The following is a 1,046,254-nucleotide window of genomic DNA, read 5'->3' as shown; positions in this document are numbered from 1 at the left end:
TCGGCCCTGGATACTTTAAAAAGGAATTTCTACATAAATTTCGAGGACCTCTGCCCCCATGTGGAACTATTTCCTTGCATACTCAATTTCTTGATTTCTGAGCGCCCCGAGTTTCCACTATGCAAAGTCGAGAATCTTACTGAATTGATAAAAGCCATCTGTTGTAAACATAATGTGCGAGTACTTGACGACTGGCAGAAGGATGGACCATACTCTAATTTTAGAGAGGTTGTGGCGTTGTTTGTAGCGGCACGTAGCCCTCCACGAATCCAACAAGAATTAGTTCAGATGTTTGAAGAGAGACACATGGGTCCAATGTCTGGACCTTTCTTCAGCTTTATTAAAGAGACAATTCGGAAAGTATCAGACGGATTGCCTCGCGTATATTCGCCTTGTGTTCATATCTTTCAGGGCAGCATGAACGGTAAATCGAGATTGATCAAGGATCTAGCTTCTCGTCACGTTTACTTGAGCTATATGTGCTTGGGCAGAAGAGTCGGTTTTGGATATCCTAGTAGTCTGAGTATGGATTACGTCGCGACAAGATACAACATTGAAAGTTTTCAAGAAACAGTCAACGACAGGCTTGAGGGTCGCAAATATCCAATTTCTTTACTCCAATCAGTAATACACCAATACTTATAAGAATAGAAAACAAATTATTAACTGCTTCCGATTGATCACCTTCATTTATCATCTACAACCGAGATTGTGCAGGATTGCACCGAGTGTTGATGCAGAAGTGCAAAAGCTGTTGAGACAGATATGCAGAAGAGTAGGAATCACATGACTGTTAGCTGTGAGGTTATACCTGCCTATTGCAGCATCTTAAGATTGCACTTGTGAGACGATTACGATCTGGTAAGGTTAATAACCAACTATTATAAAAGAAGGTCAATATCCATGAAATTCACAGCCAATGCTAATGCGAATAAAAGATAACGAATGAGCTACTAATGCAATAATAACTAGTTGACACTAAAACAAGTATCTGTGACTGGCAACTTTTAGACGATAACTTATTGATTGATCTACTTATCCACTTTTACACCTTTATAATAATATTATTTTGTTATTCTTCTTTTAAACATCAGAACCGAGAAGTTTATCGCGTGAAAGTAAATCAACGTTGCATATGCATGATAAGTTGTTCAAGATCCGGTAAAATGTATATTGTGCTCATAAATTTATATTACCTGGCATTAGTTCCGAAGTATATACTATAAGAGTTGAGCTGATAATATTATGTATATATGACTCATACATTCAGACATTTGTCCGTATACGTTCTCAGATGACACGTTTCACTATATACTGCATAGGGACAACTCTCCTTATCTTTGAGGCATCTTTTGAGGCATCTTTTGTAACTAAAATTGTAGGCAAGGATAACTGTCTCCTGTTGATATCACCCTAATATCTCCGCGCAGAAGCTTGGATCATACTAGATCTATAGTTTTTAATTTTCTCAATGCCAACACGTGTATATCGTGGCCCTAATAGAATACTATTGGGTTCTCCAAGTTAATACTTCTCATTGCCCTTCTATTATATTTCATCAGATTTGGTTTATTATGCTATTATTCCTTTTCCTAAATATTGTTAACCCCTAGGACTGTCACGTGTTGATGTACGTGCAACTCGCTCTTGTATTTAAAATGCTACAGCGTTGGCCTCATATACATATACATAGACATACATAGCACCCCAGTGACAGTAATTCATCTTCAATTTGGAAACAAATATGACCGAACAAGATGATCCATTCTATCAATTAGATCCTATTAGCGACTACTTGAGTTTCGTAGACAACTTGGATAATGATATTGATGGCAGTAAAACCTATAGTAAGCTTGTCAATCTACGTGTGACTTTGTCTTCGTTTGGCTACCTCAACAGCTTCCACGATAGTATCTACTCCTTCCCCAGCACGATAGTCGAATTAACAGTAGATAACGGCAGATCAGTTCTGGATGCTTTTAAAAGGTATTTCTACTTAAACCTAGAGGACCTCTGTCCTGATGAGGAGTTACATCCTTGCATATTCGAATTTTTGATTTCTCAACGCCCCGAGCGGAAACCGTACGAAGTCGAGAATATTTCTGAATTGATAAAAAACATCTGTCATGAACAAAATGTACAAGTACTTGACGACTGGCAGACAGACGGACCGTACAACAATTTTATAGAGATTGTGGCATTGTTTGTAGCAGCTCATGCCTCGTCGCGAGCCCCACAAGAAGCAGCTCAACTGAGTGAGAGACATAAGGGACCATCCCTTCAGCCCTTCTTCAACTTCATTAAAGAGACAATTCGGAAAGTAACAGACGGATTCCCCCGTATATGTTCACCTTGTGTTCACATCTTTCAAAGTAGCATGTATGGTAAGTCTAGCTTGATCAAGGGTCTAGCTTCTCATCACGTTTACTTGAGTTATATGAACTTAGGCGAGAAATTGATTTCTGGCCATTCTAGCTCTCTTTTCGCTAGCAGTAGTGATAGGGTCATTGGATGGGGGTATTTAAGTACTGCAGACGATCCCGAGATCGCTCAAGATGTTTTGCTATTCCTTATTTGCACACTTCAAGAACTCGTCAGAGGAATTGAGAACAATGAAGACAACTATGCAACAGTCAAAGGATTCTGGACATTCCAGGAAAAGTCATCAGTCTTCGATCGAACTGTGCAGATGAATTTTAACAAAAAAAAGACACGACAGGACTATAATGAAATATGGAAAATCCTCTCATCTCCCCAAGCGGTTACTGTCACAGTTGATACTGTCATACTATCTCAAAATGTAAAAGAGCTACTAAGAGGAGAATGGAGGAAATACCGCTCGGCACTCAAGAGGAATAAGGACACAAATATAGGAGAATACTTTGCGCTCGCCATCGACGAAGCTGGAATTCTGAATATGAAAAATTTCACAGATAACATGAACTTCCCATATTTTTATATGCTCAAAAAGGTGGCACGTTGCCTTGTAGCTGAAGACCTATGGAGAGGGTTTGCTATAGTACTTGCGAGTACATCAGGTATTCGTGATTATGATGTGTATTTAAGTGAGATCGGTGAAATCGACGTTGTGCCCTGGTACGACCTCGATACCTTCGATATGCACGTACGATGGGGTGAAACACCACTTACATTAGATTTCAGTGACATTGGAACTTTGAGATTCTATGCTAAATTTGGTAGACCTGCGTGGAAGGAGTACGTTGACAGTGGCCGTGAGAACAAACTTCTGGCGGACGCCAGTGCTAAGATTAGTGGGAGAAGCAATGACGGGCTATCAAAGCATCATATCCTTCTTGTTGTATACGCCGTGCCTCTGAATTTCAGTTTTCGTACAAAGGGAAGATTGGTAGAATCACGAATGGCCACAGTCCTAAGTGTGTCTGATAAACTTGATGATCTCAAGGTAGGATATCCTAGTGAGCCAATTCTGGTCATGGCAGCCCATAAAATCTTGGAAGGCGAAAATGACCTTGATCTTATTTCACACCTGCTTAGCGACAAGGTCCTGTCTCCTGCGAATGCTAGTAAATTTATCGCGAGATGGATGTTGCTGGATGTTCTGAGAACTGCGGGTTTGCGCGATGGCTTACAGAGCAATTACTGTCGTGTTCGTGATCTTTTCAATGGTCTCAATGAAAAGTATCACGTCACCCGTAGCTCTGGCAATCCAAATGAACATCAGTTACTTAATGAGAGAATACATCTCAACCACTGGATGACTCTTGATTCTGAGTGTACTATGCAGATGTTGGCGCTCGGATTCTTGAGAGGCTGTGGATTTTGCTTTGAAAGAAGAGACAGAGATTTCGATCTCGTCATCCCCATATATTTGGAAAGCAGACAGGTTGACCTTACAAACATCAGACTCTTTGAAGGTGACGAGGATATTCAATGGGGGTTAGCAGAGTTGAGTTTAGTATCTCAAGCATTCAGTGTTCTTCTCATTCACGTCAGTAAGAACGAAAATTCACGTAGCGGTCATTACGCCTCCATTCACGATAGGATGGCCGGAGCAACGCAGCTGATCTTTGGTCGATACAAGCCAATTATTAGTTTGCATATGAAATTGAGAGCAGGACCACCTACCAGTTTCGATCAGAAACCCAGGTATAATGAGAATTGGGCAAATGTCTTTACAAATCAAGAAGATTGGGCTGATATCCATATGCAAGAAAGAGAGGCTGTGTTAGCTCAAGACTTTAATCTTGCCTATGACCTTCATGTCACAGCCCACAACAATTCAAACAGCGAATTCATTGGTAGATTGCAGGAAGTGGTTCATTTGGCTGTAGAAGGTAGCGGGAATCCTTCAGAAAAGATTACGTTGCAAAGGAATGCGTCGACTGATTATCGTAAACAGACAGAGGTGATTAGGGAAGCTCGTCAAAAGAAGAGACAAGAGCAGCAGCACAATCTAACAGAAGCCAATGAAGGCCTGCGACATCATGAGGCCCAAGTAATGGGGATGTCCTCTATTGTTAGTCGATTACGCCCTCGGCCCGCAAACCAACTGTTGGATAAGCCCAGCTCTGCGGTTAAAGCAGAGGAGTCATTGGCACCCGACAATTCAGAAAGTAAAGAACCGACAAACGGAGCGAAAACTCTTAAGCGAAGGGCAGCTCCTGTAAATCGTCCTAGAAGACGTCGAGGACCTGGTCCTAGATAAATGTCTAAAATTTATAGTACAAATTTAGTATCTCTGATCTTATCGTTTTTAGTTGCGTTAGTACCGAATAAAACCCCGTGTTGATTTTTTTACCGGTTTTCGAGCATTAATATCGAAATATTTGTTTTGTTTATCCTCATCACAAGAACCGCGAGGGAACCAAGTACTAGCCCCTTATCTAACATGTCCAGAAAAAAATCGACATACGTGAGCTCTGAACCTGACATGTTCTGCCAGGTAATGGACGAGGCCATTGAATCCCAGTTTCAGGGATGGATGAATAATGACCAGAATGCCGAAACTCACATTGTCGGTGCTTTCAGTGATTTGCAACTGATTGGGGGGGGGGGGGTTATACTTGGTAGCCAGACAACCTTGGTTTGGACCACTAGATATTGTCATAAATATATTTTTGTCAACCTTGCAACAGCAGGGTCCTGCAATTTTGCAGGATGTGAATCACATAGACTTGACTATGTCAATGAAGAAGGCAATTCGTGTTGCGGCATTAGAATTTCTGTGACCTTTGAAGTAGCAGTCGACCGCAGGCCGTGAGTCGCTCACTTGGTAATACCCTCTATCATAAATAAGACTTCCGCGTTTTGAAGTTATCTATGCTCGTTGCGGATGGAGGCGTCGGATCATGCTCGGCAAATGGTCTTAACGAATATGTAGCGCTCTGGTCTTCGATAAGAACGCATTTATTTTTCCGCTTGAGAACACAATAATAGCCCTCAATAAGTTTTTTAAATAGGTTACCGACACAGCAGCAATTCGATATACTCCCAAATACTTTTGGCAGAGAGAACATCTAACCAACTTACTAGATATTTCAGCAGCATTTTCGTCTAACAAGTTTATCTACCGTAAAGTGAAATCCCTAAAAAGATTGGTATCCCTATCAGTCTCGAGCGGCTCTAGTTAGACTCTGTTTGATATTCCATATATAGGATTTCTTAGATGACGATCGGGCGTTCTAACTTAAGCTCATTGAATGTCTCATTTCTCGAGAATCGGTAGAGAGTATTGTTCCTTCAAGACCAGGTGGCTATTTACGCATAAATAGTATTTGTCTAAAAAATGAAAATCTCGCTCTATTATTTGTCTCGAGTTCCATCATTTGATCCATAGTATATAATTATTTTCGTAAATGCCATGTCCTTATCTGCCTTATTCAAATGTCTGGTGCCAAAGTGACTTGGAAACTTGTATTCGAAATTTTATTAACAACTCTTTAACTATTTATTATCATCTCTCAACACCTCTTCAGGTAGTCCATCCCTCCTCGTTCAGTCTTGTAATTCTTCTCGAGCACCTACCGCGATAATTTTTTAAACTCAAACTCTATACCTGCTTGGTGACGTGTGTGTTTATCACCGTTGGCAAGACAGTTTCAGAATCCCATCGCGATCTACAACGTGTATTTGTAACGTGCACTAAACTTAAAAAGATGCTTAATATATGTTTTGAGCTAGTAACTATTAGCAACTGTGTTATCTATTGTTCTATAACATTCTGCATTCTGCACTTTACTTTGTGTTGATCTGCTATCTTCTGGGTCATAAAGAATTTTTGACCCTCTCTCTTTGAACTCGAATCTCAAGATAAACCGTTCTGTAAGGCTTTTATCAGTTTTTCACTATGACGTAGGTCTGTGTATCATGACGTACCGCGAAACATCTCGGAAAAATGTCGATCATCACCGTTTTATGCAGGTCCATATTCTATCCCGTTATGTAACGCTGTAACCTAGTAACGACGGCTTACACGGTAGTCTATTTTCGGTCTTTTTCGGACCTTTTACTATCTTTTACTAAGGTTCCTTCACTAGTGTCTCATATAGTACCACTTTATACTACTTTTTTACCTATATCGCCTCTGGATTTCTATATTATCAAGTCCAATTCATTCAGCAACTGTCAACTCAAGTTACACAGAAATTTCAAGTCCAGAGAGCCCATTTCATTTCTTTAGAGTAGACTGGTGGAACCCTACCGTCTTTTCCACTGCAGTCCTACGTAATATACTCACAAGCTCTGCGAATCAGGTAGCACAAATTACACATTAACTTTTGATGCTGGAGTGGCAGGAGTTTCGAGACATGGCTTTTAATCTCTACTTGGAACTTGACGTCAAGACCTGCATTTTTCGTCCTTCGAATCGTCATCGAGTCCGGATTAACTCCTATATATTAGGGTAACATTCCATTTCAGGAAGTTAATATATTCCTTCATGTGCAAAATTCGATGCATAGTTCGGACGGTTGTTTCGCATTTGGGACCAGGTTCTAAGCCAGCTAACAAGCCGCGGTACCTCGATTTTGGTAACAGGATTAGGTATCCAGAAAATCCAGGGGTTATCCAAGGCTTATCATCGGCCCAAATCCGGTCTTTCCTACTCCGATAATTCTGGTATCTCTTCGGCCGACCGAAGCGGTACCTGCCAAAGCATATTTACTAATCCTCTCAGCTAATCCTCTCAGCTAGTCCTCTCTGTAGGTTGTTCTTATTAGTCCTCTAGTTTATTTTTTATCGCCTAAAATATATTATCATGAGAATATCGGCAGTATCACTACGGCATCAGCACCATATCATAGTACCGATACATTATCACCATAGTACTACCTCATTATCACTACGGCATCACTATCAAACTTCGGCACTATACCCTGAGGATTCCCGAGTTTCCACGATAAGTCGGTACATTACAATCGCTCAAAATGGTGGCCGATCTTCGCTCTTCACCTGTTCTGTAATAAGTAGTGATTGACAATCAATCGAAGCGCAAAAAAAAAACATTAGCTCAACCCTAAACCCCAATCTCAACCGTAACTGTAACCGTAACCTGTGGGAGATAAGTGTCTTCTGTGATTAGACAAACAAAAAAGTATATATACATGTACGGTGCCCACGTCTTTTTGTCAAGAAGAATATCTACAAGTATACATTGGTTTCATCCACGGTTCCTATTCAATTCATCTTTTATTATTAGGAAACGATTAATTTATACAAACACAACTAAAAGTACAATTCAAAACCGTTTGCTTTCATCACAACAACTAAAACTATTCAAAATGTCTTCATTACAGAACTTGTCTCTTCCTCAAGGCTTACATGCCCTTACTTCTCTCAACGAACACAAAGGATCTTCTGCTCCTTCGTCAGATGGAACTAGAACCCCTCAAAACTACAACAGCATGGAGTACTACATCAGTCGGCCAAGTAGTAGAAACAGTGTTCGTGCTAAGCAATATGCTAAGACTTGGAGAGTGGCCATTGTTGGTTCTGGTAACTGGTAAGTATTTGATCGGCGATAATGGCATTGTTAAATTGAAATTTTTTATTCTTTTACATTGCTTTATTGTCAACTACATTGTTTTGGTCTCGATCCAATGGACTCTTGACCTACAGGGTGTTTGTTGCCTCTGATTTGTTGTCGGCCTCTTTTTCATTGTCCAGCCGAGTACTTTGTTGGGATGCGGCAAGCATAACTAGTTTGTTCCTTAGCGATGGAGCGGCTGCTTGGGTTGTGGTGGTCAGCTGCGAGAGACAATGGCTGCAATAGTTTTTCCGTATTTCGGCATCTGCATCCACTAGCTCACCAGCCGATCCACTGCCGACTCGGCTCGACATTACTGGGGTTTGCTGAAGTTTGCTGGTTTGCTGAATCTCAGGTGACAGAATGCTTCCTGTTAATAAATGAATAAACGAGGTTCAACAATGATTGGTCTTGGGTTTTGCGATTCGTCCTGACAGTTTTCTACTCAGAAAAAGCACAAAAATACTAACAACGTCTAGGGGCACTACTGTTGCCAAAATCGTCGCTGAAAACACTAGCGAAAACCAGTCTCTCTTCCACGAAGAAGTCAAGATGTGGGTATATGAAGAGCAAATCGACGGCAAGAACCTGACTGAGATCATCAATACTGAACATGAAAACGTCAAGTACTTGCCTAATATCAAGCTTCCTCATAACTTAGTGGCAGTGCCCAATCTTCGCGAGGTTGTCGAGGGTGCTGATATTGTCATTTTCAACATTCCCCATCAATTCTTAAAGAACATTTTCAAGCAACTCGACGGCATTGATTTCTCCAAGGCTAGAGCCATTTCATGTCTCAAGGGTCTTAATGTCAACAAGGACGGTGTCACTCTGTTATCAGACTACATTGAGCAAGAATTAGGTCTCCACTGTGGTGTTTTATCCGGTGCTAACTTGGCTCCTGAAGTTGCCCTTGAAAAATTCTCTGAGACAACCGTTGCATATCCATTGCCAAAGAACTATTATCCTGGTGATGTTGACGAGGACTTGTTACAAATTCTTTTCCAAAGAACTTACTTCCACGTTCGTACCTCTCCTGATACTGCCGGTGTCAGTATTGGTGGTGCTCTTAAGAACGTTGTTGCTATTGGTGCTGGTCTTGTTGAGGGTTACGGATGGGGAGACAATGCCAAGGCCGCTATTATGAGACGTGGTCTTATGGAGATGGTCCGTTTTGGTATCACCTTTTTCCCAGACTGCAGACCCGAGACTTTCACTGTCGAGTCTTCTGGTGTTGCTGACTTGATCACTTCTTGTGCATCTGGTAGAAACGTCCGTGTTGGTCGTGAAGCTGCTCGTACTGGTAAGCACGTTGATGTTGTTGAGAAGGAGCTTCTTAACGGCCAATCTGCTCAAGGTATTGCTACCATGAAGGAGGTTCACGAACTTCTTACTCATAGAGGCATGACTGAAGATTTCCCTCTGTTGATTGCCATCTACGACATCTGTTACGGTGATCTCAGAATCGACGATCTGCCCAAGGTCCTTGCTGACGGCCCTGCTACTCAGGCTGGCTCGAGACGTAATAGCGTGGGTGAACCTGCTCACCAATGCAATGCTGGCGAAGATGCTGCTAAGCTATAAGTCGCTTGACATTGCTCACAAACTTACGCTCTCATACATAGAATCGACTGGTTCGACTTTCTTCTTTTTATTTGTTAATATTTGTTAATGTTATTCATTTCTCTGATAATTTTTACTTATCTCACCTGCCTCCGGGGGCTGGGGCGCTGCCCCAGACCCCGTTGCTCCTCGAGCTTCGCTCGAGTCGTTTGCTTGGGGGAAGTCTTGTGAGATTGTGGCTCTTGTATCTTTCATTTTGGTTCGTTAAGAAAATTAAAGTGGATTGAAAAATAAATAGATTACATTTGCATGGTGAACGACTCTTTGGCTTGAGCTTTCTTTTCCATCTTGACGAAGTCGTCCTTTTTCTCGATATTCGCATTGATGAAGCTCTTGAGTGTGTCAAAGGGAGACTGGCGAAACGTCTTTTCTGCTAGAACTTTGTTGAACCGCGACATTTCTTGCTTGGCGACTTTTTCGTTTTTCTTCGAACTCTTCTTTGGATCAATCAGTTTGGGCTTCGCTTGAATATAGCCACTGGATGTCACAATAGTAGCGGAGTCCGACGAGTTGACGCCTTCTTTATCAGTACTGTCTGATGCAATAGGTAATGACGATAACAGATCTGACAGGTTGGATGACAGATTCGACTTCGCCTTTCGCTTCTGTCTCCTTAAAGACGATTTAGAAATACCGCTATGCGTCGATGCTTTCAGTCGCTCGTGTAAACCATCTCTTTTTTGATCTCTTTTTTCCTTCTTACTAGTCTTGGCTTGACGAAGAAATGGGTTGTCTTCTCTGCTGAGAACACTCACAGCAGGCTTAGAAATCCCGCTTTCTGCCAAATCGGAACTCGCCGTTTTCTCGCTTCTCAGCTTCTTCTTTCGGATCAGAGGCGCCTATGATTCTGTCAGTTTCTTTTCTCGGGTTTCTGGAGGGAACCTGATGCCTCCGGCGGCTGGGGCTTCGCCCCAGACCCCGTGGCTCCTCTCGCTTCGCTCGAGTCGTTACGTCGACGTGCCGGCATTATTTGCAAAACAGCAGCATCAGGTAGCAATATCCCTTTGTTTCTCACGAGACATGGTACTTACCATAGTTGATAGTTCGCTGACTTTTTCACATTCAACCGGAATATTTTATTTCTTATCAACGCTTGATATCAGCCGTTCAGATAGAATATCCTGAGATAGCGGTTTGGGTAATCTAGCATCTATTTTTGAGAGAGCTCTTAAATGGTTTATCTTCTTTCTTATATTTTTAATTTAACAAATTTTTCTTGCCAATCTAGCCCTTCTGGTCTATTGAGTCCCTTATTTATAGGGTTTCTCTCATATGAACTCCGAAATATGGTATACAAATGTATCACCCCGATACCTCACCTTGATAGTCTATTCGTTTAAAGGACTCTGAACGTCAACCAATCTGCTAATACTTTTAGCAGACAATTCACTATTGCATGTTAGACCTGATCCACAAGACTGTCGGTGCTATAGATTGAACTTTCTGATTCAAAACACTTTCAAAATGTCTGCTTCCATTCTACAGTCGTCTCTCCACCAACTGGCCAAGCAAACTGTTCGCAGCAGTGGTCGTAATATCGCAGCTCGTCCTTTCCTGACCAGCAACATCCATCGAACCATGTTCACAAGTCCATTATCGAGTGTACTTCGTCAACCCAGACTCCAACCATTGGCTATGAAAAGCTCCAATATTATCAAGACTAGCTTGTTTCACTCTGCTAGAACTCTCAAGAATAGCGAAAAGGTCACAGAGGCTAAAACTACTGGTCCTTCGGGTGCTTCAACTACGTCTGCTTCTTCTGAGCACCCTCTGACCTGGAACGAGTTTCTTGCACTCCGTATCAAACGTAGAAAGATCAATGTGATTTCCTCGGTCATCACCACTTTCGGTGGTATTTTGATTGGATGGGGAGCTGTTGCCAATGTTGAAATCGATCCCACTGCCCTTATCTACGGATTTGACCCTATCAAGGTTCTGTCAGTTGCTCTCATTGTTAGCGGTGGTTTAGGCTACTTAGCCGGACCTACTCTTGGAGCCCTTGTGTTCAAGGCATCCATCAGAAAGCAATTTGGCGCATTTGTCAAGAAAGACGTTGAGTTTTTGCGTCACATCAAGCGCAACAGACCCGATCCCCGTAGTCAGAGTTACACCAATCCCGTTACCGATTACTACGGAGAAAAGATCGGATCTCTCAAAGACTACAGACAATGGCTCAGAGACGGCAGAGTCTACCGTAAGAAGACCGAGACCTTTGTCTAAGCTTTGTCTTTCTTCTATAATTTATGTAAATATTTATCGAATCCCAGCCCATACTTGCTGGCACCGTCGACGCAACGACTCGAGCGCAGCGAGAGGAGCAGCGGGGTCTGGGGCGGAGCCCCAGCCGCCGGAGGCACGAGCCTCCCCCAAAATAAGAAATCGTCAGATGAATTGGATTATATAACGTCAACAGTTTGCCTAAGCATTGACGGTGGGGAACTCCCAGACAGGAGTGTCGGCCTTGAACTTGACACCGAGCTCCAGCAGAGTGCTGAAAGCCTTGGCAAAGTCTTTGAAGAAGAGGTCGCTGTCGTTGGCATACTTGACAACCCACTTCTTGAACTCCTTGTCTTTGACAAGAGCGTAGTCGGCAGGAAGCATCATGAGCGACTTGGTCTTGTCGTCTTCGTACTGCTTGGGTCCGTCCCACTTACGAATGTGCCATTTTTCATCGATCAAAAGCTTGAAGAAGTCGTTGGTGAAAGTGGTAGGAGAAAAGGTCCAGGGGCCATCATAACCCGAGTTTTGAGTGTGACATCTGCCAAGAGCATGGGCTCCAATAAGAGCGACGATTTCCTGGTCGTTGAATCCCATACGATAGAAAATGGTTCGGATATGGTCAGATTCCTGTGAAGCATCAGGAAGACGGCCATCAGGAGCAGTAGCACTCTCGGCCTGGTCAACACGACCGGCTCTCCATGGAATAGTAGGACCTCCCAACTCTTGAATAGCAACAACTCCTCCCAAAGTATACAAATCACCGTGTGACAGCCATGGGAACTCGTCGTGGATGCTCTTCAAGAATTTACGACCGTTATCCAAACCAGCATTGGCACCATAACCGATCTCTTTAGCGAATCTCATAGTACCAGCACCCGAACCACCATCGGCAGACACTTTACTGTAACTACCAGAAGCATGCCATGCGAGACGAACAAGTACTGGTCCATAAGATCCATCGTCATAGTCGTCGTCATCCACCAATTTCTTAGCAATGGCCTCGTAAACCTTCTTATAATCGTCAAAGGTCTTAATACCAGCATCCTTAGCAGCAGCATCAGTACTATCACTTCCAGCATAAAACTGGGTATATCCATAATAACCAGCAGCGGCAGCACCCAAAACAACAGCGAAAGTGCCAAAACCACTACCACCCGAACTACCACCGGCTCCAGCACCAGCGCCAGCACCGGCATTTGGCTCGACCTTAGGCTCGGCCTTTGGCTTCGCAGCCTCCTGAGCTCTGCCGACAGTTCTCGAAAAATGACGAGCTGAAACGCCCAAACGAGCACCACTGCCACCAGCTACACGACTGGCGTTCAAAAGACCCCTCTTGAAAGGAAGCTTAGCAAGACGAAGTGAAGACATCTGCAATTGGTGTTAGTACTCCCGATCTTGGATCCGGATTTTTGGCGGGGCCAATTGTGCCTCCGACAGCTAGGGCTACGCCCCAGACCCCATAGCTCCTGCTTTGCAGAAGATATTCGTCACCCACCTAGCAACGACTCGAGCGAAGCGAGAGGAGCAACGGGGTCTGGGGCGGAGCCCCAGCCGCCGGAGGCACAATTGCGACCCTCAAATGAAAACCCCAGGTGGAGAGTAGACACGGACCTTTAGAGTTCAATTGCAATGTTTTTACCAGTTCAAAAAGTCCAAAAAAGTCCAACAAACACTTGAAACACAAATGGTCGAAAACAAAAACACACCACGCTTTACATCGACCCCACCCCACCTATTTATACTTATTCTGTCGGTCGGCTAGCGGGCTTCGCATCACAAAGGATATTTGGGTCCAGCCCTACCGACCTGCATGCTGGCGGCATGTTTCGAGACCTCGCCCTGCAGATTCCTGCTGCTCCTTTAATAAGCTAACATTAACTCGGTTCTGATAGGAGGGCCCCGGCCACGCGGCTGGCTCACCCAGGGCGGGGTACGTTTCCACCCTAGCCCTGCGTGGGATCCGGGCTCAGGGGGTGATTGGTAGAGTGGGGGGGTTGCCTCCGGCGGCTGGGGCTCCGCCCCAGACCCCGTGGCTCCTCTCGCTTCGCTCGAGTCGGGCGTGGGGTGGGTGGTTTGGCGGGGTGCTTGGGGGTTGGAGGGGTGTGATGCGGAATATACTGGGTTGGTAAGCGGTTCGTGATTATCGTGGTCCCGATGTTGGGGCGGATATTAGTGATATTTTATTAACGGGGTCATTTACCTCTGGCCGTTTACGGGGTCTTAATTATGGTTTGAATGAGCGATTCGAGGGTTGGGAGTTGCTTTATTATGTTTGCTGTGCCGTTTTATACTAGAATTTTACTTTTTTAAGTGTCTGAACTTGGTTTTGAAGGCGTTATTGTTGGCCCATCTTAAGCACGTATGATCACGTGATGTTTTCAAGGGGTGTCTGACCCGGGACTAGTTTCGCTTGTTGTTAAATGGCCCCCTTCGAGATCTGGTCGACTTGTCGGGTTAAGACTAGTTCAATTGGCGTATCATGAGACCTGGCTGACACATTCTTATCTGTATAGAATGTACTCAATCACTTTCAGGCCCTGTACTGAGGATAAACCCACTTCTACAGCTTCTCTCCTCGGCCACCCTACTTTCCCTCCAAAGTCCGTTTGAACAAACTTACGAACTTGACAGACACCCAGACACCCGACTCGAGCGAAGCGAGAGGAGCTACGGGGTCTGGGGCGGAGCCCCAGCCGCCGGAGGCTGGAACCCACCCCGAGTCAGGCGATCACGTGACCTTGGTAGTGTTTTTCATACCTGGGAAGTGAAGTGGTGAAGAGAGAGTAGAGATGTCGTCGGTGGAGGCTATTTTTGATAGCTTACAGAAGAAGTCGGTGGAGAATGTTAGAGTGAAGGACGAGATCAAGGCTGCGGTTGAAGAAGTCGACGATGCGTACAGGATCTGTGCGAGGAGGACGGCCCGGATCCATTCGTACAATGCTGCGGTTGACGCTGATTCGAGAGCTTTTTTAGGCTCTGTTAGTGAATCTTTGGATGAATCAGTTGCAATTGCGCAGTCTAAGGTCAAAGATCTTATTGCAGTTGTTTCGAAGTATCCATTCTACAAGTACAATGGCGTGTGGACACATGGAATTCAGAATGTGGTGTATGTTTCCATGATGGCCCATATCATTAGAAGTCTGAGCACTGATTCACAGATTTCTTTGCTAGCTCCAAGTGAGATCACTGCTGTGTTTGGCTGTCCGTTTGAATCGGACTTTGAAAGTCCTCCTGATGTGTTCCACTTGACCTGTGATGAGTACTTGCAAGCTGTTGTGTCGGTGTCCAATGAGCTTGCCAGGTTAGCTATCACTTCTGTTACCGCTGGGTTCACCTCTTTCCCAAAGAAAATTGAGATTTTTGTCAAAGAGATCCAGGCGTCGTTTATGGCACTGAACCTGAAAAACGATAGTTTACGTAGACGGTTCGACAGTCTTAAATATGACGTGAAGAAAGTCGAGGAGGTGGTGTATGATTTAGCTGTTCGTGGGGTAGCTGTTTAAATTAATTCTACGATGAGTCTATGACTGCCGATGATCTGCCTATGATCTGTCTATGATGAATCTATGACTTTCTATATGATGAGTCTATAATGAATCTATGACTCTCTATGATGAGTCTATGATTGCCAATGATCTGTCTATGATCTGTCTATGATCTGTCTATGATCTGTCTATGATCTGTCTATAAGTCCACAAACATTCTAAGAAATGGCAGTTTAAAACATGTAAATATATTATTATCTAGTTTATATCCTAGGCAGATTTTTCGTAAAGTCCGTGTGTAAGAGCAAGGAGCGAAAACAAGAAACAACCACTAAACAACTTGTAGCGAATACCCTTCACTGACATCTTTTGTTATCGGAGTGTCCTGTGGAAAATAAAACATTTCCTCGATAGGAGATCTCAATGTAAATGCCTTCTGGCTCCTTAGCACACCAATGGTTTGAATGACCCAATTGCGAACGTCTGAGGCAAATGCAATGGGACGGAGTATCTTTTCCGAGATGACTCCAATGTCCTTGTCAAGAACTTTTAAAAGTGCTTTCGTCTCGAGTGCAAGTTGGGTTGTTTGAGGATCGGTCATGGCTACTTCAAATATACCTCTCAAAATGGGCCGACACTCGTCAAGACTTTTATGAGCATCTCGTGGAGAACCAGTCGCACATTGTAGCAGGGCATTCTCAAGTGTTCTGGCTGCTACCAATTGAATTCTCCGTCGGGCTACTCGCATGCTATGCCTGTCACAAGAAAGGAATAGCGGTGCTCGAAGCAAGTCAAATGTAATCAGAAGGTCTCCATAAAGAGGAGATGGCGGGAGATTGTTCAAATACAAAGAGTCCCTGTCCATATCAGTCCGTGGGTATGTCGGGCTATAGATGCTACTGCAAGTACTGAACCGTTGATTGAATTCAGCAACTTCGTTTCCTGATGGTAGTCCATGATTGCCATTTTCCGAGTACACAAGAATGTTCGCAGTTGCTCTTACGCCCAGATCGATATCTTCAGCTTGTCCATTGTCCTCTCCGAAACCACTGTATGACAGCTTAGCAGTAAAGAGCTCCATCATCATTTCGCGCTGTTGCTCCCAATCCTCACTTTTGGGCACTATCTCTTCGGGAGGAATCGATATTTGCACCAAGAATGACCGAGTCTGGCCCGCATATAAACCACCCAATGTCACAGTTTGAAAGTCGACTGATTCAAAACTCTTTTTGGTGACGTTCCTGGCCAGGCTTCCGTCAATGCTTTGCAGAACCTCTGCTTTAATTGCCGTCTCCACGCCGCTAATACTAGTAATTGACGTACGGTTACTGGGTTTAAAATTGATTCGTACTCGACGATGTGTAAAAGTCTGGTCTGTCTTGAACCTTGATAATAGGGATTGCGGCAGTTCAGACCAGTCCCGGGTATAGAGATAAGTACCCCCTGTAACTGAAGAGACCCCCGCCAGTCCGTCAGAGATGTGGTTTATAGTGACACCAAATGTATGGATAGAAACTGAATTGGTTTGGAAGTAGGAAATGGTTTCCTCATAATTTGGCATTTTCTCAGTTGTGAAATAGCTCGAGTCATTCACAATGTACACTGATGATACAGGACGAGGCTCTTCTCTCGTGGATAACAATTGTCGGCACACATAAAGCGCGCCAAACAAATCATTCTTATTACCGTCGCTGGCTGAGGGAGTTATGTTTCTCAAGGTTTCTTTCCAGCCAGACCAATGTTGGTTAATAAAATCAGTTTTCCTAAAAATCCCGACTCTGCTATTGTACAAAATGACTGAAAGTCTGTCGAATTGCCCCATGTTTTCGAGAAGAGTAGTGACGCATAGTCGAAGCGTGGGAAACTTCAAATCCTCCACTGCAAAACCTGTCACTGGCAATACAAGAACAGCATCAACAGGAGGCCGAACGCTAATTGGTGACACTGGAGAAAAAGTTCTTGTATTGACCAAAGAACTTCGACGAAACTCGTTGTGACTTTTAATATCTTTATGGATATGAAACTGGAGGGTCGGGTCTAAGAGTGCCGCTCGCCAAGCATCAATAATAGCTGGGTTTCGCGATGACAGATAGAGATCTGGAAAATCTTGTGAGTCCATAGACAAATGGAGCATAGTTCCATTTTCAGTTAATACTGACACAGATCGTAAATACTCAGAAAGGAGCACCTCGCCTTTTACACGCAGCTTTTGGCCATATACATCTGGATCATCCTCATCTCTGAAATCACGAGCCAAAACAAGGATCTTGGGGTACATATAGCATGTCATGAGTTGCCAGCTATTCAAATCTCGAGACAAATAAAATTCGTCATACATTCTCAGCGCCCCATAACGATAAATGTCCGACTTATTCCGGTCCATATAAGGCTTGGCAAGGCGTTTGGTGACTTTACGACCATTATCTAAATCTTCAGGTGTGCGCTTGTATCGCAGCTGCGATGTGTAAAAGTCTTCAGGTACATTTACGGTAAGTAGGCAACTCACATACTGTTCTGAATCAGATATGGCCACTTTCTCAAGCTCAGTGTCGATTGAAATTCCTGGTGGTAATGGCTTCAGCACAACAGTGTTGCGGTTTCCAGCTGGTATTTGCGCGATAGAGGGTCGACTAGGCTCGCTAAATTGAGGTTTCACTGGATCTGGTCTTGATAAGGATCTGTCTTCGCGGGACCCCAGTTCATAATTGTTTTCGTCCTCTTCAGTATGGAATTCATAGCTGCCAATTTCTGGACGTCCAGGACTAGATAAATACGAGTCTGGACTCCCCTCTGTTACATTTGAGCTTTGCCCTGATGGTGTTAATGGTGGAGGTGATCCTATGAGACCATCAAAAGAGTCTGACTCTGTAGGGGACGCTGGTATAGTCTCCAAAGTGTGATTTCTGTAAGGCTCGTCATAATCCACTTTGTATGTATGGAATTTGGGCTCGAGTAGTCTTTGTTTGATAAGCTCATGATACACTTCTTTTTCGGTAGGCATGGCTATTTCATCGCATGTGGGGCAGGCAGGCATTCCTTTCTCCAGATCTTCAGGCGTGACAAATTCCATATCGATCAAATATTTCAAGCAATGGAAGTGTGCGACATGGCTGCACAATAAAGTCACAAAATCTTCATCCTCTAGCATTAGCTGTAATGGGTCTTCGCAAAAGCAGCATCTGTCGTCTACCAACGTATTAGCAAGATACGGCGTGTTAGTCGCCTTGTATATGAATGGAATAACTTTTGGTGGAGTATCAGGATGCCCACTATTTTCTTTTTCTTTGATAGAAGATGGTTCATCATTAACTTTTATTGATGGCTTTTGTTTAGCAATTTTCAACGGTGCAACTTTGGGGAATGAGGTGATTGATCTTGGAATCGGTGTTAGCGCTGTTAACGAAGATAACGAGCTAGTGGATAACCTCTTCGCTTCTGAGTTTGGTTTCACTCCAATACGCCTGTTTCCGGTGGAACTGGATGTGGATGTGGAAGAGGCCGAGTTGTGCTTGCTTTTACCAAACTTCAAGAAGTTCGAAGCACGACTAAATGTAGTAAGAGAAGCATTACTTCCATCACTGGTACGGCGGCCACCTGAAGAGCTTGTGGAGGAGGTAGATGACCGAATGAGATGCGACGTCCCAAACAAGGCGTTGAAGTTTGGTGGATCACTTTTCGGTTGCTCATCATAAGGATGAAAAGATGTTTTGAACCGAGGAGTAGTAGGACTCTCTTGATCCAAGAGATCGTTCATACTGGATCCACTGTTAGTACTACATGTCTTCATATTCTTTTCTATCTTGTGTACATAATAGTTATGCCGGCTTATGCAAATCGTACCAAAGAGTGGTACCGTCTGCATCGCGTACTTTTAATAAAACTCACCTGAAAAACACCACTGGCTTTGAAGTCATGATAAAACGTTCAATAAGTGCCGAGCATAAAGCTTGCTAGAAAAACTGGTCAAAAGAATAAACTGACAAATGAAATAATAGTCACGAAGAGTGTATGACTAAAGCTAGCTACTAGTGAGTTCAGGGCCTGGCGAAGCCATCCCTTTTTATTATTTTTAAGTGCATGTGGGTGGGATTGGCCCACCCCTCACCTGAGCTCTCCTGATGATGCAGCTTCTGTCAATTGAATGTGCATCACTCCAGCAGCAAGGTGTCTTGTGAAGGGAAGACTGTCAATCATCGGCAGCCATGAAACACGCATGAAAAAAAGCGCACAGCACGACAACAGGGATAAGACAGGCGGGTCCAGAATACAACTCCCCTACATAAAAATTCTTTCCTGGCCACTTCTCCATCCAGGAGTCAGAATTTTTCAAAAATTAAACCAAAAGTCACATAAATCTCGATAGGAGTGTTTTTTAGAGTCCAATCTTACCAGGCCGTTTTATTTGTAGGACTCTTATCGGATCTGGTTTTGACGTTTGAGGCATGCAATGTTATTTTTTTTGGGAATGGATGAGGCAGATCTTCAAACGGTTCTGATAGGTTAATTGAGATATGCATCAAACGTCGCCGTTAGTGACGTCCGTAATTAGTAAGTGATCGGCCCTCCTGGGATAACGTTCTCAACTCTGGGCTATCTGCAAATTATCAGAAGAGGGATAGATTGCTTCACAACCGTGTGCATTAGTGGTGTTACCGGCAAATATCTGGCCAAATTGCTTTTGGGAGACGGCTCTAGACCAGTCAGGAGTAGGTATTTGCCTCCGGCGGCTGGGGCGCTGCCCCAGACCCCGTTGTGCTCGCTTCGCGAGCCTTTAGAACTCTTGCGAAACGGGATTCTAATCTGTTGGGGGGAATTTTCTAAAATACCCATTTTTCAGTGGCAGGAAGACTGTATTTCAAAATAGTGGTCAGTGAGAAAGAAAAAAATGGGAATGAGGGAAATGAGTAGACAGGAGATAGGGGCTGCAACAGGGTATTTTGACAGTCATAGCTTCAAACTAACTATTGAAGTATAAGTTTATACAGCAATGATAAGCGCTGCTATTTTCTGCGTTTTCGACAATATTGGAATATACTCACTATAAAGCAGTAAAGTTGATAGTCAAGAAAAATAGGGGTAATTTAACCTCTGGTGCAGCTTGAATGTTTTTTGTTCTCAGGAGAAATCAGCCTGTAGATAATGCAGTAATCACACGTTGTCTGTGCGTGTATCGCACAGTGGCCCGTCAATTATATCATCCTAAAAAAAATATTTACTTTAAACTTCTCCTATCTTTTGGCTCTTTTTATTTCGGTTTGTTACCCCTTGATTCTCTAATTCACTCCGACTCATTATTCTTAGCGAAACAACCGCTAAGGTTAGCAGCATAATATGAGCCAACATTTGACCTGAATATGACTGTGAAATTTTGAAATTCAAAAGTAAGATGCTGGAATCCAAGACATTTGTGTAGTTAACAGCCCACTTTCTCCACAAATTCTTCAAATTCTCCATGAATTTAATTAACTAACTTAAATCTCTTCGGAAATCTCGCACTTCAGAGATCGATCTGCTCCACATATCCGCTAGTACCGATGCTTATATACGCCATAGACCCCCGATTTCGCTAAAATCCATTTGTAATCTGTAACTGGGTTAGGGCATAAACACCGATAAGGATTTTTTTTTTCTTTAGTCCTTCCAAGAAATTTCAAGCTCGGATCTTTCTATTCTTTCTTGTCCGTGTGTGATCAGAATTGAGTAAATGCAATAGAAATTATTTTTGGTTCTGTGGCCCGGTCAGACTTCTCTGGACTGTATTATTTATTATTTACTTGTGATTGAAAGCTTCTGTTGAAAATAATTTCATCTATAGTGAACTTACAATTGTTGCAGCTGTTTGGTGCCAGTGTCTTCTTACTCCCTTTTGGTACCAGCATCAGCATCCTTTTTTCATAACTTCCTGGACTCTTTTTGTTTTCTTAGGTATAGACTGTCAAGTCTAGCTACTGCATTTTCCAATGATCACAGTAGATAATGGCATAGTGTTTGCGTCGGCCAATCTGACGTCTGGTAATCAGAATCCGGCGGTTGGTTTGGCACAGCAAAGATTGAGTCCTGCTGCATCGCCCAAACCCACTTTGCCAAAGGTTTTTTTCCCGACAAAGGGTGAAGAGGCCCCTCCTCCTGCCAAAGCTCCAACTAAGCCTAGATTGAAGCGATATTTGTGTACTATCGAGGGCTGTGGTAAGGCGTATTCTCGGCCTTGTCTTTTGGATCAGCATTTGAGATCTCACTCTGATGAGAGACCTTATAAATGCACAGTTGAAGGTTGTTCAAAAGCATTTCTTCGTGATTCTCATCTGAAGGTTCATTTGTTGTCTCATACTGATGATAAACCTCGTCACTGTTCGGTGTGTGGTAAAGGATTCAATACGAATCAGCACTTGAACAGACATGAAAAGACCCACTATGCTACTCATATTTGTAGCTATGAAGATTGTGGTCAGTCTTTTTACCGTCATTCCCAACTTAGAAGACATATTTCAGCAGTTCATACTTTGATCAAGAACTTCAAATGCACTCATGAAGGATGTTCAAAGGAATTCAACCAGCAGGGAAGACTCAATTTGCATATTTCGAAAAACCATTCTCCCTTTCCTCGTTATCATTGTGGTCATGATGGCTGTGAGGAAAAGCTTTCCACCTGGTCGGCTTTGCAAGCTCATATCAAGACCAACCACAAAAAGGTGCCTTGTCAGCTGTGTGGAAAGCTGTGTTCAGGACCTGCTGCTATTGAACAGCATATGAAGGTTCATGCCATGGACGATCAAAATGCTCTTCTCGATGGTTATGTGATCCAGATTTGGGAATGTGCTGAAGACCAGTGTCTTGCTAACATGGGTCCTACCTACCAAACCAGAGAGGAGCTTGTTTCGCATTATCAGAATATCCATGGATTTGTTCCCGAGTCTTTACTGCATGTCGATTCTACTGCTGCTACCACTCCAGCTTCTACCTCAGTCTCGACTTCACATACTCCTTCAGTCTCAGGTGACTCGCCTGAAATTGAACTTCCCGACTTCTCTATTCTGTCGCGTCTCACTGGTGCTGACTACGAAAAGAGACCAATTCCATGCGAAGTCCCCGGCTGTAACTACCGTTTCTCTCGTCAGTACGACCTGAAGCGTCACCTGTCGTCCATCCATGGCCATTATGACGATGGCAAACAACAGATGAGACACGATACGCATGTAGTCCACGATGAACACTCGGCATCCATTCTCCACGTCAACAGTCTCGTCGAGGCCGTCATGGGCCCCGACTTCATGGGCTCACTGACCAACCCCGACCACCCAGACCACCACCATCACCGCCACCAGCTTGCCCAAATTGAGCCCCTCGGCCCTCCCTCCACCATCGACCCCTCCCTCCGATGATTAAATTATATTGCATAGATAACTAAAAGAACTCCCATTGCATCAACACTGGTATGCCTGGACTGCCTCCGGCGGCTGGGGCTCCGCCCCAGACCCTGGTTGTGGTCCGCTTCGCGGAGCTGCTTGGACCCCCCTGAAACGACTCGAGCGGAGCGAGAGGAGCCACGGGGTCTGGGGCAGAGCCCCAGCCGCCGGAGGCATTGTCAACACACGAGAAGTAGATTAATAAATTATGTATAATTACAGTGGATATATGGGCTAGTGTCAGCTTTCGGCAGGCTCTTTCTTGAGTGCTTTGTAGTGTGCGAGTTCTTCTTTGAGGTCCGCCACCTCCTTCTGGACCTTTTTGATGTAGACGATGGCCGATTCCACAGTATCGGCTTTAGAGTTGGGTGGAGCGTCTGGCGATATTAGCCCTGCTAGCTCGGATAGGGCATTGTTGATACGGTTCCGTCGACCCTGTTCGGCCAATTTGTGGCTAGCTTTCTTAGAGGCAAGACCGGCACTCAGGTGATCGGGGTATGACAGACCGAGCTGGTTGTGGGTGCCCTCGATGATGTTTTGGTAGTTGGACTTGGATGCTAGCAGGGCAGACAGGTCGGTTGAGATATTGGGGTGTATCTGGGGAGAGATGCCGGGAGAGTATACCTTTGGTTTAAGCACTGGAGACGCTGAAACGCTGCTCGATCTGGATCCCCATTGTCTACCGCTGTTAGCAGTACCGGTTGAAATAGTCCCTGCTCCTCCGTTGGGAGTAATGTTGGCACTTCCGGGTGGTTTAGGCATGATTGCAGTGGTGGGTGTTCCAAGTGGTGAATTGGTAGCACTACCACCATTACGGCTGTTAACAGACGACACAGACGGCTTTCTTGAGGAAATATTTACAGTTGTGCGAATGGCATTTTGTAATCTGTCCTCAGTAGAAGCAGAGTTTTGGAATTGCTGGTTCATTCTTGCGCCGGGTCCCAAATTCATAAGACTGGCAGGGGTTACTGGAGTTGAGGGCTCGATAATACTCGATGAAGAAGCACTGCTTGTGGTAGATGATGTTGATGTGATAGATGAGCGGGCTCGGTTAGGAGGTGGTGGCATCATAAATTCAGCAATGGTCTCAGGAGAATCCTCATCAGCAGGACTAGTACTGTTGGATGAGTTGTTGGCAGTGCCAGGGGCCGTAGAAACAGATGCCTGAGATCCCTTTCTCTTCACAGGTTTTATAACTGGAGAGTTCTTGGCTACTCTGCCGCTGGTTATAGTCGTAGCACCACCAGCACCAGTTCTTCCGTTTGAAGGGCCAAGAATAGGGGTGGTTCTGGATCTTCTGGAAGATGATGATGACACTGGTGTAGCTCCAGTTGGTGTACTGGATCCACTAGCAGGGGTTCGAATGGTGCTAGTCGAGCTACCTGAGTTATTAGAAGTGACAGCAGGCCGTGGTTGGATTTGTTGGTGTTGTGAGGGTAATGATTGGAATTGTTGATCTATGGCAGGTGATGAGCCCATATCCACGCCAGGAGAATTCATGGGGCTAAAATAGGAAGCTGGCATCGAGAAATCGGGTGGACCCTGCGATATAAATGGAGCCTCGACTGAAGGAGACAGAAGAGGAGTGAAATTGATGTCATCAGCAGATGGAAGTACAGCGTTATTAGGACCGTTGCCGACCGATGCTAGGACGGCAGGAGATCTGAATACATCATTAGGATTTACTGAGGAAGATGTCTGTTCAGGAACATGTGACTGGGCTTGGTCTGTTTCGAATGATTGAAACTGCTCATGGTTTTGCTGATGATGCTGTTGTTGTTCATGATGTTGTTGTTGTTGCTGTCGTTGATGTTGTTGATTTTGCTGATGTTGTTGTTGCTGCTGCTGTTGTTGCTGATGCTGATGATGTTGTTGCTGCTGTTGTTGTTGATGATGCTGGAGAGAATGACTGTGTTGTTGTTGTGATTGTTGTGCGTAATGAGGAGAGAAATGGCCCTGATCGAGCTGGCCTGACCCTATTTGTTGATGATTCTGGTTCGAGTCTCGATCGTTTGGAACCGAGCCAGCTGGAGAAGCACCAGCAACACCCGTTTGCTGATCTTGATAGCCATGGAATAAAAAGTCGTTAAAGTCGCTGCCATGTTGACCACTCATACTATTAGCAGGATTTGGCGAATCTCCGTGGTTTGATGAGAACTCCAAGAAAGACTGCATATCTACAGACATTAGATTGGGATCTTGGTTATCCCGACCACCGATTGGTGAAATACCGACAGAGTCGTAAGGCCATTCATTTGGAGGGATCATTCTATCAGACTAGTGTGAAAGACTAGTGTGAGCTTGACCACCAAAAAAAAGTCTATTAACTTCAACTTTGAATTTCTTCAGCCACTGCAATTGGGTGTCTATGCCAATAATTCTACACTTATTCTCACAGACTCCGACTCCTAGTCTGAATTGTTTTGGCTGGTCCGTTTATTTCAGTTTGGATTTAATTCTAACTGGTGTCAAGGATTTAGTTCTATCTGGTGTGAATTCGGGATGTTTATTGAGTGGTGTATATAGCGGATGCCGATGGTTTAACAAAACTTAAAATCACACTTAGCGACCAATAAAACCTTGTGTCAAGTGTTATCTCTATAGCCAAACAAAAAGAGAAAAATAACCACCGTAGTTCGCTTATTCAATATATTGACCGTGCTCGGTTATTTGAATTCAAAAAATATCCCCCAAAATATTACGAGCAGAAAATTATTCAATAAATATGTATGAAGGTAGTAGCAGTACTTGCGTTACTGTAATGTATAAAGATACCCTGAGAGGGGTAGGGGTGCTAATGTACGTTGCACCGGCGGGCGCTGTCAATCTTTTGGTGAATTTAGTAGGTTTTTTTTTTATTTTTTTTTATTTTTCCTGATTTATTTTCGCTCTATGTACATACGGCCCTGAAGACTGGGCTGGGAGATTCAGAAGGTAGGCCTTTAATGCGGTAGTTTTAATCTTATCTAGGATGCATATAAAGCGGCATAAGAGGAGTAATAGCTGCAATAAAGTCTGTGGTTATTGTATATAGTGATATTGAAAATGGGTCATGTTGGATGGAATATCGAAAATATCGCATCCGCACTGACACCACCACCCAATTGATACCACGCCAGAACAGCCAGAACACACCGGAAACTACCGTGAGAGCTGTTCTAAACCACATGGGCATGTACTGGACAAGTATCGTGTCTATGTTTTAATAAAATAATTAAGCTAAAGTTTAAAGTATAAGGTCTATAACTTAAAAAAAAAGTGTATTTGCTAAACGTGGGTTATGCAATGGTCCGTTTGATAGACTTCTGGCTGCTTGTTTGTTGTTTACTGTTTTATTTTTATTATTTATAGGCTGTGTTTAATTGTCCTATTTCCCATGTGGTCAAGGGCATTGCAGAGGTTCTCTTGTCTTTTCAGGTAACATTTTACCCAGTTCGACCTTGGATCAACCCAGGGGTAGGTCTGCCTCCGGCGGCCGGGCGCTGCCCGGACCTGTTGTGGTCCGCTTCGCGGACCGGCGTGGAAAGGCCAGAGCGGCTTGCATTTTGGCTGGCCACCTGCCCGTTAGGAGCGTGCGAGCCATTTTGCCTGCAACGAAGCCAGCCAGAGGCCATCGGGCAGAAGCAAAGCAGCAACGGGCTGTAGTTTCAGCTGTAGAAAGCTGCGGGCCTGCTGTGCTTCAGCTGTACATCCAGGCACTTGGCATCAGAAACCGATGCAACCCATCTCACCACCTCACCCCCAGCCCAGCCCATTACATCCACCCCCTCACCCGCAGGCTAGACCCAGCCCCAAAAAATTCCCACCCCAGCCCGACGCCTCGACTCGAGCGTAGCGAGAGGAGCCACGGGGTCTGGGGCAGAGCCCCAGCCGCCGGAGGCAGACCCCCCACCCGAAACCACCCCGTTAGATGAATATCCCCCGAGGTACGTTAAGAAACAAACTAGAAGTGAGACACCAGATTACGTCAAGTGGCCGAAATGGGATGGCGGCGTATCCAGCAGATATGGAGATGAAAGTCCAAGAGAGACAGGCTGCCGCCGGTTATCGGCATGGCAGTCCGCGAGAAATATTTATCACCAACGAAATTGGAAGGTGCCACAGTCCGGTCGGTAGACTCGCATGGCTTTTTGGTTTTGACACTTGCTTGGCCCCGGCTCAGTGTCCCGAGATGTTCCTGGCCGCCACGATTTGCAGCACTGGGTTACGAAGTTCTGGCAATAATCATCTGTTCATGCATGGTCCCTGGTCCACAGATAGGGCCCATCTGGCGCACGTTGTCCTGATCGACCGAATTGGGAGGTTCTGCACATGCATGCCATTCTTTCTCTAGTGTACTAAACGTTTGAATCCACCCGGCCTGCTTTCTCCGCCGGTAACTCCAGTCTTGCCCCGGTGTGTGGCCCCAGGGGTTGAGTGAGGGGATGAGGACACTCGCTGTATCGACGCCGCATGTGCCACAAGGACTCTCCCAGACGGCTGGTTGGTGGCGTGTTGCCTCATTCTCGATCGTGGCGTCGTAGCTTCGGACTGCGACTTCCCGACTCATGTAACAATCCCGTTCTATGGCCAACTGCTCTGCTTGCTCGCGCCGGTTGGTTGTTACTCGGCCAAGTGCTGCTCGCGGAATAATATCCAATTTCAGATCTGTAGCAGGCTACCGTATCTATCGAGACACTTCACTTCTCTTTGCTACTGCACTGCTCGACTTCTTCAATTTTTCCACATTTGACGTGCTCTACATCCAGTGGCTGGAGCTCCGCTCCTGATCAAACTGGCTGGCTGGGTTTTAGGTGGGAATGGTGATGGTTGTGAGGGGCCGGATTTGCCTCTGGCGGATGGGGCTCCGCCCCAGACCCCGCTGCTCCTCTCGCTTCGCTCGAGTCGGGCTTCTACCGTCCTGTCTGCTTGTTTATTTCAGGTCGTAACGTCAAAATTATCAAGTGGAGTAGGCTCGTTATCCGCTCTCTGATTTCTACCATGTGGGAAATTTGAACGCATATCGCTTCTGTAGATCTTTGCATTATCTAGAATGTGCTGCAATGCTTGATCTTTTATCGCTGCGTCTTCTCTCACTAGTGGAAACCCGTATGAGGATTGTTCCTGAGCTGTGCCATGCCGCCTGTTCGCAGTTTAACGAGACCGTAGCTGGGTGTTTTCGTTCAGCTCTCGCTGCCATAGCCTGTTTCTCCATGCATTTTAGGAGCCCCTTTAGATAATTTAGAGGTACGTTCAGGAATAGGTCGGCGCATCGAACTACCGTTGCTTGGTGGGTTAAATCGATCTGAGCACTGAACACCTTAAATTATAGTTATTTATACAATAGACTCTGAAGTTTTTGATGTGTTGTGGTCCATTTTTAACTTTCTGTTTAGTTATGGTTTAATCTTACTATCTATTAAGAGCCTGTATCTGTGCAAGGCTTTCACGGTTAATAGACAAGATGTAGGTCTGAAATTACGTACAAAATCGGTTGGTTAGACGGGAACCAAACGTAAGTTATATACCCATATCCAGCCCAGTGCATCATATCTAGCGACAGTGCTCAACAAATTCTCTTTATGAAAGTAACTACAACTATACGTGACGAATATAGCAGTTGGAGATGTATACCGAATAAGTGCGAAGCATATAGACAAAGAAATACAAATACTCAAATACTTCACTACACTAATGTCAAAAGACATCCGTATTTGACTATATGATGTGATTGTTTAAAAAGGGTTACCCCAGGTTACCCCACATGTTAGTGACATAAAGCTACAGAAACCACCGAGAGTCTTCCGACATGCACCTTCCTTTTGGGGTGTCTGACGTCAGTGGGCTTCTGTCACCGCCAAGACTTCGAGGAAAAGGTATGTGTGTGTATGTGTGTGTGTGTGGGTGGGTGGGGAGATATTGCCAAATACCTTGGCCATACCGTTGGAATACAGCTGACATTTTGATTAGCATTGCCATGGCCATCATGCTTGGCCCGACTTAGAAGACTAGCCGGAATATCTCATCGACCGCATACTGCATCACGCGCCAGGATGCGAGACCCGGATAAAGTCACCGATATAATTCCGTCTTCGCATATAACTAGAAAGTACAAGTTAAAAAATCGACTGCCATAGTAGAAACAAAAAAAAAGTTCAATCAACTGAACTCTGATTACGTTTTCACTGTCAATCTTTGAGCTGGTGATCTCGTGTGTTATAGGGATAAATATAGATCCTGTCAAAAAACCTTAGTTCAAACCCTATTTCTATTGCCCCCAACTCACTGCATATGCGGGGTTGCAGGGTCAAAGGGTCTGAAAAATGAAGATGACATCCGATTCATCTCAAACGGCCCCAGATCCATGAGCGACACTGAACCCGTTTCACTAGCTTATGTCTGACACTAAGTCTATCTTATGGTGAAATTAGTGTTCTTTTAAGATTTTCATTTCAGTGAATTAAATTAAACTGGATTAATTTATATATTCCAACAATATATACCAGCTTTCTAGTAAGTGCCGCGCCCACATTCTCCCATTTTTTCCCCTTGACTGACAACTGGGGGATACATAAGATTTCTGCAAAATACTGAATTAAGAAAGTAAACTAGCAGTTTATATTTTGTTTTTCTTGTAGCTTGCTTCTTGTGACAAATTTGAGGGGTTGGCAGGGGTGCGAACGGCTCTTAAACCTTAAATTTGAAGAACATATAAAATGGCTTCTGACAGCACTGTCAGACGAGCTAACTTCTTTCAATATTGCCTTTCTATTTCATATACAACTCTAATAATCATTCACCATCAGAGATCGGATTGAGTTGCATTGGGAGACCTTGAAAATCTTGGCACACAAGCTTGATCAAGCAAACCACGACTAATACCATTCTCCCCTTTAAGTTATCCCGCCTTGATAATCAGATTCATTACTGTATATGTATGTACCGGATAAATTTGTTAGCTAGTAGGAAAAAAACACGGAAGATCTGTCGCAACCCCCACCACCATACATGCATATTTGGCCAATTATATCTAAGAACTGACTGAATAAGATATTTCTGCTTTGCAGATCTGTAGCATCATGTAGGTTTGAGGTCCAGTTTCATGCAGAGCTGTGGGCACAATCTTATTGATCAGGGGATCCAAAGGGGGACGAAGCGGGGTAAAGAAAATGAATTCGGAACAACGGGGTGGGTGCCTGAGGTGCCTCGCTCCCCACTGCCAGTTTTTGGTCCTGTTGGGTAAAAGACGGATGTACTTCCTATCATATTATCCGTGTCTAGGATAAGAGCAAACTTGTAAATAGCTTGATGAAATTTGCTGGCTGCTATTAATCACAACACTAACAAAATAGTCTAGGGACTATTTTTTTTGTTTTCTTGAGATAACCCTCGGTTTATACTGTAAATCCTTGCTACTGGATCACTATAGTTTAGTACTCAAGAGGCGTATCCGAGACCCCCATCTTTCTCAACCAACGTACATCACCATGCATTACCAACCCCCGCAAAATTAATCATCCTCTTCGTTACATACCGGTGATATCCATAAACTGTGCTGATCCACTGACTACCCCCTCCACAAAATATTACCAACTTGGAACGTTGAATGATCATCTTCCTTTAAAAGTTTTGCCAATATGTTACCCCACCAATTCTCCCGGATTAACAGATCGATCGCAAACTCTCTTATAAATAAGCGTGGTCCACCCATGTCTGGGGTTCATAAATTTCATTTTCTTTTCAGTTTTAGACACAATAACTGAGAAAAAAAAATGTCTGAAATCAATAAAGTCGACATTGCTCATGATGAGCAGAGTATCATCAAACCCAATGACGAGCTTCCTGATCTTGGTCAGTTTGCCCACCTCTTCGAGGGTGTAACTCTGCCACCAAGGGGCAGTGAAGAACGTGCTAAGCTTGAGAAGAGATTAAAGCGTAAATTAGATTTCACTATTTTCCCTCTTCTTATTATTACCTATATTTTAAACTATCTTGATAGAAACTCGCTTGCCGCGTCAAAGGAAGGTACTATCATGGTGGATTTGAACCTGACTAATACCCAATTCAGTACCTGTCAAGCTATTTTGTTTGTTGGTTACATTACAATGCAAGTTCCCTCCAATATTATTATGGAGAAGCTGGGTAAGCCCCAATTATATCTGTCTGTAGTCATGATGATCTGGGGTGTTATTTCCGCATGTATGGCTGCTGCCAAGAATTTCAACCAACTCGTTGCCATCAGAGCTATCTTGGGTGCTTTCGAGGCTGCTTTCTATCCTGGTGTTATGTTCTACCTTTCCAGTTGGTATACTAGAACTGAGTTGGCCAAGCGTATGTCTATCTTCTACACTGGTTCACTATTAAGTGGCGCTTTCGGTGGTTTGATCGCTTACGCTGTTGTCACTGACTTGGAAGGTGTCCATGGTTTGCATTCTTGGCAATACCTTTTCATTATCGAAGGTGTTGCTACTATTGGTGTTGCATTTATCTGTTTCTTCTGTCTGCCTGAATTGCCTGCTACTACCAAGTGGTTGAGTAAAGAAGAGCGTCTCCTTGGAGTTGTCAGATTGATTGATGATATTGGTCAAGCTGATGATGATTATGGTGATTCCACTGAGAAGAAGAGTGCTTGGGAAGGTCTCCGTTTGGCTGTTGTTGATGAGAAGGTCTGGATTTACTTGGCCATTCTGTTCTTCGAAGCTGCCACTGCATCTCTTAACGCCGTTTTCCCAGCCATTGTTGCTTCTTTGGGTTACGACTCTTCTAAGACTTTACTGTTGACCGCTCCCCCATGGTTGTTGGTTTCTATCACCTCAGTTCTTGTGGCTTGGCATTCTGATAAGACCAACGAAAGATACTGGCACGTTATGATCGGTCCTGCTATCTCCATGGTTGCATTTATCATTGGTATCTCTACTCTAAAGACTGCCCCCAGATATGTCGCTATGATGCTCGTGCTTCAAGTATACAACTCTTATGGTCTTTCATATGCTTGGGCTTCGAGTAACTTGCCTCGTCCTCCTATCAAGCGTGCTGCTGCATTCGCCATGATCAACATTGGTGGTAACTTGCCCAATGTCTATGCCCCATACTTGTTTTCTTCAAACTATTCCCCTCATTTCTATGCTGGTTTCGGCTACTGTCTTGCCTCTGCCATTTTGTCCATGGTCTTCATGACTGTTGCCAAGTGGAGATTGAACAAACTCAACAAGAAGCTTGAAAATGGTGGAACTGTTGACGGCTTGGGCCCCGAGACTGGCTTCAAGTTTACTTTGTAATTTTTGTTTATATGTATTTAATGATGAGTATATGTCTTTTTGTGAAATTTTGTAGTCATAGTGGATCAATACGACCCCGCACCTCATTTTAAAAGCCCTATTTCCGCCTGTTTTCATTGATCCCTTCGCCCGTTTTTACTATGGTCGGCGTAATTCCGGGGTGATTGTCTGCATGTGCATACGGACGTATCTTGCATATATACATGCATCAAGGATGCATATGGGTTATGAACGGCGCCTTAGTTTTTTTTACAATAGTGTGTTGAAAGATTGAGCAGTAAGCTTGTTAACGTATTATTAAACGGATGAGTTTCATCGAACTTTAAATCACTGCTCAGTCGCATGTGGGGTTCTTGGTACCCCGCATTATTCGAGTCACGAAGTTTGTTGATGTTGGATGGAGTTCCGTTGAACGATTAAAAAGTCGCAAGATGAAGTGTATAACTAGATAAAAAATTTAACCATTCATGGACTAGTTTAGATCATACTGTTCCTTACATATGAAACACGCCATAGATGGCGAGATCTCAGTTCATTGACATCCGTAGATGTGATCCAAGACAGTGCCTTGGCGGGGTAATGAGGGGTAAACAAAGCAGGTTCTCTGATATATCTACGTAGTGATCTGCGAAAGAAAACTGAGCTAATAGCTTAATGCTATTTGAATTTCATGGGTTCCCCCTCATTTAACATTCTTAGAAATATTTCTGTTTGATTTACCCCGCACCATGTTGTTACCCGACACTTCTGTATAAATATCAAACCTTGTCGGTTGTTAAATGAAACCTAATCAACAAATTTTGGCCAATTGACAACTATCACTTGGAACTGTAAACTATCAATTAAAGCTCAAATGACTACTGACATTGAACAAACCGCTGGAGCTGACAAGTACAGCACCAACCTTTATGAGAACCAGCCTCCTGTTATTTCTCGTATCCAAACTTCTGGAACTGATAATGAGTACATCCACATTGGTAACACGATTGTTAGAAAAGATGAGCTCGTTGAGGCATTTGCCGGTGATCTGAACCCGGCTCTCCATACTCTTCCCTCGAGAAAATTGGCCAACCCCACGCCTCTTGGTTTGAGTGCCTTTGGTCTAACCACTTTCGTTTTGTCGTTAATTAACCTTGGAACGAGAGGTGTACATACTCAGAATATTCTGATTGGAGTCACTTTGTTCTATGGAGGTGCGATCCAAGTAATTGCTGGACTTTTCGAGTTTGTTTTGGAAAATACCTTTGGTGCAACTGCTCTCACCTCTTTTGGTGCATTTTGGATTACATTTGGTGCCATTCTTACCCCTTCTTTTGGTATTATCTCTGGCTATGAAGATCCAACTGAGTTGGACAGAGCCTTGGGACTTTATCTTCTTTCTTGGTTTATTTTCGTTACTATGATGACATTTCTTACTATCAGATCCACTGTTCCTTTTTTTGTTCTGTTCTTTACTACTGACATGGCTTTCTTAACTCTGGGTATTGGCCACTTACTGTCAAGTAGCAAGTGTATCAAAGCAGGTGGATGGTTCGGTGTTGTAGCATCTTTCTTGGCATGGTATGTAGCATTTGCTGGTTTAGCTACAAAGGAGAATTGTTATATTCAGATCAAGCCTTGGTTCATGCCTGGTGCCCACCGCCTTAAGTAATTTATATAATCCTGTTAATTTATTATCTCTAAATGATACATCAACGGACTACTTGATATAAAAATCAGATCAAGCCTTGGTTCATACATGCTCACCATATCTCAAAGTAAAATCTCTGATTCTGCTACATACCATGTTTAACAGAACTTCAGACGATAGCCGGTTTGTTCTGAAACTTGCTACTTAAAATATAACCAGATTATCCATAGTTCATACCTGGCGTTCACTATCTCACAGTTAATCTACATAATTCTATTAATTATAAAAAGTTATTATGTTTAACAATTTAACAAAGACCCCAGAAACGACCAGCTTGGTCCTAAAGAGACCACGGAAATACGAAACAATGATAAAAAAAAGGTATACCATTGAGGCAAGCCCGGACAACAATCAGTGTGATTCTCAGTAAACTCTCTATGGCGGATAAAACATGAGCCATCGATCGAGGCACATAGCCGAAGCGATCGGATAACCGCTTTAACCAGAACTGGTTAAAGTTATATTCGGAGAAATCATGGAGAGTCATTAAAGTTTGTGCCTGGAAGTACCCCACTAGGCCTCGAACCACCGAGACTTTTCCGCCCGACGATTCTCCGGTAGAGATAAACCATCTCTGGTGCAGAAATCGCAGATCACTACAGAACCCACTATCAGCATCTAATCGCAGTGACAATCCCTGCATAACTAGAATATTCAGGCTCACTAGAGTTATGGTGGATGGTCGGTTCCCCGCTTTACAAGTGACCAAATACACTTATAAATATCCATTGATCACCATAGACTGGAAAACACGTCATAAGGAGTAGAGCTACAGCTTTCAAAGTATAGTATTCACTCTGCTCTTTTTGTATCTTTACTTCAAGGCTAGGGTTTTTGGTAAAGAAATTACCCCTCAATAGCCACGTGATCTACCCCTGAGCATACTCAACAAATCTAAACTCGTGCAGTTAAGTTGACTAACTTCTTGTTCATACAAACATTGTATTATCAATGACACGAGTCAGAAGGCCTCTGCGAGCATTATTTTTAGGCGCTCCAGGAGCTGGAAAAGGAACTCAAGTATCTCGCCTTTTAAGAGATTTTAAAGGAATTCCTGCCATCTCTTCTGGAGATTTGTTACGAGATAACATCCAAAAAGGCACTAAGGTCGGCAAGGAGGCAGCCACTATCATCAAAGATGGTGGCTTAGTCCCAGATTCAACAATGGTATCTCTTATTGGTACCGAACTTCAAAATCGTGGATGGCTGAACTCTGAAAGTTCTTGGCTGTTAGATGGGTTTCCTAGAACCGTTAGTCAAGCTCCAGCACTCGACTCTATCTTGAATAAAAGTGGAGCTGCTCTGAATCTTGTGGTGGAACTCAAGGTTCCAGAGGAAGTTATCCTTGATAGAATTGAAAACAGATGGGTTCATGCCAAATCTGGTAGAATATATAATTTAACTTTCAATCCTCCTAAAGTACCAGGTAAGGACGATATCACTGGAGAACCACTGACAAAACGACCCGACGATAATCCAGAAGTGTTTAAACAGAGACTGGACAAGTATAGAGAGATGACCCTTCCTTTGCTTGACTATTACGGTGAAAAGGGTTTACTCCATTCGTTCCAAGGTGAGACCTCGGATATTATTTATCCTCAAATCAAAAAGTTTGTAGGAACCAATTTCGCTGAATAGATGTGTCAGCCTTCTGGCTTCGTGGTTTTTTATTTTTCTGTTTGTTCATGTTATTGTATTTACATGCTGAATTCTGTTTTTCTGTGTTTATGTTTATAATGACTCTTAATTGATTGCATTAATTATATGATTCTTAGGATTGTTAGGTTCGAGAAGGATTCTACACCGAGTTGACTGATCTTCTGATTCCGAGAAAACCGAACATCCTGCTAAAGTTTCAGGATCAATTGACGATACCTGCTGGCAGGCGAAGTAGGCAGGCAAAATAACCAGACGGCAGACCAGCCAACAAATCAACCCTTCAGTCGACCCAACCAGTCAACCAGCCAACCAGTCAACCAGTCAACCAGTCAACCAACCAACTTGTAAACCAGCCATTTCATTTTACCGATTATCATGATCTCCTATTGATCCGTTTCTAAGGAGATGAAATAGTATGGTATGTACGGCTACCCGCGTCAGAACGCGAACGCGACTACGGATGGTTAAATTGAATCCTGCATCTTTATCTGGGACAACCTCTTTATCTCATGCTTGAAACTTGGTGAGAGCTTCCATTCTTTTTATTTTTACTAGACATTTAAAATTATAAAAAAAAACTTGGTCTTTTGGTATTCACTCCCAGACTATATTCTGATTTGCCTTTTTAATTTGCTATTTAGTGGATTTTTTGCTCCTTTTGATCTAAATATTTCGCTATATTAGATATCTCAGTGGTGTGACACGTTAAAACCCATTGCTTAATATGCCACCAAAAACCACGCCAAAGGCAAAAACTGCTGGTGCTCAAAAGAGTATTCTCAGCTTTTTCTCTAAAGCAGGAGCCCCTCCAAAATCACCATTTGCTGGGAAAGAAAATAAAGAACCAGTTGAAGTCAAGGTCCAAGAGCCTGCAACCCCTCTGTCACTGGAAAGAACAGGCTCTGCCAATGATAATGACAATGAACGTAAACGTACTGAGCCACACCAAACTCCTTCTAGACCATCAAAGTCTGGCGAAGATGACAAAAGAATGGTAGGTGGAGCTGGTTTGCATACTCCCTATACCCCTCATGTTGATGAAGGGGTCGCGTTACGTGCGCGTACTCCTTCTCATATTAATACTGTGGATCTTTCACAGGAGCTTAAAGCTGCTCGTAATGTGAATGTCGAACTGAGTTTGGATAGTGAGCCTCCTTCATCAAGTGGGGTCATGACTTCAAGCCCAACCAGAAGGGTAAGCAGGCAGTGTGGGATGTTTATTGTGGGATACATAATTGCTAACAAGATTCCAGGCCAGAAAAAGAGTCAGTTATGCTGAGAGTAGTGATGAGGAAGATGAGGTTTCTGTGAGCCAGAAGAAATGTAAGTCCGGTTTAATTGGAAAGTAATGAAAATCTTGAGTTTAGTGTCTAACAAAATTATAGCTTCGAAGAGGCGTCAGATTGTAGATGATGACGATGAAGATGAATACAAAGAAGACGCAGCAGCAGCAGAAGAGGATGAAGATGATGATCTGGCAATGGACGTTGTTAACGAAGAAGATGGTAAGTACATACTCAAACTTTGGTCCATTTTAAAGGATGTATAAAGTCAAAAAACTAACAAGTATTAGAAATGGATGACTTCATTGTAGACGATGAAGATGATGAGGAAGACGAAAAGCCAAAAAAGAAACGCAAATCAAATAGTAGTCCTCCTGCTTCTTCGCAAGCATCGCGGACTTCAACCGAGCCCATTGTTCCTTCATCTCCTCCAGCAGCTCTCAGCAAGTTCTCAGCTGGTTCAACATATTCCGGATCATCAAAGCCAGCATTGGCTAGCTCTTCACCAGTCAGATCCTCCTCACCGATTAAGAAACCGTCGTTTGGCAGTACAAAGTCGTTTGAAAAGGAAAATGAGGAACGATATGCATGGCTAGTTGATATAAAAGATGCTGATGGAAACCGCGAAGGAGATGCTGAGTACGATCCTAGAACTTTATACATTCCCAAATCCGCATGGGCAAAGTTTACAGCATTTGAAAAACAATACTGGGAAATCAAAAGCAAGATGTGGAACACTGTTGTATTTTTCAAAAAAGGTAAATTCTACGAACTCTATGAAAGAGATGCCGATATTGCTCACGGTGAGTTTGATCTGAAATTGGCCGGTGGTGGTCGAGCCAATATGAGATTGGCAGGTATTCCTGAAATGTCATTTGATTACTGGGCGTCCGCATTTATTGCCAAGGGTCATAAGGTAGCCAGAGTCGATCAGAAAGAGACGGCCTTGGCCAAGGAAATGAATGACCGTAAATCTGGCAAAAAGGAAGAGAAGATTATCAAGCGAGAGCTCTCATATGTTCTTACTGCGGGAACTTTGACTGATGAAGCTATGTTAGTTGACGAAATGTCCACCTTTTGTATGGCTGTCAAGCAACAGGATTTACATTTTGCAACTTGTTTTGTAGATACCGCCACTGGTGCATTTTATACTACTGAATTTGAGGACGATGTGGATTTTTCGCAGTTTGAAACACTGATCGCCCAGATCCGACCCAGAGAATTGATCCTAGAAAAGGGATGTATTGCTTCAAGAGCAGTTAAAATTTTGAAGAACAATACTTCTGTCGATACCTTGTGGAATTTCTTGAAGTCTGGCAGTGAGTACTGGGATTACGACACCTCATATGAAGAATTGCTTAACTCCCGCTTCTTTAAAGGAGAGGATGCAGATGATTTATCAAACTATCCTATTGCCATGAGAGATATTTCCAAGAACAAGCCACTTTCAATGTCTGCTTTCGGAGGACTGATGTGGTATCTCAGATCACTGAAGTTGGACGACAGTCTTATTTCTTTGGGTAATTTCAACTACTATGAGACCATTCAGAAGGGATCAAGTGTTGTATTGGATGGTCAGTCTTTGCAGAACTTGGAGGTATTTGCCAATACTTTTGATGGTGGTGCTGAAGGTACACTTTTCAGATTGTTGAACAGATGTATCACACCATTTGGTAAGCGAAAGCTCAAAGGATGGGTTAGTCATCCATTGATGGACCCAATTAAAATCAATGCCAGACTCGACACAGTTGAATTCTTGAACAACAACCCTGATGTTCAAGAGTTTATTGAGTCTAAGCTTATCTCACTTCCTGATCTTGAGAGATTGCTGTCACGAATCCATGCTGGTCATTTGAAACCAAAGGAGTTTGTGAGAGTGATTGAAAGTTTTGAGCTTGTTTATAAGCTTATGGCAGGATTGAACCAAAAGTTCTCTGATTCATCGACTGATCCTCTTCTTAAAGAGCTTTTCGAAAGTATGCCTAATTTAGAGAATCTGCTGCCCCAATGGACAGACGCATTCGACCGTCAAAAAGCACAATACGATAATGTTTTAGTTCCTGAACCAGGTATCGAGGAAGAGTTTGATAACACGAAGAACAAGATCGATGGTATTGAAAAGGAGCTTGAAGGTTGGTTGAAGAAGTACAAGCGTGAATATGGATCAGTGGGAATCTGTTACCGCGATAGTGGCAAGGAAATCTACCTGATTGAAGTTCCCGTCAAAGTGAAAAACATTCCTAAAGATTGGCAACAGATGGGTGCCACTGGTAAAGTAAAGCGATACTGGTCACCCGAAGTGCGAAGTCTGGTAAGGGAGTTGCAAGAAGCACGCGAGCTACACAAGGTTGCTGTCGATGGAGTACAAGCAAAGTTTTACCAGCGTTTCGATAACGATTACTTGCAATGGCTGAAAGCAGTCCAAATTCTGGGAAGTGTCGACTGTTTGATCAGTTTGGCTAAAACCTCAAGCTCATTGGGATCGCCTAGTTGCAGGCCTCAGTTTGTGGAGAGCGACAGAGGTGTTCTTGATTTCAAAGAACTTAGACATCCTTGTTTCATGTCAGCAAGTAGCGATTTTATTCCCAACGATGTTTCCCTAGGTGGTGAAAACGCCAATATCACTCTGTTGACAGGAGCTAATGCTGCTGGAAAGTCTACAGTTCTGAGAATGACATGTACAGCTGTTATCATGGCCCAAATTGGGTGTTATGTTCCAGCTGAAAGTGCACGTCTCACCCCCGTTGACCGTATCATGACGAGATTGGGCGCCAACGACAATATCTTTGCTGGCAAATCGACCTTTTATGTTGAGCTTTCAGAAACGAAGAGAATTCTCAGCGAAGCTACCAATAAGTCGCTCATTGTGCTTGATGAGCTTGGTAGAGGTGGTAGTAGCTCGGATGGATTTGCGATTGCAGAAGCAGTTTTGCATCACCTGGCTACACACGTCGGTAGTTTGGGCTTTTTCGCAACACACTATGGCACTCTCAACAACAGTTTCGCCAACCATCCACAAGTCAACGCCAAGAGAATGGCTATTCTAGTGGACGAAAGCAGCCGCAAGGTGACTTTCCTATACAAACTCGAAGATGGGGTATCTCCTGGATCATTCGGTATGCATGTTGCTTCCATGTGTGGAATCGATAAATCTATTGTTGACCGCGCTGAAGAGGCAGCAAGAAATTTCGAGCATACTGCTAGAATGAAGAAGATGCTGGCATCGACATCTGGAGATGATTCGACCGTGCTTCCTCTGGGTATTCAAAGTGATTTTGTGTGGGCATTAAATGGCGATGCTCCAGCCAGTAAGCCTGAGACTGGCTTTGCACTTGAAAATATGCTCAAGATGATCAAATCTTTGTAATATATCAACCGCATTGTAATTTTTATTTATATTCTGATGTTTTAATATACGTTTTCTCGTTAATTGCCTCTAGCTTATAGTAAGCTTCAGACAAACCTACTCCTAGTGAATATGCTTTCTTATTTTATTGTTTACTTCTTGCTTATAAACTTCGATGTTATCTCATTTTATTCTTTACTTGATTATATAATAAACTCAAGTTAGTAGCACCCTGCTGAGTTTAAAAGCCAGCAACAGGATGAGGAATATAAGGCTCCTCAAGGTAGCTAATCTCCTCGTCGGTCAACTTGATTGAGATAGCCTCTACAGCCTCATCAATTCTCTCGAGCTTGTTAAAACCGACAATAGGAGCAGTTCCTTTGGAAAGAGTCCAAGCAATAGCAACTTGTGCCATGGAAATTCCTCTCTTCTTGGCAACTTCCTCAACACGGTTGATAATCTCTTGGTCCTCCTTTGCATGGCCTAATTTAAGGAACTTGGCGAATTTATCAGTACTGGAACGGAGAGATCCTTCACCGACAGGACGAGCCAAGACGCCACGGGCGACTGGCGACCAAGGAATAAGGCCGACGCCAGTCTCCTTACAGTAAGGGATCATTTCTCTCTCCTCCTCACGATACACGAGGTTGTAAAAGTTTTGCATGGAAATGAACTTGGTCCAGTTGTGCTTCTCAGCAATGAATTGCAATTGGGCAAATTCAGTAGCTCTCATACTGGAGGCACCAATATATCTGACTTGGCCGCTCTTAACAACATCGTGAAGAGCCTCCATGATCTCCTCCTTGCTGGTTTCTCTGTCGAGACGGTGAATTTGCAAGACATCAATATAAGTACCAAGTCTCTTCACAGAATCCTCAACCGCATCAAAGATGTGCTTTCTACTCAAACCCCATCGGTTGATCCAATTGAGCTCAGTGTTCTCAATAGAAGGATCAGAGTCACACTTGTTATAACATTTGGACAAAATGACAATAGTGGAACGGGGGATGTTGTACTTTTTGAGGAACTTTCCTACAAGAATCTCAGAATGGCCATCTGAGTACATATCAGCAGTGTCAAAAGTACGAATACCCACATCATAGGCCTTCTTCATCAAACTGAAGACAAGTTCCTCGTCTTCCAAAACCCATTCATTCCATGACTTCTTGCCATAGCTCATACAGCCTGGATTGTTAGTAAACAGCAACTTCCAAATACAATTGATACCACACAATGAACAATTCAATCTCCAAATACAATTGATACCACACAATAAGCAATCCAATCACCAAACTAATCAAAAAAACCAAATCACACCACCGATACATACCAAGAATGATTTTGGACACCTTGAGCCCCGAGTTACCCAGTCTACATCCTGGTTAGTACTACAACTCCGAAATATATTGCCATTCACAAGAGTCTCCACCAAGCACAATGCTACCATACCTTTCAAATTCCATTGTTACTATTTCAAAATATCGATATCAGCTCGTTTTGCTCTAACAAACCCGCAATCACGAGACTAGCACCCTATTTATACCCCTCCAGTCGATAGTCACCACACAGCTAAAACTAATTGCGGAGACGCTTCACGGATCTTATAACCGATATCCCCGATCTTGCTCGGAGATGTACACCACCCCCACGCGGACCCCACATCACCCCTGGTCTAACTCTCTCTCACTCTGGTCACAATTATTGGGGTCGGCAATGCCTCCGGCGGCTGGGGCTCCGCCCCAGACCCCGTGGCTCCTCTCGCTTCGCTCGAGTCGGGCGTCGGCGGCCCCAAGAGTTTCGGGGTTGGAGTTGTAATAATAATTGAGTAGCTTCGGAGATGGATCTCTCGCAGGACCATCTCCGCCAGTTGACGCTGGATCCAAGCGGCTGTTTTTCTTGAGCCTCATGAGCGCGGCCGGACCGTCTACGAGTGCCGGAGATATCTTTTGGCGGTGTTAAGCCGATGAGAAACCAAGTCAATCACGTAATCCATTACATAATCGATTTAGCCAGCCATATTCCACCTCAAAATTGCAAAAGATGAAAACCATAAACCATGCCCATATATCCACCATTGACATGGAAAAAATCAGAATACACAGCCTCGTTGGCCAAACATCCACCCCAGGAGCAGCAAAAACTCACAACACGGTCCCAGCAGCTCCGCGAAGCGGAGCACAGCGGGGTCTGGGGCGGAGCCCCAGCCGCCGGAGGCAGACAGGCCCCTTCAACACTCCCTGGAGAGAAAGCTTGATTAGAGTTGAGTCTAAGGGCGATAAGTTGGGGATTTCCCGTTCGAGGAAGTGCCAATTGAATTTTGAGCACCAAGTTTGTTTTCTGGCTGGATTGGGAACGCCGAGAGCACGGGCTTCGACGGAGAGCGATGAAAGTGCGACGTTCCAGGGTGCAGATTATTTGTTTATTGCATACTAATTATAGCAGATTTCGACAGATTGGGGCTCATGCAAGTCTGCAACATGATAAAAAAATAAACTGTGACAAAAGCAAGTTGTATGTATTTTTAGCTCAGTTGAATGTGGGAGGAGGGGAGAGGGGCTATCAAGGCAGGGTCGAGGGGCACGTCAGCGCATGAGAAGTGGAGGCTGAATACTGGAAGTGGAGAGTAGGGAACCGATTGAACACAGCAGCCATAAAATAATATTGTAAATGGTGGCAGGCGGGCCAGCAGTAGTGGCAGCAGGAGTGAGACTGATTGGGAGACGGGTTGCGGTTGGTGTTGTTTCAGCACCTGCTGGTCCTCGGTTGGCGACCGTTGGGTGTTTGAGCTGGTAGGTAGCTAAGAGAAGAGTTGAGGCTGGTGAGCCAGTCGTCGAGCCGGCTGAGCAAGAATTAAATTCGGTTCAGGGATGCGTTTGTCTTAGCTAACGGTAAATAATTTTAAGCGATGTAGCGTGGTAGCATGTCTGAGAATAGAATATAGGACATAGAGATTTAGAAAGAAGTGAGATAAAGAAAAAAAAGAGCAAGAGAGATAGAATACAAAAGTAGAGTGAGATAGACAAGAAATATAGAATATTGAACAGAGAGATAGAGAGGATAAGTAAGATAAACAAGAGATAGAGTTAGAGATAGAAAGAATAAGTTTACATAAACGAGAGATAGAGTTAGAGATAGATAGACAAGTAATGGGCGATTGTTGAGGGTTGACACTAGTTTGACAGCGGAAATTATTCAGGGGAGAACGAAAAGTGAGCCAGCCAGAAGAAGACCGATAGACTGCACATCGGGTTAAGAGCGTATAGTGATTGTCCTTGATAGCCATTGCGGTCTGCAGTAGTACTACTCCAGCTAATGTACCCCTGGTTTCAGCCTCAGCATGTGACGGAGTCAGTTACGGAGTCGGTTGGTCATTGGAGTTGTATAATTTGGACTAGCGACTGTAAAAAGTCTAAAATCAATATTAAAAGTGACCCAGTTTGATAGCAGGTTAGCGGCACCACCCACCAAAACTAACCCGAACAAAATGAAGCACTGCCAACGCTGTCTCAAGCAGCTCTGAAACACTGGTAGTACCGGCTGGCTGTGTAATAACACGACGCAGACGCGCGCCAGTTGGCCGATCTTGTCTGTTTGTATTTGGTGCAAAAATACTAGAATTAAAAAAGAAAATCCGCCCGGCTATTGCACATTACGAACCTATTTTGGCCTCATCTCAATTTGGCACAAGCCTCAGTTTATTTTTTGGCTATATATATCACTTTGTGATTTTTCTTAGGTTAACTTGTTTTGCAAGTGTCTTGGTTAGTATAAGAACAAGGTAGGTACTGGACGAGAAGTGAGTGGATATTTGGTACTCAGTTGATAGAGTGTAGTACGTAACGTAGCGTTTTGACTTGCAGTTGTTGATTGTTTGTTTACACTACGAACCGTAGAACACATACATCTGGCTCGCTAAACAGCACTTGTATTTGTGTATTCGTGTCGTTTGGTTATATGTTATATTCGCCGGTTTGAGCGTTCGTGTTGACTAACTCATCTATAGTTTCAGCATAACATTTATAAAGTTTTGTAGTTCAGCTTCAGAATCTGTCAGAGCGTCTGTCTGTCCTTGAGTACGTGGTGATAAATTGGCGATTCTTATTGTTACAGTCTGATCAGAGTCTAATTAGATTCCTGTTCTCACAAGATAATCTTTGAGACGTTTTTTTTTGAGCCAGTATTAAAATATCTGGATCATTTTGTTTGGATTGTGTGTTTTGGACCCTTTGTACAGCTATTGCGAACGTTCTGTTGCGTTGCTGTTAGATTCGACCTTTGTGCATTGGTATAACTGCACCGTTTGTCCAATACAACATTTTGGGAATCTGAGCTGTATAAATCATGTCTTACAATCACAACCAAGGTGGATCTGGGTATCAAAACCCAAATCAGGGCCACGACCAAAATCAAGGGATAGATCAGTCCCAGGATTACAGCTATAATAGCCAGGGACAACAAAACCAGCGTATTCCTAGTGGCAGTGGATCAGTTCACACTACAGCCACTGGTGCTACGGGAGCTACTGCACACCCTTCAGATGCTCATTCCTATCTGTCACCCAACCAGGGTCATATTAACCCCCCTCCAAGAGTCGCTTCTCCATATGACAACAGTTATACACCGCCTTCTGTCGACCCCTCGGTAGGTAACTACACCCCATACTCTGGATCTGTGCACAATAACAATTTAAACCCGTTTGACTCGGCTCCTCAGTCTGTCTATCAATCGCCATATACTGGTGATTTGAGTCAGACCTATCTTCCTGACCATGACGATGGTCATCAGGACAATTCTTATCCCATGTATGATCTGTCGACCCATGATCCAGCTATGGACGATACCTACAACTATGATGACAATCAACCATTAACTCAAGAACCATATCACGGAAACTATCCACCTCCTCCACGACCAGCTCTCCCGTATCCCGATGATATTAGTGAGACCACTGGTGGGTTTGAGCCTATTGGCGGTATTACTGGTTTCCCCGCTGTCGAAATCGCTCCTTATCCTAATTACAGATTTGACAACTCGTCTGGCGAACTGTCTGCTGATACTCTAAACAACGAGCCAGCTCCATACTTTGGCGACCAAACTCAAAATCAGCCTCTTGACCAGCTTCAACCTCCTCCTGAACCAACTCGATCGAATAGTGGTTTAAAGAGATTGCCCACTAGAAAGGTCAATCTTGTCAAAGGTAAGGTATTCTCGACGGATTATCCTGTTCCTACTGCAATCAAATCCTCGATCCTGCCTAAATATCGTGATCCTGAAAGCGGCAGCAAAGAATTTACCCACATGAGATATACTGCTGCTACCTGTGATCCAGATGAGTTTACTGTCAAAAATGGTTACAGTCTTCGTGTTGCTGAAGAGAAACGTCACACCGAACTTCTCATCGCTGTCACCTATTATAATGTAAGTATACTGGTTTGTTGAGCTCCACGAAAGCCCATACTAACCCCCATTCTAGGAAGATAAAAACCTCACTACTCGTACCTTGTACGGTATCATGCAGAACATCAGAAACATCTGTAAAATAAAAAAATCCCAATTCTGGAACAATGGCGGCCCTGCATGGCAAAAGATTGTTGTTACCTTAATCATGGACGGTATTGATCCTTGTGATGACAACGTTCTTGATGTTTTAACCACCATTGGTGTTTACCAGCCTGATAGACTAAAGAAAATGGTTGATGGAAGAGAGACAGTGGCGCATATTTTCGAGTATACCACTCAATTATGTGTTACTCCTAGCAACCAGCTTCTCAGACCAGCTGAAAACAACGATTCTTCACTCCCTCCTGTCCAGTTCATTTTCTGTTTGAAGCAAAAGAACTCCAAGAAAATCAATTCTCACCGTTGGCTTTTCAACGCTTTCGGCCGAATGCTGAACCCAGAAGTGTGTATTTTACTTGATGCTGGTACCAAGCCAGCTCCCAAATCGATTATTGCCCTTTGGCAAGCATTTTATAACAACAAGAACGTTGGTGGTGCCTGTGGTGAAATTCACGCCATGTTGGGTAAAAACTACAAGCTCTTGCTCAACCCACTTATTGCTGCACAAAACTTCGAGTATAAAATCTCCAATATCCTTGACAAGCCCTTGGAATCGACTTTTGGATTCATCTCGGTCTTACCCGGTGCCTTTTCTGCATATAGATATGAAGCCATTCGTGGAAGACCCCTCGAACAATATTTCCATGGTGACCATACTCTTGCTAGTCGGTTGGGCAAAAAGGGTATTGATGGTATGAATATTTTCAAGAAAAATATGTTCTTGGCCGAGGATCGTATCTTGTGTTTCGAGGTCACTTTCAAAGCAGGTGACAAGTGGCACTTGACTTATGTCAAGGCATCCAAAGCTGAGACTGATGTTCCTGAAGGTGTTGCTGAGTTCATCAGTCAACGTCGTCGTTGGCTCAATGGTTCTTTTGCTGCTTCCATTTATAGTGTGATGCATTTTGGCAGAATTTACAAGTCTGGCCATAATCCTCTTCGTATGTTGTTCTTGCATATTCAACTGCTCTATAACATGGTTCAATTGGTGTTATCCTGGTTCTCGCTGGCTTCTTATTACCTTACCACTACAGTCATTATGCAATTGGCTGCTGACCCAAATGCCTTTGGTGGCAGCTCCGATGCAAAGAGTTTCCCATTTGCCAAGGACGTCAGCAACATCATAGCACTGGTATTGAAATATTTGTATGCTTCTTTTGTTATTTTGTCTTTCTTGTTGGCTCTAGGAAACAGACCTAAAGGTTCTAAATGGAGTTACTACGTTTCGATTGTCGCTTTCGGTATCATTCAGTTCTATGTTGTAGCCATTTCATTCTATTTGGCAGCAACTGCGTTCACTGAACAGCCCATTAGTTCGGTCAGCGAGTTCTTCAGTAATTTCTTCACATCAATCACAAGTTTAATTATTGTGGCCCTCGGCTCGACTTTTGGTTTGTACATTGTTTCTGGTTTCCTGTACCTCGATCCTTGGCACGTATTCCACAGTTTCCTGCAGTACATGTTCCTTATGCCAAGTTTCGTCAATATCCTCAATGTTTATGCGTTCTGTAACTGGCACGATGTTTCTTGGGGTACCAAGGGATCTGACAAGGTCGACGCATTGCCTGTTGCACAATCAAAGAAGGATAGTGATGGTCTTACTGCAGTTGTCGAAGAAATCGAGCGTCCTCAAGGCTATCTCGACCAACAGTTCCAGCAGATTGTGGATCGCGCACTGGCTCCGTATGTAGCCGAAAAGAGTGTGGAAAAGAAGAGCAACGACGACGAGTACAAGAGTTTCCGTACCAATCTGATCATTCTGTGGATTTTCAGCAATTTAGCTCTGATTTTAGGTATCACTTCGACTAATGCTAATGAAGTTGGTATCACTGCTTCAGTCAGTCATCGTACTACCTATTTCTTCGCATTTTTGCTCTGGTCCAATGCCGTTATTGCTATTTTCAGACTGGTAGGTAACGTCGTGTTCTGCACTCGCAGTTGGTTCAAGGTATGCTTTTCAAAGAGATGATCTCTCCACTCTTATGTATATTGTTGTTGTATTTGATTGGACTACGCTCACACATCTGTATATTTAATCTGTATCTTTATGTTCTCTCACCACTCTGCCTCCGGCGGCTGGGGCTCCGCCCCAGACCCCGCTGCTCCTCTCGCTGCGCTCGAGTCGGGTCAGGGGTCCCACTTCTGATAATATTATTCGGTTTTGAATGGCACAAGAGCATTGGTTGAGATCTTTATCATTAGTATTCATGGTAGTCTTATGCAGATACATATTTACATTTTAATGTCATGATGTAGTCAAGACATTCGGCCTCGGAAACTCCTGGATTGGCAAGCTGATATTCAATCAGAGAGTTGAGTGTTTCAGCAAGATAAGGGCCACCTTTTCGAAGACCAAAGGCCTGTTGAATTTGTTTGCCATTGACAAGTGGCTTCAAGGCCCAGGCGTCGGCTACGTCAAAGGCATACACTTTGTCAATGAGGCTAGAGTAGTTAGCAAAGATCTCATTGGCATTGGAGTTTTCGGCCATTAGCTGCTTGATCATGGCAAACACAAAATATAGTCTCCAATGTTGGTCACATTTTCTAATCAGTACGCCAAGATCCTTTCGAGACAATGTCTCAAAATTGCTGGCAGCCTCTTGTACGGCCGTTTCTAGGGCATATAAGTCCGAAACAAGCTTACCCTCATTATTGGGAAGTTTGAGTCCGTCTCTGATTATCAAGCTGACAGCGGAAGCTGGCTTTTTCTTTTCATCTATAGCTTGAATTGTTCCCCAGTGGTTCAGAGCTGATGCTAGCCATAGACTTGGAGAGTTGAGAATATTAGCACTTCGGAGTTCTGGGTGTAGTTGTTCAGGAGTCGACTTTACAAGCTCATCAAGAACTTTTACACATGGTATTAATTGAGATGGTGGTGCTTCAAAACCTTTTGGTTTATATGCATCTAGGAGTAAGAAAATAGAATCCTCAAGACCCAGTTCGGCAATCTCATTAAGACCCTTTGCGGGATTGCTGCTACGAAGGATTTTTCCCACCTCGGTACCAACTCTTTCACGACTGATTTTGCGGATAAGCGCCAACCTTATTCGAGGGTCGGACATTGCCTGAGTTGCGGATTCTTCAATCTCAAACCCAAAGGTGCTGGAAAACCGAATGAGTCTCAACACACGCAATGGATCTTCATCAAATGTCACAAAAGATGGTAAGGGAGTTCGCAAGATTCCATCTCGAAGATCTTGTAATCCTCGTCCTGTAAAGTCTTCCACTTTTTGCTCCTGTAAATTATAAAACAACGCATTGAGTGTCGCATCTCGTCTATATGCATCTTCCTCAGGAGTCCCGAATCGAACAGTAGGAATTCGTGAATCTCCAGCATACTCCTCAGCACGTAGGTTGACAAAATCTATGTCTAAATCATATAATTTAGTAGTGGCAGTTTCCAAATGTTTCGACTTTTCTGGGTTCTTTTCGATCTTGTGAATTGAACGAGCCTCAAGTCCCAAGACCTGTGCATTTTCAGTAATATATTCGTTAAGTGCTTCAGCAAAAACAAGTCCAGTAGAGGTATTAATAGCAATATCAATATCATGAGAGGCTTTCCCTAGTAGTTTATCTCTAACCCAACCACCAGTAATCCGAAGCACCACAGGTTCTTTAGAGTCTGCACCACCATCTTCTCTTTTATTTTTCTCGGATTTCTCAAACACACTTGAGAATTTCACTAGCAGATCTCTGATCTTCTGTTCAGTAGGATCAAGCGCGATAACTGGTAATGGTTGGTTGTCATGACCTACACCAGTACTGGCATTGGCATGAGAACCAGTGTCGGAATTGGTAGTTGCCATGGTCCGATAACGGGGATGAATCTGGCGAAAAGTTGATGCAAATGAGGAATGTGTTGAATGCCTGATAATTTTTCTATATAACCCACTCAAATTAGACCGCAACAACATCCGCAATGGGTCGTTGCTAGCTCAGGTGCAGATTCTTTTATAACGCACCGTAACTTATATCACCATCTGGTGCTGCAATACATTTCGATTTTCATATATATTTTCATACGGGATCTATGCAGGGAGCAATTTGCATTACATATTCCCAATATCCGTCTGTCTGATCATGTAATAGCCACAGGTACTGTCGCTATAAACTATTTTATACAAATTATTTTAAAATTTAGTACAAAATTCAGATAAATTAATCCATATTAACTTGTAGTACGGTACTACCTTCTTACTCGTACAAATATTTCTAGACTTTATTCAAGTTGAGTTGAAATTCTATTTCCATTTAAATCGATCTCTGTCAAAAGCTCACACTTATGGTTTGCAATTTCCGGCACCTGCAGAGCACGAATCGACTCACCAGTAACGGCCTGCTGCAGAACGGGTTCCGGGGTAACGCAGCAGGAGATATCAAGGCCCATACCCACCCAGTGAAGCATACAGCTACTAACAGACCAGAGGCAGCCAATATCACATGGCGGCCCACATCTCATCCCGTATCATTTGATTCAGATCCAGTGGACTATAGTATATCTGGTTATTTATCGAGTTGCCGTCTCAACTGAGTAATAAGAAAAGCAATAAGAAAAGCAAAAGCAAAAAAGGAACCACAGATTGAACCATAATAAAACCTATCGTGGGTACCGAATATCACAGATTTATCATCCGGCCTGATTATTCACAGGCGACATTTATCCAGGACCATTGACAGTTATTGGCATTGATTTTGACATTTCCGAATTTATCTGAATCATTATTAGCATCAAGCTTTAGCATCATGGATTTTGCATCAACAAAAGGCGACTTTGATGTCACTGTAGACCCAAAGCTGCTATCTAAACTGAAAAAGAAACAGAGTACAGCGACAAATACACCGGCTACACCAGCTGTCGATGTATTTTCTCTTCGATGTAAGTACTAGTATTTGATGATTGCTGGTATTTTGACAATAGTGATAAAAGCTTTTAGGTATGAGAGTGGAGGGACTAACAAGTCAGATTCCTTTAGACCAGATTCATTAGGACCGTCATCTAAACTAAATCTATCGAGAGATAAAGAAGATTTTGTTATTGAAGATGCTGGACCTGAAAGCCATATATTTCGGGGTCAAGCTACAGCTGGCAAAGATGTAGATTGTGTTCTGGTATACGACCCGAAAAGTGGGTCGTTCAAATTGCATCAGTTGGACTTTACACTTCGAGTGAATCCAAGTCGAGAAAAGTCCAAGAAAACTCAAGCTTCCAATAGCTTAGTTCTACCAACATCTTCATCTTCGTCACAAGATACACCATCGCCGCCAGCTCCTTCTCCAAGTGGAGGATCAGGATCTCCAGCTCACAGCTCTACCACACATGGCCATGCCCGGACGGCATCTCGGTCAATATCAAGATCAGATTCTGGATCAGCTTCACCAATCGGTCGAGTGTCTCCTCCAGAATCTAACACATCGCATCATGAGCTGAATGTACCATCACCAGTACCAACCGGAAGCACAAATTCAACTTCAACATCGACAAAGACACAAGGACAAGCAGCATCTCGTTCAACTAATTCAACAACTAATAAGAACACTGCTAGACAGACAACAGCCAAGAAATCGGTACCCTCGTCAACATCATCTACGACGACAAAACCAAAGCGAGCCCCGCGAGTAGCATCTAAATCACTTCCCAGAAAGACCGAGAAGCAGCCCGAGACCATCGCAATTGACGATGACGAAGATATAGCCATGGCCGATGTTGACAGCAGCACTCGTGGCAATGAAAACGACGATAATGACTATGACGACGATGATGACGATGATTTATTAGGTGCTCTCGCCAACGAGTTAGAAGAGTCGCTTGAAGACGATTCCAATAGTAACGGCAGCACCAACGCCATACACCGAGAAGTTTCAGGAGGCCAGAATAACGACCAAGACAGTGAGGAGAGCGACGAAGACGACGGGGTTAACAGAGTGACAATTATCGAGAGAAACCCACGGCAGTCTGCATCGAGTCTTGTATCCTCGCCAGCCCTTCAAGGCCAGGGCCCACCATCCACAGGCCCTATTAGTCTACGGGGATTTGTGTCTGGCCGACGGCCCGAAGAGGACGACCTGTCATCAAGCGAAGAGGAGTAAAGACCTCTTATTTATATCCATTTTTATTTTATTCGCATTATCCACAATTGCACGGACCGGGCCTGCCTCCGGCGGCTGGGGCTCTGCCCCAGACCCTGTGGCTCCTCTCGCTGCGCTCGAGTCGGTTCGTCCACGGTCCCGGCGAAACTCCTGCGAAGCAGGAGCAACCAGGGTCTGGGGCGGAGCCCCAGCCGCCGGAGGCACACCCGACCCCGAGATAAGAAAGATCAATAAATATTACAGAGGTCATGCCAACAGGTCCTTCACATGGCTTTGGACGCTGTCAGCTGGAGCTTTGAAGTCTTTGCTGGCCCTGGTTTGGTTAGTTTTATGCCCCAGTTGATGGTGCTTGATCAGTGGTACTTACCATTCGGCTTCTTCTAGAATATCGATGGACTCGGCAATGGAGTCTTCATCGAGTTCGCCAGTATCGTCTTCTAGTAGGGTTACGAGCACTTCTCGAAGACTTTCGGCAGCACCAACTCTGACTAGTGGGAAGATGTGGTTACATAGCACAGCGAGACGTCGCGTCGACTCATGATGACCCAAGCGGGCAAGTCCAGAGAATACCTCTATTGCAGCGGAAATACGGGGCAGCTGCTTGGTGTTGATGTGAGCGTTAAAGGTCCGAATGTACAGCCTTTTAATCACTTCCTGCTTGTTGTCTTTGGCGTACAGACTGAGAAGCAGTCCGCTATTGAGAATATGAGCTAGTACTCTCAAGGCACAAATGACGGTCTGTGATCCATATCGCTTCACATCGATGATGTCAGATAACTGAGTTAGGAAGAGTTGAATCCCCTCAGGAGACAGTTTTCGAAGGTAGTTTACAAGTGCCCCTAAGGACCCTCGAAGTGTGTCTTCACTCACATGTTGGGCACCAGCAGCACTAATATAACTAATCATAAACTCAGTAGACGAGGCTGGATCGAGCTCAAGAGCAAAGATCTGTGTCATATGTGAGTATAGGACCTTTGCTGAACGTTCATACTCTCCTGAGATGGTGTCTACGATATGTTTGAGCTGTGGCATCGAAAGAGGTAATTGTTTCAGATGCTCGACTGCACATACTCTCAATTTGAGCAGTATCTCAACGCTCATTCCCAATAATCGTCTGACAACCGCATTTCGAAACGCTTCAGTTGCCCGTTGGCTGCTATATAGTTTTGTGCTTTCTTGTATAGCAGCTCCACGTACCCAGGAACCAACATCACCCCTGGAATCGACAGTATAGTCGTTCAGCGCAAATACTAAAGCATCAAAATAATTATCCACAAGGAAATCCAAACGGTCTTCTGAGTCCAGAGCGATAAATAGCTCACCTAGACTGTGGACTGCTTGCGCTCTAGTGGATAGATCTTTCACAACCACATTGCTATTCCCTTTAATGACACTAACAAGGGCATCCAGCACTTTCTGCAATTCTCCTGTAGGTAGATTACTCACCAGACCGAGGGCCAGTGCAAATGTACTTTTACCAGCCATCATTCTCTGGATCCATTTGTCAAGTACTGCTGGTGTAATGGCATTTACAGTGTGATTTGTGTTTTGAAAACATTTCATGATTTCACTAACACCATTAGCTACATTCTTATCATTCAGCTCCATACATATAGTGAGCTTGTTAATCATATCCTGTTCATCGTATCCTTTTACATTGTGTTGAACAAAACACTTGGCGAGATGTAGAAAGGCATCACTATTAAGAACTTCATTATCTTGCCTCAGATCGGATTCTGAAAATCCATGTAAGATATTCGTTATTTGGTTGCTGTCTACAACACTATTGATGTCTGACAGATGTTTTTCACTTCCAAGTACTTCCCCTAAAGTGTAGACCACGCCATGTCTAATATCAATATCCCTATCATCATACATCTCCAACAGTGCCTTGATTATCGTGTCTGACACAATGTTATGTCCAGAATCGACACCATTTCTATCCGAATACATGCTATTTTCTGCCAATAATCTTAATGACACTGCACTGAGTCGCCGAATCGCCGGGTCCCAGTTACAAACAGTTCTCTCCAAAGCATAATCAACTACCGAACTGAAACCGAGGTCGTAGATTTGAAGTACTACTTCTAGATATGATCTGGACCGTAATCCTATTTTGAAATATTCTATAGTTTGCACTAGTCCGACCTGTTTCTCCACCGAACCATTACACCCTCCTTGTCGACCAACACCTTCCTGTAAAGCAGCAGAGGCAGCTCTACGAATATTGACTTCGGGATCATAACATGCAAGATTCACCAAATCACGGAAAAGGGCATCTATCACAGAATTATCAATATTCTGATAGACTCTAAATAATGACCAGCATGCGTAACAGCTAGCGTCTCTAACATTGTCACCCAATGAATATGTCAGCTTCTGTTGTTCAAAACGAAGAGAGAGGTTTAGTATCTTTGTAAGTCTCGTAAAATGCAATCTAGGGACGAGAAGATTCCTTCTTAGCATTTCGGCTATACAAAGTAGCGCACCATGCCATGAAGAGGGTGATTTCTGATCAAAGAAAGCCGATAATGATCGAAATGAAACAGATGGTACCATATTGTCGGAACCATTATCCATAGTGGATAATACAGCATCAATGACGTCAAGTTTGAAATCTTCCGACGGGAGTCTCTGAACAATGCGAGAAATGGCCTTCGAGGTGCTATATCTCACTAGAGTATCCTTATTGGATAAGAATTTCAGCAGCTCACCGATAATCTCTTCTATGTAATCAAAATAATGATCTTCTCTAGTGCCGGCCTTACCACTCTCTACCTGTGAGAGTAGCAATATGGCTATCCTCCCAAGGTTCTTGACTTTCAACTTATCAAAGGTGCTTGCGCCCATTGCACCTTTAGCTTCCGTCTCATTTAAAAGTATTTTCTGCAGAAATGTATCATACAGCGAACTTAGTTGGTCGCTTATGTGTTTGTTATGAGGAACAAGCTGAAACACCATAGCGGTAGTCTGAAGAGCCCCAAGCCTTCCGAAAAAGGCAGCATTAGACACATAGTCCGTCGTTATAGATGAGTTGCCATTATTCTCATCATTAGAGGGCCGCAAGTCGAATATTTCAGAAATGTCCCCGAACAATAGAGGTAACAGGACATCTATAGTATCGGACCGGGTCACCAGACGCGACATGACCAGAATAGCAGCATCTCGTTCTTTCCCCGGCACTGAAATATATTTCTTGGCCACAGTATAAAGCTTAGTCTGAATTTCTGGTCCGAAAGTATCGAGATCAAATGGTGCCAGCACAAGAATTGATAACCATAACAGCAGACTGTACCTCTGCTGCCAGGTTACCGGACGGAACTTGGCAGGACCCGACTCCTCTATACCAGAAATCTGACTCTGATCCTGTTGTTTCACAACATCTTGTTCATTTTTGGCACCATTTCCCATTGGTTCATCCTCATCAAGTGCAGATACGACATCTTCAAGAAGGGTGACCTGGGGTGGCAGAAATTGACACACCGTTTTGTACCCTCTGACCTTGCAAAGTGTATATAGAATTTCAAATGGCCATTCATTCACCGTTCTTGAATCATCAGCAGTAATTATATCGAGAATCGCATCAGCCAATCGTGAAACCACATTTTCAAGCAAGGGATCAAGCAATTGGGGAGCTTCCTGGAACGGATCCAAAGAAGCACGCAGCTTTTCAGACAATTTGACGGAGCTCTCATCAACCCCTAGATTCTCCAGTTCTCCTAGCAGCCGCTTGATATCGGCAAGCAACGATGGTGCGGCCTTTGTAACGCCAATATCCAGTTCATCTATGCTCATATCTATTCTTCAGCACCGAATAGTCGCAGAAACTCAGGGGGAATCTGACAACTTCACGACATATACACGCTACGCGCTCGCGCGGCACACCAAGCTACCAAACCTCATAAGAATTCACCGACCAAATTATATGACCCAAAATTCTCCAGAGAATAAAGAAATCAATTAAACCGCTCTCTATTTTGAGCTTAAAACTTCCGTTAATACCACAAACCATACCTATAAAACAAAATAATAAAGAGATCACTACAATACCAGCACAGATACAATCTGGCTAAACAACTGTCCAACTATCCTAGCATTATATAAACAATTCTGCCTGTTACCAAGCCAAATAGCACGTTAAAAATTCATTGCGTTTATAGAAACATTTCCGTGCCCGAACTCCCAATCACGAATCGACGTTATTCCCCTGATGTACGGATCGTCAGGGGTGCAGAGATATCAACGGTGATAGGTATTTTTCCGGGCCACTGTGCCTCTGGCGGCTGGGGCTCCGCCCCAGACCCCGCTGCTCCTCTCGCTGCGCTCGAGTCGTTCCGTCGGCGCTCCCAGCCATCTCCTGCCAAGCAGGAGCTACGGGGTCTGGGGCAGAGCCCCAACTGCCAGAGGCAGTCCCTTCCGAGAGCGAATGATGCGTTTATATTCAGCAGATCTGGTAAATTCCCTCCACTTTCCTCTGGCAATTCCTACTGTAAGTCAAGTATTCACAGTTTAGCCCTAGAAATTTATTTTTACCGATATTCGATTCACACTGAACCGTCAGAACTGAGTGTAGACCTGACACAACCAGTGTCCACGAACGGTTCTTAAAGAATTTATAGAGCCCTAGCTAAAATGTATAACATTACATACTACATAAAACCAATTTAACGAATTGCAGAGTCATCAGAACTCCGAAAAACCACTGACTACCGGCACTTAGCGCGGCAGTCGCCCCCAATCCCGACTCGAGCGAAGCGAGAGGAGCCACGGGGTCTGGGGCAGAGCCCCAGCCGCCGGAGGCAGTCTGGCACGGGAAATATCAGAATAGAGTCGTATAAATATCGTGAGAAAGCTAGCTTTGAAGGGCCTTGAGACGCTGGCGCATGCTGTCGAGAAGAGCCTCGTTGTGCTCGTCGTCCTCCTCGTCGGGTTCCTCGAGAACGGGCTGTTCCAGTTGTTGGGGAAGTTTGGTAGGCACTTGGCCTGCTTGTTGTACTTTTCCGCCAATGATCTCGTCGAGAATGGCATTGACTTCTTCCTCGGCCTCGCTGTCCTCGAGAAACTCTGCCTCGTCCATGGTGTCAAGAGTATCAGTAACCATTTCGTCAATGATACCGGATTTCATGAGCTCTCGACTCAGTTCCGACATGGTCCCCATGAGTTCAGGCAGTCGTACAAGACTGTTAACTTCTTTCATGAGTCCTGTACTGGATTTCATGCTTCCTTCTAATTTCTGAATGGCAAATGCCTCGTTCACTTGTAATGACACTGAATTAAGTTGGGCTTTGGATTTGTGCAGTCGTGACCGCTGGCCCTTGATATTATACACTTCTTTGGCGAGCATTCGTGCCGATTTCATGTCATTACGTTTAGCAGCGGCTTTGATCATGGATTTGGACTTGATCTCCAGCGAGTTCAGCGACGTCAGCTGTTTATCGATCTCTCGCTGGTTCTTCCGAATCAGAGCATTACATTTCTGTTTCTGTTCTTTCGGATCCGGTCCGTATATGGCCCTCTTGACGTAGTACATTGCACTGTCTTCAGCTGTGAATGCCACAGAGACAGGCTGTTGTTATGGCTGTTAGATGACTGATTATTGGAAGTAACCACTTGGTATCACTACGAATGGTATTCTCAAGGTTATCACTGGTCTGTGGTCGTATACAGAATACAAGTCTCACTTGTGTTTTACTTTGAAATAAAATAAAGAGTCGACCTCCACTATCCAAACAGACACTCGACTTCACTTCTTCGTTCCAGTACCAGATATCAGACGCTGGTCACTCTTTGCTCACGAACAGGCCAAACTCGATCTCCTGGCCTAGCAACAAGGAAAAAACTGAACAAAAACAAGTTCGACGAACACCCTCGCCAGTCGCTTCCCTCCACAGACGTAACAAGAGCTGGGGTTCGAAACAACTGCCACTGCTGCTGCTGCTGCTGCTGCGTCTACTTCTGTGTCAATAACCGGCCGGTTTTGCTCCTTATCAGTCGTAGGGTGAGGGTGTGCCTCCGGCGGCTGGGGCTCTGCCCCAGACCCCGTGGCTCGCTTCGCTCGTTGCTAAGACCGTCTGGAATGGACCCGTACTACGGACTGACCCAGGGGATCGAGAATTGTTCGTTTTTTACAGCAAAGATCCCCGCTCTGGAAAGTCTCATCTGCCTCATGCTCTTCAAGCGAATGTGAAACTGATATGCCGCTATCAGATCTTGATTCTCGATTAGCGATCGATAAGCGATATACGAAACCTCACTCAATTCCTCTCAACCAACTCTGTCACTTCCGTTTTTTCTGGTTTTTGAGCTACTGCTATCGAGTCCTGAAACACATCCACCAACGACAAAATTTGCCACACGAAATCCGGATCAAAAAGGCAAAAGTCCATTGAATCCACGACCCCCCCCCCCCCCCCGACCCCCTTCTCGATCTACTCTCACCTGACGCGCGGCTGTCGCGGTCTGCAGTTTGTTTGCATTCCAGGACCGCATGATGGAGATGCAATGTTCGTTTGAAGAGAAGTAGTAACCAACCTGGATCTGAGCGATTGTGATTTCTTTGAACTTCCTTTGGAACGAGAATTTTCAATTTCCCATTGCGACAGTACCATTTTTGGACACATCAGGTTTTTGAGTTGAAACCTCGAATTTTGGAAATCTTTTGGCCATGTCATATGTCCAGGGCCCGTATCCGGGATCGCGACCCATCAGCGGAGTTGGTCCCGGATCTCGTCCAAGAGGATCTCGAGGAGGTCCTGGCGGTTCTGGAGGCCATATGAGAAACCGGCCAGGCCATCCATCAGGAAATTACACTGGTCGCGACCGTCGAACCGGCGGCAACAGCAACAACAACGACCGAACCGGCACCGGATCAGGTTCGGCACCGTCTAGCAGCAGCGGCAGTTCACGACCTCGAGCCCCTGTCGCCCTTCAGTTTGGCGATATCTTTGCCCAAGAATCTCCCAAAGCATACACTCCTCTTGGCTACTCGACAATCACCGAACCGGCCGTCATCAACCCCTCGGACTACACCCACGAAGCGGACCTTCCCGTGTACCGTAAGTACGCCGGACCGGGGTGTGCCTCCGGCGGCTGGGGCTGCGCCCCAGACCCCACTGCTCCTCTCGCTGCGCTCGAGTCGTTGCGTCGACGGTCCTGGCCATCTCCTGCGAAGCAGGAGCAACCAGGGTCTGGGGCGGAGCCCCAGCCACAGGAGGCAGTCCCCGTCTCCCGAAATATGACTAACAGAAACAGCTGAGAGACTTCCGATACGGGTGGTGAAACCGTTGGGGGCTACTTTTGTGGACACTGAGAGCGAAAGGCCGAATTTTAGTGGACTGACGAGGAAGAAGCCGCTGAGAGAGTCGGGTCATAGCGCTATTGATAGTCTGGCTAGAATTATTAGCGAGGATGCCGCGAAGAAACAGCGACTGACGCTGGCTGGAAAGGACATTGACGAGTTTATTCAAACTTTTAAACAAAAGTATCACGAGAAATTGGCGTTGAAAAGAGACCGAGATGGGGACGACGACGAGGATATGGATCCTGGTCGCAGTCAAACGGGATCGGTTAAGAAAATTAAAAAGGAAATTGGAATCAGGTTTGAGGGTGAAGACGAGCCGGATGTTAATAATGATACAGTTCGACCGGAAAATGTGTTAAGAATGGTCGATTCGTCGCTGGTGGATACCCCCGAGAAGATGTCGAGTCCGGCCAGTATCGACCCTAATACTGGTAAACATCTCATGGACTATACCCCAGTGAAGTTCCGCGATCAGTTTGGAAAACGGGCTGGAGCTGCCAGTGGAGGGTCTGTTGGAGGTTCTACAGGCTCTAGTATGAGTTCCAGTTCATTAGGACTCGGTAAAACCGACCGTCTGACTGCTGGGAGACGTGACGGCGCATACGAAAATAGCAGCAATTCGAATAAGTTTCCAAGACAGCCTCAATTCCACAGTCAGAGATCCTCTCATCAACACCAGCAACAACAGCAGCAGCATTTACAATTCCCGAATCACCATCAAAATTCGAATCTGAATCAAGGTCAATACAGTCAACCACAGCATTATAATCAGTACAAAAACAATAACAATAGCGGAAATAATCACCAAAATGCCGTACAATATACATCTGGCGGAGGACAACCAGGAGGATACCGCCGTAATATGATGGCCAGCAGCGACAATGGTAGTAGCAGTAGTATGATGCCGAGTAACGACCAAGGGTTCCGAGGAAGAGGTATGTTTCCTCCTCCACCACATACACCCAACAGAAACGATCCACGATTTGCTTCACCCGACCGATATTCGCGAAGAGGAGTTGGTGGAGGTGGGATTCCGACTGGACCAGCCAGTTCTTTAGGAGGGAGTTCTGGTAACCCATTCAACCCAGGACCACCTTCAATGGGACCAGTCGGCGGAGAATATCGGTCTCCACGTAACGACAACGATCCATCCACGAGTTTCATGGCCAATACTAACGGGCCATATCGACCTCCTGGCCGTATTAACTCGTTACATCGACCCGGATCGTCGTCATCGGCTTCATACAGCGGACCTCCTACCCAATCCAACGGCTACTACGACGACTATTCGCGACCATACATGTCGTCTTCATCACAAGGGTTCTACGTCGACCCGCCTCAAATGGTCCCCAACAACCGCTACGACCGCCACGACTTCGCACCACCCTCCAACAACCCCCGCGACTACGACGACTACCGCCAACGCCAGCGGCCTGGCTCCTCCTTCGACACCCGTCGCCGGTACTAGCATATAGCCTCTAAACCCCGTGAAACACTCTTGTCCCCCTGCTGCCTCCGGCGGCTGGGGCTCCGCCCCAGACCCTGGCTGCTCCTCTCGCTTCGCTCGAGTCGAGCGTCGGGGGTCCCAGCAGAATCTCCTGCGAAGCAGGAGCAACCAGGGTCTGGGGCGGAGCCCCAGCCGCCGGAGGCAGCACCACCCGCCAAATGAGTAGAACGAAGAAAATAATTTAGATATTTACAAAGCGGACACGACTGGCGTGGAAAATGCAAGTGGGTTCGGTGGTGGGCATCGTGATTTTGTGTGGTGTGGATTTATAGGGATTTCTCAACGGTGAACCCGGCAGGACCTCTCCTTAGGACCCGTTCTTCGGATCGTGTGAGTGGTTTGTCGACGATTTGTACGTTGACGAGCTCCTTGATCTTCAAGATCTGGCCCGCCACGCCGGCATCCACGGGCTTGTACACGATGTGGCCTCTTTTCTTGAGTCCCAGAGCCATGCAGGTCTCGCGGATGGTCTTGGGCATACCAATAGTAGAACGGATGGCGCGGATTCGGTAGAACATGCTGTATTTCTTGTCGTCTGAGGTGCTCCTGTAACCAGCGTTCCAACATGAAAAATTCAAATTTCACGGTGATCCAGGGTACGGTGTTGTCACGTGACTGGGCCCTGCGTTGCAGAAACGCAGGGGGTGGGGTCCGCCTCCGGCGGCTGGGGCTCCGCCCCAGACCCTGGTTGCTCCTCTCGCTGCGCTCGAGTCGGGGCTAATAGGTCTTTATGGAATATATTTCGATTGTGACTTCTGGCTTCTTTTTCCCTGCTTCAATAGCACCTTCTCCACTCTTACAAGACACACGAAAGGACTGGGTGTCAAACTGCCCAGCTTCAACGACCATAGGTATTTGGAACCAAACAACGGATTGAATATTTCACGCAATATCTAAGAGCCTGGCTGAAGATCAAAGACAATGCACAGTTGAGTTAAGAGTAATTATTTGGCGTTGGTCTTTACTGAATCTCAGAAGTCTGCCAACAACCAAAAGCACGAGTTCTCGGGATAATTCATTCAATTCAACACCAAACATGATAATATTAATGCAAAATAATAAAATATAACAGCGTCCCTGATTTTGAGCCCATACAAGACAATAGATGAATATCAATCAATCAATAGCACTTCCTGCTTCCAAAACTTCGACTCTCGTAACTTTCAAGTAGGGTTCAACGTCACTATTGATTTGACTTTTGAGAACCTGTGATGTTAGCTTCCGAAGTTAATGTTGCTGATAGCTTACAAGCTATAAACCGATTCCTATTTCATTTGATAGTGAATATTTACATTTCGGGTCCCACAGTCAGGAGAAAAGTCGGGGTCCCAGTTGTCTCCTGCGAAGCAGGAGCTACGGGGTCTGGGGCAGAGCCCCAGCCGCCGGAGGCAGAAAGGGCAGTGGACGGTGTCTATTGAGCCTTTTTGAGGTCGATTTTTTCGAGGATAGCCTTTTCTTCGTTGAGGAGGCAATCGAGGATGGCACGGGGGGAGTAGGAGGCGATGTGGAGGGTGGAAGGGTGAGGAGGGGGTTGGGTGGTTTGTAAGACGTTAAAACGGGCTACGGTGAGTGAATTGGCGGTTCCACAAAGTAGAGCGTCGTCAGATTTGGATAAGCCAGGAGGAGTGCCAGTAAGGAGTTTTGTGATGCGGGGGAGAATAGAGAGGATGTGACTGACGACGAGAACGATCATGGGCTGGATTTTGATGCGGCGGAACGGTCGTTTGCTGGAGATGTAGTCGTATATAGCAGACAAGGTCGTCAGTTCTTCCGGATAGAGAGTGTATATGTTAGAAAGTCCGTTTGAAATCCCGTTGTATTCCCGAGTAATGGCTTTCGTTAGAGCCTGTTGAACCACATCGTCCACATGCAACAGGCCAATGGGCACACCCTGTGAATGGAGAAGTCCTCCGTTATAACGCAATGCTGGAGTAAGAAACGAGTCGCCGAGATGTCCAGTGACAAACCCGTAGGGTCGTATGGATGCCGAGGGGATATCAGATTCAAGAATTATTCGCTCTGACTCTGCTTTAGAGTATGCATATTCGTTCACGTACGAGCTCCTGCTCCCTACAAACAGTTTCGACTGGTCACTCAGGATTTCGTTCTTGACGTGATTCACATCCGTATCTGAGCTTGAAGTCGAACTTGAAGTCGAGCTCGAAGTTGAGCTCCATGTGTCAATGCGATATGGGTTGAACCAGGACGGCCGTGTGCGGTCTACAATTCCGTCTCCCAAGTTGACGATATAACACCTGTCTTTGACATCCAGACACGAGTTCACTAGTGTATGTGCCATTGCGATATTAGCATCTGCCTCTTCAACCAACCCAGAATCTGTCCGACGAGGATTGTACATGGCAGTTACAGCGCAGTGGAACACTACTACCTTTGAATCTGATTTCCCAGAAACAAGTTCTGAAAACAAATTCGCAAATTTACCACTGCTCTCCGGCGTATTCGACAGATCTAATTCCAAAAACTGGATTCCATGACGAGCCAGGTCTTTTGGCAATGGATCTCTATCAACCACCCAAATATCTGCTTCACCATCACCGCCATTCATGAGCAGATGACGAACGATCCAAGATCCAATGTAACCTGACCCACCAGTCACAACAAACCTCGTTCTTCTCTTGCCCTCTCCCACTATTTTTTTTTCAAGATCATTCTTAATTTCACTCTTCGAGGGACTTTTCGAGTCTGATTGGGAGATATCGAGAACCACAGGTACCAAGGGGGTGTACGAGTTCATCTTCGAGTCCAGAAACATAAACAGCGCGAACACGGGGCTCAAAATAAGAACCAGTTCCAGCAGTAGCGACATCTTCGACACCACTCACACGCTCTCCAACTCCAAAGACTCCACACCAGACCCGGTCAACATCATCTCGGTCACCGCTCCTCCTTCTCGCCTCGAGTCCCAAACCCCCGCCGACCACACGGCTGAGGCAGTCGATTCATTTAGAGAGACGGGTCCATCGACAATGCGTTTATCCGGCGTCCCCGACCGCCCGCCATCCCTTCCCTTACCAGCTGCCCAAACAAGACTCAGTTGCAGTAGTCCCCATTTGGCACCAGAAACCCCACCCGGAGGGGCGTTCTGCCTCTAGCGGCTGGGGCTCCGCTTCGCGGAGCGGCTGGGACCGTCGACGCCCGACTCGAGCGCAGCGAGAGGAGCAGCGGGGTCTGGGGCGGAGCCCCAGCCGCCGGAGGCTAACCCCCCTCCTTCTGAGACCGTTATGCAACCGTCCCTCATGCAGGGACACCTTATTTGAGATAAACAATTACCGTGACTGCACGCGAGTGGTGGGGCACGGGAGGGGTTGTGGCTAGTGGGGCGGTTGGAACGGGAAGGGAGGGGTGACTGCGTTGGTGGGAGGGAGAGAACGGGATGCGGTAGGGTCGAGGGATTGCATGAGGAGGGTGAGACGGCGGTTGTGATGGGCGATCCCGCTTTAGCCCGCCCTTGCATTTCCCCACTCGACACGGCGCTACGTACCCATTATTTAGGTCCACCAGCCCAGGATTTCGGAGTCGAATAATACGTTCTGCGTAATAAGAGAGACAAGTGTGTGTGAGACTTGTGAGTGAGTGTCAGTCAGTCAGGAGCGATCGCGGCTGTTCCGCCCGTTCGTAGATCTTCGTGAATTAAAGTTAAGATCGATTTCAACAATTTCTGATATCGATAGTTTTTTTTTGGCTTTTTGTGTGGGTTTTTCTGGGGGTTTTTAGTTCTGTTACTTGTTGGAATCTGGTGCTCCTGTCGGCGCTACCTTTTGTTTGTCTCTGAACAGATTTGTCCTGTGCTTATTAATCTCTGTTGCAAGTGGATCTTGGTCTGACTTCGGTCTGAGGACTTTGACATTTGGTCACAGTTGTTGACTGTTGGACTGATAATTATTTCATTATTTATTTTTATTTATTTTTCTGGTTTTTATTTTATTTTATTTTTGATTCCAGAAACAGGATCCAAAGATGATGAATATCGCCAACTCTCAGTTTCATTATTCACAGGTAGGCGGCGTCACCAAGAAAAAGAGAAACAGACATGCCTGTGATCCGTGTCGAAAGAAACGGGCAAAATGCGATGGAAACTCTCCGTGCCATGCCTGTCTCGCTGGGTCGACAACTTGCACTTATACAACTCCTAAGAAGCGTGGTGTGCCTACGGGATTTCTTCAGAAACTCGAAACTTCCAACGAGAAACTCGTTTGTCTGGTGTCGTTGTTGATAGATGAACTCGATAACGGATATGAAATCGTCTGTTCAGCAGCATCAAAAGTAATACGAGAACCAGCTACAGAATCACGAGACCGCTACTCACGGTCAAGAGCTCATATCCTGGCCATGCTGGAAGTCGACGATTTCGAGGAAATGCCGTCGCGAACTGGCACTAATAAAGCTAGGACGTTGTCTCAGTCACAATCGCAGTCGCAATTGCAGCTCCAGTCGAATACATCTCAACTGTCAACTCATTCTCAAACCAATCGAATCAATAATGCATCTACTAATAACGACAGTCACACTCATCATAATTTATCAAGTTTATCCAATTTATCAAACCCGGTGTCTCTGGATTTGTCCAGCTCGGGAACGACAAAACCGACATCTGGTTATTCACCTACTAATCTACCCAGTTCAGTAGAGTTCGCACCAATACCACCTCTTTCTAATCATATGCCAGCACCATCAGGTCCAATTCCTATTCTGTCAAATTCAATACAAGATAGAACCACCCCGATCTCTCAATCAGCGTCGGGTTCACGGTCACCAGCCATCTCACTTCCTATCTCGAGCTCGACATCGATTCCTAGTAGCCATACTGCTAGTAGTATACAGAGTAGTGGTGGTGTTCATGGAAGTGTTCATGGCAGTGTTCAGAGTAATCCCGCTCTTCATACACCGCCACGAATACCCAACCATGTTAAACAAGAAGAAACATATAACGAAGAACCTGAGGAAGACGACGGTGAACATGCTGCATCTGGGAACAGCGAAGTGCGATATCTCGGCCCCAGTAGTGGTTTTGATGAGTCGTTTTATGCTAGCTTTGAACGGTTGCGTCTGACTCAGGCCAAGTTCGATGTTTCGGCTTGGAAATCTATTATATCTTCATACAGTGCTATGGACCTTCTTGATAGTTATTTCGCATATGTACATCACTTTTTACCCATGGTCGATAAAGGCAAGCTTGTTCAACAGCTATCATCGTTCGACGCTACAATCAAGAACGGATCCAACTGTCTGTTGTGGTCAGCAATAATGATGGGGTTAAATTACACCCAAGTAGGAAGTGCCCAAGAAGACTCTTACAGATCTAGAATCATGCACGATCTAACCATATGTACTTTGGATTGTAAATATTCCCTTGAGAGTGTGCAAGCACTGCTCATCCAAGGATTCTATTTCTACGGCAAGGGCCACTGGTCCAACAGTTATCTGATTATCGGAAATTCGGTTCGAATGGCCAATATTCTCGGTTTACCTTTGAAAGAGGATGATGTATATTCACGGAGGACCTGGAAATGTTGCTTTATTATCGACTCGTTAATAGCAGGAAGACTCGGTCGTGAGCCCCAACTCAGAACTGCTAACTATATAGACAAGCCTGAAGAGATCACCAGTGAAGAGTGGGAGCTGTGGAAAGAGCCACGCAGCGACTGGAATTCTGAAGGAGCTGCCTCGCTGGGTCCTCACAACGGTGGTGTTGGTGGTCCTAGTGATCATCTCGGTGGTATTCCTGCTAATATTTCTGGTGGTCTTCCTGGTGGTGTTCCTGGCGGTCTTCCTGGTGGTCTTCCTGGTGGTCTTCCTGGTGGTCTTCCTGGTGGTCTTCCTGGTGGTCTTCCTGGTGGTCTTCCTGGTGGTCTTCCTGGTGGTCTTCCTGGTGGTCTTCCTGGTACTCTCCCTGGTGGTATTCCCGGTACTATTCCCAGTACCATTCCCGGTGGACATCCCGGGCTTCTTGGAATCCCTAATCATCTCGCCGCAGACAGTCGTGGAATTCCTGGCGGAACACCCGATGGCATACCCAACTTTTCGGGAAGTCCAAATCACACCGAGCCAGCTAGAACGCTGAGTGTCTTCAACTGCTTTTACGACATTGCCAAACTAGCGAACTGGCTCATCACCGAAACCAACTCTCCACACTACGGCAAAAAGACCCCCGACGAGCGAAAGAAGCTGTTGGAAGACATTTCACAGGAGCTAGACAACTGGGTCAAGAACCTGCCTGCACACTGTAGCTATGTTAACTACACGGACCCTGCCACGTCGTCAAGCGCACACCTTCTTCCTCATAAAGCCAATCTGCTTTTATGTTTCACTGCATTCAGTGCCAACATTCATTTCATGGACCACTTTGAAACCCTGCGAGAACGACGTAATATTCTCGCGCCAGAAATCGTGGTCAACGTCGCTCTCAACGTGTGTTCCTGCTTCTACAGGAGATTCTCCGGCCGCAAAACACTTCCTGCGTTTGAATATTTCATCAGTCTGTGCTTAACACTGTTCCTCAAAACAGTAGTTCAGGACGAAATGCTCACATTGCGAGAAATGACCGACCGCCAGGAGTTCACCATGCTCCTAAACTACCTCGAAGAACTATCACCGACGTGGAAGGCCGCCAAAATGAGCGTGCGATATTTCCGGCGAATGAAGAAAAAGAGCGCCATCGGCCAAGGCCTGGACAGCACTTTCGAAGAAAGCCCCGACTCCACCACCATGTCGGTCTTCCTCGACACACCCTTCGACACCACTAACTTCGTGGATATGGACTCGTTCGAGCTGCTGCAGCAGACTCTCATGGTAAGTATTCGCGTGGTGGGGTGTGCCTCCGGGGGCTGGGGCTCCGCCCCAGACCCTGGTTGCTCCTCTCGCTTCGCTCGAGTCGTTACGTCGACGGTCCTGGCGATCTCCTGCGAAGCAGGAGCAACCAGGGTCTGGGGCGGAGCCCCAGCCGCCGGAGGCAGGCCCCCCATCAAAGAAGTGTTTACTAACAGTGCAGCCGCTGGGGTTCCAGTATTCTAATTACGACGAGTCTTAGGTTATTTAATGAAAATAAAAGAGTACTAATGAACTAACGAGCTTTGTGCTGGACGTCTGCGATGACCGGTCGGTGGTCGCTGTAGGTGATGCTCCGGTACCGGTTATGCTGGACCCCGTAGCTGATAGGTGTGACGTCTTTAGTGACCCAGACGTAGTCGATGCGTGTACATGGTTCCGACTCGTTGAACCCGGTGTATGTCAGTGTATGGCCATACCGGTCTGGTGGAGCCACCACTTTCGACGTGTCTCTTAGTGAGGTGGCTACTACTGAGTACGCATTATCGGAATCGGTAGAATTAAAGTCTCCGACAAGAACGGTGGGCCCGTTATTCGAGTATTTGGGGATCCGCTCGATAATCAGTTTGGCAGACTCTTCACGAGCTTTCGGCCCGGCATGGTCAAAATGCGTGTTACAGATGTGTGTGATGCCTCCATGGCTCTTATTGCGGAACTTTGTCCAAGTGAGAATCCTTGGTAAAGCGGCATCCCATCCACGACTGGGTTTATCAGGAGTCTCACTTAGCCAGGTGGTTTTACCATCAATCAACTCCCATTCGTCGGTTCGATACAAAACTGGAGCATACTCTCCTCTGGTCTTGCCATCGTCTCTTCCCACTCCAAAATACGACCAATTGCCATGACTTGGCTGGCCATTCAGTCCCTGAATTATATCCTCCAGCTGGTGATGAAGCGCTTCCTGAAGACACACAAAAGCATTCGTTCGGGCATGGAACCGGATACTGGCCACAACCAGCTCACGCCGCTTCTCCCACAACTCTTCGCCCTCGGTAGGATTTCTATTATCGTACCGGATATTGTGTGTATAAATTCTGAACTCAATCAGTCTGGTCATTGCTGCTGCTCTGATTCCACCCTTTCTCCTCTCTTCCTTATCAGCTGGCTTGACTGTGGGGTAGATTATGTGCGGCGCATGCAGGGGGTGGCGGGGGTCTCCCGGCGGGGGTCGGCCTCCGGCGGCTGGGGCTCCGCCCCAGACCCTGGTTGTGCTCCGCTTCGCGGAGCGGCTGGGACCGTCGACGGAACGACTCGAGCGCAGCAAGAGGAGCAGCGGGGTCTGGGGCGGAGCCCCAGCCGGCCGGAGGCCCATCGGCCTGGGCAAGGGTACAGGTCAAGGGTAAGGTTACATGGAAATCATTTATAAGCGGGTCAGCCCCAGGCGGCTTCACGGTTTTTCTCTTCCAATTACTTCTAACTTCCCGACACTACTTGCCTCACGCGGCGTATTGAGCCTTTCCTTGTATTTCGCGGGTGTTTTGGTTGGCTAAAAAGTGAGTTTTCGGAGGAGTTTCGGGGTGGGAGGGACGTCTTTGGATAGCCCGAGTCGTGTTTGTGTGGTGGATGTGTTTTATGCTTTTTTTGTGATTACGAACTATGGGATTCTGCTGTTGTTGGTCGCGACCCGGGATGACCAAGCGGCGTGTGCGGTTGCGAGACGCGACGAACCCACTTGCGGCTCCGGGTCACGAACCACGAACTTGTCAGTGTCGATGAAATCGATTCGGGTGTGGTGGTCTTGGATGGGGGAGGTTCTGCCTCAGGCGGTTGGGGCTCCGTCCCTGACCCCGTTGATCCTCTCCCTTCGTTCGAGTCGTTTCTCGGGCGAACCCCCAAAATCTCCTGCGAAGCAGGAGCAACCAGGGTCTGGGGCGGAGCCCCAGCCGCCGGAGGCACACCCCCACCCCTGATAGCTGGTTGTCGGTCGCTAACTGGAATTCAGGCTGGATTATTTCAAAATGGGTCGCAAGAAGACCAATTCCAAGTTCGCTGAAGAGAACGATCATGAAAACGAAAATGATAATAACAACGTCGATGATGCGCTAGTCGCAAAAGACTCTGTTGATGCTGTGTATGAAGATAACGAGAATGACAATGGAGCCAGTGGACCAGAAAAATCTGGCTCGCATGATGTCGCGGTCGGGGTCTCAGCAGATGGCGACGACGATGTTGCTCGGGCCACTGCTGATGTTGCTGCTGGCGCTATTGTCGAGACTGCTGCAGCTGCAACTGTAGATGGAGCAGCTTCTGAAGAAATCCCGTCGGCTGCTTCCGAAACTACGGGTACTAAAGAAAGTGCTGATTCGGTAGAAAAGGCTGCTGGATCTGAACAGGCGGATAGTATTGGTTCTGATGGGGCAGTAGCTGCTGGTGCTACATCGGTTGCTGCTGTCTCTGAAGCTAATGGTTCCGATTTGTCAGGACCATCTGCTGAACCAAATACTGATGTCACGGATGTTAAAAAAGAAGCAGATGATATCTCGGCAGTGACTGATCCAGCTATTACTGGTGCTGGTGCAGATGCTACAAGTGCTGGTGAAACTGGTCCGGCTACTGATGCCACTGTTGCTGCCGAGGCTCCTGCTACAACTGCTACTGGTGAAGAGCTGGTTGGAGAAGAGGCTACTGCTCAACAGGTAGCAGCAGCCGCGGCAGCCGCTGCTGCTGCTAGACACCAGTTCCCATATTTCGGATATCCTCCATTTCCATATCCTCCCGAGTTTCAGGCCGTGATTGAAGCTGCTGCCTCTGCTGCTGCCTCTGCTTCAAATGGAGCTGGCGCGGGAAAAGACGGTGAAACCAAAGATGGAACTTCCACCACAAATTCTACTGCCGCTGCTGCTACTACTGGAACTGCAGTAGAGGCTGGAAAAGAAGGGTCAGATGCATCTGCTACTCAACCTGCTGCTCCTAATCAATTCCCTTATCCACCTCCATATGGATTTGGATATCCGTATTTCTATGGCATTCCTGGTCAACCAGGTGCTGGCACTGGTACTACAGCGCCAGGTGCCGGTGGAGTTGCTGCTACAGCCGGTGCTAGTCCTGCTGCTGTAGCTGCTGCCGCTGCAGCAGCAGCGGCAGCCGCGGCCGCTGGAAGTCCTGGTGCTCCACCAATGTATCCCATGTTTCCAATGCCAACTGGTCCTGGGGCCAAGAATTTTTTCCCCTATGCTAGACCTCCAACCGCTGGTAGTCCCGGAACTGGTGCTGATGCCACGGCCGGCTTCCCTATATATCCATTTTTCGATCCCACTCAACATCCTGAACTGGCTGAAGCGTTTAGCAATGTAGCTGCTGCTGCTGCTAATGGTTTACCTCTTCCTGGTGGTATCGTCACTCAACCATCTCCAACAGGTACTACCAAAGGAAAAGGAACGAAACGAAAGCGCTGGACTCCTGCTAATGAAGAAAATGAAGAAGATGAAGGAATCCGACCGGCTCCTGGCGTCACCACTGAAGGAAGAAGGTATCCATGTACTTTTGAAGGATGTCACTGGTCGTTTTCAAGACTATCTGACCAACGTCGTCACATGAGATCGCACCAAAAACCCACTTTCCACTGTCCATACTGGCAAGCAGACCCTACATGTCATAGAAATGGTGGTGCTTTCAACCGTCTGGACGTGCTGAAACGTCATTTACGACTGGTGCACTTTGTTCAATTCAAACAGTCGGAGAGTGGCTGGTGTCGATTATGCCAGAAAATGTTCCCATCGCCAAAACATTTCGTTGAACACTGTGAACGATGTGCCCAAACTGCACGACCAACCGAATGGAAGGTCGATGCTGGACGGGTGGTGTTACAGAATGGACCAAAGGGTCGTTCTGTGACTATAACTGATGCTATTTTGACCGATAAAGAACCTACTTTACTGTCAATGGCCGATGTCGATACTGAGCTAAAGGAGAAACAAGAACAGAGCGATCGTGAAATGGCTGCCGTTGTAGCTGCTGCCAATGCTGCTGCTGACCAGGCTGCTGCTGCCGCGGATTCTCAGATCGCTACAACTGGAGTTGCTGATGTAGCTGACGTGCATCATGAAGACCCTGAAGGTGCGGTGGTCACCGAACCTCAGCCTGAAGACGATGTCACCGCGCTTGCGGCTGCTGCCTCGGCTTCTCTCCCCCCTCATGTTGCACATGTTGGACGACGGGGCCGTGGTGTGGGAACAAACCGCCAGACTTTGTCTCAAGCAATAAATGCTGGCAGTCATGCCAGTGCTGAGGGCAAATAACCCCTCGTTGATGATTCTTTTCATGCTACTTTGTGTCTAATATATGTTATTTAGGGTAACCTGGTGGGGAGGGGGGGTTTTTCTCCGACGGCTGGGGCGCTGCCCGAGGCCCCGTTGCTTCTGCTTCGCGGAAGTTTGCTAAGATTGACAGTTCTGACCTGAAGAGTATTGTAGTCCTTTCTGTGATGGTTTGGTGCTGGGTTTACAAAGGGTGCATCTGTTTCTAGCAGCTGGATCCCTGGTCTCTGTTTGCTTTTGGCTAACGGTAGTTGCCACGAACATCTGCTTCAGCCTGTTAATTGAATTGCACCCATTTCAACAACATTCCTGTTTCCTAGCCAGTTCTCAGCATTTAATATTTTAACCGGCCAAGCCATATTCGGCCACGCAAATGTGAGGATGCTCATACTGCAAAACCGATAGACCCCTGCGTTGGATCTCATGCCCTGTAATGAACCGTTATTCCTGTGCATTGGATCTCATGCCCCTGCAGCGAACCGTTGGATCTTGGCACTTTCGGCAAATACTATCTCCGCGAGTTGATATTATTATTTGAAGTATAGACCAGAGTGGCCGTCGTGGGGTCTGCCTCCGGCGGATGGGGCTCCGCCCCAGACCCCGTGGCTCCTCTCGCTTCGCTCGAGTCGGGGCGTCGGGAGTCGTGGTTTTCACTGTTGATGGCGCCTGTCGGCGGATGAGACTGCTGCTCGCTCCCTCGACGGTCCCAGAAGTCTCCTGCGAAGCAGGAGCCGGGGGGTCTGGGGCGCAGTCCCAGCCGCCGGAGCCGTCTACTGTTGTTCGACACAATAAATCTGTTAAATAAAGAAAAAAAAGTAATAAAAATCATAGATAGTGGTTAAGAGACTCAAATCTCAAATTCGCAGAGTAGAGGTACTCGCTGGGCAGAAGGACCATCGGCACTCAAGTTTTCAAGTTCCTTGCTGGTGCCAGCAAGTTTCATAGCTTCAATCTCAGCCGCGATTTCTTCCTGAAGAGCTTCAAAAGCAACCTTATTGCGGCGGAATTCGTGGAGTTCGCAAGCAATTATAACTGCAGCGACCACTGACTCGGCACTTAAAAGAGAAAAGAAAACTGCAAACGACTTATACATCACAGCATCTGTCGAAGTCTTCTGGTTTACTAGATGAGCCCACAAATACACTGCAGCTGTACCCGAACATACGCTAAACACCAGATCAAAACTAAGATAAACAACCCTTCGTATAAGTGCGTTTCCATAAGTACACTTGAACGCTTCCATGGATCTGTATCCACACATGGCTAAAACAGTATTGGCCGGAGGGAGCAATAGGAGACAGTAAAGAGAGAAAACGTTGTATCGGAAAATGAGCATAGGGAGAAACGAAGCCAAAACTCCTAAATGGACAATTTGAGCCCGCCGTCTAAGAGGAGCCAAGTTCTTTTGTCTTTGAGTCATCTCAATTTCACCGTTGCCATCTAATAAAGGTTCATTGCTATCGATCCAGTAGGTCCATCTCTTGTATAAACGAATCGCATCAACAACAAAATATGCTGCAACTCCGCCCCATAAAGTGTAGATGAAGTATTTCAAGTCCTGCCTCATGACAGAAGCCACTGGTCGGACAATAATCTCAGTAGTCCCAAAATTGGCTGTCAAAAGTATGATCATGACCACATTTATTGCACGGATCAAGTGAGCATCACGAAACGCTCGCATTCCTGGCCTGTATTTTGCAGCACGAGAACTCATATAAAGATAGACGAAGATCGAGACTGGACGAACTATTTCCGCTATCACAATCCATTTCCAGAATCTAATTTTATCTTCGTCACCTAGTTCTCCTGGTCCATCAAAACGGCCAGCAAAGACGGTAGCCACAATGAAAAACGCATATGATACTATGGACCATCTCTCAGCGAGCACTTCCTCGCGGCATTTCGGTTCTTTCGTTGTTTCTGTGCTCATTGTTCTTCAGATATATATCCTCGTGAAGTCGTGAGCCAGATAACGATGCATGCTGCCTCTATTTCGGCATTAGTGGAGAAACGATAACAATAGGGGATAATATTACTTACTATAAGAGGTGCAGCTGTGGTCAATGGGATCGGCGGGCCGAATGTCAGACATAGCTTCCCTTCGACCTTACACCGACTTCGATTAAAGTTCAACTGAATTTTCTTTTGAGTCTCAGATAATTATTCTTGTCAGAGAAATTGTTACTGATTTCTTTTTCCTCTATCCAATTGGAAAGAGGAAAGGCCTTACTTCTGTAGCAGTTGGTTATCAAGCTAATTGAAATTATGTTTATAATGATCCAGTGTCAACAGTCCCCCATTGATGACACTGTTCTTAACCATTCCAGATAGCAATATGGTTATTGGAAGCAACGTTTCGTAATGATTAGTAATATATCTGTTCTCTGTCGTTTACTGCTGATCGGTGGGCTTTTCGCAGTCTTAACTTCGAGTGCCCTAATGACATTGTCATCTGTTCATGATTCGTCACTATTATTCGCGTAGAGCTTATTCTTGGAAGGTCTATAAACACCTTCCATCAATTTATTTTAATAATGAAGGTGTTCAGTTTATTTAAAGCTATTATTCCTCATTTCTTCTGTTGTCGTACTAACGATTCTCTGTTGTTCTGTAGGACAACCGTAGTTAATATAAAAGTACTGATTTTAATTACTTTCGTCACTATCCTCTCTTCTCCGTTTGTTCGTAACTACAGTGTCGAGTCTACGCATTCCACCTTGCTCAAGTTCAAGTTAACGTCTATTTTCTACCAGTCGCTGTTCCTTTTTAACTTTAAAGTCGATGTACTGTTTGTTTTGATTATAGACCCGTTGCTGCAAGCCATCACCTCACTTTCGCTTACTGCACTGCGGTTCCGCCAAACCGGCCGTGTACTGATAACGTGCCCAAAGACAGTAAATAAGCAAGTGCTCATCGTCCAATCCCAAACTTCGACGTCCGGACCCTTTCAGTGGTCTCAAGTCACGGTCGCCATCGCGGTCTATCTCTGGTCTGTTCATCTGCAAATGCATTCTGATAAGTCCACTCTGCAGATCGATCTGCACCCCTCTACCCCTGAATATTCCTCTATAGTACTCAGGGGGTGGTTGGGTCTGCCTCCGGCGGCTGGGGCTCCGCCCCGGACCCTGGTTGTGCTCCGCTTCGCGGACCAGCTGGGACCATCGAAGGCCGTGTGAGGATAGGGTACTTGAGTATTTTTTGAGAGCAAAATGAAATATTGATGAAAAAGGGCCAGCACCGTTGACACCATATGCCCATACAAGACAATAAATAACAGAAAATAACAAATTAAATAAACAAAACCTGCGAACAAACAAACAAGCAAACAAGCCGAACGTTGATTTCATCTCTTACCTCAAAAAGGGCTGATAGGGCTAATTCACTGAGTCAACTGATTTCTTCTCATACCCACAGAACAAAGGTATCAACTCTTCCATCTTCCATCCACTCCTACATCTGTTATCCACTGTCTCTAATCAGATCCCCCCTATCTTCTTTCAACTCTTTTGACTCGAATGTTCCGTAACATACCAAAAGAACTCGAATATGGCAGATAACATCTTACTAGTCTTACCGGTCTGCCTCCGGCGGCTGGGGCTCCGCCCCAGACCCCGTGGCTCCTCTCGCTTCGCTCGAGTCGGGGCGTCAGAGTCGTGGTTTTCACTGTTGATTGCGCCTGTTGGCGGATGAGACTGCTGCTCCGCTCCCTCGACGCTCCCAGAAGTCTCCTGCGAAGCAGGAGCCGGGGGGTCTGGGGCGCAGTCCCAGCCACCGGAGGCGTATACTGTTGTTCGACATAAGAAATCTATTAAATAAAGAAAAAAAAGTAATAAATAGATATTGGTTAAGAGGCTCTAGCCTCAATTTTCGCAGAGTAGAGGTACTCGCTGAGCAGAAGGACCATCGGCACTCAAGTTTTCAAGTTCCTTGCTGGTGCCAGCAAGTTTCATAGCTTCAATTTCAGCCGCGATTTCTTCCTGAAGAGCTTCAAAAGCAACCTTATTGCGGCGGAATTTGTGGAGTTCGCAAGCAATTATAAGTGCAGCGACCACTGACTCGGCACAAAAAAGAGAGCAGAAGACTCCAAACGACTTATACATAACAGCATCTGTCGAAGTCTTCTGGTTTACTAGATGAGACAAGAAATACACTGCAGCTGTACCCGAACATACGCTAAACACCAGATCAAAACTAAGATAAACAACCCTTAGTATAAGTGCCTTTCTATAAGTATACTTGAACGCTTCAATGGATCTGTATCCACACATGACCAGAACAGTGTAGGCCGGAGGGAACAATAGGAAACAGTACAGAGCGAAAAAGTTGTTGAAAATGAATATAGGGAGATACGAAGCCAAAACTACTAAACGGACAATTCGAGCCCGCCGTCTAAGAGGAGCCAAGTTCTTTTGTCTTTGAGTCAACTTAATTTCACCTCTGCCATATAATAAAGGTTCATTGAGCATAGTAGGGAGAAACGAGTCCAACACTCCTAAAAGGACAATTTGAGCCCGCCGTCTAAGAGGAGCCAAGTTCTTTCGTCTTTGAGTCATCTCAATTTCACCGTTGCCATCTAATAAAGGTTCATTGCTATCGATCCAGTAGGTCCATCTCTTGTATAAACGAATCGCATCAACAACAAAATATGCTGCAACTCCGCCCCATAAAGTGTAGATGAAGTATTTCAAGTCCTGCCTCATGACAATAATCTCAGTAGTCCCAAAATTGGTTGTAAAAAATAGAACCACATCAACAACAAAATATGCTGCAACCCCGCCCCATAAAGTGTAGATGAAGTATTTCAAGTCCTGCCTCATGACAGAAGCCACTGGTCGGACAATAATCTCAGTAGTCCCAAAAGTGGTTGTAAACCATATGATCATGACCACATCCATTGCACGGGCCAAGAGAGCACCACGAAACACTCGCATTTCTGGACTGTATTTTTCAACACGAGTATTCATATAAATATGGACGAAGATCGAGACTGGGCGAACTATTTCCGCTATCACAATCCAGTTCCAGAATCTAATTTTATCTTCGTCATCTAGTTCACCTGGTCCATTGAAACCGCTAAGAAAGACGGTGGCCACAAAGAAAAACATATGTGATACTATGTACCATATCTCAGCAAGCACTTGCTCGCGGCATTTCGGTACTTTCGTTGTTTCTGTGCTCATTGTTCTACAGATATATATCCTCGTGAAGTCGTGAGCCAGATAACGATGCATGCTGCCTCTATTTCGGCATTAGTGGAGAAACGATAACAATAGGGGATAATATCACTATAAGACGTGCAGCTGTGGTCGATAAGGTCGGCGGGCCGACTTCGATTAGAGTTCAGCTGACTTTTCTGATTTCTTTTTCCTCTATCCAATTGAAAAGAGGAAATGATCATACTTCTGTAGCAGTTGGTTATCAAGCTAATTGAAATTATGTTTATAATGATCTAGCGTCAACAGTCCTCCATTGATGACACTATTCTTAACCATTCCAGATAGAAATATGGTTATTAGAAGCAGCCCTTCGTGGTGATTAGTAATAGTTCTCTGTAGTTTACTGCTGATCGGTGGGTTTTTCGCGGTCTTAAATTCGAGTAATGACATTGTCATCTGTTTATGATTCGTCACTAGTCTCGCCTTGATCGTAGCTACAGTTATTCACGGTCACAGACCGGTATCCATTCATGAAAACACCTGTGACCGAGTATAGCACCAGCAGCAGACAAACTGCTAAAAATGCACTGGGGTCCGGAACATATATGGAGTAATTGAACATAAAAGATGCCAACAAACAGAGGGGAAATTTGGACCCAGGCAATTGCGGTCTATCGTATCGAGACTGGATGGAGAAGAACCAGTCTGGTGAGGTGAATATAGAGGGATTTCAGATACCTGAATGAGACAAAAACAAAACACGTCTCTGTAGCGGCCCAAAGCAGACAGAAATGAATCAAGCTAGATGGTATTTAGAAGACACCATGTCGCCAATTGCAGACGGATAGGGCATATATATGGGAATCATCATGACGGCCGACACAGCAGCAAACAGCCGTAGCAGATACATCTACTCCCCAGAGTAGCCAGAACTTTCAAAATGCGTGATTGTATGAATAAAGAAAAAGGCCGCTCCTGGATGAGCTGTTTCTGAGAGCACGATATGCAGCCAAAACCAGTCCACGACCTCACTATCGTTTTCTGCAGTTCCGCCAAACCGGCCGTGCACTGTGACCATGTCCAATGACAGTAAATATGCAAGTGCTCATCGTCCAATCCCAAACTTCGACGTCCGGACCCTTCCAGTGGTCTCAGTAACGGTCGCTGTCAATCTCTGGTCTGTTCATCTGCAAATGCATACTGATAAGTCCACTCTGCAGATCGATCTGCACTCCTCTACCCCTGAATATTCCTCTATAGTACTCAGGGGGTGGTGGGGTCTGCCTCCGGCGGCTGGGGCTCCGACCCAGACCCTGGTTGTGCTCCGCGAAGCGGAGCAGCTGGGACCATCGAAGGTTGTGTGAAGGTAGAGTACTTGAGTATTTTGAAAGCAAAATGAAATATTGATGAAAAAAGGCCAGCACTGTTGACACATGTTGCTGCTATATGCCCATGCAAGACAATAAACAACAGAATAGAAAAATAACGAATTAAATAAACAAAATCAGCGAACAACCAAACAAACCGAACGTTGATTTCCGTCATTTCACCTTTCACCTTAAAAAGGCTGATAGGGCTAATTCGCTGAGTCAACAGATTTCTTCTCATACCCACAGAACAAAGGTATCAACTGTTCCATCTTCCATCCACTCTTACATCTGTTATCCACTGTCTCTAATCAGATTCCCCCTATCTTCTTTCAACTCTTTTGACTCGAATGTTCCGTAACATACTAAAAGAACTCGAATATGGCAGATAACATCTTACTAGTCTTACCGGTCTGCCTCCGGCGGCTGGGGCTCCGCCCCAGACCCCGTGGCTCCTCTCGCTTCGCTCGAGTCGGGGCGCCGGGAGTCGTGGTTTCACTGTTGATTGCGCCTGTTGGCGGATGAGACTGCTGCCCCGCTCCCTCGACGGTCCCAGAAGTCTCCTGCGAAGCAGGAGCCGGGGGGTCTGGCGCGCAGTCCCAGCCGCCGGAGCCGTCTACAGTTGTTCGACACAATAAATCTATTAAATAAATAAAAAAAAAAGTAATAAATATCATAGAAGTGGTTAAGAGGCTCTAGCCTCTATTTCAAAGATTAGAGGTACTCGCTGAGCAGAACTAGCAACGGCACTCGAGTTTTCAAGATCCTTGCTAGGGGCAGCAAGTTTCATAGCTTCAATTTCAGCCGCGATTTTTTCCTGAAGAGCTTCAAAAACAACCTTATTGCAGCGGAATTTGTGGAGTTCGCAAGCAGTTATAAGTAAAGCGACCACTGACTCGGCACAAAAAAGAGAGCAGAAGACTCCAAACGACTTAAAAAACATAACAGCATCTGTCGAAATCTTCTGGTTTACTAGATGAGACAAGAAAAACACTGCAGCTGAACCCGAACATACGCTAAGCACTAGATCAATACTAAGATAAGTAACCCTTGTTTTAAGCGCGTTTCTATAAGTACACTTGAACGCTTCCATAGATCTGTATCCACACATGGCCAAAACAGTATGGGCCGGAGGGAGCAATAGGAGACAGTACACAGCAAAAACGTTGTTCCGGAAAATGAGCATAGGGAGGAACGAAGCCAAAGCTCCTAAATGGACCATTTGAGCCCGCCGTCTGAGAGGAGCCAAGTTCTTTTGTCTTTGAGTCAACTCAATTTCACCTTTGCCATCTAATAAAGGTTCATTGCTATCGATCGAGTAGGTCCGTCTGTTGTATAAACGAACCGCATCAACAACAAAATACGCTGCAACCTCGCCCCATAAAGTGTAGATGAAGTATTTCAAGTCCTGCCTCATAACAATAATCTCAGTAGTCCCAAAATTGGTTGTAAAAAATAGAACCGCATCAACAACAAAATATGCTGCAACCTCGCCCCATAAAGTGTAGATGAAGTATTTCAAGTCCTGCCTCATGACAGAAGCCACTGGTCGGACAATAATCTCAGTAGTCTCAAAATTGGTTGTAAACAATATGATCATGAACACATCCATTGCACGGGCCAAGAGAGCACCACGAAACACTCGCATTTCTGGCCTGTATTTTGCAGCACGAGAACTCACATAAAGATGGACCAAGATCGAGACTGGACGAACTATTTCCGCTATCACAATCCAGTTCCAGAATCTAATTTTATCTTCGTCATCTAGTTCACCTGGTCCATCGAAACGGTTAAGAAAGACGGTGGCCACAAAGGAAAACACATATGATACTATGGACCATCTCTCAGCAAGCACTAGCTCGCGGCATTTCGGTACTTTCGTTGTTTCTGTGCTCATTGTTCTACAGATATATATCCTCGTGAAGTCGTGAGCCAGATAACGATGCATGCTGCCTCTATTTCGGCATTAGTGGAGAAACGATAACAATAGGGGATAATATCACTATAAGAGGTGCAGCTGTGGTCAATAGGATCGGCGGGCCGAATGTCAGACATAGCTTCCCTTCGACCTTACACCGACTTCGCTTAGAGTTCAACTGAATTTTCTTTTGAGTCTCAGATAATTATTCTTGTCAGAGAAATTGTTACTGATTTCTTTTTCCTCTATCCAATTGGAAAGAGGAAAGGCCTTACTTCTGTAGCAGTTGGTTATCAAGCTAATTAAAATTATGTTTATAATGATCCAGCGTCAACAGTCCTCCATTGATGACACTGTTCTTAACCATTCCAGGTAGCAATATGGTTATTGGAAGCAACGTTCCGTAGTGATTAGTATATATCTGTTCTCTGTAGTTTACTGCTGATCGGTGGGTTTTTCGCGATCTTAACTTCGAGTGCCCTGATGACATTGTCATCTGTTCATGATTCGTCACTGTTTGTAGAGCTTATTCTTGGAAGGTCTATAAACACCTTCCATCAAATATATTTTAATAATGAAGGTGTTCAGTTTATTTAAAGCTATTATTTTCATTTCTTCTGTTGTCGTACTAACGATTCTTTGTTGTTCTGTAGGTCAACCTGAGTTAATCTAAAAGTACTGATTTTAATTACTTTCGTCACTATCCTCTCGTCTCCGTTTGTTCGTAACTACAGTGTCGAGTCTACGCCTTCCACCTTGCTCAAGTTCAACTTTACGTCTATTTTCTACCAGTCTCTGTTCCTTTTAACTCTAGAGTCGATGCACTGTTTGTTTTGATTATAGACCCGTTGCTGCAAGCCCACCACCTCACTTTCGCTTTCCGCGGTTCCACCAAACCGGCCGTGTACTGATAACGTGCCCAAAGACAGTAAATAAGCAAGTGCTCATCGTCCAATCCCAAACTTCGACGTCCGGACCCTTCCAGTGGTCTCAGTCACGGTCATCATCGCTGTCTGTCTCTGGTCCGTTCACCTGCAAATGCATTCTGATAAGTCCACTCTGCAGATCGATCTGCACCCCTCTACCCCTGAATATTCCTCTATAGTACTCAGGGGGGGTGGGGTCTGCCTCCGGCGGCTGGGGCTCCGCCCCAGACCCTGGTTGTGCTCCGCGAAGCGGAGCAGCTGGGACCGTCGAAGGTCGTGTGAGGGTAGGGTACTTGAGTATTTTGAGAGCAAAATGAAATATTGATGAAAAAGGGCCAGCACCGTTGACACAATATGCCCATACAAGACAATAAATAATAGAAAATAACAAATTAAATAAACAACACCTGCGAACAAACAAACAAGCAAACAAGCCGAATGTCGATTTCCGTTATTTCACCTTTCACCTCAAAAAGGTTTGATAGGGCTAATTCACAGAGTCGACTGATTTCTTCTAATATCCACAGAACACAGGTATCAACTCTTCCATATTCCATCCACTCCTACATCTGTTATCCACTGTCTCTAATCAGATTCCCCCTATCTTCTTTCAACTCTTTTGACTCGAATGTTCCGTAACATACTAAAAGAACTCGAATATGGCAGATGGCATCTTACTAGTCTTACCGGTCTGCCTCCGGCGGCTGGGGCTCTGCCCCAAACCCCGTGGCTCCTCTCGCTTCGCTCGAGTCGGGGCGTCGGGAGTCGTGGTTTTCACTACTGATTGCGCCTGTTGGCGGATGAGACTGCTGCACCGCTCCTTCGACGATCCCGGAACTCTCCTGCGAAGCAGGAGCCGGGGGGTTTGGGGCGCAGTCCCAGCCGCCGGAGCCGTATACTGTTGTTCCACACAAGAAATCCTATTAAATAAAGAAAAAAAAGTAATAAATATAATAGATAGTGTTTAAGAGGCTCAAGCCTCAATTTCGCAGATTAGAGGTACTCGCTGAGCAGAAGTACCATCGGCACTCAAGTTTTCAAGATCCTTGCTAGTGGCAGCAAGTTTCACAGCTTCAATTTCAGCCGCGATTTCTTCCTGAAGAGCCTCAAAAGCAACCTTATTGCGGCGGAATTGATGGAGTTCGCAAGCAAGTATAAGTACAGCGACCACTGACTCGGCACTAAAAAGAGAACAGAGGACACCAAACGACTTATACATAACAGCATCTGTCGAAGTCTTCTGGTTTACTAGATGAGCCCAGAAATACACTGAAGCTGTACCCGAACATACGCTAAGCACCAGATTAATACTAAGATAAGTAACCCTCGTTATAATCGCGTTTCCATAAGTACACTTGAACGCTTCCATGGATCTGTATCCACACATGGCCAAAACAGTGAGGGCCGGAGGGAACAATAGGAAACAGCACAGAGCGAAAACGTTTTTCCGGAAAGTGAGCATAGGAAGAAACGAAGCCACAATTACTAAAAGGGCAATTTCAGCCCGCCGTGTAACAGAAGCCAAGCTCTTTTGTCTTTGAGTCATCTCAATTTCACCGTTGCCATCTAATAAAGGTTCATTGCTATCGATCGAGTAGGTCCGTCTCTTGTATAAACGAACCGCATCAACAACAAAATATGCTGCAACCCCGCCCCATAAAGTGTAGATCAAGTATTTCAAGTCCTGTCTCATGACAGAAGCCACTGGTCGGACAATAATCTCAGTAGTCCCAAAATTGGTTGTAAAAAATATGATCAAGAACACATTTAATGCACGGGCCAAGAGAGCAATACGAAACGCTCGCATTCCTGGCCTGTACTTTCCAGCACGAGTATACATATAAAGATAGAAGAAGATCGAGACTGGACGAACTATTTCCGCTATCACAATCCAGTTCCAGAATCTAATTTTATCTTCGTCATCTAGTTCATCTGGTCCATCGAAACGGCCAGCAAAGACGGTAGCCACAATGAAAAACGCATATGATATTATGGACCATCTCTCAGCAAGCACTTGCTCGCGGCATTTCGGTTCTTTCGTTGTTTCTGTGCTCATTGTTCTTCATATATATATCCTCGTGAAGTCGTGAACCAGATAACGATGGATGCTACCTGTGTTGTCGGCATTAGTGACTATATCGGGACAATATAAGAGGCGCAGCCGTGGTCGATAGGGTCGGCGGGCCGACTTCGATTAGAGTTCAACTGACTTCTCTTTTGAGTCTCAGATAATTATTCTTGTCAGAGAAATTGTTACTAATTTCTTTTTCCTATCCAATTGGAAAGAGGAAATGGCCGTACTTCTGTAGCGGTTGGTTATGATGCCATTCAATATTACGTTTATAGGGTAGGTGATTCTGTGCTTAGACCATGATCCAGCGTCAACAGTCCTCCATTGATGTCACTGTTCTTAACCATTCCAAATAGCAATATGGTTATTGGAAGCAACGTTTCGTAGTGATTAGTAATATATCTGTTCTCTGTAGTTTACTGCTGATCGGTGGGTTTTTCGCGGTCTTAACTTCGAGTGCCCTAATGACATTGGCATCTGTTTATGATTCGTCACTAGTCTCGCCTTGATCGTAGCTACAGTTGTTCACGGTCACGGACCGGTGTCCATTGATGAAAACACCTGTGACCGAGTATAGCACCAGCAGCAGACAAACTGCTGAAAACGCACTAAAGTCCGGAACAATATATGGAGTAATTGAACATAAAAGATGCCAACAAACAGACGGGATCTGGACCGCCAGCCAATTGCGGTCTATCGTATCGAGATTGGATGGAGAAGAACCAGTCTGGTGAGGTGAACGTGAAGGGTTTTCAGACACCTGAATGAGACAAAAACAAAACACGTCTCTGTAGTGGCCCAGAGTAGAGTTATGAAATGAACCAAGCTAGATGGCGTTTTAGAAGACACCATGTCGCCAATTGCAGACGGATAGGGCATATATATGGGAAGCATCATGACGGCCGACACAACAGCAAACAGCCGTAACGGATACATCCACTCCCCAGAGTAGTCAGAACTCTCAAAATTCGTGATTGTATGAATAAAGAAAAGACCGCTCCTGGACGCGATAGGCAGCCAAAACCAGTCCACCACATCACTATCGTTTTCTGCGGTTCCACCAAACCGGCCGTGCACTGTGAACATGCCCAAAGACAGTCAATAAGCAAGTGCTCATCGTCCAATCCCAAACTTCGACGTCCGGACCCTTCCAGTGGTCTCAGTCACGGTCATCATCGCTGTCTATCTCTGGTCTGTTCACCTGCAAATGCATTCTGATAAGTCCACTCTACAGATCGATCTGCACCCCACTACCCCTGAATATTCCTCTATAGTACTCAGGGGGTGGTGGGGTCTCAGTGTGAAAAATATAATAATAATACTCAAATATCAATTACATATCAGAACCAAAAAGACCACAATTTGTCTATTCCTGATTGGTCTTTAATGAGTATACAAGCTCGAGAGCAAAAATGGAATATTGATGTAAAAAGCCAGCACCGTTGACACATGTTGCTGCTATATGCCCATACAAGACAATAAATAACAGAATACAAAAATAACGAATTAAATAAATAAAACCTGCGAACAAACAAACAAGCAAACAAGCCGAACGTTGATTTCCGTCATTTCACCTTTCACCTTAAAAAGGGCTGATAGGGCTGATAGGGCTAATTCACTGAGTCAACTGATTTCTTCTCATACCCACAGAACAAAGGTATCAACTGTTCCATCTTCCATCCACTCCTACATCTGTTATCCACTGTCTCTCATCACCCCCCCCCCTATCTTCTTTCAACTCTTTTGACTCGAATATTCCGTAACATACCAAAAGAACTCGAATATGGCAGACGACATCTTACTAGTCTAGCCGGTCTGCCTTCGGCGGCTGGGGCTCTGCCCCAGACCCCGTGGCTCCTCTCGCTTCGCTCGAGCCGTTTCGTAAGTCACTTTCGGGAAATACTATCTCCGCGAGTTGATATTATTATTTGAAGTATAGACCAGAATGGCCGTCGTGGGGTCTGCCTCCGGCGGCTGGGGCTGTGCCCCAGACCCCGTGGCTCCTCTCGCTTCGCTCGAGTCGGGGCGTCGCGAGTCGTGGTTTTCACTGGTGATTGCGCCTGTTGGCGGATGAGACTGCTGCTCGCTCCCTCGACGATCCCGGAACTTTCCTGCGAAGCAGGACGTGGGGGGTCTGGGGCACAGTCCCTGCCGCCGGAGGCGTCTGCTGTTGTTCGACACAAGAAATCCTATTAAATAAAAGAAAAAAAAGTAATAAATATCATAGATAGTAGTTAAGAGACTCAAACCTCAATTTCGCAGAGTAGAGGTACTCGCTGAGCAGAAGGACCATCGGCACTCAAGTTTTCAAGATCCTTGCTAGTGCCAGCAAGTTTCATAGCTTCAATTTCAGCCGCGATTTCTTCCTGAAGAGCTTCAAAAGCAACCTTATTGCGGCGGAATTTGTGGAGTTCGCAAGCAAGTATAAGTGCAGCGACCACTGACTCGGCACAAAAAAGAGAGCAGAAGACTCCAAATGACTTATACATAACAGCATCTGTCGAAGTCTTCTGGTTTCCTAGATAAGCCCAGAAGCACACTGCAGCTACACCCGAACATACGCTAAGCACCAGATTAGTACCAAGATAAGTAACCCTTATTATAAGTGCCTTTCTATAAGTACACTTGAACGCTTCCATGGATCTGTATCCACACATGGCCAAAACAGTATGGGCCGGAGGGAACAATAGGAGACAGTACAGAGCGAAAAAGTTATTCCGGAAAATGAGCAAAGGGAGAAACGAAGCCAAAATTCCGAAAAGGGCAATTTGAGCCCGCCGTGTAAGAGGAGCCAAGTTCTTTTGTCTTTGAGTCAACTCAATTTCACCTCTGCCATCTAATAAAGGTTCATTGCTATCGACCGAGTAGGTCCGTCTCTTGTATAAACGAACCGCATCAACAACAAAATATGCTGCAACCCCGCCCCATAAAGTGTAGATGAAGTATTTCAAGTCCTGTCTCATGACAGAAGCCACTGGTCGGACAATAATCTCAGTAGTCCCAAAATTGGTTATAAAGAGTATGATCAAGACCACATTAAATGCACGGGACAAGAGAGCACCACGAAACACTCGCATTGCTGGGCTGTATTTTTCAGCACGAGTACTCATATAAAGATAGAAGAAGATCGAGACTGGACGAACTATTTCCGCTATCACAATCCAGTTCCAGAATCTAATTTTATCTTCGTCATCTAGTTCACCTGGTCCATCGAAATGGCCAGCAAAGACGGTAGCGACAATGAAAAACACATATGATACTATAGACCATCTCTCAGCAAGCACTTGCTCGCGGCATTTCGGCTTTTTCGTTGTTTCTGTGCTCATTGTTGTTCAGATATATATCCTCGTGAAGTCGTGAGCGAGATAACGATGGATGCTGCCTCTATTGTCGGCATTAGTGTAGAAATTGATGACTATATCGGGACGATATAAGAGGTGCAGCTGTGGTCGATAAGGTCGGCGGGCCGACTTCGATTAGAGTTCAACTGACTTCTCTTTTGAGTCTCAGATAATTATTCTTGTCAGAGAAATTGTTACTAATTTCTTTTCCTCTATCCAATTGGAAAGAGAAAATGGCCGTACTTCTGTAGGAGTTGGTTATCAAGCTATTCAATATTATGTTTATAGGGTAGGTGATTCAATGCTTAGACCATGATCCAGCGTCAACAGTCCTCCATTGATGACACTGTTCTTAACCATTCCAGATAGCAATATGGTTATTGGAAGCAACGTTTCGTAGTGATTAGTAATATATCTATTCTCTGTAGTTTACTGCTGATCGGTGGGTTTTTCGCGGTCTTAACTTCGAGTGCCCTGATGACATTGTCATCTGTTCATGATTCGTCACTATTATTCGCGTAGAGCTTATTCTTGGAAGGTCTATAAACACCTTCCATCAGATTTATTTTAATAATGAAGGTGTTCAGTTTATTTAAAGCTATTATTCCTCATTTCTTCTGTTGTGTTGTCATACTAACGATTCTTTGTTGTTCTGTAGGTGAACCATAGTTAATATAAAAGTACTGATCTTTATTACTTTCGTCACTATCCTCTCGTCTCCGTTTGTTCATAACTACAGTGTCGAGTCTACGCCTTCCACCTTGCTCAAGTTCAAGTTTACGTCTATTTTCTACCAGTCGCTGTTCCTTTTTAACTTTAAAGTCGATGTACTGTTTGTTTTGATTGTAGACCCGTTGCTGCAAGCCATCATCTCACTTTCGCTTACTGCACTGCGGTTCCGCCAAACCGGCCGTGAAGTGATAACGTGCCCAAAGACAGTAAATAAGCAAGTGATCATTGTCCAATCCCAAACTTCGAACGTCCGGACCCTTCCAGTGGTCTCAGTCACGGTCGCCATCGCTGTCTATCTCTGGTCTGTTCACCTGCAAAAGCCTTCTGATAAGTCCACTCTGCAGATCGATCTGCACCCCTCTACCCCTGAATATTCCTCTATAGTACTCAGAGGGTGGTGGGGTCTGCCTCCGGCGGCTGGGGCTCCGCCCCAGACCCTGGTTGTGCTCCGCGAACCGGAGCATCTGGGACAGTCGAAGGTCGTGTGAGGGGTGAGGGTAGGGTACTTAAGTCTCTCGAAAATAACTCCCCGACTTGGCCATATAACAAAAATATTGCCAACATATGCTAATTCACATACCTATAGGTAACGTTCTGCCTGTGAAAAATGTAATTATAAACTCAAAGTATCAGTTACATAGTCATTTCAGCTCTTACCTCAAAAAGGGTAGATCGGGCAAACTCACTGAGTCAACTGATTTCTTCTCATACCCACAGAACACAGGTATCAACTCTTCCATATTCCATCCACTCCTACATCTGTTATCCACTGTCTCTAATCAGGTTACCCCTATCTTCTTTCAACTCTTTTGACTCGAATGTTCCGTAACGTACCAAAAGAACTCCAATATGGCAGATGACATCTTACTAGTCTTGCCGGTCTGCCTTCGGCTGCTGGGGCTCGCTGGGGCTCTACCCCAGACTCCGTGGCTCCTCTCGCTTCGCTCGAGTCGGGGCGTCGGGAGTCGTCGTTTTCACTGTTGATGGCGCCTGTTGGCGGATGTGACTGCCGCCCCGCTACCTCGACGGTCCCATAAATCTCCTGCGAAGCAGGAGCCGTCTGCTGTTGTTCGACACAAGAAATCCTATTAAATAAAGAAAAAAAAGTAATAAAATCATATATAGTGGTTAAGAGACTCAAACCTCAAGTTCGCAGAGTAGAGGTACTCGCTGGGCAGAAGGACCATCGGCAGTTAAGTTTTCAAGTTCCTTGCTGGTGCCAGCAAGTTTCATAGCTTCAATCTCAGCCGCGATTTCTTCCTGAAGAGCTTCAAAAGCAACCTTATTGCGGCGGAATTTGTGGAGTTCGCAAGCAAGTATAAGTGCAGCGACCACTGACTCGGCAGTAAAAAGAGAACAGAAGACACCAAACGACTTATACATAACAGCATCTGTCGAAGTCTTCTGGTTTACTAGATGAGCCCAGAAATACACTGAAGCTGTACCCGAACATACGCTAAGCACCAGAACAATACTAAGATAAACAACTCCTCCTATTAGTGCCTTTCTATAAGTACACTTGAACGCTTCCATGGATCTGTATCCACACATAACCAGAACAGTGTAGGCCGGAGGGAACAATAGGAAACAGTACAGAGCGAAAAAGTTTTTCCGGAAAATGAATATAGGGAAAAACGAAGCCAAAATTACTAAAAGGGCAATTTGAGCCCGCAGTCGAACAGGAGCCAAGTTCTTTTGTCTTTGAGTCATCTCAATTTCACCGCTGCCATCTAATAAAGGTTCATTGCTATCGATCGAGTAGGTCCGTCTCTTGTATAAACGAACCACATCAACAACAAAATATGCTGCAACCCCGCCCCATAAAGTGTAGATGAAGTATTTCAAGTCCTGTCTCATGACAGAAGCCACTGGTCGGACAATAATCTCAGTAGTCCCAAAATTGGTTGTAAAGAGTATGATCAAGACCACATTAAATGCACGGGTCCAGAGAGCAACACGAAACGCTCGCATTTCTGGCCTATATTTTCCAGCACGAGTACACATATAAAGATAGACGAAGATCGAGACTGGACGAACTATTTCCGCTATCACAATCCAGTTCCAGAATCTAACTATATCTTCGTCATCTAGTTCACCTGGTCCATTGAAACCGCTAAGAAAGACGGTGGCCACAATGTAAAACACATATGATACTATGGACCATCTCTCAGCAAGCACTTGATCGCGGCATTTCGGTTTTTTTGTTGTTTCTGTGCTCATTGTTTCAGATATATATCCTCGTGAAGTCGTGAGCCAGATAACGATGGATGCTGTACGCTGCCTCTATTGTCGCTATTAGTTTAGAAATGATGACTATAGGGGGATAATATCACTATAAGGGGCTACCCCTGAATATTCCTCTATAGTACTCGGAAGGTGGAGGGGTCTGCCTCCGGCGGCTGGGGCTCCGCCCCAGACCTTGGTTGTGCTCCGCGAAGCGGAGCAGCTGGGACCGTCGAAGGTCGTGTGAGGGGTGAGGGTAGGGTACTTAAGTGTCTCGAGAAAAACTCCCCGACTTGGCCATATAACAAAAATATTGCCAAAATATGCTAATTCACATACCTAAAGGTAACGTTCTGCCTGTGAAAAATGTAATTATAAACTCAAAGTATCAATTACATAGTCATTTCAGCTCTTACCTCAAAAAGGGTAGATCGGGCAAACTCACTGAGTCAACTGATTTCTTCTCATACCCACAGAACACAGGTATCAACTCTTCCATCTTCCATCCACTCCTACATCTGTTATCCACTGTCTCTAGTCAGGTTACCCCTATCTTCCTTCAACTATTTTGACTCGAATGTTCCGTAACGTACCAAAAGAACTCGAATATGGCAGATGACATCTTACTAGTCTTGCCGGTCTGCCTTCGGCGGCTGGGGCTCTGCCCCAGACCTCGTGGCTCCTCTCGCTTCGCCCGAGTCGGGGCGTCGGGAGTCGTGGTTTTCACTGTTGATTGCGCCTGTCGGCGGATGAGACTGCTGCTCGCTCCCTCGACGGTCCCAGATGTCTCCTGCGAAGCAGGAGCCGGGGGGTCTGGGGCGCAGTCCCAGCCGCCGGAGCCGTCTACTGTTGTTCGACACAATAAATCTATTAAATAAAGAAAAAAAAGTAATAAATATAAATATCATAGATAGTGGTTATGAGACTCAAATCTCAAATTCGCAGAGTAGAGGTACTCGCTGAGCAGAAGGACCATCGGCACTCAAGTTTTCAAGTTCCTTGCTGGTGCCAGCAAGTTTCATAGCTTCAATTTCAGCCGCGATTTCTTCCTGAAGAGCTTCAAAAGCAACCTTATTGCGGCGGAATTTGTGGAGTTCGCAAGCAATTATAAGTGCAGCGACCACTGACTCGGCACTTAAAAGAGAAAAGAAGACTCCAAACGACTTGTACATAACAGCATCTGTCGAAGTCTTCTGGTTTACTAGATGAGCCCAGAAATACACTGCAGCTGCGCCCGAACATACGCTAAGCACCAGATCAATACTAAGATAAGTAACCCTTACTATAAGTGCCCTTCTATAAGTACACTTGAACGCTTCCATGAATCTGTGTCCACACATGGCCAAAAGAGTGAAGGCCGGAGGGAACAATAGGAAACAGTACAGAGCGAAAACGTTTCTCGGGAAAATGAATATAGGGAGAAACGAAGCCAAAATTCCGAAAAGGGCAATTTGACCCCGCCGTGTAACAGGAGCCAAGTTCTTTTGTCTCTGAAGCATCTCAATTTCACCGTTGCCATCTAATAAAGGTTCATGGCTATCGATCGAGTAGGTCCGTCTCTTGTATAAACGAACCGAATCAACAACAAAATATGCTGCAACCCCACCCCATAAAGTGTAGATGAAGTATTTCAAGTCCCGCCCCATGACAGAAGCCACTGGTCGGACAATAATATCAGTAGTCCAAAAATTGGTCATAAAAAATATGATCAAGACCACATTAAATGCACGGGCCAAGAGAGCACCACGAAACACTCGCATTTCATGCCTGTATTTTCCAGCACGAGTACACATATAAAGATAGACGAAGATCGAGACTGGACGAACTATTTCCGCTATCACAATCCAGTTCCAGAATCTAATTATATCTTCGTCATCTAGTTCACGTGGTCCATCGAAACCGCTAGCAAAGACGGTGGCCAGAAAGAACAACACATATGACACTATGGACCATCTCTCAGCAAGCACTTGCTCGCGGCATTTCGGTTTTTTCGTTGTTTCTGTGCTCATTATTTCAGATATATATCCTCGTGAAGTCGTGAGCCAGATAACGATGTATGCTGGATGCTGCCTCTATTGTCGGCATTAGTTTAGAAATGATGACTATAGTGGGATAATATCGCTATAAGGGGCTACCCCTGAATATTCCTCTATAGTACTCGGAAGGTGGAGGGGTCTGCCTCTGGCGGCTGGGGCTCCGCCCCAGACCCTGGTTGTGATCCGCGAAGCGGAGCAGCTGGGTCCGTCGAAGGTCGTGTGAAGGAAGGGTACGTGAGTATCTCGAGAAAAAAACACCCCGATTTGGCCATATAACATAAATATTGCCAACATATGCTTCACGTACTGAGAGGTAACGTTCTTCCTCAGAAAAATATAATTATAATACTCAAAATATCAATTATATATCAGAACTAAAAAAAGACCACATTAGGTCCATTCCTGATTGGTCTTTAATGAGTATACAGGCTCGAGAGCAAAAATGGAATATTGATGTAAAAAGCTAGCACCGTTGACACATGTTGCTGCTGATATGCCCATACAAGACAATAAACAACAGAATAGAAAAATAACGAATTAAATAAACAAAATCAGCGAACAACCAAACAAACCGAACGTTGATTTCCGTTATTTCACCATTCACCTTAAAAAGGGCTGATAGGGCTAATTCACTGAGTCAACTGATTTCTTCTCATACCCGCAGAACACAGGTATCAACTCTTCCATCTTCCATCCACTCCTACATCTGTTATCCACTGTCTCTCATCAGATCCCCCCTATCTTCTTTCAACTCTTTGATTCGAATGTTCCGTAACATACTAAAAGAACTCGAATATGGTAGATGGCATCTTACTAGTCTAGCCGGTCTGCCTCCGGCGGCTGGGGCTCTGCCCCAGACCCCGTGGCTCCTCTCGCTTCGCTCGAGTCGGGTTTGGGGTGAAGGCAGTTTCTAACGTGGTCGGACCACCATACGCAACGACTCGAGCGAAGCGAGAGGAGCCACGGGGTCTGGGGCAGAGCCCCAGCCGCCGGAGGCACACCCCCTTGGCGACGGCGCGGATGAGAAACGAACTCCATCGACCGTTGAATGGCGAGCGAGGTTAGGTTAGGGCCGGGAGATGAGCAGGGGGAGAACCACATGACAGCGATCTGATTGGACAGGTAATCCCCAACAGACGAGAAGAATACGCGAGAAAAGAGACAGCGGCGGTAATGGACGACGAATGAGGCACGAAAAAAACGACGATGGCACATGCAGCGGCCCCGTGATTTGTGCACAGTGTGGCCCTTGATCACCTGTTCTGTTGTGCACAAAATGCACGAACCACAGACGTTTTTCCCATTTGTTCTTCCTGTCTACCACCTCGAGTAACACATCAGAAACCGAATTCTGTAAGTAAAATAGGATAAGAATGGGCTAGAAAGTGGATAAATAACGGGGTTGAACAATGGGAATTGCAATTGACGGTCAATTGAAATCTAAAAACTCAGGAAACTCTGTTTCGTGGGGAACGGTTTGGAAGAGTTCCAACCCCAGTTTTGAGTGTGACCGAGGTCGTGATGCGGACCCAATTGCCATCGACTGACAATCGAATGTTGCAATGGCAGATGAAATGGCAGATGAAATGAGAGTTGAATGACAGTGGAAAGAGCAGTTATAAGTTTTTGGAAGAGAAATGTTTTCTGAATTTTGGCTCGTTTCTGGCAGTCATGCTGCAGTTGTTTTTTCTGTGACTGGTGCTCTCAGTTGGGCAGCTGTCAGTCAATTCAGTTCATCAACCAACTATTCAGCTATTAAATTGTTCAGCAATTGAGTTTTTGAGTTTTTGAGTTTTGAGTTGTTGAGCCAGTTATTCAGAGATTGAGTTACTGGATTACAGACTTTTGTTTACCGGTTATTCGGTGCTGTGACCCCGTCAGTCAGTCTGCCTGTCAGTGTGTCTATGTCAGGGGTCAGTCTTTCTGCCTTTCAGATCTAAATTCTTGTTTCTGTCTGTTTCTGTCTGTTTCTGTCTGTTTCTGTCGTTCATTCTCAATTTCCTCTTCATCTCCTGAGGTTCAATATCGTATTATTCACAGAAACCAATCCCCACGCAATCTCCTCGAGCGAAGCTCGAGGAGCCACGGGGTCTGGGGCAGAGCCCCAGCTGCCGGAGGCAGACCCTTCCCCCCCCACCTGAGACACCGTCAGAGAACTAACAGTGAGAAAAGAAACAATGTCTGTTCCTGCTTTCACCGATATCGCCAAGCCCGCCAACGACCTTTTGTCGAGAGACTTCTACCACTTGGCCAATGCCAATTTGGAGATCAAGACTAAGGCTCCTAACGGCGTCAACTTCACAGTCAAGGGTAAATCCAACCAAAAGGACGGATCTATTGCTGGTACTTTGGAGTCCAAGTACACTGACAAGGCCACTGGTTTGACCTTGACTCAAGGCTGGACCACTGCCAATGTTCTTGACACCAAGATCGAGCTCGACGAGGCTTTCACTCCCGGTCTTAAGGGAGAGCTTGTCACTTCTTTCTTGCCTGCTTCTGGTGCCAAGAACGCTCGTTTGGGTATCTACTTCCGTCAACCTGCTTTCCACGCTCGTGCCTTTTTCGATTTGTTGAAGGGACCTACCTTCACTGGTGATGCTACTATTGGCCACGACGGATTCCTTGCTGGAGCCGAGATCGGTTACGATATCCTTGACGGTAAGATTACTAAGTACTCTGCTGCCACTGGATACACTGCTCCTTTGTACACTGCTGCCGTTACTGCCACCAACAACTTGAGCGTTTTCTCTGCCTCGTACTACCACCGTGTCAACGCCTTCACCGAGGCCGGAGCCAAGGCCACCTGGGACTCTAAGGCCGGATCCAACGTCGGACTCGAAGTCGGTGCCAAGCACAAGCTCGACGAGTCGGCTTTCGCCAAGGCCAAGATCAACTCGCAAGGAATTGCCGCTCTCTCGTACTCGCAATCCCTCAAGCCCGGCGTCACCCTCGGCCTCGGTCTGTCCATCGACACCCAGCGTCTCAACGAGTCTGCTCACAAGCTCGGTGTCTCTTTCACCTTCGCCGCCTAATCACCCACTCTCACTGGTTTCTAGGTTTTACTGTCGAGTAGAAAATAAATAGTGTATAGTCTATAACCTCCTGGGGGACGGGGTGTGCCTCCGGCGGCTGGGGCTCCGCCCCAGACCCTGGTTGCTCCTCTCGCTTCGCTCGAGTCGGGCGCCTGGATCTCCAGTAACGCCGCCAACCCCAGCCGGACAGGCACCCCCACGCCCGACTCGAGCGAAGCGAGAGGAGCAACCAGGGTCTGGGGCGGAGCCCCAGCCGCCGGAGGCAGACCCCCCGAGCCCGTCGCCGGAGTTAGTGGAAATATGCAAAGAGGGCCACAGCGCCAGCGACTGCTGAGAGCGTGCCGATAGCGGAGAGAGACAGTTTGGTGGACCGACGCGGGTCGAAGTGTTCGAGGCGGGTGTGGTGAGAGTGGATTTCCGCGGCCCGTTCCTGGACTCGTTTGAGCCGGTGCTGTTCGTAGCCCTGCTGTTGTTTGAAATGCTTGTCGAAGTCGAAATGCGGTACGTCGTGGTTTGATCCGGTCCGGTGGAAGCCCGGGTTTAGTGGGTGGTCCGGGTGTGACGACGAGGATGACGAGGACGAGGTCCGGCCGGAATTAGGATCTTGGGGGTTGGCGTATGGCCGGTCGTAATTATACACTTTGCGTCGCCGGACATGAGTTTGGCCTGATGAGGGTCTTCTTGCGTCGCCAGGTCCTGTATTATAATATGGATTAGACCCTGACGAGCCTGCTGACCCGGATCCAAGAGAATGGTCGTAACTGGTACGCAATGCCTTATTCGACAAAGTATCATAAGCTTCTTTGATCTTCTGAAACTTGCGGTTGCTATGCACTTTGTCTTCTTCCTGTAGAGTCCGAGTCTTGTCGGGATGATACTTTTTCGACAACTCGAAAAACCGTTTCTTAATCTGTCTGTCCGTGGCTGTCCGGGCCACTCCCAGCACTTCATAATGAGTACCTCCAACCCCGCTATTCCCGCTATACCCGGCCCGATCCCGGTCCAACCACCACCTGCTCGCCCTCATCGTCGTCCTCCTCCTCCCCACCCTCGCGCCATCTGCCAGCACAAAACTCGCCAGTCGCGCTCTCCCGGCACCAGCCATCGTTCATACTCTCCAACCATCTCCCTCACTTGCACCTCTTTTCCCCCTGAATCACCACGCCGCACTCTACGCGGCGTGGGATCTGCCTCCGGCGGCTGGGGCTCCGCCCCAGACCCTGGTTGCTCCTGCTTCGCAGGAGTTATGGATTCTGGAGCCGATTGGAGTTGGATTGCGGTGAGGAGAGACGGGTTGTGGCTTTTTTTCACGGGTTCGGAGGGGTGGATGTGGTGAGGTGTGTAAGTAATCCCGGATATAAAAATGTCGATCTTTTCATTTACCCCATTGAAAACACTCTTCCGAGCTTGCTACGCTTTTAAATTTAAATTCATTATACTCTCTCTTCGGTACTAAAAACAAAGAACTTGGTCTCAAAAGATGTGCTCCTTTGTGGCCCCGACACCAGAAGGTCAAACTTCATCATACCCCGTTACAAGCATACCAGCCCAGCTGCCGGAGGCACACCCGCCCCACGCGCCGCGGCGCCAGTCTGCCTCCGGCGGCTGGGGCTCCGCCCCAGACCCTGGTTGTGCTCCGCTTCGCGGAGCAGCTGGGACCGTCGACGGAACGACTCGAGCGAAGCGAGAGGAGCCACGGGGTCTGGGGCGCAGCCCCAGCCGCCGGAGGCAGAGCCCACCGTATCAGTGTGGGTAAGGGTTGGTTTCCTAGACTGATCTGCCCCTTTTAGTAAACAAACCCGTTTAGAGTAGCTGAAGCCAAGGTACATATATATTTATATATATTTCACGACAGGTAGTACAGCGGTGAGGAGATAGACGTGATATTTAACGAGTAGGTCACAAGGTGAGTGTGGTGTGGTTGGGGTTTTTGAATGGTGTTGAAGGAGTGAGAAGACGGGGTGTGGAGAGGTTGTGGCATGATTTGTCGAGCAAGAGAGGGGGAGGGAGAGAGGAGGGGGGTTGTGGCATGTGTGGGTTGACGAGTGGACTGTGTTCTGATGTTCCATTTGCTGGTGTTTATTTGGTTGTGATAGTTCGATGTGAGACGCAGGGAGATGGTCACGCGGATTTCAAGCTGGCTGGCGGGGGTTGGTTGGTTCACGATGGAGAGGAGGAGGAGGAGGACTAAGTACTAACAGAAGCTGTAGTAGTAGTTTGATTGTTGTTAGAAGAACGAATCTGATTGTGAATCTGATTTTTGACTTTCTGGCTGTCGACTCTGGATTGATTGTTTATTAGTGATCGATTGATTGATTACTTAAATTGTTGTCTCTTGATTATTGACTGGTCGCTGACTACTGCTGCTGCATATTAATAAGAGCTGTCTCGATATAATTGTGCTAGTTACTGGACACTGGCAAGCAAATCCCGTCTTAGAACTTAGAAAGGAGAAACTGTGACTCGTTTTACCAGATATTTCTCATTCTTCAGATACGATTCTATTAGATCGACGTGCTCCACCGACTTGACACTTTCAACTGTTGTTATTATCAGATCAGATTAGATTAGATCATCCAACTGATAAGTTTTTAATAGCACGAAGACTCGACGTGAAATAATCAATCGAATACTCGACTTCAGATAATCGACCTGAGTAATCGACGTGAAATAATCGCATAAGCGTAGACAGAAGAAAAGTTCAGTTTACTGTTTTGTGTTATTCTGTTTTGGTATTGTTGTGACTAGAACCCATTTTTGACTTCAGAACTTTTTTTGTTTCGACAGATACAAAATGCCTCTTTGTGGTGGAGCGTCCAAACCCATAGCCCGTAAAATCGTCATTCTCGGCGATGGTGCGTGTGGTAAGACGTCGTTGTTGAACGTATTCACACGAGGATACTTTCCTCAAGTGTATGAACCAACAGTTTTTGAGAACTATGTTCACGATATTTTTGTCGACGGTCAGGCCATGCAACTGTCGCTGTGGGATACTGCTGGTCAGGAAGAGTTTGACAGACTACGGTCTCTCAGTTACTCAGACACCCATACAATCATGCTCTGTTTCTCAGTAGACTCGAGAGACTCGCTGGAAAACGCCCAAACCAAGTGGGTTTCAGAAATTGTCGACCATTGTGAGGGAGTCAAGCTGGTGCTGGTAGCACTCAAGTGCGACCTGCGAAACACTGAAGAGTCTGCCGAGGCTAATGGTGGTGCTGCTGGCGGCGACGACCCCAGAAAACGCATGATCACCTACGACGAGGGACTGGCAGTGGCTAAACAGGTCGGCGCACTCCGTTACCTCGAGTGTTCGGCCAAACGCAACCGCGGCGTCAACGAAGCGTTCACCGAGGCTGCCCGATGCGCTCTCAGTGCCAAAGCCAAGGGAACTCATGAAGAAGAGAAGTCCAGCAAATGTGTCATTTCATAGATCTCTTCTCTCTTCTCCTCTCATCCCACCACCAACCTCTTCTTCTACAGCCGTGGAGCGTGACGTGCTGTCCGCACCACCTAAAATATTCTCCTTCCACTGTTGACTCGTGTTTTTTTTGCTTGTATTTGTCGCTTCTCTCTTAATAACACCCCCTAATTCTTCTCCCCTGCTCCTTTACCGACCGTGGCACTGCCTCCGGCGGCTGGGGCTCCGCCCCAGACCCTGGTTGTGCTCGCTTCGCGAGCTCCCGGACTCAGTTGACGGGCCCGTGAGGGACCCACGAAGTGCCTGGGACCCCCCTCGCCCGACTCGAGCGAAGCGAGAGGAGCCACGGGGTCTGGGGCGCAGCCCCAGCCGCCGGAGGCACACAGGCCCCAAAAGTAATGCTAAAGTGTATTAGAGATTATTTACAAAAGAGAATAGAGAGTTTAGTAGTTTCTGGCAGCCTCTTGACAGGCCTTGAGCTGTTGGAGATACCAGTCGCAGATTTGCATGTTGCCGCCGTTGTCGTCGAGACATTTGGTGAAGTTGCGGGCGTCGATGTCACAGGGACGGGCAGCGTTTTCTTGCTGGTATTGGGATTGTGCTTGTAAAGGAGCAGCTTGCTCGGGAACAGCAGCAACAGACGAACCGCCGCCGAAGATGCTGGAAACACCGTTGGCCAGAGTGTGGCCTACAGCCGAACCAACTGCGACACCAGCAGCAGTGCTGGCCATTTGGGCAAACAAACCAGGGGCCTGGCCGGTCTGAGCAGGAGGATGATGGGCAGCAGCAGCTGGAGGAGGTGGTGGAGGAGCCTGTCTCGACACAGGGGCCGACATGGTATGAGCGGATCTGCTAGGAGCAGACCGAGATGGAGCGGGGCCACTTCTACGAGAGGACGATCTTGGCATTGTGAATGGACTATTAAAATCAGCAACGAAACAGTCAATCGATAAATCAACCAATGAATCAATTAACAAATCAAAAAATCAACGAATTCAAGTGTGTAATTTGCACTTGGTTTCTGAAAGATGCTGGTGATAGTCAGGAACGTGCTCCGAGCCTGCTTATATATAACACTCCCCGATAGGGCTGAAAAATTGTGGGACAAACCGCCACTCACCGGGTGGCGCGCGCATATACCGGACTTAGCGGCGCTGCGCGCACATGTCCGGCCGCCGGCCGGTTCTAGCAGCTTCTGCTCAGGGGTGGTGCACTGGGGGGTCGGGGTGTGCCTCCGGCGGCTGGGGCTGCGCCCCAGACCCCGCGGCTCCTCTCGCTTCGCTCGAGTCGGGCGTCGACGGTCCCTGCCGGTCCGCGAAGCGGACCACAACCAGGGTCTGGGGCGGAGCCCCAGCCGCCGGAGGCACACCCCCACCCCACCCGGCCGAGGTGGTCCCAGCCGCTCCGCGAAGCGGAGCACAACCAGGGTCTGGGGCGGAGCCCCAGCCGCCGGAGGCAGACCCCCTCCCGGAGGGTCACATTCCGGCGGTGGTGAGCTGCGTGCCGGGGGTGGTGGTTGGGAGGAAAGAGCCAGGGGAGGGATGTGCAGGGCGGTTGCTGCGTGCCGCTGGATGCTGGATGGCTGGCTGGGGCTGGGGCAGCCGCCCACACCGGGGTCTAACCCACAACCGCAATCGTAATCTCACGCACAACCCTACATACATCTCACGCCCGGGACGTGCTGCTGCTGCCGGGGCTGCTGCCGCTGGTGGTGATTCTGCTGCTGGAGCAGCTGGCTGGCGCTGGAGAGGACATCGATCGGTCGGCGGTCGGTCGCAGCAGGTGCAGGTGCACTTGCAGTTGCACGCTCTTGTTCATCTGTCTCACTTGACTTGACCCGACATAGTTTATTTTCACTAGTACAAGAAAAACACGAACAAATCGGTACTGACTTTTTTTATTTTTGGTTGTGCTCACGCGTCCATTTTGCAATTGTCATTGCCATTGTAAAGATTTTGTTGTGATTTTTTCGCTTTTTTGTTTTTCTTTTCCAGGTTCTAAAGAAAGGACCCCGTCTCGGTTCGATTGTTTCCTGCTGCTGCTGCTGCTGCTGCTACTGCTGTTGCTGCTACTGACTGACTTACTGACTGTGGAAAGGCAAAAGCCAGTTGTTTTCTGCTTGCGACATTCCTGTACTTGTGATATTGTGTTCACGGCTGTTCCAAGTCACAACCAGCCTCAAACTCTATTTTCCGGCAAAATTATAAGTGCGCGTGCTATCTCTTGAGTGTGCACATACCACACCATTTGATCACAGTTTTTGTTTTGGTTTGGTTTGGTGACGAGTGTCTTGTCTCGTCGTCTTTGTTCGCGTTACTTGACCGGTAGTTTGGTATTCTGCTGTCAATTGAGAAGAAGTAGAAGAAGTGCTCAGTAAAAAAGAGATAGAACCCTGTGTTTTCTTGCGTTGTTTGCGAAGTTTGGTTTGGTGTTGTGGGTTTCGACACAGCAACTGCATCAGCCGATTAACCGACCGACTGAGTGACGATTCGACCGGCAGTTTAATATAACACCCCAGCTTCAGCATTTCATTTGGTTTCTGGACTCTGGCATCTGACATCTAGCGATTGAGTAGTTTTGACTTTTCAGATATCGGGTCTCAAGTATCAGACAACTAATTTTCGAGTATTTGGGTCTTAGACTATCAGCTATCAATATACTGGTCTTGGAGTATCAGCTATCAATATACTGGTCTTGGAGTATCAGGTAGCAATACTGGGTCTTAGAGTATCAGTTATCACTAATCTATCTTAGAGCATCAGATATATCAGCTATCGAAATTAGAGAGTACCAGCTGTCAATACTGTTCTGCTCGCTATTTATTGGTCCATTCATCTTTCTTCTTGTTTAAAATCGCTGCGATATCATAGTCGCACTTAATTTTTACACCTGCTTTTCCAACAGCATCTAATTTACTAGTCTTCGCCATGCCGCTATTTTCTAGAAAAAGGTCGGATCGAACTTATTCGCTCACCGCCTATACTGGAGTCGAGGATTTACCTCCAAATAGACATCTGCCAAGTCCTGCTGCTCTGGCTGCTGCTGCTAATGTTGGTGGATTGGCATCTCCTAATGGATCAACTGCAAAACTATCGTCTGCTGCTGCTGCAACTGCTCTGCGAAGACATTCCTTGACTAACGACAGTCTTCCTGCTGCCAATGCCATTGGACGATCCACTTCGCTAACCCAAAATATATCTGGGTATAATTATGCCGGTGGTGCTAGTGGTGTTGGTAGACCTACCCGATCCCCGTCAATGGGTTTCTCCAATTCTCCTTCAGTTAGAAATATCCCCTCTACTAGGACTACTACCACTACGACCACTACTACAACTACTTCTGGTGCTGGCCAGCATGGTCGGACCATGTCACTAACTACTACCACTGTTCGTAACCTCGGTTCTTTCCAGCTTATCAGTACCAAGACTGTTCCACTGCATACTACACCAGTTCGACGGTCTGCTAGTGGTAGTTCGGGTTCTAGATCTGGTGGTGGTCACGGTGGACATGCAATGTCGTTTGAAAGTGAGTTGAATCCTGTATCTGAAGAGGATGCCGAGCATCTGGTTCAAACTACAGACTTTTTTTCGTCTCCTTCATCGACTTCTGGTGGTACTAGCAGACTGCCTAATCCTCCTCCGTTGCCTGCATCTGGTAAAGGAGCTAGTCCACGCCATATTACTAGTCCTAGAATCGGGTTTACTCCTTTACAAGAGGAGGATGAAGAAGGTGATCGTGATAGATTACAAGCTAGAAGAAGATCCACTCCTGTTAAACATGTTCCTCCACCACGATCGGTTTCTCCAATGAAACCTGCTTTGAAAGACACCTCGTCAATCAACTCTTCATCTGATGGAGGTGGTAGTGGTGGTACAACTGCTGTGGACCCTTCTGCTAGTACTACTAGTTTGAAGCGTAAAAATACCCGAGTCTCGTTTAGCGGTGAGTCGGATATTGAGTACATCCCCATTCCTGCCAGCAACGATGGATACAGAGAGTTTTTACAGCCTGTACAATCAGCCCATGCTGCTGCTGCATCTCTTGCTGCCAGAAAACATCCTTTAACTGCTTCTACTCCTGTTGGCAAATCATCTAGTAACCGAAGAATCTCAAGTCCTGCTGCCACTGCCGCTGCTGCTCGGTCTACCAAAGGCGCTTCTCATAACGCTATGGGTTCAGCAACTCTTGCTAATGGTCGTCATGATGATTCTGATAGTGGCAACTCGGTTTATTCTGATGCTTTTGAGGATCCAATCGAGACCGAAATGAGAAATGCTGCCGCTGCTGGCAATACTGCTAATGCCACTACTGGTTCAACCAAAAACTATTCACTACGTAACAACAAGTCTGGTACTCAACCCAGAGCTGGGTTTCAGGACTCGCTTCGTAAAAGAACCAGTCAAACCAGTCAAAGTTTACAACAGCAGCAACATCGCCAGACCACCGATGTGTATCACCACCAACAACTCAATCACCAAATTGTACAGCAATCCAACAAAAACAACAACAATACTGGTGTAGCGCCACCACCAGGAGAACCAGTTGTAACTCAACAGCAGCAATCTACCACTGTAGTATCTCAACACCATCATTACAGAGCGCTTGCTTTGGATAGCGATGGTGAACCAGAAGACGACGATATCACCCAGATTGCTTCAGACCACAATGCCCATGAAGATGGTAATATTGAGGACGATCTAGATGCCATTTCCCTCAATTCGGACTCGTCATGGAAACGTGACCGTGCTGGTGCTGCCAAACCCAAGACATTCAAACAATTGTCACTTCGGGATGAACTGCCATCTCGTGAAGGTGCTTCAGGAGAGCATGAAGCCACAGCTTATTTGGATGGTCAATATAACGAGTATGGCAATGGATGGGCTGAGCCACCGTCACCTCAATTCCGTCACGGTGGAAACCCTGGTTTGTCTCCTAAAGTAACACCAACCAGAACTCCTGCTACCAATGGAGGAGGATTTAGAACCCACTCGCTCCGGTCAAACACTCAACGACCAGACTTTTCGCACCTGCCCACCACATCAGGACCCCAGAGAACAGCGTCACTTTTGTCTAACAGTCAAAGACCCGACTTTTCGCACCTTCCTGTGACGAGCACAGCACTTGAACGAACCAACTCGACGTCTAGTTTTGAGCGTGAGAAGCGATCCAAGGGCCGCAGTTCTAATAAATTCTCGAGAATGAGTATGCGAGATCCAGTTTCTGCTCCACAAACCCAGGTACCTGGTACACAGCGACGACCCATGTCGCAGGTTCCAACATCCACACCACGACCGTTTGCTGCCACTACCCTTGCAGCCACGGCACCAATTCCAGCTGTGTCTGCAAGCCAGCCATTCCGATCGAGAATCGCCGACTCGGATTCTGACACGGACCTGCCTGTGCCAACCCTGCCAGTGCCTGTAGAGCTGGATATGACGATGGAGCCGCCACGCCAGAAACCCAAGAACAAGTTTATGGGAGTGTTCTCGCCGTCCAACTCTGCTAAAATGCTGGTCTCGTCACGCAACGGCCAGCCCGAGCCGCGCAAAGTGTCGACCGCCTCATCTAAAAAGTCATCCCGAAAGCTACGTGCCAACGACACCTCGTACGACAGCGACATCATCAAGTTCAACCCCGACGGCACCATCGCCAAAAAGAAAAAGTTCCCTGGCCTCCGCCGAGCTTTCGGGCTGGACTAGTACATGTGTATTTATATTCCTTACTTGGTTTAATACTGCGACGGGGGGATCAAGGAATGTGTCTATTTATGAATATTTATTATGTTTTGCCACTTGGTGGCCGGGTCATGCCTCCGGCGGCTGGGGCTCCGCCCCAGACCCTGGTTGTGCTCCGCTCCGCGGAGCGGCTGGGACCGTCGACGAACCGACTCGAGCGAAGCGAGAGGAGCCACGGGGTCTGGGGCAGAGCCCCAGCCGCCGGAGGCACGTCGGGATCGGGTAGAAATATCGAGATATATATCATTAAGTCTGAGGCTCTTCGAGCAGGTCGCGGTCGGCCTGCTTGACAGTGGACACATCGTCATCGTCGTCGTCGTCTTTGACTTGGCGGTCGATTTCGTCGATACGGCGACGGAGTTCGCCTGCTACGCGCATGCCGTCGTTGATGATGCCGTCGAAGACGTTGCGGAGTGTGGCTGCTGCTGAGATTCCGCGTCGTTTGGATGTGTCAAACACTCCGGTGCCTTTGTCGGTGAGATGCACCGACCGCTGCGACGATTGCGCGAAGAACAACTCCAGGGTCTCATCGGCAAGGACCACCATGCGGAACGTCGCGAGGTTCATTGTCAATGGAGTGTCTGGGTTGAGTGCTGCATTGCTGTGCAGTTTATCTCGTGAACTCGCGGGTGAGGATGATGATAAGGTTGCGGCTGATGTTACCGATGAGGTCGAGGATGTTGGGTTGGTTGTTTCATTATTGGTTTCGGTAGATTTATCGTCGAGGTTGATGAGATCCTTTTCTTGTTGCTTTGTTTCTGTCTCGGTAGGTGTAGCGTACTCGAATGCTCGCTGGATAAAGTTACTGATGGCTGACAGGTACCTGGCGGATTGCTCGTGTTGGATCGATGACATGTTTACGAGCGAGACTGGGCTGGGTGGTTCCCCGCTACTGTCGTTATCGTCTTTTGAGTCAAACTCCCTCTTTTTCTCGATGTAATTCGCATAGTCAGACTTGTTCTTCTGGATCTGTTTGAGAGAAGTCTCGTCAAGGATATATGGATCTTGTCTCCATGGTCTAGTCAAGTAGAGTAATCCTTCAGACATACTCAAAATGCCCTCTCGATCAACGCTTCCAGTACCCTCACTATCGTACAATTCAAAAAAGTTGGACATGGCTGTCATCAGATCTGGTTCAATCAGTCTGTCCAAGCCGAGTACAACGTCTCCCAGAGTCAACATACCCCTTAGTTGCGTATCCCAACGACGATACAGTCGTTCTATGAAATCATGTGGTGGTGGGATTTGTGTACCTGTAAACCGAGAGTTGGCAGAACCGTTACCCAGCTCCTGGTAAACGGGGTTCATCCAGTCCACAATACCTGCCATGAACACCACAAAAGTGTCGAGATTCATCTCTGATTTGGCATTACCCAGACCCAGTCTTGTTTCTTGAAGAACCCCGTAGAACCGGTCGTAAACAATACCTACTTCTGCTGGTGTCATGTTGCTCGCTTTGGGTAGGTTTCGAATCTGTGTACGTTTGGCAAATATTTCAATGTCTTGAAGAATCTGGTTTTCATATTTCGATCGGAACTGGTTGATCATCTCGTCGGTAATCACCGAAAACTCTTTGAATGCAATAACCATCAACTGCTGGAATTTGGTAATCGACCTCATTTTCTCAGATTGTGCATTTGGATGGGCTGGTTGGTCTAATGTAGAGAAATACGATTTGAGAATCTGAATTACTGCTCCATCATCAGTGGCATCTAATAACTCTTCTCCGTTGATTCGCAAAATAGCCAGTGATACCTGGAAAAGCGTTCTTGCTCCCTCCAAAAAGAAGATATCTGCTATTCTAAATGCATATACCAAAGGCATTGAGTTGATAAATATCGATAAAAACCATGGAAGTGATACCACTGACAGTTGCACGTCGTATTTCACAAGATGGTCCCATAGTATAGGCATTGTCTTTTCCACTAAAGATTCGAGGACTTTCTGATCCAACAGGGTGCCATACATGGTCTTGGAATAGTATCCTGGTAGTAACTTGTCACAGATGGTATTTAAACACCAGAAAGCCTGCTCTTCTGATTGATAGATTAGTAGTGCAGCTGCTACTATATTCATTGCCTGGCAGTATCCTACCTCTGGATTCTTCCAGGAATACACCGTCAGCACTCTTCTTAATCTACCGATTCCCTCAGGATCTTGATATGCTTTGTACTCTGGAAGCGATCGATTGAGATCCTTTTCAATCTCGTCAATTGCTAGCGAAGTCCTTCCATCAAACTCTTCTAGCAATGACGAATATAATCGTTGATTCTGCATGCGAAGATAAATGGATCCACTAGTCAGTTCCCAGATCTCACCTCTCAGCTTATTTGGCAATCCAATTCTAATCAGTTTGTAAAATCCTGGCTGTCGAATAAGCGATATATTTCGTCCATGTTCGTGAAAATATTCAAGCCATAGTCTCATCTTTGACTTGTCACGAAGTTTACGCGAGTCTCCTGGATATCTAAATAAATGGCCTAAACCCTGAGGAGGTTCTGGTACCGATTTCACTTTGGGTACTGACTTGCCTGAAACTATTCCGATTTGTTTTCCGCCATCCCCGCTGTTAGAATCAGTCGGTACCACATCCTCAGTATGATTCACAACCAAGTATTCCGAGAAAAAACTATGCAAATATGGTCTTAATTGTTTAATCAAAGGCAGATTCGATCTCAGATTGTCCTTTAAAACTTTACAAAACCCTTCACAATGTGATCGGAGCCCCACAAATTGAATGGTGATGGTAACACCATGATACAAGTGAATCATCAATGCAAAAAATTGAGACGGCAGTCTTTCAACCCGGCGAATAGTCACAAGCGGTATACTAAATGTACAATCACGAGGATCTGGTGCACTTGTGAATACCAAAAACGATTCTGACAGATACAGCTTGCCCTGGAATAAGGGAGCTCCTTTAATTCTGGTCCCGGGAAGAGCGATCGAGACCTCTGCTGAACACTGATCCATCAGAGATTCGGAAGGAGGTAACCTGTAATCTGCCGTAAATAGCTCATCTCTACTCAGTTTCCGATTATAAATCGAGTCTTCTGGCCTGTAATTAGAACCGTTTGCGTTGTCAAACAGCGACAACTGTGAAGCCTTGGTCTTTAAGGTCTCTAGGAACGACATATCACGAATTGACTAGTTGTTTTTCTCCAAATGTTAATAAAGATCGATTACTGCCACATGGACAGCATCCAAATTAAAAAGACAAAAACCAAAATTTAAAAATGAAAGCCTGATACGGAACCTCGGGAGCCTTTGAACTGTGCGTCTGTAATGATCTCACTCACTACCATCGACTGACTGTTACACACGTAACCAAAACTGCCAAAATAGTGACAAAACTTCTGAATATAAAAGACAATTGATATACGGTCGATATTCTCTTTTATAATCTGATGGCAAATGTTTTGAAGTGCTGCTACTTCCAACCTTAAATGTCTCCTTGGTCAGCCTGTTTCAAACACATATAAACAGAGAGCATCACCCTGTCTGTAACCTACATATGATAAGGCTGATAGATAGCGCACCTCGAGCGGCTGGATGGCGCAGCATCACATACGGGGTAATACGGGTATCCCTAGGAGCCCTTCAAGCAACAAAAGTTCGGTCTCAAGCCGCGAAACTTCGCTCGGTTCCCCCCAGTGGATATCTGGGGGAACCAGCTTGACCACTGGACTCCGTTTCGAATCCAACTTCTTCCACGGATGTGACTTTTGTGGTGCTATAACTACTCAACTCTTGTTCCATTCCTTCTGAATCTTTTCTCTCACACGCTTTCCCGACAATAGAGAACCACCACAACACATGGGTAACGGCAATAGAAACCAGGTTCTCCATTTAACGAACGACACCTCGACCCATTCCTAGACCCTAACCCAAAGACATGCATGACCCTGCCTCACAATGCGTCGCCGATAGACCCTGCATACAACTCCTCTCACATTTTCCGGGTTGACTTCACCGACCGGGAACGTGCCTCCGGCGGCTGGGGCTGCGCCCCAGACCCCGTGGCTCCTGCTTCGCAGGAGAGAGCGGGACCCCCTCGCAACGACTCGAGCGAAGCGAGAGGAGCAGCCAGGGTCTGGGGCGGAGCCCCAGCCGCCGGAGGCAGGCCCCCCTGTCCGTGTTTCCCGCAGTTAGGGCTCCCCTCCAGCTTCGTAGAAGTGAGCCTGTTCTAAGCGCTGAAATATGGCGGGAAGTAGAACGGGTGTTGTGCACGTGACCAAAATGAAGTGATGCCCGATTAGGAAATATAAAGTCACGAATGCGCCAATGCTTGTCAAGCAACGTCTGAAATGCATGCTGAGATGTACGCGCGGAGGGAGACCAAACATTGAAATTTGACAAACATCGTGGAGCTGCGAGCATACTATAATTTTGTAGTAGTAGAATCCTCTCTCAACCAGTCGACATAGGGTATATACATCAACTCAACAACAAAGGTTAGTAAAGATGTCAACGAATGGAAGTGATATGAAGAGATGACAGGGAAACGAATGAATGTGATAGATGAAGAAAACAGAATGGAATATCGAGCGGAGCATCCACCAAGTCAAGGAACTATACGACATCGAATGTAGTCAAATTTACCGACAAATTTCGTCGACAGCGATATGATTCAGATACAAATAAGTGGGAACTGTTCAACAACTCGTTAAGAGAAAACCACTGTTTGCGATTGGTTTTTAAGTTCAGATATCGAAAATTTACGCAGTTCCCACTAGTGTCGGTCTGCTTTCAGCACAAAAGCGACATAGCAACTAGACATTTAAGCACCCAGTTCTAATCGACGAACAAAAATCTATTCCATATTATGTTTCAGTATAAAATAATTCGTTCAAGTTGATAACCAACTACTGAAAAGGGTCTTTATCAAAAATTTTCAACTTAGCATCTGCACATTAACCCAGTTCGATTCAACTGTCATTCTCAACGCATTCCATTTCCACCTACTAGTTCCATCTAAGAACCCCAATACTAACATACTATAGATGGCCGCCTCACTCCCACACCCAAAGATCGTTAAGAAGCACGCTAAGAAGTTCAAGAGACACCACTCTGACCGTTATGACAGAGTCGGTGAGTCTTGGAGAAAGCCCAAGGGTATCGATTCTGCTGTCCGCAGAAGATTCCGTGGTACCATCAGAATGCCCAAGATCGGATACGGTTCCAACAAGAAGACCAGACACCTTTCTCCTTCCGGCCACAAGACCTTCGTTGTCTCCAACACCAACGACCTCGACCTTTTGCTCCTCCACACCAAGACCTACGCTGCCGAGATCGCTCACAACGTTTCTTCCAGAAAGAGACTTGCCATCGTCGAGAAGGCTAAGGCCCTCGGTGTCAAGGTCACCAACGCTTCTGGTCGTCTCAACCTCGAGGCTTAAATTTCGTTAAATACCAAATGAAATTTAAACAAAAAAACTAAAAAGTTTATTCTGGAAGGGTTTGACTAAATTATGATGTTTATTGTATATTCTATATTATCTAATTCTTCTTCAATACATTAGATGTAACGAGAATCTCTGGGCTGGGGTCCTGCCTCCGACGGCTGGGACTCCGCCCCATACCCTGGTTGCTTCTCTCGCTTTTCTCGCTTCGCCCGAATCGTTTCGTCGGAGCCCGGGTCGAAGCTCACTCGACGTTTCACAGGGCCCGAGACGAAAACGAGACGAAAACGAGTCGAGCGGAGCGAGAGGAGCAGTGGGGTCTGGGGCGAGCCCCAGCCGCCGGAGGCAGCAGGTGATGCGATAATAAGCATGGCTGATAAGCGTGGACATAAATATAATAATACATAGCACATCATGGCAGCTTGTTATCTCGTGAGGGACTCGAGATTTGGAGACAGTAATGGAGTCTGAGGAGGTCAGGTCGTGGGAGGCGGCAGTATTGGCGTTTCGCGATGTGAATACGCAGTGGAGAGCCGTCGTTGGTTAATGGCTAAATTGGATGTTGAGATGGGTGTGGATGAGGTAGACATCATTCGTCGAAGGTTATTGGTGTTGCTATTGCCATTAGCCATGTTATTGGCTCCTCGTGCTGTTGTCTGATTTTGAACACCCTGACCAGTGGATGGGAATAAACTGTATCCAAACGAACGGAGTGACAAACTTAGCACATTGGCTAATCCCCAGCACTCGATTCCTTCCAAGATATCCGCAGCGTACACAGCAAGTGTGGGTGCTAATTGACCTTGCACCTTTTCGAGACCACAGTCGTTGCACAGTCTTTCAATGGCTTCGTACACAGTTAGCTCATCGGGATCCGGCGAGTCGACAACATTCATCATATCCTGCTCAACTCTGTGACACCACATAATAACCACCAAGGAAATCTCAAACCCACACAGTAAACTGTCGGCAGCAGCAGCTATTAATGGGTTACTTAGCATGGATTTCAGGAGTCTCAAACCTAGCATGCTTGGTAACTGGAAGATATCAAAGCATTGAGTGATCAAGCAAGTCATCTCGTGTGACTTCAGTCGACCGGTATTTGTCAAAATACCAAGAGTGTGCAACGAAGCATGACAGATATCATGGGGAACATGATATCGTATAACCTCCTGGACCGACGTCAAGTCGATAAGTAGTCGAATTTGTGAAACTAACGAGATGATATGTCCAGAAACAATTAATGGGTGCTGCTGAGTCTTGACTCTAGATATCAGAATGGATTTTTTCCCGTTCAAGTCTAGCATCGGGGCAGTCAGGTTAAATAATGGCGAGTTCAGGGCCATTTGACTTACCAGTTGACCCTGACCAGGATGCGAATCTCGACCTATAATCTCCCAGTTCTTCAAACCAGCAATGAGCCTTGGTTTCATTGTGTAGAATGGGTTGTTGGGACTAGTTGCTCCTGTAACATCAAGTAACAGCGCTGTAATGAGAATTTTCAATCCAAGTGGAGAAATGACTCTTCCATTAGCATTTCCATTAGTGTTATCTAGAAGATAATTCTGATAGGAATCACAGAACAGTGGGGTTGGCATCGAGTTTGATTCGTTGACGTAGTGGAACATCCAATCTGATTCCGACTCAAATGCAGTGCTCCAGAGCACTTCTGAACATGGTAGTTGAAGTTTAGCAGGAATACGACTGTTGTCGATAGCAGACGGATAGTTGAAGATGGCCGTTAGAGACCCGAATACCAGGTAAACTGCGAAAAAAGCTCTTTTAGCCTGCTCGTCTTGTTGCCATTGTTGCCATGTCGGCTGTCGTCCTCTGAGATCTCTCATCGAAAAATCATATACGCCATTAGTCACAACCTCTACCAGATGAGACCGGCATGAGCTTATATATTCGAGACCACGAGGGTCACCACTCCATGAGGCATACACCACGTTCAAAATCGTTGCCTGTGTAGCCCAGATGGGTGATGCATTATGAGCATTAGGGAAGTCTTTACTCAACTGCTGGATAGAACTCACAATCATTTTGGAAGTTGCATGTAACGAAGTCGCCATATTGATTTCATTACACAAAGCAGCACCAATCGAACATACCGAGAATACTAATGCTGGCGCCATTGCATGAGGATCAAAACTGGCCATGTGCAAGAACGGTAGAAACGGGTGGAAAAAATTAAAATACGAGGACAAGTATCTGTTGACCTGTAGCTTTGTGGGTGCGGTATGAAGCAGCTGTTGTCCTTTCATGAGCGTGTCGTTGTCATTGAAAAACTTTAATAAATGCGAAAAGTATGACTCTGATTTGAACTGAGGGATTGAAGATGTAGATGGAATGGGATGAGGCGGCGTAGCATCGGTTATACTTGAATGATGAGACCCAGTAGCAGAAAACTGACTGTGTGCATCTGTACTGATATTTGAGTTGGTGCTGAATGTTGAATCTTTTCGAAATTGAAAAGGTGGTAGGTACATTCCTCCATGATTGTTATTGTTGTTATTGGAATTTACATTGGCTTGTTGCTCGTTCGATTGTTTCGATCTGTCGAAAAAATCAAACTGATGAAATGACAAGTTGTGGGGTTGTTGCTGATGAGACATCAGTTGTGAATCACTCGAGTGGTTTCCATTTGTTGACACATTGTTGGACGAATTTGAATCTGAACTACTGTTCAAAATTCCTGCGAAGAGCGGGGGTGACAGAGGCGATCTTCTAGTGGTGGTGGCACCTCCGTTGGTATTTACAAATTTGTCGTCAGATTGTAGTTGACTTGACAAGAGTGGAGGTTCTTTAGTTTCCTGTTTATGAATTCTGGTTTCTTGTTGAGGTGGTTGTTGTTGTTGTTGTTGAAGTCCCTGTTGACTTGAAAACTGTTGTATTTGCTGAGTTTTAATTTCATTAGGGGGTTGGGACTGGGGGTGTTGTTGAGAATCGGTTTGTTGTTGTGAATGCGGTTGATGCTGCTGCTGTTGTTGTTTCTTGGCTACTACAGGTGACTTTTGCTCTTTCGAGTATGATCTCTGTAACTCGGTCATGAGCATTGCAGCATTCAGGTCATCGCCGTCTCCACCTAATATCCCGGATCGTGAAGAGTCACTTCCAACGCCAGCTGTTGATTGAATATTTAAAGAATCCGTATTTGACGTTGTTGCGGCATTTGCTAGAGTTGATAGTGACAGCGGGCCACCTAGCATATCAAGAGATGGCAGTGTAGGACCACTTGAACTGGTGCTTCCACTACTACTGCTGCTAGAACCATCGTTTAGTTTCTTCTCTTCCGGACCCCCTTTCGTCTTTGGTGCGTGTACAGTACGATCATGTCGTAAGAGCAAATCACGTCGTACGAATGTCGAAGGACATTTGGGGCAGTGAAATGGTCTCTCCTTAGTATGAGACCGCTCATGACGCGTTCTGTGCTCGCTACGAGAAAATGCTCGGTCACAGTAACAGCATCGATATTTTTTATTATTTGACCCCCCACCAGAATGTTTCTGCTGCTTGGCAGGTATGATCCTGGACGAGGATATGGGCGAGTTGCTTCCTAGGTTTAAATTGTGGGGGGTAATTGGTAGTCCATTGACCAAAACTTCACCATTATTCGAGCTGGCTCCAATTGAATGATTTTCCGGAAGTGAAGGCAATGACTGTTGAGCCAAAGGTGGAAGGGGGTTCATTTGTAAAATGGGCGACAATGGCATATCTATCAACAGTTAGTTTTGGATCTTCGGTCAATGTCGGTAAGTTCGCGACCAGTCACAAATCACTTGTGATATCACAGTGTCCCATATATTCAAAGTTCAAAATTTTTTTTATAGATGACTTACCGTACGCTTGAGCTGTCGACGACGATATCCAAACAATATTCAACTTCTTGACATTCGCATCCAATAGAAATATAGAACTCTAAACAAAAGTCGGGACTATCACGGGACTAAATTGATAAGAAAGTATTAAACCAAATATTGATTCCAACCGTTGAAGATGAAATATCAGGCTGTGTGCCTGAGAAAGACCGTGAACAATACGTTGAAGATGTTGTACTAACAAAACAAATATCAAAATATTTCAAATACAATAGAGTATTGCTCAAAAAACTACATCAAAGATGTCTTAATCGATAAAGATAGATAGATAGATACGACCCCTCTTGATGAGGGGTAGTGGGCGTTTGCGTTTGGGGTTTGGCAAATAGGGCATTGCGGGGTGAAAAACTGGGGTTTACTAGAGGGGGAGGGGAAGACCGATGCAACCCTAAATAGGAAGTACGTAATTACTTTAGCGAGGGACTGTGGGGTTCAAGGTGGGGAACATAGATGCGGAGAATAGCGGCGAAATTTCACAACCGACCCAACTAGGATACAAAATATCTCATAAAAATATTCATTCAATTGGAATATAAATAATGACATTAATCAGCTCGTTTTTGAGTTTAAAAGGTTAACCAAGAATAACCGCTCTTGCTCTTTATTGTGGTGGTCTACAATTTTAATTGAGTTGAATTAACCACCACATACCCACATACATACTCCATAAATACTCCCCTAGGCCACAATAGACACTCCAGTACTCCTCTACAAACCCACTATACATACTACTTTAGATACACCACTACATACTCCCTACACAACTCACTATACATGCTTCAGCCGTGGTCTAGACACTGTTTATGTGCACATTCTACAAACGAGACCTCAGAACCAGAAGTGGGGTAACTTGAACAAGTCCTGCGTGTCGTCTCCGAGCCAGGCGTCAAACAATAAGCATAAAACAAATAAAGGTTTAGAGGTAATAGTTGAGCGCGACTTGCTAGCTAACATATTTGACTCCACTTTTTCTTGGTACCATTTCTAAAAAATTTAATTGCATCCATCAGGTCTGGCTCGTCCGTCCCGTTTTGCGTCCCATCTCATCTCACCACGTCCTGTCTCGTTTCTAGAACAACAAGCAGACCTATTTACAGCAAATAACAACACCGCAGATACCCCCTTCTACCCCCTCAAGTCAACGCAACGGCAAATATTCATAACACTACAGTCATGTATTATCATTCGTCCTACTAAGTAACTTCATGCGTCTTGTCGTTTCTTTTTTTCCCGCTAATTACCCCCTACCCCACCCCTACCCCACCTGACCGATCGTTTTACCCCTCACTCCAGCCAACCTACCCACAATGCCCAACCAGCACTACCCGATTATTATACCGGGAGGATGGACGTACAATTTCCGGTGAATAATTAGCGATATCTACGGAAGTTGTCCCCCTGGATCATCAAATTTGTCTGACTGATAAGCTGATTGATAGCCTTGATGACGGTGTGCTAAGCTGCATATTCCGTGCTACCCCCCCCATGCCAGTCAGAAGCTGGCCTGTGCGTTTTGATTTTTCTGATTCCGGATGGTTGACCGCATTTCCCACTGCCAACACCCGCCAAACCTCGTCGAACTCTGCCATTCTCCGTTAATTTGATTAGTTTTCTGAACTCCAGCTTCCCTTGTCAGATTTCTCATATTTTTATTAAGCACTGTTGTCCTGATCATAGGAGACATGGCTCAAGCGGAGTGAAGAGGAGCTGCGGGGCAGCCGGAGCTTAGGACGGCATCTGTAACATTTTCCCCTCCTCCTCATCCTCCTCCTGCTGCCCCCTCCCCTGTCTGCCTCCCTGTTTCTCCCCCTCCCCTGCTTCCCCTCGCTTCCCCTCCCCCACTATGCTTCCCGTGTCTCCCCATCCCGCTATTACCCCACCACTGCATGACGACCCTTGCAGCACAGCCAACATATTTATTACAGATATGAGACATGACGGGTAAAAGGGCTAAAATCAAACAATCAACAATGGCGGTCCGGTGAGTCTAAACACATGATCGTATGATCATTGCCACGTTAGCTGCTCATCGCCGCTTGTTCCAGACTGTGCGATACCGGTATTATTAGCGACTTCAATGTGCCCTGTGCGTATGATCTTCGCACTAATGTAGTCACCCCCACGGCAAGGATGAGGGGCTTCTGCCTGACTCAACCTGCTGGGGGGGGGGGGGGTTCATTTTGTTGGTGACTCCTGGTGGCCTGCCATTCCGCTCGCCACCCTCTGTCTCTGTACACAGCCGGACCTAGCGATAACAATAGAGCAGATCCTGTCATAGGCCACAGTCACCCAGCGAATCCTCGCCTCAAGCAGATGATAATCCAGGGGTATGCATTCTAACAATCGAGCTTTCTGTACAGAACAATCGACCCGGTTCTACCACCTTCTGTGCCTGTCTGTCTCCAATCACGCAATCAGCCATCCCTGGTCCTTAGTTCGGGCGCTCGGGATACTCGGATAATTCTCCTAGCGTGCTCGTACTAGTCAGGGGGAGGGGACTGCCTCCGGCGGCTGGGGCGCTGCCCCAGACCCGTAGTGCTCGCTTCGCGAGCTTTCGTGGGGGCCCCAAGCAACGACTCGAGCGCAGCGAGAGGAGCAGCGGGGTCTGGGGCGCAGCCCCAGCCGCCGGAGGCACTGGGGGACACAAACAAGAGCTCCCGTTCCGTGATAATGGGACAAGAGAATGGCCGTGGTGCGGTTGTGGTTGTTTTCTGGTGAGATTCCGCTGTCAGCTCTGGATCGGTGTGCATCTGTCGATTCCGGTCAGTGATTCAATCGGTGTTGGTTTGGCTGTTTGTAGTTTCCCTCGTATCCTGGTTAAAAGTCCTGCCATATTTGTTTGTAGATTTTTTTGTTGGTAGTGAGAAGAGGTTCGGTAATTGTTCGTTTGAAATTTTCTGTACCCCTGAATCTGTTATAAGGGCAAGGGGCCGACCGGTTGAAATAAGGTTGCATGCATGCATACAGACAGAGGGGCACGCTCAACGGTTGAACGGCTCGACAATTCGCGTGTGAACGTATTAAAACTGTTATTGCAAAATTTATAGAATCTACTGGTAATAGTGCGTTGTCTGGATGGGTGACGTTTCATGTATGTTCCAGGACGGTCAAATGTTTAGCCGAACTATCTATATATGGGAGTAAGATTGTTATTACATAGAAGCAGATAATGGCCAATGTAGAGCATTCATTTCGATTGAAACACAGATACGAAACAAGAACGCTCCAGAAACATGAAAAAACGGCTTGAAATATGTCATTTACAGAGTTAATTTGAATACGGACTCAGGCTCCCTCGTTTCCCCTTTGCCGACCGGTGATGTCTGCCTCCGGCGGCTGGGGCTCCGCCCCAGACCCTAGTTGCTCCTGCTTCGCAGGAGATGGCAGGTAAACGGTCGGCGAAACGACTCGAGCGAAGCGAGAGGAGCAACCAGGGTCTGGGGCGGCGCCCCAGCCGCCGGAGGCAGACCCCCCAGACCCGTTCCCCTGTTAAGACAATATATTCACTTACATGGACAGCATCGGCCATCGGGATAGGCGAAATTCCACTTCACGAATCCTCTCAGAGCATCTCACTTACACTGACCCGAGCGTCGCCGCCTTTATTTAAGAGCTTGAGCGCAATACAACATCGAAAAAATTCATTTTGTAAAAAGGAGTGCACATATTTCAACCGCCACCCGCTCGTTCCAGTTTGAACAAGGATTTTCATAGTGGCTAAGCGAGCTGTTTAATGCCATGCCAACTTCAATGGATAACAAAGAATACCCTCCATTATATCTCGTGTCAAGTGAAAAAGTAGAGCCGTCTAAACCCAGTGGAAATGAGAATCTCACAGAATTATATGGATTAACGGATTTAGCGGCGTCTGTGGCCAGGTTTGATCCTGTGACAGGAGAGAAGCGCAAACTGCGGAAATCGTACAAGAACCAGATTGCCGATTTATGGGGCAAACATATAATCCCCGATGCTAGTCCGCATGGTGAATGGTCGCTCCTGTCTTTAGCAAGACAGCCACGGTTTGAACAATCTGATCCACCTCGCCGGCCGCCAACTTTGGCCGGCTTGGATCAGAGGTCTCTAGAGTATGCTTTGAACATGGACCCGAGTCCCAGTACAGGAATCCCAGGGTTCGATGGTGCTTTACTGGCAGCTCCAACCGGTGCAGCATTCTCATTACCAGACTCTCAGCAAGGAAATGCGTCAGGGAATGACCAAGCCACTGGAAGCGGTGGTAGAGGATACACAAAGGGACCATTCTATCAAACGCATTCCAGAAGAAATGGCTCTCTTAATGCCGCTTCTATGACTGCTGAATCGTCTAACGATGACTCAACAGGAATATCGAAACGATTTAAAATGAAGCGACGCGATGTCTATGAAGATGGTGGAGTTGTCAAGAAACGAAAAAAGACCGCCATGAGTTAATGTGTAGCTCGCACCTCACAACTCATGTAGAGACAAATTACGAGAATCAAAAAAATGACATCTACGATGAGTAGACTTTAACGACAATAGAAAAAAGGTTACTTATTACAATGGCGATTCGAATAGATTGCAAGCCTTTAACGATTTATGACCCAAACGAACTCTTAATAATTTTATTTTTCTGTGATTTAATTTAATTGAAAATTTACTATGACCATGCTTGTACCGATTATAATCAGATTATAACGTAGATAAAAGCATCTTCCTGCTGGCAACCTAGCGAGCACTTGTCAGCTATCGGCATCAGGGTCTTCCTGCCAAGCGTGCCAGCAAACTGAAGGGCTATGGAGCCACTGAAATTTAATAAAATTCATTCATATTACTATTATATATCATTAATTCTCATCTCATAATACATCGTGTTAAGGTCACGCTTAATTTCTCGAAGACAGACCCAGGCCCTTGAGGAAATGGCTCTTCTTCTTTCCATCTTCATGCTCACCACTATGTGTGGACTTGTTATCGGCATCATCATCGTGTAATCTAGACGCCAGTCTCTTGAGTTTACTGAATGGTGACGAACTAGAATTGTTTTCTGAGAGCATTGTAGAACTACTCCTCAATGACTTTCCTTCTTCTCCGTTGTATATGGACGATGATCGACTTTGCGTTGGAGGTGTGCGAAGCTGGTCAATACTCTTCATTCCAGTCTTGGTTTCTAATGAATTGGCTGACATCGATTTCGCATTTTCTGACAAATTCTGAGATGACGGTGCTTTGGATTCAAGTGTCTTGGTGCTTTCAGCTCCAGGTGTCGTCACTTGGTCAGTAGTACTATTGACAGCAGTTCCGTTACTAGTGCTGGCAGTCGAACCGGCAATCGCACTGGAATTCGCCACTGAATACTCATCTTCATTATCATCGTCATCGCTAGTGTCCACACTACTGATAGAATGTGCCGTCTCAACCGTATTCATATGCGAATGAGGATTGCTTTCACTTTCAATGGGTTCGTTGTGGTGACTCTTACTACCTGTCAGGATATGCATTCTTTGACTAAATGTCGAACTCAAGCCAACAGCAGGAGATCCTGATTTGTGTCCATTAGAGGAAGCTGAGTTACCATTACGACTCTGCTTCTCTCTTAGATCATCAACAGGCGTGAAAGAAACATAATTGGATATTTGCCGCAATGGTTGTGCGACGGCCTTCTTCTTCCTGTGTTTCGTCAGCTTATTGCCAATAATAGCACCTGTATGCTGGAAGAGAACCTTAATAACATCTGCTTTTGTTAGTAACATATTTCTGACTAATGCGTTTTCTGACCAACTCACCTTTCTTCAAATGCATTGCGAGATCCAAGTTAGACCACGTCTTGTTTTTGTAATTAAAGCTTGGAAGACGAATAACAAACTCATGAATATCGGTTAAGTTTCGAGCTCCAGCACCCTAAAATAGTTAGTATTCGCACAATCAAATAAACTCTCAAAAGAAAAAAATACAACTATACTTGCCTTGTATGAGACACAGAGAACTGTACTGGCAATATCAATATCAACAATACTCATGTAATTGGATGCTCGTTTTATCATTGTAGACACATCATTCAGTTCCACTTCCTTCTTATCCTTCTTCTTCTTACTGCTATCAGTATGACCCGATTCAATGCTTTGATCGGTATTAGAAGAGTTATCATGCTTGAATAAACCCTGCCGGCCAGAGTGACTGCTTGTAAACGACGTTCGAGTGTTTCTCACACTAGGTACACCGCTATTAAGGATAGACGTACTACCACTGACAGTTGTGGACATTGACCGTACTGACTCATGGTCCTTCGCCAAGTACTGTCTATGATTATGGTTCTTGTAATGTATATCTTTCAAAGAATCCATCTCAGAAGCGGTACTGTGCGAATCAGTATCATCGTTGTCAACCAAAGTACTACTAGTCTTGCTATTATTCAATCCGGTAGATCGCTTGACAAGTGATCCGATTGTCGAGTTCGAAGACGACTCCTTAACCTTAATTTGGGGTACAATGAAGGGACTATCAGACCGATTAGACGGGAACACATATGAAAAGATTTCCTTGCCAGTCTGATGTTCGAGTTGCAATTTCAGTGGTTGCAATCTTACTTGGAATAGCTCCATAATTGGTATACCACCAATGGGATCCAACATAGTCCATTTCACAGAAATTAGCTTCTCATTCTGATCCTGTATGGCTCCATCTTTAGGACTGTTAAAAGGAGCAAATACTTCAGGGTAGAGTGAGTTTTGAGACAAGTGGAAACCCTGCATCATACCCACTTCAACCGTATTTGAATTAAATCCGTCAGAACCTTCAATTCTATTGAACGAAGCATCTGCCAGACCAATATCCAAAAATGGTTCTCGGTTTTTGCCAAGTGCATGCCAAATAATCTCGTCCGAAGCTACCGCCCATTTCAAGTATTGATTATCGTTCTTGCGGTGCTTTTGAAGACCACTCTTGATCGCTTGCATGATAACTACTAGCTCCATAAACACCTTTCTCAATTCCACTTCGACAGTGAGCAAATCGTACAAACCATTTTCATCCAGTTCATCATGGCGAATATAGAACTCTTCTCGCAAATCGTATAACCGGTATATATCTTTCTGTAACAGAGTCAACCGTTCTGCAGCCTTGCTCATGTCTCTGAAATCTGTCGTCAACATCATTCGCTCTAGTCGTTCAGTAGTTTGTTTGGCGACTGGCTCTGAATAAACCAATAGATCTACAACAATACTATACACTGCAAAGTACTGGTCGCTATCGCATTTAGCAATTACCCGAGGGAAATCAACTGCTATGCGGTTGGCCCGATTCTTTTCTGATCGGACGTACTTGGAACAGAATGAAGTTTCAATATTCGTGGAGTCTTCCATGGAAGATGGCGTTGAACTAGAGCGCTGGACATACAACGAATTGGGTTTATCATATCTAATAGCCACAGACGTACGCTCGACAACTAAAGCATCTTCAAGAGGCCTACTGTCAAAACAACATTCAACCGACAACCAAGGAGGCCACATTGGATTATTCTCCTTACTACCATAATTCGTACCGCCGAATGTGAACATCGATCGTCTCAACACTTCTTCCTTATTCAGGACAAAGAATAATGCGTCATCAAACATACAACCGTAACGAGTTTCAACCGTACGAGCCATATCGTCATCTTCATCAGCCATTGTATCTTCGATAGTGAGGACTTTCAACTCAAGATTCCTCGAGGCAATCAACAAACATTGGTCAGGGTTCTGTTCGCTAACAAGTTGAATTTGAGGTGAAATAAGTCTTACCAAGTAGGTGTCAGTGGCATCGAGTCCTTTAGCAGTATGATGGAGGTCTTCATTAAACGATTCCATTCTGTCTTGGCTTGTGCTTGATTTGGAATCCCCATCCAAGCCATGATGATGCTCTGACGAATTTTGGCCACCACCTAAAGCCTCCTCCAATATCTTTTCGACATCTTCCTTGCGAATTGAGAAATCTCCCTTGTCACTTTGGCTTTCAATCAACTCCTCGACATATTTAACTGCGCGACGGGTCACATAGTATGACATTTGTCGTCTAATTTCAAGTCGGTGAACATATCTATAAACCGCATTTCTATTAGCATTGTTCCAAATAAACAGGACATTATGAATAATAAACCGATTACTGAACACATTGGTGCTCTTGACATCAGCGATTTCGTTCAGTCCGAAAAACGAACCATCTGATGCGGTTGATCGCAATGAATGTGTGTCTTTGCCAGTATCTTCAAATATGTCAAACCCTTCCAAACCTTTTTTAATTGCTGCACGACGCTTATTGAGATTTTCAATTCCTTCTGAGATCTTTTTAATTCGTGCAATAATCTTTGTTTCGTTAGGGAATCGTTCTAGATCTCGCTGTAGCGAATCCAGAGTAGCATCATTAGTCTTCAACTGTTCAGTAATTTCGTCTAGTCTAGCCTTCAACAATTTGGCCTGCGTGACCTCTGGATGTTTCTTTCCAATCAAACAATCATGAGCCATAGTGTCACCGAACTTATAATAGGACTTGCCATCGCTCGTGACACCGATTTTCTCGTCACTATGATCGGTTTGTCGGAAATAGGTCCATCTAGGAGAGTACATAAGAGGCAAAACAGATACCTTAGGAGCACTATTAACAGGAATAATCTCTCCCATCTCTGAAAAATCGTCCAAGTCAATCCAGGTATAGTCGTTATCTGAGATATTGAACTCGCCCGAGCTAGGAATTGTAGAGGGTCCACCAGAGTCATCTGTGATAGAAGATACTGGTGAGTTATTAGCCAACGCAGCATCTGCCCGGTTCTTTTCCATCAGCAATACTTCTGGTGATTTTTCCTTAAACTCTGCACAAATAACTCGCAAATCTGTTCCCTTGAAATCGAGCTCTCCGAGATTCATCTTCATTCGCCATCTTTGAGCTGCCGAGCCTACTGGTTGTCTTCGCTGATGTAAATCCATTGTGAAATTATCAATCTTAGCCTTAAGACCAGTGGCCGCGTCTCGAGTACATTTCTCAAGGTTGTCGCTATTTGGATGTCGATACGTATGACAAACGAATAATGGAGAAAACTCAAGCTTATACTGCACAGAAGAAACATGACGTCCAAATTTCGGCTTAATCAACTGAGTAGGCTGGAATAGTTTGCCAGCCCGTATAGGTAGAGACAGCGAACCGTCGAATAATGCCCACCATTCTTTAAAGTGCTTAAAAGTCATCGACGATAAATGGGCTGTATTATAACAGACAACGTCAGGTGCCTTAGCCGACTTACCCGACGAAACGCTAAGAGCCAAGTGTAAATATTGACTTCGGAAACCCCTATAAGCATCATAACCATTCAGATCGTAAATGAACGACGGTAAACTGAGTTTGACATCATAGTGGGGTCTGAATTTATTTGTCCGTGGTACAGGATCGGATGGGTTTCTATTCGGATCAATCAGATCCTGTTCAAATAACAATCCTAGCTTCCATTGAACTTGACCTGATAACTTTAGAATCACCTTCTGGAAATTATTCATCTCACTGTAATTGGTCTTGGTACGAGTGCCTCTGTTGAAAGTCTTGAATTCACGGAAATATTCTCTTTCCCAGTGTACATAGCTGGGAACTCCCCAAACAAATTCCTGACTATCGGTCACCATAAATTTCTTCGGATCGTCGTCGCCATTAACAGAAAACGAAACCTGATTTCTCCAAGCAAATACAAATCCAGCACCACCTTTAAGCAGGTCATAAGGACTTCTGGATCCCTTGAGCAACAAATAAACATCACCACCATTCCACTTGAGTTTAATCCGTGAGTGGAAAACAGCTCGGATCTTATCCCAGAAACCTAGCTTAGGTGACTGATCAATAGGAGGTTTACTGAAAGAATCAAAGCCCATCATTACAGTCTGCAGAGCTGGTTGAATCGACTGGCCCCAAGTGATTCTCGTGGGGTTGAACGAGTTGATTTCAAAATTCATATCAGTGTACATCTTAACAGATGCCACGGTACGATTAACCTCGAGAACATACTTCTGACTTTCCTCGTCCTCCAAATAGATTGAAGCAGTTGGGATCAAAGGAACCATAATTCGTCTAATATTTTGCGGCTCGATACTGAGTTCTTCAGCAGTAATGAAATGTCCACACAGACTAACAGCTGATGTTTTTGGGTTTTGCGACGCTTGCAGCTCAGGGAAGTGAAGCAAAGGCAGAGGATAGTCTCTTAGCTCCATGCTCAATTCACCCAGCTTCAGGTCTATATACAATGGAATAAGCAAAGAAAATTTACTATCCAAAGGCATACCCTTTCCAATGTCATGAAGGTACTGAGCCAAACCAGCGCGATCAAACTTGGGTTTAGTGATGACCAAATCCATCCCTTTGAAGTATGTGAGGAACAGCAATGGATCATCAGAGTAGTCAATGACTTTTTCATTTGCAACGGTATCACGAGGTGTGTTATCTTTGCCCCATATTTTCTCAATGTTGTTTCGCACCGTCTCGACTCTATTACGTCTCGCTTCATTATACAAGTGAATCCAAGAAGTTGAAAAGTTCTCCAGGAGCTTTTGCTTGGCATGCTCAAATGATACACAGCAACTTGCAGATGGACCAGTAGCTTCAGCCAATTTATAGTTGGCTTTTCGATGCCTATTAGGACGCACGTGGAATGCATTGTGAAGAGATTTCATAGCGTTACTGTGAGCAGCAGATCCAACTGCAGACCCAATATTACCACCAATCGCACCGCCAATAGCACCAAGATGGGTGTGGTGTTTCTTTGGTCTTTTAGGATTGAAATCAAAGCTATCTGTACGCGAATGGCCATTGGCAGCAGTACCATTCGTATGGATAGGGGTGTTAATACCACTATTCATATTACTGTTCAGATCCAGTTCAGACTCATCTCTGGCAGTATCATTACCGTCATCAACAGTTGGAACCTCGTCGGGAATCGCAACCTCTTCTTTCTTGTCGGTATTCGCATCGGCCTTTGCCTTTTTGTCAATGCCATTTTTCTTTTTATACAGATCAGAATTACAAACAACCTGCATCTTCTCATCAAATGCAACCTGTTTGCTCATTCTGACCTTTTGTTCAAGAAGACCAAGTTGGAATATCATTCCTAACTCTGACTCAAAGTGATCATCTTCAAGACTAATAATAAAGGCAGGACTTCTTACGCGCACCCTAGGAATGTTTGGAATGTGATCTCTCTCCTTTGGTTTGATAACGAGGTAATAATTCTTTGTCTCGAATTGCTTGTGAAGATTCTGAATAGCCTTGACCAAACTGATAATATTATCGAAAATATGGTAGTAAATGAATTGATAAGGCATGTTCATTCTCATAGCATCGAAGTTCAGGATTACCTTGTCCTGTTCTTCACCAACAGCATCCAGGTCGTAATAACCATTTGTGCCTCGAAGTGACATAACAATGCACCAAGCATCTCGGACATGCGGATGAATAGCGTATAGACGAATAAGATTGGCAGTTATTGTCGGATTCGAGTGAGGCTTGGCAATAAGTTCAACACTGTTAAGTTCCAGCATGGTGCGGATATCATTGACAAGCTTGACCTTGATACGGGTGTTTTCAGATCGGAAATGTATCGACACAAAATCGAGTATTTTTGGCTTCTTAATTTCTTTGGTGGTTGCCACAGGAGTTGCTGCTGGTGCAGGCTTATCCTTGTGTTGGATAGCAAATACATGGTGCACCAAATCACGCAGTACCAATCCCAGAAAATGGAGATTGATGTCATAAGATATCACTGCTTGTCTCATGACAACATTTAACTGCAACTGAGAAGTGTGGTCATGATTATGGTGACTAGTTCGATTGGTGACAGAAGCAAGTGCCACAGCCACAGTCGGAATGGACAGGAATCTAGTACTTTCAGATTGTTCCATGCCGTAAGGTTCGACGATTTTATAGCCCTCAATACCATCCATAACAAGAGACAAACGTCGCTTATCAGGCTGTAGCAAGGATGAAGTTGACGATGATGGACTAGTTCTATCAGTGTTGCCAGTGATAGAATTGGTTCGAGGAGGATACTCTGGGTGAGTATGAGGAGCAGGACCTCGATATTCAACAATAGAGTTGGCCATCTTGATAGTCAAACCACGAAGAGCCTCATTATCGCGACGAACCTTTTCAGATGCGACCGTGACTGCAGTATCAGCAACTTCAAATTTGATACGGGAACACCAGGGAGGCAAGTCGGCCAGAATATTCGATGGATGTGACTTTTTCTTCTTCTTAGTGGAGCTGGCGTTAATAAACCCGCCATTTGCATTGTTCTGCTGCTGTTTACCCATTTCTTGCTCTCCCTTTTTAAAGTGAATAGCCACTTCTCGTAAGTTATCAATGATCTCATACTTAGTGAGAAGAATATGCGCATTACTCAGCTTAGCAGTGGATACAACCGACAGACATGGCAGAGTAGTAGCCATGACCTTGAAGAAGATACTTTCTGAAAGCATAATATCGTGACGCTCTCCCTCTGGAGACCTGTACCAGGTTGCAAATGATGACACTTGTAACGATGCATTGACATTGTAATTCGAACTGTCGTAGTCTTTGGAGTGACTGGACTCGAAATCGCAATATACCTTGGATGCGCTCGATATAACCATTCCTGGGTTATCAGACTTGTTCTTTGAATCAAGCACGATTCTTGCTGCTGGTTCATTAATAGTGAACTTGATAAGAGCTCTCGGATACAATCTCTGGAAAGACGATCTATGAACAGACATTCTCTTTTGAGATTTGGACGAGTTCTTAGACGATCCAGCCAGGGCCCGTAGTAACATGGGGACATGTTCAGTACCTAGGTTAACAGTAGGATCTGAAATGTTGATATTTGCACGGAGAATGTTCTCATTATACTGCAAATCAATGTCTTGAACGATTCGTAATGTTCTTGAAAAGATGTTCGTTTTCGACACAAGGGTCACCAATGGAGCATACAAGAACTCTTCTTGAGAAGTGCCGTAATCAACACCACAAGTAATAGATGAAATAGTCATTACTGCTTGATGGGCACTGTCACTTGGAGAGAACAGCAGTTTAAACCCTGGCGAATCAGGATTAAGCCTTCTCAAATCGAGCGAGAAATCCCGGGCTGTAACAGCTAGTCCTAATCGAGAATCCTTTTCCTCATCCACTTTATTGGCAATTCCAAACAACCCGACATAGGTGGCTTTGAATTCCACTTCTTTGACCACTCTTATCAACATGGTTCCGATCTTGGTCAGATTGCGGATATCGGCATCGCTAAGAATACCCTGGGAATCGACCTGCTGTTTCTCCGGTAAAGGTGGTGAGGGTGATGGCGATATTGGAGGTGGTGAGTCTCCAATGCCATCACCGCTGTCTACACGACTACCAGCACGAGATCTAGGCGAGGTTTCATCACCCTGGGCATGTAAACCAGGTGAAGAAGCTCGTCGCTGTTTCAACAAATCTCTTGTACATTGTTGACGAATACGCTTGACCTCAGCCAGAATCATAGCCACTTTGTCAATCATCAGCGTTGTTTTACCGAGTTTAAAGCCAAAAGACAGCTCCTTAAGAGAAAGATCGTTTCTGCCGAGAATACCATCAATATCAACCACCAAAGACTCGATAATCTCACGCGACTCCTCAGTCGGATGTAACAAACTGGTGACATAGAAGTCCTCAACCAGGATTTTACAGTGAGCAGGCAGCTCGTTGTCATTGAGCATGGTGTTATCCAACGTACCAATGAAGTTACTCTTTGATCTACTGGTGTTTCTCAGATCAGCTTTCAGCTGTAAATTTCCAATCACCAGAGAAGTCAGTCCAGTATACGTCACCGAGGCGCTGTTGATATTCAGCGAGCAAAACCGCGCATAATTGAGCAGGAATCGCACTATATAGAAAGTGACTGTTTTTGGCGGGATAATCGACCACGACGGGTCGTCAATATCAGCCTGTTTGGCCTCCTGTTTACCATCTGCAGCCGAGTCCGCACCCTTCGACCCATCATCACCTTCCTTTCCAGACTCAGAGCTGCCATTCTGTTCTTGGTCTCCATCTTTTCCCTCTGAACCATCTGGTCTTGCTGTTTTAAGACCCTCAGCAGCTCCATCTACAACATCCCCTCCAGTCGACTTTGGAGTCAAATCCACATCCGGCTTCTTTTCACTATCAGCCAGTTCATCCTCGTCCACGTCCTTTTCAAACAAGTCGAAATCCGGATGTAGCACCACTTTCGGATCGATCACGACCTCGAAATTGGACACAAACAAACTGGTCCAACCCGGTCGAGCCACAGTTGGCGTGTGAAACGACAAACCGACCTTGCCGATAAAAATGCGAATACCAGGTCTGACAGCAAACGACACATGTCTTACCGAGAAGTACCCCAATCGTTTAATCGACACGCCTGTCACCACCCGAATAATCGCAAATACCGGGAACGACACCAGATATATCACCAGCAAATACCCCAACAGCGACAGAATAAACCGCTGCACCGCACCCGGAACGGCCTGACTCCCTGTTAGTTTCTGTGTGGTGCTGCCTCCGGCGGCTGGGGCTCCGCCCCAGACCCTGGTTGCTCCTGCTTCGCAGGAGAGGTCGCGACCGTCACGTAACGATTCGAGCGAAGCGAGAGGAGCAGCGGGGTCTGGGGCGCAGCCCCAGCCGCCGGAGGCAAGCCCTTCACCGTAACTAAAGGCCACTTACCATTGAAAAGTCCGAGTGGCCGAAGCGAGGCGAGGCCCTCGGCGTAGGGTCCCACATTTTTAGAGCTCGCTATAGCGCACGTGTGTCTCTAGAAACGCTGCTAAACTCGTTAGTTCGTGTGTCAACCCCCCAAACGCTCGCAAAGCGAGCACAACGGGGTCTGGGGCAGCGCCCCAGCCGCCGGAGGCACAATCCACTCACCCCTAAAACCCTGTGAAAAAGAATTGCCAGTGCCAGTCCGTAGAACTCAGGGATCACACAGCCTCGGGACTTTTTCAGTCAGCTGGTGGTGAAAATTGACTGTCGAGCCGCCAAAAGAATATCCAAAAGAACGTCGTCAGTTGATCAGAAGTGCCAATTGAGATCCAGTGGAGATCCGACTGCCGCAATGGCTGTTGCTATGGGCTGTAATACAGTTAGTGTGCGGTTCTCGGGAGGTGCCGGTAGAAATATTTCGATGCTGCTGATGCTGTTGCCGATGCTGATGCGACTGCCGGAAGGTGATGAACCTGCGACATGTATGGTGTGTGGCTTACAGATGTCTCCGCAAACGCTCGGTCGTCGACCAGTCGCTCGATTAACGAATATGTCGGTAGGTTTGTGACTGGTAGAGGTCGATGAAAAATAATTGTGGGTTCCACAGGTTCGAACCACCGAAGTCGACAACGAACTCAACAGGCAGTTACTCTAATTCGCAACAAACGAAAAGTGATCAGTGAGACCAGTGGAACCCCAGAAACCCCAGAAACCCCAGAAATCAGTGATAATCAGTGACAATCAGTAACCAACTCTGTCAAATACCATTTAAACAGCAGTTACCAACTCAAAGAAGCAGGACAAATAGTTCGTTTGCCCGTTGAGCACTGACAATTTACTTACAAGTGAGTTTAAAGTGCACTTTGAAATACCAATTCAGCCAATATCAGAAATCAGTTCGTTGTATAACGATTGACCTGTTCTCGAGATTCCGGCAGATCCAGGCACACTGATAATTAAATATTAATTGATTAACAAAACCAATTCAATTCAATTGAAGATAAGAAAAATGGCAGAAAGAGAAAAGTAGCACAAACACCCCCAGCTGAAGCGGTTGTAAATAAAAGGAGGTAGCGGGTGCTGATACGGATTAAACTTTTTGGCAAATCCTATCTGGACTGTGGTTTAGAGCTCTCTTGTACTTTTTCGGCCGGGTCTGGTGCACAATTGGGAGTATCGAGCGGCAGCCAGCGGCAGCCAGCGGCAGGTTTCTGGTGGGCTGGCTGCTGCATCTGCTGCTGCCCTGCCGCAGACCTGTCGCCGTCGAGCTGCTTGTTTTGCTTGTTCTGCCTGATCCATGCCGGTGGGCTGCACGCCAGCTGCCGGCCAAACGAGCCTATCCACTCCGCCTAAGCCAATTGCTCCCTAGCACCCCCAATGGAGGCCCCCAATTAAGCTTCAGACCGGTCCTCGATCGAGTATGAGGGGCACGGGCATCCCCAGCATCCCCGATCGCAGCCAGGGCGGGCTTGCAGGGCGCGGTGCATCCTGCACCCTGCACCACCACCCCCCCAAACACATCCGCTAATCCCGGCCCAGCACACAAAGCCCGCTTGTGGCCCGCACCCCCTCCTCCCAACCTTATCGTCGGAGCGGTGCCATACTCGCATGCAGCCTGCAAGGGCTCCTGCACCTCCGGGACACCGGCGTCCCCTGAAATTGCCGGGCCGGGCATGCCTCCGGCGGCTGGGGCTCCGCCCCAGACCCTGGCTGCTCCTCTCGCTGCGCTCGAGTCGTTTCCGTGGGGGCCCCCGTAAATAAAAACTCCTGCGAAGCAGGAGCAACCAGGGTCTGGGGCGGAGCCCCTGCCGCCGGAGGCACGTGGCCACCATTGCCGCGCGCCCCGCGGCGAGCGGCGTGGGAAATTTTCAGAGCCCTTGCCCTGAAAAAAGTCGGTGCAGAGGACGAACGATTTTACGTTGCAAGGAGTGAGGAAGCGAGAGACAGGACTGATTTGTATCAATCAAAGTCAATTGAAGTACTAGCAACTGGATTTTTCTTAGTGTAAGTGTGACTGGCTGGTGCGGTGGGTGTGGATTGGGAGTTGAGTGTGTGGGATGGGGTGGGGTTGTGCCTCCGGCGGCTGGGGCTCTGCCCCAGACCCCGTGGCTCCTCTCGCTTCGCTCGAGTCGAGTGAGGGGGAGTGAGGGAATCTGAGGGGTTGGAAGGGCGATGGGGAGGTTGTGGGGTGTTGATTTGGGGGGTGAATGACTTTTTACTAACGAAAATGGTAGTGTAGACCTCATTTTACCAGCAAAACAAGCCACCATTGATAGTTAGGCCCGCAGGAAGAAACATTCAAAATGGGTGAGTAGCGGCCAGAATCCAGGCCCAGCGGTCTACGGAGCGCACAGGGCAAGACCAGGATGCCAAATCCACGGAAAAAACCGCCGCCAAACCGCGAACTCAGGCCCCCCAAACCACTGGACAGCCCCCTCGCCCGACTCGAGCGAAGCGAGAGGAGCTACCAGGGTCTGGGGCGGAGCCCCAGCCGCCGGAGGCAGCACCCCGTCCCCAGAAAACTAACAAGAAAACCCAGCTCCTAAGAAGAAGGGAGTGAAAATGACGTTCCAGGACTTCATGTCCAATGACCAGTATGGATCGGTCGGTGGAGCCTCATGGGCTGACGACGACCTTCCCAGCTCGTTCAGCAACCCATTGCCTCCATCAGGCGGATCTCGTGGCGGTGATAGCAGTTGGGGTCGTTCTGAAGGCTCGGATTTCGGCAGAAGAGGTCCTGGAGCCGACCGTGACAGCGACGGATGGACTCGTGCTGAACCCTCTGATTACCGTCGAAACGACCGTGAGCCAGTCCCTATTCCCGACTCGGCTCCTTTCACTGCTCGTTTGTTGAATTTGGATTATGAAGTGGCTGAAGAGAACATCAAGGAACTGTTTGCTGATAGCGACAAGTATAAGGTTGTGTCAGTGCGATTACCTCGTGACAGTGTTTCCGGCCGTTTGAGAGGCTATGGATTTGTCGAGTTCGAGACCCGTGACTCGTTAGTCGAGGCTCTTAAGTTAGACGGAACTTCGCTCCTCAACCGTTCGTTGAGAGTTGTTGTTAGTGAACGTCGTGAAGACGACAAGTTCAGCGGTGACTGGAGATCCAACCAAGCAGGCCCATTATCAGGAGGTCCAGATGACTTTGGACCAAGAAGAAGAAGAGGCAGCGGTGGTGCTCCAGGATTCGATGATAACCGTGACTACGACAATTGGGAGAGAAGAGGTCCATTACCTCCTAGAGGAGGTGACAGACCCGACAGAAGAGGACCTCCTGTCGAGGACGATTCTCGTGATTACGACAACTGGGAGAGACGTGGTCCTCCTGCTGTTAATCTTGAGAATGTTCACCCCAGATACCGTCGTCACCATGAGGGTGAAGAAGGTGGAGAAGCCGGTCTTAGACGTGGACCCCGTCCTCCTCGTGAAGACGATGGTCGTGATTATGAAAACTGGGAGAGAAGAGGACCTCCTGCCGGTGGTCCTCCACACGACGAAAGACGTCGTTCTAGTCGTAACGAAGACGACGGAAAAGAGCGTGATTTCGACAATTGGGAGAGAAGAGGACCTCTTCCTCCTCGTCGAAGAGAACCTAGAGAACCCCGTGAGCCCAGAGAAGGTAAAGAAAGACCTGTTACCGAGGCCGATAACAACAGCGACTGGCGTGGAAGCCGTGGCGGACCCAGTGCATCGGGTCAAACCACTGCTCCTCGCGCTGGCCGTAAGAAGCTGGATCTTAAGCCGCGAACTGTTTCTGCCGGCAGTTCGAACGACGCCCCATCTCCTAATGACAGCCATCGTTCGTCAGTATTTGGATCGGCCAAGCCTGTTGATACTACTAAGAAGTTAGAGGAGGTTGGTGAGAAGTATGTTCAGCACGAACATGAGAGATTCGAGGCCGAGAAGAAGCACCGCGACGAGATTAAAGCCCGTGAGGAAGAGAGAAAGCAAAAGGACGAGGCCAAAGCCGAGCAACTCCGTAAGAGATTCGAGGTTTTGAAGACTGAGGACGACGATGAAGACGAAACTGACGCTGCTGCTGCTGCCGGTTCTCAACCTGCCGACTCGACTGCCGCCGGTGCTGACGAGCCTAAAAAGGATCAAAAGACCGCCGCTGAGGCCCTGCTGACTACTGAAGCCACTCCTGAAGAGCTCGAGTCCGGCGACTGGAACGTCGTGCCCAACAAAAGAGGCGGCCGCAAGTAAACGTCCGACCCCCAACCCCCAAAATGTTTTGTATTATGATGTCTCCATCATACCACCCCTGTATGTGTTTCTAGATTTATGTGTTTAATTGCTATGACTGCCATCCACAGACCTGCTCCTATGACACGCTGCCTCCGGCGGCTGGGGCTCCGCCCCAGACCCCGCTGCTCCTCTCGCTTCGCTCGAGTCGGGCTTGGGGGACGGTCTGCGCTAAATCAGCAATTGGCCCAGCAGTTGGTTCAGGTATATTGGTTCGGCAGTAGATCCAGTAGATAACTCAGCAATTGATCTAGTAGTTGATTCAGATGGATTGATCTACTGATTCATTGATACAGAATTCTGCAGTTGATTAAGGTTGATAAAACAATTGTTTCAGCAGTTGGTACAGCAGTTGGTTCAGCAGTTGGTTTAGAAGTTGGTTCAGAAGTTGGTTCAGCAATTTATACAAGGTTGATTCGGCAGATATTTCAGCAATTATCTAGCAGTTAATCCAGCAGTTAATTTAGCATTGATAAAGATCGATCGATACAGCAGTTGAATTAATTCAGGTTGACATGCCGGTTCACTGACATGATATATCCGTTCACTGACATGCCCGTTCCCTGATATGTATGATCAATAACATGACATGCCAATTCATTGACATGGCAGGCCCGTTCACTGACATGGCATGCCCGTTCCCTGACATGACATGCCCGTTCACTTACATGACATGCCGATTCACTGACATGACATGCCCGTTCACTGACATGACATGCCGATTCACTGACATGACATGCCCGTTCACTGACATGATATATCCGTTCACTGACACTATTCAGGTTGATTCGGCAATTGATCCAGCCAATTCGGTATTGATTTAAGTCGATTTATTTATTGACTGACTCATTTATTAAGCAGTTGATCCCAGTTGATTGATTAATCATAATACAACAGCTTATTCAGGTTAATTGATAAAGCAGTTGATCCAATTTGATTGATTCAGCAGTTAACTGGGTCGATTGACTAAGCAGCTTATTCTTGTCAATTGATTCGGCAGTATTACAATTTTCTTCTAACATTTCATTCAACAGTGATTTCGGCATTTAATGCATTTAATTCAGGTAGATTAATTGATTGATTCAGCAGTTGACTCAGGTTCATTGAATTTTGAAGTAGCAGAATATCGGAGTTACGTCCTTGAAAATAGGCCCGTTTGTGTCGAGAAATCGCCAGCGGTGAATCTGTAATACAATTTGGCAGAGAAGTAAGAAAGTGAAAACCAACCATCAAAAAATTCGACATCGAAGAGGTCGTTGTGGAGAAGATCTGCAGGAACAGGACCTTGAATCCGACTCCGACGGGACTAGGAAAAAGTAGTTCTAGAACAACCCATCAGCAGACCGATTCCCCACGCCCGACTTGAGCGAAGCGAGAGGAGCTACCAGGGTCTGGGGCGGAGCCCCAGCCGCCGGAGGCAGTACCCTCCATCCCCCTGAATTTCCAAAACCGACCATGACCCCAGAAAACAACCCCCGGCCACTTATTTCCCAACCAGACCCACACCCCTCCCCCCGACTCGAGCGCAGCGAGAGGAGCAGTGGCGGCTGGGGCACAGCCCCAGCCGCCGGAGGCAGGCACCCCACCCCCTGACACCCCCTGAAACCCCCCGAATCGGCAGGAGAGAGAAGCAGGGTCTGGAGATCGGTGTGCGGCGGGATGAGCCCTAGCCCATGGAGTGGTTCGCTGCAACGGGAACTTCTGCTTCTACATACAACTGCTGTATTTGACTAGTTAGGTATCTATCTATATATATATTTATAGGACCAGCAACCACAAGACTGCTGGGATTGGACTGTGTGAGTTTGTGCATGAATCAGTGAGATAAGGGTGATTCTGGCAGTGATTCGAGTGCCAGGGCAACATCGATTATATTTATTTTTATACAGTGAGAGCGAGACGGCAGATTGCGGTTTCTGGCGAGGTCTGGTTGCGCTCTGTTATCGGCTGGTCTGAATGGACACTTGCGACTCGGTTATTGGTACGTGATTCTGGTGAGTTATTTTAACCGGTTCTGCCGGTGCTGTTACGGATTCACTGGCGTCTTCTTCGAACAATGGTCTCTCTTTTGTTCGTTGTCGAGAACCGGTGCTGGTCTGGTTGCTGGGGTGGTGCATTTGTCATCTCGCACCCACAGGTTCACGACTTTTCTTCTCGAAATCGACTTTCGACTGTCCTGGGGTGATTGTTAGGGAGTTCGACTGTGGTTGTGGTTATGGCGTTGCTGGCGAATTGCCTCGAGGGGCTATTGATTGGTACTGGTTGCTCGGTTCTGTGTCGGCTGGTTGGTCGTCGAGACTGGGGTGTGCAATGACGGTCGGGAGGGGTTTTGGGGGGCTGGAAGTGTGCCTCCGGCGGCTGGGGCTGCGCCCCAGACCCCGCTGCTCCTCTCGCTTCGCTCGAGTCGTTGCGTCGAAGGGACCTGGCAATGCAATTTCGGTTCGGAGTGGGGTACTAACAGGAACAGTGGCAGTTTCAATATGGGGAATAATAGCTCAAAGTCTTCGAAGAAAGACGGGTTACAGTCGTACCCGTCGTTTTCTCGAACTGATACTCAGGGCTCGACAAGGTCGGCCAGGTCCATTCGGTCACGACTGTCTATCAATTCGGACCATGGCTCATTCAAATCGGCTTTAGAGGCTCCAGAGTCAAGCTCGTATGATAACCATTCGTCGAGTTTTGGTGGTAGTGGCGGTCATGATACTTTGGCTCCTCCTGATACAAGCTCTTTTAATAATGCATACTCGTCATCCCCGAAAAATTCGCATATTCGTGCTAGCAGTTTCCACGACTCTTTGGGCGATACCAGCTATGGCAATATAAATACCGGTGCTAGAACTCCAACTGCTAGCAGTTTCGGAAACAGTCTTGCTCCAGGAGCGGCTTCGGCTGGTGGTGCTAGTGGTTCCAATAGCGGCTATGACGATGGCAATGGCCAAACGGGTGATGGTTATCCATTCCCTTCAGTGTTACCACGATCAATGCAACAAATCGCGCCAAAAGAACCAATTCTCATGCGAAGAGATAGGGATGGGAATTTCACGGCGCCAAATACTCCTGGTGTAGACTCGTTCCCCGACTCGTCAACTCAACTATCTCATTCAAATCTAAACAACGGGTCGGGCGATGAATCGAGAAATAGCATTAATCCAGGATCTGGCTCCGACGGCGCTGCAACTAACACGGCAGCGGGTTCAAACGGTGATAGCAGCTTTTCTGCTGCTAATTCCAGCTCTATATCCCACAATAGCACGGTAAAGGACGACAGCACGACTAACAGCTCTAGCAATCTTAGTAGCAGTTCGGTAGACAACAACAACAACAGCAATAACGACAGCAACAACAATAGCAATAACAACAGTAACAACAGTAGCAGCAGCAACATAATAAACAGTCATATCCCACTATCGTCATCCACTCCCACACATGAAGGACCACTGGCAAGTTCCCATACACCTATGGGATCTATGCCCAGTACTCCTAGAAACATTCCTAGAATCTCACATCCATCATCACCAGCAACTTCACTGAATATTGAAGAAATCATCCAACGACTGTTGGACGCTGGATACAGCGGGAAAACGACCCGATCCGTGTGTTTGAAGAATGCCGAGATCGTGCTTATTTGCCAGACTGCAAGAGAAATCTTTCTTTCACAACCAACCCTGCTGGAACTGTCGACACCTGTGAAGATAGTGGGCGATGTTCATGGACAATATGGAGATCTCATTCGAATGTTTGACATGTGTGGCTTCCCACCAGCAGCCAATTATTTATTCTTAGGAGACTACGTAGACAGAGGCAAGCAGTCTCTGGAAACCATTCTCCTGCTTTTATGCTACAAAATCAAGTATCCAGAGAACTTTTTCCTTCTACGAGGAAACCACGAATGTGCCAATGTCACCCGAGTATATGGGTTTTTTGACGAATGCAAGCGACGCTGTAACACCAAGATTTGGAAAATATTTATTGACACTTTCAACGCATTACCCATTGCTGCTGTGGTTGCTCAGAAGATCTTCTGTGTTCATGGTGGCCTGTCACCAGCCCTCAACAACCTCAATGAAATAAGAAGTATCGAACGACCCACTGATGTGCCCGACTACGGACTTCTCAACGATCTGTTATGGTCTGACCCGGCCGATACTGGTAACGAATGGGAAGATAATGAGCGGGGTGTGTCGTATTGTTTCAACAAAGTGGCCATTAATAAGTTCCTGACCAAATTCAGTTTCGACCTGGTGTGTCGAGCACATATGGTGGTGGAAGACGGCTACGAGTTTTTCAACGAGCGTAGTCTTGTCACGGTGTTCAGCGCTCCCAACTATTGCGGTGAGTTCGACAACTGGGGCGCCGTCATGTCTGTCAGCGAAGGGCTGCTGTGCAGTTTCGAGCTGCTCAAACCACTCGACTCGGTCGCTCTCAAACAAGTCATGAAAAAGGGCAAACACGAGCGACGCAACGGCCTCCTTACCAGCCCGTCCCCCTCTGGTCCCCAGAGCTACTAACCACTCTCCTCTCTATATATTATTTTATTCTACTACTATTTAGTCCTGTTCCTATCGCTCCGCTCTCGGACCAAATCTCCTGGGGGTGTCTGCCTCCGGCGGCTGGGGCTCCGCCCCAGACCCTGGTTGCTCCTCTCGCTTCGCTCGAGTCGGGTTTGGGGAATCGCGACTTTTTGGGTTATCTGGTCTCCTGACGCCCGACTCGAGCGAAGCGAGAGGAGCAACCAGGGTCTGGGGCGGAGCCCCAGCCGCCGGAGGCAGGCACAAGGAAGAAGAAATAAATAAATAAATATAAATAGAGAGAGGGTCAGCTGTAGAGCACTTTACAGACCTCGGAGAGCGGCAGGTCCCAGACGCCGTCAGAGTGCTCGGTGAGGTATTTTTCGGTTTGATCGCGGGGCACGATTTTGGCGTGCAGATCGGTGATGGTTTCGAGGCTCGTTAGCGGTTGTGTGAGGACCTCGGTGTTGTATGAGGCCAGGCCGACGTAGATGTACACGAGGGTCATGACCAGGAAAGACGGCAGTGAAACGGCCCACCACCGCGATGGGTAGTAGTATATGTTCAAAGCTTGAAGCCACGACCTTGGCAAGAGTGCCCAGAGTGTGTAAACAATTGCCACAAAGGTACTTCCCACGTAAAGGGCGAATCCAAAGTACTCGGTCTCAGGGGGTACAGCGCCTGATCCAGCAGTCACGTCCGACTCTTTAGCCAGTCTGTCGCCAGTTTTCACATCAGCAAACGTTTTGCTGGCCAGCGTGGCATTCTGTTTCGAAAACTCGGCACTCATCGCTAACTCAACAGTGCTCTTATATGTCTGTGAAATGTCGTGAAGCATTCAGTGATCTGCGTATTCCAACATGACGACCCCGATGCATGCGGCTGGCCAGACCCTGCGTTTTCAGGGGGTGGGTGTGCCTCCGGCGGCTGGGGCTCCGCCCCAGACCCTGGTTGCTCCTGCTTCGCAGGAGTTTTATTGACTGAAGGTCCCCCGCAGAACCGACTCGAGCGCAGCGAGAGGAGCCACGGGGTCTGGGGCAGGGCCCCAGCCGCCGGAGGCACACCCCGACCCCGGCGGGGAACCTGGATCCCCCTGAAAACGACTCGAGCGAAGCGAGAGGAGCAGTGGGGTCTGGGGCGCAGCCCCAGCCGCCGGAGGCAGACCCGGATACTAGTAGTAATTCCATTTTTTATTCGACCAGATCGTATAAACCGATGCACTGGAGATCCGAGTAGGATACTCTGCGACGCTGTCCGTGTTCGTCGATTGTTTTCCATCTGTGGTAGGGAGTAGGGCCCCAGGTCGGGACCATGCACAGCTCGTCTTCGCGGCATTTGTGGCTGCATTGGTAGTAGTACGACCAGTTGAGGTCGGTGAGCAGTCGATTGAGTTCGGCCGACTGGACGTCGATTTTGCGAGAGAGTTCGGTTATGAGTTGCTGATTCAGTTCGTGATTTTGGTAGGTTGTAGAGATAATATCTTTTGAGAGCGAGAAGATACTGAACAGCTGGTGTCCAATTGCCCTTACCACCTGGTAGATGGCCGACCAGATGAGCCGGTCGGTTTCTGAATACAGTGGGTACGTGGGTTTAGAGTACTGGAACACAAACGAATCCAGGGCGTCGTCGGTTATATTGGCCCCGCCAGTGGTGTTGTCCGAGTACATTCGCAAGATATTATATGTTCCAGTAGTGAGATTGACGCCCAGAGCCCGCAAATCGTCGATTGACTGTGACTGTGAACTGCCAGTATGACCTGCCAATGTGGTATTCAGTGTGTATAGCAGCGGGGCTAATCGAGCGACAATGGTGTCAGTGAGTAATTGCCAGTTGTTTCCCAGTCTCGGCTCTATAGGATGTTGTAATGCGTACGCTATATCCTCAATCATACCGTCCTGCACTTCCTGAGTAATATTGTCCAATCGTCGAAGATATGTATCGGGAGTCAAATATGTCCTGTTAATAGCAGTGATCATGTGTCTATAGTCAAGCTCAATCCTGTAATCGCCGTTATAATGAGATTCACCCGACTTGATATGGTCGTAGCCCGCACTTTGAGAAAGTAGTCGAATAAGAGCCTGAGACGGCGAGTCTGTAAACTCATCTAACAATGAATAATAATCACTGTCGTGGTCAGCAGGAAGTCCTAAAAATTCGTATGGATTAGGATACGTGACATTAGACAGCAGGTCTATTTTCGGACTGTGGAAGTCGCAGATAATCACCTCGAACGAGATCTCCAAACGAATAATCCCGTCCAAACCATATGGACGACCCCATTCGCAAATCTTCTTAGCCATAATCCTTTCATCACGAATCTGCATCCGAGTCCATCTGGATCTCTCCATTTGCGACCACAGCATCTGAGTGTCCATTTCGCCGAACGACGACTTGGCTCCACTGGCACCATCCAGCAGAATCAGTTTGTCCAACGGCTTCTTCGTTATAAACGTCAGCAAGCTGGACGCATCCTGGCTCTGATCAGTGACTCCCAAATCACCCTCCATATCACTTTCAAACCCATCTTCTAGACTCTGTTCATCAAAAGACACTTGCTCATGCTCCGACTCTGCTACAACCTGCCCTCTCACATTTTGCCCTCTCGCATTCTGGTCAACCTCAGAATCCTGGTCGTGATCTGGTTTCTTCGCAGGCAGCTTTTTACCTCTCCATCGCCAAAGTCCGTTTTTAAAATTGTACGAGAATTCTGGATCCATTGCAATCCATTCTGGATTGTCAGGGAACTTTCCATGTAACGTGCCATGATACAGCAGCGTGTTTGCCGGAATCACTGCCGGAATAAACGAAACTCCTACGGGATTCAAATCGCTTCCTTTTCTCCTCAACGCGTTATTCACCGTCCCAAACAACGCACTCGAATTGTACCAATCCACAGGTTCCAACTGTTCTTTATACCCGTCCCACGACACCTGGACCGGCCACACGGCACCACCACCGTCGTCCGGGTCCGACCCCGGCACCCATGGTACTCCTGGATACAGCACAAGCTCCCTATCACGGCCAAAACCAGCATACAAAAATCCCGCACTGACCACACACGCCAGCACCACATAAAAACCGAGCCTACCCATCACCGCAGCCATCCTTCGCCTCTCATGTACAACCCAGAATCTCGTCCTCACGCAGTCCAACCTTATCTTCAGGCTAATCTTATCGATCTTGCATAATCTTGCACCCTAACCTCCAGGGGGAGGGGCCGTGCCTCTGGCGGCTGGGGCTCTGCCCCAGACCCCGTGGCTCCTCTCGCTGCGGTCGAGTCGTTGCTGGGACCGTGGGGCACGTGGAACGGGAGCGGTTGGGTGCTGGCGAGGTTGTTCGAGTTCTTTTTCAGCCCGTTTGGGTGCTGGAAGGGGGCGTGAGATCGGGTATTATTCAGGCATCGGGGATTATTACAGACTCAAATCACAGATCGCGCCATCGATCGAGCCCGCCAGCGCGCGAAATAATAATATTTTTTCTCGCGGAATGCGCTGAGGGGGAGCGTGCCTCCGGCGGCTGGGGCGTTGCCCCAGACCCCGTGGCTCCTCTCGCTGCGCTCGAGTCGTTCCCGCGGGGGTCCCAGTCAATAAAAACTCCTGAAGCAGGAGCAACCAGGGTCTGGGGCGGAGCCCCAGCCGCCGGAGGCAGGCCCAGACCCCCCCAAATCTGCCGCTCGCGGAGCGAGCACAACGGAGCCTGGGAGCAGCGGCCGGCAATCGACGGTGGATCTATTTTCAGGGGTGCGGGATTGTTTTCGGAGCGGAGAAAAAATTTTTTTTGGCATCGGACGTTTCAACAGCCTGTGCGGCGCAACGGCTATGCGATGACCGATCGAGATCGTGCAAGGGCATGCGAATCGGCTCTGTCGCGGGTCAAAAAAGTCAATGGATATAGTTTTTGAGCTGGTTTCGTCAGGAGACGAGATAAAGACCCGTCAGTTCATTTAAAACCCCAGTTTGAGGCCGGGAAACGAGAAAAAGCGGTGTTGTTTGGAGAATTTGATGTCCGGTTTGGGCAGGCCGACACGCATGGATCGCCAACATAAGCGATGAGCCTGCCATTCTAGTCCAAGCAGGAACTGTTTCATTTCGAGACATTTCTGCGACCAATGAACTGGCGACAAATGCGGTCTAGACTTATGTCTGTTCCGAACGAAATCCGCGACCTCAAACAAGCTCTCGATCGACGAGTTTTTTTTCGCCTGTATTTTCAGCTCCGAACCCAACATCCCGGGCCCCCAAAAATAAAGTTAAACTTCACATACGGCACCAGTGCCGTGCTCTTGGGGGGTCGTGGTTGTGCCTCCGGCGGCTGGGGCGCTGCCCCAGACCCCGTAGCTCCTGCTTCGCAGGAGACTGCTGGGACCGTCGAGGGAACCGACTCGAGCGGAGCGAGAGGAGCAGCGGGGTCTGGGGCAGAGTCCCAGTCGCCGGAGGCAGCCACAACCGCACCCCTGGATAGGGGCCAATCGCCGATGTCTGTTGGGGGTGGGTGGAAAAAAATATTATTATTATTATTATTACTGCACACTCATACACATACCACACAGACCCCTGGCTGGGGGTCGACAGCATCAGCCAGCGGACCCACCCCCGACGCCGCTCGCGAAGCGAGCACCACGGGTCCGGGCGGAGCCCGGCCGCCGGAGGCACACCCCCATTGGCGGCCCACAGGCCGGTTGCTGTTTGGGGGAGGTGGGCCGCCGTGTCCGGAAGTCCGGAGCCGCCGTGGTGGGGGCGGCAAAAAGTACTGCATATGTGGGAGAGGGCAGGGGTGGTGAGGAAAAAGTAAAGGGCAGCAGGCACGGGACAAGACGCTTTTCCTGCACAGCCATGTAGCGAAGGCTCGCGGCAATGGCTTCCAAACCGATCGGTGCAGATTCAAGTCACCGGCCCCAGCGGGCCCCAGCGTCGCTTGGGTGTGCCCTCTGGGGCCAGTCAGGCAGGGCTTGCCTTGCAGCCCACATACAACTGTGTCACACCCTCCGCCTACTGAGACACTGGTCATGCGAGTGAGTAGCCAGGCAGGACCACATCTCCGGCCCTCCAACCATTCCTCACAACGGGTCCTTAACCCGTTGTCACCCCCTCACACAAGCCAATAAACCACCCAGTAACACCCAGTGACGACCCAGTAATCACCCACTAACCACCCGCTAACCACCCCCTCACATCACCCAATAAACATCCCTTCCACCTCCCACGGCCCAATAATCCCACCACCACCACTACTTCCTCCTTCACCTCCACCTCCTCCAATCAACCCCCTACGAACCTAGCCAACTCCTGCGAAGCAGGAGCAACCAGGGTCTGGGGCGGAGCCCCAGCCGCCGGAGGCAGTCCGTCCCCCCACCCTGGTGACACTGCGTCATCAACGCACTGGCTGGCATGCACATTGCAGCTGGCCCATCGCCCCTACCTAGGGGCCGGCGACCGGCTGCGACTGTAACCCCCAACTGCCGCAGTGGGTGCATTGGCGTCGCATTCGGGTCGCATGCTGGGTCGCATGGCTGTCCTGCATCCGATGCGCGCCTGCTTACTCCCAACCAAACCAAACCAAGCCAAACCAAACCCCCGTATCCAATGTGGCTAGCAAAGTAGGCTGGTTGATAATCACTGTATATAATCGAATCGATAGGCCCCTTTTTTTTTTGCTCGGTGTTCTAAGTTAGTTAATTAACCTTTGATTCAAGGTTGGTTATTACCTTTCAGCTGTTTCTTGTATAAGTTTGATATCTTCTTTCTTTAACTTTTGCTACGACCAAGGAACTTTTTTGGTTTTTGTGTTTTTTTGTTTTTTGATTGCCGCTGGGATTATTAAGTAGTATTGATTACTGGTTGTTACTACTACTACTACCATACTACAGTTGACTCAGTGCGTACTTGCTTGTTGATTGCAACTCCGACTTTTAGTGCGAACAACAATAACGATTTTGTTTCAAATTTCAAAAGAACTATTTCGACTGAAGTTGAATTGGTCTTTTGATTAATTATCGACCTTTATTTATTATTATTTCTCTTGTTGTCGCTGCTCTATAATCTGCAACTACAACTACAACTACTACTACAACTACAGTACAACATCACAGTCACCAACATTCGGCAGTCCGGTAGATAACAGATAAGATAACTTCGACATCTGTTGATATTTCACTAGTAGATTGTTACTGATTATTGATTCTGTTTATTGATACTAATTATTGATTACTGATTGGATTGATCATTGACAGTAATAGTTTTTTTTTTGTTTTTTTGGCCAACATTGATACAGCGCTGGCATCGAGCACTCTCCAAATACTATCAACTGATATGCCTTGCACCTTTTAAGACTACTAGTATCCACAAATGCCATTGCCGACTCGGCCTATCCAACAACAAAAAATGTTATATTCAAATAACGCAGAGATAGCCATCTCGACTTCTGTATCGCCGCCTATTTCTGTGTTGACTGTGAAACAAACCAACATCACTCATGATCACAGGGGTCGAAAGCTATCGCCAGCTCTGTCAAATTTATTAACGACTACTGTTATTCCTAAACCACGAAAACAAAAACGGAGCAATCGTTCGACCACATCCTTGGCTTCTTCTCCTTCGTCCTGTTGTTCTCGTTCTCCTACCAACAACAATGACGATGTCAATTACGATAACGATTTGTTACTACCTCCTCCCATGAGACCCGAATTAAAGTCTCGAGCTGGTAGTAACAGTAGTACCGACACTGCTGTTAGCACTGTAAGTGCTACTTCTACTACATCTACGATATCTACAACAAGTGATATGTCTATGGGTAGTACTGGTACCAGTTCGACTGCTAGAACTACCCCTATTATGCATCCAATCAACAATCTACGCAACTTGGTTTCTACTTCCCAGTCTAGTTCGGCTGGTTTAGACGATTTTGACATGTTAATTGGCCCCTCTTCTACGTCTACCGCTACGTCCTACTCCAACCCATCCACCTCAATCAACTCGGTCAACTCGATGGATTCAATGGATTCGTTTATGTCTGATGCAATTAACGGTGACGATGACTCCAACACCAATGCCGATTCGACGTCTGTTCACCATTCCGACGATGACGACCTCCACCATCACCAATACCACCCCCAAAATTCGGAGACCCATTTCCGATCACTACGTCGTGATACCCACTCTAACTCGACCCTAACCCCGGCTTCGAGAAACAATGATAATGCAGTACACGGCACCGAAGACGCATCGCTTATCAACGGCGGCGGTGAGTATTCCGCCAAAAGCAAACGTGCTATAGCAGAGCAAAAACCAAAACAAACGGCACCACCTGCTTACGGAGTACATTCTGCTAGCACGTTATCGACTTGGCAAGGAGCTTTTCGTGATAGTCTTGCTGCATTAAACGTTAAGGTTGATACTACTACCCCTGAACCCGAAAGTAATTCGGAGTCCACTGGTGCCGTGCCAATATCGTACCAAGGTAAACGGGTCGACGATATTCACGAATGGATTGATGAGGATGACGATGGAGAATCCGGTGAAAATGATGCTAATAACTCACAATCGCCTGTTCTTGCCTCGACTGAAGCACTACTCGGTCTGTCTGGGTTAGACAACCGTCAGCTCGACCATGATTCTACCACCACTGTCACTCCATATGATTCTCCTGTTGGCTCGTTTGTATCTTGTGAGTCTGCTAACTCGGCATTGTCTACTAGTGCCAATTCAGTGGCCAATAGTGCTACAGGTCCAGTATCGAGACGGAAAATCGAGATCCCCGACTTTGAAGCGTCAATTGACGACCATCCATTGCTCGTAGCTGGATCGTTGACTGACAATACATATGATTACAATAATGGGAACGAGAATGATAATGACAGTGACGACAATGACGATACGAATGATGAGAAGACGAAAGAAAAGAAAAGCAGCTCTGTGTTTTCCAAAACCAAACGTCTACTTGGCAAAAAGTCGATTGTGTCGAATCTCACTGCGTCTATCAAAGCCATATCACTCATGGCATCGTCACTTTCCAACACCCAGCAGAATGTGACGACAAACTACCTGTCATTTGGTCCTCGGTCCATGGATGAACCCCATCCTGCTCAATTACTAGTTGTCTCTCCAACATCCTCCTCCAACTCCACTAGCAACAATTCTGCTGCTAGCAGCAGCACCAACAGTAATAAAAGCCCCAGCACCGGCAATGCTGCCCCACCCAAACTGAAACCTATTTCGCTGAAAACGTACCGGGTGCAAACGACCATCATTCCCGGTCTGCGACCACGCGAGCTGCGAATGAACAGCGACTTCTACCGAGTTTACGCGGTCGAGCTGCTCATGAAACGTAACGGCAAAGTCGACGAGGAGTTTGTGGGCCGAGCGCAAATGATCCTGGGTCCCCGCCAGGACAATAACTCGAGCTACCTCCTCGAAGACGAGTTCGGCACCGAAGAAATCTTCGGCATCCGCAAACGGTTCGTGTCGAGCTTCGACCTCCAAGACCGCTCGCCCCACCGGACCTACCTGCCCACCTCGCACCTCGCCCACTCGATGTCCATCAACGACTTCTAACCCCCTTCTGCATACGTGATCCACGTCTATTTATTCTATTTATTTAATAACATGCATTTCTATACACTTCCACATGTCCTGCTGCCTCCGGCGGCTGGGGCTCCGCCCCAGACCCCGCTGCTCCTCTCGCTCCGCTCGAGTCGGGCTTGGAGTTCGCCAGCAGGCAGGTCACAGGGGTACGGACAGGGTCCCGGAGCCCGACTCGAGCGAAGCGAGAGGAGCAATGGGGTCTGGGGCAAAGCCCCAGCCGCCGGAGGCAGGTCCCCGTCCTCAAGTCCGACTCCAGTCAAGCAAGAGGGGCAGAAGGGGGATGCGATGCTATATTACATTAAAGGGAGATATGCTACATGGATTGCGGGGTGCGGGTGAGGACCGAGGAGACGAGGTCTTTGAGCTCGGCGAGTGCTTTGGGGAGTTGGACTGGTGTTGAGTGGATGGCAGAGGGGTTGCGAGCTGATTTGGTGGCGGGTGAGGTGGCCAGGGAGCCGCTGTCGTTGAAACTGCGTTTTCGTTTGGGTTGTGGTGGAGCGGTGGGGGGTGAGGGCGATTCGGTGTAGACGTGTAACGAGTTGAGCGAGCTCAGTCGGTTCCATTTGTCTTGTTTTTGTTTTTCGAGAGCAAGTCGTCGTTCTTGTTCTTCTTTAGCAGCTTTTAATGCCAGTCGTCGTTGGTTGTTGGCTGCTTGTTGTTTTCGCAGTTGTAGACCTAAAGTTGAGAGAGTAGCAGTGAATGATTGACTGAGTCGTTCGAGTCCGACGCTGAAATTCACAGAGATGTCTTTTCCAATACTGGATGACGTTAGGGAACAGAATGTAATGTTGTCTAAAAGTGATTCGTATCTCGTGATGTTGAGATGTTCGTAGACGTCCGATTGTGACCGGCCATCCCAGTTGACAATCAGTAGACTGATAAGAAACTCGGACCGGGGTACCAAGCTCGAGATGACTGCTTCAAACGCTTGAGGTTCTATGCTGAGATCAACTCCACACTCAAATATAAGCATGCCAATTCTAGAAAACGTGGCAGGATCACTCTCAAGAGCCATGAGGTTGATCTGTGTGCTGTTGTTTTCCACCTTGTTACAGTAGGTCGATGTCTGCTGGCCATCCCATACAAGTGACAGTTTGCTCCGTGTCCAGGTGCCTTCAGTTTTCTCCCAGTCAGGAACGAATATAGCTAACGACACTGTTCTGTCAAACTGAGACTGCCGTCTAAATGCTTCTTCTACTGATGGGATTAATAGGGGTTTAAGGGCGTATGGTGACCATTCGTTCGATGCGGATACCCTGGCTCGTTTCATTGCTTTGATTTGCTCTTTTTCGGACACATGAGATGATGAAGATGTCGGCCTGCTTCTTAGACTGCCATTACTGCTCGATCGTCGCAAGTCACTTCTACCCAATGTTTGTGACACAATTCGGTATTCTTCGAGAATTTTGCGTTTGCGATCTGCCCGTTCTTTTGCTCGCTGTCCAGCAGCACTAATCAATCGAATGGCATCCCGTCTCAGTCTCCTTGAAAATAGGTGTTCGGCTAGGGCATTAGCAGATTGTCGGTATAACAGGTCGGAAATGCACTTTTTGTAGATATCTTCTGAAACGCTATCAATGAGTGCTTTTCTTTCCTGACGAGCCTGTGTTATCGACTTCCACTGGCTGGGGAGAATATTCGAGCTGATTTCGCCAGACACTGCTGATCGAAGCATTCTATCTATCTGCTTTTTGACCATCGAATCTGTATAAACAGGTTTTGGTGGAGGTGGTAATGCTACTGGTTCGGTTGGTAATGCTGGTTTGGGACCGGGTGTTGAAGCCGGCGTTTGGCCGAGAGGTGAAACTGTTGACGCCGAGTCTGGTGCTTGTTTCTTATCTGCAGATGCGTTACTTGCAAAAGGATTGGTAAAAACATTACTTGATGGTTGTGGTGTTTTATTTGGTAAGAGTGATGTCGATGTTGCTTTGATTGTGTCGCCACCAAATGAAAATGGTTTAGAAGAGCCGAACATTGAATTTGGTGTTGTACCTGATGATGCAGTGCTAGCTGTTAAAGGAATTCCCACAGATTGGGGTTTAGCTAGACCAATTCCCCTGCCACCTGACAGACTGAAAGGTTGCGTTTGTAGAGCAGACTGCTCCTGTTTGACCGCTGGCGTTGGTTCTGTAGTTGCAGGGACAGCTCCACTAGCAATATTAGCCCATGTTTGAGCCTTGGTTGCTGGCGGAGCAGAAGGCATGCTTGGAATTGAAGACTTGGTACCACCAAACAAGGTTGCCTCTTTATTAGCCGCAAATATATTAGGAGTCTGACCAGGGCTGGGAATGCCGCTACCGAACACAGGTTTGGCAACTCCATTTATACTATTTCCAAAGCTACTGTTACTCCTGGCAGAGAATCCACCAAATCCAGTTCCTATTCCACCACTTGCAGCAGGAGTTGTGGACGCACTGTCAATTCTACTCGGTACCACCAGCTGATTATAACCAGCTCCTACCCGTCTATCAACGAGTAGACTAAAAGGCTGCTGTTTGGGCTGTTTATTATTAACCGTACTTTGATTGTATGAAACCAAATCCACACATTTCTTTCCACTGGCATCATCAACCACAGTCAAGTCGTAATACTGGCAGAATTCTAACCCCTCTTGCTCACTGTCAAACCCCAGCATACTCGTCAGTCGGTCGATAAAATACGGCTTTCCTCGAGAATGATATGCTCTTGACATGGCATTTAACGAAGCCAGTCGTATATCATTGAACGAGCTTTCCAAAAGACATAAATACAGTGGTGGCGTACTACCATCAGTGGCTAGCTTTTCAAAAAATAGCGCAAAAATATTCGCAGCATTTTCTGTATATATATGCCCCTTTTCGAGAATTCTATTCTGTTGAACTAGATTTCGCAGCTCCAGAGCTCTTTGGATTCTCGCATCTTTAAACACATGTATCGGCAACTGCTGGACTTGGAACTCTACATCAGGATCCTTCAGATGACACAGAAGCTGAAACGCTCTCATTTCCGGCTCATTAGGACTGTCTGGAAGCCCTCGTTTCCGATTGTCGTTATAAAATTCCGATAGTGTCTGTAACGTTTTCGTGAGCTGTTCAATCTCCTGCTGTTTCGAGTACTCCTGATCATGACCCGCCATTACATGAAGACAGATAATATGAATTCGGGCGATTATCTCATTACACTCGATAGCCTCCGGACCCGAGTAGTTTTGGTACGTAAAATCCTGTCTGATGGATCTCGTTCTATCCCACAAAAATGAATGACTGGCTGGTAGCTGTGGTAAGATTTTTTCACTAAGATACTGCAGCGTTTTCACTAAAATATGAGGAGGTCGCACGTCTGATGGCAGTGGTGGTGGCTGGCCTGCTGCTGGTCTTGAAAACGCCTTGACTGCATACTGGCTCGTCACTTTTCCGGTCTGAGGGTCCTTTTCAAGCTGTTTGACGTTGTTCTCATACGTTCGTCGAACTCGTTCAAAAATGGGACACATATCGGTACAAGAACCAACAAACGTAATGGCATCTTGCAGCTTCTTCTTCACATCCTGTCTATCTACAAGCCCTCTAGACTCCATTTCTTGTCTCTCTTTCTCTCTCATACTCTGCATCTGTGTGGTGTGTTAGTTTCTCTCGGGAGGGATCCATGCCTCCGGCGGCTGGGGCGTTGCCCCAGACCCCATTGCTCCTCTCGCTTCGCTCGAGTCGGATTCTGGCAGATGCAGTAACGGGGTCGGGCTCCTCTATCAATGAGATCCTACCTGTTCATAGAGCGTTTGCATGTCGGAACTTGAAAACTGCTGTTCGAGACGTGCCATGGCCTGCTGGTTCGAAAGGTCCCATGGATCCTGTTTCCATAGCACTTGTTTTATCGAAGCTGATCCTGGTAGTAAGAACTCGGGTACTTGGCGTGGTGGTCGTGACCTGGGCTTGAACCCTGGTGCAGTCAGACTACCAGATCCTGGAGCAGGAATTGAGCGTTTACTCTGAAATACATTCTTCGTTTGTTGTTGATTTTGGGGCTGCTGCTGCTGCTGAAATTTACCACCTCGGTTCTGTCCAAACCCTCCTCTTCCGCGATTCATTCCCCCTCCTCTGGGCCTGTTGTTGCCTCCTTTTTGTTGTTGGTCAAAAGCTCCTGATGAAGTTGATCCACCTGTAAAAGCACTACCATTCTGGTTACCGAAACTCGAACTACCACTGGCATTGCCATTGAAACCACCTCGAGAACTGTTGTTGCCTTGAAACTGGCCCCGATTCGGCTTTCCAAACTGTCTGGCCTGTTGATTCTTCTGATTTTGTTGCTGGAGTTGTGGATTCTGCCATTTGTTCGACCAATTTGACTGCTGTTGTGGTGGCGGTTGCTGATTCTGTTGATTTGGTTGGCCAAATGTGAATCCTCCATTTCCAGCTGGTGGACCTGAAAACGCAGATTGTGTTCCAAAAACACTACCTGTGTTCCCTGATCCTCCGCCCCCTCCTCCAGGAGGAGCACTGCCAAATCCCCCGAACATTTATCGAGCAGTCAACAGCACCGACAATGAATCAGGTTTGACAGTTAAGAGACAGATCTGTTCAGTGACCAACTGTATTCGATCCAATCGACTCGGTTTCTCTCTTCATGAACGAAAAAAGCCCAATTGTAGTTCTGATATATGCTGATGAAGGCTATTATCGATAATAATTCAGAAAATAGAGTCCTAGAGACTCTCAGTTGACGTGATATATTATTCTCGAGATGTACAATATCACCGATGCATAAACATCAAATGGACCTAATATCAAAATGCACCGTCAAAATCCCCTACTTATTCACAATATGGTTCTGTGAAGGTGCATGTCCATGTTCGAGAGCTTCTACAGTAGTCATCTCCGGCAATTACGACATCAAAAACGGACTCTGGCACTCTGGGACTTTGTCATACCCTCAATTGTTTGGTTGTTGGTAAACATCTGTGTCTGTGATCAGTATAATTCATTTGCTGTTGGTTAGTTCTCGAGCTTAAACTTCCCAGTTGTTAGCTCGATTCAATTGCAAAATGAAGTTCGGCGCGACGGCTTTCCTGACGTCTGTGTCAGTGTCTTTATTGGCATCTGGAGTTTCTGCTGTTTTTTCGGACGAGGCATATGTTGTAGATTGGGCTAAAAATCCAATTGGTTATTTAAATTCTCAGAATACCGTTGTTGCTCGTGGAAGTAGCAACAGCGAGGCGATCATTGGTACATTTACTGAGTCCTCGGTACTGGCATCAATTAATGGTACTGATGGTACAACTCTTTGGAGAAGATGGTTGGATGAATCCGATTCTTCGTCTCAAACACATGCTGTTTCTAGTAAATACTTGGCAAAAGTAAATAATGGACTCAACGAGCTGTTTGTGTCTGCTTCTAGTGATGGTCGAGTTATTGCTTGGGATCCTATTACAGGTTTGGCCGAATGGGATATCTCCCTTGAAGAAACGGTTTCTGCTATCAATGGAGTTGCTGCTAGTGCAAATGCCAATACTGATCAAGTATTTGTGGCACTGAAAAGTGGATTTTTACTCAAATTAGATGCATTGTCGGGTTCTCGTACCTGGTCTAGTGATCTGGAAATTGATTCTGCTCCTTTGGCTGTGATTGATTTATCAGACAAGGTTGGAGTCATTACTTCCAGTGGCTATTTGATCAATGTTGACAAATCCGATGGATCTGTTCACTCGAGAAGAAAATTCGGAAGTGCTACTTCAGTGTTTTCTCGCTCTTTGGACGAGGTTCTCAGTGTTCACCCTGTTCAAGGTAGCTCTGATACTATTGTTGTGGTGAGATCAGGCTCAAATGCTGCAATTCGTGTGGTCGATTCCAATGGAAATACTGCTAGTGAAGAATCGGTTGTTTTGGCTAGTCAATCAGTCAAGTCAACTGTAGAAGTAACTGCCACTTCTGAAGTGGTCAATCTCTTGGACAGTAATATCATTATCAAGTTCACTGTCAAAGGTCATACTATTACCAGAGCTGAAGCTGATATTAATACTAGTGTGAATGCTGTCAGTGAAAACCATCCGTTTCCTATTCTGTCTTTTCCATCTGGCAACACCCTTGCACAAACTGAGTTGGGTAATTTACAACTCATTGATCCTTTATTAGAAGTTGTGTGGTCTCGTCAAGATGGACTGACCGAAATCACGTCAGCTGTGTTTGTCGACTTTTTGTCTGATGACTCGAGTCTGTCAGAAGAAGAGCTGCTCTTTGAAGAACATGCTGATGTCCTGTCTGCATTTTCTAGAAGATTGGCTCGTCACTGGGTAGATTTGAAATATTTTATTTCCCATGTCAAATTCCCTTCTGCATCTGCTAGTAATGCCGAGGATGACAAGACAGCTGAAGTACCTCTTACATCTCATACCAAAACAGAATCTCACGATAACTTGTTTGGATTCCATAAACTCTTGGTGGTCGCTAATAAGTACAATCATGTATTTGCTTTGGATACTACTAACCAAGGCGCTATTGTATGGTCCGTCACATTACCGGTTCCACAAGGCTCTGAAATTGTGGATCTGGCTGTCAACTCCGATACTATCTATGCAGTCATTTCAACTGGTGAGATTTTCACTGTCGATGTTGAAGGAAATGTTCAACCCTCGTCTTCCATTTTATTACCATCAGATTCTGTCATTACCGAAGTTGTACACACTCAGAATGCTATATATGCTATTTCAAACGAATCTGTTTACACAGTTGTCAGCTCCGACTCCGCTAACGACTCGCCGGCTACAGAGTCCAATGATTCTACTGATGAAGCTGTTAAAAGTACATACCACACCAAAGTATCAGATGATGGTACTACTCTTGATGGATATGCTGTCAATTTTGGCATTGCCGAGCCTCAGAAGACCTTCCAGTACACTCCAGGACCCAATTACCGCATTGTTGCTACAGCCAAGCGGTCTCCTGAGGACTTGACTGCTTCCATCGGTAAGGTCTTGGGAGATAGAAGTGTGCTGTACAAGTATCTTCACCGTAATGCTATTGCAGTTGCTGCACTCAACGAAGAAACCAATACTCTCGTCGTGACTTTACTCGACAGTGTGACTGGCCGGGTTCTACACACCAAAGTCCACAAAGATGAGGTGTCTAACAAATCACCTATCAACCTTGTATTTGGTGAGCACTGGATTGTGTACTCCTTTTACAGCAAACTGCCTATTGAGGGCCAGAAAATCGCTGTATGGGATTTGTACGAGTCAGAGATTCCCAACCAAAGACACTCGCAAGATGATGAGAAGTACTCGTCTTTCGATTCGTTTGCCCCCCCTCACGTCAAATCGCAATCTTACATTTTCAACGACGATATCATCACCTCGTTATCGGTGTCTCGTACCAGATATGGTGTCACTTCCAGAGACATTATCCTGACTCTGAGCAACGGTAAAGTAGCAACTCTACCCAAGATTTTGCTTGATGCCAGACGTCCTATTGGCCGGAATCCCACGAAAGAAGAGCAAGAAGAAGGACTAGCAACTTACAACTCGGTCATCTTCCTTCCTCCTATGAACGTCCTCTCCCACTCGCGTCACCTCTTAGGAGTCAACCACATTGTTTCCGAACCAGCAACACTCGAATCAACATCACTGATTGCCGGATTCGGGCCTGTAGACCTGTTCTTCACACGCATCACGCCGTCTCGCCCCTTCGACATGCTCACTGTCAGCTTCGAGAAACCCAAACTCATCTACACCATCATGACCATCCTGACCGTGACCATTATCGTGCGACGCTACGCCCTCAAAAAACGCATTGACCAGCAATGGGGTGTCGGCGAGCTCTAAACACACTCTTCGAGCATGCTTACTACTCCTGTAATTAATATTTCTGTGTACTTTTGTGACTGTTCACAGGGGTCGGAGGTCTGCCTCCGGCGGCTGGGGCTCCGCCCCAGACCCTGGTTGTGCTTCGCTTCGCGAAGCGGCTTGGACCGTCGAGCCAGCAGCTGATTTTGGCAGTGACATGACCCCCCAAATCGCTCGCGAAGCGAGCACAACCAGGTCCGGGCGGAGCCCGGCCGCCGGAGGCACGTCCCGACCCCGGCGATGCTCCCCCTAAAAACGCACGTGACACCGCCACGTACATAAGTTGTGAAGCGGAAGAGGTGGATTTGGCAATATTCAACGTTACAATGAAGTTGCAATTGGGTTTGGTGTTGACTGGTCTTTTGGCTGTTGTGGCTGGTGCTGAGCAGCAGGAGAAATTGCGTATTGGAATTCTCAAGAGAGTTGACGGATGTACCAGAAAGGCCCGTTCGGGCGACTTGGTCGAGGTCCACTACACCGGAAAACTAGCGGACGGAACTGTCTTTGACTCGTCTGTCGAGAGAGGTCAGCCCATTGAGTTCCCATTGGGTGTTGGTCGTGTGATTCAAGGATGGGATCAAGGTATTCTTGGAATGTGTGTTGGCGAAAAACGGAAATTGACCATTCCTCCACACTTGGGATACGGTGAACACGGGGCTGGTGGTGCTATTCCTCCTCATGCCACTCTTATTTTCACCACCGAACTTGTTTCTATCAACGGAGAAGGTTTGCCAGTAGTCGAAGTTCCTGATTCTCAAGTCCCAGACCTCGACAGCGATTCTCCTACCGAGGACGAAGCAGATTCGGATGCCGAAACTGACGACATTGCTGTCTCCTCGGAACCCGAATCCGACGACTCGGACGCCTCGTCCGACTCAGACTCTGTCGCCGACTCTGATTCCGACACCGATGCCACCGACCTCGACGACGACACCCCTGTCATCCGCGAGAAAGTCGATTTGTAACTCACGTCCGTTTTAATGCTATAGTTCTTTGAGTGGCCCATCTGCCTCCGGCGGCTGGGGCTCCGCCCCAGACCCCGTGGCTCCTCTCGCTGCGCTCGAGTCGGACTCGAATCAACATCACTGATTGCCGGATTCGGGCCCGTAGACCTGTTCTTCACACGCATCACGCCGTCTCGCCCTTTCGACATGCTCACTGTCAGCTTCGAGAAACCCAAACTCATCTACACCATCATGACCATCCTGACCGTGACCATTATCGTGCGTCGCTACGCCCTCAAAAAACGCATTGACCAGCAATGGGGCGTCGGCGAGCTCTAAACACACTCTTCGAGCATGCTTACTACTCCTGTAATTAATATTTCTGTGTACTTTTGTGACTGTTCACGGGGGTCGGAGGTCTGCCTCCGGCGGCTGGGGCTCCGCCCCAGACCCTGGTTGTGCTTCGCTTCGCGAAGCGGCTTGGACCGTCGAGCCAGCAGCTGATTTTGGCAGTGACAGGACCCCCAAATCGCTCGCGAAGCGAGCACAACCAGGTCCGGGCGGAGCCCGGCCGCCGGAGGCACGTCCCCGACCCCGGCGATGCTCCCCCTGAAAACGCACGTGACACCGCCACGTACATAAGTTGTGAAGCGGAAGAGGTGGATTTGGCAATATTCAACGTTACAATGAAGTTGCAATTGGGTTTGGTCTTGACTGGTCTTTTGGCTGTTGTGGCTGGTGCTGAGCAGCAAGAGAAATTGCGTATTGGAATTCTCAAGAGAGTTGACGGATGTACCAGAAAGGCCCGTTCGGGCGACTTGGTCGAGGTCCACTACACTGGAAAACTGGCGGACGGAACTGTCTTTGACTCGTCTGTCGAGAGAGGTCAGCCCATTGAGTTCCCATTGGGTGTTGGTCGTGTGATTCAAGGATGGGATCAAGGTATTCTTGGAATGTGTGTTGGCGAAAAACGGAAATTGACCATTCCTCCACACTTGGGATACGGTGAACATGGGGCTGGTGGTGCTATTCCTCCTCATGCCACTCTTATTTTCACCACCGAACTTGTTTCTATCAACGGAGAAGGTTTGCCAGTAGTCGAAGTTCCTGATTCTCAAGTCCCAGACCTCGACAGCGACTCTCCTACCGAGGACGAAGCAGATTCGGACGCCGAAACTGACGACATTGCTGTCTCCTCGGAACCCGAATCCGACGACTCGGACGCCTCGTCCGACTCAGACTCTGTCGCCGACTCTGATCCCGACACCGATGCCACCGACCTCGACGACGACACCCCTGTTTATCCTTCATCTATAACTAAAAGATTTGTATATGCAGATTTGAATTTTAGTTCAGAGGTACAGGAGATGAGAGCTGAGTTGCAAAAACAACAATTAGAAAGTTATTTGGCTCTTTTGAATAATACAAAATACTATTAATATGAGTATATTCATAATAACTAAAGATAATAAAACCATGGAGAGCCAGATATTCCTGGTATTCCTGCTGATCCTACTTCTGATGCAGCAAATTTATTAACTTTAATAAAAACGATTAAATTACGTATGGAATCACATTCATTGTCTAAAACATTATCAATGACTATCCCGGCGTCATCCGCGAGAAAGTCGATTTGTAACTCACGTCCGTTTTAATGCTATAGTTCTTTGAGTGGCCCATCTGCCTCCGGCGGCTGGGGCTCCGCCCCAGACCCCGTGGCTCCTCTCGCTGCGCTCGAGTCGCATCCGGGGGTGTCTCGTGTCTGTTTTTCTACCGAAACAGATTCAATCCAAGATCCCACGGTCCCAGCAAGCTCCGCAGCCGCCGGAGGCAGCGAGGCAAGTCGTGTGCTGTTTAACTTTTTATTAGACTAAATACAAAATGGACCCATAAATAGAAGACTTTTGTTTAGTATCTAGCCTTGCCGGCAGCAACGTCGTGGTAGACATCCAAAGGAGAGGGCTCCAAGGCAGTCTCCTTCCAGAGGTTGGGGGTGAGGAAACCGTATGTGTTACCGATGGCGACGAAAGCGGCCTTGAGGGTGTTTTCAGTGGTTCTGGTGGAACCGGAGGCAGAGGTGTAAGCATCCTCAACACCACCGAGTTGAAGCAATTTCTTAACGGCAGGAGAGGCAACGACACCAGTACCACGAGGAGCAGGGATAAGACGGACAGTGACGGAACCGCACTTACCAGTGACCTTAGTGGGCAAAGAGTGGGGTTGACCAAGAGAAGTACCCCAGTAACCACGACGAACGGGGATGATGGAGAGCTTGGCAATGATGATGGCAGCACGGATAGCAGTGGCGACTTCCTTAGAAGACTTGATACCAAGACCAACGTGTCCGGCAGAGTCACCAATGACAACAACAGCCTTGAAACGGGTACGTTGACCGGCAGTGGTTTGCTTTTGAACAGGCTTGATCTTCATGACCTCGTCCTTCAAAGTGGGCAAGAATTGATCAATGATTTGGTACTCCTTGACAGGGAGAGAGTGGAGATAGATCTCCTCAAGAGACTTGATCTTACCAGCCTTGACAAGTCTGCCAAGCTTGGTGACTGGTTGCCAGCCCTTCTCTTCGTCTCTACGACCTCCACGACGAGGACCACCACGGCCGCCACGAGGGCCACCACGACCACGGGGAGCGGCTCCGGAACGGCCGAATCCACCACGAGCTTGAGCAGGAGCAGCAGCGTCTGACATTTTGATTTTTCTGTTCTTTTTTGTTGTTGATAAACTGTCGGTTTGTCGAACGTGAACGAGTCGGGAACTTACAACTCTCTCCACTCCTCTCTCTACCTGCAAAACTTTGTGAGTCGCTTGTCTCGTCATGTGACCATGCATGAATTTTTCACTCTACCTGCATCTCCCAGATGTGACTGTACTTTTCTCACTCCGTATTTCCTATTTGGGTAGTCGGGTAACCCTAGCCTGGGACCCTGCCTCCGGCGGCTGGGGCTCCGCCCCAGACCCCGTGGCTCCTCTCGCTTCGCTCGAGTCGTTGCGTGGGGTGTACCGTCAGCGGGGTGCGAGGGGTGGGTGGGTGGAAGAGGGTTTTTAGCGGGTTTGTGCGTTTTTGTGCATTTTTGGTGTTGTGACTGGGGAGGGTCTGAGCGTGGTTTGCCTAGGACTGAGCTGCTCTGGTGAGCAGGGAAGGGTTTTTTTGTGCCCCAGCTGGTTTCCGGGGCTTGAACCCTGTTACATCGTGCGATTTCTGTGTGGGATTTCAAGCTCTGTCCGTCGCAGGACCCTTCCGAATCCCTGCGTGCTCCCACTTGCAGGCCCCGGTCTCCGCTCCACCAGGGTCCCTCGTGCTCTGGACACCCCGCGTAACCAGCGAAGCGAGCTTCGGGGTCTGGGGCAGCGCCCCAGCCGCTGGAGGCAGTCCGGCACCCCCTGGATCCCGCATGCATACCCCCGCCGTTATCTTGCAGATGGCTCGGCCCTTTTTTGATTTACCCCTGGTATTGCCGTACAAAGTAAAGTTCTGAGAGCGAGGTCGATCGGAACGGAAATGGGTTTATTCGGTTGTAAATGAGAGCTGGCGGTTAGTATTTCGGTGAGTCTAAGGGTCGAGTGGTTGTAGACACCGGCTGCTCTGAGGCAGGTCGTTCAGGTGGTGTTAAACTTGGTTGATGAAACTCCTTTTGACATTGTTGACACTGTTAATGTCGATGCTCTTCTTGCCGATATTACCGCTGTCGAGGATTCGTACAATGCCAAGCTTCAGCAGTGTTCTATTACTAGTGAGTCAAAGCCTGCTCCTTTGGTATCTTCTTATACCGCTCCTATTGAGCCTTAGTCCCGTTTGCGACGACACACTCCCTCACACAGTTTATCATGGGGAACAAGAAATACAGACTTGATGATGGTGCTATTATTAAGGCTCATTCGCCTATTGTTTATCAGAACATCCGCTTTCTTTGTGGAATTGACCATCTGGAGTTTGTGAATCCATTTGTTTTGCAGTCTGACTTGACAAAGACTAAAATCGCCTGGTCTGGCAATTGTCATGGACGGACGATGACACAGCAACAGACTCGGGCCTGGTACCTGGCCAATGACCTTCAATATTACCCCTACCACGACAACGACTCTGGAACCCTGTTCTGCGATTCGCGCTCGAAAATTCAAAAACAATGGGCCAGTTGATTCACTCCTTCACTTCTCATGAAGCTGACTTACCAGCGTTAACCGCACATCTGACTGACACCAGCTCCCTATTTTGTCTCCTGTAATGATTCTTGTACCAAATACTAATATTATTACCTCTAATTTCCTCTCCCCGGTCTGCCTCCGGCGGCTGGGGCTGCGCCCCAGACCCCCCGGCTCCTCTCGCTTCGCTCGAGTCGTTACGTCGGGGACGGGTTCTGTTGTTGGGGACCCCCAAACCCGACTCGAGCGAAGCGAGAGGAGCAGCGGGGTCTGGAGCAGAGCCCCAGCCGCCGGAGGCAGACCCCGGAGAAGAAGAGTGTGAAATCTATTTAGCGAGGATACGGCGGATGTCGGCGACGAACTCGTCGATGCGAGCGGTGGTGGAGTCCCATGCGAACATGAACCGGTTGCTGCTCTCGATGATTTCGTAGAAGTGCCAGTGGAGAGAGTGCAGTTGTTCGGTGAGAGCTGGTGGGAATGAGGCGAATACTGCATTGGCTTCGACAGGGAGAATGATTTTGATTTCGGGAATGTCGCGGAGTTTCGATGCAAAATATTGGGCACATTGGTTCGAGTGACGGGCGTTTTTCAGCCAAACGTCGTTGGTCAACATACCTATCCAGGGAGCAGTCAGGAACCGCATTTTCGAAGCCAATTGACCGGCTTGTTTAATACGGGCATCGAAATCCTCGTTTTCGATTTTGGTGAAGAAAATGACTGCTTCGCCAAGAGCCATGCCGTTCTTGCTTCCTCCAAGACACAGAACGTCCACACCGGCTTTCCATGTGATTTCAGCAGCTGTACAGTTAAGAGCAGCACAAGCATTAGCAAACCGAGCTCCGTCCATGTGAAGTTTGAGTCCGTATTGTTTACACACTTTAGAAATGGCCTTGACCTCGTCAATAGTATATACAAGACCAGTCTCAGTGGACTGAGCAATTGATACAGCTTTTGGTTTAGCGCTGTGCACGTCGTCTCTTCTTTTAACGACCTGTTCAATCAGTTCAGGAGTCAACTTTCCGTCTGGCGTTCTGGCAATCAAATTCTTAGTACCGCCTGAGAAGAACCCTGGAGCACTGCATTCATCGGTCTCAATATGCGAATATTCTCCACAAATGACCGCTTGATAAGGTCTACACACACTGGACAGCACCAGCGAGTTAGCGGCTGTGCCATTGAACACGAAATGGACCTCGCTATCCTCCTTTTCAAAAGTTTTCTTGATCGTATCAACGGCCTTGGCTGTCCAACTATCGTCTCCATATGCGATCTCGTGACCAGCATTAGCCTTAACCATCATCTCCAATGCCTCGGGACAGATCCCGGCATAGTTGTCACTCGCGAACTGCTCTGCCATGACCCCTCTACTGACCACTGTTAGGTTCTTCCTCGGGAAGCGGATGCTGCCTCCGGCGGCTGGGGTACGGCCCCAGACCCCGTTGTGCTCGCTTCGCGAGCTGCTGGGACCGTAAACGCCCGACTCGAGCGCAGCGAGAGGAGCCACGGGGCCTGGGGCAGCGCCCCAGCCGCCGGAGGCAGCCCAATTGGCCTTACTTTTTCGATGTTATTTCGGTTCCAGTTGGATCCCTCGATGTTGATTTCGGAGATCGATGCCGGTTGGTGAAGGGTACTGCCGTGCAAAGTGGCGCCTGGCCGATCCGACCCGCGATCGCCCGGTGTTGGCCTGTAAGGTCAGAGGACCCTGTTGATTAGTGCTGGGTTTGTGGCGACTTTTTCGGGCGTTTCACGTGGGGTGCATGTGTTTAGTGACTGTCCGGTGCCACTCGGTTGTAAGTTGATAGCGTGTGAGTGCCTTCTCGGTCATTTGATGGCTCTCGAGTGGGTTAATGGGTGGTTAAATAGGTACCACTGCTATCCGTGCCAGAAACAGCTGTCGCATACGGGGTGGCCAATTGCGGTCCCGGCATGAGACTTCTAGAATCCCATTTGTTTTTGTTTTATTCTGTTTACTCTGTTATTTCCTGATGATTTGATACAGACTTCTTGATTCACTGGTAGTTATTCAGATCTCGGAAGAAAGAACCGAGACTGACCCCCCTGACCCCTCTTGGCCCCTCGTACCCCACCGCCAGATTCGATGCAGCGTGTACCATCTGGTTAGGGTGGACAGCAGCAATCTTTGATGCAGCAGCTCCTGCACAAGGATAAGGACCCATGCGGTAGTGGCATGTATGTAGGTCTATAAGCAGTTGATTAGTTGCTAAAATAGCGGTACGGCAACTAAGAGGCAAAAAATAACTGGCCAATCACACTAAGGGTCATCGGTTTTAGGTTTCCTATAAATCAGGACGCAGATGGTGTTTTAGACGACGTATTTCTACTCGGTTTACTGATACTTGTGTTTTTATTCCAAGAAATTTTTTTTTCTGTTGATACATCCATTGGTCGCGAATCGATATCACTTACCGATCCTGACCGTCTTTTTACAATCTTATTTGATACAAATTACTATTAGCCATGTCGTAAGTACCTTCCCTTGTCCTTCCTTGGTGAGCTATATTAGATCAGAGATCCAGTTCAAGAGTGAGTTCGATGTCGAGTTAGATAGGAATATGAGATCCAGACCGATTTTTCCGTTGATAATTGTTGAAGGGTTCAGATCTGGGTCTTAGTCGGTTTTGGATAGTCAATCAGATGAGTAAAGCTAGAACTGTCTCTACTGGTCTGGTGGTTAAAAGTCGAGTTAGAAGTCAAAGGTCGAATTGGTAGCTGGTAGCAGTCGAGATTGCGTGATTTTTTCTGTCAATTGCCAATTCCAAGGGGCCAATTCTCAATCACTGAAGAGCAATTGGACTTGTTAAAGTTCAGTTGTAGAACCAAGTGAGCAATAAGTACAAGTCGTAGTGTGGATATGAGTTATCTAAGCTCTCTTTACAGGAGTACACTAAGCTGACTGGCTGACTGTTCTTACTACAGTACACAGGCTGCACCTACTGAACTGGCCGACTCTTACTGATCTAACAGAACTCATTGTGCTCCCCTCGCCGGATCAAGCCCGACCACTACGGAGCTTACAAGGGCAGTCGGATTGCCTCCGGCGGCTGGGGCTCTGCCCCAGACCCCGTGGCTCCTCTCGCTCCGCTCGAGTCGATTCAGAGGGACCCCAGCAACGGGAGACCCGTAAGCCCGACTCGAGCGAAGCGAGAGGAGCAGCCAGGGTCTGGGGCGGAGCCCCAGCCGCCGGAGGCAGGCCCCCCAACCCGAACGAACGACTAACAAGCGTTTCCAGATACGCCGACGCTGCTGCATCCGGAGCCGCCATCCCCAACGACGAGGGTGTGCCCATTGAACATGTGAATGTCACTGAAGAGGCTGCTGAAGAAGCTGAAAAGGCCATTAAAGAGGTCGAGGCCGAGGCCAAGAAACTTGCTGACGAGGGAAAAGGTGTCTACGACAAGTACAAGGATGTCGTCCGCGACGAGATATCCGCTGTTGGCGAAGAGCTTAAGGACCCTGTAGTGTCGAGCACTCTGTTGTTCACTATCCTGGCCGCATCAGGAGGTGCCTGCTACCTGGCCCAGCAACACAAAGCCGATAAACTGACCTGGCCCGCTGTGGCTGTTGTCAGTGTCGGTGTGGTCGCGGCCGGGTTCCTAGAGTACTTTGCTGCCACCAAGGTTCTTGCCAAGAAGTAACCCCCGACAACAACAACAACAAACTCGCGCCCCGGGCTTCTTATTTATAAATATATATTTATATGTGTATATGGAGATATACTTGAATTCCACTTCCTATCTGACACCGCCGCACCCCTGAAATAGCCCGAATCGGGTAACCAACCACCACCCCCTGAGATGGCGCCTCCGGCGGCTGGGGCGCTGCCCCAGACCCCGCTGTGCTCCGCTTCGCGGAGCTTTCTGGGTCCGTGGGTGCTGGACTGGGGTGCTGGGGGAGCGGTGAGTGCCTCCGGCGGCTGGGGCGCTGCCCCAGACCCCGTTGTGCTCGGCTTCGCCGAGCGACCTGGGACCGTGGTTCAGTAAAAGACATACTAGCAACTGGATCACTTTCACTTTTAAATTAAAAAACCGCCAAATGATAATAATATTACTTTAATTTAAATAAATCAAATGGTTCATCATTAATAATATTAATAATTATTGCATAACGACTATCGCTAGCCTATGATACACGTATAACAACACCATATACAGTGAGTACAAAAAATATCACTATTAATATTAACAGTAGCTATAATATTTAATGGTCATCTAGCATTCTAATACTAATAAAACACTATTAAAACAAGATAATATTAATACTAATAACTCGTATTTTTGTCAGGGAGCCCACAGGATCCGGTACAACCAAACGGTTTTCTTCACTTCAACGGCCGAGCTCGTGGGACCGCGACGTTCGACTCGAGCGAAGCGAGAGGAGCCGCGGGGTCTGGGGCGGAGCCCCAGCCGCCGGAGGCACCAGGACAGCTCGCCAGAGCTCAGGAGAGAGGAGTAAATCGGGCGGAGTCGTGCATGAGGGTTGGCAGGCAGCAGCGGTGCGTCGAGTGTTGTTCATGCCGGTCGGCTTGGCACGCAGCATGCACCGGCTATGCCCATTCTTGCGGATTATTATTTTGCGATGAATGGAATCTGGTGGTGGAGCTGCTGCTGTTGGTGCTGGTGGTCTAAGCAGCCCCCTGCACCGGCTGCGACGCGAGTTGCTGTCGCGTTTAATAATATTTTCGACAGGCAGGAGAAGTCAGATAACTGACTATCCAGAGACTCATATCGAGTGGTTGTGTTTTTTAAGTTAGTAAACAAACGATTCAATTGACCAGATGAGAATAGATTCAGACAGGCCAGCCAAGTGTGAAATTTAGATTTGTGTGGATTAGAGTTGCGAGACCCACCTAGCCCCAAAAGCGTAAAAGTAAACACAAACAGACAAACACTAGCTTAACGGCTTGAGGGCGATCGCAAGAACCCTGATGTCGCTAAATGGGGTTAGTCCCACCCGCCATCAAAGTTAACGGTTCTCCAAGCGGCAAGTGACAGTGTATATTTATTGCCTGTCACGGTTAGAATTGTCAGATAGCAAGGTTAGCGATCAGATCCTGAGATCCATAGTTAATAGTTAGTTAGTAACCGAGTCACTGCAACTGCCGAAAGCTTAACAGCACGGGCACCCTTTGTCAAGCCAACCATCCACCACATTCATACCAGTATCAACCGAGGAGGAGCAGCCAAAACATGAAACAAACGGCTCAAATGCGACACACCAGGACTAATCGACTGACCTGGCACGATATCTCAAGCCCCTGTTACGTCACAATCAAACAATCGAGCCCGTCGCTATCACGTACTTGCAGTATCATCGGTTTCAAGTTCGGACCACCTGCACGATCCGGCTTCTGAACGCGAATCGAAGACGCACCTGTGGATCAGGGGGAGGGGGTCGGCCTCCGGCGGCTGGGGCTCCGCCCCAGACCCCGTTGCTCCTGCTTCGCAGGAGAGACTAAGGGGTCAGGGCGACCGACTCGAGCGGAGCGAGAGAAGCCACGGGGTCTGGGGCAAAGCCCCAGCCGCCGGAGGCAGGTGGGTTGGTTATTTTTCCCTGGTGGCATCGAAGGATCTGGCGCTGATTGCGGTTCGCTGCGTGAGTTCCGCATTCTGGACAGGGCTGGAAATGTAACAGCAGGTGCCGGGGTGGTCTGGTCGAGCAGGGGGCCGAGATGGCAGCCACTGGGGCTGGAGATAGGGTCGTGGGGTTGGCTGGGCCTGAAACTGGCCCATTCACGGGCGTGGAATGTTGGGCCCACTTGGCACGGCCGATGGAGTGGTATGAATTATTTTATTTGTGGAGAGCAGGCCAGTTGTGAGAAAAATCAGGAGGGACGTCTGTCAAAATAGAGGGGTCGCGGTGAGGGGTCAGGGGAAAATTCAGGGGAGAGGAGTAGCTGAGGGGCCGAGGAGGGGACATTAGAGGGGCCAAAACGCTAACTACAGCTGGTCTGGTACGGGCAGCAGCAGCAGCAGCAGTAGCAACACCAGGCGGGCATCAGGCAGGAAGAGGGGGAGGGGACGCGCGCCATACAGGTAGAGGTGATCAGTCGATTGAGCGACCGACCGGTCACATACGATCGATCTAGCGAGCCTCCCCCCTCGACCCCACCAACCCACCCGCTCCTCCTCCCTCTCCTGACTACTCTCAACAGATAACACGCGTATCTCGACGTCCCGACTCGAGCGAAGCGAGAGGAGCCACGGGGTCTGGGGCGGAGCCCCAGCCGCCGGAGGCAGACCCCCCACCCCCAAGACCCAGAACCCAGAATCAGTTGTAGCGGTAGCAGCCATTGACCCGGTTGACAGCAGAAAAAGAAAAGTTGAAAAGTTGACACGACGCAAGAGGCCCCGCTGGCAGCATGTACCGAGGAAAACCCCTACCACTACAGGGCGCCGAGCGCTGAAAAAGGGGGTGGGGCATGAATTCGGGTCAATCACAATAACAACAAACAAGCGTGCATGTGGGACAACAGACGGCTAAAGCGAGCAGGCTCTCCCCCGGCAGCAGCAGAAATCCAGGACGGCTGGCAGTGATTCTATGGTGTGAATGGGGGGGGGGGGGTTGCTTACGGGCAGCAGCAGCGGCAGCCAAAACCGCCGCCAAAAGCAGTTGGAGCGCGCCTTTTATGCGTATGCGCGGTCAACAGCGTGCATACCAGCCAGCCAGCCGACGAGCCAGCCAACTGAAACTCTTTTGTTTTTCTGATATTCACCCGTGCCTTCCTCTTTTTTTATTTTTCCTTTTTCCTTTCCCCTCCTGACTTTTTCCACTTCACAACCTTTTGGTTTTTTTGTTTTTACTTTTGTACAGGACTTTGAACAAGAGACTTTGTCATTTTTTTTGGTCGAAAAGTTTCCAATACAAACAAATATAGAAAACATTTAAAAATGCAATTCAAGAAGTTCATCATTGGTGCTGCTGCTGTCAGTGGAGCTTATGGTAAGTAGAGAGAAGAGGAGTTGAGTTTCAGGGATGTCGATACTGGGATTTTTATCAATGGTTAAAAAGGGAACACACATCAGACTGGGGATTATTATGGTTACCAGTGTTGAATGTGATGGTGGACGAGTGTTTCTGGTTTGGTGATTTCTGGAAATTGGTTGAGTTATGGTTCACGATTTGTTATTGGTTTTTGTTGTGTTATCAGTTGTTTTGGTCGGCGATTACAAAACTGGATTGGATTGATGGATATAGGGGTTGACAGGAGGTGGGGTGTAGGGGTGATAAGGTTGATAGGAGTTGCTTTGATGGAGTTGGATTGTAGTCGATTGAATGATGGTTGACTGTTGGGCTGTTGGGTAATGTGTAGTGGAGTACTGGATTGTATCGATGGTACCGGATTGTCTGGATGAAACCTGGTTGTTCTGAATTGACCATGGGTCTAGCTGCTGTACCTCACTGATTGACAGTAGAGCACTCTTTATGTTATGGTATTAGCATTCAGTTAAAAATCCAGTGACGATGGTGACAACTCACCACTTTGACCACGATGGTCGTTGAGATTACTGGCAATCTAACTAGTACTACATTACACTACACATCTACAGCACAACGTAACAACGATACATGTTATTGTTTACAGACCGTTATTTCTGCAAGATTGCTGGCTGGTTATACCTCGCTCCAATCGTTTTACAACCACTACTGGTCACTTCTCCCTATCACTACTCGTATGGATATTTCAACCACAGCACCTGTCTCCACTATTTGAAATACCCATTTGGATGGCAGATCAATCGATAGCTAAAACAGTTGGCGATATCAGTGAAAAATGCTATTTTTAGCTCTAGCCCCGAAACAGGTACCACTAGTGTTATCACACTAATATCACCAATACAAGCTGGGCAGGCTTAAACAGCAATTAAATCTATGGCATCTATTATTATTAATGTTTGTGTGGCTCTGTTTATTACATATTACCCAGCAACTGTATTTTTTTGGAAGATTTGAATTTCAGAGAAGCAATTTAATTGTCAGGCTGCGGAGTGGTTGTTGTCGCTGGTGCGACTGAAGTTTATACTCAGCCGCCCATGACACACGCCTTATGGTAGGTATATTTCACAGATGATGCCACATACCATAAAAACCAGTTTATTAAGAAAAGTACAGAAGGTCAAAAATACCCAGCAATGATTAAAACAAAGTGGATCGAAATTGAAAATGAAGCATGCTCGGCTTTTGATTCCGAGAGTAAGCGATAATCTCCGAGTGGTTTCAGGTTTTTTTTTTCACGTTGACACGAGGGACCTAAACGGGCTAGAACCGGCGTTGTGCTTTGACTAGATCCAGTAGCATGCATGTCGGCAACCAGACCTAACCCTGGCTTTATCTTAGATTAGGTTTGGGATCTGATTAGAGACAGAGAATGTGGGTGAGGGTTAGCAGGTCATAACCAGTTGGACTTCAGTTGGCTGATTCTGGATTTCTGTAACATGGATACCACGAGCGGTTTCGGAGAGCTGCTGCACCTGTACTCCCTAACCACCGAGAGAGTCTTTTGGGAGAAAAGACGCAATCAGGGGGAATTTCAGTCGATCCTGAAATGTTCAGATAAGCAGGTGATGAATCAGCCAAACTGGGTCAGCTCAGATCAAATCTGGTCAGACCGGGTGAAATAACTGAGGAAGAAGTGAATTCCGGGTTGGGAGAAAGCAGATAAACCACGGAGATTGAAAGTCAATCGGAAATGACCTGAGAACTACCAGACCATCAGACCATCAGACCAAGAGATTTTGAGACTGTGAGACCGTGAGAGAGTGAGATCTTGATAAGTTACCCAACTGAACAACCAGCGAATCATCCATGAACCACCACTGAACCACACAACCAGATCCACAACCCAAACCAGACGATCCCAGCAACGAGCGAAGCGAGCCACGGGGTCTGGGGCAGAGCCCCAGCCGCCGGAGGCAGCACCCCCCGCCCCAGTAAACCCAGCCACTAACAGATTCCAGCTGCCTCCAACTCTGCCTGTTCCAGTGATTTGACTGCTAAGCAGCAATCCGATTTGGACGGCATTGCCGGTTGTCAAACTTTTGACGGTACTTTGACTCTTGACCCTGCTTTGACGTCGGCCAACATCAACGGTGTTCAAAAGATCACCGGTGACTTGGTTGCCAACAATGCCACCAACTTGGGCTCGATCAATGCTCCTTCTCTTCAATCCATTGGTGGAACTCTTGATTTGGAGATTCTCCCTGCTTTGAGTACTTTGGCAATGCCTCAATTGACCTCTGTTGGTGCTATCTACTGGTTGCACTTGGCTGGTCTTGGTAGCATCCAGTTCAACAACGTTGTTAACCAAGCCAAGAGCATCACCATTTCCGACACTTCCTTGACTTCTCTTGAGGGTATCAATGTTGACAATGTTGACACTTTTGATATCAACAACAACAGATATCTCAACGAGGTCAATGTCAACCTTCAAACTGTTGCTCAATCTTTGGACATCTCGTTCAATGCTCAACAGGTTTCCGCCTCGTTCCCCAGTCTTCAATGGGCCAACAACATCACTTTCAGAGACGTTTCGTCGATCTCGATGCCCAACATCACTGTTGTCAATGCTTCTGCTGGTTTCATTAACAACACCGTCAACGGACTTGCCTTCCCCCAACTCACTCAAATCGGTGGTTCTTTGGCTATTGTTTCTAATGACCAACTTTCCAACGTCTCTTTCCCTCAATTGAGCACTGTTGGCGGAGGATTCCAAATTGCCAACAACACCCAATTGGGTTCTGTTCTCGGATTCCCCAAGGTCAAGTCTGTTGGTGGTGCCATTGACTTCACTGGTAACTTCAGCTCTGCCCAATTGCCCTCTTTGACTTTGGTCAAGGGTGGTGTTGACATTGAGTCTTCTTCGTCCAAGTTCAACTGTTCGTCCTGGAACCAAGCTCACTCTGACGGTGATATCCAAGGAGACTCTTATGTCTGCAAGGCCAAGTCTGTGTCGACCTCTGTTGCCATCCACGCCACCTCTGGCGCCTCTTCTGGCAGCGGCTCTGCCTCTGCCACCGCTGCCGCCAGCACCACCTCGAGCTCTAAGGGCGGTGCCGTCCCCTTGGCCATGGAATACACCTCTGCTTTCGGTGCTCTGGCCGCCTTTGTTTTCCAATTCGTTTAAAATATAACCTAATAATTTACCGCAAGTTGTATTAGCTATGTTGTATCCTCCATATAATAAATAATATTATCTCTACTACTCACACTTCCAGGGGGTCGGGACCTGCCTCCGGCGGCTGGGGCTCTGCCCCAGACCCCGTAGCTCCTGCTTCGCAGGAGACTGCTGGGGCCGTCGACGGGAACGACTCGAGCGAAGCGAGAGGAGCCGGGGGGTCTGGGGCACAGCCCCAGCCGCCGGAGGCATGCCCGGTTAAAAAACGTCGGCCGAACTGAGGTAGTCTGCGACGGGTGGTAGGACGAGCGTGGAGATGTCGCGGTTTTGTTGGACGAGCTGGCGGATGAGGGATGAGCTGACGCCGTCGGTTTCGGGGGAGGGCGATTCGACTACGACGATGTTGTCGGACCAGGATGAGGGGATGCCAGGAAGTTGGTTTGAGTGGATGAGACTGGAGAGGTTTAGTTGGCCTGCTACGTCGAGGGTTGAGAAGGCGTTGGTTTGTGGGACTGAGATTGGGTCGGGTTGTCGAGTCAGACAGAAGAATGCTGCTCGCGTCATGAGTGGTGCTAGAGACTCTTCAAGTGGCAGGTTGGGATCATAGTATTTCGAGTCCAGAATGCGAACCAGGGTATCGAAACCCACTAGAAACACTACTGACGGTGATGAAGGTGATGCAGGTGAAGATGATGAGAGGGATGTAGACTGAGCTGAGGACGGGGTTTGTAATACGTCTTTGACAGCATCCAGCTTGTGAACAAACTTGGCTTCATTGGTAAGTCCAACATAGACAGGAGGTGAGTCTTTATTGGAGGCCATCATGTGCTCAGCCATCAATTGCATCATTTTGACTCTGTGGGCAAACTGTTGGATGGACTGACCCTTTTTGTCAGCATTGTTAGTCGCCAACAGAAGTAGCAATGATGGCGACTGCGAGCCGTAGAACTTCAAGGCACTTTCAGCTATAATGTGATGAGCTTTGTGAGGAGGATTGAAAGACGAGTCCAGAATGCACAAAGGACCCTTGGATATGATCTTGGAAGCAGGAGCTATATCATCAGAGCCACGAATGCCATGGTACGGGATTGGATCCAGCAGTTTAAATGAGGAATTAGAGCTAACAAACTCTTTAATGACTGATTCCAGAGTTGTCAATGCTGTCATTATTTCAAGCAGGATATTCTATAGTTCTATGATCAAGCTGGTAGCCTAAAGGGCGGTGACATAGGATGGTAGAGACAGGTGAATATAGTTTGGAGATGGACTTCCTTAAGTGATGGAAGTGATATTGGTGTCGTAGATTTGGTGATATGAAAGATCTGATGGAGGTCAATTGATATGCAAAGGAATGATATAGTTTAATGAATATGATAGAACTGATGGACTTGAGGGATGTGATAGACCTGATGGATATTATAGTATATTCAGATGGATGTGATAGATTCGATTTGATTTGATGGGTTTGATGGATAGAAAGAACAGAGAGAATGATGAAGTTTAATTGATATAAAAGAAATGATGAAGTTGAATGAATATGATAGAACTGATGGACTTGGATGGATGTAATAGACCTGATGAATTAGATGATATAATAGATTTGATTTGATGAGTTTGATGGATAGAGCACTGATGGAATGTGAAGTTTAATTGATATGAAAGAAATGATCAAGTTGAATGAATATAATAGAACTGATGAGTGAATGTTATACCTGGCGGATATGATAGATCTAATGGATGTATTAGTACTAGTGAATTCAGATGGACAGAAAGAACTGATGTATTATAATCAATATATACACCCGTTGATGGATTGATTGATAGAGAGATTGATATCAAAGAGCCAATAAATATGAGAGATTTGATGCAATTGATGTTACTTTGAATGAATATTAGTATGTCGTAGGACTGTTAAGTTATTGATCTATCTCGAGACCGTACTTTTAACAGCATATATTAAGTCCCTGCTGCTCATATGCACCCCTGCCGGTAGACATCTGTGATCTAAAGGTAGGATAAATAAGCAGATATAAAGACAGGAAAATGTCGAGTAAATAGTCGAATAGCAGCAATTGACAGAATTAAGACTACCACACTTCGGATTTATTAGTGTACCTGAGAGCCACACGCAATTATTTATATATTTCAGTCTACAGACTAGCGGATTAGATCATTAGATCATTAGACAGTTCTTATCCACCAGCGATGCAGGGTCTAGTCTATCCAGGAACCAGAGGAGCCAGATAAGGGCTAGGGCGGTGATTGATTCATAATCTAAGATCCCAGCGGGGCTCCGCTGGCTGAATCGGAAAGACCGAACCGAGACGACGAACAGAATACAAAGACACACACACACTCATCATCTTCATCCGAAAACCCCGTCACAAACGCCGAATCCACGACCCAGCAGCTCGCGAAGCGAGCACAACCAGGGTCTGGGGCGGAGCCCCAGCCGCCGGAGGCAAAACCACCCTCATCGGCGATAACCAGCTCCCGGGCCACCGTGCCAAGCGGCGATTAGCATTTGTTGAGAGTTGAGAGAGAAAACGGCTCGGTTCGGTTGGCTGGCGTCCATGCATAGAAACGGTGGGTTGGGGGACGGACGGGGGCACGGTTTGGTGGTGGATATGTAGGATTTCTGTAGCATGTGAAGAAAAGAGCCGGCAGGAAGTCGAGGAGCGCGGCATGTGTACTAGGGTCTGGCGCTACTGAGAGATGGTGCTGCAGGTGAGCCAAAAGATTCTCCTGAACTTGGCTGAAAAGAACAGAACAGAAGGGTCCAAACAGAAACGGAATTTGGCTGTTTATCATTACCACTAGCTAGCGACGAGCCCGGTTGGCGTGTATATCTGATTACGGCGATTTTATTGGAGAACATCTCTTAATTGGTAAGTAGAGGAATGGGTCTGATATCTGGCAATTGCATTGTGAAGAAGATAGAGAAGGGGAGTGAGGGGCGAGTCAGTGACAAAATTGTGGGTGTGAAAGAGTGAGAGGAGATATGAAATATTCGATGCTGGCAGTTTTTACGGGTGGTTGTTTGTCGGTGTTGTTTATAAGCTTTTGTTCTTTTGTAGTGCCAATTGCTGTTGGACTTGAATATACTGTAATGAATTAGACTGGATTGGAGAGTAATTAATTGGATAGTTAGTTATTTCCAGCAATTCAGAGCAGGTTGTTCTAGTGGACACTGGAACTTTTTGCAGAGACGGACCAAAGACCAGCTTGTGAAGTACACAGTACACAAAGAGCAACTAAAATAGTTTAAAGTTGCACATTACTAATCGAGCAATAGCATCCCAACAGACTTCTAGAACCAGTTCAGTTCAGTTCAGGTTTAAAGAGCTTTGGCACAGTGATTTATTATATTAAACACACAAGGGATATTTTTGGTCTTGCATACCATCCGATAACAAGTTCACTAAAGGACCTAGATCCAGGTATCGAGTGCTTAGTATCGACTATCTAATATCAGTTAAGTCTACTATCGACTGTCTCTTATCAACTGTTAATATCTAGTAAAGTCTACTATCGACTGTAGTATCGACTGTACTTTCGACATCTCGTATCAAGTCGTTATTTCGACTATCTAGTTTCAACTTCAAGTGTCATTAGTTGCATCTTATACCAACTTTTAGCATCACAGCTTGGTAATTCACATATCGATTGATATAACACACTTAATCAGCAATCAACATCAGCAATCGAAGCATCAGCATCGAGGCATCAAAAACACCAAACAACCTTTCAAAATGGCTAGAAAAGAAAAGACTGGCTCGAGAGAGTCACCAGCTCAAGTTCAAGCTTCTTCTCCCAAGACTACAGCACCCAGGACCGTGAGCAACATAAAAGAACCTTCAGAAAGAGAAAAGAAGAAACAGAACTTCATTGTCCGAACAGTATGGACTCTTGTTATGATTGTATTCTTTGTTGCTATTCTTGGAGCTGGTCACATATGGGTCATTGCTCTGGTGGGATTAATACAAATCCTTACATTTAAGGAAGTTATCAACCTTTCTAGTGAACCAGCAAGAGAAAAAAGATTGCCTTGGGGAAGAAAGTTGAACTGGTACTTCCTGGCTACAACCATCTACTTTTTGGAGGGAGAGAATTTGATTTATTATTTCAAGAATGTCGTTTTGGTCGATTCTCTGCTACTTCCATTAGCCATTCACCACCGATTCTTGTCCTACTGTCTGTACATCATTGGATTTGTGTACTTTGTGTACTCATTAGAAAAGGGTCACTACAAGTTCCAATTCACACAATTCTGCATCACCCACATGACATTGTTCTTAGTTGTCATTCAAGCCCATTTCATTGTCAATAATATTTTCGCTGGATTGTTCTGGTTCATGGTGCCAGCAGCTTTAGTCATTTGTAACGATATCTTTGCTTATTTGTGTGGAATCACTTTTGGAAGAACTCCTCTGATTGCCATTTCTCCTAAGAAGACCGTTGAGGGTTTTGTAGGCGCCTGGATCTGTACCATTGTTTTTGGAGTCATTCTCAGCCACGTCCTTATCCAATACAGCTACATTATCTGTCCCATGGAGGATCTTGGCCAGAGTGTTTTCAACCATCCTCAATGTACTCCCGACCCAGTATTCCTTGCACAGATTTACCGTGTGCCACCATTCCTACAGACCATCATCAACAAAGAGACGATTGAGCTTGCTCCTATTCACATTCACGTCATGTTCCTTGCCACGTTTGCTTCGCTTATCGCTCCTTTTGGCGGTTTCTTTGCATCGGGTCTGAAACGAACCTTCCAAGTCAAGGACTTTGGTGATACCATTCCCGGCCACGGAGGTATTACCGACCGTATGGATTGTCAGTTCCTGATGGGATTCTTCTCGTACCTATACTACGAGTCATTTGTATCCAACCACCATCTGAGTGTGACGTCGATTTTACAGCTGGCCATCACCAGTCTGAGCACCGAGGAGCAAATCCAGCTCGTGGTCGCTCTTGAGAAGTATCTTCACAGCCGAGGCGTCGCTGACAGCCGGATTCTCGAGAGTCTTGCTACATAGATAAAATAATAAACCAATTGCAATACAATCAGACTCATCCCCCGTCTTCGACTCGAGCGAAGCGAGAGGAGCCAGGGGGTCTGGGGCGCAGCCCCAGCCGCCGGAGGCAGTCATACCGGCCCAAATTTAAGTGCCAGAATATGTTACATGTAAGAAAAAAAATACAAAAAAATGAAAACATTAAAAGGGAAACAAGAATATGCAAAAATTAACCGGGGGTGTTGTCTACCTGCCCGAAGGTTTCTTCCAGTAGTACTGTTTTTGTTAGTATTGTTTTAAGGGGAGGGTGAGATGGGTTACTTACCTGCTTGTGCTGTCGTCTACAAGACCTTAGACCGCCATGGCCTCGAGATTGTTCGAGCATCAGACGTCGGTGCTCGTCATCGTCGTTTTCTGGGAGATAGTAGTACTCCTCTTCCAAGGGTTTGCCAGCAGCATCTTTACCGGATCTCTGAATGACACCAACACATTTGATATTAGAGAGGATGTCGCGAAGTTTTGATTTTGGCACTGACGAGAGAACTCCTAGAGCCTTGCGTAATGTGGAGATAGGGGTAGACGATAGTCTGGAGAATGCTAGGTTATTGGCAACGAGGTGTGAAATTTTTTGGATTTCTTCAGCACCAAGTTCTAAATCTTGATCAGACTCATCTTCCTGTTTGACCTTTTTGCGCTTTTTCGAGGGCTCTTCGGAGGCTGCTCGTTTAAATCGAGAGTTGGTTTGTGGTGATAATGAGTCAAGACGTTCTGTTTTGATGTTGAGGGAGACAGAGTCGGACAGTGGACGGGGTGTCGAGGGCGTAGATGAGGCTGTTGGCGCCAGGGTCGGTTTGCTGTGGAGGTGTTTAGGAATCTCGGGTTGTTCTGAGGAGGATCTAGAGGTCACCACCTCTTTCTGTGAGACTGTATTTTCAGAGGGCACAGTGTGTACAGCAGCAATAGTTTCGTTTAGAGTTTCCGCGGTCTTGGGAGTTGTAACTTGATCTGAAGTTGTTTCAAGATGTTCCTCTTGTTCTTCCACTTCTTGCTCTTCCTCTTCTTCTTCTTCGACTAGTGGCATGTCTTCGTGGACTAAACGCTCTCGCTCTCTGACAGGGGATGAGAGCATGGAGATGGAGGGAGTGGAGCCAGCAAAATGAGGAGACGATGGCGGCAGCTGTCTTGATACTTGGTCGTTCTCGGAAGCAGCTGGGGGAGTTGCGACTTGGGCAGCTTCTACAGAGAATTCGGCGTTGCGAGACGGGGTATTAGGACAGTCGGGAGTCGAAGGTTGGTTCTCTTGCTCAGGTAATGCCGGTAGAGCATTATTGTTAGAGGCATCTGTGTTGAGTTGTTTGTCGTTGGATTCGACTTGCATCACATTTTCAAGGGTGTGATGGTCAATTGATTGGAGGGATGATTCAGGCTGGGGAGTAGATGACTTGGTGTTTACTTGAGATCCTGCCACACTCTCGTCCTCAGTGTCATCATTGACGTCGTCGTCGACGATTTCCAATAATGCGCGTTCACCTCTGATATCAATAGTGATGCCAGGAACATAGTCCACTTCAACACCATGCCCTTTAGGTACTTCATAGTCGGAAGTACCAGTGGCTGTAGGATACCCGTCATGAAGGGTTTGTTGATCGACTTTTTTGTCATAAAATGGCACAACCACAGTCAAACCATTCCATCCTAAACACTCCATTGAGAGGGTGTTAGTAGATGCGGTATATCTGACACTGGCATGTACTCGAGACACGAGCTTGTTCTTTCTAGACAAGGCAACATCACAGGATTGCGATGACCTGCCAATTGTGACAGTCTTACCAGAGGTGGGAAGACGAACTAGCGCGACAGCAGATAATGGTGATCTAATTGTAAACGACTGCTCTTGTGCATGAGAAGGAGCGAATGTTGGATAATTGCTAGCACTAGAGTTGGCAGATTTCTTGGATTTTAGTAAATCAGTAGAAGAGTCGCGGTTTCGTTTAACGGGAGACGAAGGCTCATTATTACGACTAACAGCTATTTTCTGTCTGCCAGGAGACGAAGATCTATCTCCAATAGTAGAAGAAGGGTCTGGGGTAGGATAGAACATGCGGGCTTGATCTATGTTATTAGAAGAAGCTTTAGCAGACGGAGAGAATGGTCCTGTATCTTCATGAATTTTAATTGGCAATCTGTCATAACCCTTACCAATAGATTTAGATTTATCAATAACATCAGTTGGAACAAAAGCAGGTAATAATCCAGACTTTTGAGAACTAAGTCCCAAACCGTCTACTGGTTGAAGGGAATTGGACGTGGCCATTAATTTCTGGTGAAGACGACCAATATCAAATTCATGACGAGGTAGCTTTTGTCTGGTAGAAGCAGAAGCAGATGCCTCAGGAGGAGACGAAGGGGGAAATTGGTCCATGATGAATACAGTTGACCAACACTGGAATTAGACTAACGAGAGGACGCGAATATCGCAAAATGTAAGTATAGGATATGAATATTCCTAATAATGATGTCACAGTAATTGGTACCAGATACCCTTAATAAGCTCGAGCAGTTTAACTCAAAACTAAACGTGAAGAGAAAACTTGAATAGAAACTGAAAAGAAGCCTGATGATAGTTCAGTAGAAATTATCCAAGACCAAATAACCCGACTGAGAACGAATGTAAACAAATGAATGGCAACCTATAATTCTCTTTTCGTTGACTGAGTTCCACTGTGAACTTTGGATAAACCAAACGAACTTCGGAAAACACCAAAAAGAAAATCAAAGGAAAGTAATTGGTCTCTGGTTTTTTAAATGAGTAGAGCGTGAGTGAGAGTCGAGTATCACCAGTAATTAAGGTCCCGCGTAGGTCACGCGTGGATCAGCCGTTCATATTTCAGACGCATGATGTCGCGATACGCGTGTATCAGGTCTACAGAATAGGTACCAAAGTCAGCAAATTATTGAGATTATTGTTTGAGAGGTATTAGGGTATGTATCTGGATCGTTGATGAAGCGCCCTACCGAAAATGGTTTGTTTACATTAGATTTTTACTAGTCAATGTCATCAAAATCAGGACTATAGCTAGAATCTGGTGAACTTGATCAATTATACAGTTTCTTCCGATATTTTAGTTGACTAGTGGAATTCATGGTTCAACAAAACAACTCCAAGACCCGCTGTATATCCAGCCGATTGCAGTTCGCTTGTATCATCCCGTGCAGGTGAAAACACGACTCTCACGCCAACTGCAAAGTGCATATCCATAGCCGGGAGGCGGGTCAAACGCGGTACACGCAATAAAATTATACACTGCATCCTACCAATACCAACATCATTTATTATTTTGACCCACAAGCTCTTAATTAATGTTTCATTCATGTCGCTGTACTTTATAGGTTACTTGTAGGATTCTATTTTACTGGTCTGTGCTCTTCTAAATTTCACATCTAGTACAACCCTTGCCCCAATCTTATCTTATCTAATCTACCAACCTTAACTTATGCAGGGACCAATTTAAGGTTGCATATCAGAATTGAAAAAAAAAATGAAAAATTTTTCATTTCCATAATAGTTGCATTTATTTATAAACATTCAATAGAATAGTGAATCTAGTGTTGGACTGCTCTATTTTCTACTGTTTTGACATGTGTCGGCCTACAGTCGAGTTTTTGCGGGTGTCTAGCAGCAGAGGCACAATGAAGAATATAAATACCACTATTGTGGATATGAGCAAGCAATACAACCGTTTCTTACTTCCTCGGGGGGTTTCGTAATACGGATTCTCTTCTGTAACCTGAAAGTAGTAACTCTCATTTTCGACTTGTCGAGACTCGGACTCCCTGTTGTTACCTGTAGATGACATGTATGCACCACTGCCTCTCTTAGGGCCTTTCAATTCTGCTGGTGAAGGATAAGTGGGAAGTGAGGTTATGTCGACTGGCCAGGTCTGTTTGTCGCTTCCACCACTTCTATAGTCTCTAAGGGCTCTGTAGTCGGGAGGGGGAGTTGCTCCCTGGAATGTATGTTCCGCAACCATGGTGTGATTAATGCCAGCGAAACTTCGGAATTAGCGACAAAAACTCTGAACTACGCCAGTCTACTGGAACTACGTCAGAACTCTGGAACCTGCGTCACAAGAACAACTATTTATGTTCAATCAGCCTGGTTATTATGGAAGATGTCCTCTGTCCTCTTACGTATGTCCAACTCAAAGCATAACACGCAGTCCAGTTCCCAAACACAGCCTGTTTGCACATAATCCCGCTTAATGCAAACATGTCCTTTATATCATTAGATCCATAATTTCAACAAAATATATCTCTCTTTGATAATTGCACTTCCTGCTTCCTACGGGTCGGGGCATGCCTCCGGCGGCTGGGGCTCCGCCCCAGACCCTGGCTGCTCCTCTCGCTTCGCTCGAGTCGTTTCGTCGACGGTCCCAGCCAACCCCTATGAAGCAGGAACCACCACCTCTGGGGCAGAACAATTTTAAATCGAACTTTTATTGCAACTTGACTCGACATCTTAGGGATGTAATGCAAGTCACATGACAATGACATGCTATACTATATTTGATCTGCATTGCAATATCCCATGAAGCTCTGACTCGAGAACCATTTCCTGTACCCCTAGAGTTACGAAGATTACGAAACAAAGAAATACGAGTGAAATGTCGGGCACTCTGCCAGAATTGGCACCTTACCCAACAGACCAAGTTCTGAAGAGCCTCGACAGAGCCACTTTCGACTCGGTAATCTCCAGTTGGGCAGCTCTGATTCAGTTCTATGTTGTTGATTCTGCTGGAAGATATCCAAACAGTCTAAGGACCTTTATCGAATCGTATATCCATGGCTCAGCTAAAGCCATTAATACAACAGATGTGAAATCAACAAAAGTCAATTCCAGTAAACAACAAAGAAAGGGCAAAGAAAGAGACACTAGTCACACATCGAACCGAGAGGCGAGCTTACGGTCTGGAGTGTTCACTCTCGTCACATCTAAACACATTATTCCTCGACCAACTCCTGAATTTGTATGGGATTTTATTTCTCTATATGGACCCAAGAATGTTGCCAAGACCATTCAATATGTAAAATATCTCGACAAGAGCTTCCCAGTGATGATTACCAAACTCAGCAAACTAGCTGTACATACGATAAAGAACAGCAATAACGTCAGTAGTGATACAATTTTAAAGACAATTGCTATTCTGATTATTGATCCAGAGCTTTCAACTAAGTTTCTCACTGACAACTGGTATGCTGAATTATATTCAGTCGAATCGGACTTGGCAATGCAGGTGATCTCCCTATGTCAGAACGGAGTATCATATCCGGGACCTGGCGATACAAATAGAAAAGGAAAACAGCGAATGACAACTGCACAATCCCCTAGTGCGAATCCAGAAGACATTAGCATGTTACTGGATCTATTCCCAGATCTCAATATAAAGTCCGCGAACAAAGTTCTCGCCTCTCATTCGAGTGTTGAGACGGCAACTGCTTATCTATTAGAAAACGAAAACGCCTTTGATGGACTAGAAAGTGATGATAGCGATGAAGACTACAGTGTTTCTGATGCTGATAGTGACAAAAACTCGTCTGACGAAGAAATTAAGCGATACCAACCTTTAGCAAACAAAAAGGCAAATAAGCAGATCAGACCCAGCAATCCTGATACAGCAGCTCTAGAAGCGACATTGCGACTGATATATGAGGCCGACGAGGATGAGCGAGATGATACGTACGACGATGCTCCACGTACCGAGGAAGAAGCTGCCAGTACAGCAGCCCTTATGAAAATCGAGAAGCAGCTCTGGCAGATATACAACAGCACACCTGACATTTTCAAACGAGAATCACGCAAGGCGAAACAACGACTGGAGCTTCGAAAAGTAACAGGCTGGACCGACGAACAAATAGAAGGATGGGCACGGATCATCGAGAAGAACCCGCGTCGCAAGGCCTATCTCGAAGAGCGGTTCATGTTCCAAGGAAACCTCCCACACATGAGACACGCGGCACTGAAAAGAGTCCAATCCAACGACAACGGCAGCCTATCAACACCCGTAACAGAAGACGACACCGACCACAACGACTCGGACGAGCCAATATCCAGTGAACCCGCACCACAGTCACACTCCAAAACCCACCCACCCGACGCCAACCGGTCCAAGCAACAAATCAAAAATCAGAGACAGCGCTCCGACAAGTACAAATCCATCCAGCGTCAGCGCCAAAAGGACAAGCATTCCAAGAAAATGGGTCTAGAATAGCATAATACACGCCATCCCCGCCTGTGCCTCCGGCGGCTGGGGCCGTCGACGCCCGACTCGAGCGAAGCGAGAGGAGCAGCGGGGTCTGGGGCGGAGCCCCAGCCGCCGGAGGCAGTCCGGGGAAGTAGAAAATGTGAATAAATAAAGTGTCTATTTAGTGCTCTTCTTTTTCTTGGAGACGGTCTCGAGCTCGTTCCAGAGCTCGTCGTCGGCCTGCTCGTCGTGATCAGCGGCCCGGCGTTTTTTGTTGTTGGCGTTTTCGTCGTCGTCGAGGATCCAGAGTGAGGAGATGTGGGTGCCGACATAGATTTTGGCGACCTGGTCGCGGGTCGTGATATCGTAGATTCGCAGGTATCGGTCGAGACCACCGGCCGCTAGCAGTTCGTTGTCGTATGTGTGCAATGCTTGAACTGTACCAGTGGGTCCGTTGTACTTTCCACCATTGACGTTCTTGTGTATATCGAAATAGGTGATGTTGGATCTGTCATCAGTGTAGATGATGCTGTTGTCGTTGTTTCCAGCGCAAACGGCCTTCAATCGGATATCCACTTCCTTGCGACTGGCTCCCGTAACTCCAGTAGCACCTGCTCGGGCGTTCATGGTGTTGCTATTAGTGGTGTTGTTTTCACCAATTTTGGTCTCAGATACTGGTCGCATCTGTTTAGTAGGGTCATACTGACGAATGAACCCGTCGCCAGTAAGTGACAATAGACCAGTCTCGTTCTTTGAAGTGTCTTTTTTAGTAGGTTGTGTGAACCAGAACACATTGTTTATAATAACAGGAAGGGCAAGATCCAGTCTGTCGTTCTTGACATTCTTAGCTTGCCATGTCTGAGTCAGCGTTCTTTTGGAGAAGTCGAGACTGATGATTGTGAGGTTCACTTTATTACCTCCATAAGCAAATTCTCCTTCGTTGTATGGATTAGATTTGAATACCGAGATTGGCGATGTGGGTTTAGAAGAACCACCCTCACTATTACCATTTTTACGAGCATATCTGTTTTGACCCTTTAAAGGCGTCTCTTTAATAGCACCCCAGGTTACTGGTTTCTTCTCTAAGTTATCTAATTCGTACAGAGCAACTTCTCCATTTCTATCACAACTGACAAGAACATTGTGTTCTGGTAAGATATCAAAACCAACAATAAAAGGTTCAGTGCTCAGAAGACTGGTCTTGGCCTTTTTCGTATCAGCGTCAACATCCTCCTCATCCTTCTCGTCATCCTCGTTATTTTTCTTTTCAACAGTCCATGACTTGATCTGTTCGTATTTATTATCGGCATCGTAAAGTTCGACTGAACCAGTTCTTCTGGCCACTGCTACCAGTCTATGACCGTATTTCTTGGACTTGAATACCAGTAATCGGTCAATACAGTTCTTTCTCCCCTCACTGGCATAAGTTTCGATCTCCAATTCCTGTGGAGCATCTTTCACCGACGTGTCCATTCCACGAGGAAACACAAGCTCTAAAAACTGTTAGCGACACACTCCACCAGATTCAGAGATCTCCAGCATCTGGCTCTAGATCATAGCTCTCCACTACAAATATCAGTAGGCTTCACCAGAATCACCGATCAGCTGCTCATCTGCTATTTATTCCATCAGAACTACCTACCCTTGAAGCTGCCACTGTCTTCTGCCGCAACCAGAACTCTCATATTTAATTAGGTCTGTGTTCAGATACTTCGTGAAATGGCCCGAAATGCAGATGCTCGAGGTTGAAAAATAAATAAATTTCATGTCGATCTTCAGCATCTGCAGGTCGCTATCCTCAATCTACACCGGCCGTTAATCACCTGAATCAGCCAAAAATACCATTATAACCTGATTTAAAGCAGATAAAAACAAACAATCACCAATTAAAAACTCTTCTACACCCTAAAAAAATACCGGTTTATTTGCAAGTCAAAAGTTCGATCAATGTCAATGAACCCTGAAGACAAGTCAGCCGTGTACGCAGGGTCCACTTCCAGAGCAGATCCTCATGACAGACGGTCTATTGAGCAAAATAAGTCATTTATAATTACAATACAAACTAGTGTTCTATGTATATGGATCGACCAGTCTAGTCGTCCACATCTATAGCCTCTTCTCTGCTATTAAATCGTTAGTAAAACCCAGCCAACACTCACACTTTCACTTACCGTTGCTCGGCAGACACGACCGCCATACACTGGAACTCGCTCGAATACGAGGCCTTCCAGAACCTCACCTTGCCATCGTCACCTGCCGACGCCAAAATAGTACCTACACCTCCAGTTAGTCACGTCCTCGAACGGGCATACCTCCGGTGGCTGGGGCTGCGCCCCAGACCCCCCGGCTCCTCTCGCTACGCTCGAGTCGGGCGCCTACGGTCCCAGCAATCTCCTGCGAAGCAGGAGCCACGGGGTCTGGGGCGGAGCCCCAGCCGCCGGAGGCACAACCAGCCTCGTTAAAACACTTACCCGTCAGGTTCCACGACACACGCCAGACCTCGCCGTGGTGGTCGTCGAATTGAGACAGCAGCTCGACTTTGAGATTGGCAGGAGCTCGTGGCGGGGATGACTCGTCATCGTCGTCGTTGTCGTCGTCAAGAGCGCTTGCTGTTAGTGATAGAGTGTCGGCTCCGTTGGTATCGGAGGTGATTTTAAAGATTCGAACGTATCCGTCTTTAGATGCGGTTGCAATCAATTGGTAACCTCGGCCCATGGATGGGGCCCACGCTACATCGCGAATAAGTCCCTTGTGTTCGGTGAGTTGAGCCACTCGTACGTATTTGCCGAGATGGTCTCGTTGATAAATAAATGCGTCTTCCAGCACACATGCCACGATATATTCCTTGAAAAACATCGATGGACACCACGACAGTGCAAAACTCGACTGTAATTGCCGGGCCACGGGGTTCGTCAGCATATTAACCTCGACCGATGTCGTCCAGAATGCCATTGTATTAGGATCCATTGCCTCGTGAATGCGAAACACCCCGTCTGAACCTATCGAAGCTAGTTTCAAACCAAGATGACTTGGCGCAAATTCAATGTCGTACAAAGGACCTCTGAAATCTAGAATCGTGTGTTTTCGTTTCCATCGACGGCCACTGTTAATGGGTTCTCGAGGGTCTTCTTCAAATATCCGTACACTAGCATCATGAGAACATGACGCCAGCAGTTGACCATATTCAGGACCTGCCCATGTCACTTTAACAACCGCAGCATCATGGGCTTTCCACGAATCAGACAGCTCCCAGCCATTGGCCGTCTTGTCAAACACCTTGATATGGTGGTCTGCTGAACATGTCGCGAGTCTTTTGCCATAGAAGTCTGTTTTTTTGTTAGATCGGTGTTTGGATGGTTTGGCTGGGGGATGTATGCCTCCGGCGGCTGGGGCTCTGCCCCAGACCCCGTGGCTCCTCTCGCTTCGCTCGAGTCGAGGCGTCGGGAGGAGGTCGTGATTGGGGATTGGGTGGGTTTTGAGGGGAGGGGGTCGCTCAATTCACTTACCATAGGCAACATCGTGGATCAGATCCTCGTGACCAGCGATAAATGGCTTCATTTTCGCAAAGAAGCTATGATTATTTTTTTCTTCGAATTGAGAATGAGGATGAGATCGCTTGCTGCATGCATCGGTCTGAAATCCCGTGAACTTCACCATTCATGTCGGTCAAATGCGGCTGTATTTGAATCAGTATCTCAACTCTTTTATCAACTTTGTTATCTCTCCGAGCCAAATGAACCCTGGTTCGAATCAAGAACTCGCTTGTGGTGACAGTCATTCAGCTCCCTGGTATTACTCATTTATCAAACACAAAATTTAGACTCACAAAAGAGAGTCTGACTGAAGAACTGACCTTGCTATAGAACAGGCAGTTCTGCAGTGGGTCGACCCGACCTTCTGACATTTGATTATAAGAATTTCTTGGAGGTTTTTTTTTGTTTGATTTGTTTGATTTAAAAAACATGGCTCCTCCAATTGTGGTTCTCTCGCGAGATAAAATCAAGGTTCCTGAAGACTGCCCATTGAAAGAAATAACTCAGTATGAGTGTGGTATCTTCAAAGAGAAGATTGTGTGCACCCCCTTTAATCGACTATTTCGAGCGTAAGTCCTTTTGTAGGTTGATTTGAAGACATCGCTCAAGCAGTTTTGATTTGAAATTTGTGTCTATGAATATCCTGTGAGGCTTTTAAGCTGTTTCTTTGGCAGTTTATAGAATGGGCCAGACATGTCAAGCTTCAGACGAAAAACGATACTAACCCTCTATAGCTGCCAGGTGAATGGTCGTACGAGACTTGTCGAGGTCACTACCGCGGAAACGAACCGCCCTTCAGACTCAGTCGTGATGCCCATAGGATTTGCCGAAGTGACAGCATCAGTTCTCGGAGAGAAGTAATCAGCAGCAATCCACCCAGAAGAACACAAACCCTAGCATGATGAGCAGGAATCATCGTCAAATTCGACCCAAAACATCACATCACCCCAAGAAAACAATCCCAGTGGGACGTCGACGCAACGACTCGAGCGAAGCGAGAGGAGCCACGGGGTCTGGGGCAGAGCCCCAGCCGCCGGAGGCAGACCGTCCCCCTAACTAATAGATAGAACTAAATGCATAATAGACGAGAAAGATGCCAACAAGCCAGGAATCGGAGGTGCCGCAGCGTAAACCGTAATCGAGTTTTTAGAAGGTGGAACCCTCAGGAGGTTGAGGGAGCTTTCTATTTGTAGGGGAAGCCAGCTCTCTACGGAGTTCGATAAGAACCGTCTCCATAGTGTTTGATCTCTTCCATTTAGCAAGACATGGAACCAAGTCTGGTCTGACTACACCAGTTTCTTGGTCAATGTATGGAGCATTGACTTTAGAAAGGAACTTGACAAGTGGAGGTTTCTCTGGGTACTCGGGACCAGCCTCCAGACTGAGACTGTAGATACGGTTCTCATGGGTACTATGAGGAGGACCCAGAATAGTTCCATTCCAATAGGTCATGTTAATATCCTCGCTATCGGCCAAACCGAGTGAACAGGACTCAGATCCAAGTCCCTTTTCACCCTTTTCAAGCTCTTCTAGCAAGCGAAAGCTTCGTGGACTGTGATCTCTGTTAGTACTCCTCCTACTACCACCACCACCTGCTGCCCCAATATGGCACCACTAAATCGGTTCTTCGCCCGCCGTTTACTTACATTTGAGCTGACATTTTTTGAGCTCAGTACGTGCACTACGGATAGGCCTCGGCGTGTTCGGTTAGTGTGCTTGCTGACTGGCGACGTACAGAAGGAGATCGTGTGAGACAAGCGTTGGTCGCATGTCGGCCAAAATGTCATATCTCCATGTGTCACGTGACCACGATACGAAGCAAGGGGTGTGCCTCCGACGGCTGGGGCTCTGCCCCAGACCCCGTGGCTCCTCTCGGTTCGCTCGAGTCGGTTCAGCGGGAATCCCCGAGCAACTCCTGCGAAGCAGGAGCTACGGGGTCTGGGGCAGGTCCCAGCCGCCGGAGGCAGTTCGGGGGCCCCAGTGGTCAGTGGTGGTCCTGTAACTTTCTCGGTTTGGAGTGGTTTGGAGGAATGTTACGGGATGGGTTTAATTGGTTGTTGGAACGGGTCAAGAGTTGAGTTGTGAGGGTTAATTTGTTGGAGGAGCTCGAGGAGGTTCTGGCGGCAGGGTCCTGAGCCGCACCAACGGCGAGTGAGGTTAGAGGAGATCGGCATTGACGCGCTCGATAATGTAAATAAACATTGTCGAGGACAGGGAGCTGGTGAACTGGTTGGAATATAAGAGTTCAGTTAAATATGAGTGATTCGGAAAGTGCGACGGCTCTAGGAGAGTCGAATCGTGTGGTATGTATTTTTTGGGTGTAGTGGATGTGAATAGATGTGGATGAACGGGGATGGATGTGGATGAATGGGGATTGATGTGGGTTGATGTGAAGAACTTTATAGAGCTTGAATATTGTGGTGTTGGTGGATCAAGATTAATGATTGGTGGGAAGTAGTTGGGTGGTCTGGTACTAACAGATGACAGAACGAAGACACAGACTGGATCGATGCTGATTCATGGCGAGAGCAGGTGGAAGCCCTGCAGTACGAATTGAAGCTTGAGAAAGAGGAAAGAAGCAGAGAGAAAGTTCTCCATGAAAAAGAGGTCAGAGAGCTTGAAGATAAAGTAAAGGAAGAAGGCAAACGAGCAGATGGTTTACAGACTGATCAAGTATTCTTGTTTACAGAGCACAAGAAGACAGTAGATACCCTGGCAAAAGTGCGTGAAGAACTTGGTGCTCAACTGGAAAAGGCCAATAATGAGAATAAGGAGCTGCGAGCTGAAGTCAATGATCTCGAGGACAGTTTAGAACAGGCCGAATCACAATTGAGAGAAGAAACAGCTTACTCCAAGAATCGCATGGAGAATCTGGAAATAAAAAACAGAAATCTCGAGATATCGTTTGCAAAAGTCGAAGAGGAGCTGGATAGAACTCAAAGTGAGCTGTTTGCGAAACAGCAGACTATTATTGAAAATGAAGAGACGATAATGAAATTGAAGAATGAGCTGGCAGCACGAGGTCGGAAAAGAAGTGGTGCTGCCGATGGTAATGATAATAATGAAGAGCCCGATATGGAGTTTACTACTGACCTGTTTAAACGCGAACTTAACGAGCAATTTAGCAATGTTCGATCTCTCGAGTCACAAATTGATGCCAAGAATAGGTATATCGAACGACTGGAAAAAGATAAACGTATAGTAGATATTGTTGAGCAGGAAAAAGAGGCACTAGAAACCAAATTGAAGCTCATGAGCGACCTACAACGACATAATACAGAGATGGAGTTACAAATAATCGACTTACAACAAGAGAAAAACAAATGGCTGACATTTTTGGAAAAAGATGATAGATTTTCGTCACCTCAGGATGTCGTTCGCGAGCTTATGAATATTCGTATCGAGAAAACCACTCTACTGTCGAAAATCGGTCAATTAGAAGAGTCGTTGTCAAGTACCACTTCACAAGAGTTGGAAGTTAGTCAAGATCTCCAGAAATTAAAAGATCAAGTAACTGACTATCACGAACGACTAGATAAAGAATCACAACAGCGGATCAGATACCAGCGACAAGCGGATATTATCAGTAAAGAAGCGCAAATGCTTCGTGACCAGCTAAAGGCATATGAAGCCGAATCTGTTGCTCTTGAGAACAAATCGGCAGATATTGAGAAGGACAACAAAATCACTGAACTAGAGACTCTTGTTGAACGATACAAACAAGAACTAAAGGGACTTAATGACGAATTAGTGCGAAAAGAAGGATTAGTAGTTCAACTTAACAGTCCATTACGGAACAAAAAACGAGCAGCTCCTGATTCTGAAGGCAGTGACTCGAAGCTCGCCGAACAATTGTCATCCACAGTACGCAAGAACAGAAGTTTACAAAACGATCTTGACAAGTCTGAGCAGAAAGTCGCCCAATTATCACATGAAATTAACGCACTTCAAAAGCAGATTGCATCAGCTTCTGAGTCACAGCAAGCCAAACATCGTATTTTGGAACTGAGGGACAACCCCACTTCTCGACACGAGGCCGTCAAAGTCAGTACCCTCAAGGCTCTGCAGAAAGAAAACGACGATTTACATGCTCAGCTCTCAAACAGTGGCAACCAAGCTAACCTTGTACCCAAATCGGCTTTGGACAGAATTCGCGACGAGTCGAAGCAACTTGAACGGACAATCCAAGAGCAGAATAAACGAATGGATAGAATAAAAGAAGTGTTTGCTAAAAAATCGCTTGAATTTCGAGAAGCTGTTTATTCATTACTCGGTTATCGAGTTGATCTTCTACCGAACAGAAAGATCCGTGCCACATCAATGTTCACGACGTCTGATACCGACTCGTTTACTTTTATTCCCGATCCAAAGGCAAAGAATAAATTTATTGGCATTGAAAACAGCCCGTGGGCAGCCGAGTTTGAGAATCTAATAACATTCTGGATAAAAGAACGACAGGACATACCGTGTTTCCTATCTGCTCTTAATTTAGAACTCTATGACCGGACTACTAAGGCAGCGAGATTTTAATCATGGCTTTTACCTCGACTGCTGAAGACTGAGCTTTGTATACCACTACTGGGTGTGGTCACAGGTCACTTGGAGCAGGATGCATTCCAAGTTCTATCGCACCAGCCCCTCGCCTGTGGTCGAAATGGAGACGACCATAAGGCCCAGATCATGTCTATCTATGTCTACAATAACAAGATCTCTATATTTACGAAACACAAAATATTAATTAATGCTTACTTCTCTACCACTATGGCTGCTGCGTCTACGAAGCATGTCTTGCCTCTGATGTTGGCCCTCTTCAAGTCGTTGAAGCTCAACACCCGCATCGTTATTCGCCGTAGGAAGAACTTCCTCATGGTTCTCATTGTTTGCTGACCAGGATGCGGATGAAAGATTCCTTAGAATAAATTCCGAGCCCGTAGGTCCATCCAAGATTGACATGTCTGGTTCAGGAATTATTTTCGGCAGCAATTTACCTACTCCAACAAGACCAATCAATATAGCAGGAAATCCCACCGCAGCTATGGTGTCTGTAATTGCAACTTCACCAGCAGCACCCAAGCATGCTACTATCACAAATAGATATAAATACTTTTTCCGAACCTTGTTTAGTGGATCCTTGGGATCGATATGCTCTTCATCACTGAAAATATACTTGAGTTTGGCCGTCACACCATTTCCCATTAGTCCAGATAAACCCATCATCCAGAATAGTCCTGCAAGAACTCCCTTGGGTAATAAACCAAGAACTACAAGAAGTGGACCAGACATTGTACCGAGAATGAGTAGTCCTTGAACAAGATTGCTTACTCTTTGTTCCACAACACTTGCAATATAGGGCTGTAGTTTAGTTGAAATAGGAAGGGGACTACATGAGCCACTTTTGCTTTCGTCGCTTCCGCTTCTATCACTATCAGCCAACCGCATTTGACAATCCGTTTCTATTCCATTCCTGGCATGATCATTTCTCATCTCACACAAACTGTTGTTGTTGCTCTCATCACTTTTGTGGCCACATCCATCTTCCGGCAGGCACTTCCATACACAGACACTCGAGGTAGTTCCATTTTCTTCCTGGTTCTTCCATACACAAGCATTCTCCAGATTCTCGTTTTCCCGTCTATATTTCCATACGCAAAGACTCATTGTATGCAGTGGAGCCTGTGGAATAAGGCCGTTGGGTGCTGGGATACCAAGAATACCTGCCAAGCCAGTTGTTATTCCAAGAAGAAAAAAGTCCCAGTGAAACGAGGCTGGCTTCTTGAGAGGGAATTCGGAGCCCTGACATATAAGTGAAGACACATTATGATCAAAGTAGAAAAGTGATGTTAATAATAATGCAAATGGTATGGCGAGGAACACATCACCGACATTGATATCCCAGAAATGAATGAACCAACCATGGGTACGACCTCCAGATATCGCAGTAGGCACAAAACTTTCGGTAATGTTGAGTCTGTTCAAGTGAGCATCTTTGAGACGACCAGGGAAAAATGCGAACCCACTAAAAAAGACCACTGTCAATGGTAATCCATAGTCAGAAAAGAATTTACGCAGCGAGTGTTTAAATAATTTCGAGTACTCACCAATTATTATTGAGATCATGCCAAATACCATTACTAGCAGAGCAATCACTATAGCAAGATACGCCTTGATAGCAGTGGTTTCGACATCACCATTGCTGTGATCAAATTCTCGCATCAACATTTGTACACCCTTTTGGATATAAACAACACTAATAAAAAATCCAAACATGTCACAGGAAAACCTCGTCACATATCTCAGACCATTAACCCAGTTAAGAGCAGCAATGATGAAATGCATGACCATGGACCAAAGATAAACCCATGCCATGAATGGAAAATATGGTATTCCTTTGGGATTGACGATTTCGTAGACTGTGTAATTAAAAATTGCAACCGGTCCAGTAACACCCACTATACATAATGGCTGGCCTGCAAATAAACCAAATACTATACCGCCCATGGCAGATGCCAATAGTACTTCATTAACACCATATGAATTGTTGGTTTTATCAAACATATCCTGAGCAAACGCTATCGCCGGTAAAATATTTGTAAAATACATATAGGTAATAGACGGTATGACTCGGTAATTCCAGCCATCTGTCCAGTCGGACAGGTAATATGGTAGTCTTCCTTTTATATCATGGATGATGCCCTTGAACGGAGATCCTATAGTACCTCGTATGAATCTAGCAAGACCGACATTGCGGTTCTGTGATGAACGTTCGTCTCCTGAAGACCCCATCATAAATAGATTGTATCTTGAAATATATCAATCTTCAGACTCATCGATTGCTGTACAGTCATACAACCGCAATCTCAGTTATAAAAGACTTCTAATATTCGTAAAAACCTGAAATTCAGTAAAAATTAAAGTGTCCAAATGGCAAAACTTTGTGAAACACCGTCGTCCTATCTGCGAAATGAAACAAAACTACGAGCTAGAAAAGAGAAGAACTGACGTAAACCGATATGTCTTGACTGGATCATCCATGCTTATTAATTTTTGTACCTGCACTGGACATATTTATTTGAGTCTGCGAGGCTGCATATTAGCGATAAGGTACATCTTGGAACTCAAATCTACTTTTATGTTTTTCAGTCATCCGTGATATTTAAATATGCAGATAAATCAAAAATCAAAATTGACAGATGAATGTTGCTAAGTCGAGTTCTGAAAGTAAAATAAATAGAATATAAATGAAGAAAAAACATATTATGAGGGAAATGTAGTACAAACTAGCAAGCAACCCAATAATCAAAAAAAAATCTAGAGAACTTGACTAGTATCAGTGCCTTAGGAAGCTGTAACATTAGATCTTTGATGACTATGAATTAATAACGAAATACCTTATCACCATTATAAGAGCACCTCCAATGATCACTGAAAACCTAAATGTGATGCAGGTGCATGTTTACTTGATTTGCATATCAACATCAATAATATGCACCAAGTTTATTTGACAATAAGCATTTAATCTGTCATGTCCAAGCGATTAGACAGTGAAAAAAAGGGACAAAAAGAGCAGGATGCACAGTCTATTCAGCCTGAGGTGTCATTTTTGTCAAGTCAGGTTTTGATCCCGACGACTATTCTGTGCTCAACATTCGGACTCGGTTTCTACGTGTACAGATCATATTTACGCAGAATCCCCAACTCACACAAGATACCACAGTCATTTTTTCGTAAGAGGTCACTCTATGGGTTCGTGACTTCAGTGGGAGATGCTGATAACTTTCATTTCTATCATACTCCAGGAGGAATAATAGGTGGTTGGGGCTGGTTACGGCATGCTCCAAAAGTCAACAGTCGAGGACTCAAAGGTCAAACTATTCATGTTCGGTTATGTGGTGTTGATGCTCCAGAAGCAGCTCATTTTGGGAAACCCGCTCAACCATATTCAGCAGAGGCTCTTGATTGGTTAAGAGGATATGTCTTGGGAAGACATGTCAGAGTGATGCCACTTGTAAACGATCAATATGGCCGTACAGTGGGACAGGCCAGTTTGTGGAAGTGGAACGGCCGTCGCAATGTCAGTAAAGAAATGTTACGACAGGGTTGGGCTGTTGTTTATGAAGCTAAACAGGGTGCTGAGTTCAATGGTCAAGAAGCAGCGTTTCGCAAACTTGAGCAAGCATCGAAAAACAGAAAAATTGGCATGTTCCGAAAAGGAACCAAGTCCCTGGTTACTCCAGGCGAATACAAGAAAAAATACAGTAATAGTTAGTGTAATATAACGATTTTAAATTTGAAGGTCATTTCGTTTCTCTGACAAGTCTTAATTACTCCAAAAGTAGCACTGTATATAAACTTCCAGAGACTCACACTCTCCATTCCTGTAAATACATCCATCCTGGGATCCGTGCTTCCGCTGGTCGGGCTCTGCCTCCGGCGGCTGGGGCTCCGCCCCAGACCCCGCTGCTCCTCTCGCTTCGCTCGAGTCGGATTCGGGACCCGTGGCTGTATAATAAGACCCCTTGCGAAGTACCAAGGCTTCGAACCCCTGAATAAACTCCTGCCAACAGCCAATATATTAATCAATGTAATGTAACAATATTATTAGGTGTATATGTCCTCGACGAGTCTCGGCTCAGCTCGCCTGTTTTATATCGAATTGTTTTACTTTCATGGGAATTACAAAAGTCTAACAGCGGAGATTGATGCCCATGCGCTTTTCACGTTCACGGAACTCAAACATGGCTTGAAGACCAACAAATAGCGCCAGCGATGATAATATCACATACTTGATTCCATCTGCTGTGTAGATCATATCGTGGAGCATCTCGCTAACACCGTCCAGGCCAACACAGAATCCAACCAAGTTAGCTATCATCATCATCCATACATTAGCAACACCTCCGATAGCACACAAATGTCGGTAAATAGAATTCGAGCCCCATTTCTTGGCTGGAAACAATAAGCTGGCAAGTACTTCTGGTAAAATAAATAATACAACTAGCCAGCCCCACAGAAGTAAACGCAGTTGAATGTCGTGCCAGATAGCTACAAACATGAAAACAATAAGCGAGTTGAGCAGCGTTCGCTTAGATCCTCCTAAAGGAATATAAACGTACCTGATAATCCATCGGTTGAAAGAACGGTGCCATGATCTCCAGAACAATATAGCTGAATAGTTATTATTCACACACCGAACCATGTTCTCAGGAGGATCGATCCTATCAAGCATAGCCCACAAACGGAATAATCTCCAGGGCAAAAGCAGTTTGAGCCAGATTACGTTCAAATTGAACAATGCAATCATACTAATCTGGAATGGAGTATCTCCAGTCCAAGCTCTAGTCTGCGAAATGGCCACTACATATGTATAATGAAGTAAAACTTCCATTGTCAGCAGACAAAATGCAAATCGAATAGCATACATCGAGATCCTCTTGAAATTAATCGAGTATACCAAAGTTGTTCGGGATTGAAACATGAAATCATTAAATGTCAATATCGGTCCTGCCAGGTATAATGGAGCATAGGTGGTATAAGCCACGTAATTCAACCAATTGTATTCCTCCATAGGACGACTCGTTTCTACTCTTTCACGTTCAGTGACACTCGGTGGGGTATTTACTGTACCACCAGCGCTTTCTTTGCTAGACGTCGACCCATTATTTTTCTTTAGTGGTGGACTGGATGGACGTCGTTTGGCCTCTAAATAATCAATGTTGTAACTGACCATTCTAAGCATGGTAAAGTTAAAGTGTACGTCCCATCGGGGCATGAGTCCTGAATACGAGTCAATAAATGCCAAAGACGGGTGGATCCAACCTAATGGGTAACCTTGTAAGAGCTCATTCGAAAACAGAATACCGATTCCAAACACCCATGTTAAAGTATATGCAAGCTTGCGGTCGTGAATTTTGGCAATGCGATAGTTGATGGCCAACAAAGCACATATTTTTAAGATATTGACACCGTGAAGAGCTGACAGGAACACCACAAAAAAGCCTACGTCGAATTTGGTTCGACTAATTTTAAAGCCATCAGCAACCCGTCTTAACGCAGTATGTGCTGCAATAGCCAGTAATAAATAGGGGAAATAATTACGAAACGACGAGTATTGTAGGTCCGAGTTGTCAACCTTTCTTCCAAAAATCCATCCTGGTTGCAGTCGTGATTTATATATTTCATAATTCGGGTTTGATTCTGGATGTTAGTCAGATCGATAATGTTCACAGTAAGCTCCTAGCATTTCAGGTTCCAGCCTCAGCTCATTCTATCCTACGATTTCACTGTCTCAAAATTTGCTGAAGATGAAACAAAATCATTTAATCCCATATCATACATACCACTGCTAGCATCTACAGCTGCTTTTATCATGAGAGGAACTGCGACGGCGAATATCACTCCGTAGACATAAAATTCGAGTGTTTTCCATCGCGGCGGGCCAGCTGACGCCGCGACTTGTTGCCTCTTCTTTTCATCTGTCGGGGGTTCAAATCGCGTGTCCAGTACCTCCACCGATAGAAGCGACAAGGCGCTTTTTAAGAGACCCATAACAGTATTTGTTACGCGCTTTCAGGTCGAACGATGGACGTGATCCAACATGACAAGCCAGCATATATGCCCGAGATTCGATACCAATATCGTCAGGTTATGCATACCCCACGATAGCACCTCGGTTGTGAACTCTCGTTCCCGCAAACCCAAACTCACAATCTCAATCACCCAGTTAACAAATATCGATTATTTACAGGGCTAATATGGCATCTTAAAAAAACATTGGTAATTTGTTCTTCTACATTGATAGATGAAAGGACTACTCAACAACACATAGTGAGCCGAGAAACACGTATTATCTCTTCTTATGACAACCGGTCTCTAACGACGAGATTGAAATCTAGTCTCTAAAGATAAACAAATTCGTTCACGAAGAATACACTCAAGTTTATATCTCAACACAATTACCTTCCTTCAATAGCCAATAGCATCCTTCACTTACTCATGCTGATCTACAAAATACCTGCTCAATTAGAAAATCTCAGGGGGATCGACTCATCATGCAGCTCTTCATGAAATATATATCTTCTCCAATCTCAACGCTAACCACAATCACAGCTCCAATATCACCAAAAAACTCTCGTTTCCTTTTCTGTTTCCTTCTTTGCCTTCAAACTAGAACTGACTAATTGTGTCCCCCTCCTGCCTCCGGCGGCTGGGGCTCCGCCCCAGACCCTGGTTGCTCCTGCTTCGCAGGAGTTATCTCGCAGGAGTTATTAATAGCTAAGAAGATTCTAAATTGTAATATTCAATATTTCGAATCCTCTTAAACTATTCCGAGCCGTATGTAAGAGTGACACACATCCCAATATCAATAAAAAAGGCAGACAATAGCTAACTCGACTGGTTATAACTCTTGTTCCCGAAAAGCAGTCCTCCCAGTTATAATTCGAATGTTACTAATAAAAGACAGTAGATTTGAACGTTGGATCACTCGACCATCACAAGAAGATCCCTTTTTATGCAGCTTTTAGTCATTGGAGATGTTCCTGTCAGGGTTTTCCAGAAAAAGCTTCCCTAGAAGTAACTCAATTCTAAATGCAATACCTTATATTATGTACAGAATAAATCAGAAATGCTGGTGGACACACCAACAATGAAGTCCGGAGTTTAAAATATTCCCAGAAACTTCTTCCTTTGTGACCCAGCAGCTGGCGCTTTCGCTGGTTCCTCTTTCAGTGCAGCTTTAGCGATATCCACAGCCCGTAGAATAGCCTCTTCTCGCTCTTGACGAATACGCTCTGCTTCGATGATGTGACTTCGTTGAGGACGTTGCATCGCGATACTATCATCTCCACCCGATGGCATCAGCACAGGTGTCTCAGAACCAGTGCTCACAAGGCCTCTTTGTTTTCCCCGTAAATCTTCCTTCTGCTGTTCAGTCAAGTTTCCGAAAATCTTGTCTCGCATTCGAAGTTGGAATCGGTACGGCGTAGAAAAGACGTTGTCGTAACCGTCATTCCATCTGTAGAAAAACACACCCAGAATTATCACCGACGAACTGAGCAGAACCGAGGCGTATTTGACGCCTGATCTGAACTTTGACCGGTCTGTTCGCCTCAGAATTTTGTATTGACCAGGATATAACTCGCTAAATGGACGCGGTGTGTATTGCATCCTCTTGAGGGTGTCTTTGACAACTCTGTAGTTTGATGGCTCCTTGGGTACGACACTCCAGTTTCTGGGTTTACCTGGAGCTTTGAACTCGGACGGATAACCCTCTGGAGGTCTAATATCGGTGGCATCATACGGATTATACGGCGCCTTAGGAGGCACCCATCCGGGAGGATTCGGTCTTCGTTCGCTTTCCATTGATATTAAGTGATATTGTTCGGCTTTTCAACTCGGCTCTTCGATATTCTGACTGCCTATCTTATCTTCACCAGAATCTTTTCAACATGAAAGCCGCAAACCGTGCCGATCACGTGATTTCCTCGATCCCAAAAAACTTCCCTAGATCCAGTCCTACCGCCAAAATCAGAGCAATCTCCTGCGAAGCAGGAGCAACCAGGGTCTGGGGCGGAGCCCCAGCCGCCGGAGGCAGACCCCGGTCCCGGAACCGCTGGCAAAATCAAAGTTCAGAGTGGCTGGAAGGAGGCTGGGTCTGCTTAGCCGTATATGCAGGGACTAGGCTATATACAGATTGTCACATGCCGGATGTGATTTGCGAAGAACGAAACGAGACCTGACCGTTTAAATCCAAATCCAAAGTCTTGAGAAGGTGTCAGAAAAGTGACGAGTGTAGTTTTGGAAACGCTGACATCATGAACTTCCCGTTTATTGGGCGACTGAGGGCGTGGGAATGGCCCATTTTGGTGCTGTCTTTGTTGCTAATTGTGCTGGAATCAATAATCGCACTTATCACCCGCTTTTTACCGGCTTCAGTTATTGACATGTTCAGAAGATTAACTCAGTCCATTTTATCGGTGGTTCCGAGTCAAGGCTCAGAAGCGTTAAATTCAGAACCGGGACTAAGAAGATTGGTCATGAAAGTGGCGCAGGCCCCGGGGTTCGTTGAAATGTGTGCGATATTCGGGTACGACGCAGAAGAACATATTGTTCGTACTTCAGATGGGTATCTTCTAGGAATTCATCGCATTGGAGGACCTAAAGGTTCGAATTGGAGACAGCGGACAAATGCTTGTAAAAACTGCTGGGGTGTAGAGGGTTTTGAAGAGTCGGTAGGAGCAGGATCCCGTCGGTCTAGCACCAACACAACAGCATCTTCACCCGACTCACCAGACCAAAATAGCAATGGAAATGGAAATAATAGCTTCAAACGACCAGTGGTGTATCTTCATCATGGTCTTATGATGAATAGTGAAGTATGGGTCTCTGTTACAGATGCATCTAAATCGCTGCCATTCGTGCTGGCTGATATGGGATACGATGTCTGGCTCGGAAACAATCGAGGTAATAAGTACTCTAAAAAACATGTGTTTCGAAACCCTTCAGATCGAGAGTTTTGGGACTTTTGTATTGATGATTTTGCTTTATATGATATTCCCGATACTGTGGATTACATTCTAAATGTTGTTAAGCAAGACGATTTGACGTATATCGGGTTCTCTCAAGGAAGTGCTCAAGGATTTGCTTCATTATCAATCAATCCGACTTTAAACAGTAAAATCAGGTTATTTGTAGCACTTGCACCTGCTATGGCACCTCCAGGACTAGGAAACAGAATTGTAGACTCGCTGGTCAGAGCCTCTCCTTCTATTATCTACCTGTTCTTTGGACGACAAGCACTTCTCAAAAGCACTACATTCTGGCAATCTATTATGTTTCCACCGTTGTTTGTCCGCACTATTGACGCAGCACTGCGACTTCTGTTTAATTGGCAAGCCAAAAACATCACCTACGCCCAGAAACTAGCTGCTTATTCGCATTTGTATTCATATACCAGTGTCAAAAGTGTAGTACACTGGTTTCAGATTATTCGTAGTGCACGATTTCACATGTACGACGATGAGATATATAATCCTCTCGTCGAAACATACCATGAGAACAGTTTCTACCGAGTGGCCCCGTTTCCGACTCAGAATATCGTCGCTCCAATTGTGCTCATTTATGGCAAATCCGACTCTCTTGTATCCATCAACGCCATGCTAGCAGAGTTGCCAACTGCCACTGCTCATGTTGGAATCAGTCACTACGAGCATCTGGATCTGATATGGGCCGATTCCGTCGACACTCTTGTGTTCCCTTACATTTTCTCGGCCTTACGACGAACCGGCACCGCAACTCTGGCATTACCAGCATCGCCATATCCGCAATCGAAACAGCTCCAACGACGGAAGAGCCAGGACTTGAGACACAAAAGTAAACCATTACCGATATCGCACCACACCCATCGCCATCAAAGCCAGTCTGGCTCAATCCGACAGATGAGCAACTCCACCTCGTACCTACCACCACTGACCTCACCCACCCGCCAGAAATCGCCGCCGGTCGGCGTCTTCTTCAAACCGTCGACCTCACCCACCTCGGCAGCCTCACTTCGTCCCTCACAAACAGCCCTCTCCGACTCCGAAAGCGACATCGTCGAAAAGCTCTCCGAGGAGTTGTACACTAATATCTAACTCTGGTGGTGGTGCCTCCGGCGGCCGGGCTCGGAACGTAAATTACATGGGATATATTCAACAGGTATCCTAATTAGATTCTTTTGTCGTATCGTTGCTATATATATATGAAGGAGGGAGGGGAAGGCCAGCTTATTTCTTGGCAGCAGCCATCTTGTTGAGGGCCGAGCCGTACTTGAACCACTCGATTTGCTCGGCGTTGTAGGTGTGCGACAGAGGGGTCTCCCAGGCCTCGCCGTTCTTGGGCTTGACAACAAGAGTCACGTTCTTGCCGGGAGCCAACTCGGTCAGTCCGAGAATGTCGACCTTGTCGTCGGGTTGGATCTTGTCATAGGCATCGGCCTCGACAAAGTTAAGGGGCAACAAACCTTGCTTCTTCAAGTTGGTCTCGTGGATACGGGCAAACGACTTGGTGATAATGGCGAATCCTCCCAAGTATCTGGGCTCAAGAGCAGCGTGCTCTCTGGACGAACCCTCACCGAAGTTCTCTCCTCCAATGACAACCCACTTGATACCTTGGTCACGGTAGGCAATGGCGGTCTCAGGAACACCGCCCCACTTGCCGTTGTAAACGTTCTTAATGTTGTTGGCCTCACCGTTCTCGGCGTTAATAGCACCAATCATGTAGTTATTAGAAATGTTTTGCAAGTGACCACGGTACTTAAGCCAAGGTCCAGCTTGGGAAATGTGATCTGTGGTGGTCTTACCAAGAGACTTGATAAGAATAGGAAGGTCCTTACCGTCCTTACCGTCCCAAGGCTTGAAAGGTTGCAACAATTGAAGACGGTCGGAAGTGGGCGAAACAGCCACAACAACCTTGGATCTGTCGGCAGGAGGAGCTTGGTAAGTATCCTTACCAGCATCATAACCCTTAGTAGGAAGAGAATCTCCATAAGGAGCCTTCAACTTGAACTCATTACCGTCCTTGTCCTTCAAGGTATCGGTAATAGGGTTGAATCGGAGGTCACCAGCAATGGCAAATGCGGTAACCAAGTCGGGAGAAGTGACGAAAGCGTGGGTAGCGGGGTTAGAATCGTTACGACCAGTGAAGTTTCTGTTGTAAGAAGACACAATAGTGTTCTTATCACCCTTCTTAATGTCACGACGGTCCCATTGTCCGATACAAGGACCACAGGCATTGGCAAGAACAAGACCGCCAAAGTCAAGGAAGGTTTGCAATTGTCCGTCACGCTCAATAGTGGCGCGGATTTGCTCGGAACCAGGAGTAACGGTGTAGATAGCCTTGGACTTAAGACCGTGGGCCATGGCATCACGGGCAATGTTGGCAGATCGGTCCATATCCTCGTAAGAAGAGTTGGTACAAGATCCAATAAGACCGACCTTGACCTCGGTAGGCCAGCCGTTCTCAACAGCAACGTCCTTCAACTTGGAGATAGGAGTGGCCAAATCAGGAGTGAAAGGACCGTTAACATGGGGCTCAAGAGTGTTAAGATCAATCTCGATCAATTGGTCGTACTCAGCACCCTCATCGGCAGACAAGAAGTCGGGGTAAAGCTTGGCGAATTGACCAATGTTGGCTCTAGAAGTGGCCGACAAGTATTGAACCATACGCTCATTGAAAGGGAAAACAGAGGTGGTAGCACCGATTTCGGCACCCATGTTACAGATAGTACCCATACCAGTACAAGAAAGAGCCTCGACACCCTCACCAAAGTACTCGACAATGGCACCAGTACCACCCTTGACGGTCAAGATACCAGCAACCTTAAGAATAACATCCTTAGGAGAAGTCCAGCCATTGAGCTTACCGGTCAACTTAACACCGATAATCTTAGGAGCCTTCAACTCCCATGGCAAATCGGCCATGACATCGACGGCATCAGCACCACCGACACCAATAGCCAACATACCCAAACCACCGGCATTAGGGGTGTGGGAATCAGTACCGATCATAAGAGCACCAGGGAAAGCATAGTTCTCAAGAACGATTTGGTGGATAATACCAGAACCAGGGCCCCAGAATCCAATGTTGTACTTAGCAGTAGCAGTTTGCAAGAAGTCGTAAACCTCCTTGTTAATATCAATGGCACGGGCCAAATCTTGAGGACCTCCAACTTGAGCTTGGATCAAGTGATCACAGTGAACGGTAGTAGGAGTAGCAACTTGAGGCAAACCGGCAGACATGAATTGCAAAATGGCCATTTGAGCAGTGGCATCTTGACAAGCCACACGATCAGGTCGCAACTTCAAGTATGAAACACCTCTCTCAATCTCTTGCTCATGAGGCTTGTCCAAATGTCCATAGAGAATCTTCTCGGCATAGGTCAAGGGTCTACCAAGTCTCTCCTTGACAATGTTAACATTCTCAGTGTGCTTCTTGTAGTTGATGAAGTTATCAGCCTCCCAAACGTTCTGACGAACCTTGGAGTCTCTAGTGAGAGAACCGCCTGATGCGAATCCTCTAGCCAAACGACGAGTAGTCTATCATTTCTGTTAGTTCTTGAATCCACGAAATAGAGATGGTTTCTTGTGTTCGTTTTGACTGTGTTTTGGCTGTGCTGTTAAACTGGTCAAGCAGGTTACTGTGGTTTTTTTCAGGATTTCAACTGGGGTTCTTTCGGGAGGGGGGTCTGCCTCCGGCGGCTGGGGCTCCGCCACAGACCCTGGTTGCTCCTCTCGCTTCGCTCGAGTCGTTGCGTCTGCGGGCCCAGTAACTCAATTTTCACTGTTCTAAATCAGTTCCAAGTTAAATCTGAGTTTTAACTGGACTGTTTTCGTGTTCTACCCGATATCGGGCGATCGGGCTTCTTTAACAATGAACTGGTTCTGGAGCCGCCCGCCAGATATTTCTCTGGACATTGACACTCAAATCGACAACAGACCAGCTTCATCATACTCCGCTATCCCCAGCTTCTCTAAAATACCAACCCATTTCTGCTAATTCCACATCTCAGACCTCACTCTCATCTCTTGTTCGCCTGTTGTGCAACCCCACTGCGTTTGATTACCCCACATAGCACAAAGAGACTGGTCCTAATATGAATATGCAGCCAATCAGAAGGGCTGTTTTCGTCCGATGATAAACAAAAATTTTCAGAATTCCACTGAAAAATTACCCAATTCTTCCAATTCCATCGCAATTTCTTATCCTAAATCCCATTTAAAACTAATTGCAAACATCTGCTATCAAAAATATAATATCCGATCTCTTATTTCATTGTCGATTTCTAAAAAAACTCGTACCTGTAGCTTGAAATTCCTGTATAACAAGAACGATAACAACACATGCCAAAACAGAACAAAAACCAATTCTATCTACTCACCTGCTTAGCAATTGACAGACGTGACAACATTTTTACTGTGTCTAAATTCTTCTGTGGTGCAATTTACAATGTATAAATGTGCCTGAAGAAAAGAGAGGGAGAAAAAAAAGCTCTAGCGGCCGGTGCAAATCTTATCCTATATATATGAAAAGAGTGTGTACAGGCAATGATGGTTGTGCTTTGATTTTTTGCAGTTCCCTGCAGCTCAGAACCAATCAGATACCTCACATTACAGAGGTCTTGGGTCAATCCGAACTTCGGCCGACACGGCTGACGGGTCCACCACACCTGCATTCCTGCCCAATCCCGGACACCGGCCCAAAAAAAACCTGCCCTGCCAGTCGCTCGCTCGGCTCACGCACCCCTGTCTGCAACACGGGCCAACGGACGGTACCGAGCCTCGCTCGGAGCCCTGACATGTGTTCGCATGTGTTCGCAGGGGTCGTCGGTCTGCCTCCGGCGGCTGGGGCTCCGCCCCAGACCCTGGTAGCTCCTGCTTCGCAGGAGATGGCCGGGACCGGGTACGGAATCGACTCGAGCGAAGCGAGAGGAGCAGCGGGGTCTGGGGCGGAGCCCCAGCCGCCGGAGGCAGTCCAACTCCTGACGAAGTCAACTCGGTCTCTTCTCGGCGACATCTGTTGATGCCGAACCTCGCTTTCTGACTTGGGAATGGGTCACGATCCCGAGCTCCTCGCTAGCGCAAAATATCTCCTGCTCTCGGTACAACCCAACCAACCCAATCAGCTTGGCAGAACATTTGCCCTGCTACCATTGGCTGCTGGAATGGTTCCCGACCACTGATACTCAGTGTAACAGTCGGTGACGAACCGCCAGCCAGCGTTGCAACCGCTTCGTCTCACAGGGGTCCTGCAGCTGCTGCTGCTCTCGGCTGCCGGTGCCGAGGGGGGCCGGGTCTGCCTCCGGCGGCTGGGGCTCCGCCCCAGACCCCGCGGCTCCTCTCGCTGCGCTCGAGTCGGTGCGTCTCCGTGCCAGGCACGGTTGGCGAATTTGTCGATTTCAGGGGTACCGCTAACCGAGTCCGGTCCGGGTCTGGGTCCGGGTCTGCCTCCGGCGGCTGGGGCTCCGCCCCAGACCCTGGTTGCTCCTCTCGCTGCGCTCGAGTCGTTTTCTCCCCTCGGTCCCGGCCATCTCCTGCGAAGCAGGAGCTACCAGGGTCTGGGGCGGAGCCCCAGCCGCCGGAGGCAGACCCACCATCCCCCAGACCCTGGCTCGGCCCCGCGTCCCGCCCCTGCAGGCTCCTCATATGCAGCGATTGCCGGATCAGGCTCAAGCGCTCGGAAAAACAGCCCGAGTTTCTATGCGGGTGGTCGAGTCATCTGGTGCTAGCTCGATTGTATTTTTTTATTATATAATTGATATAGCGGTGCAAATTAAGGTTTGATGAATCTGAAACCTACATACTGCGCCAACCGTCGGGTTAGCCTTTTTAGTATGTGATCTGAGAGGCTGATGCTGGTGGCCCTCATCTCTGCCCCTGCCCCTTACAGATCTTGCGCCATTGTTCTTTTTCTGTTGTATGGAATTGAAGACTAGTCCTTTTGTACTTTCAGTTTGTGGATTTCCGTGATATCCCGTATGCCGCTGACCAGTAAGGCTGCTCCGGGGGTAAATCGGATTGTGAAGCAGTGAAGTGCGGAATTAGTAACTGCAGTCCCACCGAAAAGTATCTGCTTGATGCTAATGCGTCAGTCAACTTCGCGACATGCCTTCTCTTTTTTTTTTGAGTTACCTCTGTCAGGCAATGGTATTGGTGGTTCTGACAAAATTGTCAAACCTATAGGCATTGGATTATCAGGCGTCGCATCTCCTGATCCAATTGTATCTAATGTCTCTTCCTTGGTTTATTACCTATTTAAAGAGGTGATTCAGCTGGTTCACATAGTTCATTCATTATCATTCATTATAGGAAGGGGTTGATATATCTTGGATATATCTCTCGTTATATGCTGGGTTCGATGGCTCTTGTTTGGCAATGGGAATATGTGTCGTAATTGTGTCTGACGCTGGGTGGTGGTGGACTTGACCGTAGCATTGACTGCGTGACTGCGTGACAACGTGACAGTACGTATGACCTGATGAATGTGACAATGTCAAAAGTGTCGAAGCATCAGTCAAAGTGTCGGTTAAAAGCGTTTCTATATGGTGGCTCCTTTTTCTGGTCGGTCTTCTACTCCGTCGTCTATCTCGTCTACCGTGGTTTACCGTGGTCTACCGTGTCCCACCATAGTCTACCTTCGAATGCCCATTGGACCGGTATTGGAATAGTCTGCAGAGTACTTGCCAATAATCTTTTTCAAAGCACTGGCGAGAATTCTCCATGGGAAAACTTTTACGTCCTTTTCAATGTTACGTGGCTTGGGTGCTGAGAACGACATGATGAGCTTGAAAAACTCTCCGCTCTCGGGCTTGCCCTTCGAAACAGTCATTGGGTGGTATCCTTCAAGGTTACGGCGAATACGGTTCTTCTCTTCCACCTTGAACTTGGTATTGACAAGTTGCTCTAAAAGATAAATGCAGTCAACACTAGTCACATAACACTCATTACGCTCGGCCCAGTGGATGCAACTGATACAGGGTGTATTTTGCACATATCGCTCAGGATCAAGTGGAGAAAACTCGACAGAAATTAGAGGACCTCGTTGTTCGCGTCTGAATTGTACCAGTCTTCTTTGTGCTCTCCATTCATCGACGGTCCAGTTAGTAGCCATGTCGTTGAGATTGCCAATAATCTCCAAGCTAGCTCGGAATGGTGAGTCATTCTCAATGTGACGCTCATTTCCAAGTGCCATAGTCCCTAAACTAGACGCTGCTTGAGACAAGGCTGTAGTACGAACGAGTTGAGGAGTCTGACTGGGTTGGACTCGAGGGTCTGGTTGGTAGATTTGGTATTGAGAAGGATGACTAGCCTGACCAAACCCAAGTGGTTGGCGGGGTGCGTCTTGAATCATACCGAATCCTGGCACTGAAGGGGTTGCGCCATAAGTAGAATGCCAGTTGGATGACCCACTGGGTACAGCAGCACCACCAGGAGTAGTAGCTCCAGTTCCTGAAGCATTCCAATCCTGACTAAGACCAGCTCCAGTGGCCTGAGTGCCAACTGAAGTCGAATGAACAGGATCATAGTATGATCCACTAGCCTCTTCACCGCCAAGGTACTGTGGATAGTGAGAAGAACTAGATGCTGAACCAGAATTACCTTGAGCCAAAGCTAATGATGGTGATGATTGACCATAATAATACATACTCTGAGCTTGTCTTTGAATTTGTTGAGATGAAGGAAGAGGTGGTGGAGGTGCTTGTTGAGCCTGTTGTGCCTGTTGTGCTTGTTGTTGCTGCTGCTGTTGGTGCTGTTGCTGGCTGCGATAATAACTACCATAACCGCCAGCAGATAATGGTGTTATATCGCCAGGACCAGGAGTAGGAACCTTTAATGCAGTTTGCGACGACACTAGTTGCTGACCATTGATTCTTGGTGTGGTAGAAAGTGTAGGAAGAGGGAGATATGTTTGTGAGTGTGGAGGTGATGGAGGGCGGATTTGTTGTGGATGCTGAGGTTGAGGTTGATAAGGATATTGTGCTTGGTCATACTGAGTGGGTTGTTGAGAATAGTCTTCATAGGTAAAGTCACAGACATAAATCCTACCAATGTCTTTCAGAGTTTGGGCGTCGACAATTATCAAATATACTGGAACCTTGGTCTCAGATTGGGCCGTGGCATTCGCGTCAGCTAAGACCTTTGCTGGGACCTCGGCCGAAACAGCACTTTTGTTTGGATTGTTGGATGAAGTGTCAATAGAATAATACGGACTACTTCGATGGTTGCCAATGGCAATGCTGAATTTTAATTGACTAATAGCAGAAGCCGGAACATTGGGCTGTAAGTATATGGTGAATACTGACCGTTCAGGACCCGACTTTTTTGAATGGCTTGTTACTGAGACATAATCTTTACTAGATTGAAGTTGCGGTGGAGCCAAATGCTGTGGCAAGTGCTGTTGTGAATGTTGCTGCTGTGTCTGAGTAGCAGATGCTTGTTCAGAGTGCAAATGCTGTTGTTGTGGTAATGGTGGCTGTCGTTGTTGCTGTTGTTGCTGCTGTGGCTGTTGCTGTTGTTGTGACTGAGAAGAATGCTGTTGTGATTGTTGTGTTAGAGGTGGTGGTAACTCATGGCCTGTCCCAGGTGAAACTGACGAAGGCGGTGACACCATTGACTCGTGACCGGAATTTGCCGCCGTGTGTGAATATGAAGGACTCAAATAGGCCGATGGAGAATCCAATGAAGTCCTCGAAGGAATGTTATGACTGAGATTATTAATTATTGGGGTTGTATTATTTGAGTTGACTGGAAATCATACGAACAAAAAAAGAGAAAAAAATGTTAGTATAGAACATACACACGCATCTGATGGATGACCCGACGTGTTTCCCACTCGCGGCCGTCACTAGCCTGTTTTTTTTGTCATCTGGAACAGAATGTTTTACTCATTGTTTAAGAATTTGTCCTATAACCCAAGACTGATTGCATGAAGTGCAGTATGCAGAAATCGGTGCTGGTGTATCAGTTGTTTTCTTTTGGAGGGGTTGATGCGCGAGACAGATGCGACAACCAAGAGTGTGAGAAATATCGAGGGGGAGGTGGAGCCGAGGGGGGAAGGGGAAAGATATCCCCAAGGTACTGCAAAAATTTATGAATAAGTCGACCAATAAAATTGATAATAAATGTCAAGAAATAGGACCAACAAGAGTAAACATAATTAATATGAGAAACATGAGCCAAATGAAAATAGATAGAGGATAGCAGGCGGTGCATGGGAAATATGCCGAGATAAATCAATACGCGAAATATCACAGTATCATTGGAAGGGTAGGGTACTTACTGTTCAGAGGCTTCAAGTGATGGATGTTGGGTAAAGTAATAGATGGAGAAGCAAATTCCATAATGGATGATAGAATATCTCTTAATGTAAATGGGGGGGAAAATTTTTTGGTATTTAATACCAAATCGGAGCCACGAGTCAGCAAACCTGAGTTTATTGACAGAGTAGTTAATTAGGTCCGACGATTTCGATAGACCTTTTGATTTAGGTCCGAGATAGATATTCAGGGGATGATTTTTTCAAAAGTTTTAAGACGTTTAACGCGGGCCAAAAGTTTCAGACATAGAGCAGGTCAATGTATATATATATATAAACCACAGGGGGAGGATGGGGAATAATATCATGAACCGAGTTCATCATCAATATATGGAGAATTAACTAGCGTTTGATATGATACAGCATGTTACCGGATTGAGAGAAAATTAAAAAATCTCTAAGAAAAAGCAAGTAAGCGAATAGACGAAATTGAAAAAGCAACGTTGGACGTGGGTATGTAGAAAAAGTAAATATATTGGCTACAGTGAAACAATGTTCAATGTTGATGATAATAAATTATATGATGGAAAACGGGAACATATGGAAGAATAGTGGGATGAGCCATATAGAGGCACGAGTGGAAGGTAGCTGAAACAGTTGGGGCAATTGAAGTAGTTGTATTTGTAGGGGGGATGAGTAGTTTGTAAATAAAGTATACGGACAAGTTCAAGTAATTGGAGAGAGCCAACAGATAATGGGCCCAGGTAGTTGTTAGAGTAAGTTCTCTACCGAGTAATTTTACGAGCAACAACTGGCTTAGACAGTGTTTTAAGTCGGCAGTGTCAGAAGCAGCGCCTTCAATAGGAGTGGAATTGTGTTCCATGTGAAGCGTTGCTGACAGGCAACCAACTTAAAATTGGTTTGTATCAGGTGTAATAAGAAAATCCGGGTCAAAACGAGGTTCCTATGTCTCGATTCCGGCTTCAGTTTGTCATAATACACCATAGATAGACAACAGGATATAACCGTACACAACAGTACAGTACAGTTACACAGACACTACAGACAAACTAGAACTACACTAAGACTCATAGCTGCACAGCTCTACAATCTATAAACCATACAAACTAACTAAAACAACCACGATGAAATGATAACAGTAATAAGCATGCTACCCCACGTAACAGAAACAAAACAAAAATCAAGTCAATCGGTTTATGAAACCAGCAATTTTAGTCGTTACAGAGAAGTAATTAACCCTCTCGTCAACAGAACCCGGGCAGACACAAACAGGTCGGTCGATATAGTTTTAGCAGTTTTGTCCTAGTACAGGCCAATGCATTAACACGGTGCATTCATTTCTTTTTTGTACATGCTGTTTGTAGCCACAGTGGGATGCTAGCAGCGAAGAAACCGTTACCTTTGGATCTAATTTCAACCAGTCATGCAACTAACAGCTGGTTAGCGCTCCGATAGGTTTTTCCATGCGTCGAAGATTGTGTAGTCGCAAATACAACCATGCTTTACCGGGATAGGGAGAGTAGACGCGAGAGCTTGGTTGGGGGGGCATGGGGGGTTACATTTAAACTTGTCCAAGTTGGTAAGTAACAATAAACAAGTACAAGTACAATTTAAGATGTGAACAGACCACCACCCACAATGTAAACCGGGACATATGGGCACCCAGATTTGTAACGTTTAGCCGATGCAATATTAACTGGTATATATCATCGTTTTCACAACTAAAAGAAGGTTTTTTTAACACATGCTAACTTAAAACTACGTCATGAAGATATAACAAAGTACGAAAGATGAAAAGGAAACGAAGTAGACCGTGGTTATTGGATACATTTGTAAGAAACCCGCGAGCTTATATTCTGATACGTGGTTGAGTGAAAGATCATTTAATCCCCTGGCCCGGGGTTTTAAACTTAACGGTTTTAGTTTGATTTGTTTTAAATAAACTTTGAAACATAAGACACATTTGCTAATTGACTGGGGAGGGGAGAAGGAGACAAGATGCCGCGATAGATCAGTGACAGCAGCTACCAAGGTATATGGTGAAATCTTGACACTAAACCGGTAACTGTCTATTTTATCACTTGGAAAAAGTAATTATTATGCATTTGACCGACCTTGACTAGCCGATTTTTGGCACATACGTGCGCGGGCATCCCTCACCCATTTAATTTATTTTTTTCTTCTAAACCCCCTCCCCCTTACCCCCTCCTTTCTGCGGATGCTGCTCAGTGCTGTTGCTTCTGCTGCTCCCTGCTGCTCCCTGCTGCTCTCTTTTGCTACTACTGCCACTGGTCCTGCTTGTCGTCCTGCTTGTCGTCCTGCTTCTATGCCTCTGTAAAGGAAACTCCCTTTATACCCCCACCGCATATACATTACACACTGTCACGTGCATACAGCAATTTATATCGGCAAGTACGGCCGTGGGGTGGATAATGTAATAACCAGAAACGGGAGCCGATTCCCCACGCACCAAAAATTTCCACTGCGATGAGCCGATAAAAGAAGGTTAGTTGCGGTAACATCATAATAATCCACGACGCCAGGAACAGCATTTGAAGCAAGATCCTCTAGGTAATACGTAGTTAGTCTAGCAGGTAGCATTGAGACCGGTAGGGATATGTTGAAAAAAATGCATTGCTTTTTGAAATTGTACAGATGATTACTTTTTTTTTTGTCTGAGTGGATGTATTTTTTTGCGTCGGCATCATCAGAGACAAACCTGTTAGAGATGCTGTCAGACCCAAGTCAAAAAACTGCTGAAACACACACCGTGCTAAATTAGGGTGTCGGCGTGAGGAGCGCCAGCGAGCGACAGGAACAGCCACTGTCAGAGATAGAAGCAGTGAGAGTCAGAGACATTAACAGAGCCGGACACCAGCAGGGCGGGTCTCAATCGAAATCTGTGATTAACTACCTACCACAAGCACCGCTGACAGAAAATAGACACGGGCATACAGAGACAGCCCGAGACAGAAACGGAAGGTACACACAGAGCGAGGCCGTGTCAGAGATACCACATCGGCATTGACTGACAAGATCGATTACTGGAAGCGACAGCAGGACCGGGTCGAGCTAGCTTAACAGTCGTCGTCGCACATTCGTCCCTCACTCACTCTCTCACCCGGGTCCATCATGCATTCAATCATTGTACAGAAGATTCACATCCACTTTCACTATCCAGTCCTAGTAATCGTAGATCAGAATTAGCGTGGGACGTTAGCGTGGGACGTGGGGGCCTGAAAATCGCATGTCCTAACACCACGAAATTAATCAAGAGCAGCTAGTACGAGAACTAACCGGAGAAATAAACCTGGTGGGGGTCCAGATATGCCTCCGGCGGCTGGGGCTCCGCCCCAGACCCTGGTTGCTCCTGCTTCGCAGGAGATGGGGGCCGGGACCGAGGGGAGAAACGACTCGAGCGCAGCGAGAGGAGCAACCAGGGTCTGGGGCGGAGCCCCAGCCGCCGGAGGCATACCTGGACCCCCACGGTTCGTTGACAGAGGAGAGACAGGAAAGGAAACATAAAAAGCCTAGGTCAAGAAAGAGCCCGGGTGCAATGTCTACAATGAGAGCGGTGTCGATGCGATGCTACCCTACAATCCGGACTAACAATAGCGATGGATAAAAAGAACCTAATCAGATGTGGCGCTTTGTCCCCGGACGCCACAGCTGCAAAATGCACCCGTTGACATTTGGGCCCTTTCCAGCACCTTTCAGTACGAGTCAAAACCCAGATCTCGCGAGCCCGCAGCAAACCTGGTTCCCCGGACCCCTGTATTTCGACTCGACCCGGGTCCAGCGGCCAACAGGTCCGTCTGTGCAGAAAAATGTATGTATGTATCATTGTCATGCTATTTATTTTTTTTCCGCTGTCCCAACTGCTTCGTACAGAAACAAACCACACCAACCACCACCCAGCGTCGGATGCCGAGGGTCACTTGAAAAAAAAAACCGTCTATCACCAACGAATTCTTCCGGTTAGTTTCTCCGAATTGTACCTGCTGCATGCCCCCCTCTGCAGCAGCACCGCTATCATGTGCATTGCACCAGTGGGGGTCAGGGTCTGCCTCCGGCGGCTGGGGCTCCGCCCCAGACCCTGGTTGCTCCTGCTTCGCAGGAGATGGCCGGGACCGAGGGGCGAATCGACTCGAGCGCAGCGAGAGGAGCAACCAGGGTCTGGGGCGGAGCCCCAGCCGCCGGAGGCACACCCAGCCTGGTATGCATGGAGCGCCAGGTGCACGCAGATACAGCTGCTGTACCTTCCGAGTCGGAACTAGCGTAGCTGCTGGAGTGCATGTTACATGCAGTACCGTTTGCCAACAATGACCCTGGCCAGACGATCGACTGCACGACGGGGGCAACTAATGCGCGGTTGTTTGTTTTTTCCAGCAAATAACCTTGCGTCGCCTAAGATGCGTCAATGTTAATTTTCGGCAATCAGCAACGTATTCCTGTCCGCATTTAGAATCGCGTATAGACCCGGTGTTTAGGTATCCAGCATTGTACGCAACTTTATACTGACCTCCCCAAGCTCCTCCATACTCGATTATACATGGTACGGCCTGCTCCTGCAGTTCCTGCTGCTCTTGCTGCTGCTGCTGCTGCTGCTCCACAGGTCAACAGCACGACTACAATCAATCCACTGATCGGCTGTTCTAAATCACCCAATATCAAAAAAGCCACTAAAAACAACACCACCACCGGCAGCACGTACTAACTACACTGACTAGCGAACATAACGTGCGATAACACTACATCCGATGAGGATTAGATCTTGACGCCAGGCAAAAGCAATTATCCCCGTATCTAGCCGAAAATTCACTGCCCATCATCGCTTACACTCAACTAATGGCATAGAAACCGTCGATTCGGGTGACTGCAGCTTCTGATCAGGCCAAACCCCCGCCGTCAAGCACGCCCGGGGGGGCCACACACGCACCTGCAGTGGGGGCCAAAGGGGGGGGGGGGGGGGCATGCCTCCGGCGGCTGGGGCTCCGCCCCAGACCCTGGTTGCTCCTGCTTCGCAGGAGAGGCCGGAGAGACGGTGGGGGCGAGACGGGCCGTGGGGGTACAACCTCCTCGAGCGCAGCTCGAGGAGCAACCAGGGTCTGGGGCAGAGCCCCAGCCGCCGGAGGCATGCCCCCACCACTCCTAGGGGGGAGGCCTCTGCTGCAAGAGCAACCACTTCGCAGGAGGCAGCCCGCAGCACGCACGAAAGCCGGTAGCCAGGCACACCCGTCAAAAAAAAAAAACTTGAAGTACCCCAAGCCACCGGCTGCGGCCAGGGTTGCTGGTCCGCCGCCCCATATTCCGCGCAAATCGCTGGCCCAATTCGACGGAGCGTGTGGATGTGTGGTTTGGGGCGTGGGTGCAGCAGCAGCAGCAGCAAGAGCCCCATCGTGAACAGACCCTGTCGTACCCCCGTAATTCGTACCCCCAATTTAATACGGGGGTTTACGCCAAACCGCCTCGGATGTGTCCTGTTTTGGTCCATAGGAGCTTGGTACTTATCCAGTATTGGTAAATCAGTAAATAAAGGTAGCCAATGACAGATTGAGACGAACCAGGTAGAGCACACAGACCACGACGACTTTCGGTCAATCGGGATTAGATCAGCCTGACCTAGAGCTTGGATCTAATAAACGCCAAAACTTCCGTATTCGATTTTTTTCTTTTCATTTTTGTTAATTTTGTTTCTGATAACCAACCAGGTAATACTATTAGGAAATCAGGGCGGGGTGAGGGGTCCGATGGTACTGCAATCAATCTGAACACATCCGATCGGACGGCAGGAATGAGAATGACTGACTGAAATAGTACCATCAGTGTCTCAGGTTGGTCTGTTTCACATCCGACTAGTGCCACACTCTCAGACATTGATCTGTACGGTTCCTGGGCGCCTGAAACTTGTTGCACCCACAAAATAAGGACAACAAACCATAATCCGTCAAAAGGTGAAATCGGTTTGATTCACCGCCAGGGGAACCTTCCTTTCCCAGACAAAAGCCGCGCTGACATGTTTGAAAACCCTGTTACGATCGCCATGGCGATGGTCCGCCTACAATTCAGGAACCAAACCTAAAAATCCCACTGAAGTCAATTAAATTAAAAGTCTCACCCTAAATAATTTCCTTCTCGGTTAAGCTTAATTATGAAACAAGACATTGTCTGCATGAAACTGATATTGGTTTCGTCTGCTTGTTTCAGGGGCTCTAAATAACGTGTTTAATCTCAATGTTTGACACATCCATTAAAAGCCTCGGCTTTTGCCCCCCTCCCCCCTGATACCGGCCCTTGGTTTCATACTCACTATAGTCTGATTCACTGATAAATTCCTCACGAGGGGCCGGGGTGCCTCCGGCGGCTGGGGCTCCGCCCCAGACCCCGCTGCTCCTCTCGCTGCGCTCGAGTCGGGCGTCTACGGTGCCTGGATCTCCTGCGAAGCAGGAGCTACGGGGTCTGGGGCAGAGCCCCCAGCCTCCGGAGGCTGCTCAGGATTGGCCCCCTGACGGTGCTCGTCTGGATGGGGCTATCTCAGGGGTAGTCACGTGATTGATGGGGGTTTACCGGGATATCAGAAATTAATTGGTGAAGAAGAAATGAGAGTGAGATTTTGGAGAGTAGGTAGTGGTGGGTCCTATAGCGGTGACAGTAGTCGTGATGCTGACATCGTGCTACTTCTCCTATAGCTGCTGTTTGAGCCCTGGCAACTGGACCCACATCCAAGGACCCCCTCCCCTCACCCTCCAAATTCCCTTCCAACCCATTTTGCCCTCCCCCCACCCGCTCGCGAAGCGAGCACAACCAGGGTCTGGGGCAGAGCCCCAGTCGCCGGAGGCAGACTAATTACCAAACACAAAATAAGAAAAGGGCCGATGTGTGTGTTGCAATGTTGAATCCAGATGATTATGCAGCTAAATTTGTGGAAGGCAAATAATTTAACTTATGTGACTCAAATGGAGACCCACTGTAGTGTTACATCAGTTTTCAAGTGTAAGAAGTAACTGGTTCAGTGTTATTCTAGGTGTAAGAAGCGGGGTCGAAATTCCTGTGTAGCAATAATCAGAGTACGATCCTTTGGGAAGAGATGATAGTGTTTTCAGCAGCAGGCAACGAGCTCCAGGTAAGACTATAGGCGTCACTATCAGAGATCAAGTCATTTCTACTAAAAGTAAAGGAAGCCCCCCATCAATTAAAAAAAATCTACTTCTTATTTGTTACAAGCATGTATATTTGATAGAGGCTGGGCTCATCCCTTTCGCTATACCGACTTTTGAGATCAGATCTTGCTTCTAATCTATGATATTAAAGCATTACATTTCTAAAAGCTCATCGTAAACATAGACTTTTAGAGTAGGATTGAATAGAAACGGGACTTGAGCTTGGATCTTGATATTCTTAAAACTTCGCTGTGGCACCGCTACAGGCGGAGAGAGACTTTCAAAATATAGCACACTGTTCATTGGATAGCTTGGAATTGATACTGGTATTGGTCCAGCCGGATCCAACTTCATTAATCCAAGTATCGATGCTACCACCGAACCTCGTTGTGTATTATTTTTGAGCATATTATCCATATCTCTGAGTAGCTGGGTGACACTGTGTCAATACGGGTTTGAAATTTACACAGTGGATTTGAACTCCCAAGCTGAACACTTTCAATAGTTGTGGTATTGGGACTTTCGGAACTGAATTCAGTTCTTGGAGACCCTTTGAAACTGATATTTTCTTTACTCAAGCACTGTAGAAAACCATAATTTCTGTATTCTCATCCTGTGATGTGAAAACTGTTGAATGTCTTCTGGATTCTGCTGACAGGGTTCTTTAGTTTGTTTACCCAGTCAATCACACCTGGCTCCAGCTTCGCCAAAACTGCTGGGACCGTGTAAGCAACGACTCGAGCGAAGCGAGAGGAGCTACGGGTCCGGGCGGAGCCCGGCCGCCGGAGGCACCGTCTGGCCCGTAAAAGATCAGTAAAGTTCAGTCTAGGGATTACTAAATATGCTTGCCAGTTGACCCGCTGCCGCCAGAGAAGCTGACGCTCAGTCGCTTTTGAAGCTTGGACCCGGGGTGGTTCTTCTTCTCGGTTTGGGGTACTGACCCTGGTCCGGTTTGGCCGGTGTTGGAGTGGCCAGAAGCGATTGTTTTAGACGGCTGGCGTGAAGGGGGATGCTGCTGCTGTTGAGGCCGGTGACCGCTGTTGCCAGTTTCTTTGTCTATTTTGGACTTGATGTATGCTTTGGCAGCGGTTGAGAGTCCGTGGCCAATTGACAGGGGGACTGTGGCAGAATTCAGCAGTAGCAGCTCAGCTATGGGGAATAGTGTAGCATCTTTCGAAGCACATCTCAGTGCAAACAGCAGAAGAGGTTCGCTGCCAGTGTCTTCGGGGTTAGCTCCACTCGTTGATAAATGTCCGGGAGGATCAATTGGTGACACCCCGTTGGGTTCTACAGGCACAGATAGATTGGGATTGGCTCGGGAAGCCAGTGATTCCAATACACGCATGACATCCTGATGACAAACAGCAGTTCGGAGCTCGGCGTTTGGCCGGTCTAAAGGTTTGATGAACTTCTTTTCGACGTACTTTTCGGTGATGAACGATCGTCGATTGTTGTCGCCAATGACAGGGCGAGTTGTCAGTTGTGCTTCCCAGATACTGTTGATTTGGTTGTTGTTGACTGATCGAATAAGTTCAATAAGTTCGGGTGTGAACGAAACTGTATCAAGAGTTAGAGATCGGATCTTCGAAATGTGTGATCCTAAAGATCTATGAACTCCTGAACAGTCGATACACAAAATTACCAGCAGATTAATTGAGATCCATTCTGTCTTGGCAGTTGATCCACAATCTGCACATTGGTTGTTACTGGGATCGTGTTTGCGAACAATGTCAAGTAATTCATTGCTACCACTGCCAGAACCAGCTGTTGCTGTAGGATTAGTACTTGTCGCGGTTGTCCCACCACCACCCGGCGAGTTGAGTGATCCAGATGTCGAACTGGCAGCTGTTTTATTTGCTCCAGAACCACTTTTAGAATCGATGCGGGGTTTCGCTCGTGCACTAGCATCTCTTGCATCTCTTGCATCCCTCAAGTCTCTATCGACATCAGAGTTCGTCGACAGAACTCGTCTAAATGACTTGCTGGCGGTGGTTTTATGGCCACTAGTCTCGTTGCCTTTAGAGCTCACATTCTGCTCTAAAGACGATGTAATGCCAATATTAATAGCTCGAATCCATGACTTTAGATCGTCGTCGCTCGTCGCCTGATAAACTCGTTTATAACTCGGGGTGACGACTTCAAAACAGAACCTTCTATCAGTATTTCTAGCTTCTCTGACTAGAGCCACCTTTAAATTAATTGGTTCGTTATGTAAATCGATCCCTTGCTTCCAATTTGTATATTCGCATAGCTTGCCTCCTGCCAAGACCACCCAGAATTTATGCCAACCTTGTTTATTCAGGTTTGGCAGCGGATCGTTTAGTCCACCGGGTCTTGACATTGCCCATAAAAGCCCCTCTTTCCGGCCTTCTTCATTATTACCATTAGTGTTATTACCAGTGGAAACGTCTCCACGTCCATCATTTTCGTTAAAATTACTGTTGTTATTATTAGTGTTGCCATTGGCCATATATTCATCGTCGTCATAATCATATCCAGAATCATCTTCCGGTGCGTTGGCCAGATCCTCATGAAATCCGCCACCTTTTTCAATTGCCGAGTTGGTTTTCGGTGAAGCCACTACGGCTACTGACCCAGTTAGTGGAGCACCAGAACCTGGTCCAATTCCAATGCCACTCCCGCTTGTCGCAATTCGAAGCGATGGGTGTCGGTTGGTATTGATCTCTTTAGTGTGCTGGGATCTAGAGCTATTAGCTATGGGAATGTCATTTGCATTAATATCATTGGAAGATGACGCCATAATAGACATTTCTAGAGCTCGCCGTTTGTCTTCTCGTTCAGCTCGCTGTCTAGACCAATCTTTATTAGCGTTTTTCACTTCACTCACAACCTCATCGACATTGGGTTTAACTGAACTGCGGATCTTGTCGCCCAGGGCAATTAATCGATTAACTTCAGATTCCGCAAACAGTGCCAATTGATAGGTTACTTCTTGTTGTTTTCTTCCTCCATGGAGATCTTGCATGTACGAATAATAGTCGAATCGAGTCAACTCGAAAGCTTTTCTCTTTTCAAGATACTTGGCAACACTCTCATCTTTTTTCTTGCCTTTTGATTCTTGTTTCATCGACAGGTATCTAGAAAGCCACGAATAATACTGACTTGATTCGTCGTCAAAGTCTCGTTTACGAGTATCAAACGACTTGATTTCCAAATCGTAAAGCTTCCGCAGTGGCTCAATGACGTGGCTATTAAGGTCCAAGGCTGATTCTCGGATACTGTCTGTCATACGTTGCCTTTTAACAAAGTAGTTCTGTACAATCGACTGAAAGGCAGGAACTTCTGTCGAAGCTGCTTCAGTCAGTGCCTGGACAAACAGAGCCTGACTCTCTGCAAACGCCAGTTCCCTTTCGTACAAAAACCCTGCTCTTTTAAGCAGCTTTTTAATCTTGGCCTTTAAGTTACCAGTCTTTTTCTCCAGACTGGCAATTGTGGCTCGAAATAAAGGACCATCTTCAGGTTGTGACACCGATCCGTCATCAGGTCTTGGAATGGTTATGGCATTTTTCTCTTTTTGAATAACCTTTCCAATCGACTCTGGCGTGCTAAGATCTTGAAGTGTAATTGACGATGTCGAAGAAGCTGGTATATTACCCGAGTATGCCAAAGCTGACGGACCCAGCAATTCTTTCGATACCGGCACATCTGGACCGTGTCTGGCTAAAGTGTCTTGAGTAATAGGTGAATGTGAATTATTTGTAGACGAACCACCACCACCACCACCAGCAGCTGCTGCTGCCATTGTAGTGGCTCCCGTACCACTCGACCCAACCGGTGCAAGAGGTGGTGAAACAATCGTCTGATTGCCGATATCAAGACCACCACCAAAAATATTCGGGCCTGGTCCGGTATTAGTCGGTGTAGGAGGTACCCCCGGAGCTAGGCTCGGAAGAACATTCGTATCTACAGACCCTGTCCCAGACCCTGCAGTTGCCACTTTCAACGGACTTTCTACACTAGTCGACACAGCTATCGCAGCACTCAGAGCCGATGTCGTATTAACTGCATCTGGAGAACTGGCTCCGAAAGACTCTTCAGCCAGAGTAGCAGGTGGAACCACTGGTAATATTCCCGCCAGTAAAGGTACTCCTCCTAGCGACATACTACTACTACTACCACCAGGACCCTTATTAATAGAAGTACTTCGTTGTGGAATTGGAATAGGGCCTCGCATTTGAACTGGCGAAGCAGGAAATCCAAACGCTCCAGTCTCCGCAATGGGAGAAGCAGGAGATGCTCCATAGTCCAAACTACTAACTCCACTAACTCCACTAACCCCACTAACTCCAGAAATACCGCTAATACCCATTCCAACTGGTGAAAAAGGTCTCACTATTCCTAATGCCGCCTGAGGAGACTCTACCCATACCGAGAACTTTGCCAGCTGCTGCAGCGAATGGTCTCGTTTGACATATTCCGCAAAACATGCTGACGTTTTATATCCCAATCCATTAGAATTTGCCGACGACGACCCAGGAGGTGGAGTCCATGTCCATGTAAACTGCATTTTACTATTATAAGTGGACTCACCGGTACTAGGACCCGTCTTGCTTGTTGCAGGAAGTGGTTCAGGAGCCACTACATCTCCTAATAACACGACATTGTCCTCATTCTGTAGATTGGGATTATGAAACAGTTCTGTAGAAACAAAATTCTTCAACTCCTTGCCAGACGACGCAGAAACAAACGTCAGATTACTCAATGGCGCATTGTGGTTCACCGAAATGTTCAAACTGAACTTGAACTTCAACTCCTCTCCATACGGCACCTTCAACAGAAAACTGGGCTGTTTCCCAGGCGAGCTCGAGCTCGGATCCTATTCAATCAGTTAGTCCTCTCCTGCGACTCACTGGTTCTCACCGAATCTCCCCAGTCTATGGGGGTAGGGTGACTGCCTCCGGCGGCTGGGGCTCCGCCCCAGACCCCGCTGCTCCTCTCGCTTCGCTCGAGTCGGGCGTCGAGGGAGGGTCTCACAATGGCTGACAAAAAATTGACGAAAAAGCTGAATCCAAACTTACTAAAACAAATTCTAGTGGTCTGCCAGTGGATGTGATGGCGTTTATGGCTGAGGTCTTGCGATCACATGTTATTGACAGTAGCGGGTGTGACTCGTCTGACCCGCTGAGAACCTGGATCGAGGGGATGAAAAACCGCGAGGGGTTGCGAACGGCAATTCCCGGTAGCAGTCCTGAGGGTGGTGAAGTGCCCTCCTGGCCACTACTGGCGTCCTGGTCTACTGGCAGCGATGCGACCTGACCCATGTTTAGTTCACGCAGCTGCAACCAGCCTGACTTATGAATGAAGTAGCAATAACAGAACCAACCAATTCGACTCACTCAAATGCCATTGGCGTCAAAACCCCCAATCTACACCCACACCTGTTAGTAACAGCCACTACAAACACAACCAGCCCGCGCCATTCCCCCAAACCGCTCCACGAAGTGGAGCACCACGGGGTCTGGGGCGGAGCCCCAGCCGCCGGAGGCAAGATCCCCATCCACACTTACAAAATAAACCGATACCAGATCAAAGAATAAGACCAAATGGTCACCACAGCAGAAACCCGATAGGATCACGAAGAAGAAGTAGCAGGTGGTGGTATAAGACGATTGAGGCTGCAAGTAATTAGGGCTGCCAGGGTCGAGAGCAGTAGGCAGAGTGGACTGCAGTTCGAATGGACCAGCAAATACGGTTGTGAAAAGGTGCCAAGACAATCGCTTGATCGAAAAAGACAGACACACAGCCAATTCCGAGGGTGGGCCTCTCCTGTATATCGGATGTTTGTTTGTGTTTGGATTGTTTCCTGACGAATAGCTGAGATCTGTACGATAGCCCTACCATGCCGCGCTATCGGCATCGCTGCCGCTGGCCTGCATACACGGGCGTGGTATGCAGGGACGCTCCGGACCCTGAACCGCAGGGGTCGGGTGTGCCTCCGGCTGCTGGGGCTCTGCCCCAGACCCCGTGGCTCCTCTCGCTGCGCTCGAGTCTGTTTCGCGGGGGTCCCTGAGTGTCTCCTGCTAAGCAAGAGCTACGGGGTCTGGGGCAGCGCCCCAGCCCCGCCGGAGGCAGGACAGGGATCAGTCCGCGGACTTCAAATGCTATATTCAATAGCCATTGTAATTCTGTATTTACTATTAAAAACACAGTCAGCCAAGAGCGTTTCACCAATAACACTCCACTCTACCTTGCCAGATTATCCACGACGACTGTTATTTGGGCTCGAATTAAGTTCATGGCCCCTTATAGTACCACTATAGAGCATACATACTCCCCTACTGATATGTCAGATTTTCGTTAGATATAATTATATATATTTATTTTAAGTTGAAGGTGGGTCTCTTAGAGCGAGAAATTTCTCCCAGACAGAAGAATTGTGAGGGTAAACCACCTTGAGAGTCGCGAAGCGTAACTGGATCAAGATAATCTATTGGCAGAAGTCATATCGCCTAAGAAACTGGAACTCGACGGATCACAGCTTACAATCCACAACTGAAGAGTGGGTTATCCACAACGGAGAATTAAATTGTACTGCAACGAAAATTTCTCAACTTAAACTTAAAGATCTGAAATTTACGACCTCGTCGACCGTTAAGTGCCTTAATACAGTTTCGGTATGGCCAGTTGAAAAAATTACTTTCACGGTAAGGATGTTGGATATGTCGTCGTGACCGCTTAGCTAGAGAGTGTCTCTTATCTCATGAACGAGGGCCCACCTATAAATACCAGAGTCACGACAGGAGCTAGACGACAAACTGTCAGGCCTCCATGACCATACGGTATTTGGAACTAAACAAGCGATTGAAAATGCCAATCAGATCAGAGTACCTGAGAGACTGGTTGAAGAAGATCATAGACAATGCAAGTTGAGTTAAAGTGTACTTATTGGGACGTGGCCCTTACTGGATCCCAGACTCGGGATAATTCGTTCAGCTCACTGGCAACCAAATGATACAACGGAGTCTGCCTCCGGCGGCTGGGGCTCTGCCCCAGACCCCGTAGCTCGCTTCGCTCGTTTCGAGAGGCCCGCAGATATCAATTGCGAGGAACTTGGCGAAAGAACTGGAGGTTATCTATATCAGTTGGCTCCTTCTAAGAAGACCGGGTGGGACCCTTTCGTAACGAGCGAAGCGAGCTACGGGGTCTGGGGCAGAGCCCCAGCCGCCGGAGGCAGAACTTCCCAGAGGAGACAGCCTGGATCCTCGTCAATAGAAAATTCTGGTGGACCTCGGCGTAACTAGCGAAGCGAGCTGCGGGGTCTGGGGCAGAGCCCCAGCCGCCGGAGGCAGAACCTACCAGAGAGACCCCTGGTTGCTCAAAAGCTTTACTTTTTTCTAAATCCGAATTCTGGTGGATATTCCACTCTCGCTGAGTGACTGATAGTCCGAGACTGGTGTTCTTCTCGTATGAGACACACACTTAGCACAGCCCAACTCCCTACATCAGGAAAGAGGTGATCTTGACACACCAGTCGTCAGGGCCCGAGACCCAGAAGTGTATATTCGGTGAGATACTCGCCAGAAGACCCCTGAATCTACCTGAATTGTATTTAATGAACTGATTGAATTGATTTGGGAAATTTCTTAACACTTCAACCCCAGCTATTATCCAGGAACGATAGTGAGAGAGCTAGACACAAAGACCACCTGAATCCTGTAATTTCCGACTGACAAACTCATTTGATATTTCCATTGACTCACAATCGCTACAAAATCCTTACCACCCCATTCACACCTCAATTATCATATCAGCTCCTACCAGCAGACCCTACCTGCTACACCCCCACCAACACACACTCTCTCTCTCCACTTCTCACCACCAGCTGCACTCCAAACTCAGCTCATCGTCAAATCTAAAAATATCAGCAACTGAACCGGACAACCCAACAAAGGAAAGAATAAACAAAACACCAGCCCCTTTCTTTGTTTCCAACAAAGCATTTTTCCATTGCTACAGTGAGCAAAGATCTGGTATCTCAATTACAGTGTGTGCCTGGCAGGTGACTGACAGACGTTGGCTGCGATCTTCAGGAACAACTGCAGGTCCCACACATACGCGACTCGGCCATCTGCGGTCCTCAACCACCTCAACCACAGCCAATACAAACCCCCAAACGCCCACAAACCACACACCCATGGCACCAAAACACGGCGAACCACGCCCTCCACCTCTCCTCATCGCACCACCTGCGACCGAACCCATCTCCCACCTCGACCCATCTGCCCAACGACGTCATCTCGAACTCTCGACCTCGCAAACCTGATACACCGTCGCATATCATTACGTCGTCTTCACAGGAGGAGAAGGGGGTCAGCCTCCGGCGGCTGGGGCTGCGCCCCAGACCCCCCGGCTCCTCTCGCTGCGCTCGAGTCGTTCCGTCGGGACCCCAACCAAAAACTCCTGCGAAGCAGGAGCAACCAGGGTCTGGGGCGGAGCCCCAGCCGCCGGAGGCAGACCCTTCCCCCCTCAGAGAGCAAACCGCGGTAGCGAGCGGATCTGAGATCGGTTGCGGTGATCGGTAGGCGTGCGGATCCGCTTATCTTTTGATCTTACGGTTTTGGGAGCGGTGCATGACGTTCTGGATGATAGGGAAGTGCGATGGCATCGGAACGAACCAAGTGGGAAAAAAAACTAAGTTTGCGAGAATGTTCTAGCATCTGGCGGCCAGTCCGGTCGACTGGCGTTTGCCGTGGTCTTCCGACCGACCGTCCCAAACCAGCCCCAGCACCTGTGACTCGGAAAATATCCCTCACTCACTCACTCACTCAACCACGGAACTCCCGGCTGAAAACAGTCACCCAAAGCACCAGAATCAACCGACCGCTGGGGCCCTAAACCGCCGGGAGGACGTGCCGAGTAGCCACCGCCGCGGACGCGATCCGGCCGGAAAATTGGCAAGAAAAAAACAGGGGGCTGGTTGCCGTGCAACTCAACAAAAGCCGTACACCGCAACCCGAACTCGCTAAATCTAAAAGACCCATGAATCGGGGCAAAAGAAAATACCCGCTAACACCCCCGAAAAAAACACGCCATTCCCTCGCTGCCTCCGGCGGCTGGGGCTCCGCCCCAGACCCTGGTTGCTCCTGCTTCGCAGGAGATTTTTTTCCCTCGGGGACCCCAACGAAAACGACTCGAGCGAAGCGAGAGGAGCCAGGGGGTCTGGGGCGCAGCCCCAGCCGCCGGAGGCAGCAGGGCACAAAAGTAAAAATTATTGATTTATTATTATAATCCTAAAAAATACACAATTCCTCCCTTTTCCACCGGCTACCGCTTAAATCTATCACGCGGTAGAGGCAACCAAATTAGTCCAAAGAACAGAAAGAAATTTGTAAGAAAAAAAGGAATCAAAGTGGGTCGGCGTAAACAAGTGTAGTTGATAGCGGAAAGCGAAGAAAGCCACTATACAATCAAATCACTCTTAAATATTGAGGGGGGCATGGCAAATTAATTTTTGAAAGAAGAAGGTAGAAAAACATAAAAACAAAAATTGTAGAATCCTAAAACAAAATGCAAAAAATCAGTGTTTTTTATTCGTGATGATTATTGCATTTAGAGGACAAGAGCCATACCACCGGCAACAACAGCACCGAGAACACCAGCGTTGACGAAGGTGTTGACAGCGGCACCGGTCTCACCGCCAGAGGGAGAACCAGAGGAAGTACCGTTAGAGGCGGTACCGTTACCAGCAGCGGTACCGTTAGAGGCGACAGTGCTGTTAGCAGCAGAGACGGTGGCAGCGACAGCGGCGACAATGGCAAGAGTCTTGAATTGCATTTTTGATGATGTGTAAAAAAGTAGTAGTAAAAGTAGTAGTACTAGTGGTGTGATGAGATCAGAAAAAGATTCGATGAAGAAAAAAAAAGAGAAAAAAAAGTTTCCTAAGAAGGGGACTAGGGTGGCTTTTTATAAGGCAACTGCTGCCGCGTCGTACAAGTGAGTAAGCAATAGATTGGGTGAGAGAGGGGGGCTAAGCAAACCACTGGCTGGATAAAAAAAGAAAATAAAAGTAAAAAAAATTTTACCAAATACTATAGAATAGCGTCGAAGATAGGCCCAAGTGCCAAAATAAGGAGTGATTATACACAAAAAAGCAACGTGTCTGACCGCACTAATATTTTTATCGCGTCACTATTGCTTTTTTTTGGAAATTTCTGATACAGGTATAATTACTTGTTTTGACTAATTGGGTATAGGGGACGGGATAAATAATCCGTTAATCATGGCCCAATCCGGTAGTTACGGCAAGCATGGGGCAAGGGTCTGCCGGCCGCAAGCTTGGGTCCTAAACAGCACGCTCCCAAGTCTCCTCCTTCTTAGAGCACGGGCCCCTTACTAGGATGGGCCGCCCTCTGCCAGCCAGGACCTGCTATCAGGGGCAAAACCATCGGCAGCGCCAGGGGACGCCTCCAGGAGGCAGGGCCAGGGGGGCGTCGTGAGGGGGACTGGCTTCCATGAATAAAGGGGGTGGTGGGGTGCTTCGATGCTGGGCTTAGCACTTGGCTTCTACAGAAGATATTCACAGCGGATATCGACAGGGGCTTCTGTCAAGAATGGGCACTATCAGACTCTCCTCTCTCCTCTCTTCACCGGAATGAGCATCTCCTGACGCGGCCTGTCACTGCCAAACCGGTGCTCTCTTGATTCTTCATAATAGGAAACGACGTGCTACAATAACCTGCTTGGCACTATGGTAGAGGAGGAGCTCTGCCTCCAGCGGCTGGGGCTCCGCCCCAGACCCCGCTGCTCCTCTCGCTTCGCTCGAGTCGTTGCGTCCGGTTGGGCTGGTCAATGGGTTTTTGGGGGTAGGGGTGGGTGTGAGGGGGTTGGTGGTAGTAAGGGCAGAGAGGGTCTGTTCGAGACGGTGATAGGCCGATAACGCGCGATACGCCCGCGCTAGACTGGGTCCGGGGTTGCTCGGCCTGGCCGCTGTAGGCTGCTCGCAGCATAGCTGCCCTGGTGGCGGGGCTAGTGGGGGTTGTTTCGGGGGCCTGATGGAACTGTAACTGTAACGGTAGCGTTGATGCACCCACCTGTAACTAGCCTGCCTTGACCGGCCACTGCCTGGAAAGATCAGAACGAGCGGCCCGCAGCGATAAAGCCCCCCTCCTCAACCCAACCCGGCCTGACTCGACCCGACGACTCTGAAAGCAGACTGAGGGGTTTGGAGGGGCTCTTATCACTCACCACTCACGCAAAGAGGAGGCGGCGGGGCTGTCTTGGCCGCCAGCAACCGGTCTGTCTGTCTGAGTCCAGCAGCCCCCACTTGCCTGGCCAACAGTCACCACCGCAAAAACGAAAACCCTTGAGCTGCTGCTGCTGCTGCTGCTGCTGAGAGATAACAGTGTCGTCCCAAGCTAGACCCTAGAACTCGAACAACCTGGTCCTCAGCAGCCAACGAACCAACGAGCCAGCCAACAGCCAGCCAGCGCCCCTGATACGACCTAGCTCCTGGCGAAATCGCCGCTATCTCGCGAATCCAAGAGGCGGGCAGGCGCCTCCACCGATAACACCAACCTTGGCAGCCCTCGCCCATATCCACTGATAAGCCACTGATAACGAGACACCCTGTCGCCAGCCCCGATCTGATGCTGCTGTGTGTCCCCCTCTGCCTCCGGCGGCTGGGGCTCCGCCCCAGACCCTGGTTGCTCCTGCTTCGCAGGAGACTGGCGGCCCCCTCGCAACGACTCGAGCGCAGCGAGAGGAGCCACGGGGTCTGGGGCGGAGCCCCCCAGCCGCCGGAGGCAGGCCCCTCCCCCCAGCGCTAGCCCTGAACGGGCCCAGGCTAACGGGCTCGTACCTGGCGACAGGTCGTATGGGCGTGCATGAGCGTGCAGAGAGGTCGAGGAGGGGTGGGCAGCAGGAGCGGGGCTGCCTGGATCCGGGCTGGCTTTGCAGTAGCAGCGGCAGAGGAGGGGAGCAGGAGGCTGGGAGGGGGAAAAGGGCCAGATGAGAGGGGTTCTTGTCTGGTGCTGGCGGTGGCCTGTAAGTGTCTGCGAGAGGAAGTGCGTCTGTACCCCTTTCAACGTTGGTTAGTTTGACAGACGGCCCCTAGCCTGTTAGAGGGACAAGCTCCAGGGGCGGCTAGCGGTGCAGGTGCCAGGCTCGTTCCTGCCGGCCGGTTAATTAGTCCCAGTGGTGATTCTGGCGGCAGGTGGACCACCGCCAGCAGCAGCTGCTGCAGCGGCAGCGGCAGACAGGCGAGACAGGTTTCAGGCCCCCACTTCTCCTGGTAGTGGTGGTAGTGCTGGTGCTGGTGCTGGTAGACGACTCGTTAGAGCCTGCTGTTCAGCTCACTCAACTCACACACCTCACTCGACTCATTTCTCAGGGCGGCGGTGGTGGCCTGTGAGTGCCTAAACCAGCCCATGCAATCTGGCACGCTCTCGCTACCAGTAAATAATAATCATATATTTCCTTATCTAAAAGTAATATCCTCCCCCAACGGCCTGCCTGCCTTGTAATATAATTTTATCAGCTGCTGGGCCTGCTGCCTCCGGCGGCTGGGGCTCCGTCACAGTCCTTGGTAACTCCTTCGCAGGAGACCGGCCGGGCCTCCTTCACCACGACTCGAGCGCAGCGAGAGGAGCCGTGGGGTCTGGGGCGAAGCCCCAGCCGCCGGAGGCAGGCCAAGGCCCCCACGGCCGCCAGCTGGCGGGGTTAGCCGTCTTGCCCCTAGGACCCAGGTTTATTCCAGGTTGCTGTGCATCGCTGCACAGCAAACGCTGGGATCGTCTGTGCATTGTTCCTTTTTGCCTATTGTGGTAACAAGCTTAGATTTTCGCGTTAGACTTGTGTCTTCCATGAGACTGTGCTATATTTAGCAATGCCCGCAACCCAGAAAAAAGCCCGCTGCTGCTGCTGTCAGAGTTGCGTGGTTGTGGTGGTTGCTACACGGACCAACCCACATGAACTGACTGGCCAGACAGAGGCTTTGACACCAAACGGCCGAAGCTAATCGTGCCATTTCACAAGCCAGGCAACTTTAATTCCCAGCTGCCTCAACACCGCGCCATCCAGCTCGGGCTCGTGCTTGACGGGGATTCTGACAACAAAATCCACATAAATAACTCGGTACCGCCCGAACCGCATGAAATCACGCCAACCACCCCCCTCTACCCCCGAGACGCCGGACACCGACCTCACAATCCCTGTCCCGGGCTGCTGACCGCCGCTGGGCATCGGGTCCAGCCCGACGCCAGACTAGGCAACTGGGCTCGTGTGAGAGACCCGGGCACAGGGAGTGGGGCGGGGGTGCCTCCGGCGGCTGGGGCTCCGCCCCAGACCCTGGTTGCTCCTGCTTCGCAGGAGATTGGCCCGGACCGTCGGCGAAATCGACTCGAGCGCAGCGAGAGGAGCAGTGGGGTCTGGGGCGAAGCCCCAGCCGCCGGAGGCAGAGCCCCTCCTCCCCCTCATTGTAACACGGGCCCTGCCCCCACTGTAACCCCCATGGTGGTGGTGGCCTTTGTTCGGGAGGAGGGGCGGTGAGGGGCAGCCAGACTAAGGCGGCCGCGTGCTAGAAAATAAATAAAAAAAAATTATTGGTCGCTGGGCGGAGCAAGAGCAAGTGTCAATCCTCCTGTCGATGAGGAACAATTGCTGGCATCCGACCGTCTATCAGCCGCGCTAATATTATTATGGATTATTATTGATGAGCACGGATCTCATCATCGTCATCCAGTCAGAGCCCGTCAGAGGCAGTCAGAGGCGCTTCGGTTGCACCACTGACGTCTTTGGCGAACTCCGTTGCTGTGATTGTACGGTTGTTTGCTTCGATGTACTGTACTAGTCCGTTAACTGGATATGACAGGTAGCAATTATACTCGGATCTGTCTCACTTATCACTCTGACACTCGGTGGACCAGTCACTCAACAAGCCACAGCCGTGGATACTGGCTGGCTGCACCGTCGCAGTTACAGTTTGAGTTGCAGGGGGGTCGTGTGTGAAAAGCCCATGAGTTTCACATGAAACTAGAAAAAAAAGTTTCCCTCTTGCGCGACCTGACTCAATTAGACTAATTTCTGACTTTTTTTGCACGCCTGTCGAGATAACACGCTGCTAATCATGCAGATTCCTGAGCCAATCTAGCAATCGCCATGGAACAAGCAATTCTATGTTCTTGCCGTTTCGGGTCGGTTATTTTTAGATTTGCTGCCCGTTTGAGATGTATAATTTAGCGAATTAGGCAGTCGCCTGTTACTGCACATTTCACGGCTGCCGTTTGTCTGGCGCCAATCGAGGCCTGCCCCTGTCCATCTGTCTATCTTGGCAGCGACGGGGGCTGTTCGTGCCTCCGGCGGCTGGGGCTCCGCCCCAGACCCTGGTTGCTCCTGCTTCGCAGGAGTTTCTTTTCGGTGGTTGTTTCTCACGCCCGACTCGAGCGAAGCGAGAGGAGCCTGGGGGTCTGGGGCGCAGCCCCAGCCGCCGGAGGCAGCCCCCACCACCACCACTACCTATCTTTCTCTCCTGCTCTCCCCTTACCCAGATGCCTCCTTTTATCCGTATTCAACGCTACCACTACCACTTTGGTATATAGCGCCGCCTCGACCTGCTGCTTGTAATCTAACCTTCTGGGCAACAAGGCTAAACCTTAACTGTCGCCAATGCATATCCCAATCAACGCATGTGCAGCCGGCTACTTCGTGTCTTGCAGCTGCTAGTAATATTTTACCCCTGAGAACCCTGGCCTGGTCTCGCCGCCTGAATAATGACCCCTGTCCTATCGCGAGACAGGGGTCCGGCGGGTTTGGGGGTTGGCGTGCCTCCGGCGGCTGGGCTCCGCCCAGACCTGGTTGTGCTCGCTTCGCGAGCTTTATGGGGATGGTGAAACTTGGCGCTGACGGATCAGGTGGTTTTCTTGAGGAAGAGTTTCGAGAACCGTCTCGATCACTCCTTCGGGTTCACTGCACGTTAGTTCGCTCATGGCAAAGATGACTAGTATTGGCTTTTTTGCACAATAAGAATTGGGGGTTTCTAGGCTGGTAGCTCGACCGCTTGACCGTGTACTCGTTGAAATACCAAAAGTATTTGCGGCATTTTTTGACGGGGAGTAGACAGCCTGCAGTCAGGTAGGAGAAGAGAGTGGTCTTTCTGGCGATATATGAATGATGGGATTTGAAATCGTATAATTTGTAAATAGTTGTGTATAGTATAGGGATGTAAGCAAGATTTATCGATTGAATATTATAAATGGACCCTAAAACATGATCCCGTTCGCAAGATTCGCATGTTCCACACTGGACGGAAGACAAACTTCATCTGCTAGAAAAACCATTCCATACTCCGTACAAACAGCTACGACCACATCTCGAGTACAGCAAGATTTCCCGTCCGATCAATCATATTTAAGCCTCGGAGAGCCTTGATCAGTAATGCCGTGGGAGACCAGGCGTGAACAGAAGGTGTTGTAGCTCATCTTTTTTTTTACATGGGAGCATGCCTCCGGCGGCTGGGGCTCCGCCCCAGACCCTGGCTGCTCCTCTCGCTGCGCTCGAGTCGTTGCGTCGACGGGGTCAGAAAACTGGTGAAGCTCCAGAAGCTGCTAGTTTGATCGTGAAACTCCTGCGAAGCAGGAGCAACCAGGGTCTGGGGCGGAGCCCCAGCCGCCGGAGGCATGATCCCCCGGAACATGATCAGTAACGCCGTGGGAGACCAGGCGTGAACAGAAGGTGTTGTAGCTCATCCTTTTTTTACATGGGAGCATGCCTCCGGCGGCTGGGGCTCCGCCCCAGACCCTGGCTGCTCCTCTCGCTGCGCTCGAGTCGTTGCGTCGACGGGGTCAGAAAACTGGTGAAGCTCCAGAAGCTGCTAGTTTGATCGTGAAACTCCTGCGAAGCAGGAGCAACCAGGGTCTGGGGCGGAGCCCCAGCCGCCGGAGGCAGGTCTGTCCCCGGAAGTATCAGACCCTCTGAACTTAGTTATTTGGTGACAAACTCCTGCGAAGCAGGAGCAACCGGGTCTGGGGCGGAGCCCCAGCCGCCGAAGGCATGATACCCTGGAATATGACCCCCAAAGTAGTGAGCCCAGAGGATGGCACGAACAGCGAAGTTTAAGTAAAATCTAGGTATATTATAATTAGCAAGAATACATATCCCATTATTCCCATAAAATAACAAAAGCAATAAATATTTTTCTCTATAATCCTCTCTCTCTCTCTCCAACATGTCAGGTTTTTTCTGCTTAAAAGCTCCCTTTCTCTATAATAAAAGTATAAACCCATTGCTTTCTTCAATAAATAATGATAAAAAAACAACCCAGGTTTGTCGTTGCGTCGTAAACTTCATAATAGTAAGAAAGCCAGATTATTTTGCATTCGTGACAACTCGTCTAAAAAACCATCTTCTTAATTCTTAATAACCCTCAATCAGTAATCAAACACCTTCCTATGCAAATCAGTGGTTTTTCTTCTGGTACGTTTCAAATGCAAAAAAAAATAATAGAACAAGAAAAAGTAAGCCTATAAAGCAAGCAAAAAAAAAAAACAATCAACAACTGTTCAACAAACTGAAAAAAAATCGATATCACAACAACAGCTCAAATCAGCCAGCTAATAGAGAAAAATATTTACGAGATCCAACACAGTCTGGACGCGTGACTCACAATATAAAAAAAAATTCAAAATCTCAAAAAATAAAAATCAACAAAAAAAAATAACAACTCAAAATGGAATATGAAAAAATGGAACTGCCGCCCATGCGGGATACGTTCAAGCTAGTGGTGGGGTTTACCACCAGCTGTTGTTGGAGTCGGCGTTACCGTAACCACCACCATTGCCGTAGCTGTTACCGTATCCGCTGCCACCGCCATAACCGCCATTGCGGTCATAGTGGCCACCACCGTTGGAGTAGCCACCGCCAGCACCGCCACCACGACGGAAATCACGGGTGTTGGCAGTACGAGACGAACCGCCACGGCTACCACCACGGCCGCCACGACCGAAGCTGCTCTCACGAGAAATGGTCTCCAAGAAAGCAGGAACCTCTTGGTTGGCCTCCTTCAAGATATCTTGCAACTCTCTGGCAACACCACGGTTACCACGGTTGAAGAAAGCAGTGGCAACACCAACGTTACCAGCACGTCCGGTACGACCAATACGGTGCACATAGTCATCGATATCAGTGGGCAAGTCGTAGTTAATAACGTGCTTGACATTAGGGATATCCAAACCACGGGCTGCAACAGCAGTGGCAACCATAATAGGAGCACGGCCAGAACGGAAAGTATCAAGAGCACGCTCACGCTCGCGTTGAGTACGGTCACCGTGGATAGAAGTAGCAGCAAAATCTTGCGACAACAAAAAGTCGCACAAATTATCAGCCATACGCTTAGTCTCGACGAAAATCAAAATCAAACCTTGATCACCAGACGACAAAATGTCCAGCAAAACAGACTTCTTATCCTCATCCTCAACATACTCAATGTGTTGAGTAATGTTCTCACTGGTGGAACCGACACGACCAACCGACAAGAAAATGTAGTCCTTCAAGAAATCTCTGGCCAACATTTGAATATCTCTGGGGAAAGTGGCCGAGAACATGAGGGTTTGACGGTCCTCAACAGAAGGCATATCCTCGCCCTCGACAATACGTCTAATTTGAGGCTCGAAACCCATATCAAGCATACGATCGGCCTCATCAAGAACAAGGTAACGGATATTGGCCAAAGAAATACGGCCACGCTCAAGCAAGTCGACAAGACGACCAGGAGTAGCGACCAGCAAGTCACATCCTTGATCAATTTGCTTCAATTGGGTAGTGATATCAGCACCTCCGTAAACAACACAAGGACGAACCCATGAACGGTAGGCAAACTTTCTAGCCTCGTCAAAGATTTGTGAAACAAGCTCACGAGTAGGAGCCAAGATAAGTGATGTAGGGTAGGCCTTTCTGCTGTATCCAGCATTGGCTCTCTCAGGTAAAGGAGCAGGACCATTAATATAAGATTGAGACAAAATGGGGAACAAGAAACCACCAGTCTTACCAGAACCAGTTTGGGCACAAGCCATCAAATCACGGCCAGCAGCGACAATAGGCACAGAGTACTTTTGAACTGGGGTAGGTCTGGTATATCTAGCCAAGGTAATGTTCTCAACAAGAAGCGCTTCCAAAGGAGGAGTATCAAAAGTATTAATAGGTTCAGGAACCTCGTTACCAGAAGCTTCGACTGGAATATCGTCATAGTTGTCAAAGTTAATACCGGTAGATTGGAATTTCGAATCATCGGCAGTTCCAAACAATTCCAACTCCAAACGTTCATCCTTAGCACCAGCAATATGCTTGCCATCGACAAAACGGCCACGGTTACCACGCTTGTGAGTCGAAGAGCCGCCAAAGGCACCACGGTCACCACGGTCTCGGCCATATCCGCCTCTGTTGTAACCACCATTGCCATAGCCACCACCGTTGCCGTAACCGCCACCGTAACCACCACGATTGAATCCACCATTATCATAACCACGGTTGAATCCACCGTTACCGTAGCCACTTCCGCCGCCACGACGATAACCATTACCACCGTTGAAAGAACCTGCTGACGAATCTCCCGAATCGACGTTTCTGGATCTGTGAGGAGGGATATATTTACCACCTGGGTTGATGGCTCCCGAGCCATTCTCGCCACCAGATGGTTTGTCATTTACAGACAAACTCTGCATCTTTGAAGTAATTTCGGCCATATTGAAATATAACTTCTCTTTGTTATATATTTCTTCTTTTTTTTTTAGTTTTTGGCTTCTTTTTTTTTAAATGTAATAAAAAAAAAAAAAACGTGGGTAAAGAAAAGAGAAGAAAAGAGAAAAAACGGAATCAGAAAATGCATGCTTCTTTTATCAAAAAATTTTCAGCCTCACTGACATGCCACAACCGTTTGCGGCGTCTCCCGGCATGCCGCCCTTGCCCGACCCCTACCCCTTCTCACTAACGAATAAAACACCGCCTAAAGTCAGCCTCAACGCCCCGAGCTATCCTCCTACCGGGGGAACACTAGCGTCGCAGCCCGGCCGCCTTCTGCCCGGCAGGCCCCGGCGTGGGTCTACTGGTGACGGAGTGTGCCTCCGGCGGCTGGGGCTCCGCCCCAGACCCTGGTTGCTCCTCTCGCTGCGCTCGAGTCGGGCTGGGGGGTGTCCAGTGCGTCGGGTGGGCTCATGGAAACGGCCAAAAACAAGCTAACAAACCAGGAACCGGGTAAACCTGGTGAAAATGGTTTCAACCCCGACATTCCACATACCTGAGATTGACCCGGAAACTCCTGCGAAGCAGGAGCAACCAGGGTCTGGGGCGGAGCCCCAGCCGCCGGAGGCACACCCCCAGCGCCCACCCAAATGCAGGAACCGGGTCGAGGTTGCCCACCGTTGCCCGGGCTGAAACACCAACGTGGCCTTGGGACTTTTTTTTTTTCTGCGGCTGTGATTGAATCCATTCACAGCACCCACGCGTATAACTTACACGGTATTCTGCGCGTGAGACCTCGGATTCGAGCCCGCATCATCGCACGGCAAACCTCTCACCACCTCCACCTTCACCACTAACAGTGACCACTCTTGCAACCGCAGTTTCCTCGTTCTTCGCCGCTTGACCTCGTTCAGTTTCGAAGCTATCCTCGAGAAAATCGCTATTGCCTGTCCCACAATGGCCATTGACTTCATTGCCACGCCCAAAGCGGCGCCCCCTCCTCCTCCTTCCAACGAATATGGAGTCCCTACCACTGCAGTAAGTCCCCCTTCTCCACTTCCCAGCCTGACCCAAGTCCACTGCCAAATCACTCTCCCTGGATGATCCCCCTCGGGTCTCCCTCATAAAACACACCCTGGGCCAATTCTTCCTGGTTCCGGGTTTACTGGACCCGGGCTCCACAACTGGCCCGTGCTCGCAGGTTCACGAGATCTGGGCCCCGGGATCGTGCCTCCGGCGGCTGGGGCTCCGCCCCAGACCCCGTTGCTCCTGCTTCGCAGGAGTTTGCGAGAGGCCGTGGACGCAACGACTCGAGCGCAGCGAGAGGAGCAACCCGGGTCTGGGGCGGAGCCCCAGCCGCCGGAGGCAGTCCCCCCCCCTCTCAGGCTAGTACTAACACGGACCAGTCGCCAGCCATCAAAAACGGTGTCCTGATCGCAGAGGGCCCGAGTACCAAGAATTTCAGCAACACGACTTTGCTCGGGTTGTTGCTGGGAGTTCCCGGGTACTTGACTTGGAAGATTGGCGGCGGGATCAAGACTTTTGTCGTTCTGGTGTTGATCTTTTTCTTACCTATTCTTGTGGGTTATTGGTCGTTTGCTTCGACTTTTTCGCCTCGTTTGAATGAACGTGCTAAACTTCCTGGTCGTGGGGTTGAGCACTATATCGAGTTTCATGACGAGAAGCTGGCTGCTAAGTACAGAGGTAATAATAAGATCCCTTGGGAGACGTTCCATGAACTGTATTTCGAGAATAAGGTATCGTTCAAGGGCGACGCTCTTGATATTTTAGAGTTTGCTCATGATTGGGCCAGTTTCAGATTCACGTACTCGCTTTTCAAGTTCTTTTTGACAGGAATGATCCCCGAGGTTATTTTCCACACCCGTTCACAAGACGAGGAACAGGTCCGTGACCATTATGACCGAGGTGACGATTTCTACTCGTGGTTCTTGGGTCCTCGTATGATTTATACTTCAGGTATTATTTCCGATATCACTCGTGAAGAGACTCTGGAAGAGCTTCAAGATAACAAACTTCGTGTTGTTTGTGAGAAGATTGGTCTTAAGAAGGGTGACCGTCATTTGGATCTTGGCTGTGGTTGGGGTACTCTTGTCAGATACGCCTCTTCTCAATATGGAGCTCACAGTACTGGTATTACACTTGGTCGTAATCAGACCGTGTGGGGTAATACCAATCTTGCCAAAGACGGTATTCCCGAGTCTCAATCGAAAATCCTCTGTCTTGACTACCGTGACGCCCCAGTTCCTCCTGGTAAATATAACAAGATCACCTGTTTAGAGATGTCGGAGCACGTTGGAGTGCGCAATTTCAGCAAGTTCTTGACCCAAGTGTATGATATGTTGGACGACGACGGAGTTTTCTTTATGCAATATGCCGGAATCCGTAAGTACTGGCAGTACGAGGATCTGATCTGGGGTTTGTTCATGAACAAGTACGTTTTCCCTGGAGCCGACGCCTCAACTCCTCTTGGCTGGACTATTGACAAGCTCGAGGGTACTGGTTTTGAGGTTGTGAGTGTTGATACTATTGGCGTGCACTACTCGGCCACTCTGTGGAGATGGTACCGCAACTGGCTGGGTAACCGTGAGAAGGTCGTGGCCAAGTACGGCCAAAAGTGGTTCCGTATCTGGGAGTTCTTCCTTGCCAGCTCCGTCATCGTGTCCCGTCAAGGATCCGCCACCTGTTTCCAGATTGTTCTCCGCAAGAACCTCAACTCCAAGCACCGAATCAACGACGTCCCCAGACAATTCGGTCTCGACGTGCCCCAACCGGCCACCGGCAACAAGTGGTTGAACGAGTAGATAGCTACATAAAAGTACATCTCTTTTTCTTAATCTAGGGGGGGTGCTGCCTCCGGCGGCTGGGGCTGCGCCCCAGACCCCCCGGCTCCTCTCGCTTCGCTCGAGTCGTTTCTGGGGGGATCCCCAGCACGATTTGGTCACCCGACGCCCGACTCGAGCGCAGCGAGAGGAGCCGGGGGGTCTGGGGCGCAGCCCCAGCCGCCGGAGGCAGAACCAGTGCTCTCAGATGTTGAATATATTGATACCCGGTGGTATGTATGTAGTAATGCCGTCACTTGCGGGAAGAACGAGGTGGTGTTTTGGGTCGCAGTTCGTCGATGGTGTCGTCGACAGGGACCCGGTAGCCGGTGGTTTTGTTTTGGGTGAGGTATAGATCGGGCTCGAAGTTGTCGAGCATGACGTCGGGGCTCATGACGACCCAGCCCTGGCGAACTCGTACAGGCTTGTCTAAGGTCGAGTAGGTTGGAACGATATGCAAACGACGGCTCATGAGCGAGAAGTTCTCGACAATGGTGTATATCTTCTCGGGAACCACGTTGTGGCGGTCGAAAGGAGACTCGATAATCACGTCGGTGTCGACGTTGCAATTGATAAGATCCGAGTCTTCAGACCGCCGCAATGTACCTTTGAGTCCCATCAGACAGTGCCAGCTCGTCTTCACAAGACTGTCATGTGGCGATAATGCCAGCCATTTGGGGAAATGGATCGAGTCGCTGTCGTTGACAAGATACACTATATCTTCGCTTCGGCGAAATCCCCAGTGTTCAAGTGCTAATCTGCCCTTCTCTAAAGCGGGACTCGGTACCCAGAGAAACACAATACTGGGACGTGGAGTGATTCGTTGGATAGGAAGACTGATAAGAGTTTCGTAGGACGGTACGTTATCAACACAGCCATTAATCATCACTACATCAAAATTCATACCCTGATTGACCCACGAGTCAATGCGACTGGGCATCTCCTTTGGAGACACTCGAGATCCAAATAATTTGGTGGAATACCGTTTATTATGAACCTGCTTCAAACTATGCAACTTTTGTAGTTTAGGATACCCGATTAACGGGTCTATGATATTGGTAATATGGGTTTGTGGCAGCACTCCTGACCGGATGAAGTGGTCATTATAGTCGTTTCCAAAGTTGGAAATATCTTCTTGACTATGTGAACTAGAGTTGGATCCTTGACTTGAATATTGGCTGGTGTTACTTCCACTGCTGCTGCTACTACTATTGTTGTTGATGCTTCGTTTTCCTCGACCATTAGCACCTGAGCTGGCACCTGCTGATCCGCCGTTATTACCACTGCCTCCCTTATGAGCATTACCACTAGCATTATCATTGTTGAGAGAAGATCTTGTGCTTCCTCGACTACTCAATGATGAGAATCCTGAAGTTGACGAACCGCTTGATCCACTACCGGTACCACCTGATGCATTACCTGCTCGTGAGGCAAGTTTCTGTCTATCCCCTGGTTTAGATCCCATTGATCTCACAACTCCGTAGTCACTCGAACCCGAACTTCCAGAACTAGTCTGCCCACGAGTGCTGCTTCCACTATTAACACCTCCTTTCCCACCACTTGAACCCGGATTCCCCATTTTTCCCACACCGTTTAGACAATGGAATGTAGGAGTACCAATACAACGAGATCAAACAGATCAGAACCTTGAACCCAGATCAACGCAAGGATACTGTTGTAGTTCAGATCAGATCTATTCCAGTTAGTCAACATGTTATCATTCATGGCACCGCATTCTGTATGGAAGAGACGAAATGAGGCTTCTCAACCATGCGCTTACCTACTCAGCTGAACTTTGTCACTTTTCCCTGACCAAGACAAATTCACAAACGTGGTGCGACTGTGAGACCAAGTACGATCACGCTACAGTTAGCTGATTCACCACATTACCCTTTAAGTCCGCCCCTCCCACCAAGCGTCATCTCTAAAGTGACAGGTTCAATATGCAGCCTGGGGGGACTGCCTCCGGCGGCTGGGGCTCCGCCCCAGACCCTGGTTGCTCCTGCTTCGCAGGAGATGGCCTGGACTGTCGACGAAACGACTCGAGCGAAGCGAGAGGAGCAACCAGGGTCTGGGGCGGAGCCCCAGCCGCCGGAGGCAGTCCGCGACCCTGGAAAATTAACACCCTGAAACTCGAACCTGATAAGAAAGCAACTGAGAAAAGCAGGTATAACCCAACTCTTAGTTACCGAGTGGGCCCCGGAATTCGTGGTCTCGCGAGTGGGACAGGTTGCCACATTCCGCTGGTAGCACATATCGCTCACATAAGCCCAGGCATGGAGTTGGGCTGTCTATCGCCTGAGTAACGCCAGCATCGGCATGTGGCTATCGGCCTAAGTGGTCCTGCAAGTTGATACCTTTTTGACATCGCCCTGTTAGCCGACACACTTGCAACATGGATCATGTTCCCTGCGGTTGGTTCGCGTTCGTGGCGCATGCACGATAACGAATCGCGAAAAATCTCCAGTTGACCAGCATTGCACTGGATAGCAAAAATAGGCTTGTTATATTAGAAATGATCTCTTGGTGCGTGTAAGGTTGTGTTTAAAATATGTAAAATATCTGCTGAGGGTGATATTTGAAAGGTCGTAGCTTGATCCCAGTAAACTCTAATCTAGATCTAGATCTTATCAAAGTGATATCTTTTGCAGATCTCTGGTCCAAAGAAGAAACTCAGGGGTAATTGGGGCGCCTGCACGTGACAGTTATGCAACATTAAATCAATATAGACAGGTCTAGTGTCTCATAACGACAGTTATCGTGTGATGCCACTGCATCTTTTAATACATGTTGGAGCCCTTCTTTACTAGTTTGTAAACAAATCTCTCGTCGAAGACAATCTTGGCAGTATGGTTCCTCTTTGGAGACGGGTTGTTAGTAAAGCATTCGGATCAAGAAGAGTGGGCCCAACCTCTACTGGGCACCTTGGAGCGAAACAGCGGTTTGATTTGACCCAGAAAGCCTGTAGTGATATTGAAATTGCCGTTAATCAAATTAGTTCTACTGATACTCCTTCTTATGAGCTTTTAAATTCTGCTATTATCTCGCTTGTGGAGGTGTTTGAAGCTGAGAAAGCCATCACTGCTCCAGGTGGGAAACATGTTTGCATTTTGTATTATCTCCAAAGTAACTTTTTCTACTTGACATGTTCAAATTTGAGAAGCTATCCGTCTTGGTTATTGGATTCACTAAGTAACCTGATAACCTTATTGTATTCAGTGGATGCGATTCTCATGAATAAGAGCTTCATTCTGGGCATCAATGTCTTCCTGCATGCAATGTCGCTCTATCGAATGCCTGCACAGTCTTACGAGGAGACTTTCGTCAAACTTCTTGGTCTTATGGTAACAAAAATCAAAAACGATGATCGCCTCCTGATAGTTTGGCTCAAGTTGGTCGGTGTCAATGGTATTCATGAAGAATATGCCTTTTCTCGATTCCCAGAGTCCGGTCATTCGTCTTCACCTCCTGCTTATCATAAGCAATTTCCACTCACTTATATCCTGTTGGACTATGTCTGTCATGATGGTTCGGTGGGTAAAATATGTCGTGATAATCTTTTAGATCTGATCAAGATTATATCTAGCTCACGTTGGCTCGAGGCATGGATTTGCCAGAGCGATTTCTCGGCTTTATTGGTTTCATCATTGTCATCTTTGTTTTCACTGGTTAGGAAAAAACTGTTAAATAGCCCTGCGACTGTTCCTTCAGAGGCTACCAGTGCATCTCCTGAGCTCTCTACTTCCTATTATCATATCAAAAGTGTCCATCCACAGCTATCCCAATTCCGGTTGTACTTAGCATTCTGGCAGGATTTAGTTTTCTCCTGCAGTTCTACCAAGATGAAGCAAACTTTTTTAGGATACTTTGATGCCATTTTTATTAAGCAGATGCTGTATCCAACTTTTAAATACCTGAGGATGGAATTTCTCGACTTGTTGACAATCATCCTCGACGATCTTGATCACAACGAGCTCAGTCAAATGATACTTTGTTCTCTATTTGGTATCCAGCTAAGCTATAACTATCGCCATCTGACTCTTAAAAGCGCGGGCCCCATTGATAAAATACCCATGCCTTCCAGTGGTCCCAAACTTTGTGACAGCATTCTTCGTAGCTTGCAATCCGAATTTTCTAATAAAGAAAAAGCCGCTTCGCTTCGTCTTCTTTTGGTGTTGATCCGGAAATATTATCCATATATTGCAAACAACGACTGTAAGATTCTGTCAACTGCTCGATGCTCTAGGCATTCCGATAAACTTTCTGTTGGAAATCATTTACACCTGCTACATGATACTAAAGTCAAGCTCGACATAAAACGTTACGGGTTAGCTGATTGTGACTATAAACAACAGGCCAACTTGTTAAACAGTCCTTATCTTCGCTTAGATAAGCTTGGCATAGGAGGAAGCAGTCCTACTGCTGATCCGTATATGGCAACTCTCGAGAAATCGTTTATTATATTCGAGTATCACACGATACTTGAAACTGACCCCTTAATCAAAAGCTTACTACATTTGCTACAAGAATTCTATTCTAATTCACACGATGTGAACTTGTTACTTACTGCAGTCATTATGGAATTGAGCTGCAACCCCAGTCTCTCGATTAATGAATGGCTCCTTGGCCCAAATCTTTCTGTGCTAAATGTGATGGATGCTTTAACTAATCAATATATCATCTACTCTCAAGGTGAACTATTCTTTGAACAGCTGGATAAGTTCGAACGCACTTTTACTTTATCAGAATGGTCCAATCGTGGTGAACGAACTAATGATACCCATTCTGAGCAGGGGTCTCAATTACTTAGCCCCGTGGCTTCTTTTGTCGAAGATACTCCAACCGTAGTCCACTCCGCATCGCTCAAAAATGGAAAGTCAAAAGTAAAGGAGACAACAGATTTGAATGAAGACATCGAATGTCCTCCCTCTGATGTGTCAACCTTGCCAAAGAAGCAAAACAAAAAAATCCGGCAATCTGACCCTAGAGATGTTGAGTCTAGCCCCATTGATAGTCCTGATTACGGCTATCATCTTAATGGCAATATCATAATATACAGAGAATTCGTTAAAGATATCGAGGCACTAGTACGGGTACGATCCTGGCTGCTCGACGATTTGTAAAACCCTTTTTCATTAAGTATTACAAGTTTTATTTATTTATGTAACTGATTGATTCACGAGATTCAACCTGATCTAAGCTCAATTTACCTCCTGGGCAAGAATGCCATACCAGTTATTATCACTCTCAATCAGATCCATCATGCTATTGACTGTTGCCCTGTCTTCCACTCTCTTTAATTTTTCTAAGCGATTCTGGATACTCGAGGCAATACGTTCTGCTCCAACACGAGCACCCTCTAGATTTGCTGACGCTGGCCCAATCTTCAACGATGCCAGCCTTCCTAAAAAGTATAACGGTATGTTAGAATTATATTCCAAGTCATCAGTAAGGCATGGGAATCCACAAACAGTGGATATTGGGCTTTTCTTCCTTATATTAGCAAGGAAATCAATTTTATTGAAGTCCGGTCTTGAACCTGTGGCATAGTATATGTAGTCAATCGGTTCTGGAAGTGTTGTAGATTCATTCACAACAACCTTGTTCCACTGACATCCGTCCCATTCTGATGGTGCTATTTTTGAGTTCTTCAAAACAACCAGCTTGTTAGATTTCTCGTGATCATGGATGATTTTCAGATATTGTGGGTTAACTGAACCTCCATTTCTTGCTTTCAAAATCATTTCGGCCCTTTCTTCGTCCGTATCCAACATCCAAAATGTCGACTTAAGATAATTCTTATACTTAGTAACCCATTCCAAATCAAAGTCGAAATGTTTTACTTTAATATCTCCTCTAAGTACAAAGTAAACTTTGTCAGCCTTTTTGGATTCTATTAGTCTATGGCAGATCTGGGCTGATGTAAGCCCTCCTCCAACGACGACAACCGTCTTCTTCCGTTCTGTAGGGGGGAAAGGAACCACCCTGTTGAACAGATGCGTAGTATGGCAACTTCCATGGGGAAATTGTGGGAAATCATAATTTATAGATCCAATAGGGCCACATGCTATAACAACTATTGGACAAACATAAGTGTTGCTATCACTTGTGACAGTGAAAGTTTCAGACACTTCGTTATAGTCGATCATTTGGCATTTCTCCTGTGACACCATACCTTGAAGACTATATCGCTTGATAATACTTTCACAATAATCTCTGTATAGAGGAGTAGATGGTCTATAATAATCCTTGAAATCCCTCATGTCGATTTCAATTGGCTTTTTCTTGTTCCGGAGCTTTTTCTGTTGATGCTTTGATAACTCCTTGCCTACAATGCCATTGATTTCCATCAATTCCTTTTCTCTTCCAGTGTTGTGAGCAAAAGCTATCATTCCATCGACATCAAACGGATCTGGATGAAAAAACATAGGGGAACGTAGATGTGGGATACCGCATGAGCCAAATTGATTGTCCCATTGACCCAACCAAGAAGAAGAGGTTGCATCAATTACTTTAATATTAAGAGTCTCTGGAATACTATTTACATCACTGGGTCTTCTTTTCAATAAATTGACGTGTTTGGATTTTAGCCAGTGGAATCTCTGATGTTCTGCTTCAGAGAACAGTGCACTCGGGGTTTTCTCTCTCAACCTTGCAGCTGTAGCCAATCCACATGGCCCAGAGCCAACAATTAAAACATCACAAACGCATTTATCGGAATCCATTATAAATTCAACAACTTTAATTGATTTTTTGGAAACCTAACTACAGATTTATGGCCATTTATAAAGATACCAGTTTCCCCAGGCCATATACCGTACGGGTTAGAAAGACCGTCAAGGTACTTGATCCATCTTATCGGGTGGTATCTTTGACAAAATACCTTAAAGGCGACTCCTCAAATAGCTTATATAATGGTGATACAGCCTATTATCAATAGTTATCGCTGTTACTTATGTCTCAGGACCCGACTGGGTGAAATCGAAGGTATCGCACGATAACCAGGCCAGGCTCGAACAGAACCAAATCTATTTAATTCTCCTAAAAGATTCATCTGGTCTATCTTTCTGACTATAGTACAGCATAAAAGCAATGCTCCTCCCTTTAGATATGTCACAATTGATACAGTTCTTCAATAAAACTCGTTCTCTTCTATAAGACAACCAGTGTTATCTATGCAAGCTGATTGTAGATCTTTACTTTATACAGATAACGTCTCTTGCATCGTCCCTGAAGAGCATTATCTGTTATTTCTCTTTAGGAGTATTCCCACAGACTGATAAAGATTTCTGATCTGGTTCATTTCTAGAAAAAAGGTTTGCATTTGATTACAGCCAGATCAGGTTAGAGTCAAAAATGGAATTCCCCCCACGAAATTCTTTTAACGTGATAATTTTTCATGCCCTTTTTTCGGCCATTAAAGTTCTAAATTAAGCACCTTTGATCTACTGCATTTTTTTGGTTAGCGCGTGTAAAAATTTCTGGCAGCCGCGTGAACACTTATCGAGACGTGCAGGAATTATAGTACACGTCTCTATCACGTACTTACTTACAGTAACGTTCTCTAAATCATACGTACGTTCCTTCACCGTTGGTATCAGACTTGATTTCTGTGTAAGACTATTATTGCATGGAAGTGAAGTAGGTATAAATAGGTTTCATTCTCTGATTTAGACAGAGATATACTGCATTTTTTTTTCAGTTGGTAGAGTTCCCCTGATGCAGGGATCGGTTTTGCCAGAGAGGAGGAAATATTTATTTGGAGAGCCACCATCATCACAAACAAGTTCTAAATTTATAGACGATCCTTTTGAAAAACCTGGAAGACATTCAAGTAGTCCTCATTCTTTTACTACCAGAATGCAGTCATTTATGTCTACAAAACTTGCCAGAGCTCTTGGAGCTGCTGTTGTATTGTTCATTTTCTCGTTATTCATTTTCGAGACTTCGCCTACTTCTGTCAGCTCGTTAAGTAGCAGTGTTACCAGTAAAGTGACTGGTGTGTCTAAAGATGCTGGCTCCAAGTCGGAAGTAAGCCTTGATCCTCTTTCTTGTACAAAATCATATGATGGTAAGAAGCCCATCACTCAATATGCTGTTGTCATTGATGCTGGTTCATCTGGATCTCGTGTTCATGTTTACAAGTTCAACAACTGTTTGGCTACCCCTAGACTTTTAGGAGAAGAGTTCAAGATGATGCAACCGGGTTTGTCGTCTTTTGAAAATGATCCTGAGGCTGCCGCCAAGTCTCTTGACGAGCTGCTGGCTGTAGCCGTTGAACATGTGCCAAAGGATGTTCAAGGTTGTACCCCTATTGTCGTTAAAGCTACTGCAGGTTTGAGAATGATTGGTGTTGAAGCTGCTGACAAGATTTTGGCTGCAGTTCGTACTCGTTTGGAAACCCAATATCCATTTGCAGTTGTTCCTGGAAATGGTATTTCTATCATGGATGGTAGTGATGAAGGTGTTTATGCCTGGGTTACTGCTAACTACTTGCTTGGTAATATTGGATCTGCTGAAAAGACCCCTACTGCTGCTGTATTTGATCTTGGTGGTGGTTCGACACAGATTGTATTTGAGCCTCACTTTTCTAGTCCTGACAAGAAACTGGCTCCTGGTGATCACAAGTTCGACTTGGACTTTGGTGGCCGTCAATTTAGCCTTTATCAACAATCCCACTTGAAGTATGGTTTGAATGTTGCTCGTGGTTTGATTGATGCCTTGGTTGTTTCAAACTATCTTAAGAGTCATGAGATCACCGAATCTACTCAGATTGTTAACCCTTGTATGCCTCCCGGAAGCCAGTTGTTGAATCATGAGGTCAAGGTCGAGAAATCGTCTGATGAAGGAACTACCCCTAGCGTAAAGACCTATACTGTAGATTTTATTGGACCAAAAGAGCACTCTGAGGTGCAATGTAGAGGACTTGCTGAGATCATTCTCAACAAACAGAAAAAGTGTGAGCTTGAACCCTGTTCTTTCAACGGTGTTCATCAACCATCTATTGTTGACTCGTTCTTGCGTGAGAGTGATATTTTCATCTTTTCTTACTTCTACGACCTTACCTATCCTCTTGGAATGCCATCTTCATTCACTATTGACGAGCTCAAGGACCTCACTAGCAAGGTTTGCAGAGGAAAAGAGGCTCATGACTCGTTTGCTGCTATCGATGGTGCTGTTGAGGAACTCAATAAGAACCCTCAATGGTGTCAAGAGCTGAATTTCATTGTTGCATTGTTGCATACTGGTTATGACATTCCCGGTCACCGTGAGGTCAAGATCGCCAAGAAAATTAAGGACAATGAATTAGGTTGGTGTCTCGGTGCTTCTTTGCCATTGTTGGACAAGGAGACTGCTGGGTGGACCTGTAGAGCTTAAAACATAGTCGAATCAATCGCTTAATTAGAAAAAAAAAACATCTTTAAATTATCTATATATATAATACCTTGTAACTCAGAAATAAAGCTACTTGCTCTTATCGCTATGACAAAACTCAATATACTTCTTGCGATGGAGTATGCCAACAAACTTTCCTTCTCGCGAGACACATATTAACCGAGTTCCCAATTTTGTAAACATCATCTCAACCAATGCTAGAGGAGAATGAATATCAAGCATAATAGGTGCTCTGTCTATGAATTTCGTGAAATCGCTCAACTCAACTAGTATTGGGTCTACTCTCAGCGGTGAAAGGTTTCCATAGCTGCTGCCACTACTAGCGTCATCATCGGGAGAGTCCTGTCTTGTTGGTCTTGGTGTGAATACTACCGAATCGAAAAATGTTCGTTGCTGGCCTGAGTTATCATTATCCATATTCCTCGAAAGGTCGCTAGAGCTTGTATAATAATGATGATAGCGACGTACATCCTGGTCCCGAACTGACAGCTTACACATTATCGGATCAGTAACGCCAAGTGCATTACAATACTGTTGAAGTCTATCGAGAGCAAAATCCAACTGAGGAACGGAAATAATCCCAACTAGAATCGGTCCTTTTATCAATGGGATACAGCCATCAAATTCACCTCTCATTTGCAGCATGGAAGCCATAGAGCGGAGTGTAAGGGAGCTGACATGGGTGCAGTCTCCAACATCTATCAACTCATTTGGTCCGACGCGGTTGACTAAATCAGCCAAGGAAGAATCAAATGATCTAGTCTGACGATTGTCCAAATATGGAAAATTGTTCCTTTCAAGTAACAGTTCGTATAAACTATCGGGCTCAATAGCATTGGCAACCCAGTTTGAAACCAAAATAGCTATCGAAAATGGAAGTACATGGTTAAGAGACCCAGTCAGTTCAAATAAGATGGTTGCCAGAGTTATATTCATTCTCGTAACACCGGCTAGGAAAGCTCCTGCTCCAGCCATAGCATATGGACCTCCAATGGGCATTGTATCTAAGCCGTATAACTGACTCAACATACCGGATTGTTTAAAATCGATGTATTTCAGAGTCAGTCCGAATATTCTTCCATACAGGGCACCAATTACCATGGATGGAACATATATTCCAGCAGGTACTTTGACTCCAAAAGTAACTGAGGTGAGGACCACTTTTATTAACAGCGCACAACCCAAAGATCCGAGTAGTGCTGGTATCTTGCTAGGCTCACTTGGGCACAAAGTTAATGCACGACTACTCTCATTACAAGGACTAGCAAGATCATACAGTAGTTCTGACACTGATTTAGATGTATAGGGATTGAAAAATGTCACACATCCAGTTATGACAGCGATGAGCATCACCTCAAATGTTGGACTGTTCTTGATAATTTTAATCGATCTAAATCTGCTACCCCACCAGAGAGTGAACTTACAAAATGCTGCTCCAAACAATCCACCTGAAATGCCCAAAAATATATAATTAGCCAATTCCTAAATCGTTAGTGCTTTTTCATTTACAGCCACCAGCGTAAAACTCACCCATAACTGCCAGTTTTGATCATAGGTCACCTCAAAAAGAACAATTTTACCAGTCTTGTATGGATCCATAAATATCAGAAACAGCGCAGAGATCATAGCACAAAAGAAAATCCGGAATAGTTGGTGAGGAAGAAAGTAGTAGCTAACTTCTTCCAAACTGAAGAGAACTCCGGCAAGAGGACTTCCAAAAGCCAAGGCTACACCAGCACTGGCGGCAGCAGAAATTACCTGACGACGTTTGATTTCATTTGTGCTGAATTTTTTGAATAGACGACAAGCGATGTTTCCCACACAGGCTGCAAGATGAACATAGGGACCCTCTTTGCCCACGCTAAGGCCAGATGAAATGGAGAATATCAGGCCAATCGATTTATGAACAAGTGTATATGTTCCCAAGAATCTTCTGATAATGAATCCAGAGAGAATGGTCTTTACTTCGGCCACTCCACTGCCAGTTCCTGAATAAATAACTCTCCTGCTAGGTTCAGCTGGCTCGTTAGTTTGGGTCGTCTTAGACTGTGGTGACGAGTCGGTCACAGGTACCGATGCAGACGATTCCCCTAACACTGCACCCTGTGTTGCTAGGGACGGTTTCTTTTCTTTAGATAATGCGGAATTCCTATCTTCTAGGGGAATGTCAGTCTTTGTTCTCAGAGTCAAGGTGACCGAGATATATGCAAATAGTATGGTCAATGCCAAGTAGGCAACAAAATCAAACGCAAGGCCGTTGTCGCCAGAAAGTACTCCTCCGTATTGAGACCAAGAAACCCATGCTGGACAAGATCCAAACCGTTCTACGTCTGGACAACACAAAGCTTCACGGGTGAACCAGTTTGTAGAACAATAGCCATGCCGTAGATCTGATAAAACGCTCTCGCAAGCATCAATGCTATATGCTACTAAGGTAAATGCAAATGCAACAATTGTTATAAGGAGCCATCCTTGAAAGGCATCGAAAAGTCTAATGAACTTTCCTCTTAATCCCGGCAGTGCTTTTAAGGTACTTCGACGAGACGACTCAATCACAGTGTCATGGATCCAATCTACCGTGGTAAAATCGTCATAGAATCCACGTCGGTCCGTCGAGGCCTTACTCTCTTCCACAGTTGAAACCACCCGGCGTGGTGTCAGCGTATTAGGATCATCCGTAGTACCATAACCATTACCTAACGAGCTGACATTAGTCCACGACACGTTCAGGGGATTAACGTCGAAATCTTGTATACGAGGTGTTCGTAGATTATATGAAGATGCAGATGGAGATACCAATGAAAGGAAATCTGTAGTTGTGTTTCGAGTTGACAAGAACAATTGGCTCAATCTTCGTTTTGCTCTGCCACGTTTGATCCCCCTCCCAGGTGAAACTGGGGTCGACCTGCGAGTCAGCAAATTCGAAGTTTCATCTTGATCTGAGTCATCATCATTGCCATCGTTTCCAATATTAACTCTTGTATAAGAATCAGTCTTTGAACGTACAAGTTCTGGTCTAAGTGGTGGTTTTAAATACGTTGGTGGCAGTCCAGGTTGGTTCTCTGGATCATCCGGCATTCTGTCTTGTGCCGTACCTGAGAATGGGTTCAGTTTCAATAATAGAAAACTTCAATCCCTGAAGTGAAGGAAACCCCACTGATATTTGAAATACAAATTCCCCACTCAAATAAAATAAAAAAAACACGGTTCTTAATTGAATGCAAAATCGTTATCTTTTGAAACAGGACATTTATGCCCAGAGCAGTTAGGTCAATCACCTGCGCGATCTTTCAAAAAAATTATTTTACCCCGCGTTCAAATGCGATACAATGAAATCCCTCAAAATGCAAAAACTATGGCGAAATCAACTGTCCTCCTGATCGAATTGAAAAACAAGTCACACTGTCGGATTCCAAAAGTTTTAATGGTCAAAAACTTGAGAATGTGGTCACAAGCCGTGATGCTGAAAACCAAACATAGATCAGCCCTGTATTCACCAAATCTTTGATGATGACGTAGGAAGCCGCCGGGACATGCACTCCTGAACGCCCGTTTGAGCATTGATACGTGAATGAGGCCTAATTAAACTAAAATTAAAATTAGTCAATCTTAAAAAAGTAGATTAAATTAACGATCTTAAATCTAGTATTTGTGACATAAATATTTCTATTATCAGTAGCTCTTTGGTATACGAAGAGATAAAATGACAGTTCGTTTGAGAAGGAGGTTCAAGCTGGGGGTATATTGGCCAATATAGGCAGCTAGCACGCGATTCACGCACGTTCCCAGTGCGCCCCCGCTACGCAGTTATAACAGTGCACTCATTTTTACAAACTAAGTATTCGGCTGTTGAATCTTTGTGGCAATTTACGATACAACACCACTATTTTTGTTAATTTATCTTGTTAATTTATCTTATTCGGCCTTGGCAATTATACAGAGTATGGTCGTATGGTTCTTGATTCGGTTAGTAACGTAACAGAGGTATTTATGTACGATAAGATCTGGGTCTTGCCATATAAAGTGGGGTTTTGCCGATCTCAATAGTTTAAATTCTACACTCATTCAGCGCTTTGATATATTCACTAAATAACGACTAACAGTATTTCAACACTAATATTTTTCATAGACAATCATGACTTGAGTGACTTCGTATATTGTTAATTATCTAATCTAATCCCAAAGCTTGACGACGAGATTTGGAGTTCTTGTCAAAGTAGGGTCGCTCTGACAAGACGGCAACACGAGTACCATGTCTCTCATCATCGTCATAGTCAAACACAGCATAATGTTGACTGATACGGTTGTCCCATAAAGCACTAGTTCCGCGACCAGGAGCAGACGGCTTGGAGTGCCAGTTGAAACGCACTTGGATGTCCAAGTTCTTTTCGAAAACATCAAACAAAAGGTTAAGGATAGCAGCAGACTCGTTAGGCTCAAGGCCGACAATTCTAGTAGTGTAGTGACGATTGATCCAAAGTGCCTTCCAACCAGTGGCAGGATGGGTTCTAACAATTGGATGTTCACGCTCAATGAACTTGAGTCCACCTAGAGGGTTCTTCTTATCGATATATGAATGAGCCGATCTGTAGATAGCAGTCTTACCATCCAAGAACTCCTGGAGAGCAGGAGATAATTTATCATAAGCACCGTATCCGCTGACCCAAGCAGTGTCACCGCCAGCTCCTCCAGGAGGCAAAGCGTCATTATGTAAATGAGTAATACCGGCAGGGTTATACTCGTGGGACAGATCACTGTGCCATTGAGCAGTTCCAAGTGGCTTCTTGTGAGTAGCCTTTCCACCCTCAATTTGCATTTGTTGAGGCCATAGAACAGTGACACCCTCAAGGCCAGGAACATGTGGTACCAAAGGATGGACCTCGACTTCACCAAAGTACTTGCCCAGTTCTAATTGCTTCTTAGGAGACAAGTCCTGATCTCTGAAGAAGACAACAGTACGTTCAGCAATTAACAAGGCCAGCTCGTCTTTTTGCTTATCGTCCAAGTCTGCCAATTGAAGTCCAACAATCTCAGTACCAATATTAGCTGTCAGATTAATGACCTCCTTAGCGGCTCCGAAGAGGGCCTTCTTCTCTTTGTCGGCATAAGCACCTCGCTCATTATGAGGACGGTCCTTATTTCTTACATTGATAGCATCCTCAAGGAAAACCGGATATTCAGTGGGAACCTCAGGGTACTCGCCAGAAACATCAACACCATGTTTCTTGTATCTAGCCAATGTATTGGCAGGGAGCAACTTAGAATAGTTTCTCTTAAAGCCAACCTTCTTCTTGAAATCGTTGACCAATTGATCCGTTTCAAGGGTCGTTGCTACTGCTGGTGACATCTCTTGTTATTATATTATTATGATAATGATTTGTTTGATTCAATTCTGTTTTCTTCACTGTTCTTCAGTTCCGTCGAATTGGTCCGTTACTGTCCAGCTGTAGAAATCAACTTTAATCAGATAATTCATCTTATTTATAACATATAATGGCTATTACTAAACCCGACTGTCCGTTTGAACATACCGGACCTTGCTTCCTGTTTAGGCTATAGTCCGAGTTCCCAACCTGCGTCTGACCTGGATCACCGTATCATCATTATCCTTTATCTAATATGTGTCTATCATTGCGTGCTTATCGTGCATGACGCAGGTGCCTTTAACCGAACCACTGAACAGTTCACATCCAGACTGCGGCCGATATCGCTAAACTTGGAAAACTTCCGCTCTAAATAAACTCTATACCGCCAAATATCGTTTTCGGTCATTGAGCTCCGCACGGTGCTGATGCTCGTTGCTGCTTTTTCAATTTCGTGTGGAACCAATATCTGTCTGTTTGACACCTCGGAAGCGCGCGCCCCTGTTCAGTTCTGTCATCCGATTAGTTCGGGGATCCCTTTTCGCCTCCGGCGGCTGGGGCGCTGCCCCAGACCCCGTAGCTCCTCTCGCTACGCTCGAGTCGTTACGTCTACGGTCCCTGGAGTTCGTGAATGGAGATTGGGATCTCTGTGGATCTCTGTGTTTCAGTTGGGGCTGTCATTCGATGGGATGAGGAACAACCTGTTCTACGGTGAGCCCCAGTGATAGCTGTTGAACGGATAAAACGTTTGTGTCATAACTTACTATGATATAGTTTTTGGTACAATGCCGCATTTGGGTCTGTATAACAGATGATAATAAAGGTCTCAGTTATGGCAGGCTGAAGATAGAAGCGGTCTGCATTGATCTTCAGGACAAGCTAGGTTTGGTAAAGACTTAGACCCAAATTTCGTGCTCTCGCGGAGCGGGTCTACTTGTGGAACGTAATAAGTATGCATATTAGAAATGTTTTATTAGAGACGAATACAAGGAGTAGTACAAACAAAAGTTGGTCAAGTTTTTGGGTCAAGCCATGTTTCCAGTTCCTCAGTCATGTCAGTGTAAAATTCAAGAAGGCAGGATCCAAGGGCGCTATTACAACAGCGAATAATGTAGGAACTGAGACTCTGGAAGGCAATAATTCCTGAGAGAAGCTAAAAATGCTGAAGACTTGCAAGCGAGAATGGACAGTAGAAAATAGTCAATAGGTACTATCCAATCGATCACTGCTGGTAAATTGGAGATACAGGGAGTAAATCTCCTGCGAAGCAGGAGCCAAGGGGTCTGGGGCAGAGCTCCAGCCGCCGGAGGCAGATACGACAGCCAAAATTTTGCAGATAAAAAATAGTGAGAAGACAAGTTCAAGTCGGGTCTCAAAGTGGAAGCTGGTGTTTCTTCAATTGTGGTCATTGGAAAGGGGTAGAGAGGAAGCAAAATCTTGTCTGAAGAGACAAGCTATTCGAGGTGCCAGTGACTTGAGACTATAGAGCCCATTGAGCCCGGTAGCAATAAATATCGGGGCCTCATGGACCGTTGAGCCAGCATTGGTAGATCAGCATATCTCACTGAACCCATACCAACCTCTTTGGATCTACAGAAGTATCTCCAGTTCGCTCACCACCCACTCTGAGCCGGCACCCCGACGCACCGACTCGAGCGAAGCGAGAGGAGCAGCCAGGGTCTGGGGCGGAGCCCCAGCCGCCGGAGGCACACTCCACCCCCCCACCACCTTCCGTTATGCATTCCGGGTCTTCCTATCTCTCCTGATACCAAGGTTTAGTGGGTCATCAACTAATGTCTTTTAACCTCATTGTGCAGCAGCTCGCAGCGTCTGCAGGTGTCAATTAAATCTTGCATAGAAGGCTATGCAGCGAACAGGGTTCAGTGACCTCCCGTGGCCAAGTTAAACCGGCCATTCTGGTCCCAGATTCGTTAACCTCACTTTCTCTGGCGTTCAGAAACGGTTTGTCTATCGAACGGAGAGGTTATTTACAGAACAAGTATAAAGTGCCCAGCCACTAATTCAGGATTCGCTCGGGTGACCAGCCTCCATAATTTCGTCTATCACCCGTTCTGATCATTGCATAACCAGAAACCGGTTAGCTGCACTGCCTGATAAGAACCGGTCGTTCCCAAAACGGGGTCATATATAACTAACAGCCGATCCTCGTGATTTTTGTTTCTTCCTTATCCTTTCTTTCAAATCGACAAAAGCCTCAAAATTCTAAACAACTGGAATTGAATACCACAGCATGGAATTCATTAATAAACTGGGATATAAAGCGGGATTCGTGCCTATGGGCGATGTCAACGCTCAGAAACGTTGCTACGCTTATATTGGCCGGGCTATTGACACCATTCAAACCAGAATAAACGACCTACCACCTGTTGAAAACGAGCCGGGTGTCCCTCCAGGAACCGACGAAGCGTCTCTACTGAAAAACGAGATCCGAGTGTTCCAGAATACCCGGGACCTTGTCGAAGCCTCAGAGGGCAAGTACAACTGGAAAAAGGCCCATATGTTCTGGGAGTACTGGGACAAAATCAAGCATGATGTTGTCGAGGTCGTCGAGGGCAGAGATAGTGACACCACCCTCAAGAAAGCCAAAATCGACGAATTAGAGGAGGGCCGCTACGACCCCACCGAGTAAACCTCTTCTCACTCTCTCGTATGCAACTAATGTATTTTATGAACCCCACAGAGCCTCCGGCGGCTGGGGCTCCGCCCCAGACCCCGTGGCTCCTGCTTCGCAGGAGTTTGCTGGGACCGTGAAGCCCGACTCGAGCGTAGCGAGAGGAGCAGCAGGGTCTGGGGCGCAGCCCCAGCCGCCGGAGGCAGCACCCGTAATAAGTTGTCATAATAAATAAATAAATAGATTTTTATATATAGACATAATACTGGCAGTGCAGTATTGTAGAGGGGGGTCATGAGTGTTTTATATTTTGCGAGGAGCGACACTAGCATCAAAACTAGCATCTCATGCCGTAGTAGCGGCCCTCCTCAAGCTCGGCACTGACGTCTTCAATGGTCTCGTCGTCGTCGGCCTCTTCGACAAGCTCGATAGTGGCATACTTGACAAGATCCCATCTGTGCCAGAACTGGGCCGATTTTTCCATGTCGAGGGTTTCTAGCAGGTCGACAAAAAAGTATTTGGCCTTCAGCAAGCGTTCCTTAAGGTTCATCAGACGAACACTGGTGGGTTGCTCGGAAACTGCCGTGTTGGGGGTCAGAACTGGCTCGTCCATACCCATATCCTCTTCACAGAGGCTTACAGGCGAGCAAGGAAGATCCTGTTGCTCGGGGTATTCGTATGGATACGATCCATTCTGTTGTTTCTTGTTGTCATAGATCTCCGACTCGGCAAACGACGTACAGTCGCAGTACTGAGCCCACACTGCGTCGATTGCCGACACAAGGTAGTCAAAGCATCTTTGACGAGAGATTTGATCAGACTCAGGGACTGACATCGATCTTCGACGGCGGTGGTGGCCGTGGCCTCCCTGGCCACAGGGAGACCCTCCAGCGGCAGCACCACCAAAGCCAGCTGCAGAGTATAAAGACATTCTGCGAGCAGCTCCGCCAGAAGACGAAGAGTGTGAACGAGACAACTTTCTATGTTGAGACAACGACGAGTTAGAAAGGGTTCTCGATCTCTTGTGGTAAAAAGAAGATGGGTTGGATGTCAAGTTCGACGAAGCAGTCACTGCAATATTGTGACCATCGACATCATCTTCATCGTCATCTTCATCCTCTTCCTCTTCAGAGCTCGAATAGACAATAGGAGGAGGTGACAAGGGAATCAAACCGTTTGGTTGTTGCTTCTTAGAAGGCGAGATGCCAAAAAAGATATCGTCGTCCTCATCGTCATCATCATCGTCGTTATTCTCAGAGTATGAATGACCGGGAGTTAGTCGTCGAAGCTTGTTGGCCCGACAACTACCTATGATCGAGGGAGACGCCTCACATAGAAGACGTTTCCTGTGGTCATGTGCAGAAGGAATATTTGAAGCGACTGCAGCCCCGGTAGGTGTAGGTGTAGTAGTAGTGGGTGCACCAGTTGCAGAAGCAGGTGTCGTCCTAGCAACCACGGGATTTTTATGAAATGAAATATGCTTTTTACCTTTAACCAAATTTGAAGTGGCGGGTTTAGGTAAAGTGGCCATAATATTCTTTCAGTGGTGGTGGTGCTGTTAAAAGGGGAAGATGGGGGGTGTGGGTAGGGGACAAAATGTAGATGTGTGGTCTTATCTAAATTCGCGACACAGACTCACAAAAAGCACACTCGAGACAACTGGTGAAGGGGTGCAGTTGGCTAGGTGACTACAGGTATAAGAAGCGGCGGCTGGGAATGAAAATTTTCAGTGAGGCTTGAGGCTCAAAAAATTCTTGTGCGGCACTAAGTGAGAAAAAATCAGAAAACAAAGCACCAGAAAACCAAATAACAGAAAAATATAGTCAGAACTCGTTAAAACAATGCTCCCAACAGAAAAATCTTGTAATTACGATGAACTGAACCCGAAAAAAGAAATAGAACAAACTCCCAAAAAACAAAGCAAGCAAGTGAAAGAAAAAAACAAGAACACCAATAGAAAATGCAATGGAACCTTTTAGAACCTTTTGGAGCAAAAATTTGCCAGGGTGGCGAAAAACAAAGAGCAAAAAAAAATCAAGACACGTAGTAAAACGGGCCTTACGAAAGGAAAAATGTTCCGTAACAAAGAACGGAAGTGATAAAAAGAGAAGAAAAAAAGATATTTATCTTCCTATTTAAGGCTTCAACAAATCTTTGGACGTGGTTGTATGACAAATAACAAATCAAAAGAATTTGAAGCCGATTTTTTTGATTGTATTCCGTTGGATCACCTCAGAAAACGCTGGGTTTTTTGTGGTGGCGCAACAAAAATCACTGGTTGTTATGTAACAAAAAGTGGTTGTCAAGTAAGTAGGCTGGGAGTTACGAAAATAAATATTCCCGCCAGCGGTTGCTCAGAGAAAAGTTCGAAAAAAAGAGGTGGCTAAGCGGGCTATAGCCTGTTTATAAACTCCCAACTGGCCTTCCCCTTATCTAGCCCTAGCCCTACCGCCGCACCGATCCCACGTGGATCGTCTGGTCCTCGGTGCAAATCTAGCGCCGGAAGTTACCCCTGACTTGGACCCCTGGAACGGAATGCCTCCGGCGGCTGGGGCTCCGCCCCAGACCCCGTGGCTCCTCTCGCTGCGCTCGAGTCGGGCGTCGGGCGGTCATTGGAGTATTTGGGAAATTGTGGATTTTTTTTGAGGGCATGGTTGAGGTTTGGGAGCTTTGTTGGATGGATCTTGGATAACGTATGATTTGCACTGCCTTGAGCGTCAAGTTTCGCGATCAGCAGATGATAGCAGCAAAGTTACCTTTTGACTTTGGGACTTGAATGCGTTTCTGTTGCGGTTTTGCGGTCCCATGATTCAATTACCTTGAATCTGGCTATATCTCCACGGGTAGTTCTATTATCTATCTTTTTTTTTAGCTTTATTGCCGATGGTATAACCTGTTGAAAGATTTATATTCAGTCGGTCTTGCCGTCTTGCTGCTGCATATGAAACGCTTCTATGCATACGCCTTAACGAGATAAAGTCGTCATGTCCACCGATAGTGATAGTAAGATAGAAGAGATAATTATAGGCACATGTCTCTCATATAACGATTTAATGTGAACATTGTTTCTCATAAGCAGGCTTATTTCTTGGCCACTTGGCATATGGCATCATAATATCATTATAATTATAAATAAAGTTCAGAAAATTACCGACCCACGGTCGTAGTCACCACGCGAACTCTCAGGTACCCCTAGCATGCAGGTTCTCAGGGGGATCGCCTCGACAATGACATAATCGGCTGAACCCTGCGGCACTCAGAATCTGCCTCATCTACTTTTCTTGATGAGTTCTCGGGTTATTCTCGTCCTGGGTCCAATATTTCGACAATAGCACTCCGACTTTCATGGAACGGCAGTCTATAATTCATATCCATCTCACCCAGTCTTCGTCCAAGTCCAATTGGCGCTCACATATGCCCCAGCATGGCCCTCTCGCACCTGAAACTCCAGCCAGAAACTCACCAGTCCCAGCCAGTCCATCAAACATGAAAAATATAAACTCGGGGATCACCACGCCCGACTCGAGCGAAGCGAGAGGAGCCACGGGGTCTGGGGCAGAGCCCCAGCCGCCAGAGGCACACCCGCCCCCAACCGTCTATGCCATTAAATATGATTAGATATATGCGTTACAAAGTCGTGAGAAAACTAATTTACATTACATGATACCCCAGGCATCTTCACAACCGTGGCAGAACTTGCTGCATGCGACAGAGGCTGATAATGGGTAGTTCGACACACCGATCTTCTCGTCGACGAACTCGTCGGCGAAGCTGTCTTTACCCTTGGCCATGGCACCCACAAACACACATATACTCTCGTCGTCATCAAGAGTCTCGACGTAATCTTGTACCCTTTGTACCTTTGCATCGAAAGAAAGAGTGATTTTACGGCATTTGGTGGGCAAATGGTCTGTGATGGGGTTCTTGATGACTTTAAGGAGCTTCTCTTCAGAATTGACTGAACGGATTGACAGTCTGTGCAGCAGTTGGACCATCAGTCCCGAGAATCTCTTAAAAGTTCTAGGGATTCTGACACTGGGGTTGACCTCGATTAGCACTCCTCGGGCTGTCTGGATATATACTTGCAGCTTACCAGCCTTGTTGATAGGAGAATCCAATAAAGTTAATAAGCACTGGTGTGTAATGTCTGGTCTGGTGTCAGCAATATCTCTGTTCATTTTCTTCAGTAAACCCTGGTGGTCATCACAGTTGAGAAGAGCGTATCTATCTCCACCGGCCGATGAGATCTTGTGAGTCTCTAAACAGGCGTTGGATAACACCACAATTAGTCGCTTTGTGTTCTTGTCTTTCGAGCTCAATGGCTTGGGAGCTTGGGGGACCAACGAAGGATCGGTCTCCTCTGGCTTGGTTGCTGGTTTGTTATCGGGGGATGACATTTTGGAATCGGTTGCTCTCGTAATCTGATCTCCAGTCTACAACATGTGAAGGCCCTTGAAAAATATATAAAAAATATTTCAAATCAGGCGTGCCCTTGCCCATGTCACGTGAGGGGTCTGGGGGTGTGCCTCCGGCGGCTGGGGCTCTGCCCCAGACCCCGTGGCTCCTCTCGCTGCGCTCGAGTCGTTTTCAGGGGGTTCCCTATTAGTTAGGGGACTGCTGGGATGGAAGGAAACGGTTTGTGTGAACCAGGTCGAGGAAAGTCTGCAGAGTCTGACAAGACCCTGCAGATTCGCAACCAGGCGGTTGTGAATAATTGCACTTTGATAAAAGACAACAATTTTGCTAGACTCTTGACTCTAAGTTGGGATTTAACTAAGAGTGTGTGCGTTTGTTGGACGCCTTTGTAGATATCACTTGCTATTTTGTGGTATTTATTTCAGATGCATATAATCTCACAGTCAACTCTATGTAAATAGTAATGGGTTATATATATATATCATATCACTTTTCTGCTATTATTGGACCTAATGGGAACCCAGAAGCCCGACTCGAGCGCAGCGAGAGGAGCCACGGGGTCTGGGGCGGAGCCCCAGCCGCCGGAGGCAGGACTCCAAGAGCCATGATAAGGAGCCCCACAAGATGCGGCTCGGTTAATTTAAACCTGCATATAGAGGTTCACGAGTGGTACGCGAACTACTCGCGAGTCGCTATGTCGTTCGACCTGAGCAGTGATGATATTGACTTGGAGGAGCTTGATCGGCTACAGCATCAGCAGAAGTCAAGGGGCAGTCAGAATGTAGTGGCTGGGAATAGGGGCAGTAGCTCAGATGCTGTTGAAGAGCTCAAACGGAGTCTTGCCAGGGTATGTTTGTATTTAAAGACGCCAGAAGGAGGGTGAAACGGTCTAACATTTTATAGGCATTAGCAGAGAAAGATGCATTGGCGAAGAATATACAGACTATGACTGGCGAGAATGCCATTTTACGATCAAATTTGTCGAGAAAAGACGAAGAGCACACCAGATCAGTGGGCGAGTTCATTGCCAGTCAGACCAAGTCGAAGGACGATCATATGAAACAGATTGAGGTGCTGAAAAAAGAGGTCGAGAGACTCAGGGTGGAAAAGATGTTTTTGAGCAACGAGGTTCAGGAGGTCTCGTTGGCCATGCGAGCATCCAAAGGGAAGCGGGAAAAGGTGGAGTCTGCTACTAATGCACAGACTGATACAGGACATTCTACACATGCTAATGGTGCACAGGAGACAACACCAGACAACAGTCCTTCCAAAAAGAGAGTGAAACGAGATCTCGAAGCTAGTTTTAGAGATGGATTCGACATCCCTCCCAACTCACCTTCGAGAAGAAGGAGACGGCAAGAGGCTCTTCGCCAGATGCGAAGAGTTCCTGTCAGTAACAGCACGAGATCGAGCCCGTCGAAATCTCACAGGAATAGAGATATAGGGTTTGGCGAAGATGAAGAGGGTGGTGATTTTGTGATGGTCGATGAAGTCAGCATAGACCCAGGGGCCAGACATCCGAGGTCAGCGTCGGTGTCCAAGCACTCGACTCCCACAACCAATCGAATAAAAGAGATAACAGGACTAGAACTAGCATCTACCGCCGAAACTATAAATGTCACATCCGATTATATTCAGAAAAATCTTGAAATGGACTTCTACATGGCAGTCAAGACACATAAGTTGCCTGAGAGTACACAAACCACAATTCAGATGCTCGATAAAATTAAATTCAAAGCATGCGGACTAGGCACTTATCTGCTTGACGATGTTTTTGTATCGAAATCCAGCGACAGTGACCTAGGTTTCTTTCGTCGGTGTATTGACGTGTGTACATACATGAGATTTGAACCCAACCCGGAGGTAAACGAGAATGAATGGCCACTGGATGCTGGGTATCTCGTTCTCCACCTTTTGGATACAGCCATTGCTGCTGATCCAATACGTTTCATTTCAAACGAAAGCATTTTACTGGAAACCATTCGAATGCTTGTACAGTTTGTAGAGCATGGTCTATCAGTAACTTTAAACTCTCCGTTTTCGCTGCCCTCAGAGAGCGAAATACCGTGGTTCAAATGTATTACAATTGATTCAGAAAAGGCGACCAAAACATCACTCATGATTTGTGCTTTAGATGTTCTTGAGACGGTCGTCCTGTCATGCTCACTGGATGCAAATTCTTCGAAAGCATGCTGGTCGACGATTCCATTCCGTTTGATCAATAGTCTTCTGCTGTCGCCAAATCAACATCACATAACAACCAACATTCTAGTAAAAACGTTACGAATGCTTATCCCCTCGATAACTGAGGGCATGTTGGGACCCATTGTGACCGACTCGCCCAACACACCGTCAGTCGAATCAAGAGCTAAAGCTCAACTAGACCAAGAGCAGCTCATTATCAGCACTCTGGTTCGTCATATATCACAGTCCCAAAAGTTTGAGCAATCTCTAGTCCTCTTATTTGCGGGTCTAGAAAGCGACTATAGTGGCAGTCCGAGCATTGGAAGATCAAATTCCATCACTCCTTTGTATATTCAGACTCACCGCAAATCCAAGGGCCTTGATATCGGTCGCAACAACGACAGCAATGTCAACTATGAATTGTACATAACTAACGCCTTTGAGACAATCAACTTACGGCGTACCATCATCCAATTTTTCACCGCATTATTATTACGACGAGGAGTAGGTTTACTAGTGAACAAGAGTTTGCTGGTAGGTACTCTTACACAGGCAATATCTCATGAACTGGACGATATCTATGAATGCCCACAGGACTCTTCAGATATGGGCCGTGTTCAATTTGTCAACGCGTCTGTGCGCCTATTTCATGCCATATGGACCCTTTCGGACGACAAACCACAACTCACACGTTCGCTATACGGTGATGCTGGTCATGAAAACCTAGTTGCTATGGCTCGCATCGCTCTGAGTGAGTATCCAGACCCGTCCAAGCCGTCACCAGCTGTCCGTTTTGACGCTGATGTCATCGACCGCTCCCGTGATATCCTCGAACAATGTATCACCCTCACCGAGGCTGACGAGATTTATTTATCCATGTACGCTACTTGAACCCGTTGAATCTTCTTTTCTTTCTCTCTGCCTCCGGCGGCTGGGGCGCTGCCCCAGACCCGGTTGTGCTCGCTTCGCGAGCTTCTTTACACATACAACTCATCAACTTCATTCTATGTTCGAGTAGTCTACACAGCACCCCACAGAGCAGGGCCTGAAATGAACCATCGAAACCTCAGTCCCATTTCGGTCTTAAATATTTAACATTCTTTTAAACATAGCCACATGAGTAAACAAAAACTAGATTTTATTTATTATTTTTCTCCAATCTTTTGTAGGTCAGAGTGAACCATGATGATAGGATTTAAACAGAGGTTTGGAAACCGTTCTTGAATCTGCGGGAAACGTGCTTGAGGTATCTCTCACGGCCGGTACCGGTGGTGTGTCTTCTCTTAGCCTTTTGACCCCAGTTGTAAGATCTGGTCTTAGCAGCGGGGTAACCACAGCTGGCACAGGTCTTCTTTTGGATGTGGAAAGAACGTCTACCACATCTGTTGCACAAAGTGTGGGACTTGTTGTGTCTTTTACCGAAACTGGAGGTACCCTCTGGTATGATGTTAGTAAAACAGCCCTGAATATCATCCAATGACTCGACATTTAGCAATAAGAACAGAAACAGAAACAGAAACTCATCGATTCTTCAGATTGAATTTGGTTGGCTTGTTGTTGTTTTCATATAAATTTCAACAATAGTATGGTGTACCCCAAACTGATCACGTCAGACAATATCAAATTTCAACTTGAACACTCGAAAATTGTAATTTCGTCATCCACAAATCATTCGATTGATAAATAGCCAGTAGCGTGGGGATTAGGAAATGTCGTATACTTCGAGAAAATAGATAACTCATCACGCAAATAAATTGTTCTTTCAATAAATTCGAGGTAAAATGCTTATTTCTATCGTGTCGGTTTAACAGCCGGAATAGCTAATTTTTGTCGAAATAGCTCCTGATGGTCTCTTCATTCTGTTCTCCATGCTCATATCGACTTAATCTTATTGATTTCGCAACTTACTAGTCATTTCTAATTTTGGTGTTGAGGTTGACTTCTCTTCTAAACTGTTGCAGTGGAATCGCTCTATAGGACCAAATTTCTGTGAAGCTGCTCGGTGATTCCTGTGAGTCGCTTTTCAGTGTATTGGGTGTATTACCTTATTAGGCAATTTCCACTTGTGACTGTGAATCTGCAATCGTTCGAACATGACCAGGTTCAATCGTCGGCACGTTGAACTTGTAGAAGCATATACGAGGCGGTTTAAAGGATAAAAAGTCACTTGCTTTCATAAGACAGATTCCATATGTAAAAACTCAGGGGAAGCTTTGGGCTTGAGAAGAGTTTACTAAAGATTTTTTATATCCATAAAAAATTGACCAACCAAGTCATTCTTCATGACTATGAGTTATTGGAATTTATCAGTTATATAGTCACTTCCCTGCAAACTTTGAGGCAAGAGTGACCTCTTTCTTCTGTCTAAATCTCGAATCTAGCTTCTATTTAATGAACAAACTACAACTATAGGATATCTCTTGTGTACATCTTGAAAACAGGATCTTACATTAGTTATTGGGTAGCTAAATCCGAAATGCCTTCAGCAATGATCGGCAGGTACATTTCCTGATATACGTTAACTATCATCTGCATCTGAGACCCTAATAGCATAAATACTTATATTTAATGGTGTTTTTCGCAGCTTAATTGTTGCAGATATGATTTGCTTTCACTCAATCTTACGGATTTTTTTTGGTAAATTGTTTGGTTGCTTTGTATGATAGTCAAGTGGTTTATTTTAGAGATTTTTAGAGATGCCTTTCGAAGGCTTATTGAAAAGAAAGACTTCAAGATTTAATAATTTGGGGTATGATGTCTTGTTTTTTGTCATCGTAACAGTGGTTCATGGCTTAACCTTGTTATCATGATTGATACCTGATCCTCACTTTGTTTCTCTGCCAACGTGCTTCAAAATCCCATCTCAGTAAAGATGAATATTATTCAGTCTGACGGAGCCACAGGAAATGGCCGCTAGCTTATAGCACGAATTATAGTGGGGACTTTAATATTAGCTGACTTTGGAGGCAGAAAGATCGATATCCTGGGAGCTTTCAATTAAGAAAATCTTATAAGGAAATTCGCTTCAATAAACCATTCACATCAATTTTCTGTAGTACCATTCCAATAGTCTATATAGGTTCAATTTCACCAGGAAGCCGATTAGATTTTCAGGGGTAGAGGTGCATTATTTTACACGTGTAAAATACACGCGGCTGCAAGCGCACTTCGAGAACCATTATCTGATCCATATGTCAGATCCAGCTGAGAAAGCACACATATAAAGAAGCGAGACCCAGGTTGGGCATTCCAGAAGAAGAGAGTTTTAAGCTATATATAGAGTACTCTCTAACAACATCTAAAGACTCTTTTGGTGGAATCTTGTGGAATCTTGTGGTAGATGTGTATTGAGTCAATATGAGTAAGATCAAGAATATTGGAACATCCAGCGTGGTGCTGGCTGCTGGATCAGCCTTAATATTTAATCCTTCAGGGAGCCCTCTGATAAGTTCGGTTGGAATTTCTCTGGTGGGTGGACTGATTACATACTGGTTGATACCTGTAATGGCACCTCTATTTATTCGTGTTGGACTATTTGGCAAAGATGTTGCAAAGAAAGATAAACCAGTACTTGCTGAGTCAATGGGTGCAGTGTGCGCGTTGGTTTATCTTTTTTGCATGTTATTATTTATTCCATTTATGTTTTACAAATTTCTGGTTACCGCTACTTCCGGCGGTGGTAACAGAGACCAAGGCTTCGAGGAGAGTGCCACTGAGCCAGGTATTGATTTATTGACTGGTCGTACACTTCCAATGCATTTGTTCCCTCATAACAAGCTTGCCGAGTATCTAAGCGCACTATTATGTCTCCAAAGTATGCTTTTGCTTGGTATGGCTGACGATTTATTTGATATTCGATGGAGAAATAAGTTCTTCTTACCTGCCATTGCGGCCGTGCCTTTACTAGTGGTCTACTATGTCGACTTTGGAGTAACTAAAGTCGTAATTCCTCCATTTCTTCAATTCAGTGGTTCGTCGACAGTTGATCTTGGAGTTTTGTATTATGTGTATATGGCATCAGTGGCTATATTCTGCCCCAACTCTATAAACATCTATGCCGGAATCAACGGCCTTGAAGTGGGCCAATCAGTTGTCATTGGTATTTGCATTCTGCTGAACGATCTTCTGTACATTGTTGTTAATCCTACTCATCCAGCTGCTGAGACCCATCTCTTGTCTGCATACTTTCTTCTTCCGCTGTTGGGTGTATCAAGTGCGTTGTTGATGCACAACTGGTTCCCTGCCAAGGTTTTTGTGGGTGACACCTTCTGTTACTTTGCGGGAATGGTTTTTGCAGTAGTTGGAATTTTGGGACACTTTTCCAAGACTCTTCTGCTATTTTTTATTCCCCAGATTTTCAATTTTGTGTACAGTGTACCACAGCTGTTTAAAATCATAGACTGTCCTAGACATCGACTTCCACGATTTAATGCTGAAACTGGTCTTCGGGAACCGTCTCGAGCCACGCTAAAAAATCCTTCTAAACCTCTTCTGCTCATCTTTAAAATATTGGCCAAGTTACGATTGGTTGGTCTTTGGGAAATTGAACCTAATAAACACTACGAAATTTCAAATCTCACCCTTATCAACTTGGCATTGGTGTGGCTTGGTCCTCTGCGCGAGGACACTCTTCTTATAGTATTGCTATCCCTCCAACTGACGTGCGGACTGGCGTCAATCGTTCTTCGACACACTCTTGCTGCGCTTGTCTTTGGTCGTGACAATTTCTAATGCTACAAAATTTGTTGCTTTTGCGAATAATCGACATGAAAATCCAGACCTCTCCCCACTAGTTGGCTATCTGTCTGAAACAATATGATCCTTGGCTGGAGTGTTACTATACATTTACAGTCTGATCCAAAAATAATGACCCCCCTAATAGACCGTTTTATTTTATATTCATATCTTTCCGCTTCGGATTATGATTGTAGTTCTGACCTTGAGGCAGAGCCTTCATTGTCAGAGTGAGGTAAAGCATGCATTTAAATAGGAAATCTAATTATTAGAGGTAGAGGAATTAATGTTAGTAGTGTTTCGTTTTGTTACAGGTCGTGGAGTGCCTTGCCAGAAACCCTCACGTTGTTTGAGGATTGTATCGGCCCAGCTTTGGACTTCAGGGGTTTTGATTTGCTTTCGCACATGAACAAAATCACTAAGATCCTTGGTCTTGTTGTGTTGTTGTTCATATTCATAAGCTTGAACCAGAAGCTCGAACTTGTCTACATCTTTAACAAAACGAGCTTCAGGAGAGGAAATGTTTTCATATTCATTCCAAAGATCATAGATCTCTTGAGCAGCCTTGGCATTATAAGGTTTTAAGAGATCTCTCAAATAGACAATAGTCTCATATTCGCGACGATGCTTCTCTTCCTTGGAAACATTATCAACGGGGGTGATATCACCAACCAAGGACTCGGCCATATCATGAACGAGAGCGATTTTCACACATCGACTTGAATTTAACTCTTCATTACCCGTAAGCATGCAAATAATACCCATGCGATACATGTGATCAGCAATAGATTCGGGCCCTTCAACATCAAAATTGACCCAACCAGTTCGTTTAGTTCTTTTCAAAAACTGAATAATATGAAGAAAGATTAAAAGATGACTGTTTTTAAAATCCTGAGAAGGATTAGTAGAATCTCCAGCTTGGAGCTGGGAAATATACTGTTTGAGGCTGTCTGGGATGGCCTTTTCAGGACTCCAGATACCAGTGTCCAGAGTAACAGGTTCAGTCATGTTTCCAAAACTTGAATAATAGCGAGCAGGAAACTTGCCCCTAAAAAGTTTGGATGTAAATTTACTGTAGTGACAGTGCGTTGTAGAGTTTAAAAATAATTGATCTGATCTAATGTAAACATTAAAATTCGAGCGGCTCACCAATGGAATGCTGCTTATAGGCTGAGTAGAAAAGTTACTAGTCACTTGACAAGGCCTTAATCTAATAGCGCGATTCATCACGCGAAAACTCAACAAAAAAAATACAAATCACAACCGGTTGGCTGTCATTTAAATTCCAGCGATTCGACATGTCTTTAGAAAGCCGCGATTGGTCCGATGTTCTATATCTGTAAGGCTGCTCGATGAACGTGTATGCACATTATCTTTCCGTTGGCTGGAGGACTTAACTACATATAATTTAGGTTTTTGAACTGCTGGTACAATTCCAAATAATATAGCAACAAATTGGTATGTAAAAAAACTTTTGATGTAGATTTTCTGAAATGTCTCGAAAAATGAATTGCTAGAGGATGAGAAGTCCCTGCAAATCTCCACATGATGTACCCACTTGTTTAAGGCAATTGTATTGACTTCATGAGTTGATACCTCTTAGAAATTCGAATTCGATACAAAAGCGAACCAACAAAGATAATAAACGCGATAAAACTAAGACCTTATAAACTGAGGACAGTTCCAAGAGATTAGAAGCTATATTATTCTTTGTATCTATTGTCAGAGCATACAATGACTTCTGAATAAGTTGTGTTTACAAAAAAATACAGTTACTTCAAAAGTTGACTGTACTGCTACTAACTATTCGGGAGTAAATAAACTGCGTTGGAACAGATAGAAACTAGATCTCATTTACCAGGCTCGTCGAGTTATTATCCACCAGGTCTTATATACCCCGAAGGTCCAGGCCCTGTTCTCATCCTACTCTCGACACCTATAAACATTCTATTCTGTTCAGTTGAGATACCCCACGTAGGAACGACTCGACCGTAGCGAGAGGAGCCACGGGGTCTGGGGCAGAGCCCCAGCCGCCGGAGGCAGACTTCCTCGACACCCAGGTACATCAAATGACAGTATACCTTCGAAGGTGCGAATGACATAGTACGGTAATTGGTCTTGTACATTACAAATAAATTTTAGTTACTTTTATAAGACATGGGCTTAAGCAATGAGCTCAACAACACCACCAGCGGCCTTGATCTTCTCCTCAGCCAACTTGGAAACGTATCTGGCCTTGACAATGACAGGGACGGTAGGTAATTTACCCTTACCGAGGACCTTACCGAAACCGGCGGCCAATGTGTCGATAACAGGAGCAGCGCTGGAAGAGGAAGCAGCAAGGTACTTCTCTCTCTTCTCCTCAGGAACGAGGGTCCAGAGCTTGTCGAGGTTGAGGGTAGGGGCCCAAGAGTGGTTTCTTTGGAGGTGGAAGTGTCTCATACCGACCTTACCAAAGTAACCAGGGTGGTACTTATCAAGGTTGGTTCTGTGGTGGTGTTGACCACCGGCCATACCTCTACCACCCGGGTGCTTTCTGTGCTTTCCGATACGACCGTGACCGGCTAAAAAACTGTTAGTATATGATTCGTTATTTTTTTTTTGTTGGAGAGTGAGATGATGCGGATTGAAAAATCGTGGAAGTTATGCAGTGTCAGAAATATGCAAGTCAATGAGAAATTTGCAACTACTGAAATATGAAGATTGTTGGTAAAGTTGATAGTAACTTGACTGTGTCGAACAAGAGAACTAACTTCTTGATGGAATCATGTACATTAATGAGGATTCGAAATGAAATATTTTCCGATAATCGACCACCAAAGTTCAGAGACTCACTGGAAGTTGAGCAAACTTTTTCAGCAATCCGTCAAAACAAAATAAGTTCTCTGCTCTGAATCTAATATATCGAAGATATATGTCGTCTCACGTATCCTAATAGATCGATACCAGTAAATCGTTTGTCGAAATTCACAAATCACTGCCATATTCTACGAACTCAAAAGCACAATACACATTTGAACCCACAACAAAATCAACCATTTCGTCTCCTCACCATCTCAATCTCTTTTATCAGTTGTGTTTAAACATACCAGAAACGTGTCCTCTAAGCTTTCTGGTCTTAGTATGTCTGGTAGGCATCTTTGTTGTCGATGAAGTTGATGGCTTGTCGAACGTAAGGTGTTGAAGAGTTTCAAGACCTAGTATCCCTCACTCGCTGCAATCCAAGTGTGAGTCGCATATCCTCATTGAGCGGGCTATGATCTCTGAGTGCAAATATCTGTGACTGTCAGTATTTCCTATTTAGGAAATTGTATATTCAACACACAGTCTACATTAACCTCCGTCACGTGACATGACTCATATAATGGAGGATGCCCAGTATTCTGGATTGAATAACTCTAGAACAATATTATCGTTACCAAAGAGATCATATATACTTTGATATAATAAATTGATAAATAAGGTCGCGAACTAAAACTGGTTACGAAATGTCAACATAAAAATGTAGATTTGGCAGTCCTATAAGCGGCTACTGCTATCTAACGGTCGTGCATGTTGCAGCTCTTCTTATCTCTAAGGTACAGAATAGATATTCACAATTGATAAACTAGTGCAGTAGAATATTACTAACAGCAGAATAACCCGAGTAATTACTGTTGAGTTAATCTGTTTTGTGAGCTACGAATAGAGTTGCGGTTACGCTTTGGGTCCAAGTTTCGCTCTTGAGTTTTATTCTCTATTTTGGCATTTGCGCTTGAACCAGTAGTTTGTTGGATAAGATAAGATATACACATGTATGTCTATATATATATTATCAGCTGATTCACTAGTTTTCTTCAATAATAACATCACGACTGTCGTTACTTTGGCAGGTGATTCATTTTTTTCCCTTTTGATTAATTATTTATAGAAGTTTTACATGGAAGGGGTATGAAGTCTCCCATTACCGACTCGGTCCCGATACTACTTCCCCGAGCTCAGTTTCTTGATATCTCCAGTCTCAATGTCATAGCTGCTTGCATTGGCGGGTTCACGGTGGTGTTCTGCGTCCTTTCCTTCTTTTTGAAGGAGGGCATGTACATTTCAGAACCGCTACCGGCAGTCATTTTCGGTCTTATATTCAGACACCTTGGATGGATTAATCCTAGTGTCAATGATGAAGGCGTTCAGTCGGCGGATTTCGCCCGGTTTGTGCTGGGTCTCCAGCTTATGATTGTAGGAGTCCAACTTCCAGCCAAATACTTGTACCATGCTTGGCAGAGTCTTTGTGTTCTTCTGGTAGGCGTCATGGGTGTCATGTGGATAGCATCAGCCGTCATTATCTACCTATTGGTTCCCGGAATCCAGTTCCTTGAATCACTTATCTTGGCTGCCTGTATCACTCCCACAGACCCAGTTCTCAGTAACTCCATTGTCAGCGGTCCATTCGCTGAAAAATATGTCACCAACCGTCTCAGACGGATCATTGTCGCAGAGGCCGGAGCCAACGACGGGTTCGGTTACCCGTTCCTGTTCCTGGCACTGGCCATCTACCGATACTCGGGCACGGAAATTGCTCGCCAGTGGCTTCTTCACACGGTTGTCTACCAGATTCTGTTGAGTGTTGTCTACGGTTCTGTGGTGGGCTACATTGGCCAGGAACTGCTGATGTTTGCCAACAAACGGTAAGTTTTCGATGGGGGGACAGCCCCCGACGGCTGGGGATCTGCCCCAGACCCCGTGGCTCCTCTCGCTACGCTCGAGTCGTTTTCGTCTCCGGTCCCGGCCATCTCCTGCGAAGCAGGAGCAACCAGGGTCTGGGGCGGAGCCCCAGCCGCCGGAGGCACGTCTCACTCGCCAGTTACTAACTGGTACAGGAACCTAATTGATAAGGAATCATACGTGCTGTCGGTGTTCGGACTGGCGCTGTTTATTTTGGGTACTGCTGGAATGATTGGGACAGACGACCTGCTGGCGTGTTTTATTGCTGGTAACTTCTTTACGTGGAACGATGAGTATCGCATTAGGACTCGTGACGACATGGTTCAGCCGACGGTGGACCTGGCGTTGAATCTGGGCATTTTCGTGTGGATTGGCGCTACTATGCCGTGGCAGGACTTTGTATCGACATTTGCTTTATGGAAATTTATTGTCATGGGCATTGCTCTGCTTCTGTTCCGTCGTCTGCCTGCCGTACTTCTGTTTTATAGGATCATTCCCGACATTGCCGACCTCAAAGAGGCTGTTTTCACGGGCTTTTTCGGTCCTATTGGAGTCGGTGCTCTATTCTACCTGGAAGTCGCTTTACAAGAGTTCCAGGGCATGGGACTGTCGAACAGCAATGTCATGGTCCGCACTATTAAACCTGTGGTCTACTTCTCAATTCTCAGTTCAGTTCTGGTTCACGGAATCTCCATTCCTATTCTACAAGTGTTTCTCAAATCCACCAAGAAGCTCCGCAATAAACGCCGCCAGAGACTGACTGCTGCCTCGACTCTTGACACTGAAGATACCGTTATCTGAAGTGCCTCTGGCGGCTGGGGGCTCCGCCCCAGTTCCGCTGCTCCTCTCGCTTCGCCCGAGTCGTCGGCGGTCCCACTTTCTTTGGATTCATATTCATTCATTTATAACTAGATTTTTTTCATATATCATCAATTTTATCACCACGAACCCCCTGACCACCCAGAAGTCTCCTGCGAAGCAGGAGCAACGGGGTCTGGGGCAGAGCCCCAGCCGCCGGAGGCATGCCCCGACACCCCCTATCCACCCTCGGAAGCCGCCGACCGATCCCCGCTCGATCTGACAAAATCGGAAAAATCTTCGCGGCACGCTCGTGCCGCTGGTGCCGACACAGGTTTTTCGCCATTGGTCGGTTGGTGCGAGCTGCTGGCAAATTTTAAACCTTGTTATCTGCCGGCCACGTACCTTATCTTTGTATCTATAAACTTTATATGCTAATTTATTAGTCCATATAGTCATAACTTTATTATTATAGCTGGCTAATGTGCTCCATTTTCACATGTGTCATTGCAGGTCACGTGAAAATGAGGAAGGAGCTCCTCCTTCAGGGAGTTTCGGACAACTTCTGACAGCCGAAAAGGACCACAATGGTCCGTTTAAGGGGTCAAATACACAGATTCGATGCTCCTGTATACGGCAACGCATGAATCTGGAGCAAAAAATCTTGACAAGTGAGACAATACCCCCGCCCTCGAGACCAGGTTTAAACGCAAGCCAGCCCACACACCCCGGGTTGTTCCAGCCGCAGGGGTGCAGATTACGACTTATCCCACCCATTTGACACTTTCACAGCCGGTTTCTGGTTAGAACTGTATCTATTCTCACAACCGAATTGAACTCAAGATAAAACTTTGCACAACAAACTCAATTTTTTTGAAACTCGTCTAACCTATCTCTGCTTCGTTTTGTGGCTACGAGCTCGGTATCTGAGGACTGGAAAAAAATTTGCATTTTTAAACGGTGCGAGTAGTGACTGCGTGCTATCCGTGGATTGGGATTTGAATCGGTGCCACACCCTTCTTTTCATTAGAAGTGTAAATTGGTTGTCGAACATACGAGATCTCTGTTGATTATTGGTTTTTATTGATTTCTAGATCATATTTGATAATAATTTATCATTTTCTATTGTCTGTGAGGAAGGTGGGTTTGCCTGTTGCCTCTTTAAAGGACATAAAAAGTAAAGAGTAGTAAAAGAGCCTGGATTTTGCATTGCAAAAACTGGGGAAATTATTGGTGGACTCAATCAGAAATCACAGTAAAATTCATTCAGCGGTACCTAATACTAGGTTTTTGATTTTTAGTGTCGGAAATATTGGATTCAGGTAGGCTTATTGTACTATTGACTCATTGACTTATTGACCAGTATTTATCCTTGGCATTTATTGACAATTACATTCCTTATAATTGCCGATAATAGTGAAACTGGTTTATTCTTCGACAAGACATTGGCAAAATTTTATACCTGGTAAACTAATAGTTGGTACTAATCATCCAGAATAATAGAACCATGTCGTCATACTCAGCTACCGCTGCTACGAGAAGAGGGTCGGTTGTACCGCCATTAAGCGGTATAGAATCCAATGGTGCACAAAATCCCATTCCACAAAAGTGTGACGTTCTTATTAGTGGAACTGGTTTGGTGGAGTCGATTTTGGCAGCTGCTCTTGCCTGGCAAGGATCTTCAGTTATTCACATTGATCCGAACCCATACTATGGAGATTCGAATTCATGTTTTAACATTGATCAATTACTTGCCTGGGTTGACCGGGTTAATAGACCACCCAGCTCTTCAGAATTGGCTGCAGAGCGAATCTTTTCTAATGCTCGTCTGTACATGCCAAGGCCTCTGGATTCTAAAAAATTCCTAGTGGACTTGTCACCTAAGATCATGTTTGCCAGATCAGATCTGCTCTCACTTCTTATTAAGAGTCGTGTATTCCGATATCTCGAGTTCAAAGCTCTGGGTAATTTCCATACTTATGAGAATGACACATTTGACAAAGTGGCTGGCAGCAAGGAAGATATCTTCACTGACCAATCTCTTTCACTTGTCACCAAACGTAATCTCATGAGATTTATGAAGTTTGTACTGGAATGGGAAGAAAACACTGAATTGTGGAAACCTTATCAAAACGAATCAATTGAGAAATTTCTCACTGAGAAATTTAAACTAGAACCTCAACAGATTACCGAATTGGTACTTTCCATTGGTCTTTGTCAAAGTCTTGAAGTAGCAACACCAGTTGCTCTGTCTAGAATAAAGAGATACTTGGTGTCGCTTGATATTTATGGTAACTTTCCTGTTTTGTTTTCCATGTATGGAGGTGCTGGTGAACTTGCTCAAGGATTTTGTCGTTCGGCTGCAGTTGCTGGTGCCACTTATAAACTTGGCACCGCCATTACTTCTGTTGATGACAAATTAGTGACCCTTAATGATGGTAGTAGAATCCAAGTGGCTGAAAAGATCGTTCTGTCTCCCAGTTCTGCTGTTAAGAAGGAAAATACTAAGAATGGTATTCTCACCCGTCTTGTTGCATTTGTTGCAAAGGACTGTAAAGAGTGGTTTGCCGAGAATGAGCAAGCTGCTTTGGTGGTTTTCCCACCATCAACTTTATCTACCAACAACAAGACTTCTGTTCAAGCCATTATTCTTGGAAGCGGTAGTGGTCAGTGTCCTGAGGGCGTGTCTGTCTGGTACCTTTCATCTACTGAACAGGATCCTACCAAAGCTCAAAGAGACCTTGAAGAAGCCTTTACCAAGCTGGAAGCCAGTATTCTTCGTGAATCGACTGAAGATTTCGAGTTTGAGAATATCGATGAGAGTGATGTGTCTTACCGTCCTGATGGCATGCCCGTGCTCTCCTCTGTCAAACTCGGCCAATCAATGCAAAACTTTGTTCCCAGAGAGAAGCTTCAGTATCTGCTTAAACTTTCCTTTGTGGAGAAAGTGGAATATAGTGCACAACCAGATGCGCCAATTCTACCGGAAGAAACTCCTGAAGCATCACCAGCCACAGTTTTACGAGCACCATACGGATTATCTGAAATCTCCTATGACGGTATTTTGACACAAGTAAAGAACCTGTACACAAAGATTGTGGGTTCTGATGATGACTTTTTTGATGTCGATTTTGAAGATGAAGATGAGGCCAGCGCTGGTGCAAACCAAACCAACAGCTCCGCACCCAATGCTATCGATGCTTCTACGGTCAACCAAATTGATTCCCGAGATGACGACATCGACGAGTTTGGCCAGGATATGGAGCTCTAACGAGTGGACACTGCAGACTACCTTGCTTGGTTTATATACTCCCCTACTCACTGTATATTTTAATCTCCAGCTGTTTTTTGTATAGCTAATTTAATAACGAATAAAACCTACTTTAATGGTCTTGCAATTGCGATCCCTGCAATCAGAAATTTTATGTAAGTGGATTCCCCTTTTTTAAGTAACTCTTCTACTACCAAGTGTCATACATTTTATATTAAACGCCCATTTCGAGCGTCTAATGCTCAGGGGTAATTTGCAGGTGCATACTGCAAGGGTCCACGCGGCGCTACATGTCCATATCGCGCACAGAACGCGTTATATGTTTATTATATTTATATAAATTTGAAAAATATTCAGATCAAGTTAAAAAAAAAAACGAAAAAGGCACGATGCTTCCGAGAAGGGGCAATCCATCGTCTTTCTTCGACTTCAGCAAATTGGGCTTGAAAGGACGGTAGGTAGTTTAATTTATATATGCCAAGAGCAATAAATCTAACAGGCGTAGACGAACAGGGATTGAGATTCGAGATAATATTCCTCGAAATGAATATGGCTTAGAAGATATCAACGCGTATTTCAGTCAGGAGAATTCGTTTTTGGATAAACAATTTAAAAATATTGTTGATAACAATGAAAATGATGACTCGGCTTTAGATATGTCAATGGATTATTCTCAGGCCGACACAACTACTATTGCGAATATCAGCCACAGATCAATTCTTGGGGAACGAGGTGAGTTTAGACAGCTGATTCGAATAAGACGTTAAGGTTGAATTTATCTAACTAGTTTAGAAAATGAAAGCTTTGTTGCTGACATGTCAATGGCCACAGACAACGGGGATAATGTACCACTTAAACAGTTGAAGAGAAAGAGCGGTGTTCTTGGTAGCCTATCTTCCTTCGTTAAGAATAAACGAACATCACAAAAAGTAAACGAATCGCAACATGAGAGCATCAGAGATATTACAATACCAACACAAAAGGACAGCTCTCAAATCAGCCGGCAGCGACCATCTGAGCTTCCTAGATCAACAATTTCCAATAGAATTATTCCTTCTCAGGCCTCACAATCAGTGTCAATGGTTCTTGCAGATGAGTCATCTGAAGAAATTGAGGATGAAAATGATGACAAAGACGAGCATTTTGGTCTCAGCAGTCCCGAACAAGAAAGGACAGTATTATCGCCCAGGTTCGGAGTGAATCAGCCAGATTTTGGCAGTCTTGACAAAGTAGATGAAGAGTCCGATCCCATAGAAAACTCGAAAGATTTGTATCAATTTGGTAATTCACGTGAGGATGTTGAGGAAGCAGAGCAAGAGGATGATCTAGAATCACCTACCATGCCATCTAAGTTGAATATGAATAGTGCGCGAGATCCCGAACCAGCTACATTTCATGACGTTCATAGCAGTCCGCATTTAGAAGAAGCCCCGTTTGTGGACGATTACGACGATATGAGTGATCAGGAGCAGGACGGAACAAAGGAGAGCGAAACAGGAAGGGCAACGGAAGTTTTTGAGGAGGAGAGATCAGAAGAGGAGCATGAGGAATATGATGAACATGATGAACAAAGCGAAGTAACGATAACGGAAAGCTCCATAAAGACAAAGCCTGTTAGACCATCTCAAGCATATTCCTTTATTGATACAGATGAAGAGGATGACGATGAACCTGATCCGGAAGTTGAATACAGTCAGTATGTTCCCTCACAAATATACGACGATGATGACGAAGACGACGATGAGGAAACCACATTTGCAAATGACCCCGTAACACCAGCTAGAGAGACAGGACTACGTAGATCAGCTCGTATGAAACTAGCTCCGCTGAAGTTCTGGAAAAACGAACGAATTCTATTCAATTATGATCGGGAAGCTGACGCACCAAAAATAAAGGAAGTTTATTATGCACCGACTCCAGAAGTTAAGAAGAGAAAAGTTAGACGCAAGAAAAAAGTTGAGCCTGCCAAACCAGAGGTTCTTGAGAATGTAACCGAACATGAACAACACCCGCAACCTAACCCCATAGAAGAACTAGGTGAAGCGATAGAAGGTCAACCGTTTTCTGTTGAAATTGAAGTAACTGACTATGTTGAGAATGTCAAATCAAGTCGAATTGTTGCTTGGTCTGAGAAGGGTCCAAGTTTCACCCAATTACCCCAAGCCAGCTATAGTTTCGCCACCCTTTTCGACAGGGATAGTGCTTTTGCTGCTGGAGGATTCATGTCGATTGCTGTTGACGGAATGAAACCAATGAAGGCGTCAAAGTACAATCTGTATATGTTCTATGTCGTCAGCGGGGCAGTTGAAGTGACAATTGCCGAGTCGGTACTTAGACTTGGAAAGGGAAGTGCGTTTGAAATTCCGCGAGGCACCCGTTACTCTATCTCCAATATTTCAAAGACAGAAGTCAAGCTGTTCTTCTTCCAAGGAACTGACACGTTAGAGAATCACACTCGAGGTACAGCTTGACCACAGTCTCCGCTCCTTCGCACGAGTCTAAGTACTCGGCATTAATTTTATTTATTAGTAGTGTTTATATCATTTGTATTTATAATTTATATGGCCCGTGGGTCATCACAATTCATCATCATCAAACAAAGATTCTTCTGGGAAGTCGCCTACTTCGACCAGTTCTGGCTTGATGAACGAGCCATGCAAAGGCTTTGCTTCAAAGTATCTTACACCAGCAATAGAGCCATCGTTTTTGCCCAAGGGCTCGTCAAACTCGACACCAATCCAGACTTTGGTCGTTTTATTGGCAATTTCTGGGACTTCGCCTACAAACTTCACTTGACCCCTGCGATGTGCTCCCTCACTAGATACTTGACATCTTAAACCAACAGCGATTCCCTTTTCTTGGATCAATTTCTCTGACTGTCGCTCCTGCTCTTCAATTACAGTCTTGGCGTTGGGATCAAATCTCCCAAGCTGGTTCTTTTTCTTCCAGTTCAAAACAGAATCTTCCCGGGTGGAATACTCGTCTTCGGGCATGACATACTTCTCGACAGCTGAGGTGTCATTGAAATTCAATTGGCTGCCAATAGGACGTGTATCTTCCACATGAATTCTTCCATATTCCGCCAAATTGTATGAGCTGAGTATTTTGTTTTCATCTTGGTCGGATAATTCTACTGATAGACCAGTGGTTTTGGTGCTAGGACCGTGAATATGAATCTTTTGTGAGGCAGGTGGAATACCCGTGATATGCTCGAGTTTGCCTTTAAGTTGAGCTACAGTCCAGCCAGGAGAGATTCTTCTTTCAGAGGACGTCTGCTCTGACGTGACAAACATAGAAACATCGTTAGTCGCCATTTTTGCCAGTATTTATCACGGTTATTTACCTTTGATCCAGGTGTAAACAAATCGTGTATCAGGGGACGACTACCTCTAGTTATGGAATATTCTTGGAAACGAGTACATTGTTGAATCAGCTCTGAGGGTTTAATGTCTTTCCAGTTCCATCTCTCAGTAGCTTTATTAATAAAAGTAATACAGTCACTTAATAACTGATATGAATTGTTTGAGAGGGCCTTGATCCTAACTTTTTGAGTCCGGTTAAAATAAAGCCCTTGACTTGATGCACTTCGGCCGTTATCTTTTGATTATCAGTGCAGACTACAATAAGTACCTGCAGGAATTAAATCACCATTGAGAGAGTTTTTCCTATTAAAAATATCGAAAATTTATATATTTTTAGCATTGCGACTTAAGGTTGTTTGAAAGAATTTTTGAGCTCTATACCCTGGCGACTTTTAAATTGAGAGTGAGTTCGATATGTGGCATTTATATATTAGGTTACTATAATTCGAGATCAAGTACCTATGTTACCACTCATGTAGAAAAAATAAATTTGAAAGTACAAACATTGTAAGATACTACTCGTCTAGAGAACTTGCTATATATTTATTTCCAATATCACTCTTCCTAACCTTCTATTTAGATAATATAACAAGATGAGCTCTAATATTCAAGTGCCGCACAACGCCGCAGATATTTACCCTGCTGGTGAGACTTCGACGAGCATCAAAATTCAGAACCAATTGACCAAATCGCGCATCAGACTCACACCAAACGACTTCAATAGCATTTCGCAATGGACCACCGAGGAGTAAGTATAAACGAAATGGACGGTTGTTTGTGATAATTGAACTGTGCTAACTATTTTTAAAGCAACAAGGCGGTCAGAGAAGCCATAACTTCAACCGTCAAGGCGGACATGGCGGTCAAGGACATCGTCAGGGCCAACAACAGCAAGGAAACAATAACAGAAGAAATGGCGGCGGCAGTGGTGGAGGTAGATCAGGAGCAGATAGAGCACTTCGTCCTGGCGAGGTTAGACCTAAGAAGGAGGCCATTTTGGACCTTGGTAAATACAAGGATCAAGAAATCAGGGTAAAGTTCACTGGTGGACGGGAAGTTATTGGAGTTTTAAAAGGATATGATCAATTAATGAATCTGGTACTGGAGAATGTTAAAGAAACATTAAGAGATCCTGAAGATGAAAATGTGCTACTGGACAAAACTAGAGAATTGGGTACTATCATTGTGCGTGGACCTTTACTTCAAACCATTGCTCCTTTAGCAGGCAACGAAGTCATTGCTAATCCTTTTGTGGCAGAGGAATAGCTTGTGTAATTTATATATTAATGAACTGGTTTTTTTTTTTTAATTGACGTTGACTACTGGTTAACGGCTGCTGGTAGGAGAATCGGTCCTCTCTGCTGGTTAACTTTACTCTTTGAAGCCGAGAATTCTTCGAGTATTCGGTATTTCCGAGAATTGACAAATATATTTGAGATGGTCTATATATATATGAGACCAATTCAGAAAGAAGAGAAGGTCGCGTGGGTAATAGATATTTAGGTATATGCATGCAGCTTAATCTTGGACCCTGACCTGTCAGGGACATTACACCATCGCGGCTACGGTTATTATTATTTACCCTACCTAAATTATATTGGTCACTTGCTTTGAAGTGAGGCCCGCTACTGTTAACAAACCGAACTTTCAAATATATTTGAAATACAATTTTCATAATGTCAGAACCTGGTAAGTTTAGTAGTCTTCACGGTAGGGATGTGGAATTAGTGCCAGTTGAACGTCGAGCTCCCATCTACCACCGAAATGCCGCCAAGAAAGCAATATCTAACATAGCAAAAGCTGATGAAACCGGAGGGGGAGGCGGACCGAGAAGGTCTTCAAGAGCTACTAAAGGAAAGAATTCCAGACTTGAAGAGCGCGATAAGCTAGAAGAAGAAGCCAAGAAAATCAAGGCTGAAAAAGAGAAAAAACGAGTTGAAAAAGAAGAGAAGAAAAAATTGGAAGATGAAAAGAAGAAGGATAGCAAATCCCAAGCTACTGCTACTGCTACTGCCAATAAAGTTAATAATTCAGACAGCAGCGAAGCAATTCCGAAAAAGAAAAGAGGACGCAAGAAGAAAGACAGCGAGAGAGAAACTGATGAAAATGATGGCGAAGTCAACTGTATTTGTGGAGCCACTTCGGTTGATGACGATGATGACCGCGTCATGGCAGAATGCGAAAAGTGTTTAAAATGGCAACACGTAGTTTGCATGTTTGGATTTGAAGACGAGCGGGTTGTACCAGAGAAATATCAATGTCATGTTTGTGATCCATCAAGTTATGAAGAATTACTGAACAAGCCTAAGCAAGAAGAGGAGGAAAAGTCAGAGGAGAATTCTGAGAAGCAAGAGCCCATCAAAGCTGAATCAAAAGAGATCAGAAAGAGAAAATCTGGAAGTTTAGGAGCTACTGATAATGACAGAGAAACTGAGATTAAACAGGAAAAGTCAAAGAAGCGGAAGACCAGTCTGACAGACACCACAGGGCCAATTATCGCTCAAGTCGACGAGTCAACTAAAGTGGCATCTGTTTTAGAGCCAAAAAATGGGTCATTTAATGAATCACCTAATAAGCAGACTTCTTCCAGTGAGGATGCCACTAATACTGCCGTCAGCGAGCCAGTCAGTTCAGCAGTGGATGCGACGCCATCACCAACCTCGGGTAATACTGATCAAGCAACTAGACCATCAATTACTACCGATAAAAACAAGGACTCAAGTTCATTTGTAGATCTTGGCACCAAAAAAATTGCTGACTTGCAAGACAAAGTACGCCGGTCAGTTGCAACTGCATTATGTGGCATCTTTAAGAATAATATTCTGCCAGAGGCTGTTAAGAAGGGGGTGATTGATTCCTCTTCGAATATTGACGGACTTGCGGAAAAATTCAGCGTTGAAATCGAGGAATCACTTTACGAACACCTTGCAATGAAACCTTCAGGTTCATCTAAACCTAAGGATGTGGGTCCGAAATACAGAGACAAGTTCCGTACTTTATCGTTCAACCTCAAAGACGACAAAAATCCAGAATTTAGATTACGAATTGCAACAGGACAACTGACCGCAGAACAACTTGTCACTCTAACTAACGAGGAGATGTTGAATCCTGAGCTACAGAAGTTGGCTGAAAGTGTCCGTAAAGAGAGCATTAGAGAGTCAGTTTTAAAAGTAGACACAGCACCTAGACTACGAAAGACGCACAAAGGAGAAGAACTAGTGGGAGGGGACGAAGCTTTGGATTTGCAACAAGTGAAAGAGGATGCATACGAACGAGATGATGACAAGGGCAATGCCAATAACCGAGAAATGCTGTTAAATGCAGAAACTTTCCGATCAGAGCGAAGCCAATCAGTAGAAAGGGATTACGATTCAGGTGGTAATATGGATGTGGTTTCATACTCACCACCCGGTTCTCCAGAAAATGAAGAATACGACATTGATGATGACGATTTCAATCTAAGTAACATTGAGGAACAGGGCAAAGAAAAAGAGAAACAAATGGAAAAGCCAAATGACCAAGCTGACCATTTAGCTAGTAGTAATAATAATAACATAAATAGTGATATAACTGGTCCTCCTCTAATTTGGACAGGTCATGTTACTATGCCAGGAGTTGCCCAATTTCCCGGGTCGGCAACTCACATTGCTGGTGGGGGCAATTTTGACCCTACTAGCAACTGGAATCAAGTGTTTAATTTGGATGCTCCCATAGTGATTGATGGACGACTGGATGATACTAAGGCTATTCCCTACTTACGCAATGTTCGACATTCAAAGGACATAGTTGCTTTCGTACTGAAATCAGATGAGATTAGTAATCCAGGGCAACCTAATGCTGGAGACGAACTCTTTGATTACTTCCATTCTCGACACAAATATGGCGTTATTAAGCACCGTCATAAAATCGTAAAGGATGCTTACATTGTTACAGTAGGAGCAAATGACGAGATACCGGACTATCTCACACTATCAGGGGAACAACTGGGATATCTACGACACTTGCAAGCTACGACTGGCAATGTTATTTTGGGAGTTTTTGTGGTACAACCGTTCAAAGCTGGAGTTCGACAGTCGACGACTCCACCAGCAGTAACAGCTGTTTCAACATCAACACCACCTGCTACCAGTGCACCACTTTCGACTTCGGAATTCTCGTTACTTCAAGGAATTCTAGCAGGTAACAATGGTAGCGCGAGTCAGAGCACGAGTGGACTCCCTTCAAACCCCCAGTCACTGCTCGACTTACTACAGCAGACCACGGGCTCCAACTCGAAGTCCAATGTATAAACTATTTATTTGTAATACTATAATTGCTTACGGCCTACTTCCCAGCCTCTTTACTTCAGTACGAGCTAGTCCAGTCGTACAAAACTAATTAAATATAATATAAAAATATAACATAAAATAAAAAATACGTGAAAAGACAGATATATACTGATATGAAATCCAAGTAGATACCAGTAGATACCAGTAGATATCAGTAAATACAACATTTGCTAACATTGGCTATACTAAACTGTAATGTCTCGTCAAGCACGCATGTAGCGAGTGAGCTAAACAGATCTCGATGTCAGGAGCGGAGTCCTAACCGCCAGAGGAAGGTACATATCCGATTAATCGTCAGATTCAAGATAAGAGTGCATTCCATGCAGGTCGGAATGCGGAGATCAGCGGGTGATTTAACGCGATCGGACAAGTGTTTTCACAGCATTCCTCGAGGTAAAAGAGAAAAGAAAAACACTACAAACCCTCGTGCTATCTAAAATTGGATTGAACAAACGCTGTTTAACAATTGATAAACATGAACAATGTGAGCAATGGGAACAATGTAAACAATATAGACAATAAAAACAACAATCGAGACACTGGAACAGAGTAGTCTGAACGGAGTGGATGAACACCGCCAACAGGTCGGTCGCCCTTGACGTCTATCAACGATGTGTAAACTGTAATTGTAACTTGGCTTTGCCGATCGAGCTCGACACCTGAGAAGTTTTTTGGGTGTTCACCGACTGTCTTTGACCAGTCAAACCCCCTCACTTTTCACATTCGGTTTCCACAGCCGAAACATGTCAGTCTAAGGGGTGGAAGCTGTGGATCAGAGCCTGGACCTCTTAATGGATAGGCCGACTGACGAGTAACAAAAATCGGACTCCTGAGGCTGCAATGCAGATGTACTTCAAAAAGACGGGTAGTAGTTGGCCAATCTCAGCATCAGCAGCAGGAAAAAAAAACCAGTTCAGCCAAGATGCAAGCGGATTGAGAGTGTTCAGGGGTTATAGTAGTAGCAAGTGAGGAGGATGCACAAGCTACTGTCAGGATGGGGAAAGAGAGATCTGCGGTTTGGCATGCAAAGAAACGGCACGCATTAAACGGCAGTTTGCGCTAGTCAAAAAACGGGTTCGTGCTGATGAAACTGACAGTTCCCAGAGTTCCTAGCACGACCAAAACCCTCCTCGAGCTCCGCTCGAGGAGCCACGGGGTCTGGGGCAGAGCCCCAGCCGCCGGAGGCAGACTCAACCCAGACCCTACCCCGTACAATTGTACAATAAAAGGGTTCACCAGAGATAAAAAAAGCCAGAGAAAAGACCAGTTGTTTCATGTACCCCACTATGGTAGACGCGGCGCGAACCAATTGTGATCTTCGAGCCAGTAGCACGCTATCAGGTTGACTGCTCTGCTCCACCTCTCTGCTCCACCTCTCTGCTCCACCTCTCTATAGTCATTGATCGGCGAGTCTGATTTGATTCCATGCAGCGACTATCAAAACAAAAAAAATTTTGTCGTTGCCCTTAACCTCATTCGGAGTTTAGGCCTGAAACGGTATTACTGGTACCGCAGGAGGATTAGGGTACTTGTCTGTTGTGGATGTTCCAGGAGAAGATGTAAGAGGACCCCCCCAAAATGGCCGGCCATTTAACCTCAGGAGGGTGCTTTAAGGGGAGTCTCCGTCGTCGTTTCCGTGGTGGTTGCCGTCGTCGTTGCTGTCGCTACAATTCACTTTACCAGTTACCCGAGATACAGCAAGCGCCATCTGTTACTCAGTGTAAAAGTATAGCTAATGGCTATTGTCCAGCAGTAAAATCGAGTATTATTGGACTTATTTTTCGGTAGTCAAGTGAATAATTAAACAAATCAAATCAAATCGAAGCGACAATCGACCCAACGTACGTTTAGTGTGTGTTCGGTTGCAGCAGAGACTGAAGTTCTATAATCCAAAACGTAAACACCCAACCCTCCGCAGGGCTGAACGGGGGTGTGTTCAGTTGTCGCTTGTCGAACTAACCCGTTAAACTCTGGTTTAAACTTATCGTAGTACACCAACCTACTCCATACGCTCCTAACTTTGTATATCCGACAAACCACAAAAACATTAAAGAATAACTTTCAGGTTGGATTTTGGTTATTCACTAGTTCATACATTTTGGATTAAATTTTTTTTTTGGCAATTTTTTTTGGATATAGTGGTACGGAGACAATTATAACTGGGTCGAATAGCCCTGCTATCAATTAACTACAGCAAATTACATCGTGTTGTAGGGGACAGTGATAGGCCGCCAATAGTTTCTTTATACAGTTGATAGTCTGGACAATCGTGATTTCCATTTAATTGATCACTGTTATACGCGATATTGGTTTGGATATTCATTGGTTTCAAATTTGGTGTTGGTTATTTTTACAGTTTTTGTTTGACTGTGATAATAGATTAGATTACTAGTTGGATTAGTTGCACCGACTCGCTCGCTAGGTTGGGTTAGCTATTCAACTCAGTCTAAACTACCCACGAAGCGGAAAAGGTTATTTATTGACGACAATAAAAGAAACCTAAAGGTTTAAACTTCACGAAAAAGGAGAACATATTGGATATTCAGTGGTGGTTTTTTGTTTATTGTTCGATAACAAAATAAATCCTATGGACTAAGTAACGGACAGGTTCTATACCCAAACGAACTTTCAAACAGACGCTTTTTGCTCTCGCTTTTATTTTTAGTCACAGAAATTTTTTTTTTCTTTTAGAATTTTTTTATATTTGGATTGGTGCTAGAACCTGTTTTCGGTTTGGTTTTATTTTCGTTCTTTTAGTCGTATTTTCGGTTGATACCTTTACTTCTTTTTAGGTTTGATTGGCAGTTACAATGTCGTCAGAATCTAACCAACATTCGGACCAGTCCGTGACAAAGTCGCTAAAAGATCTGGCTATTGCCAGCGAAAGTACTCCAAACGGGTTTATTGACGAATCAAGTTATGGGACTATAGCCGGCATCGGTAATACCTTGGATGAAAGTAAGTATGAGTAGGGGAAATCCCCTGATGGACGATGAACACGGTGAACAGGAAGAGGTGTGGATATATAGGATATGGAGGTTTTAGTAGAGTATTTGGTCGAAACAGCTGGTGATCTCATAAACAAGCTCTTGGCGACCCATAACCGAGTGCATTTTTGGCCGATGACAGATTTTTGGATGTTGCTTAGAACTGCGTTCGGTAGTTGGGATCAGAATCTCGGCCTCATTTTGGTTTTAGAGACTAGAAATGAGACATGAAAGAAATTTAAAATGATCTGAGAACGGAGAGTGGGTGAAGACAAACGGAAATTCATTAGCAGCATGGCACACCAATCAGCACATGTTAAAGCTAATGTACAGAATGTTCAAACATGTATTAATTGGCGGAGAGAGGAGTGTGTCACTTTGATTACTAGTGTGAATGTCTCAGTGCAAGGCGGGTCCAACTGGCTTCCAACTGGCTGCAAACAATAAAAGCTCTGAACCTTGTGGCTTATTAAGTTTGAAGATAAAAATAAACCATTAGCGACACAAGCATGTGTCAGTAATAAGGCATGAGTTACACATGGAAATCATAACAATGAAAAAGACGATAATCACTTGAGATATCTGATTGCCAATTTCTACTAGATACACCTAAACGACATTCTTGTTATAGCTGGATTATTCTATTATGATCTATTAGCTGAGACTGGGCAATGGGGTTGATTCAGTGTTTCAAGGATATTACACTTGTACTCCAAACTACAAGGTATGCACTGGAGCCCCATTATCCTAAACGGTCTGATAGTGGATAATGTAGGCCCAAATGAGCATACAAACACCAGTCTCTGCAACTTTATCTGGTCACTTAAAGCTTGAGGTAGAACTAGAACTAAAAATATGGGTCTACTGCTTTAGCTATTGGCGGTCCTATGAGTCGTATATCCTGCGCCGCCTCCAAAGGGGCTGTGCTTGGTATTCCAATTGCCGAAATCTTTTTCGAATTTGATGGTTTCTGATATTTCTATTTTGTCTTCATTTTCTTTTGTTCCTGCGGATTTTTTTGCCGTCTTGCCGGTGCCACATCCACCATCTGCCAGTTTTTTGTTATGCAAGATTTAAAGCTAAACTTTGTGATTCATTCCACATATTCAGACTGAATACTGAACATCTCGACCATTTTGCCCAATCTTTTCCCTCACCCTTCCCACTTGAAATACCTTCTTGGCTTGTTCCCTCATGCACTTAAATGATAGATTTTAGTACTAACGTTTATTTTTCTTTTTAGACGGGACTGGAAGCCAATTATCATCTACGCGGTCGTCGTCGGCCTCGTCGTATTCTTCACCGGCGTCGCCTTCGTCGCCTTCTCAATCACGGTTTAATCATCAGTTGCAGAAAGCTGCTACTAGAATGCCTGAGACTGGCGGTAAGTTTTTATGATCTAGTTGTGTGGCATTAGAAGATGCCTTGAAGTCTAGAAGTTTGGTTGTGAAATTCCGACGGTGCAAGCAGTGCGGAGGTCTCTGATTTGTACCATGCCATGCACAAGTTGATTTTTTTTTGTATATGTCGAATATGGGCTGATCTAACATATTTAGCGAATGCGACAAATGGTCTACAAGAACCAATAGTTTTTCTCAAATCTACAAATACTTCTCCTAAGAAGGAGTCTGAATTAGTGGAACGATACGAATACCAAGATGGGCTGACTCCCACATATAACGGGACCAGAATATCACAAACTGGAACTGTAGACAGAGTTCTAGATCATCACAGTCATCAACAACAACGATCTGTAGATATGGCCTCTGAAAGCACCAGTCAAACGACTCCTGTATCAGTGTCGAGTTATAGCAACTTCACCACATCTCGACCAGGTTTACATGAGACGAATAGCAGTGGCAGCAGTAGTAGTGTTAATAGCGCTGTTACTTCATATAGCAATACCAGTGCTGGAGATGGACGACGACAGAGATCAACCTCGTTAGTGACTTCACCCCCTCCTATTCCACCTACAGCTCCTCATCGCAAGATCTCGTCGGCTTCACGAAGTGGTTTAGTGTCTACTACAGATGGAACTCCTATTTCGACCGGCGTGGCCCCATCTTTAAACTCTTCGATTGATGAAAGGATTATTAGTAGACCAAGTAGTGGCTCGTCTTCGACGACATCAAGCCCTAAACGTACACCATCGGCGTCAGCAACAGCGACTGCGGCAGGTGAGATTTCTCATTCACCTCGAAATTATGACCTCTATGCCACAGCTCATGACACCAGCAACCCAGCTAGTCAACATCCGGGAAGTAACGGATTCGCATATACTACTGGTACTGCTCCGAGTGCTATAACGTCGACAGCAGCTATGTCTACTCAGTCGCCAGTATTGTCAAATCAGCGGACAAGTGTAAATTTTGCTCCACCAACAAAAACGGCGTCGCTGAATCATCCTGAAACTCCAAGTTTACAGACAAACTTCCCATCCAGCCAACCACAACCATATCTGGAGCCTTTTCCAGTTAAAACTGTTGGTCCAAGTGATGTCACTCTCAGCAACAATGGCCAGGAATCTAGCAAAACATCTGCATCGGATGGTGCTACAGCTGGTACAGTGGGCATGGTAACGCCAAATCCAGCTCGTTCTTCAGCATCTTTTGCTACCACGCCAACTAGTAGTATCGGTTCGAGAAGTAGGGCCACCAGTCGAGCTGGCGAGACCCCTGCACCGCCTATGCCAACGACATTACCTCACAGTATGAATGGTACTAGTAGCCAGTTATCTACTCCAGTCAATACGTCACCCAAAATGATGAGGCAAATCTCGTCAGGGGTAACTCCAGGCGGTAATAGTTCGGATTCATCTGCTCCAGCTTCTACAACCACTAGGAGAAGAGCCACTTTAAGTGGCAGTGGAACGAAATCCACTGTTAAAGGAGTTATTTCGAATATTGTTAACTCGATGAGAAGCTCTGGAGATGCCAGCCCAGGTAGTCCTGAAAATACTAGCAGTCTAAGTCGAAAGAACACTATGAGTAGAGGATCAGATAGTTCCAGTACCCTCGGATCAGCTTCAAGCACCCTAAAAATTTCTGAGCCATATGATGCTAAGCATGTTACTCACGTTGGATATAACAATGACACAGGTCAGTTCACTGGTATACCCAAAGAATGGGAGAAACTTCTGGCTGATAGTGGAATTTCCAAGACCGAGGCTGAACAGCATCCTCAAGCAGTTTATGATGTTATGAAGTTTTATCAAGATTCCAATTCGACCGAGAGCGAGGTTTGGAAGAAGTTCGACAAGGCTAAACATCCTCAAAAAGATGTAATCATTTCGCCAATTATGTCGCCAACCCAAGAACACAGTGAGTATTTTAAAGTTACTTCGCCAGTTACTCCCTCAATTCCCAAGAGACATGAGGAATTACAACCTTCCGCAATTCCTCAAGGTAACTTTATTCCATCTCGACCGGCCCCTAGACCTCCAGGTGTAGCATCTCCAGCTGCAAACCTGCCATCAGCAGCTGCAGCAGTTCCATCAACTGCACCTCCCAGTTCGTCATCCACACCCGCTAATACCAGCAGTGGCAGTTCGATACTTCGCATTCCTTCAACTTCATCTAAGAGAAGTGGTGGAGGTCCTCTATCTCCAACGACTATTAGTGCACCACCTAGCACGGCAGTTCCCAAACTTCCTTCGCAGTCACCACCACCTCGACCACCTCCAGCTCCACCACTTGGTGTGTCGTCAGTTCATGCTAATTTCTCAGAAAAGGTAGCTTCAGAACGGGAACGACTCAACTATGCAGTGGAATCCGGTTTACTGAGTCCTCAACAATACCGAATGCAACAACAGTTCCCATTACGACATCCTCATCATCAGTTGACGTCTTCGCCAGCATTGAGACAACAACAGCAGCAACAGCAACAACAGCAACAACAACAACAAATTCAAATGCAGCAACAACAACAGCAGCAAATAATTCAGATGAAGCTTCAACAACAAGAACAGCTGCGAGCAGCTCTTGCAAAGAAGCAACAACAGCAGCAACACCAAATGCAACTTCAACAGCAGCAGTTACGACAACAGCAACAAGCTCAAGCGCAGCAAGTGCAGCAGGCTCAAATCCAACAGGCACAGTCTCATCAACAGTTGCAAGATTATGCAGTTTCTACATCACATGGAGCAGGAGCTGCTGAAGAGGATGCTGGTCATCAGAAGCTTATGGATCAACCTGAGGAGCTCAAGCAATTGAAGAAAGCCATTAACATGAACAACCCATCACAAGCCAATGCTCTTCGTAGTACTCCAAAAGATCCCAATGCATCTGCTAGACGACGTGAAGCAAGAAGAAAGAAGGATAACGAAGCCATTGCTAAACTGTCTACCATTTGTACACCAGGAGATCCTACAGAGATTTACCGTAGTCTTGTTAAGATTGGCCAAGGTGCTAGTGGAGGTGTGTTTACTGCTTACGAAGTCAACACCAACAATTCGGTGGCTATCAAACAAATGAATCTCGACCAACAACCCAAGAAGGAGCTTATTATCAACGAAATCTTGGTTATGAAGGAGAGCAAACACAAAAATATCGTCAACTTTATTGATAGTTTCCTCCATAGAGGCGACTTGTGGGTTGTTATGGAGTACATGGAAGGAGGTAGTCTTACCGACGTGGTGACATACAACATGATGTCAGAAGGCCAGATTGGTGCTGTGTGTCGTGAGACGCTTCTTGGTTTGGAACATTTGCATTCCAAGGGAGTTATTCACCGTGATATCAAGTCGGACAATGTATTATTATCGCTCAAGGGAGACATCAAGCTGACTGATTTTGGATACTGTGCACAGATTAACGAGCTGAACTCGAAGAGAACTACTATGGTGGGTACTCCATACTGGATGGCACCAGAAGTTGTCAGCAGAAAGGAGTACGGACCCAAGATTGATGTGTGGAGTTTGGGTATTATGGCCATTGAAATGGTAGAAGGAGAGCCACCATATCTCAACGAGTCGCCCATTCGAGCTCTTTACTTGATTGTGACGAATGGTACACCCGAACTGAAAGATCCAGGATCGTTGTCACCAGTTTTCAAGTCGTTCCTTGACTGGGCACTTCAAGTTGAAGTCGATGCGCGTGCTACAGCCCTTGATCTGCTTGAACACGAGTTCATCAAAAAGGCCGATAGTTGCCGAACACTTGCACCTCTAGTCAAAGCTGCCCGTATAGCCCGTGCTGCGGAGAAGACGCGAGTCTAACCGCTATCACCTTTTTTCCATGACTTTTATAGCATTAGTATATATTTTATGACCATCACCGCATTTTGTGCACATCCACAGCAGCTACCAGAGCTTCCGGCTCTTATCACTTCCCGAAACCTGGCATATTTCTCTCTCCACAGGAATCTACCATCCCCTAGACAGTCCTAGCAGCTTTCTGCGAAGCAGGAGCCATGGGGTCTGGGGCAACGTCCCAGCCGCCGGAGGCATCTGCCCTCCCTCCCCTGAGGACCCTGAAGCTTCCAGTCACGTGATGCAGGTTGAAAATTTCTAGCGTCGGGATCTAATGCAAATGCATGAAGTGAAATTTCAGTTGGTCGTACGTCTATAAAAATATCCAAGGACCAGAAGACCAAGGTCGAATAAGGATAGGATGCTGACAAAGGGAGCAGTTGTGACCAGACTGGTGCTGGGCCGAGGTGCACAGCTGACTGCCAGGAGGAGCAATCGCCTGGCAATGCTCCGCAACCGGCCAGTTAGCAGCAGCTCGAGCTTGATGCTGGCCAGATTTAACAGTTCGTCGTCGAGTGGATCCGCTAGTACAGTTGCTGAAGAAGACCCCTCTTCGGCTTCTTCTGTCTCGTCAGAAGCTACTTCTAACGCTTCAGAAGTATCTGAGAGCGTAAACGAAAGTGCAGATGCTGGACCGTTGGATGCAGCTGAACAGGCCATTGCCGTGGAAGAGGAGATGGCCCATATTAGAAGATTGTTCAAGTCAAGACAAGTGTCGGAGACAGAATCTAAAGTAGATATGTCTCCAGAGATGCAAAAGAAATTAGACGATGAGTTCAATAATTTCCTGCGAGAGTTTCTCGTGGAGAACGACTTTTTAGAAGAGTTCTTGTCAGTGGTGAATGTCGACGATACAAAGTCGTCGGATGTGAAGAGCATTCTTTCAATCAAGGCACAAGGGTCTGAAAAGTCGATCGACGAGTCTGGAAATATCAAGGGACAAGTGCAGTTCCCAAATGTTGTGCACAGCGAAATCGATGAGCCCTATACTTCACAGGAGCTGTATTTGCGAAGACTGTTCCATGCGTCGAGCGTTTCAGGACTGGGGTCCACCATTAGCAATGTATATAAACCACACCAGGACATTTTCTCGCCTCCAAGCATCAGACAGACATCTATCAACACTTTATTAGCGGCTGGTGCCCATCTGGGCCATTCGACGTCGATGCTGCGTCAGAACAACCAGCAGTTTGTATACGGTATCCGAGATGGCATTCACATCATCGATTTGGAGCAGACTCTAACGTACTTGCGACGAGCTGCTAATGTCGTGCAAGGAGTTTCGGAGAAAGGAGGTGTTATTTTGTATGTGGGTACTTTGGAAGGACAGGAGAAGTCGTTACAAGTGGCTGCCAACAGATCTAATGGATACTATGTCCATTCCAGATGGATTCCAGGAACTTTGACCAACTCTTCTCAAGTATCAGGCAGTTGGGCACGACACGAGGTGGATATGGCTGATGCACCCACCGGTCGTAAACTGGCTCCTAATCTTCATAAGACCATTGTAAAGCCCGATCTTGTGGTGATTTTGAACCCTGTTGAGAACAGAAACCTAATCCACGAATGTTTGGCCACCAGAATTCCTACTATTGGTATTATTGATACCAACTCGGAGCCCTCATTAGTGACGTACCCCATTCCTGCTAATGACGACTCGCTGCGTACCAGCGACCTCATTGTGGGTATTCTGTCCAAGTCTGCTCAACGCGGTCGCAACAAGCGATTGGCTGAATACACTCAATACCAACGCGAAGCCACCGAATCCGAGCAAACCAATGCATTCAACACTCACGAACACACCTCTTCTACCACTGCCGACTCCATCGTCCCAGAAGAGGACCTCGCCAACCTCGCGGCCCAAGAAACCCGCTCCAGAAGAAGAGCCCCAAAATCGGGTCTCTCCGCCTAAACCCCTCTGTACCTACAATGTAAATAATTCTCGTTTTCTCACTCTGCCTCCGGCAGCTGGGGCTCCGCCCCAGACCCTGGCTGTGCTCGCTTCGCGAGCTAGGGGAGTTCTGACCAGAATCTTTTGGGCCGGACTGCCTCCGGCGGCTGGGGCTCCGCCCCAGACCCTGGTTGTGCTCGCTTCGCGAGCTACGGAGACCCAGGAGCTGTCAGGAAAGCAGAAACTCAAGGTCTGAGGTGAATGTAGGAGTCAGTGTCGATACGAGGTGAAAGTGAGCTAAATTGTAATGTATATCGACTAATACCCATCGATTATCCTGCTACATCGTGATATAATATTATTACTACATCAGACGCAAAACGACTTGAAGGTAGTTGTTCTACACGACACAACAGGCAGTTGAACATCATGAACAGTCAAACCTAAGAGACAGCTGAACTATCAACTGATCGACTCGTGAACCTATCAAACTATCAACAGTCGGAGGCAGAGATTCCCGAGAGGTGCTGGTCGTGCGAGATTCCAGTAGCTCGCGAAGCGAGCACAGCCAGGGTCTGGAGCGGAGCCCCAGCCGCCGGAGGCAGTCGGGACCCTCGTGAGATGCTGATGGTATCATTATTAGTATTATTATACATTATATTATGCAGTAGGACTGGACTGTAGAGCATTAGTGTTAGTCAGGCGGATGGTGGATGGTGGATGGTGGTGGTGGTGGTGGTAGTAGTAGTAGTAGTAGTGGTGGTGGTGGTGGTCTATTGGTCTTTCTTGGACTCGGGAGCGGGCGAGGATTCATCTTCGTCGTCATCGTCGTCGTCTTCGGACCGGGGGTCCTCGGCGATTTCAGAGAACACCAATCTCCAGGCGATGCGGAAAATCAGGAACAGCCAGTACAGGTTGACCAACTGTAGGGCAAATACAAGACCAAAGGTAATGATTTGTGAGATCCAGCACTTGTATTGCTGGGTGTCCCAGTTTAGTTCAAAGTCGCCAACGGTACGGAACTCGGTGAGAATAGACCATAGGAACACAATGTTTAAATAGTGACGCATGTATATCCAAACAATGGCGAAAACAATGAAAAAGGGCTTGGTTATAGGGGAATCCAGATAGTTGAGGGTCTTCGAAGTGGCTAAAAACACGTCACTGATGTCCATAGTAATGTATACAGCAAGACCGATCCAGGTGAAATGGAATCGGTACGACAGGAAGATGAGAGCCACAGTCACTATATGGTGAAAAACAAGCTCGTAGAAATCTTTACGAGGCTTTTCCAATTGCAGCATTAGAACCACCGACTGTTGGGCCCAGAAAGACGCTTGTAACAGATAGAACAGCTTAAAAAGAGCCTCATGGGTCTTATGAGGATAGTGTTCGTAAAAGGCAGTGGTGTTGAAGAACCAGATGGGTGTATGGTACATAATGTACAAACCGAAAGGACCGGACAGACCGTAGTAGACAATGGAATAAGCTTGTTCCATGAACCGGGAGATCTTAGATTTCTTGCTGATGCCACAGTAAATGGCCATTGGATGAAGAATCACTTGCATACAGAATTCTCGAAAGAAAGTGAAAAAAAGAATATGGAAACCAACAAATGCGAAATCTTTAGGTCCTTTACCGTACAAGGTAGGGTTTTCAGGACCAGTACCAGTACCTTCAACTGCATAAGATAAACGCAAGAACTTGTGTAAAAAGTGGTTTTCAGACTGGTCTTCCGACAAATAAAACCACGCATAAAAGAATCCCATTAACAACAATGGATTGATCCAAGTGTTGCGATAAGTCAATTCACGATATCTCAGCCATAGCCGACGACTAGACGAGGGCTGCCCCGACACTCCGCTCAAGGCTCTTCTCCGCTTGGCAGAAGCCCGAACACTCGAGGCTGCTGGTTGCATTGTAGAAAGGGCCGGACCTGCGTTGTCGCCAAGCGGTATATTTCCAACACTTGAAGTTCTTCTCTGTCTTGCCATTGGACTGCGAGTTCCTGTTAGTGTCTGAATGCGTGCGGACGGTTTAGGGATCTCTACCCCAGCGGCCAAACCCCCAAGATCCAGAGCCCAAGTTCAATTCCCCATCACTGGACACCCTCCGACCACTCCTCGAGCTCCGCTCGAGGAGCCACGGGGTCTGGGGCAGAGCCCCAGCCGCCGGAGGCACGACCTCCCCTCCTCAGATCACGACTTACAATTGAGTGGGTGGTTTTCACGAGCGAACTCCGGGATTTATATCAGCAACAGCTTCAACGACGGCGATTCAGTCTGGCGTCGTGTTCGTGTAAGGTCAACCAAACTCGCGACCAACTCACACTTTTTTTCTGGAGATATCGCGGAGTGTGTTCGTTTGTTTTTGTTTGTGTACAGTGAATTTACGACCTCTGAAAAACCTCAGCCCCTCCCCCTGGCCGCGCCGCATGCGGACACATGCGCGCGGAGTTCCGGGGTCGGGCTCGGGGGTGTGGTCCTGTGCCTCCGGCAGCTGGGGCTCCGCCCCAGACCCTGGTTGCTCCTCTCGCTTCGCTCGAGTCGGGCGTGGGGCCCCAGTTGTTTTCTTCTCCTGCGAAGCAGGAGCTACCAGGGTCTGGGGCGGAGCCCCAGCCGCCGGAGGCAGGACGGCCCCGTGTACGGTTTTTGGTGACCCCTGGCGATCGTGAACAGTGTTCGTGTGATGGTGGCAGGGGTGGAGGAGAGGAAGGGTCGAGCCCGTAGCCCGTACCCGGGTGGCTGTGAAGGGGCGTCACGTGATGGAGTGAGTATGAGAAGCCGATATGCAGCCAGCGGTGTGATAAGCAGGTAAAGCATGGTGGTAAGCTGACTGTAGCACTTTATAGAGTTATTAGTAGCAGCAGCAGCAGCAGCAGCACCAGAACGAACCAGAACAACCGCCATCTGAGAAGGGTGGTATTTGTCATTCTACAACGTAAAACTCTGGAGAAGAAACAAAAAAATCAGGAGAAGAAAAGAAATCAAAGAAAAACAGAGAAGAAAAGAGACGTACAGGCTCAGAGAATAAGCAACGAACCGGGAATCAGAATCGAGTGTGATTACAGACAGGCCGGTAGTAATCAGAACAGAATCGCTAGTTTGAATTGCCACAGGTACAGTTTTTGCCATGTTTAGATCAGCTCCTCCACCCAACCCACTGGACGAGGTGGTTACTAAGGCCACCGACTCGAATCTGACTACTGAGAACTGGGAGCTTATTTTGGATGTGTGTGATAAAGTCAATGACGACCCCGAGGATGGATCCAAGAATGCCATTGACGCGGTATCCAAACGTCTGGGATTATCAGTGGCCAATGTCCAACTGTATTCATTGACATTGGTATCAGCACTTGCCCAGAATTGTGGATCCAAGATGCAGAGAGAAATCGCCACCAAGAAGTTCACGGATTTGTTGTTGAAGATCAGTAAAGACAAGTCTGTTCATAAGACGGTCAAATCGAAAATAGCAGAGGTCATGAAATCATTGAGTGATGAGTTCAAAACAGATCCTTCACTTAAAATCATGGCTGATGCTTATTCGAAATTGATGAAGTCGAACCCAGCTATTGCATTACCCCCGAAACCTGATAAGCCTGTCATGACTGATAGTGACAAGCAACGAGAAGAGGAAGAGCTACAAATGGTTCTTGCTTTATCTCTGTCAGAACAGCAGAATAATAACATAAGTGCTCTGCCAAGTCCTCTTTATTCTAATGACAGTAGCACCAGTACCGCTAATAGTGGCAATTTTGGTAGTGTCAGTGGTGCAAGTGGAAATGCCAGTGAAAGTGCCGGTGGAAATGTCGATGGTGGTGTGTCGTCAGGTTCAGCTGGTCAACAACAGAAACAAGAAACTAAGAAAATCACTAGAGTTCGAGCATTGTACGACCATACAGCCTCGGAAGAGTCTGAATTGTCGTTTCGGACTGGAGATGTCATTTTGGTTATGGATACTTCGTTCAAAGACTGGTGGAAGGGGTCGTTGCGAGGAGCAGTGGGTTTATTCCCATTAAACTATGTGACACCACTGACTGATCCGACTCCTGAAGACCTTCGTAAAGAGGCCGAAGACGAGGCCAAGGTGTTTAACCAGTCACGCAATATCGAGAATTTATTAGCTTATTTGAGCTCTATAGACCAAAGAGGTGAGGGATCAATGATTTTGGAGAACGAGGAGTTACAAAATACATATCATTCGACAGTAGCACTTCGACCAAAGCTGGTGAAGCTGATTGATAAGTACTCGCAGAAAAAGGATGATCTCATCAGTCTCAATGATAAATTTGCCAAGGCCATGAGAATCTACGACCAACTTGTCGAGAGCTCGGTAGAAGCTCGTCGAAACAATTATCCAGTGGGTTCATACCAGCAACCACCAGGTCGAATCCCGTTTCCTCAGCCGCCATACCCTGTTGACAGTGGATACGGCCCTCAACGAGCACATCCCGACCACTACGGAAATCACCAGCATTCCCAACAGCAACAACCACCACAACAACAGCGACTTCAACAACAACGACCTGGCTACCCACAACAGCCACAACCACAGCCACAACCACAACAACAGCAGCAGCAGCAACCTCCTCCTCAGGGATATCAAAGACCGGGTCCCCAGCAGTCGCAGTCGTACCACCAACAACCACCCCCACAATCGCAACTACCACAACCTCAATATCATTCTCAACCACAACCACAGCAGTATGTGCCATCACAACCTGCTCCACAAGGATCTCCACAAGGGGCTCCACAAGCAGGGTCCCAGTCTCCTGGCCAGGTTAATCAAGTACCATACTCATACAACCAACCCAGTCACCCTGCAACATCGCCATACACGGATCCTAGAATGTCACGACTGTCTGTAGGTTCCGTGAACTCGATCAATTCGGGCCACTCAATTCAGAGCCAACCACCCCCAGGCCCCAGTCATCCAACCGCTCCCTACTCATCCCAGCCAGGAGCTCCTTCCTACGCCCCACAACCCCAGTATACTTCTGCTCCCAACTACGGACCCGGACCCAGCCAATCCCCATCCTCCGCACCCTCAGCACCTCCATCTGCCCCACCCTCAGCCCCTGGACCCTCGTCCCCCTACCAAACCCCCACTCAGCCCCCAACCTACGCTGCTCCGCCCCCACCCTCGGCCCCCATAGACCCAGCCCGACCTCCCACCACCAACCCCTACGTCAACGGCGTCCAAACATACAACCCGCCCTCCCAATCTCCCTCACAGCCCCCGGTCAGCTATCTAACATAACCATTTATATCCTGTATCATTTCAATATAGACTTGTCCGCCCCCACACGGGGTGGGGTGTGCCTCCGGCGGCTGGGGCTGCGCCCCAGACCCCCCGGCTCCTCTCGCTCCGCTCGAGTCGATCCCGTGTCCGGTCCCTGGCAAAAACTCCTGCGAAGCAGGAGCAACCAGGGTCTGGGGCGGAGCCCCAGCCGCCGGAGGCACACCCCCTCCGGGGTCGACCCTGCTAGATGTAGAATATTTGGGGGTGCGATATTCTTATACATATGCAATATACGTGAACCAGATCAGGTGGGAAGGACAGCAGCTCTTGAATTACAACCAGCATGTCGCAAGCGTATGATCGAGAGCAACAGGTAGGTTTTGCGGGTAGCAGTGGTGACAAACGGGTGAGACCGGACGGGTGAAACAGGGAACTAACAGGAATAGAACGACACGCGACTCAACGAGCTCCACTCGAAGATATCGGCGTTGCGCAACGTCACCTCGGAGATCCATGGCCATGCCTCAGACTACAGTCTCATCGACTCCACAGTAAGTACTTCCGTTTCCTCTTCTTTTCAGGGTGCTGAATTACTAACCACTTCACAGACCGAGTCTATGAGCTCGATGCTGACGTCGGTGCGAGGGTCTGCCAGCCGGCTCACACGAGCCGTGGCCGCTGGCCACCCCGTTGCCAAAACCGTGGGCCTGGCTCTCCTGGCTTTTTCCGTGCTCTACACGCTAGCTAAGTTTCTGTAAAGAACCGATATTTATTTTCTGAGGGGGGCATGCCTCCGGCGGCTGGGGCTCCGCCCCAGACCCTGGTTGCTCCTGCTTCGCAGGAGTTTTTCGCCGGGATCCGAGATACAACCGACTCGAGCGAAGCGAGAGGAGCCGGGGGGGTCTGGGGCGCAGCCCCAGCCGCCGGAGGCAGATCCGAAAGAAGAAGAAATAAGTTTATTCGCGAGCAGCGCCGCTGATGTCTTGACCCACGCGGTAGTTGCCGATGGCTTTGCCCCAGACCATTTTAGACCGGGTCACGGGCAGTTGGCGTCGGAGCGCTTTGAATGCGCCGTCGTTGAGTCCGATGAAAGTGTTGCTGACTTCCTGTTGGTACTGGGTTTCGGCGAGTGCGATCTTTTTGATGATACTCGAGCTGTCGGACAGCGATGCACCGGTCAATTCAACGTCTTTTTTAGTCTTTAACCGAACATTACCGTCTTCGTAGTAATGAATATCGAGTTCAATCGTGCCCTGGAACTTGTTTCGCGACTCGTCTAAAACATACGACGACTTCCATTTACCGTTCCAGAAGTTCGACGGGTTGTACTTGCCGTCCACAATCACTACAGCCACGGACCCGTCCTCCTGGGGAAACACGCCTGAACCGGCCTCGGACGGGAAATGCTCGGCCACATACGTTTCCAGGGCCGCACTTACACTGGAGCTAAGGGGGTTAGTTTTGGGGGAGGAGGGGGTGCTGCCTCCGGCGGCTGGGGCTCCGCCCCAGACCCTGGTTGCTCCGCCCCAGACCCTGGTTGCTCCTGCTTCGCAGGAGTTTTTGATGGGGGATTGGTGACGTAAACGACTCGAGCGCAGCGAGAGGAGCCAGGGGGTCTGGGGCGCAGCCCCAGCCGCCGGAGGCAGTGGTCCACGGAGGAGGAGCGGGACTTACACATCCACGGAACTGGTGTAGGGCTCGATGTTGGTGGGTTTGTTGGTGGTGTGGTCGTAGGAGAACGAGACACCGTGGTTGGCGTCGAAGAAGCGGTCGTTGGAGAGCTGGTTGAATTTACTGATCACCGTCTAAAGAGAGATGTTGTTAGTCTGGACTGGGGATGGGGGTGTAAACTGGCAATTGCGGGTGGGTTCCGGCTTTTTGAGGTGACTGGGTACTTACAGTGCCTTTTCCGGGGAGCTTGACGACCTGAAACTGCTCGATGTTGTGCTGGGCAACCTCCTTGTCTAGACCAGCTACCAATTGGGGGTTCCCTTCCACGAGCACTTTGATATCTGCATTCCGTTAGAATTGTCCGACGTTAATAACCAAGACCAAAACAAGAGCCAAAAGAAGAAGAATAAGAAGAAGAGCTCAGACAACTGAGCCAATAGCTGTCAGAATTTCGACTCTGGATTTCGTATCCTGGACCAATTGGATGACTTGACTGGACTGACCTTCAACAACGTTGTTGACCTGGAAGGTGTTGTTAGTAAAACAAGCGGACTGTAACTGTGCAATTGGTACTTACTTCTCCTGGCGGAGCGTCCTGAACAAAGCTCGAGAGATCTGATGCGGTTTGAGACATTTCTGGTGTGACGAAATCAATACTTCCTACTGTAAAAGGTCCAACCCGAGCGATGCGATAGCAGCTGACTTGTGAACCGGTGTTGACATGAGCTTGTTTGGGGGATATCACTCTGCATCGCAGATCGAGTGCTTAAACGGGGTTCTCAGGGGGGGGGGGGTGGTGACCCTGCCTCCGGCGGCTGGGGCTCCGCCCCAGACCCCGCTGCTCCTCTCGCTCCGCTCGAGTCGTTTTCGTCTCCGGTCCCAATATCTCCTGCGAAGCAGGAGCAACCAGGGTCTGGGGCGGAGCCCCAGCCGCCGGAGGCAGACTCACCCCTACAGCTCCCGGCAGGAGTATATGTCCCCTGTGCGCGTTTAGGGGCAGTTTTAGGGTCGGTTGTAGTCAGAAGGCACCGGATTCGGTGTTTTGGAGCCGATATTGAGGGTCTGGAGGGGGAGAAGGGGGAGGGGCAGGGCCATCTGTTGGAGTGTGCGGAAACTTTTTTTCCAATAACATCCGCAATAGTTTAATGGCTAGAATCTCCGCCTGTCACGCGGGAGATCTGGGTTCGATTCCCAGTTGCGGAGCATCCCTTCTTTTTTTGCTTTTGTAGTTTACGCCGCTAGGTTGTACTTTTTTCACGAATTCGATAGATATATCATTGTTGGTGGTAGTATTAGTACAGCATGGCAACCTGGTTGTTGTTTCCATGTAGTTGATAATACCAGTATCATTATTAGCATTGGTACGAGTACCATCGTTAGCGTGTAGCATGTCATGAACTTGATAATAATATCAGATTTAACATCAGATTTAATACCTGTATTTTTTTTATTTGTATTAGGTGGACTACCGTTTAAGTGGCTGTCATGAACTTTGTATAAAATATCGTATCAGTATTAATAATATTAATATTAGTATTAGCAGTGTGAGGTCATTAAACATCTAATAAATAGGAAATAAAAAATAGCGGCAGTCTAGTCAACACCGTTACAGGGTCTCAAAGTCACAGATCAGGAGACTCATTTCAGCGCGCTTGGCTGCTTCTGCGAGAATATCAAACTGGAACACGGAACTGGACTCGGTGCCTTCCCGAGGGGTGGTGGTACCGGGTAGAATCGAGGTCGGGTCATAATCAAAATCGTTTTCGAGCCCAGTCAGTCCTTTATTGAGGCTCTGAAGGTTTACTGAGCTGTTGAATTGCGACACTGGTCCGTCAAATGTATAGCTTGAACCAAGCGAAACAGATAGACCCGGTGAAGGAGAAGTGGTCGTGACGTCTATGTTGGACGGCACTCGCGATGGCATGTTACAATGTGTTCGAGCTGTGTAGTTTGTAAAGTCTGTAGTGAACTTTTGTTTGACCGACACCGGTTGAATTGGTGATGTAGGCATCGACATGTTTCTGTCTCTTCGTCTCTCTGAAGATACAAAGTGCAGATTCCTTAAGTTAATGAGTAGCTGGCTGCCAAAAAAAAACAAATGAAATTTCTATCCTCTTCTGTTCTATGTCCTAGAAAATGATATCCAGCTCAATCTGAAATAAAAGACGGCTATACTGGTTCAGGTTCTTCTAAATGGTTCTACCTTTTCCTATTGACGAGCGTCTTGTCGGTAATCACTTGCTTCTTGGTACTCGCTTCTTTGACTGGCTGGGTCTTATCACGATTCTTTGTCACGATTATTTCTTCAAATACAGTCCTGCCACCTCTTATGATGTCCAATGACTGACGGTTATGTGTTTGTAATGCTATCAAAAAATGCCACTCTATCTGTGACTGGCTGGCTGGCTGACTTTACAAAACAGACTTTTTCTTTCACTTCACAAAAGACTGATAATTTAGACAGACGGTCTGGACTGATGGTTAATAAGACTAAAACGAACTAATAAGACCACTTTAACGATCGGATCGAACAAAAAAAAAATTCTATTAGGTACGTGTAAAATATCGAAAATACGACCATTAGCTGATATTTATCCTTTTTTTTATTTCTTTTCGGACCGACCCCCCTATCCCCGTTTCGGTACGGTTCCATATCAGATCGGTACTTGCAGAATCTGCGAGATAACTTACGTTATGGGGTAAGTGGAAAAATATGCCGCTGGTGCTGGCACAATCGGCTGGTCGGTAGTGCGCCGTATCAGGTCGGCCGTTATCGACAAAGGTGGGGGTAGACAGCAGCTGGCTGTGGGGACTAAACAAAACGCCGTTACAACGTCAAGGCGGCATTACACCATACTAAGGCGACAAAACAAAAATGCCGAGGGAAAAACAACCCACCGAGCCACCCTTCCATTCGGTCATATCAAAGACTGGCGGAAATGGTCATTATCGTTGCCAACCCCGTCTATCAAAAATAACATTACTCGGTCTCCACTCGCCAGACTGTAACCCATAATCGGGCTGTTAATCGGCCCTGTAACTGTCCTGTAAGTTTCCTGTATATCCCCTGCCGGCCACCTGCTTGATCCGCTATTTGGCTTATGTCAAATAGGCATAATTGAAACGAAACGCACGCTTGTCTCTAATTATTATTCACTATCGTCACCCTGCTGGCCGGCTAAATTGACGTGCGTGTCTCACCGGCCATCGGGAGCGCTCGGTTATCCCCCGCAGCCGCCGCTACCCGCTTCTTGCATGTGACAGCCCGACCTTCTCCGCACCCTGCCCGGTTATCTCCGGTGTATACTCAGGGACCGGGGTGTGCCTCCGGCGGCTGGGGCTCCGCCCCAGACCCTGGTTGCTCCTCTCGCTGCGCTCGAGTCGGTCCGTGTTCGGTCCTGGCCAACTCCTGCGAAGCAGGAGCAACCAGGGTCTGGGGCGGAGCCCCAGCCGCCGGAGGCAGAGCCCCCCTCCTGGAAAGCGAATTAGTGTATTAGTAGAGAGATTAGATGACACCCGACCAGGTGAGGTTCTTTTGGAAGACCATGTCGGTGACGGCGGCCATGACGAAGGCCATGGATTTGGTGTCGGTGGCACAGGTGCGGTGCACGTAGATTGGCCGGCCGGGGTATTTGTTCTTGGACAGGAAGATTCGTTCCATGTATGAACACACTTGGTCTGGGTTGAGTGGGTCGCCAGGGTACGCTGGTTGGTAGTCTGTGAAGAGAGACCGTTTGAGTTTGGTGCGCAGAATGTCCATTTTGTTTAGAAATAATATGATCGGTGTGTCGCGGAACCATCTGGTGTCACAGATTTGTTCAAACAAGTCGAGTGTTTCTTGCATTCGGTTGACCTCATCGTCTTCAAATAGCACTTCGTCGTATTCAGATACTGCTGCTACAAATAAGACGGCAGTGACATTATCAAAACAGTGAACCCATTTGCGTCTCTCACTCCGCTGACCTCCTACATCAAACATCCGTAATGGAGTGCCTTTCACTTTAAACTGCATTTGAAAAATTCCCGTGGTCTTGATCCGGCCAACGAGAATGTCTGTATCAGTTGCTTTATACTGCGGATTGGCGAAATCAAACACCTGCTCGAAATAATGTTTAGCGTTCACTTCCATCTGGAACATATGTGCATTCTGATACACCCTTCGAATCCCGACATCCTGTGTCCATAGATCGTGTATAGCTTGTGCGACCTCCAGTCGACTGGGAAGTGGAGGTGGTGCAGGAAGCATAGCAGTGGTTTCACTGACTTCTTCGTCGTCCTCGTCATCATCATGGCCGTTGTCATTATTTGATGCGATCATACCAATTCCATTACTCGTGCCTGAAACATCATCGTCTTCTGTGTCCATGTGATTCATGTGATTCATGTTCATGGCTGTTTGAATAGTCACAGTCGGTCCCATATCTACAGTATAATCACTAAGAAACCTCTTTGCTTCAGGACTGAACTCTTTCTTCATGATATCCCACTCATCAGTTGCTAGCAGCACCTGTTTGCTTTTATACAGTTTCGACGATGTATCATTACAGTCGAGTGGAATCCCTAGAATATCCGCTTGTTGCAGCATTGTTCTCATTGACTGCACCGTGTCAGACCAGATCACTTTCGAATACTGGATCCGTTCAAAACTCGTGAACCCTGTACCATGAATCAATCGCATCTGTTTCAATACTGTGGATTTACCTGACTCGCCTGCTCCTAGTAACAGAATCTTGACCATCTCGGACTTCTTCTTCAAGGTTGTCATGGCCGTGTCAATATGCCTATCCCGGGCTCTCGTTCTCCTCGTGCCATACTTATTTCGACCCCCCAGATTGCCCTGGCTACTTGGAACACATCCCATTCTCCTGTTGAATCTGACTGACCTCCAGTTTCTGGCGTGCCTCAAACCCAGTCAAGGCCCGTCTCGTCCTAGTCAAATAGAATATCACCAAAAAAAAGAAATGAAATACCAATGTGACTAAATAACTGTCTCCAAAATGTGTATAAATCTAGCCAAACCTGTTAAATCAATAGTTAACTTTTCCCCTGTGTCGATGCTGAAGCAGCGTCTAATGATAGACATTCTCCAGTTGACCGACACCTCAAAATATATATCCATGTATGCAACTAAATGCAAGCCCAAATTGACGCACGACTGCTCGCCGTGGTAACCCATCCACCAAAGCAGTCCCCGCCATCATCCTCAATCATCTGTTCACTGGCGTGCACAAATCACCGTTCGCGAACATCGTCAAAAAGTGCCTCATTTCGATCGCCCCTGAATTCCCGCCCCCGCGCATCTATCTTGCGTTAGCTGCAACCTTGTTCAAGATAAGCACCGCCGATCCTTAGATTCCGTAGATTCAGGGGGACTCACCTGCCTCCGGCGGCTGGGGCTCCGCCCCAGACCCTGGTTGCTCCTCTCGCTTCGCTCGAGTCGTTGCGTCGGCGATGCCAGTAGCTCGAGTCAGAGAGGGGAGTGAGTTCGAGAGCAGAGTCTCTGTTGTTTCTTGGGTTCAGTTTGGTCTCGTTGAACATCTGGTGGCCTGATCTGGTTCGCAACTGTCGCAAACTGGCACTCAGGTTTATTTCCAGAATTCTTGTGATTGGAATTTCAGTCTCGATCATTCGGTTTCTGCAAAGTACACAGGTGGGGAAGACTACCTCCAGGGGCACCTCCGGACAAACCCCAGGTAATTCTGGGGGGATCGACTCGAGCGGAGCGAGAGGAGCAGCGGGGTCTGGGGCGGAGCCCCAGCCGCCGGAGGCAGGACCCCCTGTCTCGAGTTCGACTTTTGGCAAATGTTTTGTGGACCAGCAATGATAATAAGCAGTCTTTAAGCGGCTCCAAAATCTGACTCTGGCGATAATCTGACGGATAGTTCTCGCGAACGCAGACGAAGCTAGAAATGGATTGTCTTGTGCAATATTTTTCATAAGAGGTGATTTTAAGAGATACTAACTTGACTAATAGGAGGGAAGAAAAGAAAAGACCCTCCATTGACAGTCAGTTCTGCCATTTCATAGCTAGGATATACAACTGAGAAGGTTTCGACTTAAAGCATGCACGAACTGTGTGTCCAAATATTCAGCTTTAAAGCCAACATGTCTTTCTTACAATTTTTGAGTTCATGTCATGTTCAACATTTAGGAATCTCGATAAGAACTTCGATAAGAAATCCAGTCTTGATTATCAGTTTGAAGTTAGGTGTTCCCTCCGCTAGAGGTGGTACTCTTGGCTCATTTAATATGTGATCCATGCCTTACGAAAATTCGATTCTGAGTATTTATCCATCCTACTTATCAATAACATTCAAGAGTCGAAAAAGACTGGCTAGCGACTTTTTGCTTTGTGAAAGACTTATTTTTTAAAGCTGTTGAAGTTCTACCTGAAACCAAGGTGCCAACCACTCGTGATCTGATTCCTTCTCGACTTTCATAGTCCATTCGACTAACGCTTTCTTCCTAAGTGTGAAAGAACATCAGATACATCTGCCAGCTCTTTTGAGCTTAGGGCACATGGAAGTGCTCTGATGCTCAGTATGCGTACAGATGTTCAAGAACACATCTCACTCGACTGAATGAATAAATCTTGTTTAAAGTTTTCACTTGACTTGACCTAAAACAAACCACTCATATTCGCATTAGATTTGATCTATGTTCAGTGTCACCGACTACCACTCTCCAGTAATAATCGGCAACTTTGTGAAGTCTCGAAATCCTGGTACACCTTCGACAGATCAGCTCAATCGAACATGACTAGGACGAGAATTCTGCCAAAGACTTTATTGATGAGAAACCTTGAATATTTGGCACATTATACTATCTAGTAGCTTCTAAGCACTTCGCCATCACTTCCACCGCTGAATTGAGTTAATTCACCCGGGCCCACGATCCTAGCCATCTCCTGCGAAGCAGGAGCTACGAGGTCTGGGGCGGAGCCCCAGCCGCCGGAGGCAGAACCTATCCAGTCTGTAAAGAACCTCGTCAGCTACGACCACATCTCAAGTAGTGCAAGATTTCCCGTCCGATCAATCCTATTTAAGCCTTGAAGAGCCTTGATCAGTAATGCCGTGGGAGACCAGGCGTGAACAGAAGGTGTTGTAGCTCACCCTTTTTTTTTTGGCATATCCATGTCTGCAGGACTCAACTGTTGCTATCGAGATCAATGTTGTTCGTCATGAATAACATTTGGTCAATAGAGTACTGTACAGAGGAGTCAAGGAGGTAGTCTTGCGATAGTCCACATGGACGAATCATGACACTCGCACGTCCGCACGGCCTAATACAGCTTGACGGGGGATTGTTTCACCGAACGATGCTTATTTTATCGCTAATGATCCAGGCAAAACCCAGTCAGCAGCAGACTCTCAGTAAAAATAAAAAAGCTTATAGCTATTAATTATATAGTAAACAAGATGAACAACATAGTGATAGCAAGTACAACAGGCATTGTAAGGGGAAAGAAAAATAAGATCCAGTCGTTGCCTGGGGAGAACTGGTACAAGAGGTAGTGGAGGTCATGACAATGCCGGGATTAGAAGCAGCAAACTATCTAGTGCTGAATACCACATACAACGCATGAATCATTCCTGGGAACCAGGCGAAACAACAGAGGATGACGTTGATAAGCAATTCAATACCACATCCTCTCTCCATGAAGACGGCAACAGGAGGGACAATAAGAGCTGTGAGTGTTAGAATTGGTACTACGTTAATACTAAAGGATTTCAAAATTAATTGATGAGGTAATGGGTAACAGATTGAAGAGCAAAGCAATACAGGGAGGGAAATGGGTGATACTGAAAGAGATGAAGATTTATCGACAAAACAAAGAGCTAAACGAGCCATTGAGTTTCTTCAAAAGATATAGAAGACATGACAGAAGACACGATTCGCAGTTCTATCAACAATTGGTCTTCGAGAAGTAGCAGTGCAGAGTTGAAAAAGAGGCTGGTTGGCTTCTATTCTCGATTCTCTTATACTGTGGCTATGTCCAACAGTCTATCTAACAAACTAGCAATTAGAAAGCTGTTTCGGCTATCTCATGGCGTTATTCGATAGAAAATATTGGAACTTGGTCGTTTACGAGTTCACTCGTACGGCACTTGAATTTGCTGGTTATCGACCCATTCAACCACACGCTCTCACACCCACCAGACCCTGCTCCATCAAACCTTCTTCATCGAACTTTCATCGTCCAACTAACATCTCTTCACTCATTACTCATTTGTAACTTCGTTTCAATGTAATTCTCAAAAATTCGCCCAACAATCCAACAACAAAAAAACTCTCCATATCTACCCCTCAATTGCGCCTCGCACCGAAAAATCCGACCCCCGCAAACAAACGCCACCACCCAACTTACCAAGAGCAATCTTAACAATATCAGAAGAATTAACCATTGTGAACTATTAGTTTATTTGAATGATTTGTTGTCAAAAATATTTCAAGAGAGAAAACGTCAATTGAACACGATCTCCTTATATATAACAGTAGCAACCAAAAAACCGGATGTGAATAAGGAGCAGCACAAACACAGGTTGACGCAGGATCACTGTTATACATAGTTGTTTTCGGGGTTAGGGCACCGGCCTACAGTGGGTGGCTGGCTGCTGCTGTGCCCTGCCGAAGTAAGACACACAAAAAAAAAACCAACCCGGGTCATGCATGACAAACGACAATTGAAATGTACGATACTGCGTCGTTTATTAGCATGCTGCGTTTGGGGGAACATGGGGGTGGCTTTCAAAAACGATCGGGTTAGGGCCCTCCTTTCTGAAGCAATGGACTGCTCCTGAAGAAAGCGTTTTTGGGGGCAATAAAGTTTTACAGCAAGCAAACACGCCGGCACCGCAGCAATTCCCCTGTAACTCAGCGCCCCCCCAACTTGCGGCAGTAGCATCCGTGTCCACGGGGCTGAGTGGGTTTCGCGGCAGGGGACTCGCTCACCCCTTGCCCCGCCACAGTCCCGTGTCCCAAACTAACTTTATTAGATCTCAGCCCACGATCCACCCTGCGAGCCATGCAGGGTCCAGCGCCTCCGGCGGCTGGGGCTCCGCCCCAGACCCCGCTGCTCCTCTCGCTGCGCTCGAGTCGGGCGTGGGGGTCCCGGTACTCTCCTGCGAAGCAGGAGCCACGGGGTCTGGGGCAGCGCCCCAGCCGCCGGAGGCACAGTGGTCGGATGCAGGGTCCGACGCAGGGTCCAGATCTCGACTCGAGCGAAGCGAGAGGAGCAGCAGGGTCTGGGGCGAAGCCCCAGCCGCCGGAGGCATGGTCCCCGTCGATGTGAGTCTAGTATTAATGTATTGTGGGTCTAAACTAATGCTTCTTCGAATCTGACGGCAGGGTTGTTCTCGATGAAGTCGAGACTGACCTTGTGACCGAGCAGCTCACGGATGTTGCTGACGGCGTACTTGATCATGGTGGGACGCTCTAAACTGAGACCGAATCCGTGGACACGTAGGTCTTTGGGTAGACCCATGGACTCGAGCATCTCGGGACGGAACATGCCCGAGTTGCCGACCTCGACCCATTTGCCGAGTCCCTCGTGGTATCCGAAAATCTCCATACTGGGCTCGGTGTAGGGGTTGTATGCAGGCTTGAATCTGATCTGGTTGACTCCCATCTTGGAGAAGTAGCGTTCCATGAATCCAATCAAATCGCCAAGAGTCAGGTTATAATCGGCAATAACACCTTCGACTTGGTGGAACTCGGCTAAATGGGTAGCATCGACGGCCTCGTTACGGAACACTTTGTCAATACTGAAATATCTGGCAGGTCCAGGGTTCTTGGCTAACTTGTGTAACATGGCAGCAGAAACAGAGGTCGTGTGGGTACGTAGAACAAGTTTGGTGGCCTCCTCGGGCTTCCATGGATATCTGTAACCAATCGAACCAAACTCACCTTCCTCATGAACTTTACGAACATGACTCCAGTAAGTCTTGTCTTCAGGCTCAAGGGCCTTGACAGGATCTTTCAAGTAGAAAGTATCTTGCAAATCTCTGGCAGGATGTTGTTGAGGAACATACAAGGTATCGAAGTTCCAGAATCCACTCTCAACATACTGATTAGTGGGCATTTCAGTGAATCCCATGGAGAAGAAGATTTGTCGGAATTCTTCACGCACCTTGTTAAGTGGATGGAATGCTCCACCATTGGTGTTGATACCTTCGGCAGAAAAGTTATATGGCTTGAACTCGGACGTCTTCCAAGTTCCTGATTGTAGCATTTCAATAGTCAAGTCGGTATCTAATTTCTTGATTTCAAGTGCAAACTCAGGTCCCTTTTCAATGGAATACGATACAAGTTTGGTCTTGGTCACTAGTTTACGCTTTTTTAATTCATTGAGCTCCTTGGCATCGTCTAAAGTACCAGTACTTTTGATAGTGGTTAATTGGTCCTTAGTGACATCGACAGGGGCTTCATCAACTCCCTTGACTAATTTATCGCCGTCTTTCTTGACCCAGCCGTTCTTGAAAGCTCGTTGTTGACCGACCTTGCCACTTGGTCCTAGAACTTTGGCAACATCGGCAATCTTTAAACCTTCTAAAGACTTGATAACTTCATCATAAAGACGAATTTCATGTGACCCATTGGCGATAATGTCTTCACCCTCGGCAGTAGGAGCCCACAGCTCTTTCTCAATTTGCTTGAAAGTAACCATATTTCTAGCAGCCAAAGAAGTGACTGCACCCTGAACGACCTGAGAGTCGATTCCTGGGAAGGTTTCCCTAGAATCAGTAACAGGACCCTTATTCAGGGTAGCCAAAACTGTTAACGCGAAGTCCGACATTGTAAATATGTTAGGAAACCCACGGTTTGAACGATTATTTTATATCAGTATTGCCAGCAGAATGAACTCTGAAAAATACCCCAGTTCAATGGTCAATAGGTTCAAATTCCCCGAATGCTTGTCCGTTGATGCCGCAAGATTTTTACTTGATCACTTACAACAGCATGCGTATCTAGAAAATGAATCATCTTCATTATTTTCATTCTCCTAACCCACGTCGTGAAGTGTGGGATGTGCATCGGACCAGCCGCGTGGACTGGTGAAGCAGAAGATGCTGAATAGCACCAGTCTAATTACGACAAATAGGGAATAGAATTGGCATTTCTGATAAAGTGTGATTATCAACTGGATACTCAAGTGGTTGGTCGATTTTGTTTGGTTTGTAAAATATTTCAACTTCGAATATTGAAACCAGTTTATCATTTTTTCAACTGTCAAAACTGGATCCTGGAATTGGACTTGAACTACTTATACGATCTGACTGAACTGAAAAAATTATTATAGCAGTGAACGGAACTGGTCTAGAAATACGACAGTGTATCAATTCATTGACAAATAATCACAGATTCGAATCGTGAAAGTTAAGATAAATTCGCCGACAGATCATAGAAACCACGAATCCTGACACTTGCAATGGCAGACTACCCTCTCAGCAATGGGAGCAGCACAGTGCCAGCTACAGTCGTGACAGGAACCAACACATCTGCTGAAGGGCATCCATCTTCAAACAGAAACGGGTCTACAATTCCCCTATCAGATTTACTCGACAACCGAACGGAAGATACAACTGCCGTTGCTTCCACGACAAATCAGGTACCCCAGGGCAGCGTCAACACCGTGCAATTGTCACAGACCCGGCAACCTGAACTAGCTCACTCGTCCGAAGAACTCAAATTGCAGCAGCAGCAACAGCAGTCTCATTTGCAAATCCAATCGCAAGACCCAAACCAATCCCAACTACAAGAGCCAATAGACGAAGGAGAAGAAACAGTCGATGAAGACACTGAGCCCATTCGAAATGGACACAACGACACTTTAGAAGACGAAGAAGATGAGAAGGATACTGAAGACGATAGTCTAGATAATATCAGTGACGACGATGACAACACCTCTCACGGTGTCAACCATATAGCCAAGCTCTATCGACAAGAACATGGACCCACAACCGATGGCGAAGTTAACCAATTCATCTGCAAATGGCAAAACTGCCAGCAGCCCGAGCAACTGAACCTTGAAGAAATGATATCACATCTGATAGACGGTCATGTTGGACAGAGTTCCAACTATGCCTGTGAATGGGACCAATGCACACAAAAAGGATCTCCCCAAGAGTCAAAATCCGTCCTCGTCCATCATTCACGACAGCACATTCCACAGCTGCCATTCTTCTGCTTCGTTCCTGAATGCGATCGAACCTTTTCACGAACTGCCACGCTCATTAAACACGTTCGAGTCATCCACGGATACGACCCCATAACCCGAGAAGTGGAACCCAACGAAAACTCACGACCCAAAGAAAAGGAGCCAAAAGAGCCTCTAGCGAAAGCCAAAGCACTAAACCCCGGTCTCCTAACACAGATCAGAAAAATCAGAGAAAAAGAGAGTCTCTACGACACTCGCGAGAACGACGAGCTCGACAACGACCTCACCCTACAGGACGAATCCGACCCCGAAGCAACCATCAACCAGCTCAAGCGACAACTCCTCTGGTCTCTAGAACTTCAAGAACAGCTAGAATCCGAGCTCAAGACCGCCAAAAAACAAAAAAATATCGAAGTCCTCCGCAAAGAACGACTCTTCGACGAGCTCCTAGCGACCCAACTCGGTCCCGACGCCGCTGCCTCGCTGGCCATCTCCTGACCTCCCTATTTATATTCTAACGAGCATTTTCTTTGACGGGCCCTTCTGCCTCCGGCGGCTGGGGCTGCGCCCCAGACCCCCCGGCTCCTCTCGCTTCGCTCGAGTCGGTCCGTCGACGGTCGCAGCAGCTCCGCGAAGCGGAGCACAACGGGGTCTGGGGCAGCGCCCCAGCCGCCGGAGGCACAGTCTCGCTCACAATACGATTCATGGTCTATTTATATATATCAGAGTCTAGCTTTTGATGGCTTTGTTAACGATTTTCTCGATCTCTTCCCAGTCGTCGGTGGGCACTTTGGTCATGGTGATGCCGCCCTCGCCAAAGTAGTCGATGATGTCCTGGAGGACGTTGTACGAGGCTCGGTCGTGGATGAACGAGATGGACACACCTGTACGACCGAAACGACCGGTACGTCCGATACGGTGGAGGTAGGTGGCAGGGTCGGCGCGGCCGTTTCTGTCGGTGGGAAGGTCGTAGTTGACCACCATGGTCACCGAAGCGATATCAATACCTCTGGCAAGAACGTTGGTAGTGATCAGGACTTTACTGCGGCCGTCTCTGAAATCGTCGATTAGTCGGTCACGATCCTCGGTAGTCAAGTCACTGTGCAAAACCGACACTTTGTGTCCTTCTTTCGTCATCTTGCCATACAAAAAGTTAGCAGTCTCCTTCTTTCGTACAAAGATAATGGATGATCCAATAGTCAATAGCTCGTATAAACCAACAAGAACCTCATATTTATGAGCCTCGTCTTTACAGTCCATGTATAATTGCTTGATTCCGTCGACGTTGAGCTCCTCGGCCTTGAGCTTGATTTCGTTGGCATTAGGAACAAACTTCTCGGCATATACACGGACCTCGTCGGCAAATGTAGCACTGAACAGTACTAATTGCACATTGGGTTTGATCATTTTCTTGACTCGCTGACATTGGTCTCCCAGACCTTGTAAATCAAGCATATTATCAGCTTCATCTAGTACAAACACCTTGAGTGCCGACAAGTCCAATTGTCTTCGACGAACAAGATCTAGCACTGTACCGGGAGTACCAACAATAATATGAGCATTGACTTTAGCATTACGCTCATAACTGTCGGGAATAGCAAGTGCTGTAGTAATATCGGTGAACTTGCCCATGGTTTCAACAACGTCCATAATTTGTCTGACCAACTCACGGGTTGGCGACAGGCAAAGAGCCTGAACTTTGTTAACTTTGGTATCGACACGAGAGAGCATATTCAGTGCAAATGCTGCGGTTTTACCAGTACCAGACTGACTTTGACCAATTAAGTTTTGTGGTGGGTTATTAAGTAGCAAAGGAAGCGCTTTCTCTTGAATCTTGGATGGCTTGCTGAACTTCATGGCATACAGACCTTTAAGGAGTTCCTCACTGAGTCCTAGATCTTCAAATCTTTTGACGGAGTACAATGGTGAGTTGGGGTCTGCTTGAAGATCTGCTAACTTGACTCGAACTTCGTAGGTGGTCTTGATAAGATTGTTTTCTGGATCGGATCCTTCGCCTTCCTCTGAGGCGGTCTTCTTGTCGTCCTTAGCATCATCAGTCTTAGTTTCTGAAGCTGTAGTTTCTTTAGATTCGCTCTCTTCAGCTTTAGTGTCTTGAACTTTAATATCTTCAGTCTTGGCTTCTTCAGGCTTTGCCTCTTCCTTGGATTTCGCATCTGATGCAATGCTAAGCCCAGAAAGCAAATCAGCAGCCTTGTTTGATTCCTGGCTGACTTCTTCGCTATCGCTCACAATATCCTCATAGTCTTCATCCTTATCCTCGACAGGACGAGGATTGAATCTGTTTTCTAACGACATTTTGCTACTTCAAAATACAAAGTAGTTTCAACAGATGTATCTGTTTATGTTCGTCTGTTTACATCAAAATCGAAATATTTCAGATCCTGTCCGAGTACACCCTAACCCCATACGCATTTTGCGGGTCATTAAAAGTTGGCACTCCACCATACCCGGAGCCACTGGCTTGTCTAATTACACTCTATTTCAGTACCTGGAGCTTATCTGACTTACAGAACAATTTCTAGTAAAATTTGGCCATGATAGAACTAATAATCTGAATTTTAAATTGTTGATCACGTGATACAACTCTTGGTAGTCTTAATCATACCAAATAGCTGTAAAACCTGTTATTTAAAAGTGCCATCTAGTTTCACGCTGACTCGACAAGAAGAAGAACTTGATTTCAACAGTGAAATCAGAGATTTAGACAAGAACTGAGACCCAGTAAACTACATGAACTGAGTGACCCCTCTAAAGCAATATTTCTCCTAGCGGGGAATAACTAGCAGACATGACTTAGCCTCAATCTTTCTTATCAAACTCTCTACCAAACAAGATTTAAATAAATCTGAAAATATCTCGGGTCCTATATATGAGATCTTGAAGTAAATTGAATCGTCATCTGGTGCCAGTCTGAAGAGAACAGCCATGCATTGGACTCTCCTGACTTCGGGAACTTGAAAGCATGGAATGCCAATACGTAACTGGGCTTTAAGCGAGCAGTATGTCGCCAATAGACTTGGAAATAAAAACAATTAATTTTGAAAATAACTCTCATGATCTATAATTGCTATGCTATATGGCATTTGCTCCTCAAATAAATGCAGTGAATATGAGACGAGAGTATCATACAAATACTATCTCTTTTTCACATCCTGATCTCTCAAGCCTCAAAGCCTTACCGGCCAACTCTCCGAACGGGTCTACCAAGGATAAAATAACAGGCGTTCTTGTACTTTTAACTAAACCTACGGTCGTCGAAGGAGCCGGCCAACTTATTCCCATAGAATGGCCTGCCAGAACTTTACAAATTGCATTTCATATATCCTCCTCATTCCATTTTGCAATTCAAGTACCAAAATTGCATTTTGCAAGTCAAATGCATTGCATCCTGCATTTTCATATCTCATATCCCAACACCCCACCAGATTTTCATTTCAATTCCATTTCCTACAATTAACAATTCCATTCCAACACTTTTATCGCCCACACCAACTTTACATTTACCGAGTACCGTTTCACCTCTGTAATAAGACTATGGCCAATCCATACAGTGAACTACCAGGCCTATGCAGGGACAGACGGCACATGCAGCCAAAGCCCAGTTCCACTCATACAGTGAAACGTGCAAAACTCACACAATTAACAGAATTTAAAAACCGACTTGCACCGCTACCACCGCGGCATCAACCACCGTCGCGGGCTGTGCTTCCGGCGGCTGGGGCTCCGCCCCAGACCCCGCTGCTCCTCTCGCTGCGCTCGAGTCGTTTCTCGGGGATCCCCACACCCACTCTTCTCCCCATTGAGCAACCATCAGCTACCACACTTTTCCATCACAAGTCTGGGACCCCGACGAAACGACTCGAGCGTAGCGAGAGGAGCAGCGGGGTCTGGGGCGGAGCCCCAGCCGCCGGAGGCAGTCCCCCTCCCACTGAATAAGGTCACCCAGTCAGTGGGCCCGTTGAGTCATACATCGCCACCTCCTGTCTGCATACAGGTATTTTTGGGGGAAAAACTGTTGAGTTTGGCGTCGTGAGTGGGTCTATTTACCCGCAGCGCCGTTGTGGGGAGGGTATCTATGCATGGCCGTTCTTATCTCGCAGTTGATTGTGCAAGGCCCGTTAGCCCCTCAAAACGCGGTGTGGGGTAGTGGTGGGCCGGGTAGGACGCGGGGAGAATTGTCGCGCTAGGGACCCACCACCGGGCACTGGGGTGGTGGGTACATTCCATGCATTCGCGGACTGCCGGTTCGATGGGGGCTAGCTTCGGGCTGGTGGGCTTAGCGGGGTCTATAACAACAAACAACAACCGTAACAACTCATCTGTAACAGAGTTGCAGGTACTATCCCCACACTAGCACATAGCATCGGGGCCAGGCACGTCGATTTAAGCGGGGTCTAGAATAGCCCACTGCAATAGCATTCCAGGTCTATACCCTATAGCTCGTAGCGTCGTCGCGAGGGGTAGCCCCGGTATCGGGGACACACGCTAAAACACGTCGTCCCACGACAATTGATCCGCTGCCGCTAACTCCCACTCACACGCCCACACCCACACCAACACCTACCCCGTGAGATCACTCACACCCACCTCAGTGGGCCCTCACCCCGAACAAATCTCCTGCGAAGCAGGAGCAACGGGGTCTGGGGCAGCGCCCCAGCCGCCGGAGGCACACCCACCCCCAGCCTGTCTTATCAGTTCGTATAACGTGTGGGGTAAACCCGGAAAATATCCCCCAGGCCCAGGCTCATTCTCCGTCGTGTGGGGTCTCGCGTGGGGGCGCTTGAACCAGACTGCCGGACAAACGGGGCCATCTCGCTCGGATTATCATTAGCACGGTGCGTGGTGGCCACGATGGCACGCGTGCTGCTGCGAATAATTAACCGGTGGGATGCTGCCTCCGGCGGCTGGGGCTGCGCCCCAGACCCCGTGGCTCCTCTCGCTTCGCTCGAGTCGAGCGTGGGATCGCCCCTGTGTTAGGGAGGTTTGCACTCGGGGAGCCATCGGCGCCAATCACACCGTGCGGACGCACGTCCACCACTTATCTTGCACGGCACATATCGACCTGCATACCCACTCGGGGAGGTCCCCGGGCCCGGGGGTGGGCCGCAAGTGCCTCCGGCGGCTGGGGCTCCGCCCCAGACCCCATAGCTCCTGCTTCGCAGGAGTTGCTAGGACCCTCCCCGACACCCGACTCGAGCGTAGCGAGAGGAGCAGTGGGGTCTGGGGCGCAGCCCCAGCCGCCGGAGGCAGCACCCCACCCCCGGAGGGCCTGCACGGGCGAATATGTGTACCCCGGGTGTTTAAGCTGTCAGAACCCCACACACTTGGCACCGTGGGTCGCTGCAGCCAGCCGGGGGTCTATGCATGGACTGGGTGAATTATCCAGAGCCTGGCAGTGGTGGTCCGGAGAAATGGACGCATGGCTGGTGCGATCGGTGTCGGGAAATCGAACGCAAAACAAAAAGAATAGTTTAATCGTAAAATCGATGTTGTTTTTGTTTTCATCACCAGTGGCTCCGCGATGTTGCCACGATGACGATGGCGGCGGTGGTGGGGGTGCGGCCGCTCGATATACCGGGCTACGGGAACTCAAGTCTCGGAGGGGGGTGCTGGATCGGTGCAGCTGGCAATCAGCCGGTTGTAGTTAGTGCTGATAATATTCTGTGCAGCGGTGCCGACGTAAAGAACTTTTGTCCGCATCAAGCAACTTTTATCCCATTGAGCCAAGATCGGCGGGGTGCGTTTGTGGTTGTTCCCCGCAAGCCACGCCTGATGTGCCGCTCATGTGGGCCACTAGCCGATAACAAGGTAGCTTAGTAACAAGGGGGTCATCAGCGAGGTTCAAGTGCTACTACTGTTACAGGAGTAGCTCGGTGGGGAGTCGTGGGAATGCACTGGCCTTTCCTCACCCGGTAAAGCGCGATCTGACGGCACGCGGAACATGGATCACGGACTACGGAATACGGATCCTGGTTACTGAGATGGGCATGCCCCTCACCGAGGTGTGCCTCCGGCGGCTGGGGCTCCGCCCCAGACCCTGGTGGCTCCTCTCGCTTCGCTCGAGTCGCTTTCGTCAACGGTCCCGGCAATCTCCTGCGAAGCAGGAGCTACCAGGGTCTGGGGCGGAGCCCCAGCCGCCGGAGGCAGTCCCCCCGCTCTGGCCTAGTTTATCCGGCCACTGTTTCACCAGGACTCCTGCAGCTGCACCACACCTCACCTCCTGCCGTCCCCGGCCGCATGTCTCCCGCGATCCCCATCCCCTCCCCTCCCCCCTCCTTTTGCCAACTCTATCGCTACCATAACTCTCATTTCCATTCTCACACCCCCTCTGTCTCGCAACCAGTCCGTTACGGTGGTACACCAGCGCCACCTACCACGAGCGTGGTCTCGTGAAACGAACCACGCGGCCCCTGCCCACACGGCACTGCTGCAGCGAGTACGTGCCAGTGGGGGCAGCATCTCCGTGGGCAAGGGCGCCAGAGTTTTTCCGAACACTGCATGTATAATTTAGCACCAGCCGATCCCCGCAGTTATCGGCACCTTCTCCCGAATACCACATACGACCCTACTTCCGGGCCCAGGGGGCCGAGGGGGGTGTGCCTCCGGCGGCTGGGGCTCCGCCCCAGACCCTGGTGGCTCCTCTCGCTTCGCTCGAGTCGTTTCGTCCGAGTCGTTTCGTCGTCGGTCCCCACCAACTCTTGCGAAGCAAGAGCTACCAGGGTCTGGGGCGGAGCCCCAGCCGCCGGAGGCAGACCCCCCAGCCAAGTGTGTGTAAGAGAATAAATTAATCATTAATAAATAAGTCATAGAATCGTGGTCGTGAAAATGCAGTTAAATAGTGTGTGAGTGTGGGGTTTAGACGAGCTCGTCGGCTTCCCAGTCGAGTCCCAGGCGTTGGTAGAGCTGGGATTGCACTTGGACCCAGACCACTTGTTTCTCGTGGCGGGTAAGACTGGGCTTGGGCTTTTGTGAGTTCATGTTATTCTTGAGGTACGAGGGGAAGTCGGGAGACGTGGACGAGGATGCAAGGAGGGCTTTCTTGAGAAGCGAGTTGGACGAGGATGAATGCGATGAGGTTTCTTTGGCAAGAGCTTGTTTCTGGCGCTTGAGTTGCATGCAAACTCTCTTATAATCCAATCGGCATTGAGCTTCACATCCCAGGTTTAACAGATAGTTTTCAATGATGTTTCTCCATTCAGGTTTGCTTAATGGCGCAAACTCGTTCCCATTAGCTTGGTTACCAACAATTCTGCGACGAGCAGCTTCAACTGTGTATTGAGCAGTTTGAACAAGGAATCGCTTGTCAAAATTGTGCTCCTTGTAAATATCTGAAGACACTAAAGTATCAACAATCTGCTCGTTTGAAGCGTTCAATGGCAAGTGCATCATTCTGTAACCCGACTCTTGAACCACGGGTAAAACTCCGTTCCATTCCGGTTGTAATTCACACACTATTAACAGAGATCGCACGTCGTTGACTGTCCAGTCAACAATAGCACGATCAGTGAATTTGGGTCGACCAATATCGTTGAGTAATCTGGGGTCAGCAAGAACTTCTGGTGCATACATATCAGAGAAGTTCTTGGCTATAAGATCCTTTAAAGGAAGGACCTTGGCAGTAGTGGGCTTGGATACATGTTCAATGTGAGAAAATGAAGGCTTTCCAAGACCAGGAGAGCTGACTCTTACCGTTGGTGACGATAACAGGCTCTGTGGAATATGTTGTGACATGGCTGTGGAGTACATGGTAGAGATCATTGTAGACATAGCGAAATGATTATTCCTTCCAGTTGTGTCAATAGTTTTGGTTTTTATACTGTGGTGGTACCAGTGGTGCTGTTGTAGTGGTTGAAGCAAGCTGTAGTAGTAACAGTAATAGTACTATGGAGCAGTTGTAGTACTATGGGCGATAGAGGTAGTAGCAATAGCAGTGGCAGTGGCAGTAGTACTATGAACCAGTTGTAGTACTATTAATAATAACAAATGATAATGGTAAATGAATAATAATAATAATGATGATAATAAAACTTATAACTTTTTGTTGTTGTTACCCCGTAAATTATGTATCTAGAAAATCCGGGGTGAGATATGGGATTCTTTTATATCTTATTCAACTGTTGTGGTTACTTATTAGTCTGTAGAATCATCGGCACGAAAACCCTCTCAACCGAAGATGTGGGGGCTTAAACCTTGGTCCATATTTCTTTTTCGGTGGAAATTTTCCTCCTTTGCTTTTTCCCCATTTATTCCTGTTCCATGCAACTGCAACCCTCTACAAACCCGGCAAATACTCACATTGCTTTTTCCCGACTCCCAGAGATTGGCGATGGCTAGATGGGGGTGTGGGTGCGAAAAGTGGGAAACTCCAGACCCGAACGCACTAATGCGCATACGGCAACGGAAGAAATCGCACCCACATCCACCTTCGCTACCACACCCACGCTACCCACGCAACCCACGCAACCCACATCTACCGCCAGCGGGTAATGGTAATGGGTATTATGGCTGAAATCATTTGCTGCATGGGGGGTACTAATCACCCCCTAGAGGCCCAGGCCCGGTTCTGGCCCCATTCCCTCCCCACGCTAACTTCCGTGGGCATGTTGTCCCACGTTTTGTCGCGGTTACTACTACCGCCAGAGTGGGGTCGACGGTTGGTGGGTGGGTCCTGCCCTCCGGCGGCTGGGGCTCTGCCCCAGACCCCGTGGCTCCTCTCGCTTCGCTCGAGTCGGTTGAGCGGGGATTATGGCAGTTTGGGGATGCGTTATGGTTTCTGAGACATAATCCCGGGGGGCATGTAGACGAGTTTTTTTTATGGCCGGGTGTGGGGAAATCAAAACAGTCCTGCCTATATCGGCAGTGGCAGGAGCGGGGGGCGGGGGGAGAACACACGAAGAAACATCCATGCATGAACAGCCTCTCGCTACTACTGCTCCCACTCTGCTGCCGCTATCAACGGGGTCACGACAAGAGTGGGGAAATGACAACAGTCACGCAGGGACGCCGTCGTCTTCGTGTTCCACCGCTAACCACTTTTCCACAGCCTGCCCGCTATGAACTAACTGTGTGGAGAAACTAAACGCGGGGGCCTTCCCGTCTCTCCCCCTTCCAGCGGGGGTGGGGTGGGTGTGCCTCCGGCGGCTGGGGCGCTGCCCCAGACCCCGTAGCTCCTGCTTCGCAGGAGACCACCCGGGGACCCCCCGCACCGACTCGAGCGCAGCGAGAGGAGCAACCAGGGTCTGGGGCGGAGCCCCAGCCGCCGGAGGCAGTACCCCCAGCCCTGTGCATGTGTCGGAAAGGGCTGTGTTTGATGGAAATTATTGTGTCTTCTGTTTTATTACCAATTTGGTATTCTATCTAAACCGACCGTATCTAAGGTTTGGCTGTGTGATAATTTGATGGAAAGGGCAACTTTTAGGCCCGAGTTTATTTGGCAATACCGACAGCCTAGGTTGGACCCCGGAACCTTCCTGCACGGTCTTGGGGTTTATATGCGGGTGCCGGATGGGGTCAGGGTGATAATCTATTTTATTAACATTAACATTAGCATTATAATTATTGATTACTACTGATATGATTGATCGATCACGATAACAGATGTTCCGATTATAGAATACAGTGCCGCGCCTGATATTATGGTTCGATTTATGCTGGCGATTATAGTTGAACCGCCAGCACCCCAATCACCGGACCATTATGGCAATCTACTATCGACCTGTCAAATTATGGTCCTAAAACTATGATTGCAGTCTAATCATGGATAAACTTAACGCGAAATGGTTCCGTGGCTGGGGCCAGGGTCGAGACGGGGGCGGGGGTGTGCCTCCGGCGGCTGGGGCTCCGCCCCAGACCCTGGTTGCTCCTGCTTCGCAGGAGATGCCCCGGGACCCCCTGTAACGACTCGAGCGCAGCGAGAGGAGCAACCAGGGTCTGGGGCGGAGCCCCAGCCGCCGGAGGCAGAGGGAGGGGTCGACCTCGTTTAGACGATGGGGTGCCGGCTGGCTGGCACATGCGAGTTGTCGTTGACGTCGGCTGCGTCCGGTTGTCGGTCGGGTGGTGGTCGGTAGGATCTCGGTAGCGGTGGGTTTGAGTGAGAGTGTGGGAGGAAGCTTGGTCCGAGACATTTTTGGAGCTGAGCCTCTGGCTCTGGATAGAAAAAAACTTTGGTTTCAGGTCCAGAGAGCAGGTAGAGCAGCAGCTCCGAGAACCGAGCACCGAATGGCAGGTGGCCCCCATACAGGCCGGAACGTGGTCGATGGGCCCGTAGCATGAGCAGGGGCAGCAGCAGGGGCAGCGGTAGCGGTAGCAGTAGCGATAGTAGGCCGGAGGTGGATTCCGGGACCCTGTAGTAGTATAGCCGCAGCAGTACTGCCGACGGACCTACCTGCCGCTCCCTGTAGTAGCATGGCCTGCAGTAGTCTCAGCTCATTCCGCTGCTGCTGCTGCGCTCGTGCTGCTCCTGCCCCTGCCGGTTTCTGCTGCTGCTGGTTCAGGTGCTACTTCAGCCGGGGCTGTGGGGCCGCTGTTACTGTTACCCTATCAATATTTCCGGAATATAGCTTATACGGCAGGGATCAGGGGGAGCTTTTTTCACCAGGTCCAAATCCAGGTCCAAGTTCAAGTTCAGTTCCAGTTCCAGGTCCAGGTCCAGGTCCCAATCCTGGTTTGGGTTCTGGTTCTGGTGGTTACAATCTCATCTCTGCTGCTTCTGCTGCTTCTGCTGTCCTACCGCCGATGTCACATCTGCTGCCTCTTGGCGGGCCCATTTTGAGCCTGGTGTGATGGATTCAAGCCCGGGGAACAATTTTCTCTGCCTGGCCAACTGAACTAACCGCGTACTAGTAGTCCTGCTACACCACGCATGACGCTGCCAGTCCCCCCACGCCCGACTGAAGCGAAGCGCCAGCTGCCGGAGGCAGCAGCACCCACTCCCAATTACTCCCCCAAGTGTAGCCCTCGGAGGGATACTAACCCACTAATCCCCGAGGGACATGTTGCATTGCTAGCTCGACGCATTGTCGCAGCCCTTAGCCGCGGTCGTTACCGTTGTTCCCCTATCGGCAGCTACCTGAACATATCGAGCTAGTACTCTTTGGTAGCGAAGGGCCATGGCTCTGATGTCTGTGGTGCAGTAGAAGCAGAGTTCCCAAACCGTCCGTTTCTCCGAGAAGCAAAGACTATGTATGCACCATGCACCTGGCTCAATCTATGCACCGAACTGCTGCGATCTTGCCGACGCCTACAGAGTCTCACAATTACCCCGCATTCTGCCCATCGCTACGGCTGTCTGCACGTACTTTTTCGGATGATGACTCTATCTGCCCCACAAATGAGTCTACCGAGCAGACTTCGGGCCACCACCCGAACGACGACAATTATCGTGCTCGTGCAGCGACAATTGGAATCTTCATGCCGTTTGTCGGTAGGTGACCCAGTCGGAACGACCCGACCCTTTCGATAACTGTTTGTGTGCCTGCCCCGCCAGTTGCTTTGGTATGGCCTGCAGTATCATCGGGCTATTGGCTCAGGCCAGCTTCCATATCTCTCGCCCCCTCTCCGGATGGCTTGTGACTGATAGTCGTCGGGCACTAGTAAGCCCTTTTTGGTTACTTACTCTTGTCTCAGTCCAGGTCTCAGTCCAGGTTTTAGTCCAGGTCTTAGTCCAGGTCTCAGGTCTGTTCTCAAGCTGGGGTATGTGGTCTGAAGATATCAGATGACTGCCATGTCTCAGAGGTCCTTGTCACCGCTACCGGATAGATCCAGCCCTGATAGGGCCATCTTACACGCAGCCAATGCTTCCATCCAGTGGTCCGTGTCTCACATCCACCTCCTATCTCGGTCAATAACAAACCTTTGTTGCAGCGACGCCTGAGGCGCCGATACCTGAAACCTTCTTTCTTATCTCCCAGGCGGGGTGGGGTGGGGGTGCTGCCTCCGGCGGCTGGGGCTCCGCCCCAGACCCTGGTTGCTCCTGCTTCGCAGGAGATAGCGGGCACCGGAGACGCAACCGACTCGAGCGCAGCGAGAGGAGCAGCGGGGTCTGGGGCAGCGCCCCAGCCGCCGGAGGCAGACCCCCCCAAACAAAGTTTGGTTCCGGCGCAAAAAAGCAGGCGCGGCGGGTTGCCAGTTCGGGGTGAAGTGGGCGCATCGCGGGGTATTTCGTTTCTGAGCGTCGGTGGGTGTCCCATCCGGGTGCATATTTAACCCAATCTCGGGTAAATTTCGTGTGCGCCGTGAGCGAAGAAGCTCCGAACGGCGCTGGCGCTTTCTGTGTTCGCATGGCATCGCATTCATTCGATCGGTCTCGGTTTGGGTTTCTGGGTCGGGTCAAACCCCAAAACTGAATTCGTACTGCAGCCCGCCAGCCATGTCTTCGATGAGGAGTTCTAATTACCCCGGACAATGGGTTGTCGCCAACACAAGACCATCATCACCATCTGTCCGGGATTATTCACGGATTTCAAACATGCTGCATCATCACCCCCACTACCCCCGCACCCCTTTTGGGCCGCTGCCGACCCCCCATTCTCATGTACCTCATCTGCATCTCATCGCACCCTTCCATCGTCCCACACACAAGAGCTCCCCCGCATTTTACCCCCATGCTCCGTTCTGAGCACTCTTCCTTTAGTCCTTCCGGAACTCGATTACTCTTCTGAGCCACCATACTAGATCGGGCTCCACATCGATCGTACCGTGGTTGGGGGGTGGGGTCGTGCCTCCGGCGGCTGGGGCTCCGCCCCAGACCCTGGCTGCTCCTCTCGCTTCGCTCGAGTCGTTACGTCTCCGGTCCCGGTAATCTCTTGCGAAGCAAGAGCAACCAGGGTCTGGGGCGGAGCCCCAGCCGCCGGAGGCACACACCCCCACCCTCACCTCCACCCCCACCACAATCGTCGGGTGAGGGGCCAGCAACCGAGTCGAGTGATAGTCTCTGTTGTGTAAACAGAGCACACGACAAGTCGATTGAGGGGTGGTCGTTTGCTTGCGCGATAAGTGCGTGACGTCAACCGAGGTGCTGTGCCCCACCTCGTTCGCTCAATCTCATATCACATGATATCCAGCCGAGCCTGTAACATGGGCTAAAGTTTATTGATAAACTCTGTTGCTGAGCGGGGTCTACCGCTGCTAGCAACTCCGCGGTCGGGGGAAGTGCTTCCGGCAGCTGGGGAGATTGCTGCGAGCATCGACCCACGAAAACGAATCGAGCGCAGCGAGAGAAAGTCTGGGGCAGAGCCCTAGCCGCCGGAGGCACGACCCCTTGGCGATCGATGTGGAGATCTGCAGGGCCTCGGTGAGGAGGGGACTGCCTCCGGCGGCTGGGGCTCCGCCCCAGACCCTGGTTGCTCCTCTCGCTGCACTCGAGTCGGGGTGGGAAGTGATGGGAAAATGGGTTCTGAGTCGCTGCTGAGGTTGGAGCTGGGGGCTGGGGGTTGAGGATTGATCAGCACTTTTGTGAGAGAGGAGCTGGCAAGGAATGAGATCGTGTTTGGGTTTGTGTTTTAATTGTGGATTGGAGAGTCTTGTAGCTGGTGGTGATTTGTCGGAGATTTTAGTACTTCTGAGGGACCGGATTATCTATCTGCTTGACAGTGCATAAAGTTGCATGCCGCTGCATGGATGTACGCAACGGAAAAATCAACCAGGGGAGAGGACAAAGTGGAGAACGGGGTAACCGGTGTGACTTTATCGATATCTTAGTATGATAAAGAGTAGAGAGGGTATGAGGTTTGATGGGTGGCACATCAGGATGGCATTATTTATCTCCTGGGTTCGAAATCTCATAGGTCAATTGGGCAAGACCGAGTCGATCCCACTTCATTGCAACAGAATCACGGGGTTTTATACTTCTACGGAAAGTCCAAAAGCAGATTAGATAAATGAAGTATAATATATTTCTTTCTAGGTTCGGTGTTCAGTGTCAAGACTGCCACAGTTTCTGGCTGCTTATAGACCTCTGTAACTTGCCGCATGCGCCGCATTGTCGCGACACTCAACCAATCATAGCCAAAGGGATGTAATGGTACCCAAACCCTACTTGTCGTGAAGTAGTTTTGTCGAATTCGGCCGGGACCAGTGTCGATTGTCACGAAAGAGATAATTATCAGTCCTTCTTAACACAACACAAAATGAGTCTGACCAGTTTACCAGAGCCTCGTAAGTATAGGATCTGGTGTATTTTAGGGGTATATCTAGGGTAGAAGTGATTTTTTCAAAGGTCAGAGTAGGGTCATGGCCGAACACATCGGGAACGGTTGAACCAATGTCGAAATTGGTACTATTCGATATAAGAAGTCTGTGATAGTTATGAGTAGTTTGATATGGTTATTGGTTACTTCACTGCGTGATTTGTACTTCTGAAATATGCTTTTTTTTTTTGATAAAGTAAGATAGATATGGAATTTGGCAACCTTCGAAGTACAAACTGTGAATAAGCCTGAGATCGGTATCAATAAGCTGAACTGAGTACTTGATGGATGCGATAATCGCCAGAAGTCTTTTGGCTTGTCTGATAATTTTTTTTGAATGCTGATTTCGAATTCTAAGAATATGGCAGAGTGTAAATGTTCAACATGATAAGAAAACTACTTGCCCTAGATGACCCAAGATCGCCAAGTTTTCAAGTACTAACATTGTAATAAAGTCTCCGAGGAGGAAATGAAGCAACACAAAATCCCAATCCAATGGCGTGATCGTTGTGCTTCTTTACTAGTACCACTTAACAAATGTAGACGGGAAGGTAGTTTCTTGCCTTGGAACTGTCAACAGGAAAGACACGCTTATGAAGAATGCCAATGGCTCGATTTCCAAAGAAGAGTTAAACAATTGGAGAAGATCAAGGCTGAGCGTGATGCTGCCGCTGCCAACTAGAGGCCCAAGATTTAATCTCAAAAACTATTGCATATGACTAGTCGTTAATATATACATTTACATATAGTAAAGCAGTCTCCTTGGACTGCTTACACCCGACCTATTTCTTGGGCTCGAACAATGGCACGTGGATAAATGACCAGCCGACACTTGATTTTGAATCATATGTGGGCCAGGTAAACGTGTTTTAGGGTCTTTCTTTCTGAACCGTCATGGCTCGGTGATCAGCCGACACTTGATTTGAGTAAGGTGAGTCTCCGGGCGACTGGTTTAGAGATATGACTGGGTCATCTGAAACTCTAGAAGATTATTGTCGTCGGTTCTGTACTCGGCCTCAAGCCGATAGAACTGTATGATCCTTGGAGATGAACCATTTCATGATTTCACGAAAAATTTAAAACTTCGGCCTATTCTCCATTCTTGTGATCAACTTTCAAACGGTTACAACAGCTCAGAATAATGCCCGAGGCAAATTACTACACTGCAAGAAAGAACAAATTGAGAGGAAAAAAAAGAAAGAATAAATAAATATATTAAGATTGGACGTCAATGAGCATTAGTTAGTTAGACCACCAGTTGTGATGTCGGTAGTAATTTTGTTGGCTATATTTGCCAGTTTTCGATCTATTTGTCGAAATAGTAGAGAATTTTTTGGACCATTCAGTTTTTCGTGGAAGGAAGCTACACTCTCATGAACATATTCGTATGAAACCTTCTGTATTAAGAAAACTTACTGTTCAACATGAGAAGGCGGTGTTCGAGGAGATACTATAGGCAGGGAGGTATTGGGCATATTTGTTCCCATCACTGTACCTGCTGTCATAGATGTACTTCCTGAATTAGCATTACCATTGTTGTTAGCCTGTGACGCACGGAAGTCTTTTCGTTCACGAAGTATTTCAGCTGCCTCGGTCTCCCCCTTTTTCTTAACAAGCTTAGCATGATACAGACCACAGGCATTACACAAGGTACGCGCACCATCTGGACCTCGTCTCCATTCCGGTGTATCTGTAATACCGCATTGATGACAGTGAATTTCCTCTCGAGGTGATGAGCGTGTTCGCTTTCTGGAGTGACGTCGGTTGTTGTTTCCATCTACGTCCAACTCTTGTGAATGACTGCGATGAAAGTCGTAGCCATTATTGTATTGATTTGATTGCTGTTGTTGCTGTTGCTGTGCTTGAGCCTGCGCTTGATGGGCATCGGCAATTTGCTTGTGGTGGTCATAGAGACGTATGTACCAGTGCTCGAGCACCTCTCCTGCAAACCGAACCCGTTCTATCAGCCGATGTAGGTTGTCCAGGACCGGCCCTTCGGTATCGTTTTTGGCTGTGCTAACGAAGTGATACAGATGACTAGCGGTGTCTTCAATTTCTGTAAAGTGTGACGCTGGGTCTGTATCGACAACTTGCCCGTGATTGTTATAGTCTTGAGGCGGAACCATATTCCCGTGCTGTGGGTGCACTGATCCTTGATCTATATGTTGATGAGGATTGTGCATTCCGTTATTAAATGGATTGGAATAGCTCACATTAGTCGATGGCGGTACAGAATGAATAGGGCTCTGCGTCTGTTGCTGATTATAAACAAGTGATGTGTTGATTGCATTCATATGATACGACTGGTTCGAATTATACATCGGAGTATTAGTTCCACTAGGCTGAGCACTTGTATAGCCGATTGGGGCAGACATTCTGCTCATTTCAGTGGCCCGTGTAGGTGATATCGTTTGGGAAGAGGTAGGAGAGGGCACGTTAGATTGTGGATTAGAGATTCCTGGCCCTGATAGAGGAGGTACTCTAATATAAGGCATCGATGATTTCCTTTCTGAATCATGATATGATGACTGATTGTTGGCTATTGAATGAACGGGTCCCTTTCGTTCTTGATCAAAGTATCCTCCTGAGACTGGACCCGATGTATTACTGAGTTTAGGTGTCGAGGCAATTGAACCGGGGTTGGAGTTTCCATTACTAGACACAGCCAAGGGTTTTAAATTGGGATGGATATCCACTTGTCGAGCTTGACTTGAACCATAGTCAGAAGAATTCGATCGGGATGGTGAATTAGGTCCATTGGAGTTATTAATACCTACTGTGTTATGCCCAGTTACTGGCCCACCACTTGAAATAGTTGCTGTAGACATGGGTGTGGTCGATGTTCCAGATGTCTCATATGAAGAGTACTGGTCCAATTGCGGATGTGGGTAACGTTGAGACTGTTTTCTCTGATTGGGTTCGTCTGATGACCGCCTGGATGCTGGGGGTGAAAAGTAACCGGGAACTCGGTTCTCCGATCCAGACTTTCTAGTATCCGGAATCTCCTTGAAATGACTTCGAGGAGGAGATAAAGGAGATGGGCCAGCTGGTCCAACAGATGAGAATTGTGACCAGTTTTGAGTGCCAATATTCAGGCGGCCTGGCTTTACACGAGTAACTGCCGATGAAGGTGACACCCCAGGAGTATGATCACTAGTAACGCCAGTATTAATAGCAGGAACTACGGTATTCTTCTTATAATTAGACGGATCGCTGGGCTCAGTTTTCACTATAGATCCGGAAGATCCAAGTCGAGACGATGGAATATTGGGTCGATGATGAAAAGGAATCGTAGATGGACTCGAAGATGTAGAATTTATCGATGCGAGCCCTCCACTGGATTGAATTCCATTGGTTATGTGATCTATAGGTGGCAATACCCTAAAAACACCATGTGTTAGTTTCTCGGTTTTATCTACAAAATAACGAGCACTATCATTTCACTACTGTTCATCCACATATCCCATGCATGCATAATAATTATCAACGCTGGTGCATAATGGCCGACATATCCTTTGATAACAAATATATTGACATGGAATTATTAGACAAAATGTTAATTGTCCCATAGTCTGGAAAAAGTTCCAATACTATGGTGGTGCAGCATGGGCCATTGATTTACTTACCGATTCTGCATGCTCATGTTTGTCATTACTCCAAGTCTCAAGGCTCAAACACTATAAGATAGAAAAACTGTCAGTTAGTAAAAACAATCTGGAAATCTGAGACGATCTAGCTGTTTATATATTACGGTGGCACAACATGACCTTTGTCATACTAAACGTAACCCTCTTTGTAATGGATTGCAACTTTGAATTATGCGGTGATCTAGCCATCTCCACAGGTGACTTCTGACAACGAGTCGATTAACCGAATCTTTTCTTTTCAATATTAGCTAGGTAAAGCAGCTTCTTTCAAATATTGCATAGACGATAGAGTTTATTGTTGTTTTCGCTCACAAATGACCAATCAAGCAATTACAAGATGTGGCAGCACTTTGAAATTGCGCAACAAGTGACTAGCTGAAGTATAATAAGGTAGCGACGGAGAGCAAATACACACTAGGCTAACCTTTCAAAGTTTTGCCGGCTATATGTTTCTGGATATAATCCGGTTTGACTTACCTTGAAATAGATCCCCTCCAAGTGCTGACAAACTATGCTTATATAGAGACAATGTATCTGGAAGACCCCGAAGAAACGGGCAAGTATAATTTTTTAAGGCTTTGTCGGTTAAATTAAAGTTGAAAATTAAAGTAGCGCCTTGCTGCAAAGACAAATAATGATGGAGACGAGAAAACGAATGTAACGAAATGAAACAAAGTAATGCCAGTATAGAAATTTTTTGACAAAAGATCTATCGAGAGACTTTTTTGGGATCCGTTCAGTTTTGAGTTACGTGGTGGTGGAACATATATCCGTCCCAAATCGAATATATATACAAATATAGACACCCAACGCAATATTCAGTGCCTGGCAGATGAAATCAGGTCCGTCTGCGGTCAATCCGCAAATTAACCATACAGGCGAGTCAGTGCCTGCCACAGAAATCAAAAAACAAAAAAAAATAAACTCTGAGTTGGAGAAAAGAGTAACAAAAAGCAATTTAACAGGAGACTTTCAGACCCTTTTAAAAGGTCGCATTTAGACGCAGCTAGAACCACTGATTGTTAGTGAGATACCCTCGGAATCTCAGTTTGGTCCCCCCTCTAGCTACATGCAGGACACCCCTACTGCAAGCAGGGGAGATAGGAAACTACTATGAATGAGAAATGCCACTACCCCAATCGGAGACAATCTGACTGTCAATCCTTGCATTAAACCGATTTCAATCTGCAATCTAGAAAATGTGTATCTCGCTTTGTGCCTAAACAGGCAATGTGATTAATGTCTAGAGAGGTTCTGCAGGACAATCACCGCATGCATCAAAAAAAAAAAAAGCTGATGAGTCCAAGGCACGAGTTAAAGAAGGGGTATAATATTGATGAGATGCGCTTCTCCGTCAACAGGTGCAAACACGATTTCACTTCTTTGTCATCTTAGTTTGAAATCAATTTATATTTGGTTATATTCTAGTATTATTTCCCTATATTCTTCGCCTCGTTGACTCGTTTGCTAGTTCACTCGACTTAATTAGAAGTTCGACTAATGCCTTAGGCTAGGTGGCTTCCATTTTCTTAGCTGGCGATCTGACCAGCTATACCGGGCAAAAGTTACTATGCACCAGCCTCTGGGCTGGCAAAAAACCCATCCCCCCCTTAATGCGACGATACAACTTGGCATCAAACCTTTGTTCAAGCTAAGGTAGCATTAACGTCCAAGGACCCTGTTATTGTTGACCGAAATAGAACGGTATAGGTATTGATGCCTGGACGTCGCCTATAGGTGTGGGTATGCACAGTAATGCCAGATGAAATATGCATCTCTCATAATAAAAGTTCCTGGTTGAGCCTACACCGGTTGTAGTTGGGGCTTCCCCTGTCACTGTATATGCGGTGAGACTGAATTATTTTTTATCAGGGCAAGATTTATGACTTTTGATAATAATATTATAGCAGTGCCTAAGCTTCCTGTTCCTGGACGATCTAATCTGATAGTTCCATCAAACAGGATACTAGTATAGTTAGATTTTTTTTTTGCAATGGATATCTCCAACTGTCAAAAACGTTGAACTTCCCGGGGTTGTTAACAATCGTAGTTTTTTCGGTGCTCGGTATCCTTATTAAAATAAGAGGCTAGCTTCATCTTCGATACGTGACAAAAGAACAAAAGAGAAGAACGGCAGCAAGAAATATCAAAAAAAAAGCAACCAACATAGAAAGGATCGAGAGTATTACCAGCCATTTACGCACTGCGAGCAGCTGTTCAAATCTCACCCACGTAATGCTGCCTAACTAACTTGACATTCTGGCATTCGATGATGAAGAGGGGTCTGAAGAATCTTTTACTGGAACAATATTTACAACATAACTAAACCCATGCTAAACAAGTGGATAAACTTTTTGATGAACCCGCACACCTCCAACTGTGGACACGTACCTGTTTGTCTCCGTCTTCTGTCAACAACGGTTATACATTCCCCTGCTGCCGACAGCCAAAATTACCAAATCGAACCTTGACGACAATCTCTTGAGCGATCGTGCATCTATCCGGAAGAAACAAGCATCATCCAAGTTGCCCCAAAAAGAGCTAATGCAAGTTTATTTCCTTTCAAACCAACTGGTAAGTGCAAATACTTTAAACGCCAACACGCGTAGACTAAAGTACTAAAGTAGAAAGTGCTCATTTACAGCAGCCCGTCAATAGTGGAGAGGCTAGCAGATATTCAGAAACTATACGACGATGACGCACGAACTACAGGCGTCTTATGCAGAGCCAATGCAAGATCCAGATCTGAACGAAGAGACACATGATTGGCCGCAAATTAAAAAGACTACCGCAGATCTGAAGTATTTCACCTAACAATATACCGGCATTCAAAGATAATGTCGCGGTATTTTTTTGCTTCCTTTGTTAATTGAGTTTTGGGTACCTGCTGGTATATAAAGTTGGGACCTGCTTATCATTTGGTGGGTGTTTAAGGCTCAACAAAACTTAATTTAATTTAAAGCTTGGTACATGCAAGTAGACCGTAGATCGCAGTGGTACGGGGTACGATCTAAATTTCTTTTTTGTCGATGAAAAAAGGGACGGATGGCTGCTGGGATAAACAGGGTCGAATACAGCCACTCCTCGGAATGTTAATTCGGGGAAACCCGTCTACTTTTTGAGGGGTGTGGTGCAGTCGTGACATTTACAGAATACACCAGTCACTAACAATTTCACTAACAATTTACAATTTATGATTTAAGTTAGGACATCGAACAATCGACTCAGTTGTCTTAGTTGTAGTTCTAGTACTTTGACATATTTCCATTGTGGATTTGAGCTTCTACGTTCTCGAATAGATCCTGAGGTTGCAACAAATAAACCAGCCACATACCCCCTTCGGTACTATCACTGTCTATACCTATTTCGCTCCCTATTTCACTCCCCGTTATATACTATTCTCAGGTCCGTGCAGCCTGGTTATCGAATTCAAGAAGGACAAGAACCAAGAACGCTATCCACCGAGGCGTATATGTATATGAAGAATGCGGACTAAACTCAGATTACGGATTAACTACTTTAGTACCGACTCGATACATATTTAGGCATAGAACAAGTCGCGAATATATGCTGGTAGTCTCGGCTTTTATGTTTTTTTGCCAAGTAAAGACTGACAATGCTAGTTTGTTCAAGTATCAGTGGTAATCTTGCAGGCATTGACACATGTTCGATGCAAGGGCGTCCACTTATACGGGCCATTCTTCCATTATCGATTAGGCCATCACGTAATTTGTTCCTTGATATTCTACGACCCTATGAACATTAAGCCAACTGGCGTGGAGTTAAAATTAACCTACGGCCTGATTAGGGAATAACAGTATCTATCTCTCTATGATGATGCGGCAATCGTGCATGACACTAGACGCGGTCGATTGGACCCTGTCAAGGGATAAACTCGCCGATATGCCGTAACACAATGGAAGATATTATTTAGCTACGTAATTAACAATCGATCAACAGCGATTGTTGGAGAAATCGTGCTGACCTGATTGTTGAGCCACTAGCCTCATACTACTAACCACGTACCACCCGTGCCTGCCAGCTTTAAGCTTGCTTTTCAAAGGTTTACCAGCTTGACATTCACAATTCTCGTTCTCTTCGTACTACTGTCGTGCTGCTTGTGCTCCTCCTATGATTTTATTCAATTTTTTTCATGCTCTCTCATATTATTTTTCATGTGAAAGTTTTTGCCAGTCCCCCCTGATCACATTCTATCGACTACTACAAATATCACTGCTCCATTATTGAATGTTATCCACTAATGCGACAGCTATCGAGCACGGCTCTATCCACGACCCCAACAACCAACAAATTGACCACTTTAGCTGCTCCAAGTAACGTGACTTGGTAGCAGGACTTGCGGCAGCTTTTACTTATCTTCTCCATGTACATCACCAGGATACTTCCAGAATCTTTTTGATGCGATATCAACTGCGGACAAAAGGAATGGCATAATTTGTTCAATACAAATTATATGCGAGGATATTTATATTTGAAACTGATTATACTACGTGTATAAAAAGTTTTCTCGGTCATAAGATCACCTGGTGGATCAAATTTCATTAATTTATTTTATGGGTACTGAAATAATACATCTGCAAAAATGACTGACAAAAATGAAAAGGCCAAGACAAATTCGACGCCAAACCCACCCCCCAACTGGTTGTATGACTTGATGCTCTGGATCTTCACAATCATCTTTGATCTTTTTTTCCGAAAGATTCTTCCTCGTGGAGCTTATCGAATTCCCAAAAAGGGTGCTGTGATTTTTGTGGCTGCTCCTCATGCGAACCAGTTTGTTGATCCCATGATGCTGATGCAACAAGTAAAAGTATCGTCTGGTAGACGCATTTCCTTTCTCGTTGCTGAGGCTAGTACCAAGCGACCATTTATAGGATTCATGGCATGGGCCACCAATGCAATTGGCGTTGTTCGAGCCCAAGATAACCTTGTCAAAGGATCTGGTACTATTTACATGGAGGAGAGTGATCCTTTGAAAGTTCTTGGCAAAGGCACAAAGTTCACTCAAGAATGTGAAGAAGCTGGCCATGTTGGACTTCCACATGGACTTGGTATGAACGATATTGATAAAATCATTTCTGACACTGAATTGACTGTTCGCAAGGAGTTTAAGCCAAAGGCACGTGATCTTCTTCTTAAAGGCACAACTTATAAGGTAGCCAGTAGAGTCAACCATTCTGACATGTATCATAAGGTATTTCGCCATCTTCACGATGGAAACTGCTTGGGAATCTTCCCTGAAGGTGGCTCTCATGACAGACCTGATTTGTTACCAATCAAGGCAGGTGTTGCTATCATGGCACTGGGTGCTATAGCGGATAATAGAGATTGTAATGTGAAAATCGTTCCTTGCGGAATGAACTACTTTCATCCTCATAAATTTAGATCTCGGGCAGTTATTGAATTTGGTGAACCTGTGAGTGTGCCTGCTGAACTGGTAGACATGTATTTAGCTGGTGGCGACGATAAAAGAAAGGCTGTTAAGAGTTTGTTGGATGATATTACGGTTGCTCTAAAGAGTGTTACAATTACATCTCCTGATTATGATACACTGATGATTCTCCAAGCTGCTCGTAGGTTGTACTTGCCCAAGGGTAAACAGGTGCCTTTATCACTTGTTGTGGAGCTTACTAGAAGGTTTACTGAAGGTTATAATCACTACAAAGATGATCCAAGAATTATTCATATGAGGGAAATGGTTTCTGCCTATAATAGACAATTGAGTGATCTTGGAATTAAGGATCACCAAGTCGAAACTGCCTCTTTGAGCCCACCGACTGTTATTGGCAAGTTAATATTTCGTACTGGTAAACTTCTCGTTCTCTTAATTTTCAGTTTGCCTGGTGCTATCTTGTTTGCCCCAGTCTTCGTTGCAACAAAACGAATTTCAAAGAAAAAAGCTGCTGAAGCTCTAAAAGCAAGTAGTGTTAAGATTGCTGCTAGAGATGTGTTGGCTACATGGAAGCTACTTGTGGCCATGGGGCTAACTCCTGTATTGTACACCTTTTATGCATTTCTAGCCACTTGGTTATCATACAAATACGAGCTTGTTGATAGAAATTGGAGATCTCTTGTTTTTGTCACTATTGCTTCGTATATTGTACTACCGTCCGTGACGTTTGCAGCCTTAGTAATTGGTGAAACTGGTATGGACATATTCAAGTCTTTACGACCATTGGCATTGGCACTTAATCCTAGTCATAAAAACACTGTTGCCAAACTTAAACAGACTAAAGCTCAGTTGAGTGAAGAAATTACAGAGTTAGTCAATACTTTAGGACCAGAGTTGTATCCCGATTTCGAGCATGATAGAATCAAGCAACCTTTGTTCCGGTCAGATGATCGTAGAGCATCTAGACGTGACCGTGCCAGTTCAAATGCATCCGACTGGTCCATGGCATCATCTGGCGATGAGTCGGCAGCTATCTCAAGAGTTAATTCAGAATTCGACTTGGCCGATATTCCACTATTCAGCTATGGATCATCTTCTGGACGAACAACCCCAGGTAGTCATAGTAGAACTGTATCAGACACTTCATCTGTTGAGGACTTGAACGACTCTGTTGAAAGAGCTACTGGAAGTGAAGCATTTAACACTGAAATAAGTAAAAGAATACGCGGTGCCATGGCAGAACGACTAAGTCGAGGTGAGCACGAAAACTAAACACTTTGATAAAAAATTAATTCTTGTTGCATTTTTCTGTATAGCATAATAAATTGTATTAATACTGGTAGATATATGAGATACATTAGCAAACGCAGATATACCAGTTGCATTATGGACCAAACACCTGGATATACGGTCTTTGCGTTTGAGCTACCTTGCTACTTCAGCTTAGGTTTCGCTTATCAAATTGATTGATCTATTAATGTCAGAGCTGGTGTCTTATCACATTGCTTTGGGTTACTCAAAATATGAATGCTTGTTCTGTCAGACTAACCAACTGTATTTTCATAACAATCTTATTGGTATATATGGTATCATGTCAAACATATACAGTGTGCGATCCGTTAAAAGTCAAAGGCTGTCAACCATGTAAAGCACTAGGGAAGAAAATCTATGTCAATTTTACTGAAGGTGCGTCGCCGTTATTCTTACCAGTAGCATCTCCAGAACAAATTCGATACACTCAAGAGGGAGTTGAATTTATACTGTCCAAACCAGGGCACAATCCCACCTTACAATCTGATTTCTATATTATGTTTGGAAGAATAGAGGTGATACTCAAAGCTTCTAAAGGAAAAGGGATTGTTTCAAGTTTTGTACTTCAGAGTGACACTTTGGACGAAATTGATTTGGAATGGATTGGAGAAGACACAAGGAGGTTTCAGTCGAACTTTTTTTCAAAAGGTGACACCAGTTCTTATGATCGAGGAGAATTCCATCTATGTCAACCTCCTCAAGATGCTTATCATAACTATACGATTGACTGGACTGACAAGAATACTATCTGGTATTATGACAACCAAGAAGTTCGGAGGTTACCAGGAGAATCGCCTTCGGGTTATCCACAAACTCCCATGGCAATTAGAATAGGATCTTGGGCAGGAGGGGATCCTTCTAACCCTCCAGGAACAATTGAGTGGGCAGGAGGACTGACCGATTATTCGAAAGGGCCATTTGTTTTCACAGTCAAATCGCTACTCGTAAAAGACTATTCAACCGGATTTGAGTATGCATATGGAGACCAAAGTGGCACTTGGATGTCGATACAGGCATTGGGAGGGGAAATAAAAGGAGAGTATCAAAATAATGATATTAATTGGAGTGAATATGAGCCAGAACCTAGCTATAAATCGTTGCATTTAGGAAAGGACTCAGGCAAAAACCTGGTCAACAAGCATTCTAAAATATTCTCGCAATTGTGGACAAACAATGAGTTAAAATCTGAACGTAGTGAAGAAAATAATCTGGACGCTGAGGGAGATTCGGTGGAAAACAACAAACATGCTGACTCATACGAAAACGCTGATACTACTAAAGAGAATGAGGATGATGACAGCGATAACGAGAACACACTAGGAAAACACAGAAATTTGAAAAACGACGTCAAGGGTTTTGTGGGTAACATATTTACTTCTGCCAGACTTGATGATATAAAAGGAGCATTTTCTTCATTGACAGGCGTCGCAGGAGGTGTCGACCAGGTATCAATATCGGCTTTCAAAAATGAAAAATACCCTGAGACGAGCCCGTTCCCGGTTGTCTCGACGTCAGAATATAATATAATTCAAAATAGCAGCACAAATGGAGCACGGTACACATCAGTAATAGGTGTAGTTCTGATTCTCACGATTTTGTGTATGTTTTTTTGATTGTGAGAAGCATTTTGTATTATATCAGCAATATATGAAGTTGTATTTACGGACGCAGTACCTAAGTCCCCAAATACCCCTTTTAAAACCTACCTCACATCCTTCATTTTTCATGTCTCCAATCAATCAAGGCAATCTATTGTGAACTCTGACATTTTAGTAAGACCGGTTCAAATCCCATTTGTCCCATTTGCTATATTCTGGCTTCTGATAATCAGGGTCCACATCCGACCAAAAGATTGGGGTTAGGACTACCGATAATGCAATAAATGAAATCAATACCATACATGGAATCAAAACCTAACATCTATAAAACCGTCCAATCAACGGCAGGGTGAAACCGGGAAGCATGAATTTCGATTTTGACATTTTCAATACGTGAAGCTGATCAAGAGCAACGGGACTTTAGATACACAAAAAAAATGGTAAGTGCTCAGTGGGAAAGTGGGTGTAGAACAGGTTCTATGGGTATTATTACTTGCTAGGACGTATAATGTCAATTCCCGGAAAGCTATTACCAAACCGAGCATACATGAATTCAAACAAATATTCAAGTTTTCAGCTGGTAGGCGTCCGTCAGACCCGTGTTCGACCAAGAAGACTGTATCTTAGCAATATCTGGAGTTCGTTTACTCGAGTTTGTTAATGTACTGGAGGGTCTCATACCTTGTTAGATGTACCAATTATGTCGGACTAGGGCCATGAGTTGAATATACATGTAGATAGCCAACGCTACAGATACTCAGATGATTTGAACTACGCTTCTGCTGGCCTGTCTGAAACAAATTATGACAGTAGGTTCAAGTGCTAAATGCTAACATTGATTCAGGCTTTCGCTACTACCATCTACAACACTATCTTCAAGAGAAACGCCGTCTTCGTTGGAGCCGTCTTCGGTACTGCCTTCTTCTATGACATGTAAGTGACATTTGCAATGGAAGAGAGAATGCTGTTCAATCCATCTCTCTAGACCTACCTAGTTACTGAGGGTCCTGGACTGAGTCTCGTGGCATTGACTCTTCGAGGTGTAACTCCTGCGAAGCAGGAGCTACGGGGACTGGGCAGCGCCCCAGCCGCCGGAGGCAGACATAGTTACTGACAATGACAGCATCTTCAACAAGACTCTTGACAACTTCTTTGACAGTCAAAACAAGGGCAAGCAATGGAAAGACATCAGACATCGTTACATCACTGACGATGAAGAGTAAAGTATATTCCATTCCCTGCATATAATCTAAAATAAAATATTATAATTGGTTCTGATTTTTGGATGGATGAGCTTGGTTATTTACGAGCTGTGATGTCGAGCGCTGGTGTCTCGGCAGAGTCGAGACTGCTGGAACAGCAAACGACTTTGACCAAATAAAAATAGAGGCTAAGAAGCCTGGCATAAATTACTACCGAAATCTAGCTTTATACTAAGGTCAGTTTGTGTTTCCGTAAATGCAGGTAATCGTCAAGATATTCATTGACTGTAGCACGAATAGTGTCAACCCCGTCTTGATCGAATTTGGCAGCCCATTGCTTCTCCCAGTCTGCGAAGTCTACTACGAAGTCGTCATTTGAAGCGTGGCCATTAGCATGTCCATTCGAGACTTCCTTGGCGTGGCCATTGGCATGACCATTGGTGCTACCGTTCGTAGAACCGTTAGTATGACCATTGGTTGCACCGTTTGTACGACTCTTGTTATTGAATCCTGTGGATTTTAGACAGTCGTCATGCCATCCGTTCCATTTTTCAAATGCCTTGACTACCTTTGGGCTATTCTCGTCCCAGGAAAGCATTGACTGATCAAAAGGAAGGTCTACAGACTCGCACATCTGTTTCAACACTTGCTCAGGATCAGCGATGATATCAGTCGCATCAACGACCAATGGTCGTTTACCCAGCTTAACCAGATGGTCATATAAGATTCTCAATTGGCGATATCCTGCCTCTTGCGGTCTATAATGGTCAAATCCCGTCTTTTCAGAATCAGGAGGAATGCATCTTTTATAGTACGAAGGAACTGCTAGATGTGGAGCTCTAATCAAAAACACATATTGAAAAGAGTTCAGAATATCAGACGGCAGAACTGTGATTGAAGTATCACTTGGCGTACTATTTCTAACATCAGAACCAAATGACTTGGCCACTGCCACATTTGATTCATTTCCAGTAGCATCTTCTGGCATAAGATACGAAATCATATCCTTAATAAACACCCGTTTATTCTCTTTCTCGGCCTCATAAGCCATAGAACGCAGCTCATCATACACATCAGCATATGTGGTACCTGCATATGGAGACTGGACCCTCTTCTTCTCTGGATATCTATCCGACAGTCTCTCGGGTCCAAAATAAAAAGGGTCTCCAAAGGGTTCATGAGCACAAACGATATCTTCTCTAGTCATAAAACTACGCTCAAGAGCAGTCGACATAGATCGAGGATGTGTTGCTAAAAATATTGACGACATATTGCTGTAATTATAATATTAACCAGATCTAGTGAATCCACTCTATTAGTTGTTATAATTCTCGGCTATTAATAAAGAGGAAACGATAAAAAACATTTTAGTGGATATGGTGTCGACTTTATATCTAAATGGTTATCAAAAAAAAACATATCCAAAGTAGTAATCAGCCACAGATCCCGAGACTATTAAATAAGATTTAGGCGCAGATTGCTCTTAACGTCACACAGATGCAGCCACAATCGGCACCGGCACACCCCCATGTGGCTATATGTGGCGGAAAGAAAGCCAATGCCCCTCCTTGATTGTGGCGGTGTGTGGCTCACACCTGTCGCCAAGCCCAAACGTTCGTCGTCTTCTCGGAGACGGGCATCTGCTCCTAATCAGGTAAATCCCCTGAATCTTAAAATTCTCTCTTGTTGAAACATTTTTGACAGATCTGCCTCCGGCGGCTGGGGCTCCGCCCCAGTCCCCGTGGTCCCTGCTTCGCAGGAGTTTGCTAGGATCGTGGTGTTCGAATTAATGACTGTTAGTCAATTAACTAGTAAAGACGTGTCTAGAAATATATTATATAATGCTGTTTGAGATTCTAATATACTGAATAGTGGATAGTCCAATAGGCGGTATAAGAATAAACTCATGCATAACGTCATCTCATGTCAACCAAGGAGCTAGGGCCATATCTACAATTCTCACACTCTATGCACATTTCAGAAATGTTTACTATCTATTTCCAAATGGATAACATCAAATATATCAGTTGTCCCTATCTGGTTGTTCATCATTTAGTGCTAGAGCTGTGATGAATTGTAATTCAGCCATAAATCACACATCCACAACCTGACGCCAACCAGTGCAACCTTCACCCTTGCACTCTGTGTACTGCTATTTAACCAGCCTTAAGAATTTCGAATCGGCTGGAGATACAAACACAGAGTCAAAGTTCAGTTAAGTCCCACTCGCAGGTGTCAGGAAATGGATCTGTTTACTCGTGTCAACTAGGAGAAGTACAGATGAAAAATTCACCACGCAGAGAACAGACTTATATATATTATTCTCCAAGCCGGGTAAGCAGGCATCTCTAAAGATCGACATTCACCAAGTGAAAAATTTCACCATTCAGGCAATCAGACCACAGCAGACGCCAACAAAACTAGCCAGTCAAGCCCGATCAAACGACTCGAGCGAAGCGAGAGGAGCCACGGGGTCTGAGGTAGGGCCCCAAACGCTGGAGTCAGAAGCCACAAAGAAAAATAAAGGAAAAACTTCATACTTTTTAATACTTAAATACATTTATGCTTTTTTTAATACTGTCAATTATACATTGATTTAAGCAGTATCCTTCTTCAAAGTACCAGTGAAAGCGTGCTTCTCAGCAACAGTTTGGAATCTACCCTTACCGAACTTAGAAGCAGTGTCAATCCATTTGAGTTGGACCTTCTCGAGGGCCTTTCTGGAGGTGTGGACCTTGAGAGACTTTCTCAAAGTGACAACTCTCTTCTTAACACCAGGGATGGAACCCTTGATGATGACGAAATCGTTGTTGATCTCACCATATCTGACGAAACCACCAAGAGGAGTGATAGTCTTCTTAGTACGGTCAAACTCAGTAGAACCAGAAGACTCATCACCAGCCTTACCAACACGGTAAACCTTGTGGTTGGTGGAAGTACGGTGGTGATAACCGTCTTGACCGGCACGGGCAACAGTCCATTGGACGTGGGAAGGATGCCAAGCACCAATACAAGCGACCTTACGGAGACCACGGTGGGTCTTTCTGGGAAGCTTCTTAGTACCCCAACGGGCGGTAACACCCTCGTAACCGTGACCCTTGGTGACGGCAATGACATCAATGACCTCGTCTTGCTCGAAAACAGAGGCGACATCAACAGTCTTCTCAAAGTGCTCTTGAGCCCACTCGACCTTGTCGGCAATAGAACCACCGTTAATTTGGATCTCGGCAAGGTGAGCCTTCTTTTGACCAAGAGGAGTCTTTCTGATTTGAGTGTGGGCAAGGACACGGACAACAGTAGCGTACTTCTTGATACGCTCAAGCTCTTGAGCAACACCAGCAGAACCCTCAGAGTACTTCTTGGCGTACTTGGTGAAAGCCTTCTTCTTAGACTTGTACCAGTTCTTGTAGAATCTTCTCTTGACCTCATCGGACAAGTGCTCGGCCCAGACAGTGGTCAAAGAACGGAGACCACGAGGAGTCTCGACGTAACCAACAACACCGACGACAACAAGAGGAGGAGTGTCGACAACAGTGACGGCCTCAACAACCTCACGCTTGTCCATCTTGGATCCACGTCTGTCCAAGTCACGGACAGTGGTGGTCATACCGGCCTTGTAACCAAGGAAAGCGGTAAGGTGAATGGGCTTGGTCTTGTCATCAACAGGGAAAGACTTAACCTTTCCTCTGTGACGGGCAGCCCTCTTTCTGGGCAAGAATCCAAGCGAACCGTGTCTAGGTTCTTCGTATTTACGGTGAGACATGTTGAACTAGTGTCTTCTTGATCGATGTCGAGTAAGTTGAAGAAGATAATTTCACTCCTATAATCTGCAACTTCTTAGTATCCAGCTTCTCGCTGCGAGTTCCTGGCTGCCCTGCTTCTGCATGAAAAATCTTGCGTTCTCAAATATACTTTTGTATTTCCCAAATAGGTAACTACTGTGACTACGCTTTTGGCATACATATAATATCACGTGAGTACGTATTCACGCAGGGTCTAGACAGGGTCCAGTAGCTGCCTCCAGCGGCCGGGGCGTTGCCCCAGACCCCATTGCTCCTGCGAAGCAGGAGTCATTACCGAAGTGATATGAGGAGGTTATAGAGATTGATATTGTGTATTGTTTCTAAGATATATTTATTTACCAGAATAGAGATAGCAGCTTATAGAAGTTACAGAGCACTCTGGGAACCAGCTGAGGTGTGTGAGCTGTTTGGTTGGCCTGAGATATGCGAAATGAGCTTTAGTCGAGGGCAATTGTATCACATGTTACTACACACAAACTATACAAATATATAGGCCACAGAATTCATGCAAGTGTTGGATGTTTTCGTTAATCTATGGAGATTTGAGGTAGGGGAGTTACTCTAGGAGTAGAACTAATGGCTGCTGTAAATGGAAGTGTCTACGATTTGGTGGAAATGTCGAGGCCAATCACTGTACTAGCTAAACAGGAAATAGAAATTAAGCAGTAACGTTGTTGTGGCGGAATTTGCCAACGTTTTCTCTTTGAGCATTCTCACGAGCACTGCGAACAACATCAAGAACATCCTTCAAGCTAGCCTTCCAGGTGTCAAGACGGTTCAAGATAGTAGACCATTGCTCAACGCCAAATTGACCAACGGGACTAGCTCTGTGGATGTCGAACTCTTGGTCATTCTGACTCAAACGACCCTCCACAAGTCCAGCTCGGATGGTATCAATAACCCACTCTTCAATCTCATCGTCGGAAACATCAATAGCTTGGGCAATATCCTTGTATGAAATAGTTCTGGCATTTTGAGATGCCTTGTAAACAACTGAACCAAGAGCAAGAACCTTGACCTTCTTCTCCAAAACAATCCATTGCTCCTCAGTTATGCTGTCAACTGAGGATTTTGTGAAACTTTTGTATGAGGCATAGTCTCCGTTAGAGACAATCTCAAGCAGCTTGAACACGTCCTTCTCAGAAGTCTGTAATCCTTGAACAGCCTCCAAAGCGAAAATATCGTCAAAATCGTAAACAGCCTCGGCAACAAGATAAGTGATAACCAACTTCTTGCTGAGGATTGTGCTCTCATCGGATCCAGCCTTCAACGTGCTGACCGCCTTTAGTAAATATTTATGTGACTCCTCACTATCTGCAGACGCCAGAATCTCACTGACTCTATAGTAAACGTCCTTCTTGTTAGCTTCATCAACACCCCAGTCGTTCAACCATTGAGGTAATTGTTTCAGCTGACTGATCAACAAGTGGATGTTCTTAGTTTGGTCGGCAAACGACAGAATACTCGTGAAAACATTATATCTCAATGGAGAATTGGTGGGCAAAATGTTGAACAAATTGGCCAAAACTGACAACACTTGTAAAGGTTCAGCCTTTGAAGAAGAAGTCAAGTTCTTGAGAACAACTGGTAGAACTTCGGTCAAGTTGGGAGAAAAGGTCAAGATGTGTAAAACCAAGTTATAAGCGGATTCAAACTCCTTCTCAGGAGCGTTGGCAAGTACAGCCGACTTCTCAGCAACTGCTAAAAATGTTCTGGCTTGATCATCTTCGGATTCAGACTCCATCAAGCCAGTTGTGTAATTTTCAAAGCTGCTCTTCTCATCAGCAGGAGGGTCGAGCTTGTCGATGTAGGCAGCAATTTCCTGGACAAAGTCGCCAAGAACGCCATCCACAATCATGTAATTAAGTTGAGTGGAGTCGGTCATTTTTGTGTTTAATAGTCGAGGTTCAACCACAGAAAACGCGTTACACTCTCTCAGTTTAGATCTCTAATTTGCTGCTGTGTTTGCAAACGTTTTAATTTTTCACTTCATGGTCCACCCTAACCTCTACTGTCACGTGAGAAGCGTTGTAAAACGTCGCGGGCATCAATCTGTATTCCGACATTTCTCCACTGTCACTACACTCAACCTGTGTCAGTTGCTCTAGTTGGTTTTAAAAAATAATCAACTCGGAGCAATTGTTGGTCAATACACGAAACGCTCTTTCAAAAATATGACGAGAACTAATCAAATTATATGATCTATCTGCATTCAGATTACAGCTCGTGCAGACGGTAATAATATTACCGAGCGACGAAGTTTGTAAAATCCGGAGGCCACAAAATTGCAAACGGTCGTCTGCAACTTGTGAGTAACTAATCTGCGAGATATGAACTCTAAGTGATAGCGGGAGAAGAGCCAGAAATAGCAAGAGTGCCGTTTTGCGGTCAAGTTTCTTGACCGCTGCAAATATGAAAACTTAGAATGCCAGTTCTTTGTAATTAGAGCATAGGTATGGCAAGTTCCGCGTATTCCGTGGCTTTGAGACTCATTTTGAACTTACTCTTTTACTGAAGTCTGGCTTGAAGAAGACTGTTCCTTCGGAGCAAGACTAATTTGGCAAGTATATGGCAAGAGGAGCAATTACCTATTTTGACAACCTTCTAACCAAGTAAAGAAGTTGATGCTTCAAATATCTATCCGCAGAAGACCTTATAAGGTTTCTCTCTAGTGTTTTATTCTACTGATCCAAAGTTATGGGTGCCTTGAATTTCTGCAGCCATTTTCTTTGTTTTTTCTCTCACAGGGGGTACCTTCCTAACGAACGCTACAGCCATCTGCCTAAACCGATTAGTAACTATCATCTGATATATCTGAAAGTTACTCGAGTTTACGTATTAAGTATTGAAAGATTTGGCAAAGCTACTAGTTTTTTAAGAAACTGACTGTCGATTAATTCTATTTATTTGCTGCAACTATGTCATTGAAGACGTAAAGGCCAATACAAGATAGTAGATCTGAATTTTTTTTCTGAATTGTTGAATAGACTAACTAAGTTGGTGACTTTACTTGGGTCTCAAAGTAAAAGCAGCTGATAAATGGGTGATTTGGTTGGAAACCGACATTTAGCATTAGCATTGCCTGCTGATCATCAAACCTCCTCCCATGCCTCGTCGATTAAATTCGCTTACATCCTCTACATGTTTAGGTTTGCTGTTCTTTGTTTCCTGCGGTCGTCTACGGCCTTGTCTCGATAAATTATAAGTCAAGTGTTGATTGGTAGGTGGGATTTTTTTTTCAATCCAAATGGCCATGTGGACCACAGTCAATAAAATTACGAAAATAAGAGCAGATAAGCTCGCAATTATTAATTGACTCTGCAAGCACGTAACAGCTATTGTAACAATGTCTCGCAAATAATTTGTATTTTATCTTAGAGAACGGTAGAGCTCTGGGCCATAATTGTGCTGGACCGAATGACAATCGAATCAACATCTCATAATTAAAGCGCACTATGTGTTAGCTTTGTTCAATCCACCTACGGAGAAATGTGTACCCCCACATATCGCCGTCAAGGACGGATTTGACAACTCGGGGCTGGCTAAGAATTGCCTAGACAGGGCTATGGATATATTTCGGGTATGCGATTTTCCTTGTATGTTCCCGTATTCTAAGTACCGTTTGGGGACACAACCCAAAAGTCAGATCGCCGTTAGGCTTCCCGCTTAGCTTTGTATACATGCAATGGTAAGTAGCTGCTGCTAACTGCTTTTCGTATGGATTTACAGCATAGCTGCAAGGTTAGACAGACGCATTGCAGATCAGTGCTCACCGAAGTCAGTTAACCTTGGACGAAGCGACCACGGTTATAAATTTGTATTCCTCGGGAGAATAGAATCCGAGCGGAGTTTCATTAAATCCGATGTTTTCGAATAATGGAAATCAGTCATCAAGTTGATTACACTCAGATGTGAAGTGAAAAAAAATTCATGTAAACGAAGGCATATATAGTACTAATAACAATTGGTAGAAATATATACTTTATTAAAGCTCAGTCTAAAACACTGCTTGGAGATCCAAGCGTGATTCTTGACCGCTTAGTCTGTAATTTCCCCAAGATTCAGGGGCCTTCTGTAGACTGATATCAGCATCCACTTCTTCATCTTCCTCATCGTCTTCATCCCATTCGTCAAAATCATAATAATCTATCGACCTATCTTCATCAGTGTCACTATCAGAATCGGACGCACTGCACAGCTCGTATTGACCCTCCTCTTCATAGTATTCATAATGTTCATAATCGTCATAATCTTCATAGTCATCGTATTCATCATAGCCATATGCTTGATCCCTTATCACACCGTCCCCTTTATTTGACGACACTTCTCTAACGGAAAATAATTTGTCGTCGTTGTAATTATTCTTGGAGTCATATTTAGACTCTCCTCTCATCTTTCCTTCACCTGGGCTCTGTTTCTCTTCCTCTTGGATCACATTTATTGTAGAACGAACAGCACTTGTTCGCGGTATTCCAAATCCGCCTTGATATTTATTTGGAGGTAGTAAAGGTACCGGTATGGCTCCTTGAGTAGTAGTGCCAGACTGCCTCCTCGATTTTGCCAAAGATAATAGAACATTGTCCAACAGCTTTCCATGCCCAATTAGCACTCTCATATCATGACGATGACTACAGGCTTCCTTGATTAGTTTCGATCTGGCAGCTGCAGCTAGAACAAACATATCAGTCTGAGATATTTCAGAAGCAGGAACCAATGCCAGGGCTGGAGGGAGATAACTCATTATAATAGCGACTTAAATGTGTAAATTCGAAGAATGGAAAACTGTTAATTAATTGTTTCTCTTGGGCCCTTGAGCTTATTTGTAGTCATATTTATTTGGTATGTTCACATTTTTCTACCCTTGAGAGTGGCCTTAGTATTATCCATCTCGTCCGTCAATCACTCCCAATTATTACACCCTGCTCATCTCTTATCGCTTGGAAAAAAGCAATTATTGATAATTACCATTGGATCATGCTTAAAAATCCCCAGCAGTAGAATGGAGAACGGGTTCGTAAAAACCTTGAGTACGAATATAGTTATCGCAACTAACTCACACAAAGGATTCCGGTCAACGGCCCCCGTGATTGGTGTCCAAATGCAAACTTGGTTATCAATACATTACTAAAGCATTTTATTACTTAATTATTACAAATGGGAGATGGCAGGCTGGTCCAAGACCCTGCTGCTATATACTGGCAATATATAATGCAGGATGCAATTTATGCGAACCGCATTTTTTTCAAGTTGTCTCAATAGCCATCTTATCTAATCTTCTTTTCAAAGATACTAAACAGAATTAGTGGAACTTTATGATACCAAAAATTCATTCCAGATCTTGCTAACCTTTATTAGACTGATAGATAGCAAGCGAGTCCCACAGCGAGGCATCCGTAAACCTTTTCATAACTAGGTCAAGAAATAATTCGAAATATGCTGTGGTACCTGCTTTTGCTTGTACCCTAACACTATCTGTTTCCAGAAATTGCAGAGCTCTCGTTTTGGCGAGTTTTAGACGAATGCAATCAAATGGAGGACGGAGGTTCAACAATGGACGTTTTGGGATTTTTTTTGCTGGATTGTTTATTTCGTGCACATATGTGACAATATTTGACTTATTGGGATTAAGATCCGACTGTCAGTGCTTTTTTGGCTAAATTGGTGATGCCAGATAAGGTTGACCTAAGACACATTCAAAGTTAACATCAAGCAGAGCCGAGGGCGTATGATCATCAGCTATCCCTTTGTTAGAGTACAAGCAATACTTTGCTGCAGTACAAATGGTAGGAAGTTGTTTTATATAAAAAATGATTTCGTCTTCCCAGTGAAGTTGGACTGGCTGTCGAGGCTTTTTTTGTTTCATTATATATTTACATGTCTAGATCCCGCCTTGAATCACGATCTTAGCTGCACTGATCTTCATGAGATGCAAGATTAGACATCTGCATCTAACCTTGCTGGGAGTAAGACTGTAACATGGGGGTTACTAGCATGGTTGAAAATGCCGCGTACTTCAAGTGATTTAAGATCCGAAGAAATTACTCCAGTGTTAATTTTTCTTTTTTTGGACTTTTGGGATTTCTTAATGTTTTTAATTTTTAAATTATTTATTCATTTTACTTGAAATTTTTAAAACTTATAAAAAAAGACCCGGAATACCCTTTTAATTTTTGGAATCATTACCCATAAATATAATACAAAAAAAAAAACTAAGGCAACGGGGAAAAAGACAAAACGTCTTTTTACATAATCCCGTTACATGCGATGACATGACCGAGTCTGGAAAACTTCGACAGATCGGTTGAATTGTTGAGTGCTTGGTGGAACATCAATAGCAGGGTTCTCAGTGAAGAAATCGTTAGGATGCAAACCAACCTTGAGAACCTCGACAGGCATAACTGGGTAGTCCTCAATTCTGGGGTGATGAGTAAGACCAAAAGAATGCCACAAAACAATATCCTCGTTTCTAACATTGTCTCTACGGTTTACGGCCTCTTGAACACCACCAACTTCCTTGGCAGATTGATTCGTCCACACACCACCGGCATAGAATTCGTTGTCCTTGTGCTTAGTAACCCAGAAGTGGTGGGTAGCAAAAGCAGCTCTGCTACGGGCAACGGTACCAGGAGGAGCCATCAACAAAGCAGTAGGAGCGGCAGCAAGCTTGAATCCAACAGGGTTACCAGTGATAGGGTTGATCTTGTTCTCATTAACAATCTTGACGTATCTGTTTGAAGCAATGTTGGCATCAAAAGCAGAAGATTCGTCGATGTAACGCTTGGTGTTAATGAAACCAGTACCCTTGGGATTTCGCTCGTCCCATGGAGTAATAACAGTGTCATGCACAGAAACAGAGTTCTTGTTACCATCAATAGCAGGGTCAATACGGACACTGAAAATGTGTTGATGAGAAGTGGCCAAGACACCAGGTCCAACAACAGTTCCGTATCTTGATCTCTTACCGTGGTCAATAGCTTGGGTAGAGACAATACCAGTAGCACGGATTTCCAATTGGATATTGGCGGCTTGGTCAAGGTGCCATGCAAAAATGTACTCGTAGTTTCCGACAGTAAGAATGGTTTGGAGAACCAAAATACGACGACGAACAACGGCAGCAGCCTCAGTACGGTAATTGGTGTGCTTCCAAAGAATACCATCGTCTTGCTCGTGCATGCAAATAACACCCTTTCTGGTAAGAACGTTACCGTTAGGCTCGACAAGGTGGCCATCAAAGTACTTAATGGTACCAAGACAGTCACAGCCCAAAGAAAGCTCGTTAGCACACTTGCCACCACCGACATCACCAAAGTCGAAGGCCATCTTTCTGTGCAAAGGAGGACGTGGATCACCATATGGAACAGCCATCTCAGAAACAGACAATCTGTAGAAGGTTCTTCTTCCATCATAGTCGACATCGTGAAGAACTAAGCCCTCACGAGGATTGAATCCGACTCTGAATCTCCACTTTTGCCATTGAACAAGATTCGACTCGTCAACAGTAAATGAGGGTCCTTCAGGTTGAAGAACATTGTAAGGCTTAAGATCGGTTCTCTTGTTGGGGACAAGGTCGGGGTAGTACTCGCTGGCTTGGTGGCCCTCAAGAGCAAACTTGTACTTTTGACGAGTAGTATAGTTGATTCCATTGGCATCGTCATCATCACCACTAGTAGCACACCAGTCAATACGAACAAACTTCTTCTCAAGAATATCGTAAACTGGGACAAATGGCAAGGGGAAAGCGTAGATGTTGGACTCGGGGTGGTTGGTCTTAGGGTCTCTGGAGTACATGAGGAACATCATGTGTCTGGAAACAGAGGTGATTTCGTCACAACCGTACATCCAACCATCACTAGCAACAGTCTTGATAGCCTCACCTTCAATACCGCACTCCTTCAAAGCACCCAAAACAAGAGGGTCATCATACATAAAGGTCTCAATGTGGTTGGCCTCATCTTGATCCATGGGCAAATGTTGAGGCAAAGCAACCATGACAACCTTGGTGATTTGATTGGTATCCAAATCGATCCAAATCTCCTCAGCCTTTTTGTCATCCATAATATAGTAGTAACCATAGGCAATACGAGGAGGAGGGGCAATTGGCTTACCAGCCTTTTCAGCCTGAAGATAAGGACCAAGCAAGCTCTTTGGGGGCTCTTCAAGATGGATATTCTTGATGTGCAATTGCTTACCCTTGTGGTAATTCTTCAGGTGCCCAACGGCCCTTTGGAGCTCCTCAGGATTAAGTTGATCTAAAGGATGTGGCATTCTCTTTTAAAAATGTGATTGAATTTCTTGTTTGTACTTTTAAAACTGTAGGATTGATTTTTGTTTCAACAATTATTCAATGTTGATTTTTATTATCTCCACCAAAAAGTGAAATAAAAAGTTTGTTTGGAAATATATAAAAAAGAGATAAAAAGGAAAATAAAACCAGATCTAACTGTGGGGTATCAAGGGTTTAAATAAACAGCAGCGACCCCATGAACTGGCCCAGTGATGAAGATATGGTTCTAGGTACAAATAGGAACGACCTAACCGCTACCGCATACAGAGCGAACTGAGCGGGATAGAGCGAGCGAGCAGACGAGTCATTGTATCAGGAAGCGCCTGTGTGTGTCGTAATCTAACGTTTTCGGGCATCCATTTTCATCGACTGGTCTGTAGGAGATGCATGGTTAATTGATTTCTCCGCAGACACCGCTTCGGTGAATTCCTGGGATCGGCCCCTGAAATTTCTTTAAACGGCAGCTGTTTCCGGTATCTTTCAATGGTCCCTAGATCGGATATACTTACCGCTTGGAGCATACTACAGTTTGTGGACCAGTTGGGACCTATCAGACCATTATCATCTGCATTGTATCGCATACCATCTGTAAGTCGATGAAACATCTCTGATACTCTTCGCACACCCTTGGATCGTTTGCCGTGCTATAACAATCTAGGCAGGCCTCTGCGAGAGCGGCGGCACCAGCGCGTAAGTGTACAGCGGCTTCGTCCACGGTTGAGAGCTCCCTTTTTCAGCCATGACTGGTGTTTAGAGTTGCTTGATTACTACCTCTACTACACATTTCTGGCGCCCTTCATCATAAGCGCTTTGCATTATAGGGTGTAGTAGCCGTAATGGGATGTATTACTATCGGATTCTCTCCAAGTCAAAACTGGCTCACTGTGCACGAGCTCCACCACAACTGGGTAAGGAAACTCATCTCACGCTGAGACTTTCATTCTCATTTACACTCTATCACTCTATCGCTATCAGTCACTCTCTCGGCCACTCTCTGCTGACAGAATGCTGACAGAATGCCATTCGATGCTTTAAATGCTATATAGAATATGAATTACATAAATAAATTGGCCTGTTCTGTTACAACTTACAAAAGGAACGACTGAGAGCTTGAGCTCAATCTGCCAGAGAAGCCCTCTCAACTGAATATGGATAGCCCGTCTCGCTCAACACATCATAGCATGGGCTAGGTCTCATCGGGATCGGAGTCTATCTCATGTCCAGGGCGCTTGCTGACGAGGCGAGGCGGCTACATGCTCAGCGGGTCTTCTTTCGTGCGTTTCCTGGGTAATGTCTCGGAATCCTCCCCTCGATGCACACATGTGTGGAGTAAGCTTCGGGGAAACACGTAGCGCCCACACAGAGTAAGTCCAAACGAACCAACTCAACTTATACGAATTCTTGCGGGTTGATTTGGGTCTTGGCCAGGCCCTCTATTTGACAACTGTTTCTGGTCGTACGATGCACTGGACTTAATTGGACTGACAAAGACCCATGTCTTGTCCTTTTCCTGGACTAGCTAATCCTGCTCTAACCCCGCAGTTTATCATCAGGTCTCCACTCCACCACTAGCTACTTTCTCTCTTCTACATCATCTCCCACTAGTAATTAGTCCGCTACTCAGCCGCTTGCCTGTTCTGCTGATCTGCTCAGGTTCGCTGAAGATATCCCCTACTAGCGCATCTCATCTATCGGCCTTCCGCTGTCACTAACGACGCTCACTTTCTGGAATTTGGGGTGGGGAGTGTGCCTCCGGCAGCTGGGGCTCCGCCCCAGACCCCGCGGCTCCTCTCGCTGCGCTTGAGTCGTTGCTTGGGGGTCCCAGTCTGTTTTAAAGATCTCGACAATTGCTTACTCTGGTGAGTCTGGCAGTCCGTAAATCATTAGATTGTGTAAGGTAAAAGTTAATATTTGGGTACTAAGGAGTACGAACTTTGAAAGTAAAGAATGTTAGCTGGTGAAAAAGCTTTTTCTCCTCACCGCTGGCAATTGACATCCCGGGATTGCACTTACGTGCCGTTGACCGGCCATTGGCTAATTGCTTGCAGAAAACAATTAAGACTATGAGGATTCTGCCTTTACATTTTTTACAATTTTTACAATTTTTACAATTTTGATTGTCACGACGAACCTGGCTTCCTGCTGACCTGTCACTGCATAGTAAAAGCACTTTTCGGATCCCGACCGGCTCTGAACGGCACAATGCACGGCACAAGCAACGAAGAAACTGCGATATCCGGGGAACTGCCCAGTTTTCAGTGGCTGTGCACCTCCAGTAAAAATCTGCTGCTATTTTCAAAGGACCCTGAAATGCACGCTTACAAAGAGGTTGCTACTATTAATATTTTTTATAATATCCGGACCGTATATTTGGTAGTGATCGTCATCATTGCCGTCGATGACCGTCGACAACCGGTAGGATTGACGGTCTCTCCTGCATTTCGAACAACGTTCCGTGCATAGATTGCCGTTTTGACAGCAATGGATTTTTCTCGAAGTCCGATATTTTTCAAATATAAAAAGAGGTCATATCTCCATTCTCAATCAATATTTCTACATCTTCACCACCAATTCTTACATTAGCTTCTCGATTACTTGAAATCAAGCAACTACTACAACTCACAACTTAACACAATGGCTCACTTTGACGAAACTCTTGCTCCTTCCAAGTCGGCTACTGCCACTATCAAGAAATCAGTGACCAAGGTCCTCAAGGCCGTCTTAACTCCTCCTAAACCAGTTGATGCTCACACCAGTGAAATGATGAACGTCTACAGAAGATAATCTCTCTGATTTCTACTGTTCAGAGCATACTGCTATATCAGTCGAAATGCCTGGCTAGAACTGCTTCAGTTATAGCCTCGAAAAGAAAAACAAGATTCCATGAACGCTATTTATCCATGGAGAATAATATCAATTGTCATCAATTGTCATCAATTGCCATCCATGTTATTTATTTAATGTACTTTATTTATTCAATTCAATAATTTATTGATATCCTACTGCTTATCCTAGCCTGACAGGCCCTGTCTAGATTAGCTCTGTGACTATTGGGCACTTCCAATAGTCCACCTTCCTAAAAAACTCTTTAAAAGCACAATTGTTGATCTGTTAAACAGCACAATTGAACTCTCTGTACCTATAAGAAATCCCGTTTCTAATTTTAAGCCATAATGATATTATTTGCTTTTAAAAATAGAATCACAATCACTCAATGTTTATCTGGTTCATAGAATGTCCCGCAATCCTATCAGCCGCACATGTACATACGGGGAGCAGCTTCACCACTTTCATGATCGTAACGCCGCCGCCGCAGGTCAATACCGATACGATATCAATCAAACACTGGCCCTCTCTCATACTCCAGAATCTAAATTCATTATATAGAATTGGTCAGTGATAAACCCCAGCCCACAATCATGTCTGAACGACTATTCCGATTCTACTTACCACGCATCTCGTCCACAACCCTCCGTGCAGGAGGAGTGTACCTTGCTGGAGCATTGTATTCAGCAGGATTCTATGCCATGCTTGACTCTGCTCTATTCTCAAGTCATGGCAATGCCTCGACAGTGCATGTCAAATTCGCTGACTGGTTACCATTCATTCTGTCATCTCTGGGTATGCTGGTTATCAACACAGTAGAGAAGTCTCGGCTCACGTCTGAATCATTCTCATTCGGCTCGTCCGACGGATACTCCTCGTCAGCCGACTGGCAAGCTAAAGTCATTCTATTCCTTGGCTTTGCACTTTTGGCTGGTGGTCTGTCAGGCTCAGTAGTAGTACTGATTCTCAGATACGTGGTACCCAACTACCCGATGCCCACCATAGGCATGGGTATCTCCAATGTCGTCAGCAACGCTGCTGTGACCCTCAGTTGCATCTCCCTATGGCTCGCTCAGAACCTGGAAGACGAGTACAGCTACTCTCTACAACTATGATATTTAAATGACTAAATTTTATACCAATTGCTCCCACATGACCAGATAGTGCTTCCAGCTGCTGTCCACAGAGCCTACTTCACATGCTACCTAATCGCTGTATTTAGTCTAACCAGTCAGATATCGCCTGACGACACTACCCACGTGGTCGACTCGAGCGCAGCGAGAGGAGCAGCGGGGTCTGGGGCGGAGCCCCAGCCGCCGGAGGCAGACAGACAGTCAAAATAGTGAAGAAGAGGTTTAATTAGTAATATCGCTACGGACATCTTCCAGTCTAAGAGGTTGGAAATTGTCGAGGTCGGTGCCGATGGAGGCGCGGAGAGCTTCGCGGGCGTGAGGGGGGACGAGGGTGTGGTTGAGTTGGGGTGCAATGGAGAGTTCGAGTTCAGAGAAGTTGAACAGTGGGGGAAGAGGTCGAGCAGGGGCCCCAGGGTTACGAGAATCGGGCAGAACCGTGTTGGGGTCTCTTAGTTCGTCGAAGAAAGGGTGGGTCATGACCTCGATGGCAGTAGGGCGTGCACCAGGAGAGTACTCGAGTAGCTTGGATATCAACTCAATGGCATCTGGAGACGCTTTTCTAAACACTTTTGAGAATGGATGAGGTTTAATCTGGGGGAATTTGTGTTCCATGTAGTTGGGGTTCATGGTACGGATCTGTTCTCGGGATGGAGTACCAAGTACCTTGATAATTTCCACCAGCTGGTCAATACCAGATTCACCAGGGAAAAGAGGTTGACCAAGCATCAACTCGGCCATAACACAACTTGACGACCAAATATCGATCTTAGTGGTATAGTTTGTAGCACCGAATATCAATTCGGGGGCTCTATAGTAACGAGAACAAATGTATGACACATTTGGTTCACCTTCGACTAGAATCTTGGCACTACCAAAGTCGCAAAGTTTGAGAATGCCGGTTTTGGGGTCCAGTAATAAGTTTTGTGGCTTGATATCTCTGTGACAGATACCCAAAGCATGGATGTATGCTAGAGAGCGGAATAATTGATATGTCAAGAGCTTGACTTCAATAGTAGGCATCGACATCTTGAGGCGTGAAAAGTATCTCGAGGCTCTATAAACCGTTTCAGGAACGTATTCTAACACCAGATTGAGGTACACTTCTTCTCTTTCCGAGGTCGAGTAGAAGAACGCTTTAAGTTCCACGATGTTTGGATGCGACACTTTTCGCATGATTTCCAACTCTCTGTTTTTGAATCGTTTGTCTTGAAGTACCCGTTTAATAGCGGCATCTTCGTTCGAAGGGGATAGTTTGGTCTGGAAAACGACTCCAAAAGAGCCGCTTCCCACCACTTTGTATTGCGTATAGCACAGTGGACGGGTCTCGCCAGTCTTGCCGTCTTGGACGGTCTCACGGACTAGTTCTGCCATTGGTGGTGTATTTAGTGTGTTCTCGTAGGAAAAGGGGGTTTCAGCCTTGTCGACACTGTAATTGTGATAACGGGCGTAGTGAAGTTCGTGGTGAGATTCGTGGTGACGGTCGTTATGAAAAACCGTGAAATTCCTGGTGGTGGTGGTGGTGGTGGAGTTAGTTCGAGTGAATTAGGCAGACCAATATATGAATTGGGTAGAATAACAATAAATACAGGTTGCTGTTAGTAGCGATACTTTTGAGGTACGTTATAGTACGACGGTACGAGTAGCTGTTTAGTGTGCAAGTATAATTAGCTAATCGAGGTCCGTCGATATCCTAGTCGTTGACTTCGGTCTGTCGCTGCTGTCAGCAGTAGTCGTGTGTTATGATCTGGATCCAGAGGTCTGTAGGATGGTGACAAATCAAACAAAGTTCGAATCGATGTCGCACTAGTATCACACAATGTAATGAGAAAACAAGTAAAAATCGAATACAAAGTCAAAGACAACAAATAATGTGTCGAGTCGATCCAGTTCTTTTGTGTTCCCGGTCACTCGTTTTGTCGCTATTGTTGTCGTTGGCTCTGTCGCTGTCGCTATCCTTGTATCGACTCTACCAGCTGCTTTCGTGTTTATACTTTGTTTCGACTTCTCAAAGCTTTGTGAAAGTTATGGTTCTTAAGTCTTGAACGTCGATTTTCGATGCTCAATTCTCGATTCTTGATTCTCGATTCTTGTTCTCAGATTCGTGATTCTTGATTCGCCGACTTTTGACCTTTGTGTCTCAGTTTTCGCAGTCTGCTGATTCCGTTACAAACACAACTGTTCTATTCTCGGGTTCTTTTCTCAATCTCCTGTCAGTTACAGTGAATTCTATCGAGTTCTGTTCCCAATAACCTGCGGTTCCACAAAGCTCTCTTTTTTGTTCTTAAGTCTTGTTAGTAAACTTCACTTGACTTGACCAGACTCGACTTCTAACTAAGCACAGGCACCTGACGTCAGTAGATTGATTCTGTCTATTCAATGTGAATACAAAAAAAAAAAATCAATACCAATGACAGTCAAGAAAATCTACTAACCAGTTGGGTTGCAATCGAAAATCCTGTTTGCTCTGATGTCGTGTATGTGGAGAAACAAATGCTTACACAGTACAATTGGTGGGCCACTTGCCGCTTGTTTTTCTAATATGTATGGTGTTCGTGGTGTTGTGTGGAGGTTTAGTTTTGGGATTGGTATTGGATTTTAGGTAGGTTTATGCGGGTTGGGAGTATCTGGCTGGTGCATAGTACTTTTCTACTGCTACTTACTGCCACTACTATTACACTACTATTACTACTACCACTGCACCCCCAAAAAAAAAATCCCTACCGCTACTACCGCCGCTACTACATATCCCACTGACCGCTGCTGTTACCACAGCCCGACTGTGTCTGTCTCTGGTGTTCGTCCCGGCTGGTTTGCCTGGTTGGGACTACACGCATAAACGTATAATTGCATGTCAGTCGAGCGAGAGCGAGTCTGCCCGCAGCCAGGCACGCATTCACTTTTTGTTTTTTTTCTTCTTTTCATGCGGGTACTGCCTAGTCACGTTGGTGGCTTCGCTAAGCTTGGCCTGTTGCAGACGGTGTGGCATCTGCTGAGTAAATCACCGAGCAACAATGGCGCGTCTGATTTTCCTCATCTGATGGAACGTTAGAGGTGGGGTTTGTGTCTGGCTCCGGCGGCTGGGCTCCGCCCAAACCCGGTGGTGCTCGCTTCGCGTGTGGCGTGGGGGTCCTAGAGGTCGTTTTGGGATCGTTGAGGGTCGTTTGAGGGTCGTTTTTGGGCATGGTTTGGAGTCGGTTGATGGGTCAACAGAGTCTCTGGCGGATGCTAGTGTGTATCTCCGCCACGAGTCATGCCAGATGCCGTTGTCAGTTGTAAGACGCTATGTCTAATTAGAGTATTTGCCGCATCAGATGACCAGGTGCTTGGCATGAATCAGGAACCCTGGCATGCAGGTCACGGAGCTTCCTGCCGCTGCTCCCTCACTGGTCAATTCAGGGGTATCCTCGTGCTGGATCCTGATACCCACCTGCCTCAGTTTCAGCAAATAAGACACCCTCTGTACGAGCTCCCTGCCGCTACCCAAACCTAATTTACATGTCAACTCTATTTTCGAGCTTATTAGTTATATACTACTCATGCTGCTGCTCTGTGAATTCTATTCGTTCTAGTCACTTCTATTCAGGTTATTCGTTCTCTCAGTTCTACGTAATTCTACTCTGTCCTCTCAGTCCACTCTCAGTCGAGCCACTTCACTTGTGCCGTTCATTTGATACTGGCCAAGTTCCTAGTCTCCATTGCATAATTCGATTGTTGTAGTATGAAAATAGCATCTGTAGCATTTCCATATGTTTGTTGTTGTTCTTCTTGCATGCTGCCCGCTATCGTGACCAGCTATCGTGGACCGTTCACTTGCTAAACGTCAGATCTGGCCCTAATTTTACGAGACAAGTGACCCAGCACACCACCACGCCAGGGGGTTGCTGCCTCCGGCGGCTGGGGCGCTGCCCCAGACCCCGTTGCTCCTGCTTCGCAGGAGACTGCTGGAACCGTCGGCGAAAACGACTCGAGCGAAGCGAGAGAAGCCACGGGGTCTGGGGCAGAGCCCCAGCCGCCGGAGGCAGCACCCCATGGTCACGATGAGCCAGCCAGCTACGTCATGTCATAATAATTAGGTCTGCCATTCACCTGCATATATTTTTCATCTCGAAGCTAATTAAACATCAGATCGTCGCTCGTTCTGTCCGTGCATATCCAGCCGATCGAATGCACGCTTGCGCTGCTGCCCCTCCCCCTCCCCCCTCCTTCCCCTCTTCCCCTGCCGCTCCGTCGGACCTACCCTTACATCGGCTCACGGGAACAAACAGGCCGTCGCCAGCAGCTAACCCAGCACAATAGCTGACTGACTTACGAGGAACGTACAAATCCTTTTGAATTGAATCCTGGTCTTTCTGACACGACTGACCACACAGTAGCCGAACCGATGCGATCGAGTATTTTTTGCAGTCCTAATTCCGATGTCACGTCGCGGCTCTACCGGTCGGTCGGTCTGCCTGAATCGCTACAGGTGAAATTTTTCCGAGTTATTGCTGCAACTGCTAGCTAATATCGACATTTGCTAGGTCTGACTGCTGACCGACCGACGTACTAATTCTTTTTTCCAGGGCCCGATTCCCCTCATTCCGCCTGCCGCTGCTGCTTCGACCCCGCCCCGTCACCCAACCAAACCGGACCAACCCAACCAAATCGCCCCACCGCGCTCCGAAACCCACTGCCAACGTGACACCCCACCTTGCCTATTACTTCCTCGATCTGTCATGCATAGCCATGTCCCTTGCTTAATTCAATGCCCACCTGACAATGGTCCCGCGCCCTAACCAAACCAACGATGATCTATGCCGCCATGCACATCAACGTAAATCGACCCGCCCTATCCCTACTCCCCCTTCCGCCAACACGAGCTGCATATTCTCCGTTCGCTCTCGAAGTCCCTGCAGACCGGACCCTGCGTCGAGGGTTGTGCTGCCTCCGGCGGCTGGGGCTCCGCCCCAGACCCTGGTTGCTCCTGCTTCGCAGGAGAGACGGGCCACGGTCTTAGAAACGACTCGAGCGCAGCGAGAGGAGCTACCAGGGTCTGGGGCGGAGCCCCAGCCGCCGGAGGCAGGACCCCTTACTCGTCAACTCCCCAGTATGCGGCGCGTGGGGCGCACCGTTATCACGGATCTCCATGACGCTTGTTAGGATGATAGATAGCGTCGACGTACTGAAGACGACTGACTTTGGAAACAAGAGAGTGCCCGCGAGAAAGAGAGGAAATGCAGATTCTAGAGTGGGCTTTTGGCCACCGGCTGACACCGCAGGAGCGGATGCGAAAGGTTTGTAGTTGAGGGTAGTAGTTGGACTGGAGGCTGTGGCGGAGGTTGATGGTGGTAGGGAGGGGATTGCCCCTAACGGTCTCGAGTCGTAGAAGAAACGTTAGAGGGTGGTCTGGAGAAAAGGTGTAGTTTGGCAGGACGAAGGAAGAACACAGCAGTGACTAACAAGGACCAGCATCAAAGAGCTTTAGAGAGAACCCAGCGGGAACTAGACAGAGAAAGACAGAAGCTGGAGCAGCAGGAGAAGAAACTTATCCAGGATATCAAGAAGTCGGCGAAACAGGGCCAAATGGGTGCAGTTAATGTCATGGCTAAAGATTTGGTGCGCACCCGTCGTTATATACAGAAATTCTACCAGATGAAGACACAGCTCCAGGCAGTGTCGCTGCGAATGCAGACGGTTCGTAGTAACCAGCAGATGATGCAGTCCATGAAAGGAGCTACTCAACTGCTGGGTGCCATGAACAGACAAATGAATCTTCCTGGACTACAACGGATTGCCATGGAATTCGAGAAAGAGAACGATATCATGGACCAGCGTCAAGAAATGATGGACGACGCCATAGACGATTCAATGGAGAACGACGAGGAAGAGAGCGAGGAGATTGTCAACCAAGTACTCGACGAAATAGGCATTGATCTCAGCCAGTCGCTACAAGAGGCTCCCTCAGGACTCGGTGCACCAACCGGGGTCCAAGAAACCCGTGTGGCCCAAGCCGTTGGCGGTTCTGGCACCGGATCCACCGAAGACGACGACCTCCAAGCCCGTCTCGACAGTCTCAGACGGTAATCCATCACGTCCTGATCCTCTCCTTTTACCCATCTGTAGCTGTCTAATAGTATTTATTCGAGTTTTGGGGTCTGCCTCCGGCGGCTGGGGCTCCGCCCCAGACCCTGGTTGCTCCTCTCGCTTCGCTCGAGTCGGACGTCGGGCTGACTGTTTTACTGTTGACGTCGGTGATTCCAGCCTATCTGGGCACCCGATCCCGACTCGAGCGCAGCGAGAGGAGCAGCGGGGTCTGGGGCGGAGCCCCAGCCGCCGGAGGCACACGCTATAAAGTGTCTATTATCTATAGTTGGACGTACTTGTTGTCGACGAGATACTTGGTGATCTGCTCGACAGCCTGCTCGACAGTGAGTTTGTCACTGTGGATGTGGATTTCGGGCTTCTCGGGGGCCTCGTAGGGGGCAGAGATGCCGGTGAATTGTGGGATCTCGCCGGCACGGGCCTTTTTGTAGAGACCCTTGGGATCACGCTGCTCGGCAACCTCGATAGGGACATCAACATACACCTCAATAAAGGGCAGTTTGCCTTCTTCGTGCAGTTTTCTTGCCATATCACGGTCGGCTCTGTAGGGAGAGATGAACGAGGTGATGGCTACAGTGGTGGAATCGGCAAAAAGTTTGGCCACCTCGGAGATTCTTCTGATGTTCTCGTTTCTGTCCTTCTCCGAGAATCCCAGATCCTTGTTCAATCCGAATCGGACATTATCACCGTCCAATCGGTAAGCAACGACCTTCTTTTGCAAAAGATATTGCTCAAGAGCAGTGGCAATGGTACTGGATCCTCTGTTAGCATCTTCCTGGAGGGGGATTGCTGCCTCCAGCAACTGGGGCTCCGCCCCAGACCCTGGTTGCTCCTCTCGCTGCGTCGAGTCGTTTTGCTGGCAGTTTCCCTGTAACTCTCCTGCGAAGCAGGAGCAACCAGGGTCTGGGGCGGAGCCCCAGCCGCCGGAGGCACAGGGCCGGTATCTTACCTTTTTCCAGAGGCTGACAGGCCGGTGAACCACAGGGTGAGTCCCTGTTGGCCAGTGAGCTCAGTGCGCTCAGTGTGGGTGAGTCCCTCGTGCCAGGTGATGTTGGTAGCCATTGTATTACGGGTTTGTGGTTCGTGTGTTTGTTATTTACAGTATGGAGAAACAGACTTTATATTTACATGTAACGGGATCCTCGAGAGAGTCTCGTTGAGTCTATGGGTTAGGAACATGAAAAATTCCGTCGATCAAGTGGGTGGATCTGGTAGGCACGTGAGTTGCGAATCAGGGGAGAGTCTTGAGACCCGGTTAAATATGCTAAGATTCTGGAGAGATTAGTCGGGGAGTGTGGATGGTGGTGGTGTGCAGAGGGTCCTGTATCGATGGCTGGAAATTTTCGGTTCAGACTGTTTATGCTTGGGTGTCTGCTTCAGCAGCTGCTTCGCTGGCTAGGGCTTCAACTTCGTAACCAAGTTTGATCTCTTCAATGTAACTGTCGACCTTTCCGGCTGGCAAATGAGTGCTCCATGCGTCGATAATGCTTTGTAATTTACCGACATCGATTGATTTGGCAATTGTGGTACTCTCGTCGCTCACCTTGACTTGACCATTAGCAACCTTTTCGATCGATTGAACACCGAGAGTGACATCAACAACAAATGGCAGTCTCACTGATTTGACAACATCCTTACTGGTTCCTTGCTTGATAAGAGTTTCGGTCGCTAGTGCATCAATATCCTGTTTCAATATTTCGAGTTGCTTTAAAAGTCGAGCTTCGAGGATTTTTTGAGTCTTTTCGTCGCCAATCTCAATTGCCTTCTCTACGAGGTTGACAATACCGCTGTTAAGAAGCAGTTTGTTTTCGACTTTCTCGGTCTCAGTTTTGGCAAATGCCTTGTAGACTTGATTGGAGTAGTAAGAGGGCTTACGGCTAAGGCCTGAACGAATTGTACGAATTCGTAGTAGCTCGCTGTACACAACATCAGTCACAAAAGTGTTGACTACAAGTCCCTTTCTGTTCTTCTTGTGGAATAGTTTATGAGTTGCAACGGTTCTGAATGCATCTTCTAGTCTGCCAACTGCAGCACCGGCTCGGATAAAATGAGCCAAATGCAATGGCTGTAGACTGTCGCGAGCATATTTAGCGTAGTTTTGCAATGCTGTTTTGGATTGTTGATATTCTTCTTCACTTGAAACTGCTGATAATAGTCGGAACAGATCGCCCTTTCCTGGCTTGCCCTTGTATTCCAATGGTTTAAGTTGTTGTCCATCAACAATAATTGGGTTCTTTCTTGATGTCAGCTCCTTGGCACGTCGAGGACGGAAAACAAGGTTCCTATTGGTAGTATTAAGAGTATCATTTAAGAATCGACTGGATAAGTCGGTGTAGAGCTCGCCAAAAGTGCCGGTCGAGTTGGTATTAATAGCAGAGCTCTGAGTGGCATAGTATCTCAATGAGCTTAGACCTCCTGCACGAGAGAAGGTTGCCCGTAAACTGCTCATTTTTCGATACTGTAAATTGCACAATTAAGTCGACCTTTCGGTTAATACCTGATTTGTGATTTGGATTCTTAAGTAGAATCTCAGTCGCTCGTGAAATTTCATTCTTTACCCTTGCCCATGTGTCTGATGATCACGTGGACAAATCTGTATACGGACAAAAATATCTTCTTATACAGCAATAATATAACGCGGTTACATGTAGATTAACCTGAATATCAGCTTCACTATCAGTCCGGCATTTTGGATATTTAACTCAGCATCTTTAGTCTGAGTGACTCTATATTTTGTATGACATTCATGCAGGATGTCACAAAATTATAACGTGGCGCCAAGGCACGGTGTGTTCTCTGGCGTCAGAGTCGACCCTCCAATTCCGCACAAATCCACATGGATTTCCGTGGTTCTCTGCTATATCACGTCTTTGATTTTCTCAGGAATATTCCTGGTAACTCTTATGTGGATAGCACTGTTTCATCATTTTTGGCATAAATCCACTGATAGGGTTAGTAGGTCTAATGATCTAGGTTCAGCACCGCGTTCTAGTGCTAGTGCACCCGGAGATAAGTCGTTCTTTGATTCATTGCTTTCTTCCCATGGCGAGCATAAACTCATATTTGACCTGAGGCATTACCTAAATTTATCAGGATTCGACTTGATGGAATATAAAGTATTAACCAGAGATGGTTTTGAAATTATTCTTCATCGTATTTTGGTGCGGAACGAAACTGATGAGCACAGGGCCAAGAGATATCCAGTTCTTATGGTCCATGGACTAATGCAATCAGCTGCTGCCTATTGTACAAGTGGTGATGATAGTCTTGCTCTGTGTTTAGCACGAGATGGTTATGATGTCTGGCTTGGCAATAACAGAGGTGGATTCAATCCAAAACACGCTATATATTCTATTTGGAACCCTAAGATGTGGAAATGGGGCATAAAAGAAATGGGTACAATGGATGTGCCCTGCATGATAGATTTCATTCTTAACAAGCGTTCCTCGACCTCTAATTCAAACCCAAATCGTAATTTTGAGTCTAATAACCACGCCGCCCTTCATAATCCTAATGTTAACCACGCCTCGGAAACAAATTCTGCGTTGAACGCAAATACTATCCAAGAAACCCTTTCCAATAGCAATATAGGCCGTTCGGCTCCTTCTCTTATCCTCGATAATAACTCTACTCCAGCTTTGCCGATAGGGTCCAGATCAGTGCCCGTTTCAAGAACTAGTTCACCTCGGCTAGATGCTGGCAAAATCGCACTTGTGGCACATTCACAGGGAACTACCCAGGTGTTTTATGCCCTGGCAAAGGATTTGATGCCCGAGCTAGCCGATAAAATTTCTTGCTTTTGTGCCTTGTCACCAGCAGTCTTTGCAGGCCCATTACTGGACAGGTGGTTCTTAAAGATGATACGACCAATGAACATATCAATGTACCGGTTTTTCTTTGGCCATCATGCCTTTATTGGCGCTATGAGTGCTTTTCACTCAATCATGCCGGAAAGATGGTATACGTACTTTGGTTATATCATGTTCAACTATTTATTAGGATGGGACGATACGCTCTGGAATGGGGTATATAGGAGTCGCCAGTTTCTATTCTCACCTGTCTATGTTAGTGCAGATTTGATGTACTGGTGGCTTGGGAAGAATGGGTTTGCTAGTCAGGGTTGCATTTTTGACCAGAGCTCACCAAGGTGGTTTGACTCCGATACCCTTCCACCATTGCAGCTTTTTGTACCTGGTAGAGACAACCTCGTGAATCCGTTTCGTTTGGTCAACCGTCTCGAGACATATGAGAACCCTCGTCGTCTTGAAATTGTAGACCTTCCCAACTACTCGCATCTAGATGTCCTATGGGCAGCCGACGCTTCGACTTCGGTAGCTGACCCTATGAGCAAGTTCATTTGGTCTTGTGTTGAAGATAAACAGCAATGGAACTGCCCGGGACACTCGCAATGGCCCGCTCCTCTTGTTCCATTGCATTCTCCTTATTTATAGATATGTATTTTATTATGATTTTTATTTGTTTATTATCATGATTTGATAATTTTATATTTGTTAGCTAGTATCGGTTTCCATATATGTTATCATCTCGCAAGCGGCACTCATGAACGAGTAAATTTACATTCCACTTTCAGCTCCAATTTGCGGCTTGAACTTGGAAGAGCAGTTTCACCAGAAATGTGGGGTCTCAAGTGCTATGTGGACTTTGTTTAGAGTTCCCATTAGATGTGCCGAAGGAACATCGCAGTTACAGCATGCTTGCGTTTGCACATTCCCGCTATCACAGGCATACATTTGCCGCTGCAAATGAAATCGTGAGACTCTGCCGTAGCCAGGTTCCAATGGTACAATTAGAATATAGATCTCGCCTGATCATGATCAGATCAGATCTCGACTTGATCACACTGATAAGCTAGTCAAGCTGGTAATTCTGATGTTTACTTGGTACCTATTGAGTAGCTCAATTGTCGGATCTACGATGCATGGAGCAACGGACCTAAAGTAGTCAATTCTAAATAATATATTTTATGCACAATGTCATAAGGCATCGCGAGGAAGGATCGCATTTATTGGCTGTAGAGCACCGAGCACCACTGTTTATTTCGACGACTTGGGATCGACCGTTTTTCCGCTGGTATGGCAACGGTCTGATGAACAATCTTAGGAACTACTGCGCAGCATCCATAGCCTGGCGGTAACTAACTAAATTCTATTCTGGTATTTGCCCTTTCTGTTAAAATCTTATGGAAAAACAATGGCAAAAACTAAGTTTATTTTATTCGATATGAGTAAGTAAAATAACCTTAAGATTCTCGCAAATGATAAAGCGTGTTTGTCGGTGAGCCCTTGAATCAAACAGGTGCGATACGACAACCAAAAGCTGGAACTTGGTATTCTACTTTACATATTTTACAATCAACCAGTAGCTGATCACCGATAAGACATTCGAAAAACATCAATGCAATTGTCATTAAGTAATAATTTGAAAATACGACTGTGTCTATAGTACTATAGTATGGATCACAATCAAATATAGAATTAAGGATGTGTATAGTTCGAGAGTGTACCTGTAACCGAATATGGATAGTTCAATAGCTTAAACTCAAACAAGCAGTTTTTCATGTCGATAAACGCACTTTAAATTAAACCAGAGTTTAACTCAGACGTTGACATAAAAATAGAGAGTTAGAGTGCTTGTTGACACCCTATTTTGGCCCATTTAGGATGGTGCTGGCATGATCTGTCATGAAGAATTCCGATTAATCGATAGTTACATTCCTACATGCACATATAGAGTAAGGGGACATGCAGTAAGGCACATACGGATATACAAGTGCAGACGACAGGAATCAATATAGGACTAATAGGCCGTTAGCAGTGGGATCTGGAGAAACACAAAAGGAGGGGATCCACATTAACAAGAAAAAGGTAACCAAGTTCAAAACAATGTCATAAGCTTTGATATGCTACACTTTTACTATGGAGTATCACGAACAAACAAGCTCAGAGTTAAGCCTGATCTCGGCTAGATGTTATGTACCTATATAGAAATTGCAACTAAGGGATATGAATGTCGCGCGTGTTTGGCGTTGCTCGTTGTACAGCAATCAGCGTTATCCGTAGGAATTCACAGGAGTGGGTTTAATAGAGTCATGCAAAGAATGGGCTGTAGTACATATCGCAGGGAAGGAGCACAGTCGCACCGTCGCACCGTCTCACAGCGGCACCGCAGTAAAGTTGCACAGTCGCGGATAGAACGCGCGTCACGAAATATCGCTTATGCAATTAAGTAGGGAAGAATTTAATGGCTTCTCGCATGAGCTTGGTTGCATTCACAAGCGAGCACAAACCATATACAGCCGACTGATATTAGTATAAGCCTGGCATGTCAAGCAATCTCCTGCGAAGCAGGAGCTACGGGGTCTGGGGCAGCGCCCCAGCCGCCGGAGGCAGTCCTGTCAGCAACAAACCAACCAATTCACGATATGGGTCCCTTTTTCAAAGATTGACCATGAAAAAGGCTAAGAGAGACAAATAGGGACGGACCATCTACAACAAGCAATGTTCTAATGATAAAGTGGCACATTTCAGACATACTTAATCATGTGTACTAATATTCATTCTGCCTAACCACAGCACTAACCGCAGCCGCCTGTTAGGTTTAAAAGCTAAATCATAAACAGGGTCGTCTATGTACATGAGCTTAAACGAGTGGGTCAGAAGAACGGCACATCTCACCGACACATCATAGCTGGCAATGTCCATACCAAATCATGCAAATGGGTCTGCAGTACACTAGGCAGGTTACAATCTCCACCATTCCTGAGGAGCACATTGACCAATTGTATATAGTGCTGGACAATGGTCAGGCTACCGAGTTTAAATTCGCTAGGTTCATCAGGTGATTTAATTACCGGTAATTAATAGATCTAGCTGATCCAATGTGTGAAAACTGATACAATACAATAAATTCGAAACTAAATACAGTTCTAAGAAAGAAAGCAGAAAGAAAAGAACAGCCGAAGCTAGCAATCTTTCCCCAAACTCTGCTATCTCGAAAGCTGTTTCGAAATATTGTTCGTAGTTTAGTTTTGTTTTGAAACGCAATGAAGATCTAGCGCCATATGCAAGATCGATCCCCGTTTACGCATCATGCATAATTCAATGTCGCGTAGTAAGGCGCGTCATGACCGCTAAAAAGCAACGTTAAATACCTGGCAACACAACAAACATTAATAAACGGTACATTCATGTACATATGGCTATTTCAATATAAGAGCACAGGAGGTCTTTGAGCCAGACACAAAAGACGTGATTTCTGTTTTATTATTTTTTTGTTGTTTGAACTGGACGGCCTACTTTCATTAACATCCACCGCCAAAACCCCAGTCCAACATATTAATTAGCATCCATTGATTGTGAACTTCACTTTCAATAAATATTCCATTAGCAGTCAGTTTCGTTTTTTTGTTTAATTTACCCGAGTCTCTCCTGCATCACGGTCATAGTCGCCAATTTTTTTTTCCAGTTTTAATCATGTCAGTCAATGTTTCTGTTTCTCATCCTCCATCGCCTCCTTCGAGCAATTTCCACAACTCTGTTCAAGCCCGTACATCTATTAAGATGCTTTTAATTGACGAGGACGAGGATGTCAGTAAGAAGACCGAGACGGTCTCCACTTTGGGAAAGGAATCAGGTGATTATCCATACAACAAGGCTCGAAGTCAAACTTCGCCAGTTCCTTCTGCAAGCTCTGCAATCATAACTCCAGTCACGACTCCATTCTCACCTACAGAACAGGAGCAGGAAAAACTCAAATCCCAGTTAAACTCGGTCAAGTCTCAGTTGCAAGACACTGACTCGGACTGGGATCAAGAAAGTAACTACGCGTTCATCTCTCATTCGCCTTCTACCTTTCCATACAAACAGCCATCAATTGATAACGCGCAATTGGCTCGTAGAAAGCGTCGTAGAACTTCCGCTTCAGAACTGTCGGTTCTTGAGATGAAGTTTAAAGCATGTCCCAAACCCTCGAAATGGGTCAGAGAGCAAATTGCCCAGCAAGTCGGAATGACTGAAAAGGCGGTTCAAATTTGGTTTCAAAACAAGAGACAGTCTTGTCGTAAGAACCAGCTTAAAATGGAGTCTCAAATTGAAAGCATGTTGGAGATTCCTTTTTTAAATAACGAGAACTCTGGCAATGCTGATGCCAAGACCCCATCTTCTGACTCTGTCAAGACCGAGTCAGTCACTTCTAGTAATACCACCACTACCACAACTAGAACCAGTCCCACTTCGACTGCTACTGCGACCAAGGATTCATTGGTACCTATTCTTCATCATCCCAGACCCCAGTCTCTGCTCAGTCACATGGCCCAGAACAAACTACCGCCCATTTTCCCTGCTGCACTTTCAACTCCATCTGCATCTCCTTCAACTAGGGCATCTTCGTTCACGATTTTCTCAGATTCCCCTGCTGCTTCAACTGCAAACCTAAGCATCTCCTCCACAAGCACCACTGCCTCGGCCAGTGCATCGCCCATTCAAACACCTGGCCTCAGATTGTCCATGTCCTGTGACGGCAAAGCTGAATTAGTAGTAACTAAAAAAGTCACTCCCGCTGCCACCGCTACCAATACCACCGCTACTAGCAAGACCGCTGCTGCTACTCCAAGAACACCACTAGGAGCTGCCTCGGCGAACGCTCTCAATGGCAAGCGTCCTCATCCCAGTCCACTTAAAACAAAATCATTATCGGCTCCTGCTGTACCAAAAGATTTCCGCGAAGCAGAATGCATTACAAACCTGCTATCGCTTAGATCCGGCATTTGGAACTAGATCTCCTTCTCCGATTACAAACTTATTTAATGACAACGCTCTGTATAATATCCAACAACTAATTTTATTTTATGTCCTAATTGTCTTTCTATGGATTGTGCCTCCGGCGGGCTGGGGCTCCGCCCCAGACCCCGTGGCCCCTCTCACTTCGCTCGAGTCGGGTTTTGGGATCCCCGGAAAGTTGCAGCTGCAGGGAACCCCCTGGATGCGGCGTTGGGTTTCTAAATGCGTCCCTGACTATCAATCATGTTAGTTGTGTTGCTATTCTTTCACTCTAACATTCTCATCATATGTTGGTTATTATACTCCTTTTTTTGTCTTCACAAAACTGCATGTAGTGAATTGAGATTGTTGGACTATTTATTTGCTGTTGGTTGTTTATTACATGCTGTTACTAGACAGGTTAGCATTCTTGCAATGAAGATACGGTTACTGGATAGAGAGGAAGACCAGTCTTTCGACATGGCACTCAAATTGGGTGAGATTTACTGCAAAGCTTTTGATAACGATTCGGCTCACAGTTACTTATACAACCATGAATATACAGGGCTCACCAACTGCGACTATGCTGACGAGGTTCACAGGCAAGAATACTGGAATAATCTCGTCAGATACAAAGCGTTGCAAATACAAATTGAACTTCACCAGTCGCGAACATTTATCTGGGCTGCTTATAAGGACGATAATCCTGAGAAAATTGTTGGCTACATAACTTATCATCTGCCAAGAGTGTACAAAATCCGTCGTAGTTCTCATAGTCGTTGCCTGCATTTTCTCTTCATGATCAAGCTAGTATTCACCTATATGTGCAAAGTTGTTTCTATGAACATTCGTCACAAACGTATTTTCAATAAGAAACATCTCACGGACTACTTTCGTAAGACTGTTTCTGCTAAGCAAAGTCTATCTACACCTCCTGGACATGCTACTCTAGCGGTCCTTGCAGTGGATCCTGCGTCTCAGAAAAAAGGTATTGGTAACAAACTTGTTTCAACGAGCCTAAATTGGCTTATAGACGAGGCAAAGAAATCATCACCTCACCGTGTATTCCAATGTTTTGTGACATCATCAGAGGTAGCTCGAAAAACCTATAGTTATAACGGATTCTATCCCACAGGCAGCTTTGATCTCACACCAACCTCAGCTTTGCACTTTATGTATTACGACTCTGTGGCTCAGGTTTGAAACAGCCTTGATTATTTATTGTTATTAATCATCTTTCTGTATCCTTTGGATGAAGATACTAACAAAGAACGACAATGCTATTGCTCTTATATCTCTTTGAACTTGATCCGACATCCGGAATCTCTCACCACTGGCCAAACTAGTAAACAAATAGGAAACAATCCAGATGGAACAGACGTATCAATAAGCTCCAGAGGCCGGAGGCAGACTCTTAATTATCAAAGAACATGCGAAAAATACTATTATTTACAAATGATTAGTTAGTCGAGCATGAGACTAAGCAGCGGTCTCAATGGGCTTAGGACTAATGGCATTGAGAGCACTGACTGGCTGATACTCTTGAGCAAGGTACATTAAAGCTCTAGATTCAATAATCAATCTCTGTGGTTTGAGAATGTCTTGTACAGTGACACCTTCCTTGGACACGATCTCTACTCGTCGTTGCTTGACAGTAGCATCATTGAGGTTGTTTCTGAAATTATCGACAATGAAAGTAACCGACTTTCCTACTAACCCATGCTCAGACATGAATAATTTACCAGCATTTTCATGACCAGTGACGAAATCAGCCACATCATCTACGATAAGCAGATGGCCCTGTTGATACTGATAACTCAGGGCAGTGCGAATGGCCTTAGCATATACTTGTTTAGGAAGCTCAGTGCTGTAATCATGGCCTGGAGCTCTTCCGAATGCTCTACCACCATCATGTCTAATAGGACTACCTCTATCACCTTGACGGGCTTTACCACTTCCCTTCTGCGGTAAAAGCTTCTTCTTACTGTATCCCATATCGCCTCTACCGAGGATTTCACGAGAACCAACTCGAGCGGCATCTCGTTCGTAAACTGCCGCTTGCCATAGTATGTCACGTCTCACAGGTAAACCGAGTAAATCTTTGCTAACAGGTTGGAATCGAATGGGTTCTAGCGAGGGGAATGCTCTGTAGGTAGCCAGCACGTAGTTTGCAGGTGTAGCCTTTCTGGCCGCTATATTAATAAATCTTTTACTCGTCAAGGAGGAAACAGCATTATTAGTAACTGCTTTCAGCAGGTTCTGGCCCCATGTCCTCATCGACATTGTATTTTAAATCCTTTCCTGGACAGATAACTGGACCACTCGCAAATGCTACAGTAAGTTCACCAATGCCGCTAATTGATGCATCAGTTGAATTTTTCAAACATCACGTGAGAAACCCGAACATCACATGCAAGGGTCCAGGGGTCTGCACCGTGCTCCAGGACGGGGGGTCTGCCTCCGGCGGCTGGGGCTCCGCCCCAGACCCTGGTTGCTCCTCTCGCTGCGCTCGAGCAGTTTCTTAGACGGGTCCCACAGCCTCTCCTGCGAAGCAGGAGCAACCAGGGTCTGGGGCGGAGCCCCAGCCGCCGGAGGCACAAGACCTCCTTCGCCTGAATTTGTGTGTAAAAAAATATACCAGCTATAAAGAAGACGAGGGTGGAGAAGAGAGGATTGATTTGATCCATAGACCGGCTTGGCGAGTCATTTCGGGGGTGCACACATGGCCGGTGTTTGGTTGTATGTAGAGTTTGAGGTCGAGAGGCCTGCGATGGTCCTGGAGAGCTCTTGAGGCGACCCACTTTTCCGTGTACTTGGCAGGCACCAGTGGGTCATCGCGACCACACAGCATGAATACCTTGATGGGTACAGGGAAGTGTCTCTCCAGTTCGTAATCCTGGCGGGAGACAAGGTTGAAAAGTGGACGAGGAAGCAGGGTTTCGACCTGCGATCCGTACTCGCTTGAACTCACCAGCTGGTGATATACATTATCAGCAACAGTGGTCTGCCATGGTGGAGAAAAGTCGAAATCAGGTGTCTTGTGAAGAACCTGGAAGTACAGTCTTTCCAGCAATAAAATTGACAGGTTAGGACTACCAATGATGGGTAGAATGGCGTACACTTTATCTGGACCCAGCAGATGTGCCACTCTCCACGCCATGTGTCCACCCAGAGATACTCCGGCAATTACGTTACGAATGGGCGACTGAACTTTAAAAGGAAGCACAGAAGGCAAGTAGTCAATCACTAAAGATGTGTCTAGAACAGACCCATCAATACTAGAGCACATATCCTGAGCATGTAACTCGTTGTATATCTTATTAGGCTCGCTTGAAATGGCCCAACTCTCGTTGCCAACGGGATCTATAACTCGCTTTCCATGGTTTCGGTTGTCGAAAGTGACTGCAATCAAAGGTGCTTTATTGTCAGTACTGAATTCATAGTACGAGTCTAACCACGCCAATGCTAGTGCCTCTGAATAAGTGTAGTCACCCAATCGTGGATGGAGTACGTAGACTGCATTCAACGTCTTAATGCTCGAAACATTGCCGATTCTATCCAGTCCGTAGACATAAACAGCGATCCCGCCGATTCTCAGAACAGTCGGTTCTTCTGACTTCTTGGCTCTGGTCTCGCCGCTGTTACTGCTCATTGTTCCTGCTCCTGTGGGGTATGTAGGTCTCCAAGTGCTGGTGCATCTTCACCGGGGTTCAGTTGCACCTGTATATGCAGGGGGTAACAGCCACAAGCGGCTCTGGGTTTTTTTCTGACCATTTGTGGGGCATGAGGACTTGAGGGTCAGAAATTTCTGTGTTTGGGTGGGGGTCTGCCTCCGGCGGCTGGGGCTGCGCCCCAGACCCCACTGCTCGTCTCGCTTCGCTCGACTCGTTTTTTGAAGGGTGTCCAGAACTTTATGAGAGTGGTTAGTGATCTTCTCTCGCTCACATCCTGAAAAGTCAGATCTCGGGCTGTGGTTATATCAAAGCTGTCTGTACTTTCCCAAAACTTGACCTAAAACTTGACCCAGAAATGACAGCAGAAGTTGATGGCTGAAGCTGTCCACAGAACTTGACCCAGAAATTTACTCAGAACTTGGATCTAATTCCCGACCCTAACCTGGACCCTGAAGTGGCCCCTGGTACCTGTCAGAATACCCTGAATGCTTGGTCGATCATATCAGGGTTAGAGGACGAACGGCGTTTTAAACTTTACGAGCGTCTGCAGATGATCGTTCTCACTCATCACCACCAGATACCAGAGAAATAGGGTCGTTATCTTTTCTCAGTTCTTGGCTATAGCTTATTTCATTCGTTTCAGTCAGAACCTCAGATGCAGGGATACCATGTGATCGTTCTTCCGGTTTCTGCTCATTAAGCAAATGAATCTGTAACCAGGGTCTACAGATGGTCTCCGGTAGTTCCGTGAATGGTTACAATTCACCTGCGTTTCTAACACAGCCGGAATGTCTCCAGCTGTATGCTGTATGGATCCGCCTGTTGTCGGGGGGGTTTTTTTTTCAAACCGGCTACCGTGGACCCGCGTGGACCCGCTCACCCCGACTCTAGAAAATCAGTTGGGTCTGGGGTCTGGGGGCGAAGCCCCCTGCTTCCAGGAGGAATATTCAGCCCAACCATCTAAGCCCCTACTGCTTACTCAGTGGATCCTGCCAGCTGGTCCGGGGGTAGTATTTTTTTTGTTCTCTCCCTTTCTTTCCTCCCAACCTATGCCCGACTGTCCCTGTCCTGCCTCCCTATCCATTCCCAACTTAATCGCTGGCAACCCTGCCACCTCATTATACTGATTATAACATGCAGTTGTTGTTTCGCGTGCCTTAATCATCAGCCCAACGCGTCCAGACCTGCGTAGTTATGGGACCGCCACCAGATTTTTTTTTTTTTGGTAACTACTTAAGGAACCCCTCGCCCGCGTCCTCCGGTCGACAGTTTTTTTTAATTTTTCAAATCAAAACAACCCTTGTCGTACAGTTGGGAGTATAGAATTTGGGTTTGGGTTTGCTGGATATATTATCAAGCACCACTAACATCCACCGCCAACTGTCTGTTAATAATACCTATACAGCGAATACGACCTGTCAAAGGGAACGTAGGTTGGATTAAAAAGTAGCACCAGCACCAGCAGCAGGATCTCCACCAGCAACAACAGCAGCAGTGGCAACGTCAACACCCATCAACAGGTTCAGTAGCATCAACAACTCGTTTAGGGTATCTGTGTTTGGCTCTGAAACTTAAGGATTCTCGGAACTAGAGCTTTTAAACTACCTCGTTATATATTTTTTACGTTTGGTTAATAAGTTCGGTGTGGTTATTCTCGGTGGTTTTCGGTCTCTATTGGTCTGAATAGTTGGCTTTTTTTTTGTTCGATTTGTTAATGTCCTTGCTTTGTCATTAGAAAGATTGCGATTGTTAGGTTTGTTTTAGTTGTGCGCTTTGTGTATATTGTTTCGGTTGTGATTAGTTTTTGGTAGGGGTTCTTTTTTTTTCTCTTTAGTTTTTCTCTTTTTTTTTGGGTTATTGTCTTGTTTTCTTGATTTCGTCTTTCTTACCACATTTCCCTAGTTTGCGGCGTTTTTAATTATTCTTTTTCTTTCTTATTACTAATATTTTTTGATGATCATGTCGCTGGAGATTTCGTCTGACTTGAAAGATAACGATGCAATTGCTTCTTTAGCATCTCCAGATGTATCCTCGAAAGATGAAGCAAGTTTAAAAAGTGAAGGAAAGGTTATAGAAAAGGAGTCTTCTTCTGATGATTTGAATGCTCCTATATCGCCACCAGTTCCATCTCCTACTATCGAAGAGAATGATACTACCAACGGAAGTGTTGACAATATGGATGTTGACGTTGAAAAAGAGACTGAAGAGGTCTCGGCTACTAGTGTAGTTGAGGCCGATGCTCAACCTGAACAAGAGGCTGCTAGCAGTGCTCCAGTTGAGGAGGAAAATGCTAAGCAGGCTGCTGAGCAAGAATCGCTAGAAGAGTCGAGCAAACCTGCTGAGACTACTGAACCTTCAGAGACTGTCAAGGCTGAAGCTACTACTGAAACAGAGAGTAAAGAAAGCCAGCCAGAAGAAGTACGACGCTTGGCTGAGGATGACAAAGCCGATACTGCCAGTCTATCCCCAAATACATCCAGCTCGGAGAAGCATGATAGACCTAATGATGATGCCGAACCTAACGGTACGGCGAAAAAGCTCAAAACCGAGTCTGGAGATGCTGTAGTTGCTGAGACCACTGCTGCTGCTACTACAGTACCTGCTGAAGCCAATGCTAGTGGCGCCACTCCGGCTACTGCCACAAGTAATGCGGCAGCGGCAGCATCTGCTATCGAGCACCCAGATTACTCTCTTTTAGACCCTGTCGAACCTGCTGAGGCCATGCCAAAGCACCAAAATAAGTTTGCTCTCTCTGTTGTTCGTTTGGTCAAGAGACTGAAAGATGCACAGCCTTTTGTTCAACCAGTCGATCCTGTGAAGTTGAACATTCCTACTTATTATGACTACGTTAAAGAGCCAATGGATTTAGGAACTATGGAGAAGAAGTTGACTGCCAACGAATATCCCACCGTTGTGTCTTTTGTGCATGATCTAGACTTGATCATTTCAAACTGTATCTTGTTCAATGGCGCCGAGTCATTTATTTCTAACATGGCTCGTAACTTGTCTACCTCGTTTCACAAGCACATGACCAACATGCCCAAATATGATGCTCAGTCGAGTGTTTCAGGAAAGCCTAAGAAGAAGTCGTCTATTCTGCCAGGTTCCAGTCCTCTTGGAACTCCCAAGCTTCAAAGGGCTGCCGCTGTGGCTGCTAATGCTGCTAATGCTACTGGTGGTGCTTTGGTCAAAGATGAGCTAGATGTTAGTGGTACTCCTAAAGGAGCTACCCCTAACCGTCGTGGATCAGTAGCTGACGCTAAACCTTTCGCTCTTCAACCATCGGGTGTTCCTCTTATTCGTAGAGAATCTGCTGCTGAAGGTGGAAGACCCAAAAGAGAGATCCACCCTCCAAAGTCTAAAGATCTACCATATGGAGATGTTAAGCCAAGGAGAAAGAAGTTTGCTGCTGAGCTTAAATTCTGTGGTCAAGTGTTGAAGGAGCTGTTTAGCAAGAAACACGAGGCTTATTCTTTCCCCTTTCTTCAACCGGTTGATCCAGTTGCTCTCAACTGCCCAAGTTACTTCAAAATTATCAAGGAGCCAATGGATTTGGGCACTGTTCAAGACCGATACAACAAGAACGCTTATGAAAATGCTGACGAGTTTGAGAGAGATGTAAGACTTATCTTCAAGAACTGTTACAAGTTCAACCCTGAAGGGTCACCTGTGAATGTCATGGGACATAAGCTTGAAGCTGTGTTCGACAAAAAATGGCAGGAGAAGCCTCTTCCTGCTCCCAGCCCACCTCCTATCCTGGATTCTTCTGATGAAGAGTACTCGGATTATGAAGAAGAAATTAATGAGTCGAGAATCACCAATCCAACCATTCAGCTTCTGGAGGTACAACTCGAGCAAATCAAGTCTCAAATTGCTACTTTGCGCAAGGAAGCAGTTCGAGAAGCTCGAGAGGCTCGCCGCAATTCAATTGCTGCTAAGAAGAGACGCAAGTCTGCAAAGGGTGTTGATGGAAGACGAAAATCCACAACTGGTGGTCGTAGATCTAGCGGTAGTGGCCTTATTGCTCCGGTTCACATCACTTATGAGATGAAGAAAGAGCTTTCTGAGAAGATTGGTTTATTGCCAGAGAAGAAGCTCCGCCATGTCGTTGGTATTATTGAGGAGAGCATGCCACAATTAAAGAATTCTCCACAAGACGAGATCGAACTAGACATGGACCAACTCGATCCAGAAACACTCATGAGACTATATAACCTCGTTGTCAAGCGAGAGGAACGTAAAGCAAAGGCTCCAAAGGCTCCTAATTCTTCGCGCAAGAAGAAGAACAGACCCTTGAGTGAAGCTGAGCAAAGTAGACAACTTGAGGAACTTCAAAAGAAAATCAAGCAATTCGACCGGATCAAAGACGGTTCCTCTGAAGCGGACTCTTCCTCGGAGGATGAAGATGCTCCTGGCTCTCACACCAATAACTTGAGCAGTGATGATTCATCATCAGAAGAGGAGTAGATTTTGTTTATGCTTTGATTTAATATTTATTTATGTATGATTCAGCAGTTCGTATGTACTGTTAATGACTAAAATCTCCATTCTAGACTGATATTATAAGTGACTGTGTGCCTCTGGCGGCTGGAGCTTTGGCCCAGACCAGACGTCTTCACTTATTACATTTGAGCTGATAATAAGCTCAACTTCCTCTTTATGAAGCGAATGTCGAACCCGTTGGCCCTAATTTTGACAGCGATATAGAAATAAAATAAGATAAAATATAATAAAATGGAATAAATAAATAAATTACAGAGAATAATGCAAAGAACTAATTAAGGATGAAGGCAGCGGCGAATTGCAGTCTGCCGTGAAGTTGTATATGGGCCTCGTTTCCGACGAAGTGTGTCGAGTTTGTTGGTAAGAGACTGGCTCATAACTTCGAGATATGTGAGATTGGCTCTAGCTTCAACTACATGCTGCCTGAAAGTCTCGAGCTCGGACTCAATTTGGTCAATAACCAAATCATACTCGTCATCTGCGTTGTCGTCATCACTATCATTGTCCTTTAAATGTGTCTCAGGGGATGTGGATTCGTTGAATGATGAATCTTCATCACCAATTGGTTTATCTTTAATTGCGTCTATTGGTTCCGTAACACTAATACTGAATTCATGCTTAGGATCTGAGCTTGAGCTGGACAGTGTTCCAATTGGTTGTGCAAATGTGCGTCTCAATGACCTGCGGTTTGATTTCCTCCGGGACAATTCAGATGTAGGGGATAAAGGATATTCTACTACGGGCCCTGCTCCATATAGTAGGGGAAGTTCAGCAATTGCTGGAGCTTCTTCCATGGAAGTTGTAGTTGCCTTCAAGGGAGGAGAGCATGGTTCTAAGTTACGAGAGGGTGATGATTCTGAGGCTAAATAAAAGGAGACTTGAGGAATTTGGGACCGTCGCCTTCTCAAAGAGGGAGATGATTCTGTATCATCGTTATTAGAGAAGGTGACATTATCATGTCCATTAGTTGATGTCGAACGCGATTTGTGTCGTTTTATTGAGGAGCAAGGTGAAATGGGATAGGTATCAAATTGACCTCTACCCAAACGTTGAGTTGGTGATTCAGATTGACTGGAAGAATTCATGGCAATAGCCCATTGACTGTTGCCAATTTGACAGTATACTTCAGATCAATGACGATATCAACCTATAGTATTTAAACACTGAAGTATCCGAAACTAAAGTGAAAGTCTAGTGATTCCTGTGAAGATATATACGGATATCATCAAAAATAAATAAATAACTCGGATTGACAATAAAGCAACTGGTCTGTACCCACCGCCTAAATATTTCACGTCAATCAGAGGAGCTGTAGGTTGATATTAATTAACTGGTTTAGGATACTGACGCGTCTGATCAAATTGTTTATCGGGTTAATCGCGTCGAATGTGCATGACGAGGACCGTGCATAGTAAGGTAAGAAACCTGGAGCAGATTTGACGGGTATAATGACATATCAAAGTACGAGACAATTTGTTATTGAGCAATGGCAAATCAAAGATAGTCATATGGAATCCCAGTGTTTTAAACTTATTATGAAATTAGCAGTTATAGGTAGAATATATGCTATTCATGGTAACCTATAACATGTCTCATCTTATACATAGTCATATATGCAGGGTCAATTCAGCGACATGACAGTCACCACTATGACTGGCTAGAGGGCTCGCACCGAAAGCCTCAGCATCTAGATAATAAATAGCTAACAAATTATATAATGTTCACAAATTCCTTGAGTGAATCAGAATCTACATTGAACGAGAGCTCAGTTCTTTATTCACACTCATCCTATAATCCTCATGCACATCACGTGATGTGCCCAATTGCCGAGTGCGTATCTAGCAGGTAAGTGAGTGCATTTCCTATTTAGGAATGGATACAGTCACACATTACTGCATGCAGTCAGGTTCACCGCACGAGTTGACTCGGAAAATTCACACCACCCACTCAGACAGTGCTTGAGTTACTTCCTGAAATTAACGACCAAAAGTTCGATCCAGTAGAGACGCTCTCTTTCAGTGCAACACATAAAACCATTCAAAATGAGTTACAACAAGGAGAAGGCCCCCGAGGCTGAGCAAAACATCATCAAGATCAGAATCACCATCACTTCGACTGATGTCAAGAAGATTGAGAAGGGTGTGTATTGAATTAACGACGGGTCATCATAGAGGGAGTGGTTAGACGAATGGGTGGACGGGTTGGACGAGGAATATGAAGCAAGAAATAGCGGAACGATACAGCATCTAAAGAAGTTTGACGAGACAATTCGAATAAACGATATAGCAAAAGAAGGCTTTCGACATATCAACAGTCTTAAAAAGCGACTAGAGTCTGCTACTCAATATTTTAGACAGACCATTTATCTCAGCAAAAGTATAGCTTAAAGCATTCGACTTAAATCGATAAAATGTGATACAACAAATGATATTTACCTTGTTTTTATTGACTATTTGGCGAATGTCATTAGCGACGAGCGGGGATTGACTAGGCTCCAAAGTCTAATGCCCTCTAGTAATTTGAAGTATATTCGACAACATGATTATTTTAGTGCTGTATTGTCTGTCTATTGTCTTCATTTTCCCAGTATCTCTATCTTATATTTCCACTAATATAAGATATCTTGGGTGTCCATACCTAGTCCATCACATTCTACTAAAGATTCCCAATGTCGACCGTCAGTGGATTTCCCAGTATTTTACTCTTTTACTAACAACAAATAGTTTCTTCTGATCTCCTCGGACGTGCCAAGGCTTCCGGCCTTTACGCCAAGGGTCCCGTCAGACTCCCCACCAAGGTCCTTAAGATCACCACCAGAAAGACCCCCAATGGTGAGGGTTCCAAGACTTGGGATCGTTATGAGATGAGAATCCACAAGAGATTGATTGACATCCAATCCACCGGTGAGATGGTCAAGAAGATCACCGCCTACAACATGGAGGCTGGTGTCAACATTGAGATCACTGTTGCCCAATAAACAATGTAATTTCAAAACTATAAAAACTAAAAGTATCTTCTGTGCTTTTCTTTGTGTTGATGTAATGAAAAATTAACAAACAAATTGCAATTTTTGCTGGGAACTTACTTTTTCTCCTATATATATTATCTATCAGTCTGCGTGCTACTAATGTGTGGTCGAGTGGAGTCGGTCTCCAATGTCGCCTATTCTTTTTCAGTTAGTACGAGCTTCTGTAGCCTGATTGCCTACTTGGGCCGGGGCTCCGCCCCAGACCCCGCTGCTCCTCTCCCTGCGCTCGAGTCGTTGCGTTCACAATGCCAGTCTTGTGATATGAGACAGGCTGTTGAGTCGCAAGTGTTAGAACCGGATGTTCTGTTACTTACCCAGGGACAATGTATCCTGTGTCTGAAATGGAAGCGTCGATTTCTCCAACGTAGAAGTCAATATCGGGGTGGTGACGTGCCACGCTTTGGAGACCATGGTGGGATGCAATGACTGCTACATAGACAATCTTTGACACATTCCATTCTTTAAGAGTCTGGATAACGGCTAGAGCAGTCCCACCAGTAGCAATAATGGGGTCAATAATAAACGCCATGCTGTAAGGAGTCGTTACATCGGGAAGCTTGTTATAGTACTCAACTGGAACAAGGGTGTTCGAATCTCTAAAAATGCCTAAATGATACACAGGTGCACTCTCGTCTGGCAACAAGGTTTGAAACGCTGTTAATTGTGTTAGTATATCTATCACCAATGCTCAGTTCGATCAAATGAGAGAAGTGATCAGGTCTGGAATGGAGTCCCAGACACTGAAGGCACTGCTAGATCATGAGATCTCTTACCTTCAAGCATTGACAGACCAGACCGAAGGATGGGGACCAGAACATATTTTTGAGGAACTGCCCGCTTGCTAGTGTATTCATAACCCAATGCTGAAATACCCTTATAATCAGTTAGTAGAGCACGAAGATAACTCAATTGATTAATATCAAGTGATGCCTGTTGTACTTACCATTGGCCCATCGGTTACCTCGAAATTTGTGGCGGAAGCCTCAATAGCGAGAATTTGCGAAATCTCATTCGTAAGGGTTCGAACATCCCTCGACGAACTAACAGATTTCGACCGCAATTGTGAGATTTTGGCCTTGAGAACAGGGTGCTTGGATTCATGAACGTTGGAGCCTAAAGACATTGTGACGGACAGAGATCGGATAGTACTTTTACAACAACAGGTGATGAGGTGATACCGGAAGGGGTAGGTATATAGTCTTTTGCAGCCTGATAATATGCCACTTTGAATATTTCAAATGATTTTGCTTATTCAAACAGCTCGAAAAGTTGACAAATGAGCAATTGTTGGGTGAATGAGATAACGGAAGGATGCTATTTGCGGATAGGTCGCAGGACGTGTAACTAGCTGGTACTGCCTATCATGCATACAATCGGGTTGATGTTTACCTTTATGCATGATATGTACGCGGCGGAATGATAAGATAAGCAGGTCGTGTCATATGATGGCCGAGGGCGGGTTTCGATGTCAATCCTGGTAGCCAGAATTTTGACATTGAGTGATAAGACTGATAGAATTAAGTTGAATTACAGGAAGAATATTAATAATTGTATCTAATATTTGTTGTGAAGCGAATTGTTAGCTTTTGCGAGCCTCATTGACATTTGAAAGACACACTATTACAACAGTCTTCTCGAGCTAGTGTTTGTTGACATATAGCGCTTAAATTATTGAGCAAAACAAGACAAAGAAGAACGAAATCCTAGAACTCTAGGAATTGTTAAGACCCGAACAGAGAAGATGTCTAAAGCAGATTACCTCTTATCTATTGAATCGGTGAGACCACGCTGCAAGATTGTATTTGAAAAGGCTCTTGTCAACCAGCTCACCAATTTTGATGTTGACCTTTCAAAATTGGATGGATTGGTTGATTATACAATCAAAACAATCCAGGATGATTTTGGAACTGCATATGATAAGATCCCTCCTCATGGAAGATGGCAACATTTTGAAGCAGGCGGTGTACCTCGCATTGACCAACTGGTTGGTCTATGGCCAGATAGTGATAAGAAAGAAGTGACCACTCGTCTGATAGATCTCTTTTTGGTTTCTGTACTGCTCGATGCTGGAGCTGGAAAGCATTGGAAGTATGTGGAGAAAGGGTCGGGCCAGGTAATTAATCGTAGTGAGGGTCTGGCAACTGCCTGTTATCATATGTTCAAAGATGGTTTGTTCTCATCTCTTCCAGATCAGGATCCTTATAGAGTTGATGGAAAAGCATTAGTGAACCTTAATGAGGATGCATTTAAAGCAGGGATGCAAGTTAGTGATAGCAATCCTTTGGAGGGATTCAATGGCAGGTTAGCTTTGTTGAACAGACTTGGCAAGGCTCTCCAGGAAAACAAGCAGCTGTTTGGGCCAGATGCTAGACCCGGTTACTTGGTTGACTATCTACTATCCCATGAGAAGACAATTGGAAGAACTGTTCCACTGACTACGTTGTGGGATGCTTTGATGAAGGGATTGGGTCCTATTTGGCCACAGGAAGGACGAACCAAGCTTGACGGCGTCGTTCTTGGAGATACATGGCCATGCTCGTCTATGCCTCACATCGTTTCAGATCCTTCGCAGAGCCTTGTACCGTTCCACAAGCTTACTCAATGGCTATGCTATTCTTTGCTAACACCTATCAAAAAGTACCTAGATCTTGAATTTGTAGGCGAGTCTCTCCAAACGGGCTTACCAGAGTACCGTAATGGAGGATTGCTTGTTGACATGGGTGTACTAACGCTCAAGCCATCCGCTATTGCATCGGCATCATCATCGTCTGACAAGTCCGCCTCTAGTGTACCAGTTTTTCCAGTTGAATCCGACGTTATTGTTGAATGGCGTGCTGTCACTGTGGGCTTTCTAGACCTCATCTTGGACAAGGTCAATGCGAAGCTCGGTTCCCAGCTCTCCCTTCCACAATTACTCGAAGCAGGTACTTGGAAAGCTGGACGTAGAATTGCTGCTGAACTTCGCCCCGTCACAAATGGGCCTCCTATCGACATCATCAGTGATGGAACTGTTTTTTAAACTATACGAATATACATAGTCTATAAAAATACAACGAGCTTTGTCTCTGGTGACTGGATTTTCTTCCAGACCCATTTCTCTCGCACCACCAGAGTGTATCACAGGAACAACGTAAACGTTGTGGTGATCGGCTCTGGGATGGAAGAGTGACAGAGAACAATACTGACATTATATCAGGGGTTTAAACACTGCAACTATAATGTGTTAGTCGATCACTTCTACAAGAAGTTATCAACAGAGCAATACAGAAAACTGAACAACAAAATTAGCTCATTTTGAAGACTGAAGGTTTGGTTTTCTCATCACCGGCCGTAGCCTGAGAGTGGTGCATGAAACGTTTGAATCATAGCGAAAGCTGAGCAGTGTTATCTGTATGCCATGTCTCAATTCTACTTACAAATTCCTTTCAGCATTGCTGTTTTAGTGGGTTTGAATTCAAATTACTCCTCTATATCTACTTCTAACAAAGTTAGTTGTTGTTCAGCCGATTGAAAGAGCTAACCAGTACTAGTCAATCTTAATGGTTCAGTGTTCAAGTAAAATGCTGTTATCTCCAGTGGTTTGTCAGAGAGATTCCCAACTTGTTAAAAGTCATCAGTAAAGATTGCCAGATCAATGTTCAGTACGAGTTTGCAAAACTTACAATTACATGTTGTTAGTGTATAAGAAAGAAATTTACCAGTGGATCACAGGTATTTATAGTGGTGAAATTTTATTTGCACGGCTGAAAATTGGGCTGGAAACCAATTCATGAAGCCAATTCTCAATTCTCGAGTCCACTTCAACCGCGAAACCGACTCGGGCCTAGCGAGAGAGCCTCGGGGTCTGGGGCAGAGCCCCAGCCGCCGTAAATAATTGTGTCTGTGAGTGGTGGAAACAAACCCTTCAAGGCCTCTGTAACTGACCTGGTTCTTATGATATGTTACCTTGCCGAGGATGAGTATTCTAAATAATTCAATTTATCAGGCACATGCCTATTATTTATTTTATGGATCGTTAATGCACGTAAATTCTACACTTGGAAGAGGAAAAAGCTTGCAGAGACAGCTTAGAAAGGAGTGTCCTCAGGGTGAATAGAATCATCGTAGTAGCCGCCAATGACAGGAAGCTTGGAGAGAGCACCCTTACGGAGAATAGGAATAGAATCAGCGAAGAAAACAACACCGAAAAGAGCAGTGCTACCCCAGAGACCCAAAGTAGGGGTCCTAGCTTTAGTTAGTTTGGCCAATTCATTTATCATGTGCATCATGTGCCTAAGCAAATCTCAATGCTAAAACGCTAACTATCGAAGAGCTGGCAGATTGAGCATCCCAGCAAAAATTCCATTTCAAAGCACCAAAGATTCATAATCTTATGAAGCAATTCGGTTCACTTACCACTTGAGAGTCTTAGGGATGGTGAAACCAGCAAAAGAAGCAGCTGAGCTGTACTTGGGAGTATTAATGTAGGACTAGAGACGTTAGCAAAGGGTACAAAGCAAAAATAACGTATACAATCGTGTTCAAGAACCATCAGAAATTGGTTACTTAGTATAACCAAAGGCATTCTCAACATGACAGAGGCTCGCAACTGGCATCATGTGTCGCGGTTGATGACCAGGTCCTTGGATGCGCCAGTCCCTAGAAAATTCGATATATCATTACGGTCCAGTGATTCTCATCAGCATCACTCCATTTACATACCTTGGAAACCATTATGACTTCTACAGGGTCTTTTAGAACTCGATCACGACAAAGGTTAGTCTATTGAAGAGAGTGCCCGAAAAGTTCACTACTGCAATCGTCAAATTCGACCGCTTATTGCATTGGCCAATGAACAGTTTTCATTTACAACTGTCGGATTGTCCCGGCAAGAAGAAACAAATGGTGCGTTTACTGTCATGTATGCTAATAACAGAAGACATTCTATATCGCGCCCATTGAGTAGAGAATGGTCATTAAATATTGACTAAACTCTTTACAATGCCTTTATACTCTATGAAATATGAGGGATTACGTATTAACACATTGTACCTTTACTGAAATGCAACTACTTCGCTTCGTAGTGGCATCTCCATTTGGCGGCCGGAGATTCAATTGCATGAGCGTCATGCCCGACAGAACATTTTGTTGCACTTAGTACTTGGATATTGTAACTTCCTGCTACTGCTCCTGGAGATTTCTGGGGAAGTCGAGATAACGACTCGAGAAAAGTGAGAGGAGCAGTGGGGTCTGGGGTGCAACCCCAGCCGCCGGAGGCAAATCTCTTCTCGGTGAAAGACGGTTACCCCTGAGTGCAGATCATACGTGAACCTGCATATAGCGAGGGTTCATCTTGAATCTGGTTTACCAAGTTGTAGATGTTCATATGTTCAGAAAAGACTATTGGGAACTGTATAAGTGTTAGAGGGTAAATTATTGGTCACTTTTGCCTCTATAAGTTTTACGAAACTTTCTAGAGGACATACTTTCGATCTCTAAGAAGCACAACTCAAGCTCTGAGCCGCACATTTTTCAACATCTGATCACCTAGCACTTAGTTAATACACATTTAAAGGGCAATGCTAGCTCGGAAACTCAGCCAAGTTCGATGGGCAAGGCCTACAGGTGGTCGAACTGTGGCCTCTAGACTCATATCCTCAAGCGCATTTACAGTTGTGAACCCCACAAAACCTCTCCAGACGTACCTCGCTCGGCATATAGAACAGCTGCCATTCAAGCCCAGCTCGCTGATCTTAGCAGTATCTCCAGAACTTTCACCAGTTTTGCCTGATCTGGTGGCTGATAAAAGTAATGGGGATCAAGTAATTGGTGTGACTTGTGATGCTGTTCCTCCTGCATCGCAAAGAAATGCATTTTCCGCCTGCTTTTTTGGCAGCCGAGCTGTAATCGACGATGCCAGTGCTCTTTCCGACGGACTCTCGCAAATTCGAAACGAACGTGGTGTGACAGTGGGTCGAGTCAATTGGGCGCTATCGTCATCATTTTTTTCAATTGAGATTGGTGGGTCCGTGCATCGGCCTGGAACCTCATTGGTCCTGCCAACTGCAAATACCATTTTCAATACCGGTAGCGAAACTACCATGCTATACAGAGAGAATGACACCACGTCTCCACTGTTATCTTCACTAAAGCTAAGACTCCACACTTTGAGTGGATCAGATAAAGTGTCGAAGGCTTTCACAAGCCCACTTGTCCAGATCGCTCGTCCTCAAATGACCATTACTAGTGCTGTTGACAACATGATTAAAACCATTGACAACACATCAGCAGCTCATTTCTTGCAATCATCTCCAGAACTGATGGACCCCGAAAATTTAACTACTAGAGATCTGACAACTCCGAAAAAGGTGTTTGCTGAAGTGTTTTCAAGCAAGACCAATAGCGTAGATCGGTTCGAGGTGATTGCCGGTGGTGGCGGAGAGTGGTCGCCAAGGTCCGCTATGCTTGTACTTGAACCACGAGCACAGCTCTCATCAGGTGACAAAATCACATTCTATTTTGCGAAGACCATTAATGACTCGCAATCATATCTCGAGACGACCGAGCTTACTGGATCCATCAAAGATATCGAATCACAATCCTCCACAGCCTTTGTTCTCGAGTGTGCCCCAGTAATGGAGACTCTCGATACTACTCTGGCACCTTACAAACCGGACACTGTCCTGGCGAACGTTTTTGGACTTGGTTCTGAACAAGGTTTCCTGCTCGACGATGTCAAACACTCTGTAAACTGCGAAGTAGCTATTCTTAAATGAGTTGTTTTGGCCATTGTGCCTCCGGCGGCTGGGGTGCTACCCCAGATCCCGTTGTGCTCCGCCTCGCGGAGCCCTTCGGGGAATCGCAATTGTATATAGATAATGCATTACTATGGAACGAACTAAAACTATACCAGCACTGACCAGCCACCTCCTAGTGAATTAAGTGTTGCTACGAGGATATTGGTTGCAGGTTTAGGCTCGACTGCAATGACCGGAGCTGGTGTCGCAAAAGCGGTATAAAGCCACGTAACAAGCCCAGCACTGGAAAGCAGCGTGAAAGCACCAACTGCACATCTGAGCGCCCTGCTGATGATTTTGTCGAGACTCAACGGATCACAATTGAAAATGGACTCAGAAATATTTCCATCAGGCCGAGTTGGCGATGTCGGTCCTGGACGCAGCATGGCAGCAGTCGGGCCTGCGGATTTCCTATGGGATACTCCTCCGGTGTTGTCGTGGTTGCCATTAGTATTAGCTGACGTAGAGTTCCGCTCTTGTTTCCGAGACCGGTACATTTGTCGAGATCTCACAGCAATGACGTTTTCAGTTCGAGAAACCTGTTCCAATTGCATGGCCCATCGAGCATTATATAGCTGTGCACGGCTCCCCGGTGATGAAGAAAAGTACTCTGGTAAGATTTCAAGCCCGGTAGGACCCTTGTCAGTGTTAGTGGCATATGGAACGAGTTGCTGATACTGGTTCTCAGAATAGCCTGGTCGATTAAGTGAGCTTGCTTGTCGCAGGAACTTATGACTATGCAGAGAATTGGATACTTGTACAGTTGAAATCCATTCAACAAACTTCTTGGCTGTAATGAAGCGTAGCCAAGCAGAACCATGCTCAGAGAATATATATCGACAGAGGTGCTTAAGTTCGGAATTCACCAACTCAATCGTATAGTCGGGCTCCATCATGACGCTGGCAAGCATTTCGGAATCCAGATTCCGATTACTTGATACAGTACACGGCATGAGAAGAGGGTGAACTGATTCTGCCGAATCTGTTTTAGATTCGTCAGCAGTAGATGTAATAATGCTGCTTCCTGAGCCACGCCTTTCTTTTCGTTCTCTGATCAACTGGTCGCCATATGCTATAGCATCATCGATTGGTGTGTCGAATAAAAATGGACTGACGTTTGAAGCTTTGAGTTCCTTTAAAATACTCACCTTCAAGTCAATAATGTCATCTGGTTGGAGTTGATCAGATTTGGAAATAAGCGGTATGACTGGTGCATATCTCGAAAGTTGTGAGATATAATTGATATCAACTGGCTTGATACGGTCAAGGATGAGATAGAAACATACATCAACATGAGAAAATTCAGTTAGAGAAGATGCTGATGTAAGAAGATTTGTTACTTGAGGGCTCGAAACATTGACAGTATTAGCAGTTTCTCTAAACTGGCCATCGAGGTATGAAAGGACATTTTGAATACAAGTCGTGGTATCACTGTATTGACCGTATCCAGGTGTGTCAACAAAACCAATATTGCGGCTAAGAGCTCCATTAGCAGACGTTGTAGACTCCAAAGAGTGAATAAGGCTTGGCCGTCTTGCATTTTGTGGTCTCATGTCATTCAGGTCGAAGAGAACGTCGCTGTCGCTGCTATCATCTTGAGATGGTTTTCTAGTACTGACCTTCTTCTCGTGATGAGCTATGAGATATAATGAATATGGTTTGGTAGAAGCAGATATTTCTACAATAGAAGGTGAGTGTGTATGATTGGCAGAAGAAGTGGACTTTGAAATTGGACCCCCAGATGCGGTAAGAGGACCGGCCCCATTGTTGGCAGATGAAGCGCCCAGAGTATTGATAGTTTCTTCTAACCCGATTGTACCAGCAGACGACTCATCTTCTCTTGGATGCTTGTACCTTGTGGGCTCATCAACATGGACAATATGCTTAGACGACTCGAGAATGGCTTTAATGAGTTCAGTTTTGCCGATGCCAGAATCCCCTGCGACAAGAACTTTAAGCTTTCCAAGACTCAAGCCAATTGTTGTAAATGGCTTACGACCTGGAAGAGCCACTCGAGGCATGACAAGTTGGGGAAGGGTGGATGAAGTTGAAGACGAGTCATGACGTTGATAGGAACCATGAGTCTCATGGGCACTGCTAGCACTGGTACTAGCATTTACACCAATCAAGTCACCAAAGGCGTCAATAGTAAATCTATCCCCGCCAACACGGGGAGCACTATCAGCGGCCGACCCAGCACCAGCTGGCCCATTAAAAGCAAACTCGAAAGACTGGTCTGGATTCAACCCTCGTGGAATGACAAAATCAGCAGCTGCAGCTGTAACAGCCGGCATCTCATCCATTTCGAATTGAGAGAGGGATGGAGGGCGAGAGAGTGGCCAACTCGAAACTGATTCATCATCAGATGTACTTGCTGATGAAAGTTGGGTGGAATCTGGAGGAATGGCGCCAGCATTTCTGTGCAAATATGGTGTGTTTGGATTTGGTGAACCTGGACTATATAACCCACTGGAGCTGTCGGAAAGACATACCCCGTCGACAATCCCAGTCGACTGGGGCTGTACAGGGGAGCCTGGAGGAGGCTTTGAGCTAAGGAAGAAACGAGACGGACCACTCATGTTGTATAGTACAGCAATCAATCAGATATGAATGCTCTGAGATGTGGTCGGCAACAATGGGTAAAGTGGGGTCTAATGTTCACACAAAGAGCACCGAAGTGAGCTTGAACGAATTTGATATGAATAGAATAGAAGAAACAATGATAATAAAAAGTAACAAGAAAGAGGATGGAACCGAATCAGTTTGTAAATAGAGAGTCAAACAAAGAGACAGAAGGAAAAAAAAACCTCAAGCCTTGAGACACTAGGCAAGTAGAAGGAATGAAACAGTAGAGTTTAGATATCAGATCAGATATCAGATCAAAAGATAAATCGAGAATACACGATACCGGGTGCGTTATCTCTTCTCCAGTAGTCAACTCTGGACAGCTCTGACAGGCAGCTCCAGATGGGCAGCTCTTATATCTATTTCTACTCTCGATCAACGGTCAATTGTTTCAGAGTTCTATTGTCCATGACTTTTGGGTGAAGTGCGTTAAGTCTTGCGTCAAAAAAGTGGATCGCACTGCACCAGTTTCACGGCGATATCTACCTGATCTTCTTGGCAGTAGGTTATCAATAGTTGACCGATCAAATGAGGTGTTTCTATACGATGTTAGCGAAACAGCCTTGTTCCAATTTTTGTGGGTTCTTCTTCACACAAAATTATTAATAGTCAAAGGGACAAAAAACAGAGAATAAAAAAATCACAGTTGTTGGTTTGCGCCACAAATGCTCGTTTGGGTCGTTCTGATCGCGATGTAATACGTACCCGTATAGTTACCAAGCAGACAGACGGACAATCAGCACACCACACAGAAACTATAAACTATAAAACAGAACAAACGCACGGTTGCCACTATAAACTGGGCTATCTATTGCTCAAAGACAGAAAAGTGGCGGACAAAGTCTAGTGAAATAAGCCGTCAATTCAAAAACACAATTAGCAAAAAGCTAGGGGTCTTGTCGCGTGAGTGCAGTCGATAAAGCGATGTAGCTTGCTTTGACAACAAAATAATTGACCTGTATATCAAAAGAAGCTAGTGGTAATAAGCAATTGGTAATGTTATGGCGTAACCACCACATATTGACCCCTCATTGCGTCCATTAATGCCTGCATAACATCCCGTCAGAACTGTCTTATCAGCTGCACCGTCGATGTTAGGGCCTTTTAGGGTGCTACCAGAGGAGTAATGCTATCCAGCAAACACGACCCGAGCTCCACACATCGAACAGGGCGTCACAAACAAGAACCCCCCCTATTCCTTCCAGTTCAGTGCCTTCCAAAACATAGACCAGTCAGTGAGCCAGAACAGAAACCGCGGCCAGTCGGTGGTCTAGCCGCAACACCCACACTGACACCCCTGGCAGTTGTGGGTTAGGCAGTAGCCTTATCAGGCATTGTATTGCGTAAATGTGCATGCACACTGAATGCGGAGAATGACTCAAACGGTTAGCGGTTGCCCAGTCACCCTCACCCCCTTGTAGCGAACCAGCCGGGGTGGGACTTCACAGCGAGCCCGGCCGACCCAACAGCAGCAGACTCAGCAGCAGCAGCCGAACCAACAAGTGGGGGTGGTACCACGAGACACACGCCACGAGACAGGCTTCTCGGCAAACGGGTTGCTGTGGCTCTTCGGGAGGGGGGACCTGGCGCGGGGAGCTGGCGCCTCCGGCGGCTGGGGCTCCGCCCCAGACCCCGCTGCTCCTCTCGCTACGCTCGAGTCGTTCTCGTCGACGGTCCCAGCAGTCTCCTGCGAAGCAGGAGCCAAGGGGTCTGGGGCGAAGCCCCAGACGCCGGAGGCATAAGCCCCCCCTCCCCCTTCCCCAGCCCGCTGGGGCTGGTGGCAAGCAGCCCAACAACCGGCCCGAAAGCAAGCCCAGCGGCAGCAATCGCAGCAAGCCGATTTCCCGACAGGGCAATGGGAGTCAACTTTAGCTCGCAGGTTTACAGGGGCGGATGTAGTGCGGTGGCCGGAATGAGAACCAGAAGCAGACCGACCAGCGCCAGCAGCCTAGTTTAATCGTTATCTGTACAAAAGGGGCCTGATATGCAGACAGATAGCAGCCGGCATGTGGGCTTGATGGGGAGATAGTGGGTTTTGTATATGAATCAACACCACGCGCAGATTCTAGTAGCTCTCATTTACTCGTTATATACATCACATCTCAACTGATACTGCTTGACCATACTCATACGCCACGAACTACCACACTGGATCTGTGATAACACAGGCCATTGAGTACTGTTATTAAGCATTTACAACCTAATATTCGCCTCAATTTCTTCGATTCTACACTAGTCCAGTCAGTTAGCTGGCTTCGGTATATCAGATTCAGTAACCCAACCAGCTATTTAACCAACTCGAATCAATCGAATCAGTGACTTGTCGTGGTCTAACACAACTAGCAGCTCCAGTATAGTAAACTGGTGACAGCACCAAACGCGATTTTTTAATTGAGGTGAGTAGGAGTCAAGGTCATTTGGATTCAACCCAGACGGTTACATCGGGTATTAACCTTTTCCAGATATTGGAGCCCCAGAACATGGTCAGGTCGTCAGCGCCAGTTAGCAGTTTGGCGTACCAGATCTCGACATCCAATGATCCCACTCGGATCTATAGGACTCCCATTGCGTTTCGGGGCCAGGACTTTCTGTCATCGGCTGCTAGTTGGACTAAACATAAGCTGTTTCCTGGAGATGGTGGGGCAGCTGGATCACCACGTGGGGGTGGTGATGGAGGCGGTACGACGGGCTCATCTCCGCCAATATCCAACAACAGAAACACGTTTTCTGGCCAGCTTGGATCTGGTTCATCTAGAAATCATCATGGCTCCGCAGGCGGTGGCGACAACAACAACAATTCTTTACTCGGTGTTTCAATTACCAGTGGCGGTCTGGTAGTATGTATATATTCCAGCTCGGTGCAAGTCTGGCGTGATGAGGTCAGCAATGGTGGTGTTCTGGAGTTTGTTGGGTCTACACATGGCATTGTAGGATCAATTGTAGATGTTGCGGTCACCGAGTCTCCTGGTGTAACATCTGGTACTGCTGATAATAGTAGAGCTACTGGTCATACTGTGACGCTAGTTATACAAGTATTGAGATCCAGAGCCTATTATTTAGAGATCCATCAGATCAGCCGGGAGCCGAGTCTGGTGAACACGTTAGTATTACCACCAGCATCTTTTGGTCCTGGTCCATACCAAGTGATTACCAGTGTGGCATCTCCTTATATGGCTGTGGTGACCTCGTCAGGACTAGTTACTTTATTCGCCATTGACGGGTATCATCCTCTTGCTTTATCTGGTTTGGAAGTGGCCTGTGGCCCAGATGGAAGTGCTCTGCTGGATTTACAGGGCAGGTGGCTGGCTTTGACTCCTAAGACCAGTGCTGATGGATACAAGAGTGCTCGATCCAATAGAAACGGAACCGGATCCGGTGCCCATGATGTCAATGGTTATGGCCATGGTATGAATGGCAGTCCCAATGGTGGTATGGGGATGGGTAGTGATCGAAAAGGTGGTACTGGTAATGCCAATGGGGCCAAGAGCAATCGACTGGATTATCTTCCCAATGCACATACCCCAGTCAATTTACCCCCTTCAGGACCACTGTACGAGCGAGTCATGGAAAGCCTGTCAGCTACTGCCGTGACATCACTCAAATCACTGTCAGAAGCAGGCTATTCTGGCATCAAATACTATCTATCCAAAGACGGATCAGGGCAAGATCAGTTCCATTCCTCAGTATCTGGGGGAGGAAATGGCGCTGCAGGTAGATCGGGGCCCAATTCGCCATCACCAGGGTCGTCTTTGAAATCACTAAGTAAATTTCTGTTTTCAGATCAATCATCAACCAGCCTTGTTCAAATTATAGATATACCTTCTGAGACGTCGATATGCTGTTTTTCGCCTTTAGAAGGGCTTTCCTATTTATCTTTGTCGCCATATGATACCACTCTACTGACTGTGTCTAGCAAAGGAGATCATATGTACACTTATGATATCTCATATTTACCGAGAGAAGTCACAGTCACTGGAAGATATGCTCGAGGTAAGGTGCCTGCTCGTATCAAACGAGTGGCCTGGGATACTCGTGGAGGATTTGGACTAGTAACGCAGGATCGTGGTAGTCTGCACTGGTTCGACAAACGAATTTCATTTGATACAAGTACCAACAAGATTTGGAAGCTGTCGAACTGGGGTATTGAGGATATGACATTTGTAAATGGTGCATTTGCAGCTACCGTTGCAGCTGCTGCAACAGCAGCGACAGCAGGAGCAAAGAGCTCTAAACAAAGCCATAGAAAATCTGGCCGAGATAGAGAATCGCATCTACTTTTGTTGAAACAGGGTCAATTGCTGATATCGGATCCGACATCAGGTCAAAGCACCTGGAAATATGACCTTCCAGAAGTAGCTATTTCAGACCCGTACAAAGTCAGAGTCAATGGTGGTACTAGCAATTCCAATGAGAATGCTAGTGGTGACAGCAACGGGGATCCTAATTATTTGATAGATAATTTTGATGGTGAGATGGACGACGGTTACGACAATGAAGTTCTGGGTCTGGATGACACGACCGACGCAACATCACCTTCATCAGCGGGTTCAGCTGTATCAGTGAGTTCCAGCGACCTGCCACCGAGACCAAATGTAGACCCACTGGCATTTTTCGAGCTCGAGACATGTCTTCCATATCCGTTTATTCACGAGGACCGACGAATCACCATCAGTACCACCGAATTTTGGGACACTGCGAGCGCCAGTTGTATGATCACTACTGGAAAAGGGAGCAGTGAATCGTACCCTGTACTGGCAGTGTTTGGTCTTGACATACCAAGTAAGCCAATTGATTTTGGCAAAGCCAAGGGAGAAGCGAAATTCACGCCTTCGGAAGACCTGCCAAACAGCGAGGGAAATCTCGATCTCGACGATGCTGCCAACGGGGAAGCACTTCGACGTGCTATGGAGAGTCTGGTGCTAACCCACCCACCTTCTCCCCAGCCATCCAAACCCAGTTCGCCATCAGTAGAATCCGATTCCTCGCACCAAGGGTCAGCAACACTTGCCCAACACTACCTATCAGACTCTGACTCGGCCCATTAACAAACACACAAACACACAACTGCATAACTCTGTTCCCACTCAACACATTTCCACTAGTTCGACCATAACGACTACTTTATATCTTATTTATTATTTTTTTCTCCCCACACACGTCGACGGGGGATGTGCCTCCGGCGGCTGGGGCGCTGCCCCAGACCCCGTTGCTCCTGCTTCGCAGGAGACTGCTGGGACCGTCGACTAAAACGACTCGAGCGGAGCGAGAGGAGCAGCGGGGTCTGGGGCGGAGCCCCAGCCGCTGGAGGCAAACACCCTACCAACATGGCCTGTTGTACAGAGGATTTATTTACATCAAATGAGTCTTAAGTGCTACTAGCAAAGCGGGCCTTGCGCTTTGCGAGCACATCTTCGGGGATGTTGTATTTTGAGGCGGCCGACTTCTTGGTGACGGAGCTGTCGGACTTGTTCTTGACGGTCTTGAGCACTTTGTCGGCATTTTTGTATTCTCCGAGCCCGAGTTTCTTGATTCTCTCGATCTTGCGAGTGAGTTCGGCAGCCTCTTCTGGCTGGCCGTACTTGTTGAGACGGTTGACCCGTTTTTCCAGCTCAGCAATGACAGCTTCAGTGTCGGACTCTTTTGACTCGGATGTTTCAGTCGAGGCAGCGGCTGGCTCGCTAGCAGTGGTTTCACTGACAACCACAGGTTCGGAATCGACGACAATGGGCGATGTAGCAGTGGCCGGAGCAGCCTCGGCAGCAGGAGCAGTCGCAACAGTCGGAGTTTCAGTAGCGACAGCAGTGGAATCAGCACCAGCATCAACAGCATCAGCAGCAGCGTCAGCAACAGCGGGCTCAGAACCAGCTGTGCCAGCAGTCGCAGCTCTCTTAGCATCGTCCTCTTCTAAACGAGCCACGAGCTCGGGCTTTGTACCAGACACACCCAAATCACGCTCTTTTAGAAGCTCTTTCAGCTCAATCACTTTCAAACTCGTGTAATTGGCCATTTTTTGTAATCCTGTATGGTATATGAATTTCCAATCGTTGAATAATCATCGTGTTACCACTGCAACCGTACCTCGATTCCTCGACCACCCGCCTCGACCAGCCAACCCTACTCCACCCCTTGTGTAACTGCATACATGCCCCTAACCGCCTATCCCTCACGCTCGTCGCTCGCGAAGCGAGCACTACGGGGTCTGGGGCAGCGCCCCAGCCGCCGGAGGCAGACCACGGGGAGAAACATTTGCCTCCGGCGGCTGGGGCGCTGCCCCAGACCCCGTAGTGCTCGCTTCGCGAGCGACGAGCGTGATCCGGCCAGTGGGCCGCGGCGCGTGTGAAGCGGGTAGCATGGTGACGGGCCGCCATGCACGATAAACTCCCAACTGCATAAACTGGCGGTGGATGGTTGCTCGATAGCGTGGGGTACCCACGGGGCGTCAGCTAATCGCTGTCGCTCACACTCGGTCATGTTGCATCCCCGTTCTGGCTGCTGGTGCCACAGGGGGAGGGCTGCTGCTGCTGCTGGAAAAACTGCCTCCGGCGGCTGGTGCTCCGCCCCATACCCCATCGCTCCTCTCGCTATGCTCGAGTCGTTTTCGTCGACGGTCCCAGTAGTCTCCTGCGAAGCAGGAGCAACGGGGTCTGGGGCAGCGCCCCAGCCGCCGGAGGCCATTCCCCCTCCCCTAAATTCATGCCCCGGTCCAGGGCTCACCAACGGGCTACCCTGCCTGACCTTAATCTCTTGACCCTATCAGTACGGCCAGTAGGTGCGTTCTGTAGGGCGATGTACCTTACATTAAATATATTCTTTTGCGGGTTTGCATTCTCTCACTTGTGTTTCTACATAAATAAATTGTTAGCGCTCATACGCTTTTTGGGTGTGTGTGTGTGTGGATATTTGTTTTTGTTGGCTCGTCGCCTGGTTGTGGTGTCGTTGCTGAAAGTATATATATTGGACACACGCCAATTGGTTCAATCGGTGATCCCTTATCTTCGGGTGGTTTGTTTGTCGCGGTGCTTGACAAAGGTACTCACTTTCTTTACCCTAGTTCTGATCTGTATACAGTTTATTATACCAAACTGTCCTTCTTTTCAATCCAATTTGGGCCCATGATTGGTGTTTATACTAGAATTATCTCTATCTAGAGCTTATTGGATTAAAATTCGTCCTTTTTAATACTCAATCGAACCTTTGTGGAGGATTTCCAATCAGTGCGTCTTTGCACGCATCTCTGTTTGAACAATTACAATTGCCTGTTAGTGGGTGGTTCACTAACTTGAAAAAAAGTCTTAGTTTGTGGATACAAGTGTCTAATTATTGATTTTATCATTAATTGGTTTGTGTTTCTGGTGGTGTTTGAATCCTGTGTCTCTTCTGAGTCTGTGCTTTACTGGGACTGGCACAACTTGCAGCATAACTTACGCTAGGACGACAGCGTACTCAACAATTGACCTACTGTTCTCATTTTATATTGATATTTGAGTTACGTAGAGCCGGCTATCCATCTTTTTGTAGTGAGGTTGCTGCGGGCAGCTCAACATGACGACAATGCCGCCACTGACTGATAGTAATGTGGACGGTCTGACAAATACTGGTGCAGGTTCGAAACCCGCTACACCCTCTGAAAATGGGACAGAATCTAATTCTACTAGTGTGGGTAACAATTCTGGCTCCAGAACCATTCGGGTTGCCTCCAAACCAAGAGACATTCCTTTGGTAGTGACTTCAACACCCAGTGCGACCAAGCCAGTAATAGTTTCATCATCAGTCGATCGCCGAACGAGTTATACCAGTAGTAATGGCAGCGATGTGTATGGGGAATCAGCCATTGCTGGTGATTCGGATTATGATAGTTTTGCTCGAAATGGCCCCAGTATCTCAACGGTAGCATCTGGTACTCGGACTGCATCAAGCGGGTCGAACTCCAGTATAAATCCAAGTCCTGGCATCTCGATGACTGCAATGGGTCCACCTATGAGCGATATTTATGGGTATAATTATGCATACGATGGATACCCTGGAGGTTTCTATGTGAATGGTACTGCTAGGTCACAATCGTTCGTGAGCCAGGGGGCTAGATCGGCTAATTTTGACAGGTCTGGTACTTCCGCAACCAGTCAGGCAGTGGTGAATGCAAAACCAGATGATTCTACGCGAAAAGACGAATTGCCTTCTCTTGAAACTTTAAGCCTGGAGAGTGGTAGTGAGAATTCTCCTCCTCCTACTTCAACTACCTCATCATCTGCACCAACCAGTGGTGACAAAACAAGTGCTGAAAATGATACCGGTTTCAAGAATGCTTCTACAACCAACGGAAGCAATGGCTTTTCTGACAAAGGTACTTCTGAAGATCAGAGTACTGCTGATTCTTTGGACCCTGCCTCACACTCTAGGTTCAACACTCCTAGCACACAGTCTCCTCCTACTAATAGTGGTGGTACCTCGTCGATCGCAGTTCAGGCATCAATTCCAATAAATGCTCAACAGTATTATCAACTACCTGTGCCTCCGCACCAATTACCCATTCATCAATCACCATTTATTTATTCATCTGAGCTATCTGCATTTCGCCCAAACCAGTATCATAACGATACATATACGATAACTGTCACCAACGTGCCACCAACCTACCAATGGAAACAACTCCTAAATGTCATATCAAATGCATCACAAAATATCCCCATTGTTTATACTAAAATTGTTGCTCCTGGAATAGCTCTTGTAACTGTCAAAGGCCAGGCCAATGCTGTGACTTGTACTCAAAGTATTAATGGACTTCAACTTCCATCCGGACATATATTAGCAGCTACTGCTGCTGCCGGCTCAATTGCTGCTAATGCTTCAGTAATTCCTCCTCCTATACCGCCTCCTCCTCCACCAATGCAGATTTCTCAGGCACCAATAACAACATCTGCATCGACACACGGACAACCACAAGTAGTCCCTTCTTCATTAGACGACATTAATCCATCTTCATCCAGCCCCTATAATGTATCTTCAACGAGTAGTCCAAGAACAGCTCCATTCAGATCCTTGAACATGCCTCAGTCAGGGTCCCCAATACCCTTGCAATCATCTCAGGTAGTGTTCTCGCCAATTTTATCTCAACAACCACCGCTGCCGCTTCCTCAACCTCAGCAGTCATTCTATGCGCCATCGACTGGGTTTGTACCACATTTACCAATGGCGAACTTACAAACCTCTCATTACCATTCGCATGGGCCATCTCCGAACCCAACCCCCAATATGTATCACATGTTCTCCCCTCAAACTGCGAATGCTACTCTGGCTCATGGTCCATATCAGCATCATCCACAGCCTTCAGGCGATTTATGGAATGGCTCACCAGCACCTTACTACGGACAGTCCTACCATCCCCAACAACAATTCAACCTCATCAACCCCCATGCTGCCAACTCATCGTATCAACACCGACAAAACCCTGCGATTTCCGATCGCCAACGTCTATTTATTGGAAATGTAAGTTTCTCAATCCCTCAACAAGTCAACAAGATACTTCTTGATTCTAACAATTAGATTCCTTTTACCACCCAATGGCAAGACCTGAAAGATTTTCTACGGGCTGAAACAAACATATACCGGGTAGAAATCCCTGTGTTTGAAGACGGTAGATCCAAAGGATTTGCAATTGCTATATTCTACACCGAAGAAGATGCGGCAAAAGCCATCGAAAAATTTGATAAAGCCATGTTTAGGGGCCGTGAAATTAACGTTCGCTACGACAAGTACCGCCGTTACAACACTAATCCACATAGCCAGGGGTTCTACCCTCATCAACCGGTATTCTACTCATCATCGCCACTGATTAATAATGAAATTTATAACGAAAGCGATTCCGGTGATGACCTGAATGCCACGAATGACGAATAATCTGATCTTGCATTGACCTGATTCAAAAAGCTACTGCACCCACTTTCAATCGTATATAACATTTATTTTTAATTTGTTATTTACCACATCCATTATAAGTAATATACGAGTGAGTCTAATTACTGATATCATTTATTTAAACGCCGAATGACACTACATGAAATAAACTAAACATACAAACATAAGATTATTAAATAAGAGAAAGACTAAACTTACTCGACAATGACCGCAGTATATTTAAATCCTTCCTGAATCTTGGCATCGATCTCCTCACTTTTATGGGGAAGAATACCAAGGACGTAACTGATATCATTCCATGCCTTCTGACTCTCACTACGAACCAATCTATCAAGCAACTTGTTGGATAATTGTTTGACTTGCTTCTCTTTGTCGATAAACGAACTGAGGAACTTGAGAATTTTATGAAGTGATTCTTGAGATAAGTCACCATCAGCACTGAGCATAGAGAACATGTCAATAAAGCCATTATAAATGGCATTGTCCTTTGTCGATAGTTCGGTAAAGAACATTCGAGCCAAATCAGAAATCCGCTTATCCGGATCTTCGAGGCACTTGGCCATTTCACCCAATTGACCCTTGACCTTGACTTGTCCAGCTAAAATTAAGAAGGTAAGCGTCATCAAACATGTCCTCTGGACAACAGAGAATCTATCATGGAGCCTGCGATATAAGAAATCGGTATTCTCATCAAGCATATAGTTGAAGCATACAGCAATATCTCCTAATGCAAGTACACAGTTGCTTCGGATTGTGGAATTATCGGACTTGTCCATTAATGCCATCAATATTTGCAAATTCTGCTCACAATAGGTAGCCGACACACACATAAATTTGGCCAGACATAACGTGGCTGACACGTTCAGCTTCTCATCCAAGTTCTTTGAGAGTCCCTGTCGACAAATGTTTGACACCATTACACCAAATCTTGTCAAGAGGGACTTTTCTCCAAACAAAAGTTCCCTTTCTCGAATATATGCAATTGCTTCTGAAAAGTCATCTTCCGAAGTTCCTCCACCAGCAGCTGCGTTAAGATCATCTTCTTGCTCAGCTGAAGCCGACTTGTTACCATCATCTTTTGACTTAGATTCTCTTTGGCTAGCACTTGCCTTTTCAGATGCGATCTTTGATCTCTTGAAAAGAATCTCACATCTTTCAAGATGTACAAGAGTTTTAAGAGCTACATCTCCGATAATAAACAAAAGCTGACTCAAAGATGCTTCTTTTTGCTTCGGCGTACGAGTGCTTTCCTCAGCACCAAATATCTTCTTCGTTTTTGTCCGGATTATTTCAGAAAAGACAATATCTGGCGACTCACACAAATCATTTATTGCCTTGATTGCCTGCTCAGCAACACCAAACCATTCCCAATCATCGCAATGATCGATAAGCACATTTGCAAGGGCGGCAATAGCCTCATGAGTGACCTGTAGCCTAGCAGGGCTACCAGTATTGGCCTTCTTCCATTCGTCTTCTGAAACACATTGCTGGAGTGCCACGCATGTGTATTTGGCTAGACCCAAGTCCGCTCTTCCTTGCTCACCAAGACCAATTTTAAGTAGCATTTCCATTCCAGCTGTTGCCACCGAATGGTCTGCCTTGGCAATCATTCCTATTATAATAATAGCGCCACGTCTCTGAGATTTGGAAATTTCCCGCTGTTGAAAACTATATACTTTCCATAGCGTTCTGATTACACCTGGAGAAATAAGCTGGTCCTTCTCCATAGCCAACATCAACAGCTTTTCCAAAGAAGCCAACTCTGCTAAAGTGGCACCATACGTTAAGCTCATTAAGTTTCTCGCAACCAGTATATTTGCTTCTCTCTCTGGCATCTCTGCTGGAGTTTCAAAGAACAATCGCTGGTAGCAGTCCACAAGATGACTCTGAATTTGCTGGCCCTCGTCATTGTTTGCTTTCGCCCAGATAAGATGGATCATTTTACGGATTCCGGTACTAGCATGTTGAATCCCATATGCATCTGCTAGAACAAACAGATCCATGGAATCAATCACCTCTGTCTTGTGCTTAGATAATAAGAGAGTCTCACATCTATCAAGAGCTTCATGAATAAGGTTGATAAATTCAATTGCTTCACTGTAGTATTTGGCAGTTAGTTGCAGTTTGTTGATTAGTTCGACGTCAGCTGTTGGTGTGGTCTGCTTTTCCGGGGCCCCTTCACTATCATCATCTGATGGGCTATCTAGAGCATCGGGATCAAGCATAGACATATCACCGGCGTCGGAAGGAACGATTTTGTCCAGCTCTTGGTTGACTCCGGCTAGTCGGCCTTTCCATTCTTTCAGGTTCAATTGAGATCCATGTAACTGATTGAAAGGATGAGTAGAAATCAATCGATTGATAAGCTTGATTCCTTGTCTTCTCACTAAAGTGGCTCTGTCCTTGAGCGCTTGAACTGCTATCTTTGTCATTACTGGTCTCCTTTTAACAAACTTTGTTTCCAGTTCACAAATAGCTGATAACACCTGTAGCGCCTTGGATCTACAGTACGGATTGATGTCCATTGAGCGCTCTTCAACCAAATCTAACAACACATGCACTTGAGTCTTGTGTTGTTCAATATTGGCACCAGTCTCCTCGGATTGATCACCATCCTGACGACAGAAGTGAATTACAATATTACCAGCCACTTCAATAATGGCACATCTGAGTGTAAATGACTCACTGTCCAGAAGCTTGACGATTACCGTCATATTTTTCATGACTAGCAATGGAGCAAGTTTGGAAAGTTTGATCAAAAAGACAGAAATGACTTTGGGACTCTTAGCATCATTGTTATTGAAGGTCTTAGTACTCAACTCATGTAAAATTTCATCTCCCAATCCTGAGTGATCGTATTGTTCATATAAAATTTGAAGAAGTTCAGCTAGGGGCTCCGATAAATGCTCGTAATAGATAAGTAATTGTAATAGAGACGTTAAAACGCCCAATTGTTGATGATGTGATTTAACTGCTATGCAAATACATTTGAACAAATGCATTCTAACACCTTCATCTTTAACCAGCTGCTCATTCTCTAGAAAAAGATAGGCAGGTCGTAGATATAATCCTGCAAATAAATCCCGTTCAGAGGTAGTCACAAAAAGATCTTCCGAAAATGCTCTTAAGCACTTGCAAATAACATCATAAGAGGCCAAAATACTTGATACCCCCGTCTGAAACTCCTTGTTATTCTTATTTGATGCAACTTTGCCACTAGCGGTGGAGGCGCTACTGACTTTGAGTTTGGTTAGGCTTTGGTCCAGATTTACAAGATACCACTGCAGTAAGAACATGTACCTTTCCAACAGAGCTCTTGTGATCTTTAGTTGAATTCCAGCATCTTCCTCATCTTCATGTTCTGTGTTTTGATTTCTACTATTGCTACCATAATTGGCGACCACACTTTGAATACCACTGACTATTAAGTCTAATATTTGATCTCGAGTTTTTTGATCTATTTCGTTATAATCACTAGGTCATCTGTTAGAATCTCAAATTTTACCTATGTCTTATTTCTTCCAAGTAACACTTACCTTAGAATAAATTTGAGTAAACCAAAACACCTTTCATCTGTGATTCCTTCGGCACTGACCGCTAATTTGTTGGTAATTTCTTCTACGGCTATGGAATGGTCGGAGATATCCAGGTCATCTACAAGATCACCTGGATTCTTCATAAACGTTGAAAACGCTTCTGCTAAATTAAACGTTCCCTCCATTATCTGTGAATTTGGGTATTATTGTCACTGAAATATAGAAGAGATGTAATAATGAAAGTTGAGATGTTCGAGGATCAGTGTTTATTATTTACGCGTCGTTTCCAGAGCAACAGATGCAGGTAGTCACGTGTGGATGTTTGGCCGAGGAAACGCATCTAATAGCATAGAATCTGTTTATAAGCCCCACTGCCGTTACTAGTCTGAAACAGGGGAAAAAACGCATCTCAGAATAAAAACACCTAAAATAGATCACGCAGCTCGACGGCACGTTTCCCTTTAGTTTATTACGAGAGACTCGATATACAAACCTGTGAAGCGGAATAGAAGAAGCGGGCAATTAATCGAAAATATAGATTCAGCTTATCGAGAATTATTACTATCTAAGTTTCGAGAAGACCTTCTAGTAGAGAGTGGTAACTTCAGTTGATACCTTTTTTTGGAAAGCCCGGAAGGGTACTTAAATTTTTGTGTATAAGAATTTTTCACGATTTGTGGTAAAATCACTGACAGAACTGGAGTGGTTTGTCTTTGAAATCAACCAAAAGTTTTCTCAAGGAACTGGCAAGATGGCTCAAATCAAGTTTGTTTGGTTTTATTTCGTTTTGGCCCTGTTCATCAGTGCAGAGGCTGTTCGATACATGCCAGAAAATAATCACAATCTATTAAGAAGAGCTGATACCACTGATACTGGTAACGATAACAACAACAACGACAATAATAATAATGATAATAACAATAACAACGACAATAATAACGATAATAATCAAGGAACGTCGAAAGATATTCCTGTAGTGTCACAACATGCTGAATCATCCAAAGACATCCCAGTAGTATCTCAGTTTGTATCGGGTGAAAAAGACCAGAACACTAAGACTACTGAGACTACCACTGGGGATGATAAAACTGCGACTACAGCTAAGAAAACTGGTAAGGAAACGAAAGAAACTGGGACTGGCACTGAAACCGATTCAAAAACTGGTAAAGAAACGAATAAAAAAACCACTACCGCTAAAACTTCAAAGAAGACTGTTTCTTCAACCACGTCAACATCAATTTCCATTGATCCTCGTTTACCTCCCGGTGGAATCAGTATGGTAATTCCGAATCCTACTAGTGTGACGACAACATATGTCAAGATTGGTCAAACTGCAACCTTCGAATGGGCATATACTTCACTAATTATCACACCCAAAGAAATTGATGTTCTTGCATATTGTTCAACGAACTCTGAGACTTATACTGTGACTAAGGGGATGCCCGCTAAAGAAACAAAAATCGAATGGGATACTAAAGAGTGGGCTGCAAATAATACGATAAACCTTATGACATCTCAGTACACCCTATATGTCCTTGACTCAGCAAGTAATACGTCTGCGTTTCCACAAGCTGGCAAGTTGGACACATTCCAATATCCATTTGCTATGTATTTACCCCAATCTTACACCCCGTGGTCTAAGGATGGTTCGTATGTCAATGAAGCACCTCTTATGGAGCCTAGCGTTGCCAAATGGCTCATGGCCCTTGTCGCCATTGCTACATACACTGCATTTCACATTATTATAACCTAGGGGTAGTTGCATTAAAGAGTTTTTATTTACAGTGTTATCTATATTATGTAGAAAATTATACACGCTATTTAACATTCTTGACGGATTCCTAGAAGCAAGATACCAGTGGCAGCACAATTCAAACGTGACTAGGACTATCAGTTCTTCTTTTTTAACAGCCCCTTGAACATATCAAATGAGTTTCCGTCCGGTTGCAGCTCGTACTTTCGACCAGTAGGGTTGTTGTTACGATCAACTTCTTCAACTTCGAGGAGTCCAAAGTCAGAAGTTATACCACGCACGATAGCCTTAGTATTATCATATTGTTCAAGAGTAACAATCTTATCCGTATGGAGCCATCGTTTATAGTACAGCTCCTTAAATGCAGTAAAACCTTGATACTTGAATGAATTCAACATTTCTTCCAGTTTGGTAACAAAATTAGCCAAGAGCACTTCTTGGTTATAATTTGGTAATGGAGCTTGACCTCTCTTATGACGTTCTTCATTCAAGGTGTTGAGAATAACATTCAGGGATACTGTCGGTGCCGGGTTTGAAACGTTGGTGCCAGCCCCGTATACGAGGACATATTCACTATCAAAAATATTGCTGTTTACAATTACACCAGCAATTTTCAGGTACTCTTCTACATTTGTCATGTGAGGTGGACTTTTGGCATAGACATCGTTGGGCCATTTCAAGTGAACAGGCATTTCCTGATATCCTGGTCCATAGTCAAGGATAGCCTCAACAACTGCCAGTGACACAAGATATTGAACAAAAATTATAGAGGGAGTATTTACGCCCATGGGCATTCTTAACACACCGGAAACGGCAAGAACACCAGGAGGGTTCACCCAAACATTATTACCTCTTCCTCGGCCACTGACCTGGATGGTACCTACAGCTGTGAAGCCATTTGGAAGATGACGAAGTAGCGAATAGTTCTTATCCAGCATGGTAGAGGTGGATGTAACGACCTCACCATATAGCAGAATGGAACCTAATTCACCTTTGAGGTTATTTCTCGTTTGCAATGCTTCGAGGTTCTCATAATAGACCTGGTGATTAAAATAAGGTGTGTCACGGTGGTTTGGTCGAGAAGAGTTGCTAATCTCGATATCCTTAATAACCTTATTAAGATCTTCCGGAACCTCAACATCATAATTAAGAAGATGAGTTCGACGTCCGCTTTCACTCGCACCCTCTGATTCGGGATGGTGGGAGTCTTCCAGAATTATGCGAAAGGTATCGTTTTGACCCACAAGAAGATTTCCATCTTCACCAGTAAAGCCAATCTCGTTTTTCAGGTGTGAAATCAATGACTGCACAGTTGCTGGTCTCAGTGACGTCAGTTTGAGTCTTGTAAGTTGAGGTATGCTGCTGTTGCTGCTATCGTCCCAATTCACTTTTAACCCCATCTTGGCCAAGGTACATCTTAAAAAAGCTAAGCGTTTCGAATTATCTAGATTCACAGCATCAACAACGTCTTTATCTACAGAATCTGTACTATCAGACTCTGCTTTTCCTGAAACACTAGATAAAAAGCCAAATTCTGGATGAACCCCTGTTAATACAGCGCTACCCTTGCCAAATTTACAATAAACAGCTGCCGCTCCTGCTACCTCTTTACCACTGGTATTTGTCGCTTCCACATCCAAAGGTTCTGTGTATTCAGCCAGTACCTCAACTCCAGTTCCTTGGCTTTCCAGAAGTTCTGCATCCACAAAAGTCCCACCACCGTTGAAATAGCAGCTGAAATCGCCTAAACTACGGGACGCCTCGTCTGATTTGAAATCTGGACCAGCTTCATTACGCCCAAGCAGATTTTTCCTATTGACCTTCAATAAAGTGGCCTTTGCACCAACATGACTTCCATACTTAAAACCTTTAAAAGCAGAGCCTCTGCAGACTCCTGGATAAAATGCTAATTCACGACTGCCACTAACCTCCATTTCAGGATCACCGACTTCAAACTCGCATCTTGATGATCCGTAATAACCTCCAGCACAAAATCCAATATATCGGCCACCAGATCTTACATATTTTCGAATGATATTATTCCCAGCGCCATTCAGCTCTCGGCAATAAGGCAGGTCAGCTCCGCCAGGAATTACTATTAGGGCCGTTGAAGCAGTCCAAGGTTCAGTTTTAATTATCTTCGCATTGACGTTCACTACCGCATAAAAAGGAGACAGAACTTTCCGCAGTGACTCAGTACAGTGCTTTACTGACTCAATAGTCGTCCCCGGACCTGAATATACTAAAACATTCATGTTGGGTTTAAGTCTGAGAAATCTAGATTGCAGCATGACACAGTTGATCTGCCCGTTGACTTCGAAGTAAAGGCAGGCACGTGATTCATTTGTGGTCTGGATGCAAGCCGTTAGACTCGTATCTCTTCTGAATCTACATTTTAAGCTGTAACTTTGATGGCCATTGAGGGAAAATGGAATTGGGATGACAGGCACCCTTATATATTTATTTAGAAATGAATTTACACAAGTTTTTTATGCAGGGACATATCATCGTCGCCATCAATATTCACAAATCTAATGCACTTATAACCAAGACATGTCTTTAATCTTAAACGGCTCGCTTACTAGGATTGAAAAATAGTCTGAGAGTGTATGCTTCATCATCAGGAGCGACAACAACACCAGTCTCAGCCTCGTACTGAAGCCAGAATTCCAGCAGATCAGCAAGAATATCAGGGTGGTCTTTAGCAATGTTTTTAGTCTCACCCTTATCTTTGGTCAGATCATAGAGTTCCCAATCATTGTTTCCTTCCTCGTTAGGAATATATACAGCCTTGTAGTTTCCACGTCTGACGGCTCTCTGTCCAAAAAGCTCCCAACCAGTGAAGGTGGTCTCCTGATGGACTTTAGCTGTAATAGACTCTAAATGCTTGGCCCAGGATTTTCCTCTAGGAAGCAGCACAGGCTTACTTCTGAAAGTTTCTCCAACTGGTTTAATTTGGGCCAGCTCTAAAACAGTGGGAAGAATATCCATTACCGTAGTAAACTCGCGAGAGATGACATTGGAATGCTTGCCAGCTCCTGGATATGAAACAATGAGTGGACATCTAATACCACCCTCTAAAATATACCCTTTACTGAGTTGGGATGGGGCCGTAGAAGCCTGAGCCCAACGTGGTCCGTACCAAATGAACGAATCATGATTACCCAGATTCTCAAACGAATTGTTGAAATATTTGACAGGTGGATTAGCAGAAAGAATTGGAATTGCCTCCAAAATAGATCCTTCAGCGCCATTGTCAGACATGAACAAAACAAAAGTATTGTCAAGCTCGCCGGTTTCTCTCAAGTGATCAACTACTCTACCAACATTCTTATCTAAGAGCTCGACCATGGCAGCGTAAATTTCCATGGTACGAGCTGATTTTGCTTTTTCTTCCGCAGTCAATTCACTCCATTCTTTCTCTCCAGTGACTACAGGGGCAATGGTAATAGTGTCATCAATCAAGCCCAACTTACGTTGCGCTTCAAGACGCTTTTCTCGGAGCACGTCTGGGCCCTCGTCATAAACACCCTTGTACTTGTCGACAATCTCTTTTGGTGCTTGCAACGGCCAATGAGGAGCGGTAAATGGGAGATAAGCAAAGAATGGTTTACTTTTATCAGTAGTGGCTAATTGGTCAATCAACTGAGTAGCGAAGTAGTCGGAAGAGTAGAAACCCCCTTCAGTTTGTTGGAGAGTCTTATAATCAACAAACTTGTCATTCCTGCTATACAATGGGGGTAAGAATGGCAGAGCAGGCTTTTCGAAAGTACCTGGTTCATATGCGTAATGGTTTCCGGCACCAGGCAAGAGAGCAAACGACTCCTGGAAACCCCTAGCAGCAGGAGTTCTGTCTGCGGTAAGACCCAGATGCCATTTACCAGACATCAAAGTTCTGTATCCATTGTCAGACAGAATTTCAGGCAAAGCGGCAACTCGGTCGTTCAAATACCCTTCATATCCAGGCTTTCCTTTCCAAAGGTGAGGATATCTACTAATTGTCTCTGCCATTTGACCCAAACCGGCAATATGGTGGTCCGTACCACTCAACAGCATGGATCTAGTGGGTGAGCACGCGGAGGCAGTGTGGAAATCCGTGAAACGGATACCTCTCTCGGCCAAAGCTTGGAGATTAGGTGTATGGATTTCACCTCCAAATGGTGATACATCAGACCATCCCAAATCGTCGGCAACAATAATTAAGAAATTGGGTCGTTTTTCGGTCATGTTTTTCTAGTATTCAGTACCAATTGAATTGACTTGACTTGAATTGACTAAGTATCAATATACAGTTCCGGAATGAATTACCGCGATCTTATTTATACATATAGAATGAATCATCTTATATTAACCACCGGATAAATCCTTTGACATAAGCTGGTCGCTTATTGTGAAGGCGTGATTCACTTGACTGTTGACAAAATACATACATGGTTGATGCATTATCTTATCTATGGCGCCATTTCACGCGAATGATCTACCCTCCCCTGCATGTGCTAATGGGCATGAGCTGCTGAGGGCTGCTGAGGCCGTTATAGGGCGCCCTTTACTCAGGTACTCAATAAGTAACTGCTTGTTTCGTGAGGCGGTTCGTTTAAGGAAATAAATGAAATAAACGGGTATGGTCAAACTCGTTTCGGTAACCATAACCTTTTGGTCTCCAGGTTTCCTATTGTTTGTTTCCAATTGGTTTCGTTGATATCCTTCAATGCGGAGAAACATATACGAACTGGATGTCGTTTAGTACTGAATTCTACTCCACACAACTAGTTTCTCTACCTCCCTCTCTAATCTAGTTTACTTCAAGCTAAAGGTCGTTTTGAGTAAGAAAGTTTTTTATTGGCTCAAGTCCACTCTCGTCTGCTCAACTAACCGACTTTTGGCTACACCGTTAGTGAACGAAGTATGCCATGCGGGTTAGCTTAATTAAGGTTTACGAACAAGACGCACATCACAACGTCATTCGTATTTCCCACCACATGCATCGAGGCTTGATTCCACGATCCTGCAATAGATGGTTCTAGCGTATACTTAGTGGAAAATGGAAAAAGAACAGAAATGGATAATAGTCAACAGACTGGTATAAGGCTACATCTCGTGCACTTGATCAGACACGGTACAGGAATGGACATTTCCCTTTGCAATATTTGAGAAAGTGAGACACGAAAATCAACCGGAGTTTTGGTTGGCAACAAGAATGTTACTAAATTTGATAAGTCCCCAGTCGGTCTATGTTTGGAAACCGTAAGTTGTCCTGATCTGATCTGTGTGTCATACTCGATCAATATTTATCACCATGGAATATTAGAGTATCACAAGAATCCGCTTATGAAATCGTAAGCCTCGAAGGGTATTACTATGTATATCATCCTGTAATTAGCAAACAGTTTTTAACCTTAACGCGTTAGCATGTTTTACATTTACTTGACTCTATGGGGCATGTCTTAGATCTTCACATACAGTTCCTAGTGGCTGCTGCCTTCGCCTCTTTATGCATGGGTCAGAGTTGCGTGTTTGATTATCGGCTGAGCCCTTGGTGGCAAAATCGATGTGCTAAGTTCTAGGCAGTGACTCTGTTAAACTTTATTTAGATTTCCAAGACGACCGTCATCAAATACATATCAAAAAGCGGGGCCGAGTCATGGCTGGCTATACCCGCACAGCCCATTCCGTACAGCAGCCGAAAATTTTTCTGTTAGGTGGGCACTTATGCACCCCAACTGACCCTTTCGGTCTAACCGCTATAACCGTTTGGCTAGTAATGGACTTTTCGACATACGGCATGTGTACACGAAAACAGTGAGCAAAAATGGGCCTAAAACAGACCACTAACAAGTCCGAACGTAGTTGCGAAGCTAGACTTGATGGTTCCAAATAAATCCCGCGGAACTGACGGAAAACCTGGGAATCTCACATGTCATACCAACGCACATGGTGTGTGAATAATGTGTGCCTTTGAATAGAATAGTTGAAATATCTCTAGTATGAACTAGACCACTGATAGATACAAATTATATGTGTTAAACAAACAAGAGGAAACTGAGCCTCTCGGGACGTCTGATGAGCCCCATGCCTAAGCCTCGAGCCGAGTTTTGACAGGATATTCCTTTGCGGACGTGACTAAGATCTTATCAGCAGCCTGTCATGCACCCTGAACGGCTAGATCTGCGCATTTCTCCTTGAAAAGATGACCACTTAAACAGTTAGCGTGCGCATGGCTTATCCCTGCAGTAGATGATCTCATGTAGCTACTGGTCTTACCAGTTTCATCTAGACAACTATTTATACACCTTATATATGTACACGAATCAGAGCACTTTCGTAAAATTATGAACGAATAAAGCAGAAACAGGGGTACAGTACTAGCCTGTGTATGCCACTGAAGGCCTGTCTTTAATTGGTTGTGTTTTGTATACGACCAGTACCTTTTAATCAAATCTAACCTTGTCGCTATTTCTCTGTCTGAGAGTAGAACTAGTGGCCACTACCGACAAGAATATATATAATCATTAAGGTTTCCTAGTTTAATCTTATACAAACACAAGGCCCCTCATTGCATCTAACTATCATTGTCATATTGTCCTACGGTCATATTATTGTTACTACTGCTGCTTTCACCGCGATTGAATACTAGGTTCCACCATCACATCACAAGTCCCCTGTTGTTTATCAAAGAAGGAGCTCCTCTTCCCACCGTCATTGTAGTTACTCGTCGCTGACAAAAGATATCTTTCGGTGGTCCTCGATTTCATCCGGCAGAGCTAAGTGCTACTCTTACTGCTTAACTGCTTATCCTCACCCCCATTTTTATATGTTCTTCTCATATTGAAGCATCCCCCTTGTTCAAAGCACTACTTTTATCCTACAACAACGTCTTTCCGAATCATTCATAGTATCCTTTGTTAACAATGAATGAGAAAAAGAATGAACCAAAGCAAAAGCTTCCGCATCTGGAATGGACCCTAAAGGTCAAACAGTTCTGGCTAACTGTCTCAGTATTTCTGGTTGGCATTATTTCATTTCTATTGGACTTGGCAGGATTGATCCTTCATGTAACTGTGCGAAATGGCCACCAACGCTTGATGATGGGCTTTATGATCCCAGCTATCATTTGCACGCTGCTGTCCACACTGTTTATAATAGGCAATGAATTATTTGTGAGGAGTAAAAAGTATAAAAAGAACACCAAGTACTGGAGTAAACGATTAGAGATCATGTATGAAACCATCTTTCTCATCAATTTTGGCTCGGTCATTTGTTGCATTGTGAACCTGGCTATTGATTCGTCTTTCAGGGGTCCAGATAACGAAATAGTCGAGTTCCAAACCACTCTGACAACTGTCTCTGCCGTTGCGGTAGCTTCCCAAGCATGTTTTACCATTCTTTTCGGTCTATACGCATGGTGGCCAATCTATAACATCTATCAAGCTTTACTTCTTGTCGGTGCCGTTTTACAGTTTATCACCTCCACCTTGATCTTACTTGTAAACTCTGTTGATCCAAGCACCGGTAGCCCCAAGTTGACATCTGTAATGAGAGTGTCGTACCGGTATTCGCCACATTTGAGTTGTATATTGACCAGTTCAGCCTTCATGGGATTTGGAATTTCGTTGGCTGCTGGCAAATCTTATCGACTGAGTGAAGTTATTACACGGTTCATTCGCTTTTACATTATCTTGACGTCAGGTTGCGCCATACTTTCGTTTGTATATATTTGCATCTCATTCGATATGATTGGCCCCAGCAAAGCCCAAGATAGTTTGCTATGGAACGTGGCTAGTGTCAACCCGGGTCTCTCTGTGGCCAGCTTTCTGTTGTGTCTGATTGGCATTATATCTGCATTTAACGTGCAAGTCAGGCCTGGATCTATCCTGGATGTAGAAGTTTACGACTTGTCAAAGCTGACAGAATCTCAGTTTATGGCTTACTCACAGCTCATTGACAGGTATAGCAAGCAAGTTCCTGGATCTCCAAGCGGTTCAAATGCTATCTCGTTGATGAATGCTTATAGAACAGCTGATCAGGTTCCTGGTATGGAGTGTCTGGTACTTCGAGTATTCCGACCAGAACCAGTCAATATGCCCGTGGCTTTGGATGCAGAAGCAGCTGTTGAAAACAACAAACCGCATACCCATTTGACATATGAGCAGATTCCAGAATGGATCAATCTGGATAGGGAAATGATTCTTCCTTTTGACTCGGAGAACGACCAAATGTCCGAGGTGACTGTGGTCCCTTCAACGCCACAGCAAATGTCCAAGAATAAATTAAAGCGTTTGCAAAAGAAGAAAATAAAGGGCCACAAGATGGATACTGTTCGTCAAGTGACTGCGGCCGAGGCCATTGATGAAAACTCTATCAAGTTTCAGAAAGAATTGATGTCCACAGAAGCTTTAGTTTTGATTACTGCATTTAGAAACTATGATTTGACAGCCAATGTAGATGGAAGGCTTGGTAAACTTCTCAGTAGATTCTTGGGCAGTCGTGCCCCATTCTGGAAACCACTTTGCATTAATTTAGGATTGGTGGGTTTTCACTGGCCATTCAGGGAGGCTACTTTCTATTGTTCACCCAGTAAGAGACCCGTAGCTCGTAGTGCTGCTGTTCTCAGAGCTATCACCCAATGGAATGATAGGCTGCCAAGGAAAGACCAGTTCACTGTACTCCTAAACCCTGTCTATCAGCATGAGGCAGCAGAGCAGGCTCTTATCCCTAGTGGCTGGCTCCCTACACCCCTACCAGCAACACATATTATTGACTTGCGGCCCTACAAAGGCAAGACTGTATCAGAGTACCTCAAAGCTATTAAGTATCGAAACCAGAGTGGCGCATTTCTTCAGGCTGGTGGTCAATTTATAGAGAGCATTGAGTTTACCGATGAAGAATGCAATACAGCCTTTGATTTATGGAAGAATATTGCTGACAAGAGGACAGGCGAAGGCAAGACATCGGTTCTTGCAACTCCCAGGCAGAGTTTATTCAAATCTTTCGGACGCAACCAAGAGGTTGAAGCTGCTAATGGTCACCGTTCACTTCTATTCCTCAAGGTAGGTGATGATACTATTGCATCATGTGTTTTGTTCAGACTTGGTGACACTATTACATCTGATTTACAGGGTCTGGATCATGAACTTGGTAGAAAGTACAAGGCGTATTTTGTGATGATGCAAAAAGTCATTGATATCGCCCTGAGTGAAGGTATCAAATTTGTCGATTTCGGACCGACTACTGCCAAACCAAAGATAGATATTGGCAGTAAAAGTGTTCCGTTGATGGGTGGCATGTATTCTAATAAGTTTCTTCTGAGACGGGCCATTAGCATGACTGCAAAGAGTGTCAATCAAGAGTCTGAGGAATAGGCCTGTCTGGATCAATTAAGTTATTTTATGTTTCTAGTTATTATTGAGATGCAATGGCCATTCCGGCATCTTTTAGAGTTGTTTTTCAAGATAATAATAACGACTAATTTTTTTTATTACATTACTTACATATCAAACCTTGACCAGAGTTGGTTTAGGACCAACAAAAACTCTATAATCAGTTGCTTTGACAACATCGCCTTTAACTGACAAGACAAATCGTGCTGTCCACTCGACTGAAAAAGTGCTACCATCGGCGTTTGTATAATCAACGTCTCCGTAAATGGCAAGCTCTTGAACCTCGTCACTATCTTTGGAAAATGGGAAGACCTGGAATACTCTGTGCTTTCTTCCCGAAATCACAGCCCATATATTCTCGCGTAACTTGCCAATGTCAGCGTGACCGAGGGCCTCGTTAGGTCCAATCTTCAAGTACGCATCGCTGGTGAACTCGTCCACGTATGGATCATGGTCTGCCGAAGGCTTTTCATCTGAGACTCTATAGAAATTGCTCAGAAATCTCTCAACCGTTGTGTTGGAGTAGGAATTTGGAAACGTAATAGGGTAATTGGCAAGAGACATTATGACAATATGGATACTTCACAAGCCGGATTTGATCTGCTTATATATACGTATGATGATGCATAAGGGCGTGACCGACGGGTTCAGTTTGATCGATATCGGCCGGCTATCATACATATGCATGTCACTTTTCCGCCAGCTGCAAACTATATAAACCAACAAACCCGTTTTGCTAACCTCCAGCGTATGAAGCGGAGCCCCATTTCCTATGGCGATTGATTTGCAAGAGCTTTTGGACCGCCAGAATTATCACTATAATTTGACTTACCCAAGAAAGCAGCGGTTTTACCCGCTCGGCAGCGATCATACTTGCGCTAGAGAAGAGTGACCTCTGAATAGTGTTTGCAATAATAATATTATGTACTTTCTAAGAGTTAGGCAAATCCCTTTGCAAGTAACCAGTTAACTATATTTCGAGTCACGTCATCACTGCATTCTATACAAGGCCAATGGCCCACTCCACGCAGTTTATGGACATTAGTAGGACCGCTGAGGCTATGTTCGATGACTTTGCTGCACGTTTCGTAAGGAGCTGTTTTGTCATCTTCGCCAACCAAAATAAGAACAGGTATGTTGATTTTTGAATAGTCGGCAGGTTCTGCTGTGGCGATAACTTCGCACATCGCAGCGTATCCACTTGGAGACTGCTGGGAGACCAGACTTCGAATAAACGCCCGGTGGAGATAGGTAGACAGAGATCCCGGAGCATTCTCGGCCACGGAATTAGCAATTTCAATAACTGAGTTCGACTCTCGAACAGTCTTGGCCCTATTTGCCATGACTTTTTGAATTGTTTCATTGGGATGAACGGGACTTATCAAAATCAGTCCCGACACAGAGTGGTACTTTTCAGCAAACTTAGTAGCAGTAATTCCACCCATTGAATGTCCAACAATTATCAGTTTACCAGTTACTCCATAACTTAATAAAAGATCCTTTATGTCTCCAACAATCGAATTTACACTAGGTTTTAGGGGACCAAGGCTCGACAAGGCAGAACCTTCTGTATCCATTAGAATGCAGTTGGCTCTTTTGACAAGCTCTGGTAGCAAGGCATAATAATAGTTCTGAGATGATCCCAAGCCATGGATAAAAAATATAGTCAATTCTTTTGGTTGTATTGGCTGGCCTAGTTTACCAGCTAATTTGCCAGATGTTTTCCCACAAGCCCAGACATTGAGCTCTTTACCCTTGATCCTCATCTTTCAGATCAGCTATAATTTGCGGTTACCAGAATTCCACAAATTGTCCGGCTAGTTCTTATATAGCATTATGATATACTTTTCAGTATACTCCAGCCATAACTATCGGGTATCATAACTGCTAGTCCCTTCTACTTGGGATCGATTAATTATTTAAACATCATCCGACAGATGTTCGTGTCGGGTAGTTGTCACCCCACATATTGTCGGCTGGGTGGCATGCATCGGATAGGTGTTATCGGATCTCTCCACATTCAACTTTCAAAGCTCCTACGCCAATACCTGTAGAAACATGGTATATATATAGATCAGATGCAGTCGATTGTAACCCATGAGCTGTAAATATGTCGTCGAATTACAGTGCCATTAGTACTACCCAGTCTATATTTGAAAGTATTGTTGGCAATACTGACAATTCACTACCCAGCGATGCTCGATCGTTAGCTGATAAGGTCCATTTCTCTACAGGATTTGCTGATAACTCTGAGTCCGATCTGCTAGTACTCCCATGTCCTTTCAAAGAGTGTGAGGTTATTAGTGCTTTGAAAGGCGTCGAGGGTTCAGTTGCCAATGCTATCGGTAAGCTGCGATATGGTTTTGAGCAAACAGTCGACATTGAGATGTACCATGCTAGCTTGTTCTTGCTTATGGCATATGTGGCTTCTGTCAATGGCCACAACAAACTTGACAAAGGTGTCAAAAAGTATCTCAAGGATACTGATCTTCTCGCTGCTCAGTCCGATCTTTATAGACGGATGTCAGCTAATCTTTATCGTACTAAGGACAGTCGATACTATCACATCCATGGCTCTCTCGAGGCCTCCACTACCCTTAAAATGATTGGATTACCTTCTCACTCTGATCTATCCGATTATGACGAAATTGTCGACTACATTGGAACTGCGGTGTCGAAGTTCACTGCTGCTGAACTAGAGGAGTTGAATAGACAATACAGACAGGCCGGAACCACGGCTTTGACTCAAGAACAGTTCTTGGCTACTCCACATGGAAAAGAAATTGCCTCCCTGCCACCATGGGAAGTTACCACATTGGAAACTACTTCGCCGAAGGTTCCTTTCTCCGAACCAGCTGGTATTTCTGGCAAGCCACAAATATTGGAAGGATTCAAAGTTGTTGAAATGTGCCGTATTATAGCCGGCCCTACCATTGGCCGTATTCTGGCTGAATATGGTGCCAAGGTCATCAAGGTGACCTCTCCTAACCTTTCTGATGTACCATTTTTTCAGGTTGATGGTAATACTGGCAAGCATACAACCGATATTGACATTAAAACCGCAGATGGACGTCAGCAATTTGAGGCATTGATTGCTGATGCCGACATAATTTTGGACGGTTATAGGACAAATGCTCTCAAAAAGTTAGGATATGGACCGGATGATTTCGCAAAACGTGGTAGAGACCGTGGTAAAGGTTATATTTATGTTTCAGAGAACTGTTTTGGATTCAAGGGCGAATGGTCATACAGACCTGGTTGGCAGCAGATTGCCGATTGTGTTTCGGGTCTTGCTTGGGCCCAAGGCCGTGCTTTGGGCAGGGAGGAGCCTATTATTCCTCCATTCCCTATGAGTGATTACGGAACTGGTTGTATTGGAGCCATTGCCGCTCTTGATGCTGTCTACAAAAGAGCTACCGTTGGTGGTAGTTATTGGGCTAATACTTCTCTGGTACAATATGACTTGTTACTGATGGCTCAGGGACAATATCCCAACGAGATATGGCAGACCATTAAAGACAAAAATAAAGACATGCAGGCTATCAGATATTATGATTCCGTCGATGCTATATCTTCGACTGCTCTGAAGGCCCTCCTGAATGGCAAAATTCTGGATCGACTGTCAAGCTATCTGACCAAATTCGATTCACCAGGTTTTAACGGAGAAGTCAAGGTTCTTAGCCCTGTGGTTAAAATGGATAAAACAAGGAATGGATTCAATGAGACGAGTAGACCCAATGGATATGACAAACCTGTATGGTGGTAGAAACCTTTATGACTTAGTAGACGTAATAGTTATCTAGATAAATTTTTTCTATATTTTTAATTGCGTTTATTGTACTTATTGAGCATTTCTTTTCTTGGCTGTTTCCTCTTCAATGAAGTCTGTGACAGCTTGCTTGAAGCCTGGATCGGGTAAGAATCCAAGCTTGATAGCACGTCTTGTATTAAAGGTATCGGGCCAAGATGTCACGATCTTTTCTAATACTGGATCTTCTTTTTCAACAATGTACTTGACCTTATCCTTACCCCCTACCTCAACTAAGGCAGCGATAATGTCGTGCACAGTTACTGTAACTCCGGGTAGATTGACGACCCTGGTAGGGCCGAAATTGGCAGTAGAAATAGTAGATGCGAGAACAGAGTTGCGGACAATGTTGTTAGTACCTGCAACCCAGATTTTTAGATCCTTAGAAACTGGCAAAATAGCCTCTTCGTTATTTAATGGCTCTCTGATAATACCCGAGGCAAAACTTGATGTTGCCGATGAAGGAGGGCCTGGTCTTACAACGACAGTAGGATATCTCAAGATAACACCGTCTAGAAATCCTCTTCTTGAATAGTCATTGATAAGCAACTCGCAGATAGCTTTTTCAGTTCCATATGACGACTGAGGGTTCAATGCAGTAGACTCGTCGATTACATCGGGTAAGTTACCACCAAAGCAAGCACAAGATGAAGTGAAAACGACTCTCACTTGCTTCTTGTTCTTTTGGTTATTCTTTCGCAAAATTTCAAGAATAGATCTGGTGGCGTCGAGGTTGACCTTCATGCCTAGTTCGAAGTCTGCCTCTGCGCCACCAGACATAATGCCATGAAGTAGGAATATCTTATCCAAATCCTCAGTGATGACCTTTTCGGGTTCTTTGACCAAATCTGCCTGGACACAATGGACTATGTCACCTCCGCCCGTGAATTTGGGGGTGACAACATCAGTCAATACTAACTTCTTCACATTGCCTTGCTGAAGAATTGCTTGAGCAATTCTATTTCCAAGAAATCCACCGGCTCCAGTAATAAGGATACTCGACATTTCTTCTGAATTTGGTGACTTTCCAGTCAATACAAACGGGGCATTGGACATGATTTATATATTCACCCCAATGTATTTGAGACACTAAGATAACTGTTGTTCATATACCATATGGGGTAGATGACTGGGGTGGGGGTGATTGCAGGGTGGGGTCGACGATATGTGGGGCCTGTAGGCCTGTGGGGGATCTGTCAAACTATAAATCCCCATACATAGTTTCCAAGATGATGGCGGTGTCAAAAGACGGTTGTGGTTTAACTTGGTTTTTATCTGTTCTGTTATGAGTTATTTTGATGGCATTTCGTTGTCGTATTTCGAAGTAATGCAAGTGCACCTTGTAACTCCAACGGTAGATAATTGGAGTTAGTTCCGCTCGTTTTGTTAGTTATATGTAACTTCCCAATTGAAATCATTAGACCCCATTTGACTTTGCTTGGGCTTACGGTAAAATATTATGTTCAAGATATTCGTTAGGTTCTATGGCTGATACTCACATATCATCTGATAAATTCCGTTTTCAAGATTTCCCTTAGTCAACTAATCCCTGGACCAAGTAATCAGAGTTTAAGCAGCTTGCATAGGCAACGTACTACCGATTACCGGCCGGCCGTCAATAATGTCGCTGACAGACCCTGACATGACTTTGAGTAAGATTTCCTGCATGCATGCAGATCAGGTATGTCGGATATCTGACAATTAACCTGATGTGAGCGGGAGGGCGTATTATGTAAGGATGTCGGACGACGGCATCGCGTACTTCATATATAAATCCTGAGCCAGATATGGTCTGGATGAGTGATTCTGTTCACAGCTAATTAGTCGTACTTATATATAGCAGCGCTATATATAAATGTCATCAGGAGAATACTCTAGACGGTCCCAGCATTGTATAATTTCAATTATCGTTCTGGCATTAGCAACCATTGCAGGGTATTTTTTTATCAAATCATCTGACAACATTATTCAGTCGAAGCAACATTCTGACTTGGTATCAGCTGGATTACCTGGATCTGGTTCATCAACTTTGAAATCGCCTAGTTCGCATCTCTTAGAGAAGGTAGAGACAAGGAATATCATGCCTGAAATAGCACCTGCATTATTTGTATCACATGGAGGTGGTCCTCTGCCGCTCCTAAATGTCCCTGATCATAAAGATTTAGTCGACTTCCTTGGTAAGCATGGCTCATCCTTATTGAATCTTAATGGACCAAATAAACCAAAGGCACTTGTTGTGGTTACCGCTCATTGGGAGACTGCAATTCCTGCTGTTTCTACAAGAACGACATCCGAGTTACTCTTTGATTATTATGGTTTTCCAAAGGAAACTTATCAGTATACTTACAAGGCTGAGGGTTCTGTTCAAGTTGCAGAGTTGGTAGCTGGTGCAATTAAGAAGGGTGGGTTTTCAAATGTAACTTTGGACAGCAAACGAGGTTGGGATCATGGCGTGTTTGTTCCATTGAAAGTGATTGCTCCTGGTGGACTCGATATTCCATTGATCATGATATCCGTTTTGAAGTCACAGAATCCTACCGAGCTGTTAAAACTAGGACGAGCTCTGGCTCCTCTTCGAGAGCAAGGAATCGCTTTCCTTGGTAGTGGAACTACTTTCCATAATTTTGATGGTTTGCTCGCACCTCCTCCTACTAAGCAGAAATTCTATGCCGTCGCAGAAAAATTCGAGCAACATATGAATCAAGTATTGACTGCCGATAGAGAGGGCTCTGATGAGGAGCAGAGGGACTCGCGCCTTTCTCTCCTTGAGAAGTGGCAGTCTTGGCCTGGTGCAAGTGCTGTCCAACCTGTCGGTGCGCAAGATCATTTCAGTCCGCTTGTAGTCCTTGCTGGTACTCTTTTGTCTAAGAAAGCAACGCGAGCCAAGTATTTGGATTTGAGTGGGCTTCCTGCCTCTATCTGGTCATTTTAGGTTGACATTATACGTAATTTGCTTAGCAGTTGTATATTAGCATTAATGCAAGAGGGCATAATCTAGCTGAAATATATATATATTCTTAATTGATTGATAGTCGTTTTTCCGTACCAGTTGTGGACACTGCTGTTTGTAGCTCACAGTCTTTTCATTCAATATGATACAATGATCTAGTATAGATACAGCACGAGATTCATAGATGATAAACACCCCCAGGGAAAGGGAAAGCTGTAGAATGATGTGTATTTAGACACAACGCCGGGACTTCATGAAGATGTGAGGAGGGATTCAAAAAAAAAAAGGATGCTCCGCAACTGGGAATCGAACCCAGATCTCCCGCGTGACAGGCGGAGATTCTAGCCATTAAACTATTGCGGATTGTGATGTCCAAAAAATATTTCAACTTCATTAGAGACAACATTGAAACGCCAGCATGGTGAGGTTCGAATCTCACTGGATGCATTTCCTCTTCAGAAATACGCGTTTCGAAAGTATCGAGGTAGTCAAGAGACATCTATTAAGATACAAATAAATTAATTAGCATAAAAATTACATTATATATTAGTCCTTTAAGCAATACCGAAGAGACCAGGGGCCTTAGGGATCATATAATCCTTGGCCTTGGCAAATTTAACAAGAAAACTGGGCAAGCCCCATCCATTGACGACACCAACTCCACCGTTCTTCGAAATTGGAACAGCAGCAGTAATTTCTTTAGGATGGGGGTGAGGAATAAGCTTATTTGAGGAGCTTACGTGTTCATTCAATAGAGTAGCCTCAATGACTTGCTTTTGAGCCTTATCCAAGTCAATGACAGTCTTAGCGGTACCGGAAATAACATCACCAAGAGCATAGACATGCTTCAAACCCTTAACTCTCAAGTTATCGTCAGTAACAACAAATCCACTTTTATCAAGGAAAGACGAATCAAGGAACTCTGTATTAGCGCGAACACCAACAACAGGGATATAAAGATCAACAACAGACTCAGAACCATCAGACAACTTCAACGTGGTTTTACCATCAGCAGTAGCAGAAGCAGACAAAACCTTTACGTTGTTAATAACCTTGACACCAAGGTTCACAAGCTTCTTTTCAGCAGGGCCACCTAGCTTGCCAAGATGCTCAAGAGGACGAGAGGCACCAGTATAAAGAGTAACCTTCTTGCTTGGATAAGTAGAACTAAGTTCACCAGCAGTTTCAACACCGGTAGGGCCACCACCACCAATAGCAATAGTCTTAGCAGCCTTAACTGCATTGTTCAGGGTCTTCACAGCGTCAACAGTTTCTTCATGGCTGCCTACGAGCTTGTAAGAGACATTCTCAGTTCTAGCACCAGTAGCAATGATAAGGGAATCATAGCTAGCAGTAGCAACAGTCTGGTTGGGCTTTTGATATGAAATCGATTGAGAGGTGGTATCAACGTTGGTAACCGTACCCTGAATAAAGGTGAACTGTGATTTTGGGTACTTTGCGAAAGCCTTTTCGATAGAAAACAGAGTACTATCAATCTTGTCAGGCTCAACTAGGAGACGAGGTGCTCCAACATTGAAATAAGCATGGGTTGAAGCAGAAATCAAAGTAACATGGAATGCCCTTTGTCCCAACTTGGGGTTAATCTTATCCAAGACAGTCTTTGCACCAACAAATCCTGCAAAGTTACCTCCAAGAATAACAAGTTCTTGAGTCATTGTGAAATGTACGAAACAGATGCGGTAAAGAAGATCAAAAGAGAACTTCGATCGTAATTAATAGTTTAAAATCCGATCACTAAAATGCCCTATTGTTGCTTATTTTAAAATCCAGCAATTGCCATGTCTTTTATATTTGTATCGGACATCAAGAGATTAACCTCGCTTCACGTTAGGAGATAAACACCCTATATCCTAATACGGTACTAAGACCAGGGGATCGTCCATATTAGGCAATTAATTATCGCTGCATATCGGACATTAGTCAACCATGGTGGGCTTATAGTGTAATCGGTCGTCCGACCGGGGACCTGCCTAAGAAAACTTGGTAATCACTGTCGCAGAGCAGCTCAACTAAGTTAAACATGCCCATGTCAAGCACGCCAAGATACCGTATGTGGTGCTAATCAGGGGTTCGAAAGCGGCTAATATATGATATTTGTTAACGACGCTCTTGCCAATAACGGTAGCTATCTTTTTGTAATATATTATACATCTGTTAATAATGGTGCTAGACGTATTTGGCAGGAGAGGCCGATGCTTACAATTCAGACCCTTACAGAATTAGCTGGTTTAGAGGCTTGTGCGGGACACCGAAGAGTACAGTCAGTAGTCAGGACTTTTACCCCACACCATAACGCTCGTACTGCTGTGCTTATACGGTAAACAGTGTACTACTAGTAATCTGCAGGGGGAGGGGCGGGGGAAAGGGGGGGACCATATTGTATGAACTATCGTTCTATATCAGTCTGAAATTTCGATTAGTTATCTACTCTATTTGTGGGGGCCTCTCACCACCAGTATCTCTGCTGTTGTCCTTGCCGAACTTGGCTTGAATGAGGACAGATTGCGTAATGTCAGCTAAGAACTCCTCATGGCTACTGTATTTGGCTTCCCATTTCAGCTCCTTTCTGGCTCTCACAGCACGAGCTCTTGAGTTGCCACCATTGACTCTACGGTATGGGAACCCCTGTTCATTTCTACCAAAAACTGTGAGGTAAGTAGTGTCATCATTGGCATCCTTGGCAGAATGGAAAGTAGTATACCCGGCAAGTACGAGTCCCTTTTGAATAGCAGTACCGACCTCGCTCCAAGAGAACTCGCCATTCTCGACAAAATAGAAACCTCCATGCTTACCAGGTTGTTCATGTAAAGCAATAAAGAGAACTCGATAGAAATCAGCCAGATCCAACACATTGATCTGCGTCCATTGATTTACTCCCTTGCCGATATTGAACGCCTGTCTAATAGGAATGAACTTATTGATGTGCAAAGGAATTTGAATAGACTGCACTGAATCTGGACCTGTGCCCAATCCCCAAATAGTGGGAGGGGCAACAATGGCTATATCTACGTCGTCTTTGTGCTGCTTCCAGTAATTGAGAAGTACCAAATCTACATCTCTGTGTGAAGCAGTATCAGGAATGCTATTAATTTCATCCTCATTGTCATCATGATAAATAGTGTCAGTAGTCTTGAGACCGTAGCTATCATCGACTAGCAAACCAGTACCACTTGTATGAATGAGAATTGGCCTTGCAGTTTTAGAGGGACTTTCTTTTCTGCGCTTGATTGCCAGATCCAATCCCTTAACAATGGATTTGGCAGCCCCCAAGTGGTCAGAATGAGCTGTATGGATAGTCACGTCATTATGAGCGACCTCTCTGACGATTATATCCTCGTCATCCAAAGTTCCTATAATAGGGACAACCAGTTTGTCTACTTCACGAGCTTTTGCCCAATCGAGCAACTTCTTTGCTTTCTCTTCAGATCGAACAAGGGCCCTGATATGAACCTGGTTATCATTGGCTCTATAGTGGTTGAGTAAATGACCCAAAGCACTTCCGCCAATGTAGCCAGTGGCTCCTAAAAAGAATATATCTAAATTGATCTTAGCGTTCTCCATTTTTCTAGTGGTCAATTGTTCCAGTTAAGCTATGTCAATTGAATCTGAAGAGTAGAGGCGAACTTTTAGTGTTTAAATATGATTAGATCAAGCACATTCAACACAATTGCTTGCTAGGTATCCTGAGTAGGCAGGGTTGCTTGCACCGTGGACCTCATCTGTCAATGTGGGGGGTATGTTGCGAAATAACGTAAGCAGAAGCAACATTTATGCAAGGGATGATGGAGTCGGACGATCTTATTTAGCAGATGATCTTCGATACCTCTTCTCGAGGACCCTGAGTCGCTGGCGGGGGTGCTGGTACCTTCGGCGGCTGGAGCTCCGCCCCAGACCCCGTAGCTCATCTCACTCCCGTCGTCGAGTCGTCGCGACTTGGCCCCTTGCAACTCCTGCGAAGCAGGAGCAAACAGGGTCTGGGGCGGAGCCCCAGCCGCCGGAGGCTCCGCAATTTGTCACTCGGTAGAAATAGCCTTTGTATCGGAGCCCCAACCGCCGGAGGCTCCGCTATTTGTCACTCGGTAGAAATAGCCTTTGTATCGCTGCTGGGATCCAGAACAGGTAGCTATCGCTATGAGCTGCGCAAGCGTAGGAAGTGCAACTCAAACCGGGAATTGGGAACTTATTGGAGCAGGGAGAGAGGTATAGCTGCCGGAGGCACGCTATCAAAGTGAGAGAAACAGGTCTATTTCGGATAATTCTATCTAGAGATCCACTTCGGGGCTCGAGCACACGTAGTGTACCTTGCAGTCCAAGTTGAACCCGTTGAAAGTGGTCGAGGCTGCAAGTGTATAAGCTCCTACGTCGTTGAAGTACAGCCAATCTCCGACGTCAATGGAAACGGGAAACAGAACCGACTTTGAAATACAGTCGAGTCCGTCACAGGTAGGTCCCCATACCGAGAACTCATAGTTGCTCGAATGATGGTCACGGTGGTGAAAGGGGATTTCGTCCTTACCATTGTAAAGGAAGCTTTCACCAGAGGTCAAGGGTCTAGGAACAGGATTCTGGTGATCAAACAAAATGGAATTGAGATTTCCATATACACCATCATTGACATAGATCATGGCCTTTCCCTTTTGTTCGTCGACCCAGCGACGACCAATGACGCTTGTAGCAAGAGTAAATGCAGTAGCGACATAGTAGCGACCAGGCTCGGCAATCACTCGAACAGAATCGTCAGGGAAATGTTCAGCCAACGAGTTGTTCAACACTTCAGCAGCAATCTCAAAGCAATCATCCTCAAAACCTCCTCCAACATCAAGAATAGACAAAGGAGGAAAGCCCAATTCAAGAGCTTCGTCGAATACTTGGCGAGAGTTTTCGACCGCCTCAGCATAGACGGTGGGATCACTGGCTCCACTTCCCACATGGAACGCAACACCCACAACGTTGAGGTTTAATTCTTTTGCCAATGCCAAAAGCTTTTTAGTGTCAGACATGGGAGCACCAAACTTGACACTCAATTGGCAAGTGGCAGTAGAATCATCGGTCATAATTCTAAGTAGGAGTTGAGCATCAGGGTAAAACTTTTTGCATTTCAACAACTCATCAGAATTATCAAATGTCATCATACCAACACCCTGTTGTCGAGCATATCCAAGATATGAGGGAGTCTTTACAGGGTTGGCATAGATGATACGAGATGGGTCCACACCCAGATCAAGAATGGAGCTAATCTCATTCTTTGAAGCGCAATCAAAACTAAGTCCCAACTTGACAAGCAAGTTAAGAACTTGAGGATCCCCATTGCACTTCACAGCGTAGAAGGGCTCAATTCGAGGCAGATTTTTTATCCACCGAACATGCTGACGGTAGACAACACCTAAATCTGCCACAAAAAATGAGTCCTCACCTCCCGAAAGGCAGGTATCGAGGTCAATAGATTGGATTTTTTCACGAAGAACGTTTCCAATAAGATTTGTAGATTGGCTTTCATGCTCATGGTACAATGATCCATTGATATGTCCCTTACTATTGTAAATGGACTTATCATGGATACTAGTACCACGATCAGGGCCATGTTTGTTGTTGGATAACGAAATGGCCGGCATTGCAACTAAACAACCACTGTCCATACCTTTTTTTACGGAACAAACAAACAAATAGATACAAATCTTGCTTCTATTATCAAACACTGTCAACTTCTCGACGAACACCGATCTGAATTATCGGGTTGACCCTCTTAGGGAAAGAGGGTTAAACTTATCTGGCACCCAGTCGGCAACCCTCGTCAACGCTAGGACCTAGCGAATTTCTCGTTCTCTCAAAGAAAGAAACCTCGGAAAAAAAAAGTTATTCGAAAAAAAAAACTGAGATTTCAATTCGAATAATTCTATTCTATACCAGAATAAAAAGAATGCCTAGAAAGAAAAAAAAAGTCGATCAACAGCAACTAGGGCTCCTTTTAAATCAACATTGTGTGATAAGACCAGTGACCATTCACAATTGCACCAAGGCACAAACCTGCAGCCATATTTCCTTTTCTGGTAATATATCTTTATCATATGCGTGTTTCAAGCGAAAAATTTTGCGGTTCTTGGTTACCCCTGAGTGTTCAGATAAGGGGAAGGGTTGGGAGGTTCGTAGAGGGCCATATAGTGGGGGCGGCCCACGCGGGGTTTAAAGGCTGGCTATAAATAACTGTCCAAGATCATCACCGAGCCCACTATATCCACGCGGTGAGAGTATGTACCGTGAGGTGTAGAGACGGATGCTGATACTTGCCCGTCAACTGAATACAATCCGAGTCAAAGTTGCTACTCGATATATGACGATTGCAGTAGTATCTCCGAAATTACGATTAGTATTTTCACTGGTCATAAAAAAATTAAATTTTGAAAAAGCTTTAAGCTAAAACTATTCATGATTTCTGTAAAACAATCATCTATATATATATGTCGTATGTAGACTCCAGAAGAAGTTCAGAAATTTAACGATTCAAAACTTATACCGGCGTTTCAAGTGTATGAGCACCCCTTATATAAGGTTGAGGCATTTCTTAGCATTGAAATTGGCTTTGTGTCGGGACGAACCCTTTTGAGTTACAGAATTTGTTACAAGTAAGACGTTTGGTTAGCTACCTCTCCTCCTACTGCGCTACCAGCAATTGCAGCATTCATTCACTCTATGACTACAAAAATGAGACTAAAACAATAAGGCAGCCTGATAGCCAAGGCTACTAACTCTACTGGAAAAGTTATTTATAATCGGAATATAAGCCTAGAATTTAAAGTAGTGACTCCTCTCAGAAGCCCGTGACTGTTATCGATGGATGGCGGCTGCTTACAGCTAGCAGGACGGTACCTCCGGCGGCTGGGGCTCTGCCCCAGACCCTGTTGTGCTCTGCTTCACAGAGCTACTGGGACTGTATAAGCCCGACTGGAGCGAAGCGAGAGGAGCCACAGGATCTGGGGGCAGGGCCCCAGCCGCCGGAGGCGCGGTGTGCCCCAGAGAGGCAATCTTAGCCCACTAAGCAAGAGCCGAGAGGACTACGAGGTCGGTAGTTGACAGCAGCTAAACATTGAATAGAGTCAGTAGGGATGTTATATCACCTGTATTCGGTGGGTTGACTATCTAGACTTGCAGTCTTGATCGGAAAAATATGTGAGACTGTGTTTTTCCGTGGCAATGCAGATTTATCCGGATCCATGCAAGTTTTCGGCGATTGAGGCTACAATGTCAGTTGGTTATTCAGGTCCCGTGAGTTTACAAAACTTAGCAAAAGCACAGGATGGCTCGGCAATTTCAAACTCTCAACGAGGTTAAATCAGAGTTTCCTAAATTCATCATGCTATAGCCTGTTGCACATGCGCTAGGAATGAAAATGTTAGCAAGAACTGTGGCCTGACTATGCACTATCTCCCCGATACTGAAGACAATCATAAATGAGATCACATGTAGATGCGACTGACTGCTACAGGAAGGAGCTACCCGCATGAAAAATAAATTGCAAACCCTCTGGTTACCACACCAGTTTTCTACTGCAAGCGTTGGATTACTAGCGGCATTGGGCAGCTTAATCCGACCAATAGGCAACTAATGAGGATGCTGTCGCAAAGGGTGCACCATGTTATAACAGTTATCATTCTACTGCTATTAAGTTTAATAGCAACAATTGATTCACCCAATTTAATACTATACCAATCTAAGTGGCTTACACCAAGTTGCTACTATATTAGGCTTATATGGTGTGAGCACAGGTGAAGGCAATCTTGCTCCGTTGATGAGCACCAAACCGTTTTAATATTCTGTAATACCCTTTAGTGACGTCGACGACCACGCCGATCTTCCAGATTTTTTTCTGCACATTATTCAAGGGCAAGGGTAGATCTCTTTGTATGCCTTCATACTTATTCCGATAGAGGGCATGTTGGGTGATTATTTCTGTGACAGACCAAATCAAACTTCTCCCGTGATACCAAGGTGGAAGCGATTACAAAACACACACCGCTGAGTCAAGTTGTGCGTTGCGGCGAATTTTATCTCATAATCTTGTGAATTGGACAGCTCAATTGTAATTAGACCTTCTAGGTGAGTATTATTTGATGTGTTTAAATTTAGTCGGGTCATCTGCCGACCTGTTTTATCTTTGACGGATAGATAGGACGAATTAGAGATAATAATCGCAAGGTGGATGTTCAGCTTTTATTTGAAGAACTTTATGAAAAGGGTCCATTGAGGTCATCTTTTGGTTTCAATGATATGATGATGATGTTGAATGGCAGGTGTTTTAGAGGAACTACTACTGGTCATAATCTCTGGCAGAGGTTAATTGGATTCCAGTCCAGGATCCATTCGTAATTCAAAAAGTGGTCTTCATGGAGATAATAAATACCGACTCGAGTGAAGCAGGAGGAACAAGTCTCGTCTCAGTTGCAACTGATACACGTACAAAGACCAAGATCTAAATCAAATACTAACACAGGATTCAGATAATGAGCGGATCAATCGAAGGAGTGTCGTTTCTGTCCCTAGTGACATCGGATGAGAAGCTGTTCAAGGATACATTGGCCTTCTACAAGAAACTTGGTTTTACTATCTTCCAGGAATATCGTCATAATGCTCCAGTGGCCACTGCAGGAATCCAGAGCATCACCTCACATGCTCAGGCATCAATTTCCGAGGAGTGGCTGACCAGTATCCCAATTAATCCGAACAACAATGAAGATCAGGTTGATAAGTCGCTTGGAGTTACTCTTAAGATTAGATTGATTGCCAGTGGACCATGTGCTGAAGACGTGGATGCCAAAATCAAGAGTTTTATGAGACACGGTGAAGATGGTGACTGGAGAGGAGATGGTCCTTCTTTTGTGCTCTACTCAAGTAATATCCTTGAAGTTTCCAAGATTCTGAAAGATTCCGGGGCTGGCCATATCGTTCAATCCCACCCGACAGAAGTTTCACCAGTTGAATTATACGGAATAGATCCTTTAGGTAACATTATTGGATTCACCAGACGTTGCAATCCCTTTACTATAGCAGTCGACCCCATTAAGAGAGTTCATCAGGACGAATTTATTGGTGAGAAGGGTGCCAATGCTGCTTCAGCACCTGGATCGGACTCTGGAGAGGGCCCCAAGAAGAGAATCGCTGTCATGACTTCTGGTGGAGATGCTCCTGGTATGAATTCTGCTGTTAGAGCTGTTATTCGTACTGCCATTCACAGAGGATGCGAGGCTTACGCTGTTTATGAAGGTTATGAGGGTCTGGTAAGAGGTGGAGATTACATCCGTGAGATGACATGGGGTGATGTCCGTGGATATTTGTCCATTGGTGGTACTAGCATCGGTACTGCTAGATGTGCTAGGTTCAGAGAGCGCGAAGGAAGACTGGAGGCTGCTAAGAACATGATTGAGGCTGGTATTGATGGATTGATCGTTTGTGGTGGTGATGGTTCTCTTACCGGAGCAGACTTATTCCGTGCTGAATGGCCCAGCTTGATTGCTGAACTTGCTGAGAAAGGTCACATTACTAAGGAACTGGCTGAGGAACACAAGCATTTGTATATCTGTGGTTTGGTTGGTTCTATTGACAACGACATGTCATCCACCGATGCCACTATCGGTGCCTATTCATCGCTCGATCGTATTTGTGAAATGGTCGATTATATCGATGCTACTGCTCAATCTCACTCACGAGCTTTCGTTATTGAGGTAATGGGTCGTCACTGCGGTTGGTTGGCTCTTATGGCTGGTATTGCTACTGGTGCAGACTATGTGTTTATTCCTGAAAAGCCTCCTAAGAAGGAGGGATGGAGCGATCAGATGGTTAGCATTGTTAAGAGACACCGTGAAAGAGGTATGAGAAAGACAATTGTCATTGTTGCTGAAGGTGCTATTGATAATGAATTGAGGCCAATTACTCCTGAGATGGTCAAGGATGTTCTTGTTGACCTGGGTCTCGATACCAGAATTACCACATTGGGTCACGTTCAAAGAGGTGGTACTGCTGTAGCATTTGACCGACTCCTTGGAACTTTACAAGGTGTTGATGCTGTTGATGCTATTCTCAGTGCTACTCCCGAAACCCCTTCACCAATGATTGGTATCATTGAAAATAAAATCGTCCGCCGTAACCTAGTCGAAGCAGTTGCCTTGACCAAGTCTGTGGCTGAGGCTATTGAGGCCAAGGATTTTACCAAGGCCATGAATCTTCGTGACAGTGAGTTTTGTGAACATTTGGATAACTTCATGCTCCTCACTAGTGCTGACACTGTGCCCAAGCACCCTGCTGAACACCCTCTCAACATTGCTATTATCAATATTGGTGCCCCTGCTGGTGGTATGAACGCTGCTCTCCGTGCAGCTGCTGCCTACTGCTTTTCTCGTGGTCACAAGCCATATGCCATCCACAATGGTTGGACTGGTTTGGCTCGTCACGAATCTGTGCGCGAAATCAACTGGCTCGAAGTCGAGCAATGGGCCATCCAGGGTGGTAGTGAAATTGGTACTAATCGTAACTTGCCAGAAGTCGACTTGGGAATGATTGCTTACTACTTCCAAAAATACTCGTTCGATGGTCTTATTATTATTGGTGGCTTCGAGGCTTACCACTCTCTTCATCAATTAGAACAAGCTAGATTCGCGTATCCTGCATTCCGCATTCCTATGGTTTGTTTACCAGCTACCATCTCTAACAATGTTCCTGGTACCGAATATTCCCTTGGTACCGATACCTGTCTTAACGCTCTGGTCACTTACTGTGATGTTGTTAAGCAGTCTGCCTCTGCCACGAGACATCGTGCTTTTGTGGTCGAAGTCCAAGGTGGTAACAGTGGATACGTTGCTGCTTACGCTGGTTTAGTAACCGGAGCTCACATTATTTACACACCTGAAGAAGGTATTTCATTCTCTCAACTTGGAGCTGACATTGAGTTCTTGAAGAAATGTTACAAAGAGGACCAGGGCCGTAATAGAGCTGGCCGTCTGATTGTTCGTAACGAAAAGGCATCCAAGATCTTCACCACTCAAATGCTGGTCGATATTATTCACGAGGAAGCCAAGGGTGCTTTCGAAGCTAGAGAAGCTGTCCCTGGTCACGTCCAACAGGGAGGTGTGCCATCACCAATGGACAGAATTAGAGCCACTCGTCTGGGTGTTCAATGCGTTCACTTCTTGGAAAACAACCAAAAGCTGCGTTCATCACCAACTGCTGAGGCCACTGATATGTTCAGTGTTATCGGCATCAGATCTTCCAAACTAGTCTTCACACCTGTCTCGATCCTATGGGAGACTGAGACCGAAATCAAGACTCGTCGTCCAAACAAGGTCTTCTGGAGTGGCTTACTGCGCACTGCTGAGATGATGAATGGTAGACCAAGAATTGACAGTTCGAACTAATACTTTAATCGTATATCAACTAATATTTAAATTGTACAAATAAATATCTATTACTTTGACTGGGATGTTTGCCAGAAGGTTATATGGGAGATGAGATAATTAATTTATTGGGAAAGTACAGAATAAATAGAAATGCTGGTTAGTAGGCACGGAATTTTCGTTCTAATTCCAAAAACTCCACAAGACCTTCCATATAAAGTAGTCGCTTTTGGTAGACCCATTGATGATACCGAGTCTCATCCAGCAGCTGATCGTCGTTGGCATGCGTAACTTCACTGGATATGGTATGGGATGGAAGTGTTGTGGTCTGAGTTAACTCGTGCTGCAAGTCAAAGACCTTGCCAAGGGCTTTTGGCTGCGTCGATGGAGCTACCTGGAGGGGGCTCTTCTTGTTTTTCTCAACTGCTCTCATGAAAATGGCATCCAGGTCCGATTGAGTTTTAGTACAATCTGTGGATGGAGAGTCTGTATGGTTGAATAAAGAAGCATTGCTCACTCGCGTAGGAACATTGGAGTCTTTGAGTGGACTAAGAATTCTTCTCTGCTTAGAATTACGAAAACTCGACGGCGTACTAGGGGAATCGACAGCAGACCTTTTTCTGATTCCTTCTGTAATATTGAGTCTTGTTGAAGCACCTAATGTTTTAAGATTGATACGGGTGGTCTGTTCATCTAGTAGATTTTCTTTATCTTGATGGACTCTCTTCTCAGGCGATCGCTTGGAGCGAAGAATTTCAATCACCGGCGTGGCAAGATGCTCCCATTTTGGGGTTGCACTTGTAACGTAAGATAATTGTGGATCCATTGTACCTTCAGTTGAAGTGCCACTGGACTCTGATAAGCTGAGTTGATATGGGGTTTGTACCGATATGGGTTGGTTGGTAAAAGGTTCTAAGTCGCTGAAGGAGTCTTTTACTTCTGCTCTCGTATGAGAATTTCGTTCTTGACTAGATTTTCCTTGATTATCGTCCAGATCAGTTGAGAAAAAGTCTTCTTTAATACTTGGAAGTAATGACTCTCTTCGCCTGACAAACGATTTTGCAAGCTGTCTGCACAGGGTAGGAGTAAAGTCGGGGAAAGTGATGGGAGCGGATGTGGTGGTAGGGGCAAAATTGGACTCTGTTTCCTTGTTTTTGGCTGGAGTCGATAAGTCAATCAGATCCATGACTTGGATACTTGAAATATAGGATTATAATGTGAGATTTGATTTTATCGATATAAACAGTGGCATGGAGTTTGTTTAACTTGGGATCGGTGCATAAATGCCGAGATAGGAAAATCCCAAACAACCCAAGCCTCACACTGAAAACAATCAGGCTTCTGCAGCTTAGCATGATAATCGGCAACAAACGCGATTAGGTTGACAATACTACTGCTTAGCCGTCAGGTTGAAACCGAATAAATAGAGAATTCCTATAGAATTCCTATACTGATTGTGGTTGACAAAATATATTGTTGGTACTCGGCATACGGGATTGCTAAAGATACTCTATCAATAGTACAGTCATAGGATATACGGGAGCTAGACCTAATACAGGATAAAAGCTGATACATGGAAACCTTTATGTACGATCAAACGACGAGAAAGAAAAAATTGAAAAACGAAAAGAAGTAACCGTAGACCCGAAATCAGCGACAATGGAAATATTTAAAGACATTCCAAATAATATCAATGCTCCTCTCAATAAACACAAACCGAGACTGGGATATGCTACCCCAAAGTCAAAGAGGCCAGAGCTTGACATCGACAAAGAGAATATCCCTCCTCCCAATTCTCCCGGGGCTAGCAGCTATAATGTCCGACGGGCCTTAATGATGTTACATCCTGATAGCAGTACTTCTGGTAGTCCTTTGAGTTTGAAGACAAAGCCAGCATTGGGTCGTACACCGTTGCGAGAGATTGAGCGGGAATCTTCACCCGATGACGATAAAGAAAATGCCCTGCCGTCTACTGAAACATCCTCAGTGTCTAAGAAAATGACCTCTACAGCAACAAAAGCCTCTCAGAAGCCTCAGAAACACACGCTAAAAACTGCAGCACCATCAGCACCTGAATCTCACACAGCCCCCCCTTATGTCGTTCTCACCGTAAGTACTGATTTTTCCAAACTTAGTCAGTTAATCGTTCCTTTACTAATAACCTCTTTTAGTCGCAGTTCGCACCAAGCCAGCCCACTATGCTTCCATCAGCACCACCAAGGAAGAAAGCAGAGGCTCTTAAAAGTTCTACTATCAAACGCGCCACAGGCGCGAAGAAGATGGTGCTCATGAGATAAGGAAGTGCTACTACTAAGGAACTACTGCTCGGAGATTATTTATACCCAACCTGTATTCTCATGCCCCTTTCTTCATATGTATATTTATTATTAGTCGAACTTAGAGTTCAACATGCCCCGTTTTCTAGAATTAAAATAAATTAAAAAATAATAAAATCCACCAGTCTTGGTCGGTCAGAACTCTTCCCAATAGCCAGATCATTGAGGTGAGCTCCACACCAAGTGGAAGTTTTTGGCATGGCAGTGAACGACGAACGGTACAATGACTTTGGCGGTCTGAGGCTCAGTCGACCAACACACCATGGGATGTACTAATACAACTAATCACTCTCTTCGTCTTCGTCACCCCCCTCCATACCATCGTCACCATCGAGGATCTTCTTTTCCACGTCTTCTTCATCAGCAGTGGCGCTTCCAGATGCCTGTTTCATTCGTTCAGTCAGAAAAACATTGATTGTCTGTTGCATATTCATAGACTTTATTCTAAGATTGCCCAACGGACTGTTACTTGGTTCTTGTGGAGCATCCCGGTCGACCTCTTTAGCCAAGATGGATCTATCTTCTTCAGAGATTTGAAAGTTTTTTTTCAAGTCAGGCGACTCATAGTCCGCAATAATGGCATTGGCACTCATAACAACCTGTCTTTTAGCAACAACAAAAAGAAATCAACTTCAGTTTTCAATCGAATATATGATAATGAAAATAATTAATAGCTGGGCCCCAAAGATATCTTTATGCGTACAGCTTATTAAATGGGAGATATAAGACCCTTAAAACGATTATCGCATGTACATGCGTCTGGTTAAAACCACAACCTTAAATTTATATGTAAGATTAGACCCCCTTAAATCTCACTTTCATACATACCCTCTTACATACACTTCAAATTAGTAATGGCAGAAACCGCAATAACCGATAGTGAACATATTGTTCTGAGTGATGGAGAAGAAGAAGAGTCTGGAATACAACTGGGTGTATCAGTAGGAGAAAACGGCGGCGATGATGATGATGTCCAGATGATAAGTGTGAGCACAGCAGGACAAATATCTACCGCTGCCGAAGATGTAAATCACTTGGTCTATCAGAGCGCTCCTAGTGAAAATGCTCCTCATCAGCAAAGACACCACCATGCCTGTAGAATCCATAGAGTACGAAGAATTAGGAGGGTCTCTCGTATCGATGATGATGATGTTCAAATTACTGGTATTTTTTCAAGGCCTCCTAGACATCAAAGTGCCTCAAATCCGACTATGTCCACGGAAGAGGCACGCAGAGAACGACAGAGACGTGAGTTACATCTTCACGAAGAGAGACAAAGATATTTAGAGTCTATTAGAGTAAGAAGAGAACGAGAGTTTCTAAGATTTCGGCGAATGGCTGCAAGATATCGAGCTAGGCAAGAAAGCGCAAGATTAAGAGATGAAGCAAGTTGGGAAGGACCATCTCAACACAGACGGCTCATGCCGTTTCGTGATTACATGCTCTTTGGAAATGAGCCCGATATTGAGTTTGGTCCAGATGGGCAGATGATTAATGCATACGCTGATCCTAATGGTGGAAATAGTTTATGGAGTAATGACGGTCGGGAAATTGGCTATTTCACCCCTTATTATATGAACAGGGGTGCAAGAAGAAATATGGAAACGCTAATTAACCGTCCATATGGTGCCCTCAGCAACGAGGAGGAAAGACTGTTCCAGGCAGTACTTCAACGTAGTATTGAAGACACTGGTGAAGTGTCACATAGGCCAACTGTCGATCAACTTAGGAAGCCAGAGATTCCTAAAAGCGCCCGACCAGGATATTCAAGGGCGGTTGAGCCAGAGCTAGATGTGGTATGTGCTCGTTGTGAGACTGAATTGGGTGTAGGACTCACGAGTGACATGAAGTTGGACAAGGGGAAAGAACAGGAGACTTCACAAGAAGCTTCCGATCTGGTCATTACCGAAGCCGACAGGCTCCTATCGAAGAGAGTATTCTTTGCCCGTTGCGGTCATGTCTATTGTGGTCGTTGCGTCAATGCCACTGTAAACAGAAGAAACAACAAGAAGCGCAAAGGCAAAAAGGGTCCAGACCCTACACGGAAATGTAGTGTACCTGATTGTGGCCAGTCATTTTCTAGAGTGAAAAAGCCTTTCAGTGAGATTTACTACTAAAAATAAACTCGGGCTTTATGATATACGGGGATGGATTATGCTTTGCTGGCTGACTTCTGTTGGTTTTGCTCACCCTCCCTTAGGTTGAACGGCGAGAGCTAGGTAATCCTCTATGAGGTCCACTTTAGAATGGATATGACCAGAATCATGACTTTTCGTAGATGACGTATTATGTATTGCATTAGTTGATTATTAATGTTTTAGTCTAACTCTACCGAATTTTAAGAAGGGGATAGTACCGTCAGGGATAGCGACAGATTCACAGACCTGACAGAAACTGTTCTAGCAATTTTCGGAGCTTTGATGCCGTGGTGCGTTGTGTCGACTCAAATGTCAACAATCCTGAAATAACAGGCACAAACTCGTCCGGTGCAAGTGGGACCCTACAAGCAAGATTTGGCAGAGGATTACTGTTAAAATTCATATGTGTAAAGCTATCGATGCCAGCTATTTCGGGCCAGGTTTCGACAGTAGGTGCACCAAGAATCTCAGTTTGACTACAGAATAAAGCCAACTCGCCTTTGTAAGGCTCAAACATATTCATGCCATCATAACTAAACATAAGGCTTGCTACACATCCCAGTGCCCACATATCAATGGCTGACGAATATGATGTAATTCCAAATAGCAGCTCTGGCGCTCGATACACTGTCGTGCCAACATCGGTGATCTTGTTACTGGGAGGTTCTGTGCAATTGTTGTCTGGGCCAATCCACGATATTCCAAAGTCAATGATGACTGGTTGCCCTGTTAAACTGTCAAAGAGAATATTTTCCGGCTTAATATCACGATGTATGATCCCACACTCATCGTGTAGAAACTCCAAACCTTTACAGATTTCAAGTATGATTTCATAGCTTCTCCTTACTGGAAGCTTATTATGCCAACCTCTTGGATATTTGGCTTTGCGATGCGAATGAAGAACTGAATGCAAATTATATTGAAGATATGGTAGGACCAAGATCAGTTCAAACTCCTCGGCCGAATGCGTAAAGGTATCTAGAAGTGATATGATATACTTTTTATTCGGTGACTTATTCTCCTGTATCTTGTTCAAAATCCTCAATTCATTCTTTGAATTGTGTGGGGGTCTCTCATCTTCAGGTATAGTTATTTTTAAAGCCACCAAGGAAGTGTCATTACTTTTAACATCGATACCTCCAGTGGCAGTTGTAGGATTGGCAAGCCTGGCACTATAAACCTCCGAAAATAAGCCATGACCAACTTTTTTGATTTTCGTATATCGGTCCATTTTGCCTTATGTGCATATTAGAAAATATTTTCACTGCGAATAGCCGACTTGTTGTGCTATCGAGTTGAAGACATTTGCCAACATGAAATAACATTGTTACTTTCTCCTGCAGTCATGTACAATATGCAGCTTGCTGTATTATTGCATTGCATAGATTTGTATTTATCCTTCTACCGTTCTTGCTGCATCTTATCTGTCAGCGGTCCTCTGACGTGACTCGAAGCTTTCACCCGCACCAACTCTAATGGTAATATATTATACTAGAGGCAGTCTGGTCTCTGGTTTATAAACTAAGCTTTTGGGTGTTTTTTGATAAGCACGCAATCATGTCATGGATAGAAATGAATCCGACTGATGTCGGGAATTCGATTTTCACTGAAAAGGGCCCATTGTCAGCCACCAAACACAATTTCAAGATCTCGAGTATTGAAACTGCTTATAGATTGAACGATTTGGAACTACTCCAAACTCTTGCAAAGTCCAGAAAGGGGCTAGTAAACAATGAACTGAGGAGGAAAGTATGGCCTGTTCTTTTGGGATTATCATCGCCTGATGTTTCGGTGGTATCGAGTAAGCTGGATATAGCTGCTACTGATCTTGATAAGGAGAGACAAGACAATGTCAGACCTGTGGACAAGCTTGATATTTATGGGCATGGGAGAGGAGGAATTGACAGTGAGAAGGATTCTGCCGCTGACGGAGATTCGGAAAAGGGAGACAATCAGCCGGACGACCGTAGTACGGAAACTGTATCCATACAGGATGAAGCTCAGTCACCAACGGCTTCACAATTTCCATCCGAAGGTGTTTCTTCTCTGTCCCTGGACTCTCAGTTGAAATCGCCTTTGGAATCAGATTCGGAACTTGTTTCACAGGTCATTTCTTCATATTCATTGGCTTGTCCTGAATGCAAAGATAAGGACCAGGTCAAGCTGGACGTAGATCGTTCGTTTGTTTTTTACCCACAAGACCCTCCTAAGGAATTAGCGGTGAAGCTTCTGAATGTAATATGTACGGTACTTGCGGATAATCCAGATCTCTGCTATTACCAAGGCTATCACGATATAGCTCAAGTTATTCTTCTGGTTCATGAAACGGATCTATACAGTCATACCCCTCCAGATCCTCAGGTATATAAGATCTTAGAAGCGATATCGTTACAGATGCTTCGAGACTTCATGACTCCTGGCCTGTCGCCTGCACTTCTACATCTAGATTTCATTCCCCTAATAGTCACATTAGAAGATGCATACTTAGGGGAGCTAATCCGGAACAATCCGCCATATTACGCATTGTCGGCAGTACTGACATTATTTTCTCACCATGTACACTCTTTGGAGGAGATATCAGTTGTTTTTGACTATATTATTGCCAGTCAAAACATGGCCATGCCGATTTACATGTATATTGCGCTAATTATCAGTCAAAAGGCTGTTTTGAAAAAGGCTGCTAGTGATCCAGATAACATCCATTCTATTCTGTCAACGATTGCTGACGATTTTGACGGTGATCTGTTTGATCAAGTTTTAAAACCAGCATCAAAGCTAGCCGAGAAATATCCGCTCTCCAATTTCAAAGAGCAACATGGTAAACTTTCCGAGTATTCGGTTTTGAAGGCGACTCTTCGAGATGACAACAGCAGTGAGACAGTATTTGCCAGAGAACACTCAAAATCAGTTCTTCATTTACAGGCCGAGGAATGCAAAGAGCAAATGAAGCTTGAAAAACAGCGTCAGGAAGTGGAAGCTGAAGAAAGACGCCGGGCCGCTGAGAAAAACAAAATCGTTAAGAAGTCAAAGGCATCAACTCGTGCAAATAAGTCGGCTTCAACTTCGGCTCTATTGCTGGGTAGAATGATGGTTATACCAGTGGGTCACCGCAAATTAATTATCCCAAGATCGCTTCTTGGGCTGTCCATTTGTATTGGCGTTATCGGTGTCATTGCATCTGGATACAAGTATGATACCCAATTCAGCTGGTTCAAGTTTTTCACGAGATCGTAGGGCCATTGTTTCATTCGTTTATCCGTTTTTCGAACGTATTATTTATTTATTATGTGCATAGTCGTACTCATTAATATTGATGCTTGATTAATATTTATAAAAATTTCAAAGAGGCCCCGATGTCCTCCATCATTTGGCTGTCTAGCTCTTCCCTAGATGCAATTCTTGTTACAGCCGGTCTTTCCTTAATATTTAATTCATGCTCTGGAGCTGTCTGCTCACTTGAAGTCGATTCAGACGCCTCTGCCACTTCATCTATAACACCAGAGCATCTACTACACAGACTGAGACTTTCTTTGTCCATATCAGTAGTGGCATGCTCGCTATCAGTCTCTGGTAACACATCTGGTTTGGTCCACTTAGCAAATTCCCCGCAAAATGTCTCTGATGTTGTTGATAACTTTGAATGTCCCTTAGAAGCCATGACTTCACGATTCTGAAATACCAATCTAATATCCCCATATAAATATAACCTGTTTCGATTTGGACATGCTATTTGCAAGTGAATAGCATGTATAAGCTTCTTTGGCTCTCGTTCATATATCTTTTGTCTAATGAAAGTCTTTGTACCGGGTGGCATTTTTCGCAAATCGTATGGTATCAAGAAAAACAGTACCGCCGTTTTTTGAAGATTAGATAGAACAATCTGAACCTGACCCTGACGAGGAATGTGATACCCTGGAAATTTCTTACTACTGGGTCCATTCCTAATTTTATATATCTCGTTCAAATCAATCTTACCCACGTAAGGGCTACCTCTTGGTGAGTCCTCGAGTGCAGAGGTTGTAGAGGGTGAAACACTTCCGACAGCAGCAGTTCCGACCCCAGAGTAGCTATCATCTTTCCAGTTATAAAAAACAGCATCAAATGACGTTGTAATCTGAGGAGGACAATGTCCAGTATACTTTGCTCTTCCAAGAACACCGATTTTAGCCTGAAATGATACTGGTGGCGAGCAAGAAACCGCTGCCACCCTTCCTGATAATAAACTTTCTTCGTAAGAACCCACGAATGGCTCCCTATGTGAAGATTTTCGCCGTGTCCTAATCAACGGACTATTGCCGAGTGACCTATTATGAGCATGAGAATGGTCGCGCTGATGCTGATCTAAGACTGGGTTCCAATACTCTCCCCTAATAAACCGGACGTCTTCAGGGCTATTTGGAAAGCTTTTAACACTGTGCATTTCAGGTGTCGAAGGAAGTATCGCATAAACATCTTCAGCCGATAGAGCATTTGCACGACATTTTGAACATAGGGGTAGAACCATATTCCTGTCAGATCTCGGTATGCCAGGGGGTGATTCCCGCTGTGAGTGTCCATCAGACGACGACTGTGTAATAGATCCACTACTATTTGGGCTCGTAGGAGAAATATCATCAGCTGATTGAGAATAGAAGAGACTGGATCGCCTGCGAACCTTTCTGACCATTACAGGAGGGGGTGGTGACGACATCCTGACACAAGGCATTGTTCTTAGACTCCTGACGTAAACCCATTTACACCGCAATGAAATATGAAATAAACGCACTTCTACAACCTCTCTCTCTCCTATCAATCACCTTTTAATCAGCCGTTTTCAATTGTAAAAGAAAATCAATAAAAAAATCTGCTGAGTATTCAGGGTCGAAGCAGATATCCGTTGATTTGATGACTGATTCTTATTGTTTGCCTGTAGCACTTGTAAAGATCGACACTCAGTTAACAATCCCCAAACAGACGAATATAATCTAACTCCAAAAGATAGTTCTTTTTTCTAAGTTCTCAGCAATCTATGACTAAATTCTAGTCCTGTTTTACGCTACTGGAAGGCTTGCAAGAATATATTACGCATATCTTTGTAGCAACAGGCACATTACATCATCCCATCTAATGTACACTAATTATGTCTCTACTACTGCATTAGGGTGCGGCGACCCCGTTATCTCCCGTTATCTAACCTGCAGGGTGTCATACAATCTGGGGGCTTTATTAGTTAACAGCAGGTTCGATGCTAGACAACTTCCATCTCCCTCTAGGCTCTATAGATGATATATTTAAGTACAGGTATCACATTGGACGAATTTCGTATACAAGTGCAACGTCAGTGGAATTTCCCTGCCAGCCTCTGCTACCACTAGCTGAGACCATATAGTTACATCCAGGGTCAACGTACATGCTTGATATGACGGCACCATGGTGTCCTGGGATAATGAAGAAAGGCATCTTACGCTTAGCTTGAGACATATTCAGATCATATAGACGCACATTGTCGTGAGAACCACAGAGAAGATGGCGATTGTTAGGCAGAGCACAGACAGAAGAAACTGCTCCAGATACACTAGGGAATTTGAACGTCCGCGAAGGCGAAACAAGACTAGCTCGAATATCAAATTCATCCACAGTACTGTTACGCCTACCGGCAAAAATAAAGTTTCCATCAGTAGACCAACATGCACTCATACACCATGGCGGCGTTGATTCCGGCACTCGGATATGGGCTGCTCTTGTCCGTTGTCGACGATCCCAAATGTCTATAGTACCGTCAATGCTGGACGTCATGAACATTGCATAGCCAGAATTTGTTGTTAATAGAGGGCTACTATTATTACCGGAACCAGTGCCACCATCATTGATGCCGTTCCTATTGTCATCATTATCATTATCAGCAGTATTATCCTTACTTTCGCTGTTCTCCTCATTATCGTTTTCGTTATTGCGTCTGTTATCAGTTTTATCTTTATCGTTCAAATTTGCCGTGTTATCCGAGTTTTCATTCTCGTTTCCAGTTGTATCTTCCTTTTTTACAATCGGACTACTTCCCATAGGATTTTCCTCATTTTCTTCCTCATCATCATCGCCAAAGAGTGACCCAAGAGACTTACGGTCATCTTCATCTTCCTCATCATTGCGACTAGGACTACCAGAACTATTGCCATCGCCATTCTCTGTTTTTATATTTTGCTTGGTGGGTCCGAAATTCCCATTGGTGCTGCTGCCAGAAGTGGGTGCTTTCGCCCTATTTTTAAACCGTTCTACTTCATCCCTTAACGCGTTCGAAACTATGGCACCTCCATTGGGTTGCCACTCTAAGCTTGATATTTGACCAGATGCTCCAATATATTGATGTATAGCCTTACCTGTGTTCAGGTCCCATTCTACCACTGTTTTGTCCCAACTCCCACTTAGGGCTATCGTCTCCGAATCATCTAACCTTATACAAGATACCGCTGAAGTATGTTTGTCCAAATAGGCATGGATTTGACCCTCGTTATGGCGTACGGACTGTAATGTAATACCACCGCTCTCTAATCCTGCCAGTAGCCATAGGGCTTCAGATTGTACAGCCATCGAATATACCGGTGATAGAATTGGTTCGTATAACCCATCTGAGCCCACCTTTGCTAACTTTTGAAATACAGGTTGCTCATTTTCCCAGTATGAGGTTAGCACTCCTGATTTTGTAATGCTATCTACAAACTGGTGTCTCTGTGCAACAGTAAGAGGAGCCTTACCATTAACAGAGTCCATAAAATTATATTTTCTAATAAATCCATCTTGCCCACCTGTAAACATCCACTTCATACCCCAAGAAAACGCTAGACTATGTACTGGGCATCCGTGAATGGCCGCCACATATGGAACAATGTCATATGAGGAGCAGTCCATAAGCTCGTGGGATGGCTCTATTGGATATTTTTCTCGGAATGTCTTATGTCGTTTGTTACCATCGAAACCAACAATCATATCAGATTCAGTGTCTTCGTGTCCATTTCCACTCTCGTGGTACTGACTATGTCCCAAACCATTCGTTTGTCCTCCAACCTCATGACCCAACGTTTGACGAGAACTTCCATCTACTGAGTCCGTCTCTTGTTTTATCGTCAATTCATTCTCATCACCACCAGTATTAGGAACAATACGCTCATCAGAACTGGCATCTGGAACATCATCCTTTTCATCCTCTTCATAATTTTCATCAATCGCTGTCGAGCCTACAGTATCCTCATCACGATCTATGTCCATTTCTTGATCTTGATCCTGATCCTGATCCTGATCCTGGCCTCGCCCTTGGTCGGTATCTTGGTCTTGATCCTGCTCTAGTTCTCCCTCTATGGCATCCTCAAACAGATCATCTTCTTCATCGTCAATATCATAATCCAGATTTTCTCCACTCATTCTGAAAAATATCCAATCTCCGACGTCTATATCTCGTACTTTAGATGGTGCCTGCTTGGAATGTTCGCATGAGAATGAGATTCACTTCACGTCTCGAGATTAGCGCGTTGAAACTCCGCCGCACCTGTCTCGAAAGTTTTAACATCATCTATATCCGCAGTTTTCTTTCTAATAAAAGATTGAACACTTTATGTATCTTTCTTTTGACATTCTATAAGAGAAATGGAGCCTTCTTTGGCCTTGCAATCGTAAGTTTCCAGGTTTATTGTGACAAAATGGAGCGCATAGGACCCTGCATGATACTACATCTAACCCCAACCCTATAACCTACAGTAATTCAGCCATTTGTCAAACGGTGACTAGTAGACCTCAGTCCCATTATTTGGTAGGAGGATAATAAATAATTCTTCTTGATGCATACCCCGATCTAAATCAGTCGATCAGGTAAAGTCGACTTTTGACCTCACCCACTGCCCATTCGAGCCCTTTATCAATATTGTATCCTGTGTAGGCGCTACATCCCAAGACCTTCCAATTGTGTCTATCAATGGCCTGAAGGTTCAATTGCTGCAATAAGGTTAGCTTTTTCTATGATAAGATTTTTTTTGATCTAACTTACCTCCTCTACAGTGTGGATCAGTTTCTGCTTGTCTTGATCTGAGCCTCCAACAGCATCCAGCTTGTTGACCCAAATCAGCAAGCCCGCTCCTATTAGCCTGTCCTCGTCAAGAATTTTATGCAATTCTCGTTTACAATCTTCCAGCCTATCCAACGCAGAAACATCTACCACCCATACCAAGAAGTCGGTTTTTTCGAAATAGTTTCTCCAGAATGGTCGCAAGCTAGCCTGACCACCAACATCCCAAATGTTCAATTTGTATCTTCAATGTTAGAAACTTTTAGCACATCAGATACTTTTAAAAGTATTAAGACTCACCCCTTGAATTCCAAAGTGGAAATATTAAAGCCCAGAGTTGGGCTTACCTGCTGAACATCGCGTCCAAGAATGGAATCAACAATTGTAGTTTTGCCTGCATTATCAAGGCCACTAACATAGTCAGTAAAAAGTAACAGAATGAAATACAGACAAAAAGCAAATAACTCACAGCACAAGCACTCGTATTTCTTTATCTTTTAGTCGCTGTTTCCTTAATATAGTTAAAAGTCCCATGATAGCTGATATACCGAAAGTGAAGGGGTGTAGTTCCAGAAGGTAAACAGATTATCACAGCTGCAGTATCACGGAAGTATATAATGATCAAGCATAGATTTATCGTACTAACGATTACAAACTCCATTAGGTTAGATATTGAACCCTGCTTGGCTTTTGACCAAAATCCAAGTTCAATATGAGGAAAACTATAGCCTTGTGCCACAGCCAGTTGTATTTTGTTCGCGGAGCGATTAACATGGTGTAGAGCCTACCTCAGTACCCCAGACTAGAAGAAATACATGCACGTACAATGAATTTCATTAAATATACACAATTGTACCTGTTGTATATCAGACTTTTGTAGTTGTGTAGGAATTGGGGTCATCAAGCAGATACTTTTGGGGCAGTTTATATAAAGGAAAAAATTTACTCGACATCAACACCACCCTTTCTCTTGAGGATAGCCTTTCTGTCCTTGTTCAAGTTGAGCTTGGTGATGACAACCTTGGAAGCGTTGATGTTAAGGGGAACAGTAGCGGCATTAGCCTTCTCTCTGGTGAGCTTCTCAATTTGAACGGCGTATTTGAGTCTGTAAACTTGAGAGACCTTACCCTCACGGCCCTTAGAAGAACCACGGGTAACCAAGACCTCGTCACCCTTAACGATAGGGATAGAGCGTACCTTGTATTGCTCACGGAGCTCCTTGGAGAGAGGAGCAGACATGATAACACGTCTGACGGAGGAAGGAGCCTCGAAGTAGGCCTTGCGAGACTTTCTGCGCGAAGATGAAACGTCTATTTTAGTTGTTAGTATCAGACTTATGAATGTGATTATTTGTAATGAATGTAGGGATCATCGAAAGAAATATTGCCTTATAGTATTCTAATATAATCAAAGATACTCGACCATGTGGAACATGTTCTCTGATTGACTTATTGAACCTTTAAAAAACTGAACTTTCTGTGTCGAGCCCAGGTCATTTTTTAGCTAACATTGATCTCAGATCTGAACTGATGAAAGCGAAATCCATTCTTAAAAAAAACCTCCGTAAACACAGTCATCTTGTCTCCGCACATTCTAAGAATGAATACTGATTTGTTGCTTCGTCGAGTTGTGATATGAATTCTCACTAGTCGCCATTGTCCTTTATTACTTCAAAGTACCTTGCCAAAAACATCTATGTCCATTCGGTTCAGCTTTGATATTTCATTCGAATATTCCCTTAATTCGAGCCCTTTCACATCGTTTCAAACATACCTTGTGAAACCTTAGCCATTTTTGATGTGTCGACTACCGCTATAGTTGGTTGTTGATGGTTGAAATTGAGAGTCGCTGTAGCTTCTACACTATCTGTGTCGCTTGGCTTGTCCGATTTTGCAGATGAAATTGTTTGACAAGGTGACTGTGTATTTCCATTTTAGGAAATACACTCAGAGTTCTTGAATTTGCATACAGCAATATATGTTGGGTTAGGTTATACTGATAAGAATGTTTAGATATGGGCAAGGGTAAGTTACGGGCGGATTCGAGTCGGTGGACAGAAGAGGACCGCCATCTGGGCGCCAGCTTCTTATCCCTGGCAAATCATTGTACTTCGTCAACTCCTGCTCGATAGGAGTAACCGTGTCAAGGAGTGAATAATGAACGAATAAATCTTGTTTAAAGTCCTATACTATACATAATTAATATAATTCAAATAATTTCAAATCCCATCATTTACACATTACCAGGAGGACTGCTCGCATTTTTACCTACAGGCTGTTTTCCTTCGGCTATTTTGAGTTCGATATATTTGACGCCACTGGGTTCCTCATTAAATTATCAAAATGACATACGATGGTTTTCAGTGACTGGATACTCACATAATAGATGTTTTAACAAACCGTGTCAAGGGCGGAAGACTTGGATTAGTGTCAGGAGTGTGATTTTTGCCAATGAGAGATAACACATGCTATAACATCAGTATCAATTATCTAAGGATAAGATAGAACTCTAAATTTACTCCTTAATTAAAAGGAGAGGTAAACTTGACGGAAATGGGTCTCCTGGCCACTAAATTGACTGATTTGTGCCATAGGATAGGCTAGCCACCGTGTTCTGGAAACTCAACAAATAGTCCGCAATAGTTTAATGGCTAGAATCTCCGCCTGTCACGCGGGAGATCTGGGTTCGATTCCCAGTTGCGGAGCATCCTTCCTTTTTGCCCTCCGTTACATCTGGATGACGCTTATTCTCTACTCCTCAAGAAGGACATAGGTCTTAATAGTTTAAGACGTTGAAATCGAGCTAAACTCATACTACTTTGCTCACTGTGTAACGTTAAACTTCATGTCTGATATTCAAAGGGCTAAGGTTCGCCGTTTTTCTTTATCGAACTGTAACTTGTTGCATGCTTAGTGCCTCTCCTTATAGTGTCATAAGTGCTAATAGAAATGCTGTTAGTTTCCTCTTAGACTCTAAATATTTAGCACAATATTTCCTTTTGGTAAGACTAACGCATATCGCATTTGTAACACACGCCATAGTATGCATCCGATTGAACACTGTCGCGAAAATTGTGGGTCTCCAACGCGAACCTAATTATTAGTGGGCCGTGGAGGGGAAACAGAACCAATCGACCGGTATGGCAGGCTATTATGCTTATAGAAACCTACTAAGACAATGCAAAGCCAACCAAATTGCAGAAAACCACGGGATACAGGAAAAAATTGGCATCGGATTGGCTTTTAGGCTAAACCTTATCGTAGCACACGATGAAGAAAACACCTCAAAATTAACGATATTAAAGTTCAACAGCCGCCTTCTTGTTAAAGGTTAGTTCGATCTTTGAGCTTATATGATTAATTTTCAGAATCGCGATGGAGCACCTCCAGTTGCCCATTTTTTTTCTGAATGGTTGGCCAAAAATAGATTAATAGATTCTCGATACGTGTAGTACATCTTGGCACCACTTACCTCTGACGAGAGAGATATGCGTTCTTATAGATCTGGTAATTGCTTGCGTGACAACTTTTATGCGATAAATTCCAATAGGAAACATAACCTTACCCTGAATGTATGTAGGAGCTCTTTAATTCCAAATGTGCTCTAGGTCCTTTCATCACAGGCAGTTACATTGCGCGATGCACAAAATAGGGAAAGTGCCCCAGACTCGACAACTACAGGAACCACGGTATTTTATTTGAACCCGCAATATCATCCAGTTCGATTTGGCTTGTTTTCAACTTTTGTTTCTGTGGCCTTATCTACTGCGAACTGGACATGTGGTTATTTGGAGTTCAAATTCTGGAACTTGTGAAAAAGAGCGCCTGCGATCGCTGTGGATCGGGCAACCAGCGACAGGGATATGCGTAGATCGTCCTAGATCTGATTGAAATGCACATCATGAGTAGGTTAACTGCGTCCTGTAGTTGAAAAAAATAAAATTTAGCGTGAAACCTTGTGCAGATTCAACAAGGAATGGGCAAGACCAACTGATGATCAGGGCAACGAGCGGGATGATCAGTGAATGGGAGCTGGCGGGGAGGCTGACCGCTGCCTTTTATCTCCTTAAAAGGGAGACTGCTGCATGGCAGCATATGCTTTCTAAGGATATACTATTGTAGCTCACCGCTCATTCGCGTGGCTCTTGTTGTTCCTTCTTTGTAACCTCTACTTTTGATATCCTAAGTTTTCGATTTTTTCCTTACTGGTATTCCCGGCAACTTTCAGATCAGAGAAGTTAGGTAAAATCATAAAAGAGAGAAAGACAGACAAATACGTTCATACGTACTTCGTCACCCACTACAATGCACACATTTGTAAAACCACATAGGAAGAAGTTCCTAACTACGTTCTTGCCTACTGCGTTGGTGACGGCCATATGTTACTATATGTATTTCATTTCAACAGCTAACAATGGGCATCTACACAAGCCATTACAGCGTGGTAACAGAGAACTAACATACAATTTCAATTATACGAAAGATGCCATTCGACCCGCTGCTCAATACTTTATCGAATATCCTGTAAAGGGCCCCAAATATCGAGATCAATTTGGGGAGTTCGGTAACCGTATTCAAGTATTACGACAATGGGTTGAACTATCCGACTTACACAATGACCAAGACTTTCTTGAAAATACAGTTGAAAAAATGGCACGAGCCACTGTTCCGTTCATTATCAACAAAGAGCCAGATAACATAGAGAATCCTACACCATTTTCTGATTTAAGACGCTCTTTTGTACCCGGTTCAAAGGGTATTATCATATCTACGGGTAACAAGGCAGTAAGGTACGCTATTCATCTGGCTGTTTCTATCAGAGAGGTCTTTAACTGCAGTCTTCCCATTTTAATCACGTACGCAGGCCCAGATGATCTTCAATACCTGTCTCGTGAAACCTTCAGTGCCATTGTTGAAAACATTGAGTTTGCCGACCTTAGCTATGCTTTCAATGAAGATATCACTTCACTAAGAAGTGGCGAGTACGCTGTCAAGCCATTTAGTGCGTTGGTTAGCAAATTCGAACATAATCTCATTCTGGACGCTGATACTGTCCTACTTCAGTCCCCCGAAGTATTTTTTGAACAACAAGGTTACAAAGATACTGGTGCGCTATTCTTCCATGATAGACTACTGAATGAAACTAAGTTTAAAGAGAGTGTACTTTGGCGCAAGAAACAATTAGGAAAAAGTACACCTAGTAAGCAGCTCAATTTAACAACTCCACTGACATGGATTGATAGATACTCTGAACAGGCTGATGCGGGGGCAGTTGTTTTGGACAAGTCGAGATTATCGGTTCTCATGGGCTTGTTACATACTTGCTGGCAAAATACTCGTGCTGTAAGAGATGAAGTCACATTTCAACTGGGTCATGGAGATAAAGAAACTTGGTGGTTTGGTTTTGAACTTAGTAATAGTTCCTACTCATTTGATAAAAGTTTTGGCATAGCAATTGGCGAGCTCACTGAGAAGAATAAAGACGACGAGAAAGATGTGGACAAAGTTTGCGGTTTTGCTTTAGCCCATACGGATCAGGACGACAAGTTACTATGGTACAATGGTGGTCTACTGAAAAACAGAAATGGAAATCAGACTGAGTTCAACATTCCCCGTCACTGGATGACAGGCGGAAGCTGGAATAAAATTAAGGATAATGAGATGAGTTGTATGAGAAACTCCACAGTGCATGAATTGACGCCGGAGGAGACTACTATTCTCTCACGTACCATCATGCTAGCTAAAAAGTATGACCAACAGGAACAGCTTATAGATGAAGAGGCAGAAAAGGAAAAGGAGCGTGAAGAAAAAGAAAGAAAGGAAAAGGAAGAAAAAGAGAAAAAGATAAAGGAAGAAAAAGAGAAAAAGATAAAGGAAGAAAAAGAGAAAAAGGAGAAAGAAGAAAAAGAGAAGAAGGAGAAGGAGGAAAAGGAGAAGAAGGAGAAGGAAGAGAAAGAACAGAAAGAAAAGGAGAAAGAAGAGAAAGTTAAACAGGACGAGAAAGACGAGAACGAGAAGGATGAAAATGGGGATAAGGCTAAGGAACAAAATGAGAAGAAAGAAAGATAATAAAGACAACGAGAAATAATCTACCCGTTTTATTTATTATGCATTAGTTGTCGATTTCCATAGAATCGACTTCAATATTCATGAAAAGTGCATTCCTGAAGGAGCGACCAGTTTGGAACTATATTTATTTAGACTTGGTATGCGGTAACGACCAAGATGCCGCGTAGCTGAGTTATATACTTTGAAAAAGATATGTACAATATATGAATGCAGATTTAACATGCCAGATTATATGAAGTGAAATCAATGCTTATGTCTTCCCAATTAAACAGAGCAAAGATCGATGCAAGGTGATCAGACCGTGAACGGTTTTAGAGAGGGAGGAAGTTACTTGTGAAGGGACCAATTATACAACCGGTTGGATGAAACTAGCTGTGTGAGACTATTTGTCAATGTAGGAACTTTCTGAATTGCTATCCAGACTTAGTTTCGTCTCAGAAATCGGAGATACCATACATCATTGCCTCTAGCAAACCTCATACCGTCCTGTGTTAGACCAATAATAGCACCAAAGGCCATGAAAGATCTAGCTGATCGTGCTATTTGTTTGCGTCCCAGTTTGTTGAAGATACCATATGCAACACCTACAGTCCCGGATGAGGCAATTGTCGAGATAAAATCAATGGTATGTCGCACATGATCTAGATAGGCTTCTATTCCAAAGTACATCATAGCAGCAGTTCCGAATTTTACGCCAGACCTCACCGACTGGATCATTGATGCTTTCAGAACGACATAGTTCTTTCTTTTGTAATAAAAATACCATGCACCTTTTGTTCGTGGTAAACGGTGGGCATTTTCTGCTAAATATTGTAGCGATGACTGATTATATCCATTATAAAAGCCGGTAAGAAGGCCATATAGACCACTAATCGCAGTTGCACCGACAATCCTTAATTCAGGAGATATTCCAAGTCTCTGGCTTCTATTAAGCTCAGCCAAGTGTGCCAGTTCCTTTGTGATAGAAGGTCTATCTTTAACAGGCTTTGGGTCTCCATTACCCACCGCTGCCTCAGTACTAGTCATTGTGAATCCGCTCAAGGGCCCTGAGTTAATGTATGATCTGGGCTGTAGCTCTTCTAAAGTCGATATCTAATTATCATGTGCATGCGCCGTGCAGTAACCATTGAGATCTCGAACCCCCACACCGTCAACCGCTTATCATGCTTGTTTTATTTTGTGCCGTTTCAGTATCATCAACTTAAGTCTTGGATTCACTTCAATCATCTTGAACAATGGCACCAGCTCACTCATCGGGGGCTACTCCTCGACTGTTTATAACTGCGGGCATTGCGGCGATTGGCGCGATGCAATTCGGGTTTCATTTGGCAGAGTTAAACTCTCCACAGGATATCGTTACTTGTGGTCCTGCTGGCATTGACAGACCAATAGATCCTTCGTATGACTGTATCCCAATGTCTTCAGCAGATATTGGAATGGTGAATGGCATATACTCTATCGGTGGTTTTTTAAGTGCGTCAGTAGCGGGCTCGTTTGCCGATGGTTTGGGACGGCGAAAGGTAGTGTTTGCAAATTGTGTACTCTTTGTTCTTGGATCCAGCATCATTGCTAATTCTCACAGCGTTCTGACTATGTGTACAGGTAGATTTATTGCTGGATTGGGTGCAGGCTCTGCTATTGTCGTGACTCCATTGTATTTGAACGAGATTAGTCCTGTCTCTATTAGAGGTGCTTTAGGAACCATAAACCAGATATCCGTCAATATTGGCATTCTGCTAGCACAGGTCCTTGGTCTATTCCTATCTACCGAAGATATGTGGAGGCGAATTCTTTTCAGTGGTAGTATTATTGCAATTGCCAATGCTGCACTCTTGCCTCTGTGTGTTGAATCCCCGAAATGGCTTGCACTTAAAGGTATGACGCCAGAAGCTTTAAGATCATTGAGAGTATTAAGAGGAGAAGATGCTGATATTGATGGCGAAGTTTCCAACTGGAAAAGTCACGACAATCATGCGGGCGGAAGCTCACTTGGCCTGACTGGTGATGAAGAGAGTTCATTGCTTGCTCCATCCTCAGAAAATAGATCCCCAAACCAACCGTTCCCTGCTGCTGCCAAAAAGGTTGGCGTATTAGAATTTTGTACAGCAACGAGATTTAGAAAGATTTTTATCGCAGTAGTGGGTGTTATGGTGAGCCAGCAAATATGCGGTGTAAATTCGATTATATTTTATGGCGTTTCAGTTCTGGCCACGACCCTGCCCCGTTACTCTGGTCTCGTAAATGTGCTAATATCGCTTCTGAACTTGGCAGTGACTACTGCAATTTCTCCGTTTGTTGACACTTTCGGCCGCAGGCCTTTGTTATTGGCTTCCATTCTGGGAATGACGTTCTCCTCAGCAGTTTTGGCAAGGGCGATGATAGGCGAAATGCCTGTTGTAGCCTCTACAGCGGCCACGGCCTTCGTAGTATCATTTGCGGTTGGTCTGGGCCCAATTCCTTTCTTGATTATCTCAGAGATGACTCCCAATGACGTTGTGGGCATGGCACAAAGTATAGGAACAACTGCCAACTGGATGGCGTCCTTTTTGGTCGGCTTTTTGTTCCCTATTCTAAAGGCCCAACTCGGGTCCTACGTATTTTATATATTCACTCTCACAGGAGCAGTTGCGTTTACTTTTGTGTTTAAATTTGTTCCAGAAACCAAAGGTAAAAGTTTAGCAGCTGTCTGGGCTCAATAGATCAAATAGTACTACGATTATTTATTTTGAATATACAATCACAGCATGGTATATAATACAGAGCCCGCTCTTCCAGTTGCAACACACGACTTTTGACAATGGCCAACCCAGATTCCATAAGTATTGCAACAAATACAACTCAATAAATTCAGAGAAGGATAAATATTTTACTTAGTCATTACATTTTAGATGGTAAAAGTAGTCTTGAGTTCAAGGTTTCTACTACTGGATCCAACGTAGACAGTGTAAGTACCACGTTGAACGATCCACGATTGAGAAGCAGTGTCCCAAACACTCAAATCACGAACCAGCAAGTCAAAGTTCACAACAGTAGACTTACCAGGTTCAAGAGAGATCTTCTCAAATCCACGCAATTGACGGATGGGACTTTGGAACTCGTCTGTTTGAGGCAAACCAAGGTACAATTGAGCAACATAAGCACCGCCATATGGGCCCTCGTTCTTAATAGTAGCCTTGGCAGTGTAAGCGACCTCCCACAAGGCGGGGTTACCACCAGGAGCACCACCGGCAAGAGAAGCGGTCTCTGGTTGCTCGGTAGAGTATCCCTCGGGATAGGGGTACTCACCCTCAGTAACTTGAGAAACATTCTCAATGTAAGGATACAAGAACTTGTCGAACTTTTGGAAGTCCTTGGGAAAGACAAGCTCTTCGGGAGATGGGATGGCCTCATTGTAGTTAGGAACGGGAGCAAGAGCAGGTGGAGGAGGCAAGTGTTCAGAAGGCTTCTCCTTACCAGCAAGCTTAACGCTCAACTTGGAGAAAGACCAGTTAGAGTAGGACAAACCATATCCAAACTCGTAACGAGGCTCGATGTCGTGGTGGTCAAAGTACTTGTAATCGACATAAAGACCCTCATCGAAGTTATCCTGAGGAGCACCGTGATCCTCAGGGATCAAAGTATCAAGAATAGGAATGTAGTCCTTCTCATCCTTGGCAATAGTGAAAGGCAATCTACCAGAAGGATTGACTTCTCCGAACAAAACTTGAGCAGTGGCCTCACCAGCAAACTCACCTTGAGGGCCAGAAAACAAAACAGCAGTGACATTGGGGTGCTCAATCCATTGCTCAAGATCAACAGGACCAACAGAGTTGATAACAACAACAACGTTAGAGTTCAATTTAGAAGCTCTCTTGATTTGCTCATCAGCACCGTACCAGAGAGAAACATTCTTACGGTCACCAATATTACCATCGACCTCCAAGAAAGACTCACCAGCAGAGGCACCAGCAACAATGATAACAACGTCAGACTCCGAGGAGATTCTGTCAAACTCTTTCCAATTGTTTTCAACAGCATTGTTTCTGGTCTCATAATCAACTTGAATACCAGCGGGAATAGCTCTAGCATTGATACCCTCGATAGGAGTGTACAAGAAGGGGAACTTGACAGCACCAGAACCCCAACCAGAAGCCATAACACCGCCATCGCTACAGGCCATGTCTTCTTGACAGTTGGGACCGTTGGGGTGAGAACCAGCAGCAACACCGAGAACACCAATCTTACGAAGAGCCTTGCCATCATAGTACAAATCACGGATGTTGTCGTCAGTCTTAAGAGGCAAAGCGTTATCAACGTTCTTGAGCAAAACAATACCCTCAACAGCCAGTTGCTCAGCAATCTTGTCAGAGTAGTCAGTGCGGACATTGATGTGCTTGTTAACAACAGCGACGGGTCCCTCACCATTATAAAGGTTGTCGATATCGTCAAGAGTCCAAGAAGAGAAAGATGGGCCACCGACCTCTTTTCTAGTCTCATCAAGGTTGACAAGGTAGTAAGCAGCCATTACACGAACAGCCATATCATCCAATCTAGAGGATGGAACGGTACCATTCAAAACAGACAAAGTCAAGTTGGAACTGAAGTAAGCAGGACCCTCTGGAGGATTGGGAGTAATGTTACCACCGGGCATGTTCATATCACCACCAGAAAGAACGGTAGCAACACCACTGTGGAAGGCACCCCAGTCAGACATAACGAAACCAGGGAAACCCAATTGCTCCTTAAGAACATTGTTTAATAAATAAGAGTTTTGACAAGCTTGAGAGTTATTGACTTGGTTATAAGAACACATGACGGAACCAACACCGGCCTTGATCATATCAGCAAAAGGCCAAGCGTAAACTTCGTGCAAAGTTCTATCGTCAATGTTGGAACTGAGAATGGCAGTCATATCCTCGTATCCCCAGTGGCGGTTCCACTCAGAGTATTGACGGAAATGCTCTTGCTCATTGGCAATGAAATGCTTAGCATTGGCAATGATACCCTGGTCTTGGATACCCTTGACTGTGATACCACAAGCAATACCAGAGAAATAGGAATCGGCACCAAAACCTTCCCAGTTACGGCCACCAGCAGCCTGTCTTCCTAAAGGACCAGCGACGGGTCCCAAAAGGATATCAACACCCTTGTGCTTGTGCTCCAATGCAAGAGCTTTGGCACGCTCATACAAAAGATCCTTGTTGAAAGATGAACCAGCCGTCAATGCAGCAGGGAATGCACTAATATAGTCTGTGCTTCTAACACCCAATGGACCGTCCTGCAGACAGAAACCACTGAAGTTCAATCTTGGAACATCACCAGTGTTACCAAGACAGGGACCCATCATCCAACCAATACCAGAGGTAATGTTAACTTTTTCAGCCAAAGTCAATTGACCAACAAACTCCTCTGCCTTGGCAAATGCAGCAGCCCATTGATCGTCAATAGCACGTTGAGCGAAAGGACTGGGGTAATATGGTGGAGAAGTAGCCCAGTTCAAAGGAGAAGCTCCATCAGAAGGAGCCTTTAAGACCAGCTCTTCGGGAGAAGAAGAGGCCGATACTAAGGAACCAGCAAGGCTGATTCCAGCAACAGCAGTTGTTAAACGCATTTTTAACAACTAGCTTGCAAAATGTAGACAGATAGTGATACAAAAAGAGGGGAACAAGAGAAATTTCAAAAACTAGCATACACGATGCCTTTTATATTCCCCTGAAATGATCAACTATTAACCCCACTCTCTAGCTGCGGCTATATCCGGAAAAAATACCGTATTTCCTAGCGTCTCCCCGACATGAGTCGCAGAACCATTAGCTCATCGAAGAACATGAATAATTTCTTTTGTGCAATCTTCTTAATCTGCAGAAGACGCGATTCTCCGGCCCACCGCACCAATTTCCGTCGAAGCATGAAATCTGATGATTTATGGTCGTCAACTGAACAGAAATACCATGGACAAACTGGAGCCAGCTTTAAGGGAATAATGCAACTTTTTTGGACCTAGTTTGGCCCCAATTGTACCATTATTGGACTTCTCGTGACCCCAATTGAAAGTACCATCCAAACCTACACGGTGCATATTCGCGGAGTAGCGGGGGGTATTGACCACCGTTTATGTCAGTTTATCCTATTGCATGTGGGGGTAGCAGGTTTTCTACGGCGTTATGTATAGTAACAAGATTTTATTGGTGGTAAGTGTGCATTGTATAGGGCTGAAATTTGTCAAGATCTGCAGAACCTTACAAGTCGGGGAAACAGGTTGATTTTCCCGTATGGGGTAATATGGGGTAGAATATACCTGTGGGTTCCTGGGGTCCAAAAAATGAAAATCCTACACCACCGACATTCCCCGATAGGTCATATGAGATCTTTTCGACCCCCACTAGAGTTCTGGGGTAAATTCAAACTCCGAGGAGTTTCCGTTCCTAGATGGATCTGAATGATCCAAAGCCCATGTCAAATAAATTTATGACATGACGGAATTCAGTTAGACAATGCCTCATAGGGATAATGTTAAGACGAAAAAATTCTTAGCCGACACTACCCGAAAAGTCAGCTGCTTACCGATTTTAAACATTCTGGACTAAAGACGAGTTTGGCAGGGCCCAATACTTCTAGAGTTCAACTCTGTCTTATACCCCAGGAGTGAGCATTTACGGCAATTATTGTCTGCTCTTTGTGGTGTCACCGGTATAAATCCGCTTCTTGTGTTTCAGTCCTTCACACAGAAGAGCGTTTCCTGAAGTTAACAGCCATTCGGCGGGGTAGAGCTTCCTCGGATAAACTGACCGGAAAAAATAGAACCATTGTATGCAAAGGTTTATTTATCCGGCAAACCTGGGTTCACTCTGGTGAAGAAAATCAAAGATGCAAAATCGAAAGTTAGATTCAAAGATAATTAAATAAATACATGAATATATAATACTCAGATAAATAGTGTTACAATTTAGCTAGCCCTAGATGAACAATTCTCTATGACAGTGATCATCATCGTAGACATCAGACACACATGACTGAGGCGCCTTTGCCTGAAGCAATTTTCTTTCAACTAAAGGTTCTTCCGACTTAGGATGCAAGAACGCAGTAGGAGATGCTAAAGATGCTGGCAGAGGTCTTCCAAGGGAAGGCATATTTCTCTGTGATCGAAGACCAGCATTATTTGTAAATTTGTTTGTCCATAACAAACTGTTGTAAACTTCAGGTGTAGCACCTGATAATCGCAAAATTACCAATGAAACAGCAATCACCAAAACTGGAATCCAGAAGAAAAACAAGCGACGGTCATTTTGTAGCTTTTTCTTATTATTGACCCATGTCTTAATAAACTGTTGTTCATAGTCATCAGACATCTCATTCACTGGTAATGCGACAGCTTCAATCTCGTCTTCCTCGCCAGCCTGTGACGCCTTCTCATCACTGGCTGTATCTCCTAACCCACCGTTAGCCTGGTTGCTAGGCGTTGTAGTCGTCTCGGGGAAAATCTCGTCATAACTAGGGGGTGGGGCAGGGCCCACCATAGTAGGATTAGTAGAATTCGAAACACCAGCTTGGTTCTGACCTTCCTGTTGCTCTTGGTGCCGTCTACTCTGCTCAGCGCTTTGTGTCAGGAATTGCCAAACTCTTAACAAATTCTTTTGCTGGTCATTTGAAGAATTCTTAGGTCTAGTGTTGCTGTTGTTAAAAACTGTAGCATCACTATCACTGGTCGCCGAGTTATATTCTCTGCGAGGTGCAGACCGAGGAGGACGCGTGGAAGCTGGCCGACGATAAATATAATTAACAATTTCATCCCAATTGGGCCTATCCCAGGGAACCATCTTATTCCGAGCACTCTCAGTAAGCTGTTGGAGGTATAATGAGATGTTCTCTGCAGTGTTGTTGAGTCTATGACGGGGGTTATTCCAGAACTCTCTGTTATGGTGTTCATTAACAATAGTACTACTGTCATCAACACTCTTAGCATCGTCATCATCCTTGTTCTGAGTGTGACTAGAAACAGACGAGGTTCTTCTGTGATGGCGAAGTAATGCCTGTCGTACGTCTCCCATACGAAGGTCTCCATCATCATATTCACTGCTATCATCATCATCCTCAAATTCTTCATCCAGGTCTCTTCTGTCGTCTTCGGTCTGTTCGTTGTGTCCATAATCACTACCTCCGTATAAAGCCATACTGCTGTTACTTGCATGTCTCGACAGATTGCTGTATCTTGCATTGGTATTGCTCCTGAATGAGGCAAATGTGCTCGTAGAACTCGTCCTACGATTGTGATTAAACTGAGCATATTGACGATGGGTCAATCCGATAGGAAGCTCATCCGACACCGAATCGTCGGCCATATCAATAACGGTCTGACCATTAATAGCACGGATAAAGGGGTCAGCACGGCATCGGATTAGTTTTCGAACGATTGATCTGCGGCCCCTTAACGCCGCGAAATGCAAAGGTGTCATTCCATTGACGTCGTGTAAGTCTGTTCTAGCTCCTTGGGAAATTAGTGAGGAAACTACTTTATAAAATCCAAGGGAAGCTGCTAAATGCATCATCGTCTGGCCCTCGCTATTCCTGAGCTGCCAATCAGGGATTTTACCAGTATTCATCTTGATTAGATCGATGCATCGCAAAATAATTTTTTCATGGTCCACTGCGTTTGAATTCATCGTGGAGCTATTGAGACTAGACCCACCGTTTATTCCAGTGTCGCTATTGTTATTATTGCTACTGCCGACGATTCTCATGGCGATATTCTTGGCATCTTCTAGTTTACCATTCATTTTCAAACCAACTACTTGGAGAGCTAGTTCAATCAACTGAGAGTCCGTATCATCAATGTAGGTAAACACTTGTGGTTGTACTCTTGCAATGCCTTCAAATGTGACAACCACAGGTCCTGGCATTGTAGCAGGTGGGAGGTGGGCCACAATGGTTGAATCGCTCCAGCATTGTGTTGCCATAGCACTAACGTCGCCAAACTTAGTGACAAGACCATTATAAAAACCAGATCCCAAAAGAGTTACCTCTATACCACCACGGACCGAACCCTGTGCAGGAATTATTCGCTGGATCTGTGGTGTAGTAGTATCAGCCATCGGACTAAAGGATCCGTTTCTTGGAATTGTTGGCGTTAAATTTGACAAACTAACAGCTGACGAAAGGTTATCGGAGGATGTTGGTGATGTCATATCAAGATGACCGGATGATTTTCGGGAAAAGCTTGCATTTCGGGAGGATAATCTGGTTTGAGATAATTTTTTCTGCTGTTGCTGTTGCTGGATTTGGTGTAGTTGATGGTCTTGCTGTTGCGATTGTTGCTGTGGAGGGACGAACATATGGAATCCATTGTTTCCACTATTAACATTCGAGCTGCTTCCAACACGAGCACTACTCCAACTTCCATCTCGTCGGCGTTTCAGAGAGCTTGATGAAAAGTCGGTATTGACCTCAGAGGACTCTTCCATAGATACTGGGGAAGCGGGAATTGATACTTGTTGACCAGCACTTGACAAGGCAGTGAAGCTATTATTATTGCTATTACCAGCACTCACCACTGCATCCTCATTTGCAAGTGTCCTTAGATCTTTATGGTCATCTGTAATTGTAATAGTTTGTGTTATCGTTCTTGCTACAATAGCACCAGTATAGTCTTTAACAGTGAAAATTAGTCTAAATGTGTTAGTAAGTCCGTTTGTATTAGCAGACAAAATAAAGGGGTTTCCTACTCACTTGTATCCCGGTTTGGCACCATGGTGTCGGCAATAACATCCCAGTCTTAATGGTAAAACGATTTCTTTTCCCTTTACAGTCTGTCCGTTACCCAAGTCACACTCTAGTGGTAATGGAAAAGCCACCACCTCACGACAGTTGAAAATCACAATTCGTCTTCTTCGGTCAGGATTCCAGTGGTACTCCTCATTTGGATCAAGACTCTTTTTTCGAAAAGCGCGTTTCATCTCACGACTTATACACTTTGAGCACATATACAGGGGCTTATCAGGAAGGTTTTGAGCCACGACGTCCACTTCCAGACTCAACGTATTGGGATGTGATACAAATTTGTCCTTCAGTTGGAATCTCGGCCGAGCCATTGTATCGGCTGGAAGATGCAGAAGGTGTTCATCAGGAGTCGGTGAGAAGATAAGTCTACATTTGATTTGAGTTTCCACACGGGATCGAGATGGTATGTCAACAACATGCATTCGATATTTGTATGTTTCGCATCTTTCAGGATAAGCAAGAATTTCTGAGATAGGCTCAGTTGTTGTAGATGCAGAAACTATTTCATCCTCGACACTGGCAGATTGTCTTCCAAATATCATTTTTGAAATTAACACTTGAGCATCTCGATAAGATTCACTGTAAGCCTGTGACGAGAAAGAGGTGCCTGTCGATTTACCTATATTTTGCTTTGAAGAGTCCTCTCTCTTAACAGACGATGAGAGGGACGTAGGACTCGGTGAGTTAACTAGGGACATACTCTGACTCGAACTGGTTCCCAAAAATGCGCCACTTATTTGAACATCTGACAAGTTATGTGGAATGTTCATCGAAGCCTTGCTGGAAACACCTATTGGCATGCCTTGTGTCATGCCCGACGACATATCTGAAGGCATGCCAGAAGGCATACCAATTTTCATTTCATTCATCATATTTGGTGAAGCACCATCCGTTACTCCCGACAGAATAGTGTTCCTTGAATTGCCAGAAATTCCTGCAAACAAACTGTCTCCTGGTTTCGAGTCTGCTCCTTTACCACCAACACCGACGTATTGGCTAAGACTAGAGCCACCTTTGTCTCCACTTAAAGATGGCGATAGCGACGAAGATGAACCCGAATATGTTCCTTCTCCGAATTCCAAATAATCCATCATCTGGTCGACGTCCGTAGGGCCATTAACGCCATGTCCGGATATCAGGGGATCTTGATCATCCACATTCATAATGTCAAATCCATTATCCTTCTGCCCGATTATATGTTGTGGCTGTTTCGATCCTCTTGAAAGGGTGAAATCGAATCCAGGAATATCGAATTCATTGCTATTCGGATTAGCAGGATCCCCGTTATCGTTCATACCCCCATTTTGATTCGCCTCGTCATCGTAGTTATAATCGATATAAATGTCATTCGACAGTTCGCGTCCCCCATTCATTCCTCCGGCCAGATTGTGAGAGGACGAGTTGGAGGTTATCATGAGTGAAAAGTCATGTACAATTAATCCAAGCTCGAGACAAAACAATCAATCTGTAAATCTGTAATAAATATGATCTACCTAAGAGTTCCATGTATCACGGGTCGTCGTTGTGTTGCAACTGTATAACTGTTAAACAATATACGAGATTGCAATCACTTGAACCGTTGGTATCGATGTAATCGGTTCCTGACTTCTTACTGAGATATATTTTGCCCTGGTTAATGGTTAGAATCGCCCCAAACCTAACTTTTATAGTCAAGCTAGCTTGATCAAATCAATAATACCCTTAATTTTCCGGCTTCCAAACTGCTGTATACTAACTGTCAGCATGGGCTAGTAAAGTGGAAATGAAGAAAAATCAAATTTTAAACCAAAATATTATAGCTTGGCTGCTGGTTGTCCCTGATAAACTGGGCTTGAATAATGAGTGTGTGCTGCAGCTATACACTCAACTGCGTTTGCAGGACTTGCTAAAAAAATGTGGTTTCCTCAACTTGGCTGCTAACTCTTATTTAGGAATAGCTCTAATAGCTTGGCCCTATTGATATCGGCTAAATAGCTACATAGTTCCCGATACTAGAATATAAGTGCCGCCACCTTGATCATACTTTGACCCTGCTTTTGGGAGTGTTAGTACAGACCGCTACAGTGATAGCAGTTAACTGAATCTTGTGAACTTCAAAAAATAAAAAATTTAGTTCAACAGATCTCAACAAATGCAGTGCATAAATTGGACTCCGCGGACATCCGCTTAACTGAAGCTGTGGCTGCCTTCGATATATATTCAGTTATACATTGATGTAAGTGATTTCAATGACATATGTCATTCGTCCTAGTGGGTCTAGCTGAGAGGAGTTAGAAAAATGACTAGCCTATAAATTATCTTGATACTATCTAGTGTACTGTGCCGATTATCCTTGTTAAACTCCTAGTGACGTGCATTCTGCAAAATGCTAATGCTGACAGATGCTTTGGCCAATTTCAGGGGGATCTGCAGGGTCTATCCGCAAAGTACATAAAATTTCTGGCTAATAAAAAGGATATTTAAGATTTAAGAGCAATAATCACCGTATTTAATAGATTTCATTTCCATTTATAAAATAGTTACATTTGTCCCAGACCACTAACTGTGAGTGATTTAGTTGGTCTTAACAATAAGCTTACCCATGGTCTTGTTGCTCTCCATAACCTTGTGGGCCTCGACAATCTGGTTGAATTCGAAGACTTTCTCAGTAGAATGAGTAACCTCCTTGGAAACAATCTTAGGAAGCAAAACTTGAGCAAGGAAGTCACGGAGTTGTTGTTGGTAGTCCAAGGTTCTAGAACGTAAAGTGGAACCGACAATGGAAAGACGCTTGCCGAGAATGAGACGGATATCAACCTCATCCTTGAACACATTACCACTCATAGCACCAATGATAACTATGGTACCATCCAAGCCGGCAACAGCAATATTCTTAGCGAAGTAAGAAGGTCCAACAGGGTCGATAGTAACATCAATACCACGGGGCTCGATCTTCTTAATAACCTCAACAAAGTCCTCAGTGTGGTAGTTGATAGGGACAATGACACCATCGGCAGTTCCCTTAAGTCTGAGCTTGTTGGCAATGAAGTCCTTCTTGTCATCAGATCCTACAGTAGCAAAGATTCTTCTGGCACCGATGATTTGAGCGATTTGGATAGCAGCGATACCGACACCACTGGCGCCAGCATGGATGAGCAAGCTTTGGTCCTTGCTGAGTCCACCAACAACCTTAAGAACTTGGTAAGCAGTGAACCAGACTTGAGGAATACCAGCACCCTCAGTGAAGGGCATTTGTTCTGGCAAATGAAGCAAAGTCTTAAGAGGAGCAGCGACAAGCTCAGAGTAAGCACCACCAGAGATCAAGCCCAATACTCTGTCGCCAACAGCAAACTTCTTACCAGCACCATCATCAAGGTTGGAAGTTCCCTCAGGGTGGATCTCCTTGATAACACCGGCGAACTCAACACCCAAAATTTCAGAGGCTCCTGGAGGTATTGGGTAGAAAGCGCTACGTTGAACCAAGTCCATACGGTTTAAACCAAAGGCCTTAACCTCAACAAGGGCTTGACCAGCCTTGAGAGTAGGCTTGGGGACAGTATCGTCAATAAACAAGGCCTCAGCAGGACCCTTGCCATTGCGGATGTTGACAGCTCTAATAGTTCCAGACATTGTTCGATCGATTGATATTGTTGTGGATGGATAGATAGAATTGAGTTATTTTGTCGAGAATAATGGCAGTATATATACTACGAAGGGTTCCGTCATTGTTATATTCCAAGAAGTTTCCCATCTACGAGATTACTTAAGCTGCATCGGACATCCGGCTGACGAAATCCTGCAGGGGCTCATCGATCGCTTCGGTCTCGGGAACCGGCACACCTGTCAAATCACGGGCTTCGGCGCATTTCCACGCCCATTAAGTAATCTAACCATATCAATAGGATCGATACCTCGCGGCTTCACCGGTTTGCGAGCTTTTTGAATATGCGTGCTGATATTTGGTAATCATCTCAAATCGGCCTGACCATTATCTCGGCAAGATTGTGCCGATGCACCACCAATAGTAACTAGTCCATTATTTACGTATCTTCTACAAGTTATTATAGATATTATTTATAATCGGTTATATTTATGATGTAGTTACGATGTTTTCTGTTTTTACTACCGATACATTCAGATGGATAGATGCTGGTTCTGATCCATCTGAGCAATCTGAGCAATCTGAGCCACAAAAAAAATTATGGCATTTTGTTAGTTAGTAATTTATCCGAATCCGCTCGCCGGGCAGTTTATTCTACCGAGAGGCAATATGCTGTGCTGTTGCCACTAATAAAAGATTCACCGAACCGGCAGATCTTAAGTGAAAAAAATATACTTGAATCTGGCTAAGTCTGATTTCCTCGGGTTTTCTCTTGCCGAACACACATATGCCCAGTAGTTGCTAAAGCCGCACTACACGTAAAAAACGCGTGGAGCTAACCTGTTTCCATTTTAGGTACTGTAATTGATCCTAGCCCTAACCAGCCACTGACAAAAATAAGTGGCAGATCTCATATTATACACTATAAATCTTAAACGCATTCCATATGCTGGTAGTATATTAAATGTATACTTGATATTTTTTGGTTTATTTTGATTTCGTTTTTGACTTTAATTTGATTTGGATTGTTTGACACAATTGCGAAGAGTAAAATGACTAAACTGTTAAATCTCGAATCAATTAGAGTTGGATCTGGAGCTAGAGATACTGTACAACCTGAAGTTTTGTCAGGAAATGCTCTTGTCAGTCCGCAAATCAGTCCAGCGAAGAGAGCTCGTCGAGAGCCTATCAGAAAACCTATTATAACTGCTTCTACAACAGCCGAACTGACAGAGTCAACATCGACAGGTGAATTGGCCGAAGACATCAACGAAACTCAAGAAGTTGTTGAAACAGATAATGCGGCAGAACCCAGAACTCCTAAAAGAAAGAGAGTGATAAACTTTCCTAATACACCCCAATCATCAAAAAAGCTAAAACTTTCCGAAATCCCTGGAACATCTGGACTGCAGACTCCTCCAACCACACCTACTGTATATTCCCTCGGCAAGGCAGTTTTTCAGAGAGGATCAAACGTCACTGGTATCATTGGACGAGATGGAGAACGAGAGAAAATCCAGGACTTTTTGAAATCGAGAATCCTTGGAACTGGCGGAAAACACAACGGTGCATTATATTTAAGTGGATTACCGGGAACAGGTAAATCTGCCTTATTATCAGAGGTAATTGAAGACCTTTTACGAGACAACGAAAATGAAAGAGAGTTTGTTCCTCCAAGAGTCGCCAGTATCAACTGTATGATTGTTGACAGGCCCGAGATGATTTATGCGAGAATCTTGAAAGATCTCATGAGCGATCAAAATGACGACGAGGTGGACGAGAATGATGAGCACGAGGTCGACGGTGACGAAGAAGACACCCGGCTCTCTAATCAGATTGCTTTACATGGTGTCGGCAAGATTATAAGTGATCTTGACAAGCTGTTTTTGACAAAAGGCGACCGTCGTTGCATAGTTGTTCTCGACGAGTTAGACCATGTCGTCACGAAGGATCAAGAAGTGCTGTTCAAGATTTTCCAGTGGGCATTTATCAACTCATCCAATCTCATTCTCATTGGTATTGCAAACGCATTGGACTTGACAGATCGATTTCTTCCTCGTCTTCGTTCCAACGGATTGACTCCAGAATTACTAGCATTTGCCCCCTACTCTGCATCCGATATTGAACAAATCATTAAAAAGCGTCTGCGTAGCATGCTCCCAGAAGACTCGACCGACCCTCTTCCTCTGATGCAACCAGCTGCCATTCAATTATGTTCTCGCAAAGCTGCTGCAAACACTGGTGACCTACGTAAAGCATTTGATATTTGTAGAAGAGCAATTGAAGTGGCTGAGGAGGAGGTGAGACGAAAATTTGCTACAATCGACGAGGACGAGGCCAACCTGGACACTAACGACAAGAAGTCCAATGACCAAACCAAGCTCCCTGCATCATGGAAAAGAGCCATTGTAAATGGTCATAAATCAATGGCCTTAACATCTCTGTCTCTACAAGACGCTCCAAAAGTGACAGTCGCCCATATTGCACGAGTGTGTACCAGTGCCTTTGGTGGCTCTACTAGTGGCCGAATCAAGACGATGAACCTCCAACAAAAAGCTGTGTTATGTGTATTGGTGATTGCAGAGGCAAGCAGCCCAACAACAATCAACAATTCGATGACGGTATCGAAGCTCTTTGAACGGTACACAGCCATTTGCGACCGCGAGAAATCCATGGGTCGTTTGCATTTCAACGAGTACCTCGAAGTTATCTCGGCACTCGAATTTTCCGGGGTCATCACAGTTTCTGGCGTCTGTGGACGAAAGGGCCTGGGAGTCACAGGTCGCCGTCGAACTTCCCGAGGCGGCGGAGGTGCTTCAGCTGGTCAAAGTACACTTGGATCGCGCGAGGAGTACGGCCAGCGTAAAATCTCGTCCAATGTACACAGAGTAGACCTGATCTCTGCCGTATCCGACATCCCCCTCCTCAAACAGTTTCTCGAAGCGACCCTGTAAAATCTATTTATTATTTATTTAATGTATCATTGCTATTCACGACGGATCAGTGCCTCCGGCGGCTGGGGCTGCGCCCCAGACCCCGTAGCTCCTGCTTCGCAGGAGATTGCGGGGACCGTCGACAACCGACTCGAGCATAGATAGCGAGAGGAGCAGCGGGGTCTGGGGCGGAGCCCAGCCACCGGAGGCAGACGCCCGGGTTTTACATGTTTGAACATTGGTCGATTGCCCGTTTTACACTGGAGTACATCTGTGCTCGCTAGGGTCATTTGAGCAGGGCTGCAGGGGCACCGGAGTTATTCTCCGGATAAAAGGGCCGGAACTGGTCGGGGTATCCGGTGCAGGTTGAGGGTCATTTGGGCAGGGCTGCTAGACCTATGCTGCGTTGGTCGCTCCGATATGCTCCGCAGCTGCAGGGTCTGCAGGGTCCTGACACATGGTCTATGTACGCGCATGGATCTCCTGGATTGTGCATGCTCGTTGTGCAGCGGATCTTAAGACCGCGGCATTGAGCGTCACAGGAATGTGCCGTTCAGTGGGGAGGACACTTATCGGCTATTATAAGAGCTTGAATCCATATGGGGAGGAGCTACGTACTCTGAACTATTGACGAGGAGGTCCAGACCGTGAAGGGTTTCCGACTTTCGATTCGAAACATGTCTTGACCCCAGACCAGGTGTCACAGCTGGTACTAATCTGTTTTCGATTTGGGCGTAGGGTGTGACCTTTCTGATTTCCAAAAAGAATTGATGCATCTGCGAGGTGGGGGTGGACCGTTGCTACAATCGGTAAAAAGAGTGGGCATTAAAAACCAGAGTGAACACAAGGTACTAGTGCAATTCAGCTATCTTTTTTTAGCTTGACCACTAGCTAAAATAGTATCAAAGGATGGAAACGTCCGGCAAGAGATGCCCTTCTTGATTGATTACCCGCGCCCAGACATTTTATCCAGGGGCTAACGCCATGATAACGAGCCCCGCATCACTGGGACAGGCGAGGTACCAAGTTGTCAAATCACGGCGGGGGATTGTTAGACTACTACATTGAGCCATAATTGGAATGATATTTATATTGAGCAGTTGACCTTGGCATTTCCGGCTATCAAGGGCCGCAAGAATACGGTGTAGACCAACTCAGAAAAAAAATGTTTGTATTCTAATAAAGTAATTAAACAACGTAATAACCTGTCGTCAAACGTAAATCAAACAGCTTAGAGCGCCGTTACGAAATAAAGACCTTGGGTGAAGAAGAAGAAAATAAATAATGTATGAAGATCCCGGTACAGATCGGCCACCTGCAGCTCAGGGGACGAGTATCAAGGGGAGGTGTCGGGGAGACCATTTCGAGAACCGGTCAAAAGGTGAGATCTAGTACGGAAATACCCGAAGGCTAAAAAGAAAGGTATTCAGAAATAAGAACGATTGTCATGGAGTGGTACCTGCTGATGCCTGTGGCAATAGCAATCAGGGGTGAATGCGGACGCATTTATCCAGATATCGAGTCTTCTATTGGCCAGTGTGCATTTCTGAATTCTCCAGAGATAACCGAAAAACAAAAGAAGTGTAGTGACTCTCCTCGGTCGGTATCAGCACGGCATGCGATATGGGGTATAGGAAATAGAAAACAACAACAAACAACAATTAACTCTCGACGCATGGAAGCCATTGTTACAACGGCTTCGACGCAAGTATAAAGGATGTTGATTGTGCAACATTTGTTATATCCAACACCAGTAATATCAATTTTTATTATAGACATATCGAGTCCTTTCTTCAAATATAGGTTTGTTTCTCATCGGTAGGTGGTGTTAAGTGCTACCTTGTTTATTGTTTACTTTTTTATTCGTCTTAATAGATTAATCGTTAGGAGTTTTGTAAGTATTCTCGAGGAGTAAGAGGAAGTTGTAGGAGCTGCACCTATTAGGTTGTGTGATTATGTGATTATATTCTGTTTAGGTTTGTTTGGATTCCTGTTGTGTATTAGAAGTACATACATGGTTCGATTTAAATAATACGACAGTAATCAAAGAGAGCGAGAGAGCGAGTAAAAGAGGAGCAGTATACAAAAAAGCTTGAGTTTCAACGACACTCATTCGTATACTTAGCAAACGGCATCAAATATGATACTTGAGCCATAGTCAGATATTTACGATTCGGTTAAAACGACCTACGAAGTAAATCGCATAAAGAGTCGCATACAACGATAATGCAGTCTTATGTAAGACATGCTAGCTTAATTTGTCGACTTTTTTGTCGCCAAACTCCAATTGATAATCAAAGAAAGAAAGAGGAGCAAACCTGAATTGAACCGCAGTATAAAGTACATGAAACATCGACAGCACCAGGTTAGACCCGACTGATAGCCATTGCCGCAGATGTTAAACGATGCTCCTGATCTGCAAATCCATGCTGTTGTTGCCCCATCTCGTCTAGAGTTACCCCTCGAATACTAGTCTAAACAGAACTAATCAATAATCGCTAGCTGATGTATACCTAATCGTCTATCACACCAGAGCTACTCCATCTGGTGTACTAGCTAATCAACAATGATTTACTAACTAAATTAGAGAGAGAAGGTCGAGAGTGCATTAGGCATTGCCAGGTCAAACTGTAGCAACGCCGTGTCGATACTTGTGAGCAGGTTTTCTCGTACAAATTATCAGCTTGTAATCAATCAGTCCTTGTTCAATACTGATTCAGTAGACTGCCAAGACAGCTATTGAGACGAACTAGAAATTCGATTCACACGACTTTTGAGAACATCAGGTACATCTGCGATAATCAAACAACAGCCAGCATTCTTCATAATATTTGCCACAATCAGATCAGACATTGTTTATTAACTTCCGTTTGATAAGCGCGTTTGAATCGTCGCCACCAGCCTGTGCGTCTCCACGAATAGTTAAAGTTGAACGTTTCACTGCATAACTTTATGCTTATGCATGATCTATGCACAAGCACCAGTATATTGTGTATGAAATTTCAAGACAGCGTGAACCGAGCAAATCTCTCAAGTCTTCATTTTGAGCTTACGAGACCATCTTGATTAAATTATCATCATACGAATTTAATCCAAATCTCTACTTGGCAACAAAGTTGTATCTCGTACGACTAATTATCACTTAATAAACAGTGCAATACCCAATTATTTGGTAAATTTTGCCTCCATCAAACTATTTATAGCCCATTTTGCAATCTCAGCACGTTTTCCTGACAAACCATCTCATAACCCAAGCTTATTTCCTGTAAGTACAACCTTGTAGACCCCGTGGCACATGTCACCAGACATATTACTGCTCATCACAGACGTTTCCAATTATTGTTGCTAAATACCATTGACACAGCCTTTTTCCATTACTGTTTATCACTGTTTTCTACTGCTTACCTAATTGTATCACGTCAGACCAACCTTGAAATCCGATCTCGGCTCCTGACCTTATCTCTATACGTGATAGCTGCTTGCACGTTATCTACCAAGAGAATATCTTTCAGTGTGGGCCGTATTTCGGTCGGTTACTGTTTTGGTTATCGAGCTCCCCCAAATTAGGTTACCCCGCTCGCTCCACAAACAAACTACTCTTTTACATTCTCGCCTCCCTCTTACCTTGAAAATTCCCCGGATTCTGATACTCTCAGTCTCAATTAAGGATTTTTGTCGGCATTAACAATTTAATTTGCTTCACACCCCCCTGAGTAGTCACTCTTCGAAGGATATTTTTTTCCGATATCGCACCTGTTGCCTAGCTACCACTGTCCCGTTGGTGCCCCGCTCGCAGTTCTTCATAGTCGCCTTCAAATTTCACTGACCCCCTTCGCCTCGCCTCCACTTTACCCCGACTAAAACTGTCATACTCGCCTTAATCCAGAAAAAAAAAGCAAATTAAGGGCTCGGTAAAAAGCAAAATATTAATACCCTTTCTAATCTGGGATAAAAAAAGAAGTAGCCAAAAGCAACGGGAGAGAAAAAAGCAATTTTCTCACACTGAAATATCTACACAGTACGGATCGACTCGACCCTTGCCCGTTGATTACTATATCAAAACATTACTTTTTGTGCTGACTCCCCCCCAAACAACGTTGACTTTGTTAAGCTTGTTGTTGCGGATCTACCAGTTAAGGGTGTGAGTCAAGGGACGTTTCTACTGCATTGCAACCAGATCGTGCCATTCTCAGCGTGTTAAGCCCTTTCTATAGCTTAAACTGCGGCAGCAGAAGCAGCATCAACGGCAGCACCTCTTGCACTTTGCACCTAACCGCTGGCGGCGGCAACCCGTAAATTGGCAGCATCGTAAATTCACAATTTAACTTCTTACTTGACACTTTTATTTATAGTTTATTGGTTTCAATCGTGAATTTATTGTGGATTGGACTCGGTTTGTGTGTAGAGCACAAAGTCACAAACGTCAATCCATTCAACTTTTAACAATGATGTTCACGAAACAACAAAATAAGCTTGATGAAGGATATGTTACAATAATTAAAAGAGAGGACGAAGACTATGGCAGTTATTATCCGAAAGATTGGTCAAAAGATAGAGCGAATAATAATAACGAGATGATATTCCCTTCAGCTGGTGGTTTATTTGATAGAATGTATGGGTTTGACGATATAAAGGTTTCCCCTAGTAGTATAGGTGGTTTTGGCAATAACAGTGATAATGGTCGTCACAATGGACACAATGGTACAGAAAGTAATAACAACAGCAATAATAACACGCTTAGAAATTCACAGACATTATCTGTTCCAGGAAAATCTGGAATAAGCAGTGCAAGTGGGACTGGTAGTTCAATTGCTGGTTCAAATACTCCTGGTACTATCCCATCACCTCCTGGGTCTGCTATTCTTCCACTAAATGAGACTCCTTTGATGACCCCACCTGTGAACCTAATGGGATTGACATCGTCTATGTTTGATGACAGCTATGGCCATGCTTCTAGTTCTGCTGGCCAACTAAGCACTAGCGGTTCCACATCAGTTTCCAGCTATGGCCCTCCTAGTGGGTCAGCCCGACCATCTAATTCGACTCTTTTAGCAGTACCAAAGAACGGCGATAATTATGGTCTTGAGAGTCCTAACATAGCTGTTACAACACCTACTACTGGAAATATCAATCATCCGTTGTTCCTTGCTAAAGGCCATTTTGATCATTCTAATATTCCTGAGATGGCCAAACCAATATATGGAGATGTCGACGATTTAGCTGAAGACCCTATGTCATGGGTGCCATTATTTTCTAACAACAATGAAATGCCAGTTGTTAAGAGAGAAGAAGAGGAAGAAGAATATGGTCCTACAGACACTTTCAAGAACACCAGTAATATTAAAAGTGACAACAACCTAAGTACCGATAACAACAACCGCATCAGAAATACCAGCAATAGTCATACTCTGAATACACCCAACAGCAATAATGTCAATATCAATGGTTCAAATGATTCTAACGTCTCGCAAACGAATACAAATGAAATCCTTCGTTTCTTGCTTGCTCAACCAAATAGTGACGTGGTTCCTCAGCTTCGTAATGTATTTGAACATCCACAGTATGAAGGACAACAACAACTACCATTACACAACACAAACACATACTCAGAAATGCCCCTAATAACGACGCGTCATTCTGCACCAGATGTTTTATTGACGAGTGACCACCCATCATCATCGTCGTCATCGGTAGTTTCTGGTGTGAAAGCCATTTCCAAAAAGGACCTTAAACGAATTAAGAACACTATTGCAGCACGAAACTCCAGGAAACGAAAAGCTGACAAGATGTCTAAATTAGAAGATCGAGTGCAGGAACTAGAGACAGAGAATACCAAATTACGGGGCCATATTGGAGATCTAGTCAAACTGTTGTCTCAGGATAAGAACAACAACCAACCAAATTAGGGAATGATTTTAAAGGAGTTACTTGTTATTGTATATTTAAACCAAATTAGCGACAAAAAAACCAGAAAAGGCTGCTGCCACGAAATCAAAAAAAAAAGAAAAGGAACCGGTTACATTTACACTACAGTTACAACTACAACCACGAAATGAATGAATTGCACGAATAAATTATACACTTGGATATGGAGATATAGGAGATACAACCAGATAAGATACCCCTGTTTGAATATCTGCGATTACCTATAGTATATATACATCATTACGATACGTTATTTGAGATATAAACATGTTTTTTTTTTGAATTTTTGTATTTTTTATCATACTTTATTTTATTATTATAAATATTTTTTTTTATTATTTTTATTATTTTATCAATTTAAACTAAACAATCAATGCCCATCGCTTGGGCCATCTTTTCAGAGCTTCGATGCACTAGATTCGAAGGCTTAGAGGTCAAAAAGCGAGCTTCGATCCGAGACATCGGTCCGTACATCACGTGCAGCGGAACGCGATCTTCAGCAGACGGCGCTGGGCAGTTGGTGAATCATCTTGCGTCGCTGATCCAGGAGCGCAGCTGGAAGTGCTTAGCTGCACACCAAACTAACCCGGGTGTAGATTAGCACGGCACCTCGCCTTTTTCCTCCTTGTGTCTCACATTTGTCTTGCTGTCGAGGTTTGGAAGCCATTATCGACCGCAGTCGTGCATAGAAGCACGTTGGACTAGAAGGCGCGAAGCATAGAACATTGTCTGCATGCAGTCGTTTTCTTAATGCAGATAAGGTTACGTCAAGCAGTCCTTTCGGTATACCCGCGGTGATAACGAGATAAAGTGACCGACATCTCGGTATCGTCATACAGGATATCAGGTGCAGGTGATGTATTATGAGACTACCTTGTACAATTTAGACCCAACCGACATAGAACCTGAATAGTCTATCGCTGATTTAGGAGGAAGGATTTCGTTTAGACTGGTCTATTACTCTTGTGAGAATCATGCATGGTATGTGGCGGATATCGACATTTGAGTACCAAACGATTGCACATTTGGTGCCTTGACGGATACCAGAAACTGTGTTTGTTGAACATATTGGTTGGGAAACCGGCTGAGCAAGACAGGATATTTCCAACCGCCAGTTCCTTTCTTTTGAGTTACGGATAAATATTCAAGTCTCTAAAAGCAAGCTTTGCACCTACATCTTCAGAATGTAGGCTGTATCTGCGCGATGTAATCATAAAATTGCGGTCACCAAAAGCTGAGCCCATATCTCTTGGACTCTCATTCCCCCGATCATAACGACTCGAGCGAAGCGAGAGAAGCCATGGGGTCTGGGGCGGAGCCCCAGCCGCCGGAGGTCGTGGGTGCACAACCGTCAAATGAATACATGCAATTAAAGGACTTCGAAGTGACGAATTCGAATTCATGTTGGAAAGTGTGGTACAGCGAGGAGCCTTGAACGGGACGAAGCAACAGGCTGAGACGAAGCGGTTGCTGGCCGTAGCTGTATTAATGGAACGGGCATCTGAGGGTGCTGAGGTTTCTGCCAGTGACATAAAGGAAGGACTAGGTTCCAAGGGAGCAAGAACGATGACTGCCAAGATCAACAAAGGCGACGGGCTTAGCTTGAAAACGGCCAACGAGGAGTACGATAGTGCTGACGAGATAGATATAGATGGAGTAGCTGAAGATGTGAATATGAAAGCGGATGTGATGGAGGTGGAGGATGAAGGAGGTGTGGGTCGTAGTATGGAGGTGGATTTGGATGGCAGTGATAAGCGTGAGCAATCGCAAACTCAGACACAACAGAGCGAACCAACGATACCAAAAACACAAGCCGCTGATCCAGCTCCACCCCCGCTATTAGCAGCACCAAATTCACTTTACTGCCCGCCAAATTTTGGCATGGTACTGGGATCTATCTATCGAAGCTCGTTCCCACGTCCGGAGAACTTTGCGTTTCTGAAAAAGCTCGGACTTAAAAGCGTTCTTGTGCTGATTCCCGAGCCGTATCCCGAAGAGAACCTGACGTTTCTGCAAGAAAATGGTATTCAGTTCTTCCAAGTCGGAATGTCGGGCAACAAAGAGCCTTTTGTTCACGTTTCTCATGCCACCATCACGAAAGCCTTAGAGATCGCGCTCAACCCTGCCAACCATCCATTACTGATACACTGCAACCGGGGAAAGCACAGGACGGGATGTCTTGTGGGATGTATTCGGCGACTCCAGGACTGGTCTCTCACAATGATTTTTGACGAGTACAGACGGTTTGCGTTTCCGAAAACGCGGCCCCTTGACCAGCAACTCATTGAGCTGTATGACGACTCCGAAATTTACGAGAGGGCCTCCCGTAATAACTGGCTGACATTCCGATTTTAGTTGGCTAGCAATGAACTTATTTATTCTTTACTTAGTGCGGATCGGTGGGTTAGCCTCCGGTGGCTGGGGCGCTGCCCCAGACCCCGTTGTGCTCGCTTCACGAGCTTTCAGGGACCAGAAGGGCTTTAAATACGTACCTATAAAATATCTGGATAACAAAAAAATTAGTGCGAAGTGCTGATACTAAGTAGTCTACGTACGCTGGGCTGTCGCCATATTAGGAGAAAGCTAATGTTCCACCTACTAATATGAGCACAGAGAATGACTACCTTCTTTACACCAAAAAGAAATGAGTTTATTGCAAATGTTGGTTAGCAATCTCTTTCGTGAGAGAGATACGTGTTTCGCTAATTACTCCCGTTGCTTCTTTGACCAAAAAGGGCTCTACCATGCACACTCTAATCTTGCAGTAAATGCGAGCCAATGCAACCTTATAGTGCATATATTTGAAACAGGAAAGGTTACTTGAAGATCACATGTAACTTTAGGACTGTACCGTCTGCCGGAATATTTCATCCTTTGCCAAGAGAAAGTTGCTGAGAAGTTATATATGACCATATACGTTCCGTCTTTCTCTCCTTCTAATATCTACAGTTCAGCTCTTTTTTTCCTAGGTATCACGAGCGCTAAATCCATCTTCTCGCTTTTAAAGACTACGATACTCCTCACTTACTTGTAGTCTAATGATATGTTCGAACAACTGTCCCACATCATGATTAGTGATATTCTCCTGATACCCTTAATATATGAAGTCTAACAGAATAACAAGTGAACTGTATGATAATGTTGGACATTTCGAGTGGAGTTTAACCAACAAACACCAGCTCAAGCTCGAACTTGTGGACATGGTATATTTATGACTAGTTAACTGCTGAAAAATTCGTTTTCAATTTGGCCGCCATGCCTCACCGAGTCAGAAGCGCGATAAGAGAGCTCTTAGTGGGTCAGACTGTCCTACTAAAGAACATTTGCCCCTGACAAGACCCCCTGAAAATCCCTTTGCAAGACCAATGCTGGCATGGAACATAATAAAAAAAATAATTCGTCGTCTTTTTTACGGCCGGCTCTGGATGCTCACATACAACAACAAAATACTCTCTCGCCGTGCTGGAGCAGTTCCATAAATCTTTGCTGCGAGTGGAGCATCGGAATCTGGGATGGAATTCGAACCCCGGAGATAAGCCGAGCCAAGCCGATTGCGTGGGGTTCACTTATTTTTTCTCGGCCAGGGTTAGGTCCGATACCCTTTGTTTCGTTTAAAGCATAGCCAGCCATCGGCACCAAGGTTCACCAGAAGCGGACCCGCCAAGCCAAGCGAGAGGCCCATCCAAGGCCTGCTAGTTTTGGCAAACCACTGCCCTTTGTGGATAAAAAACTCGACCAGGGACTGTGCTCTTCGAGTACAATTCTTGTATGCAAATCGAGCAGGGATTAAAATGACACCGTGTAATAACCAAGGGTAATTCCAGGCGTCGGGCTTGATTTTTTTAAAACCACGGAACGGACTTGTTTTTTTACCGATCCGATGTCCGTTGTTGTACTGAGGAGTTCTATTATCTGCACTGTTTATTTGTATATTTTTTTGCTCCCAGCCGCTGTAATTTCTCCGTTCAACGCACAGGTCGTCTGCAAAAGCAGATGTTTAACGTCCCAGATGCTTGCCAATTGCCGGGCCAACTGAGCCTCTATAGCAGGAACACCGTGCGTAAAGCATGCACCCATGCATCAAAGCAACTACTTTTCGTAGTAAAACCCGTTGTAGTCTAAATTCCCACGCAGCTTTCGATCCCATCAAGTGGCTGTACATGCAGTGCAATATACGGTTACTAAGCTCTAAAATTTAAACTCCGGCTTGATCGGGAGATACATGTCCCAGGCCTTCAACCGCCGGTTCAATATACATAGCTGCATTATATTTTAATACGACAATAACAGAGACCATTTTTAGCATTTAGTGGTTATTTGTGTTAGTTTGGTGTCGGGCAATTTGGGCCTTGAATTTGGATTGGACTGGGACACAAGTCGAGTGTCAACTGTTATTGTTATTATTCAAATTCAACTCAAGTGTTAGACCATCCCTTCTGTTGTTCATAGTGACAGTTGACGTCTGAGACAGGAACAGAGAAGTATATAGTCTGGGTTGTTGGTAAGTAATTTAATCTGGAGTAGAAGGAGCAGTGCTTTTGTTTGTGAAGGGGTTTCTGATTTTTCTTTTGCTCAACCATATATCTGATATCGATTGATACTATTAGAAACTACAGGACTGGTGAACTGGTTCCTGGTGTCGGCACTCCGATTTCTCATTGTAATATTTTGGGTCAAAGCATCGCACGAATCACAGTTTGAAACAATGATGCGAGCACGATCGCAACAGAGCTGTAGTTTCTATGCGACCAGGGGTTATCCCCATAAATCCAATACCGGGATCTTGCATTGTAGTAGTGGCATTTCCAATGCGAATGGGCTACAAACAATGTATGACAGCTTGGGGCAGTTGAGGCATTTGGTAGTAGTTACTGGTCTTGTTTTGCTTGCTTCGACGGTAGATAGTAGACAGTTGAGAGACGAATAGTCAGTAAAAATTTCTATGAAAACCCCTCAAGTCACTCACTGAAGATTATGAAGTACATGTGTGGTTACCCCACCCTGAATACCCCTGAATGTGTCTGGATCAAATTCGTTATTCACACGATCCAACCTATCGAATTTATCTCTAACAAGACGTAGTAGACCATGTCCCGTACACAGACCACAGATACCTCTAGCACGGCGGGCCTGGATCCGTATGGAACAGGTACGCCGGCGAGAACTTACTCGGAGAGTGTTTATGATGACAACGGGCCAAGTGGCTATGATGCTACTAGATCCGAGCAACATGCTGATTTCTCACGAAGAAGACTATCGTCTTTTCATTCAGAAAGAGATCATGAATTCCCACAAGATGAAGATTTTGTCAACGTTAGTCAACAACAAGGCAAACAGACTGTGGGTTTTGCCAACGGGACAACCCGTCAACCATCTCGAGTAAAGAGAATTGCATCTGGCATACGACACAACCCCAGCATCTTGGCAAGAAAAGTCAGTAAGAGAATTCCTGGAATGGACAGGTTTTTGGGATTGACTGAAGAAGAAGTATCAAAGCTCGAGAGAACCCTTTACTTTAACCAACCGGTTCCCGCAGAGGAGATAAATCCAGAAACTGGCTTCCCTATAACAGAGTACCCAAGAAACAAAATCCGCACAACTAAATATACCCCACTCAACTTCGTGCCCAAAAATTTGTTTTATCAGTTTCATAATATTGCAAACATATACTTTCTTTTCATTGTCATTTTGTCGGCATTTTCAATTTTCGGTGTGGTGAACCCTGGTCTATCAGCAGTACCAATTATTGCTATTGTCATCATCACTGCTATCAAGGATGCTATTGAAGATTATAGACGAGCAGTGCTCGATTCTGAGCTCAATAATACTGTTTCATGTTCTTTGTCCAATTTTGCCAACCCAAATGTAGCTGATGATAATATTTCAGGATGGAGAAGATTTAAAAAGGCTAGTACTAGAGCTTTTAAGCGTACATGGACTGGTACCAAGCGTCTGTTTGCTAGTAAGAAGAAACAGAAAGAGGATCCGGCGAAGTATGGCCATCGTAGAGATGACTCGGATCTCCATACTCTGCATACAATTCCCACAAATGCCACAGGACAGAGCGTCGTTTCCTCTGTGTATGGTGCTGGCGTGCCTGGAAGTGAGATCCCCTCGGCCAGAGATGTTAGAGAGACCACTCCTGGTAGCATGGGTTTTGCACGAGACACAAATGTCATTGATGAGTCTAAGGATGCTTTAGGTGATGCCAAGTTTAAGCGCAATTACTGGAAGAATATCAAGTGTGGTGATATAATCAAGGTGTTTAACGATGAAGAAGTGCCAGCTGATGTTGTCGTTCTCAGCACTTCGGATGCCGACGGTGCTTGTTATATTGAAACAAGAAACCTCGATGGTGAGACAAACTTGAAATCTCGTCAGTCTTTAAAAGCAACCGAAAAAATTCGTAGAGCCAGGGATCTAGAAAGATCGAGTTTCAAGATCCAGTGTGAAAGACCCAATCCAGCACTTTACACGTTCAATGGTGTTCTTAAATACAACTCACCACAAGATCACTCCAGAGAAGAAGCTGAGCCTGTTTCAATCAACAACCTTTTGCTCCGTGGAAGTTCTCTAAGAAATACTAAATGGGCTATTGGTATTGTTGTTTATACTGGTATTGAAACTAAAATCATGCTCAACTCCGGTGCTACTCCTGCTAAGCGAAGTAGAATGATTCGCGAACTTAATATCAATGTAGTGATCAATTTCGTTTTCCTGTTTATCCTCGCCTTAGTAGCTGGTATTGTTGAAGGTGTTTATTTCCATAAGAACAATAGTTCGGCTACCTTCTTCGAGTTTGGCTCCATTGGTGGTTCAGCACCTGTAGATGGTCTTGTCACATTTTGGGCTGCTGTTATTCTGTTGCAAAACTTAATTCCTATTTCCTTGTACATCTCGATCGAAATTATCAAGACTATTCAGGCTTTCTTCATATACAGTGATATCGAAATGTACTACGAGCCGATAGACTACCCCTGTGTGCCCAAATCATGGTCGATCTCTGATGATGTGGGTCAGGTAGAGTACATCTTCTCTGACAAAACAGGTACATTGACACAGAATGTAATGGAGTTCAGAAAGTGTACAATTAATGGCAAAACATATGGAAATGCATTTACAGAAGCCATGATCGGAATGATGAAGAGATCAGGAAATGATTCTGAAAAGTACGTCGAGGAGCAAAAGGAGAAAATTACTCTTGCAAAGGAGGATATGTTGCGAAAGCTGCGGAGTAGCTATGAAAATCCATATCTTTATGACGATGATATGCCTTTTGTATCACCAGATATTGTCGATGACATTGGTGGTGCTTCAGGTGAAGAGCAGCAAAGCTCGAATAACAACTTCTTCCTTGCGCTTGCGTTATGTCATGGAGCTATCCCCGAATTTGTTGGTGAAGGTAAAGAGAAAATCATTTTCAAGGCTCAGTCTCCTGATGATGCTGCACTAGTTGCCACCGCAAAAGATCTTGGTTTCACTCTGGTAGAGAGAACTAGAACAGGTGTTATTCTTGATATCAATGGTGTTCGGAAAGAGTATGAGGTTTTGATTGAATTGGAATTTAGCTCGGCAAGAAAGAGGATGAGTGTTATTGTCAGAGACCCAGAATCAGAGAAGCTCTTACTTATCACCAAAGGTGCTGATAGTGTTATTTACTCACGTCTTGTCCCAGGTGCCCAACAAGAGCTGAAAGAAGCCACTGCTCAACAGCTTGAGGAGTTTGCAAATGAAGGTCTCCGTACTCTTTGTCTTGCCCAAAGAGAGCTGAGTGTGTCCGATTATGAGAGATGGAGAAAGCGATATGACAGTGCTGCCTCTGCTCTTCAAGACAGAGAAGAAAAGATCGAAGAAGCGGCCGACGAAATCGAACGTAATTTAACCCTTATTGGTGGTACTGCCATTGAAGATCGTTTGCAGGATGGTGTGCCTGATGCTATTGCTTTATTAGGTAGGGCTGGTATAAAATTGTGGGTTTTGACTGGTGACAAAGTGGAAACTGCGATCAATATTGGTTATTCCTGTAGTTTGCTGGAAAACAATATGGAGCTGCTGGTACTTCAGGCAGGAAGTGGAACTACCCAAGAAGTTGGTGACATGATTTCAAAGCATTTGCAAGAAAAGTTCAACTTGACAGGGTCTAGTGAAGAAATTGTTGCTGCAAAGAAGGATCACAGTCCTCCGGGTCCGAAATATGCCACCGTTATTGATGGCGATACTTTAGCTTTGGTTCTTCTTGATCCTGAAATCTGTACTAAGTTCGTTCTTCTTTGCAAGCAATGTAGGTCGGTTCTATGTTGCCGTGTTTCACCAGCTCAAAAGGCTGCAGTTGTTCGTATGGTTAAAACTACACTGGATGTTACTACCTTGTCCGTTGGAGATGGTGCTAATGACGTTGCTATGATTCAGGAAGCTGACGTTGGTGTAGGTATTGCTGGTGTCGAAGGCAGACAAGCAGTCATGTCGTCAGATTATGCTATTGGTCAGTTCCGATTCTTGTGCCGATTGGTACTGGTTCATGGTCGATGGTCCTACAATAGATTAGCAGAAATGACAGCCAATCTTTTCTATAAGAACGTCGTGTTCACGCTAACATTGTTCTGGTATGATGTACACAACAGTTTTGACGGTTCATATTTGTTTGATTATACGTATATCACCTTGTTCAATCTGGCATTCACTTCGTTGCCAGTCATTTTCATGGGATTTTCTGATCAGGATGTTTCGGACAAGGTTGTACTAGCGGTACCACAACTTTACAGAAGAGGTATCCTTCGACTGCAGTGGACAAACAAAAAGTTCTGGATTTACATGGTGGATGGCGTGTATCAATCTGCAGTGTGCTATTTCTTGTCCTTTTCTGTGTTCTATAATGGTGGTTTTGTCACAATGAGTGGCAGACAAATCAATTATCGTGAGGCTTACGGTGTGTTCACTGCTACTGCTGCCATTGCTGCCTGTAATCTGTACGTGATGATGAATCAATACAGATGGGATTGGTTGTTTTCACTCATTGTCTTCATCAGTATTGGTCTCGTATTTTTCTGGACTGGTATTTATACTCAATTCTTGAGTTCAGCAGGCTTCTACAAGGCTGCTGGTCAAGTTTATGGCTCACTACCATTTTGGGCGAATACACTGCTTGTTCTCGTAATTTGCCTGTTACCACGATTTACTTGCAAGGCTTATCAGAAACTATGGATGCCTTACGATGTCGATATTATCCGTGAACAAGTCAAACAACATAAGTTTGACTATTTGTACGATAATTCAGCACCCACCTATGATGGAAGTGCAAGCACCAATGTGTCAGATACAAGCTCTGAGAAAAAGACGACAGCTGTGGAGGATGAGAGACATCCAGTTGCATCTGAGCGAATGCGTATGTCACTCGATATTCCCGAGATGACCACTGCTCGATCCTTAATGTCTACCACACAAATAGGAAATTAATGAGCCTAATTCATACAAACAGTCATCTCCTTTGTTTTTGTTTTACATATATATATTGTCATTTGGTTTGTACAATTAATACTAATTTTATTCTATTATCCTGGAATATAAAATGCACTCGGTATCGTCCCTGAATTGGACCCTGAGAACGAGTACCCTAACATCCACATCTAGATCGTGTATAAAGTTCCCAGCATGTTGAATGCAGTGAAGCGAAATAACTAAAGTTCATCAGGTGTTTTATCATGTCAGACTATCGTGACAGGTATTCTCACCGAGAGAGCGACCGGTATGGTCGCCGAGATGATTATAGGCATGATCGTAGGAGAGAGTATGACCGTGAAAATGGTAGAGATCGTTACAGGGATAGATATAGTTCTAACCACGAGCGAGACAGAGACGGAGACAGAAAACGTGATAGACCATCTCACCACGAGATAGAGGGTAAAAGCGACCGTGAGTACCACGACCACCGCAGCCACGATGAGCGAGATACTAATTCGAGACTACGGACTAGTCCTGAAAGGAAAAATCGCAGTGTTAGTCCTGTGAAGCGCAGAGAAGTCGCCCCAACGCCGGAGACTAAGTCTCCAGTACCTGGATCTACTAACCCCGTCACATCCACTACAGAGCTGACTGAAGTAAGTTTGAGATTGTCGCTGCTACTATATTGCTGTCGCAACTGAGGTACCTAGATCAATTCCATTGCTCTTTTCGCTGTGTCTGATTCGTTAATAAGTGCAGAACTTATTAACTCGAATTGCGGAGTGGAGGAAGCTGGACTTATTTCTTTTTTGTCATTTTATATACTAACACATATCTAGGAGCAGAAGAAGCAAGAAAAACTTCGAGCGCGTCAAGAAAAGCTACGACTTTGGCAACTCAAGAAAGAGTCTGAAGCAGCTGAAAAGCGGAGAAGTGAGAGTCCTTCAGATGATATCAAGGGAAGTACTACACCAAATGAGAAAGGAACAGAGAATGGCAGTGTTCCGGGCAGTCGAAGAGAGAATAACCAAGTAAAGCAGGAGAACAAACCAAAACAACTGCAGACATCTCAGACTGCATTCAAGACTACAGACAATACCAAGGCAAATCTTAAACTGGGATTTGGTCCAAATAATGGACCCAAGAAAGCTGCGATAAAGACTGTGATGACGGCACGAAGAGCATTCATGGATGATGGGGACGACGATGAAGAGACCTTGACCCATCGCCGACGACCTCCTCCAAAGCTTCTACCAATGACGGACGAGTCAATAAAGGAACACGAATCAAAAATTAACGGTAATGATATGGATATTGATGAAATAGATCCACTCGATGCATATATGTCTGAGATGAGAGAGCAAGTTAAATCAGCTGAAACTACAGCAGCTCCTCTTCCGGCGTCAGTTGCCGACGAGCAGGAAGAGGCGATGGACAGCATAAACGAATCTGCAGCTGATGAAGGCGGGCTAGAAGATTATAACCCAGACGATCCTCAGGCATTTATGAGGATGATTGAAAATAAGAAGAAAAAAGATGTGATCCAAGTCGATCATTCCAAGATAAATTACGAACCATTCAGAAAGAATTTTTATGTAGAGCCACAGGAGCTGGCCGACATGACGCCGGCCGATGTAGATATGCTTAGATTAGAGCTGGATGGAATCAAGACCGCTGGTGTAGATGTTCCAAAGCCAGGTGTTAAATGGGAGCATTTTGGACTTCCGCAGTCTACTATGCAGGTGATCCGAAGTCTTGGCTATGACAAGCCAACTTCCATTCAGGCACAAGCTATTCCTGCTATTATGTCTGGACGTGATGTTATTGGCGTAGCCAAGACAGGAAGTGGTAAAACAATGGCCTTTTTATTACCTTTATTTCGACACATTAAAGATCAACGACCCTTGGCCAATATGGAGGGACCAATGTCAATAATTATGACACCTACACGTGAGCTGGCCCTCCAAATTTTTAAAGAGTGTAAACCATTCCTTAAGGCTCTGGATTTGACAGGTATGTGCGCTTATGGAGGATCACCAATCAAAGAGCAGATAGCAGAATTAAAAAGAGGCGTGGAGATTATCGTTTGTACTCCAGGAAGAATGATTGATTTGTTAGCAGCCAACTCTGGTCGAGTGACCAATCTTCGACGAGTTACCTATTTGGTTCTAGATGAAGCTGATAGAATGTTTGACATGGGTTTTGAACCTCAGGTGATGAAGATACTTCGAAACATTCGACCTGATAGACAAACAGTTTTATTTTCGGCGACTTTTCCTAGACAAATGGAAGCACTAGCAAAGAAGACACTTGATAAGCCGGTTGAAATCATTGTTGGAGCAAGGAGTGTGGTTGCACCTGAGATTACTCAGATTGTAGAAGTTAGGCCAGATAATGAAAAATTCTTGCGTCTACTGGAGCTTTTGGGAGAATTTTATTATGAGAATGAGGACAAGGATGCTAGAGCATTGATATTTGTTGACCGACAAGAAGCTGCTGACGATTTGCTTAAGGGTCTTATCGGTCGTGGATACCCCTGCATGTCTATTCATGGTGGTAAGGACCAAGTTGATAGAGATTCGGCAATTAGTGACTTCAAACGAGGTGTTGTCTCGTTATTAATTGCCACCTCAGTAGCGGCACGTGGACTAGATGTAAAACAGCTGAAATTGGTTATCAACTATGACGCTCCTAATCATATGGAGGACTACGTTCATAGGGTTGGACGAACGGGAAGAGCTGGAAATACTGGTACAGCGGTGACATTTATTACTCCTGACCAAGAGAGAAGTGCCATGGATATTGCCAAGGCGCTCAGACTCAGTAAAACACCAGTACCAGATGCTGTAAGGGAGTTGGCAGACAAGTTTCAGGCCAAAATTAAATCTGGTAAGCAAAAGTTCACCAACACCGGATTTGGGGGTAGAGGACTCGACAAGTTGGATGTCATACGTGACTCTAAGAAGAACAAAGAGCGTAAAGTATTCGGTGATGAGGATGATGCTGGCGAAAAGGAGGATAATGATGTTGATGCAGATACAGATACAGCTGAAATAACTGCCAGTAGTACTCCTAAGCCCAAGAGTGGTCCACTTACTAGTCAAGATTTGCTGGATTCTAAAGTAGTCATCACAGCTGGAACAGAACCCTCTTCAAGTACTCTCAAAAACAAAATTGTGGCTGGTCAATCGGCTGATAATCTGGGCCCAGATTCAGGAAAGTTCCATACCACACTTGAAATCAATGATCTTCCTCAGAAAGCTCGATGGGCTGTCACGAGTAACTCGACTACAACCAGGCTCGTTGACCTGTATGGATGTTCCTTTACAGTTAAAGGAGAGTATTACCCACCGGGCCAAAAACCTGGTGACCAGGGAGCTCGCAAATTGTATATATTGATCGAAGGAGACAGCGAAGATTCAGTAGCTAAATCACACAAAGCATTGGTAGCATTGGCAAAAACAGCTATCGAAGCCGAAGAGACAGAAAAACGTGCTGCTGGTGGCCGATATTCCATCTGATATATCGGCCGTGTACAACGACAGATTTATTTATTCATGTATGTATAGCAAGAATACAAGTACATTTCAACGAGAACGAAAACCAAACATAAATCAAACTAGGACAATGGGACGAAACAGCGAAACAAATAAAAAAAAACAAATATAACAGATAAATCAAATAAACAAAACGATCAAATTGAAACACATATTTCAGAAAGTTAAGAGAAGATAAAGACAAAGCCATAGGCAAGAGTCTCCCTTCTAATCATACACAAGTGGCTCAGAAGGGCCAGACTCTTTTTGTGACAACAATTGCGTACGATTCAACTTTCTTTCTTGCTCTAATCTGGCTGACAAGCTTCCTGCTCCAGTACCACTGTTCTTACTATGAAGACGAGCCTGCAACCCAGTTAGTTATTCATTTGGTTATCATGATGATAAAGAGTTTGGCTATGATTGTATACATGTTACAAGAACCAACGTAGCGAGTATTATCCAGTAAACCAATTAGTGACTGGCAAAATACTTACCTCAGCAGCAGCAGCTGCCGCTGACTTTGGATCCGATCTTTCCAGTGTCTCCAAAGGAACGTCGCCTCCGAGAGTCCTTCCAGGAGAAACCACTTGGGGCTTTGAGGGCCGTGTCTGAGTAGTAGTAGTAGCCCCACCTGAACCACCTACTGGCCTACCGGCCTGTCTACTAATAGGCCTGGCATTGCCTAGCTGTTGTCCTTTTCCACTTGGCTTTCCAAAACAGTTCCCCATTCCTTATTCCAGACGCCGTGAAGTATAAAGCGTGGTGCATATGGCGATAATCCGGAGCTCTCTCAGGGGTAACGTGATCGACATACTCCGCCTCTTCGTTATCTAATGATTAGAGAACGGGACCATCTTTTGGGTTCGAATTTCACCCAGATTCTGTTTGCTATTTTTTAGCTGGAAACAATAGCGATAAGAACACTAAGGTTTGGTGCAATACCCACCGAATTGAGATTCGGTAGACATAACACCAAAAACTCTTCAGAAAGAATAATGAATATAGAATAATTAGGACTATGTACATAATAAGGCCGGTTACGAGGTTAGATATCACGGTCATTTCGGAGACTCCAATGCTTCAGCAATGTTGATTGTCTCATTAGATGGAATGCGGAAAAATCCAAGAATTTCTTGAAGGGATGCATCAGTGGGTTGGTTTTCTTGAATATATTGACTCCAGACCTCCACGAATAAGGCAATACGTTCAGGTGTTCTATTACAAGCTTTACCAAGGGCCCAGAAATCGTACTTCTCTAGCGGATTTTCCTCAACAAGGGCCAAACGCTCGTTCCAAAAAGATCTAATAATTTCGGGCTCGGTCTCGACACCACGCAGAGAATTCAGAATGATACGCAAAGAGTCGACCTTCTTAGGCAAGCCATACATGTCGAAGCTGTCAACAATTCCAAGAATAACTTCACTATCCCTCCACTTGCCACCAGCAACAGCCAGGAGACTGTTGAGGAAGATGGCACTCATGCGTCCCTGTCGCTCATTATATGACGAGATGATTTGTTTAAGCTTTTCGTATGCTTCGTTTGTAACCACAGGGTGAGCCTCGAAAAAGTGCACAAACAAGCTGTAACTAAGTACATTGTAGTTTGGCTCGCGATATGTTCTCACAGAAGACAGATATGCTGCCCAAATGTTAATGAGCTCATCCAAATCTTTGTGTTCTCTCCAGGCAAGTTCCATAAGACGGTGGACAGCTGAGGGATGACATTCTACAGAGTATGGCACCTTGTTCTCAACAGCTTCGTAGTAAAAGTTGGTGGCTACATTCACGTCGGAACAGTCGCCAACAAAGAACTCGTGAATACGGCCGAAATAATAATCAGCTCGTTCGTCCTCCAAGTATACCTTGAGGACATTTGAATACAATTTCAATGCTTCAGTAACTCTATCATAAAGAATAAATGCTCGAATCATGTTGTGCTCAATGTTGAGATCACCGATACCATGTTCACGAGTTTCTTCGTAAAGATTCTCGATACGTTCGAAAGGAGCACCAGCTGATATTAGAAGATGGAACACAGCACCAGTCACTTTTCCAGAGTTCTTAATCAAATCGGCCATGTCAGTGTTAACGGCTTCTTGCTTAGCAACTGTGCCATCTGATTCAGCCTCTACAACACTTTCAGCAGCTTTGCAAAATCGCTCATACAGTTCGAGACCTCTATTGGGTCTGTTCAAAGTAGCATATGCAGTGAAAAATTGCATGAAACCAAATTCATTGGTTACGACCCGACCTGATAAAAGATCATTACCAACTATTTCTAAGTAGTTGGCAAGAATGTCACTCTGTTGCATAATAGCTTCTTTACGCTTAGCAGAAATAACTCGAGACATGGATTTGACACTTACTCTAGCTGAAGTGTGAAGTCCCTGGATCAAGGCACCTATATCAGACTTTGCAAGTACTCCAGGAGTTTCTTTTAGTTTTGTATAAATATTCATGGCAGCCTGAGTATCCACAAGACTTGCACTACCACGTGCGGTTCTCTGATTTGACAGAGTCAATTTCTCTCTGAACTCCATTAAGTCCTCGTTAAATGCATTTCGAATATGGTCTTCAGGCAAGTCTGGCTTCCATGATCTGTTGGTATTATTTCCACTTCTGATCCGATTGTTATTATTACTGTGTCGGTTGTTGTTATGATTATTATTACGGTTGTGGTGTCTTCGATTGTTGTTATTATTGTAATTGTTTCTTTGTGGGCGGTTGTTGAAGTCTTGACCAGTTTGGGCCTGTTGCTCCTGTAGAACAGTTGAGGATGTGAAAGAGCGAAGGTAGCTAGGGCCTTGGGCAGTGTTGCTTCCACTAGGAAGCATTGACACTGTTGAAACCCGTTTCGTCCATGACGATAGAGGAACCTTTGTTAATTTTGAAAACGACATCTTGATCCAAAAGTTGTCGATAGTCTCCAATCTTGATCTGTGTGGAAGACTTTACATCTTTCACAAATTTCAGTCCCTAACCCATTTAAAAAACGCCGCTGACGCCGCTTCACCAGTATACGGGTTGGCACCACTGCAAGTCATATAAACTTGATCAGTAGTCGGGTCTCATTTTCGAATATAGCTTAACGCGATGTCAGCTATAAAATATTCACATACATTATGGTCGCCTTCGGACACGGTTAAAGATGTGGCTGAGATTCTTGGAATTGCCAATTTGCCTGACGAGGTGGCCAAGACATTGGCGATGGACATCGAATATAGAATCCATGAAATCGTCGAACAAGCTTTAAAATTTATGAGACATTCCAAAAGAACTACACTTACAACATCGGATATTGGTTATGCTTTAAGAGTACTCAATGTAGAGCCTCTTTATGGTTATGAAGCTCAACGACCACTGTCATATCGTGAAGCCATGGTGGGCCCCGGCCAAACCCTTTACTATATTGATGAAGATGAGGAAGTGGATTTTGAAAAAATCATTAACCAGCCTCTTCCAAAAGTCCCACGAGAGGTCTCTTTCACAGCGCACTGGCTCGCGATTGAGGGTGTTCAGCCTGCTATTCCACAAAATCCACACATGTCAGAAATTAAGGCTATGCCAGCACAAATACGAGGTTCTCAGACTGGCCATTCTTTGGCCGCTATGGCCAGTGATGTCGAAGTCAAACCTTTGGTTCGTCATGTTATCTCAAAAGAATTACAATTGTACTTTGATCGTGTGATAGCGGCTGTGTTAGGAACGACCTCAACCGGGAGTGCGTCCATCACTTCTACAACAGCAGCAAATGGGCCATCACCTACGGATTTACGCGCCTCTGCACTTAGTAGTCTTCGTAATGATCCCGGACTACATCAGCTGGTTCCTTATTTTGTCCAATTTGTACAGGAAAAGGTATCTCAAAACCTCAAAACAAATCTCGATGTACTGTCGTCCATGCTGGACATTGTACATTCGCTTCTTTCGAATCCCACTATATTTATTGAACCCTACATTCACCACCTAATGCCTTCTGTTTTAACACCACTTCTTGCAAAACAATGTGGACCTAAACCTATTACTGCTGAGAGCTACCAAGTTCGTGATTACGCGGCGTCACTACTAAAATTGATCTGTGATACTTATGGCGATACTTACCATACTCTCAAGCCACGAGTGACCCGCACACTGCTCAAGGGTTTCATGGACACTACTCGACCAGCATGTGCTCTTTATGGATCAGTAGTAGGACTCAAAGCTCTTGGTGCTGAGATTGTGCGCGTAGTGATCCTGGGAAATATTAAGGCATGGTATCAAGGTGTATTTCCTCGAATCTCCAAAGAAGAAGATCGTAAAACTCTGCTTCGAGGTGTTATAGATGCTCTCCGCAGCCTGAAAACAGAAGCTCCTCAAATTCCAGACGAAACCACTATTGATGAACCTGCACTTATTGCTAAACTCGGAGAAGAACTGGCTACGAAAATTTCTCAAGAGGCGGATGGCAAAGAGATTGCTTATGCTGTACTGTACGGTGATATATAGAATGTATGATATTTCTTGTGCGAGCCTAATGGCCCTATATAGAGGCGCGCGATCCTGATAATACAAACTCCTTGATCACTGGCTGGAGATTGCAACCCTCATCCCACAGGCTCCTTGGGTATTTCGGCAGCCTGCAGAGAGGATGAGGTGTATGGAGTACGGGATTCGTCAGAAAAAAAATAAATGCAAATTTAGTATAGTCTATAGTGTAAAGCTATTCCCCTCTAGCAGACCTCTGTCTTCACCACTATGGTATGGCGAGCTCTCAGAAGACTGAGGAATGGATTGCCTGGTGGACGACCTGCGTCTCGGCTGTGACAGGATCTCATATTCCGAGATTGACAAGAGTCTCCAGATCTGCCGTTTTGTGATTGCTCCAAAGAGCTTACCACGATTTGTCAACAGGAGACAATTAAGACCAAGCTCTTGGAACATTTTCACAGCAAGCAGTACTTGTGCTCTGTAAGATAGACGTGAGGGGAACCGGTCCACCAGAGGACGTAAATCTAGACCAGATGGTAATAGACCCCCTGGGTGTTCTGGTACCACGTCTACGAAGTAGCATTGTGTCAAGTCAGTTGAGCCATATCCCTTTATTGCTTCCTCCAGGTCTTCTCTCGCAATGAGACCCAGAATATTTCGCTGTTGAAGGTTATCGATTATGGGGAAAGATGGTAGAGTAGTTAGTGCGGTATAGCCATTCAAGGTCGGTGTAGAAGATAACAGTTCATACATTGCCTGAACATTGGGCCGTTGATTTACAACAATAACAGGCAGTTCATCCATGCCGACCATATAATTGGACGCTGGAACATCAGGGATCGGAATATTGCGGCTGTTATCTAATAAAGGGTAGTTCCAATGGTTCGTAATCCATGCCTCATAAATCCCCTTGCGTTCGAATGCCTCTGCGACCCATTTGGACACCATAACACCAGACATTATAGGCAAAACATAAGTTAAAGCTCCTGTAAGTTCAAATAAAATGACCACAGAAGAAACAGTCAAACGAGTGACGCCTGTCAATGCAGCGGCAGCTCCAACAACAGCATACACACCTGGTGTTATGCATACACCACCACTTCCATCATTTGGAGGACAGGTCGAGAATAGAAACAGATCAGGATTTTTGGCTTGCCATGCTTGCATGAGAAGTCCAACGGAACGACCACCGAGTGCTCCCACTACCATTGACGGCATCAATGTACCAGCAGGTATATTGATGCCAAATGTGTATGCCGTTAGCACCAGACCCACCACTGCGGAAAAAACCAACAATAAAAATGTACTAAACCAATAATTGACATCACACAAGTGTCCAGGCATGCTTGGAGAACATTCTTGAAATAAATAAGACAGAAGTAATGAGGGTTGTAATCTCATATAGAAAACTGGATAAGAAATAATGCCCGTAATAAGCGCAACAGATGCTACTTCGACAGCAGGTGGAATAGTCGATAACAATGGCCATTCATTTCGCCAAATTGCAAACCTCATATTAAGTTTAATCACAGCAGCTCCATAAAGACCACCCAATACACCAATAAATGCAAATGGTAAGAGCTCAAATCTGTGCCAGATCCTATCATAAACAACTTGGAACAGAACCAATTTGCCAGTTCTGAACGGATTCATATATTGAAGAGACACTGCTGCAACCATGGCACATACAAAGCTGTGCCAAAGGATTCGAGAATCGTTTGAGTAGTAGCAGGATATAGCTTCAAGTGAAAATAAGACACCACCAATTGGGGCACCAAATGCTACTGAAATACCTGCTGCAGATGCAGCAGGAAGAATTTCTCGAAGTCTCTTAACACCGGATCCTCTCGAACTAGACGAAGGTGGCGTGAGAACAGAGTCATCACTTGTTCGGGGATTCGAGCCAGGTCTAGTACTCATTTCCCCTTCAGAATCAATGTTCATATCAAACTCAAGGTCAGCACTTGATTCAGACCTACGGTTAATAGTTTCACCATTATCCGCACCAGTACCTGTAGAAATTCCAGTAGATACTTGTCTAAAACTGCTATCATGGTACTTTTCTTCATCAGCTTCGCTACCCGGTGGAAACAAGGCTGTCATGGTCAGATACGCACAGCATGATGCCACATGTACTAATGGCCCCTCCTTACCAGCCCATAGACCGGAACCTACAATTAAACACAGTCCCAATGTCTTTATTAAAAGTGTTCTGGCAGATAAAAATCCTGGCTTGGAAGCGCCATCTATGATCATTTTAAGCTCAGGAATGCCACTTAGACGAGCAGTGACAGCATATTCACTAACCAGGACACTGGCGATAACTGCAAACAATACCGTTAAACAAGCATAAACCAGATATCGCAGAGCATAACTCCTTGGAGCCCATGGGATCCATAAGTCACATGTATCGCTGGCAAAGGTATTGCCACCCCAACAGCAAAATGATTCACTAAGATAGAATGCCGTTTCACATCTTCCAAACTTCAAGGATCCTAACCATTGTGAAACAATATCAATTCCGGCTGCAAGAACACCAACAAGCACACCAGTCCATATCAGAACAAGCCATAATTTGCTGGTATTGTATATTAACTTCAGGCCAGATTTCCAATTGGATAGGGCCTGTGGCTGGCCTAACGGTATGCTCATCGCCAAAACCACAGAAATATGCCCTTTCAATGCCTAAGTTAAACTTCAACTAAAGAATAACCTATTACAGCACTGGAAATATATCAGTAAATAGGAATTTGGCACTAATGCCACTTAGGGTCCCGAAGATTTGAGTTCAACTGTCAACTTTCAATTGGTTAGCTAATTTCGTACTGACGGGGAGGACCACGAAACAAATGCACAAAGGTCACGTGAATGTCGTCCTTCTTAGACGCTTTTCCTTCCCTGTCGCTATTGTAACTATTGTAATGAGCTATAGTTCCCGGAACTCTTAGAAAAACGAGTTTCTACCATGGTCAAGAAACAGAGCCAGAAAGTGACTTTAAGTAGCTGGTCTGAATTCCGTTTCTGGCTGGCTCAAGATTGTGTTAACGTTTGCATGCAGGGTCCACCTGCATGAACAATAGATGTGGCATGAAATAAATAAATAAATATTAAATAAAAGTCTAATCAACATGCATCTTATCATCGTTTGTATCATCAAACCCAATTAAAGAGGGCATCTGCGGACGTTTAGGTTTACTGGGGGTAGCTAGTATCACATTTGGCGACACAGCTTCAAAATTAAGTCGTCTGTTTGATGCAGGGGTGGACGTAATGAACAACGGTGACGAGGTGATTGAATCGTCAAAAGTACGTTGACGCTTTAGCGGGGTAGCCATGATCATGGCTTCAGCAGTTGGATCTTGAAATTCGGGCAAGTTGATTGTTCTCTTTTTGGCAGGAGTAGCCAGAACTCCATAACCAGCTACTTCAAGTACAGATTCTGCTTGTCTACTGGTAGCCTTCGGGCCGTATGTATGTCTACGAGTGGTTTTAATAGCTTTGCGGGAAATGTTGGGTCTTGACATGGCAAGCTCCTCTGAGACAGAAATCCTATTAGGCTTGGAAATATTTTTGATTGCTGATGCCAATTCGCTTGCAACGATAGATTCTCGTTGCTGCTTTTTGAGAGAAAAGGTCATCTCGACCTGTCGTTTTTGTTGGTTTTTTGTTGATAGGAATCCGCCTCTAGAATGTGTCTTGTGAGCATCGACAGGAACAGGAGCTCCTACGGGAAGAATATTCTCCTGGTCTCGACTAGGATCATCTGCTACTATAAGAGGGGAGCTGCGATCCGGGAATGACATCGATCTTGCTAGCCTTACTGGCGCAGGTTCTGGAGGGACTGAAGATGACGTAAATGGAGAAACCTCACGCTGCTGCTCTTTTCTGGACTTTTTCGAAGATTTGGCACTCAAACCTCGCGCTTTCTTCAGCATCTGCTTTGTTTTGTCTGGTAATCGCGATGCAAAAAAAGGAAGAATTATTTCCAGGCAAAACTCTTGTACCTTGTCTGGTTTACGATGAGTCTTGTCTTGTGTCTCGATTAATTGGCCAGAAATTGCCTCGTTTATACAAAGTCTGTCAAACAAGATGTCGACTAAAATGTCAGGTGAAATTGAATTGCTAGTTGAAGAAGAAGGTTGAGGGACAGTATTAAGAGTAGTAGTAGACACCACAGCCGATGGCACGCTTGGTGAGGCCACGACTACTATACCAGCAGTATTCGACTTATTCTGCAATGGCTTCTTCTTCTTTCTGACGATGCTCTTGCGAGGTGCAATTGTGGGATTAGATGGTGGGGGACTTGGAGAAGGTTCAACAGCAGCAGTTGTATTTGCTGACTCTGATGGGACATTGAGTATTACACTCTGTCCCCCATTATGTGCTAGTATTTCCAGTAATATGATAATCTGCAGCTGGATTTCACGAATCTTTAACTGAGAAATTTGCTCCTGAATTAGACTAGCATTAGAGGAACAGTCTTTCTTTACTTTTGCCATCCATCGGTTAAAATGGATTGATTCATCTTCAACAAAATTATTCAGTTCTGCAGATGATCCAACTTGCTCATATTTCTCATCGAGCTCTGTGATTTGAACTATTTTATTTGCAAGGATTTTAACAATGTCCGAACTAGCACCGTTATTAATAATGGCGCCGCTTTCACTTCTAGGAGTAAACCCAGCCCCTTCCTCTGCTGTCCGCATTGCGCAAATTGATCTAATTTTTGATAGTGTCGACTTTGCAAAATATACCACAGGGATATTTGTGCTGTAGAGTATTTCGTAGTATTTTTCTGTCAAGTAGGATTCTGGCCTGATATTTTCGTTCAAGGACTCGAATTGCTGTTTCGTGTCAACAGTAGGAACAGACATATCTATACTCATAATCGAGTCGATATGGTTCTGACAGTAATCCGTCCACGTGGGATTGACTAGTAGATCTGAAATGTTAAACTCTTGATGGGGTAGAGATTCCTGCTCACTCAGACTATTATAAGCTGGAGTGACATCTGGTGGAACTGCCATTGATCTGGTCTCATTGATACTACGAATGTCTCTCATTCTAGTACCTTTATCCAGTTTACACAATGCCCAGGTATCGGCATAGATATGCTGAGCCACGGCCAGGTGATTGGAAGTCCCCGTGCCAGTTTTGTTTTCTTCGTAAACCTTGGCGAAAGTAATCTCGCCGAACTTCAATGAACCATCCGCTGGGAGAGTAAATTGGCGAAAAGGCGAAGATATATTTGACTTTGTGTCAGTTCTAAAAGAATTTTCCCACATACTATCTCTTGGAAGTAGAGAAAACGGGAACATATCGCGATCTATAGTCTTGAATGGTACAAACTTGGTAGTGGCCAGATCGTCGCCAGCACCATATTCGGGCTTTTGTCAGAGGTTAGTCTTAGTCAATTTAGACGGTTTGGAAATCATGCGAATTTCAAGTTCAAAAATCTACTCACTTGTATTAACAACGTCATAACAGCTTAATCATTCATTTAGGTCGGTAAGTATATTAAGAATCTGAGATCACTCAGGCACGACGCGATATATAATTTACTGGCGATCTCCGATAAAGTGCGTCAGTAACGCACCAAAACGCGTTTGGCGCCAGTGACGACCCCGGTTTTGCAATATTTAAACTTTGTCAAGCCCTGTACTCAGGGGGGATCTGGTAAATAAAGTTTTCGACAACAAACGGAGAAAACTCATCTGAGATGGAACATGAACCCAGATACAGGGCATATTATAGGGCTGTTACAACTAAAGAAGGAGGTCCATAGCAATATGGGAGCCCCACCCGGCCGGGGTAGAGCTCGTAATTGAAGCACTTGCTGCAACTGGCCAGATAAATATCTAAATCATAATATATTTTACACAAATCATTGTCATAAATTTTTCTCTAAGGCTACACTTAAGCGTCCTTCTCACCAACCCAGTTGACATAGACGATCTTAGAACCATATTTGTCACCCTTCTTGAGAGTAACCCAAGGTCTCCATTCAGGACGGTTAGCAGCATTGGTGAATCTTGCAGGCTCACAAGCAAGACCACATCTGGTAGGGAAAGCTCTAGACTCACCCTCCCACTTAGGAATGTTCATGTAATCACCAGTGTAAACTTGGAAAACAGGCTCAGTGGAAAGAACTTGAACATTGACCTTGGTCTCAGGGTGGTGGAAGTGGACGTGGAGAGAAGGAGTCTTGTCACGAGTATCGAGCTTAGTGAATTCTTGTTGAGGTTGAACAACAAAACAGTGGTCAATGAAAGGACCCTCCTTCTTGAGAGTGATGAAAGGCAAATCCTTGGGGATGAGAGGGAAGTCCTCGATAGCACCCGTAGGAGCAAAGGTCTTGGCGTCATGAACAATGTATTGGTTAGAGAAGACCTTGATTTCAGTTCCCTCATAAGTGTCGTCCTTCAAAGCAGGGTTAAAGAAATTGTGGTTGGTCAAAGAAATAACAGTTTCATCAACAGGAGTGTCTTCAGCCAATTCAGCCTCGTACTCTAATTCTAAGTATGCCTTCTCACCAATGACATAACTGGTATAGATAGTCTTGGCATTGACCTTACCAGGGAAGCCTTGGTCAAGGTGTGGGGAGACGAGAGAGTAGACGGTCTTGGTCTTCTCAACACCATTCTCAGTGACCTTTGAAACAACAGGACCCTCCCAGTCTTCTTTGTCCCAACCTTTAGCACCACCATGGAGAGTGGCAGCAGCGGCAGGGTTGTTGATTTCAAGAGGATATTTCTTACCAAGAACCTCAATTCCACCTCCGTAAATACGATTGGCGTATCTTCCAATGGTAGCACCCAAGAATGAGTAATTGGGTTTCTTGTAGTTCTCAAGGTTGTCAAACTTCAAGGCAGTCTCCTTACCGTCGACAGTCTTGAAAGAGGTGATAGAAGCAGCAGTGTTGTGGTGAGTGGAAGTCATTTTTTATGAAATATGAAGAAAATAAATACCTATATTGGCCTGAACAGTCAGTGCAGACAGTCGTCGCCTTTTATAGCCCCCACCCCGCTTCTGCTCCACGTTCATATTTTTTCCGGGGACGTACGTGGGGGATAAAACGGTCCACATTTCATGCATTGGGGTGCATCTCCCTACCCTCAAATGCATACCCATGCATTCTATTTATCCAGCCAATGGCCCTGGCTTTCCATTGCAAACTGAAAAATCGTCGGTAGAATGATCCTAGCGAGACATATTATTCGGTTTTCAGTAAAATATGTTTCAAATTCTCTTCATCAATGGTCCGAGTAGCAGACATGTCGAAACACTGTTGCCGTCTCTCCCCGGCTAGAGAGGCACACTAGCTAGCTGTCAAAACCCCTCCCCCTCCCCCACCTTCCACATAGATCTGGGGAGAGGGGTCTGAGGTCTCGGCGGTAGGGCCCCTGGTCATCAACCTGTAACTGGCTTTGATTATCTCCCCCTCAATCTCAACGTGCTATCGCTGTTGCGCTCGCAATAACCTCTAGTCCGACTTCAAATTCCCACGGTCCAATATATTACTATTTACAGGGCAGTAGACCGACCAGCCCATTAACGCCAGACCACCTTCCCCACGCCCGACTCGAGCGAAGCGAGAGGAGCAGCGGGGTCTGGGGCGGAGCCCCAGCCGCCGGAGGCCCCTTAAGCTGACACAGAGTCAGGGTTTCTGACGAGAATGTCTCCGTATTCGGATTGTTCAGACTTTGCAGCTTGCATGAGTTCATAGAGCTGTATAGAGTTAGAATCCAGAGATAAATGAAAGGTCCAACATTGAACTTACCTGGATGATTTGCTGGTCATCAAGACGGGATATCTTGTCCATATCCAGACGTTGGTGTCGCCATTTATCGCCCACCAGGCACTCTAGGTAATGTTGCCAACTTGTTAGGAAACCTATAATCTGTGCTGGGTTGTCTAGTGACTTGTGTAGTTTGAACTCGGCTTTCACATACTCATCGCCTAGAACTCGAATGTCGGCCGGTAGGGTTCGATGGGCTCGGAGTATTTGTCTATACAATGCAAGGGGCGGAATTATCGGTGCTACATCTGGTGCCGGCCGAATCACTCTCCTCGTGGCTAGTAACCGTAGACTGGACTTCATGCCTACTATTGATCAATCTAGTTGAATAAAACGAGTTGAAGTTCCAATCCAAAACTGCTTTAGTCGTTCTTTGGTGGTCTTAGTTCTTGCTCGTCTAATAATCCTGCCAGTGTCGGTGGACTGTTCATATTTGATTCAACCCTAACATCATATCCGCAGAGCGGGGCTGTAGACACCCGACCAGACAGGAAAGCTCAGGGGTAGAGGGGGGTATGCAAGCCGCGGGGCTAGCTACCACAGGCTGAGTTATTAGCCTCAGGAGAGTATCCGAATAGTATCCGACTAACCATAACAAGGCTCATGGGATTCTCTTGAGCGTCTGTCGTTTCACAGTTGGTATGTCAATTATCGGTGTGTGAGAAGTGGTGAAGTTTGCTTCGTTACGTCGCTTATAGGAGGAGTATGAATATCACAGATCCAGAACTCAATGGAGACTGTTAGTATGTAGTATGCAGCCATTCGGAGTCTGGTTGTGGCTCCATACAGACAAAACTGTTTTTTTTTTTTCTTGAGTTAAAATCAAGCTCCGGAAACACCACATCAATTCGACTACTATAATAATTAAACCTTATAAAAGGAATCAGTTGCCTATGCACCTGGCTGTTCGAGGATGCTCAAATGGCATCATATATGCGGGTGATATCCGCAGAATCTGGCAACATGTCAGTAAGAGCGGTACTCATATCTTTAAGACTTACTCAAAGATTCATTCGTTAGTCTTATATATATAGATGGGGTAGCCAGAAAACCGTGTAGATCCAAGTTAATGTAGTAAGGGTCAGCTTGACGGGCCAGTTAGATAGTTACTCAAAGATTTAGCTCATTTTTGAGGCCGTTTGTGCCGACGGTATACCTGCAACTAAAGGGCCGATTGTCATATGACTATGACGGTTATTCGTAGTTTCAGTAGTGCGGCGGAGCCTTTTTTATACCTCATGTACTACCTGTCGAATGGGGCAAGGTTCCATTGGGTCTCGATCGTTGAGTGGCGTAGAATCACCCTTCATTGACAATCAACTTCCATAGATAACTATAAATTAAACAGCAAACAGAACCTGTCTGCTGGATTTGCTGCTTTCTCACCGCGAGGTCTCTTAAACTGCGGTTATTTTGCCTCACTACCCCCAATCCGACCCCTGCTTGGTGCCTATTGAATTGCCCTAACCCAGGATTAATGGGACGAAAGGCCGAAGAAATCGGTACCCACTCACTCAGGTTTAATTTAATTTGCAGTTTTTTTTCCAGCAGAAAAAAAGTTGTGATTTTTCACACTACACAAAAATAGTGCTACTAACAACAGGCAACGACTGAATAGCGCTTAACAACTCGCTAACAAAACACGCATTTTTTCTTAAAACTCCATTTACAAGAGAAACAAGGTAAAATATATAAAACAGTCGACAATTGACAAATCAACAGAACAATTTATTTTGAGGGTTGAGGTTGATCTTTATCGTCGGAGTGGTTTATATTTCATTTCTAGGGCAATTTTTATTTCTTCTGTTGTGAATTTGAGGAACTAAATTTGCCAGCCGATCAAAATCGTTTTATAGCAACTAGAAATTTCTAGGATTTGAATTTCAACTCAGCAGAGTCGAAGCACTGTTTGTCAATCTTTGTAAAGCTGCCTTTTGATTGAGATTCGAATCATTTGATTTACAGACTTGAAGTTCTGGTCTGGAGACGTGTTGTTCGGGATTGCATTGTAATTTACATTTTTTTTTTTTCATTGTAAGTAGTTTTTGGATATTTGGATCTGGATATTTGGATCTGGTTATCTGGGACTGGAGATTTAACTCTCATGGTTGTGGCAACAAATTCACCCCATTGTGGTCACTTGGCAAGCTAGTTTTCACACCCTGAAGTGCAAAACTGGCGGAACTCGGGGAAATATTTGGTGCCGAAGTGGATTTTGTTGAAGAGTACGGGTAATTCCCTAGTTTTATATTAAAAGACAGAAAACTAACAAGTTCCAGAAACATGTCTGCATCAGGTCCAGTATCATATGCCACGGCAGCTGGATCGTCAGTTAGCACTGGTGCCACCGCATCAGCTAATGAGTCCGGAGTTGTGAGCCAGCCCGCTGGTAGTGGAAATGCTGGAAGGAGTTCCAGTTCGGCCAGATCATCAACATCAACATCACCGGCTCCTGCGGCTAAGCCCGCTAAAGTAAAGTCTGAAAAAGGCGAAAAAAGTGATAAGAACGACCGAAGTGACAAAAAGGCCAAGGACAAAAAGGAGAACTCCAGTGACGATAAAGTGAAAGAAAAAGACGACAAGGATACAGATAGTAGTGATAAGACGACAGCTGGTGCTGCTGGTGCTTCTGATGCTACTGTAGCCTCGACTGCTGCTGCTGCTGCCAAGAAGGCTAGTTTGACCCCTGCTCCAGTACCAGCCGTGAATGTGTGGAAAGTGCGACAAACTCACACTCCTCAAAGTATACCTAGTAATGAGACCTCTGAAGCGAATGGAAGCTCCACCCAAGCTGTAAATACTGTTTCTGTCTCTAGTGGTGCTTCGTCTTTAAATACCAACGGTAGTTTGAACGGTTCCGGTGCCAATACTGGTTCCAGTACGAAAGGTAAATCTCTTGACCCCAGTAATTGGCCCAAGCCTGATGAGTCGCCAGCTGTTGCTATTCCTGGTGCCGTAAATGTTGGCCCTAATTCTTCAACTGGTGTTGTTGGACTTGGAAACGTTGGATCAGCTGGATCTAAACCAAATCGCTCTACTACTGGCAAAGAAAAGTGGGTTCCATATACTCCTATTTTGAACTCATCGGCGCCAGTGTCAGGAGCCAAGCCCAAGTCAAACAAGTCTCGTGCCAAGCATCACTCTAATAACAACAACAGTAACAGTAATAATTCGTCTAATTCTCATTCTCACAACAACAACCATCACCAATCGCATAACCACCACAACCACAGCAATGACAGTGGTTTGAATGGATCAGTTGAAAAGGGTACTGAATCAGCTGCCGCCACCACTGGTGCTAGCAACTCTTCTACTAGTGCTACTTCAAACACAACAGCTGCTTCTGGTTCTGCTCCTGCTGCTAGTATTACCAGTACTGGAACTGGTTCCAATACATCTTCTAGAGGTAACAGTAACACATCCTCTCCTGCGTCGTTAACTGCCACTACTGCTTCTTCTGGAGGAGCTAATGCTAAGAAGTCGCAATCTCAACGTAGAAATGTCGTTTCAGACAAACCACTAAACACTTCTTACCCCAAGAAGGGTACTTCTCCTGGCCCATCTGGAGTTGCTAATGCCAGTGGCCCAGGAAACCCTAAGCATGGTCCTAATGGCGCTGCTTTTAACCAACAACAGCATTCTAACCCCACTCACCACAACAATACTAACAGTCACAACCGTAATTATCAGCCTTCGTTTAACGCTAATGGCCGTCGTCAATCGCATTTCAACAAAAACTACTTTGTTCAACCCGATTATAACATGTACGGCCAGCAGATGTTCCCTAGTCATCCCCCTGCTTCGCAGTATGACGTTGCTCTTGGTCTTATCATTGCTCAAATCGAGTATTATTTGAGCGTCGAGAACTTGTGCAAGGATATGTACCTTCGTAGACAGATGAACTCTGATGGTCTAGTACCACTATCAGTTCTGGCTAATTTCAACAGAGTAAAGGCTCTGACCAATGGTGATTATAACTTCTTTTTCGAGGCTGCCAGCTGGGCTCCATCTGCTCAAGTCATTGGCGATAGAATCAGACCCAGAATTGGTTGGGAGACCTGGGTGCTACCTGTCAATGACAGACTCCCTGGTGGTTTAGAGGAACTGCCTCGATTCCAACCCATAGTTCAAGAGGAAGAGCAGGCTCCCAAGTTCAACGCAGCAGCTGCTGTCCCCTTTGTTCCTAAGAGCAAATCCAACTCGACATCTGGCAGTCCAGCTAACGAAAGTTCCTCGAACTAAAATAAGCGTATAAAGTGTGATTGCGTTATGGTTGGCGCTTTACTTCCTAAGTAGGTACTTCTGATTCGATTCATTTTTGAAAAAAGTTTTTTTTTGTTTTTTTGTCTTTTCTCTTTTGACTTTCCATTGTCATCCCCATCCTGAACAGGAATATCTGGTGTAAATTTAGGAGGTGAGCATGCTCTCTCGGTCTACAAAACCAAACCAAACCAAAACTACATCCTAGGACGTTCAAATTCCAGCAGATCATAAGGATTTTTGTATATATAAATGCTTTAACATAACCTATACTTCGACAATGATACGAGTTGCGGTTCGCTGACTCCCCTGATGGATTACAGATGGTTCCTCTGTCCATCAAAGTGGTCTAGGTTGAATTGCTATATATACGGTGCTAGCCATTCCTGCTGAGCAGGGGCTACAGAGGCGGGGCCAAGGGTCCAACCACTAAAGTAATGTAGAGTATTGGTACATGGTAACCGGATCATTAACTCTATAAACATAACATGACAAAGGACTAGGTAGGGGTCATTAAAAGAAATCCGAGAGCCCAGTCCAGGTCTCAGAGTCGACATACAAGTAGCGCATGCTGTGGAGCATTGAGTGCTGGAGTGAGCCAGGGTCGGTTCGAAATAAATACATGACAATGGCCCAAGACAAACTTGCAAGAACCGTCCAGCTGGTATTTGTCAAAGTGAGAGCCTTTGCTCTTGGTACCAGCATGTATTTTTCAGTGAGATACTTTGCAGAGCCTAAGATAACTCGCGAGAAGACGTACAGTACCATCTGTTGTGCAATAGAATTACCTGCGGCCGAGGGAGTGTTTCGACCAAATACAATATAACCACCAATCAGACCTGCCCAGAAAGCATCCATGGCATGTGAGTGAGAATGGATTTGCTTCAGCGTTGTCGGAAGCTTTCGAGGAGAAGATTGCTGTCTTAGCAATTTGATAATATACAGAACGGACTTGTAAATAAATACAAATGTTCCTAGAGCTTTGGCATGTTGGTATGTGGACTTGAAAATGCCATTAAGACGGGCCCGAATTGGACCTTTGCGAAACAACACTGACATAACCAGCGCATGACAGAACCGTAACCGGGCTCCATATACAACACCTGGACTTTGTTAGTTTGCGAACTTACACCTCAGTTTCCTAATATTTGCTCCGAAGAAGAGACAAAGGACAACCGTGGACGTAACGACTCGAGCGAAGTGAGAGGAGCAGTGGGGTCTGGGGCACAGCCCCAGCTTCTGGACACATTTCCACTACCGTATTAATCCGAGATACCTACCATTGCGGGTTCCTTTGACAATAGCCAGTAGGTCATGGTATTTAGGATCTCTGAGAATTTCGTTGATTTGATCCATTTTGTATTGGTTATCTCTTATCTTCCGTTATCAGGTGAAACTTAAATTCTCGAGTACAGCTGGTGTTGTAATGTGATCAATTAGAGGGGTAGTCCGGGATCTGGCAATCTTCTCCAGTTTTTTCTCGGATCAATTACCCGCAGGTCTCAATTGCGTTTTGCGGGGGATTTGGCCGTCGGTACGCACCCACCTCGGTAAACATTTCCGTGCATTTAGCCCCACACGCCACTCTCAGAGCGGCACGTTGGCATTGGCTTTATTATCAGGCTGAGTTGGATATATGAGTACTAAGAGCAGGCTAATTTTGTACTTATTCTTCTGGATATACTTTGGCTTCTACTAAATTTACTTGTCTTTTCACTTTAACAAATCAGAATACGGCCGTGGCAGACTACTAGCCATTAGGTGTTGTCGCCAGTTGTTCGTGGTCAAAGAATCTGTTTCACTAAAAGTGACCTCTTTTTCCTTGATATCCATTTCTTGAAGTAGAGTCAATTCTATGTGAATTTTGAGCAGACACGCAAACTAATTAAAGGGCGTGGTTTGAGAACGCCATATAATTAGCAGACCCCCTGAAATTACCCCAGAAAGTAGACAAATAAGGGCATTAACCCTAATATCACAATTGCCCCTTTAAACCTGGCCCTGGACATGTAGTATCAACTCCTGGCAAGCATCTTATGTTGACAGAGTTCTAGCACGTGGAGACTAGATGGTCATTTTTTGAACTTGAGAAACCTGTTTTGACCTGATATTTGCAGAGTTGGTAGGGAATCACCATCGAGAATCAAAGGAATCCGACATTAACCGGACCCGCAGAACTTCGACATGTCGTCGAAAGATTTGCTTGGATGGTTCAGCTACTCTTGGGCATGTGAACCATTTATCGTGTCTGCAGTAGGCACCTACGTTCCAATTCTTTTGGAACAATTCGCAAGAGAGAATGGTGTTTGGGTTAAAGACCGTCTGACCCCCTGTATGGATATACCGGGAGATGGTGGCGACATCAGTCCCGCTCCCGGCCCGAAACTCCCGCCAGGAAGTGGTAGTGGAAGCAACGGACCGCAAAAATGCGTCGTCCCTTTCTTTGGGGTTTATATTGACACTTCAAGTTTGGCACTATATACATTTTCACTTTCAGTTTTGGTACAGACAATTGTAGTTATTTCTATGAGCGGAGCAGCCGACAGAGGAAACTTCAGGAAAAAGCTATTAATAGGCTTTGCAGTAGCTGGCGCGTTAATAACGTGTGGGTTCTTAGTTGTTACTCCTAAACATTATTATGTGGCAGCGTTGCTAGCTATTTTTTCGAATTCAGCTTTTGGAGCGGTGTCGGTGTGTGGCAATGCATTTTTACCAATTCTCGTAAACGAGATTCTTGCTCGCAGAGATCATAAATATAATACCGGAACTGATGGTCCGACAGCACCAACTCGTAATCCTGCCAGTACTCTTTCTGAGGGCGAAATTCAAACGCCAAATGACGAATCACACCCAGAAGAGTCAGAGATTCCTACTCGTATCTTCGATGATTCACAAGAAACGACTCCTCTAGCTCCTTCAGGTAGCCCAGATGATATTGAACTGTTGACATCATTAACAAAAGAACGTGCGAACCTTTCCAATCAAATTAGTGGACGCGGAGTAGCCATTGGCTACTTTGCTGCCTTGCTGGTTCAGATCGGAACTATGATTCTGATTCTCACACTCACTGCTAAAACTTCTAATCAGAATGCAGCCGATACAGCACGAAATACCTTGCCGATTCAAGTGGCCATATTTATTGTGGGCTTATGGTGGTTAATATTTCAAATTCCTGTCGCGTTATATCTCCCTTCCCCGTCAGTCAAACAATTGCATCACAGACTGAGGCACCAAAGGAGTAATGCCAGCAGCATCCGCATACCTGGCCTTCGTGCTTCGGAAGGCACCCATCTCAATAGCTACTATGACATTGCATTGGATCACTTACTTTCATGTTATGAATATATAGCATATGGATGGCACACTTTATACGCTACTTTCAAAGAGGCCCGTCAAATGCGAGATGTAGCCACCTTCCTTCTTGGTTGGTTTGTGGTATCTGATGCTGCCACTACTATCAACTCAGCAGCAGTATTGTTTGCTCGTGCCGAATTGCAAATGTCAGCTCCCTCATTGGCTGTTATAGGTGTTTTGACGGTCTTCTCTGGTATGTTTGGAGCCACGGTTGGTCCTAAACTCAAGGGACCAAGTGGAAACCCCATCAATGCAATTGTATTTGTGATACTTATTGCATCTGTTATTCCTTTGTATGGAATCATTGGTTTCTTTTCGAAATCGATTGGTCTTCGACATCCTTGGGAGATGTACGTTCTTGCCGCTTGGTATGGATTTGCTCTTGGTGGCCTCAATGCTACTTGTAGAAGTGTCTTCTCGCTTCTCATACCCAAAGGCAAAGAAACTACATTCTTCTCGCTTTTCTCTGTCACTGACAAGGGCTCGTCAATTATTGGTCCTGCCATAACTGGACTAATTACTGACAAAACTCATAATATCCGTTACACTTTTTATTTCCTATATGTCATGATGCTACTGTCAGCGGCCATATTCTACTTCCTCCTCGACCTGGACCGTGGCCGCAAAGAGGCCCAATATCTGGAACATGTTGGTGATGAAGACGATGAACTACCTGATGAAGTGAGTCAGGCTTAATTTCTGTAATTCTAATGATTATTTTCTGTTTTACTACTTTCTGCCCAAATTGGAGATGTGACATAAGAAAGCTGGTTGCTCTCGCCTCGCTTAGCTCATATAATTTCGTGGAACTCAGGTGATCGTCCTCTTAACAGGGACCTCTGTGTCCTAGTAACCAGAGGAGGAGATCTCTAGCTAGACTCGTGCTCAGGGGTAGATGTGCGGCGTGGAGATTGATGATCTCTCAAATGCATGCGACATGACTTACTTCCTGTTCAACAAAGTTGACGAGCAAACCAGTCAGAAATGTTCAAGAAGTTGAGTTCGTTCCTTGGATGGAGCGGAGAGGCTTCCGAGGACAATGTTGAAGTTCCCGAAGATGTGCGCGTCCAATATCAGAAATCCATGTATGCGGTCAAATTTGACAAAGCTGACGCTAAAGGAGATCCCAAAGGTGTCACTGTTGGGTTCCTGAGAGCCAAAATGGGAGAAATTCTGGAATGTGATGATCTGGATTCGATTCTCTTGTATCAAATATCTCCAGAACAGAGGCGTTTGGTTGATAATGACTCGCATTTGACAGATTACGGCATTATGACTGGTGACAGGTTATTGGCAATTCTTAGTACTGATAAAGATGCCCCCAAATCTGCCTCTGCCTCAAAGAATAAAAAAAAGAGAAAGAAGAAGACTACTGCAGGATCTAGTAATAGTCCTGGAAACACTACCCCAGCTCGTACACCGCCTCCCCCACCTACTCCTAAGACTCCTCAGGAAAAGATCAAAGAAGTGTTAGAATCTACAGACAAAGACCTAGGTCCGCACATTGAACAATTTATCAGTTCACCTCCGAAAACGAAAGAAGCACGTGCTGACCTTCATCATAGACTTTCCGAAATGGTTCTCCAAAAGATGTTTTTATTGGATGATGTGGATGTGTCAGATAGTCAAGAGCTGCGGCAGGCACGTAAATCTGCCATCAACACACTCCATTCTTACCACAGTCGCCTGGACGAGGCAAACAAAAGATATGAGGAGGAGGATGTTGCTTCTGCAACTGCTTAATAAAATAGCTCTAGAAGTATTATGAGTCTAGTGTGATAATAGAAAGATCTTCGTAAACTGGCTGGTTGTCTCCTGCGGTTAGAGGTCTGTGCCAAACTGCATGGCTACTCTCGTCTCTGGGGTACCTTTATAGAAAAAGTCCTCTGAAATCTTAAGGAGTAATACAATAACAATAGGGTCTTGGGCAGAGCCCAAGCCACCCGTGTTGGCATGAGATTAACGAAAGTGAAACGGATCGCAAAGTAAGATTCAATAATGATAAGTAAGACAAAAGTTGCATCTTTAGAAAAGGTCAGACTTTGTAAGAGGAGGGATGTCTACTTTACGCTCTGCGAGAGTCTCACTAGCCCAGCTCCACAGTTTGACAAGGGACTTGATTTTCGAATCGCCCCCCATGCCCTGTCTCTCCAGGAGAACGTTGTTCACATCTTCGGCAATCTTGATTCGTAGTTTGATATCCATTAGTTCTTTCAATTGTGGAATTAGGTTATCCGGTGGGAAACAGAGGAGCGCCATAGTCCGTTCCAGATCTTGCAGGAATTGAGGGTTAGATGGTGCTCGAGCTGCCAAATGAGAGGCTGCAAAGTCAAGCGCTGGCTGAATGCTATCATCAGATTTCGATTTATAACTGTGTCGAATAAGCTCAATCAACTGAAGGCGAAGTAAAGAAAAGTGCAACGCCGTGTTGGTATCGAGTAGCTCGGGATCAGTGTCATTGATTTTTTCAATCGCATCTTGGATTTTACCGGAATGTATAAGTGATTTGATGGTCATTCGATCTTTGATTGATCCATTCAGTATTGATTGATTTGAAGATAATAATCCCGCTTCTTGGGCAAATTTCATGGCAGCTGATTGGTATCCTTCCACTACGAGATAGTTCAAAATCATATAATTCAAATCGGACTTTGAGATAGAAGTCTCAGCTAATCTAGCTTCCCATTGCTCTTTGGAGTATTCCTTTCTTGGAGTAGGTGGAGCCATTGTGGGATTTTCCATTGACAAACGAGAGTTCGCTGCTAGTGAACTTGTTGATGTAGTGGTTTGTTCGTTTCGACCCGAATTTCGCCTTGGTAATTCAATTATAACCTGTGGTGCTCCTGGTCCAATGATAGAAGATGCGACTGGTAAAGGTAGCAATGGTTGGGGTACTCTTGATGTGGAAGACGATGTTGATTCCGATTGCTGTGTGGCCTCTTCTTGTGAAAGTAAACTAGGAACAGTTTGGTCTGCCAAAAATCTTAGAGCAGTTGCTTCCAGTGATCCTGGTGCAGCCGTGGTACGTGTGTCAGGTTGTTCCCGTCTTCTCAATTGAGCTCGGATTTGTGCTTGAATATGCGCTTGTATCTGTGCCTCTGCCTGTTCTCTCTGCTGGTTTCTTCCAGGTTGCATGCCCAAGATCTGAGATCTTGCAACAGCTCGGGCTTCTAATTCAGTGAAAAATGCACGAAGTCCTAGAGCAGACGGGTATGAAACACCGGAGTCAGTTCCTTCTTGTTGCTCTGAAGATGATGATAATGAGGAAGATGAATCAGATGACAAAAGAGGAGATGTTAAATCAAAAGTCCCCCTTTCTGTTAAATTTCCAGGCCTAACTGATAGTCGCCGTTCCACAATACGGAAATGCAGTAACCGGCTTAATTCAGCTACTATTTCACACTCTTTTTGGGCCGTAGATAATCGGTCGTATGGAAGATTGAATAAAAGATAGCGATCGTGAACAAAAGATACTGGGCCCACCCGAATAGTGGAGATATGTACGCTACGTTCTACTAGCAGTTGTGCAACCGGTTTGAAAAGAAACTGTCTAGCTTGTTCAGTAATGAGTGCTGACTCTTGATCCCAGTTTATTGATGAAAGGAATGTCTCAAATAAGGTGGTAAGGTCGGTAACTTCCCGTGAAGTAGCAGATGATCGTGATGTATGAATAAGAGTCAGAAGATACTCGAGATATTCCGGAGACGTGCTTCCAGAGCCGCTTCTCGGAGTTTGACTACCCCGATGGCCGTCTCTGTTCAAAAGCTGAGCAACTCTATCCAATCTTCTCGATACTGATTGTTCCGACCCTGGTTCAGACTCGGATAGTTGATTAACTTCTGCTTGTAGTAAAGACGTATCTCTGGGTCTTGAAGAATTGAGGTTTCTAGTACTTGTATTCTGGGATAGTCGATCCCGTCTATTACTGAGTGAATCGAATGCTCGCAATTCTCGAGCTGTACTATAAAATTCCGGTCCCTGTTCCAGAAATAATCGGTCAGAGCTCCTTGTCTGATTTCGTCTATAGCCTGCTCCACCTCCAGGCCGCTCGGCACCCGCTGCTGCTGATGAACTTAGTGGTTCTGATATGAACAGCCGCAAGAAAAAGGAGAATACCTGGCGCCAGCTATTCACAACAACAACGACAACTAGACAGAGTCCGGCAAAAACAATGAGCTGAGGTAGCAAAATAATTGTGGAAATATGTTGAATTCTCAAAGTCCCCGACGGCAGCCAGAATGTTAACTTCAATGAACTGACATGAGCTGCTGCTGTTCTGTTATCAATCAAATGTGGGGACCGTAATCCTGCATAATCGCAACCTTTTGCTGCACCGGGACTCAAATATGAATATCTAAGCTTCAATTATAAAACCTATACACCAAAATATTTCAGTTGAGATAATTAGCGTTGAGCCGTTGACTGGGGTAGTCACTGACATACTTACTGGAGTAGTTACGAAAAAGTTGATGGATGCTTGGCCACAATTGTTAAGCACAGAAAAATCTGAGGTACCAGGCCCCAAGAAACTCCGGAAGGCAAGGACAAGTAAAATAAAAGCTAGCAACTGAAATTTAATATACTACAGACATAAAACAAGATATATAGATTAAGGAGTGTAACGCCAGAAAGGGTGCTTTTCGCCAAGAACAGAGAAATCGATGATTTCACCTTCAGGAACCTTTCCGTACTTTCTATCCCTCTCAGCATTGACACGAGTGTAATAGATAGCCTGGAAAAGAGCCACAAGACCTCCAAAGAGAGTGACTGCAAAAAGAGCCCAGAAGCCGATAGTGTATTTAGGGGCAGCAGTAGCAGGCAGCATATATCCACTGGCAATACCCATAAACGAACCCATAGCCTGGAATAGACCAGTAGCAATAGCCTTCTTTAAATCACCACAGCAATTATCAGTGATATTACCAATAGACAGAACTACACCACTAACGAGTCCGGGAATAATCAAGAAAAGAGCTCCATATCTAGCACTGGTGTTCTCGACGTCAATCACTGCAAGCATCAGATATCCAACAAGGACAACCGCAGTATTGATAATATATAGAGACGCCCTTCGCTGCAATCTATCGGAGATATGTGCCACAACAAATACAAGGACAATACCCACGCAGTAAGGAGGAGCGGTCATAAGCTGAGATCTAGCAGTAGTGTATCCGAATGAGTTGACAATGGTAGGTGTGAAAGTTGTCACCGTGTACATCGAAAGATTCTGAGTCATGAATACTACAATACCAGCCATAAGTCTCCAATCTTTGAATCCTTGTAGGATGTCTCTGAACCCGAAGTGACCATGGGTCTTATTGCCATCCTTCAACATTCTCCACTCAGCAACTTCTCGCTCTCTAGGAGTTAACCATTTAGTGTTATGGGGTCTATCAGGGAGCATATAAAGTGAGACGACTGCCATAATCAATGTCAAAGACCCTTCTAGGATAAGAAGGATTTGCCAGTTCTTGAGACGGTCAGTCTCAATATATTGGATTCCATATGCGATCCATCCACCGAAGGCACCAGCTGTTGGAGTGGCAGCAAAGTAAAGGGAGATTCTGCGACCCCATTCTTTTCTAGTAAACCAGAAAGTGAAAATATAAGGGGCTCCAGATGTAAAAGCGGCTTCAAAGATACCAAGAAATAATCTAGCAGCGTAAATGCCTGCAGGATTTGTGACAGCAGCCATCAACAGGGTGATTGATGCCCAGATAATCATAGCACCAGAGACCCACTTACTAGGAGGAAAGTATCTCATGCCAAGATTGGTGAACATATCACCAGTAAAGGTACCAATATAAATAATGGCCACAGCCAAAGAAGCAGCGCTGGAAGTCAAACCAATATCTTGCTTGAAATCCATCAAATACATATTACCAAGATTGGCTCTATCAAGCCAACAAAATATATATAGGAAGAATAGAAACGGGGGTAGACGAAGATCTATCTTCCGCAGAAGTTTTCTATGCTCTTCTTCCGTTACTGGAGGGTCTAGCTGTCTAAAGATTTCAACGTTCTCATCGTGAACGTCGTTAAGGATATCCTTCACAGTTTCATATTCTCGGTCTGCGACTGCGGTTTCCACCGTCTCGATAGTGGGCATATCCTTTTCAGCAGGCATATTGTGTTGAATTGTGGCTTGTTGATGATACTGATTGAAAAGGAACAATCATTGCTAGGGAATATCGATGTTTTATATACTTGTTTCAAGAGTTGTCATGTTGTGAGAACTTTTCATGAAAGCGGGTCAATATTGTCGTCCGAAAAATGCCCCGCTTCCCTCTTTCGATTGCCTGCACCCCCTGAATAATGACCCCTCATCTTGCCCCCACAGACTAGCCCGGCGAACTGGGCTGATTATTGCCTAACCGCGCGTACCGTTTGCCGACCGACAAACTTATTCCGGGGGATGTGAAGACAGATCAGTCCGATTTGCCCCTAATCTGCAATGCACAATAACCTAGCTGCGCAGATCATCACCTCAACAGAATGTTGAAGGATGTGGGGTATTTGCCGCTAGTTCCCGTAATTTGGGGGCAACTCTATGGATAAATCTTTTAGCTGATTCCGGGGTACATTATCAACGCAAGTCCTTGGGGGTATGTTCATCAGCAGAGGGGTAGAATGGGCTATCAGTGAGCTTAACAAAACACAAAGCTGGCCAATCTGTATCACCAGGTATTGCCCCCATCCGTGGCGGCTCATGTCGTCAGAATCTGCTCATGATTGCGGGGCAGCGGAATGAAAGGGTCAACCTCGAAGATAAATGGCCTCGCCATTTCAAACGCCCAAGTCTCTAGCTTGAAACTGACAGGTTCTCCTGAATAGGTGCATCTGGTTTCTTGAGATCGGTCGTATAAAGGGAGGAAGTCAAGGGTCGTCGGCGGTGGTATATCATTTTTAGCAAACTTAAATATTAATATTATGAAATGCTCATGTTCTGAGATAATGGTCAAAAAGTCTATATTTATGTTCTGATATTAGACTCGACTAATTTACGAACGGTCGCCCAATCATTGGATTCTGCATAGTCTATAATAACTATTCCACAGCCAGCTCCGAGATCGTTATGAAAGTCAGAGGTTGAGATTGCTGTGGACACTCTCTGTGGCCAGCACTGAGGGTTCCAGAAATTCGACCCTGAGCAGTAGTTTAAAAACAATTTAGGTTCGCTGGTATCTGTGGAATTATAATCTTTGGCACGATTGAGATGTTGACTAATATAGTCCCTCTTCTTTGCAATATCTTCAGGAGCCATGACTTCACACCAATCTTGCACAGCCAAATCACCTTGATTATCTTCGGTAGTATTATATTTCCACCAGGCTGCTTCTATACCAAACTGTCCTTTACGATTATCATCGGGAACGCCGAATCGTCGGAAAAGAACTGCTTTGCCTCTGACATCGCCTGCCTTTGGGATTTGATCACTGAGAAACCACCTCGAGTGGCTCGGATTAATATACCTTTCCCAGATGATATTGGCGAAATCATCTTTGTCAAAACCGAAAGGACCCTCGGCTTTAATCGAAACAAAAACCGTCTCACTGGGGTGTTCTTGCAAAAATGAGTATACATCAACAAGAGTATCTTGCAGTTTGGCAGGGAATGGTAGCTTCACAGGAAAGTTCCCATGGATCACTTGCAAGTCGTCGGGTCCTGACCCAAAGGCTGCTCCGCAACCTGTGAAAAACGGGGCTGCCACTCGAATGTCCAAAAATCGAACGCCATGAAGAAGCTGGTCACTGATTGATGAGCCCTGACATTGTACCGAAGGAAGTGTGAGATAGCAAGCTGCACTATTATGGGTACCTGGAAGCGCTATTTTGGCCAGAGAAAGTTCATCTGGCAGTTTCTGCATCCAATTAGCCAAATCGGAATCGGCAAGATTCATCGTGATTAATTCGGGCACCAACAGGTAGCAGCAGTGGGGTGATAGGGACGTGAATGGCCTCTTTTATTGCTTGTTTAGTACGACAGATGATCCTGCAATAAGCACCTGCTAATAAACCTCCACTTGAATTGTTATAATGTTCCAATTAATAGTAGCATGGCATTTGGATTTCATGCCACAGTTGCTAAAACATTTATCCAGGCACCGCCTCTAAATCAAAGTTCAAGAATCAGAGTTTTCAATCTGCAGACAACATTCACATACCGCAAGGAACCGCATGCACTCCAGATGTGTGTCTCACCTCATCTTTCCAAAACACACTACAATTAACCGTTAAATTCAGCTGCTAATATATCGCTGGTAGAAGACGGGTCCGGGATATAAACAGTGGACTTGAGCATGTGTGAGAAATCTCTTTTTGTCCTCTGTAGCTTCCGGCGGCTGGGGATCTGCCCCAGACCCCCGTAGCTCCTCTCGCCATGCTCAAGTCGTACTTATTCGGCCCCATTCAAAACACGTGAATCAATGAATCAATGAATTAACGAGATGGTTTGCTCGTACTAACCTGGATGTTAGGAGTAATGTAAAATCAGTTCGAATGGCTGGACTCGTAATTGACCATGTTAAGAACTGGAAAACGCAGCGTCACACCCTGAAATGCCGTCGGCTCAAAAGTCGTACAAATATGCCGATCCATACATCGGAGACGTAAACCAAACTATACCGCCGATCCCAATCCAAAAGTGCTTCATAAGACTCCCCAAGAAATGTAATTTCTTATGTCTATATTCACGTGTACCGTTGATAATGTGGTGGGATTACGGAGCCCGTGGATGCCAAGTACAACCCTTATTAAGAAATCCGGGGAGACGGGTAAAAGCACCACCGTTCACTTGTATAGTCAGCAGCCAACACTTCTAAATGATGTCATCCGAATATTCGTTGACAGAGTAGAATTTCGGTCAGGTCCGACCCGTCTGTAACGTAGCGGACCGATAACTCCCGTGAAGGATCTGGGCATTTCCAGGTCCTGCCGCATCTTCATCGCTCTACAACGCAGCATCGGACAGGCGTTGTAGAAGATCCAGCTTATATAATTTGTCTTGGCGTTTTATATTTCACAGGAACAAGGCTGGGTTAGGCAGTGGGATTATACACCAATATGCACGTCTCGGAAGACTATAGTGCGCTACACGGAAAAACTCACATTGCCCCACATCTTCGTTCAACAACATATAAAGCCTGCATATTGCATCGTAGCTCAGAAGTTTAAATTCATATAATATTCATTAATTACTCTCTCGATCAAACAAAGTGGAAAGTGAAAAATGGTTATCAAGGTTGGAATTGTTGGTACTGGTGTAAGTAATACTTTAGAGAGCTAATTATAGCCAAATTTTTTTGCATTCTATTTGAGATGTTCGGTTTAACTGAAAAGTTATTCGATCTTTTAGGGATTCTTTGTTCCAAACTGATTATGATGTCATGACAATTAAAGTATAAGTGTCTAACATGACTTTAGATCTTTGCCTCAGATTCTCATCTGCCTGCTATTCAAAAGATTAGCGACTTAAAACTCAATGGTGCTTATAACCGTACTAAGTCCAAGGCTGAGACTTTTGCCGAAAATGCCAAGTTGCCCAAGGAAAGAGTTTTCGATGACATTGATAAAATCTTCAACGATCCTGAAATTGATGCTGTTGATGTCCTTGTACCTGTTCAATTCAACAGGGCAATGATTGAAAAGGCTATTGCTGCCAAGAAGCCCATTTCTATTGAGAAGCCTATCTCCTCTAACGTTGCTGATGCTCGTGAGATTGTTAAGCTTGCCAATTCTACTGATATCCCTGTTTTCATTCTTGAGAACTTCGTTTATCACAACAGTGTTGCCAAGTTAAAGCAGCTCTTACCTAAGATCGGTGAGGTTGTCACTTTCACATACCAAAGCACTGGACCATTCACACCTTCGAAATACCATAGCACTAGCTGGAGACAAAAGCCCGAGCACGTTGGTGGTTACATCTCCGATGGTGGTGTACATCAATTGGCTGTTCTTACTGAAGTCCTTGGTGAGGTCGAATCTGTCTCAGGCAGAACTACCCAGCTCCGCGAGGTTTCCGGTGATGTTGATACTTTAAACTCTTTGTTCAACCTCAAGTCTGGCAAGTTCGGTACCTTTATTTATGGTTCATACTTCGGTGCTACTGAGAAGCTTACTCGTTTCACCATTTTCGGTACTGATGGATCTCTCATTTTTGAAACTCGTCCTGGTCAAACTGCTACCGTTCTTCTCCGTGAGGGACAAGGTGGTGATGTTGAGCCTGCTCTATTCAAGCTTGAGGCTGATGATATCAATGGTGTCCACAGTGAGTTTGAGAACTTTGCTGAGGCAGTCAAGGCCAAGGATAAGTCGTTGCTCAAGGTCACTCCTGCTAAGGCCTTCCACCATTTCGCTATCATTGCAGCTGCTGTTGAGTCTGCTCAAAAGGGTGGTGCTCTTACTCCTGTTGCCACTGTTTAAGCATATGATGTATTATTAAATTGATGAACTTTTATTATTAAGATTGGCTACACAGAGCTATTGTCAGCCAAAAATTGAACAAAAAAAAAATTAAAAACAATAAATAGCATTAAAATATTAAAATCTATCGTGGAGCGAGGCTGTGGTGTTTGTCTTTTTAAGATCTCCTAGAGCCCAACGAACAGCAGTACAGGCACCTGCCGCAATGATACTGACGCCTAGGATAGCAACCATGACCATGTTACTATCACGGTAGCCTCTAGCAGCATCCGCAGGCCAGCCTGAATAAAGAGCATAACATGTTGTAACAGATCCCAAGTTACCTAGGCCCGAAACAAGAGCAGCTGATGCTGCTGTACCCAAATCGCCGTGGCGAGGACCAAAGATTTCTGCTGCCCATGTCATGCAAATTGGTACAGTAGGACCCAGTCCAAACCCAGAAATTAGCAAACCTCCATATCTGCTCCAGGGACCGGGTGCGTATGTTGTCACGAGCAAACCCGTAATAATAATCAAGGTTGCAAACGAGAAAACAATACCACGATGTCTAGAGTATTTGTCCGAAAATGGTGTGATTAGAAGAATGGCTGCAAGATCAAACAGCCAAATTGGTGCCACCAGCAACGAGAGGTCAATTGAAGAGAGATTTGGATTGATGTTGTTTATGATTGTTGAAGCAAATACCGCTAGACCATATCCTGCGCCTACCACACCAAAATACATCATGATCAAAGGCCAGATTCTGACATCTTTGAAAACTTTCCAAAGCTCAGATAATCCCCAGACAGGAGGCTTGCTATAACTGGCAGCCATGTCTCTTGCGTGTAATTCTCTCTCTTCTGGGGTAAGAACGTTCGATCCGTCTTTGATAGCAGCAGTCAAGAATCGCAAAATTCTGTTCTTAAAACGGCCGTCTTCATTTCCAAATGCCAAAGGTCTTCCTGGAAGCCACCAATTAAGAGAAATACCAACACAAATAGTAACGACTCCATAAACCAAGAACATCCACTGGTATCCAAAGAGTCCTCTCATACCGTCCATTTTCTGGAATCCTGCCGAGACAAGACCAGCTACAGCTGCTGACAATTGTGCAGCAGTAAAATAGTAGCCAATTCTGCGAGCTTTACGGCGGTTAGGATACCAAAGTGAAATGAAGTAAGCCATACCAGGCCAACATCCAGCTACACAGCTTCCTGCGAAGAATCGAGCAGCAGTCAGGCCACTGGCCGAAGTTATAGCAGGAAAGCATGCATATACCAAACCAACTGAGATGACAATACGAGACATCCAGGCCTGAGGAGCAACCCGAGTCATTATTAGGTTCATAGGGACATCAAAAACAATGAATCCCACAAAGTTTAGCGCAGTAGCCAGAGATACATCATTAGGACTGAGTTTAAGTGCCTGGATAACTGAATGGCCCTGTTCCATATTCATGGTAAGAGCTACACCATACGCCGAGTCAGCAAACGACGTTAAGAAATATAATGTAAATAAAGCAGGCAAGATGCGAAAGTCTATTTTCCTGTAAATTTTATCCAGCTTTTTCTGTTCGAGCTCGCTAAACTCAAATGACTCCTCCTGCCCAGTTACCGTCTGATACGTCTGTATCTTACTGTCAAAGACAGCGACATCTTCGCTTGAAATGGACTTGGATGGGGAATCCATACTTCACTAATATTCCCAAAAATAAAGCTGCTCTATAAAAGTTGTCAGTTAGCAGATCGGGGCGATATAACCTATTTATATGGGCTGCATGCATGGCTTGAAAAATGACTCCTAGTCAACATTGAAAATCTGCAGCGACTGAACGTCCTGAGTCACAAAGCGATCGACATGAGTCCCAACGACTCAACGCCGACTTGTCCCCGCATATTTGCCGCCAAGAACCGTCTGTATCTCGAATTAGCTAATTTTGTCTTTGGCAAACGGAATAATCTCGGCTGCGAGTTCTTTTTGCTAGACTATATAAATATAAATGCTTAACACTAATAGCCTAGATCCACAGTCAACAGTAAACCGTAGAAGGCAGTCCTTCGCTTGAGACAGAGCTTATGTCTGTTTAACCTTCTACCCGGACTACTATAGCAAACTATAACAAAGTTATTGAAATTAAAGGGAATAAATAAACTGCATACAATATACTTTCTTCTGTTAGCTGAGCATTATGTTTGCCTTCCACTCCCGTAAAATAGACCACCATTCAGCATTGGGCACATTAGCCTCACGACGTTTCCACACTTCTGAAATAACCTTGAGAGCTGTATAATATGTGCCAAGTCCTTCAACGGTCATTCTATCCAAGATGGCATTGAATCGAGCCATGTCTGAGGAGTTGGTCGTTTCACATGCAGCCATAAAAACTGGGAATAATAGTGGAATAATAAGGGGCTCCGGGTGAGTCATATTAATTTGATGCATTTTTTCAAGGTGGTCAAGAACAGCCAAGACGTGGGATCTCAATGCGGATGGGTTCACATCGCGAGCGAGACGATAGTGATATATAATTAATGCTTGATGGAAAGCTAATGTATGATGGTTGAGGGCCTCTTTTACTTGACCAGTAAAGTTTGTTGTTTTGTTGATGTCATATCGAGCTTGCCAATTGACCAGAGCCGATTCGAGTTCTTTGCACTTGTATGTAAGGGAGAGCGGAAATGGCTCGTTCTTGCTTCGGTAATACAATCCTTGACGAGATTGTTTACATGCCTCGTGGAAAAGAATTATAAGCGAGTCAGGGATGCCGTATAAAGATTGAGTGGACACAAGCTCTTTAGCATAGAACTCGTCAGAAAGAGACTGTGCATTCACATTGCTATATTGATGCCAATATTCTTGGAATTGAGATGGATCCCTCATATAAGACAAGCTCGACTGCGAATAAAGTGGCTGTGATGCAGGTGATGTCATTGTACTATTAGCCACACTATTTTTTGGTCTAGGTGTCAATTCGAGATCTTCCAAACGCAGCTCCATCCACTCGTCATTATACCGGTCATCTTCATCCTCGTCGTCTGCAAATCCAAATACACTATCAGGATCAACGACTGTAGCACGTTGCAGTAGCGTCAAAAATCCTGAGATCCTTTGCAAAATCATTGCTTTACGAGAAGTCAACTTCCTCGTTTTGTGACGGAGCCTTACAATACTCTGACATGCAGCAAGATGGATCTGACAGTCAGCCATACCTCCCCAAATAACATCGATTGTGACCATTGATAGTACAGCCGTCACGACATCTTTGTATTTCTGCGTCATTAAATCATCAACTAGACATTTGCTAAGCCATTTGTAAGCCTCACTCTTGAGACGAAGACCAAGACTAAGGTAATGCTGTCTAGCATCTGACTCGGCGCTGAATTTCCGCTGAATGTGGAAAGCGCTGACTGCCAAAAGAGCATGTAAAAGAGCATTACGAGCTGCACTGGTTTGTCCCTTGCCAATAATATCACCAATAGCACTATAAGCTCTAGGAAGATATATAGTACGCCAGGGGTTCTTGGGATGTGCTACCACTGTCATTATTTTAATGACATTTTGGTCGTAGTAATCAAGTAAATACTGAGCTTGAGGGGAAAATGCAAACAAAGGACCCTTTGGCAAAGCTGCGCTTGGAGTACCAGGAAGGATATATTTCAATTGTCCTTGATTATGGTTCAGACCATTCGACAAAGGGATAAACAGAAGAGGAGCTTGGGAATTGTTCGTAGTGATTCTATTTCCAGTTCCAGTCGTACTACTTCCATTCGGATTATTACTTTTGTTGGAGAGGTTAGGAATTGTAGAATGGAGCTGTTGAAGTTGTTGCTCAATCGAGTTGCCATCCAAGGACAAATTTGCTGCACCAGCGTTGATAATACCTCCGTTATGAGGGTTGGCTTCTCCATCAACCTGGGAGCCCGCATCTTCCTTCTTACCAAGAGCTTGAGTAACTCCCCCATCAAGACCATCCAAATCATACATATTTGAAGGTATGTCAAAGTATCCAGAGGTGAAAATATCATCATTTGGAAATGACAACAAAGTACTTAATTCTTCATGCAAAGCTTCATATTCAGCCTTTTCGCTTGGAATATACGGCAGAATATGTGCCTTTGCTTCTCCTCCCTGTGCCTGGGTGAAACTTGAAAAACTTTCTGCGATGCTGTCACCAACACTGTCTGCAGGAGAATCTTCAATATGAGTAGAGCCGGCCAATTCAGCTATCTCTTCTTTAGACTGAGCTTTCCTCAATGCCGCATCTCCAGCTGCTACTAGTGACGCTGCTGTCCCTGTTAGAAGGGCGATATCATCATCTAACTTCAGGTTGACATTAGCATTATTGGCACTGACAGGAGTGCTTCCAGCGCTATCCAAATGACCCAAACTGAATCTATGGGATGATTGTGGAGTCCCAGTGGTCTGTCCAGAAACATCATTATCGGCTTCATTAAGTTTCTGTCTCTGAACAGCTCGGTCACTGGCAGATCGTTCCAGAGTGTCTCGTTTTCGGCCCCTTCGTGCTCTGTGATGCTTTACCCCTTCAAACACACCAAACGGACCTAATACAACCGTTTCGTCTCCTGCGAATGATGGTGAATGAAGTTTGGCCAACACAGAGTCCATTTCATCATATGTATCATAAATCATATGTTTAGGATAGTCGACAAAATCTAGGTAGGTGTTAGTTAGATGTCCTCTTATCCGGCAACACCTGGAACTTCTCGTCGCTCAACTTGAGACCTAGAATCTAGCGTGAGTACTTACCAACATTCCGTCGCTGGACATTTTCACCATCGTCGTCCTCATCCTTCCCAGTTGACCATCTTAACTTGATAGTATATCCCTCGCATTCAATATTAGACTTTATACACCGGTTACATTGCGGCCTCTGCAAGTCACATTTAATCTTTCTCGTTCTACAGGTCCAGCATCCTGTGAAAGTCTTGGTTCTCAGCAATGGAGCCATTCTCGAATTAAAAAAAAAAAATGTAAATGGATTCGGTTCAGTAGTGAGTCAACAGATCAGCACGTGGTAGATTGAAAACTAAACTTGAAAGAAAGTAAATCCTCCGAGCCAGTGTCAAAACAAATCAAGGAATAGATACAATAACAACAAGAATTAAACTTGTAATTTCTTGAATCCAGTATTAAATAATGAAATAAAAAAAGTCCTTTAATTGATCTTTTTGGTTCCGCTAACTTATATGTCTAAGCCAGTACCACCAATCATAATGCGAAAATGATTTACTATTCTCTGTATGTTGCTTTACTTTCCACAACAGTACCTGAAAATGGTCTACGATTTCTAGTCTTTAGACAGGATATTAGCTGAAACTGAACCTTTAGTTTACAAACAGTTGATGGTGATTAAAGATAGATGTATTTGATATCTGCACGGCAATTTTAAGACTGGAGATGATATTTGCAGTTTCCTAACCTTTACCCTGTAATTTATTGTACGGCTCATGAAACCGCAGGTTTCGACTGCAGGAAAAACGGTACTGATGCAGAAATGTGGGGAGGCCTAAACATATGAAGGAGATTAACATTATAACACCTTAGATACTGGGATTCTAGCAAAAGCCACCAAAATTAACATGAAGTCCAGTTCTTCCTTTTGCAGTATGAGCCAGAGCTAACATTCTGATAGAAGCGGATCACTAGGTCTCTGAAATCATACAAAAACAGTAGTAAGATGCTCTTTCGCAGTTCACCTGAAATAGAAGAATCTCAAAAAAATAGGCGGTGGTATTGAACAGTAAGTATTCGAACCCTTTCTAATTATATTTCATGAAGATTGAGCCTATGAAACGAATTAACGTTATTCTCTCCCAGTCCTCGTGCATGAGATAATAAACAAACTTCGCCGATCGCTGCATAGGTACTGTAACCTTAAAGCGAGTGAAATCTGAAATACTGCAGTCAAGGACTTTTTAAATTCTGTAGATTCTGTCAAATGGGAAAACTATCAGTTTACTGTTTTGCATCGTGTGCATCAAATATAACTGGATTTTAAAATGAACATGCACGTGTACTTCGCTGGTTTGCAAGAATAGTACTACTGGTATATGATCTATATAGAGAACATTTAGTAACAGTTAAAGTAATTATTATTAATTTTATTTTTTTTGCTCCATTTTCGGTCATAGCATCGACTCGAGCGAAGCGAGAGGAGCAGCGGGGTCTGGGGCGGAGCCCCAGCCGCCGGAGGCATTAGACAGAACCCATAAATGCAAATAAATAGATATAATACAGCGACTACACCAGTCGTCCGTCGTCGGACCAGTCGTTTTTGCGTTTTCGTTCCCGGTATTTCATTGCTCCTCTTCCTTTCAGAATGATATCTGGTTCCGGATTCTGTCTAGAAGGAGGGCGATACACGGGCTCTTCATAGCGTCGAGACCTTTCTTGGCGTGAACGGTCATATCGATCCCGGGTGTCACGCCGATTATCGCTACGTTCCCTCTCACGGTAAGAAGAACCACCATGCCGCTCGTCACTATCTCTATCTGGTACATCGTTTCTACGCTTCCTACGTTCAGGACTCCTGTTTCGGTCGCGGTGATGACTGCGATGGTGTCGGTGATGCTCTCTATCATGATGTCGATGTTCATCATCTGAATGACGGGAGCTGTGATGTCTTCGATGATGGCGTCTTGGTGATCTGGATCTGGATCTGGATCTGGATCTAGACTGTAATTCACGGGATTTACTTCTTTCTTCTTTCCTTTGGCTGTTGTTTTCTTCTTCTGTTACCGCACTAGTACCGGCACTAACAGGTTTCGGCCGAAACCTGAGTCGTCCACATCTCGTTATAAGAACACTGTCTTCTTCTAATGGTCTGTCGTTATCGTCTACCACAATCTGCTCAAGGTCAATCAAGCTTTCCAGTCCACGAACAACTCTGCCAAACACAGTTGATTCATTTTTCAACCATGGCGTAGGACACAGCTAAAAATCAGTTAGAATCTTCCCTATCATTGTCCGCTTAAACTTCTACTCACCGTTATAAAAAACTGACTGGTGTTGGTGTTCGGACCCGTGTTAGCCATACAAACGTATCCTGGCTCGTCCAGAGGACACCAGCCCAAGTTCTCATCTTCGAATGGATGACCATATATCGAAACTCCACCGGTACCATCGCCGGCGGTGATATCTCCCATCTGGACCAGATATTCGGGGGCAACTATCCTGTGGACCGGACTCCCTGTATAGCAGAGCTTCACGCCAGTAGCGTCATCTATTCCTTTCTCCCCTGTACAGAGAGCTTTGAAACTACATTACGTCTCGTTAGTGAACGGTTCGAGTACCGTACTGGGGTGGTAGATGCCTCCGGCGGCTGGGGCTCCGCCCCAGACCCTGGTTGCTCCTCGAGCAAAGCTCGAGGAGAGCGTACAGGGTCCACTGGTGCTGAATAAGGCTGGAAATGGGTTCAAGTTCGGACCATCTCCAGCCAGCTTCTGACATGAATCCTGCCAGACGCTCTATCGCGAATAATCTTGCGACTTACTTTTCGACAGCTTTCGGCGCTTTGTCATCGAAGAGTTCGACAATGATTCGACTCGAAGCCACTGGCGAGTCGATATCCAAGAAAACCCGTGAACGGTTTGCCATTCCCCTTCCTCGATATTCAGAATACTACCAGAATTGTCAGACCTGCAGGGGTCAAATCCTTCGCATATACATATATATATATGTACATAAATATCCATTACAGCTAAGAGGACACTTATTGCTTTATCGAATCACTTACTTCAGCTACTCCATAAATCAGAGATACTGAATATCTTGACGCTCTATCTCACTCAATATACGTGATTCAAAGTGTAAATAGAGATTTTACTTCTGGGACAGTTTGAATTCAAGGAGCAGAATTCATTGTCAGCGTGAGAACCAGCGATTGAGACTCTGGTTTAGATCTAGTGAGCAGTGATCTCTCTGGCTTGTAAACCCACAAGATGGAGCAGTTACTGACTTTATATCGTGCCAGTGGCGATAATATCAACCCAACCATTATTGTGGATCTAATAAACCGAAGTCTGGCTTTGCCCGGTGTTTACACACTAGTTGAATTTGATGATTTGATTCGAGCACGAGTGGAGTCTAGTGCCAATCTCAAGGCTGATAGGTCTATCGCGAACCATCTCGAGCTATTAGATATATTCGTTTACGGAACATGGGCAGAATATATTGGCAAATCAGATACCTTGCCAAAATTAACCAAGCCACAGGCCACGAAATTGAAGCAATTGAGTCTGGCAATCCTAGGTGCTTCATCAAATGTTCTTAGTTTCGATACAATTGCCAAGCAGCTTGATTTAAGCGAGTCGGAGATTGAAAAGTTCCTTATTGATTGTATTTACAGTGATGTCTGTGTCGGGCTGATTGATAGTAAGAATCGTAGATTTGAAATCAAGTCAGTGATTGCAAGAGATGTAAGTAGCCAAAGGCTGGCAGAGCTAGAATCTCTTCTAGATAAACATATTCAGCAGACTAGCTATATCATATCCGAAAACAAAACGGCTGCTTCTCTTTTAAAAGAGCAGGCTGGAGAACGACATATCCAAGTGCAAGACTATCGAAAAGGAGTGGCCAATGCGTTTCCTAAGTCCACCACACATGGCCGTGGACCATCTTTTTGACCACTTGATCTATCTTATCACGGCTAAATATGACAGCCTCTAATATTGTGTATAGCCTAGAACTTATTTATTTTCATGTCTCCCATTTTTTAATTTGTCACCTCAACTTTTGTTACTTGGTGAGCGGGTTTTGCCGTTCAGGGCAGAGCCCCGTCTCTCGCAACTCTGTGATCCAACAGAACAGCACTAGTTATTGGGGTTCATATTAATCTATAAACCAAAATGTAGCAAAATTAAATGCAAAAATGTTATCTATACCTAGGAGTCCGGTAACGATAAATGATCAACTTTCCGATTTTATTTCCGAAGAAGTTACAGGAGTGACTTGATCCTGCGGAGGAGCATTAGTAGGAGGAGAGGTAGTACTAGGAGGACCCACCTTTGCCAGCTTGATGCACATCCGTCGATGGAAATAGACACAGCACAGCGATGTAACTACTACCCAAATAAAGAGAATTGGAAGTGCTCTATAGAGCACCCGAACACGGCCACCTGACCAGATATCAGTCATTACTGAATATGCTTCGTAGCCAGGTAGGGCATAGGCCCACCGGTAGAAACCAGGATTAATATCAAAAGGAGAAACAGTACTGGTGACATTGATATGAATAAATGTCACCAACACAAGCGGCATATACAAGAGTGGTAAAAAACATGAAACGGCATATAAGAATAGATGATAGACCAGAGTAACTAGCCAGATGACCATCCAAGTCAAAACAAATTGATTAGCGTTAACACTCCATGACTCTCGAAAAGCCCAATAATAGCCTGCTACAGTGAGACCACAAAAGAAAGTAGACACAATGGCAAACAAGAATCGCATTACAGCTAGTCGTTGCCAACTCATTGTTTTGTACAAACCTAGATTCAGAGCCATAATATGAGGACCAAGAACCATGAAGAATTGTTGCAATATCATCATTGCGACAGATATGCTGTTATAGAGCATTCTTGGACCTTGAAGCATAGGTTGCAGGTTATGATCACTGGCTCCAATAGGATTCAAAAGAGTCTGCAAAGCAGCTTCGTCTCCTTGCTTTAAAGATTGGATCATTTTGGCACCGTAAAGTTTATTAAAAGCAGCTTTGCTCTGGGTAACAAGAGTGGTCATACTATTACCGATAACCATGTCAGCAAATACCGGGTACCGGACTTCATCCCAAATGTACACTATGGCATTTGCAGGTTTATACATAGCGGCAGCCGATCCACCATTAGTGATAGCATCAGTTAATTGATTCGAGACATTAACATTGGTGTAAATGGCACCCCAGTAGTGGCCATTGACAACTTCTTGTTCAATGAGAGAAGGAGACGAATTAAATACACTTGCATTAACAAAGTGTAGAGTAGGGAAGTTGGGCGATTGGAGCTGTTTGTAGGCCTGTAGTAAACTATCAGCAATCAGACCATTGTCCATGTTTACAGCCAGAATGTTGAAGCTGTGGAATCGAGTTGAATCACGATACAACGATCCATACAGATATGATAGATTCCCCAGAAAGAGCAGCAGTAGAACGAACAAGATAATGGCCATTCGAACGACCAAAGGGTGAAACTCGATCATTGTGAGCACTTATTGCGATCTCTAACAACTCTTAATGACACACACTGAGATGGAGTTTCGTTGCCTCGTACAAGACTACTGGTACTACCTAGAAAGCAATTACATATAGAACAGTGTAATTCAATTATATATTGTCCACCGAGGGGATATATCTGCTGGAGGATCATCGACCCCAAGTACCAGAAACTGAGTTAGTAATGCTAATGGCCGTGATGCCCGTGTACGGATAAACCGAATCTAGGTTGAGACAGGATAAGTCGGCTTCTATACCTCATTAGGTATAGAAACATCAAGCTAAATATGTTGACGATTAAAGCCATATGGCAATGATGCAAGACGCGGCTAACGGAGTTTCACTATTGCCGACATTTCATAGCGGCAGAACAGCCGCAGATTCAGCGTCAACGTCATCCTTTTTTTAATATCCAATTAACAGGCATTTATTTAGTCTAATTATCTCTATAGAAAAGTGAAAACAACCAACAAGACTTTAGCAAACTATCAGAAACAAAAAACGACAAATACCAGTTGCGGCAACAGTTGCTGGAACTAACTCAATCTCGCCGTTACCGGCGCGGTACTAACTTATTACAGACAATCTAGACAATCTGCTGCAGGGCCTAACGGCGTGGATGTGGAGGAGTCAGCAGCGTCATTTTCTTAAGTGAAACAAGATAAGTGACAATTTGACAGGAAATGGAACCGGCGACTCCGAATCGAACTCTATTTTGGCAAAAGTAAAGTCCAGGACACTGTAACCTTTAGCGGGGCATGACCGACGATACGCATCCGACACTCGATCCGATGTCCGACACATAAACCCAAATTTCGAGCCTATCTTTCACCCACACGGCCATCATCTATTTCCGATAGAAGATCAATAACGACCCCGACTCGAGCGAAGCGAGAGGAGCCGCGGGGTCTGGGGCGGAGCCCCAGCCGCCGGAGGCAGACCAGCCCGTCCCCCCAGTCAGGACCCACTCTGGGACCCAGATCGAAGTTTTACAAAAAAGAAGAAAGAAAGAAATAAGTTATGTTTTATTTACGAGGACGGAGAACGTGACGGGTTGTTTAAGCGTTCCAGACCTTGCCAATGGTAGCAGTGAGACCGATGTCATTGGTCTCATACTCATAAAGACCGTACAGACTGAGAGCAGTGCCTCCATATAAAGCGTAGATAGCCAAGTTGTGAAGCTTGCCGTAGACACGTTTGGGGATATAATCAATGATGCAGGATTCGAGACCAAGATGGACATGGACCAGCAGTAGCGAGCCCAGAGTGGCATCAAGAACAGGAGTCAATGAGCCAGTAGCAAGAGGAGCAATGACCAAAGGAGCCATTCCAACAGCCACAAGTCTCTCAAAAGACCAGTGATAAGAACCATGGCTGGGGCTAGGAGGAGGCAGCTTAACAGGGTCGTTCACAGTACCCTGAATGTATCCTGGAGGTTGAGGAATGGTTCCCAAAAATCTCTGAGTTCTGAGACTAGAAGCACCACTAACAGTGCTCAAAACTGAACGGCGAGTAGCCACCGAGGCCAGCGACAGGGGTTGTCTAAGAATTGTGCTTCTGAACATCTGACATCCTGTTAGCCATGATCCACTTGAAATGCGGGGTCGGATCCAGTCTGGGATCACAAACCCGGTATTTTTCTGTATAACAGAAGTTTGCGAGAATGGCGGAGCGACGATTGAGAACATGCCTCCGGCGGCTGGGGCGCTGCCCCAGACCCCGTTGTGCTCGCTTCGCGAGCAGGCTCGGAGTGTACCCGGGCAGGGCAGGGCACCCTTGACGACGCCCGACTCGAGCGAAGCGAGAGGAGCTCGGGGGTCTGGGGTGCAACCCCAGCCGCCGGAGGCACCGTCTGACCCCCGAAAAAAGCCCGTTAACACTTACATTTGATGTGAGATGGAGTAATGTCGACAGAGGGAGATAACCGTGAAGATGAGAAAACGATGATATATGTCTGGGGGCCGCATCAGAAGCGTGACTTTGGTGCAGCGGAGGGCGGGCCAATAAGAGTGCAGCAATTGGGAGTTTTCTTGTCAGGCAGCGAAAAGGGCCCGGGAGAACAGGATTAGGCACGGCTGGCAGGATGGGCTGGAGTGGGAGGTTGAAAAATAAGTCGACTTCTGCTTCACCGACCAATAACAACTAACGTTGACAAACAGGAACCACGGAACTTTGTAGCCAACAGAAATATCGCAGAGAACGAATTGACACATCGATTGTAGCTTTGTTGTAGAGTTATTGTCAATCGGTTGTTGTTTTTTCTTGGTTAATTTTCGTCGACTCAAAATATTATCTAGGTCCGGGTTATATTACAGTTACAGTACAGGAAAAAAAAATGTCTGCTATCTTGAGAGCATCTGCTTCGGCTAGATTGGTGGCTAATGCTGCTGGTCGTCGTGTTGGTGGACCTTCTTCGATTCTTCGTAGAGGTGTTCAAACCTTTTCTGTCGAGTATCCTAAGACCAAGACCACGACTCTTCCCAATGGCTTGACCGTTGCTACCGAGTCGTCTCCTTTGGCCCAGACCGCCACTGTTGGTGTTTGGATTGATGCTGGATCTCGTGCTGAACATGAATACAACAATGGTACTGCTCATTTCTTGGAACACTTGGCTTTCAAGGGTACTACCAGTCGTTCTCAACAGCAATTGGAGTTGGAGATTGAGAACTTGGGTGCTCACTTGAACGCTTACACTTCGCGTGAGAACACTGTTTTCTATGCTAAGGCTTTGAAAGATGATGTCCCCAAATCGGTTGAGATTCTCTCTGATATTCTTCAAAACTCGAAGCTTGAGGAACAAGCTATCGAGCGTGAAAGAGATGTGATCATCCGTGAATCAGAGGAGGTTGACAAGCAATACGAAGAAGTTGTCTTCGACCATTTACATGCTGTTGCCTTCCAGGGTCAACCTTTAGGTAGAACCATTCTCGGTCCTAGAGAAAACATTTTGGAAATCTCCAAGACCGAGCTTTCCAACTATATCAAGTACAACTACAAGGCTGACCGTATGGTTTTGGCTGGTGCTGGTGCCGTTGACCACGACGCTCTTGTCAAATTGGCTGAGAAGCACTTTGCTGGCCTTCCTACTTCTGGCAAGATCTCTGCTCCTGGTACCGGATCCAAGGCTGCCAATGATATCCCCAAGTTTGTTGGTTCTGAGGTGCGTATCCGTGACGATACCTTGCCAGTTGCTCACATTGCCATTGCCGTTGAGGGTGTTTCATGGTCCAGTCCCGATTACTACACTGCCCTTGTTGCCCAAGCTATCATTGGTAACTGGGACCGTGCTCAAGGTTCGGCTTTCAACCAATCGTCCAAGTTGAGTGCCATTGTTTCGCAAAACCACTTGGCCAACTCATACCTTTCTTTCTCGACCTCGTACTCAGATACCGGTTTGTGGGGTATCTACTTGACCACCGAGAACAAGACCCAAATCGACGACTTGGTCCACTTTACTCTTAAGGAATGGAACCGATTATCCATCTCAGTCAGTGACGCCGAGGTTGAGAGAGCCAAGTCCCAACTCAAGGCCTCTCTATTGCTGTCATTAGACTCGACCACTGCCGTTGCCGAGGACATCGGCCGCCAAATCATCACCACCGGCCGCCGCCAATCTCCTCAAGAGGTCGAGCGCAACGTGTCCAAGGTCACCGTCAACGACGTCAAGCAATGGGCCCAAAAGTACTTGTACGACAAGGACATCGCCATCGCCGCCCTCGGCCCCATCGAAGGCTTGCTCGACTACCAAAGAATCAGAAACGACATGAGCATGATGAGATGGTAATCGTCCTGCCCCTAGAGCTGCAAAAATTCCCCTCCTCTGTCATGTAGAATTAATCTAAATCCAAGCATAATATTCACTACTCTGTGGTCCGGACCGGCCTCCGGCGGCTGGGGCTCTGCCCCAGACCCCGTGGCTCCTCTCGCTGCGCTCGAGTCGTTTTTCGGGAGTTCAACAAATATATAAAACCGTGGGCCCGACTCCCGACTCGAGCGAAGCGAGAGGAGCCACGGGGTCTGGGGCAGAGCCCCAGCCGCCGGAGGCAGCGTGGCACTGGCACGTACAAAAATTAGATGTGCATTGATAATGTGATCATAAGGTCATACTGTACATGTCATCGTCATCGTCGCCGGCATCGGCATCGTCGTCGTCGTCGTCGATTTGGATGTTGGCAAAGATGGACTCGGTGGGGGTGCGTTTCATGATTTCTGGTGGTTTGAAGTAGCTGCCGATTTTCTCGATCCATCGCAGCCGTTTTTCCAGCAGCGGTTTATAGCTGGGAGGTTTTTCTGGTCCTGATGAGTTGGGTGTCGAGCCGCCAGCTGAGTTGCTGAGATTGGCTGCAAACCCCTTTTTCTTTTTGCCTTTTGGCATGTTGCGCATTCGCTTGGCATACGCTTGGTCCACCTGTTTGTCGAGATCTTCCAGGATCTGTGTGTACTCCTGGTACGCCATTTGCTCTTGCACTATGGGCAGCAGTATTCGTTTACAGGCCTGGTTGATTTTGGTCACTTGTCGGAACTTCTTTTGCAGTTTACGTATTTCATAGCAGATTTCGTCGTCTTCAGTGCCATTGGCCCAGTACATCTCGAAACTAGCTTCGTCGTCATCAGCAATAGCTGCAACTGTCGTCGACGATCCATTGGCAGCGTTACCAGCAGATCCATTTGTCTCACTAGTCCCATTCAACCGTTTCTTGTTCTTGTCTTCCTTGCGGAGCAGGTTCACGTCTAAAATACCCACATATCGAAACTCACGCTTAAGCCGGTCGTCCAGGTCCACATAGTCGGCTTTGACATTGGTGTATTTAGCAGGCTCGATTAATGAGCTGGCTGGTTTAGATGGCGTAGCATTCAATGAAGTGGCCGTTGATGTAGCTATGGTTGTCAGTGTGGTATTGGCAGAAGCTGGTGCTGAAACTAATGCTGATGGTGACGACGTAGTAGTCGAGTTATTAGTCACAGTGTCGTCTTCAGATTTGATTTTTGGCTCGTCTTCTTCCTTGACTTCGGTATCATACTCTCCTGGTTCTCGTAATAATGCTGATAATAAACGTGAAGCTAATGGACCAAGTGATACTTTTGGGAATGGAGCATCCAGAGTGTCTTCATTAATGGCCTCTGACGAGCCTGATCCTTTAAACAATGCTTTTTCGAAACTGCCGGACGGTGGCGGAGACAACGAATAGGTATTTGCAATTTGACCGTCTTCGTCAGCCCATGTATCCGAATATAGAGGACCAAGTGGTGGAATCAGGTATGGTGAAGCAATGGATCGTGTGTATGTACCATCCAACCCAACTGATTTGTGTTTCAAAAACGAGATATCCTCTTCTGTAAGGGGCCTAAAAAAAGGCTCGATGAATGTCGCAAATGTCGAGAATTGCACTTGATTCGCCGGTTTGGCTCGTGTAAAGTCTTCATCTGGGATCTCTCCTGGTAGCAGATCTTTTAAATTCGATTCAGGAAAAGATGCAACGCCATATTTCTTCCTCAAAACTTCGACATCGTTCACAGGATTCCCCTCTGAGTCTACAGTGATAGACTCGTCAAACAGTTTCAACGCGGCAATTGAAGAAGCTTGAATCTCTGCAAAATCAGTTGCTGAATGCCGTGGTGTACCTGGATCATAGTAATTTTTGGATACAGGAGCCAGTTTCAAAGGAGGAGTTTCTGGTTCATTTTTGGTATGTGTTCTTTCATCCGAACTACTGCCGTCGGAACTTCCAGCTGCCCTGGATCTAGCCATGACTTCATCAGCAAGAGGAAGGTCAGGTTCGGAATCCACTGACTCAGCTCGCTTAATATCGCTTCTGGAAATCCCACCATTTGTCTTGTCAGAGTCTTCATCTTTCTTTCTATTACTATCAGCATGATCATCATCTTCGTCGACGCCCATAGCATCGTCAGCTGTCGACTTGGCTGACTTGCCAGATCTTTTCACTGTCGCACCAGACTCGTCGTCTTCTCTTTTGACTTTACTTATACTCGAACTGCTGTCATCCCTTCGGTCAGGTTCGTTGCTCTTTTCTCTACTATCTGTTGTAGTTTCAACCCCGGCAGAGGTGCTAATATCGTCTTCGACATCAACAGCCTCGCCATTCTCCCGCTTGATCTTTTTCTTCCGTCGTAGTCGCTCTTCCTCGACAATATCACCAATACGCTTGACTTTTGCCAATTCTTCGTTACACGTGGCCAGTCGGTTTTCAATATGAGTCAACAAAGTGCCAATATCAGCCTGAATACGCGTTTGCTCATTGGCTCCAGGGACTGATTGCAGAGACGAACTGACTTCTCCACCTGAGAGAGCAAATTCGGCCTGCAAATTTGCATACAGCTCAGCTACCGAGCCCATGTCGATATATGACCAGTTATTAGACCGACTAACCTTGACATTCGCCGACGAGCCAACGTTTGACGCATTATTGTTGCGAGAGCCTCTCCCTCGGCCCTTGGTAACCGTCATCTCTCCCCTCGTTATTCTGTTATCCTCAGAACTCAGATCACCTCGTCACCTCTTCAGCCCTACTTGATTTCTAAAACACAGGTATCGGAAGATCGTAGATTGCTGTCCAAAATTAATTATTCCTCACAAATGTCCAGTCTTGTGCAACAAACTGCCATCAGCCATGCACCAAAACTAACACGAATATATCACGTGCAGCGAATTGCTCTACCTGATTCTCCGTGATGTATCTGATACGTCCACACGTAACACAACCCAAACTCGACTTCGTTTGCGGAAACTGTAGCCAATTCCGACGTTCTTGTGCAAACCGACCCGGATCCTGGTTCCAGTGATGACGCTCGTACATACTCAATCTCAACATCAGTCGTGAAATATCCACATGCACCTAACAGCACGGCGCTATCTCTCGGGGGTTGGGGTTACGGAGAGCTCAGGGGGGGGAGGGTCGCGCTGCTCCGGCGGCTGGGGCTCCGCCCCAGACCCCGTTGCTTCTCTCTCTTCGCTCGAGTCGGGCGTGGGGGGAATGGACTAAGCAGGGGATTCGGTGGCAGGGGTCCAGAAACGACTCCTTGCTGAGAATTGAACTCCGCGAGTCTCCGCGACGCCGCTCCGCGAAGCGGAGTACAACGGGTCCGGGCGGAGCCCGGCCGCCGGAGGCAAAAAACCGCCCCTCCCAGCAATCCTTTTCCCCAGAGAAAAGAGCAGGTGCCAGAAAAAACGACCCCGTGGACGCTGGTGATAGTATGCTAGGCGTGGTCTGAGCAGCCTCCTGTTAGAAGTCGATGGCTGTGCAGTTTTGCAGGGTAGCCAGCTTCGGTTAGGAGACGGTTAGTGGGTAGTTTTAGATTGAATAACCGATTTTCTTGGCCGGGAGTAGACGCAGGGTCTGCAGCAGGTACAGTGCAGAGGGAGCGGATCGGCCAAGTGTCGACGTTGTTTGGAGGTCGTGCTGCAAAGCCATGTGGCACAGCGGGCAGCTGAACTGAGTATATTGGAGACCCACTAGAACGAGTCCGGTGAAACAGTGCTCTAATCGGTCGCTAGTTCAGATGCTCGTGAGGTCTATGGATTGGGGCTATGCAGGTGTCTGCACGATAAGCTCTGATAAGGCTGATCACAGGTGCATAGACGAGCGGGCTGTGATAGAGTTTAGTACAACTAACGTTGTTGCTTGTTTAACGTAGAAGTATATCTATCTCATATCCATGAAAGTAAAAGCTACTTTGTTTTTTGTGTTTGATTTTTTTTGTGTTTTGGTTTCAATCTCTAACCTGAATATTTTCGAGATATTTCGAGCCGACCAAGACCTGCTTCTGAGTTGTGCTTTGTTGCTGCCATGAACCAGGTGCCTCCTCCATTGTACTCAACAGTGTCAGGGGCCGCAACCCAAAGGTCGGTTCTAAGTTTAACATTACAGGAGATCCTGAATCTCCGAGATGAGTCGAAAACCTGCTACAAACTGAAATCATATATTTTCGGACTCCAGCTGCAATTGGATGAAGCAAACAGGGATAAGCACGAGCTGGAGAAACAGCTCGACCTGCTCAAGGAGTCACACGAACATGATCTCGCTGCTGTTAAACGTAACCACACAATTGACATGGAACGGAGCATCAAAATGCACGCCCAAGAGATCGAGAACCTGATAGCAGCTCTCGAAGAATCAAATTCTACTCGCTACAACGACATGAAACATGTGTTTGCATCCCAGCTCGACGATGCCACTGAGGCTCTATTGAAACTCGAAATTGACTCCAAACAATGGGAAAACAGGGCCCGACAGGCTGAAGAGCTGTGTACTGTCTTACTAGAACACACCGGCAACTCTTAATACACGTTTTCAATCTAAGGGGAGGGGGTGTGCCTCCGGCGGCTGGGGCTCCGCCCCAGACCCTGGTTGCTCCTCTCGCTTCGCTCGAGTCGTTTCAGCGCGGTCCCAGCCAGTTTTTTTGAGTATTCAGAAATACCGTTGGTGAAGGAGGAGGCTCGCGAAGCGAGCACAACGGGGTCTGGGGCAGCCCACCAGCCGCCGGAGGCACAATCCTTCCCCCAGAAGCTCCTCGCGTGACGGCCACACATCGGTCTAGCTTGATCGGAGGAGGTCACAATCGGGCTCATTCTAGAGCTCCATGAGTGATTTTGGGGGTTTAAGCTAGTTAACAAGATTTATTGATTTCGATGAAGAAATGATTTCGGTGGCCGTTACGGGAACAGTTGCAGTTCAGAGTGGGTTCAATTGGGCCAATTGAGTGAATTGACAGTATTTTCGACCCCTGATCAGCCAGCAATCTCGCAGATATCAGCACTCGTTTGCAGTCAGTCGTCGGTCCGCCTCGCAGCTGCTAAACCACCTGATACTTCAGGGCAGGGAAATCGCTTTCATGTACTATTAACAAGGGCAGTTGGCACTTGCTGCCCTGCAGCGTTTATCCTCATTACAGTACCACCATCTGGTTTATGTACCCCGCAATCTCTTTCTGTCGTACGACTAGTGCAATTGTGTTTTACTATATAAAGGGGGCTTGTTAGTCTTGATCATCGACAATTCCAATTTGCACTTTCGAGACTGCTTTTTTCCTACTTTTTTTTTACTGAAGTTTTACATTTCTGGTTGGTGCTTAATTTTTTTTTTGCTGGTTATTCAGACACACGGATTCCTTGGTCACTTATCGCATAATAAATTAAGTGGTGTTGTGATTACCTGATATCAACTGATAACGATTGACTCATTGATTGATTGTGCTATATTCTGGCTATATTCTGGGTAAACGAGATCGATATCACTTTCGATCCGTTTGTAAACAAATACTAGCATTTACTTACTGATTACAGAAGTTTGCCAAAGATGCAACGTCGAATCCAGCTCCAAGTCGATTCAAGAAGATCGTCTAGAAAGTCGTCTCCTCATACTTCTCGTCCGAGTTCGGCTCAGGCTTCTCGATCTTCTTCTCGTATTGGAGCACGAATCCAGGCTGGTGATGAAGACGAAGCTGATGAGTACACATCCAATGCTTTTTTGAGTCCCTCTTTGACTGCCTCTGGTGGTCCAGACACCTTGACTGAGAGTCTTGATAAGCTTCTTCTTTCTAGTTCTGAGGACGATGATGATGAATCCAAGGAGCATACTCATAAGGATAAGTTTTCAGAGGGTGTTGAAATGCTTTCTTTGGATCGCCGCAATACGTCTTTGGAGGCTCGTGAAAAGGCTCTTATCGACATTCTGTCTATTATTTCTCAGAAATATGAGCCTGAGAAGGTGACTCAGCCTCTGTGTGATGTTTTGACCAAGGCATTCATGACTAGTCGTTCTGAACTAGAAACTCTGTTGTCCATTCAGGCTATTGTTGTAGCTGCTGCTGTTGACGTTGATTTGTTTTTTGAGACTTTGAATGACGATGTTTTGCCCAAGTTGTTCCGTCAAATCAGAAGTAGCGATGAAACAAGTTTCACTGCCACTTGCAGAGCAAATCTTACTATCGGATACGCTCTGCTTCAATATATTGTTCATTATGGTAGTGGTGGTTTCAAAGTCGATGATATCATTGAAACTTTAGTCGATCTGGCTGCCGAATGTAATACTGCCGAAGAGACTGCTATTGCAGGAGCTGCTATTCTCGGTTCTGGTTTGCTGGCCACCACTCTACCGAGTCCTAATAGCACCATTGATGAGTATATGCCTGTATTCATTGACTATATTACCAATCCCTCACACACTATTAAGCTTGCTGCTGCCAAAGTTGTAGCTTTATTCTACCAAATCTACAACTACGAAGAAGGCACTGAAAATGGTGAGCTGAACGAAAACGGTATCCTTGAACGCATCCCGTATATCGACCATAATGAACTAGAGTTCACTCTCAAGGAACAAATCTCGGAATCTTCTAAGCGGATTGGAAAGAAGGATAAACGTGAGCGCAAGTCGTTATTCCGCGATGTTTTGTCCACTGTTGAGGCCTTTACCTCATCAGAAAGTCGAGCAGCTCTGACTGTGGATGAGTTACTTATTACCCATCTCAAACTATCACGCTCAAAGTCGTTGTCTATTGATTCGTGGTATAAACTGCTATTGATTCAACATTATAAGTGGGCCTATGGACCGTCTATCCACACCCAGATTGCCAACAACCCTTTCGTAAAGGAAACTGTCCACGATTCGTCTTATGCTGGTATTGCCAACTCATATTCCTACAGTGACTCTGTGATTCCTGCTGTCGAGACGACCGAAGCTCAATCCCATATTGCCCAGCAGCTTGAGAAGAGCGAATTCAGGGCCCAGCAGGAGCGCGCTACGCTCGACCGCCAACGCCAGATCAACGCAAACCGCTGGGAGAAGCAATTCAACCAAGGAACTATCCCTACCAATTGATCAAACCTCCATCACTAAATTATATATTATTTGTTTTTTTGTTTCTACAATACATTACTCTATGTTTTCTGTCTAAGTTTTCTATCTACGTTTTCTGAGTTCCACCTCGTGGATGGACTCTATCAAAATCCATATCTACTTTTTGGTATATACTTGGAATGCTCTATGAAACCGATCGAGTGCTGCAAAAGGACCCACGGCAGCTGAAGTTAAGCTCCAATTGACGTCCCCTGATCAGTGGGTCTCTCTCCTATCAGCTTATCAGATTATCTAATCTGATATGGTCACGTGCAGTGACAACAGTCACACAACTCCCTAGAATTCCAATCATAACCGCTACAAAATTTCGAAAAAACACCCTGATATAGACTATCCCGTTCTGAACTTGCTATATAAAGTGTAACTAAACTTGACCGGACAACTGGTGAGAAATCAGGTTCGTCCGCGGTCTTTCGGTTATTCTCGCGATATTTTTTTTTGCCCTGCATAGGCCAGCCTTTCGTCGATTAGGGATTATCAGATCCACATTGGCATCTCGCTATTATAAATCATAGACTATCAGACGTTGATCCAACTTGGACAATAAAGAAAGGCAACAAAAATAAATATGCCATTCACTGAGGTGACTTCTGATGCCCACTTCACGGAGCTGACCACGTCGGTCTCTCCTTCGACTCTCATAGCTCTTTATTTTCACACTCCTTGGGCCGATCCATGTGTTCAAATGAACACTGTTTTCAAATCTCTTTCAGATATCTATCCTCAACATTTGTTTGTAAGCGTGAATGCTGATGAGTTTCCTGATATTTCCGAGTCTTTCGATGTCTCTGCTGTGCCATTTATTGTTTTCTTGAGAGAGAGTACTATTATTAAGGAGTTGTCTGGAGCAAACCCCAAAGAGCTCGCCAGCACTATTCAATCATTAACTGGCGGTTCTCATCCATCGGCTGAAAAGGGCGCTACTTCTTCTAACGGTACAACAGCTGCTAACTCAAGTAGTACCGGTCCTTCATTCGTGCCTTCTGGTCCTTCTGCTACTCCTTCCAATGAAGAAGAAGAGACTGAGGAAGAGCTTAACAAACGTCTTACAAAATTAATCAACGCTGCTCCAGTAATGCTCTTCATGAAGGGAACACCTGCTGAGCCCAAATGTGGTTTCTCTCGTCAACTGGTCGCTATTCTGCGTGAAAACCAAGTCCGTTTCGGTTTCTTCGATATCCTTAAAGACAACTCAGTACGACAGGGCCTCAAAACTTTCTCTGACTGGCCAACTTTCCCTCAACTATATATCAAGGGTGAACTCCAGGGAGGCTTGGATATTATCAAGGAGAGCATCGCTGAGGATCCAAAATTCTTTGAGAATGCTGTAGCTTAAACTTGTATATTTGACTCTCTTGTAGAAATTGAGTGCTCGGGCCAGCCTCCGGCGGCTGGGGCTCCGCCCCAGACCCCGTTGCTCCTGCTTCGCAGGAGTTAAAAGGTTTGTTCTGTGATGATGAATGTACAAAGTTCGTTAGTTTCATTATCATAATGGTGGTACATGGGTAATATGTAACGTTAAATGTCATTAGTCTTCGTTATCTGAGTCTTCAATGTCGTCGTCGGAGAAGGTCGTGAATTTGGTTGTTTGTGGTGGTGGTTCAGTGGCTTCCGGGAGAACTGCCTCGTTGCGAATATCCTCTTCATTTTCTTCGCTTTGCTCCGCTCTAATGGTCGAGAACGACTGAATTGGCCCGCCTGGTCGCCGCCTAACTGTCGACCGACTGCTATTGCTGACAGACCGTTTCATGCTGTTATTGATACTTGCTTCAAAGTAACCATCGTATAGTACACTATCCAATCTGCTAATCATCATGCCATAGTCTTTTGCATAGCTTGCCCGGTAGCTGAGATATTCTGCTGATATCTCAAGCTGTTTAAAATGTGCCTTGCGATCTCGAGGATATACCAAAGGGCGAAACTGAGGCTTTTCCGTTGATTTAAGCTTCGCATGCCCTAGTTTATATCGAGTACCAGCAAAGCAAATGTCGGACATGACCGTAGGGATTTCGTAACCTACCATCGTATCGCATTTGCTGAGCAGCTCGGCAATAGAGCATATAGATTCCATATTCATACGCGAGTTATGTGCACCAGGATAATTTTCAAGTATTGCCAAGGAGATAGTACCATCTCGGTTGTTGTTTTCCCAGTCCTTGAGTACGGATTCAACCACTACCGAGTCGCTTAGGACGGGCACCCCTTTGCTATCCTTGTGACTACCGTAAATGATCCTTCCTAAGGCATGAAATAAGTCTATGCTACTTTCTTTCGTAGTTGGTTTAAGTGTATCGGTCCTTGATGACTGCCATTTTGCCCAAAACTCAAGACTGTTGATGGCTGATCGAAGGTCTCCTCCACTTTCGTTTGCCAGCGATTTGATAACCTTGTCAAGCTCTGTTTTCGTAATTGGAAGCTTTGAAAATAATGTTGATTCTTTTTGAACAAGGTTCTTCAAGGTTTTCGTCATTAACGTCATATTTATTGGTTGTACTTTTATTCGTGTTACTCGAGGGTCGTTTATAATCTTTTTTGCCAAAATGCGTTCTACGATAACCGAGTCTGTTGCAAAAGATGAAGTGACAACAGAACCTGTGGTCCTCCTGGAAGCACCATACCTCCTAGTCTCTTCTGGAACATCGTATTCCGTCACAATTAGTACTAACGGAGGTAGATTTAACCCTGTAATTGGATGGTTTATCCATTGCAGCAATGCAAGATTGAATTTCTCTTTTGTTTCATAATGTGAGATATTAGGTAAATCCTCAACAAGAACAAGCTTTTTGCTCCCCTCTTTTGAGCCACCAGCAAACATGGCTCCTGTAAGAAAGTCCTCAAATGATTCACTAGTGCCTTTGCCATTTTCTATCCTATCGTGGTTATGCCACTCCAGTATGTCATCATATCCGAGCTCATTTGCTAATGTAGTGACAGCTGACGTTTTGGAACTTGAAGTGGGTCCACTGATAATCAACAGTCTGGGTCTATACAGGTGTCTGGCTATTGACATGCCAGTTGTATCCATATCTATGAGAGCCGATTTTATTTCAGCGAGTTTCTTAGTATGAATTGCAACTTCAGAAGATGCTCGAGGAGCATACTTCACTAACCAAGGAATATCATTTGAGTCGTTAGCTGAGTCTGCTTGCTCAGGGCTATCCGTTGATCTGGTAAAGGACTTTGAAAAACGTACTCGTTTGCTGAACGATCCTAGTGAGCTCGCGGTGACAGCAGAGTTACCAGTTGTAGAGACATGCGAGCCTTGATTATCTTTTTTTCTTTCGAGTAAGGAAGACTTGAGAGTGGGTTGCTTTTCGGAACCAAGCTGAGAAACCCCACTATCGTTTGTTTTTGAGATCCCCAGCGTTCTCCGTTTCTTTGCAATAAATGGACCATCATCATCAGATCCACTGGAAAGTTCGTCCACCAGGTCTACAAAAGATGTTCTACTTGTTTGAGATTGCCTAGCATCGTTATTTGAGGGATTGAGATGAGAGTTGTTGCTAGGCTTGAATTCTATCATCCGCTGTCCACTGTCAGCTTTTGCTTTACTGTTCACATCATTCTTCCTAGGCACAAAAGATCGAGTTTTTCTCTTTGTGACTTTTTGCTTTGGAGACATTATTCTCCTAGCATGCCAACAAATCAGGAAACAAACTGACTTATGACATCCAAAGAATAAGTTCCTGTTGATCCGTCCATAGATGATAAACAAATGTTGATCTTGGGGAAGGATATTCTATTACCGAAGCAGATTGAACAATAGATTCCACAATCAATTTATTGCAAAAACTCTTTCAGAAATATTTGTAATTGATTAAGCGTCGTACTACGACAGTTGAGATGGCTGAACGATTTTGCAATGGCATCAAAACCTTAGTCCGTAAGTAATTTTGGAGACATTTTTCCCCTGATATCTGTCTCGCAGAACCGGGTCGCTACAACCTTGCATTGCATATTGCATGCAAAAGTACAATTGTGTGCCGCTTGAGCAACTTGTCGATGCAGTAAAAACACTTTTTTTCGTAACAATGGATTTTAGCTTAACAGCTAAACCAGGGTTACCCTCTTCTGGAGTTCTATCGCGCTTACTCACACACTAAAAAGCCACTTATAGTGGCTTGTCCCAAGTGAGTGGGAAATTCGGTGGTACACTTCTCTCATTCTAAACACCTCTTGAGAGGCTGATGTGGAAACACAGGACAGGGCCATCAGAAAACAAGAGTACTTGTACTCTATGGGAGGTCCTGCGAGAGATTGGGCTCTGGATAACAGAGTCTCTTTAGTGCAATGCGCGATTCAGCTAAAGCTGAAACTCGATACCGATCATGAACACAGAAGTTTTTATAGCTTTTATTGCTGTAATTTGATAAAAAATTTGCTTTCATTAATGAATTGTGTTACTTAGGACTCAGAACTTTTTTAAATTATTTTTTGTTTTTTTTTGTTTATTTTTTGTTTTTATAGACCCCTTCCAGATCAAGAGCGATGATTTAGGTTGCTGAGGCTCTGTCACAGACCGTAGTACCTGTTTCTACTAGAGTACTAACAAATTTTATATTTGAAACTGGAAAATAACGGAAAAAGCTGGGGTCAGTGGCTAGCTGGAGGGCAGCTCTCCCCACGTGACGAGATGGCAGTCGACGTATTTGGCTCGTGTGGCGTAACGGTAGCGCGTGAGATTGCAATTCTTCTGTAAACATCTTTAGGTTCCCGGTTCGAATCCGGGCACGAGCTTAGCTTTTTGCTGGTCTCAGCTAGGTGGAAGGTGATATCTATAAGGATATTTATGATATATTGTGGGCGAGTCAATATAGTGACAATAAATAGTATTAGATTACATACATACCTCGAGACGGGAACTCAAGGTGAGGAGAATGGAAGAGTATGACGCACCAGAATAATTAATCCCTTCCACAAAGGACCGGATATACCTGTCAAAACTGGCCTGGTATTGGCCCAGCGAGTTTTCTAGATATGTTAAAAGCTCGTCTGGGGTATACTCTTGACCATCTTTGTTGATGGCTCTATTATAGTACTTGAGCTGGGACGCCGGTACGCATGTTGGGTCTATCTGAACAAGTGACGGTGTTTGGCTGGGGAGAAAGTTGCCATACATTTGACAGGCACGGAACAGTTTAGCACGAATTTTAAGCAAAACAGGAGATGTTAGCATACACTCCTTGATTACTGTGTCGAGAAATGCAATGTGTTTTTTCATTAACAGGTCAACAGTTTTCGAGTCAGCCAGTTCCCGTTCTAGTTTGGACCAGTTAGGTTCGATGACATCCACCGTGCAAAAGTATAACAGCTGTTGAATAAATATAAGCATTCTTGATCGTAGTTTTATAGCTGCACGTTTCCATTCTGTCAAACGAGCTGGTGTATCCTGGGATGGAGAATTGCGCCACGGTGGTAGTTTCATCTGTTCAACCCATGACAAATTAAGTGACCGCTCGATATTTTTCAGCTCAACAAGATGGCGAAATAAAAATTGGTAGCGCATTATCGAGTTACGAGACAATGCTAAAGATAGAGGAAAAGGCATCTTAAAGTCAAGCTGCAGACCCATTATGGCCGTGAATGACTTGCTTCGCTTTTCAGAGTCCGCAGATGTAACACCGCTAGTATGCTTGGCGGCCAGCACCATATTTCGCACATATTCAGAACTGTTGGCAGAATTGTTTCGGATCTGCTCAGCATCGATTCCGATGATGTTGGTAATCTGTAATAGGTATTCTGTCAAACTCTTGTGACTCATTGTTACAATAACTTCATCTTTGAATGGATCTTCTGATGATATACTACCTGGTTGCCGCAGAGCCATATCGAGGAGATATTGTAATTTCGTGATAGATGCCTCTCGCGACGACTTGGAAAGCTCACTATGTGCAATATCCATAAAATTGATAAAAAAATCTGCTCTATCAAGAAAAAAGTAGTGCTTCAACGAGCGAAGTCGATTTTGCAGACCCTGCGTCTGAATTAAAAGGGTCAGTAGTGCTTGGTTTGCATTTTGATAAGCAGCATTCAAGTCAATGATGATCTTTGTGTCCTCTATAGATGTGTAATTGTTCTCTCCTTGATTTGCTTCGCTGCTTCTATTCTTGTCAGCAATTTCAGTCTCATTTCCACCATAATTCAATGCGTCATTACCTCCACATTCTCGGATGACATTCAAGTACTTTCCTGCTAGAAGCACTTTTTCGTATACCTCTGGGTTCGATAATTGTAGCGGAAGGTCTTCTGTTCGGATAATATATCGTCGTTCCCAATATTTATCAGCATAATCTTGATGTAGCTGGTCGGCAGTGAATGAATTGTGTGCTTCACGAATCATAAACTCTTGATAGGGATCGTCAATAATACCATGGTGAATCCACCGATGGAACATATCTAAATATGGCCTAGATGCCTCTTGGAGTAACATTCGTACCACACCACTAGCTAATGGGTCTCCCGACCAAATTTCTAAGCGCTTAGCTAATAGCTTCAGTACCGAACCCCCTTTACAGACTGTATCTCCTCGTCCCTCTTCACGTAGGGGAATATTTCCATAATCTACATGTTCAGAAGTTGCTGTTCCACGGATCTTTTCAATGATATCTTCGATATCATTGCCACCCCTACTGGTCGCTTCAGATTTTCTGACATTATCTTCTAATATCGCTTGACATACACTATACGCATGCTTCAACAGCGATCCCGTGTGGGTCAATTCCACGCTCATCTGATGCAATGAGAATTGCTGAGAGTTCAACACTAGATACTCTAATTCAGCAAGATTAGCCAGATACCCCTTTGTAATTTTTCTAAGCCCTGCACATAAAGCTTGGTTCACACGGCCAAATATATCACCACTCTGATACTCGCAAAATGCGCGAACAGCCATATACCAGCTAGCAATTTCTGCAATAGACATGGCTAGATCCTTGACACTGGGATCAAAAAATTTGGCAATTCTAAAATCAGGACCCCTTAGTCTGTCAACTTCAGAGCTTGGGTCATATAGCTCTGAGAATCGTATGTAATTACCTTCACATCCCATAAGCACATATAACAAATCTTCCATCATTAAAGCTTCCTGTTCACGTACATCTGTACTGACGAGTCTACGCACAGGTGGTCCTGTTTCCCATATTGCCTTAATACTCGCGAACTTTTCAATGGGTTCAATTCGTCCTTTAATAAGAGATTCTCCAGATTTTCGTCTATCGAATTCAAGATCAAGATCAATGTTGCTCTCATCTGCCTCTCGCGGCTCTCGCTGATCTGGTCCATCACGTTCTAATCTGAGTCGTGGCACCCATACTGCACTTGTAATTGTTGTTAGTCAATATTCCAAGAACTTCACTATTTCAAACTTCCTACTTCCTCAACGGTTATATCCTGCCTACAAAGCATGGTAATTTTGAGCTTGAGCAAAGGAATTCGATAGCTCCATATCTCAGAGCTCACTCTCTGTTACTTCATAATTCAGTTTTCCCTAATAAAACTCAGATTACATTACATTACTAACCTCATTGTCCTCGAGTGGGTGAAAAGGTGCTTGTCCAATCTGTTTGTTTACTATTTGATTTAAATTAAATGATAGCGCGGTCGAGCTGCATATAATGCTTCCTAAGTGAATGCCGCTAACGCGCGTCGTTTTTCCAACATCACTAAGTACGGCTGTTCTTGTCAGGTTCACCGACTAGACTCCTCAGAACATCAAGGCAGCTCGCATCACACCTCCACTTGCCACCAAAACTATTACCAATACAAGCAGCCCTCATTGCTGGATTAATTGTATTTTACGGACCCAGCATAATCAATTACATATAGCGACATGTTTCTCACACGAAGTGAATATGATCGTGGCGTAAGCACTTTCTCGCCTGAGGGTCGTCTATTCCAAGTCGAGTACTCCCTAGAAGCTATCAAGGTAAGCACTCACTGTGTCCATGTACACTGTTCTTATAAAGTCTCTCCTAATTCTAATCACATTCCGCTATTCAATAGACCTATGTGAAGAATTATGTTGGTTAATTGAGCAAGAGATGTCCGTTCATGGCAGCCTAGGAACGATTAGAGTTGACGGGTATCATGATTGCTGACAGAACATTAATCATGTTCCCAGTTGATTACAAGTTCCAATTGGAATTGTTTTTTCTGAGAGACTGAGGAGCATGTGAATGTAATTGTGAATGGAAACGTGGTTTTCCAGAAGGTGATTTACTAACAAATTCAGCTTGGTTCTACCGCCATTGGAGTCGCCACATCAGAGGGTGTTGTTCTTGGAGTTGAAAAGAGAGTGACCTCATCGCTGCTCGAGTCATCTTCCATTGAGAAAATCGTAGAGATAGACAAGCATGTTGGATGTGCTATGAGTGGTCTCACAGCTGATGCTAGAACAATGATTGACCACGCACGTGTCGAAGCTATTAATCACTCTTTCAATTACGATGAGCCCATGAAGGTCGAGTCCATTTCTCAATCTGTGTGCGATCTTGCTCTTCGATTCGGTGAGGGTGCTGATGGCGAGGAGCGAGTCATGTCCAGACCTTTCGGTGTAGCTTTACTTATAGCTGGTGTTGATGAAGATGGCCCACAACTGTAAGTGAAATTGTGATTTATCCAGCTGCTAGGGCTGTGCCTCAAATAATGGCTATGCCGAGGTTGTGAAGCAAATTGGGACAAAACCTGGGGAAGAGGACAGCTGTTAGAACTTTTTTTTCTGAGCCGTAGAACCATACTAACACCTTAGATATCACGCCGAGCCTACAGGAACATTTTACAGATACGACGCCAAAGCCATTGGTAGCGGAAGTGAAGGCGCTCAGGCCGAGCTACAGAATGAGTACCACTCGTCACTGACCATGGAAGAGGCTGAACTGCTTGTACTCAAAGTGCTCAAGCAGGTCATGGAGGAGAAACTTGATTCCAAGAATGCACAATTGTCAAGCGTGACTAAAGAGCATGGATTCAAGATCTACAATGATCAGGAAATGGCCGCTGTTGTCGAAAAACTAGAAGCACAGGCTGGTCCAGATGAGACTGCAACTGCCACTGCCACTGATCCCTTAGAGTAATGTATCAATCAAGTATTTATCTCTCTGAGTTTTTTCCTTTTCGAAAGGATTCGTTCATAAGGCTGAATAGGGCTCTGTCCTAGGTCAGTTCTACTATCCTTCCTGTGAGAACTGGTTTTTTTAGTATTTTCAATGTTAACGCTTATGTGATTCCAGATACAACTTGGATCAAGTAAAGATATACTTTAATGATTTCAAGACTAATACCACTAATCACTTGCAATTTGAAATGTGTATGAATAAATTAAAAGTACATAAAGGAGGTAAATGGTCTATTCTACAAGATGAGAGTATTCGGGGATTTCACGAATTTTGGCGTACAGGAATTTCTCAAGTTTCGTGGCATTCTTATAATAAGTCGTCGTTTCATTATTATAAGAACGACAGTTGTTGAAAATGAGTCGAGCATCATATAGAAAGTCTTCCATTGACGCGTATGAATCAGCTTCTAAACGAGATTCCATGGTAGAAAGATCCATGGGTTCCTTGATAACCTCATAGTAATCAGCTACTTCATCACGGTTAACAGGCTGGGCAAACGGCCAAGCAGAAGGGTGGTTCTCCATCTCACTCAGAAGATGTTGCATGACTGCGAAATGAGGACCTCGTTTGGGTCGTCGAGCCAACTCGTCCATTTCAGGCGTCCATCCTGCTTCTTTTAATCCAGGAATGGTCATAGGATCGATTTTAGTGACACCCTGACGGAACTCTTGAATACCTGGCCTTACTATATGCGATTTAGAAATCTCTCTAATTTTAGCCATTACAGCGGCCTTCTGAAGAAGTAAGATTTTGCCTGCATCAAGATAGCGGATTCTGGGAAGCATTGAGCACTGCATAATTGTACCTCCCTCGTAATCCTTGATATATCCCATCCATATACTTTTATCAAGAGTGATGTCTTTTGTGAATCCTTGTTTTTTGAAATATCCAATTGCATAATTATCGGCATAGGTTAGAAAGTACATGATTGGCGTTGTACCCTTGACATAGTCTTTTAGATGGTTCATGAGATGTGCTCCGTAACCACGGACCTGTTCAGTGGACGAAATTGCACAGAAGACGATTTCTGCAAATTTACGCGATTCAAACGGCCGATAGGTGATTCCTCCAACAACTTGGAGATGAGGTCTCCGAATCACAGCTATGGAGACGTGACTCCTATCATAGACAAGACGAGCAATGTACTCTCGAGGCATTTTTGGTAATTGCTTTTGGAAAATGTTCTTTAACCCAGTTAAGATCATCATAGATTCAGGCTTATTATCGTTATTAACAACGCGAAATTCGATTTTTCCTTCGCGTTCCTCAATCACGGCAGCCCGCTCTTTATATTTGTATTCGACATCGTCAAAAACAAATGTCGTTACATTTGCAGTATCTTCATTCTCACCGGATTCGCCATTTTCACCAGCTGCTTGATCAGCAGCTTCTGATTTGGACTCATCTTCATCGTCCTTCTGATCCTGGTCATCGTCTTCCTCGTCTTCTTCGGCCTTGACAGCAGAGCCGTTTTCATTTTTGATTTTGTTGGCTTTATCCTGGTGCATATTGTATTTGCTTCCTTCTTCTTTCTTAATCTTTTTGTCTTTAATTTTACTCTTTTCATTATCGTCGTTGTCATTGTCATTATCATTGTCTTCGTCGTCATCCTCTTCCTCTTCCTCTTCGTCCTCGTCTTCATCATCGTCTTGTCCATTCTCTTTCGAGGAGGCGGTGTTATGTTTGCTATTCTTTCTCATATTCTTGCTAACGTATTTCTTAGTGACTGTTCGTCTTGGTGGATCTTCCTCGTCTTCATCTTCATCTTCTTCTTTTGGATCATCCTCGTCTGCATTTTCGGCCTCATCTTCGGCTTCAACATCTTCAGCTTCTTGATCATCTTCTTCATCTTCTCCTTCTTCATTGTTCTCACCATCATCTACATCAGCTTGATCATCCTCATCATCTTCTTCGTCGTCGTCGTCGTCAGCTCCTTCGTCTTCGACTTCGCCTGGCACTCTCTCAGCATCTTCTTCGTCCTCCTCCTCTTCCTCTCCATCTTCTTCTTCGTCTTCTCCTTCTTCATCGTCCTCATTGCCTTCTTCGTCTTCCTCTTCCTCATCGTCTTCTTCCTCTTCTCCTTCTTCATCTTCCCCTTCCGCGCCATCTTCTTCCTCTTCCTCTTCTTCCTCGTCTTCCTCTTCCTGCTCGTCACCCTCGTCTTCCTCATCCATGTCAGCCTTCATTCGCTTTGACAAGTATTGGTCATCGGCCTCGGCAGAAGCCTTTCTCTTGTTCTCCGACTCGACCATCTCGCGACACACACTCCTCAATCTACCAGTATATGGTTCATTGAATGTAAGTCATTTACCCCAAGCTTCATGACATGAACAATCGTCGATCCCCGTATCACGTGACAGCTCACTCCTGGCCCGAATCTAACTACAACACATTGGGGGTTCAGTTTCATACCCCAGTAACCATTGGTTAGTCTTATGTGAAATATTGAGTTTCTAACTATCCAAAAGGAAATATCACGGGTTTTGGCTAGGCTTCCAAGTGCTGGAGTCAAGTTTTTGGGTACCAAGCATAAACGGCTGTGCGTTATTTATGTCAAGATCTGTTCTTCACATTAAAATATATCAGACCCATGTCCGCTGTTCGTGTGATTACAGAGCAATTGAGCTCGTCCTTTGGTGACCCTGTATACTGTCACTTGACAGTACCTGCAGAAGGAGCTTCTGAGAAAGCTCAAATCACACTCTATGTCTCCGGCTCACAAGCTGGCCCTGGTCAGCTGGGCAGTCTAGTCTATGCTCTACCAGCCTATGGTCTTGATAACAAGCAAACAATTCGGATGTCTCGTCTGTTTCAGTCTGAATCATCAATTGAGAATGCAGAACGATTAGCACAAGCCTTAGTTAAGAAGTTCGGCAGACCAGCTTTGGTTGGTTCATCGCTAGGAAGCTCTGATGGCACAGGAGATGCCTTCACAATCTTGAAGTTTGTGGGCCAAAATATTGAACGAGTAGCGTAGGAACCTTCCTTTTACTTGGTGCTCTTTCTATTTATCATGTTTTTCCAGTCTGGCTATTATAATAGAGTGCTCAGACAACAACTGTTTGATATCTCGCTAGCTAATCAACTTGTCAACATTTATTTATAGTTTCTAGAAGAAATAAATATATATCTATATCAGATCGTAAACTATATGTAAAGCTATAGCCAGTTAGTTTATGATATCCCAATAAATCAACCGAACGGGAATTCAACACTATGGCTGATCGAAAGCAAAGAAATCAGATGGTTTGAATGTTGGATAGGGTTTTTATCAGCATGATAAATTCTCTGAGTGAGCTGAGTAAGGTTATCATCATCTAAGCTTTCGACCGGCTGTTTAATTCCATATTTTCCATATTCTTTTCACTTACCAAAATAGTTGATGCTGTGAAGAAAGGAAAAACCACTGACATGAAAAATTCCTCGCATAAATAGTGAATTTTGGATGTTAGGTTTTCAATTCTCGATTAAACAATATTCAGGGGTAGGAGACCTGGCACCCCAGGGCGACAGGGCTGGCCCATCTCAGGCTCATAGAATTTGATTTATCGCCCTTTTGTACAAATAGAACTCACGAAGAAAAGGTATCGCGATCTATATCAGGTCTCCAATTCCTTGAGATAGTGTTCACGCTAGTAGAAATAAATAATTAATAAATAATTGAAGCTAGTTGGTAGCACCAAGGGCCAGCTTTTGCTGTTTTTGAATTTTCAATGCGACATCATCAAGAAGGGAGAGAACGTCTTGGAGTCGGTCATCAGATCGTTTAACAGGGTCAGATTCGGTTGGTGAACCCGTGAAATAAATGAATCCATCGATCTGGTCGATCTGTGCTGCCAATCTGTTTTGGCTAATCATGGAAGCTGTATATTGTTCGACTTTGGCAGGGGCGAGATCAAGAATCTGTGAAAGCTGTTGAATCCCGATGTTCTTATAGATTTTTGAGACCGATAGTACATTGTGCTCGTTTACAGCACGAGTTAAAACAGTGGTTCCGTCAGCAAGCATAGCCATCTGATGTGGTTGAAGGGATCTTGCAAACTCTTCGACATCACTGGGAAGTAATAGTCTATCAAGATATACCTTTTCAAGGATAGAAAAGCTGTCAAGCTGTCTAGATCGCTCATCGTTATAGAGACGATGTAAGATCTGGGACCTGATAGGACCAGCTGAACCGAGAATAGAACAGGAAACGGCCTGCCCAAGACATGCCAGTCTGTCAGCTTCGTCTACAAGTGATTCCTTCGAGACATTGTAGTATCTATTAGCAGCATCGAGAAATTTTCTAGTTGAATCAAGAATTCGAGCCTGCGACAGTTGAAAATGGATATCGGTGATCTCATTTCGAGACTCTAATTGTGGACGTAGATACTGAGCTTTGCTAAGGAAGGTGCTGGCATTCTCTGGTTGGTCTGCCTCTAGATAATTTCGCATAATTCTAACATAAAGCTCAAACTTTTCATTCTCATTTTCATTTTTTGCAGAGGCAGTGGAAGACGAAGCAATTATAGACAGTCTTTCCTGAAGAACACTGGCTGCTTTGGTGTACATGCCATTATTCTGGTAAATATCAGCCAGACGGCTCCGAGCTTTCTGATCTGTTGAATAAAACGAGAGAATCAAAGGCTCAATTGAGGTCAGAATGAACCTGAGTATTGATTCTTCTAGTGTGGAGAATGAGGATTCATCCGCTGGTTGAATATGTTTGAGAAGCTGCTCAAACACAGCGTTCATGCCTCCGTAGCTAAGCGACAACATCTTAGTTATGAACTGCTGAAGCTTGGCTTCATTGGCCTCTATCGGTTCAATTGACTCAATGACACCAATAAACCCAACAAATTTGTCATCTTGTGATGCCACGGAACTTGCAATTTCGTCAATTTTGGAGTTCATCTCGCATTCTCTGGACTATGGAAGTGACGTTGACGTTGACGAGCTGATGTTCTCATCTGGAGTGCATTTCAACATGAGATAGACAGCCGTGCATTTCCTTACGAGGGCTTCCATCAGACCGAACATGTCTTCAGAAATCGGTTTTGCAATTGTCGAGGAGATCCATATAGAACCGAGGAGGAGATAAAGTATTCAAATTTACAATTTAAGCAAATAGCATTAAATAATAATTAGAGACCACTTGAGAGGGAGCGGAGGGATCGAGGAGGGCTACGGGGTTTGGGCCGCCGCCGCCTGAACCTAGGTTTCTCAAGGATATATTCCCAAACAGATAAATAGCTCCTATTCGAGGACTCTTTTTTCCTGGCTTGACTTGCATAGACAAGTCGGAAGTTAAATTAATCGAGAATCTTTCTAGAATTGGACCCTGCGTGCTAGATGCAGTTGCAGCTGCATGGTACTTATAGTTAGATGATGAGCCAGAATGTGTTTCCGAGAAACTTAATTTCAAGTTCACTGAATTCTTAAGACCTTTCTCCTTTCTTGTTTGATTTAATTGGTTAACGTTTTTTGGTTTTTAAATCTGCCCTTTAACGAAACTGTCTTCAAGTACTATAATACACAAAGTAATGATAGGCCATATAAGAAGCTCTTACTGAATAATTATTAAGGAGCCAAAGTCCCATTAACACCACCTCGTGCTATATACTGTTTATCCTTAAGAGTCTTAAATCGAAGTTCACCGATATAGACACTTCAAATCAGCTTACATAGCGGCTCGCTGGATAAGCACCAGTGCTTGCAAGGCATCACTGCAACACGAAACCATTGAGAAAATGTCTTTTTTTTATTTATTATCGTTTATAAATAATCTACCCAGGCGAGCTTGCTACAATCACCTGATTTTTAGACAAACCAATATGGGTCCATTAGAATGAGATGGATGATGGATGGATGCAGTCAAAAGTACAGTAGCGCTGTTCAAAGCACTAATAAAGACCCATCTACCATTTACTGGTCAAGAGAGCCAGACTTCTTGAGTTGGTAGTAGCAGATGGCAAAGGGAGCGCCCAAACCGACAACTAGACTATTGTTAGTATTTAGGATAATGTGTTGATTTAGAGTCTGACGGTCACTGAAACTTATTCACCAATACACTTGTCAAGTTATGACAAATACATTGGATCGCAAAATCATCTCATATAGCTCACTGGCCAGCCAGCCGACGGTATTCAACAACAAGTTGACCCTGTGTTGACAGGGTGAAAATGGCACTATATACACATAGTACAAGCAAAATCTGTGCCGTCAGACCATAATGAAAAGAAAGGAAAAAAAAAAAGTTAAAACATACAGAAATAACCCCAGTGTAAAGCCCAGTAAGGAACATATTTACGTCCGTGAACCTTGAAAGGAAGGTTGTTGTAAGGACCCTCAGGACCGTGACTACGAGCGATAGTCGAGGTAGAGAAACCACGACGAGCGACAGAAGTAGCAGTACGTTGACTTAATCTGGAAATCATTTTGAATGAATATAGTCGAACTAGACGGTCTCAATTGCAATTGCAGGGAAACAAGAAAACAAACAAATCGGGAAAATTCGTCGACTTTGTTGTAAATAAGTTGTCAGACTGAAAATGAAATAACAGCTACAGTTCGAGTCAAATTTCAACCACTAGTATTACAAGAAAGAAAAGTTTACGCACTGAAATTTCTAGCCGCGTGGTGTGTTTTGGGTGCGTCGGCTGGCAGTTGGGAGTTAATGAAATGGGCTGATCGATATCCGTTTACACATTTGATAGCGGCGCGTTGATTGGCTGTTGTAAGGTATACGTTCATGGGTAAGGGTTTGATCCTCGAGCCCTGGTGAGAGTTGAGAACGAAATTTGAAAATATGTGGTCTGCTTTGTATTGGAATCTGACCTGACAGTTCATTCATCACAGATTATCATTGACAATAATGCCTGTTTCTAACGCTGCCATCAAGCCCATCACCGGTGCTCTCAAGAGAAGAATCATCACTGACATCACTGTCGGTAAGTAAATATACATGTGGATGGGTGCAAGTGTACCTTCCTCCAGAGCTGGATATGTCCTGCTATCGTCGCGAACGTGCTGTCAAGAGACAGAAGTTCGATTGACGTATAACCCGAAAGGTTCTGTAGTTGATAACTTTATATTCAGAGTGTAATTCATTTTGAATGTAGAGTTGGAGACGAGGTTCACAGTCGCAAGAGTCAATTATAGCATGGAAATAGAAACTAACAATTGCAGGTTTCGGTAAGTGAATTTACCAATTATTTGGGAACAAATCTGGAACTGGTTGGTAGAAATCTAGACAGGACCTTGAATTTCAGATTTAGAATAACTGGATCGTTCAACTGAGTGACACTATTTGAGATGATAGGCCTAGCGTATGAGCAATGAATCGTAAACCAACTTAGAAATATTACCTGGTTGAATTTCTTGTGATAAATAAGATTAAAACTGTGGTCTAGTGGTTCGAGATTGTGTTATGCGAAGGGCTGAAGATTAGGTAGACTCTTATCGAACTGTTCAGTATCCGTGACCTTGAACTGGAGTGAAGCGTCAAGATACTAGTCTAGCTGTGGAACAATTTAACTAACAAATAACAGCCCTCGGAGGTATTTTCTCATCTCTCTGGTGGTACAAATTCCACCTCCCCAGAAACGAGGTCCGTGACGCCTGGTACGTCCAGAACGCCAAGTCCAAGGAGTAAACTGCTCCTGAGCCTGACTTGCATGGATAGGAACTCAAAAATGGGTTTACTCCACATTATTTAAGACCTAGCACAATATATCTGCTTCCTTGACTTTTTGAGGTGTATGGGAATAGCCAATGGTGGCTGGGGCACAGCCCTGGAGATTAGTTCCTGTGAAATATAAAGTAAAATGTTTAGATATTTGTTGTAGTTATCGTTGATTGAACTTGGAATTAATAGAGTGCTACTAAATTATAAATATCTATAAATGCTCTTACGGATACCGTTTCATACAATTCGAAGGGAACCTTGAGAGTGTGCTCATTGTAGGAGCAATGAACCCATCTCACCAAGAGAGAAATGAAATCGGGTCTTCGTGTATATCTTATATATAACTCGGTACCAGTTCGTGACACTATAATATACAACTGATTAAACCGTAATGTGGGATATTCTGAGAGCAGCTGAAATTCAACCAAAGAACTCTAAAAATATCTGAGAATTCAAACCGATTATTCACTCACTGGAGTGACAACCCCGCAGTTCAATTCAGGGACGTTGGACCCTGCCGATTACAGCCGCATCTGCTGATGCTGCTATACAGTACAGTATTACCTGTATTAAATTGGAGACAGTCTGCACTTGATTATAGCGAAATAGGCAAGAGAATGGATATCTCGTCTCTCAAGCAAGAGGCATTGGAGGCCCTTTTTACAATCCTAGACTCGATTCGACCGAGTAGTAAGATCCTTATTCTGGATAGGAGCCTGACGACAATAGTGAATGTGGTGCTGCCGAATTCAAGCTCGCTTAAGGATCACGGCGTGGAGAGGATATATTGGCTTCAAGGGGGTGAGAACAAGATTGACCCTGCCGACAGACGAAGGAAGAGTGTTGTTTATTTGACAAGCACAGCAATTGAGCAATCTTTTCTTGTGGCTCAGCATGTAGAGTCAATTCTCGGCACAGCTGTCAGTGCCGAAGATGGTCAACTTGTAGAGGGATCAGGGCCTGCTGCTTCAGCAACATTGAGCCCAAGTAGAGAAGCAAAGGGTGTTCATAAACCGAGTACGACATCTCTTCATATTATATGCGTGCCAGATAAAACCCTAGCTTTTTCACTTGTCCTTGAAGAGGCTAGAGTGCTAGGTGATGTTAACATCCACAGCTGGCCCGTGCATTTTCTGCCAATAGATGAGGATATTTTGTCATTAAACCTACAAAGTGCTGGGTTTGAAGAAACCTATCTTGATGGAATCCCATCAGCTATCCACCGGTCAGCTCAGGCCATTCAAAGTCTACAAGAACGGTATGGACTTATTGGCAGAATAACTGGCAAAGGCGATGCAGCCAGGATTCTCGCTGATATTCTGCTTGACAAGCGACTGGACAAAAGAACAGAGCTAGCTCAAGATGCTGCTACTATCAATCGAAATAATGGCACCAGTGGTAATTTTTTGGGTAGCATAAAGGTTGGCAGCGGTACAGTTGGCTCGGGCAACAGTAATGGCCATAATGGCAATGGGACTAATGGTACAGATTTCTCCAATTCACAATTTACTGCAGACGGTATAGCAGGTACTGTTTTCTCTCATAAATTCTCCAACATTTTTGTTGGTACGCATATAGACCATCTAGTCATCATTGATCGTAAGACTGATTTGGTGACACCTCTTCTAACCCAGCTGACATACCATGGATTAGTGGATGAGTTTTACAAGCTATCCGAGACGGGCCAAGTAGATTTACCCACAAATATTGTCCAGGGCCCCTCTCAAAAGCAAGATCAGCACAGCCAAGATGAAGGCAGCAACCAGGCATCCTCTTCATTGCCCGCTGCCCATCTAAGTGCGACTGGGACCAAACGAGCATCACTATATTCGGAGCATGATACATTATTCAATACAATTAAAGACATCAATTTTGCATTAGTAGGCAATTCCCTTAATAAGGTAGCCCGCCAACTCCAGGCTGATTATGAGACTCGACATGATGCAAATACTGTATCTGAAATCAAACAGTTTGTTTCTAAAGTAGGAGGCCTACAACATCTTCACCAGTCTCTTCGCTTTCACACGGCACTGGCCGAGAACTTGATGAGTAAAGTTCAAGATGAAGAGTTTAATAAGTGGCTTGAAGTACAACAGAATATTGTAGCGGAGTCGCTGGACACTAACACACTTCTTCTAATGATTGAAGATTTGATCAATCGCAGTTCATCATTGTCAATGGTGCTGCGATTATTATCATTAGAGTGCCTTTGCAAAGGTGGAATTAAAGAAAAGCAGCTGATAGCCCTTAAGCACCAGATAGTGCAGACTTATGGCTACAAACATATTTTAACATTGTCCAAACTTGAAAAGCTAGGCCTGGTATTTGCACGCTCTCCCTCAATACCAAACAACTTTCCGACCCTTCGCAAATCTCTTAACCTCATAGTAGACCAAGTCGATGACAGTCCAAATGATGTTTCAACAGCATATTCCGGCTATGCTCCACTAAGTGTACGACTAGTGCAATGCGTCATTGACAAACGGGCCGTTATTAAACCACGGCGTCTGCTTCCAAACGTCACCACCGCAACTAATTATGCTAATGCCTATGCCTCGACTCTGTCTACAGGATGGAAGGGAGCTGAAGACATTATCAGCCACGTTCCAGGAAACCTAGTCGAAGATGTTCAACGTAGTGAATCGCAACTCCGGGAGGCGAAAGTTCGCAAGATCTTGACTCGAAATACTCCTGGTCATGACAAACCCACTACACTTGTGTTTTATCTTGGAGGTATCACATATGGCGAAATAGCCGACCTTCGGCTCGTCGCTGCTAAAGACACTGTTAATACCAACATTATCATAGCCACTACAGGAATAATCTCGGGCTCTAAAATTATAGATGTAGCTCAATTCTAATCACGCATTTTATCCATATAAATATATATCATTCATGACAACCGGAAACCTTTCAGCTGCAAAGGCACCACAGCTAGACCAGGATTCGACCCATCGCCATAAAGCTATATTCCTGAATAAAATCATTATAAATAAATTAATTATTGAAAGTTAACTACCAAGCGTAGGCTGAAAGGAAGTGCTGGGTCACTTATAACTAGCTCATCACCACTATCAAAAAGGTCATGTAGAGATTTGGTGAGGTTCTCGCGGGTTAGCTCTTCCAGTGCCGGAGGTTTACGCATGTAAAGAGATTTAGACGCGGTACGAATCGAGGGTGATGGCGACTTTGTCTCAGGACGGTCAGCTAGTGACAACAGGAATTCTTCTAGGGTCTGTGAGGAGTCTACAGTGATGGGACTCGCTCGGCTGCCACACACTGGACAGCTCTCCTTTTTTTGATGCTCAAATGTATATGTGTAGACAGAGTCGTTTCCGCTGTACATCATGTAGTTGTTGAGATAAGGATTGCACGATGTGACTATTTTAAAAGCTTCATTACAACAGGAAGCGGCAATGACAGCATTCGTGGAAGCAATGGCTGGAATGATACGTTTGATTACTCCTTGTGTCAGTGTGTAGGTAACCCCTGAAATGTTATGTTGTTTAGCTCGTGAAAGAGCCAGTTCGTATACCCATTTCACATCTTCAGGAGAGTCTGTATCTATTTTACGGTCTGGGAACTTTAGTGGCCATTGAATGACACTAGCCCATTCAATACAGTGCTCTGCAACCCGTGGAGTATTGGCTATAGTACAAATCGGATATGTGATTTGTTTTCCGAGCATGTCTAATGAGCACTCATAGCACGATGTTACTGTTGGTAAAATAACTCTCGCCTGGCCTTTGAAACCTTCAGTACCACCATCTATCAAAGGTTTCAGAGATTCAGGCACATCAGAATCTACTAGATTCACCAGGGTAGCATTGATCCATCGTCGAGCTTCCACACTATCTAAACCGCAGATAACCAAAGTAAATTGCATATAGTAAGCATCGTCTTTATCTTGAATTTTCCCGAAATAGGGCGTCACTTTAACTCCCTTGACTCTCTTCATAATGAACTCTGAAGCAACAATGGCTTTACTGCGCCCAATATCACTCTCGCGAAACAAAAACTGCCGATTCAAATTTGACAGATCAATTGTATCCATGTCAATAACATGAATGTCCTTGAATCCTGATAGCGCTAGATTCTTGAGAATCTCACAGCCTAATCCGCCGGCGCCAATGACTCTGATATATGTTAGTTTCTTTGTAACTTATCTCCAGATCCAGTTTGTACTCTTCAAATAGTCTCAGAGGCTGTTTATAAGAGACCAAGCTCGACAGAATTAGAGGGAATAACTCTTTGGTGTGATCCAATTTCAATCGCATTATGTACACTTACAAGACCTTGATCTTACTAAGGAAGTCTGTAACTTCACTGCCAGGAACAAATTCATCATATACAAACGGCCCACTCCGTGTCAGAACCCGATCTAGTGCTGTTGCCATTGCAATTTCTTGTGTCAAAAGTGACGATGATGATGATGTTGTCGACTCGTGAATGGGATTTGCATCTCATGCTCATGATCCTCCCCGCAAGCTGCATTATATTGAAATACATATAAGTGGTAACTTTTGATGATTCCGGGGTACTTTTACTACTCAGGCATTAGTATATATACCACAAACTATTCAGACAAAGTAGGAGAAGCAGATTTTGAAGCAAAAAATTTATTTCATGGGAATGTCCGACAACGACCTATTTGTTGAGTTTCAATCTTGGTCCCTGCCGATCAATACATGGCATGAGGGTCAGGATCTCAAGTGTATTCTAAAAGGAGTTGGATGAAGCATCTTTCAATCTAGAATAGAAACATAAGTAGAAACCCAAGTATAGATAAAATTTTAGCAATAATCTCAATTGCTCCAGCTAAAGAGAAATAATAGTGAGAGTTTACGTTTAGCCAGGAAGACCGCTCAAGCTAGCTCTACGCCAATATTCTAATAGCGAGTAATGAAATTCTCGTCAGATCATATGTTACTCACAGACCTCACAGCTTAACTTCTCGACCAAAAACTTGATTTAATCTCAAAATCAAAAACAAAAAACGAACAAGATGGTTCAGATAAGAGAAGCCACAGTTCATGACTTGCAAGGTATGCAGAATGCCAACCTAACCAATCTCCCTGAAAATTATACACTGAAATATTACTTGTACCATGCTCTATCGTGGCCCCAAGGTTCATATGTTGCAACAGTTCAAACTTCATCAGGTGAGGAGCGTATTGTTGGTTACGTTCTAGCTAAAATGGAAGACGATAATAATGATGACCCTAATGCTGGTCCTTATATTCCACATGCTCATATTACCAGTTTATCTGTCATGAGAACATACCGACGAATGGGTATCGCTGCCAAACTGCTACGACAGGCTCTGAGAGCCTTGGTTGAAAGTTACGGTGCTCAATATGTGTCTCTTCACGTCAGACAGTCCAACAAGGCTGCTATTCATCTTTACAGAGAAACTCTTAAATTCGAACTTGTTGAAATCGAGCACAGCTACTATGCTGATGGCGAGGATGCCTATTCCATGAAAAAAGACCTTAAGGAACTTGTTCCAAATGCTGAAGACCTCTACGATGACGATGAGGATCTCCTAGTTGGTTCTATTGCTAGTACTACTGCTGCTATTACTGTATAGACATATTTATCATCTGTATTTCTCATTATGGCTCAACCTGCGGTGGCAGAGGCTCTGCCCCAATCCCCGTAATTTCTCTCCGTTAGTTTCTGCCGGGTATTAACTGGCATATTAGAGGAGATAGCTAGATCACCTAGGCCTTTTACCTTTCAATTTTTGGTGAGAATATAGCTCACGCAAGTTTGTTTTTCGTAATATGATCTTCTCTGTGCGATAAAGCTGACATACAGGGAGCGAGAAGAGGTGACTGCCAAAAGAAGCCATCACCATGATAAGACTAATCAATTTAATTCTATTTCTCACGTTCTATAACCAAGGGATCAAACTTGATAAGAAATACTGTTCGCAAAGGATGCTCATCTGTCTCGACTGTGTGAGCTGTGACATTGGCGGTAAACTGTGAGCCGTCTAAGACGGCTTCAATGGCTCCAGCTGCAAAGGCTGCACAATTCAGTTGTGAGAGTTCTCTTGGTACAGAGATGAACTGCGTTATCATAGGTTCAAAATCAATAATCATGTACTCGTTGGCAGCGTCGGCTGACCTTTCTAATGCGTCGGCTGATCGTCCAAATAAAGTCTTCCAGAGTGTGGTGTGAATAAATTGTAAAATAGATAGTACTTTTGTTTCTCTGCGAGCGCTTTTGCCCTCGCGCACGGTAACAAGCTCAAGTGCTCGTTGGCCAATATGATATCCAAGTTGATTAAGTCTATTTTCAAAATCTTGGATACCGGTGGCTCTCTTATGCATATATTGAATGGCCTCGGAGAAAATGAATGCAAAACTTGATAATGACACTTCGGTAGACTTTCGACTCAGATTCTTGTCATATTTCGATATCCTCTTACTCGACATTATTAATGAAGAAGCAGATGTATTTGAATGCAATGTTGTGTTACTGCCGGCGCTGCCAAGGGCACCGCTGCCTGATCTCACAAGAAGAGATGTGCTATTGGCGCTTCTCGTACTGGGATGCGGTAGTGTTGAGGACGGCGTTCTAGGAATGCCTGTAGGTTGTCTTGAAGACGGAACAATGGGCGTGGATGGACCAGGAAGAGCAGTGGACATTGTGTTTCAGATTACCTGGATTGTCGTCGTTAATGTGTGGTGTCCGCATCAATATTGGTAAACTCTACTATCATGTACCACCATGCGATACGCAGATCACATGATGCCAAAATGTGATCGTTACTCTATAGCGGGTCTATATTACCGGAGTATGTCTCGAACTTAGTCAAATCCAAACTTTAATTACATTATATCATACGTTTTATGGAGCTAAATTCTTTGTAAGAATGAGCCTTGAGCATCCTTATGATTATATTTCGATGAGACAGGCTGGCTAGTTCCTTTGTAGAAAACACTCTTAATACCTTTGGTTAGATTACAATTAGAGGAACTAAAGGCATTGTATGATTAATTCAGGAACCAATTCTTTTCTCCTCCTAAGTAGTGTGTATACTTATCTTCCATTTGTACTTGTTATTTGAGTTGCACTGGGGATGCAGGGTGCCATGCAGGGTAGGTCTATGCACCTCTGGTCTGGACTCTGGTCTGGTCTTATTGCCCGAAGAAGCACAAGCCAAAAGATCAAAGAGACAACTATAACATATCGAATAGTCAATATAAATAGTTATTTTATCTCGTTATTTCTGACGTTGAAGGTATTTATTTCCCGACTCGAGAAAGGTAAAGAAAACCGCAGAAAATCCTGTATTTTGCCACAACTGGATAATTAATATATGATTCAATGGTAAGATCTCAGTGATACGTAATGTATAACGTATGCAAAAGCAAAATTAAACCTCAGAAGACCAAACACTAGACATGAACAATGAGGACATATATCTGTCTCATAGGCCACATGCATCAGTTAAGGAGGTAAAAATTAAAAGTACAATTGGCTTGACACAAGGTTGTGATCTTTCCGTGATATATTGGTCATTCCTGTCGTCCAATACAGTATACTTTCAATAACTTCCAAGCTCAAAACGTAGCATTACCGTTGTCACTTTGATAAAGGAAAAATTTACATTCTTGACCACTTCAGGAGATTTCATCATTAAAGACTAACCAATAAATATAATCTAGACACAAAGTCCAATCAAACTTCAAGTGGAGATGCGCTAGGGACTGCTAGATCACTGCTTGATTGACTCTTGAACAGTCCAGCCGTCACCGACTTCGACGGGGCCCATTGATAAAGCAACTTTTAAAACCGGCCCTTTTATATTTTTTGTATCATCTGTCACACTCTCGGCCATAATTAAGCTGTTGTATTGATAAACAGTGCCTATATTAAGCAATTGAGCCTTAACCTGTTCAACAATTGCTACCAGCTTCTGAGCTGTGGCTGGTTCATATTGTGGGTTGCTGTTGGCCAGACATACTACTTTATCATCCGTAAGTTCTTTTATCACCCTTGTAATCACCTCAGAAACGTGATCGTTCTTTTTAAGAGGAAAGTGGGAAGCGTTATCCAGTGTCTTCATTCTTAGAGGTGTAGTCAGTTATAACTCAAATTCATAAGTGCGTATTAAATTTCACCAGGGCAAGGAAATACAAACATGCCTGAACACCTAGAGTTGAATCCACCTCTGATCCTAAAAACATTATGTTTAATAAATAAATATGGTAAAAACACACAAGAATAGTATACAGGGACACTAATTTACAATAGAGCTTTCCTGAGCCGTCGGGCCACCGACAATGCTCGCCGCCGAATTTCCAGCTCTGTGAAGTCTGAGAACTCATCAATGACATAGTCTGGCAAGATAGGCAACGAAGTTAGATCTTCGCTTTTATCTAACTCCAAACTCTCTACAATCTCCACCAAACGTTCCCAATGAAATGAGGTCCATTTTCTGGTATTTGAAGTGGTGTTGAACCTAGGTTGACTTGGTGGTGATACTGCGAGCGCTGAAGAATTAGTATAAAAGGTGCTCTGTTTACTTTCCTCTTCGAAATTATTATTCCTAACACTGCTAGATGAGGGATCAACAATGAAAGGACTGCTGTTGTTACTCTCTGAACCACTTTCAACAAAAGACGGGGTGAGACGCTGGTAGCTCAAATTCCTAGCTCCACCACTGCTATTCAAAGAAAATTTACTGATACTGCCGTTGGTGGGGGTATTAGGGACCATGTTGAATTCACTGGTGCTGCGTCTTAATTTGCGTCTGTGTTCAGATATTACTTCAATTGAATGTATAAACTCTTTTCGTCTCCGTCTTGCATCTTCAAAAGAAAATGAAGAAGGCGTTGATAGTGATTTATTGGCAGAAGTATCCAAGAGCTTAGGAGAGAAATTGATTGACGAGTCCTTGTTTTGGTCTTGGGGCCGATCATTCTCTAAAAGTGACTGTAATTCTGGGGGAGGGTCCAAGTCATCGTCATCAGAATCGTACTTAGGGTTTAGTAAATTCGTTTCTAGCGGAGGTGGAGTATCCAGCTCATCATCCTGGGTAAGACTCTGACTGCTAATAGTGGTATCGTTCCCCCATCCATTAGTACCTACTGTCGTTACCAGGTTAATTTCAGCAGGTTGAATATCCTGGGAAAAATGGGTAGGAAAAAGTCGTCTCTTAGGACTAGCTACACCATTCGAATAGCCCTCTTTTAAAAAAGGTTGCTTTTTGCTATCAACTTTTCGACTACTATCAGCAGTAATGCTTTGTGGACTTGCTAGCCACATTTGAAGGCTATCTCCTCCGTCATTTTTAGCCTCACCTCGAGTATAGTCAAAGCTATTTGTTGGAGATAGTTTCATACTCTCTAAAACTTTTTGACGTTTGCGTGCAAGTGCCCTAGGAGTGAGCATTAAAATGGGATTTAACGCTGGGCTAACATTATTCTTTGATGCTGGTGAGCCAAATGAAGACCCTGCAGATGTAGCTTCGCGTACTTGACCATTGTTAACAGCCTCAGCATCAGCTAGTTTAGAAAGTCCACTCTTAAGAAGAGAATTACTGGTTTCAGAATTATATTGTCCCGGTTCTATCGTCGTACTACTGGAATCATCACCATCAGGTCTCCTGCGCTTGCCTAAAGACATCTGACGTGGTGAAAAAATTAAATATCTTTATATCATCGAATCTTACATTTCGTGTTTCAATGTAAAGTTAGCGATTGCCAGTCACGTGGCCCGCAAAGTCTACATGTAACATGCAAGAGGCATCTTCTGCAGGGTCCTGCTTGGTACGATCATTTTTGTTTTTACTTATGAATCCATCTCACAAAAATAAAATACAATAATAAATAATAAATACATACTACTGTTGGGAGACAGCAGTTAATAATATTGATCAGCAGCAGCTTCGTCAAACAATTCAATGATCCTATCATACATCGAAAGATCCATTTCCAATCTGGACTGGGTATCAAAGACAATTTTTTGGAGCCGGTAGATATACCCAGAAGCTGGGACATATTTTTCATTAACTGTCGTCTCATTGTACAAGCCGCATTCAACACTAGCTATAACCACTTTGCGGTCAATCAATGTGCTTAGATCTAAATCCTCCCAGTTCTGAAAAAAATCATCTTTTCCTCTCGTAGCTTCTAGTAATAAAACCCAGAAGAGACATTCTAAATCATGGAAAAACGAGTATATATCTTCGCCTTCATTGCTTTGTAATCGGTCAATACTCATATAAGGGAAATATTGGTAACCATCGACATATCTACCATCTTGAGCAACGCTGTCACCACTGCTAGCAGTAGCGGAACTTGAATCCGTGAGCTCATTCTCAAAAATATTTTCCGTGGATAGTAATTGAGATTTTCTTATTTGACTCACTCTTTCTTGTTCAATTGACCTGCTACTAGATAGATCAAAATCAACAAGCAAACCCTCAATCTCAGCTCCTCGTTGAATAACTAGAAGGTTTTCCGAAACAATGTCGCCATGCGTGAACTCATTTAACAAATATAGCTGTTTTAATGCTTTCACAATATGAACCAAGCATTTGAAAATATCGCGAAGCTGCTTCAAGTTGAATATCTGGCCAAATGCAATATCTTCGAATAAGTACCGACATTGTACACGATCACAATTCAGATCTACAAAATACTTATGAAGAAGAGCTTCATCATCTGAAGGATCATTAATACGAAGGAAGTTCATTAGTTGGGAAGTACGAGTGAGTTCTTGATAACCAACTAATTTTGGAATAAATGGAATATTAAACTCCATGGCAGTTTCATAAACCCTACGCTCCATATCATACAAGCCTGAATTACCTACCTCCGCTGTCTTATCTTCAGCCCAGTATTCTTTGAGGAACAAGACTGAGTCATCCTTCTCTCTTTGGACTATCCGAACTACAGTAGATTGACCAAAGATACCGTAGTTTTTGTCCCTTAGTGTCTGCAAAACTTTGAGCCGCCCATGTCCCTCGAACATTATATACTCATCATCATCCTCACGTTGAATGCTGTTGTCAAATCCCATTTCCTCTCTTGTCATTAATCTGTATTCCAACATTGCTTTGATAAACAAATCTGGGCGGGAAACTATACTGATAGCCTCCATTTCATAAATCCTGGATCGATCTACAATATAGCATCTCAGCTTTTCATTACACACGGTAGCAAAGTGAACAAATATTCTATCAGGCTGATCCAAAAAAACTCTTTCAACAACTGGAAGAATAGACTGGACTGCTCGTAAATTGAATTTGATAGGGTCTAATGACCGATTTTCCGGTTTTGAATGAAACACAATGGGCACTAATATATCTCTTCTATCTGAATACTGAGAGTCATGTTGTTCAAAATATATAGACTCGCTACACCAAAGGCGGAATAGTCCAAAATCTTTATCTTCGCTAAGGTCTTGCATGCGTTCGAGGGCTTTCTGGATAATTTGATCAAATTGGGAAGAAACTCGTCTGGTATCGGAATACTTTGTAAATAAATTCTGTACCTTTCTCGACATTGAAACCACATTTGGTGATTTCTTGAAAACGCGGAATACTTCGTTATCTATCATCAAATTCATTATGATATTTAGATGACCGTCTAGATCCAATTTGTGAAATATAATATTGTACATCTGTGGTACTTCTGCAATTATTCCGTGAAGGGAGAGTTCATTATGAAGACTGAACTTCACTGCTGATAAAGTAGAGGGAGGATCGATTAAGGAACAAACGTCATCACTGAATTTATCATCAGATCTTAGTATCGAACCATTTGAATTGTTGAAATTAAGTTGCTCATCTGCCGACTGCGTATTTGGGGTACATAGCCCATTCGGAGCATGCACATCCCCTTTGAACTCACCCAGTTTACTCGACTCACCTTTATGATAGTTTAGAACTAAAAATACAAAAACAGCCTTCCAGAATTCGTAGTTCTGATTATTGATCGCCAAAAAGATTATTTGTCTAATTTGTTCTAGAATGTTTTCAGGTAAAACACCATCTGGACGATAATCAAATAGCATGGCTTGAAGTGTTGTGCCTCTAAAAGACAGTTTCGAGGAAATGCCATCCCAGGGACTATTGTACCCCAAGTTGAAAAACATTCGAATAATAACATCATGATTGTGGGCGGTGATAAAAGCCTCACCAACTTCTTTAATGTGAATGTTTCTAGGCAAAGGAGGAAGAAACTCCAAAAGCAACCGAAGCCTGCAGTTCGAAATAGTCGAAAGAAGGGCCCTGTCGTTATTAACTTTGGTCTTGTAAATATGCCCAGCGTCATAAACTGTCATGCTCGAGGCACTGGAATATAATTTCGGGCTGCTAATTTGTCCATTGGTTAGATGCGTTGTCTGATCTCTGATACTTGCGTGACTATAGTCAGAATCTGGCAATTCACCCAATTCTTTGAAATTGACGCTGTTTTGTGAATGAGAATTATCTGCGTTAACATCTGATTCCCGTTGTTTTCCTTTAAACCTATTACCATACTGAGGAGTGGAGCTCTGAACTACAGACCTTTTCAGTTCTTCAAACTGGCTCTTATGCTGACTCCCGTTATCATCAGATCCATGCTTATCTTTCAACTGTCCATTATAGTTCCCAATATTTATAAAATTCGGAACGAGCATTGCCATTATTCGATCAGATCCGAATATTCTAATCAACCTAGCCCATTCGATTCAACAATCTTCTCCAATCATAGCACTAGCCATAAATCGACTATTAGGAGATCAACTGCACAAACCTTGTCGAAAGAAACCTCCACATTATCTTAATATGCAGGGACTGTTGAATTCGACGAGTAGTTTCAAAAGTTCAGATGTAAACAGAGGATATGCAGGATTCAACGCGCTCGCGTTAGTATATTGCAGCCGCATTTTAAGTGGCATTATACACGGCTGTAGAGACACATCCAATCAAATGCCTTCACGGTCAATAGGAAATTTCATACCGCTGACAGTAGACATCACAGCTATACCAAGTTGAATCAACATTGATACTAACTATCATCTGAACAAAATGGGTGCTTACGTTATTTTCGGAAAGACTTTCCAAGCTTATCAGGTATGTTGAGATTTTTTTTGTTGGTGGATTTATTTTGAAATTGAATAATTCTGGATACTAACAAAAGCAGCTCAGTATGGCTACTTTCGGTGTATTGACCGCCGGTATTGTTTATGCCACTTCCGGAAAGAAGACTGTCACTACTCCTCCCATCAATGCTGGCTCTTCGGAAGAGGAGAAGTTTATCCTGTAAGTAGTAGATATCCGTTCAATGAGGAGGCCAATGCACCAGCAAGCACATTCCCAGTTTGAGATTTTGGCTAGTACCCTTTCAATGGGACATCGGACTGGAAACAAATCTCTTTTGAAACCTCGTCCGAGATATTTTAGAAAGTGTTGGAGGTTCAGATATAGTTCAATGGCTGAATATGCTATGATCAATGCCTTATTAACCAATGACTTGGCTCATGTTTATTATGGATGACGGTTAAGAGCATTAATAGCTTCTCATTGACAAGCTAGCATCATTTGAAAGCGCAAATAAACTAACATAAATAGTGACTTCATCAAGCAACAAGAAACTGCTACCCCAGAAGCTTCCAAGCACTAAATTAGAACTATTTTAGCACTGTCATGTTTATATAAAATGAAATGGGTCAGCCCGTTTTTATAATGAAACAAAATTATTATTGATTAATGTTGTCTCTGAGCTCGGTCCACTGGATTCGAGCTTGATTTGTTTGTCACAATACTTATATATTTCTAACGCTGGAATACAGTCCTGGACGGCTAACAGAAGTGAGTCCCCCAGAGTTTCGTTTATAGGAGTTATTCGAACGCAGAGGAGGAAAGGGGAGGAAGAATATGACTGCGCAATATTATTCACCTCTTGCTTACAATAGGCCGCGGAGCATGTGCCCAATATATTTTTAAAAGAGAAATGCATTCAATAAAATTAAGTTACTCATTACTGCTTAAATAGAACAGTATTTGAAAGAGGATCAGCAGCAAGGACTGCTTCACGGCGCTTGATGCGGTTGTTAAGAGCAGCTTCAGCACGAGATTTGGCAGCAGCGGCTTGTTGAGATCTGAGTTGAGCACGGACAAAATTAGGTGAGACAAATTCCTTGTTTTCGTAAATGACAGGACCGCCAAATGAACCCTCAAGAATAGTGATAAGAGTCATGACAAATCTAGGACCGATTTCTACTAATGATAATTCAGTCTCACCCTTGTTCTTGCGTTCATCATTTGCGTTGGTGGCTGCATTCTCAGAGATTTGATAGTTACGAAACCAGATTTTGTTATCAACAATGCTTAAAGTAACGACATGGTCAATGAATGGTTTCGACTTACGAGCCTTCGGTGGAACGCCAAAGGTGTGAAGGAATAGCTCCTTAACAAGTCTGTTGTGAGGTGTTTCATCAAACGTGCTATCAAAGGACAGAATCGGTCGAGATCCCTTTAAACAGTTGCCTGTAAAATTTAACTCGTCCATGGTGTGAATGTTTTGAATATGGAATTTGCAACTGGGTCCGTTAGGAGCCTTCGATAACCACAGATATAAGTCAGTGTGTTTCCTAGCCTCGAAGTACATGATGTTGTTACAATTGTACAATTCTGCAATTTCGTTTAATTGGTAAAGTTTAGATTTAGTGTCGAATTTAGGTTCTTTTCTACCATGGGGCATCATATTCGATAAATCATTAATCAAGTGTCTATGTCTGAAAGTTACACCTCTTGACGAGATCACAAGGACTCTCTGTCTATTTTTGTAAGTTGTAGTGCCGTTGGCTTCACCATTTTCGCTAGATGATGATTTCTTAGTACTGTCCTTGGACAGCGTTTTATAAATAGCTGACATTTTGTATTGATTTTGGTCGTTTTTAAAAAAAATTACTGTGAAGTCGAGACAGAACGGAAAAAAAATATTTCTGATAAGCTGCATATTTCAGCCGAATGCTGCAAATCAATCCGAAAAATTTCAGTACGGCTACAGACCAGACCCTGCATTGAGACCCTGAGATTGAAGCGGGCTTGAATTGTACCTAAGCTAATACTCGCTCAAATATGTGCTATTAATAAGGGGAAAGGGTATCATTCAATGGATTTTGTTTTATTTTTATTCCATTCTGATTGTGGAATGAAGGTACCTCAATTCTCAGGTTTCAAGAGTGCAGAACCGACTAGGGCTAGGGATGATATAGGCTCTACAAGTTCCAGTCAAACATAGTATTACCTGTCGAACTTCGATAGAGAAAGTTGGAGATGTCATCAACGACAACTAGGGACATCAAAGCCCTCTGGGATTTGATCAATGCTGGATCGTACAAACAGGCACTTGTAAAGGTTGGAAAAGAGCTTAAAAAGTCACCAAACCATCCCTACTGGCTCGCTCTAAATGCTTACATTAGTGGAAGACAGAACAAACAAGAAGAATCCTTGGAATTGGCAAATAGGGTTGCTGCCTTGGGGCCAACAAATCTCACCATTGTGTCATTGCTGCAGGAGATATACCAAAAATATGGAAAAGATGTCGAACTCTGCTCACTTTTCGAGACCGCTGTGCGTAAATCGGGATCAGCTGTGGAGCCTGAACTTCTGGACCTATGGCTTGATTCAATGATTGACCGCGGCTATATGAAGGGCTTTGTACAATGTTCAATGGCCAGTCAGAAAGTAACTCAGAGTAGAGGGAGTACATTACAAGCTGCCCTGGCTATGTACCTTAGCTGCCATGGTATTGCAGGTAGATCACCGTCAGCTACAGATTCCGAAAGAAAAATCTTTCCCATGTTAGCATCGAGGATGTTGGACAAGATTGAGCCCTTGGTCAATGCTCAAGAGGGCTATGTTCGTGCCCTAGTTCTTGGTATGGCAAAAACTGAGGCTTCAGTTGATGCGCAAATAGAGTACCTTCAATCGGATGTTGTAAAAAAGTGGGAGTCTCTAGATCTTGTTTTGTTATTATTAGAATCATTAGAAAAAGCGCAGAAATGGGATTCGCTCTTCCAAGAATGTGTTGGCTTACTGACCTTCGAGGAAGGTAAGCACTCGCTGGATAATTGGTTGTATTGGAAGGGACTGGTGACTGCCGCGGTGAACTTAGGCGGGGATTATATTGAGCAAGCTGAAGCATTTATAAATGGATTTTCCCCGGAATCACGAAATTCTAGATTAGCGCTGGTAGATCTATACGGGAAGGTTAAGGAGAGCAAGTTTATGAGTGCAGTGAAGAGCTACTTTACAGCTCTTGGGAACAAACGCTGTGCATATGAAGACTTGAAACCATATGTTGAATTTTCCAATTTTAACAAGAGTGAATTTTTACTCTTCTTGGCCAATGGTGATGATTCTGACAAGTCACTGGATTGGAGATTGAATGCTACAAAATTTCAAAATCTTCTGGGAGACCCACCATCTGCGGATGATCTGATTAAGGCATATAACGATTTTAAACCTCTTCTAAAAGGTAAAGATCCCAAAGACTATTTTTCGGGTGATGATTTTCTTCTTATTGCAGTAGGAAGGCTAGTATCTTCAGAAGAGCCTTTGGCCCTTTTAAAATCGATCATATTATTAGAATCGGCTGTTCTAAACGATAAGCACCAGTTCTATATGCGGCTCTGGCTTGTACAACTCTACCTTCAAGTAGGATCTTTTGCCAATGCTCAAAGGCATTATGATTCACTTTCAATCAAAATGATTCAAAACGAAAATATCTCGCATTCTCTATTAAGTCGCTGTTCATCTATCCACCCCAGTAAGGATGTTATTATGCGGACCAATGACATTTACAACCAATTAACGGAGATCACCCCTTACACCAAGTATGCCCTGACCAAATCTGCGTACACTCAAATTGAAGGATTTATAGATCTGAATTCAAAATTGCAGAAGAGTCTTAGCCGTCGTCTGGTATGGATTGAAGAGGCTAAAATCCAACGGTTACTGGATCCAGCTGGTAATGCCAATTTGTCGAAGTTTGATGAAGACTTTGATTCTAACCCAGAAACATACTCTGATAACAGAGATTTCAAAACCCTGGCCAATGTGGACTTCCAACCACTTGGCGACCAGCCATTTTCTGAATTACTAACTGTCGGTCCTCGACAGGGTGTAACTTGGGCGAAAGCATTTGTTCTCAGGGAAAACATTATTCGGCGTTTAATTACCCCCAAGCCACAGTTGCTTGAACCCCTTGGATCTCAACTTGTTGGGCTATATAAAGACAATACCGAATTCACACCAGCCGAGGTATGGTCGCTAGACGTCATTGGTCTTCTTATTTCTTGCAGTCTTGCAAAGAGTTCGGAAACTTCATACTTGCAGATTTCCACTAAGCTTAGTGAGCTGCCTAAGGTGCCGAGTCTTTCGTGGTCATATTTCCATCATTCATTCACAATTCTTGAGACTTTAAAGGTAGTTACTGGATTTTTAACTCGTTTGCGTGGAGCTCGACACCAATTTAAAGTCAACCTTGATGCACTAGACAAACTGCTAAGTTCAGTCAAAATATTATCTGAAGAAGTACGTAAGTCTGCACTCGAGTCAAAGAACTCTCGTAACAAGCGCTATCAGGATACCCTCGAAATATTAGCACCTTGGGCAGAGGATCGTGGTATTTCAAATTCAATTGTGGAGAATATACTTGATGGTATTGGCATCAGTCAAGATAAGACTTTGACTCTTCTACGAAGTATTTCGGTCTAGTCCCAAATAAAATATAAATATATAGACACTATTGCTACTGTAAATGTAAATATTTCGCCATGTTGTTCGCTTCTTTAGTGCCCATTGAAACTAAGTACTTAATTTTTTCCTACCTCAGTTAGAATCGCCAGTCGTCTATCATTCCCTATTTTTCACTGTGGTACTTACAACGTCGGTTTCGTTTCTATGCGCCTCGAAGTCCTGACGAGCCCATTGTACAAGCTCTTGACGTCGGTGTTTATCTGGCAGTTCTGAAAACAGTTAGTATTACTCAAGACTGGATTAACTGCTATATTTTAACAAGAACTTACTATATGCAGTTCTCACTATGAATCGCCAAAGCTGTTTGGATTTCGAGGCCTCAATGAACTATATTTCGCAGCAGTTAGTACATAAGCGGTTCGTGAATTGAGAAGAACGAGAGCAGACACTTACATAAGCTAGACCCAATGGTTTCGTATCTCGCTTAGTCGCAGACCTTAATAACAGAGAACTTTTAGTCATTCCTGATCGAGCCCAATATGAGCGAAATATGATATCTTTAACTGCCCTACTATAAACTAAATTTCATGTCATCTTATGCGGCTCAGAAGCGGGTGAGCAGTCTGATCTGCTCGCGAAGTTGAAAACATTGCCATAAATCTGAAGAACATCAAAATATATCTTAAAAAAAAATAATATGTACATACTATATACAGAAGAGTACCAAAATCAACGCTTGACCCAGGTGTTTGATTTTCTGGCCTTAGGCTTACCAGGCTTCTTTCTCTCCTTGACACGAGTGTCACGTTTCGTACAACCAGCCTTAGACAATCTCTTGCCGAGAATAGGATTATGAATAATAAGGGCCTTAGTAAGACCGAGAGCAATAGCTCCACATTGTCCGGTCAGACCACCACCATGAACAGTAGCAAAGACATTATACGAACCCATTCCCTCAATCACCTTTAGAGGGAACAGAGCAGTGGTTCTATCTTGCAAACGATCAAAATGAACATCAAGAGGGCGCCCATTAACCAAAAATTGACCCTTGATTTCCTCACTTGCTTTAACTACAATGACCCGGGCTGATGATGTTTTTCTTCTACCAACAGCAATTGCTCGCCCCATATTGTCGAGTACCTTGATGGGAGTTTTATTTGATGCAGTGGTTTCCTTTCTTTTGAAAGCGTCGAGAATGGTAACAACATCACTAGGTATTAATTGAGGATCGATGGAATCGAGACGGGATGCAAGCTTGATGAATTCTCTGTAATTAGATGGTCTTAGTCGAGTTCCTCCTGCCATGTTTGCATAATCTTTCATTGGCAACCAAGAGGGTCGAACATATGTCTGAGGTGAAGCAAGGGGTAAATTAATGTTCTTGTCCAATAAATCGCTTAATTTACGCATAATCTCTTCATGAGGAGGATTAGCCATGTAAAAAGCTTGGTCCCGAGGAACAACTCGGAGTTTCTCTAAATCACCTCTTCTATGAGAAAAATCATTGAATTTGATAAGATTTGTGCCTCGGACATCTTCATCAGACTGCTCCTTACGAATTCCATTATAGTCTTCATATTCTTTTGTCAGCTTCTCTAAACGTGTTTGGATCTGGCTAATGGCCCGCTGGGCGTTGGAAGGACTGGTAGTTGTAGAAAATGGTTTGGATGCAGAGTTAAAGATAAGTCGTGTATAAACCTGAATTGGATTGCTAAATCCTGCCGGAACTAATTGCCTTAGTCGAGGCATGGCGTTGTGTTGTTTAAATGGGTGTCTGCTTACTCTACGATACTGTTCTTTAACATCATGATGCTTGAAAAATTCAATATTGAATTTGGGTAGGGGTTATACGGCTTGCAAGTAGCCCGATTGTTTTTCACTCAGTATAAGAATGAGAAAAGTATATTAAACTATCATTTGACCTTTATTCAGGAGAACTAATAACTAAATGTATCGTTAAATTCTTTTTGTTTTAGAAGTATTAGTACTAATTGGCTATATATTTTTGTACAAAGTCAAATCGTTTCTTGACAGTCCGGAATAGAAAATTTTATATCTATTTGAAAACCAAAATTATATTACTATATAGAATACCATCCCCTGAAATGTACGGATTGGGAAGGCTCTGTGGGTAGATGACGAGAAATATCTTTGCAGACAATCATTTCTCCAAAATCCTACAAGTTCATAAACTTCGTGAGGAAAACTTAGGGGATTATACACGATTATTGAACTGCACTCTTATCCCAGGACTCCCATTTAAGTGATAACGATTGTATTATCAACGCTTTTCATTAAAATTGCAATAGACAGGGCATTAAAGAGTAAATAATAAATAATAAACTGCAAGAAAATAGAAACCCCTCACTCATTTCTCGCCGCCTTCCAACTGCTTTGTCATATAGTCACCTATGACACGTTGGAGATCTGTGTTACGACGACAGACCATTCGTACATCATCTTCGTTGATGACTTTCCGTTTGGCGTGACGAGCGAACAGCTCAAGATCTACTCCAAGGAGTACTTATTACTTGTTAGTACCTAAGTTTGGCCATCAAGATTCATTGGAAACTTACATGCTTGATTGAATACCAAGTCAGCAAGAGCTGCTATGAACTGTGGTGAGGCCGCCGTGTTTAAATCTTGTGCCTCTTCATCCACAATCTGACCAACAGTATACCAGATCGCAGATTTCAATTGCTACACCATCAGATTAGTACCTCATACTTGCTATAATAGAGATTAGTTGCTTACCTCCTTCTTTTGCTCTTCTTCTTCTGTCAGTTCTCTCACCATTTTAAAAGTTGCTTTTGGTGATGACGATTTAACGCGTTGGAGAACTTAGATGTAGCTTTACCCCTGGATAGCCGCGACGACAGCCCGCGGCTAGAAACTGCTGATGGATTATAGAACTATAGATAGAACTTGTACGTTGTTTAACTTATTATCTATGTCAGTAACAGTAAGTGTACTTGATTAATCTCAGTGAAATAGAACTAACAATATAAGCTTCATACGGACTTGGGTGACATCAAGGTTGAACTCTTCTGTGAAGTATGCCCACTGGCGTCGGAGAATTTCCTTGGGCATTGCGCCAAAGGGACCTATAACAATACTTTAATTCACAGGAACATCAAGGGTAAGAACACACTAAATGCATTAAGCATCGTGTGGTTCTGATAATCTTAAGTCGGAGGTGCACCTGGTTGATGATAACTACAGCGAACTAACCATGTAGGCTTTATGGTGCAAATGGGTGATCCGACTGGCAAGGGTAAAGGAGGAGAATCAATTTGGGGAGGGAAATTTAAAGATGAGATCCGTCCAACACTGCGGCATAATACGAGAGTAAGTGGGAAGGCTGAAATATTGAGAATTTGATTAGCAGATTTTGTAAGAAGATATGAACGGGGTAAACTCATAATTTAGCACCGTTAATTGTATTCCCTGATCCATAGAGCAAAAGTGATCTGGGAAAGAAGGCAAGCTTTGAGTTATGAGGAAACCTGATGATGTAATTATATTGACAAGTCTTGTGAGGTTTTTGGTGGCAAAAACTAACTTATAGGGTGTTCTTTCTATGGCTAATTCGGGCCCGAATACGAATGGCAGTCAGTTTTTCTTCACATATGATAAGCATGTGCACCTCGATGGACAGTATACAGTATTTGGAAAAATAATAGACGGGTGGGACAGTTTAGAAAAAATAGAGGAGGTTGCAGTTGACAAGAAAAATCGCCCAGTAGAGAAGATTTATATAAAGAGCGTCACTATTCATGCAAATCCCCTGGCTTCATAGTTTGATCTAGCTATCCATGTCTGAGGGCAGTTTTAATAATTTTATAGCCAGTACTGGCTACATGTGGGAACAGTGATCAGACTTTGCTGAACGAAAGGGAACTAATTATTAGCGCACAATAACTTGTCCGAATAAAATGACATTCATGATGCTATGTACAATATTTATTTATAATAGGATAATAAATTAGCGGAAAACTGGTTTGGTGACCTCAGCAACTTTACGTTTCCTGGTCTCCTCAAATAATACATGTCGTTGGGCTAAGTTGTTAGTATAATCTCGAAGGCTTAAGGCTAAACAAAAGCCAACCCAGTCTGCATAGCCAGAAAAAAAAATCACTTACCGATAGGATCATATCTAACCTGTCGAACTACTGGTGAAGACCTAGGTCTCATAATATATCTCATATATCCAGTCTTAGCTGTTGAGATCAGTTTGATCAGAGTCATTCTCGACTTGTCCTCTGTAAGGTGTTAGTACCAAATTCAAACACAAATGCAAAGAATATATAGATCAACTAGTCAGCTCTTAAACTACTTAGATATTTACTTACTGGCCATCTTGTCTTATAGCGAGATAACTAGTCCACTAAGAAAACTAATTGCAACGGATATTCGCAAGTGAACATCAAGAATCTGCATATGATTTTTCAACAAAAGTCACGTGCTTCCTGCGTGACCTTTTCCACCTGATAATATCAAAACTGACTCACTATGAAATATTTAAAGGATATATATGAGAATCTATTAAACTATTAGGCCTATTTAGCTAGGTCATATTAGGCTTATACAGTTCTATTTTTATTCAAGGACATCCACTACAATTTAAACTACATCAACATCTTTCGGTGCATAGCGCCGTACGTGGCCTAAGGTTCACGATAGGCAGTAATAAAGGATATACGACATACACATCTTTTACAACTAACTACATTGTCAAGATATTCCCATGTCAATCCAGGCGTACTTGGACTCGACCTTTTCATCATTTGAAGATTTGAAAGCAAAGGTCGATGCCGAATCGGCAAGGCTCAAATCGGAGGAAACTGCTCTGGCAGGTTTGTTAGATTCAGAACGTGCCACCGCTCGAGCCCAGGCGCAGGAGTCTGTAAGTGAGCTTAAGGCTTATATTAAACAACTTTCAAGTGATATAAAGGATCATAAGCCTCCTCCAGAATTGCTGAAAAGCGCATCCCTACCACCTGATTTATTACAGAAACTCAATGGTGTCAAATCACTACTACACGCAAAGATAGTTGTGTCTCAGCTTAGGGAACTTCAATCAGCATCGAATGAACTTAAACAGGTTTTGGCTGGCAATAACGCTAAATCAGTAGAGTCTGTTGGAGTTTTGGAACTATACAATAAAGTTGCATGTTTAATAGAAGAGTTGGAAGCAAATGAGAGCAAACATTTTCAACTTGACAAATTAAAATCGCCAGGCTCAGCTGAATCTCAGAGTCCAAAACTAAAGGTCATTGACAAGCTAGTATCTCGATCCTTTGCATATGTTAATGATAATGTGCTTGATGTGGTAGCCAATGGCACAAAAGATAAGTTGCGTACTTGTTTAGAAGAGCATGGCTGGCCGAATGAGGATGCGTTTGGGTCCTCTAATCCTGCTGCCGTTATAGAATTCCAAAACTTATTTATTAATGTGCTGAAAACGGAATATCTGGGCAAAGCAATTAAGTCGCACAATAATCCATTACCCCCTGTAATATCAGCATTCACACTGTTAGTAGAAGCTGAAGTATTGCGTTTCAACTTCCACTTTGAGAGCGACAAGGCTACGAATAGAGTAGACAAACCTGAGTGGATGTTCAGCTGGGTTGCTAACACAATTGATAATCATAAGAATTTCTTAATGAATATACTACAACCAGCATTGATATCAGTACCGAGGTTCCATGATAGAATAGCTGTACATGAATTCATTACAGCCCTACTTCCAGTGGTGTATAACAAGCTTGCAAATACCGTTCAGGAATTAGCTAAAACAATAATTTCTAATGAAGTTACAAGTAACTCGTATTTGCTGTCTCATCTGGTCCATGAAATAGTTTCTTTCGATGAGTTGCTCAAAGAGAGGTATTACTTCACCCCGTATAATCTTCCTAATTGGAATGGTTTGGCAGGCGACGTGTTAACTGAAGAATGTTTCAAGGTATGGCTAGATACTGAGAAGAAAATTGCATTACAACGATACCAAGAAATATTAGATATGCCGAATAGCTGGGAGATTGACTGGGATATTGGTGAAGGTACTAAACCAACAATTTCTGCCATCAATATCAAGGACTTATTCGAAAGTGTCACTGAGCAGTATAGCGCGCTGAGAAAAATTCGGTATCGTCTCCGGTTTCTTTTAGAAATTCAAATCCATATCCTGGATAAGTTTTATATACGGCTCTCTGAATCGATTTCTGCTTTTGAATCTATGACGTCGTCTTTGTCTCGAGCGGTGGGTGGTGTCTCTGCCGAAGACAAAAAACTGGTTTCTGGAGTCGATGGTTTGGAACGTTTGTGCAGAATTTACGGAAGTCTATCTTATATCATATCAGCATTAGGAGAATGGGGTGAAGACCTATTTTTCCTTGATCTTTGGGAGCATGTCTCGAAAGTATCATCGAAAGACAGGCACAAAGACAGCCATTCCAATGAAAACCAAGAGACCTTGTTCGATGAGACAATTCATTCATACCTTGAGAAGAAACAAAAAGTTTACTCCATTATCTCAGGTCACGTTCGCAAGGAGTTACGACAGAGCTTACAAGAATGTTATCAGTACAGTGAATGGACTTTTGAAGATGATAATACTTCTGGAGACCGGTCCATAACACCGAAGCTTGTTAGACCAATACAGAGCCTTTCCACGCTGCTAACGTTTCTTCGCAGGTTTTTCTCTGCCAATGATTATAGTCGGTTTAGCGGTCTCTATGGCGCAGAGCTCTCGAGATATATATGGGATAATGTTATCCAAGTGAACAGGTTTACTGTTACTGGTGCTAATCAATTGCAGAGAGATGTAAACGAAATGTGGACCGCTTGGTTGCTTCCAAGAGATAAATCACTTCGTAGATTAGAAGAAGCCTGCAGCGTTCTGGTTGCTACCTCCAAGGAAACTCAAAGGATAATTTCTGATGAATCTACTGTAGATATTAAACAAAAACTAGGTTTATCTGTTTTGACCCCGGCAGATATTAGAAGCATTATCCCTAGAAGAAAGCACTAAGCATCTGAACTACTTTGAGCGTGTAGTATTTATTTTACATATTAATTAGTAGCCTAATTGAGCAAAATTTTAGAGACACATTATTGGCTACAGGGCTTTATAAATTATTTATTTGATCTTCAAGAGATACAGGGGAAACATCTTCGGGCCTAAAAGTTGGAATAGTTCCAAATCCTCGTATGTTATCAAGTAAGCCAATAATACCGTCATCGTCGGAATCGTCTGCAGACATCTTTAGGTGTGCCTCCCAGGCGAGGGAATTAGATGCCGCGCTACTAGTACTATCACTAGTATGTGACCTATACGCCTTAGCCAGGCTTCGATGTTTCTCGCTCTCACTACCATCGGAGCTATTATCATCGGCACTGTTGTTTGATTCATCGGTATCATCAATGTCATATGCCATAGACGAGAGGTCGCAGCTATTATCAGTATTCTCAGACTGATTTTGGGTCTTATTTACTGCTTTCTTGTTTCGGGCATCAAAAGGGGTACGTGGACCATCACTATTACCCCGTATTATATTCATAGCTGTACCTGATCGTGATGGGGTTTCAAGTGGAGGGGTATACACAACCCCGAAATGATTTTCAACCAGATGATCGATTACTGGCCATCCATACGCGTTTGCAAATCTTCTTCTTACAATGATGTTATTATGAGCATCAGGTTCAAGTCGGACAAGTACTTTTCTCCAGGTAATTCCTCGGTGCCATTGTCTCGCCAACCTTTCTTCGAATTTTGACTTCTCAACCTGCTCAGGGTTACCTTGATCACTGTCGACACTTGATGTTGTGCTGAGATTGCTATTTTTTCTATTTAAGCTGAAGAAACTCGACTTTGTTCGAAATGTGCGTGGCGGGAGGTCCTCCTCTCGGTAAAGTTTGTCATGAAATATGGTATCCGGACGAGTATCTGGGTCATTTATAAAACTGGATGAAGGCAATGGAGGAATCAAGACGGAGATGCCTGATTCAATGGCTGAGGCAGATTTAGGAAGTCCGTCTAGTTTCAGTTGATCATCATCACTATCAGCATCCGAAGTATCCACCAGAGTTTGCGTTCTTTTATATATTTTGGTTCGTTTCTTAGACCCAATTTGAGGCGCCATGAATGAAAAAAAGACATTAAAGGTGAACTAACTTGATTTAAAAAGTCTATTGGCCCTGAATTTGATGTGTCTTGATTTGATGAGCCCTCCTCCGATTGGGGCCCGCCGCTACTTTTGGGATCCTCGGGCACCTCCTCTGTAAAACTGTCACCTGTCAGCTTCGTGTTATTATTAAAAGATTCGCCTCTCTTTGCCATGCTTGCCTTGGAAATTCCTTTCCAGTCTAGGTATAATATCGACGATGTCCGTAGCGGAACGATACCGTCGTTTACTGCATTCGCATATGTTGTATGATGCTTAAACAATATAAGAGCATCATGGCCAACGCCCGTAGGTAAAATTTGAAGAATTGGATAATGGTTCTTTTTAAGATGACTCAGTTTCCATGTTAATCCCAAATCACGACCCGATTTTCCAGCAAAACCAACATCCAATACAAATTTAACATATTTAGGGTTTTCATTTGATAATCCTAATAATGGAGTTGCCAAGCAAATGAAATTCTCTGGTTCATACTCCTTAAAAAAATCGATATAATGCTTTTGAATATAAGCCACCGCATATGCTTGGACAAGCCCCCCCAAAGAATGTCCTATGAATGAGATTTTGATTTTGTTCACTCCAGAATGTCTGATAGAAGGCAACAGTGATTTGACTATATGTTCAGCCATTCTTATTCCAAGATACTTGATTCCTTTTTCTGTTTTACAAGCATTACCGAAGTATCCTCGTACAACCATGTTTTGGCCAGTCTTGGCCGCCATTTCGTCAATCTTCTCCTTAACATAGAGCATATCCGCTCCAGTATTTGAGTGAAGGCCATGGGTCACAATCACTAAGTGCAATGGTCTCGCTATGTCAGGAACAGGGGAATGCCATAGATCTAGGGTGTCTAAACGTCTGACTTCTAGAGATCCCTGGGCATCAGTTATTGGCAGGCCCAAAGAGTCGGAAGTATCGGAATGGTTGTGGACTCCTTCTTTCGTTCTTCCAATCACTACTTCATATTGAATTTTAGCACTGGGTGAAAATATGACCTGAGATACGACATCAACGACCCATTTATGCGAAGTACCAGCTTTGTTCATAAAAAGCTGGGCGTAGAACGATTGAGCAGCTTTCAGCTGGGGTTCAAATGATGGTTGGTCTGCTGAAGAATATGCTTTAACATTTTGGTCGTAATCATCTGGTCTCACATCTACGTACAGTATATATGGACCTGCCAAGTACGCAGCTCTTAATGCCACTGATTCTAAATTCCTCACTTTTAACCACAAGGAATAGTTACCATCTGGTATATTTGTTGTCGAAGGGGATGGGGTGTAAGTGATCTCATATCTAAATAGCTCTCCAACCTTGACAGCATCTCGATGACGATAAAGAACGTCATTAGATCGTGGTGAGGTCGGCATCAGAAGAACAATGGCTTGAAATCCTGATAACTCCGCTCGGTTGCTCACTTCAGAGCCCTGTGCCAAAACTCTAAACCAGTGTCTTTCCCCACTAGACGATAATATATATCGCCAAAAGTTGTCACGTGATATTTGACCAGGGTCCTGATCTCCCTGAGCAGTAACTCCCAAGATTTTATCTGACCATCTTAAATTGCTGGAAGCCTCCCTGTTGTAGTAATGTAGAGCATATAATTAGCAACCTCTCCTTCTCTGGTAAATTATATTTTGGATAGGTTCTTCTCGTCGTCAGTATGCAACCCCTGATAAATGTTGACGGCCAGAGTGTGGGACACTTGTTGGAATGAACGTTGGCTGAGGTGAAGAATATATTAAAATTAGGAAAGCAGTCTTAAGAATATTCTCAAGACTACTACGATCAGATCTCAATAATTTATGCCGTTCCAACTGTTGGTGACTTGACAGGGAAATCAGTGGATTTTGGTCTGCATTATTTTGTGATCTTCAACTTGCTAGAATTCTTAAACCAATTATGATCAGTAATAGACCACAACTTATTGATGATAAGGATATGTTATAAATTACATGAGTCTCACACACTATTCATAAAAAGTACACTTGTTTTGAATGAAGTTGGTATTCGAAGACCTCATAGGAAGTAACTGCAGCTGCATCATTCATGGCTTGTGGTCAATTTCTGGTTCAACTATCCACCGAGTTATAAAAAGTAGAGCCTAAGAACTTACTAGCAACTAATCAAGTAATTTGGCAGTGGAGAATGCGATTATTATTATTTAATTATTATTGTTGTTATATTCGTCAGCAAATCATACTTCAAATCTCGTCTAGTTATACATGCAACTCATCAAACACTGCTCAGTTGGCATACTTGGATCTTCCTCTCAGCAGCTCACCGTATTTGTACATCACGAACGGGATGGCTGCCATAATCAAAGTAATGAATGCTACTAAACTTGACCCCCAAGCAACGGGGAATCGAGGGGTTGCCAAGGTATCATACATGGCTTGTCCAAATAACGGAAAAGCACAGGCGAAACTCGATCTCATAAAGGCGTTACCTGCAAATACGGATGCAAGATATCTAGGATAACTCATTGAAAGGAAAGCGAACGATGACTGGAAGATATTGAATACAGCCATCACGAATGGAAGTTCCCAAACAATGGGTAAGATCCAGTGAACTTGAGCAGTCCATCCAAATAAGAACAACGAGGCAGGTAGCAAGAAACATACCCACATAGCCAACACTAAGAAATTCTCTGGCTTGAACGTGTTGTTCTGGAATCTAGGGACAGCGTACTGTGTGAGGTAGACGAGGAAGATCATATAAGCGAAAGCACAACCCACACAGAAGCCCATATAAGCCAAACCAAGTTCAACCAGAGTGAAGTTGTAAATTCCAACGAAAACAATTGGATATGCTTCAAAAAAGAGATAGAAACAGCCATATGCCAAAGCGATGTAGGCATCAAAAGCTAGTACACCAGGCTCGCTAAGAATAAGAGCAAATGGTCTGTAAAAGATCTCTTTAATAAAATCCTTGAAGTGAACTTCCTTCTCAGCGGCTTCCTCCTTGGTGTAGTATCGATTGTCTCCAGTCTCCTTACGAACTCGAACAGCACGTCTATGAAGGACATTGGCCGGTAATGTCTCGGGGAAACAGAATGTGAGAAGCAAGAAAGTGAAGGAACAGATGGCCATTAATAACCAGAAGGTATATCTGTAATCTTTGGCATCAACCATTGCAGCACCAAGTAGTGGTCCGAGCACTAAGAATTAGTTAGTAGTGTTTCCAAAATCAAACCAGTTACTCTCTAATGAGGAACTGAAAAACTTACCAGGAGCCATAACTGCACCAATAGCCCAGCATCCGATGAACACAGGAAGGATCTGAGGAGTAATAAAATCACCCAAAGTAGCACCGCCAGTGGAAATTGAAGGACTTGACATTAAACCAGCAAGGAATCTGGAGACAACAAGACCTCCGATAGTGGGCGACAAAGCAGCGGGAATCTGCAATATAGCAAACATGAAGAGGGTGGCCATGTAAATATGATTTCTACCAAAAGAAGCTACTTCCGAAAGTGGCGAAAATATCATTGGACCAAGACCGTATCCCAGAACAAATAATGACAGGTTTAATGTGCCAACAACATGTCCGACTTTGAATTTCTCTTGAATTTGTTCTTGTCCTGGGGTGTAAATAGAAGAACCCATATAAGTCGAAGTGGTTAGTAACATGACTTGGACAACAACAAGGGCTTTCTTCTTGGCAGGCCAGTTCTGGGGGTTTTCTGGATCAGTGGGGCCGTTCCAATCCACTAAGAAGGGATCGATCTCTTTGGCGGAAGAATCATCTGTGTCGTTTACAGGAATTTGTGTCTCGTTTGCATCCTTTTCTTCTTCATCATTGCCAGACTTAAGAACATGACCCACTTCCATTGCGGCTTCAACATCATTACTAGCTACTTTGTGAGCATTGGTCCTATCTTCCTCAGCCTCTTCCTTGGCTTGATTAGTAGCAGCAGTCTGTGGTTGGAATCCCGACGGGATAGTGACTGCCCCGGTCCACTCAAGAACGTCGGATAGCAAGGTATTGCGGAAATATGTAGTATAACCCATGGTTAAGCAATAAATTATAAAGTTGATAGAAAAGATCAGTATCAATCCTAAACAGGCTCAACACAGCAGGAAATATTCCAATCAATGATGAGATAATCCTATTAGTTTGACGGTCTAATTCTAGGAATTTTAAGTTATATTTATATCTGATAGAAAATTCAGTACTTGAGGCAATGATAACAAAAAGAAAGCAGTTCGTTACAATAAAAAAAAACAATTATACCGGACATGCAAGGTACTACCTCCTATTTCCGAAGAAAAACGGGATACCGAACGCAACGTGAGTCAGTTTGAGAAGTCCAAACTACCCAAATAGACTTCATTTGACCCTTGGCAAGGTCAATCCATAACCGTCGTATTGTACTCTCTCGATGCAGATAAGACAGAAAAAGCAATTATGCATCGCCAACATCATGCATCAGCTAGACCCTTAGAGCTCGGCTAGCCGTATTATATAATCTTAATCTTGCTGCAAACCTCTTTAAACCCGCGCTTGTATGTGACAACGTGGGCGTCCGTTTCGGGGTTAGCCTGTATTTCCGTGATTCTAGACTTAAGAGCGACAGATAAGTCCGTATGACACTTAAAGCCATCACAGCCATCCGAGTCTTTACAGATGTTACACAAAAAATATTCTTTTTTGGTTGAGATCGTATATACTTGGGGAGGGGAGGAAGAAACAGACCAATTGCCAAGCAAGCTGTTTTTTGTTGGTGATTTTAGGCTTTCATGTTACCGAACAGTAAAGTTTAAAAAAAAGGATGCTTAACTCCGTTTTCCGCCGCGTTCCGCGGTGTTAATTTCAATAATAAAATCAATATAGAGTTGGCCATGGTTATGGGTGTTAAGTCCGGGATCGCCGCTACGTCGAAGGTAGAGCCCTTGATCTGTCGACTGTTGACTGTTGAGTGTCATGTCATGCAGGTAGTCATTCCGCATGTCCCGGTGCAATCCGCGATTTTGCCACTGATCACCCATTCCTGCTACTATCTAGAGTCTATGATCTGACTCTCAAACTTAGTAAATTATAGGCCGATGCGGTTGTCATGTATAGTCTTAACTCCGGCGGTGATATTTGCGAGCTTGCTACAAGTTAGTCTACTCGACTGCTGTGTGTTAATTATTCGATTGACCCGCCAGCGGGATAATACGATGACAGAGTATGATGAGTGGCGTGTCAATGTGCTTATCCTGTTTATCCACGGGTTGAGCAACAATGGAGGCGCAGGGTCTAGACAGATGCCTGATAATGTAGCTTAAATCCGCAGATAAGCCATCGGACCGGAGTTATGCTAAGCTTATTTTTTACCCTGGTTTCCTCACTCTAAGAATAAGACCATTTGGTGGTTGCCCGCTGCCCACTGCCCACTACTTTTTTCTGACTAGCTTATTTATTCGAATTGAGACCCCGCAACAAATATTGAGAACAGCTACTAAGCATAATAGTAACGGCAACGAAATTGCGTATCGTTAGTTAGTTCACTGGTGGGCCTCATTTGTTCCTTCGCAACAGTATGTCATAAACCTACGTATGCACCGCTGCTCATTCGGTCGGTTACTAAAACCAGGTCTAGAACCGCCCGGGGATAATGAACAAGTCCAAAATTATCTGGAAATGTGACGCCGCCTCCTCAAATTAAACCACCTGTAATCTTAAACTCCTATATCAAATAGTATTGCAAGTTGTACGAGACTGATCAGCTAAGGGCCGATTATCAGTGATGGATTATCTGCCGTCACACCTGCATCTGCGTCAATAAATGCTGCACAACCAGGGTAGATTCGCGTTTAACCACTCATCACAGAAAGTATGTTAAGTGCAAGTGCGGCACAGAAGTGGGCAGAAAACATTACAAACTGGGCTTGTATGCCAACCATTTCGAATCTACCCCCACCGTAAAACCAACTCATGCTATATCTAGTGCAGTTGGGTTACATGCCAAACCTGGGGTGCCCACAATTCGTGCCGTTTTCTAAAGCAATTCCGGTAGTCTCGTTTAGAATTGCCAAGCTCTATCGGGCTATTTCTCCGGATTATACGGGTCGCTCACTAAATGACCACTACTACTAGCCCTTGTCTCCCCGATAAACCCAATACAGTTACTACATGCTTGGGCCTGCCGCTAAGTGTCATTCAACAGCCAAAGGGTCAAGGGTTGCTCTTCTGTTCCTGGATTGGGGGGGGGGCATAGTTACTGGGCTGTTTGCAGCGATCAACCTATTGACTACTGATTCTTATCGTATTCATTAGTTGAACACGATAGTGACATTCGTTTCTTATCAATAGTCAAATTTGTACCTATTTTCTTTACCGCTTAGCACCAGTACATTTTTAGTATATAAAGTTGGAATATAAGCTGGTAATGATATTTTGTTCTTTTGCTATTTTTATCCAGTTCCTGGCTGTAGTCACTGCAAATCTCTGCCGTTGATGACATGCCATGTGCTTGTAATTATAAGCTCACAAAATTTACAGTACCGTACGAAGACGCTGCATGCAAGAGCATGCAACTTGATAAACGAGCTGCAACGATCGGCCAGGGGGATTGTGTTCTGCGAACTGGACTGGCGCGTATTTCTATAAAGCTGAAAAGGACAATTTCACTATGGAACTCTGACGATATATTGCCGCATTAGAACATAGCCTTGATTATAGTTTTACAAGATTGTTATCATGATATGTTGAATATGGTAACCCCGAAATAAGTTTCACTCGAGCTGACAAGGTTCTTAGCCTAAGAACTGAACTCAATTGACTCCGATGCAAGGAAAGAATAAAGACATTCAAGTGAAAATTACCAACGAAATGAGGAAAGAATAAAGATTTGTAAAACAAGATCAAGGCTAATAGTTTAGGCGTAATAGAGAACAAGATGGTCGATGGTCACAGAGTTCAACGGACTCCTCTCCTAGTCTCCGATCCCTCTGCGGCGACTATCACACGCGAGACTATCTCACTTGTCGAATACACCATAGGACCAAGTGCTAAAGCCTTTATATCTAGTCTCTGTGTATTTTTTTTTTCTCTATTGGACACAGAATAAAATACTCGAAGCTCATTGAACGAAATGTACCTCACCATACTAGCCGTTGAAGCTCGTCTGAACTAGCAACCAAAGCAATTCTTCCTTGGCTATGAACAACTCCGGATATGGAGTAAAGTGCACCTGTCCGGGCAATGCCCTAGCCAATATGCACCACACATAAGCAAGAATAAACAAAAAAAAACTAGATGCTGGGGTTATGTACAATATCTACAAGAGAAGAATTAATAGCTGACTTCAACAGCACTTCGTAACAGGTCACGGGGGTTACCGTTGCCCGACACAATGTACTGTTCATTAACATAGTCGTCAGTAACTTCATTGTTAATGACCTTCGAGGTAGACAAAAATTGTAATGCTACCTTGGTCTCTTCGAGAGTGTATCTTTGGACTTCTAATGGCTTAACTCCAGTGAATTTGGAAGCTAGCTCGTTGTCATATCGTTCAATGTGAGAATAAGCAAGAGGCTGTTGGAGACCCAAGCCCGAGGTAATAGTGTCATTAGAGCGGAATTTTCCCGATGTAGATGTTAAAATAACACCAGATTGGAACTTGCGAGCTCCAGATAAAAAGTCAAGGAAGTACTTAGGGACCTGTAGCTTTCCATGGTAAATAGGCGTATTGTCAGTATCACGGTTGGCAGAGAACACCCGGTCAGTAAAAACATTGACATCATCTAAAGTGAATAAAACAGGGGCCTTGGTTTGTGATGAGAGTTCTTCAAAGAACTCGTCCATGACTACGAAAGCATCACGTCTACGGCGGCCCTCTAATAAGAAGCTGTATAAAGAAGTAGCGGCCTTGGCAGTGTGAGCTTGGAAAGCACCGCTTCCCTTGGTAAGGTCACGAGTAACAGGAATTGATTTAAGAACAGCCTTGTTTGCTTTTGCGATCTTCTTCATCCACTCACGCACATACATGGGCTGAGCAAAGAAGCCATGGCTAGGATTGTAAAGGGCATCGTTCTTACCTGACACAAGTACTTCTGGGTTTGGAACAGAAATAACAACGTAGTCACGTAACAGAGCAAAAGCCTGAGCTTGAGCTATTAACGACGACTTACCGACACCCCTGTCGCCTAGTAAACAGATTCTGTTTTGGGACGAATCAGTAGTAGTTCCATTTTTGATAAGGTCTAGAATAGGCAGAGAATATGCCTCACGGACAAGAGTCGTCCTCTCCTTAAAAAGTTCATTTTTCTGGTCTCTCTTGAAAGAGCCCAAAGTTGACAATTGCTGTCTGACCCTCATGGGATACTGATATAAAGTAGCTGGTTCAATGTTGTTGGCAGTCATGATTTTGGACCCTGGTTCACCTGTGGGAATCTCGGGAGCGAGCTTAGCAAGTTTTGAGTGCGCAGCAGTCTTGACAAAGTTCTGAATAGATCCACCAGTCTTCTTAGGAGTTCCCCGCTTGAACAGATTGTTGGCACTGTAATCGTGAGTCGCTTTCTTCTTGTACACTTCAGTGGCAGCCGAGACGTGGAAACCACGCACAGCCCCAGCGTGACCAGCGGCTCTAGCCACATGGCTCACAGCCAGTACAGCTCGTCTCAATTCTACTTGCGACGAACGAAGCATTGTCTATATAAATAGCCCTGAATCCCAAGTCTACTCAAATGTCGCACTGATCCGGTGTGCATCATGAATTTTTCACGAAATTAGTCGGATGTTAGGGTCTAACTACATCACGTGATAGTGTCAAGGAAGCAGAATCTCGATGGACCCTGTCAGCCTCCGGCGGCTGGGGCTCCGCCCCAGACCCCGTGGCTCCTGCTTCGCAGGAGTTTTCTGGGACCGTAGACGATACGACTCGAGCGCAGCGAGAGGAGCAGGGGGGTCTGGGGCGCAGCCCCAGCCGCCGGAGGCAGCAGGTCATGCAGAAGAGTAGTAAATGTACAATAAATTAAGGTAAAAAGGGGCTTATTTCCAGTCGTCAGTTTTAATTCGTTTCAGAGGACCGGGCATATCATTCACCCCCGAGACAGACCCGTTGCGCTTGGAGCGAATCTTTTCACGCTCCTTCCAGCGGTCGCGGATCGTGCTGCAGGCTGCTAAGAGCTCTTCTTTAGAGACCGCATCTTTGATGCTCTCAAGAACCTTTTCTACTACAGAAATGTGGTTTCCGGTATCTTTGTCTCCTCTGAACCGTAAATATCGCCAGCGGCCCTCGCTATCTTGGTAACACTCAATAACCCTCTCATCCAAAGGCTCGTTAAGCTGTTTCAGCTTCTCCCATTCTTCATCGGTCAGGAATAGCTTACCGTATGGTTTGTGAACTTGGCCACCGTGCCAGGCATACAAATGACAGGTGGGCTTTGAATCGTAGTCAGTATAAGATGCATCTTCTTTGCTTTCAGCATCAGGATCGGTGTAAATAGCGAATTCCAAGACCAGCTGGAAATCAACTGTGTTCTCTTCTATTGGTTTCCATTTCAGAATGTGCTCATCGGTTCCAAACACGTAGCCTCGTTCCCGGGCTGTAAATATAAGTCCGTCAGACACATGTTTTAGCCTTGGAATCAACTCGTAGAAAACTTTTTGTAAACCATAGGATAATTCCATAGGCTTGACAACAATCATGAACGGAAACATTTTAATGTCTTCAGGAAACCTATTACAAAGGTCGCGGTATGGTTCATACAAGTCTTTTCGAAGTATACCTAACCGCTTATCAAGACTTCTTGAAATTAGTATGCGCCCATCAAGCGCCAGACAGTCGAAAACAAGGTATCTAATTTCTTCTCTTCCATCGATATTTTCTTTAACTAGCTCGCCATCAAGCAAACAACCTTCATGAAACCTGTCCATAGCATCTCGCAAAGGGAAGTGCAAATCTGGTACCCAGAAATATTCATTTTTCCTGGTAATCAAGAAAACCCGTTCTTCCTCATATTCACTAGTCAGAAACATTAAACATCTAATACCATCTGACTTTTCGCATACAAAATAGCTGTTCCGAGTGTTAGTAGATATTTATCAGTAAAAGCAGCTTCCTGCTTCTACCAGCCGACAGTCCGCATCTGACCAGTTTCATCCCCTGTCAAACTAGAATATTTATATAAGACTCCTTACAGCTAGAATCCTAGGATATTTCTGTACATCAGGAGCGACAGGGTGAACTGGTCAGCCAATGGAATTTTCAGAATTACAAACATCCGTAAACACTTACTCTTCCTTCAAAAGTTCTGACTCAATATGTCGCCGCGCAAAAGAAACAGGTTGTGAACCGGGAAATGACGTATTGCTATGATTTAGAAGCGCAGCTACTTCCCGCTGCAACTGGTGAGCTACATGAGGAGGCACCTGTTGCCCAGGCATCTCAGGTACTGATCCTGCCATGGCTGGGGGTCTGCTTCCACACTAGTCCTTCTATATCGTAAAGTACTGTGTATAGCAGTATAAGGCAGCAGTAGCTGGCAGAATTTCGGCTTTCTTATGAAGAAAGAAAATTCCTATGAAATGTTGGTCAAGTTACTCCGGTGTATATGTCATGTCGCTCGCGTCGAGCGAAACTGGTGAAGTACTGTTCCTAGAGGGCCTCTACACCCTAAACCTATATCTCCTCGACAACTATGACAGAGTTAAAATCTACTAATAAACAGACCCGTAACCAATAATAAAAGATTCTACAGAGTATTTGACATTGAACTTAAAGTTAAAACTAAAATATATAACCGATATTGTTTTCCATTTACAAATTATTCAATAAACTTCAGAAGCGTAGGTTAAAATTCACCCTTGCCCAAATCCTTATAACAGCTCCGAAATGCTCATGAAGTTCGATTTCGTAATACAGCTAGCGACATTCTCCGCTTTAAAATACTCTCGATTTTATTTATTCAAAGATTTGGATCAGTTCTGGTACGATTGTAAAACGTGAATACATCAAATCTCGCGAGAATCTTAGTTAATAGATACTAGTACCATTCATTAAAACAGTACATACAATGTCGAACATTGAAGATGACGACGAGTTCCTATATGGATCTGAAAGTCCTAAGCCAAAACGTCAGAAGACCACAACTCAAGATGCCAGCGAGGATGCCAGTATAAGCGAAGCTTTAGGATTAGATTCGACAGCGACATCGGGAGATGCTACTAAAGCTCCTCCAGCAACCAATGAAGTAGCTGCTACAGATGAAGGCGACGAGGAAGAAGAAGAGGATGACGAGGAAGAGGATGACGATTCAGATATTGAATTTGTAATCGACACCAAACCAGGTCAGAAGGCAGAGGCTCCATCACGGCAAGTGCCATATTCCACGGGAAAAGCCACAGCAGCAAACGATACAGCAAAAGAAGCCGCGACAACAGGCGGCAAAGAAATTCAGAGAGCAGAGAAACCACCAGGTATAGATATCAATGCGGTGGCTGAACACAATGGCAAACCATTAACGGAGGTTGTAATCGAAGATTTAGAAGACAAACCATGGCGAAGGCCAGGTTCAGATATTACCGATTATTTCAACTACGGGTTCGACGAGTTTACATGGACGGCATACTGTTCGAAACAAGATACTCTGCGAGCAAACTATACACCACAAAAGGTGATGGCCATGATGGGCATGCCAGTATTCCCACCAGAGATGATGACTTTCAACCAAGGATTCCCCGGCATGCCAGGCATGGGAGCTGGAGGATTCCCGCCACCACCTGCCGGATTCATGGGCATGAATAATGACGACAATGGAGCTTATGGTGGTAGCAATATCGTCGCAGGAAATAATAACGGCAATAATAGCGGTCATGGCGGCCACGGTAGCGGAGGCTCAGGTCCAGGCTACCGTCGAAAATAATGTAATGAATAATGCATGTGTTTCTACGATAATCAGAATACTCGATTCCACTGTCTACCAGTCTCTCCGGCACCGTAGACGTAACGACTCGAGCGCAGCGAGAGGAGCCACGGGGTCTGGGGCAGAGCCCCAGCCGCCGGAGGCAATATCACCTCAAGAACCGACTCTCGCCTGCCAAAATCCCTTCCCGTAATTTATACAGAGCTCGTCGCCTGCTGAGATGGGTTGGTTGAGCACAAACACGGCTACCCGCAACTGGCCATCGACGTAGTGGTCGTCGAATTTGACGTTGGGTTTGCTCTGGATCCCACGATAGTCGTTGATCATTCGTGCTTCCGTGCCCCATTTCTGAGCGTCAATTGCGATGCCAGACTGTTTATCAAGCTGGATGTCGTAATCAGAAGTTGGATCTGTATCCTGAGAATTGTGGACATATCCCAAGTAGTCGATGACATGAGACCCAGGAGCTAGTTTGCGAGCTGCAAACAGACCATTCTGCCCGTAAGCTGGGTGTTTAGGATCAAGTATTTTCTTGATTTTGACGAGGTTCGACGGATTCTGAGCCCGAACCGTAGCCTGTTTCTTCACGTCATGACCAATTGCAGCCAGCTCGTCAGCCGCCAATTTCTTCGAGTAAACGTTCCTGGTGACAAAGATCAGTCCTTCAGGCCAGTTCTTGGGTTTACTAGCAGACATTGGCACGAGCTATCACACCGACATGGAGCGACATGGAGCAGGTCAAGATGATGAAATTTCGTGCATATTTTGACAGACAGCCTCCGGCGGCTGGGGCTCCGCCCCAGACCCCGCTGCTCCTCTCGCTACGCTCGAGTCGTCTCGTCTACGGTCCCAGCAAACTCTTACGAAGCAGGAGCCACGGGGTCTGTGGCGAAGCCCCAGCCGCCGGATGTAGACCCTGGAACCCAGAATGTAATGTCACGTGATGTGTGATCTGATTTATATTTTTTTATCATGCAGATCATGATATTTATCAGTTTGCAAGGTAGAGCCAAGAGGAAGAAAAAATAATGTCAGATTCAGTTAAGAGCTCGTTACGGCTGTGCCAGCTCTGTAACGCCGAGAAACCGGTGTTGAAGAGACCTAAGACGGGCCAGAGACTGTGCAAGAGCTGTTTTTACTATGTATTTGAGACCGAGATCCACAATACAATTACAGATGCAAAGCTGTTCTATCCGGGAGAGAGGGTGGCTATTGGTGCTTCGGGTGGTAAAGACTCGACAGTTCTGGCTTATGTTTTGAAGACGCTAAATGAACGATACAACTATGGAGTAGAGTTTGTGCTTTTATCCATTGACGAGGGTATCCATGGCTATCGAGACGACTCGCTGGAGACGGTCAAGAGGAACAAACTGCAATATGATATGGATTTGGAAATAGTCAGTTATGGTGATCTTTATGGATGGACTATGGACCAAATCGTAGCTCAAATCGGTATGAAAAATAACTGCACTTACTGTGGAGTGTTCAGAAGACAGGCTCTGGATAGAGGCAGTGTTAAGCTAGGCATTAGCCATGTGGTTACTGGTCATAATGCAGACGATATGGCCGAAACCGTGTTGATGAATTTATTAAGAGGTGATACTGCTAGACTTGATAGATGTACGGAAATTGTCACCGACTCGACTGACTCGCCGGTAAAGCGTAGTAAGCCTCTCAAGTATACATATGAGAAGGAGATTGTATTATATGCTCATTACAAGAAACTAGATTATTTCACTACTGAGTGCACGTATTCACCAGAAGCATTTAGAGGAACCGCAAGAGCGCTGATCAAGAATCTCGAAGCTGTTCGTCCAAGCTCGATTATCGATGTTATCAGATCAGGCGAGAGTTTTGTATTGAAGAGAAAGCTCCAGGATGAGATCAAAAAAGCTGCTGCTGCTACCGCTGTCGCTACACCTGCTACTGCTCCATCTGATTCTAAAGTGATCAACTCCAAGACGACAGTACCTATGACCTCCACCACTACCAACACATACACCAACACATCCACCACTGTTGAACCTACCTCCACTACCAACCCAGCATCTGCCACCACCAGCACCACCATTACAACCATGCCGAAATCAGCACCACCAACATCTACACATCACAACATAGACTCCAAGGGAGCACCACTACCTTTTACAACAACCACAAAAATGCGAGGGCGATGCGAACGATGTGGATACCTTTCGAACAACAAACTATGTAAAGCATGTGTACTCCTCGAGGGACTGAATGCCGGACGAGCTAAACTGGACATTGCCGGATCACAGGATGTTTCAAAAGGTTCAGCACTACTCTCGAAACAGCTTGAGACCCTGAGCTTCTAATAAAAACACCCCAGCCCCAACCAAACACACCTCAACCCCACGAACCCAGCAATCTCCTGCGAAGCAGGAGCAACCAGGGTCTGGGGCGGAGCCCCAGCCGCCGGAGGCAACTCCCCATCCGGATAGTTCACACTTCCTAAGCCAACCACGAGTTTTCGGGCAACATCGGAAGGTTTGTGTGTATCCGTAGCGATGATATACGGAGTTTAAGCCGCTAGAGCCGCTGGCTCATTAGCACGTTCAAATAAATAAATAAGTTAATAAATTGATGCACGCATGTCTCTGGGGATGGATGCACTTAGAGCCGATCTCCTTTGTTACAGTCGCTGACAGCAGGCGTTACAGTGGGTCGGGGTCCAATCGTCAAACTCTGGAGTCCGGATCATATTCGTATAAGTCAGAATGTAATTAAAAGCTCATCTGTTTCTTCTTAGAAAACAAAAAGGAAGAATCACCAGGTAAAGGAGTAGAAGAAGTGCACGCCGCGAGAGGCTTGGAGCGGCAGGGATTCAGACAATGTAGCACGGGCCAATGCTTGAAGAGCAGCTGCATGAGCATGCACAGTTAATTGAGTCTTTGACGGGAGTCAATTGGGGTAATGCTTCATGGCGATCTATCGAGGCAGCGAGAGCTGCGAGGTGCTATCTTTAGCGTTGTTCATCAACTTCACTTGTCTCGGTCGTTTTCAACGCTAGTTATCGGTTGTTCGTTCTTTTGTTTTATACTAATTTGTGTTTTAATTACCAATTACTTTGGTTTGTACTTTTGGAGTAACTGGGCTGTTGTAAGCTTGTAAAACCCCAATTTTCTTGTGGAAATTTTCCTGGTTGCTTTTTTAGACTTTTTTTCTGAACTGTGTCTGTCTTACACTTAAATCCGGAATTAATAGGTGGTGAGACTGTGTGCCCGACTTTTTTTTTTTTTCTAGAGGCTGTGTATTTTAATTTGGACTGTGCACTTTGGTCATAGTGTATTTTGATTTGTTGATTTGTTTGATTGGCTGGTCTTTGGGATCGCTGACTAGTATCTGTAGACTGATTGATTGATTCCGGTCCGCCTGTTTATTAGATTTTGGTCTGTCTTGTGTTGGCCTATTAAGTAACTGGTTGGCCACTTGTATTATTGCTTGGCTGTGGGCAGCAGTTTTTTCCCATTATCCAATGCGTTCCTTTTTAAAATCTCATACTAGAGCGTACTCTGCCGGAGTAAATGAAGACCAATCCAGTACTGGTGGTAGTGCCAATGTCAATGCTGGTAATAATAGTTCGAATCAAAAGCACAAACATCGTCTGAGTGATACTACTGGCTTGAAAGTGAACCCTGTTCCCTACACTGGTACCACTACTGTAGTGGCAGGTTTCAGTACGAACCACAATGCCACTGGCAACGGTACGAGAAACAGTTCAAATCCTATCTCTGGGATCACTACTGGAGCTGGAACGAAATCACATTCAAGATCTCAATCTGGATCCGTAGTTGGTACTACTTCTTCCGGGTTGGGACCAGCTTTCACTTCGACCACTACATCCAGTCACCATTCTGGATCGATATCTACTTCCAGCTCAGTGACATCACTCAAAAAGTTAAACCCTATACATTATATTAGACGAGCTAGTGGTAGCTATGATACGTTCTCAAACGACAGCCATCATAACAGGCGGCATTCTGGTGGAGGTAGCTATATCTCTGTGAAAGAGTATAAAGATGCTGGCGCAATTTATGGAACTAGAACTCACGAATGGGGAACTTATCGTTCCAACAATAGTAGTGCGATAAAGGTTAGTAAAAGTGGAACGTCCACGTTACCTTCCTCGCCAACCGAGAATCCCACTGGAGATTCAGCACTGGGTGCATCATCTCCTAAATCACCACCACCACCAGGAATCCCGTTCAGTGATGTCTTCAACTCTCCTATTACTGTTGTGTCTGAGGAATATCAAGAGGATGAGGATGAAAATGACGAAGAAGAAGAAGATGATGATGATGATAACGGATCTGTATTAGAAATGACTACTCCCTCTTCCGAGAGTGTTATTATATCCCCTAGTACTCTTACTTCTACTCCAAGAGAGTGCAGTCTGAGTGCTAGTGGCAGCATATCCCATTTAACAGATACCTCCACTGGGTCGGATTGCAATAGCCCCCTTGTAACTGAGACCGATATCAATGTTTCTGGTCAATATTTTGTCGCCAGCAATAAAACTAAGAACGCTGCACTTAGTGAAGCTGTTATCCATCAGTTTGACTGTACAAAACCTAATGATACAAACGACCCACATAACGACATTACGAATAACGACATGAAGACACCTACCAGTCTAGGTACCAAGTCAGACTCTCAAGGAGACACTAAAGATACAGCAGAAGACGATGGTGATGACGCTGCTGATGATACTGCCGAATCAATTTTCTCATTCCAAGAACAGGACGAAAAAATTGGCCGCAGCTCTTCCATCAACTACTATAAGAAACTCAGTCCCGAGCTGCCTTCGTCAAATTCATATTCTGCCGACCACAGCTACGATAGTTTCTCGGAGCACAGCTTGCCTCTGGATGATGATTTTGACGACGACTGCTATGATGACAACGAGTTTATCCATCACAACAGGTTTACTGAAGATCTATCTATTAATAACGATCCTGTAGAGGGAATCGTTACCGAGCAAACTGTGGCTCCATTATCTGGATCGGCTGCACCATTAAGACCTGTTAGCCCACTTCGTGTTATAAAGTCTCCTCAGACCTCACCCATCTCAGATGGAAGCATTACCTCACTCAAGTTCTCTAGCAATAAAGGATTGTCAAGTACACAGGCGGCAGAGGATGGTACTGACGTAATAGATGAGCCTCTAGAATCATTCAGCTCTCTCGAGCATGCACTTAATCAGGCTCTTGATCAATCACTCAGCGGTCAATCACCCGATCAATATGTTGATAAGACTTTTCCACATCAAACTGATGGTTCTAATGAAAATCACCTGGCTGCTTTGAACGACTTGCCGAATGGCTCCTATTATTACTTTGAGCACGCCCCATCATCATATTCTTTTGCAGTGTCTGATGAGCTTTATAATGAAGCTAATGGTTATGATGGTGACTACGAAGACCTGGATGATTCTGGTTACTATGATAGTTTAGTGGATGAAGCCAACACCGTGACGGATCTGTACTATGACGATGATCTTGGAGCCAGTGGGTCACCGATATCCAAACCAGGCTCGAGCATCTATCGTAATTATATTGAATACAGTCGGCGACATAATCTCTATGGCAAGGAGCAAGCGCTCAGGTTTTCTGGCACAGGCAACGATAGTAGTCGTCGGGAACGGCTGGCAAGACGCAATCCAAGCGTTATTCGCCTCAGGGATAATACGATTACACTATTTGGCAGATCGTCTTCAGGTACTTCGTCGTCTACTAGATCATCTGCCCGATCTTTGGACTCGCCAACTTCCCCAATCGACGATTCTCCAAATCGTAGTCCACATAACCCCATAACACCACCCCTTTCAACGTCGGTTGTCACAAACCTCAAAGACATCGATGATTTGCCATTACCTCCCACTCGTTTTGAATCGGAGGAGAACGCACTCAGCCCGATATCAGAGCGATCTTTTGATAGTGACACAGTTGTGTCGTGCTAGTCTCATTAGTCTCGATTATCCTCATATAGTGGAACACCACCTAAAAGAAGAAACGCTAGTACCTATTTACCTACTGTAACCCCTAACTGTAATAAATTATTATATGAATCGACTGTTTATTCATATTTCGGTTGGCAAAAAACGCTAGACCAGTTCTCCTTGCTTGAAGCAATATCAGCTTTTAGAGTTTGTAAATCACCCATCAAACTACTGAGTTCGTTGGTAAGAGTGTCATAATTAGCCTCAGAAACAGTTGCATGACCGTTGCGATTCACAACCTCTTTTAGATAATCTACTAATAACCGGTTATGACGAACAACGCTGGCATATTTTAGCTGTACTGCTCTTCGCTTATTTTCCTCGTCAATTGCCCGATCCTCATAAAATCGGATTGCTTTTTTAACTTTCACAAGCTCTTGCTTAAAGGCCTCATCCTCTTCTTGGCGCAACTGGAGACTATTGATTTGTTGCTGCATTTCTTCAACAAGCTTATCACGATCTGCTCCTGACACAATATCTTGATTGATAATCGCTTTAGTCTGGATTCTTTTTGCCTGGTCAGCATATCGAAGTGTTGAAAGTGTCTCTTCGTAATCCGTAGGTGACACACAGGCAACCATGGCCGTTTTACTATTACCTCCCAGACTCTCCTTAAGGATCCAAGTGAGAACTGAGTCTCTGTAAGGAACTATAGGACGAGCATTTGTGAGACTGGATGGTACTGACAAAGCCGCAATAACACGACCCAGCGTGGTCAATGATTTGTTAATATTAGACCCCTCTCTAAGTCTTTCGCCCATTGCACCGGTTGAATTCGCTCGCTCAGAACCAGCAAGATCGACTAATCGAATTTGTGATACCTTCTCCTCCGTGGTATCGGTGTCAGAATGGAAATGAACTTGCTTAACTGTCAAAGTAAATACAGCATGTGACCGACTTGATTGATCGTTCATCTTTGTTGCCGCTGTTGACCGACATTTATTTCCCAGTGCCATATATTCTAAGACTTGGTCAGATGATTTGACCACATATTCAGACAAATCCTCTATATAAGGACCATCCGTTGGAGACTCCCGTACTTTCAGTTTTGCTGACTTGTTATTTACATTTGCTCCCCCCGAGCCTCCTTTCTTTTGTGTGGCCAGCAAATCTCTCACGCATTCATTATAAATCTCAAAATAAGACAGTCGGACCGTACAGCTCATATTTTCTGAAGCAAGGCTATCAATGCGATTGAACAGATCTCGACAAGTTCTTGGAATGATTCCAGCATTCTCATCGTCTCCCATCATGGTATAAGATTTGCCGGATCCAGTTTGTCCATATGCAAAGATACAAGTGTGATAGCCTTCCAAGTTGTGATCTAAAAATTCTTTGCCGACCGTGTTATAAATTTCTTGTTGATCAACATAATGAGGGCTATTAGGGTCTACCGAATAAAAAGCGCGGTCAAAGTAGAATTTCTTAGGTTCCAAGTTTCGTTTTGCCTGATTATCTGACGACCCAGTTGGTTTCGAGCTGGGTGGGTTTATAGTAGTGCACTGAGTTGATGGGTCCATTTGAACTAATAGCGGGGATCCTTTTTCTCTGGGTAGCAATGGTCTGACTCTTACTACAACTTTGACATTGCTGCCATCAGTAGACAGTGGGGGTGATAAGCCCCTTGTCGAGCGAGGACTATTAGTAGGAGTCCTCTGTGATAATGCTGTCTGGGGGCGGATTGCTAAAGATGATGAAGGACGAGCATTGCTCACTCTCAGGAGGTTCAGCGGTTTAGGAGACTTTGCAACATTGGGACTTGCTATTGCTGAACTTGGCCTATTTTTAGCCTTTGCTGCTGGCATTTTTAGTTCTGAGATTGAGATTTGTGCGAAGCTTTTAACGTATATTTAAATGGAAGTCATGATGCTTTGATGCAACATGTTTATTGATTACTGCAGGTGGGCAATAACAGTGCCGATCTATTGTTGTACAAGCCGTGCGCCTATTGTTCCTACGGAGGTTGGTACACACTCTGACAACAAGTCTTTTCCCCAATAAAATTAATAAAATTAATAATAATAAGAGGAGTTGCGTCTTTAATGGTGAATTATTCTGAAATAACAGATTCTAGTAGCAAAAGGCCAAATTTGACGCAAGAATCCCAATCAAAGAAAATATATGTATGGAATATAAGTTGACTACATAAGAATTATATTTCCAACCCATTGGATTTCAGTACAACTAAGAACAAATTATCTCAAATAAAACGTGTAACCGTGATATAACCACTTAACTTTCATCTCTTGATATGATTAAAGACTTCTCTCTTACGGTTATCTGCCAACTTTCTTATCTGGGTTAGGCCATAGATTGCCGATCAAAATATTTTCATGCACGACTATGATTCAGGGTCCAATAATTGTATCTAATAGATTCGCACCCCAAAGATGACTGATGCCCTGAGCCAGTTATTCCTCGGACTGGATAATGGTGCGAGACTGCAACTGGCCAAATCTATAGCACCGAAAGTTTTTGATAACCTAAACGACGATGCTGCAGCACTGGAATACAGTAAGCTGTTTACTTCGCTTTGTAGCTCGAGCGATCTAACGAAGGACGATTGGAAGGTAAGAATTGGTCAGACATTGGTGTATCTATTGCTGAGTATTTCTAACATTTAGGATCTGAATATACTGTTGCAATCCTCCTTTCTTGAATGTTTAAATAAAGAAAATAATTCAGATGAGGTGTTGAAGGGTCTTGGAACTGTATCTTCCCCATTATACAAGAATATTGAAATTTTCCGAGATTTTATAATAAAGTCTGCGATAGAATGTTTTCAATCAGAAAATTCTCCATTGTCTGTACCATACCTTAATTTGTTGGTAGAAATATTCACTCAAGTGGAGGTCGTAGAATTACCTTCTGATCTAGAGCATCTGCTGTACGACTATCTTCTGTCACTAAAACCCGTACATGCATCATTGGCGTCAAAAGCACTTTCTTCTTACATATTATCGGCATCAAAAATTGACACAGAAATCTTCTGGTCTAAGATTATCCAGTCACTGACCATATCCCGAAACCAACCTGCTGCCACGGGACGAGCTCGGAATTCTTTCAACAGACTGCTTACTACTTTCCGGCTCTGGCTGAAATGGACCGGCCGTTCTAATATCGTAGAAGACAAAACCTTCCTTGACTTATTACGCGAAAACGAATACTGGAAGTTACTTCAGGAGGGTCTAACTTCACAGTCTTACGAGGGTAAGAAGTATGCCCTTCATATTTTGTCACGATCCTTGCAGGTGCTTTCGGAAAGTGGGACCACTCATGGAATTGATATCGAGTACATGAAGTACAGTCCATCCAACGAACAATTTTCAGCAGAATGGAAACGATATATATCTCTTGTCGAGATCGTTTCAATAGATACCTCCATTAACCAAACTCAAGATTCTATTTCCGACATTGTCAAGATCCTGAGCAGAGAATCTAATATCCCTCCAGTCTGGGCAATCTCGCTATTATCATCTGCAGTTACATCAACAATGGAGCAAATTAGAAAATTCGTTACTGGCATTATTCTGTATATGGATGTTGGCGATCTAGCCATTTTTAAACACGATTCGACCTTCATCAAGGACACTCTGCTACCATTCGCAGTGCTTTCTAGTCATTTCTCGACAATAGAGATTTCAGAACACAACTATTCATGTCCACATGGTGACTTGCTAAGTAAGTTTGTGCACAACCTATTGATCTCTTTGGAAGATTATGATGCAACACAAATGATCAATAGCATCCTAGACTTTTTATATGGCAATAGGTTCACTTTCGACCCCGCCAGATTATATGTTGTAAAAGGAATTCGTGATGGATTAAGAAACAGACAGATTCTGCTTGAGCAACAAGTTGAAAAATTATTCAAGCTAAACACAAGTACAGTCGAATCATCATTTCGGAAGCAGATCTTGTATGACATGTATATCGAGATCATGCTATGTGCGGATTTGAACTGGATTACATTCAATAACTGGTTTAGTCGAATCTCCAGCTTTCTTGTTACCTGCCCGCAAAATGGTGAGGTTTACTCTAGACTTATCGCAAAGAAAATTTTGCAATATAGTAAAGAAGCGGATTTCGAAGCTTACCTAGAAAGTGAAAACGGACAATTCAACGTTTCGGTATATCTTTCGGTCAAACAAAATATATCGCAATTACCCCCCACAAAGATTCGAGAGTTTCTGCAACAACTTAGCATTCATCAACTTCAAGACCTTTGCTTGACCCCTTACACAGACCCTTTCATCGTTAGTCTATTTGGAGAACAGCTTCCTGTCATATTGGCAAAACTTTTTGAACAATCTATTGAGGCAAAAAAGATCAATTCTGAACTTAATCGTATAATTCTGCATCTAATTCAGCGAGAAGGAGGATTCTCGATAAAGCCAAGATCTTACAATCAAATTCTAGAAATGGCAGCTAGCTCTGATTTGGGGTATATTAAAAGCTCGGGTTACTCATCGCTTTATTCAAGCCTGAAATTGGCCATTTTTAACCAAAACCAAAAATGGGGCCAAATTTTTGAGTATCTTCAAGGAGCTGAGGGAATTCCATTTGATGAAGAAGTCGCTACTTGTGCATACACTCTTTTAACGCACTCTTCTGAAGAGATTCTATACACAACCAATGCATTGGACTGCTACGAGCAACATTTCCAATCCTCTGGGTTTAAGCTTCGTATGGCTATGTGCCAATTCATATACAGGCTTCTTTCCACTATTGATGAAAGTGCCTTACGACCAGTTAGTGAACAACTAATAAGTCTTTCGAAATCAATGTGGTTTAGTGTTGTAGATGAGAGACTAATGGCTTCTGAACGTGAGCTACATCAGTTGATATTGGCCTGTATTTTCAATACAAACGTCATTTTGGTTGGTACTGAAGAAGCCGAAAAAGTATTTGAAGCCATTGCAGAATCAGTTGTTGAGCAAAGTTATTCTCGTCGTGGGCTTGTTACTGTTCTTGCAAAGTATTTGGCGAAATTACCGAATCGCCTTTGGGTCGGAAGGGTACTTGTGTCTGTCTACACAAATTCCCAAGCGGATTATCACATGTTCCGCCTCGAGAACGCAATAGGGCTTCTTCACGATGAAGACACCAACTCGCTTACCTACAATCCAGAAAATAAGACTGAGTCATATATCGAATGGTACGACGAAGAAGAAATCTCAGCCAAAGTCAAAGCAATAGAATACTTTAGCAAATACAGCAATGTTGCCGACACGGCAAAGGATATATTTGAGAGCGTGGTGTTATCAGAAAAACATCGGCTATTCAACCCACTCAATAGAACTGATGGGAGAGAAGAGCTCAATAGAATCAACTGCTATCATATCCTGCTAATCTTGTGTAAGATTTTGGACCCTGAATTTTTGCTCTCGTTCGTGCGAAATAAGTTAGTCAAAGCACTTGATCGAGAGGCACTGCCATTAGCCAAGTTATATGTCGAATGGATAATAGCGGAAACAGTCGTGAAACACATCATAGCGTCATTAGATTCAGAGGCGGTTGTCGAGGAGTTGGTGTTTGGACCCCTTGAAAGGACAAACGTTGAACCAAGAGTCGTCATCTCTCTCGAGAGAATTGGTTTGGTTGTTGGAACAAGACTAGGAAAGAGGTTCACTCCAAAAATAACCCTGCAATATATTAAAGACTATTACAGAAGATATCTACAGGCTATTATGGTTCTAGCAACAAGTAATAAGGTTGCTATAAGACACAATTCTCTATCGTGTATATATGGCCTTCAAACTGTGTTCCAACGAGATAGCCACCTAGGCGATATCTTAGAGGATTATAATCAGGTGATCAATGGTGTGACATCAAATGCTTTGGCTCTAGTTACAAATTCATCACAAAGAACGGGTGAAGACGCTCTTTGGGACTTAGAAGATGATTTTAATTTATATGGAATCTGTGGGGGTGTCTTGAGAAGAATTTCGGAGCGCCAGATGCCTTCTATTACTCAACACGAACTGAGTACATATCTTTATGATAAGTCTAGACTCACCACAGTAGATGAATCATCTGCTGTTCCAATCTTGCCTAAGAAAGCCTCATACCCACCATTTCAACCTACACTCGAAGCTCACAGTGGCCCTGTCACCGTATCAGCCAAACTGAATCTTGAGAAAGAATTATCCACGACGATCCAAACAAAAAGCGGTGTGTGGACGAGTTTATCTGACATGATGGATGTCAATGATGACGAAGGAAGAAATTTAAATATCAATAGAGGGGAATTGGTCGTCTTGGCCAGTCTAGTTGATAAGCCACCTAACCTTGGAGGAATTTGTAGACTATGTGACGTTCTTGGAGCAGGACTTCTCTGTCTAAATGATATTTCTGTTCTGAAGCATCCTCAGTTTAAAAATGTTGCAGTATCAGCAGATAGGTGGATGCCCATGAAAGAGGTCAAAGAGGGTGCTATTGTTTCTTACCTTCAAGAGATGAAGCGACAAGGCTATACTCTTATTGGCCTTGAACAGACAGACAACAGTGTTCAACTTACACCAGAGCTCAAATTTCCCCGGAAATCACTACTTTTGCTCGGCAGAGAGAGACTTGGTATTGACGGAGACCTGTTATCAGAACTAGATTTTTGCATTGAAATCAAGCAAGTCGGTATCATCAGATCGATGAATATCCAAACTGCTACGGCGGTAGTTGTCCATGCATACTCCAGCCAACACTGTTAGTTCACGTACAACATATAGAACTTATTATAACAAAATCAGCTTGATCGGTGCAGGATGGCACGTGTGTTCAACGACTTGATCGAAATTTTAGATCCGGATTTAAAATTTTTTACAGCTACTCCTCTATAACTAGTCTCTATACAATAATTAAACGGACTTGGAGTACAAGCAACAGCTAAAAGAAAGAAAATAATAATAAATCATCCAACAATGAAAAATGCACCAAAACCATTTATAGTCCAATAAAATAGCTTAGAGTACAACATTCTTGGCAAGCTTACTCTTATAAGCCAAGATAGAAGCATCCCATCTGGTAGCAGTTCTGTTCTCACAAACATAAATATCTTTGGCAACCTTGTCGAGAAGACGGAAATCGTGCGACACGACAACGACACCGCCGGAGAAAGCATTGATAGCATCGGCAAGAGAGTCAATGGTGGGAATATCCAAACCGTTTGTAGGTTCGTCCAATAAGATCATGTTAGGAGCCTCAATGGCCAAAAGGGCGAAAACAACACGGGATCTTTGACCTTCGGACAAGGTACCCATAAGGGCAGTTTGGCCTTCACCAGTAAGACCGTAACGGCCGAGCTGTCCACGCCAGTATTGGAAATCTTGGGAAATGTGAGAAAACTTATCACGAACAAACTCCAAAGAGCTCTTAGTAAGATCAAGTTGATCGGCAGAGTGCTGTGAGTAGACACCAATCTTCAAGTGAGTGTGTCTTGATACTCTACCACCAGTGGGGCTTAAAGCACCAGTCATAAGCTTAAGAAGGGTGGATTTACCAACACCATTGGGTCCAACCAAAGCAATACGAGAGTCCATATCAACACCGAAGTTGAGGTTTTCATACAAGTTGTCTTCAGGGTTGCCAGAGTAGGAGAATGAAACATCGTCAAATGACAGAACTGGAGGAGGCAACTTTTCAACATCTGGGAATCTGAAGGAAAATACCTTATCAGGGACAACCTTTTCGATAAGACCCTCGTCCTCCATCTTGTCGAGAATCTTTTGTCTGGACTTGGCTTGTCTAACCAAGTTTGCATAAGTACCAGCCGATGCAATGAATTTCTTGATGTGGGCGATTTCGTCTTGTTGCTTGTAATATTGTTTCATTTGGTTTGTTTCTAATTCAGCTCTGGTCTTGATATAAGTATCGTAGTTACCACCGTATGCGACAAGCTTAGTACCTCTCATATCAACCATGTTGGTACAAACACCGTTAAGGAAATCCATGGAGTGGGAAACCAAAACAAGAGTACGATCCCATCTCTTAAGGTACTCTTCTAACCAAACACAGGCCTCCAAATCCAAATGGGCAGTGGGGTCATCCAATAATAATAGAGTAGGCTTGACGAAAAGGGCCTTAGCAAGGGCCACACGCATTTTCCAACCACCAGACATATCCTTGGTCTTCTTGGTAATGGTCTTAGCATTGAAACCAAGACCTGTAAGGATAACAGCAGCTCTGGATTCGAAAGTAGCAGGATCCATCTCGTCGATTCTCTCGTACAAGTCCTCCAAGGTAGGTGACTCAGGACCGTCCTTCTCAATGGTCTCTTCAACTTGTGCCTCAAGTCTCTTCAATTCATTTTCAGCCTCATTGACAACCCACTCAAGAGCAGAGAACTCAGAGGGCTCTGCTGGTTCGTTCAACAAGTAAATATCAATACTCTCAGGAACAGGATATTCTCTGGCAAAGATAGACTTCAAGAAAGTCGATTTACCACATCCGTTCTCACCCAACAAACCGTATCTACGACCGTAATTCAACTCAAGAACAGAGTCGGCCAAAAGGACCTTACCGTGGAACACGAGGGAAACAGCATCAATCTTTAAATCACGAGAAGTGGGCAAACTGGCCAAAACACCAGTGGTCACACGGTCGGAAATTCCATGCTTGTCTTCTTGTAATTTTAACTTTTGGAGCTTCTCATTGACAGCTTCAGAATCAGAAGTGGCAGCTGATCCATTTTCAGAGTCAGCAGGGGTCGAGGTACCAGTTCCCTTCTTGTCCTTCTTAGCAGCTCTTTCGGCCTTCTTGGCGTCTCTCTTAGCCTTGGAAGCAGAAACAACAACCATTTTCGATATCTTCTATTATATTCTTCTTGGTAGGGGTAATATCAGCGAGCAAAAATAAATTATTTCTGTCTGATTCTCTTCTTAAATATTAGCTCTGTTGAATTATCAAAAGCAAAATAACCTTAAGAATTAAAAACAGCCCAAATGTTATGAATTGCTAGGCTTTGATTTGATATTAGAAGAAAAAAACCTTTACAAATATAACCAAGTTAAACAATGCTGGCTTTGCTTTATCGTAAATGACCAAAATTTTTTCAGTCTGCATTGGGCGATCTATCTCTTAAAGGTAAGGGCAAACTACTAGCTTAAGAGCGATAGTCCCTTAAGCGCCTGGTTCTAAAAGCAGTAGAATGATGTAATTAACCTGAAGCTTCTTATAAAGGCTCTCCTTATAACTGTCAGCTTTATATCTGAATACATTCTTTTTTAGTGGATTTTTCGATGTTCGAAGCCAACTGATCTGGGGACGGTATTCTCCATATCATCCGTTATATCCCCTATCTGTTTGCTATCAATTTCAAAGAGGTGTACTCAGGCCCGAATTGACTTATATAACTATATAATCAAGAGATATTAATAGGTTGATTCTATAGCACATGACAAAAGTTAGTCGGCTCCCAATGAAATTTGATCAAATTCTTGAATTCTCTATTACACCTTGATATAGCAATATAATGTCCTGAATCACATACTTGCAACCCTTCTCACAGCAGTCAGAAACAGGAGTCGGTTGTTCTTTTAGCTCGAAAAAGCTGTCAATGTTATACAACTAAAGCAGATCTGTTCGTTCATTATCCTACCAAAAATTCCAAAATAAAAGACTTCTGGGAAATTGGGTAGAACCTTAGCTGTTGGAAGCAATATCGAATATTCCACCCCGCGCCAGTCCTAGCCCTGATCTCTAGGTACCCCCTGTGAAAAACGATCGGCGAGATGGTGATGATCTCTACGTGAACACGTAGTGCATATAGTAGGGCAAAATTGAGTGCAAGTTTGGCGCCGAGAGTTAAGTTTGACACACGCGTACACGAAGTGGTATTGTCGAGTAAAACATCTGTCAATAAAAGTTAGCAGCAGGGTCGGGGTTTGCTATTAAAATTGTATACCAACAACTTCCAAGAACGAGGAAGTTACAAAATTAACACAAGATCAGTCAGGTTGGAATCAGTCAGCGACATCTTGTAATATATCATGTTTTTTGCTCATATTCGCCTCGGTTCGCTATTATTAGCGTTCTTCACGCTTGCTCAATTGGCATTAGCAGTCAAGTTTGATGTTGAAGCCACGCCAAAGGGAGCCCTTCCAAGATGTATTCGTGATTTTGTCACCAGAGATACTCTTGTAGTCGCAAATGTCAAATCTGATGGATACATTGGTGATGGTCAATCTCTTACAGTGTACATCCGTGACAATAAAAATAATGAATATGGTCGTAAGAAGGATCTTATTGGTAGCACTCGTTTCGCTTTTACTCCTCATTCTGATATTGCTTTTGATATCTGTTTCGAAAATTCATTGACCCGTAACGGAGGATCAATCAAGAGAAGCATTGAGCTTGATGTTGAAATTGGTGCCAATGCTCGTGACTGGAACGCTGTCCAGGCTCTTGAGAAGCTCAAGCCTACTGAAGTTGAGCTAAGAAGAATCGAAGAGCAAACCGACGAAATTCTCAAGGAACTCGAATATCTGAAAATCAGAGAAACTCGTCTAAGAGACACCAACGAGTCGACCAATCGCAGAGTCAAGCTCTTCTCTATCGGCATCATTCTCGCTCTTCTCTCGCTTGGCGGATGGCAAATCTACTATCTCCGCACTTACTTCCGCTCCAAGCATATTATCTAATTTATATAGAATGCAGGTCGTTGTTTTTCTAATGTTATTTGCATTTGCTGTGGTGCTGGTGCTGCAGTCCAGCGGTCGGGGCTCTGCCCCAAACCGTCAGATGAAGCTTCCTCCACAAGTAAAATTTAAGTTGGAATAGAAGGCTATGATTCGGCCGCTGTTATTCAATTACATTGCATTAGCTTGTTTCATGATACTATCAAAAGAGCTAAGGTTTACAAAGTTTTTATTGCTTGACAGGGCAAGCATATCCTGGAGCTGTTCATCGCTGGCATTGTCTTTAACGTCATGTGCAATTCGTCGTAAGTCTGACAGAGTGATCGGTCGGTCTTCACCATTGGTGAACAATAGGAACGCTTCCTTAACAGATTTGAGTCGAGCATCCGCCCCTTCGCCCTCACGTTCCACAACTGGAACATTGGGGAGAGATTCTTCTGGAATGAATTCTGAATCGTCTTCTTGGAAAAAGCCACCTCCTTCCGAATCTGAGTCAGGCGCTGCAGCATCCTGATCGCTCGGGACATATCCTTCACTGTCGTCGTCGTCAACAACGAAACCAGCACCTTCATCTGAATCAGATTGGCTACTCTTTGTCGCAGTCGAAGCATCAAGCGACTGGCTCACTGCACTTGTCCCTTCCTTAGCATTAAGTCGTTCATCTAAGTCTCTTTGCAATGAAGGTGCCCGTTGCACCTCAGTATCTAATGCTTCAGTAATAACCTCTACAAAGCGCTCGAATTCTACGAATCCTGTATTCCGTGCATCTAATTTCAAAGCGTATGTTATAACGCTCTTCTCATCATTGGGTAAACCGAGTAACTCTAGTGCCTTTCCTAGGTCCTCTATCCTCATTACTGTCTGATCTTGCACATCGTCACTGACTACAATAAATTCAGCAAACACATCGGTTATTTGGTCCAGGTAACTCATCGCTACTTCCTTTTAGCACTCCTGTAATCTCTTCAGTTTTCGCAAGCCAACTAACGCTATTTGATCTTCATATTGATATGAGAAATATCTCTTCTGTTTTTCTTTGGATGTGTTAAAGAATCATGTTGGATGTTCATATTGCAACTGATCAGATCTTGATCAACGCTACGCCGTGCGCATAGTCCCGCCGCAGACACTGAAATTTATTTACATTCGTGATCGCATATCCAAGACCATTGTGAACGATACGTTGATCTCGAGAATTTCAAATTAAAAGTTTGCTAATTCTAATTTTGTGAAATTATTCTAACATTAAGACTACTTCATTTTATAATTATTAGGCCGAATACCGTTTATTGCGTCCAGAAATGAAGTACTCTCCTGCGGAGCTGTCTTACTTAAAAGAATCGCTGAAGGCGTCTCCTCCAATACGACCAGACGCTCGACTCGAAACACAACTCAGGCCCATTGAGGCGATATCTAACATATTACCCACGGCAAATGGATCAGCCAGAATTAGAGCCTCTGATGGTGGCGAGTGCATTGTAGGAGTGAAGGCTAAGGTTGTGCCCACCTCATCCACATCTGAACTGATTAACGTGGATGTTGAAATATCCGGTTTAAAAGAAAACAATTCTCTTGCATCAACACTGTCTTCTATTTTTCAATCGACTTTAAACTCATCACAGTCATTGCGACAACGCTTAAAGTTGACGTCCCGATTTTCTTTCAAACTTTTTATTGACGTGCTAGTGCTATCAAATCAGTCTCATCCATTGGGCCTGGTATCTTTAACAATTTACTTAGCACTATTATCAACAAAGCTCCCATTGCTTACATCCTCAACAGATGACTCAAAGGCTGAAGAAGTGCCCGTATTTCATGATGACTGGGACCAAGCACGTCCTTTATGTGATATACCCGTTACACAGTCAGATTCAAGCAAAAAATCTGATTCGCATTGGACACCACCCTTGATTCTGCTTATGGCAGTAGTAGGAGAAAATATTTTTATTGACCCTACAAATGCTGAGGAGCAGGTGGCTTCTACAGGACTCTTTATTAGTTGGTCAAATGGTTCTATCTCTGCACCTCTCCGTACTTTGGATATCGGGTCAACAGATCCTCAGGGAATTTCTTCCACTGTGTTGTCAAAAGCATATTCCATTGTGGAACAATGTGGCCAGGAAATCTCAGACTCTCTGACTGCAGTCTACGTGCAGGATGAGGATGCCTCTAGTTCTGATTTCTAATTTATTGCATATTTGTAGCTATTATTTATACACTTTTCAGGTCTCTCTACTAGTTTAATAGTATACCTTAATTTGAATAATGAATTGATCATTATATATCCTAAAAATGTGGTCCCTAATTTTTCGCCTAGCTTGGGAATCTCAGGGGGATTTATTATTCCTGAAGGTTAGGGTGTAGTCTAGGATATGTTTGTAAAGGTTCTTGACTGGGCCAGTAGATCTGTTGACAAACCAGACAGAGTTCAACCGAATCAGCAGCCGAACTGATACTTGAGAAGAGTAGGTCAATTTGTCCGCGAGATAAATTTAGAATATAAGGAGCGCATAGCGTCAATTTAGCAACAACAGCAATAATGGCCGATATCGCTAGTACCAAGCCAGAAGAAAAGGGTAAGTAGTCTGTGGAGACTGTGTCATTCAGACCATGTCTGTCATCTCGGCGTTTGTCACAAATGAGGGCGGTAGTATTAGAAACGCCTTCTTCTTGTTATTACTTTATTTTTGTTCTAATATTTTACTAACAATTTATAGCCGTTATCAAGGCAGTTGATATGGTAGGTTTTATTGCGATTACCAGAGCCTGACTTAATATAAACTAACAAGACAAATAGAGCGAAGAAATGCAATCAGCGGTTGTTGATCTTACTATCAATGCAATGTCACGATATACTGTCGAGAAAGACATTGCCGCTGCCATAAAGAAAGAACTTGATGTTAAGTTTGGTGTCAGCTGGCACTGCATTGTGGGTCGCAATTTTGGCTCCTATGTGACTCATGAGAGTAAGCATTTTATTTATTTCTATGTTGGACAGCTAGCTGTATTGGCATACAAAACCTCTTAAAAATAAATTCTTTTTTACTTTCGTTTTCTGCTTTAGCTTTAGTCGTCTTAGCCATGTCAATTTCTCCACGGTCCTGCAACTGCGACTGGATGTCCGACCCAGCACTTCTGACCTAGTACACTCATTCCTCTTAGCAGATACTTCGAAGCTGGGGCGTTTTTCTTTGGAGCTAGTGAAAAAATTGAATTTTTTAAATCGGAATGAAATCCCCTAGGCAGAGAGGCTCAGGGGTAGATACACGGCTGATTCATGAACTTCACATGGAATGGCACCATCTCATCAGATCTATAAATTTTATAAAATAACAGGCTGCTAGCTAGGCTGATTAATACTTTGAGAAACTTAACCTACTTCTCATTTTGTTAAAAGAATACCCCAGTGAATCTGGCTAATTGGTCGATAGATTTTGGGATTTTCGCTGTCTAGCCCATTTATCATATGACTAGTATCAACGAGATCCAGCCGCATTTCTGTCAACTGAAAGGTATACTGAACAATCCTTCAAATTCTGGTGTCGATGATTCGCCATGGGTTTCGGGTTTCCCTGGCGATGTTGTCATGGGTGCCTGTAGTAGCTACAATAAACCAATCGGTGGCATACTTTACCTGGGTTGAAGGTGGGTCTATGAAACCTTCACTAAACCCAGATTCTTCACTGCATTGGAGAGACTTAGTTTTTCTCTGGAAGTTTCGCCAGAAGGAGCCTGGCGCTCTCAAAGTTGGTGATGTTGTTGTACTCAGATCGCCTGAACAGCCGGATAAAATACTTGTTAAACGAATTCTTGGAGTAGGTGGAGACAAAGTGTTAAGACGTGGAGACGGACCATATCCCAGACCGACCTGCCATGTCCCAACGAACCATCTGTGGGTTGAAGGTGACAATATTCATTCCATAGATAGTAATAATTTTGGGCCTGTCTCAGTTGGACTTGTGATAGGACGTGCGACCAGAATTCTCTTTCCACCGTCAAGGTTTGGTCCTATACCTGATGGTGGAAGAGAAGCAAGAATTGCCATTATTAGAGCATCCAAACCAGATTCGGCTGTCTAGAGGTTATTATGTATTACGATGTTATGACTTTGTAATTTTATTTTTGCTATATACAAATATGAAGTAAATGGTAGCAAATCTACCTTTTATACAGTGGTGGTTGGCTCGGCCTCAGCTTTAGTACTGGTGGAGCCAACGCTAATCTTCTCTTGTTCGAAGTTGAACATGAGTTTAGCTAATGCAGTCAATTCGTCAGATTCACTAATTGGATCAGTGCCTTGTTCTCTATACTCCTGAATGGTTTTGATGGCATCTTCCACACCCTCAGGAGTGTGTTCAGCAGTGAAGACAATAAATGCTTCATTGATGTCACGGATATTATTAATAGGTTCAGTACCTTGTTCATATTCAGAGGCACCAAATCGTGTAAGCTTCAGTCTTGCCACCTCCTTCAGTCCCTTGATGATATTACGGTCTGGCACATTGTCCTCCAACATAGGATTGATTCCAAAGAGGGCAAACTGAAATCTTTCCAATCTAGCTTCCATTTCCCTATCGGCAGCTGCATCAGCAGTTAAATAGTCTTCCTCAAATTCATTGATAATCTCGGTGTAATTATTTTCAACCTCCTTAATACCATTAGCCCAAGCATGACTTCGTTCACTAAGAACATGACGTACTCTCCACATTGTGGTCTTTATAGTCTCGGAAACAGTCACGAACGGGTCGTCGGGGAGATCTTGGTCATTCCAAGTTTGATAGATACGACTCTCTCGTAGAAGTCTATTTCTCTCTTTGAGACACACATACCAAAGTGTGTGCAGTTCCTCGAATGATTTTCGACGAAGTTGAGGAACTGACCATGGCTCACCAACATCTTTCAGTTCATCTGCGGTTCGCATATACTTTTTGTCGTGGAAAAATTGCCATAGAGGATGATCGTCTTTAGTTTTAATATTCGATACTGAGGGGGGAATGGGTGGTCTTAGTTTTAATTCCTTCTGAGGAGGATTCATAGTTGGTGGGATTAATGACTTGGATGTTTTATTCGCACTAAATTTTTTTGTTGGCTGAACTGTCTTTCTAGCCAAGCTAGCCGAGCTGCTGTGAAATAGCCTTGTGCTCTTCGCACGAGTAATCTGATTCAGACCCTTCATGATCACAGCGCCTATAGAACACGAAAGGGACGAATGTGCTAGTGGTTCGAAATAGATATCAAAAGATCTGCCTAATAACCTAGCATGAATTTTTCAATGCCGACAGTTAGCTGCGGCGTGCGGCGCAGCATCTTTATATAGATGGTTAAAATTGCAATTGGAGCATTTGAGTCACAATAACGTAGTTATTTCTTGAAAACTAGTCAAAATCTTCAGTTTTACCAAAATTTATAGGTGACAGATTTTTAATTTTAGCATAGAAACTGTATTGGTACGTCTACCAAGTCCGTTTGATTTTGGCATCGTGTACGGCTGCTTCTGCAAAAGGTTCGCGAACATGCACCAGCCGATACTCAATATCGACCTGTATTGAATCAAAATATAGAATATCAGCACAATGGCTGACGTGGGAAGAGAATTGACGTCGGCACCCGAACCTCTTGATTTAATTCGTCTTTCTTTAGATGAGCGTGTTTACGTTAAATTGAGAGGAGCTCGTGAACTACGAGGTAGACTACATGTAAGTGACCGATTCAGGAATACGGACTTGCAACCAATCGTATATTAATATTCTAACATTCAAGGCTTATGATTCGCACTGTAACATGGTGCTAGGAGATGTTGAAGAGACCATTTTTGTCATTGAAGACGATAGTCAAGAGCCTAAAGTAAGTCACAAAAGCAATAAGTCTTATGCCCACCTTGGAATTCTGCTTCAACCCGAATTTGCCAGAATTGCACTTGGTTTTCCCATTATTGTGACCCCAAGGGTTATATAGGGAGTCGATCCAATCCGTATACCCAAATATTACGTCAATTAACTAGTTTGGTGGTATTCTGCCTAGTTGAAAACGTGGTCTGGATGAACCTCGTGGTGCCTTCATATTTCACAACTATTATACTAACGTTGTAGACCATCAAGAAAAGAAGCGAAATGCTGTTCGTTCGTGGCGACAGCGTAATCCTAATCAGTCCGCCTACAAGGGAGTAAGCTTATTTAACGAATGTAATGTAAATTTTTATTAATACATAATATGTAGACTGACATCGCTGAGTCTAGAGTTCTTCATATACTAAATAGAATTACGGCGAGATACGTTGCGACGCGGATTCTCACCATTACTAAGGGCCACACCTGGAACCTGTGATAACTTCCCCTCTCGTTTCCACCTGTCAATTGTTTCGTGTCCGTATTGCGAACCGATTGACCAGATCTCATCAAACTTTCCGAAATCAAGTGTAGCGTAGTTGTCTATAGGTGGTCGCATGTAGAACACTCCAGGAGTAGCCTTGGCCTTTTCCAATGCACCGACAGACGAAACATAAGCCAAGCGCTGCTGGATTTCGGCCAGATTTGGAACATTGGGGTGACGCGAAAATATATTCCAACGATTAAAAACAACCCACAGACCAGAAAGTGTGTCACCGTATTCCATAGGCGTAGTGTCATCGATACTACCCACGTCTACAGCGAAAATGACATTCGCTCCTAGTAGACGCATTTCCGACACAGGCAGATTATCAACGTATCCTCCATCTAGCAGCATGGATCCTTTATCTGTCAAAGGAGGTAAAAGGCCAGCAAGCGACATAGAAGCTCGAATATATCTCCATGCGTAGCCGCTAGTATGAATCTCCATTCTAGAGTGTGTGATGTTCGTGGTGTTGGTATAAAACTTCAGCCAGAAATCTTCAATTCGGCTGTCTCCAAACGTCTTCCAAATACCACGATTGAACTCGTGACCAGTTGTATATGATGTCGCAGGATATGTCAAGTCCCAAGCCATACGCCACAAGCTGGAAACCCTACTTGCAAATTTTTTGGCCCTACCAAATATTGGTACCAGGTCATATTCTCTTGCATAAAGTCCACCAATAAATGACCCTATAGAAGTGCCACCAATGAAATCAATTGGGATACCATTTTCCTCTAAGGCACGGATAACGCCGATGTGTGAAAGACCTCTAGCACCCCCTCCGCCTAAAACTAATCCCACACCTCTACCAGACAATACCCGTGCGAGTCTGTTAAAATCATTTTTATGAACGAGTGAACTGGAGTAAATAGGCATGCGATTGGAACGATATTTTGTGATGATTTCTGCTTGAATTGACTGAACTTTGTCACGGAACTTTTTGAAGGTTCCACGAGCCCTAATAATATTTTGGCCGTATCCTCCTGGTCGATGAGCATGATGACGGTCTTGGTGCGGAACTACCATCTGAACATGATGGTGAGAATGGACCCATATTCTATTTTTAAGCCATAACGCAGTGGATCCAGGTGCCACATATCTTTCGGGGTGTAACAAAATAAGATCTGTTCGGGCCATGGCCTTCATCTTCACAAGCAAATGCTCATATTCACCTATGTCAGGTTCCTGCATTGCGTCCGCCAAAAGCAGTATACAGTCTGCTTGTGTGATACATTTTTGCGTCCAAGGCGATTTTACGCTGGCATCAGCAACATAGATGACTGTCTGATACTTCTCCTCAAGTTCTGACAGATATCCCGATAGTTTAAGAAGACCCATTTTGTTGAACGCATTCCTACCAAGGTATGTCAACATGGTTGCATTGTTTAACAATACAGCCCCTCGGTTAGTGTCAATGAATGCAGCAAGCAACTTCTCTGAAAATTCTGTTACTGGAAGGCCATTAGTGATAGGTAATACAGCAATTGTTCTAAACGTCGACTTAGACAAATCTTCGATAGTGGTCTCTTTGCCCAATTTACGGCTAATTCGAGACGCTAGCAAACGCGTGATCTCAAATGTTAGAGACGGATGTTGGGATGACAAACTTTCGAACAATGACCTCGGAAACCTAGCCAATTCAGAGTCACGAATTGCATGCAACGTATTCAAATACTTGGAAGATGTCAGTACCTCTAGCTCTCCCACGCTACTTCCTTGACCAAATTCTTCGACAACGTTACTATTGCTGCTACTATTGTTACTCTGGTGTTCAGGGGTGCCATCTGCTAGTGACCGCAATCTGCCATTCAGAACGAAATAAAGAGCATCTGCATCTTCCCCTTGGTTGAACACAACATGACCAGCAGGTATTTGAACCCATTCCAGAGCGAAATCTAGGTGAAGGATTAATCTATCAAGCACATTTGTCAATGTTTTAGCCACACCGATATAAAACATGGGATACTTATCAGATATTAACTCAAGAGCTGACCGAGGAAGGAATGCCACATAAACGTCTGTCTTAGCTTTAATATCGCAGAAAGATTTATATCCCAAAATAGTACCCAAGAAACCGCCAATACCGCCAGATTTGACGGTATGAAGAACTTTATAAGAACCAGATTTTTCTGTAAATCCAACTTCCAACACTCCGTCTATGACAAAATAGATACCTGGACACCGCTCATTCTGTTTGCAAAGATACGCTCCTTTACGATGGAATTCCACTTCAAGATATCGCGAAGCCTCGGACTGAGCACTTTCGTACTCTGAGATAGATGTTGCATTACTACCAGAATCATCCTCAGTGCCTGTATTTCTACTCTCACTAAACGATGTGTAGCCACTAGCTGTGTCATGACGTGTTCTTCCTTGACGATAGCGAATGCCCGAATATCTCGAGGATTCAGAGACTGGTAAGAAAAGAGGGCTCGATTCGGCAGATAATGTTGGCGAAAATGGAGATTGGGGTCCCCCCGGGCCACTAGTTGAGGGTCTCTTGCTTCTAATTAGAGCCTCGTCGAACCCTAGTATCTTGAATATGCAATCAGCAAAAACGCTTCTCATAATAGCATCTTCGCTGTCATTGTCGCTAGTGAAATTGATTGACGTCTTAAATCCTACATTATCAATTGGTAAAGGGGCCCATCCTTGACCAAATTGTCTGCTCGATAAAGGAACGTTGGACAGCAAGTCGCCGGGATGCGATGAATCTGGTTCCAACACTACTTGACGGGATGATGATCTCAATAGTGTATTACTGAGCTTTGTCGTACTTCGTTTTATGTTTCGAGGCTTCAAAGACACCATTTCATCATCTTGAAACTCCTTGGCTTTCTCGGCCAGCCGCCTAATAGCACTATCGTGCAAGTAACGAGGAATGGAATTGGAAGGTGGGGCAAGTTTATTTATCTTTTCTTCAGTTTTGAATACCTCTCCAGTTAGTCGCAAGTAATTATGGCACGTCTGAAAAGTGACCCTCTGAACATGGGTCAAAATCAATTGCACAATATGGGAAGCAGCCTTTGGATACTTCCAAGTTAGTTTTCTAAACGCTTCTTCAGGAATAATTGCAATTGTTGAGTTGACCATTGCCCTTGAAATAATATCTTGGGAGATAACTTCAAATCCTGTTGCTGCGCTATTAGGGGGCTGGTGCTTTTTTGTTCTACGTCTTGACTTGTGTGCAAGATGTGGCTGCTGATGTACATGTGGTTGCTGGTGCTGATGTTGATGCTGCTGATGCTGATGAGAATGCTGAGAGAAATTCTGCCCATTACGGACATTACCACTAGAGTGTCCATGGCTCGAAGTGTAATTTTGGCTTCCATTGCGAGAATGGCCCTGGCTGCGGATTCGACTTATATCAGTACCACCCATTCTAGCCGCTGTAGATGCTACGGGAGAAGTTATAGAGATTGGAATTATCGGCGACTCTGCCATAGAAGACTCATCTGTTTCGTTTCCATCACCAGGGGACATAAGTTCATAAGCGGACATAGAAGAGACATTGGAGGTATCAGGAAAGGGCACATGCACTGAATCGCTATTGAGTCCGCTGCCAGTAGCTCTCTCAGGTATGTCTCGAACTTGAGTCCCTAAACCCAATCCATTGGCTGCTTGTAGAACAGGTTCGAATACAGGGCTATTACTGCCCTGAGGACGGAGCTGAGGGCTGTTCAAGTTGAAATCAGAGGGCCTGACAGTATCACGAGCTGACCTCATTCGAGTGGGTCCACCAGGCCCAACTGTGGCGTTATTTTTCTGTACACCCTTGTTCCCGTCCAAATTTTCAGTGAATAAAGACAGAATAGTAAAGAGAGAACTAAGGGGGGCTCCTTTCTTGACCTCATTCAAAAGCTGGTAGTTATCTCCATCAATAGTTTCATGATTCGAAGAGGGTAGATCTTTATCAATGCTATCTTTATCGATCGATGAAGTGGTAGAGTCTACTTGTTTCTTTACAAATACTTCCACAGAACCATCTACTACGATGGCAAAACCTTTCAAATCCTGGAGCTTGACGGTTTCCCCAGCCTGTAGCTTATAAGTAGTCATATGCTTCGTCAGTTCATGGAACACTTTTCTATCAAGATAGCCAAATACTTTAATTGCACTTAAGAAATCATCCAGATAGGTTGACGTTCCTGATCCACTCTGGGCCTCTGATCTAGAGTCCAGAAACAAGTCCAACTTCGGTTTCTGACGGTGTTGTTCAGGTGGCAGTCTGGAGTACACTGTCAAATAGTTATATCGGAAAAATGCATAACTTAGGGACATAATAACACCGATGACAACCAATCTATTCAGTTAGATATAGTCATTAATTTTCCACCTTTTTCTCAGCTATCTAAACTCCCCACTCTGAGTACCTCGGTCCACGCATCTCTGCTGTTACAATCATGTCATGCCACTCTCAGATTATATATCTCCGAATCTTCAAAATGAAAGCTTAAAAAAATAAAATAAGATCCAAATAGTTGGAGTCTAGCTAGAACAAAAGGTGCCAGGTGGCTCACAATGATACTTACAAGGTACTGAAGGGCAGCGTGATGTTTAACTGCAAACTGAGCAGTCCTACAAAGTAACCGGCGACTTTATAAGGTAATCCATAGAAAAAAAATCTCACAACTACACTCAGAACATGTGGAATGAGCCAGAAGGCCTGCCAAATCAATCTAGAGCTTGCATCTTGGCTAGTATTAACTGAAGCCATGACGGGAGTGGATGCAGATGACCCCACAGTTAAAACAGCATCTTCTATAGTTTCCGTCGCCATGCTAACTCGATCCACCAGTTCCCCAACTGAACTAATACAGTTCCTCCTCAAATAAATATAGCCGTCAATTGGCTGTTAGTTTAAAGAGCTTAGGTTATTTTTGAGAGTCTTTTTCCAATAGTCAACCACAAAGATAACACTGGATCATGATCTCATCTCTCATTAGGCCATGCAGAACCCCTGTGAATGTTCCTTCAGCCGTATACTTGCAATTAAGCTGTAAACCACTTCAGCATTCTTCAATATTATATTAAATTGTAACTTTTTTACTCTTAATCGGAATATCATCCTAAGCATAAACTTTTTTCTAAGGAGCCACTCAGAGTGAGCAGTGATGAATTATTGCATTAGGTTGACTTCTTGCACAATTGCACAATATCACCCTCTATCTGAAGTACTTGATGTATAGATAAGATCATGCATATTGATAGTCAAAAAAATTATGTTTCTAAACTGCACGACCGACGAAACTTGAGAGAATATTCATGTTAACTGAGAACTGGGTAGCTAACAATGCTGTTGTTATTATAGTATAACCTGTTCAGTATTTCCAAATAATAGAGGGAATTATGTGGAGAAATTCAGTATCTCGGCCATTTATAAGGCAGCAAATATATCTTTTGCATCCTGGATGTGCACTTAGTCGTTGGAACAGTACATATTCGAATCCAAACAAATATAATTCTGGCTTTATTGACCGGTCTCCAAATCAATCGGGATCTCGTCAGTACTATGGACATGCTGAAGCAGGAAGCTCGAAAGTGACCCCTAATCGGTCGGTTAGAAAGGAAAACTGTGGTCCAAAATTAGATCGAAGTAATGGGAATCTTCAGAAACGGCACACTAATTCTAATACGAAGCAGTTCCAGGGATCTAAAGGACACACTCCTAGGCATCCAGAGGGCCGACCAAGAGACTACAGTTATGGTTCAGGCAGCTCTACTACCAAAAGTACAACACCACCATCGACAATCCATCCAGAAGTCCCTGTAGTGTACTTTTCTAGTGGAAAGTCTCAAACATTAAAAGTACCCATTCAAGTAAACCCCCAAAACGTAAAATCTTTTGAAGAGCTGAACTTAAACGAGCAAATTATTTCCACTCTATACAAGTCACATCATCATGTAAAGACTCCCAATGAGGTTCAGAAAAAAATGCTTGCATTGCTTGGGTCAGATGTGTCCGTAATGGTTAGATCTGATGCTGGTACAGGGAAATCACTGGCTACCGTTCTCTATATGATGTCGAACGAAAGGCAAAACAACCTACCGAATGAGACTCCCCATATTACAAATCTGATTCTAGTGCCGAGTCCTCAATTAGCTGCGCAGTATTATGAGCAGTTCGAAGAGATTGTGAAGAAAATGCCAGGAGTGAACATTCATACAGTTGTTCAAAGATTATTCCGTAGTGATGAAACATACGATGGTCATGAAATTGCTGAAGAAGCAGTTGACGGTGCTAGCATATTATCAAACCAGGGTCAATTGGACCTATTATCCAAGTACCCTGGGCCCCACACATTAATTGCAACTCCCAATAGACTTTTGGACCTCCTTTCGTCCAACAGCAGAGATCTGGTGCCACTTTACAACCTATCATGTGTTTGTGTGGACGAGGTAGACGCTTTCTATTGGAAAGAATTTAGACGGGCATTCCAACCTAGTATAGAACCTGGAGAGGGATCCCAAAAAAAGAGAAAAGCCAAGCAAATTCCGCTTGACTTGCTTATGAATCACATCAAATCATGGAGAGATGGACACCTTCGTGGCATTGCACTAGCACGCCTCCCAAAAAGGAAACAAATGAATGCTAAAAAAAATATTTCAATCAGCCCACTAAGATTTATTATCAGTTCGTCTGTAGATTTTCCTGGTTTAGACAAGATGGTTGAGGAAAAGCCATGGTTAAAGGAGAATCACCGGCCTGTCCTCACTATTGGGGTGAACTCCAGTTCAAGGGGTGTCACTTATAAAGCATTCAAGAATATCAGCAGTTATTTCCTTAGCTACAACACCAATAATAGCCAGTTGAAGGATTTGGATGTTGGCACGATTGACATTTTGAAACATGAGTTGGGAGATTCTGGAGCTAATAAAGCCCAACTTGCAAAACCGACCTCCGGTAGTGATGGATCCAAATATGCCATTGATAGACTGAACACTTATAGTGGGTGTATGGAAAAGCTCACCAAACTCGCCGCATCGCAAAATTCTAAGAATCTAATCATTCTTCCAGACGGTATTCCTTCTAAAGGTTTTGCCGAGCATCTTCAAAATAAAGGTATAAGCTGTGGCCTAGCTGACTATACATCTCCTACTGGATTTTCATCCATCAATGGGGAACATCTCAATCCAACTAGTGTATTTAATTCTCCAAACCAGGAGGACCCAGCTATTACTACCATTGTAACTCAGGCATCAAATATTCATGGTATACAATTTAATGGCCTGAATAACATATACCTGTTTGACTGGCATGTTGTATATCCGAAAATTCTCTACCCTAAATTGGCTGGTTTGTTTGATCCGGCTCATGAGAGACCAGGGATATCTCGTAATATCTTTCTCATTGATACGGACATGACAACTAGCTCCACTCAAGCCCTTGCATCTTCCCTTTCTTCAATTGAGGGTCTCACAACAAGCACCCTCTATGAGTAGATTTACACCTCACCTGTATATATACCGCCATCATCATTAATTTATTATAGTCATCAAAAAAGCTACTTTTATATATTATACAAGCTGCAAGCAGTAGATGTCGTTACTGAGTTTGTGGCATCAGTCATTGGTTATTGTGTCTGCCAGTCTCCTTCGTTGCTTTCTCTATCGCTCCTATGTGAAGATACAAACTTAGCGGCTGTAACTTCTACTTCTGCTACGACGGCGGTACCTTTCTCTGCTGGGACTCCGACTACGTGGTCTACCCCTACTATAAGAACTCGAACTATGACCACCGCTTCGTGGTGCACCGCTATAGCCTCCTCGTCCTGCGGGTCCACCACTACCTCTGTAGCGTCTGGGAGGGGCACGAACTAGCTTAACAGCAATAGTTCTATCGTCAATCATTCCTCCGTCCAAATGATATAATGCATCATGAGCATCTTCCGGATATCTGTATTGGATAAAAGCAGCTGAAATCTTGTCCGCAGCTGGATAGTGTCGAGATGGCTTCAGTTCAACTGTGTCAATTGGCCCATATTCACCGAATATTTCCCGTAGGTGGCTTATATCCACGGCAAAGCTAATATTATCTACCAAAATCTTGCTGATAGATCTGTCGTCGGGCAGGTCACTGCCAGCATTTCCACGATGTCCATTTCTTCGGTCAGAGTGCGAATATGAGGCAGATGCGCGTCCCCGGTTATTAGCGGGTCTTCTTGGTGGACCAGGTCGGGGCGATCTAGAGCGAGAACGAGACCTTGATCGCGATCTCCTGTCATTGTATCTAGAAGGTCGAGGAGATATTGATCGATCTCTAGATCGTGACCGAGAGTAATCACGTCCTCTTGGTGGGGATGCGTCAGCTCTTTCTCTAATATTCTCTCTACTTGGAGATCTTCCTCGAGAATCTCTGTATCTTTCCTCTTCATATGACATCTTGCACTGTGCTATTTATGAATTACCAAAACCATCTACTATACTGAAATATAGATGAGCAATATGTGATATTGACTGGTAACTTTTCTACTTGATCACCCCTAGATGCTTCACGTCGTGTTCAGACTCAAAATGTGCCATTTATTTACTTTAAAGAGAACTTGCGGAACCTATGGAGGTGGAGTAAATGAATTTCGCCAAAGCGAAGCCAGATAAGTATATATCATTTCCCTTTTCTAAGGTAAATCTGAAAGCTGGCCATATTTGTATAGATAGGGGTCAAAATCGCAAAACTGCCAGAGTCGAAAACCCCAGTAGAAGACCGCTATCTTAGCTCGTTTCTAGTCTATGCTAAAAATAACTGATTGTGGCTACACCGAACTGTTTGACTTATGATTCCCAACTAATAATTCAAAATAATATCGTGCGACAAAATCAGGTTAAATCGCTTTCGAGTTCTTTTCTGAAAATGCTCCTATGTTATGTTCATTAAACGGCCTGGTCCTGGATGGACACTACACTGCATGGTGTCCTACTCAATCAGGAGAGCTCAGGGGTAGACCGCCGATCTCAAGATCTAGGCTCGAGTGAAGCGGGTACAGGCCAGTCAACACCAAATTAAATCTAGCGGGTTTCCAACGAAGGAAGCAGCTCTGTATTGCGGCCATAAAGCATGTCTTTCAATACGATTGAGCCACACTCCATTCAGGCACCTGCCGGCAGGGAAAAATGTACATAATCTCTTACCGGCAAGCGATTGCCGGAGCAAGACAAGTTGATGCATTTGCGCTCACACCTGCCAAGAAAGGTGGATTACATTCCATGAAAGAACGAAATAACCGCCAGAAACCATAGCATCCAAGTCTACCAAGTTATTCTTTTGTTCGGATCTTGAGGAATCAGTTACTACCACATAGTCCATGACTCCTCGCCATCCGGACACGAAAACCACGAACCATCTTGTGACGCTGGGTTATGACTCGACATAAATAAAATAGACACATGCGCCTGTATGTCGCAAAGCGAGCAAATTCTTACCACGTTAAACGCTCAAATAACGTCCGTTATCGGGTTTGACGCATTGCTGTGTATTAGGCCCTTTTTCCAGCAGGCTGGCATATTTCCTACAATTCAGATGCAATCCTCTTGATTATCGCTTTTCTTCCATCTCGCTTTGTCACAAGCCTTTAGAATATTCTCCTTCGGACAAACTATAGACCTCGCTAGATATTGTGGGGTAACATATCACTCATTTCGAGTCGTATTTACCACTTTAGTTAGTTGCCCCACCTCGGCAGCATCTCAGTTAATCAACCCGTAGATGCGGAATTATTAGCAGGTTGGGACCAATGCAGTCTGTTTTATTGGCCTAGTGCGCTTGAATCACTCCATCTCGTGGTAGGGGTTTACACTCAAACCAGAGTATTAACCTAAAATTTGAAATTATTAAATGATGGTGCCTCGATTTAAGAAATTTTATTGCCGATGCCCGTGGCTTATATATATAACAGGTGTAATTACAGAAATATAAGCCTTTAAAAAAGAATTGATCCACCCGCTGATTTATTCTTATTATCCCATCCGACCCATTTACTTGTATTAAGCTTGGATTTGGATAATAATAGTGATCTAATCTGATATTGTATCACTGGACATTTTTTAATTTTGATTTGTTGTAAAGAACAACCGAATCCACCGAATTGTTTACTATGGATAAAATTGTTCGTCAGGCCAAGGCCCTTTGCCCATTCATTCAGAATGCCTCGACTGCTTCGCTTCGGTCTATGTCTCATGGCCAAGGTTTGACTTCTGCTGCTTCCATGTGTCCTGTTATGAAGAGGGCCATTGACCAGCAAAGCCGTCAGTACTCTACTCCTTCTAAGCCTGTTCAGGACTCAGCTAGAGCTCAGCAACCCGCTGCTAAGACCTCTACCAACTCTGCTGACAATGCTATTTTTGTTGATGTTCCTCTTGCCCAGCAACAAAAGAAGATTGCTGAGGACAAGCAAATTGGCGAAATTTTCGGCACCTCCAAATCTTCCAAAGAAGCTGCTACTGCCAGTTCTGTTTCCGGTACCAATGCGGTTGGTGAGAAACAGAAGGCTAAATTCAACTATAACTCTCTTTACACTACAGAGTTGAACAAGAAGCGACAAGACAAGTCATACCGTTACTTCAACAACATCAACCGACTTGCTCAAGAGTTCCCTAGAGCTCACCGTTCTGAGCAGGCCGATAAAGTCACTGTATGGTGTGCCAATGATTATCTCGGTATGGGTGGTCACCCAGTTGTCGTTAATGCTATGCACCAGACTTTAGACAGATACGGTGCTGGAGCTGGTGGTACTCGTAACATTGCTGGACATAATCAGCATGCTGTTGGCTTGGAGAAAAGTGCTGCAAAACTTCATGGTAAAGGAGGAGCTCTTGTATTCTCATCCTGTTATGTTGCCAACGATGCTGCCCTTACTTTATTGGGCCAAAGATTCCCTGGAATGGTCTACTTTTCTGACGAGATGAACCATGCCAGTATGATTCAAGGAATCAAGCACTCCGGTGCTAAAAAGGTCATCTTCAAGCACAATGATGTTGCTGATTTAGAGGCCAAACTTAAACAGTATCCCATCTCTACTCCCAAGGTCATTGCTTTTGAAAGTGTCTATTCCATGTGTGGTTCAGTTGCTCCTATTGAAGCTATCTGTGATTTGGCTGAAAAGTATGGTGCCTTGACTTTCCTTGACGAAGTTCACGCTGTTGGTATGTATGGTCCTCATGGAGCTGGTGTAGCTGAACATCTTGATTTTGACCACTATGCTGCTAACGGACCCGGTGCTGTCTCTGCCAATCGTAAGACTATCCAAGATCGTGTCGACATTATCACTGCTACTCTGGGTAAAGCCTATGGTTGTGTTGGAGGTTATGTTGCTGGTTCTGCCGAATTCATTGACTGGGTTAGATCTTATGCTCCTGGATTCATTTTCACTACCAGTTTGCCCCCTGCCGTCATGGCTGGTGCCAAGGCTGCTCTTGACTTCCAGACTACTACCAATGAATTTCGTCGTGCCCAACAACTCAACACTCGTTATGTCAAAAATCAACTCGCTGCTTTAGATATCCCTGTCGTACCCAACCCATCCCACATTGTCCCTATTCTTGTCGGAGATGCTGAAAAGGCCAAGGCCGCTTCCGATCTTCTCCTTTCCAAGCACAATATCTATGTCCAGGCTATTAATTATCCTACAGTTCCTATTGGTCATGAGCGTCTACGTGTGACCCCAACCCCTGGTCACAAGAAAGAGCTCTGCGATGATCTCGTCGCCGCTATTGACTCAACTTTCACTGAGCTTGGACTTAACCGTGTCAGTGACTGGTCTGCCAAAGGTGGTCTCTGCGGTGTCGGTGAGCCCGACCTTGAACAGGAACCAAATCTCTGGTCTGATTCCCAGCTAAAGTTTGAACCTTCTGTCTAGTTTTATAAAACACTTTTTATCTTTTCTTCTTCTAGCCTGGATTCAACTCCTGATATTTAGTAAATTGACATATACTTTTAAGCTTCGCACGTACAAGCTGTGCCCGCTTCTGGTGGTCACCATGCTCTTAAAAATTCAATATGTTCGCTCTGTGATCATGAGAGTAATAAATCTTGTTGGTCATCTTAACACCGTTACTGACCGATTTAGGCACGGTCCTACAAAGTCTCAACTGCCAAAGACAGTCAGACACCGTGATACTAATGCGTCCGTTTGTATAAATAGTAGTTTTAATCTGGTTGTTCGTTTCTATATAGCTGGACCCAATAATTGATAGTCTCAAATAGAGTCGCTATTCTGTCGGCAGGAACCAGGAACCATTCATTATGGCGGCCATGGTCTTTACAGCCAGTGCATTCTACATGGCCTTTTCCAAAAAGAGCGCGAAGTTCATTGTGTATCGCTGCTTCTGTCGGTCTAGCTTGTACTGTTGGCCAGCCTTGTTTCGAATAGTCAAACGAGTTGGATGCGGATGATGTAGCAAGTGGTGACAACAAAACAATTGGGTGTTGGCATTTGGCCCTCCACTCTGCCAGTCGTTTTGCAGGCGTTTTTGTAGTCTGGCCCACTTTTACTAGCATTGCTCTTGAGGGTATTTCTCGATCACTTCCCCGTGAATTGTGAAAGATTTTGCCAAATAAACTTCTCTTTGGCTCCATGGCCCCAGTCTTCAACTCAGAGGAACTCGGTGATCTCATGGTTTTGGAAGATTTGAGATATTGTGTTGAAGACGACGTTCTCACACTGGAAAGTGATTTTAATGCTTCCATTTTGGACATTCCCTTGGGTAGAGATTTCGACCCTAATGAATTTGTAGAGCTACTCGATACTGGCAGCGGGATAAATGCTTGTTTGTCATGGTCGTATACATGAACATTCTTGTGACCAGCCTCTAGAGTATAAACATAGATATATCCTGGTGATATTGAGCGAGTGGATACTGACAGGGCCTGGAGCATATTAACCAACTGTTTATCCTGATCTATATGCAAATGACAGTATTGGGTATGACGGGACGCTTTATTTAGGCACCGGCGGCCCTGTTTGGTTGCTCCAATGCATCTTGGAGTCTCTTTTGTATACTTGATCCCCGATTTGTTGCGAATTGTGTTGTCTTTTTCTTTCTCCGTTGAGGGTTTCCTATGGGACCTCTCAAAGCTTTTTGGAATTTTTAGTGAAGCACTAGTAGGGTGTTTATGCTCGGGGCTCTCTGACTGCCTCCTAGTCGTTGGTGGGGTAGATTTGGCTACTAGTGATAACTGTTCGAAGTCATTCCCGTTTTGGATCTCAAGACCTGAATTGTAACCAGTCTTACTTAGTGGTTCTGAAACCAAAGTTCTTGAAGAAAGTGCTAGAGTTGCCGCTGTAGCTGTAGTAGAAGTAGAGAGGGTTGAAATGTGATGCAGCCGTTTCCCCGATCCACGCGGAGACTCTGGTAGAGCGGTTGATAGAGGCTCTAAATCACAGGTTAGCATTTCGCAGGATGGAAATGACAAATGACCATTATTTTGTTTAAATAATAATACCATCAGGTTGCCAATGGATCTATATATATATAAATTATTTGTTCCTTGGTACATGTGCACTGAATAGGCAGGTGCGGCCCTGCTAAGCCTGTATCTCAGGTGCTGCTCACCAGTTTCTTTTTCTAAAGTGACTTATCTCACTGAGACACTTTAACCCACCAAATTTTCTTATCCACGGATCGGAATTCAGGAGATAAAATAATTATTAAAGTTTGTGATATCCCCATCGTGATCTCAATCCACGGATATGGAAAATGCCGACAACCGTGCAAATCATTGATATAGAAGGTCTGACTTCAACCATCTGAGGAGCTACGTTTAATCTCAGCAAGAATAAACTATTCACCTATCTGTTCCTCATTCTATAGCATGCAAACCTGTGTTTTGGGTTAGCTTGGAGAACCAAAGAACAAGAAAACTTCACCAAAAATGGCTGCCGGTGACCTGGGTGCGAGTTGCATAAACAATTGGTGATCCTTCTCAAATTGGGTAAAGTAAACACGGGATATTATGCAGTTCTTGTAATTCAATGCATAGTTATTATTATTATATTCAATGCTTACACCAGCAGTGAGGTTCTACCTCCGGCGACAAAGCATCGCCCCTCCCTGTTATTTACGCTTTGTCAAAGACATTTGGTTTCTCCAAAGAGTGTCCTACAGAGCGAGGATAAACCTAGGACCTATGATTAAAAAGTCTAGTAAGACAAGAACAAAAGACATGTCGACCACCTATTTTTAACTTAGGTAGTAATATTATAGCAGAATTTTATCGGCGAAATTTATAATCTGAGATCTCAGGTACCAACGGCAATTATTACTCTGCATTGTCGTCCTTCCACGCGCTGTTTATCAATTGATGCATTCACATCGTCCATTCAGCTTAAGTACTTCTTTTAGTGGAACAAACAAACTTGAACTCCTTGACTCCTTTATTTTGACGACCCCCTGAGTCTTATATCCCTTGCGACCTCGCGTTCATTCAAGTTTGACATAAACTACCGTATTCTAACCTTAAGTAAACACGATTCACCCAAACGCTCCATGCCCTTGCCACTATCGCTCCACTTTTGAGCTTATCTCGCTGCATCTGCAAATCGCGATACCTTCCATATACTGTGACTATCTTAGGTTAGAAACGAGAGTCCATCAGAAGAAAAAAATTTATGTATAATATATAATAAGAACAATTGTGGATATTAAGGAGAAATCGATCAACATATAACCACGCGGGCACAGAATAAATAAGTAGTGAAAATCTTGCACCTTAAAAAACAAAACACGGTGAAAACCGCTAGAAGCAGTTTTCTTGAATTTCAAATATTTTCACCGTCAATCCTTATGGGAGTTTGATGGTTATCAGAAATATCTTCTTGGTGTAGACCATTGGTATCATCACTAGTGATATGTTCATTGTACTCAACAATATTTACATGTCGACGATTATGTTGAGAGTCACCAACCAGATCTGACATGCCAGGCTTCACAATGTTTGATTCTTTTGGTGCCAAATTGTCAGATCCATGTTTAACTTGAGTACTTTCAAGTGATGACTGGTTATTAATATGATTAGCCTGAGGATTGTGACCATGTGAGGATTGGTAACCAACTGGGGCAAATGTTTCCTCGTCTAGTTCTGGAAGCGTTTCAACAAATGCATCAAATCTTTGATGCTGAACTTTTAGTGGATCTTTTGACTCCTTTGTTGAAGTACCTTTGCCACGTGAAAATAGGAAGCTTATTATTGCAAATATTGTAACTGCTGCAATCCATCCAAAAAAAAACAATGTTACACCGACAATAATAAAGGGAGAGAACACAACAACTTGGTAGTTAGTATGATGTTACGGTTACCACTGTCTGTGATGTCAAATCTGACCCAAGTTTGTATTAATGCGAAGTTCTAACAAAGGCGATATTAAAATAAACCAATAGTAAAGTAAACCTACTACTTCAAACTTGTCGATTAGGATGGACTCGACAAATCTACAACTGCCAGACGATAGAAGACTTACGTGCAACTGTAGAGAGAAGCACTCCGACAGCAAGGAGCGCAATTGATGAGCAAAGGACAAGAGTCGTCATGGTAGGATACGCTTAGAGCCTGACATCTAGTTAGTGACAAGATCCATCGTCAGCTATACTCATGAGACACATATATTATATTTACAATAAACAGCCATCAACTTACAAAACAAACAAATATGATTCCAATGAAATAACTGTTTTCGGTAGATTAAATAAAAGAGACAAACAGAGTAGATGCGAGTTAAAACTAAACTAGCCTACCAAACAACATGGATATTGTTAGACCGACAGCTGGATATAATCCCTGTTCAAGACCCTGCATGACGCAAACTTATATACAAATAAACAAAATCACAGATCTGATAAAGGCATTGCGGCAGACTTCATATAGCAGCCAAACTAATTAGTCGTCAGTCGACTGCTTGTATGGCTACTGCTAGTCTGAGATTTCATATCACTTCGCTTCGCCCTCACCTTGACTTGGACCTGATCCGGGTCCTGAAGTTAGTCCTGACCGTGGCCTTCGGAGACTCTCCTTTACAGCTTGAGCATTTCTCCTACTCTGACGCATTTTGGCTCTACATTGCTCCCAAGATACGACTGATCCAGCTACAAAACCACCCATACCCCAATTCATGCTTCGTGAGATTGACGACCTCGTTGAAATCAAAACGGCAAATATCACACCACCAACACCTAAGCCCGCTAGCATACCCTGACGAAAGCAAGGAATTGTATGAACATTCTTAAAATCGTCAGTTGAAATGGAAGAAACAGCCTTCTGAAAGATATCTGGTTTTGAAACATCCAACTTGGGTCTTTTCTGCCTCTCCTCGACTTTGTCCTCAAACTTTGGTGGGAGATCTTCTAATAAGAGCTCTTTTTCTGGGGAGACAGAACTTGCCTTTTCAGTGGATACTGGAGGCTTTTCAGACTTCCGTGACAACCAACCAAATCCCCACATACCCTGAACAATCACAACATTCAATGATGTTGATATATTCAGCGAGCGCTGGATAAATTTCCACTTCACCACGGACCCTAACCTCTATCAACTTTATTGAGATCCACCCCTGTGAACCGATTAATGAGCATGGCCAAGAAGCGACAAAAAGTTATAGAGCGAATAGCGAGGAGAACAGCAATCTGGGGCAGAGCCTTAGTTGAAGACCCAAGCATCATTGTTACAAAATATTAGAATACAATGTCAACTAATTACATATCGGCGGGAGGAGGGAATTAATGCGAATTTACTGAAGTTTGACGCGGAAGGAATTGACAATAGTTCTAGCAGCACGTTGAACCTGATCATCGGTGAGATCATTGGAAATAGTAACTTTGATCGCTCTATCAACAGGGAATGTTTCAAATTCTGGAAGCACTTTTTGGCGTGAGATGAGAACGCCTTCAGATAGACACTCATCAACAATCAACTGCAACAAGGCCTCAATTTCCAGAGCTTCTTGAGCCTTGTCACTAATAGACTTCAACTTGCGGTCAAGGATGGGCTCAGCAATGCGAAGGATGAACATGGGCGAGTTGTCAACGTTATTCATATCGATGAACTTAGATTCAGCAATGATATCTCTAAAGAGTCGGCTCTTATGACGAATGCTAGTAAAATTCTTGGCCCGCCATTCATCATCCTTGAAAAACCAGTTGATTACAGCAGTAGTACTATTTGCAAGGTAGGCAGGCATAGTTGCAGAGAAGGTATATGCTAGAGAGGTGATACGTTGGTGCTCTACCATCGCAGTTTCTCCAGTACAGAAGCCGCCAGCAGATCCAAATGCAGATGCAAGAACACCAAGAGTGATGTCAATCTCTTTACGATCGATCCCCAGTTGCTCAGGAAGACCCTTGCCATGGTCTCCAAGAATACCAAACGACCAAGATTCGTCAATAAGGAGACGGTACTTATATTTGTGCTTAAGCTTGATCATGGTAGCGAGGTCAGGAGAGTCTCCCTCAGTCTCGTAAATACCTTCTGTAATGAGGAATCTGCGAGGGATGGGACCACGCTGCTTCTTCTTATTAGCAAGGATCATGACCTTCTCCAATTCTTCCATATTATTATGCTCGTACCAAAAAACACTAGCACGAGATAACTGCATACCCTTTTGGATACCGAGATTAATCTTATCATCAGCGATAATAACATCGCCACGCTTAAGAAAACATGGAATTACACTTGACGAAGTAGCAAATCCCTGAGAATAAAGAATACTACGTTCAGTTCCAAGAAAATCTGAGAGAGCACGCTCACAGTCCCAGTGTGCATCTTGGTGTCCATAAAACCCTGCAGGACCACATGAACCAACTCCATGTTTACGAACCGAACGAATGGCCTCTTGTTTGATGCGGTCGTTATTGTTGAAATTGTATACATCAGTCGAGGTGAGGTTGAGAAACTCGCGTCCGTTGTGTCCTTGAAGTTTGACAATGGGCCCATTATGTGTTTCAATTATAGGAATATCATCGATATTTTTTTGATCCAGTTCAGTAATTGGCTTAATCAACGGTTCGGGTGTCCAATCTTCAATCAATTCTTCTACTTCATCCTCTGTTAGTCGAACATAATTCTTTTTGTTATAAGAATATTTCGATGCCAAGAAGTACCTCACAGCAAATAGCAGCAATAGCAACTCGAGAACTGACCGCGCTGGATCATTTTGGTACGAGGATTGCACGTATCTTATCACTATCGCTGATCCCGGAACTTTGGATATAGTGGTTGTGATATTAGACACTGTTGATTCTATCAAGATGTTGAGATCCTGGACAAGTCTATCCGCTGCTGACATTTTTACTGAATGAATCTTTTAAAGTTATTAAAGGAATAAATTGCTCAAGTCCACAATGACTATGCTCTATGATAATGGCCAAAATACAATCAACGCAATCACGGATGTTGGTATCCCCTATCGTGTGCAAAATTGAAATACAAAACAAACTGAAATAAGAAAAACAAAGCAATCTTAGCGGTACTTTACTGTATGAAATCAATCAGGTGGAAACAAATGAGAGAAAGAAAAAGTGACAAACGGCCCCCTGCTAGAGACTGAAATTTCAAACACTGGCTATAGACAAAACGCCTGATCCAGAATGATCCAATTTGGGTTTTGACACAAACTCAGTTCCAGTGTATGATTGGCACTAGTTTCGTTTATACTTTTTGAAAAGATTCCTGTCGAAAAGAAAGGTGACGTTTTGAGCGTAGCTCGTGCTGTATGATGAAAGAGCCTAAACTCAACTCAATTTGATACAAGTTTCGCTGCTGCCGCGTTGTCCGCGCCTATCTTTACAGCCGCTCTCCGTACACGCGACTTACTATCACCGGGTTCTCCGACTACCCCTGCAGATCAAAATTACTGATATAATATAATCCTGTTTGACGGTTACTAACTCTTCGGTTTCTTTAGGACTATTGGAATCGCAGTGTTGCTATGGTTTAGTGTTACTCCTTCAGTGAGTGAGGACGACTCACTTTTGATGGTATTTTTAATTGGTGAGCCCAACAGGGAATATGTAGACCCCGAAGGTCGCTTTTATTACAGTCAGAGGAAAGCCGGGGATTTTTTTTTAGCTGTTAACTGTGATCAAATATGTAATTGATGTTGAGCGGTGACCTGAAACCTAACTCAACGGAGATGGGAAGAGCAAGGTGCAAGGAGCATATCACAACGGCCGGAGGCACGATCAACGTTTGATGACAACCTGAATGAATGCACAGCACTTTATTAGTCGTAAATTGTATACATTAATGGTTAGCTTCGATGAGTTGGCGGATGGCCTTTTCGACGTCTCCTTGTGAGGAGGCGTTCGCAAGGTGAACTCTCGCTTCTCTTCCGTGCTCTGTAATATGTTAGTAATGCAATAAAGAGGAGCTTAACAACAGTTTACTTGTGATTTCTTCTCAGAGCCAGATATCACTGTGACTGCTGCTCTTCATTCAAGTATATTGGTGATACCGTCAAATGTACCATCGAACTACGAAGTACTGAATCTGTGAAGTGGACTTGTAAACAAAATTTCAGTTATCTAAGAATAGCAAGATACTTTCAAGTATCAAAAGTCACTCTGTCAGCTGGCAAGACAAGCTCAAGTCAAGACATCATGAGATAATTGAAATTTTCACCTATACTCAAACAACCTGAAATTTCGTAATTTATTGCACCTCCAGTATCAGTAGGAACCTCAGAACATACCAAAACGAGCAAATGCAACAGGCGAGGCAATTGAAGCCTCTCTAATAAGAATAGGAGTGGTTGGATTATTCTTTTTCAACGATGGATACCATTTGGTCAATACGGCCCTGAATATGTTAGTATCTTCAAACTGCCAGAAAGAGTTGAACAGACACCATCTTTATCTATACGCTACGATGATAGCAGACCAGGCTGGTAATGAGCCACATGCGGAGCATATAGAATATAATGTATTTGACAAAACATCAACTAGAGAATCTCCCGATTTCTTGTTTGTTTCTCAGCTGGAGTGGACCGCATATAGGTGAACATACCTTAAATGAGCAGAAGAGGGCTCGGTTTGTGACAGGTGAAATCGCAGTTCTTTGAGGGCCTTGGGGAAGACGTATTTAGCAGATGACATCTTGATTTTAGCCTGCCTGTTGTGGATTCCAAGAGTTTGACTGCCAATATGATACGATGGTTCTTGCAATATTTCAGTATGTTCGTCGACTTTGCCCAATCAGAAGGATCTTATTAACAGGGTTGGGGTGTCTACCAGTCCATGCGGCTGATGTTGAAATACTATGATCTGGTGTTAGTTTGCATTTCCAGTTGGATTCAAGATAACAATTTGTTCTGAGATTTGGTTGAAACGAAATAATGTGGATATAATAGATACGTCTATTGGTGGTTTGAAACCTCATTGTTCAGCTCTTGTCATGGAGACTACCATATCAATGTGTACCTACTGGGTTTGCAGAAGTGAGCTTCCCTGCATGCGCAGTGCATAGAGACTGCTGATCACATCAGTTCATTGCGGTTTCGTTGACAATAGCTACTAATTTACCAGCATTCTCTAGGTAGCCTGAGTATGCTTATTAGACAATTGAGATTCCAGAAATTTAATTCTTATACACCCTTTTTAAAGTCCTACGTGAAAACGGTAAGAATCATGTCTACGTTTGATATCAAATTCCAAGGCAAGCAGGTTCCTGTGAAGGTTCCTGAACAATTGTCAGTTGCCAAATCTGAATTATTGGAGTTCCGACCATTTACATCATGGATCAGGAACTTGGAAAACTCAGTCTCTAAGCACTCGTCATCTAAGTTTGTATTGAGAAATATCGAGATTCAGTCTGTGGACAAGTTTTCAAAAGGCAAAGTAGGCTTTGTCAAACTAAAAGCTGATTTCCTCCATCCTAATGGCAAACCCCTACCAGGTATAGCTGTATTACGAGGTGGTACTACTGGAATGCTTGTTGTACTTACTGCAAAGGGAAAGGGGGATTCGGAAAAGTATGTGCTCCTGGTTTCGCAACCAAGAGTTGCAGCAGGGTCAATTGACTTAGTTGAATTGCCAGCAGGGATGATTGACGATGGCACATTTGCAGGTGCTGCAGCAAAGGAATTGGAGGAAGAATGTGGTATTAAAATTGAAGAATCAGATTTGGTGAATCTATTACCGAGTTCAGATGATAGCATTTTACTGAGCCCAGGGCTACTCGATGAAGAAATAAAATTCTTTTTATATCATAAAGAGATGCCGCTTGATGAAATCAAAGCCCTTGAAGGGAAACTAATGGGAAATCATGGCCATTCATCCGAAAATGAAGTTATTACCTTGCGCTTGTTAAAATTCCAAGATGCTGAGCAATATACTCGTGATGCCAAGCTCATTATAGCACTAAGTTTGTATAACCGACACAAGAGAGCTCAGGAACAGTAGTTTTCATATCGACCCGTGATTGTTCTTCTTTCAGACCTTATACGTAATTTTTTATATTCTCTTGCAAATTTCAATTATGCTTATTCGGCGAATAAACTACCCCATATTTCTATGCATGTATCTAGTCGAGAAGACGATAGGAGTGAAACCAACAATACGAAAAGAAATTTCTTTAGGGACAAACATTCATGGCTGTTTATATTGAATTGTTGCCAAAACTGTCTAAATTATCCCTAAGAATTGTTGAATAGGCTGGGGTTAATAGTCTGGAAGGTGACCAATGAAATTTATTTCATGTACTATCATTGCATTTCATATATCAAGATTGCATTTCATCTGTCAACTTTGCATGAGATCTACATATATTGCATTTCACCTACCACTATTGCCAAGATTGCATTTCTTCTTTTCGTGGATTTGACACCTTTAATCAAGCCGTTTATTGTCTATACCAACACTCAGTGTTGAAAAAACCAGATTTTATTGTCAAACTAGTTTCATTCCAAATTTTTTGTTTTAGAATTGACATACCCGTGATAGACTAAATCTAGAAACAGTGTTGACGGGTGTTACCTATGTAGCTGCCGTCCGGCGACTGGGGCCCTGCCCCAGACCCCGTGGCTTCTCTCGCTCCGCTTGAGTCGTTTGCCAGAACCTAATTTCCACCTCGGCGCGAAGTAGTTAGCTGTTCACGCTGTTCATGCTCATGTTCATGGGGTCGTTTCGAGCAATAAGATACAAATTAGATTTCAAGTTAACCTTGTTACTCAGAGGTGAATCGTCAGCGATAAAAGTTCCTGCAAAAGTCGACACCCTCATCTGCCATAGTCTAGACCATATGGCAGGCCAGGTCAATAGTGCCGGTTATCATTTTTTGGAATAATACTAGAAGCGTATTTTTTCCAAGTATCTGGACTGCTAAGAATTATTCACCTACCAGGACACTGATCGAAATGTACACACATACTTTAATTAGCAGACTTACAGGGACATTCTATACCAACACGCTATAATAAGTATAAAAGCAAAATTTTTTAGAAAATACAACAAAAGCTAACCAATTACCAAAATACACTGATTTAAAAAGCTGACAAACGGCTTCTCTTGAGATGCTTTTCCCAGTTGTCGGAGATAAATGCCGTTGAGACACTCTTCCCAACGATATCACCGAGTTCAGCCTTACAAACGTCAACCCTAACATTTTCCGGTTTCGCTCGCAAATCAACTTCCAGACCCCTCTTTAAACCCCTCACATTACTCACAGTCTTATCGGAGTGGTTATCTCTGCTGCATTTTTCGTTGATTCTAAATAGATACAAAATGTCCGGTGCTGCTGCGGGTGCTGGTGCTTCCAAATTTGCCAGATTCTTAAATTCTGAGACTGGTCCAAAGACTATCCACTTCTGGGTAAGTTATCGATCCGCAAGTTCCATGCTGATATCATCGACCAAATACTAACATCTATTCCAGGCTCCTGTTATGAAAGTATGTTAAACCATTTATTTTGTTATGTGGGCCTATGACCATGTTGCTCGAACTATGAACTATTCAGCTTTTGTCTCCTTTTTCGGCTCTTACCACTGGAGACGGCGTGCGTCGGTCCCCCGGTGACGAGAATTGGTACTGTCTTCTTACACCAAAAACGTACCTTCATAAAGTTTTGGACGAGCGTGATGTATAATATTTAACAATTGAAGAGTGTCACTGTTTATACCAAGGTTTTTTCCTCTGATGAGTTTTGTACTAACGTTATTTATAGTGGGCCTTGGTTATTGCTGGTATCAATGATTTACAACGACCTGTAGAGAAGTTATCAGGAACTCAACAAATTGCTCTTACAGCTACTGGTGCCATCTGGACCAGATGGTGTCTTATCATCAAGCCAAAGAATTACTTTTTAGCATCTGTGAACTTCTTCTTGGGAACCGTAGCAGGTTATCAATTAACTAGAATCTACAGCTACCAAAGATCTCTTGGCAACGGTCCTGGTGCTTCCATCATGGCTATTATTAACGGTACTAAAGGCGAAGAGAAGAAGGAGGCCCCTCTTTTAGTAGAAGCTGCTCCTGCTAAATAGGAATGACATGTAGACATAAAGTAATATAGTCGGTTTTAGCAAATTCCCTGAGAATCAACGAGCTCGCGCGCGGGTCATACCTGTAATCAATTTCTTAGAAAATAGAGACTTATATAAAGTTCCTTATTTCTAAATACGAACTTGCAAGAAAGTAAAACTCTTTTATATATTCAAGTTATTAAATAGTGACACCACCTTTCAGTTTCAGTTAAGATCCTTAGACTGCCGTATATACTTTTATTTCATTTCATCGATCCAATATTGAATTGAACTTTTTTTTGCAAGTTGCCATTCTTGATCTATAGGTGAAGTCTAGGTCCGAGCCTGCCAAATAATAAGCCCGGATGTTTAATAGGACAACTCACCAGGTATATGACTCCAAAAATCTTTCACAAATTCTTCCTGGCCATGTCCACCTCGGACTGCTAAATACACTCTTGAATCAACTTCAGTCTCCCATTGGTTGGAATTGCCTCCAAACATTCTACCACCAGCTTCCTCGAGAATGATCCAGCCAGCACAAACATCCCAAGCGTAACATCCACCCTCCCAATAGCAGTCCAAGTTTCCCGCTGCAACTGAGCAAATGTTCATAGCTGCCGAACCCAAACTTCGGAAGCCATGGGCAAAAGCACCGCCTTCGGACTTGTCTTTCGCTAAAGAGGAAAATGTTTGAGTTTTGATTTCGAAATTTTTGCCAGTTCTCTCAGAACCCCACTCAATTGCAACAAGTGCTCCTTGTAAGCTTAATGGCTTGGCCGAGGAATTCCTAAGAGGCAATTTCTCATCATTAAGATAAGACCCCGAACCTTTGACACCTGTGTATAGCAAGTTTAAAAATGGATTGTAAACAACTCCTACGACGGGTTTCTTGTCTATTGCAAACCCTAGAGAAATGCATGAATAAGGAAAGTAATGAATAAAGTTGGTGGTGCCATCAATTGGGTCCACAATAAAAGTTGGCTCGTCAGTAAGCACAGTTTTTCCTGGAACATATGTTTCTTCGCCCATAAACTGGTATGAAGGGAATCTAGCTCTTAATTTAGTAGAAACAAGGTCCTCGACTGCCTTGTCAACTTCTGTCACCAGGTCCACAGCATTCTTTTTATCATCAAACGTAACATTTCCACTTTTAGATCTGATGAGTTCACCAGCTTCATGGGCCAATTGGACCAATGTATCCTTAATAAGAACCAGATCAATAGAAGACGACATTTTTCTGATGGTTAACAATGTTCCTCAATAGATGGGGTTTGTGTATGGGGGAGCGATCCACTTCGGTCTGAGCAAGTCGTGAGAGGTGCATTGCATAACTGGACGTTTAATCGCATAGCGGATTATTTCATTGCCTTGATAATTAACTGGACGCTTGGTTGCAAACTGGATAAACAGAATTACGCTGTCAGCAATCAGCTTTAATTCCACTTCAGGGCTAATACAACCCTCAAATTTTCATGAGAAATAAAAGTGAAATTGCACTATTTTTTGTCTCTTACAAATAATTAGTCGTCTGCAGCTGTTGATGATCTGTGAAAGAGCTCGAAAATTGATGTACGACAAAATAAATATCGAAACTGAAACACTACAGCTATTGGTAGACACAATGCTATTCTATGTAACGCTAATTCTAATAAATGTGGAGTAAGCATTTGTAAGAATAGAGAAGCGTCTAGGACCCTGGACCCTGAATTCAGGGGGCAAACAGGGGTTGGGTATCTCTTATAGGAATGATACCCCTTCCCTACTCAGCCGTATATAAGAGCGCGCAGAAAACGTAGACTGAAATTTGCAAATTTCACGATTCAAGACTCAGTAAGCAGTATAGAAGATCAGTCGTATACCAGACAAAAAGATCTAAAAATGAGTGAGACTGAAGTTGTGTAAGTAGACGAATACTAAGATTAGGGAGGCTTGTTTTACTAGGTGGTTATTGCGAAATCACATCTAGTTCGTGAGATCCAGTAATAATGGGATGACGGCTGATTAAAGCAGACGCCATCAGACCGGCATCATGTAGCTTCGCGGTGAATGATTACTAACAATAAATTTTAGCAAAAAGTCCACTTGGGCCGATGAAATTGACGAAGATGATAACTCTGGATTACCACCTCCAGAAGTAAAGATCAATCCTGATAATACTAAGACAGTTATTTCGTATCGAATCAACCCTACAACCGGCAAGAAGGTCCGTGTTACACAAAAGATCAGAGAAATCAAGACTAAGGAAAAGGTCGACCATGCAGTGGCCGAGCGCAAGAAGTGGGCCAAGTATGGTCTTGAGAAGGGAAGTGCTCCTGGACCCAATTTCACAACGACTGGTGTTGGTGAAAATATCGTTCTCAAGTTAGGATTAAGAATGAGCAAGGCTGATGCCGAAGAAGAAGCTGAGAGAGCTGCCAAGGAGGCCGTTCCTACTAAGAAGGTTGTCTGTAGAACCTGTGGTGGTGAGCACTTCACCGCGAAATGTCCTTACAAAGATGCACTTGGATCTGCCGACAGTGCTAATGAAGGTAGCGAGCCTGCTACCAGCAGGTACGGTACACCTCAACCCGAGGCTGGTCCTACTACCGGTGTCTATGTGGCACCTCACCAACGTGGCAAGCCACCTGGTACTGTGCTTACTGATCCTGGTAGAACTCCTCTCAATGGCGAGCGTGACGATAGTGCTACTCTCCGTGTTACCAACTTGAGTGAAGATATTGTCGAAGACGAGCTGCGCCATCTCTTTGGTAGAATGGGCCGTATTGTTAGATGTCACTTGGTCCGTGACAGAGAAACTGGCCGTAACAGAGGTTTCGCCTTTGTTTCTTACGAAACCCGTGACGTCGCTGAAAGAGCTTGTGAGAAGCTTAATGGCTATGCCTTTGATAACTTGATTATGCATGTGGAATTCTCAAAGAAATAAATAGGTAATTTATTGATTTAGTTATGTGAATTTTGGTTGAATGTGAGTACAGTGAGACGCCGTCTCGAATTCTGCTACTCGTCAAGCCCTCTCAGTGTTTATTTGTACAAGCCAGGTGAACAGTCAGCTCTAGCCGGCTAGCTCTAGCGAAACTGGGACCGTAGCGCCTTACCGACAGACCCAGCCATGAGATATATCTCATCGTTACCTGTCAATATATATCAAGTAGTTCGTATAAGTTTTATTGATATAAATATAGAAAGGGTTCATGATTTCTTTCATAAATGAGTCAGTGATCAAGCAGAAGACTATTGTTTTTTTTTGAGAACGAGGCCAAGAGGCTTACTCTCCAGTCTTCTTTGAGTTACATGCTACTATTTTTATCTTGTCGGCTGTGAGCTGCTCTCCATTGTCGGTTTTGAATTGTATATCCTTAACAATGAATGTCCACACATCGTCACAGCACCGGTATGTGTGCAAATGTCCTTTCAATGTAAGTCGGGATTTCACACCATCTCGTAGCCTGTCTGTCATGACTCTATCAAACTACAGTTGTTAGCTGAGTTCGCATCAGTTCGAACCAAATTGTAGACAATAGAGTGAGCTTACTTACGTGTGAGAGAATCTTCATTGCCAGTTGTGGTTGTATCCTTGAGTCGCTATTAGTTAGAGTCGACATCTTTTCAGTCTACGAGCTTAAATTTACTTACGAAATCAACTGGTCAAGGGCGTCCGTTAGCGCTACGCCAATACTCGTTTATGTTAGTAATAGTCCTCGATAGCAACAAGATGCTCAAATATCAGTAGTTTCTTTTTGGTGGACTAATTAAATCCATAGATAGTCAGAGCCTGACTACAACACTGAGAGACCACTCACCTGCTACGTCTATATAGTTCATAATATGGCACCGAATTCATGATATTGATATCTAATTGCGGGGGACTCTCTTTTATACTTAGGGGATTAGTGGGGAGAGTTACAAATCACAAGAAGTGCGCAGACCAACAGAACTGTGCGGCTGAAAAGGTTTATAGCGAATTAGCTATTATTCTGAATTCTTCACTCTTTTTTGGAGTTGTGAAACAATTTAGAAAAGATTTAGGTAGGAATCTTTAAAAAGATTCCTCTAGGTTATTATAAAGGTTTACTTAGTTCCTGGTTCTAGCCAACTTTTCCTCTGTGACGAAGCATAAAGTGCGGCTGACCAATACAATTCTGCCAGCCAGCATATAAATATAGGGCAAATTCCACCGATATGCCTGTCTGAAGTTTTCGTTTTACTTTCAACTTAATAATCGGCACAGAGCTAGGATAAGGTGACAAAGACAGTGTCATCAAAAATAATTCATATATATATACCTTGTTAAAAGCTTGGAAAGTGTTTTGTCGTTAACATTTTCTATTGCTTTTTTATTCTAGCCTAGTGTTAGCAATACTATTAGTTTAGTTCGTTCTTTTTTTAATTTGTTTTTGAAAGAAGAAAACACAACCACAAATAAAAAATATGTCTTCTGTTGTTTACTACAAATTCAAGTCTCAAAAGGAACCTTCAAGAGTGACCTTTGACGGTACTGGAATCTCAGTTTTTGACCTGAAACGAGAGATATTACTGGCAAATAAACTGACTGCTACTGCTGATAGTTTTGATTTACATATAGTTAATCCGGATACAAAAGAAGGTAAGTACAAAATGGAAAAAAAAAAAAACTAATTGGTTTAAGAAAATCTGAGAGAGACCAGGTTTCTAACTGTACTAGAATATAACGATGATACTGAGGTAATCCCTAGATCAATGTCGGTGATAGCTCGCCGGATGCCTACTGCGAGACCTGGTAAGGACAGTGCTGCTAAATATGTGAGTGGCTCAATGACAATCGGCATTAAAAATTCAAGTCGAAGAGAAGACACTAGAATGGCTGCTATCAAACCTGCCACTTATAATCCCCCTGCTTCGACAACAACTGTTCCATCAGCAGCGGGTGGAAATAATTCTGAAGAGGATATGATTTCAGCTATGTTCCAAGCACAAGGTGAACAGTGGCAACAAACTCAGGATGAAATGTCTACCAAAACTCCTGTATATTATAGTTCGCACTCCAAAGGTGGATTTCAAGGACATGTTCCTGACTATGCTCCACCTCCTGGCTATTTATGTTATAGATGCGGTCAAAAGGGTCACTGGATCCAGGCTTGCCCTACTAATAACGACCCTAATTGGGAAGGTAAAAGAGTGCGTAGAACTACCGGAATTCCTCGTAGTATGCTTCGTACTGTTGCCAAACCAAAGGACGATGAATCGGGAAATTACATGATTAATGATGAAGGTGAATATGTGGTGGCTATAGCTGATAATGCATCCTGGAAGAGTTTTCAAGATAAACAAAAGAATCAGTCAAAGGATGGTGAGATTCCTACTGATCCAGAGCTGATATGTCCATTGACACATAAGCTATTTGTAAACCCAGTAAAAACTCCTTGCTGTAAGACGACATATTCTGAAGATGCCATTCAACAAGCCTTGTTAGACAGTGATTTCGTCTGCCCCAAATGTAAAACAGAAGAAGTCTTACTTGATCAGTTGACCCCTGATTTAGAAATGCAAGAAAGAGTCAAGAAGTACAAAGCTGAAAAGGAGAGTGGCCCGTCGACAAGTGATACCTCTAAAGACCAGAAACCTAATGGGGCTCAAGCCACAAAGGACCAGGAGGATAAAGAAGATGAATCTGAATCAAATACTTCTTTGAGACGGAAACGAGACCGTAGCAGCGATGGGTCTGGGTCTGATAGGGAGAGCGATGGTGAATCCACAAAAAGACGGAGAGACAGGTCGACAGGTCCAGCTGAAGAGATTAAACGCGAGTCGTCCAATGCACCTGAGAAAATGCCAAATAACATGCCCATGCCGGGACAATTTCCTCCATGGATGATGATGATGCCAGGTATGCCGGGAATGCCTCCAATGCCCATGCCTATCCCTGGAATGCCTGGCATGCCACCTATGCCTGGCATGCCACCTATGCCTATGATGCCTTTGCCGGGTATGCCCGGTGCAAATGCAGGTGGTATTCCTGGACTGTCATCTGGTTGGCAAAATGACAAATCAAACAATAATGGCATTGGAAATGGATCTTCTAACAAAAATAATGATAGTAGTAGTGGAAGTCAGAACGGACAGAACAACCGCAAACGAAGGAACCAACGATCTGCCGACTTCCAGGTATTGTGAGGTTAAGCAGATGCAAATCCGTTAAGATATATATTGAGATATATTTACTAAGAAATGAAACTTAATTTATTCTGCACTAAGCACGATGAACACGATAAACGGTCTTGGGCCTAGCCCTAATGACCATCTTAATTTGAGGGTTATCAAAAACTCACTTTACAATAAATCGTAGTCATGATGCTAGAGACACTCTAATTAAGGTGAAACTATGCTTTTTGAACTTGAATGTCCTACTATCTCCAAAAATTTCATTAGCTGATATCTCCTTAAGAGTAGGAACCACATTTTGAGAATTTTCCCAGCTATTGATGGCCTCTATATTGTCATGGTAAATGGTGTAGACCTGAGCCAATTCGGAAAGGGTGCCTTGGAGATCCAATTTTGAACCAATATCTTCATCCTTCGACCTATTCACAACAGCAATAGATACAAATTTCCCATTAATTGTGGCACTGACATCTAAAAGTGGGATTTCACTCACTACGTCACTCACCCATTCTAAACCCCAGACGCTACTTCCAATATTACTTCCGGTGTATACAGGTGAGGAAACATGGACATTTAAAGTTGATCCTCTCATAAACTGAGAAAATAGCAGCAGAGAATGATAAGTTGTCTGTAATAAAAGACCCTTCTTCGACGTCTTAATTGGTGAAATTACATTGACACATTGAGCTATGTTAGCCATTCCAACATTCTTAGCCTGTCTGACAAAGACATTACACCAACTGGCGACACCCAGAGAATCAGTTAATGTGTATGTCTCTTCTGCTCCCTTTTGGCCATCGGCTCTAACAGGATCCCAAACATTCCATTCATCGAAGCAGATTTTTACGTCTCTTTTCCTGGTGCTCTTATCTCTTGCATTTATTCTTGCTATTTCGAGTAATCTTGCGGCAACTTCTATTGACTCCTCAGCAGCAATTGTCGAAGTTATATTTCTATAGTATTCAGGATCGGTTGTGTATAAGTGAATTGAGTAGTAGTCCATCTGATTAATCAGCTTTTGAGTGACCGTTAAATCCCAATTATTAACACCGCTATTACCACATCCAACAACCTGGATGTTTGCATCTATCATCTTAAGAGCTTTACCCCATTGATGTGCTTTCTTAGCATAGTCCTCTGCAGATAACTGACCAACCTGCCAATCTCCCCACATTTCATTACCTAGAGCCCAATATTTCACATTATAAGGTTCTTTGTGTCCATTTTTACGCCGTAAATTAGCGTAATAGGTATCACCGTCGGAATTACAATATTCTAACCAGGCTAATGCTTCGTCCAAAGTGCCCGTACCCATATTAAGACAGATGTATGGTTCAACTCCCATAAATTGACACCAGTCTAGGAACTCATCTGTGCCGAATTGATTACTCTCTTCGCCACGCCAAGCTAAGTCAGGACGTCTTGGTCTGGATTCTTTTGGACCAACTCCATCAAGCCAATGATACGTTGATACAAAGTTACCTCCTGGATATCGTATTACTGGCATATTTAGAGCTCTAAGTTTCTCTGCCACATCTAAACGATATCCCTTTTCATTCGTGAGCCCAGCAAGATTGGCTTCCTCACTGTAATCAACAATTCCGCCATAAATACATCTTCCCATATGTTCAATAAAGCCAGAGTAGATCTTATCGTCTATCTTTGCACTGATTCTGGTGGGATCAATGCTGATCAGAGACTTATCAGATTTGACAAATGTACCAGACATCTTGTTTGACAAAAGACTGCAGCGACGGTTCTAAATTGCAATCTGACAAGAATTCATAAAGGAGCTGAATAAATCACTATGTCTCTTCATCGTATTTATGAGCAAGACGGGAAAATCGGCAATATGAGATGCTTTTCCCCACTTTAGCAAATATCCGAGATGGTTCACGCAGCATTGCATTCCCATGTTTCCCCGAACATCCAACCATCTTCCAAGAGCTATTATTATTACAATGAAATTTAACAGCTGACAGTGGTATTTAATTCTAGAGGGAACTCATGCCGTTAATAGGAGTTAGTGCTGCAAGCACTCACATTGTTCATGGGTAGCCACTCCCAGCACCAAGTTGCGACTTTACCAAATTCTAGCAGAGTTCATTTCAAGCACATGTAACTTTCGCAGCGGACTCTAAATCTCAGCAATACCGTCTTCAGTGAACGGATATACCATGTCAGTGAACGGGCATGTCATGTCAGTGAACGGACATATCATGTCAGTGAACGAGCATGTCATGTCAGTGAACGAGCATGTCATGTTAGTGAACGGGCATGTCATGTTAGTGAACGGGCATGTCGTCGCTTGTTATTCTTGAGCTTAAAGTAAGAAGTATAATTGTGTGTAACTTTACATGTATTTGGGGAAGGACCCTGACGCCGCGTGTTGAACGGCGTAATCGTGATAATATCCAGACCCGCTGCATATCCTTAGAATCACTTTGAATCAATGAGTTCTTTTGGCACTAGTTAGTCATGGCAGTTCCATTATCTGTTGAAGAGTTAGTTCAGAAGAAGAAGGCTGAAGCTGAACAATCCTCGAAACCAAAATTCTTATCTCGAGCTCAGCGAGAGAAGTTGGCATTGGAGAGAAGGGTCAAGGAAGTTGGCAAGAGCCAGGTTACAACCAATCGATCAGCTGTACCAGTAAGGCACAATGAGAAGCCCGAGGTTACTGAGTCTGAGGCCAATTCACAAGCAACTGAGGGTACTCAAACTAATAAATCCGTTCGTCTAAGGGAACGAACAAAATTCAGATTTGGATGGGAAGCGAACGACGACACTCTGAACGAATCAGATGAACTTTATCAACTTGCAGCAGGAAATGCTAATATTGCCAATTTGCCACCTGGAGCTGGCTTTGAAGAACGAAAACGACGACAGCAGGAGATAGATCGGTTTAAAAATAAGCGATCGAGAACCGATATTGACGATATACACTGGACTAGGAAAAGTCTGGACGAGATGAAAGATCGAGACTGGAGGATTTTTAAAGAAGATTACAAAATTGTCACTAAATCTATAGGTCCAAATAAGGTTAATTTCATCCGTTTCTGGCATGAATCTGGCTTGCCTCCTACAATATTGGATACAATCAAAGAGCTTAAATATAAAGAGCCGACAGCTATTCAAAGGGCGGCAATTCCCATCGCATTGCAGCATAAAGATGTTATTGGTATTGCTGAAACTGGTTCAGGAAAGACAGCTAGTTTTGTCATTCCTATGCTTGTATACGTTATGGGTCTCCCTCCTATAACGGAGGAGTCCAAGGCAAATGGCCCTTATTCGATCATACTTGCCCCCACAAGAGAACTGGCCCAACAAATAGAGGCAGAAACTATAAAATTTGCGAGACCCTTGGGGATGCGGTGTGTATCGTTGGTCGGAGGACGTAGTATTGAGGAACAGGCTTTCAATTTACAAGATGGTGCAGAAATAATCATTGCGACACCAGGTAGATTAGTCGATTGTATCGAACGACGAATTGTTGCACTTAACCAATGTTGTTACGTTATTATGGATGAAGCAGACCGTATGGTGGATCTTGGATTCGAAGAACAATTAAATAAGATTTTAGACGCACTGCCGGTCAGTAATGAGAAGCCATCGGAGGCAGATGATGATATCCCGAATAACAAAAGAGGAACTACATTGGGTAAAAAATATCGCCAAACTATGATGTACACTGCTACTTGGCCCAAAGCAATTGAGCGCATGGCGGAAAGATATCTCCGTAATCCCGGCATTGTGACAATTGGCAGCCTTGGTCAAGCTACAGATCGTGTGGAACAACGGGTAGAGTATGTCAATGGTGAAGAAAAACGTAAGAAGCGTATGCTAGATATTCTTAACAAAGAGGGGTTCACCGCGCCAATCATTATATTTGTCAACCTTCGCCGTAATTGCGACGTTGTTGCGAAAGCATTACAATCTGAGGGATGGAAAGCAGCAACAATGCATGGAAGTAAATCACAAGAACAAAGAGAACAAGCCCTATCGCAATTGCGTCTTGGAACTATTGATTGCCTTGTTGCTACAGATGTCGCTGGGCGTGGTATAGATGTACCCGATATTTCGCTGGTTATTAATTTTCAGATGTCAAAATCAATAGAAGCATATACCCATAGGATTGGACGTACTGGTAGAGCTGGGAAGTCAGGTGTAGCTATTACATTTGTTGGCGATGAAGATGAAGCAGTTCTTTATGATTTGAAGGTTCTCTTGCAAAAATCAGGCGTGCATAAAATGCCACAAGAATTACGACAGGCCGTTAGAAGAGCTCCTGGTACCTTCCAAGTTGAGAATAAAGATGATGGTAATGATGTGTAATTTATTGAATTTTTATTTATATAATTAATACTAATAGTCTTTTGGTTCTTGACACCTTCCTGAGAAAAGGTCTAGCTATATAAGCATATGCATATAACAGCCACATATGATTTGGCAGTATGTTTAACCTCAGGTCGATTCCTACAGTTTCCAACATCACCATTTTGAAATGACACATCCCGTAATTGAATTATTGGAATCGGAAGTACTAAGTCCTGAAAGTTCTGCGAAGAAGAAAGATCAACCTTATTTTTTCGAGCTGGAGAATGATACTGAATGGGCTTCTGGTATATTCTGTCAAGCGGGTTTGGATGAAATCTCCAGGGGTTTAGACAAAACGATTGAAACTTTTATTGACGAACTCGTTTCACTTACGGAAAGTACGTCACCCATAGAGCTAGTTGTTCAAAGTGAGAGGGAAGCATCACTTGCAAGGGAAATTGATGAAAACTTCACTCACGCTAAAGCTGTCAATGATCTGTGGATCTTGAGATCTGGAGTTCAGGAAGTTGATGTTTTAGTTGAATTGGGAGAATTAGCTCAAGCATTGTCATCACTTGATACTTTGAGGTCAAGGCTAGACGTATTTGGAAAAACATATCCAGGGAGTATTTTGGAAATAGATATCAAGAGTCATATCGAGAGCATTGCGAAGACAATTAAAGACCGTCTTGAGAATGGTTGGACCAATGCAATAGTTTTCGGTACCGATGATAAATCAAATTCTCTTACTGTGAAACAGACAATCCAAGATGATCTGACTCTGCAATCGGTATATGAAGCACTCCAGGTTCTAGATACAAAGGATAAGGTTGGTTTGAAGAGTAATCGAGTGGATTATTTGTTACGTACGATTGAGCGTAATATAATTGACCCTATTTTGAGCCTAAAAGTCAGCTCCGCAAATGTCATTGAAGATAAGCTAGAGTTAGCTCTTGAGAATTCCGACAAAAAACCTGATGTCAATGCTATCTTGGAAGCACTGACTACCGCTGTTAAATTTCTTCAAGATTCATTCGACCCTCCATTACTCTCCGTTGTCATTGCGAAAAGATTTGCATCAATCATCATAAGAAAATTAACGAGTAGCACGCTCCCTGGATTATTTCCCGAAACGTCTAAGGGTTTATCTCTGTTCAAAAAACAATTAGGCATTGTAATAGATTTCGAGACATTTCTGAATCAAATCAAATGGATTAGCCCGAGTACACGTGACCTTTCAAACTGGGTCGATGATTTCACAAATGAGTGGGTTATCTACCGCAAAACTACGTACTTTGACGAGCTGCGGTTGGCGGTTTTTAGCGGTATTGAGTTAGAGGGATACTCAGCGAGAGAAGGTGCAACAGGAACAGAAGTTTCAAAGACGCGGGATAAGAAAGAGCTGAAGGCTTCTGATTCTAATGATGAATGGAACTGGAATGATGAAGAAGATCACAATAATGAGGACGACAAGTCTCAGCCTAGTGAGAAAGGGAATTCTTATAACGATGACCAAGCTGAGGAGGATTCCTGGGGCTGGGGTGAAGAAGGCGATGAAGGTGATGTGAAACAGAAAACCTTTGACATTCCTCAATCGAGAGATGATTCTCAAGCATTAGAAACAAGTCAAGAACAGCTGACTTTCTTGACTAAAATGACTATTTCGACGAATGTCAACGCCATAGCGCGAATAATAGAAAAGTTTGCAGCTGAAGTCATGGATCAGACCACTTCTCTCACAAACCACGTGTCTGATATTGTAGACCTATATCAATCTCTTTTACCACTTATATACAACACCTCCGTTCCCAGTCCTTTGATCATCTCGTACAATGACCTTGTAGCATTAGCAACCGAAGCAGAAACTGGCTCAATTCCCCACGTTTCAGAGAAAACTACAGAACAGCTTAAGCAGCTGGCGAATGCGCAACTTACAAAGGTGCTAGAAGAGAGCCAGTCCAAAATTTTATCATATTTGACAAAGGCAAACAGATTTGAGGATTGCACTGGAGAAAATCTAGAAAGCAGTGAGCTGGCTATTGCGGGCGTGATGGGATTTATGAGAAATCGTGCGGAGGAGTGGAAGCAATATACGAGCTATCCGGTTACTGTTCAACTTTTAGGAAGCGTGTTAGAGACCGCGGTTGCAGCGATTATTGAAGCAATTGAGTCGCACCAGGATATTTCAGAGGAAGAGTCGGTTCAACTATCTAATATCATCACAACCATTACCACCCTTGAAGAGATATTTGATAACCCTCAGGTAGAGCGTAAGGAGGGCCAGAGCTTTGCTGCCTTCTATGTCCCGTCGTGGATCAAGTTTCAATATTTGAATGAAATTTTACAGAGTAAGCTAGCTGACATAACGTATATGCACAGCAATGGCGCTTTGGTAGATTTCAGTTCATCTGAGTTGACCAGACTGATAAAGGCATTATTCGTGGACTCGGAATATCGCCGTAGGGCAATCGACGAGGTATCTGGGCTCTAGATTCGTCTCTATGAAAAATTGATGAAGATAGAAGAACAAACGTAATGTAAATATTATTTATGAAACAGAAAAGCTTATGTTAATTATGTCATTAGAGTCATTGTCAAGAAATCATCCGGATTCCTAGAAGTTTCCAAGTCGAAGCAGGCTCTTGGCTGCTTTCATTGGGGATGGCGTACCTTTAGTCGATTCAGTCTTCAGTTTAATCTCAGCAATTGGGGTTCTAAGATTGATTACCTTTCCTTTTTTCATTGGAGTATAGGTTGGGAGGTTCTTTGAGTTGTCATTTCGAATAACTGTGTTTTGTGCCATTGCCATTTGCGTCAATGATAAAGAAGTTTGGTTTGTCAAGACTTTATAATAAGCAAGACGAAGGCGGGAACGAAGTTTATCAGCATGATTGCGAAAGGCATCTGAGTCAAAGGAGTTAGAAGAAGAACAGTCAGATGGCATATCATCGTCAACCTTCTCATCTTCTGCCTGACTTTGGGACGCGGAGGAAGCTGTCTTTGTTTGGGTGCTGCTGGTGGTGCTTTGTAGGGAGTTTGCATTCTCAGTGTCTGGAAATACCGTGAAACTATTTGTACTAATTACAGTGGTAGAACGGCGACTCCACGGTAGGCTAGCGGTTAAGCTATTGTTATGGGTCTTGATGTTGTCATGATATGCAGAAATTGAAAAAGGCGAGCCGGAGCCAGAAGGGTATTTCGAGATTTTACTGAAACTCGTTTTTGGTGAAGCGATTGAGATTTGTTTCTTAGTATCCCCCTTCAAATGCTGAAGACGAGAATTAATACCATTTGCTTTGTTTGGGCTTATTTCTTGTAGTGCCGTTCTTGAGAGGCCTATGGAAGGTGTTTGGCTCTGGTTGGTAGACATGTTTACTGAAATAACGCGCTTCGTGGATAATTAGTGATATACAGATTAGCAAGCCTTTTCCTTGAGTCCTTGAGCAAATGAGTAATCTCCAAACCAGTCAGCCTTTTAAAAATATAAATAAATGAAATAACCTCCCTCAACACGTTAAGGTAGGAAGCTGATGTATAGTGGTAGAGTCCGTGAACTTATAGTGCATATAATGTTGTTGATCCGACAACCATGCGCATCACGCGGCTCCCTAAACAACACGAACGCGGAGGGTCCAGCGTGCTGGGATAGTATGCGCAGTTTAACGCGACCATTGATGCAAGTTCAAACGAATAGAAAACGCATAAGTTGGAATTAATGAAGTGGCTGGGTTGTTTGAGAGTGCCTATACCTCTGGTCGTCAATAGACACAATTATTTCAGCCGGGTCGGGTAAGCCTTGAACACTTGCTTTGTAGTGATGTTTTAACTTTCTCGTATTCGTGAAATATTTAGGATGTATCCCTTGGGGCAATTAGATTAGTATCAATCAGTGATTTAGCCAAAATCAAAGTTCGTTTAAACGCGTAAGCAATATAAAATCATGGAGACTAAGAGGTCTGATATGGAAAACTTTGAGAGTAAAGGAAATATCATGCATTATTATAATCTACTCATGGTCCTAAAACTGTTCTTTATTTGTGATTATATCTTGGGCTTAACACTTTCGGGACTAAACATCTTTCAAATATCAGTACGCATCACGTGACAATGGTTACCCCTGGAATTTCCGTTTATAGCAATTATGTAGAAGATCGCTAACCGGCGCGCCTAGTCCACATATGGACTCCAACTTTTCGCATTCCCATATACCCTTAATTTCCTCCATATCATTTTATTCTAAGAAATTTCTTTAGAAACTGACAGTGATTGGCCTATATCGCACTGTTTTTGCCAGACTAATAACAGCTGTTCTCTGAAGATTATACGGTATCTAAGCAACATCTATATACGAGTATACACTGCAATAACGACATTAAGGTAGCAAACTTGTTCTGTTTCTAAATAATTGATTAAATCTATTAGTTAAATATACGAAATAGAGAGTTAATAAACTTAGATTTAGGGAATGGGTTTGTAAAGAAGTTACAATATACACGCCATACTATCATTGTAGGTATTGCTTGCAACATATAGCGCTGGTTCGACAGATTTCTTGACCACTTTAAAGTGAGGGCAATCCTTTGATCCGAGATAAGCAAATAGAGGCATAAAGTAAGTTCCAATTTTTTTGGGAGCTTCCAAGGTAGTGGCCAAAGGACGAAGATCTAGTAATTCAAGTATGAACCAAATAAATTCAGCTATCGCCATCTTGCTGTAGTTGATTCAGCCTATCAAACAACTTTTCATTCCAAAGCCGGCTAAATGTTGGTGAAGCAGTCATAAGCAAAGCCTCAGAAGTCTCGAATATGTCATTTTGTCTAACGTGCTCTATAGTAGATGTAAGAATAGTCCAACCTTGTTTCGTTAGATGGACATGAAGTTTGCCCTGTTCTTTTGTAACGATCTCAACTGTTGATTCTTCAATCTTAACGGACTCTAAAAATTTACCATATTCAGCAATCAAAGTATCATACTCGTTGCTGACCAAACTCATTGTGTGGGATTGAGAACGGTGCTGTTGTGGTCGCAAGCATGTTATGCTGTTCGTGAAGTGCCGAAGTGCGGCGCTAGCTTGACTTTTTCAGCCCGAAGTATCTGGACGCAGAGTACGCAATCTATTTCAAAACAAGTCAGATGATATTAAAACGGCAGTTGATTATACGAAGGCATTACCTAGTATACAAGAATAATGTTAGATATTTGAGTTGTTCACAATCAATCTACCGCCACCAGGACTCAGATCCTAGTTCTCGAAATGATTCTGCGGCCCCCTCTAACGCCAAGTTGCGAGATTTGTTTGGACTGAAAAATTCAACTGAAGGCAATAAAATAGAGGAACCAAAAGAGAAGGAAGTAAGCCCTTTCAAAAGGACTATAAAGAGTGCGAGTGCAAACGAATCGCCCTTTACACCCAGCCTCTCCAGATCCAGTTCAGATCCTACTAAACCTCCGAAGCTGGGTCAGCTGTTAGCACGGATATTCAATCCGAAGCCAAATGCGACAGAATCAATGATCAGAGATTATCGTCGAGCTGATTTAGCTGACAAATTAAGACCACTGCAGATAGATAGTGACCTTGACTCAGTAAGCCCGCAGAAGACCATCTTCAGCTCCGAGGCTTTAGGTTAGTACTTATCAATAATCAAGATATCTGGATCTTACTAACTTGATTAGAAAATGCTACCACTACCCTATATTGGCACACGATTGATCTGTCATGTGAGAAGAGTGACCTCGAAAGAATTCTGCCTCCAAAATCAATGCGGTTAGGAGTCTATGATTCCTCGTTGGATAATATCGACTTCAAGCGTACGTATAGCAAATTATTACAAGTGATTATAAAATTCAAAGCACTAACAGAGCTTTCCAGTGACTCGAAGTAGAGACCCCACCAATCTCACTCGATGGTTGGGTTATTTCCTAACATTTGAGTCCAAAGAGGCTGCCTTGACCTATTATCAGGAAACAATTGGCGCAGACATATGTGGATTGCAAGTAAATTTCTCATTCGTTGATCCTGATAATGCTAAAGGGCTGAGTAGCCCAATTCTTGAGAAAGCGGCAGATCTGGTACCCAACCGTCGATGTTGTGTATTACTCATGGGTCTTCCGCCACATTTTCCACAATGGCAAATCTTGAAAACAATGTGGGATTATGAATTTATTGATGATGACAATTTAGCAGCGGAAAGATTGCAATCGGGAAAGATCAGATATGGAGGAAGTCCATACTTGCTAAGGTTTAAGAGCGAAGACGAGGCCCGTCGTGTTGTGCGAGATCTTAACCTGCAGGTGTTTCCAAACACTAGTCAACGTGTCCATGCTGAGCTAGTTGATTAGCAGCTCAACAGCGGTTAGTATTCCATCTCTTATATTTTTCAATCATATGAGATTCCTTCGAACCCTCGCCAAGCTTCACGAACAAGTTCCCATTGAGTTTCAGGGGTAGAGTTACGGTCTGTAACAGAAGAGGAATAATCTCGTTCCACAATAACATATTTCTCCCATTTAGTCTCTCTTATCCAAATTACCACAACAGACTCATCCGAACTCCAACCTAGAATACCGGGACCCGAATGCTGCTGACCTTCTATACGGGCAGATGCAAAACTCCATTCGCTAGAGAAGTACCTCGGCATAAGTGGAAGTTTCCCTAAAACATGCCGTCTATTTGGGGCTGATATGGGCGTGGAAGAAGATTGACCACCACCCATGCCATTTGTCGCAGCTGATGTTGACAGACTTGGATTAGGTGTAGATATTAAAGTCGTATCAAAGACATGTAGTGTATTCTTATCAGATAATACAGCCAGCCTGTTAGAAGATTGTGAAAATGCCATTGAAAATATAATTGCTCTATCCAAACCACGACGGAACTCGTGGAGCAGCGCAGTATTCTCAGTAGAGTGGAGTCTTATTATCGTTCCGATATCGCTCGCTGTGGCGACTACGGTGCCAGAAGGATTGAGTGACAGACATCGAATATTTCCTCTGTGTGCACGTACAATTGACACTAGTCCAGCTCCACTAGGACTGTCATCATGGTTACCAGTACCAGAGGAACTAGCCGCCATGCTTGTTGCGAGATTGACAATTTGTACTTGACCCTGCCCACGACCGGGGAACGCTAGCACATTATTTGAGAGGCAGCCAATGCCATGGGGATTATCAATTGTTTCATAAGAGGCAATCTTCGTCGGAGGTGAGGAAAATGCATAAACATGAATCTTATTTTTAAGAATTGCGATAATCCGAGTTCGTGACATTAACACATTCAGTACTGGAGACAGAAACTCTAAAGACAAGGCACTTTTATGTTTTAAATCATCCCAAATAATGACTTTATTCTGTGGAAACTTGGGATTTCTACCTCCACCTACCAATGCTAAATAATTCGTCCTATGTAACATTTGAGAAATTCCAATTCCTCCGTCCGAAAACTCTCTCTTGACCCGTAACTCCATTGGATCCGTGTTATAAACTCTGAATCCATGTTCATATGCGATGGAAAAACAGCCCTGATCTTGATTAAACGACGCAGATAAAAGATCCCGATCTTGGTTTGGCTCTTGAGCCAATGAACTATGGGCATTCATCTCAGCATACAAACCAGAGGGCGCGTCAAAACGAGATGAGATGGGATATAGTTTTGATGGTAAAGCTACAGGAGACGGACTAAGTTCACTCACTATAAGCCGTATCATGACGGTACATATGGGAAAGCGGGGGGAATATGCAAGGGTCCCCTGATTTTTACACATCCCTCTCTGGTACAATTGGAAATGTATAATCATTTGTAATATATTCCAGAATTAGCTAATCTATGATTTGTATTTTAGAGGTTAAGATTTCTCTTGTTATATAGATCAGACTCGTGTTGTGGGTGTGGCTATGAAGATGGGCCACCATAAAGATACATAGAAACCAAAAAAAAAAAAAAAAATCTAATAAGGCTAAGACCTATTGTGATACATCCCAATTGATCATTCTCTATTTCATCTGCTCAGAAGAAGCTCTAATGATAACAGCAACGGGATCAGTAAAAGCTACAGACCTCAATAGTCGATGTCCCCTGAAACGCCGTACTGGTTTGCAGGACAATAGCGAAGAGAAACTGCGTCTAGCCGCATAACTCTCGGACTCGATTCTTCTGGAAGGTTGGGACCTAAGGCAGGACAGGCATATATATTAGAGGACCTTTAATAGTTATCTTTTTCATTGACTTTTGTACAACTGCCTTTGAAACAAGAGAAAATGTCTACTGCTGAAAGTGTAAGTAAAATTGAACTACGATAGTTGGGAAAGGCCTTTCCATTTGGCAATTGCAATTTAGTTTGTGGAGAGATCCATTACGAAAGGATGGATCTCATGGATATGGATTAAATCTGGTCATCTGAGAATTGAATTCATATTCTTCCGGTGGGCGGTTAATATCCAGACTGGAGGCGAAAAAGCATTTCACAGCAAAGTGAGAAGAAACATACTTAATTATAATGGTCGATGGTTGAATCAAAGTGTTATGATACTAACATAGTACAGTACAAAGCTGAAGGTAACGCTGCCTTTGCTGCCAAGGACTTCAACAAGGCTGTCGAGCTTTTTACGAAAGCAATTGAAGCTTCTGAGACACCCAACCATGTATTGTATTCCAATAGATCAGGATCTTATGCTTCGTTAAGGGATTATGATTCGGCGGCTAAGGATGCTGAGGAATGTATCAAGATCAACCCCAGCTGGGCCAAGGGCTACACCCGTAAAGGTGCTGCCTACCATGGTTTAGGAGACTTGGTCACTGCCAGGGATGCCTATGAGGAGGCATTAAAGCTCGATCCTGCCAATGCACAAGCAAAATCTGGATTGGCTAGCGTTGATGCTGCTATTCAACAAGAGGCTGCTGGTGATGGTCAAACTCCAGATCTTGGTATGGGCAGTCTATTCAAAGATCCAGCCACATTTGCCAAGTTGGCTAACCACCCCAAAACCAGTGAATATATGAAGGATCCTGCTTTTGTAGCTAAGTTGGAGGGATTACAGAATAACCCCATGGCAGCCTTGACTGGGGCTTCGAGTGATCCTAGACTGATGGAAGCCATGGCTGTTATTCTGGGAATTGAAATGCCAGCAGGTGCTGGTCCTGGTTCTGGTCCTGCTCCTAGCAGTTCCGAACCTAAACCTGCTGAATCTGCCAAGCCCAAAGAGCCTGAACCAGAGCCTGAACCAGTTGATACAGACAAGCAAAAGGCAGACGAAGAAAAGAGTTTAGGTAATGCTGCTTACAAGAAACGACAGTTTGACGAGGCAATTACCCACTACAACAATGCTTGGGATATCTTCAAAGATATCACTTACCTTAACAACAGAGCTGCTGCTGAGTTTGAAAAGGGTGATTATGATGAAGCCATTAAAACTTGTTTGTATGCTATTGAACAAGGTAGAGAGTTGCGATCCGATTACAAGCTATTTGCTAAGGCATACTCACGTATCGGTACTACATATCTTAAGAAGGACGACCTGCCAAGTGCCATTGAATATTTCAACAAATCATTAACGGAGCACCGTACTCCTGATGTTCTTAATAAGCTTCGATCTACTGAAAAGGAATTGAAGAAGCGCGAAGCTGAAAGTTATATCGATCCTGAGAAAGCCGAGGAGGCCAGAGAAGAAGGTAACAAGCTATTTAAGGAAGGCGATTGGCCTGGTGCTGTAAAGGCTTACACTGAAGCTATCAAGAGAGCTCCCAAAGACCCCAGAGGTTACGCTAACCGTGCCGCTGCCCTCCTCAAGCTTATTGCATACCCTGAAGTTATCAAGGATTGTGACATCGCCATTTCACTTGATCCTAATTTCTTCAAGGCTTACACTCGTAAGGCCACTGCTTACTATGTTATGAAGGATTACCGCAATTGTATGGATACTCTCGAGGTCGCTCGTAGCATTGACACCGAGTTCAAGCACACTCGTGAGATTGAGGAGTTATACACTAAAGCCTCTACCGCAAGATTCGCTGCTCTTCCCGGTGAGACTGCCGAGCAAACCGCTGAACGTCTATCTCAAGATCCAGAAATCGACGAGATTCGTCGTGATCCTGTCATGAACACAATCCTTCAACAGGCCCAAAATGATCCAGCTGCTCTTCGGGATCATCTCCAAAATCCTGAGATCCGCCGTAAAATTAATCTTCTTGCTGCCGCTGGTATTATCAGAACCCGTTAAAAAAGTTACTGGCTCTCCATATTTAAGTGTAATTAATTGTTTTACTAAAGTCTGTCACAAATGTACCTGGTGGCCTTGGCTATGGTCAAGAACAAGGCCTTCATCATGCTCTGCTTGAATTGAAGAGCTTCCATCAGGACCACTTGCTTGCGGCGACATATTGAATGGTGCGGAGGCAACATTGCAGACATGTAATGCTCCATAATGAAAAACGCAAAATATATTGAATTCGATAGATGTTTTTTTTAGTATACGTCATCCGATACATAGAGTTCACACAAATGTCTACAAAGTATCATAGGTTGTTTTCACTTGGAAATCCAGTCTCGAGTACAAACGAAAGCGGGCAGCGTCCCCATCGACCCTTGACAGATGCGTCTGGTTCAACGTTAAATACTCTTGAGAATCATGGCAACACCAGTTCTAAAAAGGGACGCAGTAAAAACTACACAGGGTGGTCATTACCTTTGTCATGGATAAAATATCCAACCGGGTCCCGCACAGGGACTTCTAAAGAATCAACCACGAAAACAGAGAACTTAGAGCCAACGAATCTCATTCCACTGGCCTCTAGCTTAAATCATAAAAATCTCAACATCGCACCCGATGATGGCCATAGTACGAAACCATCCAGCAATGAGGCAATTCACATCAAAAACAAAATGCAAGCTGAGATAACTCGGCGTAGACGACGCCCACTGAGCACAATACAGACCATACTAGCTTATCCAAGTATGTCAAAACTCTGCTGTCCCTGGCTCAGAATTACCTGATAAATCACTAACATCGCTTAATAGATACACGAATCCAAGTTGAAAGTATCAATAAACCGCCTCAAGCGGTTCATTATGGTTGTCTAATCTGTTTTGACAAAATTCCCTTTATAGTTGGCCTTAGTGCAGTTACTAGCCAGGTTTGTGGTGGTCCGTTAGAGAAAATTGTACGACGGAGTGAGCCAATGAAACAAGATTATTATAGCCTTGACATATATTTTGTTGAAACCGATCAAGCTACATCATTCTACGAATATGCTAAATCTGGACGGTTTTATATTAACGGGAAAATGTACGTACCTCGCCATCGTCCCAGTAATCCGCAGGTTCAGCCAAGAGATCAAAAGCTTGCTAGGGCCATGATAGTCGATAAAGTCCGCCGATGTATTGAGTTGAGTTGGAACACCAACTACGAGCAAATCTCCAAACATCAGAGACATCGATTATATATTCAGAAAGACGGAAACGGAAAACTTCGCACAAAGCCAGTATTGTACCATGATAAGCACCCTTCTCTAGTTGAAAATCCCTCAGATTTCAATCACCGGCACCCTATTCAGAAATGGCCATTTGCCCTGCGAAATAATCTCCCTTATGGGAAAGACCAGCCCAAGACTTCCTCTAACGTAGACTACCAACACGCTGCAAACCGTCATAGCCACCGTCCCAGTATTAACCCATCATCCATTGAAAATGGCAACCCATTTAATGTTAATCTAGACATTACTCTGGGAGATATCAAAGAAAGTTTTAGTACTTTGGGTGAGATAGTATCTATTTTGCCTATGATCCGCCCTTTGCCAACAATTTTGATCGAATACGCAGATGTTAAATCAGCAATCCAGGCACATCGGGTATTTTCTGAACATGACTATTCAAATCCTATCTGGGTGAAATTTTTCGAGAAATGGACGCTTGCGTATGCCATGGATGTAACTGATCGAACATGCCCGCCGGGGTGGGAATGAGCATGGACGTAACTGATCGAACATGCCCCCGGGGATGGGAATGAGCTGAAGTTTTTTTTCACGAGCATTTGGAACTTTCCTTATTTTAAATATTGTTTTGAGGCTTATAGTGCTTTTTTTTTTGGTAAATAGGATTAATTAAATGACTAGTGTAGCATTGATAAAATACTGATCTACCGATATCTACGTTGATTCCCCTGCATGCTATTTCGTTTGTTACCCCGCTCATTCCAAGGTTCCAGCAAATGACAATGGACCCGGAAGTCCAACCTTATGTCGTAACAATATGGCATTGTCTTGTGGTTCTGCTAACAACGATGGCAGTAGCGGCGGCACCATCAGCCACGTTTGCTCGACTACGGCCCCCTGCATTTCCTAATGCAGCATTATTAGGTAAATATTATGAATAGAAGGAAAGCTCGATACTTCCATACATACTCCACATTATATATCTCGCTGAGTAGCCGACTGACCGTCAGAGAATCTGCCACTTTTATAGAAGGAAAAATGGCTTCTTTCCAGACACCCAGAGTGATTATTGTTAGACACGGGTAAGTACAATTACAATTACAAGCGCATTTGACCCTGCGAATACCTGATAGATGGGTTCTAACGGAATCAGTGAAACCGAATGGTCAAAGAGTGGTCAACATACATCATTCACTGATCTTGATCTTACCGAGAATGGTGTCAAGAGAATGATTGCCACTGGCAAGGCATTGGTCGGCCCCGATCGTATGATTGTTCCTGAATTCATCGAAAAAATCTTTGTATCTCCTCGTAAGAGAGCTCATCATACTTTAGAGTTACTCATGCAAGATCACAAGGGTGAGCTGGCTAAATTGGACGTTGAAACCACAGACGATGCTCGGGAATGGGATTACGGCGACTACGAGGGTATGAAGACGGCTGATATCAGGGCTCTACGTAAAAGTAGAGGCCTGGACAAAGATCATGATTGGTCTATTTGGAGAGATGGGTGTGAAGGTGGTGAATCTCCCGCTGACATCACTGAGAGATTGGATAGATTGATTGCCAAGATCGTTGAGATTCATAGAAAAGCAATTAAAGAGAGGAGATGCTCTGAGGTCATTGTTGTTGCTCATGGTCATATTCTTCGTAGTTTTGTATTGAGATGGCTCAAGCGCCCTATCGAAGATAACCCATCGCTTATTCTTGAAGCTGGTGGTGTTGGTGTACTCTCCTATGAGCACAATAGCTGCGAAGAGCCTGCTATTTTCCTTGGTGGTGCCTTCCATGTGCCTGACGTATAAACTTGGTACTTGGTACTGGACTGTAGACCCTCTATGGATTTCGAAGAGTGGGAAGAACCTATAAAGATAAATCTATATAGAATCTATTCAATAGCTATATCCAATAGCAATATTAAATAGCAAGGTAAATAAAGCGTATAGTTTTCACATCATTGAATTCACAAAAATTAACTGAGAAGAAAGTATAAATATAATCTATATGGAATGTATTAAATAGTAGGGTAAACAAACTGATAAATGAGAATAGATCGAGCAAATAAAAATAAAACATGAAAAAATTATCTCACTAAACCAGAATCAATGAGGATGACAAGTAAGCAATACTCCTTACTTCTGCCGTAGTTGGTCTAGTATCTCGGACTGCTCTTGCGATAATGTTCTCCCGCGGCGGAGGGTGGTTTTTCTGTTGCTATATGGAGAAGCCGGTTCGGGGATGCCATCTCCGACAGTTATAGTACGAAAAGATGTGTACTCGGGATGCTCATCGTCGCCATTGGCTGTGGAGTTCAAACTCGAGCTTTGAGCTCCACTTTCTGCAGAACCACTAGTAGACAGTTGTTTCGTCACCAAACCAAGACTTCCATATCTAAGAGGGGACTTTCTGTGCTGTTGGAAAAACAGTAAAGGAGTCTGTTCTGTTTCAGACCCTGTAGAAGGCTCTTCATATATGGCACTATTGTTGCTACGACTGCGACCATGAGAAGGACTGAAAAGATGCCGTCTGGATGTAGTAGCAGTGTTAGTCGCAGCACTAGTGCTAGCAGCCAAGTTGGGTGCTTGAGAGTCGTTAAGTCTCCACGACAGGCAAAGTACACCTGCCAAAACAAGAAAAGTTCCGAATGCAATTAACACGATTCTGACAAAGGATAGGCTAGCGGTTTGGCGGAAATAAATAAGGCCATTCATGATGGTAATAATATTGTAAACACAAAAAACAAGTGGATAAAGAACAGAAGTCGAACATAGCGTTAGCCCGCAGTTTAGATAATATAGTTGCAGTATAGCGAAAGTGAGGAAACATCCTACAATAAGCCATGTTTGCCAGCGGAAAAGATCATACCAACCGTCTTTTAGCCCTCGAACGACTAATTCTACAGCCGATTTTGCCATTAACAGCGAGTGTGCCGACAAGATCCCCGCCACTACTCCGTACAAGCCGCCTACCACCAGTGACTTGTTCGCCAGAAACACGTGGTACGAGGGAAACTCACGATGGTCAGTATGACCATCCAAATTCGAGCCAGTGCCGCGACTACTAGTGTGATTGTTGTATTGGTTGTGGTTTTGAATACTGCTTTGCAGGGGACTATTACGAGCCGTAACATGTCGTGGCGGTGTGACGCCACGACTGTTATTAGATTCATTTGTATGCTCTTCAAGGCCCATTTTCCCACCTCCTCCAATGGCCTCCCATCCGTTTAGAAACTCGTCTACTATACCAGTGGCGATCAATACTAGTATCAATATCACTAACGAGAGTGTGATGCCCATCCACAATAAAAATTGAGTACGCTGCAGTAACACTAGTAGCTCATTTAAATTATGATGTGGTTCTGGAATAGCACCAAAAGCGGCAATAATCAAGGCACCAACTGATACAAGACCAGTGCCAATGAATGAGTACTTTGTGAATGGTTCTGCCAATAATATACTTGCACTAATAGAATTGAATACTAAACCAATTGCCTGTAGCGGACTTAGAACAATCAAAGGCAAAGTTGTAATCTGAACACTGGAGCCAAAAAGATTACTGGCAATAAATAATAGTACACCAGCCTGCCATAGTCCACGGCGATGAGCCGGCCGTCGGGGTACTGAGCTAGGCCGCGAATCTTCCATAAGATGCGACTTCCGCTGTAAAGTAAGACCCACGGATTGAGTAGCCGAACTGACTATTCCCACGAGGCAGCCAAAAATGACTGCCTCACTGGAGTCAATTCTGTCCATGTCTAAAAACAGTTAGATTTTGGCCAATTTTGATTTTGTTAACCTTGTCGTCAAATAGATAATGATAACACATGTCGATTTTAAGTCGACATCATGAACATGTTCCCACAAGGCATAATCAGCACGTACAATGCGAAATTCCAATACCAAACAGACCCCACCAAAGGAAACAGACGCACTCGTGAGCCTTCGATATACTTTGCTCCTCCCTAGTTCACTAAGAGTTTGATCAAATGTACTGAGCACGCTGTAAGTAAGTCAAATCGTAACAACGTGAAACACTGTATAGTGATGATCAGATTCTACGTTTGTATGTATAGTACCGGATAAGGCAATAACAAGATCAAAAGATAAGGTGTCATCCGCGTTGGCGCATATCACTACCAGTCGCTGATCGAGATCTGAACCCGGTGGGGTGGTGGGAGCTGAAGCTGTTGTTACGAGAACGTAGCGAAAGAAGCTATGGGGTTCAGGGATATGGCCCCTGCGACTAAGTCATGTTTCAACTAACATGAAGAAGAATTAATTTCGAGGAAAGCGAGTTATGAAGAATAAATAGAGGTACATAGAATGTGAAAATTACGGCCCCAGCGCCAAAAAAAAGATAAATGGCCTACGGGGAGGATATAGGATTAATATAGTCAGCAGTTGCCTCCATAATGGATTCTCGAGTAGACATACGACGAGGGCGAGATTGTAAAGAATCATCACCATCTTGTTCATCGTCTGACTCATTGTCTGAAGTGTAGCTGGGTGGCCGTCCCATCGGCGGACCCATGGGGACAACAGGGGTAGAAGCCAAGGGGGTTGATGATGCAATTGTAGTAGATGGAGACCCGCTTAGAGAGTGATGGGAAAGCCGTGTAAGATTTATACTGGCGTTATTGTTGTGAGTATATGTGCGATTTGAAATGTGATTGTTGGTGGTATTGCTGTTATTGAGGGTTGGAAATTGGGTTTGATCTTCAGATGTAGTTGATATGAAAGAAGAGGAAGATGATGGAACGGAAGCAGTACTATTGCTATTAATTGCTGGAGTGCGTAAACTCTCAGTTCTCACTGCAGGAGAGGAGGTCGAATCGGGACCAGGACTGGCCTGCTGTGAAGTGACATCTTCAAACGACGGTGGCGGTAATAATGGAGTGGCTTCATTGTCGTCTTCACCATGATTTGTGTCATGTCCATCATCAGAAATCAAATCATTTGACCCGGCAGAATTGGGCGCTGAAGACTCATTCAAGTATCTCTGGCTTCTGCGCCGTTGGCGACGTTTCCCAGTGAATCCAGCGCTACCAGCACTACCTGCTATGCTATCATAGTTTTGGTCACTAGAATCATCGTCATTATCATGGTCATGTTCACGATCTCGACGACGGCTTGACCCGCTTCTAATTCCTGTTTCTAAGAGAACATAGTCTTGTTCAGCTCCATATGGTGGTGGAGGTGCCAGTGAGCCATGAGCAGGAGCCAGGCCCCACTTCTTTACATTTGCTTCGATATAAACAAAACCGGCCTGGCCAAGATTCACCACGACAGTGGCAGGGCCAGTGGCACCTACAGTTGGAAATAAATTCATTCGCATGCCATGCAGGGCCTCCTCGAGTTTCTTACCATTTCTAGTGAAGAAGACAGTTCCAGTTCGTGGCTTATAACCGACGCCTACTACATCTCCATGCTGTAAAGGAGGTCCATAGTGAGGGGCAGAAAATGGTTGATTAATCCGTTTAAGCCCTTCCGAGTCATATGCAACAGAGTATCGGTGGTATCCTGGAAGTCTAAATGTAGGATATGGCTTCGTTGTAAGACCTATCGATACCGTAGTAGAGACAGGTTTATCATAAATCTTTGCTTCCCAGTAGTAGACCTCATTCTGTTTCGGTAGAGGTAGGTTTGTTTGAACACAGCAAACCGAATCAAAGAATTCAATCTCAGTTCGTGCCTCGACAAAGCAGTTTGCAGCTGTAAAATCAACTTCAAACTCCCAAGCCGCAACACCTTTCTCTTGGATAGTCATGAACTGAGAAAGACTAATGTCAGTATTTGTGCTATTTGGAGGGTTGGCCTCAATAAAAGCTTTGGCCTGAAGATACATCCTTCTCGATGCCTCATCCATTAGCTCAAGAGCATCAGCCTCTTCTTCTAAAAGAGCACCTTCATCATCAAAAGACCCAGGGTCTCCAGACCCCAATTGAATTCTACCATCTCCTGCTATCGCAAACCAGATTACAATGCATAAGAGACCAAGAAGAAGTGTCCCTAGAGCTGACAGTAACCCTGCTAACAGGGGCACGTTAATATCGTCATCCATGCTGTCAGCTTAAATGCAATTTTAAATTTCAGTAATCAGTACTGATGATATAGATCCAGATAAAAGACCAGATGTAGATACAGTAAATGAACAAAAAAAAAGTGCTGTTTATGTTGTAGAGACACTTTGAGTGCAGCTGCCTGCTCTATGGTCTGATAAAAACACTGCCCTGTCGTTTAACTACTTTTCTGATTCGATAATACCTCAAATTCTTTTCAATATCTGTACCAAACACGCAGTTGCTGATTCCGTTATTTTGTGAGCCCTGATATAGCGCGCCTTAAAAAGATCTCAACTCAGTGGCTGGCTGTATAAGGCGAAGATTAGGAATTTCAGCGGAACGTTCTGGCTCTTAGCCGCTACTCCTTACTGATAGTCTACTTTTCGATATTTTAATGGTACTCGAGTTACTTCCTGACCAGCCCAAAATACTCTCTAGACTCTAGAAGTAAAGAACAGTTGGCCGCCGCTTTTTTCTAGAGACAATATATAATCGTCTGGTATCGCCGTCGTATGCTGATGCAATCGTGATGGACCCTTTATCATGCTGGAAGCGTCTCCCGTACATAAGTGCTACGCCGTTGGCGCCGCACCTCCTTACCGCAAACCGCAATGACGTAAAAGCTACATGGTAACAGTGTTCCAGGAAGAGAATAACCTGTAATATAAACACTTCTCCCATTGCCTATTCTTGAATACATATAGAATATAACATATATCTTTGTAGTTTGTATTGTATTTGTTACTTTGCCGACAGAGATGGATGTATCTCATAAGCAAAATGTTACCCTCTTCCAGGCACAGTTACTGCCGTTGATTGTGTATGCCTATGGAACTGTCGTCAAGTTCAAGCTGGCAATTGTGAAATTCTGGACTAGTTTTCTTATTATATAACAGACAGTTTCTCCATCTCAAGAGAAACGAAGTCCATTGGCTACATCTTGATCTTCTCCGCTCTTATCAGACTGGTCAAAAGGTTTTTTTTTCAGCTTATTTTATAGTAAAACTCACCTCCAAAAGGCAAGATTGAATAGGCATGTTAAAAATTGCTTCTAGGAACCGGAGCCAGGCCCGACTCCGACTGTTCAAGCTTGCAAATATTTCGTTCAATCCGTAGTGACTGGTATCTCATTGCATGTTTAAACATATCATTGCATACCCAGAAATTTCAATGCATGGGTAAAATTCATTTTATTTAACGACAAGACATTTCCTTATCATTCACAGCTGCAAATGATCGAGAAATTAATTTCCAAGCCGTGAGATGAAGAGCACTACGGGCTCAGTGCTCATACAGCTAGTAAATCCGCTGTAAATATGTCAACGAAAATGTCGACGAGACGGCTATTATCAGTACATAAGATCGACACCGATAAGAACGCACTGCAGCGGACTAGCGCTTGATTCTCACCCAATATCATCAGAACCTGAACTGTCCTATGGTTCGGATTTTCCCTGAAAGAATCCAAACCCCTCTCCAGTCGGACGACAACGTACGACTCGAGCACAGCGAGCGGAGCCTCGGGGGCTGCTGGGGCGGAGCCCCTGGTTAACCGGAATAAATTAGTCCATCAACTCTAAACACAGATAGAGTTTCAAGCAGGAGAAATCGAGTCAACAGAGTGCTAGAGGCTAGTGGGTAAACGTCAGAATGGCGTTTAAAATAAGAAATGGGCGGTTAGCAGTCTTATTTAAAACGACACTATGAGGGGTAATTAAGATCTGGCGATCTAACTGCGTTTACGAGGAAGGGATGAGCGATGGATACAAGGGCAAAAGGCAAGAAGTAGCAGGGAAGTGATGCGGGTGAAGGGTGGGGCAGTATACGTGAAAAAAACCATACTAAATCTTAGTTAAATGAGGGGAAAGAGCAGGGCCCGGGCTCAAATGGGGCTACGATTGATGGGAGAGAGGGGAAGAAAAGTGGGGGCGGCGGGGACTGACCAGCCAGAGTAAGTTCATTCAATTTTTTTCCCATGGTTTGAACCGCTACAGAACAAACAAGAAAGCCACTGTCGCTAAATCGTAACCAGGTCGTATTGCAGAAGCGCTAAAAATGAAATGACAGCTACGTTGGTTGTGACTCGAGTCACACTTTATTTTGACAATCCGTTTCACCTTTCTATAATCAACTGTTTTAGGGAGAGGACCGGGCGATACCTGGCCGTTTCAGCTATTAACATTAACTTTCCAGCGGACAACTCCTCCTGCCCATGTTTTGATGGAGGTATTTAGGCGGGGGTGGGTATGGCCGATCGAGGGATCGAGGCACCCGGCCGGCCATCCGCTTCTTTAGACCATACAACAGCGGCCCGTAGGATCCGTGCCCTCCCTAGTACGACAAGCATTGGCCATGGCCAAGCCTGAGGCAGGCAGGGGTTGGGCTCAGAAATACGCATCCAGCGCAAGCCCCAACCACTAACTTTACGATTCAAGTCAAGCCTATCAAATTGAGCGCTGACCCCACTCGACCAGGGTTGCTGCTGGCCGCAAGCCAGCTGTTTTTGGGCTACTAATTCTAACAGGGTCAGGGTCGGCGGGGCTGCAAGGCGACCCGGTAGTTCGCTGTACATGTAATCATACTGATTTACCCTCCCTTTAAGCTAGCAGTAATATAGCGCACGTCTATGGAAAATGGTGGAGAAAGAGTGTGAGGGGAATGTGCGTGGTGCATGCTGCTGATACTGTCAATGCATCTGTAATGGTATGTGGTTGTGCGTGGTGTGCGTGGGGCCAAGTGGTGCATCTGTGTGGTTAATTTAGAAATCCAATTATCAATCAGTTGGGACTTTAACCAAACCAGTAATAGCACCCCCCTCTTTTACATTTTGTTATGGCCCTTGCTGGGGATTACGGGTGGTTAATCGCCGGGGATTTGCCAGGGCTGCCCCCTCCTCCCTCAGGCTGTGTGATTAGTGGCAGCTTTGGGCAGTCATGGGCTGCCCTGAGGTCGTGGCAGGCTGACCTGTGGTCGGGGGTTTAGTTTTCAGAGTCTTGATATATTTTTTCGATTTTAGTCTGTTATTTTGCTGGAAACTTTCTGAAGGTCTCCTAGTTAACAACAGATTTCCTGAAATTAGATGCAGTTTTTTTTGATATTTCCATTAAAAAAAATACACGTAATCCGGTCGGTCTTGACTCGATTAACGTTCGAGCTGGTTTGTCATCCAACCACGCAGCAGGTACATCTGAAATCAGGCAGCTTGAAGGAGAAATATTCATCTCAGCGGCCTGCCTGCCATGCCCGCTGCTGCTGCAGCTGCCTGCAACTGCGCTACTAATTACACCTTACAGCTGCTGCTGCTGTTTGCTGCTGATTAGGCTGGCTGCTGCTGCTGCTGCTGCTGCTTGTCCGCTTGCAAGCCTTACCCACCTGTAGTACATATGTTTTGTCTAGCCCAAGTAGTGCCAGTCGGTCGAGTCGTTACGTACAGTACCGTAATCCCGTACTATAATTTGCACTTCGCTGCTTTCCACTTATAATAACAACCAAATCTCAACTGAACTATTGACAATACACTCAGAAAACCTAAGGAGATTCCACGTCCAGATAACCCTATCTACCACGGTTACTAAAGCAAAAGGTACGATATGCAATCGTTGAGTTGGTTTGACTGATAATAATAAAAATCATATCAGCAAACACAACACAAGGGCTTGGTAGTGGCTGGGGCCATAGTCGGTGAAGTTACTATAACTAATACGAGACAAGCAAGCTTAGTTTCTCTGTCGAGCTATAGCACAGCTCGAGGTTTTCGTTTCTATTGCGACGGCCATTTGAATCAGTTGTTGACTGGCTTCAGAAAAGGTGGTATATTTGGCTGTCATCACTTGGATTGTATCAACTGTTGGTATTAGATAATATTCGTCATCCATCAAGATATCTCCGACTATCCTGTATTCCGACAAATCGATCCTATTTCTTAAAAAAAATAACATCACTGACAACTCAATCGTATCAGAATTAATCCATAACTGCCAACTCGGTTAACAATTCTAGTTCATTGGTCCTACTAGCAACTTGTCAACTGCTAACTCTGCTGAGGATATAATCTGACTATTGTCTAATCTCTCTCGGGTTGGGGTGTTCATTTTGAGTTGTATTTCAGGGTCATTTCAACTTTAATTTAAGCTGTTGGTATCTATTTCACACCATCGGCATCATCAATCTATAGCTGGCAGAGTTTTTACGTGAGGCATTTCTAACGATTTGTCTTGCTTTTTCTCTACTAGTTATAAAGTGTGGCCATATATTTGTGGCTGCCTCATTTACTGTTTAGTCTCTTTTGGTATTCCTAGTGAGCAGTAGCTGTCTCAGCTACGCCAGCCGTCTGCTGGTCACTACACACTTTTTTCTCTCCTGGCGATAGCTTTAGCTTTTGCTGGTCTCTGGACTTGACATTGTCGTAATACAACGTGCTGACTTGCTTTCTGCTAAAGCTTCCTCATTGCTTGTTACCTGTACACAATGTCTACTGCAGTTCAGCAACCAAACCAGTCATATTTGCGCCGGAATCATGGCAGAAACCAGCCGGACTGGCATGCCTTTTACGCAAATGGCTACCCTTCTGAGGTGATTGTAATCTCTGACGACGAAGATTCGGGTCATCCAGACCCAAAGGTAGTAGCTTCGTCTGGGTCGGGATCAAACTATAGAATCGGTTCCGGTGCCCCAATGTTGAACTACAATCAGGAAATCCCTCATCCCGCCTCTCATCAGCATCATCACAATGACTCGTCGTCCTCTACCACTTCTAGTTCGTCATTTTCTTCTACAACTGCCATGACTGTCAGCACAACTGCCGCTAGCTCGGTTACTGACACCTCGAAATATATGAAGACCGCTGGAAAGCAACCTACGATCGCTTTGCCAGATTCTTCAAAACGGTTAAGAAAGTACAGTTCAAGCGGGACATATAGTGAAAACGGACGTATGGTTGAAGACCATCCACAGTCTTATGGCAATAACCAAGGTCACCTCCAGGGTGGATACAGTCAAGCCCACTACTACAACGAATCATACCACGATGTTCCTTTTGACGATGACTATGACTATCAGTATGATGAGGATGATTCCCCATATTGTACAGAATATTCTATGATTGAGTCGACAGAATCGATCACCAGTGGCTCGATAAATGTTACCGGCGCCGCTGTATCCAGTGTGCCAGGAGCTGTTGTCCCTATAACTGCCACTGCAAGGTCCTCGCTTACCCGAACTAGCAGCAGCATTGCTAGCAATGGGTTACTGGCTACTACTTCCAACAGCCAGGCTACTTCTTCTGGTACTGCGTACAAGAAGAAACGTAAGCGCATTACGACAAAGTCGGGCAAGTCGAGCAATTCTGGCGGTATTCCTATGTCTGGCACCTTTAACACTGGCGCCGAGGTTGCTTACCAACCATATCCTACTCGTCTTTTGACTCCACCTTCCCCTATGCAAATTGTCAAGCCAACCGATGTAGAAGTTCGTCCGGTAATTGATCGTGTACACAATCCTGATCCATGTGATGATAAAGACGGCCATTTTGTTGTTGAAACGAATACATGTTTTGCGGACAACAGGTATCAGATCCTTAAACTGCTGGGACAAGGTACCTTTGGCAAGGTGGTCTCGGTGTACGACAAGAAAACCAAGACTCACCGAGCTATAAAAATCATACGGGCTGTAGAGAAGTATCGGGAAGCAAGTAGGATTGAATTGAGAGTGTTGATGACCCTGGCAATGTATGATGAACATAACATCCATCAGTGTATTCATCTCCGTGACTGCTTTGACTACCGCAATCATATCTGCATAGTTACTGATCTACTAGGTATCAGCATTTTCGACTTCATGAAGGCGAACAACTTTATCCCGTTTCCGGGAAGCCATGTCCAGTCATTTGCTTATCAGCTATTGAAGAGTGTAGCCTTTCTACACAGCCTGAATCTTGTTCATACTGATTTGAAGCCTGAAAACATTCTGCTTACCAATAGCGAATCTAGATCAATGCCTTATCGTAAAGGACGGTCATCAAAGAAACGCAATGTTCTTAGTTCCACCACCATAAACCTTATCGACTTTGGTTCTGCCATTTTTAATGATGAGCACCACAGCTCAGTAGTATCCACTCGTCATTATCGGGCTCCAGAAATTATATTAGGCATTGGTTGGTCGTTCCCTTGTGATGTTTGGTCTATTGGATGTATTCTTGTCGAACTTTGCACTGGAGAGGCTCTCTTCCAAACTCATGATAACCTGGAGCACCTCGCTTTGATGGAAAAGGTAATTGGTGAGAAGCTGGACCCAGCGGTGATTCAACGTATTCCCACAAAGTCACAAACTCGTGCTGAAATCATAAACAAGCACACAAACACTATCAACTACCCCAATGATTCGGTTGATCAGGCGAGTGTGAAGTATGTTAATTCGGTTAGAACCTTTGACCATTTAGTGCAATCATCTGTGCCCTATTACTCGCGTGACAAAGCTTTCTGGAACTCGTTCTTGGACCTTCTCCATCAAATATTTGTCTATGATGCCAACAACCGTATTACTGCACTAGAAGCCCTGAACCACCCATGGTTTCAGAAAGTCATCAATGATGACGGATGTAGTAGTCATCTCCAGCATAGACACGAGTACCAACCCTCTTATGTGGGTATGGGCGTCTCCAAATCATCATCTTCATCATCGGCATCTACAGCTACTCCCAGTTCTTCTTCGTCTAGACACAATCGCCGCCAACGATTATAACAATGGGTGAGCTAGCATGACCGGCTCTCGCAAGATGTACCCACTCATTCTGTGTTTTTATTTATTACTATTTTTGCACCAATCTTTCTTCTCGTTTCCATTTATGCCAGATCTAAGTTCGGTGGTTTTGCTATTAAGTACGATATTCTTATTTTTTATTGTGAGGTTTTTTTTATATTTGCGTTCTGTGCGCTGTTTTTTTGTTTTGTTTGTTTAGGATATATTACGGATTATTTTTGGGTATTTAATAATGGCTTATGTTTTTTTCTTTTAAAATATTATGAACTTGCATCGGGTGGTTGAGATTTTGGCCAAGACCTGATAGTTTTGATAGCTTCTCTCCAGTTTGTTGTTGCCACTAGAGCTAACATCTCATATCCCCTGGCAATTGATAATGCAAGATAAGGTCAGTCTGGGCACGTGACGTGCTCGGTGAAGTTATCCGCCTCGGTAAGATAATCCGCATGTCCGGGGAATACATTTAACGCGCAATTTAGCCGATACTGATCGAACTGTAGTCTCATTTTGTAAAACTCATCCTTCATGTCTTGACCCTGACTGAAATCGACTTTTATCTTGAAATAATGAACAATAATAAGGATATCAAGGAGGCAACTGGTGTGTCGCTACCTGCTGGTGAGGCAGATGATCCGAAGGATACCTCCCGTGTGTCCGACAAATCTGAGAAGAAAGTTGCATTTCAAGAACCAGATCCAAACCATGACTCTACCCACCCTTCGAAAAAGAAGACACCATCAGCTGCAGCGGCTTGTTCTCTTTACTCTATCCTAATCAAATTGCGTACCTTTCTGCGAAAGCTAAGTGCTATCGCTGCAAATCACATGGACCCAACATTATCAACCATAGGCTACTCAAGTTTGTTACTTTCGGCAATAGTAAAAGCCACACCCACACGATCACTATCATCCAATTTTAGATCTCTGTACAGCATGATTAGTGACTTTCGTATGTTTTTAAGGTTGTGGGGTACATTGTCGGTGGCAGAGTGGACTGTCGATACTTTGGCAGACCCAGGTTCGGATGATCCATTGATCAAATTTTGTACATATATCCAGGCAATTGCTGGAACTTTATATCAACTTCTGGAAGATTTAGCATACCTCTCATCGAAAAAAGTAATTTCTTTATCAGCGCCTACTGAGGGAAAGATTTGGATTGTTTCCTGTTATTTTTGGGCACTTCATGTACAGCTTGAACTGATCAAGATCTTCCGCAGAAAATGGCAAGGAGAGAAGAATCTTCTTACGTCGTTCATTGTAAACCTTGCATGGCTACCCTTAACAGTACACTGGTCTACTGAGAGTGGATTTTTACAAGACCATCATGTAGGATTCTTCGGTACTCTAGCTAGTGCACCAAGGGTCATCCCACACTGGATCAAGGGTTTTAATGAATACTAGATACATTAATAAATATAGTCACAATTCTCGATGTTAATAGATGCTATATAGAATTGCTTGCAATGCCTTTTTCATTATAGAATATAATAGCTGTTGGTCCTCCTTCCATTCGTTTGATTTTGTTGAACAGAGCTCCTTTGATACTGATCGTTTTGATTCGGATATTCCCGTGGTTCTTCTCCAATAGTAACATTCTTTATATCTTCAAACAGACCCCAAAACTGCGAACCCAACTCTTCAACTACCCGTTTACCCATATTTATAACATCATCTTTGGGAGGGAAATGTGGTCTTGACGACCACTCCAAATCAGCTATTGACTGCATTTGAGCTGAGGCCCTCTTTCCTGGCGGAGATCGATCGGGATCAAGGCATGCTCCATAAGATCCATTGCTACCAGTCGATGATACACGTTCAGATACAGATGAAGATGATGGCTGAAATGAAGCTGCTGCCGGTGGTGTGTAGCTATCAAAGTCGAAGCCATCGTGATTGGTACTGTCAGGAGAAAACATGGCAGATACTCGATTACGCCTAGTTGGAGGAACCTTTAGTTGGGATGCATTAGATTGTGACTGAGTGGAGCTTGAGCTTGACGTCGAATGGGAGTGTGCGTGTGTTCTATAGTTAGAACCACCGGTATTATGCGCTAAGGAATTTAAATTCGAATCCTGAAGTTGATTCTTATTACCAGTATTCGATGATGCTGAAGATGCTATATTTGGCTGAGAACTTGTATTCAAAGGTTCCCCGGAAGGACCAAACCTATGAGAAACAAGCAACGGTGGTCCAGAAGGTCTTTGTCGTTCTTCGTCAGCTGAAACTCTAGGTGGTGCAAGTGCTTGGCTTGCCCCTTCTCGGAAAAGTTTCAATTCGAGTTCGGCCCTTTTGAGATCAGCCTGTGCTCTCTTGATTTCATCTTTAAGTTCTACGACTTTACGTTCCTTTGCAGCTAACTGGCTAAGATAATGGTCCATAGGAGACACAAAGAGGGCTGTAGCGCCAGCATTTTTATTTGCACCAAAAGCGGCAAATGTCTCGTTTTGAGGGCTTGTTTGCGGTTTCGGCGCATGTCCTAATCCCATAGTCGAAATCGAATTTTTCAGCTTAGGTGAACCGGATGCGTTCAACGCATTCGAAGACATCGACATGGAAGTAGTTTTCCTTCTGTTCTCTTGAATGGTGGGTGAGGTATGATGTGATATGTGCGAGCTTACACTAGTACCCGATGGATTTCCTGCTGTTCCACTCGATGCAATTACGGGCAATGGTGCAAAATTCATACTAAGTCTCTTTTTCCTAACTGCTCCAGGAGGAGTGGTGGCTGATAGCGAGCTGTTGCTAATGGTGGACAGTGAAAGACGGTGAGAATGACGTTGCTTCGACGACCAATTACTCTCATTTTGTCCAGCTCCTGAAGGTGTCGCCGTTAAATTATTATTATTGGGACCAACAGTTGAGCTTCTTGAGGAGCTAGAGCTGTCCAATAATGACAAATCGGTATCACTGGTAGCATGATTGGTGGCACCCAAATCCTCACCCAGATCTGAGCTGGACGAAGATGTGGAACTGATTGTGGATGAAGAGGATAATTGTGGCTGTCTATGTGTATAATTAGGCGATGTTTGCAATACTATTCGACCATTTGAAACATTGCTTTCATTTTTATCAACTTCAAGAGCTTTATCGGTCACATTGCTGTTATAACTCTCATCCTCACCGTCTCTGTCAGATAATGGATGATCCTCGCTCTCCAAGCTAGATACTTGAAGTCGGCGGTCACGCTTATTTTGACGATGGCTCACTCGTCCGTCATTCTCTGAACTGGGTGGATACTCGAAGCTAGGATTTGGTTCAACTGCCAAACTCATTTTGTTATACGCATTCAAATTCGAAGCTTATCGGAAGAGTATTGGATTTTGAATACGTATCTGGGTTCTTATCTTTGTAACAGCTTATCTCAAGACCCGTCAGACAATCTTGAGCATTCAACTGACTCAATCTTTCTTTGATCGTGAACACGGCTAGACCCTAGACAGGATTTGTTTTGCCGTTGTCAATCAACCTAAAATCAAAACAACCGAATGCCTGTCTCGGTCTTTTGCAAAGTTAAGAAAAATAGGACAGTATGCTGTACCAGATCTTCCCCCTCTATTCTACTTCAGTCTGGAATGAGGAGGCGTATACCGCGCGGCTACCGTGTCTGTTACGCGTCTATGACCCCTGTGCTGAACACCAACAAATAGTTCATTAAACAGGGTTCTCCTTAATTTTTCTATAACTAAATATCAAATTAGTGTACCTAAATTATTTAGAACTGCTACGTTTTGTGTTTTTTTCTCTCTGGGTCCTTATTTATCCAATAGAATGCTCATCCACTGTTGTTTATCAGGGGCTATTCTATCTCAATATGCATGGCGACCATATGCACATCTGTTTATAATTGCAGCTTCCTGCAGGAGTATGCATCTAAGCAGAAGGAAAGCTGCATTCGCAGACCTGTTATATGATTGTTATCAGTATTCTCGTTTTAAACCCGTAAATCAAAATAATTCTTGAGTAACTTTTGCCATTGGTCCTTAGATTTAGGACAGGTATCCGACGATGTGTGCACAAAGGTAGATGGGCCATTTTATGCTCGAAATAATGACTGACTGTCTTTAATTGCTCCTCGAGATATAAAGATGTACCCCTAAATTAAGAATTAGTGCCAAATAGTTGCTCTTTATTTGGAATTCTTTTAGTTCTGAAATCTCGATAACCCACTGCCTCGATTGTCCATATACAAATACCTAATAGCGGTACCTGGTTTATGGGTGCCTAATAGCTTCAAAGGATTCTACGAGGCTATAATTAAGCAGATGAATAGGCCCCGGAGATGTGTGCGCATCTAACTATAGTGTCAAGGAACCACTCCAATTCAGCATATATAAATAGACTATCTATAAATTCTGCATTTTAGACATTTATTTGCGAAGATCCTCCACAATTTAGGAACGATATAGAGTACGGCTGACAGAATGCTCACCCCTCATCGCGCTAATCATTAGCTCCAGACTCAAACCAAGCCATGTTGATGATTCAGTTTCTAGTACTTCATCATTAGTGGTATAGGGGAAAGTCGCCATGGATTTTCTAAATGTAAGTGTGAATACTCTCTGTCGTTAGATACAACTGCGACTCGTTGGTGCCTGCTCAGAAGACACTATTTTAAGGAACTCAGCCGACTTTGTTCTAACATTTGGTCCAGGAAACGGCGGACTACCTTTTCAGTCCTAGAAGAGCAAAGTCATGGATGTACTTTTTTATTACCACGATAGCAGTATATGTGTTGCTTATACTGGCCGCAATAACATATGTGATATCTTACTATTTCTACATTCCTCATCCGGCTGTGGTGTCGGTATTGGATATGGACTACTCGTATTCCGGAGGAGGAGCATTCGCAGCAATTGATGTCTCAGAGGTGCCTCTAGCTTCAGTCCCATATAAAATATCGGTTGTCCTAGATTTACCTAGAGATAGTTATAATCAAGAGTTGGGTAACTTCATGGTTAGAATGACTGTAGTCAATAGTACCCTAGATGACTTTTTGAATGAGAATTCCTTTCCTGAATTTTATGAGGGAACCAAGGTAATAAGCCCACCTACGCCTGTTCCACCCAGTGGACCGGTAATAGGTGGATTAGGTTGGAAGAGAGATGGTAACAATCAAGGGGGATTGCACCGACCCTCTCAAAAATGGCCATTGACACACAATAAAAAGTACATATTTGACAGGCTTCCAGGGTTGGTTTCGAGTACAAAGCCAGCTATCCTGCCTTACAAAAGTAAGGTTCTAGAACTTATAGAGACGGTTGTATTCAGTCCGTTATACTTAATTGGCTATTGGGAGCAGAAGACAGTAGTACCAATTCAAATGATGCATTGGCCAATTTCTGCAACGGCCGAGTCGAAGTCAGTTGTTGTCGAGCTTGACAGGACTGTCAATCTGAACATGGCGTGTCTTTTGTGGAGTGTAGAATGGACTGGTCTTAGATATTATATGTACTACCATTGGATATTCATGTTTGTGATAGGAACAGCATTTTTCTGGTTTATCGAGACTGTCGCTATGCTTCTCATGGCATGGTACATCTTCCATGCATATAAAAGCCATGAAGAGGAGGAAAATGTTGATGAAGAAGAGTTGTCTCGGGTGGATTATAGCCACCAAGACTCTAGAGACGGTGAGCAATCAGGTTCTGAGAATGAATCTCTGCTAAACACGGATATAGAAGAGTTATCGGAGCTAAGTGAAAATCCTGATGTAGAGGAGTACGCCGTCGAAAATAATGAACCTGGGCGAATGTCATCAAAAGAACTGAAACTAAACACGTTATTGGAACATAGGGCAGTAAGACAAGAGTCACCACAAACTGAAGAAGCACCTTATCCACAAGAATCAAATGCATCATCTCAAAAACCCCAGCTCAACTTGCTGGACAGCCTTGGACCCGACCCTGGACCACTTACACCTGCTGCCACGCCTGGGCCATGGGAGGAAGACGAAGAGGAAAAGGTTTACCCAGAACAAGAGATGAATTTCTCATGAACCAAATCTCAGTCAATACCACAAGCATTTTAAGCTTCATGAACGAGCAGAATAGAACAATTGTCATTGTAATGCTTAGTATTAAAAAAAATATCTTATAATAATTTAATAAATAGATGCTATGCAAGAAAAGAAATTAATTATATAACAGAAGCGTCTAACCCACTAAGACCTTGGCGGGAATTTCAGCTACAAGAAAGGGAACACCGAGATCTTCTAAACGAGAAACACCAGCCATCGTCCTTCTATTACGGACGAACTCTTCAAATTGAGCTACTGCCAGTGCCCACTCGCTCAAAGACCTGCCAGCATATCTCCAATACTTCGAATCATCAGCTTTGGTGTTTTGGTCAGGCGAGCCTAAGATACCATTGGCAAACTGAATACGCTGTGATTTTTCTTCGTCTAGTAATGAATTAACAATATCTGCTCCAGGATTACTAGAGGTCTCATAAGAATCTTCGTTATTGCTATCATAAGCTTTAGTGATATCATCAAAAGCTGACTCATCGTTAATGCCCATTGCCGGCGTAGAAAATTCATCATCAGAGTCAGATTCATCAGAAGCACACGTTTTGTAAGCGTCATCCTCCTCATCATTCACGTCAGTACCAGCAGTACTGTAAAAAAAGGTTGAATCGACTTTATTGTCGAAGTCGAACGGTAATCTAGGTTTAACCGGATGTCTCAATTGACTCGTCTCAAGCTCTATACCTTGATTTTTTCTGAAAATAAGATCAAACTGCTTTCTAGCAGTTTTCTCGCAATACTCAATACAAAACTTGAAAGGAGGGCGATTGATCTCAGGACGCTCTCTTAACAGTTGGGGAGGCGGTGGTATCAGAGACATCGTAAGAGAAGAAGTGGGACTGACTTTAGGAACCGACTTTGGACTCGATTTAATAGACGGAGTTCTCGATCTCACAGATTTTAGTTCAACAAAAGACGAAGAAGTCATAGATTTTTTTGTTTCAGTTGGAAGAGTAGGGGCTGAAGATACTCGCATATTGTTACTACTGAAGTATTTCTTCAGTCCATGAGGGCGAAGTATACTCCACTTCTTTTTTGTAGAGTTTTCTTCTTCAGTTTCTGCCACACTATGGCTCAAATAGTCAGTTGCTGGTTTTAATTCACGACCCAAGGAAAACAAATTATCCTTTGGAGACGCCATTGGTGGGTATGAATAGGCCACGTCATCGAACACATCAAATGGATTCACTCGATGGAGATGTTGGCTGCTCAAGGAACCCTCGGACGTTACACGTGGGAGCAAATGATTAATAGAATTGTTGCCTGAGATATTTCGCTCACTAGAAACTCGCATAGGAACCTTGGCTAGTGGAGGGCCACCACCAGAAACAGCAGGATTAACGAAAATAGACAATTGCCTATTCACTACAGGTGGTGCAGGCTCCAAAGCAGGGAACATCGACTTGCACTCTTTTGCAAGCTCGATCGCATGGGCAACTTTCTCATAAGAAGTTTGCAGTCTCTGTGAGAGCAAGATTCTTGCGTCGGCATTACAGTTAGACTGTAATATTGACGACAACAAATCACTCTCAGGCCCTACCGAAGCTACTCTCCAACACAACAGCCGGTGATAGTAAGCACGAACTAGAGGCTGCCAATGACAAAAATAACGCTCCCACATTGGCGGTGATAAAAGCCAAACAATAACATTCCATCTTAGACCCTCATTATCATCGAACACAAACTCAAGTTCACTTTGATAACGAGCAGCATGCAATGGTTCAGTGCAACTTCCAACATTACAGCCGATTGGCAAATTGTCCCAGATATTGAAGAGAAAAGCCAATGCTCTCAACTCGGTATGACTGTTATCACTTGAAAGCATTCTTTGAATGACATGTATCCAGAATTGCCAATCAACCACCTTATCTTTCTGGATGTTGACCGTCTGTTTGGTGGACGAGTGGCTCAACAATAGTGATGATAAGTACTCCTCTACAAGATCAGCCAAAATGATACAACTTTCAACATCATAAACACTGGTCTTGAGAGCAACACCATGCAAAATACGCTCGAACTGACGACAATATGGCTCATAAAACTGTGTACAAGCATCGTCGTTATGTAGGATTTCTCGGATAACAACCAGTAGTTTAAGCTGATCTACTCGACGACGGGTGCGAATAGCCGGTACAGGAGAAACAGCTACCGTGTTCAGGTCATCAGCATCAAACCTATTATTGTTAGCAAACTTTGACTTACGACACTCAGTTCGCAAGCGATACTAATAACAGAACTTACCCAGATGCGTTAGCATGACCATCATCATGGGGATGAACAGCAAAATCAAGGCTTCCAAGAAGAAACGAATGTAATATAACTAAACCAGGGGACGCAACATGAGCGTTCCAAGGCAAATCCTGTGGAAGAATAGAGGAAATAATCGAGTAGTAATGCTTAATGAATGCAATAAATACATCGCTGTTGGACGATGCCCACCTTCTAGACCACGGACCATAGATATTTGGCACTGCGGAAGGAGGATGAGGTGCGGGAATAGATTTGTAGAATCTTGACGCATTGTATACCGTAGTTGATTTACTCGGTAAGGCAGCAGGAGATTTGCGACCTTCACAATACCCCAACAAAGGTTCGAGATGTTTGGGGAAGTTACAAGTCGACGTTAGAATTAAAGTGGCGTCAGAAATTGACGCACAAGATGCAAATGGTTGTTGATGGTGATAAAACTGTTGCGAGGCACTGTCAGAAGCAATATTATCGGGTCGAAATGTGCAAGAAATTACTCGATCAATATCATGCTGAGGAACAGCAAGTAAATGTAGCAAAATTGGTGCAATACCAGGAGCAAAAAAGAATGCATAAGCAAGAACCTTACCAGAAAATGCTGCAACTGAAAGTGGAACAGTCTTCAGGCTGAGTTTAGATATGACAAGTTGCATGGTTTCATACAACAATTGTTGATAAAGAATCGGGTTCGAGCGCCATTCAAGACGAGCCATAAGGCCAGATAATCCTTCCAGATATAGTGACCGGTCCGAACCACTAATAGACCGATCTTTAAAAGCAGCCAAAATGGAATTCCACCATTTCTGCAATATTTTTACTCTATAATAGTATAGCTCTTTAGCATTCGAGTGCTTGACATAATTCTCTTCACCTCGATGCTGACGAAGAAAAGGCAATAATGCTAAACGAAGAACATTGGAACGGTTGACGCCAGATTTGGACTGGAATTTAGATAGGTCTTCATCCAATATCTTAAATTCTCGACTATATTCATCTTTAGGAGGCGAAGTCGAGTCCATGCTTTTACGATGAATGGCAGAGTAGCGAGATGACCGTCGTTTGATAGGTGTGATAAACCCTGACGAGCTACCGGTGCCGTAATTATAAAGTGACAGATTATCTGGGGAGGCCAGATTCAATGAACGAGAAACAGAGCTTGATCCATCTTGAGAGGATATAGTAGTGGCATTAGGAGATGTGGCCACAGACGAAGTTGGAGAAGGCGGCGTGGATGACGATGAAAGAGAGAAAGACTCGGGAGATGTTGATGTTGATACTTGTGACAGGCTGTTGGTACTGCTGTAGTCGTTTGGTGAAGAAAAGATTCTTCGTTGAAACAAAGATAGTGGGCTTGAATCAGATGATGCGAAAGAAAGTTTATTCAAAGCAAATGACGAGGAAGAGCGCTTTATTTTTACATTAATTGATGAAGTTTTGGTAGTGGTTTCAGTTTTCGAATCATGGCTCAATGACGCAGCGTTTGCAACTAGAAGTTGCGACGGGCGTGGGGGATCCACATCAGTCATTGTCGAATAATTGGATTCAAGCGCATAAGAAGAGACCCTTGAAGATGCTTGACAGACTGAGTACTAGTCGAATAAATAGCGTGAAACGAGTGAAGCAATTGCATACAACAGATGCGGTCAACAAAAAGACTGTTCAAACGAGGGCAAGTCTTTGATGCCACAACCAAGATGTCCTCTCTAAAACCTTCAGTAATAAGATATTGGGACCAAGAAAGCTATTTCACACGAGATAGCACGTTCAATAGTATACCAAAATAGAATAAAGACAATGGGATGTTCTTCTATACAATACCTAGATGCGTAAAGGTGGCTGGTGATATATTATGTTAATGAGCTAAAAGGCGAGAAAGCAACTTGCAAGAGAGCCAAAAATTAGAGTTCAATGGGGTGAAGACGCACACAGAGTGAGTAGAGATAAATTTAGAACAACCAGAGTGAGTGACTTTTAAACTGACCAGCGATATGATATGATCCGCGACGATTCGTTTTAATTGCTGTTGACTGGGAGGGGATCAGGTAAGTGACACCAACAGGTGTAATTAATTAACACAATCCACCAGACTACGAAAATTGACCGAGGACACCCAAGATCTAACAAGTAATGCGTAAGATCCAGAAGGACGAGATGAGATGAGCGATGATGAGATGGCAAGCGATGAGGTACGACCAAATAAACTTTAACTAATCTTGCTTGAAGAACTGATAAAAACTGTTAGAATTCGAGACGAGATCCATAAAAAAAAGCCCTCCGGAAGCCAAGGAGAAAAATCAAGAAGGTCAGCGTTTGAAGCGAGGCCGATTGTATTTGAAACGAGCGTTATAACCGATCAATGATTATTCAAGCTTATCTATCGATTGATAGGAATTGGTGCATAGGCCAAACAATAAGTTTACGACGAAAACAACCAGTAAACAGGGTTGACAAATAAATTGAAAAATCAAACCAAGAGAATGGAAAATGGATCAAAATAGAATATCAATTTACTGAAACAACAATAATCCGCCTCGCTCGCTTCTACACGCTTATACCCCTTTGCTTAGCCACTACTGGGCCTTATGTTACACACTCCTATGCCGATATATGCTTGCTTGTGCTCTCCTGCGTACCACTCTCATACAGGATACAGGCACACATCACACATACCCACACACACACACACACACACACACACACACACACGCACATTTGAGCGTATGCTCCCTATAGAAACTCCCAGAAAAGCACCTACATACAGTTTTAACTTACCTCTGTATTGCGTCTGTTGCTATTAATACACCACCTTAAAATAACACCGGAAAAAAGGCTTTGGCGGAACGAAAGAAAGAGTCCAGATCAGATTTAAAATAAAAAATTTAGTAAAAGATTCAAAACTTTGCTGGAGCGATCAAGTGAAAATTTCAATCGCAATAAGAAAGAACCACTAGAACAATAAAAATAAATGATAACAAACGGCTCCTTTCTAAATGCAGATTGAAGCAGGCACCAATGTTCTGCTTGGTGCGACCGGCAAGGCGGGATGACCTGGTCACTTAAACTCGGAACCTGTAGGCAGACGACGTCACAATATAAGGCGGGGGCCCACCAGGCTTCAGCTGAGAAAGTAGCAAGCAGGTACCAATGACTTTCACGCCGAATTTTCGATTATCAGATTGATTTCGATTTATGTCGTAAAACCTGACAATCTCTTGAGCGTCAGATATAATTTCCCTACTGTCGGTGTGTAACGGGACTCGGAAACAACCAAACCAATAAAAAAAAAGGAAAAAGAATGGTGTTTTCTTTTTATCGCCTGGTGACTCCTCGCAGGTGGTACTGCTTGATGGTTGTTAATCTGCCCCTCAACTTATTTATCAACGAGCCCGTAATCCACCTAACAATTATCTATGTTAAATCTTTACACCTGCTCGAGCTAGCAATGTAAATATGCAGTTGTGCGTCAATCGTGGCCCAATACGGCTAATGAAGTTTTAAATGTGTTAAAATTGATCGCGGATGCAGAACAAAGTAAACAAGGCGGACAGAGATAAGTGATGCCTTAACACAATTCTGACGTAGTGCAATGCTCTTCTTGCCGAGTCTAGCTAGTGTCGGTAAGCTTCGATACACAGTAACCTGCTATCGGCTCTAACAGCTGCAAAACTAGTATGCAGTAGCTATCAGAATTTTTGCTTTAGCTTCAGTCGTTATAGTTAGAGCGCTGAAAATATTGTCAGCTGAATATCAGACTAGCACTATTCTCCTCAGCCAAAGTGTAGTTGTATTAGCAACTGGCTCCTAGTGTTAGTTGATAGCAATTTATTGATGCGGCTTGCTTTCCAACGTGACTTAGCTAGTAATAAAAAAATCACTAGGGATGTAAAGAGTAGAGCCAAGGCTAGTAGTAGCAGGAGACAAACAATAAGATAAACTGAGTCGACGGTGAATGTTGATGAAAATAAGCCTAGCCTATTCTTCCTTGAAAAACCTTTAGGCAGGCGGCGTGCAGGCGCTTGCTGGATAAGCCTAGGTTCCTACTTCTGAGTCGCCGTTCGGGCGATGAAGATGACCTAATGTGAGTTGATAAACTGGGAATTCACCTGTCACTCACCTGCGAGAAGCTCACTGAAGCAACCAAAGGGCCTGAGTAACACCAACAATGGCAACTTTTACTCCGCTGCAGAAGACAGATCAAAACTACAAAGACCGATCGCACAATGGTTCCGTAGTAAACCAAATACGGTAGATAAGATTCAATGGCGTAAATCTAGTAGCCAAAGGTTTTGACCACTGAGATCGGCCCTAAAATGAGAAACAAGGCTCAGTCGCTACACTACTTCCAGCTCTGTGGATGTAAACTTAAACTAAAGACTTGAGGATGGCTTGTTTCAGCTTCAGGTGGTTTAGACCAGACCGGAGCGATAAGCAGATACGCAGTCAATAAATGCGGTAAAATAACAACAGGGGTTGTTCGCTAGCCCAGCACTTTATGGTTGCAGTTAACTTAAAGGACTTTTAGTCGCTTAGTGCCAGTCACCTGCCCTTGAACTAAAGCGTTTCTGTAGATGTCTCACCCCTGTTTATGTAAGTTTTAGATGACAAAGTGTACTTCTTTACACTTCTTTAATACGACAATGCCTTGTATTGTGAAACAAAAGATTAGTACTAGAATACTAGCACCAAGCACCTGCCTATATGAACTTTCGGGCCCCCCTGTGCAAGTACAATTTGACTACAAACTGTCAAGTCGTTAGTATCTAATTAGAAGCGTTGGGTTTATTTATATTAAAGTAAATAGCTGGTTGGAGGCACTTTGCTTTTGAGATTGAGTCTGTAGTATAGTATGTTTTACTAATTTCATGGGCTTAACCATCATAGTTGTCATCCAGTCCCTTCAGCAATACATTTCCGTTCATTTCAGGGGGTATTTAAAATACTACCCTAACCCCTAATTATAACTCGCATGTAATCGACATGAGGTCGGTTCTCCTTCTGCCGACCGACCGGATGTCAGCTATTGGTTGGCCGGAACTTACTTGACACCGCACGTACACGATATACGTTGTTCCACGAATGATATTATGCGGCAGCCAGAACGACAGCTTTAGTGATATATATTTAACTCCTGAGTAATTACCTCTACGGTATGGTTGTTGATGCCAGTAAGCGCATAAAAACTTCTTGGACAAGCCTTGCATCTGGAAGCCCAACAAGATACCGACTGGTGCTTTAGAAGTTATATCCTAACAGCCTCTCTAACAGCTTCGAGCTGTTGCTGTCATGCGTCGCAGAATCATAAGTTCATCTCGTCAACACCGAGTCCGATCTTGGCTTTGGTGCATAGCAGTCATTTCAACTGCATGCAGCCAGCCTCTGGATCTCGCAAAAAACTTCATGCATGCACTAAAGTATCCAATGCAGTCTCCTCGGCGAAAAACCAGCAGAGTTACCCCTGGTCCTGACATAATACGCCTTGCATTAAAATTGATGGAGTTCAATGCATTACTTAACTTTGTTCATTTCCTTCTGTCGCTGAGCAGGTCTGGCCTACAATCATCATCAGCTTCAAAAGCAGATGTTTTGGGGGATTCAACTGCCTCCGGCGGCTGGGGCTAGCCCCAGACCCCCGTGGCTCCTGCTTCGCAGGAGATTGTGTGGATCGGACACGGAATGACTCGAGCGAAGCGAGAGGAGCCGGGGGTCTGGGGCGCAGCCCCAGTGAAGTATGGTCATAATTTCGATACTGAGGCACATGTTTCGGTGTGCTCGTCCCACTTGCATAAATCGGAAGTCCCATTGACGTTTTCCGCGATTGAGTTCATGCCGGCCACGATTGATTGTCGATTACCAAGCCACTGTGCTTCATGATCGAGAGTCATGCAATATCTCGGTACCAGTTCGGCGCCATATATTCTCGGAATTGGGCTGATCGAATTATTTTCAGGAATTGTGCAGAATAGTCCTACCTATCGCCGTTGGCACTATTCCTAGATCTGTAATTATCTCCACACAAGATCGATGGAACCACCAAAACTCTAGAGTCAAGAGTAGGGGGTTCGTGGGGTCCAGATTATAGTATCGGAAATAGATATCCATATGCAGAAGGGTCCACACTTGGCGCCATTCGCTTTGTGCTATTGGTCCAAGCACTGTTCAACAGTTCTTAGAGAAGTATATCATAGTGGACTGACAATTGTCGTAAACAATGGTATTCCTCATTAGCAACTTCATGGATTAAATTAGAGCTGCTAGCACAGCCTGCTTATATTGAATCTCCTATTTGGGAATTATGGATATCGGCAATTCATTAGTCAGTATATAACTGACTGACTTGCCCCGGAAAGTCCTAATGTGGGATGACGCTCTTTCCTAATCCAAGTAATGGCTTTTAGCTGGTGTGCAGGGACCGACCTACAGAGAGAAACATGGCTGACTATCCTCAAAACGATCTGATGCATCGAGGGCTCATTACCTTGCACGCTATTATAATATTGCAACAATAGATGATCCTCATCATTATTATTTCCCACATAGGGAAATAATTAATATACCAACCAGCCATTAATTAATTTTTCTCATAGACTTGTCAGCTTCATAGTATTTCTGTCTCTACATTCTATTCTACCTCTTGTCTGTTGAGTGAGACCCTATGTCTATTCTTCCCCTGATTCAACGTTGAATCTAAAAGACTAGTGGCAAAATCTAGATCTCAATCAATCTTTGAGACATACCAGTATCTCGCTAAAATCTTGCTTCATTCTTGGTATGCTTTTGGTCTGACCTTATTCCAGTATCTTTTTCAAAGTTCTAATAGAGTTCGAGCGACAGTTGAGCAATGTCCGCAGGTACCATATGCACTTCGGATATGGCCCGTGCTTTGCATACGGTTGAGAATCACTGCCGCATACGGTTAAAGTACGCATTTTATGCAGTGTTTTGACAGCCACTAGATTAAAATATGCACGACCCCACCTGCCATCTAAATTTAATTCAACTGCACACAAGCCAACCACTTGCAGAAAACGAACGGACCACTTCTCCAAAAGGCTATTTGATGAGTTTGTGGCGGGTCATGAAGCTATGTTCGTATGATCACGTCCTCCCATGGGTGGCATTTGGTCCCGCCTCATGGGCCGTTCAAGGAACAATCTACAATTATGTCCAAGATCCGTGATCCCGCCTCCAGGCACCGTATCCGCTGATGCGAGATCAACCAGACCAATGGCAAATATATAAAAGACTGGATCTATTCTAAACACTTGAATTATTTTGGTTTCCTTTCCTTAGTCTTCTTCGTTCATTAAGCAAGTCTTCACTCTTTTAACTTACCGTTGCTCATTCATTCCTTCCAGAAAACTCGCTAAAGTCAATTTTGCTTACAAGAAACACTGCTTAGTGTTTGAGTATCATAACTACCGGACTTTATTCCTTTCATATTTTGCTAAAAATGAAGTTGACGTCCGTTTTATTATCAATGGCAATGGCCAGCTTGACGGGTAAAGCTCTGGCTGAGGAGTGGGTTGACCCCGACCATATTACTGTTTGGGTTACTGTCACTGGTGACAGTAATTTCTGTGCAGCCCCTGCTCCTACCAATACCGGATTGGTTGCCACAACATCTGCTAAGGGATATCCTGTCGTGAATGTCGATGGCAGTTCTCAAACTGTTACCGTTTCGGCGGACCCTGCTCCTACTTCAGCAGACCCTACTTCAATTGAAACTCTTGTAGACTATGAGACTCTTGATCCAACAGTGACAGTTACTGCGGACCCGGGTTCCAATACTATCACCAACACCGATACTGTAGAAGCTACTGTTACCTCAGTTACTGGTCTTGCTGAAACCAAGTTCGTTGATGCTACCTCCACTCAAGTGCTTACCTCATCTATTACTGCCGCTCCTTCCAGCAGCTCTTCTGCTATGAAGACTATCACTACAACTGTTGTTGTTGATGGAAAGACTTTCTTACGCACTTTACTCGTTGGTGCTGATGCTACTAGTACTCTCACTCAAGCTCCTCTTGACCCTTCGTCTTCTGATGAGGATGTTTATTCGACAGTTTACGACTACTCTACCGAGCAGCCTGTCATCACTGTTGTTGTCGCTCCTACCAACACTGTTACTAATAATCAGACTATAGTTAACACCATTACTAGTGATGGTAAAGCTATTCCTGTTACCACTGTTGTTCCTGTTACATCTACTGAGGTTCAAACTAGTACTATTGGTGGCGGAACTACTACCGTCCCTGCACCTACTTCTTCTGATGATACTACGACTACTATTATTATCACTATTACAAGAACCGTTACATTTACCAATGGTACCTTTGCAGAGGTCATGACTGGTGATGCAAGTGGATCTCTCTCTCCGGAGACTTTGATTCCTATCAGCACTGGAACTGCCGACCCCATTGTCCCGATTTCACCTCAGACAAGATTTGCCAATGCTAGCATCCCTGTCGCCACTGCTACTCCCTCGAGCAATGGCACCACTTCAGTACCTGTCACTTCTTCAATTGCTACCTTTACTCCGGTAAATGCCACGACGTCCGCGGTGTCTAGTTCTTCAGTACTTCCATCTAGTAGTGATGTCATCTCATCGGCCAACTCAACTATCTCTCAGTCATCGCCTAGCACTCAGTCTAGTACTATCCCATCTACCACCAGCGCTTCTAACTCAACTACTAGTAGCTCTACATCTGATGCAGACTTCCCTTCTTCTACAAGTGCCATCAACTCAACTAGTATCGCTGTTACTAGTTCATCAAGCTTAATCACTTCCTCTGGTATTACTTCTGCTGCCCCTTCTTCTTCAGCAGTTACTAGTGCCAATGCTACTTCGGCTGATCTTTCTTCATTCTCTAGTGCTTCCATCACTTCCTCGGTTTCTTCTGTGATTCCTAGCTCTTCAGTAGCTTCGACGAATTCTTCGTCTACTGTGCCAGCAACTTCATCGGCTATTTCTTCGGCTTTCTCCTCGACCCTGATAACTTCTAGCTCTTCTGTTGCATCTTCTTCTAGCTCTGCTCTTGCATCCTCAAGTTCTGTTGGTAACTCTACTATCAATGCTAGAGGTTTGCAGTATAGGCGCTACGTTCCAGCCACCTTACGACCGGTTGTGCTGTAAACTCAGAAGAATTGCATTATTTTAAAAGGAACTAGGTTGTTGTTGGGACACTGCGGGGGTGCACGCCAGGGCCATGATGGTTTGGCATCATAAGATACCACAAGACAGGATCCGAGTAGAATTTTTTTATTATCATTACATGACTATGTTTCATGATGTTGGGTTGGGCTCATTTTATTCTCTATATTCGGTTTTTGGTTTTTTTTTTGTTTATGACTGACTGTATTTTTATTGTTTTTTTGTTTTTGTTTTCTCTTTCTTTGTATTTCTATTTACTTTCTTCAGCAATTTGGCGCTAATAAATTCTTAAATTCTACCATTCATAATTTATTCTTGGCCGGTGGCCGTTCCCATGATTCCTTACTGCTACTAGCCGTGGCCGCGAACACGCCAAGTAGAGGTGAGTATCTATTTTGCGCTGCTTGCATAACCAGCCTACTGATATATGCAAGGCATCTGAACCAGCCATCCCTTTATCAGTACTTCTTGGGGACGCAATCAGATAGAGTCCGGAGAACCAGCCAACCGAAATCAAATCCAGCCTCCTGATTTGGCAAAAATCATATGATCACTTAGAGTCGTACAAAGCCATGTTACCCCGGGAAAGGGAAAGGGGTACGATATGGGACTACATCAAATTAAACGGGGCTGGTTCGGAGAATAGGAGCAGTGATCGTCGATACTCTATTAACAAGTGAACGAAAACAGGTGTCGGTGGCGTGAGTGGTCATAATTGTTTAGTTTGTGTGTCTATCGTCTTCGGCAATTTTGGTGCTTTTAGACAGGTACTGTTACGTCGTGCAACTCGCTAGATAAGGTTTTAAGCTACCGATTTATAGCCGAAACAGTGTTGAGGACTTTCTACAGATTCAGAATAGCTTTCCATTTTTGTTAATGAACTTCCCAATTCTATCTGTGAAGCTATCAGATTAGGTTCACCTCTTATGGTAACTTCCTCTACAACTAAAAGCGGTATGGCAAAAAGCCGAGAAAGCCGGTTCCGTTGCAAAAACCAAAAGAACCGGTCGACTTACAGGATGACCTGGGAAGCACAATTCTGTGTATGTAAACTACTCGGCGAGTCCTAATATAACTTTGCATGAACGCCAGGCAGAAAGTGGGTTGGCATGCTTCTGCAGGTGAGCCGTTTGTTTGCAAACGGTTTTTCATGATCATCGTTCCATTATTCACCGTCTTTGGCTGTGGCTATCTCACTATGAGTGACTGTACTGCCTCCTTAAGCTCTTAAAAGAGCCTGTACCAGCAAGCATTATGTTGCAGTTCGTGTGCTGCTCTACACATAAAGGAAACTAAATTGAATATCTGTTTCAATTTGAAAAATGCTCTGAAACTTCAAGTCAAACGGATGACGACGATATTCAATCGTAACATAGTCCAGAATGCGATCAACCCAAAAAAAGATAGCGCTAGAGTGTAGTCTTCGGGAAAAGGTGTCTGGAGACACTAATATGCAACAGATTTAATGAAAAAGTGACCAATAGGAAGTACATTGTACTTTGCTGTCTATTACCCCATGTGAGCAGCTGCCTCTGCCTGACGCGAACTGCGCTTGTGAAGTGCGTTGCAACGTGAACAGTCAACGCTCATGTACGCAGACAAATATACAGCCCACATTTACATTTAATGCTGGCATGTAGAGAGGAAGCTGCTAGAAAGTACGAAATTCCTGCACCTAAGTATCATACCCGAACTCACATAGAACCCAGTCTTGATACCCATAATAGACTGAATTCACTAAACTTACTCCCTGGGCGCTGGTTCGACCAACGTGCTCGAAATTAGGTTGGCACATAGGAGTTTGTACTCGGCAATAACATCGAAGATAGTTGCTAAGCCGGTAACAAGGGTACCGCGAACTTACCCCGGCCGGCTTATGACGCCCTATCTTTGCAGCAAGGGGGATGCGCAAGTTTGTGGGACGGAGGGGAGCCAGGTCTGGTCGAGATGCTCTCACTCGTTTCCAGGGTAATACTGTCGCGCTCTGCTATAGCATGACAGGTGATCATTATTATCTGGTGTACATCACTATTCACTTATCTAGTGCCATAATCACACAGAAACGACAAAATATTAGTTGGCTTGCTTTGACATCTACAGATCTGTTTCAGCTCAATAGCTCGGTAGCTTATAGAACAAGCTGAAGAAGCTGTTAGTACATACTAGTGGCATGCAAGTCACGGGTGATCCTAGGAACCAACTCTATTTTTACGCGCATCCCTGCCAACTGGTGGGTGTGATCAGCTCTGGGGTTTCTTAAAAGACAGGAACGCGATGAGAATCGTACGTAGATAGAAAAAAAAATCAGCCATATGGGAGATCTACAGGAGGAGCTCATGGCGCAATTCTAATACATCAAGATAAACGCAACATCGGCATTCTCTCCCAGATTCAGATCACGTCGAGATCAGAACCAAATCCGGGAGATCTGATGAATGCTCTTCAAAATAGGTTATATAACAAGGCTTAAGGTTTGACTGTGATTAAAAACACAATCCAATTCTATTAAAGGTCTCTCTAAACGAAGGCCACCAGTCCGAAAGCGGGTCACCTAGCAGCTGTTTAGCGCGGACTTACCTCATTTTCGGCAAGTGGATTTCCTGTTTTAAACTTTAACAACCCTCTTTCGAGTATGCACAACTGACAGCGAGTTTGTTTTTTGTGCAGTAGTGATCATTACTTTTTTCTGGTCCTAACTGTAGCCGATCTCTTTGAAAAATTATAGATATGCAGCCAGGATAGACGGTAGGGGAGAATGATGAATATGGGCCGGCACGACAGGAATATAGGTGGCTATTTTTCCAGTCGATTCTGACTGTACCGATTCGATTCCTCACATTTTCATTGTTACTTGTCTATGTATATATATATACAGGTGGAAAGCTAAAAATCCACTAAAACTACTTAGTAGGGATTTTTGACGGTGTTTACTGATTGACGTTAATTAACACCTCCTTGTTTCGCAGGGCATCAATTTCGCGTATCTTTCAAACGTTAAATTTAATCACTGACCTAGGAAACTAAGTAGGAGTTCTACTGCATAGTTAACTAAGCCAATTGGTTAGCTAATAGTATTCGTTGCCAGTATATAATTAAAGTGAAATACCCAGCTATCTGGTAACTGGTACGACATCGCGAACTTATAATTTTTAGTGCCTATCCTTCATCATGGTAGGACACTCAGGTGCCGTTTTGCAACCTCCAGCGACCCCAATTCGTGACAGAGGTCGGATTTTGTTTGGTGGTAGATAGTAAGTAAAAATCTTGAGAGAATGTGTTTTACTACACGCGAAAGGGAGGTGGCTAAGGCACTCTGGATTGCGAAGGTAAGCAGGTATCAAACTGGCTTCCAGTCTCATGCTTATAGTGGTTATTATTCTGAAAATGGTATTCAAAAATCAAGCACAACGATTGGATGGTTTCCTGACTCACAGAACGATTGGATAATCAACCGAACTGGCCATGAAATCATGGTGGTACCCCTGGACAAATTCAGATCTATATCATGGATACGACGACAGGTGACCAAAGTAACTAGCAGCTTTTCCATAAATATTTGCTATTCCGTGGTGCCCCTGATATACGCGAGGCATGTTTAGTAATAATTATTTTGTGATGTCACTTGGAACTTAATCTTTGTTGTCTGCTTGGTTCTTTGTGGAGCATGTCTCAGTAGTACCAGATTACATCTGTCTTACCTTAGCTGCCTTGTGAAGTCTAGTTCTGATAAAGCCAACGATCGCTATGTATATCTAAAAAAGAGCAAAAAACTAACCTTGAGCTAGTGATTCCGATGATATTGATAGCCGAGGAATATTTGAGGCTCCAGAATCTCCCTGGAAAAGAACTGACTTCGATGCAAGATGGGGTAAAGTCAATGATTTAGTTACCCAAACAAGAGAAAGTTACGGAAAGAGATCCACGAGTCTTGAAGCACAAACAACAGATTGGGGCACTTCTAATTATACAAAGACTCGAGCTTCTGACCATCGACTTGGGTCCAGCGGAAGTATTAAAAGTCAAATCTTAAAAGAGAACCAATCCAAGAACCAGGGCAACGAATCGGACTATGAAAATGATCAGTATAATAAGAAGGTTATGGCTGATTTTCTAGCTCCAAAAGCTGGAGCTGAGAGCAGCCTTCTGGATTTAGAGTTCGAAGAGCCCGAGACCAACTGGCTTGAGATTGGCCAATCTGTCAAGGCAGACGTTGTTTCAAAATCGTATTTTGAGCCTAAATTGGCTGACCAGGTCACCTCATCAACTAATATGTCCACGGTCGTCCCAACTACAACTTCCAATACGGTCTCCTCAATCACCACGACTACTGCTAATGCTTCAAATAAGCTATTTAATAAGATTCTTCCTTCTTTGAAAAGGGAACTCATTTCTTCTAATCGTCATAAAAGGAATTCGAGTAGTATCAATTTGAGTACTGCCTTTCACTTTGGGTCCAACAGTAGAAGCTCACTAACGACGGCACAAGTCAGCGCACCAACTCCTGTAATTAGCCAAGCTGCCAAATTACCGACATCGGTTCAACTGCCACTTGATTCCTCTAAAACTGGTTTAACGACGGCTCCTGTTACCCCTGTTGAATCTCCGACCTTGACTCCTTCTACTGAGTCAGTTGCCATCGCTGCTGCTCCGGCCTCAAAGCCAAGCCTACCACCCACAAGCACCAGAAGTTCGAGCACCATCCCTCGATCCCATAAACCATCTGCATCCATTACTACCATTACACCCAATTCTGCATCAGCTTCTGTACCCACTCCAGTTGTTCCATCAAGGCACCTACGAGTGCCCTCAACTGTTGTTATTGGAGCAGGAACAGCTAAAACTGGACCTATACTTGGTTTACGCAAATCATCAGCGCCCGTCACTTCGTCATCTGCTGTATCAATGTCTGATTCATCAACGGATAATGATGTCAGTACTTCGTCTGAAAAGACATCTGAGCACTCTAGGGAAAACGTAAACCACAGTCCTCCTGGTGACTCAGTTGTTAAGCTTGCGCCATCATTGAGCCCAATTGTGAAGACAAGAACTGATCGAGCGCCTAGTACCAGCTCTAGCCTATTTTCTCACTCGAGCAACAAGACCTCTGATACAGTTAGTACTACGCCCCCTACTACCCCTGTGAACCGAGGTTTACAATCTTCGCCAATCGCTAGAGAGTCATCTTTGGTTATCCCAAAGACAAGACCTGAGTTCCCCTCTACACCTGATTCAGATCAGGATTCTTTTACCACGGCTTTGGATTATGCACCAGAACGTAGGGTAGTTACCGATCCTAAGGACAGTCCTCGGTCTTCAATCCTCTTCTCTACTAGACCATTATCCCAAGTGTTTGAACAATTGAGTCTCGAACACAGTCGCGTGCCAGAGCTTCAAAATCAGTTGGAAAAGATCCGAATCCAACGCATGCAATTATGCAGGGAGCACAATAGTCTGACCTCTATACTGAGTAATCCAGTAGAGCTCTACAAACATGACTCCGGTGAACGGAATAGAATGCGTGCAAGACGTAGCGAACTTGACCGAGAAATTGCGACTCTGGATAAAACGAAGTACGAGACGGGCTTAATGCTTACAAGAGAATACAAGAAAAGAAGAGACGCCGGTGCCTCTGACTTCTGGGTCCGCTCTCGTTGATTTTTGTTCATTCATTATGTATGATTTATTTATGTGATACGATACGATTTTTTACATTCCATCATTCTGTATGGCTCTTTCAGTAGTTAGTTAAGACTCCGTTCTTCAAGGCTGCTGTAGCATTACTCTGAGCATGTTACCCAGTAGAAATACACTGAAGCAGTGGGCTTGGATTGAGTTAGACTGAGCATGGCCCAGTAAAAGTTCAATTAACAAAAGTTTAATAGAGCGCAGATTCATTAAATAATACAAAATAAATTAACGGTTGGACTTACATAGAATACCCTTATTGGAGTAGAGATTAGACAGGTCAACCTTATGGCGACAACCAGAAGCTTCATCGAAAATGTGGCAGCCGAATTTCGAAGCGTAAGGAGGGGTATATAGATGGAGGGATACTGCTACTTCAGAAGGATGAGGATTTGACATACGATGAAGACCGAGTGTGTCAGACATGTAGGTGACATCGTTAGGTTTGATGTGAGTTACTTTGCTTGGAACAAGTTGTTCGTTCTCATGACTCGGCCAATCGTACAAAGTTTCGGTCAAAGTTCCTTTCAAAACTTTAACTATACAATGTGCGTTTGCATGGTCATGTATCAGAGAGCCCTTTCCAGGGTTCCAAACAAGAATCAGCAAATTGGCCTTCTTGTTGATATCGTCAACTCCGTTACGAGTGTAGTTACGGGATGGGTCAGCAAGAGCATATTTTGTCCACTCATCCTCATTATGATCTGCCCGGTATTCTCGGAGCCTTGCCATCAGATGTTCAACGTCAACATCCTCAGAGTCAATACCAGATGAGGGGCCCAAAATTACTCGAATATCTTCCACTAATTGTTCAAAAGCAGATGTCGTAATTGTCTTCTCGGTAAATGAGTCATGTTCTCCTTCGCTGTCTGTAAGTTGCTCTTCAGGAGGAGACGGAGGTAGTATTTCTGTAACAGTCGAATCACTTGTCAAATGGACCAGCCCATGATCATCCTCGAGGTCCATATATGGGTTGGGATGGTTATCATGAAGAGTTGTACCCGTCTTCTGGTAATGGTGCACCTGTACAGCAGGATCAGCCCGTGACCACATACTGTGTGGGCCGGAAAAAACTGGGGGAGACATTATCAGCCAAGTACCCGCTTGGCTAGCGTAATGAAAGGACTAAGAGAAACTAAGCGGAGTGCAACACCGATCTCTCAAAATATATCTGCACAGCAAAACGTCCCGAAAAGAATAAACTCACGTCAGTTTACTCTTAAAAACGTCACCTATGCGATGAGCTGCAAAGAACACTATAATATCTACGCCACAATCCAAGGATCAACAGAGCTTATCTCGAATAAACTGCTTCGACTACTGTAAGGGTCTAGTCAGTTGGTGATGTGATTTATGCAAGTAGCACGCAATTTCTGAAGTTGTGTCGCAATCGGGGCGAGATGGCCAGTTTATATATTCACAGACCTAACCCTGAAGTAGAGTTTGAGTCAATCCTATTGGACGCCTCTTCTGCACATTCCGCCACAATTTTGCACATCGGTCGATGTTATGTGGCGCAAACGGCACTGCTAAGGCTCTATTGCCAAAGTGGCCAGCGGCGGGTAACGATACCAAATGCCCCTCACTCGTTTAGAATGATCGGATCAGATAAGCAGCGATGCGACTGCCGTCATTCTTCAGTGAGCTGATTTTGAACACGCTCATAGCATATGTATACACGGCACGTGCCAAAACATTTTTAGAACCATAGATTGAAATTAGGTATTATAGATGGTAATGAAGATAGTATTGTTACATTAAGTCGTTGAAATAATTATAAAAAATAGTAAAATAACAGAATAATAAATTAGGGTTGGCATTAAGCCTTAAGAGATCCTCTAACAGTTTGCATAAACGAGTCTTCGTCTCCAACATTGATTAGAGTTTTGGCAGCCCATCCGAGTTCATTAAGGATTTCAGCTGAATCTCCATATAATCTATGTTCCGTTGAAAGAATGACTCCAAGTGCAACTCGTAAAAGGAATGCGTCTCCTTCAAATACATACACATCCCAGATTCTATGTACAATATCAATGGACAAGTGATTAGTGAATTGGGAACTCAGCATTGGCTCCAAATAAGCTGAGGGTGGTAGTTGGATGTGTTGAAAATGTCGGTACAATGGTGCCACTTTCGTATGTAAAACTTTGAGAAATGATGTATAATAAGAGGTTACAGTGCGATCATCTCCCATCAACAAAGCCATTGTCAGAGAACCCTCCAACATGTTGGCTAAAGCAATAAATGCATCTAAAGAACTTGACATGTTGAGCAATAAAACCGCACTCATGGATGTGATGCTAAATTTATATCCAACCTTAGGACGATAAATAGCATACGCCTTTATAATGTTAACCAAATCATCATGAAGTGGCCCATTCTCACCAAAAATCTGTAGCTCTGCAAAAACCGATCTGGTATCGCTAGCAATCAATTGATGGTCCTTAGGCGATAAGCTGCGAGACGCCTCTGACAAATACTTATTATAATCAGCAGCGGTGATTTGAAGTTCGTTGCCAATTTTTTGTTTCCAGACTTGCTCTCTATACTGTGAAGGGATTCCCCTCCACCATAGCTCACGGATAGCACTCGACTTTTCACTGACAGCTTTCGAAAGATTCGGCATGACTTTATTTTTCCATTCTAACTCATCAATCTCGCGCTGTTTTTCCCGTGTACGTTGTTCAGCTTCCTGTTTAGAACGGCGCTTCTTGTCAGCAGCAGCAGCTTTCTCTAGAATCTTTGAAAATTCCTTAAGGTGCTTTTGTTCCTCGTCCAAAGTTTTAGGAGGCAATCCAGTTGGTCGAGTTTTGGAAGATAGAGAATATTGGCTAATATCCGAGGTGAGACTGTTTTCACCAAACGAGGATGTTGATGAGACTCGTCGAAGTGACTGTCTACGCGAGGAATAACCACTGCTACTGACGCTGTTTCTAGAGCTACTTCCAACGCTAGTTCTTCTATCAAAATCGTTGCAATTTGGTGATTGTGTAAGAGCAATAGTTAAATCTTGGGCATCTTTTCCAAGATTCTCAAGACCACTTGAATAAAGTACGGGCTCTGCCTCATTAATCGATGGCAAAGTTGAAACATCAGGTGAGTTGTGAACAGACGAGCGGCGTTTTCGGCCAGCTGCGGCAGAAGACGGAGCTGAGGGAGGGCTCAGAGGTTCTCCTGAAGAATTAACACCTGTACCCGCAGCCTTTGAAGCTCCGTCCAATGAGTTTTGTCGTGACTTCGCATATAGCGCTGGTGATAATGGTACATTCCACATCAAGGCATCTTCAGGCAAATCATAATCGACTCCTTCATCATGGTCATATTGCAACTCGAGTTGTTCAGCAGAGAGCCTTCCAGACGATCTCTGAGTTCTGAGTTTGGGTCTAATTTGAGGATCAATTGGGGCTGTAGCCTGGGGATGTACTCGTTGTTTGTGATTAACAGCACCAGTGTGTGCTCCATGGGATTGGGAAGGGTTTTTATCAACTGGATAGATGCCAAGACCAGCTTGAGATAGATGGCTTGAACTAAGTGCTTTTCTGAGCAAAGGAGTGGATCTTCTGGAACCAGCTGGGGCGGGATGCGCCATTCTAGAGGGGGTTCGAGTAAGATTGGAGGTGGTACCAGTTGAAGCCCTTCTTGTGTTGGCTGAAGGAGGAACAATATCAGTTGGAATAGAATTTAGTGGGTTAATGTCTCCCGGTTGGATTCGTGTAATGCTACCGTTAGATCGATGACCACTTCCAATAGATCGCTGTCGGGCAAGTCTTTTATGAACAAAAGTATAATCATCGGCTAAAGGACGATTGCCAGTCATAGTGGAAGTCATGGAAGAAGCAGGTGAACCAGTTGATTGTGATACCTGTGGGCCACTGGCCTGCCTTTGGTGATGAAAATGCTGTTGACCAGTGGTAAGAGGAGGTGAGAGTGGGTCGGCTCTTCCTAAAGTGTGAGAAGATTTTGACTGGCGAGAGGATCTATAATCAGCGAAGGATTTTGTAACGTCAGTTGCAGAAGGAAGTCTAATAGGAAGTTTATGCATGGTACTTGAAACACTGACATTCTCAATTGAATGATGACGGCTGTCTGATCCTGGGTGAGCACTATTCGGGCTAATTGACGAAGTGCTGACAGTGGTATTGGCAGTGGAAGAATCCAAATCTTCTTCGTTGGATGAATCCCCACTGCTTCGCGTAGAGCTTGCATCACTGAAGTAATTTGGTGACGATGACGATACTGTAGTCGAAAGAGAATCACGCAAAGAATCACTGATGGAGTTTCGCGATGCAAAATTACTCGACAAGGAAATCTCTTCAAAATCTGCAACGAGTGATAAAGAATCCGAAATGTTCAATGGGGATTTCTTGATTGAAAGTCCCGAAATGGGAAGCTTAGAAGGGGGTTCTAACTTGAAGTTGTTCTTTGCAGCGTCATTGCCGAGTACTGATATAGCCATGTTGACGTAGTAAGGTGATGCAACTTATATAAATGCGAGGTGAAAAGAAACGAATGAAAAATGCCTGAAATAATTCAGCACAATGGCAGTGTAGTTAAGCAATTATCAAACAAATCTAGAAGTTAGCAAACAGTCTGAACAAACGAAGTAGGTTCAATTGTAACGACCCCTTGGCAGGTACCGTGAACAATTGGCCTAAACTAGCAACAAATGACAAGCACTAACCGATCTCAAACAAAGATCAGAATTAGATCAGTTCAGTCGCCAATTGACCATACATTAGCTAGTGCTCTATCTCAGCTGAACAGACGCCTATAAATAGACTGTACTAGTTCAGGTGAAGTCAATATTGGGACCAATAAAAATAATCAGCAACAGCTCGTATAGTGGGGCCTAGAACTTACAATCAAAATAAGTCAAATCCAAACATTCAATCGTTAAATGGATGCAACGAATAAAATTAAAATCAAAATAAAACACAAACACAATTAAAATAATAAAAGAGCCAACTGGTTGACAGATGGTCCACGCTGAAAGTTTGCAGTTTGCAGTGGAATGTGTTTACTAAAGCTGGTCGGGGTAGAAAACGCGTTGGGACAAGGCTCAATATTCTATGCGCGTTTGAATTTAGTATGTGTGGTAATTCCCAATTTTAGATGGTCCCTAGATTAAGCTTAGGTTAGAATTTCTTAAAGGGTCAACTAGAAAATGAACAGGGCAGGGGTTGGGTCTATGGCAGGAAAGAATAAGGGGGAGAAAAAGCACCAGATATTTATGATCGAGATTTGAGATCTAGCAAATAAAATATTCCAGCTCTCAGTCGTCAGCTGTTTTGAGTTATATCGTGTATACTAGCAGGATTATGGATGCTGATATTGCAAGACCTCATATGACCTGATAGCAGGTTGGCCTTCTACTGCTCCTTGATTAAAAACCAGACAAAAAAAAGGTATATCCAATATCTCAAAAAGATGAACAAACTCCTTTATATACTGCTCGTCAAGTGTCAAGTCCCCTAGTAACTTACCGTAATAAATCTAATACTAGGATAATAGTACACACCAATTTTTTATCGTAACCGACGTATTTAGGAATTTAGCAAAAATGAAGAAGCAAAAAATTCAACAGGGATGATATGAGAAAGCCGTTGTAAATTTTCCAGCTAGTTGATAGTTTTCAAGAGAGAAGAAGCACTTAGCGATAGACGAGAGTGAGATATAAACGAAAGTAAATGTAGCAATTGAAGTATCAGTTGAGCTTATCACTTGAACAAGGATATAAACAGGGGTTGAAACTATTTCTTCGCCTTTCAAAGGTGAGAATTATTATCGTAGCTGGATTTTAACAACAAACAGTGAGTATGAAAATTGATTTCTTAAACGCTAAAGTTTTAGAAAATGAAAAGATAGGAATATTGTAACAATTAAAAAGACAAAACAGCGCTAGCAATACGCAGCAAACAGAGTTCTGTACCTACAAAAAAATAACAAGAACGGATTATCAGCTAAAGTACCGATAGGATCGACAGGATAAATTAGACCAAATAGGTATAAGCAAGGACTCTCATCTGAAGGCTTGTTAGAGATGGTCAAAGCACAATATTGTTTTAAGGGATAGAGATTGCATTTTTACAACCTTATATGGGAACGGAAAGGCTCTTTCAAGAATGCATATGCACCTACTAATGTAGAAAAGCTGCCTGTACAGATAGAGGGCTTGCATATCTTCGCCAAAAATAAAACCTCTCGAAACAATCTTGACAACGGGACAAGACCGCCAAGTGACGAGCTAGGAAACCGCCTAATACTGTTATTGTCGTAGACACAGTTGGGTGAACGCAGAAAAGCATGAGGGCGGATTGGAACATTAGTTCAGGCAGCTAATTGATTGACGAGCGTTCTTTAAAATGCATCGAATGCTGTCAAAGACGCCAACAGGCAGTGGCAAGTTCTTGCTAAGCGAAAGATTTGATAGGAGACACAATGAAATCACCCTTGGAAACTCTTTTCACCTCGAAAGTAGTAGACATCCAGACGGGATATACTTCCTCATAGGCAGGAAACCACCGATTTCACGATTTCACGCTACTAAGTATGGAAACAATTGATGTCGTCGGAATTAAAGATAAGCTTGTTTACAGAAGATCGACAGCTGCCAGGAACAAGCCACCAGCTTATCGGTAGTCTGAGGGTCTTTGTCGGTTTTCGGAAGGTAAGAACATCCGAATCCATTGGAAACTGATGATAATGTACCACGCCATATCCGATGCTATAGCTAGGAAGGTAAAACAACAGGTGATATTGATTTAGATTCTAAAAAACTAAAATAACGTAGATACGGCTACACGAGGCACCAAGAATTTGATTCCAGTGGTTCTTTGTTTGCTTCCTTGTTTGTTTGTTTATATTTTGGTCGTCTGTTGCCTGTGTTATGTATGAGCCTGCTGACCCACCATCGCTTAAAGTCAACTCTAAAGGCTAATCTAATGATAATACAAATTGTAACGAATAAAACAAACATCCGGTAATACCGCGCACAAGCAGACGGGACAGCAGCCGCGTTAGCATCCCGAATCGCAATCGCAATCGGCAATCTTTGACAGATAGATAAGCCGACATATTTTTTATGATAGCTTGGTCCCCCGATGGTCTAGCTCAACTTCTAATTTAGTCTTAGCGTACCTACCACCCCTGAAACTAGCAGTGGTCGACAGTATGATTTGGGCTCCACGAGTAAAATCTTAATTTTCCATTTTCCATTGTTCAGTTTATGCCCAACAAACAACAGATATTGGTGACCGTTGCTCGCCTTCAACTGGTCCTATGGGTAGAACACATGTTTTTTTTGCCATTGTGTACTATAAATGGAAACGCCCGAACAGGATGCATTCCTAATCGATGCATATTCCACGCCCTAGTTGGGCAACTAACTTTCCTCCTAAGACCGATAGACAATACATCAAGCACCTGCTAATTTACATGTGCGTGGCACGCCCTCAACGGCGCAGGTTCACTACCCGACCCAGTCGGAGCTTTGTCGGATATCTGACGATCTTTTGCGGTGCTCCTCAAGGATCAGTCTTCCAAAGAAAGGACGACTCCTCCTTAACTAAGATTTTTGGTCTGCTGGTAGGAGCTCCGCTTCCAATTATGTGACACCAACGTCTTTGGTGAGTGCAGCCGTCGTAATATCGTAATATCGACTGGAATGTAGCGAGAGGAGCGAGAGGAGATAGAGCTTCAGTACAATCGTGTCAAAATAAGATGCGATATAGATATATTAATAATATGTACAGATGGATATGTATGATATATGTACAGGGTGCTTGAACAGCTGCTCGGATTGAGGATTTATTTACTTCTTTTTAGGGTCTTTGTCACTCTCGTCTTTGTCACTGTTTTCAGCTGCTGAGTTTGACTTGGACGTGTGACTTTCACCATTATCATGATGAGTGATCTTGTTAAATAAGTTTTTCAGGAATCCCTTCTCGGAAGACGACGATTTGCTATCGGCAGTTGTGCCATTGGAGTCTTTACTGGCATTGGCAGCAGCATCACTTGGGTCCGGTTTCCATGATGGGGTTATTCTCTTGGCATGTGTATCATTGAACGCATCTGCTAAGGCTTCTAACAAGGCAGTCTGGGTAGCAGTCTCTGGTCGCGGCGTCTTGACATCGAATGTGACTTTCAAATCACCGCGAGCACCTTTTCTGTTAAGAACTGGCATACCTTGGTCGTTGATGGTGACCACAGTACCTGGTTGGGTAGCAGAAGGGATATTAAGCTTGATCTTGGATCCCTGGAGAGTTGGAATCTCGATTTTACCTCCTAGGGCAGCAGTAGTCATGGGAATTGATGCTCTATAGAACAAGTTCGAGTGCTCTCTTTTGAAAAGCTCGTGTGGTTTAACTCTGACTCGAACATATAAGTCACCCTTACTTATACGAACATTGCTTGCGTTGAGCACGGGAGGTGCATCTCCTTCACCAGAAAGCTTTAATCTCATTCCATCTTCAATACCAGCTGGAATGTCTACGATAGTCGACTTATCCTTCTTGACGACACCCTTGGCATGACATGTGCCACATTGTGATCCACGGGGGATGATAACACCGGTACCTTCACAGACACCACAAGTAGATGCCATTTGGAATCCACCTTGCATTAGGTGAATAGTTGATCCAGTACCTCCACAGCTTGGACAAGTATCCTTCTTCTTGCCAGCTTTCAACCCACTACCTTTACATGTTCCACACTGATCTAACGTGCTATATTCAATATTCTGTGCTTTACCTGCACCAGCCTCCTCCAGTGTGATGTGGGTCACTGACTCTACATCATCTCCTTTATAATGCATAAATCCAGATCCTCTGCCTCCTCTACGGCCACCATTACCACCCATATCGCCAAAGCCAAACAGATCCTCAAAATTAAATGTCTGACCCTGACCACTGCTAGCACCTCCGAAATTGAATCCCTGGAATCCAGAGAAATTGCCGAATGGATTAAACGGTCCGTCGGAACCACCAAACCCACCTCCTTGGCCTGGTCCACCCGGTCCGGCACCCTGCTCAAAAGCAGCAGCGCCAAATTGATCGTACTGCTTCCTTTTCGAATCATCAGATAATATTTCGTATGAAGATTGAATATCTTGGAACTTCTTATCAGCACCATCTTCCTTATTTACATCTGGGTGATATTTCTTGGCCAACTCGTAGTACTTTTTCTTGATATCTTTTGCAGAAGCCTTTCTATCAACTCCCAAAACCGTATATGGGTCCTTCATAGCCAGGGAAGGCGATGAAGAGTGGAAATGTCTTAAAAAAGAGCGGCCATTGTTTTTGAAATTCTCTCTGTTTAGGGTTTTGGCACTTGTCCTAGGACCAAAGAAGATTCCCTTGCGACAGGACCCAGCAACTGTCTTTATCGCTCTTCCACTCAGCGGGAACATTTCTTACTATTAACACGACCGTCTCGTTCTAGCCGACCCGAATCTCCGCAAATTTGCTGCTTCAAAGAAAAGTTGAACCCAAATGGTATATGTCAAGGACTAGTAGATCAAGTAGTGCCAAATTCTAGAAATTTCCCTTTGGGTTAGGGCAAACGGCTGATATCTGCGAGAAGGGTCTACAGGGTCCTAGCTTACCAGTAAATTCAGATTTTATATCTTCCACCAAGATACTATTACAGAAGTGGTTTGACAATGAGGTCCGGGGTTAGGCCATTTGAACTGTACTAGACACTATAGTCATATTGATTAATATTCACCATCACTGAAGAAATATCATCGCAGAACTATTCACAATTGTCATATAAGAGTTGTATAACTGGACATATCTGAAATGATTGAAATGGAATTATAAATTGTACATTACCGAAAACCGAGCTTCTTTTCCTGCCACAGTAGTATAGCGAGAACAACGAAAGCAAAGACACCTGAGGATAATTATACTTCCTAATGGCACACACAGTAGAATTTTTATCGTTGTTCGATGTCCTCAACCAGAAAACAAAGATAAAATTTCCAATCTCGAAAGAAAAAATAGCGGCATATTTGCCATGAATCTAATATGTATATACATATATTATTTTATATGGTACTAGATCTAATTTTCGAACCTAAGCTACTGTCTGGTATCCAACGGTATGCAAGATAAGGTTAAATTCTTTTTTCCGTTTTGGGAATCAGTAGAAACCAGTAACTAATGCAGGGCCAGCTCTCCCCACATAGGCTATTAACAGGCAGTCCGTCCAACACCTGTTAGCCGTTTCACCATGAACACACTAGCTCAAGAGCTGTCAAGTTACGATAAGCCTCATTAATAGCGGTAATTGAATTCGGCATTGTGTCTTGATTTCAATAAAATGAAGTGAGAAAAAAGGTTTGGCATCGATATCGGTTTAAAATCCAACTGTAAACTATTAGAAACTAGTTGAAAATAGCTTCTTTATTATTAAAACCTAGTTCATTTATATAATTCTAGTCATGGATTAATAACTTTGCGAATATTCTCGCAGAGTACAGTTCTGGTTGGGGTACTAACGGACCCGTGTCATCTGTCGTTCCCGTCGTGTAACCGGACCTATCTGGTTCCTCGAACCAGCATGTGATATCTGCAAGCTGATCGATCTCCCAACTGATTATCTAGTACCTAAGCGGTTTACAAACAAATTTCGGAAACAAAAGTTTCAAACTAATTGACAACTCTTTTCAAAGCCTCCGGTGTCTATATGAAATTCGTCATTACTTGAAAGACAGGTAGCATTTTTTCTGAGTTGTGGAATATCCTCCAAATATCGCCTACTACCCCTGGAGAAGAAGCCACTCCCTACAATTCTTAGATGCAGGTTACTCGTACCCTAAACTGTCCATGTGAAAATTTGACAGCTTCAGCCGCAGGTCATTCGAGAACGATTTTTCAGTATAAATAAGGCCATGCTTGCCCCTGGCACATGCTTTTTTTTTTTTTTTTTCTGTAGTAAGTTTTAACTCACTTTAAACTCTCACAAATCAATAATCAAAATGTCTGCTGTCAACTACAAGGTCGCTGATATCAGCTTGGCTGCTTTCGGTAGAAAGGAAATTGAACTCGCTGAGAATGAGATGCCTGGTCTCATTGAGACCAGAAAGAAGTACGCCAAGGTCCAACCTCTTAAGGGTGCTAGAATTGCTGGTTGTTTGCACATGACCATCCAAACCGCTGTTCTCATCGAGACTTTGACTGCTCTTGGTGCTGAGGTCACTTGGTCTTCTTGTAACATTTTCTCTACTCAAGACCACGCTGCTGCTGCCATTGCTGCTACTGGTGTTCCTGTCTTCGCCTGGAAGGGTGAGACTGAGGAGGAGTACCTCTGGTGTATTGAGCAACAATTGAAGGCTTTCAAGGACGGTAAGAAGTTGAACCTCATCTTGGATGATGGTGGTGATTTGACTTCTTTGGTCCACGACAAGTACCCTGAGATGTTGGAGGGCTGTTTCGGTTTGTCCGAGGAGACCACTACTGGTGTCCACCACTTGTACAAGATGTTCTCCAGTGGACAATTGAAGGTTCCTGCCATCAATGTTAACGACTCTGTTACCAAGTCCAAGTTCGATAACCTTTATGGATGTCGTGAGTCTCTTGTCGATGGTATCAAGCGTGCCACCGATGTCATGATTGCTGGTAAGGTCGCTGTTGTTGGTGGTTACGGTGATGTTGGTAAGGGTTGTGCCATGGCTCTCCACAGCATGGGTGCCCGTGTCCTTGTCACTGAGATTGACCCTATCAACGCTCTTCAAGCTGCTGTCTCTGGTTACCAAGTTGTGACCATGGAGGAGGCTGCCAAGGTTGGCCAAATCTTTGTCACTACCACTGGTTGCAGAGATATTATCACTGGTGAGCACTTCGAGTCTATGCCCAATGACGCCATTGTTTGTAACATTGGTCACTTCGACATCGAAATCGATGTTGCTTGGATCAAGGCTAACGCTCAATCTGTTGTCAACATCAAGCCTCAAGTTGACAGATACTTGTTGAAGAATGGTCGTCACATCATCCTCCTTGCTGAGGGTCGTTTGGTCAACCTTGGTTGTGCCACTGGTCACTCTTCTTTTGTCATGTCTTGTTCTTTCACTAACCAAGTCTTGGCTCAAATCGCTCTCTTCAATGCTCACAACAAGGAGTTCCGTGAGGAGTTCGTCGAGTTCCAAAAGTCTGGTCCTTTCGAGATCGGTGTTCACGTTCTTCCTAAGGTTCTTGATGAGGAGGTTGCTCGTCTTCACTTGGCCCACCTCGGTGTCCAACTCTCCAAGTTGACTTCCAAGCAATCTGAATACCTTGGAATCTCTCAAGATGGTCCTTTCAAGCCCGACCACTACAGATACTAAACGTATCTGTCATCAATCGATAATGACACACCGTCACTAAACTTGTAAATATGCATCAACTGCATTTATTTTATGCTCTTAAACTATTTATTTCGGGATACGACAAACTTATCTATACCTGTTATGACAAATTAACCACAACGGTTTAATGAAAAATGATATATAATCTACTTAATAATAGAATTCCTCAACGGATTTTCATATCTAATATTTTCCTTCGTTTCTGAGCTGAATAGATTCATGGGGCATCCTGAGTTTTCTCTTGCTCAGTAAACTTTTCAGCTTTTACCCCTGAGTACAGCCGTACGGTTGATTGATTTCTCGCACCACCCCAGTAATCTGATCATACTCTTTCATTTTCGTTTCCTATCTGGTTAAGGTATCATGCTAAGGAACCCATCAGTCAAAGCTCTTATAAACAACAGTGTAGTTGCAAGGTACACACTTAATCCGGTGCCGAAAAGTCTCTCGCAGAGCTTGGCCGTATATTCGCATTTTTCACACTCCATTGATTCAATTTCTAGAGCCGAAGACAATGTGCAACTAGAGTCTCTGCCGAAAATCGTTGAGTATAAGCAAGATCGGTGTCCAGTTACAAAGGAATACCTGGAAGATCTTAGGCTAGTAGTTTTTGATCCTTTCAGAATTGTAGCTAGACCATCAACAGCAGTATCTGCAGATGGATCTATTATCAGCAAACATAGGACATTAGCTGACTTATCACAACACCAACTAGAGGATTTGACTCCTTTAGAACAGCTACTTCTCAACACAGACAAGGTGCATCTAGAGAATGGTGAAGAGGTTCGCCTTCAAATTACTCTATTGAGCAGGAATAGTGAGGCAGTGACTATGGCTCGCAATGTCCATACCGCGAAGACGTTAGGAACTTTGGCTGACTCAGAGAATCTAAATGATGCCATAAGTAGGGCCGATTCGTTGTATGAAACGAAGCTCAAAGGTCTCATACAACTTCTCCAGCAGCCAGAAAAAACACATTAACAGGAGAACAAAAATCTAAGCCGAAGAGCTTATTTTGCATATATATCGTTACGAGTCATGAATATAAATATTATTTAATCTAGTGAATATTCTGGAAAAGAAAATTACTGGCTATAGAAAGTAGAATTGAGAATGTTTATTCAGTAGACATCAAAGACAAAAAGAAACAAACGGATTGGAGTCATAACAATTAGGAGAGCATATGAGAAGAACTGAGCATTGCATTACCAGAGCCATGTAATTGGTTATGCTGCCTCATAATAAATACGTTAAGAAAAGATGATTGGATGCTAATATAGGTTGTCAGAAATTCTATAATTAAAACTTGGCCATAAAGTCGCGAAGAAATTTGTTGAAGTCCCTGTGATATACATAGAACTTGTCTGGATTTCCGAGAACAGCAGATGCCCAATCATAAGCAGCACCTTCCATGAAATGAAGAAATGTTCGAATCAGGAATGGTGGATCATTGGGAAGGTCATTGCCAGATACGAAAAATTTAAAACGGTCAACAAAATCAGCAGCATCCATACCAGGGTGGAATCGTATTAATCCAATATCCTCACTTCTGACACGATGGGTCATGTCAGAAACTTGTTGTTGTAAATCTCGAATCACTAACCACATTTGTTGATTCGTTATCTCTGCCTGCCGCTGCTGAGTCTTCTGCCATTCATAGATTTGACGCATATACCGTTCTACCTCCTTCCTGTAAAGCGTCACCTTCGTCTCCCAGCCTCTATTCAGTTTCAACAGATTATTGTTGTGTTGGGCATTCAGAAGGGCAATCTGCTGGGCTGTATGATCTAGACTTCTTCTGTGCAGCTTCATAGCATGAAGGTAACTGGAGTCCTCCTCGGGTCCAATAGCAGGTGTAGCCTTTTTAGATTTTGGGGTTTTTGAATCTGGTTCCTCCTTGGGTTCTGGAAATAGAACATGGTTGTACCGAGTATTGCTATTCATGATGATGATTTTGTGGCCTACTATTTGAAGTGTGTGTAAGAAGGAATCTGGGCGTCCGTCCTATTATTTATATCTATATAATAAATTTGAACCATGCTCTATCCCTGTAGTGATGATGCGGGATGATGCATCCAAAATGCACCCCGTATGTTTTATTAGTATGAACTGGTTAGCCGAAGAGAAGGAGAAGAGAACAATATGATTCACCAACCTTGACTCTTGTTTTAATACACCCGCAAGTGTGATTCACTTGCAAATAATAATCCTGGAACAATGGCCATGAATCTGAAATCGTTAGAGTGGGTCGGCTGATCGTCCACCCTTCCATGACTGGCCAGATCTACGAATATATCTTGCAGGAAGGCATTTTAAATTGCATATAGGTTCCTATTTTGTGATATATTTAGGCAATCCAATATCTAAATAATTTAAGTGGAGCACTGTGCAGAAGATAATTATTTAGACAACATTAAGCTATGAGCTCGTATTGAAAGGGTGAAAATGAAATTTAACTCATTGGAACGCGCTTCTTTTATTAAAAGAAAGTACTTGCAATATTTATTAGAGGTTAGTTTTCCATTCTCATCTCCTTCTTCTTCATGTGGTTTGACATTAGGATGTTTATCACCGAGTGGCAATCCCATATCAACAATAAGGCGTCAGTGCTTTGCCCTGAATTTCTGCAGGTCATATGACAGTGATTTACTGGCTGACGGCAGCTTTAAACAATAAAAAGTAATCTTCGACTTCTCCGCATGCAGAACAAATAATCGAATTAAGCGAATATAATATCCATCATGACTCTGACCGACGTGGCATTAAGAAGGACGTCTACGGAGGTTTGATGGATTGACAAAGTGGCGAATATTAATGTTAATTCTACTTCGTAGAGATAGATCTGAGCTGTAGAAGAGTTTAAAAAGAAGTAGTATTAGTATTCTAAACCTATGAGTGACCCCCGCCGATTTCTATTCATGCGCGTGATTTAGTCAGATAAGGGCAAGGTGTCATGCCACTCTATTTGGCATTTAAGCATGTGCTAGGGGCGGTCATTGAGAATCATGGATTATTGTATCACTAAAAGCTGATCGTATTTTCGATGAAATCACAGCCTTTTCTACAAAATGGGATAAATATATACAGATACAGGTTTTCAGGCTTTATGCTAGGGGCAAGCGTTATATCTCGACAAAATTAAAGCACGAGTGGCTCTTCTCAGAAGTCAATAATCGCTTAATTGCCACAGGCTCATCATTTCTTGCATTTTTTCAATTTCGTGGATTTTACTACCCGTGTTTTATATTTTTGTTTGGCTCATATTATTTTATGGCTGTTTCCATATAACTACAATTGAACCCTGGGTACAAATGTCCGAGGATCAAATCGGCCTGGGTCAATCAACCGGTTATGTCCGATGGTGATGGTTATATGCATAATATGATATTATAACCAACCACCGACAAACCGCAATCAGCCGATATTCACGTTGATGTACAGAATGCACGCTTCAATTAGTACTAACTTCGCCGTCAGACAAATTAAAATCTCACTTTCTGGTTTTTGGCTAATTATAATACCCCAAGGTTAACCACAGGAACCTTTTAGAAAGGTTTCTTATTGAGATCTCAATACTTTCGAGTCTAGTCATATCAGTGGAAGATTTGAACCGGCACAGATCTAGTTTGGTCATCGGCTCGGGCTGGTCTGGTATGGTCTTCTAGATATGCATCTTCCTTGATATATTAGCAACTTACTTTTGTTTCAGGCAATATTATTACCACGAATCGAAAATGGGTTTCAGGAGTGAAGAAGTAACCGAGACTGTTGATGATAGCATTGATCCCAGTTTAGGGTATGAAGAGGAAGGCGGGGTTCCAGTTTTTCGACCTACTATGAGTGCATTTGCTGATTTCTCCAAGTTTATTTCTAAAATAGAAAAATATGGAATGGAAAAAGGCATTGTAAAGGTGGTTCCACCCAAGGAATGGGTTGATAGTTTACCTACCCTTACAGAGGACATTTTGAGGAGTATAAAAATCAAGAACCCGATTATGCAGCATGTTAATGGAACATTTGGTCTTTATAAACTTCAAAACGTAGAGAAGAAAAGAACTTATACTTTACCAGAGTGGAGATGGACTTGCGATGAGCCGGATCACCAACCTCCAGCCAAACGTGGTCAGCGCCGTAAAGTGAACGCGGATTCTATAGCTGCTTCTGCAAAGAAGTACCGCAGAATTCGCAAAAGCACTGAATCAGATGATGAATTCGATGAGTTTAAAGACTTTGACTATAAAATGGACTCATCTGAGTTTACAGCGTCTCGGTGTGAAGAGCTCGAAAAGGTTTATTGGAAATCACTGACTTATAGTACACCTATGTATGGGGCCGACATGCCTGGTAGTTTGTTCGATGAATCAACTAAGACTTGGAACGTTGCACATCTTGACAACATTCTTAACAAATTAAAAGTTCAAATTCCTGGTGTCAATTCGGCTTATTTATACTGTGGAATGTGGAAAGCCACCTTCGCTTGGCATCTCGAAGATATGGATCTGTTTTCAATTAATTATATCCACTTCGGTGCTCCCAAGCAGTGGTATTCGATTTCACAAGAAGACCATGAAAAGTTTTACAATTTAATGAGAGATATGTGGCCACAGGAGCATGCTAACTGTAAAGAATTTCTTCGTCACAAGACATTCCATGCGTCACCGAGTATCTTAGCACAGCACGGAATCAAAGTTAACAAGATAATTCATAACCAACACGAATTCATGATTACGTTTCCTTATGGATATCATTCAGGGTTTAATTATGGTTATAACGTAGCAGAGTCTGTGAATTTTGCAACTGAGTCCTGGATTCCCTATGGCAAGCAATCTAAAAAGTGTGAGTGTATATCAGACTCCGTTGGCATAAATGTTGACCAACTCGTGAGACATATGAACAATGAGTTCACTGAAGATGAAATGGAATTAGAAGTTGAGGGTTCGGAGAGTCAAGAAGAGGATCATTCCACTGTGGCTGGATTACCCACGCCGCCGTATGCTTCTTCTGACCAAGATGAGCCCAAGAAGCAACAATCTCAGCCAAGGAAAAGAAAGCAACCTGTACACACTCCTGCTGCTGCTAGAGCTGCTTCCAAGATAGATGGAACAACCCAGTCTCCGAAACGCCGTCGTATGGGTGGCCTGCCTAGCGTTCTGAATTGTGCGCTTTGTCCTATTACAAATTCACACGAAGATTTAATCCGATCTCCAAACAATGCGTACTGTCATAGAATATGCGCCAATTACATTCCTGAAACTGATATTATACATCCTCCTGGCAACACCTCCAAAGAGTTATTGGTTGGGCTAGAGGATATTCCTAAGGCAAGGAGGAGTCTGAAGTGTCTTGGTTGTGGTTCCATCAAGGGAGCATGCTTTCAATGCTCATTTCCAAGTTGTTCACGGTCTTATCATGGCACGTGTGCTGAAATGTCAGGTGTACTAGTGATCAACAGTGATGGCGATGCTGGACAGATTCGCGACTTTCTGTGTAAGCATCATCGACCCAAGCGAATAGCTCTTGCTGATCTTGAGAACGACCCATTCACAATGAACTACGCCTACACCTTGTTACCAGGTGATGTTGCTCAATGTCAAATAGGGTCTGGTGATATTTTTGCTGGTCTTGTCGAAGAGAACTTGCTATCAGAAAACATGATCCTAATTCGGCCATTACCAGATTGCAACGAGATAATGGAAATAGACTGGAAATGGATTAGACATCCGATTGGAGGAAAAGAGGCCCTTGAATTAGGAATTCAGAAGAAGAATGAAAAGCTGAAAAAGAAGCAAAAAGCAGAGATTCAACGGCCCTTGGAATTGAAATTACCAGAACAGGTAGAAAACTCTGGAGTTGTTCCAACTGCCCTGCAAACTGGACAACAGGTCACGAAAGTAGAGCTACCGTTGGCGTTGAACACATCACTTAATGAACAACCTATGACACCCTCTTCGCCATACCTGAAAAGAGGTCAAATAATGACACAATCGCCTTGGCAGACTGTCATTGACATGAATCAAACACCGGAAAGGGTGCTGAACTTTGAGCATGCTAGACCTACTCATCAATCTCATTTAGTAACACCAGCGAGGGAAAACGTTATGTCCATCGATTTTTTGTCCAACGGAGCCTCGCCTGAGAGGTCCGTTACAAAACTATCGCCTCCTACTGGTATTCACATATCAGCCTCTCCGTACAATTATCGTAAACGTTCGACTTGTATTAATAATCTCAGCCAATCAGTGCCTTTCAAACGTGTGTCCACTAGCCGTGTGCAAATTGGTGAAGAAGAAGTACAGTTCCTTCCGTCGAGTAAGGGAGATTTGACCATTCTTCTTGAAGACAGTCGACATCCCGTGGGTGTATTTACTCATTACGGATATCAAACGTATGAGAGGACTCAGGTGTGGGTAACTGAGACTCTAATTAATTTTGAGCAACTTCCTCTGCCGTTGATTTTCAATATGGATCCCGGCTATTATGATTTTAACCATTCCCGCTTATCGGAAGCAAGTTATGTGCACGGATTCCCCCCACCATATGTCAATTAAAACCACTTAATCTAAAATTGATTGAGGTGGATGTATTTATAGTAATAAGTTATTTATTTGTACTTTTGATTTCTGTTTCTCTGGATATTCTTGAACCTAGTATGAGTTTTGGTCATCAACCATATGTCTGCATATTGTACCTAACCTACATATGCAGAACTTACCCGGCATTCAATGACTATAAATATTCAAGCTCTCGCCAACTTTCTTGATCTTCTTTTTTTTTTTTTCCTCAACATCAGTAGGTTATACTATCTTAGATATTATAATCATTTTCATCGGGGCTTACTAGATCATTTGATACACATATCCTGCAGGTATGTTTCTTATGACTAGGTCAGTTGAGGATTATCCTGCCTAAATAGCTGTGGATATTCTTCCGTTCCCTGCTCCTCTGAGAAATCTGTCGCTTTATGTTCAGCTAGCTGACCTTTGCTAGGTGGTGCAAACTACCCTAGGCGGAGAGTTTGGAACAATACGGTGATACATAATTATTACGTAGATGCTATATTTTTTATAAACAGATATGAAATTGCATTATGTGCTTATATTTTTACTCAGAGCTAGGGGAATAAGAGGAAGCTCGTTTGTTATTCTGCGAATGAATGAAGGGAATAAGAAGACCAGCTCTTGAGATATAATATGCATGTTTACTATTCATATTAACTATAGATTTTGATTATATGAAAGAGCTGGAGGACTAGGTTGAAATTTTTCACGCCGTGCATATACATCTGGATTAACCTATGAACCTCATAAAAATAAATTCTGATCTTGACAGGCCCGAAACTGACCAAAAGCTCTTCACCAATAGCTGATAATGTCTTTGCGGTAATAAAATGAATATATTTTATAGGTTACTACGGGTAACACGTGCTAGGGCCGAGTCCAAGCCATGGATCAATTCATTTGCATTATCTCTTGACGGTAAGGCGATAGATAGATCCCAACACCACCAATTTCTAAAATACAGTACTGCTGTTTCTAAACAGAAATCGTTATCAAAAACTGAGATACGAGTTGCATCTAAGGAATTGCAAGATCGCATAGCTGCAATACCCGTGGAAAACTATAGGAACTTCTCAATTGTGGCTCACGTCGACCATGGTAAATCCACGCTTAGTGACCGGCTACTCGAACTTACTGGAGTGATCGAACAAGGCTCCAATAAACAGGTTCTAGATAAATTGGAAGTTGAAAGGGAAAGAGGAATTACTGTTAAAGCTCAAACATGTACTATGCTTTACAATTACCAGGATACCGACTATCTGCTGCATCTGGTAGACACACCTGGGCATGTTGATTTCCGCCAAGAAGTTTCAAGAAGTTATGCTTCTTGTGGCGGTGCGTTACTATTAGTGGATGCCAGTCAAGGTGTCCAAGCCCAAACAGTAGCGAACTTTTATCTCGCTTACAGCTTGAATTTAGAACTTGTCCCCGTTATCAATAAGGTTGATTTACCACATGCAGATGTGCCTCGAGCATTGGACCAGATTGAAAACATGTTTGAATTAGACACGTCCAAGGTAGTCGAGATATCGGCAAAAACTGGGCTTGGTGTGGAAAATGTACTGCCTGCTGTTGTGAAGAACATTCCGTCCCCAAAAGGGCATTCTAACAAGCCACTGAGATGTTTATTAGTGGATTCCTGGTTTGATAATTACCTCGGGGTAGTGCTTCTTGTGCATATTGTCGACGGTCAGCTGAAAAGTGGGACCAAGATTATGTCGGCTCATACAAAGCTCAAGTACGATGTGAGAGATGTAGGAATTATGTATCCGGATAGATTGTCAACGGATTATCTTTCAGCTGGTCAAGTTGGGTACATCGTACCTGGTATGAAGAAAAGCTCAGATGCGCACATTGGAGATACCTTTATGAAGGTGGGAGAGCAAGTAGAGCCATTGCCAGGTTTTGAAGAGGCAAAGCCTATGGTGTTTGTGGGGGCATTTCCTGCTGAAGGCGCAGATTTTGAAAAACTGGAAGAAAGCATAGGCCAATTGACTCTGAATGACAGAAGTGTCACTCTCGAGAAAGAAGCTTCAAATGCATTGGGTCAAGGTTGGAGACTCGGGTTTTTAGGTACCTTACATGCATCTGTGTTCAGGGAGCGATTGGAAAGGGAACACGGTGGTAATCTCATCATCACTGCTCCTACGGTTCCGTATAAAATTGTGTGGAGAGATAATACCGAGACCATCATTACAAATCCAGATGATTTCCCGACTCCATCCGAAATGAGTAGTAAGGTCGCAGATTTGCAGGAACCATACGTTGAGTGTCTAATGACGATGCCACAAGAGTATATCGGTTCTGTTGTTCGTCTCTGTGAAGCGAATCGTGGCGAACAGGTTGAGATTTCATATGTCAGCTCATCTGGACAAGCCATGGTGAAATATTTATTACCACTATCACATCTTGTAGATGACTTCTTTGGAAAACTCAAAGGAACTACCAAAGGATACGCTGCATTAGATTACGAAGATGCGGGTTACCGGTCATCCAAAATTGTAAAGCTCGAGCTACTTGTTAACGGCAAAGGAATAGATGCCCTGGCTCAAGTTATGCATTATTCTCAAGTTGAGAGCAGAGGAAAAGAATGGGTAAAAAGATTCAAACAGTACTTACGATTTCAGCTGTTTGAGGTAATTATCCAAGCAAGAGCTGGGAACCGCATTGTAGCCCGGGAAACCATTAAGGCTAAACGTAAGGATGTGCTTGCTAAACTACACGCCTCTGATATCAGTAGACGACAGAAGCTTCTTAAAAAACAGAAAGAAGGTAAAAAGATTATGAGATCTATAGGTAATGTCACAATCCCACAAGAAGCATACCAAAGCTTCCTGGCCAGGTCAAACTAATTATAACTGTATATATATTCTTGCATTCTAGAACTATGGCCCAGTATAGAGGGTCAGAACTCTACTCAAAACGATATTTAATAGATTGAAATATGACTACAAGGAGGCATATATTATATATAAATATTAAACTTGTCTTTGCTTCTTACGAGAAGCAGGAGACGAAGAGGATTCAGCTTGAGATTCAGAATTACCAAATTGATTATGAACCGCTTCTTCCATGAACTTCCGTAACCCTTCTTCGGGGTTTTCACTGTTCAATATTTCTCGTAACTTGCGCTGTTGTTCTGAATCAATATTTTCTGGTGCATCTTCATATGTGTATCTGACGGATGCATTCTCTGGGAGCTCCGAAGCTGCTTGTGCAGCAATCGATGGTCCAACACCAGAGACGGTCCTCAAATATTCTATCAGTTCTGGAAACTCATCTTCTTCTTCAATCTTTGCCAAAGGCTTCATGCGTTAGAATAATGCTGTTAAGGCAGATAATCAACTCTCAACTGCGAACGAATTCTGCAATATACTTACTGTCTGTCCCTCATCATTTTCAGCATTCGGGCTTCCTTTGAGCTCTTCAATTATAAATTTGGCAGTCTCTACACTTTCAACTGTATGTAGTGGAGTGTCCCCATCCTCGTCGGTAATATTAATGTCACCTCCAGCTTCATTGATCAAGTACCTTAGCAACTCGATATGTCCGTATGAAGCAGCAGCATGAATAGGGGTATACCCATTCGCATCTTTATCGGCTGGGGTGTGTGCTCCGCTGGTAATATATTCTTTAACTGCTTTAATATCGTTATCTGAGGCAGCAATCCAGATATTAACTGCCATTTTGACTGTGAATACTAGCTAACTGCTATTTGAAAAATACTGGAAATGAATAGGTACAGATGATCGGCAGAAAAAAATTGGACGCTATCCTGTCCGTAATACATTGATTCACACGCTCGGCCATTCTTATACTTTGTAAAAGTGATATCTCTTTCAAATATCAGGTCTCATTACCATATACAAATAAGAGAGCAATTAAGGCTCATCTTGTTATAGATCATATGACACCAAGCCTTTATTTCCAATGTCTGCACGTGACTTCAAAGGTTAGGGCTTTATGTCGCTAATTAATTTCGCCCGTGAAGCTATGTTTAATGTAATCACAATGTCATCCGCTGAGAGTAACTTGCCGTCTAGTGACGGCGAGAGGTCGGCCCGCCCGGTGCCCTCTGGATTTGAATGGTGGAGACGTACTCTTGAGTATAAAACTGGGCTGGGTCTTACCGCCGAGTCTAAAGAGCAGTATGAGCAGGATCTGGCAGCCAAAATTAAGGATGATCAGTGTAAACGATGTTATGAATTTAGAGATTGGATGTTAAACTTTAGTCCTACAGTCAGATTTATGGCTGAGCAAATATCTAAAGTTGGGGGTAATATTAACTCTCGAAATATTATTTGTGATGAATGTGATGAGTTTAAAAGTGGAGGTTTTCATCCTGAACTTGGTATTTTATTATGTCAGAATCGTATATATAGCAAGTGGCATCTAGAAGACACTTTATCTCATGAAATGGTACACGCATATGACCATTGTAAATTCAATGTTAACTGGAGCAATTTACAACACCATGCGTGTTCCGAGATTAGAGCGTCCAGTTTATCAGGTGAATGCCGAATGATGAATCAGGTAGTCCGCAATGGTATCTGGAAGATATCAAAGGGTCATCAAGACTGTGTTAGACGTAGAGCTACTTTATCGGTTCGAGGAAATCCGAACTGCAAGAGTGACGAAGAAGCAGCCAAGGTTGTCAATTCAGTGTTTGACTCTTGCTTTGCAGACACCCGGCCCTTTGATGAAATTTATAGGTAACCAGTTTTTAAACGGGACGTTTTAATTTTGTACATAGATTTTTAATAAAGAAACAGTCATGAAAATGGGCCTGAGCTAAAATGTTAAATATAAAGAGCACATAATGGAGGGCCCAGTAATAATACCTATCCAGAATATGACATTTCCCAGAATATATCTTCCTCTTTCGATATGTTAGTATAATGCCTCAGACATCAGTATCAAAATTTGTCAGCCCCATGTTACTTACTTCATATACCGGGTTCGCGATAAGCTGACAAGAGGTAGCTGGCACATTTGAAGGAACATAAGATAACCACGAAGCTTTTTAAAAATGCAGAACATGACTAGCTCATGGACTGCAGATGAAAGCAGAAATGTGAATACTAAGATATATATGTTAGCTCAAACTTCATAAAAAATACGCCACGTCCGTACTAATTTATACTTACAGGTTGCCTGCTGCTTCGATATATGGAAAGACGAGATGCTGCTGTGATAAACATGGCGAAGTAGGAAGCGGTGGACAGGCGTATTCCAATCCTTGGCGAATTGATCCCAGGTAACGCAATTCCACCATTCCCCATAGAATTGACGATCTCCAAATCTGGTCAACTCAGCAATAGCATTGAGAATTGCATCCCAGATAATGTAAAACACTAGCAAATATATCAATATGAATGGTGGGACAAGATCCATTAGAATCAGCGGATAGTGTAAAACCTTCTCATACAACGTATTGTCACGGAGAGCAAGAGCCCGCATGGCTATCGGATAAAGGTAGTTTTCAGCCACAATAATCATCAGGAAGAACACTCCAAATGTTGCCAAGGTCTTTTCGAGTACATATCCCCATCTTATTTTTGATGTTCTTGGATACTCGATTTGGTAAACCAGTGTAGGAAACATACTGTAATCAAAAAAGTTTTTGAGATTGATGTTTGCTGGGAATGGTGTCTTCTCAGATTGCAAACGCAATTCTTCAGAACAGAATTCCATCTGTGACTTGAGTCTACCGATAACCTCTCTGGCTTCTGGTGTTATTATGGAATTAGAAGATTCAATCCTTAGTAGTTTGGCAGAGGCAGTATCCAACTCGGACTTTATAGACCAAAAGTGGCCATTATAAAATGCATATGAGTGCTGTTTCATAACCAGGACTAAAGAATGAAGTAGAAGAAATACACAACCAATCCAAGGGAACTGCATATATTCATTAAACCATAGAACAAAGCCTAAATAGCAGGCCTGCCATATATGTTGTACAATCCAACCAGACTGATTCCAATCCAAAATGCCATATTTGATTCCAACCTGCCAAAAAAATGCAAAATAGATACCCAAATATAAACCAACATCGGTCAGAGCAATCTTAATCAAGTCTTTCCGTAAAATATCGACAATATTTGTACCTAGTAATTGTGAAGTCCGTATGTAGTTGTAAATTGAGCCTCTGACAATCAGAAAAGCTATAGTCACCCAAAAAAGTGTATAGAAGCCAAAAAAAACAGACGACCGACTAGCTTCAGCATCCAGAATACTGGCCTGTGAATGGCTACTCAGGTTCCGATAGCTATATCTCCTATGCTCTTTCTTAGTAGCTGATTTTTCATTGATAGATTTGAGAACTTTTTTCTCACTACCTTCCAAGTGAACTTCAGTTTGTTTCACCTTCGATGTACGATCAGCACTCAGAACAAATCCATTACTTAACGAAGAAGCAGATGAGCTTGATGTTGTACGCCGATGTAAAGTTTGACCACGAAGGGCACTTGGAGACATATCAGCCGAAGTAACTGAGCCCGGCTCGGATATAGGCGATAATTTAGGTGTAGATGATGCACTGTCATCATAAGCGTTATCAAAATTGAGATGCTCCCTGTAGCTCCTGAGGTCAGTGTCCACTTCACTCAAATTGATCGGATCTAATATATGACTCTGTGTGTCTGTTTGCAATTCTTTGGAAACCACTTCATCAGTTTTACTTCCATTTAGCTTTCGCCCACTGGAGGCCACTCCTGTTGATCGGGCCATTGTTGAGTTGTTTGCAACGAATAACTTGACAATGCTCAGGTAGTTGTGCTTGGCTCGTTTTTATATCCAACTACTTCGGCAACCCGGATGAGATCGGCCCAGTCTGCGCTTGAAGATTTCTTGTTTCTAATTTCCCTTATTGTAGTTCGCTTTGTATTCTTCTCCACCAGTACTTATTAACAAACTTTAATGCAAGCAGCGGCGTTCTCGGATGCTAATAATGACCAAGTTGATACACCGAGCTATGTTTGAACACGTGTCGCCAATGGTAACAGGTTCTTGGTATTTCAACTACTCTCAAAAATCTGGATATAATCTTCTTTCTCGATCGCCTGGATTTCAGCTCCATGGAACAATATTCTTTACGATCATGTTCCGAGGACAGTTTCAACAAAGACTCTGCATATGCAGGGCATTAGTTAAATTCAGGTAGGGGTTTACCGATAGAGTGAATCAAAAGCATGATAAGAGTGCGATAAGAATACGCTTATAGTTGCATCGTGATTTGGTCGTGTATATTTTGCACACGTTTGCATAGTGGCTAGTAGAGATAATTAATACGCCAAACGTGGATTAATAGCTGGCCAGGAGCTTCTATGCCCTTGTAGACTAAAGAAGCCACGGGTTACACGAGTTGTCTATCACTTGTAGGATTTTTCGTTTTTGTCAGAACCCCACCTCATCAGCCATTCTCCTAGCGATAACTATGTAGATGTGGGGTATGTCGAGAAGGATTCAGTCTAACAAATCGACTGCTTTTTATTATCTACACTTGAGCTTCTAGCCATTTGTTTAAAAAGTGATTACCCACCCTCTGATTCAATTGGACCCTGCATGTCGGAGGCCGCTTTGGTGACTAATCCTGTATCATTTCTGCAGTCATCATCATGAGAATTCCAACCGATTACCGATTTTGAACACCAAAGGTTACCTCTGATTCCATCAAGATGCTAACGGTTTTAAAGTTTGTGTTAGACTTCCGCAAACTTTACTTGCCAGGTAAGAAAAAATGTTTGTGGCTGGCAAACTTCCAATGAAAGTTTTGACACCGCTCATTTTGTTTACCCTGTATCCTAAACTTGATTGAATATTCCAGTCCAGTTAACTATCCTCAGCGTTTGATGATTGAGTGCAGGTACATATATGTAGGATTGATGCCGTTTAGTCCCCATTATAATAATATATGCGGTGGTAACGGTTCAGGCAGTTAGATACGCGTAACAACTTAGAATACTATGCAGCATTATCGTCTATCGGTATCACAAGTGGTTTGATGATGCAGTTATGACTGGGCCGGCCTTCTACGCGATCAATAGCTGGACCACTAGAACTTTATCGAGCCGCCTTCGGTGTATAGTGAGGTAAGCGATCTCTTTATCAAACCCTGGTTGGTTGATAAATTGCTAAGCTTTTCTGTTAAAACCCTTTTAGATAATCTACTGCATACGGTTTTAAAATTTCAAGTTGGAAAAAAAAAGAAAATATCAAATACCGGCGCCGTGAATTCTCTGTTATCTCCAGAACTTAATTTTAGAACGCTGTCTGGTACTTTTTTCTTGTGGATTGAGGCCAGATGTCAACAAAGTCTGTTTTAATATAAAAGCAGAAGATATTCCGAACCCTACAAACTGATATAAGCTTGACAAGAGACTTCTTCAGTCAGTTATAGACCTGGGATAGTAGTTGCATTCTGATTCAAACCGTTTCACTATGGAATATATCGAATTCCAAGTTGCCCAGTCTGTTAATGGATTGGGCAATTGGTTCCATCACCCAGCTCATTTCGACGGTCTCTCAGTGTCCTCATATCCTGTCATAGTGAACAATTCCTTACCAAGAATCTCTAATGATGACTTGAACATGTTTTGTCGAGCGGGTGGCAATTGGTACTTTTTAGACGAGGATCAGTTTCTCTCTCAGTGTTTTTTAGAAAACTATCTTACTCTCTTTCCTGGAATCCTCTTTTTAATTTTTACTGGGTTCTCCATTTCGTTTTTGCTAACACATGACTACAAGCCTTCTCGAAGATGGGATTTCTATACGAAATTAGTAAGTATGCTGAGTGTGCTGATAAGGGGAAGTTCGTCGTTGCTCGCTACAGTGGTTCTAACATTGTAGATCTTGGTCGCTGTCCAGATATTGTTTGTAGCTGCCCTTGGTTCATTCAATACACCATTCTCTGCGCTACTGAGATACAATTCTTTGATTATCTCTTTGGCAGCTCTATTTGGCGTTTTTGGTCTGCACTATATTGAGAATGGTCGTAGCAAAGTATCAAGTGGAACTCTACTCTGGTTTTGGCTCTTTAGTTCATTTTCCAATGGTGTAAAACTAATCGGTGCATTTTTAAATAAAGAGTATCAAGAATCGGTAACTGTGTTTGCCTTGACTAGTTTCTTATTTGTAAACTCACTCCTTGTTTTCGGTTTAGAATGGCTAGTACCAAAAATTAGGAATCGGAAGAGCCCTAATAAGTCATTGGATGATGCAGATGCTTTTGAGAAGTTGTTCATGACTTGGTTGCACCCCCTACTCAGTAAAGCTTCGAAGGATAATATTACTGAAAGAGACTTGCCCAAACTGGACTCTGACTTCAAATCTGCGGTTATGAGTGAAAAGCTAACATACTATTGGGACCGGTCCTCAAGAAAGGACGCTTTTGGTCTTATGTTTGCTATGATTAAGTCAGTAAAGTGGGAGTTGATTATTATGATTGTTGCTGAGCTTTGTCATAATCTGCTTGGGTACGGTCAGGCTTTTGTGTTGAATCGGTTGATCCGATTTGTAGCTGTATATGGAAGTGAAGATGCTGAACCAGTAGCTGTGGGAGTTTACATTTCCTTTCTAATTCTTTTCGTGAATACTGCTAGTACTTTACTGATGAATGTTTCCCACATGACAATGGTAAGACTGATGATGTCTGTTAGTGGCTGCGTCTACGGCACAATTCTCCGTAAAGCACTTAAATTATCGCCAAAGTCTCGCGAAACAAAGACTTCTGCACAGATTATGAATATTATGACAGTTGATATTGGAGAGATTCAATTCTGCTTCCAGATCATGACTACTATTATCACTGCTCCCGTTCAGGTTATTATTTGCTTCTACAGTCTCTACTCGTTCCTTGGATTTAGTTTTGTAGGAGGCTTAGGAGTTATGGCCATAGCAATTCCTGTTAATGCTTTCCTTTCAACCTTCTTGAATAAATATTACAAAGCTATGTTCGAGGCAAAAGATGAGCGTACGAAAGTTACCAGTAACATCTTCTCTACAGCAAAGAGCTTGAAACTTTACGCATGGGAGAACCCCTTTTTAGAACGCCTTAGTAAGGTGAGAAACGGCAAGGAAGTTGGACTTATCCGCAAGTCGAAAGTTTTCAATGCAGCTTTTAATGCAATTTGGGAGCTTGTTCCCTATCTGATTTCATCTGCTATTTTTACTTGTTTTCTGGTCTTCCAGGATCAGCCATTGACAGCTGAGATTGTTTTCCCATCACTTATCCTGTTTAATCTTCTGAATGAACCTATGGCAATAGTGCCCTTGGCAGTTGCCACAATTATTCAGACCAGGGTTTCCTTCGAAAGAATTGCTGGTGTCCTTGCTGCAGATGAGTATCAGACTGAGAAAATACACCGTGACCTAGATGCGGATGTCAAATTTGATGAGCCTGCAGTGATCTTGGAGAATGCAGTGGTGGCTTGGAATGAGAGCGAAGACGGTGTGGTTGCCTTGGACGATATTAATTTCACTGCTCGCAAAGGTGAGTTATCCTGTATCGTAGGCAAAGTAGGTGCTGGCAAATCAGCCTTGTTAAAGACTATATGTGGTGAGCTTTATGTGAAGGAAGGTTCTGTCACAGTAAAGGGGGATATTGCATACGTTCCTCAAGAACCATGGCTTTTGAATCAAACTCTGAAGGATAATATTCTGTTCAAGAACAGATTTGACCCTGAATTCTATCAAAAAACTTTGGAAGCCTGTGACTTGATCAATGATATTAAAAATTTACCTGATGGTGACGAAACTGAAATTGGTGAAAAGGGTGTCAGTCTTTCTGGAGGGCAAAAGGCGAGAGTATCTCTGGCGAGAGCAGTGTATGGAAGATCGGACATATATATTATGGATGATATTCTTTCGGCTGTTGATGAACATGTTGGACGACATCTTATTGATAACGTGCTTGGTGTGAATGGTCTCCTGACCTCGAAAACCCTGATTCTTGCAACGAACAATATCAAGGTGCTAGCTGAAGCGGATAAAATCACAATGTTGGAAGGAAAGAAGATCGTGGAAAGTGGCAATTTGGCTCAAGTTTTTGAAACGAAGGGCGCCATTTACAAGCTCATTGAAGAGTTTGGTTCCCAACAAGAGGAGCAAGATGTCGATGTAGATGAACTCCAGAAAGAGGTGCTAAATGATGAAATCCAACATAGGGAACATGGTCCACAAGATCTTCTAAGACGTGCTAGTATGGAGACTTTGGCGTCCATATCTGACGAAGCTACCAAGGAGATCAAGCGAACTGCAAAAGTTGAGGAGAAGTTGGAAACTGGAAAGGTTAAAACTGCTGTGTATAAGAGATATTTCGAAGCTGGTGGTTATTGGTGGTCTATCATAGCTATTACCTTCTTGGTCCTTACAGCTGCCTTGGAGACCTTTGGATCCATTTGGTTGAAGCAATGGTCTGAGAAAAATATATCTGGAGTTTCAGGTGAAGCTATATACTATCTGTCTGTTTATATGATTCTCGGAGCCACGTACACAATATTCAATGTGATCGGTATTTATCTGGTAATGTGCGTTGTTGGTATCAAAGCGGCTTGTTCCATTCATGATAAGATGGCTAAAAAGGTTTTGAGTTCCCCCATGTCATTCTTTGAAACTACTCCACTGGGGCAGATTTTGAATCGATTTACATCAGATGTTAGTGAACTTGACGATATGATATCATGGACCTTACTCTCGTTCTGCTCGATGATTGCAAGACTGGCTTTTGCTATGCTAATTATATTCTTTTCCACTCCTTTTGTCCTAGTCGCTGCTGCGCCTCTGACTCTGTTGTATTTGTACTATCAGAGGATTTATCTGGCTACATCTCGTCAAATGAAGAGATTTTCAAGTTCCGCTAGAAGCCCCATGATGTCCCAATTTGAGGAATCATTGAAGGGTATTAATGTTATTAGGGCTTATGGAAAAGATTCAAGATTCGTTGCTGAAAACGACTTACGATGCGATTTGTATCTACAAGCAATTTATAACTCCCAGTCGGTGGATAGGTGGCTGTCTTTGAGATTGAACTTCTTGGCTACTTTGATTGGTTTCTTGGCTGCTCTCAGCGGAGTCTACATGACTACGAAGGGTAGAATGACCGAGGGTTTGATTGGATTGGTCATGTCAAACGCTTTGTCCGTCACAACATTCTTGTCAGGTATTGTAAAGCAAACTGTTCAAATTGAGCGTCGTGGAGTTGCCTTAGAGAGAGTGTTTCAGTATATTGATTTACCATCTGAGGGTCCAGAAATTATTGAGGGTAAGCGTCCAGCAGCTCATTGGCCTTCAGAGGGAGGTATTCATATTAGAAATTACAGTGCCCGGTATAGAGAGAACCTTGACTTGGTTCTCAAAAATATCAATCTGGAAATCAAGCCAAGAGAAAAAATTGGAGTTGTGGGAAGAACAGGAGCCGGCAAGAGTACGTTGACATTGTCTCTCTTTAGAATTATAGAACCTGCCGATGGTGGGGTTATTATAGATGGTGTTGACACCAACGAAATAGGGTTATTAGACCTGCGACGAAATCTATCCATTATCCCTCAAGATGCACAGATATTTTCTGGTACGATTAGAGATAACCTTGATCCCTTTGATGAGCATGATGACACAGAATTATGGCGGGTCTTAGAGCTGTGTCATTTGAAGGACCATGTTAATTCAATGGGCAATGGCCTTGAATCTGAGCTTAGTGATGGAGGAGATAATCTTAGTAGAGGACAGGCTCAACTTATTTGTCTTGGAAGGGCTCTTCTTCACAATTCTAATGTACTTGTTCTTGATGAAGCGACTGCTTCTGTCGATGTTGAGACTGATTCCATTATTCAGGAGACTATCCGAAGTGAGTTCAAACACAAGACTATCATTACAATTGCCCATCGTCTTAATACGGTCATGGACAGTGACAGGATCGCGGTCCTTGACAGTGGTGAGGTAGCTGAGTTTGATACACCTAAAGCTCTTCTTCAAGACAAAAATTCACTTTTCTACGCTTTATGTGAAAAGGGAGGCTTTATCACCGAAGACGCAAAAAGTTCATCCTCAGCGTAGGTTTGTAAACAGTTATTGTAAATTATTTGAGTTAGCTCTTTAGCTAGGAAAACTTAAACATGTGAATAAATAGACCCCAATAATAAAGATTGAGTGATATAGGCTATGGACCTCGGCTTCAAACAAGGAGAATCGGCGTCAGAATAAATACACTCGTTTCGTTCCTATATGTGGATCCCAGCGGGTTCCGTATGGGGATGATTTTCTTCCTTGAGAGCTAGTATTTTCGACCTGTACTCGACTATCTCTTTCTTGTTAGCTTCGACAGCCTCGCCTACCGACTCGTCCTCGTAGGCATTATCGAGAATCTCGTCATTTGCTCGCTCCAGTTCTTCAATCCGATTTTCGAAGTCATGGATCTCTTTTTCGTTCAGTTCTGAACCAACATGACTCCCACCCCTAGTTGTTTTAAGCTTCTGTATATGTTCTTCCAAGGCAGCAATTCTTTGATTATTGAGTTCTATTACACTTTCATTCTCATCAACATAGGTCCCATATGATTCGTCTTCATGGATGACATCCAACAGTTCTGCGTTCGACCGTCGAAGATGTTTGTTTGAATTTTGTAGTCGCTCTATTTCAGCATATGAGGACTCCGCGTTAAAAGATTGTATGGCCAGTTTGTATTCATTCATTGATAAGATTGGTAATATGGGGCCAGTCATTATTCTCGCGGGTAAATGTTGTAGACCATTGTCGGACCTATGACCTATTTTGTGGGGAGTACGGCTGTAACGACCCAGTTCACGAGAACGAAATAAGCGAGTACGCTAAGCATTAATTTGTCGAGAACGGTTCTAAATAATTGAGATATAATTGATCAATAGATTTGCAGGTGGTAGCTGTTTTGAAAGTGTAATTTGAAATTTGGTTGTTATACTTTTGGCTGTTCTTCTTCAACAGATCACTTGCATATCGTTTTGCGTATGCTATGTATTTGTAATTGTAAGCTTCTACAACTCAGACGCATTTGCTGCTACTTGTAGTCCATGTGATTTTTATTTCCGTATGAGAGTAGGTGCTTTAATTACTGTATACAAGACAAGTTTTTGCAATTGTTGGAACCCCATATCAGTATAGTAGCAATATAAACATGTTCCTAACATATCTATTACGAGGAGTCGTAATCACCTCTACTATCGATCGTTTGCAATGAACGATCTTTAAGCTACCGCTCTAAAACTTCTTAAAATGATTCCGAAATCTTTCCGCCTTCTTTTCTCATCATTAGCATTGGTCAATTAGTCTTGATAATTTCAATAGAGACAATTTCACACTAATTGTTGATAGTTCTATATTTGTCCCTCCGGCCTTCTCACGACATATGAGGTCGCTAGAAGGCTGTCGATAGAAGGCGACCATTTCAACCTCAGATATACGTCTGAAAGGTATTACAGTGATTAGAAAACTGTAGTCAGCAGTAGCAGACGTTACGGATTTATTCTTAATAGGGTGGTTTCAGCATGTTTTAATTCTACACTAATTGAAAGCAAATGTGAGATTGTGTGTTGCCCAGATGTAGACCAGTCATAATTCTAGGGACAACTGATAATGGGTTCTGAGCCGGTACTAAAATTCATCAAAGTCCATTTAATATTGTGTCCATAACAATATTATTAAAATCTGAGATTAATTCAACACTTATACCATAGTGAAGGGATATTTAGTGGCTGGTTTTGTTTAGCATTAATTATTTATAAGTTTCTAATTAATTGTACAAATAATGCCAATGCTTTTATCTGTAATGAACCAAATCCCCTGTGCTAGAAAGGATTTAGTGACAATACTTTCCAGTCAAGAATCTCTTGATATCCTAAAACAAATTTGATATTAATAACCAGAGTACATTTCGAAATGAATAATAATATTAATGAAATACAAAGAATTATATTTGGCTACATCGTATCAAAAGCTGATCGTGAATTCCATATTCCTTCTGTCCTTCTGTGTTACTGACAGTACAGTTACACTACGGCACAATCGTCAGCCTTAGGTCTTCGGATCAGGCAGGCCGATGAAGGAGACCCATGTAAATCCAGAAACCGTGTCAGTTAAGAATGGCTCTCAGCCATTTGTGGTATCAGTATGATTGGCTACAGTGCAAAACTTGTATGCACATCTATCGGGCATAATTGACGTAAACAGTAAGTCTCTAGTTCTCTGAAAAACATTTTTTGTAATTCCTCGGCCAAAAAAACATCTAGTCTGAAAAAATTTGATTCCAGTCCGTAAGAAAGATGTTTAGAGTAGGAAATTTATTTTTGTAAATACAGAGAATATAAGATACCACAAATTATACAAATTATTTATTTTGTAGTAGCCACTATTTCTTTGCATGTCACACATGAACATCGGATTTGATGCTGCGGAATCGTCACAAGATATAGCGCAATCTCCCGTATATCGGCGAGTCAACGATAACCTTAATGACTTGGTTCAGGGCGATAGTGGATCAAAATATACCCGTGCCCGCTCCGTTATGTTCGAGGAAGATTTACATCTAAGACATAAAAAAGTAGCTCGGCATTATTATCATTAACTTCATTTGAAAAATAGAGTTAAGTTTTATATAGATTTCATCCTTTGCCCCCTACATTTGGGATAGCATCCTCTAAAGTTGAAAGGGCTTCCAGTTTCACTTGCTGGATCTACAATAGGAGCTGTGGCTTGACTTTGGATTATTTAACTTAGCTGAACTTAAATGACCAAGTCTGGACTAGTCGATCGGTGATACAATTGGATTGATATAAGTTTGACTAAATGTTATCAACTAATAGCTCCAAGTTATAGATCTACTGATATCCAATAAGCTTATATGTTCAAATATGCTCCCTGGCACATGTCTTTAGAGGCTGTGAAGCTTTTAAAGTGGCACTGGCAATTGCTTGATGGCTGCAACTGCCTTAAGGCTCGGCGTTACCTACCAAAGTACATCTACAGCATAACCGTCACTTCGACGCCATTTCTTTTTTGGGCCTTGAAAATTAACATATGGAGTAGAGACAGATTTTTAGATATGAAGGGTCAAAAGCCTTTACTAGATATGAGCAAGACAGTTCTGAAGTTCTCTAATCTGGAGGTTGATACTTTCTGTACCGATAAAAGCGGGAGGACATTGCTACTCCACTACTAATATCTTGAATTAGTCCCCGTAGTTGTTTAACTCAAGCATTCAATTGTCCTTCGCAGTCGTCATCCTTATTATACGTATAGATCGGCGTTATATCTGCACAAACTGACAGCTACATTTCCACCATTCTCAGCTCGTCTAGTCGACTGTCATTCCAAATTTCTAGCGAAATAATTATGTAATGCCATTCAGAACTAAGTGTATAGCCCATTGTTAGTCTATGATTGAGTTGATTACCCAAGACCCGGGTACCAAAACTAAGATTCACCCAGCAGCACTGGCCAGGGATAGTTGCCTTACAGCGGTCCTGCTTGTCCTGTGAGCTCAACTTAGAAATATTTCGTGTGTATCACTCTGTTTAGGAAAGTCCCCGACGATTTCAAGCGTTTCTTTTTACTATGTATGCATCTCAAAAATTTATCTCCCATTTCAATATCACGTGCCATGACGAACAATTTCGCAATATACTTGATTAATAAGGCAAAATCATATAAGTATAGGTGAGCTTCTCCTGTACATGAGGATTGACATTTTTACGCATAATAAAGCTTGACTGCGTGATAGAGTAGAACCTACAGAATCCGACCGACTTACCGAAGGGCCGTTTATACCTTGTTTTGGACCTTTTCTTTTAGTATTGCTCTGCGGGGGTATACACTCTGTTAAAGTAGGGCACCAGAAGGACATAAAAAAGCAATAAAAGCGCGGACGTTTAACGAAGAGCCAGGACTGGTTTTGGAAATAGATATAAGTCTGACGTATTTCCACGCGCTGGGCTCTCTATTGACAACGTATTGAATTATATTGCTTACTGTGCTATTATCATCACTTAGTACGCTGCTATATTGATATTTGGAATTATTCAATATCGAAGACAACTCAAAGAGTATAGCAAGGAGAATAACTTGCTGATCCGATAATTCCCCAACTGTGTTATTAGCTCATCATCTAATAGGTTTCACAGACAGTCACCATGTCTAGGGATATTTCGCATTTCATAGCGAACTTGAACTCGCTTGACCCTATCGACTCACCCTCCTTTTCTGGTGATCATAGTGGATCTCCGGGAAATGGCCAGGGATCAAGTAATGGTCGAAACGTTAAGAATGAACAAGATGACGAACTCTCTATTTTTGCCAACACCCAGTTTTTTGATTTTGACATGGGCCGTTCTACTGATATTGCAGTAACAGTGGACGACCTTCTCATGCAACAAGAGAAGCTGCTACAGAACCCTAAGGGAAAGCCACATCCAGATGAGGCTCAGGGAAGTAGTAGTGGCAGTAGCCATAATGGAAATAGCGGTTATTATACGAATAGCCACCATTCTCATGGGGGTCTACATCATATCAACCAATATCCAAGCCATCAACTGCCTGGTAGTTCGTCTATTGGCAATAGCCATACTAGTGCTGGCGCTAGTTCTACTACAGCTGATGGCCCCACCGGTCATAATAATTCCAGCCTTCGCAATGGTGCTAATCATAATAATCAAACTAATCAAGATCAGAACTCTGCTGCTGTTGTAGCGGCTGCAACTGCTCCGAATAACAATCATCTTAACGGACTAGTAGCTCCTTTCGATTTTGCTACGTTACAACAGTTCTCGATAGCTAATGAGCTCCCACCCCATTCTATTCATCAGTCACCAGCTCTTTCGGGTGTAAGCACCCCTCTTCATTCTCCTCATGTCGGCCCTGTAGGTAGCACTGCTTCTATCCACGGCACTCCTATTGTATCATTAGATCAAGCTAGTGCCAAACTTTCTGGATATGTACCTAATAGTGCTAATGGCACTGTCAAGCCGTCAGCTACAGCCAATATTGTGAGTCCATCGACATCATTACCGAGGCGAAAGTCGTCTACGACAACAGCCACGAGACAGACTAATCGTTTATCAACATCGGGCTCTACTGGATCTGGGGATTCTGCGTCACCTCCTAATTCCGAGGTGAATCTTGCTGAAGAAGACAAGCGCCGTCGTAATACTGCTGCCTCTGCTAGGTTCCGTATCAAGAAAAAGATCCGTGAGCAAGAAATGGAGCGGAACGCCAGAGAGCTTATGGAGAAAGTGCAGCAGCTAGAAACTAAGGTCATGCAGCTTGAGATGGAGAATCGATGGCTGAAAAATCTGGTTGTCGAAAAAAACGAGGCCAGAGACGTCAGTGAACTGCTCAACATGCGCAATAGAATTCTCGGAAAGTCAGAGGATGGCAGTGATGCTACTGCTGATTCCAGAGTATAACCACATACCTCCACCGTTTAACTTATTATATAATGACCCCTAATGATATTTACTTGATTCGTACACTATTTAATAACACCACACTTTGTGATAATCAGGTTCTCTCGTGAACTTAGCTGCACAGCCGCACGGTTCTTTCTTTATGGACTTTTCATCTGATGTCGGAATAATGTTGATCTGCAACCCCATAGACCCAGTTCAAAATGTTACTAAGAGCTGTTTCTCATAGTCGGCTGCCGATGAGAATTTCAGCTAACCGATCGCTTCATATCTCATCGCGGTTGAGTGCTTCACATGCTAGTCGTCGCAGAGCTGCTGCTAATAACCAATCTCCATTGCAACTGGCGTTTAAGACCGGAGATGACGAAGATGACCTTGACAGCAGAGGTCGTTATCAAACACAAAACGAGGAAGTTCCAAATGTAGAAGCACTAGACAAAAGATGGGGGAAAATGGATCAAATTGATCAAGATGACATAATTTTTTACCTTGAAGATCGCATGCGAGGCGACTGGAAGGAGTTGTCTGAAGCTGAAAAGAAAGCAAGTAAGTGATCATACCATTGCAAATTAATCTGTTGTCATATTAGCAGTCCTTCGAGCTACTGAGTTCCCAACTCTGTCCCGGTTAGATGGGTTTAGGGGACATGGGTGTTGGTTCAAATACTTCTCTCAGATAATAAACTAACCAAGCAGTCTGGTTTGTCAACTACGGGCCCTGGGGACCGCGTGATTCTAATTTTCAAGAGCCTGGCTCAATATATGGCGGATTTGCCAAGTTTATCGCTATCGTTGGGTTGGGTGTCTCTACCTGGAAGGCCTATGAGGAATGGACCAGACCAGAGCAGGAAAACTAGAAAAGGCAATTGTATATATAAAATATTAATGACCACTATTTTCTGTTAGGAGGGATCTAATAATTAGGGCTCTGCCGAAATAATCCCGCTATTATTCTAACATTGCTGAGAATAATGAATTTCCTCTATAAAATCAAATACAATTCATAATCGGGTTAGTACCCGATTTATATGAACCTGGTTTTATGCTGATATTAGCGTAATGTTATGGATGTATATAAATAATTTAGGATGCAGGAGAGGCTGGAGTAGGCTCGACAACCGCCTCAGTACCGTTCGTAGCAGCATTAACTCCAGATGAGTGATGCTTTCTTCTTCGCTTCTTTTTCGAGTTTTCCGAGCTTTCGGAAGTTTCAGCGGTAATGATATTTGAAAGGGTTGGGTTCTTTTTCTTCTTCATGCTCAGCGGATTGGGCTGCTTTGGACCTTTTCGCTTTTTCTTAGTTGGTTGGTCGTTCCCATTTTCACTAATTTCCTCATCACCGCTTTCTTCTTGTTTGCGCTTTAAGTTGGTGGTAGGATCATTCAAACCCTGTGAAAGTTTTGATTTCTCAATAAGTTCTCGAGCACGCACAGTGATTGGGGACATAGGTTCCATGATCATGACAGATCTTTTCATATAAATTAAAGGTACAGCAGGAATCGACCTAAAATAGGATCTCAGTCCAGACTTTTGAGTGGCAACCACGTAGCGGTGAACATTTTTGCCTTTTACGTTGACTACACTGGTCAAGCAATCAAATGCACTCTTTGGACCATCGTCGTCATTCTTTTTCTTTCCTTCGTCTTTGGTTTCGTCGTTATTTTCATCTCTTTCCTGCTCCTTGGGCTTAAACCTATGGTTACAACGTCTTCTCTCGAATGTTTTGGCCAGATCAATTGCCTCTTGGTTTTTGGTTTTATACAACTCGTTCATAGTACATTGGGTTATCATGGGATTAATCTCTGCCTGAATGGTTCGCTGAATTCCTTTAACAAGGTCATATTTCACCTTTACTGCTTCTAGTACTATCTCTTCGTCAACTTGTTTTCGTTAGTCAGTCGTCCAGTTTACAAGCGTTGCAACAAAAGGGCAAATCTCATTAAAATCACTTACTTAGCACTTGGTACGGCTCTCTAAATTTGAAATTTAGATGATAATAGGACATCTGCTTCCTATATGCCTTTGCTCTTTTTTGTCTCATGGTTAGTTGTTAAATATTGTGAAGAATGGGCTTGTTTTGAAAGCAGAGATGCTAAGCTTATACTGTCTATATGAAGTATTTTCGTCACGCGGCTCAAATTTTTTGTTATCTCTTAAATCTTTTGTCGATCACCGTTTGTTGCAACGCAGGGTCTACATAGTACTGCTTTCAGAACCTGAGAAATTGCAATGAGTGATTCCATGTATCAAAAAATAAAAGCAAATTGCGTTCCATACCTGATCTTGGTCTATAGACTGGTACCGCGGTGATTACGTAGACAATTTTGGGTTTCATTTGAGTACTGTTCAGTGCGAGTCCTAAATTGTCTGCAAAAGAGAAGGGTTTTAATAGGGTCTGTAATTACTTTGGAAGAGAAAGAGTGTGAACAGATCTTAATATAAGCCCTCTGTTGTATTTAAATCTCGACTTTCAGTTTAGCTTTCTGGAATTTAACTCTCCTCTTCCACCTGCTATAAGTTGCATGTTTTGATTGACTGCAATGTTGCCTCATGTCAAATAAACATCAAGAATTCCAACCTGATTCGCGCCTATCTCATCTATATATAGAGCGCTATCAGCCGATATGGCGTCAAAACTATCGAAATTCACTGCTTATGTACAGAATCATAAAGTATTCGACTGCGCCCCTCAGCAAAATTTGTCGGCTGGCCCGTTGAATCTAGTAGCAGTTCGTGACAATGATGTCATAACAGTGTCAGGTAGCATTGTTAAGTATGCTATTCTTGATACAAAACTACAGTCACCGAATACTTATGACCTGGTGACGGTTGATTTTGAGATTTTGGATCTCGTGTTAAATAGATCTGGTACACTGTTGGCTGTTGTTGGAAAGTACACTTTGATTTACCTTTATCTTCCCACGTCTGGTTGTGCGCCAGATAATTTGAAGAAAAAGGGAACAACAGGAGGAAATTCTTACCCTGGCTCGGTAAATAATTTTAAAATTGAGCTTACATCTGGCAAAATAACTGGTTCTGAAAGTTCGGACAATGTTTCAACTTCAACTTCAACTTCAACTGCTAAACGTCAGTGTGAAATACTGAAAGTGGTTTGGAACTCAATTGCATCTCACGACTCAAACTTGGTCTTACTCTTGGACAATGGATATATTCGTTCATATGACATTGTCACGAGTCATAAGTTTCCTGACTACGAATTGTGCCTGTTGGGTAATGGTAGTATAGACAATATTTCAGAAGACCGGTCATATGCTTTAGACAACGAGGATTCTATTCAAGACCCTGTTTCAATTGCATTTGGATCGGACGCCGATCCTTTGGGAAAGTTGACTTTGTATGTTCTCACAAAGGAAGGAGATATATTTGGACTCTGCCCATGGGTTCCTGCGAAATTCATCCTGTCCAAGCAGGAGGTTTCAGAATTATTCGACAATGCGGTAGCTGATCAGTATCAGTATAAACAGGAACATGGTAAAGAAAGTCTTTTGAACAGCCATTATCGAGATCAACTTGCATGGACTACTGACCTTTGGAGGCAAATTGATACGAGTCCGCAAGAGGTGAGATTATCAAAGCGAGGAACCTTAGAATCCTGCCACGTTCTAAATCGCCCTAATATAATAATCTCAAGAAACGGATCGCCCCAGAAGTTGCAGCCTCAAGGCCCATTCAGATACCAGCCATTTCCTGACACTTTGTATGAGGGTAGTGCTATTGACTTCATAAGTACAGACTCAGGTTCGATGACAACCCTGGCAGTTTTGTATTCAACTGGTCGAATTAATTTCTATCTTCAAGACATAAGTTTGGATATGATTTGGGAGGGCGCCAATTCGTTATCTGACATCTGTTTGGCGTTGATTGAATCCATTACTATTCCAAATGATCCGGTCAGCAAGGGTCAATCAACCGGCACAGGAGTGGCTTCCGCATCAGCATCACCTTTCAGTCTTGGATCAGTATCAGGAATCCCCTCTCATTTTTCCACACCTAAGACCTCGAACGCGTTCTCTTTAACCAAAGTGACAACGCCTACCCCAACGAAGCCAGGTTCATTTAGATTGATCAAAACTTCAACAACAAATGAACTTGAGTTTTACGTTATTTCAGGACCCTGTGTATATCGAGTAGATTTTTCTCCTTGGGCAATACCTCTTTCCCAAGCCATTGAAGGATCGAATTCACAGGAAGCACTTTCCGTTGTTAGTAGCCACCTTAGCTCGAACATCTGGGTCATACTTGACAAATCTAGAAATCAATCCCCTGTTTTAGGTATTGGAGCTCTACCTGATCCATTAGGTATGCACATTCCTTTCGTTCATACACAGAAATTGGTATATATTGAAGTACCAGACTCCAATGAATCGACTAGTAGATCGATATCTTCCTCTTTGGATTTAGCAGTGAATTCTACTTCACTCGCGAGTTCCTCGCAATTGACTTCTATTCCTGCGCGTACCATCAAATATACCTCCCTTCTCAAAACTCCTTTTTCGCATTCGAGTATTGATGCTAAATTGAGTGAGATTTCATTCGAACCTCCTCTAGCTCCCAAAGGCGTCTCAATTACAGATGTAATCAAACCTAATACCGAGAACTTGGCCTACTTGTCTGAAATCTCCAATTATTATTGCGAACAACTGTCTAAACTACACGAATCGGGTCTACATATGCATACACGACTAGATCTCCAGCGTAGTGAACTTCACCGTCAAATCAAAAAGGTATCAGAACTGTATAATACAGTCCAAAAATTAGAGCAACAGCGACCCACAAAAACTCTTGCAGAAATATTTGACAAACAAGAGCGACTTCGCCAACGATCGTTGTCCCTTCTGGAAAAGCTTTCCCGTCGTCGTAGTATTCTTCTGTCAAATCAGGAGAAGAAGTGGCTTGCTGAGTTACAGAGGTCTCAAGAGAGAATATATGACCCTGCCGGTTTGGAGCGCCGCGTTAAAAATGTAAGTAATTCCTTACAGCATACACCGAGATGTTTAACTAACTAATTCCCTAGTCTATTGTTCAAGCAAATGTAATCATCCGAGAGATGAAAGTCCTCGAACAGAAGAATCAAAAGAAAGGCGACAAGTCACATTCCAAATCTGCGGAAGGCGCTGCTGTCTTATCAAAAATATCTTCTTCGGATAGTACTCAGAGACTACAAGTTTTATTAGCAAAAGAGTAAGTAAACATACATGATAGGCTCTCTGTTTGGTACTAACAATTGGTAGGAGTGAAGCTGTCAACGCTGCTAAAGAAAACTTGGAGAGGATATTAAAAGATCTTCCCTCAGAACTCCAGTCTCTAACTCTTGATAACTAATGTATAGGATGCAAATGTCATACTGTTTATATTTCAACCCTGTCAGTTAGCTAGAAGAGGGTGGGGCTCTGTCCCAGGCTTATTGTTTGCAGTTATCGAAACATCTAGGCATACCCTACTTTCAAAACCATGAGCGTAACCCTGACCCGTATTCCTTATATATCATATCATTGGAATTGCCTACTCAGTGTACTGGTGGCCATAGTTCTTTAGAAATCAGTTACTCGTCCATTAAAAGAATAATCGCCAAATCGTAGAGGGTCTTGTTTAGGACCACCAACTTCACCAGTCTCGGGATTCACGTCACCCTCAAAGTCAGCATAAGGTTTGCGAAATTGAGGATGCTCGATATCTTCATTTATATCCACCTTGTTAAAGCTACTCATGGCCTCTTTTTGTAGTCGTTCAAATTCCGCCTGGTCTTCTTTCGGTAATCTTGGAGGACTGGGTCGGACTTCTAAGGGCTTCGACTTTGTGCTGTAAAACTGAAAGGAGGTCCTGGTTTTTCCCAGGTTAGTAGCCGCCAGACGGTAGATGGGCCGAAGCTGTAGTAACGCCAAACGCATTTTAATATTCGTCTGATAATGGGGGTAGCAAACTTTTGAACAAAAGAGTACGATGTTAGGACAACTTTTGCTCGTTTAACCCATATGTGGGTTGATAAACGTCATATTGAACTTGATATGCTTCTATCGGGAGACAATATATAGACCATATAAGCCTTCCTGTTTATATTATTATCCCAGTCCAGAGCCCTCGTAGTTAGCAGAAGCAGTCTTTATATTTGTATGTGGAAGAGCTTACTATAATTCTATAAAGAAAAAATAAAACAACCGAAAAGAGGTAGGCGATAGATTATATGATTCGCTACGCTGAACAGGTCAAATCAAGTCGATAAGACAGTTGCTCGTCTTGCTTCAGTATTCGCTGATTAAATTTAGTTTCTGGTTCCCTGTATTTAAATCAGTTAATACCTCCATCGAAAAGTCCTAAAATTACTACATATCTTTTTATATTAATTTAGAGGAGCGTAACTCATATTATGAAAAAGAACCGATAAAGCTAATTTGAAATAAGCTTGAAACCCTGCATATCACACTGAAAAATGTCCAAACTTGCATCGAAGCCAGGAATATACTGAATTGAATTAGATACCATTAGCAGTAACTACCAAATAAACTCGACATCCATTATTTGGCTAAGTAATTTATTGACCATGCGTTTCGACAATAGTGTCCAACTCAAACTTCTTTACAAGTTTTGAGAGGTAAGGGTTGACAAGCGGTAAGGAGCACGCAATTTCAGCTGCTGCTGCAGAAGTCCCGCCAATCCCAAAGTTAATTCCGAATATGTAAGTGGATTAAGCCTATCTGTATGACTATAAAATTGATGCTGCTGCTTCGGAGAGCGACCACCGTATTGCAAACCTACGAAACCCACAGACAATATACCATCAAACATTTTTTGATGTTATAGAATTGGGACCCTGAATATAAGAAAAGTCAGGTACCTTGGATCAAGTACGTATTTAACCACAATAAGATTGAATGCGGGAAAAGTTCATATCTAATCTTATCATAGCGTAATTAATCTATCCTATCACATCATTGGGAATTATTGTTCATGAGACTTTTGGCCAATTGCCATCAAGCTACGTCGATATTGGGATTAACGAGTAAATTATTACTTAGAAGATCATTTTCTGCTACAAGTTTTATTGCAATTACTAGTACAAACAGTAAAATGACTACTAGTGACGGTTCTTTCAAACCTCTGCCTGGACCATCCGTCCATGTGTCTGCTCAGAGTAAGGATGTTTGGAGTATCATTAATGAAGCAGCAGCTTCTGTTGAATCCACCGGTAAGAAAGTGGTAAATCTCGGTCAAGGTTTCTTTTCTTATTCCCCACCGGACTTTGCCATCGAAGCTGCCAAGAAAGCTCTAGATGTGCCGGCATTGAACCAGTACTCCCCTACTAGGGGTAGACCATCTCTCAGAAAAGCTCTTGCTGATTCATATTCGCCATTCTTCAATCGGACTTTGGACCCTGAGAGCGAAATTGTTGTGACTGCTGGAGCAAATCAAGGTATGTATGCTGCATTTACTGCATTCATCAATCCTGGCGATGAAGTTATTGTTTTTGAACCCTTTTTCGATCAATACATTTCTAATATTCAGCTTCCGGGTGGAAAGGTTGTATATGTACCTTTACACCCTCCTTCTGATGCTGCTACTCGAACTTCATCGGCTGGGGAATGGAAAATTGATTTCGACGAGTTGAAAGCCGCTGTCACTGAGAAGACCAGGATTATCGTACTCAACACTCCACAGAATCCTACAGGAAAGGTATTTTCTAGGGAAGAATTAGAAAAGATTGGTCAGATCGCTGTTGAACACAACATCATCATCTTATCGGATGAAGTATACGATCGTCTATATTATACTCCATTTGTAAGAATTGCTACTTTATCCCCAGAATTGGCACGACTCACTCTCACTGTGGGTTCTGCAGGTAAGACGTTTAGTGCCACTGGCTGGAGAGTCGGCTGGTTGATTGGACACCCCGATCTTATCAAATACGTTGCGGCAGCAAATACTCGTATCGTTTTTACTGTAAACTCTCCTCTCCAGGAAGCTACTGCTAAGGCTCTGGTCCAAGCAGAGACCAATACTTATTATCATGATAATATTGTCAGCTTTGAAAAGAAGTACAAGATTTTCAATGCTATCTGGGATGAGCTTGGTCTTCCTTACACAGTTCCCGAAGGAGGCTATTTTGTACTGGTCAACTTTGCCAAGGTTCAAGTTCCTGAAGATTATGAGTTCCCTCCTGAGGTGACCCATGGTAAGGCCAAGGACTTCCGTACTGCATACTGGCTCATTAAGGAGATTGGGGTTGTTGCAATCCCCCCTACCGAGTTCTACACCCCTCAAAATGCTCATCTAGCTGAAGAGTTCTTGCGTTTCGCTGTCTGCAAGGACGATCATATCCTTGAAGAAGCTGTGGAGAAGCTTCGTGCTCTTAAGAAGTATATCAAGAGTTAATTTTCTTATATTGCTTTATAGACTTATAGATCAACCAGTATTAATAACCTGTTGCGGATTACTGACTATTTGGCATAGTCTTTGTTGAGCCCTGCTACTGCTCTCTCTAATACAAATGTCCATTTAGAAAAAATTGGTATTAATTATACATGTTAAATAAATATTAAGAGGGTATTAAAAAATCTGAGAAAGTTAGTGTCATGCAATACAAAGTATCGAAAATTATCACCTAAACAATGCTCTTATACTTTAAATCAGACATCCTAGGAAGGACAAAAACGGTCACCGGCATACCAGATGGGTTCTAGTGTATGCTACCGAGGAAACTGCGAATGTTCACCGGATTTTTCATCACTAAGTAATAAGACAAAGCAAGTTTTGTGACGAAGTTGAACTTACAAATAAGGGAATCATATAACGGTTACCACAAAGGGGATAATAATTTTGATTAGTGATACATCTATCATTAGTTAGTAACGAAACTGGGATTTCTCAAAGTAAAAAGGCAGATATTCAAATCAGACAGCAAAATACTGGCAAGTATAAGCTAACTCCCGGCTTGAAGTCAGGAAAGCACCCTTAGCTATCGTCATAGTCGAATAGGCAATGGAAAGAAGTGTGGTTACGTTATCATCATATGAACAACTCTGCCCTTAACTTTTCGGAAAACACTTACTGTATGGGTATTGCAAAGTACTCTTTGAGCCATAATATAAAATTTATGTACTGAAGAGCTGAAAGAAAACTGAAGGGTGAAGGCACCTTTTTATAATTTTCGGGTCACCAAATTTTTCACACTGTTATCTGTGGTAAGGGACCAACAGTACTTAATAGGAAGTATCGTGTCGATCAAATGGACTGCAGAACGGTGAAGAAGCAGTAGTCACCTAAATATCTTCCTTCAGAAAGATGTCGGATTTGAAATTAGATTTGCCAGGATATTGGTTAATATACGAAGAAATTAGTCATTTTGGACATGAATTAAAATCAAATTAGATCAACACCCGGGATAATTTCTAATCTGAATACTGCAGCCTGTTATGAAAAGTTGTAATTCTGCAAGACACACTGGATCGCTTGGACAGCCATCATCCGATTTTTTTCAGTACCAGTGATCTCAACAGTGGCATTGTAGTTGATCCCACGTTTACCTGGAGTTGTAATAATAGTGGTATTTGTGGAATTTCGTATATTCTCAATTTCACCTATTCCCTCGAGCGTTCTTGTGTTGCGTAGATATTGAAACTTGTAAAATGGTATTTCGAGAATAATGCTGCTTGAATCACTTTCATAGGACTGTCGAGATGACTTTTGCAGTTGACCGATTCTCCGCTTCTTTCGTTTTATTGATGACTTTATAGACTTCTGGATTGGATCCCTACTTTTTGAGTGGTTGACTCGTTCTTTTAGAACGTTCTGCTCCCTTTCATTCTTGGGTAGAAAGCTATCGTCCGGGTCGTAATCACCATCACTTTCCAAGGGGTCATGATGAATAAGGGTACCTTCCTTAGTATTGAGCTTTTTTTGAGCAATTCCGTCCAACTCTTTTGAATCAGGCTCTATCCATGTTGGAGTTTTGGAGAACGGTGCCACTATGGCGGGGTTCCACCATCCTGTCTTGTTGCTAATTAGACAATTGATATCATGAAATTTCCGTAGGTATGGAATTATCACCTCTTCGCTGAGCTTTGAACTACGATCACAACTAAATGGTGCTAAATACCTTATTTGTTCTATGCAAGCGTAGAACATATTGGTACTATATGCTAAGTTGGCTTCAGTGTTCAGTGACAAAACCTTCAGCTGTTCGAGCATTGTGATATGCATTATAAGGTACACATGCTTTAAGTTTCAAGTTAGAACACTATCGCGCCTTACTTCAGTATCTCGTACTTACCTCGATAATAAACCTTAAACTACCAATAAATACTACTAAACCCTCTGGGCACGCCTCATTAGTCGAGATATTAATTATATCGGAGTGGATTTCATGCTCATATCTAAATTCTGTCCAAGAGAGGGAATTGCTTATGTGATACGTAGACTTTTGCTTCTGGAAATAGTTCAACACTAGTGCAATATGAGTTCGAATTAGCAAAATGCGGATCATGAAACTCTTTGTGCCATGACCGCTTGAACTCGAAGTATCAGCAACTTTAAGAAAATAGTCTCTTGTAACATTCAATAGAGCTTTATCTTCCAAAGTCTTGTGTGGGGGCATGTTTTGAGACACCTAACGACTTTTTGTTTGCGACAGGAAAGCTTCAGCCCGCCTGTTGTGTCTTGTCTTGTCTATGAAACTGAAGCTTCTGATAGTTCAATGGGCAATCGGTACAACTGGTACAATAGGCGTTCCTGATCTATAGGAAATCAAAGCCTTCTCTTTCGTGCTGTTGACAAAATATTAACCTTGCCTATCTGCGTTATATCGAAGAGCTCTGCTCCCACAATAGACCTGACCTGACTTAACCTGCATGAGGGCAAGGGTGGCTCATCGCGGATCCGCAGATCAGGTACGAGCGCAGATAAGATAGATAGGTCCAGATCAACCTAGGCTACTTATGTCAATAAAGAGCAGGGCATATCTTTTTTTTGTACGAAGATAACGAGAGAAGTGAAATGAAGTTATATAATGTGAAGTTCTTATGAAATCTTAATTCTGAGTGATGTTGGCCATGTTGAAAGCAATATTACTGACAGTGTCCGGAAAGTTGTTCAAGACAGATCCAGCATTGCTGTTCTTAATCAAAGCGGAAATCTCATCCATTGAGAAAGATTGATTAAGAGACCAATAGTATGCAACCAAACCTGCAACATGAGGAGCTGCCATTGAACTACCACTCATAAGACCATAATCAGTGTCGGAATTATTTAGACTACTTCTAACCTCTACACCAGGTGCGTAAACGTCGATGCAAGGTCCGTAGTTGGTGAAAGATGCTGGTTCATCCGTGGAATTGAGGGCAGCAACAATAAGCTGACCTTTACGATTGGGGCCAAAGTTTGGTGGACCAAAATCACATGCATTTTCTTCCTTATTTCCTGATGCCCCAACAAAGAATATGCCAGCATCGATTGCAGCACCAATTGCTTTATCTCTCGCGTCGGAGGTCTCACCAATAGCAGAATAGTTAATGACCGCATGTGATGTAGAGTTTGATGCAATTTGTTGTTTGTAGTCATCAACTATCCATGACATTGCCTTAAGGAAGTTTGATAACGTGCCTGTTTGGTCGGCGTTCAAAATCTTTACCGCCACAATATCGGCATATTTCGCGACACCAACTGATGAACCAGCAGCAGTACCTGCTACATGTGTACCATGGCCATTTTCATCGTCGTTGATGTCATCGACAAAATTTTGTCCCCATCGAATTCTGTTTGCAAATTCTACATGAGTTGTCCTAATTCCAGTGTCTAGAATATAGACTGTAGTATGCTCACCATTCCCGCTCAAGAACAGGTATTCACCATTGCCATATGTGTTATTTGGAGCAAATTGAAGGTGAGAAATTCTGGATAACCCCCACGGGGCCTCGTTCTGAGTGTATAACGTCTGTTGTCCATACTCGAGAGTATCTGGCTCAACAATATCTACAGCAGGGTGAAGACTCAGAGCATTCACCAGATCTGGCGTGAACTCTCCATGAATTCCTACTGAGTTACCAATGGTAAAGTGGCCCTTAATGTTCGCAGAAGAATCACGCTTGCTGAGCATGTGTATGTGCTTGCTTCGCTCTTCAGGAGTAGTGCTTTCATGCCAAACGACAACATAATCTTTTGGAGATTGCGACCCTATAGGTTGACTGACAACTAAACCTACTAGGGCAAGAGAGATAAAAGCAGACTTGTAATGCATGTTATTCGAAGGAATGCAAAATTGACCAAGATGTGTAATAAAGGAAAAGGATCCCACAGGAGCGAGTGAGACTGAATGGAACTTAGGAGCAGTGAACAGTTGTGCTAGAGAATCGATTCAGATTCATATAGGACGAAATCTCCTTCATATAAACAGCTGTGAAATTCTATGAATGAAAGTGATTCATTCTTAACAATATGTGTCTTAAAGACTATTGGAAGAGAGTTCACCGTTGCACACGTTTGTTTCAAGTCTGTATTATGTAATTCTGTGCTTCCAACACTTTGTGAGGAATGTAACGTTTGAAATATTGTAAGACAAGCACATTGGACCTTAATTGAAACCGTTTTCAGAAGCATGGTAAATAATGTAGAAGCTCTGTGCAGAAATGCAACATCCACTGGTAAACTGATTTTTTACAAAGACCATGAAGGAAATGTAACAAAGAGAGCGGATATCTCACTGCTGAAGATGTTTTAGGAACTATATATCAACCTTGGAGTCGGTTGTTTCTTTTTTCCATTTTGAGAGCATGTTAAATATCGCCATTATAGGATATCATTTGCCCCTCTCTCAGTCTACGTTGCTACTCATTATCGTACACGGTGAGTTCAGGCATCGTTTGAAGGTAGCGCATCAAACACGAAAACAGGATACTACCATCAGACGCTCAAAGTTTAACACGGGTCAAACCCACGTTGGCGAAACCTGAGAACTTGTATCTTGCATAATTAACTTTACTCAATTAGCAATATATGGACGCAGCTCTGGCGGTTTGCACACGGACCCCATTGGTTCCGTTAACCCGTTTTATATCTTTTATCTATAGTTGTCTCTTGATCTAAGTAATTGTGCTAAATGGGAGCGATTTATCAATTGTTTTGTCCATGCAACAATTCGTAAAGACTTCCCAGCTTGTCAATGTAAAATTTAGGAGAAGCAACTCTGTTTTCAGCAAAAATAGAGGCCTCGTTGTCGACTCCAGTAAGCACAAACAAAGTTCCAAGACCACCCTTAGTGCCAAAAACCATATCCGTGTTCAGGCGGTCGCCGACCATGCATGCGCGTTCAGGATTAAACTCAAATTCAGCTTTAATACAATCCATCATGGCAGAAGAAGGTTTTCCTAGCGCCACTGGTTTTCTGCCAGTGCAAGTCTCTAAAGTGCCAACAATGGTTCCTGCACCAGGCAGAAGTTTTCCATGAGATGGATATGTAGAGTCGATATTGGTAGCCAAAAATAAGGTCTCCTGGTCCGGGGTATTGAGCTGCATCATGGCATGTGCAATCTTGTAATAATTAATATGCAAATCGAGACCGCAGAGAACTGCTCCAATAGAAGGATCGTGCTCAAGTTTATCAATCCCGTCGGCCGGGACTTCGCTGTTAAAAGCCGGATCTGTTCCTCCAATGTATTGGATGCCTGCATTGGTCAGTTCTTCTTCAATTCCACTTTCTCCGATAACCAGAACTTTCTTATCTTTCGGGAACTTTAAGACTTTGCTAAGGTAGACGGCCGACGAATATGATGAGCCAAAAATCTCTTCCTTGGTCACAGTCAAACCGAATTTGGCAAATTTTTTTGTGTAAGCTTGGCGTGACTTTGTTGAGTTGTTTGTAACAAAAATCAGTCTCTTATTCTGAGATCGGAGCAAGTCCAAAGTCTCCACTACTGACGGAAGCAACACATCTCCCTGCCACAACACCCCGTCACAGTCAAACAAAAAGTCGTCATATTGACTCAGAAATGATTCCACCTCGGCTGCAGTTGTAATCTTATTACTACTGACAGTCATTTTGTCTTCTAAATTTCACTAATCTTTCTTGGCAAGCTTCTGTGTTTTCAACTGTTTGGCTGTTGCTTGTGCTCTATGTCGGAGTCAGGAACCAACGGGCTGGAGTGTACCGTGAAACTGAAAGTTACCCGGATTCTACAGATTAAGATGGAAAAGGCTGTTAATAACAATTAAGTTGAGATATTTTTAGGTTAGAGAGATAGGAAGCGACATGTATAATGGTACTCTAGGGAACTGTTTTCCGTTTCAGGCTTGTCTTCTCCTGGTTTCACGATTTAAAACTCTCTGCCAAGGGTGAACTGTTACATGCTGTAGGGATAAAAATGCGACGCAGTTCAACTTAAAGACTGTTAGATTCCGCAAAAAATTCATCTCCATTGATTTGTGAAATGTTGCAAAATATTATATTGTATATAAAACTAGTACTTTTCTGATCCGAGGGTAATTAATCGTGAGTCTTTTCTCTTATCTCACTAATGAAGCGACAGACTTTAGATTCCAAACCTTATCAAGCATCATGCAGTTATAAGATGAAGGAATGGCAAAATTTCTAGGCACATCACTCTCAATCAAGATTAACGATCATGACCTCATCGAAATGGTTTTTTTTTAAAAAAAACTTTTTGCTGACCAGACGAATCTTGAATTGAATTGAATCCGAAAAAAAAAAACTTTAGATTCGATTGCGTGGATGCTAAATTTGCTTATCTTATCTATTTGCCGATCTTCCATTTCGGTGACCATGCGTCCGTCCCTGCTCCCAACAATTTCTACTTGCCTATTTATATTTCTATATCTAATCAAGCTCAATTGTAGCGGCCATAAAGGCAACTATCGTACTCAACCATCAGCTTAAGGAAATGACAGCAAAAAAAAAAAAGAATTCATTTAGTGAATGCTCACAGACTGAGTCATTGCTCTTGCCGAAGCAAGCCGTACGAATACTGCGGTAAATGACTCTTTGTCTGCACCGAAGCAAGGTCGAAGATGCGAAAAATTTCAATGCGCTCCAGAGGTAAGGGCCAATTTCAGCCCAAAAATATATAAAGGAGCATAGATCGCATACAGTTTTTTTGATCTTACTGGCGTCTTTGGATCCAGTCAGCTATATAGCAATCGTTGAAAGTGTAAGCATAACCGCCTACCACTTCAATAAATTATTAGCAGACTTTAATAAACGAAAGTTTTCACCGAATTTCGGATTTTTCAAATAATACTTAAACCTCTGATACAATGGCTGACGTAGTACTGGGTTCTCAGTGGGGAGACGAAGGAAAGGGCAAGCTTGTCGATATTTTGTGTGACAGCATCGATATCTGTGCCAGATGTCAAGTGAGTACTAGCAATCTGAAAAATTTATATAAATATCAAGTGCTAACTGTTGAAAGGGTGGTAATAACGCTGGACATACTATTGTTGTTGACGGTGTCAAGTATGATTTCCACATGTTGCCCTCAGGTTTAATTAACCCAAACTGTAACAATCTGGTTGGTTCGGGCGTGGTTATCCATGTGCCCTCTTTCTTCACTGAGTTGGAAAACATCGAGAAGAAGGGCTTGGATTGCAGAGACCGTCTATTTGTTTCTGATCGTGCCCACCTTGTTTTTGATTTCCACCAAATTGCTGATGGTTTGAAAGAGAAGGAGCTCAGCACTTCAAATAAGGCTATTGGTACCACTGGTAAGGGTATTGGCCCTACCTATTCTACTAAGGCCAGTAGAAGTGGTATTAGAGTGCACCACTTGGTGTCTCAAGAGCCAGGTGCGTGGGAGGAGTTCGTCACTAGATATAAGAGATTGGTTGACTCGCGTCAAAAGAGATATGGTGAATTCGAGTTTGATGTCGAAGCTGATTTGGCTAAATATAAGAAGTATGCTGATGAATTACGTCCTTTTGTTGTTGATGCTATTCCCTTCTTGAACGATGCTTTGGCTGCTAAGAAACGTATTTTGATCGAGGGTGCTAACGCTCTTATGCTTGACTTGGACTTTGGTACCTATCCTTATGTTACTTCCAGTAACACTTCCATTGGAGGTGTTTGTACTGGCCTAGGAATCCCACCTCAAAAGCTCCGTAATATCTATGGAGTCGTTAAGGCCTATACTACGCGAGTTGGTGCCGGACCTTTCCCTACTGAACAACTTAACGAGATCGGCGAGCACTTACAGACTGTTGGTGCCGAGTTTGGTGTTACCACCGGTCGTAAGCGTCGTTGTGGTTGGCTCGACCTTGTGGTGTTGAAGTTTTCTACCCTGATTAATGGTTACACCTCGCTTAACATCACGAAGTTGGACGTTTTGGACCAACTTCCTGAGCTCAAAGTTGCTGTTGGTTACAAACACAATGGCAAGGAACTTGCTAGCTTTCCCGCTGATCTCAGTTTATTAGAAAAGGTCGAAGTCATTTATGAGACTCTTCCTGGTTGGAAGTCCGATACTTCCAAGTGCCGCACCTTCTCCGATCTCCCTGAGAACGCTAAGAAGTATGTCGAATACATTGAAAAATTCCTCAACGTCCCTGTTGAGTGGATTGGTGTCGGTCCAGGTAGAGAGTCCATGCTTACTAGAAATTAAACAACATTATTAGAAATAGACTGTAAACTATTATTATCCCTTGTTATTAGTTGAGTCTTCAGTGGCTGGGGTTGCCCTGGACCATTTACTTCTTCTCGCTTTGCTGGAGAGACTTTTCAGTCCTAACTTCAAAGAGCTGATGATGCATCATTATATTAATTAACTGGGAGGGTACTTTGGCACTCCCCAACAAAATGTAGATTAGAGAGACTTACAAATTTTAAATCAATTTTCGGATGATATCCGTTTCATAAGACAGTAGTACAGGCCTGCCAGCTTGGTGTTGGTGGAGGTTACTAGAGGTGGAGGCAGCATCAAGACACGACCGATGCCACTGCTAGCTGAAGAATCTAAGAATTTTCCACAGTATATTGGTTGCCAATTCTCCTTATCGGTGATATACAGCTCTTCGCCTGCTTCGCTATCAACTGAAAAGGAATTAGTATCGACTATGTAGTCGCATTCCTTAATATCAACGTATTTAGAATGGTCTTCAAGGTTTTGGTTGTTCATTCCAGATGGCACAGCCGAGGTTCCAACAAGATCCCACCAGTACTTCGTTGCCTGCGTCGTATCAGCTTGTTGTTCTTGAAACTCCCCTGGTAATAGCCCTGAAAATCCGCTCTTTACAAATTTCAGTCGCTGATTCTCGGCGAGGAAGTATGAGGAAGGGTAGCGGTACCATTCGCGACCAACACAAACATTAGTTATAGAAGTGGCATTTGCCTCGTAAGGAATATGATCATACACGTCTAATGGTGCGCTGTAATAAATACTAAGAGCAAGTGACCGTGACAGAGACACAATCGAGATTGCGATCACCACCACAGTTCCGATCAATCGACCACGATGCGTCCAGCGAATTCCGACCAAACCAAGAATTTTACTGCTTATTGTGATGACTACCTCTAGACCTAGGGCAGAGTTAAGCAGCAGAGATGAGTAGACAGGGTATAAGAACCGCTCTTCCTTGTGAGGAGTGGAAATAAAAATCGACAGCCAAAGGAAAAAGGGTGAAATAATAGTCAATAAGTAGAAAGCAGAATTTTGAGGACGACGACTTATCAGTGGCGCAAGCAAACTCAATAAAGCAAGGACGGTCGCGCCATTGAAGTTAATGGCCAAGTTGAACACGTAATAAGTCCAGGGTTCTGTTCCAAAAATAGTTGGTCCGGTACTGTCGTCAGAATTGAGTACATTGTAAGAGACAATATTGAACGGTACCACAACACCCAGTTTTTTATAAGCGATTGAGTCAACTGCAACAATGGAAGCCAAGATCAATCCGCTAGATAGAAGGACTTTAACCACAGTCACAAAATACTTCGAATACGATTTACCCAAAAATGACTTCAAAGTAAATCTTAGCCCAAAAGGCAATGCCAAAACAAGAGTAAAGGGCCAGCCCAATAGTCCGGCCACAGCCAACCAAGTAAATCCTCTGGTTATCAACTGGCTGCTGCTCTTTGCTCCTGATCTCCCAGTGTCTTCAACAAAGTTGGCCAATGCCAACGTCACAAAATACAATGCAAAAGAAGAGGGCAGGTACGAAACAGACGCATGAAACATTCCACTTGAGAGAAGCGAAAGGACAAGGTAGCTGAACCCTACTCGCCTAGAGATGTTGTTACTAAGAGCAGCGTACAGTTTAGCTTCGGTAAATGCCGAAAAAATAGCAAACACTGCTCTTAGACCGTAGAATAACACAGAATCATTAGGCCTTTCAGATGGAATAGCATACGAAAGAGCCTTAATAATAAGACCATGAAGACCGACATAAGCCCAACTTCGAATCGCATACACTGGTGAGTATTCCCATGTTTGAAGACCAAAGCCATGAGTAAGGAAATGTGTAGGTTCCCAATAATTGAATACTTCATCGCAGTCAGGTATAATTGAAAATCGAGCACATATCAATCTGACTGTAAGACATGCTATAAACACGGACGACCAATGAACCATTGTGGCCTGTTCTATCTATATACAGGTTTTGTTTTGGCTTAGTTTATCTTGATACAAGACAAGCCATTATTTTCAGGGGGGATGTGATTATTACGTACGGCGCGAAGTCTGCATGAACATCGGAGAACGTTCTTCCACTAAGGTATATCTTCATTAAAGCCTAGCTCAAGTCTGGAACTTTTATAACAATCAGCAGTTCTAATTCACTAATGGATCAAATAAATAGTTGTATAAGATTTAGACTGATCCTAGCCAAAGGAGCTGTGCTCCCTTTAAGTAGTCTCTAATGATCAGCCGAAAGACAGAGCGCAGCTTCAAGATCATTGATGGTAACATGAACCGTTTATATTATTAAAAATGCTATTTAGAATTTTGGAGTTGCGATGAAGGAAGGAGTGCGGAAACGCTTGTCGTTGTAGACGCTTTCTTCGGCATCAAAACCTGGGACGTCCTTCATGATTTCCTTTTCTTGGGCAATACGAGCAAAGTGTCGACGAACAGTATCTCGATCAGATTCAGCTTCTAATACGGGTTGAAGATAAATACGAGACCAAGCACGTTCTCTGGCCAGTTCGTTACGTTCATGAATTCCTTGAATCATAACGTAGAAGCCATATGAACAGACACCAACCAGACCAGCGAGCCAAATAGATGGTCTAAAACCTCTGGAGGGCAAGTTACGCTATAAAACGTTAGAAAATGATTCTGAGACTAAAAGATGGACTGTAGCTAGTGTCATCTACTACCGTCAATGTCAACCATGGACCGTGGCTGACTTTAACAGGAGGAAACGACTTCACGGGTCGGCATTGTATGATAAATCGGATACAGAGCTATATCCACAATGTGCCAAAACAAGTACACTATATGGCCGAGAAAATCAGACACTGTATAAATGCCAGAGGTTTAGACTTCTTCCATTTCAGTCACCTTACAGTCCTGCAATCACAATCCCTTGATCGTGTATCATGAATGATCACTACTACCAATACCATCATTGAATACTAACCTTCCATTGGATAGGATCATATCCACCTTGGGGTGGTAAATCTTGAGCCATTATGTATGATCTGTTGTGTATAAATAAAGAATATATCGAGGCTCCTTTCCTAGTCGATATGCTCTATGTAAAGAAGAGAAATGTCAAATGTCGTGAAGCAGGGTTAGGAGTGGCCAATCAGACGAAAGCCCTTAGTGCCCGCTGGCGCGGAAGTTGATAACGATAGCGGTTAGGTAATCTATAAGCCTGAAAGAATGTATTAATTGGGACGAGCAAGATTGTGATCTGTTTCTCAGTAGTAAACCCCATCTTCCAACTTGTCGTGAATTGTACTATATAAAGAATGTAGCTGACGCCAGATGACGAGGTAAATCAATATACTATTCACACTATATGTGATAGATGATCACTGCGGCTATGCAGCGAAATTTCAGAAAATCCGTGATGCGCGTTGATCCAACTTTTCGATAAACATTAGGGCAAGAATGGCCCCTGAATCGTCTTCTAAAAGGGACGTGAGCTATGCTCCTAATGGCCACGACAGGAGAAAACAGAAAAGGGCGAAGCTTATGCAAGCTCGCTCGATAATTGCCCAGAACACGGACGATGCACTGGTGGACGGCAGGTTAGATGTTCCTTCTTTCATAAAGTCGAGGCAGTTCGAGATTGAGCGATTGGAAAGTGCAATGCTCAGTTCTAAAAGTTCTGGCAAGAAAAGAATATTTCAGTCCTTACCAAGGGTATTACGAAGACGGACTGCGAGTCACAATGTAAAACGGGTGCCAAAGAGAATGCGAGAGAGGGCAGCATATGAAATGCAGAATGATAACGATGGATTGGCTAGTACAATCTCTCCTAATGAAAAGAAAAAACTCAAGCTGAAGAGAAAGGCGAAGCAAAAGGAAGCGTCAAAAATCATGAAATCAGCAAGCCAAGAAATGGATGCAGAAGTTGATGTAGATGAGATGGATGTTGATAGAGAGTTGAAGGATCATGAATTAAAAGCAAGTTCGGTCGAGCCGCTAGGCCTAGAGGAAAGTATAGATGATACTATTTATAACTTGGCTGAGAATAAGAAACAAGCTGATATTGCTAATGCAAATAAAACGGACAAGTTTTTCGGCATTGCTTCTGATTTGACGGGCATCAACAGGTTAGCTATAGCGCCTAAAGGAAAGCCTAAATTCAGGTCTCGCCAAAAGGACAAAGTATGGCTACCCACTCATGTATGGCATTCTAAACGATGTCACATGGAGAATATATGGCAGTATTCGATTCCAAAAACACCCACTCAAAAATGCTACCGTGCTACTCACCGAGCTGCCGCTTTTGCTGGACCCAAAGCTGGTACATTAGCTTGGGATAAAAGCTATTTCGCTACTTTCATAATAGAAAGTGCATTGCAGGATCTTTTGCTGGACATCTTGCGGCGCCTTGCTGGTAAAATGACTCCCTACAATCCTGACATCACACAAAGCCGCTTCACTAATGGATATAGGTGCTGGGAAGGTACGCTTTATGACTCTGATAAACCAATTGGCCCTGGACTGATTTATTTTAATAGACCAGGTTTAGATGACCAAGGTGAAACCCATAGACCATCTTTCCTTGTCCGTGTACATCCTAGCATAGCACCTGCTACTATCGACCTGCTGACCCGGTTAAAGAACGAATATGATATTGGTGGTGGTAATCTTACATTCTACGACTGCAGATATTCAATAGGCTCTATAGAACTCTTGGGACCGCAGAGTACAAATGCGTTGATTTCAATCCTGAGATGTGCGGACCACAATTCGAAGGTTTCTAAACTGTGGAGATCTCTCGCAGGATTAGCTAATCCCTCATCATTACCAGAGAATGCAGTGTTGTCTTTCGCAGTTCATGATCCTAGATTATTTTATCCACCTCATAAACCTCAGCTAACGAAAGCGAGCAAAAGCTCCGAAGACCCTCTTGCCGATCTGCTCGGTAATTGGCCTTACGAAGATGTAACAAAGACATCCAGCTTGTTCAGCATACAAGGAAGGGAAAGGTCTGTTACAAACCAATTGACTCTAAAAGAACTATACAAGAGGAAAGCAGGGAATGAGCCGGGAAAACACCTCAGCCCGCAGACAAATGATCCCAGAATCCCGATTATTCTTATGCGCCAGAAGACCAAAGATGGCTGGACTTTACTTGCTCCTTGGGGATGGATTTTACCAATCTGGTTCTGTCTCATGCACTTCCCTGAAGTTCAAGTATCGGGGTATACTCAAGAACATCAGATTTCTTATGAACATGGAAGGGCACACTTTCCTGACGACTTCCCTGATACTGATGTTGGCAATGTTGTGAATTTGGTAAAAGGAAAGGAAGCTTTTGCTAAATGGAATGGTAGGCCACCCGCAAAGCGCGTTGCTTTCGACAAAATAAAAACTGGAAATACAGGACTTGGTGAACATGGTAACCCTTTTCTGTGTGATTGGAAATTTCTAGCAGCTGTTCAGAATAAATCTGACTCACCAGACAATGATCAACCTACCTCAGTTGCTGGCAATGATTCTTTACTAGTGGACGATGAGACAGTCGAACGATGCGTTACTACTTCTGGGGAAAGTCATTTGCTGCCGATAACCACTGTTCATATCAAGTATATACAGCGGGGCTCACCTCACGACAGAGCCCGGATTTATCGCATACCAGCGAAGTCTGTCTGGGAGTTTGTTGTAAATGCCATAAACAACAAACAGCAGGTTGATTTGAAGCAAAGTTTGCCATGTCCCTCTTGTGATGACCTCATAGGATATATTACCACCGGTGACTTCAACCTTGCCAGCGGGTGTGGAACGGGTATAGGTGGCATTCTCGATACTCATGCCAAAAAGAGTAGCAACTATTGCCTCGTGCGAAATGTTGGAACATCCACAGTACGCCTTGCACGTTGGGTGAAAATATAGGTCTCATTATTTATTGATATTATGTAGATATATTGAATTATTATATATAGTCGTTCATTCGATAAATTTAACCCAGACGCCTCCGAGAACATTTGAAGAAAGGTTGGTTCGTTGCAGAAACTCTCTGTCGAGTACCGACTGTGTGGTCGTTATATCTTTGAAGGTCTGTAACAGACGAATCATCACATATGATACTTCAGACAGCGCAAACTGCTGCCCGATACAGATTCTGGGTCCACCGTTAAATGGGATATAGTCCCAAGTGTGAAAGGAGTTGTCAGCCCACCGGTCTGGTCGAAATTCTTCCGCATCCTCGCCCCAAAACTGTTTTAAACGGTGAATAAGAAATACAGGGTAGATAACTAAACTTCCCTTGGGTACAAATATGGGCATATCTTCCTCTTCACCTCCACCCCGGGGCAAAACTGTATCTTTGATTGCACACCTCATATTGACTGGCACTAGCGGGCATAGACGCAAAACTTCATTTATGACGTGCTGAAGATATGTACATCTCTTAATTGATTCATATGAGATGTTTTCTGGATCAGTACCAAAAGTGGCCAAAACAGTTTCCCGCAATTGGTTCCAAACTGATTTATTCCTGACCAAGAAATAAAGCATAAACGATAACAGCCCCGCTGTAGTGCTTCTTCCTGCAAGCAAAATATTCAGTGCTTGAGATCTCAGTTCAATGGGATCCCGAGTTTCTAATGAAAGTTCTTCGAGAAAGCTTGCTCCTTCGTCCACTGCCTCATCCGGCACTTTCTCAGACGGCAAGTTCTTTCCTTTACCATTTAAAGTGTCATATATGATATCATCCACAAAATTGTGAATTGTTTTTGTACATTGACGAAACTTCCTATTGTTGAAAAGGAAATACAAGTTCCCTGATCTCACACGGTCTGCCAAAGTTTTGCCACAAACATCAAATGCGTTATTGAGCTGCGAGGACCTGTATGACGATCGCGAGGTTTTCAGAATGGCATCATCAGGAGACAACGTATCTAGACTTTGGCCAAATAAGAATTCAGTAGAAGTATCCATGGTCAGTTTCAGAAGCAAGTTCTGTACGTCTATTAGTCCATCGACTCCATCACTTTCATGACTATTCAGCGTGTTCCCCTTATCAGTTATAGCGATCGATCCTTGTTTTAAGATATCCAGCAACTTTACAACATGACCCTCATAAAGATGCAGCCTTGTGATCCTTTCTCTTGAGAACTGTGGTCTTAGCATCGCACGGGAATGTTTCCAATATGCGCCATTCGATGTGAAGATGCCCTTGCCAAGTAGTGGGGACAGTTGCTGGTAACGCAGACCCGTGGAGTATGACTTGAAATCACTTGCAAGGATTGACTTTACATTTTCAGGGTCCTGTGTAACAATATTCATACTGAACATAGTCTGGCTACGAAACGTCAGCCTGGGAACTGATTCCACTCCATTCCGAATCACCTCAAGAAGCCTGTTCTTCTTACTGCCGCGAAGGAGGGAATAGAATGATTTTAATCCAAACGGACGATTCAAGTTAGTCCATGGTAGGCTACAATTATTTCTCTTACTGCCCTTTCTATATGTTATTTCTCGAGAGGTTTCAAATATCAGTCCACTAATGAAACCCGTCAATAGAAAAAGAAGTAGCAGATATGCCAGCGTTATGACAAGACCGTTGTCCTCATTTAAGGGCAGGTATGCGCCCACTCCAGCTAGCATTTCAAAAGCCCAATGATAGAATTCTAAAAGCTAGAACACGAAGACTCTAGTTGCAAGTTAGAAATGACGTGGAACTAACAAGGACGAGACGACGCTAAATTTATGCTTAGTACGCTAGAAGGTAAGTGGCTATCCGTTCTTGAATCTTGCATGCATATACGTCCCAAATGTGCATTACCCCGTACTTTTGTGTCAAAAAGACGTTTAAATCTCAGATCAAGATTGGCGGCGCATTTTCCCCACTAGGGTTGATCCATGTATTCAACTTATCTACGAGATACTTTGATAAGTACCAAACTTCCAAAGCCATATCTCATAAACGAGATTCAGTTTGTGGAATAGATATGGACCACATCTAGTTCTTTACTAATTAATCCCGACCTGGATGGTGTCAACATGTCAACTTCAAATTCTTCATTACTATATATATTATATATTATTGGACAAATTTGGCCCATACACCCCCATATACGTTGGTAGATACAGAAGCCCGCAATAAAAGCTCACGGTCGAGAACATCCTGGCTAGTCGTGATGTCTTTAAAATTTTGCAGGAGACGAACGATCACATAGGAGGCCTCAGAAAGAGCAAATTGCTGGCCAATACAAATTCTGGGACCGCCGTTGAACGGTAGGAAATCCCAGGTATGGTAGGAATTTTCATACCATCTTTCCGGACGGAACTCTTCTGCATCAGGGCCCCAGAACTGCTTGAGGCGGTGTATCATGAAAACTGGATACACAATTTGTGTTCCCTTAGGTACAAATACCGGTTGGTCTTCCAGTTCACCACCTCCCCTCGGTAATGAAGTATCTTTGATTGCATACCTTACATTTAGTGGTACGAGGGGATAGATACGAAGCGCCTCATTAAGCACATATTGAAGATATGTGCAACGTTTAATGGACTCATATGTGATAGCTTCTTCGTCGGTTCCAAATGCCTCCAAAACTGTCCCTCTAAGTCTATTAAAGACTCTCTTATGACGGACTAATAAGTAGATGGTAAATGATAGCAAGCCAGCGGTTGTGGATCTACCAGCAAGTAGTACATTTAGTGCTTGGGACCGCAGCTCGATTGGGTCCCGAGTTTGTAAAGAAAGCTCTTCCAAGAAACTTGTTGCATCATCATCTCCTTTCTTTTCTTTATTCAATGTATCTGTGATAACATCATCAACAAAATCGTGGACGGTCTTAATACAGTTTCGAAACTCCTTGCTGTTGAACAGGAAGTACAAGGCGCCAGCACGGGCACGGTTCGCCAATGTCTTACTACAAAAATCAGCAGCTTTCATAAAATCAGAGGATTTGTATTCTGATCTCGAGGTTCTTAAAATACTATCATGAGGCGATAGCGATTCCATACTCTGGCCAAACAGAAATTCACTCGATGTATCCATTGTGAATTTGAGGAATAAGTTCTGAACATCAACAAGACCCGCATGGTCATCTTCATTAAAAGAACTACCGCTTCCCGTGTCAGTGATACCATCGGGGCCCTTTTTCAGGATATCCAAAAGCTTTTGTACGTGCTTCTCATATAAATGAAGATGTGATATTCTTTCTCTCGAAAATTGCGGTCTTAGCATCGCTCTCGAATGTTTCCAATAATCGCCGTTTGAAGTAAAAATACCCCTTCCAAGAAGAGGGCTAAGCTGCTTATATCGAAGACCTGTTGAATAGGACTTGAAATCTGTAGCAAGAATCGACTTCACGTTCTCTGGATCTTGAGTCATGATGTTGACTGTAAACATATTCTGGGCACGGAAAGTAAGTCGAGGAACCGATTCCAAGCCTCTACGAATCTCGGGAAGCAACTTGTTGTGTTTACTTGACTTCATCAATCTTAGAAAGCTGAAAATACCAAAGGGCCTGTTCATTACAGTATATGGCTTTCCAAGACCACGCTTCTTAGATTTTCTAGCATAATCATATTCGCGATATAGCTCATAGGCATATGCTGCTACGATACTAGACACTACAAGAACGACAATCGTTGTGAATATCGTCGTCACCGTAATTGGCTGTTCCAATGAAATGAATGAAGCATTTGACAACATCTTTTACATCACCCACTATCGACTTGTCAGCTAAAGGAATCGATCAAAATCGGTGGAAACATTCGTCTTCTTAAACCTGCTCATTGCATTCGTCGGTTATTATCTTGTACCGAATATGCAGGCACTTCGCTCTTGCCCCGCCACATGCATGCAACCCCACACAATGGTGGCTGTCGGCAGCCGTATTCAACAACTTAAAATGGATATGAACCAATTGATATTGAACTTTATCTAAGAGACTTGAGAGGCTTCATCAACCCCGCAATGGGGAGCGGAACTGACGTGCACCTTGAATTCTGGGTCTTAATCAAGAAGATAAGAGAAAGAATGAATTGAAGACCAATTTTTAAAGGAGTCGAAATTTTGCTTCGGTGATTAACCCAGTCCTGGTGAGTTTCTATGGCAGCCACTTAAGTTTGTTTCACATGCAGTTCAGATGCTAAGATGCGAGGTAAGATGAGTTTCACATGTAATGCAGGGGCAAACCTCAGAAGGACCCTCCTATCTGCTGCACCCCACGCTTGCTAACGTCACCTGAATCTGGGGCTCTGCCCTGGATCCCGTGTCTCTAATCTCCTACTCTTAAAACGGTATTACGTGTTTTGTGCTTAAACTTCCCGGAAATGTTGGAATGCCTATATACTAAGGGGATAATAGTGGGGGATCTCGGGTATTGTTTAAAGCCAGCAGTCATGCGCTAGGGTGGTCACAAACCCTTCAAAAAATTGATCTGATTGATCGGAGATGCTTAATTATGGAATATACACTCTGCTAAAGGAGTCGACTTCGCGGCGGCAGCAGACGCAGCCTTTAAAATGCTTGAACGCTAGTGCTACTCGGCATTCTTCACAGATAGCGAAACACCGACATGGCCAAAGAATGACTTGACGCGGTGCCGTTTGACATACCACGCATATTGTGCTTCTAATTTGGGTGCTATCTTCATCGTCGTGATCACCATCTTGTTCCCGTGGCTTGCGACGGTCTCGGAGAACCTGTAGAATTACTCGGAGATCATCTTCCTGATTTGAGTCGTGATATTTAGCTCTCGTTAAGGGACCAGGTTTGGCGCTAGATAGATGTCGAGATAATATCTCTACTTCTTCAGCTTCTTCAGATGTTTTTGGTGCAATGAGTGATAAAAAGTAATCTGGTGTAGATACTACGAGATCGTAAAACTCATTAATAGATGACTTCTTGGAAGTATGTGACGCCGGAGGCTGCTCGTTTTCACCAGTAGCCAGTTGAGCGGTTGTAGGTACTCTAAGCTGTGCCACATTAGAGACATATTCTTGTTTTGTGCTGTTATCCTCATCATCTGACGAAGCATAGTCACTTTCGAATTCATAACCTCCTTCTACTTCACTTTCTGACTCGTCGTTTGGGTCATAATCTTTTGAATCGTCCATTTCAGGTAGGGTTTCTCCGTTGAGAAGATCCAAGTAGCCTCCTTCATATTCATCATTCAAGTCTGCATAGATAAAATTGTTTCTGACAGCCATAAGCGCTGCTTCAAATTCCTCAGCACGGCTTCGTCCCTGCTGATTAGTCCATGACGGCACTAACTTAAAAGTTACAATTCTAAGAAACTTCCAGACTATGAGAACGGAAATTGTGAATAATGCTTGTGCCATCCTGAGAGCAGTCATGACCCTCATAAGCAAATTACTTGAAGAATTGAATTTCAGCTCTTTTGGTCTTGGATCCCCATCTGCAGATTTTAGCTTTTTGGCTGGGGTGTAATAACCCTTTTCACTTGGTGGGCCGTTAACCTCAATGTCATAGGGACTTTTAGTTGAGTTCTTGTGATTGTTTATAGCAGAACCAAGACCACCTTCATCGACGTACTCGATCCATGTGGCCAATGGAGCACATAATGAGCGTGCTTCAGTAAGGTATGTAGCCTTTGTAGCCGATGTTAGCGAAATGACTCCCAACTTCATAAGACAAGTATAGAAATCATCATTTAGATCAATATGAATGGACTGGAGAGACGTCTGCATATTCTCCGAACCACCTGCAACCAAACAAGCTAATCCGTAGATAATACCACATACAAGTACCACAACTGAGACCACCAACTGTGGAACATAGCCAATAACGCAAACCGATGGGAAATAAAGTAATCTCCCATTGTAAACAGCATATGCTAAATATGACATGAAAGTTAAACCGAAAAAAGCTGATGGAATAAGTCTGTATCTGTAAGAGTTGACCATCCCCTGGAGGTGGAATGCAATTTGTGATAAAGCAGAAATGATCGAAAGAACGAGAATCTCTGGTGAAAGCTGAGCAAATGATTGCACTTCTTGAAATGCGACAGAGTACTCAAACAGTGTCATTCCTGTCTCTGAATAAGGAATCAGTCCCTGAATAACACTAGTGAATGTTTCAATAAAGTGACCGATACAAATGGCACGATACAAATCCCAAAGGGTATCTGCTGGAGCGGGACAAAATAAATACAATGAATTAGCTTCACTCTCGCTTAAAACATAATGGACTTTAGTCGTCTTTGGTGAAAACCAAGGGATGTTGAACCTTTCTAGTAGTTTTCTGGGAGAAAGACTGTGGGCCAAAGATTTGGCATAAGAATCGGGAACGGCGTAAATTTGATGTCCTCTAAGACCTGATAGAGGCGGAGCCAGTATAGACCGACAAATATTTCCAATAAACCATCCTCCGGTTTTGCTTTTATCCAGTACAAATTCTCTCAACTGGTTATTTGAACAAGCTAGAGCCCGTAGCAGAGGATTTAATTGGGCAGCTAGCATGTATATAGCAATAGACCGCAATATCACCCTATAGACTAAAGGCAAAGGGGCTGGTCGTCTCGTAGTCGCAAATACTACAGTACGGTTCAATATAATTGCCATGCCAATACAAAGCAACGCAAAAGGAGAAACCAAGTAAGAAATCAGAGATGAAATGTGTCTATCAGGTGCGCCCGATTCCGCCAACTTCTTAGCTATTTTAAATCCTACTGACTTGGCTATTCTTTTCAATACAAATTCTGAACTTGAAGCAACGACTTCACCAGTTATAACAGGAGTAGCAGAAGCTGCCAAGGTGGCAGTCGGGCTAATAAGAGAGCTCGCTATAGCTTCCCTGAGCTGAGACACATCCCCGGTTACAGTTATTGTACTTATTGTACTACTGGAAGTAACATCATCAATACCTGCGGAACCAGACTGTATCGTGGCAGAGCCAGAATCCCGCCCTCCAAATAGATACTCGGTAGCCAAAAAATTTATCGCTTCCATAGCATCCATTGCGTGACGGTATCAGTAGAGGATTGATTTCACTCTGACCTAATGTTATCATGCCGCTTTGGTGACAACCGGCAGGCCGTGGGGTAAAAGATCCCTACAAATATGCTTATATGGGGGTTCGAATTAAAAGACCCGGAGCCGCTGTTGCCTGTTGTTAGATTAATGTCACCGTACTCGGGCCGAGCTAGAATCTATGGGATTCAGCTTTTCTTTCGTTCGGTCTGGGCTAAAGTCTTGATTCAAAATGGCTAAACTAACTCCGGACTCCTCTACTGGTAGCAGGGCCCACCTGACAAGATCTGCTATTAAGTTAGGACCCTGCATATGCTGATGCATATCTGATCTATCATCAATGGGTTGGTAAACAAAAAAAAAACATAACGACGCATAGATCCCTAGATTCCAGCAACATTACAATCAGTAATGTTTTCACCAGCGAGTGGGTCAAATACAATTAATTCAACAGGACCACAGGAAAGCAAAAATTTGCATGAGCTTTTATTAAAAGACCATGTTAGGGTGTGTCAGGAAAGAGATAATGCTATTGAAGAATGCACTAATCTGATGAGCCAGATAGTTCTACTTAAAGGTGCTTGCTCGGCGTGGGAAGCACGTGGACAGGCGCTAACCACTGCTTGCACTGTTCTTCAGGCCGAAAATGAGCGTCTACGTCAGCAATTAAAACAACGTCGTCTAACCGAAGTCATAATCGATACCTGGAATGCTGGTATTGATGGAAAAGCATTCGTTATCACCATTTTCTCACTTTTCTTTCTTTACATCCCCGAATTTCTTGTTAGCGTTGCGGATCTTGTACTGTCGATTATCACTTTTCACCGTCCATAGGCTTTTTATCAAATTGAAGAATCTTTTTGCCATATTGTTTCTTTCTTCACTGAGTTAAATGACAAAATCCACACCGTTGATACCTTCATGTTTGGACCCTGCAAGATGCTTCACGTGACACGATACGCAGGTCACCAACCCCGAAAAAAAATATCCTGGGTGCATATCCAACCTGAATGAAAAACAGCTTGTGAACGCAAGCTTGGTAATCGACTACGAGCTGTACAGTAAAAAATGGGCCCAAAAAAGAGGAAGACTGGAGCCAGAACAAGTTATTCAGAGCCCGCTGTGGCGGATGTAAGTGAGAAACCTATTTAAAGGTTACAATCGCCTATAGACTCGGTGGGGCTAAGACTGGTCTCACAGCCCTCATACCTTTAGTTGGCTCGCTCCATGGTCAAGCTGACAAAAGATTAAATGAGTAAGATTCTGATTATATGGACGTATATCTAACATTAACAGGACTCGATGAATGAGCTCATGAAGCCAATGTATAAAGGACGAGCACTTACAGATGCTGTCAATACGGTTGAAGATAAGTGGAATCTGTTGCCAGCATTTCTGAAAGTCAAGGGATTAGTCAAGCAACATCTGGACTCTTTCAATTATTTTATTGAAACTGACCTGAAGAAAATTGTAAAAGCTAATGAAAAAATCCTCAGTGACGTTGACCCCGAGTTTTATCTAAAGTATTTGGATATTAAGGTGGGCACTCCTCAAAGAAAAGATGTTCATAGTTTCAGTAACGATATCACTCCTCATGAATGTAGATTGAGAGATTTGACTTATGCAGCGCCCATTTTTGTCGATGTTGAGTATACTAGAGGAAAGAAGATTGTTGTTCACCGAAACTTAGAGATTGGAAGAATGCCTATCATGTTAAGAAGTTCAAAGTGTGTTTTAACAAATAAAACTGAGGAAGAAATGGCCAAGTTAGACGAATGCCCATTAGACCCTGGTGGATATTTTATCGTTAATGGTACCGAAAAGGTTATTCTTGTGCAAGAACAGCTGAGTAAAAACAGAATTATTGTCGAGACTGATGAGAAGAAAGGCATCGTTCAAGCAAGTGTAACCAGTTCTACGCACGAGAGAAAATCCAAAACCTATGTCTTAACGAAAAATGGAAAGATATATCTTAAACACAACTCTGTCAGTGAAGAGATCCCAATCGTATTGGTACTTAAAGCAGCCGGTATTGTGACTGATCACGAAATCATGGAATTGGTCGCTGGTCCCGATGCCACTTATCAAGAGTCCTTTGCTATCAATTTTGAAGAGTGCTCTAAACTTGGTGTTCAAACCCAGCAACAAGCTTTGGAATACCTCGGTTCGAAAGTCAAGACCGTCAGAAGACTCAATGCACCTAAGCTGACGGCATTGCAAGAAGGTATGGAAGCGTTGGCAACTACTATTATCGCACATATCTCAGTCCATGATCTCGATTTCCGGGAAAAGGCCTTGTATATGGCTATTATGACGAGACGCGTGTTAATGGCCATTGCTAATCCAAAGATGGTAGATGACAGAGATTATGTCGGAAACAAAAGATTGGAACTGGCTGGTCAGTTGATGTCACTTCTTTTCGAAGATTTATTCAAAAAGTTTAATAGTGACTTCAAGGCTAACATTGACAAGGTTTTGAAAAAGCCTAATCGTACAAATGAGTTTGATGCTCTTCTTAACATCACCATTCATAGCAGTAACATCACTATGGGAATGAATAGAGCTATTTCTACTGGTAACTGGTCTCTGAAGAGATTCAAGATGGAAAGAGCTGGTGTCACACATGTTTTAAGTAGACTCAGTTATATATCAGCTCTTGGTATGATGACACGTATTTCTTCTCAGTTCGAGAAGTCAAGAAAAGTGTCAGGGCCTCGTGCCTTGCAACCTTCGCAATTTGGCATGTTATGTACATCTGATACCCCAGAAGGTGAAGCATGTGGTTTGGTTAAAAATCTGGCTCTCATGACACATATCACAACTGATGTTGAAGAAGATCCAATTCGTAAATGCTGTATGGTATTGGGTGTTGAAGACATTTCAATTATTGGAGGTCACGAACTGCATTCACCTGGAACATATGGTGTTTATCTGAACGGTACTCCTGTAGGTATTACCAGATTTCCATCTAAATTTGTCAAGTCTTTCAGACAACTGAGAAGAACAGGAAAGGTATCGGAGTTTATTAGTGTGTACTGTAACCATCATCACAATGCCGTGCATATTGCTACTGATGGTGGCAGAATTTGTCGACCCCTTATCATTGTTACTAATGGTCAACCACTAGTCAAAGATCATCACCTTAAGAAGCTGCTAGCTGGTGAAATGGTGTTTGATGATTTCCTTAAGGAAGGACTGGTAGAATACCTGGACTGTAATGAAGAAAACGATAGTTATATTGCGCTATATGAGCCTGACGTTACTTCCGAAACCACGCATCTTGAGATTGAAGTCTTCACAGTACTTGGTGCTGTTGCTGGTTTGATTCCATATCCTCATCATAATCAATCGCCTCGTAATACCTATCAATGTGCAATGGGTAAACAAGCTATTGGGGCTATCGCCTATAATCAACTTAACCGTATCGACACATTATTGTATCTTATGGTGTATCCACAACAGCCAATGGTAAAGACTAAAACCATAGAGTTGATTGACTATGATAAGCTGCCAGCAGGACAAAACGCCACTGTTGCAGTTATGAGTTATTCTGGTTACGATATTGAGGATGCTCTCGTTCTGAACAAGTCATCTATCGACCGTGGTTTTGGTCGATGTCAAGTCATGAAAAAAGCAACTGCTGTGCTCAAAAGATATCCCAATCAAACATCAGATCGTTTGGAAGGTATTTCTGCTGAAACAAAAATTGGTCCCAAACAGAAGAAATTCACAGTTCCAATTTTCCAACACGAGGTTCTTGGACCCGACGGTTTGGCAGAAGTAGGTGCTAGAATTGAAACCGGTCAAACTTATATCAACAAATCAGTCCCAGTCAACGCAGGTGAAAATCTGATCAATCCCAATGGAGCAATTCAAAATGGACAAGCTGGAATGGACGCATATAGACCAACGCCAATGAACTATAAAGCGCCAGAGCCCAGTTACATCGATAAAGTGATGCTTTCATCGTCAGAGTCGGAACAGCCTCTTGTCAAAGTGTTGCTACGACAAACTCGTCGTCCAGAGTTGGGTGACAAGTTTTCCTCTCGTCACGGACAAAAGGGTGTGTGTGGTATTATTGTCCAACAAGAAGATATGCCGTTTAGTGATTCAGGTGTTTGTCCTGATATCATTATGAATCCACATGGTTTCCCCTCTCGTATGACAGTAGGTAAAATGATTGAGTTGGTTTCTGGAAAGGCCGGTGTATTAGATGGGTCTTTGCAATATGGTACATGTTTTGGAGGATCCAAGCTAGCAGATATGTCCAAAATCCTGGTTGAAAAGGGGTACAGCTACTCCGGTAAAGACATGCTGTATTCGGGAATCACGGGAGAGTGTCTTCAAGCGTATATTTTCTTCGGCCCTATTTATTATCAAAAGCTTAAGCACATGGTTATGGATAAAATGCATGCCCGTCCAAGAGGTCCCAGAGCTGTACTGACTCGTCAACCTACCGAAGGTAGATCCCGTGATGGTGGTCTTCGTCTCGGTGAGATGGAACGTGATTGTGTAATTGCATACGGTGCTTCGCAGTTGTTGTTGGAACGTCTCATGATTTCCTCTGACGCTTTCGAGGTAGATGTTTGTCAGACCTGTGGTCTGATGGGTTATAATGGATGGTGTCCTTCCTGTCGAACCAGTGAAACAGTCGTTAAACTCACAATCCCATATGCAGCCAAACTTCTTTTCCAAGAACTCATGGCCATGAACATCGCCCCTAGGCTCAAACTTGATGACGTTTTTAAGTAAAAAAACTCCTTATTTAATAGATTATTTGCATATTATTATAATAATATGGGTTCAGATCTTGACCCAACCGTATGTCCCTAAGAGGTTTTGCTTGTAAACCACAAGCTAATTTACCTAGTAGTAGTTTGCACGCATCGATCGGCGACTTTTTTTATATACCGTCTGGATACACTAGAAGGTACTTTCAGCTTCCCTCACCTGAAAATGTGTAATCTACGTATCTTGAAAATATAAATCTTAGCGCTACTATCTGAATTTGATGTTTATTTATAAGCTATAGACATTTTTTGTTTGATTCCTACAAATTCTGACCAAGTTTAATTATCAGGGTTAGGTTAAGTATATTTCTAATTTTTCATGTTCATGTTGTACATGTTCATGATTTGAGTTGCACCAGAAGCTAAAGGGACAAGTTCAAAAAAAGATGTCACAATTCCCGAGCCTTTTAAGGAATTCGCGTGTTGTGGGCCTTTATAAATCTGCTTCTGATAAAGGTTCTGCTGCTGCTGCGGACCTGATAAAGAACAAATGGTACCCAGTAGATCAGGTAGTAGGCACCACTGCTGCTTCATTCCATAAACGTAACTGGGGTTTGAAAAGTCCTATTCCTCGCAAACACAAGTCATTGTATCTTAATGTATCTGCTCTGGATAGTGAAGTTGGCCTGGCCCAGTTTGATGGAAACACAGGATTTCATCGCAAACTGCAGAGATTTAGAGAGATGCAAGTGCCATTAGAATTGGCCAAGCTTACTGATGCCGATAGCCATTTTAAGGCCAATTCCAAGAAACTAAAGAGCATTGAGTCATTGACTAAGAAAGAAGTTCGTGACATGAACTTGTCCAGTGTCGACAAGCGTTTAGCATTCAGAGAATACCTAGCTAAGACTAAAAAGATCTCACCAGATGGCTTCCGTACATCCAGTGCGGATTCTAGAGAGACGGTGGCTTCATTTTTGGGACTAGATCCTGGATCCACAGTTCCTTTTGCACACAACTATCGTCATAAAATGGCCCTTGGTCTTAGTTATAAGCTCAAGGGTTCGCTCATTAATACACCTGAGGGCATCCGAACGACAAAGCCCGTTCCTGGTCGTGTTTTGGACAAAACCTACAGCGGTGTTGTCGGTATTGGTGGATTCGTCTCCAACAGTACATTGGCTCCAGGTATGGTTGATCGAACCAAAGCTCACAATTTCATCATCAACAAGGCCAGCATGGACGACCGTGGTCACGTTTCTTTCTCGGTTATTGCTGTTGATGCTATCCGCCCTGCCTCGAGAACTAAGCTTGCCAATGTTGAGTCTGTTTTGCGAGATCAGCCTATCTCCAGAAGATCGCCAAAGTTGTTTAGCGAGTAGCTTATGTACATAATGTAAATATTTTTTCTACAAACTCCCAGTTGTCTTATCTCCACAGCATGGATGCTAGAAGTCCTCTTCTGTGGGTCTGGACCCATCCCAGTTCTCGCTCTTGTGACGTAAGCGGTTTAGGCTAGACCCTTCCAACACAAAAGTCTGAATTGTGATAAAAAAACAATATATTCTATAGACCACATTAGCGCTTCTGATACAAACCCTTAGCGAGGTCGCGGAGTACATTCTTTCGGACTTTGCCAGTAGACGTCTTGGGAAGGTCATCAACAACTTCAAAGCCCTTTGGCACTTGGAAGCCACCGATTTCGCCCTTCATCCACGCCCTAATAGCCTCTTTATCTAAGGGTTGTTTTACATCCTTGAGAGTGACAAATGCAAATGGCACTTCACCATAATGGTCGTCTGGAACACCAACTACACTGGCTTCAAAAATATTTGGGTATCGGACAATAATACTCTCTACAACAACTGATGAAATGTTCTCACCCCCTGAAATGATGATGTCCTTCTTACGATCCAAGATTTGAATAGATCCATCAGGGTGCCAAACAGCCAAGTCTCCACTTCGGAACCAGCCTCGTCCGTATGCCTTGGCAGTCTCTTCGTGGTTCTCATGATATCCCTTAGTGACCAAGTTTCCACGAATAACGATTTCGCCAATTTCTTTACCGTTTTTGGCCACTTCTTCGGCCTTGTCGTTAAATACACGAACCTCGGATGAGGTGATAAAACTGTGTCCCTGGCGTGCCAATAACGAGAAATGATCCTTCTTGGGAAGATCAGCCCATTCTTCTTTGAAGTATGCTCTCGTAAATGGCCCATAAGTCTCGGTGAGCCCGTACATGTGCACAGGGAACAGGTTGTGATCAATCATATCTTCAAAAAGCTTAGCAGATGGTGGAGAAGCTGCCACAGTCACACGCACTTGATATGGAATCTTTTGCGCTTTGGGTGAATTGAGGATCATAGAATTGACAGTAGGAGCAGCATTCATATGAGTGATTCGTCGGGTAAGAAACAAATCCCAGATATAATCAGCATCAACCTTTCTTAAGCAGAAATGTGTACCTCTAACAGCGGTGACTGCATGTGGACAGGTCCAACCCATAGCATGAAACATTGGCAAGGTCCATAGGTAGTGGCATCTGTTCCTTCCAAAAATATCTTGACTGTTGTAACCGGCTTCAACAATGTTGGCCATGGCAGCGAGGTAAACACCGCGGTTGGTATATTCGACAGCTTTTGGTCTTCCCGTAGTACCACTTGTAAAGTATAATCCAATAAGAGCATCCTCATTCACATGTTCAGCGTCGAGACCAGCCCAACCACGGCCATTTTCCGCCTCCAATCCTTCACGAACAGCTGAAGAATATTGGCAGGCAGTGGAATTTGGATCTCCCAGATCTTCATCAACAATAACATCGAGTTTACCAGGCTTTGCATCAGCAAGATCCTTAAACTCAGCATCAACAACTACTAAATCAGCTTTACCCAAATCAAGCATATATTCGATTTCTGACTTCTTTAACCGATAATTTAGACCCATGGTGATGCCGCCAGCAGCAACGGCCGCAAACATTGTTTCAAGATGAGCAGGCGTGTTAGGGCCCAAAATAGCTATTCTCTTATAATTGTGTTTTTTGAAGTAATAGGCAAGTCCCATGACTCTATCAGAAAATTCTTTGTAAGTTCTCTCGATAATCTTCCCATTGACACTCTTATGAACAATTGCTAAAGCCTGTGGTTCAATTTGAGCGGACCGTGGTAGGAAATAGGTTGGGTTTAGTTGATGGAAGTTGACAGGAGTTGTTTCTGGAGGAACGTGATGAGGATGCTTTCCCTCAGTCTTCACAGCAAATGCAGTAGTAGACAATGGCTGGTTCTGAGTAATCCCTGAAACCAAAGAACCATTTGTGGCGTTGGTAGCCACAGGCCGACTAGACAAATGACATAGCACTTGACTTAGTCTTTGTTTAGCAGTTGACGGTGGCATAGTGAAGATGAAATATTTAACAAACAGAACCAGGGAGAATAAACAAATAAACAAAATAAGCAGAATCCAAGTATGAAAATAGTTTAATAATGATGACGTAAATAATTCAAAATGATAATGAACCACGTTCCCAGACCTACGAAACGGGGCAATTGTAGACCCCTATATATATATATATATTCAAAGTGGGGTCTTGTGAGAGCCTGAACTCAAAATTACGATCTCTGCTTCCGTGCTGGCGCCGGTTAAACTCCACGTAAACTACAAACGATATCGGCAACGGGCTGTCGAATAAACTATTACCATTAGTACGATCAATAGGTACTCAGGGGGGGAAATACCCCACTTTACCCCACACTGCATAAAAACCGCCGCATGTCTAACACCAGTATTCTGGATGCCGGAGGAATGTCGGCGGGCGTAAATAGTCCGAACAATTACCGGACAAGCTAATCGCGATCGTTCGGATAAGTGGATAAGCGATAAGCCATATGGACAGAACCGCAGTAACACATCAGACTCACACTCGTCTGAAGGCGTGGCTTTCATCTCGACCCCCAGTCTTTCAATTAGGATCAGCTGAATAGGCTATAGGTCCCGCGAGTATCAACAGAAAATAATATCGAGTTTCTGGGATCAGTGCTAGAATCACTTCGCCGAGATTTCTGCGTCGTTTTCAAAACATCTCACACCTGGATTATTCCCGAACGAGCCTGGTTCATGTATAACTGCTTATCGCACACCAGCGTATATGCAGTGGCAGCGCCCGATATGCAGGCCCGCTCACAGCTGATGTCCGTGTTTGGTCCGAGCGGATGTTTGTCCAAGCAGAGCATCAATCCCCTTTACCCACCACACATCCTATAAACTTCCAGGCACTTACCCCAAGAAATGAACCTGCATTCACTCGAATCAGGGTTCTACTTCTCCGCACCGGAAAACAAACCTGGGGTGCATAAACTCACGTCGTCACATGATATGACCTGAACGGCCTCCAGTGGCTGCGCTGAGCTCCAGACCCAGCTGCTCCTCTCGCTCTTCTCGCTCCTCTCTTGTCGTTTCCTTCGGTAGTCCCAGCCATCTCCTGCGAAGCAGGAGCTAAGGGGTCTGGGGCAGAGCCCCAGCCGCCGGTGGCAGAACCCGTTCCCTCAGGGTCTGGGCCTCCGCACTCGGTATAGGAATGAGTGGTCAATGGGCTGGTGGTCTAGGTGTGGGTCACGGACTGGCAACCTTGACTAGAAGCAATATACATAACCGAAATTTCACAAGAAGGCGCCCAATCCTCCAATTGTAGGAGGCGAAGGAACTCATTTGTGCTTGGAATGGATAATTTGGGGAGCTGGGGAGCTGGCAGGGATGGTTGCTATAATTGTGGGCAAGCGCAGATTCCCCTGTATAAGAATAGGTTGTCAAGCGGTCATCATTCTAAAAGCTAGAGGGTAAGGTGAGGTCCAGCTTGCATATTATCTCTTTTTGGTCAAAATTTTTCACCCACTCAATTGTTGCATTTTTTTTCCTTCTCCTGCCTTCTCTTCTTCTCTTACTGTTTATAGTAAATCTAGTCAAACACATTATACAACAACACCGCCATATCCAGGGATAATTCCGCTAGGTAGTGTAGTTCAGGACTAAATTGGCCATGTCTGTTGCTTCAAAGGTAAATATATTATGTGGTGGGCGCAAAATCATCTGGGTTCTGGACTTGTGAATTGTGACTGTTATAGACGTTTGGAGACCGTAAAATTCCTTTGTACTGGTGTTCGACCCGCTATTTTGATTATTGAGATTTCTGGCCTGTTAAGAACTTGAAAATTCGAGCAAATTTGAATGGAGTTATATGTTCATGATGCGGGTGTGCAAGTCAAGGTTCAATGGTTAGGACTGGCAAAGTGCAAGATCGTACAGCGTAATTGCTGTAATTGCATCATGTAGTAGTGTGGAGTACATTTTAGTCGAACCTTGAAAACAAGAATGAGATAGACGAGTTAGGTATTTGGTCATTTAGACCTGTCACATCCAACATGAAACAGTTGAGATCGCACGTTTAAAAATTGCCAACTTTAGTAGGCAGCTGAACTATTATGTGATTACGCTGTTGATGTTGGGGTGCTTAAATCTACCTATGGTCTCGTTTGGTTATACAATTTGCATTTTGTCTATGATTTTATCTTTTTGGTTTCTTTTTTGTCGCAGTATCTCAATTGAACAAGATCCCTTTGCTCGGATGTATGATGGTATAACCTTGACAGCATTCGTCGAGTTGAAGTAAACGAGTGTTGAAACTAACTTATATGTAGAACCCCTTTGCTCTTCTCGACGACGAGGATTCTCCCTCTGTTCCCGTTTCTTCTGGCCCCGTCAAGGAGGTTGTCAAGAACACCACTTCCTCCAAGAAGGCTGATGCTGCTCCTGCTCGTGCCAACCCTGCCCGTGCTACCGGTAACAAGAAGCCCCTTAGTGGAAATGAGGCTGCCTTGAAGGACAAGAACGTTGGCCGTGCCAACAACCGTTCCAGAGGTGGTGCCGAGGGTGAGACCCCCCGTTCTAAGACCAACAACCGTCGTTTCGACCGTCACTCTCAAACTGGCAAGACCGACTCTGACAAGAAGGTTAACAAGGCCTGGGGTGATGACAAGAAGAAACTCGATGACGAGGCTGCTGCCGAGTCTATTGCCAAGGAGGATGCCACTGAGGCTGAATCTGCCGAGGCCGCTCCTGCTGAGGAGGAGGCTGATAACACCAAGACTCTTGAGGAGTACTATGCTGAGCTCAACGCTAAGAACGCTGAGCTCAATGCTTCCCGTTCCGCCCGTAAGGCTAACGAGGGTGTTGAGGATGCCAAGTGGGCCAATGCCAACGAGGTTAAGAAGTCTGACGAGGAGCTCGTTCCCGAAGCTCGTTCCAAGGCTGTCCGTACCAAGACCAGAAAGGAGAAGACCATCATTGAGGCCGACGTCTCTTTCTCCGGTCCTGCTCGTCCTGCTAACAACCGTGGCGACCGTAGCGAGCGCCCTGCTCGTGGTGGTGCCCGTAACGGACCCCGTCGTAACAACGCCAACAACAACAACCAAGGACGTGGCCGTGCTGGTGCCCAAGCCAAGGTCAACATCACCTCTCAAGCTGACTTCCCCACCTTGGGCAACTAAGCGTCTGCTTTAGAGAAACTCGCAAAAAGTATACCTGCACTAGGACACTGACAGACATGGTGCGTGTTTGAAAAAGATTCTTTTTAGTATCGACGATGAAGATGATTTTACGACTAAGGCCCTTTTTTTCTCTAAAATATTTAAAATTTCACTCCAAAATCCCTCTGTTAAATGATGCCGATGACGATTTCAGGAACATATGTAATATTCTGATGCAATGTAAAAAACTATCCGCATACTATCCGTAGTTGGAGTGCTTCTGGCGGCTGGGGGCTCTGCTCCAGACCCCGTAGCTCCTCTCGCTTCGCTCGAGTCGTTTCCGTAAACGGTCCCAGCAGTCTCCTGCGGAGCAGGAGCAACGGGGTCTGGGGCGGAGCCCCAGCCGCCGGAGGCAGAAACTGGGCTGGATAATTAAGAGCTTCGTAATTCGTAAACTGAGATCTATAATAGTAGGGTCGTGAGGCGGTTGTGACGATGGATGTGGCGTGCACGGTCAGATGGATTTGAGCTGGACGAGGGCGTCAATGGCCTCTTGTTCGCGCTTGACCACGTCGTCCTGGGTGGGCTGCTTGATGTCTGCCGCTTGTTGTTGGTGGTAGTGACTGTGGCTGGCACTGAGCTGTGCTATCGTGGCTGCTGTGTCTCGTCGGAGTTTGGCTGCTCCGATGGCCTGCCAGTCCTCGTCGTCGGTGTCGCCACCGTTGCGGCTGGGTCGTCGAATGCTGAGGTGGATCGCGTCGTCCATGGCCTCTTGGTCATCGAGAGAATCCAGCTCGTCCAGCTCGTCGTCGTCGTCTTCAAACACATTTTCGTCGAAGACGCTGTTGCGGTCACCAACACGTTCGAGCTCGTCATCATCGTCATTATCGCTGTCGTCCATGTTACGGCCCTCAGCACCAAATGCAATTCTTTCACGCATCTTTTGTGAAGGCCTTCGGTGACGACGGCTGCGAAGAGCTCCTTGCAAGAGATGACTTGGTCGTACGGGCTTGCGAATGACGGAGTTATGGAACATCATATCATCATCAGCTAGATCCACGTCGTCAGCGTAGGCAGTTGTGATCGAGTTCTTGAGTGATGAAGACAGGTAATGTGAGTCAACAGCGTTTAGAACTGGCGAGATAGGTGGGTTCACTGATGACGATACAAGTTCGGCACTGATACTATCACGACGATGTTTGGAAGAGCCATTGTTGGCAGCCGAAGCAGCAGATGCAGCAGCTGCTGCTGCTGCAGGAGAATCAGTCTTACGAGCAGCCCATCGACCCCATCCAACCTTCTCGAAAACTACACTGTTGACAGGATCACCACTGTCTAGGACAGCAATGATTAACCGTCTCTGTTTAGAAAGCGATAGGTCTGCAAATCCATTGATAGTGAGAGCCAAATGTGAGGTGATATGACGAATAGCAAGTGGGCCCTGCGTAAGTAGAAGACGAGACAGTTTGTCTGGAGTAACTGCAGCGGCTGCGGCAATCGCAACTGGTGAATTGGTGTTTAGTGGGCCATTAGAGGCGGCTCCAGGACTGCCAACAGGAGTAGTGCTTGACTGAATCAAGTGTGACTTAAGAAGAGAAGACGAAGCAGAACCAACTGGGTGAAGACCAGGTGAAGCCTTGGCACCATAAGATCCAGTTGGAGTGTGCACAGTATTTGACAGTCTTCTATTTCTAGGGGTGCTAGAACCATTATTATTCACCGACGAAGCATTTGATGAATTAGAGGTCTTAGGAATGTCGTAATGACGTGTAGCAGACTGAGCCAATTGTCTTGATAGAGACGAGGGCTGAGCTAGTAACGTGTTGCTTACTTGTGAAGTCTGAATGGGCTGTGATTGCTTCTGCGACGAAGCTTGACTCAACTGGGCTGTTTGAAGTAAAACATTGGCAGCATTGGCAGAAGTTGGCGAGGGTGGAGCAATAAGATCAGCTCCTTCAGCTGTAGCAATAGGAGACACTGAACCATGAGGAATACTTTGGCCAGTGCTACTGCTAACACTTCCAGCGGGAGAAAGAGACGAGCGACGTAAGTTATTTGTCAATCGATATGAATTTGACGACAGAGGTGAAAAAGCAGATGGAGATGAACCTAAAGTGTCAACAGTAGTGCGAGGAACATTTACAAATCTCTGAGCAGGAGTGGGCGAACCAGATCTGCCTGATCCAGTACTAGCACCCACAGCAGAAGCGGGTGTAGCAGCACTATTGTCGATGGCCGACGTACTGGAGCTAATGGCTCCATCAATGCTGGAACTTCGAGACCCATTAGCGAATACAGCTAATCTTTCAAAGTTACCAGGAGCATGGTCTGTTGAACCATTGGCAAGGCTATGTTTAATGCCGTTGGGAGGACTACCGCGAAGGTTGGAGTAGCCATCCAAGGCAGGTGGGGGCGATCGCGAATGTGATAATAAATGAGAATGAGGGTTCGTGGTGTGATCATGGGATCTCAATCCGTTTAAAGCAACTGACAAAGCAGACATGGTAGGTAGTGTAGTGAGAGTATAATAACCAACGGGAAAGTCGAAAACGAAATATGGAGACAGACTGTGAAACTGAACTGTGGGGTAGACTAAGGCGCAGTAGTTTCAAGTGAACCTGATATAATGTGCAATGTAATCAACTGTTTGCAAATAAATTATAAGCAGACTGAAAGAAACCCAACTATTAATTTGAAACGTAAACCAAGGACCCTATCCGGAAGAAAATGGGTGACAAACTGGGGAGGTGTACCGGAGGAAAAGCGCGGCGACAAACTAAATGGTTACACGTCCAAGGTTATGAAATATATTACTTGATATCGTCGTAGACACCAATAAATATCAGCAAAGTCAATATCAGGCTGGATAGTGCTAAACAAACGCGTCGAAATAAATGTTGGAAATTTTCAAAACGTGCTTGAGTGATATTTCACACCAACAGCCACAGTAATTTAGATAATCAACAAGCTAGCGGCGGGGATATTATCAATAACAAGAGATAGATGATAAAGAAACGAATTCAAGGAATAAAATCAATCACGGAATTAGCAGTATTCAAGGATATTATCAACGTTGTACAATAGCAATATCGATTCAAGGAGATGACGAATAATGAATTTTTCACTTCAATCAATATTAGAACTATCTAGATATATTTGGACATATATATATTAGTACTGTATGTAAAGCACTAATCTGGCCATTTTAGGCAATGTGCATCTCTCACGGGATTACATATAAACGTGGAGAGGACGGATGAAATTCCAGCTGCAGGCTCATGACGGGTGGACCATGTGGTTCGGCAGGGTGCTGTAAGCTGCTGATGCTAATGCAGTAGCGGTGCGGTGGTTTGGTTAACGGCGGGTTTACAATACGTGACAGCGGCAGTCGGGACGGAGAGGGAGACGAAAATATCGCGAAACCGCAGCAGCGTCAAATATATTACAGGCGGAACTCACCAGTTGGGACTTGCGTTATTGTGTGTGGAGAGAGAAGATAGAACACAGCAGCAACAAAAGAAAAGCAAGGTACGAAAACGGGAGGCTTTTTTGTAAAAAACGAGTATGCCATAAACGAGATGAAACAGCAAAAAAACGGTTACAAGCTTGAAAAACAAAATTGGGCACCTGGACCGCCAACGCCGTGACTAGCGGTTTTAGGTTGTATTACTGTGCCGAGATAGGTCTTTTTTTTTTTCAATTCGACCGGTCTGGGGAATAAGCTATTTACAGGTATACAGGGTAGTGGAGAGTAAGTGGTACTTACCAGTAGCAACCGATGGGGTGTGTGTGTGTGTTTGTGTTTGTGTGTGGATACTGGTTACGGTATTCAAACTGTGAATATTACCGCTATCATCATTGTCAAGTGGTAGGTAGCAAGTACTGTCGGCAGAGAGATATGCAGTAGTTCAGTAGAATCAGTACTTGAGTCAGTAGTTGGATTAATAGTTAAGCAGGAGCTGAATTAGTAGCTGAATCAGTGGTAATATTTCATATCTCAATCAGCATGTTAATCAGTAGCTCCACGCAATAGCTTTAAGCAGCAGCACAATCCTCAGCTCAATCAGTACCTCAGTACTCATTCAGTAGCGGCAGCGGCAGCAGGAGCATGAGCAGCAGCGATAGGCAATAGCTCGGGCAGCAGCAGTCATAATCAGCCCGCAGAATCAGACAAGCAGCAGCAGCAGCAACAACACCAAGCAGCAAGAAATACCACAGCAACCATACTGAACGACCAACAAAAAGCACTCTTTAACAGATCCAACATGACCTTTTTACGGCGATGGTCCCGACTTACAACGATCAAACCTTGCCCATCTAGACCTAACTTTAAAATGCATGCGTGGGGATGGTATGGGCTACAATTAGCTAGAACCCAACTGCCCAACCCAACCCACCTGGGTCCACCTGGCGGCGGTGGTGCGACCCACCAGGCCGCCGCCCAATCCACCTGACCCTCCTCAGCCGCAATTTGCCAACCGAACCAACCAAACATTACGTATGCAAACATTCTTACCTTAGCGTCTTAGCCGATACGCGCTGAGTGTTGTCAGTGACTAATTGCTGAGCTTGATATACAGTACCTTCGACGCTCGAGGCATGTGAAACTTGCTCATCACTCTCTGAATAATATCTGACGAATTATTATGATTGCAGCTGGGTAACCTGCCGGGTGTACACATATAAACAAAGAGCGACTTTTGTCTTCAGGCAGTCTGCCAAGCGATTGACAATTACCAATTAACAGCATCTGTATTGACTAATTTCCAGTATGTCGGCTTCTCTCTGTCTCTCATTGTTGGGTCTTGCCACAAAAATGGGCTGAGAAATCCTGCCGGGCCCTATCGCCAGCCCGATGTTCAGCCGCCAGCCACCACCGTTCCCTACAAGCGGCATGATAGCCCAACCCAACCCAGCCCAACCCAACCCAACCCACCGCCAGTCCAGTCCAGTCCAGCCCAATCCAGACTATCATAATAATACCACTTGCCAAGCTATTTCACCCCACTAGCCGCTGTTGCACTCCTAATTCTACTACCACTGCTCTACTGTAAGTAGCAGCTGGCGATAGTCGTGCAGTTAGTAGGATGGCTTTCCATATAAGGCTAATCTAACACACCGGCAGGGTTAGATACCGAATAAAGTGCGCCAGTGACGTAAACGGCCTAATTGTTGCTAATTAAGGAAACCGGCGCCCTCAGATAGGAAGCAATCGCCCCAGCAGCCATAAAGGGCAAAACGCGAGATAGCCCAAACCAGCCCGCCTCAGCACCTCCTCCTAGCCACTCACTAATTAAACTGGTGAAACAGGGCTGATAAAAAGGGCAACCACATTACCCCTGGCTCCTCACCTCACGCCCATCACCACCAACTGCGTGCCTGCTTGTCTGCCTGACAGCAGCACATGACTGACTGCACCTGCCCACACTTGCGATCCACTAGCGCGACATTCCCCATCGGCGAGCATCCGATTGCACCAACACCGCTCGCGAAGCGAGCACAACGGGGTCTGGGGCAGCGCCCCAGCCGCCGGAGGCCCTCTGTCGCACACTGTCTACCCGGGGTGTTGCCTCCGGCGGCTGAGGCTTCGCGCCAGACCCCACGGGTTCTCTCGCTTAGCTCTCGGGCGTCTGGTGGTGGCGCTGTTGGAGTTGCCAGTTTGAAATGTATGTTGCCACGATAAGCTGTTGCATCATGTACTGTTAGTCTTGTTAGCCTTCGATCGCCCGCTGGGTTCCGCTCGACTTGTGGCAGGATCTCGCTCGATACGCCAGTGTATCCATTGGCCGTTTTTGTATGTGTGTGTGGAGTCATGTCGGGTTGCGTTTTGTTTATTGCTTGTTTTCAGGAATTCGGCGAGTGTTGTTCTGAAACAATGAATACTCGTGGATACCATATCAGTTGTGTGTTCAAGCCCTGCATGTCACCATGAAATTTCACTGCCTCGCAGCTACCCCACCTAAACGACTTACATATAAAATAATTATAATAATATTCTCAATTTATATAAATATATATTTATTATCTGCTGTAGTTATCGTGCCACAGACCACTGATACCAACGACGGCTGGTGCCTCCTCCCATTGGTGGGCGCTTATAGCGCGGATCCAGCTCCAACTGCCATGGATCTTAATAATATCTCAAGATAATATTTATAATAGGTTTCCTATTCTGGGTCGCAGTGTGCCTCCGGCGGCTGGGGCTTCGCCCCAGACCCCACGGCTCCTCTCGCTCCGCTCGAGTCGTTTCGTCGACCTTTCCGGCATTTATTTTGTTAGGTGCGTGCACCACTCATAGTATATTATATAAACTTGAGTCCCCCGGTAATCTCCTGCGAAGCAGGAGCAATGGGGTCTGGGGCAACGCCCCAGCCGCCGGCGGCATGCCCGTGAGAAGAACGTCAGGAAACAGAGACAGGCAGGCATAGGTCCAGGAGGGTCGCCGTGGATCTGCGCGGTCAGAACCCTTAACGCCGTGGCACCACCGGTTGGGTATTTTCAGGGGATGCGTCGGCGATAAAATGTGCCTTTTTCTCCGGCACATGGCTTTATAAGCAGAGCAAATGCCAGCAAAAATTTCTAGAATGTTTTGAGCACCAAGGTATAGGCGTTATATCCGTTTTTGACGGTGATTACTAGTGGAGATAAGCAGCAAATACTAGTGATGTAAAGATTGCTGACACGTATTTTAGTTGTCGCAATCAAGAGTAACTCCGAAGGGAAGATTTACTTCTCCGATGACAGGGCAAGGGAAGCACCCAATGTCAGGGGATCCCGGTCAATCCTCCAAGATATAAATATTTGGCAAGGTCACTTTGACATTTCAATCGTTGTATTTCAGTGCCAAGTCTAATACGTTAATCAACAATGGTATCGCTGCCGTCCAAACACAAGGTTTTCCACGTCACCGAGTTCAATGGCTCAATTGACGATATTAAACAGTCCACCGAGGAACTCCCTGAAGTTGGCCCTGAGGATGTGCTTATTAAGGTGAAGGCCGCTTCGCTCAATCAGAGAGATTTGATGATTCTTAGTGGAGTTTACCCATTCCCCACTAAGAAAAACGTTGTTCCCTGCTCGGACTTTTCTGGTGAGATTGTTGGTAGAGGAAAGAATGTTTCTCCCGAGGAGTTTGCTGATGGCCAAAGAGTTATTGGCAATTTTTCAGTTCACAACCTTTACGGTCCTCCCAAGAGAGTAGACGATTCGCTTGGTGGTAACATCGACGGCGGTCTACGTGAATATGTCACACTTCCATCATTTGCTGTGAACAAGATTCCCAAGAGTGTTGACCTTTCCTGGGAAGAACTGTCCACTCTTCCCTGTGCTGGTGTTACCGCTTGGAATGGTTTGTACGGACTGCCAGGAGCTCCACTTATCGCTGGTCAGACTGTTCTTGCTCTTGGTACTGGCGGTGTATCCGCAATTGGTTTGGCCATTGCCAAGGCCGCTGGTGCCAAAACCATTGTTACTTCATCGTCTGATGAGAAGCTCGCTAAGATCCAGGCTGAGCTCAAGGTCGATCATGTCGTCAACTATGCCAAAAACCCCAATTGGTCTGAGGAAGTTCTTCGTCTCACCGATGGCCGTGGTGTAGACATTGTTCTTGAGAACGGTGGATCCGGCACTCTCAAGGAGAGTATTTTGAGTTTGACCACCGGCGGCCAAGTGAGCATTATTGGACTCATTGCTCCAGCCAAGCAAGAAGACATGCCCGACGTGGGTCCCCTGGCACTCAGCAAGAACGCCATTGTGCGCGGTATCATTGTCGGCAGCAAGGCACTTGCCGATGATTTCATTCGCTTCCTCTCCCAAAACAAGATTCCCCTGGCCATCGACAGGGTGTTCAAATTCGAAGACTCCGTCGAGGCATACAAGTACTTCAAGTCAGCCAAGCACGTAGGAAAGGTTGTCATCAGCCTGAACTAGAAATAAATATAAGCTTATTTCACGTAGTCTGCCTCCGGCGGCTGGGGCTCCGCCCCAGACCCTGGTTGTGCTCCGCTTCGCGGAGCGCCCTGGGGACACCCCGTCAAACGACTCGAGCGAAGCGAGAGGAGCAGTGGGGTCTGGGGCGAAGCCCCAGCCGCCGGAGGCACGAGGTAGACAAGATAAAGAATGAAAATGATTTCTATGTAATATAGGAGGAGGAGGATGGCGAGCGCATCACAGATGCATTTATAAGGCACTGGCTTTGGGAGGCATCGTGTGTCATCAAAATCATCAGTGTTATTATTTTACTTTTTTAAAACCGACAAAAATACAAAAATATATTCACAACAAGGGCGAGATTAACTTAGTAACCCAAAGCAGCGAGAGCCTTGGAAGTCTCAGAGTCGGCAACAGATTTTTGAGCAGCTTGGACCTTCTTTTGGAGAGCAACCTTCTTAGCATAGTAGGCAGCAGACTTGACCTTTCTTCTCTCTTCCAAACGGCTGACAACGTCTTGGTATTTCCAGCCAACTTCGTGACTCAATCTGCCGATGGTGGTGTATTTTCTGCCAGGCTTGAGTCTGAGGACACGGAGAGCTTGGGGAACAACAACACGCTTCTTGCGGTCGTATGGGGGAGGGATACCCTCGAAGACCTTGAGGTGCTCAAGAGCAGCCTTACCACGGGCGGTCTTGTGGGCAATCATACCACGGATGGCCTTGTAGAGGATACGGGAAGGAGCACGGAAGTGGAAAGGACCGTGGTTCTTGTTGTAACGGGTGGCCTTTCTCAAGTAAGCGTGGTACTTAAGCTTGGTACGGAAGAACTCTCCGGAGACGTTGAGGGCCTCACATCTGACAACAACAACGTGTTGACCAGCAAGGAGTTGCTTGGCAACAGTGGAGGCAAGACGACCGAGAAGGTGTCCCTTTCCTGGTAGTAGTTAGTAAATCTGCACTAAACGTTTTTGAGAGTTGGGATAGAATTAGGGATTTGGAGTTGTTTGTGATATCGGTGAAGTGACATAGCAGTGATTTATCGAATGATGATGTGATAAAATTTTTTGATAATGCCAAGAGTTAATGTTGAAATTTCAGGATACTGGTTGGGCATGTTGAAATGGGTTGAAAGAAAATTTAAGTCCAGCAGTCTTTTTTTGATAAAAAGTAGCATCTTGTCGAAATGGTGAATAATCCTGACATATATCTACTGATCTTGTCGCTATAAACTACTTTACTTCAGGTTTGCATTTCTTGTCGCTATTCTTTCAAGCTGTTGACCAAGCCAAACATGTATCTTATCAGAGCTGAATCGACAGCTAGGGGCTCCAGGACATCACAAATTACTCCAAATCTCCATTCCTCGTTTCTTAAACATACCGTCAATGACAACGACAGGCTCGAAAGTGCTCATTTTTTATGGTTGATCTCGCGTTGGTGGTTGGTGATATCGCGAAGAAGTGTCGAAACTTGTAGAGATAGGATATTCCAGTTAGCACGGCCTGCGTCTGAGTCGCTATGCATCTCGCTTCTGCCATGAGTCTGAGTGGAATATCCTATATTTCCTAATTAGGAAACCAATCTCTTAGTAGTCACACTTGTTTGTGTGCAGGGCATCAGCCCTAAACCCGTACCCTGAGATATAGATAACGTCACGTGATAAAACGATGGGAAAAGAGGGGACTGGACTCTGAACGGGTCATAAGAGTATGCTCTGAGAGATCTGGCCCTGGATTGTGACCCAGGACTCGAGGGGACATGGTCACTCGACAGGAGCTGTGTAAGCAGCGAGCAGCATGATAAGTGATGATGTGGGGTGATGCATGACCCATAGGGTGCAGCGCCAACGGTCATATGTGACCAGCCGGACCTAGAAGAATAGCGGAACTGGCGACGAAGGTACCCGCTGGAAGTTACATTCGACACAACGGGGCACCGTGATCGGGCGTTGTTCTGGGGTTCTGCTTGTGGCTGAAATGGGATCACGGACTAAAATTGATCCATATTTCCTTGACAAATCGAGCCTCCGGCGGCTGGGGCTCTGCCCCAGACCCCGTGGCTCCTGCTTCGCAGGAGTTTGATAGGACCGTGAGATGGGAGCTGCTGGTTTCTGTCGGAGAGAGTTGAGACGAATGTGCTTTCAGCCGTGAGCGAAGCTGGCTGAGATAAAAATATGTGCTAGCATTGGACTGATCTGTCTAAAGAGCAAGTGCAGTAGCTTTCCTCGTTCAGCCGAGGAGTTTTCGGCTCTATTGACCGCTGACCCGGCTCGGTCAAAGTCTAACTCAGTGGAGAACGCACGTTTATCTTGTGTTTGGTCTGAAGAGGATACTCAGGTCGTCTGATAGTTACACCTTTCGTAACCGTTTAGAAACTAACTAGCCTCGATATACCTGCAGCTGACAGTCTACATACATACATGGTGCATGTAATAGGCAACGCAGCTCTTGTGCTATCATTACCCCGTACCCATTGTTTGTTGAAGCCTCTTTCGTATTTCGATCTTATCAACTAATCAGCCGACGACACTACGACAGACGGCAGCAAAAAATAAACTCTGCTTGTTACTGTCTGTCTCTGTACGCAAGAGGTATCAGCAGAAAGGCAGGTTTATTGTGGGCTTAATAAAAATTTATTTTATTACTCATTTTTATTCACGGCTTCTCCGGCGGATTACTATACCTTTTGCTAGCGGTTGTCATTTCCTCTAGCCTGTTGCTGCTTGCACATTAAACTCCGACTGTCGGTCTTAGTTCCCTAACTTGCCTTCTTTTTCGGGTCCTTTTTTCAGTTGGTTTGATATTTTTACCTTAATTCGTCTCAAGGGTCTATATCCATTTCACACCCTGACACCCACTACTTCGTTTGTGTTGTTGGCGGCTATATCTCTAGGATCGCAGTTGACACCTCTGATTCAAGCGTGCTGTTTTTTCAAGTCACCAACCGTACCGGGCCCTCAAAATATGAAAACCGGCTTTTGTGTCGACGACCGTCTTGATATCTCCTTCGAGCTACATTAAAAGCTCGCTATATCGACAAGAGCAACGGCACCCGACTCTGTAAGTGCTCAAGTGTGGGGTAAACTCGCAGCCTCCGGCGGCTGGGGCGCTGCCCCAGACCCCGTTTCTCCTCTCGCTTCGCTCGAGTCGTTTTCGTCGACGGTCCCAGCCATCTCCTGCGAAGCAGGAGCCACGGGGTCTGGGGCAGCGCCCCAGCCGCCGGAGGCACACACCCCCAACCAGAATACTAACCGCTCCAGTATCCACCATCACTATGTCGACCGAACACCCAGTCCAGTCTGTCGACTCGGCAGAAGACATCACTACTCCTGCTACTGGCACCAGTGGGCTTGAACTTCCTTCTGAGAAGAGCCCTCTTGACTCTGACACAACTGCCACTCTGCATGCGCCGACCGATGCGAGTGCTGAAAACACCGAACATGAACGTGAATCCACTGGTAATCTAGCCAGTCAAGACACCACCAACCAAACCACTACAACAGATCAGTATTCCTCGATACAGGAGGAAATCGCATCCAAAACTGTAAAACAGCCAGAAGCTCCTGCTCTCAGTCTGGAGCTCACACTACTGTTGATATCAGGACTGAGAGTCAAAATCAAAATAGACGACAATTATATGCAGACCCACTCGATCCCCATCACGGCACCTGAAAGCATGACCGTAGGATCGCTTAAAAGTAGTTTATTTTCCAGCTGGCAGGACGAGTGGGGATCTGCCCCCACCACCACGGGGCTTATCAGATTAATACATCTCGGCAAAATTCTCGAAGACCAGCAAACGCTAGAAGAGTGCAGTTTGACCAGTTCTAAATCCCACAACGTTGTACACTTGTCTGTCAAGCCCGAATCGTTCGAAATGGAGGCTCCTACTAAAGTCAAATCACGCTCCGGGTTTCGAGGCGGCCGGTCTGGCGACCAACGGGAGGGCCAGTCTCGTGGCTCCAGTAGCTGCTGTATTATCCTCTAGTCCTCATTTCCTCTCAATAGCATTGCCCTTTTATTTTCTCTCGGATTTGCCTCCGGCTACTGGGGCGTTGCCCCAGACCCCATCGCTCCTGCTTCGCATGAAATGGCTGGAACCGTCCAGGTGACGACTCGAGCGAAGCGAGAGGAGCAGTGGGGTCTGGGGCGAAGCCCCAGCCGCCGGAGGCAGTCTGTCAGCTATCGATAGCTGTACCACGAACTAGAGCTGTGCCTAATCGTGGTAGCTAAGCCGGGTATATATTAATCGTATCTTTGTTTAGGACATGCTATGCATTCAGAAGGAGCACGTTCTGCGTAAATAAATAATTAGAAACAAAATGGAGAGGAGCGAGGAGGAACAGTCAAAAAAATATAAATACAAAGACGGATTTTGCGAGGCTATTTGGCAGGGAGACGCTTTTGTTACCAAAGCTGTTGCTTCTTTTTTCCATACCGTGTGAGGTCCACATCTTGGAGGTCGCCTATGGTATCGTCCGAGCCGTCGTTGCGTCGCTCGATTTGCGAAGACACTGGTGGTGACGAGAACTTCGAAGGCGAGAATTCGCTCGATCGTATTGGTGTCGACGAGAATTGCGTCATTTTCCAGAACGGAGCAGGCGAGCTACCTGGCATGAACGACGATGGCAATTGCTGTTGTTGTGCTGATGATGGTGGCGCAAGTTGCAATTGTGAAGTCTGTCTGGCTGGTGTCATACCCACAAACTGACCAAATGGTGTGGGTGGATTGAGTTGCTGCTGGCCTGATGAGTTACCATTACTTGAACTAGTACCAGTTCCTGTAGAGCTAGCTCCTACAGTGGCAGCACTGTTGGCTGATGACCCAGCTATTCCAGAACCGTCTCCACCGCTACCAGCATTATTCGCACCAGAATCACCAGTCGCATTTATTCCACTGCCAGATTCACCGGTTTCTGCACCAGGACCGGATGCATTAGTATCACCAATAACACTACCATTGGACGATGGCTTGGATTGATGACCCATACTGCCACCACGACTACCTCGTTCTGGGGTATATGCCTCTAATTGAGAGATCTGACCAGTAGCTGCTGTCGAACTGCCCATGTAGCCTCTCTGGGGAGAGGGTAGTAATGTTGGCGAGGTATTGGCAACACTACCACTAGTATTATTATTATTGTTATCATTGTTGCCGGGTGTGGTAGCCAGTCCGTACTGATCAGAGTAGGGCACGTCTACCGTGGTCTTGGGTTTTTGAGGTGTAACGAAGCCAGCATCCAGCTTGCTGTCTTCTTTGTCGTTACGTGGTTGCAACATTGGGAATGGTGACATATTTAGTGGCGGAAGTGTTTGGTATCCTCCTGTCGGGATAGGTGGTGGTAATGTACTATTATTATGAGCCAACGACGGAGGTTGAACCTGTTGTGTACCAGGAACTCCTGGAGGCAGATTTTGAATAGGATTCAGCTGAACCGAAGGTGGTTGTGAAGTGTGGTTTTGCAACTGCTGAAGTGCCAATGGAGGGGGTTGTTGATGCTGTTGCTGGAGCGGAGGCTGTTGTGGATGCTGGTGCTGTAGCATAGGTGGTGGTGGAGGTTGCTGTTGTTGCTGTTGTTGAGGATGTTGAGGGAATTGGATTTGCTGCTTGGCCATAGGAGACAGTCTCATTCTACCTGGTTTACTCAGATTGGCTTTTTGCATATATTCAACCTTGTACTGGTCGTTGATTTGCCATTTCATACCCTTACCAGCTTCATTGGCTTTTCTAGGAACCTTTTCAAATGCTTTGTTAAGCGATAGATTATGACGAATTGAGTTTTGCCATCCCGATTTCGAATGTCGGTAAAATGAGTAGCGGTGCATGATCCACTCGTAGATATCTGCCAAAGACAGCATCATTTCTTCACTCGACATAATGGCCTGGGTGATCATTGTCGCATAACTGTATGGAGGTTTGATATCCTTAGCATCATCAGCACTGAGATCCTGATCAACATAATGACTGGTTTGAAGAACTCCTCGTACTTGAGGTCGAGTGATCATAGCTACTCCACGAGGGTATGCTGCATTATTAGCATAAGCACCAGCTCCACCTTGACCATTTACGCTTGAAGCATAAGCAGCAGCACCAGCTAATGTAGCAGCAGCCACATAGTCTTGTTTTTGCTCGTTAGATGGCCCTGTTGAATTTTCAAACTTGTGTACACCCTGCTGATTCCGGCCTGGTGACAATGATACTAAACCAGCCGCTGCGGCAGCAGCTGCAGCAGCTTCGGAACTTTGTGATGAAGCCTGCTGCGATGGTACAACATTATTAACTCTTGGAGAAAAGCGTCTGGCAGCGTTTAAAAAGCTACTAGCCACTCTTGGCTCGACATCAGGCAATACAAACATCATTTGAACACCACCTATATCGATGATATTACCACTGAATAACCGAGTTGTTCCCTCCTTATGCGACACTTTATCGATTCTAGCACCATTACGACCGAGAATGGTCAGCTCCCAGTATCTGCCGTCCTGGTTATACTGAATAGATGCGTGACGACGAGAAACAACTTTTGCAGGACCCAAATCTATCTGGACTTGCTCGGCGCCATTCTGATCACCACTAGTCGACGTCGATGGCTCAGATGAACGTCCAATAATGACCCGTAAACTTTGTACATAATAAGTCCAATTAGCACCTGCTAACTTGGCATAGGCTTGCACCTCAGTGTTAGATGTCTTGTGATTGGCATGGTCGATTGCCACCTGAATATTAGGATCTGGCAGAGCCAGATTTGCAATGATAGAGTTGATCTCATCTGCGGAAGGTGCGGATACTACTGGAGCATTAGATTCGACTGACAAATCTGGAGCTGTGTTTAGACTGGGCACTTTTCTTCGTTTGGGAGAAGCAGACTGTTTTTGTAGTGATTGGCCCACTCCAACATCACCAGTTGCTGACCCCGAGTGTTGATCATCTTTACTGTCGTCACTCTTCACTATCACATCTTTTTCAGCCGAAGACTCAGCACGTGAAACGTGCCGGCGTTTACTTGGAGACCCTTTACTTTTAGTGCTCATCTTTCATAGTTCAACCCAAAAAACAAAATCCTATCAGAAACGGACTGTTGTTGTTTGTGTCTTTATGTGAAGTCCGAGCCGGAAAAAAGTAACCAGCACAATGTCCAACCCAACAGAATAATACTCGATAAGTCTCTTGTGTCGCCAAAATTGTCGGTATATCCTAGGAAAAATATGCTACTAGTATCGTCGGCAATGATTGATTGCAAGTTCCGTTTTAGTCAATGCAAGATGGACCCACACCAAAATTCAAGCAATTTCTATGCACTTTGAAAGAGTGACCCAGAGTAGAAGTTGTTTTGTGGGATTTTCCAAACAGTTATAGCAGTGTTGTGTACTTTTGTTGGTCAGTTTGACTGGTCGTTTGTTGACAACAACGTGGTGACGCACTTACAAAGGAAACCAATATTTATATCCTTCCTTTCTTGTGACGCAAACTAGCGGTAGCCAAAAACCCACTCAGTGGATAAAATCAGTTAATATCAAGGTCTACTGAGATATCAAGCGTTGCACGTCCTTTCCGGATGCCGTTGCTGACTGTGTTTCTACCGATACGCTTTCAAAACAAATACAAAATTTCAATCTCGACTGTACACAACTAAGCAATGTTTTTTTTTTCCCAAGGAAACTGTTTCTTCTTGTCTCGCCGTTACTAGGGTAACCATGCAATATCTTGCGCGGCGGGTGAGGCGTTCTCACTTCTCTGAACCAGTTCATTTCCCGCAATTGCACCATCTCCACACCCGAACCGAGGAAGTTCGCAACTAACGAAGCTATTTCGGTACAATTAGCTATGTCCAGCTGTTTTTTAATCAAATACAGGCCAGAACGAAAGATGTTTTCAAGATCATCCTGGCCTGCCGACCGCGGAAGTACATGCCTGTATGGACAGTGACATCTCGATCGCACGGCGATGGCGTCTTCGATGCATGGCCAGCCATTGCAGACTCACTCGACCCTCATCCGACACTCCCACCAACCACCACTCCACAAACACTGTCTAACAGCCCCCTAGCAGACGCTCCATATGACCCACCGTCCTCATTATCACACAAAGCCATCCGAGCAAACTGTATTTTGCCGAACGATAAACCTAATTGTAATCCACCATCGCCCTTATCTCACTGAAACTTTGTTGCAGAAACGCAGCGATCCCATGAACCTGCATCCGGATCCTGCAGCCCTAACCCGGACCCTGCTTCCGCGGCTGGGGCTCTGCCTAGACCCCGCTGCTCCTCTCGCTGCTCGAGTCGGACGTATACGGTCCCAGCAGTCTCCTGCGAAGCAGGAGCTACGGGGTCTGGGGCAGAGCCCCAGCCGCCGGAGGCTGACCCCCGCCTCCCCGTGTTCGTGAGCATACGGAGCGTGAGTGTCGGTAACGCCCAGTTTCGAACGTTTTGGAGGAGGGGTGATCAGGGGAATAGTGGGTCGTGCCGAGTGGTGCCGGAGCCGGGGCGTGGTTTTGGAAGGGGGCCCTGCGTCAGAGATAAGCGCCGCACGGTCGGATCAGTGCGGATCTTCCGCATAGGTTGTGGTCATGCTTGGATGTTGGAGTCGGAAACTCGGGTTCGCCAGGAACGGTTTGAGGAATATTAAAATTATGCCAAACAGTTCTTGGCAATGAAACAAACTGCTTCTAACTGCATATAGAAAGAAGTTCCTGTGCATCGTGCCGTGTGTAAATGCATCCGTTGACGTAGTGTGCACTTCTAATTATACCCCCGTTGTACCCCCATTTTCGCTTCCCCACTCTGCTTGACTTATTTGCTTTCCATTTTCGTAACATTTGCTACTAAACGATGCACGGAATTTTTTTTCAGAAAAAGAAGTTTTCTGGTCAATTAGCGAATGGGTTCAAAAGCTGTGGAAGTGTGTTTTGTAATCTGTGAAGTGTGAGCTGTGAGCTGTGAGCTAAGAATTGAAGAAATGGCGATCCGCAAACCTAAATGACGGTTTAGGGACCAGATTCACATCCAGTCTCAGCGATATACCGACAATATGACTAATCGCTCAAGTTCATTAGGTGCGAGTGTGTCATGGTATCCGACCTCGTTCCGAGGTAGGAGCCTATCCGGGGCAACTCGGAGTCCAGGGTCAGAATCTGCCTCTAGAAAACTTCCAATCTGGAAGAAGGTGCATGCAGCCCGTTGGAGGTAAGCATGTCGAGCGAACATGAATCGAGCTCCAGCAACAATTTCTCTAAATGTAACTAAACTTAGGTGGAGCAAAAATGCCAATGATAACTTTGATATTATTCAGTTCATCTGTTTACTTCTGAGATAACGACAACAACGATAACAGCAAAGCGATAAGAACAACGGCAAAAACGGTTGAATCGGATTCGGATCATGAATGATGATTGACTGATCTCGGAGATGAGTTACCTTCGCTCAGATCGCGGAGATCTTGTGGTCCGTGCCCTCTCCTGCTGGCTCCAGGTTAGGGTGCGACCCTGTCAGCAGAAACCTGCAGTGCATCTGTCCTTGTAAATGCGGACGGACTAACCTAAACAAAACTGAATTATGACCAACTGCACGGGTTTTGGGTTTCAAGGCTTGTCATTTTCATATGCGACGCACAGCATCAAGATAAAATTGATCTTGGTAATTGTACATTGGGGGTCACAATATATATACATATATATAGGATAGGATCTTCGTCTGTCTGAAGAACATTTTCTTCGAATTTTCAGATTTGTTTAATCAACTCTGGAATTTCGGAAGTCAGAATATTGGAGTATTGGAACTGGCATCTGGAACTGATATTATATATTCTCATTGGATTGGAGTACACATTTTGGTGCACATTCACGACAAGCATAGCAGCTGACGAAGCAGTTCAGTTCACGTCAATTCTGGTTTGGCTGCATAAAACGCACGAACTGGTTTTGTCAAGGATATCACATTTGAGAAGTATCGGTTTTGTGACGTGATAAGGACTGAATACAGAATAAACGAAGTGCCAAGAGCCAAGAACCAGTAGAGTCCAGGGCACAGCACGAATAAACTCGCAAGTCCAGACCGATCTCAAGACCCCACTCGCTTGAATCATTCAACACAGTTATTACTCCTGTCATTACTACCAAAAATAAGATTGAGCTGACTGAAGAGAGAACTCATTTGTCAGATATGGATCCGAACTTCTACTACGAGGATGCCAATAGCAACGGCAACGGTGCCGGCGGCCATCCACCACCTCCTCAACAACCACATCATCTAGCGGGCAACGGCAGCTTCTCGATGCCACATCCAAATCCCCTCCAACTCCAGTCACTACCGGGCGGAATCCCGCTCATGGTACCTGGCATGCAGCCCCTGCCGGGCCACTTCCACGGACAACACCCAGCAACCAATGCTCCCGTGGTCGGTAGCTACCCTGTCCTCGACTACGAGGTACAGAGCGAGTTCTCGAGCGACGGACGAAAACGAAAGCGGGTCATTCGTGCCTGTGACGAGTGTAAGTACCGGACGTGCCTCCGGCGGCTGGGGCTCCGCCCCAGACCCCGCTGCTCCTCTCGCTTCGCTCGAGTCGGTTGCGTCGACGGTCCCTGCAATCTCCTGCGAAGCAGGAGCAACGGGGTCTGGGGCGCAGCCCCAGCCGCCGGAGGCTGTCTGAAACCCCCCAGTCAGTGCACTAACAAGGATCAGGCAGGAAGAAGAAAGTCAAGTGCGATGGCAAGCAGCCATGTACCCACTGTTCGGTGTATTCGTACGAGTGTACTTACGACCAGCCGTCGAACAGAAAGAAAGCACCGGACGGGTTGAAGACTGAGACGAAGTTGAAGTGTGCCGAGTCGGTTCTTGAGCAGTTGCTACCGGGGGTTGATATTTATTCGCCGACTTTTGATTTACAGGCCGCGTTGGCCAGTGTCAAGTCAGGCACGCCGGGAGCCAGTGCCGCTACTAGTGCTTCTAAAAGTAAACGGTCACCAGCAGCAGGATTCGCTGCTCTGCGAAGTGAGTCGAATGCCGGTTCGGTGCTTCAGTCACCGAGCAGCGACAACTCAGCTGAGTTCAGGATCATTCTGCCACCGAAGTTTGTCGCGGTGCAGTTGATCGAGGCAGTATGGGAGAATGCATGTGTGTTGTTCCGGTTTTATCACCGACCATCGTTCATTCGAGACCTGGATTTACTGTATGAATCGGAGCCTGAAGATTATACTGATAAGCAGTATCGGATATTACCGCTGGTGTACTCGATTATGGCGGTGGGTGTGCTCTTTTCCATGGATAAGAGCGAACAATTGGGATTTAAAGACGCCAGTGAAGGATATAAATACTTTGTGGCTGCCAGACGACTCATCGATATAACAGATACCCGGGATGTGCATGCTATTCAGTCGATAGTCATGATGATCCTGTTTCTACAGTGCTCAGCTCGTCTATCGACGTGCTATTCATATATTGGAATAGCTCTTCGAGCGGCACTACGAGCCGGTCTACATCGTAAAGTCAATTATAACTTCAATCCAATCGACTTGGAAACCAGGAAACGGCTGTTCTGGACTATTCGGAAAATGGATGTGTATGTAAACTCTGTTCTTGGTCTGCCTCTTAGCATCAGTGAAGAAGATTTCGACCAGGATCTGCCCGAAGAAATCGATGATGAAAATATCACTGAAGACGCTTACTACCCACAAAAGGAAAACAAACTGTCGTCTGCTGGTATTGCCAATGCCCATACAAGACTCATGACGATTTTAGGCCATATTTTGAAGAAAATCTATCCAGTGAATCCAGGTGGAGTGTCTTCTACCGTCAACAACCCCACTGGAACTACATCTAATTCCAGCACCAACGGTGAACATCCTGGCAAAGCATCCAGTATCACTTACTCTAAGATCGTGGAGCTGGAAAAGGAGATTGACGAATGGCAACAGTCGCTTCCTGATCAATTAAAACACGGTGCTGATGTAAGAGCAGAATATCTAAAAGCAAACAGACTGCTCAGTCTGGCTTATTGTTATGTGCTGATATTACTCTATCGACCGTTTATCCATTATCTCAGTCCCAGCTATGGTCATGGTCACCAACCAGCAGCTAACTATGGGGATGAGAGAGCAAAGTATTACGCCCGAAAGTGTATTGTCGTTTCCAGACAAGTGGTTCACATTGCTCATGATATGGTGTCTCACGAGATGCTTAATGGAGCATACTGGTTTTCTGTCTACACGGTGTTTTTCTCGGTGGCCTGCTTAGTGTTTTATTCGCACGAGAATTTCAACGAACCCGATGCTCTTGAAGTCCAGCTGGATGCCGAGCTTGGAAAGAGTGCTCTAGACAAGTTGAAAGACAACAGTACGTCTGCATCCAGGACATACAATCTTCTCAACGGAATGTTTGACCAGCTGAACAAGCGAACAGCCAAGCTTCGAAACGCACTTGCTACTAAAGAAGGGGCTGCTGCCGGATCAGAAAACATCAACAGTGCTATTGTAAGCTCAGTGTCGATGCCTGAGGTCGCCAACTATGGAACAGGAGACGATTCTGCCGACGGACTGCAACGACGTGCTAGTGTAGTGTTCCCTGATGGCGGCAAGCTTTTAGAACGACTCGAGTTTCTTGCCCAAGGATTCCCTGCTGTCGGTGGTTTCCAAATTCCTGCCACGCAATCAGCATCCAACGACCATGCCAACAGCAACACAACTACTTCATCGAATCCTACAACAGTTACCACTGCTGCTACTTCTGACAATGACGCTGCTAGCGAACACAATGCTTCACTTCTAACTGGTGATATCAATCCTGCCGCTACCACGACCACGGCGACTGGAATTGAACCCATCACTGCCGACGGTGCGCTGTCCATCTCGTCGACCGATTTCATTCCACAAAACTACGTTCCTGGACTGATGGACCAGGTCGACACCCAGCTGTTCGGCCGGTTTCTGCCCCCGTACATGATGCAGTCTGCCAACACCACCACTGCACCACACCACACTACCCAGTCCGACCCGTTCGCCAGCACCACCAACTCCACTTCTGCCGTCAACGATGAGCTACCCGAAGACGTGCGACGAGGCAGCATCTCGTCCATCTTCTCCTCGCGAAGCTGGGACGACTTCATCTCGCAAAACGCCGAGCTCTCGGGCATGAACAGCTTCATGAACTTTTAATCTCCCCTATTACCATTTCAATGTATATTAATGACTCTTTTCCTGCTCTGGGGGGGTGCTGCCTCCGGCGGCTGGGGCTCCGCCCCAGACCCCGTGGCTCCTGCTTCGCAGGAGATGCTGGGACCGTCGACGCCCGACTCGAGCGAAGCGAGAGGAGCAGCGGGGTCTGGGGCGGAGCCCCAGCCGCCGGAGGCAGCACCACCCCACGAGATAGCATGCAAAATAGAATAAATAGTTAGCTGTAGTCCTCTTCGTACGACTTGGACAGATGGGCTCGTGAGCCGTGGTCGGCGCGTTTTCGTTGGGTGCGGAACCGCATGAGGAACGCTGGTGGTCGGTAGAGGAAGGTGCCTGTGGAATAGACCAGAAGGGCCACTATAGTGATGATGAAGAAAATGGATACGGGGCTCATACTCTCGTGCGAGTTGAGACTGGGACACGCATATGGAGTGCGCACTTCAAAAAAGAACGAGCAGTTGTTGGATTGTGACACAAACGACAGAGCCGCTTCTTTTGTGGTAGGAAGGTCTCGGTCGCATTTAAACAGAAACGTCGACGACATACGAAACGGTGTGGGCAGTCCGTCGTCCATACATGGCGAGCCATTCTTATACTCGAGCAGTAGCGACCGACCCCGGAAAAACGGTTTGGCCGACTCTCCCAGCGAGTGGGCCTTTCCCTCGTTATCCATATAAAGAGCACTAACCAACGACCGGTCTGGCGCGTCCGCTACAGCCACAGTCGTCAGCAGTGGGTTACAAATATTGACCGTGAAATTGTGAGGAAAGTCCAGCCCTCTCACATTCCAGTCGGCCAGGGGGGGTTCACTGGGGGGCTCTGTTAGTTCTCACTTTCAAGGGAGGGTGTGCCTCCGGCGGCTGGGGCTCTGCCCCAGACCCCATGGCTCCTGCTTCGCAGGAGATGGCTGGACCCGTCGACGGAACCGACTCGAGCGCAGCGAGAGGAGCAGCGGGGTCTGGGGCGGAGCCCCAGCCGCCGGAGGCAGCAAGGCCGCAACCACTTACTTCAGCGAGTGTTTTCGGGCCAGGTGTGTCAGGTCGACGAAGTTGCCGGTCCATTTGGATGTTGTGGAGCAGAACGGCGTTTCGTCTTCGTTTTTGGGCAGTTCGGTGCCTTCGGTAGCAGCCGCTGGGCTGGCAGATGGTGAGACCGGTCTGGTGGCCAGACCGTCGGGCTGTGGCTCGTGGTCGGTTATTATACCCATATTTCCAAAGTTTAGACTGTCCAAAAGTTCAGTTTCCAGTGTCTATGTTGAGTTTTGAGGCTGTTTTCATAAACGAGCGAGTGAGTGTTCGATTACTGGTCTGTCCTTCAGTAGCTAAGAATAGCTGAAGATGTAAAGTGTCTGTAGAATAAATAGAGCTTGTAGCTGGTAGCAAAAGATGGATTTGAGCAGCTCGAGTCGAAACAGGGATGGTTGGTGGAGAAATCCAGAGCAAACTATCCTGTATTTATGCTTTGTTCTCCCAGAATGAATCAGATGGCGGTATGGGCGTGCTGGATGCCTATGCAGTAATATCGACGTCGGGCTGGTAATCTTCCTGCAGCAAGGTTTATATGAATCTCAGATGCGCTCGAGCTAGTGCCGACTTGGAACCTAAAATGATTTCAGTATGCAGCGGCCCCTTATCTCATTCCGACAGGGATCTGGTCCCACTATCACTCTCTACAAACTTCAACTATCACACTTTAAGGTGGTTTTTTTAATGAGCGGGATTTGTTAAATGAGGTCACCCGTCTCTTGGCTGCTCCTGGTGCTGCTTCTGGCACTGAGACACCGGCGATTAGAGTTGTGTTTGAGGCCATGTATTTCTGTCGCAGTTTGACTGTGGTTTGACAACGGATGCACCACACCTCACATGCATGCATATCCGGTCCATTTTCCGGCTGGTCTCGTTCCTGGGCACCTCTGCCGCCGTTGGACTATCATCTGCATTGCGATATGGACCCACAGAAGGGTGTGCCTCCGGCGGCTGGGGCTCCGCCCCAGACCCCGCGGCTCCTCTCGCTGCGCTCGAGTCGGGCGTCGACGGTCCCAGCAGTCTCCTGCGAAGCAGGAGCTACGGGGTCTGGGGCGGAGCCCCAGCCGCCGGAGGCTAGCCGGGCCCAAGATGAGCGGGTTGGGAGTGTAGGGTGGATCTGGTGGGTTTGATGTGTGTTTTAGAGGGTGTTGAGGTGTGGATTGTGTGTGAAGATATGTGGTTTGAGGGGCGGGATGGCACCGGTTACATGGCCCCTGGAGGGTAGCAGTTGGTGAGCCGCAGCAGATTTGATCTTGTCACGATGTGCGGGTCTGCATATATGAGTTTAATATAGCAGTTCTATTCGGTCTGGTAGGTGAATTAAATCAGTGGGGTGAGTAGGAGAGTATGATTAATATCTACCTTTTTCTCTTTAATTAATTAAACAACTGATTGGTATTTTTATAAGAATGAATGGAATTGCAGCTGGATTTATTTACCAGGAGCACGAGAAAGAGACAAAGTTAAAAATATCGATATGTACCAGTGTAACAATGGCATCACAGCAGCAGTAAAATTACAGCGATAGACTGCCAATTGGTATCCATTTATCGGAGAAGTAACACTTTCATGCTCTATGCAAGGAACTGAGGCGAGAAATCTGCCGCGGACAAGGCAATTGTTCACACGCCTGAGTCTACGAGCGAGTTGGCGTCCCAAGTCGGGTGATCGAAACGCTCAACAAACAGCCAGAGCCTGCAACGGAACATGCACATCGCCAGCGGTTTCTCCACCAACAGCCGACATGGGTCGGAGCAATTTCGACAGGCAGCGGACATCCATCCACCTACGGGAAAATCAGACAGCCTGCAGAAAAAAATTTTTTTTAGCTGATCCGTTTAATTTCAGCAGCAGGTCTGTGCTGCTGCCGGGCATCGCATCCTGCGACTGGCAGGCCCAAAGCCCATCGTTGCCAGGGCAGGTATGATTTTTTTCAACCGGACCGATCTCGACAACTCACTCGCCAAACTCAATTGGCAGGGGTCAATTGATCCGGTCGTCACCTTCCTCCGTCGGCTGGGACTCTGCCCCAGACCGGTAGATCCTGTATCGGGAGACTGCTGGGACCGTGTACGCCCGAGTCGAGCGAAGCGAGAGGAGCCAGGGGGTCTGGGGCGTAGCCCCAGCCGCCGGAGGCAGGCCCCCCCCCAACCCAGCGGCCCAGCCAGGCCCGTAAGGTACCCCACAGAAAAAAATTTTAGGCGGGTGGGACTTTTCACTCGGTTGATGTGCTGGGGCTGCAGGTGTTTAATCGCGAGCTTAATCGGGCTGGAGGGGTGGTTTTTCATGCGTAGTTTGTCCGGGCTTGCTTGGGGTTACACAGGGGGGGGATTATATTTCTTTCAAGGGTAGAGAGTCGTTGCGAGGGGTGACGGTTCTGACTCATTCAATTTTGGGTACAATTGGGGGACAATGGACTGGGTATGACTGAACGGTCAGGTGTCGAGTGACTGATTGAATGACTGATTGGGTTTGTATTGTCAGAGCGAGTCATGGTTGCCGCTGGTGGGACCATCTGATCTGTAGGTCAGAACTCAATCGTGACTGACGGCTGGCTGACTGGCTGGCTGGCTGGTCTGTGGGCTGGATTCTGACTGCCATCTGCGGGTTGGAAAGCTGGCTTGTGGCAGGCAGGCTGGGAGCGCGTGGTATGGCAGAGACCGTACCGGTTAAACGGACATCGGCCAGCAATCATGTCAGCTGCAGGGCAGTGGGTGCCTTCTTTGGGCCCATTTAGCAGCCGGCCTGTAAAGTGTGCCCTGTACGACCTCAGCCGACACCTCACCCCACTGATTGGCCGGCCGCCCAACAAGCAAGAAATTTTTTTTTCAGACGGCTGCGTTGAGCCCCTCATGTACCTCCAGTTGCCCCCTAATTTAGTGGATTTACCCTGCTTTTCCATGTATAACACCCTGGATGATGGTCCCCAGACGAGCGTTTACGCCCTACTGGTACCAGATCTACTGCCAATGAAAAATTTTCTACTGTTTGGGAGTTTGCATCTATCGCATATATAAAGGCTACCTACACCGGATCTTTTTGAATCTCTTTTTCTTCTTCTTTTTTTTTCTTTGTCAACTCACACCAGAAATCAAGGCATTTCCTCCTGAGTATTTTATTATTAAGCTAATTTATTAAAAATGGTAAGTGGCTTTGCCAATTAGTCGGCAATGGGTTATTACTTTTGCAATTGGTTTGTTTCTATCATTGAGTTGGATCGGGCGATAAGGGTCAAATTTTTTTTGGGTGGTGATTCAAGTTTATTGATTGATATCTAATTGAATTGAGGATAGCATCATTTCAATAGATCAGATTAATAAGTTGATTCGATTTCATATTCAGTTGTTAGATGGTTGATTGGTTTATTAGTTACAATGAGTTGTTCAAGTATTTCTGTTGATTTCCATTATTTGTGAGTGACTTAATTTTATTATGTTTTTTTTCAAATACCAAATTTTTGGTATTTTAGATGATACGTAAAAAGTTGCCACATTGAAAGATCAGATATTCGAATGCTCTTGTGGCTGATAAGGAAGTTGCCAGAACAGTGAAAAAACTCGAATAATGTCCTTACCCTGGAAATTTTATGGGGTGGGAAGAAAAAAATTTTCCAGCTGAAAAAAGATCAACCATGCATGCGAACATAGTTGCAGTTGAGTAGTAACCCAAAGTTATGATAATGTTTTTGGAGTCAATACTAACTAAATAATAGGGTAAAGAAAAGACTCACGTTAACGTCGTCGTCATTGGACACGTCGATTCCGGTAAATCTACCACCACTGGTCACTTGATCTACAAGTGTGGTGGTATTGACAAGCGTACCATCGAGAAGTTCGAGAAGGAGGCTGCCGAGCTCGGTAAGGGTTCTTTCAAGTACGCTTGGGTCCTTGACAAACTTAAGGCCGAGCGTGAGCGTGGTATCACTATTGATATTGCTCTCTGGAAGTTCGAGACTCCTAAGTACTACGTTACTGTTATTGATGCTCCCGGTCACCGTGATTTCATCAAGAACATGATTACCGGTACTTCTCAAGCCGATTGTGCCATCCTTATCATTGCTGGTGGTGTCGGTGAGTTCGAGGCTGGTATCTCCAAGGACGGTCAAACCCGTGAGCACGCTCTTCTTGCTTTCACCCTTGGTGTCAGACAACTTATTGTTGCTGTCAACAAGATGGACTCCGTCAAGTGGTCCGAGGCCCGTTTCGAGGAAATCGTCAAGGAGACCTCCAACTTCATCAAGAAGGTTGGTTACAACCCCAAGACTGTTGCTTTCGTCCCCATCTCTGGTTGGAACGGTGACAACATGATTGAGGCCTCTACCAACTGTCCTTGGTACAAGGGATGGCAAAAGGAGACCAAGGCCAGTGGTGTCGTTAAGGGTAAGACCCTTCTCGAGGCCATTGACTCTATTGAGCCTCCTGTGAGACCTTCCGACAAGCCCCTCCGTCTTCCCCTCCAAGATGTTTACAAGATTGGTGGTATCGGAACTGTGCCCGTCGGTCGTGTTGAGACTGGTGTTATCAAGGCCGGTATGGTTGTTACCTTTGCCCCCGCTGGTGTCACCACTGAAGTCAAGTCCGTCGAGATGCACCACGAGCAACTTGTTGAGGGTCTTCCCGGTGACAACGTTGGTTTCAACGTCAAGAACGTTTCCGTCAAGGAAATCAGACGTGGTAACGTCTGTGGTGACTCTAAGAACGATCCTCCTCAAGGATGTGCTTCTTTCAACGCCCAAGTTATCATCTTCAACCACCCTGGTCAAATCTCTGCTGGTTACTCTCCAGTCTTGGATTGTCACACTGCCCACATTGCCTGTAAGTTCGCCGAGCTCATTGAGAAGATCGACAGACGTACTGGTAAGAAGACTGAGGACTCTCCTAAGTTCGTCAAGGCCGGTGATGCTGCCATCGTTAAGATGATCCCCACCAAGCCCATGTGTGTTGAGGCCTTCACTGAGTACCCTCCTCTTGGTCGTTTCGCCGTCCGTGACATGCGTGTCACTGTCGCCGTCGGTGTCATCAAGTCTGTTGACAAGTCTCAAGCTGCTGGTAAGGTTACCAAGTCTGCTCAAAAGGCTGCCAAGAAATAAATTATCTCAGACTGATGATTAGATAATTGAAAAACAACCGTTGGATAAGCAGCCGGTCCTGGCTGACTGTTTAGAAAGTGGTCTTTTAAAAAATTTAAGTCTAGGTATTTTATTAATAAAAAATTAAAAAAAAAAAAACTTTTACTCGGTGCTACTGCCTCCGGCGGTCTTGGGCGCTCTCCAGACCCTGGTGCCCCTTCGGATTCTAACAGGGATTGAGGAAGGTTAGTGTACTGTTTTCCGAGTGGGTGCTGGCTGCCTCCGGCGGCTGGGGCGCTGCCCCAGACCCCGTAGCTCCTGCTTCGCAGGAGATTTTCTCGCGGGTGGACGGAGGTTCATGAACGTCCCCTGACGAACGAGCGAAGCGAGCTACGGGGTCTGGGGCAGAGCCCCAGCCGCCGGAGGCAGCACACACTCCCACGGGGGGAATGCCCGGTGCCAAGACCCACCAGCGACGAGAACAGAAACGCAAAAATGGGGGTCCCCACAGGGCCCTTGAGTGCATTATCAGCCCGTGCTGGTGCATACCCATCGGTTAACGCATCGGCGGGGTCGTGTGCCTCTGGCGGCTGGGGGCTCTGCCCCAGACCCCGTGGCTCCTGCTTCGCAGGAGTTTGCTAGGATCGTGGAGGGGTGTGGTTGAGGAGCGGACGAAGAGAAGGAGGAGGTGGCCGGTGTCGGAGACAGGGCTGTGTGAAGTGGTAGAAACGGTCTGGATACGGGTGAGATCCACAGACTGGGCGGTGGGCACCTGCCAGCCCGGGTCTCGGTGATAGAATTAAAGTGTAGCAGGCTGCTGATAGACTGACCGACGAGAATATTATCACGTCACTTTTCAGGTGCATATACATTAATGCATGGGTATTCAAAATCAACAGTCCCATGTCTGGCATCAGCACCATGACACGGGTCACACCAGCAGGGCCAGCAACCCCCAAAACTCACTAAAACCGGCTACTCCCACTCAAAAAGGGGCACCCCCAAGCCCGACTCGAGCGCAGCGAGAGGAGCCGCGGGGTCTGGGGCGGAGCCCCAGCCGCCGGAGGCATGACCTCCCCCATCAGCACTCCCGATAAGCTTGGACAGCAGATGCTGGGCAGTCGCACGATGCCCGGTATGAGGCAGGTCTGGGCCGAGCTCATTTATCTGAGACATTGTGGGTGCCATGCCGTTTGAGGAATGAGGAACCTGGAAGTGAGAGTTGATAAAATTCAGACAACGAAGACTTGGAACGAGATTGGCTGGCTGGTTAGTGTTTGGATGGAATCGGTTGGCTGAAGCTAGCGTCGTGGTATCGATCCAGGTTGCATGCCAAGGGCGTAAAGAGATGAAAATAGGTTTATACCGCGCGGGAGTATGTTGGCTGACATCACCTGAGATGTTTTTGAAAACCGCCTGATGACTGGGTGGGAAGAATGTGGTGATGATTATTCTGCTAACGGTTTCGCCCATGATTACAGACAGTTACAGGCAGTTACAGATAGGATAAGGCCAGTTTTAAGCACATTAGTGAGTGATGCTATTTCTGGGCCGGATGAACGTTTTCGGTGCAGCGTTGAACGACAGCTGCACGCCGGCCAGCAGTGCCAGCAGCGCCAGCAGCACTGTAGTACAGGATAGTCAGTCGGCCCCCCATTAAAACCGGTTGCAGTAAGCATATCCGGCAGGGCTCGACAGCATCGAATGATATGATTGACTGCCGACAAACCTGAATCCTTGCTTTTTACAGACATGGCCCTTGCCCAGGCTGCTGTGGGCGCAGCATTGGATCGTTTACAGCCTAAACTTTTCTGGGTTAGGTGTCATACCTCGCTATTGTTATTAGCCAGACACCAAGTCTAACAAAATCTCTTGGCATTTTTTTATGCCGTAATTATATAAGGACCGGGGTGCCATGGGGCGGGATGGCGTCTAAACTAACGGTAACTTAACCACGCGGCCTACTTTTTGTTGTATTTTCGCTTCAGTTTTTGCGCTGTTATTTCGGTTGGATATTTTTTGTTTATAAAATCGTCCCACTCGGTACTTTCGGCTACCCGATAGTTTAAACAAGTTTCCTTTGCTGGCTTTTCTATCAACAAACATCTCAACTCGCTAGTAGAATAGGGAGCCCCTCTCGATCTTGTTATTAGTGGTTCGGTTTTCGCCATAGCGATATATCTTGTCGATTGTGGTTCTGGCTTTTAGGTTTTTTTTTGTCTAAAAGTACATTCTAAATAACAGAAAGCGGTACCCGGTGAGCCGGTCAGTCTTCTAATATAAACACACCAGCACCGTACCAGCAACGTACCTGCTAAGGGATTAGGAAATTTTTAAGAAGACTGCCATCAGCGGCCTCATACTTTCTGCTCCAAAACTAGTGCGGCATCTCTGCTTCACGACCCGATATTCTCTGTATTTAATCAGCTCATCATAGCTCGATTATACCAGCGTTCAGACTTTGTTTAAACTAGTCAAACCAAACTAGTCCATTTCGACCTGTCTACTCCGACTTGTAATATACATCGACAATGAACAATTCAGCTCCATATCAAACACTATACACCAACACCTATACCACACAAAATAGTGGTGTTTTAGGCGAGACACATGAGTTCCAAACCAACTCGACCTTGACAGTGCCAGTAACATCACCAGCTCAGTCTGAAGGCTCGCCAACAACCCCCAAGTCATCAGTTTCAGGAGCCTCGGCTACCTCGGTTTCTTCTATAGATTCATTGGTAGCAACTCCAAATACCAATATTCACACTGGTGACCAACAACAAATGAAGCTGGCTTCAGAATCTATTCATGCTGCAGCCGCCGCTGCCGCAGCAGCTGCTGCTAATTACGAATTATTGCCATCTCCACCTATTTCTGCTCAGGATGTGGTTGGCGACAACCAACCACCTCCAGCACTCGGTGCTCTGGACTCTATTACCCCTCCAGGTGAATATGACGGAGCAACTCCTAATAGTTTGGGTAGTTCAAAGGGAGAATCGTCAATGTCTCCAAAGTCACTACCTAACAACTCACCTAATTCAAGCATGTACGATGCTAGCTACTCTGCCGAACCTGTGTTGAGATGCAAATGGCTGACTTGTCAAGAGAGTTTTCCTACTCCTGAAGACCTGTATAACCACTTGTGTGAGGCCCATGTAGGCAGAAGATGTACCAACAATCTTTCCCTCGCTTGTAGATGGGACAGCTGCCGTGTCATCACAGTTAAGAGAGATCATATCACTTCACACATTCGAGTGCATGTGCCTCTTAAACCATACAAGTGTGAATTCTGCAAAAAGACATTCAAGCGACCCCAGGATCTGAAAAAGCATGTCAAGACCCATGCTGACGATACTTTAGTATCTAGAGTACCTTCACTTAAAAGAGAGTATCTCTATGGACAACCAGGCTCTGCTCCAGGTTCTTATCCTTTACAACCTCATCAACCTATTCCTGCTTTAGTGAGTATGAACAGTGGACCTGCTGAATATCCATATCCACCATTGTACTCGCAACAGCCAATGATGTCGTCCCAAGGATACAGTCCTGCTGTTCCACAAATGACTCGCCAATCGCCTCCACAACAGCACCAGCAGCAACCCAGTCGATATACCAGCGGATATGAAGAGCCTTCACCTAACAGAAAGCGTGCTTTTGATGCCACTGCTGATCTATTTGACGATATTAAGAGATCACGAATTGCTCCAATCTATTCAAATGAGATGTCTAACCGACTGTCATCAATGGAGTCTATTCTGACCATCTCGCCAAATACATGGGGATATACTTACTACTCTGATCCGGTCAGTAAGCCAGTGAGTTCGCAAACTGCCATGCAATCGAATCCTGTCAGTGCTCCTGCTGCCAATATGAACAACTCCAGCCGAGCTCTGCCATCGTTCCGATCAACTCAAGAGCTACTGGATGCCGACCAGTTCCTATCACAACTGTCTTCAAACATCTACAGCAACTACTCGGGCTCGTCTGTTTCTTCAGCCAGCTCTAGCGAAGACCAGTACAGCTACAACCAAAGACTGCCTTTACAGACACAACCACAACCACCACAACAACAACCACAGCAGCCAATGGTGCAACCTCAACACCAACAACTACCAGCACATTCGTACAATCACCAGTCGTCGTACCCTGTTACCCACAACTATCCACAGAAACTGGGTCCAGCACCAACGACAACATCTTCGTCAACGAGTATGTATCCCGTGTTGAACTCTTCTACAGACTTCAACGCTGGATATCCACAAATTGCCAGCCGGTACGAATACGACTACTCAAAGAGACAGTCAGTTGGCGTGAGTCAGCGTGCTGCTCCACCTTCATCCTCTACGTCTGTTGACGACCTGACAGATTCTCTAAAGAAGGTCGATATCGAGGACAAGAAATCTGACAGCGAAAGTGGCAGCGATTCCGAGGAGCCTGACGCCAAAGAGCAGATGACCAAACACCTCAACATCGTTGCTGCTCTACGAAAAGTCATTGCCGAGCTGCTCAAGGAAGAGCAAGCCAAGCACGTCGAAAAGGACGCCTCGTCGTCCGCGTCCACCCAGCTGTACCCCAGTGTTGCTGCTTACTAAAGCAATCTATTTTATTATTTTTTATTTGGGCTATGTATTTATTAGATATTAACGAAATGCTATTTTATTGACGAACCCGACCCTGCCTCCGGCGGCTGGGGCTCTGCCCCAGACCCCGCTGCTCCTCTCGCTGTGCTCGAGTCGTGTCATGCCGACGGTCCCAGCAATCTCCTGCGAAGCAGGAGCCACGGGGTCTGGAGCGGAGCCCCAGCCGCCGGAGGCAGAGCACTCCCCAGTATTTCTAGAGAGTCGGTATGGATGTGATGGGCTGGAGGTTCATTTTGAGGTTGGATGCGAGCCGGTGAGCGAGGGTGTTGGCGACGTCGGAAATTGTGGCATTTGACGCTCCGAGTTGGGCCATGGTCGTGGTGGACTTGTCAGGCAGACCACAGGCTACAATGCGGTCGAACCAGAACGGATCTGTGTTGACGTTGAGGGCCAGGCCATGTGAGGTGATGCTTCGTCTGACGTGTATGCCAATAGCCGCGATTTTTTCTTTGTCGGATACCCAGACTCCGGTGTCGTCTGTGATGAACGATTTGATATTATAGGTTTCGAGGGTCTCGATGATGCTGTTTTCGAGCAGTCGCACGTAGCAGCGGACCTTGATACCGGCCTCTCGTAGATCAATTATGGGGTAGACTACCAGCTGACCAGGCCCGTGGAATGTTGTCTGGCCACCACGCTGGGCTTCTATGAACTCGGCTTTTCCGTTACACTTGAAATATTCAATTTCTTCTGCTGTCATTCGACCCATTTGTCTCTTGCCTGTAGTGTACACAGGACTCATTTCAAATGCTAGCAATAGTGGATCTATCTTTTCTGTATGTGGTGGCAGTTTTCCAGCTTTGAAGTCTAGCCATCGTCGAACATATGTCTCCTGAATCCGACCAGCTTCTTGATATGTAGTTAGACCTCTGGGTGGTATAAACAGCAGTTGGCTACCTTCTTTCGTCTTTATCGTCATGCCACTACACAGATCTCCACTTGCGCTTGGTTTCGCAAGACTGGCAGCTAGCTGCCAGACTCGTTTACTAGCTCTCATAATCTAACGGTAACCTGGGTTTCTGACTCTGCTCTCTGGCTTGATCTTCGGTTTGGTTTAGCGGGCTATGATATGTCAGACTTTGCAGATCTACAGCATCGCTGATCTCATGCTTCTTCACCACTTTTAGTCACGTGAAACATTCTCACTAGGGGGTCTAATAATAGATTGGAAAGGACATTAGTTTATTGGAAAATTATACGAGTAATACAAGAATATTAAGATCTTTCATCGAATCAAACCAGTTGACGTCTGTACGAGCGTGTTCGCTGCTCGCAAACCCTTGTTCTGCGGTGACGGCAGCTAGAGTATTTCGCAAGATCCATGTGTGTTTGATGACTTTACGTACTTGACTAACGTTACCAAAAGCCAGTTGATGAGCGTCATTGCCAAATACTGCCTCGAAAAAATCGTGAAAGTGTGGCTTTGCCATCGACCCTATAATACAAATTGGCAGCACCAGACTTCGATAGTACTTTGGTGGAATGTTGTTCAGAATGATAATACCTCTCTCCACAGCATTCGAAATTTCAGTACTCTCTGGATAGAAGCCAGAAGTGATACCATACAAGTAAATCAAAATAGCAAGTGCATACAGTCTTGTAGTGTTTTCAATCAAGGTAGAGTCAGTTGTAAGAGAGTCCGTTAGTGCAAATTCAAGTTCTCGTTTTATCACTTCAGCTCGTTCCGTGATTTCTGATACAATAAGAGCTGATAGAGCCTCACTTGCTGTGGCAGTGACTTCAGCGCTAGTAGAGTCTGACACATCACCAGCATTACCATCCAGTTCTGCACGGTCACTGACTTCACTGGAAAGTGACAATAATGGTCGAGTGTATTTAAACTCGCCCATTCGATCAATCTTGAGAGCGTTGAGTTTTGCAACTTCATTCAATTGTACTAGAACTTTTGTCTTGCATCCCATTATCTGCTCCAGTGGAACTAGGTCTGGAGACGTCTCTAACAATTTGTCCAGGAAAGAGCTCGATGGACACGGCAAACCAGTGGTACCAGTGGAAACTAGTTCCATCCAAATCATAGCCGATACGAGGAAAGTTTCCGCCTCTGATTCCACAGGCTGGGTACCAGCACTAGTCATCATCGACACAAGTGCACTACCAGTGACAATATGCTGTTGCCAGTTTTGATATCCTCCTTGAAATAATTCAAATGACAACAGCATAACATTGGCAACTAAAGAATGGATGCCAGGAAGTAACATCGCTGAAGCTGTGGATGAACTTGGTGGCGGTGGAGCAGCGGTGGCCACAGCCACTGCAGCAGCAGCAACTGTTTGTCCAGTGATACTAGGATCAATATCATCATCACCAGTGGTAGTAGGAGCAGTATCTGATCCGCCAGCACCACCAGTACCCTCAATATCAGGGCTGGCCCCTTCCATCTTCACGAGGCCATCGCCAGATTCAGCTTGAGCAAAAGTAATCGTATTTCGCAATTCTTGTAGAGCCAGCTGATGTTGCGTCTGAGTCTCATTATCTATAGTAAAAGAAGGCTCTTGCAATGGCAGAGTTACTAGTAAGGAAGACATAGACAAGACAGCCTGATACAGAGGTTTGGATTGCCTTAATAGAGGCAACAGCCAACTAAAAGAACCTTTATAATACTGCCATTGTAAAGGAAACACGAATTCCAAGTAGTACAAGAGTAACTCTGCCTCGTGATTTTTCAATCTAGCAGTCTTGTCCAATAAACCATCCGACACAGTGGGACCCGACCCAGCAGCATCGTTCGCGAAAATCGAATATGGGAAAGCCGACGTCGCGGCCAGGTGTAAACCGCCCGCGGCTCCATCGTTTGGTTTCCTGGACTTTGAATTGGATTTACGTTCAAACCATGCTGGTTTCTCTCCGTAGCCAAAACATGTGATCTTAGCTTTGATACATCTTTGACACAGAGGATATGTTTCGTCACACTTCTTCTTACGCTTCTTACACGTCCAGCATCCATTGCTGCTTCTTTGGACCTGGCGTCGTTGCGCTTTAGGTGTCAGAGTAGGTGGTTTGGCTTCCATATTTTCAGTCTATAGACGCTTGACAAAATCACGCGTCTTTCATCAAAAGGGCATAGAAATGAATATTTAAACCAATCGTGAGTTTTCGATTCCAACCTTTTTTTCGGCTCGACAGGAATTTCCCGCGAACAACACAACAAAGCCTATCATCATCCCACATTCAGCCGCACGCCGCCGTGCAGTTGCAAGGTCCCTGGATATGGATTTAAACCTGGGCTATTTGTGTCTAAATTGAGTATGTTCGAATTGCAAACTATTGGTTTCGTTAATTGGTTCGTAAAGTGGCGACGGTATAATGAAATGTGTAAACAGATTTTAAGGGTTTTGAGGAATTACTCCATTCGACACGCCCGGACACTAGTTAGAAGAAGGCGGGTTCAAGTTACTCCTGGAATCCCGCGAATACTCTTAGAGTAACTTGAATTTCTAGTATTTAGATTCTAGGGTCACCAACTACGACTCTGAGAGGAGAAGTGTTAATAATTATCGATATTTGATGATAGGGTATCCTCTAAATCAGAGGAGGGTGATGCCTATGTCTGTAAATCACATGACGTTATCAATAAGTAGGGTTAGTGATAGCCCGATAAGAAAAAATATATTTGCAGGAGATCAGAGGTCGTTTGCCGGCTAAGTTTTGAGTTTAGAAGCATGTTTAGCTATCTGTTAAAGAAAACCGGTTTGAAATCAGACGACCAAGAGAATCTGACTGACAACAAGATGGCTCAAGTGGCTGAGAAAAAGGTTTCTCTTGAGACCAAGGGTACCCAAACTAGTAGCCCTCAAGTACAATCTGACATCAAGGATGTTGTTGATGCTCCTGCTCCAAGCAAGCCCTTGGGAATGAGAGTTTCCGGCAAGCAATGGAAAGAGTCTAAAAAGCCATTAAGAACAAACGCTGTTGTCAAGACCGCTTGGGAGAAAAAGCGTTTGGCCCAATTAGAATTAAAGGCCATCAAGGCAAAAGAGAAGGAGCTCAAGGATGAGAAGCAGGCTGCTACTCAGGCTCGAATCAAGGCCATCAAGGAGAAGAAGGCTGCCAAGGAAGAGAAGGAGCGGTACGCCAAACTATCTGAGAAAATGCATGCCAAGAGAGTCGCAAGACTAAGGAAACGTGAGAAGAGAAACAAGCTCCTCAAGGAGAGGTAAATTTTCCTTTTTATTTAAAACTGTATTTATGCTAATTTATTCATCTTACTGTTGCTATTGTGACATCACATGTCCAGCTACCTCCGGCAGCTGGGATTTTGTCCTAGATTTTCTATTTTGTAGAAGGTCAAAATGCTCAGACAAACATCAAAAATATGATACATTTACTATTGTTACAATAAATAAGCTATGGCAACCGCTAGGCGATATACGTCACCTTACCAGTGGGTTCTATTTTAGAATAACTTGTGGCTTCGGTGGTCGTAGAGATTTCGTATATAACAATCATGTCCTCGTGTCGAACAAGAAAATGATCGCGATCCACAAATCGAAGGTCAAAAATTGGCTTTTGTTCTACATTGATTATGGTGCGCCATTGCACCTCTTTGTAGATCTCAGGCTCATCCGGGTTGAAACTGAACTTTTTAAGGAGATGGGCATTTAAGCTTACAAGAACGATGGAACTCACTGGGATTGCTGGGTTTCGAACAAACGCTACTCTACTGGTGTCGGGAGATAAAGCCCAAATTTTAGGACCCTCATCAGTCATAGGTATTTTGCAAAGTCGAGCTGTTCCTGCATCGTCTCTCTGTGAACCTACCTCAGATTCATCATCTGACTCAGATTCACTTTCAGATTCCGAATTATCTTTATTATCGGGTCCTTCACCAGCCACAGAATGCGTTGGTCCACCATCTGGCTTAATTGAGCGCCGCTCATTATCCGTTGAGAATGATTCGAATGATGTGACATACGACGAGTAATCTGGATCATACCCAATGCACAAACCCACTTTATGATTTGGTACTCCAATAAAAGTATTCTCCGCATTCAAAGGAATTGCGTGAGTTAGTGGAATACATGTTGACACTTCCTGACTCAACAGAACTTTATAATATTCCCATAGATTCCTTGGTCTTTCCTTATTAAAATCTGTAGCCCTTCCAAACACTACTGTTTCGCCAATTCGAGATGAAACTGTTAGCACACGGTCAGTATGATGCAGACCCAGATCAAGATCCAATCGATAATGTCCAATATCCATCTCCTCATTAGTATCTAAATTAACTAATATCAAGCCTCCTAATCGTGAAAATCGTAAAAATAAAATCTCTCCTCCTGCCGATATGTGAAGATCCTTGATAATGGAAGGATAGATCTGGGTGAAAATAGATTTTCCCAATGAATCCACTAAAAAGCCTTTTGTTTTTGAATCATATCTGTCGTAAACGTTAACAGAGCCACTATCTACTTGAAGTGCAATATAACGACCTTCTGCACTTACGGACAGACACGACGGAATATTATCATGCGGAATAGGGCAGAGTGTTTCCAAACGCGGGGCACCTTTACTCAAATCGTAAATTGCAATCTGATAATGACGGACGGCATTGATTGGATAGACTAAAGTAACGAGAACAAGCTTTGTGCCATCCAAAGAATAAAACTCTTTACTGGGAGATAGCTGGCTGTTGCCCACATTTTGATCATATGTTCCTTGATCTTTTTGATCTCGACTTCTCAGGTCGATTTTAGGCGTAAATATCTTATGTTTGGGATAAACGTCCAATCCAATAAAGAGCTCTCTACTCAGGGCTAGATAACTTTTGTCAAGAGCCTGGTTATCAGTAGTACCACTAATCAGAGTGTCATCAATTGGGTGTTCCCCAGTTTTCCATTCTTTACTTCTAATATCAGCTAACGTGGTAGGATCTGTGTATCCATGGTAATCTGCCTCTCCTCTATCCAAGTGTACTATCTGTTCTTGAACAAACCTATTCAGCATGACCACTTCAACTTTTCTCTGGGTAGCCAGTCGTCTAAGTGCACCATTGGTTTGTCTCACCGCATGATATGACTTGATGTCCAACATGAATAAAATATTTACCAGTACCTCTGGAGGAATGTCAAGTATCGTCACCGTCATCTTCGATACTGTTTGTTAAATGAGTCAAAATTAAAGATATGGTTGCGTCTGAAATGGTGAAGTTGGTCAACGCGCTATCTCATTTACGACATAATATCACGTGATACACATATAAAATTCATATTATTAGAGTATTAATATACTCCAATGCAAAAGCCCTTGGTGCCCCTAATTTTACCAATAGTTTTATTACTACATTCAATATTATTTTTGTAAAGAACTTGGCATATATGGCTTTCGCTCTTAGATGGTCCCTGAATAGTCCCTGCATGAATATTTAGGCCCAAAGCGTACTATGCAGAAAGTGAATTGGATAGATTGCAGTTATTTAAATATCCATTGAGACAACTTGCCGGGATATACCAGTCTTCGATCGTCAATTACAACTTAGAAGAGCAAATTAACATAGACGTCATCCAAATGGAATGGATAATGCTCCGGTTTCTTTCACTTCATATCTGAATCCTAACCCCATCTGAACTTCGAAGATTGAAACTTGTGAAGCGGCTTATGACGTGCGTCACAGTCAAATTCTCGACCCGCTAAAGTTTATACCCGTTGACTATGTCAGCGGTTGAGACATTGGAAAATAGAGAAAATGCTATAAGATTCGCCATAAATGAACCCGACTGGGCATATCTCCACTTGGAGTTGTAAGTTTGTAACATGTTTTCGAAGGACATGGTCATTTTCAAGTACTAACGGAACAGATTGACTGCTTCGGAGACTGCAATTCCTGATTTGATTACCTGGCGAATGGCGATTTCACGTTCGTTGAACACATTTTTAGGCATATCAGGGACTGCGATTCCAGTGGATTTGTTGCATATTTTGGACAAACAAGCGTGGGTACGTGTACCTGCTGGTGACCTTGATTCGGTATGGAATGCTCTTAGCGGTGCTGTGGTACCTGGTAGTGACCAGCTAGGAGAAGGAGCTATCTCCGTTGTAAGGGCTTCTCGTTACTTATCGGCTTTAGTGGGCCCTAGACGAGGAAAATGGACGTAGAATTGATTCACCCTAAGAAAAATGCTACTGGTTCTATAATCAATCGTAAACTTCATTAAATAAGCAGTCGTCATTATTCTGCTTTACATCCTACCCTAGGTGGTACTTACTTTTACATGAGAACAGACTTAACTTGTCACAATAGACAGTATGATCTATCGGTTTACCCTGCTATTCTTCCTCTGCGGAGGGCGTCTGTAGGTCCATCTATTAGATTCTTTGTTGCAGTTCTAATAAATGAACCTTGTCCAGAATGAGTTCCTAATCTCTTTTTCTTGTCTTCCTCCTCTGCTTTCCTATCTTCTTCTTGAGCCAACTTGACTCTTTTATCTCGAGACTCTTCCAGAGTTTGTGCATCCTGCATCATAGCAGCCAATCTCTTCTGGCGCTCCTCGTCAGACGCTTTCGATACCCGACCAGAGCTATCAGCTTCACGTGTTGGACTTGACTCTCCAGAATGTTCATATCGATCTTTGTTTCTGTTATATCGAACATCGCTTTCGCGGTCTCCAGGACTCCTACGCGAAAAGCTACCATCTCTATTACTTCTAGACCAGCGAGAATCATCATTTTTGTACGAGTATTTATCGTAATTCGCAGAACCCCTATCTCTTCTGTACCGCTCATCATCATGGTCTATGTCTCTATGCCTTGAACTTCTGCTTCGAGCCTCCTTATCGTCATGCCTATGGTGGTCCCTGTGATCCTCTGATCTTCTATGACTACGACTTTCCCTGTCATCATCTCTCAGACTGCCATGTCTATGGCCATAACTATCATCATCTCTTGAACGTCGACTATGACCACTATCTCTGTCATCATCTCTCGAGCTTCGATAGCCATGACGTCGCTTTTCTCGGTCTCTACTATTTGACCTCTCACGTGAGCTTTCACGATGCCTGTGTCGTGAACTCCTATGCCGACTTTCATATTTATCATCTCGTGACTGCCGGTCACCTTTCTCTCGACTAAGGGATGCCTCCTCTCTGGCTTTGGCAATAGCTCGTTCCATTTGCATCTTCTTGATTGCAAGAAGAGGATCATCTTTAACTTTACTTGCCAAGTCTTTTGCTGATGTATATGGTACTGTTGAGTCAGATTTCTCTTTCTGACCGAAGCGGTCATTATCTCCATCTTTCCTAAGGCTTTCTACTTCTTGGTTCTTGGTACCGCCAAGAATAATGCTATCGTCGATTTTACGTTTACCCAAAAGATATGCTTCATTATCGGAAGATCCCATAGACCCACCACTGGCTTCCGAGTACATCCATTCTAATCGTTTTACTCGTTGCTTTCCAGTGGCAACATCTTGCATTGATAAAAGCTCATTTCTCTCTCGTTCTTGCTGGATCTCTTTCTGTCGTTCAAGAATCTTCTTTCGCTCTTCTAGCGCCTCTTTCTCTTTTCTCCAAACCACTTCCTGGTTTTTCAAGAGGCCAGGATGCCATGACTTTTTCAGATTTAGATCTCGCGACATGGTTTTTGGCAGCTGGGAAGTAAATATTTAAAGACGAGATAGCAAGAAGAACTAAAATGAACTCTTACGCCCCATGCGCCGCAATATTGATCTTTATTCTCTACTATGTTTAATAAAGCTGCATAAGGGTACGGGTCAACTCGCTATCGCCAATCGTCCATGCGAGGCCAGATAGAGATGGCTTCCTTGACAGGTAGGTCTTAAGAGCTCACGCTGTATAGCACCATTCTGGAAGGAGAATATACCGTCGTTGTATATTAAGAGCCGAATTGAATTATTTTGGTAAGGAGAACAAATAGACTTGAAAGACGCATTTGGCTAACTCGTTAGTTTCAATTGACTGGAATTATCTGCAATTGGGTGTTAGGTTTGGAGACCGTTGAGAGAGGCGAATCGACGCCGTAGAGAGACGACCTACGTAGCAAATCAGACTCGACAAGACCATTTCAACCAATTACGAAAAGAAAGGGAAAGACGAGAAGAAACTGTAGCAGATAAAACGTAGCGAGAAAAAAAGGTGACTGATAGATCAAGGGATTTGTCGTCAAAAAGACCAAAAAATGAGGTTATTACTGTGGTCGGCTCTGGTGTCTGTGATAACGCTATGTGTGGCATTTGATCCAAAAGTCACAGTAACAGACTTTGATCAGCCTTTGCAGGGGTTGATATATTTTCAAGATAGCTCAGTGGTATTATATCACTCATCAGACGGCTCATTAAAGAGATCGGAAGACGATGGTGCTTCTTGGAAGGATGTCAAGCTAGAAGGCGCTAAACGTAATGGAGGCATCCAACATTTAATTGAACATCCCTTCGACAATAGTATTGCCTACGCTTTGAGTGCTAACTCTGATACTCATTTTATCACCACTGATCAAGGCTCTACTTGGAGATCTTTCAAAATTCAGTCGATTAATCGGTTTAATCCAGGCAGACCACTATCATTTCACAAGAGTAACTCTCGTTATGTTATTGTTAGTGGTGCCGAGTGTCCTAATGGTAATCCATACAGTGCCCAATGTGTCGATAGAGTGGTTTATAGTACTAGCAACTTTGAAAATTCTGATCATGGTTCTCGCCTGGGCGACAAGGCCTTTCGCTGTGAATGGGGACATACTAATAAAGACAGTGACGATTCCATTCCTCAGGATGCCATCTTGTGTCTTTTGGAGGTAGACAACAGTCGTCGATTGGCATTATCTACTGATTTCTTTAGAAGCTATGAGACAATAAAAATAGATGGCAAGGATGTCGACAATGTCCTCGATTTTGGTACAATGAGCAAATTTTTCGTTGCTGCTGTAGGACCCGAAACTGACATTTCCTTGTTGACTTCTGTTGATCTTACCAAATGGTCTGAGGGTTCGTTTCCTGATGATGGCAAGTCCACGATTAACCATGTTTCTGCATTTACAATTCTCGAGTCCAGTAAGCACTCTCTTCATATTAATGTTGCTCATGACGGTAGTAGTAAACTGGGTGAAGGTACCTTATATACTAGTAACTCAAAGGGTAATTATTTCAAGAAATCCTTGGATCACACTTCCCGTAGCAATGATGGTCTAGTGGACACTGAAAGCGTAGAGGGTATTGATGGTATTGTCATCAGTAATGTTAAGGAGAACGAGCATAATGTGAGAACCAAGATTTCTTATGACGATGGCCGTACTTGGAGTTATCTCAGTGTAGGTGACTGTAAGGATCTTGGAGGCAGTAATCCAAATCGGTGTAATGTAAACCTCCATGCAGTTTTGGATCACAAGAATATTGGTCGTATTTTCTCGTCACCTGCCCCAGGAATCCTCGCTGGTATTGGAAACACTGGACGCAAACTTGAAGATAGATCTAAAGGTGATTTTTACCTATCACAGGATTCGGGTCTAACTTGGAAGCGAGTGTATCGTGGTCCACATTTCTACGAGTTTGCTGATCAAGGTAACATTGTTTTGGCTATTAAGGACACCGAGGAGGGCAAAAAGGATGGCACTGATGAAGTAGTATACTCACTGGACCGTGGTAATACATGGGAGAAGTTTAAGCTTAAAGAGAAATTCATCCCTCATTTTCTTTTGACTACACCAGATGCTACTTCGTCGAAGTTCTTATTATTGGCTACAAGAAGCAAAAATAAAAAACCTGTTTCTATCGCTATAGACTTTGATGGTCTTTACAAAGACAAATGTGTCATGAAAGATGATGGTTCAGGGGATTTCGAAAAATGGTATGCTCGATACGATCCTGACACCAAAGAGCCAACTTGTATTCTTGGTCACAAGCAATTTTTCTGGAGAAAAAAAATCGATTCAAGGTGTTATGTTGGTGATTTGTATCATGAACAATTTGCATCCACTGAAGACTGCCCCTGTGCTGAGGTTGATTATGAATGCGATGAACGCTTCGTGCTTTCTCCAGAGGGTCAATGTGTACCGAACCGAGACTATCTCAAAGAACTTAAACAATGCAAAACTGGCGAAACTTATGAGCGGTCTACTGGATATGCTCTTATTCCTGGTAATACCTGTAAGAAAGATGGTGGAAAGACTTTGGATGGTAAAAAGAGCGTTGTATGTGGAAGCGAAGAAAACGGTGACAATGGTGATGACAACGGTGACAAAGCTGATGGCAAAATAAAGTCACATCGCAATCTTTTCAATGGTGAGATTGTCAACTATTTCTACCTACCTCTTGACAAAGACTCTGTGGATGATGAAACAATCATTGCTCAAAACAGCTACGATGAAGCTTTTATCACTCATGATCAAGGTTTGAACTGGGACAAATTACTAGACGGAAAGGAAATTGCGTCAATTACTTCCAACCCCAATTTCCCCAATGATGTATATGTACTCACATTCGACTCGCAGCTGCATATATCCACCGACCGTGGCCACAGTTTCAACAACGTCAAGCTCCCAGCAAATGTGGCACCACAATACGGTGGATCGATCGATTTCCACCCTAAAAATCGTGAATGGCTCATTTACATGGGCGAGACTGGTTGCGACAATCCATTTTCGTGCAAGTTGGGTGCATACTACTCGACTAATGGTGGTAAATCTTGGGACAAGCTTGTTGAAGATGTGACTCGGTGTTCGTGGGTTGGCCAGCTACTCCATAAGACAGACGAGAAGCTTATTTTCTGTAACCATATTGTTAGCGAAGGATTCACCGCACGGAAAGCACTCGTTTCCAGTGAGGATTACTTCAAAACCAAAACGACGCATTTCGACAGTGTTGTTGGCTATGCTTTTCAGAGCGAGTTTATTGTTGTGGCTACGGTGAGTATTGATGGCATTTAACCCAATTCCTATCGTAGACATGTGTATACTAACTATTTCAGATTGATGAGAAGAATAGCGAGCTCAAGGCTTTCGTATCAGTTGATGGTAAAACATTTGCACATGCGCGATTCCCTCCTGATTTTAAAGTGGATCATCAGCAAGCTTACACTGTTCTTGAATCTGTGACAAATGCTGTTTTCATGCATATAACAGTTAGCGATAGAACTAGATCTGAGTATGGATCTATTCTTAAGTCGAATTCGAATGGAACTGATTATGTTTTGTCACTTGAAGGTGTAAATAGAAACGATATTGGATATGTTGACTTTGAAAAAATGCATGGCTTGGAAGGCGTTGCGTTGGCAAATGTTGTCAGCAATCTTAATGAAGCTAAGAATGGTGCTAGAAAGAAGCTCAAAACAAAGATCACCCACAACGATGGTGCTACCTGGTCTTTCATTAAGCCACCTCAACGTGATTCAAATGGTGACTCGTATGACTGTTCCGGCAGCTTGGATGAATGCTCATTGAACTTACATGGCTACACTGAACGAGAAGACTATAGGGACAGCTATTCTTCCGACTCTGCCGTAGGTTTGATGATTGCTGTTGGAAATGTGGGAAAATCGTTGACGGACAAAAAGGATGGAAATACTTTCTTGACCAGGGATGGCGGCATAACATGGAAGGAAATTAGAAAGGGAGCATTTATGTGGGAGTTTGGTGATTCTGGTTCAATCATTACTATTGTCAATGGTCATGATTCCACAAACGTCCTTTACTATTCGCTCAACGAGGGCGCTTCATGGAACGAATACAAGTTTAGTGATGATCTAGTCAAAGTTGATGATATTGCCACAGTTCCCTCAGACACTAGTCGTAAATTTGTTCTTTTTGGCAGACCACCGGCCAAGGAAGGCGCCAAGTCCTTTGCTATTCAGGTAGACTTCACTGGACTGACTGATCGAAAATGTGTTCTGGACAGTGGTGATGCTAATAAAGATGACTTTGAACTTTGGGCACCATCCCATCCAGATTTGAAGGAGAGCTGCTTATTTGGCCATGAAGCACTTTATCATAGAAAGATCCCTGATCGTGATTGTTATATCGGTTGGGCTCCAGACAGAGATATCATGAAACCACATCAAGTCATTCGAAACTGTACATGTTCAAGACAAGATTTCGAGTGTGATTTCAATTACTATGCTGCTAATGATGGAACGTGTCAACTGGTTCCTGGATTCTCACCTCCTGATCATAAGGCCGTTTGTACGGAAATGCCAGGGACCATTGAGTATTGGGAACCTACGGGATACAGACGAGTTCCTCTGAGTACCTGTGACGGTGGCTCAGAATTCGATAGGGTGGTTTCTCATCCATGTCCGGGTGAAGAAGACAGATACGATCGAAAGCATGGAGGGTTGGGAGGCTTTGCTCTTTTTGTAGTGGTAATGCTCCCTATAGGCATGGCCTTAGTCATTGGTTATATTGTGTGGGACCACTTCCAAAAGAGATACGGTCAAATCAGACTTGGAGCTGAGGATGATGACCAACCAGCAGTTCTTCGCTATGCTGTTATCTCAGTAGCTGCTGTGATTGCATTTGTATCTGTTATTCCCACCTTTGCGAAGGCTGCATTTGAAAACATCACTTCTCGACTTTCTGGTTCGCGCCAAGGCATCCGCTTTACTACTCGAAGCTCACTTTCACGCAATAACCAACGCTACTCACCTGTAGACATCGAAGAAAGCGGTGAGCTCCTCGGTGAGGACGATGATGATATCTTGGACGATGAAGAGTTAGACCAAGAGCTGTAATGTTATATTTAAAAGATTTGAAATTGACAGTTTTTTTCTTCGTTTTTGTTCCCAGCATGGTCTGGTTTTTTTACATGTGCAGAATTTTCAATAATAATAGTTTCATACTGTATTGAAGGATGCCATAGCATTTGCCCAAATTGTGATATATATTACATAATAATAATAATAATAAAAATCAAGAACATGAGATGAAAAACAAAATAATAAAAATACAATGTCACTGAAAGTTCTATTTAATGCCATTTTATTCTTCGCGGGGAAGACCAGCTGAAACGCTGAACTGACCACCAGCACCTACAAATACCATATTGACACCAGTAGTAGCGGTGTTCTTAATTCTTGTAGGAACCTCCTCATCCTCAGGAGAATCTTCTCCTGCAGGCTTACCGTGGCCAAGTTGATATACTTCACCGAAACCCCATGTCCAAATAGAACCGTCTTCAGCAGATACAGCAAGAGAGTGATCAGTGCCAGTAGCGATATATTTGAATTTAGGGAGTTGTAAGCTCTGTTCCTCAGACATGCCTGTAGTAAGCTTAGTGGGAATCGGAACGTATGAAGGAGATCCATTCTTCTCACGAACAGTAGACTCAGGGAGAGCATTTGTTGGTATTCCCAATTGGTTAAAGTTCATTTCACCAACGGCATAGACTTCGCCATTGGTAGTCAAAATGAGAGAGTGATGGTTACCACCATCAACTTGAGCAACCTCTTTGTCCTCAAAAAATTTGGCTAACGTGGGTTTAGTAACTGAGACACCGCTTCCGGCTTCATTGTCATCACCCGAACCCCAAGTAGCACACTGGCCAAAGTTGTTGAGACCCCATGCCCACAGCTTGTTATCAATGTCAATCGCAAATGAGTGATATTCGCCAGCGGCAACTGATTTAATGTTTTTTAATCCTTTAATTTTGATGGGCCCAAATGTCTTTGTTCTGAGACGAGCATTGACTTGCACACCCAACTGGTAATTCTGACCAGTACCCCAGGCATATACTTGTCCGTATTTATCAACAATTAATAAATGATCTTTACCTCCAGCAATACCTACAGCTCCTCGAATTTGCGAAATATAAACGGGAGTAGTTTGAATTTCAATGCCACTCTTGAAGGCCTTGTCACCATCATCAATAAAAGTACCCCAGGCCCAAAGGTGCCCTTCGTCAGTAATGGCAGCCGACAAATTGTCAGAGGCAGCCACAGCGACAAATTTCAAATGATCTGGAATACCAGTAACTCGCGAAGGTGTTGATTCTAATGCGTTGATATCGTTATCAAGGTCAACATCACCGCTCTCATAATCTTCTTTGGTGTAACGACCCAATACGCCAGAGTCGTTTTGACCCCAAGTCCACAATTTGCCAGCGTAATCAATAGCAATGACATGGGCACCACCCACAGCCAAAGAAACAATACCAATTTCGTCAATTGGTAATAAAGGGTTAAGTCTGGGTCTCTTAACTTCAGTGACATTAGGACCAAGGCCCAACTCACAAAGTGAACCAGATCCAAAAACGTAAACGTTCAAACGCTGCGTAGGTAAAGTGGGAATCTCGTTGACGACAGTACGAGATGTTGAACTTGTAACAGAACTACTTGTCCTGGCAGGTCGGCCCGGACCATCGCGGGAATATGGTTTTGTTGCTTTGCCATTGGTTCTTACTAATTTGGCCTTTTTAGCAGTACCATTTACAGCGACAGTGGGTTCTTCTGAAGCAGCCTGAGAACGACCTCTCTTCCTTGTACTTTCAGTAGCAATTTTAGCCATTTTTCACACCAAAAATTTCTTCTTTGTTTTACACTATTTTACACCTTGTTTGAGAGCTTTTGTGCAATACAATGACTTTGTTTATGTATTTTTCACGTTTGCCGATCATTCGGTTTTCGTACCGCCCAGACTATCCTGATCTGCATAAAGTTGCAGCCGTGTTACCGCTGGCCACTAATAGAAACTTATGAGGGAAATATGATTGCTGGCAGTCTTTTTTTTAGTTTATGGCCTGATAGTTTATTGGAATGTTACATAATCTGATTAAATCGAAAAGTTAAATATGTTAAGGCAATATTGGGATACCAGGAGACCGACAAACATAATATAATGAATTAATAGTATCGAGATTGATTAACAGACCCTCGCATTGCACGGCTAAATTTTTTTTTTTTCATGCAAGATTTTCTTGATAGTGCAGACCAGGGATGAATTGGAGGAGCTTGGAGATTTAACTACCGGTTTGTTCATTGACTAAAGTGAATAAATCAAATTAAAAAAACCAAAATGCCAAAAGCTATAAAGCAAGATCAAAAACTCCGCCATGATCCCTTACATATGGAGCTGGCGCAGGAGGGAGGAGTTTTGAGATCTCAGACGAAAAGTAAAGCTGGCCGAGCTAAGAAGGTCGGTGAGGACTCAGAAGACAAGGCAGAGGGCTTTGTTGGAGCTAGCTTATCACGAAAAATTCTTCAGATTGCTAAGGAGCAGCAAGACGAGATTGAACAGGAGGAAAACCAAGGATCAGCAAGAAATAGATCAAGTGCGAATTTCGGTTTCGACGATGAAGACATCACCGGCCGTTTTGGTAATGATGATGAAGAATCTGACGACGAAGATTATGAAGACTACGAAGAGATCGAGGAGATTGAGATCGATCCTGAAGAGGATGCTTTATTCAACAAATATATTGCGCCTGTAGACGGTGAAGAAAATGAGGACGGTACAGTTGTTTTGAACCTGGCTGATAGAATTATGGAAAAAATCCGAGAAAAAGAGATGATGGAAGCCGCCGCTAATGGTAAAATGTCAAACTCTCGAGGAGATGATTCTGGTGAGCCTGAAGGTGTCATGCTTCCTCCTAAAGTTATTGAAGTCTACACTAGGGTTGGTGAACTACTAGCGAGATACCGTTCTGGTAAACTTCCCAAAGCGTTTAAAATCATTCCTTCTCTTAGAAACTGGCAAGATATTCTTTATGTCACCAATCCTGCTGCTTGGTCGACACAGGCTGTTTATGAAGCAACTAAGCTATTTGTTTCTAACCTTAAGGCTAACCAATCACAAAAGTTCATTACCAACATTCTATTAGAAAGATTCAGGGATGACATTCAAGCTAACAAGACTTTAAACTACCATGTATACCGTGCACTCAAAAAGGCTCTTTATAAGCCTGCTGCTTTCTTCAAAGGATTTTTGTTCCCTCTGTGCGAGTCGGGTACATGTACATTAAAAGAGGCTGTGATTGCCGGCTCAATTCTCAGTAAAGTGTCGGTTCCAGCATTGCATTCCGCTGCTGCCTTGCTGAGATTGGCTGACATGGAGTATTCCGGTCCCAACTCTTTATTTATCAAGATTCTTCTCGACAAGAAATATGCCCTACCTTATAAGGTCGTTGATGGAGTGGTGTTCCACTTCATTCAATTCAGAGCTGTGGAATCACAGTTACCGGTAGTATGGCACCAGTCTTTGCTGGTATTTGCTCAAAGATATAAAAACGATATAACCGAGGACCAGAGAGACTCTATAATGGCTGTGTTGAAGATTCACAACCATAGTTCCATCACCCCCGAGATCCGTAGAGAGCTTCTTTCTGGAGCCACTAGACAGTTGGCTACGGGTCAAATGGACTTGAATTAGTAATTTAATAGCATTTTTTTTAGACTTGATATTCCTGCCTCCGGCAGCACATGCTGTCATGTATTCACCGAGATTGTGACAAGGCGACACGCTATAGTGTTTCAGCAAAAATAAATATACATTAATTTACAGAGACTCTAGAAAATTTCTGTCTTGATAAACAAGGTGGAGAAGATATATTCCTCACCTTGAAGATCTTGCAATTGCAAGTGGCGATATCCTTGGTTAATATTACACAGTCTCGCTGTGTATACCGCAAACATAGTATCCCCAGAATGTACAGTAAAGCGAATAAATACAAAATCAAAATCTTTCTTGTCCACCTCCACCTGCTGAGTGGTATTCCAAGTGGGATTAAATCCGTTATCGCTGACAACCGGAGTGCGCCATTTGTTAAACATGCCAGTAAATGAGTCTGAAGATGATGTGGAGGAAATTGACAGTTTCCGCTTGGATGGGGCAGTGCTGGAGCTAGGAGATGTGATCATCCTTTCGTTCCCGTAAAACTCAACAGTAACATAGGGATCAATTGTTTCATCAGCCTTGAGTTCTTTTGACCGTGGCAGTTGCTGGGCTGAAATAACCGTTATCTTGACCCTTACAAGCATATCGAGCGGAAGATTGGTAATCAAACTACCGAGATTACTATCGGACCGGGAGCTTTTTACAAAAGGAAGCAACTTAGACTGGATTTTACTAGATCTCGAAACGACAGAATTCGTGTTGGTCAATGGCTCTGCGCGAGAAAAGCCAAGAAGCATGTGAGTAGGCTTAAGAATATACCCTCCACTATTGCTGAAAAGAGCATGGTTCAGCTGAAGGCCAATATCATTTGTTTGCCAGTTCAATGCCACCAGCTGAATACCCATTTTCCAGTAGGGGATAGGGTCAAAATTAGTCGAAGTCATTCGATATCCAGAGGGGTAAGTCCTGAGGAGGTATTTGCGATTATGCTTTATTAATTGGGCACGTTTTACTGGGTCCTTAATCATCGAATTGACTGACCGCTCAGACAATGAGAAACAATGGTTTGTTGTCTTTGAAATTGGCAAAGAAAAATTTCTGAATTTTATGCCGCTGAGATATACTCCAAGATCTGCTAATTGGCTGCAGACTTTTGTCTGGTTTGAAGTTGACTTTCTTCTTCGCGAAGTCCCCTTGGAAGGACTCCTACCATTGGTTGCATCCACAGCTGTACTACTGGGGTCGTCACTAATGCCGCTCATTGACGATTCTGTAGTCGTTGTACTCCAGCTTGAGTCAGCACGTTCTGGAGGATGAGGCCCATTTTTAGAATTAGCAGTGAAGGAGCTGTTGGTTGATTTCACTTTGACAAGTACTCTATGTTTCAGGTCTGCCGGACAAGGCAGTTCCAAACGATCGTCTATGGGTTCAGTTACCAGCTGACTACCAAGAACATTCGTTAAAGCATCGACTATTTTTAGCTGATTCTCTACAGTGCAGTGAATTTCTAACGATAGAATTAGTGGGTATGGACTCGATATAAAGCCATACTTTCGAATAGTCTCAACGACATCAGTGAAGTCAATAGATGTGGTTAGTCGATGCCCATGACAAACGATAGGACCATGATCTCCATCCCAACAATCAATTTCCACACAACGACAACCGTTCTGTAATGCTCGGATATATGCCTCCACAGACGAGGGACCAGCCACCTGTCTGGCTAATAAATAAGTGTTGTGAGATGATGATATCAGATATTCATTAAGGGGTCGTGTGAGATCTTCAGTTGGTGTTGCGAGAGGCGGGAAGTACGAACTTGACACGAGAATGTCTGAAAATTGTTCAACAGTTAATACCTGTGGTTGATCAGAAGAGCTCACGTCATCTTGTCCCGATTGCTTTTTCATACCCTTCATGGAATGCTTTTTAAATATCTTTTCAATCGTACGACTGTCCGTTACAGTGTCTTTTTGAACATCCCGGAAAAAGGCTTCGAGACCCTGTAGAGTCAGACCATTCGGGTTATCTGCAATGTCATTAAAAATATGGGCGATGTCACCCCTCCATTTCAGGAGTTTTACGAAATTCTGAAATTCTTTAAAGTCGAGAAAGCCCGATTCATCAATATCAGCCTGACGAAACTTTGATTCCAAATACTTTTTTGAACAATTAATATGCAACCGTCTTGCCAGACGCTCGACGTTCTCAAATGAAAGTCGTTCTTCACCGTCGTCTTCTTTCGTTACAAATTTATTCCAATGAACATGAACAAACTGTTCTCCTGGCATGGCCAAGCCCGACATAATCTCTCGCCTATACTTGACAAGTTGGCTCAAAATGTCAATAAATATATCAAACTCCTTCTGGGAAGTGGCTACAATATGAAGAGCCTTGAGTTTTTTGCTGTCAGCCTTTGAGTAGATGATTGATGCCCAGCGCGGTTCATGCTCAACAGACACTTTTAATTCTTCTCGATAGTTTCTAGCGTTGTGGCCAACATGCACTTCAAATATCCTATCAACATAAAATCGAGACGACGCCTTGGAGTCCCATGATACCACACCCGACTCAGGGTCTAGTACAAAAATTTTCTGGACTCGTTTACGATGTGTTATTCGTAGAAATGACACACCTCTCTGAAGAAGCTCTGGGATATGAACGGACCCAGGTCCGGCTGGAGGTGGAAGCGATAAATCAGTAGACGGAACGCTCGAATTGACAATATTGTTTGATAATGGACTATTAGATGCTGGCAAATCTGAGTTCTTCTCATTCATATTGACATCTGCTGTCTGAGATGCTGTGATTTGTTCTGCTTCTATATCACCACTCACAACAAAGGCAGTAGCAATACTCTCATCGATGCTTAGACTGTCAAGGGTTGATGAGAGCGACTTTGGTGTAGAAGCCAGAACTGAGTTGCCACTAATTAGTGACTCGGCAGAACTCCTTGATAACCCGCTGTTTCGACGAATAGTGACGGGTCCAGGAGGTGGCAAATTGAACTCGTCGTCAGAATGATGACCACGAAATGACGCCAGGGAGAGTGCAGACGATGAAAAACTCCGATCTCTTTTGGTTCCATTAGTACTTTTCATGCTTGAATTTGACCTAGTGCTGGTTATTTCAGTCCCAGTTATGACTTCAGGCAACGAACTAGATGAATGGGCAGACGAGTGATTCAATAATAAAAAAGGATCTGGTGGCGAGAAGCCAGAGAATCTGCTTAGAACCTTATTGGAGACTCGTTGAAAGATACTTAGTGAGTCATCAACATGATGTCGAGGAGAGCCCCTTGGCCTATTAGGGGCCTTTGAATCTGACGTCGGAGAATCCATTACAACAACAAATGGTAATCAACCTGTCAGCTCAAAAAACAATAGGAATTGTTGAGGCTACCACATCCTTGGGCCCAATCACACAACTGAAGGTATAATATTATTTCTCACTTCTTGGTAGTCAGAGCTTTTGAGGATATTTTCGATTAATCGGATTAAGTTTGTCGTCTTTCGGAAAATACCCCACTATCTCGAAACGGTTTGTTGCGCATATAAGTGATAGATAGATCTGTTCCAGTCCAAGGATGATCAGCTCTAACGTTTTCTCCAGATGTCTGAAAAGATTCACAGAAAATCTTCCTTTAATGCTTTGAATTCCAAATTCTTAGAGAAAACAAAGTTTAAGCAATATCAAACATATTCTTCATAGATTTATATTGCGTAAGATAGGAGGCATCAAACATATTTTTAGACGGGTTCAAAACCCTGCAGAGAATAATATTTTGCAGCCGTACGACCTGTTGTAGATCGATGGATCCCCAGATTTCATCAGGGGAAAACGGCCAATACGTCCTGATAAGGACCAAATTTCAATATATCTTGTTCAAAAAGTGTGGACTTCCACAAAATATCACTGACCATTGGATCACCTCGAGTCTTAGCACTACAAAACTGGGACTTTCATGTTCGACATCTCCTGGTATTGACCAGTCATCTTGTGTATATCAGCACGCGCCGACTTGCCACATATGACGTTAATCTACATGTTGACATGGCGCTAACAGCAGTTTAAAGTTATCCACATTAGGAGATATTTCACGACGATCACTCAACTGTGAACTCAGATGATGTTTAATTTCAATTCAAATTCGTACTCTAGCTGACCTAAAATTAGAAAGAAATATATAAGTTAAAATTTTTTTCCATCAACGAGCTCAATTATCAGCAGCTTAGGGGAGTAATTGACAAAGGACGAAAGTGGCGATAAAATTAACAAACCAGCTCTGGTATATATCTATATATCTACTTTCAAAGACCTGAAGCACTTCTTGAACGATTGGTCGAAAAGTAACAGGAATGTTGAGTTGACATAAGACTTGAAATTCCACAGTGTATTATGGAAATAAATAATTGTGTAATAAATAATTAAAAAATAGCCCATCTGTAAAAGACACGACTGCAGTTTCTAGTCGGAGTCCGTTTCCCCTTCAGTTGTTTCTGCCTCCGAGGTGCTCGGGGTTTCTTGTTCAATTTCGTCAGGAATATCGATTGGTTCTTCCTTGATTATCGGCTCTTTTACTTCTACTTCTACTTTGTCTTCTACTATGTCTGGTTCTGTTGATAATCTTGATTTCGACTCGGGTTCAGGTTCCTGCAACTCTTCAAATTCTCGTTTGATGGTGGGTATACGGTCGTACTGTGTCGAGCCATTACCAGAAAGTTCACTAATCTTTGCTTTTTTAGTGTTCAGTAGCAGGGTGAACCGATTCATAATTTCCTCATCATATGTCAGCTTGGCTTCTGTCAGCTGTTTAACCTGTTCTTTCAACCGGTCTATTTCATTCTGGGCCCTGAGGTTCTGTTTAGTCCATTCGGAAGCTACTGACGAATAGAAGTCGTCGTACATTTGAAGAAGCTTGTTGAGAGTTTTTGAGCTAGAGCCTTTGGATGCAACAGCACAGACCACCTTTCCAAGACTGATGGTAACATTTTTATTAGCAGCGAATGATAGTTTTATAGCCAGTACTAGCTCATCTCCATTCGAACTCCATTTGACAATATAGGAGGAGCCATCTTCAATTTTCTTGTAAGCATCTGGTTCTCCGAGAAATATAGTTTTTAGCGTTTTAAGCCATTCGTCGTCTTTCATGGCATTTCTGGCCTCTTTCTTTACAACATCGCTGGCGGCAACTCCAGAGACGGTGAGAGCAACTCTTACTTTATATTGCGCGGATTCGTTCGTGACCACAGTGAGAGTGGCGCTACTAGGATCATCTTTGACAGTTGTACGCACTACCGCGATATCGCCCTCATTCGACTCATTTCTGGCTGTTAATATCCAGCACTTTCCCATGTTTATGGTAACTGGCTACATCTTGAGCCCTGTGAAGAGCTATATGTCGATGTTGATGTTAGGGTACAATTGGGATTGAAGATCAGGGACAACCGTTTGAGAAGCCCATATTTTGATCTGGCAAGGTCGAGATAGCTAGATTCTCGAGATAACCTCTCTAACCAAACAGGCCATCGTAGCGGATTCTCCTGTGAAGCAGGAGAAACGGGGTCTGGGGCGTAGCCCCAGCCGCCGGAGGCAAGCAGGAACGCCAGTAAACTTACTCAAAACAATGGCCAAGTCGAGCAGTCACACTTTCTGCTGCTACTTCCAGATATCTAACGTACAAAACTTAGACTATATTCGAGATAAATCCAGCTCGACACTGAGATTTTAATTCAGTTGCAATGCAAAGCTGCTCAATTGTAGAACTGATCGGCAACTTTAAAATTGTGGAGACCCAGCCGTGTCAAATTGCGGGGGTTATGACTTGCATTTCATGTGACCGGAATCTGTGATTTCGACAAGTTCAGTTCAGCTCGGTTCATTAATGATTGAATTAAATATGCAAAAACTTTTGTTCTCACAGTCGGTCTCTGCTTATTTTGTTGTTGTATGGACCGTGAAATTATCCGTTTCTGACGGCGAGTCTCGGCATGTGAAGCAGGTGTCGGCGGGCCGCCTTCTGACCTCGGCGTTATCACAAATAGAAGAGCCGCGCGGGTGCAGCATCTCGGCTGGGTTTTCTCGGTTTTCACTTTATGAGATGCAAGTCTAGTGCGCGGTAATAAGCAGGATTCTTCTCATTTTCTGTATTCTTCACCCCACAACACATCATCGGTTACCTGTGGTTTTGTTTCGATCGGTCCAGTGTCACGATTTACGATACCCAGTGGACCGTTAAATATTGTATTTCAAGACGTAATAGCTAATCTGGCTCCAAAGAAAACAAGGAACCAGCAGCGGTTACTTCAGGAAAAGCCTGTAAAGCGTTTGTCAGTGAATCTATCGATTTTGACACACGAAAAAGTATTAGAAGATTAGTACGACGGGTCGCCAATAGCGAACATTGAGCGGTATTTTAAGAATACACCGCAGTACGGTCAAAGTTCAGTGACGTGCTCTGTTTTCGAATCATATTTATTGGCTTCAAATATTAGCGATAGTGATTGCTGTCAAGCGAAATGTCCTCAGCTCCTCCACGTCCTAAACCTTGGGAAGTTAATAATAGTTCATCAGCCGATGTGACAACAGCTACTGGCACTACTACGACGCCAGGGATCCAACCAGTTTCTTCAACTAGTCCAATTACAGCGACAACTGGATCGATTCCATCATCTTCGCCGTCGATTCCAGAAAGGCCTACGAGCTTGACGAACTCAAGTGTAAATCCCACTTCTCCATACTCATACTCCTCTACAACAAGCCCCTACAGTACCGGTATGAATTCGATAGGTGGTATGGGTGGTTTGGGAACCACGGGATATGGCGGCTATGGCGGTTATGGCGGTTATGGATCTGCTTATGGTAGCGGGTATGGTGGATATGGTTCTTACGGTGGATATGGTGGTGGATACTCGCGATATGGTGCCGGAGGAATGTATGGAGGTGGATATGGCGGTGGGTTTGGTGGAATGCCCGGTGACCAAAATGGTCTTCGGGGATTTGAAAATAGTACTGCTGCCACTTTCCAATTGATCGAATCGATTGTTGGTGCTGTAGGTGGTTTTGCCCAGATGCTAGAGTCTACTTATATGGCTACCCACTCATCATTTTTTGCCATGGTTTCTGTGGCAGAACAATTTGGCCACTTGAAAACGAGTCTTGGCTCAATTCTAGGCGTTTTCGCTATTATGCGGTGGCTAAGAAAACTTATTGCCAAGGTTAGTGGCCAGACTGATCCTGCTATTGCTAGCACTGCATCTAAGTTGACTGCTAAGGATTTTGCTAAGTTCAATAGTAACGGTGGATCGAGCGCTGTTGCTAGACCCAGACCATCTTTTAAGCCATTACTGATGTTTTTGGCGGCTGTGTTTGGATTCCCTTATCTGTTGGGTAAACTCATTAAAGCCATGTCTTTACGTCAACAAGGATTAGCTCCTGCTGGTGGTCTGCTAGATAACGGTGCACCTATCGATCCCTCACAACTGGAATTTTGCCGTGCTATCTACGACTTTGTTCCTGAAAACCCCAATATCGAGCTCGAACTGCACAAAGGCGACCTCGTAGCCATTCTCTCTAGACAAGACCCCGCTGGAAACCCAAGTCAGTGGTGGAGAGCCCGTACTCGTGATGGACGTTCTGGTTACATTCCTGCCACTTATGTAGAAGTTATTCCACGAAGGCTGGAAGAAACAAAACTCATTAAAGAGACAGCTAGTAGCTAATCCCAGCTCTAAATCTAGTGTATTCGCTACTTCCTCATACCCACTTTGCATTTTGCCTTTGGCTGAACCCTCTTTTCCTGTGCATAATATATTGTCATGACTTTTTTTACTTTTTAATTCAAAATTCTGGATTGGGGCAGAGCCCCAGCTCAGATGCTCCATTTCTTCTCTAGTTTGACTTAAGTCTTGAGATCGTATTATATTATTTAAGGGCTTAGACTGTATTTATACAAAAGTTTATTATTTCGGAATTACAGTTTTGGAGGTATTTACTCAGGGGTAACGCGTAGCGCCGTATACAGTGTTAATTAGATCGTGCATGGGACGCGATGTCAGTGACCCTCTATTAAATTATACTTCGCTTCTTATTTTAGTATTCAGAGATTTTGAAAATACATTATGGTAGCATTACGAGGAGCTGGTAATGGCAGTGCGGTTAAAGCAGCACCAATTGAAAAATACCCACAGATTCCAGTTGTGCTCCCTCAGCAATGTGTACTGGATCCAAGGAATGATTGCAGCATTATAACTCTTCCTCACCCAAGGACATTTAGCCCGACCCAATTCATGATCTATGACAATAGGCTGCTCGAGTTGACAGCTGTATCCGGACCAAATGAACATTTAAAGACTACCCCAGTACCAGTACAAGCATCACATAGTGCAAGATCACTTTTATTTGGAGGCAGTAATCAAATCATCTCTGATTCAAAGATCCTGGTAGCTACACCAATTAATCCACTGTTTTTAATATTACCTACACTATTTTCGAATAGGCAGAAATTTCTGGCAGCCGATTATTTAGAGGAATTTTCTGAGGTCGAAGGTTGTGAGCTTCTCTCCAGGGCTCTGTTCGAAGACCGATTGTCATTGATATGTGATGTTCTCGATGACGATGATGGCAAAGCATATCGCCTTTCAACCGATAAACTGGTTTTGTTTTTAAACACGTTAACAAACAAAATTATTTCACAAGGTGGAATTTCATCAGATTTATATAAATTGTGCATTACAGATCCACTCACTGGTGTTGATATTAACGAGCAGGATAAATTACCTGCAGACTTGGTGGAACTCGCGAAGAAGAAGCTGGCTATCAACATGGTATCGACTTATCTAACGGAAGACGTCGTTAAATTATTTATTGAGACAGCTGCATATGACTTTTCAACACTAGATTTGCATATCAAAAAGTTAGCAGAAGAAAGGGCCAAGGCCACGGAAATACAGAAGGGACTACTCAACGCATCTTCAGCACCGTCTGGTAAACGTAAGAGAAGTACGTCCACTATCGGACTTCCAGAACGGGCTGCCAAAAAGGTAACTAAAGGTGTACGATCTCTTCAGAAAGCCGATACTAGTAAAAACAGGTCACTAAAAGATATGTTTGCTAGAAAATCAGCTTAGGTTTGAGGCATTTAAGAGTATACAAACTTATGAAATAAATAGTGATAAGAAAAGATATTTATCACTCCCTATGTTGCATGTTTCCTCAGAATTCATTTAAGTCAATTCTTAGACGGAGGGATCAAGTAATTTTCATAATACCATTTGAGTTCAGCAATGCTGTCTTCTATGTCTGATCTAGCTGTATGGCCATAACGTTTCTGTGGAAGTTGTGCCATTAGGTCTGGATTATGTCTGTATCCAACTTCTTTAATGGTAGACACATCAACTTGACGATAATGCAGGTAATCAATAAACTTTGGAAACTCTCTTCGAAGAAACATTCGATCTTGGTGGATAGAATTTCCTGCTAACACCCCTTTTCCTGGTGCTTTGACATATGTTTTAATATATTCAAGTAATTCATTTTCAACCTCTTCCAAAGTTTTAGATGACTCGAGAACTCTGTTAGTGAGACCAGACTTGCCATGGTGTTCGATACACCAATCATTCATCTTGTCCATTACACTTTTTGGATAGTGAATTATTGCCTCATACCCCTTCTACATACGCCAGTTAGTTTGTAATTCAGGACAACATAATCATGGAACTATTTAGAGACAATACCGCTGCTCCCACTTACTGATTCAATGAGGTCCAAATTACGATCAGTCAATAAACAGCATATCTCTATAATATGATCATTGTCGGCGTCAAGACCCGTCATTTCACAATCTACCCATACTAAAGGATTGCTGCTCATTGTAGTGGATTTTCTTAGAGAAAGCGGCCGGAACTTTTTTCTGCTGATGGGATATTGATATTTATAATTTCTGATAAACGAGTGGAAATATTGGAAGCTCCCTGATTGTATTAACGTTGAGACCCGCGACTTAGACACCGCTAGCATGATGTTCGGAGATCAGATGCATATATCTGATGAAGTGCTATTTCCACTTCGGGATGCAACTTTGCATTTGCATTCAACTGCGTAAGCCACACTCCACTTTTGAGATGAACTGTGGCCGAAGTTCTATTTCACCAATTTATTAGGTCAGCTGCTTCTTACTTGTTAAATGCCAAATCACAGAGTAACAGAGTAACCCAACATCGAAGAGATGATTACAAGTAAACAAAATGTATATATATTACAAATGCTAAAAAACTTAGCTTAGCTTCGGCCAAGGAGGGCACCGAAGAAACCTCTACGAGGAGTTGAAGCGCCCGAACCAGGGGCTGATGGAGTTGCAGAAGCTGGCTCAGATGGCTCAGCTGTTAAAACAGCCTTCTTGCTATCATCATCGTAATCAATATAGTTGAATGCAATGTCGAAGAATACTGGCTTGACAGGGACAGGTTGTACGTGAGGTTTAAAATTGACGAGGTTTCTCACAATTTCGGAAGGACTACCACTAGGGTACTTGGTAAGATCGTCACTGACTGAAAGCAGCGATGAATGTGAAGAGTTTGAATTCTGGTTGCTTAAAGCTTCAAAGGCTGCAATACCATGCGCTCTGACAAGCTCAGCCTTTAAGTCTTTGACGAATGTCTCGACTTCATCAACAGACAATAGACCGCTAGGAAGGTCAGCTCCTGTAATTACCTGAGCGTCCTCACTTGAAATGAATTTGCTGGCAAGTTCAAATAGCGACAAAGATTCTTTCTTTTGGTCGCCCACTAGTCTGTATGACTTTGCAATTAGGAATGTTCTCTGAGCCTTGAAAAATCTATTGACAACATCAAGGGCATTTGAAAAAGTTTCATCGTTATGGACACCAGGCAACTCAATCAGTTGAGACACACTCTGAAGAATTGTCTCATAAATTCGTACAACATCTCTATAACTAGTCAGTTGGGACGACACGGATTTAGATGATGACTTTTTGTTTGACAGTTGTTCAACAAACAACCTATCACGCTGGATTCTTCTTAGAAGCAGATTGTAGCTAATGTAAGTAAGAATAACATATTGGTCCTGTTGAGATTGATCATGAGTCTGATTCTTGGATGAAGTCTCAAACTTATCAATCGACTCCTTGATAAGATCAAGGGCATCTTGCCAACCTTGTAAAGTGGCATCAAAACTAGTAGCCGACTTTAGTTTTGCAGCGTCCAGCTCATTTTGCAACTTTCCATCAAGATCTTGAGCAGCGATAATTTGAGTGGCCAAGTCTGGATCAATGACTGATGCCGAGTGATTTCTCCAGGTAATTTTACCTAACAGAACCGATGGGTTAGATGCATCAGCCACTTCTAGAGCAGTTGGGTTAAACTTCTCAAGCAAAAGCTTGATAGCCAAGGATTCTTTATCAACAGATAACTTTGCCAGGGTTGGCAGGTCGGTGGATCGCTTGTGGCCTGTCTTGTATACAGCGAATCCGAGAGCAGGATCAACAGTTGTAGAAATGAGATCGTTGATTAGCTCTCGAGATCTTTCCAACTTTTCCGTTTTGGTATTGTTGAGAAATTCGACCAACAATACTCGTGCCGTGGAATACAACTGCACAGACTTGGCCCATTGATGTTGTTCGAATCTCAAGGCACCCTCAATGAGCGACTGATAGATGTAAATTTCAAACTTAGTCAAGTCAGAAATAGAGGCTAAATCCTTCACATTCTCGCTAAGAGTTGTGGCATAGTTAACAGCTTTAGCTAGTTTTGATACCACTCGACGGGTTCTAGATGCTGATGCGTTGGCTTCAGAAATAGCCTTGGTTTCCATGGCATGGGCCCAGGAAGCCTCTGCCAATAGCAGAAGAACATTTCCAATCTTAGAATTTGACTCTAAATCCTCTGCAGTAACTGTTTTTTGTTTGTATAATGATTTACCTTCGGAACCATGTCCTTGGCCCGTTCCTTTAGGTGTCTTTTGCTGAATTTTCAGATCTCTTCTCACCTTGGCCAGTGATCCAACCGTTTTCAGTCGGTAGGATCTTAAGTCATTGGCTGACTGCAGAAGAATAGATGAGCTTCTTGCTATCAAGATTGACTCAAAAGGTTGTTCCATATTTCCTTATTCCCCGCTATCTGGCGTTAAGATTCAATCTTTCAATTGACGTTTCTAGAGTTCTGACTGACGCACTCAAAAGGCATAATAAGGGTTACCCGGCAGGAAAGTTTTCATCACGTGATCTTTAACTATTGATCCGGTATCTGAGGGGTGGAAATGGTGCCAAACACTTGTAGTATCTTTGTCAAATGGTAGACTGATATGCCCTCGATTGCAATTGATCAGTTTGGACACTGGGCACAAGCACTGGGTAAACCGTTTAGCTCGAAGGAGGTGACAGAGCAACTTTCGCGCCTGTCGATATCTCATGTACCTGAGGACACCAAGAAATACAGTGATGGAACATGTTATTATTGCTATTATTCATTGGGTATAGCTCTTTGTCTCACAGGAAATGAGGAACTCGACAGTATCGACTTCTATTTTCCTCGTGTACAGAGCAAATTCACAAAATATAAACCAGTTGACGCAAGGCTACTAGATTCTGAGACTATCACCACCAGTACAACTGGTAAAGAGATGGTGGAGCTGCTGGGTGAGCCTGTAGAAAAAGGAGGCGGAAGTGCTCGTTCTATAGATATATGGCTGAGATGGGCCAATATTGAAGTGCAAATATCCAATCGCGATTGGGACAGCGCCAAAGACGATTCCTGGTCGAGTATAACGCTCTTTCGCTGATCTATGTCGATGGATACAATTGGCTTCTCAGCATCCGAACTGGACTATATAGCTTTTAAATCTGCAGCAAAAAATGGTCTGATGCTAAAATAAAAACGACCTCGGGACGGTGATGGCAGATCTCAATGCACACTACCTCTTGTAAATTACAAATAACGACATAATTTAATTAACCATAAAATAATATATACAAATAAAATAATAAACTCTTAGAGATTAGATGGAGCAGTGGGCTGAGGGCCAGGGGTGGCACCTGAGTTCTCCATTGTTTGCATGAAATAGTCCCACTCCTCAGAACCAACAATCTGTTGCATACGGTAGGCATCACCGAAAAATGCCTCTGAGAAAAGAGCAGGATCACCAAAAGCAGAGGGCGATAGAATATCAGCTGCAGACGGGCCGTCCTGTTGTTGCTGTGTGGCATCAGCGCCAAGAGCGGCTTGTTGAAACGGTTGTGAACCTTGTGAAACTTGAGAAACTTGAGAAACCATTGGTTTACGCTGCTGTTGTGATGACTGCTGTCCGGCCACGCCTTTCTGATTGATAATTGATGAATTGGAAGACAAGATAGTGTTGGCTGTGCCAGATGAAGTAGTGCCGGAGTTATAGGTATTGAGACTCTCTGGAGAGTAGTCTTTACTAGGAGACCAATTTGAAGAGTCACTGGGGTGTTTACTGTTCAAAATATCAACATGTATATCCGCATCTCGCGAGTCGAGCTCCATCATGATACCCGACTTACGAGGGGTGTTCGCATTGGCTCCAAGGGAACCTTCGCCAAAAAAGTAAGGGGGATTGTTGCCAGTCGTTTTATTGAGTCTGACGGCACGATCCTCAGGGTTCATCTTGGCCACTTCATCGACTTGACTAAGAATTAGCTTGGCAATAGCAGCATGTCTGAAGTCGCAACTGATAGTGGTTCCAACGCAGTCAAGCACATTACGAGTACGACGCAGCGCCTCTAAATACCGAGTTCGCTCAATCAATGAAAGCATGTCGTAATTGTTGATCAGAGATACCGTTACAAAAACAATGGCGTGAACAAATGCTGGGAACGTTAGAGCAGACCCAAGCAGCCAAAATTTGTTTCGCACAGGTTCTGCCTCTACTGAAGTGTAGAGCCAATAGTATCGCTCAAGAATAGTGACCGATGCGTTGAGTGCTTCCTCACGGTTTCGTTGGTGACGATGATTTCGTGAACCATTGGATGAGAAAGATCGATGAAGCACCACAATGGTCTTAAGATAGTCCATTTCAAGCATGAACCGTTGCATGACAATTTCAGCACCGTCAAGAGCAATATTTGACTCGTCTGCTCTACGCGACAAGAACAGAGGGATACCTTCATAAAGTTTGTGTAGTCGTCTATCAATCTCCCATACCTCTTCCACAGACATACTATCGACTTTGCCCTCGATCTTGAGATTCTTTGTAAACGCTTCACAACGAATGTCGTTCAGTCTACCTCGATAAATACTGAAACTGCTGTCAGTGCGCACCGTGTCATCAAAAGGTTCAGGAAGATGGCCGTACATAGGCATAATATCCTTTTCATTAATGTTTATTGGATCATGAACATCATTCTCATGACTGCGAATAGCTAATGGCAATCCCTGAGCAATGGAGTGAAAACAATCCAGGTACTCGAGTGTTTTCCATAGCCTTCTTCGCTCCTCGGATTCGAACGGTGACATTACAAACCAACTGGCGTCTCTATGCATTCCCATTGACTGAGCAACTCTTACCAAAACACCCATCGACGTCCAGGATTTATGGTTCCAATCACTCTGATAAGCCTCTAGAAGCATCCATAACAGAAGAACTCGAATATTAAGTAACGAAGGTTTGAATGTAAGCTTGCCAATGAATCCACACAACTCCATTGCATTAAGCCACGCTGTCCACGATTCAACTTCTTTGCCCTTGAACATATCTGGTACTTCACTAGGAGCATATGACTGTAATGCGAGAGTTAGCATTCCTAGAAGCAGAGATACCCATAAGAGCTCGGTATTCTCTGGCTCTTTCCAAAATAGTTCAAAACTATACTCGAAAGATGGTCTGTGAACAACATGGACCACGGGCTCTATAGCTTCAAAGAATCTATCAATTAACATTTCGCATACAGGTCGACTAGGCAGTGTCCGTAGAACATCGCTGCTTGAAGACTTGAACTTAATGCCTCCAAATGGGATGGATGATGTGTCTTGTTGGCCCTCAGTAACTTGACATAGAGACTCGAACCGTTGTTTACCAAAAATCTCGGCATTGTCGAATTCTTCTCTAATACGGCGAAGAACCTCTTGAATTTCAGTGATCTCACTAAACATATAACCCCAGTATGTATCACCATGGTAAATGGATTTACCCTTTTTATCTAGTTTTAACATACCCAGAGATTCACCTAAATCCTCTACATCGTCTTCATTCCGTAGGGCGACATTTGGCTCTCCATCAGTGTCATTATGTTGATTAGCCTCCATCTCTTCTTTTTGTAATATTAAGGACAGCACAAGAGACTCCATCTTATCAAGTCGTTTCTTCATTTCGGCACTGGGACCAGCACTTACACCGGCAGTGGCAGCTGATACTGCAGAGTTTCGGAGTCTGTCACTTAAAAAGTTATCCATAGTCATCATTTTACCAAGATCAGGCACAAGGCTACCTGGGGGTGCAGCCTTCATGCCCATTTTCTCTGCCAAATCCTCGTAAACAGTCTTTTGATTCTGCTTGGGACCAGCCTCATTTAGAACACCCAAAGCAGGTTGAATCGACTCTGGAGAATAGGAATCTCCTCCTATACCAGCACCTGAGCCAGTCCCGCCAATAGGAGCAACTGCGTCCTTCCCACTGGGAGCATACACACAATTGGAGTTGTTTTTTCGCACACAGTTGGTACAGGGCATCTTACGATCACATTTCTGCTTACGTTGTCGACAAAACAGACAGTTCACAGGAATTCGTCTACGTTTTTTCTGAATCGCCCCAACGCTCGAGCTTGTATGTGATAACGGTAGATCGGGCTTACGACCTGATTGTATAGGCATTTCAGAGGATATTGACATGGTGTCATCTTCTGGTGACGTGAATGAGGAACTTCTTGACGATGTACTTATAGTTGAATTGTTTCTGTCTGTAGTGGTACTACGATTCGTCGTCGACGTAGGTGACGTATCGTCGATTTCATCCGCGAAGGAAAAGATACCTGACATTTTGCTGGTAATTGTGATATACGTCAAAAATTTGTTATAGTTCAGTAGAGTTGTGATAATAAAATTTGCTGGAAAGTCAGGCAACCCTGGAGAAGTGGTCTCTAATCGCCCTAATTGCTGTACGCCCCAGCTAAGAATGAATAGACAGGGCCAATAATATAAATAAACAGATTAACAGATCAAGTCAACGGAATACTCAAACCAAGGAACCTGTGAAGTAAGTTGGTTGTGAAACAATTATAAGTTGCAAGCAATGTTCGATGGCGATTTGCTAAAACCGCCACTGAAATACACTGTCTTCGATACTATCTTAATCTAAAACGCAGGTGAATGAGTTCAACGATCAAGAATCAGATGAAGGACCAGAAATCAAAACGAAACAAATACCCGTAAAACCTTGACTTTCAAAAACAACAATCAACAAAATTTTGATATGATCAAAAAACAATCAGTTGTCGTCGTCGTACTCACGAGCCTGAATTAGATATCAATAACTATCCTCCAGCCGGGTCATTAACTCGCAGGTACAGCGCCCATTCAAAATCGTAAAGTTATCGAAGGTGTATTGCAGGGGATGGTTCAATGCCGACTTATCCGTTCACACTCCCGTTCGTAAGTTTCTCCGGGTTAGCTCGTGCACACGCTTATTACTTCTTACTAGTCAACAATAAATATGATGTACTGACGCCCCACTGACTCATGCAAATATCTAATAGAAATTTTTATATATATCTCCGTGTATCGCACTTTGGTAGGCAATGCTATTCAAAGGTTTGGATCTGGACCGTGTTCCGATGAGATCGTCGATGCGTCGGACTTAAGCGTCTTGATGTTGTAAGCAACATATAATCTTATCTCTTAAGTCCACCACGGCCCTGCATGATACCCTTGCCCGGCACGATTGGGAAATGGGACGATTCGAGAGGTAGTGTCTCTTGTCAACCTGCTCACTTTCCAAGTATTTCCATGAAGTCAATTTAAATGTATCAAACTGTTCGCTAGTTTATAGACTATGTGTATTTAGACGTAGAGGAGCTGAGCAGGTAAAGAAGTTAACATCTGATGGTGTAGCTATGACAGTCTCTAAAGGTCGTATTTTGTGATAGCGGCATTCGACGGAATATGACTCCCGATTCTGTGAAGTAATGCTTGATAGATTGCTAGTTACAAGAGAGATGCGGATTTTGGACCCTTCATGGCCTCGCAGAGATAAATTCAGGGTGATATCCGGGTCAAATCCGTGTATAGCCGAGCCCTGATTAGATGCGTATATGCAATCTTCACTGATAATGTGCGGCGTGGTTAGTCTGAAAAAATCGAGATCAAGCCAGGCACCTACTGATGCTGACTAGGTACTATTTCTACCATTAAGTGACGATGGCTGGCAAGATCAAAGTTGAATTTTCAGGTGGCCTGGAAACGCTGTTTGGCAACCAGAAGGCCATAGATGTTGAATTGACGGGATCTAACGGACCATACACAGTTGAGTGGCTGCTGGGTTATTTGAAGGGTCTTATGACTGATCCTCGAGAAGACCTTTTTCTCCAAGATGGATTAGTGTAAGTATTATATCTGGTACTTATGTTCAGTCATTTATCTGCCATATTTGGCTATTTTCGAAGAGTCGTATCTATTACCCATCATGTATTAAGAAATGTGGGCTACTATAACAGAAGCTAAAGTAAAACAAAGCTCAAGTCCGCTAACAATAATACAGACGACCAGGAATTCTAGTGCTCATTAACGATGCTGACTGGGAGCTCGTTGGAGAGGAGAGCTACGAGTTGCAAGATAGAGACAGCATTTTGTTCGCGTCGACTCTTCATGGAGGTTAGATCCTTATTGCAGTATATGGAGTCAAAAATATGGCTGGCCTGGTTTGATGCAAAACAGAATATGCTAGAGTGGGTGAAAGCAAAACAAAATTATTCTAGAGTTAGCTTGATGCAGTACTTTTTTTATTTATTTTATAGAGGGACTATGTGACATCCCAGGGAACCTCGTCCGCCCCATTCTGTCGATGGGATCAGTGGCATGATGACTGTGTTACCATCACGCAAGACTGTGACCCAGATATGCTTCTGTTTGTTAGTTAGTATTTAGTTTTGAATTGCATGAGCATAATACTCAGTATTGAGTCCAGAAATAAAACAGTTGAATCACTTACCCCTTCGTTGGCCTGTACGGTTTGGGCAATGCGACTAAGGTTTTGATGGTTGGTGACATTAACACTTCCAAATGACACAACCTGATCGCCGGGTAGAAGACCAGAGCTGTCAGCAGGGCTGTTGGGCTCCACCGAATTTACTCGTGCAAATGGTATAGAAGGAGGTTTGGGAGCATTTGATCTCGTCGCTTCTGAGGCGGTCGAACTGCCTGTGTTTACGCCTGAAGTACTGTTTGTTTCACTGCTTAATCCAGATTGTTTACTGCTACTTGAAGATGATGCGATTTGAGGGATATCTGAAGTTCCCTTATCTTTGGCTTGCTTGAAATACTCTACCAAACCAGCTTCGATTTGGCTCATGATACCTCGTAGATCATTTTTCAGTCTAATGATTCTTGAACGAGCTTCGCGGATCTGTGCAACATCTATGTCGCTACGAGGGAATCCATCTGAGGTTACCAGCGGTGTGTCCATATCGACATTGTGCTATCTAGTTAGAATCCAGGACATAACGGGTCTGTGAATCATGTATAACCAACAGAATAACCTAATCCATCAATGATACACTTGTTCTCACTCCTCTCAATTCGTTATTCCAGAGGACTATCATAAAGAAGAAACCTGGAACTGGCCATGAGTGAGTGGCGTCTGATAATGCAGTACTTACTGATTTCAAAACATCTACCAAGGCGTCTAATTCTGCCTCCATTTCATCTCGGCGCGAAATTAATCTTTTGACAGGTTCTGCCACATCCTCAGTTTTGTTATTATGATCTATTGATACACCCATTATCAATTGCACTTTCGATTCTATTTCTGAATAATGTTACTGTTAGAAATCAGTGATGTCCAATTTAAAGTGATTGATCTGCAAGAATAAGTGCTTTATTTTGACAGCAGCTCTCTCCACAGCGGAGGAGCTACTATTAGACTTGGTTAAAATTCCTCCTCATCTCTCAGCTTCTGTTTAATACGAAATGCTCATGGGTCATTTATTCAGCCAATTCTTTACACGATCATCGGTGGAGCTTTGTTAAACTCTTCAGTGTTAGCTTATGTTTCCGGTACACGATATGAACGTCAACTTGTTAAATGCATTGCAATGTTCGGGTAACACTAAATTTTGGAAAGTGGGAAATTTTCAGCAAAGTCTGTGCGACTGTTAAATTTCGTCCGGTCTCTTGGGCTCTGGCTCATTGATGTAAGGACTTTAAACCTCGCCAAAATATCTTAACACAAGGTTGTTATCTTTCACTTAGATATGATTTGTACATGGTCATTCTTTCATATAAAGTCGTTGAAGCTGATCGATAACAGTTGTAATTCTTTTATAACAAGACAGACCGGTAGCTAGATTTTGGATACCCTGTTGAGTTTCGAAATAACATTAAATAACTGCGATTTATTTACTGAAGCCATTATTTCTGCGCTGGTACGTCGTGAGAAATAATAAAAAGTGGGATCCGACTTGCAATGTCGCAGTTTTATATCTAGTTTCATCTGGGTAGGATATATATCAATTTTTTGGTCATCTCCGAATAATTGACTCCATCTAAAATGTGCATGTCAGATCCGATTATGCACAAATCTGCAAGATCAAACTCCATCCCTGCATTTTGAGATGCATGATTTAACGGGCGTGCGCTAAATATGCCTTGGAAATTTGCGACCTCGTCATGAGTTTCATGGGGAAATGAGATATATCGAAAAGTTTGAGAAGTAGGTAAGGTCAAAATCCCAAATACTTGTCCTTGGCGAACGCCAATGGATTGTTGCAGCAATATTGGCGCGATCAAATTTAAGACTGAAGAGTCTTGATTCCTAATTCTTCGGCCCTTTATAAGACCAATCTTTTCAGTAATGACCAAAACGATATATGCAAATGCCAAATTGTTCTTGAGCTTTCAGTTAATCATCACTCATCAGTTTCCTGATTTACAGCAAAAAAAATGTGTTAAATAGCTAGGGACAGCGCCTCCTCTAAGACCTTCCCTTATATGCTAATGCCGGCTTGTTCTTTTGCTTCCAGTTAATCCAATATCCTGAATTACAGCGAGGAACTTACTATCCCACCATAAAGTTAAAGATATTACTATATCCACTAAACTATAAAAAAGCTATTTGTTCTACGCTGAGTTTTTGACGAGGTCAAGAGTCTTTGACCAAGAGTCGTCGGGCTTCACGCCTACATTTACAGATACAAATTTACCATCCTTAATGACCCAGTGAGAACGAGTAACACCGCCAGTGGCAGTCTTTTTGGCACCAAGGACTCCAATGAGTTCGTATTTAGGGTCAGACAGAAGCTGATATGGGAAGTCAAATTTGGTCTCAAACTTCTTCTGGGCACTGGGACTATCAGCAGACAAGCCGAATACTCTAACATCAGCAGACTTGAACTCTTCATGATGGTCACGGTACGCACAGGCTTGACGAGTGCATCCAGGAGTGTTTGCTTTAGGATAAGCAAAAATAACCACAAATGGCGAAGATTTGGCTACTTCAGCAAGGTTTACCTCTTTCGAATCTTGGTCGAGAAGAGTGATATCTGGGACTGCATCTCCAACCTCAACTTGCTTCGACTTAACCGGCTTGGCCTCGACTTTTTCAGATTCTGTCTCATCTTTTGCCACGGCAGGCTTGTCCTCGCTCTGTGCAGCTTCCTGTTTGTGTTCTTCCTCGTCCTTTGAGGTCACATCCTCCTTTTCAGTTTTCAATGTGTCTTTAGCCTTCGACTTAGGAGAAGGTTTGGCCTTCTTGGCTACAACTTCTGGTTGTTTTGCCTCCAATTCTGGATTTCTCTTAGCTGCCGCAGCAACGCGAGCAGATCGTCTTACTGGTACAGCTTCAGTCATGTTATATGTGGAAGTCACCACTATTAAAAATGTTCTTCCTAATCCTATAAATCACCAGACAAAAGTCACGAAATAATTTTATCAATTGAATCCCTTGAAATCAAAATTGAAAAATAAAAGTTAAAAAATCAATAATTCCTGGCGCGATTTTGTATATAGTGTGTGAAAAAATACTGGCTCAAGTACCCTTTTTATGCTACTCCGCGTAACTAGCGTTTCACGGACCCGCACATGCATGACCCCTTTGCACCCCGATTATATACAGGTTACCTGCCACATACCAACAGTCACATCGATACAGTGGATGATTTTGTGTGACTGCAGCAAATTCACATAAGAAATGAGGCATGGACTGGCCTGGCCGACTGCCCAATAATTGTTAATCGCTCTGCATGCAAATCTATTATTAATTGCGGTGTGTTTTGCCAGTGGGGAAAAATCAACAAAATTGGTCTGACCTATGCACATTACGTGCTTGACGAGTGCCATGCAGCAGGATCAGTAATTGGGCCATTTGAAGACGGGTTACTTACTTCCGGCAGCCCTTGGAATTCATTGGGGAATCCTCACACTCGTTCTTGTGACTGTCTCTTGACTGTTTTAGAATGCTATTAGTAGAGTCTGATTGAAGGGTCAATAGAATTACAAGAGGTTTTCAAAGCCTTTTAAGGCTTCAAGCAAGCACGTCGAACAGATCCGAACAGATCCGTCAATCGGGTGAGATGCGGGTTGACAGAATGATACTGCGGATCAGATCATTGAAAGTATGTGGTAAACAGACGATTAAATTCAATTAGATAGAATATGTTACACTTAGGTTAGTAATAGAAAGAACTAGAAACTGTCAATGAGTCGTTGCCATAGGCTCTTTTTCTTAGTTAAAGAAACGGTTTCATCAGTCGAGTCGGCGTATTCCATGTCATTACGGCGACCAGACGCAAGATCAATCTCATGTGCCCGAAGAAACTTGGTTTTGAAGATAAGCTTATAGAGAACATAAATGATTGCAAACAGAGGGAGCAAAATATAAGCATCAACAAAGTTTCCGGCATTGAAAGGACTTAAAGTACTCCAACCCTGAACTAAGGCCAGGAATACATTGGCTGCCAGACCGAAGTACGCATTGTATGGATAGAGGAAAGATTTGAAAGGAAGCTCATCTGGCGTGAAGCCTTGTTTGATCCAGGCTCGACGGAATCGAATATGAATAAACGAGATTGATCCCCAAACTAAAAAGGTTGATACACCAGACAGATTGACAATATAGCCATACGCACGAGACGCACCAGTGCTGATATTCATGAGAGCCAAGAATCCAAACAAATTAGTGAATATAATAGCAAATACTGGTACGCCACGACTATTGGTTTTGCCGAGAAAACTTGGTGCCTTGCGGTCTTGACCCATGAAGAGCACAGTTCTGGATCCAATATATATACTACTATTGATAGCAGAAAGACATGTGATGAGAATGAAAGCATTAATTAGATGAACACCACCTTGCCACCCAGCGTTCTGAATAGCAATAGTCATGGGACTTTGAAGAGCCTTGGATTTACCACTAATGAGACCCGGAGCGTCCCATGGTACAGTGATACCAAAGAAAAAAGCGGATCCCAAGTAAATGAAAATAATTCTCCAAAATACTTGGTGGATGGCATTAGGAACGGCCTTTCTGGGATTCTTAGTCTCAGTTGCAGCTACAGCAATTGATTCACAGCCAGCATAAAACGTCGAACAGAACACAAATACATTAGCCACTCCTCTGAACCCATCAGCAAAAGCACCTGGATTATGCCAATAATGGAATCCAAGAGCACTTCCCGTATGATTAACAATTCCTCCTGATACGTATACAATGGAAAAAATAAAATAAGCGACCAGTCCAAGAAGCTTGACTAAAGCGAGCCAAAACTCTGCCTCTCCAAATGCTGCAACACCCAATAATTGGAATCCCAAAAATAAGGACCACAACATCAAAAAGTATCCATACATAGGAACTTTATGACTCCAAAATCCAAGAATACTGCAAACAACATTATACTCATTAGCAAGTACTGCGATCCAAATGATAAAATAGTTCCAACCCACAGCAGCACCAAAAGCAGGTTCTACAAATCGATCAGCCAGTTTTACAAAAGCTCCTCCTGATGGATATAGTGTGGTTAACTCTCCTAATGATTGCATTATAGAGAAAGCTATGATACCAATAACTCCAAAACCGATCAGAAGAGCAGCTGGGCCACCAGAAGATAGAGCACCTATAGACTGTTAGAAATATATACACGACGCTATCATCCAAATCATATGTAAACCTACCTCCAGCACCAACTAACAATCCAGGTCCAATAATACCAGCAAGGGCCATCATAGACAAATGCCTAGTTTTCAGGCCACGGGCTACGCCCGACTCTGGATCGATCTTAGATTGGTCATTACCAAGTACGACCGTCTCTGCATTAGTAACGTCATGTTCCTTGGATTTGGAACTGGAAAAACTTCCAAAACCCATTATTTTGTTCAAGGTCTAAATACAAGCAATAGAGGAACAGAGAAAAGATGAATGATTTACAAAACAAAGTTGATCTACAGCTCATCGATACAGTTTTTTTTTGAACTGCTCAGTTCGAAGGTCAGTTAAGTAAAAATCATGCATGTAGATGTTTTGGGAATTTTTCAAGATCTGATATGCACCGATAACGCAATCACAAACTGGCATGATGTCAACTTGCCGTTTTCGAACAGCAGCTAAAATAGTGGTGAAATACAGAACTCAGTGCTGAGGTTTACGTAGCATTAAAACAATAATATGGGCAAGAGTTGGTCAGAAAAGAACCGATGGGCGTTTTCTTGCCCAGGGCTGTCCTGACGCCCATCTATCTATCCATCTGGATCTGCAAAGAAATTGTACGATCTACTATCATTTAAGACTGAAGCAGTGTGACTAACCACCTAGATATAGTGGTCAAGATTCCAGGGTTGACGGTTATTTCTACACCTACACCAAGCCTATTGGCTCTAAATATTGGATAAATATGGGATAAATATGGGATAAATATGGGATAAATATGGAACGAAGAACGAAGAACAGTTTGACCTCTCATATATAAAAGGATAAGGAATCAATACCAACTCCGATTGCCGAGGCTCTATTAGAGGGGTTCGAGTCGATTCACTCAAATCTGCGTTTTGAATAAACTTGGCATCGCGCATATGATCTGCATCAACAGGGAAGCGCATGCAACCCTAAAGAGAGTCTAAACTGGATATTGATGTCGAACAGATCAGAGAAATTGGCAGTATACATATCTGACTTAGTCCTAGGAGTTGGGCATGTGACCGTAAACTGAGTTTGGAGCGAGTTGATTAACGTGGCAGCTGCTACTCGCGTTTACATACTGTCAGCAACACTACCTAGCCTAAGCATACATTTCGAGATGAAACTTGATAATTGTGGAATCTGACTACCTTCGTCGATAATTTAGTAGCAACTCAGTAATAAAGTCAAAGCAAATTATATCTCCAAATGGTTTGAAAATTGCTTTGGAAATCCTGTCATTTCACGCAGATGGCAGAGATTCTTCTTATCTTTTGATATAGCCGTACAAAAGCGTGGAAGATCTGCGATGAAATAAAAATTCTGGACAACCTCTTAAATATACTGTGATAGTAGAAAGGAAAAATGTCAGAACCTAGGCTATCAGATAATGAACAGAAAGAGATAGTCGTAGCAGCTGAGATAGAAAAAGAGTCAGAGCGGAGTCCTGAAACAGATAGGACAGAATTGGACCCTAGACACAAATATGAGCCCATTCCTCCACCGCCTGAAGGCATGACCAAAAGTGCATGGAAAAGAGAATATCGTAGAAGGAAGAATGAGGCAATGAGAGATGAATGGGTACAGAAGCGGAAAGAAAAACGGAAACAAGTTAAGCAGGAACGAAAAAGACAGCGTCAAGAGGATGCAGAGGCTGGCGTGGTAACCAAGAAGCCAAGACGGCCACAGAACCCGAATCGACTTCCTATAACAGTCATTTTAGATTGTGCATTTGATGATCTGATGACCGACAAAGAAAGAAAGTCTTTGGCTATTCAGGTCAGCCGATGTTATGCCATGAATCGACAAGCAGTAAATTCTGTCAATCTTGAAGTATCCTCATTAAATAAGGGTTTGAGAGAACGGTTTTACGGCCCTATGCATTCACAACATTTACTATGGAAGGGGATTAAATTTAGAGAGGATGATTACGAGGTGCCATCAGATGAAGCAGAAAGGACGAAATGGCTTTATTTCTCGTCTGATTCAACCAATACTTTAGAGACGCTGGATGAGAATATGACTTATATCATCGGAGGAATTGTTGATAAGGGGCGGTACAAAAACCTCTGTAACGATAAAGCCCAAAAGCAAAACATTGCGACTGCAAAGCTGCCGATTGACAGTTATATCAAATTGTCAGGACGTCGTGTTCTTACTACCAACCATGTCTTTGAGATTCTACTCAAGTGGTTAGAGCTTAAAGATTGGAAGGCTGCTTTTGAAGCGGTTCTTCCCCAACGCAAGCTACAAGGAAATAATCCCGAAGAAGACGATGAGAACGAGGACGACGAAGCTGACGAAGATAAAGAAGAAAACGATCTGAACGAAGATAATGTACCAACAAACGAGAAAGACGACTCCAAAGTAGAGCAATTGGCCACAACCGGCCTGGCAGATGAGGCTACAACTGACGTGAGCACTTAGAAGTATATGAAGTCTGAAGCTTATCTTTGAGGAATTTGTCTGTAGTGCAATATTTAACCAGTGTCTGTATATATTTGAATAACGATAACGATTGAAGTAACTTCTCCCAAAGAAAAGAAATGGCGTTTAAATTTAAATACACTACATTGTACAGTTTGGTCTTGCTATACTCAAATCACTTTCTGGCCACGGTTTCAAATCTGGTATTTCTGCTTATTTTACAATCCCTCCGATAAGCCTAATTGACGTGATCTTCATGAGACCCTGCAGATCTATGCAACACTATGCAAGTTTCAAGTTTGAATGAACTTTACTAGAGCTCATAAATATCCATTGTTTATTGACAGCTATATACTTAGCACACACCCATATTGCAATAACCCAGTCCATTGAGGATCATTGCACAGATGCCAGTACATGTGTTGAGCCTCCGAGTTTAAAACGACCACTGATTCTGCTGTTACTATCTCATACTTTTCTTAACTTTTCTTTATTAGACTTTTTACTACCTTCTCCAAGTTTAAATGGTCACGAGATATGCAGTCCGATAAGAGTGATATATTTATAGAACGTTGAATATTATTCAATATCTTGATTGCTCCCTCATCTTCGCACAGAGCGACCCCTGATACAAAACTGTTCAGGGGAACTCAGGGGTTATGCGGCGTCTTGAGCCGCGGCGTATATGTGAGGCGTTATGTGTCTGAACCGTCCGTAATACTGAATACATAGATTACGCTATACGGATTATTTAGGAGTAAGCTTTAGCTTAGCGCAAAACGGGAGAAAACGACATACCGCCTGAGTTAGGAAGCTAGCAGGTTAAAATCTAAAACAGTATAGGCCAAATACAACAAAAGTATAGCGGTGAACGCCAGACTTCGAAGACTTCGAAGGTGTTTTGGAGATCATCTGACCTCACGTTCTTACTCAAGCTAAAGTGAGTTTGAACAGTTTGTTTTAAGAGTGGTGTGGTATATTGAAGAGTTAGAACTTCGTAAGTTTGGAGAATTACTGATAGCTACACGAAAGGTTATTGGTTAAGTGATTCAGCATAAAGGTTTCCAGGGGTTATTAACGAATGAGAAGTCTAACAGGATAGATATACATTTTGTTAGAAGATTATTGTATTGGACGTAGACAGCTTCTAGGGTGGATGTTTTAGGGTCTACTTTTGTATACTTTTCTTTTGATTTGGTTCTTATTTTTCGTTTGTCAGTTTTCTTTTTTTTGGTTTGGTAGTGGTAACTCTTATTTTCAAGTGTCACTCTTTTTTGATCTCTTATCACTAGAACCTATCTTCCTCAAAACTCATCTGAATCAAGACAGAGAACTACACTCGTTGCTATACAATACAGGGCTGGTACCTGATTGAGTATTTATTTTTGAGTCTCAAAAGCCGTGGGCAGTGGGCTGCGTTTGCTCGACAATGACTACAGGTTCAAAACACATGGAGGCCTCTGAAATTATCGAAAAGCAGCTCCCAAATCTACCTGAAGAAAAGAATCTGTGGGGAAATGATGAAGATAGTACCACTGATGATTCGCATCTAAAAAATATTCATTCCAAGTTCGCTCATTTAAATTTGAAGGAAAATTATCTAGGGCAGGTTCCTGAAGTTCCAAAAAGAGATAGAGACCGGGGGCCAAGAAGGGTCAACGGTTTGCAAGTGGGTAATATTACTGGTGAAGGTGAGGAGCGACCACATAGACGATCTTCAGAAAGTTCAGAGTCTAAATCAGCTAAATTGGGAGGTATCAGTGGTAGTAGGAGTAGTACAAATGTCAACCCTTCGGATTCTAAACTGTCTAGGACGCGATCTGTCGAAAGCACCACTCTCAAGACAAGTATAGGTCCATCCACAGAGAGTTCAAAATCGAGCCTGACTAGACGACCATCGGACAATGTCACATATTTGTCGTCTAGACGTCCTTCTGAATCTAGCATATCTCGTCACACATCTGACAGCATGTCAGCTTCGAAAAGACGACCGTCTGATATTTCTCTCGTAAGACAAATATCGGGTGATTCAGCATATTCAATGACTAGGAGACCATCGGGTGATGCATCTTCGGCTATTTCAAGCAGGCGGCCTTCAACGGGGTCAATCAGATCACAAATCTCACAGCATTCATCTGCATCGTCCTCAGCTGAACCCCCACGTAGAAGAGCATCTGATACCTCATCAAGTAGACCCCAAGCTTCAAAGAGACATTCGGCACCATCAACACGTCGTTTATCTTCAACATCCACGTCTCCCACAATGACACCTAGAAGGATGAGTAGCACGTCTACGTATTCAAATGAGCAAGCAGATTCAGTAGCGGCTGCTGCTGTAGTTGCTCAGGAAATGAGCAATGTTCAAGCTTTAAAGAGACTCTCATTAGGTGCTTTGCCGACCCTGGACCCAGACTTGCCTCAGTTTTCTTCCTTTTACAACGAAGCAAACCCACCCAACATGAACAGAAGGTCACTTGGAAATGGCACTCCACCGGTACCAGTTGTGGTTCCTAGTGGGGCTAATAATCACGGTGGTTCATCATCATCTTCGTCCTCATCCGCTTCTTCGCGACAGAACACGCCTAGTCCTGTCCCCGGTAATGCGAAAGTGTCAGACGATGGTCAGACTGCAACATCGAGTAGTCCTACCTCATCACCTGTTGGAAGAAGTTATAGTAGTGGATCTGCTTATCGTATATCCACTCCACCGACCGGTTCTCCACGTCGAACCAGATCGTCTGGACAACAACCATTACATGTCGTGACAGAGTTTTCCAATGAAGAATCTTCAGGGAATGCTGAAAATGGTCCTATATCCCCTGGTAGCATCATATCATCACAACACGCTTCTCAGCTATTATGGGTTCCTGCTAATGTGCATCCAGAGTTAGCCCCTCAAGAGTGGAAGTCGTTTGTACAACAGAAAGTAGCAGAAATTCGCGCCACAATCTCGCCACAACAGTCGCCGTCATCACTCTCGAATGAAGCTTCGGACTCTGACTCCCAAAATGAGCCGGTTTCACCATCATCGGGCGCAAAGCTGAGCCGTAGAAATACCCGTCTGAGTAGAGAGATCTCAGATCAAGCTGAATACACTGATGGTAGCGACGTGTTGGAGAACAAGCGAAAAAGCCGTGGTGCCTCATTAAGTTCTCCAGAAGATATGACGTCTCTTTCCTCCCTATCGGCTCAGTTGAAGTCTCTCGGTGAATTAGAGAGTTTAGCCATGGATCCATTCCAGCTGGCTAGATCTTTATCTCGCACTAACACATATGGCTATGGAAGCAATTACAGCAATAACGCTTATATCTCGGATGATAGCTCAAACGATAACTCTGTTAGTAATTCTGATCATGACCGGAAGTCTTCAAGTGGATCCATGGAAATTGAACCATTAGCCAACGATAGTGATCAGCCTATTATGTCGGCTCCTTCGCCGTCGTTAAGAAGAGCAGCACATACAAGGTACAACAAACCGGCTATGCGAAAGGGAAGACAAAGGGGTGCTTCGTTGAAGAAGGAGGCCGAAGATGATTCAAACAAAGAGTCTCAACAACAGCAAGAGCAGTCACAGTCGATCAAACCCCAACAACAAGATGAGTCAGGGCAAGAAAATAATGCATCAGAAATTGTGGTACCGGTGGGCGAGCCAATTGTGCCCCTCTCTAATGATAAGGTGGACTTACAAGAGAAAGCTGACGTACCTGCTGAAGAACCTATTTCGCGTCAGACTGAGGGCCAATTTGGTCATGTCGAACCCCTGGTTATCGCTAGAAGCAGAGAGCTTAGTGTTGAAGCAATCCCAAGCTCTTCTCCTAGTGAAGATCCTACAATTATCCCTAGTACTATTCACAAATCTGAATTATCTACCGGGACTTCGGCTAAATCTAGTCCTGCTGAAGAAGTTGCTAAAGACATCGATGATGACCTAAGCTCTAATGAAGTTGTTACCGATAAGGATCTGCCTCCTAACCCATCGGAAATATCATCCAAATTGATGACCCCATCGATGCTTGGAGCCTCGACAGATGTACTATCAGCTATCCCAATTGCAAATAGCTCCTTCAGTGGAGATGATAGCTCAATAAGCCCATCTGTGTCTCCTTCGACTACTGCTGCTACAAATCCGTCTACACTGGCAAGCCCAGGAAAACAGAAACAACGTAAAAATAGTTGGAGGTGGCTTTTCAATGGAAATGCTAATGGTAGTGACTCTGGAAAGATATCAGAGCAGGTTATCACTGCAGCCGAACGTGGTTCTTCTGATGAACAATCTCCTGTATCCCCTGTTTCGGCCACTTCAGCTGTATTTGATAGAAAAGGAATTTCATCCTTTTTTTCCAAGATGAAGGTACGTAAGGACTCTGATGAGCAATCCAGTCCCAGCGATTCAGGTGCCAACGAAGGCAACAATAATTCTGGTTCAAATTCATTATTGAAGACCATTTCTAAACCTACTGTTGCGCAAGAAGTGAAAGAAAGGCAAAGTAGAGGACATCTTTCACCAGAAAAGAAAAAGGGAGTGACGAAATCCAGGTATAGATCTCGGTCTAGATCTCGTGCTCGTCAAGCTGAAACTCGCAAACAGCGGGATAGCAGCAAACCCAATGAAAAGAGTCAGCAAGAAATTGAAGCCCAACAGCGTGAATTAGAGCTTCAGTTACAGCAGCAACAGCAGCAGATGAAACAGTTTGACGGTGGTTTGCCGTATCATATCCCTGCACATCAGATGTCAGATAAGAGTATGGTTATGATGCATCACCGTTATCCTTTACACATTGAGCGGGCTATCTATAGACTCTCACACCTTAAACTTGCAAATCCACGAAGGCCGTTAGTACAACAGGTGCTACTATCGAATTTCATGTATGCCTATCTCAACTTGATCAATCACGGCTATCAGCAACAGATGCAACAAATGCAACAAATGCAGCAATTGCAACAATTGCAACTACAGCAGCTTGAGGAGATGAAGCACCATCAGAATCATCAACCCCAAGATGTTGAGTACATTGATGGCTATCGGCAAGATATAGTAGATGATGGATATGACTATGATTATGACAATTACAGAAATGATGGTTACAGCGGTTATGAAGAGGGATACGGTAACCAACCACAATATGATTATGATTACGATCCGGCTCAGAGTCAGGGTCATGATCAAGTTTATTATCAGGATCATCATCATCAACAACAACAATACCAACCCCAGCACCAGCATCAACAGCAGATGTATCAACAACAACATTACCAACAACATCAAGCACAACCGCATCAACAACAGCATTATCAAACTTATCAAAAGCATCAACAAATTATTTATGAAGAAGATATCAGTACCACAGAGGTGGATCCCAAAAAGTCCCCCTCTGGTGAATCTACATCTTCTTCCTCCTCATCGTCATCCGTCGATGCTAATGAAGACCTCTGGCATGGAGAAGACGAAAGTCAGGCCTATTTACAAGAAAATGTAAGTATTTTGATACTGGAATCAGCCGAGCTGACACCATTCTAACAAAAATCATAGGTATCTCCGCTGCAATCTAATACGGGGTCCGTGGGACATCGACGAGGAGTTCATTATCCTTATTATGGTACCCAAAACTCGGGTTCTAGGCATGAACATAGATAGCCCTTACCATTATATAAATTTAATGTATTCGTCTCTCTCTTTCAATCTGCTTCCCCACCTCTGCTAGCTCTGAACTTAGCTCTAAAGCCCAAAGCAATATCTATAGTGCTAGATTATAAATGCAAGTGTTATATATACATATCGACTATCGTTGCTGCGACCTCCAGAGCCAAAGGCTTATCGCAAGTACCCCAAGTGCCGAACCGACTGTGGCAGCTGTGGGCAGCATTGATGTATCATGCTCCTCTGGCCCGTCTCGTGGAGTTGCAGAACCTGGATATTCAGCAGCTTCAGCTAGTTGAACAAAGAGCTCGTTTAATGAAGAAGTCCATTGCGCAGAGACATGTAGCGGTGCTGCCATCGACAGATTTCGAGTATACACATCAGGTTGTTGTTCGCATCGTTGTTGCTGGCGATCTAAATCAGCTTTCAAAGCTACGTAGACCGCAGGTAACATATTCAATTGCGGATATGTGTTGTGCAAATTGACTAGGTATGCAAAACTATCTGGATCGGACGAGTCATATGTAAAACAGATTACATCACATTCATCCAGTCGAGATGAATTCTCAAGGACTGCTGGCTCCAGTTCGCCAAGTTCTTCGAGAATGAGATAGCATTGCTTTCCACCAGGCATTTCAACACTATTTACTACAGAAATAGGTTGTATCGTAGGTGTATAAACCTCTGAAAATGGTCGGTTTAAAAAAGCTTTCAACAGAGTGGTCTTCCCACTTCCACTGCTGCCTAAAACAAAACAGTTGAAGACATTTCTATCAGTGATCGCTGTCGACCGATAGGCTTTACTAGCAGGGTTGCGTTTCTTTCGAGGCTTGGTGATTTTCACTCCGTCGGTTATTTTTTGTGTTCCCTGTTTACCGTCGAATCCAAGCTGTGCTAAATATGCCATTGTACTACGATAGTCAAGATATGTAGTCATACTCCACTGGGCCAGCCAACCTTGAAGTGTGACATTTCCAGCTTCATTCCGTACTGTTGATTGGGGGAAATTTGTATCTTTCCAAAGTTTGGGAATTCCTGGTGTCGGTTTAAATAATGCATTCAATTCTAGTTGATTTAGACCTCCGTCGTTATCTTTATCGAACAGGAGAAACATATCAACGAGAAAACGGTAGCCATCAGGACTTAATTCCACACTCGCATTCGGGGGAACATCTAATTTAGGATAAAGAAACTTATCCTCCAGTGATAAAGAGTCGGTATAATGAAAGCGACGGAGAATACCCCATGTTGTTTCATGTCTACCTTTTTCAGCAAATATTTTGTTTAGTAAGATAAACCCTTCACAAGTGATACCTTTACCAGGAATCACTGCTGGAACAATGGATAACCCATTGCTTTCCGAGTCACCAGTATTAGCTGTAACATGTGCTTCAGCCGATAACTCGCTTAATATATTCTTGAGCTGAAGAATATCTACCTCTTCGAGAGATTTGTTCTGAAAGCAGTGGGCTTGTAGATCCTTAAGTTCAGTGTCATTTAGGCAACCATCTTGATCGCTATCAGCCAAAAAAAATACTCTTTCTAAGGCTGCTACAGCAGCAGGTTTTAGCTTTCCTTCCTTTGAATCAAATAGTGGAGCCAGGGGATGAGTGACAGCTCTCTGACATAAATAAAATGCTTGGTTCACATTGAAGTGAAGGCTAGCACTACACCTAATACACGACTCAACCTCCTTAAATTCTTTCAAAATTGGGATCATTTCTTCGGAGATTGCCCTCGAAGCTTCATCTCTGGGACTCAGGTCACATTTATTAGCAGTCAACACAACTGGTAGATTGACACCCAGTGATCTGAAAAATGGCATCCAAAAGAGTGAAATCCTTTCGCACGTGTAGTGGTCGGAATAAACCAACCATATTACATTAGCCCTTCTGATCTCTTTTGTCAATTGAGGTCTATCTTGGAGTAGCGGTGAAGTGTCAACTACGATTGTCTGGCCCGGAGTGTCAGCAAGCGATGAAAACTGCCTTGGAATTGTTACTGGAGGCAAGACACTTTGAATATTAGGAACAAAGGTATCTTTCACCAATGAGGTGATCAATGACGATTTCCCGACACCTTCGTCTCCACAGACCACTACTCTAATATTATCATTCTGACTTTTGGACATGACGAATACCCATGTGCATGTGGAGAGTACTATACTCTAACCGTGCATGAGCATTCAATATACTATAATTATTAGCCCTTACCGCAACGGTATGTTTCAGGCATCATGAGATTAATGATAAGATCTAGTCTGCTTGTCCAAGTTAATAAGATGGTATTTTTTCTTATTTAAACCATACTAATTAAAAGTGTATATTATTCAAGTTGTTTTATTATTTTTTTACTTCTACTATAACTAATTTGTAGAACCATGTTATAGCGTTATTTATATTTAGTCTGGGGTCAGTTGAGATCCAGATCATATACGGCTGAAATCTGCTGGTTTGTTTACATATTGCCATTCCGATCGCACCATCGCCGGTTCATGTACATTATCACGACAAGTACTCCAGAATTTACATATTAGACTGCATTTATCAGTTGACTTTGTTAGGATCGCGAATCTGTTTTATTGCTAGATTTACTGGAGTTGATAACAATGGAAGATATAATTTTAGAAGCGTTTTCGAAAATTGAATCTTCAAATATAGAGCTTCTTGATGAAGGACTGTTACAAATAGATATACTCCTTGCGGAAATCTGTAATCCAGCAGACGGATCTAATGAACGAGTTTTGACTAACTCCAAAGGAACCGCTAGATCCAGAAACATGTGCTCAAATGTGTACAACAAACCTGAAATGCAACAGTTTTTAGAACTTCAGGACAACTTTATCTTCAATATTCCTGGAAGATTGATCACATCTCTCAAAAGGTTGGTTGGCGGCTATGAACGGGCCCATTTGGATTTAAATAAGGTGCGGATTGTTTCGACACTTGATCTCATTCAAGGTATATGTTTATTACACTATCATAGCCGAAAAATGTTTAGTATGGGCTCAACTATGAAGGTACGTTCCAGCTTCTACGCAGTATGTTTTAAGAATTACTAACCAAAAAAGCTCTTGATCAATTTCCTAGGTCATGGAGTACCATCTGAAATCCAGATCGCAGCTATAAACACACTGGTATCAGCAATGGTCCATGAAGTTGAAAATATTAGGTTGCTTGAGTCTGTCGGCGGGCTGAAAGCTATTTGTGATTTATTCAAACACAAGGATACTGCAAAAGATGTCAAACTGCGGATCCTAGAATTTCTATTTTTTTATCTTATTCCTGAAACCTCAGGTGCTGCCAAAATCATTAACTCTATTCCAAGGAAAACGACTGAAGACAAGCAGGAAATGCTTGGTAAATATCTGAGCAATGTCAATGGCCTAGTTCGAGAACTCCATATGAGTAAACCATTTGGAGACACAAATCTCGAATGGTAGTACCATCTATATTTATATAACTGAGCTTTCGAAGAGTTCAGACTGACTAATTAACATTGATTTATTATCTATAATTAAGCAAAAGTTTTAGCGGCGAAATCTTCCACCTTGTCCCATTTGAAGTACTTCTCGCCAGGATTGATAAACTCGTTATCATTATTAGTTTTGAAGTCAGCAGCATCACTGGTAACACTAATTACACGCAAAACGTACAAGAATTTCAAGAGCTCCTTGAATACTTCACCACTGGCAATAACATCATCAGCAACCTTAATGAGTCCCTCGACTGTAGACTTGTTGACAGTCACCTTCTTGCCGGAATATTTCTCAAACAGTTTAACGGCTTCGGCTGGGGTAGTTTGAGAGCCGGCAACATTAACATTTTCAGGAATTTTGTCAAAGGGATGTGTCAATACTGAGGCAACAGCTTGACCAATATTTCTTAGCGAAGTAACAGTGATGTTGGTAGAACCATCACCAACGTAGTCAGAAGTAGCAGCCTTGGGATCAAGGAACAACAAAGGTCCAAAGGCAATATCCAAAAAGTAAGATGTGCGGAATTTGATTACCTGGAGTCCCTGCTCTTTAGCGACTTTGACAGAATTAGCTTTGAGTCCGAAAATCACAGCATACTTGCCAGCCTTTTCGTATTCATCGCCAAACTCCGATGGGACATAGGCAGTCACACCAGCAGCCTTGGCAGCGAGGATCAAATCGTTGCTGGCCAAAGCTTCTGCGCCTCTAAGATCAATAAGGACGTCAACACCCTTAAGAGCTTTTTCGTACGAGGCCAAGTCGCTAGCCTGGTGGTACTCAATGTCAGAAGTTGAAGTTGAGCCAGAAGATCTTGATAAGACCCTAATAGGGAAGTTGAAGCTTGACTTGAAAGCTGGTTCTTGAAGAGCATTTAAGACATGCTTGCCCAAGAGTCCATTGACACCAGCTACTGCTACAGTTTTAGCCATTTTCAATGTGAGTTAAGAAAGAAAAATTTAAGAGAATTGAATCCTAGAGTGATTGCAACAATTTTTTGTTGGAAAATATTGATTCAAAAATTAATTTAGTAAAATGTCCGGCTATTTGTACTCGAGCTCTGAGAGCTGCCGAATTACCCCTGAGGTATCCAGTTGGTGATCATCGCGCCAGATGTGTGTAATATGCTGCACAATCTTGCATGACGTTTAGTAAGATTAATAATTCCAGTCGGCATTAAGTGTGTAAGCTTACATAACCCGAAAATGGTCTCATTTTAAAGTTGCATGCAGAACTAACTGACGTGATTGAATCGGGCCTGCGACTTCATGATTGGCGACACAACCTACACAGCTGACGCGAGGAGACCTTGTTAATTCTAACACTCTAATAAGAAGCCTAAGAGGCTTTGCTTGACATTGTCTAACAGTCTATGTTACTAGGATGGTTTATATGCCTCGTTCAACAATTTGAAATGCTTTTTTTCCTGTTCGGCCAGTTTTCCCTCTAGATCCTATCGCCAGTTAGTATTAAGGTTTACAGTTGTTTATCCCAAATGCTCCGGCGTCAGTATGCGGCAAAGACATTTGCCGAGTACAACTTGTGCCGAAAAACCTAAATAAGCATATATGATGAAAACTTACGCTAATAATAGTAGAAACCAAGAAATAGTTGTTGTAGAGGAATTTCTCTTGTTTGGCAGTTGAATCGTTCAGGGTGCCGCTCATCTTTGTCAAAAATGATTCAAAATCATTACGCAGCCGCGTAATTGAGTTGACAACGGGCTCAGTTCCACTCTCGTCGTCTTCACAAAGTGATAGAATTCCATATAGAAAGCTGGCAAATTGCTGAGTAATATGATGAGGAACAAGGGAGGATGAGTTCGATTTTGTGGCTGAAAATGCAGATGATTTAGTAGACGCCCTTCGCAAACTGTCGGAATGGGCATCCATGACAATTTGAAATCGCGGCCATAGGTTGATTAGCTGAAGATTGAAATAATCTTGAACAACAGGAATTTTTCTATGCTGTAACTCTAGTTCTAGTTTACGGCAGAGTCGAATACAAATAAGCATTCCATATGCATCATAAGACCCGTCAAGCAAGAACTTCGTATAAGCGTGTCCAATATGAAGAGTTGGTTCAAAAATGGCATTAAATATCGCCGACGCCGTTTCACCCTTTTGATATTGAAAAAATTCAGAAACAAACATGAATTCTACACTGGCATTGTCAATCAAGGTTATATTGAAACTTCGGAACCCAGTTTCAATGGATGTGGTTAGATGGGAGTGTTCTGCAACATGTGATGTTATTACTGAGGGGTCGTCAGAAAAAATGATATTTGCCCTGTCACCAATAGTAAGATAATCAGTAGGTGCTCTGCTTGCCGAATTGACTGTTGCACTACCTGCGAATGTTGCGGTAGATCCAGATGAGGACCGTGGTGACCCTCCACCACCATATAATGAAGAAAATGCGCTTGAGGTTGCAGTTGCGCCAGAAAACAGACCCTTTCTTATCGGTTCATCAGAGCCGAGTAAAATAGAATGTTCAACCGTGTACATAGGTAACTTTTCCAAAGATTTGACGTAACGGCTGAAGTTACTTGAGTAGTACCACCTCATAGTATAAATATAAGCTTGGCGAAGATCCAGAGCCAGCTTCTCGTATTCTTTGAACAGGAATTTATATAAATCCTTATTCGCTAATAAATCACCTTGGATAGCCTGGGCATTGACACCTGGTGATCGCAATGACCTGATGTGGTTGACTAAATAATCTCGAATACGCTCGATTGCTTTTTTAGTCACCAAAGTCAGTTGTGCTTCGGCACCTTCAATAGCAGTAAATTTCTCACCGCTGCTCTTCAAACTTTCTAATTCACTCTTTCGACGTACTAAATATTTCAAAGCAGCCCTCCATTGTGGTGAAATCTCTTTTTCCGAAATTTGGAGGACTATTGATGGAGGAATGATGAGTGCCTCTACTAATGGAGCAAGTTTTATCTCGGCTTGTTTTCTTAGCTGAAGTCTTTGTGCGTGATCCAATGACCTATTCTGTAAAAGTTCCATATCAGCGGATAGAGCATTCAAATTAGATTTGAAAGTCTTCAAAGATGTCTCCAGAACATCTAATGTTTTTTGTGACGTGACCAATTCCTCGTGTAGGGATTGGAACTTCCCAATCTCTTTATGATATGACTCGGCATCCAGTTTTGTCTCTTTCTGGCTCTGTTGTTTTGCACCCTCGGCAACGATTTCTTCTAGGGAATTGAATGAGTTAATAGGTAGAGTCGTTTCAGTCAGACCAGATGAATCGGACCTTTCTTTCTCTTTATCGTCGATATCTTCTACTTCTTGAGTTTTCTCTGTACTACTTCCACCCTCAGCCTTCTTGGTTTGTTCACTGGCAGATTCATTGGTAGTCCCACTGATACTAGGGACAACCAAGTCGAGCTGAGGAACCAAGTCTGCCAGATTTATGCTTAATATATCATTCAATTGCAATAGCACATCCACTGTGCTCTCCTTAGAGCCAGAAGGTGATGGCCTGGAAATCGACCTGCTGGCCACCCGATTTCCTACAACGCTCATGACATCCACTGTCGCCCTTGTATCCGATAATTATCGACTGTAACAAGCGTTACTTAACACCATATGCTGTACCAGTACGTTCTACATCCGTTCCCGCAGAATGCAATATTGCGCATATCATTCTATTACTGATCGCACCTCACCTTCGGGTCGCAGGTCGGTCACCGGCAGCTGGAGATGGCTTGAGACCTCATTGTTTCCTATCGCTACTCTCGAATTATTCTAGATCTCTTTCGTTTCCTAACTCTGGCAGTTGGAGTGGGATCCAGATGGCCAATGATGGAACCAGAGGCGTAGATCCCCATTTAAAGCTGAAATTATTATACTAGATTATATCCTCGTTATTATAAAATACATAATTAGTTGTTATTTCCAGGCTGCCAGTCGTTAAAATCATCATCTTGGTAATAAAGATCGCTATCAAGAGTATTAGTTGGACGAGTGAGGTGAAGACTGATTGGTGGATCCGGCAGAGCGAGAGCTGGCTTTCGCGATTTACCTCTAGAGATAGCTCGTGAAAATACAATAGTATCGTCGTCATCGTCGTCGTCAAAGGTTTCATTATAGTTTTCGTTCAATTCGTTATCATTAAATCCCATGTCGCTCAAGGGCTCTGTGGTGTTAGCTGTACTTGTTATACGGGAAGGATTAGCTGTATTTGTAGCAGCGCTACGTGGAGTAGATGTTGCAGTGGGGGTGAGAATGACATCATTTTCAGGAGATTTGGCTGTTGTTTCTGACTGCTTCGGTTGCTTGCTGGTTAACTTCTTCTCGACTGATCTCTTGTTTTTCGATCCGGGTGGTCTACCGGCTTTGCGCTTAAAAGTGCCATTTTCGGGAATTTTCACATCCGAAGGTTTACTTGGGGCATTTCTTGAAGCGATAGAATGAGTTAGCCCTTCAAGTGCAGACTTATGAGGAGAGTCACTTTGTACCTGAGATTTTGGAGGTCTTCCACGTTTTTTCTTGACAACAGATGCCAACGCTCCAACAGACAAAGGATCCATTGGGGCAGTTTTAGGCTTCGTAGACGAAATAAATTGTAGTGAGTCTGGAGAAGAAGGTGGATCCACATTATTAACTCTAGAAAATGCACGTTGAGTATTTGTTACCATTGTGGCTACAGGGGTCGAAGCTCTTAAGGCTGGTACTTCACTAGTGGTAGTCTTCGGCTTAGCAATACCGTTCTCCAGTTGGCCATTAGATGGGGCTGTTTTATTCTTTAAAGGTGGTCTACCCCTCTTTCTCGGAATCGCTGGTACTGATACATCAGCTGATGATTGTTCTGCACCTTGATTATACCGAGATGAAGTTGTCTGGATCGGTTCGTTGAAGGGATCGGAAGGTATCACTGTTAAAGGCAAGATTCCTACCCGATCATGCTGCTTTTTAGGCCTTCCCCTTCCTCTCCCATTGGACAATGGAGATAAGGGTCCAGGAGCAAGATTGTACTTTCCAGTAAAAGGAGATATACCCGTATCAAAATCTGGAATAAGCTCTTGAAGGATCTTTTTGTCCTTTGCCTTGCGAATATGAAGCGGTGTGGCTACCTTTCGAATTAATTTGGACTTGCCCATCCCAATATTCGTGCGGTTTGACATGTCTTCAGAGCTTTGGCCAGACAAACTGGGTTCTTCTGAGCTGCTAGAATGACTTGGAGTTGGTAGTAAGAACTTTGACATGTTTTTCGAAACAGTAGACTTGATATGATGAGACGCCGAACTAATTTTATTTGTCTTGGCCTGTCTCTTGGCATTACCATGAGGACCACTCTCATCTGCATGGATTTCTTGTTCTTTCCTATCATCGTCATCCACTTCTGAGTCCAAAATCTTTCTCTTCCTTGTTGTCAAGTTTTCCTCCGAACTTCGAACTTGTTCCGTCGTGTTAATAGCAGTCGGCAATTCTCCATCAGTTTCTGGTAATGGATGTTTTCGTGGACGTCCCCTCCGCCGAGGGACCTTGACGGTCACTTCAGTATCGTTGCCATTAACAGACCCCTTATTGACTCTAATATCATCAATAATTGCAGGATCCTTGGATTCATATGGTACCATATCTCCACCATGTAATCGTGGCTCGACATCTATGTCATTGACGTGGCCATCGTCACGACCATTAACTTTCCTGGCCTCAGGTTGAAGTTTTGTGACACGGGATTTTCCAGTGAGGCGAGTTAAACTGCCTCTACTGGCAGAACTATTCTGGACTACTTTAAATACCTTGCCAGACCCTTGTCCCGAACCAGGTTTACTATTGCCAAATATCTGTTTCGAGTTGCCAGATTTCCGTAAACCTCTATATATACCCAATAGCTTGTCGCGTACATTACCCTCATTAGCAAACAGATCCTCATCAATCTCGTGATCACCATGATCATTTGCAATATTAGCAGCATTTCTATTGGCAGCTGCTTTGACTGCTGAAACATCAGAAATGTCGCGAACGTCTGCCCATACTTGCGACCTTTTTCTCAATTCGAGATCCGTATCTTTGCTCAATAGCAGGCTCGGATCTACGAATGGCATCAGTCCAACCCCGTCTTGAGACAATGAATTCAATTACAAAACACTTGGAACGAGATATTAGGAAAAAGGTATTTCGAAAATATATCTGTTACATCGGCATGAAAACATAATATAATTTATCACGTGACGTTGATTGCAGGTCTTTCTGGGGTAAGCCATATCTGATTTAATTATCTGCCAGAAGATGGAAGACAATTATAATAATAATAATAATAATAATAAAATCGACTAGAAATAATAATACAAGAGCAAAATATAATATACGTCAAAACAAAAACAATAGCAATATAATAAAAGGAAAAATAAATAAACAATAAAACGAGAAACCGTCAGGAGCCAGGTCGTCAACTCATGTCAAGCAGCCAGGTCTGGAAATTTTCTCTAGCCTCTGGTTCCTTAAGAGTTCTGTGATGGTTATTGTGAGATCTGTTTCTCTGTTCTTCTTCCAATTGCCTCTCGTGCTCGTGATACCGTTCCCAATATCCTTTTCCAAACCCGTCTCCACCGGAGAAAATATCTTCCACGGCGGCACGTGGACCCAAATACCATGGTCGAGGGTCCCACTCCACCTGGAATGTACTATGCAATCGCCATACTAGACCTTCATTCGCAGACTCTTTCTTTCGCTTTTCGTCCATAAAGCCAGCCAGGTCACTGCGGATCTGTGGAGCCGTGAACTTTGGCACCTCATAGTCGGTGGGTCCCTTGACCTGCTTAAGAGATACAGCTACCTATCACAAGTTAGACTCGATCTCAATTATCTTGGAATCGGTTTTACCCCCATTGAATCGCTTGAGTCAATGGAAATTACTGAGACTGCTTTCATCATAACTGTACTGTCTGTTCACTCTCTGACCGTACCATCTTCAGAACAGCAAAGCAGAGAATTCTGGGTTCAAGTCCTAATCTTAGGAAAACCCTACACCTTTAAATACTTACTGTTAGCACACAGTTGACCTTACTGTCCTTGAGAAGATACGTATATGGCTTGTGGTCACGTCGCACGTACTCTGCCATGTTAAGCTCCACTTTACCAATGGAGATACGACTGCTAGAGTCCTGTTCCCAAACAACGTCAAAAATTATATGTGATGGTCTTAGCATATTGTGTCTGTCGGTTCCAATTCGGATTGACGATTCGGCATCGTAATTCCAGACCACTTTGTGGTCTACAATGTTGACTCGGCTTGTACGGCCCCGTGAATCGGGCTTAGGTGAGTCCTTGAGATACCACTTCACAAACACATTACCAATAGTATGAGGAAGATTTGTAAGCTCTTTAATTGTCACCGACACTGCAAATTTGCATCGCGGAATACTCATAGTGCTTGAGAATTCTACTCTCGGTCCGAGAGAGATAGCGACCAGTCTATCTAACTGTCTTTCTCCTTAGCCACTAATCAAAATGTTCCAAAAGGGTTTTGGCCAGCTGGTTTTAACAAGAAAGACAGAAAAATCTATTCTGTCAAGCTAAATTCAAATGTTGAATTCACCAAGAGTTCTTACAATTCTTCTCGTCCTTTGTCAACTACAAAGGTTAATTATTTCCAATGGATGCGAGATGGGTTTATCACTCCGGCCTCTCGACCCAACGAAGTATGTTCCGCATCTTATCTTTGCATCTAACGTGATGAGGTGTATTAGGGTAATTTTAGCACGATAGTGAGATCTCGGCATTTCGGTAGACCGACCAACAGATCTGACAAGAGTTGTAATTCGTTTTTAACATCAGGAAATTTTGGCGATTTGGTAGAATTCGGAATTCGTCCTCGGGAAGGAGATACCAGCTGACTATAAAACTCGGAATGCCAAAGTTAATGATTTTTAAACTGTATAAAAACCGTACTGGTTGGTGAAGAACCTAACCCTCGAAAGCTAGAGTCGTTCGTAATCACAATTCATTGGTCACTTCTATAAACTATAATTACCTCAGTTTCCTGTGAAACCTCAGAAGCTCGAATATTTGTTGGTACCATACATCCAGTAAAATCAATTTATATCCTCGCAGCAGCTACTAGTCACAACGTCTAATCGCCATGATCGACATGGTTTTATCTTATCTAATCATTTTTGGTTGAGATTGACTAGTTTGTCTAATAGTACAATAGTCCCAAGATAGACGCAAGTAAGCCGTAGACTTTTAATACTAGCCAACCCTGATATACAATTAAAGATGAATTATATAAAACTAGCAAATATTTGTAAATTGCATGTTTTGTTACAAACTCAAGAAAACAAGATCCTTTGCATAGCCTGGTAATATATAACAGTTCCCATCCTGCGAAGCGAGCTTTGACCGGGGACGGCTGAACTGTTATCAAAGCGGGGTGGGCGTCAAGCGATAGCGTGTTAGACATAATTAACGTTCCTGTCAAACATTTACTCTATCAGATTAGACGCGCTAATTTTGTGATCTCGAACGAGAAAAACAGCGCTAGGGCAATTTTTACAACTTTCCCATACACTGTGGACTTGAATAAAACAGTATATGGAAGGTTGATATACTGGCAAAGAGTCCTGTTATTTTTCAATTAGTTGAAGGTTCTGATCACCACTGGCTCTTGATCTTTTGGTTTCACCGATTGCATGGTTTTGGAGAAGTGAAAAGTGCCCTATAGAGTGAGTGATCATGAGTAGCGGCACTGGTGATGAGGTGGAACAGCCTAAAAAGTCAGGTGTAGTTGAAGGTAGCGAGCAACATGCTTTCAAGGAAGAAGAACCAAGTAAAGAACGGAATGTCAAGCTGCTAGGTAATGGTGGATCGGAGCCCGAAACTGGTTCCAACGGTCCTTCCAGTAATAGTGCTAATGTTCCTGTCAAAGTCGATTCTAATTCCGGAGTAACCGCTGATGTTATGGATACTGATCTTAATGACGTGACTTCTGGTCCATCTGAACCAGCGAATGGAGATCCATTACTTCATGCCCAAGAACATGCTCACGAGCATGAACACGAACAGGAAGCTGCTCATGTTTTAGATTCATTGGTTTCCTTGTCACATAACACGGTGGAGACTGATATAGATGAAGTGTCTGCTGCCACTGCTGCTGCCGCTTCTGCTGCTGCTGCCAATGCCGCTGCTGCCACTGTTACCGCTGCCAATGCTGCTGCCAGCGCTGCTGCTACTGCTGCCACTACTGCCAGTGCTGCTGCTGCCATTGCTTCTGTTGCTGCGACTACTGCTGCTGCTGAAGCTGATGCTGAAGCTCGTGAAAAAACTACATCGATATCCGTGAACTCAAATGGCCTTTCAAAACTTGATGGCGATGGTAATATAAATCCAGCCATTAGTACGGATGGCTCTGTCTCGTCCCTAATTGGAGCTGCTACAGCATTAAAGGGTGAAGGAGATATGGTAGATGTAACGACACCTAGTATGACGCCAGGGAGTGCAACAATAGCACCTCATTCTTTGTCGCTTACTCCCACTTTAGATCATGCGTCTGCTCCTGCGTCCGATGCAATGGATATATCTGGTGATGACGAACTGAGTCATAGAGTTAATGGAGAAGCAACATCCCAATCGCATTCACTACTACCGTTTGAGGATACCACATCATTCAACCAAAGCACGGGACAAAAACGCAAACGTGACGAAGGTGAACAACGTGTAGAGCCAAAAGGTGCAGGTGATATCAGCGATTTGAAGATCAATCGAACAGAACAACCACTGTCTTATGATTCGATCTCTCTGTCTTCTTCAGCCTCTCCTTCAGTAGCTCACAGCACAGGTGGTCTAATTAATAACGTCGCTACCACTGCTATTGTATCTGCAGTTGCACCTCAACTCACACATGTGCCTCTCAAGACTGGTCTATGTTATGATGTCAGGATGAGATATCACTCACGAATTGTCACCTCTCCATATGATTATGTTGATCCACATCCTGAAGACCCAAGGCGTATATATAGAATCTACAAGGCCATTGCCGAAGCAGGGCTTATCACCGATCCAAACCTGGAAGGTGTCGATGACTTAGGGCCCTTGGTTCAGAAGATTCCTGTGCGTGAGGCCAGTGCCGAAGAGATTTTACTTGTCCATAGTCAGGAACATCTTGACTTTGTTGAGTCTACTGCGACAATGCCTAGAGAGCGGTTAATTGAAGAAACCGAAAAGGGAGACTCAATCTATCTTAATAACGACTCTCATATGGCAGCTAGGCTCTCTTGTGGTGGTTCTATTGAAGCTTGTAGAGCTGTTGTCGAGCGCAAAGTGAAGAATTCAATCGCAATTGTAAGACCCCCGGGTCATCATGCTGAGCCCAAAACACCTGGTGGGTTTTGTTTATTTTCCAATGTCGCTGTGGCAGCCAAGGCCATGCTTCGTGATTATCCCGAGTCAGTTAGACGGGTAATGATCATTGACTGGGATGTCCACCACGGCAATGGTACTCAACATGCGTTTTTGGATGATGATAGAGTGCTATACATTTCACTACATCGTTATGAAGGGGGCAGATTTTATCCTGGAACTGATTTTGGTGCCCATACCGTGGTAGGTGAAGGTCCCGGCAAGGGCTATTCTGTTAATATTCCCTGGTCTCATCCAGGAATGGGTGATGGTGATTATATATATGCATTCCATAAGGTCATTATGCCTCTGGCGCTGGAGTTCGATCCTGATTTAGTTATCGTGTCGTCTGGTTTTGACGCTGCTGAGGGTGACTTAATCGGTGGTTGTTTAGTATCACCTAATGGATATGGATATATGACTCATTTACTGAAATCTCTTGCAAATGGAAATCTAGTCGTGGTCCTGGAAGGAGGTTACAGTCTTTCGGCTATTGCTACATCTGCTTTAGCTGTCGTCAAGGTACTATTGGGAGACCCTAATGGCGTGCCCAAAACCAAACGGCCTAGTTCATCGGCAATTCGCGTCATCGACGACGTGATCAAAGTTCAATCGCAATTTTGGAAGAGTCTGAAGCCGGAGATTAATGTTGTAAACCTTGGCGAGGCGGATCGACATGTACGATTAACAGATGCCATTCGTGGTTCACTAGCTCAGAAATTGGCTACTAAGCATGACTTATCCTTGCTACCCATTCTTAATGACAACCTTCCTATGGTTCAAGATAGCCAGCTTCTGGCGTCTCCTAAAATCCACTCAAAAGAAAAAATTATTATTATTGTTCACGATGCGCCCGAAGTGTGGGCAGATCGTGACCCAGTTACTGGTGCCATTGACCCAAACAAATCGATTGTAGTCGATGCTACCGAGACATTTATTAATTGGGGTGTTGAAAATAACTATGGTATTTTGGATATCAACGTACCTGGTGATAGCGATATTATGGATGACGGGTATACGATAGTTGCAAACTCGCAGGAGACTTTGATTTATGTGTGGGACAATTATATTGAGTATTTTGATGCCAAACATATTGTATTCGTCGGTACCGGTGATGCCTATGCGGGAATTGTTCATTTGGCGGGCCACCGTGAGATCCGGGAGCGTACAGATGCTATCGTATGTTTTATTGGCGACATTTCTCTGAAGCCAATAACTCCGGTTTTGGATGAGTATGTTACAGACTGGTTCTTCCGATCGTCCCTAATATTCACGTCTAAAGAACATCCATCTTGGGACGTACGCATTAATCCAAAGAAACCGCGGAAGAAGTTCGGCCGTGTCATCCAGTCCGACTCTCTTAGCGTCTATGATATCGTTGATGAGCGTTTCGAAGAGGCTACTGAGTTCATCGAAGAGTTGGTAGACGGCGAGGAGGAAGAATAGGCTCATGTATTTAGTGTTATGTATAATATCATAAAAGTTTTGTTCTCTGACTACATTGTATCGATGTGACTGAAGCTCTGCCCCAGTATCACTCATTATTCCTCTCTAAATTTGGCGATAATTGAAATTACGAAATAGGAGTGAAATTATTATAAACATAATTTATTATAAATATATTACCATGCAGTGTGATCAAATTTAGCCAATTCGGCAATGCCATTTTGAACATCCTTTTGCGACTTCTTACGCATATAAAATATAGGACAATCTTTACTGGAACAGAGAACATCCTGATGCAAACTTCCTTGACATCTTTGACATTGGGTCCAAAGACGGGCAAATTTCTCCTCTAAAGCATTCACTTTAGCAAGTGTATCCATATATAGTTCTTCTGCTCTATCCGTACAGTCTTGACAAACAGCTCCCTTGGCGTAAGCACCACGTAGAGGTCGTTTACAACTCTTACAAAGCTCCGTCTTAACTGCAAACTTCATCAAGCCACCAGTGGAAGGAGTAGCCACCGAAATCGTACGAGTATGCTCACCAGTCAATAACTGCTGCGCCTTATCTTTTCCTAGAATAGGTTCAAAAATACGAATAAGAGGGTTAGCAAGTTGGTTCTCCAGGTAGTATTTTGTATCAATAGGAATGTTGTTATCAAGAACATAGATTGGATCCTCTGATTTCTCGTAGTTCTTGCCTCCCACAGTACCTTTGATAATAACATAAGCCACACGATCTCCTAATGTTGGAGCGGAACCAGCATCACGCTTCCGCATTCTTTCAGCTAATTCAACATGAGCCTGCTTACCAGCATAATCGTTTCTGGATAGAGCTTTCGTGATTACCAGTTGAGACAAATCAACCTGGTTACGGAGCAGATTAGATATCATTTGTTTCACATAGTTTTGTGCTCCATCCGTATCACGATCAATGAGAATCTTACGCAATACAGTATCGATAACATTTTGCACAAGCCGACAGTTGTCACGACGAACCGTCTCGATACCCTTAGTATCCATTTTATCGAATTTTTCAGGACGAGTCCAGTAAAGACCAGCATAACGCTTCTTATTGATTAACAAATAAGGGAAATAGACCTTCTCGAATTCCAGTTTGATGGGTTTTAGGAACTTGGAGGAGACATGATTAGCAGCTTCGAGTCCTAGGTCCATGCACTCTTTAAGATCCTGAGGCCCAAATTTTACCATTACTGAATCTGTATCTCCGTATACAACCTGGGCATTGTATTTGTAGCCATTGGCAATTGAATAAGTCTTTTCGACCTCAGTTTTAGTCTGTTCAATCATCTGTCTACCAAATGCCGTAACTGACGATGAGATTGCCAGGCACGGAAGTTTACCAATGGTAGCACCCGTAAATCCATATACCGAGTTTGCTGAAATCTTCAATGCCAGTTGACGACCATCTAACACTGCTCTCTTAAATGGATCAGTTTCTCGCTTCAAGTCATTTTTGGCTTGTTTACGAGCAGAGAGTAACTCTTCAAGAATAATGGGGAGCAATCCTTTTCTTTTACTGGCTTTAACAAACATATCATTGTTAGGAGTCAGGGTGTAGTCTACATCTTTTACCAAATTCAACCTATCCACGGTCTGCTTATCCAGTAGTGTTGTGTAACAGAGGTTATGAGCCATCATAATACTGGGATACAAACTGGAGAAATCTAGGGTTGAAATTGGTACATCATAGTAACCTCTAATAGGCTCAATAACAGTGGCACCTTCATATTGTTCATCAGATGAACCTTCTTGTCGCAAGTTTGGAATTACCAGGCCAGTTTCAAGAGCTTTTCTGAACAATTGCGAGATAACCTTGATTTGCTGACCACGAGTTAAGAGAAACGAGAAAGGAACACCTGTTACTCTTGCCATTTCTGTATAATTAACTAGAGTCATTAACTTATCCATCAATCTCAACGGTAGATAAGAATCTTTCAGACAGTATACAGCAAGTCTTCTTCTGGATTCTGCTGTACCATTTTGTAATTCTGTAATAATAGAATGATGTACGTCTTCCTTTTGCTCGTCCAGGAAATTTGCACTAACCGAGTTCAGGGTGTAACTACGCAGCTTGTATTCTCTCTGGATGTATTGTAGCATATCAATCTGGAGTCTTCCATCGATGTTGATCACCTTAGACTCTCTAGTACCATATGCCTTGGATGAGAAAGTCGAGTCCTTGGCAGTCTGTCTGACATTGCTCAGTCTACCGAAATAAGGAAAGTCATCTACTCCTAAGGCTTCTGCACGGTCTAATAGATAAGGTAAATCGAAATTAGTTGTGTTGTAACCAATAATAACATCAGGGTCACTTTCAACGATAAAATCCCTCCACTTTATAAGCATCTCTCTTTCATTAGTATTCTCAAAAATCTCAGTTCCAACAATCTGGGCACATGTATCGATGGTAAACACATTACGGATAAACGGACGTTTCTCACCTTGTCGCTGGACTACGTTCGCAATTTGAATGATTGGGTCAATTTTGGCTTCGGGGAATATACCTTTTCGACCGGCACATTCTATATCGAAACTAAGGATTCTCAATGGGGCCACTTTGAGCCATTCTCCTTCTGAGGGGTGAGAAATCAAGTCCTTGTAATTGATTGAAACTTCAATCTGACAGTGAGAGATTATCTTGCGATCCTCTACAATATACTTTCCTGCGGGTAGTGTCATCCAAGACATACCGGTGATGTGACAATCTATCATAGCCCTGAGAACGTATGCAACATTATCAAACGTCATAACAGGTCCATTGAACCCTGAAAGTCTGCCTTCGCCACGTTCAAAGATGCCTCTGAGCTTGTTGATGCCTCTTGGGTCGTTGGCGACAATCTTCAAAAATGGAGACTGGGCATTGCCATTAAAGCCCCATAAACTCTCTTTCATGGAGACCTCGATATGATGAAGGATTCCTGGAGCAATAGTCTAAATGTGTTAGTGATGATTCCTGGTTATACTCTTGATTTTAATAAGAATTACTTACTGTGATCTGTTTTTCAAGACTAGGAATATCTGTCTTCTGAAATCCTACTGGAGCAGGAACATAAAAGTAGTGTAAAAATCCAACAATATTACACAGAACAGAGTTGCCTACTTCTGTTACTCCAAAAAGTCTTACAACTGATTCATTATTCAGCATTGCTTCTTCCGCGTCTATTTGTTGAAATCCTTGTTGCGTTAGTATCGTGGCTCTACTCAAAAAGCTGACCCAGGGCACTCGGTTCCCCAGTCGTTATTTTGCCAAAGCTCCTGCAAGCAAATCCTTTGTCCATCGACTCATACTTACTAATATCATCTTTGCTTGGATCAATCTGCTTCAGTTCGGGTCGAGCCCATTTCTGATCTGAATCACCTTCTCTGGCATCTCGAATCTCCTGAGACAGCCGCGATAAATCGTCTTCAAATTGACTGCTCTTCAGTCTTTTGGTGTCGACTACCGTCGACACGTCTAGCTTTCTCTTTTCAATAGCAATTGGTGCCATTTTGAATTTGTTTGTAATATGAGAAAGGTAGAGATCAAGAATACGCGTCGACTGTATTTAATCAACCCATGCATATATATATTTACTACGCGTGTGGTGCATCTGCAGTTGCTTATAAATGAGGCTTATGCGGCGACCACGATTAAATATTAATTTGTGTACGTAATTTGATTGAGGTAAGAGAGTTTTGATCAGTCAGCTGGTCATGTGGACATTATATATACCATATGAGAACTCATCTGGTTCATTTTCATAGTTGGGGTGCTGTCATCCCTGATCGCTATATTCTTTATATACCTGCTATATAATACAAACCCAAGGTTAATAAATTTTAGCGGTACCGGTAAGATAGTGAACACAAATAAACAAGTAGATACCCAAGTAGAGAATAGCAACATGTTATTACCACATTATTATGGGTGGATATAAGCTGTGGTGTTAAAAAATACGACAAGATAACGGATATGCAAGATTGGCAGTAGCTTATCTTATCTTATCGGATAATACCCCTCTTATCAGGACGCAGGGATCGTCAAACAGCTAATAACAACTCTAGTCTCCTCAGATTATAGGCATCGACTTAAGGTGACCCACGAATGTACGGGTAGGAACAGAAGAGCTATATCCGGATCTTCAAGAAATTGCAAATCGCAATAAATATAAGCGCTTGGCAATTCGAGTATTTCAATCTATCACTATCATATAAAATTTGCAAAGCCAGTGACTTTCCGGGGACGGATATAGAACCTATTCTAGAGCGACTACATTTATTCCTTTTGCCCCCAAACAAAACTGAGAACAACTGACAAAAACTGACAATTGATAACAACCGATAACAACTGATAACATATCCTCTAGAATCGTAGAAGCTGACTGACAGAAACTACCGTAATGCAAGTGCAGCGCATATAACTACAAGCTTCGAGATTGTTCTAAACGGTACAACTGATATGCAGCATCTGACAGCGAGACAGACGGCATCGAAGAGGAAATACGAGCAAGTGGGAGACCGTTCAAAGATAATTGCAGAATTACGTCAATTTCGGCTTAAATGCCACTTTTACAGAAAAGGGCTCTTAGACAAGACTGAGCTTTTTCATCGTTTGGCCAAACGGACGCACTTACCTTAATAGTTAGTGTAGTATCTGGTACAGCAGCACTCAGATTATATGGAGGGCATTCATAAGATACTCTTAAAGCAGACTGCTAGAATTATAGACGTTCGACGATACAGTTATTGAATTCTTTTCTATAAAAATTTATATGACTGCTAGACTCAAATTAATCGCCGATCAAGTGGCGGGGATACAGACGTTGGGTGAAAAAAGCCGTTGAAACATGCGTGGTCCATCCGCCTCCTCTTGCGTGGCACAAAATCTGTTGACCCGCTGCTGTGAGAGCTGCGTGGACGATGCGCGCGGCGGTCCTAACTTCAAGAAATCCCTGGTCCTATACCTGACAGTTAAGTTTGCAGTCAGTTGAATAGTGGTCCAGCGTAATCGAGTGATATCCTGAACACACCTGGATAAAATCATAGGCTCTATCCGTCAAAGACCAATAAAATCTGGATATTTAAATTTCGAGAATTGTTAACTGGTTAGTGGGTACATTTTTGAACAAAAAAACTCTGTTGTCGCTCCCATTACTACATACTTGTAGGCAGGTGAACCAATCTAAAACCAGTCACTTTGAAGCTGTATACTTCACAGCAGATAAAAAAAAATAGGCAGAGAAACAGGCAACGTAATAAAGAAGATCAACCATCCTACTCAAATCAAAAAGGTAAGAGGAAAAAGTCACCGGATTGAGATTGTTGATACTATTAGTCAGTTTATTAAACTTGAGTTGAAAACAAGATCACCACTGGTAACTCGTCAATAAATTCGTCTCGTTGAATTTACTTTGTACAGGCCTTGTTGTTGCATAGATACAAGATTGAGCATATCCACAAGATCAAACTAAGTTTAATCAAAGAGTTGAATATTTCATCTCCTGAGGGTGTATCAGAAAACCGTAACTACATTATACTGTTACCAGCGCATCACCTCTTGGTAACCTTCAACACAAAAACCAACACTAGTATATTAGCATCGAGCCTGACAAGTTCTATTATCACGGTCACACAACATCCATTCATATCTCTACACAATGTCATCTACTGGAGCAGAGAAATCTACTACGTCGGCGACGAACAGATCGCATAACCAGGGTCGTCAAGATCGAAGTTATACACCAGCTCAAATGGCTGCCGTCACTCGAGTACGGAAATGTAGGCATACCGATTATTATGCCATTTTAGATATAGAGTCACCATCTTCTGATAGTGAAGTACGAAAGTCATACAGAAAGCTCGCGTTGATAATGCACCCAGACAAGAATGGAGCTCCCGGAGCAGATGAAGCTTTTAAACTTGTATCCAAGGCATTCCAAGTTCTATCGGATCCTGATAAAAAGCGTATCTTTGATCAGACCGGTGCAGACCCTGATAGCCGTGGTGGAGGTGGAGGAGGAGGATTTGGTGGAGGTGCTGGTTCCCGAGCTGCTGCTAGTGGATTTGCTGGAGGGTCACCATTTGGTGCAGATATTTCACCAGATGATTTATTTAACATGTTCTTTGGTGGTGGTTTTGGTGGAGCTGGCGGTGCAGGAGGTGGATTCCAACAGTTTGGTGGATTTGGTGGCCCGGGTATAAGAGTACATACTTTCGGAGGCGGTAGTTCTCCATTTGCTGCATTCCAGCAAGGAGCTGGTACAAGGAGGCAGGCTGGTACTGGCACCACTCGTCAACAACAACAAGAACCATTCTCAATTAGACAGCTGTTTGAATTGTTACCACTAATGCTGCTATTTTTTGTGCCAGTTCTTTTCTCACTATTTGGAGACTCATCTTCATCGACCGGACTTCGAACTCCCAGGTACGAATTTAAGAGCGTTCCTCCATATACTCTAGAACGAACTACTCCATTGCATCATATTCCATACTATGTCAAGCCGGAAGACGTTACCCAATTGCCTGAACGCAAGTTGCGTCAATTGGACCGTCAGGCAGAGGTTTCATATGTTCAGGCTCTTAAGAACAGATGTTACCACGAATATGAAAATAAGCAGCAAAAAATTTCGGACGCCAAGGGCTGGTTTTTCGTCGACACTGATGCATATAACGAAGCCATTCAGATCCCATTACCCAGTTGTGACAGACTGGACACATTAGGTGTCGCTTATAATAGGTAGCTAATGAATTACTCAGCGAAACCGCTGTTGCCCACAGACATATATAAATAGCATTGATCTCACCCTAAAAATATATATCCCGATAATACTCTAATGCAATCTTTTTTCGTTCTTATTTATCTACGAGCTCCCTAGGCACCCCTTGCTTTCTGCTAATCACACGACGGATCTCACTAAGCAGGTATGATCCGATAGGTGTGGTGAGTGCTCTGTGAAGAGGTTGATCTGATCATAACACGGGCAGTGCAATTTGACAGGCCCGAAACCGTCATAGGGGATAGCCACAGGAAAAAAAGGGCCAAAAAGCCTGTTAATTTACATGAGGTTGAAGGTAGGTTGGCCGGGTCATCGAAACGCAGTCCCTGGATTCCAGATTACACCGCTGGCGCAGGGGTATTCTGTCAAACGACTGCAAGTATAAACCCCCTGAAGTGAAGATCTTCATTCCCCACGTCATCCTAGTTGAATTTGGTATTGTAACAACAGTTCGGTGCATAGAGGACCCTGTATGTATATAGTGAATTAACTAATTCGCTACCTTGAAAACCGAATCAACGGTCGAGACCATATATTTTAAGCTCGCAGAGTAAAGCCTTTAGACCATGGGTCCAGTTGTCAAAACCGCTGCTGGTTTGTTGACAATTCTGTAGGTAAGTACCCCTGCAATGTTGGTGTATGGAGGCCCACAAAACTCCAGATTGATTTAGATGATCTATGATGGACCAGATATTCAGGAGAATAGTTGATCTGATGACGTTCGGACGTCAATCGTGGTAATCTTGACACCTCTAGAATAAATATCATTAGAACTACCTGTTGATCTATTTGTTTTTATTGAATAGGCAATTTGGAAACAGCCGACTTCAGCTCATCGCCCTGATTATTGTTCACGTTGTTACACATCAGACAAGGTTTACTCTGCCATCAAGCTATACTCTCCGAGACATGCATTCATGAAACAGATATCCATCTCCTAGATTACATGCTTTGGCCAAGAACTTTCGGCAGGTCTCTGAGCTTGCTAGTAGCTCTAGATAGATGAAAAAGACCAGGCAGATAGCTATTTGACTGACTATCCAACTGGAATCCAGCCAAATGTGCCGTGAGACCGTTTGGTCCGATACTATATCGCGCGCTTTTCATTGTAATCGGAGCCGTGAGTGCGCTCATGAAATACAGACGGGAGGTTGTAACCAGCCAGTCGCCCCACATCTAACAATAGAAATTAGCGGGAGGTTGATTGATTTTCATTGATAGTCAGACTCCTCGAAAGGGGTATGCATATTAAGTCCATAATAGGAAATATTTTAACCTAAAAAGTAGCTCATTGTACATAAGGTGATAAAAATAGCATTGACCTTGCAGCTCATTGGCCTAATACAGGCATATTGGTTTACGTAGGCCCATATACGGTTAGTGCGTATAATGTTAAATCCCAAACCGTCTTGCTCGGCTCGCTACTGGGAATAGAAATACACAAAATGGTATCGGCGAGATGAGACAAAATGATCAGATCAGATCAGGTTTGACAGTGACAAGATCCGATAAGCAGTTTATGACTATCCACTACGTAGGGGTTTCTCTGTCTGATTCCTGTCATCATAAGACAGAGAAAGAGGGGGAACTTGCAGCAAGTCCATCGAGACTTTTTTTCTTGCTAGGATGAACATTATAAACCTTCTCCAAGTCGCTTATCTTTGATCTCGATTAAGCGGGGGCGTTCGGATTGATTGGCTCAAAAAAAACTTGGTCCTAATTTCACGGTCAACTGGGTCCTAATTTCAGCCTATCTACGTTTCACATATTTTCATTGCCCAGTTCTGCTGACCGCTGTTTTAGTTTCCCGTAAATATATCTCAATAAACCTAAATATATGTTTTACACCAAATAATTTTAAGCTAATCGCTAAATGGCATGTCTTAACAGACCTGGGACTTCGGTCAGTTAGCAAGACAGATCCGGTTGGAAAATCTACCACTTTTTTGGGACCACTGTGAACCCACCGTGATTATCAAACTCTTCGTGCAGTGCGAGTCTCTTTAATTTCTATTCTTGCACAAAAGTACCCTCCTTTTTTTTATTTGTATGCGAAAGACCTCCTTTAAAGCGCCACGTTCGTGTATAAACCGCCAATCTTGACTTTGTTTTTATTTCTTTCTGGGCCACGCACCTCTCTACAGCCGGCGATCGATAGCAATAGGGGAAATATCTACCGTCCATCCAAGCAAGGGGACGACGTACTTGCATATTAACGGCTGCCGCCGAGACAATAAACCAGCCGTCGCAAGTCACATATCCAGTTCGATTGATCAAAGCGTTTTATAAAAGACTATTTCCAGCTTTCTTTGTCTTGTTCAATCATTTTTCTAGTTCAATAATAATTTTTCTTTGGTTGTATGGAGTTCCAAGTTTAGACGCTATTAATCATTTTACATCCAGTTCCTAAAGCGGTAGCAGCGTCCTATTCAAATAGGAAAAAATCATTTCAATTGCATCCCTTACGGTGCCTGTCTGGGGGTTTCTTCTCAAACTTGATAGGTATTTCTGAGGTATCTCGAAATTATATGTCGACAACAGGACACAACGTGTAATATATTCATTTGTACATAGTCCTCGACCTTCAAAACAAAAAATCCTGTTTCTCATTATAGCATAGATAAAAATGTTGACCAAAAGTCTACTAGTGAGCATGTTAGCTCTAAGTTCGACCCAGGCTGCTCCGGCTGTAGATGACCTGAAAACCATTTCCTTCCCATTACACAGCAAAAGAAGCGTGGCAGGTACCTCAGCTTTAACACCAATCAAAAATACAGGGGAGCAAGTATCAACAGCTATGGTGCTTGTTAGCGAGTTTCTCAGCACACAACAAAACAAGCCCCTTGGTCAGTCACTAGCCGCCAACAGCGGAGTCCAAGGAACTCCTGAGGCCATCATCGAACAACACGGAAACGATATTTCTTATTATCTCGATCTTGAAATAGGTTCTAGTGGGCAGAATTTCAGTGTCATCATTGATACCGGTTCCTATTATACATGGGTTTATGGCACAAATTGTACAAACAGCGTGTGCACCTCTCATAACCAGTATGATATTTCAAAGTCTACTAGTGCAAGTGTACTGGGCCAAAACTTTTCAATCCAATACACCACAAGTACTGTGTCTGGCGATGTAATCAGCGACGTAGTCTCGTTTGCTGGTTTCGAAACCATTCTAGACTTTGGTGCAGCGGACCAGGCTGGTAATACGTTTGCTTCATTTCCCATTGATGGTATTATGGGTTTATCGGCAAATGACTATGCACCCACTACCTTTCCAGGTGTATTGACCACCCTCAAGAATCAGAGCCTTATTGATGAGCGGGTTTTTGCTGTCAATCTTGGCATTGCTGCTCATCCTGATGACCAAGGCAGTATTACATTCGGCGGTGTTGATACCTCCAAATACAACGGAGATATTTCGTATACTGCTGTTCAGAGTGGCCAAGTTTTATGGACTATTCCTGTCGACAGCACCTCTGTCAATGGTAATGTCATAGATTTCGGAGGAAACAGATCTGCTGTTGTGGACACTGGTACAACTCTGTTGGTTATGCCTCCTGATGATGCCCTTAAAATCCATGGTCGTATTCAGGGCTCTGAAACTGATGGCACTAACTTTGCTATTCCTTGCGACACTGACGTTACCCTAGATCTGGAATTCAACGGAGTTCAATGGCAGATCACTAAGGACAATTTCATTGGCAGTCCACTTCAAAGCAATGCAACTATGTGTGCCACTAATATCCAAGGAATTAACATTCAAGATTCCAATTGGATTCTCGGTGATGTGTTTTTGAAAACCGTTTACACTGTTTTTGATATGGATGGTCAGCGTGTTGGATTTGCCAATAAGACCATCGGTTCTACCGATGGCACCCCTAAAGATTCATTAATTCTGCCGTCGCTCTTGACTAGTTCTTCTGCTTCTTCGTCTTCTGCGACTTCCACCTCTTCTTCTAGCTCATCATCAACGGCAAGCTCAAGTCTAGCTTCCAGCACCACCACTGGACCATCAACTAGCACCAACTCCGCATCTGCATCCAAAACTTCCACAACCTCAAAAGTCTCATCTTTGCCTGCCTCCTCTATGTCTTCTAATATTTCCACCACCAGTGCCCAAGCATCTACTCCGGCAGCCACCCAATCGACTAAGGCTTCTCATTCCTCAGACACCTCTGCTGCCTCGTCTAATATTCAAAATCTTTGGTTCGCTATTGCTATCTTTTTGACAATGGCATTTTTATAGAAGCGATCTTTTAGAAAGTCATCTCGCCATTTATTTATGTTTTTTTTTTTTTTGCATTTTGTTTTTGTTTAATGACCCTTTGCTAGTTATGTATAGATAGCAAATATTATAATATAATATTCCTTTAAAGACCGACTGCTCCCGCTGTTTTAACTTATGTTAAATGGCATAATTTGTCATGGAAATAGTTTCAGATTACATTACTTATTACACTAATTTTTACAAATATTCATTCACAAATATATCATCCCCGACTGAAGCGACTGCTTGATCTCGACGTCGACCCAGAAGATGCTCGTTGACCTGAGGGAACAAATGAGCTAACACTTTCTTGACGGAGCGAGGCTCTTGTTCCAACCCTCGATACGTTCATTTCTGGCGCTAAGCTCTGTCTCAACGACAACACTCTGTGACTGCGGTTTTCCCTTAAACTTTGACCGGTCACAGCACTAGTGCGGGTTCTCTCTCTGTTGACCCTTCGATCCTCAGCATAGTTGACGTCGCCAAGCTCCTCATCAAAAGTTAGATCGTCGATAGATCTCTTTAACAGGAATTTGATAGAGTTATACCAGATATTATGTCTTTGTCTGCTTGGACAGGTTACCTTGATCAAACGATCCGAAGTATGAATGATTATACTCTTGTGGTATAGACCAGGCGGTAAGGGATTCAAATCTTCAACAGCTTCAACATTGACAATAGCAGCAGATTTAGTCTTACCACTATGTATACTCTCCATGGCTGGATTTTCCTTACTCCAATATAATGTCAATGTGTAAGGATGAATCCAGAAGTATCTTTCATGGCGGTTGTCAGAAATGCCACTAATGCCAAATGTACGAGTGTATTTAAACAAAAACTCTCCGATAACAACTTGTGTGATGTATGGAATCATATTTCGTTCATTCAGTGACGTCTGACTAGCAATGGTAGCTTGACTGAGGTTAAACATAGCATTGGCATTGTTGCTAGCAGGTGACAAATGGCTGGGGTCAAGGGTGTGATGACGGCCATTGGCTGCAATAGCCGCAGCACTGGCAGCAGCAGCACCACTGACAACACCGACAGTAGCAGGTCCAGCAACAGAGGTACTAGCCTGTTTACTGATTCCGGCTGCAGGAAGAAGTTTGCCTGTGCTTTGACTTGGCACTCGGTTGTCGCCATCAAATTCAACAGAGAAGTCTGATTCTGAAACAGAAGGAAGAGCAACATGAGGTGGTCTGCCAGATACCGTAATGGTAGATTCATCAGCTTCAGCAGACATTTCCGAAGAAGTATCATCAATGATAGCCGACTGCATGTTAAACCTCGAGTTTCTATTGACAACAGTGATAGGTGATCCTCTTGATTCCCTGAGTGTTGTTGTCTCTCTAGCAGAACGAAGACTCTCAAGCTCGGATGCGTTTACAACAGCGAGACCGATCTTCTCAGCATGACTCTTGAGCTCATCGGGCGATAGCGAGCTTGTGTTATCTTTAGCACCTTGCGAAGTTCTATCAGTTAACGATTCATGGCTCATCATAAGTTCGGCATATTCATTAGAATCCAGAAGAACTTTACCTCTACTTCTGGCCTCCCTCTCCAAGTCTGTGTTGTTGAACACTTTGGGCTCAGATTTTGCAATCAATGCGCGATAATCGGCGTCTGATATGGTACGAAGACCTAAGCTAGTTGCATGGCGTTGAATGTCTTCATCTGTGAAGGTGGGGCTCTTCAATCGGTTGTACTCCGGTGCAGGAACAGCAACATATCCAATATTGTCAGCATGAGTGGTGAGCTCCTCGGGAGAAAGTGACTGGCGTTTAACTTGTCCACTGGAGCTCTTCCTGAACTCGTTGTAACTATCGGCAGACACAGCAACAAGTCCAAGAGCGGCCGCAGCCGCCTCGATTTCCTTGATACCGGATTTCTTCGGTTGTTGTGCTTTTTGCAGTTCGTTAAATTCATCCTTTGGAAGAACCACTAAGCCATGACTGTCAGCGTGCTCTTTGATATCATTACCACTGATTTGTTTTCTGGCAACAAACTCTTCCTTTGGAACGACCACAAGACCCTGTGAATCCGCCTGCTTCTTGATGTCATCAACTGAAAGCTCTGGCTGTAGCAAGCGGGATAATTCATCCTTAGGGACTACTGCCAATCCACGATTTTCAGCGTGGTGTTGAATTTCTTCAATTCCAATATCCTTTGGAGCTTGCAACCTGTCCACTTCATCTTGTGGTAACGCAACGAGTCCATGCTTACTGGCGTGATGATTAATATCCTCAACTGTCAGATCTTTTGGTTCGTTTAGCTGAGCTAGTTCGGTCTTTGGCAAGACCGCTAATCCACGACTCTCAGCATGGTGTTGAATTTCTTCTGCACTGAGATCCTTTGGCGCTTGCAACTGAGCTAACTCTGAAACAGGTAGAGCGACCAAGCCATGCTGTTCTGCATGACTGCGGATATCTTCTGGGGTCAACTTGGTTTCTCTGGTTTGCAGATCAGCAAACTGTTGTTCGGGTATAGCAACAAGACCCATTAAGTGAGCCTTCTCTTGGATCTCCTCAACATCTAGTTCCTTTGGCTGATGTTTAGCAGCATCACTCAAATTCTGATAATCAGAATTGGTCAATGTTACCAAGCCAAGCTGTGATGCTTTATCGCGAATTTCTTCCTCACTAATAGATTTGTTTCGCAAATTTTCAAGTTCGCCAGCAGCAACTGCAACAAATCCTAGCTCAGCAGCCTTTGCATGTAGGCTCTCAGGTGAGGATATCTGGTTAGCTTTCTTCTTCAGTTCAGCATACTCTTCGAAAGAAATCGATACATTGTTGACATCTTCGGCAGTATTAAACTGGCTGGATATCGATTTAACAGATGAAGAAGTAGTGAGTGTCTTTTTGCCTTCATCTTCAGAAGTTAGTGGAACGAGTTTTAAGCCCAACTTGTGTGCCAAGCCCTTGAGATCTTCTTCTTCTGGATTCTCAGCAATGCGGCGTAACGAAGCAAGGTATTCTGCCGGTACAGCCTTCATATCTAAATCAGATTTGGGTGATTCCAATTGGAAGTCATGTGGAGCCGTGTTACGTACAGGTGTGGTTGGGTTAGCACTGGTCCTATCTCCAGGAACACCTGAAACACCCGAGCCAAAGCTTTCAATAGAATTAGTACTCTCATCACGCACATGACTGTGTCTTTTAAGCAATGACTTATACTCCTCAATTGGAATAGCGCTAAGACCAAATGATTTAGCAGTACGAATGATATCACCCTTAGTGGGTTCATATACGCTTTGGTTTGACAGAAGACGCTTATATTCCTCGTTTGACACGGGAACATAACCCAACGATTTAATTGACTCAGCGACCTTATCATTCTGCTTTTCTTTCGACGATTGTTTAATGATATCCTCAAAGTGATTACGCTTGGCGGCAACAGACATCAAATGCACATCTTTTGGTGACACAGACGGCTCGTTCTTCTCAAGCTTTTCAAGCTTCTCAGCTCTTTCGGTGAGTGAGACATGTGCCTCCCTTGGAATCGCCACGAGGTTATGTTTCTTTGCCCAGAATTCTACGTCAGTTTTCGATGGATGGCTGAGTTGTTCTCGCAGTTGCTCTAATTCTACGCTTGGCAGAACAGCAAGATCTAACTTTTTAGCAAGTCGGGTTATAGTCGGCTCATCAGGTTGAGTTGAGTTCTTTTCTAGCTCATCATACATGTCCTTGTCAACAACAACCATTCCGTGTGCTTCACCAGCCAACTTGATTTCATCAATAGTAGGCTCGTTGGATTTGCGTCGTAGTTGATCCAATTCTTCTTTTGGCAAAATAGAGTGCTTGTGAGCAGCGGCAGATTTCTGAAGTTCACCCACGGTTGGATTGTTCACTCTTCTATGCAGTTGATTATGCTCATCTTCTGACAACACCCTGAGGCCCAATTTGTGACCATACTGTTCGACCTCCTCCTTGCTGGGCTTTTGTGATTTACGATGCAGTTCCTCCAAAGCTCCTACTGAGATAGCAGCAAGTCCAAAATGCGCAGCATGAGACTCAATCTCAGTCTTGGATGGTGCATTCGCTTTTCGTTTATAGTTTTCAAGTTCTGTCGTAGGAATAACGGATAATCCAAGGTTCGACGATGCTTCTTTCAACTGGTCGGGCGTAGGGTTGCTGGCTCTAGAGCGAATAGTAGAAAGCTCACCTGAATCGATGAGCACCAAACCGTGCTTGGACGCGTGACCATTTAACTCTTCTTGAGAAGGATCTTCAGCTCTCCGTTTAATGGCATTAAGCTCATCTGTATTAACCAAAGAAAGACCCCGTTGACCAGAAACAGCGGTGATTTTTTCGTGACTGGGTTCCTCTGCCTCTCTCTTGAGCTGTTCAAGATGATCACTAGGAATCGTCGACAAACCATGTCCAGCAGCAAATGCGGCAAGTTCTTCCTTGGAAGGATTGATCTCAGTAGGACGAGATGACAACTCAGTATATTCTTCTTTAGGAATAGCAACGTGACCATGAGATTGAAGCTTTTCTACCAACTCTTCTCTCGTAGGTTCCTTTACAAGCGACTGGTACTCATTCTCAGGCATAGCCACTAAACCGAAACCCTTGAGTTTCTCCAGAACAGATTCTTGGGACGGTTGTACTAATTGGTCATAATTCTCCTTTGTAAGTGCAATAATTGGCAAGTTCAAATCAGGCACATCTCCGCTCGGAGTCGAGATAAGATCTGATTTAACAAGAATATATCCTCTTGCATTGACAATCTGTTTGACTTCTTCATCAGTCTTTTCTGGTGGGTGTCTTAAAGCCTCAAGTTCTTCAGTTGACACAGTCGCAAGTCCTAGACCAGCTGCTGCAGATTCGACAAAGTTCTTATCAATTGGCTGATTGGCTGCATTGCTCATTGTCTCATATTGTTCAGATGTCAAAGCAACCAGGCCGTGCTCACGAACAGCAGCAGTTGCCTCTTCTTTAGTTCTCTTCCTGGTAAGATCGTTAAACTTAGACTCAGGAACAGTAACCAAACCGTGTTTCTTGGCATGCTCGGTAACTTCTAGTTCCGAAGGAGATGTAGCAGAAGCGACAAGTTTCTTGTGATCATCTTGAGATAGCAAGACGTGGGAATGACGTTCTGCTGAGCTCTGGACCTCTGAGAGAGAAGGTGAATTTGCTTTACGAGAAATCTCATCATACTCGTCTTGAGCAACAGCAATCATTCCAAGGGCACCAGCCTGAGCTTTAACCTCGTCATGAGAAGGAGACTGAGTCTTACGAACAAATTCATCATGAACATCCTTGTCCACTATCACAGCACCATGCAACTCTGACGCTTTAGCAACCAGTTCTTCTCTAGTAGGTTTATGAGCCGACCGCAACAAATTTTCATGTTCAGCGGCAGCAATAGCAATCAGTCCTACAGCAGCTGCCTTGGTCTTTATATGATCAGATGTTGGCTTGTTGGCTTTGGCTTGAAGTTCTTTATACTCGGAATCTGGGACAACAGTCAAACCATGAGATCGGGCTTTCTCACTAATGTGTTCTCGATCGGGAGAATTGGCCAGATGTTGTATCTTAGAGTAGTCATCTTTATCGACCAATAGGGAATTGAACTTGTCAGCATGCTTCTCGAGGTGTTCTTTAGGTGGGCTTTCACTGAGGGAAACCATAGCCTGCAGCTCAGCTTTAGGAAGAATAGAAAGACCAAGCTTTTCAGCACGAGAGCTGAGTTCTTCTGGTGTAGGATCTCTTGCTTCTCGTTGAAGGTCGCGGTAGGCTGCGTCATTAACAACTGCAAGTCCAAGAGGACCAGCCCATTTCTCTAAATCTTCATTGCTAGGGTGTTGAGTAAGTTCAACAAGTCGTTTATACTCATCTATTGGCACCACTGTCATGTTATGCTTTCCGGTTCGGGCTATCAGCTCGTCTACAGTTGGATCGAGACTAGATCTAACTAGTTCAGCATGATCATCAGTAGGAAGAGTAACCAGTCCAAGCTCTCTCGCTTTATCAGTAACTTCAGATTCGCTAAGTGAACGAGTTGCTTCATGGACAAGGCGGTCATGTTCTTCAATTGGAATGGCTTTATATCCAACATTTTTAGCATGTTGGGCCACCTCATCCACAGTGGGTGGTGCAATCAAATTGTCATACTCATTGAGTGGAACAAGTTTATGGTCAAGTCCATCCGCATGACGAGTGATATCCTCCAGGGTTGGAGACAAGTATTTTTCGTAATCATCAATTGGGATGGCGACAAGATTATGAGCCTTGGCATTATGAAGGATATAATCTTTAGATTGGGCTTTTGAAAGTTTTGATTCGAGATCCTTGACATGACCTGAAGGAACCAGTTCGAATCCAAGCTGTGTAGCATAATCTTGAACATGCTCCTGAGTCTTGGATTTAGCAACTTGACCCTCGAGATCACCCGAGCGAGTAGAGAGTTCTTCGACTTGTGACTCTAGACCAGCCTTATGAGAGTTCAATTCAGAAAGCTTTGAATCCATAGTTTCAATTTGTGCCTTGAATTGACCAATTTGGGATTCCAAACCACCAACATGTCCCACAGGAACTAACTCATGTTCGATTTGGGCAGCTGATGACTGCAGAACATCCTTTGATGGATTGTCAATAAGATCAATCTTGGATACCATGAGTTCGTACTCCTCTACAGGCAAAGTGACCAGTCCATGTTCAGAAGCATGTCTCTCAATTTCTTCGGTAGATAAGAACTCGGCAGCAAGGCTGCCAGTCCCAGAGGTTTTCACCGGCGTTCCTTCTGGATCAGATCCACCACCACTGTAAGTGCTTGATCTTAAATTATGGTTACTTCGCCTGCTTTTAAACGAACGACGTCTGCTGGACCTGGAACCACTGACAATGCTTGCATTACTACCCATGCTCATGTTAAAATCATTGTCCGAGGCCGAATCACTGGCAGTTGAGGAAACAGAGTTTCTTCTGGGGTTGAAAAACGTAGCACCACTCTCAGTCACGGCGGAATCTTCAGTCTCTGTATGCTCACCAGAAGACCCTTCATCCATAGTCTCTTGGCCCGTCTGATAAACGTCATCTTCAGTTTGCGCCTCTTCTTGAGCAGTTTCAAAACCAGATTCAGATTCCAATGCAGAATGAAAAGCATCGCTTTCGCTGCTAATTCCTCGCTTAGGCGAGTCACCGCCAATATCTTCCCATCCATCTTGGGCCACAGGCTCCTCATAGTCAATGATGCTCGTACGAACTCTGCCAGGTCCGTATAAAGATCCAGCTGATCGAACCGAGGTATTGGCAGACCCATTGTTACTGTTATTAGCAGCGTTAGCAAAATACTTGGACCGCTTGTTTTTGACGACATTTGAACGAGTCTTCTGCAATTCAGCCTGCATGTCAGCTAGTTGCCTACGCAGTTCTAGCTTTTCAGACTTTTCCTTTGTAAATGCACGCTGTAAATTGGCTACTAATTTATGAGCATGTCCTAGTGAAGATTTCATGGTTTCACTTTCTAAACCAGACAAATGCGAGGCCTGTTGAGAGTCCAACTCATCATCTTCACCTTGGGCACCAAAACTTTCCAAATCACGGGCAAGCTGTTCCTCATCAATATCACTTGATGAACCGTGGGTAGCAGCTACAGCCCCAGCTAAACCACTTCCAAGACCAAAACCACCGGCCGCCTTGAGAGATGTCAATTCCTGGTTCAGATCTGCTAACTTTTTGTTAAGAGTCTGGTGTTCCTGGTCCCACTCAGTTTTTTCACGTTGGCGATTATTTGTCTCGGCTTCATATCGGTTCTTCATGCTATCATACAAAACTTTGAGTTCGGCTTCTCGTGTTTTAAGAGACTCGATCAACTCCATTTGTGAGTCCTTGGCAGTCTGCAATTTACCTCGCTCAGACGCAATCTTTGAAACAGCATCATTAGACTTTGCCATTTTTTCTTCATACTCTCTGATTTGCACTTCAAGGTTCCAATTTTCCTCTCGGTACCGTTCTAAGTTCTTGTTAGCATCATCTCTATAGTAAAAGGTGGATCCCAAACACCACTTCTTTTGCACTATGTTTAGTAGTCTCCGTGACCCATTCTTATTGATCACATCTGTAGTATAATCTTACCTTCAGATTCAGACAATGAGTGTACTTTGGACTCTAGGGAAGCCCATTTGCGTCGCAGTTCTTCTTGTTCAGCCTCTTGTTCACGAAGAAGCTTGTCTTTCTCTGCCAGAGAGGCATGCAGTCTTCTACACTCACTCAGCAGGCTCTCGCTAATATCTGTAGCAAATTTGACATCGTTGGCTCGACCACTTAAATTCTTCTTGCGAGAATGCTTCTTTGGGGATAGAAAACCTCCGGCAGGCGGCACCGAAGACAGCTCAGTCTAAAAGTCCAGTTAGTATGCGCGAACATCACTTATCCGAAAATGACACTGTCTATTGATAACCCCAACAAATTGAAATGCCAAAGGAAGGGGGATATAAACTTACCGAGTCAGCATGAACCTTTGTCAACACATCTCCTTCACGAATAACATCGTCATGCTCACGGATTAAGGTATCCAACTTGGCCTTCAATTGTTGACCAGGTTGTGTACTTGGTTCCGATGCATCTTTCTCCATATGCGAAGCAAGCTGGGCCTCGACATCACTCAGCTGCTGATTTATGAAATCTGTTTTCTTGATCTTTCCCTTTATAAGCCTCAACTGCTCGTTGAGCGACATTGACGAAGAATCCTCGGCCATGTCAGGCTAAACTGCATGTTAGTATACTTGTTAAACCTAATACAATGTGAGTCCGGCAATAAAGAGTGCAATATTCTTTAAATCCTCTGTAGCTTCTCAATACCGTATTGTAGGATCATCTACAGTCAATAATGATTGCCTGCAATTGGTAGGATTTGACTGTCATATTATAACATACCTATGCAGGGAACACAAGTTCAAAAGGGGGTATTATCAAAACTTGTGAGTCACTTGTACCAATTGTAAATTGACTCAGTGATTCCTGTATCTTGTTAGTCCCGAATCGCATCTCAATTATAAGACCAGTCGTTGACGCGAATGTAAAACATACTGGATGTCCAGATGCTGGCGGTAAAGTCTAAAATTGGTTCCTCGTTAAACTGTTGGCGCGGTTATGCTCCTACCAATGGATTCTATTGTATTAAAGCAATGGACAGTCTTAGACTACTCTATAAGAGGTTGATAAAACGATAGAACTCTAGAGATTATAGCTGCCATGCAGGAATCACGTTACGAGTCATCAGCAACAGAACCAAAACAAACAACTCAACCCGGTGAGACAACCTTTTCTTTCAATTTTTGAACTTACTCTTAAATTTTTTATGAAAATCCAATAATGTCTCTATTTTAAACCGAAGACTGAACAACCAAAGGAAATTGTTCGATTACCCTGGGGTATTTCGCCGTGGAGGTTTGGTCGTCTTTTTGTCGAAGGTGCTCCACTCGTATGTTTTGTTGTTGCATAGGCAATGTTTAGATTGGTAGTTTTTCAGGAGTAAACATGTCACGTGAACACATGCGCTTCTGTGAGGTATAATCGCGCCGACTCTTTGATCCCGCGAATAATAGTAGTAATAAAAAGGTAGATATTATCACCAGGAGTTGGTACTTGAGTGGGTGTTTTTTTGGGGATCTTACAGGGAGGTTCGAGTGGTAGCTAAAGTTTTTACTCTAATGTTTGAGCCTGTTTCCATTCAAGCCCTATAAGATCTCCTAATGAGCTCTGACAGATAGTTGAAGATTATCCAGATCAGTTATATAGAAACAGATAATAGTTTTTAGATTTCTATAGATCAATGATCAATTGAGAAGATTTGCGAGACAGCAGTCTTTCGTTAGGCTAAACATGCCTGAATAATGGTATCTTTATTTTGCTCCTTAATAGGCTAGACAATGCCAACCATATAAGAATATCCCTCTATATGACAAAAGCGATGCCACGTAAAATCAATATATCAATACACTAAGACGTATTATAGACTCCTTTATTTAAATATATGAGGACGGAATGGATAGAACAGGATGGTACAAATGTGTACTTCGTTAGCTAGTGATTCGCCGGTAAATCTAATGAGAATCAGCATCTGGCAGCTCAATATCTTCGTTGGCAGCTGGTGGATTTGGGGCCGCTGGAGCTGCATCTTCGGTTTCATTTTCAGCAATATCTTCATCGTCCAAGATTTCTTTGTCTAGTAGCTTGTGAAATTCATCCATGATTTTCTTATCTTGTTCAGTCAATGCATTAACATCTTGTCCTGGCTCCACTGGCGATTGCATCCAGAACACAAAATTCTCACTTGAACTACGGAATCTTAACGCAAACACTCTTCCAGTTTTACACTGTTCTAGATGGATCCATTGAGCATCGCCTGGGAAAAGTAGTAGCTCATCTCTCGACGCTTCTGCACCTGGTGTGGATTTGTAAGATCCTCTGGGCTCCCAAATAAAGGAGTACAGCATGGGGTCATCAGGATTCTTTAACACTTTAATAAGACCCTGACCCTTTATTGGGGTGGCTTTCTTGGCTGCTTCATTGAGCTCAACCCGTCCAGCTTTGAACGACAGAATAGGCTCTGACATGTTATGATAATAAATAAGAAAAGAGCGGTAAAGCCTTTGCTAGGTGGTTCTAAAGACTCTGATAAATCGTCTCTGTTACAATTGCAATTGCTGTGAAATAACACAATGCTGATTCTTGATTTTCTCTACCGTTATCTTCTATAGTGATAGCTGAAGTACTTCAATGGCAACAGTTGACAGAGAGTTGTTCAGAGGGCTGCGAGATGAATTGACATTCACAGTGGCAGGTCACCAGCATATCTGTATGTGCGGCGGACGAGGCTTTTCATTGCTGATATTGAACACCCGGTCCAAGTGTGAATACAATTTAAACTAAAAGTAAACAACTAAATTCTAAAATTAATAAGCAAATAGTGATGTTAATAGTAATTAAAAAAAACTGCTGGATAATCTAAATATTTGCCACAAAGTCCGTAATGCATCTGTGCCATAGAGGCCAGTAGGAGAATCTCATTCAAAAATTCCGTCATGCAGATATCCTTAACTCCGCACGTGACGAAAGTGGAAATGAAGAGAGTTACGTGCGAGCTGACAGAATATTTATTTGTAAGCATCGCCCAACTCGGAATCAAGAATTTGCATGTTTTCACGGTCGTGCTTAGTATTTATATTCGGACTGTTGGTACTGGGTTTGATTCCTTTTTTTGACAACAAAACAGAAAATTTGAAAATGACTGTATCTTCTTCGACTCCCCCTTTATTTTCGCCAATTAAGGTTGGTAAATCTACTCTTCAGCACAGAATTGCATTGGCACCCTTGACCAGATTCAGATCTCCCAAGCACGTCCCCGGTGATTTGGTTGCTGAATACTATGAGCAAAGAGCTTCAAGACCCGGTACTTTACTTATTACCGAGGCAACTTTCATTGCTGCCAAGGCTGGTGGTATTCCAAACGTCCCAGGTATCTGGAGTCAGGAACAAATTGATGCTTGGAAAAAGGTTACTGACAGAGTTCACGCCAAGAAGTCTTTCATTTACGCCCAAATCTGGGCTCTCGGCAGACAAGCATTCCCCGCAGTTTTAAAGGCTGAAGGTTTTGACTATGTGTCTGCTTCGGATGTTCCCATTGATGAGGAGAGAGGTGCTCCTAGACCCTTGACTAAGGAGGAAATTAAAGAGTATATCCAACTTTATGTTAAGGCTGCTAAGAATGCTGTTGAAGCTGGTTTCGATGGTATTGAGTTGCATTCGGCCAATGGATATCTGCTCGATCAATTCCTCCATGAGAACACAAATCAGAGAACTGATGAGTATGGAGGATCTATCGAGAACCGTGCCCGCTTCACTTTAGAGGTGGTTGATGCTTTGGTTGAAGCTATTGGTGCTGACAGGGTTGGAATCCGGTTGTCTCCTTGGAATACTTATGGCGAAGTTTTCCCAGGTATTTCTCCTATTCCTCAATGGTCTTACGTTGTCGCTGAGCTCGAGAAGCGCGCTGTGGAACAGAACAAGCGTTTGGCCTTTGTTCATATTGTTGAACCCCGTATTGCAGGACATGTTAACTTGGAATCTTGGTCTGGTAGTAACGAATTTATCAATAACATCTGGAAGGGTATTCTTATTAAAGCCGGAAATATGCTCCCAGTTGCTGCTGAGGTTGCTGAAAAAGAGCCTAACACTATCATCGCCGTTGGTAGACATTTCATCTCCAATCCTGATATCGTTGACAAGTTGGAACGCAAGCTAGAGTTGACCGATTATGATAGAGACACTTTCTATACGAATGATGCCAAGGGATATACCGATTATCCTTTTGCTAAATAGATCGTAGTTAGATAGAGGGTTAATAAACATGGGTGATATAGAAATATGTGGCTGGGAATATTAGGGTTCATACTAGTATGGGTATTTTCAGGGGCGAATGAAAAATTTCGTATTCGTCCCGATCTTTTACAGACGAGGAAAGATTCTGTTAAAATGGGAGTTTCTTCGGTATGTCAATCAACTTAAGAGCATACCAGGAGCATATTCGATATGAAGACCATTGCTGTCTCAATAATTATTGATTTATCCAGAAGAATCATGACTCTGATTACAAGACAATGAAAGGTAAATAGGGAGAGGAAACCCTAAGCAAGATAGAACAAGTCAGCATATTGATTATGGAAAATATACAAATTTCACTGGCAAAGTTAGCCATTTTGCATTTTAGAATCTGTATATTGATGTTATGGAGTATATTTCATATTATCTGCGCAATAGGGCTAGGGTGAATGTGAAATAATAGAGGACGAGGGTAAGAAGAGTATATATTTCGGTTCGGGAGAAAAAAATATATCGAGAAGAATGCGGATTGACGAATAAAGCAATTATGTTATTTTATATAGTGTCAATAAACGGTATACAAATTATACCAAAGAACTCAAGTCTTAACAGAGCCATAAGCCCTATCGGCTGGAAGTTCAAGTCCCACGTCAACATGTGCTACTTATACACATGCATACCCATGTTTAGCAGAAGCACGCGCACTAATTCTAAATTGTTGATTGTCAGTAGCCATGATGAATGCTGCCCCTCACACTTCAACCTTTCCTCCTGCCCATGTCAAGGATACAGTTCATAAAATTGCTGCTATCTTAAATGACCGGAATGAGACGCTAGCGATCTCGGAAAGTGTAGGTATTATATTCTTGATGTGGCATGACATAATACTAACAATGCCAGGCTTGTGGTGGTCTAATATCATCTTACTTTGTTTCTGTTCCAGGAGCATCATCTTACTTCCTTGGTGGCACCTTAACATATGCTTTGAAATCCAGACTGAAGCTTAGTGGATGGTCTGAACAAGATATCTTGTCGTATACGGGGCCATCGGAAGATGTAGCGTTAAGATTGGCTCGTAATCTTAAACTTGAATTGGGTAGCACCTATGCATTATCAGAAACAGGCTGGGCCGGTCCTACTGCTGTTGATTCTGAGGTGGGCTCAGTATTTTTCGGGATTGCCAGTCCTTACAAACAGGTGTCAATCTCAAAACTAACTGGCATCAGCGATCGTAGCGAAAATATGGCTGAGTTCGCAAGATTGGCGTTGGAATTCTTTTTGGAATTCCTTGAAGCATCAAGCTGAAAGATGCCCTAAATTTAATTCAAAATAATGATACATAGTAACCAAGTGGTTGACGCCACTATGTTCTAACCTCGACCTCTAAAGTAACTTATAGAATCTAAATTACTTTAAGTTTCTGCTAGCCTGAATATTATTAGAAATTAATGGAAATACGAACAAACTATGACTAGTTGGCTGATAAAATTCAAGACCGATTGCCACTGATGCTTAGTGTCGGAAGTTGAGCTGGTGTTGATGATAAACCAACCAATGAGCTTAGGATCTCTTCGAAAGACACGGACCACAAATGGGCCCCCTCCAACCGCGCCAATATCTGAAAGGTCACATTCAGAAAGAAGTTCGCCAACTCCGGAAGCGAAAACATGGATTCCACTACCGCAGATTGCAAAGGGGGTTGCAGTCGGCAATTTTCATCCCAATCTTTCTCAAGTCTCACCTCTTGGCAATCTCGATATAGGCGATTTGGTATATGTCTTTGAGATAGACCCGACTTATAAATGGTATCGTGGGTATGTGGTATCGCTTCCATTGATTCAATCAAATATGCTTGTAGCTCCTGGCACGCCTGATCTTCACCCACATAAAAACGCTCATTCAGATTTCAAACGAGCTGAAAAGGAGAACTTTTGTCCAGAACAAGTCATTTTGGGGGGATGTAGACCCATTATATCTACTAGTATATTTCCAGCACAACTGATCTCAATAAAGGAGCACTATGATTCAGCGACCGTGGTGCAGCCTAAGCCTGATGGTACAACTCTTGTTTGTATCGAGGACGAGAAACCTACACCACCAGCATTGCCTCATTTAAGACTCGAATACAAATCACTCACCGTCCCATCGGAGCCAATTGTAGATGATATTATTTCAACTATGGGTGAGCTTTATGGTGCTTATGTTACAAGTACCTTCCTGTACAATTCGTCGACTATGAGTGTTGTTTCACATGCTATGGAAAGGCTCGATTATATAAGAAAGCAGATGGTCCACAATGTCCTAACAAAATCTGAAAAAGGAACTGCTCGAAAAAGGGCCATTTGGCATATGTGTAGAGTTTCAAGAGTTCTAAAGCGAGGAATAGTAGCTTTTGATTGGGAAACTGGCGATGTTATACCTTGTCTCGGAAGTGAAATTAAACTGGCTCAGGAACAGCTTCTCCTTGCTTTGGCACCTAATTACCCTATTTATCATCCACAGGGTAATATTCGTCCCTATCCTCAGCTTCCCAAATACTTCATAGTTAATTTAATATCCATGTCTGGTGTCGGTTCCCAACATGTTTTGAAAATACTACTTTATATTCGAACGAAATGGAGTCGTATTACTGACATTTTCGAAGCAAAAATTGACCCTAAGACTCCAATGACCAAACTACCTAGTATTTTATTTTGTGATTTACCGCTATGGATTGCGAAAAGTGAAGCATATCTTGTTGCTGAGGTTTATTACGAGGAACCGCTAAGTGAGTTGAATCTGATAGGTATACCTGAAAGGAAAGGACTAGTTGTAGGGGTAACTGATATCTCCAGACTGTTTAAAATCCAAAGTAATTCTGAAACGCCTTTTACAATTAAGCTCTATGCCAATGATTACAACGAAGTCAGCACCGATAAGTATAACACTGGATGGGGAGAACTTGTCTCAAAAATAATTCTTGGATTTCCTTCCGGAGTGTAAGTAATATTTTGCAACCGAGAGATGTGTAGCTAACGATGACAGAGCTGTAAACTTGGAAACCACAGAACTTGTATGTACGGTTACCGAGTTTGAGGCACTTTCTATTCATGATGTTCATATGAACAGGGCAATTCAAAACTACGAGGCCATAGAGCCAGTGAAGAGTCTTTTTACAACATATCATAGCGAGCCCCGAGACGACTGCTACCTCCTATTTGAATTGCTGCAGGTCCCATTTGCTCTATCTGGAGTAAGCACCGATGAATATTTTTCCATTGTGCTTTCGTCTCCTAATAGCAATTTGAGCTTCTCATCAGCCTCCAACGTCAGCGCTTCTTCAAAATGGCGATCCCTTTCTGTAAAAAGCGGCGAGTACTTAGGTGAATTGGTGAGAATAAATAGAGCTCGACAAAGCGATATTATCCACATTGATCTGTACAAGGCTGACAAACTTTTCTCTAGAGAAGATCTCAAACTCTGGAGAGGTAGAGAACTCATTTGTGGCAAATGTGACTTGATTTTTTATATAGAGGATGTTAAGGTTAGTCTCGGGATTTGTACTCAGTATGTCGGGACGGTGCATTACTTAGAGAAGTCCATCGAAGATATTTTCAATTGGGAGACTCTTTACAGCAAAAATAATCTGGATCGCGTCGTAGTAGCAATTGTTAGCATCCCACATCTGAAACAGGCAGAAATTACAAAGGTAAGATTAATGGAGATAGGCAAATACAAGTCACACTTGCTAACATCGAGACAGTATTCTTACGGTCTGGTTGAATGCCTAATTAAAATTCTCGATTGTGCAACTAAAGATCGTGAAGAGGAACATCATGCTAATGTCATATTTACGGGTCTACTTAATTTGCTTACAAGAATTTCGTATAACTACCATGACTTATGTTATCTGGAAGCTATATTTTTAGAAGAATTCAGTCTTGGACGACTATCTGAGATGCTTCTCTTTCAAATTGAGTATGTAATCCTTCGGGACAACTTCAAGGGCGGTAAATTGTTTCTGGACCTGTTTCAGTGTGGGCCAGTTCTGTCAAAAATAATTCGAGCTTCAGCTTTTGTAGATAAATCAGACCCTGATATTTATCGTGAGACGATACGCGGAATTTTAAAATACCTTGGTAGGATTACGGTTCTTATCAAAGACTTCCTTCGACAAGATCGATTGAGCCTCTACGAAGGGCAAAGCGCGATCATTAACGTTTTGTTCGAAATTTATGACCATCTATCTGTGCTTACTGGGCAAGACATTGTAGTCAAATGTCTCATTGATCTTGTTGATTCCATAAAGTCTTCCAACTCGGTTGTGTATAGCTGCAAGTTACAGCTGATTAGGAAATTATCGGATTCCTGGGTTTTTAGCAGCAAGAAGTATAGAACGTATCTCATAGGCCATACCATAAAATGGGGTCTGTCGTATATCTTGGGCCAAAAAGCAGGAGCTGATGTTGAGCCAGCTGAATACACAAGCAATTTAATCCAGATAAGACTTCTATGCGGTATCTTTTCTACCCAACTCAAAGTACTTTGGAAGGACAACTCGACAAGTTTAAAGCTAAGAACCTTGTTTGGCAAGCTTCTTCCTATTTTGAGTAGTCTCTACTCTCGGTTACTAGAAAATTTCAACAATTCTGAACGGATTCCTAGAACTGCTTTTTCTCCTTTGTTTCCTGAAAGATACCCCTTTGATGCTTGGCCAAGAGACTCATTGGTTAATGATGCTATTTTTGATGAAACTCTTATTGAGTTGGGTATTGTAATTACAATGCTAGTCGACTTAGTTGTTGATTCTATATCCAAGTATAATCCATCAAGAAACATCTCCTCGGTAGAACTACGAGGTGTAATTCTACAAATTGTGATAGCAGCCACCAATATGGTTGAATCACCGCCATTTCCACAGTCTTGGATATCTCTATACACGGTGAACCATAAAACAGCGTTTAAAATGCTGAGCTACATCAGCGATACTATGATTAAGCACTTTATCCCAAACAATAAGACAGAACCATTTCACGCTGATATCTGGCACTCATACCTCAGCTCACTTTCTTGTGTGGCAGGTTCAGAGCTGTTAATATTGGAACTTTTATCAGAGCAGAACCGAAGAGCAGTTCACAAGATTGCACCTGATCTCAGAAGCCGAGCAATGAGATTACTCAAACATATGTGGGATGTACTTGGCAGACCTGCTACCAACGAAGAAAACGGTCGCTTCGGAGTCACCCGATTTAGTGGTCATCAGCTGGAGCTTGTAGGCGGCCAATATAGCCTTGTTCCTTTTATTCTGAATTTATGCCTTTTGCGGCGACCCATTTCCCAGGTAACCGAGGTTGATATACTATATTCCATCATAGTTGGAGAATGGCTTAAGAATGGTAACCTGAAAAGAATTAAGAGTGAAATGGCTGTGTCTATGGATGATATATTCACCAGTCGAAAGTCACTTCCCGAAGACAGAGATTGTAAAGTATTTGAGAATCAACTAATGCAGTCAATTGAGCTAATGAAAGAAAATGATGAAGCTCGTGAGCAGATGAAAAGTGAAATTACCGACTTGTTCGAGTTTCTTGATATGCTGCTTGAGCTATACAATATTCCACCAGGTGGAGCATTTACCGAAGACAGAACATTTCATGCATTAAATGTTTTGAACTTTTTGAAAGATTGTGATCAAGAAGAGAAGCTAGTGAGATATGTATTTGACATTGTAGCTACTAGTATTCCAAGAAAGAATTATACCGAAGCCGGTCTGGCCTTACAACTTTTGGCCAATTCCTACGATTGGAGGTACGATCAAAGAACTGACAGCATTTGGGGACTGAAAAGCCAATTTCAATTACCTAGTCAGACAGAATTTGAAAGAAAAGAAGCCCTTTATGAGATGATTATTCAATTTTTCATTCGTGGGCAGTCTTACGAACTAGCCGCTGCAGTAGTCGAGGAATTAACTAAAGTGTATGAATTTGTCGCCTTGGACTTTTATAAGCTTTCGGCATCGCATTCTATGCTCGCAAGACTTTATAAATGGATAGACTCAACCGATCGCCCCATTCCACAGTTTTTCAGAGTTGTTTATTTAGGGGTCGGATTTCCAAGTTCGTTACAAAACCGACAATTCATATTTCAAGGGCGACCGGGCGACAAGCTTGAGACGATTCATGACAGACTACATCGGACTTATCCTGGTGCAACAATTGTCAGCCATGAATCGAAAGCAAAAAAAGATACACAATACTTGTTTGTATCGTGTGTGGACCCTGAGCCACCCATGTCTCATTCCGAAATGTGCGAGTTTCTGCTATCGAAACCTGCAGCTTCTCCATATACCAAGGCGTACATTCTAAGAATGAAGACTAAACGGTTTTCATATTCAAGGCCCTTGCCAGGAAGTACATCAGCATCAAATATGAAAGTTGAGAAATCTACTTATGAGACGTACCAGTCATTCCCTACCATCGTGAAGCGCAGTGAAATCAAGACTTGCGAGGTCGAAATTCTTTCACCGCTAGAAAATGCTTTAATGATGTTAAGAGACAAGACGTCAAATTTAATAGAGCTTGAAAATCTATTTCGAATTGAAGAAACAAGAGGTGGAATAGGTGGTCATAATATTGTAACCCAAGCCAATGTTCAAATGTTAGATCTAGTCTTGTCTGGTGCAATTGACTCACCAGTAAATGGTGGTATTAATATATACCGTGATTTACTCCAAGACGAGTCGAAAAACTTGGAGGAAGCCAATAAAAGTGATTTAGTAACAGATTTGAAACTGGCGCTTCTGGACTACACTGCGGCCATAAACAGAGCATTGGTATACCATGGGAAGAAGATCTCTCCAAGTCTCAGGCCCCATCATGAGCTGTTGGTAAAACTCTTTGAACAAAATTTCAAAATGGAATTAGAGGAACTTAAAGAGGAGATGACTACCGGCTCATATCAAGCATATCAATGGGAACGGTCTTATACGCGCCCAAACAAGCTGATCGCTGCTGTAGCAGAGAACTTAAATGGAGAGCTGGTTGTTGATAGCCTCCGACGTAAAGGTGAAGCCATGAATGGCCCTCATTCAAGTTCTTCATCTTCTGTTGGACTAAACCCAACAATAAGACTATAGCCACCGAAGTCGCAGCAATAAAACGACAATAAAACTAAGTATGTAGATTAAATATCGAAAAGTATCTATAATTTCATATTCATTATATCGTGATCATTCATTGCAAGCATGTTTTGGGCAAGTCTGGCGGCCTCCAGGAAAACAAGTCAAGGGCTTCTTTAGTCCATGGTCCAGTACTTTCAAGAGCTTCAATATCAATAGTATTAACAGCCGTGGTTGAGCGTGAGCTTGATTCGGAAGTGTTTCCTAAGAGAGGATGAGAAGTTGATGTGGCTACCGATTTTGCTCGATTAAGCATGTTATGCATTTCTACAATACTGAGCCCGTCTTCAGAATATAGATCATCTTCTGGAGAAATAGCTACTTCTTTGATGTGATCTAAATCTTGTGAGAGTTGGAGTTGTAGCTCAGGTGTAATATAATCAGTGGTCTCACTATTATTTGATTCTTTAGAGCCGTTTGCTGATTCATGGGCCAGGGACGTTTCTGGGAGATGATTTCTCTGCAAAGAAATAAGACTTCGGCTATTACGTTTAATGACAGGAATCCTCTGGTGATTGCTGTCATTCGTTGTAGAACTCTGCTGAATTGAGATAAGACGTCGTCTCAGAGGAAGCATTTTGCCCGTTGATGTAGTAACTGCATCTATACCTGTCTGAGGTGCTCGTGCCACTTCTTCTCTAACTAGTACTGGACTTGACTCTCTCACAACCTCATGCACCGAAGTCGAGATCTGAGCATGACCCCGCTCAGGTCTCTGTTCCAGAGTTGTGCCTCCGACAGTATCCCTGGCACGATTTTCAACTAGCACACGGGAATGGGCCAAATTCTTATTCGACCCAGATTCATAGTTGACAGTCAGTTTACGAATTCTAACATTAGAACTATTGTTACTGACTACCGGCTGAGAAGGACCTTTAGGACTATTCAATATACGCCTTCTTTTCAAACCTAAAGAGGGTCCTGGTTTGAGAGGAGTCAAAATGGCCACTGGCGGTGAACTCGTACCAGGAGATGGGGCAAGATTGTTGCTATTCTGAATATCCAACGAAGTCGTGGGCCGAACAAATGGGCGAGCAGAGTTCTCGGCACTCCTGAATGTATCATTTGTGATAATATTAGCAGGGGGTCCTGAAAATATGCCAAATGGACCCCTTGATGTACGTGAGTTTGAGGCTTCTAAACCCAATTGAGATCGTCTTGTGGTCGTGCTATCTCTGGAATTTAAACTGACATCCGTGTTCGCCGAATCTTTTTTGCTTCTGTCTTTGGCTCTTGATTCCTTTCTAAGACTCTCTAAGGCTGGCGCTATGTTTCTTATTACAAGCTCCCTCTTAGCTTCTACACTGACAAGAACGCTATCAAAGACTAGCTGGTCGCCTTCATTAACGTGTCTATTAAGAAAATAATCAGCAACAAAATGACCGAACTCGTCGTAGAGTATAGACCTTTTATTAAACGTAAAAAATTTCAGTCTGCCGTCATACCATTTTTTTCGTTTTTGAACCATTTGTGATGTCCACATCACATCGAACTCGTGCTGTTCGCTTATTATTTCATCAGACTGATCTGGTTTATCCTGCATTTTTACTCATCATAGTTCTTTCATAGATTATAGAAATGAAATCCTTGTGAATTGCTCCTGGTTTCTATCAACATTGTCTTGGATTGCTAGTATTAGCAAAGCATCCACTGTGACATTAGAGATTATAAATATGCACCAAAACCTATAGTTCGGTGATTTTGATGTTATCAGAATAGGCTGCATCAGACATGCAAAGAATATGCAAGTGTCGTAGTTCAACCTTGTCAGTCCTAGAATTGTAGGTTTTCCAGTGAAAACTACTGTTCAATTTTTGGGAAATAGTGTGATTGCCACTCATTGGAACGTTTGTAACGGGTATTGAGCTGTTGGAAGACATATTTAGTAGCACTTTGACATGGGCATATGATTAGATGATTGTATTGAAGTGGCTGGTCTGATGTACATCCTATTGAGCACCCTAACCGTCAGTCAGGTAACTGGAATTCATCCTCAGGCCATTCTATGTCTGTCTAATTTAAGACCACTATGGATAATTTCGTACTAAGAGATTCTGATATAGCACTGCCGATAAGCACCAATTTGTCTGTGGATACATCTTCTGCTACAGAAGATTCAGAATTTGCAGCATCATTATTTGCATCTAGTCAAACCCTTACTGATGACGATGAAACACGTAGGGTAGCTGATTCTGGTGTGACCATCGATGAACCATCGGCTCCAGGCCTTAAAACAAATTGGGATTCGACTAGCTTGTATCGAATTTACCCAGAGAGAACAGAAATCACAGCTAAAAATGGGGATTCGCTAGATTCAGAATCTGGTGAGGAGCTGTCAGATGCTTTACCATCTTATGACCAAGATTCTTGCGAAAAGCTTGTTAGCACCATGAATCACACCCCACGACATCGTCAAATATCGAATTTTCACGGAAGTCTGTCTACCAATAGGAAGCAAATGACGCTTAATGAATACCTATTTGAACAGGCCCTTGGCCAAGGCATTTGCTCAGATGTCACTATAAGAGCATTTGGAACAGAATATAATTTACACAAATTGATTCTTTATCGTAGCCCCTATTTTGCCAGTTTATTTAGTGTCCTATGGAGCAACGATAATAGCAAGGATCACAAATTTCATACGGAATCCAATGGAGACTCGACGTCGCGATCATTCAATTCAGTCTTTGATATCGATTTCAGTGCGGATCCCCATATTACGCGAGAAGTATTTGAGCTTGCACTTGGCTATTTGTACCGTAACGGTGAGGCCCCTAAAAGTCCAGACAACATGTTCGGTTTATTTGCAATTGCAAGCTTTTTGGATATTCCTGACCTCGCTAACGATTGTTTGGACCATTTGATTAGAAACATCGATGAGGGAAATATAGCTGAAATGGCATCGTTTGCAACATCATTCGACTATGGGCCACCGAGTGAATTAATCAGTGAAGCGTGCAAGAGCTTTCTTTGTATAGAGGGCCCAACTGTATCAGAGGATATTTGGCTCAAGATTCCTAGTGACATGTTAGTAGATGTGATCACAAGCGATTCCTTTTTTGTTACATCTGAATTCGATCGTTGTGTTTTTCTCATGGGGCGATATAATCAGATTTCGAGTTTGTTGAGTAGCCTCGAGTTCAGCGACTTTTCCAGTTCTTTGAATCAAAAGCTTGTACTTGACGATGATATCAAGAAGGGTGCGGATGCTGATGTTCAGGGAACTGAAGATGTTTCAGCTGACCGGATTGAGAATTTGAAACAAACTTTGATCAGAATCCAGAAGGGTCTGAATTTTGGTATTCACTATGCCAATATTGCCCCTGGCCAATTAAGATTCTTGGAATCAGTTAAAGATCGTAAGCTGAACCCGCTTATCGACCGTGCGGTGTTACTAGAAGCACTATGGACACAGACGATGCTCCAACAAGATATATGCTCTAAAGGTGCCTTTTATCCTTCTACATTATCTTTCATATCGCAGCATGGCCTAAATTATCGTGTGACAGAGGAGAGTGTAAGGACTGACAGAAACCAAAGTCGACTGGAGGCAGAGGCAAACTCTGGACCGACACTTACCGGGTATCCGCCATTTCGCTTTGCAGTTGAGTTTCCAAATGTTGCTGAAATGCCTGTTTACAAGCGGGTATATAGCCAAACGTTTTGGTACGCCGGATCATACTGGAATGTGTACATTCAAAGAGGACCTCATAAAAAGGGGGTTTACCAGTTAGGAGTGTATCTACATAGAGGTAGACCAGATATGGTTCCTGATAGTTCTCAGGACTATGTATCTAGTTCTATTAGGAGGAATGATGGGAGCTTTTCGGTTCATGGCGAAGACCAAACATATGATGACCTTACGGCTGTGTACAAGGAAAAATTATCCCCAGTTGAAAATCAAAAGGCCTTTGAGCAATTCAAATCGAGTCAACCACGGGTTTCTATGACCCCTTCTAATGAATGTTCGGGGAATATATTGCTGAAAGTCGGAAGAGAACTAAAGGAGGTTCGAAATGCCGTAAATATGGAGCCACTGTATATTGATGAGCGTAAGAAGGTATCGGCATATTTCAAAATTTACACGACTTCCAGAGAAGGAATGTCATCACTGTCATGCTTCTCCTCTTCTCCAGATACATTTGATATTTCCCAGTCTTGGGGTTGGAAAAGCAAGAGCCTTTATTCATCTGCTATCTTGAGCAAGAAGCCTCTAAAGTTTATGGTTACTGTGGGAATTATTTGAATCGACATGGCAGCATGTCTATTAAATTTATTTATATATACATTCAGAGGCAATGAATAATGAAATATACCTATTCTGAGTCTGGGTGAACTGCTTGACGTATTAACCATTGACTGTGAAAGCTTACATACAATTACAAGGTTTTAAAACACTTCTTTGATAAGCAGTAGACTGAGTCGTGCTTCAAAATTTAGAGACACAATTCCAATATTAGAACCACGTATCTCCCTGCATGCTTATATGCAGGGTCCTTGCCTATGCCATTCAACCGCATCTCTGGCAGATAGAACTGCAGGTGACATCTCCAACATTATGATACTCATCTGAAACCATAAGTTCACTATCTTCCCCCTTCACCGGCTGTTAACTCTGACAATTACCAATGACAGAAGGCCCTGGTTTGTCGGTCGCTTTTCGAAAGTATTTGCAAGAAAAGGCACTTGGTGAAGGATTTTGTTCTGATATTACTATCCACGCATTTGGAAAAGATTACGCGCTACATAAATTTGTTCTCTATCGTAGTTCATACTTTGTCACTTTATCCAGTGATTTATGGAACAATGACAACGGTTGTACCACACCTTCGGCGGAGAAGTGTAATCCCGTTTATAATATTGAATTAGGGTCCAATTTCACGCAGGAAATATTTGAACTTGCTCTTGGCCAGTTGTACGGAATAAATGTAAAACCAATGGAACTTAAGAAGATGTTTTCTCTTCTGGAACTTGCCAGTTTTCTAGATATTCCTGACCTTTCTGAAGAATGTTCCAAGCATCTGATTCAAGCTATTGATGAGACAACCGTCCATGAAATAGCTATTCTTGTTTGTTCCTTTGAGTTTGTGCAGGCAGTCAAAGATGTTAGACAAGCTTGTGAGATGTTTCTCTGTATTGAATCTACGGATCTAGCAGATGAAATTTGGTTGAAGATTCCTTGCGACATGCTTGTGAGGGTTACCACCAGTGACTCTTTTTTTATTAAAAATGAATGGGAACGATGTCAATTTCTCATCAAGTTATATCGCAAGGTATCAAAACTGCTCATCGAAATTCGGAAAAACTACACTGAGATATCCCGTGATGCAATAGAAGACCCCCAGGAAACGGCAAGTAGAGAGAACAATAATCGTGACGAAGAAAGTGCTACTTGTACCATCGTTTATGAAGACTCAGTGGAGGAGAAAGTGAGAAATTTGGACAAAATGCTGAAGACAATTCAGGAGGGTCTTAATTCTGGTATTCACTACATGCACATGACACCCACAGAATTGTCAACGCTTTGGGACGAAGCAGATCATTTTGGTGAACCTTTGATCCATCCCGAATGTCTGCAAGAAGGTCTGTGGGACCTTACTAGGTTGCAAGCTATGATATCTCAGTTAAATGATGATTCCCCTCCCAGTCTGGGCCTGATCGAGATGCATAATCCAGGTGAGGTTGTAAAGAGGGCATTGTATTCGGTGAATACAGAGGAGGTCAGGCGATACCCAAGTCACAACCCAGGCTCAAATACTACTGAATGGACTCGATACCCTCCAATGAGGATTGGAGTGGAGCTGCCTGGTTTGTTCGAGTTAACAGAATGCCAGGGGGTATATACTAAACCGTTTTTTTACGCAGGATCCGCTTGGGCGATCTTTGTCTGGAGATCCTCTAACAAATCTAGCCCCCCAGAATTGTCTTTATATAGGAGGATTCAGAGTAAAGCCATAACTAGCACATCTAAAAGCGTGTCGTGGGACAGTTTTATTACTATCAAAACCACACACATTAGGTGGGACGAAGAAGTCGAACAGAACATGCCCACTCTGGACTTACATGAGCGGTATCTTGATGAACGGAGAAAAACATCTCTATACGTCAAAATCAAAGCACTGTCGAATACAAGATACGATTTTTCAAAATTTAAGCTCCAACCTCACAGTTCTCGGAATTGGAACGTGAAAAAGCTCCAGGGTCTACAGGAATACCCTGCTTTCAACAAAAAAGGGTCAACGAGGTTTGTTCTCTCATTGTGTGTTAGTTAATATCCACGTTTATAGATATTGATTTAATGAAATATCTTAGGATAAATCATATACGGTTAAATATGTACATATCAGGACCAAGTAACGGACCACTTGAGTTTCTCACCAGCACGGAAAGGAATAACAGCGTCGCCATCGGTGAGTGCAGCGCTAGTAAGCGATGTCTCTACAACTTGAGTGGATTTTACCAGAGTGACAGTGGACTTGTCTACAAGATCATCATCAGAAATTCCATAAAACTTCTTACCAAAATCGGTCACGAAACCTTTTAGGTAGTCGAGCTTGCCCACTTGTTCAAATACCTCGGCAACATAAGGGATGGCATAAGCCTGGGTAAACACACCAGCAGCAGCGCCAGAAGCCTTGGCCTTGTTTTTGACAGGATGAGGAGCAGAGTCAGAACCAAAGAAAAATTTAGGATTTCCCGATGTCGCAGCCTTGATAAGAGCATCCCTATCAGCAGGAAGCTTGGCAACTGGCTTGCAAAAATTGTGGGCATTTCCTCCCCAATTATCAACAATCAAGTACAAATGGTGAGCAGTAATAGTGGCAGCCACGTTATCACCACACTCTAATACAGCATTAATAGCGGCCTCAGATGTACAGTGTTCGAGAATTATACGTAGCTTTGGGAATCGTTGGTGCAAGTCCTTCAATGTAGGTAAGAACTTTTCTTCAGCGTTTAAAACATGAATTCCATGACCTGAGGGGCACTCACCATGTAAATTGAGAATCATATTATGTTTTTCCATGGCAGCAAAAGTGGGATAGAATGGTTCATATGACGACACTCCGTGGTCGGAGTTTGTAGTGACGCCTGCAGGATAGCACTTGATACCGGTGATTCCAGCCTTTTTGGCCTGCTCAACTACTTCGGGAGTAATCTTTGGAGACAGATATAAGCTCATCAAAAAGGTGGTCTTGGGGGACAACTTCTGTAAAGACTTTTTGTACTCCAGAACCACCTCAGGATCAATCAAGGGAGGGACCAAATTAGGCATGACATATACCACAGATACACCTCCTTCTCTGATGGTAGGTGTAACCAAATTCTTCATGTCGCCATCTCGGAGATGGACGTGGAAATCTCCAGGACATCCTAGTTCAATCGAATCGGTCATTTTACTGAATAATTAATTAGCGGTTGTTTTCTGTTTACAGATCGGACGCTTTTTCACGCAGATAAGATTTTTCCGGGGTATCGTCATCACGTGATGACATGATTTTGGTCCAGCTGCAGGGTCTGATCTTAGACCCAACCCTGTTTGAGTTGATATAGATATCGCTTTTTACGAGGTTTATATTTTATCTGATCAATAGAATCAATTGACATGGAGATATCCAATTGGGAATTCCGAGTGACTCTCGGAGAGAAGTTTTAAGCCATGTTTTGTGGCTTGGGAGCGAAACTTACTGCTCTTATGCCTCTTCATTGAAATTCAACTTCAGGGGAAGTTGTGCTTTCATTACCCACCTGCCTTGATATCTCCTTTCACAGATATTCGAAGGGTTAATGAAGCTGACAAAAATCTCACAGAGATACCAGATAATTTCCCTCCTCTTGACATAATGTATTCACATTTTAATAGTCCATTATCAGCCAAATTAAACCAAAGGGCATCAATTTAGCTTCTGCGTGATATTTCAGGCAGGTGTTACAGAGCTGTTTACTTACTACGATACTGGCCAGAACTATTAGTTTCATAGTCCTACCATCCCCTTGATAGATCAGAGATCGGCTATGGATTCATGCTTTAGAGTAAACAGTCAGAGTTGCGGACGAGATTAATAATCCTCCCCTAGATTGAGTCCCTGGTATCGCGAATTTGCTCCAGTTAGTATCATCCTGCGTGATCCGAATTGTAAACCTTTTAAAAAATACACTCATTAAGCAGGAGTCCAGATACAGTCTTTACGAAAGGACATAGGACGACTGAAGAAGGTGGAAATTAGCGATTGCTTAGCTGGCAGTCCAGATATCTCTACGATCGGTGTTTCGGATATCATGAACTTCAGTTGTAGGCTGAAAAGTTGTCTGCTCTCCGCTTTATGAAGTCCAAGGTTTAAAAGCCACAGAAGGTTCTTCCTATAGGGTCGACAGCTTCTGCGGGAATTCTCCAATAGCGTACTGGGACATTTTAGTGATTTAAACTCCAATACTTCTAGTATATTTGGTTGGAATGATCTTCTTTAGTCCAGCTTTTGAACAACAAAAAGATTCAAGACAAGTGCTTACACAATGGTGAAATTTGTCATAATTTGAGCTTGGTACAACAGCATGATTCAGAGTTTCTACCAAGCGATTACAAAGATTTCTGGAACAGTAAATTATCTTCGCTGAAACGTGGCCCATTTCGCATTATTAGCAGTGCCATTGTATAATTTGCTGAAGAAAGAAGTAGACACTCGTTGTGTTCCCATAACACCAGCTAGCATTTGATAAACTGAAAGAGGTAGACTCGTTCCACCTTCAGTACCAGGAGACTCTCAAAGAAAATGACCCACCGAGCACCGACTTGGGTTCAGTATTGCTGGCATAAACAAGCTCAGGGGCCAGTTATTATTCTTTTACAATAGCGAAAGCTTGGCCGAGTCGGAATGGAAATTATTCAAGATGTGTTTTAGAACACCAGCAGTCGAACTAGCCACTAAAGAGTTTCGACTTTACTTGGTAGCCTACCATTTCACATAGCCACCGAGCATGCCGTTCTAAATAACTGCCAGGGGACAGCTATCCCGAGCAGGTTTGATTGAACGATGGGAATTCGATCTCCAGGATTTTGACTCCACAATAAATCAAGCCAACCCGAGAAGGCCAAATTATAGTGTCTTTTCCTTGTCCCGTAACCCGGAATCTATGTTGTCTACTTTACATGGAGAATGGTTATACGTGCTCAAGGAGGACACCGTCGTTCACCATTCCATCTTCCTAATGGGCTAATATAGTATCGCAGCACAAGTCAAGCTGGTTCATATCCGTCCAATCACGGCACTCTTGAACAATTGCGACGATTTTGCTCACCAAATACGGAACAAGAGGCCATTCCTTCCATCGCAAACTGAATATGGGGACGGGGCCAGCCTCCGGCGGCTGGGGCTCCGCCCCAGACCCCGTGGCTCCTCTCGCTCCGCTCGAGTCGTTTCCGTCTCGGGTCCCATTAACTCCTGCGAAGCAGGAGCAAAGGGGTCTGGGGCAACGCCCCAGCCGCCGGAGGCAGGAACCCACCCGTCAACGATCCAGGAAAGGAAATTAAAGAATTGATTTTTACACCACGGTCATTACAGTAAAGAGCGATAAATTACTTAGAACTTGGATTCCAAGAGCTTGAGGAGAGTGACGCAGTCGGCAGAGAACTTGCGGATACCGTCGGACAACTTTTCGGTGGCCATTTGGTCCTCGTTGAGCAGGAAACGGAAGCTGGGCTCGTCGTCAACGTACGAGACCTTTTGCAGGTCAAGCGACGAGGCCGAGGCGGCGTCGAGCTTCTTGGGAAGAGCCTCGGTCGAGTTGTACAACTCCTCGAGCAAACTGGGCGAGATGGTCAAGAAATCAACACCGGCAAGCTCCTTGATCTCACCAGTGTTTCTGAAAGAAGCACCCATGACAATGGTCTTGTAACCGAACTTCTTGTAGTAGTTGTAGATACCCTTAACAGAGTGGACACCGGGGTCCTCAGAAGACTCGTAGGTCTTTCCGGTCGAAGCCTTGTACCAATCCAAGATACGGCCAACGAAGGGGGAGATAAGAGTGGCATTGGCCTCGGCGGCAGCAACGGCTTGCACAAACGAGAACAACAAAGTCAAGTTGACGTGGATTCCGTGCTTGGCCTCGAGCTCACGAGCAGCTTGGATACCCTCCCAAGTAGAAGCGATCTTGATCAAAACACGATCCTTGGAAATACCCTTGGACTTGTACAAGTCAATGAGCTCCAAAGCCTTCTTAATAGTAGCCTCCTTATCGAAAGAAAGACGAGCATCGACCTCGGTGGAAACACGGCCAGGAACAATCTTAAGAATCTCGGTACCAAACTCAACAAGAAGAATGTCCAAAGCAGCACTGGCCTTCTCGGCAGGAGAAGAGCCCTTGCTCTTAGCAGCCTCAACAGCCTTCTCAATCAAAGCAGCGTAAGCGGGCTTCTTAGCAGCAGCCAAAATCAACGAAGGGTTGGTAGTGGCGTCTTGAGGCTTGTACTTGGCAATGGCTTAACGCTCTGTTAGTTACTGGCTCGGGCAATTGCTCCAGTTGACCACTGCCTCCGGCGGCTGGGGCTCTGCCCCAGACCCCGTGGCTCCTCTCGCTTCGCTCGAGTCGGTTGCGTCGATGGTCGCTAGAGCCAAAAACTCCTGCGAAGCAGGAGCCACAGGGTCTGGGGCGAAGCCCCAGCCGCCGGAGGCACAACCCCCCACACCTTGAAAAATACTCACATTCGAATTCACCGGTGTCGGTGACGACAACAGTGCCAGTGGCCTTTAAGTATTCTAAAGAGTTGGAAGACATTGTTAAGGTGTGTGTGACTTTTTTCAATGGCTGGTTAAAGTGAAAAAAATTGACCAAAGAAACAGAAGAAGAGAAGAAGAAGATGCGTCCCTTTGTGGGGTTCCGGGCCTTTATATATAAACAATCGACCACCACCAGTACCAGCAGCAGCACCCCAGCAAACCCGGCAGCAGCCCACCCGCACCTGCTCACCCCAGCAGGCCGGCCTGGCTTGGCTGGCTAGCAGCCAGGGGTACCTTACCAGACTACCCGGGAACCAGACCTAACCCCAAATTTCAGCAGGTCCCGGTGCATGGGCATCCGAAGCAGCCAGTCAGGGCCAGCCAAGCGCGGCACAGTCGTCCGCGCCTGGTGCCTGAATCGGAACTAAGTGGTCCGATGGATAAATAAGCACCTGGCCCTACGCCGGTTACGGGACAATTCGTGCCGCCCGCGTTTACAAACGGGACGCAGCGGAGTTTCTGCGTGCTTCTGATGACACGGGACCCTCATCTTTTATCCTGTTCTTTTCAATTGTACTAAACACAAACCAACAACCGAGCTGGAATTGCCAACAACAACGACGTCCTTAGTCTGCTCGTGCTATCCACAATTGAGCCCGGACATGCCGTCATTTACCCTGACCGCGATTACCTAACTCTTAGTCAATTACAATATAAAAGCAGGTCAAACCCGAAGCGTCGAAATTAACTTTCACCCCCCACGCACCACTTGCTGCGATTGGTCGTCGGTGTCTCTCTGTCAGGAACAGCTGCCTGCTTGTTGAGGACCCTTATTTTTTCCTTTCAGTTGCTGCATATGCATCGCTTCCGATGGAACCAGGAAGAACCTGGCATACCCCCGCTGCCCCAGACCCCGCTATGCTCACGCCGAACCCTCCGGCAAGGGCTTCTCGTAAACTACTCGAGCGAAGCGAGAGGAGCCACGGGGTCTGGGGCAGAGCCCCAGCCGCCGGAGGCACGATCCACCCCCCCCCCCCCGACTGCCTCCGGCGGCTGGGGCTCTGCCCCAGACCCCGTGGCTCCTCTCGCTTCGCTCGAGTCGTTTCGGGCGCGGGTCCCAGTGAACTCCCCAGCCGCCGGAGGCACCAGATCCCGTTCACTCCACCCCCTGAGCACGGGTCTCGGGTGAGATGCCCTTGCCCTTATCGAGATAATGCACGGGTAGTGCATGAGGATGCGGGTGTGCCCTGACTATCGTGGGAATCAGCTGCAGTCAACCTAATTATCCGACAACTCGGATCAGGACGAATATGGCAACCGAAATTGCGGCGCATAAGTTTGCCGGCTGTTTATGGCAGGCTCCTCCGGTGGCTGTGTGTGTGTGTGTGAGTGTGGATGTCCTGGATGGGGACATGCTCACAGCATCGGTTTTGCGATTATGATCGCGGACGTCAGAAGTGAGAGTGTGTGAGAAGAGGAGACAGACGAGCCTCGTCGAGCAGCAGTTACTGCAACTGGTTCCTACACTCGGGAGAGGCTGATACAGAACTTTGTCAGCAAGAATGAGTTCTGAGTTCTGTTTTTTCTGTGTTCTGTGTTCTGTGTTCTGGTAATGGGAGTGTGGTTTTTGTGAGACTTTTGAGTGGGAATTTTCGAGTTTTCAGAGGTGGAAGGCAGAGCTGAGGACGGTCAGGCAGACCGGTCTATGCTACCTAATCTCCATCTCAGAAGTACCATAACGCGTAGGGAGCCGAGATCTCACATGTGTGGGATGGTTCCATAATCCTCGACAACTTGTTATGGGGTATGTCTTTGTAAGCGGACAAGTGGTGCGATCAGAAAGTATGACTTACTTAAGTAACTCGCTGTCCTTTGACCATTCTCTGGTTGTCGGTTGTTAGCTAGCGAAGCGAACAAAAAGGCAAAGTGAAATTATGTATTGCCAACATCAACCGGTCGACATGGATATATTCGAGTGTGGCGACCAGTGGATAACTGACTGGGAGGAGCTTCGTGATGATACGTCTGGCACGGAATTTTCTACCGGCCCCAGTTCTTCTCGACTAGAAGATGATAATAGTGTTCCCAAGTTTGATCTTGGCCAGGTCCATTTGCTGGTCAAAGACGATGCAAAGACTGTAGGTGCTAATAGTAATACTGCTGGATACCAGGGTTCATACGCTTACCAGTCGATGGACGATATGTTTAAATTACAGCATGGTGACAGCTCAGACTGGGATTTTGGCACCATGGCCTCGTTTGATATTAATACTATTTCAGGCTCGTATCCTGATATGATGAATGTGGATATTGTGGGTATTGATAGACGAGGAGACGGAGATGGAGATGGAGATGGAGATGGAGACGGGGACGGGGACGGAGACAAACGGGCGGCTGGGTCTGCCCCTCTTAAAGATGAGAATTATATTAGTAAATTGTTGAAGATCGAGCTTGAATCGGATAAAGGAGGCTCGGATTCGAGCGAGTGTGACGAGATTTCTACTCCTTTGATGGATAAAGGCAAACTGTCTACTCGGATTGTACCAGCAACATCGCCTCTTAATAATGTGACATTTCGAGCCTTCCCCACGCTCGCCGAACTCCCTTCATCAACAACATCAGTAGATGACCTGCTGGAAACTGCCAAAGGGGTTTTCAACAAATATGATCCCTCGGTAGATTGTAACCAGGTGATTCTAAGCACGACTGATCCTGAATGTAATAGCGCCGGTAGCTATATCTGTGGTCCCACTGACGGCAACTGTGAGTCTAGTAACGCAGTAGCCCAAATGATGAAGGAAGAAGGAGTTTGTATTGAAAACGAGATAGCATCAATAGCTGGAATCAAGACCGTTGATAATCTAAGAGAGCAGACGGATATTATTAATTTATCTAGAGGATTCAAAAACATTACTGAACACCGCTGGTTACCCACAGACTACCAGATGACGACCCATCGCAACTCGTCATATAGCCCAGTTTGGGCCCGGGTGCGAGAGTGTCAATATCCCGCTTTATTTGTTGCCGTTTTGCGACCTGGAGACCGGGTCAGTGATTGTGGTAGTATTGATAGTTTGGCAATGAACGAGTCTCCCGGGGTCACGAAGTCTCGGTATCAGAAGAATCATAATAAAATCAAGAAGAAAAAACCGTTTCTTAAAGCGTGGGATCCTGCTGAAGTGAGCTACCCTTTGGGATACATTCCATTTAACAAATGGTTTCATATGAAAGACCTTCGACCTGAACAGAGGTACAGTTTTGATCTTGCCGAGTTCAAGTCGATGCCACAAATGATCCCCGGCCAACAAATCACACATGCCCGACAAGACGACCCTGACATGTCGAACAACCAATACGACTCTTTTTACCACCGATCTGGCGAGGGACGAGATCGCGAATGTTATTGCGGATGCTGTAAAAGCTGGCATAAACGCGACCAATGCAATTATCTCCACCATATGAAATCTGCCCACGGCATTCGTTCGTGTACAAAGCAGCGATACGCTCTGCCGTTTATTATGAGCGAACGACCCGACAAAAAAGAAGGTTCGGGGATGTTGATTGGGTTCTGCGACCAGTGTCAATCGTGGCAGAACGTCAACAGCTCGACCGGACCCAGCAACAACTACGCTTCATGGTTTCTTCACCAAGCACAACACGACGTAGAACGCAACCGGGAAGAAGGCCGCACCGGCAAAAAACGGTCCAAAAAAGACATGAACGAGCTGCGGCAAATCATCAGCGTCATCGAGACCCAACGCCGCCAGCTCACCAAATGCGCCATCCGCCAGGTCATGCAAGAAGACCTCGCTCTCAACGGCGACCAAAACCAATTCGACACGCCCTTCCTCTCGCGACCCGACATCGCCTTTACCACGGGCCCCCACGGCCTTGCCGACGACATCTAACTGGAATGTACTGAATATTTATACTGACTCTTCCGTGGTTGTCGCTGCCTCCGGCGGCTGGGGCTCCGCCCCAGACCCCGTGGCTCCTGCTTCGCAGGAGGTTTTCGGGGTTGGAGGTCCTTCGTAGGGGCTGCTGGCACCGTCGACGCAACGACTCGAGCGAAGCGAGAGGAGCAACCAGGGTCTGGGGCGGAGCCCCAGCCGCCGGAGGCAGAGGACGGGGTCAGAGGTCAACTTTTATTATCTTCGCAGTGTAAAACTTTTCAAACAATCGGGCAGAGCAAAGCAAGGTACGTACATACAAATTGGAATAAAATAGTAATAGGAGCAACAGGTCTAAGGAAAGAATTAAGCGGTATGTCGTGTCTGTGTGTGGTGATGTGTATTGTGAGTGGAGTGGTGGTGTGGTGAGTGTGTTGTGGAGGGTGGTTAGTTTTCTTCGGATCTTCTGAGCTTCTCCTGCTCGAGCTGTTCGTACAGCAGGAAAAGGGCTCGTTCGTTGGCCTGTGGGGTGCCGCGGATGGTGAAAAGTCGCTCGCCGCTCTCATCAATGGCCTGTTTGGCAATGGAGATCTTGGCGCCGCTTTCTCGGCGGATTTCTTGGATCTTGGCGCCTCCTTTGCCAATAATACATCCGACCATATCAGCGGGGATGGTGATTTCTTGATCGGTGAAATCGTGCTCGTCCTCAGGGCCATTACCGGCGACGAGGTGGTTGCCGGGACCAGGAAATCCTCCTCGGTTGAACCGGCCGGCTGAACCATTGAAGCCACCGCCGTTGTTGGAACTAGCAAAGCCTGCTCCGCCAGTGCTGTTGGGGTGACGACCAGAAACCGCCGAAAGTGATATGTCAAGAGGTCCCTCGCCTCGCGGACGCAGCTGGGGAACGTAAAGAATACTACCAGCGGCTCTTTCCCAGTCGTCCAAAAGACACTTGCCAACCTCCCAAATAGCGGTTTTCAGGGATTCGGGAGTTCCCTGGATCTCCACTACTCTTTCGGTCGATTGAGGCAGCATTTCTTTGGATGCGACCATACGGACCCGAGAGTTTTCCTGAATAGACTTGATTTTTAATCCCTGTCTGCCAATAACAGATCCCATCTGTTGATGAGGGATTAATAGTCTGACAGTAGTAACTCCTGGTGGGGCAGGTGGTGATAACGAGTGCACATATGGCAGGGTAGGAGGGTTATCGACTAAAGTCTGACCGGCCATTGAATAGGCTCTAGCAACCCCTTCAAGGGTACCAGTAATAGTAAGTACTCTATCATGAACACCACGAACTGGTTTTGATACACCGGCTTTAACACCGGTTTCATCTCGCAAGTCAGCAACGTTTTTACCGTTCTTGCCAATAATGGCACCGGCTTCTTTCGAGGTTACGAGAGATCGAATGGTGATCATAGTCTTACCAACAGTCTCATCAGACACTCCTGAAGTACTAGACCCAGGAGCACCAAGATTGGACTCGTCGAGAACTGATCCATCGGGATTGGAGCCTGCAGTAGTGGAATCAACTACAGGAGCAGCAGCGATTTGCTCGGAAAACAAAGAGTCGCCGCTGTTGACAGAATTGCCATTGTCAGATACCGGTACAGATTCACCTGAATCAGACATTGTATAGAATTTAGAGTCCTCGTGGATGATACAACTAATATTGCTGCCTGTAAATGAGGCTGCTGTGGGGTTGTCCTTGGGGATTTGTGTGTTTTGTTCGGTTGTCTTTTCTCGTCGTATATATATATGTATACTGACAGAACTCAACTCAACTGAATTGAACTGAATAGAAGTGAAAATGAGCTGAACTGAACTGAATTGAACTGAATTGAACTGAATGAACTGAACTGAACTTCACTAAAGCAACACGACAATTCGAAATTAACTAGTAGTGGAGGTGGTTGGTTTCAACGAGTGCTAATATGCTAATACTGTCGATATGGATATTAGACAGTCCAATTGAACGATATTATTGATTAGAAAGTGGTAGGGAGTAAGGTCGTAGAATTCAACGGTCAACGTTTTAAGGGATTCTTTTTTCTCTACGAAGTAATTAGTTAAACTGGATAATTAATCAGGATATTGACAATTGCAGAGTATCCTATTTCGAATTAAAAAACCAAATATAAAAAAAGATTATTAATAGTGAAAAATTTGAATAACCAAAAAAAAAATAATCAGGTAACAAAAAAAAATAAACTAGAATTCACACACACAATCAAAAAAATCTGGAAAGCAAATACGAAATTTCAAAACTAGGAAAAATAAAAATAAAAAATTCCTGTAATGAAATAAATCCAGATGGTTGTCGGCGAATTTTCCGATTGCTGGTTGAAGGATGGAAGGATGACTAGGGGGCGGACGGGAAAAGGTGCAACGACAATATGTGCAGGGATGGGGCCTGGTATTTATTGGATTTTTCACTTTTTGTCGCCGAATGTGTGATGTGTGGAACTTCCAGTAGTACGTGCGTGGAAGGAGTCAGATACACGCGTGATTGTGGTGCGGATTGAATGCACTCCTGCTGCAAATGCTTCAAACTGACAGGGGGTAAAATGGGATGCCATCCGGTAGCCGCGACCGCGCCCGCCGTCTCAGGGGGGACAAGTCGTTTTCAGGCCTGACACAGCAACCAAGTGCGCGATCTTGCTCTCTCTCTCTCATTTTTTTGCTGGTCAGGTGGATTGCTCTTTGAGGGGCGCGTGCTGCCTCCGGCGGCTGGGGCTCCGCCCCAGACCCCGTGGCTCCTCTCGCTTCGCTCGAGTCGTTGCGTCTCGTCCCGCTGCTCTCTGTTTCGGTTTCCCCGTAATCTCCTGCGAAGCAGGAGCAACCAGGGTCTGGGGCGGAGCCCCAGCCGCCGGAGGCAGACCCCCGTCACGCAGGTGGCCCTGGGGCGATCGTGGGGCGGGCAGCACTGGTCGTTTTTGCGGTGTGCGACGTGTGTTGCGGCTTTGTTGCCGGCTGTCGGCGGTTTTGGTTAGTGGTCGGCAAATTGCTCGTGCTTGGGTGGTTCTGGGAGGTGGTGAGAGTGGGTGAGAATGGGCGAATTGGGTTTGGTTTGGTTTGTGACGGGGGTGATGGCCGATTCAGCTGGCTGGCTGACTGGCTGTTGGTTGGTTTGGTTTCGAGTCTTCTGGAAACTGGTTTAAACTGATTATAGAAATTATATTTTATTTTATAATTACTTTTGGTTTATAAATATAATTAATTTTTAGTTAATTAATTGATTTATTTTATTTATAAATAAGCAATGCTTGAGGAATGGTCTTTTTTTGATAATTGTTGGTGCAAACACGGTTAATGCGTCGCCGATCCCCCTGAGCGATAGGAGGTGCGTTTGGCTATTTTCCACAGGGACCGTGCTAGCTCCGGCTCGAAATACGTGTAGTCTTCGTTGTAGGAAAAACTCGGCTGTATGTTATGTCGTTGGAGTGCTCGAATTACCCCGGTTCGGATTAGTTGTAAAGCTGTTCTGTCGGGTGGCACACTTTGTAGAGTGTCGTGCTGGATGGCAATAAGCGACTCAGATAGCTCATATATTACTGAGTACTCCGAGTGGTCCACGCTTTTACATATTTTCAGGGCCGTCAATAGAGCTCGGAAAAATACTTTCCATGTGTAATGATACAGTTGAAGCAGGCCTAATTTCCTGACCACTGACAACAAACTTTTTCGCCATGTTACTCCCTGGAGACGGGCCTCCCATAGCTGCAGTAATGTACTGATCACAAACGACGCTCTGGCTGTGAGATACCATTCTTCTCCGTGTGATCTAAGACTTTTAAGTGTCGTTTTAGTGGTATCTCTAGGTCTACCAAAACACTTTATAAGATCCTGGACAACCACAAGTGCCACGTTGACTGGAGAAAACGTAGAAGCCGAGCTGGCTGCCGAGTTGCTGGTCTCGTCGTCCTCGTCATCATCGTCGTTATCATTAGCATCGCTGTCGTTGTTCTCACTACCACAAACATCACTCTCAGCTGCCGTCGAATTATCTACCGTTTCACTGCACTTTTCTTCACACTCTGATCCCTGTGGTACGGACACCACACTTTTCCCACCTGAATATCTCTGGCTTCTAATAGCCACGCACGACTGGGCCCGGCCCTTGAGTCGTGTCATTTTCTCTAAAATCATCCTTCTACCGGCGACTCAACCACCACCAGCAACAACAAGAAAAATGCATATCCATGTGCCCCGACCTCTCCTCTCCATCATGCTCGCGTCCACCATAAATTATCTCCCCTCATTTTTTCCTTTCATCAACCTCTCACGCATAACTAACATGTAGGGTCCAAACCCCCCTCCTGCATGCAACCTTATTCCCAGTAAACTACGCGGCGCTACAACCCCCCTCCTCCTCCTAACGGGTTTCTAACCCGTATCAACTTTCGCTAAATTGGTAGTCCGTAGGGAGACGGGGTCTGCCTCCGGCGGCTGGGGCTCCGCCCCAGACCCCGCTGCGCTCGAGTCGTGCTCGGGGGTCTCCCGCCAATAGCTCTCGGCGATATCGCCTTCCTCTCACTCCCGTCTTCTTCACTTAAGCCAATAAAGTTAGTTATCATTAGTGAATATATATCCGTAATTTACTGTCAGAACACACAGGATCCCCCAAACAAACACCCTCCCCGAGCTGCTGGGACCGTGGACGCCCGACTCGAGCGAAGCGAGAGGAGCCACGGGGTCTGGGGCAGAGCCCCAGCCGCCGGAGGCCGACCCCCATAGACAACTTGAACATATCAAGACCCCCTGAGTAAACCATGGGTAAGGGTGTGATGTTCAGGGCAAGGGCGGGTAAGGGCTGTGGGTGGTGACTTTAGTTGCCTATTTGGGTAACACGTCAGTCCGAAATGTACTGCGAAATTTTTCAGCGACTCACACAGATGCCCGACGCACAGGCGCCCAACTTCACCAGTAAGCTTAGCAGCATATATCGAATTTCGACTTCCTCCTTCGTAACCCGTTTCGACAACCTTACGAGTAAAATACATACAAGATGGCTACTGAGTTGACCGTCCAATCTGAGCGTGCTTTCCAAAAGGTGTGTATAATTCAACAATGAACGAAACAATGGACAAACTGTCTGAGAAGGAGGTGTGATTCTGCCACGAACCACGGTGATATAGCGACTATGATACGGACCACAAATCTGGAATGCGACAACTGACTTAATAAACGACAAATTTCTGAGACCTGAAGACTGCGAGTTTATATATTAGCAGGTTATCAACTTGAATGTTCATCACCGTGTTTTTTCAACTGATAAACAGCAGCGTCGTCTGGTCTGTTTACTTGATATCTGTGTAAGACATGGAACTGGCAAGTTAGTCTACCAATGAATGCAACACTATCTCAACAGCAAACTTCTACTATTATCAACAGCTTGCGTTTGTTTTTCAGTTCAAACTTTCGATACAGAGTAATTACAAAAATTTTTTCGTTGTGTCTATCACCGTGTAATCGATTCGTCTGCATATCACATCATTCTCTAGACAAAGTCCACTATCTCTCTATTAATCATCTAAGCCCCGAATACTAACAATTTTGTAGCAACCTCACATCTTCCAAAACAGCAAGGCCAAGGCCAGCAAGAAGACCAAGAGATGGTATAAGGAAGTTGGTCTTGGTTTCAAGACCCCCAAGGAGGCCATCCAAGGTTCTTACATTGACAAGAAGTGCCCCTTCGTCGGACTTGTCTCCATCAGAGGCCGTATCCTCACCGGTACCGTTGTTTCCACCAAGATGCACCGTACCATCATCTTGAGACGTGACTACTTGCACTACATCCCCAAGTACAACCGTTACGAGAAGAGACACAAGAACCTCGCTGCCCACGTCTCCCCTGCTTTCCGTGTCAACGAGGGTGATGTCGTCACCGTTGGTCAATGTCGTCCCATCTCCAAGACCGTCAGATTCAACGTCCTTAGAGTCGCTCCTGCTGCCGGTTCTGGTAAGAAGCAATTCTCCAAGTTCTAAACTGTTTATATGACCCCAAAAATTGATCATGTGTGTATTCAAAATATAATCTGATTTTGTACTGACTCTCATCTCCTGTCCTCGCGCCTCCGGCGGCTGGGGCGCTGCCCCAGACCCCGTGGCTCCTGCTTCGCAGGAGATAACTCCAGGATTCGGACTCCCTCCGGCGGCTGGGGCGCTGCCTTCAGGATCCGGATTTTCTTCGGAGACTGGATGAAGTTTCCTTCCTGAACCTGGATTTTTTTGGAAGTGAATCAGGGCTCAAAATGGCGGTTATTTTACTGTACAACAGATCAGAACGACTCAAAGAACAAACCCCGAGATATTTCAGTGACCGTCGACGCACGACTCTAGCGGAGCGAGAGGAGCAGTGGGGTCTGGGGCGCAGCCCCAGCCGCCGGAGGCACAAAGCGAATTAATTAGCTAAGAGAGAGATATATCAGGCCGACTCGAGCGAAGCGAGAGGAGCAGCGGGGTCTGGGGCGCAGCCCCAGCCGCCGGAGGCACGAGGGCCACAAGGAGAGATTATCTAGCAGGAACAGGGGTAGTGGTGGCGTGTAGGACGGGTTTTGGCGCGTTTTGGGGCTCGTCGGTGGTTGGTGGTAGGGAGAGAGGTTTGTTTGGCACGTCTTCTTTGTCGAGGAAGTCGATGAGTTCGGTGATGGCGTCGATATAATCTTTGTTGGGAGTTTCGGTGCCAAAGTATTTGAGTTTGAGACGGGTGTAGATGGTAGCGAAGTCTTTGGCCGAGAAGATGCCCTTGCCTTCAATGACGGCCACCGTTTCCCAGTTGATTTGCTGCTCGTTGGCATAGTGTTTCAACAACTCCAAAAACACTTTCTTGTCAGCATTGGGCATCGAGTCTACAAGAGTGGCATTCATATTCTTGTGGATCTTGGTCCATTTATATCGGCATTGGATGCGGGATCGTGAACCTCCCATGCGGTCACTGACAACTGTCCAGTTGATGTCAGCAGCAGGGTTGTCGCTGAGAATTGTCATAACAATCTCTTTGAGCTTGTTCTCTTCGGTAATAGTCCATTTGTTCTGGTTTCGTTGATCACCACATTTGAGATAGTTTCTCCATCTGTCTCGACAGTCTTCGGGCATTCTTCCAAGACTCAGACCAATAGCCTTCCATTGAGCACCTCGCTCATTTACAAGTGCAGCCAACTGGGCATCTGTTTCCTTGTCCCATTTACCACGAGCATTGAACACATGGTATGCTCGTCGTACGTGTTTATATACACTTGACCGGGTTCGATAGGGCAAGACAGACGACACGAGACCCCAGAAATTATCCTTTTTCCGCTGGCTCGACCATACTCGGCTACAAACTTCATCTCGAGTCAACCCCTTGGCAGCCATATAATGTTCCATAAACCTGTCAAGTTGAGCAGCTTCTTCTTTTGTGAACGAACCACCTCGTTCTTTGACATCCTGTCCATCAGCCAGCAATGCCCAATTATTTTTAATAGAGTCTTGAAGTTCCTGGTCGACCAAGTCTTCATGACGGTGTTGTTGTGAATCATGGGGCCGTTTTCTACGAGGTTGTTGGGTTGTCTGGTGTTGCTGCTGCTGACTAGCCACGACTCCTCCCGGAGAATGAAGATACTTATGATGGAGATGACGCTGGTGATCGAGTTGTAACTGCTGAGCAGTGGCAGCAGCAGCTGCTAAAGCAGCGGCAGTAGCTACAGCAGAAGCATCGGAACCAGCGCCCGCACCGTTAACAATGCTCGAGGCAGCAGCACCGGAGGTTGTCTCCGACGATTCTAACTCAGTAGCAATAGCATGGGCTTCTAACATGGCCTGTTCCACGAGCTGCTGTTCTTTAAAATGTTCATTCTGGCCTGGACCAGTATCGTCCAAATGAGCCAGAGCAGGGTCAACATTAAGAGCTCGTTTCTTACCCTTTCTCTTCTTCTTCTGATCTTGAGACGGTTCCTCCTGCTGTTGCTGGGACTGCTGCTGTTGCTGTTGTTGTTGCTGTTGACGTTGTTGTTGCTGCTGTTGTTGTTGTTGATGATTCTGAGCATGGTGATTCTGTTGGAGCTGTTGTTGTGAGTTCTGTTGTTGATGCTGCTGATGCTGATGCTGCTGCTGCTGTTGCTGGTGTTGGTGCTGTTGTTGCTGGATCTGTTGAGGCTGAATGAACATGTAATCCTCATTATGAGCCTGAGACGACCCGTCAGCCATGTCGTCGTTGAGATAAGTACCCCAATTCGACTCAAAGCCCGAGATATCGCCGTTATCGAACGCAGTTGACGCGTTATTATTCAGTTTACGTTTCTTGTTACCGCTATTGGCATTTGGCGATAACGAGCCCACAAACTGTATAACATCGCCAACGCTGCCAAAATCAGGTTCTCGATGGTTATCCACGCTGTTTTCAGCATTCGCAGCAGAACCAGAAGTAGCGGAAGTAGCAGCAGCAACAGCAATTGCCTCATGACCGGCATTCAAAATATTCTCATTCTCAACAGGAGACTTTTCGCTGTCCTGTTTAGAAGCTCTTTTCCTGGATCTTGTCTTTTTCGACTTATTATTCTTCTTTTCCTCCTCGTCTTTCGCGTCACCCAACGCGAGAAGCGCTTTAGCAGCCGGTTCGTCGACCCCCGACTCGGCAGGACCCGATCCCTCGACACCTAACTGTTTCTCGCTGCCATTACCATTTCCACCCGGCGAACCAGGATCACCATCCTCTCCATTCTTCTCACTAAAAGCCCACCTCGAGGCCTTCCGAATCGCATTCATTTTCTGATCTAAACCCATCCGTTAACACCCCATCTCTCGATCTCACGGTCGCCGCCAACTCCTGCGAAGCAGGAGCAACCAGGGTCTGGGGCGGAGCCCCAGCCGCCGGAGGCACGTCCACCCCCTGAAAATACCTACTTCTGAGTTTTTCCGTAGACTTGAATTACCCTCACTTCACAGCTGCGGTGCTCGGACTTACTGTTCGTCCGGGTTATACTTGACACTGAAGTCCGGGTGACAAAGAACGTCGACTGCGAAGTAGGGTAAAAACTTTGAAACGCCCCGCCCATCTTCCTACGCCGCTCACGCCGCTCACGCCGCACTATCAGGGATTATGCCCGGCATTTCCCGATACCAGGCTCGCTAGGGGGTGGGTATGCCTCCAGGGGCTGGGGCGGAGCCCCAGCCCCTGGAGGCATACCCACCCTTCGCAGGAGATGGCAGCGACCGTGGGGTTCGGTGGGGGGAGGGGAGAGGCGGGATGCCAGTGGGGTGTTCCGGAAAAATCGGCTGACAAAGAGATTACTGTAGTGGGTGGACGGACGGGGAAGGGAGGGGTAGCGTGCCGGTTGTAGAAGGGTGCACGAGGCAGCTCTGATAAACAGTTGGTTGCTGCCGCAAGTGGGCTATTCAGGGGAACTGGCAGCATATTGCGGGCCCGCCGATCCCGGGGCTTCCTGGCAGCAGCTATCAGACCCTGTCGGTCGGTGCACATATGCTGGTGCGACAGGAACCCATACCCGCAGCGCAAAGGATTCCGAGACACCGGACACTGCGTCAGGCGGGCGTGTGAAACAAACAAGAAAAAAACTAAAAATAAAAAAAAAAAAGTTTCGCACCGATCGCATGTCTCACTTCTCACGCCGTCTCACACCATCCGACACCATCCGATCTCTAACCCACACATCCACCATGCATCGAGCCCCACCACCACCCTCACTAAACTCGCTAGTCACCACCCACCGCATCGGCCCTCCTAGCCCCACTCACCCCTCCTGCCGCACCCCACGGTCCCCGCCATCTCCTGCGAAGCAGGAGCCACCAGGGTCTGGGGCGGAGCCCCAGCCGCCGGAGGCAGACCCCTCCCCCCATAACCAATCGGGACCCCGGCGGTCCAGACAAGGGCCAAGCCGGAGCTCGGCGGCATACGATCTGGCGGCGTGGATCGAGGCGATTTGGTGCAGGAGCTGCAGGGAGCTGCTGGGCGGTGAAAGCGTCGGGTGCATGGACAATGGGCGGGCCCTGCTTCTGGGGCCGCTAGCGCTATCCAGCGGTGCCGCGATAGGTTACTGGACAGATGGGCTCCTGGGCTTGGCGGCTGCTCGTACCTGTTTATATCTAGCCTCCGGATACTGGGGGTGGGGGACTGCCTCCGGCGGCTGGGGCTCCGCCCCAGACCCTGGTTGCTCCTGCTTCGCAGGAGTTTGCTCGGGACCGTCGCGAAACGACTCGAGCGAAGCGAGAGGAGCCGCGGGGTCTGGGGCGCAGCCCCAGCCGCCGGAGGCAGCCCCTCTGACAAAGAGCTCTGTCAGCACGCAGGCAGCACGCAGGGTGCGCAGGGCGGATGTGAGGCGGGTGGGTTTTGGATTTAGGGTTTACGGGTTGCCAGAAGGCGCCGGCCGCGTCAAAGTGAGGTGAGCTAATTACATATGTTGACGGGGATGTTAATACAATTGCTTGCTGTGATATTGCCCAGTCAGTACACATGCCGCGCAAAACGGCCTCCCTGCAGCACCCTCGTCCCCTACTATTAAAATTCAGGGTTTCCGTGCCCTTGGCGCCAGCACCTGCCGCACCGTCTCTAACCCGGGCCCCGGCCCCACCACCCCCCTCCCCCTCCCGCTCCCGCTCCCCACGAGCCCCCCTCCACCACCACGTATCGAGCGAAGCGAGCTACGGGGTCTGGGGCAGCGCCCCAGCCGCCGGAGGCACACACCCCCCTCCCCTCCGCATGCCGGCCATGCACGCTGGCGCCTGACAATGCACAGAAGCATTCTCGCCCGGCGCGCCGACACCACGGAATATCCGCCGCAGGTGTCACTTCGGATTTAAGTGTATCCCGGTTGCCGGGCTCGGGTACGGGGTGTGCCTCCGGCGGCTGGGGCTCCGCCCCAGATCCTGGTTGCTCCTGCTTCGCAGGAGATGGCTAGGACCGTGGTGAGTGACTGGCCGACTAAACTTATATCCGGGAGACAGCAACTGCATTGGGTCTGGGTCTGTGCTGGTAGGTGCTCTGTTCCGCGGGTTCGCCAGCAGCATGTCCGTGTTTTTCTGTTTGTTTGCCGGTGCGATTATCAACTCCCAATCCAGGCCTCCTGAATGCGTTCTCCGGGCTCAATTGCTCCCCCTGCCAAACCTAATGTCCGGGCCGGGTTGCTGCCCCAGACCCTGGTTGCTCCTTGCTTCGCAGGAGATCCGTGTCGGATCGGGTGCAGCCACTGTTCACCACGGCCCCCGTCGACTCCTGCGAAGCAGGAGCAACTAGGGTCTGGGGCGGAGCCCCAGCCGCCGGAGGCAACCCCGGTCCTCGACTCGTTCTGACTCAGACCACCATCATCCCCTAGCGCCATTGCCACCGGTCGCTATCCCGCTCCGCAGACACTGCCCCCTACTAGGACCCGGTCCTAACCCACAATCCATCAGCTAAAAAAAAAATGCGTCCCTGCCAACTGCATAAAAAGCAAAGTCTAAACCCCGACCGGACACTTCACCAGATCAGCGCCAGGGCCGACCACTACGGAGTTTCCAGGGGGCAAACGCCGATGAGACCCACGATCGATCGGGGTGTGCCTCCGGCGGCTGGGGCTCTGCCCCAGACCCCGTGGCTCCTCTCGCTTCGCTCGAGTCGATTCACAAGGGAAACCCCAAGTTCCAGGGGGGACCCGACGGCCGACTCGAGCGAAGCGAGAGGAGCCACGGGGTCTGGGGCAGAGCCCCAGCCGCCGGAGGCTCGAGGGGAAAAGAGAGGAGGAAGTATTAGAAGAGAATGTATTTACAGTAGAATAGAGATTATAAGATAGAACATAAATAAGCAATCATAAGTCATTAAGTCGTAGTCGTAACAGACGTGAAGAGGGTGTGATGAAATCTAATGCAGCCGTGGTGATGATGTGGAAGTGGTATTGAGAGAAGAGAGGAGTGTTTAGTAAACAGGCTGGACGAGGCCGAGCTGTGTTTGTGACGAGTTCATCTTGTAGTTCTTGTAGATGGGAGCGGGAGATGCTGCCATGTACTCCTGGTGATGCTGGTCTTCGTCGTCGTTGTCTTCTTCTGAGGACGAGTAAGACAGTGATGGTTCCGACTCGTTATCAGCAGCAACGCGTGGTGTATAGCTGTCTTTGTTGTTATCGTCAACAACAGCTTCTTCTTCAATGGTAGGCATGCCCCGGTAGGTGGATGATTGTGTAGAATGCAGAGAATCGACAATGTCAAGATCAATGTCGACAATGTCTTCTTCGTCTTCATGATGATGCTGGTATTGGTATTCATACTCATCGTCTTCCTCGTCCTCGTCAGACTCGGAATAGTCGTCCGACTCGTACTCATCAGAATCGGAATCAGATGAACTGTAATAGTCGTCTTCATCATCATCTTCAGCAATCTCTCGACTGCTGATAGATGGGGTGTGGAGTGAAGTGACAACCATGAGCTCCTTCTCGTTATCAGCCGACTCGTTCTCCTCGAGTTCAGACTCTTCTTCAATGATTTGAATGTTACTAATATTGTGCTTCTTAGGAAGGTCGAAAGTGACCTTGACTGTGTTACCAGTAGATACGGTAGTAGTAGTAGATTTGTGTTGTGTGGGCATTTGCATCTGCTTCATCTTCTCAAGTTGGGCCTTTCTGGCTTGTCTTCTGGCATCAGCAAGTGAATCCATAACATTATCCAAAAGATTGGCGTGGGTCACAAGCACACGCAAGTCGTGATCGTGACGAGCTGCCTCTTTAGTGAGCTTAGATCGGGCACGGGCCGCCAGAAAGTACATATCGGCTTGAGAGATCTCGGAAGCAGGCGACACTGCTAAGGTGGGCGACAGGGCAGAAACGGACATTGTAAAAAGGATGAATGTATTGCTGAAATCGGCTCCAATGTGGTGGTGATTAGAATGTCTAGTAATAAGACTGTTATCGGTGAGAGTGAGTCTTGGTCTGGGTCTGGTTCTTATCGGAAGCTCTGGCTATAGCGATACTGGCGATAATGCGATAGTGATGATAGTAGTGTAAATATCTAGTTATTAACTAATCACACAAATCACAGTAATAACTGAATGGAATGACAAAAAAAAGCGTCTTCGGACTCCTTCTTGTCGATATATTAAGAGATGATTGATTGATTGATTGATATGAACTTTTTTTTTCGTAATCATGGACCAAGAGCTTATTTATATATAATGCAATTTGTGTTTGTGCTTGCATGTAGTTATTTTCTTGTCGGTCTCGAATATCGCACATCACAGCGGTCGAATTGCTTTTTCTCGTGTTTGGTTAGTACCGGATTACCGACAAAAGCAAATCCCGCTGCCGCTGCAATTTAGCTCATCTCGTTGCTTTTTTTTCTGAGGTTTGTAATCTGTTTTGAGATTATAAGAACTTACTCTGCATGTGCCTGATGACACATCCGCAAACCGTAATGTCCGCTGACTTAAGCACCACCATCACCCACCACCGACCACCCACATCCACCTGCCTGTCTCCTGCACCTGCCTGCCTACGTACCTACCTCCACGGATAGTCTCCCACACCGGCGCCGGCTCTCATGTGCTTCCGGCAAGGTTTGCTCGGGTGCCGGAACGTCTTACACCATGCGGCCCCGCGGCGGCATGCTCCGTGGTCCTTGGTCCATTGTTTTCTGTTTTGGCTCGTGCCGGACTTAACCTTGCTTGCCGGCCGATGAGGGCCATGAGGCGGCGGATTTTGGATTTAACGATAACTGCTCCTTGAACGCCGCCTCTCCTGGGTGCTCCTGGTCCGAGGTGGTTGTTGCCGAGCCGGGGGGTGGGATGTGCCTCCGGCGGCTGGGCTCCGCCCAGACCTGGTTGTGCTCGCTTCGCGAGCGATGGGGGTTGCGGGTTGGTTTGGGGACTGGTAGGGCTTGGCTGGCGTGGTTGTGTAAGGTGCTGTGGTAATGGAATTCGGTTGGCCTTGTCAGTCGGCTTGGCTTGGTCTGGGTTGGATGCACCGTTTGCTTACTTGGCCCGCTCCTGTTAATGCTCTTGCTAATGCTCCTGCTGGTGCCCCTGCGATGCTACTGCCGATGCTGCTGCTGCTGCTGCTGCTGCTGCTGCTGCTCGCTTAGTTCTCTTGTCTATCACTTTTTCTGCTCAGTCTTGGCTTGGCTGGCCTGGTCGCATCTGACCTCGATAACCCTCGTTTGGGGCTCGTTTGCACCTCGTTTCGGCCGGCTTGGCTTGTATTAGGGGGGGCCGTTGTGCTCGTATGCATCGACCATTCGGGCTGGTGGCCTGGGCCCGTTGTTAGCGCGATGCCTTTGTGCTTGCTTTCGGGCTTGGGCTTGGACTTGGGCTTGCTTGGGTTGTTTATTTGTTTATCTGTGCATGTGAGTAATCATAAGCTCATTACTCATTACATTAGGCTCGTTGGCCCGTTAGGTCGCTCGCTAGGTTAGGCAGGACGCTAGTCGCTTGGTGTGTCAGCCAGGCCGCTGCTGGTTGATTGGTGTGTCAGCCAGCCTGCCAGCCTGTGAGTGACCCTGCGGTGTGGCTCATTTTGTCAATAAACCTTAACGCCGGCTGATCTCCCACTCACCTCTGACTAATACGCACCAACCCCATCCAAGCAGACAAACAGGTCCGGGCAGCGAACAACTCCAGCGCGACACTGGGTGCCAGCCCGAGCAACTCGAGCGGACCAGGTTTCGAAATTTGGTGGTGCAGCGGAGATGCGCTTGGCTGCTCATCAGCGCATATCCGCTGCACTGCTATCGCACTTAACTGCTGACCAACGACAATCGAGTCATTTCCGAGCTGACAAACCGGACTTAACCTCCCTCTGCGCGGACTACGACCCAACATCTCCGTCACCTGCCTCGCCCTCCTCCAATTTTATCAATTTCCGCTCCAACTCTCAACTCCGACCCAACTCTCTGACCCTCCCACCCTCTACTGACTCCCCCCCCACCCGCTCGCGAAGCGAGCACAACCAGGTCTGAGCGGAGCCCAGCCGCCGGAGGCACACCCCACCCCCCAGACACTTTGTCAGCCCGGCAGCAGCTTACTCATTGCAGCCCATGGAGTCATTTGTAATAGGCCCCGGACAGCAGGGCCATCCGTTGTTAGCTCCGCCGCAGGTGGGCTTAGGTCCGCGTTGCCGCACTGGCTGGTCCGCCGGTGCCTGAGCCAGTGCGGATACGATCGGCACCTGGCTCATCTATTGCCGTTTTTGGCTGGCTTAGAAGCTTATAAGAAAGCATGCACAAGCGGCCCATGTTGACTAATCGTTTGCGATATACAGCCCGTCCGTCGATTAAGGTTAGATCGGACTTAGCGCTGGCGGGCTGTCGATTCGTATTCTATTCCACGGAGATACGCTTCCACTCGCTTGCTTAGCTTGGCTTTAACTGCGATACTCACACTAGCACCGAGCGCTAACTGTGTCTAGCAAACAAGGGTGCGATGAGCATCGTACTCGGGCTGGCGTGGTCGTTGACCAGGGTCTGGACCCAGTAAGGGGGGACAGGGGTCGGGGAGAGGGGGGGTCTGCCTCCGGCGGCTGGGGCTCCGCCCCAGACCCTGGTTGCTCCTCTCGCTTCGCTCGAGTCGGGCGTGGGGAGGGGAGGGGCGCTTTGTTTGTAGGAATTGGCTCTGTTGGTTTGGGTTGGGTTGCGGGTGGGCGTTGTGGGTGTTGTTGACACTGGTCGGTCGGTCGGTGGGCGGATGCGGGCGGATGCTGTCAGTCGATGTTTAAATACGGCCCTAGCCCTGGAGTTTGTTTCGGTGCTTCTGAGAATGATGGGCCCTGCAGGTACCTCAGCATACGAAGCATGGGCCAAGCTTCCGCAGCAGCACCGCCGCAGCACGTCCGTCTGCCCATCCGTATTCAACCCACCTTCGCCACGCCCGACTCGAGCGAAGCGAGAGGAGCAACCAGGGTCTGGGGCGGAGCCCCAGCCGCCGGAGGCTGTGCCCCACCCCTTACTGCGGGTCGAACCGTGAGCGACAGGGACCGGCCGCAGCGACTTTTGTTAGTTCATTCTCCGCCTCGACCACACCTCAGTACAAAATGACCTGCTCTTGCACACAGCTCGGTACCCGCTCGTCTCACCCGAGTACCCCTCTCGGTTCTTCGCTCGAAGCTGGTTTATCTCCGAATTCCCCTCTTTCTCCATCTAGCGGTCTCGGGATCCTTACCGAGAGGTATCTCTGCCTTGTACTATTTCTTCCCTGCATTCTCTCGGGGACCCTGCCGGGGCAAGATACACACACACACACGCACTATCTCTTATCTCCTCCTTGTGCTTCGTCATATCTCGACCCCGACTAACGCGACCGATAGGGCAATTAATAACTCCTTACCAACGGCGTTAGGACTTGGCTAACTGACTTGGGCGGTGTTAACGCTGGCCGCCGCTGTTAGTTAGGCCGGCTCGTTTTTTTTCGGCCCTGTGCGTCTGTCCAGGCCCCGCGGTCCATTTTGACTATAACGGTCTGCTCTTATCTCCGCGCTAGCCTGATCCAGAAACCGCATCGAACATTTCTCGGGGATACGCACCGGGGCCTGCTGGCGGGGATGGGACTGCCTCCGGCGGCTGGGGCTCCGCCCCAGACCCTGGTTGCTCCTGCTTCGCAGGAGTTGGCAGGGATCGTGTACGGAACCGACTCGAGCGGAGCGAGAGGAGCCATGGGGTCTGGGGCAGAGCCCCAGCCGCCGGAGGCAGGATGGCCCCCAGAGTCCGATTCGGGGACCCGAGAGGATCGTGAATGGGAAAAGCCGGGGTGGGAGTTATCGTGGTCACACGCAGACAACTCCGACTGTAAGAAGTCTGGAGTCGGTTGGACTGTGGCCAGATGACTGTGGAGAAGGGCTTTCCTCGTTTGGCAGTCGGGCTCGGGCCCCACTGGTCCGATGGTGGGGTACCCCACATTTGGCTCTCCGCCAACACCCATCCATCCACCCCACCTGAAACGAACTAACGAAAGACCGAACGACTGATCGGTCGCAGTTGTCACCGGCATCCCGACCCGATCCACACCTGCTGGCCGACTAACCACACCCCCACCTGAACTCACACCTCCCCCTCTCTCTCTCTCCCTTTCCCCCACCAGTACCCCTTCCGTTTGCTGGCCCGCCCACCCTCTCCCGCGAAGCGGGAGCAACCAGGGTCTGGGGCGGAGCCCCAGCCGCCGGAGGCACGCCGTGGCCTCCTCCCTGCCACGGCCGTTGGACCTTGCAGGTCGCTGCAATGCACCGGCAAACCGGCACTAGTCGGCGTGCCGCCGGCTCCGTGACCCACTGCATCTGACCCTGCTTGATGCGGCCGATCAGCTCTTGATGTGCAGCAGCTTACCGCACCACTGATCGAGGTCAACTGGCCAGGGCCGTGTTCGAGGGGGGTCTGCCTCCGGCGGCTGGGGCTCTGCCCCAGACCCCGTAGCTCCTGCTTCGCAGGAGTTGTTTGGGGGAACAGGCTGGTTTTTGGTGAGTGGAGGAATGGGTTGGGATCGTGCGATCGACGGAGTTGGTGGGTTTCCGGCCATGCATGGCTGGTGCCGGCTCCGCTGATCGGATCACTGCTGGCACTCGTTCCGAAGACCGGTAGCTAATGAGTTAATTTTCAAATGTAAGTAAATGTAAAGTGGTGGTGCAGCGGCCCGTGGAGTTGTATTTCAGTGCCTCCGGCGGCTAGGGCTCTGCCCCCAGACCCCGTGGCTCCTCTCGCTGCGCTCGAGTCGGCGCGTCGGGGGTCGCGGAAAATGGTAGGTTTTTCTGCTGAGAGTAGTTAGATTGATTGGTTCTAGAGTTGCTGGAATGTGATTCTAGCGTTTGTTGGTTTTCTCTTTTGGTAGAACAGAATCCGCTTTTGACGATAATCGCTGCAATATCCCATCTGTTTTGCACCCGTATACCAACGCGAGTCGAAAGATAAAGGAATGTTCATTTCTGTCGAAGAATACCCACTAACCAATTATAATCAATTGAATAATTCATTTTTTTCACCGAAAAGAATCATATGCCTAACGACAACCGGCGATGATGTACCTGGTCGTCTGCGCACCAATCGCAGGCTGCAGCGGCCAATCTTGAACAGACTTCATGAAAGTTGGCTAGAAAGAAAATTTCAAATACTTAGCTGGTCACTAACATGAATCGGTCGAGGTATTCTCAACACAAAGGCATCTTCAGCTCTTGATCCGTGAAAAGCAGCACCGCCACATCCAGGCATGGCGCCACATGGATGTTCACCTCTATTCCTGGTTCTGGTTAGACATAAAACGGCCTCCGATCCTCCGCCACAATCGTTATCGGACACCGCCACAGGGGACTAGGTTGGAATGAGATAAACACCGTTTACCGTTGACCATTCACTCTCACAATAGAGTGGCAAACTGAAATCCAGAAATCCAGAATTTCGGCTCCACTAAAATTAACTATATAATATGTGTTGGGATTCTCAAATCCTTTGTTTGACCTTTGTTTAACAGACCTTGTCTGATCTTGCCTGTCCTTATCAGACCCATCTCTTTTACAACAGCTGCATCAGGGCTTTAGATGAGATGTGGTTACTGATAAAAACGAGCTAACGACGGCTGATATCGAAAAAAGACTTAGTCACTTGAATAAAATAAAGTTCACTTGAGAATCGTGTGCCACAAAAAGGATACTCGGTACTCAATAGACTAACTGGTTTCTAGTGGCGAACCTTGACTTACGGTTAACCACTCGTATCACTGAACGAAATGGTGAAATGCTGCTAACTAATACTAAACAGGAACAAGTAACTATATTGGCCGTCCTTATCAAGTTCGTTGTAACTAAGTTAACTGCCGCCTGCTTCTTATCTACCAATCTGGACGACGAACAAGGGGTAATTAGATCTATCAAGCTAGCATTGGACCCCTACCTCATCTATCCCTGAGCTATCCCTGAGCTATCCCTGAAGAGCTGCAGTCAAGTTCCTCTTTCTCGATAAGGACTGGTCAAAGAACCGGGTTCTCCAATCCATTGTAAACACTATATACGGGTGCTCCAGGCACGCTTATGGCATGCTTAGAACATGCTTATGGCATGCTTATAGCATGCTGACGATATGCTTATTCCGCTTATATGCGCCGGCCAGTTCATTCTAGTCGAGAGGAGCTAGAATTATCACACTAGGGTGAGATATGGATGCACCGTTCAACGAAGAACGCATCAAACGCTGCTCATAGCCATGTGTGCATACGTCCTCATTTCATCCTAGTTCCGTTGATTAATTAATACATTGTTGAGCACGGCACGAAGGGCGATTAGTTTAGTTACCTGCTCAATCCACACCCTCATAACTCGACCCAACAGTCGATGGTTTTAGACCGGGCGATGCAATTGCGACGTGGGACCCCCAAACACGCCATCCAACCTACCGACTAACAATAATATCTGCACTGGAACCGATCCATTGTCCATTTTCCCCGTCCTCGCACCTCGCACGTTGCTTATCGACGTCCACCTCGCCGACTCCAGCAGATAGATCGACCTGCTTCTTATCTCTCAAATCGATCGCGCCATAGCCCCTATAAACCACCACCACCACCATCCATTACCCCCCAATAACACCTCAAACACCCAAACAACGACCTTTCAGCTAACATCCCTCACAAACTCCACACCCCCAGACGCTCATGTCTCCTCCTGACCGCCTCTCACCTACCTCTCCGCCAACGACTCGACACCCCGCTAGCGCGCTCCTCCTCCCGTCCCACCACACGACGCTCATTCCGGTCCTCACCAGCAATCTACACTCCACCCGCCAAGTCGGCCGCTGCAACAGGGACCACTTTTCATCGGCCACCAACACCGATCTGGGTTCCGGGCCTCTGCCTCCGGCGGCTGGGGCTTCGCCCCAGACCCCGCTGCTCCTCTCGCTACGCTCGAGTCGTTCCACCGACGGTCCCAGCCAACTCCTGCGAAGCAGGAGCCACGGGGTCTGGGGCGGAGCCCCAGCCGCCGGAGGCAAGTGCCGGGCCCCCCTGGAGTAATTCAGGGGAAGTACAGCTGCGAGATGCGACCCCACACGGTTGTCAGGGGAAGTGTCGCACCGATCGGCGGCAGGAATGGGGTGTGGTGAACGGCCGTGGGTCGGTTGTGGTAGATGGGAGTGGTAGAAGTGTGGGTGAGAAAAGTTGGTAGTGGGTGTTGGATGGCGAGGTCGAGGTCAGTTTTTGGAGCTCCCCCTGAGCTCGGGTCTTTTCCCCTGAAAAAGTACTAGCCGTGATGGGGTTGGGAGCACCAGTTGCCGGCGTTACTAAGCGATGGGTGTGCAGGAATGGTGCACAGGCCCGTGCGTCAGTATGCACGATCCTGGTCCGATTAAACGGCTAAATGAAGTCTAATTTCGAGCAGGAATGAGCTCGAGTTTACTTGGCAGCAACCGGCGAGCTCTTCTCCAGTCTACGACACAGGAGACCAGAAGCTAAACGGCTGAACTGCTTGGTTGGCAACGAACGAACCGTGACAACATAAATCACCAGCTCGAAAACAGGGTCACGAGTCACCAACTGATAACTGAATTAGGTAGTTTGAGACAGATGAGGACGCTGAAGAATCAGAAGCAGGAACGACTGACGAGTATTAAAACGTCTACAAAGCCACTCTGGAGCGTCGAACAATGAGCGAAACAATGGGCAGATGCCGAGGCACGTACCACGACTGCCAATTGAGGCGCTCAGACCGGAAAAACATGCTCGCAGAATGGGTTACTGGCGAGACAGCATGCATCTCCACCGGCCGATCAAGAATGTACAGACCGGCACGCATGTCAGACAGCGGTTGTCAGAACACAACCTAACAGGCAATAACAATCGGGCTTCACCAACCACACCACACCAAAAAGGGCCTCCAAAAATGCACCAGCTCACGCGAGATGCGCTCAACAATGAAGGCAGTCCGCCCTGGCGACTTGGCTGGGGTGCTGCCTCCGGCGGCTGGGGCTCCGCCCCAGACCCTGGTTGCTCCTGCTTCGCAGGAGTTGGCTGGGATCGTGGCGGAAAACGACTCGAGCGAAGCGAGAGGAGCCGCGGGGTCTGGGGCGGAGCCCCAGCCGCCGGAGGCTGCACCCCCCAGCTAGTGATCTAAACAAACACGCCTGAAGTGGATCACAGGTGATCGGGTGAGGGGTCTGGCGAGTGGTCATAGCGCTCGGTTATGAGGCAGATGTGTGTAGAGAGGCAGGCAGAACGGCCGCCGTGAAAGCACACGAGGAAGTTAGTTGTGGATATTGGTTATTGGTTATTTCATTATATTTTAATCATGTAACTTCGTATTGGACAGAGGTTGACTGGACATGTAGCAAGCGGCAGTGACTGACAAGCTGATTGATATACAAAATGCAGCAGTTACAGCTATTGCAGGAATTATCATAGAATAATTGACCGAATATTAATTCGTACTAAAACAGAATTGGCTCAGATTCAGGCCAGATCTATTGCACAGCAGCAGCTACAGCAGCACCAACAGCAGCAAGAAAGAAAACCACAAACCAGCTGGTACGAGCTCATACAGAGACCATTCCGACCGTTGATGTCCGCATTCATTGCCGCTTCTCTGGCAGCAGATATACATTCTCTGTTTGTTGTTGACGCAGCGATTGGCGGCAAATATGCTGGTGGGAATGCCAATAGCAGGTGCATGCACCAGCAGCTCAAACTGCAGTAACCGATTTTCGTTATTTTTTTGTGTACCCATTGCCGCATTTGGTCCCATTCCTCGATTCTGTATAAATACAAAAAACAAGCCGCTTTACGGTTTGTTAGCCAACGGAAATTATCATTTCTGCCTCTAGGTACCATTACTATTGGGGTTTGAATTTTTCTTGTTCTCACAACGCTCTTTTTTTTTAACACAACCAAAAAAATCCAACTAACTCTACTAATCATTCCTTTCACTCCTTACATTCATTGAAATTTCAAATATTACACATCAAAACACACGGTTCCTGCTGCTGGCGAGCCTTTTTGACCCCTAAACACTCGCTTATCCACTGGTTGCAACAAGTCACGGCAAATAACCTTGTTCAACAGACTTTCTGCACTGAAACGGACAGTGAAACACCACAACAAACATACCCAAATACGCTGCCACAATCCCACTGTGTTAGCCGCCATCCAAAACACACTCACACACCACTCGCCAAGCGACTCTGGTTTTGCATGGAGCCTCATTCACTTCACCACTAACAGTCTGATCATACAATGGACGGAGTAAGTACCTGACGGGGGGAGTGCCTCCGGCGGCTGGGGCTCCGCCCCAGACCCTGGTTGCTCCTCTCGCTTCGCTCGAGTCGTTGCGTCGACGGCCCCGGCCAACTCCTGCGAAGCAGGAGCAACCAGGGTCTGGGGCGGAGCCCCAGCTGCCGGAGGCAGCAGGGCACCCGAGTCTAGTGGCTAACAGGACAGGTCGTGTCGCGAACCAACGACGAAAATGCCCCTACTTTGATGGCCAATAGTAAGGGGCTGGCGGCGGCCGCCGCCGTGACCGCTGTAGGGAAGAATAATTCGAGGAAGCGGACTGCTCTGCAGACGCTGACCAATATTAATAGACAGCCACGGCAGCTCGATGCCAAGAACGTGCTGGTGGAGAAGGTTTCTATCTACAATGACAGTAAAGAAAAGCCCGGCAGGCAGACTAGTGCCGGAAACGCTATCTCGCGGAATGCCAGTATGGCCAGAAATGGCAGGGTGTCGCTACAACAGCAACAGCAGCAACATCAGCAGCAGCAGCATCAGAAGGAACTCGTTGATCATGACGGGTACCCTAATAGTGACGATACGGTCGAGGAAGAAGACGAGGAGGACGAAGAAGAGGACGATGATTACGAGGTCCATAATCAGTACTACCGTCGAACTGACGCCATGGAGGACATTGATACAGTCGAAGAGCTCGATATAGCCGACCATGTTCACAGAGGAACCAAAAGACCAGATACACGTATGGCTTCTGGTCGTGGAAGTGTCGAATATGAACAGGATTACGATACCGTTGAAGACCATCAGTCAGCAGTAGCAGCTGTAACTGGTGGTGGTGGTGGTGCAGGTAACAGAACCAGGGTTCATGGAATGCACAAACCGAGTTTCGACGAGTTCGACGATATTGAGGTCGAAGTGGATGACGACGAGGACGATGATGAGGATACAAGTAATAATAACGTGCTGCTGCACGACCTGACCGAGCCAACAGCTCTGGCAGTTATGAATATCGTCAACGACTCGGTTCTCAACCCAAATGCATTATTCCCGGTTTGGGAGCAGGCCGATAAGGAAGAACTTCGTCAGGCATACTATGAAATCCGCAGTCGACCGGGCATCCTCGACGAAGACGACGAAGATACTTACGATATTTCCATGGTCGCCGAGTACGGTGACGATATATTCGCATATATGCGACAGCTCGAGGTTAAAATGAGACCTAGTCCTGGGTATATGGACCTTCAGACGGAAATTCAGTGGTCAATGAGATCAGTGTTAGTAGACTGGTTGGTGCAAGTACACCATCGATTTAATCTGTTGCCAGAAACGTTGTTCCTGACAATTAATTATATGGACCGATTTCTGTCGATTAAAGTGGTATCACTCAGCAAGTTCCAGTTAGTAGGAATTGTAGCTCTGTTTCTAGCTGCCAAGTACGAGGAGATCAACTGTCCCTCGGTACAGGAGATAGTATACATGGTTGAAAACGGGTTCAGTGCCGATGAGATTTTAAAAGCAGAGCGATATATGATTGATCTGCTGGATTTTAATCTTGGCTGGCCCGGACCCATGTCGTTTCTACGTCGTACCTCGAAAGCTGATGACTATGATCTCGAGACCCGAACTCTAGCCAAATATTTATTAGAAATCTCGGTGATGGACGAGCGATTTGTAGGAGCACTTCCCTCGTGGATCGCTGCTACAGCTCATTATCTGGCCCGACTCATGCTCAACAGAGGCGAATGGACCAGTGCACACGTCTACTTTTCCGGCTACACGGCCGTCCAGCTCAATCCTGCTGTCGAAGTGTTACTAGAATGCTGTGAACACCCTCTAGAACACCACAAAGCCATCTACGAAAAGTACTCGGACCGCAAATTCAAACGGGCCTCGCTTTTCGTGGCTGATTACATGCGACGACGACGGGCCGCTGCCAATTCTCACACCGACTCTGTCTCCACCACGTCATCCTCCTCCTCAGTCTCGACCGCCACAACTGCCACCAGTGCCACTACCGCCACAAACGCCACTACTAATTAATGACTCTAGCCACTGCGCCACTCCGCCACACCAACACATTCACACACCCCGGAGACGGTCCAACGCACTTTAATACCAAGCCGCTTCATTTCATTCACATTCACTCGTTAGCAACTTCTCATTTCTAGACACAAAACTAATACAAAGCGTCATGACCGTGCTGTGTCGGCCTGCCTCCGGCGGCTGGGGCTCTGCCCCAGACCCCGTGGCTCCTCTCGCTGCGCTCGAGTCGGGCTTGGGGGTAGCTGTGCTCGGCGGGGAGTATCGGGGCACACTGGACATCCCCACGCCCGACTCGAGCGAAGCGAGAGGAGCCGCGGGGTCTGGGGCGCAGCCCCAGCCGCCGGAGGCACGTCTGCACCGCGTGCCACGCGCGCCCGGCACGTGACCCCATTATAGGCACGGCTGGAGAGGGTGGAAAAAAAAATCTTTTGTTCGTGGGTGCAGGGTTGGTGATGTGATAGAGCGGCAGGGTTGCAGCAGCGGATGTTGCCCGATTTTGTAGCTTGAGATTCACACACACTTACAGATTTTTGACAGAACAATTCGTTAGTGAAGAATTAAAAAGAATGTCGTCGCTTTCCGCTATTTCCCGAATCGCCTCAAGAGCTGTTGCTCGTTCCAGTTTTAGAATGGCCGGTGTATCTGGAGCCCGTGCCGGAGCCAGTGCTGCTATGTTGAAGATGGTTTCTGGTGGATCCAGTGGCGTTCGATCGTTCCATGTTTCCAGCAACCGGTTGCAATCGGGAGCTCCTTTGTCGGCTGCTGATGCTGAATTGATTGCTTCTTTGAAGAGCGAGATCAAGATCGAGAAAGAGGCCGATTTGGAAGAGCCCTCGATTGTCAAGAGTTTCTTGGAAACTTCTGGGTTCCAACTTGTCACCAAAGATGGTAAAGACGAGGTTAAACTTGTTCGTAAAGAAGGTAATGAGGTGATCCATGTTCATTTCCAAGTTTCTGATATTACCAATGGCGAGTCTTTCTTGGAAGATGAGGAGTCGTATGAAGAGCAAGAAGAGGGTGCTACTGAGGAGGACGAGGGTGCCCAGTTCGACGAGGAGGTATCTACTCCTATTAGACTCAATGTCGTTATTGAGAAGCCTAAAGGAGCTCTTGGAATCGATGCTATTGTTGAGCAAGATGTTATTCTCGTTGAATCGATTGTTCCTTACGAGTCCGCCGAGCTCGCCACTTCTGAGACCCCCGAGGCCGATTACACCCGTCGTAGCCAATACCAAGGACCTCCATTCTCTGTTCTCGACGAAAAGGTCCAAAACGCTGTTGAACAGTTCCTTGAATCCCGTGGTATCAACGGCGAGCTCGCTCAATTCGTCACCGAGTACTCGTCGTACCGCGAGACCAACGAGTACATTGCCTGGCTCGCCAGAGTCAAGGCCATCGTCGAGTCCGAGTAATCTCCTTCTTTCCTCTCTCTCTTTACCTGTACATATCTAATAATCGCTATTGCTAACTTCTACGGGGGGTTCTGCCTCCGGCGGCTGGGGCTCCGCCCCAGACCCCGGCTGCTCCTCTCGCTCCGCTCGAGTCGGGCTTCGGGGAACCAGACGGGTTATACGCGGGGTGGAACGACTGGCCTCCGGCGGCTGGGGCTCCGCCCCAGACCCTGGTTGCTCCTCTCGCTTCGCTCGAGTCGATGTGGGGGTCAGAGTTCAGTGGAATCATCTCATTTTTCAATCTACAACGAACTCCACGCCCGACTCGAGCGAAGCGAGAGGAGCAACCAGGGTCTGGGGCGGAGCCCCAGCCGCCGGAGGCAGGTCCCATTCGGTGATAAGAGGGTCGTTAGATTGGACATTTACACAGAGGAGTGAGGGGGACAATTATTTCTTGGACGAACGGGTCTTGAGATGGTGCTCGGGGATCCAGGACTCGTCGTAGCCGGACGAGGCAGCCTCGTCCTTTTCGACGGGAGCAGCAGCTTTCTTGACGGGAGCGGGCTTCTTTTTCTTGTCGCCGAGACGATCAAAGACAGGTGCAACGTAGGTCTTGGTCAAGAAGTAACCGATGAAACCAACAGTGACTCCGGTGATGATTTGAACCAGGATCAGACGCGGGTCGAACGACGAGATAGGAGGGTCGGCAATGAAAAGAGGCATTTTCTGGTCCAATTTGAACGAGAAAAACTCCTCATCGTGTTGCAAATAGAACACAAAGCCCAAATTGAACTCCTTAGGAGGCAGGTTGAACTTCAAACTGTGGGTGACCAATTTAGTCTCGCCAGGTCCAATACTAACAGGACCGATCTTGGCAATAGTCAAGTTGGTGAATACTTTATCAGGATTCTCTTTCTCGAAAACAGAACCACCAACAGCAGCAAGAACAAAAGGTAATCCACCTTCAGCAGGCATTCCATTAGTGAAATAGATTTTCACAGGAGTCTCGACATCATTGATCAGCTCAACCCCATAGTCCTTAATGTACTCGTCGGGGAATTGCACGTCCACTTTAAGAACTTCTTTATTTTCAGTGGCCGACTCGCCAGCAGCAAAAGCTACCGAACCAAGGGCCAAAAAACTCGACAAAATCGACGCCAATTTCATTATTCTTGATTATTTTTCCAATAGATTTCTACCGATATCGGACCTACCACAGCGCGAAATGTCACAAGCGAACAACCGCATTTTTCACCTCCTCCCCACACCTGCCAATCTCGAATGCCGTACGTGTACTCTATCTCACCAACCCCTACCCACACCGCCGCTCGGACCCTGGCGGGGGTCCGGGGGTATGCCTCCGGCGGCTGGGGCTCCGCCCCAGACCCCGTAGCTCCTGCTTCGCAGGAGTTGGCTGGGACCGTCGACAGAACCGACTCGAGCGGAGCGAGAGGAGCCGCGGGGTCTGGGGCACAGCCCCAGCCGCCGGAGGCAGACCGGGACCAGGACCGGGGGTTTTGTCTCCGACGGCTGGGGCTCCGCCCCAGACCCCGTAGCTCCTGCTTCGCAGGAGTTGGCTGGGACCGTCGACGGAACCGACTCGAGCGGAGCGAGAGGAGCAGAGGGGTCTGGGGCGAAGCCCCAGCCGCCGGAGGCACGAGCCCGCGAGAAAAAGGGAATGCAACCGGTTTATTTTGTAGGAGAACGGATAAAGGGGATGGGGGGATGCTACTCGTACAGGTCTGCGTCGGGGTTGTCGTGCGGGTCGTTGAGGATCACGGGTTTGGTGATTTTGGCTTTTCCTTTGCCTTTAGAGGTGGTCGTGGTTGTGGTGGTTCCGTTCAGAAGGGGGTTAGTGGAGGTTGAGTGGTTCGTGGGTTGGATTTGGAGTCGGTTGGATGCTGGTGGTTGAGTGGATGAGGGGAGTTGTGGGGGTTGTTGAGAGTCTTTTTTGCCTCCTTCGAAACTGGCTCGCACGTTGAGATAATGCTGGAGCTCCTCGGCACTGACACTGGGCACGAGCTCTCGTTGTGCTTTGTCGAAATCGGCCTCTGTCACTTGTACTTTGACGTCATCGTCGGTAGCGATATTACGGAACCACCACCGGGTCGTCACGTCGGGAAGATTGTGTGGAGCTCGCTGTTCGAGGTTGTATTGTTTGATTTTAGCGTCCACATCACCGGCGGTTCGTGTCATGGCATTCAGCATGGCATCCGAACTCATAGCATAAAAGTCGGCACCTGTATATGTGAATGGACACTTGGCAGCAATCTGTTTCAGAGATACGTCCGGTGACAAGGTAAACTTTCTGGTAAGAGCTTGTAAAATAGTCTCTTGCTTGTCATGAGTATCAGAGATACCTAGATACAGCATCTTGTCGAATCGACCAGGTCTCAAAAGTGCTTCATCAAGCAGATCCGGTCGGTTTGTAGCACCTACCACAAACACACCATCTCCTCCTTGTCCACTCATACCGTCCAATTCTGCCAGCAATTGTGATACTATTCTGTCCATGACACCACCAGAATCTCCAGATTTACCTCTTTTAGGAGCCACAGAGTCCAACTCGTCAAAAAATACAACACATGGTTTAGCATCACGAGCCTTTTGGAACACTTTACGAACATTGGCTTCCGACTCTCCAATATACATATTGAGCAGTTCGGGTCCTTTGACAGAAAAAAAGTTCAATGAAAATGTCGTTGCAATAGCCTTGGCAAGTAGCGTCTTACCAGTACCAGGAGGTCCATAAAACAAAATACCACTTCGTTTCTTGATCCCGTCACTGAAAAGCTGTGGGAACTTCAACGGCATCTCAATCGAATCAAGAATCTCCTTCTTGACTCCGTCTAGTCCTCCTACATCTTGCCAGCCCACATTAGGAATCTTGGGTGCACCAATTGAATCACTATATTTCGATCTTGCTTCGCCAATAGCTTGTTCAATGTCTTCGGGGGTGATTTTAACCAGCCCTTTACTGGACAGTACAAGGTCTCGCAAACTACACCCTTGACCACTAGCCACTTTTTGTAGTCTATTGATAGCTTTTTGTTTCGACATGTCTATAATTGACACCAGGTCTGGTGGAGTCAGACCGGCTGATTGTAATGCTAATGTCTCTAACGACACATCGTTTCGCAGCGTGAACCCTGTTTGGACCCGTCGCACATCAAAACCTGTCAGTTGAGTATTGGGCAGTGGCACTTCAGTAAGATACTTGAAAATTGCCTTACGTTCCGATTCTGAAGGCACTGAAACAGTGATTTCAAACTTGAATTTCGATCTCACCGCCTCCGACAGCCTGTCGACATCTGCAACTGTCGCCGAAAGAATAAACGAGTTCTTCTTCTTACTGCTTGTTCCAATGTACTCTTCAAAAGTATCTACCAAATTAGATACAAGACCACCACCATCAGTTCCGTCCTGGTCGTTTTTCTTGGCCAATGCATCAATGTGTCGAAGGACCACCAGACATGGGCTTATGGTACTAGCTCTGTCTAGTCTAGCTCTCAAAGTACCAATGGTCTTTGTATCATTATCTCCAGTAACAGAGTAGCAATCGATTTCAAAAACATGGATTCCCAACTGCGATGCAATACTTTTTAAGAGTGTAGACTTTCCAGCACCTCGTTTTGATGAATGCACAAGAATTGTCGTTTGTAAAGCAGCACCTTGAGGTGAGATGCTAGCTGCCAACAATCGACTCAAGTCAGCTGCATGCTTGAAGTTGTGTTTGTCAGAGAATCCATCTCCCTCAAGAGTTTGGCCATAATTAGGGTATCTATCAAGCGACAAATAGCTTCTCCACCCCAAAAGGGTACTGGGATGAGGTCCAGTAACAAGCCCCGATTGCACCATTCTAGTATGAGACGGATCAATAATACACTCTACATCACCAGGCTCATCATCTTCACCAGAGCCTTTTCCTGGTATTAAAGAAGTAATCTTGAACCATGCGACATCGTTTGGTCTACCAGCAGGAACCGCTCCCATATCAGTACTTCCATACAGAGTTTGAGCAAGCACTGTATCGATTGGAACAGCAATTATATCGTTTATTCTGACCACTCGACAACACGACTCAAAATACGTTCTCAATCCGGAAAGGAACGATTGCTGGAAAGATCTATCAGTAGTCACAGGTGACGCTAGTCTAGAAATTGTCACCTCTTTAGCGATTCTGACGAACCTCGAGATAGGGAACGTGCCATTACTGGGTTTCGAAATTTTAATAGTGCGAGGAGATTTCAGATTAAAGACCATTAAAGGCGAAACAAAAATCTCATTTGACGAAATAGTGTTTGGTTCAGGATACGAATATACCTTGACATGTCTCTTAAGACCGCCATCCGTCTCCAACAGTAACTGTTGAAACATAGTTAGTAAATCAACCCCACGAAAACGACTCGAGCGCAGCGAGAGGAACCACGGGGTCTGGGGCAGAGCCCCAGCCGCCGGAGGCAGGTCCCTCAACAAATAGAACATACAATATCACCAGACAAACTGCCGATTTTGGCAAGCTGTTCAATGCGAACATAAGCCACGCTTTCCATATCATCGAACGGTTCAGGAGTAGGGGTCAGGGTGTCGACAAAAATGGGTCTTTGGAGTACCGATACCGACAGAGTAGCCGAAGGACCATTACTGGCAGCCAGTGTGTTATCTTGGTCTTCATCGTCATCGACGTCGAGGAATTTCGAGATCTCGACATCCAGAGAGTCGTCCGATTCCAGTGAAGCCGAAGATGCATTTTGGATCATGCCAATACTTCCATTAGAATTAGGAGAAAGAAGAGAAACGGTGCTAACATGATTATCACAGACAACAGTGAGTTTGATTTTAGCAGGATCAAACAGACCCTGATCCACAGGTTCACAAATTCGAATACGACAACCGCCATCGACTTCAGGATGGAGTTCGCCCTGACGAAGAATATGCGACTGCCGTAGTTGCGTGAGTAGTATGCCATTATGAGGGTTATTTTGATGCTGGTGGTAGAATTCAGCATCCACACTGACAATAGCATGGGTTATATATACGGGATCAGTGTTGGCGATCTGGACCACCCGAGGTTGAGACGAGTTGGTGCCTACCGAGATGCTGTTTATCGACGATTTGATAGCACAAGTGTTTGGATTCAGAGCCTCGTCAACCTCTGCTCGAAAGAGTGTCCATGGAATACCCTGTAGCTCATTGGTCAGACACTGTATAGTGACATATTTGGGACTGGCCAGGTCTTCATATAGATCGTGAGATAACCGAACAGTATCATTAGGAATCTTATAAGATTCGATAATATTTGATTTGAACACCCGAGGAGGAATTTTCACTTTTTTCTCTTGGACATGGGTTTTAGTGTCAGATACCGCCGAAATTATGGATCCAGAGGTACTCAATCCCAGTTTATCCTGAGCATTGCCGCTACCATTGGTAGTTCCATTGGTATAAATGCTATTATCTACCGAATTAGTTTTGAGTCCAACAGCAGTCAGACTGTCAGAAACAGGCATTTCAGTGAACTTTGATTGTATCGGATCCTGATTGAAGTTGTTCTCTACTCGACGACCGTTCAGCTTGGCAGTTTTACCGTTGGCGATAAGATGTGATGCCGGTACCGAGGATTCCTCTACTGAAATCCGAGTGGGCATGACTCGAAAACAGCACTATTAGCTCTCTGCTGTCAAACCAATCCTCCAGTAATAATAGTAATAAAAATGATACCAAAAAACCAATTTCTGAGTCAATCTGGAATCAAAGATGCTAATTTAAACACAATGTGGGGTGAAATAGAGTGGATCCCGGGTCTTGAGGAGACCTGGGACCTCGATTCAAACTGGGGAACGTACCTAACCCTTCCCCACTTCAGCGACTTCAGCGAGTAGCGAGCCAGCAAATTCGGCAAAGAGCTTCTATGGGAATTAGCGAAGTAAAGGAAGTACCAAAGTTAAAATATGGTCAATATGGATTTGATAATGGCAAGAAAGTAGAAAGAAAAAAAAAGCTCTCAAAAACATAAATAAAAGGCCAATTGGTGACTCTAAAGTCATTCCATATCGGCCATTCTGAACATCACGTGACTTAATTTGAACCGAGGTCCGGGTTTGAGAGGGACTAAGTACGGGGAGCTCCTTGCAGACTGGATTCTACAGACCGAGTGTTTGTCATTCTGCAATTTATAGAGTATCTTTGAACGTCGTGAGTTTTAAAAGTATCCTATGAGAATGAAAGATAGAAAATCGGTAATCGAGGACGAAAACCTGATGGTATTCTATCTCCGCCAAACTGCCTGATCGAGAATACCACAGCCGAGTTTTTTTTTATTTTTATTTTGAATTTCTTTTTTATTTCACAGGATATCGGTTTCTGTATTGATTTCTTCAAGTCGATCTAGAGTTTATCGCGATTGAGTGGCATTTCTATTCTAATCTTCGGAAGTACTTGGAAGCCTCGGTCATACCACCACCGTCAACCCGGCGATAAACCACTGGATTCTCGATGAAACTCCTGCGAAGCAGGAGCTACGGGGTCTGGGGCAGCGCCCCAGCCGCCGGAGGCAATCTGGCAATGGCAACGAAGACAAAATGGTTCCTGATAAGAGCCGGCAGCGGGATATGACCGGCGAAGCTGACATGCAAGATAAGTCGACGTGTAGCCCGATATGGCAATAGATATAATAAAGGTTGTTATCATGCATTGAGAGGAGATCTAGACCACAAAACCAGCAATTTATTATTACACAAAAAAAAAAAAATTCCGTCAAAACTAACCTCTTTAGTAATGAGAGAAGAAGAATGAACAAAAATAGATAAGGTGTTAGAGAACAAGAGTATAGTACAAAGAAATGAATAAAATATTTGGATCCTTAAAAGACGAGCAGAACGATAACCAGACCAAGGGCCGAGGACATGAGATCATCGGGGTTCCAGGCCAATTTGGCAGCCGAACCAGTTTGAACTCCAGTGGGAGGGGTTGATTCGGTGATGGTGACTACAGTAGTGACTCCCGAAGTGGTGATGGTAGAAGTGACAACTACAGGAGGAGTGGTGGTAGTGTTGACAAAAGGACCAGCAGTGGAGTTGGTGACCAGTGGAGTAGTGGTGATGACAACAGGTACGCTCGAGTTGGTCACCAAGGGGGTGGTGCTATTAACTATTAAGGGCGATGAGGTGGAGTTTGTGACTATAGGAGCGGCTGTAGTAGAACTGTTGGTGACAATTGGAATAGTGCTAGCCACTGAAGTGTTGGTGACAATGACAATGCTAGAAGATGTGAAGGACGAAGTGACATTAACCACAGAACTGGTGTTCTGAGCACAGACAGCCGAAATGGCAAGGGCCAAAGTACTGATAATAGAAATGACTTTCATAATGATAATTTTTTTTTAGTAGATTTTTTTTAGATGATTTGTTCGATGAGCAGTTGCTTCAAGTAACAATAGAAACAAGACGTTTGGTGGCGTATATAATTAAACAGAGACGAATTTCTGTAATATCAACGATTGGACACGGGTGCTGCTGTTATCAGAATGAAGTATTCAAGTATTCGACACAGTTCTAAGATAAAGTAGTACCTGCAGCAAGAAAAGTGGCAGCGGAGTGGTCTGTATTTATAATAAATTAATTACAATGGAACTTTTTACAATGAAATAATGAACTATTGTCGAGATAGGCTTGGCTGGAAAACATTGCCCACTGACCAAAAGGCAATTAAACTATCCTGGGTGCGTCGTAAAAATACTTGCTACTCCAGCAATTCCTACACTACGGAGTCCTTGTCTGGGCAAGCCAAGTGTGGGCAAAAAATAAAATAATGAGCTAAAAATATTTTCTTATTTTTTGCAACTGGTTCGGTTTAGTCCGCTTGTGAGTTCGTTCGTGTGGGTTACGAACAGTACGAACAGGTTGTGGCCCTAGGTATCAGGGCACATAGCGGGGACCCTAGCTATTCTTAGATTAACTTGTGCATGCAGCATGTAAGACACATGTGTCGGTCGCTGCATTGAGATAAGCGATTACCATATCCGATGCATGGTCAGTCAAAAGTAGTTTAGTAATGCTGAGGAAGTGGGCCTAGTAGTGAAGATTGGAGTAGGCTTAGTAGCAGATGGAGCGAAGCGGATGTACTATGACCCAATAACCAAGACCTACACACTACTTTCAGTGGCTATGACAAAATGACTAATGGGTTAATTTGACTGAGTAGCTCTAGATTCGGGTGTACTATACAAAATAGACCCACACTATACATATACAGTGAGTACAATAGACAGTTCTGAAAGGTTTTAGCTTTGTAGTATTTGAGTAGACGGCTCTGTCAGTTGATAAGTCAGGGTAGTAGACCCATACTAACACCTGGTAACTGACAGCATTAGTTTGGATGGGCAATGTAACAGAAGGGCCGTGTGTCAAGAAATATGCAGTTAAAAAAATATACATGGCCCAACTTCTAGCAAACGGCGAATGCGAACATGGCGGCCAACGGCCAAGTACGTCATTGAAAAATTCGATGAAGGCAAGAAATAGCGTGGGCCATGAAAGATGATGATATCGGTTTGCCAAATGTTAGAATGGCAAGTTCGGACTTGCTTGACAAAATACGGCAGCCAAATAGGTAACATCGTATAATATTATTTGGTTATAATTAGACAGAGATGTACGGAAAAAAATTGACCGCAGAAAAAGCAATAAATATTAGACTGACGTCAACCTTAGAAAAAACTGTGGACATAAGAGCATTAAGAGAATTGAGAGCAGCATTTCATCACCGCTTTAGATCATGAACATAGAAACAAGACAGAAAAGAAGAGAAGGAACAATGGCCAAGTTGAGACCGGTCAGACTGGAACCAGAACCTTCGGCAGGGAGAGTGGATATTGAAGTGGTTTCGGCAGCTACGGATGAAGGAGAGGAAAGAGACAGAGAAACCCCAATACTGACGGGATGAATGGATCCAGCAGAGACAGAAACGGTAGTGGTAGTAGTGATCACTGAGAATACAGTGGAGACAATAACAGATGGGACGACAGTGGGGCAGATGGGAGGTGGAGGAGGTGTAGTATAGGTCGAGTTACTAGAAGAAGTAATAGGTAAAGACGAGGTGCTAACAATGAGAGAGGAGGAAATTGGTGTGCTAGGAGTGTTGGAGGTGGTAGTTGTGGAGTTACCGAAAGGCGAGGATGAGATACTAGGACGGATGGATGAGAGTGAACTGGAGCTGAGGGCTGAGGAGGTTGTAGATCTTGAACTGGTAGAAGTGCTACTACTAGTACTGCTAGTAATAGAAGTTGAAGTTGAAGTCGAGGTGGATAGTGTAGAGGACGAAGAAGAAGACGAAGTAGACGACGACGACGACGTAGAAGACGTAGATGACGACGTAGATGACGAAGAGGAGGTAATCGATGAAGAGGTGGATGTGCCAGAGTTGACAGCAGGAGTAGAGGTGGGAGTAGAGCTACTCACAGGAAGGGTGGTGGACGCGGTAGAGAGATGGACAGTGCAAGGACAGTGTCGTGTGATATAGATTGTGGTGGTTACAGTTACAGTAGTTCCGCCTTGGGTGACAGTGACAGTTTTGGTGCTGGTAATGATAGTGCTTCCTGTACTAATGACAGTAGTGGACAGAGCTGAGGTTGGTGGTGGAGTAATGGTGCTTGAAAGTGAGGTGACTGACGAGCTGTTCAAGAACAAAGTCGAGGAAGCAGCGAGGCTAGACGTTGTAGGAGAAGTTGAAGGAGTAGGAGTAGGAGTAGTAGAAGTAGTCGAGGTAGTAGAAGTAGTAGAAGTAGTCGAAGTAGTAGAAGTAGTAGAAGTGGTAGAAGTAGTAGAAGTAGCAGAAGTAGCAGAAGTAGTAGAAGTAGTCGAGGTAGTAGAAGTAGTAGAAGTAGTCGAGGAAGAACTCAATACACTTGAACTGGGAATAGGAAATGGAAAAGGACGAACAACAACCGAAATAGGGATACAGCCATCAGGAGCCCCATCCGGTTCAAAAGTGAGAAAGTACTCATTGCGAGAGTAGTCGTAAGGGTCGTTAATATTTTCACAAGCAAAAAAGCAGTCTGAAGAGCCATCAAGATTAAGGAATCCATCAGTGACGGTGAATTGGTTTTCATTAGAACCAGGGGCAAACGCCACGACAGAGCCAAAAACAGTCAGTTCGAGAGTAGCTTGAGGAGTCAAGTCCAGGCTAACTGTATAGTCAACATCATCAAACACAAACGCTTCACTACCACCACCAGGGACAATGGGCAAGTAATTAATGCCAGCACCCTCATGGATAGAAGTAATACCCGCGCCATCAAGAGGGGTTCCAGGTGCCGAAACGAAGAACTCCACTGAGCTATTAGTAGCAACAGCGGCCGTAGCCAATATAGCCAATAAACTAAAAGTGGTCGAGTTCATGACTAACGATCGGGACACAAAGGTAACAATAATAACAAAAATAACAACGAATAACGACTGATTTATATGTACTGGTACCGGTTGTTAAACTAAGCGAGTGACAGTAACAACCTACCTTGATAAACACTATTATCAAGTCTGGAAGTCGGGAAACAAGGTAGAGAAAGTAAGAAAAAGACAAGCTCATATGGGAAAACTGCCATTTTTATACCACATACTCTCGACAAGGGTAGACCCTGGCACAACATCTGTTGTAACACCACCCATCGACGCATCGACCCCTGTCGTGCATCGAGATCAAGATCTGCGCGGCGCAAGACCCTGCATACCAACTTGAAATTTATGATCTCTAATTATAGCTATTGGCTCATTGACTGGGTAACAGTCCCCTTTGAATACACCATCGGGACATAATTCGCTCATAAAAACTCGAACACCGTTACTCTGCCTCGAGATTGGGTCCACACAACCCTGCATCGAGGCACCATCAACCCCTGTCATCCCCGACAGGCCCCTATCCCTGTCAGGGCCCTTCCAGAGGGTGACTGCCTCCGGCGGCTGGGGCTCCGCCCCAGACCCCGCCGCTCCTCTCGCTTCGCTCGAGTCGTTGCGTCTCCGGTCCCAGCAGTTCAGGGGTAGTTCGAGCGTGCATGAACGGGGCTGTTCAGAAGTCCGGAGTTTGACAGTTTTATTAACGAGAAAGTCCCTAGAAATATAACCACGAGGCAGCCCGACGCCCGACTCGAGCGCAGCGAGAGGAGCAGCGGGGTCTGGGGCGGAGCCCCAGCCGCCGGAGGCATGTCCCCACCCGAACAGACACACTCAGTCCTTTTTGGGTTTCGAGAAAGAGATGATGCTGACGAGACGGGAGTAGAAGTCGGCCGAAATGAGCAGCGGGATGACGAATGTTGGAAGGTAGAGGAAGAAAAGGTTGGACCGTTCGGAGAAGTCGAGTCCGTCAATGAACAGGACTTCAGTGAGACATGCCAGAGTCGTTATGGCAGCTTCAATTCCGTAGACAAGACTGGCGGGATAGATTCTTTTGTCGTCTCTCCAGAGAGCTATAGCCGCCAGCACGAAAAATGGCACCTGGAACAGCAGCTCGACCCATACAAAAGTCTGTAACCACACAGGCCGTGACAGAACCAGCAGATCTTTATTCTCTTTGATATGAAAGTCACCTAGACTAATCTGAACTGGCAATAAATACTTCCTTGGAACCGCAATGGTCACGTCAATCAGCAGAGTAATCACCAGGTGAACAGCGCTGCACGGTGTTAGAACGCCTCAACTCTCATCGTTCTCTCTCTTTCTTACTCAGATACAAGCACACTTACAAATAAACAGCATACACCCTGTCTCTAGTACGCTGCCAACAGCTCGAGCCCACAGCTGACTGGTCTGCCATAGTTACCCCTGTGAAACAAGTGTCAATCGACCGTGAAGTTCGTGATGTCCGTCGCTGCATAAGCGACATGTTTTGCGTGGCGGGTGTGCCTCCGGCAGCTGGGGCTCTGCCCCAGACCCCGTGGTTCCTCTCGCTTCGCTCGAGTCGTTACTCCACGGTCCCAGCAACCTCCTGCGAAGCAGGAGCCACGGGGTCTGGGGCAGAGCCCCAGCCGCCGGAGGCAGAAGGCGACCCGGGGGATGCTACTTGGCTTTATTCTCTAAAACGTCTTTGGCCTCGTTGATTTTGACTGCCAGGTATGAAGACCCGCCTTTGTCAGGATGGTTGAGGAGCATTGTTTTGCGATGTCGGCGTCGGAGCTCTTCGCGAGTCAGGTACCGAGCGGACGTGGCGATTCCGAGGATCTGGAGCGCCTCTTTCTCGGTCATTTTTTGTTCGAAACCGCCATGGAGAAACTTGGTGTTTTTACTGGCTGGTCCATTAGTGGATATGCCAAAAGCTTCAGGAGGGTACTGCTTGAACCTGGCGTATGCCCTGATACCGGCCCGAGTCTGTGAGTCCAGTTAGCGACCATTTTTCAGCAGCAGTGGGAGACTTGATCCGGGGTCCTGATACTTACGGTTGTGTATACTACAGCCAGTCCGAGCCCCACAATAATGGGCAAGACCATTTCATAAAATACAGGCTTCCATGCCTAGTCTGTGGAGAATGTGAAATAGTAGCAGTTGATCTGGTCAGAACAGAGAGATCATAAAGTTTGGTTTCAAATCAACATCAACATCAACCTGTAATTGTATTACTAGATAGCGTAAAAGCTGATACATCCCTATAAGGGACTCTGGACGCTGGACTCTTATACGGCATGGCAATACGGGTCAGAAATGTCCCGAAAAATCGAGCACAAAAGCCGGTCAATTGATTATATATCAAAATTAAAAACAATCCACAGAAACACCAACCCCACACAAAAACGACTCGAGCGAAGCGAGAGGAGCCACGGGGTCTGGGGCAGAGCCCCAGCCGCCGGAGGCAGACCCCCGTCAATGCAGGGTCCACCGCCGCAGACACGCTGATTACCCCTGTGAAGCTGCTGGTATTGAAGTTCATGCAGATGATCACAGTTGACCACGGAGAGCGACAGGCGAGCTAGGGGTGACCGTGGGCAGCCAGTGGTGTTTAACAAGAGTCAGTAGCGAAAATAAAAAAGAAAGAAAAGAGAAGTGGAAATTGAAATAGGGAGCGAAAGAAAGGATTGAGGAGTGAATTGAAATTTATAGAGAGAACTGGTGGCTGGCTAGGAATCATGCTATGGCCGTCATCCACGCCGGATAGGATAGTACTGCCAAGTCTGGACGGCAAGAAGATTGCGAATAGTCTGAAAGATGACAATGAGATCATTGATTTGGCATTACATGATGCAAGCTACATGCTTGTTGTATTGACTAAGAGGGCGATATATGTGTATCGACTTAAGCCTCTATGTCCCGTGCTGGTATATGCTCGGTCGGAGCATTCAATTAAGACATATGGAGAGAATGTTCAGGTGGTAATAAGACCAGATGGGAAGATGATTGGTGTATGGACAAGCGATAGTGCGAGTAAAAATGATATTTTGCTTTTTGAAGTTGGAGATGGAATTGGATCAGCCTCGGCGAGTGGTGTAGATGAAGAGGACGACGGCTCGTCACTGTATTCGCTGGGTGCTTCATCTTCAGGACCAGCTGAGGTGTGTAGATTCGTGCGTGCTGACCATTTTGTATCGTATGATACTCTGGGGTCGCTGCCTGAACTACGACAGATTAAATCCAGTGATTCTGCCGACCAGGGTTTCCAGCAGCAACAGCAGCAGCAGCAACCATCAAATGCTCAAGTTCGCAGGATAAGTGATGCTGTGAGAAACGGCCAGATTAGCGGGTCAGGGCCAGTGTCTGCTGGTGCTGGCGGTGGACCGAAAAGTAGAAAAAATAGCGTGGCTTCCAGCATTGGCGACAAGTCTCTGAGCAGTGCAGGAGGGGCTAACGACACGGGGTTCTACAATAGCTATAGTCGACGACAGTCATTCAGCGAATCGCTTATACAGACATATCCCGGTCCAGGAGAGGCTCTGGGTGTCAGAGAGATGAGAATACGGTTTTGTGGGGTTATAAAGGACCATGTTCGTACTAGTGATGCTGATGACACTGCTGCTAATGGCCACAGAAGCGAGTCAGGAGGGTCGGGAGTCGATAAAGAACTCCAAACTGATTCAGACAAGGCTAATGGAGGAGAAAGTGAAAAAGCACAGGTTGAAAATAGCCCTGCTGGACCGCATTTTACATCGATAATTCCTTTAGAAGAGTATATCATGGTGTCTACAACAGAAGTAACAAAGTTCTTCAAATGGCACAATGAGAAGATTACATCAGAACCAGTATATACGATTGTGCATTCGGAATTAGAATGGCTTGACAGCGACCGAAATGACAAAGAATCCGGAAAAGAACTAGCGTCTCAATCGGGCTACAAAAAAATCGTCCACATTTCCCGTAGCAAGGCCATGTCTCTTTTCTCTATAACGACACAATTAGGCTCTGTATACTCGGCTACTCTGACAGAGTTCAATAAAGGCAGTACAAACAAGTCGAAACCAGCATCTATGGTTTTTAAAGGTTACATTTTGCATTCATCATCACCACCATCAGATGGGCCAACATTACCCCCGGCCATATCATCTTCAATAAATGCACGGTTCAGTGAAATAGCAGTGGCATGCTCTAACGGGTCAATCTACTTGTACAATATTAGAGACTATTCAGGTACATCAAAGCTACTGAATAAGATGGACTCGCCGTCGTTTTCATCATCAGGATCACCCAGGTGTCTGAGCTGGTCGTCTGACGGATGTACTTTATTGGCAGGGTATGAACATGGCTGGATCCTATATTCTGTATATGGAATGACCAACGCGTCGTCTTTTCTTATTAAAAACGACCAGAAAACAAAAGAGACTTGGCTAGGAGGAATTAAAAAAGTGTGTTGGACATTTTCTGGCGATTCCGCCTTTATACTGTCATCAGAGGGATCCAGACAGGAGTTCTGGTGTCAGGGATTTCTTAAATGGGGAGCAGTTGGCACTTGGACTCACGACAATCTTAAACGACCGGTTCTTCTTAAAGAGAGCAACAAGATACTTATATACAGAGGTCAAGAACAATCCGATCTGACCACGATTGACAGAGATGCTCTGCTATGGTTGACTGTGACGATACCTGGAAACTACATGGCAGAAAACTGGCCCATACGGTACGTGTCGTCGTCAGCTGATGGTCGATATATTGCCGTGGCAGGGGTTCGAGGATTAGCACATTACAGTCTATATAGTGGAAGATGGAAGCTATTCACCGAGGAGTATATGGACAAAGAAATTTCGGTGCGAGCAGGTATGATTTGGTATGGACATTTTCTGATTGTGGCTGTTGATACTGATCAGTACAAGTATGAGATCAAGATCTACTCGCGAGAGCTGGAACTAAGCTCGTACTACGTGGTAACATCAGAGGAGATTGGTGCACCAATCCTAAAGATGTGTGTGATTCAGAATCTTCTTGTCGTGTATGCTCATGACAACAATGTATACTTTTACCGCATCACGTCAATCAGTGGTAACGACATTCGGTCGCTTGACCTTGAACATAAGATTTCTCTTAACGGACTAGTTCACTCACCAGCACGTGTGAGGTGTATAGAAGGTCTTCTCGCTGATAATCAAGACCCTACCATCCCCATTACTGCCGATAACTTGAAACTTGTATTCCTAGTAGATGGAATGCTGACTATTTTCGAGCCAGCCAGTGGACCACCGATCACCTCGTACAAAAAGCATCTTCTCCATCACAGTATCGAATACTACTTCATCACTCCGCCAGGAAAAGATAACTCGTATCATTGCATGCTATGGGCTTTTGATGGCACTAACATGCTTGTCTGGATCAAGGACTACAACAGCCAGTTTTCGTCAATCAAGCCAGCTGTGGTTCCTGTCGAGTCGTATCCTATAGCAGTGCTCATGGACAAAGGTATTCTTACAGGAATTGAAACAGACACTCTGCCATCCAGAGAAAACTATTTTACATACTTCAAGTTCTGGACCAGTACCCAGCTGTTTGTGCCGTTTATTCTTGAATCGGTACTGAAAATGGGCAACTACGAGAAAGCCGTTACCATTGCCAACGAGTACAAACACCTGAAATACTTCAGCCATATTCTCGAGATGCTCTTGTACCAAATCCTGATATCTGAGGGAGCTGAAGCAGACCCCGACTCGCTGACTCCAGCAAGCGCTCAAGGACAAACCGAGGGTGATGCCAGTCCTACTAGCGACTCGCAATCGGACATATCCGAGAACTCACTGCTTGTCAAAGCAGCGGACCTGGTGTTCCAGTTTCCCCAAATGCTAGATATTTTCCTCGGTTGTACCCGGAAAACAGAAGTCAAGTACTGGAAACGGCTGTTCAAAGTCATTGGCTCGCCACAACAACTGTTCGAGCGATGTGTATTATTAGGCAAACTCAAGACCGCTGCTGGCTACCTCCTGATTCTTCACAGTCTATCCAAAGGCACCGATGATGCCCGAGACAACACCGTCCAACTGTTCAAACTGGCGTACGAAAGCGGCGACTGGGACCTGTGTAAAGAGCTCACCCGGTTTCTGACCGCTGTTGACCGTAAGTATTCTGGTTGGGAGACGTGCCTCCGGCGGCTGGGGCTCCGCCCCAGACCCCGCTGCTCCTCTCGCTGCGCTCGAGTCGGGCGTGGGGGGTGGCATTACTAGATTTTTCGAGTGAGGGTGATACTAACAAGGTCAGCATCGATGGAACTTCTACGAGAGACGGTCGAGTCGGTCGGAGTGCCATTAAAACAGTCTCAATGAAGGCTCTAAATGCATAGTAATTCATGATATATTAACACCAATTCACTCCCGACGCCCGACTCGAGCGCAGCGAGAGGAGCAGCGGGGTCTGGGGCGCAGCCCCAGCCGCCGGAGGCAGCAGGTCCTCCTAGAAATCAGGTCATGAGTTAAATTAATCGTATGTCTATGTACTCAGGCAGGCTATGCAGTTCCCTTGATGAATCTGCTGACGAAGTCGCTAGCAGGCAGCTTTTGGATGGTTTTTTCGTCGTCGGCAAAGAACTTGAGAACGTGGGGTCCTTGCTTCCAGAAGTTGATGGTTTCTTGGTACTCCATCTGGCCCTTGGCTAGCAGGATGTTGGATACGGCATTGTCGTTGACGAATCTGTGACGCTCGAACTCTTGTCTTAGTTTGGTGCGAATCTTCGACACGGGCTGGTCAATTTCGTAGATTTCACTGAAAGTAGGGGCCTGGCTTTGTTAGTTTTGAGCTCTAAACCGATTCTCAAGAGAGACTGTTTGGTGGAGTTGGTGCTACTTACACTTCTGATAAAAGTACGGTAGAGAGCCAGAACTCGAGATCTCAACTCAGCTGGGTTAGCCGAGATTCTCGTAGTCTGAGCAAATGCAGTGGCATGAGTTGGCATTGTGAATTGTGTGGAAACTATGGATCCAGATCTCGCGAGCAGTAGGTTCACCAGTCTTACGTGAATAGAACCATGTAACGCATGATTGGCTGGTCCTGAAATTTTGTGAACTATCGGCAGAAGCCACAATATATCACTTAATCGAGGTCAGGAATAGTGCGTGTGAGAGATCGTACATGTTCTGCACGTGATGTTGCTAAGGGGTCTGCCAGTTTATAGACAAGACTGTCGATAATGAAGGATCCTAATTGATTTTTATTGTAGAAAAAGACGGTAAGCAAGTAATGGAGCAGACTACTAAATAGTATGTGCAAATTAGGTTGGATGGCGGTGTCAATATAGAGATACTAATGAGCCAGATTTTACTGAGACTTATGCAGGTGTCTACGGTAAGGGTGTCAAGGTACAGAGCTGAATATTTTTACACTTAAACAGCAGCAAATAATTAATAAGGTGAGATATAAAGTAATTTGTGCTAACAATATTAGACAAAGGGTTTGAAGAAGACAAAAAAAGTGAAAAAATAGGTGAAAATGAGAAAGAATGGATGCAATGAGACGATTTTCTAGGGGAGCTGCTGTCCTGCAGGTATCAGTCGATAAGAGATAGCGTTAAGGGCAAACTGCAAGATACCACAGCCATAACAAACCCCACCTGTGGCTAGAACTATTTTCGTTCCCAGTCATTCTACCCCTACCGTAGTTATCATTTTGGAGGTTTCAGAAATACCTCAGGAGTATTCACAAGTTTTGAATTGTTTCTGAACCAGGTTTTCAATAAAACAGGTAAAAACTATAAAAAAACAGTAGCACCTGGCACTACCAAACGCTCTATTAACGAAGAACCTTAATTTTTGATATACATTTTTTGGTCATGTTAGAACCAATCAAGGTACCACCGACTCTGCCATCATGCGAGCCATTTAAAAATCCTGGACTGCTAAATCTGGTTGTTTCAATTACCTTGGCTCTAGGAATTGTAGTTTCATATCTGCCACAACACATCCGGATTGTTCAGAGAAAGTCATCGGAGGGCATATCGCCATGGTTCCTGCTCCTTGGTGTGACTTCGGGCACCTGTGCCTTTTGCAACATTCTTTTGCTTTCAAGGCCCATAATTTCATGCTGTCGCGTGGTGGTAAGTCACGGCTGTTTTCTTTTTCACTCTCTCGACATAGGTGTTTATAAATTGGTTGCTCATGTTATTCGATCGTATCGATGTACTGAGTAAGATCAAAAGAAGGAGATGAGGTGGGGTTCAGAAGGATTGAATAACAACAGGAATGTCAGTCTAACGTACTTTTAGACATCTTTTGAATGTGTCGCATCGACACTAGGAATTGTCCAGATCGGCTTGCAAGCCACTATGGCTGCTATAATGTGAGTATTTTTGTTTTAGGAGCAATCTCACCTTTGTCTAGAAAGTACCATTATTAGATGGAATCGAGCTCTCAGTCAAATATATGTGGTTTAAGGTGTGATAGCAAGTGGTAAGAGCTGAAGCATACTAACAATGGCCAGTCTCGTCTTAGCAGTTGTGTTCACTAACCCCTCTGCCGATGTCGGTGATGGGCCTGTAGAGGGAGTACCACTGGCAGAAGAAGACCAATACGTGCGAATTGTCGTCGTCAGCCAAGTGTGTCTTGGTCACTTTGTACTGACAGCACTTCTGGCAGCGTACACATTCTATTTTGCCCCATCGTACATCAACTTCGTGGCCAATCTGATGGGAGTCACCGCAGCACTGCTGGCCATGGTCCAGTACTTTCCCCAAATCTACACTACGTTCACCCTCAAGCACGCTGGATCTCTAAGTATCCCGATGATGCTGATGCAGACCCCCGGAGGGTTCATCTGGTCTGCCAGTTTAGCAGCTCGAGAGGGTACCTCATGGAGCTCGTGGCTGCCCTACCTCACAGCAGCTTCTCTCCAATTAGTCGTTCTCATTCTGGCAGTGTACTACGAACGAAGCAGAGGAAACCTCCGAGTTGGAGAACGAGCCCCACTTCTGGCTGACGAGAGCTCGTAGACTGAGACGCTGCCTCCGGCGGCTGGGGCTGCGCCCCAGACCCCGCTGCTCCTCTCGCTCCGCTCGAGTCGACTCTCCACGGTCCCAGCCATCTCCTGCGAAGCAGGAGCCATGGGGTCTGGGGCGTAGCCCCAGCCGCCGGAGGCATGTTCAAGTAGACAGAGTTATATTTATTACTGTTATACAGAAATTGTCTTCCACAGACTGAATCCGTCGCTGCCTGTGGATACGAGGTTGCCAGGGATCTGTTTGTTCCAGTGTACCTCTTTGGCATTGCGTTGCCAGTGCACGAAGAGCAGTTGTGAGGGGATGTCGTCGAGCTCGCCGCCGGCAGCCTTTTCTTGAGCCTTGATTTCTTCGTCGTCAGCCTCGACAGACAGATCCCACAGAGTGACGGTGTTGTCTTCACAGCCAACAGCCACAATGGACTCTTCCGAAGGATGGAACTCGATCGAGGTGATGGGCGACTTGTGGAAGTCGAACGATGCAACTGGTGTCGGCGTCGAGGCAGTTGCTCCCTTTGCAGCAGGCTTGAAACTACGCAAGTCCCATACTCCCCATTGACCGTCATCGTGTCCAGTAGCAAGCAGATACGATACATTGGCGTTCCACGACATAACATTGATGTCGGTGTTAGTAGCCTTGACGGAAATTGCTGGCTTGTGCTGTTTGCTACGAGTGTCCCAGATTTTCACAAGTCCATCAGTTCCACCAGAAGCGAAAACAGACTTCTCAGATCGACTCCATTGGATCTCTTCTACACTGCCGCCATGACTGATATAGGGGGTTCTGTCAGATACCCATCCGCTCTGAGTACGAGAAGTAAGATGGATCCGTCCGGAAATATCACCGGTCAACAGAGCTCCTGTCTGGAGGAGAGGTGACCAATCAAGAGCATAGCCTTCTACGCGGCCATGAACCTGAATGGTATGCACAGGTCGGTTCATTTGTTTTGTAATGGTAGTACCAGGAGTGTCGAGAGCTCGCAAATGAGGAGAAATGTCCCATACGTAGACATCTCCCGATTCGCTCATGGAAGCAGTTAAATATTCGCCAGTTTTCTTGGCATGAGGGTTGATGCGGATTCGATTGGTCGTGTATTGAGTGGGCAGCGACTTGGATTCGAGAATGGGGTCCGAGTCTTCATCGTTGTCGTCGTCCTCATCGTCTTCTTCATCGTCGTCCTTGACGAGAGTCTTACAGAGAGAACTCAATTTCATAACAGAGATTTCATTATCTTTTGCCTTTTGTGCTTGAGTTCCTGTTACAAGGTACGTGGTTTGAGGGTATCCTCTACGCTCATCGCCGAGCGAGTCCTCGATAATGTCGAAAGAAAGACATGGCCATTTGACATTAAAACTGTGTAACATGTGATAAGTGGTTGGATCGGGTTCCATGATCTCATCAGGCCCTAAAGGAGCCGATTTGTGAGGTAGATAGATTTGTGGAGTTTGTTTAGCAGGCTTGGCTTTGGCACTTGGAGCGGGAGTCTCCTCGTCCTCTTGAATAGATTCGAGATTGGCTGAAGTATTAGCTTCCACCTCCATATCACCTTCTTCATCCTCTTCTTCGTCGTCATCTCCAGCCTCGAAAATTTCATCTTCACTTTCGAAATCGTCTCCATAAGGGTCCTCGAATTCACCCATTTCAGCGTCGGCCGTGGTCGAATCAATGGCCATATCGCCAGCAGTATCCTCTGCCGACGTTTTTTGGGCGGTAACTCGACCCTCTTCTAAGGACTCAGCTGCTCTTTTGGACATCTCTAAAGAATTGGATAGATACAATTCGTCAAAAAAAGTCAAGTCTGGATGCTAAAGAAATAGGAGATTGGTCTTAGGGCTGATCAGGGACAATTTTTTATTTTTCAGATGTAAGGGTTTTTTGATAACGAGCATGCGCGCTAGCGCGCATAGGCTGACGCAGGGTCTTGCATGGTGGTATCTGCAGGATTGGTGGTTATCCAGAAGGGCGATAAGCTATAAAGTCAGATTAATAGAATAGATCTCACCTTACGGGTTTAGACAGTTTTTTTAAAGATCTAGTATGATACCATCATTAAATAGATTATCGGATGGCTCTGCTGGGTATTGGACAAATCAGATTGCTGGTCCGAGATAGACCGATTAAGACTGATCTATGATGTATTGGGTCTTTATCTCTGATGAAAAGAAAAAAAAACAAGAAAAAAACTTGAACTTTTGCTCCTGTATATGTGAGAGCTAGTTGTATGAGTTCTCAATTAGCACGGGAAAATAACCTCTGTTTAATGCAAACTACCCTTTGTATTTTACACTTTAAACAAGATTTATTGATTAATATTAATGCGTCGTCTGGGTGGACATCACGTGTTACCCGGCGAATAGAAAACAGCCATTCTTTCAATGGCTGTTCGTAGATGAGCTATTTCCGTTTCATTTTCATATTGTATTTCATCTTTTGGATGTACTTGTCCAAGGATATCCTAAGTTCAATAATACGAAGATGGCGTGTGTTGTCCAGTACTCCTACAACCAACTTCTCCAGCTGCTGGATTTTCTAGTATTACCCGGCATAACTACATATTTTGTTCCATATCGCGGATTAGCGTTCGTGAACAAGACATGCCGTATTTGTTTTTGATAAAACAGACATTGATCAATTAAACAAAGCCCCACATATAAAATCGTGAAAGGATTGGCTGAATAAATGATCCATGATCATTTTTGACTGGTACTAGTTTGCTCTGCGGAAAATGGAACTATTGCCCGGCTGGGAAATGGTAATGTGACACACTTTTTCAGCCAGTGCCTTCAAAACCATGGTTGAATCATTATAAAACATGAATAGATATCATTATTTACTTTATATTACTAGAGAATGCCACTTTTGGGTCAGGAATTAAAGGGGAAAAGGCCAGCTGCTAAGATTCACTATATATGGCGAGCTGTAAACGCCGGGTAACATTTTCTCCCTGCTCTAGCGCTAATATATCGTGGACAGCACGGGTCAGCTCACGAGTGACCTGTTCAAATTAACACCCCCAAGGCAGATAGCATTCAATTAGCATTTTCACTCGTTTATACCTAGGGATATTGATTAGCCCATAAAACATTTTGCATGTAAATATATTCATTGAATTTTTTAACCATAAATTGAGTCATTAGTCTAGGCTTTGTTTATTTACTGAATTTTTGGACCCAATTCACATTTTGCATACTAACCGCGCAAGGAAAAAATGGTCAACTCAAGGGCGAGAAATCTCTGGCGTAAAAGTTTTTTGAATGGAAGCAAGTATAATATTTCATATGAGATAAGAAAATATTAAAGAGAATTAAACAAATAACCGGATACAACATCTCAGCCATTCCATTACTTCAACGCTTGCACATTATTGTCTCATATCTACCTCTCAGTAATTCTACTCATCGGTCTACCAACTAATGTTGGAACAAGGGGCCGTCTGCTGCTATACAAGACCGAGTCCGTCATCCAGTATACGATAATCACTACTTGCCTTATCGCTGCAACGATCTGCATGTCCGATATCACTATCAGATCAGTCCTCATCGCTGATCTCTAACTCTAATCCTGTCAAAGAGATCGAGCCCACGATAGATTGAAATTTATAAAGTCACATCCCTTTATAAACAATATAATGGAATATCTCATCAGCTTTGATAACCTCCATAAGCATTCCTTAGTTGGTTATCACGTGCTTGAAGTGATACAGCACGCGTCTGCCTCCCGTCCCTGCAGTTGTTTCCAAACCCTATTTCAAGCATAATCTCTTCTACTTCTGCATAATATTTGGCACAACAATATATATATGGGTGGCTTCGCTCGCATCCTCTCTTCCTCTTACTTATCACACATTCACATTCTCAGAGCTGACCACAATTGTTAAAGACGGACTAACGCTAATTTTCTGATTGATTTTACAGTTTTTTAAGCAGAATCGTTAAAGACCGACTAAACACAAATTCTCTGGTTGATTTTACATTATTTCGAGCAGAATTGTAAAGCTGACAAAGCTACATTTTTTCAATTAGAGTCGTTAGAGATCAACCAGGCGCTGATTTTCTGATTGATTTTAAATTATTTCAAGCAGAATCGTTAAAACTGACAGGCGCTAATTTTCTGATTGATTTTAATTATTTTCAAGCAGAACTGTTAAAGACCAATAAAAGGCTAATTCCTGATCGATTTTACATTATTCTGAGTAGAATCTGTTATTACGGTTGAACCGAGCTATTAATTCTTATTATTCGGATTATTTTACTATGTTTCATTCTGGCTGGAACAAGATCAAGTCTTTGGGCAATTTGCTCCTACCTACTACTTGTGTCTCGTTTCTCTTTGGTAAACCTGAGAAGCCGGTTCCAAAGGAGGAACCGTTTATGAACTACAGATGGCCTGTTCAAGCCACTGAGATGTGGACACCCCTTCCTCCACCCCCCTCAAAGATGAAACGGAGACTGGCAAAAATAAAAGAGAAGATCGAAATTGTTGCTCTCGTCGCCGTACTTACTGGTATTATACTATGCCCCATCCGGGAAAAGGAACCCCGGGAGGAGAAAGAGAGAGAGAGAAAGAATGGAGCTAAATCAGCTGCCACCAAGAGATATGTCGGAGAGAGGAACACAGTAGAAACGTCATCGGGATTCACCAAACAGAAGGGATCCACCGAATCATTCAAGCTGTCTACAACTGCCACTACCGACTCACAATCTACTCTGGTCCTAGAAAAGAAACGAACTAGAGTTAAGAAGAGTTTCAAGAAAATTTGGGGAAAGAAGACGGAGTTCCAGTCTGTGAAGGATACCCTCCCAGTATCTACCAGACCAATTCACAGTTGTCCCCCATCTATCAGCGATACTCTTCCGGTATCTGCCAAACCAATTTACACGAGTCCCCCACTTAACGAGAATCCATTCAAACTACCAAGAAAACCTGTTGGAATTCCTTCAAGTCCCCCTCCAAGATACCACGTGGTCGTCTGGTGAATTAGTCATTCAGTGGACAAACACTCTTTCCTCGACACACATTTAGAGCCATGGACATTGATTAGTATCTCTTGCATCTCAGGCCTAGGATACTCGGTAGCTGCACTTTCGCGCTTGATGTCCTTAAAATGAGATGCTTTAGTATTGGCATCCCGAGTCAATACTGGGATATCTAATCTTGTCCTCCTTTGTCCAATGCCACTCACAAATGTACTTCACTTGGATTTCATTCGTATTCATTTCTTCCTTTTTATTATCATTAGCCCCTGGTCAAGGCTGGCAGCGAGGAAAGTTGCCGGAGCGAGCACAAATTGTATTGCATCGTGCCCTCCAAATCAATTTGCATCATCATTATTTCAATGGCTCATGAACCAAGGCAGCTGGAGCGAACACAAATTGCATCGTGTCCTCCCCTATTCGCTATCAGAGGATCTTCCATCAACGGGAGAAAGTTTGCATCATCCACTATTCTGCATTATCTCTCATCTGTTTGATCCTCCGATAAGAATTTGTCATTATTAATCGCAGCCACTGTCCAAGCCTTTTTTGTATTCATTGTCTCTCTGTACTGTCTATCCTTGTTTTAATATTACTCTATTTGCTTACTACTCTACTATTCCTGTCTGGAACCTCCAGTTTAATATAACAAAACTTGACTGTTCGAAGGAAAGTTCAAAAGTTCTGACTTGAGCATTGACTGTATTCAAGACATAGCCTTGGTTCCCTATGCTCTCGCAAAAAACCGGAGCCTAATTTTTGAAAGTACTAGTGCAGTGAGGGAATATACGACCGACTCAGCAGTGTCAAAACGTAAAAAGCAAAGTTCCCTTTAGATTGGTAGAAGCTAGATGTCTGTCATGTAGTTTGAGAGGGTGGCTGATATTTTTTTCACAGAGATTCATGTTGTGCAACTCACAAGTGTCTACTTTAGTGACGCTTTTACTTCTCTTCACCGTGACTGGGATTTGCATTAACCTTTTCTATTCGATAATAGATGAGGTACTGAAGTGCGGCCCACGGAACTTTCCCAAACCCAGGATAAAGCCAAACTGAGTTATTAAACGATTCAAAAAAGTGAGTAACTGGAAAATAAAGAAGAGAAAACAACTCTGTTAGATTTCACATTAAAGCTGAAACCTGAACCCAGTGTTCCAATACCATTTCTGGTAATACTTCTTCTAATAGTACTAGTACTATCGTCCCTCTCGCTTTCTCCTGGTAGCTCAGAGCCAGTCATCGGCATACTTATTAGCCTTCTCAGGGTGTTGGCAGTCTTCTCACTGTCACCAGTTTTGGCGTGCTCGGCTCTAAGATTGACAACATAAGAACACTTGTTTCGGGACAACTACCAGGTCAACACAATGAGTTGGAGGCCTAATTTGAGATATCACTTGATATATCCCTTCTGGACAGTTTATTTAAGTGATCCAACTCATACTATCCCCTGGAATTACTGATCTCAAGGTGTGTGCTTGTTTTTTGCGTGGTCCAACTCATACTATCGCCTGGAATTGCTAATATCAAAGGTGTGGGGCCATGATATCACATGTTCCGGACAACTACTCGTTGTACACAATCAGCTGGAGACCCTACTTCCTTATATCAGTCGATATATTTATTCTGGACAGCTTATTGAGTGATACAATTCAAGGTCGAGTCAACTGCATCCATGCCAGATCCTCCGCACGATCAGATATTAGTCGGACGAGCCCATGTAGAGTCAACTACACCCATGCCAAATCCTCTGCACGATCAGATATTAGGCGGGTAAGCCCATGTCGAGTCAATTACAACCATGCCAGATCCTCTGCACGATCAGATATTAGTCGGGTAAGCCCATGTCGAGTCAACTACAACCCTGCCAGATCCTCTGCACGATCAGATATTAGTTGGGCAACCCCAATCTCATTCTACATAGCCTATCTTTATTGGCAGTGCGAATGATAACACTTTTTGGAAGATTACGTTTAGTATTATATAGTTCATTTCACCACTTAGAGAAGCAGTGTCTTTGGTACGATTGGTCCCAATTTTTGCAGACCCTAGGGACTACTGCTCATCCTTGGTCCCCTATTGATTTGCCTGTATCGGCTGGTTTCTGCCAACCGTGGATTATATCTTTAGACCAACAAAGACTTTTTTATCTCATTTAACGGTTTGTTAGGAAATAGTGGAGTCTAAATGGAAAGTAAGAAGTAGTATAGAAACTTTAATATTGATTATTATTATTATTATTATTATAGTAGTATAGAATTCCTGTAGTTACCCATGTATCCAAAAGAAGCTAACTCTGGTTGAGACCTGATAACACCGGGTAACACCTGAGAGCATCAAAAGTCCTGTTGCCAGCTAATTTGTAAATATTATCAATTTCAGACCACGAAATGAAATTGGATCATGCCATAAGCTCTCCATGATTAACATATCGACTATTATTTTCAGCCAATTGCCCTTAACTACATCTCTGCCCATGATATACGTCTGGCTCCTGTAGTCAATAATCTCTGACTAATATTTTCAGACGGTGCAATTAAGATTGTAATGAGCACTCCAGGATAAAAGGACCCATCTAATGTGTCGAGCGGATCGTTTTCTACAAGTTTATCCAATAGGTCCCATGGCAATCGCAGATTACCTTTTAGAAAAGAAGAATTAAATGGAACATTGGAAAAATGACTTTTCCCAATCCCAATATTGAACAGGTAACACCGGGTAACATGTGATAAAAAATCTGGGAACACTAAAAATGCTGCCCATAGTTAATTTGCAAATATTAGCGATTAAAGGACAAAGAATGACCTAAATCATGGATTAAACTGTTTATGATTGACATTTTGGCTATTTTTTCCAGCTAATTGCGCTCTACTACCTTTCTGGCCGGTTCTATCACTTTGGCTTTTAGGCTAATAGATTTCTGACTAATATTTCCAGACGGTGCAATAAAGGGTATAATGAACTCTCCAAGATGAAAGGACCCGGCTGATGTGTTGAGCGAATCGTGTTATATAAGTATATCGAACCATTCCTATGGACATTAGAGGTTTCCTCTGAAAAAAAAAAGAGAACATTTGAAAAATGACGTTTTTTCCAATCGTAACTTTTGCTTAGACCTGCTATTCTGGGTAACGAAAAAACCGGGTAACATGTGGTCTAAAGTCCGGCCAAAATATTAGCAAATCCAGGCCGCAGTTTGATTTGGACAATGTAATAAACCGTCCAGGATGAACATTTCGACAATTATTTCCAGCTTGGGAAAGAGAATTTAGAATACTGAAAAAAAAATCGGCATACTGGTGTAGATTTTAACATGAAGTCATACAATACTTGTTTAGGATGAATATTCAGACCCGGCTAATCGAGCTCAACTGGGCCAGTGGCATGGACCTTGCTCTTGTCGGCATTCTGGGCTTCCCCGACTACTATCTACAGACGCTCAAATTCAACTTGTACTTCAATGTTTGGATCATGAAATGGTCTGTTCCCAATAATTCTCAAACTAGAGTCTCCAAATAATCGCAGTGAAGTGGTATTCGTGCGGTAGCTAGGCCCTAGCCCATGTATAAGTAGTCCAGGATGAATAAGCAACGGCGCTTCGATAGTATTTCCGTACTACCACATGGGTCTGGTTCCTGTGGTATCAAAGGTTCGGATCTTCCAGCTAAGAGTGCGGAGCGAGCTTTCCGTCTAATATCTCCAGAATGTTAAATTCAACTGGCCGCCTAAAGTTCGGCTCATTCAATCCAGAGACGAAGCAACAATAAATGGACGAGCTGATGAAGCAGAAATAGTAATCTAAGTAGTTTATCGGTGTTGTTTCTAGTGGCAAAGACTTAATTTCTAAGTCGATGGTTCTCTCAGTTATGTGAGTAATTAATATAATTAATATCAATGACTTGAGAATCTCATGCGGAGCATGAGCTATGGAGGTCTGGGGCGTAGCCCCATTCGCCGGAGGCAGAGGCCGAAAAGTAGACCAAATCTGGAGAATCTAATAACTATACCGACAGCCCCCCAGCGCAAACGTCTTAATTTGAAGGTGCTTTTGCAAAATACCGTGTAAATGTTCACATGCTCTTCAGGACAGTGGAATCCGGGACCTGCATATTCCACAAATAAATTGCCTGATATTCACGCCGTGCATATTGGTATTTATACTGGACCAGTATCAATTAAACTACCTTTACGCTTTGTCGACATAGTTCCTGTTATCGGTTTCATATTTGGGCAAAATGTTCATGAGAAACATGTTTAGACAATCGGGGCGATTGGCCACGACAACGTTGAGGACTAGAATTGGCGCTGGAAGTCGGTCATTTACTTCTACAGCCACTGCTCAACTACGAAGTCGAGCGGTGTTCGGTACTACCATCCTAAGTGGTGTACTTGTGGCTTATACAGGACTACAACTGCTTGATCCAGGAATGGTGAACCCAATTCGACTCGATTCTCCGCCTGGAAAGTTGACTTCTGAAACTACTGTCCAGCCTGATACGAAAGTGGCATTTCCCAACAGCATATCTATCGACAAAGATGAGTTCCAACTGCTGGGATCTGGCGTCAGATCGGTCTCATTCTTTTTCCAGGTGTATGCTGTTGGAATTTATATTGCCAAAGACGATATCAACAAAGTGAAACAGGTGTTAAGTTCTTCTGTATCAGCCGACCCGGCACAAATCCAAGCTGCATTATTAGACGATGTTCGCAGTGGCGAGCTCATTTCTAAATTACTCGCTGCTGGTACTCGTCTGTCAATTCGAATTGTCCCTGTTCGCAAGACTGACTTTGGTCATTTGCGTGACGGATTTGTTCGTGCAATTGTGGGCCACCCGAGATTCAAGCAATTACCGGCTGACAACGGCGGCGAAGGTATCGGGGATCTTAAAAAGGCTTTTGGCCGCAAACGCTCGGTTCTTAAGGGCCAGATCCTCTACCTGAATCGTTCTACTGATGGAAAGCTTTCAATTGAGTTCTATGCAGACACTAAAGAGTCACCAGATGCCCACGAAGTCCTGGGTGTTGTCGACGAACCTTTAATCTCAGAACTGCTGTTCCTCAAATATCTCAGTGGCAAGAACCCATCCAGTGAGTCTGCCCGCCAAACTTCAGTTGATGAACTCTCACAGTTGGTTGCTGTTCACTGATTGGGGGCATATGCCTCCGGCGGCTGGGGCTCCGCCCCAGACCCCGCTGCTCCTCTCGCTACGCTCGAGTCGTGCTAGGGGATCCCAGAGCTTTATTTGTGAACAACATGGAATTGGTGCTGGACGGAGTCCCAGTTCCGGAAGTCGCTGGACTTTAGCAGTTATGAAAAAATAAATATATTCAAATTGTAATTGATCTGATTTCTGGGTTGACAGCTTCCAGTGTCTGAATCGCTAGACTGGCTGCCAGTTGAGCAGCATCAATGACATCTGCTTTCTGCTGGTTAGCAGTGTAGAGCCAGCTGGTGTCTTTTGCCAATTTGGCTACGAGTACTCCACAGAAACTGTCTCCAGCACCGCTGACACTCACAACTTCTGAGGGTGAAATATCAAACGCAGGGTAGTGTTGCACCAATACTCCTAGAAGCTGACCCTCTCTATATGCAATCTGCGTTGAAATGGACTTCCCAACTGTGTTGTTGGTTACAGAGGGTCCAAAACGAGCCAGGTCTCGAATTTGGTCGGCGTCCAGAAGTTGAAACGAGAGAACACCTAAAACACCACTTTTGATCATCAAGTTTGGAATATAGGGCAGTAAGTGCAGAGCTTGTTGGGCTATACCTGACCGTATGAGGTTTATAAGCTCAGGTTTAGACCTGGCAAGATTCTCTAAACCCAATCTCAGCGTTTCATTCACTCCCAGAGCATCAATTACTGGAAACCAATGGTCAACATCAAACCTTCCTGCTTCGTGAAATGACTCGAACATGGTTTGCAGCTCGTCAATATTGGGTGTAGCAAGATCGATATCGTGGTTTGGATATACTCCTAGACTCATGGCAGCCAACTCGCTTGATTTCGGCACCGAAGTAGGTTCGAACCCGACGAACCGAGGTGTCGAAGTCCCAGTCTCAAGCCCAGTCTTTCGCTTAGTTGCACGTATAACAGCCATTTTCTGGTCGTTGCCGATGTTTCCATCAAAGAATACACACTCAGCATCAGCCCGGCAAATTTCATCATAGACGTGTTTAGGAGACATGTCCTTAATAATATCCATATCAGCACATGCGATAAGGAGTTCACCGGTTCCATCATTCATAGAAACATATCGAGCAGTTCTTTTGCCCTCATTAGTTGTTATTCCCGATAACTCCAATCCTTCGTTTGAAACAGCATCGAGTAAATCGCCATGGTCATGACCCACTTCTGATACCAGTCTAACATTAGCTCCAGCGTAGAGAGCGGCCAATGCGACATTATGGCCCACACCGCCGATGCTAGACTCAATTTCACCAGCATACGAGGTCTTGCGGTTAAAAGAGCTATGCGCTTGGCTCATAGTACAAGTCAAGTCTCTTGCCAGAGATCCTATTACCACTGCGTCACATTTGTTACTAATGGTGACATTAGATATAATGGAACTGTTTTCTGAGAAACCTTTGTCTGCCTTGGTAATGGGTAAAGGTGTACTGCTTTTCGAAGTAGTTGGAGGAGCGTGGGTTGTAGCTGTGATTGCTGGCTGGATTACAGCCGAGTCTACTTTGGCCCCGGATCCCGACCCGTTCTGAACAAGTTAGTTTCTTTCAATATCAGTGAAATGGTAACGGCTAGCAATTAAAAGAATACACCTACCTCTAAAGCGGCCAAAGCAACAGCGATTCTAGCACCTATTCTAGCATTATTCTTGACAAATTCCACATTGGTTTTCACACTTTGTCCTCCAGTCGCTTCTTTAACACTTGCCAGAAGGAACGGCGTGATATCTTTACCTTTAATACCTCTTCTCTCACATTCAGCAATAGCATCGTCAATGATAGCATCCATCAGCTCTTTAGGAAGAGCAATCTTCTCATCAGCAGGAATACAAAATACACTACCTGAGTTCAGTTCCATCAAATGATTTGCATCTACGCAGTTAGACTCATAAACATCCATAGACCTTCATAATAGAATACTCACATAAAAGTTCTGCTGCCTGTTCTGGTGACTGAAAGTTAAAAGGAGACTAAAGAACACCAGTTAGAATCTCCATTACAGCAAAAACCCATATTTCAGGGACCCACCCACACCCGACTCGAGCGGAGCGAGAGGAGCCACGGGGTCTGGGGCGGAGCCCCAGCCGCCGGAGGCAGCGTCCCAACCAACACTTACTGGAACACCCGAGTCCCGAGTATAGAACCCTGGAATATTTGTGCCCACGGGACCCAGAGTCGACACGTGTACACCCTTTGTCTCGAGATATTCCATAGTACGAGGAATATCAAGAATGCTCTTTGGACCACTACAGACGACACCAACGGGCGTTCGACCCAGCTCGTCAAGGTCAGCACTGATGTCCCAGGAGGATTCGACTCCGCGGTGTACACCACCGAGTCCACCAGTCGAGAACACTTTGATGTTGGCTCTATGGGCGAGAATCATAGTTCCTGCAATTGTGGTGCCACCACTGAGTTTTCTGCTCATTATATAGGGGATATCTCGTCTGGAAATCTTTTCCATCTTCGATTTTGAGCTTTTTCCAGCCAGATATTCCAGGTCAGCGGGGGTAGTTCCAACGAGTGGAACTCCATTGATAAACGCTGTCGTTGCGGGCACAGCACCTTCAGATCTGATGATACTTTCAACATCGGCTGCCATTTGCAAGTTTTCAGGGAATGGAAGTCCGTGTGTGATAATAGTACTCTCGAGAGCGACAATTGGCTTCTTATCAGCCAACGCCTGTTGAACCTCTGGTGACACCTGAAGAGGCACTGATCCGAACTTGCGACACCCATTGCCGGCCAATATCCGTCTCACCACACTCCCAGAGTATCCTCGAGGAAGTTTAAGAGTCGTACTCCGTGAAATCATTGTCAACATGACCGTTATCTCACTCCACAAGCCAAGTCTGTATGCTCCTCGATCTGACCGATAAGATCGCGCCCTAACCACTATCAAGGCAACTACTTCCACTGCCAGATTTGGGTTCTTGAGAGACAGGTCAAACGGCTCTACCTGAGCAATTGCTTTATCAGAATAGGATAGAAACTGCCTCCGGCGGCTGGGGCTCTGCCCCAGACCCTGTAGCTCCTCTCGCTTCGCTCGAGTCGGGCGTGGACGACCCAGCAGTTCTTGGTAGAGTGGTGAGTGTTTACGCGCCGCATGCGCCTCAGGGGCCGCAGAGAGTTACCCCGCCTGACAAACAGATATTCGATTTGACAAAATCACGGCAGCACAGCGCAGAAGTTCGGCGGGCTTCTCACATTCGACGGACTGAGGGTAGAGTGTGTTTTGTCAATTGTTAAAGGTAGCTTTTGACCGGTTGGCGCCTTTTTTTTGTGTGACTACGCAATCTCTGCTGAGGACTCTGCCTGGAAGCTTCCAAGAGCGATTGCTTACGTACCTAAGACGAGTTTACTGTCGATTGTGACCTGTAACTCGGTTCTCGACGTATTTGAAAAAAACGGGAAACGACCTGATCGCACCGGACGTGGGCTTTAAAAGAGTTGGTAATTTGGTAGTTCTACTTGGAATTCGATTCCACACGGAAATCCGAATAAATCAACACGCGACTTGGCTTCTGCCAACCACTTCTCTTCAGACACTACTGCACCAAAAAGGCAACGGGTAATAGAATTTGGCGCCAGTTTAGTGAACGAAGTTTAGTGATAAAGCACCAAGCATCGTCAAATCTTCATCAGCTACTGAAATAATAATCCAAGTAACAAGAGCAATCCGATCAATACTTAGAAAAACTAGTAATCGGCCTTGGTATTTCAATCATTGTCATTAATACCACAATAATAATACACATAAAACACACTATAAAATGTTCTTCTTAGTATGTCTTTTGTCATTTTGGTAGCAGAGTGAAAATGCTTATGAGCGATTATAGTCAGTTTATGGTGTTGTAATACTAACCAATTTACAGAAAGATTTATCTTTGACGCTGACGCTACATCCTTCATATTTTGGCCCTCACATGACGCAGTATTTGAAAAACAAGCTGCTGGCAGATGTTGAAGGTACGTGCACGGGCCAGTTTGGATATATTATTTGCGTTATGGACGGTATGAAAATTGATGTGGGCAAAGGTCGGGTGATTCCGTCTACAGGCTCTGCCGAGTTTGAAGTCAAGTACCGTGCCATTGTGTGGAGACCATTTAAAGGAGAAGTAGTGGATGGTATTGTCACCAATGTCAATAAAATGGGTGTGTTTGCAGATGTGGGTCCTCTTTCTGTATTTATCTCATCACACTTGATTCCCTCGGACATGACTTTCAATCCGTCTGCGAATCCTCCTGCATATACTTCTGAAGAACAATCGATAGAAAAGGGTAGCCGAGTGCGCCTGAAAATTGTGGGTGTAAGAGCCGATGTCGGAAAGATGTTTGCAATGTAAGTTGTACCACTGTACTACTCAATTTTTTTTGTTTAGTACTGATTTTTGTCGTTTATTTGTGGGGAATTTCATGTTCGTTTATCTAGTTCGATCTAGATTTCACATTGAACAACGTGTGAGAAAAAGTGTCTTCAGCTGAGCTCTAAAATCGAACTGGACTAACTTTATACAGCGGAAGTATCAAAGAAGATTATCTTGGTGTGCTCTAGCGCATACACTATGATAGTTATTGTAATGTGTGCATTATTATTGTCTCATTGAGGGAAGTGACCTGTCGTTCGACAAGTTATTTTGTATGGATTGACGCGTTTTTCGTGTCTTGCTTGTCGTGTGTCATGAATTCCTTCAAAGTGACCTGTAATTTTATATAACGTCCCAGCCCCCTCTCAAAAACTTTTAGAAAAATATAAAACGAGAAAAAACGCCACTTGATGTAGATTTCATTTATTTATAAATACCAAAAAATTCAAATTAACTTTCAAAATTTTTATTATCTTAAGTCTATGGAAAGACATAGCAGTTCTAGTGTATTAAGAAGTGGATTGGGTCGTGGCGGATGGGCAATGGGCAGTGATAGCAGTGCCACTGTACATGAAAGGCAAGTCAATAATACTGACAATGATGGCACTCATGATGGCATTGACGATTATGATGGGGGCGTGTCCACGGGTCCTGTCGTATGGACAAGGACTAGTGATAGAGCTATTTCAGAGGAAAGCCACGTGCACACCAATATTATTTACAATGATCGTAATCATGATGATATTGACGATTATGACGGAGATATATCTACTGGGTCCACTGGTTCAGGATCACACGACTTGTCCACACCACCACGTCTCGAGGAGATTAAACGATTATCTTCAACTTTGACTAGCGATATTCTGGGATATTACGATACCACAACCTCAGACATATTTTCATCCAGCCCAGTCAAAACTCTTTTCCAGGATGCCAACGGCTCTATTTTAAATCTATCCTCTATGTTGGATTTTGCTATGTCATCCTCCTTGTTTGACCAAGCTGCTGAATCGCCTGATATATCCCAGACTATAAGCAGTTCTAGATCAGATATGGCATTAATCCCAAACGCTACCTTAGCATCTCTCACAGCTAGCCATGGCCTAACTCCTCCGCCTGAATCCTATCATCATTCTGCTCTGAGTATCAATTCAACGCCGCCTCTTGAGAGCAACGGCAGTTGGCTCAGCAAGAAATGGAAGCGGCACTCTCGAACCCTTTCCAGTCCACTGGCAACAAAGGACATTTCCATACCTGAACCAGTTTATTATAAGCCTTCGGCCATTGCCAATTTTCGTGGAAAAGTCGTCCCGATTCATCAGATTGCGCAAAGTCCAAATACGTCCATCAGCAACAGTCCCTACAGCAAAGACATCCGGTTGATCAAGGTTTTGTTACTTGTTGGATTTGTTCTCCCTCCTATCTGGACTCTTAATGCTGTGCTAACTCTTCTATTCATTGTCAAGAGAAGAAAGGTACATAAGCACGAAGAAATACTATTTTCATGGGAAGAATTTGTAGATCCACGTAGCAAAGATCGATTCCATTTGAAAATAGGGACCATCGAGTGGACAAGTCCAAAACATATCGACTTTTGGATTTTTATCAGCAAAGTATTTGGAATATTGGGGCTCGTCAATTGTATGATAATTACGCTGATTGTTTACAGCAAGGCCTGAATGACCGTTATAAGGTGTCTATCCGAGGGAAATCCATACCCAAGATATTCCAAGAAGACAATAGAAGACATTATTTAGTTTCACATCCTTTAATAGTTAAAAATCGAAAAGTTCTGTTAGGCGATTATCGTAGCCAATTAGGGCGGTATAGTCTTCCAAAAGGTTATCTTTACCAAAGATATTCTCCAACTTCACGATGACGTTCTGTAGTGATCGTAAAACTTTGGTGTTTTTCTGTCCAGTTTCATTTGATTGAGACTGCCATGAATTGATCACCCCACGGAGTATGTCATACTTATAACCCTCGACTCTGGGCCACCCATTGTTCATGACGGCAACTAATGCTTCACATGTTGACTCGACCAGCCTTGGTAGTACACCAGTAAATGGATCAGAAAGAATATTCACAAAAATTCCCACCAAATGTTTAAGATGACGTACAATCTGAACATTGAATTCGTTACTTAGAGGCACAAGTTCATCTAGTAGCATAATAATGACATTGATATTCTGCTGACCAGCCTGGCTAATACCTTTAAACACCCCGTCCCGCATAACTTCATTTAATCTTGAAAGCCTTGTTGACGAGTCTTTGTTTGCTAAAGCTACCAAAGATCCAATGCAGCTTTGGACCAGTATTACTGAGACTTCAGCAGGAGTACTGGGAGGTAAGTATAGCAGGCTCGGTTTCAAAGCATTCCAAAATATCGGACCCAGACCAGTCGTTTTTAAAAATTTCGAGTCCACAGTTTCAAAAAATAGCTTACACAGTTCGCATCCCTTTGCTTTTATTAGGGCTTCATAATCATCCACGATGTTCAGTAAAGACGGAACAAGCAATGGCCAGTAAGCTCTCAAACGCGAGTCGTCGGCATCCTTCCTAATTATTGAAAGAACTAATTGCAAAACAGCAATAGAGCCCTGGGATATCGACCTCCAAGGCTTTTTATATGTCTCTTCAGCTTCGTTTGTTGAGAATCGGTTAGTTTGATGAACTGCTTTTGCACGTCCAGCGGCCGAAACAGATGCATGCGTGGGATTCGAGAATGAAGGTTTTAGAACTGTATCAACTAATGTGGAAACAAGTTTATCACTGTAACTTGGAATGAACTGGGATTCCAGTTGTCGGGCATAATCGTAACTTGAACTTGAGGACCAAGGATAACCCGCAAATTTGTAGTAAGCTACTACCTCTGCTAGTTGTATTTCTTGTAAAGAATCCGTAGTATTGTTCGAGTCTTTGTCCTTTACACTTTTCGCACCCACATTCAAAACTTTTATGAGTAAATTCAAAAGTAGTGGAACTACATCCGTAAACCGCTTCTGCAGCTGGTACTGCTTTTCATCAGAAAGCTCAGTTTTGAACCATACCCACTCGCCCTTTAAAGGTGTAACCAAATCACATAGGAGTAGTATCACCTCATCTACGTTCCCAAGAGACGATGAATCAAATGAGCTGACCAAGCTATTGACATTGTCATAACTATATTCCGATTGCCTTTTTAGCTCTCTCAACTTCTCAGTAAACAGAGCCTGATCCGAGCTAGAGTCCAGTTAGTTTTTTCTCTGTGATGGTATTAGCAAGACTTCCAACTCACAGATTACTGTCACCATCATCTGAGACATCTGCAACCTCAGAAATGATCATTCCAAAGAACAATGGCCCAAAACACAAGAATTAGACTGCTCAGGGGTATGAAGAGAACTCGAGTCGATGTAGTAAGGCAAAGTGGCTCACTATTGGGCTGGGGTTCCTGGACAAGCATCAGTAGATGTAGGATTGATACCAGTGGTAGAATAGTCAGACATTGTGAAAAATAGTTATAACGGGTTACTGCTTAATCAATATAATATTAGCGAGGGAAAAATAAGACCATAGGAAATCTAGTTGAAGAAAACAAAACCTGAGACAAAACCCTCGATTAATATACTTTACAAAGGTACGCTAACTGGTTTGCCACACTCCAATCAATAATCAACTTAACTCATACTTCCATAAAGCTGGCCAATGTTTTCTTTCTACTAGAGGTTTTAAACTGTACTCGAACTTCTCGATCGTAGACACCACCCTCACATGCTTACCTCGTGCGGCTCAAGGTTCAATCAAAGTGACAAAGTGAACCCAATATATAGTTTTGATAAATGGTATTTCTATGTACAATATATATAAACATAAACATTTTGGTAAATGTTTCGGTCTTTTAACGTTGAGACTCTTGGATCCTTCAAATAGTTAGTAAATGTGTGACACCAACACTAGTTATAATGCAACTCTTACACCAGACAGCTACACCAAACAAAAACATGTTCCAAATATCGTTCAAACTTACAATTTAACAATGTTAATATTGGTGTCAAGGAATCTGTTTAAACAGTTTTGAAGACAGGTTTCTTCAGTTCTGTCTAACTGGCTTGAGGTTATTTTGCCAGTAATACATTTTTTGAAACAGAGGTCAGTGAAGTTGTGGATAGCTAAATTGTTAGAGCCGAACGAGTCAAAAGTGTCACAAATAAAAGAAGGACATAGTGAAAAGATAGTCTGCCTTGCTATATCGTTACGAAATTCTCAGAAATATGTGAACACAATGAAATCTAGCGACGCCACAGACGATAGAGGGACACCCCTTGCCTGCTGCAGATACTACCAACTTACAGCTTTGAACCTTGGACTTTGAACTTTCAGCTTCAATCCATTGCATGATCTCCTGACGAGAGGAAGGATCGAGATTAGCAAGAGCTTGAGGGTCGATTTCAGCGGGCATTTTGATGATATTGAAGTTTGAAAACTGGTAGATCCGGAGAAGCGCTAAGATCCGGAATTTGAAAAATATCTACAGCCGTGTTACATATGTCACGTGAGAAGATCACTATGACGGCAATAAATAAACACGGTCAATTATTTTCAATAAATAAACATCGATAACATCCAGACATGGCTAGTCGCGAGGTTCTTGAGAGATTGAGACAATACTCGGCAAAGCAAAATGGATCCCACGCGTTTGACAAGAAAGGAAAAAGCATAAGCACGACTGATGTGCTGTTTGGCGAGAGTACTGGGTCAAGCAATGAGAATCAGAAGTTATACAATGAATCAGTTTATCGATATAATAAACGACTTCAGGCTGAGATTCAGTTTCTCAAGGAGACTGTGAAGAAAAACACACAGAAGCGGGCTGCTAAACGAAGAAAAATAGACGATACTGATAAGATTCCTGAAATCGAAAAGGAGCTGGTAAAAGCTATGTCAGGTCTACCAGATTATGTTAGCAAGCTATCGTGTCTCCCTCGAATTCTTCTAACTGATAACTTAGAAGCCACAATCGACAGTTCCAAAGCGGCTCTAGAATCTTTGAGACGAAAAGAGGCAAATCTAAGACAAACGTTAGAGAAAGAGCGTCAATCATATGAGCAGGCTACAACATTTACAGCGCTCCTCGAAAAACAGGTAGAAGACGTCAATAGCAGGAAGGCAGAGCCTGCAGAATCTCTAATTGAATCAATTGTACTTAGCGAAAAGGAAACAGATGAACGCAGTGGAGAACTGAAATCTATGCTGAAAAAGCTGCTCGAGACCCAAATCGCTGATTTGCTCTATGAAAATATGGACGATGATAGTGAGGAGAGCATTCAGTCTTTAAGAGAGAGTTTGGTGGATGTATTTGAGAGTCTGATGAATGAGATGTTTGATCCCGACTCGTCTGCTGATGGCTACATCACACTCACCGAACCAGACGGGCCAATTGCTAGGTTCCTTCTTCAAGGAGATCTCATTACCAGACGAGGAAATTCGATACGCCTGAGAGAGTTCGGCTTACCATAAGAACACACATCCCGATTTTATGATTTATGACTTTATTTATTATCTAATGACCCACTAGGATATGGCATTGAAGGGCTGGAGCTTCACCTCGTTCAAATAATCTATCTATGTTCAAATCGTAGCCATTAGAGGCGGAGCCCCTAGTACCTGACAATGTTCATTTCATATAATACACTATTAATTACAAATGCTTCCATTACTCGACCCTGGCACTACGAACATTGGCCTTGGCAAGGACACTGTCTTTGGGTAGTCGGCGAATAGCATCACCAATCGTGGTTTTGAGTTGTCGTCGCGAGTAATAGGCAACGAAATCCAGCTCACTGACAATGGAGTCTCGAGTGACATTACGAGACCCATATTCTGGAACAGAACCTTCTTTTCGTGCCTTACGTTGAGCCAGTTCGCTACCTAGCACTTGGACAGCGTGGTTCTTACGTAAAGCTAGCTCCGTCACTTTGGCTATCGATTCTCTTATTCCTTGAACTGAAGGTGTTGAAGAAGATCCTGTACGCGACATCCTTGCTTTCAGGACATTAATGGTTGATTCTATTTCGCTCAGCTGTTTTTCGACGCTGGCAATGCGTAACCTTAAATTTCGCTGAAGATCGACTGCTGTCACGGGGAGACTTCGCAAAAGTAGTGCTCGTTCACTGGTCTCACCTTCCCTGTATTTGAGTCCTTCTTGTATCCGAGATAAGTATGTTCCTATGCTTCCAATGTTCTTTTTAAGGACTGGCAACTTCGCATCAATAAGTCCATTATCGGTGCTGATCTCCTTGGTTCGACTCATCAGACCGTCTATCAAATAAGTTAAAGTGGGTCCCTCTGATATTTTCCATGTCTCAGGATTGGCCAAGTCTTCTTCTCCATGTGTAGCTCTATCTTGTTCACCATGGTAAGTAATGTACTTTTTCATTGACCTCAGGTTTACCTCAATCTAGAATCGTTAGTTGGCTGCTGAAAAATTCAAATCGCGTTGTCGTTTTCATCATATCCCTATCACATCAACGGCGTACTTGAGCTGCCACAAGAATATAACTTACAATTTTAAACTGAGTAACAGTTTCTGCATAAATAAGATCGAAATCAGAAACCTATCCAATGGTTAGTCTTATCACCGCACAAAAAGTGGTAAAGTTCTGTACTTACATCTTCGGGTAAATCAGTATTGACTTCGAAGGGAACATAATCTCGTAGTGAAGGAGCAGTTTGAACAATAGTGCTCAAATCAAGGTCCTCGAGACCATCTATTAGTGGCTCGTATTCTGGAACTGATGGTTCAGCTTCTTCAGATTCCTGCTCAGACACATCCTCCTCATCGCTCTCATCAGATTCCAAAACTTGCGAGGCCTCCTCCTCTTCTTCATCTTCATCGAGATCTTCGTTTTCAAAATCATCAAATTCCTCAAAACTAGACTCGTCACTAAATTCCTCATTATCCGACCCTGAAACCTTCGACTCATCGCCATTATTATCAGGTATGTCATCTGAGGAAACAAGAACTGGACTCTCTGTGCCTTCCCGGCCATCATCTGGAATAACGTAGTCGCTTGAACTATGGTCTGCCTGTACATCATTATCTGCAGGCTTCTTCAGTGTGTCAAAAGCACTTCCTGAACCCATCTTGGACTTTGCAGTATCTATAGTACTAGCAAATCCACTGGACTGAGATAACCCACCAAACGGGCTCGAAGCAACACCCGGGAAAGCTCCTGTGCCACTTGTGGATCCGCCAAATATCGACGATGAACTCGGCAGAGTCTGACCAAAGCTGCTCTCCAAATTGAAAGAGGGCAACGTCGCATTTGTAGATGGCGTTGAATCAGCCACACTTGGATCTGCCTTGAAGTTACTGCTCAAACTAAACCCCTGGTTGTTTATGCCAGAAAAGCCGCTAGACTGTCCAGCTGGGGCGTTAAATAGCGAGGTTTCTTCAGTTGTAGCGACAGAATCAGATTCTGGTTGATCAAATATCGATGTTTGTTTTTGTCCAAGGGTAGAAAACCCACTCTTAGCCGCAGAACCAAACCCACCAAATACAGCCTTGCTGTTGAATCCGCTATTATTGGCATTAGACCCGAAAACAGAACTAGGAGATGCACCAAAAGTAGAATTGGACGATGAACCAAATGTAGCGCTGCTTCCAAATGTAGAATTCGAACTGCCAAACGCGGAAGTGAAACTTGGAGCTGGACTAGCTTTAGAATTTGAGCCAAATAGGCTTGGTCGTTCTTCTGTGACACTAGGTTTTTCAGCAGTAGTATTAAAACTTCCAAATGAGGACTTTTGGGAAAGTGTTGCAAATGGGCTCGATTGAGAGAAAGGGTTATCCACTTTTGAGGCTGTATTTGTAATAGATTTCGATAACTCAGTTGGGTGTGTTTGAGGTTCTTTAGTCGCGTCGTCAACAGAACGGTCACCCACCGATTTGGTAGGGAGTTCTTCAGTTTGTGATAGCTTTTCTTTCTTATCGTTCAAAGTTACTTCATTTGGCTTATCAGAGGTGTCGAGGTGCTCTTCATTGGCGTCTTGACTTGGTACTTCAGTCGACTTGTCAACTGGCTTCTCATCTACCAATTCAGATAAGTCACCGTTAGGTTCTTCAACCGACTTGTCAGCTGAATCCTCATTTGCTAATTCTGCTGACTCCTCACTAGGTTCTTCAGTCGACTCACTAACTGGCAACTCAGTTGGCTCGCCAGCTGGTTTGTCAGTTGATTCTTGAATGGACAAGTGAGAGGCTTTATCAGTTAGCTCAGTCTCAGCAAGTTGTGCCACTGCAGGAGTTTCAGGAATGGGGGTCGACCCTTCCGAATCATGATTATCATCCAAAGAGTCTCCTCCCTTTTCCTCGTTGCTCGTTCCAACTGGCTCTTCGGTCGATTTGGGTACCGATGAATTAGCAGTCTTATCTGCATCAACATTTGGCACACTTTCTTCAGTAGCATCGGTAGATTTCTCCTCCAGATTGGAAACTAACTTTTCTTTCACATTTTCAGATGACTGTTCGATGGGTAGTTCAGTAACCTTATTCTGTTCTCCCAGATCAACCACCGACTCTTCTTTCGAAGCATCTGATACACTTTCAAATTTCTCTTCAGATTCTGCTGTTATCTCATTGGAAACATTGCTGTTCTCCTTAATGGCATCTTTAGCAGACTCACTTGGCTTATCTTTGCTCTCGTGATCACCTTCAATAGTTGGGTTTTCAGTCACAGTTTCTAGCTTGTCAACTTCATTAGTAGCCTTCTCAGATGAATTAGACGATTGTGGGATATCAGCGTGTTGTTCAGAATCCGACTGAGTAGGGAATTCCGAGTCAAGAGGCGTAGGAGGTAGAGTCTGCACGCCTGTAGAGTTGGTCCCGTCATTTTCTACTTCCTCATCCGCAGTAGGAGCAATACTACTAGAAGGTTCGTCACTTTGTCCAAATCCAAAACCAGCCTTCAAGTTTCCAAATGTGGGAAACGTACCTCTTGAACCAATTCCCAAGGAGCCTGTTATCGAATGCGATGGTGATCCAAAGGGAAAAAAGTTTGGAGAAGCTGTCGACTTATCCAACACCTCATTGTGTTTTGTAGGAGAGTTCTGTTGATGGGGCGTAATCACCTCAAGTTTCTCTTCTTTAGTTTGTTCATCTGTGTGTTTTTCGTTTTGCTGAGACTCATCTGCAGTTCCTTCTACCTCTCCTACATTTCCCTGTAAGTCACTTGAATCGTCTTTCTTATCGACTGCCTGACTTTCGTTTTCTGTAATTAGTTCATCTGCCGGGCTCGATTCGATTGAAGGAGTGGTAATGACCACCTCATCCTTCGCAGAACTACTGGACTCTAGGTCAACCTCTGCTGATTTGTCTGTCAAATCATCAACTGTTGTTGCCGATTCTTTGGTATCGGCAACGACACCGTCAACTCTTTCTGAATCGGTTTTCACTCCTTGAGAGACATCAGAGATGATAGGTTCCTTTTCACCTGAACTTGTCGCAAGATGACTGGGCTCAGACTTGACAGACTTAGATATGCCCGTAGTTTCCTTTTCGGCCTCTTTAGGTAATACAAATGACTTTGCAGTATCGTTGGTCGTTTTAATTTCATCAGATAAAGAGATACTCGACTTTGATTCGCCAGGAACCTCGGCAGTTTGTGTTTCCTCCTGTGTTTTTCCAATGCTCATCGTATCAGGAATCCTCACAGCAGCTTCATTTGTCTGTTCTATTGATTCCTTATGCTTTTCCTTCTTTTCTTTCTTCTCTTTCTTATGGAAGACGGGCAAAGACCCACTCGATCTACCCTTATTCGAATTTGCTACTCGAGTATTATGCTTCTGTTGGAGAGCCTTTAAAGCTAATTTCTTTCCAGATTTAATTCCTGACCAAACAATATGCCAACCAGTAAGAGCACCTTCATTGCTAAGAGCCCATACAATGGGCAGTGCACTACATTCCTCTACACCGTTACAAGGATCGAGGACTTTATTTTTTGAGGAATAATCTAAAACAAATCCAATTGGTGTAGTATCATCCTCTGTGAAAGGTAGCGAGGCACGGTCACGATCCTCAAGCATGTTGAAGACCTCCTTGCTTGTTAATAGTGCCACATCTGACGATGGACCATTTGCCATGGCAATTATATCTGGATACTCTTCAGTCCAATCAGTCAACACCTGCGTGTACCACCAACCCTCGCGAGACATATCGGCAAATGGAGGACAAGGATCTTCTAGTTCATCCCAATTATATGTGTGAGATTCAGGATCATGTGTAACTATGTAACCAATAAACGTTTGCATTGCGTCTTCTTCCTCTGATTCGCCGTCAGCCAAAGGTTCAGGAACTTCACGATACATAACAATGAAGCTTTTAGACCTGATATAAGTGATAGAAACCGGTATATATGTTCCATCCGAGAGACGTGAATCAGCAGGCACTGGAATCTCGGCCTGCTTGATAGAGGTGCCAATAGTTATCTTGCGAATATGACCTGAATTCAGGCCCACCAAAATCTGAGTTCCCAAAGGAGACCAAGCAGCTGACGATACATGTGATGAGATTAATGATCTCTCTCCGGCATCAGTTCGAATGAGACTCAAATCTCCAGATGCTTCTAAGATAATGGCTTCATTGCCTACCAATGGTCTGGCTCGAATATCAATGATGTTATCAGTCTGAATAGTTATCTTTGGCTTCTTTTTTAATCCAGTTGCTTTCTTGGAAAACGTGAAAACGTCTACTCCGCCATTAGATTTGGCAACTAGCAGCTCTTTTTCATCAGAGGTGAACTCCAAAATCTGAACTTCTTCATTATACGCCTCAACAAACTTTCTTGATTCAAACGATGAAGTTGCCTCATCCTCTATAGCAGCATATTTTCGCAATTCACTAATAGTTCCCGTACTAAGGCCATTGGACCCAGCACATGCAAATACATCTCGTTCTTGTGCCAATGCCAGTAATCGGATATTACCCTTGGGCAAAGAACTGTATGGCTCTACAAGTGGTGCGCCATTGCTTTTGCCAATGTGTAAAAATGCCCAATCCTATATATAAATGTTAGTCAAGTTCGCCAATTTCACTGATTGGAACATGTCTTCATACCTCAGTAGTATTGACTTCAAGCTCGCCGGCAGTCGCGAGAGTTTTGCTTTCCGACATGGCAGCCGAGTCGTTTAGTTAACTAGCAATAAAAGCACAAACTCAATGTCTCAGGAACCAAGGTCAAAAACTAAATCGGACAAATACCAGCCAATTACTGAATGATAAATAACAGTTCAAAGGTTCCTTGATTCTATGAGAACAAGCTACAAGTCCAAACATTCGACGCGCGTGCGCGGGTCCAAATATTTTTTGGCTGACCTGCTTTTATGCGGCTCAAATACACAGGTCATGTGACTTTAAAACTGATATCGGAGAATTGTCTCCGTAGAGGGCACTTTTCTAGACTCAACTACTCGTCATCTTCAAATCAAGACTGTATATTTGCATTTCCAATTATAAATGTGTTTATTTACTAGCAGAAATGTCTGTACGAAGCGGATATGGTTTTCTGGACACAGGGTTGGTACCCTTCAGATAAGAGAACTCACGTGATGATTAGCAGATGCATGAAGAGATCAGTCATAAGCGGTTATCGTTATCAGTCCGAGTCAGTCATCTCTGAGCTTCTATCCTGGCATATTGGTCAATTAAAGTCCAATTTATCGTTTCTCTGCATTTGAACACTGTCATTTCATTCTTTTGGTAATAAAGATGGCTTCATTTAATTTACAGACGCTGGCACGACCCAATATTTTGGCTCTAGAGCCCTATAGATGTGCTCGAGAGTAAGTAGACCGAGACCTCACCCGCTAGCTCGCGAAGCGAGCACAACCAGGTCTGGGCGGAGCCCAGCCGCCGGAGGCACACCAACCCCCCCATAAATCTAACAGGTTCAGTGACTACAAAGTTGGAATTTTACTGGATGCAAACGAAAACACACACGGGCCGTCGCTGAGCTCGATCGATGCCGACGAAGAAGAACAGGAGTTGCACAGGTACCCAGATCCTCACCAAATCGAATTGAAGCAATTGATGTGTGATTTCAGAAACAGTGAAATCAATTCTGCCGATAAACAAACACTCAATGGAAAGGTGTTGAAGCCCGAGAATCTGTGTTTTGGAGTGGGATCAGACGAGTCCATCGATGCCATCATGAGAGTACTGTGTGTTCCAGGCAAAGATAAACTGCTGACATGTCCACCTACCTACGGAATGTACGCAGTTTCCGCCCAGATCAATGATGTAGAGGTTGTCTCTATCAACATGAATTTTATCAAGGGCAAGTTCTCTATCAAACCCGACGAGATCAACGCCAGGCTCGCCGAAGACCCCTCCATCAAACTGGCGTATATCTGCTCGCCAGGTAACCCTACAGGCTCACTTATCGAGAAAGCTGACATAATTAAAGTGTTGGAACATCCTACGTGGAACGGCATTGTTGTTGTCGATGAGGCATACATCGACTTCGCGCCTGAAGGCACGTCAATGGCACCTCTTGTAAATAAGTATCCCAATCTCCTGGTGATGCAAACTCTTAGTAAATCGTTCGGTCTTGCCGGTGTGCGATGTGGTGTATCATTTGCATCTCCTGATCTATCTCGTCTGCTAAATAGCATGAAAGCTCCCTACAACATTTCTACTCCTACCGCTAGACTGGCTTCAAGAGTACTGTCCCCAGAAGGAATCAAGGTCATGAAAGGTCTTGTCAAGAAAATCATCGTCCAAAGAGACAGATTGGTACGTGAACTGCCTAAACTTCAAGGTATTGGCGAGTTTGTAGGCGGAGAGGATGCCAACTTCTTGCTTGTCGAGATCATTGATAAAGACGGCAAGCCTTCTAACGACATTGCCCGTCAAGTGTACACTAAACTGGCCGAGTTCCGCAACGTCATTGTAAGATACAGAGGCAAAGAGCCTGGATGTACTGGCTGTCTCCGTATTTCTATCGGCAACGAGGAAGAAACTACAATTCTTCTCAAGGAGCTACAATCGGTGCTCGCTGAAATTTACAGCGAATAGATACTGTAACTAATAGAATTTAATGTGAAACTTGCCTCCGGCGGCTGGGGCTGCGCCCCAGACCCCCTGGCTCCTGCTTCGCAGGAGTTGGCGTGGGGAGGGGGCCGTTTGAAGAGCTTAGGTGGATAAAAAATTACAGGATCGTGTCTATCTACGTTTAAATACTAATACTTTTCGACGAGCCACACTTTGAGGCCGGGTCGGAGCGTGGAGAAGTCGCTCCAGTCGAGTGTCTCCATGGACAGATGCTTGGATGTGGACCACACTTCGGTGAAGTTGAGCGAGGTGCCGAGAATCTCGTTCGGACAGGAGGCATTCCGCAGGGTCGATGCTGGGGCTACAAAGTAGTTATGCTTAGAAGATGGGCTGCTGTCAACAGCTGCTGTTACGATATCGTGTACAACGCCTGTATCAGCACCCATTAGGTCCAGTACCGAGATCAATGGACCATCTGATCCAATAATGTTAGAGAACACATGCGACTTCTTTACACCGCCTGTAGCTAGCTCGTCCAGAATGGGCTGATAACGCTCACGATCAGAATCACCTTCGGAAAGTGGATCTAGCATCTGGACTGAACCCACAGGCTGGCCAAGAATCCATATCGGTGGTGAATATGTCTTCCACCAGGTAATGGTATGAGCATCATGTGCCAAATGTTCACCTAAAAAGGATTGGGCCGGTACTACACCAGCTTGGTGGAAGTATCCCATGAGAATGCCCATAGCTAGATTAAATACTAGCCATGCTCGGACAACTATCTTTGCACACTTGATAGACCGGAGAACCTCAGGGTCGAAAGACCAGCATAACAAAGGCACGACTGGTAGTAAGAATCGTGCTTCTTGATGTGGAATAATGGAAAGAACGGTAATACCACCAAGAGCCGATTGGAGAGGAATAGAGCAGAGATATTTTCTCGAAAATAAAAATATGAGTCCTGGACCAAGCAATTCAGGCAAATTAACCAGGACATGGTGGAATCGAGAATGCAAGCCATGAATGCTGAGATTAGATAATTGGGTGTTGTATAGGATATTATTAAGTGGTGCAATGACATAACCAGTAGATGCCAATGCATCCAGAGCGGTCGATGGTGCTAGAATCGCTGACCAAAGCGAGTTCATAACCGTGCTAAGAGGTTGTGGTTCTACTCCGTACAGGATCGTATCGATGTAGATACATATTAAAGTAGTGGTTCCTGCACAGAACAGAAATGTGATATTTGTCCAGGGGAATTTATAAAACACCCGTGATAATCTCATGATGGGAAAGATAATAAATGCTGGGAATGTGGGCCTGTTGAACGTACCAAGAGCAATCATTATACCCAATAAAGCAATATCCCAGTGTCGCACAAGTGAATTATTAGTGGCCCGGTCATTAGTGAACTCATGAATAATTACTAGACACCACAGTACAATGACAGTCTCTACAGAGTTGGAAAACGTGTGTGATTGATAGGTCCATGTGACATATGAGGTCGACACAAAAAATAGACCCTTTAATTTATCATTTTTTGAGTCTGACAGTCTGTCAATGGCCATATCAGTCAGTGTCCAGGTGGCAGTGGCAAAAGCCAAACGCAATGTCAAAAACATAGTCTCCGGAGTCACAGTCCCAATATGAGAATGGCCCAAAAGTGCCTGGAATATAGTCATTGGTAGACCATATGCCAACCATACCGAAACATAACTACGTACTGGGGCTTCTGAAGAGAATTCCCATGATATTTTCGTGGCCCAGCCAAACACCTTATCAGCTACAGCTTCTGGACCCTGAAAATGTTCATCTGGATGGATATAAGAAGGCGATATCGCTAGATATACCCGCAAGAAAAATGTGATCACAAATACAGCTCGCCAAGTACTGTTTCGATTGAACAGGCTCTGGATCCGCATATGAGACGACGAGCGTACCGAGCCCAATTTAGGCGATATCACAGGCTTAAGGCTCTGCATGGCCAATCCTGTTCGTTCCCTGATAACTGTCTCTTAAAACTTCCTGAAATAAAACCAAAAAAAAAATTGAAGATATAAAAATCGAATCAAAATCAAGTACAATTGCACTCAATTACCACTCACGAACTCGCAAATACCGACCAAACTGACTAAAACTCAAGACAAAGTCAGTTCAAGTCAATCAACTGATAATGGTTGCTGCAGAGTAAGGAGGCACAGAACGAGTCACTCAACTGTAGAATCAACTTTGCAACTCAGCTGATAACTGGTAGCCACAAAAAAACAGAATCACTATCACACCAATTACCAGTTTTTCCCATCAACCAATAACAAATCAATCGCACAAACTTGCTACTAAGCTAACCAAACGCGTTATCGCTACTGATACCGATAAACTGAAGTCACGTTACTGATTCTACCAGCCACTTGCAGAGTCTGGTATCTCCAAATGTGATTTATCCGGTTCGCTATGGTTCCTATGAGAAATTTCTGGTTTCCTAGTCAAACACGGTTTGTCAGAAGTCTACCACGAACAGTCAATGGTCTCTAAAGGTTCGCCAACTACGATCGCTGCTAGCTCAACACAGGACGTCATTCCTGGTCCTGAGATCAACTGATCGCCTCTTTTATCTCACCTGCCGCGCCAGCGGCTGTCTCTATCTATCTCCAACAACTGGACCCTGATCTCCAAATGAGCTCTCGACTCTGGATTTCGTCCGAAAAAAAACCTGGTTCTTGTTTTACGGAGTCTGAGTGTGAAACTTGACCGTCAGCTGGAAAACCAATTCTAAACTTGAACAAAAAGAAAAGTTTTGGAGGGGGGTCTGCCTCCGGCGGCTGGGGCTCTGCCCCAGACCCCGTGGCTCCTCTCGCTTCGCTCGAGTCGTTTTTGCGGGGGTCCCGGTAAGTCTCCTGCACAGCAGGAGCAACCAGGGTCTGGGGCGGAGCCCCAGCCGCCGGAGGCAGACCCCTTCCACCAGGGTCGGACCCTGTTGCTCCTCAGGGGTAACTGCAGTGATCACGTGATGTTCTAGATGAAGGTTAAATTGCTGAGTTAAATTTCCCAATTAATTGATTATAAGCTATTAAACCAGTAGATATGGCAAGTAGATATGATGAGATGGTTATTTAACCCTATTTTGAGGGGGTAAAGGCCGAGTCGGCCGCCCGCTCAAAGGTAAATCAAGGGTCCCGACTGAGCAGGTGGTCTGCCGTCGGCATATGCTGAATGCAACGGTCAACCCCTTCAACTTCGTAGAAAACCCAGCAGGCAGCGGGTGGGAAAAAGCAAAAGCCATTAGGGGTTTATGGCGTGACAGAGATCGAATTAACTGCCATTTTGTGAGAAGATAACATTCAATTTAACCGGATTGGCTAGCTCGTGCTAGTGGGAGGGTCGGGGAGTCCTTCCGACGTTAGATCCACGCTACTCCTTTACAGGGCATATCCCTAACCTTGCATGACCATTTTGTACCTGATTGTACGGCTAAATCTTTTCACAAGCTAATTTTTTTTCAATCGTCATTCGCGGTTCGACTTGACTGAACTACTGTACAGATACACATCACGCACGGTCACTGGAGGACTAAACATAGCGCTTTCTTATTGTGCGGTGGTGAAACATCGCGTAAGAACTGAGCTTTGTGCAACAGTGGTCACAAGTGATTTACTAAGAGACAAAAACCAAAAAAAAATTTAATTTTTATTCAAGGTACAAAGTGAAACCATATCTCGGACATCTACGACACAACAGCTGGTATTAACTAGCTAGACCAAAATTTTAGACGCCAGATTTTTCAAACTGAACTGATCTGACTGTCGCATAGTCTGTAGAATATCTCAATATTAAGATACTACGGTACTAGTGATAAATTTCACAATATTCAAGGGGTTCATTCGGACTTCGTGGAGACGGAATATCTTTGTGACGGCACAAACTAGCAGTACGATAGTGTATGCTAGTAGTAACAAGTGTATATTTCATTTACAACCGATTTGGATTAACGACAAAATTTAGAACCGAAAGAGATCACTGTATGAATTGTAGATAAGTGAGGATCACGGAATAATCAAACTGGTTAAACCATATATCAACATCTCATTCAAATTTAACCCAGGTTCAAGCATTTTACACCCGGAATATTCAACAAAATTACCTAGCATACCCTTTTCACTCCCATAGTTGCATTTTACTCACCGAAAAATTGTTAAAAATGGATATTAACGCTTTACACAACTGCTTTGCTGCAACGTTAGATGCTGACATCAATAACCGTAGAAGAGCCGAGCTCGAATTGAAAGAGGCCAATAAGGCTCCAGGATTTATTAACGGATGTCTGGATATTGTTCTTGAGCCCCAAGTATCCAACGGTGTTAAAGCAGCAGCTGCTGTGTACCTGAAAAACAGAGTATCAGGCCATTGGATGCCATACGACAAGAATGCCACTGACAAAATTGACGAAGGAGAAAAGCCAGTGTTTAGAGAACGAATTATTCCTGCTTTGATCAAGGTTTCACCTCCTATTCGTCCAGTTCTTGTATCGATTCTCAATAGCATTGTTTCCTACGACTACCCTAAGCAATGGCCCGAATTGCTTGATGTAACATTGAAGCTTTTCCAAAACAACGATGTGGATTCTATCCGATGTGGACTGACGTGTCTTCTTGAAGTAGCACGATACTACCGATGGACTAGCGGCGAGTCGCGTGTAGGACTCGACGGTGTCATTGAAATTGCTTTTGCCGGAGTCCTCAGCGTTGGCAACTCGCTTGTAAACGAAAACAACGCCGCTGCAGGTGAAATGCTTCGTGATGTGCTGAAAATCTACAAAATGGCCAGCTATGTAAGTGCCGAACCTCACTCACTCTGCTTCCACTCCTCCGACGCTCGACTCGAGCGAAGCGAGAGGAGCCACGGGGTCTGGGGCGGAGCCCCAGCCGCCAGAGGCAGAGTCCCCCCTCCACAAAAAAGACTTGAACTAGAACTAACATTAAACAGCAACAACTGCCCGTAGCACTTCGACAGAGAGAGTCTGTAGTAGGATGGGGGTCGCTATTTTTGCAGGTCATTAGAAAAGAGCTTCCGGAAGAGGTGCTGGCTCTGGACGAAGACGAGCGTGAAGTGCACCCTTGGGTCAAGTGTAAGAAATGGGCGTATGCTAACCTGTTCCGACTGTTCTCGAGATATGTGATTCTGTCGAATCTGTCCGACAGAGAGGCTCAGTACAAGGAGTTCAGCAAAATGTTTTTGGACAATTTCGCTCCCGAGATTCTCAAGGCGTATTTTGAACAAATCCAGCTGTGGATCGAGAAACGTACTTGGCTTGGAAGAGCGTCGCTCTATAATATTCTGTCTTTCTTTGAAGAGTGTGTTGGTATTAAGAGCACGTGGTTGCTTCTCAAACCGCATTCCGAGGTGCTGATTTCCCACGTCGTGTTCCCATTATTGTGTCCTAGTGACGCTGATTTAGAGACTTTCGAGGAGGAGCCTGAGGAGTACATTCACGAGCGCATTGACATTTTTGAGGAGTCACCTACAGCCGATGTGGCCGCCACTAATTTCTTGCTGAAATTGGTGCGAAAGAGACGGAAGACAGTTTTCACGCCTACCCTGCAGTTTATTCAAACAGTGGTTGCAAGCCATATTGCCAACCAGGGAGATTTGGAGCTCAGTCGTAAGAAGGAGGGTGCTCTGAGGATGCTCGGAGCCATCTCGTATATTGTGTTGAGCAAACAGAGTCCTATTGTTGATCAAATGGAGTCTTTCTTGGTGCAGTATGTGTTCCCAGATTTCCACAGTGCTTATGGATTCTTACGAGCCCGTGCTTGCGAGTTCCTCAACAGATATGCTGATACTGCATTTTCCAACGAGGAGAATGTGTCGGTCGCTTACCAGAGTGTTTTGAAGTGCATGACTGACGAGCATTTGCCAGTCCAAGTAGAGGCAGCTCTGGCATTACAGCCTATGATCCGTCATGAGAACGTGCGTGCTGCGTTGTCGACTCGAATTCCAGAAGTCATGCAACTTCTGCTCGATTTGGCTAATAAAATCGATATTGATGCATTGTCGGGAGTCATGGAGGAGTTTGTCGAGGTGTTTTCTGAACAACTAACGCCGTTTTCCGTTCAACTGGCTACTCAATTGAGAGATCAGTTCATGAGAATTGCCGGTGAATTGCTTGAAAAGTACAATGCTGGTCCTGAGGATGTCAGTAACCTCGACGATGTGGCCAGTGAGGAAAAGACCATGGCTGCTTTGGGTATCCTCAATACCCTGACCAGTCTTTTGCTGGCTCTTGACAATGCCAGTGACATTGTTCTGAAACTCGAGGACGTTTTTATGCCTATTTTTGCTGCAGTTCTCGGTAATGAACTGTCAGAATTCTACAATGAGATCTGGAGTTTGGCTGAAAACATTACTTTCACAATCAAGACCATTTCTCCCAACATGTGGCAGGTTTACAAGCTTGTTCACAAGTCACTGCGTGATTTCGGTTTTGATTATATTGAAGACGCTCTGCCCTGTTTGAGCAACTACATTCAGTACGGAGCTGAGGCACTGGTTGCCGATGGCGAGAACTTGGGTCTTATGTATGAAGTTATCGAGCAAGTCATGGTCGACACCGAGTCGCTTGGAGCTACCGATCGTACTGTTGCTTGTAACCTGACTATTCGACTTCTGACGGCTGTCAGAGGACAGATTGATGCATATGTTCCTCGATTCCTGGAGTTGGTGGTGTCCCGTTTACAATCCAACGAGCCCGCATTAAAGAACATTGCTTATAAGGTGCATTTGCTGGAGGTTGTGATTGCATCTTTGTACTATAATGCCCAAGCAACACTTGTATTCCTCGAGTCCAAGGGATTTACCCAAGGTTTTTTCACCCTGTGGTTTGAAAGTATGGAGAGTTTCTCGCGTGTCCAGGACAAGAAGGTGTCGATTCTAGCTCTGTTGGCGATTTTCGCTCTTCCTGATGAGCAAATTCCCGCTGCTATTCATGGCAACCTGTCTCAGTTGAGTAAAGGACTCGTTAGCATTGTCGCCACGTTACCAGCAGCTGTGGAAAATAAAGAGAAACTTGCTAAGGAATATGATTCCATAGACGCATATGATGATTTCTCTGACGGTGCATATGAGGACGAAGAGTGGGGTGGTGACGACGACGAGCTTGCACAGGGTCATGAGGATGCCGATGGTAATGTTGACGATGTCGAGGATGCTGAATATGTCAGCTACCTTGAATCTGAACTCGCTGCTAAACACGATGACTCGGATTTCTTTGAAAAGGGCAACGAGCTGGAAGAGGAGCTGTTTGAAGAAACCCCTCTTGATCCCGTAAACGCATATGTCGCATTCCGCGACACTCTTTTGGCACTCAACCAGAACAACCAACCACGCTACCAACTGCTCACCAACGAATACAACGAGCAAGACAAGGCTGTTGTTGACAAGACCTTTGAACTTGCCAGCAGAACTGAGAACAAGCTCAACCAGCAACCCAAACATTAGTACATTCATATCCTCCTCTTCTTCCACTTGCACACGGCATACAAAAGTTTGTTTTAATTTAATAGATACTTTTAGACTACTTGAACGGGGGTCTGTGTGCCTCCGGCGGCTGGGGCTCCGCCCCAGACCCCGCTGCTCCTCTCGCTACGCTCGAGTCGGGCGTCGGGATGGGCACTTTCGGTGAACCGTAGAATAAGCACAACCAGCTCAACCACTATGAAGTTCTCTTTTTTTCGTCAATGATCACTGATCATAATAGTAAAACTGGAATCTCTCGTATCTAATCTCCAAGATCTAGAAACCAGAAAAAAGAAAATGATACAACGGTCTGGGGCAGGACCCCAGCCCCGAAAATTATGGATGTTGTGAGGCACAACAGGCTTTAAGTAATACAAAATACAGTTCATTACAGTCGTAACAATAAGTTAAATAGTGGCTCAAGCCAGAGGCATTAGATTAGCCAATTATTCAGGCTCGACTTTAGCAGTGGCAGCTGCTGCTTGGGCCGCGTTGTTGGTGGCAGCGCTATTCAGTCGTGACCGCGACTTGGCGAATAGCAGCTCTTGTTCTCGTAGAAGTTCTTCTTCTGATCTGCCAGACGATTCTAATTTGCCGACCTTGCGGTCACGTACTTTCTGAGACTCTTTGTGTTCTTGGATCACGTCCTGGATGGGTTGGATATAATCGTAGAACCCTAACGTTTCTAGTGCCTTGATCACATGTTCGGATGCAATTGTTTTCTTCGACTCCTTCTCAGCAATCTCGTTTGACACGTTGGATAGAATCATAATAAACTCCACACAGCACTCTATAAGAGCATCTCGTGTATCGCGTGAGAAAACAAGGTCCGGTGGGATAATTTCTGACACTATTTTTTGTACTGTAGCCTTTGGCAGGCTGAGATCATCTCCGGCGTCCCTGTCCGACATTTTGTCTGTGTATGTATGTGTATCCAATGGTTTGGCGCTTGTGATTTTCGCGTTTTAATGAATTTCTCACTCAAATAACCGTTTCACAGTCAGTTTAACTTTCAACTGTTACTCAATAAACCGATTAAAACAAGAATAATTTCTTTACTAGCCAAAACTTCGCCCCTGATCAAGTCCGCTGGCCTGGTCGGGGTGTTCAAATCAGTTCAATATCGACCAGTTATCTGCAACACGCAATTCCTGTGAACCCTATTCTCCCAGAAATCTTTTTTTCCATCTTTACGGTGCATGGGAATCTTCTTGGTTTATATAGCCAGATCTTTTTTTATTGCCCATCTGGGTACGGGTCATGTAGCTGGGATCCTCGTTCTCATTCCTCGTACCCCTGCCCTGCAACATGTGCAAGGGAACGGCGATAGCGTCTACCGGCACCTGTCTCCTACCACTGGTCCCACTCCTGGTCCCTTTACTCTTCTTCCTACTTCAAATCGCTTCTTTAGCCATTGTAGTACCAGGTACAGCCCACCTGTTCCCTAAAAACAGTCTGGTTTCCATTCTACAGGAACAGCAACAGCTGTTTTACCAATAATCACGTGATTTGTCAAACAGCCGTGCACAGATTGATCTGAGTAACTGCTCTTTTACGGCCATAAATCACATCTCTTTCTTCTCTATACCCGAGAAAACTTATTCAAACACGGATCCATTGGACACTGGGGTACCTGGCCTGCCTCCGGCGGCTGGGGCTCCGCCCCAGACCCCGCTGCTCCTCTCGCTGCGCTCGAGTCGTCACATAGGGAACCAGCAAAGTCCGACACCTTCTCAGGAACTAAATTTTGCGGCGGCTCCCCCCAGCCCGACTCGAGCGAAGCGAGAGGAGCAGCGGGGTCTGGGGCGGAGCCCCAGCCGCCGGAGGCATCTCCCCCCCTGAGAAGTGCCCCTGCCCATATCAATATACCCTTGACCAGATGGACCCTGCCAGCCGCGTGTGAAATTTCGCAGTGAAAAAAAAATATTTGAAGATCAGAAAAATAAATTACAACTGTAAACGGTTGCACGAATCTCAAAAACTTTCTTGTGGACTTTGTTGCCGGCGAGCTTTTTATTCGGCAGTTTTCGTTCTTTGTGTGGGTTGTACTTGGTCTGTGCAACCAATTTGTATATATATATTTCAGCAGCCCGATAGTGACTGGACTTGTGGTCTTTCTTTCTGGTAGATAGACTTGCTTCTTTGTGTGGTGACTGTCTTGTCTGCTTTATTTATAACGCATTTTGGATTTTTTTTTCCATTACCTTTTTTTTTATTATTCTGCTTAATAGCTCTGGTATCAGTTTGATTCGTCGGATCTATTATTTTTTGAGTTCAGTGTTTTTAATTTCGTTTTGACATTCCTATTCTTCATATAAACCATGACTTCAGAATCATTGCAAGTGGTGGCTTCGTCTTTTGACCAATCGGGCCAGATCCTGGCTTCAGTTATCCCTTCTTTGGACATTCATAAGTTAAGAATTCACAACGTGTCTGCTAGTTCTAACGAGGGATCTCAAATCTCCGAGCACTCGTTTGATAGAGGCGTCACTGTTCAGTGTTTAAAGTGGATCTCGCTATCGAAAAACCAACCGAAAAAGAAGAGAAAGAGAGTTTCGGGTGTTGATAACTCGACTAACAGCCTTGAGGACTCGTTGGTTGCTCTTGGTACAAACAATGGATCTATTTTATTATTTTCTCCTGCTACTGGCTCGGTGGTCAATACACTGACTGGCGGCCACTCTTTACCAATAACCGGTCTTTCTACCTCGAGCACACTGCTTTTGTCGTGTGACTCTAACGGAACCATCTGTGAATGGAATATCAACAAAAAATCTCTTTTGAGAACGTTTACTTCATCTGAACCTGATGTGAACTTGGTATATCCTGGTCCTGAAGACCAGCAACTGCTATTAGCGTCTACAAATGTTTTCCTGGTCGACCTGGCCAGCTCGGCCGCTTCAAAACTGCCTAAATCAGCTATTATTAAGACATTCCCAGGTTTCGTTCATCCAGTTTCCGATGTTCTATTTCCCAGCTCGAACCAGGAACTGTTCCTGTGCTCATCTAAGAACGAGCGTAACATTAGTGTTCTTTCTCTTTCTGGCAACAAACCTAGTAGCATTCTTGTGTCACAATCGGATGTGGAATCCATTTCCCTTAACGAAGATGACAGTGCATTGGCTGCTATCAATGACGATGGTCTGGTCGAGATTTTCACTAGCCCATTAGACGCTACTAATGCCGTTGCTGCTGCTGGTAATAACAGTAGACGCAGTAGAGGCAAGTCTTTAACCAACTCAACAAAATCATCGATTCAAATTAAGATTACTCGACCAGCCCCTTCAAAAGAGCTTGTCAAGGTGAGTCAAGTTGTTTTCCACGACGATCATATCACTCTCAACTGGCTTGAAAATGCTTCGGTACCAGTTTTCGAGCAAGTTCGTTGGAAAGACGAGGATGGCAAGCCTTTGTCAGGACTTATTGAGATTACTAGAGCCAGAAGAGTTCCGGGTCTGGACGATATTACCGGTAAATCTGCTAGAGGTAATGATAAAGCTGCTCCTACTACTTATAATGAAGCGACTGCCGTTGTTACCAGTGGAAAGGACGTTCACAATCTTGAAAGTGATAAAGAAGGAGATGAAAATGACGATGATGATGAGGATGACGATGATGAGGAAACTCTGGCTGATAGATTAGATGCCCTGAATACCACCTCCAGCGACTCGAAACTGAACGGATCGGCCAAGTCTGCCACCAAGTCAATTCCCAAGGCCGAGTTTGCTACTCCTGGTTCATTCGCAGTTATTCTTAATCAAGCCCTGAGAACCAACGACAGAGCGCTCTTAGAATCGTGTCTTGTGAACCGTGACGAGACCATGGTCAAAGTTTCTGTTCAAAGACTCGACTCTTCGCTCGCAGTTACTTTCTTAGAAAGACTTGCTGAGAAGCTTGCTCGTTCACCCTCTCGTGCTGGTCAATTGAATATTTGGATTAAATGGGTCATGATTTCTCATGGTGGTTATCTCGTCACACTTCCCAATCTACTCAAGACACTGTCGTCACTTCACTCTACAGTTTCAGAACGTGTTACCACACTTCCTCGACTACTTGCACTTCAAGGACGTCTGGAGCTTCTAAACTCACAAATGGAAATCCGACGCGACTTGCTTGCTGAATCAAGAAGAGCCGAGGAGGACGATAATGAAGAAGAAGACGAGGCTGCTGTCGAATACGTTGAAGAAGGTACATATATCATGAACGGGGAAGAAGACTTTGACGACAATGATGACGACGAAGACGCCGATGACGACGATGAAGACCTTGTCGACGACATCTCTGCTTTCACTAACGGCACTGCTCAAGACGACTTCGAAGAGGACATTATCATGGGAGACGATGACGAGGGTTACAGTGACCTTGAGGCTGTCGAAACCATGGCTGGAGACGACGACGAGGACGACGACGAAGACGACGAAGACGAGATCGAGCAGCTCGTGTCGAAACCCAAAAAACCAAACGGACGGGCCAGACGCTAATACGCTCACCTCTCTCTGTACCTCGACATTTGTATAGCTAAATATATTATATTGCATGGGACATCCACCCCCAAATAGGACGCAGGGTCCGCCGATCTCCAGGGTCTGATCTCCGCCGGGCAAGGGTACATACCCCCTGAGTCGAACCCTGGAACGGGTTCTGGGTCCCTTACGGACCTGACTGGGGTCCGGGAGCTGCCTCCGGCGGCTGGGGCTCCGCCCCAGACCCCGTGGCTCCTGCTTCGCAGGAGATTGCTAGGACCGTGAGGGAAAGGGCGCTGCTTCCGGCGGCTATGGCTGTGCCCCAGACCCCGTAGCTTCTGCTCCGCAGGAGACTCGTCTCACTGACTCCCCCCAGAACCGACTCGAGCGCAGCGAGAGGAGCAACCAGGGTCTGGGGCGGAGCCCCAGCCGCCGGAGGCAGCCCGACCTCCCTCCCCCGAACAGACCCCTTAGCAGATCTCTGCCCCGTAGCCGCTCGTGGCCCTGAGACCCACCTGCCAGGGACCCAGACGGCTGAGAAGCGATCACTGCCTGAGAGGCACAGATGAAGTGCTGCTGAAAAAAAAAATTGGAAAAAGAAAAATACTGGAAATTGATCCGGACTTTTTTCGACTGCGCATATTTAGTTTGCGGTATCCCGAAACAAAAGATTTCAAAACAAACAACAAACTCAAAAACAATGGTCGAGAAAGTGTATATTTCGTACAACCACGTTCACAAGCTGTGTCAAGAGGCTGCTGAGGTGATTAAGGAGTTCAATCCTCATTTGATGATTGCCATTGGTGGAGGTGGTTTTATCCCTGCCCGTATCTTGAGAACTTTCTTGAAGAAGGAGAACGCCAAAAACATCCCCATCCAGGCTATTGGTTTGTCTCTTTACGAGGATCTTGGAACCGATACTGTTGTTGAGACTGCTGGTCTCGAGGTTGTGCGTACTCAATGGCTCGACTTCGGTGCCATGGCCGAGCACTCTGTCGACCTGATTGGCAAGAATGTGTTGATTGTTGACGAAGTCGACGATACCAGAACCACTTTACACTACGCTCTTTCCGAACTTGAGAAGGATGTGCAAGAACAAGCCGAGAAACTCGGCCGTACCGACGAAGTCACTAAATTCTTCATCTTCGTGCTCCACAACAAGGACAAGCCCAAACGTGCCCAACTTCCCAAGGAGATGCTCGATTCCGGCCGCTACCTCGCTGCCCGAACCGTGCCCGACTACTGGATCGCCTACCCCTGGGAGGCCAAAGACATCGTCGAACACTCTGCTCAAGCCATCAAACAGGGCAACGACTAACCACTCCCTCACCCCCTTATAAATTATTCTAGACCTAATCACTTTTACTGACGGTGCTGCCTCCGGCGGCTGGGGCTCTGCCCCAGACCCCGTGGCTCCTGCTTCGCAGGAGTTTGTCCAACCGTGTCCCGAAATATCCCATTTTCCCCTAACAACTCCTGCGAAGCAGGAGCCATGGGGTCTGGGGCAGCGCCCCAGTCGCCGGAGGCATCAGTGCTCGGAGCGTATGAATCTCCTGCGAAGCAGGAGCAACGGGGTCTGGGGCAGAGCCCCAGCCGCCGGAGGCAGCAGGCGATGGATGCGAATGCTATTATTAATAGGTTACTTTTTATGCAATTGGTCGACTAGCTCCTCGATTTGTTGGCGGTACATGGTTTTGAGGTCGTCGACGTCGGCTCGCAGTTCTTGGACGAGCTCGGATTTCTCGCCGAGCATTTCGAGAGTGGTTTGCTCCCGTGCTTCGAGTGCTTGGACTTGGTTTTGGAGACTGATGGTCGTGGTTCGAAGCGTGTTGAGCTCCTCGTTCTCTTTCATGAGCCGGATCACTTCTTGGTATGCATCGTCTTTGGCTTTGGACATTTTAGCTAAATCCTGTCGGCTGTTGGCGAGATCCGATTCCAGTCGGCGGATGGTCATGTTCATTTTACCAACCAATTGTAACGATACTCCACCTCCTCCACCGCCTCCAGACGTCGTATACATGGAATTGTTATCCACTCCACCACCTGTGATGGCGCCAGGACCTCCATCTTGTGTAGCGCTGTCGTCAAAGAAATCGTCATCCATCTCATCCAGCGACGCGAGATCCAACCCACTGCTATTAGCAGCGACAATAGATTCAGATCGACTGATATTACTGCCGCCTCCAGGACCGAACATTCGTGCGGATGATGACGTTCGTCGCATTTGTGAATCGGGAGATGGAGAGTATGGTGACGGTGAACTCAAGCTAAGAGCGTTGGTTTGTGACCCTCCAGCAAGAAACATATCAATTGAGTTGCTCACCGACCGTTTCTTCTCGTTAGCACCGGCATATCCAGGGATAGTTGGTGAACCAAGTGGTTCGATAAATGGTCGTGACGCATTAGCAGCTTCTTCAGTGGCAACAGCTAATTCCTCATTGACAGTTTCAAGCTTTTGTTTTAGTTGATTGATCTCCTCTTGGAGTGATGCCTTTTCAATGGCAATAGACTTTTCATAGTCTAGTCTTGATTGGCTGACCTCGTTCTTTTCAGCAACTGCTTGTTCGAGCTGTTTCAGTGTCTTGGAAAGAGACTCTTCTAAATCAACGACTTTCTCGCGAGTATCTTCAGTTTCTTCAGTTTGCCGTTTCAAACTGTCATTCACTGTCTTGAGTTTTTTGATGAGATACTTTTCTTGGTTCTGCAACTCTTCTCGTTCTTTCTCCAGTGATGATATCTTTCCTAGTAGGCTTGCTTCTATTTCATGCCAGCTTTCATTTGCTACTGAATGCTGTGATTGTAATACTTCAATTTGCCGTAGTAAATTGGTATGAATGACATCTTTCGAACTGTCGGTACTGGCATCTTCACTTAGAGCTCGGTAGTGTTCGACTCGTGCTTCGAGGCTCTTGATCTCGTCCTTCAGAGTCGATTCTCGTCGATTGGCGTTTTCGATTTCTCGCTGAACCTGTACTTTTAATGCCTCAATCTCGCCGTTTCGACGATCCAGTTGGTGATTCAGATGATCAGTAGTCTCGTCTAATTCTGCTTGTAGCTTCTCGAGTTTGGCATTAGCGGAGTTGAGTGCTTCTTCCTTGGCTCGAGATGCATTGGCGTCATTTTCAATGGTCAGCTGTTCTATCGTCTTTTCTAGTTGGCTGATTTTGGCTGTCGCAGATTCTTTATCTCGACGAAGACTAGCCAGCTCTGAATCCATTTTAGAGTATGCTCTAATATTGTCAGACTGTCTTCTTTCAGTTTCCTGTGACTTTTTTAGCTTGGCTTTAGTGTCGGCCAACTCCCTCTCTGCCTTTTCTGCTCTCTTATTAACAGTATCGAGTGTCTTGTCAAAGTCGCGATCTTTGGCACGCAGCTTTTTGATGGTATTCATGTGCTTAAGCTCTTGCTTGGACAGCATTTGAGCCTCTTCTAAAATTAATGCAATATACTCCTCTTTTTCTGCCAGTGTTTTAGCGATGCCTGAAGACGACGATTTTTCCTTTTTAGCTCTGTCGGCCTCTTGTTTTGCGAGATATGTGAGCTTGGACTCGACTACTTCGTATTTCTGCTGTTGAAACTCGTTGAATTTCTGTAACTCAGTGCTTTGTTTATCGAGATCACTCGCCAATTGACTGATAGATTCTTTAATAGCCGTTAGAGACGCTTTAGGTTGTCCAGAAGCAGAATTAACAGCGCCTACTTCGGTACCATCTGAACCTTCTGTCACAGGTACTTCAGAGACAGAAGCACCAGTTGCATCCTGCTCAGACAGCTTCTCTACTAAATCAAGCAATTGCTTGGATATTTGTATGCAAAATTCAAAAGACGGTGGAACCACCTCCGTTGTTCTAGGCTGTAATGTTTTTAAAGATGGAGTTGATTCATTGTTCGATGCATTATCGACGACGACATTACTATTAGCCACAGTTGGAACCTCTGCAGACGATGCGGCACTTTCTAAACTTTTTCTTGGTCGGTCGGTCGAGCTACGTTCAATAGAAGGGCGAGCTGATGTAGTACTACTCGCTACAGGCGAAGTCGATGCCGAACCTGACCGACCAACCGCCATTGCCAGACGCTCCTGCATCGACAACTTGGCACTGGAGTTACTAGGAGGAGTTGACGTCCTCACTCCGACCTCAGTGGACTCTTGCAGCACTTTGTCGAGAGTAGATTCCACATTGGCAACGGCCCTACGAAGGTAGTTCCACGTCGACCCGCTACCAGCAGCACCACTACTACCACCAGCGGTAGCACCAGCAGGAACAGTTCTAGCACCGTTGCTGGTATTAGAAGTACCAGCACTGTTAATATTAACATTAACACTTTCTGGTTTGCTTTTACTAGCAATGCTTTCACTGCCGTTACTAACACTGGCTTGAATTCTCGTAGATGGAGCACTCGTCTCAGCTGGCTCAGTAGTGGTGACAACTTCACTTCCAGCATTCTCAACTGGAGCATCTGTAGCATGTGAATCAACAGTCTTGTCCACTACCGCACTCTCAGCCTCTTTCTTTTCTGGCTGTTTTGCCCTCAATTCATCAGCAATCTCTGATTCTGCAGTTGTCAGCTTATCACTGTTCTCTCCATCCTCAACAGGCGTACTCGTCGAGTCCTGAGCATTGCCATTGGCATCCAAAACTGTGTTATCTGCCACTTGAGACTCCTCAGCCCTGCTTTCAGCAGACGACTCACTGGCAGTCTGAGCAGCCGACATGTTCTATACAGAAATCACCAGATCCAGATCCACCAGGCACGCACTCTAGCAACCAGCCCCAGATCAGTTCAATAACCAGTCGAAGTGTGTGTCTTTCTCGCTGCAATTGGGTCAATTCCCCATTGATTTCTCAATACTAGCACAACACTTCACAGAAATGACAAAAAAAAAAAACTAAAAAACTCGACTGTAACCCAAAAAAAATCAAACCTGCTAGAAACACAGCACAGTCCACTTGGCAGCACGCAGCCAGTCACTCATGACTTCATGATTCTAAACAGACGGCTAAATCTCGCTTGACGCGTGTTCACTACAGATCGCATCTCATTCTTATAACGGACCTACCAGGGGGGCCTCCGGCGGCTAGGGCTCCACCTCAGACCCGGTGGCTCCTGCTTCGCAGGAGGGGTTCAGTGCTGCCTCCGGCGGCTGGGGCTCTGCCCCAGACCCCGTAGCTCCTGCTCCGCAGGAGATGGCCGGGACCGTGGACGCCCGACTCGAGCTCAGCGAGAGGAGCCGCGGGGTCTGGGGCGCAGCCCCTGCCGCCGAAGGCAGCCCCGCCGCACCGGTGGCTTAGAGTTAGCGTGCATCATGCATGGAAGCGAGCATAGCCCGCTGATCGGGCGATCGCACCTGCATGAACCAGATCTCGTCAGCGCACTCCACCCCTCCACTCCCGCCGATTCTCACTCCCTGTGCTACTTGTCTGATCCCTATCAACTCAATTTACACCCCTAAACCCCAACTGTACCCTTTATAAGCTCAATTGCGCCCGTGTGAACCGCACGGGCCGGGAGACTGCCTCCGGCGGCTGGGGCTGCGCCCCAGACCCCCCGGCTCCTCTCGTTTCGCTCGAGTCGGGCGTCCACGGTCCCGGCCCCTCCTGCGAAGCAGGAGCTACGGGGTCTGGGGCGGAGCCCCAGCCGCCGGAGGCAGGTGCCTCCCTTCCTCGACCGGTACACCCTGCAGCGACGTGCATGGGTTTGACGTCACATTACACGGGGGAACGTAAGGGTGGCCTATCACAAAGGCCGTTGCAGCGGACCGCCATTGTTTGAGGGGGAAATGCAGCCTCGTGAGTGTCTTGCTGCTGCAGATAGCCTGGGTCCTCTTTCGGATGGGATGGGGTATATATATTGTCATGTGTGGACGTAAGTTGCATTGTTCTTGTTTTATTGATTTTTTCCCGTATTGGCACGAACTTGGTTTCTTCACAATCTCATTTCGGTGTCAGGTTTTCTCGGGTTTTTTTGATTCTTTCTGGCTCAATTGACTTGTTCTACTCACTTCATTGTCGGTCGATAGTGTTCTTGTGTGATAGTACTACCGTATTTCAGGGTTCAATTGGTTACGAGGTATCAGACTAATTTCAATTGGATTTTGTTCTTTTTGGTCCTTGGTACTTTCATATCATTGCGATTGCATTCTTTTAAGGTTATTTCAGTCAATTGCTTGCTAACACTAAGTGAATAATGGGTCTCGCTAATAAATTGGCTGCTACAAGTGGCGGAGCTGCCGGTGCTCCGGCAACTGGTCCGAGACCAGGTGCTCCTCCTGCTGGAGGTGCTCCGGGTTACGGGGCTCCTGCTACTGCGGGTATGCCGAGTCCATACGGTCAACCACCGGCTCAAGCTGGTGGTTATGGCCAGCCTCAACAACAACAGCAGCCAGGATATGGCCAACCACCTGCTCCAGGTGGTGTTAATCGACCTCCTGTAGGTGGATATGGCCAGCAACAACAACAGCAGCCTGGTGGCTATGGTCAACCTCCCGCTTATGGTGCTCCTCCAGGTAGTGCTGGTTATGGCCAGCAACAACCTGGTGGTTATGGCCAACAACAGCCTGGTAGACCAGGTGCTCCTGGTGCTGCTCCTGGTGGATATGGCCAACAACAACCTGGTGGTTATGGTCAGCAACAACCTGGTGGTTATGGTCAACAACAGCCTGGTGGTTACGGTCAACAACAACCTGGTGGTTACGGTCAACAACCTGGTGGTTATGGTCAACAACAGCAGCCAGGTGGTTATGGACAGCAGCCACCACAACAACAGCCAGGTGGATATGGAGCACCACCTCAACAACCAGGTGCTGGTCAGGGTCAATCTGCTAACTACTATGCTCTACTTGAAGCAGCGGTTCGAGAAAACCATCTTGAAGCATTCTATCCACCACAACGTCTTCAACAGGTGGCTGCTTCAGTGAGCACTCAGGCTCAGACAATTGCCCAACATTGGAGTATTCCTCTGGAATTGGCTAATGATCTGGTGCGTCTGGCTCTGTATGATATTGTGATTTTTGTCGATGATTCCGGTTCCATGGCTTTTGAAGAAAATGGCGAACGTATTGACGATTTGAAACTGATTCTGCAGCGAACCGCGTTCGCAGCCTCGTTATTCGACAGTGACGGTATTGAGATCCGGTTCATGAATAACAATATTCAAGGAAACGGTGTGCGTACCGAGCAACAGGTTCTGGATCTGGTGAGAAATGTGAAATTCTCGGGTCTGACTCCTCTTGGTACCAATCTACGAAAGAAAGTTCTTGAACCACTAGTGATCCAACCTGCTCGAAGCGGACAATTGAACAAACCTGTTCATGTAATCACCATCACTGACGGCCAGCCTGCTGGTGAGAACAGCGGAACTCTTCAACACGCCATTCGCGACGCCAAATCAGCTCTTCAAAACACCCGCTACGGCCCCGGCTCCCTGGCCCTACAATTTGGCCAAGTCGGCAACGACATCAAAGCACGAGACTTCCTAGCTGCCCTCGACACCGACCGCATCGTCGGATCCATGGTCGACTGTACCAGTAACTACGAGGTCGAGCAGGACGAAATGGCCAAACTCGGCGTCGACCTCACCCCCGCCGTCTGGATCGTCAAAATCCTCTGTGGCGCCATCGACGCCTCCTACGACACCCAAGACGAGGCCTCTGCCCGCAGATAATCCCCCCAATCCCGCTGCTTTTCTGTCTATTTATACTAATAAGCTCTCGTATCACCTGGTATCACCTGGCGGGGGCACTGCCTCCGGCGGCTGGGGCTCCGCCCCAGACCCCGCTGCTCCTCTCGCTACGCTCGAGTCGGGCTCCATGGTCCCAGCAACTCCTGCGAAGCAGGAGCCACGGGGTCTGGGGCAGAGCCCCAGCCGCCGGAGGCAGCCAGGGTCCCCCAGGGTCCTGTAGGGTTAGGGTCGAGAGGGTTACAAATATCAGCAGCAGCATCTGCATCACCGAAGTTGGTTCATTACACACACCTGTCAGAGGAGAAGAAAGTGAGATTTTGCAGCCGTTTTTTTGTTGTTTGAGGTTGTTTTTTGCGTCAATTACTGGATCTGAGCCGTTGGTACTGCTTGCGGACAGATTGGATTGGTAGAAGTGCGAGAACAAACGAAGTTCGAGGTACACGAGTGCTGATTTTGAGTGTCGTTGACTGGCTGATAGTGGCGTCAACTGACAGATAACAACAGCAGAAAGAGACGAATAAATAGAAATATCATGGAAGAATTAGGAATCTCGACCGGTCAAAAGACCGTGGTCGATGCTAGAAGTGTTCAAGCACCGGTTGGCACCGGGCAGGAGACGTCGAGCGGGTCGACGTCGCCTCAGTCTGGTTACAAAGATCTGTATCGAACATTAAAAAAGCTTGAAAGAGAATACGAGTTGCTCGGGCTTCAAGAGGAATATATCAAAGACGAACAGCGTCATTTGAAACGGGAATTGGTTCGTGCCCAAGAAGAAGTTAAACGAATCCAGTCGGTGCCACTTGTCATTGGCCAGTTTCTCGAGCCCATTGACCAGCATACGGGCATTGTTTCTTCGACCACTGGATCGAATTATGCGGTTCGTATTCTGTCGACTTTAGATCGCGAGTTGTTAAAACCTTCGTCATCAGTGGCTCTTCATCGCCATTCAAATGCTCTAGTGGATATTCTACCTCCAGAGGCCGATTCGTCGATTGCCATGCTCGGTGCTGATGAGAAGCCCGACGTCACATATGCCGATGTAGGAGGTCTGGATATGCAGAAACAAGAGATCCGTGAAGCGGTCGAGCTTCCTTTGACTCAGTTTGAACTTTATAAACAGATCGGTATCGACCCTCCTCGCGGCGTGTTACTGTATGGTCCTCCTGGTACCGGTAAGACCATGCTGGTCAAGGCCGTGGCTAACAGCACGACCGCTTCGTTTATCCGTGTAGTGGGTTCGGAATTCGTACAGAAGTATTTGGGAGAAGGACCCCGTATGGTGCGAGACGTGTTCCGACTAGCACGAGAGAACTCGCCGTCGATTATTTTCATTGATGAAATCGATGCCATTGCAACCAAACGGTTTGACGCTCAAACCGGAGCTGACCGTGAAGTGCAGAGAATTCTGCTTGAACTGTTGAATCAAATGGACGGATTCGACCAAACGTCGAACGTCAAAGTGATTATGGCCACCAACCGAGCCGATACTTTAGACCCTGCTCTCATGAGACCTGGTCGATTAGACCGGAAAATCGAGTTCCCGTCGCTGCGAGACCGCCGTGAACGACGACTCATCTTCACCACCATCGCATCTAAGATGTCGCTGGCGCCCGAAGTCGATCTCGACTCGCTCATTGTACGTAACGACCCGCTTTCTGGCGCCGTCATCGCTGCCATCATGCAAGAAGCCGGTCTACGAGCCGTCCGCAAGAACCGCTACGTGATCCTGCAATCCGATATCGAAGAGGCCTACTCCAGTCAGGTCAAGGTCGGCTCCGACGTCGACAAATTCGATTTCTATAAATAAATACACACTCCAGTAGTTCTTACGGGATGGGGAGTCTGCCTCCGGCGGCTGGGGCTGCGCCCCACACCCCCCGGCTCCTCTCGCTCCGCTCGAGTCGGAAGTTCACGGTCCCAGCCAACTCCTGCGAAGCAGGAGCCACGGGGTCTGGGGCAGCGCCCCAGCCGCCGGAGGCAGGCTACCGAGCCAGAGCGTACAACAGAGCCGAGAAACAGCACACGTTGAGGATGCTGAGCGCCAGAACCGTCGTTCCAGCGGTGTTGTAATAGTGTTCGTGGCCCGCGACAGCCGTGTGTTTGCGAAGAAACAAGTCCGAGATGCGAGACTGTCGAAAGATCGCGATCACAATCACCAGAAGACTGTACACCGTGAAAATAATGCCCACAGGCACAAACTCTTCACTGAAAAGTTTCAAAATCACCAGACCTAAACGTTAGTCCCGGCCCGACGCCCGACTCGAGCGAAGCGAGAGGAGCAGTGGGGTCTGGGGCGCAGCCCCAGCCGCCGGAGGCACAACCCCGTTAGCACTTACTGAACGACAGCTGGCCAATGGCCGTTCGAATGTACGCTCCCTCAAAGGTGCGGTACTGGGCTGCTCCGGTGTTAGTGCGGTTACCGGTCGAGTGGCGGGGGTGTCACGTACCTCTGTGAGGGGTTAGTAGGGGGTGGAGGTGTTGCCTCCGGCGGCTGGGGCGCTGCCCCAGACCCCGTTGTGCTCCGCTTCGCGGAGCTTTCGTGGGGATTGGGGTGGAGAAGGGGGAGGGGGGATACGTACCGGGCGTCCTGTTTTTTGGTCCGGCTGAGTTCTAGGAAGTCGAAGATGCTCTGGCGTCGGTCTTCTCGTCGGATTCCGGGCATTTTGATCGTTTGTTTGTGGGGGGTTTCATGGACTGTGGAAATAGAGTGGGGTCTGGGAGTCGATGTTGCTCGATGGTGATGCGATCTTCGTGACGTTATTTAGGTCTGCATGAATGTCGTTGAGATCTATGCAGCTCCAGCAGATGATGGTCAGGGCCTGCTCCCAGTGCGGCAATCTATAAATACCGCGGAGATTGGGTCAATGCATGTCATTTCGCCGGTATCGGCTGATTTGGTGGTAGTTATAGAGGTTCTATTTTGTATGCTATTGTTTTTTTTTTTTTTTTTTGATAGATGATGCCTGTTTAATAAGTGTTTTTGTTCATTACATACGTTAGTCAGTTGTTAGCTATATATACATATTAAATATCAATGTTGTGTGTTTCAAGTTCTATTATTGTTATTTGAATGCGAGAACTGCGAGAGTGCCTAGAATACCTATAACAGCACCGACGCCGGCTGTGGAAACCAATTCCACAGAGTTCACGGGAATCACTTGCGACTGTTCAAAGCCCGTTTGAACTCGAGTGTATAAATTGCTCCATGTCAGCGAACCGTTTTCCTTTAAGAGTGGAGTGTTGTGCTGGTGTTCTGGGTTCTGTTGGATATCAGATAGAATATCACTATCTGCTGCTTCGACAATAGGGTGGGTTCCTGGTTGGTCAGTGCTAAACAGCATATCTTCGAGATTTTTCAGTCTTTCTTCTTGCAACGCTGTAGTCTTCACTAACGCACTTTGCACTTTCTCCTCAAAAGATCCTACTAATCGTCTTCGTTTCCAGGGCTCAAGTCCCAGTTGAACTAGAAGGAAGAGTACTACGTTGAACCCCATCAGTCCCCAGGTACCCCAGGTACTGGCTCGTCTGATTTTATCACTCCACACTTGCTCTTCTCTATATCTAGCAGCTATTAGTCGAGTCAGCTCTAATTGACTATCCTCTACTACTCGTTCTGCTTCGTCTGCAGCTCGTGCTGCCTGGGCTACTCGTGTCTCATTTTCATGGTCACTGCGATAAAGATCCGTGAACCGCTGTAAATCGTCATTCGACCATTGATGCTTTCGTTGTAGGAGCTCGTTGACTTCTCGTTGCGAATTGGATCGTTGATTTACTGCTGCTGCATACTCGTCTTTAGCTGTTCGAACTTGGATTCTACACTGTCGCAATATTTCTTGCTGATCTTCAATTGACTGTTTCAATGCTTCAATGGAACTATAACCAGTGACATCGTTGAGTGTTCTACCAGCGGCAAACATAGTCGCTTGTAGCGAATCCATTTTACTTCCAACCCATTTTGCAAGGTCAGATCTTTTAGCATCTTCTTCCGAGGGTAGGTTTTTTATAGACTTCAACTTAACTGACTCGTCAGTAAAGTCTGAACTCGCGTTGGTTCTTGTAGCTCTTGGTTTGGCAGTAGAACTATCATCCACAACAGTAGTCTTATCTGTACCTGTATTTGTATTTGTAGGTGTACCAGCAGTTGTACCATTATTTGTAGTTGTATGATATATGGATCCAGGTGGAGAGTTAGAAGTGGATACTGAGCCTCCATGAGAACCGGATTTGATTGGTCGCTCCGAGGTATCTCGCTGTGAACTATTCCAACGAACATATGCAGTGGTGCTATGTATCAGTGTAGGACCAACTTTCACTCTGAGAATGCTGTTATTGTTAATTACTGACCCATTGAGTCTTGTAATTAGACCAAACTGAAGTATTGATCTATTCATTTATGCTCAAAACCGGAACCGGACAGGAACCGTAACCTATGACAAAACAAAATCCAAAAGTCAAATATTCTTAAAACAGAAATGCAAAATTTTCCTGGATCACAAATCCCGAACTCTTTATCTCGTTTTTATAATCTTTATTCCAATTTTTTCTGAAAGTGGCCAATCTAGGAATAAAATCGAGGTCAACATCTGCTATTCTCGCTTCACGGCTTGGCTCACATTAAAGATAGATCATGTACGGCTGACATCAATGTAAATTCCCCCTGAGAATACGACATGCTATGAGACTACTAAAATCACAATAGCTCTAGTTCTGAGAGTGAAATCAGTGTGATCTTTATAAAGCTCTTTCAAAATGAAAGGGTTCACTTTAAAGGGGGCTACTAAGTCGAGGAGTATTCCGAAAACAGAAAATAAAAGGGTCGGTCTCGGTGGCCATGATTCTGATTCTGAAGATGACGCCTCTCATACTGGTAAACAGATTATTGAATCGGTCGATGCCACTGGTGTATCTGTAAAAAATCCAAAATTGGAGAAAAAGCCACCTAAAGAAGACTTGATTATTGCTCCTGTAGCTAACAGAGATTGGCGTGAACAAGCATATAAACGACATGGAGTTGGCAGTGGCACAGTGAACGGATTGCCAAGGCCCAATAATGTAGCCATACCAGAACAAGAAGAGAAAATGCAATATGGTCTGAATATTCCTACCAAAAGACCGGAAACAGGAGTATCCGTAGATGAAAAACCAAACGAGCCAGAAATTACCGAAAACAACGAAACGAGCGAATCTCAAACTGGAGTCAACATTACAGCCAGTAGCGACATCCACATGGACGATGATGAGGATGAAATTGAACCACCACTGCTGACAGAAGCTCAAGCATATTATGAAGATGTGACGTCACGTCCAGATGCCCCCGATCTAGCTGCATATGAACGAGTACCTGTAGAAGAATTTGGTGCTGCCCTGCTACGAGGCATGGGATGGAAGGGTCCATCTGAAGACGACAAAAGGGCAATCGAGCATGAAACGAGGAGGCCTGCATTTCTTGGACTTGGAGCCCAACAGGTCCCTAATTCAGGAACAGAGGAACTTGGATCTTGGGGTGCAGGAGCATCTAAGAAAGCAGCCAAAGTTGAGAGGACCTATGTGCCAGTAGTAAAAATCAATAAAGCTACAGGTGAGATTGTAAATGAGGATGAGGAAGGAGATAACGACAAATCAAAAAGCAGGCCAACATCGAGGAGAGAGACTGATCATAGAAAGGATGAAAGTAGGGACAGACGACGAGAAAGGGATGAAGATAGGACTATAGGACGTTCAGACAGGGAAAGCCATAGGGAAAGAGACAGGGAGAGAGATAAAGACAGAGAAACGCGAAGAGATCGGTATAGGGACGATTACAAGGAAAGGACGAGAGACCGGTATAGAGATAGGGAGAGAGAAAGGGATAGAGGTGATAGCACTAGGGCAAGAGACAAGGAGAGCGAGAGAGACAAACGCACTAGAGGTAATGGTGACAGATATAGGGAAATACGCGAAGACAGAGATTCTCAATATCGCAAGGGAGAATCAAAACGCCGAGGAAGTTTTGACTATGATAGCGATAGCTCTTCCAAGAAACGGGCCACCTACCGTGACAGCTCACACAGTACCTCCGATTCTCGTTCTCGCCCTCGATATGACAGCCATCGCCGCTAGCATATTCCAGCATAATACCCTGAACTCCTGCGAAGCAGGAGCAACGGGGTCTGGGGCAGCGCCCCAGCCGCCGGAGGCAAAGACGGGTTACGAAATGATTATTTATTTTATGCATGTTAATTTAGTATGTACAATAAGGTTAATAAATAGATAAATTAAGCAATAATCCCGAGCCCGAGCAGCAACAGCTGGGTTGCAAACTGTAGCGACCAAAACCCGACTTTGCGCATTCTTCTGGCACGGGCCTCGTCATCGGCAATGTTCTTCACAAATGCTTCGTACACCTCGGCTGAGATGTCGTCCATCAGTTCAGAGTCATAAATTGTCCAACTGCCCTCGAAATCGGCTAGTTTCTTGACAATGCGGCAGTTCACCGGAATATATGTGTCCCTGGAATTGATATATGCCACAATTGGTCGGATGAATGCGTTATTAATATACGTCAGATCCGACGTGAACATGGGTACCACAGCCCGAGTGTTGTTCAATTGCACTCTCAAGTCAATCATGACGTACTTATGAAACTGTCTTTGTCGCGACTTTTCCTCAACCGACGTCACGATTTCACCACCGGCAGTTGGATTACGCGCGTTGACATTGGCCTCCCATCTTTCTACAATGTCCTGTACCAGCTCAGACAACTTGAACTCTTCAGCATCGGTGGGAAGCATTATATCTGCGAGCATGTCTACGGTTCCGCTCTCAATCCAGCCAAAAGGACCGCTGATACCGCGATTTAAATGTTTGATATTCACGTTATCAATTCTCAGTCTATTGATTGTTTTCCAGGGGCTCTCAGACCCCTCATCTTCTGTATATGCTCTCATTTGTCGTGGATGAATGGTAAATAGGGAGTTATCATACGATCCAGACATGTTATTGGCTGAAAGAATATCGTAAAAAAGCCAGTGTTTTCGTAATTGCGGCAAGTCACAGTTGAATATACTCACTTCAAATGGTGGTACTCCGCCTGGCTGGTACAGAGTCACAAGAGCATCTTCCATTTTAAAACTTTCCAATTCAAAGTCGCCCTTTTTATACTTGTTTTTATAGCTTTTCGGATCCATATCAGGATCCCACTTGACATGTCTTCTATCAACTACTCCTCGCAAGCCTCGAACTTCTACGTCTTTAAGAATACCTTTACCATCAATCCATCGTCGCAGCGACAAAGTCACCGACACTGTATCAATCGTCAAATCGAACTGGGTGTAATTACCCTCATCAACTGGAGCCGCTGCATCTAACGTCGAATCAGTTGTCGCTAGTTCAGTGGGATAGCCACTAGTGGCTTCTTGATTGGCTTTGGCAGCAGCTGCTGCCACTGCTTGAGATCCCTTTTGAACTTTCTTATGCACACCAGGACGTCTCGACACAAATACTTTTCTAAATGAAATCACACCATCCTTCCAGTGAGGGACAATGGCGTTTTCAAACACCACTGTCAATCCAGTCTCCTTGGTAATAACATTACCTACCCATCTAGCAAAGTAGTCTTGAGCACTAACTGTGTTCATTGTTAACAATACCAGCGAGAAAAACGTCGTGGTACCTAGCAAAATCCATAGGATATTACCCACTAAGACCCACGAAAATAATGCACTGATGTCGTCTGTATTAAATGGTCGTATTTGTCTAAATAGGGTCCATTTAAGTCGGATCCTGACTCGCTCGAACAAACCTGATGCAGTTGCTAGCAATTCTTCTTTCGTAGCCCAGTGCTTACTGACCATATCCGGCATTCGTATGTTATGGTTATTTTCTTCGATCTTTTTCTCATTTTCTTGAGAATTTTGCAAACCATCTTGTTCGCCACTTTTATCTGCCGGTTTAGACGACGAGGGCTCCTTTCTATTTGCCAAAGTTGTATGAAAATTCCTTGTGCCAAGACCAGTCCTTATGAAATTACCCATCCCATACTTTGAATTCGATGTAAAAGTAATACCAATCCCTTTACCTAGTAAAATAGTCTGGATTGGACTTGTGCTTGACCTTGACGCTGATTCGGTCGTTGGTTGCACCAAGTGATCTTCCTGCCACCCGAGACTACAACGACTCGACCTTAATGGACTTTTTGACTGAAATCCTCCGACACTATTAAAAGTTTGAAGCCATCTTTTCTGTGTCACTGCTGACAGTACAATATTATTATCTTTCGCCTGCCAAATGGCACGATTGCTCACCACACCAGCCCCTCGACACAGCCGCAGCGACCGAGGGGTAGATATTATTTTTGAGGAGAGTGGCATTCCAATGGATAATCTAGTTCATATTCAAAGTTTAAAAGTAGAATTGGGTGTCTGGGGTCTAAACAATTTCGACTTCGGTAATGGTTTACCAGACTTGCTTCTTTGTGTTCGGTAGCAACCCAGCCTCTCACAATCGACAATCAGATTTCTGCAACTTCTTGAATACCAGAACTGACTTCTTATTTCCTATAGCTAACCTGAAAATCGGAAATCCAACACAAATCAGGCGTGAGGAAAATACAGGGTTTCCTTTCTTCCGGTCTGTCAGTCGATAGTGGCAGCAAAAGGCAACGATAATGCTGCTGCAATTAAACTACCCACCGTGCAGAAAAAAATGCCGAGCCGCATACCATTATGCAGGGGCGAGGCCTCTTCCACACCCGGAAACCAACCGGCAGATCACCAGTGGAATCCAAACTTCAAATAACGTTTTTAATAGCGTTGGCGGTGTATAATAACCGAGACAATAAAGGACTCGAGCCCAAACCTCAACACCCGGGCAAGGATTGTGAATTGAGTACAGCCATAACGGTGCCTCTGCTTCTGACATCATTATCGTCACATCTCCATCCTGCTAACATGGGGTTCTGTCAGTCTTCCTTGACATAATGCCTCCGGCGGCTGGGGCTCCGCCCCAGACCCCGTGGCTCCTGCTTCGCAGGAGATACTCTGGGCGTGAAATTCAAGGTTGTTACCAATACCTCGTGTGGGTGTCGCCAGATGATGCGAGGTACAGTTTCTGGGTTCCGAGAAGTGAGTTTCTGAGGAGATACTTGCGCCCGACTCGAGCGGAGCGAGAGGAGTAGCGGGGTCTGGGGCGGAGCCCCAGCCGCCGGAGGCAGCACTGTGAGAGAAACCAAGTCTTGGGTGAGCTAAACTTGATGAACAGTATGTGGGCTGGCTGTGGTTGTGGCTGCACTTTTCTGGCCGGACCAATTATGTTTTTCAGGGTAAAAAATATGAGCTAGAGGGGATCTTTGTATTCGACGAACAGAGCACATTGCCTTGACCATATTTTCAATATGGTAGCAATGTTTCCATCATATGAAGAGATAACCTCGCTAGAAAGGAAATAATCGCGGGAGTGCGTCAGTGGTAGTAATTGCTCTCTCACAATGTATACAAGGATGCCTGCTGGCCCTATTCAAGTCACATGTACACCATATCTTTATGTACACTTCTCATCAGGAAATTGAACGAAAAGCAGGAGTTCGACGTGCACACCGCTTTAGATCATGTATCTCGTTTCGACAGAAGTAGGAATAGTCCCTGGATGAAGTATTTCATAGTGTCTAGATCATATATGATGGTAGTCAGTATTTCCTCAATGGCTTCAATTGTTTCGATAGCACTCTTATTTGCTGTAGAAGTGATATATCTCAGCAAATGAGTAGATAGTTTTTACTGGAAACTTGGCTGAAGTGCAGTTAGAATATGGATATAGAGCCAACAGAACTAAAAGGAGCAATCATTCTATTTACTCTCATGTACTTTATGAGTTCTTTTCCTTCTCTGTAAATTACCAGATTTCTCCTCAATAGCACGAGGTAGACCGGCCAGAACCCATGCTCAGTCTGTCACACAGCATATTAAACATTTGAAGTCAATTAATTTAATATTTAATAATTATTTTATTAACAGAAATGCCAGTATACAATAACGATATTAGTAGTAGTTAACAAAAATGGTATAAAATGCCACAATACATCCGACCTTTAAACCATCATTTTTTCTTCACTCGTAAATAGTAAAGAGAGCTTTAAGTCACCCCCTGAGTTTATATTCGGGTTGCATATCCACCTACTCATGCATATTTCAAGAACGCAACCTTAGGTATCATGGAAATTACATTCCATGTTTCATGTGCAAAAATGGCGTTGATTTCGTGGACCGGAAACTCAAAGCAACTATTAATGAGTTAAAAAAAGAGCCCCAACTGTGATACTGTTAGGTACTTGCTGAAAAGGTCACCTATGTGCAGTTTGGAGAATTAAATGGGAGCTTAGAAAGTGAGAAGGAACCGAAGCACTTACCCGGCCTGAGAAGGCAGAAATCACACGTAGATTTCGCCGCCGTCGTGCTATTTCCAGTTGTTGTTATTATTGTTCTTTTATTAATGGTATTATATAAATTTAAGATCATAGAACTATCGTAAACGACTTATTTTCACGATTCCCACAAGGTTTTCGGCTTTCCAAATCACTGTGTTACCCGGACAACAGAATGTGGCGGCCATCAGCTGAGCTCTTTATTCGAGACTACACCCTATAGCTGAGAGTAGTAGCTTGGAGGCTAGAATTGAATATTAGAGACTGGAAATAATAAGACTTTGTCTGGAGCTAAACCCAATTGGCTAAATATATTGGACTCTCCAAACCAAGTCCTGGGTGCATATACCAATATCGACAGTTACCCGGTGTTAAGGATCTCATTATATATTCTCATATTATTCTCATATCTATTCACAACAATGAACTCCAGTCAGATTCAGACAGAAGGTTGATTATTCTGCCTTAAGTATCATTTATTCACTAGATTGAGGTTTAGATCAATGCCAAATAAACTATATGAATTGAGGACTATAGACCTAGTGACTTTACAACGTCCTATTTATCAATATATATTGTTATAAGTAGAAAACCGATGTGAAAAATAATATATAGAATCAAACTACCGCCAGAATCTGTCAGAGCATACAACACGTGCTCTTCGGACCTAAAGATAATTGTATGATATTGACAAAGCCAAACAGATTTAGTAGTTTGAACATAGAATAAAACAATTAATAGTAATATTACAAAAAGAGGGAATAAATAAGTTAGCAGAGGGGCCCCGCCCAGGTAATAACGAAAATCACACTAGTCAACTCACCAGGTACTCAAATTCCACCGCTCCCACGAGCAGAAATCAGAGAAATTAAGGGATGAAAAAAAAAAAAGCACGCTCACTGACTAGACTTCCTAGTTGGACTCAGAGTGCCAAATTAGGGCTACATAATCCGAAAATAGTACTCGGATTTGAGAGTAGCTGAAGATGCTAGTGCAGAAAACTTGGCTATACAGACCAGCCATCCCCACTCTCAACTCAATAGCCGTCCGTTTGCCATCCCCATCACCTGGACACCATTCCCCTCTAAAGCTCCTGCGAAGCAGGAGCCACGGGGTCTGGGGCGGAGCCCCAGCCGCCGGAGGCATAGTCACCCGCGCCAACGTCTCGAGTGACATATATCGGTGCATATGCAGGGGGTAAATTAAAGGTCGCGCTTAGACGCGGCAACGCGGAAAAACTATAAATTGGGGGAACGCGTCCCAGATCAAGATGCCACTTTTTGACCACCTTTTCCACGATTCGCTATTCACACATCCGATTCATTACACGCTCTATAATGACCCAATCCGCAGTTCCTACTCTTAAAGTACAGCTGTTGTCTGAGAATGCCAAAGCCCCCACTCGTGGATCCGCTCTGGCTGCTGGATACGACCTTTACAGCAGCGAGGCCGCTGTCATTAAAGCCCAAGGCCGAGGTCTTGTTAAAACTGATATTGCCATTGCCGTCCCTGTTGGCACTTATGGCCGAGTCGCCCCAAGAAGTGGACTGGCTGTTAAACACGGACTCAGCACCGGAGCTGGTGTTATCGATGCCGATTACAGAGGAGAGGTGCGAGTTCTGCTGTTCAACCACAGCAACGAGGACTACACAGTGGCTGCTGGCGACAGAATCGCTCAACTGGTGCTAGAAAAAATCGTCAACACCGAAGTCGAGGTCCTCACAACTCTCGACGAAACCGAACGAGGCGCTGGCGGGTTCGGCAGCACTGGCAAGAACTAGATCACGACCCATGAACCTTCTTTACTTAATTCAATTAATCACTCGCGCTGGCGGGGAACATGCCTCCGGCGGCTGGGGCTCTGCCCCAGACCCCGTGGCTCCTGCTTCGCAGGAGATGGCTGAAACTGTCGACGGAACGACTCGAGCGTAGCGAGAGGAGCAACCAGGGTCTGGGGCGGAGCCCCAGCCGCCGGAGGCATGTCCCCCCCTCACAGAATGTGTGTGCTATGAACCATGATTTATGTACAAAATGAACTGGATAATTAAATAATGTATCTTATACACGCAGACTACAGCGGCAGGACAGTGCAAGCCGGCACGGGCCGTCTAGTCCCGGTTGTCGGCTTCTTTTTTGGCCTGTCCAGCAGCAGCAGCAGCCGATTTGACGGCGTTGGCAGCGTTGGTGGCGGCATCGCTCTTTTCTTTGGGCACTTCGGCCGCTACAGGCTCGTCGTCCTCGATACTCAGGTGGTCTCTGACTTTGATGACATGGCCGCTCTCCATTTCCTCGTCGTTTTCGTCCTGAATGAGCTCCTGTTGCTCCTTCAACACCTCGAGACGTTGCTTGTTAGTGGCAGATGTAGACGACACTTCGAGCTCGGCTTCGTGGTATAACTCTTCAGGAAGTGCGCTTAACACAGCTTGAATACCGTCATAGTACGAATCAAGGTTATCAGGCTCGCCGTAAGTATACGCCGAACTGAGAATCAAAAGTGTACTGGGCACTTTCTGGTGCAATCTAAGCTCTAACCATGTGGTCAGATCGTCACGAAGTTTGGCTGGTGATATTCCATAGGTCTTGATACCTCTGGAAGCACAGGCAGATTGCAGCTCAGGAACCGACAGAGACTCGACTCCTTCATAGTCAATGGCTCGGTCGTCTTGTTTAATCTGTCTCATTCTGTGACGAATCGAGTACCGAAGCATCACACTGGTTCCATACGGATGGATATTGATATATTTGGCCATAGCTACCAGTTGAGGACGCGACAAATTATCGAGAACAACGTCATCTTTAAACAATCTTGCTACTGAAATGAGCAGTTCTCTTGATGGTTGTTGCACACTAGACTTGACTTGCTTGAAAAAAGTGGCAAACTGCTCTTTTTGCTCGGGGTTGACCACTACTGGGAACACCATTCCACTTTCAGTGACGGTCTGACGCAAAAACTGCGACACGGCACCTCGAGTTTTCCGGAGTTTCTTGGTCTTGGCTTCCTTGTCCTTACCAGACTCGTAAGTAGAAGGAAGTAAGTTGGGGAAGATTTTCAATGCAAATGGCAATAAAAGTTCGGCAAAGGGAACAAGAATGAACATGGAAAATGGAACTAATCGCATAATATCCTGAAGAGTTCTGTTCAGTTGACGGTTCTCTCTTCTTGTCAGCTCATATCCAGCTGCCATTTTAGCAAGCAGTTTAGTCGACACTTTGAATTCATAACCGAGCAGTTTAGTACCATCCCAGTAATGTTGCGCTTCATGCTTGACTTTTTCCCATATAGTGAGTTTTTTCTCCACTTTGGCTGGTGCAGTCTCAGTAGTGCCAGAAGAACTTGAACCAGTTGTCGAGCCAGTCGAGCCAGTTTTTGAAGCAGTTGCTGAATCAGATGATGAAGCAGTGGCCGACGAACCGGATGAAGACCCCGAGCCCGAGACAGCCGCGGCAGCAGCAGCAGCAGCAGGTTTGTCGTCCTTTTTGACGGATTCCTTCTGAACCGTCGATTGGAACCGTCTGCCAATGACAAACAATAATGGCGAACTCGTATTTCTTGTGGAATTTGTATGAACGAGACCCACAGTAGCCAATTGACCGGATCTGGCGCCGGCAGCAGTCAAAGTTGACAGCGACCGGCTGCTCAAGCTGACGATTCCCCGACCAACTATCAACTGTTAGTATCCGATTTTCCGTTGTCCGGATCACGATCCGACTGAAAAAAAAAACCTTCATCCGTATACCAATCCATACCAGGACCACCGAACTCACCTTTGACCCGAGGAATCAACCCGTGTCGAATTATACCCATTCTCTGTACACCCGACATTCTAACTCCGACAAGCGACGTTTAATGTAAGAGGCGAACTCCTGCTCCGGCTGAAAATCAGCGCTCGGGGCCCCATCCATGCGCCTCGCACCCTCCCGCCATCCCATGCCAGCCGTTCCTGCACCTTTCTCGCACCGCACCCCCGAGGCTGGCTCCTCCATCTCCGAAACCGTCCTTGATCCCTTGATCCCTGTCAACCACTCCGAAACCTCTCACTACCGTCACCCGGAACCCGACTCGAGCGGAGCGAGAGGAGCCACGGGGTCTGGGGCGGAGCCCCAGCCGCCGGAGGCAGATCCGCCAGCCCCATGTGTGCCTCGGCGGCTGGGGCTCCGCCCCAGACCCCGTGGCTCCTCTCGCTCCGCTCGAGTCGGGTTCCCGCTGGTCGCCGGGAGTGGTTTCGAGGGGTGGAATGGGGGCCTGGGACTGAGTAGGGACCAGGAATTCGGGGTCCGGATAATTTTTTGATCACGTGATGGTGGATGGTACGGCTGGGATGGTGGTCGGTGGAAAAAACTGTATCAGGGAGGGAGGGTGCATATGCAGTAGAAAAAAAATATTTGGATAGGTTTCGGTCCAGGTCGAGACGATTCATTCAGCTTCTTTTACAGGGCTTTGGCATTTGTATTATGGCTAAGAGAAAGAGCGGCGATTTCTCCAAGAAAACCAACGGCTCGGTCGGGCAGGCTGCTGCCGTTGAGACTGCGTTGCCCGCTAAGAAGCAGAAGGTGATTGCATCTCTGGCTGATTTGTCTGAGGAAGAAGATGATTTCGACAGCGATGAGCAGGATCAGGATGACGATGGTGAGGAAGATGAAGATGAGGACGAGGAAATGGATGAGGATGAGGAAGATGACGAGGAAGAAAATGGAGATGCTAGTCAGACTCGGTCCAAATCCAAGCAGTCTATCTCTGCTCAGGATGTTCAGATTGCTAGAGAGACTTCAGAGCTTTTCAAGTCCAATATTTTCAAGATGCAAATTGATGAGCTGCTCACTGAATTGGCACTGTCTGAAAAGTATACTCAGTCGCTAGATAAGTTCTTGTTCCAGCTCAACCATGTTCTGCAGCAGAGTTCTTCAAGGGAGCAGGAACTGTCCCTTGGTCAAGCTGTTAAGCTCGTTTCATCTAAAAAACTCGCTATCCCGTTTCCTGATCCTAAACCGTCTCCTGACATTAAATACAAGTTCAAGATTGCTCATCCAGAAAGTATTAATATTGTCGGTAGTTATTCGATTAAAACTGCTGTTACCCAACCAGAAGGCGTGTCCATTGATCTACTTATTACTATGCCTTCTTCCTTGTTCCAGGAAAAAGACTATGTTAATTACCGTTACTTCCACAAACGTGCATTTTACGTCGCTTATATCGCTTCAATTATCAGGGCTGACGAGTCTCTGCCCGTCAATGTCTCATACACTCTTCAACATGACGACCCTTTAAAACCTATTATTAGACTTACATTCACTGATTCAAAACTTGCCAAACGATTCAACATCAATGTTGTTTTCGGAGTTGCTCCCACCACTTTTGAATCTCGTAAACTGTCACCAGAAAGAAACTGTGTCAGACTTCAACAGGATTCTACTGCCGATAATAACAGTGCAAAGATGCTGCCACCCACTCCGCTGTATAACTCATCACTATTATCCGACACTACTTATTCTTCATATCTCGAATTCATTCACAGAGCTTGTCATCAGTGTGAGGCATTCAAAGACGCTGCTAAGTTGGGTCGTTTGTGGCTCCGTCAACGTGGTTTCGACTCGTCTCCAAGACATGGTGGTTTCGGTCATTTTGAATGGTGTTTGTTAATGGCTGCTCTTTTACAAGGAGGTGATCGATCTGGTTCATCAAAGGTATTAATGGCCGGTTATAGTAGTTACCAACTTTTCAAGGCTACTCTGACCTTCCTGGCCAACAACGACATTTCTGGTCGTCTGGGACTATCTTTCTCTACCGTAAAGGGCCAGAATACAAAGCTGGAGAGTTTAAAGCAGTTTGTTCCTCAGTCGCCTGTTCCTGGTACTGCTGCTTTTCTCTTTGATAGAGACTCGAAACTCAATGTATTTTACAAGGTGTCCGCCTGGAGTTATTCTCTGTTGCGTCATGAAGCTGCTGTAACCAGTGACCTGTTGAGTGATGTAGTTAAAGACCGGTTTGATGCCATTTTCCTTGAGAAACTGACTGTTCCCCAACTACGATATGACGCTTTCTTTACTGTAACCTTCCCTGATTTCAACAATACTATATTCAGTCCATTAAACAGGATCAATTACCGGTCTTATCAACACTTTTGTGTTGAGAAGCTGGCCAAAGTATTGAAGTTTGGTTTAGGTTCACGTGCAAGACAGTTAGTATTTACTCCTCTTCCCTCTTTATACTCGACTAATGCTTCATCTTCGTCGTGGAGTATATCCAAGCGCAAGGGTATGTTCGAGGAGAGTGCCATAGCTGTCGGTGTTATTTTGGACCCCCAGGAATGTGAGAAACTCGTTACTCATGGACCACCATCAGAGGACGCTAGTGCTGCTGAGAAGTTCCGTCAGTTCTGGGGCAAAAAAAGTGAGCTTAGAAGATTCCAAGATGGTAGTATTATGGAATCCGTCGTTTGGAAGCACAGTCCAACAAAACCAGTAGTCAATTCTATTGTTGAGTATATTCTTTATCGCCACTTTAAGGGTTCAGAGATTGAAAATACCCATGACAACATCCTCAAGTACCTACCTCTTCAACCTAGATTCCCTGGTCACAAAGAGCGATCGGTTATTTCGACCCAACTCTTCCAAATCAAGTACCAAGCATTCCAGCAAACCGCTAATATCATTCAAAACTTGTCAGAGCTTCCACTCAGGATTCGCTCTGTCCTTCCTGCATCTTCGTCACTTCGTTATACCAGCATTTCTGAGCCATGTGCCTATGACTTCACTTCGGATGACAGCATAGCCCTGGGTATTATCGAGTTTGAGTCGTCCAGTAGATGGCCCGATGATGTTAATGCTTTAGAAAAGACCAAAACTGCCTTCCTTCTGAAAATAGCCGACCAGCTGAGAAAGCAGGAAAAGAACATGGTTGTGCTTGTCGGTGTTGAGTCTGCTGACGATTTCATTCCTAATGGTCCTGATGAGGTTGGCTTCCTACAAGTTCAGACCGCTCAAGGCTACTCCTTCAAGTTCAGAATCAGAAACGACCGTGATGAGCAGCTCTATCAGCGTCTGAATGAGGAAAAACATCAACAAAATACCTCAGTCCATCTATATCAGCAAAAGTATTCTGAAGTCACCACTCACAATCGTGTTATCCATACCTTGAGTTTGAGATATCCCTATTATTCTGCTACTGCTCGTATGCTCAAGGTTTGGTTTAAATCGCACCTTTTGGCCAGTCACGTTCGCGACGAGGTCGTAGAGTTATTGGCGCTGAAGCCATTCTTAGATTCGTCTCCTTATGTTCCTCCTAGTAGCGCTGTGACTGCCTTTTACCGGGTATTAGCGTTCTTATCGACATGGGACTGGCGTGAGGAACCTCTTGTTCTTGACACTGAAAAGGCTTCCGATGCTAGTAAGGACGATGTCGTTGCTACTACTTTATCCGCTGTTGAAGGAACTGCCATGTCATTGCCATTCTACCAGAAAATCTCTGATGCATTTTCCAAGCACAGAACACAAGATCCAGCTCTCACACTCGCCCCAATGTTTATTGGAACAAAGTACGATCCTACTGGAACTCTGTGGACACAGCAAATTCCCCGTTCTGAAGTTGGAAAGATTGTTGCTGCCCGTACAACCGCTTTAGCTAGAGCTGTTGATCATATGTTGACATCGGGTCATGTTGACCAATCGCTCATGTTTACTAGTTCATTGGTTGATTTTGATATCCTCATTCACATCAAGAATCCATCCTCTGCTGGAGACGTCGATGCGGGGTATAAGAATCTTCAATTACCAAGGCCCGTCGAAGACTTGGATGAGTTGGTTGAAAAGTCTGTTAATATTGGTCTTGAGTTTTATAAGGATCTCGCCAAGAAATATCAGGACACTCTTATTCTATTCTACAGTGGATCACCAGATGATAAGACATGTGAAGAACAGATCATCGCTGGTCTCTGGAAGAGAGAGATTCTTCAGCCTCAAAAGTTCAAGGTCAATCATAACTTCTCAACCATTCCAACCAAGTCAAACGTTGTCGAACTGAACAAAGACGCTATCATCGAAGAGATTGCAAGAATTGGTGGTGATCTTGTAGTCAAGATTGACGTGTAATATATGTATATATTAATATTATTGTAATGAATTTGTTTATAAATATCATATCTAAGACCTCTCGACGATATCTCGGATTGGTCGTGGCATAGGATATGTTGGTCCTCCTGTTAGCAATTTACGCAAATGAACCCCATAGTCAAGTCTACATTGTAATGCCTGTTGAGTTGACATACTTGTTGTATAGCAGTAGTTATCAAAACGGCAATGCGACCGTGTACAGTCGGGTGCGTACGGAGACCGACGATATGCGTTATCCGAGTACTTTTGTGACATTAACGGATCATTTTTAATTCCTTCTGCTACTCTATGCCAAAATGAAGCATTGAGTGGTTCTGATTTTGGCCATGCCTGGTATGCATCGTACTCTTCTCTAGCTGAATACTCATATTTCCATTCCAACTCCCTATCATCTGCAAATGTATCATTCAGTGGAGCATTGAATGTATATGCTTCCATTATGTCAAACGACCCAGAGTCTACTTTATAGAATCTGAAGCCAGGGTTGTATCGTGAAAGTGGAGTAACTGATGGCCCAATCCATGCTACATTGATGGCATCTTCAATTGCCTTTGCTGTCGCATTGTGTTTATATAAAACTGTGAACTCATCTTGATGCGTGTGTCCAAAAAAGAGACCAGCAATGGTCTCGGGAGAAAATCTATGGAAAATTTGGTAGAGTGATTGTGATGCAATTGGCATGGCTTCATCAGAAAGACCACCAGGAGGAACATGAGCTATCACCCAAACTCTTTCTCCCTTGTTCTCTGCTCTGATAAGCTCTTCAACAAGGAATCGTAGAGTACCTGAGGTGTCAGGATTCTCAATGTTCCAGTAATTATAAAAGTTCCATCGATACCAGAAATTTGAGTTGAGAGATATAATTCTCAAGTTCTGTCTGGTTAAGGTCGAGTAAGCTCCATAATGTACTCTCGCCTGTTTGGCCGTGGCAGGGTTGAGCCATTCGTTATCTTCCCAAAGCTTTGCCATAAGATCAGTGTTGAAACTGAATAAATCGGCAAAGCCCGATGAGGTTTGCGCTACCTGACTAAAGGGATAACTATCATGATTTCCTAGCACTGCATAGACAGGTGTGTTGTTCAGGTATTTCTTTAAATAGTTCATAACTTTTTCTTCTTCTAAAAGGCTCTGTTCATAACTGATCCATGCTGGGTTGTGGTCAACCATATCACCAGTGAAGATTGCAAAATCATAGTCTAGGTTTCCTTCTCTGTACAGATTAGAAAGGCCTGCTAGAGAACCGTCAACAAGAGCTGGTGGGGCATCACAGTTATAGTATCCCATTTTAGGCGCTGGAAAAGGTTGCTGTATTGGATCTCTTATGGAACTGGGAGTGCAGCACATTATACCTATACAATTGCCTTCTGATCCAACAGTATAATCAGTAGACAAATGAATATCCGATAGATGGACGACTCCAAATGTTTTACCAGATCTTGGTGGGATCCTAGCAGAATCTGGTTTTGGTGGCCACCATGTCGATAGATCGTAAGACGGTGTTGTGGGTAAATCGCACAAACCTTGAAGAATGTAATGGCAAAAATATTCCCCATCCAGACCCTTTGGTTCCATCAAAGTCAGTACGTTTATCAAGTGGGTCACAAAGGAACTCTGTTCCCCCTGTATGGAACCATAATACTTCAAGTCACATCTTGATGTTCCAGCCAGCTTCTTATGTTCACAAATTTTGCGAAGAAATATTGGAATAGATTCTGGTGAATTCAAAGAAACCTTTTTGGTCAACTCTAATCCATTTTTGCATACTCTACAGTAGTCACCATTCTTGGAATTTTTATACATGCGAATGAGCTTTCGAGCTAGGGTGCCATTTTCAGCGGTCTCTTTGAGTGTTAACCTCTCTTGATGGTTTAGTCTTGTCTGAGTTGAGAAGCTGAAAAAGATACATGACCAATATATTAAGCTGAAAATAAATGTTTTCGACGCCATAGCTCTCCGTAATCGATCTCTATATACGGTAAGTCTAGACCACTGATCAATTTTTCGTATTTGGTGGGCCAACATGACAGTTCATGATCTCACATCGATACCAACGCATTGATAACATGATTCAAGGATCTTTGAGATTCATGGTAAGCAAGAAGTAGTATAATAACAATGCATCAATTCTAGAGTACATGCAGAAACAATTAAATAAACAATAAAAAAATGAAACACAAAAACAATATATAATACTTTTAAATGATACAATTGGAACATGACAGTCCCAGTTTAGAGTTCATTACCCGAATACAATAGTCCATTGATTTAGAAAGTGGTCTTCTTTCCTTGGAAATCGGGGGCACCACGGGGTCTGAAACCACCTCTGCCACCACGGTCACCGAAACCGCCACGAGAACCGCCACGGCCACCGAATCCACCACGGCCACCACGACCACCACGGCCACCGAAACCACCACGACCACCGGCACCAGGAGCAGGAGAATCTCTAGGAGTGGAGAAGTCAAGACGAACAGGACGTCCGGCAATGTCAGCACCTTGGAGGTTGTTCAAAGCGGTTTGAGCCTCTTCAACAGAACCGAATTGAACGTAACCGAAACCCTTGGGTTGCTCGGTCTCAGGGTGGGTAGGGATACGGACAGAGATGACGCTACCTTGTTGGCCAAAGGCCTCGAAAAGTTGATCACGGTCAGTGTCGAAAGACAAGTTACCGACAAACAAAGTGTCAGAAGGAGCAGAGGGCTTGTCACCGTATTGAGAAGCTCTGTTGTTAGCTCTGGTTTGAGGAGTTTGGGGTCTTGAGTTAGAAACATCAAGGTTGATGGGACGGCCATCGATTTCCTTTCCTTGGTACTCGTTAAGAGCCTTCTCAGCAAGAGCCTTGCTCTTGAAGTCGGCGTAACCGAAACCCTTGGATCTGCCAGTGGCTCTGTCAGTCATGACACGAGCGCTGATGAAACCCTCGGCATTTTGGAACTCCTCAGACAGCCAAGCGTCATCGATGTTCCAAGAAAGACGACCGACAAAGAGAGTGGTTTGCTCCTCGGCAGATTCCTCGACCTTTTGCTTCTTAACCTCAGTGGGCTTCTCCTCTTCCTCTTCATCATCAGAGGCCTTTCTCTTAGTGGACTTCTCTTCCTCCTCATCATCAGAAGAGTCGGAATCAGACGAGTCTGAAGAGTCTGAGGAATCAGAGTCAGAAGAGTCCTTCTTGTCCTCCTTCTTCTCCTCCTCCTCATCAGAGCTAGAGTCAGAGTCAGAAGAGTCCTTCTTTTCTTCCTTCTTCTCCTCCTTCTCCTCTTCAGAATCAGATGAGTCGGAGTCTGAATCGGAATCGGAGCTAGAGCTCGAGCTAGAGTCAGAGTCAGAGCTGGAGCTGGAGTCAGAATCAGAGCTGGAGCTGGAAGAGTCAGAGTCAGAATCAGAATCAGAATCGGAGTCAGATTCAGACTCGGACTCGGATTCCTCCTTCTTGGACTTCTTCTTAGACTTCTTCTCCTCCTTGACTGGGGTCTTGGAAGGCTTCGAAGTAGAAGCCTTCTTCACCTCTTTAGCAACCTTGGAGCCCTTGGTTTGAGCTTTTAAGACTTCAGTCTTCTTATTATCCTTAGATTTTGATTTAGCCATTTTTAAGTTTTTTTTCAGAAGTAAATTTCACCAAGAATAGTGTGAAGAAGGAAGAGAAATAATTTTTATACTTGCAATGATATTCCAAAAAAAAAAAAAAAAAAAAAAAAATAAGGGTTCGGTAAAATTTTTCAAAAAAAAGAAATAAGTACAGTATGTGATGGAGCGGCGTAAAAAAATGTTGATAGCATTGAAATAGCACAATGAGACAGAGCTCCTCGATATCTCACTTCATTGCTAGTATTTTTATTAGGAGTTTGTGCAAGCTACAAACTAGAACTATAGCTATAGACGAATTTCACAATTTTAGGTGTTTTTTAAAATTCTTTGGTAGGCGATCGCTACTGTAGTAGGAAATAAGACCTCATAACGGTTATTCAGGGTCCGTCCTGCTTGGGACATCCAGTTCAGTGTATTACACTGCAGTCACAAACCAATTTGACCGCTGATTGTATATCATTCCTATTAGATAACTGAGGCGGGTCCAACAAGGCAGTAGGTCGTCTGCTAACTGCACTCTACCCCTACCGCTATCTCACCGTTGATTCCATGCATGAACAGGATATGATAAGGCACCCTGAGGAGCATAGACCTGTAGATCCATCGAGTCGAATAATTCCATAAAACAAGTAAAACTTCACGAACAGCGAATGTCAACCCCCCAGCCAGCTCGCGAAGCGAGCACAGCCAGGTCTGGGCGGAGCCCAGCCGCCGGAGGCATGCTCCCCCAACCAGGTTTGATCAATGGTTTAATAAAATAATAACTTAATAAAATAATTTAATGATAATAAAAATAATAATAAAATAATAATAAAATAATAATAAACGTTTAGTTAAATAAGATGCATTGTTGTCTAATCATCAATAGCGTGGGATGACAGCTCGGTGATCTGGCCTCTGGAGGCGTACTTGTTAGGTGAGGATGATGAGGATGAAGATGAGGTGCGACGTCGGAAGTGGATTGGTAGTGCAGGAGTTTGAGCGTGGCCTCCTTTGCCAATTGCTTCTAGTCTTGTTCGTAGTACTGATAATCTATGGCTAATACTGGCGATGAACTTTTCGACAATTGCCCGGTCGTCGTCATCCAGTAGTTCGTCTTGTTTGTCAGTGACCAGGAGTGCTTCCAGCATCCAAACAGCTGTTCCATAGGAGAGTTCACAACCTTCCAGGTCCTCACCCACTTGTTCGTTGACGGCAGCGGCTCTGGACATTTCTAGAGCTCGGTCGAAAATGAGCTTTTCAGCAGTAATCGATGACGACTTGTCCATCGACCTTCTGTCAGAATGGCTAGCACTAGCAGCAATGCTGTTCCGACAAGCTTCAATACGATCTTGGGCATACTCAGCTTTCTCTAGAGACTCGTTGAACTTTTCACGAATCCACTGCACAACGTCGTTCAGTTGAAGTGAGGCTCCTTTACTATCGTTCTCATCCCACCATCCGGCAGCCTTTTCCATTGCTTTTGATAATAATGACAGAGTCTTGACGTAGAGAACCATTGCTTCTTCAGCAACAACTGTACAGGTCTCAGGGTCTAGGTTAAGCAGATGCTCGTCGGAGGTGGTCCTGCTAGCATCCTCTGATAAGATCCGTTCAGGGTCAGTAGGAAGCAACTGTGAATACTTGACCTCGGCAAACAAGTTGACAACTTTTGCTTTAGTTGCTAGTGCTTCTAATTCCTTGATCAAGATCCGTTCCTCGACCTCGATTGTCGAAGGAATGGGCCGTTGAGCAAATTGAGGTGGTGAAACCGATGTTGTAGTTCCATTAATATCGACCTTGGTGCCGAACAAACGAGCAGATGCCATACTAAGAGCTTTTGTCAATGCATTGGTAGGAGAGCTGCCATAACCAATGGACATCCTTCTATCTCTCTGCATGTTATTCTGCATGATTGCACGAATCGGAGAGACCGAGAACTTGGCGGATGTTGGTGAGTAAGCTACCTCATCAGCAAATGCATTCACTTCAACCGTTCGCTTTTCTACCACCACATATTCCTGTTCGAGACTGTCGTCACGTACTGATGGTCGTGATGATGAGTAGTAAGTAGATGCAGAGGCGGCGTTAGTCCGATTCATGGGTATTGCCACTTGGTTATTGGTAGTCGTTGGTGACTGCTCACGTCGGTCTTTGGATCCTGAGTTATCTTGTTTCTGGTGCTCTTGACTGCCAGGATTACTCGATCTGTATGATTTCCGGTCGTCGACTATTAAAGATGTATTTGGAGAAGGGGTTGAATTGTTAGCGACTGCACGTCCAGGGTACTTATCAGGGCTGGATCCTGTATTAACACGAGGTCGATTCAGGTTAGTTCCCTCGGGTGATGTCGCATAACTGTAGTTAGGAGAGTGAGAGTTTGTGCGGTCCACACGCTCTACATTGTCCTTACCAGACTCATGTTTCGCAGGAGAACCAGTCTCTGATCCCGATGGTGGTGTTGGAAGCCGTGTGGCTGTTGGTACGCCGTCGATATACTCGGAAATAAAAATCTTCTCGTCCAAATTAGACTGATCCAAAGGTTTGTTTTCGGTAGGTATATCTTCGCGGAGAATTGGATTCTGGAAAAACTCGCTGAACCCTACTCGCTCGGTAGGTGATTTCTTCAGTAACGAGCGAATCAATTTCCGGATTTCCTCGCTCGCATTACTAGAACTTGGAAACGCGATTTTATCATCCGCTTGTTGAATTTTCTTGAGCAAGTCAACATGGTTAGCGGCCTGGAAAGGTGGCTTTCCAATCACCATCTCATAAACAACTGCACCAACAGACCATAAATCGGCTTTAGCATTGTATTTCTCGTAGCGGAGAATCTCCGGAGCCATGTATAAAGGAGATCCACACAAAGTTTCCGCCAATGATGTGCTTGGTAGACTTCGAGCAAACCCGAAATCGGCCAATTTCAGCACAGGAAGCTCCCATTGACCAGCATATCCGGCTTCCTCTGCCTCTTTTTTACTTTTCTTTGGCGGTAATAGTAGCAAGTTTTGAGGCTTGATATCTCGGTGAACTAGGTCTCTCTGTCGGAGAAACTGTAGAGCACTTGCAAGTTGCTTGAGGAAATGCCTTGCCAGATCCTCATGGAGACCTTGTTGAGATGGGTATCTCTGAAACAGAGACGCTACAAGCGGTAGAGACTTGGAAATCTTTTCTCGATCACGGATAAAATAAGATAAATCACCCAGAGAACAGTATTCCATGGCGAGGTAGAAATGAGTCGAAGTGCGTCTATAGTCTAGAAGTGCCACAATATGAGGATGCTTCATAGTTTTTAGAATTGAAATCTCCGACTCCAGGTTCTCGAGCAGTTTCTTGCTCAATTTGACCCGGGACACAGCCTTGATGGCTACGCCCGAACCTGATGGAACATGTTCACCTTTATAAACCGTGGCAAAACTACCCTTGCCGATTTCCTTGCCAATTCTATAGTCCTTGAGCTCTTGATGGCGTGATGACTTGGCATCGGACATGAGATGTGACGGTAGTGTACGTGGGGTGTGTTAGTATGCGAACCAGTAAGGCGATGAGACGTGGACTGAGAATCAGTCGCGGGCACGAAACAGCTGTATTGATGTGTCCCTAATTCAATGAAATTAAATTCTCAACAATAAATAAATAACCAGACGGTAAAACCAATCTTCTGTTCTGTTCTAATTTGTTCTGATCTGTTCTAATTCGTTGCAGATATCCTACTATCAAAGTAGAATACAATCAGGATCGCTCGCTACACACCTTAGCGGGACCTTAAGACACGAGCACAGTACAGAAGGTAACCAGCGAAAACAATCGAACCAGCAAATAAAACAATAAAAACAATAGAGACAAACAAGAACCGGTCGAAGAGGGCTGAAAAACAAGTCGAGATCAAACCAAAAACCTCAGACTAGACTCCAGTTCTATTGACGCGTATAGTGGCGACAGCGAAAACAGCGGTTGATTATGCGAGATGTGCGATCGATGTGATGCTGATGCGAATGTTGATGATTCTGAAGATATCGGCGTTAAGTCGGCTATCACGTAAACTCAGGTGCCCGTTTTACAGCAAAAATATCGAGAAACGAGCGTTCTATATATACTCGGAAGTACCAGTTGATTTCACTTAGTTAACTAATGGCACGCAGTCGCAGACAGGCCAAACAAGCGAAGTTATCCGTGTAATTAATTTCTACCGATCTGCTGGTAGTGGCAAGTAAAGTATGGTATGTGAAGGAGATGATTGAAAGTTAAGATGTTATGCGATTTGTAAGAACCTAACAAATTAAATATTACCAACTGTAGTAGTACCAGTAAATCCTATAACCAGTAGTAGTAGCTATCAGCGGCGGCGGGAAACGGAGAAAGGATGACTGAGACCCTGCTTAGTTTGACTACTGGCTTGACTGCTGACCCAAAGCTGCTGCTGCCTGGCTGCTTGATTCCTGATTCAGCTATTACCAGTTTGAGTAGTGGTGACGATAGTGTTGGTGTAACAACAAAATAAACAGGCGATACCTACCGGTTGAAAGCAAAAAAAAATATAAGTCTGTTGTAGCAGAATCGGTTCTTGCTGATACAACAACAACAACAACTGCGATAACAATAAACAAGCACACGGGAAACAACCGAAACGGTACCAAACGGGGTGGAAGGTGGTGGTGGTGCGTGTGCGTCTAGAGCCTAAAATATATTATTACAATAATCAATCAATATATTGAGGTAGTCACATGAGGGTTAGGGCCGCCGGTGTTATCAGGTCGCAGTAAATGATGCCACAGGCAAGGGTGCCTTTCCTGATCTGGCCGATAGTATCATTCGTGCTGCCTGTGTCACCAGATGTGACAACAGCGGCACAGTCGGTGGCGGGGTCGCGATCCCGCCGCTACCGCTTCGCGAAGCGGAGCACTACCAGGGTCTGGGGCGGAGCCCCAGCCGCCGGAGGCACACCCACCCGGCCCGTCTGCCTCCGGCGGCTGGGGCTCTGCCCCAGACCCCGTGGCTCCTCTCGCTTCGCTCGAGTCGGGAATGGGGGGGTATGGAGTAGAAATGGGGAGCGTGACGGGGTGTTGGAGGTTGGTGAGATAAGAGGTGGGGTGGTGGGGCAGCTGTCGGTGATAGCCCGCTGGTCGCGGGGTCATGCCGGAAAGCCGTTTAGCAGATAGGGGTCGGGTAGCGGGGTAGCCAGCCCACTCAGCGGCTGCTGCTGTGTTTTATGTGCCTTTCTGCTGTTGGCTGTAGCTATGGCGACTGTATCTACAGTGACAGGCTTTAGTTTATAGAGAGTGTGTGTGGGCGTGTGGTGGGCGTGTGTTTGTGCGGGTGGGAAGGTGGGGTGCGAGTGTGTGTGTTAGCAACTGATAAGCACAAAGCAAGCCGACTGCCAAGTCCATTAAATCCAGTAAATTCATTATTACTGCTAGCGGTTGCTTAGCGGTTGCTAGTGGTTGTTAGTGGTTGCTTTCTTAGATGATACTAGCAGTTCCTGGTGGGGATGTGGGGAGGTGGTCTGTCAGATAAGGGGAAGTCTGAGTGTAGTTAGTTTGAAGCGTTGTTAGCGTTAGCGTGGGTTGTTAGAAGCCACAGCTCTAACTGGATTGGCGCCTGGATAAGCCCAAATAGGACAGCGATGATGCGATATTCGCACCGCAACCGACATATAGCGCACTGCACATGTGATATTACGGCCTGTTACGTCAGCCTGACCCCATATGACCGACTGCCGATGGCTGAACCGCTGGCTCCTGATCCAGCAACAAAACTCCCACTCTGGGCTGTTTCGCTGGTTTCGACTGGTCTGGTTGGTCTAGCGAGCCGTCCATAGTCCCGTAAAAGGGTGCATTCCTTTCCCTTCTCAGCATTCCCTCTCATTTCTTGCTGCCTCCCTCCAGCCAGCAAACCCAGTCCTCACTGGACCTCCAGTCCCATCGACACGGCTCGTTTCTCGCTGTCTGACACCCTCAGCCACCCCCGACTCGAGCGAAGCGAGAGAAGCCACGGGGTCTGGGGCAGAGCCCCAGCCGCCGGAGGCAGCACCACCCCCCACCGGCGTGTCCAGAACTTGAGATATTTATATATATTATTTCCCATTCGGGTTGCTTTCTTGGGGTCAATAACTCAAATAGATCACATTACATGCTCGGCAGGAAAATAATAATTAGAATAATACCTTGTTTCCACTGTTCAGCCACAGAAACCGATCCCTCCCTGGCTCTATCTCGCTGACAGCTGTGGCGCTACCGACACCCCACCTGCCGTTTCCGACGGCCGGGTCTTATCAGCACGCACCGATAAGGGCACGTTCGCCAGGGGGGTCCAGCCTGCCTCATCTGCGGAAATGTTACTCGGTCACACGAGCATTCCCTGTGTCCCGTTTCGGCGTGCAATACGGGCTGTGTCTGGGGGGAGGGGGTCTGCCTCCGGCGGCTGGGGCTCTGCCCCAGACCCCGTGGCTCCTCTCGCTTCGCTCGAGTCGGTTCGTGGGGTGGTGGTCGGTGGTTTTTTTTTCGTTCGGACTCAATTCATGGTAGGGGTGGCCACGGTAGGGGTAGCCACGGACCGACTCGAGCGAAGCGAGAGGAGCCACGGGGTCTGGGGCAGAGCCCCAGCCGCCGGAGGCAGTGGGTCCTCGTACAGCAGCAGGTGGCCTCTGCGTGGGTAACCGGCGAAGCGGTATGTGTCAGTGTGGAATGTGGGTACTGGGGGACCGTGCAGACGGTGGCTGGTCCGCTAGGTACGTGGAGAGCCGTGGTCGGCCCGTCAGTAGCCGGAATGGGTGCCAGGGGGTCAGGATGTGTGAGAAGAGAGGAGAAGAGAAGAAGTGGACAATAAAACAAATTAAATTAAGAGATTCGTAACCCGAGTAAACACTATGCTAAATATAATATAATATACATGAATAGAAGCGTGCAAACATCTAAACTGTTTTTTTTTTCTTTTGGAACGACGCTGACAGCTCTATTTGTGGTCTTTGCGAGAGCTGGTGGTCTTGACAGCTCGCTCGCTGTCGCTATCAGTGTCGTTTTCGTCGTCTCCACTGGCTGTGGCAGACGAGTCGTCGTCTAAAGTGGACGTGGTGGAGGTAGTGGATCCAGTGTGTCTGGCGTGAATCCGCATGTGTTGTGCCAGATTGTCGGATCTGGAGAACTTTTTGCCGCAGTCTTCACACTCAAATGGCTTCTCGCCAGTGTGAAGTGACCGGTAATGACGTTTCAGGTGCTCCTGTCTTCTGAATGTACGGTTGCAATCTTCACACAGGAATGGTTTCGACGAATCGTCGTTGTTTGAAGGCTTGCGACCCCGTCGGTAGACTGTCACTGGCAGAGAAGTGGACCCTGATTGTGATTTAGAGTCGGATTTTGATGACGAGGCGTGTGTATGGTCGGAACCGGCTTTGGAACAACAGCGGTCGGATCTAAGAGACTTGTCGTCTTTTGTTAGCGATGCTTCATATTCAAAGTCATCGGGGTTGATTGGCGAAGGAATGTCTTCTTCTTCAATAGTGGCATCCGACTCGGCTCCAGGAGATGCGATATCAACTGGAAGACTGGCTAGAGTCTCAGCAGTGAGGTGTGGGCTTACGGGAGAGACTGCTGAGAAGGTAACAATAGTAGCACCACTGGAACCAACGTGAGAAGTAGAAGATGCGGGTTGCGAGGACTTTCTGCGCTTTCGTGGTGGAGCAGCAACTCTTACTGGGATCTTGGCAGAGTCTTTGCTGGCAGTAGCAATGGGTGTGGAGGTGGTGGTATTATCGATTTCTGACAGATCAAGTGACAGTTCTGACTTTCTCTTGCGAACTCTTGGTCTAGGGGTAGTGGACTCAGAAGCAGGAGTCTCGGACTTCTTTCTGTCTTTAGGGCCAGCCTCGGACTTCTTTCTATCCTTCTTAGCAGAAGATCTTCTTCGAGTAGCCTTGGCTTTAGGCTCGAAGTCGATGCTAGTGAGTGAGGTGGTACTAGTAGCCATGATGGAACTCTCGCCAGCAGTAACAACAGTACCAGCAGTAGTAGTAGTAGCACCAGAGGGAGCAGTAGCAGCACCAGTGGAAACCGTGGCAGCGGCAGGAACCTTGGTTTCCAGAACAGGTTGAGACTCTGCCGACATCTGATCAGCAGCCAGTTCCAAACTCTTGGGATCGCAAAAACTAGTGTCCATTGGACTGGTAGATATAATGCTGATAGGAGAGTCTGTTAAAGAGAAGAATTGGTCGTTGCTGAATTTGGGCTTCTCGCCACCCAGGCAGAAGTCGGCCAATGACTCTTGATAGTGAATGGGAGACTCGGAAAAATCGATTCCTAGTCCAATTGGGCCCTGTGGAGGAGAGTAGTAGTAGTTGACCAGGGTCGAACTACTGTCATGCGGCAGTCCAGCAATGTTGGGGCCATATGAGTATGATGGGGTAACTGGTGAAGTAGAGTATGACGATAAACTATCGTCATCACCAGATACTTGGAGAAGTGGGGGCGTAGTAGATGAATAATTGGGGGGGACCACAACTGGTGCCAGACTATGATGAGAAGTAACTAATGGATGTCCAGTGGCTTGCCAAGAGTCAAGACCCAGAGTATGGTCAGCTACAGTAGCCTCAAGTGAAAACTCATCCTCTTGTAGTAATAGACTATGACGGCCCAAAGATGAAACAGTAAGCATTGGCGAATAAGCAGACATTGTGATAAATAAGTATGAGTGTCAAATATACAAAGTGAAAATAATAAAAAGTGGAATTTAGCGAATTGGTGATAAGACTGAAAAATAATTAATTGGTGGAAGCTAGGTATTATTATGAGAGATGTGGTGGTAGTTGTGTAATGAGATGAGGCAGGTGCAAGTGAGAAATAGTAGTAAAAGAGCGAATAGAAACTTGGTCGAGCGAATGACTTATAAATATCTTCAACTCACAATTGACGACAAAGTTTAAAAAACCTCCAACTGGTTCCGTGGATATGCTCTATATATATATAAAAACAAGTTTTATAAGTATAATAGTGGTTGTAGAATCATATCATTTATCGTCTCTTGCAACCAAATAGGAACGGGAGTGGGATTTTATTTTGTCGAGAAAAAAGCAAATCAAACGGCCTGCAGAAAAAAGAAATAGCTATGGCAATATGGAAGATAAGCCCTGGCGCTAGAACTTCTGCTTGATAAAATAAACAACCCCCTTACCCAGGGATTCTGCAAGGAGCGATAAAAGCAAATATGCTAGGGGTGCTTCAACTCTGTAAAAAGTAACTTTGAAATGTTTCAAAAAAAAGTAATGACGGAAATAGCTATAGAAGTTAATAAACTATAGTTGGCGGGATAAACTGGCGCGCTGTTCCCCGACTGTGTTGTGGTAGGAACTTAATGAACGAGCTCTGAGACGGACCTGTCTCACCCTTTGGCTGCTACATCTTTCTGCTGTCAAGTTCAAAAAAATCTTGTGCGCGGCCGACCACTCTTGGTCAAGGCGTAGTTTAATAAGCCATAATAAGCCATTAAATATATTTTCAGCAAAGTTTACTAACGGAAGTCTAGATTAATTAGCGAATCGTAAATGATATTTTTTTATTGTATCGATTATTATGAGTACGATGGAATACGCAAGATATGGAACAGGCGGCTTATGTGAGGTTAACTGATATTATGAAACAGCCAAACGGAAGATGCTGCTGGAAACGGCAAAGTAGATCCATAGTCGTCCTACTTAAAAGCGGGTGGTGCTGAAATTTTCGGTGCTGTGTGTGATCTTAATAGCGAGGTGGTACTACCTGGTCGCTTCTGCGAGTTGTCCTGCCGTTTCTGTTAGAGAGAGTCGCAGTCGCAGAAGCAGCTGCCGGCCTTGCTATAGCTGTTGACGCTGACGCTGCTGCCGCTTTTACTGCTCCTGCTGCTGATGCTGCTACTGCTGCCGCTATTGGTACCGCTAATGTTGTGGTGCTGCTGCTGCTGCTGCTGCTGTTACTGTTATCCAAAGCCCTCAAATCTCACTCCCACTCTAACCTATAGGTCTATGATTTGTTACTATAGCCACTGATCGCTACCCCCGCTTGCCTGCTACAACAGCACCCCGAAAGCGTGCTGTTGAATCCAGCCCGTCTGTATATGTATTGGGAGGTTGGTTTTTATAGCTTATGATACATACAGCGTTATCCGCGATTGTGGCTCCACAGCTCTGCCGCTGCTGCTACTGATGCTAATACTACTACCACTGCTTCTACTACAACGCTACAATCAATAATTTCTACTATCCTCACTAACACTTTAACAACTTTCAATTCAAAAGTTCACACTTGAAAACTTGAAAAGTTTTCTTCTACCAGAATTGACAGTCTGGCATTTTCAATCGTGTCAACTCGCTATTAACCGGATTGACATTTTGTTGGTAACTTTTATATGAAGATCACACGCATAAACACCCACTGAGTGACGCGGTGAATCCTACCCAAGCGGTTGTCCGGCTGCCATGGTTATCCAGGCCGCTCACCAACTGGAGGAAACAGTCCACTGCAAACCATAACTTAAGGCAATGAGTGGCCTGGCCAAAAAAACATTGATGCTGCTGCCATAACGCAGAATTGGCTCTGCGTGGCTCTGAGTGGCTCTGCGTGGCTCTGCGTGGTCTGCGTGGCACTGTATGGACTGTGTGGCCCTGTGGCCCTGTGTGGTCCTCTGTGGTCCTCTGTGGCCCTCTGAATGGGTATTGAATGCGTCCCTAGAAAGTGGAGAAACCCTACTTGGAGCGGAATTTACTTGCTGCTGCTGCCAGCAGTGCCTACTGCGGCTTGCCAGATTGTCCATTCATTCATTCACTCATTCACATATTCATTCATTGAATACTTAGTTATACGAGAGCGTAGCCCAGTTAATTAATATGTAAAACCCTGTTCTATATAAGCGTGGTTTCATGTCTGGAGCTTATCCAAAGGCTAATTAATTCCACTCACAGACTTCGACATGAAAATTACTGTGCTGTTCTAGGAAAAAAAATTACCACTCTCGAAATATTTTTTTCACCCTAGCCTGATCTGGCAATGATATTGGCTTTTTTTTTGCGAGGAAACAAGCGTGGATAGCGTTCTGCGATCGGCCTCCTCAGCCGTGTGTCATGCACAAGAAGAGTAACATCAGTGAAGGTGAGGGGGACAGGGTCGTAGCGAATCCATCCTGACCCCGCAGACCACAGCCGGTACGGTGATGTGATATAGGATCACCGCCATCGCAATTTTCACCGGAAGCAGGAAGTCAACAGTACCGGTGCCGTTGACCGACGGTGCGCGCCGTATGTTATTTGTTTCAGCCGGCGCACACGGGCGGGTCGGAATGGGGCCTCCGGCGGCTGGGGCTCCGCCCCAGACCCCGCAGCTCCTCTCGCTGCGCTCGAGTCGTTTCCGCCGACAGCCCCAGCCATCTCCTGCGAAGCAGGAGCTACGGGGTCTGGGGCGAAGCCCCAGCCGCCGGAGGCACCTCCGGACCCGGTATTAATCCATACAGCCCTGAAATCACCAATGTATCAAACAAGTTAACCTTAAGGGTCTGTAAACGTCAGAGGTTTCACCAACTCATTTCTGCTAGTTCCCGGTTGGTACCGATGCTTCGCTGTCGTGTAAGCACCGAGCCTAATTGCACCGTCTACTGTATAGATAACGTTTCGTCTTCTCAAGCAAGGTTTATCTATGATCTTCGTGGTGTTGGGCCTCGTTGCTTTTTGTAGCAGTAGTCCAACGGTCGCGTCCAAATCTGGAATTATGCATCGCGGTTAGTGACTTGCTTTTTTGTCGTGTGTTGTGCAGAAAACGGATCTGCCGCTGCTCCCAACCAGGTCGGCCAGCGTGGGTATGTGAGTGTCCATCTGTAGTTTATTTCCAATTGTCAACAGGGTTCTGCTTTATGTATGTCTGAGATTTGGTCGTATTTATCTGAGGGGAAGGAAGGAAGGAGTTGTTTTTCCATTGTTGGTTGGGTAGCAAAGTCCGTTGGTTGGTCGGCTTTCGGTAAAGAGGGGTTGGTTCAAGTGCAGACTGTTTCTAAAACTTTCTACCATTGAATCTATTTCCATCTGTTTAATGTAACACTGGTTTAAATCGAGTCAATTTTTTTTTTATCTTTTCCAATCGACTATAGTCAAAATATAGGGTCAATAGGTACGGACTATTGTGGCTGGTTTGTCAAAGCCAAGTTGGTGCAAGGTTGTGGTCCTGGCCACATCTTACAGGATGGTCCGTGCACCGTTGCCCACAGTCCCCACCACCGACAATGATGGGCTCACAGCATAAGCGGGTCCGCTTATACAGGGTTAGTGTTGATCCAACGGCAGGTTTCACCGTGCTGGAAATTCAGCGGTAAAAGTATCAGAGAATTTTACAAGTAAAAAAAAAATTCTCTCGGTACGCTAACTTGTAGATCTGTTTATCAACAAACTGATAGTCCAGTCACCCTACAGTCACCCTACTATCTGATCAAGTTATATTATGTCGACAGATCAAGCTAGCTCCCTGGAAATCTACGTTCTAGCCTAAATCTAGTTTATTAGTACACTAGTGTATTATTTAGCCCGCGTAAACGCCTAGTTTGATGAGTTTAATTTTAAGGGGTGAAAAAATATTACTATATCTCGTTAGATAGTGCCAGGATATATGAAACACGGCATTAGCGTTGTCTTGGCTCTGATTCAATCTACTAAAACCCTTCGCTTGAATGCCAATACCGATTTGAGGCTCCGCTCATCCTTAAGATTGGCTGTGATCTGTGAGGCATCAACGTCCAAAACCAGACTGTGCTCCATTACTGTTATCAGCAGGAGCTCCAGTCGGATCCGGGTCAGTGCATTCGTTACACGTTACTCTGAAATGTAACTCAATACTCAAATGGTTTGTCAGATCACTGACCACTATTTATCCATCCATCAGATCAGTGCCAGATCAATGCCAGATCAGGTGGTTTCGTCTGTTCGATGGTTCGATTGGTAGCTGTGGCCTGTTAGGTGCTGCCATATATTTCACCCCTATGCCGTGTTCATGCGTGGCAGACGACATCATCCAGACTGATCTATAGCTCTCCCTGAATTATAGCTCTGCGTTAGTATAGCGTTGTTTTATCCTCACAGACCCGTGTACGCAATAAGTTAGTTGGTCTCGAGGTAATTGTTTGGACCGGTTTAGTTCAACACTACTGTTGTGTTATTAGCGTGGTATTACAAAAAATAATTATATATTATATAATTAAAAATCTTTATTTTGTTCTTACTCTCGTATGTCGCTTCTGTTACAATCGTTGCTGAGGTTTGTTGTGGTGGTTACTGTCGTACATAGTACATCTCCTGTTATCCTGTTACCCCATCTTGACAAGCCAATAGGCAGCTGAGATCCATCAAAAAGTACTCTCATGTGCGTGACGGCCGGTAAAGGGTCCTGAAACCACTCTCCAGACAGGTTGACCCCAGTCGAGCCCTGCAGAAAAGCACCCGCATCGAGTGCCAGCTATTTTGACGATCGTCATAGGCTGCCTTGCAGCACAGTATGTATTATGTACATAGTAACTCTGGTTATCACTTGTAAACAAACTGCTAGGAATCAGCAGCAGGACCCACTCTGTTACAAGCTTGGTAGGAGGTGGCTGGCATACACGGCATCAGGTTGGTCGCTTTTTTGACAGCAAAACGTCCGGGCTGCCAGGCTATCGGCCAACCGCCGATGTTCGTGGGCCCGCTGGCAGCTTTTGACAGTGACAGCAGATCCTAAGAACGGCTCTTATACTGTGAATCCAAAGTCCCACGGCACTTTTTCACTATGTACGGTACTATACTAGTGTCACTATGATCAAATAAATTTCAGCTTAGTCGAGGCTGATCTATTTTTTTTCACTATACTTTTCTATGGATATATTATTATTATTATGATCATCGGAGTAATTTTTTTCCCGTTTCTATTAAGTTTCATCAACCATTAAACTCGGCAGGGGATGCAGACGGCTGATTAACTCGTGCTCAAAGTGCGATTGAGTTGGGTCAATTTCTGGGTTAATTCTTAGCCGATGCCAGTATTATCGATATCATAGAATATTATTTTTAGATCTCAACGGGTTCGTTTATTCACATGTATATACGCACTATTTTTATGCCCATGTAATAGTGTAATACGGTGGATGCCGAAGCGTAATTGAAAAAATGTCTCACTTAGTCGGACTGGCTACATAATACATGACATTCTGACCTTATTGCCCAGCTACATGACATATTTTTAGTCCACTTCACGTTCTCACCAAGTAAATATCTCCACTCTCGTGTGCCTGCCACTGCAACATGGTATAGGTATCATGCCCAAAATGAATCGCAAAAACACAGGGTCTTTGCTATTTTGCACCTTTGCATTGCACCACAGTACATGATTACATCCATCACAGGAGGCCGCTATACTTATCTGGCCGTCTACATTCACATAAGAAGAGGTCAGTGTTTTGTAATTTTTCATGTACTAAATATAATACTCTCATTGATTAAATAGCCTTTTTCTGACCCATCTGGTTTAGTTTCTCGTGGGGTCTGCAACCATCCAAGGAGAAAAAATTTGATTTCGATTCAATTATATCCCTCATGGAAAGAGAGGGGGAGGATCATCTCAGGACTACAGCCGACTTCACAGGTACTAACACGAGGGGTACAGATTACCCCTCACTAAATAGGCATAAACGGGTCCTATCCTTAGGCAGCCCCTGCCAATAACACGCCTCGAAACCCCTGGCCATCTTGACCCAGTCGGATTCTGGTCCTGCAGCACCAAACGCAGCAAGCACCGCAAATCTTGGGCTTAATGTACGTTGAAGTGCATGGCTGGATTGGGAATCCGCGTTGCCAATTCAAGCTCCTTCTGCAATGTCCCTTAATGATCTGCCAAAAAAAACCTACCAGGATCTCCCTGATCGTCCAGGATCTCCTATGATCAACCAAGTTTCATGTTGGACGCAATCGGCTAAATTTGTCAATAGATGGGGAGAGCATTACAGCATTTCGTGTCGACACTTTTCTATTGTACTGCTACTTTGGTCAACCTGATACAAACATACAGCTTCAAGAATATGGCATTGGCTGGTATTATTCTTCTTCTTTCGGATATAATAATTGAACCTTGGTCTATACAGGGCCAAGGCTCGCTTGTTTTTGGAGCCTTGCAGCTCTCCAATTGCTAGAATCAGTACACCACCCCGCTCTACAACCCCACCTTACTATCGTGTTTATGTACCTACAAACACTATAGCTTCGATGGTTCCTATAAACTAACTTTCTGCTAGTTGTCGGCTCAAGCGATTTGAACGTGGTGTGTTAGTGAGAACAAAACACCATGCTCCCACAAGCGTGCCATGGTGGATCTCCGGAACCTAAAGAGTTGTTTTTTTATTTTTATTTTTCATCAAGACTGTTAGGACCTTTTTTTTTACAAACTGTTAGGCTATTAATGATATTAACTCATGTAAAGCTTGACAAGCTAAATAAGCTAAACTAGCTAAACAGCTGGACCAGGCTAAACCTGCATATCAGCTTGGTACCTAGTGTCTACATACGAAAATAATTATCGCATCCAACATGTCAAAGTTAGCGGGCTGATCCGATGTGAATATTGCCTCATCCACCGAGATACCAACAGCACGGTAAGTGGTTTTCAAAATTAATAAAACCTTAAAAAAAGGCTTTTCCATCCATAAGGTCTGTACATAATTAATTCCACGACGCGTTCTATCATTTCAGCACGAGCTTGATATATGCGGTCTTGAAACCTTAATTCTCAAACTGTAATTTAGCGCCAATGGCCTGACCTCTGACACAGAGACACACAATCCTGAGTCGACCCAGCTCTATTTTCCAAGCCCATGTCAGTTGTATGATACGGCCCATATTGGCAAATATCTATTATAAAGCAACATTAAGGCTAGTTTGTCTATGTCTGACCAGTGCCTCGCGTGTACTGTTAATGTCGTACTATATAGTATAATTACTGTGAAAAAAAGATTAAATAAATTTGAAAAGACGGGTCATTACTAATAGACCAAAAACACGCCATGGTTTTAAATGCTTGGGACTAAAAAATGTCCCGCCATGAGCTACCAACAAATAATCCTCCCCCAAAACTACTGATACAGGAACCTTAATCATTTATTCATTAAAAAATATATCAAGCATAAACTTCGTAAATCCCATTGATATCATGTACAGTGTAGAAAGGAGAAAGAAACAATATTAAGAAAATAACAAACCAAATATTCGATAGCAATACGGGACCGACCAACCACGGGGTGGTGGCCACGCCTTGAACGCAGCCCGAGAACAAAACGTTTTTCCAAAGTATTTTAACAGAGGCTTCATATCGACGGTTCAAGTAATATTTACAGCAATGACAGAAACTGATCGAAACGGAGGCGTGTCAAAGAACTCGCGAAGTCCCCATATTGGCTGGCCTCCTCCCAAATCGATACTAGTATCTCGCATTGAATCAAGACACCGAGAACGGTGTCCGTGTGCATGAATGAAACATACACATTGTAGTTATAGTTAAGATTCATTCTCTAGTTCAAGTTTAAAAAGAATGATGGAAAATACCAACTGTGCACCTGACCAAAAAGCACGATCCTGCGAACAGCGGTAAGCAGCAGGTGAACAAGCAGCTGACAAATGCAGAACAAACATCAACCTAGTTGTTTGGAACCACTGAGTCTTTGAATTTGAGTTATACGAGCATGTGATTCCGCTGTTCCAGTTTTACTTTTTCTTGACTCACTCAATTTTTTTGATAGTTTGGGTCATGTGTGGTACATCCAGCACAAGCGCACGAGTCACCGCACTCACATTGACCGGGAATAACACATGATGCAGAATAATAAATGTCGTAGAACTCGGATGATTCTCCGTCCTCGCCACGGCTCATATCAATCAGCCTTTCTAACGAGTTAATCTCGTCTTCTTCATCTGCCTGAGCAGTTGTATCTCCTTGCTCGAGTTTGATACTATTAAAATCGGTGTTGAAAGTTTGGAGATTAGACTCTGTGAACCCCATTTCCGAGAATGTCGCACCGTCAAAACTCATTGGTGCGATAATTAATGGCGGTCCATTGCGCGTGCTTTCGAGATTATACTCTGTATGGGCAGCGTTTCCTAGTACACCAACTGCATTTGAGTTGGTTTCGGTACCAACAGAGTTCGAGTTCTTTCTAGCATCGTTATCAGTGCTATTCTGCATACTAGATTTGTCAATTGGCTCATCAGTTTGGCCATTTCCACAACAACTTCCCATCGGTACCTCATTTGCGTCGTTAAAACTGTCCTGGTTAGCGTCAAAGCGGTGATTCAGGTCAGTTTTCACGCCATGATTTGTCGCTCTCGCACCCTGTAATACCTGATCCATGGAGTCCAACGAGCTGACTGAAGAAAGCGGAGTTCGCGAGCTACTAGACGTACTGGTTTTCGACCGTGACCTGCTCAGTCCTCCATTTACATTGCTTTTCAGTTCTTTTCGGTACAGTCCATTTCCAACTGGAACAAATGTATACATGGACTCATCCAGCTCGTCCTCTTCCTCATACTTGATTGATTGTGCACCTGCAGTACTACTGTTACTGTTTATACTACTGGTATCATGGCCATTTCCACTGCCATTGTGGTAGTATGGCGATACATCAGCACCATTATAACCACCATTACCGATATTGCTATTGCCGGTATCTCGGATACCGCCGTTATTGGCACTGTTGTTACTCCCTCCAGTGCTGTCATGACCTAGCGACTCGACTAAAGTAGGGGTATTTCCAGTTCTTCTTCGAGCAGCATTCATTTTCACTTTAAGACGAGCTCTTTTAGCTGTGTTGAACAGAGTATGTGATTTGATATCGCCCTTGTCATATAGATCATTATTATTCATTGGAGGACCGACTATTCTCACTGTTCCTCCACTTGTGTCAACCAACTGTTTATAATGCTTTCCAGGTTCAATCACTATGACCGAACTATCACTCTTACACTGGCACCGACCTCCGTTTCCACATCTAGCGCAACCCGAACTCGAGCTGCTATCACAGCCGCTACCTAAACTGCCGGAACTTCCTAGACTGCCATTAGATCTGGTAGTCCACAAACCCGAACCACGCATACCCAGCGAGCTCTGAACATGAGAAGCATCATTATAAGAACCTGTTGGTCCTAACGGTGTCGTGCTTTGAGCCATAACTCCAGTACTATCCAACCCAAAATTCATAGATCCAGAGGGTATACTCGAGTTTGACGAGTTCAACCCGGGATCCGATCCCTGTAAAAAGCCATGAATATGGCCCTGTAATGATGACCCCTGAGTCAAAATAAACGTAGAATTCTGTGCAAAACCGGCATCTGGAGTCTGTCTCAGAGCATGCACCGGACTTTGGGTGAGATCTTGCTGCAGACTGGCGGTCTGTGCCTGCACACCCAATCCTGCAATCTCGCCATTACCAAACCGATCTAATGCCATAGCTGGTACCTGTTTGATATTTACATTTTCCTGGCCAGCCAAACCAGTACTACTCAAGGCACCCAAATCTGTTCTGAACTGGTCGGAGTTTCCAACTACCGAACCCGAGTCCCCACTATCACTAACACTGTCGACATTCTCGGGAACAATAGCAACCCGAGCAATGGCCGAGCTCATAGGCCTTCCACGCTTCCGAACCAGCAGCAGCGGCCTCTCCTTGTGCTCGCACGTCGAAGAACGATGGCCCCGAATGCATGGCAGACTACGACACTGTTAGTATCTGGGCACAGTTTGCGGGAGGGTCGGCGCCTCCGGCGGCTGGGGCGCTGCCCCAGACCCCGTTGCTCCTGCTTCGCAGGAGTTTTTTTGGGCGGACCACAGAAATACAACTCTTTACCACATCCTCTAACTTCGGGAC

At 44.7% G+C, this 1,046,254-nt stretch overlaps 344 protein-coding genes and 4 non-coding genes across 348 annotated transcripts; 159 read left to right on the top strand and 189 right to left on the bottom strand.

Moving 5' to 3' along the window:
* Positions 1–1,744: 1,744 nt before the first annotated feature.
* AWJ20_1514 (uncharacterized protein) lies at positions 1,745–4,687 on the top strand (the record flags this gene model as incomplete). The annotated part of the gene is made up of 1 exon (XM_018878402.1): positions 1,745–4,687. The coding sequence occupies one exon, from the start codon at positions 1,745–1,747 to the stop codon at positions 4,685–4,687; it is 2,943 nt and encodes a 980-aa protein (XP_018735709.1).
* Positions 4,688–8,557: 3,870 nt separating this feature from the next.
* On the top strand, positions 8,558–9,589 carry GPD2 (glycerol-3-phosphate dehydrogenase (NAD(+)) GPD2; the record flags this gene model as incomplete). Its single annotated transcript, XM_018878401.1, has 1 exon — positions 8,558–9,589. The coding sequence occupies one exon, from the start codon at positions 8,558–8,560 to the stop codon at positions 9,587–9,589; it is 1,032 nt and encodes a 343-aa protein (XP_018735708.1).
* A 1,503-nt stretch (positions 9,590–11,092) lies between these two features.
* PAM17 (Pam17p) lies at positions 11,093–11,848 on the top strand (the record flags this gene model as incomplete). The annotated part of the gene is made up of 1 exon (XM_018878400.1): positions 11,093–11,848. One exon carries the CDS (start codon positions 11,093–11,095, stop codon positions 11,846–11,848), a length of 756 nt encoding a protein of 251 aa, XP_018735707.1.
* Positions 11,849–12,046: 198 nt separating this feature from the next.
* Positions 12,047–13,216, bottom strand: CCP1 (Ccp1p; the record flags this gene model as incomplete). The annotated part of the gene is made up of 1 exon (XM_018878399.1): positions 12,047–13,216. One exon carries the CDS (start codon positions 13,214–13,216, stop codon positions 12,047–12,049), a length of 1,170 nt encoding a protein of 389 aa, XP_018735706.1.
* Positions 13,217–14,637: 1,421 nt separating this feature from the next.
* Positions 14,638–15,351, top strand: tsn1 (translin; the record flags this gene model as incomplete). The annotated part of the gene is made up of 1 exon (XM_018878398.1): positions 14,638–15,351. The coding sequence occupies one exon, from the start codon at positions 14,638–14,640 to the stop codon at positions 15,349–15,351; it is 714 nt and encodes a 237-aa protein (XP_018735705.1).
* A 313-nt stretch (positions 15,352–15,664) lies between these two features.
* Positions 15,665–19,120, bottom strand: AWJ20_1509 (uncharacterized protein; the record flags this gene model as incomplete). The annotated part of the gene is made up of 1 exon (XM_018878396.1): positions 15,665–19,120. The coding sequence occupies one exon, from the start codon at positions 19,118–19,120 to the stop codon at positions 15,665–15,667; it is 3,456 nt and encodes a 1,151-aa protein (XP_018735704.1).
* Positions 19,121–21,293: 2,173 nt separating this feature from the next.
* On the top strand, positions 21,294–22,712 carry PZF1 (Pzf1p; the record flags this gene model as incomplete). Its single annotated transcript, XM_018878395.1, has 1 exon — positions 21,294–22,712. The coding sequence occupies one exon, from the start codon at positions 21,294–21,296 to the stop codon at positions 22,710–22,712; it is 1,419 nt and encodes a 472-aa protein (XP_018735703.1).
* A 264-nt stretch (positions 22,713–22,976) lies between these two features.
* Positions 22,977–25,004, bottom strand: AWJ20_1507 (HLH transcription factor (PalcA); the record flags this gene model as incomplete). Its single annotated transcript, XM_018878394.1, has 1 exon — positions 22,977–25,004. The coding sequence occupies one exon, from the start codon at positions 25,002–25,004 to the stop codon at positions 22,977–22,979; it is 2,028 nt and encodes a 675-aa protein (XP_018735702.1).
* Positions 25,005–30,487: 5,483 nt separating this feature from the next.
* TNA1 (Tna1p) lies at positions 30,488–31,993 on the top strand (the record flags this gene model as incomplete). The annotated part of the gene is made up of 1 exon (XM_018878393.1): positions 30,488–31,993. The coding sequence occupies one exon, from the start codon at positions 30,488–30,490 to the stop codon at positions 31,991–31,993; it is 1,506 nt and encodes a 501-aa protein (XP_018735701.1).
* Positions 31,994–32,846: 853 nt separating this feature from the next.
* Positions 32,847–33,644, top strand: ATO2 (putative ammonium permease ATO2; the record flags this gene model as incomplete). The annotated part of the gene is made up of 1 exon (XM_018878392.1): positions 32,847–33,644. The coding sequence occupies one exon, from the start codon at positions 32,847–32,849 to the stop codon at positions 33,642–33,644; it is 798 nt and encodes a 265-aa protein (XP_018735700.1).
* A 990-nt stretch (positions 33,645–34,634) lies between these two features.
* Positions 34,635–35,321, top strand: ADK2 (adenylate kinase ADK2; the record flags this gene model as incomplete). The annotated part of the gene is made up of 1 exon (XM_018878391.1): positions 34,635–35,321. One exon carries the CDS (start codon positions 34,635–34,637, stop codon positions 35,319–35,321), a length of 687 nt encoding a protein of 228 aa, XP_018735699.1.
* A 1,596-nt stretch (positions 35,322–36,917) lies between these two features.
* MSH6 (mismatch repair ATPase MSH6) lies at positions 36,918–39,992 on the top strand (the record flags this gene model as incomplete). Its single annotated transcript, XM_018878390.1, has 1 exon — positions 36,918–39,992. The coding sequence occupies one exon, from the start codon at positions 36,918–36,920 to the stop codon at positions 39,990–39,992; it is 3,075 nt and encodes a 1,024-aa protein (XP_018735698.1).
* A 220-nt stretch (positions 39,993–40,212) lies between these two features.
* AWJ20_1502 (aldo-keto reductase superfamily protein) lies at positions 40,213–41,151 on the bottom strand (the record flags this gene model as incomplete). The annotated part of the gene is made up of 1 exon (XM_018878389.1): positions 40,213–41,151. The coding sequence occupies one exon, from the start codon at positions 41,149–41,151 to the stop codon at positions 40,213–40,215; it is 939 nt and encodes a 312-aa protein (XP_018735697.1).
* Positions 41,152–44,312: 3,161 nt separating this feature from the next.
* Positions 44,313–45,410, top strand: AWJ20_1501 (uncharacterized protein; the record flags this gene model as incomplete). The annotated part of the gene is made up of 1 exon (XM_018878388.1): positions 44,313–45,410. One exon carries the CDS (start codon positions 44,313–44,315, stop codon positions 45,408–45,410), a length of 1,098 nt encoding a protein of 365 aa, XP_018735696.1.
* Positions 45,411–45,576: 166 nt separating this feature from the next.
* CHS2 (chitin synthase CHS2) lies at positions 45,577–47,499 on the top strand (the record flags this gene model as incomplete). The annotated part of the gene is made up of 1 exon (XM_018878387.1): positions 45,577–47,499. One exon carries the CDS (start codon positions 45,577–45,579, stop codon positions 47,497–47,499), a length of 1,923 nt encoding a protein of 640 aa, XP_018735695.1.
* A 247-nt stretch (positions 47,500–47,746) lies between these two features.
* Positions 47,747–49,336, bottom strand: CCA1 (Cca1p; the record flags this gene model as incomplete). Its single annotated transcript, XM_018878384.1, has 1 exon — positions 47,747–49,336. One exon carries the CDS (start codon positions 49,334–49,336, stop codon positions 47,747–47,749), a length of 1,590 nt encoding a protein of 529 aa, XP_018735694.1.
* Positions 49,337–50,423: 1,087 nt separating this feature from the next.
* Positions 50,424–51,617, top strand: eaf1 (RNA polymerase II transcription elongation factor SpEAF; the record flags this gene model as incomplete). Its single annotated transcript, XM_018878383.1, has 1 exon — positions 50,424–51,617. The coding sequence occupies one exon, from the start codon at positions 50,424–50,426 to the stop codon at positions 51,615–51,617; it is 1,194 nt and encodes a 397-aa protein (XP_018735693.1).
* A 363-nt stretch (positions 51,618–51,980) lies between these two features.
* On the bottom strand, positions 51,981–55,412 carry AWJ20_1497 (uncharacterized protein; the record flags this gene model as incomplete). The annotated part of the gene is made up of 1 exon (XM_018878382.1): positions 51,981–55,412. The coding sequence occupies one exon, from the start codon at positions 55,410–55,412 to the stop codon at positions 51,981–51,983; it is 3,432 nt and encodes a 1,143-aa protein (XP_018735692.1).
* A 1,057-nt stretch (positions 55,413–56,469) lies between these two features.
* VPS24 (ESCRT-III subunit protein VPS24) lies at positions 56,470–57,147 on the bottom strand (the record flags this gene model as incomplete). Its single annotated transcript, XM_018878381.1, has 1 exon — positions 56,470–57,147. The coding sequence occupies one exon, from the start codon at positions 57,145–57,147 to the stop codon at positions 56,470–56,472; it is 678 nt and encodes a 225-aa protein (XP_018735691.1).
* Positions 57,148–61,835: 4,688 nt separating this feature from the next.
* On the bottom strand, positions 61,836–63,179 carry AWJ20_1495 (uncharacterized protein; the record flags this gene model as incomplete). Its single annotated transcript, XM_018878380.1, has 1 exon — positions 61,836–63,179. One exon carries the CDS (start codon positions 63,177–63,179, stop codon positions 61,836–61,838), a length of 1,344 nt encoding a protein of 447 aa, XP_018735690.1.
* A 1,223-nt stretch (positions 63,180–64,402) lies between these two features.
* AWJ20_1494 (uncharacterized protein) lies at positions 64,403–67,456 on the top strand (the record flags this gene model as incomplete). Its single annotated transcript, XM_018878379.1, has 1 exon — positions 64,403–67,456. One exon carries the CDS (start codon positions 64,403–64,405, stop codon positions 67,454–67,456), a length of 3,054 nt encoding a protein of 1,017 aa, XP_018735689.1.
* A 49-nt stretch (positions 67,457–67,505) lies between these two features.
* On the bottom strand, positions 67,506–68,582 carry AWJ20_1493 (uncharacterized protein; the record flags this gene model as incomplete). The annotated part of the gene is made up of 1 exon (XM_018878378.1): positions 67,506–68,582. The coding sequence occupies one exon, from the start codon at positions 68,580–68,582 to the stop codon at positions 67,506–67,508; it is 1,077 nt and encodes a 358-aa protein (XP_018735688.1).
* A 646-nt stretch (positions 68,583–69,228) lies between these two features.
* Positions 69,229–71,508, top strand: AWJ20_1492 (uncharacterized protein; the record flags this gene model as incomplete). The annotated part of the gene is made up of 1 exon (XM_018878377.1): positions 69,229–71,508. The coding sequence occupies one exon, from the start codon at positions 69,229–69,231 to the stop codon at positions 71,506–71,508; it is 2,280 nt and encodes a 759-aa protein (XP_018735687.1).
* Positions 71,509–93,473: 21,965 nt separating this feature from the next.
* Positions 93,474–94,328, top strand: POR1 (porin POR1; the record flags this gene model as incomplete). Its single annotated transcript, XM_018878376.1, has 1 exon — positions 93,474–94,328. One exon carries the CDS (start codon positions 93,474–93,476, stop codon positions 94,326–94,328), a length of 855 nt encoding a protein of 284 aa, XP_018735686.1.
* A 289-nt stretch (positions 94,329–94,617) lies between these two features.
* HLJ1 (Chaperone protein dnaJ) lies at positions 94,618–95,355 on the bottom strand (the record flags this gene model as incomplete). The annotated part of the gene is made up of 1 exon (XM_018878375.1): positions 94,618–95,355. The coding sequence occupies one exon, from the start codon at positions 95,353–95,355 to the stop codon at positions 94,618–94,620; it is 738 nt and encodes a 245-aa protein (XP_018735685.1).
* Positions 95,356–97,122: 1,767 nt separating this feature from the next.
* Positions 97,123–97,758, top strand: RHO3 (Rho family GTPase RHO3; the record flags this gene model as incomplete). Its single annotated transcript, XM_018878373.1, has 1 exon — positions 97,123–97,758. The coding sequence occupies one exon, from the start codon at positions 97,123–97,125 to the stop codon at positions 97,756–97,758; it is 636 nt and encodes a 211-aa protein (XP_018735684.1).
* A 431-nt stretch (positions 97,759–98,189) lies between these two features.
* On the bottom strand, positions 98,190–98,654 carry MIX17 (Mix17p; the record flags this gene model as incomplete). The annotated part of the gene is made up of 1 exon (XM_018878372.1): positions 98,190–98,654. One exon carries the CDS (start codon positions 98,652–98,654, stop codon positions 98,190–98,192), a length of 465 nt encoding a protein of 154 aa, XP_018735683.1.
* A 5,073-nt stretch (positions 98,655–103,727) lies between these two features.
* Positions 103,728–106,616, bottom strand: MDR1 (Mdr1p; the record flags this gene model as incomplete). The annotated part of the gene is made up of 1 exon (XM_018878371.1): positions 103,728–106,616. The coding sequence occupies one exon, from the start codon at positions 106,614–106,616 to the stop codon at positions 103,728–103,730; it is 2,889 nt and encodes a 962-aa protein (XP_018735682.1).
* A 1,868-nt stretch (positions 106,617–108,484) lies between these two features.
* Positions 108,485–108,880, top strand: RPL32 (ribosomal 60S subunit protein L32; the record flags this gene model as incomplete). The annotated part of the gene is made up of 1 exon (XM_018878370.1): positions 108,485–108,880. One exon carries the CDS (start codon positions 108,485–108,487, stop codon positions 108,878–108,880), a length of 396 nt encoding a protein of 131 aa, XP_018735681.1.
* Positions 108,881–109,359: 479 nt separating this feature from the next.
* Positions 109,360–112,596, bottom strand: AWJ20_1485 (uncharacterized protein; the record flags this gene model as incomplete). Its single annotated transcript, XM_018878369.1, has 1 exon — positions 109,360–112,596. The coding sequence occupies one exon, from the start codon at positions 112,594–112,596 to the stop codon at positions 109,360–109,362; it is 3,237 nt and encodes a 1,078-aa protein (XP_018735680.1).
* A 3,915-nt stretch (positions 112,597–116,511) lies between these two features.
* On the top strand, positions 116,512–117,189 carry AWJ20_1484 (uncharacterized protein; the record flags this gene model as incomplete). The annotated part of the gene is made up of 1 exon (XM_018878368.1): positions 116,512–117,189. One exon carries the CDS (start codon positions 116,512–116,514, stop codon positions 117,187–117,189), a length of 678 nt encoding a protein of 225 aa, XP_018735679.1.
* Positions 117,190–117,623: 434 nt separating this feature from the next.
* Positions 117,624–118,490, bottom strand: AWJ20_1483 (Uncharacterized protein YPR117W; the record flags this gene model as incomplete). The annotated part of the gene is made up of 1 exon (XM_018878367.1): positions 117,624–118,490. The coding sequence occupies one exon, from the start codon at positions 118,488–118,490 to the stop codon at positions 117,624–117,626; it is 867 nt and encodes a 288-aa protein (XP_018735678.1).
* A 126-nt stretch (positions 118,491–118,616) lies between these two features.
* On the bottom strand, positions 118,617–129,160 carry AWJ20_1482 (uncharacterized protein; the record flags this gene model as incomplete). Its single annotated transcript, XM_018878366.1, has 2 exons — positions 118,617–127,434; positions 129,090–129,160. 2 exons carry the CDS (start codon positions 129,158–129,160, stop codon positions 118,617–118,619), a joined length of 8,889 nt encoding a protein of 2,962 aa, XP_018735677.1.
* Positions 129,161–130,047: 887 nt separating this feature from the next.
* Positions 130,048–131,694, top strand: AWJ20_1481 (uncharacterized protein; the record flags this gene model as incomplete). The annotated part of the gene is made up of 1 exon (XM_018878365.1): positions 130,048–131,694. The coding sequence occupies one exon, from the start codon at positions 130,048–130,050 to the stop codon at positions 131,692–131,694; it is 1,647 nt and encodes a 548-aa protein (XP_018735676.1).
* A 2,519-nt stretch (positions 131,695–134,213) lies between these two features.
* PPZ1 (Ppz1p) lies at positions 134,214–136,241 on the top strand (the record flags this gene model as incomplete). The annotated part of the gene is made up of 1 exon (XM_018878364.1): positions 134,214–136,241. The coding sequence occupies one exon, from the start codon at positions 134,214–134,216 to the stop codon at positions 136,239–136,241; it is 2,028 nt and encodes a 675-aa protein (XP_018735675.1).
* A 1,190-nt stretch (positions 136,242–137,431) lies between these two features.
* On the bottom strand, positions 137,432–139,345 carry AWJ20_1479 (uncharacterized protein; the record flags this gene model as incomplete). Its single annotated transcript, XM_018878362.1, has 1 exon — positions 137,432–139,345. One exon carries the CDS (start codon positions 139,343–139,345, stop codon positions 137,432–137,434), a length of 1,914 nt encoding a protein of 637 aa, XP_018735674.1.
* Positions 139,346–142,585: 3,240 nt separating this feature from the next.
* Positions 142,586–144,790, top strand: AWJ20_1478 (uncharacterized protein; the record flags this gene model as incomplete). The annotated part of the gene is made up of 1 exon (XM_018878361.1): positions 142,586–144,790. One exon carries the CDS (start codon positions 142,586–142,588, stop codon positions 144,788–144,790), a length of 2,205 nt encoding a protein of 734 aa, XP_018735673.1.
* Positions 144,791–145,133: 343 nt separating this feature from the next.
* SAC3 (Sac3p) lies at positions 145,134–148,397 on the bottom strand (the record flags this gene model as incomplete). The annotated part of the gene is made up of 1 exon (XM_018878360.1): positions 145,134–148,397. The coding sequence occupies one exon, from the start codon at positions 148,395–148,397 to the stop codon at positions 145,134–145,136; it is 3,264 nt and encodes a 1,087-aa protein (XP_018735672.1).
* Positions 148,398–148,541: 144 nt separating this feature from the next.
* AWJ20_1476 (uncharacterized protein) lies at positions 148,542–149,309 on the bottom strand (the record flags this gene model as incomplete). Its single annotated transcript, XM_018878359.1, has 1 exon — positions 148,542–149,309. The coding sequence occupies one exon, from the start codon at positions 149,307–149,309 to the stop codon at positions 148,542–148,544; it is 768 nt and encodes a 255-aa protein (XP_018735671.1).
* Positions 149,310–149,834: 525 nt separating this feature from the next.
* Positions 149,835–152,606, top strand: EMC1 (Emc1p; the record flags this gene model as incomplete). The annotated part of the gene is made up of 1 exon (XM_018878358.1): positions 149,835–152,606. One exon carries the CDS (start codon positions 149,835–149,837, stop codon positions 152,604–152,606), a length of 2,772 nt encoding a protein of 923 aa, XP_018735670.1.
* A 347-nt stretch (positions 152,607–152,953) lies between these two features.
* On the top strand, positions 152,954–153,592 carry FPR2 (peptidylprolyl isomerase family protein FPR2; the record flags this gene model as incomplete). Its single annotated transcript, XM_018878357.1, has 1 exon — positions 152,954–153,592. One exon carries the CDS (start codon positions 152,954–152,956, stop codon positions 153,590–153,592), a length of 639 nt encoding a protein of 212 aa, XP_018735669.1.
* A 665-nt stretch (positions 153,593–154,257) lies between these two features.
* On the top strand, positions 154,258–155,010 carry FPR2 (peptidylprolyl isomerase family protein FPR2; the record flags this gene model as incomplete). The annotated part of the gene is made up of 1 exon (XM_018878356.1): positions 154,258–155,010. The coding sequence occupies one exon, from the start codon at positions 154,258–154,260 to the stop codon at positions 155,008–155,010; it is 753 nt and encodes a 250-aa protein (XP_018735668.1).
* Positions 155,011–155,479: 469 nt separating this feature from the next.
* RPS2 (ribosomal 40S subunit protein S2) lies at positions 155,480–156,274 on the bottom strand (the record flags this gene model as incomplete). The annotated part of the gene is made up of 1 exon (XM_018878355.1): positions 155,480–156,274. One exon carries the CDS (start codon positions 156,272–156,274, stop codon positions 155,480–155,482), a length of 795 nt encoding a protein of 264 aa, XP_018735667.1.
* Positions 156,275–158,051: 1,777 nt separating this feature from the next.
* Positions 158,052–159,083, bottom strand: GLY1 (threonine aldolase GLY1; the record flags this gene model as incomplete). Its single annotated transcript, XM_018878354.1, has 1 exon — positions 158,052–159,083. The coding sequence occupies one exon, from the start codon at positions 159,081–159,083 to the stop codon at positions 158,052–158,054; it is 1,032 nt and encodes a 343-aa protein (XP_018735666.1).
* Positions 159,084–166,445: 7,362 nt separating this feature from the next.
* POF1 (Pof1p) lies at positions 166,446–169,025 on the bottom strand (the record flags this gene model as incomplete). The annotated part of the gene is made up of 2 exons (XM_018878351.1): positions 166,446–167,837; positions 168,339–169,025. The coding sequence occupies 2 exons, from the start codon at positions 169,023–169,025 to the stop codon at positions 166,446–166,448; spliced, it is 2,079 nt and encodes a 692-aa protein (XP_018735664.1).
* ECM33 (Ecm33p) lies at positions 166,965–167,867 on the top strand (the record flags this gene model as incomplete). The annotated part of the gene is made up of 1 exon (XM_018878353.1): positions 166,965–167,867. One exon carries the CDS (start codon positions 166,965–166,967, stop codon positions 167,865–167,867), a length of 903 nt encoding a protein of 300 aa, XP_018735665.1.
* Positions 169,026–171,610: 2,585 nt separating the features above from the next.
* On the top strand, positions 171,611–172,894 carry CDS1 (phosphatidate cytidylyltransferase; the record flags this gene model as incomplete). The annotated part of the gene is made up of 1 exon (XM_018878350.1): positions 171,611–172,894. The coding sequence occupies one exon, from the start codon at positions 171,611–171,613 to the stop codon at positions 172,892–172,894; it is 1,284 nt and encodes a 427-aa protein (XP_018735663.1).
* A 208-nt stretch (positions 172,895–173,102) lies between these two features.
* On the bottom strand, positions 173,103–175,295 carry TOS4 (Tos4p; the record flags this gene model as incomplete). The annotated part of the gene is made up of 1 exon (XM_018878349.1): positions 173,103–175,295. The coding sequence occupies one exon, from the start codon at positions 175,293–175,295 to the stop codon at positions 173,103–173,105; it is 2,193 nt and encodes a 730-aa protein (XP_018735662.1).
* Positions 175,296–177,537: 2,242 nt separating this feature from the next.
* CUE3 (Cue3p) lies at positions 177,538–179,142 on the top strand (the record flags this gene model as incomplete). The annotated part of the gene is made up of 1 exon (XM_018878348.1): positions 177,538–179,142. One exon carries the CDS (start codon positions 177,538–177,540, stop codon positions 179,140–179,142), a length of 1,605 nt encoding a protein of 534 aa, XP_018735661.1.
* Positions 179,143–179,292: 150 nt separating this feature from the next.
* On the bottom strand, positions 179,293–180,588 carry NSA1 (Nsa1p; the record flags this gene model as incomplete). Its single annotated transcript, XM_018878347.1, has 1 exon — positions 179,293–180,588. The coding sequence occupies one exon, from the start codon at positions 180,586–180,588 to the stop codon at positions 179,293–179,295; it is 1,296 nt and encodes a 431-aa protein (XP_018735660.1).
* An 813-nt stretch (positions 180,589–181,401) lies between these two features.
* On the bottom strand, positions 181,402–182,067 carry SEH1 (Seh1p; the record flags this gene model as incomplete). The annotated part of the gene is made up of 1 exon (XM_018878346.1): positions 181,402–182,067. The coding sequence occupies one exon, from the start codon at positions 182,065–182,067 to the stop codon at positions 181,402–181,404; it is 666 nt and encodes a 221-aa protein (XP_018735659.1).
* Positions 182,068–183,794: 1,727 nt separating this feature from the next.
* Positions 183,795–184,100, bottom strand: MMS2 (E2 ubiquitin-conjugating protein MMS2; the record flags this gene model as incomplete). The annotated part of the gene is made up of 1 exon (XM_018878345.1): positions 183,795–184,100. One exon carries the CDS (start codon positions 184,098–184,100, stop codon positions 183,795–183,797), a length of 306 nt encoding a protein of 101 aa, XP_018735658.1.
* A 1,410-nt stretch (positions 184,101–185,510) lies between these two features.
* AWJ20_1462 (uncharacterized protein) lies at positions 185,511–187,178 on the top strand (the record flags this gene model as incomplete). Its single annotated transcript, XM_018878344.1, has 1 exon — positions 185,511–187,178. The coding sequence occupies one exon, from the start codon at positions 185,511–185,513 to the stop codon at positions 187,176–187,178; it is 1,668 nt and encodes a 555-aa protein (XP_018735657.1).
* A 204-nt stretch (positions 187,179–187,382) lies between these two features.
* On the bottom strand, positions 187,383–189,434 carry BOR1 (Bor1p; the record flags this gene model as incomplete). The annotated part of the gene is made up of 1 exon (XM_018878343.1): positions 187,383–189,434. One exon carries the CDS (start codon positions 189,432–189,434, stop codon positions 187,383–187,385), a length of 2,052 nt encoding a protein of 683 aa, XP_018735656.1.
* Positions 189,435–190,170: 736 nt separating this feature from the next.
* On the top strand, positions 190,171–190,914 carry LCL3 (Lcl3p; the record flags this gene model as incomplete). Its single annotated transcript, XM_018878342.1, has 1 exon — positions 190,171–190,914. The coding sequence occupies one exon, from the start codon at positions 190,171–190,173 to the stop codon at positions 190,912–190,914; it is 744 nt and encodes a 247-aa protein (XP_018735655.1).
* Positions 190,915–191,331: 417 nt separating this feature from the next.
* GUP1 (Gup1p) lies at positions 191,332–192,375 on the bottom strand (the record flags this gene model as incomplete). The annotated part of the gene is made up of 1 exon (XM_018878340.1): positions 191,332–192,375. One exon carries the CDS (start codon positions 192,373–192,375, stop codon positions 191,332–191,334), a length of 1,044 nt encoding a protein of 347 aa, XP_018735654.1.
* Positions 192,376–194,306: 1,931 nt separating this feature from the next.
* Lipf (Gastric triacylglycerol lipase) lies at positions 194,307–195,008 on the bottom strand (the record flags this gene model as incomplete). The annotated part of the gene is made up of 1 exon (XM_018878339.1): positions 194,307–195,008. The coding sequence occupies one exon, from the start codon at positions 195,006–195,008 to the stop codon at positions 194,307–194,309; it is 702 nt and encodes a 233-aa protein (XP_018735653.1).
* A 581-nt stretch (positions 195,009–195,589) lies between these two features.
* TGL1 (Tgl1p) lies at positions 195,590–197,278 on the top strand (the record flags this gene model as incomplete). Its single annotated transcript, XM_018878338.1, has 1 exon — positions 195,590–197,278. The coding sequence occupies one exon, from the start codon at positions 195,590–195,592 to the stop codon at positions 197,276–197,278; it is 1,689 nt and encodes a 562-aa protein (XP_018735652.1).
* A 132-nt stretch (positions 197,279–197,410) lies between these two features.
* On the bottom strand, positions 197,411–199,423 carry ACO1 (aconitate hydratase ACO1; the record flags this gene model as incomplete). Its single annotated transcript, XM_018878336.1, has 1 exon — positions 197,411–199,423. One exon carries the CDS (start codon positions 199,421–199,423, stop codon positions 197,411–197,413), a length of 2,013 nt encoding a protein of 670 aa, XP_018735650.1.
* AWJ20_1456 (uncharacterized protein) lies at positions 198,897–199,214 on the top strand (the record flags this gene model as incomplete). Its single annotated transcript, XM_018878337.1, has 1 exon — positions 198,897–199,214. One exon carries the CDS (start codon positions 198,897–198,899, stop codon positions 199,212–199,214), a length of 318 nt encoding a protein of 105 aa, XP_018735651.1.
* A 3,388-nt stretch (positions 199,424–202,811) lies between the features above and the next one.
* Positions 202,812–204,791, bottom strand: AWJ20_1454 (uncharacterized protein; the record flags this gene model as incomplete). Its single annotated transcript, XM_018878335.1, has 1 exon — positions 202,812–204,791. One exon carries the CDS (start codon positions 204,789–204,791, stop codon positions 202,812–202,814), a length of 1,980 nt encoding a protein of 659 aa, XP_018735649.1.
* Positions 204,792–213,452: 8,661 nt separating this feature from the next.
* AGE1 (Age1p) lies at positions 213,453–217,145 on the bottom strand (the record flags this gene model as incomplete). The annotated part of the gene is made up of 1 exon (XM_018878334.1): positions 213,453–217,145. One exon carries the CDS (start codon positions 217,143–217,145, stop codon positions 213,453–213,455), a length of 3,693 nt encoding a protein of 1,230 aa, XP_018735648.1.
* Positions 217,146–229,359: 12,214 nt separating this feature from the next.
* Positions 229,360–231,309, bottom strand: DBP1 (putative DEAD-box ATP-dependent RNA helicase DBP1; the record flags this gene model as incomplete). Its single annotated transcript, XM_018878333.1, has 1 exon — positions 229,360–231,309. One exon carries the CDS (start codon positions 231,307–231,309, stop codon positions 229,360–229,362), a length of 1,950 nt encoding a protein of 649 aa, XP_018735647.1.
* A 1,851-nt stretch (positions 231,310–233,160) lies between these two features.
* On the top strand, positions 233,161–234,126 carry AWJ20_1451 (Sphingolipid C9-methyltransferase; the record flags this gene model as incomplete). The annotated part of the gene is made up of 1 exon (XM_018878332.1): positions 233,161–234,126. The coding sequence occupies one exon, from the start codon at positions 233,161–233,163 to the stop codon at positions 234,124–234,126; it is 966 nt and encodes a 321-aa protein (XP_018735646.1).
* Positions 234,127–234,397: 271 nt separating this feature from the next.
* KAR4 (Kar4p) lies at positions 234,398–235,723 on the bottom strand (the record flags this gene model as incomplete). The annotated part of the gene is made up of 1 exon (XM_018878331.1): positions 234,398–235,723. The coding sequence occupies one exon, from the start codon at positions 235,721–235,723 to the stop codon at positions 234,398–234,400; it is 1,326 nt and encodes a 441-aa protein (XP_018735645.1).
* A 1,270-nt stretch (positions 235,724–236,993) lies between these two features.
* AWJ20_1449 (uncharacterized protein) lies at positions 236,994–239,267 on the top strand (the record flags this gene model as incomplete). The annotated part of the gene is made up of 1 exon (XM_018878329.1): positions 236,994–239,267. One exon carries the CDS (start codon positions 236,994–236,996, stop codon positions 239,265–239,267), a length of 2,274 nt encoding a protein of 757 aa, XP_018735644.1.
* Positions 239,268–239,345: 78 nt separating this feature from the next.
* On the bottom strand, positions 239,346–240,869 carry AWJ20_1448 (uncharacterized protein; the record flags this gene model as incomplete). Its single annotated transcript, XM_018878328.1, has 1 exon — positions 239,346–240,869. The coding sequence occupies one exon, from the start codon at positions 240,867–240,869 to the stop codon at positions 239,346–239,348; it is 1,524 nt and encodes a 507-aa protein (XP_018735643.1).
* A 1,135-nt stretch (positions 240,870–242,004) lies between these two features.
* GDA1 (Gda1p) lies at positions 242,005–243,522 on the top strand (the record flags this gene model as incomplete). Its single annotated transcript, XM_018878327.1, has 1 exon — positions 242,005–243,522. The coding sequence occupies one exon, from the start codon at positions 242,005–242,007 to the stop codon at positions 243,520–243,522; it is 1,518 nt and encodes a 505-aa protein (XP_018735642.1).
* An 87-nt stretch (positions 243,523–243,609) lies between these two features.
* On the bottom strand, positions 243,610–244,890 carry GEF1 (Gef1p; the record flags this gene model as incomplete). Its single annotated transcript, XM_018878326.1, has 1 exon — positions 243,610–244,890. One exon carries the CDS (start codon positions 244,888–244,890, stop codon positions 243,610–243,612), a length of 1,281 nt encoding a protein of 426 aa, XP_018735641.1.
* A 132-nt stretch (positions 244,891–245,022) lies between these two features.
* GEF1 (Gef1p) lies at positions 245,023–246,618 on the bottom strand (the record flags this gene model as incomplete). Its single annotated transcript, XM_018878325.1, has 1 exon — positions 245,023–246,618. The coding sequence occupies one exon, from the start codon at positions 246,616–246,618 to the stop codon at positions 245,023–245,025; it is 1,596 nt and encodes a 531-aa protein (XP_018735640.1).
* Positions 246,619–247,708: 1,090 nt separating this feature from the next.
* On the bottom strand, positions 247,709–248,887 carry JLP1 (Jlp1p; the record flags this gene model as incomplete). Its single annotated transcript, XM_018878324.1, has 1 exon — positions 247,709–248,887. One exon carries the CDS (start codon positions 248,885–248,887, stop codon positions 247,709–247,711), a length of 1,179 nt encoding a protein of 392 aa, XP_018735639.1.
* A 2,267-nt stretch (positions 248,888–251,154) lies between these two features.
* Positions 251,155–251,553, top strand: AWJ20_1443 (uncharacterized protein; the record flags this gene model as incomplete). The annotated part of the gene is made up of 1 exon (XM_018878323.1): positions 251,155–251,553. The coding sequence occupies one exon, from the start codon at positions 251,155–251,157 to the stop codon at positions 251,551–251,553; it is 399 nt and encodes a 132-aa protein (XP_018735638.1).
* Positions 251,554–251,872: 319 nt separating this feature from the next.
* Positions 251,873–253,066, bottom strand: AWJ20_1442 (uncharacterized protein; the record flags this gene model as incomplete). The annotated part of the gene is made up of 1 exon (XM_018878322.1): positions 251,873–253,066. One exon carries the CDS (start codon positions 253,064–253,066, stop codon positions 251,873–251,875), a length of 1,194 nt encoding a protein of 397 aa, XP_018735637.1.
* A 2,125-nt stretch (positions 253,067–255,191) lies between these two features.
* On the bottom strand, positions 255,192–255,932 carry EMG1 (Emg1p; the record flags this gene model as incomplete). Its single annotated transcript, XM_018878321.1, has 1 exon — positions 255,192–255,932. One exon carries the CDS (start codon positions 255,930–255,932, stop codon positions 255,192–255,194), a length of 741 nt encoding a protein of 246 aa, XP_018735636.1.
* A 964-nt stretch (positions 255,933–256,896) lies between these two features.
* On the top strand, positions 256,897–259,026 carry AWJ20_1440 (DNA repair protein rad26; the record flags this gene model as incomplete). The annotated part of the gene is made up of 1 exon (XM_018878320.1): positions 256,897–259,026. The coding sequence occupies one exon, from the start codon at positions 256,897–256,899 to the stop codon at positions 259,024–259,026; it is 2,130 nt and encodes a 709-aa protein (XP_018735635.1).
* Positions 259,027–263,130: 4,104 nt separating this feature from the next.
* Positions 263,131–263,877, bottom strand: AWJ20_1439 (uncharacterized protein; the record flags this gene model as incomplete). The annotated part of the gene is made up of 1 exon (XM_018878318.1): positions 263,131–263,877. The coding sequence occupies one exon, from the start codon at positions 263,875–263,877 to the stop codon at positions 263,131–263,133; it is 747 nt and encodes a 248-aa protein (XP_018735634.1).
* Positions 263,878–265,032: 1,155 nt separating this feature from the next.
* On the bottom strand, positions 265,033–265,383 carry RPL28 (ribosomal 60S subunit protein L28; the record flags this gene model as incomplete). The annotated part of the gene is made up of 1 exon (XM_018878317.1): positions 265,033–265,383. The coding sequence occupies one exon, from the start codon at positions 265,381–265,383 to the stop codon at positions 265,033–265,035; it is 351 nt and encodes a 116-aa protein (XP_018735633.1).
* A 2,505-nt stretch (positions 265,384–267,888) lies between these two features.
* On the top strand, positions 267,889–268,371 carry NHA1 (Nha1p; the record flags this gene model as incomplete). Its single annotated transcript, XM_018878316.1, has 1 exon — positions 267,889–268,371. The coding sequence occupies one exon, from the start codon at positions 267,889–267,891 to the stop codon at positions 268,369–268,371; it is 483 nt and encodes a 160-aa protein (XP_018735632.1).
* A 1,504-nt stretch (positions 268,372–269,875) lies between these two features.
* Positions 269,876–271,639, top strand: MRS6 (Mrs6p; the record flags this gene model as incomplete). The annotated part of the gene is made up of 1 exon (XM_018878315.1): positions 269,876–271,639. The coding sequence occupies one exon, from the start codon at positions 269,876–269,878 to the stop codon at positions 271,637–271,639; it is 1,764 nt and encodes a 587-aa protein (XP_018735631.1).
* Positions 271,640–272,460: 821 nt separating this feature from the next.
* On the top strand, positions 272,461–274,110 carry MIF2 (Mif2p; the record flags this gene model as incomplete). The annotated part of the gene is made up of 1 exon (XM_018878314.1): positions 272,461–274,110. One exon carries the CDS (start codon positions 272,461–272,463, stop codon positions 274,108–274,110), a length of 1,650 nt encoding a protein of 549 aa, XP_018735630.1.
* A 105-nt stretch (positions 274,111–274,215) lies between these two features.
* Positions 274,216–274,953, bottom strand: ALF1 (Alf1p; the record flags this gene model as incomplete). The annotated part of the gene is made up of 1 exon (XM_018878313.1): positions 274,216–274,953. One exon carries the CDS (start codon positions 274,951–274,953, stop codon positions 274,216–274,218), a length of 738 nt encoding a protein of 245 aa, XP_018735629.1.
* Positions 274,954–276,677: 1,724 nt separating this feature from the next.
* Positions 276,678–279,290, top strand: BYE1 (Bye1p; the record flags this gene model as incomplete). The annotated part of the gene is made up of 1 exon (XM_018878312.1): positions 276,678–279,290. One exon carries the CDS (start codon positions 276,678–276,680, stop codon positions 279,288–279,290), a length of 2,613 nt encoding a protein of 870 aa, XP_018735628.1.
* A 4,785-nt stretch (positions 279,291–284,075) lies between these two features.
* STE20 (mitogen-activated protein kinase kinase kinase kinase STE20) lies at positions 284,076–287,531 on the top strand (the record flags this gene model as incomplete). The annotated part of the gene is made up of 1 exon (XM_018878311.1): positions 284,076–287,531. One exon carries the CDS (start codon positions 284,076–284,078, stop codon positions 287,529–287,531), a length of 3,456 nt encoding a protein of 1,151 aa, XP_018735627.1.
* Positions 287,532–288,009: 478 nt separating this feature from the next.
* MRP4 (mitochondrial 37S ribosomal protein MRP4) lies at positions 288,010–289,476 on the top strand (the record flags this gene model as incomplete). The annotated part of the gene is made up of 1 exon (XM_018878310.1): positions 288,010–289,476. One exon carries the CDS (start codon positions 288,010–288,012, stop codon positions 289,474–289,476), a length of 1,467 nt encoding a protein of 488 aa, XP_018735626.1.
* A 752-nt stretch (positions 289,477–290,228) lies between these two features.
* LAG1 (sphingosine N-acyltransferase LAG1) lies at positions 290,229–291,449 on the bottom strand (the record flags this gene model as incomplete). Its single annotated transcript, XM_018878309.1, has 1 exon — positions 290,229–291,449. One exon carries the CDS (start codon positions 291,447–291,449, stop codon positions 290,229–290,231), a length of 1,221 nt encoding a protein of 406 aa, XP_018735625.1.
* Positions 291,450–292,587: 1,138 nt separating this feature from the next.
* On the top strand, positions 292,588–294,714 carry HSE1 (ESCRT-0 subunit protein HSE1; the record flags this gene model as incomplete). The annotated part of the gene is made up of 1 exon (XM_018878307.1): positions 292,588–294,714. The coding sequence occupies one exon, from the start codon at positions 292,588–292,590 to the stop codon at positions 294,712–294,714; it is 2,127 nt and encodes a 708-aa protein (XP_018735624.1).
* Positions 294,715–297,498: 2,784 nt separating this feature from the next.
* Positions 297,499–297,570, top strand: AWJ20_1428 (the record flags this gene model as incomplete). The annotated part of the gene is made up of 1 exon: positions 297,499–297,570. It is a non-coding gene; the product is annotated as a tRNA-Asp (tRNA).
* Positions 297,571–299,872: 2,302 nt separating this feature from the next.
* Positions 299,873–301,105, bottom strand: GPA1 (guanine nucleotide-binding protein subunit alpha; the record flags this gene model as incomplete). Its single annotated transcript, XM_018878306.1, has 1 exon — positions 299,873–301,105. The coding sequence occupies one exon, from the start codon at positions 301,103–301,105 to the stop codon at positions 299,873–299,875; it is 1,233 nt and encodes a 410-aa protein (XP_018735623.1).
* Positions 301,106–305,683: 4,578 nt separating this feature from the next.
* On the bottom strand, positions 305,684–307,162 carry FRS2 (phenylalanine--tRNA ligase subunit alpha; the record flags this gene model as incomplete). The annotated part of the gene is made up of 1 exon (XM_018878305.1): positions 305,684–307,162. One exon carries the CDS (start codon positions 307,160–307,162, stop codon positions 305,684–305,686), a length of 1,479 nt encoding a protein of 492 aa, XP_018735622.1.
* A 633-nt stretch (positions 307,163–307,795) lies between these two features.
* Positions 307,796–309,022, top strand: iec1 (Ino80 complex subunit Iec1; the record flags this gene model as incomplete). The annotated part of the gene is made up of 1 exon (XM_018878304.1): positions 307,796–309,022. One exon carries the CDS (start codon positions 307,796–307,798, stop codon positions 309,020–309,022), a length of 1,227 nt encoding a protein of 408 aa, XP_018735621.1.
* A 231-nt stretch (positions 309,023–309,253) lies between these two features.
* Positions 309,254–310,840, bottom strand: DBP5 (ATP-dependent RNA helicase DBP5; the record flags this gene model as incomplete). Its single annotated transcript, XM_018878303.1, has 1 exon — positions 309,254–310,840. The coding sequence occupies one exon, from the start codon at positions 310,838–310,840 to the stop codon at positions 309,254–309,256; it is 1,587 nt and encodes a 528-aa protein (XP_018735620.1).
* Positions 310,841–315,400: 4,560 nt separating this feature from the next.
* Positions 315,401–316,312, bottom strand: STD1 (Std1p; the record flags this gene model as incomplete). Its single annotated transcript, XM_018878302.1, has 1 exon — positions 315,401–316,312. One exon carries the CDS (start codon positions 316,310–316,312, stop codon positions 315,401–315,403), a length of 912 nt encoding a protein of 303 aa, XP_018735619.1.
* A 7,831-nt stretch (positions 316,313–324,143) lies between these two features.
* On the bottom strand, positions 324,144–325,559 carry GAT2 (Gat2p; the record flags this gene model as incomplete). The annotated part of the gene is made up of 1 exon (XM_018878301.1): positions 324,144–325,559. The coding sequence occupies one exon, from the start codon at positions 325,557–325,559 to the stop codon at positions 324,144–324,146; it is 1,416 nt and encodes a 471-aa protein (XP_018735618.1).
* Positions 325,560–330,981: 5,422 nt separating this feature from the next.
* On the top strand, positions 330,982–333,063 carry SCT1 (bifunctional glycerol-3-phosphate/glycerone-phosphate O-acyltransferase SCT1; the record flags this gene model as incomplete). Its single annotated transcript, XM_018878300.1, has 1 exon — positions 330,982–333,063. One exon carries the CDS (start codon positions 330,982–330,984, stop codon positions 333,061–333,063), a length of 2,082 nt encoding a protein of 693 aa, XP_018735617.1.
* A 311-nt stretch (positions 333,064–333,374) lies between these two features.
* On the top strand, positions 333,375–334,715 carry CRH1 (Crh1p; the record flags this gene model as incomplete). Its single annotated transcript, XM_018878299.1, has 1 exon — positions 333,375–334,715. One exon carries the CDS (start codon positions 333,375–333,377, stop codon positions 334,713–334,715), a length of 1,341 nt encoding a protein of 446 aa, XP_018735616.1.
* Positions 334,716–336,128: 1,413 nt separating this feature from the next.
* Positions 336,129–337,172, bottom strand: AWJ20_1419 (uncharacterized protein; the record flags this gene model as incomplete). The annotated part of the gene is made up of 1 exon (XM_018878297.1): positions 336,129–337,172. One exon carries the CDS (start codon positions 337,170–337,172, stop codon positions 336,129–336,131), a length of 1,044 nt encoding a protein of 347 aa, XP_018735615.1.
* A 1,326-nt stretch (positions 337,173–338,498) lies between these two features.
* On the bottom strand, positions 338,499–339,665 carry RPL3 (ribosomal 60S subunit protein L3; the record flags this gene model as incomplete). Its single annotated transcript, XM_018878296.1, has 1 exon — positions 338,499–339,665. The coding sequence occupies one exon, from the start codon at positions 339,663–339,665 to the stop codon at positions 338,499–338,501; it is 1,167 nt and encodes a 388-aa protein (XP_018735614.1).
* Positions 339,666–340,363: 698 nt separating this feature from the next.
* Positions 340,364–341,590, bottom strand: AWJ20_1417 (uncharacterized protein; the record flags this gene model as incomplete). The annotated part of the gene is made up of 1 exon (XM_018878295.1): positions 340,364–341,590. The coding sequence occupies one exon, from the start codon at positions 341,588–341,590 to the stop codon at positions 340,364–340,366; it is 1,227 nt and encodes a 408-aa protein (XP_018735613.1).
* Positions 341,591–343,702: 2,112 nt separating this feature from the next.
* Positions 343,703–344,446, bottom strand: AWJ20_1416 (uncharacterized protein; the record flags this gene model as incomplete). The annotated part of the gene is made up of 1 exon (XM_018878294.1): positions 343,703–344,446. The coding sequence occupies one exon, from the start codon at positions 344,444–344,446 to the stop codon at positions 343,703–343,705; it is 744 nt and encodes a 247-aa protein (XP_018735612.1).
* A 1,514-nt stretch (positions 344,447–345,960) lies between these two features.
* On the bottom strand, positions 345,961–347,970 carry AMO2 (putative peroxisomal copper amine oxidase; the record flags this gene model as incomplete). Its single annotated transcript, XM_018878293.1, has 1 exon — positions 345,961–347,970. One exon carries the CDS (start codon positions 347,968–347,970, stop codon positions 345,961–345,963), a length of 2,010 nt encoding a protein of 669 aa, XP_018735611.1.
* A 3,438-nt stretch (positions 347,971–351,408) lies between these two features.
* On the top strand, positions 351,409–351,930 carry VPS68 (Vps68p; the record flags this gene model as incomplete). Its single annotated transcript, XM_018878292.1, has 1 exon — positions 351,409–351,930. The coding sequence occupies one exon, from the start codon at positions 351,409–351,411 to the stop codon at positions 351,928–351,930; it is 522 nt and encodes a 173-aa protein (XP_018735610.1).
* A 240-nt stretch (positions 351,931–352,170) lies between these two features.
* RIM11 (serine/threonine protein kinase RIM11) lies at positions 352,171–353,319 on the bottom strand (the record flags this gene model as incomplete). Its single annotated transcript, XM_018878291.1, has 1 exon — positions 352,171–353,319. One exon carries the CDS (start codon positions 353,317–353,319, stop codon positions 352,171–352,173), a length of 1,149 nt encoding a protein of 382 aa, XP_018735609.1.
* A 4,260-nt stretch (positions 353,320–357,579) lies between these two features.
* On the top strand, positions 357,580–358,011 carry DID4 (ESCRT-III subunit protein DID4; the record flags this gene model as incomplete). The annotated part of the gene is made up of 1 exon (XM_018878290.1): positions 357,580–358,011. The coding sequence occupies one exon, from the start codon at positions 357,580–357,582 to the stop codon at positions 358,009–358,011; it is 432 nt and encodes a 143-aa protein (XP_018735608.1).
* Positions 358,012–358,291: 280 nt separating this feature from the next.
* On the bottom strand, positions 358,292–358,558 carry MET14 (adenylyl-sulfate kinase; the record flags this gene model as incomplete). The annotated part of the gene is made up of 1 exon (XM_018878289.1): positions 358,292–358,558. The coding sequence occupies one exon, from the start codon at positions 358,556–358,558 to the stop codon at positions 358,292–358,294; it is 267 nt and encodes an 88-aa protein (XP_018735607.1).
* A 2,374-nt stretch (positions 358,559–360,932) lies between these two features.
* YEH2 (Yeh2p) lies at positions 360,933–362,480 on the top strand (the record flags this gene model as incomplete). Its single annotated transcript, XM_018878288.1, has 1 exon — positions 360,933–362,480. The coding sequence occupies one exon, from the start codon at positions 360,933–360,935 to the stop codon at positions 362,478–362,480; it is 1,548 nt and encodes a 515-aa protein (XP_018735606.1).
* A 3,042-nt stretch (positions 362,481–365,522) lies between these two features.
* Positions 365,523–366,824, top strand: YOX1 (Yox1p; the record flags this gene model as incomplete). Its single annotated transcript, XM_018878286.1, has 1 exon — positions 365,523–366,824. One exon carries the CDS (start codon positions 365,523–365,525, stop codon positions 366,822–366,824), a length of 1,302 nt encoding a protein of 433 aa, XP_018735605.1.
* A 1,461-nt stretch (positions 366,825–368,285) lies between these two features.
* YML6 (mitochondrial 54S ribosomal protein YmL6) lies at positions 368,286–369,089 on the bottom strand (the record flags this gene model as incomplete). Its single annotated transcript, XM_018878285.1, has 1 exon — positions 368,286–369,089. The coding sequence occupies one exon, from the start codon at positions 369,087–369,089 to the stop codon at positions 368,286–368,288; it is 804 nt and encodes a 267-aa protein (XP_018735604.1).
* A 358-nt stretch (positions 369,090–369,447) lies between these two features.
* AWJ20_1407 (uncharacterized protein) lies at positions 369,448–370,458 on the bottom strand (the record flags this gene model as incomplete). Its single annotated transcript, XM_018878284.1, has 1 exon — positions 369,448–370,458. One exon carries the CDS (start codon positions 370,456–370,458, stop codon positions 369,448–369,450), a length of 1,011 nt encoding a protein of 336 aa, XP_018735603.1.
* Positions 370,459–372,439: 1,981 nt separating this feature from the next.
* On the top strand, positions 372,440–374,947 carry BDF1 (chromatin-binding protein BDF1; the record flags this gene model as incomplete). Its single annotated transcript, XM_018878283.1, has 1 exon — positions 372,440–374,947. One exon carries the CDS (start codon positions 372,440–372,442, stop codon positions 374,945–374,947), a length of 2,508 nt encoding a protein of 835 aa, XP_018735602.1.
* A 4,805-nt stretch (positions 374,948–379,752) lies between these two features.
* Positions 379,753–381,030, top strand: AWJ20_1405 (uncharacterized protein; the record flags this gene model as incomplete). Its single annotated transcript, XM_018878282.1, has 1 exon — positions 379,753–381,030. One exon carries the CDS (start codon positions 379,753–379,755, stop codon positions 381,028–381,030), a length of 1,278 nt encoding a protein of 425 aa, XP_018735601.1.
* A 2,539-nt stretch (positions 381,031–383,569) lies between these two features.
* Positions 383,570–384,766, top strand: AWJ20_1404 (uncharacterized protein; the record flags this gene model as incomplete). Its single annotated transcript, XM_018878281.1, has 1 exon — positions 383,570–384,766. The coding sequence occupies one exon, from the start codon at positions 383,570–383,572 to the stop codon at positions 384,764–384,766; it is 1,197 nt and encodes a 398-aa protein (XP_018735600.1).
* A 128-nt stretch (positions 384,767–384,894) lies between these two features.
* AWJ20_1403 (uncharacterized protein) lies at positions 384,895–387,366 on the bottom strand (the record flags this gene model as incomplete). Its single annotated transcript, XM_018878280.1, has 1 exon — positions 384,895–387,366. The coding sequence occupies one exon, from the start codon at positions 387,364–387,366 to the stop codon at positions 384,895–384,897; it is 2,472 nt and encodes an 823-aa protein (XP_018735599.1).
* Positions 387,367–389,892: 2,526 nt separating this feature from the next.
* Positions 389,893–392,457, top strand: AWJ20_1402 (uncharacterized protein; the record flags this gene model as incomplete). The annotated part of the gene is made up of 1 exon (XM_018878279.1): positions 389,893–392,457. One exon carries the CDS (start codon positions 389,893–389,895, stop codon positions 392,455–392,457), a length of 2,565 nt encoding a protein of 854 aa, XP_018735598.1.
* Positions 392,458–392,777: 320 nt separating this feature from the next.
* Positions 392,778–393,419, bottom strand: THO1 (Tho1p; the record flags this gene model as incomplete). The annotated part of the gene is made up of 1 exon (XM_018878278.1): positions 392,778–393,419. The coding sequence occupies one exon, from the start codon at positions 393,417–393,419 to the stop codon at positions 392,778–392,780; it is 642 nt and encodes a 213-aa protein (XP_018735597.1).
* Positions 393,420–397,518: 4,099 nt separating this feature from the next.
* YCS4 (Ycs4p) lies at positions 397,519–400,620 on the bottom strand (the record flags this gene model as incomplete). The annotated part of the gene is made up of 1 exon (XM_018878277.1): positions 397,519–400,620. The coding sequence occupies one exon, from the start codon at positions 400,618–400,620 to the stop codon at positions 397,519–397,521; it is 3,102 nt and encodes a 1,033-aa protein (XP_018735596.1).
* A 1,063-nt stretch (positions 400,621–401,683) lies between these two features.
* AWJ20_1399 (uncharacterized protein) lies at positions 401,684–402,613 on the top strand (the record flags this gene model as incomplete). Its single annotated transcript, XM_018878274.1, has 1 exon — positions 401,684–402,613. The coding sequence occupies one exon, from the start codon at positions 401,684–401,686 to the stop codon at positions 402,611–402,613; it is 930 nt and encodes a 309-aa protein (XP_018735595.1).
* A 137-nt stretch (positions 402,614–402,750) lies between these two features.
* Positions 402,751–404,868, bottom strand: BPL1 (biotin--[acetyl-CoA-carboxylase] ligase BPL1; the record flags this gene model as incomplete). Its single annotated transcript, XM_018878273.1, has 1 exon — positions 402,751–404,868. The coding sequence occupies one exon, from the start codon at positions 404,866–404,868 to the stop codon at positions 402,751–402,753; it is 2,118 nt and encodes a 705-aa protein (XP_018735594.1).
* Positions 404,869–405,178: 310 nt separating this feature from the next.
* On the bottom strand, positions 405,179–406,840 carry AWJ20_1397 (arylsulfatase (predicted); the record flags this gene model as incomplete). The annotated part of the gene is made up of 1 exon (XM_018878272.1): positions 405,179–406,840. One exon carries the CDS (start codon positions 406,838–406,840, stop codon positions 405,179–405,181), a length of 1,662 nt encoding a protein of 553 aa, XP_018735593.1.
* Positions 406,841–409,827: 2,987 nt separating this feature from the next.
* Positions 409,828–411,972, top strand: AWJ20_1396 (uncharacterized protein; the record flags this gene model as incomplete). Its single annotated transcript, XM_018878271.1, has 1 exon — positions 409,828–411,972. One exon carries the CDS (start codon positions 409,828–409,830, stop codon positions 411,970–411,972), a length of 2,145 nt encoding a protein of 714 aa, XP_018735592.1.
* A 132-nt stretch (positions 411,973–412,104) lies between these two features.
* Positions 412,105–412,554, bottom strand: AWJ20_1395 (uncharacterized protein; the record flags this gene model as incomplete). Its single annotated transcript, XM_018878270.1, has 1 exon — positions 412,105–412,554. The coding sequence occupies one exon, from the start codon at positions 412,552–412,554 to the stop codon at positions 412,105–412,107; it is 450 nt and encodes a 149-aa protein (XP_018735591.1).
* Positions 412,555–412,928: 374 nt separating this feature from the next.
* Positions 412,929–413,756, bottom strand: AWJ20_1394 (uncharacterized protein; the record flags this gene model as incomplete). Its single annotated transcript, XM_018878269.1, has 1 exon — positions 412,929–413,756. One exon carries the CDS (start codon positions 413,754–413,756, stop codon positions 412,929–412,931), a length of 828 nt encoding a protein of 275 aa, XP_018735590.1.
* A 344-nt stretch (positions 413,757–414,100) lies between these two features.
* Positions 414,101–415,756, top strand: AWJ20_1393 (uncharacterized protein; the record flags this gene model as incomplete). Its single annotated transcript, XM_018878268.1, has 1 exon — positions 414,101–415,756. The coding sequence occupies one exon, from the start codon at positions 414,101–414,103 to the stop codon at positions 415,754–415,756; it is 1,656 nt and encodes a 551-aa protein (XP_018735589.1).
* A 75-nt stretch (positions 415,757–415,831) lies between these two features.
* Positions 415,832–416,854, bottom strand: AWJ20_1392 (uncharacterized protein; the record flags this gene model as incomplete). Its single annotated transcript, XM_018878267.1, has 1 exon — positions 415,832–416,854. The coding sequence occupies one exon, from the start codon at positions 416,852–416,854 to the stop codon at positions 415,832–415,834; it is 1,023 nt and encodes a 340-aa protein (XP_018735588.1).
* A 799-nt stretch (positions 416,855–417,653) lies between these two features.
* Positions 417,654–418,730, top strand: AWJ20_1391 (aromatic ring-opening dioxygenase (predicted); the record flags this gene model as incomplete). The annotated part of the gene is made up of 1 exon (XM_018878266.1): positions 417,654–418,730. One exon carries the CDS (start codon positions 417,654–417,656, stop codon positions 418,728–418,730), a length of 1,077 nt encoding a protein of 358 aa, XP_018735587.1.
* A 309-nt stretch (positions 418,731–419,039) lies between these two features.
* AWJ20_1390 lies at positions 419,040–419,111 on the bottom strand (the record flags this gene model as incomplete). Its single annotated transcript has 1 exon — positions 419,040–419,111. It is a non-coding gene; the product is annotated as a tRNA-Asp (tRNA).
* Positions 419,112–419,302: 191 nt separating this feature from the next.
* AWJ20_1389 (uncharacterized protein) lies at positions 419,303–420,424 on the bottom strand (the record flags this gene model as incomplete). Its single annotated transcript, XM_018878264.1, has 1 exon — positions 419,303–420,424. The coding sequence occupies one exon, from the start codon at positions 420,422–420,424 to the stop codon at positions 419,303–419,305; it is 1,122 nt and encodes a 373-aa protein (XP_018735586.1).
* A 769-nt stretch (positions 420,425–421,193) lies between these two features.
* Positions 421,194–422,330, bottom strand: AWJ20_1388 (uncharacterized protein; the record flags this gene model as incomplete). The annotated part of the gene is made up of 1 exon (XM_018878263.1): positions 421,194–422,330. The coding sequence occupies one exon, from the start codon at positions 422,328–422,330 to the stop codon at positions 421,194–421,196; it is 1,137 nt and encodes a 378-aa protein (XP_018735585.1).
* A 701-nt stretch (positions 422,331–423,031) lies between these two features.
* On the bottom strand, positions 423,032–424,381 carry SPE1 (ornithine decarboxylase SPE1; the record flags this gene model as incomplete). The annotated part of the gene is made up of 1 exon (XM_018878262.1): positions 423,032–424,381. One exon carries the CDS (start codon positions 424,379–424,381, stop codon positions 423,032–423,034), a length of 1,350 nt encoding a protein of 449 aa, XP_018735584.1.
* A 2,883-nt stretch (positions 424,382–427,264) lies between these two features.
* PFK2 (6-phosphofructokinase subunit beta) lies at positions 427,265–430,168 on the top strand (the record flags this gene model as incomplete). The annotated part of the gene is made up of 1 exon (XM_018878261.1): positions 427,265–430,168. One exon carries the CDS (start codon positions 427,265–427,267, stop codon positions 430,166–430,168), a length of 2,904 nt encoding a protein of 967 aa, XP_018735583.1.
* A 2,596-nt stretch (positions 430,169–432,764) lies between these two features.
* On the bottom strand, positions 432,765–433,076 carry AWJ20_1385 (Protein GON7; the record flags this gene model as incomplete). Its single annotated transcript, XM_018878260.1, has 1 exon — positions 432,765–433,076. The coding sequence occupies one exon, from the start codon at positions 433,074–433,076 to the stop codon at positions 432,765–432,767; it is 312 nt and encodes a 103-aa protein (XP_018735582.1).
* Positions 433,077–433,337: 261 nt separating this feature from the next.
* Positions 433,338–434,600, top strand: AWJ20_1384 (uncharacterized protein; the record flags this gene model as incomplete). Its single annotated transcript, XM_018878259.1, has 1 exon — positions 433,338–434,600. The coding sequence occupies one exon, from the start codon at positions 433,338–433,340 to the stop codon at positions 434,598–434,600; it is 1,263 nt and encodes a 420-aa protein (XP_018735581.1).
* A 259-nt stretch (positions 434,601–434,859) lies between these two features.
* On the bottom strand, positions 434,860–435,852 carry CAK1 (cyclin-dependent protein kinase-activating kinase CAK1; the record flags this gene model as incomplete). The annotated part of the gene is made up of 1 exon (XM_018878258.1): positions 434,860–435,852. The coding sequence occupies one exon, from the start codon at positions 435,850–435,852 to the stop codon at positions 434,860–434,862; it is 993 nt and encodes a 330-aa protein (XP_018735580.1).
* Positions 435,853–436,178: 326 nt separating this feature from the next.
* Positions 436,179–437,855, top strand: GYP8 (Gyp8p; the record flags this gene model as incomplete). Its single annotated transcript, XM_018878257.1, has 1 exon — positions 436,179–437,855. The coding sequence occupies one exon, from the start codon at positions 436,179–436,181 to the stop codon at positions 437,853–437,855; it is 1,677 nt and encodes a 558-aa protein (XP_018735579.1).
* Positions 437,856–437,949: 94 nt separating this feature from the next.
* Positions 437,950–439,287, bottom strand: AWJ20_1381 (Uncharacterized protein C3H8.04; the record flags this gene model as incomplete). Its single annotated transcript, XM_018878256.1, has 1 exon — positions 437,950–439,287. One exon carries the CDS (start codon positions 439,285–439,287, stop codon positions 437,950–437,952), a length of 1,338 nt encoding a protein of 445 aa, XP_018735578.1.
* A 617-nt stretch (positions 439,288–439,904) lies between these two features.
* Positions 439,905–442,013, bottom strand: SPT8 (SAGA complex subunit SPT8; the record flags this gene model as incomplete). The annotated part of the gene is made up of 1 exon (XM_018878255.1): positions 439,905–442,013. One exon carries the CDS (start codon positions 442,011–442,013, stop codon positions 439,905–439,907), a length of 2,109 nt encoding a protein of 702 aa, XP_018735577.1.
* A 1,579-nt stretch (positions 442,014–443,592) lies between these two features.
* On the bottom strand, positions 443,593–443,889 carry RPL26B (ribosomal 60S subunit protein L26B; the record flags this gene model as incomplete). Its single annotated transcript, XM_018878253.1, has 1 exon — positions 443,593–443,889. One exon carries the CDS (start codon positions 443,887–443,889, stop codon positions 443,593–443,595), a length of 297 nt encoding a protein of 98 aa, XP_018735576.1.
* A 1,393-nt stretch (positions 443,890–445,282) lies between these two features.
* Positions 445,283–445,354, top strand: AWJ20_1378 (the record flags this gene model as incomplete). The annotated part of the gene is made up of 1 exon: positions 445,283–445,354. It is a non-coding gene; the product is annotated as a tRNA-Asp (tRNA).
* A 1,684-nt stretch (positions 445,355–447,038) lies between these two features.
* Positions 447,039–448,718, top strand: MNT2 (Mnt2p; the record flags this gene model as incomplete). Its single annotated transcript, XM_018878252.1, has 1 exon — positions 447,039–448,718. The coding sequence occupies one exon, from the start codon at positions 447,039–447,041 to the stop codon at positions 448,716–448,718; it is 1,680 nt and encodes a 559-aa protein (XP_018735575.1).
* Positions 448,719–449,141: 423 nt separating this feature from the next.
* On the bottom strand, positions 449,142–449,744 carry AWJ20_1376 (uncharacterized protein; the record flags this gene model as incomplete). Its single annotated transcript, XM_018878251.1, has 1 exon — positions 449,142–449,744. One exon carries the CDS (start codon positions 449,742–449,744, stop codon positions 449,142–449,144), a length of 603 nt encoding a protein of 200 aa, XP_018735574.1.
* Positions 449,745–449,953: 209 nt separating this feature from the next.
* Positions 449,954–451,417, top strand: AWJ20_1375 (uncharacterized protein; the record flags this gene model as incomplete). Its single annotated transcript, XM_018878250.1, has 1 exon — positions 449,954–451,417. The coding sequence occupies one exon, from the start codon at positions 449,954–449,956 to the stop codon at positions 451,415–451,417; it is 1,464 nt and encodes a 487-aa protein (XP_018735573.1).
* Positions 451,418–451,602: 185 nt separating this feature from the next.
* AWJ20_1374 (uncharacterized protein) lies at positions 451,603–454,308 on the bottom strand (the record flags this gene model as incomplete). Its single annotated transcript, XM_018878249.1, has 1 exon — positions 451,603–454,308. The coding sequence occupies one exon, from the start codon at positions 454,306–454,308 to the stop codon at positions 451,603–451,605; it is 2,706 nt and encodes a 901-aa protein (XP_018735572.1).
* Positions 454,309–455,653: 1,345 nt separating this feature from the next.
* On the bottom strand, positions 455,654–458,155 carry SPT23 (Spt23p; the record flags this gene model as incomplete). The annotated part of the gene is made up of 1 exon (XM_018878248.1): positions 455,654–458,155. One exon carries the CDS (start codon positions 458,153–458,155, stop codon positions 455,654–455,656), a length of 2,502 nt encoding a protein of 833 aa, XP_018735571.1.
* Positions 458,156–458,416: 261 nt separating this feature from the next.
* MGA2 (Mga2p) lies at positions 458,417–459,886 on the bottom strand (the record flags this gene model as incomplete). Its single annotated transcript, XM_018878247.1, has 1 exon — positions 458,417–459,886. The coding sequence occupies one exon, from the start codon at positions 459,884–459,886 to the stop codon at positions 458,417–458,419; it is 1,470 nt and encodes a 489-aa protein (XP_018735570.1).
* A 1,138-nt stretch (positions 459,887–461,024) lies between these two features.
* AWJ20_1371 (uncharacterized protein) lies at positions 461,025–462,080 on the bottom strand (the record flags this gene model as incomplete). Its single annotated transcript, XM_018878246.1, has 1 exon — positions 461,025–462,080. The coding sequence occupies one exon, from the start codon at positions 462,078–462,080 to the stop codon at positions 461,025–461,027; it is 1,056 nt and encodes a 351-aa protein (XP_018735569.1).
* A 1,023-nt stretch (positions 462,081–463,103) lies between these two features.
* Positions 463,104–465,005, top strand: CDC6 (AAA family ATPase CDC6; the record flags this gene model as incomplete). The annotated part of the gene is made up of 1 exon (XM_018878245.1): positions 463,104–465,005. One exon carries the CDS (start codon positions 463,104–463,106, stop codon positions 465,003–465,005), a length of 1,902 nt encoding a protein of 633 aa, XP_018735568.1.
* Positions 465,006–469,429: 4,424 nt separating this feature from the next.
* Positions 469,430–470,890, top strand: AWJ20_1369 (Transcriptional activator; the record flags this gene model as incomplete). Its single annotated transcript, XM_018878243.1, has 1 exon — positions 469,430–470,890. The coding sequence occupies one exon, from the start codon at positions 469,430–469,432 to the stop codon at positions 470,888–470,890; it is 1,461 nt and encodes a 486-aa protein (XP_018735567.1).
* A 1,420-nt stretch (positions 470,891–472,310) lies between these two features.
* SIW14 (putative tyrosine protein phosphatase SIW14) lies at positions 472,311–473,264 on the top strand (the record flags this gene model as incomplete). Its single annotated transcript, XM_018878242.1, has 1 exon — positions 472,311–473,264. One exon carries the CDS (start codon positions 472,311–472,313, stop codon positions 473,262–473,264), a length of 954 nt encoding a protein of 317 aa, XP_018735566.1.
* Positions 473,265–475,997: 2,733 nt separating this feature from the next.
* On the top strand, positions 475,998–480,362 carry DNF1 (aminophospholipid-translocating P4-type ATPase DNF1; the record flags this gene model as incomplete). Its single annotated transcript, XM_018878241.1, has 1 exon — positions 475,998–480,362. One exon carries the CDS (start codon positions 475,998–476,000, stop codon positions 480,360–480,362), a length of 4,365 nt encoding a protein of 1,454 aa, XP_018735565.1.
* Positions 480,363–480,607: 245 nt separating this feature from the next.
* On the top strand, positions 480,608–483,868 carry PRP5 (DEAD-box RNA helicase PRP5; the record flags this gene model as incomplete). Its single annotated transcript, XM_018878240.1, has 2 exons — positions 480,608–481,003; positions 481,193–483,868. 2 exons carry the CDS (start codon positions 480,608–480,610, stop codon positions 483,866–483,868), a joined length of 3,072 nt encoding a protein of 1,023 aa, XP_018735564.1.
* Positions 483,869–484,944: 1,076 nt separating this feature from the next.
* On the bottom strand, positions 484,945–486,786 carry AWJ20_1365 (uncharacterized protein; the record flags this gene model as incomplete). The annotated part of the gene is made up of 1 exon (XM_018878239.1): positions 484,945–486,786. The coding sequence occupies one exon, from the start codon at positions 486,784–486,786 to the stop codon at positions 484,945–484,947; it is 1,842 nt and encodes a 613-aa protein (XP_018735563.1).
* Positions 486,787–486,979: 193 nt separating this feature from the next.
* On the top strand, positions 486,980–488,371 carry TAF6 (Taf6p; the record flags this gene model as incomplete). The annotated part of the gene is made up of 1 exon (XM_018878238.1): positions 486,980–488,371. The coding sequence occupies one exon, from the start codon at positions 486,980–486,982 to the stop codon at positions 488,369–488,371; it is 1,392 nt and encodes a 463-aa protein (XP_018735562.1).
* A 201-nt stretch (positions 488,372–488,572) lies between these two features.
* GEF1 (Gef1p) lies at positions 488,573–491,005 on the bottom strand (the record flags this gene model as incomplete). Its single annotated transcript, XM_018878237.1, has 1 exon — positions 488,573–491,005. The coding sequence occupies one exon, from the start codon at positions 491,003–491,005 to the stop codon at positions 488,573–488,575; it is 2,433 nt and encodes an 810-aa protein (XP_018735561.1).
* Positions 491,006–491,472: 467 nt separating this feature from the next.
* AWJ20_1362 (uncharacterized protein) lies at positions 491,473–493,671 on the bottom strand (the record flags this gene model as incomplete). The annotated part of the gene is made up of 1 exon (XM_018878236.1): positions 491,473–493,671. One exon carries the CDS (start codon positions 493,669–493,671, stop codon positions 491,473–491,475), a length of 2,199 nt encoding a protein of 732 aa, XP_018735560.1.
* A 598-nt stretch (positions 493,672–494,269) lies between these two features.
* GAL10 (bifunctional UDP-glucose 4-epimerase/aldose 1-epimerase) lies at positions 494,270–495,292 on the bottom strand (the record flags this gene model as incomplete). The annotated part of the gene is made up of 1 exon (XM_018878235.1): positions 494,270–495,292. The coding sequence occupies one exon, from the start codon at positions 495,290–495,292 to the stop codon at positions 494,270–494,272; it is 1,023 nt and encodes a 340-aa protein (XP_018735559.1).
* Positions 495,293–499,913: 4,621 nt separating this feature from the next.
* On the top strand, positions 499,914–500,393 carry SRO9 (Sro9p; the record flags this gene model as incomplete). Its single annotated transcript, XM_018878234.1, has 1 exon — positions 499,914–500,393. One exon carries the CDS (start codon positions 499,914–499,916, stop codon positions 500,391–500,393), a length of 480 nt encoding a protein of 159 aa, XP_018735558.1.
* Positions 500,394–502,595: 2,202 nt separating this feature from the next.
* On the top strand, positions 502,596–504,461 carry ATG22 (Atg22p; the record flags this gene model as incomplete). Its single annotated transcript, XM_018878232.1, has 1 exon — positions 502,596–504,461. The coding sequence occupies one exon, from the start codon at positions 502,596–502,598 to the stop codon at positions 504,459–504,461; it is 1,866 nt and encodes a 621-aa protein (XP_018735557.1).
* A 288-nt stretch (positions 504,462–504,749) lies between these two features.
* On the top strand, positions 504,750–505,508 carry AWJ20_1358 (BAG family molecular chaperone regulator Bag102; the record flags this gene model as incomplete). The annotated part of the gene is made up of 1 exon (XM_018878231.1): positions 504,750–505,508. The coding sequence occupies one exon, from the start codon at positions 504,750–504,752 to the stop codon at positions 505,506–505,508; it is 759 nt and encodes a 252-aa protein (XP_018735556.1).
* Positions 505,509–505,790: 282 nt separating this feature from the next.
* Positions 505,791–509,892, bottom strand: TNA1 (Tna1p; the record flags this gene model as incomplete). Its single annotated transcript, XM_018878230.1, has 2 exons — positions 505,791–508,119; positions 508,457–509,892. The coding sequence occupies 2 exons, from the start codon at positions 509,890–509,892 to the stop codon at positions 505,791–505,793; spliced, it is 3,765 nt and encodes a 1,254-aa protein (XP_018735555.1).
* An 846-nt stretch (positions 509,893–510,738) lies between these two features.
* On the bottom strand, positions 510,739–511,665 carry AWJ20_1356 (uncharacterized protein; the record flags this gene model as incomplete). The annotated part of the gene is made up of 1 exon (XM_018878229.1): positions 510,739–511,665. The coding sequence occupies one exon, from the start codon at positions 511,663–511,665 to the stop codon at positions 510,739–510,741; it is 927 nt and encodes a 308-aa protein (XP_018735554.1).
* Positions 511,666–513,400: 1,735 nt separating this feature from the next.
* AWJ20_1355 (uncharacterized protein) lies at positions 513,401–514,186 on the top strand (the record flags this gene model as incomplete). The annotated part of the gene is made up of 1 exon (XM_018878228.1): positions 513,401–514,186. The coding sequence occupies one exon, from the start codon at positions 513,401–513,403 to the stop codon at positions 514,184–514,186; it is 786 nt and encodes a 261-aa protein (XP_018735553.1).
* Positions 514,187–514,303: 117 nt separating this feature from the next.
* AWJ20_1354 (uncharacterized protein) lies at positions 514,304–515,854 on the bottom strand (the record flags this gene model as incomplete). The annotated part of the gene is made up of 1 exon (XM_018878227.1): positions 514,304–515,854. The coding sequence occupies one exon, from the start codon at positions 515,852–515,854 to the stop codon at positions 514,304–514,306; it is 1,551 nt and encodes a 516-aa protein (XP_018735552.1).
* A 486-nt stretch (positions 515,855–516,340) lies between these two features.
* ARG81 (Arg81p) lies at positions 516,341–518,815 on the bottom strand (the record flags this gene model as incomplete). The annotated part of the gene is made up of 1 exon (XM_018878226.1): positions 516,341–518,815. One exon carries the CDS (start codon positions 518,813–518,815, stop codon positions 516,341–516,343), a length of 2,475 nt encoding a protein of 824 aa, XP_018735551.1.
* Positions 518,816–522,126: 3,311 nt separating this feature from the next.
* On the top strand, positions 522,127–522,810 carry AWJ20_1352 (uncharacterized protein; the record flags this gene model as incomplete). The annotated part of the gene is made up of 1 exon (XM_018878225.1): positions 522,127–522,810. One exon carries the CDS (start codon positions 522,127–522,129, stop codon positions 522,808–522,810), a length of 684 nt encoding a protein of 227 aa, XP_018735550.1.
* A 283-nt stretch (positions 522,811–523,093) lies between these two features.
* On the bottom strand, positions 523,094–524,233 carry AWJ20_1351 (uncharacterized protein; the record flags this gene model as incomplete). Its single annotated transcript, XM_018878224.1, has 1 exon — positions 523,094–524,233. The coding sequence occupies one exon, from the start codon at positions 524,231–524,233 to the stop codon at positions 523,094–523,096; it is 1,140 nt and encodes a 379-aa protein (XP_018735549.1).
* Positions 524,234–525,451: 1,218 nt separating this feature from the next.
* SHH4 lies at positions 525,452–526,081 on the bottom strand (the record flags this gene model as incomplete). Its single annotated transcript, XM_018878223.1, has 1 exon — positions 525,452–526,081. The coding sequence occupies one exon, from the start codon at positions 526,079–526,081 to the stop codon at positions 525,452–525,454; it is 630 nt and encodes a 209-aa protein (XP_018735548.1).
* A 647-nt stretch (positions 526,082–526,728) lies between these two features.
* On the top strand, positions 526,729–528,177 carry MAS1 (Mas1p; the record flags this gene model as incomplete). The annotated part of the gene is made up of 1 exon (XM_018878221.1): positions 526,729–528,177. One exon carries the CDS (start codon positions 526,729–526,731, stop codon positions 528,175–528,177), a length of 1,449 nt encoding a protein of 482 aa, XP_018735547.1.
* A 309-nt stretch (positions 528,178–528,486) lies between these two features.
* On the bottom strand, positions 528,487–530,859 carry NGG1 (histone acetyltransferase NGG1; the record flags this gene model as incomplete). Its single annotated transcript, XM_018878220.1, has 1 exon — positions 528,487–530,859. One exon carries the CDS (start codon positions 530,857–530,859, stop codon positions 528,487–528,489), a length of 2,373 nt encoding a protein of 790 aa, XP_018735546.1.
* Positions 530,860–533,707: 2,848 nt separating this feature from the next.
* AWJ20_1347 (uncharacterized protein) lies at positions 533,708–535,228 on the top strand (the record flags this gene model as incomplete). Its single annotated transcript, XM_018878219.1, has 1 exon — positions 533,708–535,228. One exon carries the CDS (start codon positions 533,708–533,710, stop codon positions 535,226–535,228), a length of 1,521 nt encoding a protein of 506 aa, XP_018735545.1.
* A 607-nt stretch (positions 535,229–535,835) lies between these two features.
* Positions 535,836–536,603, top strand: AWJ20_1346 (monothiol glutaredoxin GRX3; the record flags this gene model as incomplete). Its single annotated transcript, XM_018878218.1, has 1 exon — positions 535,836–536,603. One exon carries the CDS (start codon positions 535,836–535,838, stop codon positions 536,601–536,603), a length of 768 nt encoding a protein of 255 aa, XP_018735544.1.
* Positions 536,604–536,795: 192 nt separating this feature from the next.
* Positions 536,796–538,790, bottom strand: RAD24 (Rad24p; the record flags this gene model as incomplete). The annotated part of the gene is made up of 1 exon (XM_018878217.1): positions 536,796–538,790. The coding sequence occupies one exon, from the start codon at positions 538,788–538,790 to the stop codon at positions 536,796–536,798; it is 1,995 nt and encodes a 664-aa protein (XP_018735543.1).
* Positions 538,791–539,919: 1,129 nt separating this feature from the next.
* AWJ20_1344 lies at positions 539,920–540,004 on the top strand (the record flags this gene model as incomplete). Its single annotated transcript has 1 exon — positions 539,920–540,004. It is a non-coding gene; the product is annotated as a tRNA-Cys (tRNA).
* A 100-nt stretch (positions 540,005–540,104) lies between these two features.
* Positions 540,105–542,342, bottom strand: SPC97 (Spc97p; the record flags this gene model as incomplete). Its single annotated transcript, XM_018878216.1, has 1 exon — positions 540,105–542,342. The coding sequence occupies one exon, from the start codon at positions 542,340–542,342 to the stop codon at positions 540,105–540,107; it is 2,238 nt and encodes a 745-aa protein (XP_018735542.1).
* Positions 542,343–544,125: 1,783 nt separating this feature from the next.
* Positions 544,126–544,338, top strand: PUP2 (proteasome core particle subunit alpha 5; the record flags this gene model as incomplete). Its single annotated transcript, XM_018878215.1, has 1 exon — positions 544,126–544,338. One exon carries the CDS (start codon positions 544,126–544,128, stop codon positions 544,336–544,338), a length of 213 nt encoding a protein of 70 aa, XP_018735541.1.
* Positions 544,339–544,610: 272 nt separating this feature from the next.
* On the bottom strand, positions 544,611–546,632 carry GCN5 (histone acetyltransferase GCN5; the record flags this gene model as incomplete). Its single annotated transcript, XM_018878214.1, has 1 exon — positions 544,611–546,632. The coding sequence occupies one exon, from the start codon at positions 546,630–546,632 to the stop codon at positions 544,611–544,613; it is 2,022 nt and encodes a 673-aa protein (XP_018735540.1).
* Positions 546,633–546,970: 338 nt separating this feature from the next.
* Positions 546,971–547,357, top strand: AWJ20_1340 (uncharacterized protein; the record flags this gene model as incomplete). The annotated part of the gene is made up of 1 exon (XM_018878213.1): positions 546,971–547,357. The coding sequence occupies one exon, from the start codon at positions 546,971–546,973 to the stop codon at positions 547,355–547,357; it is 387 nt and encodes a 128-aa protein (XP_018735539.1).
* Positions 547,358–548,046: 689 nt separating this feature from the next.
* On the bottom strand, positions 548,047–549,273 carry AWJ20_1339 (uncharacterized protein; the record flags this gene model as incomplete). The annotated part of the gene is made up of 1 exon (XM_018878211.1): positions 548,047–549,273. One exon carries the CDS (start codon positions 549,271–549,273, stop codon positions 548,047–548,049), a length of 1,227 nt encoding a protein of 408 aa, XP_018735538.1.
* Positions 549,274–552,585: 3,312 nt separating this feature from the next.
* Positions 552,586–554,907, top strand: VPS33 (tethering complex ATP-binding subunit VPS33; the record flags this gene model as incomplete). The annotated part of the gene is made up of 1 exon (XM_018878210.1): positions 552,586–554,907. The coding sequence occupies one exon, from the start codon at positions 552,586–552,588 to the stop codon at positions 554,905–554,907; it is 2,322 nt and encodes a 773-aa protein (XP_018735537.1).
* A 140-nt stretch (positions 554,908–555,047) lies between these two features.
* UBA3 (NEDD8-activating protein UBA3) lies at positions 555,048–556,100 on the bottom strand (the record flags this gene model as incomplete). Its single annotated transcript, XM_018878209.1, has 1 exon — positions 555,048–556,100. One exon carries the CDS (start codon positions 556,098–556,100, stop codon positions 555,048–555,050), a length of 1,053 nt encoding a protein of 350 aa, XP_018735536.1.
* A 951-nt stretch (positions 556,101–557,051) lies between these two features.
* ARD1 (Ard1p) lies at positions 557,052–557,636 on the top strand (the record flags this gene model as incomplete). The annotated part of the gene is made up of 1 exon (XM_018878208.1): positions 557,052–557,636. One exon carries the CDS (start codon positions 557,052–557,054, stop codon positions 557,634–557,636), a length of 585 nt encoding a protein of 194 aa, XP_018735535.1.
* Positions 557,637–557,928: 292 nt separating this feature from the next.
* Positions 557,929–558,702, bottom strand: TRS31 (Trs31p; the record flags this gene model as incomplete). The annotated part of the gene is made up of 1 exon (XM_018878207.1): positions 557,929–558,702. The coding sequence occupies one exon, from the start codon at positions 558,700–558,702 to the stop codon at positions 557,929–557,931; it is 774 nt and encodes a 257-aa protein (XP_018735534.1).
* A 3,223-nt stretch (positions 558,703–561,925) lies between these two features.
* AWJ20_1334 (serine/threonine-protein kinase Sgk2) lies at positions 561,926–564,697 on the bottom strand (the record flags this gene model as incomplete). The annotated part of the gene is made up of 1 exon (XM_018878206.1): positions 561,926–564,697. One exon carries the CDS (start codon positions 564,695–564,697, stop codon positions 561,926–561,928), a length of 2,772 nt encoding a protein of 923 aa, XP_018735533.1.
* Positions 564,698–566,034: 1,337 nt separating this feature from the next.
* Positions 566,035–566,931, bottom strand: BRX1 (Brx1p; the record flags this gene model as incomplete). Its single annotated transcript, XM_018878205.1, has 1 exon — positions 566,035–566,931. One exon carries the CDS (start codon positions 566,929–566,931, stop codon positions 566,035–566,037), a length of 897 nt encoding a protein of 298 aa, XP_018735532.1.
* Positions 566,932–567,335: 404 nt separating this feature from the next.
* MDM20 (Mdm20p) lies at positions 567,336–569,780 on the top strand (the record flags this gene model as incomplete). The annotated part of the gene is made up of 1 exon (XM_018878204.1): positions 567,336–569,780. One exon carries the CDS (start codon positions 567,336–567,338, stop codon positions 569,778–569,780), a length of 2,445 nt encoding a protein of 814 aa, XP_018735531.1.
* Positions 569,781–570,491: 711 nt separating this feature from the next.
* Positions 570,492–571,511, bottom strand: MRPS9 (mitochondrial 37S ribosomal protein MRPS9; the record flags this gene model as incomplete). The annotated part of the gene is made up of 1 exon (XM_018878203.1): positions 570,492–571,511. The coding sequence occupies one exon, from the start codon at positions 571,509–571,511 to the stop codon at positions 570,492–570,494; it is 1,020 nt and encodes a 339-aa protein (XP_018735530.1).
* Positions 571,512–574,509: 2,998 nt separating this feature from the next.
* Positions 574,510–576,795, top strand: AWJ20_1330 (uncharacterized protein; the record flags this gene model as incomplete). Its single annotated transcript, XM_018878202.1, has 1 exon — positions 574,510–576,795. The coding sequence occupies one exon, from the start codon at positions 574,510–574,512 to the stop codon at positions 576,793–576,795; it is 2,286 nt and encodes a 761-aa protein (XP_018735529.1).
* A 1,011-nt stretch (positions 576,796–577,806) lies between these two features.
* ROG1 (putative lipase ROG1) lies at positions 577,807–579,318 on the bottom strand (the record flags this gene model as incomplete). The annotated part of the gene is made up of 1 exon (XM_018878200.1): positions 577,807–579,318. The coding sequence occupies one exon, from the start codon at positions 579,316–579,318 to the stop codon at positions 577,807–577,809; it is 1,512 nt and encodes a 503-aa protein (XP_018735528.1).
* Positions 579,319–580,194: 876 nt separating this feature from the next.
* FLR1 (Flr1p) lies at positions 580,195–581,040 on the bottom strand (the record flags this gene model as incomplete). The annotated part of the gene is made up of 1 exon (XM_018878199.1): positions 580,195–581,040. One exon carries the CDS (start codon positions 581,038–581,040, stop codon positions 580,195–580,197), a length of 846 nt encoding a protein of 281 aa, XP_018735527.1.
* Positions 581,041–581,115: 75 nt separating this feature from the next.
* FLR1 (Flr1p) lies at positions 581,116–581,961 on the bottom strand (the record flags this gene model as incomplete). The annotated part of the gene is made up of 1 exon (XM_018878198.1): positions 581,116–581,961. One exon carries the CDS (start codon positions 581,959–581,961, stop codon positions 581,116–581,118), a length of 846 nt encoding a protein of 281 aa, XP_018735526.1.
* A 3,268-nt stretch (positions 581,962–585,229) lies between these two features.
* Positions 585,230–586,585, bottom strand: RSM23 (mitochondrial 37S ribosomal protein RSM23; the record flags this gene model as incomplete). Its single annotated transcript, XM_018878197.1, has 1 exon — positions 585,230–586,585. One exon carries the CDS (start codon positions 586,583–586,585, stop codon positions 585,230–585,232), a length of 1,356 nt encoding a protein of 451 aa, XP_018735525.1.
* A 342-nt stretch (positions 586,586–586,927) lies between these two features.
* On the bottom strand, positions 586,928–587,917 carry CEG1 (Ceg1p; the record flags this gene model as incomplete). Its single annotated transcript, XM_018878196.1, has 1 exon — positions 586,928–587,917. The coding sequence occupies one exon, from the start codon at positions 587,915–587,917 to the stop codon at positions 586,928–586,930; it is 990 nt and encodes a 329-aa protein (XP_018735524.1).
* A 1,037-nt stretch (positions 587,918–588,954) lies between these two features.
* Positions 588,955–589,803, top strand: FIP1 (Fip1p; the record flags this gene model as incomplete). The annotated part of the gene is made up of 1 exon (XM_018878195.1): positions 588,955–589,803. The coding sequence occupies one exon, from the start codon at positions 588,955–588,957 to the stop codon at positions 589,801–589,803; it is 849 nt and encodes a 282-aa protein (XP_018735523.1).
* A 153-nt stretch (positions 589,804–589,956) lies between these two features.
* Positions 589,957–590,499, bottom strand: AWJ20_1323 (uncharacterized protein; the record flags this gene model as incomplete). Its single annotated transcript, XM_018878194.1, has 1 exon — positions 589,957–590,499. One exon carries the CDS (start codon positions 590,497–590,499, stop codon positions 589,957–589,959), a length of 543 nt encoding a protein of 180 aa, XP_018735522.1.
* A 332-nt stretch (positions 590,500–590,831) lies between these two features.
* On the top strand, positions 590,832–592,139 carry NCS6 (Ncs6p; the record flags this gene model as incomplete). The annotated part of the gene is made up of 1 exon (XM_018878193.1): positions 590,832–592,139. The coding sequence occupies one exon, from the start codon at positions 590,832–590,834 to the stop codon at positions 592,137–592,139; it is 1,308 nt and encodes a 435-aa protein (XP_018735521.1).
* Positions 592,140–595,899: 3,760 nt separating this feature from the next.
* On the bottom strand, positions 595,900–597,627 carry KIP3 (tubulin-dependent ATPase KIP3; the record flags this gene model as incomplete). Its single annotated transcript, XM_018878192.1, has 1 exon — positions 595,900–597,627. The coding sequence occupies one exon, from the start codon at positions 597,625–597,627 to the stop codon at positions 595,900–595,902; it is 1,728 nt and encodes a 575-aa protein (XP_018735520.1).
* Positions 597,628–599,118: 1,491 nt separating this feature from the next.
* On the top strand, positions 599,119–602,529 carry TRM3 (Trm3p; the record flags this gene model as incomplete). Its single annotated transcript, XM_018878191.1, has 1 exon — positions 599,119–602,529. One exon carries the CDS (start codon positions 599,119–599,121, stop codon positions 602,527–602,529), a length of 3,411 nt encoding a protein of 1,136 aa, XP_018735519.1.
* Positions 602,530–602,781: 252 nt separating this feature from the next.
* On the bottom strand, positions 602,782–604,614 carry ARB1 (ATP-binding cassette family ATPase ARB1; the record flags this gene model as incomplete). The annotated part of the gene is made up of 1 exon (XM_018878189.1): positions 602,782–604,614. The coding sequence occupies one exon, from the start codon at positions 604,612–604,614 to the stop codon at positions 602,782–602,784; it is 1,833 nt and encodes a 610-aa protein (XP_018735518.1).
* Positions 604,615–605,805: 1,191 nt separating this feature from the next.
* On the top strand, positions 605,806–606,456 carry ERV25 (Erv25p; the record flags this gene model as incomplete). Its single annotated transcript, XM_018878188.1, has 1 exon — positions 605,806–606,456. The coding sequence occupies one exon, from the start codon at positions 605,806–605,808 to the stop codon at positions 606,454–606,456; it is 651 nt and encodes a 216-aa protein (XP_018735517.1).
* A 168-nt stretch (positions 606,457–606,624) lies between these two features.
* AWJ20_1317 (EF-hand superfamily Ca2+modulated protein) lies at positions 606,625–607,386 on the bottom strand (the record flags this gene model as incomplete). Its single annotated transcript, XM_018878187.1, has 1 exon — positions 606,625–607,386. One exon carries the CDS (start codon positions 607,384–607,386, stop codon positions 606,625–606,627), a length of 762 nt encoding a protein of 253 aa, XP_018735516.1.
* A 368-nt stretch (positions 607,387–607,754) lies between these two features.
* RRP42 (Rrp42p) lies at positions 607,755–608,639 on the top strand (the record flags this gene model as incomplete). Its single annotated transcript, XM_018878186.1, has 1 exon — positions 607,755–608,639. The coding sequence occupies one exon, from the start codon at positions 607,755–607,757 to the stop codon at positions 608,637–608,639; it is 885 nt and encodes a 294-aa protein (XP_018735515.1).
* Positions 608,640–609,998: 1,359 nt separating this feature from the next.
* IMP2 (Imp2p) lies at positions 609,999–610,532 on the top strand (the record flags this gene model as incomplete). Its single annotated transcript, XM_018878185.1, has 1 exon — positions 609,999–610,532. One exon carries the CDS (start codon positions 609,999–610,001, stop codon positions 610,530–610,532), a length of 534 nt encoding a protein of 177 aa, XP_018735514.1.
* Positions 610,533–610,618: 86 nt separating this feature from the next.
* On the bottom strand, positions 610,619–611,488 carry MRPL4 (mitochondrial 54S ribosomal protein YmL4; the record flags this gene model as incomplete). The annotated part of the gene is made up of 1 exon (XM_018878184.1): positions 610,619–611,488. The coding sequence occupies one exon, from the start codon at positions 611,486–611,488 to the stop codon at positions 610,619–610,621; it is 870 nt and encodes a 289-aa protein (XP_018735513.1).
* Positions 611,489–612,702: 1,214 nt separating this feature from the next.
* Positions 612,703–617,106, bottom strand: NTE1 (Nte1p; the record flags this gene model as incomplete). Its single annotated transcript, XM_018878183.1, has 1 exon — positions 612,703–617,106. The coding sequence occupies one exon, from the start codon at positions 617,104–617,106 to the stop codon at positions 612,703–612,705; it is 4,404 nt and encodes a 1,467-aa protein (XP_018735512.1).
* A 1,068-nt stretch (positions 617,107–618,174) lies between these two features.
* AWJ20_1312 (uncharacterized protein) lies at positions 618,175–620,268 on the top strand (the record flags this gene model as incomplete). Its single annotated transcript, XM_018878182.1, has 1 exon — positions 618,175–620,268. The coding sequence occupies one exon, from the start codon at positions 618,175–618,177 to the stop codon at positions 620,266–620,268; it is 2,094 nt and encodes a 697-aa protein (XP_018735511.1).
* A 192-nt stretch (positions 620,269–620,460) lies between these two features.
* AWJ20_1311 (uncharacterized protein) lies at positions 620,461–621,207 on the bottom strand (the record flags this gene model as incomplete). Its single annotated transcript, XM_018878181.1, has 1 exon — positions 620,461–621,207. One exon carries the CDS (start codon positions 621,205–621,207, stop codon positions 620,461–620,463), a length of 747 nt encoding a protein of 248 aa, XP_018735510.1.
* A 1,709-nt stretch (positions 621,208–622,916) lies between these two features.
* On the top strand, positions 622,917–624,677 carry HEM1 (5-aminolevulinate synthase; the record flags this gene model as incomplete). The annotated part of the gene is made up of 1 exon (XM_018878180.1): positions 622,917–624,677. The coding sequence occupies one exon, from the start codon at positions 622,917–622,919 to the stop codon at positions 624,675–624,677; it is 1,761 nt and encodes a 586-aa protein (XP_018735509.1).
* Positions 624,678–624,967: 290 nt separating this feature from the next.
* AWJ20_1309 (uncharacterized protein) lies at positions 624,968–626,212 on the bottom strand (the record flags this gene model as incomplete). The annotated part of the gene is made up of 1 exon (XM_018878178.1): positions 624,968–626,212. One exon carries the CDS (start codon positions 626,210–626,212, stop codon positions 624,968–624,970), a length of 1,245 nt encoding a protein of 414 aa, XP_018735508.1.
* A 2,532-nt stretch (positions 626,213–628,744) lies between these two features.
* On the bottom strand, positions 628,745–629,254 carry COX20 (Cox20p; the record flags this gene model as incomplete). The annotated part of the gene is made up of 1 exon (XM_018878177.1): positions 628,745–629,254. The coding sequence occupies one exon, from the start codon at positions 629,252–629,254 to the stop codon at positions 628,745–628,747; it is 510 nt and encodes a 169-aa protein (XP_018735507.1).
* Positions 629,255–629,540: 286 nt separating this feature from the next.
* On the bottom strand, positions 629,541–631,094 carry LCB1 (serine C-palmitoyltransferase LCB1; the record flags this gene model as incomplete). The annotated part of the gene is made up of 1 exon (XM_018878176.1): positions 629,541–631,094. One exon carries the CDS (start codon positions 631,092–631,094, stop codon positions 629,541–629,543), a length of 1,554 nt encoding a protein of 517 aa, XP_018735506.1.
* A 2,257-nt stretch (positions 631,095–633,351) lies between these two features.
* On the top strand, positions 633,352–634,206 carry AWJ20_1306 (uncharacterized protein; the record flags this gene model as incomplete). Its single annotated transcript, XM_018878175.1, has 1 exon — positions 633,352–634,206. The coding sequence occupies one exon, from the start codon at positions 633,352–633,354 to the stop codon at positions 634,204–634,206; it is 855 nt and encodes a 284-aa protein (XP_018735505.1).
* Positions 634,207–636,631: 2,425 nt separating this feature from the next.
* On the bottom strand, positions 636,632–637,498 carry INM2 (inositol monophosphate 1-phosphatase INM2; the record flags this gene model as incomplete). Its single annotated transcript, XM_018878174.1, has 1 exon — positions 636,632–637,498. The coding sequence occupies one exon, from the start codon at positions 637,496–637,498 to the stop codon at positions 636,632–636,634; it is 867 nt and encodes a 288-aa protein (XP_018735504.1).
* Positions 637,499–638,639: 1,141 nt separating this feature from the next.
* TIF35 (Tif35p) lies at positions 638,640–639,188 on the top strand (the record flags this gene model as incomplete). Its single annotated transcript, XM_018878173.1, has 1 exon — positions 638,640–639,188. One exon carries the CDS (start codon positions 638,640–638,642, stop codon positions 639,186–639,188), a length of 549 nt encoding a protein of 182 aa, XP_018735503.1.
* Positions 639,189–640,981: 1,793 nt separating this feature from the next.
* Positions 640,982–642,415, top strand: MPE1 (Mpe1p; the record flags this gene model as incomplete). Its single annotated transcript, XM_018878172.1, has 1 exon — positions 640,982–642,415. One exon carries the CDS (start codon positions 640,982–640,984, stop codon positions 642,413–642,415), a length of 1,434 nt encoding a protein of 477 aa, XP_018735502.1.
* A 172-nt stretch (positions 642,416–642,587) lies between these two features.
* On the bottom strand, positions 642,588–644,132 carry AWJ20_1302 (uncharacterized protein; the record flags this gene model as incomplete). Its single annotated transcript, XM_018878171.1, has 1 exon — positions 642,588–644,132. One exon carries the CDS (start codon positions 644,130–644,132, stop codon positions 642,588–642,590), a length of 1,545 nt encoding a protein of 514 aa, XP_018735501.1.
* A 749-nt stretch (positions 644,133–644,881) lies between these two features.
* PRP28 (Prp28p) lies at positions 644,882–646,735 on the top strand (the record flags this gene model as incomplete). The annotated part of the gene is made up of 1 exon (XM_018878170.1): positions 644,882–646,735. One exon carries the CDS (start codon positions 644,882–644,884, stop codon positions 646,733–646,735), a length of 1,854 nt encoding a protein of 617 aa, XP_018735500.1.
* A 169-nt stretch (positions 646,736–646,904) lies between these two features.
* AWJ20_1300 (uncharacterized protein) lies at positions 646,905–649,208 on the top strand (the record flags this gene model as incomplete). The annotated part of the gene is made up of 1 exon (XM_018878169.1): positions 646,905–649,208. One exon carries the CDS (start codon positions 646,905–646,907, stop codon positions 649,206–649,208), a length of 2,304 nt encoding a protein of 767 aa, XP_018735499.1.
* A 123-nt stretch (positions 649,209–649,331) lies between these two features.
* Positions 649,332–650,087, bottom strand: AWJ20_1299 (uncharacterized protein; the record flags this gene model as incomplete). The annotated part of the gene is made up of 1 exon (XM_018878166.1): positions 649,332–650,087. One exon carries the CDS (start codon positions 650,085–650,087, stop codon positions 649,332–649,334), a length of 756 nt encoding a protein of 251 aa, XP_018735498.1.
* Positions 650,088–651,410: 1,323 nt separating this feature from the next.
* Positions 651,411–651,710, bottom strand: AWJ20_1298 (uncharacterized protein; the record flags this gene model as incomplete). The annotated part of the gene is made up of 1 exon (XM_018878165.1): positions 651,411–651,710. The coding sequence occupies one exon, from the start codon at positions 651,708–651,710 to the stop codon at positions 651,411–651,413; it is 300 nt and encodes a 99-aa protein (XP_018735497.1).
* A 1,384-nt stretch (positions 651,711–653,094) lies between these two features.
* HSV2 (Hsv2p) lies at positions 653,095–654,420 on the bottom strand (the record flags this gene model as incomplete). Its single annotated transcript, XM_018878164.1, has 1 exon — positions 653,095–654,420. One exon carries the CDS (start codon positions 654,418–654,420, stop codon positions 653,095–653,097), a length of 1,326 nt encoding a protein of 441 aa, XP_018735496.1.
* Positions 654,421–655,216: 796 nt separating this feature from the next.
* On the top strand, positions 655,217–656,929 carry STI1 (Hsp90 cochaperone STI1; the record flags this gene model as incomplete). Its single annotated transcript, XM_018878163.1, has 1 exon — positions 655,217–656,929. The coding sequence occupies one exon, from the start codon at positions 655,217–655,219 to the stop codon at positions 656,927–656,929; it is 1,713 nt and encodes a 570-aa protein (XP_018735495.1).
* A 958-nt stretch (positions 656,930–657,887) lies between these two features.
* Positions 657,888–658,670, top strand: AWJ20_1295 (uncharacterized protein; the record flags this gene model as incomplete). Its single annotated transcript, XM_018878162.1, has 1 exon — positions 657,888–658,670. One exon carries the CDS (start codon positions 657,888–657,890, stop codon positions 658,668–658,670), a length of 783 nt encoding a protein of 260 aa, XP_018735494.1.
* A 602-nt stretch (positions 658,671–659,272) lies between these two features.
* SHB17 (Shb17p) lies at positions 659,273–659,944 on the top strand (the record flags this gene model as incomplete). The annotated part of the gene is made up of 1 exon (XM_018878161.1): positions 659,273–659,944. The coding sequence occupies one exon, from the start codon at positions 659,273–659,275 to the stop codon at positions 659,942–659,944; it is 672 nt and encodes a 223-aa protein (XP_018735493.1).
* A 327-nt stretch (positions 659,945–660,271) lies between these two features.
* AWJ20_1293 (uncharacterized protein) lies at positions 660,272–661,783 on the bottom strand (the record flags this gene model as incomplete). The annotated part of the gene is made up of 1 exon (XM_018878160.1): positions 660,272–661,783. The coding sequence occupies one exon, from the start codon at positions 661,781–661,783 to the stop codon at positions 660,272–660,274; it is 1,512 nt and encodes a 503-aa protein (XP_018735492.1).
* A 721-nt stretch (positions 661,784–662,504) lies between these two features.
* On the bottom strand, positions 662,505–664,199 carry EAR1 (Ear1p; the record flags this gene model as incomplete). Its single annotated transcript, XM_018878159.1, has 1 exon — positions 662,505–664,199. The coding sequence occupies one exon, from the start codon at positions 664,197–664,199 to the stop codon at positions 662,505–662,507; it is 1,695 nt and encodes a 564-aa protein (XP_018735491.1).
* A 4,468-nt stretch (positions 664,200–668,667) lies between these two features.
* KNS1 (serine/threonine protein kinase KNS1) lies at positions 668,668–670,938 on the top strand (the record flags this gene model as incomplete). Its single annotated transcript, XM_018878158.1, has 1 exon — positions 668,668–670,938. One exon carries the CDS (start codon positions 668,668–668,670, stop codon positions 670,936–670,938), a length of 2,271 nt encoding a protein of 756 aa, XP_018735490.1.
* A 584-nt stretch (positions 670,939–671,522) lies between these two features.
* Positions 671,523–672,359, top strand: tam14 (uncharacterized protein; the record flags this gene model as incomplete). The annotated part of the gene is made up of 1 exon (XM_018878157.1): positions 671,523–672,359. One exon carries the CDS (start codon positions 671,523–671,525, stop codon positions 672,357–672,359), a length of 837 nt encoding a protein of 278 aa, XP_018735489.1.
* Positions 672,360–672,433: 74 nt separating this feature from the next.
* On the bottom strand, positions 672,434–674,230 carry AWJ20_1289 (uncharacterized protein; the record flags this gene model as incomplete). Its single annotated transcript, XM_018878155.1, has 1 exon — positions 672,434–674,230. The coding sequence occupies one exon, from the start codon at positions 674,228–674,230 to the stop codon at positions 672,434–672,436; it is 1,797 nt and encodes a 598-aa protein (XP_018735488.1).
* A 1,541-nt stretch (positions 674,231–675,771) lies between these two features.
* Positions 675,772–676,953, top strand: AWJ20_1288 (uncharacterized protein; the record flags this gene model as incomplete). Its single annotated transcript, XM_018878154.1, has 1 exon — positions 675,772–676,953. One exon carries the CDS (start codon positions 675,772–675,774, stop codon positions 676,951–676,953), a length of 1,182 nt encoding a protein of 393 aa, XP_018735487.1.
* Positions 676,954–677,110: 157 nt separating this feature from the next.
* AWJ20_1287 (uncharacterized protein) lies at positions 677,111–678,808 on the bottom strand (the record flags this gene model as incomplete). The annotated part of the gene is made up of 1 exon (XM_018878153.1): positions 677,111–678,808. The coding sequence occupies one exon, from the start codon at positions 678,806–678,808 to the stop codon at positions 677,111–677,113; it is 1,698 nt and encodes a 565-aa protein (XP_018735486.1).
* Positions 678,809–679,220: 412 nt separating this feature from the next.
* Positions 679,221–680,756, bottom strand: AWJ20_1286 (uncharacterized protein; the record flags this gene model as incomplete). The annotated part of the gene is made up of 1 exon (XM_018878152.1): positions 679,221–680,756. One exon carries the CDS (start codon positions 680,754–680,756, stop codon positions 679,221–679,223), a length of 1,536 nt encoding a protein of 511 aa, XP_018735485.1.
* A 13,538-nt stretch (positions 680,757–694,294) lies between these two features.
* On the bottom strand, positions 694,295–695,119 carry AWJ20_1285 (uncharacterized protein; the record flags this gene model as incomplete). The annotated part of the gene is made up of 1 exon (XM_018878151.1): positions 694,295–695,119. One exon carries the CDS (start codon positions 695,117–695,119, stop codon positions 694,295–694,297), a length of 825 nt encoding a protein of 274 aa, XP_018735484.1.
* A 766-nt stretch (positions 695,120–695,885) lies between these two features.
* Positions 695,886–698,522, bottom strand: AWJ20_1284 (uncharacterized protein; the record flags this gene model as incomplete). The annotated part of the gene is made up of 1 exon (XM_018878150.1): positions 695,886–698,522. The coding sequence occupies one exon, from the start codon at positions 698,520–698,522 to the stop codon at positions 695,886–695,888; it is 2,637 nt and encodes an 878-aa protein (XP_018735483.1).
* A 3,354-nt stretch (positions 698,523–701,876) lies between these two features.
* On the bottom strand, positions 701,877–703,307 carry MDJ1 (Mdj1p; the record flags this gene model as incomplete). The annotated part of the gene is made up of 1 exon (XM_018878149.1): positions 701,877–703,307. The coding sequence occupies one exon, from the start codon at positions 703,305–703,307 to the stop codon at positions 701,877–701,879; it is 1,431 nt and encodes a 476-aa protein (XP_018735482.1).
* A 1,737-nt stretch (positions 703,308–705,044) lies between these two features.
* Positions 705,045–706,388, top strand: SAH1 (adenosylhomocysteinase; the record flags this gene model as incomplete). Its single annotated transcript, XM_018878148.1, has 1 exon — positions 705,045–706,388. One exon carries the CDS (start codon positions 705,045–705,047, stop codon positions 706,386–706,388), a length of 1,344 nt encoding a protein of 447 aa, XP_018735481.1.
* A 3,755-nt stretch (positions 706,389–710,143) lies between these two features.
* On the top strand, positions 710,144–712,957 carry RPH1 (Rph1p; the record flags this gene model as incomplete). The annotated part of the gene is made up of 1 exon (XM_018878147.1): positions 710,144–712,957. The coding sequence occupies one exon, from the start codon at positions 710,144–710,146 to the stop codon at positions 712,955–712,957; it is 2,814 nt and encodes a 937-aa protein (XP_018735480.1).
* An 839-nt stretch (positions 712,958–713,796) lies between these two features.
* On the top strand, positions 713,797–715,818 carry GUF1 (GTPase GUF1; the record flags this gene model as incomplete). Its single annotated transcript, XM_018878146.1, has 1 exon — positions 713,797–715,818. One exon carries the CDS (start codon positions 713,797–713,799, stop codon positions 715,816–715,818), a length of 2,022 nt encoding a protein of 673 aa, XP_018735479.1.
* A 126-nt stretch (positions 715,819–715,944) lies between these two features.
* Positions 715,945–716,277, bottom strand: AWJ20_1279 (uncharacterized protein; the record flags this gene model as incomplete). Its single annotated transcript, XM_018878144.1, has 1 exon — positions 715,945–716,277. One exon carries the CDS (start codon positions 716,275–716,277, stop codon positions 715,945–715,947), a length of 333 nt encoding a protein of 110 aa, XP_018735478.1.
* A 30-nt stretch (positions 716,278–716,307) lies between these two features.
* AWJ20_1278 (uncharacterized protein) lies at positions 716,308–716,652 on the bottom strand (the record flags this gene model as incomplete). Its single annotated transcript, XM_018878143.1, has 1 exon — positions 716,308–716,652. One exon carries the CDS (start codon positions 716,650–716,652, stop codon positions 716,308–716,310), a length of 345 nt encoding a protein of 114 aa, XP_018735477.1.
* A 325-nt stretch (positions 716,653–716,977) lies between these two features.
* On the top strand, positions 716,978–717,682 carry ATP23 (Atp23p; the record flags this gene model as incomplete). Its single annotated transcript, XM_018878142.1, has 1 exon — positions 716,978–717,682. One exon carries the CDS (start codon positions 716,978–716,980, stop codon positions 717,680–717,682), a length of 705 nt encoding a protein of 234 aa, XP_018735476.1.
* Positions 717,683–718,066: 384 nt separating this feature from the next.
* ARE2 (Are2p) lies at positions 718,067–719,695 on the bottom strand (the record flags this gene model as incomplete). Its single annotated transcript, XM_018878141.1, has 1 exon — positions 718,067–719,695. One exon carries the CDS (start codon positions 719,693–719,695, stop codon positions 718,067–718,069), a length of 1,629 nt encoding a protein of 542 aa, XP_018735475.1.
* Positions 719,696–722,206: 2,511 nt separating this feature from the next.
* Positions 722,207–726,016, top strand: YCF1 (ATP-binding cassette glutathione S-conjugate transporter YCF1; the record flags this gene model as incomplete). Its single annotated transcript, XM_018878140.1, has 1 exon — positions 722,207–726,016. One exon carries the CDS (start codon positions 722,207–722,209, stop codon positions 726,014–726,016), a length of 3,810 nt encoding a protein of 1,269 aa, XP_018735474.1.
* A 164-nt stretch (positions 726,017–726,180) lies between these two features.
* Positions 726,181–726,681, bottom strand: AWJ20_1274 (uncharacterized protein; the record flags this gene model as incomplete). The annotated part of the gene is made up of 1 exon (XM_018878139.1): positions 726,181–726,681. One exon carries the CDS (start codon positions 726,679–726,681, stop codon positions 726,181–726,183), a length of 501 nt encoding a protein of 166 aa, XP_018735473.1.
* Positions 726,682–730,119: 3,438 nt separating this feature from the next.
* AWJ20_1273 (Transcription factor atf1) lies at positions 730,120–731,391 on the top strand (the record flags this gene model as incomplete). The annotated part of the gene is made up of 1 exon (XM_018878138.1): positions 730,120–731,391. The coding sequence occupies one exon, from the start codon at positions 730,120–730,122 to the stop codon at positions 731,389–731,391; it is 1,272 nt and encodes a 423-aa protein (XP_018735472.1).
* Positions 731,392–731,594: 203 nt separating this feature from the next.
* On the top strand, positions 731,595–731,945 carry AWJ20_1272 (uncharacterized protein; the record flags this gene model as incomplete). Its single annotated transcript, XM_018878137.1, has 1 exon — positions 731,595–731,945. One exon carries the CDS (start codon positions 731,595–731,597, stop codon positions 731,943–731,945), a length of 351 nt encoding a protein of 116 aa, XP_018735471.1.
* Positions 731,946–732,473: 528 nt separating this feature from the next.
* On the bottom strand, positions 732,474–733,181 carry UTP23 (Utp23p; the record flags this gene model as incomplete). Its single annotated transcript, XM_018878136.1, has 1 exon — positions 732,474–733,181. One exon carries the CDS (start codon positions 733,179–733,181, stop codon positions 732,474–732,476), a length of 708 nt encoding a protein of 235 aa, XP_018735470.1.
* An 833-nt stretch (positions 733,182–734,014) lies between these two features.
* Positions 734,015–736,417, top strand: AWJ20_1270 (Nucleoporin nup82; the record flags this gene model as incomplete). Its single annotated transcript, XM_018878135.1, has 1 exon — positions 734,015–736,417. One exon carries the CDS (start codon positions 734,015–734,017, stop codon positions 736,415–736,417), a length of 2,403 nt encoding a protein of 800 aa, XP_018735469.1.
* A 525-nt stretch (positions 736,418–736,942) lies between these two features.
* FMP21 (Sdh8p) lies at positions 736,943–737,299 on the bottom strand (the record flags this gene model as incomplete). The annotated part of the gene is made up of 1 exon (XM_018878133.1): positions 736,943–737,299. One exon carries the CDS (start codon positions 737,297–737,299, stop codon positions 736,943–736,945), a length of 357 nt encoding a protein of 118 aa, XP_018735468.1.
* Positions 737,300–738,356: 1,057 nt separating this feature from the next.
* On the top strand, positions 738,357–739,778 carry BNA3 (Bna3p; the record flags this gene model as incomplete). The annotated part of the gene is made up of 1 exon (XM_018878132.1): positions 738,357–739,778. One exon carries the CDS (start codon positions 738,357–738,359, stop codon positions 739,776–739,778), a length of 1,422 nt encoding a protein of 473 aa, XP_018735467.1.
* A 2,653-nt stretch (positions 739,779–742,431) lies between these two features.
* PRB1 (proteinase B) lies at positions 742,432–743,637 on the bottom strand (the record flags this gene model as incomplete). Its single annotated transcript, XM_018878131.1, has 1 exon — positions 742,432–743,637. One exon carries the CDS (start codon positions 743,635–743,637, stop codon positions 742,432–742,434), a length of 1,206 nt encoding a protein of 401 aa, XP_018735466.1.
* An 872-nt stretch (positions 743,638–744,509) lies between these two features.
* Positions 744,510–745,433, bottom strand: PHO13 (Pho13p; the record flags this gene model as incomplete). The annotated part of the gene is made up of 1 exon (XM_018878130.1): positions 744,510–745,433. One exon carries the CDS (start codon positions 745,431–745,433, stop codon positions 744,510–744,512), a length of 924 nt encoding a protein of 307 aa, XP_018735465.1.
* A 1,445-nt stretch (positions 745,434–746,878) lies between these two features.
* Positions 746,879–748,006, top strand: ADE12 (adenylosuccinate synthase; the record flags this gene model as incomplete). Its single annotated transcript, XM_018878129.1, has 1 exon — positions 746,879–748,006. The coding sequence occupies one exon, from the start codon at positions 746,879–746,881 to the stop codon at positions 748,004–748,006; it is 1,128 nt and encodes a 375-aa protein (XP_018735464.1).
* A 225-nt stretch (positions 748,007–748,231) lies between these two features.
* Positions 748,232–749,968, bottom strand: ALG9 (dolichyl-P-Man:Man(6)GlcNAc(2)-PP-dolichol alpha-1,2-mannosyltransferase; the record flags this gene model as incomplete). Its single annotated transcript, XM_018878128.1, has 1 exon — positions 748,232–749,968. One exon carries the CDS (start codon positions 749,966–749,968, stop codon positions 748,232–748,234), a length of 1,737 nt encoding a protein of 578 aa, XP_018735463.1.
* Positions 749,969–750,332: 364 nt separating this feature from the next.
* AWJ20_1263 (uncharacterized protein) lies at positions 750,333–750,569 on the bottom strand (the record flags this gene model as incomplete). The annotated part of the gene is made up of 1 exon (XM_018878127.1): positions 750,333–750,569. The coding sequence occupies one exon, from the start codon at positions 750,567–750,569 to the stop codon at positions 750,333–750,335; it is 237 nt and encodes a 78-aa protein (XP_018735462.1).
* An 884-nt stretch (positions 750,570–751,453) lies between these two features.
* Positions 751,454–753,910, top strand: POP1 (Pop1p; the record flags this gene model as incomplete). Its single annotated transcript, XM_018878126.1, has 1 exon — positions 751,454–753,910. One exon carries the CDS (start codon positions 751,454–751,456, stop codon positions 753,908–753,910), a length of 2,457 nt encoding a protein of 818 aa, XP_018735461.1.
* A 54-nt stretch (positions 753,911–753,964) lies between these two features.
* Positions 753,965–755,314, bottom strand: DIT2 (Dit2p; the record flags this gene model as incomplete). The annotated part of the gene is made up of 1 exon (XM_018878125.1): positions 753,965–755,314. The coding sequence occupies one exon, from the start codon at positions 755,312–755,314 to the stop codon at positions 753,965–753,967; it is 1,350 nt and encodes a 449-aa protein (XP_018735460.1).
* A 748-nt stretch (positions 755,315–756,062) lies between these two features.
* AWJ20_1260 (uncharacterized protein) lies at positions 756,063–757,685 on the bottom strand (the record flags this gene model as incomplete). The annotated part of the gene is made up of 1 exon (XM_018878124.1): positions 756,063–757,685. One exon carries the CDS (start codon positions 757,683–757,685, stop codon positions 756,063–756,065), a length of 1,623 nt encoding a protein of 540 aa, XP_018735459.1.
* Positions 757,686–758,437: 752 nt separating this feature from the next.
* On the bottom strand, positions 758,438–760,957 carry ASI1 (putative ubiquitin-protein ligase ASI1; the record flags this gene model as incomplete). Its single annotated transcript, XM_018878122.1, has 1 exon — positions 758,438–760,957. The coding sequence occupies one exon, from the start codon at positions 760,955–760,957 to the stop codon at positions 758,438–758,440; it is 2,520 nt and encodes an 839-aa protein (XP_018735458.1).
* A 1,314-nt stretch (positions 760,958–762,271) lies between these two features.
* On the top strand, positions 762,272–765,721 carry RET1 (DNA-directed RNA polymerase III core subunit RET1; the record flags this gene model as incomplete). Its single annotated transcript, XM_018878121.1, has 1 exon — positions 762,272–765,721. The coding sequence occupies one exon, from the start codon at positions 762,272–762,274 to the stop codon at positions 765,719–765,721; it is 3,450 nt and encodes a 1,149-aa protein (XP_018735457.1).
* Positions 765,722–766,145: 424 nt separating this feature from the next.
* MRP51 (mitochondrial 37S ribosomal protein MRP51) lies at positions 766,146–767,081 on the top strand (the record flags this gene model as incomplete). The annotated part of the gene is made up of 1 exon (XM_018878120.1): positions 766,146–767,081. One exon carries the CDS (start codon positions 766,146–766,148, stop codon positions 767,079–767,081), a length of 936 nt encoding a protein of 311 aa, XP_018735456.1.
* Positions 767,082–767,277: 196 nt separating this feature from the next.
* PCS60 (Pcs60p) lies at positions 767,278–769,089 on the bottom strand (the record flags this gene model as incomplete). The annotated part of the gene is made up of 1 exon (XM_018878119.1): positions 767,278–769,089. The coding sequence occupies one exon, from the start codon at positions 769,087–769,089 to the stop codon at positions 767,278–767,280; it is 1,812 nt and encodes a 603-aa protein (XP_018735455.1).
* A 2,021-nt stretch (positions 769,090–771,110) lies between these two features.
* On the top strand, positions 771,111–772,235 carry STM1 (Stm1p; the record flags this gene model as incomplete). Its single annotated transcript, XM_018878118.1, has 2 exons — positions 771,111–771,131; positions 771,387–772,235. 2 exons carry the CDS (start codon positions 771,111–771,113, stop codon positions 772,233–772,235), a joined length of 870 nt encoding a protein of 289 aa, XP_018735454.1.
* Positions 772,236–772,728: 493 nt separating this feature from the next.
* Positions 772,729–774,717, bottom strand: STB3 (Stb3p; the record flags this gene model as incomplete). The annotated part of the gene is made up of 1 exon (XM_018878117.1): positions 772,729–774,717. The coding sequence occupies one exon, from the start codon at positions 774,715–774,717 to the stop codon at positions 772,729–772,731; it is 1,989 nt and encodes a 662-aa protein (XP_018735453.1).
* A 4,364-nt stretch (positions 774,718–779,081) lies between these two features.
* On the top strand, positions 779,082–780,143 carry ZTA1 (Zta1p; the record flags this gene model as incomplete). Its single annotated transcript, XM_018878116.1, has 1 exon — positions 779,082–780,143. One exon carries the CDS (start codon positions 779,082–779,084, stop codon positions 780,141–780,143), a length of 1,062 nt encoding a protein of 353 aa, XP_018735452.1.
* A 367-nt stretch (positions 780,144–780,510) lies between these two features.
* RPL16A (ribosomal 60S subunit protein L16A) lies at positions 780,511–780,852 on the bottom strand (the record flags this gene model as incomplete). The annotated part of the gene is made up of 1 exon (XM_018878115.1): positions 780,511–780,852. One exon carries the CDS (start codon positions 780,850–780,852, stop codon positions 780,511–780,513), a length of 342 nt encoding a protein of 113 aa, XP_018735451.1.
* A 2,566-nt stretch (positions 780,853–783,418) lies between these two features.
* Positions 783,419–784,132, top strand: AWJ20_1251 (uncharacterized protein; the record flags this gene model as incomplete). Its single annotated transcript, XM_018878114.1, has 1 exon — positions 783,419–784,132. The coding sequence occupies one exon, from the start codon at positions 783,419–783,421 to the stop codon at positions 784,130–784,132; it is 714 nt and encodes a 237-aa protein (XP_018735450.1).
* A 419-nt stretch (positions 784,133–784,551) lies between these two features.
* Positions 784,552–787,176, bottom strand: FKH2 (forkhead family transcription factor FKH2; the record flags this gene model as incomplete). The annotated part of the gene is made up of 1 exon (XM_018878113.1): positions 784,552–787,176. The coding sequence occupies one exon, from the start codon at positions 787,174–787,176 to the stop codon at positions 784,552–784,554; it is 2,625 nt and encodes an 874-aa protein (XP_018735449.1).
* A 3,351-nt stretch (positions 787,177–790,527) lies between these two features.
* On the top strand, positions 790,528–793,291 carry ASG1 (Asg1p; the record flags this gene model as incomplete). Its single annotated transcript, XM_018878111.1, has 2 exons — positions 790,528–790,785; positions 790,844–793,291. The coding sequence occupies 2 exons, from the start codon at positions 790,528–790,530 to the stop codon at positions 793,289–793,291; spliced, it is 2,706 nt and encodes a 901-aa protein (XP_018735448.1).
* A 5,055-nt stretch (positions 793,292–798,346) lies between these two features.
* Positions 798,347–799,423, top strand: TEF1 (translation elongation factor EF-1 alpha; the record flags this gene model as incomplete). The annotated part of the gene is made up of 1 exon (XM_018878110.1): positions 798,347–799,423. One exon carries the CDS (start codon positions 798,347–798,349, stop codon positions 799,421–799,423), a length of 1,077 nt encoding a protein of 358 aa, XP_018735447.1.
* A 2,510-nt stretch (positions 799,424–801,933) lies between these two features.
* On the top strand, positions 801,934–803,997 carry RIM101 (alkaline-responsive transcriptional regulator RIM101; the record flags this gene model as incomplete). The annotated part of the gene is made up of 1 exon (XM_018878109.1): positions 801,934–803,997. The coding sequence occupies one exon, from the start codon at positions 801,934–801,936 to the stop codon at positions 803,995–803,997; it is 2,064 nt and encodes a 687-aa protein (XP_018735446.1).
* A 1,241-nt stretch (positions 803,998–805,238) lies between these two features.
* Positions 805,239–807,074, bottom strand: AWJ20_1246 (C6 transcription factor; the record flags this gene model as incomplete). Its single annotated transcript, XM_018878108.1, has 1 exon — positions 805,239–807,074. One exon carries the CDS (start codon positions 807,072–807,074, stop codon positions 805,239–805,241), a length of 1,836 nt encoding a protein of 611 aa, XP_018735445.1.
* A 651-nt stretch (positions 807,075–807,725) lies between these two features.
* CGR1 (Cgr1p) lies at positions 807,726–808,223 on the top strand (the record flags this gene model as incomplete). The annotated part of the gene is made up of 1 exon (XM_018878107.1): positions 807,726–808,223. One exon carries the CDS (start codon positions 807,726–807,728, stop codon positions 808,221–808,223), a length of 498 nt encoding a protein of 165 aa, XP_018735444.1.
* Positions 808,224–808,422: 199 nt separating this feature from the next.
* AWJ20_1244 (uncharacterized protein) lies at positions 808,423–810,150 on the bottom strand (the record flags this gene model as incomplete). The annotated part of the gene is made up of 1 exon (XM_018878106.1): positions 808,423–810,150. The coding sequence occupies one exon, from the start codon at positions 810,148–810,150 to the stop codon at positions 808,423–808,425; it is 1,728 nt and encodes a 575-aa protein (XP_018735443.1).
* Positions 810,151–810,906: 756 nt separating this feature from the next.
* AWJ20_1243 (uncharacterized protein) lies at positions 810,907–811,158 on the top strand (the record flags this gene model as incomplete). The annotated part of the gene is made up of 1 exon (XM_018878105.1): positions 810,907–811,158. One exon carries the CDS (start codon positions 810,907–810,909, stop codon positions 811,156–811,158), a length of 252 nt encoding a protein of 83 aa, XP_018735442.1.
* A 163-nt stretch (positions 811,159–811,321) lies between these two features.
* Positions 811,322–812,635, bottom strand: CWC25 (Cwc25p; the record flags this gene model as incomplete). Its single annotated transcript, XM_018878104.1, has 1 exon — positions 811,322–812,635. One exon carries the CDS (start codon positions 812,633–812,635, stop codon positions 811,322–811,324), a length of 1,314 nt encoding a protein of 437 aa, XP_018735441.1.
* Positions 812,636–813,195: 560 nt separating this feature from the next.
* VTH2 (Vth2p) lies at positions 813,196–815,934 on the top strand (the record flags this gene model as incomplete). Its single annotated transcript, XM_018878103.1, has 1 exon — positions 813,196–815,934. The coding sequence occupies one exon, from the start codon at positions 813,196–813,198 to the stop codon at positions 815,932–815,934; it is 2,739 nt and encodes a 912-aa protein (XP_018735440.1).
* Positions 815,935–816,116: 182 nt separating this feature from the next.
* On the top strand, positions 816,117–817,733 carry PEP1 (Pep1p; the record flags this gene model as incomplete). Its single annotated transcript, XM_018878102.1, has 1 exon — positions 816,117–817,733. The coding sequence occupies one exon, from the start codon at positions 816,117–816,119 to the stop codon at positions 817,731–817,733; it is 1,617 nt and encodes a 538-aa protein (XP_018735439.1).
* Positions 817,734–817,980: 247 nt separating this feature from the next.
* SRM1 (Srm1p) lies at positions 817,981–819,504 on the bottom strand (the record flags this gene model as incomplete). The annotated part of the gene is made up of 1 exon (XM_018878100.1): positions 817,981–819,504. One exon carries the CDS (start codon positions 819,502–819,504, stop codon positions 817,981–817,983), a length of 1,524 nt encoding a protein of 507 aa, XP_018735438.1.
* A 507-nt stretch (positions 819,505–820,011) lies between these two features.
* ENP1 (Enp1p) lies at positions 820,012–821,364 on the top strand (the record flags this gene model as incomplete). The annotated part of the gene is made up of 1 exon (XM_018878099.1): positions 820,012–821,364. One exon carries the CDS (start codon positions 820,012–820,014, stop codon positions 821,362–821,364), a length of 1,353 nt encoding a protein of 450 aa, XP_018735437.1.
* A 137-nt stretch (positions 821,365–821,501) lies between these two features.
* On the bottom strand, positions 821,502–824,669 carry PLC1 (phosphatidylinositol phospholipase C; the record flags this gene model as incomplete). Its single annotated transcript, XM_018878098.1, has 1 exon — positions 821,502–824,669. The coding sequence occupies one exon, from the start codon at positions 824,667–824,669 to the stop codon at positions 821,502–821,504; it is 3,168 nt and encodes a 1,055-aa protein (XP_018735436.1).
* Positions 824,670–825,795: 1,126 nt separating this feature from the next.
* Positions 825,796–826,683, bottom strand: AWJ20_1236 (uncharacterized protein; the record flags this gene model as incomplete). The annotated part of the gene is made up of 1 exon (XM_018878097.1): positions 825,796–826,683. One exon carries the CDS (start codon positions 826,681–826,683, stop codon positions 825,796–825,798), a length of 888 nt encoding a protein of 295 aa, XP_018735435.1.
* Positions 826,684–827,846: 1,163 nt separating this feature from the next.
* PEX13 (Pex13p) lies at positions 827,847–829,049 on the top strand (the record flags this gene model as incomplete). Its single annotated transcript, XM_018878096.1, has 1 exon — positions 827,847–829,049. The coding sequence occupies one exon, from the start codon at positions 827,847–827,849 to the stop codon at positions 829,047–829,049; it is 1,203 nt and encodes a 400-aa protein (XP_018735434.1).
* Positions 829,050–829,448: 399 nt separating this feature from the next.
* On the top strand, positions 829,449–830,456 carry AWJ20_1234 (uncharacterized protein; the record flags this gene model as incomplete). The annotated part of the gene is made up of 1 exon (XM_018878095.1): positions 829,449–830,456. One exon carries the CDS (start codon positions 829,449–829,451, stop codon positions 830,454–830,456), a length of 1,008 nt encoding a protein of 335 aa, XP_018735433.1.
* Positions 830,457–830,557: 101 nt separating this feature from the next.
* Positions 830,558–830,959, bottom strand: REX2 (Rex2p; the record flags this gene model as incomplete). Its single annotated transcript, XM_018878094.1, has 1 exon — positions 830,558–830,959. One exon carries the CDS (start codon positions 830,957–830,959, stop codon positions 830,558–830,560), a length of 402 nt encoding a protein of 133 aa, XP_018735432.1.
* Positions 830,960–831,606: 647 nt separating this feature from the next.
* SRP68 (Srp68p) lies at positions 831,607–833,442 on the bottom strand (the record flags this gene model as incomplete). The annotated part of the gene is made up of 1 exon (XM_018878093.1): positions 831,607–833,442. The coding sequence occupies one exon, from the start codon at positions 833,440–833,442 to the stop codon at positions 831,607–831,609; it is 1,836 nt and encodes a 611-aa protein (XP_018735431.1).
* An 890-nt stretch (positions 833,443–834,332) lies between these two features.
* On the bottom strand, positions 834,333–837,335 carry ASG1 (Asg1p; the record flags this gene model as incomplete). Its single annotated transcript, XM_018878092.1, has 1 exon — positions 834,333–837,335. One exon carries the CDS (start codon positions 837,333–837,335, stop codon positions 834,333–834,335), a length of 3,003 nt encoding a protein of 1,000 aa, XP_018735430.1.
* A 2,092-nt stretch (positions 837,336–839,427) lies between these two features.
* NAS2 (Nas2p) lies at positions 839,428–839,976 on the bottom strand (the record flags this gene model as incomplete). Its single annotated transcript, XM_018878091.1, has 1 exon — positions 839,428–839,976. The coding sequence occupies one exon, from the start codon at positions 839,974–839,976 to the stop codon at positions 839,428–839,430; it is 549 nt and encodes a 182-aa protein (XP_018735429.1).
* A 1,652-nt stretch (positions 839,977–841,628) lies between these two features.
* DOT5 (Dot5p) lies at positions 841,629–842,357 on the bottom strand (the record flags this gene model as incomplete). The annotated part of the gene is made up of 1 exon (XM_018878089.1): positions 841,629–842,357. The coding sequence occupies one exon, from the start codon at positions 842,355–842,357 to the stop codon at positions 841,629–841,631; it is 729 nt and encodes a 242-aa protein (XP_018735428.1).
* An 834-nt stretch (positions 842,358–843,191) lies between these two features.
* On the bottom strand, positions 843,192–844,544 carry AGP3 (Agp3p; the record flags this gene model as incomplete). The annotated part of the gene is made up of 1 exon (XM_018878088.1): positions 843,192–844,544. The coding sequence occupies one exon, from the start codon at positions 844,542–844,544 to the stop codon at positions 843,192–843,194; it is 1,353 nt and encodes a 450-aa protein (XP_018735427.1).
* Positions 844,545–846,039: 1,495 nt separating this feature from the next.
* TRM10 (Trm10p) lies at positions 846,040–847,101 on the top strand (the record flags this gene model as incomplete). Its single annotated transcript, XM_018878087.1, has 1 exon — positions 846,040–847,101. The coding sequence occupies one exon, from the start codon at positions 846,040–846,042 to the stop codon at positions 847,099–847,101; it is 1,062 nt and encodes a 353-aa protein (XP_018735426.1).
* Positions 847,102–848,551: 1,450 nt separating this feature from the next.
* ZDS1 (Zds1p) lies at positions 848,552–852,619 on the top strand (the record flags this gene model as incomplete). Its single annotated transcript, XM_018878086.1, has 1 exon — positions 848,552–852,619. The coding sequence occupies one exon, from the start codon at positions 848,552–848,554 to the stop codon at positions 852,617–852,619; it is 4,068 nt and encodes a 1,355-aa protein (XP_018735425.1).
* A 262-nt stretch (positions 852,620–852,881) lies between these two features.
* Positions 852,882–854,870, bottom strand: GEM1 (ERMES complex Ca(2+)-binding regulatory GTPase GEM1; the record flags this gene model as incomplete). The annotated part of the gene is made up of 1 exon (XM_018878085.1): positions 852,882–854,870. The coding sequence occupies one exon, from the start codon at positions 854,868–854,870 to the stop codon at positions 852,882–852,884; it is 1,989 nt and encodes a 662-aa protein (XP_018735424.1).
* A 1,014-nt stretch (positions 854,871–855,884) lies between these two features.
* AWJ20_1224 (Cell division control protein 14) lies at positions 855,885–856,181 on the top strand (the record flags this gene model as incomplete). The annotated part of the gene is made up of 1 exon (XM_018878084.1): positions 855,885–856,181. The coding sequence occupies one exon, from the start codon at positions 855,885–855,887 to the stop codon at positions 856,179–856,181; it is 297 nt and encodes a 98-aa protein (XP_018735423.1).
* Positions 856,182–856,255: 74 nt separating this feature from the next.
* Positions 856,256–857,146, bottom strand: AWJ20_1223 (uncharacterized protein; the record flags this gene model as incomplete). Its single annotated transcript, XM_018878083.1, has 1 exon — positions 856,256–857,146. The coding sequence occupies one exon, from the start codon at positions 857,144–857,146 to the stop codon at positions 856,256–856,258; it is 891 nt and encodes a 296-aa protein (XP_018735422.1).
* Positions 857,147–857,683: 537 nt separating this feature from the next.
* VPS52 (Vps52p) lies at positions 857,684–859,750 on the bottom strand (the record flags this gene model as incomplete). The annotated part of the gene is made up of 1 exon (XM_018878082.1): positions 857,684–859,750. One exon carries the CDS (start codon positions 859,748–859,750, stop codon positions 857,684–857,686), a length of 2,067 nt encoding a protein of 688 aa, XP_018735421.1.
* Positions 859,751–862,622: 2,872 nt separating this feature from the next.
* Positions 862,623–862,916, bottom strand: AWJ20_1221 (uncharacterized protein; the record flags this gene model as incomplete). Its single annotated transcript, XM_018878081.1, has 1 exon — positions 862,623–862,916. The coding sequence occupies one exon, from the start codon at positions 862,914–862,916 to the stop codon at positions 862,623–862,625; it is 294 nt and encodes a 97-aa protein (XP_018735420.1).
* A 1,991-nt stretch (positions 862,917–864,907) lies between these two features.
* HDA1 (histone deacetylase HDA1) lies at positions 864,908–868,015 on the top strand (the record flags this gene model as incomplete). Its single annotated transcript, XM_018878080.1, has 1 exon — positions 864,908–868,015. One exon carries the CDS (start codon positions 864,908–864,910, stop codon positions 868,013–868,015), a length of 3,108 nt encoding a protein of 1,035 aa, XP_018735419.1.
* A 176-nt stretch (positions 868,016–868,191) lies between these two features.
* On the bottom strand, positions 868,192–870,930 carry POL3 (DNA-directed DNA polymerase delta POL3; the record flags this gene model as incomplete). Its single annotated transcript, XM_018878078.1, has 1 exon — positions 868,192–870,930. The coding sequence occupies one exon, from the start codon at positions 870,928–870,930 to the stop codon at positions 868,192–868,194; it is 2,739 nt and encodes a 912-aa protein (XP_018735418.1).
* A 2,744-nt stretch (positions 870,931–873,674) lies between these two features.
* HLJ1 (Hlj1p) lies at positions 873,675–874,757 on the top strand (the record flags this gene model as incomplete). Its single annotated transcript, XM_018878077.1, has 1 exon — positions 873,675–874,757. The coding sequence occupies one exon, from the start codon at positions 873,675–873,677 to the stop codon at positions 874,755–874,757; it is 1,083 nt and encodes a 360-aa protein (XP_018735417.1).
* A 2,662-nt stretch (positions 874,758–877,419) lies between these two features.
* On the top strand, positions 877,420–879,042 carry PEP4 (proteinase A; the record flags this gene model as incomplete). Its single annotated transcript, XM_018878076.1, has 1 exon — positions 877,420–879,042. One exon carries the CDS (start codon positions 877,420–877,422, stop codon positions 879,040–879,042), a length of 1,623 nt encoding a protein of 540 aa, XP_018735416.1.
* A 244-nt stretch (positions 879,043–879,286) lies between these two features.
* NUM1 (Num1p) lies at positions 879,287–886,963 on the bottom strand (the record flags this gene model as incomplete). The annotated part of the gene is made up of 1 exon (XM_018878075.1): positions 879,287–886,963. One exon carries the CDS (start codon positions 886,961–886,963, stop codon positions 879,287–879,289), a length of 7,677 nt encoding a protein of 2,558 aa, XP_018735415.1.
* A 2,151-nt stretch (positions 886,964–889,114) lies between these two features.
* On the bottom strand, positions 889,115–889,627 carry RPN13 (proteasome regulatory particle lid subunit RPN13; the record flags this gene model as incomplete). Its single annotated transcript, XM_018878074.1, has 1 exon — positions 889,115–889,627. The coding sequence occupies one exon, from the start codon at positions 889,625–889,627 to the stop codon at positions 889,115–889,117; it is 513 nt and encodes a 170-aa protein (XP_018735414.1).
* Positions 889,628–890,297: 670 nt separating this feature from the next.
* Positions 890,298–891,392, top strand: OYE2 (Oye2p; the record flags this gene model as incomplete). The annotated part of the gene is made up of 1 exon (XM_018878073.1): positions 890,298–891,392. One exon carries the CDS (start codon positions 890,298–890,300, stop codon positions 891,390–891,392), a length of 1,095 nt encoding a protein of 364 aa, XP_018735413.1.
* A 1,554-nt stretch (positions 891,393–892,946) lies between these two features.
* On the top strand, positions 892,947–894,374 carry AWJ20_1213 (Dedicator of cytokinesis protein 4 CRK binding protein; the record flags this gene model as incomplete). Its single annotated transcript, XM_018878072.1, has 1 exon — positions 892,947–894,374. The coding sequence occupies one exon, from the start codon at positions 892,947–892,949 to the stop codon at positions 894,372–894,374; it is 1,428 nt and encodes a 475-aa protein (XP_018735412.1).
* Positions 894,375–894,492: 118 nt separating this feature from the next.
* On the top strand, positions 894,493–898,506 carry AWJ20_1212 (uncharacterized protein; the record flags this gene model as incomplete). The annotated part of the gene is made up of 1 exon (XM_018878071.1): positions 894,493–898,506. One exon carries the CDS (start codon positions 894,493–894,495, stop codon positions 898,504–898,506), a length of 4,014 nt encoding a protein of 1,337 aa, XP_018735411.1.
* Positions 898,507–898,603: 97 nt separating this feature from the next.
* On the bottom strand, positions 898,604–900,091 carry AWJ20_1211 (meiotic chromosome segregation protein; the record flags this gene model as incomplete). The annotated part of the gene is made up of 1 exon (XM_018878070.1): positions 898,604–900,091. One exon carries the CDS (start codon positions 900,089–900,091, stop codon positions 898,604–898,606), a length of 1,488 nt encoding a protein of 495 aa, XP_018735410.1.
* A 486-nt stretch (positions 900,092–900,577) lies between these two features.
* AWJ20_1210 (uncharacterized protein) lies at positions 900,578–902,794 on the top strand (the record flags this gene model as incomplete). Its single annotated transcript, XM_018878069.1, has 1 exon — positions 900,578–902,794. The coding sequence occupies one exon, from the start codon at positions 900,578–900,580 to the stop codon at positions 902,792–902,794; it is 2,217 nt and encodes a 738-aa protein (XP_018735409.1).
* A 382-nt stretch (positions 902,795–903,176) lies between these two features.
* On the top strand, positions 903,177–904,820 carry AWJ20_1209 (uncharacterized protein; the record flags this gene model as incomplete). Its single annotated transcript, XM_018878067.1, has 1 exon — positions 903,177–904,820. The coding sequence occupies one exon, from the start codon at positions 903,177–903,179 to the stop codon at positions 904,818–904,820; it is 1,644 nt and encodes a 547-aa protein (XP_018735408.1).
* Positions 904,821–904,891: 71 nt separating this feature from the next.
* Positions 904,892–905,941, bottom strand: URA4 (dihydroorotase; the record flags this gene model as incomplete). Its single annotated transcript, XM_018878066.1, has 1 exon — positions 904,892–905,941. The coding sequence occupies one exon, from the start codon at positions 905,939–905,941 to the stop codon at positions 904,892–904,894; it is 1,050 nt and encodes a 349-aa protein (XP_018735407.1).
* A 2,182-nt stretch (positions 905,942–908,123) lies between these two features.
* Positions 908,124–909,318, bottom strand: NQM1 (sedoheptulose-7-phosphate:D-glyceraldehyde-3-phosphate transaldolase NQM1; the record flags this gene model as incomplete). Its single annotated transcript, XM_018878065.1, has 2 exons — positions 908,124–909,022; positions 909,258–909,318. 2 exons carry the CDS (start codon positions 909,316–909,318, stop codon positions 908,124–908,126), a joined length of 960 nt encoding a protein of 319 aa, XP_018735406.1.
* A 4,279-nt stretch (positions 909,319–913,597) lies between these two features.
* PBP2 (Pbp2p) lies at positions 913,598–914,785 on the bottom strand (the record flags this gene model as incomplete). The annotated part of the gene is made up of 1 exon (XM_018878064.1): positions 913,598–914,785. One exon carries the CDS (start codon positions 914,783–914,785, stop codon positions 913,598–913,600), a length of 1,188 nt encoding a protein of 395 aa, XP_018735405.1.
* Positions 914,786–918,700: 3,915 nt separating this feature from the next.
* Positions 918,701–919,171, bottom strand: AWJ20_1204 (uncharacterized protein; the record flags this gene model as incomplete). The annotated part of the gene is made up of 1 exon (XM_018878062.1): positions 918,701–919,171. The coding sequence occupies one exon, from the start codon at positions 919,169–919,171 to the stop codon at positions 918,701–918,703; it is 471 nt and encodes a 156-aa protein (XP_018735403.1).
* RPS11A (ribosomal 40S subunit protein S11A) lies at positions 918,908–919,141 on the top strand (the record flags this gene model as incomplete). The annotated part of the gene is made up of 1 exon (XM_018878063.1): positions 918,908–919,141. The coding sequence occupies one exon, from the start codon at positions 918,908–918,910 to the stop codon at positions 919,139–919,141; it is 234 nt and encodes a 77-aa protein (XP_018735404.1).
* Positions 919,172–919,666: 495 nt separating the features above from the next.
* Positions 919,667–921,898, bottom strand: NSI1 (Nsi1p; the record flags this gene model as incomplete). The annotated part of the gene is made up of 1 exon (XM_018878061.1): positions 919,667–921,898. One exon carries the CDS (start codon positions 921,896–921,898, stop codon positions 919,667–919,669), a length of 2,232 nt encoding a protein of 743 aa, XP_018735402.1.
* A 3,142-nt stretch (positions 921,899–925,040) lies between these two features.
* Positions 925,041–925,949, bottom strand: AWJ20_1202 (uncharacterized protein; the record flags this gene model as incomplete). Its single annotated transcript, XM_018878060.1, has 1 exon — positions 925,041–925,949. One exon carries the CDS (start codon positions 925,947–925,949, stop codon positions 925,041–925,043), a length of 909 nt encoding a protein of 302 aa, XP_018735401.1.
* A 9,594-nt stretch (positions 925,950–935,543) lies between these two features.
* CLB4 (B-type cyclin CLB4) lies at positions 935,544–937,334 on the top strand (the record flags this gene model as incomplete). The annotated part of the gene is made up of 1 exon (XM_018878059.1): positions 935,544–937,334. One exon carries the CDS (start codon positions 935,544–935,546, stop codon positions 937,332–937,334), a length of 1,791 nt encoding a protein of 596 aa, XP_018735400.1.
* A 569-nt stretch (positions 937,335–937,903) lies between these two features.
* On the top strand, positions 937,904–938,749 carry MAM33 (Mam33p; the record flags this gene model as incomplete). Its single annotated transcript, XM_018878058.1, has 1 exon — positions 937,904–938,749. The coding sequence occupies one exon, from the start codon at positions 937,904–937,906 to the stop codon at positions 938,747–938,749; it is 846 nt and encodes a 281-aa protein (XP_018735399.1).
* Positions 938,750–939,175: 426 nt separating this feature from the next.
* Positions 939,176–939,895, bottom strand: AWJ20_1199 (uncharacterized protein; the record flags this gene model as incomplete). The annotated part of the gene is made up of 1 exon (XM_018878055.1): positions 939,176–939,895. The coding sequence occupies one exon, from the start codon at positions 939,893–939,895 to the stop codon at positions 939,176–939,178; it is 720 nt and encodes a 239-aa protein (XP_018735398.1).
* Positions 939,896–940,456: 561 nt separating this feature from the next.
* Positions 940,457–943,105, bottom strand: PEX6 (AAA family ATPase peroxin 6; the record flags this gene model as incomplete). The annotated part of the gene is made up of 1 exon (XM_018878053.1): positions 940,457–943,105. One exon carries the CDS (start codon positions 943,103–943,105, stop codon positions 940,457–940,459), a length of 2,649 nt encoding a protein of 882 aa, XP_018735396.1.
* Positions 941,241–941,480, top strand: AWJ20_1198 (uncharacterized protein; the record flags this gene model as incomplete). The annotated part of the gene is made up of 1 exon (XM_018878054.1): positions 941,241–941,480. One exon carries the CDS (start codon positions 941,241–941,243, stop codon positions 941,478–941,480), a length of 240 nt encoding a protein of 79 aa, XP_018735397.1.
* A 92-nt stretch (positions 943,106–943,197) lies between the features above and the next one.
* On the bottom strand, positions 943,198–944,376 carry PEX6 (peroxin-6; the record flags this gene model as incomplete). Its single annotated transcript, XM_018878052.1, has 1 exon — positions 943,198–944,376. The coding sequence occupies one exon, from the start codon at positions 944,374–944,376 to the stop codon at positions 943,198–943,200; it is 1,179 nt and encodes a 392-aa protein (XP_018735395.1).
* A 7,460-nt stretch (positions 944,377–951,836) lies between these two features.
* AWJ20_1195 (uncharacterized protein) lies at positions 951,837–955,343 on the top strand (the record flags this gene model as incomplete). Its single annotated transcript, XM_018878051.1, has 1 exon — positions 951,837–955,343. The coding sequence occupies one exon, from the start codon at positions 951,837–951,839 to the stop codon at positions 955,341–955,343; it is 3,507 nt and encodes a 1,168-aa protein (XP_018735394.1).
* Positions 955,344–958,275: 2,932 nt separating this feature from the next.
* Positions 958,276–959,856, bottom strand: RRB1 (Rrb1p; the record flags this gene model as incomplete). Its single annotated transcript, XM_018878050.1, has 1 exon — positions 958,276–959,856. One exon carries the CDS (start codon positions 959,854–959,856, stop codon positions 958,276–958,278), a length of 1,581 nt encoding a protein of 526 aa, XP_018735393.1.
* A 7,466-nt stretch (positions 959,857–967,322) lies between these two features.
* Positions 967,323–968,219, top strand: AIM18 (Aim18p; the record flags this gene model as incomplete). Its single annotated transcript, XM_018878049.1, has 1 exon — positions 967,323–968,219. One exon carries the CDS (start codon positions 967,323–967,325, stop codon positions 968,217–968,219), a length of 897 nt encoding a protein of 298 aa, XP_018735392.1.
* Positions 968,220–968,400: 181 nt separating this feature from the next.
* On the bottom strand, positions 968,401–969,558 carry AWJ20_1192 (uncharacterized protein; the record flags this gene model as incomplete). The annotated part of the gene is made up of 1 exon (XM_018878048.1): positions 968,401–969,558. One exon carries the CDS (start codon positions 969,556–969,558, stop codon positions 968,401–968,403), a length of 1,158 nt encoding a protein of 385 aa, XP_018735391.1.
* A 275-nt stretch (positions 969,559–969,833) lies between these two features.
* AWJ20_1191 (uncharacterized protein) lies at positions 969,834–970,154 on the bottom strand (the record flags this gene model as incomplete). Its single annotated transcript, XM_018878047.1, has 1 exon — positions 969,834–970,154. The coding sequence occupies one exon, from the start codon at positions 970,152–970,154 to the stop codon at positions 969,834–969,836; it is 321 nt and encodes a 106-aa protein (XP_018735390.1).
* A 96-nt stretch (positions 970,155–970,250) lies between these two features.
* AWJ20_1190 (uncharacterized protein) lies at positions 970,251–971,069 on the bottom strand (the record flags this gene model as incomplete). Its single annotated transcript, XM_018878046.1, has 1 exon — positions 970,251–971,069. One exon carries the CDS (start codon positions 971,067–971,069, stop codon positions 970,251–970,253), a length of 819 nt encoding a protein of 272 aa, XP_018735389.1.
* A 1,111-nt stretch (positions 971,070–972,180) lies between these two features.
* On the top strand, positions 972,181–972,600 carry RPB7 (DNA-directed RNA polymerase II subunit RPB7; the record flags this gene model as incomplete). Its single annotated transcript, XM_018878044.1, has 1 exon — positions 972,181–972,600. One exon carries the CDS (start codon positions 972,181–972,183, stop codon positions 972,598–972,600), a length of 420 nt encoding a protein of 139 aa, XP_018735388.1.
* Positions 972,601–974,396: 1,796 nt separating this feature from the next.
* On the bottom strand, positions 974,397–974,855 carry AWJ20_1188 (uncharacterized protein; the record flags this gene model as incomplete). The annotated part of the gene is made up of 1 exon (XM_018878043.1): positions 974,397–974,855. The coding sequence occupies one exon, from the start codon at positions 974,853–974,855 to the stop codon at positions 974,397–974,399; it is 459 nt and encodes a 152-aa protein (XP_018735387.1).
* A 4,354-nt stretch (positions 974,856–979,209) lies between these two features.
* On the bottom strand, positions 979,210–983,773 carry NUP159 (FG-nucleoporin NUP159; the record flags this gene model as incomplete). The annotated part of the gene is made up of 2 exons (XM_018878042.1): positions 979,210–983,658; positions 983,717–983,773. The coding sequence occupies 2 exons, from the start codon at positions 983,771–983,773 to the stop codon at positions 979,210–979,212; spliced, it is 4,506 nt and encodes a 1,501-aa protein (XP_018735386.1).
* A 915-nt stretch (positions 983,774–984,688) lies between these two features.
* On the top strand, positions 984,689–985,675 carry HIS5 (histidinol-phosphate transaminase; the record flags this gene model as incomplete). Its single annotated transcript, XM_018878041.1, has 1 exon — positions 984,689–985,675. One exon carries the CDS (start codon positions 984,689–984,691, stop codon positions 985,673–985,675), a length of 987 nt encoding a protein of 328 aa, XP_018735385.1.
* A 164-nt stretch (positions 985,676–985,839) lies between these two features.
* SMP3 (Smp3p) lies at positions 985,840–987,636 on the bottom strand (the record flags this gene model as incomplete). Its single annotated transcript, XM_018878040.1, has 1 exon — positions 985,840–987,636. One exon carries the CDS (start codon positions 987,634–987,636, stop codon positions 985,840–985,842), a length of 1,797 nt encoding a protein of 598 aa, XP_018735384.1.
* Positions 987,637–989,849: 2,213 nt separating this feature from the next.
* Positions 989,850–990,650, top strand: NMD5 (Nmd5p; the record flags this gene model as incomplete). Its single annotated transcript, XM_018878039.1, has 1 exon — positions 989,850–990,650. The coding sequence occupies one exon, from the start codon at positions 989,850–989,852 to the stop codon at positions 990,648–990,650; it is 801 nt and encodes a 266-aa protein (XP_018735383.1).
* Positions 990,651–990,877: 227 nt separating this feature from the next.
* NMD5 (Nmd5p) lies at positions 990,878–993,145 on the top strand (the record flags this gene model as incomplete). Its single annotated transcript, XM_018878038.1, has 1 exon — positions 990,878–993,145. The coding sequence occupies one exon, from the start codon at positions 990,878–990,880 to the stop codon at positions 993,143–993,145; it is 2,268 nt and encodes a 755-aa protein (XP_018735382.1).
* A 464-nt stretch (positions 993,146–993,609) lies between these two features.
* NCB2 (Ncb2p) lies at positions 993,610–994,074 on the bottom strand (the record flags this gene model as incomplete). The annotated part of the gene is made up of 1 exon (XM_018878037.1): positions 993,610–994,074. One exon carries the CDS (start codon positions 994,072–994,074, stop codon positions 993,610–993,612), a length of 465 nt encoding a protein of 154 aa, XP_018735381.1.
* A 1,410-nt stretch (positions 994,075–995,484) lies between these two features.
* Positions 995,485–997,644, top strand: UTP5 (Utp5p; the record flags this gene model as incomplete). Its single annotated transcript, XM_018878036.1, has 1 exon — positions 995,485–997,644. The coding sequence occupies one exon, from the start codon at positions 995,485–995,487 to the stop codon at positions 997,642–997,644; it is 2,160 nt and encodes a 719-aa protein (XP_018735380.1).
* A 682-nt stretch (positions 997,645–998,326) lies between these two features.
* On the top strand, positions 998,327–998,944 carry XPT1 (xanthine phosphoribosyltransferase; the record flags this gene model as incomplete). The annotated part of the gene is made up of 1 exon (XM_018878035.1): positions 998,327–998,944. The coding sequence occupies one exon, from the start codon at positions 998,327–998,329 to the stop codon at positions 998,942–998,944; it is 618 nt and encodes a 205-aa protein (XP_018735379.1).
* Positions 998,945–999,265: 321 nt separating this feature from the next.
* On the bottom strand, positions 999,266–1,002,343 carry SGM1 (Sgm1p; the record flags this gene model as incomplete). Its single annotated transcript, XM_018878033.1, has 1 exon — positions 999,266–1,002,343. One exon carries the CDS (start codon positions 1,002,341–1,002,343, stop codon positions 999,266–999,268), a length of 3,078 nt encoding a protein of 1,025 aa, XP_018735378.1.
* Positions 1,002,344–1,003,815: 1,472 nt separating this feature from the next.
* AWJ20_1178 (uncharacterized protein) lies at positions 1,003,816–1,005,291 on the top strand (the record flags this gene model as incomplete). The annotated part of the gene is made up of 1 exon (XM_018878032.1): positions 1,003,816–1,005,291. The coding sequence occupies one exon, from the start codon at positions 1,003,816–1,003,818 to the stop codon at positions 1,005,289–1,005,291; it is 1,476 nt and encodes a 491-aa protein (XP_018735377.1).
* A 550-nt stretch (positions 1,005,292–1,005,841) lies between these two features.
* Positions 1,005,842–1,007,116, top strand: RPT3 (proteasome regulatory particle base subunit RPT3; the record flags this gene model as incomplete). Its single annotated transcript, XM_018878031.1, has 1 exon — positions 1,005,842–1,007,116. One exon carries the CDS (start codon positions 1,005,842–1,005,844, stop codon positions 1,007,114–1,007,116), a length of 1,275 nt encoding a protein of 424 aa, XP_018735376.1.
* A 1,255-nt stretch (positions 1,007,117–1,008,371) lies between these two features.
* On the bottom strand, positions 1,008,372–1,009,700 carry SHE9 (She9p; the record flags this gene model as incomplete). The annotated part of the gene is made up of 1 exon (XM_018878030.1): positions 1,008,372–1,009,700. One exon carries the CDS (start codon positions 1,009,698–1,009,700, stop codon positions 1,008,372–1,008,374), a length of 1,329 nt encoding a protein of 442 aa, XP_018735375.1.
* A 358-nt stretch (positions 1,009,701–1,010,058) lies between these two features.
* Positions 1,010,059–1,011,408, top strand: SPP2 (Spp2p; the record flags this gene model as incomplete). The annotated part of the gene is made up of 1 exon (XM_018878029.1): positions 1,010,059–1,011,408. One exon carries the CDS (start codon positions 1,010,059–1,010,061, stop codon positions 1,011,406–1,011,408), a length of 1,350 nt encoding a protein of 449 aa, XP_018735374.1.
* Positions 1,011,409–1,011,563: 155 nt separating this feature from the next.
* On the bottom strand, positions 1,011,564–1,013,657 carry MDM31 (Mdm31p; the record flags this gene model as incomplete). The annotated part of the gene is made up of 1 exon (XM_018878028.1): positions 1,011,564–1,013,657. One exon carries the CDS (start codon positions 1,013,655–1,013,657, stop codon positions 1,011,564–1,011,566), a length of 2,094 nt encoding a protein of 697 aa, XP_018735373.1.
* Positions 1,013,658–1,017,042: 3,385 nt separating this feature from the next.
* On the top strand, positions 1,017,043–1,017,486 carry DUT1 (bifunctional dITP/dUTP diphosphatase; the record flags this gene model as incomplete). The annotated part of the gene is made up of 1 exon (XM_018878027.1): positions 1,017,043–1,017,486. One exon carries the CDS (start codon positions 1,017,043–1,017,045, stop codon positions 1,017,484–1,017,486), a length of 444 nt encoding a protein of 147 aa, XP_018735372.1.
* Positions 1,017,487–1,017,813: 327 nt separating this feature from the next.
* YLH47 (Ylh47p) lies at positions 1,017,814–1,019,510 on the bottom strand (the record flags this gene model as incomplete). The annotated part of the gene is made up of 2 exons (XM_018878026.1): positions 1,017,814–1,019,366; positions 1,019,453–1,019,510. 2 exons carry the CDS (start codon positions 1,019,508–1,019,510, stop codon positions 1,017,814–1,017,816), a joined length of 1,611 nt encoding a protein of 536 aa, XP_018735371.1.
* Positions 1,019,511–1,020,157: 647 nt separating this feature from the next.
* UTP22 (Utp22p) lies at positions 1,020,158–1,023,790 on the top strand (the record flags this gene model as incomplete). The annotated part of the gene is made up of 1 exon (XM_018878025.1): positions 1,020,158–1,023,790. One exon carries the CDS (start codon positions 1,020,158–1,020,160, stop codon positions 1,023,788–1,023,790), a length of 3,633 nt encoding a protein of 1,210 aa, XP_018735370.1.
* Positions 1,023,791–1,023,841: 51 nt separating this feature from the next.
* On the bottom strand, positions 1,023,842–1,025,611 carry AWJ20_1170 (uncharacterized protein; the record flags this gene model as incomplete). The annotated part of the gene is made up of 1 exon (XM_018878024.1): positions 1,023,842–1,025,611. One exon carries the CDS (start codon positions 1,025,609–1,025,611, stop codon positions 1,023,842–1,023,844), a length of 1,770 nt encoding a protein of 589 aa, XP_018735369.1.
* A 465-nt stretch (positions 1,025,612–1,026,076) lies between these two features.
* On the bottom strand, positions 1,026,077–1,027,396 carry NSR1 (Nsr1p; the record flags this gene model as incomplete). Its single annotated transcript, XM_018878022.1, has 1 exon — positions 1,026,077–1,027,396. One exon carries the CDS (start codon positions 1,027,394–1,027,396, stop codon positions 1,026,077–1,026,079), a length of 1,320 nt encoding a protein of 439 aa, XP_018735368.1.
* Positions 1,027,397–1,028,250: 854 nt separating this feature from the next.
* ATG1 (serine/threonine protein kinase ATG1) lies at positions 1,028,251–1,030,866 on the bottom strand (the record flags this gene model as incomplete). The annotated part of the gene is made up of 1 exon (XM_018878021.1): positions 1,028,251–1,030,866. The coding sequence occupies one exon, from the start codon at positions 1,030,864–1,030,866 to the stop codon at positions 1,028,251–1,028,253; it is 2,616 nt and encodes an 871-aa protein (XP_018735367.1).
* Positions 1,030,867–1,034,326: 3,460 nt separating this feature from the next.
* On the bottom strand, positions 1,034,327–1,036,039 carry COM2 (Com2p; the record flags this gene model as incomplete). Its single annotated transcript, XM_018878020.1, has 1 exon — positions 1,034,327–1,036,039. One exon carries the CDS (start codon positions 1,036,037–1,036,039, stop codon positions 1,034,327–1,034,329), a length of 1,713 nt encoding a protein of 570 aa, XP_018735366.1.
* Positions 1,036,040–1,046,254: the final 10,215 nt, after the last annotated feature.

The sequence above is a fragment of the Sugiyamaella lignohabitans genome, chromosome A (assembly GCF_001640025.1).
Source record: "Sugiyamaella lignohabitans strain CBS 10342 chromosome A, complete sequence".
Classification (NCBI taxonomy): domain Eukaryota; kingdom Fungi; phylum Ascomycota; class Dipodascomycetes; order Dipodascales; family Trichomonascaceae; genus Sugiyamaella; species Sugiyamaella lignohabitans.
This window is presented reverse-complemented; position numbering and strand designations above follow the sequence as displayed.